The sequence below is a fragment of the Lissotriton vulgaris genome, chromosome 6 (assembly GCF_964263255.1).
Source record: "Lissotriton vulgaris chromosome 6, aLisVul1.2, whole genome shotgun sequence".
NCBI classification, from domain to species: Eukaryota; Metazoa; Chordata; class Amphibia; order Caudata; family Salamandridae; genus Lissotriton; species Lissotriton vulgaris.
In genome coordinates this window covers 359,572,532-360,655,178 of record NC_141694.1, presented here as the reverse complement: position 1 = coordinate 360,655,178, position 1,082,647 = coordinate 359,572,532, and the positions used below count along the sequence as shown (strand labels likewise).

The following is a 1,082,647-nucleotide window of genomic DNA, read 5'->3' as shown; positions in this document are numbered from 1 at the left end:
ATGCACCAAACATAGAGCAGCCAGTCTTCCTGCAAAAACTCTCCAGCGTGCTTGCACTTTGGGCTGGGATCCCGTGGCTGCTAGGTGGGGACTTTAACTCAGTGCATGATATCTCCCTAGACCGCTCCCGACCCCCGCTGACATGCACCCCTGCCCTGGCTGTACGTGATTGGCTCACCCACTGGTCTCTAACAGACATTTGGTACGCTTGACATCCAGACACCCCCATATACTCATTCTTCTACCACATGCATGACTTGCATGTTCGGCTAGACCGCATAGTCGGCTCCTTCTCGCTACTGCTATTAGTTAAAACCACTGATTATGTTGGCCGCACACACTCCGAGGACAACCATCAGATACTACAGCTGAGTTGGGAGGCTGGCCCCTCCACTTGTTCCTACCTGGCGTCATCAGCCGGCAGCGTCAGAGGATACAGCATTCCACGCTTTGTTAGAAGTGGCCACCACTCAATACTTTGAAGACAATGGTGGTACGACACACAACACCCCTTCAGAATGGGAGGCATTTAAAGAAGTCATCAGGGGGCACAGTATGGGGCTGGTCTGGAATATCCCGCAACATAGGGCAACTAGAACAAGATCTCCTATCTCCTATCATGCGAAAACCAGATGGTGTCAGTTGCAGGGGACTTTCAATAACTGCATGAGAAACAGAGCGAACTCCTTAGCCTACTCGAACGGCTGTGCTGCCTTAACAACAAAGCACACTCGGCATGCACACCTGCGCTGTCAGACAGGTTGGGCAGATTTCTGGCCTGGCAATTATGCCAGGAGCAGCCCAGACACCCCATACATGCCATACGCCCCGCAAGTGGCCCCATAGTATACACCCAACACGAGATCCACGAGGAGATGACCAAACACTATGCAGCCGTGTATAAAGCCATAGGCGCGCCCAATTGCGCCCGAATGGACAGGTTCCTCTCGGTGATCCAACTACTGACTATCACACTGGAGCATTGCGAGGCGCTGGGCGCCCCGATTGAGCCAGAAGAAATCAGAGATGCTATATCTGCATTAGCGGGAAAATTACAAAAAACTATTTGATGGACAGAATGTAGATCAATGTCTTACATTCACCCCAGTACAAGGATCTGGGCCTAAATCCATCGTTTTTTGCACTCCACACCACCCTGGGTCAGATAATGGCTTTATGCAAATCAGCTCTGACCCTGTGCCCCATGGGAACAGTCCAGTCCGAACTACACAGCCATATCTTTCCCTGACCGGAATCAAGCATCCGAGGACCGGACCGGTTTCGAGGTAACACCTCTCATCAGCCCGGCTAGCTTGACTCCAGTGGTGTGGAGGCTCTGGGACCCACGTCTGAGCTACCCCAGTACACCGGACTGTACTGTTCCCATGAGGCTCAGGGTCAGAGCGGATTTGCATATCGCCATTGTCTAACCCAGGGTGGTGTGGAGTGCAAAATAACGATGAATTTAGGCCCAGATCCTTTGACTGGGGTGAGTGTGTGACATTGATCCACATTCTGTCCATCACTTGTTGTATTTGCAATTTCCGCCATAAGTGCGCTGGGGATGCCCAGACGTGGGTCCCAGGCACTCCACACCACTGGAGTCAAGCTAGCCGGGCTGATGAGAGGTGTTACCTCGAAACCGGTCCGGTCCTCGGATGCTTGATTCCGTTCTGGGAAGGACATGGCTTTTGTAGTTTGGACTGGACTGTTCCCATGAGGCTCAGGGTCAGAGCTGATTTGCATATCGCCATTGTCTAACCCAGGGTGGTGTGGAGTGCAAAATAACGATGGATTTAGGCCCAGATCCTTGGACTGGGGTGAGTGTGTGACATTGATCCACATTCTGTCCATCACTTGTTGTGTTTGCAATTTCCGCCATAAGTGCGCTGGGGATGCCCAGACGTGGGTCCCAGGCACTCCACACCACTGGAGTCAAGCTAGCCGGGCTGATGAGAGGTGTTACCTCGAAACCGGTCCGGTCCTTGGATGCTTGATTCCGTTCTGGGAAGGACATGGCTTTTGTAGTTCGGACTGGACTGTTCCCATAAGGCTCAGGGTCAGAGCTGATTTGCATATCGCCATTGTCTAACCCAGGGTGGTGTGGAGTGCAAAATAACGATGGATTTAGGCCCAGATCCTTGGACTGGGGTGAGTGTGTGACATTGATCCACATTCTGTCCATCACTTGCTGTGTTTGCAATTTCCGCCATAAGTGCGCTGGGGATGCCCAGACGTGGGTCCCAGGCACTCCACACCACTGGAGTCAAGCTAGCCGGGCTGATGAGAGGTGTTACCTCGAAACCGGTCCGGTCCTCGGATGCTTGATTCCGTTCTGGGAAGGACATGGCTTTTGTAGTTCGGACTGGACTGTTCCCATGAGGCTCAGGGTCAGAGCAGATTTGCATATCCCCATTGTCTAACCCAGGGTGGTGTGGAGTGCAAAATAACGATGGATTTAGGCCCAGATCCTTGGACTGGGGTGAGTGTGTGACATTGATCCACATTCTGTCCATCACTTGTTGTGTTTGCAATTTCCGCCATAAGTGCGCTGGGGATGCCCAGACGTGGGTCCCAGGCACTCCACACCACTGGAGTCAAGCTAGCCGGGCTGATGAGAGGTGTTACCTCGAAACCGGTCCGGTCCTCGGATGCTTGATTCCGTTCTGGGAAGGACATGGCTTTTGTAGTTCGGACTGGACTGTTCCCATGAGGCTCAGGGTCAGAGCTGATTTGCATATCGCCATTGTCTAACCCAGGGTGGTGTGGAGTGCAAAATAACGATGGATTTAGGCCCAGATCCTTGGATTGGGGTGAGTGTGTGACATTGATCCACATTCTGTCCATCACTTGTTGTGTTTGCAATTTCCGCAATAAGTGCGCTGGGGATGCCCAGACGTGGGTCCCAGGCACTCCACACCACTGGAGTCAAGCTAGCCGGGCTGATGAGAGGTGTTACCTCGAAACCGGTCCGGTCCTCGGATGCTTGATTTCGTTCTGGGAAGGACATGGCTTTTGTAGTTCGGACTGGACTGTTCCCATGAGGCTCAGGGTCAGAGCTGATTTGCATATCGCCATTGTCTAACCCAGGGTGGTGTGGAGTGCAAAATAACGATGGATTTAGGCCCAGATCCTTGGACTGGGGTGAGTGTGTGACATTGATCCACATTCTGTCCATCACTTGTTGTGTTTGCAATTTCCGCCATAAGTGCGCTGGGGATGCCCAGACGTGGGTCCCAGGCACTCCACACCACTGGAGTCAAGCTAGCCGGGCTGATGAGAGGTGTTACCTCGAAACCGGTCCGGTCCTCGGATGCTTGATTCCGTTCTGGGAAGGACATGGCTTTTGTAGTTCGGACTGGACTGTTCCCATGAGGCTCAGGGTCAAAGCTGATTTGCATATCGCCATTGTCTAGCCCAGGGTGGTGTGGAGTGCAAAATAACGATGGATTTAGGCCCAGATCCTTGGACTGGGGTGAGTGTGTGACATTGATCCACATTCTGTCCATCACTTGTTGTGTTTGCAATTTCCGCCATAAGTGCGCTGGGGATGCCCAGACGTGGGTCCCAGGCACTCCACACCACTGGAGTCAAGCTAGCCGGGCTGATGAGAGGTGTTACCTCGAAACCGGTCCGGTCCTCGGATGCTTGATTCCGTTCTGGGAAGGACATGGCTTTTGTAGTTTGGACTGGACTGTTCCCATGAGGCTCAGGGTCAGAGCTGATTTGCATATCGCCATTGTCTAACCCAGGGTGGTGTGGAGTGCAAAATAACGATGGATTTAGGCCCAGATCCTTGGACTGGGGTGAGTGTGTGACATTGATCCACATTCTGTCCATCACTTGTTGTGTTTGCAATTTCCGCCATAAGTGCACTGGGGATGCCCAGACGTGGGTCCCAGGCACTCCACACCACTGGAGTCAAGCTAGCCGGGCTGATGAGAGGTGTTACCTCGAAACCGGTCCGGTCCTCGGATGCTTGATTCCGTTCTGGGAAGGACATGGCTTTTGTAGTTCGGACTGGACTGTTCCCATGAAGCTCAGGGTCAGAGCTGATTTGCATATCGCCATTGTCTAACCCAGGGTGGTGTGGATTGCAAAATAACGATGGATTTAGGCCCAGATCCTTGGACTGGGGTGAGTGTGTGACATTGATCCACATTCTGTCCATCACTTGTTGTGTTTGCAATATCTGCATTAGCAGCCAGTAAAACCCCGAGCCTGGACGGATTACTGTCTGAATTCTATAAGGCATACGCAACAATATTGACACCACATCCCAAAGCAGTCTACACCGCCGCAAAATATGACTCCTCCCTCCCACCCTCGCTCAATGGAGTGCGATTGGTTTTGCTGCTTAAACCGGGTCCGAGATCCTATTGACCTAGGCTCTTATAGGCCTCTATCCCTTTTAAACACCGATTATAAAATACTGGCAAAATTGTTTGCGTAATGGCTAGCCCCCTGGGTCCTATTACTCATGCACGACGACCAAAATGGATTCATCCTGACGCGCAATACCTCTCTCAGCCTTCGCCGTTTCTTCAGAGTTGCTGAATATGCACTGCAGCAGTGGCCCCGTACAGGATGACTGATCTTAGACCTGGAAAAGGCAATTGATACCCTGGAGTGGGATTTCCTGTTCGCGGTGCTACCACTCTATGGGCTCGGGGAAGCCTTTATCAAGATCGTCGCACTGCTGTATGATGACCCACTAGTGAGGGTAAAAACGGGTCCATATATGTCAACCCCCATTAAAGTACGAAAAGCCAACAGGCAGGGATGCCCTCTTTCCCCGTTACTGTTTCCGCTCCCAGTGGAGCCACTGGCCACTACTCTTCAAGCGAGGGCTGCAGATTGGGGGTTCCCCAGGATGACAGCATACACATTATCTTGTTGTATGCATATGACCTCCTTCTATTCCTGAGGGACACGCACTCCATCCCAGGTGAAAGAGAGCACATCTTACATGAATTTGCCATGGTGTTGGGCTCGTAGTCAATGCATCTAATTTCTGTCTTTACCTGTTTGACGCAGACTCTCCTGACCCTCAGTATGACTTTGGTGGCACACGCTTCAAATGGGAAGCCCACACATTCCAACATTTGGGGATCAGGTGTACCATCGCCCAACAGATCTGCATGAAGGAAATCTAGGTAGGGCTATAACATCTATTTGGCCACAAGTAGCATTCTGGGGAACACTACCTCTTACCAAAATGGGCCAAGTAGCGTTAACGAAGATGATAATCCTACCTCGGCTGCTATATTACTTTACCAATTTGCCAGTGTGTCTTCCACTGGCCTTTTTCAAAATGCTGGAAAGGTTAGTGAGAGGGCACATCTGGGGACGCTCCCATAGCAGAGTAGCAGTTCGGAAGCTATATCTACCGACGGACCGAGGGGGGCTAGCTTTACCCCACCTGGAACATTACTATTTAGCAGCCCAGCTGCAGTGGGTGGCCGTATGACTCTCAGAACAGCGTCTAGCGGACACTGCATTGGATCTTTCGGCCCAAACCTGCGAAACCCCTCTCACTCCCTTCCACCCATGCTGCAAGCAGAAGCCACCGCCACAGCTCCTGCTAACTGTGGCACATCAATGTTACGGCAGAAGTCTTGACTTGACAAGGACTACCAAACCGTATGCCCCGTGCTCCCAGTATTAGGTACACCAGGTCAACATGGTGCCATCGAGGCAAGAGAAGTGCGCCATCTCACTGATAGTGGTATAAAAGACCTCAGGGATCTATATCACAATTACACCCTGTAGTCTTATGCCTCACTCATTGATGCCTATGGAGTAGCTCTGGGGCAATTTCTAAAACACCAGGCACTCATAGCCATCCTACATGAGCACTGGGGAGACATGTCCACGGAGCCATCCGTGCAACTAACCACCCAATAAATGCACATGATGAGGGGGGTTTGCAGCATTTCTGTGGTCTCACACAGTAACACCGTTCCTCTCCCTACGTGCACACTGGGAGGAAGATCTTCAACACCCTTTCACAGAAGCTGAGTGAGACAGGGTGCTGGAGGGCCGGATGGGCGTCCCCCGCAGCATGCGGTCCCGGCTCTTACAATACTTTATCACGCCAGGGCAAATTAACAAATACTATGCTGGTGCGTCCCCCGCCTGCCCACGCTGTCAGGTTGTCGATGCAGATTTACTGCACATGCTGTGGAACTGTCTGAGGCTGGGGGAGTACTGGGAGTCGGTAGTGACAGCACTAAGCTGCTACACTGGCCGCACCCTCTACCCAACGTGGAAGACCTACGTCTTGCACCTGTGTGCGAACAACAAGCCCTTGCGAGTTACCACTCGCTTTCTGGCACTAGGGCTGATCACTGCAAAGAGACTGATCACGAGGCGCTGGTGCTCGGTGGAACCGTCGGCGGTGCAGGCTTAGAAGCCCTTACTGCAGGTCTGGGCCACAGCCGAAAGCATAGCACTGCTCAGGGAGGATGCACTGGGCCTTCGTAAGATCCCCATTGCGGAAAACCGGGACGCAATATTACAGGAACTCCTTTGTGGTGATGAGGCCCTAGAGCCCCACACTTGCCCTACAGCAGGTGAATAGAAATGGAGCCCCCTCACATGTAGCTAAACACATTCAGCGCTACCTGTGATGGGAATGTGCCGTGCCTACACAGATGCATGCCGATTCAACTAGAGCGCAGTGCCCCCGCCCCCTCTGTAACATGCAAGCCACCCCTCAGCCACTGATGTAATGGCATACTCTGCACTCCAGCAGCCTATGAGCACTCCGCACACCCATGCCCCCCACCTGGTTAATCATAGTTACCCCCGATAACCCCATTGCATAATGCCCCCTCAATAGTACCAACATAAGGAGGCAGCGAAAAAGAACTTCATGGGGAAATTACCCCTCCTCTGGCACGCAGCCTAGCCTGAGCTGCACCTGCCAGAACGACACACACGGTGTCTGAGCGCCACAACATGCCCGGGGGACATGCCCCAATGGTTTGACTGTTTATTGCCATCAATGTTGTTCTAAAATGTCAACTGTTCACTTTTTGAAATTAAAAGACTGGTCCTCCAGATGTACAATGATACCCAAGCAACCGGCGGGCACCACACATTTGTACTGTTATCTTATCATCCCATTTACAAAGTGTTGAACTTTCCTTCATTAACAGGTTCTATGAATCTTTGAGTTAAGGCACTGTGCAATGTTTTGGATTGTATTTAAATGTTGTCTCCTGAAAATACTATAAACAGATTTTATACAAAAAATCATAAATAGTAGTAGGAAAAAAACTCATACCTCTTTTGAGCACTGAGACCAAATCCCCGTAAGAACCTCATTAGAAGGGTTCACTACTTGTACTTCACATGGAGGGCTCCTATTCATTATTTAGGTTTTGTTCCAGGTATCGTCTGCATCCCTCTCTTTTCTTTTGGAGCCTCTCCTCACTCTAGCTTCCTTCCTTGTTTTGCTCGACCTTGTCCTCTTGGTCTAGCACCCGTATCTTTGTTTCCTATTCTTATTCTCAATTGCACTCTTAAAAAAGAAATTCCTGTGACTGCATTTGATGTTCCCTCTCCTGCATCCTCATCCCCACTGCTTGAAATATTGCTAGATGAGGTAGCACTTTTGCCACTAATGGATGGAGATGTATTCCTTCCTAAATCCATTACCTGTTGACCAAGTGATCAAAACATTTGGCAAAAGTAAACACTCTGCCACTTGAATACTCGATCTCATCTCTTTTCAACTTTCTTGCTTTTCTTTCTTTTATGTCTTCTTCATACCTTATCAAAACATCTCCTAGGTTATCATAATTTTTCTTAGTAGCCTCCGGTCGCCTGAGATCTAAGATCTCCTTCTCAACAATATCCACTGGTTGTGTAAATTTCTTAACTTTCCTGTCTGCATTTGCTGTCAAAATGTTCATTAGGTTAAATGAATTTCTATTAAGGTATTTCTCCTATAGTATGAGATGTCCTCATCCAAATTATCAATCAATCAATCAATCAATCAAAGCATTTGGATAGCGCGCTACTCACCCGGAGGGTCTCAAGGCGCTTGGGGAGGGGGGATCCTCTACTGCTCGAACAGCCAGGTCTTGAGTTGCTTCCTGAAGGCGAGGTGGTCATCATATGTTGGGAAGATTTGGAAACGTAGTCCCTGTGATACTCTTTTTAGTTTTTTTTGTTGTTTTAGATTAGCACCATCCAACCATTTTAAGATTTATGATTTCTTAAGGCTCTCTAATCTAATAAATGTCATTTTAAGTCTCTTGTTTAGTTTGGGATTACCTGGTGTGACCGCTTTATTTACCATTAACCCTGTCCTGCGGTTCCCAAACAAATCCTCTACAATTTTATCTCGATCTTCTTTTGAACTCATATTTTATACTTTACTAACCAATAAGTTGATACTCGTAATGCAGCAGACCCAATAGTATATATGCAAAAAGCAAAGAGTGGCAGGGTAAAACTCATGCAAAACAGAGTAATGAAGTGTCCAGACCATAGTGTTCAAAGTGGTGCTCCACGAGCCAGAAGCGGCCACCAAACCCTTCCAATTATATCATGTGGTCAAAAGCCCTCTCCAAGTAAAACACTTAGGGACATATTACCAAGCAATAGCGATAATTATCGCTATTGCTTGGTTAGAGACAAAAATTTACCGCTGAGCTGCGGCGATTTTTATCGCAGATAAACCTTGGTATTACCAAGGTTTATCGCAAATGCGATAAAAATCGGCCGCAATGCATGAATATCGCTGAAATGTCAGCGATATTCATGCATTACCGAGCTAATGCTCTTAGCCATGTTATCCACCTCCCATTGGATAACATGGCTAAGAACTGCTCAGGGCAGGTGTTAGATTTTGGAGATATTCGCGCTCAGCGCGAATATCTCCAAAAGTTGGTAATAGGAGATGTCAAGTCAAGTCAAGTCATAAAATTTGTATAGCGCACTACATACCCAGAGGGTTTCAAGGCGCTTAGGAAGGGGAGGAGGATTATTTGTCAAATATCCACGTTTTAAGCTGTTTTCTGAACGCTAGGTGGTTCTGGGTGAGGCGAAGGTAAGCGGGGAGTGAGTTCCATGTTTTAGCAGCCAGGTATGAAAAGGATCTGCCTCCCATGGTGGTCTTGTTAATGCGAGGTACAGTGGCGAGGGCTTAGTTGGAAGAGCGTAGTTGGCGGGAGGGGGTGTAGAAGGACAGTCGAGAGTTGAGGCAATCTGGTCCGATGTCGTAAAGTGATTTGTGTGCGTGGGTGAGCAGTCGGAAAGTGATCCTCTTATTGACGGGTAGCCAGTGGAGGTCTTTAAGGTGACCAGAGATGTGTTCGTTGCGTGGGATGTCTAAAATGAGCCTGGCTGAGGCGTTTTGGATTCGTTGGAGTTTCTTCTGGAGTTTAGCGGTGGTACCTGCGTAGAGGGTGTTTCCGTAGTCCAGTCGGCTCGTGACCAGAGCGTGGGTGACTGTTTTCCTTGTTTCGGAGGGGATCCAGTGAAATGTTTTTCTGAGCATGCGAAGAATGTTGAAGCAGGAAGAGGATACGGCGTTGACTTGTTTGTTCATTGAGAGTGAAGAATCCAGGATGACGCCAAGGTTCCGTGCGTGGTCTGTCGGGATGGGTGCTTTTCCGAGGGCTTCCGGCCACCAGGAGTCGTCCCAAGCAGAGGGGGATGTGCCTAGGATGAGGACTTCTGTTTTGTCTGAGTTCAGTTTCAGACGGCTTTGTTTCATCCATTCGGCGACTTCTTTCATTCCTTCGTGCAGGTTAGTTTTGGCGGTGCTGGGGTCATTGGTGAGAGAAAGGATCAGTTGAGTGTCGTCCGCGTAAGAGATGATGTTGAGGTTGTGTTGGCGTGCGATGGCCGCGAGGGGGCTCATGTATACGTTGAAGAGGGTGGGACTGAGTGAGGATCCTTGAGGTACGCCGCAGATGACTTCAGAGGCCTCGGACTTGAATGGAGGAAGGCGGACTCTCTGGGTTCTTCCGGTGAGGAACGAGGTGATCCATTCAAGTGCTTTTCCTTGGATTCCGATGTTATTGAGGCGTTGTAGGAGGGTGCTGTGGCAGACTGTGTCGAAGGCTGCAGAGAGGTCGAGGAGGATGAGGGCGACTGTGTCTCCATTGTCCAGTAGACTTCGAATGTCATCTGTTGCTGCGATGAGGGCGGTCTCAGTGCTGTGTTTTGCTCGGAAGCCAGATTGTGAGGGGTCGAGGGATTTGTTGGCTTCGAGGAAGGCGGCGAGCTGGTTGTTGACGGCTTTCTCGATGACTTTGGCCGGGAATGGAAGAAGCGAGATTGGGCGGTAGTTTTTGAGTTCGGTGGGGTCCGCTGTTGGTTTTTTCAGAAGGGCGGTGAGTTCAGCGTGTTTCCAGTCTTCTGGGAAGGTAGCGGAGTTGAAGGAGCAGTTGATGACGTCTCGGAGGTGCGGTGCTATGACGGAGTCTGCTTTGTTGAAGATGTGGTGAGGGCATGGGTCTGTGGGGGATCCTGAGTGGATGGAGTTCATCAGGCGGATGGTGTCCTCAGTGGAGATTGGGTTCCAGTCGTTAAGGGTGTTCATGGGGGGAAGATGGACAGCAGATGGTAGGGTGGGTTGGTTTCCGGGTTGGTTGTCAAAGCTGTTGTGGATGTCTGCAATCTTGTTGTGGAAAAAAGAGGCTAGGGAGTCGCATAGGGTTTGAGAGGGGGTGATGTCGTTGGAGTTGGCCGAGGGATTGGAAAATTCCTTGACGATGTTGAAAAGTTCCTTGCTGTTGTGAGCGTTGTTGTCGAGTCGATCCTTGAATGCTGCTTTCTTGGCTTTTCGGATTAGTTGGTGGTGAGTGCGGGTGGCGTTTTTGAAGGCGTCCTTGGTGCTGGTGGTTGGGTCTTTTTTCCAGGCCTTTTCAAGGGAGCGGCAGAGTTTCTTGGACTTCTTGAGATCATCGTTGAACCATGAGGCCTTCTTGCTGCCAGGTTTGCTTTAGCGTTTTTTCAGTGGTGCCAAGGTGTCGGCGGTGTTGGATAACCATAGGGTGAGGTTAGCGGCGGCTTCGTTAGCGTTGGAAGAGGGGGCTGGGGTGTGTTGAAGGAGCGATGCGGAGATTTGGTCCGTGGTGATTTTGTTCCAGTTCCTTTTCAGGGTAGGTTGGAGGTGGATGCTGGGTTTTGGTTTGTTGTAGGTGAAGTGAACGCAGCTGTGGTCAGTCCAGAGGAGGTCCGTAGTGTGGCTGAAGGAGACATGGTTGCTGGAGGTGAAGATGGGGTCGAGTGTGTGGCCTGCGATGTGGGTGGGGGAAGTGACTAGTTGTTTAAGTCCGAGGTTGGTGAGGTTGTCCACGAGGGTGGCGGTGTTGCGGTCGTTGATCTTATCGAGGTGAAAGTTGAGGTCTCCCAGAAGGATGTAGTCTTTGGAGGTGAGCGCGTGTGGGGTGATGAAGTCCGTGATGTCTTCACTGAATTTTGCGCGGGGACCTGGTGGTCTGTAGAGGAGGGTGCCTCTGAGTGTGGTCTTGGGGTCGATGTGGATCTGGAAGTGAAGGTGTTCGGAGTTGGCGAGGTTGGCGTCAGAGCTGGTTGAGATGCGGATAGATTTCTTATGGACGATAGCGATTCCTCCTCCTGTGTGGCTGGTGCGGTCCTTGCGTGTGATCTTATATTCTTCAGGGATGGCAATGGTGATGTCTGGTGCGGAGGAAGCATTCATCCAAGTTTCCGTTAGGAAGGCGATGTCCGGAGAAACGGTGTCTAGTAGGTTCCATAGGTCAATGGCGTGCCTGTGGACTGATCGGGTGTTGAGAAGGATGCATTGTAGGTGGTTGGGGTCGGGAATCTGTGGTGTGGTCGTAGCGGAGATGTTGTCGGTGCCGATGAATTTGCAGGAGTAGCAGGAGAAAGGTCCATGGGTGTGTCCAGGAGCGGCTTGGACGCAGTAGGGAGCACGACCGGGGTTAAGGGCTAGGAGGGTTGCGGCATCGTAGGTAGTGCGGGGGGGCAGGGGGGGACGCGGGCCAGGGGGTCTGGCGCTGGGCGCGGTCCAGGCGCGGACGGGCGTAGACGGGCTTACCTTTGGCGCACCTTCGGCGCGGGTTGGGCGCGGTCGCTGCGCGTAAACGCTGCGCGCAAAAGCCACTGTCATAAGTGGATAGTGAAGGGGGGAGGGGCGAGGTCGGCTCAGCTGGGAGGCGGGGCGGGCTGCGCACGACAACAACAACAAAATGGAGGAGGGGGGAGCACAACAGAGCGCTTGGGGAGAACGCGCTAATGCTGTAACAATCTAATCACTATCAGGTTAAAGCGCCTACTGAACAAAGCGGCAGCCAGGCACAGCTGAGGCTGTAATCACGAAGCAAAATCGGCCAGAACGCTAATGCGACATACAATGTAAGCACAATCACGTAGAGCGCATACACAGCAAAGCGGCAGCCAGGCACAGCTGTAGGCTGAAATTACAAAGCACAATTCTGCAAGAGCGCTGCTAACAATACCACAGAGGCGCTAGGGGCGCTGGGAGCGACCACTCTGGCCAAGGCGTAGAGTGAGTCACAGCGCTTCCAGGTCGGGAAGCGCCGTTTGTAGATTGTGGGAGGTCGGCTCAGCTGGGAGGCGGGGCGGGCTGCGCACGACAACAACAACAAAATGGAGGAGGGGGGAGCACAACAGAGCGCTTGGGGAGAACGCGCTAATGCTGTAACAATCTAATCACTATCAGGTTAAAGCGCCTACTGAACAAAGCGGCAGCCAGGCACAGCTGAGGCTGTAATCACGAAGCAAAATCGGCCAGAACGCTAATGCGACATACAATGTAAGCACAATCACGTAGAGCGCATACACAGCAAAGCGGCAGCCAGGCACAGCTGAAGGCTGAAATTACAAAGCACAATTCTGCAAGAGCGCTGCTAACAATACCACAGAGGCGCTAGGGGCGCTGGGAGCGACCACTCCGGCCAAGGCGTAGAGTGAGTCACAGCGCTTCCAGGTCGGGAAGCGCCGTTTGTAGATTGTGGGAGGTCGGCTCAGCTGGGAGGCGGGGCGGGCTGCGCACGACAACAACAACAAAATGGAGGAGGGGGGAGCACAACAGAGCGCTTGGGGAGAACGCGCTAATGCTGTAACAATCTAATCACTATCAGGTTAAAGCGCCTACTGAACAAAGCGGCAGCCAGGCACAGCTGAGGCTGTAATCACGAAGCAAAATCGGCCAGAACGCTAATGCGACATACAATGTAAGCACAATCACGTAGAGCGCATACACAGCAAAGCGGCAGCCAGGCACAGCTGAAGGCTGAAATTACAAAGCACAATTCTGCAAGAGCGCTGCTAACAATACCACAGAGTCGCTAGGGGCGCTGGGAGCGACCACTCCGGCCAAGGCGTAGAGTGAGTCGTAGAGATAGCGATGTTAGCGACTGTTTTCAGTCGCTAACATCTTGGCACGCCCACTTTGCATGTCATTAGTGATAAATATCACTGACATGCAAAGTGGGCCCCAAGATGGTCGCTATCTCCTACTAGCTGTCGCTAACTGGTGTTAGCGACAGCTAGGTAATAGGGAGATAATTTTATCCCCGCTTTCTTGGCTTTTAAAGCGAAAAAAGTGGAAATAAACCCCCTTGATAATATGCCCCTTAAATCGGTTTAGAGCACCAAATTAGATATCCAAAGAACTCATTGGTCCATATAGTGTTGTGATGATTGGTAATTCTTTATTTTCATTCCAATCTTTACTTAGATTGAGCAAAATTCATAACACAAATACATTGCCATAAGGATGCAGCCAACACGTTTTTTGTCTCCTGGTAATTCTTTACCAAGGACTACATCAGGGCTACAAAAACAAACATTAATCACTCCAAATTAGATATTACATCTACATACCTTCATACTCCACCATCGGTGTGAGTGTTACAGCCTGATTCATCAACGACCCGTTTTGCGAGTCTATAATAGCGATTCATAAGGAATCGCTATTACAGGCTCGCAAAACGGGATTCATGTAGGAATCGCAAAAAAAAAATGCGATTCCTACATATTCCTTATTTGCGATTAGCAAATTGCTAATCGCAAATAAGGAATAACTCCCCATTCATTCCTACGGGCCAAAAGGCCCATAGGAATGAATGGGGAGTATTCCTTATTTGCGATTAGCAATTTGCTAATCGCAAATAAGATAGCGATTTAAAGGGTGCCAGGGGTGTCCATAGGACACCCTGTAGCACCCCTTAAATGCAAATTTAAACAGGTGTTGCGCACACACATGTCCAAAGGACATGTGTGTGTGCAACATGCAACTTAAAAAAATGCTTTTAAAAGCATTTTTCTAAGTTTTCGCTATTTACGACGAGGTTTAACCTCACGGTAAATAGCGGGCCGAAATTGCGAATTCGCTATTTAAAAATGGATGATGAATTGCATTTAAGGAATCTCAAATAGAGATTCCTTAAATGTAATTCCTCGCAAAATAGCGAAATCACTATTACCGATTTTTGCATTTGGGATGATGAATCCCAAATGCAAAAATCGCACTTGCAAAGGGCCAGATTCTCAGAATCTGGCCCTTTGCGAGCGCAATTCAGCTTGATGAATCAGGCAGTTAGTGCCTATAGGATGGCGCAAAATTCATAACACAAATACATTGCCATAAGGATGCAGCCAACACGTTTTTTGTCTCCTGGTAATTCTTTACCAAGGACTACATCAGGGCTACAAAAACAAACATTAATCACTCCAAATTAGATATTACATCTACATACCTTCATACTCCACCATCGGTGTGAGTGTTACAGCCTGATTCATCAACGACCCGTTTTGCGAGTCTATAATAGCGATTCATAAGGAATCGCTATTACAGGCTCGCAAAACGGGATTCATGTAGGAATCGCAAAAAAAAAATGCGATTCCTACATATTCCTTATTTGCGATTAGCAAATTGCTAATCGCAAATAAGGAATAACTCCCCATTCATTCCTATGGGCCAAAAGGCCCATAGGAATGAATGGGGAGTATTCCTTATTTGCGATTAGCAATTTGCTAATCGCAAATAAGATAGCGATTTAAAGGGTGCCAGGGGTGTCCATAGGACACCCTGTAGCACCCCTTAAATGCAAATTTAAACAGGTGTTGCGCACACACATGTCCAAAGGACATGTGTGTGTGCAACATGCAACTTAAAAAAATGCTTTTAAAAGCATTTTTCTAAGTTTTCGCTATTTACGACGAGGTTTAACCTCACGGTAAATAGCGGGCCGAAATTGCGAATTCGCTATTTAAAAATGGATGATGAATTGCATTTAAGGAATCTCAAATAGAGATTCCTTAAATGTAATTCCTCGCAAAATAGCGAAATCACTATTACCGATTTTTGCATTTGGGATGATGAATCCCAAATGCAAAAATCGCACTTGCAAAGGGCCAGATTCTCAGAATCTGGCCCTTTGCGAGCGCAATTCAGCTTGATGAATCAGGCAGTTAGTGCCTATAGGATGGCGCAAAATTCATAACACAAATACATTGCCATAAGGATGCAGCCAACACGTTTTTTGTCTCCTGGTAATTCTTTACCAAGGACTACATCAGGGCTACAAAAACAAACATTAATCACTCCAAATTAGATATTACATCTACATACCTTCATACTCCACCATCGGTGTGAGTGTTACAGCCTGATTCATCAACGACCCGTTTTGCGAGTCTATAATAGCGATTCATAAGGAATCGCTATTACAGGCTCGCAAAACGGGATTCATGTAGGAATCGCAAAAAAAAAATGCGATTCCTACATATTCCTTATTTGCGATTAGCAAATTGCTAATCGCAAATAAGGAATAACTCCCCATTCATTCCTATGGGCCAAAAGGCCCATAGGAATGAATGGGGAGTATTCCTTATTTGCGATTAGCAATTTGCTAATCGCAAATAAGATAGCGATTTAAAGGGTGCCAGGGGTGTCCATAGGACACCCTGTAGCACCCCTTAAATGCAAATTTAAACAGGTGTTGCGCACACACATGTCCAAAGGACATGTGTGTGTGCAACATGCAACTTAAAAAAATGCTTTTAAAAGCATTTTTCTTAGTTTTCGCTATTTACCACGAGGTTTAACCTCACGGTAAATAGCGGGCCGAAATTGCGAATTCGCTATTTAAAAATGGATGATGAATTGCATTTAAGGAATCTCAAATAGAGATTCCTTAAATGTAATTCCTCGCAAAATAGCGAAATCACTATTACCGATTTTTGCATTTGGGATGATGAATCCCAAATGCAAAAATCGCACTTGCAAAGGGCCAGATTCTCAGAATCTGGCCCTTTGCGAGCGCAATTCAGCTTGATGAATCAGGCAGTTAGTGCCTATAGGATGGCGCAAACTTAACAAATTCAAAAGTAAAATCCACTAATGATCATTAATGAGGTCATGAAAAAGCCCCATCCTGTAAAAACATGCATGTATATGTTCTCAAGTGGTTTTGCCAGAAAAGTTATGTATAGGGAGCTACCCTTTCTGTCAGGAAAAGGACTGGGTCAATAACTGAGAAAAAACAGGGTGCCTTTTCCTGAATGTTATACCTTCTTAGGTGTGCTTCTTCCACTGGAGGAAGCCACCTATGCATGTACTGGAATTGTGCAATCTTATCTAGGTTACCAAATTTACAATATGAATTATCAACCTTTCAGTATCATGAGGGACCATGTATGAAGCATAGACTTGTTAAAAATTTGTAACGTATTTATTCAAAAAAGTTTTTGTTTAAAAAGTCATAGTTTTACAAAACTATTGCGTTAAAAACCATTACACGATATATTCAATGTATATAGACAATATTACTAACACATTTCTTAAAAGACAATATCCCATGTATTAAAACAAAGTTTTACTTTTATATAACATAATTTTCAAAAAAAACATATTCATAAAAACTCAAATGTTAGGAACAAAACTGTCGACGCGGCGTTTCGGTGCCCCTGATGTTCTTGCACCTTCTTCAGGACTTGTTCCCTGATTGGTCACATCTACAAAGACATATATCACAATATATTTCATTAGGTCCCATCTTCTTTTTACAGTTACATTTTCTATTCTCAGTCCCTCATTACATCATTTGGCAAATCTAACATTTGGTAACCTATATATTCTTTACTGCACACCCCAACTTGAGTTTTGTTACAAATCTGTTGGCATACTTTTTGCATTTATCTGTAAAGTTAGAGGCTTCTAGGCTGTGTTTTCTCGCCCCCAAAAACAGACCACTGACTCAGTTCCTTATTTGCTCTACTGGACAGTCTTTCGGTTGTATCTAGCTCACGGTAAGACAATTCCAACCCCATGGTCTAGATTAAGATTCATTTGACGTTAGTTTTGTGGGTCTCTACTGATTTATTATTTAACTTACCCAGGTTTTATTCCCTGGACCCTTTTGATTATATGAGTTTGTTTAACATCTGCTCATATCCTCTTTCCCTTCTTTTCTGTGGGATTTCGTCTCGATCAGTGTTTTTCTTTAGAGACTATGGAAATTAAACCACTTCAATACTGTAAAGTAAAGAGGAAACTTTTATGTATCTTCTCTTCTTTATGACAAACTCCTATTTGATTTAAGAAGTAGGTCTGTATGATCCTCACCGGTTTTTATTTCCACTTTTTACTTTAGGTGTCAGGAGGATGCCTCTGGGAGCTCCCTTTCTTATCTGTTGGATACTTCACACCCCTTCTCCGTCTATAGGATTAAATAATCTTTATTAGTGTATTTCTATTATGTATTTCATATGGAATACTTCCTTTCCTGTTTATTCTTACCTTTTTAGATTTTTAGATTTGCTCTTGGGTTATTTCACTCATACAGGTGATGATCTTTAAATGGATGCCTTTTAACTTTGGCTTGGGTTTCTAAAAAGGGAATAAATATTAAGGCCAAGTCAGAATTGCCTATTTCTTTTTAGAGAAATATTCTTCTCCTAATAGCCATAACCCTGTCTTTACTTACTTGATGAAGGGAGCTGAGCTGCGTGGCGTCCTCCTTGCCTCTTGAGTCTTCTCGATATAATGAGACTGACTCCTGTTTGGTATTTATACCCTCACTACTTGGTTCATTGTTTGTCTTATCACTTACACCTGGTTGCTGTTTTAGGTGTAACAACATGGTGACCCGATTATGGCCGCCATCTTGTAATGGGTTCAAGTTCTGTTTACTTATTGCTATTTTGTATTGATCTTATCTATATTCGACCTTTCTGCGTATTTTACCCGTTTCATTCATGTATGCCTCTTTTAACCTATTTGTATGACTTTACCCCGGTCATCTGCTGCTTCTTTCCAATGATACTAGTTTCCTTTGTATCATTTGTTTTTGTGCCTTGTTTATTTACTAACTAGTGGGTCGTCGCTAGTGCTTCTCTCTGTTAGCGCGCACAACCCTACTTTACACGTTTCTTACTTGCTCGGTTTGTATTGCTCGAATTCCCGCTCCTATAACGGGCGCCATTTTGGATTGGGAAACCTGTTTTGTCAGCTAAACCCCTTCGTGATATCGATCTTGGGTTTCTGGTATTTTACTAGAATGTTTTGGATGTCTATTTCATGGTTGGTCGTCGCGAGTTCTTTTTTTAGTTATGGCCAACAAACATTCTTACACATTTGTTTCTCGATGGGTTTAACTACATCGAGTTGCGCTCATTTCGCGGGCGTCATTTTGGATTGGGACACCTATTTCAATAACTAAACCTCTCTGTGGCTGCAAGCTTAGTATTATTCTCACTTTAAGTTCAGATCTTATTATTTTGAAACACATTTTTTTGATCACACTAAAATATAACCTCATATACAAAATTTATAAAAAACCCTTTTTTTTTTTTACCAAGGTTTATCGCAAATGCGATAAAAATCGGCTGCAATGCATGAATATCGCTGAAAGTCAGCGATATTCATGCATTACTGAGGTAATGCTCTTAGCCATGTTATCCACCTCCCATTGGATATCATAGCTAAGAACTGCTCAGGGCAGGTGTTAGCTTTTGGAGATATTCGCGCTGGGGCAGTGGGTAATTACTGGGCAGTCTGCATGGTAGGTATTGATATTTAAAACTTTTGTTTAAAACCTCAAGGCTCTTTCATTCCATTTGAATACCAAAGTTGTTAATTTTCTAAACCTGTCTCTCAAATTTTGCATTAGCAGAAGGTCAAAGCTTAGTCCAAGAGGTGGTAAATGGATTAGAGCTCAAATGCAGTATGTCTACTAATCATACTCAATAAGATCAATCTCCAATCAGGTTATCTTTTATGATTTCCTGATTTAAAGGAGGTGGATTAAGAATGATACCCCAAAAATGTACCATGCAAGTTATAGTCCCTTGCTCCGCAGCAAACATCTTCTGATGCCTCTGTATATGCAATGTGTTTCAGCATGCACAACGTGTCCTGTAAAGCAATAATGGAACATTGGCCACCCTACCTGAGCTTCACAGAGCTAAACAATGGCTGTGAGGCCAAGGGAAGTGGAACCCTCTCCCGTGGACTACAGCACTATCCATGGCTGTTTGGTCCCAGGGATGGGTCAACCATCCTGTGGCCCTCAGAGTGCTAGACCATAGCTGTGGGGCATGGGGGAATTGGATCCCTTCAACTGGACCTGCAGGGCTAGACAGTAGATGTGAGGTTCAGGGGAAAGCACCAACCTCCCCTTGGTGGGTTTCACAGCTCTGAATCGTCTAGCAAGTCCCTGGGGAGTGGGCCACCTTCCTCCAGGCTTGTAGAGCTAGACCACTGCAGCGAGACCCAGGGTAGAGTGCTCCCCTAGCTTGGGCCTTCTGGTGCTAGACCGTGGTTGCGAGACCTAGGGCAAATTAATGCCCCTACCCTAGGCCTCATAACAATGGTGTTGCACTGTGAGGCCTTGGGGAGGGCAGTCCTCACTTGGGTCCAAGTGCAAGTGCTTCACAGGCCTGCTTCACTGGGTTGTACCTTGATTGTGTGCATGTGCCCATGTCAGGGGTTATAGCCATCAGAAGTGCAGCAGGTGCAGGGGCACCTGGCCCCGTATATATTAGGTTCAGGCCAGAAAGCTATGAGCTAGGAAGGAGATCATTTGGTCATTAGCAGCACCTTGGTTTTGGTAGGGTTTATCTTTGGGAAGAAGACATCCACTATGGTGTTAAAGTAAGGCAGTTAGTCTATCCATATTTTGGATGTTCAAATTTGCACTCAAGTTAAGCTAAATGTGTTGCAAGCGTTATCCACACAGTTATAGAACCTGACCTGTAGGTGTTGGAAAAGAGTGGATTAAAGAGCAACATGATTAACTCCTGCAGAACACCACAGCTCAATTGCTTAGCACGGAAGATGGTAACTTACTGATTTTTCCACATGATGGGGAAATACCTTGTCCTAAAGTACAGGTGAACAAGTCCAGCAGTTGAGTTTTGGGAACATGGAAAAGAGGTTTCTTAAATGTAGCTGAGCATAAATTACTGGTGTGACACAGCTTGTTACGGCAGTAACAGGACATGCCCAATCAATTGGTTAGAAAGAGTTTAAAGTAATCACAGTTTGGCTATTATGAGTTGTCACAGAAAGGTTATTGAATGTGTTTTCCCTGGATTTTGTCACATATTCGTTTATTCTTGCTGAATAAGAATTAAGCAAGATGATTACATAGTTGTTTGAAGTGTTGTAAGGTAGCCGAGGAAGCTGAAGGAGAATGCAGTTCAAATACAATATGGAATATTTCTATTAACGGGATCGAATCCAATAAGAGAAGTACCTTTCCTTGAAGTTTATAGGTGATCGCTATGTTCACAGATTCCATTTTTTGTATCAAAGAAGTACACGCTTTTGTTCCTTTATCCTATTTTTCTTCTCTTTGAACAAGAAAATACAGGCCATGCTGGTAGAACACTGGCCAGGTGACAACCCTGGAGGTCTGATCTCCCTCCACTGGGCTTTTAAGCCATAGTGTACAGTGAGGCCCAAGAAAGTAGGACGGTTACTGAACCAGGCTTGCAGAATCATTTGGTTGCATTTCGATGTTTGCTTTCCAGGTGTGCTACAAAATTTGGTACAAATTACTGTATGCAGGCAAAATATGATATATCTCAAAACTGTTAATTGAATCAGCATTGTGCTAATTTACAAAAGGAAATGCTCTCAGGGACCGTCTATTTGTATTTTAATAATTATTATCAGAACTTTTAAAGCCTGCAAAAAGCCTACATTTTATTGTATTCTGGTTGTTTCTGGTATTTTACAGTGACTTGAGAGATTCTTTTAATAGAAGCCAAGCTATTTCACCTGTTTTGTTTGCTTTTACATCTTTCTTTCTCAAACCTCTTCTGTGCCACAAACCTTATACTGTAGTGAGCATATGAGAAACCATCTTAGAATTTGAATTAACACTGACCCCCCTTAAGAGCATCCTACATGCTGTAGCACAGCTCAGAAGGACTTCAATAAATATGACTACATCACCGCACCCTAATTGAACTCCACAGGCCCCACATGCCTGTTAATATCACTTTGAAAACCAGCTGCATCACCTACGAAGCCATCATGACTGGCGCCCCTGCCTTTTTGATGTTACATTCTGCATGTCCTGTGGTTCTCTGCACTCCCGTAGCAAGGCCTCATATCAGATAGAAGATGAAATGCAAATTTGTTTTGAAAAAAGACTTAATTCCCTCCTCATCTATGCACCAAGGACCTCGAATGGCATCCAGAAGTTCAGCCCCAACCCAGCTCAAATTTGGGAAATATCTATATACCTAACTCTTTAACCCCTTCGGTGTATTGGACAGCCGGGCGCCAACCGACGCACCAGTGCTCATGTGCATTGGACCACTCCCAGCCATCTGCACACATGGCACTGGAAATCCTTCTTTTTCTCCTTAACAGCCTTGGGAGCTGGGGAAGGGCTTACCCAACTCCAAAGGCTGTTCTGCTGGTTTCAGGGAAATGAAGATCAACTCACACATCGCGCTGACGTAATTTCTCTGAAACCAAATTTCTGTTTAATTTTCTGCATGCTCAGGGGGCTATCTCGATTCAGAAAAGGGGGTGGTGATGAACAGAGTGTCTGAATTAAGCAGACCACTCTTACCCAGTCCAAAGATCAGGGCTTGATCCATCACCGTTTTTTAGCTCACTGCACCATCCCAGCTCAGAACTTGGCTATATGCAAATTAGTCTGACCCTGGCCCAGTGCATCATGGGAACAGGGCAGACCAAACTATCTCAGCCCCCTGGGCACATAGAAAGACTGGAGAGGTACCATTCGAAAGGAGAGAATCTACCCGCTCCAATGGAGCTCAAGTAAAAATCAACCCACTTGACACCAAGGAGGGAGATGCGGCCCCTTGGGAAAGGGCCTTTACTCCCCCAATTTTGCTTTGGGCTATTCAGTATCTCTACCCCCTCCCCAGATTTATATTTTATTTAGTGGTGGGGGCTGCCCGAGATGGGCATGCCAATGCGCCCACCCCCTGCAATATTACACAGTCTTTCTGCCTCCCCTGGGAGACAGATGGGAGCAATAGCCCCCGATCTGCCCCCTGGGAGGGGCAAAAAGCCTACTAGATGCCAGGAATTCTCTTTATATTGTATTTAGGGGTGGGGGCTGCCCAAGAGGGCATATCAATCCCCCCACCCCTACAATATTTCAGTCTTTCTGCCCCAACTGGGAGGCAGATAATGGCAGTAGCCCCGATCTGCACCTCCCCACCGGGGCAAGAAAACCCACTAAATGCCAGGGATTATTATTTTATTGTACTTAGGGATGGAGGCTGCCCAAGCTAGGCATGCCAATGAACCCACCCCATCAAAATTCCACAGTCTTTCTGCCCATTCTGGGAGGCAGGTGGGGGCAGAAGCACACTAGGGATTAAGGATTTTATTTGTATGTATATAAGGGAGGGGGCTGCCCTAAATGGACATGCCAGTGCCTCCAACCCCCCGCCCCCACAAATTCCACTGTCTTTCTTTCCCCCCCAGGAGGAAGGTGGGGACAATAGCCACTGGCTTGCCCCCGAGAGGTGGGGCAGAAAGCCAATAGGCACTAGAGATTTATTTTATACTTGGGGTTTGGGGCTGCCCAGAATGCATACCAATGCCCCTACCCCCAAACAAATATAACAAAGTCTTTCTGCCACCCCAGGAGGCAGATGGGACTATAGTCCCTTATTTGCACCCTGAGGGCAGAAAGCCCACTAGGCACCTAGGACTTTTATTTTTTTGATATGTAGGAGTGGGGGCTGCCCAGAATGGGCATGCCAATGCCCCCAAAAAGATTAGCCACCGTCTTTCTGCCTCTCTCAGGAGGTAGGTTGGGGCAACAGTCCCTAACCTGCCCTACCAGGGGGGTACAAATTCCACTAGGCACCAGGATATGTTTATGGGCATACCAGTGAGAGACCCCATAGGCAAGGGTCGCTCCTTTTTTCAGGCACACATTTTGGCTGTTTCAGTGATATTTTTAGTCCTATCTGCACCCAAACTGGGGCAGAAATCCACTAGATATAAGAGAGAGTTTGTGTGTATGTGTGTGTGTAAACTGGAGTTTGGCTGATGGTCTGCATGTACTGACCTTTTCCTGGCATTTTGCCGGTGGTGTGTGTGGACCTGCCCTTGGCTAATGTTGTTGGTGGAGGTGTGCTTGATGACAGTGTGTGTAGCGCTTGCCTGGTGGTGTGCATGGAGTGGTGCTTGGCTGGCGGTGTACATGGACTGGTGCTTGGCTGTCTGTGTTCATGGATGGTGCTTGGCTGCAGGGCCGGACTGGCCGTAGCGGGCACTGGGCGTTTCCCCCGTGGGCCAGAAGGGTGGGGCCGGTTTTCTAAGCGCAGGAGATGGTTTTATCACTAGGGGCCTGTTTTGCAGCAGTAACAAAAGCGGGAGCGGTGCTTTTTACTAGCATGCCCCCCTCTTAGAGTAAAAAAAAAGCATTCTGCCAGGGCTGGTTGCGGTTCCCAGTCTGGTTCTGCTTGGCTGGAAGTGTGCGGGAATATCCCTTGGCTGCCTGTGTGCATGAATAGCATTTGACTGTCGGTGTACGTGGCTGGCCCTAGTCTGGCAGTGTGCATGAATCGCTCTTGGCTGGTGATGTTTATGGATGTGGCTTGGCTGGCGGTGTGCGTGGATGGCATTTGGCTTGTGGTGTGCATGGCTGGTGGTGTACGTGCTCTGACTCTTGGCTGGCGGTGAGGCTTGCATGGATTCCCAAGCGTTTTCTTACCCATAATCACCCGCAAACCTAAAATTTACTTACAAAGTCACATTTTCCTCACATTCCTGTGTGGGTAAGTTGTAGGATCACCATGCAGGCACACATTTCCTACTACCCATCATTCCCTTGGTCACCCGAGAAAAATGATACCTCTCTTGTGTGGGTGCCCAAAGTAGTGTCTGCCTAAAATTGTATAAACACATTTTCCTGCTTTGCCCCCCCACCCCCCTCGATCTCTACATGTTTTTGTCCCTTCCATGTCATAGGCACTTGGCTCATCCACACAAGTAAGGTATCATTTATATTGGGAGACTGAGGGGAACGCGGAGTGGTAGGACATTTGTGCAGTGTGGTCATACCACAACTTTCCCACACAGATATTTGAGGAAAAAGTGACGTTATTGCTAAATTTGTGCTTTACTGCGGATTCCTGGAAGAAAGATGTTGGGGGATCAAATTTAAGCCACGCCTCCCTGGACTTCCACAGGTGTCTAGTTTTCAGAAATGTTTGGCTTTTTTAGGTTCCCCTAGATGTCTGCAAGCCTAAGACCAAAAACAAGGTGCCCACCTATCTATCACAAAACAACCTGGTTTTTCAAGGGGGTCACCTGCATTTTTGGTCCCGGGCTCAGTGGCCTTCTAGGGAAACCTACCAACCCCAGACATTTTTTTAAACTAGACACCCAGGGGAGTCCATGGAGTGTGGCTTGCATGGTTCTTCCAACATGTTTCTACCCAGAATCCACTGCAAACCTCAAATTTAGCTTTGCATAAAAAAGGCCAGTTTTTACTGTAAAAATGTGGTGTATCCACTGTGGGTTTTGCGCTGTTTCCTACTGAGGGCACTAGGCCTCAAGTGAGGTACCATTTTTATCGGGACACTTTGGGGAATGCTGGGTGGGTGGAAGTTCATAGATCCATGCGGATTACAGAACTTTCCATCACAGAAATTTGAGGAAAATTTGTTTTTTGACATTGCAAGGGATTCTGAGTAACAGAACCTAGTTAGAGCCACACATGTCACCACATCCTGGCTTCCCATGGGTGTCTAGCTTTTTAAAATGTATAGGTTTGCTACATTTCCCAAGGTACTGTGCTCAGCTAGGGTTCAACATCCACAACTAGGCACTGTGCAAAAAAAGAGTCTGTTTTCACTGGAAGAATTTGATGTGTCCACGTCCGTTTTGAGCCATTTCCTGTCGCGGACACTAGGCCTACCCACACAAGTGAGGTCGCATTTTATCGGAAGACTTAGGAGAACACAGAATAGTTGAACAAGTGTTATTACCAATTGACTTTGTTTGCATTTCTTCCTTCCAAATGTAAGACAATTTGTAAAAAAAGAAGTCATTTTGAAAAATTACCTCTTATTCTCATGCTTGTATGGGTACCCACATTTTGAAAATGTGAAATAAACACTGCTTATAAACTCTATATTTTGTTCCCATTTGAGAAACATATTGGTTTCCTTGGTTCTGTTTTTTTACTCTTTATATTTTAGCAAAAGAATTGCTATATACCGATACACAATGAAAAACCATTGCAAGACGCAGCTCAGTTATTGGCTCTGGGTTCCTCATGTTCTTGGTGAACCTACAAGACCTATATATACCCACAACATGAAGGGTCCAGTGGATGCAACAGTATATTGCTTTAAAAAAGCTGTCATACTTAGAAGTTACAGGTGAAATCGTTAGCACAAATGGCTGTTTGTTTCAACTCTATTTCAATATTTTCTATTTTCATTTGTTAGTTTCTAATGAAAAACCTTGACGGAACTACACAAATGACCCCTTGCTGAATTCAGAATTGTGTCTAGTTTCTATAAATGTATAGCTCTGTGGGATCCATTATTGGTTTCACACTCATTTCTACCACTAACTGGAATGAGGTTGAAAGCACAAAAAATAGGAAAAATAGGCTATGTCCCGGTAAAATGTCAGAACTGAGTAAAAAATGTTGATTTTCTGACAAAAGTCTGCCTGTCCCTGAAAGCCGAGAAGATGGTGAATTCAGCACCACAAACTCTTTGTTGATGCTATTTGCAGGGAAACAACCATATGCTTTCTTCGGCTGCAAATCTTTCCCATTTTTTCAAAACAACCAGAATTTTTGCTGTATTTTGGCTAATTTCTGGGTCCCCTCCAGGGAAATCCACAAACACTGGGTACTTTTAGAATCCTCAGGGTGTTCATAGTAGTAGTAGATCTTTATTGTTTGATTAATTAAAATCTTACAATAAAACAAATTCATACAATAAACCATTATATGCACTTTGGATAGCAATAAATCCTTAAAATTTTAATCCTCGGGGTATTGGAAAGAAGGGCGCAAATTTGACATGGACACCTTATTTGGACAAAACGTTACAGGGGCCTAAGTGCAAACTAGCACAAATAGCCAAAAAAAGGCTTAGCACGGTGGGGGGGTGGAAGGCCTAGCAGCGAAAAGGTTCAAGAACTCTACAACATGATGCAGTAACAGTCCCCAAACCAGCTACCCCTCATACCACATATTGACTGTGTCTTTGGCTCTGACCATGTACAACTGTCCAATGACATTCAGCCACTCTGTATACATACCACTAACGGATTGCATATAATATTTCACTAATTAAAAAAAATTACATTTGATTAAAAATGTAAATTTTAGCAAGCCTAGGCTAAAATTTTCCCTCTACGCTTACTGATATAATGTATTTCCACTTAAAAGAAGCTGAAAAATATATGTCCTTATTTTATTAGGGTTTTTATTGTTTTACTGATATCGACTTTGGGGAAGTTGCTTCTTGCAAAGGCGCTTCAAGATGCCAGTGGACTAATGGCCATTTGATGGCACTTCCGGTGATGTCATTTCCTGAGTTGTCACGAGGTGTGCCAATTAGAACGGCCTTGCACATTCCTTTTCTGCCTGAAGTCCCCACAAACTCTAGAACTGTTCCTCATGAAAGTATATGACTGCAACAAAAATAGTTCTGCTTTTGACTCTATGAATATTTAGAATAATTGGCATGGTTCGATGACATTGATGGAAGTGGTGTTGAATTTGTGCCTATTAGATAGTTGCACGTTTTATTTTGACTGAAATGTCCATCATTTTTAAAAGAAATGGAGAATGCTAATGATGTAGAAATGAGCTCGAAAAAGAAAACAAATGTGTTGTTGCAGAAGGCAACCTTTCAATATAAGGTTACGCTGAGAACCAGCTAGATGGATTTTTAACGAACAGAAAATGAAAATCAACCAAGATGCAAGTTATCATAGAACTTAGGAATATATGTTTGAGGTCACGGTTCATTCACAGAAGCAGAAACTGTGTATGGCACAAGAAAAAAATCCAGACGATTAAAGCTCGTCCTCTTTTTTTAATATACTTTTCCCTCAGGAAATATTTTCATTTCTTTCGAGTGACCCCCGCGTTGTTGCGTCAATAACCTTCCATGTTGTGTTGCTGCATGGACTTATTAACTGCAGAGTGAAAAGTACTTACTCAGAACTGCTGCAGGCTAGAACTACATACAATTTTCTTCTTCATAAAGAATGGTTTGTTCAAACCACAGCATCTTTACTTTTTTGGCGTTCCTACAGAAGATATATTTTTTACCCATATCATGCACTTACTGAATAAGTCCACCCATAAATCAAACACAAAACTAATATAGCATAACATCGTTATTCAATCTCTAAAGGTGTTGTAAAAAAAACCTAAGTTGGGCAGCAGATGTTTGTGCTGTCATTTCATAAATATAAGAAATACTTAAGCGCCATCATTAATTGCATAAGAATTAAAATGTGTATCTATGCATTTAGTACGAGCTAGAGGCTTAGCAGACTACTGAAACCGGATGTGCTTGTTTGTGGTTTGTCTCGTCGCTCCACACATTTTGTAGGTTCTCATTCCACTGGGAATATTATACTCCGATCAACTTCAGGTTTAGGCAAATGGATAACCTAATCGGCATATATTGCTCTTTATCGGTTCTGTCACTAAATTTTATTAACTTCTATGAAAATTCTTTTGCCATCATTGCCTACACTGGCCTCACAAATCTATGGTTAGTCAGATTTTATGAGGGCAAGCTGTGTTTAGGACCTACTAAAACCTTCTGGCAAGCTGACAAACAACAAGAGTTCTGTTCATTCACAAAGTGAAGGAGCTTTAAAGATGCCTTTAAATCTTGTTTTTATTTTGTCACATTTAATATGTGCTTTGGGACAGAGGTGATAAGTCAGTTTATATCTACAATTTCTTTTCTTTCTCTTACTGCAAAGTTGGAGGATTTTATAAAGTGAACTTTCTGATAAAAGTGCTGTCCAAAATGTTTGAAATGAAAGGCTGTAGGATGCCATGTTTTATTCTAACATAAATTTGAATAGATAAAAAGTGAACTGTATAAACATTTGAAAATACATTTCAGTAGTTATGAAAGCCCTTCTTTTGTAATTCTGTGTTATGCAAACTTTACTTGGTGATGTGAAATGATAACTATGTTTGCTGAAACTCGATTTCCACAGATTATTGTTTATACACTATATAGTTTAACCCCTTGGCCGCAGCGGTAATTTCGCCGCGGCGCTGGAGGGGGTGCTCATTAGAACGTCCGTGCAGGCGCGGAATTCCTGCAGCGTGGGTGGGGCGGCCGCGCCATGACTAAACCACTCGGTCACCAGCACAGCGCGTCCGTGGCTCGTGACCGAGTGGTTCCGTCACGAGCACGGAAGGGGTTAATAAGTAAAACTGCATGTTAGTGGGAACATTTTTGGACATTGCAATGGAAAATGTGCTGTCTGGAAATGACAGTACACTACCGTCCTCATGCTTTAGTAAAGATCTACTAAAAGTTAGTTTTTAAAGATGAACTTAGAAATATTCCTGCCCCTGCCCCTGCCCCTGCCCTGATGGTAATGCAATAGTGAACTAAGAGGCAAGTCAGGGGTCATGTGTGCCCTATGTATGGCTATATTCTTATTATGTGTGGAGGAAAGGTTTAGTCAATTAAATCAAACCAAATAGGTTTTTTTGTACAGCAGGAACGTCGAACTCACATACTTTAAGGTGCTCTCATATGTCACAACAATGAAGATAAAGATGCCTATGCAAAATAAAATATTTGCCTAGAATGACATAATGAGACCAGTTTATGGGTCAAGTACATTACAATTAGGTCAAACAGGTTATTCAACTTACTAGACCTGCAGGTTTAGTCACATTTTAATGATTTTTCGAGGCCTGTCATTATGAGTGCCCCATTAATGGCCCTGGCAATGCAGGCCCCAGAAGTTATGGTATCTCTATGGGTCAGACACACTGTCCCATTTCGAGTTGGACCTTGAGGGTCCATTAGGAACGGAAAATTAATAGTGAGTCGGATTGAATGCAACTGATTGAACTGTTTATTCCTCAATCTTCAATTTCACCCTTAGAATTTGCTGCTTTATGCAGCCAGTGTGCTCATGGGAAATAGTGTAGAACTGTGATGTATGAGAACATCATTTGTAAGACTGATGGGCCTAGTAACTACAGGGCCAATCAAAGGTTATGAGAAACTCACAATCAGGGCCTATAATGAGAGTAGTGATATAAATAACAGAAAATGATGCAAAAATTGAGAATGAACTTTTTGTGATTTGTCCTCAAACATTGTCTTTACATTTAATTCCCCAAACCCTTAAGGTCAAAAAGGCAAAAGTGTGCTGCAAATTTTCAACCAGAACTAATTTCAACCAATATCATGCATGTAGAAAATAAGACTCATTCCCAGGCAGGGAGCTACAGCTGGCATCAAATCACTGGTGCCTAAGAGTTTGTGTGTTTGCGTGTGTGTGTGTGTGTGTGTGTGTACTTCTTTAAAATAAGGGAATAGCCTGAAACTGATTTGTCACATGTTACTACCGCTAGTGCATGGTTCTGTACAGGCAATTTCCTCCATGTGGGTAGGGGTGGTTCCTTCTATGGGGTGTAAGGATGTTGCTCCTGTAGCAGCGTGACCTTAGGGTGACAACCGACGATAGGGCACGAGGACCCTGTGGGTCACAGGGCAGTGACCAGGTCACTGGACACCACATCCTGTAGGGACAGGAAGTGGACAGTATAGCCTAGGACCGAGCAGAGGAGAGATGTGCTGCGACGCGCTCCTGCTACAATAATAAAGAAAGTGTATACACCCACCTGCTGTCCTGTGATCTATGAGCCGACGGCCACTCCCACGATATGACATCTGGCTACGAAGAGGAAACGGACACACCTGTGGACCATCGCGTGTTGAAAAAGAAGAATTATTAAAGGAAACCAGATGCCCACCCGGGATGAACAACAGCAGCAGCAGTACAAAGGAAAGACGCTAGGAGCTACACGGGAGCCCACCGCGACAGCGTCCAACAAAGCGCAGCCAGCTGATCGCGGTAAGACAAGCGTCAGCGCGAGTGCCCGAGAATTAAAGCGCAAGATCCTCGCGTTTGAAAACACAAGCGCGAGGTCTCGCGAGAGCAAGCAAGTCTCGGCGGCCGTAGTGAGATCAGGCAAGGAGAGCCAATAGCAGCCCAGAATCAACAAGACGGCCATTTTGAGGACGGGCAAAGCGAGATTTTGATCGCGAAATCTCGCGTGATTGCCGGCGGCCATTTTGTATGTGGAAGAAAGACATACTATCAATAAGGAAACACACGGCAGCCATTTTAGAGACAGGCAAGCTAGGAATACAGTGGGAAACAAAGAGAAACTGGTGAAAAGAAAGGAGAAAAGAGACAGAAAGATCGCCACAATAAATATAAAACCAGTAGAACAGAGAAATTCGTAGGAGAAAGTGACAAGATCACTAAAAATACATCAACAAAGGAATAAAGGTGCAAAAAGGCAAAGAGACCAAAAATGCCTGAGACCAAACAAAGTGCACAGTATCGCAGACCACTGCCATTCAGCGTATCAGAGCCACAGGTGGGAATACGATGGGAGCAGTGGATCGTGAAATTTGAGCGGTACATGGAAGCAACCGATGTAGTAGAAGCCAAACAACTAGGATTATTCCTGAATCTGTTAGGAGAGGAAGTGGATGACCTTCTAATAACGCTCCCAAAGAGCGAAACAAGCACATACAAAGGACTAATAAAGTGTCTGACAAACAAATTCGATCCTCAGAGAAACATTGATTTTGAAAGATATAGCTTCAACATAGCTTTTCAGCATCCAGAGGAGTCAATGGATGACTTTGCAACGAGGCTAAGGAAATTAGTGGCCCATTGTGAATTTGAAAAATACGACAATGAGCAGGCCACTCGCCTAAGACTGATAGAAGGATGTCATGACACAGACTTTCGTACGAGAATACTAAAGGAACCGATCACGCTAGAAAGAATTTTAGATCTAGCGAGAGCAGAAGCAAGGGCGATGGCCCATGCAAGACAAATGGACCGGCGAGAGGAGCAAGTTCACAGAATAACAGACAAGGGTCGAACTGGAAACTGGAAGAAAGGGTCGAAGGACCAGGTGATAAGAAAACAGCAAGGGCCACAGTGCTACAGATGCGGACTGGAATTTCCACATCCAGGAGCGTGCCCAGCATTTGGTCAGACATGTCGAAAATGCAACAGAAGCAACCACTTTGCCACTGTGTGCCAAGGAATGCACTTCAAGAATGAAAGAGGAAGGCCAGGGAGACCTAGAACAACAACAAACCGACATGTGCGACACATGGAAGCGACAACAAGGAGCTCTTCGCTGGAGTCGGGAGAAGAAGCAGAAGAAGCAGAGGAGAAAGTGGAACGCCTATATCTCATGTCCACAGACGAGGGACACGATGAAGAAAACATCAGGCTGGTAGACAAGCAGTCAATAGAAACAACGGACTGGGTGACCATCGATTTAGGTCCGCACCAAGCAGAATTCGTGTTAGACAGTGGGGCCACGTGCAACATCATGTGCGCCACCGAATATGAAAAAATGAAGAGAAAACCACACCTACAACCATCAAGTGTATGAGTGACTGGGTTGCCGATGCACTCAATTCACAGTGAATAGATTGTTATGTAACAATATAACATAAAATGTAGAATACAAAATGACAGAAGTCTTTAACAGAAACTCCAGTGGAAGGGTAAATCGTGGAGTCTTTTAATGAAGTATACAGCCAGCCGACACGTGTTTCATCGCACTGGCGATTCCTCAGGGCTGAAACAAACAGATAAGTGACAATAGAGCATGTATCTTTTATGGATATGGTTACAACAAGACCTAGAAATGTGGTCTGTACATGTTTAATTTTGCTTCCACTACAGTGAATGTACAAAAGTTCACCTATTTACATCTAAGTGCCACCCCAACACATACGTGTCGAAAGTGTTTAAATGCCGTTATTCTATTGACGTGCTGGTGACTGGTGAATTTCTGATGACACGTTGAGGGAACCTAGATGTCATTGTTAACAACAACTGATATGTACAATGAAACATACCATAGCGGAAAAGGTGTTCTATCCGTGCACGACTCATTCATACTACATGCTTCGTGAGATGTGAACAGTCACAGAAGACTGTGGCTGAATGCATAAAGGGCACATACCTTGATGGCTGTGTCAAAATCAGAAGGTCTGTATATTCAAGAAAATTGACCAAGAACAAAAAGGAAAAACCTCATCACTATTAATTCATAGTCATGGTAACTAGGCAAGAAACACAAAACTAGTGAGGCTAAAAATATTTAGAAAGAAAAGAGGCTCACCGCACAGCTGGTGATAATTCCGACCCAGCCGGGCCCTTGACCGTTGGTGTGCAAACGAGTCTGATAAATACAGGGTAAAGTTCTCGGTTCTGTAATTGGATCAAATGATATAGATCACCGAACGTGAGTCAATGAAAACATCCATTATCTAGAACTTTACGACTGACAGTGACTAATATGGACCCTTATTTGGGTTCCAAAAATAGTTTCCAAATTGGAAATTAATGGGAACATTGTAACAGGTTTCCTGATGAATGGATGCCACCTCGTGGCAACCTTTGACTATTTTGCAGAGTTACCGATAGGTAGAGAAACATCTATTTAAAACACGACGCTGGATATCATTATGTATCTCAATTAAGTTGATGCGACTCAAAATTCGATGTTAGGCAAATGGTGGCTGAAGCGTGCATTCTTAGAAAACATTATGATAGTGTTTACGGTTTCTAGTGGCTTACCAATGATTCGTGTATCTAGTTCTGTGGTGCCCGGATTTCACAGTGTTGTCGATTCAAAATGTGGAAAACGAGGAACAGGGTACTGTTCTGAAATGATTAGGGGCCCCATTAAGAATTCGCCCAATCTGTACTGAATGTGACAAAATTGTTAGTAAAAAACCCGGTCCTTTGAGGGCTTACCTATTTAAGTGTTCCGATGTGTGTTCATGTCGGGTACGACTTGAAAAAATTGCGGGATACCCCAGGCTGAAATAATCACAAGATTTGGACGTGGTCAGACTCTTAACTAACCGTAGTATAACCAAATCCATATACTGAAGTTTGAATATGCAGCTTCCCCACTCTTACCTGTGTTAATGCGGGAGCGGCGTGTAGCGTGTCCTCTCTCTGGGCTGTGTTCCTGTTTGGACACGTGACCCGGCTGCATCAGACGTTATATATACGTCATCGCGCTGCGTGCCCAACGATTGGACCCGTCTATGTTTATTGAGTCCCCAGTCTATCCAAATGTTTGTCTTCGTAAAGCGCAAAAGTAATTATTGCTTATTAGAGCAGTTGGCATAAAAAGTTGTATGGCCGCTACCCATAGTCATAGTTTACGATGAAGAATACTCAGTGAAACATGCTACGATATCACCCTAAATTAAGATCCTTGAATAAAACGTGAAAAATTATAAAGCTTCAGTGGAAATTCGAAAAAATGAAAAAAGATTTCGGCGAACCTCGAGAGTGATTGGATTGTGAGCGCCGTGAATAGGCATGATCGGTCTCCCGGTGCAGGTCCCAATCATACGTGACTTAAAATGCAGTTTACACACAATTTTGTCACCTATTGTTGCAGTCGCAGTTAACTATTCACATATAACCAACAATAGTGTTCCTCCAATATACATGTCTTTCAAGTCAATTCATGTCATGATCCAGTTCACAGTTCAGGAGAGTTATCAAGACATAAAGGATAAACAATGTATACCACAACAATCAATATTCTGTTATATTATGTTCAACATATAGGCCCACACACAATTTGGATGTAATATGTTATTGACAATGATTTGCATATATGTGTACTCAATCTCCCAGAAAGTACTGCAACTCCTGGTCATAATTGAGTCCTAGTTCCACAGACCTCAGACGCATGATCCAGGTCGCTTCAGTACGTCTAAGCTTTAGTTCGCGGTTGCCACCTCTGACTCCCAAAGGAACTGTCTCAATGCCAAAGAATCTTACTACTTTATTAGTTTTGTCATTTTTGGCAGGATGCTACGTGTAAAGCCACAGGATACTTAGGGTCACAATTCAGTATTGACCTTATATGTTCCATAATTCTGTCTTTGAGTGGTCTGATGGTGCTTCCCACGTAAAATTTACCACATTCACATTCTATGATGTATATCACAAATTTAGTAGTGCAGTTAATGTTACTTTTGATGATGAAAGGGACTCCATCAGGACTAGTGAATTGAGTGGTACCATGTTTAGCCCATTTGCACATACTGCAGAAGCCGCATTTGTAAAAGCCCTGGCTGTGTTGTGTCATCCAAGTAGTGTGTGTGGTATCACGAGGCACAGTAGGACTCAATTTGGTCTATATGTCTTGATAACTCTCCTGAACTCTGAACTGGATCATGACATGAATAACTTGAAAGACATGTATATTGGAGGAACACTATTGTTGGTTATATGTGAATAGTTATGTCAAGATCGGCAGTAGCACAAGAAACATTCACGCCACTAACCTTCTGTCTTTTCCCAGCAGAGACGAGATCAGATGCTAGATCCTTCACTCCCTTCAATACACGCCCCCCAACAGAGGAACTATATACCTCTATCTGACTGCGTACACCGAAGGGAAGAAAGGAGAGAAGAAGCCTTGGAGGAGAGCGGGAATGTGGTCTTTCTATCTTCGTTTCTCTTTCTCTCTGGAATGGTCTGAGCCTAAGGGACGTCTCTGTAACACCTGTCCAGGTATCACACTTTCTGCATACAGGGCCTTAAGAAAAGGGAACACTGTCTCTCTTTTCCCTTGCACGTCGCCCTTTACCAAAGAGTATATCTTCCCAAAGTCATAGTAGTGTGACTCCTCCACACTTAAACAAAAGTAAACAAAACATAAGGCTGAACACCGATTTCTGCTAGAGCTTCTCTCCTTGTAGTTGTTATGAGCACAACTAGGACTACACGTCCCACAAAGCAGTTCGAAATTGTCACAGGAATCCAATCCGGAATAGACACTCCTCCTTAAACACTCGGACTCTAGTCAGGACTTTACTAACGCGGCCGCGCTGAATCCTTAATCCTGCTAAATTCTACCAGACGGTACACTGCACGCGTTTGAATGCACGCGCGCTAATATACACACTGAATATCTCACGGGTTCCTTAGCGCTAGATGCGCTAAGCGAAACTCCGTGGCTACGCTAACAGGCGACTCGCCTGCAGGAGTCCACATACACAAATCTCCAATAAGGAAGGAGGCGAGCCCGCACTCCTTCTTACTTGTCACACGGTCCGTTTGGAGTTCTCCGTTTTCTCCCTCTGGCGCTGTGCAACGGTACTCTCCTAGATGCTGCAATTCTTCTCGCTGAAATCCGGCGGGGAACACCTTCCGCCTCTCCTCTGACTCGCACTGAACAAACAATTGACAAGCACCCTTCTCTGGGGAAGGAGGGGCTTAGTACAAACGAGTCTCCCCCACGGCAGTCTGGGAGTTGTAGTTATTTGTCTCTTCCCCGTTATCCTCGCATAGCTGGAAGGCAGCCCTTTCGTCCTGATAATCGCCACAGAACCCCCTCTCGAGGACAGCCGTCCCGGCGGTCTCCCAGGCTTACCAGGATACAAGTCATGAAAACGTGCAACTAACTCAGGACAATGGAGATAACCCACAGGTTCCCAGGACCGCTCCTCAGGGCCATACCCTTTCCACTCAACCAAATACTGAATCCGCCCCCGCACCATACGGGAGTCAAGGATCGAATGGACCTCATACTCTTCATGCCCATCAACATCCACTGGAAGGGGTTTATCAGACAACCTAGTACTCACGGGACAGGGTTGAAGCAAGGAAACGTGAAAGACGGGATGAATCCTCCAAGTATCAGGGAGGGTCAACCGCACCGCCACAGGGTTAATGATTTTCTCTATGCTATAAGGCCCCACGTATCTAGGCTTCAACTTGTTCTCTCCTTTCAGATGTAAGTTTTTTGTGGAAAGCCACACCCTATCCCCCACTGCGTATGCAGGAGCAGAAGACCTTCTATTGTCAGCATAATGTTTCTGAGAAGACTGCGCGTCCACTAAGCTATGTCGCGCCCCCACTAGTACTGCTCTCAAATGTGCATGGTGTTCGTGTATGCTGGGCACCGGGGAGTGAACAGGAACCTCAAAGGGTAGGGCATTAGGATGAAAACCAAAAAGACAAAAAAAAGGTGAACAGCCCAAGGTGGAATGAATGGCATTGTTGTAAGCAAATTCAGCCATCCAGATCAAGGTAGTCCATTCAGTATCGTTTTGCAAGGCAAAGCAGCGAAGGTACTGTTCTAACGTCTGATTCAGGCGCTCTGTTTTGCCGTCCGTCTGGGGGTGATAAGATGACGAGAGTCGCGCAACAACATCCATGGTCTGACAGAGGGCCTTCCAGAAGCGAGAGGTGAATTGCGTGCCTCTATCGGTGATGAGCACACAAGGTATCCCATGGGCACGGACGACGTGTTGCAAGAACACCTGCGCCAATTCAACAGAAGTAGGCAGGCCGTTGAGAGGAATAAAATGTCCCATTTTAGTCAAATGGTCTACGACCACTAAGATCACAGTCTTACCCTCACAGGGTGGCATTTCAACAATAAAGTCCATCGACACCGTATGCCAAGGCTTCGGAGGAATCGGGAGAGGTCTGAGAAGGCCAACCGACTTAACATGCACTGCCTTCCCCTGTATACATACGGCACAATTCATCACATAGTGTTTTACTGTTGCTCTCAGTTTTGGCCACCAAAAGCTACGTTCCACACCTGCAATAGTTTTGTAGATACCTAAATGGCCACCTAAAGGTGAATCATGGATCCAGTGCAACACCTTCCGTTGCAAGGGTTCAGTAGGGACATAGATGGCTAATCCCTGATAGGCAAGATCATCTTTCACTGTGCGATGCTCAGGATCCTCTTTCACCCATTCCGGTATATCCATATCTGCAAGAGCCACTCGGACATCATCCAAGAATTCAGGAGTAGACACCAAGGCGATGAAAGGAGAGGGGTGGCTGGACTCTTGGAGAATAAGTGGAGGTTCCTCTTCACTCTCTGTTTTCTGTTCCGCCGTCTCCCCGATTCGAGATAAGGCGTCAGCCTTACCATTTTGTGGTCCTGGTTTATATTTTATAACAAAATCAAAGTCCGAGAAGAACAAAGTCCACCTCAACTGCCTGGGAGTAAGGGCCTTGGCTGTTTTCAAAAATAGCAAGTTTCTGTGGTCGGTATAGATTTCGACAGTGTGCATGGCTCCCAGCAGATAATGGCGCCACTCCTCACATGCCCTCTTGATTGCAAGAAGCTCCTTATCCGTGACAGAATAATTTGTTTCGCAAGGAGAAAGTTTTCTTGAGAAATAGGCCACGGGATGCAACTGGCCTGTTTCGGGGTGTCGTTGTGATAATATCCCACCGATAGCATACAGGGAAGCATCAGTCTCCAGGACAAAAGGCAACTGCGAATCAGGGTGGCGTAGAATAGGAGCCTGTGTAAACTGTTCCTTAAGATATTGAAATGATCTTTCTGCTTCAAGGGTCCACCCGAACACAGTGTTCTTCCTCAGTAGACTGGATATCGGCTGAATGATCTTGGAGAAATCCTTTATGAACCGGCGGTAGTAGTTGGCGAAACCAAGGAAACTTTGTACCGCCTTCACGTTCTTGGGTGTACTCCATCCGAGAATAGCCTCCACTTTACTGGAATCCATTTGGAAGCCCTGGGCCGAGATGATATAACCAAGGAAGGCCACTTCCTTCACATGAAAAAGACATTTTTCTAACTTGGCATACAAGGAATTCTGCTGTAATCGCCCCAACACCACCTTTACATGATCCACATGTTCGTGAAGTGTAGATGAATAGATCAAAATATCATCTATGTACACGATGCAGAATGTCTCCAGACACCCGCGTAGTACTTCGTCCATGAAATATTGGAACGCTGCAGGGGCGTTGCAGAGCCCAAACGGCATCACAAGGTACTCGAACAATCCAAATTTTGTCCTAAACGCGGTCTTCCACTCATCTCCACTCTTTACTCTAACAAGATGGTACGCTCCTCTGAGATCGAGTTTAGTGAAGAAACGAGCCCCTTTCAATTGATCCAAGAGTACAGGTATAAGCGGTAGAGGATACCGGTTCTTGATTGTCATGCGATTAATGGCCCTGTAGTCGATGCATGGTCTCAATTCCTCGCAGTCCTTCTTAGGAATAAAAAACATCGGCGAGGAAGCTGGCGAGGTAGAATGACGAATGAACCCCGTAGCCAAATTGTCATCAAGGTAACTCCGCAAATACACTGACTCTTTTTCAGTGAGAGCGTAAACTCGGCTACAGGGAATATCAGCACCAGGAACAAGGTCAATTCTACAATCGTAGACGCGATGTGGAGGCAAATCAGTAGCCTTTTGTTTGTCGAACAAGGAACTGAACTCCTGGTACTCATCAGGAAGAGCGGTGGCACAACAGTATGGTCCTATGGAACATCCAGAAGCCAGACAGACTGACGGCGTAGCTGATTGTTCTTCCTTAACAGACACATCCTGTCTGCAATTGGCCTTACAAAACGCCGAGGACAAGGTAATGGTACGTGCTGCCCAACTAACTTGAGGATCGTGAAGAGTCAGCCACGGCATCCCCAATATTAAACGGAATTGAGGGGCATCAATCAAGTCGAATTGGATCATCTCTTGATGATTTTGATTCGTCTGCATCAACAATGCTTGGGTATGGTAAGAAACGGGGCCAGATGACAAAACCGTCCCATCCACTGCTTTGACCAGCTCCGGTTTATCCTTTTTCTCGCATACGATCCCAATCTTCATGGCGTATTCTTGGTCGATATAGTTACCAGTGGCTCCGGAATCTAACAGAGCATCAATCTCCATAGCGTCACGGGTATTGACCCATAAAGTCACTTTTAAATTCATGTGAGCCACTGCAGGATGTAATGTATTTGCAAGTGTAGGTGAGATCATTAATGGTAAACAACCCAAGGCAGCGACCTCCTCCTGATTTGGGCATGTTAGTTTTCCGCCGGTCTTCCCGTTTGTATGACAGCCTGAGAAGGGGGGGCCGATGATCTTCCAGGAAACGCGTTTCTGGCTCGACAATCTTTCACAAAATGACCACCCTTTCCGCAGTATAGACACTGTTTCAGTCTTCTTCGTTTGTCTTTCTCTTCCTTTGAAAGGGGTCCCCGAAGCCCTCCTATTTGCATGGGTTCAACTCCCTCTGGCGTCTTAGGATGATCTTCCATAGTACCTCGAAGACGTGGATAGAAGAAGCGACCGTCTCCTCTGCCTCTATCACCCCTTCGTTCCAACAGGCGATGGTCCAATTGAACAGTTAAGTCGATCAATTCTTCACAAGAGGTGGGAAGTTGTACCACTTGAGCCAGGACGTCCTTTAGCTCCCCTCGGAGCCCTTGATAAAAAATAGATATTCTCTTTGCCGTAGGCCACTCTGTTTCGACCACAAGTCGATTGAAGGAAGTTATGTATGATAGCAAATCTTGAGACCCTTGCCGTAGGGTTAACAACTCTCTATCCAGAGATAACATATGGAGTTTTCTATCGAACAGTCGTCTCAGTTCCAAACAAAAATCATCAAAATCGTGTAACACAGGATCATTTCTTTCCAATAAGGGTATTGTCCAACTCGCTGCATTGCCTCCCATGTATGACATCATAAAGGCTGTCTTAGTTGTATCCTCTTGGAACACCCCCGGCTTGCACAAAAAATGTAATCTGCATTGGTTTAAGAACGTTTCAAATTTACGGGGGTCCCCATAGAACCTTTCAGGAGGGGCAAGTGGAATCCCGGTATTTTGTATGACATGGACAGTGGGAACTGCATCAGAAGAGGAGGGTGTGGAGGGAGATGACACAGTGAACCCACCCCCTTCAGCTCCCTGTGACACAGGAGCGGTGGAAGATGGAGGTTGTAAGGTGGCTGGTTTGATGTATGAAGCCCCTTTGCCCCCTCTCATGGTCAATTCGGACATCTCCTTTCTAAGCACCCCTAGTTCCTTATATAGGACCTGACTCTCGGTGCGAGACGTGGTAACTTCCTGTTGTAGAGCCGCAAGGCTTTCCACTACAGAATTTAGTACACTTTCCACATTCATCGTCCGGGCTGGGTCTTATTACTTGGGCTTGTCAATCTGTCAAGATCGGCAGTAGCACAAGAAACATTCACGCCACTAACCTTCTGTCTTTTCCCAGCAGAGACGAGATCAGATGCTAGATCCTTCACTCCCTTCAATACACGCCCCCCAACAGAGGAACTATATACCTCTATCTGACTGCGTGCACCGAAGGGAAGAAAGGAGAGAAGAAGCCTTGGAGGAGAGCGGGAATGTGGTCTTTCTATCTTCGTTTCTCTTTCTCTCTGGAATGGTCTGAGCCTAAGGGACGTCTCTGTAACACCTGTCCAGGTATCACACTTTCTGCATACAGGGCCTTAAGAAAAGGGAACGCTGTCTCTCTTTTCCCTTGCACGTCGCCCTTTACCAAAGAGTATATCTTCCCAAAGTCATAGTAGTGTGACTCCTCCACACTTAAACAAAAGTAAACAAAACATAAGGCTGAACACCGATTTCTGCTAGAGCTTCTCTCCTTGTAGTTGTTATGAGCACAACTAGGACTACACGTCCCACAAAGCAGTTCGAAATTGTCACAGGAATCCAATCCGGAATAGACACTCCTCCTTAAACACTCGGACTCTAGTCAGGACTTTACTAACGCGGCCGCGCTGAATCCTTAATCCTGCTAAATTCTACCAGACGGTACACTGCACGCGTTTAAATGCACGCGCGCTAATATACACACTGAATATCTCACGGGTTCCTTAGCGCTAGATGCACTAAGCGAAACTCCGTGGCTATGCTAACAGGCGACTGGCCTGCAGGAGTCCACGTACACAAATCTCCAATAAGGAAGGAGGCGAGCCCGCACTCCTTCTTACTTGTCACACGGTCCGTTTGGAGTTCTCCGTTTTCTCCCTCTGGCGCTGTGCAACGGTACTCTCCTAGATGCTGCAATTCTTCTCGCTGAAATCCGGCGGGGAACACCTTCCGCCTCTCCTCTGACTCGCACTGAACAAACAATTGACAAGCACCCTTCTCTGGGGAAGGAGGGGCTTAGTACAAACGAGTCTCCCCCACGGCAGTCTGGGAGTTGTAGTTGTTTGTCTCTTCCCCGTTATCCTCGCATAGCTGGAAGGCAGCCCTTTCGTCCTGATAATCGCCACAAGTTAACTGCGACTGCAACAATAGGTGACAAAATTGTGTGTAAACTGCATTTTAAGTCACGTATGATTGGGACCTGCACCGGGAGACCGATCATGCCTATTCACGGCTCTCACAATCCAATCACTCTCGAGGTTCGCCAAAATCTTTTTTCATTTTTTCGAATTTCCACTGAAGCTTTATAATTTTTCACGTTTTATTCAAGGATCTTAATTAAGGGTGATATCGTAGCATGTTTCACTGAGTATTCTTCATCGTAAACTATGACTATGGGTAGCGGCCATACAACTTTTTATGCCAACTGCTCTAATAAGCAATAATTACTTTTGCGCTTTACGAAGACAAACATTTGGTTAGACTGGGGACTCAATAAACATAGACGGGTCCAATCGTTGGGCACGCAGCGCGATGACGTATATATAACGTCTGATGCAGCCGGATCACGTGTCCAAACAGGAACACAGCCCGGAGAGAGGACGCACTACACGCCGCTCCTGCATTAACACAGGTAAGAGTGGGGAAGCTGCATATTCAAACTGCAGTATATGGATTTGGTTATACTACGGTTAGTTAAGAGTCTGACCACGTCCAAATCTTGTGATTATTTCAGCCTGGGGTATCCCGCCATTTTTGCAAGTCGTACCCGACATGAACACACATCGGAACACTTAAATAGGTAAGCCCTCAAAGGACCGGGTTTTTTACTAACAATTTTGTCACATTCAGTACGGATCGGGCGAATTCTTAATGGGGCCCCTAATCATTTCAGAACAGTACCCTGTTCCTCGTTTTCCACATTTTGAATCGACAACGCTGTGATCTCCGGGCACCACAGAACTAGATACACGAATCATTGGTAAGCCACTAGAAACTGTAAACACTATCATAATGTTTTCTAAGAATGCACTCTTCAGCCACCATTTGCCTAACATAGAATTTTGAGTCGCATCAACTTAATTGAGATACATAATGATATCCAGGGTCGTGTTTTAAATAGATGTTTCTCTACCTATCGGTAACTCTGCAAAATAGTCAAAGGTTGCCACGAGGTGGCATCCATTCATCAGGAAACCTGTTACGATGTTCCCATTAATTTCCAATTTGGAAACTATTTTTGGAACCCAAATAAGGGTCCATATTAGTCACTGTCAGTCGTAAAGTTCTAGATAATGGATGTTTTCATTGACTCACTTTCGGTGATCTATATCATTTGATCCAATTACAGAACCGAGAACTTTACCCTGTATTTATCAGGCTCGTTTGCACACCAACGGTCACGGGCCCGGCTGGGTCAGAATTATCACCAGCTGTGCGGTGAGCCTCTTTTCTTTCTACATATTTTTAGCCTCACTAGTTTTGTGTTTCTTGCCTAGTTACCATGACTATGAATTAATAGTGTTGAGGTTTTTCCTTTTTGTTCTTGGTCAATTTTCTTGAATATACAGACCTTCTGATTTTGACACAGCCATCTAGGTATGTGCCCTTTATGCATTCAGCCACAGTCTTCTGTGACTGTTCACATCTCACGAAGCATGTAGTATGAATGAGTCGTGCACGGATAGAACACCTTTTCCGCTATGGTATGTTTCATTGTACATATCAGTTGTTGTTAACAATGACATCTAGGTTCCCTCAACGTGTCATCACAAATTCACCAGTCACCAGCACGTCAATAGAATAACGGCATTTAAACACTTTCGACACAAATGTGTTGGGGTGGCACTTAGATGTAAATAGGTGAACTTTTGTACATTCACTGTAGTGGAAGCAAAATTAAACATGTACAGACCACATTTCTAGGTCTTGTTGTAACCATATCCATAAAAGATACATGCTCTATTGTCACTTATCTGTTTGTTTCAGCCCTGAGGAATCGCGAGTGCGATGAAACAAGTGTCGGCTGGCTGTATACTTCATTAAAAGACTCCACGATTTACCCTTCCACTGGAGTTTCTGTTAAAGACTTCTTTCATTTTGTATTCTATACTTTATGTTATATTGTTACATAACAATCTATTCACTGTGAATTGAGTGCATCGGCAACCCAGTCAGTTAGGAAATTGGTAGTTTATCTACTCAATCTGAGTGGTTCAAGGCCTTTCCACTCGTCGATTTGAACGTGAGAAATTTTGTACCTGATACCTTGTGCGCATAAACAGGCAGTGCACCCATTGCTATAACTGACCAAAAGCCTTACAGAATCCTTATCAAGTGTATGAGTGTTTACCTGGGGTGCAAAAAGGCCAGTAACAAATATGGGCAAATTCACGGACACCATGACGCACAAAGGTAAAAATGTCCCAGAAGAGATTCATGTACTACGAGGAGACATCCCTGCACCATGCTTATTAAGCAATGTCACGGCGAAGGTCATGGACCTACTACAAATGACATATCACGTGTCTGATAAAGGAAGCATCCTACGAGAGTACCCGCAGCTAACAAAAGGACTTGGAAAGCTGAAAGGGTGGCAGATCACACTGCACATCAACGAATCAGTCAGACCTGTCGCTCAGAATCACAATAGGACAGCTCCTCCCACTGCTGTGAGCTGCGCATCACATATTTATAATTGAATATAAACTCACTAGTTTATATGCACCTAAAGCCCTGGCTGTGGCGTTTTTTCTGTTGTTCCAGGACAGGTGGTCATTTTCAGGGGGGGTAATTCTGGCAGATGAATAATCATTGGACATGGTCGATACCTCTGTAGTGTGCATGTTTGTCAGTTGTTATGGTGTGTCCAGCCCACCATGCGCGCTTGAAGCCTCTCACGCGGTATTAGGAGCCGGAGAGATCACAGATGCAGCCACCCAGTCTCCTATGGAGTGCATGATTCTCCTGCCCATACCAATCCTGTTGTTGCTTTCATGCTGTTTACTGTTATAAATAGCATGAGCGTAGCATTGGTTCTAGAAGTTGGCTTGTACTCTCATGGTCAGAGCTCGAGAGACAGCGCGGGAGCTGCAGAATTGCAGAACATGACTAATCACCATGTGGCTTTATTTTGAAGCCACACAGTGATTGGCCATTTACCGGTTACAGATTCTCACTGGCAGAGTGCTCCCTCCCCTTGCACTGCACAACTAAGGACACTGTGCGTTAGAGAGTGAAGGTGGGGTATTAAGGACTACAGCAGGTGTGTTTATATCGGTAACGTGCATCTATAGAATACGGAATTAAATTCCTAATGCGTTTTACAATTGAATAGTGTTTTATACAGAATGTTCATTATGAGTTGATGATTTTTGGACTTCAGGAAAACTATTGCAATGTTTGAGACGATTTTCTTTTTAAACATAACTGCATTCTATGATTCACTTATTTGGTTTGTCATATCTGCGCACAACAGAAAGATGTGAACTCAATACAATGTGCCAATCATACTCCTTTGCACTTCGATGCCTCTCCGACATTACAGCACTGCAGAATAGACCTAAGGCTTAGGGTATTAAAGATGCTGTCGAAGTTCACGAATATAAACTACATGTTCATTGCTCAGTACATAAAACCCGAAAAAGCAGGCATTAACATTTGTGTCTCACGTTTTCTGTATGCCTTTAGTTATTGAGTATCAGTATACCACTTCGTTTATGAAAAATAACACTTTGTTTTTTCTAAGGAAACAATGTATTGTATTCTCAGTCAGTGTATCCCAATTAGTTATTTCATGCAACTGCACGTTTACCATATATTTCCCCTTTAAAAATAACATATTGTTTTTTTTCTGAGAAGACTACATTTCTACGTTTCATACATTTCTTTTACACAGCACAGACCAATTATGAATTTGCATGTATATTAACATGACCACTACACTAACTGTAGAACAACATTCTGGGGGGTATGTACAAGGAAGTGGCAGAGAGAAGCGTTAACCTTCCTGGCTTAACGCCTCTCTCCTGCACTTCTGAAACGCAAGGCTGCACCCTATTTACAAGAATGTGGTGCAGCCTTGCGATTCCCTCTATGATAGCGCTAAGTTTAGCAACTTAGCACCAATGCAGGCACCCTTGAACCATAGTGCAAGGGTGTCTGCATGCAAGGGAGGATTGTTTATGTGTAGGAAGGTGTCCCTTCCTGCACATAAAAAATACTAAAATGCCATTTTGTCACTGTCATGTGTGCTGCTTCGTGCAGTACACATGAGTCACAAAATGGCATTTCTTTTAGAGGATTGTTTATGTACAGGAAGGGGGACCGTCCTGTACATAAACAATCCATGGCATTTTGCTTTTTCCATGTGTGCTGCCTTGTGAATCACACATGGAAGTTATCAAAAGTTATCAGCGGTAGCACTAATTTTCTAATGGGACAGGAAATAAGAGATACATGTAAATGTTTTATTAAATCTAAACCACTGGTTGCTACTCAAGGTGGGTTCCTTAACATCTTTCTTAACTCATCGGTGTTCAGGGTCAGACTATAGACCTGGGCCCAAAATAAATGTAGTCACGCAGTTGGCACTTTATGCTTTTAAGGGCTATATTGCAGTACATTCTTAAAAAAATTATAACTCCAGTTCCAGGATTGGTGAAGACAGGAAAAAAGAAAATAAAAGAGAACTCACGAACAGGAAAAGGAAGGCTGGAGAAGGACGCAACATGAGAAGGATGCCAAAGGAGGAGTGTGCCAAGAGCATGCAGTTGTTGGAGGCAGAATAAAGTACAAACATGCCCACCATACCCTGATCATGGAAGAGTGATAGCCGAGGCACAGCTGAGCAACACATCCAGATCAATATCAGGGGAGCCTGGAGATCGGAGGACTCTGAAGAGAGGTCGAACTTCAGAGAGGCATCCAATGAGAGCACATGAGAGGATTTGTGATTTCCTTAGCTCTACGGGGAGAGGCAGTATGTCCCTATCCTATGATCAGAAGGCAGGCTATGTAACCAGGCAACTACCCTGGGAACTAGGAGGGGGTGTAGGGAAGCACCTGTATGAAAAGAGCACTAATGTGAAAAGGAACACCAATACGAAAGAAATACTAACATGAAAAAGAGCAAATAAATTACAGGTTTGTCAGGACTTGTTCCACAATGAAGAGGGGCTGGACACATTTCTCCCTTTTTTCCTTATTTACAAATTTGTGATTTAGTGATGCTCCCTGGAAATGTTTAAAATGGCCTAAAACAAGACACTGCGCTAAGTCCTAGTGATCTAATATGCATAACGAGAGACAGATGAAGATTTAGGCCCTGATTTAGGGGTTGACTGACAGGGTACTTGTAAGAAATTGTGCTTTTGGTTGAGATGAGTGGAAGCCCCAACTCAGGCAACAAGCAAAATCCTTGTAAAGGCGTACCCTCTGTAGCTTGGCACAAAATCAATCAGGCTTAACTTGGGGCAATGTGTGAAGTATTTAGACAGCAAACAAGCAGTAATTAAGTGAAATCCCAAGAAAATTACCGAATGAATTTAGAGGAATAGAGCACATTTTACTATATAAAAGTATACCAGAATGACAAAAATCCAATATGCAGAATTGGAGACATATAAAGGCTTTTAACGAAAATAGCACCTACAAGCACAAAGCAGAACTTGCAGTCATCTGGTCACACTAAAGCACTGGAAAGTCACAAGTTCAGGCCCACCACGACGGAGCACAGGTGGCATACAGGCACCAAGATAGTCCCACTTAAGAGTTACATCCTGAGTCAAGCACGAACAGTTCAATTCGCAGAGGAGGCGGCCGTGAGGAGCAGGTAGAGCATTGCAAATGGTTTTCTCTGCAGCACGAAGAACAGGCTGGGTGTCGTGGGCTGTCGTTGCTGTAGTGTGAAGAGCCGATCAGGCGTTATGGATCGTCGTTGCTGTAGCTTCGAGTTGGCAGTCACCATGGGCTGTTGTTGCCATAGTGCAAATGGTGGGTCTCATGTTGCAGCTCGCCACTGGAGGATGTTATAATGCAAAGAGCAAGTCTCACCAGAGCTTTGCGTTGGTGGCCATCATGAGGAGGACAGGCTTAGCGCAAATGGGCCAATTGGCATTCATTACGAACCCACACCTTAGGATTTTCACAATTTTTTGCAGAGGAGTACACTGTGATGCCAGCCAGAGGTCCAAGACCTGGTAAGTGTCACAGTTCTCATCTGATTCACCTCCACAAGAGTATCATGGAAAAACTTTCCTACTGAACTCTTCTGCAGTTCACTCACAATACAAAAATTAACTAACGGACACAACAAGGGGAAAATGGAAAGGGAAAAGGAGAATAATCTGCTGGCAGTGTAGCAGATTCTGATGTGCTTCTGACTGTGGCTCATACAGGACACTTCAGTGACTACCACTCCAGAAGCTGTAACAAATACGCAAAAGATAGTAGACTTTCGAATATTAATCAGATGAAATATTCAAATGAAAGTGTATAGCAATAAAGACTTATTTGAATACCTGTCAGACTATCTCATCTATCCCTGCTGTCAAGAACTTATGCTTTCTCAGGACAGCTGAACTACGCCTGTCCACCGAAGTCGACCCAAGTGTCGGACTCAAGCTGCAAAGGACATCGCTGGTGAGCCCATTAATGAGAAAAAGGACCAGAAAAGTATCTAAGTGAAAAAGGAAAACATTTGACTGGAATCAAACCTACCCCTCCTTCTGACCCTTACTCCAGAACGGTCGACCAGAAACTTGGACTTCAGCCTGGACCCTCACGCTCAAGGCTCATAGACTACTGCTACAAGTGAAAAGCACAAATCTTCTTGGTGTGAATTGAACACACCATAACTTTGGTTCCCTCTATCAGATTTTTATTGTTTTGCTTGCTATTTGAAGTTAAGAATGCATTTTTTATTATAAATTGGGGTGGGATTTTTATTGTGTCTTGTTTTTTACGTGTGGACTATTTTCGTACTGAGAAATGCTTTATACTTGTTTTCCTTTGAGTTAAGCCTGACTGCTAAGTGCCACTGCAACCCAGTAGTTAGCTGAGGTTTGGTTTAAAGAGCACTAACTGGACCAGAAACCGAATAATTAAATTATCACTTGGTGAGGTCTCACAATCACCCCAAATAGTAATCCACTTTTCTCACAGTTGCGAACACATTGAGGTGTAAAAAGTTCATTGGTACAATGTCAGCATTAGTGTGAAAATCTTTTAGAAGTATAAATCACATTCAAGCACATTTAGATGCAAAAATCACTTTGCTTTGACTTACAAAATGCCTTTTAGATGCAAAATCACCCTTGATGAACATCAATAATAGTCTGGGAAAACTTTTAGTAGGAAAGATTGAATTTAGGTTGGTGCAGCATAAAGTTGCCCACTATTTACTCTCACTACAAACCTAAATACAATTGATACCTGACACACAAAATGATTGTGTATTTTGTACATGAGTCTTACATGTCTTGATGATGCTTGAGCACATGACACTTCACACTGCACATGCAGAGAGACCTTGGTATAGAGTTTATAGTTCTCACATCAAATGCTTTCTAATGTAGAAAGAAATGCATTTGATGTTTAACTGAAAACTCGTTTTCATTAAATTAGAGATGTTAAAAATGAATGATTTAGAAACCGGTTACTCGATGTTGACTAATAAATCTGATTGACATGTATTAATAAAAACCATGTGCTTTGTTACACTGAAAGGATATACAATTGTGGTATGTCCTATAATGAAAAAAGAATCATTTGCAATGTGTAATTTACCCTAAAACCCATCCTAGCACTTGAATCACAAATGTGTGCTAATTCATCTGTGTTACTGCTAGAAATGTTATTCTTAGCTCTAAACCATGTTTATATGTGTAGGATGTTAGAACCATAGAACCATAACATTTCATCCATGTATATATTAATTTCATGCTTATGTACTTTCAAATGTAACTCCAAAGTGTACTTACTTTTGTGCAATTTCATTGCTTGTTATATGATTCATGTGACATGTATTAAAAGTACTAAGTAAATATTGTATACCTATATGCTAAAATGTGCACCGATATATTAAATGTGTATTTAATGTCCTAAATTAGCAGGGTTTTACTTGAATGCTCTGAATTGATGTCCCATTGGAACCTACTGTGTTTTGCATTTCTGCTGACTTGTTTTCCCTGCAGGTGTTCCCACAATTTGTTAGTTTTGGAAGAGATACATTTCTAGTAACAAGCAATAGATACATGACTGGGAAGAGATTTCAACAACGAGCACATGAGAAACTTATAGATGAATAATGGACTTTAGTTTTAAACTCTAAGCGTGTGACCCAGTCCAGTGTGGGATTTTTCTTCGTTGTTTCATTATGGACCGTGTGAATTGATACAGACATTGAAACAAACACAATGGACTTCAATTGATGATGCAACTGAAGCGAAGTTGCCGATGGACTCTATTGATTATTACTTATCGTTGCCACGGCTAAGGTTAGCGAGAGCTCAGATACAGAGCGGAGAGACCGCTGATGACAGAAGACTACAAACTGTCTTGCTGAACTCCTAAACTGAACCCTTTTCTGCAAATTGTATGCATAACCTTCCTTGGACTCCAACCTCAACCATTTCCCTGAACCCCATTGCTCTTCGAATGAACTTTTAGAGACATTTCCAGTTGATTCCCCAGGTGTAAATTAGACCAACACTTTTCAGACTCATTGAAGACTCTTGAAGATGCTTCTGCAATGGTATTGCTAATACTTCTTGTACTCTTTTGCCTGATTCCTATCTGTAGATTTGTTTTATGAGCATTTATGTGCCTTAATCTCTATCAGAGAAAATGTCATTGCTAATGCCTAAAAAGGATCAAACTAAATTGTATCGCATCTGCAGAGCTTCTTGTATGTCTGATTTTTGTTTGCCTAAACTTTTTTAGGAAGCCTGGTCTCCCTATTGCCATAATATACCTATATAGTCACTAACTGGCAATAAACACCCTTGGACTTGGCTGCCGTTTCCTGATCCTCATAGTGTAGCCAAATTGGCTGCACTGTTAATGAACTTTTGATCAGACAAGTTATGCTAACTCTTTTTCTCTTCAGTGCGACAAGAAAAAAAGGTCCATTGGAGAACCAAGTTGGAAAGTAAGTAAGTGGAAGTAAATGATCTAGTGAAGGTGGTAAAATCCTTGCGTACCAGTTGGGCCCAGTAATGCAAGATCAAATCCGCTGGATCAAATCTGGTAGCACGCTGGATGATTCACTGATATCAGAGAGTTAAGGTGTCCAATCTAGAAATTTTCCAAGCCCAGTCCAAACCTAATGCCCATGGTTTGGTCCGAGGAGTGATGGCGAATCACCGATGCAGAGGCAACTTGTAGCAGCGAAGGAGTGTGAGTATTAATAGGGTTGCACATTGTAAATTCTTATGCTTAGATTGCGAAGTTTATAATGGCTGTGTGGAGTCATGAAAGTTGATGTAAGTTCATGTGGGAATATGGCATTTACTGCAGAGAGGTTGAAGTGGTTAACCGGTCTGTTTGAGGCCTAAGATCCCGGATACACACCTATGAGGTGGGTCTCAGTGTAAAAGACGCTGGGTGTAGTTGTCTGCTGTGTTGTGGTGCATGTTGTGAGACTTCATCATTAAGACAGGGATTTGTTCTTTGTGTGGTTGTGAGAAACGGTTGGTGTAGATGATCTCAGTGCACAGGGAACAACTGTATCACTCTGAGCGAGACCCTGCTGGTTGAGGTTTCACTTAGATCGAAGGGTAGAATAAGTTGAAAAAGTGTAATTCCGAGCTACCCTGGATGTATGAGAATCTTTCCTTTCATTAGGGGAGCAGACAGACTTATTTGTTGAAGCTGTTTGTTTTGTTTGTGCGTATTGCTTAGAAAACACGTTTGAGAAGAAGACTTTTAGGGACGGTGAGCTGCAGCAAAGAGTGAGATTGATGTCACAGTGTGCCGTGCTGGTATAATTTGGTTGGTGTAAAGCTGAGCTGCGATTGGTTGTGTATGTCATAGAGAGCCACATTGGTATTGGTTGTGACAGGCAAAAAAAATAATTGTGGGAGAAATCTTTTCCTGTTCTAATGGAAAGTCATTTATGAACGACATACTAAATTGAGTCAAAATGAAACTCTTGAAAGCTATACGACGCAAAGTAAGAGTAGAAGTGACTGTGTTCATTAGAGAGGGAGAAGAAACACCACCTGAGGGTATGCCAAGTTGCACTATAGTGGTCGATGAGTGTTTCCACACGTCTTTGGCTTACATAATGGCATAAGATCACTGAGAAAGATGGGGTATTGCAATTCCCTCATTATGGGACATTCAATTTGAGAAGTATTGGAAATTTAAGGAGAAAATTGTACAAAATGAAACTGCCTCCTTGACTTACCCAGTTTGAAGCATTTAATGCTTGGGAACATGTTGCGCATCTCAAAGAGAGAGAGAAATATCAGGGGAGAGTCAAGAGAGCCATGCACACTTGGAGAATTGACAGAACTCGATTATACCCTGTACTGATAACTGAAGGAGAAGAGAAGGGCAAATGCAAGGCAAAGAAAAAGCACCTGGAGACCGAAAGGAATGAGAATAACCCTGAGGACAGTGAATTAGGAGAGGATTTTGTGACCAAATTATTGCTAAACCGTTCACCCCATATAACGAAATACCAATTGCTGGACCAAGTAATACACCTGTGGATGGAACTTTTTATGTGCTTTCTACACTGTACGATGCATATCAAAATTTAGTAGAAGAAAAATCAGTAGCAGCAGTTCCTTCTACATCACATGCTTTAAAGGCTCCAGATGCACTGACAGTTCCCATCACCATAGGTCCTGTAGTTCCTTTGTATACTCCTGGAGCAACAGGAAACACTATGCATGGTTTGGCTGTTCCTACTGAGCCGACCACTGTAACCGACACTGCAGTAGGGTCAGTGCCGTTCCCCAGACTCTTATAGTTCCAGCGCGAGGGAACACTTCAGGTGTTTCCAATGCAACGGCTACTTTGAATCCAACAATGATAGGCAGGTCCAGGAGGTTTTTCCAGAGATCGGCACCCTTTTTCACGCCAAACTCAAGTGCCCTACTGATGATGAATTACAGTCCCCCTAGGACATGAGTGCCTATGGGAATGCCAACCACTAACATTTCTCTTTTGCATTCACCGCCTGCCCCAAGTAGTGGTACTTATAGTGCAGAAACAATTCTAAATACCCCAGCGAACAACCATGTATTTTAGCTCGCAAATTTGATGATTGGCTTAGAAGTTTTCATACCTGACAACTAATGGAAATACTAGAACAAATGAAGACCCAACTGCTCAAACTCCAGAGAGAGAAAGGGTTATGGACGTGGCTAAATTGAAAATAGAAATGGAGGAGCTGATAGCTGGAACTCTCAGTCCAACTCAATTAAAGGTTTATAAAGAAGATGAGATTGACATCCAAAGGTCCAAAGCATTACAAAGAAGCTACAGGTTGGGCTTTCGGGACTGAGACATTGTCAACATGCGCCAACTTGGAATTAAGTTGCAGATTAGAGAGTTGATACCCTATGTCAGGAAATGGAGTGAGCTCGACAAGTGGGAAGGTAGATTGTCAAAGAAAAAGGAGGCAAAGAAGTCAGCATACAGATGCCCTCATCTGGAACTGAGGAGGATGTGGGAAATATACACATGCTTCCCATTAGAGAGGTGCCTGGTGGTGGGTATGTACACATGCCATCCTTTACGTATAGTTTCCTTGAATTAAGAGAAAATCCAGTGGAATGGTGCAGACAGGTTGAGCGATTTGTGAACATTTTCAAGGTTTTATGGAAGAATTCACATACGTTTTTTTAAATTGTGGTTCCAAGTGAATTGTGGTCTTAATGCAAGGTTGCGGTTGATTAGCCAGATTCAGAGCTGATGACATATCCTCATTTGCAAGCTCTGCCCCTACTGGTAATGAAGAAATATCGTAAACAACAAAGGCAGAATGTACAAGCCTAGTACCACAAACTTGACACTGGAGGGGTTGCCCATATTTTTCAAACTCCCTCAAAAAAGCAATCCTTATCGTTATTGTGAGACTCTCGGAAACCTGAAGAAAAGGAAGAAGACAGTAAAACCGAAATGTGAATGAACTGTCAGTGCATAGTGTTGCTACAAGTGCCTACCCGGTAGTGGTGACTGGACCGTGGGCATTCACCCTGTGGACACGTGTTCAGCTGACGCGTGTTCTACTATGAGATGGTTGCAGGTATGAGGAATCTTCTCAACCATCTGGTTTTGATGTGAATCTCGCACAAAGTAAATATTTGGAACGCCTACAGCCCTGAAGAAGTTGCAAAAACTATTTGCAACAAAACATGTTGGCTTTTGAAATTTGATTATGGTTTCAATGAAACCATTTTTAATTGGGAAAGCTTACAGCCCTTAATAAAGTTACGTCAAGCTAGGAAGCGGCACTTCTTATTTATGGTGAGAATTACATCTTTATTCTCACGGGTTCCAGTGGGCACTTGTAGCGACACTATGCACTGACAGTTCATTCACATTTAGGTTCTACTGTCTTCTTCCTTTTCTTCAGGTTTCCGAGAGTCTCATGATAGACCATACACTTTCCTTTTTCGGGAGAGAAAGTAACCGATGATGATAAGTGGGTGTGCTAGTGAGTATCAACTAGCAACCCCCCTGGTGTTACGACCGTGAGGTTCCCTTCTCGCCTCTCTCACACTTTTTCATGTTTCGGTGAGAGTGGTCCTTTGATGGTTTACTGACATTTTTTATTGTAAATTGAAAAGCGATGACACTTTGATTAGCTATAAGGATCGCTCTTTTGAGGGAGATTGAAAAATATGGGCAACGCCTCCAGTGTCGAGTTTGTGGTACTAGGTGTGTAAATTTAGTCATGACTTTGTTGTTTATAGTGTGTTGAGTAGGGGGCGGCCTGGCTTTTTCTCCCCCTGTAGCTCCAATTGTGTTGATAATGAAGAAATATCATCAGGTATTCACCCACTTGAAAACAAAAACCTCTCCTAAAGAGATCGACTAGGTCAAAATTGACAAAACAACCCAGGAGTCTAAAGAATCAAGTCTTGCTTACTATGAGAGATTGTTGCAGGCATTTAAACAGTTCAGTGGGACAGAGAATATTTCCGAAAAAGAGATGGGACATTTTGTTTACAGATTGGTGCATGGATTCAGATCTGAGGTTAGTTCTATGATTCAACAGCAATGAATTTGCTGGCAGAGCAAGCCTATTGATCAGATCCTGCGATACGCAAAGTATTGAAGTGGTGAATTGGAAATGAGGCACAAAAAACTGAAGGAGAAATTGATGGTTGCACGAATGAAGGCAGCACAGAGAAGTCAGAATCAGCCATTTATTGATAACAGTGTTCCTACGCAGAGAGTATATCAGCATGTGCTTATGATACAAGGTGTTAATGGGTTTAACAGTTAGGGTTGCCACCACAGGGTAGAGGACGGGGTGTGCTAAATGATCCGAGAGCGGGTGTTGATATGCAGACTTTGAAGGAAACTAACCCTTGCCACGTCTGCAGCAAGTTGGTGTATTGGAAGCGCAAATTTCGATTTAACACTGGTAATATGGTGAATGAAAATCAGGTTCAGAATAATAGATTTGTGCAGTCACGGGGAAATAAAATGGTCCAGCCACAGCAGGGACAGAGGAAAAGAGTTCAGAAATCCAATGTGCCCCAAGTGCAAATAATGCAGGTTCCCCAACCCCCAATACCACCAAAAAATCCAAATGTACAGAGATATAATATGAATCAGGTTCTAAATGTTTACTTGAATTTCTTTGTGAATCATAACATGTCCCAACAGTATTCTATGTTTCAAATGGATTTCAAATGGATGATTTCAACTCAGACCTGTCACAATGACGGGACCTGAAAGGGCAGGAGGATTGCATGCTTGACACAAACTTAGAGGTAGACCAGAGTGGTCCCTATGGGGATGGCCAGGTAAATGGGAATTCTGTCTCATGCCTCATTGGCACTGGTGCCACCCGCTCTACTCTGAGAGCAGCTGAGATTCTGAACCTACCCCTCTCTGTAGAAAGAATCCATGTTATAGGAGTTGCTAATAAACAAATGACAAGCCCAGTTTCAGAAACAGTACATGTCAAAATAGGATGTTTTAAGGATATGCACTGCTTTGTGGTGTGTAATTCAAGTCCCGTCAATCTACTTGGACGAGACCTTTTAGGTAAACTAAATTGTTCCACTTTTTTTTACTCCAAACGTAATTGAGTTTCATACTCATGATGAGGACATTGTCTTCAAACTTGCCCGACAGAGATCAGATGATGGAATGTATCCTTTACTTACCAAATATGATTTACCCCACGAGTTAAGATGTCCAGTGCTACTGAGCTCTGGGACTTTTCAGGTAAAGACATCAGACTTATTAAAGGTCTTGAACCACTGTGAAGCCAAATGCTCAATTTCTAAGAATCCCACAATAAAATTAGACCCCTAAAACTATTGCACGGATTACTTCTATGATTGACTCAATGATTGAGTAAGGCATTCCAAATGAGATTATGGGGAGTCCATGTAACTCAGCCATCATGGGTTTGCAGAAACCCAGTGGCAAGTACTGCATCATTCAAGTGCTACAAAAGGTCAACTCAATAGCTTTCCCTTGTTGTCCTGTTGCCGCGAATCCAGCTGTAATATTGTTTCAGATTCCATGTGAGTCTCTGTCATCAATTTGTGCCAAGCCTTTTTATCGAGTCATTTACATGAGGATAGTCAATTCCTCCCCGCTTTCCGTTTCGGCAGCCATGTCTTGGCATAGTGCCGAATCCCACAAGGGCATTTGGAGAGTGACTCAATTTTCAACCAGATGCTAAAAAAGAATCTAGAATCTCGGGTGACGCCTCAGAATTCTGATCTAGTTCAATACACTGACGTCCTGTTGGTGGCTTCGAATATGCAAGAGGCTTGCAAACTTGACACTATTGTTTTTCTGAATCACTTAGCTGAGAATAAACATAAAATATCGCCATCCAAATTGCAGTTCTGCCAGAAAGAAGTCCTGAACCTAGGACACCACTTTGAGAAAGGAGCAAGAAATGTGCCCCAAGAGAAAATCTTTGCGATTCTGAAAATGAATCCAGCAACCACCCAGAAGGAAGTCCGAACGTTCTAGGGCATGGTAGCCTATTATTGACAGTGGATTCCCAACTTCTCACTGATGGCCAAACCTATCCAGAGAATGCCACACAAAGACGTGTTGGATCCAGTACCATGGGATGACAGCTGCATGCATGCCTTCACAGAGCTGCAAGAATGTCTCTGCCGCACCGCTGCTTTGGAAGGCCTGATTAGAACAAGTGTTTTGCTTTGTATTTCAGTGGGAGAGAGCACTGCACTCTTAGTGCTTACCCAAATTCACGGCAATGCATGCAGGCCAGTGGCCTATTTTTCTGCCACTCTTGATCCTGTAGCAGCAGCACTGCCCAGTTGCCTAAAAACGGTTGCCTTCACATGCATGAATCTAGAACAGTGTGAGAGCATAGTTATGGGCCTCCGATTGACTGTATTTGTACCCCACTCAGTCATAGTGCTACTAACTCGTACTCAAACACTGCACCTTACCTACAGTGGGGCTTACCAGATACAAGCAAATCATCATGGGTGTTGAGAATGTTACCCTTAGAAGGTGCACCATTTTGAATTCTGCCACTTTATTGCCCCTACCTAGAAATGAGACTGTGAGTGATTAAGCTGAACATGACTGTCTAGATGGTACTGAGCTATGCACAAAGCGAAACCCTGACATACAAGATGTGCAACTACCTGAATCAGATCATGTGCTGTTTGTTAACGGCTCCTGTTTACATTACTATTATGGAAATTTAAAAGAGGTCTACAAATTCTTTAGTGTTGCAGGTGTGGTAGAAGCCTCCTGGCTTCAAGAAGTGCTTTTAGCACAGGTGTCCGAATTGAATGCTCTTACTAGAGCATTTTGTGTTTCAGACCAGCTGAGAGTGACGACTTTCTCTGATAGTCAATACAGCTTTGGTGTCATTCGTGACTTTGGACAGTTGTGGTTCCAACGCAGATTTATGATCTCTTCTGGGTCACCAATCCGTAATGGAGAAAGTGTTCGGAACCGTCTCCAGTCCCTACAATGGACAGACCAAATTGCTGTAGTCAAGTGTGACAGCCATAGGTCAGGTAAGGATTATGTGACAGTTGCCAACAAATACGCAGATGAGACTGCACATTACTGCATGATAAGTTCTTACACATTTAATGGGGAACACATCAATGAAAGTTCAGATGCCCTAAATTGCAGCTTGTTGTGTCTGCTATTGATATTTGGGAGGAAATTAAGAGATTGCAGGAAGAAGTGCTGAAACAGAACAGCAAAGTTAGATCAGAGATGGCTGTGCCAAAGAGATGAAGATGGTGTTTGAGTTTCCACCAAAGGAAGACCAGTTTTTCCAGACAGTTGGTTGCCTCCTATGTCAAGACATTACAATGGTCCCATGCATGTAGGTAGAAATGCAATGATGCTTCTGTTTAGACAAACGTGGTATAATCCACATTTCATATTAATGGCTGAAAGTTTTTATCACAGATGTGTGGTGTGTAAACAACAAAATGCAGCAGAAAAACATCAGAAACCAGGAGTTACATAGGGAGAACAGGAGGACACTTCTACAGAATGCAAATGGATTTTATAGAGATGCCCGTTTGTAATGTGTTGAGATATGTCCTAGTGATTGCGTGCATCTTTTTAAGGTGGGTGGAAGCTTACCTGACTAGGAGAAATGACAGCCTTGCAGTTGTCAAACTATTGTTGAGGGAAATAATATTGCGTTTCGGTTTCCCGACTTTTCTAGAAACAGACAGAGGAATTCATTTTAATAATGAGAGCCTCAAGATATTGTGTGCATCATTGCAAATTAAGCAAAGGTTACATTGCAGTTATCATCCGGAGGCTTCTGGCATTGTTGAACAAGTAAATGGCACCTTTTAACCCCTTCCATGGGTCGGACAGCCCCTGCCCGTCCGACGTCACGGTGGGCGTGTTCGTGGGACGGCCGGGAGACTTCCGATCTGCGCGCCCGTTGAATTTTCCTGCACCGCGGGGAAATTCCAGACGTGTAAAAGGGGTTAATCCATATTAGCGAAAGTGTATGCTTCCACATCTCTAAAGTGTCCTGATGCCTTGCCTATTCTGTTGATGAGACTGTGAAGTACCTCAGACAAGAGGACATGACTGTTGCCCCATGAGATCATCATGGGAAGGGCTATGAGACAGTCGAATGTGCATGCAAATACGCTTGTGAATATTGCAGAGGACATGATTCTTGATTACTGTACAGGAATGGCTGAAGTGGTCAATCAATCAATCAATCAGTGACACTTATAAAGCGTGCTACATACCCGTAGGGTCTCAAGGCGCTGGGGGGGGGGGGGTGCCGCTACTGCTCGAACAGCCAGGTCTTCAGCTTCTTCCTGAAGGAGAGGTGGTCTTGGGTCAGGCGCAGGTCGGTCGGGAGGGAGTTCCAGGTCTTGGCGGCCAGGTAGGAGAAGGACCTTCCTCCTGTAGTCGCTCTTCGGATGCGGGGGACGGCGGCGAGGGCGTGGTTGGCTGATCGGAGGTGGCGTTTGGGAGCGTAGAAGTTGACTCGGCTGTTGAGGTAGCTCGGGCCTTGGTCGTGTAGGGCTTTGTGTGCGTGGGTGAGGAGGCGGAAGGTGATTCTTTTGTTGACGGGGAGCCAGTGAAGGTCTCTCAGATGTCCGGAGATGTGGCTGGTTCGTGGGATGTCGAGGATGAGTCTGGCTGAGGCGTTCTGGATCCGCTGGAGTCTCTTCTGGAGCTTGGCGGTGGTACCGGCGTAGAGGGCGTTGCCGTAGTCCAGTCGGCTGGTGACGAGGGCCTGGGTGACGGTCTTCCTGGTCTCGGTGGGGATCCACCAGAAGATCTTCGGTAGCATGCGTAGGATGTTGAAGCACGCCGAGGAGACGTTGTTGACTTGCCTGGTCATGGAGAGGGAGGAGTCCAGGATGAAGCCCAGGTTGCGTGCATGGTCTGTCGGTTTGGGTGCGGTGCCCAGGGCGGGAGGCCACCAGGAGTCGTCCCAGGTGGAGGGTGAGGAGCCCAGGATGAGGACCTCCATCTTGTCCGAGTTCAGTTTCAGGCGGCTGGTCGTCATCCACTCGGCTACCTCTTTCATCCCTTCGTGCAGGTTGGCTCTGGCGGCGGCGGGGTCGTTGGTCAGGGAGAGGATCAGCTGGGTGTCGTCGGCGTAGGAGATTATGCTGAGGTTGTGTTTGCGTACGATGGCCGCGAGGGGGCTCATGTAGACATTGAAGAGGGTGGGGCTCAGAGATGATCCTTGGGGGACGCCGCAGATGACTTCGGAGGCCTCTGACTTGTACGGTGGTAGGCGGACTCTCTGTGTTCTTCCGTCGAGGAAGGAGATGATCCATTCCAGCGCCTTGTCCTGGATTCCGATGTTGCTGAGGCGCCGTACTAGGGTGCGGTGGCAGACCGTGTTGAATGCCGCGGAGAGGTCTAGGAGGATGAGGGCCGCTGTTTCTCCATTGTCCATCAGGGCTCGGATGTCATCGGTGGCGGCGATGAGGGCGGTCTCGGTGCTGTGATTGGCTCGGAAGCCAGACTGTGAGGGGTCGAGGGATCCGTTCGTCTCGAGGAAGGCGGCCATCTGCTTGTTGACGGTCTTCTCGATGACTTTGGCTGGAAACGGGAGGAGCGAGATGGGGCGGTAATTCTTGAGGTCGGTGGGGTCCGCTGTTGGTTTCTTGAGTAGAGCGCTGAGTTCGGCGTGTTTCCAGCTCTCAGGGAAGATGGTGGTGTCGAAGGATGTGTTGATGATGTCTCGCAGGTGGGGTGCGATGACAGCGTCGGCCTTGTTGAAGACGTGGTGAGGGCAGGGGTCGGTCGGTGATCCGGAGTGGATGGAGTTCATCGTGCGGTGCATTCTCTGTCTCGCCAGGTTGGAGAGGTAACTGCCCGCCTCATCAGGAGCAGTGCCATGACCTCAGTCCTGGCGACTGGGTGATCGGTAAGAAGCATGTGCACAAGTTGTTCTTGGAGCTTAATTGGCGTGGACCATACCAGGGGATTCTGGCTATGACTCCTGCTGTAAAGTGTGGTGGTCTCCCGAATTGGGTACATGCTGCCCATACTTGCACAGTCCCATGACCCCTTGATGATATAACAGCTCCTGTTCCTGATGTGCCGGTGGTTACAGTGAGACAAAGGGAGCAGGTTAGTCAACGTGGCGGCTCCTCCACTAAGTCGGAGGAGCATTGCCCCACTGCTTTTCTGAAGTGTAAAGAAAAATAAAATAAAAAAACTTATTTTTTCCTGTTACGGGTGAGCCAGCTTTGCGAGGTAGGGCGGAGCTGCTCTGCCATCTCGGGCCGGCTAAACTTTCATGTGCACTCAGTATGTTCTCCACCCAGGCTGCATTACAGCTTGGGTGGAGAACATGCCAGGCCCCTAAGCCCCCTGTCCCCTTCTGAGTGGCGAACCAGGGCACTCAGACCAATCACAATGCTGCATTGCAGAATTGTGATTGGCTCAGGTGAGCCTGGTTGCTTCCTAGGTGCTTCCTCCTCTGGCCGGAGGGACGTAGAGGAGGGACACGACGAGGAGGATCCGGCGAGGAGGACACAGCGAGGAGAACATGGCAAGAAGGTATGTTTCATTTCATTATTTATTTACCCCCTTCGCCCCCTCCCCAATACTGCTGCACCATGCTGGCCGACACTGCCCTGCTAGCTGCTTTATCTAAATACAGTATGACTCCTCTCGAGACCAATATACATGCGGTGACCCAAACTGTCACAAGCACATAAAAATAAGTCCAAATTACCTAAATCTAAATGAACATCACTGCCCCCTACCCCCAATGAACCGTACTGCCCCACCCATTGGTGCTATTATGAGATTGAAAAATCCCTTTTCACACATACATCACAGCACATATGTTTTTCCAAATACGTAACGAATAAGCAAATCCTGCCTTCTCCTTGAGATCTTCAAAGCAGAAAAAAGCAACCAGGCTTTCTCCTGCCTAAGCACCAAGACTATGGAGCAAACTCCCCTGTAATGTCCTGCTAACCTGATGCCCTTCTGAAAAGATCCCAACACTAACTTAATCAGAACCTGCCATTAGAACTAGTTAATGTTTCTTTTATATGGATCTTCATCTTCTCCCTCTTGCATTGACCCCTACTGCAATGTTACTATATGCTCTGTGTAATATTTTCTGCTGATCATGTGGCTTGGTCCATACTATTTAAATATCTTTAATGCACACAGCGTGTAAACAATACACAAATACATATATCATCAAACAAAGTGCATAATTGATCTTAAGTTGGAAAAACCAATTGAGTTTACATGAAAATCGCAGGATTGTATGGCTGAAATTACAGGTATACCATCTGCTCAATACCCTTTGGTAATAGAGAGCGCAACTCTTATTAGGCCCGTATTCAAGACCGGCGATAACATTATCGCCACTTTAGCCTCAGGAAACTGCTGCTAAAGCAGCGTTAATGGGCTTGATAATATTCCCTTGTGAATTCCCATAGAAGCCCATGTTCACACCAGAACTTGGGCTTCTATGGGAATTCACAAGGGAATATTATCAAGCCCCTTATCGCCGCTTTAACAGCCGTTTTTTGGCTGCTAAAGCGGCAATAATGTTATCGCCGGCCTTGATAATATGTCCCAAAAGTGAGGCTGAAAGAGACTTGATAAGACATCTCAGGCCAGATGTACAACCCTTTTTAGCAGTCGCAAATGGGAAATCGGCCTGTCTGCGACTGCTAAAAAGGTTATGTACAAACCCTATTTTGCGAGTTGGTAAGCTATTACTGACTCGTAAAATAGGTTTGCGAGTTACTATTAGGAAGGGGTGTGCCAAGTGCGTCCCTTCCTAATAGCGAGTCGCACTGGTATGCACGATTGTTTTGCGACCCCAAATGTGGTCGCAAAGTAATCCAGGGTACCATCTACTTTAAGTAGGTGGTAAGCCAGTCACAAATAGGAAGGGGTCACCAGGGCACCCCTTTCCCCTTTGTTTTGGGCAGCGAAAATATTTTTAAGATCAGGCATTAGACAAACGGACAACTGCCTGCTTTTAAAAAATGAAACAGAAATGTTTCATTTTTCTTTTTGAAATGCATCCCGTTTTCCTTGATGTAAAATGATCTGTATTTTTTTATTTTTATTTTAAAACCTTTATTTATAAAACAATGCACACAGCTATTCAGCCTTACATCCCGGAGGCGAGGCAGCAGAACGGAACAAAGGAAGTCAAAGTGCAAGAGTCAATACAGCAGAATGAATGAAGGTTAATTTTCAAGTTTTTATAACCAGTGTGAGAAAAGGGTGAGAAAAGGGAAAGAGAGCGCCAAAACTGGCGCAAAAGAAGAGGCAATGGAATTTAAAGTACAGTGAGGCGTGGTGAGGGGGCCGGGAGGGCACAGTGAACACAGTAATATCCAGTGAAATAGAATACTAGGAATGTGGAGGGAGGGAAACACAGGATGGCAGCGTAAAAAATCTACCGTTGGAGTCACAGGCTACGGTGATAAGTGTTCTTCCTGTGGAGCGGATTTCGGAGGTACGCAAAAGTCCCCTCTGTATTCGTTCCAAGCCCCCCATATTTTCTGCCACTTTTTAGGTTTACCCCTGGCAACATACACAGTCTTTTCCCGGAACATACACCAATCCATATTGGCCTTCCACTGTACAACCTTCGGAGCCGTTGTAGCCCCCCACATCTGTGCGATGTCCCGTTTCGCAACCATATTACCAAGGGTTACCCATTGGGTCTGGGCCACAGTATGATCTGTCGGACCCCAGATGTTCAGGAGGCATTTCCTGGCTTCCGCGTGCACTGCCACCCCAGTCACCTCGCTCATAATCGAATGCACACGTCGCCAGTAGGAAGCTATTGCAGCACATTCCCATATAATGTGCATGAAAGTGGTGAGGGCACCACAGCCGCGCCTACAGAGGCCATCGACAGAGTGGCCCATGTGCACAAGTCTGGGACCAGTGACATAAACTCTGTGCAAGATTTTGAGCTGAACCAGCCGAAGACGGGAGGAGATAGCGACCTCCTTAGGGGAATATACCCAATCTTCGTCATCAATCTCTATTCCATCTCGCACCCACTGGCCCCTCACACCCAGGAGGAGGTCTGTACGAACGTTGATGAGTTTCTTGTATGTCAATGAAATGGCACTGTCTGGCATGTGGCCATCCAGCACCCTGTATTCCAGAGGAGAACTATCGGGAATCGCCTCACCCTCCGGCTTGGCGGACAGCAATGCATGTCTCAGCTGAGCATACCGGAAGAATTCCGTTCCACCCAGCTGAAACTCTGCTTGTAACTGGGCGAAAGTTTTAACCTCGCCACGCAGCAACATGTCCTCCACCCTGGAGATGCCAATTAGGTCCCACTTATCAAAGCCCTTGGTATGCCATAATCTGCCCAGTATGTCCGAGTCGTACAGTGGGGTCACCTTCGTTAGCCTATCCTTCCATCCCTGCGCCTTTGTAATCGCCCTCCAAATATGGACAGCGGTTTTCGTTGGACCAGACATCTGCCTGTCAAGAGACCTCGAGTAAAGTGCCCTATGATACTTCCCTCCGCCCAGCAGCCAATGATCTGTATTTTAAAAAAAAATTGCTTTATTTAAAAAGCAGTCACAGACATGGTAGTCTGCTGACCCCAGTAGGCCACCATCCCTGTGAGTGATACTCTCCCAATGGGTTGCAAATTGCGACCTACCTAATGAACATTGATGTGGCATGTCAATTGCAACCCCACTGAGAATCACAAAACAGTGTCTCAGGCACTGTTGTACATTACATTTTGCACGTTGCAAATTGCCAGTCGCAAAAATTTGCAATTAGCAACTCGCAAAATGGAATGGTCGTACATCTGCCCCCTTGTACTGTAAATTGCAGAGAGGGGGGTTGACCCAATAAAGTCACTGGGACCTGGGTATGTAGATTGCTGAGAGAGAAGGGTCCCAGTTAAACAAAGGAAAAATAATTTACAACCAAATAAAGTCAGTTATAAGGACAACCAAGTCATTCTGCTGACATTGTTTATTATTTACAATGTAACTAAGCCACTTATTCAGGCAACTATTGTAGACAAAGCATATACAATGATACGTACAGTGCCCTGAAAAGAGGGGAAGGGGAAGTGCAGAGTGAGTGTAGGAAAGGGTAAAGTGACATAAAAACAAAGCCAAAAAGGCTACAATTAATCAAGGATTCTTGTACTGATTTCAATTAACAAAGAAGAAAATCCAATATTGCTACTACAAACTACCATGCTTCATGAATATAATTAATAGTATAATTGTGGGAATGAAGCTGAGGAACAAGAAAAAACAGTTGACGTTTCGACCCCTAGTATGAAGGCAGGCTGAAATTGATCCCTTGCATTGGGGTCTTCATCAGGACATAGAACAGGGACACAGACCGATTTAGTACAAAAAGGGTACCATTAGGAACATATCTACGCATTGGTGACATTTAAAATTAAGCACATCAACGTTGGAAATAACAAAACATACCAGGGATGTTTGTTAAACTAGGTGGCGAGGGAACCGGTACTCCCACGAAGCAAGCTAGATAGGGCCAAGGCTAGAGAACCACGCTCAAATATCAGATGGAGCCGAAGATAAATGGCTGAATCCTTCTCTATTGAAGAAAATAGTAAAGAGAATAAACTTAACATGTACCATGTAGCATGTATGATAGTCACATAAAATCAAGTTGATAAACTTACAGTGGGCTCCACTGTGATTCGGAGCGGATGCTTTTGCGTTGTTAACTTTGACGACATCAAGATCTGCTGCCTAGTGCACAAATCTTTGAATGGACAAGGCCCGAAATATTTAAAAAACAAACTTCAGGAATACTGCCCGGAAAGAACATTACGATCTTACGGGCTTTGTGTGCGTGGGTGAGGAGGCGGAAGGTGATTCTTTTGTTGACGGGGAGCCAGTGAAGGTCTCTCAGATGTCCGGAGATGTGGCTGGTTCGTGGGATGTCGAGGATGAGTCTGGCTGAGGCGTTCTGGATCCGCTGGAGTCTCTTCTGGAGCTTGGCGGTGGTACCGGCGTAGAGGGCGTTGCCGTAGTCCAGTCGGCTGGTGACGAGGGCCTGGGTGACGGTCTTCCTGGTCTCGGTTGGGATCCACCAAAAGATCTTCCGTAGCATGCGTAGGATGTTGAAGCACGCCGAGGAGACGTTGTTGACTTGCCTGGTCATGGAGAGGGAGGAGTCCAGGATGAAGCCCAGGTTGCGTGCATGGTCTGTCGGTTTGGGTGCGGTGCCCAGGGCGGGAGGCCACCAGGAGTCGTCCCAGGCGGAGGGTGAGGAGCCCAGGATGGGGACCTCCGTCTTGTCCGAGTTCAGTTTCAGGCGGCTGGTCGTCATCCACTCGGCTACCTCTTTCATCCCTTCGTGCAGGTTGGCTCTGGCGGCGGCGGGGTCGTTGGTCAGGGAGAGGATCAGCTGGGTGTCGTCGGCGTAGGAGATTATGCTGAGGTTGTGTTTGCGTACGATGGCCGCGAGGGGGCTCATGTAGACGTTGAAGAGGGTGGGGCTCAGAGATGATCCTTGGGGGACGCCGCAGATGACTTCGGAGGCCTCTGACTTGTACGGTGGTAGGCGGACTCTCTGTGTTCTTCCGTCGAGGAAGGAGATGATCCATTCCAGCGCCTTGTCCTGGATTCCGATGTTGCTGAGGCGCCGTACTAGGGTGCGGTGGCAGACCGTGTCGAATGCCGCGGAGAGGTCTAGGAGGATGAGGGCCGCTGTTTCTCCATTGTCCATCAGGGCTCGGATGTCATCGGTGGCGGCGATGAGGGCGGTCTCGGTGCTGTGATTGGCTCGGAAGACAGACTGTGAGGGGTCGAGGGATCCGTTCGTCTCGAGGAAGGCGGCCATCTGCTTGTTGACGGTCTTCTCGATGACTTTGGCTGGAAACGGGAGGAGCGAGATGGGGCGGTAATTCTTGAGGTCGGTGGGGTCCGCTGTTGGTTTCTTGAGTAGAGCGCTGAGTTCGGCGTGTTTCCAGCTCTCAGGGAAGATGGTGGTGTCGAAGGATGTGTTGATGATGTCTCGCAGGTGGGGTGCGATGACAGCGTCGGCCTTGTTGAAGACGTGGTGAGGGCAGGGGTCGGTCGGTGATCCGGAGTGGATGGAGTTCATCGTGCGGTGCATTCTCTGTCTCGCCAGGTTGGAGAGGTAACTGCCCGCCTCATCAGGAGCAGTGCCATGACCTCAGTCCTGGCGACTGGGTGATCGGTAAGAAGCATGTGCACAAGTTGTTCTTGGAGCTTAATTGGCGTGGACCATACCAGGGGATTCTGGCTATGACTCCTGCTGTAAAGTGTGGTGGTCTCCCGAATTGGGTACATGCTGCCCATACTTGCACAGTCCCATGACCCCTTGATGATATAACAGCTCCTGTTCCTGATGTGCCGGTGGTTACAGTGAGACAAAGGGAGCAGGTTAGTCACCGTGGCGGCTCCTCCACTAAGTCGGAGGAGCATTGCCCCACTGCTTTTCTGAAGTGTAAAGAAAAATAAAATAAAAAAACTTATTTTTTCCTGTTACGGGTGAGCCAGCTTTGCGAGGTAGGGCGGAGCTGCTCTGCCATCTCGGGCCGGCTAACTTTCATGTGCACTCAGTATGTTCTCCACCCAGGCTGCATTACAGCTTGGGTGGAGAACATGCCAGGCCCCTAAGCCCCCTGTCCCCTTCTGAGTGGCGAACCAGGGCACTCAGACCAATCACAATGCTGCATTGCAGAATTGTGATTGGCTCAGGTGAGCCTGGTTGCTTCCTAGGTGCTTCCTCCTCTGGCCGGAGGGACGTAGAGGAGGGACACGACGAGGAGGATCCGGCGAGGAGGACACAGCGAGGAGAACATGGCAAGAAGGTATGTTTCATTTCATTATTTATTTACCCCCTTCGCCCCCTCCCCAATACTGCTGCACCATGCTGGCCGACACTGCCCTGCTAGCTGCTTTATCTAAATACAGTATGACTCCTCTCGAGACCAATATACATGCGGTGACCCAAACTGTCACAAGCACATAAAAATAAGTCCAAATTACCCAAATCTAAATGAACATCACTGCCCCCTACCCCCAATGAACCGTACTGCCCCACCCATTGGTGCTATTATGACATTGAAAAATCCCTTTTCACACATACATCACAGCACATATGTTTTTTCCAAATACGTAACGAATAAGCAAATCCTGCCTTCTCCTTGAGATCTTCAAAGCAGAAAAAAGCAACCAGGCTTTCTCCTGCCTAAGCACCAAGACTATGGAGCAAACTCCCCTGTAATGTCCTGCTAACCTGATGCCCTTCTGAAAAGATCCCAACACTAACTTAATCAGAACCTGCCATTAGAACTAGTTAATGTTTCTTTTATATGGATCTTCATCTTCTCCCTCTTGCATTGACCCCTACTGCAATGTTACTATATGCTCTGTGTAATATTTTCTGCTGATCATGTGGCTTGGTCCATACTATTTAAATATCTTTAATGCACACAGCGTGTAAACAATACACAAATACATATATCATCAAACAAAGTGCATAATTGATCTTAAGTTGGAAAAACCAATTGAGTTTACATGAAAATCGCAGAATTGTATGGCTGAAATTACAGGTATACCATCTGCTCAATACCCTTTGGTAATAGAGAGCGCAACTCTTATTAGGCCCGTATTCAAGACCGGCGATAACATTATCGCCACTTTAGCCTCAGGAAACTGCTGCTAAAGCAGCGTTAATGGGCTTGATAATATTCCCTTGTGAATTCCCATAGAAGCCCATGTTCACACCAGAACTTGGGCTTCTATGGGAATTCACAAGGGAATATTATCAAGCCCCTTATCGCCACTTTAACAGCCGTTTTTTGGCTGCTAAAGCGGCAATAATGTTATCGCCGGCCTTGATAATATGTCCCAAAAGTGAGGCTGAAAGAGACTTGATAAGACATCTCAGGCCAGATGTACAACCCTTTTTAGCAGTCGCAAATGGGAAATCGGCCTGTCTGCGACTGCTAAAAAGGTTATGTACAAACCCTATTTTGCGAGTTGGTAAGCTATTACTGACTCGTAAAATAGGTTTGCGAGTTACTATTAGGAAGGGGTGTGCCAAGTGCGTCCCTTCCTAATAGCGAGTCGCACTGGTATGCACGATTGTTTTGCGACCCCAAATGTGGTCGCAAAGTAATCCAGGGTACCACCTACTTTAAGTAGGTGGTAAGCCAGTCACAAATAGGAAGGGGTCACCAGGGCACCCCTTTCCCCTTTGTTTTGGGCAGCGAAAATATTTTTAAGATCAGGCATTAGACAAACGGACAACTGCCTGCTTTTAAAAAATGAAACAGAAATGTTTCATTTTTCTTTTTGAAATGCATCCCGTTTTCCTTGATGTAAAATGATCTGTATTTTTTTTTTTTAATTTTAAAACCTTTATTCATAAAACAATGCACACAGCTATTCAGCCTTACATCCCGGAGGCGAGGCAGCAGAACGGAACAAAGGAAGTCAAAGTGCAAGAGTCAATACAGCAGAATGAATGAAGGTTAATTTTCAAGTTTTTATAACCAGTGTGAGAAAAGGGTGAGAAAAGGGAAGGAGAGCGCCAAAACTGGCGCAAAAGAAGAGGCAATGGAATTTAAAGTACAGTGGGGCGTGGTGAGGGGGCCGGGAGGGCACAGTGAACACAGTAATATCCAGTGAAATAGAATACTAGGAATGTGGAGGGAGGGAAACACAGGATGGCAGCGTAAAAAATCTACAGTTGGAGTCACAGGCTACGGTGATAAGTGTTCTTCCTGTGGAGCGGATTTCGGAGGTACGCAAAAGTCCCCTCTGTATTCGTTCCAAGCCCCCCATATTTTCTGCCACTTTTTAGGTTTACCCCTGGCAACATACACAGTCTTTTCCCGGAACATACACCAATCCATATTGGCCTTCCACTGTACAACCTTCGGAGCCGTTGTAGCCCCCCACATCTGTGCGATGTCCCGTTTCGCAACCATATTACCAAGGGTTACCCATTGGGTCTGGGCCACAGTATGATCTGTCGGACCCCAGATGTTCAGGAGGCATTTCCTGGCTTCCGCGTGCACTGCCACCCCAGTCACCTCGCTCATAATTGAATGCACACGTCGCCAGTAGGAAGCTATTGCAGCACATTCCCATGTAATGTGCATGAAAGTGGTGAGGGCACCACAGCCGCGCCTACAGAGGCCATCGACAGAGTGGCCCATGTGCACAAGTCTGGGACCAGTAACATAAACTCTGTGCAAGATTTTGAGCTGCACCAGCCGAAGACGGGAGGAGATAGCGACCTCCTTAGGGGAAGATACCCAATCTTCGTCATCAATATCTATTCCATCTCGCACCCACTGGCCCCTCACACCCAGGAGGAGGTCTGTACGAACGTTGATGAGTTTCTTGTATGTCAATGAAATGGCACTGTCTGGCATGTGGCCATCCAGCACCCTGTATTCCAGAGGAGAACTATCGGGAATCGCCTCACCCTCCGGCTTGGCGGACAGCAATGCATGTCTCAGCTGAGCATACCGGAAGAATTCCGTTCCACCCAGCTGAAACTCTGCTTGTAACTGGGCGAAAGTTTTAACCTCGCCACGCAGCAACATGTCCTCCACCCTGGAGATGCCAATTAGGTCCCACTTATCAAAGCCCTTGGTATGCCATAATCTGCCCAGTATGTCCGAGTCGTACAGTGGGGTCACCTTCGTTAGCCTATCCTTCCATCCCTGCGCCTTTGTAATCGCCCTCCAAATATGGACAGCGGTTTTCGTTGGACCAGACATCTGCCTGTCAAGAGACCTCGAGTAAAGTGCCCTATGATACTTCCCTCCGCCCAGCAGCCAATGATCTGTATTTTAAAAAAAATTGCTTTATTTAAAAAGCAGTCACAGACATGGTAGTCTGCTGACCCCAGTAGGCCACCATCCCTGTGAGTGATACTCTTCCCAATGGGTTGCAAATTGCGACCTACCTAATGAACATTGATGTGGCATGTCAACTGCAACCCCACTGAGAATCACAAAACAGTGTCTCAGGCACTGTTGTACATTACATTTTGCACGTTGCAAATTGCCAGTCGCAAAAATTTGCAATTAGCAACTCGCAAAATGGAATGGTCGTACATCTGCCCCCTTGTACTGTAAATTGCAGAGAGGGGGGTTGACCCAATAAAGTCACTGGGACCTGGGTATGTAGATTGCTGAGAGAGAAGGGTCCCAGTTAAACAAAGGAAAAATAATTTACAACCAAATAAAGTCAGTTATAAGGACAACCAAGTCATTCTGCTGACATTGTTTATTATTTACAATGTAACTAAGCCACTTATTCAGGCAACTATTGTAGACAAAGCATATACAATGATACGTACAGTGCCCTGAAAAGAGGGGAAGGGGAAGTGCAGAGTGAGTGTAGGAAAGGGTAAAGTGACATAAAAACAAAGCCAAAAAGGCTACAATTAATCGAGGATTCTTGTACTGATTTCAATTAACAAAGAAGAAAATCCAATATTGCTACTACAAACTACCATGCTTCATGAATATAATTAATAGTATAATTGTGGGAATGAAGCTGAGGAACAAGAAAAAACAGTTGACGTTTCGACCCCTAGTATGAAGGCAGGCTGAAATTGATCCCTTGCATTGGGGTCCTCATCAGGACATAGAACAGGGACACAGACCGATTTAGTACAAAAAGGGTACCATTAGGAACATATCTACGCATTGGTGACATTTAAAATTAAGCACATCAACGTTGGAAATAACAAAACATACCAGGGATGTTTGTTAAACTAGGTGGCGAGGGAACCGGTACTCCCACTAAGCAAGCTAGATAGGGCCAAGGCTAGAGAACCACGCTCAAATATCAGATGGAGCCGAAGATAAATGGCTGAATCCTTCTCTATTGAAGAAAATAGTAAAGAGAATAAACTTAACATGTACCATGTAGCATGTATGATAGTCACATAAAATCAAGTTGATAAACTTACAGTGGGCTCCACTGTGATTCGGAGCGGATGCTTTTGCGTTGTTAACTTTGACGACATCAAGATCTGCTGCCTAGTGCACAAATCTTTGAATGGACAAGGCCCGAAATATTTAAAAAACAAACTTCAGGAATACTGCCCGGAAAGAACATTACGATCTTCAAATAAATATCTCCTAAAGACACCAAGAGTCCGCACTGTCAGAAATGGAGACAGGAGTTTCTCGAAGGTGGGCCCCATGGCATGGAACTCCCTGCCTATAGCCTTAAGATCCAATCAAAATCACAAAATCTTCAGAAAAGATCTCAAAACTCTACTATTCAAGACACCAGCATAACAACTCCTCTCTCTCGCATGACTCATATCCTCTGCCAGCGCTGTGAGACCTACCGGTGAAATGTGCGCTTTATAAAAAACAAATACATACATACATACATACATGTAGTTATGGGGAATTCATAAGTTGGTGTCAAAAGAGATGTCTAGAGAAATGAGGAATGTGACACTAAATATTATTAAGTCACACAAGAGCCACTGAGAATCAGTCTAACCTAGTAATGGTGAATGCCTTAAATGGATTACCTGTTGCCCATTTACAGCATACCTATTTGTTCAAATCAGCTTGTAACGTAAGACCCGGACAGTGGTCCTCAATTCTTAAATATAGTGACCCACAGGGCTGGTTAATGGTCAATCAATCGGTGAAGGGAAAATTCTAAGAAGAGAAATTGAGGAGGTTGTAACTATGTATGCTAATGAAAGGAAACTCTAACAGGTTATAGAGTAACACAGTTAATGGAACATACCATACGAGGTTGCCGGTTGAACAAGCCAAGCCCGGATAGGGTCTAGTATTAGGAGATCTCATGTGGCATCTGTCACAAGGAGGATATATAAAACTCTACATTAGAAACGAGACATACTGAAAGGAGTCAAAAAATGAGATCGCACATGGTGCGCAGAAGTATGGAAAGACATCTGTCAGACCCTTGACAAAAGGACTTTTGTCAAATTTAACACCAGTAGGTCTGAAAAACTGGCTCTACAATCCCTCGCATCGAACAGCAAAGTAGTCATCAAACCCGCCGACAAAGGCGGGCCATTGTCTTTCAAGATGCGGACAAGTATGAAAGTGAAATTCTCCGCCAACTTGATGACGGCATCAGCTATCAACGTCTTCGTGCAGATCCGTCTGCAGCTTTGGCAGTAGAAATCCTAGAAATAACGAAGGAAGGAGTAGAACGGGCTTTCTCTCCGAACATGAATTCAATTATCTTAATCAAAAGAACCCCAGACTCCCCACCATATATACACTACCCAAAATTCATAAGAACATGTCTGACTCCCCTGGTAGGCCCATTGTCTCAGGGTGTGGGTCCATGTTGGAACCATTGGGTAGGTTTGTAGATCACTTTCTCAAACCCATTGCGGAGACCACAATCACTTATCTAGGAGACACAATGCATACCATCGGCATTGTAGAAGATCTTCCCTTTAATGTCAATAAACAAATCTTGGTAACGTACGATGTGGTCTCACTTTATACCTGTATTCCTCAGGATGAAGCATTTGCGGTGATGACTAGAGCTTTAAACCAACGTCCTGCCCCTTTGGCAGTGCCCACAGAGTTCATTATAGCTCCATTTAGAATTGCTATGACAAGAAATTTCTTTGTTTTTAAGGATCAATTCTTTTGCAGACCAAGGGGGTCGCGATGGGGGCTCCTTTTGCCCCAGATGTGGCCATTATCTATATGGCGACGTTTGAAGCAAATGTTGTCCTGCACCATCTTAATCCATTCAGAGACCATTTAGGTCTCTGGATGAGATATATCGACAATATTCTGTGCCTATGGAATGGCCCTTCAGATTTACTAACATCTTTCCATAACTGGCTCAATGAACAGTCTCCCCAACTTCAGTTCACTATGCATTCAGATCCACGGAAAATAGATTTTTTGGATATCACGATCTTTGAAGATGACGGTGCATTGAAAACCACTTTGTATCGCAAACCCGCTGAACGTAACTCATTGTTACAATATACAAGCCATCACCCGCGGGCCCTCCGGTATAACCTACCCTTCGGGCAATTTCTTCGGATTCAAAGGAATTGCTTGTTGAAAGATCATTATATGGCTCAATCTGCAGATTTGGCACATCGCCTTCTGGAACGCGGTTATCCTAAAAGGCTTGTTCGTCAGGCCAGAAAACGAGCTTGGTTTAATCCGAGGGAAGATTTACTTGCACCCAGGAGTAAATCTAACACTCCTGAAGATCGCATTGTATGCGTCACGACCTTCTCCACAAAGAGTAATGATATAAAACGTACCATCAATCATCACTGGGCACTTGTTGCCGATGACATACATCAGACAGACCCCCCCCCTTTATGCTTTTAAGAAGGGTAAGAGTGTGCGCGATTCTGTTGTCCGTTCCTTCCTACAGAATCCCAAAGATCCGACTCTGGCGTCAATGTGGAACCTACCACCTATTGTGGGCCATTACCGATGTGGGCATTGTAAGGCGTGTGACAGCACCATACAGACTAAAGAATTGGAATATCAACATAACAAAACGTCCTTGAGAACACACACCAACTGTAACTCTACTAATATCATATACGCTATTCTATGTCGGACAGACCCAACAAAAAGCCAAAGTCCGCATCCTTCAGCACATGAGTAAGATCCGCTGTGAAACTCAGGGTGCACCACTTGTGCAACATTTCAAGTCTGCAACACACTCCCCAGAAAGTCTCCAATGGGTCATTTTGGAACAGGTCACACTCGGCCCAAGAGGTGGAAGTATTGCTGAGATCTTAAATGTAAGGGAGCTTAATTGGATGTTCGGTTACAATTCGATTAGTAATGGTCTTAACGAATATGACAGCTCCTTCTCCCAGCTAGCGCTACTTCGTTAGGGAGGTCCTTATAATGCTTTACCCAAACTCTGTGTTCTCATCTGACAATGGTGTTAACCAAAGACAATAATTGCAAAACTTATTGATGGGCCTTTACCATCTTGCGATTGGTACGCCCTTCTATATAAATACTAGCAAATTTGGATTGTAATAAAAACGGCACTCTATGTTTATTGATTGCACACCTGAGCACTCTATGTGTTGGGCCTTTACCGTCTTGTGACAGGTACCCCCTTCTTGTTATAATCAGATGGTCTCATTGTTTCTCAATGTATATGGAATATAGCATTCTTTGGTTAATGATGGTACATGGTTTGTTCTATGACCACACCAATGTGGCCTTTACAGTCATGTGACAGGTACGCCATACGATGGTGCTGGTAGTTATAAGGTTATTGGGCTACTATTACATTGACCTAATTAGGTTTATTTTCACCTCTTAAGTGTTAAGTCTATGCTATAATCACTGTTTGGTCCCCCATCGTGATTTCCTCTCAACTACAATCATATTGCGACTTCGGTTTTAATGAGACTGGCCATCCTGTATGGGCCATTTTGCCTAGCATCTTTATCCGCTAAACATGTTGTCTAGTTTGTATGATGTAAGACTGCGGCTATTGACATACATGGTGTTATGTAGCTATTAGCGTAATAAGTCACCGGCGTTCAATTGATAGTGTTCATGTTCATTCCCTCTGATGTGGATACACACCTACAGTGTGATATGTGTATCGATTCTCTACCCATGGTACACCAACACCAACCACTCGAACATGCCCGCTCCAATGAGCCTTCACATTTCTTATAATAATCCTTCCATAATTTTTGCCACATGATCGGAACCCATTCGGCACTGCATGTACCCATCTTGTTACCAAGGATATAGATGGACACTATGATGCTCGTTTGATTTCCAAGTCGTTTTCTAACATTATTTACCTTTCCAGTATGGCCGCTCCGCGGAGCCTTCCCAGCCCTAGATTCGGCGCCCTTAATTATTTTTGATACGATCCAAAACCACGTGATCGGGACTCTGGTTTGTATTCCCGAGCCCGTTTCACGCAGGAAATGTCCAGCGGTCGGCAAATACAGCGATTCACTTCAATTACAGCAGGTATACTTCTGCGCACCATGTGCGATCTCTTTTTTTTACTCCTTTCAGTATGTCTCGTTTCTAATGTAGAGTTTTATATATCCGCCTTGTGACAGATGCCACATGAGATCTCCAAATACTAGACCCTATCCGGGCTTGGCTTGTTCAACCGACAACCTCGTATGGTATGTTCCATTAACTGTGTTACTCTATAACCTGTTACAGTCTCCTTTCATTAGCATATATAGTTACGACCTCCTCACTTTCTCTTCTTAGAATTTTCCCTTCACCGATTGATTGACCATTAACCTGCCCTGCGGGTCACTATATTTAAGAATTGAGGACCACTGTCCGGGTCTTACGTTACAAGCTGGTTTGAACAGATAGGTATGTTGTAAATGGGCAACAGGTAATCCATTTAAGGCATTCACCATTACTAGGTTAGACTGATTCTCAGTGGCTGTTGTGTGACTTAGTAATATTTAGTGTCATATTCCTAATTTCTCTAGACATCTCTTTTGACACCAACTTATGAATTCCTCATAACTACATAGTTGACCAAGTTAACGACGCAAAAGCATCCGCTCCGAATCACAGTGGAGCCCACTGTAAGTTTATCAACTTGATTTTATGTGACTATCATACATGCTACATGGTACATGTTAAGTTTATTCTCTTTACTATTTTCTTCAATAGAGAAGGATTCTGCCATTTATCTTCGGCTCCATCTGATATTTGAGCGTGGTTCTCTAGCCTTGGCCCTATCTAGCTTGCTTTGTGGGAGTACCGGTTCCCTCGCCACCTACTTTAACAAACATCCCTGGTATGTTTTGTTATTTCCAACGTTGATGTGCTTAATTTTAAATGTCACCAATGCGTAGATATGTTCCTAATGGTACCCTTTTTGTACTAAATAGGTCTGTTTCCCTGTTCTATGTCCTGATGAAGACCCCAAGCAAGGGATCAATTTCAGCCTGCCTTCATACTAGGGGTCGAAACGTCAACTGTTTTTTCTTGTTCCTCAGCTTCATTCCCACAATTATACTATTAATTATATTCATGAAGCATGGTAGTTTGTAGTAGCAATATTGGATTTTCTTCTTTGTTAATTGAAATCAGTACAAGAATCCTCGATTAATTGTAGTCTTTTTGGCTTTGTTTTTATGTCACTTTACCCTTTCCTACACTCACTCTGCACTTCCCCTTCCCCTCTTTTCAGGGCACTGTACGTATCGTTGTATATGCTTTGTCTACAATAGTTGCCTGAATAAGTGGCTTAGCTACATTGTAAATAATAAACAATGTCAGCAGAATGACTTGGTTGTCCTTATAACTGACTTTATTTGGTTGTAAATTATTTTTCCTTTGTTTAACTGGGACCCTTCTCTCTCAGCACCCTTATACTGTAAAGACAACTTATATTAGGTTTATAGAATTAAGATTCCATATGGAACAACAGTTTTTAAAAACTGACCAATTGGTGTTCAAACAGAAGCAGAAAATCTGGAATGTGACAAGGGCACCTACTATTCAGCGAAGGATGGGGTGTTCTTTTGAAGAAATCAAAGAAAAAAGGAGGTACCAATGTGTCAAAGCCTGTGTGACTCTTTTGTAGCTACTACAGGTTTGTCATCTTCTGATGTGCACCGCTGTACTCTTAGGTCTGTGTTTACGAAAAAGCTTATATTAATGAAGATTAATTTTTTAATTAGAAAAATTGTTGGACTATGTACAGATGATAAGGCAAACTGATAACTAAAAATCCTTGGTTGACTTAGCGTTCGGCAATAAATATGCTCATTCAGATGTAAATAGAAGACTGATCCAGCAATATTTTTATGGAAAATGTATTGAAATATGTTTATTCTGAAATAGGTGTTACTGACTACTGCTGGAAATATTATATCATAAAGTGGTATCTTTTTATTGTATTTAGTACAGTAAGTCAATTGTGAAATGAGGTTTTATCAGGATTGACAGATGTGTACATAATATCCCAGAGCCCAAAAGCATAATTCTATTGAATAACATTAATGTGCAGATGGTAAAATAATAACTTGGATGTCCAAAGCTATAAGGCTATGGAAGAATTGTATTCTGTTGAACTGGAAAAGCAAACAAATAACTGGATTTTATTATAGGGGCTGCACTATCAATGCCTCTAAACAGCAGAGGAAAATATGTACATTGAATATAATAAAGCCATCAACAAATTTAATAGTATGTGGGATTCGTATTTTTTGGTTTTTTTTATGGAGTAGATTGATTTTCTTTATTTCAATGTTTTAATGAGGGTGTTATCGATCCTTGTCCTCTCTACTCACCTCTGGTAGGGTAATATAACTTGGATATGTATTATGTTTCAGAACTGTCCATTAATTAGATTGTTTTTTAAAAGTTATTTGTCACTATTACTACTTGTTCGGTAGGGCACCGAATCGGGTTCGGCATTAGAGGATCCGGTTCGGAGGCTGAATTTCCGTCCAAGTCGTACACGGGTCCGGACATCGAAGTACGATGCGAACAAGCGCGAAATCTCCATCAGAATCACTCAGTACGACTCAGTCACAAGCAAACCGTGGCACGCAATGGAGATGTTTCTCGACCGAGCTAGTATGATGCTCGATCCAGACAGCTGGATCGAGTCGGAGCGTCCGGCTCGCAATAGCTCCCGGAGTCGGACTTCAGGGGTCCACGTCGGACCCCTGTTACCCGCAGCCTTACGACTCGGACACAGGGGGAGACCAATACAGGCATGTACGGTGCGGATGGCACCAACGTGTACCCACTGTAGGGGGCGCACTTGTCTGCGATGTACCCATACAGTCAATGGGAGCCCATGTACGCGTCGTATGACCGGCTCCCATTGACTTCTATGTGAGTCCGACCGAACCGAGTCAGACAGCTTATGGCCACATTGTACTCGCTCGGTCGGACTGCAGGAGTCTGGATCAGTCGGAACCCCCCCCGATCCGGCTCGGTCGGAGTGCTTTCTGACCCAGATCGGAATCGGCACCTTAGTATTTGCTTCTTTGTTTATTGTGTTTTTCTTTTTGATTAACACATCAATGTGTACTTTTATAATATTTCAATAAAGATTTCAAATAGAAAGAAATTATGAATTTAACAAAATTGCTGAACCCAGTAATTTAGATCTTTTCAAGCTTTCGTGTTGTATTGAGACGGTGTCCTTATGACATAGGAAGAATTCTCATTTCTGTCAAAATATAGAGTTTATGGCGCCCTAAATTTTTACTGGGAAGTAATCAGCTCTCTCACTGATCACTCACCTAATGACAATGAACTACTATTTGTCATTTCAGTTGTTAATATTTGTGGGAGGTGGCCGAGCAGCTTAAGATGGCCGCGCACTTTTAGCATGGTCAACACCAGCCTCGAAAATCCTGCAAAATTCGATTTGGCGGCAAGTTGTTCTTGTCCGTCATCATCAAGATCCTGATTCCTCTCACTCCCTCCAACTGTCTCTGTCCAACTGGAGAGCAGGGGACAGGTGTGTCAGCTGGAGGAGCCGACGGTCCGAGAGAACAGACACCAAACCACGCACAGATACAGGCCTGCTGGGTAAAGATGCGGCTGCTGCTGGTGAAATCAAAAGTGGTCATACCTCTAACTCCCCTCACTCCTCACAGGGGATTTGCAGTGATCGGCCCATGCCAGGACAGAGAGCAAAGGCCGGTGTGGAGCTGGTAAGGGCCAATGCCACCCTTCACCCTTGTGCAGCAGTGGCACTGGAACCATCATGCATGAAGATAGGAAACAGCACTGCACCAGCTGACCCTTGACCTTCATACTGGGGGAGATTCTGGGGGATTGAAGAGACCAGACATCTGACAAAGACAATACGCGCCCTATACTAAACTTCCCTCGTTGCCGAGGTATCTGCCTTTGAGACTTGGGGATCAGCTTGGATGTCCCATGCAAATGGATTGGTGTGAGTTGACAGTTTTGGCACCCCATGGAGCGGGCCATTCCTTTCTTTCCTGACCCCCTCACAATTTCATAAGGAAGTCCACCAGTCTGAGCACAAAAGACGCCAAGACCAGGCCCTAGTGATGTTCCGCCATCTAGTCAAGATGGTGAAAGAGAAGGCAGTCACAGGCTAGGGGCAGCCCAGGCCGGGCCTGCATATGAGGGGGCACAAGAAATCACTACCCAGACACAGGAGGAAAGTTTCACCGGCCACAATACTTCAAGTCATAAAGGACTCTCACAGACTTAAATGACAAAATCAGAGGGTTGGGGTAGAGGTATCCCTCCTACAACCTATGACTTATGGAGCATATCCGCTCGCACCACATAGTCTGCAGGGCAAATCTCATCCCTTGAAGATGTGGCAAGCATCACAGACATAGAGCAGACATAGCGATTAAGTGGAAGAGAGAACTAGTGACACTCATTAAACACCGCATGGAAGACATGGAAGGTCAGCCGTGCAAAAATAACCTGCGGCTGATATGCCTGCCAGAGGTCGTGGAAGGCCACGGCCATTGAAATTCTTTATTGACTGGTTCAAATAATGGATCCGAGAAAATCAGCTATCATCCTGTTTCATCTTGGAGAGGTTCCACAGGGCTCTATATCATAATCCTCCCCGGGGTATCCCCCAGACGGATGTATGATGGCACATCGCAAACGGTAACATCGCATGCCCTCACATCGCCGTTTTAGATGGCATGCCCCTTTACATCGCAAGTAATTCCAACGCACCCAATCACATCACAATCACAATCGAAAAGCATGCATTCACACCGCATACCAACACCCCGCATGCTTCAAAATCGCGATTTTTACCCCATGCGCATTCCCCCTGACCCTAAGGCCTAAATTACACTGGATGCAACGTAGCAAACACACTACGACCCCCTGAAGCCTAAATAGTGTATAATTTACGTCCCTTAACCCTTAACGCTAAGCCCTAACCCTAAACCTTAAAACACTACCCTACTCGCCCCTTAACCCTAAGCCCTAACCCTAAAGCCTAAAACCACACCCGATCCGACCCTTAACCCTAAACCCTAAAAGTCCTAACTCAAATGTCTAAAACACTACTGTATCCGACCCTAAGCCCTAACTCTTAAAACACAACCATATACTACTATTAACCCTAAGCCCTAAAGCCTAAAACCCTGCCCCTCCACTACACTCCCCAGCAACTACCTAAAAGCTTAAAACACTGCGGGTACATCGTCATCCTTACCTGTCTTGTGGTTCCAGCATTGTCTCCCGTGTCCGTTGTAAATGCTTGCGATCTAATGGCACCTCAGATGTAATGGCGTGCGTAGTTAACGCACACGTTGTAACGTCGTGTGTGTTGTGACGCCACGCGACGTTAACGCATGCGATGTGATGCATGCGTTGCGATGGTCGTTTCCCCCCCCAGACCTGTCATCATCATGGTGCTTAATTTTGTGGATAGGGTCACCATCATACAGCAGGCACGCCATCTCTCAAAGATCTGTTGTGCAGAATCCAGGGTTATGTTTTTCCTTGATTATATGGTAAAAGTACAGCTCCTCCATCAATCCTTTTTGGAGGTCAAAAAGAAACTTAGGCTGTTGTATCTAGCCAAGTGGAAAATACTATTTATGGGGAGATCTTTCTTTTTTTGAGAGCCCTAAAGAGGCCTGGGACTGGGTGAAGAAGAGCAAACAACTTCCAAAATCAAAAGGAGTATCAGTGACGTCTCAGGAGGCTGGAGAGGGGATACCAGACTGCTCTAAGACACAGAAGCCAGAGAAGCAGCAAGGCGAATCTAAACCAATGCAGAGGATGGGCAAAGCGCATCGTCCTCAGAATGTTCTAGCGACAGCCAAGAATGGGGCCCCACTAGAGGCTGATGGGAAGCCACCTATTAAAATTTTGGTGCGAGCTCCTTCTATACCTCCCCCGGTCGAGCTACAGTCTCCTTTCTCTACTGTTTCACTTGATTTCAAACCTGAAAAGAGAGGATGGCTTGGGGCAAGATATCCCAGCTACATAATACTTTGGCGATCTTTTCATATCATTTTGTTATTGTTTGTTGCATACTTTGGGCGTGTTTGTCTCTAGGGTGGCAGATGCTTCAATTTTTGGCATTGGGTGGGGGGTAGTTAGGGGGACCCCATCCCGTTTATGAGTGGTTTACCACCTACTTGATGTAGGTGGTAAACTGCAAGTGTTTTGCAACTGCAAATGTGGTCACAAAATAACAGTACATGGCATGGTGACTCGCTACTAGAAAGGAACGCCCTTCATAATAGGGAGAGTCAGTGACTTGCAAAATAGCATTTTTACATGCCTGGAACCTTTTTTGTGGTCGCAAATGGGCTGATCTCCCGTTTGCGGCCACAAAAAAAGGGCTGTACATGTGGCCCTTAGAAACTGCCTTAAAAGGGAGTATCTAAGCCCTTAGGGACTCATCTAATGCTAACAATCAAAAAGAAGATATGGAAGGGAGAATACATTGAAATGCTGACATTGCTGCATCGAGGATTGAGGGCCAAAGAGGGTTCCAAGGAGGATGAGTATAAGGTGTCAAACCAGCTAAAAGTGTCAGTGACTTCAGAGAATTGGACAGCAGCCTTTCTCATTTAGGCTAGTGTGTACTGTGAAACGTACCCTGAAAGTTCGACTGCACTCTTTAAATACATGGAAGGCATCAGGGAAGACCAAATAAATTACAGGTAATATGCTCGGGCACAATACGACGATGAGTTCTGGGCTCACAACCCTGGATCCAGAGGTGCAATGGGATAAACTTGACACTGCCTTGTGACAGCACACTATGTGGCCAGTGAAGTTTGGCAAAACGATTGTCACAGTCAGTGGCCTGCCAATAGTTTATCCGAGGAGGGGTGGGGGCATCGGGTAAAAGGCAGTTTAGTCAAGGAGGGGCTTGCTGGGACTTCAAAAAGGTTTTCTGCAGCAGAGAGCATTGCAACTTCCAGCAAGAGTGCTCATAATGGGCTGGCAGACACACTCTGGTCAACTTCTATGGGTCAGGTGGTCCCTCAAGTTACTCAGCAGGTATGGGGCAACAGCAAGGGCACACAGGGGCACAGCAGCAGGGTTAGAGGACAGGTTTCAGATGGTATGGGGCGGACAAGGACCTGGGGCAAAGGTTCATGCACCAATTAAATTTTACAGGCTGGTATTTTGGCTCTCACAGTATGACCGCCAGGAAGACGCCAGACTATTGTTTGTGGGATTCACATGGGGGTTCAGACTGGGGTACAAGGGCCCGAGGGTGCATCGCTAGATAAACAGTCTGAAACTGGTTAATGCCCACAGGCAAGTGGTCAGAGACAAGTTGGAAAAGGATATACAGGAGGGCAGAATGCCGGGCCCTTTCAATGATTGATCCATGGAGCATCTAGTTGTGTTCCCTATCGGAGTGGTTCCCAAAAAGGAGAAAGGACAGTTTGGCTTGATTTAGCACCTATCATGGCTGGTGGGGAACTCAGTTATTGACTTCATCCCAGAGGAGCAAGTATCTGTGTCCTATTCATCAGCAGATGTGGCTCTATCCTTAGTGGAAAGAGTGGGACAAAGGGTGCTCTAGGCCAAGAGCGACATTAAGTCTGCATTCTGCTTGTTGCCGGTACAACCTGACAATTTTCCGCTGCTGCTACTACAGTTTGAAGACAAGTGTTATATTGACAAGGTGCTCCCCATGGGATGTTTGATAGCTTGTTTTCTTTTTGAGTGTTTTAGTACATTCTTACAATAGCTTTTCTCTTTGCATTTATCACTATTCTTTCTGGAGGATTTCTTTTTTGTGGGAATCTCTGGTTCCATGGACTGCCAGTGCCTGCTGGTAAGCTTTCACAAGATCATGGGGGACCTTGGGGTGCTGCTGGCACCTGAAAAGACAGTTGGACCCAGTACAATACTGTTGTTTATGGGCATTGAAATTAATTTGAAGGCTACTGAAGCTTGATTTCCAGAGGATAAAAAACAAACAATGCAGCTGTTGCTGGATGCAGTGCTGACTAAAGCCAAATTCATAATATAAAAGCTTCTGGTGCTCCTGGGATATTTGAATTTCGCATGCAGGGTGGTGAGAGCAGGGAGGATGTTCCGTAGGAGACTGGGTTTGTCCCTGTTTGGCTCAGTAGTGTCCAATAAAAATGGTGGGGCAGTAACAAACAAACAAAGAAAAAAACCACTTACCTGACGTTCTGCCCTCTTCTTTTTGCCGCTCTTCTACTCCTCTGGGCACAGGCTCCCAGACTCCCCTGCTGTCAATCCCGACGTCTCTCTCACCATTAGAGCAGCATTTGAATTGGGTGAAGCACACTGGTTTTGTGCTCCATCAGGAGGTGGGAGCCTGTGCCTGCTTGCCTCTCCATCCAGCATCCTGTTATCCTGCAGGAAAATCTTCCCTTTCTTAGACATTTCTTATATCTAGGACCGTTAAGCCATCATAACCTGTCGAATGAAGAGAATCAAGTTAACATTATAAGTGCCCTCTCCCCTTCTCTTGCCCTCCCCTAGACCGTTAGTTTCTATAACTGACCCTTCACTCTCACCAACTTTCCTACTGCTTTTTTCTGTTCCACTGCTTGCAGGCAAGGAAGTTTCACAGGTTGGCCCATCATGTTATGTGTATTTTTTTAAAGAGCACTATCACCCTCTATGGTTTCCTGGTGCTGTGCTGAGCAGGTTTGTGTGCCTAGCCCTGCCTATGGTAGGTGTTTTATTTTTTAAAAGCCAGAGGGCAGATTTACAAGAACTGACGCATCTCTACATTTTAGCAGAGATACGTCAGTTCAATTGCGTCAAACAAAAAACCCTTGCGCCACCAGGGATGTGTTGCAGTTACAATGCAGCGCACCGAGGCACAAGGATTGATAGGGTTACTATTCACAGTATCAAAAAAAATATCGGCTGGACAAAATATCGAGTTTTTTATATAGAATGGACATAATATCGAATCACAAAAATATAGTGGTGCAGAAGAACGAAATTCAGGTAAGAAATATAGATTTTAATAATATCGAAGTTAGTAATATCGACAGTCATAATATAGTTGTTAAAAATATCGAATTTTTGATAGTATTTTAAGTTTTAGTATAAGTGTTAAAAGTATGTATTATTTTTATAATGAATGCTTGAATTTTTTTAAAGTAATGAATTTTAGGTTATTTAATTTTTGCATAATTTCATTCTGTAGCGGGTTGTGGGTTTGTAGGGGAATAGGGTGGGAAGTAATTTAATTATAGTAAATTAAATATTAATTTTTAGGAACTATTAATTATTTATAATTTAATTTTGCGTTTTAGTTCTGTAGCGGGTTATGGGTTTCAAGGGGAATAGGGTGGGAAGTAATTAAGTAAATATTTATTTTTATTTATAGGTATTGATAATCACTTTATTGTTAATTAATTATAAATTGGTAATTAATGTTTATTAATTGGAAATTCATTTTTAATAATCGGTTTAATTGATAATCATATTAAATGTATTAATTTATTATTCAAATCGGGTTGTGGGTTTGTAGGGGAATAGGGTGGGAAGTAGTTTAGTTGTAATTAAGTAATTAATTATTTGTATTTATTAGTATTGATAATTCATGTATTGGTAATTGTTATTAATTGTCAATTAATTGTTAATAATTGGTAATTATCTTTTATGAATTGATTAATTGATAATTATAATATTTATTAATTTATTATTCGGATTGGGTTGTGGGTTTATAGGGGAATAGGGTGGGAAGTAATTTAATTGTAATTAAGTAATTATTGAAATTATTTTTGTGTATTGATAATTAATTTACTGTTAATTATTAATTGGTATTTTTTGTATCACTTATTATGGGCGAGGATAAGGCACCCTAATTGATTGTATTGCTCTTTCAGGGTATTGAAACCTCATTCCATGACTTTTAAAATTCCTAAAATTTGTTATAGTGATCCTTACCCTATATCGCTAGAACTGACTGCACAATCCTACGAACAAATTGATATAGTCAGATCAGGTCCATTATCCAATGGTAAAAATAAGGGGCTGCTTCAGAAGTGGTCTACTATTAATCCCGACTTGGTCCTATCGAAAATTATAACGACTAATTTGACCCAACTTTTAGTTTGCCTTGAAGACACCATAAACCCTCCAGTTATGGCGACATCATTTGACTCAATAAAAGAGAGAATAAATGTTATATTGACTAAAAAAATAAAGTCAAGTACTCTGAGTAATAAGAGGTGGTTTCACAGCGATTTCACTTTTTTCACAACAACTAATTAAGGCATTGAAATCAACACCCCAAAATTTACTTGATGTGAAGCAGTCACGCAACGAATATAAGCAGGCGATAGAAAAACGCAAACTAGGGATTAGACATGAGGCTTGGGAGCAACTCCACATAGCCTGCCAAAGTAGGGATTCCAACCTGTTCTGGCAAAGTTTCAATCAGGACTATTTTAATGGGAATGACAACAGAAAGATTGACTCAACAATTATGCCTGAGACATGGGCCAACCACTTTTCAAATCTTTATAAAATTGGTATTGATCTAGATCTTTCTAGCAATTTTAACTATGTGGCCTCAACCTCGGCATTTCCAACATTAGATGAAGTGAACAGGGCTTTAATACAGACCGTGAGGAATAAGGCCTGGTGCCCTGACGGTGTACCCCCGGATTTGTTTTTAGCTAATGCTCCCCTGTGGCTCCCACTGCTTACAAACATATTAAGCTGCTACATGGTGCTCGGTCCCCCTGACTCCTGGAGAACCGTGATAATAGTCCCCATCTTTAAAAAGATAGGGCGGATCCCAAATGTTATCGTCCAATATCCCTAATTGACTGTACCTGTAAAACCATGGGTAGAGTTATTTTAGAAAGGCTAGAGGACTGGGTATTGGAAACTGGGACATTTTCTGACATCCAATATGGTTTCAGGAGAGGCTTGGGCACCGTCGAACAGTGCCTCAACCTGCACCTAGTCATAGGTAAATACACCTTAGCCAAGCCTGGATACCTTTACCTAGGGTTCATGGACCTGACGTTCGCCTTTGATTGGGTGCAGAGAGGGGGGCTCTAGGAGAAGATGTTTCAAATGGGCATTGAACCGCCCATTGTACACTTCCTAGCAGCAATGCATCAGGATGTCACAGGGAGGGTACGTTATGGAGCAGACAGGGAACTTTCAGCGCCAATTAAGATGAACCGCGGGGTACGCCAGGGTTGCGTGCTCGCTCCTTTTTTATTCTGTCTGTATATAAACTACCTAGAGAGCCACATTAAAACTGGGAACATGGATGTTCCCCAAATAGGGGGCCGGTTGTTACCAGAGTTATTTTATGCAGACGACTCTGTCTGAATGTCTGGAACGGAGTGGGGTTTCAGAGGCTTTTAACTTGTTTTAACAATTTTACGGATGACCCTGGCCTGAAGACAAACATAGCTAAATCCCATATCATGGTGGTGGGTAAATCCCCTGCGATGTTAAAGACAAGTTTTATAAATAATGAGAAATTGCCGTATGTGCCCACTTTTTCCTACCTGGGAAATCTTTTTGAATCAAATAACACCTGGTCCCACCTGTTAGAGGCTAGGATTAGGGGTTTTAATCAAAGCTTGGAGGCAATTTTCAGGTTTACAAAAATCTAGGCTCTCAACCTATTAAGGTAATGACTGAAATTTATAAAGCATGTACATGTGCTGTCACCCTGTATGGTGCTGGAGTTTGGGGCTCTTGCAAAGTTGAACGCCTGCAGGGAGCCGAGAATAGCTTTATGAAACAATTACTGAGCGTTCCTAAATCCATAGCTGCTACTATCTGCCATAGCGAGCTCAGGGTGATTCCTCTGTCCTTTCGTATACATTTGGCTCCTTTGTTGTTGTGGCATAACATTTGGGCAAAGGAAGCAGCAGTCTTAAATCGCGCTATCATCACAGACTGCTTAAAATTGGAATGAGTGAGTAAAATCCCATGGTTCTCTTATGTCAGGGCGCAACTGGAGACTCTGGGATTGTTGGATTGTTTCGAGAATCCCGGGAACATTAACAAATTATCAAGGGCAAAGTTGAAAAGGGATTTTCTAACGCACTCATATTCTCTGAGAAACAGACAGGAAACAACAACGAAAAGGGTTGTAGACCATTCACTTCTAATCTGTTCTCCAGGTATGGAGTTGTATTTATCCCTTCACCTTAGTAACGCCAAACTGTATTATCTTATTGGGTTCAGGTTTGGAATCTCCCATCTGTTGGTTTCATATCCCCGAGATGTATATTCTGATGCCGATTTTGAATTATGCCCCTGTGACTCAGAATCAGCACAGAGCACATTGCACTTTATGTTTTTTTGTAATCTGTATATTAATGAAAGACGTGCCTTTTTAAAACCATTGTTAAAATTTCTAGATATTAGAAAATGTTGGGCTGCCCTGTGTCATCTTCAGCTTTTAAATGATAAGTATACTTGTTTAATGGTTTATAAATATATTTCTTCCGCAGTTCGGACACGAAATATCATTGGAAAATGACTTTTTATCTTATTTATTTTTCCCACAGTGATTATTTTTGAAACCTACTCATTAATTGTGTTACTGATGCGTGTTACGCTTACAGTCGTTTCCATGTTCATGGCATTTATATTGGATTCCTGTACTTTATTTTATTATTATGAAATGATGTGTTCTTTTATGGCTGGCCACAGCCGAAGAAAGATTTTATGATGTGATGGTATCACTTATAAATTTTTGGTATTGAAAACTAATTTGTTGGTAATTAATTATTAATAGGTAATTAATTTGTATTGGTATTGATAATTACTTTATATATATTTAATTATTAAATCATTAATTTCCCTACTGTTGCACTCACTGGAGGGGGAATAGTAATTTTTACTCCTACACTATCCAACATTTTCTCCACTGTTGCACTCACTGGAGTGGGAATAGTATTTTTACCCCTAGGCTATCCAACACTTTCCCTACTGTTGCACTCACTGGAGTGGGAATAGTAATTTTTACCCCTACGCTATCCAACACTTACCTACTGTTGCACTCTCTGGAGTGGGAATAGTAATTTTTACCCCTATGCTATCCAACACTTTCCCTACTGTTGCACTGTCTGGAGTGGGAATAGTTATTTTTACCCCTACGCTATCCAACACTCTCCCTACTGTTACACTCACTGGAGTGGGAATAGTCATTTTTATCTACCTGCTGTCCAACGCTTTCCCTACTGTTTCACTCACTGGAGTGGAAATAGTAATTTTCACCCTCCCGCTATCCAACGCTTTCCCTACTGTTGCACTCACTGGAGTGGGAATAGTAATTTTTACCCTCCCACTATCCAACACTTTCCTTTATAGTTGCACTCACTGGAGTGGGAATATAAATGTTTACCCTCCCGCTATCCAACGCGTTCCCTACTGCTGCATTCACTAGAGTGGGAATAGCAATTTTTACCCTCCCGCTATCCACCACTAAGGGGCCGATTCCGATTCGGGAAAAAGCTGTCCGAATCGTCTTACGTAGTCTTTTTCCAGTACGAATCGTAGGGAGAACCGTACGATGTAGTACGATGTGTACACAATGCAGTTCTCCATACGAATCGTACCAAAGCCGGTACAAACCATTAATCCGTACGAATCGTATTCGAAGCACGCAGTACGCTACATCCGTACGGTCCGAAGCCACATTTTCCGACCCGAGGAGTATGATTCGTGTTGATAGCACTCCGTACGACTCTTTTGCTACGGGAGTTTTAAACGTCCGTAACACCAGATTTCGGGTTGAAATGCGTATGGAACTGACCCCCCCGTGTACAGTGCGTACACCCCATAATTGCAGGGGTGCAGTGCGTACAGGTACAGCGCGTACACCCCTGTATTATGGTGGTACGGTGCATAGGGGTACGGTGCGTACCCCAGCGACTGCAGGTGTACGGTGCGTATGGGTACAGCGCGTACCCCCCCATGCTCGTACGTGTACGGTGCGTACTCCTCTTGAATGTAGGGGTACGGGGCGTCTGCTATTGTGTGGCTCTCTGTACGAATTGCCTATACGCGACGTTTACCGTGCGGGTCTATGTCGTATGGATTTACACTTGAATTTTGTATGCTACCCGACAATTCGTACGTATTTCGGGCCTACGCATCGTAATAGGCGATTTGGATGGAGTTTTACGATTCGTGCGGAAACGGCTACGAATACGAATCGTCGTACGGTCACGTTTCCCGAATCGGAATCGGCCCGTAAATATATTGAATATTTTTTGACATTATTACGTTAACTTATATATGTATTAAAAAAAATGCATGTTTATTTCTTTTTATTTTATAATCATTATTTATTCATTTTAAGGTTATTTAAGTATTTTTAATTATGTTTTACTTGGGGCGCTAGGTGGCGCCAGACCAAGATGGCCGCACCTATGTGAGGCTCTCGCCGCTCCGAGCACTTCTCTTATCCATAAGTGCATCCTGACCAGAGCAATATCCTCCACGACTACACAACTGGATCCGTCGTGGCGAGGAGAACACAGCGGTACCTTCTTTTCCGGCGAAACCTCACAATAAGCATCGCTGCACGCCAGAGAGTCCGGAAGCAGTTGCGCGCCTGGTCCCGGTGGTGGTGGGCCGGCGGAGGAGACCTCGCGGGAAAGTCCGAGGCTTTGAGGCCTACACAGCTGGGTGGCCAGACGCAGCGGCGGGGAGTGTGCTGAGCCTGGTGAGTCCTGCAAATCGGCGGCGGAGATATCTGTGTGCTGCCGGGAGTGAGCGCTGCCCAAGGCGCCGAGTATTGTTTATCCCCCCCCGATCACCGCTATGATCACCTCCAGGATCCTCCAGAGCCTCAAAGAAAGCCCCGGCCCGCATCATAAAATGGCGCCATAGACGTCCCGCGCGCCAGAACTCTACGACAAGCGGTGCTGGTGTGCTAGCGACGGGGAGCTTCCCCCCCGAGTATTGTTTTTCCCCCCGATCACCGCTACGATCAACTCCAGGATCCTCCAGAGCCTCAAAGAAAGCCTCAGCCCGCATCATAAAATGGCGCCATAGACGTCCCACGCACGAGAACTCTACGACAAGCAGTGCCGGTGTGCCAGCGGCGGGGGGCTTCCCCCCCCTCCTTCCCCCCGGCTGCCGCACATATGTACTCAATTACACTGGGTGCTGTTGCTGCGAGTGACATAGCGTGAACACAGGAGTGACCTCAAAGGCCCAGCCTGCTGTCGGCCATTGTTGAGTGGTAGGCTCGCCTGGTCCCTCTCTCCTGTGGGGCCACGACTTGAGCCGGTTCTACCACATTGCAGGGAAGCACCTTACAAAGTCGACTGATTTAATCTGGCAGACCAAAAGACTGCGACATCGCAGACGCCGAGACGCGCCATGGGCCGTGGCGACGCGAAACAGTCCAAGATACCGTTTGAGGCCAGGAAAACTCCCAGAACAATGCCGGGGTTGGAAGGGAGCCTTACCACATCGACCCCCCCAGAGGAGGACTGGAAGTCTCTACTATTAGGCATGAAGCAAAGTCTCTCGACTATAGACTCAAAGATCGACACTATAAATACCCGCATGGACAGTATCGTCGCCAAATTAGACCAACATGACACCCGCATCAAGGAGACCGAAGACAGGATCACTAGATTGGAAGATGGGGCCACTTCTACTAACCGCCAAGTGACGCAAATGGACAGACTCCTCAAGATAATTGCTGAAAAGAACGAAGATTTGGAAGCCAGGCCCCGCCGGAACAAAGTCCGCATTTTGGGCCTGGCGGAAACTACGAACACAGGGAAAATGGAGCTCTTTGTTGAAAACTTGATGACTGAACTGTTTGGAAAAGAATCCTTTTCTGCGCACCTTATCGTGGAGAGAGCCCACAGATCCCTTGCTGCACGACCCCCCTCAGGAGCATCACCAAGACCCATAATTGCGCGCTTCCTTAACTATAGAGACCGCCATGCGGTATTACGGCGTGCGCGGGAAATTGGCACGGTGGGCAATGGCAACGCAACGCTATCCTTTTTTCCTGACTTTACCCCCCTAGTGCAGGAGGCCAGACGTAAATTTGTGTCGGTCAAAAAGAAACTCCAATCACAAGAGATCCCATATGCCATGCTTTATCCTGCAAAACTGAAAATCTCTTACCAAGGCAAGCACCACTTCTTTTCAAATCCACAACAAGTGGAAGACTTCCTTAAACATCACAAGAGGGACCGGGCCAGAGAAAATATAGAGAGACACCGCTCCAGGTCAAGCTCACCTATGGCGCAACAAGACTGACAAATGTCTAGAAACGGACTGGTTACACATAACCTTTACTGCTGACCACATTCAGCCATGACGCTCTATGTCCCTGGTGAGGTATTTTTTTTACGATCTGACTATTCACTGGTCTATGCAACTCTTTGTGCTCGGTCACCCACCTCCGTCCCATGATAGACGTCCGGGTAGTCACCAGGTGTCTTATGGGTGTGAGTAAGGAGGTGGAGGGCAGGTCGGGCGCCCCTAGATATAGTTCCCCAACGGGTGAACCCCCTTACGACCCCTCCCTCCGTAGGGTAGGGCTAAATGTAGCATGTTGTTTTGGTCTAGCCTGGCTACGGGTAATTGGGTGGGTAATATTTACCCGGCGGGTTGGGGTTGCCGGTGTGGGAGGGTGTTTTTTCCGACTCGCTACTGTGATTGTTGATGCATCAATTGTACCTGTGTGGGTTGGGACTGCTGGGGAGGGTAGGGGGATTTTTGGTTGTATGAATGATGATATTTGCTATGTGAACTTAGATGACATGCTTACGGGCCACAAATGTTTGTATTTTTGGGAATGGGTGACGTGACAGACACGCAATCAACCCAACAACTGCAACTAGTCTAATAGAATGTACGCGGATTAAATAATCCAAGGAAAAAAAGGCAGGTCCTGAGTTACCTAGACAGACAAGGTGTGTCCATTGCCAAGCTTCAAGAAACGCATTTGATGACAGGCAACCCCCCTCTATTCGCATCTAGATGGGCCTCATGTAGAGAGTTTTCATCTTATTCAAACAACTCTAAGGGGGTGACAATTTTGGTCAGACGAGGGGTTCATTTCATACCGGCCGGTACTGATGCTGATGCGTGTGGGAGATATTGCATGGTGTGGGGCAGACTCCACTCACACACAGTCCTCTTTGCAAGTTATTATGGACCTAACACAGACGACCCGACCACACTCCTCACATTATGGGGCAAAATTAAATTGTTGGGTATTGCTCATGTTATATTGGGAGGGGACTTTAACACCGCACTTCAACCGAGTGTGGATAGGTCTCACCCACAGGCGTCACACTGCACGCACACTCAACGCACCCTATTGGATATAGTGGAGGAACACTACCTGACTGATGCCTGGAGGCATGCACACCCCTCGCTCAAACAGGGCACACACTTCTCTGCTATACACTCCACCTGGGCACATCTTGACTATGTATTTCTTACGGCAGGACTTGCCCCATGGCTGGTCAGGGCACTACACCTTGCCCGTACCTTCTCCGACCACTCTCCAGTACTCCTGTCATTGCGCATACCCCTGGTTGTCTCCCCTTACCTAAGTTGGCATCTCAACCCTGCACACTTGACAGACTCGGCCTTCAGGACGGAACTGGAACAAGACATAAAAGACTTCTTTGACCGTAACATATCGTCAGTATCTAAACTTACTACAGTCTGGGAAGCCTTTAAGGTAATGGTGAGAGGTTGGTGCATGGCTAAGGGGGGTTGAGTCCTCAAATCCCTAAGGGGCGAACTGCGCAAGATGGAATCAGAGCTACGACAGTTAGAAAAAGATATCAAACACACCACACGTGGCCACTTAGTCAAGGCCCAACTCCGGGAGAAACTGAATGAATACGCTGAGGTGGCAGAGAAAGAAAGTAGGTTCCTAGGAAAACCAGACACCGCACGTAGATACGGGGAGGGCGACAGGCCGGGCAGGGCACTGGCATCCGCTGTTAATCTCCCTAGATATCACAATTATATTGCCACCCTACTTGACGAACAGAACGTGCCACAAAGGGATCTACCAGAACAGCTTCGAATACTTACCGACCATTACACTACACTTTACACCTCCCAGAGAACCACCCCGATCAATCTAAACAGTTATCTTGATGACACTGCACTGGCGTGGCTAGGCCCGGCCCAACAGAAATTTCTCCATCATCCACTCGAACTAGAAGAAATAACAGATGATATCATGTCCATGAAATCGGGTAAATCTCCGGGATCAGATGGATTGCCAATTGACTTTTATAAAGCCTATATCCATTTGCTAGCTCCTATCTTGCAACAAGTATATTACTCAGCTCTTGAGGAGGGCATTTTACCGACTACTATGCGCGAAGCCCTTATAACTTCCCTGCTGAAGCCGGGCAGACCACCGGAACACTGCGACTCGTACAGACCCCTGTCCTTGCTTAACACGGACATTAAAATATTGGCGAAGGTACTCTCATCGAGACTTAATCTACTGATGGAATGATTGGTTCTGCCGGACCAAGCTGGGTTTGTCCCAAACCGTTCCACTTCCCACAACCTGTGCACGCTTCAAGCTGTGCTACAAGACATAAATCCCAGTTGTGAGGCGGCCGCCATCTTCCTCGATGCCAAAAAGGCATTCGATTCACTAGGATGGGACTACCTTCTGGCATTACTTGAACGAATGGGCTTTCCATTTAGCTTTCTAGATTGGATCCGATTGTTGTATCACCAACCCCAGGCATCGGTAGTACTGAACGGCTCCCGTTCGGCCCCCTTTGAAATTCATACAGGCACCCGACAAGGTTGTCCGCTATCACCGGTTCTATTTGCAATCGCCATCGAATCCTTAGCGGCCAAACTTCGCCAACATCATAATCATCACTCTCTTATATATCCAGAGAGACAGTTGCTCATCACCTTATATGCAGATGATATGACCCTTTACGTACATAAACCCCAGGAGAACCTGAACCCGCTCTTGCGCGAGATCACCAGATTTGGGAGTATTGTGGGAATACAAATAAACTGGTTGAAATCTGCCCTGTTCCCCTTGATTGACAAGACAACACAATTCCCTTTGGACTATCCTTTGCTGTGGGAGATAGATGAGATTAAATACCTGGGAATTGGGGTGACAAGGAACCATGAGACTCTCATTAGGTCAAATTATGGTACAGTACTTGACAAACTTACAGATAGTGTCACTAGATGGTTCCACCTCCCGCTATCAATGGCGGGACGCATCTCCCTGATTAAGATGGTTGTACTCCCCAAGTTGTTGTATCTTTTTACTAACATCCCGTATAGTCCAGGCTCTCACTTTTTCCGTTCCCTTATCTCCCAATTGTCGCGGCTCATCTGGGGTGGCAAGCAAGCTAGGATCAGCTTACGGACACTTATGCTGCCCTACCACCAAGGTGGGTTTGATGTCCCCAACTTTCAGCGATACTACGACTATGCTCAGGCCCACTTCGCTGCATACTGGTTCCACCCTCCTCCCTTCATGGCACACTTGGCCGTGGAAGAGTGGTACATGAGGCCTGAACAACCATCGGGCTATCTATATTCCGAAGCCCGAATAACAGACCGAGATCCATCTACGGTTGATTGCACGGTACTTGCATGGAGGCGCCTAGCGGAAAATATGTGGGCACCGTTCCTCTATTTGCCATGCATGACCTTGGCACATGACCCAAGATTACGTATAACCTGTGAGGAGATTGGCCCTAAAATGCTCACAAGACTAGCGATTCATACATGGGGCGAACTATACATCCAGGGCGGCTTCCGCACATCGACACAATTCTTCGGGGAAGGTGCCCCCTCGGTTATGGATACATTTATATATACGAGACTAAGACAGAATGTCAAAGCGGTCACCCCCAACTTCCTGGACGAACCTGGCGTAGTGGCGCCACTACACACATTGCTTCAGGACGAAGCCCCGAAACATGTCGTCTCCATGCTCTACAAACATACGCAGGCGGTATTGGGATAGCGATCTCGATAACCCACTGTCTGATGACCAATGGGAGGAAAGCTGTGCTCATACCAATGCAGTGACGGGCAACGCACGTCTCAGACTAGTTCACTTTAAATTTTTACACCGACTCTACTATACCCCTGCCAAACTGCACCGCTTTCGTCTACGTAACGACGATCGGTGTCTTAGATGCGGGAGTGAGGGTGCGGACTTCCTACACTTGGCATGGTCGTGCAACGCCGTGGCGACATATTGGGATGAGGTGTTTAAGGCCCTATTGGAAATGATTGGCTCGACCGTCGCACCCTGTCCGAAGATCACTTTGTTGGGCCTAGCGAGCCCTACGGTGAAAGCACACCGACTTTTTTTTGCGTTGGGCCTCCTTCTAGCAAAGTGACACGTGGCGTGCCGATGGGGGCGTGGGCGGGCACCCAAATTCAAGACTCGGCTGACTATGATGACCACATGGCAAGATCAACTGCACAATTATGCTGAGCTATTGCCACATAAATCAAGGCCCAAAGACCTCTGGGGACCCCTCGAGGCATATCTTCTCCGGATTCAGGCCAATATCTGTGTGGATAGCTGGGGAGGAGACACACCAGGGTGGAACTCCAGATGCTTCTGGCCCTGTACTTGATTCCTAAATGACACAGTTTGGCTGTGCCACTTCACTGCTAGTGCCTTTCCCTTCTCACGTAAAGATTAACACAGCATGACTCGACGGGGTTTTAATAGTACACCAGCATCAACCGCTGTGCACCCATGAGTGACAACTCAGAGGCTCTCCTTGTTCTCTTGTCGCCGATACCCTACCCAAAGGTAGTACATTTAACATGATGTTATAGTAGGCAGTACCGAGTCAAGTTCACTATCAGCTCATTAGGTATACCCCCCATGTCATCTAGGTAGCTATGAAAGGTGTGGAGTGATTTCAGTTCCGACTATGGGGAAATAAAGTTGCTGCTGACATCACCCCGACACTCTACACCGAAATTCCCTGACACTCCACATACAGTGTATGGTAGTAACATCATGGGTGGGAACAGTTTTCACTAGTTTATACAGTTCGTTACGTTGGATAAGAACTTTAAAAGAAAAAAACAAGAAACCTCAAGCATTCACTGTTTTGAAGTGACTAGCTAATTTCATTGTGAATAAATGCATTCCTACACAGCTCTCGTTAGTACTCAACGCGGTCGGCCCAAGAGGTTTGTAGGCGGCATGCTGTGTTAGATTTATGACTCTCTTCAGTACGTGATTTGCATTGATACAATTGTGATTGCTGCCGGCCTGTTATTTCAGGTGGTAGGCGTAAAGCTGTGTACCTTATTTGTTATCAATAAAGGTTTTGGAAAAAAAAAGAAAGTATGTTTATTCATTATTTCACTATTTTACATTACTTTTAAGACTTTTAAAAAATTTGATGTTTTAACAAACTATATTATTTACAACAAAATTTTGGATTCAATATTTTTGTATTTACCTGTTTATAGATAGGAAGTCGATATTCTGTCATTCTATATTTTTTCATCGATATTTTGGCAGGTCGATATTTTGCTCCTCGATATTCTGTCAGTGATCCAATTGACAGATGTGTCGCACATCTGTTGGCTTAAAGGTAACACTTTGCTGGAGTCGTGTCGCAAGTGCAACGCAACTCCAACAATGCTCAGGAATGCCTATTCCTATTGTGCTGCGTCACTCCCATCGACTGCTTCAAGCAGTCGTAAGGTTTTGATGCAGTGGCGTCGTAGAAGTGACGCAGTAAAATCTTGTAGATTTCACTGCTTCACTTTTACAAGGCTTTCTTGAATCGGAAGGCCCAGCATGCATACATTATACCTGACACAGGGTGCTACGGTCATATTAGACACTGAAGTTTATCGGAATAAGTGTCTGAAACAACTTAATGACACTGGATGTTATACTCACATTTTACAAGACCCAACTCCTAGATTACAACAATAGATTAAATCCCTGGTTGAAGAAGGGAAAGAAGCAGAGTGAATTACTAAGAGTGAGGCAGAATTCCTTTAACCCAAAAAATCTGAAGGTGTCTGCATTCTATATCATTCCCAAGATCCACAAAGAACAAAGACCTCCCCCTAGCAGACCTATTGTGTCAGGAATAGGTTCTGTTTTAGAACCTCTTTCAAGATTTGTGGATCACTTTTTACACCCTATAGTAGCCGATATGCCATCGTATCTGCAGGACACAAAGCATCTCCTCTCTTTACTTGAAACTGTGCCTTTTGACCCAATGGTGAATAATATGGTAACATATAATGTTGAGTCACTATATAATAATATTCCGCAGGATGACACTCTACAACCATAGACCATCTGCTTGAGTGTCATCCGCGTGAGCACCAAACACCCAAGACATTTGTCGTGTAATGTGCCAGTTTGTGTTTAAAAGAGAATTTCTTTAGCTTTGAGGGCAATCTATTTTGGCAAACCGCTGGAACTTCGATGGGAAGTACCTGTGCCCTAGGTATGGCTAATCTGTATCTGCATGACTTTGTAACCAAGTATATCTATTCCAGCACTAATCCGTTTCAACTCCAATTCAAACTGTGGAGACACTATATACATGACATTCTGGTCATCTGAGAGGTGACCAGAGATCACTTGATGCTTTCTCCAATTGGTTGAACTGCTGTGATAATAATCTTAAGTTTACTGGTGAAGCTAGTAGTACTGAAGTGTCATATTTAGATCTTAGGCTATATCCCCAAAAATGGGAAGATTTGTACAGAATTATATCAAAGCCCTATGGTGAGGAACTCACTGTTCAGCTATCATAGCTGGTCTGTGTTACAACTTTTAGCAACTTGACTAATAACATCAAAAAAGCCATTAATACATTCTGGCATATTCTGAATTCAGGGTCACTCACTATGGAAAGACTGTTATTTGCCCTAAAGAGGAGTAGTAAACTTAGAGCTTTACTAGTACATACTAGATCCAGACAGATACAGCAGGGTGTCAGACAGAGCACATTGTGGGGCAGCTCCCCAGTGACAGTTTTTTTTTCATGTGGCTCTTTCTCTGTGTGTCCTTTTATGAAACAAATGGCTCAATCGGATATGGGGCTCAAAACACCATGGCTACTGATTTCCCATACTAATTGTAACACGAGCAGAGTTATCTATATGATCACTTGCCCGTGTTCGTTAGTATGCAATGGGATGACTACCCGTAAATACAGAATGGTCGAACACCGAAGTGTCTTTAGGTGAAAAAGGCCACTCAGAAGATGATTTTACATGGGTCATTATTGGCAAGCCCAGATATGACATCAATATGGGGCCACTTGACTGAGAACTTTTCAGACGTGAAAAAAAGATGGGTGTACCGCATGAAAAGCCATATAACAGGATTAAATGAAGATATTCAATGGTTCTCTCTATAACAACACTACACACAGAGATTAAATATGATGTACAAACATCACAACACTCTCTGGCTAGTCATCTAACTTGAAATTCAGAGACACAGTCTGCATGTGTGATATATACATGGGTTCATTTTGTCCTTCTAATACATGTGACAGAGTTGTTAAATTCTAAATTTGGGGGACTAGTCCACGCACTACACTTTTCATTCATGTTGTAGTTTATGGGGAACTAATTCCCAGATGTCTTGGCAGTTTTGTAGCTTGGTGTTACATTGGAAGTAAGAATTAAACATTTCCCGGCCCCCATAATCTCCTTAATAAGATTAGGATTATGTGGACTAAAGTATTTATGTGGGTTGTGAGACAGTTATGGCTCGAAGGTTTTTTTTAAGCTTTTCTCAGTTTTAGCTGACGATTCGAAAGGTATGAAATACATTTGAACCCATACGATTTCGAAAGCGGAACTGGAAATGACGTTACTTCCACGTTCTAAGCACAGAACCGGAATGGTGATAAATGCGGAGGTGTTCTACTTTTCGTCCTCTTTCGGCCTGTATACCTCTGCGTGGAAGTGGCAGGAAAGTAGGTAAGAGCGCCTTTCTGTATCAGTCTCACAGAGTCTGGGCCCCCGGAGCTATGGCAGGTTGCTGGTGCGGTGGTGTATAGCGGGTTGTGATTTCTCTTATGCCTGTCCTGTTCTTATGCTTGCTCATCTTGTAACTGCATCCGCAGCCAGATAGTGCCCCCCTGGGGCTTGGATTGTGGCTGATATTGCTAAGTGTAGACAAGTGAGTTATAGCTTTTGCTCCTCTTTTTTAGTTAACTGGCGAGTGTTGATCGGGAGCTTGTTCCAACTATGCCCATAGCCGGTTTCTATGAATCATGCCTCCCTAATTTATTGTAATAAGTTGCCTATCAACTTATGAGTGCCTATGTGGACTCTGAAATGAGTATGAATAACATTGCTGTTTTTAAGATATTTAATCATATATACTCAATACTGTATCATGGGGATATATAATTATGGCCCAGAGTTTGATTAATTAGGTTGACACAGATGATAGGCCATGAGACTTGATAAGTGATTATGTTTAAGAGTGAAGAAGAATATACACGTTGTCTGAATATTGACATATTGACATGGGTGTGTTTTTAATTATTTGGAATCGTTACATTTAGATTCTTGCGACTCAGACATACAGGACCGACTAAAGGATGATGTAGACCATCGTTTTGAGACTGGTGAAAGTAAATAATACATGTTAAACTCTCACGTGTGCAGGTGGATGATGCACTGGTTTCTACACGCACTGGGTGTTGTAGTTTGCATATGGGATATTTAATACATTTTTAAATTGAATGTATTCTGTTTATATTCACAGCTTACAGACTGCACCTGGTCCTAAGATGTTCCATATCAATTAAGTGTGGTATATTTATAATTTTTCATATTGACAGCAGAGTGACATGATATTGGTCCTGATAAATGCCTAAGAACTTATAGTCACCAAGGCAGATACATGTCGACCTAGTCAAATAAGGAACATCAATATCCCTATTCCTCACACAGTTTTTTTAACTCTATCCGCTTGGGACCGCTAATAAAACTATTTTTGTTCCTTCAGGAGATAGTTTTAATTCACTTTTTTGTATTATGTTTGCACTCTGTCCCTCACTTATTTGTACATTGGATGATAAAAAACACCTCACGCTCCTCTCCTGAGGGAGAGTTGTAGCCCAAACTGTATACCTTGCAGACACAGTTTGCAAGAGGGAACCCAATGATGAAGCATGCCACCTCTGGTGAGTGAGGGTTCTCGTCTTTAGAAATGTAATGGTCTTCCCCCACTCTCATTCCTTTTTCACCCCCGTTTTGCACTTACATTTAGGTATAGTGGATACACCTTCTGGTTACTTTTTGTGAGATTGATATTGTGGAGTGGTACCATGGATGGTATAGAATTCCTCCTTTTTGACCATGTTGTGAGATTACAGGTTTAATGTGACACAGGGCTTAAAAAAATGACGCATCTCCCTAGATGCGCCACGTTGTAAATGTGTTGCAAGGTGGTGTATTGTTTACGACGACACTGCGTCACAAAAGGGCATAAAAGTGTCGCAAGGGGCTTGTAAATGTGTCCCCTTGTATTCAGCTTCTTGGGGAAGTCAAATTGAGAGGAGGAGGATCTGATGTTGAGTGGAAGACATTCCACACTTTAGGAGTGATGTAAGAGAATACCTTCCCTTCTAGTCTGGTACTGTGTATACATAGATGTGTGCGAGTAGCAGTCCTTCCAAGATGCAATGTCTGAGTAGATGGTGGATGGAGATGCGAAGGTTCAGGTAGGTGGGAGTCTAGGTTTTGTAGTGCCTTAAATGTGTGTTTGAGGAGTTTAAAGTTAGCAAGCTTGTGTTTCGAGAACCAGTGGAGCTCATTGAGTTGTAGTGTCCTTTTTGGGAGGTTGAGGATGAGTCTGGCTGCATAGTTCTGGATGGTTTGTAGTTTTCTAGTGAGTAGCTTGGTGATCCCAGCAAAGAGGTTGATCCCATAGTCCATTCCGTTGGTGACAGTATTTCTAATGTTGCTTGGAAGTCATTTGAAGATATTCCTCAGCATCTTCAGGGTGTGGTGAAGCAGAATGCAGTGATGGCTTTGATTTGTGTGGCCATGTCCAGTTTGCTGTTGATTATTATACTGAGGTTCCAGGAATGGGTGCTGAATGTGGGTGTGAGTCTGTGTTTGGCATGCCACAAGTTGGAGTCCCAGGATGAGGTATTCTTGCTAAAGATCACAGCTTCAGTTTTGTCAGTGTGGCGCTTGAGACAGTTGGCTTTCATCCAGTTAGTGACTTCAGACAGGAAGACAGTGAACTTGTGTATTGGGTTGAGGGTCTTATCCGAGAGGGATTTGCATGTCGTCAGCGTTGGAAAGGATATTGGTGTTGTGTGTGTGCATGAAGTTCGCCAGAGGGACCATGCATGCGATTGAACAGGGTGAGCTGAGCGAGGAACTTTGAGGCACTCCACAGATGAGTTTACGGGCTTCCGAACAGTAACATGCCAGGCTTACAGCTTGTGTTTCTATCTTTTAAGAAAGAGCAGATCCTGCAAAGCATGTGTGCTTGGATGCCAAACTTATGCTGATGAGGATGGGGTTCTGAGATTGCGTCAAATGCTGGAGAATGAGGGATGCCGTGTCTCTTGTGTCAAAGATCATGGAGAAGTTGTCTGTGGCAGCAATGAGTATTGTTTCTGTACAGTGGTTGGACCTGAATTAGGACGGGTGGCATTGTGGAGGTAGCAGTTGCTTAGGTGGTTGGTGAGGGGTAATTTGATACGTTTATCTACAACGGTTCCTAGGTATGGTAGGAGGGAGACAGGCCAGTACCTGGAAAGCATGTTGGGTCAGTGGATGGTTTGTTGAGCAGGGGCATGATGGTGGCGTGTTTCCAGGTGTCCAGGAATGAGGCTGATGTGATGGAGGCGTTGAGTACGGGTGTTAGTGCTTCACTGATAAGTAAGAGATATTTGGTGCAAGGGTCAGATGGGGCTCCAAAGTCAATGGTCTTTATGGCAGTAGCAATTTTGATGGTGGAGCTGTGCGCCACAAGGTCAGGTTTCATTTTTCAGCTATGGTGAGAAGCTGAGTTGTGACGGTGATGGGGTCTAGTTCAGGATCGAAGATGCTGTATATGGAAGTGATTTTCTAACAGAAGAATTCCAGGAACTTTTTGCAAAGATCTTGTGAGGGGGGTGATGCTGCTGGAGGCAGCAGGAGGCACAGTGAAATTGTTGATGGTGGCAAATATATCCTTTCTGAAAAGAAACCATACATGTCTTCACAGATTATTACCGGTGGTTATCTATTAGCACTGATTGTCCAAATCTTCACCGGCAAGGTGGCAAGAACTAGCACACTTACATGGGATATAAAACAAAGTCTCACAATAACCAGATCTTTCAAATCAGTTGAGTACATGAAAGTATTGTCTGATGTTAACACCTTAAACCGCCGCGGTGCGGGCTTTCTGAAGAGTGGGCGGGGCTGCGTCAGCCGTTGGCCAACGGCAGCACTGGGGAGGTAGTGCTGCTGTCCGCCAACGGCCGATGGCAGCACGCAAGGGGTTAAGGACAATAAACATGAGACAGTGATAAAGGTTTTGGGACCATACACAGCCTCTTTAGGTCATGTAACGAGAACTTGGTGGTCAGCTCTAGCCATTGTTCTAATTGGTTTAAAAAAAACAGAGTCAATCAATCAATCAATAAATCAATCAATATTTGCTTTATTCAATTCAAGTATTAAATCATAAATGCTTAAGAAGGCTCATTCAACGTTTAAAAATAAGCATTGATAGTTTAAAAGTTTATCAAGCTAAAAACTGATAAAAATCCATTACAATTCTGCAATGTGACTAGTGACATTTTCATCAGCTAGAGATTGAAGCCTTATAAATGCAGGTCGACATTGCCTCAAGCCTAGAATCTTCAAATAAGGCACATTCCATCTTCTCCTAAGTACAGTATACAATTTACAAAAAAACATAATGTGGATTGTCGACTGATTAGATACATTGTCACAAGGACAGGGAGAAGGTGACCAGTCATTTGATTGGGGAAATGTAACCAGTTTGTGAAAGTTGCCTAAGCGTAGGCGTGTCAGTAATACTTGGGGTACATCATTAATATGGTTGTATCCCTCTTTGAATCAAGACTAAAGGATTGGCTCTGACTTAATATTTATTTTATAGTTTTTATTTTGACTGTCTGTCTGTTGACATATTGTTGGAAGACAGCCTGATCGTCTCCAGATGATTTAAACATAATATTTTTAGGTCCTTCCTCGAGATATGAAGCATGGAGTCAGGATTGTCATACAACTCAATGTGGTCAAGGTCACCCAAATATCTTTTAATATATGCGAGCCAGGGTATGTAATTTACCTGCTGCAGTTTCAAACAATATAAAATCACTTCCCGATTTAGACCTGTAGACACACCTGTCCAGAACTTATGCCATAATAAAATCGTCTGGATTTTAATAAGGTCAGACAGGTATGGCAGGCCCAGTTCAGCATGGTAGATTTAAGTAGCTGTGCTATCAGGGACAGCCAAGATGTCTCTCAGAAAACTATTTTCAACTTGTTGGAGTGGCTCCACATTTACATGGCCCCAGATACCAGTGTTATGTACGAATCTCGGACCCTAGTGTAATTTTCCCGATTCATGCCCATATATAGGTATAAATCACCCGATCCTTATATAGGCATAGAAATCATACCCTTATTTAGACTGAGCCTATGCAGCCCAAATACGGCATGGCTACTTCCACTAAGTTCCGAGAATCCACACCGATTTCTTGGAAAAACCCGCCTTCAGCAGCTAGGGACTTCCCCTTGCCTGAATACTAACTTATCTAGGAAATCATGGAGTTTTCAAAGAACTAAGTCTTTGATGACGTTATAAAGTCCAATCATACGTCAAACTCAGCACCTTTAAGGTATAAATATGCCTACATTTGCCCAGACAAACACGCAGTGGTTTGAAGCAGTTCAACTATCTACTTGCCCGACGCGCCCTGCAGCAGCAAGTGCCGAAGGAAGCCGACCCTTCAGCTGACGCACTGAGAGACGCTGTCTTTTCTCCTGCCAAGAAATCCAGCTCCAGTGTTTCCAGGCTACCCTTGCGGGTTGCTGGGAAATCGAGTCCTGAGAGAGAGATACAAGACCTCCTTCATTCTAAAACCAAGGTACGAAGCTGATTAGACCCTTATAGAATTCTTGGAATAGATACTTTGCAAAGAATACTAAAACTTAAAGCTACACCTCACTTACTTCTTCCCTCGTTCTAGACTTAGGTTAGGTACACCGAAGTAGGTGTTTTTTAGAAGCACCAGTTGAGTACTTTTAGTCATTATTTTATCACTGTATGTATTTTAGGTATTTTAGGTATTTTATGGCTTGGAAACCATATCATGCTTTTACAGTACTACTGTATAATACTTATCATATTATATACCTTGTACTTTATAACCAGTATTACGATTGTAGCAGTACATTTCATATGCTTGAGAACGAAGACTGTTCAATAAATACTTTTTATTGAAAACACCTGTCTCTCTATTTTCTCAGCACCTGTGGTGAAACGAAGCATGCACGATTGACTGAGTAAGATAGCTATCTATTGTTTCTGCAACTCTAGAGATTGATTTCTTATTCTTGGGAAAAAAAGTTGTCATGTTTATGCGGTTGTCAGAAACTAATCCCTTCTTGTGAATTCGAGAAAGTTTCTAGTGACTTCTGAGCTAGCTGACACTCACAATTAAGTTTAATATATTCAATAGAGACCTAGTCAACCTCAGTCTTACGTCTAAACTATAGTATATATTATTCCAATGCGCAGAGCCTATTGGGAATATAGGAACTACACTACACCGGCCCCTTACAAGGCAACAGAGATACATTTGGCTTAATAGATTAGCAGAAGGTCATCAATGGGGCGCTTGCTCAACCTGCTTGCAAAATTAATCAGAGCTCCTGTAGTTTCCCGCTATGTATGAAAATATTGCTGCACTTTACACTGGGCTTTCTACATTTCATGAAAAAGGTTTTTGAGATGTTAACTTTAAGGTCCAGGCTTGACATATAAGATACAAAACTCGTCACTATTGTTTGCAGACCGTTCGGGGTGCGGGCTAACAGGACCGCATCATCGGCGTATAATAATACGCCAATTGCCCTGTTGCCAATGCTGGGCAGGTCTTGACATTCCCGTGCTAAAAAGTCTCCCGATGTGTTTATATAGAGGGTAAAAAGGAATGGTGCAAGCACACACCCTTGCCTTACCCCCTTTCCAATGGGAAAACTATAACTAAGCTCACCCGTTCTGCCGTAACGAACCCTAGCCCTAGAAATTAACTAATTGACCTTCCACCCACATTTCCTCTAGAATTTGCCAAAGCTTTGAGTGATCGACACAATCAAACACTGAGCTCAAGTCAGCAAAACATATATACAGACTCCCTTTTTTTTGCTTGGGCAGATTTTCCTATAATGAAGCTCAGGTTCAGGCTTTGTTCAATTGTGCCCAGACCAGTGCGGATTCCGTACTGTAAATCTGAAATGATTCCTGTATCCTCAGCCCACGTCTGAAATCTATTTAAGACCACACGCCCGGCGACCTTTACTAGGGAGTCCAACAATGAAATGGGGCAGTAGCAGCAGGGTCATTGCGATCACCTTTCTTAAAGATGGGAACAAGGGTGGACTCTGTCCAGGTCAAAGTAAAACCTTGAACACAGCATGCCCTTAGGTCCAATGTTAAAAGTGGACCCCACAACTTAGGGCATGATTTGAAAAGGCGTAAGGGTCCCTGTCTTTCCTGTAGTTAGTTAGGTACACTAAGCCATGTCTCCTAAGTAGGTTTCAGGTTAGAAATAGAAATGATTCTTTGTAACCTTATGACAATTGAATGGCAAATGTGGAGTGGGCACCAGTCAATAGAACAAGCTTTTCGATTAATGATGGTGTATTGGAAAGTCGTGGTTATAGGCAAGGGCAGTCTTTATCTCGCGTTTATCGATTTAAAGACTGCCTTTGACCTTGTACCTAGGGACACCCTCTGGAGTGTATTGGCTGATATGGGGCTGCCACACTACTTACTATCACTACTCGTTAGGCTACACGAAAATAGCTTCGCCCAGATCAGGTGGGGCCCAGGGGGGGAAAAAACAAACAGTATTCCGGTTGAGAGAGGTGTCCGCCAGGGATGTGTGTTAGCTCCCACCCTCTTTTCCCTTTACATCAATGGGGTGGTTGAGCATCTCCGGGAACATCCTTCAGATGAACCATCCCTGGCTGGCGAACGCATACCTACCCTCCTCTTCGCGAATGATACGCTTTTAATATCAAAAACCCCAATGGGCCTCCAAAGGCTCTTAAATAACTTTCAATCCTTCTGCTCCAAACGAGGCCTGGTAATCAACACAAGCAAAACTAAATATCTTGTGCTGAATCCTCCCAAAAAACTAGTCCGCCCTCCTACCCTGAACGCTGAACCTCTGGAGAGGGTAGAAGTCTTTGACTATCTAGGTATACGCCTTTCGCACAAAATGGAATGGACCCCCCATTGGACAAAATGCTGCTAACTCACAAGAGAATAACAGGAGCTCTCTTGAAAGAACAACGCTCCTGTACAATAAGACCAATAGCTGCAGTCCTTGAGATCTATTCGGCCAAAGGGGTCAGTTCTGCTCTCTACGGGGCAGAACTCTGGCGCTCATCCATTACAGACGATTTACCAAGATCAGAAAAGAAATTTTGCAGAGCGATTATGTCTCTCCCTCAGGGCACTCCCATGGTCCCGCTAATGCTAGACCTAGGTTGTCGCCCAATTGATGACCTTGCTAGATTCCGCACACTTTTGCTATGGGCACGCCTGTGGCGTGTGGAGGAACTTGGCAAATATGCGCATGGTCTAGCAGAAATTATGTCATCACCAAGGTGGCTAAAATCAAATGGTTGAGAGATATGAAGTCATTGTTATTAAATCTGGGCTTAAACGAAGCGTGGGAAAATAGAACTTCACCCCCGAAGTTAATTCTCAAGAAACTTTATTGGGACTGGATTTTGTTACAAAGGAACACCAGCACTACTATGGGCAGACTTACGGAGGACTTCTTGAAGTTTAAGGACCAACCAAAACGGGAAGTGTACCTTGACACCATCGAGAAACCCTTTGATAGGGCTTTGTACTTCAAATTTAGAGCAGGAACTCTTCCTTTGTACTCCTTCACTTCACGTTGGGAATCCTCTGCACAGACTATAGAGCTCTGCCCAGTATGCCTAAATAAACCAGAGACAGTGGCACATTTTATGTTTGAATGTGGAGAGTATGCCCTTCCCAAGAGGATTTGGCTTAAAAACTTATGCCGGCAGCTGGGCACTAGGAGCCATATGGCCGCAATTCGGATCTTAATGTCTGACAGTCGTGCCATTTATGCTTGCGCCCTAGCCAAATTCTTATCATGGGCCTGGTCCATTCGAACTAAAAGGCTAAAAGGCTAAAAGGCTAAAATCAACTGTTGAATTCTCTTTTTAAACCGACTGCCAAATGAATTGCTTCTCAAAAACTGTAAAAAAAAAAAATTCTTAACTAACTTTTTCTTATTGGGTTACACTTTTACTGTATGTCCATGATTGTTTGTTTTTAAACTTGATGTGTTTGTGATTGATGTGCAGCTTTTATGATAACTTTTTATCGAAATAAAGCCTTTTTGACTTTGACTTTGAATGGCAAATGAATGACAAAATCAAGAGCAAAAGTAGGGCAAAGTAGACAAAAACAATAAACTCACTTAGGATTAATAACACTAAGCAAACAGTAATTATCAAAAATAAAGCGTAAAATTTATTCCCCTCCCGAACGGGTTACAATCTAAAACATGTTAAAAACAATCAATAAAAACCACCAACAGTGGTAATGTCATATATCTATTTGCAGTTAAGGGTTCAACAGTCATGTACAGTCAAGAGTGAAACAGTCGACGCGACGTTTCAGTGCTTTGTTTGATCTTCACACCTTCTTCAGGACATTTACAACAATTGACTTGGTATCTAAGAAATTAAAATAAAAGTAATTTAATACTACTAGTCTACACCTAAGAATAAATAATGCTCCTACCAAGCTATATGAATATCATCTGTACAGACATGATATAGGATTTGTTCACCTAGAGAAACAGCCTTAGGGAGTTTCGAAAACTAGACGTTATATTAGATCTCAAAATCAAATTTCTTTTCTTTACGTTTTTACATATGTAACCTATTACTCTATAAACTATAGGTCAACAGGAAAAAAAAAACCCAGTGGCAAGTATGGACACATGGCCCCTGTTTGGGTTCTCATCATTATAATATCACGATTATATTAACAAAGACCATCATTCTGTGCATCTAGAATTTCCTCTTGGGCCACTCCGTATATTTTGTGTCTATGAATGATTTTATCGGTCATACCTGTGTTATTCTTGGGAAGAGTGTATCAATTCTTATCCACTGTATTAATGATTTCAAGCAGTTCTACTTTCACTGGAGCTATGTACAGGAAATAAACACAAGATGTTTCTTAGTGGTCTATTCTCCTATTGTGGTAATAACCTTGAAGCTGTGATGAATATCATACTATAGTAGGTTACCTTCAATTCAAATGTACGAATATTATATATGCACGGAGGGGCCACCGTTGATAAATGGAGGTAATTCCTTTAGACAGTTGTCGACCTGGATAGACAAGAATTAAACTAAGTTGTCTGAATTACAATTTATTGGGAAAATTATGTCTATTCGCAAGCTTTTTGCCAGTGACCTCTACTAACCTGTTGTTATATCAGGTTCGTTATAATGCTTTCTCAAATTGCTGATGTTTGCCGGTGCAAAGCTTCTCTTGTTTAAATTTGTAGAGAGAATCTGTGACACTATGATAAAAAGGATTGTAAAGAAAAAAGATGAGACTATATTATTGCTACTGCAAGTGGATGTTTCTAAGCTCATAGTTCACCTGATATTCTGCATAGACCTATTATGCTGCGTTTACACCAATTGTCAAACGGTAATCTTTTAATACTGTCTCAAGATATAACTAAGGTCCGATAAACATCAGAATAGGGAAACGTCATTAGACCATCCCTGAATAGTTTACCAGCTATCAATACAGTTGTACCCGTGAGGCTTTAATAATCTGTCATGAGGGTTAGAGACGGCCTGTAGCTTAAGTTTGTAAACTATTGCTAAGCGCTGATATTACCACTGTCTAACTAAAGCCTAATCGACAGGGTATCCACATACCTTGCGTGTAGAATACGGCCTCCCTGCTCCTCCGTGCTCTCGAGTGTGTAGACGCCTTCGTGGTGATGTAAGGTCTGCACTCAGAACGTTAGGGCGGCGTCTATATACTGACGCTGCTACTCTTAACCCGGAAGGGGTGAGCCGAACTTGTATCCCTGCAGTTGTTATTAGCGCTGATTAAATCAAGGGATTAGCTTGCGGACAAGGCTCTTTATTCATAAATTATCTCGCTATTGTATGGGATTAAGATATTAATTGGGAATTCGAAAGACGTGCCAAGTGACCCGGAAGTCGATGAATTTGATATCGGCCATTGGCAAATAATTTCTAATTTTTCGTACTAATATCTTACTAGTTTGCATATTTAAAAATACGGTCTATACATCATAGATCGGCTAACGCAAAAACCTAGTTGTTTGTATATCCTTGCGAAGAACTAGTTGTTCTGTATATACTCGCAAAATTTTTTTTTTCTTTTCGGTGTCGGCCATCTTAGATTGGGACAACTGCGGATCTTAAACATGCTAGATTCAGCATACTGTTTATGACGGTCATTCAAATAACCAGTTTTGAGAAAGTCACGCACTATATTGTTGGGGTTACGTTATTAAGGGACATCTACAGACTCTCTTTGGTATTCTCCTAGGTACGTGAGATACTGTTAAAGTCTGCGTAGTCCATTTCGTCCTATGGAATGCACACAAAGAGTAATTATTAATTGTGGGTTCATGATCTTATACTGTTAGCCAAATCAACAGCACTGTGTTCTTCGGTGATTATAGATTATATCCGATGATAGATTGCCAATACTAATGTTTTATAGATATATTTTGTACCTATGCAACATTCATTGACTTCTGCTAGTTATTTTCATTGTAGATATGTTCTAATGTTTAATAGATATATTTTGTACTTATGTAACATTCATTGACATCTTCTTGTATCTTCATTGAAGACAGGTTTTAGAGAATAATACTGTTATCGGTTGATGATGTAAATTAAACACTATGTCACGTTTTATAAAAGTGGGTTCTGTAGATGTCCCTTAATAACGTAACCCCAACAATATAGTGCGTGACTTTCTCAAAACTGGTTATTTGAATGACCGTCATAAACAGTATGCTGAATCTAGCATGTTTAAGATCCACAGTTGTCCCAATCTAAGATGGCCGACACGGAAAAGAAAAAAAAATTTCGCGAGTATATACAGAACAACTAGTTCTTCGCAAGGATATACAAACAACTAGGTTTTTGCGTTAGCCGATCTATGATGTATAGACCGTATTTTTAAATATGCAAACTAGTAAGATATTAGTACGAAAAATTAGAAATTATTTGCCAATGGCCGATATCAAATTCACGGACTTCCGGGTCACTTGGCACGTCTTTCGAATTCCCAATTAATATCTTAATCCCGTACAATAGCGAGATAATTTATGAATAAAGAGCCTTGTCCACAAGCTAATCCCTTGATTTAATCAGCGCTAATAACAACTGCAGGGATACAAGTTCGGCTCACCCCTTCCGGGTTAAGAGTAGCAGCGTCAGTATATAGACGCCGCCCTAACGTTCTGAGTGCAGACCTTACATCACCACGAAGGCGTCTACACACTCGAGAGCACGGAGGAGCAGGGAGGCCGTATTCTACACGCAAGGTATGTGGATACCCTGTCGATTAGACTTTAGTTAGACAGTGGTAATATCAGCGCTTAGCAATAGTTTACAAACTTAAGCTACAGGCCGTCTCTAACCCTCATGACAGATTATTAAAGCCTCATGGGTACAACTGTATTGATAGCTGGTAAACCATTCAGGGATGGTCTAACGACGTTTCCCTATTCTGATGTTTATCGGACCTTAGTTATATCTTGAGACAGTATTAAAAGATTACCGTTTGACAATTGGTGTAAACGCAGCATAATAGGTCTATGCAGAATATCAGGTGAACTATGAGCTTAGAAACATCCCCTTGCAGTAGCAATAATATAGTCTCATCTTTTTTTCTTTGCAATCCTTTTTATCATAGTGTCACAGATTCTCTCTACAAATTTAAACAAGAGAAGCTTTGCACCGGCAAACATCAGCAATTTGAGAAAGCATTATAACGAACCTGATATAACAACAGGTTAGTAGAGGTCACTGGCAAAAAGCTTGCGAATAGACATCATTTTCCCAATAAATTGTAATTCAGACAACTTAGTTTAATTCTTGTCTATCCAGGTCGACAACTGTCTAAAGGAATTACCTCCATTTATCAACGGTGGCCCCTCCGTGCATATATAATATTCGTACATTTGAATTGAAGGTAACCTACTATAGTATGATATTCATCACAGCTTCAAGGATATTACCACAATAGGAGAATAGACCACTAGGAAGCATCTTGTGTTTTTTTCCTGTACATAGCTCCAGAGACAGTAGAACTGCTTGAAATCATTAATACAGTGGATAAGAATTGATACACTCTTCCCAAGAATAACACAGGTATGACCAATAAAATCATTCATAGACACAAAATATACGGAGGGGCCCAAGAGGAAATTATAGATGCACAGAATGATGGTCTTTGTTAATATAATCATGATATTATAATGATGAGAACCCAAACAGGGGCCATGTGTCCATACTTGCCACTGTTTTTTTTTTTTTTTCCTGTTGACCTATAGTTTATAGAGTAATAGGTTACATAGGTAAAAACGTAAAGAAAAGAAATTTGATTTTGAGATCTAATATAACGTCTAGTTTTCGAAACTCCCTAAGGCTGTTTCTCTAGGTGACCAAAACCTATATCATGTCTGTACAGATGATATTCATATAGCTTGGTAGGAGCATTATTTATTCTTAGGTGTAGACTAGTAGTATTAAATTACTTTTATTTTAATTTCTTAGATACCAAGTCAATTGTTGTAAATGTCCTGAAGAAGGTGTGAAGATCAAACAAAGCACCGAAACGCCGCGTCGACTGTTTCACTCTTCACTGTACATGACTGTTGAACCCTTGACTGCAAATAGATATATGACATTACCACTGTTGGTGGTTTTTATTGATTGTTTTTAACATGTTTTAGATTGTAACCCGTTCGGGAGGTTAATAAATTTTACGCTTTATTTTTGATAATTACTGTTTGCTTAGTGTTATTAATCCTAAGTGAGTTTATTGTTTTTGTCTACTTTGCCCTACTTTTGCTCTTGATTTTGTCATTCATTTGCCATTCAATTGTCATAAGGTTACAAAGAATCATTTCTATTTCTAACCTGAAACCTACTTAGGAGACATGGCTTAGTGTACCTAACTAACTACAGGAAAGACAGGGACCCTTACACCTTTTCTAACGTCAAGATCCCCCTCCCTGTCATATATCACAGGGGACCCTCCATTTTTATTGTATATGATTTGAAAAGGTCCATGGGTACACAGTCTGGGCCTGGAGCTTCGTTCCCAGCACTTTTGTTTATAGCCTCAATCACCTCATCCACCTCAAAATCGAGGCAGATGTGGAGATGGCTACAAGGGCCCAAACCAGGGCCCACACCAATGGTGGGAACAGAGCCACTGCCATATAGTCTAGAAAAATGGGACACCCAAGGGTCCTCCCCAATTGTATTTTCAAAACTAGGGGATTGTTTGGGGGCCAAGAACGGTGCTTTCACGGCCTTCCAAAAGCCTTCCATGTCCTTTAAGACCAGGGCTTGCCTAAGTGCCTGCCACAATTCAGTTTGAGTTACCTCTTTACGTACTTTAAGGAATGTTTTATATGCCAACCTTGCCCATTTTCTTTCATCCCGATCTCTAGTATGCTTATGCAAGGCCGATATCAGGGCAGCATGCAACTTAGGCCGATATCAGGGCAGCATGCAACTTACTACACTGAGTGTCAAACCAACGCGACTTGCTGTTGGAGGTGCTTTTTGATTTTGTCATTAGGTTTGTTTCAATGGCCTTTGAGATTTTTTTAAAGGAATTATGGATATCTACATCCGCTGCCCTCTCATCTAGGCAGGTCTGAAACTCTAGATTATAATCGGCTAGAAGTGTCTTGGTTATTTGGAAGGTATCCACACCCGCCCATCTGATGGAGTATCCGTTAGTCCTATTTATCGCAATGTCTTTTAGTGGCTCTGTAGGTAAGTGTCCAAGGGATACCACCTTAGTCGGCAAGTCTAACTTAAAACTGATCGGAAAATGATCACTAAAAGCTCCTGCATGGGTTTTAAAGTTAGAAATTCTATCCGCATATCTATTTGATAGTAGAAAAAAGTCTAAAGTTGAGGACAACCCCCGACCATTAAATGTACTATTACAGAGGATCGGCGGTGAGCACAAATCATCAACAAAGCCTAAATCCAAGGAATATTTGACCGTATTTAGCATTTCTCCAATAAGTGAATGTGAGAAATGGGAGATGTTTATATCATCATCATGTGAGACTCCACAATGTCCATCATATGCTTGCCTACAAGGATTCACATTAAAGTCACCTCCCCAAATTATACAAAGTTTTTTAGATATATTCCTTTGACTGGCCTACAAGTCTGCTAAAAACTGCCTAATAATTTTAAAAATTAATAAGAACGATACAATACTGTTTATCAATGTACAATTTTAAAATTTGATAGAAAATATTGGATGACACAATAGCCCCCTTTCTGAGGTTCAACCTATGTAATATAAAAATACCCAGACCCCCCTTGCTCCTCCCATGACTGGAAGGTACAGCCGGAGTTAGAAAGGTTTTAAACTCATTTATATGTAAAGTTTGAGTTATCCAAGTTTCCTGAATACATAAAATATCAAAATCATAAATAAAATGCAGCCAATCCAGGTTAATTAGTTTAGTGTTTAAGCCTGCCACATTCCATGAGAGTATAGTCAAGTGGCTAACCCTGGAATCGACACTAGTAAGACTTTTTGTGTAGCCACAATTTGAGTTTTGGTTTGTGGTACAGGAATTGACATCACTCACTAAATGCAGGTTTTTGTTGTTTCCATCTGCCATAAGTGGTCCCTGGTCACTATTATCAGGTACAAAATTAATGTTGGTCATTTCCCTATTTTCCCTAGTGGCATCAATTGGCCCAATAGATTGATAGATAGGGCAGATGGCCTGATTTTCAGTATGTTTCTTAAGATGATAAATAAACTTCTTTGGGGTCACAGGTGCAACCTTTGCAGTATTAAAAGTATCACTTTCATGCTCCCTTTGTGGTACAGAACTAGGGTTTGAGGTAAGTCTATCTATGTCTTCCAGGGATGGCAATATATAAAATCTATTTTGGACCGGTATACTAAACTGCTGATAAAAACTGGTAGTAATCGGTCTCTGTGTTACGAGTTGATGGAGATCATTTCTAGGGAGGTCAAAATATCCTAGGGGGCAGAACGTTTATCCCATTTTGTATCACAAAATCCCAACCAAGTCTGCAAAGTATCTCACGTACCAAGCTTGTTGATTTAAAAGTGAGAACGATGCAATCCCCTGAAAGTGTTTTTCCCTTCTCCCTAAACACCCTACCCTTCTAGCCATTTTAAATTCACTAAACAAGGCCTCATTCAGCCCGGGTTTGGTCCAGTGCCAGCAGAGAGCCTTGTTTCTTAATGTCTCTCAGGATTCGTGTACCTCAGAGACAGAGTGTGGCACATTTGCTAAAATTATCGTCAATGGGGTAGCTTCCGGAGGCAGGCTAAGCCTCACCTCCTCCTTCTCCATAAGGATAACAGATGGGACGAATACCTTGGTGGTGACACAAGGCTTGTCATAATCAGAAGCGCGTTTGAAATTAGCCCAGAAGTGTTCTTGGGCCCTACGAGCACTCTATCTATTACAGTAGGGGCCGTAACTTGTCGTGGGGGAACTGGGACGCCACCTTCTACTACTACGGTGTTGTGCAATACACTAGAATTGCAGGTTCCCTGGCCTTTGCGTAGCAGATCTTCAATGGCTGATATCCTAGCAAATAGGTCCTCTGAAGGAGCTATAGCTGGAGTACAGGATACTGCTAGGCCCATACCCTCCCCCATAGAGTTAACAGGCTGTGAGGATCCAATTTGACTGCTCAGTTTGCTTACAACAAGGTCCATATGGTCTATTCAAGTCTGAAGTAGAGCAAAACAGGTTTCAAGCAATTGTTCCATATGAGCACAAACACAAACACTACCCATGGTGTCCTCACCCCCAGTGTTCAGAATGGTGGGCCAGGAAGCAGAGCTTGAGGAAGGGGTAGCGTCAAATTGAAAGTAAGTTTGAGTACAGACAGTGCGTGCTAAAGACGCCTCCTGGTTGTTAAATCGAGGCTGCTTTTTTTGCTTGACCTATTGAGTCCCAGCCCCTCTTCTTTCCTTCCCTGTCTTCTCTTTTGCTTTGGTCATGGGATCCTCAATAGAGGATTTGAAGGTCTTCTGCCTAGTGACCATTCTTGTTCCATATGGCATGTCTGTAAGGGACGATACAATGTCGGGGAGGGACCGATTTTGATGGTGGAGGCTGTGAGCCACAAGGTTAGGTTTCATTTTTCAGTAATGGTGAGAAGTTGAATTGTGACGGTGATGGGGTCTGGTTGAGGGTCGAAGATGCTGTATTTGGAGGTGATTTTCTTACAGAAGAATTCCAGGAACTTGTTGCAAAGATCTTGTGAGGGTGGTGGTGATGCTGCAGGAGGCACAGTGAAATATTTGATGGTGGCAAATATACCCCTGCTGAAAAGAAACCATACATTTCTTCACAGATTATTACCGGTGGTTATCTATTAGCACTGACTGTCCAAATCTTCACTGGCAAGGTGGCAAACACTAGCACACGTACATGGGATATAAAACAATGTCTCACAATAACCAGGTCTTTCAAATCTGTTGAGTACATGAAAGTAGTATCTGATGTTAAGGACGATAAACATGAGACAATGATCAAGGTTTTGTGACCATCCACAGCCTCTCTAGGTCATGCAACGAGAACTTGGTGGTCAGCTCTAGCCATTGTTCTGATTGGTTTACAAAAACCAGAGTCAACATTGCCCAATCTAATGGTATTCTGTGGTGGTCTTCAGGGAGCTGTTCGCAATTTCAGGTGTTCTTAATATTGAAGGTACACACACTCAGATTGTGGGACAGCCTTGCACTGCCCAAAAAGGAGGACTATCTTTATGCTTTTATTTATGCCTGAATGTCATGATAAGTTCAAACCAAGGGGCCCATTATGATAATGGGCTGATTGCCGTGGTCCATGTGGCGGTCACGATCCACCTGCCAAAAACCACCGCCCGCCTCTAATTTCCCCCGCCACATTACCATGGCAGGGGGGACCCCGGCGGACGGGAAGACCGTATGCCGGTTTTCCGTCAGTAGGCAATCCACAGTTTATATAGTGGGGGTGTCTAGTAGACACCTCCATCCATATTACTATGCAGGTTGGGATGCGTTGCCGCCACGGAAAGGCAGGTTGTTCTTAACATTGGGGGCCCATGGCGGGCCCCCAGGGATTCTGGGGGGGGGTGCACATGGACCCCCCAGCAGTTCCATGCACAACATGCCTTCCTGGCATTGTGGCGGGCAGTGCTTACTGCATCGCCCGCCACAATGTCAAGAATGCTGGATGCGCCCGGCACTGTGGCTGGTGCATCCTAATGTCCCGCCCCGGGACCCCCGCCCATATGGCGGGCGGTCCCTTTTTGTGTCGGGATGGCGGGCGGCACGCCATCCTAATGTGCCCCCAAGTGTTTAGAAAATAGAAGAGGGTCTCATGTTTGCGATGTAACTTCCCTAATAGGTTGCCATTATGGAGACAGCAGTATTCCAATTATTGCCCATGTGGGGGGAACCAAGGCCTATATCTTCTTGCCAAATGACTGCTCACCTTTCTATTATAACCCACCAGCTGATTTACTCTATTATTTATAAACAATATCAAAAGCATGCCATTTATTTGTCACCAGTATTTAACAAATTTGGTGGGAGTGGAAGTCTGAAAACCGAGCTGACTGAAGAGTACCGAAACAAGAAAGACAAGGAAGGCATCAAGAGATAGATTGTGATACAAGAGAGATGATAAAAAGAAGATAGAGAACGATGAATAAATGGGAAGGACAGATCGAGGAGGAAAACGAGAAAGAGTGAGAGGTGGAGAAAGGGATGACAGAAATATAGAGCAAGACAAAGAGAAAGAAGAGTATGGCTGAAGAGACAGAAAGCGGGAAGAAAAAGATGGACTGGAGACAGAGACAGAAAGGCTCAGAGAAGAGGGGGCGAGTATAAAATGAAAGAGTAGGCAGGTAGACAGAAAAAGAGAAGGAAAAGAGGGTAGGGACTGGGTAAAAAAGTAAGGGGTAATGAGAAAGAAATGGAGAGAGGGGTAAGGAAGGCGTGAAACAAAAATATATGTCAAGAAGAGTGGGATAAAGAGGGAGGGAGAACACAAGAAAGTGAGAGACAGAATAAGAGAGAGCAACGAAGCGCAGCCATTGCACTGCAATCAGCTGTAGTATGCATACATTTTTAAAATCCACTGCCCATTATCACATTCTGGGCAAAATTCTTTAGCAAATCAAGTCAGTTGAGCATAGTTAAAGGTATTAAATGATCGCCTAAACACTAATATCTTGATTTTGTTAAACACTACTGAAGCTGATACTAGAAATGTTATTACCATATAGTTGATTTTTTTGTATAGGACACATTAATAAAATACATTTAAATACTTGTGATCAACAGAAACAAGGATGCTGGATGGAATGCTTGAATTAATTCTCAGCCACTGGCAATCGCTCAGGCCACACTCCAATCCATCAGTTTTCACCCACCATGCCATCTCAGTTTGGATCTTGCCATATGCAAATCATTCTTCACCCTGCTCCGATAGCTCGAACTGCCAGCCCAGTTGCTCCCCAAAATAAAACAGAAGCAACCGAAGACCAGTTACGCCTTGATTAGGGCTCTTCAGTTGGGTGCAGCTTATTTCCAGTGGCACAGTGAGCCTGGAACTCAGTCTGGGCAAATCCATTGCACTTAGCAACTGCAAAAACAATAAGGTGATAGATGGAATGATTGAAATAATCTCATCCAATGGCAATCGCTCAGGGCTGCACTTCAGTCCATCATTTTTTGCCCACCATACCACCTCAGTCTTGATCATGCTCCAAGTAGAGCAGTCTAGTCCGAACTACCCGGCCAGGTCCTCCTTGATCTGGAACACAAGGCACTGAAGGCTGCTTTTGCCCCGATTGGGGCTTTTCAGTCAGATGTAGCTTGGATCCAGTGGCCACCCACTCGGATAAACAGTATGCAACTGCAAGGACTGTAGATAGAAACCTTCTAGTAGTATTCATAGTAATCAGGTTTGCGCTTCACTAGCACAACTGTGTAAATGAGTGAAACTCTTGCACTGTATGTCAGGTTTTTAGGCTGGTCACCTAACGCCATGTCATCAGAACACCATCTTTCCAAATTTGGTGCTTTTCGCTTACTAATCATTACTATTTAGTATTTAAGCCAAGTAAGCTCAGTAGGAAAAAAACCTGAAAATTAAGGCTACATCACCAACAAGCATTTACAATGCAATAGGTCTAACACTGACAATATTTTGAGCTATAAACATTGTAAATTATATTGTTTTTTCCTTTTTCTCTTTTGTAAAACATAAGTAAAAGGCATTGTAATTTAAAATGCAAATAGCTAAAAGTTTTATAAATACGAAATCTATTGCATCGCATTCACACAAGTGTGAGCTATTGCCATTGGAAATAGTAATGGCTTTTATTAATGTTATTTTCTTAACAACATAAATATAATGGATTTCTAATGATATAGCATAAACTTATGTAAATGCGATATTTATTGTATTTCCAAAATGTTGAGAGCTATTTTGATTCTCAGTACAATGCTTTTACTTTATATGTTTTTAAAACCTACAAGGTGTGCATTAATATGCACACCTTGGTACACACATTACAATGCAATAGGTGTTGCAACTGCGAGTTTTGGAGCTATTGACATTGTAAATGGCAATGCCTTTCATAAAAAATTAAAAGCATTGTTATTTACAATGCCAAAAGCAACACCTATTGCAAATGTTTCCTCCAATACATCATTTTATAGGAAGGCATGGAAGACATCGGATTTGACTACAGTGAGATATATATTTTATATATTTATATATATATATATATATATATATATATATGGGAGATTGTTGTTGGAATGTGTGTCGGCTTGGTTCTGCCGAGGAGAACACGCACAGCCAGAACAGAAAGCACAAGGCCGCCCCGCACTGAACCACACTGTCGGAACCGGTCAAACGGAATCAAGGGGACTGCGGTGCTCCCGGGGACTGGACTCCGGTATTTGGCCCTCAGTCAGCCCTTAAAGTTGGCTGACATCAAGGGAACTTGCAACGAAACGCAGCGAAACACAGCAGATGTAAAACGGTTTGTGACCCTAACGGGAGTAATGCACCACCCACTGGAGGGTTAAAAATTTGAACAATCATTGGTAAACCACAGGTCCCACAAGGCAATTCTAAAAGGAAGTGACTTCCATAATTGGGGCGGAACCTTCGGAAGGAGGCAAATAAAAAAACATTGCAAGCTCACCTGTGATACACGAATGCTTGTTTTTGGAGCAGGCACACCTGGGAAGAAGTTTCTAGTGGAAACGAAATATGTTGGAGAAGATGCCGTGTCCCGTTTTTCTTCACGCATTAAAGTAATGGACGCAAGTTCTTGTGCGACTCATTGATCTCTTTGAGGGAGATTGTTATTGGAATGTGTGTCGACTTGGTTCTGCCAAGGAGAACACGCACAGCCAGAACAGAAAGTGCCAGCCATCCCCGCACTGAACCACACTGTCGGAACCGGTCAAACGGAATCAAGGGGACTGCGGTGCTCCCGGGGACTGAACTCCGGTATTTGGCCCTCAGTCAGCCCTTAAAGTTGGCTGACATCGCGGGAACTTGCAACGAAACGCAGCGAAACACAGCAGATGTAAAACGGTTTGTGACCCAAACGGGAGTAATGCACCACCCACTGGAGGGTTAAAAATTTGAACAATCATTGGTAAACCACAGGTCCCACAAGGCAATTCTAAAAGGAAGTGACTTCCATAATTGGGGCGGAACCTTCGGAAGGAGGCAAATAAAAAAACATTGCAAGCTCACCTGTGATACACGAATGTTTGTTTTTGGAGCAGGCACACCTGGGAAGAAGTTTCTAGTGGAAACGAAACATGTTGGAGAAGATGCCGTGTCCCGTTTTTCTGCACGCATTAAAGTAAAGGACGCAAGTTCTTGTGGGGCTCATTGATCTCTTTGAGGGAGATTGTTGTTGGAATGTGTGTCGGCTTGGTTCTGCCGAGGAGAACACGCACAGCCAGAACAGAAAGCGCGAGGCATCCCCGCACTGAACCACACTGTCGGAACCGGTCAAACGGAATCAAGGGGACTGCGGTGCTCCCAGGGACTGGACTCCGGTATTTGGCCCTCAGTCAGCCCTTAAAGTTGGCTGACATCAAGGGAACTTGCAACGAAACGCAGCGAAACACAGCAGATGTAAAACGGTTTGTGACCCTAACGGGAGTAATGCACCACCCACTGGAGGGTTAAAAATTTGAACAATCATTGGTAAACCACAGGTCCCACAAGGCAATTCTAAAAGGAAGTGACTTCTATAATTGGGGCAGAACCTTCGGAAGGAGGCAAATAAAAAAACATTGCAAGCTCACCTGTGATACACGAATGCTTGTTTTTGGAGCAGGCACACCTGGGAAGAAGTTTCTAGTGGAAACGAAATATGTTGGAGAAGATGCCGTGTGCCGTTTTTCTTCACGCATTAAAGTAATGGACGCAAGTTCTTGTGCGACTCATTGATCTCTTTGAGGGAGATTGTTATTGGAATGTGTGTCGGCTTGGTTCTGCCGAGGAGAATACGCACAGCCAGAACAGAAAGCGCCAGGCATCCCCGCACTGAACCACACTGTCGGAACCGGTCAAACGGAATCAAGGGGACTGCGGTGCTCCCGGGACTGAACTCCGGTATTTGGCCCTCAGTCAGCCCTTAAAGTTGGCTGACATCGAGGGAACTTGCAACGAAAAGCAGCGAAACACAGCAGATGTAAAACGGTTTGTGACCCAAACGGGAGTAATGCACCACCCACTGGAGGGTTAAAAATTTGAACAATCATTGGTAAACCACAGGTCCCACAAGGCAATTCTAAAAGGAAGTGACTTCCATAATTGGGGCGGAACCTTCGGAAGGAGGCAAATAAAAAAACATTGCAAGCTCACCTGTGATACACGAATGTTTGTTTTTGGAGCAGGCACACCTGAGAAGAAGTTTCTAGTGGAAACAAAACATGTTGGAGAAGATGCTGTGTCCCGTTTTTCTGCACGCATTAAGGTAATGGACGCAAGTTCTTGTGCGACTCATTGATCTCTTTGAGGGAGATTGTTGTTGGAATGTGTGTCGGCTTGGTTCTGCCGAGGAGAACACGCACAGCCAGAACAGAAAGCACCAGGCATCCCCGCACTGAACCACACTGTCGGAACTGGTCAAACGGAATCAAGGGGACTGCGGTGCTCCCGGGGAATGGACTCCGGTATTTGGCCCTCAGTCAGCCCTTAAAGTTGGCTGACATCGAGGGAACTTGCAACGAAACGCAGCTAAACACAGCAGATGTAAAACGGTTTGTGACCCAAACGGGAGTAATGCACCACCCACTGAAGGGATAAAAATTTGAACAATCATTGGTAAACCACAGGTCCCACAAGGCAATTCTAAAAGGAAGTGACTTCCATAATTGGGGCGGAACCTTCGGAAGGAGGCAAATAAAAAAACATTGCAAGCTCACCTGTGATACACGAATGTTTGTTTTTAGAGCAGGCACACCTGGGAAGAAGTTTCTAGTGGAAACGAAACATGTTGGAGAAGATGCCGTGTCCCGTTTTTCTGCACGCATTAAGGTAATGGACGCAAGTTCTTGTGCGACTCATTGATCTCTTTGAGGGAGATTGTTGTTGGAATGTGTGTCGGCTTGGTTCTGCCGAGGAGAACACGCACAGCCAGAACAGAAAGCACCAGGCATCCCCGCACTGAACCACACTGTCGGAACCGGTCAAACGGAATCAAGGGGACTGCTGTGCTCCCGGGGACTGGACTCCGTATTTGGCCCTCAGTCAGCCCTTAAAGTTGGCTGACATCGAGGGAACTTGCAACGAAACGCAGCGAAACACAGCAGATGTAAAACGGTTTGTGACCCAAACGGGAGTAATGCACCACCCACTGGAGGGTTAAAAATGTTAACAATCATTGGTAATCCACAGGTCCCACAAGGCAATTCTAAAAGGAAGTGACTTCCATAATTGGGGCGGAACCTTCGGAAGGAGGCAAATAAAAAAACATTGCAAGCTCACCTGTGATACACGAATGTTTGTTTTTGGAGCAGGCACACCTGGGAAGAAGTTTCTAGTGGAAACGAAACATGTTGGAGAAGATGCCGTGTCCCGTTTTTCTGCACGCATTAAAGTAATGGACGCAAGTTCTAGTGCAACTTATTGATCTCTTTGAGGGAGATTGTTGTTGGAATGTGTGTCGACTTGGTTCTGCCGAGGAGAACACGCACAGCCAGAACAGAAAGCGCCAGGCATCCCCGCACTGAACCACACTGTCGGAACCGGTCAAACGGAATCAAGGGGACTGCGGTGCTCCAGGGGACTGGACTCCGGTATTTGGCCCTCAGTCAGCCCTTAAAGTTGGCTGACATCGAGGGAACTTGCAATGAAACGCAGCGAAACACAGCAGATGTAAAACGGTTTGTGACCCAAACGGGAGTAATGCACCACCCACTGGAGGGTTAAAAATTTGAACAACCATTGGTAAACCACAGGTCCCACAAGGCAATTCTAAAAGGAAGTGACTTCCATAATTGGGGCGGAACCTTCGGAAGGAGGCAAATAAAAAAACATTGCAAGCTCACCTGTGATACACGAATGCTTATTTTTGGAGCAGGCACACCTGGGAAGAAGTTTCTAGTGGAAACAAAACATGTTGGAGAAGATGCCGTGTCCCGTTTTTCTGCAATGCATTAAAGTAATGGACGCAAGTTCTTGTGCGACTCGTTGATCTCTTTGAGGGAGATTGTTGTTGGAATATATATATATGTATATATATATATATATATATATATATATATATATATATATATATATATATATATATATGTTTGGCAGTGGGGATAGTTAAGTGCAGTGTCTGATGAATTACAGAGGATTTATTGACATTGGGAGGCTGATGAACTGAGGGGACCCGCAGGTATTTCACCCTGTGACTTTGGGGTCTCATGGCGGGATGTCTCATTATCTTGAAGCCACCAACTTAGGTCAGACATCTCTCGACTGAAAATAGTTTAGACTAATCCAAACCATGCTGCGCCAGTTTGCTAATTGTTACCCTGACATTGTTCACACAATAGTATCCTTGAAAGCCATGGAGGAGTGACTGCTGTCAGATGACAGCAGCTGCAAACTCTTTTAGATTTCTCACTGAAACAAAGAATAGTTTTCTTATGCAATGCCGAAGCCCTGTGTCACTAATTTAACCTTTAATATGCATTTTAGTAGGCCATACCCCTCGCTCCTTCTTATAATTGCTTTCACGTGTATTTAGCAAGGCCTTCTGAACAGGAAGGGCAGCGACGGCCATAACCCAGATACACCCCCCCTTCCCTCACGCTACTCGGAAGGCGCGTTCCACATAAATCTCCGGCGTCTGCTTCTTGTTGATGGTGGCGTGCACAGCAAAAGCAGCGTATGGCCAGGGACTGCCGGAGGACCCCCACCCTTCCGTTAACCAACATTATTAACAGGACATAAGAGGGATTTCTTTGAAAGGCGGGGGGTCTTTCGATCCCCCGGACGTATTTATTAACACCTTGGCTGCTAGAGGTTTTTCCCTGCGGCGCTGCATTCTCTGATTTCCCATTGTTCATGACGAGCTGAGCTCGTCATAAGCACACGACCAGTGTACTGCATGACGAGCTGAGCTCGTCATGAGCAGCGAAGGGGTTAAAACATACAAAATAAATAAAAAATTTAAATAAACAATATTTACACAACTACGCAGAAAACATTATAATTGAGATATACAGATATCAGATGGTTAACCTTAACATACTTCCAGTACAAGGTATTTCCTATCCGAGACTAACATATCAATCACATTATACAATATTTATTTTCTGTGTACCTATTTGGGTCTACGGCAAGGTCAATAACTGGTGTCAGATCCTTATCACTAAACCACACCCTCCTGAAGGAATGTGCATGTGCAGAGGGCCCATTTACCCTGTGGATACACCCCCTCCCCGGTTACCCTCGTAAGCCCTATTAACCACGCCCTTCCGTCGAAGTGCGCATGCGCAGAGGCCCCGCTTACCTTGAGGGTCCTTTGGCCCCCCGGTTACCCCCGTTCGCTCTATTAACTCCATTAAAGGGGTGCCTTGCATCTCTGCACCATTTACTGGCGTCATTGTGCACGTGCGGTGTGGCCAACCAGCCTAGAGAAAGCGTGACTCTCCCCTCCCCCACACCCATGTAGCCAACAGGCTGTAACTGCCCGTGGAGTTCTAGGAGAGACCACTTGTCCCTCCCTTTAGGCGACCTCATTCGAGAATCGCGCTGCCCGCCACCAATCATGACCTTACCGCCACAGGCCAGCGTAGTTGACCGACTATCTGGCCCCCCCCACCCTCCTACACTGAAAGGTCATGTCCTGCCTCAAAAATTCCCCTAGCCAAGCCATTATATTTTTCAGCCCAACTATCAGGCCCTACCAACTCACCTCAAGGTCATGTCATGTCCCTATACGCGCGTAACTTGGCAAGAATATCCCCTGCGACTGCTTAATCCCCCGGTGTGAACAATTGGACACTGTCTTCTTAAGAAGCACGGTTCCCCCATATCCACCCCTGTGCTATCGTCTGTAAGTATCAAGCCCTAGCTAGCCTCAGCAGTTTGTTACTAGGTTTGTTTCCAATGGCCCAAGGCCTCACAGACTCGCTTCCTCCCCTTGGAGGCTCTGGAATGTCTGGGTGTACCCTGGTGTGCCAACAGGTGGCCTCACTATACACCACTAACTGGGCCTAAAGATCTTTTTGAAGGTTTCATTCCCTACTCTGGACGGACAGACACCATCCTTGGAATCCCTGGAGTTGCTGTGACAGGGCGTATCTTGGCCCTAGACGTGTAAAACCAACCTACTTCAGTGCTCCTGACCATCCAATCCTTGCAGTTGCAGGGTCATAAAGCTGGGGCTGGCCTACTTATAGGAACTTGACACACCCTCTTGGAGCCACTACCTGGCCTCCATCATCCGCATCATGGTGCACCGGATATTCACGCCTACCCTGTCAATGCTAATCGGTGTTGGTGCCACTCAACCATTGTAAGGCTAAGCTCTGTGCAAGCCTACCTTCCTACTACGGAGCCTCCTAACACCACGCAGTGTCAATTATGAAGGCACCCGCGAGCACAGGCGCCGTCATAGCAGTAACCATTTCACAACAAGGGTGTTGTTGTGACGCCTCCTCCGTAATACTCGTGCTCCTGGTCAAGCTGTGACGGAATATACCTGTAATGCAGTGCACTGCCCATTTCCCACAACTGGCAACACAAATGGTTAATAATTACACACTTCAACTATAATGCATGGGTAGCACCTTCTCATGTTGGCACCGCTTGAGCCGTTGAATTGATCACCCATCACACTTGATGCCATTGCTTGGCACTCCCGTTCCGGGTATACAGGTCCCCTTGGCTGTCCACCTCTAGCAGTTGTTGCGATGTGGAGCACTTCCCAGGTATCCGCCATGGATCCGGTCATACATAAACACATATACACAAACCATTAGTGTTTCTGGCTTTGTGACGAAAGATCCAGTACACATGCCGGTATTACACTGTTGTCACCTGCTGAGCCTTAGCTAAGATTAGTACCAGATGCATTCCCATCAAACTTGCAACTGCGAGTGTTTAGCATAGCATTAGTGTGTGTAACATGCGGATCATTTTAAAATTAGTGTTACAGTGAGGGTGCCTGCTAGTATGGCCTTCATTAAGGAATAGCCCTGGAGACTACAGTGAATGCCATAGCACCTACGGACAGTACAAAGTGTGAAGTGCATTGAAATAGCGCATTCCTGGTTACTAAAAGGTATATTGCTGCCAGGAACATGTCTTGCCAGGCCGATGCTATTGGTATTCCCGAAGTCTGTAACACATATGTGTATGAGCGTATCTGTGTGACACGACACCCCCCCCAAAGCTTACGTGTCCCCGCACATGGTGCCTAGGGTTTTAGACACATGCCCCAAATTCCTATGTACGGCCTCAACTGTGCATGGGGATACCCTTCAAGGTATGACAACAGGGCCCGGGTCCACTGTTCTGACGTCGTCAGTGTTGACAGTGTACCTGAGTGACCTTCCCTGAGGCCGTTGCCAAGTATGCCTGACCTCCCCACCATGTAAAGGAATTGCTGTAATATGATAAGCATACCTTCCTCCGTAAGTAACGACCCCCTATTGAAACCTTGAGCCCGCCCGAGAGGTAACCTATATGTAAAGAAAAGAAGATTTGAGCCAATTTATTGGCAATTCACTAACTTTGTGAGCTGACCCTACAGTGATAGGTCTGAAAACTACTTTTTTAGGACACCCCTGTGGGTGGCACCACCGGTGGTGCAATCTAAGCGTGGGCGTAAAATCCGTTTTGCGGGCGAATTTGCGGATATTTGGCAATTTTGCGATCCGCGAATCGCTCGAATTTGTCCAAAAATCCGCAAATTCGCAAGCTACGAATTATTTTGCTTGGTCGCGCTTAAAAAATACAATATCGTGGGCGCGGCGTTGACTTACCGTGATTCTGAGTCCGCCGAGTTTGCGTGTGCTGCGCCATTTTCGATCTTTCTGCGTGATCGTGCGAGAGTTTTTTGAACAAAATTACATTATCGTGGCTTGCCATCTTGCACAGCGAGAGTTTGACAACGCGAGTACGTTATAAAGGCCCGGATTCACGCATTGCGGGAGTAAACAATGCTGAACACGTAGATGCAGCACGCAGCTGACTTCCGGGGGGATATTTAAACAGCTCGCGTTCCCGAAATTGTAAAAATTGCAATTCTGCACAAGAAATCCACCGCAGGAAGCCTAAACCTTGTGAAAATGATGATTTTGATCAGAATAACTCCTCAGATTGACATTTGGCTGCACTTTTTTGTGCAAGGAGTCCATTTTTTTTTCTCAAAAACCTTTATTGTACCTTTGGATTTACACAATGGTAGGCCTACAACCCCTTGGGCTGGACGCCATCTCATTCTTCCTTTCATCATGCAGTAAATTTGAGCTGGGATTTGAAGTTATATCATTACAATTCTTCTAACTTTTCAAGGTACCGGTGCTGGGTATTTCACTTTTTGCCAATCAATACAGGTTTTTGGGTTTTCTGTTTTTTAAAAAACAACAACAACAAACAAAGCAAACTCAAAGATACACATTACGGTCATTCAGTGTCGATTCTCGGTTTTTCATCTAAGTGGGGAAGCGTCCCCTCATTGTCCCTTCCATCCAGCTCTTCCCATCCTTCCCCGAATCATGAAATCACGAGTGTTCAGGAGTTCCGGGACGTCACTTCCTTGGTATCTCCCCTTCTCTAACTCTCAAGTCTATTCTGTAAAGCTCGGTTGCCCCCTCCTCTTGGATCCTGTGTGGTCTAGTTATTCCTCAACCCCTTCCTCGTCTGATAATTTCTGATCTTCTTCCGACAAGGGGTCACATATCTCCCCTCTATACTCATTCCATTTGGTCCAGATGTTGTTCCATTTCCCCGGACAGGCTCTATTAGAGTACACCGCTCTCTCCGTCACCATAACCTTATCCATGTTGAGGCACCATTGTGTCTTTGTGGGCACATCCGCCGCTCCTCATCTCTGTGCGATGTCATGTTTGGCCACTATCATGCCCACCGTGACCCAGGTTTGACCATGTCTGGACACGTCTGTTGCCTCCCACACATTTAGGAGGCACATTCGTGGGTCGGGAAGCAACGAGCTCTCCAGTGTCTGAGTTATTGTCCGCATTATTTGTTTCCAAAATTCTTGGATGTGGGGGCACTCCCATATTGTGTGAAAATAGGTGCCCTCCTCCCCGCATCCGCGAAGACAGTAAGGGTGTTGTGCTCTGTTGATATGGTGCAACATCGTTCTAGTGTAGTATACCCTATGTAGAACTTTCAGTTGTACAAGTCGCAGCCGTGCAGATATGCCCACTTCTTTAGGTGACGCCATCGCCTCATTCCAGTCCTGTTCGTCCATCTCACTGGTGTCCCCCTCCCATTTCTCCTTCAGCCGGAACATTGGGTCCGGTAGGTTGTTAAGTAGTTTACGGTAAGTGAGTGAGGTCGCCCTCTCCATCATATAGTCAGTGAGAAGTCGGTCCTCAAGTGGAGACGATTCCGGCAACTCAGTATCCGGGGGTATGGCAGCGAGTAATGCATGTTGTATCTGAATGTATCTATATAGTTCCCTCTCACCCAAGTTGTATAGCTCTCTCAGTCAGTCAAAACGCACTACACTGCCCCTTTCCCACAGATCCCCAACTGTAGATATCCCTATAGTATCCCAATGGGGGAAGCCTCTGCTATTTCTCAAGTTACCCAAAGCTCAGGAGTCCCACAGTGGTGTAAGCCTTGTTATTCTCCCCTTCCATCCCAATGCTGCTGTCGCCGTATGCCACAGTGTCGCGGTAAGTTTGGTGGGTCCTTCCAATTTGTGCAATTTGCTCCTATCATATAATGGGGACAGTAGAGTATTCGTGCCCAATTGCGCCCTATCTGCCTGAAATGCTGGCTCGCCCTGTGGAGCATGTATCCATTGGTTGATGGGTTTCAATTGTGCCGCCCAATAATACAATTTCAAATTAGGTAAAGCGATTCCACTATCATACCAACCTCTATGTAGTTTGGTTTGCGCTATACGCGGCGGGAGATTGCCCCACAATAGATTTGATAGCAGTGCTGCCACCTTCTGAAAGAATCTGGGAGCCACTGAATATGGGGTATTTTCAAGTACATTCAGGAAACGGGGTAAGGACATCATTTTGTAAAGGGCGGCTCTTCCCAATAATGTTAAAGGCAGCCCTGCCCAAAACTTCACATCCTGTTTAAGCCGGTCCATAGGAGGCCCCAGATTTTTATTCATGAATTCTGCTGGGTCCCTTGTGACATGAATACCTAAGTATTTGAAGGAGGACCCCGCTGTTTGCAGTGGGCATTCTGGACTCTGGCACTGGATTCGGACCCTTCAGGACGTACATCTCCGATTTGCCCCAGTTTAATGTATACCCCAATATTTTACCATGACTATCACATATATGTAAAAGTGCCGGCACACCTTGTTCTGGGTTTGTCAAGTAAACCAGCATGTCGTCCGCATAGAGGGAGAGCCGGTCTTCCCATCCCCCTGCCCAGTGTATTCCCTTTAGTAGTGGCGTGGTTCTTATTAAGGTGGCCAGTGGTTCCAGTGAGAGTGCGAATAGCAATGGTGAGAGCGGGCAACCCTGACGTGTGCCCCTCCCCAGATGGAACGTTCGCGAGGTGTGGCCATTGGCCACCACCTGAGCTACCGGGTCAGTGTATAATAACTTAACCCATGCAATAATCTTGGGACCAAAACCAAAACGAGACAGAACCCCGAACAAGTAGCTCCACTCTACTAGGTCGAACGCCATCTTGGCATCCAGCGCCAATATTACTGTTTGTGTTGTGAGCGATTCCGCCTGTGCCAACACCCCGTGTAGCCTACGTAGATTTAGCGCTGTGTTTCTGTGTGGCAGAAATCCGGATTGGTCCGGATGTATAAGACGGGTCAGGTGGGGCAGAAGTCTGGTCGCCAAAAGTTTGGCAAGGATTTTGGCTTCCGCATTAAGCAGTGAGATGGGGCGGTAGGAGGAGCACTCCTCCGGTGGTTTCCCCGGCTTAGGGATGGCTACTATAGTGGCTAGTCTCTGGTCCGTCGGAAGCTTCCCCTTCTCTAAACATTCCTTGTACATGGCTAGTAGGTGTTTACTTAGTGTCTCAGGCGTTGATTGATACCATTCTATAGGTATACCATTCGGTCCGAGCGCCCTGCCCGGGTTCAGTGCTTTAATGGCCAGTTGGATCTCGTCCGCAGTTATGTCTGCGTCTAACTCTGTTGCCACCTCCGCTGGGAGTACCTGTACCTCAATCCGCTCTAGCGCTTCGCTGGCCATTTCTGGTGTCACCACTCGTTCAGGGGTGTATATCCCTCCAAAGTAGGTCGTGAGCGTCTCTACTATTTGTTCAGGGCTTGTGTGTACCTCCCCCCGTTCGTCCCTCACTCGCTGGATTCCTCTTGAGCTGCTTCCCCTCTTATCTAGCCACGCTAGCATCTTACCTGCCTTGTCTCCCACTTCATAAACCCTGTTCTGTGTCTCAGATATATGTCCCTTCACCTGTTCTCGTAAATGGTCCGCGTAGAGCTGCTGTTGTAGTGTAAGCGTATGTGCAGTGGCTGGTGTGGGGTGTCTTTCATGTGCTGCTGACAATTCCTGCAGTGTAAGTTCTAGTTCAGAAAGCGGATTAAAACCTGGCTCTTTCCCTAAATTCCCCCACCTATATCCCGACCCAGTCTCCCGTTACTTAACATCTTAGGAGTAATCTCTCAGCGCCAGGATACCTGCCAGGTGACAGATTCGCTATACAAATGTTTTAAATAAATAAATAAAAATAATTCCAAGGCCTTTCCCTTTTTGTGGCCCGCAATCGAGTTAATGGCGTGCCCCCTGAACACTGTCTTGTATGCCTCCCACACTACCTCTGAGGAGCGCACTGAGTCTACATTTTCAGTGAAATATTGTGTCGTCACTTTTTTAAGAGTTTTACGAACTTGGGGGATTTTAAGATACGTCGCATGTATCGGGTATATTCGTTTGCGCGACTTCTCTTGAGTGGTAAGCACCAGAGTAATGGGGGAATGGTCTGAAATACCCCTAGGGTGAATTTCCACAGTATCTATGTGGTGGATGCCATTGCCGAGGGCCAGAAAGTGGTCAATTCTTGACAGGCTGCCGTGTACTGTGGGGTGGAAGGTGTATTGTTGAGCCTGGGGGTGGATATGCCTCCATATGTCAATCAACCCCATGGCCGATAGAAATCGCTGGAAGCGGGAGGGTCCCCCGGTGGTAGCCGCCGCCGGAAACCTGTCTAGTTGTGTATCAACAATGGCATTAAAGTCGCCCCCCAGAACCCCACCCCTCTCAGGAAGGGCCAGCAAAAAGTCAGCTAGTTTCGGGAGCTGCACCGAGTGAAGCGCCGGGGGTGTGTACAACGAAACCAAATTGAGGAGCCTTCCCTCCCACTGTCCTTGCAGGGCCGCGAAGCACCCCTGGTCGTCAGTCTTAGTCTGCATTGGAATGAACTTTGAGGCTTTTTGCAGTAGGATACCAGTTCCCCTAGACCCTGACGTAAACTCTGAATGGACTACCATTTTGTACCCTCTCCTGTCCAGGGCCTTGGAGGCCCCCCCCCGTTAAATGCGTCTCCTGTAGCAGTGCTATATTCGGTTTCTGTCTTTTCAGTGCGGTCAACACTAGTCCTCGCTTTACTTTATCGCCTAGCCCTCTCACATTCCATGTCAGTAATCGTAGGGACAGGCCGCTTGAGTTCATTTCAACCCCTGCCGTGCTCATTGTTGGGCCGTCTACCATTCACGGTTTGAAAGTCGTTGGTGTAACTAACCTGTTTCGTGTCCCGAATGCCATCCCCACCCCTGTTCTGTAGATTACCTAGTGTCCCCACATAAGAGCTAGATCTGCTTTGTACATACCGAACTTCTGTTACCACTCTCAAGTGTCTTATCTACTTCCTCGACCATCTCTGTGTATTCCGAACAATGTCAAAACAATCCACCCCCTCTACCCCCTCCCTGCCCCACTGCTTAACGGACTTTCAACTGCCCGCCTCCCCAACTGAGCAGAGTGCTTAACCCATCCCAAACCCAGAGTACTTGCGTGTAGGGGGGAGAGCGTCCCCCCGAGCAGGCGGCATCCATGCTCATAACCCGGGCATTCCAAGCCAGCGTCCATGTGCAGCTATAACCTTAGTTCCATTGAGACGAGGCAGCTTTCATTCTTGTCTCTCCTAATTCGAGTCATTCTTCTCCATCTGCTTCCGTGAGATCCTGTGTCGGGGACCGTCCCGGTCCCCCTTTGCCGGATGCTTGCGACCCTGTCCGACTATCGTCGCGATGACCCTGATGCGGCCTATGAGGTTTCCGTGGCCGGTCCGTGGTGTGCCATCCCTCAAGCCAATCCCGAGCCGCATCAGTGGAGTCGAAGAACCAAACCTTTTTGTCAGCTACCACTCGGAGTATGGCTGGGAAGATCATAGAATAGGGCAGTTCTTTCTTTCGTAATGTTTTTTTGACTTCAAGAAAGGTTCTCCGTCTCCGCGAGACTTCCGCCGTGTAATCCGGGAAAAAGGACACCCTAGAGTTCTGAATCTGGATGGCTGGAGCCACCCTAGCCACTTGCAAAATAGCGTCCCGGTCTCTAAAATTAAAAAGTCTTGCCAGTATCGGCCTCGGCGGGCCCCCTGTCTTCGGCTTCCCCCCGGCACCCTGTGAGCCCTTTCAACTGAGAAGAAGTGAGAGAGGCCTTTGGGCTGCAGTTGATTCTTGATCAAGTCCTCCACGTACAGGTCCATTGCTCCCGTAGTTTCTGACTCTGGTACACCCAAAATTCGGACGTTGTTCCTTCGTGAGCGCCCTTCTTGGTCATCCAGCTTTTCTTTGAGTAGTTTGTTATCAGCTCGCAATTTTCCCATTTCGATTTGCAATTCAGAAACATCCTCGATCAAGGATTTGGTCACCACTTCGACCTGTTTCACCCTCTCATTCATCTTCTGGAGGTCCGCACATATTAGGGTAACTTCAGTCGCTGTGGTCCCCACTGTTTCCTGCACCCGAGCTAGTGCCGCCAGGACGTCATCCAGAGTTGCTTTCTTTGACCCTTCTGCGTCTGCCATTTTCCCGACGGGTCTACGTTGCTCCTGCGGGGGCGTTTGCTTTTCGTAGGCGAATTTGTCAAGTTTGGCCTGCGTGGAGGTGTTTTTGGGGCCCCTGTTCGCCATGGTACACTGCCAAAGATTAGTTTGGCCGCCAACGGGAGAGTATTATTTGTCCAAGGAATGGATCCCGCACGTGTTTTTGGCGGGGCCTGTTTGGATGTCGTGGCAGTCGCTACTGTGATTATGATGCGGGCTTTCCCATGTGGGTTCTTGTGAACTGGTTCCCCGACTGGTGATTGCGCAGGTTTGGGAAGTCTCCCGTGCACTCAGTTTGCCATCAGGGTGAGCCTCCAATCAAATCCATGTACCATGCATCGCCCACCCTTTTTTCTGTCTCTGTCCGGTGTCTCGGCAGGACTTCCCCTCTGCGCATCAGAGAACATACAAATGTATTGGGCGGTCTATCGCGAGCCCGCCGCTCCTGCCCCCTGAATAGTCTAGTGTGTATGCTTAACACAGTTCTGAGGCACTCATGTACCGGGCTGTTGTTTTTGTCAGCCCTTCCAACTGTCCGACGCTGCCTCTATCTCAGCCCGGGGGGGATAGAGGGGGGCCATGCAGAGCACCGCTTCCTGGTATTGACTTTCTCCCGCGGGGGTCACTTATCGCCCCACCCCCTCCTCCAGCGATGTTCACTCGGACTCGCTACTGCCGGCGTGGTCGTCCGGGGGGGGTCTCGTACCTGCTTCGCTTGGGTCCCGTCGTCAGGGCAGGTCCGCTGCTGTAAATGGCTGCCCTGCCCCCGGAGCTGCGGTGTCCTCCACTGCGTCATCTGTATGCCGTTGATGGCCGCGATCGCTATTGTCTCCCTCCGCCAGCCCGCTTACACATCTCGGTGGCTGTTCCTTCAGTTTCCGCCGACTCGGATGGAGGTCCGGGACTTCCGGTTGGTTGCGGCCGCCGATGCTTAACTTCCGCCCTGTCACCTTCTGCCCACCTCCACGCTGCTTCAAAACGGACGGTAGGCCCCTCCTCGCTCTCCTCCGGTCTGCCGATCGTCTGGCCGCTGCTGCCTCAAAAGTGCCTTATTCCATGCCGCACGGGAACCAGACTCAGTCCGCCCCGATTATTTGAGAAAGTTGCCGGATTATGTTAGTGGATCAATGTAGGATGCCGCCGTGCCTCGGGAGCCTCCCTAAGCTGCGGCCGCCATCGTTGGCTGCTAGCCACGCCCCCTCAAGGAGTCCATTTTTGAGTGGGTAGGAGGAAGGAAGTGCCCTAGAGTCTTCAACTTCCTGTTCCTGTCCAGCAGGCTCCTCCCAGTGCTTTGTCCATGTCCTGGTCACTTTTCATTTGGATCTGGAGCTGGAAGGATTACTTTTTGTTGCTGCTGCTGAATATTTGTATTTGAGGACTTTTTGGACTTTGGAGTTTGGATCACTTAGTTGCTGCAACTACAATTTTAAAACTTTTTCACAACTTTAAAAAAAATGTATTGTTGGCTAGCCACAGTATCCAGTAGGCCAAGGGTTAGTCATGGGTGAATAATACAACTGTTTCTGTGAGTTTTTTTGAACTTAAATCTCATTTATGTCATGGAATTTTAGCTCACTGTTATATGTGTTTTTTATTTTTTTTATTGTGGGGTTGCCTGTAAAGCCTCACTAGCCAGTAGGCCCAGGGTTAGTGAGTGGTGCATGGGCCTAGTCTTTCTGTGGGGTGTCTTGAATTTAAACATCATTGAGGGCATGGATGGCATTGGATTGTGGTGATTTTTGTGTGTTTTTCGACTTTTTGGAGGTGGTGTTGGGGCCTGGCCATGTGGGTGGGGGCCATTTTGAGGCCTGGAACAGGCAGGGCCTGGCCATGTGGTGAGGGTCAAGGGGCCATTTTGAAGCCAGGCAATGTGCTCAGGCCTGCACCCAGTTTGCCTTGCTTTTAACCATTATGCCCAGGGGTACTCAGTGGTGCATGGGCCTAGTCTTTCTGTGGGGTGTCTTCATTTTAAACATCATTGAGGGCATTGATGGCATTGGATTGTGGTGATTTTTGAGTGTTTGTTGACTTTTTGGGGTGTTGTTGGGGCCTGGCCATTTGGTGGGGGCCATTTTGAGGCCTGGGACGGGCAGCGCCTGGCCATGTGGTGGTGGTCAAGGGGCGATTTTGAAGCCAGGCAGTGTGCTCAGGCCTGCACCCAGTTTGCCTTGCTTTTAACCATTATGCCCAGGGGTACTCAGTGGTGCATGGGCCTAGTCTTTCCGTGGGGTGTCTTGAATTTAAACATCATTGAGGGCATGGACGTTATTGGATTGTGGTGATTTTTGAGTGTTTTTCGACTTTTTGGGGCGTTGTTGGGGCCTGGCCATGTGGGTGGGGGCCATTTTGAGGCCTGGGACAGGCAGGGCTTGGCCATGTGGTGGGGGTCAAGGGGCCATTTTGACGCCAGGCAGTGTCCTCAGGCCTGCACCCAGTTTGCCTTGCTTTCAACCATTAATGCCCAGAGGTACTCAGTGGTGCATGGGCCAAGTCTTTCTGTGGGGTGTCTTGAATTTAAACATCATTGAGGGCATGGATGGCATTGGATTGTGGTGATTTTTGAGTGTTTTTTTTACTTTTTGGGGCGTTGTTGTGGCCTGGCCATGTGGGTGGGGGCCATTTTGAGGCCTGGGACAGGCAGGGCCTGGCCATGTGGTGGGGGTCAAGGGGCCATTTTGAAGCCAGGCAGTGTGCTCAGGGCTGCACCCAGTTTGACTTGCTTTCAACCATTATGCCCAGGGGTACTCAGTGGTGCATGGGCCTAGTCTTTCTGTGGGGTGTCTTGAATTTAAACATCATTGAGGGCATGGACGGCATTGGATTGTGGTGATTTTTTAGTGTTTTTCGATTTTTTGGGGCGTTGTTGGTGCCTGGCCATGTGGGTGGGGGCCATTGTGAGGCCTGGGACAGGCAGGGCCTGGCCATGTGGTGGGGTAAAGGGGCCATTTTGACGACAGGCAGTGTGCTCAGGCCTGCACCCAGTTTGCCTTGCTTTCAACCATTATGCCCAGGGGTACTCAGTGGTGCATGGGCCTAGTCGTTCTATGAGGTGTCTTGAATTTAAACATCATTGAGGGCATGGATGGCATTGGATTGCGGTGATTTTTGAGTATTTTTTGACTTTTTGGGGTGTATAACTGATGTTCCTCTGGCTTCCATTGCTTTTAGGTGCACAAGAGAACCACTAGTGCCAGGAAGAAGTTCTGCAGCAGTGTGTGCAGCACAACGTCACGTGACGTCACGTGTGGCCACAGACAAGACAACTCTGCAACTCATGCAACTGCGGCCTGCTGTTCTGACATCTCAAGAAGATGGCCCCAAAGAAAGTTGGCCATAGCGCATCAGCGAAAACAGTTGCCAGTGCCACTGCCAGTAAGAAGGAGCAGAAGAAGCAAGTGGCACCACCTACCAAGGAGACTGGTGTGCCCACAGACACCTTTTTTTGGAGAAAAAAATACTATGCCTGCAGCAGCAGCGGTGTACGCCGGGCACCAAGATGGAAGCAGCACCTCCGCTTCATTGGGCTCAGTGCCACCACGCCAAGTTAGGTCCAAGAACATGAGTGCTGCTGCGGCAGCCACTTTGGTTGTTCAATCACCATCGACCAGTGATCTTGGCTCATCACAAGAAAGTACCATCCAATCAACGCCAGGTGTAACTCAGCTGACGAGTGTTCAACAACCACAGCCGCAACCACAAACACAGGTGCAACTAGTACAAGCGCAAGTACATGGGCAAGGAGAGGCGCAAGGAGAAGCACAAGGAGAGGCGCATGCAGAGGTGCATGGAGAGGTGCAACTAGAGGTTCATGGAGCGGCACAACTGCGTACAACGCTTGTTCCTCCAGAAGTAGGGGCACATCAGGAAATTGATATTCAAGAGGATGTATCATCCGAGCAAGCCACTCCTCCTGATGACAATCCATTGTCTTCCAGATCCCCAGCAAGAAAAGGTCAAGGAGGGATACTACTACTACTACAAGTTCTTCTTCAAGCCCCCTTCATTCTGATGACCTTGATCGTGATTGGAACCCCGCAATGCAGTCTGAGAGTGAGTCACGCCATGAGCCGACAAAGGTAGCTAAACCTAAAAGGAAGGCTCCCGCAAGGCTTCGACTTATGGGTGATGACGCCGAACAAGAAGTGGTGTCTTCTGCTGCTGATGAACAGTCTGACGACGACCCATTCATCACAGTTGTCACCCCAGCCCCAGCGGGAATGCAGCAGACAAACATTTTGACCCTATCCCGAATGGCTGCTGAGCGGGATATGGGCAGCGTGGCACTGGTACCACCACCGTTAACTACAACACCAACACGACCTACAGCTTCCATCTTTTTTAGTCAGAACGGCCGGCATGGACCTCCATCCAGCTCAACCTCAAGTAGTGGTGCTGTAAGTGAACAACAGAAACAAATTCAGTCACGCCCATCCTCCACTTCATCTGGCAATGAAAGTAAAAGTAGTACCACGACCACCAGCAGACATCACCAGTCCCCAGTTTAGGACTTCTTTACTGTTAGCCAAAGGCGGAAAACATGGTCGTTTGTTCGATTTGTAAAGAATCCGTTAGTCTGGGTAAGCTTGGTACCAACTATGGTACAGGAGCCCAGAGAGGTCATCTCAAACAACAGCACCCTATCCAGTGGTATACGCACCTAAGTAAGATCGAGGAAGCCCAACAAAGTAAAACTGATCCAAATGTATCCATTCACATTGCATCTGATGCTGACAAGGGGCGGATTGTGCAGGGGGGAAGTCAAGAATCGAGCAACATTTTTTCTGGTACACCCAGTACCCCTGGCAGCAGCGCTGCAGTGGTAGAGCCAACACCCTCTACCCCTGCAACATGAATGAGGCACTCTAAGAGTCTGGGACAGACACCAATGCAAAAAAGTCTATCAATGAGCCCAACTGGTTTGAAGTCTGCATCATCATCATCATCGTCATCACGTAAAATGGTGCAGCCCACCATTAGAAGCATGTTTTGGTCGGAGGCGCCATTTGAACGCAACCACCAACGGTATGTCTGTATAACGCAAAGCTGGCTAAAATGCTAGCACTGGACCTTCTCCCTTTTTCTTTTGTGGAAGGGGTGGGGTTTCTAGAATTAGTGGCAACAGTCTGCCCTAAATGGAAGGTTCCTAGCCGGTCCTATTTTGCCAGAGTTGTGGTTCAAGATGTGCTGGAGGTGATTGGGGCAGCTTTGCAGAAGAGTGCTGTTCACACTATCCACTTGACAACAGACATGTGGACCAGTTGCCAAGCCCTTGATTACATGTGCATCACTGCACACTGGGTCTCTTTTGCAGGGGTTAGAGACAAGTCAAGTGCAGTTGTTGACCTGGACACACTTTTTCAAGGTACTCGGAAACATGCAACATTAGCCATGTTTGCCATGGAGAAATCTCATACTGCAAAAAACATTTTGGAGGAGTTTAACAGTAAAGGTCTCTGAATGGCTGCAACCAAGAAATCGCATAGTTGGTTATGTTTCCACGGATAATGGCAGTAATATAGTTAGGTGAACTCTCAGACACCACTGTGTCTCATACAGAAATGCACTGTGGTGTCTGAGAGTTCAGCTATTCTAGAGACCTGACATGGGCTAGTCAGGGAGCAGGTCTGCACCAATTTGTTGAATAGGAACCGAATATAGGCTTCATATACTGTGGTGTGCAGGTTACATGCATACCCTTAGTAATATAGTTAAGGCCATGCAGCAAGGTGACTATTTCAGAGTGCCGTGTTTGGCGCACTGTATAAACCTGGTTCTGCAAGATTTCTTGAAAAATGAAAACACAGTCAAGAAGTTACTGACCACCTGCCAAAGAATCTGCACACATTTCAGCCATTCTTTTTAGGCCCGGAAGGAGCTGAGGGGCATTCAACATGAACGTAAAGTGCCAGTCAAAGGACTCATGAAGGAGGTGGCAACACGTTGGAACTCAACCTTTTACATGCTTGAGCGTCTGTCTGAGCAGTACATCCTCCTCTGGGACCTCAACTTCCACCTGGAGAACAACAACGACCGCAACACCACCACCCTGCTGGACAACCTCGCTAACCTCGGACTCAAGCAGCTGGTGACCACCCCCACCCACTACGCCGGACACACACTCGACCCTGTCTTCTCATCCAACAAGGACATCACCTTCAGCCACGCCACCGGACTCCACTAGACGGACCACAGCTGCGTCCACTTCAGCTTCAGAAGGACCACGATCCACCACCACCAGCAACAGGTTGCACGCAGAAGCTGGAACAAGATCACAGCCGACCAGCTCGCGACTTCCCTGAGCAAGAACCCACCCACCAGCGCAACAAACCCCAGCCAAGCGGCCATCAACCTCACGAAGTGGATCAGCGACTGCGCAGATGACCTCGCCCCCCTGAGGACCCCGCCTAGCAGACCCGGCAGCAAGAAAGCCCCATGGTTCACCGACGAACTCAAGAGCTCCAAGAAGAACTGCCGAGCCCTCAAGAGAACCTGGCGCAGAGACCCAACACCGGACAACATGACTGCCCTCAAGCTCGCCACCCGAAAACACCACCAACTCATCCACGCCACCAAGAAAACTGCATTCAAGGAACGACTGGACAACAACGCACACAACAGCAAGGAACTCTTCAACATCGTTAAAGAGCTCTCCAACCCCAACGCCGGAAACAACAACATCACCCCTTCGCAAGACCTCTACAACTCCCTCGCCTCCTACTTCCACAACAAGATCGCGGACATACACAACAGCTTCAGCACTCAACCGACGCAAGCCACGACCGAACCACCGCCCCCCACCACCACCCTCCGCGCCTGGACCCCGATCAGCACCGAAGACACCGTCCGCACGATGAACTCCATCCACTCCGGATCTCTGACCGACCCCTGCCCTCACCACGTCTTCAACAAAGCCGACGCTGTCATCGCACCCCACCTGCGGGACATCATCAACACCTCCTTCGACACCGCTACCTTCCCGGAGAGCTGGAAGCACGCCGAACTCAGCGCTCTACTAAAGAAGCCATCAGCCGACCCCACCGACCTCAAGAACTACCGCCCCATCTCGCTGCTCCCGTTCCCTGCAAAAGTCATCGAGAAGACCGTCAACAAGCAGCTGGCTGCCTTCCTCGAGACGAACGGATCCCTGACCTCTCGCAGTCTGGCTTCCGAGCCAACCACAGCACCGAGACCGCCCTGATCTCAGCCACCGATGACATCCGAGCACTGCTTGACAACGGAGAAACAGCAGCCCTCATCCTCCTAGACGTCTCCGCGGCCTTCGACACTGTCTGCCACCGTACACTAGTGCAGCGACTCAGCAATGTCGGAATCCAGGAGAAGGCACTGGAGTGGATCATCTCCTTCCTCGCCGGAAGGACACAGAGAGTTCGCCTCCCCCCGTTCAGATCTGAAGCCACCGAAGTCATCTGCGGCGTTCCTCAAGGCTCCTCGCTCAGTCCAACCCTCTTCAACATCTACATGAGCCCCCTCGCAGACATCGCATGCCAGCACAACCTCAACATCATCTCCTACGCCGACGACACCCAGCTGATCCTCTCCCTCACCAACGACCCCGCCACCGCCAGAGCCAACCTCCACGAAGGGATGAAAGAGGTAGCTGAATGGATGAAGAACAGTCGCCTGAAACTGAACTCGGACAAGACGGAAGTCCTCATCCTGGGATCCTCACCCTCCACCTGGGACAACTCCTGGTGGCCCCTCGCCCTAGGCAGCGCACCCAAACCAACAGACCACGCACGCACCCTGGGCTTCATCCTGGACTCCTCCCTCTCCATGACCAGACAAGTCAACGCAGTCTCCTCGTCGTGCTTCAACTTCCTGCGCAAGCTACGTAAGATCTTCCGGTGGATCCCCACCGAGACCAGGAAGATGGTCACCCAGGCCCTCGTCACCAGCCGTCTGGACTACGGCAACTCCCTCTATTCCGGAACCACCGCCAAACTCCAGAAGAGACTCCAGCGGATCCAGAGCGCCTCAGCACAACTCACCCTGAACATCCCCTGTCGCAGCCACATCTCCGGACACCTGAGAGACCTGAACTGGCTCCCGGTCAACAAGAGAATCACCCCCCGTCTCCTCACCCACGCACACAAAGCCCTACACAACCAATGCCCTGGATACCTCAACAGCCGCCTCAACTTCTACGCTCCCAAACGCCAGCTTTGATCGACCGGCCACGCCCTCGCCGCCATCCCCCGCATCTGTAGAGCCACCACAGGGGGACGGTCCTTCTCCTACCTCCCCGCCAAGACATGGAACTCCCTCCCGACCCACCTCCGCCTGACCCAGGACCACCTCCCCTTCAGGAAGCAACTCAAGACCTGGCTGTTCGAGCAGTAGCAGACCTCCCTCCCCGAGCGCCTTGAGGCCCTCTGGGTGAGTAGTGCGCTTTATAAATGCTTTGATTGATTGATTGATTGATGGTAATCAATGACTATGTCTTTCAACTAGGTTCTACTATGAAAGACATGAGGCTAGAGTTGGAGGAGCCTGACAGACATGCTTCGTCCTTTTGAGGTCTTCACACGTGACGTCAATAGGGAGGACTGGTATTTGGGCAAAGCTATCCCATTGTTGGTCATGCTAGAGCACCAATTGAAGGCGGTGTCTTCAACGTTCAGAGATGCTGGTGAAAAAAAGCAAGATGCATATCAGTTGGCGGAGAGCTTATTAAGCCGCCTAGTTGCCAAAGGTTTAAAAACATACATACAGAACAACATTACATTTGTGCCACTATTCTGGATCCACGGTACAAAAAGGCAGTGGCCAGCAAAGCATTCATTCCTTTTCATGAAGCAGATGTTTCAAAGTACAAACATTGCCTAGCTGTGTCAGCCACTCGGTTCGAAAAAGATTGGCAGAAAATTCAAGGAGCCGACAGAAGTCCAACTGAATCAGCAGGCCACCCGGCGTCAAGTTCTACTTCTGAATCTGTGGGCGAAGGGAGTCACTTTACCTCACAGCCGTTAACGACACCAGCAGCAACCGTATCATCATACTCACCTGCACCAGGCCCAGCCATAATATTGTCGGAAGCGGATTGGCTAACTCATCAAGGGTTTGCTCATTCCAGTGCTGCAAAGACCACAGATGGTACGCAAAGTGGAGCAACCATGGAGAACCTTGAGTCGATGGTGCAGGCCTATAAGAACCCATTGCTGTATTGGTACAGGAAAATGGCTCTATGGCCACTTATCACCAACCTGGCTGTAAATTATTTGTCTTGCCCACTCGCAAGCGTGTCTTCTGAACGTGTTTTCAGTGCTGCTGGTGCCATTTTAACTTCAAAAAGGACCCGCCTCTCTGCCAAAAATGTGGAGAGGTTAACACTGATCAAGGGGAATCAGCACTTCATATCACCAGATTACAAAGTACGTGAATGCACGCAGGAAGAAGAGGACACCGACTTAGGTGACGGAAGTTCTTCTCTGTTACCTGACCTACTCCTGTCTCAATTCATGGAGTTTGAGGACGATCTCTACTTCCCTGACACCGAGCCCTGAAAATGAGTTTCTTTTTTTCGTCCTTATTCACTTTTATTCCTGTGTGTCTTTCTTTGTTTTGCAACTTTTACTACAACAAAACTCTAATCGCCTAATCACAACAAGTCCATCAGCAGCACTGTCTTCATCTTATATTCCTTATTGATTTGAAGGTGCCGCAGTCTGCATTCCTGAGGTTCACAAGTTCACAACTCAATCATGCTCCTTTATACTCCTCCTCCAGACTCCCCCTATCCATTTCCCTCAAGGCAGATGGATGGATTACGATGAGTCCCCTCAAGTGGGACTGAAATTACTGACTTACTACATGCTTGCTGACAGACTTACTTCTGATATTGAGAGGAGAGGCTGCCCTGTGGGCCTTCACTTTCCGAAGAAGATGCGGACAAAAAGTAGAACAGGTAATGAATAATTGAGAAGATCATATAAGCTAAATATCCAGGTAGGAATCATTAACGATATTTACTTCACATTTGTCAGTGTCATAGCTATGATCACTCAATTAGGCATAACAAACAAAGGGTTTCAGAAGAAACAATACTGAGTAGTATCAAAAATATATATTTATTATTTGATTCTCAATGTTTGAATCACTTGTTTTTTTCTTTTTTTCTTCAGTAATCAAAAATCTGGCAACATAAAACCACCAAAACATATGTAACAAATCATATGGTAGTGAACAAACACCTTTAGCATATAGTGTGGAAACAATAAAGAAACCACATGCACATTACTACATATGCAGCCTAATTCACAAATAATATTTCAAGTGAATTATACAGTGTGTTGCATAAAAGGTGTTTAGGCGTCGACGTTTCGGTCCTTGTTGGTCAGACAGATCCATAGGACCATCTTCAGGACAGAAAAAGTTGCACAGAAGTATATAGGACTAACACGCCACACAGGTCGTTAGTCCGGCAGCCGCCCGAAACTTTAGACAGTAGTGAAACACCGGCTCTGAGGAGTCCGTGTATATTTTCCGGGTGTAATCTGTCCACCCAGTCCTGGTGGGATTATTGGGTGGCTCTGTTCTAGTACTAATTGAGAAGATGGCATGCAGTGGACAGCAATGGCTGTCTGGCTCTGATGAAACCAATTGCTGTTTGTTTTTTGTGCATGAAATGATGATTCATATGTCTTGTCTTAGTTATTATTTAATCTTTTACACAGTAATTGTAACTCATGTCAACAGCTCTGTTTTTTTACCTTGTTTAATTCAAATTGTACTTCAAATATAGGGGCCACTATATTGCATTTCACAATATGCAAAATGTCCTTGTAGCGGACTCACTTGCCAATATACCATGATGATTGATTAAATAATATATCTTTTTTCTTTACAGTCACTCACTGGGATGGATGGATCATCAGCTTTGGATTACAGAAGAACTATGGCCAATGCGTGAGTGACAAACAGGTAAACCAGTCTATAACAGCTACATACAGCATAACTACATGTCTGTCTATTCGTGGTATGTAGTGGTCGAGGGCGAGGTAGTGTACTGTTGTTGTTATGCCAGGCAGGGTCCACTCCAGATCAGACAGCAGTTCATGTAAAATTGGGGCTATGTGGCTTGCTGCATACAATTAGATATGTGTCTGTCTGACAAAGAGCCTAGATATGCTACATCAGGTTGCTTCACTCAGTGGTGCCTGCCTTGACCCTCTGCATGGCACTGCCTCAAGCTTGGGCCAAATATCCGTTATGTTTGCAAATTTTGCTGTTTTTCGGTAATTCGCAAATCTCGCGAAATTACTGAAAAATCGCAAAATCTTGAGCGGAACAGATTTTTTGCCCATGTTTGCGGCAGGGCCATGCAGACGGTCAAGGCAGGCACCACTGAGTGAAGCATCCTCCTGATGTAGCATACCTAGGCTCTTTGACAGAAAAAGCATATCTAGGGTTTAGGGTTCAGTGCGTTTTACTAGGGTTTTTGGGTTTAAGTTGGTATGGTTCACGCTGATTCTAGGGATCGGGGCCCGATGCAGGCTCGTTTATAATGATGTTGGCAAGGTTTTAGGGGGGTTTGGCGTTCTTTGGTCCAGAATTGGCCGAATTTTGGCCTTTTTGGGTGTTTTGCGGGCGTGTGTGTTTGGGTGAAAACGAAGTGAAAACTAGTCGTAGACCTTCTTCTTCTTCTTCTTCTTCTTCTTCTTCTTCAAAGAGCGCAGTGGTTTGATTTTGTTCTGCCTTGCTGAGATTCTTGTGAATCACTGGAACAAGTGACTGTCCAGGTAAGTTTCAAGAGGATCAAAGTAGTGGAAGTGCTGAAAACAGCAATGTTTTGTGAACAGCGCAATTTGCCATGTTTTGAATATACCAGTATTGCATGTTTTTGGGGGGCTGTTTGGGGGTGTTCTAGATTTGTGGCGGAGTGTCTGCGGGTCTGGGAGCACTGCTGGGATAGCATAATTTTTATTGCAAGTGATTTGAAGAAAATCCATGGTGGGAAAGAGGAGTTAGGGCCTAGCTGCAGAGCGTGTTTGGACCGATGTGGACTGGTTGGCTGAAAATGTTCTAAGTATGAGTTTATGCATTTTTGCTTTTAGCCTGTTTAGGGGTGTTCTGCTTTTTTGCGGGTGACTGCAGGGGTCTGGGGGCAAAGCTCTGAAGGTCTAAAATCTGAATCAAGTGTTTTGGACCAAATCCATGGTGAAAAAGTTTTTCTGTTTTTGCTCACTTGCCTGTTTTTGGGGTGCTGTTTGAGGGGCTTCTAGGTTATTGGGGGTGGGTTTTGGGGTCTGGGAGCACTGCTGGCACAGTCTAATTTTGATTGCATTTGTTTTTTAGAAAATTCATGGTGGAAAAGGGGAGTTAGGGCCTAGCTGCAGAGCACATTTGGACTGAATTGAAGGTAGGCCCATTTTTGCTTTTTGCCTGTTTGGGGGTGTCCTGCTTTTTTGCGGGTGGCTGCAGGGGTCTGGGGGCATTGCTGGGAAGGTATAATACCGAATAAAAGTATTTTGGAGAAAATCCATGGTGGACAAGTTTTTCACTTTCCAGAGTTTTAGCTCACTTTCGTGTTTTCGGGCGCCTGCTTTGGGGGGTTCCTGGTGTTTGGGGGGTGGGGTTCGGGGGTCTTGGAGCAACGCTGGGTATAGATAGTTTTGATTGCAAGTGGTTTGGAGAAAATCCATGGGGGCAAAGGGGAGTTTGGGCCTAGCTGCAGAGCGCACGGAGTAATTTGGGATTGGGGGCTAAATTATTCTAAGTCTCACTTTTTGTGGTTTTGCGTTTTGGCTGTTTGGGGGTGTTAAACTTGTTTCCACCTGGGTTGACGGGTCTTAGGGCATTGCTGGGAAGGTCTAATACTGTATAAAAGTGGTTTGGAGAAAATCGGAGGTGAAAAAGTTTTTGCGTTTTTGCTCACTTGCCTGTCTTTGGGGTGCTGTTTGGGGGGCTTCTAGGTTTTTGGAGGGTGGGTTTTGGGGTCTGGGAGCAATGCTGGCACAGTCTGATGTTGATGCATTTGTTTTTCAGGAAATCCATGGTGGAAAAGGGGAGTTAGGGTCTAGCTGCAGAGCGCATTTGGACTGAATTCCAGGTAGGCCCGAAATTTGCTGTCTCACTTTTTGCGGTTTTGCTTTTTGGCTGTTTGGGGGTGTTAAACTTGTTTTCACCCGGGTTGACAGGCCTGAGGGCATTGCTGAGAAGGTCTAATACCGGATAAAAGTGGTTTGGAGAAAATCGGAGGTGAAAACGTTTTTCCATTTCAAACATTTCGCTCACTTTAGCGTTTTCAGGGGGCTGTTTGTGGAGGTTCCTGGTGTTTTTGGGGGGGATTTGGGGTCTTGGAGCAACGCTGGGTATGCATAGTTTTGATTGCAAGTGGTTTGAAGAAAATCCATAGTTACAGAGGGGAGTTAGGGCCTAGCTGCAGAGGTTGCACGGAGTGATCTGGGAACTAGGCCTAAATGTGTCAGTCCTCGTTATTGCATTTTTGTTTTTTGCCTGTTTGGGGGTGTTAAACTTGTTTTCGCCTGGGTTGACGGGTCTGGGGGCATTGCTGTGAAGGTCTAATACCGGATAAAAGTGTTTTGGAGAAAATCCATGGTGAAAAAGTTTTTCACTTTTCAGAGTTTTCACTCACTTTCGTGTTTTCGGGGGCCTGCTTGGGGGGGTTCCTGGTGTTTGTGGGGGATTGGGGGGTCTTGGAGCAACGCTGGGTATGGATAGTTTTGATTGCAAGTGGTTTGGAGAAAATCCATGGTGGCAAAGGGGAGTTAGGGCCTAGTTGAAGAAAGCGTTTGACATTATTTTTCACATAGGGCTCGTTAGGGTTAGCAGTATTGTATGTGTTTGGGGGTGTTCGAGATTTTGGCAACTGGGTTCTGAGGTCTACTCTTGGAGCACTTGTCGAGAAATGTCTAATTTTGGTTGCAAGTGGTTTGAAGAAAATTCATGGTGGTAAAGGGGGGATTTGGGCCTACTTTACTCTCAAAGTACGTTTTGTCACCATTTTCCACTAGGCCTCATACAGGTAGCAGTATTGCACGTTTTTTGGGGTCTGATTGGGGGTATTCTACATTTTAGCGTCTGGGTTTAAAGGTCTGGGAGCACTGCTGGGAAGGTCTAATTTTGTTCTAAAATCGTAGTTTACAGTACACCTAGCTTGAGGGGAAAGATCCGCAAAATTCGCCCATACTTATTTATCCTTCAAAACGAGACTCAGAGTACGCCCTTTCGAAACTATTGTACTGTCGATTCTGAAACTGAAAGTGTGACTTTTTGCACTACACAGCGTACGTACCTTATATTTTTTTCTCAGTGGTGTTTTAATATCACTTCCTGTTTTTTCATCAACATTTACAGGGCGGCTTTCACCCTGTGCAATGGAAAAAAGGATGAAGTCAGGCTTCACATTAGCGAGCCGCAATTCAGCATCCGCCAGGCAGGCAGTGGACAGGGTGTCTTCTGGTCACCAACATTGATCGACGGAGCGTCAGATGGAACGGAGGAGTACCGCAAATAAGAGGAATGGCTGGATGCATGCAACTTCCCAAATTCAACAGGACAAGTACAACAACATACAGTAACAGTATCCATTCATTTCTACTTATCTTTTAAGTAATGTTATTGCTGTGAACTTCTATGAGTGTGACTCTGCATTTCTTTGCTCTCTGCTTCTAAATTCATCCCTTCAGCCATTGTATAGTTTTACTTTGCTATTTTTCAAACTAATTTAATGAACAAAGTGTTTCTCTGAGAACAGAGATAGGCAAGTGAAAACGCATAATTACTGCAGCCCTGTACTGTTGCATTCTTTTATTCATTAGAAAGTACTACTTAGTTTAAGTAACCTAACCATACATTTAGCAATCAACTTCATGCCTGCAGTAGTGCATGCACTTCCTTTATGTCCCTTAAAAGATTTATGGATATCTTCGTATCCAAAGATTTGTTTACCTTCATTTGTTGTTTGCCAAGCTGTGTTTTTTTTCCTCTCTCAACAAAACTTTCCCAAAAAACCCCATTTCCATCCAATTTCCAAACCCTAACCCTCTTCCCCCGGGCTGTGTGGTTTCCATTGATGTGTGAGTAAATGACAGCAATAATTCTACCAACTTGCTGGGGAGGATAAGGTCATAGCAACTGAAAATGAATTACATTTCAAGGCTGGTGAAGGGATCTGAGGATATATTCTTACTCAGCTTGACACAGACCCATGACTATTGGCAAATCAAAGCTGATTTTCATTGGCTCCATCAACTGAATTGATCATGAACAACATCCTCCTCCTACACGTGGCAAATTATTACGCTGCTCCGTCCTTCACCTTCAGTACTATTTCTTGTAGTAGTAGCCAATGTCAAATTCCACGCAAGTAGTAGTTATACTTTCAATACTTTAGCATTTGTAAGACTACATTATGGCACTGTTCTAGTGTACTGTCACGTGCTATAGTATCTATCGTACCGTTCTAATGCTCCGCTCAGGCCAATCAAGGTTTCATTTTCTTTTTTTTCATATGCTGCAACTGCCACTGTGTACCACCACTAGTACCACTGCAATGATGCCATTTCATCCGCCCAGGATTGCCAGCCTTAATCGCCATTTGCCATGCAGCCAGCCCTGTGCCTATCCCTATTTTCAAACACGAATTACAGGTAAGATAAGCGTTTGGGGGGAGGAAGAATAATGGAGTAGTAGGAGAGACGAGAGACTGACGGTAGCACTAGTAAAGTCGTAGGACAATTGAATTCACTAAGTCTGTGAGAGGCACTTACTTTTGTAAACATTTGGGCAATTACTTACACAATTTGAATCAAGAAGCCACTTAAGTTTCAGGAAAACAAACTTACAGTTAAATCCCCCCCTCCAGCCTCAACTGCAGTAAAAACACGTATGCTATGTTTAAGTTGAAAGTAATAATTATTTATATCCCTAACAAAAATAAACTATCCCGCAAGACCCAACCCACCCCCCCTACCTAACGCCAAAGAATGTCTGTGAAATAAAAAGTCCCCAAAGTCCAAAAAACCAACTCCCAATTCCCACACCCCAAAAGTCTTTAAAAAAGGGGCAACGGACAGTCTCTCCTCCTCTAATGCCGCCAGCGGTGTACTTTTTGGGCCAGGTGGTCATGCTCCTTGCGGAGGTTCTTGAGCAGGATTTTCATTTTCGTCTGCTCCTGCTCAAGGTAGGACACCCTGAGGGTTAGGCGGTGCACGCGTGCCTTGCACCTGCTGTGAGGGGCAGCTGATTTTTTGGCTGCTTGGCGGTGGCGGGTGGCTGCGGTACCACAGCTCCGTACCGCTGGAGGCCTGCGCTGACTGGCTGACCCAGGGAGCGTGGAGGAGGATGCATCTGGCGCTGTGGATATTGTGGAGGTCGACTGCGTGTCCTCCTCCTCCTGGGCCACCAGCCGCCGATATTCGGCGGCAGCCGCCTCCAGTTTCCGTTGCCGGGCCCGTCTAGCCAGCTCCTTCCGTGACAGTTTTGAAGGAGCATCTATATGAAGAAAGAAAAACATAGTCTGTAACCAATGCTCTTTAAGATTAACACAAAATAATTCAGCAGAAAGTTGTGTCACAGTAGAACTAGCAACTTGCAAGCACAGTACATAACATTTGTGGCCTGTATCTATCTAACCTCCCACTTCTTCAACTTGCACCCGAGAAAAACAGACGCACACCATGGTCATCATGGTGTGCGTCTGTTTTTCTCGGGTGCAAGTTGACAGCGCTGGTGCAAGTTGACAGGCTTGCCTTACTGTACCAGTCCAGTACATGCAGGTGGTGAAGCTCTTACTTATCAATTACGGGTGGCACTGAGAATACTCTTTTACAAGGGCTACTGCTTAATTAATTCAACTTTCACCCTACAGTGCCAATGTCTACTAGAAAAGGAAAATGAAGAACATAAATAATATGATTTTCTATCCCTTCAAAGGATATGTATTTGATTACATATGGGATGACTTTAGGTGCTTTGTTTTTTATTGAGTGAACACAGATAGGCCACACATGAATGACAGAGTTGTACTAAAATTATTAACAGAGGTAGTGAGTGGCCCCCGTAATCACCGGATATATGCTGTGCTTGCAATACAAACTACTGCTACTATTCATGGTATTATTCGGAAAAATTACAACTCCTTTTCCTTGCCTTTCCTACACTTGAACGGACGTGCGGGTGCGGTGTTACATCTCTTCAAAGTAACACTTAGTTCATCAGTGACCGTCTACTCTCTATACATACACATATGCTATCTATGAGTCAGATAGTACCATGATCCAGGCATCCATCCATTCAAAGTAAATGTCAATCATTCTTCTTAATGTCTCAACTGGACAAACCTTTTTCTCACGGGAAAACATTTTCATTTTATTTTGGAAACCGCAAGCCATGCATCCGTGCTTGACTTGCATTTGAATTTCAACCAAAGGATATATTGCGCACACATACAGTTTCTGTTTCACCCACCCAGGCAGTCCTCTTCCCTTTATCCTTCCACCCATCCTCGCTTCATCCTTCAAGCGGCCATGCATCTTATTCCCAGCCACCTCGGGCAGCATTCAAAAACACGTATCATTCTTTGCCAGTCATCATTACTTTTAACTCGCTCGTCCTTCCACACTTACTTACACCCTTCTTTCCCTTTTCGTTCATCCCATCCATTAAGTTCATCTCTGATCTGACTTGGATTCTCAAAAAACTTTCACAGCTGAGTTGAAGTCAATTTAGAGGAGGCTACTACCTGGTTGATAAAAACGTAGTTCTAAATTTGTAAGTCTTCTTAATAGTATAGTATACTTGTACTGTACAACATATACACCGTGCAGAGAGCACACTATGCAGTCTGCAATCTCAATAAGTAAGGAATATAATAGCTTACCACCGTCTGCCACTACCAGTTTCCGCTGGCTGTTGCACCGCCTCCGCCCCAGGAGTGCCCACCTCCGCGCTAGCCCCAGCACCTGTGGATGGTTGTGCCGATGTTCCGCCTAGAAAATACATTTTAGTTTCTTAGATGCCATATACACCACTCCCTAGTATTTTGTCTAGGAATGAAAAAATTTCACTACGACTACACAAACAAATTTAATAATTTGTGACTGTCTAGTCAAAACTAAAAATTGCCCTTTTTTCAGGGAAGGGTGTTGTCTTGCTACACTTTTTGGCACAACTGATGAATGCTTGCTTTTTAACACGCACCGTTTTTCTCATAACAGACAGAAGCTTCCCTTCTAAGAACAAGAGCAAGATCAGATCATCATCACTAGGACGGAGTCAGCAACGATTCAGCACCACAAAGAAGAATTGAAGTTCCAACCAGGTGAGGGCTCGCCCACAATTAATGTGGGAAATCACTAAGCACTTTTCCATTTTCTATCCACCATTTATGTTGTATGATGAACTTGATTTTAATAAATGTTTTTTACTTTTAATAAAGCTTTAAAACTTACATAGACTCTGTGGTTTTTAGTCATGAGTGAGTGAGCCAAAGGGTTTGCAAATTGCAAGCATGAGTCCGTGGCTCTGACAGTTCTGGACTCTGACTCCGTAGTCCTATGTCCTGGGTTGGATAATCATCATTGGGGATCAATCATCGAGGAATTAGGGAGCTAAATGACTCTGTCACACTAGCTAGTCAGTAAGGAGATTGGGGGTTCAAATTCTGTTATGACTGAGGTATGTGGAAAATCTAACTGCGCCTATTATAATTGATAAACAATGCACTATTTAGTGTCCATAGTTCTGTTTGTGCAGAATTGTCCCTGCAACAATAGTAGTATGGATTGTCCTCCTGTCCAATCAAAAAGTAAACTAGTATCTTATTCTTTCTTGGTGGTCATTGACATTTTATTTTTGGGAATTGTCAAAGCATAAACATTTAGAAGATTTCAAAAGACATTATGGACAACCCAGAGGACTGCAGTCAGTGCATAGAGCTATTTCTGAATAGAATGGGAGTTTCGTTTAACACCTTTTGCCAACTGTGCAAGCTTAGTTAGCTACACAGACAGACTAATCATAATAATCTAGTAGTACCACAGGGAGTCATAGTAGAGGCAGGATAAGAGTTTAGAAACAGTCTACAAGAAGATCAAAGACGATTTAGAAAAAATCGAATTATGAAAGTCAGTAAAAAATAGGTACTCTAAAAGATAGGGAAGTATAATTATTAATATTAACATGAAAACTTATTGGGGCCAGCATAGGAAGCCCCCGCTGGACCGATCCTGGCCATCCTGTTCCTGCTCCGCCGGCGCCGCTACCTCCTCCTCTGTCCTCTTGCCCCTGGGGGGAGCTGATGTACAGCATGAAAGAAAGACCCAAACATGGATGATTGTTGTCAACCAAATCAAACATTTCAAAAGAACAATAACAAATTATTTCGGGGAAATAGCAAATAGACAACAATTGCACTACATTTATTGACCTATCTGATGTGGTCTACTAGGATATTAGTATTGCTGGATTCGCGGACCGTCGACTTGAAAAGTTATGTAACTCACTAAACCAACTACAAAAAGGTTCGACTAGGACTGGCAGGCAGCACTCCGCAGCACGCGAAGTGACAGACAAAGTCCATCGTGATTGCAGACTAGTGAGAACACTAAAAAGTAACTTTCCTACTACATAACCAGTCATTAAAATACTCAAACTATCAATCCACCACCGCAATCTCTTCTTAGTGGCAGGTGTACAAAGGAAGGACTGGACTTGAGTCTCTAGGGGCAGATTTACAAGTCCCATGTGGCTCTTTTGCTCTGTCGTTGCGTGATTTTTGTGACGCAGCTGCAGCGAAAAAGAGGCGCCATGGTGCGGGGTATATTAACAACGTGACGCATCTGGGAGATGCATCACGTTGTAAAGCCCTGCGCCATCAGGGGGCGTTCCGGTGCAAGGGAGTGCCTTCCTGAGCAGGAACGCATCCTAAAAGTGGCTGAGTGAAATCTACAAGATTTCACTCAGTCACTTTTAGGCCAATGCTGCGTCACTCAAAACCCTGCGCCTGCTTGAAGCAGACGTACAGCTTGACGCAGCATTGGGGAGATAGGGCACTCGAGAGCATTGCTGGAGCTGCGACGTGTTTGTGACGCAACTCCTGCAATACACTGCCTTTAGGGCACAGATGCGTGACGCTTCTGAGTCGTTTTTGCCCCATGGTGAGCCGCATTGTAAACGCGGCGCACCATGGGTGGTGGAGGCGTGGCACACAACTACTGGCGCATCCCTGCTAATTTACCTACAATCTAATCGGCAGCATTATTGCTCTTTGGAAAAAACAAAAATTTGCAATATGATAACACATAGAGCAGGAGAAAACAGAGTAGTGATTAAATAGCTACTACTACTCACCAAGCCCGGGGATCTCGACGCCTAGCAGGTCGAGCAGGTCGTGTTCACGGTCCAGGAGGTCGGACCACCGGTGCGTGGCCTGGTTGTAGGTGCGCCGAACCCGGGGAGTGTTTATACATGGCACGGCACACCTTCTCCCACAGCTTCCGACGCTCCCGGAGCCAGTACCCGCTAGCGATCCTGCCGCCTGCCGCGATGGTCTTGGGGAGGCGGCGCTGCACATAATAAACCAGTGCAGCCACCTCCTCCGCGCTGAAGATCTCCCGGGCTGTGACTTGCTCCCCCCGCAATCGCCCGTATGGGAGCCAGGTACGGGGTGCGGGACCCTTCCCCTTCTCCTTCTCGGCTCCCTTTGCCATGGTCCTGGACAGGAATGGAAATAATAAATAGGAAAGAGAATAGGGAAAAAGTAAATAAAAGAAGAGGCAAAAAAAGTAGTTTTAAAGTAACCAAAAGTAGAAGAAAACACAAAGTATAGATCTAGAAAAATAGAGGGATAGATAATAAGTAAAAAAGGTTAAAAAAAACTTCAAACAAACAAAGGATGGCAAAGATTGAAGCTGGATAGGAAAAGCATGCCCAGAACCATAGCAATTAATGAAAAACAAGATGGCCGCGCCCATTGAGGACCGTGTGGGTAAGTTCGCACAATATTTTCCCCGCGAGTACGCAAAAACACACGCGAACTCGTAATAACGCGCCGCACACAACGCGAGATTGCCAATAGCGCCCGGAAATGGAAATTCGCAACGTGCACAAGATGGCCACGCCCATGTATCACCGCATGGGTAACTCCGTGGTCAGTGCACTGCAAGAGGCCCACGAATACGCAAAAAACCCAGCGAACACGCAAAAAAATCTGCGAATTCGCACGAATTCGCGAATTTTGCGGTTCGCAAATTCGCTTTCGCACGTATTCGCGGACCGCGAATTCGCAAATTTCACCCATAATTAGTGCAATCCCACTAGCTCCATTTGGCTTACAGGCTATGGCACCCCCCTATAGCTCCATAAAAAAACGTAAACCTAATTACTGTTACAATTTCCACCAAGGGCATATGCCGTATCTACAATGAATCAATAGCGCCTTCACAGTTACTAAAGGGAGGTATGGAGTATAAATTGGAGCTCTTTCAGTGCCTTATTAAAGATTCCCCCTGCTAAGCCCAGACACATTTTTCTTACATGAGTAAGCTTGACGCCTTACTTTCAAATGAGAGCGCTTGCAATTAGTGTAGTAATGCGCTGGCTCTTTTCAGGGTTGGTTGACCTGAAGCTAAGGAACTCGGGGCCATATGTATCAAGCAAATTCGCATTCGCAAACGCCAAAATTAGCAGAATTTCGGCGTTTGCGAATGCGAATTCGCCAAATGGTATGTATTAAGGAAAATCTGGTGCAAAACAAGGAATCGCAAAATTTGCGTTTCCTTATTTTGCAATTGCATTTAAGGAAACGCAAATTTGCAATTTGTCCTTAAGAAATCGCAAATTACCACCAACTTCAAGTTGGTGGTAATTTGCGAATTCCTTGAAAAATGCAAATTTTTGTGTTTTTCAAAGTGCCATGTGACGCACATACATGCCCGTAGGGCATGTATGTGCGCCACATGTGCACCCATGCTTATTTCAAGGGTGCAACAGGGTGTCCTTTGGACACCCCTGCACCCTTGAAATTATTCTCAATTTGCGATTCTCAAATTGCGAATCGCAAATTGAGAATAACTTCCCATTCATTCCTATGGGCCACCTGGCCCATAGAAATGAATGGGAAAGTATTCCTTAATTGCGATTCACAATTTGCTAATCGCAATTAAGGAATACTAAGAATTCTTAAAAAAAATGTGAATTTGTACATACATCCCTATTTGCGATTCGGAAATGGCGATTCCTAAAAAAACGTTATTTCAGAATTGCAAATCTGGTTTATGATACATATGGCCCTCGGAGTGTTGTAAATCCATCATAGTTGAAATAAGACTTGATGTCCAGAGCCCATAACATATCCTAAGCGCACAACATGAGGACACATTCGAATGTGTTTAAGCATGAGAGATTAAGAGGTCTCCTGCCTTACTCCTGCATATCATGTGATGTAGTCATGCCAGACAGACATGATCAATTGTGTTAGACCCCCCCCCCCCCTTGGTAACACACATGTTGTACCACGAGTTAACGCCCATGCGTTACACCTACCTGGTAATACACCCCTAAAGGCCATGTGGTATGATCACTGCAGCCACCGCCATGCAGTATAGCAGTCACACTGCACACAGTGCATAGCACCTTTGACCTGCAAACCAAGCCAGCCATGAAAATGGCTGCATCCTATCTGTTGATTACAATTCACAGCACAAAGGCCAGAAGGTATGAGCAACATGCATCTGACCTTTGACTTGGAAACCAAGCCAGCAGTGAAAATGGCTGCATCCTATCTGTTGATTACAATTCACAGCACACCAGGATTTGCGCTCAGGTATCCCTAGCCTAACACAGCGGAAACTCCCTCAATGAAGTGCTTGCACTCCCCCCCTATAATGCACACCACAACTTATATTCCCTATACCTAATTGTGAACCATTTCAGATTCGAAAACACTGTGTAAAAGGGGAACAGAGGTCAAATGTAGATCACAAGCAAATTGAATAATCGGTCTAGCCAAGGGTTACACTGCTCAAAGGTGAGGCCTTAAAAATTCCTCAACATGTGTCCCCTTATGTATTTCACTCTGGTATCGCTCCTGCGTTAATGAACAGCAGGATGTACAATGGCATGTTACTTCCGGCACTCTTCAGATAAGAAGAGTGGATCCTCATAAAAAATTCCAGGAAATAAGAACTTTCCAATGAAAAGCAGCTCTGCTTAAAATAGACCTGTGAATGTCATATTTAAGATTAAAGGTCCTTCACTTTCCATAAAATGATCAAGAGGACGCAGGCATGTGGCCTCTTTCTAACACAGCACACATATAGTAAAGTGCTTTTAAAAACGCTGAACCACGTGAACCCCTTTGAAAATAAACTTGTTTGCAGTTTCTAAGCCGACACACTGCTCTCTGGCTTATGACAGAACAATTGGGACCACACTTGCTCAGTCTCTTAGCAATCAGCACTAATATATATCATCTGCATTTAGCACCACAAACAGCAGTACACTTCCTGAAAACAGGACGACTAAATTCTCCATCACATGAGCTACCTAAACCATTTATAATGGACTCCACTGAGTAGCGTACCACCCACCCGCAAACCGTTTCAACACATCTTTAGGTTAGTAAGTACAGTACAGATCACAGTGGCATTTGCAAAGGAGCCGGAGCAGGAGTGAGAGCTCCATACCTACCTCGGGGCCAGCGGACATCTTCACCAGCAACTCGCCGCCTCCGGGGACCCCACGCTGCAGTTCCCTCCCGCCGCAGTGGTCCAGTGTAGCCTGTGGCGCTGCGGGGAGATTACAGCTCCCAGAGTGCTCCGCGAGCACTTCCGCCTGCCAGCGCGCCTGGAGGTGCTTCAAAGGGAGAAGGCTTCGTCCGGGCAAAGGGCGGGCCCTCTGTGGTCCTCCGTGGAACAGTGGTCGGGCGGGCCACCCTTCTAAGCAGCAGCTGGCAGTAAGGTGAGCCCAAAATACACTATGGGGAAACGAAATACTAGCACTATTACTCAGGTCTCTGAAGGTTTTACTGTCCTCCCGCCCACCTTCGAAAGTATGCCTTCAATTTGGTCACTACCGAAATTGCCAATACTGAAAGGAGAATGTCAATGGGTCTTACAAGCTCGTACTTAGAGCCCGAGCAAGTCTCTCTAAACAATGCCTTGCCGCTTTCCCCTGTGGTGACTATTACAAAACCCACTTCGCTGGCCAATTTACCTGTAGTTCAATTTGGGGGCAGTAGCCCTATTACCATCATTGATTCACAGCAAGATCCTGTTGTCCTAGCTGCTACCCCTTCTTCGACCCCGAGCAACAAGACTGTTGGAGAAAAAAGGAAAAGAGGCCCTTTGAAGCAAACTTTAAATAAGAGGAAACAACCCCCACGCAATAAGGGTCAACCCACTCCTCAGAGCATGTGGACTAAAGGGAAAACATCATCTGGAGGTGGAACTGATAATGAGTCTCTGCATTTAGCTGAGGGCAACATTGTTATAGTCCTCCCTAAAGAAGGACATAACTCGGCTTGCACACAGACTGAGCCCATAACTGAGAACGACACTCAGGATAAGCGGAATGGGAATTTCATCGAGACTATTGTTGACACAATTTTTAAACAAGTGAAGTCAAATGGACAAATAGTTTAATTAATTTTTTAATAGATTAGATAGACTGGAAAATCTGATAAACAAGGAAGATGTAAAAAGGAAAGGGGTGATTAGTCTTGACCAGCTGAGGGGAGAACGACTCTTGAAAGATATGGAGGCTGCTAATAAGTGTATTATGGGGGACAGGCCCAATATTATTAGTAGTACACCAGGAACCAACGTTGCACCTAAGGATGTTATCGCAGGAAATACCCAACCTGTTACATTGTTGCAGCCTACTCTGCCTGTAGCAGCTGGACCGCCCTGTCCCACTACTGTGATTGTGGGTCCATCAGAGGGCGGTCCTGGCCCAGCTACCATGAAGCTAGTTAATACTGGTTCAGAGAACGGTCAGGCTGCTGCCATAAGGCCTAAAAAACAGTTAGGGCCAGTTCTTCATTTACCTCCCGACGCCTGTCCTTACGTTTTAATTTTAGCAGGTGTACCACCACTTGAGGAGGGACAGGGCGAGTCCTGGGTACAGCTGAATAACAAGTGCATTGACTGACTGACCAAGCATAAAGGGGTTGGGCCAAAAATCTCGAGTGAAATCCTGACAGTACGTCGAGTGTGTTGGGTTGGTCCCTCTTTTAAGAATATCAATGGAAATTGCATTGTAATTAACTTTAGGCAGCCCTCAACTGTAAAATTTGTACTAAATAGTAACAACAGCCATTTAAGCCCCTCAACTGTTGTAACCCCATTACCGTTGGGATACTTCTACAGGCCCCCACAGAGATCATTTAGGTCTGCCCCCCCACCCTACCCATTGTATAATAGGTACAGTGCATTATCCAAGTTTGAGAGCCAGGACTGACCAACAGCCATCCTTTTGGATACTGCAGATAGTGATCACTCGAACGCAAATGACCCCTTGGGAGCATTGATAACTGGTCCCCTTAAAGAGGTGTTGATTTTTAACACTGAGGCAGTACCGCGACCTGACCCTAAGATAACTGTTCATGCAACCGCCACCCCTATATCGTCTGATAAACTAACAATCTTGAGATGGAACATTGCCGGTTTAAAAACAAAAATGGAATCCAGGGACTGGACCGATTGGGCCAGTAATTTTGATTTCCTAATGTTCCAGGAAACATGGTGTATTAGCTCTCTGCTCCTCGAGGGTTATAGTTGTGAAAATCACATTGTACCCATTCCGGCTGTGGGCCGACCTAGTGGGGGTTTATCTATCTGGGTAAAGATTGCAGCAGGAACCAAAATTGAAACACTGAAGACCAACAATATGAATTTCCAGGCTTTAATTTACACTAGCAGGTTAAAGCTATGTCTAATTAAGTTTTTATAACAATGACTTCACATCACATCCAAATACAAATTTTATACGATTGTTTGATTGTATTGATGGAATAATGGATGGTGAAAAGTATGGTAAACTCGATGGAATTTGTTTAGGAGGTGATTTTAATGCTCAAATTCATCCCAGAACACCGCCCTGCAAAAGAGGGGAAGAGTTGCTCGATCATTTAGCCACACAGGACTTAGTTAATGTTATGGAGAAGGTAAACATCTCCATGAACAAAGGACCATTGGCCACCTATGTTGGGCGTGGATGCTCTACCACAATAGATTATGTATTTATATCCTCCTTGCTTGGGGATTGTGTATTAGAGGCCGACGTGGTTAGTACCATATACAGTGACCACAATCCAATCCTGTCCACTTTTAAAATTATTAGAAAACCGGCTAACCGGAAATACATTGGGGCAAAAAACTTGGTGGTGTTAACAGACAACCTTAGGGTAGTCTGTAAGGGGATAGATTATAAGGGGATTTTAGCATGTGCCATCAAAATTAACCCTTCGCTTGTGTCCACTTGTCTATCTAGTGACAACTCTGGACACAACATTATCGAGGCTTTTACAGGGTTATGTTCGGCCATTAGAAAGGAGATTTCTAAACCACCCTTAGGCAACAACAATAAAAACCCCAGATGGTTCGACACTTCCTGTTCCAAAGCAAACCATGAATTACGGGCTGCCCTTGTGGCGGAACCACAGCATCAGTCTCTGGTTAAGAGACTGAGGCTAAGTTACAAACGCACCCTAAAAACACGAACAGAAGAGTTATTAAAAGATCAGTGGGAATCCCTTGCGCGCATTGCTGCATTGGGAGATGTTGTCGGATTCTGGGGCGAGGTAAAGAATTTGAGATCAATAGGATCCAACACCACCCCCATAAACTGCTATATAACAGGGGATATGTGGGTGAACCGTTTTTTAAATATTTATGCAGCACCGCATTTAACAACTGAGACTTCGTACCCCTCTATGGTAATTAACATCTCAATAACGGAGGTGGAAGACGCAATCTCCCAATGTGCTGCAAATAAAGCTCCAGGACCCGATGGACTATCCATCGACCAAATTAAATCTGAGCCTGATTTCTGGTCACCTTTGTTGTGTAACATTTTTTATAATTTATAACACACCCCGGCCCCAGTCACCTGGTCCAATATTATAATTGTGCCAATCTTTAAGAAAGGCGATAGACTCTGACCTAGTTGTTATCGCCCTATATCTTTAATACATAACACTCTGAAGATTCTAGGAAGAGTCATTTTTAACAAGATCAGGACCTGGGCAGAGGAAAACATGATTTTACATCCGTGCCACCTTGGATTCAGAAGCAATGTGGGAACCGTGGAGCAATGCTTGAATCTAAATTTAATATTGGCCAAATACATCATTGCCAAAAAAGCCCCATTGTAATTGGGGTTTATGGATTTAAGTTCTGCTTTTGATTTTGTTAATCGTTCCCATTTATGGACAGTTTTGTTCAATTATGGGTTAGATAAGTCACTTGTTTACTTTTTGGCCAATTTACACAGTGACTTGAAAGCCCGCGTGAGAATAAATAATGACTGTGAAGTCTCAGAGGACATTTTAATTGGCAGGGGGGTCAGACAAGACTGTGTCTTGGCCCCCCTGCTTTTTATCTTGTATATAAATGAATTAAGTAATTCCTTATGTAAATTAACAGGTGATGTCCCCAATATTAGTGGTAAACTACTTCCCGCACTTCTTTACGCGGACGATGCCGTCCTTATGGGCCGCACACCCAATGCACAGAATATCCACGCCTCATGGCAACACCTGACACTGCGATTCCGAATACCGTAGTTGCAATGCTAGTGCTGACTATTACCTACTCTATACAAATATTGATTGTATATATATATCTTTGTTTTCCTCCCTCTTGCTTTCTTCCAAAACAGGTGTTTGTTAAAAAAGCTTTGTTCAGGCAAAATTATTCTCTTGTCCTGAAGATGATCCCGTTGTAACCGAGCTTGGGATCGAAACGTCAACTCCTTTTAGAGTAATTCATACATGTAACTCCACTATATTATTGTTTGTATGAGTAACTCCAGGATACACTGTCAATGTAAATCAATATCAGTGACCTGTAAGCTCACTCTGTTTGCCTGATATTTCCTTTCACTTACTTTTACTTTCTCACTTCCTCCCTCTGTACGGCACAGGACTGTGCCCTACTATAACCCCACTGTTTCGGGTTATGTGAAGTATTTTGAGACTAAATAATCTATCAAATCATTAAATATTCCTTGCCCGGCTGGTCAAGGAATTTTGAACGATATAGAAGTCCATTGTGGTCTATATACAACAATTGTGCTTTCCCTTATTCTTGTATGCTCAGGACCACTTGTTGTTTTGATAAATACTTGATACCCATGGTCCCGAGCCACTTAATGGGCTCTCCTTGTCCCTCTCTAATGAACTAAGCGCAATCGCATGATTGCAGGGGTTTGTCTTGAAACCTTAATCCTCGTTCCTACGAGGTCGGGCACCCTAGTGCCATTACACTACCTTTTCCATTTTTTCCAAATTTAAACCCTTCATTTCTGAAAAGTAATGTCAGCCCATGCTCCTTTGTACACTGCAGAATACCTTAAACAGCTTTGTTCTGGACCCTCCTTACTATCCGATACCCCTGATGTACCAACAGTTACCAATTCTTCCTTACCTGAACAACTGGAGAAACTTAAAAAGAAACAAGTTCGACTACAGCTTATGGTATTAATGCTGACAGATTACCTAAAGGCAGATGTGATACCAGTAGGACTACAGGTCCGTAATATTCCTGGCATCTTCACAGATAACCCCAAGTATATCTCTAATTTTAGCTACATAGGCACTACATGTTCTAGACACTGGCTAGCACTCGGTATCGATATAGCCACTGAAACCCTCAAGACACTAGAAATAGAAATTAGTGACCTACAGAAACAAATCAATGACTCTGACCCCACCGCAGAGTGCAAAAAACGACTAGAACAGGTAGAAAAGACAGTAGCAGAATTCCATCGCATTGAACAGAACAAGAAGTCCAATAAAATAAAAAAAGATATCAAAAACTACAACGTTGAAAACACCTACCCCTACCTTCACAAAGACTTCTACATCAATAGGCCCCAATTCAACCCTAATAGCAGACCCTGGGGCAGATATAATAGACGTCAGAACATAGTCGGTTTCTCTGCTACCTCAGAGGAATCCTCCGACAGTTTTGATCCAGGTGAAGGAGCCAGTAATCAAAGACGGGGGGGTGGGACCCAGCCCAATTTTTTATCGAGGGGCCAACCAAACACTCCCCAAAGAGGTCGCGTCAAGAAACCGCAACGATGGTTCAACGCCCCGGGGGAGCGCAAGACCAGGAACAATTTTTATCAGTGGTAAGCTACACTGGTACCACTAATTCCTCATTGCCCTCCACCACCTCACCGGAACTAATACCAATTTTCAATTTATCCCAACATTTACTGCAGGATCCTGAAATAGCCTTAATAAAGAAAGGGTTTTCCTTTGTACCCACTATTCGCCCTAACTTTATGGAGTTACAAACTGAACTTCTCAGATTTTTCAGATTAATCCGCCTGAAAGCCTTCTTTCAACTGGATCCTCCCCCCGTAACTAATGCTTACACCCCATTTCGACCACCATCCACATTCCTTCCATCTGCCAATATGATCCCTTCGGAGGTCAGAACCTTTGAAAAACTGGTACATAAAGACCTCTGTGCCATTGAAAAGAAAAAACTTTGTGTTCCTTACAATATCCCACAGGTAGAAAAAGACGCCATTGATTCGCTAAAGAATAACCCCCTTCTTGTCATAAAAAGTGCTGACAAAGGTGGAGGAATTGTCCTCCAGGATATTGACTCTTATAAACTAGAGATCTTACGCCAGCTAGGGAACACAAATCATTACCAGAGACTACCAGGGAACCCCACCAAAAATATACAAGAGACTATACTAAAGATCACAACAGATGCAGTCTCTCAGGGCTTCTTGAGCAAGAAAGAACACCTATTCCTTAATGTAAAAAGCCCACGCCAGCCAGTTATCTATACCCTTCCAAAGGTTCATAAGAACATCAACACTCCCCCAGGCAGACCCATAGTTTCTGCATGTGGCTCCATTCTAGAGCCCTTGGGAGCTTATGTTGATTTCTTCATTAAAGAATTTGTACCATCCACAATCTGTTATGTGAGGGACAGTATGGAGATGGTTAATTTAGTGGAACACTACCCATTTGACCCAACAATCCACACTCTATGCACTATGGACGTAGTGTCGCTTTATACAAACATCCCCCAGACAGCGGCTCTACTGGTCATCCAGAAAATTCTAGACTCACGACCTCGTCCCCAAAGGGTACCCACCATCTTCGTTCTACAGCTCCTTGAACTATGTCTCACCAGGAATTATTTTGTGTTTGACAACACCTATTACCAACAAATAAAGGGCACTTCCATGGGGGCTATTTTTGCCCCCAATCTGGCAATTCTATTCATGGATTCCCTTGAGACTGGCAACATCTTAACAGAAATCAATCCTTTTTATGCAGGCATTTCCTTATGGCGTCGTTATATAGATGACATTTTCCTTATCTGGAACCAGGATATCCCTGCACTGCATTCTTTTAATCATTGGCTGAATAACAACTGTGCCGACCTGAACTTCACTCTGGCCTATGATAAAAACCAAATAGCTTTCCTAGATCTGACCATTTTCCATCATGAGAACGAGTTACTGACACATCTTTACAGGAAGCCCACGGAACGTAACACCCTTTTGAGCTATCACAGCAACCATCCCAGGGCACTAAAAGACTCCTTACCATATTCCCAATTCCTGAGAATCAGGAGGAATTGCTCAGTTAAAGCAGACAACTTCAGGGAAGCAGACGTGCTCTCAAACAAATTAAAAGCACGCGGCTACCAGAGAAGATTAATTATAACAGCCTCCAAAAGGGCCTGGTACTGCCCCCGTGAAGCCCTCCTGACACCTAAGCTAAGGGACAAATCTGAACGAATAGCGTGCGTAACCACTTTTTCCCCTGTCTCCAATAAAATCCGGAAGTCCATTCTCAAACACTGGCCCACACTAAATGCAGGCCCAATACATCTAGAGAGGCCGTTATTTGCTTTTAAGAAAAGCAAGAATCTAAGGGACCATCTAGTAAGAGCGGCATTACCAACCCATACTCTATTGACCACAATTGAGACCAATTGGGGCCTACCTCCTATCCTGGGGCACGTTAAGTGTGGCTGTTGCACAGTGTGTGAATTCACGATTGAGGCACGGAATTTCAGCCATAATGTTGTCACAGTGACAATGAAAAGCTTTACTAATTGCAATAGCCATAATGTCATTTATGCTATCCTATGTCCCTGTTCAAAAATGTACGTTGGCCAGACCACCCAGAAAATAAAGACCCGCATTGGCCAGCACCGAAGCCGCATCAGATGTGGAACTCCCAACGCGCCTCTCGTCGAACATTTTGCGGAATTGAAACACACTGCGGACGATATCAAGTGGACGGTGCTAAAAACAGTGAAACTTCCACAAAGAGGAGGCAACTTGGCCCAACTTCTCAACCGAGAGGAACTCAAGACAATCATTCAATTCGATACTATCCACACAGGGCTCAACAGGAGTGAGGACTGGACAACCCTGCTGTAGGCACAATCTCACAGCTACTATCCGTAGTTATCCCGAACCACTAACTTTGGTCCAAAAATCTGCGGCATTCTGAAAGTTCTTTTGTTTTTGCTGCTAAAACATCTGATGAACGTTTTCGTTGTTCCATGATGAAAGTTAATGAATTTTAAAGTATTCTCTGAATCAATGTCACTCAAATCTATGCACAAAATCACAGTTGGTCACAAATTGAGCACGTTTGATGGCACTTTTTATTTACAATTACTTTCACTTTTCACAGTCACGACCCCCCTGTACCCCCTAAATTCCTTTTTATCATACGCGGCTCCTCCCCACAATCAGAATGAGAATACTTTGCATCTTAATCGTCGTTAGAATCCCCGCAATCAGAAGGGTTCTCCCCAATTCAAAATGGCCGCCCCCCCAAAAATGAAGCTAACACGGACCGTGGCATCCTCTTGTCACGTGATCCGTGTTTAAACCAATAACTGAGCAAATGGCTCACAACACAGAAGCGATCCATTGAGAGACAGCTCGTGTGACCGGCGCCTGCAGAGCATCGACTACTCCGCCCGGTAAGCTCGCCGTACCACTGCCCCTAGATAGAGCATTATGCTAACTCCCGTATGTAACCTTCGTAATCCTTGTCATTGTGCCCGCAGCGGACCAGCCATCCATCTGGCCGCCCCGCCAGATCAGCGCCATTCAAATCGCCGCACGACGGATTCCCTGCCTGAGATACAATCAGGAACAGAATACACTTTAAATCCTTATGCATAGTTTATAAGGCTTTGAACGATCAAGGTCCATACTTCCTAAAAGAGCAACTCCAACTTTATAAACCAGGCAGACCGCTCCGATCAGCCACTCTCCAGCAGTTAACTGTTCCACGGGCCAGAACAGTTTCTTGGGGCGATCGCCGCTTTTTGGTGGCTGCCCCGAAACTATGGAATACTCTCCCCCGACATATCAGGCAAAGCCCTTCTCTTTTCCAGTTTCGTAAACAACTAAAAACTTGGCTCTTTGAGCAGTAGCCATCCCACAACGATGTTCAGCTTTCCCAATGACAAAAAACTGCAGTTTAGCGCCAAGACGCCCACGGGTAAATGTTGCGCTTTAGAAATGTCAACAAATAAATAATAATAAATAAATAAATAAAGTAATGCTCACTCCTAGCGGTCCCATCACTACTCGACCATAGACTAACTTCTTGTTCCCTTCCCTCACAGAGTTTGCCCATATCCCTGTTCGCCATTACGGCAGTTCAACATCCACCGGTGCATACGGAAACCACAACCTTGTGGTAAAGTGGTCTTTTCGCTTTTCATTTATTCCCTTTCAAAATACCTTCAGCATATAACCCTGATTTCTAATTTACCCCAACAGCGGCCCCAGCAGGCATCCTGGACCCTTGGAGCCTTTAACAACACCACCCGTTCCTTCCCTCGAGGACGCATACCTACCACACACAGGCAGGGTAATGCCGCCCCATGAGCTCACAAAATTATTTGTCACCCCCTAAGGCCCATTACCTTAAAAATGTTTTATTCTCTTTGACAGCAACGCATTGCATGCGTATAAGAAACCTTGGCTGAGTGCACGCAAAGCTATGACTCCGGTGTATTAGAAACAAATTTCCACGCAACTCAGATGGTAATGTGTATTTCCCAACTAATGCCTTACAGCAAAAGCTGACACGTGTGATTTCCCCAAGTCATTTCAACATTTCTTTTATACCAACAGCGCCGCCGCGACTGAATACTTAAACCCGGCGCCTGCACAGAACTGACAAGCATCCTTGCCCAATAGAAACGATACCTCAAAGATGGTAATTGGACATACCCCCGCCCTTATTTTTACCCTCCTTCTGTCCAGCATGATTACTAAAAATATACCTTACTACCAACAGGGCGACACGCGGTGGTCACAATAATCGGACCACTCAACCTGAAGAAATCCCTACCTCATGATACCAACTTGGTAGGTCCCATGTCAGAGACCATTAACCACCATACGCGTTAGACGCACCAATAGAATGGCACAGGTTTCACCATGCCCCCACAACCGTCACATCCTTATCACGGCAACAAGCCTCACTATCTCCACGGTTGACCTAAGATCTCAGATCACTTTCACGTACATAAGTTACCCTAGAGTTCACTATCACCAATTGCTGTAAAAATTAAAATTGACTGTTCATATAAGGATTTCTCTAAAGTATGCATGACTATGAGAGGCCTTGCACAGAATATCCACGCCTCATGGCAACACCTGACACTGCGATTCCGAATACCGTAGTTGCAATGCTAGTGCTGACTATTACCTACTCTATACAAATATTGATTGTATATATATATCTTTGTTTTCCTCCCTCTTGCTTTCTTCCAAAACAGGTGTTTGTTAAAAAAGCTTTGTTCAGGCAAAATTATTCTCTTGTCCTGAAGATGATCCCGTTGTAACCGAGCTTGGGATCGAAACGTCAACTCCTTTTAGAGTAATTCATACATGTAACTCCACTATATTATTGTTTGTATGAGTAACTCCAGGATACACTGTCAATGTAAATCAATATCAGTGACCTGTAAGCTCACTCTGTTTGCCTGATATTTCCTTTCACTTACTTTTACTTTCTCACTTCCTCCCTCTGTACGGCACAGGACTGTGCCCTACTATAACCCCACTGTTTCGGGTTATGTGAAGTATTTTGAGACTAAATAATCTATCAAATCATTAAATATTCCTTGCCCGGCTGGTCAAGGAATTTTGAACTATATAGAAGTCCATTGTGGTCTATATACAACAATTGTGCTTTCCCTTATTCTTGTATGCTCAGGACCACTTGTTGTTTTGATAAATACTTGATACCCATGGTCCCGAGCCACTTAATGGGCTCTCCTTGTCCCTCTCTAATGAACTAAGCGCAATCGCATGATTGCAGGGGTTTGTCTTGAAACCTTAATCCTCGTTCCTACGAGGTCGGGCACCCTAGTGCCATTACACTACCTTTTCCATTTTTTCCAAATTTAAACCCTTCATTTCTGAAAAGTAATGTCAGCCCATGCTCCTTTGTACACTGCAGAATACCTTAAACAGCTTTGTTCTGGACCCTCCTTACTATCCGATACCCCTGATGTACCAACAGTTACCAATTCTTCCTTACCTGAACAACTGGAGAAACTTAAAAAGAAACAAGTTCGCCTACAGCTTATGGTATTAATGCTGACAGATTACCTAAAGGCAGATGTGATACCAGTAGGACTACAGGTCCGTAATATTCCTGGCATCTTCACAGATAACCCCAAGTATATCTCTAATTTTAGCTACATAGGCACTACATGTTCTAGACACTGGCTAGCACTCGGTATCGATATAGCCACTGAAACCCTCAAGACACTAGAAATAGAAATTAGTGACCTACAGAAACAAATCAATGACTCTGACCCCACCGCAGAGTGCAAAAAACAACTAGAACAGGTAGAAAAGACAGTAGCAGAATTCCATCGCATTGAACAGAACAAGAAGTCCAATAAAATAAAAAAAGATATCAAAAACTACAACGTTGAAAACACCTACCCCTACCTTCACAAAGACTTCTACATCAATAGGCCCCAATTCAACCCTAATAGCAGACCCTGGGGCAGATATAATAGACGTCAGAACATAGTCGGTTTCTCTGATACCTCAGAGGAATCCTCCGACAGCTCTGATCCAGGTGAAGGAGCCAGTAATCAAAGACGGGGGGGTGGGGCCCAGCCCAATTTTTTTTATCGAGGGGCCAACCAAACACTCCCCAAAGAGGTCGCGTCAAGAAACTGCAACGATGGTTCAACGCCCCGGGGGAGCGCAAGACCAGGAACAATTTTTATCAGTGGTAAGCTACACTGGTACCACTAATTCCTCATTGCCCTCCACCACCTCACCGGAACTAATACCAATTTTCAATTTATCCCAACATTTACTGCAGGATCCTGAAATAGCCTTAATAAAGAAAGGCATTTCCTTTGTACCCACTATTCGCCCTAACTTTATGGAGTTACAAACTGAACTTCTCAGATTTTTCAGACTAATCCGCCTGAAAGCCTTCTTTCAACTGCATCCTCCCCCCGTAACTAATGCTAACACCCCATTTCGACCACCATCCACATTCCTTCCATCTGCCAATATGATTCCTTCGGAGGTCAGAACCTTTGAAAAACTGGTACATAAAGACCTCTGTGCCATTGAAAAGAAAAAACTTTATGTTCCTTACAATATCCCACGGGTAGAAAAAGACGCCATTGATTCGCTAAAGAATAACCCCCTTCTTGTCATAAAAAGTGCAGACAAAGGTGGAGGAATTGTCCTCCAGGATATTGACTCTTATAAACTAGAGATCTTACGCCAGCTAGGGAACACAAATCATTACCAGAGACTACCAGGGAACCCCACCAAAAATATACAAGAGACTATACTAAAGATCACAACAGATGCAGTCTCTCAGGGCTTCTTGAGCAAGAAAGAACACCTATTCCTTAATGTAAAAAGCCCACGCCAGCCAGTTATCTATACCCTTCCAAAGGTTCATAAGAACATCAACACTCCCCCAGGCAGACCCATAGTTTCTGCATGTGGCTCCATTCTAGAGCCCTTGGGAGCTTATGTTGATTTCTTCATTAAAGAATTTGTACCATCCACAATGTGGGGGACAGTATGGAGATGGTTAATTTAGTGGAACCTTACCCGTTTGACCCAACAATCCACACTCTATGCACTATGGACGTAGAGTCGCTTTATACAAACATCCCCCAGACAGCGGCTCTACTGGTCATCCAGAAAATTCTAGACTCACGACCTCGTCCCCAAAGGGGACCCACCATCTTCATTCTACAGCTCCTTGAACTATGTCTCACCAGGAATTATTTCGTGTTTGACAACACCTATTACCAACAAATAAAGGGCACTTCCATGGGGGCTATTTTTGCCCCCAATCTGGCAATTCTATTCATGGATGCCCTTGAGACTGGCAACATCTTAACAGAAAGCAATCCTTTTTATGCAGGCATTTCCTTATGGCGTCGTTATATAGATGACATTTTCCTTATCTGGAACCAGGATATCCCCGCACTGCATTCTTTTAATCATTGGCTGAATAACAACTGTGCCGACCTGAACTTCACTCTGGCCTATGATAAAAACCAAATAGCTTTCCTAGATCTGACCATTTTCCATCATGAGAACGAGTTACTGACACGTTTTTACAGGAAGCCCGCGGAACGTAACACCCTTTTGAGCTATCACAGCAACCATCCCAGGGCACTAAAAGACTCCTTACCATATTCCCAATTCCTGAGAATCAGGAGGAATTGCTCAGTTAAAGCAGACTACTTCAGGGAAGCAGACGTGCTCCCAAACAAATTAAAAGCACGCGGCTACCCGAGAAGATTAATTATAACAGCCTCCAAAAGGGCCTGGTACTGCCCCCGTGAAGCCCTCCTGACACCTAAGCTAAGGGACAAATCTGAACGAATAGCGTGCGTAACCACTTTTTCCCCTGTCTCCAATAAAATCCGGAAGTCCATTCTCAAACACTGGCCCACACTAAATGCAGGCCCAATACATCTAGAGAGGCCGTTATTTGCTTTTAAGAAAAGCAAGAATCTAAGGGACCATCTAGTAAGAGCGGCATTACCAACCCCTACTCCATTGACCACAATTGAGACCAACTGGGGCCTACCTCCTATCCTGGGGCACGTTGAGTGTGGCTGTTGCACAGTGTGTGAATTCACGATTGAGGCACGGAATTTCAGCCATAACGTTGTCACAGTGACAATGAAAAGCTTTACTAATTGCAATAGCCATAATGTCATTTATGCTATCCTATGTCCCTGTTCAAAAATGTACGTTGGCCAGACCACCCAGAAAATAAAGACCCGCATTGGCCAGCACCGAAGCCGCATCAGATGTGGAACTCCCAACGCGCCTCTCGTCGAACATTTTGCAGAATTGAAACACACTGCGGACGATATCAAGTGGACGGTGCTAAAAACAGTGAAACTTCCACAAAGAGGAGGCAACTTGGCCCAACTTCTCAACCGAGAGGAACTCAAGACAATCATTCAATTCGATACTATCCACACAGGGCTCAACAGGAGTGAGGACTGGACAACCCTGCTGTAGGCACAATCTCACAGCTACTATCCGTAGTTGTCCCGAACCACTAACTTTGGTCCAAAAATCTGCGGCATTCTGAAAGTTCTTTTGTTTTTGCTGCTAAAACATCTTATGAACGTTTTCGTTGTTCCATGATGAAAGTTAATGAATTTTAAAGTATTCTCTGAATCAATGTCACTCAAATCTATGCACAAAATCACAGTTGGTCACAAATTGAGCACGTTTGATGGCACTTTTTATTTACAATTACTTTCACTTTTCACAGTCACGACCCCCCTGTACCCCCCTAAATCCCTTTTTATCATACGCAGCTCCTCCCCACAATCAGAATCAGAATACTTTGCATCTTAATCGTCGTTAGAATCCCCGCAATCAGAAGGGTTCTCCCCAATTCAAAATGGCCGCCCCCCCAAAAAGCTAACACGGACCGTGGCATCCCCTTGTCACGTGATCCGTGTTTAAACCAATAACTGAGCAAATGGCTCATAACACGGAAGCCATCCATTGAGAGACAGCTCGTGTGACCGGCGCCTGCAGAGCATCGACTACTCCGCCCGGTAAGCTCGCCGTACCACTGCCCCTAGATAGAGCATTATGCTAACTCCCGTATGTAACCTTCGTAATCCTTGTGATTGTGCCCCACAGCGGACCAGCCATCCATCTGGCCGCCCCGCCAGGTCGGCGCCATTCAAATCGCCGCACGACGGATTCCCCGCCTGAGATACAATCGGTAAAGTAATGCTCACTCCTAGCGGTCCCATCACTACTCGACCATAGACTAACTTCTTGTTCCCTTCCCCCACAGAGTTTGCCCATATCCCTGTTCGCCATTGAGGCAGTTCAACATCCACCGGTGCACACGGAAACCACAACCTTGTGGTAAAGTGGCCTTTTCCCTTTTCATTTATTCCCTTTCAAAATACCTTCAGCATATAACCCTGATTTCTAATTTACCCCAACAGCGGCCCCAGCAGGCATCCTGGACCCTTGGAGCCTTTAACAACACCACCCATTCCTTCCCTCGAGGACGCATACCTACCACACACAGGCAGGGTAATGCCGCCCCATGAGCTCACAAAATATTTGTCACCCCCTAAGGCCCATTACCTTAAAAATGTTTTATTCTCTTTGACAGCAACGCATTACACGCGTATAAGAAACCTTGGCTGAGTGCACGCAAAGCTATGACTCCGGTGTATTAGAAACAAATTTCCACGCAACTCAGATGGTAATGTGTATTTCCCAACTAATGCCTTACAGCAAAAGCTGACACGTGTGATTGCCCAAGTCATTTCAACATTTATTTTATACCAACAGCGACGCCGCGACTGAATACTTAAACCCGGCGCCTGCACAGAACTGACAAGCATCCTTGCCCAATAGAAACGATACCTCAAAGTTGGTAATTGGACATACCCCCGCCCTTATTTTTACCCTCCTTCTGTCCAGCATGATTACTAAAAATATACCTTACTACCAACAGGGCGACACGCGGTGGTCACAATAATCGGACCACTCAACCTGAAGAAATCCCTACCTCATGATACCATCTTGGTAGGTCCCATGTCAGAGACCATTAACCACCATACGCGTTAGACGCACCAATAGAATGGCACAGGTTTCACCATGCCCCCACAACCGTCACATCCTTATCACGGCAACAAGCCTCACTATCTCCAGGGTTGACCTAAGATCTCAGATCACTTTCACGTACATAAGTTACCCTAGAGTTCACTATCACCAATTGCTGCAAAAATTAAAATTGACTGTTCATATAAGGATTTCTCTAAAGTATGCATAACTATGAGAGGCCTTGCACAGAATATCCACGCCTCATGGCAACACCTGACACTGCGATTCCGAATACCGTAGTTGCAATGCTAGTGCTGACTATTACCTACTCTATACAAATATTGATTGTATATATATCTTTGTTTTCCTCCCTCTTGCTCTCTTCCAAAACAGGTGTTTGTTAAAAAAGCTTTGTTCAGACAAAATTATTCTCTTGTCCTGAAGATGATCCCGTTGTAACCGAGCTTGGGATCGAAACGTCGACTCCTTTTAGAGTAATTCATACATGTAACTCCACTATATTATTGTTTGTATGAGTAACTCCAGGATACACTGTCAATGTAAATCAATATCAGTGACCTGTAAGCTCACTCTGTTTGCCTGATATTTCCTTTCACTTACTTTTACTTTCTCACTTCCTCCCTCTGTACGGCACAGGACTGTGCCCTACTATAACCCCACTGTTTCGGGTTATGTGATGTATTTTGAGACTAAATAATCTATCAAATCATTAAATATTCCTTGCCCGGCTGGTCAAGGAATTTTGAACTATATAGAAGTCCATTGTGGTCTATATACAACAATTGTGCTTTCCCTTATTCTTGTATGCTCAGGACCACTTGTTGTTTTGATATGTACTTTTATGGATTTTTTTCATATCCGAATAAAGATATCATCTGCATTTAGCACCACAAACAGCAGTACACTTCCTGAAAACAGGACGACTAAATTCTCCATCACATGAGCTACCTAAACCATTTATAATGGACTCCACTGAGTAGCGTACCACCCACCCGCAAACCGTTTCAACACATCTTCAGGGTAGTAAGTACAGTACAGATCACAGTGCAATACAGAAAGTGTCTAGAAAGGGTCGTGGTGTGAGTTCTTAAATCCTTCTCGCACTCTCCCCATACCGTTTTCTTATAGAACTTTACAACAGGTGCCTATACTTTAACAGCAAACACTACTTCGCACCCCATAACTGCACCTGAATGCTCCATGAAGTTCAAACACTATTTCCCGCCTTCCGAAGATACGCCCTTGTTTGTTGGTCACACCATATGTACGCACCTCCCGTAACATCTAATGGTATGTAATTAAGACCACCCAGCTAGACCGCGCAACAGAAGACAAATCCACGTCCTTTGCGGCGTGGTTACGTCAATGGAACGTTCTGTTGCTGAGTGCTGTACTCCACTAGCCCTAGCTTAACAGATACCCAGGGCTCCACCCCGAACGCACCAACAGATGGAAGGCGGGTGTGTCTGACAGAGACTATTGCAGATGCTTCAGTATTGAAGAATGTAGGCAACTAACTACTGAGCTCATAAACCTGTAGATGCAAAACGTGTACGAGTCCGAACATAATAACTATGGCTGCACGTGAGACAACCGCTACCCACAATGGCTGTTGTGGCGCGCCCCCATCGCGTCACCATGACTGTCTCCGCAGGCATAATACATTCTATGTGAAATACCCCATTAGCATATATATTCTTTAGTATCGGGAAAAGAGTTTAAAAGAAAGAACCCTGAAAACTCAATAATGTTTGAGAGCAGCATAGTGCTTTGAATCCCCTCAGACGTCAAGGGAGATGCTAACCAGCCCCATTAGGAGCTAGTCGAAAACCTTGGATCCTCTCCATCCAAGTACACAACACAGAGCTGGTGAACTGGAGAGCAGGAGTCTGGTGTTAACTAAGCAGACATTTGCAAATACGGAGGAAAGGGAGGTGCCCTCCTTGTGAAACTCGGGCTTGCCATCACGATACATGCACCGCCCTTTTAAAGTGAGATTGTTAGGGGATGAAAGTTAAGGGCACGGAGGGACTTGAATCCTACGTCTGAATGCATTAACTATCCTTGCCTCGGTGAGCTGTGCTACACTGTGCCCACAGCCGCTGTTTGCCCCCCCCCCTTGCTATCACTAAGCAGGGACAGTAGCGTTGCCAGGGTGCCCTTCGCCCCACTGTACCCATGTGACCTGCCTTTATAGCACGAACCTGACCCGAACCGAATCGGTTTTAGAGCGCCTTACATAGCACCAGTTACATTACCAGAGGACACATTCATTTTTTTAGGCACGGGGAAATTAAGAGTTTTTTCCAAAATCACAGCTGTTGAGCGTCTTCCCTAGGCCACACAGCAGCTCTAAAGACATCGGAAGGGTGACATTTTTATCCCAAGCAGTGTGAGCGCAATGACCGCTCGGCTTTCACTTAACTGATAGTAACACAGTTCCTTGAGACAATGCCGGCATTCTCTTTACCTCAAGTCAGAAGGCGGCTACGATAGACATATTGAAATGCGATATAACATGAGCCCGATGTTGTGTCATATCTGTTACCTCCACCATACCGTGTAACCCATGTACATACACCCTTGTTTGACGAACACGGCACATGAGGCCCATGGCTCACCTTTCAGACAAGTGCCATTCCGAATTCGTTGCTGATAAACCACCATCTCTGCCCGCACCCAGGCTTCGCTGCCCAGCGGAAACGCTGAACGCCTCCCAACTTTACATGGGACCTCGCTCCCCCACTCCTCTCGCGCCGTAAGCCACGATGGTTGCGCCGCTCAGTCTTCACGTCTGCCCCACGATCGCTGTGCCATTATAACCTGCAAGGGGGAACACAAAAAGAAAATAATTATAGCCTCCCAGAGGCTGGAAGGGCAGGCCGTGGCGCCAGGAGTCAAAGAGGTAGATTATTGCGCTCCACTGCCTTTTAAACCCTCATCGGCCAGGCCGCATCTAACCGGCCTGACCTTTGTTGCCTTCGTGACCCGGAAATGACTCAATCACTTCCAGGTCACCAGGGGACCCTGGGCAGGTGGGGGCCAGTGCGCCCCGCCATAACTGCAGCGGGCTGATGTCAGCCCCGCCTTCCTTTCTAAAAGACAGTCTAAGCTCATTAAATTATTCTGCTGGCTGTGCTTTCTCATTAAAAATGCATAAAGAACAGATAATTTCAGTGCTCAATTATATGGCCAAGCCCAGGTTTGATACTGTTCCTACTTATAAACTTCAAAACATAATTTAAAAAATATGGTCTGCGTGAACCTGACAGTCCATATGACACAGTCAAAATCCTAGCCAGTATTACTCTTCATGCATCCTCTTAATTATATTCCGAACAAACACTCAAATGGCGCTGCAAACATTCTCTAAGCAAACATCACATGCTCAAAAATATTTTCACAATTCTCCAAGCTTGTTTCAAAGGCACAAACCGGGTTAATGGAAGGGGAGGGAGCTGTCGATCAGGGTAGGTCGTTTAGTGATGAAACAAGATGGCACAGGTACAATAAAGTTTTGGGATAGAGTCTAGGCCATAGCATGAGCTGTACATCTTGGAACCAGAGTAATTGCCGTTGGATTGGTTTTCCCTCTTTAAAGGGCAGCATGGGTTGGATGGGAACCCAACAGGATGTTATGTGAGGGAGGAGGTGGTTGTGCAGAGTAGGCACAATGCGGTGCTGGGAAATGGCAGAGCACTGGGGCAGGAACAGACTAATTTGCAAATAGCCAGGTTCTGAGCTGGGATGGTGCAGTGAGCTAAAAATCGGTGTTGGATCTAGCCCTGATCTCTTGTTAAATATTTTGTCCACCCTAAGCGTGGAAGGGTATACTCAGATGTGAGTCCCTTGCTCATTGCACCATCAGGATTCAAGCAAGCCGGGCCGACGACGGCTGAAATGCCAGAAACCGGTCCCCGGAAGCTTGTTTCCTTCCCAGTGTAAGAATTGGCTTGGTAGTTTGGTTTGCCCTGTTCCCACCATGCACAGGGACAGGAACAGACTAATTTGCATATAGCCAGGTTCTTAGCTGGGATGGTGCAGTGAGCTAAAAAACGGTGTTGGATCTAGCCCTGATCTCTTGACTGGGTGAGAGTATTCTGCTTAATTCAGAAACTCTGGCCATCACCACCCCTTGTTGTTAAATATTTTGTCCACCCTAAGCGTGGAAGGGTATACTCAGATGTGAGTCCCTTGCTCATTGCACCATCAGGATTCAAGCAAGCCGGGCCGACGACGGCTGAAATGCCAGAACCCGGTCCCCGGAAGCTTGTTTCCTTCCCAGTGTAAGAATTGGCTTGGTAGTTTGGTTTGCCCTGTTCCCATCATGCACGGGGACAGGAACAGACTAATTTGCATATAGCCAGGTTCTGAGCTGGGATGGTTCAGTGAGCTAAAAAACGGTGTTGGATCTAGCCCTGATCTCTTGACTGGGTGAGAGTATTCTGCTTAATTCAGAAACTCTGTCCATCACCACCCCTTGTTGTTAAATATTTTGTCCACCCTAAGCGTGGAAGGGTATACTCAGATGTGAGTCCCTTGCTCATTGCACCATCAGGATTCAAGCAAGCCGGGCCGACGACGGCTGAAATGCCAGAAACCGGTCCCCGGAAGCTTGTTTCCTTCCCAGTGTAAGAATTGGCTTGGTAGTTTGGTTTGCCCTGTTCCCATCATGCACTGGGACAGGAACAGACTAATTTGCATATAGCCAGGTTCTGAGCTGGGATGGTGCAGTGAGCTAAAAAACGGTGTTGGATCTAGCCCTGATCTCTTGACTGGGTGAGAGTATTCTGCTTAATTCAGAAACTCTGTCCATCACCACCCCTTGTTGGGAAATGGCAGAGCAGCAGTTTGGGCGCCATTCACAAGAGGATGGATATTTTTGCCGGGCTCGGCCCACAGACATGTGCCCAGTTGGGGAAAGAGGGGACGTACTGCTCTGTGTTAGTTCCCGCAGCGGCAGCGTTAATAGTTCTAAGCAGGCGAATTGCTGACCTTTTGAACTTTTCGTTTTTGGTAGTTTTACTGGTTGTCACGCCATTCATTAACATGCAGCAGACTCTTGTGTGTGCAGTTTAAGTTCTCGGTGAAAACACACATGTAGCAAATATAATATATAAAGACGTTTACTTTGTACTATATATGCTTGGACATCGGTTGCTTCAGATGCACTACTGCATCTGCCTCTCTTACCAACATGTGGACAATGATAGTTTCTCTTCCATTTTAAAACCGCTATCTTTCACTTTTGGTTGTTCATTTAAATAAAATATTTTGACCTTAGTCAGATAGTGTTAGTCCGTGGATAGAACCTTATGTTGAAGAAAAATGCTATTTACATGTAACAGTTGTTCATTTTGGGGTGGTCTAAGGTTATCAGTCACACTTATTTTCTCAGTGGAAGAAAGATGTCTGTACAGTTTTTATCAGAGCATGTCATACGCCATGGGTCTGCGTCTCAATCACTGAAGAACAATGTCGGAAGGTGACAGGGATTACTTTTTTTTAAATGTAAAGTTATATTGTAAGAACTACTCTATAACATACAATTCAAATTCAGATTTATCAGAGAATAACTGGTGGTGTGTATGGAACAATAGTTTTCCTGAAAAATTATTTGTTTGTGCAATTAATTAATCCATTTAAATTGAGAATGTATTCCAGATTAATATTGCTGTATATCTAAATGGTATAGTCAGAGTTATGCATATAGAACGCTATGGCCCTTAAATTTTTTTTGGACTAAGGAACCTTCTTCCACTGGCTTGAAACCTTGTCAGTTACAGCCGACAGAAGTATTTTAGTGTCACCCTCTTTCTATCGCCGTTTTAGGAGTTTCCTTCAGCCTCCGCTGGAATGCTTGAACGACTACGTCACACAAGAAAAGTACATTCAGTGATCACTATTTAATGCTTTACCTCATCCATGCATTGTGTACACAAAACAGTCCTCTGTAGGCTAAATAAACGCACTAAAATCCGTGCTGCATCTGAAGCGCTCCCTCCTCCCCTCTGGTACTCAGTGCTTAATTTGTAAAAAAAGAAGTGCAGGTACTGAAAATTTTGCCAAGGAGGCCAGTGCTCACGTCTTCCTCCGGTGAGCCCCACTTTCAACACTCTCACTACCTCAGTCTCTATCTTCTAACCTTGATCTGTTGTCTGTCCCGTAAGTCTTTGCCCTATGAGTCTACTCTCACCTCTCTTATTGTTTTCTATCACCTTTGTCACAACCTGTATTTCTGATTTGTCCTCTATTCATTTTAGCCCTGCCCTTTTTTTTCCTTCACTTTTATACATGCTCTGCTCTCACTCCTCTCGATCTTGGCTCTTTACTATCACTCTCTATCAGTGATTAGCTGTGTCTCCAATTTATCATTTGTCTGCTTTTTTTCCTCTGTCCTCTCCTCCACATTCTTTCCTTCTATCTTCTCTCTTCTTAATGCTCTCTTCTTCACATCATGGCTGCTTTCTCGTTGTATCTGATTTGCTCTACTCCTTTTCTTCTACTTCGCTCAGTTTAATCTCTCTCCTCTCTTGTTGTTTCTTCTTCTCTCTCTTTACTCTTGCTGTCTCTCATCTCTAACACTGCTGCTGCCTGTGACCCCTGTCGTCAGCCTGTACATGTCCCTGCTATTTTGAACTCTGCGTTTTCCTGTTGTCATTCCTAAAGAAGTGGAAGATGACGTGTTTTACTTTCTTACCTACACCGTATGCAAAAACAAAATGTACACCAAATGAAAATGCCTTTTTGTATGTATTATTCAGTGTGGTATTACTGGGTTAATTGTGGAACAGGCGGATGCTTGAGCACAGCAGGTCATGTCACTGCTAGTGCTGCCTGTAATTAGTAGGTCCAGGGATGACAACAGCCTCAGCATTCACTGCTCAGCTTGCTGTGATCCTACCTGCTACAGCACAGGCATTGTCCCCAGCAGTAATGCTGCCAATATCGTAGGTATGGCTGTAGGGCCTACTGGACTCACTCACACTGAGCAATTACCATGCTGGGGTGCAGCGCACAGATTCTACTGGTGATGTTATGGCGCACAAAAGTTGTGTTGAGCCACAGCTGCATCGAGCACATTGAGGATAGCAGCAATGCAGGGCTGCCGGATATACTTTGGCTATGCAACAAGTGGAAAGTGCACACTTACTTTCATTTATTCTTCCTCAAGAGCCCTCACTCCCAAGTTCCAAATGGGATCTTGCAGCTTCCTTGCCTTAACTGCGTCATGAGCCAGCCCCCAGCTACAATTATCCAATCGGAGGTTTAGGCTCAGGCAGTGGCAGGGTGTAGAAGACTAGGGGAATAGAATGCAAGCCATAGTTTGTCGATAACTTCTTGGATTTGTGATCAGCGGAGTGACATCATCACTAATGTGGTGATACACAATCATGCCTGCCTGGTCAGGCATATGCCGGCCTGCCTATGAAAATTTACCAGCCAGTCACCATGCAATGTATGTTATTCTTTTTATTTTGAATTGAACAATTAATATTGAGACCACCACCTGCAGGTTCTGAAATTGTAGCCCCGGCCCTGTGAAAGAAGTGCAGGTGCTGAGCACCTGAAAGCACCTGCTCAAATTAAGCACTGCTGGTACTGCATCTTCATCTTTCTCCGCTCCACCCCACCCCCCCTGAGTGCTCTGTGCTCCTTCATCCCCTGGTTTGGTCTCTGTGCCGCTTCTCTCGCCTCTGAGATGCTGGATATTTTCATCTTGTCTAATATTTTGTAACTGTCCACAGTGATCAAAGTTTGATGCCTTAAATACTTTTCTTTTGTAGTATATTGTGGTAAATTAATACAAATACTGAGCGGTGTGTTTTATTGGTTGCCTTCACTCACATATGTAAAACTGCTGGAGTGTGAATATAAGTTATTTTCTCCATTCACAACCATACTTTAAAAATAAATTCCTTATCGATTTTAATATTAGATCTGTATTTCCGTTGCATAGTAATAATTAGATTTTTTCAGTCCAACCAATATGGTTTTAACATATACACAAGGAAATAGAGCCTTGAGACTTCTATCCGAAAATCCATAATGTTTAAACTTTGATTGGAAATCTTCGGGTCTGTGCTAGCACAAGCAAGCTTGCGAAGTGACAAGCTGGTGTCTCACAAAACCTCCATATGGGAAAAAGCCCTTATAGGACGAATACACTCACCCACCATTGGTGGCATGCTTCATCATATGGGTATCTCCTCTTAGTGGGAAAACTATTCCCACTAAGGGCTACAACACCCTCAATATGAGGAAGGAGCTCAGGGATGTTTTAAAGATGTTGCTACACTATCAATGATACTAAGTCCCACATGTGAGTCATGGTATTGTGAGGACGAGCACAAAATGAAAGTGACTAGAAAAGTGGTGAGATTAAAACTACCTAATGGGAGCAAAACAAAACTATTTATTAACTGGCTCACACTGGTAGGAATAAAAAGCAGTGCATAAAGCAGTATGGATTTAACCTGCTTAGTATCAAAAGACGGTCTGCATGTTTCAGCCTGGTTGAGAGTATCTAGGCTTTCGTCAGGACTAGAAAAGACTAATGCTGCTGCAAAAACAAAGTGAAAGAAACGTGATAGTGATACCAACCCAGTAATCCTATTTTTTCTTTATCGGATTTTACTGGATGTACCTGCAGAAGTGAGACAAAATAAACAGAAACAACAGATCAAAAAACCATTAGTAACCCATCAATCAAGGGATAATGTGTGCCGCTAGAGAAGGGCTATTACTTTCCCATCTTAAATCTATCTGGGTACTGAAAATATGTGATTAGATAGATACACTCACCCAAATTGTTGGATAAGCGGCCGCACTTCAATCTGGCAACATCTCAGGGTAGGTGGCCCGCTCTAAAAAGGAAATGTAAAATCATGTGTCAAGCATACATGTTCTAATACAGACACTAATCTGAAGATGGGTTCATTGGTCAGAAACTCACAATTTGAACTAAGCCTGTATAAGGATAGTGTCATAAATGCTCAATGTTAAAGCAGTTAGGCACTGTTGGACTTGGCCCTTCTTGCAGGGTCATCCCTGAACTTTTTGCCTTCCTCCTATATTTTTTCTGACCTGCTGTTGGCTGTTTTATGGCTCTGTGTACTTTGCCACTGCTGATCAGTGCTTAAGTGCATATGCTCTCCCTATTGTAAATTGATGTATGGATGAATGATTCCATGATTGGCTGGTTTGGTTTACTTGTCAGACCCTAGTACAGTGCACTGAGTGTGCCCGGGGCTTGTAAGTCCAAACGCTGCTGGTGGGCTTGCAGCACTGGTTGTTCCACCCACAGAAGCAGCCTGTAAACATGTGTCTCAGGTTTGCCATTGCAGAGCCTGTGTGCAGTATGGTACTGCCATGCTGTCTGGGCAAGTGCAACCACTTGCCAGTCCCTTTACCTTCCCTTTTCTTTATATCAGACACCCCTATGGTAGACCCAAGGGCAGGGTACATTGTAAATATAAGGTAGGACATGCCCTGGTGTGTGTGGCATGTCCTAATAGTGAATTACAGCCATTTTCGTGTTTCACTATTGCAAGGCTACCTGTTCCCCATAGCCCAGGGGCATGGAGAACAGGGGCCCAAAAGGGCAGTTAGATTATTACATCTTATAATCCTAACTGACTCAGGGAACATGGTAGAAATATGCCTGAACTCAAAATGATAACATACATTTTTAGTTAAGTTGGTTTTAACATTCTGTGTTTTAAAATACCGCTTTTAGAAAGTAGATATTTTCTTGTCTAACTATCCGAGTCTGCCTCTGCTAGGTTGTGCATTCCTTGTCTGGAGTTTGAGTGACAGGGCTGGGGCATTCCAAGACACAGGGTGAGTCAGCCCAGTAGTGAATAGAGAGATCTGCATCTAGATGGGAGGAAGGAGTTTCACCTGGGACCTGAATAGGGCTGCGCCTTCCCTCCACCGTGCTGGATCCACCTCCTGTGGTGCATCTGATGTCTCTGCCCTTCACTGTGAAAGGAGAGAAGGAGTCATGTCAACAGAGTGCTCCAGGGCTGTGCCTTTCCTCTAAAATGCTGGCTCCACCTCCTGTGGGGTGTCTAATGTTTCTACCCTGCACTGTGAAAAGAAAAAAAGAGAAATGTAAACAGAGTACTCCAGAACTGGTTTGGACTAGGCAAAGGCCCCTCTGCCCTCAGAGGACAAAAGATTTTGAGGTATAAGTATTGGGACCCCTGATCCCAAGAATTTAGATCACTTTTGGACAACAGGAAGAAACCTTTGCTGAGGAGAGGAACCAGAAGAAACTGAGGAGAGACTATCCCTAAGCTGAAGTGCTGGTTGAGGGTTTGGACTGCAGTGGCTGCCTGACTGCCAAAGAAAGGAGAAAGGACTGTGCTTTATTCAACTTGTAAGGATCTCCAAAGGCTTGAGAGAAGAGCTTGCCTCCTGCTGAAGTCTCAGGGACAACAGACTTCAACTCCCAGCTCCCCAAGAGTTCTTTGGAAGTGCCTGCTGCTGTTTTGGGCCTTCTGAGGGACTGTGTGTTGCAAGGAGCTGGAATGGCGACTCAAGAGACAGAAGAGTGTCGCCGTCGCATTGCACAACTTCAAGAGAAGCGTCTCGCAAAAAGGAAGAAGTGCGTCGCTGTCGCAGCCGCTGCCGTCACATCGTGGATGTCACCGCTGTAGCTGTCGCATTGCATCGCATCAAGAGAAGCGTGCCGCCGTCGGAGCTGCTGTAGTTGCATCACGGAACAAGGGTGTCGCCGCCGCTGCAGTTGTCGCATCGAGTAGACGCGTCTCGCATCGTCGGAAAAGAGTGTCGCCAAAGCCGCTGTTGTCGCATCACGGAACAAGGGTGCCGCCGCTGCAACCGACGCATCGAGTCGAGACTTCTCGCAACCTCAGAGAAGCGTGTTGCATCAGGAAGAACTTGACGTCTTTATTTCTTTGTACCAGATCTTTGCTGCATCTCCATCTCTGCAACACCTTCGTTATGGAAGCGTGACGCATCGTAAGGTACATTGACCCAAGTGTCGCATTTTAAGATCTAAAGAGAACTAAGCTAAACCTAACATTTTAAGTACAGTACTGTGGATTTTTGTCGTTTGTGGTCTTGTGTTAAATCTACATAAATAATACTTATTTTTAATATAAAACGTGTGTGGTGTCCATCTGTAGTGTTGTCACTTGATTACTGTATGTGTTCACAAATGCTTTACACACTGCATCTGAGATAAGGCGGTCTACTCGTGCCAAGCTACCAAGGGGGTGAGCAGGGGTTATTTTAGGAGTGTACCACCTTACCCTGACAAGAGGCAAGAGTCCCTATTTGTCACAAGTACCTATCTATGCCAACTAGAGACCACCAAATCAAACAGGCACCATTCAAAAATGCCTATTGTGTGCGGAACCCATTAAGAAACAGGAATACGTTAAGGTCACTAGTGTGTCAGTTGGAAAATCAATAGGACTACATAATATGGGAAGTCTACTATCTGGCTTCGCGTGTCTTATTTAAAATGTGAAGCGCGAAAAAATCAGTTTACACGAAATAGAGGTTGGCACCATAAACCTGTCCTCTGCAGGGACACTCACGAGACAGAGTTGTGTTAAAGGACTGAGTGTGTTAACAGGGAACTAAGGGGCATATTACCAACAACTAGCGATAATTTTTGTCTCTAACTTGTTTAGAGACAAAAATTATCGACGCACATCGGCGATTTTTATCGCAGATAAACCTTGATATTAACAAGGTTTATCGCAAATGCGATAAAAAACGGCCGAAATGCATGAATATCGCTGAAAAGTCAGCGATATTCATGCATTATCGAGCAAATGCTCTTAGCCATGTTATCCACCTCCCATTGGATAACATGGCTAAGAACTGCTCAGGGCAGGTGTTAGCTTTTGGAGATATTCCCGCTTAGCGCGAATATCTCCAAAAGTTGGTAATAGGAGATAGCGATGTTAGCGACTGTTTTCAGTCTCTAACATCTTGGCACGCCCACTTTGCATCTCATTAGTGATAAATATCACTGACATGCAAAGTGGGGCCCAAGATGGTCGCTATCTCCTACTAGCTGTCGCTAACTGGTGTTAGCAGCAGCTAGGTAATAGGGAGATAATTTTATCTCCGCTTTCTTGGCTTTTAAAGCCAAAAAAGCGGAGATAAACCCCGTTGATAATATGCCCCTAAATTCCAGTATTAGGCTGTAACCAAGGACAGTTTCACATTGGAGAGTCAATTCTTTGGTTAGTAGTGTCTTATTTCAAATATGGGGCAGGGAAGGACATCACTCGCATGCATGGGAGGAAAAGAAGGTGCAGTTAAAAAAAAAGTTAGGACCAAATTGTATGGCAGCACATGACTGATAGACTGGGATGGCAACAGAACCCATACCGATTTAAAAGACCAACCCACACAGACCCAGTCAATGGCCCTGCTTACCTCTCCGTCGGTACCCCGTTGTGGTACATGAACTGCGACCGGAGGTGCCAACGGAAGGCAAAGACCCTGGTATAAGTAGTCTGGAGGCGGCTGTGTTTTTTCTGATCTAAAATCTTGCACCTGTGCGTAGTTCCGGGAAAAAAGGGGGGTCTAGCGTGATGCCTGCAAACGGTAACCGTGAGTACTTATTGCGCATGTGCGCTGCTTAGACGCGCATCTTTCCAAAGAAGACTGTTTTTGAATAACCTTATTTCACGTTAGTGCCTCTGTGTACGTTTGGCAAGAAAGGGAGAGCACAACTAATTAACAATAATTGTTAATTCAAATATGAACATGTCTAGGGGGTCTTTTAATTAATAGCCTTTTTAGAAAACAGCCTATGACATAGCGAAAATGCGTGCATACTAACAGTTTTATTCAGATGGGTGTGTTGAGAAAGGCTAACAGTGTATGGCATGGGACTAGTGAGTGTCAAATAATATCACATCTAGTCACTGGTCCTGTAAAGAGACATCTGTATACTGCAACCCTGGACTATAAAGATATCCAAGGAATGTCATAATTTAGCCCAGTGCTATCACTCTTAAGCCTATGCGCCCACCGTTGCTTTAGTCTGAACAGAAATTTAGATAAATATCTGTGATGTGGGAAGGAATCCATGGTTGTTCTAGGACTGTCCATTTTAGATCTTCTTCAGTGGGGTTCATGTCTAGGAAATGTTTTGTCATGGGAAGCAAGATGGCGGTTTGTCAGTAACCAGAGCTCCTGATCATGATCGGAAGACACTGACCCTGTATCGTCAAAACCACTGGCTCAGCCCGAGAATGTCAGAACAGGGTAAAGAAAAGATAATGCGATGCTGAAGGATTATCGGAGGGCATACAATCCTGAACCTAAACGATTATCATCTCTCTACACAGTGATCAGCTGGGCCGTTTTCAAGTTCCTTTTAAATTCGACAACCTGCTCCCATAACGAGTCTGACAAGCCCAATGCCTCTGATGTCCCCACTTACTGTGCTGAATCGACTGAAGGAATCTCGTCGGCAGTAACGGGCCCGAAAGTTGCCGCAGCTTCGATGTCCGCTTGTGCAAGAGCCGCTAGATCAGTGCTGAGGGAGAATACAGAACGCCAGGCCCAGAGTGATGCCAGAGACACACAGGCACTTGCAGCAACGGAGAAAGTGCCTTCTGAGGCAACTGTTCAGAAAAGGGGGTGGTGATGAACAGAGTGTCTGAACTAAGCAGACCACTCTTACCCAGTCCAAAGATCAGGGCTTGATCCATCCCCGTTATTTATCTCACTACACCATCCCAGCTCAGAACCTGGCTATATGCAAATCAGTCTGTCCCTGGCCCAGTGCATCATGGGAACAGGGCAGACTAAACTACCAAGCCAATTCTTCACCAGAAAGGAGACAAGCTACCGAGGACCGGTTTCTGGTATTTCATCCGTCTTCGGCCCGGCTTGCTTGAATCCTGATGGTGCAGTGAGAAAGGGACTCATGTCTGAGTATACCCTGCCACACCTATAGTGGCCAAAAACGATTCAGAAAAGGGGGTGGTGATGAACAGAGTGTCTGAATTAAACAGACCACTCTTACCCAGTCCAAAGATCAGGGCTTGATCCATCACCGTTATTTATCTCACTGCACCATCCCAGCTCAGAACCTGGCTATATGCAAATCAGTCTGTCCCTGGCCCAGTGCATCATGGGAACAGGGCAGACTAAACTACCAAGCCAATTCTTCACCAGAAAGGAGACAAGCTACTGGGGACCGGTTTCTGGCATTTCAGCCGTCTTCGGCCTGGCTTGCTTGAATCCTGATGGTGCAGTGAGAAAGGGACTCATGTCTGAGTATACCCTGCCACACCTATAGTGGCCAAAAGCGATTCAGAAAAGGGGGTGGTGATGAACAGAGTGTCTGAATTAAGCAGACCACTCTTACCCAGTCCAAAGATCAGGGCTTGATCCATCACCGTTATTTATCTCACTGCACCATCCCAGCTCAGAACCTGGCTATATGCAAATCAGTCTGTCCCTGGCCCAGTGCATCATGGGAACAGGGCAGACTAAACTACCAAGCCAATTCTTCACCAGAAAGGAGACAAGCTACCGGGGACCGGTTTCTGGCATTTCAGCCGTCTTCGGCCCGGCTTGCTTGAATCCTGATGGTGCAGTGAGAAAGGGACTCATGTCTGAGGCAACTGTGGCAGCCATCAGATCACCAAGGCAGAACGCCGCATCGGTTCCAAAGAAGGAGGGTAAAAAGGACTCTCCTGGCTCAACCCCGATTGACCTGTGGCGGAGGGCTCCGGGAGTGGTTCCGGAACAAGAGAAGAAGCTTCTGACAGCATCCTCTAGCGATGCACCAGAGATCACCACGGATCCCGAGGGAAGTACGTTGGGGACTGTGGGCGAAACTATAGAGAAGACGAATGCCCAGCGTGACCCTGTCAAACCACGAACAAACTCCGAAGAGAAGCTAGATTCTACCGTTTCGGAACAGTCAGTGCAATCTGCCACTGAAGAAGTAAGTGATGTGGGGGCTAAAATCAAGAACATTACTAATACTAATACCTGCACCACCCCTGAGGCTACAGAAGCTATTGAATTATTAGCTGAAGTTAATGTTTCCAATTTGGCTAATTTAACTCTAAGCGGTGCACAGGGTGAAGATGTACAGGGGCTACAGGGGGTCAGAAGCCCGTATCAGACTCGTATGCACCGCAAGAGGGAACCACAGGCTTGAATGGAAAACAGAGACTGGCTGGCGCAGCTAATATGCAGGCACAGGTCGGTATTGATGGTAGTGTGGATGGAGAAAAAGACCTGAGTGATTTCTTCTCCTTCTCTGACGAGGCAGAAAATAATGGAGAATGGACGGACGATTCAGTGTCATATCTTACGGATGAGAGTGGCAGTAGTGAAGATAAGGTAGAGACTAAAACCATCAAGTCTAAGCCAGCTCTGAAATGCAAAAAGAAACAACACTGTGGGACTGAGCTGGCCTGGGACTACACTCCTACCAATCAAGTTTTGCTCCCTTCATGCAGCGCCAAACCAGCACATCAGCTCACTCATCCTTCTGTTGATGGGCCTCCAGCAACAACACTAGACACCGTACTACAAGCAATAGCAGCCCATCGCGAAGAAACATCATAAGACGGTCCTAAAGCGCAAGCAGCATTGCGCAAGGTACAAGGGGTTGTACGCAAGCTCGCTAAGACGTGTAGTTCCATTGGGGATAGAGTGACAGAAATTAAATCAAGGGTGCTCTCCAATGAAACAGAACTAACCATGAACCAAGAAATAATCGAATCCCTTGAATCTGAGTTGGCAGACGTTAGGTGGAAACTAGAGGACTTCGAAAACCGCCAACGAAGGAACAATCTCCGCGTGCTTGGGGTTCCCGAGGCAGCAGAAGAGGATGGTATTCTCTCTTTTGTGATTAATCTATTCAAGGACTCTATGCCTGAGCTATCAAACTGGGATGCAGAAATCCAGCGAGTACTTCGAATGCCCTTCAAACTCCCAGCAAAACCCCGGGCCTATACTCGTGCAATCTTGATATACTTTGGTAATTTCCTTCTCCGACAGGCAATTTTTGAAAAGGCAAGGCCTGAATCCAAGCGTACTAGTAAAGGGATCTCCTATTTTGTACACCCTGACTTTTGCCACACCACAGTCGAGAGAAGGTAGAGGCTTTGGATGTTAATTAAGCCGTTTCAAGACAAAAAAGCACAAGCATACTTAAACAAACCTGCACGGCTCAAAGTTATTTATGGAGGCCAAAGTTTTTTCTTTCAGAGATTAAAGCTAAGGAATATTTGGACAAGCTAAAATGAGCCACCCAGACATGACCATTTGCTCTAAATGTTTAAAGTGCTGTAAACCAGACTGTTAATGGTAAATTTCACATATATGCGTAATCTTACATGATCCCGGCTGAGTTTTCACTTGTTGGGGAGGGTTTACCACTGGGTTTGGACGATATTTGTCTTTACTTTTTTTTTTTTTTTTTTTGAGCGACTAAAGGTCGGTGTCTTTTTTTAAGCTAACAATGATAGACTTATTGTATTGAGCTCTGTTGTTGTGTTGCATAGTCATCCACCCAGACTCTCATGGAGTCTGTATGCCTCATCTTGGGTTCACATTGGGAGGGGGGAGGGGTACGGGGCAAAGGGGGATGGGAGGGGATGGGTGGGGGAGTTTGCATAAAAAAAAGAGGAAAAAAACAAATCCAGGCAAAAAACAGGAATCACCAGCGTTATAAGTATATTGACACCAACTCTAGAAAGTACACTAACAAAACATCGGGCATATCTAGGAAAAGGTTGAACATTGTTGGTACAGATATTTAGAGAAATAATGAACAGGTCCTTATGGGGAGATTAACCGTATGTACTTGGAATGTAGCATGGCAAGCGCCAGCGACTGAACAAAGTAATTTATCAAAACTCCGCAGATATTGTATGTCCCCAAGAGACTCATCTGCCATGGGAAAAAAAAGGATCTATTAAAATCCAGGGGGTATAATCTACTTTCTTGCACTTCCCAAACATCGAACACATTGGGGTAGCAATACTTGCTAAAACCTTCCTGGGCCCGGCTATCCGTAAGATGGCAGATGCTCAGGGTAGATGGGTCATCGTTGAACTGGCCCTGGGCATAACTGTCTGCTCTATCTATGGATATAATCAAGATGACCCCTCTATCCTTGAGAAACTTGAACTTGAGCTCGCCACGTGGCCAGGTCCACTTGTTTTTTGTGGCGATCTGAACATCTCGATGGGGCCCTCATTTAACAATCAGAAACAGCAAAAATACCTGGGTCGCAAACCCCGAGTATTCAATGCAATTATTCGGCTCCGAGATAGTCTTGGTCTGGTTGATATATGGGATGCAAAAAATAAGACAGATCCGGGGTTTACATACTTCTCATGTCCTCATAATAAATAATCTCGGATCACAATGCCTTAACCCTTACACTTAAGGTAACTACCTTTACTAGACAATGTAGGAGCTGGACCTTTGACAGGAAGCTGCTGGCTAATAAGTAATACATCAATTTCATCACTAACTGGGCTCAAGAATTCTTTGATATAAATCACTTCAGTGCCCCAAGAGGTGTGGTCTGGGACTGTTTTAAAGCAGCCCTTAGGGGGGAAATGGTTAGCTATGTAGCTAGAACTAAAAAACAATGTGATAGGGAATATAAACAAAAATTATCTGAGCTAGCCAGGGCAGAGGAAGAACACACCACACAAATTGCCCGAGGAGAGGATGGGAAACACACTATGTATCGTATGTTGGTACTAAAAACAGATTTAAACTCTGGACTGACCCAGAAAGCTGCAGAAATCTATAAAGCACATCAGAAGAATGTATATGAGAATGGGGAAAGAGTAGGTAAGCAGCTGGCACTGCTCACTCGTCAAAAAACCTCCTATAATGTTATATCAGCCATACAATCAGGAAGACATACACATGCACAATCAATCGACATAATTAATTTGTTCCAACAATATTATCAGAAGCTCTACCATAAGGATAGTATAGCCAATAGGGCCGAATCTGACATGTTCCTAAGCAATTTTTTTAATGACCCGGATATGAGCAGGAGCATAGGTGCCACAACCCGAGAGGACCTCAAAAAAGAAATCACCCTTACAGAAGTGCATATAGCCCTCTCCGCTCTCGCTTCAGAAAAGGCCGCTGGCCCTGATAAAATCCCCCTTGAGTTATATAAAGTACTGAGCAAATGTCTATGCCCTCTTCTTCTCGATCTATTTCTCGGTATACAATGGAGCGGGACGCCCCCTGAGTCTTGGAAGGAAACGAATATCATCATACTCCCAAAAAAAGGAAAAGCCTGACTCAAAATGATACGCTAAAATCATGGCTAATCGGCTCGGGAGGGTTGTCGAACTTCTGGTCTCCCCGTGGCAGCATTGATTCATTCCCGGAAAAGGTACGACCGATCATACTAAAAGCGCCATCTCCCTATTTGACATAATGGCCGGGACGGGGGGACGGATGTCGATGATCCTTCTGGACACCGAAAAGGCCTTCGGCCGCGTGTTGTGGGATTTTCTTTGAGCAATACTGACCTATAATAATTTTGGCCCTAATTTTATAAAATCTATAATGGCAATGTATCAGGACCCTAAAGCTAAATTGCAGATGATGGGTTCCGAATCAAGCACAATCCAAATCTCAAGGGGCACAAGACAAGGGTGCCCTTGCTCCCCGATACTATTTGCACTCTACATAAATCCCCTGATTCTAAAACTCCTCGAAAACCAAACAATTAAACCTGTGGTAATGGGCCAATATGAAACCAAAGTATTGGCCTACGCCGATGACATTGCCGTTTTAATACCTAACCCGGCTGAGGCTATATCTGAAATAGAGGCTGTAACACAAACGTATGGGTGTTATTCTGGATATTCCCTCAATAAGGATAAAACAGTCATACTCTGTACCGACAATATCGAATTTACAGATCCCAGAAAAATGGAAAAAGCTACGTACTTAGGTGAATGTATAAGCCCAGATGTTAAAGCTATCCCCAAACTCAACTATGAGCCATTAATTAATACGATAACAAGGGATTTAAAACGAGTAAATAGCCTGCACCTTTCAATTATTGGCAGGGGAAACTTTTTGAAGATGAACATACTCCCTAGGGCATTATATTATTTCGTACAATTCCCTTGATTTTTGAAGACAACATTCTAAATTCTTTAGAATCATTAATGTCTAAGTTTGTGTGGCAGCACAGTAAAATTAGGAGATCTCTGAAATTTCTTTCTCTGCCGCAACACAGAGGTGGACTAACAATCCCCATCTTGCTATTCTACGTCTGGGCGGCTTTCCTTCAACAAAGGGCTCCACTTCTTAGTACCACCCCCTCTACTGGTAATACTGGAGCTATAGTAGTTCCCTCTATCTATGAGCTGTCAATAGGTACGAAAGCTAAAGGTCTTTTTCTAAGGCAATTAGAACCAAGCTATTTTAAAAAGATTACATTTAAGGTCATCTCTAATGCTTGGAAAATCTGGTCAAGAACGGCTAAGTACATGCAGGGTTCGAAGATAAACCGTTACACCCCCCTATTGCGCTCTACAGTGCTCCTGACGCTAGCCAACAATGATATTGCTAAGAAATGGGAAAATTTAGAAATGATCACAGTTGGCGATTTCCTGGGAGAAGATATATATACCATTTTTACAGATCTACAGAGGAAATACTACTTATCTAACAGAGACTGCTTTAAGTTTATTCAGGTATATACTATCTTAAAGCTTAAAACACCCAACATCAATTTAGAAAGGAATCAAATTATAGAGACTATTACTAAAAAAAGGTATAAAAATCGGTCCAATATATGGGCTTCTTTTAGAAAAATTGCAGGATGACATGGAGCAAACAGAAGCAGCTTGGGCTGGCAAACTATCCAACCCAAATGTAGATATTGATATGAGTTTATCTTTATCATCACGTTTTCTCATATCGTCTAACTTAAAAGCCCAGTTGTACAACACGATATACAACTTGTATTTTACTCGTGCAAAATGACATACATGGGGAAAAAGGGTAAATGATGAATGCCCCAGATGTGCATCTGGCCCAACTACACTCATACACATGTTCTGTGAATGTAATAAGCTAACATCGCTTAAAATAATGATGATCGACTTCTGAGAGCAGGTTTTTGGACACAAAGTAGCTGGTTCCCCCATTCTCTATATGCTCAGATATGATAGTGCACTTGAGTTTAATATAGAGGAAGAAGCAATGTTGTTTGTAGGCACCAATGTATATAGAATAATACTAGCAGCCCGATGGAAAGACTCAGACCCACCAACCTTACAAATGTGGCTGGTTCGCTTTCGGGGGGTATTCAATCAAGAAAGTGCTATCTATGCCATTAGGGGAAGACAGACTAGTAGGCGCGGCAAAAAGATTTGGTCACCTATAACAACTTGGAATGCAGCAAATAGGTCTCTCGCACCATAATTGGATGTACCCTTTTATTTAAATCTTTACCTTGGTATTTATGTACAATTGTTTGTGCTAGGTATAAAAGATCTATGTAGATTGTAGATTGCTTATTTAGTATGAGCTATGAACTCCTGATATCCTTTTATATCCGCTATTGTATCGTAAAAATATGTACCTTAATTGTTATTTCACAAGTATGTATTTTATTTCTTTTTTGTTCTATTTTGAATGATTTCTGTATTACCTGGATTTGATAATAAAAAACTCAAATTAAAAAAAAGGAAATGTTTTGTCATTTTGGTGGATCGCTTTTTGCAACGAATAGTGCTTTTATGCTCTAGTATCCTTGTTCTAATCTTCTGTGTCGTCATTCCCACATAGTGCAAGCCACATGGACATTTGATCAGGTAAATTAATTTCTTGCTGTTGCAATTTGTGTGTTTAGACAAAATCCAGGGTTTACTTGTACCAATGTCATTGTCATTGATTTGTTTGACTTGAGGGCACACAGCACAAGAACCACAATGGTAATGTCCTTTGATAGGTGGTAGGCTACACAAAGATTCTTGATTAGATGATTTCTTTAGTCGGGTCGAGAAGGTACAAGTTGGTCTTTAATATTAGTGCTCCTCTTGAAAGCAAACAAAGGACGAGGCAGCGGTTCTTTACCAATGTTGAGAATTTTTCAGTGTTTGAGGATACTTTTCTTGATCTGGTTGTAATAACTGCAGAATGTATTGATGCAGGACAGCCTTGGTTGCTCTTCTTTAGGAGGTGCTACTTCAATCAATGCCTCTCTATTGTTATTAGCTTCTCCTTTCTTAGATCTCCGAATAATCCTAGGCGGATATTTCTTTCCTTGAGAGGAGAGTTTACTAGCATGTTCAATGTATTTCTCTTGGGAGGAACAATTCCTCCTAATCCATAGGAAATGCCCAAAGGGCAAATTCTCACGGAGAGATTTCGGATGATAGCTCTGATATGGCAAGAGCAAATTTCGAGCTATTGGTTTCCTGTACAATTCAGTACCCAGTCCAGCCCTTTCGGAAAGATGTAGATATTTAGAAAAGGCAGGCTGGTTTTGGAAAACTCAAATGTGAATTTGAGAAAATCATTTCTGGTTTTTAACCATTAGTGGAAAGACATGATGACCTCCGATGTGCCCCTCCGTACAACAAACAGATCGTCAATATAGCGTTGATGATGATAGCGGCGCTCAGGATCGGGTTGTTTTAAGTACAAGTGTTTCACATGTGATTTCACCCTTTTGAGTACTATGATTTACTGGACTGGGTACTTTAATCTCGTTTGTAGCGCTACTTTAATGTGTCATTCACTTGGGGTCACAAATTCAACCGCCTGAAGCTGGAGTCATCTCAAGACTCCAACACTCTTGCAGGGAAGGCAGAAGCAACTGCTGCATGCCGAGTAACTCTGTTTTAGACAGCTTGAGGGTGGTAAATGGACAGATACAAGCATTTGCAATGCAATCAGCCTCACCTTTGGGACCTTATATGTATTTAGCTATGCAGCACATTAGCCTGGGTGCTGAAACATCTACTGTTCATTAACATGGAGGGAAAGTAAGCACCAAACTGCTTGACACGCCAGGTATGGGAACACATGGAGAGAAATATTGCCTTTCAGCGGGAAACGGTATAGTCCAAAGCTCTGTTTTTAATATAAAATCAGGGCCTTCGGTGGTCATAGCACTGAAAATAAAAGATTTGAAAAAAATATTATTGTCTACGGGTGCTCATAGAAGACAATTTCTATGGACTGGAATCTAGAGAGTGCTACAATGATTTCGGCATTTTACTGACCTATGGTGGTGGTTTTCTATCAAGAAAGTTAAATAGAGGCAGTGGGCAAAACAATTTTAAAAAGAAAGTTCCTCAGCAGAAAGCAATTCTGGTATTTTACTGACCTCTACTGGTTGCTTTCTATCATCAAGACAGTTAAATAGAGGGAGTTGAACAAGCAGAAAGCAATTCTGGTATTTTACTGATATCAACTGGTCGTTTTCTATCAAGACAGTTAAATAGAGGCAGTTGAACAGAAAAAAGTCCCTAAGCGGAAGCAGACAAATCCTTGGGCTGATCTCCAGAGCCCACAAATACATACACATATATGTATATACAAGAGGTCTCAAATGCTCAACCTAAAAAGAAACATCGTTTCACCTCCTATGAAGTTTGCACCCTCAACACTGCTGTAGACAGACAACAAGCATTCAACTCCACATTATTCTACATTACGCCAAACAATTCCACAACACACAATTCAGGGCCACACAATTCCATACCAAGCAACATAATTACAATCCACATAATACCATTCCACACCACATAATTCAACTCCACCTAATTAAACACTACACAATACGACAAAAGTACACCTCACATAAATCCACTCTATGCCACATAACAACAATCCACATTAATACAATAAACACCATGCAACATAATTCCACTCAACACACCACTGTTCCATGGTAAAATATTCAACTCCACACAAATCCATTGCACACCACATAATTCAACACCAAACCACATTATTCCACCCCACAACACAATTCCACTACACATCACATATATCCAATTTGCAACACATAATTCAACACAATACCACAAAATTCAACAGCACCCTGCATAACTCCACAACACAAAATACTGTTCTGCATAATTACACTCCATTACACACAATCCCAAGCCACATAACTTCCAGTGCACTCAAAAACACATACTTACATTCCACATAATACAACTGCACACCATGCTGCATAATTCTACAACACAAATCCACCCCACACCACACAATTCCATGCCACACAATGCCAAAACGAACTATTCCAATCCAACCCACATAATTGAAGGACACACCACATACTCCCTCTTCAATCCTAACACATAGGTAAAATACATTTACATATACAAAGCTAATAGCTCTAACTCACTTTCTTTTTTTTAACACCCAAACATGGAGCTTAGCTCCTGACTATTTGTTATTTTTCATCACCAAAAAAACAAAGCTGTCCCGACAGTTCCACGCCACACAATGAAACTCCATGCATTTCCAAGCCACACCACATAATTTCACACCAAACCACATAATACAACTCAACAAAACAATTACACAACACACCACATACATCTAATCCACACCACACATTTCCACATTGTGGCACAAAATTCAACAGCAGACCACATTATTTAACTCCACTGCATACCACACCACAATGCAAAATACCATTCCACATAATTACCCTCCATAACACACAATCCAACTCCATATTCCAGTACACTCAATACCATATAATTACTGTTAGACCTGGTATCATTGGCGTGAGTCTCCCTTCCATTTTTTACTGATTGCCTCCTCTGTTTTTGATATGTTTTGCTGGTTTAGAAGCTTTGGGCACTGTGCCACGGCTGTTCAGTGCCACAGTGCAAGTGCTCCCTATGTTACATTGATGTATTGATTAGTGACTCCATGATTGGGTTACACCATGTGTTGCCAGGGCTTGTAAATCAAATGCTGCTGTTGGGCTTGCAGCAATGTTTGTGCCACCCACAGAAGCAGCTTGTATAGTGTGACTCAGGCCTGCCATTGCAGAGCCTGTGTGCAGTCTAGTACTGCCATGTCAACTTGGTAAGTGAACCCAGTTGCCCATTCCTAAACCTTCCCTTTTCTTTATATCAGACACCCCAAAGGTAGGCCCAAGGGCAGGGTGCATTGTAAGTATAAGGTAGGACATGCGCTGGTGTGTGTGGTATATCCTAATAGTGAATTAAAACCATTTTTGCTTTTCACTTTTGCAAGGCTACCTGTTCCCATAGGCCATAATGGGCAGTTTGATTTTAACATCTTATAATCCTAACTGACCCTGGGAACATTGTAGAAATTCGAGTTTAGAATGCCTGAACTCAGAATAATAAAATACATCTTTTAATAAAGTTGGTTTTAACATTGTGTTTGAAAATACCACTTTTAGAAATTAGGTATTGTCTTACCTAATCGTCCAGCCTGCCTCCGCTAGCTTGTGTATTGTGTGTCTGGGGCTGTGAGTGTCCAGGAGACAGGGTGAGTCAGCACAGGCCTGAATAGATCCATCTGCATGTAGAGTGGTGGGAGGAGTTGCACCTGGGCCTGAATAGGACTGTGCCTGCTTTCCACAATGCTGGTTCCATCTCCTGTGGTGTGTCTGACCCTAGCCCATCCTGTCAAAGAAAAGAAGGAGTCATGTAAACAAAGTGCTCCAAGACTGCACAGAACTGGCTTGGACTATGGTCCTCTGCCTTCAGAGGACAAAGGATTTTGCAGTATAAATGTGGGCACCCAAGACTTTATATCACTTCTGGAACAACAAGACGAACCTCTGCCAAGGAGAAGAACCAAGGAAGCTGTAAGAGTTGGACTGCTCCCCTGCCAGTGTTCTGTGTTGATAGATTGGCCTACATTGGTGTCTTCAGTGCCAAGGAGAGGAGAAGGAACTTTTAAAGAACTTTCATCATCTTGCAGAATATTACTCCAAGGGCTTGAACTTGTGCTTGCCTCATGCTGAAGTCTCAGGGACAAAAGACTTCAACACCAGCTCCCCTCTGAATTCCTTTACTAGGAATTCTGTCTGCAGAAGGCTGCGTGTCGCTGGAAGCTGGAAGCGCGACTCAACGAGAAGAAACGTGTTGCAGTTGCAGCTGTTGCTGTCGCATCGCCGGAGAAGTGTGTCACCGCCTCCGAGGTCGCTGCTGCATCACCAGAGAAGCGTGCCTTCGTCAAAGCTGTTACCCGACGCATCACCGGAGAAGCGTGTGGCCGCCGCAGAGGTCACCGTCACATCACCGGAAAAGCGCGTTGCAGGGCCTATGGCGGCTCCAAAGTTACAGAGTTTGCTGCACGGCCGCCAGGCATGGACGCATTGTCTTCACAGCGTTGCATCAAGATGCATCTTATCGCATCGCACCGGATTGTCGCATCGCATCGAGGCGCCATCTTGCCTCATTGTAACCGGGCCGCATTACGAGAATCTACACATCACCTCCTCTCTGGTAAGGACAAAGACGCAGTCCCTACTCTGTGCAAGCATTAAGGCACTACGCATCGTCTCCCCCGACGCAAGGAACCAACGTATCTTCAACTCTAGAAGCCTTTTTTTTGTTTTGTGTTACGCATCCAGGTACTTTTGTGAGAACTGTGTCGCATCCATCATCAACTTGAACTAAGTAACTTCTACCATCTTTAAGTCTATTTTGAGTACAGTATTGTGGATTTTTGTAGTTTGTGGTCTCGTGTTAAGTCTATATAAAGAATACTTATTTTTATAACACCTGTGTGGTGTCCATCTGTAGTGTTTTCACTGTATTACTGTATGTGTTAACAAATGCTTAACACACTGCCTCTGCGATAAGCCTGTCTTCTCGTGCCAAGCTACCAAGGGGGTGAGCAGGGGTTATCCAGTAGTGTAATCCCCTTTCCCTGATTTAGAAGCAAGGGTCCCTATTTGGTCAAAGGTCCCTACCTCTGCCAACTAGAGACCCCCAGTTCTAACAATTACTATCCACATAATTCCACAGCACACAATGCCACATAATTCCACTACACAAGTCCACTCCACACCACCCAATTCCATGCCACATAATTACACAACTAATCCTAGCCAACTCACATAATTCTACGACACATCACATACATATACTCCATAACACATAGGTATAAAACATTGCCATTTACAATGCCAGTAGCTCTAACTTAAACAAGCATTAGCAATGCAATCGGGCTCACCTTTTGGACCTTTGAAGTGTTTGGCCATTCAACATATATATGACATCTTACAAACATGTACTTATTTTTAAAATGTGCATTGAACTGCTGCTGAATTGGGTAGCCCTATGTGATATGAAGAGGTATCAGTGCGTCTCACATTGTCAGGCGAAGTGGTTGAGAATTTGCTCCAGCCATGTCAGTTTCCATGAGTACCATATAGAATGAGGCACTTTCAAAGTCAAGGGTGAATCACAACATATTTTGTTTGCTTGTTTTTAGTCACATGCATCAACCTTTCAAGACCCTTTTTGTCCATGAATTTACAAAATGCCTCTTCTCTCTACCAGAAAAGTAACAGGGGAGCCCGAGAGCGTCCAATTTGTGAGGGGGGGTCAGTTCTTGCTCCGGGGCTGACCGGAGCGCGACTTTAAGCCTAGAAAGTGCCTGGTTAAAGTGCTGGAGTACATTGGACGTTAGGCTCATTCAGGAGAAAGGCCACTTAGTTGATAGTTACTAGTTGATTCTTTGAGGAGTTTCTGTCACCGTCTGCACATTTTAATGTGAGGAATACAACAGGCAAGAAATGCATAGTTAGAAACACAGTCTATAAATGAAAGAATTACCAAAGGACATTAACAGGCACTCGTGGCTGGAAGCCGAGCTGAGCTCATCCTGCTGGGAGGGGGCCGTTTACTCCCAGATCTGCCTGTCTGGGGCCTTGACTGCCAACAATAACAATGATCAACTGCTAACAGTGAAATGTGAAAATGACAGGACATGCAGAGGCCCTACAGCGGAGCTCGTCACCACATGTCACACGCATGTCATTGCATTGCCTTTCCATGTACAGTATGCCCTCCTAGCCTGTGCTTCAAGGAGCACGTTTGAACTTGTGTATGTTGAAGTATAAATTTCAAAGAGGGTTTGTTTCACAGTCAACATCTATCGGCAGGGCCAGGAGAGGAGGGACTGGCACATGTGAGGGCCCAAAGGGAGGGGGGTAGTCAGGGAGCCCAAAGAAATGGGGCAGTGAGAGGGCCCAAAGGAACTGGTGCAGTGTGGGGACCCAAAGGAACAGGGGCCCTCACCACACCAACTTTCACTTTTGAGCTACTTTTTTTTATTTTCAAGATCCACTCGGATCAGTAAATAAAAAGAAAAAAAGCCTGTGTCCTTTTGTAGATGCACACGTAAGTGGTGTGCACACCTTCACATGGATGCTGCCAGCTGTGTTATAGTCTTTTTAGTCTTTTTTTAGGTCTCACCTGAGACAGCGCATGCTGTCTCTTCGAGACATTTAGTAGTTGGCTTTTAAAAGTGCCACCAGAGGTTTTTGCTAGCCTCCAGCTTGCGTTCACGAGATGTGCGTGTGCACAGCTGCCATCTGTGTTTTTATCACTGTACTCAGGCTCCTCTGCTCGCACTCCCCTCTCCCTTCTCCCCCTCCCTCTTTGTCAGTTTCATTTCTGTCTTCTATTGCTGTGAATGCTCCTGCTTCCACTAGGCACACACACCATCAGTTCGTCAGTGCACGCTTTCACCAGGCGCACACACCACCAGCCATCAGTGCACGCTTCCACCAGGCACACATACCACCAGCCGTCAGAGCACGCTTCCACCAGGCACACACACCACCAGCCATCAGTGCACACTTCCACAAGGCACACACACCACCAGCCGTCAGTGCACGCTTTTCCACCAGGCACACTCACCACCAGCCGTCAGTGCACTCTTCCACCAGGCACACACACCACCAGCTGTCAGTGCACGCTTCCACCAGGCACACACACCACCAGCCATCAGTGCACGCTTTCACCAGGCACACACCACCAGCCGTCAGTGCATGCTTTCACCAGTTACACACACTACCAGCCGTCAGTGCACGCTTCCACCAGGCACACACACTATCAGCCGTCAGTGCACGCTTTCACCAGGCACACACACACCACCAGCGGTTGGTGCACGCTTCCACCAGGCAGACACACCACCAGCCGTCAGTGCACGCTTTTATCAGGCACACACACCACCTGCCGTCAGTACACGCTTCCACCAGGCACCTACACCACCAGCCGTCAGTGCACACTTCCACCAGGCACACAAACCACCAGCCATCAGTGCACGCTTTCACCGGGCACACACACCACCAGCCGTCAGTGCAGCAGGCAGGCAGAGTTTCTTGGTAAACATGTGTTCGATGCCTGGGATGGAGTGGGTAGAGTTTCCTTAAACCATGCTGAGTATGCAGGTGCAGTGCATGAACTCCTGTGTGAGTGAGTCATAATGACTGGGGCTCACTCACTCCACACTTGTAAATTGCGCCTGCACCAGGCTTTTTCTCATCTGCAAAGTTCGGCGCATGGGCAGCCCCCACACCCCTGGGAATTACTACTTCCTACAACCAGAATGAAAACAACATTCAGAGCAATGAAAACAAGTTTATTTTATGCAAAGAACTGTTAACAAAAACCATGTCCAGCTATTGTAGATCTGGCAACTTAAACAAAACAGCAACAACAACAAAAAACAAGCATTGGCATAGCCAATAGGTCTCGCTTTTTGGATCCTATAACTATTTAGTTATGCAGCAGAATATCCTTGGTACAACAACACCAACTGTTCCATGGCTAAACACTTATAAGGTCCCAAATGCGAGACCTATTGGCTATGCCAATGCTTGTTCTTCCTTTTAGTCATGCTGCACAGCATCTGGGACTCTGCACAGCATCGCTAAAAACCATCACAAAAGCAAATAGGTCTCAAACGGCGAAACCTATTGGCTTTAATAATGCTTGCTTTATTCTGTCAGTCATCCCTACAGGTTACAGTAATTTAAAGTGAATTGTACTTGTTTTCTGCTCCAACAGCAATCATTTTCCAGTGACACACATTCAAACAAAAAAATGTTTAATTGCCTGCCAGGAAGCAAATGTACTATTTAGTTAAAATGATAAACATTTGTAATTAGATTTTTCCGATTGTAAACATTTGGCTACAATACTTAAGTTTGTTGTCTTTCGTTCATCTTTTTTATTTTTGTAACAATAAAAGTATCCGTCATACCAACTTGCACGGGCCTCACCTATTGACGTTGCCGATGCTCGATGATTGTTTTGCACAGCAGCAGGCACATTTTATTGCTCGAATATATGAGTCGGCCATGGAATAAGAACCAAGAAACAAATGTCATTTAAGCCTCCCGCCAAAAATCATGCTTTAAATACGTTTTTGTGGAGAAGACAACTGGTGGAAAGAAGTCGAATTTACACATTAATAACTTGTTACAGTAAACCAAGGAGTAAGAGAATCGTGTAGTGAGATAGAAAGATAAAGGTGCTTTCGATTAAGATTTTTTTTTAAATAAACTATATTAATATTAATAATGTTGATCACAAAAGTAGTTTATCAAATCGAAAATCAAAAGAAAGATCATTAGCTACAGAACAGAGCATGTCTTTCCCAGTCTACGTCTAATATTTCACAGCATAAGTTGTTTATTCAATGGCAAGTTATGCAACATGTTCCGCGTCTGTTTGCAGATTCAGAGAGCACGTGACGATAATACTTTGCCCTCTGTGAAAGTTCTCATTCTGAGGCTGGGCAGAATAGTGAGCACAGGTAAGCAAAAGTATAATTTAAGTCTGAACGCAGAAGCGGTGGGAAGGGGGATGTTATAAAGGGATATTATATGTTTAATAGATATAAGCGTTGCAAATGTAACTAGAGATAGATATATACAGGAAGGAAGGTGGCACAAGTTGTGCCTCAGATTTAGAGTATAAGAATGTGTGCATTTAGACGTAAAATGTGTGAATAATTGTAAATACATAATCCAGTATTATTGTGTTCCAAGTCTATAATTGTAGAATCATACATTTGTGAGGTCATGATATAAATGTATGCATAAATATAGAAAAAAATGCAATAAATAAAGTTTTTGTTAAAAAAAAGTCTGAACGCAGAAATGGTGTTAGTTGTTTTGGGGGATTGGCAAAATATGTTTTCGTTTGAAATTGATACGTTTTTAGATATTAAGATAATTTAGAAAATTTGAAAGAAGTACGTTAAGGACCGAAAACCAAGACGATAATTTGATGTGAATATATAAACAAAATCTATAGCTCATCTTTCTTATTCGTGCAAATATAACTCTTATTTGAAAAACATTTTTAAAGATTTCTCACTCAAATTCGGGCCGAAGCATGTATAACATAAAAACCCTGCGCTGCACTGGATTCACAAACAACTTTTCTACAGTGTTTGGATTCGTAACACCCTAGCGACTATTATGGCAAGCTGGTGGTTAAACACTCCCAAGGCTTGTGCCGACATGTGGCTTTTTGTAAAGATAACAATCCTCTCTCATTAGTTCTGTGAACAGCACACAGGAGGAGGACTCGAGAGGGGGTCTAGTGCTTAATTTGGGAGAAGCTTTCAGGTGCTTAGCACCAGCACTTTTTAGGTCTTGCCTACGCAACACTCATGCACTGCATAGGAAAGAGACCTGTAGCCATCCATTGCCTTTTTCAGTCTAAAATGTGCACGCGCTCCATTGCCTTCAATGGCAACGCGTACACGTATGACGATTCCCTTGCGGGAGCGAGCTTTGGCAACATATGTTTGTAATTAACTTACAAACACATTGTGCCCCTGGCTCGCTCCTGCAAGGGAATCGCACAAGCATCCTCCTCTCTCCTACCCCCTGCTGTCAGTGCTAGGCGGGCGCACACTTGTTTTTTTTATGTCAGTCCCCCGGGGCACAAGCAGGCATCCACTTCTGTCTTTTTGCTGCGATCAGCTGTAATTACAGAAGTGGATCCCTGCTTGTGCCCAAGGGGAACTGCAGGACAGCCAAGAATCTGTCCCAAATTAATTACAATATTGATTTAAAGTTAGGTAAACACTCCGCACACCTTCCCTCCAGAGAGAGTCTGACAGCCCTGAGCTGAGAGAAGAGAAGAGTAAGTGAGACCGGGGTGGGTGGGGTGGCTGGCAAGACCTGTGCGCCTCTTTCACTGGTAGCAGTAATCAGTGCTCGAGTTACATAGTGCTTCCTGAGGCACTTCTGGTGTTTTTATGCACTCTTTAAATACCAAAGATTAACTTTAGAATGGTGTTTCATTTACCGACCATGGAATGATGGAAGGCTGACTCTGCCTTGATATGTTCTCAGACCTCACAAGGTGATTCGCGTTTTACTCATGCGCTTCTACTGGGTGTGTAACAAATGGAATAGAAGAATGCCAACACATTTTGGTTGTGGCAGTACGAAACGAGAAATGGCAAAATAAAAGCTTAATGCTTAGTTCTCCTGTTTTTCACAATCAGCAGTCAGCTCCGAGAGGGAATCGTTCCTTGGCGCTTTAACAATCATTTTTATTCCAGCGCTATGGCTCTCCATTGTCTGCGGCTGCTGAAGGGTGGGGGGCGGGCCAGCCTTGAACCAGTGCCCCGGGGGAACTGCAGTACAGCCGAGAATCTGTCCCAAAACGGCAGACTTTAAACTGATGCCACCATGCCTTTCAGCAAATGCAGCAGTAGTTTTTCGGAATTCACAAAGGCTTACGGGTGGGAGGTGCTGTGCGCCTCACTATGCGCCTTGAGTAGTGATTGGGTCGTGTGTTGAGTGATTGCCGCAGTGTGTGTAGTGGGTGACAGGCGTGAGCTGTGCAGTATAATCCCGCTGGGTACCACGATTGTCCGGAGAGCGGTCGTGTTCTCTCAGTATGTCATCGGTGGCTGCACAAGTAAATCTCTGCTGTTTCGTGCCATGAGTAACTAAAGAAGCTGAACCTTTGATGTCTGGGGAATGGGGGTGCTATTGGTGCTGAACTGTTGGTGTTTGAGGGGAGGTGGTTGCGGCAATTAGTGAGAATTGGATCCACAGGAGAGTGGGGTAGACGTGCTAAGTGCGTGCAAGCTCCACCCAGGTTTGCAATGTTGCCGCTAGTCATACGGATGGGATTCCCAAGCATGCATATTTTTAACAAGCTTTTGAATTTTATGAGCGGACTTCATTTGTGCTATGTGTCCATCTTCTTTCTACTTATTTTATACCTGGTCTGATTTTTTTTTTTCACTTTCGCGTTTGCTCATGCAAACTCCCTCCCCTCCCTCACCACACATCCCGGCATCCACTCTGCCCCTTTAGACGTATGCCCACTAGTTGTTAGTACCTCCACTCTTCCGACATTGGTGACAGTACCCCCACACCCCTCCAGCCTGTCCCTGTAAAACTCTGCCCACGTTGCTGTTTGCAAACCTTGTTGGGATCCCCACAAGTGAAATGAAGCCCCCCCTTGTCTTCCCTCTTCCTCTTTGCCCTGCTGCAAGTTGTTGATGATGCGCTGAGGATACTCGATTCGGGGGATCTTGTCTTCTAATTCTCCTTTACCTTTCTGCAGCCTTTGACAATGTCAATCACAACACCCTCCTCAACACTCTTCAACAGAGAATGGGCTTGGAGGGCACTGTGCTTAGATGATTTGCCTCCTTCCTCTCAGATAGATCCCAAATGATCAAAATAGAGAACAGTCTTTCATCTCCTGTGGCGGTAGGTCAAGGTGTTCCACAAGGCTCTATACATGCACCCACTTTTTTCAATCTCTATTTAGAACCACTGGGAAATCTCCTAAGTAAATCCGGGATGCACTATCATCTCTATGCAGATGACACTCAAATCTACCTCAAGGTCGCCTCCACTCACGATCTCCCCATCCTAAGCTCCACTCTCGATTCCATTCAAAACTGGATGTCAACTCATCAACTGATTCTGAATCACTCCAAAACTGAATTCCTCCTCCGCTCCTCCTCACTCTCTCCTCCCCTGGTTCAAACATGGATGGATCAGATGAATCTACTTAACAATAAACCCATCATTGTCGACAGCGCAAAATCCCTTGGTGTCATACTCGACATAAAACTCAATCTAATCTCCCACATCAATTCCATTGCAAAATCTGCTCAATACCAACTGCGCCTTCTTTGGGGAATTCGTCGCTTTTTCCCGGCGCAGGACCTTAAAACCCTGGTGCAATCACTGGTCCTCTCAAGACTGGAAACTGCAATTCTCTTCTTACTGGCCCCCCCAAATCCCACTTGTCCCCCCTTAGATCGATTCTCCATTCAGCAGCTCGTTTCATATATGGGGCCAAAAGAAGCGACCACATCACACCGATGTTATCCCCCCTCCGCTGGCTTCCCATCGAGGCTATAGCTATCTACAAGACTGCCTGTATTACTCCCAAAGCCTTGCACTCCTCCTCTCCTTCCTACCTTGCGAACAAGCTGAAACTGTCTGGAGGCTTGAGACCACCACGTAATGCGGAAAATCTACTGCTTGAACCTCCCACTTTCAAGAAGGAAAGATCGATTTCCCAATCCTTTTCAGGCAATGCAGTGAGAATCTGGAACTCACTTCCGCCTCAGCTCCGGACCACCGCCTCCTCCCAGGCCTTCAAAAGGGACCTCAAAGCTCTTCTCCTTCAAAGTCACTTTTAAATGTAATTCATGCCCTCTCTATTATCTGAAGGAAGACCTCCCATTACTGAAAACTACTCTCCATGACAATGGAAGTGCCTTCCCAGTGTGTTCTGGTAGTTTGAGTGTTTACCATTTATTGCAGTATTATCCTTGTACCTGTGCATGGTACTCTTCTGTAACTTGCATTCGTCACTTTTCTCCTGTAACACACTGTTTGCTACCTCTCACAGTTTGTTTGCTTTTGATACTTGCACAAGTGCCACCATTGCCTACGTAACGTTTGTTCTTGTGTCTCAATGTCTAGCATATATTGCAGTATTATACCTTTAATTGTACTTTGTTTTCTCTTTTAACTTGCACACTTGTCACTATTTCCTCCTGTATTGCACTGTTTGCTAGCACATGTATTTTGTTTGCTCACAATTGTCACTTTTACCTCATGTAACTTATCATCTGCTTTTGTAATTTTGTTCATTTGTAATTTTCAGTTCCTATTGTGAAGCGCTCTGACGCCTTCGGGTAAAGTCCGCGCTATATAAAAACGCATAAATAAATAAATAAATAAATAAAAGAGCAGCGCACCCACCCCCCTGCTCACATGGCGGCCGTGTGTTGCCCAGGCTGCCCCTCTAGCCTGGCTCCCAGCAGTGCACTCTCTCCTCTCCGTGTTGCGGTGTTTGCTGTGTCTGTTTGCTCTTCCTTCCCTTTGATCTGCTCCGTGCACGGCCTGGGTGCTATACTGTTCTCTTGTATACCCACAAGCAGCTGGAGAATTGTGTGCCGATTCTGCTTCTGAAAGGCTGTGTGGTGTTTAATGTGTATGGAGCTGACTGTTGAAGAGCACACAGTGTGTGCGCGCTCTGCATTCCCTCTTTATCTTTGAAATACTTTGCACTGGGGTGAGGTGTGAGTTGTGTTTTGATGCTTTCACTTTTGGGAGTTACTTAACCCCGACTGCACAATTAGTCGACTGTCTGTGGTCCCTGGAAGGGTCTTGTGTGCTGTGGGTGATAGTGCACCGGTCAACTCTTGAAAGTTGTCTACTCTGCAAGCGCATGTGTTGTGCATCGTCTTATAAACAGCTGTTTGGTGAGCTGGGTGCCCCTGGACAAGTTTTATTGACAGAAAGTGCCCATGATTCACTTATCACATGCACGTCGGTTTGGGGGTGCAGGTGTATTTAGTTCTTAAGAGTAGGGGTCACCAGTGTCACTCGGCATGTTGGCATTCATGCACCCTGTGGAAGGGGTTCACTGACTCTATAAAGTGCCAGACACAGGTTTTCACCAACAGAAGTCCTCTGTGTAACTGGTGGATTTCAGGGCAGCTGACAGTGACCTGCTCCCTGAGGGGTATGTATGGTGTCTTCAGGGCATGGTTCCATTGTCCTACTCCGGGGACCTTTATAATAGCAGCGTAGCATGGTGCACGACTGGCACAATTGTCTATCTACTAGTGCACTGTGACCTCACACTCTACCATGGTGTGGTGATAGCATTTCTCTAGTGTTTACTACCCCTGATGAATGGTTCTGATACCTACGCTCTGGGGGTCGTACAGGGTGTTCATGCGAGACAGTGCACTGCTCTGGCGCTTGATTTTAAATGCTTGCCCACAGTGTTTTCAAAGTATGAAGTGTGCTTCTCTCCCCTGCACTTTAGGGCCTGGCATGGTCTGTACAAGATGGAGCATTACTTGGTTCTCAGATGTGGTGGCTAGATCATTGTATGTTCCAGGCCCAGTGCATGCTTCTGTTGCCTGTGTACTTGGGTCTTGCACAATGTTTCACAAGATTGTGTGCACCCCAGTTATCCGCCTTGTGGGTTGTGCTCTATTTTCACAGCAAGCGTATTAACGCCATTGTCTGTGTGCATTGAGACATAAGCTCTTCATCAGCTGTGCACATGGTATGAATCTTAGTCACATCATGTCAACAGAACCCCCCGCCCCGCAATATAACCAAACATCCCGCAAAATAACACACAAGACACCAGTGTTAGATTGGGGAAAATTGCTGCAGGTTTATTACATACAATGTTATGTAATCATGGTGGGTTATCTTACGGGCGATCCAAGGGCAGGCCGCATTCTCGCCACCTGCCCGCCTGTTGAGCCAAGCAGCACAGTGGCGAACCACCCATATGCTGCAACATTATGGTAATGAATCTACTCATGCGGGGCGTATCTAGGCAAACCCCCGGTTGCACAGGCACACAACCGCCCGAAGGACTACTGGGGCGTCGACACGGGTTCCCGGACCTCCCATGAGGGTCCAGGTTTTAGGCTCTGGCACCCCTATGTGCCCGCTGAAGTACAGTGCTGCACCTCTCTGCTTCCGGATCGCCCTGTAACTCCGCCACAGCCTGGCCGGCGGCCAACGTCGCCGACCGGGCCCCCACCACTTCGCTACCAAAATTACCTGCAACCCTTGCTCTGCAGAGCTTCTCGTAAGTCCAAGAGAACAAGTCCAACCGGCAGGTGAAAGGTGAAACCCATCCACCTCAAAGTAACCCTTAATCTTGTCCTGAATCATTTCATGTCTGATGAAACCTATACCCCACTGAAGGGTGAATTTCTCATTGCGCTGTTGATTCTTCTCCTAGACCTGTCTATTGTTTCACAAGAATTAGCGCCCTGCCACACACTGCGTGGTACAATAGACCACCGGACTTCACACACCCCCAAGAATCTGCAGATTTCCCCCAGGACCATTTTCATCTTCTGCAATAGTGTAGACCTTCCCAGGTTTGTGAGGTCCTTACCCCCCAGGTGTATGACCAAGTGCTGAGACCGGGCCCCTACTGCTGATAGCGCATCCTTTATTCTATACAATAGGCTGTTCCAGTGCATGCCAGGGAAAACCAACCAAACACATACTGTGTCCGAGAGGTCATTACCCCCCAGGTGTATGACCAAGTGCTGAGGCGGGGCCCCTACTGCTGATAGCTCTTCCTATATTCTATACAATAGGCTGTTCCAGTGCATGCCAGGGAAACCCAACCACACACATACTGTGTACGTAAATCCCTGCGTCCTGGTCCTGATCGCTGCCCACAGACCCAACCTGGTACGGTCGAATGCCTCAAGACCCACACTCTTGACCCTGTCAAAACAAAAGACACACTTCACTTTCTGTTCTTTTACTGACTTAAAGTATGAGCACAACATTAAACCCTGCACACCAGTATATACAACTCTTGGGAATCTATAACCTTACAAACATTGTTTCCGAGAGGTTATTTTGTTTTTCATGCAGATTCATTTAAAGGCTGCTCCTTGGGCAATAATTGCTTTATGGTTTGAAAAAGTTTGCTTAATTGCGTTTGTTGATGTTTTTGAAAAAATAATTTGACATCTTTCCCTCCCCACGTTCATGATATATGTTCACTTTGTTGTATATACAAAAGTTTTCACGCACTGTTTTTCATATTGTTTATGTTTGTAAATTTATGATTTGTGTAGCTAAATTTGGTTGGTTATTATGTAAATGGCAGTGTGATTTCTCTGTACACACAAACAATCTTTTTATAAAATTTGAAAAATAAAAACGGCGCAAATAATCGCCTTGATAAACATATTAAGTTTTGTTTATCTGTTCACCATAAACAGAATGGTGTTAAACCATCAGAAGTGTGGGTTATCTTCTTTGTTGCAAAGTTAATTGGGCCCTTACCCCACTTCTGTCCGCGGGGGCCAAACTCCTTTTTGTTACATAATGTGGAGACATTCCTAGCACTGGCACAGGGAGCGCAGAGGTAGGCCGGGATCCGAGCGCTTCTCTCGCACCAGTTCCGTTACCCAGGACACACCTTCATCCTGTTAGGCACTGGGGAGAATGAGTCAATAGTCCCGAAAGTATATATAATGCGAAGTTAAAAGCACGCACTTACCTGAAGGTGTAGAGTAGAAAGTCCCCGGGGCACGAATCAGGTCTCCCGCGCCAAAGTCGGCAGACCCTTCCCTAAACTTGGTGCTGATGTAGGGTTCCTATTCTAATCATGTGCCAGGATTGACATATGTAAACCTGTGTGCAGGCAGTCCCCTGGACGGATCAGATGGCGCTTAACCCGGATCGATACTTCCCAGAAACTGTGCGTGATGCAGACGCTCGGATTCCAAAGGCCTCTGAGCTACAGCTCCGTTATGCAGGGAGAATAAAGGGCTTTGCGGGCCACTAGTGCCGCGGGGAGGAGGCTGTAGGATACTTTGTAGTGGGGTGCGATGCACTTACGAGCCTCAAGGCACTACAGCGAGGCCTAGCCCCCAGAGGGGGGCCACCATGAACACGCCCGGGCGGGGTACGGCCGCACAATGAACAATGCTGACCCGCGCTGCATAAACATATGGCACACTACACTTAGGCCACACAGTGATGCAAGGGCGGGGCCTCCTCATGGTCTACACCCAGGTCACAAGCTATGGAGGGCGGGACCCACGAGGCCAGGCCAGGTTCACCCTGCCATCCCCACGTCCGGCAACTATCTACAGAGTGAAACACCCCCCACCCGAATAACAGAAGACGTGACTACTATCAAAGAGGGGGCAGGGCCAACCGGGGCCTTGGGAATGCCCGAGCAAATGCTTGCAAAGAAACGTGCAGCTCTAAACCCCCAGCGCAGCGAGCCACGTCCGCGAGCAGTGCCACTCGTGGGACACACAGAGGTACGAATAAATAAATTCCTCAGTAAAATATTATCTAGCAGACCCGAGACTAGAACTCTAGTCTGCAGGGCTGGAGAGGCCGAGCCCTGCCCAGGAGAGCCACGGAGAACCTCCCACTTGACAGTCGAACAGGTCAAATTCCCAACAATGCTTATGATGATATCTTTAATAATGGCAGGACACGCCACATGGATACTTATAATCCTTCGGAAAATCTGAACTCTCGCCACATCGTGGGCATAAAAGTGTGACACGCATGCAGTTACCATACAGTAAAATGATGGAAATTGGGCCTAATTGCCAATAGTGGTACAGGGTTACTTACTGAGAAGGGAAACAGCAACTCAGTGCTTGCTGAAAATTGTACGTATGTAGCATGTAATTTCTGATGTTCTCGGATAATTTAAACATCTAAATATAGATAAAGTGGCCTTCGGTAAGAGCAGATGTTCACAGTTATCGCCATCCTGTCAGATTGTGTGTCTAATAAGGCTTCACTTCATCAAGCAAGGGAAACGCAAGAGGACCGCGAGCCAGGATATTTTCCTTATCACGAGACGCAGGGCCAGGGGGCCTCTCTCCCCTTCATTGATGGGCATTCCCCCCAGCGCAACTCAGAGTGAAGCTGAAAAACAAAGCACTGTGGAAGACAGGGGCAGCTTTGTACCTGGCCATTACGTAAACAGATCATTTAATTGCAACGCAGGGGCAACCCCTGGGTTTGGGCTCGATTTTGTCACAGCAAAGGCTAACAAGTTAGGAGAGCACCTGTGGTGGAATAAGTGCTGCGTTAACTGCCCAGCAAAGTGGGGGGGTGGGGTCGTGGAGGAAATTTGGGGAGAGCGGCCTCGCCGCATTCACCCGACCCCGGGGCCCCGCCGATAACTGCTGCCACTCAGGGCACCAGGATTAAGGTTCGCACTTGAAGCGACCCCGAAGGGGGCACCGAGGGCGCTGAGAGGACTACCGAGAGCGAACAAATGTCTCCCCCACACAGGGTCCCGGACATAGTGTTGCAGCCAGGGGGCCTCGACCATCGCTCGCCCCTCTAGCCTCTGTCCTAGTGGCAACTGTGCACCATCGCAAGCCGTGGAGCTGACTGCTGGAGCCCCCCGTGGCTCACACCTCCAAACAATGTAAGTGCAAGCCAGCCCCCCAGCCTGGAGCCCAAGAAGGCGGAGGCACTCCGCACCGCGGCCCTCTAACGCCAGTAGGGGAGAGGGGGTGCATAGAAAGCCTACCGGGGCCCAAGCCGAAGATTGAGCCCGCCTGTCCTCAAGTACATTTCTGAGACGGAACCAACGGGGATCACTATCTCTCGCCCCCCACGGCCCTCTGCGCGCGGAACCCGTGCCCTTTTAGGATCCGTGTAGCCGGCCGCTTTTATGCTCATTCAATGCTCGGCGCCCTGCCAAGTCGCCGCGCCAAGTCGCCGCGCCACGCCTGAACAACCCAGCCACCGCCAGGGCCCTCGTTACAATGAGGGATGTCTCACGCCACAAGGCCGAAGAGCGGACCCTTTGCCAACGGCACAGGGCGGGCTGTAGATAGGGCCATAAGAAACCGCATAACGCTGGTATCTACCAGCTTCCCTCCGGTGTGCTCACAAGGTGCGAGGGATAGGAGCACCGCTTATCGGCAGTTCCTTGCGCGGCATAACCCGGACGGGCAACCCCAGGGACTGCGCGTCCCGAGACCGCCCCCAGCACCCGCCAGCGAACCCCACCCACATGGGTTCGCCGACCCCGACTCCCGGTACTGCCGCAGCCTCCTCAGCGGCCGGCAGCTATGCAGGCTGCCTAGCCCTGCTCGACCTCCCAAGAAGGAGGGATTAGGCGGAAGGGGAAGGGAAAGGCCCAAGGCCCACTTTACCGCAATTCCTATAAAAAGAATGTCCTTGCAGTACGACGCGTGACGTCCGGAGCGGCAAAGAGGCTACTAAAATGGCGAGGGGAAGTTATATACCCCTCGCCCTGCCTGTCGCCCCGGACGTGAGTCACAGGACCACCCACCCTCCCGCCGGGACTCCGCCTGCCCGGGGAGGAGTGGATGACTAAGGTAGGGGTCGGGGGAGGCCCTCTGCGACTATGGGCCCGCCCTCCTGATGGCCACCGGGTGGCCTCGGGCAGCCGCATTCTTCAGGCCTCGCTTACTCGGCACAAATGTTTCACAAGACCAACCTTGGGATGTTTATATAAATAGTGGCTAGTGGAAGGAAGTTATAGCTAGAAAAGGTACTAAACTGTTGTTAGCTGAAAGAATACCCTTCTATGTCTCAATTGTAGACATATATGAGATAAGCACTCTATAACAGCCTGTTAGACAAAAAGATTTTTTATATACTTATTTTAATTAGTTTATTTGAAATATTTTTTTCCTTTTTGTTGACTTATACAAAGTTCATATTTAAATAGACGAATCAATGATACAAAAAGTGCATTTGAAAATCAAAAATAAATTACATGTGAATAAATTCATACAGTATCAGAAACTATATACAAATCCATGCAATAGATGCAAGCGTTGATTCGGGCAGTGCGGCAGATGTCTTACAACGTGCGTTTCGGCACACAGCCTTCATCAGGTAGCCGTCCACTACTCATAATAAAGATGGCATACAGGGATATACTGTGGTTTCAGCTCAGTTGGCATGTTAAAATGCATGTAATAGGGTTCCCTGCAGATGCATGAAGATTTTATTAATAGGATCGATTTCGAGGTATCTGTTCTTGTTCTCGTTTTATGAAAACAAACAGGCCCATATATGAATAGGTTCGATGAAAAAATATGTAGGAGACTCTTCGAGTGGGAGATCTAGATGAATGGCAAAGCCAGCTTTTCAGATTCATAAAGGAGGGAGAGGGCGATTGATTCAGAATGTTCGGGATTCTTAACCTGATTCGTGAACGGTTAAATCTTTACTGCTTGATAAAAACCGCCAATTGTTATACGTTAGCTAACAACAGTTTAGTACCTTTTCTAGCTATAACTTCCTTCCACTAGTTTCATACCCTGTGTTATAGCTAGTCTATTTATAGGGGTCCCCTGTTTTCCAAAAAAATATATATAAACAGTGGCGACTGCATGCAGCAAATGAACACTGATGGAGCACAGGTCACATGATCCAGCCCCTGGACAGCTCGCCAATCAGCTTTCTTGGGACATCTCTGCACACCATGCGAAGTTTACGATTCCCGTCATCCATCCTTTCAGCATCAGCACAGTACCCTGTTATATTGCCTTCTATGCACTACTGACATCACATCTACTGCTCCACCATTTTTATAATTCACATGTGCGCGTTTTTTATTTGCCACTGAATACAACATGCTTCACTGAATTCAAAGAAATTAGTAAAACACTAAAAAGAAGGGACAAGACTTGCTAAAAGCACCGCTTAGACTCAATTATAAACATATGGAGCAGGGGAAGGGCAAAATAATCCCACATTCTTAATGATCAGAAGCAGTTTTCCCTTATTTTATTCTTTCCATGACATTTGCTAAAGTACATCAAACTAGTCTCAAGCGTAATTTTCATTTGCAAAGTTTGTGCAAAGTCCAACCTGTAAGAGACAGATGTCTATACAAAATGCCACGTAGGAATGAAAACAAGCATTGGCATAGCCATTAGGTCTCGCCTTTGGGACCTTTAAAGTGTTTAACCATGCAACAGTTGTTGTTGCACCAAGAATATTGTGCTGCATAACTAAATACTCAGAAGGTCGCAAAAGAGATACCTATTGGCTATGCCAATACTTGTTTAACCTGGCCGGGGCTATTACATTTTTCTCCCCAGTGAGATGAGACCTAAAATCATTCAAAAGAAATATCCTCCTCCTTTTGTTCGGATTCATGTCTTATCTGGTATGTCTTCAAAGGATGGCCCACCCAAGTCCAGGCATGATGACCGCATCACTTTAGTTTAGTGATGTCAGTAGTGCATGCCTGCCTTTCAAGCAGGCCCGGTTCTAGCGGGTGTGCCGGGTGGGCCAGACCCACCCAAACATGAGCCTGGCCAACCCAAACCTGAATCTTGGCCCTCGCAGCTGAGACAGGTTCCCGGACACACACAGCTGCACCGAGCACTTCACAGGTCTTTAAAAGACCATTTGCTTGTTAACAAAGCTTTGTTGTTTTTCACCCCTTCTTAGAGCCCCTGCAGCTCCACTCTGCATATTGCTGGAAGAATCAAACCCCCCCCCCCTTAAGTTTGGCTCTAGTTGCACCTCTGCAGCAGAGGTCCTCTGCTGTTTAAAATGCAGGAAGCAGTTATTTACCCGCATTCAGTGAGGAAATTTTCCTCAAGGTAGGAAGTGGTGTATTTTCAGAAGATGCTTAAAATCCTCGAGGGTTTTCTTTTAATTAATAAACGTGGTTTGTGCCCACTCTGCTGTAGCAAATGCTCAGCTCTTAATGAAGTTATGACAGACTCGCTTTGTTTAATTACAGCCAATCACTCGGCGTGTAGAAATCAAAACTGAATGTGTTCTCCTTGTGTAAAGTAACTGGTGCCTTATAAATCTGATCAATCAAGATTTCAGGTACCTGTCCTTTGGATCGAGTCGCACCAGCAGCCCTACGTGTTTATGCCAGAATTTAGAGCTCTAGAGCGGAGGCTGAGGGCACTGCACTTTTCTCATAGTGCCTGCAGTCAGTCTAAAATGTGTTCAGAGTACATGGCCATACATTCTTGGCCTCTCGGCAGAGAGCACGAAGTGGTCACATACTCCTGTTGTAATTGTGATTCTGTTGAAATGGGTATGGTGGGACCCTTTTGATGGGGCAACACAGTCTTCAAAATAATAAGGCTAAACTAGAGTAAAAGAAAATGCAGTGCTCGCTTGCTACTTAAGTCATCCCTAACTTTACGCCCCATCACTCTCAAATGTCACTAGCTGCCACTGGCAACGACATTAAGTAGGTCAACAGAAAATGGACACTGACATTGAAAACGTTCCTCAGAACGTTATTTTACTTCTTCTAGGAGTGGCGTGATTGGGCTTGGGCTCTTTATCACAGCCCCGCCCCCAATCACGCATCTCCTTTTAGAAAGGTGGACTGTGCCCTCGCCCACTCGTGCAGGTAGAATAGGGGCATGGCGAATGGGACAAATCCTTTCTTTGACAAGAATGCAAGACAACAGTAAAAATGTCCAGATAACTATGGTGATTAATGATCCTGCTGGAGAGCAATCCTTTGTCTGTTGGTAGTTTTGAAATGCTATCTGCATTGTAGTTTATGTGGATAGCTCAGTGGGTTACTGCCTTGGTTACAGAGATCCTTTTGTTATTTGCAGTTCAGAAGCTACAATCCTAACAGAACAGTGACCTGTGAACTGTCATCAAAGAGCCGCATACAAACCTGAAAGGTATAATTAGAACTTCTTATTTTTTGTGTAGCTAATATTTCTCCAGTCTTTCATTATTCTAATATTGCCATAAAGAGTTTCTTAGGGCAGACATACATTTTAAGCAGTAAAGCCCCCCCGCACCACCACTGGGGTATGATTTAAATCCAGTATGGATGACATGTGATTCCTACTCCTGGTAATCCTCATTGACTTATGCAACATTCCCTTTAGGCTGATATACATACTTGTATGATTCATTGTCTCTCCATAATGTGTGCATGATGTAAGGTACTGAGACACACTACATTATGAGTATTGCTATACAACCAATGTAGTGCATATGAGAGAGTGGCTATGGAGAGATGAGGGGTACTGGTGGAGGGTGGTAGTGAGGGAATCTGAGGAGTAGGTCATGAGTTGGAGGGGCTATGGAGAGATGAGGGGCACTGGTGGAGCGTGGCAGTGAGGGCATCCGAGGAGATGGCCATAGGGGGAGGGTCTATGGAGCGATAAGGAGCACTGGTTGAGGGTGGCAATGACTGAATCCAAGGAGGTTGTCATGGGGGTGTATGGGGGCTACAGAGAGATGAGGGGCACTGGTGGAGGGTGGTAGTTAGGGAGTCGGAGGAGGAGGTCCTGAGGCAGAGAGGCTACTCAGAGATGAGGGGCACTGGTGGAAGGTGGTAGTGAGGGAGTCTGAAGAGGAGGTCCTGAGGGGGAGAGGCTGCAGAGAGATGAGGTGCACTGTTGGAGGGTGGCAGTGAGAGAATCCAAGGAGGAGTAATGGGAGGTGGGGCTATGGAGCGATGAGGGGCTCTGGTGGAGGGTTGCTGTAACGGAACCCGAGTAGGTGGTCATGGGGTGTACGGGGCTACAGAGAGATGAGGGGCACTGGTGGAGGTGGTAGTGAGGGAATCCGAGGAGGAGGTCAACAGGGGGGGGGAGGCTATGATACAATGAGGGGCACTGGTGGAGGGTGGCAGTGAAGTAATCCGAGGAGGTGGTCGTGGGGTGTAGGGGGCTACAGAGAGATGAGGTGTGTTTAAAACAACAAGGGAACCCCAAGCGAGTCAGCACAGGACCTCAGGGAGCAACTTTTTAGAAACAACAATGGTCCCATGCATCAAAGAATCAAACGTAAAGATAAATACAGACACAGTCGATTCTGTATTAAGTGACTTGTCCAGCCGGACAGAGGTCTAAATGTATTTACTTAAGCAGGAATACACAGAGCATTTCCTTCAACAATTTCATGTTGTGGGGCACAAGCCTGTACCCCAATTAAGCACATACACCTTAGTACACTCAAAGTGAACAGGAAAGGGCCATTAGGCAAAAAGCTTCAGTGTTCTCAAAATCGCGATTGCACTGCCGAGCGGGACCAGATACTGACTAAACCGGTACTCCCAGCACCCTATGCGATCGGACTCCCGACGCTACGCGGTGGTTCCCGGTATTGGTGACCACTTGAACGCCTTATGCCTACCCCCTAGCCATGGATTTGAAATGGTTTTAGAGGCTTGAAATTAATTAGGCACTTACCAAATGTCCTGATGATGATCCCTTTGATTTAAAAGTGGGATCGAAACGCCGTCGACCAATTTATGTGCCTTATACATTGTTTATATCATGTACTGTGTTGATGTAAAGGTGCATCTTGAAATTCTTGTTCAAACTGCGATTTTGAGAACACTTAAGCTTTTTGCCTAAAAGCCCTTTCCTGTTCACTTTGAGTGTACTAAGGTGTATGTGCTTAATTGGGGTACAGGCTTGTGCCCCACAACGTGAAATTGTTGAAGGAAATTCTCTGTGTATTCCTGCTTAAGTAAATATATTTAGACCTCTGTCCGGCTGGACAAGTCACTTAGTACAGAATCGACTGTGTCTGTATTTATCTTTACGTTTGATTCTTTGATGCATGGGACCATTGTTGTTTCTAAAAAACAGAGAGATGAGGGGCACTGGTGGAGGGTGGTAGTGAGGGAGTCTGAGGAGGAGGTCATGAGGGGGAGAGGCTTACTTAGAGATGAGGGGCACTGTTGGAGCGTGGCAGTGAGGACATCCGAGGAGGAAGGTAAGAGGGGGAGGGGCTATGGAGAGATGAAGGGCACTGTTGGAGGGTGGTAGTAAAGGTATCTATGGAGAAAGAGGTCAGTGGTGGGGCACCAATAAAGACTTTTGCACCAGCGCTAAAGCTGGCCCTGTCATGGCTTTTCTGTTTTTGTTTATTTAATTAGCAGTCGGGTCATTAGGGCCTCTGTGGAACATATTGTAAAGTGTCTGCCCATTTCTTTACAGTTATATTCAATGATTTAATTTTCAGGGTAATTTTCCTAATGTTTTTTACTGGGAATAATAAAAATGGAGTTGGATGGTGGCTAATATGGGGCTGGGACCCAAGGTCAAAAGTGAGTTATGGTGCACGGCAGATTGATGGTAGAAAATAGATAATGAGGCCGGGAAGGGAGTGTGCTGCAGAGTCCGGGGTCTCTGCAGGTAGTAATGAAGAGAGATTCTCTCTGAAGACTGGCAATGAGGGAGGCTGAGTAGTGTTACTTGCCTTATACTCCCACCTCTGAAATCTCCTCTTCCCATCTAAGGAACCTTACATGGAATACATTTCAAAAAGAAAAATTAAACGTTTGTTTCATTTTCTAAGAGCAGGTAGTGGTCCGTGGGAAATATTTTTGCATCCATTCACAAAGAGAAAGGGATACCCTGGTAACTCCTTCCTCTTTCCGAGTGGCTTATCGCCTACTGGAAGTAGGTGGTAAACTGTGAGTGTTTTGCAATTGCGGTTGCAAAACAATGAAACATACAAATGCGGCTCGCTATTAGAAAAGGACAGCTCCTACTCTAGGGCAGAAGAGCGTTTCCCCACTGCTTTCTCGCAGTGCGAGAAGCAGAAACATAAAATGGTAATAACTGAAAGTTATTACCATTTTATGTTTGGTTGCAGGTGGGCGGGGCTGCTCTGCGAGCAGGGCAGGGGAAGAGTAGTGTGCCCACTCCTGAGTGCGTAAAGACTATTTGGTTGGTGCTCTGGGGCCGCCCAGACCAGTAATGCACATTCTGTCCTTCTCCATGCTGATTAATAAAAAATTATATTGTTAACTTAAACCCCAGCGCGAAACCCCAACAGCTCCCCACCCCTACCCCCAACATGCCAGCCGTGACTGCTGCAGTGGCCACCCCGAAAGCACCCTTGGCCTACCCAAATAAAAATTCCTGGAGCCGGGCCTGCTTTCAAGGAGCATTTTCTTTTGCATAGGTTAATTTTTAGGGCAGGGTGATGGGTGAGCTGAGGGCAAGGTAGGCTGGGTCCTGGAAAGTTCGTCTCGGCTTTTCGCTTACTAATCATTACTATTAAGTATTTAAGCCAAGTAAGCTCAGTGGGAAAAACTGAAAATTAAGGCTAAATCACCAAAAATGAATTAAACTGTAAAAAAAAAACACAGAAGTGGAAGCAGCTTGTCCTGATGACATTAAACAAGGAGGCCACTTTCTTTTGGGATGCAGTGAACTCCCTACATCGGAGAGAAATAGTTTACTATGTAGGTGTATATATGCATGAGTGTTTATTTATATGGTCATTTGTAAAAGTATTTTTGAGTCTGGTGCGTAGAGTGAGAGGGATGTGTGCGTACATCTGTGGTTTTCTTATTCCCTGCCTAGTTTTCAGACTATGGAGATTTGCATGCTTGTTTGCATGGAAATTAATAAGAACACACAAGTAACAAATATGATAAATACAGATGTTTACTTTGTACTTTGTGCTAGATATGCTTGGATATTGGTTGCTTCAGATGCACTACTGCACCTGCCTCTCTTACCAACATGCAGACAATGATAGTACCTTTTCCATTTTAACACCACTATCTTTCCCTTTTGGATGTTCATTTAAATCAAATATTATGACCTCAATGCACTTTGGTGGAGATCAAGACTTCTGTGTTCCTACTGAGACATTGCATTCAGATAGTGTTAGTCTGTGAAGAGAGCCTTATGGTGAAGTAAAATGCTATTTACATGTAACAGTTGTTCATTTTGGAGTGATTAAGCTTTTATTGTTCAATTACTTAAAATCATTACAATATACTATCAATATTAAAAGAAAAGAGAGTTAAAATTTCACGCATGTTACTAAAACCTGGTAGGGCATAAAACCTTAAAACTAATATCACAATCTGGTTATAAAGTACAAGTGCAAATGCATTAGACTTAAAAGGGAGGTTTATCCGAGACTCTCTTGCTTGCTAGCCGACTGGTTTCTTTTTGTGGCTCTATTTTCACTGACAGTGCGGCTCGAATTGATTCTATACATTTTCTGAGCCACGCAACTATTTGAGCTGTTTTAGAAGAGAAATACAAGTCTGAAACTTCTCTGCATCGTACAAGGCCCTGGGCTCTGCAGATAGGAAGAACTAGTCGGTGCCTCTCGCTGGCTAACTTGGGACAACAGCACAGCAGATGGAGCAAGGATTCCTGATGATAATGACATAGTCGATATGCAGATAAATTGTGCTGCCGGGCCCAACTTGGATTAAAGTCCACAACGGGCAATGCAAGAAGTCTCATGTAGGTGATATTTTTTCTGACTTGGACTATCAGTGCTTGCTCGAAATAAGGCTGTGGTTTACCCACTATGTAGGAGGCGTCCAGTGATGAGAAATTGGATTGATGGTATAAGCTTTCCAGATCTCTTTCGTGTGATATTTTCTTACCCTGTCTGTTCACTGTTCATTTCCATGCAGCTACTGGAATGTTTGAATTGTCCAAGTTTGCACATCAATTTCTAACAATTTTGTGGCTGCTGTCAATTGCACCTACCCTGGAGATCCACTTTCAAAGACGTGCTGGAGCTCACAGGATGCCAATATAGTATTTTTAAGTGTCCCCAAAGCAGGTAATGTTCGGACGAGTAAGACCCAGCTCCAGCCTTACTCTTGCTCTCCTAGCCTGTCGTGGGATGCCTAATACTTTCTTATATACCGAGATTTGGTGGCTCACGAGAAAGTTAGTAAGGGCACCAGGGAAGATTAGGTGGCCGTAGTTGATGGAGGGAACTACTTTTGCTTTTAAGACTTTAAAGGTAGGTACAGCGGACGGGCTGCGTTGACTTTGATTAAGACTTCTCAGGCTGCAGGCTGCAGGCTGCAGATGATACCGGCCCCCTTGCTTCTTAAATGTTTCAAATGTTTCAAATGTGCTGACGGTTTAGCCTCTTCCAAAAGCCTGAGACCCAAATAATTATAGCTTTTGCAAGTTCTGATTTGCAAGTCACCTAGGCGTCATTGAGCTGTCTTCTTTCGATGGTACTTCCCAAAGATTATTATCCTGGTCTTCTCCTGATTTACCAGCAGGTTATTCTTATGATTAAATCTGTGCAGCGCTTCTAAGGCTTTCTGTCGGTCTGTCCTAGTGTGATCCATGATAACAAGGTCATCGGCTTATTGGAGAATTTGGACCAGCACGTTCCCCAGCTTTGGAATGAGTAGGCTTGCCCTCTCCAGGGCTTGTCCCAAGTCGGCTGTGTAGATATTGAAAAGTAAAGGGGTAAGAACGCACCCGTGTTGGTTGGAACCTTAGTTGTTACTGACGTTTGGCAAGTTTTAATACGCACCCAGGTCCCTTCATAGAGAGCAATTTTTGCCTTTAACAGCTTTTGAGAAATGCTCCAGTTGATAAGTTTTCCCATAACTTCCAGTGATCGACTCGGTCAAAAGCTGCACTATAATCCACACAACAGCAAAACAAAGGTGGTTGTGATGGCTGCTGGATCGCGCGTAGGGACAAGTGTCCCAGTGCTAGGATGCTGTCTATGGTGGAGCTTTGGGGCCTGAAACCAGTTTGGAAGAATGGAAGATTATTGTGATCTTTTACCCAGGTTTCTAGTTCCTTCAGCAACACTCTGACATATGCTTTTGCTTCTATGTCTAAAAGAGCCACAAGCTGATAATTTTCGGGTTTTGTGCGGTCCCCTTTTTTGTGAATCAGGAAGAGTATTGAGCCTTTTCACAATAATGGAACGGGGAAGTGTCAAATGCATACTTAAAAGGTGGAGTTAGCTGATCCGCCCAGTATCTGTATGTGGCTTCAAACACTGCCGCTGGAACTCCATTTGGACCCGGTGCGCCGTCTGACCTCATTTTTTTAATCAGGTTGGTTATTTCAACCTTGGTGATAGCTGGAGTTTTGCCATTTTTATGGGTTACTGGAGGGATTTGTGACCTGAGACCTTTTGGTGAATTGTTGCGCTATACAAAAGCATTTGACTTATGACTTATTTGTTGTATTTGGGTGTCAGTCATGTTCTGCTGTATTGTAAACAGTAGCTTTGCAGATTTGACCCACTCGGAGGCTGCAATCTCCGTTTTTCTTGCTCTAACCGGTGTGGCTCTGTTGTCTGATATATCTCCAAAGTTGGATCTGACCCTTTTCTTTGAAAAGGTTAAATATTTGCAGTCACTCTGCCTCGATTTTCTTTGATCGAATTTCCCATATATTCTTCCTGTGTTCCTTGTGACGCACTTTTATTTCCAATATGTTGGAATTTGTAGCTCCTTTTCTTCTCGCCTTCAAGACCTTTGAAAGACTCCGCTTGGTTTGTGCTAGGGCCCTTGGTTTTAGTTCTAATGAAAGGTTTTGTGGATGGGAGTCCTGGGCTACCAGTGACCCGTCCGAGAACGGTTTTTAGTTTCTCATGTAGTGCTTTCCAGAGCTCCAAGGGGATGCCAAACTTCTAACTGTTTGGCTCAACTCTTTGTGTGTAATCCACTCCAAGAGTTTTGGACCTAGATTTATGGTCCATTTTATTCTGCTCAATACTTCATGGTGCTCTTCACCAGTTGAGGTACCCAATGTTCCAGGTTGTTTTGCAGATTTCCCATTTAGATCAAGGGATACCCTCACTGGTCTGGGATCACTCGTATCCCTGTTTCCCACTTCAAAGTTGTTAAAGTATGTTAGCATGTTCTCAGAGATAAAGATGTCATCAATTGTTGACTTATCCCTGAAGGTGGGCAAAGGATGCCAGAGAGGGTCCACTGCTTTTTTGGTGGAGTTGGCGGAAACCATGTTTTTCAAGAAAAGAAGCAGTTGTAGAGGAGCCGATTCTGTTTTGTTTTGGAAGATCCCTTTTTACGTACCCCAACTCCCTGGTGTTCATGTCCCCTACGATGATTGGAAGATGTGAGGCATATTTATTTATAAGGTGGTCCATTTTTGTAGTTAAAGTTTTTAGTACTTGCTTTTTTTGCCGTGTGGCAGGGTTAACATAACAACTAATTATCAAAAGACAGATTGAGATATTTTTACTTTTAAATCCACAGATCAGTACTGCTTGCAAGTTGGGAGTTAAGTTGTTAATGATGTTACCTCTATTTTGCGGGCATGATTGATAAAAATTGAGAGCCCACCAGCTGCTCTCCCAAAGATGTTGTGTTTTATCGCTGCAGTGTGAAACTCATAAAAGCCTGGGAGAAGTAGGGGTTCAGTGGCCCAAGTCTCTTGTAGGCACAGAATGTAATTTGCTCAGAGGTAGATACCTGCTGCATTGCAGCTAAGCAATCTTTTTAGCCCTGCGACGTTCCACGATATGATGGACAGATATGTGTTGTTACCCGATGTTCTATTCTGTTAGAAATGCCATCGTTGAGACAGGCCACCAGGTCCGTTCTGCATGCCTTGCGTTGCACTTTGTCCCACTGTAGTGGACTGACCTTTGATCGAGTGAGCTTATTATCTTGTAAGCGTTATAAGGTCTTATTCCACGGCTGAGCTTTTCCCTGGTTGATTGCACGCTGTCCCCCGTAATACTGAGTAAACCTCCTTTGTTGGCGATGTTGCTGCTAATACGTGTGGGTATTTCTCGGGTATGGGGAATGCTATGTCAATGCCCCAGTCAACCATTTTTGCTATTTCTTCTGTTGTAAGACCCACCTGGGCATGGCGACTCAGCCCTATTGAAGTTGATTCCCCATGTGAATCGCTGGAAAGACTCAGGAACTTAACCCAGACTAGGTTGTTTGAGTGTATTTCAGTGAGTGACAGAATGTGCTTGAATAGTCTGAGTAAATTGCCCCTATTTAAAATATCATGTTGACTTTTGATGAAGTATCGGGGGTGAGAATCACCTTGTGCATAGTTTTACTAACTTGGTTTGCTTTATGCTGGGTATTTAGATCTGCTTCCAGAATACTTATGTTGTGGCTAGAGCCGGGGTTCCGTTGGCGAGGTTCTAATCACTGAATCGGGCTTTGGGATGGCTGAGCTGCTTGATCACTGGATCTCTTCAAGCCCAGGAATATGCATCCCTGAAGTGTGTTGTCCCCAGTATCGGGTTCTTGTTCCGTGATTGAACCTACTGGTCTTCTTTGCTCTACCTTCTTGATGTTTGGTAAATGAGGTAGTTGTTGCCGGGCCTATGCACGACCCCCATGTAGGAAATTGGCTGTGCGGGGCTATCAGACTCTTTTGTACTGCCCAAAGAAGCTGGTGTTAAATTATTTGGGACGTGATGTTTGGTGAAAATTGGAAAGAGACGTATTTTCTCTTTATTAATTTGTGAATTTTGAATATGAGTTGGTAATAGGAGGGCACGTTTTTTTGATGCCTTAGCTTTTTTTCATGTTTCTTAAATTTTTTCTTAGCCCTCTTTGAAAGAGGTTCCTCCTTCTTTTTCTGGTTGGAGTTGTTGCCCTCAATATGCCTCCCTGGATTTAAGATTCGAGAGCTGGAATTGCGACTGGATGGACTGGTAAAAAGTTTAGTAGACACTAGAAGTCCTTGAGTCGCGGGTTTTGCTGCAGGGTTAACCGTATTGCTTCCAGCTGGGTTTAAAGCAGCTAAGATACTGCTATTATTCATCGAGCCCGTTGTGCCTCCTGTTTGAGTTTTTAATCAGTCTACCAAGCCTTTTAGGATTTCTGACAGAGTTGCCCTGGTGTCCATGAGAGCTGCACACAAACAGGTGCAAATGTGGTTATTCTGGGTTTCACTGAGCTTGCTCTCTATGAAGTCCACCTTATTGCTCAGTTCCACTAGTCGTTGTGCAATGGTGGATAAAAGATCGATTTGTAACTCCATTTTCTCTGATTACCAGACCAGTCACCTGGTCATGGTTTGACTGTTTCACTGGGTGGGGTTGCTCCAGGATCGTAAATGACACTACTATCATAAGGACTCTGACTTTAAGTACTTTGTGCAGAGGAGGGAGAGTGCCAGGTACTGTTGGAAATTCTGAGGAGATTTGGGGTCAACTCCAGTGTACTTTGTATCTTTGATTTCAGGTTTTAGAGGAATCCCGGTGATAGGTATCCCAGGTTTTGAAGCCTCTCTGGCACACCTGTTTTAGTTGGGGCGGATCCTGTGGATACAAGCAACGGTGACTGCACGGGAAAGTGAAGGATAGGTTGTTTCTGACAGTGTATTTGGGCTGTCACTACCTGCTCTACGTTTCTACGAGTTGATACAGTGCTGTCACCGACTGGGTCACTTCCATGTCTGTGTTTCTTACCTGAGGGGCAGCACAGCCCCGAACAAGATTGAGAGAAACGTCTTTCGATGTTTGTGCTTCCTGTGTTTGCACTTTGTGCTTATGTTGCAGGGAGCTTATGGTCCAACTGGCTCCCTGAAATGTGGTCCATACCATTGCTGGTCTCGGCTCTTCTTAGTTGGTCTGTGGGGGCAGACGCGCTCATTGGGAGGACGATTGTATAAAAATTGGGTTATGAGACCTGCCAATGGGTACTTTAAAAAGGACTTTTTGTCGTTGACTACGGTCCTTGTACTCCTTAAGATTCTGGGTGATACTTTGGTCTGGGGGAGTGGCTTTCCATGGACATTTTCTTGGTGCTGAGCAATTTTTTCTTTTTTTGTTGTCATTCTTCATTGGAGAAGCTCGGTTTATCAGTAAATCTAGGGTTTTGCCGATATCTTGAGCCTAAGCTTGCTCCGTGAGGTTTGGAGTTTAAATAAAGTTGTTGTCTGTGCCCTAAATCCTTGCGGCGGAGCTAGATGATCTTATGGGAAGGGAGCCCGGGAGATTCTTGCTGCGTGCTCTGAATGTAGGTAGGATACGTTCCAGATCGGCTACACAAATTTGTCCACTCTTTGGGACTTATTTTAGCCCGTGATGTATTCCGAGTGACTTTTTAGACCAGAGCGATGAGGCGGAGCACAGAGCAACAAACTGCAAACAGAGAACCACTCCAGCGGTGTGCAAGACTTTAAGGTGCTCCCAGCTCCCACCGCACGCCAAGCTAAGCTGTGGACCAGACAATGAGCAGCTCATCCAGTGAGAAAAATCTTTGTGGTGCTTTGTGGTGCTCCCAGCTCCTGCCACGCCCCAACAAGAAAGGCCGTAATTAGGGACGGCTGCTGCAGGCTGTCGTGTTTTTAAAATAGTGCCAACGGAATCTGCCACGTGCTGCCCACCGGTGAATACCCAATGAAAACTGCAAAAAAGCCATGTGTACGATGCTCGCTGCTCCTGCCGCGCACCAAATCGGTTTATTAATATGTTGGGACCGCGTGTTGCATTTTTCAGCGTTAATGTGGGAATCGCGGCTCTTGCATACCTCAAAGAGGTCTTAGAAAGCCTAAATCACTCCTGCTCCCTCGATCTCTTCAGAAATAGCAGGAAATGGTAGTGGTAGTGGTGGTGGTGCTCGCAGCTCACGGCGCTGCGCACCAAAGGGGAGAAAGTACTTCCGCCTCCCCCGCATACCGAAAGGGAGAGAGGTGCTCCTCGCGGCACCTGCCGCCGCCCACGGCAAACAATAAAATGGGGGGAGAACAGCTCACGGGCCGCTCTTCATATGCGGCTCCTGCAGCTGCTCACCTCCTATCGCGGCTCTCGCTGCCTCTCTCTCTCTACCGGCCGCAACTCTCTACCACACATAGCCAGCAGCTCCCGCAACTTGTTCTCCGATGGATTGCGGCTATGGAGGTGCACCGCTGCTCCTGCTGCCGTACTCTGCGGACAGAGGGGGGAGAGGTGATCCTTGCACCGCTGCAAGGGAAGAGAAATGCTTGCGGGACTGCACTCCACTTGCGGGACCCGCAGCTGCACTCTCCCGACTCTGTCCCAGCCGCGGTCGCAGTACTCCTCCACTCCCGGCTTACACGCGGCTTTCGACTTCCGGGTCAGTCCAGGTCATTTTGTAGTGGAGTGGACTAAGGTTATCAGTCACACATATTTTCTCAGTGGAAGAAAGATGTGTGTACAGTTTTTATCAGAGCATGTCATACGCAATGGGTCTGCGTCTCAGTGACTGAAGAACAATGTCAAAAGGTGACAGTGATTATTATTTTTTAAATTTAAGGTTAAATTGTAATAACTACTCTATAACATACAATTCAGATTAAGATTTATCAGAGAATAACTGGTGGTATGTATGGAACAATAATTTTCCTGGAAAATGATTTGTTTGTGCAAATAATTAAGCCATTTAACATGAGAATGTATTCCAGATAATGTTGCTGTATACATAAATGGTATACTCAGAGTAAGACACATAGGACGCTAAGGCGCATACATTTTTTTTTGACTAAGGAAGATTCTGCCATTGGCTTGAAACCTTGTCAGTTACAGTATTTTAGTGATCCCCTCTTTCTATCGGTGTTTTAGGAGTATCCTTCGATCTACACTGGAATGCTTGAATGACTACGTTACACAAGAAAAGTACATTCAGTGATCACTTTTTAATGCTTTACCTCATCCAAGCATTGTGTACACAAAACAATCCCTTGTAGGCTAAATAAAAGCACTAAAATCCTTGCGGCATCTGATGCGCTCCCTCCTCTTCTCTGGTACTGAATCTTCAGCTTCCTCCTCTCCACCCCTCTTGAATACTCTGTGCTCCGTCATCCCCTGATTTGGTCTCTGCACCGCTTCTCTCGCCTCTGAGATGCTGGATACTTTCATCTTGACTAATATTTTATAACTGTCCAGAGTGATCAAAGTTTGATGCCTTAAATTCTTTTCTTTTGTACTGTATTGTGGTATATTAATATAAATACTGAGCGGTGTGTTTTTTTGGTTGCCTTCACTCACGTCTTGTAAAACTGCTGGAGTGTAAATATATTATTTTCTCCAAACACCACCATACTTAAAAAAAAATCCTTATCAATTTCCGTTGTATAGTAATAATTAGATTTTATCAGTCCAACCAATAAGGTTTTAACATTTACCCAAGGAATTAGAGCCTTGAGACTTCTATGCGAAAATCCATAATGTTTAAACTTTGACTGGCCCTTGTATGTTACTACATCTCAGCTAACAAAATGATATTGTACAAAGACAGCGGCGCTCAGGATCGAGTTATTTTAAGTACAAGTGTTTCACATGTGATTTCACCCTTTAGAGTACTATGTTTCACTAGACTAAGTACTTTAATCCAGTTTGTAGCGCTACATAAACGTGTCATTCACTTGCGACCACAAATCCAACCGCCTGAAGCTGAAGTCATCTCAAGACTCCAACACTCTTGCAGGGAAGGCAGAAGCAACTGTTGCATGCAGAGTATCACTGTTTTAGACAGCTTGAGGGTGGAAAATGAACAGAAACAAGCATTTGTAATGCAATTGGCCTCGCCTTCGAGACCTTATATGTATTTAGCTATGCAGCACATTAGCCTGGGTGCTGAAACATCTACTGTTCTTTAACATGGAGGAAAAGTAAGCACCAAACTGCGTGACACGCCAGATATGGGAACACATAGAGAAATATTGCCTCTCAGCTGGAAATGGTATAGTCCAAAGCTCTGTTTCTAATATAAAATCAAGGCCTTCGGTGGTCATAGCACTGAAAATACAAGATGTGAAAAAAATATTATTGTCTACGGGTGCTCATGGAAGACAATTTCTATGGACTGGAATAAAGACAATGCTAAAGTGATTCTGGTATATTACTGACCTCTGCTGGTCGTGTTCTATCAAGGCAGTTAAATAGAGGCAGTTGCCAGAATTTATTTAAAAAGAAAGTCCCTCAGCAGAAATCAATTCTGGTATTTTACTGACCTCTACTGGTCGTTTTTTATCAAGACAGTTAAATAGAGGGAGTTGAACAAGCAGAAAACAATTCTGGTATTTTACTGATCTCTACTGATCGTTTTCTATCAAGACAGTTAAATAGAGGCAGTTGAACAGAAAAAAAGTCCCTGAGCAGAAGCAGACAAGTCCTAGGGCGGATCTCCAGAGCCCACAAATACATACACATATATGTATATACAAGAGGTCTTGAATGCTCGACCTAAAAAGAATCATCCTTTCACCTCCCACGAAGGCTGCACCCTCAGCACTGCCGTAGACAGACAACAAGCATTCAACTCCACATTATTCAACACAACACCAAAAAATTCCACAACACACAATTCAGAACCACAAAATTCCACACCATGCAACATAATTACAATCAACATAATACCATTCAACACCACATAATTCTATCAATTATTGAAAATCGTCGCAACTGATCCTATCCACAGGCCTTTCGATGTTGAAAAGTATTTTTTAGTTTTCAAAGTTAATTTTTTTCATTTCCATATTCTTCATACATTTGTAGATTTAATCCATCAATTATTTTATATTCATAAATTCTTAACCAACACAGCCTGCATGTTTCGTCCTGACACAGGACTTCATCAGGGCTGTAAGAAAACAAAATAAATACACTCATCAGTGTGGTGTTCATCCAAATTAAATTAATCACTTCTACCATGTTGTTAATAGCATTTGACTCATTGTGGCCTGCCTATCTCCATTCTAAAACATTTAAATAACATTGCTTGATGGAAAACATGTTTCAGCACAATATCCCACAACAAAATATAACTATTTTGATGTGCACTATTTTCTCATAATCCACCTTCTCTAAGTATAGTCTATATATCACAATCCGTTATTCTCTGAAAAAAACTCACTCCTGTTTTCATAATTGAGCATGATGTTAATATATTGATACGGTTTTTAGCTCGCTCCACTAACCAAACTTTCCTTTAATGACTGAACTTGATTATTGAGAAATGATTGATTTATTACCTTTCCTAGTTTTGCTAGTTGGATGTTACAAATCTTATATTCACAACCTGTTATTATTTACGGGTCCACCTTCTTATATTCACGTCCTTGATCTTAATCAGTAAACACAATTTGTTATTGAGATGAGAACTCTACATGATTGTTGTATTAAAATTTCACAATCCAAACTACAAACTAATATTCTTAGTTTCAGATTTGGATTAAATTTCAAATTAATTTGACAGCAGGAATCTTTCTTGTATCACTGAAAAGTCAAAAGTATAAATCTAAGTATATAGAAATCATTATTCTATCTGTTTAATCTGAAGCGTTTATGCTCCTATGCTGTTCTGTTTCAAAAACCATTTAGAACATCCTGCATTTTGTATCAATTTGGTAGTTCATCCTCCTCTCTATCTTGGCTGGTTATTATAATATCATGAATCTCACGTATCTACATATTACTCGATTTTAATTAAACATTCAGTACCTGCTTCTAATGCTAGAATCTATTTTGTCTGTTAATTGTCCATGTTCATCCTGTCTTTATTCCTATGAATAGTGTCCTCACTCCTATTTAATAAAATCATAGATTAATCTACTATCCGTTTTATGATTACAAGTTGATTTCTGCTTATTGAAAGAAACCACGTACCGTTGATTCCTATTAAGTTAACCCTCCAAAAATTCTTCCCTTCAATGTGATCCTTCTTGTATCGATAATTCCTTTGGGCTTGATACAAGTGCCTCACCTAATTTCCTGTAAAATGTAAAAACACAAATTTAAATCTACCCAAATACTGCTCCAATATCTTCTACAAGTTTAAACCTATCCACTCATAGCACATATGTTCACTAATCTTATCTTATTCCATGCTCGTCCCTTATTGCCTCACCTTTCACATAGTTGACGCGTCCGTCACCATTCCTTGCCGGTCCAGTGAATCAAAAATGTGCTAACATTCGTGCCAAGAATTTTCAATTCTATTAAGGACACGGAGGCGAGGATTATGCTTCTCATTCTTTTACTGAAAACTCACAGCAGCCAATGGAAATACGTATTTTTTCATTCAATAACAGTAAATAAACTACATATATCCCATCATGACATGTACTTAGGCATGCCCGCATAGTCCATAAGAACTCCTTGCATGCAGCCATCTTCCTCTTTCTTTGAGGCGAACAAGTCCAAAATAACTTGAAAATTCATAACTCCTCCAACATGGAAGAAATAAACAAACATCTCAGGTTGAATATCCTGGCAACCTTCTACGTTCAGTCTGCTTTCTTGTCTGAACCTGAAATAAAGGAGATGAGACCGTAACCACCGAAACAACTGGGTGGGCAAGCAGGTATACAGAGTAACCATGCCGGGTGGGATAATCCTCGCCTCCGTGTTCTTAATAGAATTGAAAATTCTTGGCACGAATGTTAGCAATTTTTTTTTTGTTACAAGACTTTATTGATATTCTCAACAATATACATACGTGCGCCTACAACCCTGAGGCCGGCTGTTACTTTCACATTTAAACTTGAAATATACAGGCGTCCGACCCACCCTCTGCGACTTGGAACCTGCGGATATGCCATCTTCGTTGAGTTCTGAATCATTTCTGTACATAGATATGGTACCATCTTGCTTTTCTATTTTATATTAACCAACCTCAAATTGTGACTCAATAGTAAAACATATGACATTTCTTTGTCTCGCTGGTTTTCCAGTCTATCCTGCTAAGTATCATACTTTTATGCAGTATATGCATCCAATCCCCCTCCCAATGAGGCCCATTATATCGATCTGATCTGTAGCCTGGTCGTCCCATATTCACAACAACCTCACCAGTCATTGACCTCAAGCAATTAGTATCATCCGCCTCCTCCTCAGAGCTATCAATATCTTCTTCCAATAAGGGTTCGCAAATGTCCCCTCTGTACGTGTTCCAGGGCTGCCATACACCATTCCACTTGCGCGGTTTGGCTCTTATTTTGTAGACCGCCCGTTCTGTCACCATAAGCGCATCCATATTTCTGCACCACTGTGTCAGGGTAGGGAGCTCCGCCTCCCCCCATTTCTGTGCAATGTCACGTTTGGCTGTCATGAGGCCTATTATAGTCCATAGCCGGCCATAATACGATAAATCATTAGGCCCCCACACATTCAACAGGCACATACGGGGGTCGGGTGTCAGTGAGACCTCCAATGTCTGTGAGATGGTGCGCAGCACCCGCTGCCAGTAGCCCACAAGGGCTGGACAGCCCCAAATTGTATGTATGAATGTGCCCTCCTCTCCGCACCCCCTAAGACAGTGTGGATGGTCTGCTCTTTGTAATTTGTGTAATGTAGTTCTCGTGTAGTATATCCTATGTAGGATTTTCAGTTGTACCAGACGGAACCTAGCTGACACACCAGCCTCACGCGGCGATGCCATAGCTGCATTCCAGTTTGACCACTCCATATCTCCTACGTCCTCCACCCATTTCTCCCTTAACTTCCCCAGTGGGTCGGGTAGTTATTCGGCAATTTCCGGTTTGTCTGGGAGGTCGCGCCTTCCTGCATGAAGTCCGTAAGTAAGCGGTCCTCAAGCGGAGAGGATTCCGGGATTGACGTATCTGGCGGGATAGCTGCTTGTAGAGCTTGTCTAATTTGAACGTATCTAAACATTTCTGTGGGGCCCAGATCATAGTGTTGCTGGAGGTATGAGAATGGGACCACCCGCTCTCTTGACCACATATCTCCAACTGTCGATATCCCTATGTTATCCCATTGGGTGAATCCTTTACTGCGTCTTAAGTGTCCCAGCGCCTTCGTGTCCCACAGTGGCATCAGCTTTGTTATGACTCCCCCCCCATTTAAGTCTCGTCTGTGCTCTGTACCACAGCGTTACTGTATGTTTGGTGGGTCCTGTTAGTTTCGCTGCAGTACCCTTGTGGTATAATGGTGCCAGTATGCTATGTGTGCCGAGTTGGGCCCTGTCAGCCATGAATACCGGGTCGTTCTGCGGGGCGTGTAGCCATTGGTTAATAATCTTAAGCTGTGTCGCCCAGTAGTACAATTGCATATTTGGCAAGGCAATCCCGCCATCGTACCAGCTCCTGTTGAGTTTTATGTGTGCTATACGGGCTGGGCGGTCACCCCATAATAAACCCGACATCCCCGCCGTCACTTTTTGAAAATAACTCGGAGGTATTAGAATCGGTGTGTTTTCAAGTACGTATAGGAAACGCGGCAGCGCCATCATTTTGAACAAGGCTGCTCTGCCCAGTAGAGTTAGTGGAAGACCCTTCCAGTGCTTTACGTCATTACCCAATCGAATGAGGGGAGGCTGTAAGTTGCGCTCCAAAAATTCAGCAACGTCTTGGGTGACGTATATTCCTAGGTATTTAAAGGAGGTGGTAGCCACTGCCAGAGGGCAGGTCTCAGGAAGAGCCGGAAGCGGGCCCTTCAGCTTATAGATTGTCAACTTCGTCCAGTTAATGGTGTAGCCAGACACTTGCCCATGTGTGTCACATAGTGCCAGGAGGTTCGGGATACCCCTATCCAGGTCCGTTAGGTAAATCAGCATGTCGTCGGCATACAGGGATGCCCTATCTTCCCAGTTATCGTTCTAGCCAATTCCCTTCAACAATGGCGTCTTTCTAATGGTGACTGCCAGTGGCTCTAGGACTAATGCAAATAGGCGAGAGCGGGCATCCCTGCCTGGTCCCCCTTGCCAGGTGTATTTCACGGGATATGTGTCCATTCGCCACTACTCGTGCCACGGGGTCAGTGTGTAGTAGCCGTACCCAGGAAATAAAGTTGGGTCTGAACCCCATGCGGGTTAGTACCGCAAACAGGTAGCGCCACTCCACCATATCGAATGCCATTTTGGCATCCAATGACAGTATTGCTGCCGGCTCCGTCAGTAACGGCACCCTAGCCAGCACCCCATGCACTCTACGAAGGTTCAGTGCCGTACTTCTATGTGGCATAAAGCCCGACTTATCAGGATGGATCAATTGCTCCAAGTAGGGCAACAGCCTGTTCGCTAACAATTTCGCTAGTATTTTAGCTTCTGCATTAAGGAGCGATATAGGCCTGTAGGACGTGCATTCGTTAGGTGGTTTGCCCGGCTTCGGAATAGCCACAGTGGTCGCCATCCGCTGGTCAAGGGGCAACGTTCCCTTCTCCCTACTTTTCTCATACATCTTTAAAAGGGGTTCACTCAGGGATTCAGACATCGTTTTAAACCATTCAATGGGTATCCCGTTCGGGCCAAGAGCCTTACCAGATCGAGTGGCGTTAATAGCCAACTGAATCTCTTCAGTTGTCAAGTCGGAGTCAAGGTCGTCTACTGCATCCGTTGTTAGTGTTTGTCTTTGTACGTCACGGAGGGCTTCCATTGCTCTATCCTCCGTCACCACTACCGTCGGGGTGTATACCTCCCTGAAGTGATCGGCCAGTATGTCTACTATTTCTTCAGGCCGTGTGTATTTCCCCGTTTACATCAGTTATTTGTAATATATTTCTTCTGCCCCCTTCTTCTTATCCAGCCATGCCAGGAGTTTACTCGCCTTGTCCCCTATGTCATAAACCCTATGTGTGGTGGCTGCAATGTCCGCCACTGTCTGGTGTCTCAGGTGGTCATCGTGAAGGCGTTGGCGAAGCTGTAGGGAATGCAATGTGTCATTTGATGGGTCCGCCATATGGGCTGCGTTTGCTCTGTTGAGCTCCAATTCAAGCTCTACCAACTCCCTCCCCTGAGCTCGCTTATAGTCTGTTATCGTTGCGATGGCTTGCCCCCTAAGGACTGTCTTGTAAGCCTCCCACAGAACCGAGGGGGATTCGACCGAGGTTAGATTCTCCTCAAAGTAATGTTGGGTCGCCCTCTTTAAGTCCTTACTAATGGATGGTATTTTAAGATACCCTGGATAAATCGGGTATATTCTCCTACGAGTCTTCTCTTGACTGGACAGTGTCAAAGTTAATGGTGAATGGTCCGAGATGCCCCTCGGTTTTATCTGCACGTCATCTATGGTAAGGAGACCATTTCCTAGTGTGAGGAAGTAATCAATTCTGGACAGGCTGTTATGCGTTGCGGAGTAGTAGGTGTATTGCTGTTCTTCCGGCCAAACCCTGTGCCTCCAAGAAGCCACCAAAACTGTTTGGGCCAGCTACTTGTGATCGTGCGGGAAACCTATCATGTGTGTTGTGTAGTACTGCATTAAATCTCCCCCCACAATTAAATCACCTTCCGGAAGCTCCAGTAGGAACCTGCCGAGGTTCGGCAATGCCACGGCGTGCAGTGCCGGTGAAATGTAAACCGAGACTACGCTCAGCTATCTGCCTTCCCACTGTCCGTGTACCGCCGCGAAGCAGCCCTGATCATCCACCTTGGTGGACTGAGGTATGAATTGTGAGGACTTCCGTAACAATATGCCTGTCCCACGAGACCCCGAGGTGAACTCAGCGTGCGCTATCATTTGGTAACCCCGTCTATCCAGTGCCTGTCGAGCAGTGCCCGCTAGATGTGTTTCCTGAAGAAGAACCAGGGCCGGGCCCAGTCTCCTAATACCCTGAAGCACCAGTCCCCGTTTTATCTTATCTCCTAACCCCCTGACATTCCAGGACATGATCTGCAGTGGCACCACCGGGGCAGTCCGGCCTGTATCGTTTAAGGCGTTATCTTGTCGTGGGGCCACCATTCTGCCATTGGAATTAGTGTATCTAATGCTCTGTGGATGGATCTCCCAGGGGGCTGAACCCACCCACCCTCATGTGAGGCAATACATCTGACCTGAAGTGAGGTAGATGCAGGTGGTATAGTCACGCTTTCACGTGTTGTCTCTTCTTGCTTGTGACCCCGCAGTGATCGTATCATGTTGTGTCGTGTTGTCTTGAGTCAAACCATTACCCTCGCTAGCCAAACATTCTGTAAAATTAATTACACCCCTTCCCATAACTCCCCCCCTCCCTGCCCCCCTGCTATACGGACTCAGAACTGCCTGCCCCCCCAACTTAGTAGAGTGCTTGACCCATCCCCAATACAATGTACTTGCGCGCTGGGGTGAAGGACTCTCCGGAGTCAGCGGCCTCCCTTCTCCTCCTTGGAGGCCCGCCGCCCAGTGTCCATTGGCAGTCCATCAGGCAGGCAATGCACTAGTCTCACGATACCTGTAACGGGAAGTTATTGTTCCTCATTGTCTTCATCGCCCACATTTTCTCTCAGTGGTGATTGTTCCCTCATCTCTCCTCCTGACGCTTGGGAACTCCGGCGATATCCATTGTCACAAGTCTTTTGTGTCCTATTAGATCGGCGAGGTTGATTAGTCGGTCTCCAACCCTCCAGCCAGTCCTGCGCCGATTCCGGGGTGTGGAAGAACTATGTCTTATTATCCGCCACTATCCGCAACCTGGCCGGAAAGAGCATTGAGTATGGAATCTCCCTTGCTCTAAGTTCTTTCTTCACCTCGAAGAATGTCCTCCTTCTACGTGCAACATCCGCCGTATAATACGGGAAAAAGGCCAGAGTAGAATTCTGGATTTTGACGGGAGGGGAAACTCGGGCTGCCTGCAGGATAGCGTCCCTGTCTCGGAAGTTGAACAGCCGGGCAGCAATAGGCCGGGGGGCTGCGCCCGGTTTTGGTCGTCCTCCTGGGACACGGTGTGCCCTTTCCACAGAAAAGAATGTGGACAGTCCATTCGGCTTTAGCTAATTTTTAATCAGTCCTTCCACATATAGGTCCAATGCCCTTGTGCCTTCAGACTCCGGTATTCCAATTATGCGGACGTTGTTCCGCCTGGAACGCCCTTCTTGCTCGTCCAGTTTCTCCCGTAGTACCTTATTCTCTGTCGACATCCGTTCCACAGCTGACTGCAACTCCGACACATCTTCCACCAATGATTTCGTCACAATCTCCATTGCGTTAACCTTCTCTGTCATTTTATGGAAGTCCACTCTAATCAACGTGATTTCAGTAGAGATTGAGCCCACAGTTGCCTGTACTTGTGCCAAGGCTTGCATTACATCATCCAGTGTTGCCTTTTTGCTCCCTGCCTTATCGACGGATTTGCCAGCCGGCGCTCTTCCAGCCGTCGGGGAGGAGGTGGTCTTGTTGCATGCATATTTCTCGATACGAGTCTGCGTGGTCCCACTCTTAGGGCCCTTGCCAGCCATTCTGGTGGCCGCCTCGGCTTACACCTTTTGCTATTAAGAACCACCCCTGTGCGTGTTAGTGGAAGGCTGGGCACAGGAAAAGTCACACTTATTTAATATATAGTCCTCCACTCCTTTATACTGTTTTCCTTTTCCCCACTTCCTTTCGCGTTCCAACTGTGCCATTCACATACTCCCGAGCCTTTAAAGTTGCGTCCTCCCCCTATAGGTGCAATGCTGACTCCTGCGCTCGGGCTGGTGTACTTAACAAGGGCCTTCTTCTGTATTACCCTGTCCCGAATTAATGGCTATTCAAGGCCTACGTGCTTCTGTCAGACCACTTTGAGTGGCTGGGAGACTGTGTTCGCCTCACCTGTCCGCTGTGCCTATCCACTTGCCTTTCGGTCGCCCCCGGTTCTTGGGCTTGGGGCCCGCAATGGTTGCCGGTTTGTAGGGCAGATGCGGAACTATCAGGGACTGCGTGGTTCCAGAAGCATTGTATGAGTGTTAGGCGTCGTTTTGCGCCTTCTCTCCTCGGTAGTATGAACGGGATGTGTGGGGCTGAACTCGCTATGCCAGTGTTCGTTTCTCCTGTGCGCAGTGTCTCTCTTTGTGCCTTATAATTGCCTTAGCCTTTGGATAATGGGTTAGCAGAGATTTTAGGTTTGCAGGACCCCTGCGGGGCTGGATCCAGTGGTACGCCTCTGCCGCCGCTCATACAGGATAGCAGTGGCACCGTAGATCAGGTTCGAGCCCCTGAGGTTCAGCGGCTGGGTGCTGGCTCATTAGTCTTCCTCGGTGCCGGTTTCCTCACCGATGCTTCCTCGGTCCGCGGGCTCCAGTTCGCAGCAGGTGGCCCCCCCAGTATTCCGGCACTTTCCCGAGCCCGTCGTCTGCTCGGTTCCACCGTCGTTGTCAGAGTGGGTAATGCAAGGGCTGACTTCACACTCCGAGTTCGGGTTGTGCCCACCGGCGCCCGCCACCTGCAGCCGCCGTCTCTTTCAGTCCAGGCTTTCCCTCCTTATTTCCCCCGGGCACTCCGAAGGTATGCTGTGTTATTTTGAGTGCTATGCGGTTCTCTTAGGGTTGGGTAATCGCCACTCCTGCCTTTAATCGGCGCTGTCCGGGTCTCGCTCCGGCCGGTCGGCACAAGATGGCGGCCCTCTTCCTCGACTTCAGTCACCTTGGCAGCCCTGTATATGACCTCCACTCGGTTTTTTAGGGCCCTGATGCTCTGCCGCTTCTCTCCCTCAGTCGGTTCTTGCCTCCGCTTGCTCCGGCAGGTGTGTTCTCCGGAGGTTGATTCCCTCTCCGCGGTCCCGGGTACTGGCCGGGCGTTTCCGGTGTGTTTCACCCGGGCCGGCACCACTTCCTGCTGGGCTGCCGTGGGAGGACACTGCCCGATCTCTCGCCGCTGCTCAGGCCGCAACGGAGCTCTGCCAGAACTTTCCTCCCCGGTGTCGGATTTTCTTCCGGATTGCCGCCGCCTGTTCCGCCCGGTCCCGGGCTTCAGGTCTCTCCTGCAGAGGTCTAAATGTCATCGGATTAGTAGTCGGATTTTAGGAGAGGCCGCCTCAACCACGGAGCCTGTCCTTTATGCTGCTGCCATCATCGGCTGCTAGCCACGCCCCCCATGTTAACAAATTTTTGATTCTATTACAGGACCGGAGGCTTCAGATTATGCTAGTTTAACGCTTATTGAAAACAACAGAGGTAATATCCCCCACCGGCTTATAGTAATACGTCCTAAAAGTGGACTCTGAGGACCACTCTGCAATATGCATAATGTCCTGGATGCTGGAACCCAACATGAATGATTTTGAGGCCATAGCGCCTCTCACAGAATGAGACCCAAATATGGTAATGTCAATGCCAGCTTCTTTCATGATGTAACAAAGCCATCTGGCAATGGTGGCCGCCGCCACAGCTTTAAAAGGTTTCTGCAAAGCAATTAACAATTGTAAACAGCCCTGAGGCCTAATGGCCCTTGTGCATTCCTCATACGTTTTTAAACATTGAACTACACACAACTTCTCATCATCAGGAAATGCATTGTAATTAATATGACGTGACATTGTCTTTGTGCGTCCTGTAATGGTAAAGGAAACTCCTTCCGGAGTGAATACTCTACCTATTACGTCGAGAGCTCGCACGTCCGACGATCGCCTACATGCTGAAAGTCAAAGTAACATGGCTAACTTGGCCGATAGCTGTTTCCTATTCAATAGTGAATTGACAGGCCAACTGTTAAATAATGCTAAAACTAAAGATACGTCCCACAAACCTGTGTATTTGGGTTTTGGTGGATTGGACACCCTAATATCTTTGAGCAACTTGCAAACTACTGGGTGCATGCCTACAGGTTTCCCGTCTACCTGTACATACCCCGCTGAGATGGCGGACCGGAAGTTATTCACCGATCTGTAAGCGTGGGGAAGTTCTGCCCCCACGGGATCCAGGTGTCGTTCCATGCACCAATCCACCCAGCTTTTCCAGGCTGAGGAATATCGTTTCCTTGTGGATGGCGCCTAGACCTGTCTGATAAAATCGGAAGTCCTGCTCGAAACGCCTGGCAACTGCCACTGTTCCCTGAAGCCTCCAAGCCATCAGCTGGAGTCTGCCCTCCATTATCAATGGATGCCGCTCCAGATGAGGGCCCAGCAATAACAGTTCTGACTCCGGAAGTAGTCTGGGGAGATCGCAACTCCATTTTAATAACTTGGGGAACCACGACTGGGACGTCCACCACGGCGTCACCATGACTATCTCCGCCCGTTGTCTGATCACCTGTGACATTACTCTGGGGATCAACATGAAGGGGGGAAAGGCATATTGAATTTCCTTCGACCAGTCCTGGAGAAAAGCATCGGTCGCCCTTGCTAATGGGTCCGGTCTCCAAACTGAAAAACGGAGGTATTTGATATGTCAGTCGGGAGGCAAAGAGATCCGTCTGGAATGGACCCCAAATGTTCTGTAGCAACTTCCAGTCGCTGTAGTCCCTGAGGTATCTCGAGTTTCAATCTGCCACTTGATTGGACTGGCCCGGCAGATACTCCGCTATTATGGATATTTGGTTCGCCAGGCAATAATGCCAAAAATCTTTGGCTATCTGTACAAGCAGTGACGGCCTCGTGCCGCCCAACTTGTTGATGTACCTCACCGCTGACACGTTGTCCATGCGAAGGAGGATACAACAAGATGTCTGCCTCGGGGATATCGTCCGCACGGCGAACGACCCTGCGAGCAGTTCCAAGCAATTTATATGTAGCGCAAGCTCCTGTGGAGACCATCTGCCGCCTGTAGAAATGTCTCCGCAGCGTGCCCCCCAGCCCCAGCGGCTGGCGTCGGACTCGATTATGACCTCCCGCTGGGAGCCGAATATTGCCCGGCCGTTCCAGGCGTCTACATGGCCTAGCCACCATTGCAGTTCGATCCGTACCTCCTGCGACAGAGGGACGACGTCCGAATAGGACAGTCCCTTCTGCAGGTGCCTGATCTTCAGCTGTTGCAGGGCCCTGAAGTGAAGAGGGCCCGGGAATATCGCTTGGACTGATGAGGCCAAAATTCCCACTACTCTGGCGATTGCTCTGAGGGTGACTGTCTGATTGATCAGCAACTTCCGGATCTCCTTTTTTAGATCCCTCAGTTTCTCCTTTGGAAGACACAATTGTGCTGCCATTGAATCTATGGTGAATCCCAGGAAATCGATTACCTGAGTGGGAACCATCACAGATTTCTTTGAATTGATGACAAACCCCAAGTTTTGAAGCAGCGTCATCGTAAGCGTGAGATGCTGCTGAAGGATTCTCTGATCCTGTGCCATGATCAGGATGTCGTCCAGATAGATTATGAGGCGTATCCCCCTCTCTCTTAGATAAGCCACGACCGGCTTCATTATCTTGGTTAAACACCAAGGAGCTGAGGAGATCCCGAAAGGCAGAGCCAAATATTCGTACCATTGGCCCTTCCACCTGAACTGGAGATGCGTGCGATGTGGGGGGAAGATTGGGACAGAGAGGTAGGCGTCCTTGAGGTCAAATCGAACCATCCAATCCCCTTCCTGCAGCAAGTCTGTCAAGAGATGGATGCCCTCCATCTTGAAGTGATTGGAAGTGATAAACTGATTGAAATCCCTGAGATTCAGAACCAACCTGTTTCCACCTCCTTTCTTCTGAACAATGAATATATTGCTGCAAAAGCCGTGAGGCCCCTGGTCGGCCGGTGTTATCGCGCGCTTTTGCAGCAACCCCGCGACCTCCTCTTCTATAAAACTGAGATCTAGTTGGGAAAAATGGAGACTTGCAGGGATACCTGATTGAACAGGATGAGAATAAAACTCCAAGCTAAAGCCCTATACTGTCTGTAACACCCAGGCGTCCTGTGTAAGCTCTTGCCACTGTCGGAGGCAGTGTCGCGTCCAACCCCCCAAAGGAAGAAGAGAAAGATCTGCAACTCTCACCTGTGCTCTGCTGACTTTTGAATTTTCCTCTATTGTTGTTCGACTGGAAACGATTCCTGTTTAACCTCCTGCGCGAGGGATAGAAGGTCCCTCCTCTGGTTGAATCATAGTCGCTCCTGCCACGACCATAGTCGCCTCTCTGGGAGCCTTGGGGACCTCCACGGCCCGACGGGCGACCCCCGCCTCGTCCGGCCCTGTTAAAAACACCCTGGCTTAGCGCTCTTTTGATGCCTGACTGCGCCTTGTCCAGCGCCGTGAAAGTCCCAATGTACTTTGATACGTCCTTTACAAACTTATCCCCGAAGAGCTGACCTGCTGCTAGGGGTCCCGGTTCCGCATCTGCCAACTCGGTCAGATTTCCGTCCATTTTAATCAAGAGAGATTTGCGTCGTTCCGAAGATATGGCGCAATTCGCATTGCCAATAAGGCATATGGCCCGCTGGGTCCATCCTGCCAGTACATCTGGGTCCACTGGTGTAGAGGATTCCTTGGCCGCTAGAGACATTTCTAGGATCTTGGCCAAAGGGCCTACGGCATCCAACATCTTGTCTTGGCAACCCCTCCATGCCCAGTCTAGACCACGCTTGGGGTCCTTCGAAAACTTTTTGAGAAAGGTCAAAAGACTAGCGTCTATCTCCGGCGTTTCCGTCACTTTATCCGGGAGATCTGGTCGAGGGCACTCAGACCTGAGGCGATTACGCACCTCCCTCGGGAAACTTTTCTGAAGATTATCAAGGAGATAAGCCGTGACCGCGGCCGGGGGCACCCAGTCCGAGGACCTGGGGTGCATGATATCCGACGGGTCGAAAGTGAATGGGGTATTTACAGGTGCCACCCCAGCTGGTTGTGACGTCTTCGCTTTCTTTGGAGCAGGCTCCTCTGAGGTGTCTGTATCTGTGTCCGTGTTAGTGGTGTTTGTGTCGGTATCCGTGTCCGGATAGGTTTTGCGCTTGGACTTAGCCTTAGAGTGATCGACTGCCTCGCCGGCGGGCAACGTAGATAAGGCTTGCGCATGTGGCCACTTAGCAGAATCAGCTGCTGGTTGACTTAAAGCAGATTCTTCTGCCCTCTTCTTGTGTGGCTTGTCATAGCCGTGCCTCTTGGCAAATCCCTCCAGTTCCTTCCTGATAGGGCGTAGGGCTGCGGCTAGGGCTTGTTGGACAGTTTGTGGGACCGTAGTCTCCATAGCCCTATTCACCGAGGACTGGACAGAAGCGTCCAAAGCATTGACAAAATTGTCCTCTAAGACAGCTTCCTGCTGTCCATCATAAGTCTCCTCCTCAGCATACTCCTCAAAATATTGCTCTCCCTCAGACATAATCAGGGATGGCTTATTACTCCCACTCTAGGGAACTGTAGCACACTGTGCTGTTGAAATACCTTCTCAGGCCACAAGGAGGGTAAGGAGGGGGGGGTCAGCCCACTCTGCACACTATGATTCAACGTTGGACCCCCTCAGCAAAGCTGTAATCACACAGGCCAGTGACCCAGGCCAAGGTAAGATATAAAGAGTGTGTGCTCACTCTGTCAAAGGCCACTATTTTACAACCTTTACAGGCGATTTATTGAGCAGAGCGACCACCGATGTGCTAACAAGGCAAAAACACTCATGAAATGTCCTTTGGAAATTCGCGCCGTAGCGTGCTGCCCAAACGCGACTGAATTCCTACCAAAAACGAGCCCAAATTCAGCGCGTTGGGAAGCACGCTCCGGCCGAGAGCCACCCGGTCCTCACAGCGTCATCAGGCGATTAGGGGAGCCCTGCGCTTGTGCTAGAGACGTGCCAAACAACAACAAAGGGGAAAAGGTGCCCCGGGAAATTATTAGGCTCCGTAAACAGGAGTCGGTGTCGGTCTGCTCCCGGTCAACGACCGGAACTAATCACGCGCTCAGGGGAGCGCCTACGAGCCACTAGGAATGCCTGAAAGCGGGGGTAAAGCGCTACTATGACGCGCACACCCACCAGTGCACAATCCCTATCAACTGCAAATAGTCGACAAAGGGTGAGTCTAGAGTATTACAACACTCGATAGTCATTCAAGTATATCAACTGTATTAAGCATCAAATATACACAACAACCCATGCCAAAAAGTGGAGGGAAGGAACAAAGTGCACTTATCTCTTGCTGTGAGCAGCAAAGAAAGAGGAAGATGGCTGCACGCAAGGAGTTCTTATGGACTATGGGGGCGTGCCTAAGTACATGTCATGATGGGATATGTAGTTTATTTACTGTTATTGAATGAAAAATACGTATTTTCATTGGCTGCTGTGAGTTTTCAGTAAAAGAATGAGAAGCATAATCTGAAGCCTTCGGTCCTGTAATAGAATCCCGCCATAGCTTGACTTTGCTAACTTACTATTATTTAAACCTATAGTCCACCAATCCGATTGCTTGTCGAATTAGTACAACTCCCAATCCAAAATGTTCTGTTCAGAACACGCCTTTGCATTACGTGCCCCGTTCCCTCTCTGGTCCGTTACACCCATCATCCAATCACAAGTCCTTGTTTTTAGTGGAAGTTCTATATTGTCCTTCCTTGAAACAACCAATCAGTTTCACTATTTGTCTGTTCCCTCTCTGGTCCGCTAAGTGTTTAAGTCACATTATCCCGCTCCTTTTGAATTCTACAAAATTTGTCACTTGCCTCTCAACTATACAACCTGTGTGGACCAATCAATATTAACCTCCTCAGTTCAACCAATCAAATGTAACACGTACATGTTCCCTCTCTGGTCCGTACAACATTCTACCCCGTCTCAGATCCTCTTATTTCCTTTACCCAAGTTAATAACTTACACACTTACGCCATGTCTCGGATCCTTTTGCTTCCATTACCCTAGTTCAATGGGTGTTTTACCCGCATTGATATTCATATGCTGACACGTGCCAATCTTCTTGTTTACCACGTTTAGTGCCTCCAATGTTCAGATACCCACATGACATTCATGCTGAACTGCTTCTCGATCTCAGAAATTCAATCTAGATCGAGTGCATATATTTTTTAACTTGTGATTCTTGCATCTCCTCATGTTAACCATGTCATACTCATATTTATAATTCAAATGCTCTTGCCTGCAATGCCATTACTTCAATATCAAATCTCAACAGGACTCACCCATATTAAATCAACACAGACCTGCCCTAACCTCCCTGCCTGACCCTAAGATGGAAGCCTGATTCTCCCTATTCTGAGCATTCGTTGTGGCCTGCGGTTCTATAGCAAGCCGTGGTCCTTTGCAGGACACTACCAAGAGGCTTTAGAGGGCGTGGCCCACGTAAGGAAAACCACCCTGACATACAACGCAACTGGAGAGCTACAATTCCAGACTCCAAGGCCAAGTGAGAGGGGGACATACGGGCACACCAACATGTGGCCTGCACCCTAGAACTGCCCTTATGCCTCCCAAAAAATCACAGACTATGTTCACATTTGTGTGTACTTGTGCATGGCTGTGCGTGTGATGGTGTGGACATGTACTTGGGTGTTTTTGTATTAGAGCATGTGATTTAATGTGTGCTTGTGTTTGTGCGCGCAGATGTTTCTGTATGTGTGCTTATGTCTGTGCTTGTGATGGTGTGTGCATGTACTTGAGTGTTTTTGTACTAGAGCATGGGACTGTATGTGTGCTCATGCGTGTGGATTTTTCTGTATGCGTGCTTGTGTGCGCCCTCTGTTTGCGTATGAGAGTGTGTGCGTAAATCTGTGTGTGCTTGTGCATGTCTGTGCGTGTGATGGTATGTGTGTGTGCATGTACCTGTGTGTACGTCCTAGGGTATTTTTGTTCTGGAGCATGTGATTGTATGTGTGCTTGTGTTTATTTTGGTAGTTTCTATATGTGTGCTGTGTGTGTGTGTGTGTCTGTGCGTGTATGAGAGTGTGAGCGCATTTGTGTATGCTTGTGCATGTCTGTGCATGTGATGGTGTTTGCGTGTGCATGTACTTGGGTGTTTTTGTACCCATATGTTCTTTAAATACTTTTCTTGATACTTATGTAATTTTTCACTGAGATAAATTGCAACATTATTTATCCTCATGTAAAGCACTCTGTTTCATTTGAGTCTAGCCAGGGCTATATAATAACTCTTAACCACATCCTTGCGGTAAGATTTACCGCCGGTGCTGAGCCCTAATGGAAACGGGCGTGGTCCTGAAACTAAGGATTCAAGAGCACAAGAGCGCTATCAACAAGGATGTTAAATCTCCCATTTTCCAACATATCAAAGAAAACCATGAAGAAAAAGTAGAAATCAAGTTTCATGGTATTAAAAAAAATCTCACATAGAACTAGGGGTTGGAATTGGGAACTACATTTACGCCGGCAAGAAGCAAAATGAATAAGCAGATGTAGAACTGTAACCAGGGTGTTGACAGTGACAATGAGCTACACTATTTTCTGTGAAATGGAGACACGTCTTACTATATTAAAAGCGCACAGTATTGTGACAGAATTTGAACAGTTTCAATTTAGGCGATCAGATTGTTCCAAGCAATAGTTTTCAAATTAAATGGTGAATGATAAGCTATTTAACTGTCTAATGAGAAGTTTGGTGGACTTTTAATGAATCATACAAAATTATTTCATTTTTGGATCAAGGTAATTAGGAGGAGAAGATGCATGGAGTTATATTTGGCTCATATGATATTTCTTCATAGGAAGGAAATTTGGATAAGATGGTCTTGGGGTTGGTGGATGAATGAAAGTAAGATTTATAATTGGTTAGATTACATTGTAAATTTAGACTGCAGACTTACAGATTTGCAGATTCACCGATCTACTACCAAGCTAAGTTGATTTAATCTAATCTGCTGCAGAAAATTTGCCTTTCTTACTGGGAGAAAAGAGCACTCGATACTGATAAAAAGCGATGCTGAGAGAACTCACTGGCTTGCTTTTTTTGATATGTGACTTTCCACAAGAGAAAAAGTGGGCTCTGCAGAAATATCTGCACAAACACTGTTCAGCTTTGATTTCCCGTTCGCCCCTACCTGGAAGTCGCTATTGGAAAGTTGCTTCAAAATCTATGGCTACAAAACCTGCACTTTACTCGAGGAAGAATCGTGACCGAGACGATTGGAGCCGTGACTCCGAGGTGGAGGCGGATATGGATAACCTCGGGGCCCCAGCGCTTAATTTAAGAGGGAAAGCACGATCTAAAGCGCAGCAAAGGCGAGAAGCGGCAAAGGAAAATAAATTAAAGAAAATACGTGAAAAAGAGGAAGGAGGGAAAAAAAAGAATGTGACTGTCCCAGCGTCAGCTATTGTAAGGAGAAGAGAGGAAGCAAAACTCACCGCTGGGGAGGTACTTGGAAAGGAAACTGCACTCCGCCAGATGACCATAGTTGAGACTTTTTTGCCCGCAGCAACACCAGTAACGACTGACCAAACAACTTTGCAGTCGAATCTGCCACAGGGAGTGAGAGTCCCCACGTTGGTGAGCCTGTGCAGGATGTTGCAGCCTGCTGTGGAGAGGGAACCGTTTGAACAGGCAGGAGCAGATGGGGATGGTACCTGCACGCTCGAGGTATCTAACTGAAGTTACAGAGGCAGCAGAAGGCGGAGACTTTTCTACTGCTGTGGAAGTGGGCGGACCCAAGCTCTTAAAGGAGAAAGCCACAATTCATTTGGCACCAGTGGTATCTGGAGTTAAAGGGCCAGGCGCAGAACAAAGCCTGGTGGAGGATACTGTTGTAGAAAAAAGTAATTCTGAGGCTGCAACTAACTTAATTGAAACAGAGCTAAGGGTTGATAAAGATATTAACTTGGATTCAATTAATAAGAGGGATGCAAGCACACGCAAATTACCTGATGCACTTCCTGCCTCTCCCAGTGATGAGGTTTTTTTCACTGGTAATGACGAGGCGGATGATGAGGAAAGTATGAATGGAAGTCTGGGATCAACGACAGACACGGAGTCAGAGACGGAGAGTTCAGATGATGAAACAGTGAATACTGACACGGGAAGTAATGAGACTGTATCAGGGACTGACTCTGAAAACTCCTCAACTCCTATCAGTAGTGAAATAGAACCTATTGATAAAGAATATAAGGATTCAGTTAAAAAAACATTGCAAAAAGACGTCTCTTCTAGATCAAAGACAAATCCTGAGGGCAGTATCAGATCTGTGGAAAAAATTAAAACTAAGAGCAAAAAAAAGAAGTCAAGCAAACGAAAAGGGAAATCTAGACAACAGAGATTGTCAAAGGAACGCAGAGGCAATATGAAAACAGTAGTAAAAAAACTAAATTTGGATAAGATGGCAGAGAACTCTGGAATACCGGCAGATGAGTTTGTAAATGGTGAAACTCTGGACTCTGCGGACCGTGGAGCGGATGGTGGTATGTCTAATTTTGAAGTTTTATTTACAACATTAAAACAAATGCAGAGTGAGGCTCGCATTGAGAGCCAAAAAGCAAAGCGCAGGGCTAAACAGGCGAATAGGAAAATACAATCCTCCTTGCGTAAGGTCAGCAGGTTGTATGAGGAGATGGCTGAGAGAGTCTCTGAAGTAGAGACTAGAACCGGGAAATTAGAAGATGATATGGTCAAAGTGAAGGATGACAGAAAAGAACAAGATAAGACTACGGCCGACATGTTATGGAAACTCGAGGAATTTGAGAACAGACAAAGACGCAACAATGTTCGCCTGATTGGAATACAGGAAGGGAAAGAAGGAAGTGATGTTCGGGGGTATGTTGTTGACTTATTAAAGGGTGCCCTCCCAGAGTTGTCTACATGGGATCTTGACCATGAAATACAAAGGGCGCATCGTTTTCCTCTGATCCAGAAAGCAGCGCAGAGTAAGCCTCGCGCAATACTTCTATACGTGGGGAATTTTCTTTTGCGAGAAGAGATAATTAACAAAGCAAAGCCCCAAGCTAAATGCAAATACAACGGCGTAGAGTTCTTTGCACGTCCTGACTTTTGCCACACCACTGTGGAAAGAAGGTGGAGGATGAGGCAGCTCATTACCCCATTTCAAAACATAGGTTGTGAGGCTTACCTTCTGTATCCCGCTCGTTTGAAGATTGGAGTAAATGGGAACTTTAAAGTTTTCTACTCTGAGATACTTGCACAAGAATATCTTAACTTTCTGCAAGACCAACGGAAAACAAGCCACAAGGAGAATGTTGAGAATAATGATCATGCAGTAGCTCTTAGGGATATTCCCCAAAAGAAACGAAGATAAATATAATATGGAAAATAGAGACTGTGTAAAGTAATTTTTGGGGACGAAAGCTACATATGAGGACTTATTTAAAATAATAGAGGAAACTGTTTGCTCAAGGTCTATGAAAAATTTATTTGATGTTTTACTCCTCTTTATCGGATGGTTTTCTTGAGTTGTAGCTTTTTCTGCTTCAATAAGTAAAGATTGGTATTAATATAAGAAGAATTGGGGTAGAGGTTGAGCACGAATAGGGGTGGTATTTGTTGGACATACACTGAGCACAGTAAGATGAAGGGAAAGTTAGGGGGGTTTACGGGTTTGACATCCAGGAGGCAAAAGTCGGCCAGACATAGGTCCGTTGGACCTATTTGCCTGTAGGGGGGGTGGGACTCTGAGGGTGGGCAGTCTGGGGTGGGGTTGGGGATGGGCAGGGAAATGGACAGGGCACATAGGTACAAGACACTTAAGAGGATTTGACAAAAGTAATTTGTATCAACTGTATGATATGGGTAGTGACACTGAAGATGTGGAAGACAATATTGAAATTAACAGGGAAGTCTATTTATGCAGTGTGCTACGCCTAGTATTGTATATCGTTTCTAGAACATTAAATAAAAGCAAGCAGATAGGGTCTGAAGAGAACTGGCTGGGGAAAAAAAATAAAATGAAAAATGTCTATTAGATTAGTGACATGGAATGTATGCGGCCTAAATGATGTAACGAAAAGGCAGAAGATAGGAATACGGCTACAGCAAATGAACGTAGATTTTGTGTTTCTTCAGGAGACACATGTAATGAGTACCCATGAGATATATCTTAATCAGCTGGGGTTTCAATTAATAGTTGCTTCTAAACAAGGAGTTAAACAGAGAGGGGTAGCGATTCTATCGAGGGATAAAAATGTAGTAACAAGGAGAAAGTTAAGAGATAATTGGGGGAGATGGGCGATGGTTGAGGTACTATTAGGGGGGGTGTGGACAACATTAGTTGCAGCATATGGTTCTACACAGGACGATCCAGAAATTCTGCAATTTTTGGATTCTGAGTTGGCAGACTGGGCCCCTCGAGTTATTATAGGTGGAGACTTAAATATTGACGGAGCGGAGGGTCTAGGATCAGGCTCAATAAGACAGTATAAGGGGAGGAAAAAAAAGGTCTACAAGGCCCTTACTGATCTTTTAGAAAATAATACATTGCGAGATGTCTGGGGGTCAATCAGATCGAAACAACTCGGTTATACATATTATTCAGCACCGCATCAGATATGCGTTAGGCTGGATTACTTCCTGGTTTCCAATGATTTAATTAGTATAGTGGAAATTGATAGACTTCCTCGGATACTTAGTGACCACAATCCCCTAATCCTAACGATAAAGCAGAGTGGGGGAACAACAATAAGAAGGGAGTGGACATTCGAAAGGGGATTGCTTTTAGATGATGACTATATAAAACATATGTCTAAATGGATTACTGAATTCTTTGAATATAATAGAGGAACTGCTGCAGTTGGCATAGTATGGGATGCCTTTAAGGCAGGAGCACGCGGTGAAACGTGTAGTTATAGCACCTTCAAGAGGAAAACAGAAAGACTGCGATATAAGGAGAAAGAGGGAAAAGTACTGGAGGCAGAAGAACAACTTAATAACTGTGTAATAAGGGGAGAGCCGACTGAACAATTCGTAATAGAATTACTGAAGGTGAAAAGTGAGGCAGAGGAAGAACTTGCTAATAGAGCCGCAAAGCAATATACAATCAGAAGGGAGAGATGTTACGAGTTCAGTGAGAAAATAGGGCGAGTCCTTGCTATACGAACCAGACAGATAGCGGCGGCAGGGACGATTAAGGAAATAAAGGATGAAAAGGGACAACTACATTCAGATCCAGAAGAAATTCGGGAGGTCTTTAGGAAGTTTTACCAATCTTTACATGATGAGAAAGATCCCAGTAGTATCGATAGAATAAATGAATATCTCCAAAACATTGAGGTAAAAACTATATCCCCTGAAGATGCAGAGGAATTAGAGACTGTGTTGGACGAAACTGAGATTAAAGAAGCAATGACTGCTCTACCCTCGGGGAAGGCTGCTGGACCTGATCAGCTACCGATTGAGTTTTATAAAACTTTCTGGGGATGTTTAGGTAATAATTTAACTCAAATGTTTCAAGCTGCACAAAGTGGGGTATCCATTCCCAAATCCTGGAGCGGGGCAGATATAGTATTAATTTAAAAAAAAGAAAAGCCTCCGAATGAACCAGGGTCGTACCGCCCAATGACATTGATGAATAATGACACCAAAATTTATTCGAAGGCACTGGCTGCAAGATTTGCAAGAATTATAAGTAACCTGGTTAGTGATAACCAACATGGGTTTATTCCTGGTAGAGGGACAACTCACCATATTAGAAAAGTTATAACTTTATTTGATGTGGCGGAAGTAGCAGGAGACCCGATGGCAGTTATGCTTTTGGATGCGGAAAAAGCATTTGATCGGGTCTCCTGGCAGTATTTGTGGCAGACCCTAGCTAGAGTTGGGATTAGAGGAGGCTATTTGAAAGCAATTCAGACTCTATATATGGATCCAGGTGCAGCATTAAGGATAAACGGTGGTATAACTGGTCAATTTAAAATCAAGAGAGGAACTCGCCAGGGATGTCCTTTCTCTCCCCTGCTATTTGCCATCTATATGGATCCCTTAATACGGAAGATAGAATCAGCACCAGAGATCACCCCAGTCAATACAGCTCTTGGGCCATGCAAGATATTAGCCTATGCTGACGACGTTGCGGTGATAACACCTTGCCCTACGGAAGCAACTACATTTGTAGAGGCCGAGGCCTTAAGATTTGGACAAGTCTCAGGGTACTCATTGAACGCGTCTAAAACCCAGATTATTAAAAACTCTTTTACACCTTGTGAAGATAGAAGAGTAGTGCCGGCAGGGAAATACCTCGGAATTAATATTATGTCTAATTTAGATAGTTTGGTGGATAATAATATTGCCCCAGTAATCGAAAAGGCAAGAAAAGATTTGGATCGTTATGAGAACTTACATTTATCATTAGTTGGGCGAGTTAATATTATTAAAATGCTGATCTTACCCAAACTGTTGTATCTTTTTAGGGCAATCCCTCTTCTAATTGAAAATAAGTGGTTTAAAATTTGCGAAAGTATGGTAAATCGTTTTATTTGGGCTAGAGGTAAAACCCGGAGGGCATTGAGGTATATGTCCCTTCCCAGGGAGAGAGGGGGGTGGTCACTGCCGGATCTAAAGGTATATTATTGGGCTTCAGCAATACAAGGAATGGTTGGATTAATTGGGGGGGCTGAGATGGTTGGATGGGATAAGACAGGCTCGCTGGCTATATATGGTTTAGCTCTGGGTACAAATGCTGAAAATATTTTTTTAAGATTTACTGATGGAAGTTACTTTATAAGAACACGTTTCAAGATAATTATGGCGGCCTACAGCATATGGAAAGGATTTTTCAAAAAAGTTGGAATAGGGAAATATAGTGTATATACTAGATTCAAAAATAATCCCTCATTACCTAGGGCTGTGTTCTCAGGAATGGTATATGAGGAATGGGAGAGTCGAGGTATAAGAATGATTGGTGATATGTGGGATGATAATGGCATCTTACAATTTATAGATTTGAAAAACAAGTATATGTTAAACACAAATCATTTATTTAAATACCTTCAAATAAGGAGTTGTATATTAAATAAAAATGGGGGAGCTCTAGGCTTTGGGAGGAGTATAATGATGGATCTCATACAAAAAGGTAATGACTGTACTATAAAAAGATTTTATTTAGAAATGACAAAGTTAAAAAAGGATGATCTTGACAAATGGATAATTAAATGGTCCTCAGATTTAGATATAGCTAGAGAAAGAGATATTTTCTCTGAATCACTTGAGATGGGATGTAAATTACTATGCTCAGCGTCTCTTCAGGCCCAGCACTACAAGAGCCTGTATCACCTGTATTATACGCCATGGAAAATTGCTCAATGGGGGGCTGTGTCGGGCATCTCGTGTTTTAGATGTGGCAGTATGGAGGCCAATTTGTTACATATTTTCTCTACTTGTCCACACTTAGATAAGATAAAACAAGATATCGGGAATTTTTTCCGGAATGCCTTAGACACAACAATAGAGTTGGACTCAGCAACTATTTTGTTGGGAATATCCCCCAACGGACAAATTAATTGTAAATATTTTCTGTTTGTAGCAATGTCGATTTTTAGACTGCTTGTGGCCTCAACTTGGTTAGATCCAAATCCTCCCACGTATCATCAATGGCTAGGAAAAACTTTGTCAATACAAAAATTGGAAACAGCTATTTACTCTAGGAAAGGGAGAAAGGGTAAAAAGCTGGGTATACAAATCTGGGGTCCTTTGATTCAATGGAAGGCTGGAACTGAATAAGGTATTTTGAGGAATGTATGTATTATGGAATGTTAACATATATTATTTGTATCCGTATATATTATGATAGGATCTGTATGTAGTATGTATATTGTAACATTTCACTTTCCCTTTTTCTTTTGAATATGTAGTTGAGTATGTGGCTGCCTTATGAAACTTATTGTGCCTTGTCCATGTAATGGGGGAGGGGGGGAAATAAAATGTGGGGAAAAAATTTATCAATAAAAATATTTAAAAAAAAAAAAAAGACCATGTGGCTGTAGTGAGTCCAACAATTGAATCCAGTATATTTCTCTGCGTAAAAGCAACTTATTAGTATCCCAACCTTCTCTGGGTGTAACTTTTCAAGAACCAGAAACCGGATTTGGCTGACATTATGGTGATTGGACTGAAAATGTGTGGCCACACATGATTTCACATTGCGTGTGTGTTTGTTAGACTCATGTTCATTGATGCAGATTTTAATTTAGTTTTGAGTTTTGCCTACATATAGTAGGCCACAAGGGCATTTCAACATATATATAACATTAACGCTGTTGCATGTAGCTGATGTACGTAATTTTATCATGTGACCTTTTCTGGGATGGGTAACAGAGTTGCCAGGAATAATAATATTTCAATTATTAAAATTGTAACACGGTGTGGTTCCTTTATACAGTTCATGTTGTTTGACAGGCAAGGTTGTTGATAAAATGTCTCTGATATTTTTACTTCTTTCATAAACAAAAAGGGGTTTCTGGTTGAAAATACCATTGAAGTCCGTAGGAGACTCAAGCATTGGTGAGTACTTCAAGATCAGTTTCTTAAAAGCGGCACTTGAGGTTGACTATTTAGATACCATTACCATGCGGTCACTTTGTTTAGGAATTGATTTTTGGTTAAGAAGTTCTTCTCAGGTTTTTAAAGTTATTCTATGTACTGCTTCTCTCAGGATGCCTTTGGGATATTGCCTAACATCAAATATTTTGACCATGGAAGCAATATTTTCTTCTAGTTTGTCAGGTTGGGATACATTCCTTTTAACTCAGAGTAGTTGAAAGTATGGTAGGTTACGCTTCAAAGGTTGCTGGTGGAAACTGGTGAAATGTAATAAATTATTCCTATCAGTACTTTTCCTAAAGATGCTGGTGATTATTTTGTTGGCATTGACATCCAAGTAGTTAATTGATTTCTTGCTAAGCTCATGTGTGAACTGTATGCGTTGAATGACAGAGTTGAGTTTGTCATTGGCTAATGTTAGTTCTGATTCAGTGCCCTTCCACAATAGAAAGAGGTCATCGATGTTGCGGACAAAAAAACAACAGGTTCTTCATCCATATATGGTTGGTTAATATATTTTCTCGCTCATACTTGTACATGAACAGATATACCTAGCTGGGAGCTGCACAATTGCCCTTAGATGTTCCTGTGCATTGCAAAAAATATTCACCCTCCCAGGTGAAGTAACTGTGGTATAATGTGAAAATCATGAGCTCCATCAAAAAAACTTTCAAATCATTATTTCAATCTGTTACTGCTTTGAAAAATTCCAGTGCTTCTAATCCCATATCGTGTGGGATTGACGTGTAGAGAGCCTTAACATCGATGGCACAAAGCCAAATATCTTGTGGTTTCCCATTGTACTGTATTGAGTTTAGTCAGAAAATCTGTGGTATCTTTGATATATGTCGTCATTTCTTGAACTTTTGCTTGTAGGTATTTGTCAAGGTACTTTCCAATTGGTTCATGTAGAGACCCTCTGGTGGAAACGATAGGCCTGAAAGGTGGATTTCTCAAGTTTTTGTGAATTTTAGGCGTCATATAAAATTTAGGTGATCTAGTATTACTTCGAAGGAGGATTTTTTTTAAACCTTTTTCCATGATGGTACCATTTTGCAAGGCTGTGTCTAAAATGTTAGTTAGAGTTCTTGAAAATTCTCTTGTGGGATTAGAAGATAATCTCAGGTAGGTATTTTCATCATGTGTGTCCATTATGACAAGTGCACCGCCTTTGTCTGCTACAGAACATTTAATATCAGGGTTGTTAGCTATGTTAGTTAAGATATTCCTCTCTCTCATTGACAAATGCAATGTTTCTTGTGTTTCTTGTGTTTAATGACCTCTGGAAGATGGTGCCGCACCAGTGTTTCAAAGGAATCAAAAATTGTGTGACTCATAGGGGCCATAAACAAACCTTTGGGTCTCAAACCTTTGCGGGTATCTTCAGTTGTCGGTTGATTGGTAGCGATATTCTTAAAGAAATGTTTCAGACGTAGTACTCACATGAATTTAAAAAAAACGTACTTCTACTTCAAGAGCAGTAGTTAGATATGTAGGAACAAACAATGTGCCCTTATTGAGAACTTCCTGTTCTGTGCGAGACAACAGGTATGAGGAAATGCTTATCACTAAGTTCTCCTCGTTTATGGCATGATGTTTATTGTTCATGGTTTCTGACTCCTGGTTATTCTCTTTTCTGTAGGCTGGCTGTCTCTGGGCCCCTCGTCCATGTTTGCCCCTCCTGGTGTGTTGCTTTGCAAAGGGCCTTGTCCTAAAAAATAACAAAATACAAAATGTCCCTGTAGGAATTATTACACCATTAATGTTTAAATTATAAGTTAGTCGCCTAAGCGATCAATGGTTTAATACAAGCAAGGAAAAAAACAGAATTAAACTGTTATAAATAATTTTATTGAATAATTTTTCTTTTTCTCACACATAATGTATAATATGGCAACAGAAAATACTACTACATTTGCAAAATCAACTAACAGTAGTATATGACAACCTTTGCTGATAACATGGAGAAAACCAATACCATGTTCTAGAAATTACTTTCCATAATACAATCAATAGAAATTCAAATGATGATACATCCATAAGCAAAAAGATGTCGAGCGTCGACGTTTCGGTCCCCGTTGGTTTACATAATCCATAGGACCATCATCAGGACCATACGTTGCACATATAAATCAAAGACCTCCAGCCGGAAGTCCTAAGACTTAAAACTCAAATATCCAATTATAGATGAAGTCAAAGTATCTACACCTAAATCGTCATGAACGTTGGAATCAGACTGCCACCCATAGACAGGAGGTTTACATGTTACTTAATAACGCAAGGGGAGCCCTGCCGTTACTGCCCATTCGACTGCCGCGTCCAAAAAAGCCCCCCCTGTGTTTTTGGAGATCGATGGAAAATGTATGGTAGTTTGTGGAATTCTTCTCTGCCTATCCACACTCGTATCAGTATCTGATGACTATACACAAATCCATTTCACACCACATAATTCAACACCAAACCACATTATTCCACCCCACAACACAATTCCACTACACACCACATATGTTATGTTATGTTATGTATATAACATAACACCACTTATATCCAATTTACAACACATAATTCAATATCATACCACAAAATTCAACAGCACACTACATAACTCCACAACACAAAATACTGTTCCGCATAATTACACTCCATTACACACAATCCCACGCCACATAACTTCTAATACACTCAAAAACAGATACTTACATTCCACATAATACAATTGCAAACCATGCTGCATAATTCTACAACACAAATCCACACCACACAATTCCACGCCACACCATGCCACAACTAACAATTCCAATCCAACCCACATAATTTAAGGACACACCACATACACCCTCTTCAATCCATAACACATAGGTAAAATACGTGTTTGGGTGTTAAAAAAAAGAAAGTGAGTTAGAGCTATTAGCACTGTATTTACATATACAGTGCTAATAGCTCTAACTCACTTTCTTTTTTTTAACACCCAAACAAATAGATATGGAGCTTAGCCCCTACCTATTTGTTATTTTTCGTCACCAAAAAAGCTAAGCTGTCCCGACAGTTCCACACCACACAATTAAACTCCACACATTTCCAATCCACACCACATAATTTCACACCAAACCACATAATACAACTCAACAAAACAATTACACAACACACCACATACATCTAATTCACTCCACACAATCCCACATCATGACACACCACATTATTAAACTCCACTACATACCACACCACAATGCAAGATACCATTAAAGATAATTTCCCTCCATAACTCATAATCCCACTCCATATTCCAGTACATTTAATACCATATAATTACTATCCACATAATTCCACAGCACACAATGCCACATAATTCCACTGCACAATCCCACTCCACATCCCACAATTCCATGCCACATAATTACACAACTAACTAATCCAATCCAATCCAACCCACATAATTCCACTACACACCACCTACATATACTTCATAACATATAGGTATAAAACATTGCCATTTACAATGCTAGTAGCTCTAACTTAAAAAAGGGGGGACCAATTGCATTTCCAATGTTTTTTTCTTTTTTTAGAGTGCATGTGTTTTCAGCTGTCTACCTCAAACACTTCTCTTGCCTCCCCCCTGCCACATTTTGTGTTATTCTCTTTCACCTGTGGACTTCTCTTCCCAGCACCCTCAGTGTCATAATGACCTTGAGTCTTTCGAGTCCTTTTCCTCGTGTTACTTTTTCACTTGTGTGCTTCTACCCCAGCTCCACTTTCAACTTTCATTCGTGTGCTTCTATTCCCTCCCCCAATCCACGTTGCTCTCACTTGTCTGTGTCATGTACTTCTCCCCGCCCTTTGCAGTGGTGGCTGCCTCTGAACTGCGGTGGTGAGCCGGGAAGGGGAAGGGATGAAAAGATGAAAAAAAAAACATACCTGCTTTGCCACTGCCTCGGCCACACACCTCTTCTCCATCTTCTTGCCTTCTTCCGGCTGCTGCTTGCAGCCTGCACCGGAAGCACCCAGGCTTCCGGACTCTGCCAGCCAATCATGATGCTGCAGGAGCAGCGTCGTGATTGTTCTGAGCGCCCTGTTTGGCCACTCAGGCAGTGCCTGGGAGGCTAGGCATGTTCTCCACGGGGCTGTGCAAAACAGCCCAATGGAGAACATGTCAACTACACATGACTGTTTGGCCGGCCCTAGAGGGCCGGTTAAATCGTCATGTGCATGTAGGGAGAGAGTGCAAACCACTGATGCTCCCTCTGCCGCGAGCCAGCCCTCCCCGCCCAGAGTCGTAAAGGAAAATAAAATGATAATAACTTCTCGTATTATAATTTTATTTTTATTTTCCACTGCTCAGCGAGCAATGGGGTGACGCTCTTTCGCCTTAGCGGAGGAGCCGTCACTGGCCCTTTGTGTTGCTTCCAGCCCCCCCACCATTCATGTTGCTTTCGCCCACCTGTGTCATGCATGTTGTTTCTTCCCCCTTCATGTTGCTTCGTACCACCCGCACCCTCTGTGTTGCTTCCTCCCACCAACACCCTTCGTTTCACTTTCCCTCGCCAACTTTCACTTTTGAGCTACTTTGTTTATTTTTGGATCAGTAAATAAAAAAGAAAAAAAGCCTGTGTCCTTTTGTAGATGCACACATAAGTGGTGTCAACTCCTTCAAATTGGTGGAACAAGTTGTGTCATAGTCTTTTTTTCTTCATTTTAGTCATGCTGCACAGCATCGAGGATTCTGCACAGCAACGGTAAAAACCATCACAAAAGCAAATGGGTCTCAAAGGGTGAAATTTTGAAATTGATACGTTTTTAGATATAAAAATAACTTACAAAATTTGAAAGCAGTACATTAAGGACGAAAACCAAGACGATAATTTGATGTGAATATATAAAAAAAATTCTTTAGCTCATCTTGCCTAGTCGAGCAAATATAACTCTTATTTAAAAAAAACGTTTTAAAAAATTGATTTCTCACTCTTATATCTGGGCCGAAGCATGTAAAACATAAAAACCCTGTGCTGCACTGGATTCACAAACAACTTTTCTACAGTGTTTGGATTCGTAACACCCTGGCGACTATTATGGCATGCTGGTGGTTAAACACTCCCAAGGCTTGTGCACATGTGGCTTCTTTGTAAAGATAATAATCCTCTCTCATTAGTTCTGTGAATAATACAAAGCACAAGGACTCGAGAGGGTGTGCTTAATTTGTGCCGGAGCTTTCAGGTGATTAGCACCACCACTTTTTTAACATGGCCTGGGCTATTACATTTTTCTCCCCAGTGAGATGGGCCCAAAAATCATTCAAAAGAAATGTACCTACCCAGCTTTCCCGTGTCCTCCTCCTTCTGTTCGGATTCATGTCTTGTCTGGTATGTCTTCAATGGATGGTCCACCCAAGCCAAGGCATGATGACTGCATCACTTTAGTGATGTCAGAAGTGCACGCCTGCCTTTCAAGGAGCATTTTCTTTCGCACAGGTTTATTATTAGGGCTGCTGATGGGTGAGCTGTGGGCAAGGCAGGCTGGGTCCTGGAAAGTTCCAGAAATAAACTTACTGCGACATTTCCGAAGTAATTAAAAAGTGCATAGCTGCTTTCTGTTTTCAACTCGCACGCACATAAATGAAAACCCAGCAGAAGCAGGCCATAAATTATTCCTTTTGACTTTGCATTGCATGCTGATGCTCTTGGCCTAGATGCAGGGCCGGCTCTCGGGCGGTGCGACCGGGCGCTGACTTGGGGCGGAGAGTCGTTTTTACAAGTAAATTATCATTTTAAAAGCACCTGCCGCCCCATTCCTAGCCTCCAGGAATTTTCAAGGCTCAATTAAACCAGCAAGATAACTCTGGAGATTAATCATCTCCCTGGAAAGAGGATGGAGGTTTGTCAAGTGGAAGTTTTGACTCTTCCTGATGTAGAGCAGAGGGTTAAAATGCCTGCTTCTAAGAACGTATAGTATGCAGATAACTAAGTGCATCAAATGTAAATAGGTCAGTAGATTACTGCTTCTGTAAGAGAGCTCTTTTTGTACCCAATCGCTTATAAGACAAAATCCCAATATACAACATTGAGCTATTAACTGTCATCAAAGAGCTTCATGCAAACTGCAAGGTATATGTTAGAGCTATATGTTTTTTTGCCCAGTTTCCATCATCCTCATTTTGCAAAAAGTGTTCATTTGGGTAGGAAACAATTCTTATTATTATAGAGAACCCCTAACAATGATGTTATGTTTTACATTCTGAATTTGTGCTTTTCAAGAATAAGGATTCTTAAACTTTATTGCCTAGGAGAATCAATGACATATCACTCTTATACCTTCTAGTCCTCTCTGATGTAACATTTTTTATATGCTTATTTACATACATATGTGTGTGTGATGTAAAGTGCTCTGACACCTTACACTGGTATGAGCGGTGCTATAAAACTAAATTAATCTGAGAGACAGTGGTTATGGAGACTTGAGGGCACTGTTAAAGCGTGCTTGTGAGGGAATCCGTGGCAGAGGTGGTCTTTGGGGGGGGGGTGTTTACAGACATTGTCACACAGGACGCCACCAGTGTTAAAGCTGGCCCGGCCTGGGCGGGGGCCTACCAAAACACATTATTTGCCAGCGATCTAATGGAGCCAGTGCCACAGAGACTGCAGGTCACAGGTAAGAGAATAGTAGATAGTACTTCAACAAATCGCTATTAAGTAGTCTACAACAGATTTACTATCATGTGTCCTCTTTGCCAATTTCTTTGCAGCAAATGAATGTAAAAGTTAACTGTCAACTCTGCTTTTTCGATCTTGGTGCCTCATGACTCCACTGCCCCTTTCCTCTGCCACACCTTACCTCCCAATTTATGGGTTCCCAGAGTACATGCCAGAGCCAGTGCTGTTCCGCATATGCAAACTGGCATGTTTTTCTTTTTGTAGAATCTGCAAATGAAAAAGGTCAGGTTACAGGACTTGTCTGCAGCTGCAGTACAAGTTTTATGCAGCACCGAGTGACACACGTATGGACAGAAGTTCATGCAGGTTATCTATGTTCATGTTTCTAGCGCAAATTGGTCCACTGAAGGACCCCAGGCTCTAGCAACTCCATTCTTGTAGTAACCTTAGAAGTCACGCAGTTGAATGATTATCAGACAGGCCTTGTGCGTGAGCACTCACAGATATTTTAAATTTGCGCTCGGACTATGTCACGTTTCACGTGGCACTTTCCATCTCCACTGCTTCCCTGCCAACACAAAGCAACATCAAATAAATATTACACTCTTCAAGCAAGCTGCTTGGAGAACCTCCAGGCTCCCGGGCTCATGGTGACTGATGGAGTTAAAACGAGAATTACGTTTTCCAAAATAAGGGGTAGTTTCACATAGACAAATTGTTCTTTCGCACTCATATTTTACGCATGCACTTTGTGCCCCTTTCACATAATTCACACAAGCGGACCTACAGCTATCTTCTCATTGCCTGACCACTTTGTTGTTCAGCAAAGGGATGAATTAGCGTTGTTTCTATTTGAAGTAATTTGTAGCTGCTTAACTTTGGAATTTCGCAGGATGCTGGAAGGGAGAGGTTGGGTTTGCTGTTGCCTTGAACAGTCATCACACTTTTTCTTACAGTTTACCCAATTTGAAACTTGGGACGGTTAGAGGAGACTGGAATATTTTGTTTATGTCCATATGGAGTAATGCTAAACAAAACCGGATATTGCGTGGCGATGAACAACTTCGAGGACCTTATTTAGCAGGAAATTAAATATGAGCAGCAATTGCATATAGAGCTTAACGGCAACTTTTGTCTATGAACTATTGGTGCGGCACACCTAAAAGCCATAGATGGTATAAATATCATATGTCCCAATGTCGTGCTCCCCATCCAACTGTAAGAGCATCCCCTGTTGCACAGCTTGTAAATCCTTCTGGCTGTCCCAGAGTTCCTCCAAATATTAAACCAACAAATATGTTTTGCTACTTTTCGAATTTATTTCATTCTTAAGCTTTTCAAAAGTTCATTTTTCATTCATGAATCATTGTCTTTTCGGATTATAATCACTTTCAATACATTCGTCAAATGCATTTCGGTCATAAATGACCTTCATCAGGGACAATCAGCTGAAACAAGGTATAAAAATGCCAATCAATGAATAGATAAATTAACGTATACAAGCAACTAATCAAACAAACATTGTGATCAAAATTGTGTTCAAACGTGATAAACCCAGTGCATCGGTGCTGTGTAACGTGCATATCAAAAATAATGCCAACTTGGCACTCACTTGTGCTCATGTTCCTCGATTCTTCAATAACGCATCAACTGAAAGTACGACATAACTGTAAAGTAAAATATCATCGAGCAACTCGCTTTATCTGAAGCTCTTAAAAAACAGTTTGCTGTTTGAAAAAACCACTTAATGGCAATGTTTCTAAACTTACATCTCTGACGAAGAAACGCCTATAGCTGTCTTCCTTAGCTTGATCCAAGTGATGCCGGCATTAGCGGGGCATCTGACCTATAGCGTTACATTTAATAACAACGAAGTGGCCTCAAATAGAATGATGAGTTCTCATTGGCCGGTTTTCCGATCACGTGTTGCATATCTGCTAATGCTGTATTTCATTTTATTCTTAAAGAAGAGACTAGCAACATCATTAAGTGTCCAATTTACAAAAATATGTGCAATCTTTATATCGTAGGAGTATACCCACAGTTTCAGCAGATTTACCCGTACTTGGCGATCCAAAATAAAACCATACAGGCCCTTTGATTTTGACATATACCTCTAATGATCTGTTAGACCTGGCATTCTTGGTTCTTCCGCCTTAGTGAAAAGACCTCTCAACTGGTTGTCAAACTCTCCTCACTTTCCGCTGGGTGCGGGGGAGGGAGGCATGTTAGACCTGGCATCCTTGGTGTGATTTCCTCTGACTTTTTGCTTTCTGACCTCCAGTTTTGCTGACTTTGTTTTTGCCGACTTAGAAACCTGGGCACTTTACCACTGCTAACAAGTGCTAAGGAGCATGTTATTTATACTTAAAACATGGTAACATTTGCTGCTCCACAATTGACATATTTAATTTACTTCTAGTCTCTAGTAAAGTTCTCTATTTGTGCCCGGGGGGTGTAAATTAAATTCTACTAGTGGGTCTCTAGCAGTACTCCCACTCAAGTAGCCCTTAAAACAGGTCTCAGGCCTGCCATTGCAACACCTGTCTGTGCAGTTCTAAACTGCCATGTCTACCTTGCAAGATAACACTCTTGGCAGGCCAACCCTTCCTTTTTTAATACATATGTCACATCTAAGGCAGTCCCTGGACAGTCCAAAGGCAGGGTGCAGTGTACTTAAAAAGTAGGATAAATACTTTTAAGTTTTACATGTCCTGGTAGTGAAAAACTCAACTACTGCATGCCTATCTCTCCTATAGGTTAACATTGCGATTACATTTTTACAGCTTATAAATGGAATTTACAATTGGGAAGAGATGGGACCCCCAAATTTGGTGTTCTGAATCACAATTTAAAAATACAACTTAAGGTGAAGTTGGATTTTAAATTGCAAGTCTGAAAATGCCACTTTTAGAAAGTTTGCATTTTCTTACTTTAACCATTTGGTTCCTTCTCCCTGTCTAAATTCACGTCTGGGGTGGGTGACAACTGTCTTTGTTTATTCCCTGTAGTTAGCCACACACCAAGAGAGCTTAGGTGTGACTGATGGGCCATGCACATCCGGATTAACCATGTGCGTAGTTTGGGTAGTAGCGCTACGCGTAGCTACGTTAAGTGCACTTCGTACTAAGCACGCTATGCGTAGCTACGCAAATTGCATGGTGCGGTAGGGAAATGCTATTGAACATAGAAACCTTCTCAGGGGTCCCACTGATACTTGGTACTTTTAAACCAACAAAGAAGAAATTGGCACAGAAGCTGAAATATAAAAAGAATACATGTATTCACCTCAGATGAGGGAGACTACGTCATACAGAAGCCTTAGCAACTGAATGAGGCAGTCTAAGGAGTACAGACAACAGGGGCTTTATATATGCCTAGGGTTACATAGTCAGCATAAGAGCAAGGGGCAGTCCTGGCTCAGGTAAGCATGCAAAATGCCTAAGATGGGCATGCAAGATCTGTTTGCTCAACAAAGTGGGAGGAGAGTTACTTCTCCATACAGCAGCAAAAATAGCCTGACAGTTATACTAGAGAAGCAGGTGCATTCCACTGGCTAGGCCCTTCTGAACATGTGCGAAGGTGGAAGATGCTAAATATAGTTTGTTTCTAGGCAGATTACAAGAGCAGTCCACACTGAGGGAGGACAGAGCACATGGCGAGCACGTGTCAGCACATGGCAAACAAGATGGCTGCCAGAATTACAAAATGGCTTTCAGCTCATGCTAACAAATCTCTGCAATATTTAACATTGTTGTTCGCACTGATTGCACAGTGCCAGATGCTTGTCCGCACTGTGCAATCATTGCAAACGGCATCTTGCACAGTGCAAGCTGTCATTTTCTTCCACTCAAGTAGAATTGTACTCGAGTGGCAGCTTTCTCAATGCGGACTGGTAGTTTCTCATTACGAGCGGTCATGACCATACGCGACCACTTGTAATGAGAAATCTGACCTCCACGCGTTGAGAATCTCACCAGGAGGTTTATTTTCCACGCTTGCGAACGGCAACTTGATGTTGCTGATCACGAACGAGGAAAAAGTCTCTCTGGGATGTTGATTTTGCTCGCTCGTGGTGGCCAACTTGACGTTGAGGACCGCGAGCAAGCCAAAAATGCCTGCTACGCTATGCTATGCATTTTTGCACTGTGCAATGTGCAAAGCCCATATCGCGTAGTACCGCAAACTACACACGCTCTGCGAGCGTAGCGTAGTACTACACCCAGGGTTAATCCTGATGGCCATCCAGGGCAGGATGGGAGTGGCTGACACTTACACCTGTAAGGACTGTGTCTTTTCCTTCACACATAGGATTGCACAAACCCCTTCAGTGAGTCTGAATTCAGGGCAGGAAAAAAAGGGCTTGTGCACTTCGATGGCCAGAAATCTCCCCCATTCCAAAGGCCCAACTGGGTATAAGTACTGGACCTCTGACACCTCCAATTCAGAACAGTTCTGGAACTGAAGACATTCTACCAGTAAGAAGGACTGTTGTACTGCTAGAGGGATTGCCCCTTTGCTGATCTGCTTTCTTGTTTTGTCCTGTTGCCCTCTTGCCTGGGAGTAAGAAGGACTGGCCCTGCATCTCTACACCCCAGAACCTAAGTATCCACAAGGGCTTGTTGGCTTGCCTCCTGTTTTCTGAAATTTCAGGGGTATCAAAGACTTCTTTCTTCAGCCTGAAATCAGCACCTGGACTCTCTCTGCTGTGACTCCTGCTCTACCAAGTCATGCCACTCCAGTCCTGGGCCATTGGAGGTGAGTGTAAAGTGCTGCATCTTTAAAAACCTACACATCATCACCTTTGTGCTGAGTGGAACCGGAGCATTACCCTCAATGTCAACACATCGCCTCTGCTGCACAGACCGCAGACTTCACATTGCCAGCTGTGCGATTCATTGTTTCCAGTTTCCACCGCCTCCTGTTTTCTGAAATTTCAGGGGTATCAAAGAATTCTTTCTTCAGCCTGAAATCAGAACCTGGACTCTCTCTGCTGTGACTCCTGCTCTACCAAGTCATACCAATCCAGTCCTGGGCCATTGGAGGTGAGTTTAAAGTGCTGCATCTTTAAAAACCCATGCATCAACACCGTCGTGCTGAGTGGAACCGGAACATTAACCTCAATGTCAACACATCGCCACTACTGCACAGACCGCAGACTTCACATTGCCGGCTGCGTGATCAATCGGTTCCAGTTTCCACCGCATCCGCGACTTTGCGTGGCTCAGTGCTGATGCATCGCTTCATGCTGCTCACATCTCCTACAGCCCAGCAGGTCGACGGCGATGCATCGCCCCTGTGTTCTTCGTATTGTGACTCTCAAAGCATCCTTAATGGTGCACAGCACAGCTCAGAACCGACGCATTGCACACATCTGCGAGGTCAACGATGACGCATCGACTCCGTTGTTCCCTGAATTGCCCTCAACGCATCCAAGGTACTGTTCAGCGGGCTAAAGCTGGCACCCGTATCTGATCTGAGCTCCACCATGGTCGGCTGGAACTTTTGGATTTGACCTGCTCAAGCGCGACCAGATAGCCTCGGTCGGCACTATTTGTTTCAAGCACTACAAAACTGTTTATACTTTAAAAATTCATATATTGACTTCTACTTATTGGATTTTTGTCGTTTTGATTTTGTTTCACAAAAAATATAAGGCATTTTTCTAAACTAGTGTGAGGTCTCAATTCTGGGTGGGATTGCACATTACTCACACACCAGAGGGATCGCCTCTAAGGACTGTGGTAAATGTAGTTCGTGTTCCGCGATGCATCTGCTATCGATTCTCTGCTATCTTCGCTCTCTTCGAAATCCCTGTCCACGTGTTTCGGAGTATTTACCCCTCATCAGCAGGGATTAGGCCATCTTCTGGGGTTGCCGGTGGCTGCCAAATATTACCAGGTTTAGTACCACTCAGGCGCGCAGGTGCGGGGTCCCAGGCTCGTCAGCCAGCTGCTCGAGGGAGCTTTAACATTACAATTCGGGGTGGGGTCGCACACTACTCACACACCAGCGGGATCGCGCCTAAGGACTGTGGTAAATGTAGTTTGTGTTCCGCGATGCATCTTCTTTCGATTCTCTGCTATCTTCGCTCTCTTCGCCATCCCTGTACACGTGTTTCGGGGTATTTACCCCTCATCAGCAGGGATTAGGCCATCTTCTGGGGTTGCCGGTGGCTGCCAAATATTACCAGGTTTAGTACCACTCAGGCGCGCAGGTGCGGGGTCCCAGGCTCGTCAGCCAGCTGCTCGAGCGATCCAGCTGGTGTGTGAGTAGTGTGCGACCCCACCCCAAATTGTAATGTTAAAGCTCCCTCGAGCAGCTGGCTGACGAGCCTGGGACCCCGCACCTGCGTGCCTGAGTGGTACTAAACCTGGTAATATTTGGCAGCCACCGGCAACCCCAGAAGATGGCCTAATCCCTGCTGATGAGGCGTAAATACCCCGAAACATGTGTACAGCGATGGCGAAGAGAGCGAAGATAGCAGAGAATCGAAAGAAGATGCATCGCGGAACACGAACTACATTTACCACAGTCCTTAGGGGCGATCCTGCTGGTGTGTGAGTAGTGTGCGACCCCACCCCGAATTGTAGTGTGAGGTCTCCTTGTGGTGTTTTCACTGTGTTACTGTTGGAAGTGCTGCACAAATACTTTTCACTTTGCCTTTTAAGTTAAGCCTGACTGCTCTATGCCAAGCTACCAGATGGTGGGCCCAGGTTAAATTAAAGTGTGTTTCTGACTTACCCTGACTAGGATTGTGGTTCCTTCTTGAGCAGGGTGCATACCTCTAACAACCAGAAATCCAATTTATAACATTGATGAACAGCGGTGAGGAAAGGACGTGTATTTGTGCAGTGCCATACAGTAACTGTTGTACACTATTATCCATAGCATAAACCAATTAATACCTTTTTGAATTTTTGCTGATTGCACCAGTCTGAGACATGATTTTTGTCCAAAATTATGTCTCAGACTGGTGGAAAGGCATCTGCGCCTGCATAAATAGATTATAAGCTGGCCAAACATGAGAGCTATACTGTGGCCCAGCTCAAAGATTTCTGCAAGGGGATTACGCTTTCTACAAAGGGTTTCCCCAGGAAGATGGAGCTGTGAAAAGCACTGAGAGCCTGGGCAGAAGCTCATGATGCGGCAACTATGACCCCAGAGGAGGATGAGGAATTGGATGATGATGAACAGCTAGACCCAGATGTACTGGAGAATCTAGGACTGCGTGTGGGACAGGGGGGCCGACATCCTACCAGGAGCAGTGGTTCCCACCAGCACAGGGAACAGTGTATCATCCAGAGGCCTGTTCCCAGAGAAGCTGCAGGACAGGAGAGAGGAGAGGAAATTAAACTTGGAGGTGGCTAAGCTCAAATTAGACAAAGAAAAAGCTTTGGAGGAGAAAAGATTGGCCATAGAGGAAAGGAAAATAATGATGGCTCAGGAGCAGAGCCTGAAAGGAATGTATGACATTACACTGCGGGCAAATACCGTGTGGTAGGTTACAACACAGACGTTACATTATCCGCGTTGTTACCACGCATAGCATTATATCGCAAGTCGTTTCTACTACTTGCACTAGATGGCACGCTGGACTTAGGAATATTATAAATTACTATTCATACTCCAGTTAGCGCAACAGTAGGGAATGAGTGTCAACAGAAAAAACTCTACAAGATGGATGCCAAGTGTCCCAAGCGGGCACAGCCCCCCCATCGGTGTGCAGTAACTGAAGCTGGCTAGAGTAGTGCTTGGGGAGGTGTTTGTGCCAGCTAGTGGTAGAGAGAGAGTTGAGGATGCCCTAGTTTCCTCGGGTGATGGAGAGATGGTGCAGAGAACCCACATGCCTAGGAATACATTTACATTTACACAGGAGCCAGAGTAACTAACATCCAGTATCATCTCTCATCTTCAGAGCAGGTAGACCCTAATGTGATTCACCAAATTGTTGCAGCAGACAACCGTGACAGCCACTACCCAGTGGCTCTGGTTCCCTTTAAAGGGGGGTGTCTCAGGTTCCTTGAGGGTAGTTGTGAGTACGCCCATGCCTGTGGATTGTCTGCTTAGCAGTGACATAGACCATACCACCTGTAAGGAGGTGGAGCTCAGGTCACAGTTGGAGATGTTAGGGTTGCCTGAGTGGGTGTGCCTGACCGGAGAGGGTGGTCAAGAGGACGTGGAGCCTGACAGAATGGCCCAGGTGCCTGCCCAGAAAAGGAAGGACAATGGGTGCAGGGATCCCGCTCTTGAAACTCTCACAGTTCGGGAGGAGGCTTATCCTGAGGGGTATGCCACGGAACATACAGGGGAGGAAGTGGCAGACCACCAGGGATGAGTTCTGAAATGTGCAGAAGGAATGCCCAAACCTTGTGGGTCTTCAGCAGCAGGCTGAGACCCAGGCAGCTGGTGACATCTCTTGCAATCACCTGATTTATTGAAAGAATGATCTCCCAGGGATTTTTGGAGTGCACTACACACCCGTGAGGGTCTCAAGGCGCTGGGGGGTGGAGGGGTACGAGCAGCTTCATAGGTCATTCGAAGAGCCAGGTATTGAGGTCCTTTCTGCAGTGTTGGGCTCTGTCTGATTCGTAGGTCATTCGATGAGCCAGGTCTTGAGGTCCTTTCTGCAGTGTTGGGCTCTGTCTGATAAGGAGGGGAATTTCCTCCCAGGTCTTGGACGCAATGTAGGAGCCAGTGTTATGGAGGGCTTTGTAGGTGTGTGTGAGAAGTTTGAAGGTTATTCTTTTTTTGACTGGGAGCCAGTAAATATCGCGGAGGTGTTGGGTGATGTGGTTGTTTCTGGGGATGTCGAGGATGAGTCTGGCTGCAGCGTTCTGGATGGTCTGGAGTTTGCGGAGGAGTTTTTTGATGATTCTGGCATAGAGGGTGTTTCCATTGCCTAGCCTGCTGGTGATGAGCATGTGGGTGACAGTCTTCCTTGCATTGGGGGGATCCCTTTGAAGGTCTTGCGATGTATGCAGATGGTGTTGAAACAAGTGGAGGACACAGTGTTGATCTGGCAGTTCATGGTGAGTGAAGAGTCTAGTATGATGCTGAAGTTGCGAGCGTGGCCCGTAGGGGTGGGGGGTTTTCCAAGGCTGGGGGGCCACCAAGTGCTGTCCCATGTGGAGGGGGTGGAGCCGGGAATAAGGACTTCTGTTTTCTCTGAGTTGAGCTTCAAGCAAGTGCTGCTCATCCAGGTTACAACGTCTTTCAATCCCTTCTTGGAAACAGCGCCTGGTGATGTCGGGTTCCTTGGTGAGGGAGAGGATGAGCTGGGTGTCGTTGGCATATGAGACTATGTTGAATCTGTGTTTTCTGACAATGGTTGCGAGTGAGGCCATGTAGACATTGAAGAGTGTGGGCTGAGGGAGTATCCTTAGGGACCCCGCATCTCATCTCTGTAGGTTCAGAGAGGAAGAGCGGGAGTCTTATTCTTTGTGTTCTGCCTGAGAGGAATGATTGAATCCAGTCTAAGACTTTTCCCTGAATGCCAGATTCGTGAAGTCTGGCGGCTAGTGTGCAGTGGGTGACGGTGTCAAAGGCTGCTGGAGTCACCCAAGGAGCATCAATACAAGCATGTGGTCACCAATTTAAATTCCCAGCCATGATCCCACCTGCTCAGCTTCTGACAGAAACCACTCAGAACATTCTCAGAGGCATTCAGAGAGCAGACAACAGGCCATGGCAGACAAACTCTCAACCATGCTAGTATCGGTTTACCACAGCGGAAGCGAACACCCTGTGCTAGGCAAGGCAGTGTGGCAGGGTTACTTTGAGTCTTTTTTCTAGCATATTCTGAGTATCTGGTTTTATAACAAACGGTTAACTTTGGCAATCTTTCCCCAATATAAGAAGTAGGTCACATTTATGATAAGGGACATTTTTTACCATTTCTTGTTCCACAACAAATGTTTCATCTTTGGGAAGCTGTTCTCTTTAAACGTGACTGACTTGCAATGTCCTTAGAGTTTTATGTCCCCTTGTAAGGGGGGCAGAAACTTTCCTCAACCTTCTCCTCAAGTAATTCTTAGAAGTTGTTTTTGTCTGTTTGCAGCATTAGTACATTACTGACATCCTCCATGTCTTGTCCCCATTATACTCACCTATGAGACCATTGACCCTTCAAACTGAACCTTCATTTGAAAGCTGCCAAATCTCATACCATGTTACGGGATAATTCTTGAGAACTGTGGATAGTCTTGGTTTCTAATAGAAATTTGGAATTAATTCCTATCTCAAATTAATCAAGTCATTATTGTGAATCTTACAGGGTGCAGTTTTATTAATTGGCTCACTCTCACAGGTTCATAGACTTGGGTAGAGCTTTGTATTGGGAGCTTTAATATTGGCAAAAGTTATTATTATGAAGGTTTGGACTTAAGCCAGATGTTGGCTCTAGGTTGAAAGCCTTAAATTGGCTTGCTATCACGGAAAGCACTCTTCCGAACCTTACTTTCACTCTGTATAAGTATGAAGATATCGGGGGCGTGGCTAGCAGCATGGCCGGCTAAGACGTGTCTGGCCGGAGCTCCGGCCGGGCTGCAAAATAATCCGACGATTATACCCTATCCCGGGCGAAGATCTACACAACAGCCAGTGTATCTGTGGGCGCTGTACCAGGGGCATGCCTGGTGGCACCGGCGGCGCCGTGGATGCCCCCCTTCACCCGTAGTTGTCGGCACCAGGTCGGGTGCGCTCGAACACGCAACATGGCGGCGGTGGCAGCATAGCAGAATAGGGGTTTACCGCTGAGGTGTGATACAGGCTGCGGACTCCTGATAAGCTGCGGGAGGAAGGCCGGCGGCGGAGCGGAGAGCTTGAGACGGATCCCGCGTCCCGAGACGAACAAGTGGAGCCAGCGCTGTGTTGGGACTTTGAAGTCGGGCTCTGGCCGCCTACACCAAGATGGCGGCCACCAGCGGACGTAGCCGGTGAGCGGCCCCAGAGGCGCGAGGCGGACCGGCGACTTGCAGCGAGGTACGGGGGCCTGGGGCTGTGAGCGGGAGGCGTGCGGACTGCTCTCCCCCCTCCCCCGCCCCCGCTGACTGAAGGCAGTGACTGGGTTCGAGACTCCGCTGTACACGCGGTAGGCAGCACCCTCCCCCCGCCCCACCCCCCCCCTGGCACACGGAGGAGCTCCTGGGACCGGCGGCGGACAGTGGTAGCAAAAGACATCCAGCGGCGACCACTGCCAGCGGGAGGGCACTGCACCTGGAAAAGACGCGGTCCTGCCCCTTAACGCTCAGACAGGGGGAGGACGGAGGTGCCGGGCCTGGGGGTGTCCTGTGAATGTGTAGAGGGCTGCCCCGTCCCACGGGCCAGACATAAGGACTTTCACAGCGGGAGGAGTGAGAAGGGGTGTTTACTCGGCAAGAGGCACGACTACCCAGCAGTCACCCCACAACTGACACCCACGGGCTGGGGAGTGCGAATCGGCTATTCCAGACGCCATAGTGGGCACGCCACCCAGATCACTGGAGGGGTCCGAGCCTGAGGTAGAAGCTTTCCTGGAAACTGGGAGGGGTGGATTGAGGTCCCTCAACAGGAAACGCACGGGGCAAACCAACCAGCGGCCAGACGACACTCGCCCCCCTCCCACCTATTCATAGTTTGGCGACTACACCAGTGAAACAAGGGTATCACCGTCCTGGAGACAGCGCCGGGCACTCACCTACGACAAGTCGACAGCAGAAACCGCACCAGAACCGCAGTCGATCCCACAGAGAGGGCGGTCATGGGGAAGCGAGACCAGCCCCCCAACCAACAAAGCAAGGCCCCATGGACAACTTTGCTACATCCAGACAAGCCGGGGATCGGCGGCCGGACGCACCGGGACCGCTAGCCGAGACGGCAATGCTCCTGGCGGCCATCCAGGCTTCCGGAAGTGACATCCAGGAATCGCGGGCTGCATTGGAGGTAAAGATCGGAGAGGTAGGCTCAGAGATCACCCTGCTGCGCCAAGACTTTCGTAATTTATCAGAGAGGGTAACAACGGCCGAGAATAGAGTCACAGATAATGAGTCATCGATCGCAGCATTAAGGAAAGACATGGCAGAACTACAGGCCTCGCATCGCCACCTGCAATGGAAGGTGGATGATGCGGAAAATAGGTCCCGCCGCAACAACCTCCGATTTGTGGGCTTTAGAGAAGGCCTTGAGGGGAGGGATGTGTCCTCCTTCCTCCAATCATGGCTAAAGACTACCTTCCCCGCGGCTCCGTTCTCTGCCTGTTTTGTTATTGAGAGGGCCCACAGGGCGCTGCTGGCCAAGCCGCCGGAGGGCGCGCGACCGAGACCGGTCATTGCGAGATTCCTAAACTATGCCGACAGAGACTTGATCCTCAGAGAAGCCAGAAAGCTGGGGGAGATCCGCTTTGAAAATGCCACGATTATGATCTTTCCGGACTATAGCCAGGAGGTATCAAAACAGCGCCGCTCCTTCGACTCGGTGAAGATGAAATTACGTGCTTTGAAACTGGACTACATGCTCCTCTTCCCGGCGAAACTTAAAGTGATCTATAAAGACAAAACACTTTTTTTCACGTGCCCAGAGGACGCCTGGCACTGGCTTAAGGAACGCCCCATCCTGAACTCTAGGGAAACGGCGGGCAGAGACGCCATGGACAGATCGATGAGGGAAAGAACACGATGGGAACAGCCGAAGCCACAGAGACGAAGAACTGGAAAGATCAGAGGGCGTACACCAGCGACGCCCTATCAGACCCGTGGTGCTAACGGGGGAGAGAGGGCAGATCGACGTCCCCAAACAACAACATTTCCATGTCAGGCTCCAGGTTCAGCAGCCTACGGAATGGTATCCGATCGGAGGGCGACGAGGAGGAGGACTCGGAGGGGCATGAATCCGGGGGAGACGATGAGAACAGTCGTGCAGGATCAGTCCACCCCCTGGTCACCGAGATACAGCTAATGGAACAGGACTCGTCGGGGCTGGGTCCCGCTGCGGACACCCAGGACTCGCACTCATGAACACGGCCATCCGGGGGACTATGAGATAGCAGCCCGTTGCCGGGACCACGCAAGTTGACACGCCCCTATATGTTGTTTTTCTTGTTCTTTCAGTTGTTTGGTGTGTGATGGGAGGGAATGTTGGGAGGGCGACAGGCCTTCTCCCTCGGATGGTTAGGTCCCTTGATGGGGAGCGACTGGAAGGGGCGGGAGGTGGGGTGGGGGAGGCTGGGGATACATGGTTTTCTTACAATCGGGAGTTGGGGAAACAGGGGACTTGGGAAGGGAGGGGGTCACAAGTTGAGAAACAGCGACCACATGCCACTACGCACCTCAAACCACATCACTTCGGGAGCCCTACCTGGAAATTTGAAGGGAACGCACAATGGCAGATCCACTAGATCACACTCCCACTGGTGACCCAGGCGTCACAATACTATCTTGGAATGTGAACGGCCTTGGGTCTAAGATCAAAAGGGGCCTAGTAAATGCATATCTGAAAAGGCTAGCGCCGGACATTATTCTACTCCAGGAAACCCACCTTAGAGGCACTCATTGCGCTTTCATAGCGAGAGGCAGGCATGTGGTACTTGCACACTCCGGTTACACGGCGGACTCCAGGGGGGCTGCAATCCTCATTAAAAAATCCATACCGTTCACCATCACTCGCACGTGGTTGGACCCTCAGGGGACGTATGCGGGGGTACAGGGCACTTGGAGGAGGCGCAGGTACACGCTCGTCTCAGTTTATGCCCCCCCCAAAGCTCCAGGCACGCACCCTCACGGCAGTCACTGCTATTCTTCTAGACACTGCAGATACGATCCAGATAGTAGGGGGGACTTTAATGATGTAATGTGTGCCACAAGGGACAGATCGGGGACCCCACGCACACCGGGGCATGGCACGGCACTGGCTCGACAAATACACACCTTGGGCCTCACAGATGTCTGGAGGTGGCTCCACCCCACACAGGAGGCTTACTCCTACTACTCTGGGGCGCACAAGGTCTTTTCTAGACTGGATTATATATTTACCTCCAGACAAGAAATTACGGTTACTGACCTAGCGGAATATAAAGCACGGGGAATCTCGGACCACTCCCCACTGTATGTCCACTTGGGGCGGGGGAGGAGGGGAAAGGCTGCGGGATGGCACCTTGCGGCGTGGGACCTCCAGACACCGGATCTATTGAAGGGACTTAGAGCAGACATAAAGGTATATGTGGCTGAGAATGAGGGGTCCGTAGAATCAGGGATCACACTCTGGGAAGCACTTAAGCCAGTCCTTAGGGATCGTATAAACAGCAGACGAGGGGCGGCCAGGAGGGAGCTACAACAAGCGGTCACAGCCAAGGAGGTCTCGATCTTAGCCCTCGAAACGGAATATCACCAGGGTAAGGAAGAAAAGGTACTTAGAAAACTGCTAGACACACAAAGGCACTATAGAGAACTTGTAACTGGGGAGGCGCGAACTCAGGCACTGGCGACACTCCACCGCCTATACGACGTAGGTGATAAATCTGGTAGACTCCTGGCGTGGCTGAGCAAGAGAGAGAGGGCGACACGCTGGATAGACAGGATTGAAGTGCCGGGGAACAGGTCGGCCTGTACAGACGAGGCGATAGCAGAGGCCTTTGCCGCGTACTATGAGGACTTCTACAGAGCTAGAGATCTGGGGGGCGAGGCTGAAGCCAACCGCTATCTGTGCGACATGGAGGTCCCAACGCTGTCCCAGGAGGACGCCACGGACTTGGAGACAGACTTTACACTAGAAGAAATAGCGGAGGCAATAGCGTCCCTAAAACCGGGGAAGACGCCGGGACCCAACGGCTTTCCGGCGGAATTCTTCAAACGTACGGCGGACTTGCTGCAACGCCATATTAAAACACTCTTTGTTGAGGCACTCCGAAAGGCGAGCCTGCCACCTGATCTGGAGACTGCCACAATTGTCCCCATACACAAGGAGGGCAAACCCAAAGACATATGTGCCTCTTACCGCCCGATATCTCTCCTCAATATGGAGACGAAGATTCTGGCCACTGTCCTTGCTAGGCGCCTGCGGCGGGTCATCTCTGAGTTAGTACACGCAGACCAATCTGGGTTCCTTCCAGATAGGGCGACCAAATTAAACCTCCGCCGCACACATAACTGGCTGCAGGAAGTCCGGGGAAGGAGCGAACACCATTGGTTCCTCTCACTGGATGCAGAAAAGGCCTTCGATGCAGTGCACTGGCCCTTCCTGTTTGAGACGCTACGGAGGTTCGGCTTTGGCCCTAAGTTCGTACAATGGATAAGACTCTTGTACTCTGCCCCAAAGGCACGAGTGAGGGTTAATGGAATACTGTCACGCGAATTCCACATCAACAGAGGAACACGCCAGGGGTGCCCTCTGTCCCCCCTTCTATTCACATTGACGATAGAAATACTAGCAATCCGGGTCCGACAGAATCAGGGTATTAGAGGGTTCACCTGGGGAGACTCGGAAGCTACCCAGGAAAAAATTTCAATGTACGCTGACGACGTCCTACTATTCGTGACGGAACCGGATGCCACTATCCCGGTCCTGTTTAAAGAGCTGGACGACTTCGGAGCCAGAGCGGGCCATACCATTAACTGGCATAAATCGATTCTATATGACCCACACGGCCTAGACCGGAGGGGTTGCCTACCGGAACTTCTCATCCACACCACGGAGGGATTCCAGTACCTGGGGGTGTTCATAACGCTGGACGAGTCACTTTCCCTTAATACCAACGTGGCCCGTATCATGACTAGTGCGAAATTAGAAATGGACCGGTGGAGGCAGCTCCCGCTCACCCTACTGGGGCGCGCAGCTCTATATAAAATGGTTTTGCTGCCAAAATTTCTCTATGCACTGCAAAATGAATATTACCCGCTCCCTCCTACAATCTTGCCTAAAATCCACGCGGACCTGCGAGCCTTCCTATGGTTGGGGAAACACCCGAGAATAGCCTTAGCCACACTACAACGCCACCAGTATAGTGGTGGGATCTCCCTTCCCAATCTGGAGGCGTACTATTGGGCAGAACACCTTACCCCGATAAATGAATGGTTACATGCAGCAGTAGACCACCCTACATATGCGCTGGAACGATCAAAATGGTCTCACACACACGCTCTGTACTACCTATACGGGGGTCCACGAGGGAAGCACCTCCTACCGGCCACTAGGATCACGCTGACTGCTTGGCACAGGGCAACTAAACGCATGGGATGGGACAAACGACCCACCCGACAGACGCCACTATGGCACTTTAAGTGGCTGGGTGAACTTAACAAACTGACGGGCTTCAGGCAATGGGATGCTATTGGCATTTCGACCATAGGGGATGTGATCGCTAGGGGGGACCTGAAAACATTCCACGCCTTGCAGGGGGACTTTGGCCTACATAACACCCAGTACTACAGATACACACGGCTACGACATGCCTGGAGGGCTCAGAACATCATTGTGGCAGATATCCCAGAATATGCCCCATTGGAAGGTAGGTTGCTGCAGGAGCAGATAGGGAGGGGGGCGGTCTCCCTCACGTATAGAACACTAACCAACAATACATTGGGAACCTTACAAGACTTGAGAAACAAATGGGAGGCAGACACGGGAGAGATGGAAGACCTGGACTGGGAGATGGTTCTTATGCACCCTCGTGAGGTCGCGATTAAGTCCAGACTCCGCCTCATACAGTTGAAGGTGTTGCACAGGGCATATTACGACAGGGTGCGGCTATACAAAATGGGGAAGGTCATGGACACTGCATGCCTTAGGTGCCGCCAACCAGAGGGGAATTTCTACCACATAATTTGGGGCTGTGAGACCATACAGGAATACTGGGAGAACATATTTGGGGAATTAGAGGAGGTCCTGGGAACTACTTTACCGCGGGACCCGAAACTAGCCCTGTTGGGGTTAACGACCGAAGTCGACCTGGCCCGCCCCTTGATCATCTTTCTAGGGCTAGCACTGGTGGTAGCCAAGCGAGACATTGCCAGGCGCTGGGGAGCGGCCGAACCGCCGGACTTGGAGGAATGGAGAAGAGGGCTTGACCTCTATATGGCGGCTGAGAGGGTGACATACAAAGCCAGGGGTTGCCCAAAGAAATTCCGGAGAGTATGGACTCTGTGGCGGCGATATCACGGACTAGAGTGACCTCACGGGGGATCTGAATGGGAACTTTGTCACACTTGATGTTTTATACAGGCCTAGAAAGGGTGGCGGAGGCTGGACCGGTTCAATGCCTCACTGTAGAACCCGGTTCTCATCCAGGTGGATGTGACTATATCGGCAAAGGTAGACGGACTTCGGGTGGGGGGGAGGTGGGCGGGCATGATAGGAGCTGTTTCTAGGGGTTGTTTTTTCTTGTTTATTTGCATCAGTAACTAGCCTTGGTTAAGCAGTACTGTCGCTTTTGATCTGTGAGTAATCCTACTAAAGAAAAAAGAAAAGTTGCGGAACCAACGGAACTGGCTGAATGTTGAAGCCAACCCGTGTCCTCATGTGTCTTTCAGATGATACGCCTAGTGCAACAATAAAAAGTTATTTGAAAAAAAAAAAAAAAAAGTATGAAGATATCTGGAGTTGTTTTGAGGATTCTCACACAGTGCTGAGTTTCATGATTTTATCGTTTTCTACAGTCAACTACTGAGCAACTAGAGCGCCCGAATCACCCCCACAGGGGTATCTCCGTGCTATAAGCAGTACAAAACAGAACCGGCAGGGACCTAACTGGCCAAAAGTTCAGTTTCCAGGAGTTTCCAAAAGACAGAGAGGCCCTCACATCTCTGAAGTTTAAGAGGTAGGTAATTCCACAGCATGGGGGCCTGATAAGAAAAAGATTTACCTCCTGTACGGGATTTCCTGAAGCGGGGAGTGATGAGGAGAGCTTTCTCCCTGGAGCGTAAGGACCTAACCGGCTGGTGGGGCATGAGTTTATCAGCTAGGTAACTGGGTCCTTTGCCCTTTTATGCTTTATGTACAGCAAATTTTAAATTGGATTATCTAGCGAATGGGGAGACAGTGGAATTGTTGCAAAAGAGGGAGAGAAGCTATTCTCGGGGGCATATTCTTGACTAGCTGCGCCGCTGTGTTCTCCACCACTTGAAGTTTGTTCAAAATTGATTAATTAACTACAGCCAAAAGTGTGTTACAATAGTCCAGCCGACTGATGACCAGCGTCTAAAACAGGGTTTTGAGCACAGATAACAGAAGCAGGAGAAAAACTCTGTTCAAGAGGCGCATCACATGGAAGCAGGTACCGGCGGTAGCCACTATCTGATCTTTCTTAGATAATGCCTGATCCAGACGCATACCCAAGATTTTACCAATGTGTTAGGGATAGGAGCTGGGCCCAGCTCCGCAAGCCACCACTCAACGGACCAAAGTGTGTTGGCATTGCCAAAGCGCATAATCTCAGTTTTACCAGCTTAAGCTGGAGAAAGTTTGCCATCATCCATGAAGAAGTTTTTCTCATGTCTTCTGAAAACAAGGATTTTGTGGTCAAAGTGCTTTTATTAAAAGATAGGAGAAGTTGGGTATCATCCACATAAGAGATAGGGGTGAAACCGAATTCTCTAATAATCTTAGCAGGGAGGGGGCACATATATATTGAACAAAGTAGGGCTCAAACAGGAGCCCTGTGGCACTCCCTTAGTGAGTTCCATGATACAGGACCGAACATGGCCTAGGTTGATGGTCTGCGTACGGTGTGTCTAGAAGCTCATGAACTATTGTAAGGCTCAACCACTAATTCGAATCTCCTCCAATCTTTGCAGCAGAGTTTGGTGGGACACTGTATCAAAAGCTGCAGATAAATCCAACCCCACTAGCAATACAGCTTGGTTACAAACAAGAGAATATCTGATATGATCAGTTACCACTATCTGTGCCGATTCTGTGCTAGGCATAGGTCTAAAATCCGACTGTGATGGGTTTAGACAGTCAGTAGACTCTATATATTCTGTCAGTTTCTCATTGATATATCCTTCCAATAATTTACTCATCAGAGGAAGGAGGGAGATAGGATGGTAATTCTACAAATCAGATGTCGGAAGATTAGTCTTTTTACGAATTGGAATTACCTGAGCGTCCTTCCACACAAGTGGTAGTTGACCCTCACTCAGAGAAAGATTTAATATCCGGCAAATGGCTGGAGCAGGCTGGGTGGATAGCAGAGCAGTGCTATTGGCTGGAATAATGTCAACAGGTGACCCGGACTTGGCAAATTTCAACATTTCCTCTAAGGCATCAACTTGTTGAGGGGTAAAGCTTTCTAGAAAATTATCATTATTGTTACTTAATGGGGGAAGAGTTGCAGATTCTCTCTGGAAGTCATTAGCTCCAGAGAATTTATCATAAATCCGATTTCTTTTTTTTTCCAAGCAGTTAACAATATTATGGCTTAATGCTTGAGAAGGGGGAGTAGAGGCAGCCGTGGCAATGGGATTCGTTAAAGGTTTAACAACTTTATAGAGCTTTTTGGAAGAGTTTCCAGCTCGGTTGAGTTGGGAGTAAATGTGTGCTCTGTAAGTTTTAAAAAAAATATTTCTATGGTAAAGTGGTTATGCAATTTATAGGTTTCTTTTTCCTTTAAGTTTTGAGATAGTCGCCAATGTCTCTCCAGATGTTTACACGTTTACGTAATTCAGGTGAGTACCAGGGCATAGCATGATTCTGAGTGTTTTTATATTGTTTTAGAAGGGCAATGTGATCAATGGCTGATGTTGGAGCCCCATGATAGTAATCAATGCTTAAATTGAAATTCCCTGGTTCCAGTGTTGAGGGAACTCTGAACTCTTTCTCAAAGGAGTCGGAAGTAATTCTATGCCTTTGTCTCCTAAAACTGTGAGAAGTCATGTCAATGGGAATGTCCCCTAGTGTTGTAATTGGCATGGCCGCGTTAGCGATTAGCTGAAACTACACGTGTTCCTCCTTAACTTGGCTATATATGAAAACGCCATTTTGAATGTTGTGGCGGCCATTTTTAGGCCATAAGCGGCCTCGTGGCTGGCGTGCCCTTTAGTCCGTTGTCCGTACCACTGACCACTTCAGTCTGCCCAGCAACAGGCTATTATTAGTACTGGTCAAGCTTGCACATGCGCAGTCCCAACTGACCAGTTACCCCTCAGGAATGTGCGCCAAACTGACCAGCGGGGTTGTGCCCCCTCCAATAAGCTGGCTGTGTTCCAAAACATGACCATATATGTACATGAATGTGTTCTAACTTGTGCCGCCTATCTTTTATTGCCCCAAAACTGTATATAAATCGGGGTCACACCGGTGTTCGGTGTGATACCTCTTGCATTACCGAAGGGTGCTGTATGAGTGTACCACCACCCCATGGGGTCTTAATAAAATTGTTCTTTGCCTTTTACAGTTTCCGTGCCAACAGTTCTTGAGTGTAAGTGGGTTATCTTTGGAGCATGTAGGCCTTGGGAACCCTGATTACTACAAATTGGCGACCACGAAGGGACTCATCGGCGACTCGGATGCCCGAAGGAGAGGTCGTGACAAAGGCTTGGAAACTCGCCATGGACGCGCGCTGCCACTGAGTGACCCGAGTCTTGGCTCCCGCGGTGTTTCTTCCTTTCCTTCCGATCTGACCTTCCAGGTGGCGCCGGTCTCCGACTGAGTTTTCGAGTGTCTGTGTTGCTGGGACAGTGCCGTTTGGCTGATTTGATCACAAGACCTTGGCAGTTGGAATCTGGACATTTGAGAATTTGGGTAAGATTTGTGTTCGGTAAGGTAGTCTTCGGACGCTTACTGAAGTTCTATGATTTGTGATCGGCAAGGTAGTCTTCGGACGCTTGCTGAAGTCCTATGATTTGTGATCGGTAAGGTAGTCTTCGGACGCTTGCCGGAGTCCTATGACCTACGATTTTGATTTGAGTTAGCTAACGTTTGTGAATTTGTGATCTTTGAACTTATATGTGTAGTGCACTTCACATAGGCAGGCATGTAGAGATGTTTCTCTAACTTTGTTTTTTTTCCTCTGAGCGGCACATTTGTGTGAAGTACTGTAAGTGCCATTTTATACGGTGTCACGCTTTCGTGATACTTTTTGAACATGCCTGTTTTCAGCACACTCCGAGGAATGTGCTGTCTTGGAAATGGTACCACAATTAGGTTAGCGGAAGCACAGCCGGCTCCCCCAGAGGGAACACCGAACAGGGAGATGTATATTACATTTGGCCTTCCCCCTATTATGTACAGCAAATTATGGCGTAAGTACACGAGAACTGATCCTGAATTGCAATGGCCTCTACATGGGTCGTTCGATTTACGTAAAGTACAGTTTGTGGAGCAATGTTTGTTTCAACGCAGGTCTAGACAAAACATATTTGATTGTGTGCGAATGTGGGAGAAAGCGGTGCGCGAGCGAATGAAACGTGAAGTTGCCTTGGCGGACAAAGAGCAGCACAAGGCTGCTCGGGATAAGGCTTTACAGCTTGAGGAAAAGGTGGTTCAGGAGAAGAAAGAGAGGGAGGAACGGGAACGTAAATTGCAAACGACTGGTCAATTTCCTATCCGTTGACCGCTTTATCCTGTCCTTAATAATGAAATTGATGATTTTTCATTGCTAGATCGGTCACCGCCTCCGTACGTTTCGCCAACGGCTCCAGCTGAAAATTTGGGAGATGATGGGCAGGATAAGTCGGAAAAGAAGGGTATATCCGCTCTCAGGTTTACTGCGGAGAGGTCCGCACATTTACGTAGTTGGGCTCGTAAACTGAATAGGAAATGTGTTTCTCAGGATGAGGTGATTGCGGAGAGGAGTAGGTGGTCGGATCTTGAATTACTGTATTTTCTGTCTAATTTGGCGGATGAAGTTGTTGCCGCGTATCGTGACCTTTCAGACACGTTAGAACCTAAATCTGTGTCAGTCCATCATGAGAATTTGGATAAAGGTTTATTTGATCATTCAGATGTTGACGACCTTTTCAAGCAACTGATCCAGCTGCGGGATGAAACGACCAGATTGCGGGAGGAGCGGAAAAGGAGGCAAAAGGAGGCCGAATCGGAGCCTGACGAGCAGATTAAACAGTGTTCTCTCCGGGGTTCAGATAAGAGTTCTGCATTGCATGTTATGCCTATGCGTGAAGCCGCACCTTTGTATGTCCCTCCTAAAGGGCAAGGTACAGATGAGGATAAATTGTCAAAAGATGCGAAGGGGTATTTTATCTACAATTGGGTGTACACACCCTGGAATAGAGCAGATGTTATGGCATTGAAAAATTCCCTACCTGATCTTTGGAAAAATCCGGCGGCATTTTATGAAGGGGTGGAAGGGGCTATTTCATCTTGTGTGATGACTCTTGTTGACATAGATTTGTTTTTTGGGTTGATTCTTCCACCTGATATATGGAGGCAAATTCGTAAAAATAATGATGAAACAATACTTGGGGGGACATGGAAAGAAATAAATGCTGCCGATTTAGATAGGGAACCAGCATGTAAGCCTTGTCAGTTGATTCTAGACCTTCCGGCGGCTATTTTGATTAAATTAAAAACGCTTGTTCCTTCTAAAAAGATCGATTGGACTATGTTAGCCTCGTGCAAACAAAAGCCTGATGAAACGGTTTCAGATTTCTTTACGCGCTTCGAGGAGGCATTCCATGATTATAGTGGTCAATCTTTAACAGACGATACGGGTCGGCATTTGTTCGTAGATAAGTATGTGGCTAATCTCCTACCGGAGATTGCAAAGCGATTGAAATCGAGTGAAAGTTCCTGGGCCACGGCGACCCCTGCGTCTTTGTTAACTATGGCTCAGTATTATGAGCGGCAGGAGTTGGAGGCTAAAGAAAGTGTTGTTAAGAAGGCGAAAGAATTGAAAACGAAGGTGATGTTGGCGCAGGTTCGGGGAACACAGGGTAGAGGGAATGATAGAGGTAGACGAGGTGGAGGGAATACGTCGTATGGTCGTACGGATATAGCGGAGGATCAATGCGCCTACTGTAAGGAGTTTGGGCATTGGGCTGATGATTGCCCGGTACTTCGTGAGCAGCGTAGCCAACGTGGTCGAGGAGGTGGTAGGTCGAGAGGAGGTTATACGGGAGCACGAGGCGGCGGAAGTGATCGTGGACGGGTTGAGGAAAGGGGCCGTGGCCAGGATGAACGAAACACGTTTGATAGACGAAATCAATATCAGATATCGGAGGGTGAGAATGTGGAGCATCAGGATTATGTGCATGCATAGGACTGCGTAGGATGGGGTAAGGAATCAATTGAAGTGCCGGTAGATCAGCAGGGTCCATATGTAACAGCGGGTATTCTGGGTTCTACTGATCAATTTCTAGTCGACACAGGAGCTACTCGTAGCGCGTTGTCGAAAAACTTGGTTCCAAGGGCTCCCCTGTCTGGCGAAATGATTACATGTGTAGGGTTCGATGGCACACCCTCCCCTAGCCCATTGTCAAAGCCCCTTGCACTATGTCTTGACAAATTTTTCAGTTTTGGTCAATTTTTGTTATCGCCCCATACACCAGGCAATATCCTGGGCATTGATTTGCTTAAATATTTTCGAGCAACGATTCGGTGCGCTCCTGAGGGAGTGCGGGTTATTCTGAATGACAATTATCCTGACTCGGATAGGTTTTGCACTATCTTAGACATTCCAGCCTTGGCTTCTCTACCGCACACGTTATGGGCGACCTCAGATACGGATGTGGGAGAGATGCGTATTCCACCAATACATATTACTGTTAAGGAGGGGGTCCCTCTACCACGAGTACCCCAGTATAAGATTTCGAGAGACGGTGAAATTGCATTGACACATATTGTTCAGGATTTGATCTCTGCAGGGGTAGTGGAGGAGGTCCCTTATAATGTTTGCAACAGTCCTATTCTTCCGATCCTTAAGAGAGATACTGACGACAAAGTCTATCGCTTTATTATTGACTTGAGGGAGATTAACAAAATTGTCATTCCCCAATACCCGGTGGTATCCGACATTACGACCTTGCTTACATTGGTGCCACCAACGGCCACAACATTTAGTGTTATTGATTTGAAAAACGTGTTCTTTTCCATCCCTGTCCATCCTGATAGCAGATATTTGTTTGGCTTCACGTTAAATAATAAATCGGATAGATTTTGTCGTGTTCCCCAAGGTTATACTGAAAGCCCTAGCATCTACAGCCAGGCTTTGAAAAGACAGCTAGATTCCTTTGAGTTGCAGACTGGCGTTGTTCTCATCCAGTACGTGGATGACCTTCTGCTTGCTGCAGACTCTTATGCACAATGTGAAGAAAGTACAATTGCGTTGCTTTCCTTTTTGGCACAGAACAATCATAAGGTTTCGAAAAAGAAGCTCCAATACTGTAGACCCCAGGTGACCTACCTCGGTCATCTGTTGTCTAAGGAGGGGCGTGCATTAACATCTGATCGAATTCAAGCAATTTTAGACACACCAGTCCCCCGCACGCAGAGAGATGTACGTGCCTTCATAGGGTTGACGTCTTTTTGTAGACAGTGGATTATGGGTTTTTCACACATCATAAAACCTTTGCTAGCATTACTGTCCAAAGCTACACCAATGCCCCTTGAATGGACAGATGAATGTCAGAAGGCCTTTGAACAGTTGAGACAGGCCCTTTGTTCTGCACCCGTGTTAGGCACACCAGACTACACGAAACTTTTCACATTGTACGTGCACGAGAATGATGGGTGCGCGTTGTCAGTGTTAGTACAAGTACACGGGGACAAGCAGAGACCATGTGCATACTTCTCTGCCATTCTGGATCCTGTAGCACGAGGGTTGCCTGGGTGTTTTCGAGCGGTAGCAGCAACAGCAGTAGCTATACGGCAGAGTGAGGGAATAGTGTTATCACATAAACTGCTGGTGTTAGTTCCTCACGCAGTAGATGCTCTGCTAAATCAAACAAAGACCCAATACCTTACGAGTGCGCGACTAACAGGATATGAGCTGACACTTTTGGCGCCACATATTACACTGAAAAGATGCGCTACTCTGAACCCCGCCACTTTATTGCCCTATCCGGTCGAGGAGGGTCAGGAAGAAAAACATCACAACTGTGATTTCCTGACCGAGGAACAGACAAAGGGTCGTGTTGACTTACAGGATGTGCCACTTCAAGATGTGGATGGGGAACTGTGGGTTGATGGATCGTGTTTAAGGCTGCCAGATGGTACGACTTCCGCAGCTTATGCGATCACGACACTTAAGACAGTTGTAGAAACAGCTAGGATACCACAGAAATCGGCTCAGGCAGCAGAGCTGATAGCCTTAACAAGAGCCTGCGAATTAAGTGCTGGCCTATGTGTGAACATATACACAGACAGCCGGTACGCCTTCGGAGTAGCCCATGACTTCGGGCTACTCTGGAGAGAGCGTGGGTTTCTGACATCTCACGGAGAACATATTATGCACGGAGAGCTAGTGCGTGATCTCCTAAACGCGTTGCTTGGCCCGAAGAAAGTAGCGATAGTAAAATGCAGTGCCCACAAAAAGATCACGGATAAAGTGGGCCAAGGAAATGCCTTCGCAGATAGCATAGCGAGACAAACGGCTATGTCCCGGACTAGCTCCCCTATGTATGTGACACAATCGCAGGCTGAGCGATGGAGTGACGCTAGAGCAGAAATATTGGACATTCAAAAATCGGCTACTGAATCAGAACTTGCGGCATGGGCAGCAGACGGGGTACTAGATGATGAGGGTTGTTGGAGAAGCAAAGACATGGAGAAATGGAAATTGCCTGCGGCTTACTTACAGGCGATGGTCCAGATGACCCATGGACTGGCGCATGTCGGAGCTCTTGCAATCACTCGACTGTTAACACGAGTCTGGGAGCATCCCGAGATTGCGAATACAGCTAAGAGAGTAGTACAGACCTGCCTGATCTGTTTACAACACAATCCTGGAAAGGGGACTCATACTCCGAAAGGAGGGTTCGTTCCACCTTCTGCACCATTTGAGGTACTTCAAATGGATTATATCCAACTCGAGCGCTGCAACAACCTGAAGTACGTCCTAGTGGTGGTATGTGCCTTTAGCAAATGGGTTGAGGCCTTCCCCACGAAAGACAATACAGCTCTGACAACGGCTAAGGTGTTGCTTAAGGAATTCTTTCCTCGCTTTGGAGTTTGCAAATTTCTGTGGAGCGATAATGGGCCTCATTTTGTTGGGAAGATTGTGGAGTATGTACTGAAGGGGTTAGGGATTCAGCAGAGGTTCCACGCTGTGTTCCACCCTCAGTCGGCAGGTCTGGTTGAGCGGTACAATGCTACGTTGAAACTTAAACTGGCCAAAATTGTGGCATCCACGTCGTTGAAGTGGACAGATGCTTTGCCGCTAGCACTGCTCTCTCTTAGATCAGTACCCCATTCACAAACTGGCCTTACACCATATGAGGTGGTGTTTGGGCGCCCCATGAATATCTGGGGGGTGCCCAAGCCGCAATTAATACATGATGTGCCTTGTGTTATGATGAACGACTATTTGGCACGATTAACAAATGATTTGCTTTCTATTCATCAACAGGTTCGAGAAGCGCTCCCTGACAACTCTACTGGAGAGGGCCATGATCTTCGCCCTGGCGATCATGTGATGATCCAATCGTTTGAGAGAGCGAGCAGTTTGGAGCCAAGGTGGAAGGGCCCCGAACAGGTCCTCCTTGCGACCCGGACTGCTGTACGAGTGACCAACAGAAAGCGGTGGGTGCACTCGACACACTGCCGCCGTGTCTCTCCGGATCTGGTGACTCCCGCTGTGCTGACCGACTACAAAGAGATTCTGGAGAAAGAAAAGAGCCCAGCTGTGACGTCGGCCGAAGTTGAGGGAGCCTTCCCGGACCACGCTGTTGCCGGACGAGAGCACTACAACCTGCGTCCCCGATAAGAAGATTTTTTTTTTTTTTTATATGACTGGTTGGTTACCGCTCCAGGTTTGTGAAACGGAAACCGGGAATTCAAAGGGGGGGGATCAGTTCTGCCAGTGTAGCGACACCCGTCTTGGCCCGGAGAAGAAAACAACGGCTACCTCGGAGTTCAGCACCGTATTTTTCTTTTTTTTAGGTATACACACATGTGTATTTGAGACTTTGTGAACAATTTGAACTATTTGAGACTCTGTAAGAACTTTTCTGAACTATGGCATCACCAGCATCACAAGATAAGCGAATCTTGGGTGCCATTCTCTTCGTTTTGACTATTGTGGTGATAGCTGTAATAGCCTGGGTAGTTGAACTTGTGGTACCTGCACGTGAACATTTGCTGCCGACTACCCCGGCTCTATCTGAACATTTTCACTTTAGCTTACCCTACCATGAAGAACGACATCGGCAAACTTATCTGAACAACAGTTTTATTCAGATTCTTCATCACACGCACAATATGACCAATACTTCAAATTGCTGGGTGTGTGGGATGTTACCGGGGCACCAGAAGAGAGGGGGCACCCCACTCATTCCACTCCCGTTTTCGCATAATGGATCCTGCAATGCCTGGTACACCCTCCTCTTTACTTTGAGATGGCCAACGAAAGGGGGGGTGCTTTTCCATTTGAATAAAGTATGCTCCCATGACAAGGATGGGTTTCCGCGGGCCGAGGGTACTCGATTCGAATGGGAAGAGTACAGGCCTGACAACGTATCTGCCCCGCGTGTGTACAGTAATCAAAGAAATATCAATGTATCCAGCTCACATGTCATTAATGTCATTGCTACTAAAGCTGATTTGTGTATTAGAAATAAAGGTTCGATTGCGGTAGGGAAAAGTGAATGCAACACCACACTTACTTTTGATAGCCCGAATGGCATCTCATTTGTAGCATCTCGAAACACGTATTTTATCTGTGGAACGAAGGGTTATCATCAGCTTCCATTGGGATGGTTGGGCACATGTTATGTATCGTTTGTGCTACCTCCTGTATTCATTGCCCCACCAATGTATCACAATGATTATATCTTGTACCACGATTTTGTCCTGAATAGGGTCAAACGGACTGTCGTTCTGGATGACATAGACCAGACTGATACTGCCTTGCAACAGTATGTGGACTTCAATTTGGGACTGTTTTCCTTTGTGGGGGCCGCGTTGAACAGCCGGAAAATAAGACGATTGACACGTGTTGTCGAGGCTGTAGCGAATGACACTGCCATTGCCCTAGGAAATATCACTGAGGAACTTCAGATTTCTAGAATAGTTACGCTCCAAAATAGGATGGTGTTGGATGTAGTTCTAGCTGACCGTGGGGGAGCATGCAGAATTATCGGAAGTAGCTGCTGTGTGTACATACCGGACAATTCTCCATCTGTTTATGATGCCATATCAAAGCTCCATAAAATCGCAGCTGAGATACATCCGGACAATGGAACTTGGACACTTTCAGGATGGTTCTGGTCAATGCTTACTACTTGGGGCTGGAAACTGTTAACGATTCTATGTATAATTGTGGGGGCACTGTTTTTTGTATGCCTATGTATCCAATGTGGCCCAGCCTTATGTTCCATGTGCCTATCAGCTTGCATACCATCAAGACGAGCACTTGCCCATGACAAAATGATGCTTCATAAAGAAGTAACACAAATAATGTTAATAGACATCGAGGACGAACATCCTGATTATGTTCACTATGAGGTAGATTCAGCTAAACGCTAAAAGGGTCGTCTGTTGTAATTGGCATGGCCGCGTTAGCGATTAGCTGAAACTACACGTTTTCCTCCTTAACTTGGCTATATATGAAAACGCCATTTTGAATGTTGTGGCGGCCATTTTTAGGCCATAAGCGGCCTCGTGGCTGGCGTGCCCTTTAGTCCATTGTCCGTACCACTGACCACTTCAGTCTGCCCAGCAACAGGCTATTATTAGTACTGGTCAAGCTTGCACATGCGCAGTCCCAACTGACCAGTTACCCCTCAGGAATGTGCGCCAAACTGACCAGCGGGGTTGTGCCCCCTCCAATAAGCTGGCTGTGTTCCAAAACATGACCATATATGTACATGAATGTGTTCTAACTTGTGCCGCCTATCCTTTATTGCCCCAAAACTGTATATAAATCGGGGTCACACCGGTGTTCGGTGTGATACCTCTTGCATTACCGAAGGGTGCTGTATGAGTGTACCACCACCCCATGGGGTCTTAATAAAATTGTTCTTTGCCTTTTACAGTTTCCGTGCCAACAGTTCTTGAGTGTAAGTGGGTTATCTTTGGAGCATGTAGGCCTTGGGAACCCTGATTACTACACTAGGGTACCAAATATCTGGAATTCGATTAGGGCGTGGTCCGACCAAACTATCTGGCAGAAGACTTGGAATTTATATTTGAAGAATTGGTTAAGATTAGGTCCAACATGTGGTCCGGCAAGTGGGTTGGTCTTTTCCAGGCCCAAAGAGGGAAGGTCAGCCAGGAATTGAACGACTTCCGAATTGGAGCTATTTTCGCTATGTTTGTTAAAATCACCTAATAAAACAAAGGGGTATATTCACAAGAGCTTGTGATAACTACCGCAAGAGTAGAGTAACGCAACTTTCAACATCGCAGCCCATTGCGGGAAAATAACCCTGTGCCCACGTGGAATTCACAGACACCAGACAACGCGGCAAATGTCCGCGTGAAAATCAACGCCACGCCACAAAAATGCGATAAGCGAATGCAAAAAAACATGTGATGAGGCCAACCGCGGTACAAAAAGTAGCAAAAACCGTCTACAGGCCTGCAAATCCCACTTGTCTGTCGGGACAATGCACCATGAATACCCTGGCAAAAATACACCAGAGATAAGCCAAAGCACGTAGAAACATGGATGCACCCTGACCCAGCGTAAAGCCCAACTCGAACCCCACAACCCCCACAGACAACCAGCAAGGCACAACGGGGTCGGGGAAGGCAAAGGAGAAGAGGGAGAGGAAGACGGTGTGCAGACCGCAGGAAAACAAGACTAGCGTCACAGAGGTGACAGAACACTACCAGCAACTGACCCACAAGCAGAGGAATCCAGCACCCCCCAAACTGTCATAATGTACACTGCCATACAGTTGGTATGTAAACTAGCACAATGCACCAACATATATGCCAACCCAAAGACAAAATGCACCTCCCCTTCACATCGCAGAGGGGCACACAACACCTGCCCCAGAGCACATAATACAATGCATCAGTGATGCCGGAGAGGAAAACCACACCATCGATGCCGACACCCTATAACAGCCCATGGATATCCCACACAACCCCCCACCAGGACCCGAATAGCCAAAATATCCAGAGGAGAACACAGAGCCTGCAACAGCTCACACAGCAGGAAGTACCCACAGGCACAGCTGGCTCACGACACTTCACCCACCCACACATGGCACTCCAATGGCATGTGTCAGCACGCCAAAAGGAGGTGGCCCAACAGGTGTTGGAGGGGACTGAACATATGGAATGCGAATCAGGACAAATACATAGGGGTCTATCACCCAACAGGGTCCACCCACACCCTACAAAGGAGACCCATGCTGCCATAGAGACACATGCTGATGCACATGCACAGCACCGAACAGCACCTAGGGATGCACAATTAGCAGTCACACACCCATGCTGGCTGTGCGTACGACGGGACTGGCCACTCCCCTCATGAATGGAGTGGGTGACGACAAACCTACATGTCCAAGCCTCAACCCACTGCCTCCGGTGACATGTCTGCATCTGTGGTACACCGCACAATGTAAAGTCGTAGGGCCCAGGGACCACATGCATACTACAAGATCACAGGGACACAAGCAGAGATCATGTTGAACTGGTTACAAGCATGTGCGCCCGGCCCCTTTATTGTCAGGGTCATATGTACAGTGACACTTGTGCTGTATGTGTGTGGGATGAGTGTAAACCATTCCGCACGGAATGTCTGGTGTTGGCAACCACTTGGACATTGGACACTAGTGCAAACAGAAAACACATGCAATGCAGAGTCAACTGATGAGCAACATGGGGTGATCCGGATAAAGTCCAGAGGACAGCCAACATGCAAACAGAGGTGTCCGTGAGTCGCAGTGCACTGGGCTGTGGACCCTAGAGATGAGCGCACTCATGTGCAGAAAAAGTCTCGGATTGTGTCCCTACCATTTATTCCTGATGCACAACAGTAGGGTGTGACAGACCTGCATCATCTTCACCATTAACGTCTCAGGGCCCCCACATTGTTTGACGTGACATACCTGCGTAACCTCTCCACAGCACAAAACACAATCAGCTAGGGACAATGGCCTGCGGTGCACAGGGTCACTGCCACCTGGAGTGCTGAGCAGGGTAACAGGCCAATGATGGCAGCCACAACAGGCCTGAACAACCAGGAAATCTGTCAGGACCACCGCTTTGACTCTGGCAGATGGCGTATGGAGGTGGTCCTTGCATTGGTGGCTTGTGCCTTCTGCGGTGATGCTTCGTCCGAGAGGGTCTGGATTCACTTTGGTGTGTGAGCCCTGGTGGGACCCATTTGGGCCCGGAGGCTGCGTACAGCGCAAGGCCAGAGTCATGGCATTAATGAGCCCAAGGCTCATGCCTCAGGGACCAGTGTATGTCTCCGGAGAAGGGATCCTGGACTCGACCAGCACAGAGTTAGCGGCCCCGGATGCACTGCGACCGGCACAGGCACCCAACCACGGGACGGTGACTTGGGTGCAGTCAGATGGGCCATGCGACCTGAGCGGGTAAGCATCAATGTCCGGGGTGTATGTTTCAGAGTGTTTCGGGGGACAATGGAAGGTGTCCTCCAGGGCAGGACGCCGAAAGGTTTGGTTTTATCATGAATAAGCAAATAGAGGAGTGGAATACGAAAGCTCCTTGCCCCACCAATTCAGTATCAGCTATATAGGGGTGAAAACTGCCCCTAGTCCCTAGTCCATAGGCTCAGACACCACCACTGTTCGACCAGAGAGTGTCCATGAATGTCGGGGAACAGATTTAGTGGCACCGGGGCTGAGTGGGGATGCAGACTGCGATGATGCCAGTACACTGATATGGACTCCACCATTGCTGAATCATGAATCTGTGACCTACTGGACCACAGTGTAGGCCGTAGGCAGTGGTCAGCAGTGGCCCACAGCCACGTGTCTTTGGCTTGCAATGCACAGTGCTAGTGACACCAGGGCAGTTGTCTGTAGTGTATGAACACCTCCGTAACAATGATCCTTTTCTCTCCGCCTAGTTGCAAGGCAACATCCTCTTAGGCCTCCCATTGCGTGTAATGATGTGTAATCAGCCTTTGCATACTCAAAGTTCTATTCCAAATCTGTGGCCTACTCGAGCACAGCCTTGGCCAAAAGCAGTGTAGGCCAGAAGCAGCGGACAGCACAGGCCATTCACTGAGTGTCGGCGGCATAGGTTGGTGGCCCCACCGGCCTGCGTAGTTTAGGGTCAGTGGCACCATGTGCCTGGTCACCCCTGTGACTGTGACCCAGCTTTCGTCCGGACTGAGCCGCATCTTCCTCCTATTCCTCTCCGTACGTCCACTGGTGTGCACTCAGCCAATCGTGATTCGCGACTAGGTGCTGGATTTGAAACCTACTGGTCCGCAGGGTTGTTCTGGTCCCTCATCCAGGGTTCGCCGGATGGCGTTGGACAGGGTTTGTGGCAGCACATCTTGCTGGACGGCGTTGGGCAGGGTTTGTAGCAGCATGGCTCGCAAGATGGCATTGGACATGGTTTGTGGCAGCACGGCTCGCCTGATGGCGTTGAAAAGGATTTGTGGCCGGATGGGTCGCAAGAAGCGCATATGGCACTATGCTTCACTGATCAAAGGGAGTCTCGGGCTTGGAGCTTACACTGGCAAGTGGTGGGCCCTCCATGACACACGCTGGTATCGGATGCTGATCAGTGTGGCCTGGCTGCGTAGGGTCGGGCCTGGCGGGTTCGTGGTCCAGCGGGCCGGGGTATGTCAGGCGCCCAGGATCTCTGGCAACTCCACTAATGAGGACGGCGTCGGCCTCATGGTGGAGTGGGAGGCGCCGCCCTGGCAGAGACATTGAGCTTTCTGAAAGAGGACAACGCCCAGGGCTACATGCTTTTTATTCACACCCCTACGCTGGCCTGGCGTACGCCGGCCCATCCCACTCTGCTCACACGCAACATTTCTGCAAGGACCCCACTGGCTGGGGTGACATGGTTGCATCCACTGTCCTCTACACTCCATTCACCAGAGGTGTATGTCACCGTGGATATGGGTGTGCTCTGCATACTGCGGTTTGTTCAGTACTTCGCCGCCACTCTTGGCATTGTTGTACTCTCCCAATCATGGTTTTTCTGCATCCTTCACACATGCCTGATTGACACCTCTCCCCAGATTCGGCTATTGTATGGCTGAGGTGCCATGCCATTTATGACTCATGTTCACTGCTTGCCCAGGTTACCATTGTGAGATATTCTGTTGTGTCTGGTGGGTGGGCATGTTGTTGTGCATGTTGGTTGTGATTTTGTGGCGTGTGCATTGCCAGAGTTGTGGATTGCATGGTTGTGGAGTTGTTGTGAGTGGGGTGTTAATTGGGAAGTTGCCAAGGGGCTGTGCATTTCCCTTTGTGCGCTCTTGGGATGGCTGGTTGCTGTTGGACTGTTGGAGGGTGAAGGGATCATCCACACTGGCTGTGTATTTGGAGGCGACATTGGTGAGGGTCCTGCGGTGTTCGGATGTTGCCTGCACATTGATGTGTGACATGTGCTTCCTGTTGTGTTGACTGTGTGCTGTGTCACCAGGGGGCACTGGTGGGACATGTCTGAAGTGGATTTCCCCTTACACATGTGTGCATCCGGCTATGGCGTATGGTCCATGCTTGGTCACCAGCGGTTCCTGCGCATTATGTTGGCCGTTCGGGGACTGGGGTGCCAGGATGATGGTGATGTCCAGGACAGGCATGGGGGTCTTGGATGTGGCTGGCTGTGAGGCTCCGCCGACTCTGGCGGGTGTTGTTTGGGGTGTGCCAGGGCCAACAGGTGGTGCACGGTCAGGAGCTTGGTGTGGGGTGGGATGTTGGTTGTCCTCTGTGTTGGTGCCATAGGTCTGTTAGGCGATGATGGCCAGGATCCGTAGGATGGTTGTGCCTTTCAGCCTGTAGCGGACAGTGACATTGTTAGATGTTGTGCCTGTAAGGCAGGTGCGTTTCCTGGGGGGGCGCTGTTATTGTTTGCGCAGCCCTGTGGTGGTCCGAGGGGGTGTGTGTGCCGGGTGGTTGTTGTGCCCCTCTTGGGTATTCGTGCTGCATGTTCAGTTGCTTCATGGCATGTGTTGCCCTTCCGATGATGCCCTGGGCAGGGCAACCTATTGTGGTGTAGGCTGCCTTCCGACTACACCAGGTCAGAGCAGGTGTAAAGTTCCTACTGCTAACGCACCTTATTGCATGTTTTGTATTCTTATCGCCGATCTGTCTGGTCGTTGTGAATGTTGAGGTGTATTGTTGTCGCGGGTTTTGTCACGGGAACGCCTACTCTACATCTCATTAGCGATAGTTGTGGGGGTCCTCTGTGGTGATGTTTTTTGCGCTGCTATCTCAGGAAAAGTGGTGCTGTTGGCTGTTAGCACCAGCTTGTGAATGGTGGGGTAAATTTATCACGACTTTGGGCGTGATAAATTGCAGTTAATTCCGCGATGGCTCCTTGTGAATATGCCCCAAAGTGTTTTGAAGCAATCACGTGCATAGCAATCAAATCCAGCAATTTGAGAGTAAAGTCCTGTAGGGGGCCTGGTGAACGACAGACTAGAGCATCTTTTCAACATTCTTTGGGTGAGTATTCTATTTAAAAAATTCAGATCTCTATCTTGTCCTCTGAGCTAAACTCAATAATAGATACTTTTAAAGCCTCTTTATATACAGTGGTAGTGCCTCCACCCATCCTACCCTCCCTATCAATCCTTAAAATACAATTGTATTTAATTAAAATATAATATAATATACATATAATTATATTATGATTTTTATTTATTTCTTTGTATGTATTTAGTTTCTGGCTTATTTGTTAGTTTGTTTTGGGTTGAGGTAAGAAGGGCTAGGAATGGTCATCATAATACCCACTGATGAGGGGCGTGGCTTGCCAACCAAGACGCTTAAACGTGAAGCTCTGCATTAGCCCAGCAATAATTCTGGTTTATCTCCCACCGAGTGTGATATCGGCTACCTACTCTAGCCCTGCCCGGGGAGAAGACTTGGCAGTGGCAACAATCGGACCGGTCCATGAGGACCGCTGCCTCAATAGAGGTGCGAGCCTGGCGTCCAACATGCTAGCGGAGGCCTGCGTGCAGCTGTCGGCAAGCGGGAGAGGTGAGCAGGTGACAGGGACGGCACCCAGGGGCCTGGTGTGACCTGTAGTCCCTCTGTGCCTGCCAGGAGCGCCGCAGAGGTGACAAAGGTTGGTGAGGTGTGCACGGAGAAAAAGGATCCAGGGCATGAACCAGTGCCTGGCAGAGGAACACTGAACTGTAAAGTTGTTGGGACCCTGGGGGCTGTGAAAGGGCCTGCACCCCAGGTGCTGGACGGCCAGGGATGCCAGCAGCGGGGTCCTATGGACTGTGTTGGAGCAGGGGCCAGGGACACTACTGTAGCGTCACCCGTGGTGACGAGGTGACGAGTGGGGAATACACACCCCCTCAAGAGATGCTGTGGTGCAAAGGTGCCCAAGCAGAGAGACTGCCGGTTCCTACCCAGTATATGTGCTGTCATGGCCAGTGGCTTGGTCTGGAGAGACATAGAACCGTAACCCAGGGGGCTATATGAACTGTAGAGCAGCCAGTGTCCCAGTGAAGAGAGGCGCACTGGGTGTTACTCCACACCCTCACCCCCAAGCTGGACATTCATCATGGCTGGGGTGCGGAATGGCAGAGTACAACCCAAAGTCAAAAACTGAGGCTGAGAGACCCCTGTAGGGGGTGTGATAGATAGACTCAGGGAGCCACCACTGGAGGTAAAACCCTGAGAGAGAGAACTGAACAAGGTGCAGGCAACCCACCTAAACACTCAGGCCTGTGAGGGGGACATCTGCTACCACTACTGCCCCCTGTGGTGCTACAGCTATGACCAAGTCAAAACCAGGGGGCAGGAGTCGTAGCCGGCGACGATTGAACACACCTGGAGCACTGAGATGCCTGAGGAGGGAATAAAGTCACTATCACACTCTCCGAAACTACAGCTGAATAAGATACTTGGGGCCACAGCGGACACCAAAGACACTCTTCAGCGTAATATTGACACAGTATCTGTTGAGGTGGGGCTCTTGCACGCAGATGTCCACAAACTGTGGCGGGCTGCAATATTCGCTGATGTTCCCAGCACGACTTAAAATACTCCTAGATGATGCCACCCACTTCTGTGCTAACCCTGCGGATGATTGGGCCTGGTTGGGGGTCTACAGAGTGGGGGCTGGCCTCTCGGCACACCTGTCTGTGAACAGCCTCATGTATAGAATTTTGCTTCGGACATGAGTTGTTAGGGCCTCACTTAGATATAGTTAAACACTTTCCCTACCCACTACCTCCACTAAAATATTAAACCCTTTACTTATTCCTACCTATTTAGTCAGATGTACATTACTCTTCTTTACTATAGTAACTGTCAACTTTGAAATAATTTGTATCTTTCTTCTTAGAAGTCACAAATGTCACTATTCCTTAGATTCATATCTCAAAGGGTTATGTAGGCGGATGTCAAATGAGTCACCAGGCAACTCTGCTTCACAGGCTAACACACAAAAAGGATCAAGGAAGGAGAAGAAGTGAGGAAAAATGAAGGAAGGTACACAAGGAAGGCGAGGAATGTGACGTGAGGCGCAGAGTGAAGGAATTATCTGCGCTAAAGTCAAATGCTGGCTCCTTACAGGCACTGCTTGAATTCGAGAAGTTGTTGGCTTACTTGAGTTCAACGTGGTCAATGTCAAGCGCTGGGTTGCTCTCACTGTTACCTGGCGCTTGCCTTGCCTGCTGACCTTATGGAGTGCTGGACGTTGACTCTCTCCATGGGTAACAATGTCGGAACTATTACAGCAGTACGTGAACTGCTGTCCACAAGAGAAGATTCTTCACAGTATTCTACTCTGCACAAAACACCAACTTACAAATATATTTAAGATTCCCAGATAACGGAATCTCCAGAAATAAACTAATACTTCTTCCGAAACTATGAGAGGAAGCACAACTAGAACCTCTTACTAAGTTCGAGGAGCTTCAGTGAACGAGTCTTCTATTCTCTGAGGAAAAGTTGAAGTGCGCAGTTGTAGGCGCACTCTCTCGACATGAGATCTTAAATCTCCCGAGACTTCGTAACTCAGCACAATTCCTCAGTAACTAGTAGCTAACATGGCAGCCATTTTAAGACTATTGAATTTGAATTTTTATTAACTGTACAATTAATTAAAATCTTTACAGTAAAAGGAGAGAGTACAGAAAACAGTAATTGTAAACTTCTTTGCTTGGTAAAAGGTGTACTACTGTGCTAATTAAAAAGGCAAATTAAAAACAAAATAGGGTGAGGGGGTACGACTCCCCTGTCTAAGTCCCATATGAATGGCATTTTTCCAACCTTGTGTGCCTTGGAGTTAGTCTTAACGGCGGACGATTCATTCCTGGAGGGGCGTACCAGTTGGGCACTGTCAATGCTACTACGTAGCAAAGTCACTTCAGCTGTCGTCTGCTACTTTTACCATGGGCTTCCCAAGTGTTAAAAGGTTTTCGTTACTGGCTTTTAGGGCTAGCCTAATTTGGTGAACGAATTTCACCAATCTCGCTAGGGTCATTGTGTTGATGGTTGAGAAACACAAAGCTGATGCTTCAGAGCATGATTTTGTGCTCTGACTGAGGCAGATCGGTCTCAGCAGTCGCCGGCGATCGATGTCGAAAAAAAGGTCAGCAGCAGAGAAGGTGCAACCAAGATTCCCTCTTGTAGGTGTATAGTCTACAAGATATGGATTCCCCTGTTTGAGCCCATACGGGGTTGAAGTCTGCTATTCCAGGCATGGTCAGCCTCATGTATAGAATTTTGCTTCGGACATGAGTTGTTAGGGCCTCACTTAGATATAATTGTGCTTTTAGTACCATGTATGGGTTGTTTAATGGGTCCAAATGGGAGCTTCGACAGAGGGTTTTATGGTCGAGGTCAAAGGAGATTTCATAAACTTGTTTGTTGACTGCTCTCTTCCAAACATTCAGGTGGATGTCCTGCCGCGCAATATTTTCTTCCTCAATCCTCAAAGTTTTGGTTGCGTTTCCGAGCCTGGTATGCCATGTCGAGGCTGGCCCTTCGAAGATGGATCTCAAGTGGTATTTAAGGGAGTTAGCCGGAGCCCTTAATGTCCTTAGATACAACTTTATAAGCTCCCCCTGGCAGATCAAGTCTGGCCTTGCTAGGCCAAGCTCCAGTCTCAACGTGGATCTTCTTGCTGTCCTTGGTATGTGTAACTTAACTTGGGCTGAGTTGAGAAGAATGTCCAACTTTCCAGGAAAGGCAAGATGACCGTAAGAGATTGCAGGGAGAAGCTTTGCTCGCAGGGCTATCAGAATTGGACTGGCGGATGGGCTGATCAGGTTCTGACTTAGTTGTTTTAACAGATATGCTACCTTGTTGGCTTTGGAGGCCTGATGATTTAGATGTACATTGGCCTTTGCCCGTTCCGTGAACCAGACCCCTAAGTAGTTGTATGAGGCCACCGAGTTTATTTGAACATTTCCCAGCTGCCACAGTGCATGCCTTTTCCGTTGATAGGACCCAAAGATAATAACCTTGGTTTTCCCTTGATTGACAGACAATCTGTTGGCGATGTTGAATCTGTTTAAAGCTGTTAATGTTCTTTGTAGGCCAATCTTCATGTGATCCATTATAGCCGTGTCATCGGCATACTGTAAAACTGGTAGCCTCACACTTCCTAGTCTGGGGGCGACTAGGCTGGCTCCTTTTAGGGCTTCCCCCAGATCCGCTGTATATAAATTGAAAAGAGTGGGGGCCAGCAAAAACCCTTGCGTCAGCCCATTTTCAGTGCCTATTTTGGGAGAAACTGTCCGAGCGCTTGTTTTGACCCGCACCCAGGTGGCCTCATATAGTGACCCAAGTGCCTTGAGAAGATTTGATGGTATCCCCCACTTATCCAATTTCCACCATAAGCGTTTTCTGTCCAATTTGTCGAAGGCTGTACTATAGTCGACAAAGCAGAAACATAGTGGTTCTTCGAGGTTGCCTGGGCTGAGAGATGTGCTAGCGCCAGGACATTATCCATTGTAGATGCCTGAGACCTGAAACCAGACTGGTATATAGGTATTATGTTTTCCTTTTTGGACCATTTTTCTAGGTCATTGAGTACTAGGCGTGCAAATGCCTTGGTCTCCAGGTCGAGGAGGGCTATGAGCCTATAGTTCGATGGTTCTAGGCGGTCACCTTTATTAAAAATTGGAACCAATATGGAACCCCTCCAAGAGTCGGGGGTTATGGCAGTCGTGTAGATGACTAGTCAAGCCTTCCTAAATCTTTCCACAGATTGACGCTATAGGGTTTTACAATGACCCTGTGTCTCTTGGTTTCTTTTGGTCTCTGGACTATTGTGTTCACTAGATTCATGTCAACAGTACAGGGCCAATCGGGTCACTATCAGAACCATCAATACAGGTAAGTAATAACACACCCAATAACTACTGGTACACGCACTTAGCACAAACACATTATGCATAAATTACCTTAGATCAGGCATAAACCATATTATGCATCAATCATATTAGCAATGCACCACAGTAACCCTAACAATGTGCATACCTCCTCTTAGGGCCTTGTGCCCCACCAGAACACAAGGTGCTCTCAGGCCCACTGGCCTTCCTCAGGGGGGCCCGTCTTGGGCTTCCCAGCAAAGCCCTATGTCCATAAAAGTCAAGGCTGTAGGAGTCTGTGGCTTCCGTCCGCCACCAGGCTGCCACTGCAGCAGGGTACAGGCACAACGGGCTGGTACCAGAAATGGAGGGCAAAGGTGCAACTCACCCTTGTCTCTCCTGAGACGCAAAATGCCCCCAACATTGCAGCTTCCGCCATCTGGCGCTACAGCTGTGTACACAAGCCTTAGGCATCAACAATGCTTTGGGAGTCCCTCCTTCCCGGGGCTCCTTTCACAGGGACCTCGTACTAGTGATCCCCTGCAAGCCTCACCCACAGGGGTCTCCTGATCTCCTCGAGGATCACAGGCGTCCCCACCGGACCTGTTGTGCCCAGCGAGGAAGACGGCAGCTCCCCGTATCCACGCGGGGCTGCCGGGCGCCAACCTTGTTTGTCTTGTTTTCCTCCAGCCTCGGCAGCACGCCCACGGGCTCTCCTCGAGCATGTGAGCCTGCCTCCAGCCAGGTTTAGCCTTTGTCTAGCTTCCGGCTGGTTTCTGCTCGCGGGCCCCGACCACAATAACAATAGCGCTCCCTCTGCTGCCGAGGATCTCCCAAACTGGGAATCCTCGTCCTCCTCACTCTGTAGGGCAGCTCGGGGCCACGTAGCAGACCCCCAGCTTCACCACCGCACAGAGCACCTTGCTTCTTGTAATCCCTCTCTTCGCCGCAAGCTCCGCTCACAACAAGGTGATGCCTGGCTTCCTGCTTTTGCGGCCCAAGAATGCGGAGCGAAGTCTCCGCCGTGCTCAGATCCTTGGTCCCCCTCTTGGCATGCTCTATTCGGCGAAGCCAGGTGCCAAGGGGAAATCCTGCAGCAATCCATGCACTCCACTGCAGCAGGTGCCAACTCCTTTGAACAAGAGGTATTTCAGTGCTCCTAGTAAAAATTATGAAGCCAAAAACGCTCCGCCTGCCCCCAATGTCAGAGGGCACAATCAATGAGTGTCCAGTCTGTCTCCCTCCTGAAGACATCCCTCTTTTCCCCTAAGTCCACAAGTGCCGAGCTGGACACAGCCAAGCCAGCACGTAGGGACCCCCAGGAAGCAGCAGCTGGATCCCACAGCGTATACTACTGGCGGTCCAGCAGCCTGCAAGCCACAAGTTCAAGGTCAGCACACACAGCCCTTTTATTGGGGTCACAGCCCCAATATTTATACCAGCCATGTCTCTGTTATTAGGGCTCTGCACCCGGCCCAAACCATTTCTGGGGGGCATTCCAACATTTGTATACAGTTCACAACAGTCCTCATTGACAGAGTAGGTTCTGGCCCCAGACACACCAAAGGGTTGCGCAGCCAGCATTGTACAAGGCAGGCACAGACCCATTCAGGGTCAGGGACTACTACTCCTCCTACTCCCAATTCAGATCTGCCTATTCAGCCTAGCGCTGACTCACCCAGCCCCTCTGGAGCCTTTACACCTTCTCAGTCACTCCAGAGCCAGACATTCAATGAACATCAGGCAGGCACAAAGACACATAGCACACAGAAATGCCAACTTCTAAAAGTGCCATTTCTAAAATTGTGATAATAAATCTGCGAACACCATTACGCAGCATTTATTATCAAATGTATTATTCCAAACATACCAAACTTGATCACGCTACTCCTCTCATATCAGGAATTACCACAGAACCACTTATCAGGGAATCCCCAATGCATTCCTATGAGAGGGCAGCCTCACAGTATTGAGAAATCAAAATGGCTGTTTGTCACTACCAGGACATGCGACACAGTTAGGGTACATGTCCTACCTTTTACTTACAATGCACTCTGCCCATAGGGCTAGCTAGGGCCTACCTTAGGGGTGACTGATATGAAGTAAAAGGGGAGTCACAGACGTGGCACCCACTTTATGTGCCAGGTCACAGCGGTAGTAAACTGTGCTCGCAGGAACTGTAATGGCAGGGGCCTAAGTCAGGTTTGAAAGGCTACTTTGGTGGGTGGCGCAAGCAGCGCTGCAAGACCCAGTAGCATTTAATTTTCTGGCCCCGGGTATATGAAATACCACTTTACAAGGGACTGACAGGTAAATTAAATACGCCAAACAGGTGTAGACCAATCTTACCATGTTTACCACAGAGAGCACAATCACTTTGCACTGCACAGCAGTGCTAAAATGCCCAAAATCCTAAAACCACCAGCACAGGTCAGAAAAAAGACTAGGAGGAAAGCAAAAAGTTCAGGGATGACCCTGCAAAAAGGGCCAAGTGCAACATAGACAGAGGATTAAAATGGGCACGTCTACTTGCCCAAGGGAACGGTGCCACAATGCCTTTGTGGGCAGTGAGACTAACTGTGGCTGACACCTTGACCTGTCTGCTGGGATTTGTTGTAGAGCTTCCCTCCCCGCTTAGGTTAGGGACTTTGGATCCGGACTACATCAAATTTGGTATCTAAGGGTTGGCAAGGATCATTGAGGCCAGTGCAGCACCTATATCCACACACACGTCCCCGCCACTTCGTCAAGCTCATTTAAAAGGCTGAGCTGCGCCATGATTGTGTTGCAGCTTTTATTACCACAGTGTAGGTGGACAGCTGTTGCTAGTCTGCTCTTGGGAGGGGGAGTTGGGGGTTGGACAGTTTGTTTTCTCTCTCAGGGACTGCTTTGAAGCGGCAAATGTCAAAATAGATAAAGAGGGGCATCACATGCTGGTGCCAGGCAGGATGTATGTTAGGCAGTCACATAGGGAAGTGGTTATATGCCCAACCAGGACCAAGTTGCATTTCTACACTCACTTTCTGTGCCACCGATAGACTTCAATGATGATGCTTTGATACTGTAATGTGATGTTATAGACATGGCTCTTGATCGATATACCACCTCTCCCCCCCACTGCGGGCTTTTGGCCTAGGCTGCAGGATTAGGGCCTTGAAGATGTCTGGAGGATGCAGTATGGTGATGCACAGGATTGTTCAGTATGGTGATGAATGAGATTATTCCTGCTGCTCACACCTGAATCATCTACACAACTGTTCAGATCGGTATGTCCGCTCTAGCCGCTTGAGTCAATATGTGATCCAGACAGAATATCTGGGCTAAACCTTCTCAGATCATAGCCCATTACTGATGGACTTCCAACAGGGGAACAAACAAATGAGTATACCCACATGGTGAGTGAACACTGCAGCCCTATAGGGACTCTTTCCAGAGGCAATTGCGAGCCATTTTTGAGCTCAATCACGGCACTGCGAATGATTGTTTAGTCGAATCGGAAGCCTTCAAAGTGGTAATTCGGGGTCATAGTCTGAGCCAGATGGTGGTGCATGGAGGGAATTGGATAGGGACCTTCAGGCCCTCAACAAGGTCCTATTGGCAATAATCTGAGCGCTGACCCAGATATACATGCGCCGTTATGGACTGCAAAAAACTTTACAATGTGGCATTGGAATACCTGCGACACCACAACTACAAAGAATATGTAAACAGGGCACACGAGGAGAAGGGAAGGGGTGGGAGACTTCTAGCGTGGCTTATTAAGTCAGAGATCCAGGACGTGCCCATTACCATTTTACTGGTGACAGAAGGTACTACTCAATATTCCCCGCAACCATTAACGCAGCCTTCTTTACTACTATGTAGACCTTTATCAGAGCCCAGATCAGGTCTCAGCCGTGATGGTGAATCCCTTCCTGGAGGGACTCCCACTCTGAACTCTTCCTCCGGAAGTGATTGAGGGCTTGAGGAGACGAGTGATACCCCCAGCAATTACAAGTGTGATTAAGGAAATTACCACAAGCAAAACCCCAGGGCCTGATGGGCTACCTGCAGAGTTTTACACCACATATGAAGGAATGCTTGCCCCTAAACTAGCTGCAATGTATGTTGAGTATAACATTTTTACAAGTTCAATATCTTCTCGCAATAATGTTATGAAGTTAAACAATTCTATGCCTTCTCTGGCTCTTAGTTCTTATGTAAACCGAAAACTCAACCATTATATAAGTTGCTGGATTGCAGTGAAATGAAACGATCTACCCATGCATAGTCGTATGGGTAGATTGTTTCATTTCACTGCAATCCAGCAACTTATATAATGGTTGAGTTTTCGGTTTACATAAGAACTAAGAGCGAGAGAAGGCATAGAATTCTTTAACTTCATAACATTATTGCAAGAAGATATTGAACTTGTAAAAATTTATTTATGGGTGGTAATAGTATGCATAGACTAAAGATTGAATGATATATCATTTCTTTGACAGATTGATCCCTTGATAAAGGCGCGAGGTGCCGAAATGCATCGGGAAAGGGAAAGTGGCATATGCATCAATGTTGAATATGATATAAGCACGAACATGCATTATTAATGTGAAGATAGATGTGAAGCTAACATCTGATACAAAAAATTGATCAATAAACGGAATTATTGATAAGAAATGCAAAGTACTTTTTTCATCTTTTAAAAAACGGCTTGCAATCCAGCATATACAGTGCCCAGGGAGACAGACCAAGGTGTTGGATCTGCTAATCACAATATTATTTCCACACTCCTGAGTAGGGAGTGATACCCGGGAGCACGTAAAACGTAAAGGAACATCACCAAAATAAACGCGCAGTGTACGCCCATTATCCATTAATATACTTTCTTGAAGAGGTCATGCTTTGAATGGGCCTTGGTGGCACCAGGATTAGGTGGGTGCTTTTATTATACTCCAACCTGACTGCCAAAGTGCGACCTCCTGCTTTACCTAGCATATGAAGCCTAGAGGCTGATTGTTAGAACTGGCTATTTCTGGTTGGCTAAGGCTGACGCCAAAGCTAGGCAGAAACCACCATTCTAGTCAGGGCAAGGGAGTCACACGCCAAGATAACCCCTGCTCACCCCCTGTTAGCTTGGCACGAGCAGTAAGGCTAAACTCGGAGGCAATGTGTAAAGCATTTGCGCCAGCACACAACAGCAACAACATCCTAGGCACACCACAAAAGGAACTCCACACAAGGTTATTATAAAATAACTTTTGTATTGTAAAAACACATCAGATAGTATCACACAATATACATGGTGCCAACAGGCACGGGCAATATTCACAAGGGATAATGTACAGAACAGGGCCACATGGGCCACTGTCAGAATCAACACTTTTAGAAATAGAATAAGTATAACACAAGATAACAGTTATAAATCACATCCAGTAACTACTGGGAACAGGTAAGTACCACCTACGCAACCCTAACCACCTTAGGAGAATATCACGCAGGGAACCAGGACCTTACTAGGACCACCTGTACTAAAAAGAACAACCACCTAAGTATCACACAGCATTTAGGGGTATAAGCACAACACATTACCCATGATGCATAAATATACATTCAGAGGAGTAGTAAAGGAAAAACACATGATGCCTAAAAACATTCAGAGGTGTAAGACAAGAGAAACACATAATGCATAAACCTACACATTCAACGGTGTTCATAACAAAGCACATGATGCAATAAAATACATTCAGAGGTGCAGCGCAAGAAGACACATGATGCCTAAAACCATTCAGAGGTGCCAGAACAATACAATAGCGCAAAAATCACATGATGCCTAAAAACATTCAGAGGTGCAGGAATAACACATGATGCAAGAAAACACATTCAGAGGTGCAATAACCATACAATTGCGCAAAACTTACATAAGCCACCACCTGTGGCAGTCCCTAGGCCAACTGGCCTTGTTGGGGCTAAGACGCCCTGTGTCCAAATGTCAGGGCGCGCTGCCAAGCAACGCCAGTCAGTGTGCGCCACTGGTGCAAAACCTAAACGTTGCAGGTGCCCACTAGTTGCTGGGCACCTGAGAACACTCACAAGGGCCTAAACACTGCAGCTGCCCACTAATTGCTGGGCAGCTGGGATAACAATAAACCTATGGCATGGGCTCTCACCAGCCCTTGAGCAGTACTGCGTCAAAAGGTAGGAGCCACACAGGCTCTTGCACACATATGCCCCCATGAACCTCCCTGGTTCATCTGCACCTGTATTATCAGGAAGTTCATGTATCAAAGATTGTCTCCAGTCACTTAAATCAGGCTTTAAAAATAAGGGCACTGATCTATGTCCAATGGGCTCTAAAAACGAGCTCACCAAAATTATGCCAGAAGTGATTCACTAAGAAGAATTAGCCCACTAGGCCAGGGGCTCCCAAGCGCGTCTCACCGATATGCAGGGGGACTCTTTTTTCTCTCGTTCGGCACTTCCTCAGGGCCTCAGGCGCTCCGCGCCGCTCAGATCACACCCGCTCTCAGCCCCGGCCGGTCCCCTCTGCTCTCCAGCCCGCTCTAGACAATCCAACGAGCGGCGGGGGAGTTGGTGCAGCACACCTCGGGGGACGACCGGCCAGGGATGCGGGACACACACTGGGGCTCCCTCGGCGAGGACGGGTCGAATGGCTGTCGACTCCTCGCTGGGGGTTTTCTTCAGTCGCGGCTCTCTCGGCCCCTCCAGCAGTCCCGAGGACAGGGACCAATCTGGTCGCGGCACTTCGAGCGAGCCTCCACACACGCCCGGGAGTCAGCCAATGGCAGTGCGGCTCCCGGGACAGGCCTGCTATGACGCTCTTGCCGCCAACCAACCGCAACACGGCAATCACTATGACCCTGCGGCACACGGGCCAATCCCGTCGCGGCGTCAGTGAGGGGGCTCGGCTCCTTCAGCCAATGGGAGCGCGGCGGCTCCAATCTTCGCCGCGGCAGCCTCCGGTCACGAACGGCCACTTCCCAGGGTATTCCTGGCCCCGGGCAGCGGCGGTGAAATGCGGGCAGATTATTAAATTGCGCCCAGGGTGAACAGGCCGATCTCGAAGCAGTAAATCCTTGCAGAGGATAATGTGGCTCTGGGGACGCCCACTATCTCACGGCCACCACCACACACGTGCCGATGAGCACGTCCATCCCCCAACACGGCAGCCGGTACCAGCGCGGCACTCTCACTCGGGTCAGAGAGCAGCCAGCGAGCTACACGGGGCAAATAAAGCGCTCCAAAGCGCTAGAGGCAAACAAAGCGCTTCCAGGCGCTTTTAGGCTATCATAAGCCTAGGCAAAAGCAAGAAAAAGTTCTCTGAAGGGAAATGCAGCTTCTCCATGCTGCCAAAGGTCCCAGAGATTCCCAGGGGCAAAGCCAAGTCCCCCCAATCAGTCCAGGCAAGGCAGAGGGGTCCCCCAGAAGTCCTCCAGGCATCCAGGAAAGTCCATCAGAGGTCCAGGGGCAGGGCAGGGCCCAGGGATTCTCCTGGGCCCAAGCAGCAGCACGCCACTGGCAGAAAAAAAAAACAAATTGGAAGGGGACACACTCCCTTCTTATACAGAAAAAAGTCTTTGAAGTCTTTGTGCAGGCAGTGTGAGAACCAGCTAGAACTGGTTATAGGGAACTCTCTTCAGTATCAGGGACAGAGGTGACAGTCGCCCAGCAGGAGGTGGAGCCAGCATTGTGGTCAGGCAGGCACAGCCCTGGTTACTCCCAGGTGCCATCTCCTCCCACTTCCCTGGCAGCAGATGCAGCCTTTCATCCACGGGCTGACTCAGACAACCTCCTGGGCTCTCCAGCCCCTGTCACCCTCTAACCAGACAGTCAATCCACAAGCAGGCCCAGGCACTCCTGGACCAGGCTCACCAGCCAATCACACGCCAGACACAGATTACACAAATATGCCAACTTCTAAAAGTGGCACTTCTAGACTAGACACACTCATGCCGCATATACCATTACGCAGCATTCAATCTCACGAGTTCGCACATATCAAACTCGCCCCTGCACTCCCCACACATCAGGAACTACCATGGGCATACATATTCCCCATTCATTCCTATGGGAGGGCAGGTCACTCACCACACATACACAGAGAGCTCAAGCACTTTACACTGTACCACAGTGGAAAAAGTGCACAGAGGCCTAAAATCACCACCACCAGGATCCAGAAACAGGCTAGGAAAAAGCAAAAAGTCTCAGGGTGAACCTGCCAAAAGGGCCGGGTCCAACACTGATCACATGGTGCTGCTTTCAGAGGAGTTTAGCCAGCCGCGGCCCGTGCAGGTAAGAGCGGCGAGGCAGTAGGGCCGGTTGGGGTGATTTCGACAGACAACCATGAGGGAAAATTAAATAAATAATTAATATTCACTCGTCGTCCTCTGTCAAAATCCACTGCCCATCCGGTCACACCGCTCTTACCTGCACGGGCCGCGGCCGAGTTTAGCGCCCTTTCAGGCCTGCCAATTAAGCAGGGCAAGACATGCTTATTCACAGAAGCACAGGATCTCCAGCGACCATTGAGAATTCCACTGTGATGGAACATCTTTACATATACGGTATTCCAGATCTGTTGCAAATTAGAGGATCTTTGTGAAAGAAATCTAGAAGGGGTCTTTGTGAGCCCTCCAATCATGTGTTTCCTTTTGGAGATCACTTAAACTGCTGCCAATGGCGTGCATAGAAATCTCAAAGACGCTTCTGCGGTTGCTGTACCACTTTGAGAACCTGCATGTGGGGACGTCTTATCGGGAGAGACTGAGTGAGATTCTGGTTGAGTAGATGGGAAAGCAGGAAGTGGGCCCTAGAATGCGGCAGTAGCACTGTAACTGTTGGGTGACTGCCCCATGCTGCTGTAGCCTTTAGACCACAGCAACCCTTTGCCCAGAACTGCTAGTAGCTGAGCGGCTAGGCGTAGACATCCCATTCACACATATAAAAATCCCCAAGGCAGCCATGCCGTGGGGATTGCACCGCTGCAATAAACTTTTGCAGTCTTGAGGCTCCAGACGCTGTGAGCCACTTCAGACCATCAGGCTGGCTGAACACTTTGAACAGCGTTTTCTGCTTTTCCTGCTGAGCCCACTAATGGCTATATTGAGAAAATATATTTAGAGTGGACATTTTGTGGTTTACTACGAACTACGAGGCTGATGTTAAACTGCTGTTCCCAAAATGCATTTCTGTGAAATATCTGTGAGATCACGAGCCCACACCTGAAGGCAATAAAGGGAGATGTAAAGCAGCAGTTTCTTTGCCTTTTATCTAGATGCCGCTCTGCCTGTGATCAAGAACAACTTCTGTTTGAAACGCGTAAGGCAATCTAATTTTCCAGGGAGTTGCAGACTGCGTTGTTGCCTGATTTTGCCGATGGAGAGTGCAGCCTAAAAGCTTTGGGACAGGCAACAAGAACCATCAGTCAAAGAGGGGAGGGCAAGTTCTTCTCTACCGGGTCACGTTGGGGCTCCACCGGAACTGATCGAATTGGTAGTCTACAGTGTTTCTGGATGTTTCAGACTGAAGCTGGAGTCAGCATGAGAGCACCACCATCTCGTAGCTCCGTCTTGGCCATTCCGCAAGCAATCATGGCAGCCGCTCCCCACCGGAAGCCTGCGGTAGACGGGGGCCCGATGACTTTTGTAGAATCTTAAAGGCTGAGGGGACGCTTTCTAGAATGGGGCCCAAGCCCTAGCAGGCAAATGTCCGAGTTCAAATGTGTCCCAGGGCCATTTTAGTGGACTAGGCCCAAATCCGAAGAGCCGGCCGCCATTTTAAGAGTCCTGTGGCAGCCGCCTATCGCTGCACCGCAAGAGTGGGCGCAACTCAGCTGAATGGCGGATGAGGCACAGTGCCGCAAAAGCGGGCGCTAAACAGCTGAATGGTGACTGAAACGCTAAAGGGCGCCCCACTGCAGCAGAGGAGCCTCCACCTGGGGAGGCGGGGGAGGCCCATTCGCGCCGCCTCCCCCCCCCCCGGGGCGCCCCACGCCGTTTTTCTGCGCAGCATTGTAGGATGGTCAGACCAGTGCGGCAACTTACTGGACACCACCTGGGTGCCGTCCGGATCTCGGCGCGTTGTGCTGCCTTCGGCCTACTCGCACAACGGACCGCTACTGACGCCACCTCACAGGCCGACGGATTTTGCCGACTAAAAGACAAACCAAAGCTGCCCATTGTTGCTTTGAGATGGATGTTGCAGCAGGCTGCCATGTAAATAGTTGTTTAAAATTTTTTTTTTTTAACGTGTTTACTTTGTTGGAGCGTTGTATATATTTATAAGTTATTAAAGTCTTATAATCCTACTACTTTGTTGGAGTGCTATATATTTTTAATGTGACACATAATTGTGAAGACTTTGATGTACAAAAAGGCATCCCTGGAATCTTCCGCTTCAGGCTCGGTCCCACACACCCTTACAGTGAGAATCCCCTCCCCAATCACAATACAGGATCGATATCAGATAGTAGGAACGCTTGTGGTGTGACGGATCTCATGGGGTGGGGGCCTTGATCTACTGTAACTCCTTTGAAGAGGGGTGATTCTTTACAGTTGGGGCCATAAACTACATCCGCAGGGCTAGGTGATAGCCTGGGACCGGCCTGGACAATCGGACACAGAGGAAGAGGAGTGTCAGAGGGTGCGGTAGTGAATAGGGTGAAAGGGAGGTGTCGGGCGGGCACAGGGTGTGATTCTCAGGGAAGAGCAGCGCAGATGGGGGGAGGTTTATGGCCCATGCATGAGAGAGAGAGCGGGGGTGAACAGTGCGTGGGGGAGATGCTTGCGAGGGTGGGGAGCCATGCTGAGGATCGGCGGCGTGCAGAGAGTGGGTCTGGTCAAGGCATATAAAATGGCTGCCGTGCATGACAAAAGTGTGGCATTGGAAAAAAGACAAGATGGCGCAGAAAATGTTTATCAATACGGATTAATTTATAACAATTATTTTTAACAATATATTTACTCGCAGTGACAAAATGGCGGTCAACACTTCCTGATTTCCTTTGAATCTAACGTTAACAGACGTCACGCAGCAAAAAAAAAAACGCTCACGCGCAGCCGCTGGAAGACATGTATCAACATATATGAGCATCCTCAGCCACCCTCAGAAAACATAGGGGGTCAGGATACGTCTCCCGTACCCCCTTATACCCATTTCTCACATTGTTTTTCCTCCATCTTGTAATTTAATTAAAACAAAACACAAAATGGCGAATTCCCGTTTCGCGACCCGGTTCGCGAACCGGGAAGCGCTTCTACCGCGAAAAATCAATTTTTTTTATTTGCCCCACGGGACCCTTTAATAACCCCAACATCATTCCTAGGGGGTCAAGAGGGGTCTACCTTGCCCCCTTTCATTAAATTCCCCCTTCGTTTTTCTCCTCCTCTTGTCTCTCGATCCTACCGAGAGACAAAATGGCGGCCGTTCCGGACTGTTTTGAATATTGACAGACACCGGAGAGCCAATCAGCTTCGCTTCGCAAAGTTCCGTAACGCGAAAAGTACGCGAACCGGAGCGCTACCCGGGACGCTGTCACAGATATATCTGTTTTTTAAAATGTTAATTTCTCAAAATCCACTGGAGCACATATATTGAGTCCCAGCAAAGGCACATCGGGCTAACAGTCCCTAAAAGTTTGCCAAGTTTCGTGCAAATCCATTCAGCCGTTCGAGCTAAAAGTGAGGCCAAACGCCCTATGGAAAAATGAATTGGAAAAACGCGTTTTGGGACCCCCCTTTTTTCTCGGCCCCCCCTTGACAAAACCCCCCCAAATTTTCACGGGCTGCTCAGAAACAAAATGTGCCATTTTCCTGAAAATTTCAGCCGATTCCGTGTACAAACGCCAAAGTTATTAGACATAGAATTTTCAAAAGTCCCATAGAGAAAAAATCCTAACTATATATACCTACTGACGACCGCCAGTAGGTAATATATATATATATATATATATGCACAGGAAAACTAATCAGGCACTTCCCTTACAAAGAAGTACGAAGTTTGCATGTCTGCAGCGTTTCTTATTTTTCACCTTATTCATCTTCTGCTCAATCAACGCATCATCCACACATACACTCACCTACTTGCTCCCTTTCTTGGCTGGGATTATCAATCATTCTTCTTTAATTCAAATTCAAAGTACAGGCCCTTTATCGGCGCTTTTTATTATAACAACTACCCCAGCCGAAGGCACTATGAAATTTGCACACTTGCTCCCTTTCTTGGCTGCACTTATCAGTTATTCTTCAATTTCATATTTTGAATCAAACTCAAGGCCCTTTATCGAGCCTTTTTGTTGTAACTACTATTGCAGTGATTCTGCTCCTACACACAACTGTGCATAAAGACTTACAACCTCAGTGAATTACGGTGTTCCAAACCCCACCTTAGTACCCAAACACCCTAACAGACTAGCAATCAGTGACTCAATGGTTCATCCTCCTATAGCAAAAACACCAATTATTAATCAACCCACAACATGCGACTTAGGTTACCTCAGATAAGGTAGATAAAAAGAGCACTCTTTTGTTACATTTTTACACCAGTCCAAAACAAGCACGTAATAAACACACCTGCAACTTTGAAATGTTTATTTCTAACACCGTAATCTCATGCCCAGTACCTTACATAATACAAGCAAACATATTATCAGAAACAAAGTTGTCAGCATTGTTACTATTCCATAAAATAGAAAGAGAGAAAGCATCCTATAATGCAAAAAGGAAACAGATTTAAAATTAACCTACATTTCACCCTCCCTAGTTAGAAGGTTAGTTTATATGTACGGAAGATCTCATACGACTACATGGGCAGACCCATACCTCTGTTACTCAGCATTAGTGGATCACATTGAGTTCTACACAAACTGTCAAGATACGAAAGTTCTACACAAACTGTGTGTAATCTTGCCTGCACACTTCATTACTAAACGCGCAAGTATAAGAGATGCCACAGTTGCATATCTCTTATGGCTTGAACGTGCGAACATCATTCCGAATAACACACACAGTATCCTACATAACCTTGATGTTTCATGCTCTCACTATACACACTAAAGTAGTGAGGCAGTCTACAAATGTAGTATATCAAATTATTCTCATATGAAGCTAAATACTCACCCTTCTCTAAACAATATTGCAAGTGCGTGTTGTGTGCAAAGCAGAGCAGGAAAACAAAAAATGACGTTTAAGCTTCTAATAAACCCATGCTAACTTAACACGGTGTGAGTGAAGGCTCAGCCCACAACACATTTCCTTGACCAAAGCACATAATATAAACGTGGGCAAATTACGAATGTACAGTCCAAGCCCAAAACGCACAGTCAAGTTCAATTTTGCAAAAACAATTATTTGATCTTTGATAAAAAGCAGTAACTAAATAATAAAGAATAGGTAGAAAAATCAAACAGTCTTATTCTACCAGCGTATAAGCACAGTATGTAGCAACAGCCTCCAACAGGAAGTCATTGTTCTCATCTGAAAACATTTCAGCCATCCAATTCAATAGTGAGAATGAACATACATGCTCCTCAAAGACCGGAGCCTCTATCACCATCGGAGGAAAACTCGGGTCATCTTCAATGTAACTGCGTGCCAAGAAGTCATGTGCCGCTGCAAAAACATTCCAACGTCCCATTATTCCATGTGTCGCTGCTAAGGCCATAATCCCGCCGCCAGAACAGAGCAAGTCATGAACCACTAAGGGGCTCATCAGCTAGTCATAATCCGCGTTGGGAGACACTGTACTGCAGAGACACAAATCCAGGGCCCAGTTGAAATCACAGCTCAGGCAATGGAACACAGGTTGAACGCATGTGAAAAAGGAGAATAGAAACGATAATTAATAAACTGCACTCAAAGTTGCAAGAGGCAGCGCTCCATAGTAACTAAGCATTCGGTTGCGGACCAGCAACAACCGATAAATATTGTCGTCGGCTGCAAGTTGTGCATCCATATTTAACTAAACAAATTAATACAAGCACACCTGAAACTAATGTGAGCATTAAGCACAATTCACCAAAGATGCTGGAAAAAATTTAATGAAAAAACACCGACAAGACACCAAATATAGTTCTACAGAAGTCACAAGGCCAATGCTTATAACTTTAAAAAAGTAAGCTAACCCCCTACTCGAGGACGCATTAAAGATAGTCTAAATTAACTCCCTAAAATTCCAGGGCACGTCTGTATTTAATAAAGCATACACTTCTGTGCGGGTGTTTGCTACATGAAGGACAAATGTTTCTGTAGAAGATATAACAGCGACCTCTTTTTGAGACAATAGCGCCCTTATACGGCTCATTTGGTTGACTCTTCTTTCAAGGTCGGAATCAACGGCCAGATGGAAACATCCAGCTTCCCATGAAGAGGAGTAAACACAACTTTTTTATAGCAAACCACACGCTCAGTTACCGTAATCATGTAAGCGATGCCTGCTAACATCGCACAATAAGCCACACAGCTGAATCGGATCTCCAATAAGGGACCATTTCTAACTATTCTAGTAGCGCGTCCTGTGCTCTGATTTGACAGTGAGAGAGTGATCGCACCATAGTTTCTACTGCTAATCATTCTCAGCATACCCTAGGAATACGATAAAATGGCGATAATTTTAACTCCAGTCCTTGATAATATGCCCGAATTTCGTAGCGCGCCCTGCATCGCAAAATGCGATGCAGGGCACGGAACGAAGGGGCATATTATCAACAACATAAGGCGATACATTATCTCCGCTTTTATCGGCAAGAAACTGCTGATAAAGCGGTCATAATGGGCTTTATAATAGGCCCTTGTAAATTCCCATAGCAGCCCAGGTTCAGGTGTTAAGGGCATATTATCAAGGCCATTATCACAGCTTTATCAGCAGTTTCCTGCCGATAAAACCGGCGATAATGTATCGCCTTATGTTGTTGATAATATGACCCGAAATTCATTTTATTAATTTAATTGTTTACTTACCTACAATCATCCAGATTCCGTTGTTTATCACTCCCTACCCTGCCCCTCCCCGCCACGCCTGTCCCACCGCAACTCCCTCCACGGGGCGCGTCTGGGCTTGATAATATGCCCTTACTAATTCCCATAGAAGCCCATGTTAACACCAGAACATGGGCTTCTATGGGAATTAACAAGGGCGTATTATCAAGACCATTTTCGCCGTTTTATCGGCAGTTTCCTGCCCATAAAACGTCGATAATTTTAACACCCTTGATAATATGCCCGCCAGTTCCATATTATCAGTAAAGGGCGATACATTATCGCCGCTTTTATCGGCAGGGAAATTCAGCTAAAGCGGAGATAATGGGCTTGATAATAGGCCCTTGTAAATTCCCATAGCAGCCCAGGTTCTAGTGTTAACCTGGGCTTCTATGGCAATTCACAAGGCTATATTATCAAGACCATTATCAAAGCTTTACCGGCAGTTTCCTGCCGATAAAAGCGTCGATAATGTATCGCCCTTTATTAATAATATGGCCCTTAATGTACAGAGACGCACAAACTGATAATAAACAAAAAAACATAACAGCATGCATTATAGCAAAAAACATTTACTACTATAAAACGATTAACAACGGACAAATATAGGGGCATATTATCAAGACAGGTGATAACAATATCGCCTCTTTACCAGCAGTTTTCTACCCATAAAGCGGCAATAATATTATCGCCTGTCTTGATATACCATGATTCCTTAATGTACAAAGATGCGCCGCACACACTCCCATACAACTTATCAACTCACCTTTCAAATTGATTTGTAGATTAAGAAGAATACCACTCACACAGTGGATATTCTTGTACAGAATCTCTCTAGTTCTGTGTTTGCAGCAGAACCGTCAAATGGAACATTTTCCCTCTCATTTTACACATACATACATATAAATAACCAATTAAAATCCTGCACACATTAATTCAAAACACACATTTCTATTGATTTAACATTCCAAACCTTTCCAACTGATATACCTTTCCACCCTACCCCCAACAGATCATGCAAAAGTCAACTGTCAACAGAGGTCAAAAGTTCAGCACTGTATAAAACACTGCTCCTCAACAAATTTAGACTATGCATAAGCACTTACTTATAAGTACCAATAAACCAAAAATGTCTCATTATAAGCAGCAAAGATATAAACACATAAACTTGATAAATATCTGTAAAAGATTTATTTTTAATTCATTTTTCTTGCTTACGTACACTTATGGAACAACTTTCAAAATTCGCTCTGTACTCGCACAATAAATATACCGTAAAAAAAAAATAGCATATATCACTCATTTTTTACAATTACCGGACACCCCATCCACCAAGTCTCAAATATAACGTGTGAAAGACATCTAACATGAGCTTCGATTGGAATTCCATACAGAATATTATCAAACCCATCATCGCCATTCTAGCGGCACTTTCCTGCCGATAAAGTGGCGATAATTTTGTCGCCCAGGCTTGATATTATGGCCCAGAGTGCGTAGTGTATATCATCTTCTCTGTAAAATCTATAATTACCTCCGAGCAGTGACAACAGAAAGGTTACAACAGTCTGACAAACAGATCCACAACTTTATTACGCCACTTTTGAGTCACTTTTAACATGGGTAAAGTGATGCAAGGAGCGTGTAAATCTACGTCTGACTTTTCAAGAAAAAATCTCAACTTCAGACTCTGCAACACAGTTTTAATGTTGTTTTCTCTCTCTTTCTCTCTCTCACTTTGTGACATCATTTCTCTTTCTTTCTTAAACCTATAGACACTACTGTCTGCTTGGACGTGTAGAAGAATTGTTCAAAAGAAGTTTTGAATTCAACTGGCCGAAGAGTTTGGCCGCAGTGTTTATACAACGGTAAGCACAGAGGCCTAGATCTACAAAGCCTTCATACCAATGCATTAGAAATAAGTTGGCATAACGGGCGTCAGTAACGCAGTAGGCACTTTCATATAGACACCACTTGAACGTGGCAGTATAACAGAACTGAAATGTACGAGGCACACTGCACACATGAAACCGTAGAGTTACCAAAGCTTGTAATGCTTCAGCTTATTTACTCACATCTTCATAATTCTAAACTCTAATTTTCTTTTTAGTTTTGCAGATTACCAATCGGACATCTTTTGGAGTCCATTTAACAATTTGTTTATAATATTGTTTGTTGTTAAAGTTATTTTTCTAGTTGCTTCTAATATAGTTATAATTCAGTTTTGTTTACATTTATTGATTTAATAAAAGTTAATTAAAAAAACTACATACTTCTTTTATTTTGTGAGGGAGGGGTATGACGGTTCGCAATAAAAACTAATGTTGAAATACAATAGTAAGATATTCAAGACTAGGATTGAAAACTACTGAGTTCTAAGTAACAGATATAATAAAAAATAACAGTGAAAAAATACTAAAATGGCGGTGAACGGAGTACGTAATCAAGGTTTGGCGCCTCAGCACTACCTTTCAAATAAATATAGAAAAAATATGATTATTAATATATTACAAAGGTACAGCAGCGGATGACACACACGACCCGGATAAAGAAAGCGACTAATTTACTACCTGAAATAAAGAAATGTGTGCTTGTTGAACTTAAAGAAAAAGAAAAAACGTGGGCTTCGAAACGAGGCTGCGCATGCGTAGAGTACAAGTGCTACACAAAAAAAAGGGAAAGTTTTACATACTATCATAGAAATGAAGGGGAATATTATCAACAAAAGGCGATACATTATCGCCGTTTTATCGGCAGGAACCAGCCGATAAAGCGGCGATAATGGGCTTGATAATAGGCCCTTGTAAATTCCCATACAAGCCTATGTTCTGGTGTTAACATGGGCTTCACTGGGAAATAACAAGGCCGTATTATCAAGCTCATTATCGCCACTTGATCGGCAGTTTCCTGCCGATTAAAGCGGCGATAATGTATCCCCTTTTGTTTATAATATGGCCCATTGCTCTTTTTTTTACCCGTAAACTTAGGTGCATGTTATCAAGGACTGATGTTAAAATTATCGCCGTTTTATTGGGAGGAAACTGCCGATAAAACGGCGATAATGAGCTTGATAATACGGCCTTGTTATTTCCCATAGAAGCCCATGTTAACACCAGAACATAGGCTTCTATGGGAATTAACAAGGACGTATTATCAAGCCCACCCTCCCAACATTAATAAAAAACCCCAGACACTGCAGGTACCCGGAGCTGGAAGGTCATTTTACATATTACTGCCCTAGAAAGGTGGCGTTCCCCGCGACCTGTACGGGGAGAGAGAGAGAGAGAGAGCTCAAAACAATTTTGTTTTTAAAACACCCGGGGGGTGCTGCTCCCTGAGACTGCGGGGAGTAGGACTGACACCCCCCCCCCGCATACTTCAAAATAAAACCAGAGGAGTGCCATTCCCCAGTGCTCGGGGTACCTTACAAGCCCCCATAATGCAAAAAAGTTGCCCCCGTAATTTGCCCCCGAGACTGAATGAATAAAACGGACCTCTAGTTTTTTTTCACCTTTTCCACCGCGTACAAGTACTGCACGAGTACCCCGCCATTTTTTATTTAAAAAAAATAAAAACTTGAGCCTAAAGATATACCATCCCCTGACTAAGACTATAGGTTCAGAATGTTTTTAGCCTTTCCCCTTCCCTTATTTCTCAACTTTGATTTACTGTTTTCTTGTGACTCGGTGCTACAGAGGCACAAGATGGCTGCCAACACTTCCTGGTTTCGAGTGTTGACAGACAGTTCACAGCCAATCAGCATGCAGCTCGCGCTCGTGATTGAACGGATTTCCGTACGCGTTCTGAACTCTGTCTCTAGATATCGCTATTATTTTACTTGTAATTTTCTCAGAAACTACTGAACGGATTTACACCATTTAACAAAAAGCACAATCTGCGAGCCGAACTCTACCTCTCTGCCAAATTTGGAGTAATTCAGTTCAGCCGTGCGGGCTGTAGCCCTGGCTAAAGGTCCCGATGGAAAATTGCATGGGGAAAACACGTTTTGGGACCCACCTTTTTTCTCGGCCCCCACTTGACGAATCACCCCCCGAACTTTCAGGGAAGGAGCGGAACCGAGCAGCCCATTTTCTTGGAAAAATTCGCGAAGATTCGCCACAGGCGCCAAAGTTATCCCAAATAGAATGTTGTGGATTTCCTATGATAACTAGGTCCTAACTATAACTACCTGCTGGCGACCGCCAGTAGGATATATATATGTATATATATATATATATATATATATATATATATATATATATATATATATATATATATATATATATATATATATATATATATATATATATATATATATATATATATATACTCCTCCAATCCTGCTTGTTAAGACAGGTCTGACACATGCTCAGGCTTCCCAAAGTAATTTATTCCAACCGGTGCACAAATACAAGCTTTGCGATGTCCACAATATCAGCGTCCGGCAGACGCGTTTCGGCCTGTGCCTCATCAGTGCCGGTTAGGTAGCTGTTTGTGCCAAGGTGAGTTTGTCACGCAGCTGCAGTTTAAATTACTGTCAAAGTGATTTCATTGGCTGGGATTTGTTCTCTCAAACAGCGGACTGGGAAAGTTCCTTTGCTGGTAAACACCGCTGTTCCTCCTGCCGAGAGACCACGGACATGGTGCACCACTCCTGCAGTAAAGAACAAATGTACAAACAAACAGTCGGATTTAAGGTACAGTGACCCAATCTTGCACGCGATAATGCCCCTGCTGCTTTTTCTCGGTTCTTACTTGCGGGAAACACAGGTCGGCTTCCATCACTTTCGGGAACACCTTTAAGCAAACTCTATGTTCGCTCCCTCTCCCCAATGCCTACGAGACACTCCAGGTTGGGGGGGCGCCGCATTGTGCCTTCCAAGCACTTGTAGCCAGAAAAGTTTGTCGGTTGTTATGCGGAGCTCCAAACCGAGGGGCGTGTCAGATGCGATAGAGCCGACCTCCACCGTAACATACTCCTCCAATCCTGCTTGTTTCAAAGACAGGTCTGACACATGCTCAGGCTTCCCAAAGTAATTTATTCCAACCGGTGCACAATTACAAGCTTTGCGATGTCCACAATATCAGCGTCCGGCAGACGCGTTTCGGCGTGTGCCTCATCAGTGCCGGTTAGGTAGCTGTTTGTGCCAAGGTGAGTTTGTCACGCAGCTGCAGTTTAAATTACTGTCCAAGTGATTTCATTGGCTGGGATTTGTTCTCTCAAACAGCGGATATATTCTCCTCCGTTCCTGCTCACAGCCGTGAGAGGTATCGCCAGGAAATCACACGGCACACCAGGTAAGTCCAGCACAAAAACTTTATTGTGCACAAACTAAAGACGACGCGTTTCGGCGTTAAGCCTTTCTCAAGTAGCCCCCATTTTGTTTTTGCACATATTTAAGTCCCCTTTACCATGTCAATAACAAAAATAGAAAAAACACACAATGTCTCGTATTTTTTCAGAAATCAATACATAAATAGTGACACGTCATACAATTAATTGCATTGCATAGTGTATCAGGGACATACATTTACGGCAATTTAGGATGCTGCACAACATTAAGATTTGGATTTGGTCTCCCCGCACTCAGCCGCGCATTGCACAACATGTGGGCGCATTGCATTCTGGTTACAGTACTTTGCGCTATTGCGGGTGTGTATATAGATATATATAGATATACATATATATATATATATCCACAAGAGTTGCCTGCATTGACAGATGGAAGCCGCACGAGAAGATTGAAAATCTGCCACGTTTATTCAGGGAGCGACGGGCGCGCCACGCGACTTGCGCGCAGAAAGCTGATTAGTTCTTGGGTGTCTGTAAACATTCTAAACAGTCCGGAGCGGCCGCCATCTTGTGTCTCGGTAGGATGGAGACACAAGAGGTGGCCAAAACAAAGGGGGAAATGACCATAAGGGGGCAGGGTAGACCCCCCTGATCCCCTAGGTTTGATGTGGGGGCTATAAAAAGGCCTCGCGGGGCAAAAAAAAATATATATATTTTTTTTTTATCATTATCGCGGAGGGAGCGCCCGGTACAAGCACCGGGGAGCGCACCGGGAAGCGCACAACAGAGAAAAAAGAAGTTTAAAATTTTTGCCAATATTTTATAAATGGGAGGTAGGTCTGAAAAGAACTTTTTTTTATTCTTTTTGTTGTTTTATATTTTTTTTACTATTTTTCTGAACATTTTTTTATTTTTTTGTGTTTTTGAACAATTTTATATATATATTTTTTTTTAAGGGAACAAACAAAAAACAGGGAATTGGAAATGGCTCAACAGGAGCAAAAAAAAAAGAAAAGAATTACTGTTTTCTTTCCTTGCTGCATTGGTGGTTGTCTACAGCATTATTTATTAAGGTGACGCTAAGTTCACCATAGCATAATCATTTGCCACAGAAAATGCAAAGAAATTTGAGCTTGCCAAATTTTGGCTGAATATTTGGCACCATTTGGCGTTCTACAGGACCAGAAAGTGAGGGTACAGAAGAGGAAGTGCTGGCCACAGGGGGTGGGTTGTTCCGAAGTTCCTGGACTTCAGCCTTCACCTCTCCATGTGGCGGATCATGGTAAAGTTACCAAAAGAATATTTCTTTGAGGGATTGCCCCTGGAGAGAACTTTGTCACAAATAAGACAGGTGACTTTGGGGGCGTTCACCTTTTTTTGGTCATCTGGAAAAGAAAAAAATTGCCAAATGAAGTGCACTTTGACGTGCCTTTGTCTTGGTTCTTCTGGGAGGAAGCGCCTTCGTTGTTGATCCTCCTCCTCTTCTTCCTCCTCTTCTTCCTGTCCTCCAAGAAACTGTGGTGGTGGATCTTCTTTTCTTGGTGGTGGGGGTGCACCAGCTGCAGCAACAAGTGATGACATCGTTTCCTCCAAAATAGCTCTTGCTCTCTCAATGAAGAAAGTAAGAATGAGGAAAAAAGGAGGGGGGCTTTCATTATTTGGAGAAACAAAATGATGAGAACCAATGAAAAGTGTTATTTTCAAGTCACATGGCCCGATGCACTTACGTTACGCGCTCCGGCGCGCTTACGTTACGCGCTCCGGGCCGCGCTGCGGAGAGCTTCCGGGTGCATTTACGCAGCGCCTCAAAAGACACATCGTGCAGCTACGCGATACGTCACGCTTACGCGACGCGCCATAAGACGCATCACGCAGCTACGCAATACGTCACGCTTACGCGACGCGTCACGATGTTGTTTTCGATCGCGCCATTGGCGCTAACGGGACGCTTCACGGTTTGCGCACCGGGGCGCTTCAAAATACTACGCTTTCCGGGGCGCTCACCAGGGCGCGCACCGGGAGCGCTCCAAGACAAATTTTTTTTTTTAAATATAAAAAAAAATTGGAAAATTGAAAGGACTGGTAGCCCGATGTGCGTTTGCTATGTCTCAAGATATATGCTCCAGTTGTTTTTAAGAAAATTAACTTTAAAAAAATATATATTGGGCTACTTTGGGCTTTATATATGTTAGAGCCCAAATGTAGCCCAAATGTAGCCCAATGTAGCCCAATGTAGCCCAAAGATGGCCACCAGAGACAAAAAAATACAAATGTAGCCTAAATACCAGCCAGATGTAGCGCAACTATAGCCCAATGATAGTATGTACCAGAGTGTTCTAAAGAACAACTAGAGCGGTAACAGTCTTACTTATAAAGTGAGACTTTTAGTTAGGAATTAGCATTAAAAAAACCTTTGAAATTCACTGAAAAAACCATAGGTTTCACACCAGTTATAGTTAGGAATTAGCATTTAAAAAACCTAAGTGATGTAATATGTGATGTCATCAGCAGTGCATTACACGCACAAGTTATAGTGAGTCCAACTAACTATAACGTGGGAATTTTAATGGTTTTATGCCAGTAAAATTTCCAGGTAACTATAACTGGTGTGAAACCTATGGTTTTTTCAGTGAATATATATATATATATTCACTGAAAAAACCATAGGTTATAGACCATATATAGTTAGGGATTAGCATTTACAAAACCTTATTTTACTCGCATAAAACCATTGAAATTCGCATATATAGTTAGTTGCGCTAACTATATATCGCGCACCCGCAAATCACTGCTGATGATGTCACATATTACATCATTCATGACATGGTCAGTGACATCACTGATGACATCACTGATGACATCTCAAATGACATCACTGACAACATCACTGATGACATCAATCATGTGATAATACGATTAACCTCTTCAGACTCTAATATAACCTTAGATACACTCAGAGTAAACAGACACTCACAGACTGTCACTCATCCATGGAGTTACTCACACACCTAGTCAGTCATGCAAAGAATCAATCACACCTCCATTTCCTCAACTATACAGTTATACACACCTTACTTATTCGAACATATACTAACACATATTTACTCTTTTATACAATCCCTGATACAAGTTCACAATGATCCATACAGCCACTCACACATTCACTGGCTCTTATGCACAGTAATTTATATATGTCAACTCTCACATGTACTGTGTTTTACATATGTACTTACTTTGACATTTAGCACTGAGATATCCATTCACTCACCAATACACTCATGCACACAGTCACCCGCCCATACAGCTGTTTCCACATGCACTTTTGAACCCATACATCTAGTGAATCAACTGCTCACACATCTATGTACAGAGTCATACACCTCCCAGCCACCCACACATATACTCAGTCTCCCATACAAATACTTGGGCAACCAATCAATAACCCATATAGTTACTCATATAGCTACTGATTAACACATGCAGCAGTTTACAGAACAACAGACATAATGATGCACAAATTAAGACAGTTTAGTCACTAACCCATGCACTCAGTGAGACACATTTAATCACTCTCACATACAGTCAGTCATGCACCTACTAAATCCTTCATCCAGACACTTATACATCCACTCGTTCTTCAATATGTAAGACATATTTTAACTTTACAGAAACATACAATCACTGGATGATGTCATCAGTGATGTCACTGTCCATGTCATGAATGATGTAATATGTGACATCATCAGCAGTGGATTGCGGGTGCGCGATATATAGTTAGCGCAACTAACTATATATGCGAATTTCAATGGTTTTATGCGAGTAAAATAAGGTTTTGTAAATGCTAATCCCTAACTATATATGGTCTATAACCTATGTTTTTTTCAGTGAATTTTCAAGGTTTTGTAAATGCTAATTCCTAACTATATATGGTCTATAACCTCTGGTTTTTTTCAGTGAATTTCAATGGTTTTTTAATAGCAAATATCTATAGCTGTAACATATGTTCTTATTCTAATTCACAAATATATTTTATATATATTTGTATTATATTTTTTAAATTCAATTTATATTATAGTTTAAATTATTTTTTCTTGTTTCGCTGCCGATCCGCGAAACGGTAAACGTTCCGTTAGTGCAAATACCACGTTAGAAAGGCACATCGCGATGCGTCCCGTAAACGCAACATATCGCGTTACTACGTAATGTCCCTTAAGACGTTCTGCATTAGCGCACCCGGAAGCGTTCTGGAACGCGAACCAAGGCGCGAAACGTAAAGGCTCGGAATCGATCCGAGGCGCAGCGCGGAACGCAGAACGTAGGCATAACAGGTCATGTGACTTGTTTATAAAACTTTTCATTGGTTCATTTTACTTTTAGTTTCCTAATGATGGAACGCTTGATCATATGACGTAAAATAAACACTTTTCATTGGTTTAGAACATTTTCTTTTAGCTGCAGCTGGTGGATCTCCACCACCCCCACCACCACCAAAGAAGAGAGGATCGACTAGCCAGGTCATCTTCAACCAGGAAGAAGAAGAAGAGGAAGACGAGGAACAGGAGCAAGGGACAAGTGGCTTTCTGAAAGAAATGCCAAGAACGTCCCATATCAAAGTGAATTTTATCTGGCAATTTTTTTCTCATCCTTCTCATGAAAAGAAAGTTAATGCCAGATACGTTACCTGCCTCATCTGCAAAAAAGAACTCTCGAGAGGGACCGAAAAAAAATATAGCTATGGTAATCATACCATGCATCGGCACATGGAGAGTTGGCACCCTCTTAATTATTCTAAAGCACAACTTCGAGATCTGATGGATAACCCCCGACCGGCTAAAATATCCACCAATGACTTAGCAATAAGTGAGTCAGAGGCAAGAGAAACGGTCCCAAATCTCCAAAAGAACTTTGGGCAGATGAGATTTACATGTCTAGCATGTGGAAAATTAATTTCATGCGGAGAGATGAGTATTACTTTAATAAATACATCATTTGAATATCATCAATGTCCAAAATGTCCAAGAAAGTAATTTTTTTTTTGTTGCTCCTGTTGAGCCCTTTGAAGTGAATCATTTTTGTTTCCCCTTCCTCAAAAAAAACACAAAAAAAATATAAAACATCAAAAAGAATAAAAAAAAGTTCTTTTCAGAACTACCTTCCCTTTTTAAAAAAATTGCTAGAATGTTTGGCACTCTAGCATCCTCTATTTCTTTTGATTTGCTTCCCGGTTAGCGTTCGGGTACGCGAACCGGGAGCGAACTAAAAAAAATATTTTTTTTAAAAAGACGAATAAATAAATAGAAAGTAATGTGAAAAGAAAGACAAATAGAGGGAGTAACACACAGTTACTGTTGAAAGAGGGACTGATAGAAGAAGTGAAAAGAGTAGTATAAGTAAGTAAAAGAAAAAGAAATGAAGGAAGTAGCAAAGACAGGAAACTAAGGGTTAAAGAAAAGAAGCAGTGGAACTAATAAAAGTTAAATCTGATAGACATGTAACGTAAAGAGTACTAAACACTTACCTTTTAATTTTCATTACCGTACTAAATTATCTTTTTTATACTTTTAATCTGTGTAAGAAAGAACAAAAAAATTTAAATTAATAGAAGGTGGTAAAAAAAGTGTGAGCATGAGACAAAATGAATGTTAAATGTTAAATGTGGTATACTTGTAAAGCGCACAGCTGCCCCAGCCAAGAGGCGTCCCAGCACTGTATACCGCTGGGGAACCCATCCTGGCTTTCCCTGTGAGATGATCCCTCCTGGGCATCCCCAAGGTGAAGCCAGGCATACCCGGCGCTGATGGGCCCGTTAATAGAGATTAAGCAAGCTATTGCCCAGAGTTGCTGAGTGGGACCCATGGTTGGAGTAGGCACCGAGGCGAGAATTATCGAGACCGCTGACCATGGCCCAAGACCCTGCCACGTCAGGAATCGAACCCTGGTCCCGGGCTGACCTCTGCTTCCGGGTCTGCCACCTCTAACCAGTGAGCCACACCAATCCATATACATATTATAAATCACAATTCAAAGTACAAAATTAATTCAACATATTTAATGGTTTATTTTTGCTGTTATCAGAAAATATCAAATCTCACTGAAAACAGTGAGTTGAAGGTATTCATCATATAACAGCCGGGAAAAAAACACAATCAAAATGATTGTGTTTAAAAAAAACAAATAAAATAAATAAGCAGAAATAGGAACTTCTCCAAAGTAACTTACTTTCTATGACGTCAAAGGATATCCTATGAACGGCTTATACTCTGTTGTGCTGTTACTATTTTCTGCCTGCCACTTTCTGAAAGATAAACTCAATTGTTTTAAGAAAACTGAGACATACAAAGCAATTTGAAACAGCACACTAAATTACAGCAACACCTAGAATCATTATAGTCCAATTACCTACCCTAAATTCTGACTTCAAAAAACAAGTCAAAAGGCAACATTGCTTCATAGTCAATTAGTAATGTTTGCTGAAAGACTAGCCATTTTATAAATTTTAAATAAGCTGTGTAATATCCAGATGTTGTCAAAGGACCAGTATATTATATAATAGCTGCAGTTGCAAATGTTCTTCCTGAAATCGATGACTATGTAGCCAAAACATTTTTAATTAGACTGGACAACTTATTTTCTTCCAGTTTATGTAGTTGAAATTGTAAAATGACATTTCATCCATAAGTTTCCATAAATAATGTGGAAAGCATTGCAGACTTACATTTCCTCTACTCCTTATTTTGATCTGCTACTTGACTTTGCTTATAAAAACAAACAGTTTTCGCTCTGTACTACAATTATCCACAAGGCCATATAGAGTAGGAGCCATTAGAACATCTTGAAATTCCTCTGAACAAATCCCAAGCTTTTTTTCCTAAAATTTTGGGTGTAAGAACACCAGGTAAGAATTTTGAAGGTGGAAAGGCAATCTTTTTTGGAAAGTTAAAACAGAATCATTGCAGAATGACCAACCGTTTCCAGATTTCAAATAAGCTGTATAATGTCCTGAATTAGTTGAAGGACCATTATGATATATAATTGCAGTAGTTTTAAAAGTCCTTCCTGATATTGACAACTGCGAACTTATCAGTTAATTTTTTGTTGTTATGCACTTCACGAAGTAGTAGTCAAAATGGGTGTGTTTCTCTCTCTTTGTATATATATATTCAGGTACATAACCAATGAAATGTCATGATATAATAGTAGAAATTGAAAGTAATCTTTTAATTGGTTGTCATTTCCAACACTTCCGATATGTTTTGTGAAGTAATTTACCTCAGGGATTTTAGAGAGTTCTACATGCTAAATGGCTAAATGGTATTCCAACAATATTTGTGAAAATGGTAGGGATTGGTATGTAGTATGAGCTATTGTTTAATTGGTGAAATGAACTTGTGCAATGTGTAGATGCAGTAGATTTTCTACTGAAAAATGAAGAAAAAAATGATCACGATTTTTTAGATTTTCTTTTAAATTTTGAAAAACAATCTGAAAAATAAATTTTTATTTCTTAATTCAAAAATTGTTTGACACATTATTTATTTTTATATGTATATTGAAAACTAGTAGCAAATGTATTATAACGTGAAGTCAGACTTAAAATATACTGTGCAACTTTTTGGTGTTACATACTAGCTTTGTTCATAGTTACTTCCTTTCTCCCACTATATAATCCCCAATGTGTATTTAACATCTCTTTATCATCTCCTGCCACCATGATTTTTCGGCTTTCCAGACAGACTATGGTATGAATTCCATATACCACAATAACTTCTATAACAACAGGCAAGATATTTACAAAGGAGACGGCGTTTATTAAATTATAGACTCTGCATTGGTACCTACATGTAGCTACGTAAATAAAAAAAACAAAAGAAAAACAAAACGAACAATCAATAAACATACAATAAGTTAAAAGTCAATCATTCTTGTTTCCTTATAGTACGCTCCCCAGACGGCTTTCCGGTACGCGAACCGGGCGCACCCCACGAAAAAAACAATTCTTTTTTTTTTTTTTGGGACCCGCGGGGCACTTTAATATCCCCCTCATCAATCCTAGGGGGTCAGAAGGGGTCTACCTTTCCCCCTTTCCTTCATTTCCCCCTTCGTTTTGGCCTCCTCTTGTCTCTCGATCCTACCGAGAGACAAAATGGCGGCCGCTACGGACTGTTTAGAATGTTGACAGACACCGGAGAGCCAATCAGCTTCGCTTCGCAAAGCTCCGTTACGCGAAAAGTACGCGAAGTGGTGCGCTATCCAGGACGCTGTCACAGATATATAAATTTTTTAAAATGTTAATTTCTCAAAATCCACTGGAGCATATATATTGAGACCCAGCAAAGGCACATCGGGCTAACAGTCCCTACAATTTTGCCAAGTTTCGTGCAAAACCATTCAGCCGTTCGAGCTAAAAGTGAGGCCAAACGCCCGATGGAAATTAACATGAGAAAAACGCGTTTTGGGACCCCCCTTTTTTCTCGGCCCCTCTTGACAAACCCCCCCAAATTTTCAGGGGCTGCTCAGAAACAAAATGTGCCACTTTCCTGAAAATTTCAGCCGATTCCGTCCACAAACGCCAAAGTTATTAGACATAGAATTTTCAAAAGTCCCATAGGAAAAAAATCCTAACTATATATACCTACTGGCGACCGCCAGTAGGTTATATATATATATATATATATATATATATATATATATATATATATATATATATATATATATATATATATATATATATATATAACCTACTGGCGGTCGCCAGTAGGTATATATAGTTACTAACTAACTACAACTATACTACCTATATACTATAACTACCTATATATATATATATATAGGTAGTTATAGTTAGGATTGTTTTCCATAGGATATCCTCAACATTCTATTTGGATTAACTTTGGCTGTGGTGGAAGAATCTTAGCGAATTTCTCAAAGAAGATGGCTCGGTCTGCTGCGCTCCTTCCCTGAAAGATTGGGGGGGATTGGTCAAGTGGGGGCTGAGATATAAGGGGGGTCCCAAAAGGTGTTTTCTGCATGTTATTTTCCATAGGACCTTTAGACTCGGCTACAGGTCGAACGGCTGAATGGATTTATAAGAAATTTGGCAAAACTGTAGAGTCCGGTTCGCAGATTACGCTTTTTCTGGAATGGTGTAAATCTGTTCAGTAGTTCTTGAGAAAATTAAAGTTAAAGTCAATTATATATCTATAGGCGCGCACGAGTGCGCGCACTCAAGCGGCTGCGCGTGAGCGAAATTGTTTTTGCTGCGTGACGTCTGTTAATGTTCGATTCGAAGGAAATCAGGAAGTTTTGTCCGCCATTTTGTCACTGCGAGTAAATATATTGTTCATTTCAAAGCGTTGAAACATGGAAAGGGGAGAAGGTAGAGATTGTCTTGCTGCGTAGGTTTTATCGGGGTGTGCAATAAGGCCCTTAAACGCGAAAAGATATAATTTTTTCCTGAAAAAAAATACGGGGTGCGCCCACCCGGTCGCACACACCCATTTACAAGAGTGTGAAAATGGAGATAAATCAGAAGTTTGAGTGCTTAGATATAAGGTGGCTCTGAAAAGAGCCATTGTGTTAATTGAGTGTTTTTTGCATTTATAAGTAAGTACCGATGCAGAGCCTGATGTTGCAGAGGAAGATTCTGTTTCCCTCATTCGTGAAATGAACACCGTCTCTCCTATAGACGTCTTGCATGTGGTATCGCAAGTTGTTGTGGTAAATAGAACCCATGCTATAATCTCTGAGGAACGCAGAAACAGATTTATTTACATGTCTCCTTGCTTTCTCAAATTGTGCACAATGTTGATTGGACCAATTCCATTTCTGTCTTTGGCATATATTGGAATATACCAAGGCAGATCGAGGAAAAAGTGTCATCAATTGTCGAAAGGTGTCTTTTAGAAGCATTTCCAGACCTACCCCAGTGATTGTGCCTAGATCGTTCCCACCACAGTGCACAATTATAAGGTCTGGTTCTGGGAGATGCATAAAAGTTTTCACCAATGGAATCAATTGGTGACATTTCAATCCTCTTTTGGCAATCCATGTTATGTGTACATTTGGTAAGCCGAGGTTGCAAATTCGTCTGCTTACTGCATATTTTTCACTCCAGTGAATATAACTGTGTCCTATTAGCCAGACCTTCATTTTCAAGGGATTTGTAGTCGTCCTCCGATCGGTTCTGGAAGTGGAATGGTAGTTAGAAGTTGAAATTCTAAGTAAAGAAAAAGGAAGAGCTGGGTGTGGTTAAAAAAATAAAAATGATTGGTTGATTGTAATAAGTGGAGATTGAAGAGTACGTTGCATGTTAATGTTTATGTTAAACGAAAAGTACTATTGGGTGTGAAAAAAAAAGACATGTAAGAGAGCTGTGGATTGGCAGGTATTTCTGGAGGGAAAACAGTCTTCTTAGTTTGCTGTAGAACGTTGAGACATGAACTTTTGACCTGTGCCTTCAGCAAGGTGTAGAATGAGGTGTAACCATGGAAACAGCCGGAGATGGCAGTTGGTGATGGGTTCACTCTTTGGTGCCTCTGCATCTGACTCTGTTCTGTGGTGGCAGGCGGAGAACTGTTTGTTATTGTGGAGATGAAAGGGTGATAAGGAGAGAAATACGACATAGCGTCTGGCCTGTAGAAGCGTGGGAGCAGTGATTAACTCTGAGTGAAGCGGAACTGTGGCGGTGCTTGGTAACAGTAAAAAAATTTTTTTAACAGTGGTATAACTGTCTGTACGGTGCGCGACCTACTAAGAAAGAGTTCACGGGCCGTAATTGGCTTGCAGGTTCTAGTATCAGTAAGTGAGGTCGATAAAAGAAAACATTCAGGACTTTATTTATGAAGGCCTTGCGCCACCGGTGCGTCACTTTTTCTCATTTTAAAAAATGAGGCACCGGCGGCGGAAGGTCTTCATAAATAAGGTCCTCAGTGACTACAGTTAAGGTTATGTGGAACCCATGAATAGTTTTTCAATATGAAATCATTTCAGTTGAGATTATGGATTAAAAGAGAAACCGTGAATATTTGAAATGTTTATTTAGAAATGTACTGTTTTAAAGGCAAATCATTATGTAATATGAGTACAGAAATTGCAAAAAACCCAGTAATTGGTATTGTCAGTAGTACATGGAATACAAACGCTATAGTTGAAGAAAAAATGAATATATTTGGAAAAAAACATTGCACACTCTTATAAGGAAGTATATCATATTTTAATAAATGGAAGAAGGTCTCTGGCCTTTCAGTTAGGGAACGATATATGAAAATGCAAGTGGTTATACATCATTACTTTATCAATCAGCTGTCTACATGCGAAGCACTATCAAGTTTGTGTTATGTCAGTGTGTGAGGGGAAAAAAAAGGCGCCACAAGCGATAAAATGGTGAGAGGTGCATGTAGGAGAAGCGTGGCTCAGTGGTTAGAGGCGGCAGACCGGGAAGCTGAGATCGACCGTGGACCAGGGTTCGATTCCCTGCCTCGGCGGGTCTCGGGCTCAAAATTCCACGGACTCGACAATTCTCGCCCTGGTGCCTACTCAACTCACGGGGTCATACTCTGCGACTCTGGGCAATAGCTTGCTTAATCTCCACTACGGCCCCTCGCGGCGGGATGCCTGGCTTTCACCTTGTGGACACCCTGCCGTGGTTTCTCACAGGGGAATACCAGGACGGGTTCCCTAAGCAAGCGCCGGGACGCTTACGGGCAGCTGTGCGCTTTACAAGTCCAGCACATTTACATTTACATGTATGTAATCTGTTGGATGCTGCACAAATCACTATTGAGGAGAACTCTGTATTGAGATATCTTTTGAAGGTTGCAGTATTGCATTTGAAATACAGCACAAGTAATAATGGAAATATTGTTGAAAGAACATATTTTTCTGCAAAGTATTTTAGAAACATAATTTTATAGGAAATTAAAGGAGTAGAGGCGTGTGAGGCGGAAATAAGCAGTTGAGATGCGAAATGGCGTTTACAGTTATAAAAAACTTGTTAAAAAATTACACATTAATTAGGGCACATGTAGCATATATTAGCGAGTTTTGTATCGAGTACGTTTGAAATAACCTTAGATAAGATATGCAATAGAATTGTTGAGATTAGACTGTAAAAAAATTAAGTTGAAAATCGAGTAGCTGAAGAAACAAATGTAGTCCACATAAAAGACCAAAATTTAACCAGCACGAAATCATAATGTCCACTGTTAGTAAAGCCAATAAGTTTGTTCTTCAAAAGAAAATATGGAAAAGAAAGTGAAGAATATAGGGAAGCAAAAGGAAATGAGGACGTCAATGGCTTGTATAAGAGTTATTGAAGCATTGTTTAGGCAAAATAGGTAGCTTCTGCTTCTAACAGGAAACCACTTTTATCATTTGAAAGTATGTCAGCTATCCAATGGAAAAGAGTAAAGCAGTACTCATGATCTGTTAAAATCGGAGCTTCTTTTATTATCAGAGGGCAGCTCGGTGGGTTTTCGATGTAGTTCTCTGTTAGGAAAGAGTTAACCGTCCATTGTGTAGGCAAAGTAGGCAGCAAGTGCTTCTAACAGGAAATCACTGTTATCATCTGAAAACATGTCAGCCATCCAATTGAGAAGATGAAAGGAGCATTCATGATCTGTCATTATTGGAGCGTCTTTTACCATCATAGGGCAGCTCGGTGGGTTTTTGATGTAGCTCTCTGTTAGGAAATCTTGCGCCGCTGCGAATATATTCCAATGACCCAGAACTCCTTGTATCGCTGCAAAGGCCATAAACCCTCCGTTGTAACAAAGCTGTTCATGATCAAGTAACGGATTCATGAGGTGATTGTAATTCGCTTCAGGAGGTACCAAATTGCAGAGACATAAATCCAGGGCCCACGTGAAATCACAGCTCAGGCAATGAAATACAGGCTGCACACAGGTGAAATAGGAATATCGAAATGATAATCGATACGATGTATTCAAAGTCGAGAGTGGTAAGATGCTGTAGTAGTCAAGCATCCTCTGTCGAAATAGTTCTAAGTGGTCCGGCTCGTTTGCGAAGGCAGGAGGGACATCCATTTTGAATTTCCCAAGATGGTAAAGGAAACGGCGCAGCACTGCCGGTTGTATAGCAACTCCACAGAATTAGGTCGCCGGCTATGCAGTGGAGAGGAGCAGAATGACTTGATAAATTTTCTAGGAGTCTAGTCACTTAAATATTGCTTAGTAGTTATCAAAAAAGTAGCTTTTCTTGAAGTGGAGGATGCGTTAAAAAATAAGGGAGTCATTTGAGCAAGTTGTAAAGCAAGGTCAATTTTTTTTACATCAATGCTGTTTTCTGTGAATGTTAGCTAAGTGAAAGATATGTGTGTGAGCAGATGCTACGTTCAGTTTTAAATGTGACAATGGAGCTCTTGTTCATGTCGTCCGATTCAAGGTCGGTATTCGCTGCCAAATGCAAATATCAAGAAACGCATGCGTGGGGTAGATAGTCTGCATTCTTAAAGGAAAGCAAATGGAGGGTTATTTTTACCGCGTTAGCATTGTCGTTTAAAAAGTTACAGTGATTTTCATTATATGTTAAGAAAGTGTCACTGATGAAGACTGAAAATAAATCCTTATAAATAACAGGGACCGGTGTATTTTAGAAAAGGTGTGCAACAATACATGAATTGTAAAAAAAAAAATAATGTAATTGAAAGTGTATGGTTTGAAAAGGAAATGTAGAGGTTTATAGTTCACGTTTTGAAAGCGGTTCTAGAGGGTCAGATGCATGATAGATTTATAAAATATAGAACATGTTTTTCAATAGTATTATGGAAAAAATATGTGCCTTTATGTACTATTTAGATTATCTGCCTGTTGCCTATTCTTTGAGTTTTAGTAATCCTGTGTCTTATAAGTTTTCCAGGGGCGGTTTGAGGTTCATGGTGGGCTTGGGCAGGGAGGGTAGGTTGGGGGTTTGTAATAGGGGGTCCGGGTGGGGTGGAGTGCGGAGTTTAGTGAAGAGTGAGGAGGGCGGGGGGGTTAGGGTGTTTGGTAATGGAGCAGAGTCAGAGGACGCCAAATTTCTGTTATGGGGTGCCACGGAAATATGTATCCATTCTCAGAGGTTTATTATATTAAGGATATATATTAACCTGGTGGCTCTTGTGGTTTTGTGGTTCTGTGCATGTGTATATGGCTGAGATACCCGCCACCCCCTCTCAACACAATCCCCAAAGGAGGGAAACCGGAAACAGTTCTTGAAGTTTTTGGAAGAGGGAGGGAGTGACCCTCCCGGCCGTATTTATTAAAACAAAATTAAAACATTAAATCAACAGTTTCATATTAATGTACAATTTCATTACCACATTGCGATGTTTGGCTAACCTTAACAGATTCTCTAATACAGAGGTTCTCCTAGCCGAACTAACATCCTACAAACATTTACTTGAAATTATGAAATTGTACATCCTAACGTTTAAGGGCCAACGGCAAGGTCGTAACCGGTGTCAAGATCCCTAACCAGAAATACCCCCCCCACTTGAGAGGGGCGACAGCACTGAGGCGTACCTCAAGTGCAACTACCAATTTCCCTTTGACTTGACGGGGGCACCAATAAAACTCGACGCCACTTAAAGGTCGTTCGAGGACTCGTGTGAGGTATCTAGAAGGTAGCGTAGACCCCCCCCAAACCCCGCACAACTTACCACATCTGCCGTCGCAGACGTCACTGGCCCCGGGAAATTCCCCAGGAGGGGGCTGTAACCCCTCCTACACAGGAAGGGGCCTTGACCGCCTTTCCTTATCTTTCGGCGACCCATCCTTAGAAGGGACCGCCTCCCCGTTGAGGGGCCAATGGCCACCTCTCCCGAGCGCTCCCATCCGTGTTGGGTGACGCCCACTCATAGGGATCTTCCAATTAGTGCTCACCGATCATGACCTTACCGCCACAGGCCGGATAGTTGACCGGCTATCCGGACCCCCCACAAAGCTCCTACCTAAAGGTCATGTTTTTAACGTTTTTAACCATGCTAAGAAGTCTCCTATGAGTAACTCATTCCCCACCCGAGACAAATGCACACCATCCCCCAAATACATACTGTCATCATTAATACAGCCATGCGAAATAGAATGCAATGTCCTGGAACGGAACAACCTACTCACTTTGTTATTAAGCTTTCTCACAGAGTGATTCAAAGCAGGAACAGAAATAGCCCCTCGCCACACCTTTCGTGGGATCATATGGGACCACGCAATTGTGCACCCCGGAACTCTCCTCGCCAACCAACTTACAGTGGAAAGCATAACCTCCAGGAGAAGTCGTCTACCGGTGGTGACCAAATCATTGCCCCCTAGATGTACTATGACTATAGACGGCGGTGACCTCGTCCGCCCTAACAAACCCTCGAAAAATGCTTGAAACTGGTCAATACAGAGACCGCCTCTTCCGTAGAAGGACACACTGTACCCGTATTCCCCAGCTACGTGAATCATGTCACCTGCTTTGAATACGTCCGCGGCACGCCTCACGTATGAGTGGCCCACGACCCACACCTCCTTTTTCACAGCCGGTGATGTCTGACCGCTGGCCCGGTGTTGGGTCGACTGCATAGTCCGCCCCGCCTCGTAGGCTTGCGCAACTGAAAACCAAACAAAAACAAGAAGCGTGAGTACATCATTACAGCTTCACAACATGTGCAACCGCACATACCTCTTATAACAATTGGAGGACCAACGCCCCACTCGTTTCACTTGTTCAACATTAAGACCCCTAGCTGTAGCTTCCGTAGCAGCCCCTATCCGAAAGGAATGGGTCCCAAACTCGCCCGGGTGACATCGCAAGCACCCGCTGAAACTGAAATTTCGTCAGTGGGGTGGCGTCCGCGTGTCTCAACAAGGTCCCCCCCCATGATGCCACCCTTCGTGCTAGGTAGTCTTCTAAACACTTTACCGGACACATGGAGGACCCGGGAATCCTGCGTATGATTATGCAGTCACCCATCCCATCTTGATCGGTCTTGGACCTGACAAAGGAGACAGTCATTGTCTCTCCTCTGATCTGAACGTGTTCCTGGCACAAACCCCCTGTCGCATCCTGTTTGCTCCTTGCCACCAGTTCGCTTACCCGCATCGCTCCATGAAATGCCAGCGTAAAAGCGGCTCGGAACAACACCGTCTCAACTGAGATGAACATGTGGCAGGGAGTGTGGCCAACAGCTGGGCCAACCTATCCAAACCTATCGGGCGCCTCTCATCTACTCTGCGACCCTCAAGGCGTTGCCACCCACGCAGCGCTTTCTGTACAACGAAAGACGCTGTCGGGTCCTGGATACCATGAGCCCTGGCAACAAAGGAAATGGCAGCACGATGCCTCTGGGCCGTAGCCACCGATTTCCCAGCCCTACGTAAGGACATCAGAAAATTCACAACCCATTCCTCGTGGCCCCAAAGCCCCTCTCTATCAGTCCCCAAAAAGGCTAAATAGGACTGAAACGCCCCTTCATATGCCTTCCTTGTCCTTGGTGCTAGGCTCACTCCCACGAGGTGACGAAGTTCGGGGCACCGAGAGACCAGAGAGCTTCGGGAAAGGGTGCCGGCTCTGGGTCCGCTGTGGGAAGGAAACCCGAGAAAGCCTGCATATGAAAACGAGACAGCGCATCAGCCGCCCGATTCATTACCCCCGGGACATGTTTTGCTCTGAATAGCACATTCAGTTGCATACACAGTAAAACAATTTCTTTGAGCAGTCTTAAAATCAGTTTACATCGTGCTGCCTGGCTATTGATGCACTCGACCACGGTCATATTGTCAGACCAAAATACCACAGAGTGATCTTTGAACCCTTCGGGCCAGGTTCTCAGGGCCACCAAAATGGGGAAAAGTTCCAGGAAAGCAATATTACTTGTCAGTCCATTGTCATGCCACCATGCCGGCCATCTTTGTGCCGACCATTTTGTGCCGAAGATGGCACCAAAACCTATGCTACCTGCCGAATCTGTCCATAGCCCCAGCTCCTCAGAGGACACGGCCGGTTTGTTCCAGACGACTCGACCATTAAAGTCCGCCAGAAATGCTAACCAAATGCGCATGTCCTGGCGGACCTCAGCCGATAGTCTCGTGCGATGATGACCCTCCTTTAGGCCGACCATAGCTTGGGCAATTGAACGGGAAAAGGGGCGGGCCATCGGTATAACCCTCAGGGCAAAATTCAACTGTCCCACCAACTGCTGTAATTGATGCAGCGTAACTTTAGATCCATTTATACACATTTGCAGGGCTGCCCTGAACTTCCCCACTTTGTCAGCTGGTAAACGAAAACAACCCTCACTGGAGTCTAACTCGATCCCCAAAAACTCGAGGCAAGTCGCAGGACCCACCGTCTTACCTGGTGCCAATGGCACACCAAACTGCTTCATTAACACACAAAATTCGGCCAAGGCCTGGCCACATTCGAGATCCCCGGCTGCCCCAAGGAACAGAAAATCATCAAGGTAATGCATTACATGTTGGAAACCCGTCCTCTTTGTGAAGACCCATTGTAGAAAACTACTGAATTTCTCGAAATAGGCACAAGATATAGAGCACCCCATCGGCATACACCTATCCATGTAATAATGACCCTGAAACATGAAACCTAGGAGACGCTGGTCGTCTGGGTGTACCGGGAGCAATCGGAACGCTGACTCGATATCTGACTTCGCCATCAGCGCCCCGGGCCCCAGGCGATTCAAAATGGCTACGGCCTCATCGAAGGATGCGTACCGCACCGAACACACTTCTGGGTCTATTGCATCGTTTACAGAAAGACCACGTGGAGCTGATAAATTATGAATCAGTCGGAACTCACCCGGGTCCTTCTTGGGGACCACCCCTAAAGGAGAACAAACAAAACCCTGCACCGGGGGTACACTAAACGGGCCGGCAACCCGACCTCGAGTAACCTCTTTCCGGATCTTATCTTGTACTACGGTCGTATGCTGCAGGACCGAAAGTTGATTTTTACACTTCTCCACACCCTGAAAGTCCCCTACTGGGATGAGGAAACCATACGAAAACCCGTTCCGCAGCACCCCAGCAGAAGTACGATCCGGGTATTCACTGAGCCAGGGAATCATCGCCAAGGTATCAATCGGGGTAGGTAAAGGCGCCCCTCGGACAATGTTAGACCTGTTTGGCGCTTCCTCTACCCCCGTTATCACCCGTTTTGGCTCTGCACGTGGACTCAGGATGGGACGACCCGCACCCACTACATTCATGTTTAAATTTACACGATCCCTGGGGCCTAGTACATTTACCTCTGTTGAAATTCCAGCAGAACCCCCTTTTCCCTGTATTGCTGGCAGGTCTCGAGTAATCGTCGGTACCCTTACCTGATCGAAAGGGCGTCCCCGCATATTGGCGGGAGGATTCGCCAACATTACTCCCTACCAATGGCATTTTCAACATACCTGTCTCCTTCATTTTATCCCATGTCAAAGAATCGTAACAATCCCAGGTTAAGCTTTTATTATGCTCTTTGGCCTTTCTAAAAAGATTATCGTAGCAGAACCAATGGTTACCCTGGTGTGACGTCGAGTACCCCATGATTCGCGACTGATAGGTCGGCAACTCGGAAAGCAACTCGGGCCTACGTTCCCCCAAGATCGACGTAAAAATCCCCCATGCTTTGCCCCAATTGCCAATATTCTCATTCACTTTAAAGGCGGCCATTTTTGCGCGCCAAACACTCGGATGCATGAGGTCTTTCTGGCCCTTAACATGCTCCACCTCATAATGATCAACAAGCAACGAGAAGATGTTCACATATTCCCCCGCCCAAATCTTCTCCTTAATTGCCAAAGGCACATGTTGACCCAACCTTTCTCTACGAGAGGGTGCTGACTCATCCCTCGCAATCGGCAATGGCCGCTTACCTGCACCGGACGCTGCCTCTGCGGTCGTAATCGTCCCTTGTGGCTCGTCAACTACTGCAGCCGGCGCGGGCACCTTGGCTGCATCCCGTTTCTCGCGCAATTGCTTCATCAGCGCCTGCGCGTCGACAGCCGTGGCGCCCTCACTACTTTCGCTCAACCATGCTGCAAGTTGTGCTGCCAGCTCGGGCGGCATATCTTCATTGGACACCGGGGTGACCACCACGGGAATCGGATTCCCCTCCACGGGTACTGGGGTTGGCGCTTCGAGCGGGGTACGGGGAACCGGGACGTCTCCCCCAGCTGGTCCCCTCCTTGGCCTCTTGGCTCTCCCTCCTGGGGCTGCTCCAGCCGAAGGCCGTTCCGGCCCCCCTTCCCCCTCTCTCTCCGCCACCCGCTTCTTCAGCTCGGTCATCTCCTTCATGAGGACCCGAAGCATCTGTTCAGTCGTCATTCTCTTTCCGCCTTTCTTGGGCATTTCTCCGACAGAGTATCTGTAAGACAAAAGAAAGATTACAACGCTCAAAATTGGCTCTTCGTTCCGTCTCGAGCTCACGTGCAGCGAGGAGGTGCAGCTTCAGAGCACAGGAACAAGAGGATGCCTTCTGGTCTTGCGTCCCCTTTTATCCGTCTTCAGGGCGGGCGTAAACCCGCCCCTGCCTGCCCCGAGGGCGTGGCCAGCCGCGTCAGTGTCTAGGCCAGCCCACTCTAGGGCGGGAAAAAGCGCGCCCCGGCTACGCCACTTCGGGCATACCAGCCGAGACACGCTTCCCGCCCAAGATGGCTTCCCGGGGGGATCGTGGTACTCTGCCATACGTGCGGGGGGACCGAGTGGTCGCCCCTTTCCATAATGCTGGCCCTGTAGTTTTTGTCTATGGACCTCATTACGACACAGGGGAGCCACGTTGCACAGTTGGAGATCAGAGACTTAGGAAAAAAAACTTTATGATAGCAAGGGCTCTAAGCGATACAAATCGCCTGTTCTCGGTGTAAAAAATATCACCGCTATTGGTGGTATTTTCTACGGTGTTAGTGCTCGAAGGAGAATAGTAACATATATGTGAAAGAAAATTCTGTAACAGGCTCAGCATTTCACATTATCGCGTGAAAACAAAAGTTGTTCTCACATAGCAATAAGTCTCTTATAATTAAGGGACAGAGTGTATATAGTGTATTTACTACACTGCTATGTGAACGATGTCGAATGTTTCATAAGAGGAGGCTTTAAAAGTTTTTCGATAAACTGGTTGTCCAGGGAAGTGGGTGGAGTGTTCCGTGTAAATTGCAGAATAGAAACTAGTAAGAACCAATTGGAAGTGTTGTTCTAAAGTCACATGACTTCACATGCGTGTGTCGCTGCCTCTATGCGATTGGTGGGTGCGCGCACCCGGTCGCGCACTAAAAGAAAGCGGCGAGAAAATATCTGCTAATATGCTCTTGGAGCTCGTTTTGGTACAAAGAGTTAGTTCTGAAAAGAACTTTTTTTTTTTTTTTTTTAAACAAGTGTTATGATGCTTTTGATTACTTAAAGTTGCTACGACATTTTTCAGTATGTCATACTATCCAAATAAAGTGAAGAAATTTAACTTTTCTTGGAGCATTTATGACTCTCAATTTTGTGTTTAATTAGAATAAAGCTTTGCTCTCCGTATACAAGAAGTTTTCCACAGTTCTTGCATTTCATGTGCACGTTCGCCAGATATGGTTTCAAGTCCATGTCAGCACTCGATGGAGATACAGGTCGTTCTGCAGAAGATGTGCTGGTCACTTCTGATGGTAATAGCGTGGCCTCCGTTTTTCTAGTCAAAGGTGGTCGCTCATTTCCTTCAGATTCGGAAGATGAATGCGGAACGGTAGCCATTGCAGCAAAGTCTTCGGGAAGATGTTCGACGTTGTTCTCTATTGAGAGTAGAAAAGAAAGTGATGGAAGTGGGTGGAGTGCTGCGTGTAAATTGCAGAATAGAAACTACCAACAACCAATTGCAAGTGTTGTTTTCAAGTCACATGACTTTACATGCGCTTCTCAGGACGTGTAGGCGGTGACACTATCTAGTTTCGAACGTTATTTGGAAGTAGCGACGTTCTTTAGTGAAGTTTAAAAACGTGAAAAGAAGTTAATTCAAACACATACGTATTTCACGTATTTTTAGAGCTCGATTTAAGTATACAATTATTAAATTATAAAACCTTTTATATTTTTTAAAAAAAATATTAAGGTGTGTACAATCAGTCACGCACGAACGATTAAAAAAAATTCGGCTCCATTTAATTAAAAGGTTTGTATGACAAAAAAAAGCCTAGGTTCAGTGTCTTAACGTACTATAAGTTCTTTCATTGGTCTATGAAGAAATTCATTAGGTTTAAATTGGAAAGCTTTCATGAAATAAATAGGTGGGTGCATGCACTCAGTTGTGCACGTAAGATTGGTATGTCGATATTTATTTCAGGTATATCTTTCATACTTAGGAACTAGCATTCAAAAAACCTATGAAATAAACTGAAAAAACCATAGGTTTTACACACGTTATAGTTAGGAAATAGCATTTGAAAAACCTATGAAATTCACTGAAAAAACCCTAGGTTTTACACACGTTATAGTTAGGAAGTAGCATTTAAAAAACCTATGAAATTCACTGAAAAAACCATAGGTTTGACACATGTTATAGTTAGCTGGACATTTTACTCATATAAAACCAACGAAATTCCCCGTTATAGTTACTTCAGCTAACTATAACTCGCGCGCCCGCAATGCACTGCTAATGACTTCACATATTACATCACTCATGACATGGTCAGTGACATTACCATGTCATGAATGATGTAATATGTGACATCATCAGCAGTGGATTGCGGGTGCGCGATATATAGTTAGTGCAACTAACTATATATGCGAATTTCAATGGTTTTGTGCGAGTAAAAAAAGGTTTTGTAAATGCTAATCCCTAACTATATATGGTCTATAACCTATGGTTTTTTCAGTGAATTTTCAAGGTTTTGTAATTGCTAATTCCTAACTATATATGGTCTATAACCTATGGTTTTTTCAGTGAATATATATATATATATATATTCACTGAAAAAAACATAGCTTTTACAGACGTTAGAGTTAGGAATATGCATTTTTAAAACCATAGAAAGTCACTGAAAGCACCATAGGTTTTTCAGGGGTGTTATAGTTAGTTGGATATTTCACTCATACAAAACAATAGTGTTATAGTTAGTTCAGCTAACTATAACTCACGCACCTGCAATGCACTGCTGATGATGTCACATATTACATCATTCATGACGTGGTCAGTGACAACACTGATGACATCACAGATGACATCTCAAATGACATCACTGATGACATCACTGATGACATCATCCAGTGACTGTGTTTCTGTAAAGTTTAAATTTGTTTTATATATATGCCAAGCTGTATTGAAGAATGAGTGGATGTATAAGTGTCTGTATAAAGGATTTAGTAGATGCGTGACTGAATGTATAAATAAGTGATTTACTTGTGTCTTACTGAATGCATGGGTTAGTGACTAAACTCTGTTAATGTCTGTATCAGTCTGTCTGTTGTTGTGTAACCTGCTGCATGAATTGCTCAGTAGCTACATAAGTGTCTCTATGGGTTATGGATTGGTTGCCTGGCTATTTGTATGGGAGAGTGAGTGAGTTAGTGTGTGGGTGGGTGAGAGGTGTCTGACCCTGTGCATATATGTGTGAGTGGTTGATTCACTGGGTGTATGGGTTCAAAAGTGCACGTAGAAACAGCTGTATGAGTGGGTGAGTGTGTGACTCTTGGTAACTGAATGGATGTCTCAGTGGTACATGATCAATTAACTACATATATAAAATACAGTGTATGTGACAGTTGAAGTATATAAATAACTATACATGAGAGTCAGTGATTGTGAGAGTCGCTGTATGGATGCATGTGCACTTCTATCAGTGATTACATAGGAGACTAAGTATGCATTAGTATCTGTACAAATAGGTAAGGTGGTGTGTGTATAACTGTATAGGTGAGTAAATGGGAGTGTGATTGGTTCTTTGCATGACTCACTAGGTGTGTGAACAACTCCATGGGTGAGTGGCAGTGTGTGAGTATCTGTATAGATCTATGAGTGCGTATGATACTGTTGTATTCATGAGTAACTGCATGTATGAGGGACTGTATGGGTGAATAAGTGGATGTGTGTCTAGACCTAGGAATCAGTGTGTGCGTATGTAGTAACTGGTATTGGTGTGTCGATGGTTTTGAAAATGGTACTCTATATTTTAGAGTGGATGTTTCAAAGGTTATATTAAAGTGTGAGGAGGTGCATCAGATTGTCATGCGGATGATGTCATCAGTGATGTCATTTGAGATGTCATCAGTGACGTCATCAGTGATGTCACTGACCATGTCATGAATGATGTAATATGTGACATCATCAGCAGTGCATTGCAGGTTGCTTGGTTAGCTGAACCAACTATAACAGGGACATTTCTATCGTTTTGTATGAGTGAAATGTCCAACTAACTAGAACATCCCTGAAACCTTTGGTTTTTTCAGTGATTTTCTATGGTTTATTAAATCCTAATTCATAACTATAACGTCTGTAAAACCTATGTTTTTTTCTGTGAATTTCAAAGGTTTTTAAATGCTAATTTCTAATTATAATGTTCATTAAACATATATTTTTTTCTGTGTTTTTTAATTATCATCCCATTCTCAACCTGGTGAAAACTGCAAATCTCACCACTCTTCCATCAATACCTTCCGCCAACAAAATCGGCACAAACTAACGCTAATGATATGCAAACTAGCCGTTCCCGTGCAAAAAAAAACACGAAAACACCACTTCTCCATATTTTCAACAACCAGAAAAATCTGCAATGCTATCTAAAAACAAGCGATAGGCTGACTTACCATTAACATTAACCTTTAACTGATGTAAGGACTATCTACTGCGTGAATTACACCCAACTCAAACCCACATTTAAAGACCAACACGTGATAGAGGTACTAATGATGGAGCCCCGACACCCAACAAGGCCACAACACCCAGCGCCACCAGAACCTCCCCCCGGACCCCTCCCCTGCTACTAGCACCAAGACAGCGCAAAACAGGACAACGGACCTTCCCAAAATACCATATCCCCTCACCCGCACAATAGCTGAATGTACAGAGTTGTGGAAACTAAGTATGTGTGAAGGAGGCAAGTCGCCCATCAATAATAATTCACACAATGCCAAGTGTACCAGTGATGTGCTGCACAGACCTCAGTATGCAAAGCACAAACCTCTCCATGTGTTATGTTATGTTATTATAGGTCTTCTATAGCGCACGGCTACTCCAAAGGAGTGTCCCGGCGCTTTATGCTCCAGACCTAGAAAAAAAGGAAACAGATACAACATAACAATAAAAGGACAAAACAGCAGAACCAAAGATGGAACTAAGAAACTCTAGCCAGTGAAGAGCCAGGTCTTTAAACTCTTCCTGAAAGCGAATAAGTTGGGCATGGAACGCAAAGACAAAGGTAAGGAGTTCCACAGCTGAGGGGCCATAACTATATATTGTGGAGATATACAATTGATACTTGTAGTGTAGTGCACAGTGGACGCAACCATGTTACGTTAGGCAGTGGGGAAGATCTCGGTCATGTAGCTGTGTAGACCCCCTTGAAGCGGAAGCAGAGTGGGCTGGTCAAATGTATGCCACTTCAGAGTAGGAGTATGAATAAATAGGCCAGGCCCTGGGCGTCGTTCATTTGTGCGAAGACCAACAAGTCTGCCAGAGCAGCGGCCCTCACCCTGGCACGTGGCTGCCACCATGACCGCAGCCTCCTCCATACAATCCCCCTGCAAACCCAGCGCCACAGCACCACAGACTTATGTCTGTACTGACTACTGCCTTCGATTTACACTGCGGACAGCATGGTTCACAACTTGAATTCAGCCTTGATTTATTAATTGCACAGAGAACTGATCTCCATGTCCTCAGATTTTGTCAAGAAGAAGTAACAAAAATCATTCCTCGATGTCTATGCTACCTTCCTGCCTTCGATCTGCACTGCGGACAGCAGGGTTTACAACTTGAATTCAGCCTTGATTTATTAATTGCACAGAGAACTGTACTCTATGTCCTCAGATTTTGTCAAGAAGAAGTGACAAAAAACATTCCTCAATGTCTATGCTAACTACTGCCTTTGATCTACACTGCGGACAACAGGGTTCACAACTTGAATTCAGCCTTGATTTATTAATTGCACAGAGAACTGTACTCTATGTCCTCTGATTTTGTCAAGAAGAAGTGACAAAAAACATTCCTCAATGTCTATGCTAACTACTGCCTTTGATCTACACTACGGACAGCAGGGTTCACAACTTGAATTCAGCCTTGATTTATTAATTCAACAGAGAACTGTATTCTATGTCCTCGGATTTTGTCAAGAAGATGTGACAAAAAGCATTCCTCGATGTCTATGCTAACTACTGCCTTCGATCTACACTGCGGACAGCAGGGTTCACAACTTGAATTAAGCCTTGATTTATTAATTGCACAGAGAACTGTACTCTATGTCCTAGGATTTTGTCAAGAAGAAGTGAAAAAAAGCATTCCTCAATGTCTATGCTAACTACTGCCTTCGATCTCAACTGCAGATAGCAGGGCTCACAATTCAGATCAAGTGGTGCTTGCAGATGAAGCAGTGCAGTTTGCAGGACATGTTGCTTCCAGTGCGGCCCGCCGGGACCACACTTCATCGCAAGATGCACACACGCTGTGTACTTCAGATGCTACTAACTCACTGCACCACAAATCATCGCCAAGTGGCCTTATCAAGGCAAGACATTGCTCCCAGTGCGGCCCAGCAGGACCACGTATCATCGCAGGATGCCACACTCCGAGTACTTCAGGTGCCACGACCTGTGCAGATTAACTCAACGCCACGTGGCTGTGCGCCCATCCTGACTGCTGCCTGCGCCCTACACTGGGCTTACACAGTTCACAATTCAACATTAGTACCGACACAAACTGTGTAAGAGACTATAATGGGTTAAGAAGACCAAATACTCCCAATCTGTGCAGCTCAAGTCAGCGTCACCTGCCTGTGGGCCTTTGCTGACTTATGCCTTCGGCCTATACAGTGGAAGACCGGCGACACATGGTGTCAACTAACCCTGTTCAACACAAGCTGATCCCACATGTGTAACTGGTTCCTGACTCCTAAATAGCAGTGACCACAACTTCGTGGCACCGACCACACCACTAAACTCCCTTCAATCAGTGAAGGATATTTGCATATGGAAAGCCAGCGACATGTGGTGCCACTGAACCTGTACTACGCAGGCCGGTGGGGCCACCAACGTATGCAGGTGGCTGTGGGCTCTTTCTCAACGCTACCTCTAACCTACACTGTGGAAGACCGTCAACACATGGAGCCACTAACCGTCTTCAACACAAGCATACATGTGTAACTGTGTCCTGAGTCCTAAATAGCAGTGACCCCAAGTCCATGAGTCAACCATAGCACCAGACTCCTTTCTGTCAGTGAGACATATTGCCATATGGAAGGCTGGCGACACGTACTGCCACTAACACTGTTCAACACAAATCGATTCTACATGTGTAACTGTGTCCTGACTCCTGAATGGCAGCGACCCTAACTTCTTTGCAGCGACCACAGCACCAGACTCCCTTCGATCACTGAAGCATATTTCCATATGCAATGCCGGCGATACATAGTCCCACTAACCTTCTCTAACACCAGCCGATCCCACATGTGTAACTGACTCCTGAATGGCAACAACCCCCAACTTTGTGGCAGCGACCACAGCACCTTACTCCCTTCGGTTAGTGAGGATAATTTACAGATTGAAGTCTGCTGACAAGTTATGCCACTGAACCTGCACTACACAGACCGGTGAGGCCACCCACGTATGCACAAGGCTGTAGGCCCTTCCTCATCACTAACTCTGACCTACACTACGGTCAGAAGTCCTCACGATTCAGATACAGTCCCGATTTCACATGATGCAGTCCAGTAGGCAAGACACATTGCTCCCAGTACGACCCGTCCACATCATACATCATTACAGGCTCAAGCACTCTCAATGCTCCTGGTACCACAAACACTATTTAACTCAAACAAATCCCACATGTCTAACTGTGTTCAGAGTCCTGAACAGCAATGACCCCAACTTTGTGGCAGCGACCACAGCATCTCACTCCATTCGATTAGGGAAGAGTATTTACAGATTGAAGTCTGCCGACAAGTGGTGCCACTGAACCTGCACTACGCTGGCCGGTGGGACCACCAACGTATGCACAAGGCTATAGGCCCTCCCTCATCGCTACCTCTGACCTACACTACTGTCAGCAGTCCTCACAATTCAGATACAGTCCCGATTCCACATGACGCAGTCCACCAACGTATGCCCAAGTCCACCAACGTATGCACAAGGCTGTAGGCCCTTCCTCATCGCTACCTCTGACCTACTCTACCGTCAGTAGTCCTCACAATTCAGATACAGTCCCGATTCCACATGACGCAAGACACATTGCTCTCAATGAGACCCAATCACATCAAGCATCATCACAGGCTCATAACTCACAATGCTTCTGGTACCACTAAAACTATTTAACACAAACAAATTCCACATGTGTAACTGTGTGACCCCAACTTCATGGCACCGACCACAGCACCAGAATCCCTTCAGTCTTATTTGTTGTTCTTTTCTTTAAATAAATAGTTTTATATTTAATTCTATACATGACTAGGATTTTTCTTTGTCCGACCGCACAGGTATACTTCTGGACCCAACAAGGTTGTTAGGGGTATGTTGGTACTGTGGAAAAAGGGTACGTTACCTGCTAATGTTGGGAGAGGGAGCGTCCAAGGGGGTATCACTCACAGAAAGAACTCTGATATTTTTTCACAAATGCCATGGACAGATGCCAGCTGACGGACTGAATCACAAAATGTTTTTTCAATACTTATGTAGTGTGAGCTATGAACAGTTCGGACTTGCAGAGGGACAGCTGCGGCCAGTCCACTCGACTCTCTGATGCAGTACTGGGAACCGTCCGCATCATTGTGTCTATCCCTGCCCTGTTCCATTGTACGCCACGCCATGCAAATCCGATTACGTTCCAACGTTACCCCCACACAGCTACCTGTTGCAGGCGTACTCGCTATTCGTGTGCAGGTCAGTGGTCTAGTTCTCAACATCTCACGGCCACTCCCTGAGGGCAAGTTTGCACACTCACCACACTCATCCGGCACATGCGTGTGGCCATGTGACCACGCAAATATAATAGATCGACAACGTCACATCCTTTATTGCCGGTGCTGACTAGCTGGCGAATGGTCCATGGGTCTCAACCATAAAATGTCCATGAAAAGTTGCACATAAGGTTAGTCGCACCCTCAGCTGTATGGCCGTCAGCGGCCTACCATCCCCTTGGCGCGGACATCATATGCATAGGGTTACTGCCACCTCAAACTCTTGTGGCGATCAGGAGCCTACCACCATGCGCCATGAACTTGAGTTCCACAGGCTTGATGGCACCAAACCCTGAGGTACTCTCCGCCATTGACGACTCACAACTCAGCAACATGTTTGAGATATGCCAGGCCGCGGAGAAGCTCAAGTGGTCTCCACCATTCAGGACTCCGCAACATCTGTCACATCTACGAAGAAGCTGATGTGGTGTCCGCCATTCAGGACTCAGCAACATCTCTAAGATCAGCGCACAATCTGATGTGGTCTCTGCCATTCAAGATCAGGACTCTGCAACACATCTGAGATCGGCGGGGTTTTGACAGGCACGTGCAGTCCGCCCACTGCTGCACACTCCGATGGCACCAGGTAATTATTTGCTAATCGATGCGCAGAGGCGACAGTCTCTCTCTCTCTCTCTCTCTCTCTCACACTTCCCTCTCTTCTCTCTCTCTCTCTCACTCTCTTCATTCCTTTCCTTCGATCTCTCTCTCCCTTCTCCCTTTCTCACTCCCATTCTTTCTTTCCCTCTCTTTTTCTCTCTTACTTTCTTTTCCTCTCTCTCAGTCCTTTGATATGCACATTACACACGTCCTTATTTTTCGCTTTATTTTCCAAGCTCTGTCGTCAACATCCATGGTCCCCAAAGGAATCTTCCACCTTGTTGTTTTCAATTATATTTGTTAAAGTTTATTTATTGGTTTATTTTTTTATATATATCTATATATATATATATATATATCTATATATCTATATATATATATATATATATATATATATATATATATATATATATATATATATATATATATATATATATATATATATATATATATATATAACCTACTGGCGGTCGCCAGTAGGTAGTTATAGTTAGGATTTTTTTCAATGTTAAATCTCAAAATTCTATTTGGAATAACTTTGGCGCCGGTTGATGATTCTGCCTCAAACTTTCCTCAAAATGGCCTTGCGGCGTTCCGGTCCTTCCCTGAAAGTTTGGGGGGGATTCGTCAAGCGGGGGCCGAGATAAAAGGGGGGTCCCAAAACACGTTTTCCCCATGTTAATTTCCATAGGGCGGTCGATTTCACTTTTAGCCCGAACGGCTGAATAGATTTCCACCAAACTTGGCAAAATTGTAGGGACTGGTAGCCCGATGTGCCTTTGCTATGTCTCAAGATATGTGCTCCAGTGGATTTTGAGTAATTAAGGTTCAAAACAATATATATATCTATAGCCGCGCTCCGGTACGCGCACCGGTACGCGCACCGGGCGCGCCACGCGACTTGCGCGCAGAAAGCTGATTGGCTCTGGGGTGTCTGTAAACATTCTAAACAGTCCGGAGCGGCCGCCATCTTGTGTCTCGGTAGGATCGAGACACGAGAGGTGGCCAAAACAAAGAGGGAAATGACCATAAGGGGGCAGAGTAGACCCCCCTTGACCCCCTAGGTTTGATGTGGGGGTCATAAAAGGGCCCCACGGGGCAAAAAAAAAATATTTTTGATTTTCACGGGGGGAGCGCCCGGTACGCGCACCGGTGCGCGTACCGGGGAGCGTACAATGGGGAAAAAGAATGACAGTTTTAAAAGTAGCTGTTTAAAAAAAAATGTTTTTTTTTTTTATACATATACATACATATATAAATGCATATGCATATATATATATGCATATATGTGTATATGTGTGCGTGTAGAGAGAGGTAGAGAGGTAGAGGTGTAGAGGTAGAGAGGTAGAGAGGTAGCGGTTGAGAGGTAGAGATTAGTAGAGATTAGTAGAGAGAGAAGAAGAGAGTAGAGAGTGAGTAATAGAGAGTAGAGAGTAGAGAGTGAGTAGTAGAGAGTAGTAGAGAGCAGTAGAGAGAGTAGCAGAGAGTAGCAGAGAGTGAGTAGTAGAGAGTAGTAGAGTGAATAGTAGAGTGAGTAGTAGAGAGTAGTAGAGAGTGAGTAGAGAGTAAGTAGTAGAGTGAGTAGTAGAGAGCAGTAGAGAGTGAGTAGTAGAGAGTAGTAAAGAGTGAGTAGTAGAGAGTGAGTAGTAGAGAGTGAGTAGTAGAGAGTAGTAGAGAATGAGTAGCAGAGAGAATAGTAGTGAGTAGTAGAGAGTGAGTAGTAGAGTGAGTAGTAGAGACTAGTAGAGAGAGAGTAGTAGAGAGTGAGTAGTAGAGAGTAGTAGAGAGTGTGTAGTAGAGGGAGAGTAGCAGAGAGTGAGTAGTAGAGAGTAGTAGAGAGTGAGAAGTAGAGAGTGAGTAGTAGAGAGTAGTAGTGAGTAGTAAAGAGTGAGTAGTAGAGAGAGAGTAGTAGAGAGTGAGTAGTAGAGAGTAGTAGATAGTGAGTAGTAGGGAGTAGTGAGTAGCGAGTAGTAGGGAGTGAGTAGTAGAGAGAGAGTAGTAGAGAGTAGTAGAGTAGTAGAGAATGAGTAGTAGACAGTGAGTATTTGAGAGTAGTGGAGTAGGAGAGAGTAAGTAGTAGAGAGTAGTGGAGAATATTCCAAAGTTTGGCACAGCACCACTTTCACAATGAGTCCAATCAATCATATCACTTAGAGTCCTTATTGAAGCGCTGAATCTTGGTGTATATTCAAATGCTTTTATTTTCCTTAAGTTTATGTACCACAGCCAGCCGAAACGTTTCGTTCTGTACAACTTCTTCAGGGCGTTCTTATTTCCTTCAAGTTATATCGGTATCCAGTTGTCATATAACTAGATATTTCTTCCAAATGTTAGACGAGACATAAGTATATTCTTATTTCAAAGTGACTAGGTATCAATTTTACCCACACAATTCGGGCAGACTTGAGTAATTTATAGCATCCTCAAAGTCAGTCTTTCAAAAGTATAGGACATGATAATCCAAATCCAAATGTTTCTCAAGAAAAGTCATTTACAATCGTTCGGAATATCGGTGTTTGGGCAGATATGATCCAGGAACCCCCAGTATGCAAGGGGAATTAGTCCCCCCTCTGCAAACGCGCCAGTGGCCTGCATTGCAGAGAGGTGTAACAAGGGTGTGGCCTCATTACACTTCTCTGCAATGCAGCTCCCTCGCGCATACTGGAGGCTCCTGGTGGACTAGTTGACCCCAGGGACCCCCAGTATGCAAGGGGAATTAGTTCCCCCTCTGCAAACGCGGCTGTGGGCTGCGTTGCAGAGAGGTGTAACAAGGGGCATAGTCTCATTACACCTCTGAAATGTAGCCCCTGGCGCATACTGGAGGTTCCAGGTGGGCTAATTGGCCCCCAGGGGTCCCCAGTATGCAAGGGGAATTAGTTCCCCCTCTTCAAACATGCACGGGGGCTGCGTTGCAGAGAGGTGTAAAAAGGGTTGTGGCTTCATTACACCTCTCTGCAATGCAGTCCCCTGGCGCATACTGGAGATTCCTGGTGGGCTTTCAGGTCTTATATAGTTAGGAATTAGCATTAAAAAAACCTTTGAAATTCACTGAAAAACCATAGGTTTCACACCAGTTATAGTTAGGAATTAGCATTTAAAAAACCTTTGAAATTCACTGAAAAAACCATAGGTTTCACACCAGTTATAGTTAGGAATTAGCATTTAAAAAACCTATTAAATTCACTGACAAAACCATAGGTTTCACACCAGTTATAATTAGCTGGAAATTTTACTGGCATAAAACCATTGAAATTCCCACGTTATAGTTAGTTGGACTCACTATGACTTGCGCGCCTGCAATGAACTGCTGATGACGTCACATATTACATCACTCATGACATGGTCAGTGACATCACTCATGACATCACTGATGACACCATCCAGTGAATGTGTGTCTTTCTGAAAAATAAATTTGTTTTATATATGTATTTGTAAAGGTCGATGGAAGAATAAATGTTTAAATAAGTGTGTAAATGGATGTGTTTTTTTTAAAATAAATTGGTTGGTTAACTGGCTTATTAAGTGTATCTTAGTGAATACATATATTAGCGAGTATTGTTTAAATATTTAAATGTTTGTATCAGTGTTTCTCTTTGTGTATAAGTGGATGCAAGGGTTGGTGACTGACTCACTGTTTGTATGTGTTTTGAAGACAGCATATGTGCAGGACTGTATGGGTGGATGAGTGTGTATATGTGTGTGTTAGTGAGTGAATGACTGTCTCACTAGTGTCTTCATTAGTAACGACATATGTTTTAATCTAGTATATGTGAGTATTGATGTATATAAGTGAGTATAGTATATATAGTGAGAGATTGTAGGACATGTGTTTCTATAATTGATTGTTTAAGAGAGTAAGTATGTGTAAGTTTCCTTAGAAGTAAGGTGGTAGTTCCCAATATCCGACCTAGCGTGTTACCTACTTCCTGCCAGAAGGGTTCCAATTGTGGGCATCTGTGGAACATATGTATATCGTCTGCTTTCTCTAATCCACACTTGGGGCAGGATGTTATGCTTGCTCCTTTAAATGTTGACAGTTTTTTTGGTGTCCAATATGCCCTATGCAGTGTGAATAGATGATTTCTCTTTAGATGCGCTGGTTTAATGATATTCCAACATTTTTCACATGATTTCTGCCATAAGCTATCGAGTTCTGAGTCTATGATGTTTTTACTCCAGATTGATTCCGATATTGAGGCGTTATCATCTCCTGACGTGATTATAGCCCAGTACCATTTTGAAATTTCCTTTTTTATTGGGGAGATTTTCATGATCTCTTTCTCTATTTCTATATTTCCCGTTTTTTTCTCCAACAATGAGCTTGCCCAGCTTGTAAGTTGATAATATTTACATTTTGAAAGGGTCCCGTTAGTGATTTCTGTAAGTTGTTCCCAAGGCACTATTGAGTTCTCTGTCATCAGTTGTCCCCATTTGTTAATTCCTGCCGTTCTTAAAGGAATTGCTAGGACATCTTTTAGGCATTCAGGGGTGCCTGGTGAGTCCCATATAGGGGCTGCATAGCTGTAGTAAGGAATATTTAATGCGCTTCTTACTTGATACCAGAGTTTTGCCAGATTTTTTAGTACCTTTAGTTTTATTTTTTTAAAGAATTTGGGATGTCCGAATTTAAACAGGAAGTGGTCAGATTTATTTGTTAGTATTTGGAGATATTGGGGGTAAAAAACATAGCTGTTCACCAGTGATCTTGCATTCTTGAATTGGAAAGCTCTATAGTATTCCACAATATCTGGGCTAGCTATTCCTCCTTGTTGTTTTCTTCTTCTCATTTTGTTCCAGGCAATCCTTGAACCTTTTGAAGCCCATATGAAGGTCGTTATATCTCCTTGAATTTTTTTCAGATGGTCACCTAAAAGTAAGTACAACATTAATTATTTTTGGGATATGCACTGAGTTAAATGTAAGCAACGAGAGGTTAACCAGAAAACAAGAAAATCTATTATTTATCTTGATACTTCTTGCTAGAAGAGAGATCTGTCTGAACTGGGTTAAACCAACGTCTCCGTTGCATGAAGATTGGCTCAATTCCATTATAACCATTAATAAACTAGATAGAAAGGGAACATTTTCCAAAAAATGTAACTTCTGGGAAGTCTGGGAAAATCATTATACTAATTAACATATAAGAGAAACTTGAAATAAAAACAATATGTCCGATGATTAAAGCGGTGACAATAATTCAGATGGGAATAATCTCCCGCCGAGTAGTCTAAAAGGCTAGCTCTCTTTCCTCGCCGCTATGAATTATTGAATATGGTAAAGGATACAGGAGGACTATAACACGACAGTTCCACCAAAGGGGTACTCTATGCGGCCGGAAAATATAAGAAAAGAGTGAAGGAATAAAAGTGGAAGTCCTAAAGTTCTCTGTTGTAATCCTTATACATTCATTCGCAAAATGAGGATAAAAAAAAAAAGAAAAAAAAAAAAAAGAAGTAAGGTGATAGTGTGTGAATAAATGTATATGCAAATACATGGATGTTCAATAGTTTATTTGCATGTGTGAGTATGTGTGTGAGTAACTTTTGGATGACTGCTGATGTGTAACAGGATGTATAGGTGTATCACTACATATGATGAGTGAGTATATATATGAGTGACTATATAGAACTGTTGGTGAATGAGTGGATGTGTATATAGATGGTGGAATTACTGAATTGGTTGTTGTTACTGGTTTGGGTATCTCCATTTTTTTGAAAATGTTTGTTTCTATTTTTGAATATGTGTTTTAAGTGTTACATTACACTGAAATTAGGTCTGTCACTCTGTCACAAGGATGGTGTCATCAGTGATGTCATGAGTGATGTCACTGACCATGTCATGAGTGATGTAATATGTGACATCATCAGCAGTGCATTGCAGGCGCGCAAGTTATAGTGAGTCCAACTAACTATAACGTGGGAATTTCAATGGTTTTATGTCAGTAAAATTTCCAGCTAACAATAACTGGTGTGAAACCTATGGTTTTGTCAGTGAATTTAATAGGTTTTTTAAATGCTAATTCCTAACTATAACTGGTGTGAAACCTATGGTTTTTTTCAGTGAATATATATATATCACTGAGAATATCGCGCACACCACGCAAAGCACATCAACTGTTACGGGACAGGTAGAGGTGTCCTCGGTCTCGGGGGACAGTTCGCAGCCAGAGAGTGAGTCTGATAATGACACAAGAAGACAACTGCGGTCGGGGTTTCGCAAATATACCCCGGGGGAAGAAATGGAAGTGGTACAGCAAGACCGCAAGTCAACTCTGCGATCGGGGTCAGCGGCTGCCAGCGTTGGCGCGCCAACAGGAAGCGAGCCGAAAGGCGCAAGTGCCACAAACGCCGCGTCAACAAGAGGAAAGCCCAGGAAACCACGATCCAGGTGGAACAAGAATCGGGCACCCCAACTACAGCAGTGAATGAGACCAATATCTCCCAGACTAGTTCACAATCGGTAATCAACTTATCAAACACTGTGTTAACTTCTAAAGAGACCACAATCCTATCTTTGGGTCTGTCTTACAGCCCCAGAGGTAACTTTGACTACGCTGCAACGAGAATCGACATGTTTAAATACACACGCAAACTTAAGTTGCGTAAACATTTTGCTACACGTTCCTTGGATGCCCATGATAACAACGCAGGCACACAAGGGTCGATTTCAGACCTCACAGGTGATCAGGGGTCCAATGACCCTGTTGTTCTAGGAGCAGCATTAACACAGGAACTTTTTGAAATTCAAGAGGAGGAAAGAACAATCCCTACGGAGACTCAAACTGCATTAGGTGGTGAACCCCTTCCTAAGATATGCCAGACCCCCTTCAGACCCAAATCAAAGTACTGTCCCCTAATGATCAAGGACAACATTGACATTTTTCATGAGCGAGTGAACTCCCAATTAAAGGAGCTGCAAATTAAAACATCACATTCTACCAAGCGGTACAACTACAAAGATGGTGAATATCATAAGCTGGTTAAGAAATTAAAGGCAAACAAACAACTAGTCATAAGGCAATCAGACAAGGGGGGCAATGTTGTCTTGTGGCCCAGGAAAATGTATCTAGAAGAAGCTCACAATCAATTGAATGATAAAGACTGTTACAAGCGGATAACTTTGCAAGATGCAAATACAGCAAAGAATGACATTTATTTGAAGTTGTCTGCCTGGCGTAGTAAAGGACTGTTGACCATGGAGGAGTACAAGTTTTTAAAAAATGAACACCCTGTAACTCCGGTAATTTATTTTATTCCAAAGGTCCACAAAAATCAAGAACAACCGCCTGGCAGACCCATTATCTCTGCATGTAACAGTCTTTTAGAAAATGTGAGCAAATACATCGACTTCTTTCTCCAAGAGCATGTAAGAAGTCTGCCCTCGTTTATCTTAGATACGACTGATCTGTTGAAAAAACTCATCGATTTCAGATGGAAATCCACCTATATGCTGGTGTCTATGGACGTTACTTCTCTCTACACCAGCATATTCCATCAAGATGGACTAAGAGCCATTAAACACTTCCTAGGGAAGAGGGATGATTGTTTTAATGAACATTCTAAAATGGTGGTAGAGATGATATCGATGTGTTTGAATAACAATATGTTTTTGTTTGCTAAACAGCTATTTTTACAGACCAGAGGAGTAGCTATGGGGGCCTGCTTCTCTCCGTGTTACGCATGTCTGCACATGGGGTTCTGGGAGGAGCAGGTCCTGATGGTAGAACATTCTGACATTATGAACACAAAGGTGAAACTCTGGTCTCATTACATCGATGATTTATTTTTTGTTTGGGAGGGGACTGAAATAGAGGTAAGAGAATTTATTGATAAACTCAATATCAATAATCTGAATATCCAACTGACCAGTACTATCAGTACCCAGTCTGTTGTGTTTCTTGACGTTGAAATCTATGTTCAGGAAGGCACTCTCCAAACTAAGTTGTACCGGAAACCCACGGCTGGTAACACGCTGCGGCATGCGGACAGCCATCATCCCGCCCATTTAATTCGCAGCATCCCCTATGGGGAGATGCTGCGTGTCAGACGTATTTGCAGCAGTGAAAACCAGTGCCGTGAAGCGCAAATACAGTGTAGGGAGCGATTTCTGCAGCGTGGCTACAAACCAGCTATCTTAGATGCCGCCATGACTAGGGCTAACAGGGCTAATAGGATGGAACTCCTTGGTTTAGGAGGTGACAACCAGCCAACTGTCCCTGCTAGTGTATGTGACAATGAAACTAGATTGATCATTGGTTATAGTAACCAGCACAGAGCAATTGAAAAAATAATCAGAGGCAATTGGCCTGATTTCAACGGATCCTGTGCTGGGCACTATTCTGCCTAAACATCCTAGCATCACATACAGAAGAGCAAAAGCAATGAAAGATAGCCTGGTATCAAGTAGCCCAGAAGTTGTAACTGGCACCTGGTTAGACGACAGCAAAGGGTTCATACGATGTTCTAGCTGCAAAGCATGCAAGCATGGTGTGAGTAAAACCGAGGTAGTTAAACCTTTATCTCCCACACCCATTAAGATCCAACAAAAACTTAGCTGCAAAACAGAATTTGCGGTCTATGTTTTAGAATGCCCATGCGGGCTTCGGTATGTAGGCAGTACTCGACCTCAGGTCCATAAGCGTATATTACAACATCTTCGTGCAATTGCACATGCTGATCCTACATACCCAGTAGCCAGGCACTTTGAAATAGCACACGATAAAGATGCATCAACGTTGCGCTATTTTGTTATAGATTGCATCCCCCCTCAAAGGAGAGGTGGTGACAGGGAGGCCCAACTCAGGAAGCTGGAGACTCGCTATATTATCTCCCTTGACACTAAGACACCTCAGGGTCTCAATATGGGAGAGGATTGTTATACACATCTATAACTTGTACATACCCATGCTGCTGTTATCTTCCAGTCTAACCTGAACCAATACCATGTGTCCTGTAACTTGAAATCTAATACAGAGAAGGTATTATGGCTATTACCTTACACGAACCCTGGACCTTCACACTGTTTGACCAATGATTTTAACGTATCACTTAAAAAATTAATGAATTAACATTACTTTTTGCACAATTCACTTTACAGTAGCACTTTTTTTGTCATCAAGTCATGTGATATGTTTGTAATAACTGTGTTGCACAATTGATTATCAGGCGGTTAACATTTTATCATGTAGTATCCCACATGGGCAATATTCCTACATGCATTATCCGATCATTTGTTACTTTGGTACAGTACGAATTGTGACTTGTACTATAGATACAGCAGTACTTGTTAACAAATAATGGTGATAATGATTTTTCCCGACAAGTACATAATTAGCATGGCGACAGTTTTAAATTGTAATATGAACAGTTAAAACTTCTTATAGGCTTTTAAATGTTTTTAAACTTTTTGTACTATCAATAAGTTTATTTATTTATTTATTTATTAGCCATGCCATGAATTCCAACTTTGTAAATCTAATGATTGTTGATATTTGCCTTTGTGCGACTTATGCATTCATGCAGTTATTGTACAACTATATTGTATTACATCTGAAAGTAGAGTATGTCTTCGCTTTCTATCACATGTGATGACCTGTATTGCACTTTAAAAGGGGTGGTCATCCCCCGTGACGTTTGTCATGTGATCAAGGCTATCTCTAGCCGAAACGCGTCATGGTGGATTGGTGCTGGGCTGAAACTTAAACAAATTCATTTGCACCACGTTTGGGTCTTGCCTGTTCCTGACTGACAGTGTGGCTGACTGCGCTGCGCTGCGCCGTACTGGGAACTACACGTACCTCATATATATATATATATATATATATATATATATATATATATATATATATATATATATATATATATATATATATATATATATATATATAATAAAGAAATGTAATTTTAAAATACTTTATGGTTTACATGGTTTATATAAAATAATAAAGTTTCACAAAAAAAACCTTTTCGATTGTTTTCTTAACTGCTGTGTGACTCTTTCTTGTTCTTATTACTGTTATTTGTTGGTATCCACCATGGTGTTACATTTTAGAGCACTTATCGCAGGAATACTATTGATTTCTCCAGTTTGCACCAACTTCTAAATACTGTATTAAATTTATCTCTACTTTAGTTGCATTAAAGTGCTAATAATGAAATGCAGAGTAGCCGTTCCCGTGCAAAAAGACACAAGGTGCACCTTTGCGATTTATTCGGAATACTAAAATCCTGTATTGAATTTCACTGAAGTAGTGCCTTCACTTACAGTGTACACACAAAATCAATGACAAAATCTCATTGTATTTATATTGATTGGGAATAGTACGTCAGGTGCTGGATCTTGACGGGATACACTGCCCAGTCCGTATATTCTTCTGCACATGAAGAAATGACATCACAACTTTCACAACTGCAATGCAAAATTAATTCCAGCGATAACCCACGTTACCACTAAGAATTGTACACCTGCTTTCTGCTAGTGTTGAGCAGGACGACTACCTGCAGCATGAAAGGAAACACAGTGAAGAGATACACCAAAACACCTACAGGTGCCATAGAGTCAATGATCACGATACAGGCATACCCATGAGGCCCACAAGACTCATCCCACAACCCCAGGACCACCAACACCCCCCAAACCCGCAGCTGAGCAAGTGTGTCCATGTAGTCATTGTGTTAGCATGATAAGCAAATGCCCTGCAGCAGTGTGCTGTCTTCAGCAAATGTTACCATATCACCTCAGCGTTAGCAGAGACTCTGGACATGTAGCTACGCACGCATCCTCCTGCAAGCACAACACACGTGTGCTGGTCCGACCTACACAGGTCGGCTCAGGGGTGTGCCTATCCGGCAAGTGAAACAAGATGTCTCGAACATGTCCATGTGAAGGAAGTGTGGTAAGTTTGTCCCTGTGTTCTGGTGTGGCCTGCCTCAAGGGCCTCAGCAAACAATGTTGTAAAATGGCATACACCACCACCAAACAGCACTTTCATGGTGTAGTTCGAATGCTGCAGGAAATGCCGAAATACACATTACAATGCTGTGCCGTACGAGTGCACGGGATAAAACAGCGCACCGTACAAAATTCTGGGGGCTCGAGGAAAGGGGGAGCAGCTGTTTTGCAACGTAACACACAGTGAACCCGCCCATGTGCCACATGCTGGGCATCTCATCCATGATGACCACGGTCGCACACATCTCACAACACCCACGATCGGCCTTTGTACACATCCTATATGAATGCAGTGTGGTTTTCACTTCTATGCTCGTTCAGTGGTGTGATGTCGCTGGGTTGTGTGACTTATGCTCCTTGTTGGTGTGTTTCATTTTTGCCATTGTTTGTCTATACTTGTGCTGTACTTGACTGTACATGTGTGTAATTGTGCCCATCTCCCCCCGTTACCCCCACTCCCTGCTTCTTCCTCTTCCTGGTGCTGTTGTTTCTATAATTTTGCTTTTCCACACATAAATACATATAAAGAACAAATTAGAATAGTTGCTTAATTCTTTTAGGTTTCAAAACTTCGGCTTATGACTGTATTTCTAATTTTCCATATAAACAGTTTTTTAAATATTCAAGTACACATAGAAGTCAGAAATGCTACGTATTCTATCAACACACTTTCTAGAACATTCTACAACACGTGGAGGTTAAAAGTTCATCAGTTTTTTTAAACGTAACCATATTTTATTGCAACATTTTCTCGAACATTTAATGGCACGTGCAGGTTAAAAGTTCACGATTGTTTTAAGTTTGAACACTGCATTCCAAATGCAAGTAGCAGGTGTGGTTGAGTTGAGCACATTTTATCCTATAACATGTACCCCACGTTCAAACTGCTTTTTCTTAACCAATCACAAAGATGCTTTTCCACAAAACAAATGTGCACCCTACTTTAAAAAAACAAGGCTTTTCATCTCCCAATCAGGTACTGTTTTGTATGTGAAAAGAAACTAGTTCCCCATCTTTAAACATATCTCTTATTCTACGAAGGAACTGCATGAGCTAAAGACATCTTTCCATACCTTCCAGACAAACCTTCAAAATGCTAGTGTGGATCGTAGGACATAGCTATGTTTTCTGGTGCAAGAGGTATGCAGAACAGAGACGTATTGACTTAGACCTCGGTTTACAAAATGTGGACATTAAATGGTTTGCACAGAGAGGATTGAAGTGGCACCAATTGTTGCCTTTGGCTAAAACCTGTTTGCATCTCCAACACCCTGACCTCATCATTATGCACTGTGGTGGAAACGACTTAGGCACATTAATAGGCACATTGACTGGACTAGGTTTGGAAATGCTTATGAAGGACACCTTTGGACAATTGATGTTACTTTTGCCTCAAAATGTCTTTGTATATTCCAATATATGCCAAAGACAGAAGTGGAAATGGTCCAAACAATTTTGTCCTCAGATTGGAAAATCTCGTAAGAAAGTCAACAAAAGCTGTGTCTGCATACCTCAGAGACCACAAAATGGGGTCCATCTAAACAACAACATACGTTTTGATATGGCGAATATCTACAGAAGTGATGGAGTACACTTCACAGATTAGGGAAACCGAGTTTTCCTGAATAACTTGAAGCTGTACATCCACACTTATATGTAGCTCCAACTAATGAACACAAGGGTTCTTTTTAGAGCCAACCTATAACTTACAACTTAGGCCTGCTATTTTAAGGCCAGATAACGGCAACTCCTGGACCCTCGCCAAAATGTATTTTCCACACAGCTGTGGCGCAGCTGCCAGAACTTCTCACTTTGCAGCACAGATCTCTCGCTTTGATCGCCGGCTCTACTCACCCATATGGGTGAGTAGTTTGCGCTTTACAAATACTGTATTGATTTACCTTCGCACTCCCTATACAACAACACCTAAGTACCATATACAAGTTGCACAGGTGTGGCACAGCGCCCAGAGCACATGACTTCACAGCATAGCAGACACAGTTTAGGCTCACGGTTTCATCCCCTAGTCCAACAGCAGCTCAATTTAACAGTGTAACACTCTAGGCAATACCTTACTTCATTTCCATACCCCGCTCTTTCAGACAATAGGGGTCAGTAGTTCAACAGCTTTACCCCAAGTCCGTCAGCAGCTCAGCTTACAACCCCAGCGCCATCAGACCCATAGGAGTGAGTAGTAAGCCCTCCACAAATACTGAATTGATTTGACACGTGCAAATTTTGCTTTGCACTCTCTCTATAACACCACCTAAGCACCATACACAAGCTACAATGTTAGAAACAAAAGTTCATCCAAGTAGCTATAACTACATGCTCACACTACTTGGACAGGTATGGCACAGTGCCTAGAGTACATAACATCACTGCATATGACACACAGTTTGGGCTCACACTTTCATCCCCGAGTCAGGCAGCAGCTCAGCTTAGCAGCATGAGACTCTAGACAGTACCTCACATATATTCTGTACCCCAGGACTTTCAGATCAGTACGAGTCAGTAGTTCATCCTACTAGATATAAACACATGCTGACACTACTTCCACAGGTGTACTGCAGCAGCCACATCACATGACTTCACAGCATAACACACACAATTTGGGCTCGCGCTTTAATCCCCGAGTCCCGTACCAGCTCACCTTAGCAGCATCACACTCTAGGCAATACCTCACTTAATTTCCGTAGCCCAGCACTTTCAGACCAGTAGGTATGGGTAGTTCGCTTTACACCCCCTGTATAGCACACCCTAAACACCCCACAGAGGTTGCAGTGCTCCTACCCTCCTCTTTCCTACGTTTTTCGCCCTTTTTCCCCTTACTCGCTTCAATGGAATCACAACACTTCCTAGTTCCATGAGACTCTAGACAATACCTCACATATTTTCCGTACCACAGGACTTTCAGACCAGTACACGTCAGTAGTTCATCCTAGTAGGTATAAACACATGCTGACACTACTTCCACAGCTGTACTGCAGCGGCCAGGGCACATGACTTCACAGTATAAGACACACAGTTTGGGCTCACGCTTTAATCCCCAAGTCCCGCACCAGCTCACCTTAGCAGCATCACACTCTAGGCAATACCGCAATTAATTTCCGTAGCCCAGCACTTTCACACCGGTAGGGGTGAATTCTTCGCTTCGCACCCCCTCTATAGCACACCCTAAACACCCCACAGAGCTTACAGTGCTCCTACCCTCCTCTTTCTCTCTTTTTTCCCCTTACTCGCTTCAATGGAATCACAAAATGGCGGCCAACACTTACTAGTTACAACCGCTAGCACCGCTCGCAGCCAATCAGCAGCAAGCCTGTGCTCGTAACGCCTCAGCCAATCAGATGGCAGAATTCCCAAATATTGATATCTGTAAATTTTGATATTTCTCAAAAACTACTGAACGGATGTACACCAAATAAACATAAGCGTGCTTTCTAGACCAAGACCTTTCTCCCTGCCAAATTTGGGGTAATTCAGTTCACCCGTTCGACCTGTAGCCTTGTCTAAATTTTCCTATGGAAAATAACATGGAGAAAACATGTTTTGGGACCCCCCTTTTTTCTCGCCCCCCCGTGACGAATCTTCCCCAATTTTACAACATTGGAGCTGATACGAACAAAGAATTTGTTTTGAGAATTTCATGAAAATTCATCAAATGACGGCAAAGTTATAAGCAAAATAAAAAATGCTCTTCCTGTGGAAACTCGGTCCTAACTACAACTACCTACTGGCGACCGCCAGAAGGTAATATATATATATATATATATATATATATATATATATATATATATATATATATATATATATATATATATATATATATATATATATATATATTACAACACACTCCTAGAAATCGGCTCCAGGATAAAAACGGCCAGCACTCCAGTGTCGGTGTTCTTAGTTTATTTTATTTCCAAACCCCCCAGCACCCTCGACAGACGCGTTTCGCACAAGGCTTCGTCAGTGTCATCTGTGTTCAAACCTACTTGCCATATTTAAACCATCCGCCCTTTTGACAGTCATAGACATCAACAATGGTGTTACACACATATTCGTGGTGGCCATCTTATAGTATGTACATATATACATAGTTATTTACATGGTTTACGCTTGGCGGTTAATAAAAAAGTGCTCAGTGCAAATGAATTAAAGTGAAGTTTGACATTTGACAAAAGTATATGTTTTCAGAGACTGTCACCTATAGACATAAATTTAACAATTTAGTGCTGAGAGCAGTGTTTCAGCAGCTCTATCGTAGCTGTTCATAAGGGGGTGTATCCCCTGAGGTGTTCTAATAGCATTATGCAGATTGTGATTTCCCATGTGGTGTGTTGTTAAACCCACAATGTCTGGTTATTGAACATCTTTACGGTTGTGCAGGGGTGTATCCCCAAGTTCAAACATGATTAAGATGTGTACCTATTATCTACACAATTTACAAGTATACAGTGTACCAATGTTGTGGGCCCATGTCAGCACAATATACATATTTACATCATATTTACATATTTTCTAGAAGAATATATTCTTCCGCTGAACTTCTGGGTTCCTATTTGGTATCATATTAACTTGCAATTGTGCCACAGTTAAACCTGACCTGATGTTCTTGTATCTGCATTGCAATACTCACACTGCTCTCATTGATCAATATGAAGGGAAATTGTATTTACAAGCCAAACAGCATAATGTTCACATATTTACAAAGAATACTTCTGTGTTCTAATTGCAGATATATCCTCTTCTTACAGATCCCAGGTTGTTTTATAAATGCACCCACATTTCAGCATCATTATTCAGACCCCATGGTGTCATAGTTTTAAGGTCTAAAATATAACGGGATTCCAGTATCCTTAGGGATTTTTCTCTGTCCCCCCCTCGTTCTTTCTTTGGGACCTGGTCTATGCAATAGTATGATAGTAAATCCCTATTGCTGTTGTGGTGTTCGGCAAAGTGACGGGCTATCGGATAGGTCTTGTCCCTGTTCACGATAGCCCTCATATGCTCTAAAATTCTAATTTTTGCCGGTTTTATGGTGCTCCCTATGTAACGTTTGTTACAAGGGCAGACCAGGCAGTAGACTGTAAAGTCTGAATTACAGTTAAGATGTTTAGTGATTTTTCTGCTAGATCCTCCTTCACCTGTTCTGCAAGGGTACTCTTTAACTTTTTTGCTGAATTTACAAGCTTTGCACTGTAGGCAAGGGAAAAAGCCAACTATCTTGTTCTTCGTTTGATTGGCCTTATTAGGGGAGTAGTGGCTATGAACCAAGTGGTCCGACAGAGACTGGCACCTCCTATACGTTATCATAGGTCTATCTGATAATGTTTTCTTCAAGATGGTGTCAGTTCTTAAGATGTGCCAGTTTCTTTTAAATGCTTGGACCAGTTCTCCAGATTGATTATTGAATGTTGTAATCATTCTGACCTGCTCGTTATCCTTTTTCGACTCTTTCACAATCAGAAGGTCCCTTCTGTCGACAGTATCTGCCTTAACTTGGGCTTGTTCTAAGATGTTTCTAGAATAGCCTCTTGCTTGGAATCTGTCACTCGCGTCTTCCTGAGCTTTCTTGAAATCCTCAGATCCAGAGCAATTGCGTTTGAGTCTCAGGTACTCACCATACGGTACATTTTTTACTAGACTTCTAGGATGGTGGCTGGCAGCGTGTAGTACTGCGTTGCCAGCCGTTGGTTTTCTATAAAGTCTAGTGTGGAGCTGGTCGTTAATCACAAAGACCTCTAGGTCCAGATAGCATACAGACTCGTTGCTTATCGTACTGGTGAACTTGAGATTAAGTTCATTGTCATTTAGAGCCGAGACATACTCCTCAGCCGAGGCCCTGTCTCCCCTCCAGATGACAAACAGGTCATCAATGTACCTGGTCCACATCAATATGTGTTCATTCCATCTTTCATTTCTCCCACCCCATGCCTCGTGCTTCTCCCTCCAGCCTACGAAGAGATTCGCGTAGCTGGGGGAGAAGCACGAACCCATTGAGGTCCCTCTGATCTGCTTGTAAATTTGGCCTGCAAAAAGAAAGTAGTTATGAAACAAACAGAATCTTATCATGCTAAGAATCATCTCACTATGGGCCTGGTATTTCGGTTGTTTCTGTTCCAAAAACCATTTTGTGGCATAGATTCCCTGTTCATGATCTATGCATGTATATAAATTCATGACATCCATAGTGATAAGTAGCATGTCTTTGTCCCAAGAAATACTGTCCATGATGCGGAGAAAGTCCTGTGTGTCCCTAACATATGAGGGCAGGTCTTTGACAATAGGTGCTAGAAAGATGTCAATGAAGCGTGACGTGTTTTCTAGGAGACTCCCGATTGCCGAGACAATCGGTCTCCCTGGTGGTCTTTTGGCATTTTTGTGAATCTTGGGTAAATGATAAAAGGTGGGCAGCATGGGGGAGTCACATTGTAGGAAGGCAAGTTCATCTTGGCTGATCATACCCTCTTCCTTCCAATGTTTAAGTAAATTCTCATACACAGTTATGCTCTTAACATACTCTTCTCTTCTTACTGTGATGTAGCACTCTTTGTCACTTAACTGCCTGAGTGCCTCCTGCTCATAATGTTCTTTCGAGAAGATGACAATGTTCCCGCCCTTATCTGAGGGCTTAATCTCAATTGTGTTGTCGCCTCTTAGAGATTTTAAAGCCACCCATTCTTTTCTGGAGATATTCGAGATCTTCATGTTAATTTTCTTATTTGCCATTCTCTCCAGATCTGCTGTCACTGCTTCATTGAACACGTCTATTGCATCATGTGATGAATTTGGTAGTTTCCTAGACTTCAATTTTAAATTGCTCGGATCTCTGACTTGTTGTAAGGGAAGTGAAGTTTCTTGGTCTGTGTGTTGTAAGTCTTGTGTTGGTGTTGTCAGGACTTCCAAGAGATCATCTTCATCTGTCCCGATTATATTGCCTGATTCTCCTGGGGCTGTTTTATTCGGGGTTTGCATGAAGATTTTCTTGAACTTCAACTTCCTTATGTATTTAAACAGGTCGATTTTGGCATCTACTAAATTGAATTCACTGGTCGGACAAAAACGGAGTCCTTTCTTCAAGACTTTTATTTCGTCAGTGGTTAGAATCCTTTTCGAGAGGTTGATAACGTTATTGTCTTCCTTGGTGGTTATTGCTTTTTGCGATTGGAGGCACTGCGTGTTACCATTGGGGTTATGTTGTTCTGTGAACCTCCCCTTGTGCCTCTTCCCCCGCCGCGTCCTCCTCTTTGTTTTTGTTGTGGGGGTGACTTCTTAATTGCGGTCTTTGGCGGGTCTCCTTCATCACCTGGTACTCGTCGAAAAAAGGCTCCTCTGCTTCATTTTCCTTTGTTCTTGAAGCTTGGTTTTGTTCACCATCTGAATTTTGTAGTTCCGACTCCTCAGTGTCCAATTCTGTTGGCTGTGTGGTTCCCTGAGCCAATCTCTTCCGTGTGGCGTCAAATTTCCGTGCGAAAGTCAGGATTCTACCTGAGGCATAATCTTGCTCATCCCTCTGGAACTTTGTTTGTTTCCTTTTTCGTATTCCCAATTCATAATCTTTGATCCTTTTCACCATGGCACTACGGAGTTCTTCACAGGTTTTTGTGTCTTTATCTTTTGCAATCTCCGCTTCGAGGTCAGCTATGTCTTTCAGGCACTTCTCCCGGTCGCTCCATGCATATTTTACTAGCAACCTTACCATCCCCTTGGAGGACTCTGCAGTATGTTCTGCCCAATCTTTCAGGAGGGCAGGGTCCGGATTCTCATAGGAGGGGATCGTATAGATGCGCAAACCTCGAGGGACTCTGTTGCATTCAAGATACTTCTCAAGGGAGGTTACCTCCCACCATTTTCTGACTTCACGTTCCTGAAGCCGCTCTAAAAAAAAAAAATATATATATATATATATAGTGGTTTCTCTACTACAGATCCATCTTTTTTGGTTCAATTACATTGTTGGCCTTCTTGCATTCTGAGCATTCTGGTTTCAGATTGCCTTGTTATATAAAAAAGAGACATAGAACCCATTCATATTGGATTTTATCCAATTGTTTACATTTATGCAATTTTTGCACAGAATGGCACTTTGACACTTTATAATGCTGATAATACAAATTGCGCATTGCACTTGCACTTTATCAGGATGTTTACTTGCATATTTGCACGAGATTGCGTAGTTTGCACAGTGTATGGGTTTTATTTAAATGAATTATTCAGTTTCTCTTTAAATGTATGTGAACAAGGCTCTCTTCGCTTGGGTCTGCTTGCATTATAAGCAATTATTTTATTTGCGTCTAATTGTATTTACTTTGTCGCATTTATTGGCCATTGTATATATTGTTATAAATAATGAATTTTAACTAACTCATTCTTTATATATTATGGATTTTAACCATCTAATGTAGTAGAGATCAATTGTTAACATGTATGTTTGGAAAACAGACTTTGTAGTGCTTACAATGGAGTATGTCCTTTCTTTCCATGATCACATGGTGTAGTGTTTGAAAAAAAGAAAAAAATGCTAATGGAAAAAAAATGTTAATTGACACATCGAAAAAAACTGTGAAGCTCTGGGTACTTAAATGTGAATGCCGCACTAACTGACTGTCTGTGAGCAAGGGCGGATGCCCGAAACGCGTCAGATTTTGTTGTACTAGACTTTAATAAACCCTGTGCCTTCATTTACGTTTTGGATTCGTGTGGTCTTTCTGGGTCGATGAAATGCGGAGCCCTGAAATACTGCTGTTGCTGTATATATATATATATATACACATCGGTATTATTTTGCATCATGCGAGATAGCCGGATGGCTTACACTGGTATGGTGGTATGAAGGAAATGCGGGATTCCTGAATAAGGCCAGGGCTAGGGGGACACTCCGTCTGGAATTGCATAGGATTTGTGTACCTGTGACACTTGTTAAATACGGCTAACTGTAGTTTACAAGAGCATACATTTTCGGCACTGCATATACCTGAATAAACTATGTCATCTGTTCGTGGCTGCTGCCATGCCTATACTGTACTTGCTAAATAGAAATGGTTGAACTAAATGTATCTAAAATGCAATTAAACACAGTTGTAAAAAGATAAACCTCATTGCTTGTTAAAAAATGTCAATGTTTTCTTTTTCTGGATATCTAATTACTTATTTCCCTATTTAACCATTAGATTGAATCCACTATTCTGGTTTACAAAGTAATATTCTGTGGAAAAACCTCTGTTCTGTTTTTTCCTTTATACGTTTTTGGGTTGTAATCCGATTTCATGCACATAAACATTTTAAATAAAAGAAAATCTGCAAAACGGGTCTCTTATCTGTAGGAGTAAATATAATGTGCTGGTGCCACTGCCCAGTAATCCTGAGTCTGTGACTATGGATTGTTTAATTTTTGCCGGAAAGTCAGTGTTTTGCAGAGACATGTTCTACTTGTATTCACAAAATCTTTGGAAACAACCATAAGTCTTCACTATAATTTAAGAGTTATATAGCAAAAAATATTGCGTTGTTTCTCAAATTTAATACAAACATGCATCGTTATAGAATCAACTAGTTCTAACCGACCTCTAATTAGCAGCATCTTACTATTACAGAATTTTGGGCCTTAGTCAGAGTCTGTTGAATGGACAGCCTCACAATTCGGCCAGCAAATCCTCCAGCAGGGCTTCTCATTGAATCGTACTTCCTCCAATGCTCTCCTCTCCCTCACAGGGCACACTGGTCTTGGCAAGCAGGCAGGTGATGGTGCTACAGGCTCTAGGACAGGTGCTCTTGGTGTCCTGAGTGATGTTCCCCTAACCAGCGGGGAGAGTTACAGGCCTGTGTCTCCAGTCATGGTCTCAGGCGGAAGTCTTGCAGAGCTTGTCCTTATCACACATCCCATCTGGCTGCTGATCAATTTTTGTGGACTCAACCTCTCCTTCTTATGGACCTTTTACAGACACCAAATGTAATTTAGGGTCTGGTTCTTTGTAGTTTTATGTTGGGGTTCTGACTCTTTTGGACCTTTTACAGACACCAAATCTAATTTAGGGTCTGGTTCTTTGTGGTTTTATGTTGGGGTTCTGACTCTTTTAAAGTGGACTCTGCTCCTTTTCATCTTCCTTCATGAACCAAGTCTGTCACAGCAGACATGACTCCAAGCTGATTGTCCACAACATAGTTCATGGGTATGAACAGAGTTCACATCTAAATGTCAGTCACAGTGATATGTGCATCAAACAGGTAATTCCAGAATCCCAGTCCTACTCTTTATGATTCTCTTATAAGTCCCATCTCCCAGTTCGAGCCTTCACTGTACTCTATCACTGAATCAAAGAACTGTCTTTTGAGATGTAAAGGGAGTCTCTTCCTTCCCTTCAGTGTGTGTGCTCACATGAATGCAACAATCCACAAATCTGTCTGGAGGGATTCCTTTCCTCCTCATATCTTCAACAGGCAGGCCTTGGCTTCCCAAAAAGAAGTTGGGGTCCTCTATACCATATATCGTTTCAGAAGCATTTACTCAGTGTATACTCTCAGCCCATTTACTTTTCAGCACTAATACCTCTATGCATTGTACCCTTACATGTTCCCATGTACCAAGCACACACACTCAGTCTGTGCTCACTGTTTAGCACTGAATCTTTCTTATCTTTAACCAGGGTGTGTTATTTCAACACACGCACTGCCAGCTCACACACTCATTATGTGCACGCTGCACATCTCTTTACTATCCATGCATTGTACTTCAAGCGAGGACACACATAAACCTAGCACTTGTTTTATCCACACATGCTTTGCATTACACAATGTCTCTCATGTAATGTATTTCTCTCAGGCATACATACTCCCATGACATGTACAAACCACACAGGCACTGCACAGTTCTGCTTCATCATTGTATGGTACCCTTCCCAGGCACACATAAAATCAATGCAGAGTCGCTATTCCTGTGCTGCTCAGCACTCCACATCTACTTGATGTAGGCAAAGGGTGAGTTAATCACCCAGCAGCAGAACTTTTAAAACAGTGAGTGACATTGTCGACCTGTGACATTGGGTAAAAAGGTCCTGTTCACTACTACTGATCACTACATGGTATGCTTTCACCACCACACTTGTGTTACTTAACTCTTAGTGAATACAGTCGCCCTCCACCACCATGAGGGTAGCGCGTCGGGCACCCTTATGGTCCCATCAATCCGTGAGACAGACCTATGTCATGGCACACACAAATGATCTCTGTTAGCCTATGACATCCCAACATCATTATTGTTGTTCATGTAGCACTGATGCGACATATAAAAGCAGTTTAAAAGCACAGTGAAAGAACAGAAATAGGAAGCATGGAACGGACATAGGTAAAGAGAAGAGTGCATTACATATTTTGTAAAGTGCGCACCCCGTCTGGAGCCTGCTCCTTAGTCCAACAAAGGAACAGAGGACTACTCCTCCCACTACTCCAAATGTACATGTCCCATTCAGGCTAGTGCTGACTCAACCTGCCCCTCCTGGAGCCACACACACCTCACCAGCCCCGTTCACTCAAAAGCCAGACATGCAATTCACATCAGGCAGGCAGACACATAGCACACCGAAATGCCAACTTCTAAAAGTGGTATTTCTAAAATAGTTATAATACATCTGCGCACACCATTGCGCACCATTTATTATTACCATTTCAAATATACTAAGCATGACCACGCTGCTCCTCTCATATCAGGAATTACCACTGAAACACTTATCAGGGAATCCCCAATGCATTCCTATGGGAGGGCAGCCCCACAGTAGTGAGAAACCAAAACGGCTGTTTGTCACTACCAGGACATGTCATACACTTAAAGTACATGTCCTATTTTTTACCTACAATGCACCCTGCCCATAGGGATAGCTAGGGCCTACCTTAGGGTTGACTGACATGTAGTAAAAAGGGGGGGTTACAGACATGGCACACACTTTAGGTGCCACGTCACAGCGGTAGTGACACTGCGCGCACAAGCGCTGCAATGGCAGAGACCTGAGATAGGTTTGCAAGGCTACTTTAGTGGGTGGCGCAATCAGCGCTGCAAGCCCACCAGTAGCATTTAATTTACCAGCCCTGGGTATATGAGATACCACTTTTCAAGGAACTGACAGGTAAATTAAATAGGCCAAACAGGTGTAGACCAATCTTACCATCTTTAACTTAGAGAGCACACGCACTTTACACTTGTCAATGTTAAAATCCCCTGCCCACATAAGTGAGACACAGTTTGCGTCGCTATACTGGAATATTGCTATGGTGAATTCCAGTTTGTTAGGTGGCACGGGGCATGGGAAAATCTTCTGCTAGGTTTGCGCCAATGTCTGGCAGTAGCTTCAATAGAAGGGGGCAATAAAAGAAGCCTCGTGGTAAAGCACATATTATTTGCAACCGTAAATATACCAAATGTGAAAGGAGAAAACCAACCAGATGCAGAGTTTTTTAAATTCAGAAACACATAATCCCCTCTCAAGTTACTTCATGATGTGCCCACCTATCTCACCCTTCAAACCATAATAATTTCATGGGCCAAATCAACCTGACAACCTGCATTTAGCTTGCACCAATGTGCTGCCGTATTTATGGATTTTGGATGGCTTCTTGAGCCTCACGCTCTATAGGAGGAACCCCTTTCAAAGTAATCACATACAGTGCACACTCCAGGGGCAGATGCAGATTAATGATTTTTAATTGTTTTGAATCAGCTTGCTGAGTTAGGATGTGCCGATGAGATGCCGGGGGAGGGGGGCACAGCCAGGGTCTTGTAGCAGGGGCATGAGAATTATTGGAGGCCGTATCTTGGTGTGATTTTCTGGATTTTTCGAAGCTGCTGGACCTGAAGTTCAGAACTTCCCTTCTCAGGTAGCTTGGTAAGCTGTGTAAAGCGTCTTCAATTTTAGTAAGACACATGACAATGTTACTCAAAGCAGTGGAAAGTGATGTGCGCACACCCTATAAAATCTTCTCCAGCAAAAGGGTGTGATTCCCCTCCAGGCTGAGTACTGGCTTTGACACTATGTTCTCCCATACCCCTCTCCCCCGCGGGAAGATCGTGGCATAACCCTTTTGATTTGACACCACCCTCCATTCTTTTCCTTTTCCCGCTTTACGATTTTTCTTTGGTACCTCTGCCTAAAACTGAAGCTTGGCCCGGAGAGCCCATTTCTTCTCCCTCTTCCCCTGAAGCTAAGCCGGAGTAGTACCTAATTCTCCAGGTATGAGCACAGAGTCTTGGGCCTCCTCTATTTATAGTGTTAACAAGCATCACATACAACTGGTCGCAAAATACTTTTTGCAAATTGCGAACAGTATTATTGCAACAAGTTTGGTTATTTGTGAAGTCGCCTACGTACTAGTAAGTCAGTTTGCGAATTTCGATTTGTAGAGGGTAACAATTCTACCTGCCTTGGGAATATTAATGAGGTAGGTTACAAATTGGGACCCATGAGGAATCACAACCATCACAGGGATGGTGGCCTGCTGAGTTCATTAGACCACCATGCCTGTGATTGCTTAAAAAAAAGCATTTTCGTCCTTTAAATGCAACCCACGTTCCTTAAAGAAAAACTGGATGTGTTAAAACAAAAAATAAAATGAAAAGTGTCATTTTTATTTTTTAAGAACTTTTCATTTTATTTTTTAAGAGTAGGCAGTGCTCCATTCAACCATTGCCTAGTCTTAAAAATATTGTTTCTACATTCACAAAGGGGAGACTTTCCATTTACAAACGGGTTACCATCTCCTTTGAGGTGTCGGTAAAATATTCCTGTTTTGGAACTACATTTTGGTCTCAAAACGTTAATCGATCCCACTATGATTCGATAATAGGAAGGGACTCTCTAAACACGCCCCTTCCAAATATCGAATCGGTATTTGGTTGCATATCCAAATTGCCCTGCAATCAAAATTCGAGCTTCTTGCGCACAAATTTTGACTGCAGAAAGTCTTTGTACATCTGGTCCTCAGTCCGAAAAGATCCTGGCTGACCTTCAACCCAATGCTACGGACCTTCAGAAACAACTCTGATATCTGACGGAGAGAGTCCACTTTCTGGAGGAACTTGCCAAAGATGTCGAAGGTTGGCCCCAGCGCAGCAAAATGGGCATTGTGGGCCCTCGGAAGGACAGCGAGGGCCCCAACATGGTGGACTTCTTGGAGGCCTGGTTTAAGGACCAACTGGACTCACAGGCCTTCACCCCCTAATTCTCCAAGGAACTTACTCAACAAGTGCTGGTCAGACGTCCCCCTCTAGGTCCTGGCAAATATCCTTAATTTTAAGGACAGAGATGCTATCCTTCGTGAGGCACAAAAAACATGTTCCACCTGAGTTGTGAGTTTCTACAAATACACAACATATAAGTCTCCTTGATAAATGTTGATTTAAGCAATGAAACTGTGATAATTACTTTTTTGATAGGAATGTTTTCTTAATTTTGAAAAAATATTATTTCTTGAACTTGATAATTATCTTGGGCTTATTATATACTGTTTCAAGTGAATCACATGCTGTTAACAAGTTACTTCGATTGCAAAACAACTAGCGACAGAAATATAAATAGCACTTCCCAGCATAACCTGAAGTTCTGAGAAACAAAAATAGAGGGAGGCCCAATTCAGCAGTATTTTACCAGGCCCCAGACAGTGTCAGTACGCAAAACCCCTCCTGTACTTAACAGTTTGTTTTGTGAGTGGGTTTCGCCCACAAGAGTGATTACACCATAGGTGTGGATTCGTATGGGTTCCTCACCATATTTGACAGGGATGGGGCATTCATTTTACATTACACCACTGGTGGAGCTTCTGTTGGACCACGTGAAAAGTACTATTGAATGGATTTGTACATTCCGGTCTCTTTTAAAAGCATAAACAATAAATTAGAATTTTTTAATTTGTAAAAACTCTTACTTGCCTTTAGAAAAATATTAATTTATACATTTGTCAATATTTATAGAAAAATGGCATCTGAACAGAAAGAAGCCCAAAGTGAGCAAGTTCCTGATTTTGTCCAATTGAATGACTTGGCAATTGAAACAGTAGGTGGCAAGGTAAGGCAAATTCTGAAATGTTGTGAGTTTATTGAAGCATACTCCTTTCTATGGCGTCAAGGTGTCACTATGAAAATGTGAACAGGTTCAATACACTGATCAGGTTTTTATAGAGCTCAGCTAATCACTCGTTAGGATCTCATGGCGCTGAGTGGGGGTGGGGGAGGGTCTGCAGTTCAGTCGAAGAGCCAGGTCTTGAGGTTTTCCCTGATTGAGGCAGTGAAGGTGATTGCCTGAGATGCAGAGGTAGAGAGTTCAAGGTCTTCATAGCGGGGCAGGAAAAGGATCTTCCACCGAATGAAGTCTTGCGGATCAGTGGGATAGTGGCCAGGGCCAGATGGGAGGAGCAGAGATGTCTGGTGGCTGTGTAGAAGGAGAGGTGGTGGTTGAAAGTATGCAGGGCTTTGTAGAAGTAAGTAAGGAGCTTAAACATTATTCCTTTGTTGATCAGGAGCCATTGAAGGTCTCGCACATGACCGGAAATGTGGCTGCAGCGGGGGATGTCCAGGATTAGTCTGGCGGAGCCATTGTGGTTCATACTTTCTCAGTGTTAAAAAAACATTGGCTCTTATTTAGAGTTGGGTGGATGGAGGACACCTTCCAAAAAGTGCCAGACATCCTATCCACTGTATTATGATACCTTTATGTTAATGACACCGAAAAAAATAGCAGGCAGGATATCCCAAAATTTTGGCAGATGTCTTGCTCTGCCAAACTAAATATTTTGAATTTTATACCAGATATTGTGGCTCATTTGTGTAGTGTTCACCTACAGTAATAGTGGGAAAACATGAAGTCATACAGAAGTTGCCTTTGCCATTGGTAAACAAAACCTTTTTTTCTTGTTGACAAAAGTTCATGCAATCCTCACCTTTTCTGCTTCTCAAGGCCCTGTGCTTCCAAAATGGAACCCACAGGCCTCCATGTTATACATTACATAGAGGCATACACATGCTACCCAGCACACACACATAAGTAGCACTCACTAAGCGTGGCCCTACACACAATATCTGCTGACCAAGGGTGAGTTCACAGTAATAGAACTTTAAATGAGTGGGCCAGTAGGCCCCTCACCAGTAACACAGGTAAAAAGGCCTGTTCACACTACTGATTCGAGTGAACACAACATAGGTATGCTTCCACCACAGTGCTTGTGTCACTTAATTCCAGTTAACCCTCTACCTTCACAAGAGCAGCACTCAGTGCACCCCTCCTAGTCTAACCAGACTGCATTACCATGAGACAGGACTAGGTTATGGGGCAAACGCATGATCAATGTTTGCCCATAACCAAAAATGATTTCCAGGGATATGGATATCCGTGCAGCTTGGGTACTTAGGGCAAGGGTGCACATGTCATCAAGCAGATAACTTTTCCGAATCTCTGACAGTATATCGACGGACAGAATATCGACCTACAGCAACATCGACGCTGGAATATCGAAGGCAAGTATATCGACACCCTATCTACAACATGTTAAGTACAAAAATATGGAAACTAAAATATCGATGTTAAAAATATTGTAATTAAAAATATCGGGTTTTTTCTGTAAAAAAAGTTAAATAAAGTAAATAATACTTATAAATAAATTAAACATAGTTAAACATATTTAATAATGTTTAAAATTAATAAATAATACGTGTTTAATAAAACTTTATTTAAAAATAAACATATAATATATTTACTTACTTAATAACAATATTTATTAATTAATAACAAATACCATAAATTATAAATACATCTACACACATAACATAATAACATAAATAAAAAGAATTAATTATATTTAATAAATTAAAAAAATGAAATATGCTTTCAATTTTTTAAAAGTTAATTAAATACAACATTATCTAAAATAATACAAAAAATATTAAATACATAAATAAATAAAAATACTATTTAAAGTCCCAAAAAAACTACATTAACGAAAACATTGGATAACGTAGAATGTAAAATTACTGTTAACCACTCCAGTAAATTAAACAGTAGGGAAAACATTAAATAGCATAGGGGTAAAAATTACTATTCCCACTCCAGAGAGTGCAAAAGTAGGGAAAGCGTTGGATAGCGTAGAGGTAAAAATTACTATTCCCACTCCAGAGAGTGCAACAGTAGGCAAAGCATTGGATAGCGGGTGGGTAAAAATTACTATTGCCACTCCAGTGAGTGCAACAGTAGGAAAAGCGTTGGATAGCGGGTGGGTAAAAATTACTATTCCAACTCCAGAGGGTGAAACAGTAGGGAAAGCGTTGGATAGCGGGTGGGTAAAAATTAGTTTTCCCACTCCAGAGGGTGCAACAGTAGGGAAAGCGTTGGATAGTGTAGGGATAAAAATTACTATTCCAACTCCAGAGGGTGTAACAGTAGGTAAAGCGTTGGATAGCACAGGGGTAAAAATTACTATTCCAACTCCAGAGGGTGCAACAGTAGGGAAAGCGTTGGATAGTGTAAGGGTAAAAATTACTATTCCAACTCCAGAGGGTGCAACAGTAGGGAAAGCATTGGATAGCGTAGGGGTTAAAATTACTATTCCAACTCCAGAGGGTGCAACAGTAGGGAAAGCGTTGGATAGCATAGGGGTACAAATTACTATTCCCACTCCAGTGAGTGCAACAGTAGGGAAAGCGTTGGATAGCGTACGGGTAAAAATTACTATTCCAACTCCAGAGGGTGCAACAGTAGGGAAAGCGTTTGATAGCGTAAGGATAAAAATTACTATCCAGACTCCAAAGGGTGCAACAGTAAGGAAAGCGTTGGATAGCGTAGGGATAAAAATTACTATCCCAACTCCAGAGGGTGTAACAGTACAGAAATCGTTGGATAGCGTAGGGTTAAAAATACTATTCCAACTCCAAAGGGTGCAACAGTAGGGAAAGCATTTGATAGCGTAGAATTTAAATTTCACATACTTATAAATAAATTTTATATTTAAAATAATGTATAATTACATTTTTAAACAAATTTACATCATTTACAAACAATTAATCATTATTAAAAACAATTATATTTGAATAATATATTAACAATAAATTATCAACAAATACCAATAAATATTCATTATTAAATATTACTCACCAAAAAATAAATATTAAAGAATTAAATACATTTCATTACATAAAAATATGATTTCAAATAAATTCACAATTAAAACTTATTAAACAATATACCAAATAATACTTTTTAAAATAAAATATTGGTTACCAATTAATTACAAATATTTTCCAATTAATAAGAAATAATTACCAATTAAAAATGTTAATTCAAATTAACACAATTATTTACCTATTAAAAAATGAATTACCAATGTAAAAAATGATTTCCAAATTACAAACATGAATTACCAATTTAAATAATTTGTTAACAATTAAAAACATTAATTACCAATTAGAAAAATCAATTATCAATTAATATAATTAATTGTCAATTAATAATTAATTTAAAATAAATTATGTATCCATTACAAAAAAAATTATAAATCTATAATGAATTACAATTAAATTACTTACCACCCAATTCCCCTATAAACCCACAACGCACTACAGAAATAGAAACAAAATTAATTAAAAAAAATGTATAATTCCTATAAATTAATAATTAATTTAGTATATTTAAATTACTTCCCACCCTATTCCCCTATAACACACAACCAGCTCCGGTACTAAAACATAAAATGTACTTAAAAATACCATTAAATACCAATCAAATAATTAATTTATCAATTAAAAAACTGAATTGCCAATTAATAATTAATTTATCAATAAAAATAATTAATTGCCAATTATTAATTAATTTAAAAAAATACTTATCCATAAAAATAAAAAAATTCATTAATTAATTACAATTAAAATACTTCCAACCCAATTCCCCTATAAACCCACAACCCGCTACAGAAATAAAAACATAGAATAATTAAAATTAATTCATAATTCCTAAAAAATAATAATTAATTTTGTATATTTATATTACTTTCCACCCTATTCCCCCATAAACCCACAACCCGCTCCGGTACTAAAACATAAAATTTACGTTAAAAGAACATTATTAATATATAAAAATAATACACATATAATTTAAAACAATTTAAATACTTAGCAAAAACATATTACACATACATAATTAAAAACAAATATCGATATTAGTAACATCGAAATTAGTTACATCGATATATATGCTATCGATATTACTAACTTCAATATTACTTACATCGATATAAATAAATTCGATATTACTTACCTTAGGGTCGATATTCTGTCCAACGATATTCATGACATTGCAATTCTGTACCTTTGATATTTGCAACACGATATTTGTGTAGGTCGACAATTAGGACTCGATATTTTGACTGTGTACCAACTTTTCCGTCCCAAAAATCTGTTTAGCATATTCTGTTCTTTTTCTTGGTTGTGTAAGAAAATAAAACTGTAATAACTTAAAAAAAAATTATTTAAAGATTTTACATAAAACATAACATGAGTGGGCGCTTAGTGGCCAGCATTGGAATCATACCTTCATAGAGTACAGTAGCGACAGAGCAAGACAACGGTCCACCTGTGTCACCCCCTCCGATGTACATCCCAAATCCATGCCGGGACTTACGGTGCCCGCACCCCCATCCAAATAATTGCAATGCTGTGCCTGGCCAGTACCAACAATAGACGCTGAAGCTTATACACCATCTTGCTTTGATTTTTATGCTTTCGTATCAATCCTAATAGACAGAGGTTGTGTGATAGTTGCACTCTGCTATTCAAGCTGCCTCTTATTCGCTACACTACCTCTGCCCAGAAATTCCTGACCTCAGGACATTCCCATGCCAAATGCAAGAAGTTGGCCCCCTCTTTATGACACCTGGGGCATGAGTTGGGTCTACTAGGCGCCATGCGATGTATTCTCTCTGGGGTCATGTATATGAGTGCTCCTACCACCCTCCAATCCTTATCTTCCAAGGCAGCCTCCAGGTCCACATTCCAAGCTGCAAATGCCATAGGAAGAGGTGAGCTAGCATCGTCCTTCATCGCCCTATACACCAAAGAGGAAGTACGTCTGCCCGCCCCACATGTGAATAGGATGTCTAATGTCTGTATAAGCAGTGTTATCAATGGATACGTGGGCCATATTCCTTTGAATACGTTTGTTAAGGCAGCGTATTGCAGGTATTGCCCCTGCCCCAGTCCAAAATCACTGCAAGCCTGTTGAAATGTGATAAAGCTCTCGCTCGGGTACAAGTCGGCGAGCTTGTCGCACCGCCCCTCCCTCCTTCCTTGCCCGAAACAACATATTGGCCATCACTCTCTTAACAGGTGCTAGGTCCCACACTGACAATTCCCGGTGGAACGGTCGTGTTTCAGAATTCGTTCTACAAACGTTTCCCAAATGCGCACTGTCTGCCCGACCACATACGGAACTGCAACTGATGTGCCCACTCCCCCATGAGCAGTGCTGGCACATCAGCAACTAGAACACTATCTCAGATTAGCCGTTTCTCCCAATTTTCCCCCTCGGCCAACAACCTAGCAGTGTGCTGTAGTTGCGCAGAATAGTAGTAGAGCAGATCCAATCTGGGAGCCTCAAGTCCGCCCTCCTCATACGTGCGATTCAGTGTAGCAAGTACCACCCTTCTGCGCCATCCCGCCCAGTACAGATTTATCAAACACCGTAATAACTTGGGGTTTCCCTCAGATCTGCATTATTGCTCTCTGCTTCCTCTATGACTTCTCAAAATCAATAGACTCTCCCTTAATAGCTGTCCAATGTTTCTCTGAAAAAAACATTCATATCAATGTTAGAAGCTAATCATGGCCATCTTCATTCAGTTATGTCCTGCAAATATCCCATGGTTTGAAGCATCTGGCTGCACAATTAATTACGTACTATTATCTGAGATTTTAAACCCCCAAGCTGAACACAAGGGGCCCAATTCACAAAGGTAAATTGAGATGAAAGTCTAGCTTTATGACCTTCAGTATCCACAAAGGGCATTGACTACTTTAAAATGCCCTTTGTGAATACTAAAAGTAAAACTTAGCAAATTTCGGTTTTCACAAAGGGAGTTTACAGTAGTAAATGCCCTTTGTGAATACCCAAAGTCACAAAGTTAGACTCTCATCTCAGTTTATCTTTGTGAATCGGCCCCAACGTCTCTTTCTGGTTGTCAAAAGCCTTTTCTAGAATTCTGTGCGGCCTGAAAAGGCATCACGTCGGTCTGGGTTTTGGTAGGCACTCTAGTCAATAATGGGCTGGATCCTAGTCTAAATGCCTTCAGGGTACCACTGTCAACAGGGTGGCCAAGAATGCTTAAGTATCTGCCCCATCTGGCTATTTCTTGCCTTAATAGCCCCGTCAGCCTTTTACATGGCATGGAACAGTCACCCTGTACCAGGTGATTCCCCAGCTGGTGATGCAGACAGGTATATCATCCAAATAGGTAACACTAAAGTCATTAAAACCAGACATGGCCTATTTTGAAAGCCTCTGAAAAGTAGAAGGGCATCGTGCATACCAAACATCATAACCTTGAACTGAAGTGGCCTCCTGAGGTTAACAATATAGATATTCTGAAGAGACCCACATGCAGCGCACCCGTAGGGATGGGAGGTTGCAGGACGATCTACTGGCTTGGAGAATGCTGTGCATGGAGGGCCTGGCAGAGGATGACTCAGATGCCACTAGCGCTGAGTTGTTTTCTTCTGATGCTTCGGGGGCTGAATCTGGAGGGGAGAGTGGAGAGGGGGAGGGCCGTGGGACTGTGTAGGTGCCCTCTGTTGCCACGTTACAATACCCTGACTAAGTATGAATGTATATAGCTGAGATTCTCATGAGTCTAAGTAGCCTTGATATTGACTAGGCCTTCGATGGCCCTCACACAAATATCCTGCTCTATTGGATCAGTACGGGGGATGCCATTTTTGGGGGTGAATTGTTGTTGTTTGACTGTTGTGTGCTATATTGTTCTGCTGTGCTAAAAAATGGCGAAGGCATTGCTACATCGCTTATCCTTGGGGCGCGGATGCAGACTCCTCCCTTGATGGGCATGCCCCGATCCTGCTCTGCCCAGTTTCCAGGATGTGGGCCATACATGGCTGTGTAGTGTCCTTGAAACTGCATATTTTTGTTGCTTGTACGTTAATAGTACTGATGTCGCTGTGCTTTGTGCCCCGCTTTTTCTGAGACTTCGCTACAATAAAAACATGTTTTAAAAAAAACAATATAGATATTTCCTTTGGACCATCAGTCAAATGTCTGAAGGTAAATTAATTATAAACTCTGCAACCCCTGACTTATAATGATTTGGGTTGCATCTATCTTGTAGTCACAGTAAAGTGGCTGATATCCACGCAGACCCTGAATTCTGGCATCCTCCTTTGGCGCTAGCAATTATGGGCTGGAGTAAAGAGTGCTGGGTCGTCCAATCATACTTTTTTCACCAACAAAGTTGCTCTACAAGCATGTTTAGGTTATCTAGGTTTAGGCACTATTGGAAACAAACATACAGCACTGTTCATTGCGCTCCCATCATTGCCACCCTATATTGAGGTCCACAAATAGTGAATACTACTTTTTTCGCAGAGCTCAAAAATTCGAGAGACTGCTCTGGCAAAATTTCCCAATTTGGGCCAAAGATTATTAGTGGGCAGATTTTTAGCACTGTGACCTTTCAATGAAGAGACAGTAGTAAACACAAATTGAGAAAGGGAAATTTTGTAAGAGAAAACAGCAGCAGCAGATGAAACCCTACACCAGAAAGCAGGTTGAGAAACGATGTTGTGGAATACAGAAACCCTTAATATGCTATTTAATTAACAATACATTATGCAACAGCTATCCTAAGAAAGAACTTACTTGTCAAATATTGATCCTAACTTGCGACCATCTTTAAAAATAACTTAGGAAACATAGGAAACCCGTTTCTGAGTAAAATGTACAATAAGTACTTTACATTATGGCATGATTTTTAAACATTGTTGTGTCGAAGGAGCATCAAAACAAGAAACCATTACAAAAAAATATGGCTAAAGCCAACAGGTATGGCTTTAATGTGCTAATGCGACACATAAATGCTGCTTCCAGGCGTTGGTACATTAACAGAGGCCTTTTGGCTTTGCAAATGATTTTTTGATTTTGCCTTGACACAATTCATTTCACCTGAATGCTCGACATGAAATAAAACATTTTGAAACAAAAGTTCTTAGATTGTGCTTTTGCCACCTTTTCAGGTTCTGTTTGCAACGGATGATTTTTTTGCACCCGCGGAAAATCTCTTAAAGGTATGTTAATTTGGTCCTTTATTTAAGATGTCCATGAAGTATTGTTTGATGAACATAAATTAGAATTAGACAGTATTATCGAAATATGTGTATGAACATCTCCTATGTGCAATTGGCTCATTCAGAAAAGCAACATTTTGACCAATAGAAAGCCTCCGATGGAACATTATAATACTGAGAAAAAATATTCTCGATACCTTTTAAACCTATATGTGTCATCCCAATGAAAGGGTATTTGCAAATCAATCATCCTGCACCAAGATACAGTTTGACTGTTTGGACCGCTCAGTAAATTGTTTCTGAAAGTAATTGTGGTATTTCACATCACATCCTGTGCCCATTTGCATCTATCCCAGCTGTTAGATTTGGGGGTCTCTAGTTGGCACAGGTAGGTACTTGTGACAAATAGGGACCCTTACCTCTAGTCAGGGTAAGGGTTACACTCCTAAAATAACCCCTGCTCACCCCCTTGGTAGCTTGGCACGAGCAGACAGGCTTATCTCAGAGGCAGTGTGTAAAGCATTTGTGACCACAAACAGTAACCCAGTGACAACACTACAGATGGACACCAATACAGTTGTATATTAAAAATAAGTATTCTTTATATAGATTTAACACAAGACCATAAATGACAAAAATACACAATACTATACTTGAGATGGTAGTTTTAGATTAGTTCAGTTCAGTTCTTAAAATGCGTCACTTTGCATCAATGTACCTTACAATGCGTTGGGCTTCCACAACAAGCAATGTTGCAGCAATGGAAAATGCGGCAACGTTCCGGTGCAAAGAAATAAAGACATGAAGATCTTCCAGATGCAGGACGCTTCTCCGATGATGCGAGAAGTCTCGATTCGATGCGCCAGCTGCATCAGCGACACCCTTGTTCAGCGACGCGACGTCAACAGCCTCGGCTGCGACACTCTTCTCCAATATTGCGAGAAGCTATCGCACAATGCGACGAACTATAGCGCCGACATTCAAGATGCAACAGCAGCAGCTTCGACGGTGGCGCACTTCTCTGTGGGATGCAAGGTGCTTTTCTTGATGCGGTGCAATACAACAGCTACAGCGCTGACATTCACAATGCGACTGCAGCAGCAGCGACAGCGACACACTCCTTCCTCGTTGCAAGACACTTCTCTCGATACTGTGCAATATGGCAGCAGCAGCGACAGCGACACACTTCTTCCTCGTTGCAAGACACTTCTCTCGATGCTGTGCAATACGACAGCTACAGGGCCGACATTCAAGATGCGACCCAGCAGCAGCGACACGCATCCTCTTCGTTGCGAGATGCTTCTCTCGATGCGGTGCAATACGACAGCAACAGCGCCGACATTCACGATGCAACGGCAGCAGCAGCTCCTTGCGACACGCTTCTTCCTCGTTGAGTCACGCTTCTAGCTTCTTGCGACACGCAGTCCCTCAGAAGGGCAAAAACAGCAGCAGGCACTTCCAAAGAACTCTGGGGAGCTGGGAGTTGAAGTCTGTTGTCCCTGAGACTTCAGCAGGAGGCAAGCTCTATTCCAAGCCCTTGGAGATCCTTCACAAGTTGAAAGCAAAGTACACAAAGTTCCTTTCCCTGAGTCAGTTAGGATAGTAAGATGTAATAATCTAACTGCCCATTCTGGCCTTTGGAGAACAGGTAGCCTTGTAATAGTGAAAACCGAAAATGGCTGTAATTCCCTATTAGGACATGCCACACACATCATGACATGTCCTACCTTATACTTACAATGCACCCTGCCCTTGGGCCTACCATAGGGGTGTCTGATATGAAGAAAAGGGAAGGTTTAGGCACTGGCAAGTGGGTGCACTTACCCAGTCAGCATGACGGTACCAGACTACACGCAGTCTCTTCAATGGCAGACCTTAGAGACATTTTACAAGGCTGCTTCTGTGGGTGGCACAACCAGTGCTGCAAGCCCAGCAGCAGCATTTGGATTTACAAGCCCTGAGCACACTCAGTGCACTATACTAGGGTCTGACAAGTAAACCAAACAAGCCAATCATGGAATCACTGATCAATACATTAATTTACAGTAGGGCGCACTTGCACTGTGGCACTGGACAGCAGTTGTACAGTGCCCAGAGTCATAAAACCGCCAACAATAGGTCAGAAAAAATTGAGTAGGAAGGTAAAAAGTTCACTGATGACCCTGCAAAAAGGGCCAAGTCCAACACCCACCCATTCATTGTAGCAGGTCCAGGAAAGGATTGTCAAATTGATGGAGTTAGTGATGACGGAGGTGGACCATCTTTTGGTTGAGTGCAGACCTCCCACTAGTGTACTCCATGCTAGGTAAGCACTAGGCCTTCCAACCTAATATTTGTATTCATTTTAACCTTGAGCTAATACTCTCAAGAATCTGCTGAGATGAGTACAACTTATCCGAAAGCCTAGATCTTGAAGGAGAAGGCCCTGCTGCTGGCTGTACTGGGGAGAACAGGAGCTTGAGAGCAGAGGAGGGTCCTGACCTAGAGGACCAGCCCAAGGCAGCAGGTGACCGACTGAGCCCTCATAGTGGGCAAAACACTTAGGAAAGCCTACACCGGAGTCATGTGAACCTAAACCCCAGTTGACTTTGATAGAAATCGAAATCTCTGTGCAACAGCTTCATTATTGGTGGTTCAGTAACGTCCTGGACACAATGAAGGACTCCACTTTCCTGTGAACCCGCAATGTGCCATTAGCGTGCCCTCAAGAAAACCCCTCTTTTAGATTTGTGCGGACCGCTACAAGTCCCTCTAAGCCTGACATGAACTTTATGGTTTCTTCCCTCAACTTAAGCCTCTGGGACATGGTCAGTTAAACTCAGACCCTTCTAAATATTGCCCTACGAGTTATGGTCCCAGAGAAACCACTGTTTGTTTTATTTTTTTATTGTTCTTTATTGAAATTTTACAGGTACATGAAAACAATAAACACCCGGGTCTTAATCATTGTCTGTAACATGGTCAGGCATTTTTACAGTGTAGTTACTATTGCAACAGAAGTGAAATTGTTCGAGCCTCAGTGTGTTGTGCATGCTGTTGTGACATTGATATCTCCACAGCAGGATCACTGACAGACACTGGGGAGTCTACAATATTGTGTGGGGTGTGGTGCTTCACGGCAGTCGCAGATCAGATTCCGCCAACAATAGTACGTTCCACCACATGATCTGTGTTTCCCATGCCATCCAGCATGTTGAGAGACGTCATCTTTGTCACTTCTCCACGCAGTCACCGGCGGTGCAGATGCCGCCTTCCATTGCATTGCTGGGGAAACAGTGTTTACTACGCATGCTTTACATCGCATGCCATTACAATGCGGTCTTCACACCGACGGCGTTGTTACATAGTGAACCATTACATTGCAAGTGGTTACAACGACTTGCGATAGAGGGCAGAAGGTGTTCGATTTACAATCCAACACCTTCCCTGCTCTTGCACAAACTGGAGTAGGAATAGTAAATTATACTATTCCTAAGTCCAGCGCGTCCCCTACAGTGAGTCGTTGTAATGACTTGCGATGTAATGGTTTGCGATGTAACAACGCGGTCATTGTAACGACTGTGTTGTAATGGCATGTGATGTAAAGCATGCGTAGTAACAACATATATTCACATCAGTCCAGAATGGGCACAGTGCCAACGAAACAACTGTTTAAAGATCAAGTTTCACCCTACCTCTAAATTAAGGTGCTCCAATGCCCCTGGAAGGTGTCATCAGTTTATTCAATCCAAGTTTGTGACACCCAGTACCTGATAAGCATGAAGCACTAAACCTATTATTGCCTGTTGGCATCCTGATATTGCGTGGGAACTGTTGGCAGCATTGCAGGCCCCGGTATCTGTTTGTAACCACCCGAGTATGCGCCAACGTCTTTTGTCTTTTTTTTGTTGCCAACCAATAACACCTGCATATTGTGGCTTCGGTCCCCAATTAAATTTGGGTGTTTTATTATTTGGTACTGGATATATTATGTGCAGCACTTACCCAAGTCTACTGAGTCGAGCTGGATGATTGTTTTTACTTTGTGTAACATGACAACAAAACAGTGTGCCGTTTTTGCAGTAATTTGCTGCTTACACAACTATGAAATTTCACTATAGGTTCAGTATTTCGCTCTTTCACACAGTGGAAACAATTTGCATAAACCTAGTGAATCCTCTCCGGTTGTGAAATTTTACTGCAGGAGCATTCCTTGTGTTACAAGTGTTCAATTGTATTTTTCGCTCACTGCTATGAGTGAATTATCACTCTTGAGCCATGTGTTCTAGTGGGAACTAGGACAAAGGGCAAAGCACAGCAGCTGAGATGCATTGTTACCACAGCTGGAATTGAAATTGATAGGTCTGGTTATAAGCCCCAGGTTCCCAGAGAGTAAAAACTGAACTGTGAAGGGTAAAACGGATTACAGTCAGTGCATACCGTAACTGTGCTTTTGCAGTTAAATGTAGTGGTCACAATCTGACTATATATGTGATAGAATAAAATATTACTTATGTCTTCTGATTTTTAGACCTGTGTGTTATTTTTCCTTTCCTATTTTTTTGGTGCATGTAAAGAAAGAAGAAGTTCTATTTGAGGACCGGAGGCGAGGATTATGGGTTCTTTTACATACAGCAGCCCCCATTTATTTTAGGAAAACAAGAACTACATTCATCTAAGGAACACTGGGAATAGTAAAAACAAACAATGGATAAAGCAGTCCAACAGGTCAATCACAGGGCACCGTCTGCATTATAGCCCTTTTCCTCTGTTCCCAATGCCTCGTTCTTTGCTGCTTGCAGCCCAGATATGTGGCATTTTGCTTTTCTTTTACCTTATGTGCGTGGTTCACAGTTTCTATACTCTGTAAGCGCGTGGACAGGGTCGCAGGATCACTTTGCGCTCCTACGCAGTGGTATCACATTCCTGGTCAGTGTAGAGTGCAGAGGAGTCCTCCCTCCACTCGGTGGCGCTGTGGCAGGATAGTTTTTCTATGGTTTGAGTCACGCGATTTAGACATTTCTGTCAGTGAAGGGAGCCAAAATTGCGCACTGCTTGCCTGAGTCTCTGCTGCTCCTGGAGAATGGCGCCTCCAGGGCCTGGAGGGACTTACAAGCCTAAAAATTGGTGAAAATAGACACTCTTAATGCGTGAGGTATGGTAGTAAGTGCTATTCCACGATGCTCCATTTCTAACAGAATGTAGCGTTGGGCAATTTTTAATCTCCATCTGGAGCGTGTTCCACAGTTTCACTGTGCTCAGGATAAAGCTACTTCTTCCCCGTCAAACTTTCTTAAATATGGATGTCTGGAGGAGTTTGATCTGAGCTGAACGTAGGTTTCTATGTGGGCGATACCAGGTGAAATGTTGTTTCAGGAACGCTGGTTCGGTTTCATGCATTGCTTTGTACGCTAGACATTAAGATTTCAATTCTATCCTCTTTTTCACCAGAAGCCAGTGGAGTATTTTTAAGCCTTGGGAAATGGACTGGAATTTGGAGATATCCAGCAGCATTCTGGCGGCTGCGTTCTACACCCGCTGGAGTTGGAGCATGTGCTGTTTTTGAAGACCCAGATATAAAGCATTTCCGTAATCCAGTCTAGCCATGGCTAGAACCGTCACAAGTGTTTTTACAGCTTAAGGGTAATAATGGCGCACACCTTCTGGATTTTCTTAAGTGTTAGAAAGACCTGAGAAGTAACCTTGTTGATCTGATTTTGGAAAGTCGGTCTGTCATCAAAGATGATGGCCAGATTCCTCACCTTACGGACTAGGGCTGGAAGAGTTCCCATACCAGGAGGCCGCCAATTCTGTGACCAAAAAGAGGTGTCAGATCCTAATAGGAGAACCTCTGTTTTGCTTCCATTGAGCTTTAGGCAGTTTGCCCTCATCCATTGGTCTACGTGGGACATACATAGGCTAAAACGATCAGCGGTTTCCTCTGAGTTGCTTGAATTGGACAGCACTATTTGAGTGTCCGTGTGGGAAACCAACGAAAAGCCAAACTGCCTATTGATATCAGCTAAGGGGGTCACATATAAGTTGAACAAAATGGGGCTCAGTGAGGAGCCCTGCAGCCCCCCACATGGAAACGTGAACTGCTCTGAGCAAGAGTCACCAATCTGAGCATATTGAAACATATTGTTCAGATAAGATTTAGAGCAAACTTCTTGACTCCTACCTCCTAGAGCCTTCTAAGAAGAATGTCGTGGTTGACGGTGTCAAACGCTGCCGATAGATCCAGAAGGATCAGGGCCGCCTTGGCTTTGTCCGGAGCTCCTCTACTGCTATAACCAAGGCAGTCTCCATGCTGTGCCCCAGTCGGAAACCATGTTGTGAGGAATCCAACAGGTCTGCCGAGGAAATGAAGGCATTGAGTTAGGAGTTTAGAATTTTTTCCAAGACCTTGGCCGGGAAAGGAATTCTCGCGATAGGTCTGTAGTTGCTGTGGTGGCTGGGAACTAGATAGGTTCTTTAGTAGAGGAAGAATTGAGACCATTTTCCACGCATCTGGGAAGATGCCTGAACTAATAATCTCTTTAAAGAGTATGCTAAGTTGCTCGCTAATACTATTGGGTGCCATTTGAAATATTTTAGGCGGGTAAGGGTCTGAGGGTGCTCAGAATTGTTTTGATCTAACTACCTGCAAAATCTGTTCTGAGTTCGGTGGAACAAAGGAATCCATAACATTGACGAGCACGTAGGAGTTGTAGTGGGAGTGTCAGCTGGGCGGTCGGTGCCCTTATATATGAGGGATTCAAAAATAGTTTGTACTTTGTTCTTAAAGAACCCTGCAAGTTGGTTGCAGAATGACACACTGCTATCCTCTTTGAGTGGTTCAGGTAGTTTGACTAGTTTCTTTAAGGTTGCAAAGAGTACTTTGCTAGAGTTACCTGCCTGACGGATTTTCTCTGAGAAATAACTGCTTTTCTTATCCAAGATAATTTTTTTATAGGTGCTCAGTGACTGTGCATATAAAGTTTTGTCAGCTTCAGCCTAATTTCTTCTCCAACATCTCTCAGATTTTCTAAAGAGTTGCTTCTGTGTGAGCAATGCATCACAGAACCAGGGTTCGGATATCTTCATATGCTTGCTAGTGAGGCTTTATTTCAGAGCTAATGCATTTATTGTGGTTTTAACCCAATTGGTGAAACTACCTGTTGCCATATTTACCTCGGACGATAGGTCAGGTTTTAAAGATGCTAATGCGCATTGCATCAGATGATAGTTAAAATCACCTAAGAGAGAAATCCTGTAAAACTGTACTTGTTTCTAAGATTGGGCTAATGATTTCTTCAAATTTTCTTTTCACACCGGGCGGTCTATACAATAATGTACCATCTAACATGTAGTTGTCACTTAAAGTGATTCTAAAAGAGAGCAATTCGAAGTCAGTGCTGCTTCCTGCAGGGGAACTTTTTATAGCCATGGTATCCTTAATAATGATTGCTAAGCCACCTCCCCGTTTATCCTGTCTATCATTTCTGATTATAGGAAAACCTTGAGGGATAGCTAAGTACAGTTTGAGATCAGAGGTGCTCTCTGGCCATGTTTCGGTGACAAAAGCCATATCTATTTTGTGTGCTGTTGACAACTCTACTAATTCTGCATTATGTTTGATCGGAGAGTGAGTGGTAATAAGCAGACCTAAAACCGACTTGGGTAAAGGTTTTTGCTGGCGCAAATCATGTTTCACAGTAAGACAACCTTTTGTTTTCATGAAGAGAAAATTTGCATCACAATGCGGACATAACTTGGGCTCCTTCAATAGGTCGAGCTGCTGGCAGAGAGGCTTCACATTGGGTTTATTGAGACTCAAAAGATAATTTTTTGAGTGTGTCAATCTGGGCCCCGTTTTTAATAGACGGACAGTGGTTGTGGCCCTGGACCCGGTCCAGGTGCAGACAGGGTTGCCTTTGGTGCGCCGGCAGCGTGCCCGCTGCCCGCGTTCGCTCCGGCATCCTGCTTATGTAGCAGTGAAGCAGCCGCGTTGGAACAGGGCTTGAATCGGAACACTTAGGCAAGTATGCTACCATAAGCTATATTAAAAAAAAGTTTAAAGTAGATGTTTAAGAACGGTTTAAAAAAATTGTCTTGGAATATAATTCGGGGGGGGGGGGGGGTGGTGGCCAAGCAAGATGGCTCAGCAGACGTGAGCCGCTTCAGCCCTGGACCCCCGAGCCTGCCACAAGCCGTTTCCAGCACTCGTAAAGGACAGTGGACTGAATGGTCATGCTCTGCATTATCCCCTGCTGACCAGGATCTCTGCACTGGGTCCCTATCTTGGCCCCTAGACACAGAACCGGACCATTCATGGGGGGACAGAGAGCTGGGTCCGATTTCATGATGACACAGTGACCAGCACCGTTCAGCATTATGGGCCCCACCTGAGCATCTGCAGAACTTGGCAATCCCAATCCTGGCGAGGACTATGCGTAGCGGTGCACATTCCCTGAGCCGCCGATGCCATGGGAAGGCTCCTGAGCAACATACTGCACCCCACTCCCTTCGTATTTGACCGGATGGTGTTCTTCGGCGCTGCCAAGCGCCGCCGAGGAGATGCAATGCATCGGAGGCTTTAATGGATACCTGAGCGAAATGAGATCCAGGAGCTCGGCGAACGCCAGCGAGGGGGCTCCTCTGTCGGGTCAGTCTCCATTCCCTTCACCAATTACCACGTGTAGGGGGCCAGAGGGAAGTCTGTGTTGAGAGATCTTGCCTGACCTCAAGATGGCGCCCGTTTGGTAGAGACCTCCAGTGAATGACCCCGGCTCTGTACCAGCAGCTGCGGAGGGAGAGAGGTGAGCGAGACATCTTACTCCCATGCTGCCCATCCTGCCCATCCTGATAAGAGGAGAAGTGTACGGTACTGCCCTGCTGCCATAATTCACCATTCTATGCCTGACCTTAAGATGTCTCCCAGAGCCTAACATCCAGTAAAGGCCCGATCTTCCCTCAGAGAGAACTGCACGCACTGGGTTTGATTTTTAGCACCGTTCCGTAGATGGGTCCTCTGCTACCTGCTTTGGCACTGTACACTGCTTTGCCCCTATGCCGCCAAAGAAGGTGACGAACAAGGTCTCCTGTTTTTTCACAGCTTCAGATAAGGGTGTCTCCCCTGCAGAGAAAGACCAGGTGAATACCATGGCACTCACCAGAGAGGACCTGGTAGCCTCTCTACGGAACTTCAAATCTGAACTGTGCCTGGAAATTAAACAAGACCTTCAAGCTTCTATGGACCAACTCAAGGCTGACTTAACCTAAAAAATAGCAACACTCAGAGAGGAAGTGGACGCTGTGGGCGCCAGGGTGCTAGAAGTTGAGGAACAAACGCAAGAGTTAGACACCCGCTCCTCTAAAATGCAAGAAGCGCAGCAAAATCTCCAGTCACAGCTCCAACAAGCACTTTTGAAAGTGGAGGATTTGGATAACAGATCCCAGAGGAAGAATATACCGATCCGGGACCTGGAGGAGGGTGTGGAGGCACCAGTTCTAGAGGCGTTTGGGGTAGGCCTCTTCTCGGAGCTCCTGGCTCCTCGACAGTTGAAGCTCAAGATAGATCGGTCTCATCATGTGGGGGCCCCGCAGTCCGGGGAGCACAGATGAACACTGGACCTCCTGGTCAAGATGCACTCCTTCAAAACGAAAGCAGCCATCCTAAGTGCCGCAAGGAAGAAAGTAGAGATCTCATTCCAAGGCTATAAATGTGCCCTCTTCCAGGATCTGGCACCTTCTATTTTGGCACGTAGGCAGTTGTTGACTCCTGTCACCACCAAGTTACAAGAAGACAACATCATTTATCACTGGACATTCCCCTTTGGCCTTGTCTTTGAATACAAGAACAAAGCACACCACGTGACGGATTTGAATGAAGGTCTTCGTATCTTGGGCCACCCACTTCTAGAGGAGGACAGAGGCGCTGGATCTCCACCTGACTCAGGACATCTCCGGAGAGAGTCCCCGCCCTGGCACACAGTCTCGAATAATAGGCAAACCCCTAAATAACTGGCTTCCGAGTGGTGTTTGCTAGCGGCACTCTGATGCTCATGGTTATCGTTTTCAGAGACCTTTCGTGGCGCTATTGGCTGCCAGGGACCGGCTGCAATTGGGCAACTAAGTCTCCGCACCTGAGGACCGGGGCACTGCACCCATTCTTGTATGACAATGAAGTTTTGTTTTTCTTGACTGTTCTCTAGGTTCCTAAAGCAATGCGGACGGGGGGTGCGGGCCTTGTCTGTATTACCCAGAATTTTTCTATTCCTCTTGGCGAAGAACTGAACTGAGCATATACTTTCTAGGGATAGTTGCGGACTTTTTTGTTGGGGAGGGTTCCTGGTGGTGGTGACGGGGTATTGCTAGTTTCTGGCTCTCCAGGGGGCGAATAGCATGTGGAGGGGGACTTGCCTGCAGTGGGAGGCTACTGGGAGGATGGGGCGCCACACGATGAGGGTAGTATACGAGGGGAGGTCAATGGACGGGGGGATCAAACTTTCCAATGGTCACCATAGCGTCCTGGAAAGTTAAAGGCCTCAACTCGCCCCAAAAACGGCAAACAATTTGGAAATATCTCAATGACCGCCAGTTTGAGGTTGTGGCCCTGCAAGAAACACATCTTAAAAAGTCTGAGGAATTGTGACTGTGCCACAAATCTCACCCCTTAATTTACAGGTCTTCAGCCAGCACTAAACACAATGGAGTGGCCCTCCTTTTCCATACCACAGCCAAGTTCCAGCCCGAGGCAATCAAGCACAACCGGGAAGGGAGAGTCCTCATGGTGAAGGGGCGGTTACGGGGCATCCTTTGTACGTTTATCTCCCTCTATGCGCCTAACTCTGGTCAGACGACATTCCTGACATCACGTTAGATCTGATTGGGGGGGTTTGCGGAGGGCCCAGTGGTTCTGTTGGGGGATTTCAACTTGACCTGGCAAGAGACATTGGACTGTTCCCACTTCCAGAGGGCCACTCTCAACAGCTTTACCAAAGGGGTTAAACAAAAAATACTCACTCTGGGTCTCTGCGATGCTTGGCGAATGCTACACCTTACCTCCAAAGACTACACATACTTGTCCCATGTCCACCATTCCTTATCAAGGATAGATTATATCTTCATTAGTCAAACACTGCTGGGCCCCTTACAGGCTGCTCAGATCATACTTCTCTCAATATCAGATTGTAGCCTTATATCTGTCAGTCTAGCATGGGGAGGGACTAAACTGGGCACATCTAGGTGGTGCTTCCCAACGGCGATTACCAGAGACAAAACCCTACGATATGAACTAAGGGCCGCTATCATTGACTATTTGGCGTTTAACATTCCGCAGGATACAACTCCCCAGAACAACTGGGAGGCTTTCCATGCAGTGTTTAGGGGTAAATACATTGAACTTAATGTGGTCCTGAATAAGCAATGGGCGAAGGAACCTACATCTCTTGCGGGGGAATTAGAGACAGTGGAGAAAGCCTATAAGGAAACACCCACACAAGCGCTGCAGCCTCAAGGGGAAAACTATGCTCCATTTATAACAATAGAGCCGAATACACATTGCTGAAGTTACAACAGACATCATATGCTCATGGTTGTTAAAGTGGGATCCCATTTAGCATGTCAACTGCATGAGAAGAGAGAATGCAACTTTATTCGGGATGTTTTAGAAGGGGACGGTCGCCTCACCAACTCAGATGACCTCAAAGCCAATATTTGTATTACACTTTATGGGGAGCTCTATTTAGGCACCACCCCTGATACGGCCCTACAGCTGAAATACATCGATTCTGTGGATCTTCCCCACCTCTCCCCGGTGCCCACAGAGCCTTTGGAGGTGCCCATCACGTCGGAGGAGGTTGGGCAGGTCATTACCAAACTGAAACTCCACAAAGCCCCGGGGCCCTTCAGTCTAACGGCGCAGTTCTACAAATGCTTTGCATCAGAACTAATCCCACACCTCACCAAGCTTTTTAACACAAAAGTGGCAGGTGCCAAGGTCTCGACTTCGATGGCTGAGGCAGTGATATCTGTAATTCCAAAACCTGGGAAAAACCCCCAGAGCTGCGCTTCTTATAGGCCCATTGCCCTCCTCAACCTCAACGCCAAACTGTACTCAGTAATCCTGGCCTCCAGGCTGCAGGATCTGATGCCCATGCTAATCCACCCTGATCAATCCAGCTTCATTAAGGGGCGGAAGACACATGACAACATTTGGCAAACTTTACACCTCATTGAGATAGTATCCAAATTCAAACTCCCTGCAACTTTAGTTGGTCTCGATTCCAAAAAAGCCTTTGACAGGGTGGATTGGTCATTTCTTTTTCTCACTTCTCAGAAATATGGCTTTGGGGACAAGTTTATCAATATGGTCAGGGCCAACTATCACCTTCCACAATTTCTCGTATTAGTTAATGGTTACACCTCACTACCCTTCGCCCTTAGCAGAGGCATGCAGCAGGGCTGTCCGCTTTCCCCCCTGCTATTCGCTCTCAGTATAGAACCCCTAGCTGTCAAATTCAAAGCTACTGAGGAGACCCGGTGCATACGTTTTGGAGGCACAGAACATAAAGCATCCCTTTGCTTGGATGATATTTTGCTTACGCGAAATGGAGCTGGCTTCCTCGCTCAGGACGGTACAGGAGGAACTGAGGAACTTTGAACTGGTGGCCGTTTTTCAAGTTAATTTATCTAAACCCTCCATACTAAATCTCACACTCTCCGAAGCTGAAGCAATGAGGCTGAGGGGTCAGGCATCCCTTACTGGGCCAAACATTCCCCTTCATACCTTGGTGTCCATCTCACTCCTAGAATCACAGATCTCCATGTGGCCAGTTACCCTCCTCTGGTGGCACAGCTTCAACAGGATTTTAAGATATAGAAGTCTCTGTACATTTCCTGTCTCAGTCGGATAAACGCCGTCAAAATGACGTTCCTGACAAAGCTCTTATATTTAATCCAGGCACTTCCAATTGAGCTAGACCACAAGCTTCTGCCACGCCTGCCCTTGCTCGTCACTAAATTTATCTGGCAGGCCGGGAGGGCACGTCTTCCCTTCCACATGCTGAGGCGACCAAAGAAAGACGAGGGAGTGGCATTACCAGATTTTTCTCTGTGCTATCAAGCGGCTCTATTGCGGGTGGTGGTGGAATGGACCGCAAGAGAATATGATAAGCACTGGCTTCTGTGGGATGATCAATTTGGGATGTCCTGTGGAAGCTGATGAAAGACAGGCCTCCGAATGCGTACTTAAGTCCCCCACACACACCACACTCACTGTATGGGACCAAGTCATGCGGGGGAGGGATAGACCTCTTTTCCCTCTCAGTACACCCCAATACACTTCAACCTGGCCTTTCCACCTGCACTGGGTGAGGGGCCCTTTGACTCCTAGAAGGAGGGGGGTGTCTAAAGTTATCGGACCTGTTTTGCAACGTTTACGTGCTAACGTTTGAGAACTGCAAAAGAGACTTCCAGATCACACACAGTGAACACTATCACTACCTCCAGCTTAAACATTGGGCCTCTCTACCTCAAGTATGGGAGGCCGCAGTCAGGGAACTTACACCCATGGAGAGATTGGTGCATGAAGCGGGTTCCATGAAAGGGGCAATTTCCTCTCTATACGTCATGCTTTTAACAACAATACCCGCTCCTCAGGTGCGATACATGTCCTTCTGGGAACAGATGCTAGGGCGAGATATCACAGATGAGGAATGGAAACACATCATGGGAGATATTCCTAGGCATAATCATTCATTGGCTCTCAGGGAGGCACATTATAAGACACTTCTAGAGTAATTCCTTTACCTCACTAAACTTAAGCAGATTTTCCCTGACACCTCAGATCTCTGCTGGCGGGGCTCTGGTTTACAGGGGTATTTCCATCACATCTGGTGGGATTGCCTCGGTATTTTTTTGGGAGGAAATCCTATCACATATCAAAGATATGCTGGGTTACCCAATCCCGACTACTATAAAGGGGGCTCTCCTAGGTATTAGGGATCTTGATCTTGAGCATCAATCAAGAGCCGACAAGGCTATAATGTGGGCCTGTTTGGGGGTGGCAAACCTCACGATAGCAGCTGCTTGGAAGAAGAAGGACACACCAGTGATTTCGCTATGGGATGATCTCCTGTGGAGAACTCTCACTATGGAACGCCTAGCTGACATTTTCAGGGATGAGTATAAAAACTTCGAATATAAATGGGGCCCATTGGTAACCTACCTGTCCCGCGATTTACCCTCAGTGGTGTGCCCTCCCTCTTTGAAGGCTATGTATCTCTTTCAATTTTAATCACCCCATCTATACCTGGCCAACAATCTCCCCACTTTGTGAGAAGCTGTGGTCCTATCCATACAGCAGCACCTTGTAGACATACCTGTGGAACCAAATATTTCACCTAGTGACACCACCAGCGAAGGGCAGGAGGCAGGGATGGGGGTTTGTTCTATGTTTTTGTTTCAGGGGTTACCTTTAAGACTGGTTGTGTGAAAACGTACATCTCCTCAGTTGTACGGGCGGGGATGTAAAGACTCTGCGACATGTGAATCTGGTCTAAAATTAGCCAGATGTCTTGATCCAGGGTTTTGCATACTCTGCTTTATCCATGTTGTCATATTTGCTAATGATATTGAATAAAAAGAAATTTGACAAAATAAAAACATTATTACAGAAGCTGCACATCGGGTGCAAAGGTGCTGCTTGCAATGGAATTCAAATTTAAAAGATAAGTGCCAAGTAGCTCAATAATCAGGATATCATGAGCACATGGATTAAAGGGAAATGCGGCATGAACCTACAGCTGGTGAAAGCTGGGAAAGCCTTGAGGGGACACGGTCCCAGGCAACTGGTTTTTAACCCCAATTTCAAGATATTACACCAAGGGGGTTGTGGCCCTGGGGCTTTGACTCTTTCAAACATGAAACTCTGCCCACTATTGACCAGTACCAGAATAGTTAGTACTTCGTGCTGAACCCCCTTCCACATGGCCCATTGGAGGTGTGCATAGGCATTCAAAGGCATTCATAAAAGGCAGTACACCTGCCCTTGCCTGTCATTGTCTGCTCCAGCCTGGCCTGTGGCCATGGATGATATGGGAGATATACAATATGGAGGGACCCCCTGGCTTCCCTGGAGGCCCTTGGCTATTTGAATAAGATCCTTGGCATGGCGGAGGACACCAAGGCTTTGGATTCCCTGATATCTCCGGAGGTCCTGTCTGGTTGCACACAGTGTGCATTGACCTTTATGGGCAATGGCAATTGCACTCTGTCCACCAAAAGGCGGCACTCTTTCCTAATCAAAGAGGACCCCAAACTGGGTGACCTTGTGGACTCCGCGGCGGGAGCAGTGGCGCAAGGAGGTCTCTCTGGTGAGCTATTTATTAAAGAGTTAGGGAAATTCGTCAGTACATTTACTTTCCTAGACAAGGCCCAGTCCTCCATAAAGAGGTTCTTCTCCTCCTGGGTTCTCCATGGTGCTGGCCAAGATAGGGGCTCCTCGGCTGGCTAATATTCCTCCTAGTATCCTCTCAGAAGGCAAGGCTCCAGTCGCTGGCAGTATCAAGAGCAAGCCCGTTTTGGCAGGTTCTACCTGACCCACAGACAACACTTCAGAGGCCGAGGACACAAAGAGTTTGACGCTGCCTCCAATTCCAGTATGTTCACCCTTCTTCCCTTGTAAGAGTAGTTGGCCATCTGGCAAAGTTATTCCATGTTTGGCACTCAATTATAATCAATGTTGTGGGTACTGCAAACAATTCAGGGGTTTCATATACAGTTCTGTGGATCTCCACATCAGGTTACATGCCCCAGGCCGCTGCATTTCTTACAACAAGAGGCGGAACTTGTGGACACAGAGGTTACCTCGCTACTTGAAAAGGGTGCTATTTGTCCCACTACCCCCAACATGGCTTCATAAGCAATCTTTTCCTGGTCAACAAGACCAACGGGGGACAGAGACCAGTAATAAATCTACATGGATTCAATGAGTGGCTGGTTTACCACCACTTCAAAATGAAGGGTATACACCTCCTCTGAGACGTTTTACGACCACCAAAGATTGGATGGTCTGTCTGGACCTGAAGGATGCTGATTTAGCAGATTCCGATTTTCCCTCCTAACAGGAAGTTCCTCTGACCACAACAGATATTTCAGTTCAGAACCCTCCCTTTCGGCCTCTCCTGCACCCCGTGGTGCTTCTCAAAGGTGCTTAAACCAGCAGTGGAACAACTCAAGGCCTAAGGGATCCACCTTATTATTTACCTAGATGACATGTTGATCCTGGCCTAGGTTCCCCAACAGATGGCCTGATGGACAGCAGATTACAGGGGTCAGTGATCACCCCTAGGACTGTCCGCCCCGGCTGAAGGCCTCTTGTTAAATGCATTTTCAGACGCTACCATCAAACGATACCGGTCAGATTGGAAGGGATGGTGTCAGTGTGTGTGAAGGGGTTGTGATCCCACGGGCCCAACATAGTACAAGTTTTGAATTTCTTGGCCAGCTTAACACAAAAGGATATGGGATAACTCTCAATCAACACCTTCCATTCGGCCATCTCGGCAGAGCTTGTCCCTATGGAAGGCTCCACTGTGGGGGAACATCCTTTTGCGTGCCGTCTTTCGTGTGGCATACGGTTGTCTTTACCTTCAGAACCTTGTTACCCAGCTCTTTGGGATCTTAACAAGGTGCTTAGCCTTTTCACATCATGGCAACCCGATAGGTTCCAGTCAAGATAAGAAGTCTTGGCGAAGCTGGCGATGTTGCTCTACATGGGGTCTTGCAGAAGCCTTTCAGATGTCCGAGCTCTAGACATTACAGGGAGGTCCTTTTCGCCCTCATGAGTATCTTTTACTCTTAGCTGGAGAACAAAGTCTAATACCAGAGTTCTCGAATAACAGGCATCTCCAGTCTCTCATAAACTGTGTGTAGTTCAGTGCCTTAAGGCCTACTAGGAGATGTCCACGGACTTCAGGCAACTCCTAATAGCCCTCAGGAATTCATACAGAGTGATGTCCTTCCCGACCATAGGCTGTTGGGTTCAGTGGATTATGAAAGAGCCTGGAGTTGATCTTAAGATATTTGGGGCACATTGCATTGGTGGAGCAATGGCTTCCAAGGCATTTAGTTTGGGTGCCCTCCTGGAAGATAATTTGAACGCAGTCAATTGACCCTCCGATTCTACCTTTAAGAGATTCTACTTTAAGCTAGTGTTTGATGTGGCTCATATAATAGTCAATAAGCTTTAAACTAGCATAATTCTTGCCTCTGGTCTTGGTATAGAATGAAAAATTTGCTAGCAATTGTGATGGAAAGTTTAAATTCTATTAAGGAATCCGAGGCGAGGATTATTCCACCCATGGAGTAGTCATTCGGGAAACCCTCCCCGTGACTAGTAAGAAATGGATTTACATTCCCGTCATAGTAAATGTGGATTGATGATGATTCAATAGAAGTTATTGTGCATACGCTTTGTTCCATATGGCCTTGCCATTGTCAAGGTGCATGTATTATGCATACTTTTCTGCTTGTGTAGACTTGCAGGTTCGTGTCCTATTGGTAATTTTATCTCCTTTTACTAGGAACCGAGAATGGCAAGCAAGATTAGTGAGAAAAGAGCTATGTCATAACTTGCTTGAAGAAGGAGGCATTGGGAGCAGAGGAGAAGGACTATGATGCAGGCGCTGCCCTGTGATTGAACACCCGTTGGACTGTGAGACTGCTTTGTCTATTGTTTTTTTTACAATTCCAGTGTTCCATGGGAAATGTAGCTCTTGTTTGACTGAAATAAAAGGGCAAAGCATAATTCTAACCTCCAAGTCCTTAATCGAATTGAAACTTTCCGTTACGATAGCTAGTAAATTTTTCATTACTGCATCATATTTCATCTTCATTGCAAACCTAGTTGCACCTCCTGGCACATGCATTGATTGCTCATGCAAACTCCTACTGGAGATTTAAGCATGCAGAGGGACCACTTAAATGAAGTGCAATAGTACCCAAGTGCATGAGGCACCAGTGGAAAACAACAAATCCCAAAACATATACTACCCCGTAACTTATGATTTCTCGGAACCTGAATTAAGACTCTAAAGACATAGATAAGAATTACGGTATCTTTGGCAAAGCACTTTAATTACAAAATTAGGTTTGGGTTTGGCCACAAAATGTTACATTAGTCTTATTAGACTAGGCCAACTGAATGCTGGTTCACCTATATATACTCCGAGCATGTATTTGAATTATTTTCTGAACTGTTTGAGGGTATCATATTCTACAACTAACCATAATATTATTGATCCTAAAACAGTAATGAACAATTTCATCACCCGGTTATCTGAGCCCGTATGGGACAAGATGGCTAACTACTGGTCCCCCAATCAGCAGCTCTCTTTCTCGTGACCCAAGCTGCCAAGGAAATTAGGACAGATGTCAGACAGATCATAGCAATTTAGACACTTTGTTGCCATCCAGTTGCTGAGTTGAGAATGACACATTTTGGAGTAAACTCAGGGTGACGTGAGAATAGAAAACTGAACTGCCAAGGACATCACTGATCATGATGGCTGCATAAATTAGTAGCAGTGGTTAAATGTAGTTCTTACCGTCCAACGTCTAAGCGGTAGAATTATATTTGCTGTTATACCTTGGCATCAAGAAAAGCTCAAATATTCTAGTTTTCAGTGTTGTTTCTTACCTTACCTGCCACCCGTACATGTTATGTTATGTGTGATGAAGATTTGTAAAGCTCACTATCACCCTAGAGGGTATCCTGCGCTAATGGAAACAAAATCTTTTTTACAAATAAAATCTCTCACTGGGCTTAGTACCTATTCTGTGGGATTCCTGGGTCATATTCTATTTGTGTAACAAACCTACTACCACCCACTGGAGTAAGCTAATAATCGAACCAGTAGAAGGGAAAAGGGGTAACTTGGTTATTCAAAAGGAGTGCTACTGTGCCTGAGAGTGTGAGATACCAATGATGAATGGCACCCACTATGTACAGTGCTCAGAAACCACTGATCACTCCAAGACCTGGCAAAAGGCATTATAGTCATAACTAAGGATTGAAGTATCTTTGTATAATACACTGAAAATCTGCAAAGGACTGTTGCCATAAAACATACTTGGTGTGCACACATAAAATATTATAACACTGGAATTCTTTTAGGCTACTTTACCTAATCTGTCAAGGCTTTGTGGTGGACTGCATGCTAGTATGTTCTTAGAATGTACCTGAGATGTTTGATCTTTGTCACATTGTTTCAGAGTTAACCATAACATAATTGAACCTAAAGAAATAATATTAGCAATTGTTTTCTCCTTTTCCTGTAACCTGACTTTTAAAAGAAAAATCACTTTTGTATTTGTCATCAGAAAAAAACACAGCCTATCTTCCATTGAGGATTTGCAGCTAATACCGTGTTTATGTTTGACTAGGAACCCGCCTACGAAATGTATATCTTTTTTACAGAGGCAGGCACCAGAATTTAAAGTAGATTTATTCACTGAATATGGCAAGTGGATGGATGGATGGGAGACCAGGAGGAAAAGAATTCCAGGTAATGACCACAAACCTACGTTGAAGAGAAATTATGTGACTGTCTCAATATATTTATGGAGCAAAATGGAGAGGTTCATAATGGTATCCTAGGAATGCTCTCTGGGTCAATGACAACATATCAATTCTAAGACTTGATCATTTTATCAAAATAGTTAACTTTTTTTAAACTTGTATGTAGGCCTACTTGAGAGAATTTTAATCTATGGAGCATAAAACCAGCATTTTGAGTTGTATAATATGTTTATGATTGAAAATATTCAAAATGTACCTGATTTAGAGGTGGGAGGACTTTAAGTATGTCAACGATGGAGCCTACTCCAACTCCTTCGGTGACATACCCCTCCGACATCCCAAATAAGTATGGGTGGTCGTAGATGAGCAATCAGACCACCCACCCATTTTAGGGTGGGCTATAGGGTGGTTTCTCTTAGATGTCCGTCAAGGGGACAGCAACATAAATAAATTAATAAATAAATGATGACATCCACACCATGAGAGAAAATTCCTATGTGTGGGAGTCATTTTTTAAAAACAAATTCCTGCTTTTGGTGTTTGTTTTTTAAAAACTGAGAAGTTTGACAGGAGGCTGTCATGTCACGATTGATGGAGTCCTCAAAGAGGCTGTGACAGTGGTCCCTGCTAATCTTTAGAATTGTCCAGAGGGCTGGCGGACAACTCTAAATATGGCGGGCAGAGGTCCATTGTTATTGTAGGAGCCATGTCTTTCGCTATTGAGACGGAGTAGCCTCTGCCCATCATAAGCAGGTTCAGCCCCCTAAGGGCTTATTTTGAGTTTAGAGGTTAGGGGACTCCATCACCAACAAAACAGACTTTTTATATGCTTTACAAGTGCTTTATAGTCAACACTAATACAGCAGACAGGAAGCTCTCCATGTTTGGCTCATCTGCCAAACTCTAAATAAGGCCCTTATACTAGGAAGCTCTGCATTAAAAGTTTTCTCAACTTCATACCTTCTGATTAATCAAAGGTAAGCACAATCACACACACGTCTGTGGTTCTGAAATTTTGTCAGATTTATAATTTATAGAGATTGTTGATCTTTCTGAGGGTCATCCTGAAAGGTCTATCAACAGTTGGAGCATTGGAAAAAAGATGTTTTGAAAGTTTGCATTAGCTTCTCTCTATCTGTGGATATCCCACACTTATTTCAGGAGCCTGTGAGTGAGCACAATTGAGCTTAGTGCTAACTATACCCAATATATGAGCACCGTTGCTAGAGTGTTCTATTTGAATATGGAATAAAAAGTCATGAACCTTCTTATAATCTACATCATTGACATTAAAGCATGACTTCTTTCTAAGATAACAGGGAGACTTGTTGTTTGAACAGGAATGTTTCATATATGGGATACAGGTGCAATATATTGAAGTCATTGCCCAACTGTGCATGCTTTGGTTTTTGATCCTGGCATCATGCTGATCTAGAGTTTATGCAGAGGTGTAGGCCTGTCCATGACATGAGTTGGTACTGGACTTGTCCAGTAAATTGGAGGGGTGCACCAAGCATGACTTCATTTGGTAACAGTGGACTGCTGTCTCTGTCATGGGTTTAGTATATAGAGTGGTGGTGGCAGAAGCTGTGTTTTAAGAATAATGTAACAAGACCATTTATCTGAGTCACTGGAGAGGAGGCCTACTGCCCCTCTCATGTAAAGTTCCACTTCTGTCCGCTTACTCAGTCCTCAGTGCTAAAATTCTGAGTGTGTGTTAATCATGTTGATTTGTATAGTCTGTGTGGTACATGCATGGTGTGTGTGTAAGCCATTGTAATAGAGCCCAGTGGGATCCATTTTGGATGCCCATGGCTCAGCCTTGCACAAAATGAAAGTGAGGACTGTGCTCCCACACAGTGGAAATGCATCACTCAAATTCATGTAACTGGAGAGAGGGGACCTAGATATCGAAGTAAGGGAAGTGTAGACAGATACTTTAAGATATTTTGTGTGGCTTTTTGTTAGAAATGAACTGCTGTGTCTTCCAGAACATTGGCATTTGATGGATGGTAGGGGCGAGGGGTGGTATTGAACACTTTGTAGTGGAAGGTGAGGAAGGTTTAGGTGAAGCCTTCCCTTGGTCTTTCCTTGATTATTCCTTCAGTTGATCTCATGTCAGGCAGGAGCAGAAACCTCACGTCTCTTTGTGCCTTTGTTGTGGGTGCTCCAGGAAGGTTTCAACCCTGCTGTGTGAAGAATAACCTTGAAGGGACTCTTGATAGGAGAAGCACCCTAAACAGTTCTACAGTTTCAGACAGTTGAGTGACATCTCCTGTCTGCCAGTTTTGTATAAAAGTATGACACCACTGACCCACTTGTTGTGCCAGTTTCAAGGGCTCTAAGGCCAAGGGAATGTGTGCTCTGCTGAGTACTCAAGGGACTCTGAGCAACCAGGGCTGGTGTCTGCCAGGCAGCCAGTCTCCCATAGTAGAAGGGATATCACCTGAAGTCTGTATCTCTAGCTGCAGAAGCTGCTCAGCTATCCTGAAGTAGCCAGAAGCTTGCCTTCCTGCCTATCCAAAGAGGGAAGGATATTGCTTAACTCACATGTCTATCCAAGAAGGAGCATGGTGCCGCACATTCCTAGTGACTGTTGCACACCCAGAGAAGCAGACTGCTGGAGAGAAATCCAGAAAGACCCAGGCATTGGTGGACAACCCAGATATTCACAATATTTCCAGGCAGGAACTGCAACTCTATGGCAGCGAAAGCTGAATCTTCCTCCGTGCTGTAATTGCATGCTGCAACGGCCCATGCAGGGCTGTAAGTGCTAAGAGTGTGATTGGCTTGTGTGGGAGTGTAACTACTGAACAGCAGTACTGGCCAATGCAGCGCTCCAACTTCTCAAGAGCGTGGTCAGCCCATGGGGGCTGCAACTGGTGATGGTGTGACCAACCCGTACTGGGCTGCACTTGCCGAAGCTGAGAATTGCCTGGGCAGGACTACCATTGCTAAGCATCTCAAAGCCCTGTCAATGGCTTTGTCTGTAGTCTACCGACCCTAATGTGTACCAAATAGCCAGCAAAAGAGGTCCAAAACACTTACCACCAGTTCCGGTGGGACTGCTACACCGCAGGACTGAAGCTTCCTATGAGCAGAAGATTTAGAGAAGGCATGCCTGCGAACCGGGCTCAGTGCCCAAGGCAGGAGGTACTCAAAGACTGCTTTCCCGGATACCATCAATCATTGGAATGTGCAGGCATGCTCCAGAGTACTGGGCAGACAGAGAGAAGTCCAGAAATGGCAGAGTTCACCCGTATGTGGGTGAGAGACTAGGAGTCTTAGTGCAAATACTGTTTGAGGTTGATTTCACTGCGACTGTGCTACATTCACGCTATCTGTTTCCACAGAGAGATACAGGGGAACACTCAGAGCCGGGAAAAAGCCTTGAGACAGCAGGTAGAGTGATTTAGGAAGGTGGATACAAAACCTGTCAAATAATGCCCAAAGAAACTGACTTACTTTCATCTGATGTTATAGAGAACAGTGGTCCCTATTCAGGGAGAATACAGTGTGATAGATAACCATACACTAGAAAAGAATGTATGTCTTTTGTCCAGCCGGACAAGAATTTATTTTCATAATATTTTTCAAAAGTAGTATCAAATAAAACATTCAGATGACAAGTGGGCACAGCCGTGACCCACAGAACACAAGACAGAACAACGAACACAGAATTGGCCAAAAGGCAAGCCAAAATGGGTCTGTACACTTGTACTCAGTATAGACAGACACAAATTAATCATTTAACACCGTTGCACAATGTGTTATAGCTTGAATCTGGTGCATAGGGTGTTTGGGTGTCGACGACGTTTTGATGCCAACATTAAATATAGGGCATCATCTTCAGGATAAACAAATAATGCATTGCTGTCGTGATAATAATGTATCACACCTTTTTTACAATTCTTTACATACAAAAAAGGAAGAAGGGGGATAAAAAAATGGAAAGGAAGAATTTTAACCACATATGACAACAATATACTAGGCATGTTTTCAGCATAACGTTTGTGACTTAGGTGCTTGGATTTGGGTGATCAGTGTGGACTGAATTTCATGCAGAAGTGGTGACATTTCTCTGGTTTATACTGAGTGAGGATTGAAATTCATGTCGCAGTGACGACGTTAAAAAGGAGTTGGTTGAAGTGATGCTGATTTATGGTGCTTAGTGCAGCTTCATCATGACATCGTGAATTATTGTAGTGATTCAACGGAGAAAAGACAAGTGAGTATGATAAAAACCAGTCGGCATATTAAAAAACAACGAAACGGCGCAGTGCCTGATCATGAGCAAGGTGTTCCCAGTGAGTCAGGAGGAACAGAAACGGCTCGGTGCGAGAGTGAAACAAATATTCTCGTGGGTGAACCCAGAGGGCAATGGGGAAATTACTCAACAAGGAAGAGCTCAATTGGATTCTGAGAACCAATAGCATCCACAGTGGCCTCAATCGCCTTGAAGACTGGACCTCCCTTTTATAAAGATGTCTCTTGTAACATGTATTCAAGTCACAAACTGTGCCACTCTGCATGTACGTGCTCGTGTAATCACATTTTAAGTCACTTACTCTGCACCTTTCCTGGGCAACCCACACCACCTTAAAATGGCCGCCTCCTTCCCATCCTTTCAGCTCCCTTGTAACCCCATTGTCCCTCTTCGCTTTCTGCCGATAGTGTGCCCTAACCAGTCCCTCTTCGCTTTCTACCGATAGTATGCCTTAACCAGCTCTGCCTCGGCAAACCGACAGTCTCCATTGAAACTCCGAAGCAGATGCGGCGATACTGCCCACACTCACTGAAGTAAGTAGCCTTGCCAGATTCCTTGGACACCACCTCTTTAACGTGACGGGTTCACGCCTAACCCATGTTTACCCCTCTCTGCTTCCAGGTAATGTGATTGTGCAGTTTCCTACAGCTGGCACACAGCACCCAACAGGACTTTCTGCCATTAAGCAAACAGAATTGGTAATTAATTTATTCTGTTTTACACTCAATTCCCGTGTCAACTCCACCCCTTCTTAAACTTAGAAACCTCCACTTCTGCTTCTTGTTCATTTAGATCCTGCTGGTGCCAGCAACCCCCAAAGTCCAGATGCTGAGCGCCCTCGCGCCTATAGTGAACCGTTGATTCTCTGCCACCTTAGGTAATTTCCCCATTGCCCTCTGGGTTCACCCACGAGAATATTTGTTTCACTCTCGCACTGCGCCGTTTCTGTTCCTCCTGACTCACTGGGAACACCTTGCTCATGATCAGGCACTGCGCTGTTTCGTCGATTTTAAATATGCAGACTTGTTTTTATCATACTCACTTGTCTTTTCTCCGTTGAATCACTGCAATAATTCACGATGTCATGACGAAGCTGCACTAAGCACCATAAATCAGCATCACTTCAACCAACTTCTTTTTAACGTCGTCACTGCGACACAAATTTCAATCCTCACTCACTATAAACCAGAGAAATGTCACCACTTCTGCATGAAATTCAGTCCACACTGATCACGCAAATCCGAGCACCTAAGTCACAAACGTTATGCTGAAAACATGCCTAGTATATTGTTGTCATATGTGGTTAAAATTCTTCCTTTCCATTTTTTTCTCCCCCTTCTTCCTATTTTGTATGTAAAGAATTGTAAAAAAGGTGTGATACATTATTATCAAGACAGCAATGCATTATTCGTTTGTCCTGAAGATGATGCCCTATATTTAATGTTGGCATCGAAACGTCGTCGACACCCAAACCCCCTATGCACCAGACTCAAGCTATAACGCATTGTGCAACGGTGTTAAGTGATTAATTTGTGTCTGTCTATACTGAGTACATGTGTACAGACCCATTTTGGCTTGCCTTTTGGCCAATTCTGTGTTTGTTGTTCTGTGGGTCACGGCTGTGCCCACTTGTCATCTGAATGTTTTATTTGATACTACTTTTGAAAAATAATATGAAAATAAATCCTTGTCTGGCTGGACAAAAGACATACATTCTATTCTAGTGTATGGTTATCTATCACACTGTATTCTCCCTGAATAGGGACCACTGTTCTCTATAACATGAAATTGCCCAAGGTCCCTGTCTAAATTTCCTTTGGGTTCCCTTGTTCTGTATAATATTACTTTATTCTGATAACAGCATATAGTATTGAGTAGTATTGTGTTATAAAGCACTGGGCTGGGTGTTCATTGTTTTGGGGTTTTAATTGATTGTTGAGTTTTGTGCTTGAGCAGCCCCACATAAGTACCCTGTGAGGCCTGTAACTGCTTGCTCTCTCTATCCTGGTAGCCATATTCATAAAGAGTTGTACTTGGGCTAGTTTGCAGAACCATATTAGGATGGGCCTTGGGACATCAGAGGTAAATGACCCAAATCCCCATGGCTGTGGCCCATTTGCCTCTGCTTGATCCTTAACTAACATGGTCTGAGACTTGTATTATTAAGAAAGGATTGGTTTGGCCATTGCACACTGGCACCAGCAGGACAACTTATTGTACGCAATCTAAATACCAACTAAAATAGCATAATATTATTACTCTTATTATTTTTTGCTGAGTGGAAAACTAAGCATTTCACCTCTAACTCTAAACTCCAAATTATCCATCATACCTTTGCATTCTTAGTATTACCCATGTGCTACCAATTTGTTTCTACCCTTAAATAGATATGCAGCATGCACTTTATACTTTGATCCATGCAGTTGTTTATTAACCTGCTGCACTAATTACCTACCACAAGTAAGTGAACAATAATGGAATAGATGAGTCATGGAGCCCTATTCACAAAGGTAAATCTGCATGTTTACAATTTACATGTGTAGATTACAACCAAATGTAGACCTACAAGTCCCGATCGTCTTAAATGAGAGGATGAAGACTGAAATTAGAATTGTGAAGTTACTGGTATTACCTTTCTTTTTTTGGGAGGAACTCCAAAACTGGTTCAGAGAGCTCCCTATATAAATAATAGGGGATGTTTAAATTAAAAATAATTATAACACATTTCCCTAACTCCTATTCATCTAGGACTATAACTGTAACAAGAAAAAACACAGTTGCCCTAAAACATAAAATAATGCATTTTTTTAATTTACATTGTTTTTTAAATAATTTGTTAATTTACTGTGCCCACCCTTACTGCATTATTTGTTCTTGAAAGTTTCATAATCTGGAATTAAAGTTATGTATTATTTTATCTGTGAATTAGTGTTTACAAAAAAATTATTATAATTTATAATGTATTTTATTCAAATGTTCTATGTATATTCAAAAAATAACATTTAGAAACTCTGAAGGAAAAAAGCCCAAATAAATATTTAAATAAAGTTAAACGTAAAATATTATTTAATTTACTTTATATGTTTCACTATGTGTTAGCGTCATTCACTGTCTGTATGTATTTCAATGCCAGTATATTGTAGTGCAAGTGGTTAGCCATGTATGAGAGTTCACTTTCTACAACTATATCTGTTTTGTCAGTAGGGCTACTGCAGTAGATTTAAATGGGTAATTTGTGAATTTCAATTGGTGTGTGTTTTGTATGAGCATGTCCAAACTTAAATCCCTCCTTCAATTTCCCTAAACCCCCAACAATTTTGTATTTATTATTCCCCCATTTTTCCACCACTCCCCCTAATCCATCCCACATTTACTACTAAGTTCTACATGTAGGGGCCGAATAAGATATTGTTGGGAAACTCTTCCGGCCAAATCGGTTTCGGAATCGTTTTCGACCAAATCGGGTTCTGCGAGTCCGACCAACCAATTAAGATTCTCCCAAACATTATTCGGTCGGACTCGCATTGACTTCAATAGTAGCCTGTGTTCCAAACGAGAACACAGGCTCCCACTGAAAAAAGGGGTGGTTGAGGAAAACCTTGCACCCTGTAGTGGGCACCCCATGGTGCTTGCCACACTGGGCATGATTGTAAAGAGGGGTCCCGTGGGTAACCTGGCAGGCCCCAACCGGAGACCTTTCGGGTGAGGGGGGGCTTCTACGGGCCCCCAAAGTCAGATTCACACAGCTGTTTAGTGTAGGACAAACCATTTTGGAAGAGTCGAATATCGTAATCGCTCAGTCATAAACATTGTCCATAAAGCTGAACGATTCGGCTCAGAACGACTCGGTCTGTCCGAATGCCAATTGGAACTGATTCGAATAGCCCAAAGAGTTTTCTTGCATCGAAATTGGTTGGTCGAACATGTATCCGAATTGGTCGGAAACATAGGTTCCGAATCGGATTCACCTAATCCCGCTCGGAGGCTTTCCGACCGCCATCGTAATCGACCCCTTAGTGTGTGGAAATCTCTGACTCTGTGGAAGAGATCAGTATAGAAGAGACAAGAGAGGCAGAACAAGGGATCTCTGACAAGAAGTTTGTGAATTGCATTTTGGAATAGGTAAAGTGGTACTACTTTACCTACTCCTAAATGTCTTTTGTGAATATGACCCATAATGTCCATTCATACAGCACACAGTGGAAATAGGTGTTATAGATACCAAAATGACAGGTACTCATTTTACCAGTTTCAGAAGTAAAATACAGCCAAATTGTCTCCCTACTTTCAAACTTATGCCGTTGAAGGTGTACGAGTAGATTTCTGCAGAAGGCATATTATACAGCTGAACACTCTAACCACAAAGTTTATTGTGCTGTTCCAATTGAAAACCAGTCACACATAAAATTAGCAGTTTTGTTCTTAACCCACTGCTCTATCTTCTCTTTTGTCTTATGTTTCCCTAACCCTACTCAAATTCTCTGTAGCTTTTCCCTACACTGAAATACAGTTTGGGATTGTTTTTACTACTGAGAATACTCATCCCATTTCCCGGACCTCAATTAGCTACGTACATCCTCTATTTTGGCGAGCTAAATTATCCAATTTATTCTTGAATCTATCGGAGATTTAGGCAATGTAATTGATTTGGTAAATGTGGAAATCATCTGTGAATTTTGTGTCGAGGGTCTCAAATAACTACAAAACTCCAAGTAAATGCTTCTCATAGGCTAATTTCTCCACAAAGAAATGGCAGATGAAATTAAAGTGTTTATTCACTTTCTTTAACACATGCAAAGCACTATTTGAGGATTTTTAGAATTAAGGAAGAACAATATCATATTTTACAGAATTACAATGAAAAGAATAGGAATGCAAAGGGACAGAGCAATGTATGGAGGCAAAAAATGTATAAAAATTGTTTGAGGGGTGTTTGCATCATTCAATAATAGTACTCATTTGTACTCATTGGTAGCAGGAAATCCTCTTGTTTAAAAGGTGGCAGTGATCAGTGGCCTTTCACTGTCTTGTGTGGAGCACCGCTCCACAGCAGGGAAATAGACTCCTTTCCCTAGAGCAGGGGTACTCGCAAATATTTGCCCAGGAACTGCAAAGTACGGTCTGTGATGTGACCAAGGGCTGCATTGACGCCAGCAGGGTGGTGATAGGGGGTCTGGGTGGGTCTAGGAATGTGGAAAGAGGTCTAAACAAATGGTAAATAATTGGCAAGCATTAATTTCGGGTTAATAAAAGCTTTCGCGTCTTGTTCAAAAAAGAAATTCTGAATATTACTGCTCAGCAACTGAACAGCAGCTCATGCTGCTTTTTACTAGGGGAGCTGCATGTAAAGGTCAAGAGGGCCGCAAGCGGCCCAAGGTCGTACTTTAAGTATCAATGCCCTAGGTGATTCAGCTATATACGGCAGCAGTTCAGTGAGCATGCAGGAGAAGTTGATGCCTATTAAAAATGGCCGCCAATCTTTATGTGACTTCCTTCACCTTTCTCAAATTTCGCTGTGTGCTGGTGGTGCTGTCTCCCCTGATCTAGATGTACAACTTCTTAAACATTGCTCAACAAGCTGGGGAGCAGGCACAAAGAAACAGTGACTTGGCAAATGTTGAGCCCTGACAGTCTCCCATAGTTATTTTGATATGTCTCAGCAGGGAGAGAAAATCATGCACCAACATCAGTTGGGCATTGCTATACTGGGCACTCAGCTGCTTTTAAGTGAACCAATGGATATTATAGCACCGCTTCCAATACGGTGCCCCTTTATTGAGCTAAATGTGTTCAGAAGGCGTGCTAACAAGGCACTTCTTCACAAAAGAGTAGCACCAGACTCCCTCATAAAAGTGAATAATGTGGTTTGACATAGTTCCCTTACCTCCACAACACTGAGTTGCTTGTATTGCCTTGCGCTAGACAGCCCCATTTGTGGTGGTTGCATCTACTACGAATACCCTCCCAGACAGCTGCTCATGCCAGCCCCAAGCTAAGACTGTGGTGAGATGCCTAAGGGCTCTTGGACGGCTGAGTATTTTCATCACTGCACATAAGGACCACAGAGAATCTACTCATACTAACCAGTGTATTTCTAGGGCCAACAAAGTAATGCCACACCCTGATCGGATTAGTCAGGAGGCACTCACTCCAGAGGACACGTTCCCCTCTGCAGGAGCCTCAAACTTTCAACCTTCCGTGTTCGAGGTGACACCAGACCAGTGGTTACCGATATAAGAGCTACTTAAGTTTAATAAAAATCATCCTTAGCTACTAATATTGTAAGCGTTCTAATAGTGACCACATCAGACACGATTACATTAGTGGTTTTATATGCAAGATTACCAGAAGAGATCACGTTCTTCAGAAGCTGCAGCTCAGATGACCTTTCTGGACAGTAAAACCTTCTGAAGTGTTGAACTAGAGATTAATGAATGATATTTTCTTAGTAAACATTATGCAGCGATGCCCCTTATAATAGCAGGACATCAGTGAATTGTATATTCTGGGGTTCCATTAATTACACTCCTCGTCACCCATATGTACACAAGTTTTACTCATATTATTGGCTGGGTTACGCCATAAAGCTTCTTCTATTAGGTTCCGGCCCATCACGCCTTTGCTCATACAATCTAGTTTTGTGTTTAGCTGAGGCCGCTCAGTTCTGTACTACCTGTTTGGCCCGATCAATTTTGTCACTCCCCTGTATTTCTGAGGGGAAGTTGGTAATTAAAGTTGGTCATGCCGAATCCATACATGACAAACATTTTAGAACAGTGAAATGAAAGATTTTGAAAATAAAATTGGGTAAATATATTTTCCCTATTGAAGGGAGTCAGCTAAAATAAAGATGTATCTTGTTTAAAAAATCGGGATGCTCCTGCCTGAACCGTGTCCATGCTCACGCATGCAAATCACTTGGGCTGTCTTGCGGAAAGGTATCGTCCCTCTATAGATTATAGGGGTATGAGATCATATGGAACATACTTGCATCGCACCATACCATGGGGATACAGGATAAGTACAAGTTCATAACCTGTAACTTTAAGGGGATGGGGTCTACAAACTAACCTTACAGAATATACTTCCAGTTAAAAAAGCGTTTAGCACATATCTTGTTTCTTCAAGAAATGCTCCTGAATGACAAGGACGTATAGTTTGAGGTGCATAAGAATGGGTCAGTTGTTCAACACCTCCTATTCTACGTACGCTTGAGTTGCAGCCATTTGAATAAGACTGGGAACCCCATATGCAGCAGAGGAAACATTCCTAGACGCCTAGACGGGCACCTTATTTTACTTGACAGCTTGAATGCGTCTAAAATAGATCCGCCTTGCTTCATAGCAGCACTATTACTGATGCTCGCAAATTGGGCACACACACCCTGGCAAATTGGTGGGGATTTTATGTTAAGACAGGAGGCTAGCATTATGCATAACTTTTTATTCACCACGTCTGATGCAGCACTTAAAAACTTCCAATAGAACAGTATGAAGTCACAAAAACACTTGAACATTCAACATATTAAAGCTCCTCAACATTCCAGTCTCATCCTCTTTTGTTTGCTGCTTCTGAGCAGATAAGTATATTGATTTTTCTTATAAGCTGGTAGTTAAATGCATTGTAAGGTTTCTCAATTTTATGTTTAAATGTGTTAATTAGCATTTTCAAATAAAAAAAATAATACAGAGGCATAAATAATACAATGTAATAGAAGGTACCATCCACATATAATCCCGTAACAGAAAGAAGCATATAGTCAGCACTGTATTCGTCATAGATAAAACCGTTCTACAACAATAAGTGGATAACACCAGTGAAAGTTCTGCCTCTGTAATAAACCAAATACGTTAACTAACCCCCGCCCTCCCTCCGGTAGTCTCTGTATCACATTGCGCAAGTCCCAATTCAGGAATCGTTACATCACTTGCTAAACAATGAGAGATGATGTTTGCTCTTTCCATAAGTTTGATAGGCGCAACACTCTTAGATATTTGGCTGGGTAATTTCATTTAACTCAGACGAGAGCAGTGTTAGGAATGGACTCCATACATTCTGAAAGGAGTCATTGGGGTTATTCAGGGTAGCTGAAATAAGTTCCATCCCTAAAATATGCCAGAGCCTATGAAGCCAACCTGTATGTGTTGGAGAGATGGAGGAACCCCAAAGCAACAGTATATTTTGCAACGCTGCCCTCAGTGCCAACCCCATCTGGCATCCTCTCATGCTTTAAAGTGGGAGTGTTGCTGGGTTGGGGAGGCCAAAGTTGACATAAACAGGAAGCCTCGGGATCTGTGTGTCAAATAGCTTGTCTATCCCACCAAGAATTTTAGTCCAATAGTTAGACAACAATGGGCAATCCCACAGAATGTGTAATAATGTTCCCTCATTGTCGCAGCCACGCCAGCAAGTAGGGCTCCTTTGTGGAGTACCTCTATGTAGGTGTGCAGGTGTGAGATACCAATATGTAGCTGTTTTCTTGGTGGTTTCTATGCTGCTACGTTTCTATCTGTGTTTTGCCCTATAACAAATCCCTTCCCAAGTCTTTCTACGTAGGTTCCCCACCCAGTTCTCTCCCCACCTCCTTTGACTCGATGTGGCCTGTGATTGTGGGCTATATCTAATCATATCATACATGTCAGATATCAGTCCTTTATCTGTAAGTTTCGTAATTCGCCATATTTCATATTAAGTCAATCGGCGGAACCCTTGCTCCCTTATCCCCTTCTGAAGTACCCAATGTCGCAATTGGAGGTATTTCACTCTCTCGGATTCGGGAATTTCATATTCAAGCTTCATTTGAGAAAATGGGATTATTCCTAATAGGTCAAATAGATGACCCATCGAGCGACAGGAGGTGTCCCGTCATGCCGGAAAAGCTTTATTGGACATCCCCTATGTGAATTCGCTATTGCCAAACAGGGGGGATCAAGAGAGAAGGAGAGGTATTACAGTTCTTTGCTGTCGCCACCCTACCCCAAACCGTCATCACACATTTAGTAATCGGTGACCCCATCAATCTGCCTGGGTGTTGGGCCTTCTTTAAAAAGGGGACCTTTCAGAGAGGAATCCCAGCAAGTGCTCTATCCTGAAAAAGCCACCTTTTTTTCAGATTCTGGCTGTGCCCATTCCACTAAATACCTCAACTGTGGCGCCTTGTAACAGCTGAGGAGGTCTGGTATCCCCAATCCTCCAACTTCGGGCCGCATATAGCCTAAAACCTTACTCATCCATGGTCGTGCCCCTGCCCAGACGAACTGATTAATGTCCAGTTGTAGCGAGGCGATAGCTCCAAGGGGAGGCAATGCAGGCAGGGTTTGGAACAGGTAGAGTGCCTTTGGTAAAAGGGACATTTTGACCACCGCCGCAATTCTCCCAAGTAACTATAGGTGGTGTTTATTCCAGGCGCCTAGATCTTTTTTCACTAGCCTAGCATAGTTCAGCTGAGTTGTATGGCACACTGTTGCCGCTAAATCCAAGACCAGATATGGAATAGAATCCACTATTTGAACTCCGGACAGCCATTCCTCCCTAGGGTTGAGAGTGGCGGGCACTGGGTTTAAATTCAATATCAGCGATTTTCCAACATTAACCCGGACACCTGAAACACAGCAGAATATGTCCAATTCTTCCAAAAAGGCGGGGACTGATTCCTTCGGTTCTGTCAACACTGCAATCACATCATATGCATATAGGCTAATCAGATGTGTTTCTCCCCCAAATGGAATCCTTCTGATGTTAGGGTTGTCCCTAACCCTTTGTGCCAGGGGATCAATATAGAGAGCGAACAGCAAGGGGGATAACTGGCAAACCTGCCTGGTACCCCAGTGAATGGCAAATGGTCGTGAGGAGATGCAGTTTACTCTAATGATCACCAAGGCCCGTTGTAGCAGCAGCCCACCCACTTCCTGAATTTCTCCCCCAAACCGACTTTGGACATCTTATGACTAAGGAAGCCCAAATCCACCCGGTCGAATGCTTTTACGGCGTCGACTGTCAACAAAAGTGCATCCATTTGTGTTTGGTGTGCCTTGTCAATAAGGTGGAGTACCCTCTTTGTATTATCTGGGCATTGGCGGGATAGAATAAATCCTGCCTGATCTGGCTCAATCAGATGTAGCATGCAGGGGCTGAGTCGTGTCGCGAGTATTCCAGTAAAGATTGTACAATCTAAGTTGAGTAAAGATATAGGGCGATATGAGACACATTGTTGTCTAACTTTACCCGGCTTAGGCAGAACCACAATTGCTGCCGTTAACATCGTTGCGGGGATCGGGTTTGCACTCCCAAAAGAATTGAACAGTCTCGTCAAAATCAGGGCTAGAATGTGGCAACATTTCTTATAAAAAAGAGCAGGAAACCTGTCTGGGCCGGGGGACTTGAGCACCTTGGGACGCGATATTGCTGTGACTGCTGCCTGGTCTGGGGTTAGTGTGAACATAGTAACGGACTGAAGGTAGTCTGAGGTTTCGTGTTCTGATGTGGTGTCAGCTGTGTAGAGTTTTTCATAAAGCTCCCTGAAGGTGCAAGTTTCCATTCCTCTGTAGTGAGGAGACCTTTGTCCGTTGTCTTTGGGCCCTAAGCCTATGGGCCAAGAGGCGGCCTGTGCAGTCGCCTCTGATGTAGTAAGAATGTTTCAGCCTAACTGCCGTTTATTCCGCCCTGTCCAAATCTATTCCGGTTAGCTGTGCCCTTGCTGCTTTCAGCTGCCTCCAAACCCTGGGCACTCCTGTCCTACTTTGTACTCTTTCCACTTCTTGTACCTGGGCTGCTAAGCTGGATCCCAATTCCTTGCGTTACCTATTGACGGCCACCAACAGCACTATTAGCTCCCCCCTCACTACAGTTTTCTCTTCCCATAGTGTCGCTGTCGCTATGTCTGGGGTATCATTGAGAGTGAAATATTCCTGAATGCCTTTAGTAAGTTGCTATTCCACTGTTTACCTGTGGAGCATATTCTCTTTAAGTCTCCAGCAGCAAGCTTGACGAGAACTTGACGGCAACAATATATGTATAGTCAGTGCATTGTGGTCTGAAAGAGCTGCAGGTTCGATATTCACTGCTTTGACTACCCTGTTAATCTCCCCCGTCCCTAAGAAATAGTCTATGCGTGCATAAAATCTGTGTGTGTGTGAGAAAAAGGAGTATTGTTTCGAGGTGGGATGACCCTCTCTCCAGATATTTACGAAACCCATCACTTTCAGCCATTTTTCCCCCTCCCCCTACAGTTCTCCCTTGTGCTAATAGGAGGCCTGTGATCTATCCTTGCTCCATTACCATATTTAGGCCCCCCCCGATTAATGTAATGCGATTTTGTGGGGCCAAGACGTCCGCCAGAGCTGCTTTAAGAAAGCTCTCCTGTCCCGATTTGGGGGCATAAATGGAACCTATCACTATGAGTTGGGAGCCAAATTGTATGGTGTAGGCCAGCAATCTCCCTTTTAGCTCAACTACCTTCTCTCTTACTATCTTATTACCCCGCCTGCAGCAATTGGATATGAGCAGAGCCACCCCCTGCCTTTTTTCCCCCCTGTGGAAGAGAAATATTGCTGGGGGAATGCTCTCGATCTCATGCGGTGGTGATCCTTGGCAAGGAGATGTGTCTCTTGTAGGAGACACATATCGGCCTCTGCATTTTCCAGATAGGATAGGACTGCACATCTTTTGAATGGATTATTGAGCCCCTTAACATTAACCATCAGTGTTTTCACTTCTTCCGTGACCATGACAGATAAATGTGGATTGATCTAGTACAGTCCCCTAGGGTGCGTCCCACCCTCAAACATAACTAAGCGCCCCCGCTGCAGGTCATATCAGTATGTACAGGTTCAAAGCTGCGTAGGGCGGTGCGCCACGAAGCCCCAGGTACTCCACTGGAAAGAAACTTTATGTATAACGGACCCCTCCCCCCCACCACCCTAAACCCAACGAACAAAACCGTATTTATCCCAGAAAATAGTCCAGGAGTTGCAGTGTTCATCCGCGCCTCCTTGGTGAAACAGGTTGTAGGGTGCATCTTGTGGCCATCAATACCCCCCCCCCGCCACCAGCCTCCCACCTGCCGCCCCCGGCAAGGCTTTAAACCACTTATCTGACCCATTAAGAAGATTAATCATCAGTTCTAGTCCTGTATTCTGCGGTCAACGAAGCCAGCACTGCCTTACGTTCCTGAGCTATAGTCTCTAAGTCCGGCTTGGAGGGGGCCTCCCGCCTCCTTCATCCATCAACACATTGCCATCTCTCTCTTTGACGCTTCTTATCTCCATCATCTGGCTCAGCTGATTGTGGGTTGTCAATACCCAGGACCTTGCAAGCTTCCTGTAATGGCCTTATTTGCTGTAGCCTGCCGTCCTACTTGAAGCGAATGCGAAAAGGGGGGCACACATGGGTAGGAGATACCTTGGTTTCAAAGATGCGTTGTGACTGGGCGGAAGTCTCTACGTTTTTGCAAGGTGATCGCTGCTAGGTCCTGATATAGGGCAATGTCGTGCCCTCTATAGGTTCGTGGTTGCGCTTCCCTGGCTTTCCTCAGAATGAGTTCCTTAAGTTGAAAGTCTGGTAGGTAGCCCAGTATGTGGGGGGGGGGGTGCCGGCACCTTTCTTTGTAAACCTACTCTACTCTAATATATCAATTTTTATTGCAAAGTCCTGTGATTCCAGCAAGATGTGACAGAAGAGGGCATGGAGATATTGAATGATGTCTGTCCCTTCTTCTTTTAAGGGAACGCCTTTCACGCAAATTTTGTTTTTACAGGAGCGATTTTCTCTTCTGCATGAGCTTGAATGTCTATTTGTTGGGTTTGAAGGCGAATCACCTCATGTTTCAATTGCTCCACTTCTTCATCCCGCGGTTCTTCATAATCTTCCATTGTGGCCACCCTCTCTCCGACTGCATCCAGATCTCGTTGCACCTCCTTGATCTCATTGGAGAAGTATTTTCTGAGGGCTTGTAAATCTTCCCGTAGGGTGGAAAATAGTTGTGCTAGGAATGCACTTGTGACCAGCTTCTTCATGGACTCCGTCTCCTGTCCTCCTGCTGTAATTGGGGATGCACGGCCGTCTCCTCCACTCTCCCCTGCCATCTTGGTGAACATGTCCTTCATGTTTCTGTCCTTCGCCTGTGTTGAGGACATGTCCAATCTCGGCTGGGCACAAGAGGCAGTGGCATGAGGATGTGGCCCAACGTTATTGCCAGAGAGTGTGGCCACACGTGCGGTGGTGTTTGCCCTGTTGGGAGCAGCGATGGTGCGTGAGCAATGGGCCTTATAGTCTAGTCTCCTGTGGCTGGGGTAGTACACTTTGCAATTCTCTTGTTTCGTTCCAGCTGCCCACTCTTAGGCGGCTATATGAAGGTGCAGGTCATGACGTGAACACCGCTGCGTGTCATGCAGGCCTCTCTAGTGTTTGCTCCAGCAAAACGGCACCACAAGGCTGCGTTCCATCCCACCAGAGCCTTATCAATAACTTCCTTCTGCACTCCTGCCCTCGGACCACCCAGGCCCTTCGTCGAGTGCTGCACCTCGAGCCTCCTCAAAGCTGCGAACATGCCGGGAGGTTGCTGGCTCGCCGTCCTGCAGAAGCGCTGCTAGCGGCAGGTCTCTGATCTCAGGACACAGCCCGGGTTAATGCGTAACACGAAGTGCGCACCCCCAAGGTGTTCAAGGGACCGGATGTCCGCCTGAATGACCCCACCTCCTATTTGCGGCAGTGCTTGCTGTGTCTTGTTTCGTGTTCGCAGGTTCTTCGCTTCGATCCCCCCCCACCCCCGCCGAGTAACTGCTGTATTCTTTAGGTTCACTGCCTCTGGTGCTGCTGTGGGTAGCACGTTAAATTTGTCCAATTGCTACTCCGGCTGTTGGCTCGCTCCCCTATGTCCCCTAAGTCCTCTCCTGCCTCCGAGCCCTCTACACTCAGTACACTTCAGTGCGTGGCCAAGCGGGTCTTCGCCCAGCTATGTTGTAGACTGTGTACTGTAGAGGGCTATGTGGCTGGGGGGACCCTCTAATTCTCCTCTTCCCCCAGAAAGACCAACGCAGGAAGGCAGCTCAGGTCCCTGTCTGATAGCCCCCAGTCCAGACTCACGGGGGCACCTCTGCAGGAACTGGGCTTGCGAGCCTGGAGCAGCACTGTGCAGCGCATCTGCTTTGTCTTGCGGGGAAAGGAAGAGCTGTTGGACCGCTCACCTCTATTATCCGGAGACCCGAAGGTCGCTGTTCTCGGAGGTCCCATGCGGGTGATCTTGAGCTGGGACGCCCGACCTGCTCTAACTCTGTGTGGGCCTCCGCGATGTGTCACTCCTCCTCAACTCACACCGTCGCTCACAGGCGTCGGGGGGGGAGCAACACCCCTCTCTTAATTTGGGCCAGGAAGGCCCGCCGGGATTCACAGCCTCTCGGGAGCAGACGCCTCCTATGTCCAGGCTGCCATTTTGGCTCCCAGGGGCCAGACTGCTGGACATTTTGGCTGGGACCATTCCCCCGCTCAGATCCCTCTGCAAAACAGTCCCTGGAATTATCATTCTTCTCCAAAGCACAATCGAGGGTCCGGTGCACTGCTACACTGCCCGGAAGATAGCGGGCAACTGAAGGGAGCGGGGAGACAAGCGAGTCACTTCTTACCCGCTTGCCATCTTGGCCACATCCCCAGGTTTCTCAATTTTAAAAACTAATTTATATTCAAAATGAAAGAGAATTGGTAAGAATACTTAGAGACTAGATATGTGCGTAAAAACGATTTAACGTATGTGTTTTAACCAATTTACGGGTACATTTCAAAATATTTAATTCATGGATTATATGGAGAATTAAATAAGTTAGTCCTTGAGTGTTATCGTGGGGTTAAAATCGCTATCTTAAAATTGTAAGGGAAATGACATTTTTCAAATCGGTCTAACCATGTATTGGATTGTTCACCTTAAAAAATGGAGCGCACTGGGGGGTGTGAAGGCTCGAAGATCGAAAACTCTATGCTCCGATTTACAGAATGTTTCTTTACGGAGACATGAGCTGAGGTGTTATGCCTTTTTCTAGGGGGGATAGAGCACGTTAAGCTTAGGTAGAGGAAGCTATTCATCTCTTTGAAGGTAATTGGGCTTGTTTTGTGTACGGCTGAAGACGCGTTGTGGTAAACAGAAGTATCTATGCAACGCGTCTGAGATCTGGTCAGTTACGGTGGCAGTTACAGATCGGGGGAACAGTTTATGGTTATTGCACATCGCGGAGAGTTTAAAATGAGTGGAATTAGAACTAAACAAAGGAAATATTTTAAAATAAGTAGAAAGATTAGGATATTAAACGGATAAAAACAAAACAAAACAATAAAAGATAATGAGTGAAGGAGCGGAGACAATCATCAAGGAGGTGCAGGAGGAGTATATTAAAGACTAATTGAATGAGAAATAGGTTTTTGACATTAAAGCAATTGTCATGGAAGTTGGTAACTTTACTTTGTATGATATCATTTAAGAGGTTGTCAGATGTGAGGGCATTAGATATTTCAGGTAGATACTCTAATCAAGAAGGAGCGTTGTTTGAGGTGAAGAGAAGAACTAAAACAATGTCTGAAAGATTTTTTTTATCCAAGATGTATTAATCATCCTCAGTTGTGCGTGGAGAGATGTATTAGGGAGTATGAATCAATGATGAGTGAGTTTGGCTGTGCAGAAGTGGATCATTTGTTGATTTCATATGTGGAGCCTCATGGTGCGGTTTCGTTGGCTACTATTGCTAGATGGGTTAAGAACACGTTGAGTGAGGCAGGAGTTGATTTAGAGGCATTTAAAGCACATTCTACTCGTGGTTCAATGGCTTGTAAAACATTTATTGCAGGTGGAATTTTAAGTGAGATTCTTAAAGCTGCAGATTAGTCAAAAAGAGGTTTTTAGAGATTTCTATTTCAGACCAATGGAGCATGTTACAGAACAAATTTGAAAGAACATTAAACATGCATAATGCTAGCCTCCTGACTTGACATAAAATGTCGATTCTCAGAGGTTTACTGCTTAGAGAATCGCGATTTTATTAAAGACTAGGAGGCTAGCATTACCCCTCCCACCCTCCCTTATTTGAGTGTGGGTGGTATAAGAAAAATTGAAGTATATAATAGTTTTACAGCGTATAGTTTAAGATTAAAGAAAGGGTAATGTTTTAAAGGGATTTATGTTACAATGTTATATTTTTTGGTTTTGCAGAGTCGTAGTAATATGTTAAAGGAATATGTGAAGAAGGAATTAAGAGATAATATTCGCAGAAGAAAGAAGATAAAAGAGGATGAGACTGGAATGTTGAGGAGCTTTAATATGTTGAATGTTCTAGTGTTTTTGTGACTGCATACTGATCTATTGGATGCTTTTAAGTGCTGTATCAGAAGTGGTGAATAAAAAGTTATGCATAATGCTAGCCTCCTAGTCTTTCATAAAATCACGATTCTCTGAGCAGTAAACCTCTGAGAATCGACATTTCACCTCTATACTTGACACAGTGCGTGATCATTCGCACAATCCTCTGTTGAGCACGCATGCCATCTGTAATGCTAACCACCTGTAATACTAAAGTGTTAAGAGTATGGTTGCAGGAATGGGCACTTATAGATTCATGGAAAGTTAGAAGCATGACTGAAGAAGTATTCTTTTTATTTGCCCCCACATGGGCTCCATGCAAGACTATATCTCGTGGTCTGTTCTAAGTTTTTGCAATCACACTACCTGTACGATCGTAGGCCTTTGAATCTGGGTATGGTCAGGGGCAGAATCTCTGGGGCATATTACCAAGCAATAGCGATAATTATCGCTATTGCTTGGTTAGAGACAAAAATTTACCGCTGAGCTGCGGCAATTTTTATCGCAGATAAACCTTGGTATTACCAAGGTTTATCGCAAATGCGATAAAAAACGGCTGCAATGCATGAATATCTCTGAAAAGTCAGCGATATTCGTGCATTACCGAGCTAATGCTGTTAGCCATATTATCCACCTCCCATTGGATAACATGGCTAAGAACTGCTCAGGGCAGGTGTTAGCTTTTGGAGATATTTGCGCTTAGCAAATGCTCTTGTGACAAGAAGGGTACTGCTTCCTGACGCATAATGGAATGGAACACATTCAAGAAGGTAGTGAGGGGAGCGTGTACTTGTGCAACAATAGGGGCCCATAAAACAATTGTAGCTGACCTTGCAGCAACAGAAACCTCTCCATAGGGTCTAGAAAGTGAGGCAATTGCTGATCCCACCCAAAGAACCTTACAGGAGTCCCAAATAAACATGCTGAATTACTTGAAAAATTTAATTGTATTGAACTGGCCACATATACAGCGAAACACATGCCAAAAGCAATAAACTAGGCAGATTGCTTGCATGGCTGATTCAACCCCAGTGCCCGCATACAAAATAAATATATTTACATTAGTGTTGAACATAAAAATATTTGTACTCATTTTTAACAAGTTTATTAAACTCTTTAAAACTCTGCCCGCTTAATGAGATCTCACTACGATAAAGAAAAGGTACAAGTGTAAAATTATTTCCTATAATTCATTTGATCTATTTTATATAAAGAACAAAATGGAAAATGCGACAGCAGTATTAACTTATTTTAAAATGTATTTATTTTGACTATTGTAAATTAAAATTATTTTTTGAGGTTTAAACTTAAAAGACAAATTCCCACCAAATTAAATAAATATATATATTTCCGATGTATTAAGAATTATTAAAAGGTGTACAGAATTAATTAAAAGTAATTTAAATATATTTTAATACAAATGAATGTTACAATATTTTTTAAATTAAAAAATGTTATTAAAGTATTTTAACATAAAATAAGAAATGTTTGATTTTTATATTTAAAAGTTATATTAATTAATTTATATTATTACATAGTTTAATTAAGTGAATTTAACATTGTTTCCTATGGTTTTATTTATAGTCCCTACCTCCATCATTTTTCATGGGAGGGTGTTGCAGTACTGATAGTTGGCCATTTGTGGTACTGGACTGACTCCAGCTCGAAGGTGGAGAACATTTACTACTGTTTAGGTTCCTTTTTGGGTAGAAGTGAGGTTTGTGAATAGCAATGGTCTTACTCTTTTGTGGGTGGGTGCATGGCCCTTTCTGAAGCTCTCCTTAGTCCTCCCTAAATCCCCCCCTATTTACCAGTAAGTATGCCCCTTTTTCAGCCACTCTCCCAGGGCCCGCCTACATTTACCACTAGGGGCTTGATTACGAGACTGGTGGTCCACGGACCACCTGACTCATGGGGGTGTGGCGGTGACAGTCTCCGGACCGCACTTTTACAATAATGGATGTTGGACCACCACTGCAGCTGGCTGTGGTGCAGCAATGTAGAGGCCGTAATGTGCTTGATGGGACTGCTGTGGCCAAGCATATTACAGGTTTCCTCCCCGCCAAGACTCTCATTGTGGTTCCACTTCCATGAACACCTGGGCTGAGAAGAAGCAAAGGGGAAACTACAGGGCCCCCTTATGCCTCACTACATGTGAAACAAAGAGAATGTACCTTCACAACCACTTAGTTTGAAGAATTATTTGGAACAGAAATAAACGCAAATCAATACGTTATTCCTAGCCTTTGACTTTGGCTAATTAGTTTTTAATTATTCAACACTTTTATAAAAAGAAGGACATGTAATCAACTCAACAGAGAATACATTTTAGTGGTGTCCTACTAACAATACACATAACAACTAAAGAAATCAAAAATCAATTGTACACATTGCAAAAAGAATATACACAAAAATCACAAATCTTATGAATAACATAAACAACTATAACATGTAGTGATCAAATCGTCTACCTGGTGAAAACAGTTGGAATATAATGAAATCATTCTTGCATGTTTACACAATTCATGAAAAAAGAGAATGCAACTGTTACAAATACAATTACAAATACAATTACAAATTGATGCAATCGACTGATTGGACCCCTTCCACCGATCACGATCTACTTCTAGCATGGGTTAAATATTTTATCTGGTCCCTTGGACTTATGGACCACATATCCCAGAATGCCCCTCTACGACCCGGCAACCTAGCTCCGCCCACGTCACGTGACTCCGGTTCGTAGTTACCAAGTAGTAACGAAGCCGGCAGTAGGGAGGTCGGTCCCCACTTTGACTGTGTAGGAGACACTCATTTCTGAGATTTAACCACATCTTGAAGGTAAGCGCGCCCCGCCGCTTCTATTAAATAATGGACACGCTGACGAGTCTCTACTCGGTTAGCTGTTTCTTTCAACGCGGTTTCCTTTCCCTTTTTCAGAACCTTAATATCGGCGCTGCCCCGCACTCACCTAACTTGTGACATGAATTCATCATTCGCTCACGTAAGTGCTGGTCTGTTGAGCGCTCCACGCGCCCTTCAGCAACCGCATGAAATTTTTAACGTTAGGCTTTGTTTTTTTTTTTTAATCCTTTCCATTAGAGTTGATGTAAAAATCTGCCACGTTGTCCCTTAGTGCACGGAGGATTGGAGATGGTATGCCCTGTGTGAGCCGACACTAGGTAAACACCGCCTTTCTACTAAACCTTTGTTGGGCTTCTATATTGTTTTGAAATCCGTCTTAGCGCCTGTCACCTTGTCAATTACAGGCGAGCACTGCATAAACGTTTAACAGAAGACGCTCATTTTCTCGCTGGTCATCGACCAGGTATGAAGCATTTTTTTCACGTTTAAATGACTGCTTTGTGTTATAGACTGTCTGGGAAGAGTAGTTCCAATCAGTTTCTTTGTTTTTTTCATAAACAGTTGGCTTACCTCTTAAAGACTCATCCAGCCCTGATGAGAGTCCGGCAATTCTAAAAACCGAGACTTGAAACGCGTCGGCCACTATATTAAGTATAGCTTGAATCTTGATTGATAGGAATCCTTGCATCAATTTGTAATTGTATTTGTAACAGTTGCATTCTCTTTTTTCATGAATTGTGTAAACATGCAAGAATGATTTCATTATATTCCAACTGTTTTCACCAGGTAGACGATTTGATCACTACATGTTATAGTTGTTTATGTTATTCATAAGATTTGTGATTTTTGTGTATATTCTTTTTGCAATGTGTACAATTGATTTTTGATTTCTTTAGTTGTTATGTGTATTGTTAGTAGGACACCACTAAAATGTATTCTCTGTTGAGTTGATTACATGTCCTTCTTTTTATAAAAGTGTTGAATAATTAAAAACTAATTAGCCAAAGTCAAAGGCTAGGAATAACGTATTGATTTGCTTTTATTTCTGTTCCAAATAATTCTTCAAACTAAGTGGTTGTGAAGGTACATTCTCTTTGTTTAGCAATAATCGGCCCTACCTTCCTTCCCCAAACCTGCTGGGCCAATCCCCTCCTTTTAATATCACTACATGTGAATGCACACAGGGGAGACCAAGATATTCTCCTTGTGTGCATGCATGCCAGCTGCTGTATAGCCATGGTTCTTTACAGTCCATGCCGTGCAACAACTGTTTTTGGCATTTCCATTGCGGTGCCCATTTTCTGAGGCACCACCGTGGGAACACCAAAAACCAGCCCTACAGACACGAGGAAACTCCTAATCTGGTAGGCGGCCTGACCTCGGGTTTGGCAGGGTGGCAGCGGGGCAGACCCAGTGCGACACTGCCAATCTTGTAATCAGGCCCTTAGCAGTAAACTTATATGTGTGTGGATCTCCCCATAGAAAAGATAGACGGGGTAGAGGTGGACATTTATATTTGAATGTTTGTAAACTGCATTTTATATTAAGTAATTTGCCCCAAGAAAGAAAAACACAGGGGAGGAGCACAGACACAGCTGCAGAGCACAGCATACTCACTAGGCAACACTGAGTACACCATCTTCACTTTGCCCACCAATTGAGCCAGAAAGTATCAGTGACTAGTATTATCTACTTGAGTCTTCTTTTCTCTAAGGTCTTGGGTTGCCTCTTTTGTTCAACCCTGGTTTTTACTTTGCATTTTGGTAATTGCAAACCCATATTTATAATGGGGGAAAAACAAAACTATAAATACAAGAATGAAAAGTTAAATAAGTAATGACAAAGTCAGTATTTCTGGCTTTGGTATGCTAAAGCATGCACAAGCAGGCATTCATACATGCGCCCATACTGTTTGTGCAGTGCCCCTGTGCAGTCTGCCCCTTTCTGTGCCTCTGATGGCTGGCCTTGTTTGTACCACAAGCTTTTCAGGCTAAAAAAATGGGTTCACTTAGAAGACACAGAAAAAGGCAGGCTAACAGGGAGACTTTGCACGTTACTGCCAACCAATTCTGATTGGCACAATAGTTTGAAATTAATTAAATGTTGCTTGTATTACATGTCATGCATTACTACTGCATTTTGCCTTGACTAGACACAACATAGTAGAGAAAAACTTGACAAATAATAAGTATTAGAGATGCTAAAACTGGTGTATGTGCTTCAACCGCATGTTTAAATAGGCATTGGCAAAGCCCGAAAGTCTACCTTTATTGGGCTGATGCATAACACATCCTATGTGCATTTCTTTGTTTCTATGCAACGGGTGACCTAACGCGGCATACATACGAGAGGATGTTCTTTTTGACACACCCGTCTAGAAACACATACCCTCGCTTTGAAACTATTCCCATGTTCCCTTACTCCAACGGGGATCTTTCCGAATGAGAACATACCATTGACCACGAGACCCGAAGTGTACCGCCATTACAACTGACCTATACACTTAATTAGGACACTTCGTTGCTGGGATACAATCTATTGAACAGACGATTCCATCCGCTCCAGGGCCCTGTCAGTCGGAATTATCACCGACAGAGCGACCTCTCAACTTTTATTCTATCTTGTACAACCCTGAAGAGTTGCAGGCAGACTGTACCACCCGCGACGAAACACGTGTCGGCTGGTCCTTTCCGTGTCTGAACATTAAAAGACACTACACATCAACGCCTAATTTGTCTTATAATTACAACTATTGCCTTATGGTTTTCCATGCTTTTGTCTCCTTAACGTTCCTCATGTCTACACCGACTATACTGCTTTAAAAATTTTGGAGTGTGCATGGGTATCGTTTAGTTTTATAGATATAGTGTTAGCCAAGGTTAGCACTCCATTGGGGGGTTTGGCGCTCATCCCCTCACTCTTTTGCACCTCAACTCCACTAAGAATCATTACCCTTCTTGAGAAATAGCGTCAATACATAGCAGTGCACCCTTTACCTAAGATAAAAACCCTCTTTCTGACTCTTAGAAACCATTAGCACATTAAAGCCAGACCTGTTGGCTATACAAAAGGTTTTTTTTACTCCCAAAGTGAAATACAGCTGGAGTGTACTATTGGTAACAGGCAGAGAGTGTGTGTAGGAGGGGGAAAGTTTCATTTAATGTATTGTTGATGGCACAGGTGCTACATCCAAGACTTTTTCTGAGATCAAATATGTTCTAGCCCATCTTTCCACTACAGTTGACTGCATAAAATAACAAGCATTGGCAAATCCATACATCTCGCCTTCAAGAACTATTGGTGTTGTCAATGTGTTCTTGCCGTGTTGTGCAGCAGCGCTGCTGCTATGCTACATGGCTGAATGTTTAAAAAAAGCACTACAGTGATGCAGTGTTCCACCAGACACTGAGTTCAGCATAATTCAGTATATTAGAACTGAATTAGGTAAGGTAGCGATACAGAGAGTGAAAAGTGTAAGGCAAGATTGGTGTTGGTGCGCTTTAAACCTAATGTAAGTGAACATACACTCTGCGGAAAAAATAGGGGGCAAATCCTGTATTTTCCCGAATAATGGAGAACAAATTCTCAACTCACATAAACCAGTGGGTGATCAAACTGGCAGAGTCTCTTCACAAAATTAGTAAGAATCTTAAGAAGAGTATGCAAAAAGAGCCAAGAAAATTATTAGGTTCCATTTTGTAAAAGCCAAACTGCAGATGTCTGAAAGTTTAATTCCCATGGCTAAGACCTAATTATGTGGGGATACGATGCAGTGTAATGGCCAAAGCCTGCTTATATGGTGCAAGGGTACTAGGCTCGAGACCCATCATCGGCTCAACATCCTGCAATTCTGAGCAAAATCACTTAATCTCAAAGTGGCTATAGACAATGTCCTCGTGTAATGTAACTGGTGCTCATATAAAGTGCCACAATAACCTCTGGTCCAGTTATCACTATATAAAACAGCAAAAACAAATATGTTTCTTTTGTAGTCACTGGCAAAGTGATAATACTAGGTCAGCAAAGAGATGGAAAGACACAAAGCAAATTATTGAAATCGGTCAAGTGGAACAAACCATGCAAATTGCCTCAACTCCGGGGGTTAGACAGTTGTGGGGAGCAGGACTGGTTCGAGGGTTTGGGAGACCCCAGGCAGAATAGAACCATGTATAGCTCAACAGGGTGTCACATGACAGAAAGTATCATCACAGAAAGGGACAGTAATTGAACATTAATGTTCTGGAATTGCTGAAGCAGCTTTGCAAGAAACTACTTACCTGGTGTGTTTATCACTAAAATGGCTACAAATATAAATATGAATCCTAATAAAAAAAGTAGAAATATATATTTTTATTTTAAATATGTATTATGTGGAAATACATTACATTAATCAACCTGACTGAAAAAGCTAGCCTGGGTCTCTCCAACACTGATATGATTGCCACAATATTCACTAATTGTTTCCAGATTATGACATTATTAAAATTCAAGTTCAGACTGTCCCAGAATTATACAGCAGGAAGAGACTCCCCAGCCCTCCCTTTACGCAAGTGAAGTTCAAGGTATGGCATTTAGTTTTCAGCAGGCATGGGGGATCAACATAAACAGTTACATGCTAGATCGGGTGAGTGACCTGCAACAGCTGCAGCAAAAAGAGAACGCACAGATTACAAAAAATAGGAAGAGAAGACAACACAAATGTCATACACAGGTGGGATGGCTAATATGTTGGTAGGCGGACCCACACCTTCAAATTTTGCACCTCAGCACATAAATTAGTCTCAAACTAAATTGTTGTGAGATGGACAGAGCTGAAATAACAAAGATATACAGAAGAGATGGCTAAAAGGGAAAACAATTTTTGGTCATGGAAAGAAAGACTGCCAAAGCTATACTGGGATCCAGTCACTTAAAAGATACATTAAAACAAAATAAGTAAGTAAATGAATAAATAATACATTTGTAAATCCCAGCACTGTCACCCAAGAGTTATCTGGGCACTGAGGGTGTCGAAAAGCCTGGTCTTGAGTTTCTTTCCAAAGCCCACCGTTTTGGAGGTGGCGGGCAGGCTGTTCCAGGATTTGGCAGTGATGTAGGAGAAGGAGCTCCCCAACTGCGTCTGTGGCGGAGGCGGGGGGTGAACGAGGGCGAGTAAGGCAGAGCGCAGGTGTCTTACGGGCAGATGGAAATTCAGGTGATGTTTGATGTAGTATGTTTCTTGATCATGTATGGCTTCGTATGCGTGCATGAGGATCTTGAACTGGGTTCTCTTCTGGATGGGGAGACAGTGGAGGTTCCTGAGGTGGGGTGTGGTGTGGTCTCATTTTGGGAGGCCCAGGATGAGTCTGGCTCCCATGTTCTGTATGGTCTGGAGTTTCTGTGGTATGCGGTGGAGATTCCAGACTAGAGGGCATTGCCGTCAGTGATGCGGATGGTGACGAGGGCCTGCATGACAGTTCTGGTGTTGATTAGGATCTATCTGAAAATTCTGTGGCGCATGCAAATAGTATGGAAGCAGGAAGAGGCAACTATATTGGTTTGTTATTTTTAATGGTCAATTGTCTGTCACAGATGATGCCTAGGTTGCATGCATGGTCTCGGGGTGTGGGTGTTGGTCTGAGTTCTGCTTGCCACCAGCGGTGGTCCCATGCAGGAATGTTCTTCTGAAAATCAGAAGTTCTGTTTTGTCGGAGTTGAGTTTGAGGCAGTTGTCTCTCATGGAGTTTCTTACTTTGGTCATGACGGTACAAAATGTGGTTTTGGCATTGGTGGGGTCCTTGATGAGCAAGAGAATAAGTTGAGTGTCGTCTATGTAGGAGGTTATGTTGAGGCACTGACGACATCTACAAGGTGGCTCATGTAGAATTTGAACAGGGTGAGGCTGAGGGAGGATCCTTGGGGTACGCTGCAAATGATGTCTTTGAGTGCGGAGGTGAAGGGGGCAGTCGGATGCTCTGAGTAGGTCCCGCGAGAAAAGATGCAATTCACTTGAGGGCGCATTGCTTTGTACCAATGTTGTAAAGTCTGTCGATGAGGGTCTGATGAGAGACTGTGTCAAAAGCAGCAGAGAGGTCAAGTTTTTCTGCAGGAGAGCTCAGATGTCATCAGTGGTGGCAATAAGCACGGTCTCAGTACTGTGGCTGGCCCAGAATGCTGCTTGACTCTGTCTTGAAATTAAACGGCTCCAAAACGGAGATCCTGCTCCTAGGACATAAAACCACGAACCTCCCCTCTAACATCTGGCCCGCCTGCATGGGTGAACCCCCCACCCCTAAGACGGAGGTCAATAGTCTCGGAGTGTGGCTGGAGACCGACCTCACCTTCAGGACACAGGCAAGAAAGACGGCCGGCATATGCTACGGACTACTTAAATCTTGCAGGAAGGTAATCCCGCTACTGCCCTTCCAGTCCCGTCTCATGCTGATCCAAGGCCTAATTTTATCCAGGCTGGATTACAGCAATGCTATTTAGCTGGGCTCTCCAGAATCCACTCTCCAAACTCTGCAAAAAGCTCAAAATGCCGCAGCCCGACTCCTAACGAACACCCCGGCCAGATCATCTGCCAAGCCCGCACTTAGGAAGCTGCACTGGCTCCCTATCAGGGAAAGGGTCACTTTCAAGGCCCTCTGTCTTGCCCACAAGGTACTTTACAACACCGGCCCCCCTATACTAAACAACTGGATCACCCCCTATAGACCCACGAGAGCTCTTCGCTCGGAGCATGGAAACTTCATCACGATCCCCAAGGTGAAGAAGGCCCGTATAGGTGGCCGCCGCTTCTCGGTCAATACAGGAAAAAAATGGAATGCACTCCCTCTGAGCCTCAGAGCAGAACCAAACCTCCTTCGGTTCAGGAAAGCCCTCAAAACCCTACTCTTCCCCTAAGCTGTCATTCTTTCTCACTATTCCCCTTTGCGAGTAAAAGGTTCAGCGCTGGGATACCCACTGGGTGACTACGCGCTCTTTAAAACCATAAAATAAATAAATAAATAAATAAATTGTGCAGCGTTGAGTAGGTGATTTTGTTCCAGGTATTTGGTGAGCTGTTGATTGATGGCTTTCTGTCCTGTCTGGGTGGACTCAACAAAGGAATTACACAACTTTCTTGGAGGTGTTAAGGTGTGGTTAATAAGGGTTATTACATAATTAAAATGCAGTGTGTGATTATATGCTGAGGAATAAAGACATCTATTACAGAGCTCTGTGTATGGTGTATTTATTCGCAGGCTCCTAGGCTGGGGAGGACACTACATCTGGCGACATGTAGAGTATATGTTCCTCAAAGAAACGAGACTCCTCTCCTAGAGAATTTGCAATGATACAGCAAACTGCTTGTGCCACATGCGACCTAACTGATAAGAAGAAGTTCAAAGTTGGCGTGTGTGGAGTCAAAGCCCTGTACCAGCACATATACGGCCCTCAAAGAAGTTGAAGGCTCTGCGGAGTAGGGCATTTGAAAAACCATCCAGAATCCATTGATAGGGCTGAAAGAAGAGATATTACACTGTGCCATAAACAGACTCATCATCGATAGAAAGCGAAATGCTAAAGGCAGTCACAACCAGCTACGATGCAAAAAGCTAAAGGCAGTGACAACCAGATGTGAGAGACAAACCTGTTAGTAACCATCATGAAAGAAGATGGTCCTTACAATCTTTGACTGGACATGATGGCCCAAGTGTAAGCGCACGACAAGTGTTTGCATAAGTGTCAGGGACACGTAAACAGCACCAGTCGTCCGAACAGGATATGCTCTCAACAACAGTAGAAATAAGCGCCAAACACTATGCAGCTGCATTCCTGAAACCATCACCACCATTCGACAAGGTGAAGAAACAGAATATTGGCACCAGGTGGAGACATTCGATGATTTCATAGGCGCACTGGTAGAAGCAGATGATAAGCAAATCATTAAGTACTTAAAGAACCTTGCTGGTGATAGAGTAAAAGAAGTGATAAAAAGAAATCACAAGCTGATGCTGTATCATACTGTCAAATCAAGGAAGAATTGGAAGCCAAGTTCAATCTGATGCCAAATGGAGACAATGAAAGGTACATTCTCAACCAAACACAGCAACAAGCTAAAGTGAATGATTTTGTTAAGAGACTTGACATGCTTATCACACATTGCAAGTTCAGTGAATTTAATGATTAAGAACTCATGCTCCGTAGAGTCATCGATGGTTGACTTTCAGAAATGTTCAGAAGACACAGGTTGAGGAATACACAGTGGGCCTCATTTATGAGGCCCTATGAGCATTTTTGCACCACCAAAACATAACTTTTTTGATGTTCCGGTGGTGCAAAGTGCCACTGGCATATTTATAAAGCCTTGTTATGCCACGTTACATGGCTTTTTATGGCCTTATAAATATTTGCCCCTTTCACGCAAAAAACTGTAGGAAAGGGGCAATCCATGGGTGTTGCTGGGGGCGTTCCCAGCAACATCCATGGCTTTTTGACACTGCCCCAGATTTACAAGAAATCGTAAGTCTGAGACAGTGCCAAAAACGTACGACTTTCCAGGGGAGGCGTAAGGGAAGCACAACAAGGCGAAATATTTTCATTTCTCGTTTTTCCTCTTTCTATGTATGCAGCATTGCAGCATACATTGAAAGAGGAAAAAGCCTCTTGTGAACCTTTCTGCACAAAAATAATCATCTCTGCAATGCAGGCACCATTGCACCGTGGTGCAAAGTTGCCTGCATTGGCTCACGGCAGTCCATTGTGCGCTGGCGAAGGGGAGAAGGACAGGAATGTGCTGTATCTAAAGGATACTGTACTTCCCTGTCCTTCTTATTTGCCACAGGGCAGCGCAGGAGCAATACCTGCTGTGATTCCCTGCAGCAAAAAATCTATAAATGAGACCCTCTGTTTAGAGAAAGTGCTAATAGCCACGAAGGTAGAAGAATATGAAGATTGACAGGCTCCTGATATGGAAATAAGATTATCGCAAGGGATCTTTTTTGATCATAAACATTAAGCAATATTCCTGCAAGTGTCAATTCACATTTTTCATGGAACTTTGTCCAGTGCATACCTCCTCAGCTTCACCACTGCTGCTGACGGGGGACTGATATCTCTCAATTACAATCTCCACACTCAAACTGAAAATTGTAAGTCAGTTCATATCATTGATTCATGGCTAGAAAGGCACAAGACAAAAGAAAGCACAACTTCATATTAATGAGTACATTCTACCTGTTGCCCAGAAGCTGTTGAGATAGAACTAGAAATGCTTTTGAAGCATGACAATTGAGCTCTTCACCTCTCCTACGCCATGGGTCTTGCCCATAGTGGTGGTGCCAAAATAGGACAGTGGAGATGCAATTTGCATGTTGATATGTGCCAAGCCAACAAAGCAATAGGGAGAGAAAGCACATCCTGATCCACACATAGCAGACATGATTTTGCAACTAATTGGTGTCAAAATTTTCTCCCGTCTTGACCTGAATAAGGATTACCATCAACTCTAGTAGGAAGAGAACTGTAGGTACATTACTACTATTTCAAATCATGTTGGTTTGTTCAGATAAAAAAAAGTTGCATTTTGGAGTGTCGTCAGCTGCAGAAATATTTCAGAATGTTGAATAATTCAACCTCAATTGCAAAAAGAACAATTGATGGACAGAATGCAGAACAATGTCATACATTCACCCCAGTGCAGAAATCTGGGCGTAAATCCATTGTTTTTTTGCTCCCCATTCCATTTCAGTTTGAATCCAGCCATATGCAAATCAGTCTTGACCCTGCGCCCAATGGGAACTAGAGACAAACATCCTTGGGCTGGTTTCTGGGTTTCACCATTAATCATCCAGGATACTTTGACTCCAGTGGCTTGGAGAGCACAGGACCCACGTCTGGGCATACCCGTCTCACTCGAGGTGACAAATGCAAAAAGAACAATTAATGGACAGAATGCAGAACAATGGCATACTTCACCCCAGTACAGAGATCTGGGCCTAATGCATTGTTTTTTGCTCCCCATGCCATTCCAGTTTGAACCCAGCCATATGCAAATCAGTCTTGACCCTGCGCCCAATGGGAACAGTCCAGCCCGAACTGTCCGGCTAGGTCCTCCATGGACTGGAGACAAACATCCTAAGACCAGTTTCAGAATTTTACCCCTCATCAGCCAGGACAGTACGACTCTAGTGACATTGAGAGCATGGGACTCACGTCTGGGCATGCCCGTCCCACTCAGTGTGACAAATGTAAAAAGAACAATTGATGGACAGAAGGCAGAACAATGCCATATATTCACCCCAGTACAGCGATCCAAGCCTACATCCATCGTTTTTTTGCTCTCCATGCCATTCCAGTTTGAACTCAGCCATATGCAAATCAGTCTTGACCCTGCGCCCAATGGGAGCAGTCCAGCCCAAACTGCCCGGCCAGGTCCTCCCTGGACTGGAGACAAACATCCTAGGACCGGTTTGGGGGTTTCACCCCTCATCAGCTAGGGTAGTTTGACTCCAGTGGCATGTAGAGCACGGACCCACGTCTGGGCCCACGCGTCCCACTCGGGTGACAAATGCAAATGAACAATTGATGGACAAAATGCAGAACAATGCCATACCTTAACCACAGTACAGAGATCTGGGATTACATCCATCGTTTTTGTTGCTCCCTATGCCATTCCATTTTGAACCCAGCCATATACAAATCTTTCTTGACCCTGCCCCCAATGGGAACAGTTCAGCCCGAATAGCCAGACCAGGTCCTCCCTGGACTGGAGACAAACAGCCAAGGACCGGTTTCAGGGTTTCACCCCTCATCATCCAGGATAGCTTGACTCCAGTGGCATGGAGAGCACGGGACCCGCATCTGGGCATACCCTTTCAACTCAGGGTGACAAATGCAAAAAGAACAAATAATGTACAGAATGCTTTCTTGCACTAAGTGTACCAGGTATGCCCAGACTTAGGTCCCGAGCTCACTGTGCCCCTAGATACAAGCTATCCTGGCTGATAAGGGGTGAAACGCCAAAACCAGTCCCTTGATGCTTGTTTCCAACCTAGGGAGGACCTGGCTTGGTAGTTTGGGCTGGTCTGTTCCCAAGAGGCACAGGGTCACAACCAATGTTCCCTCAAATGTTTTTCCTCTGTGTGTGGCAGTGGAGGGTCTCTGTGTGCTGCAACCATGGCTATGTACGCCAGGAACCAGACCGCACGTGCGGCGCCAAATGTCACTCAAAGCGTTTACTTTAAAAAGTGAAAAGATGGTGCATTTTCACACACAAGTCAAGAAAATAATTCCCTTTGGGCGAATTAGCATCAATACAAGAGTACTTATAGACAAACAATAAACTCACTAATACAGAAACGTAACAAGGAAGCAATGATAAAAATGAGATTCAAAACACGTGAAAACACTATAGTAAAATTAAATCTCAGTACAATTTATTAACATACATTATATTGATTAAAAATTGGGAAACATACACAGGACGGAACAATAATGAATAAAAAACATTCCAAATAAAAAAGCAGCTACAGGAAAAAGGACTAAACTCAAATAAGACAGTTATTTTGAATTTTCCTTAATTTCTTAATCCAAGTTCACTCCTTGAGCATCGACGCGTTTCGGCGGTTTGAACAAAATATGACCGCCTTCATCAGGGTATATGTATAACTGTTTCCCAATATTTCTGTGAATTTAAATAAGCAATGTTATTATGTGTGTTCAAAGAAAGAGTAGGATACCTGCATTATGTTTTTTAATATACTTGTTGAATATGATTTGTTGTGTCTATCACTTATAACTTAGACAGTAGCGGTCGGCAGTAGGTGTTTCTATAGGGCGGTGACGTGGGCAGGAGGAGGGGCAGGGTGGGGGGAAATAATGTATGGATTACGGAGTTTTACAGGTAAGTAAACATTTAAATACATAAAACGAATTTCGTTGCGCACACTGCATCACCAAATGTGATGCAGTGTGCGCAACGAAATTCGTTTTATGTATTTAAATGTTTACTTACCTGTAAAACTCCGTAATCCATACATTATTTCCCCCCACCCTGCCCCTCCTCCTGCCCACGTCACCGCCCTATAGAAACACCTACTGCCGACCGCTACTGAACTTAGACCAATTTTATTTAAATTCACAGAAATATTGGGAAACAGTTATACATATACCCTGATGAAGGCGGTCATATTTTGTTCAAACCGCCGAAACGCGTTGATGCTCAAGGAGTGAACTTGGATTAAGAAATTAAGGAAAATTCAAAATAACTGTCTTATTTGAGTTTAGTCCTTTTACCTGTAGCTCCTTTTTTATTTGGAATGTTTTTTATTCATTATTGTTCCGTCCTGTGTATGTTTCCCAATTTTTAATCAATATAATGTATGTTAATAAATTGTACTGAGATTTAATTTTACTATAGTGTTTTCACGTGTTTTGAATTTCTCATTTTTATCATTGCTTCCTTGTTACGTTTCTGTATTAGTGAGTTTATTGTTTGTCTATAAGTACTCTTGTATTGATGCTAATTCGCCCAAAGGGAATTATTTTCTTGACTTGTGTCAATTGTGGAACCCTATCCCTTTGGTCTTGGGGTCCCTCTCTCTTTTATTAGAGGCATTTTCACACATACGGCGCCACAATAAGGGTATTAAGGGCAGGTTGCAAATTGGATAAACACGCCATAACATGAATTGGTTACACAGGCAAGTAGACTTCAAGTTTAGAAAAGCACTGGACTTAAACAGTGGCACCATCATAAGATTCTAATAAATATTCTTAACTGGAGCACTGTTCATTGGGTGGGGAAATGTTGAGAGCCTATACAATATCACATATAAACAATAAGGGAGAGGGCCGTTCAGACACATCAAGTGGCATCACTAGATGGGTGACAGGGTTGCTTTTCACGGCGATCCTTGCCATTTTTCCAGTGCTGGTAACTCTATCTAGGTCAACTTTACCATTCGGTAGGTAGGTCTTTGCCCTCATCACCATATCCAAATGCTTCGGCTCTGGTCTATTCCTCAGTTTACTTTTGATAGTATTCATGAGGCTGAATCCTCGTTCACAATCTGCACTAGATGCTTGAAACGTTGCGCAGGCATCAACAAGCTGAGACACCACACTATACTGAGCAGCATTGCATATAGTGAAATTCACCATGTCTTGAAATGTGGTAAATAACCCACCCTTTACATGTTCTGCCACCACATATTTATAGTCTCTGTATTGTCGAACAACATCTTCTGGTGTTTTACAGTCACCCAGGACCAAGACATTTTATACTTTTCAACAAGTCTTTGTATATTCTTAGTCCCAAAATCAAAATGTGATTGTGTTGCTATTGCCTGGATTTCAAAACTTCCCCATTCTTTCAGCTCATCTTCAGGGAACCTTTTTTGCATGTGCTCACAAAGAAGGGAAATAAAAGACAAAATAGGCCCACTGTCAAACTGTTGCCTTTCCTTGTACAACACCATCAGATCTCTTACATTGCTGCTCCAAAAGACAGTGTCTCCGAAATACTGTTGGTTAACTTGGCCAATCTTTGCTCTTGCATACTGTACAGCTTCAACAGTAGTCAAATAACTTTTTTGGAACATTTTGCACAAAGATGTAAATTCATCCAGAATGTCATCCAGTACTGCAAGTGAAATATGGTAGTTGGAGTTGGATAGCTTTTTGTAACAATATTTAGCAACTGGATCATTCTCCTCAACTGTCTCATGCTCAAAGTACTTAAGAACAGCCTCGTAATTACGAGTGGTCGAAAAGAGACCACTTCACATTCAGTGACCGATGCAGTTTCATCCAGCTTGGACTTCCTTGCAGGAGATATGGAGAACATAGTGTAGACAGTCCGCAATAATGTCTCCATCTCTTTAATCATTGGAACCCTCTTCCAGGCATCAACTCCTAAATCTTCTTGATGGGCTACACAATGCTGCTCTACTAGATGAGGAATGGATTGTTTAAGGCGAGTAGCAACACCATTATTCTTACCCAGCATCACAGATGCACCATCAGATGTGAACATGACCATTTTCATAAGGTCCAGTTCATTTGCAGTGTAGAATTCGTTCACAGCAGTAGTGATAGCCTCAGCATTACAACTAGTCAGATTCACTATGCCCCCAAACTGTGTTTTGTGCTCTGTTGATGTTACAGGCCAGAACTTGAAGTACAGGATGAGCATTTTTGTAACAGAAATATCGGTGCTCTCATCAATTATCAATGTGTGATACAAAGCTTGCCGAAGTTCTGCCATAGCTTCACAGTGTATTACCCTATTGATGGCCTCAAGGAACTCAAAGGCATAGTTCTTGCTCCTCCAGCTGTCTGGTATCTTCACACACAAAGCTAGGGGATCATGGATGTCTTGTACAGATAACATTGAAGTATTCATCTTGACTGCCAGCAAAACGTTGTTGATGAGAATCTTTATCTCCTCACGCATAGATCTTTGGCGTTCAACTACTTCCATTCTATTTGCTTTGTCAGTGGCAGTTTCTGTCAGCATTGCCCGCACTCCATAACCAAACCTGGCAGCAGTACTTCTCTTTCTCAATATTACCATGGCAGACTCATGTACTTTGCTAAGTAGATGGCGTTTGATGTAATCCAGTTTCCAGCCATCACTCCATTTCTTCCCTGTAGAAAATTCCCCAACAATCTTTGCTTCGGCACATGCTTTGCAAATCAAGCCCACGTCTGGACTGTAATGGAATAGTTCCCCGAGTTGCACGCAAACCTTGCTTCGTGATTTCTGTGTCTCAGCCTCCACAGTTTCTTTCATCCACTCTTCCTTGAATACAAGGCAACATTTCTTCCTTTGTGGTGAAGTACCACATTCTCCCAAAGTTACAGCTTTGCGCTTGAACATTTCAATGCCTGCCGGTTTGAACCTGCTGTGCCACAAAGCCTGCAAAATAAAGGAACATGGCTTACGTTGACGTCTAGTTCATGCATTCAATCTGTTATGCTAGAATGTACTAGATGCACCAGTTTAACTCTACAAGCAATTACTTCTTCTGCCTGAACTCATGCACGCCCGTTTAAATGTGTAGGGTACTGTCCGCGAAACCTGCAACAGAAGAAAACATAGTTAGGCATTTTATACTACAATAGACAAGATGCACCACAGTTTGACTCTACCAAACAATTACCTGTTCTGCTTGTACTCACGCACGCCTGTTTAAATGTATGGGGTTCTGCCTGCGAAACCTGCAACAGAAGAAAACAGGGATAAGTATTTTATACTACAATGTACAAGATGCACCACAGTTTGGCTCTACCAAACAATTACCTGTTCTGCTTGTACTCACGTGCGCCTGTTTAAATGTATGGGGTTCTGGCTTCGAAACCTGCAACAGAAGAAAACAGGGATAAGTACTTTATACTACAATGTACAAGATGCACCACAGTTTGACTCTACCAAACATTTACCTGTTCTGCTTGTACTCACGCATGCCTGTTTAAATATTTGGGGTTCTGGCTGCGAAACCTGCAACAGAAGAAAACATGGGTAAGTATTTTATGCTACAATGTACAAGATGCACCAAGGTTTGACTCTACCAAACAATTACCTGTTCTGTATCACTCATTCCTGTTTAAATGTATGGGGTTCTGGCTGCGAAACCTGCCATAGAAGAAAACTGGGGTAAGTATTTTATACTACAATGTACAAGATACACCACAGTTTAACTCTACCAACCAATTACCTGTTTGTTCTGCCTGTGCAATTGTATTCGTAGACCGGTCTCACAAACCTGCAAAAGAAAAGAGGTGCAGATTGTGAATCTATTTACCCAGCAACCCCCAACCCAACCAGGAACATAAATAGAATTACCTTGTCTTTGTGGGTCCTCGCACATGACCACTCTAATCCAAACACCATACAGACTGGAAATCTGCAACTGAAGACAAGATAGTCAGCAAACGCTCGAAGAATTACAAACTATGAATGGGTCTGGTCTAGAGACCCCAATAGGAAAAAGGACCAAATAATTAACTGGGATTCCAGGCTAGGACAAACAGGCTTGTGCCCATGTGTTTCATTCTTAGCATCCATTATCTTAAACTGGTCTACAAATCTGTATTTTATGTTACACCTTCTGTGATACAGCTTTTACCTGGCATTCAAAGTGCACAAATGGTTGAGGTGGGTGAACAAGGAAATTCACAAGGAGGACTGAGCAACACACAATCCATCAAAAGATCCCCCCTGAAGATAATGCAGTGGCATGCAAAAAATATGATAACGACTTTCTAGCAATTTTCAGGCAGCCATAAAAATGTTGAGGTAACTCTGAAGAATGATGTACCTGCTGCAGAGCAATCTAAGTTTTGTCTAGTGGAAGTTGACTCCCCATTAACTAGCCGAGGAGGTTAATATGCCTGATGAAAAGAACCTGGTGAACCATGCAGATCACAAGTTACATGCAATGTAAATAGGTCAGAGCATTACTGCTTCTGTTAGACAGCCCCTTTTGGTACTTGCAGTTTATAAGGTAAATCCTAATATAGAACTGTGAGCTATTAACTATCAAAGAGCTGCATTTCCATTTAATGCAGTGGCAGAAAACCTGTGACAGACAACCCGAGCCGAAGAGTAACATAGCTTTTTGTTGTAAGAACTTAAGGGTGTTTTTGAACAGTAAATACACTTTTTTTTAATCCAGCCTTAAACTTAAAAATGTGCATCTTCAAGAGGGATAACCTTCATTCATGTTTTACTTCCAGATATTTTTTGTATATTTCCAGCATCTTCATTGCTTTGATTTTGTTCACATGAAAATGTCACCCTTACCCATCGAATGCTATCAGTACATTGATATTATGAAAATGTCACACATACTCAATATGAAACCTTGGCAGGTATGCTCAGTTTACTGACAAAAGAGTAAAGCAAGATTAAAAAATGGGGCATGTGCTTTCAGAAAGTACACGCTGTGTTTATAATCTGGCTCTACTCTTATGTTAGTAAAGGAATGATTGTGGCCTTTTGTTTTAGTATTGATGTTAATCAGAGCCCCTTCAGCTCAAGCCCTGATTTGAGAGGTGTTTCCCAAATGACTACAGCACTAGATCAAGCTCCACCTAGTGGTCAAGAGAGGAGGCATCCCCATTACACAGATAAAATGCCCATGTCTTAAAGACATTAATTCCAAGACCTCCACCACTTTTTAAAAATGTTTTTTGAAGTAATTAGAAAATTCAGTGCTGAATTATTTTATATGTTGACCACTTCTGAATCATTCAGGAAGTTGTTTTCTTAGCTGCCATCAGGGGTACATTTGTTTTACGTTGTGAGCTCAAACATTAGCACGGCAGGTGAATGATCAGAGTAAAGTCTGAAAGAGAACATCAGGCTAACCACCAAAGTACACTTAAAACCAAAACATAAGATTGTAGGTCTTCAACAAGGATTTACCAACGAGCATTACTGCCAAGTTGTTCATTTAATGCATTTTCTTCCAATAGTACTACATAAAACCATGACGGATTTAAGTGAAAAAAAAAGAGAAAAAAAGTTGTTTTCCCAGCGACAGGATAGCAAGAACATAATAAAATACTGCATTTTAAAGCATTTTGTCCTCTAAAGCATGTTACATTGTGCTAAAATGTAAAGATCATTTTACATGAGTGACCTGTTTCTGTATGCTTACTGATAAATAAAGCCTCAGACTCACAATGCATAAAGGGACCGACCCACTCTGCCAGGCATCTACTGCACCCAATCTTCACCTCCTTCAATATTTCAGTTGACAAACTGATGCCTATCACCTGGATAGACCACACTCTCATTAAATTCTCCATTCCCGTCCCACACCACCACAGACCCACCACTGCCAGGCCATCTTGCTGTAATTGGAACAATGTCCCTGAGGAAGACTGGACAGTCAGACTCGCAGAACACCACATAAACTGCAGAAGCTTACCTAAATCCGTCAACAGCTTTGACGCCTGGGTCACAGGCTGTGCTGGCTTCCTTGCTGCCCTCGAGCACAGCAAACCCACTAGATCCAGAACTCATGCTGGCTGGTATATTGGAGTGCAGTTATAGAACAAGTTGAGATAGCAATGGCAGTAACATCTACAAATATATGCTCATAGGCAACCTCCAGCAGATTTGCACCATCAAGTGATCTACACTCATAGACAGCACTGATGCCAGCACCAACAGCTGCAGAGAGATCTCCACTATAGTTAAGATTTCACCTTAACTGAGGCTACTGCCAGCAGTCTCATGATCTCATCCCCTCACCAATGTGGTAGTGCCAGCTTGGGCCTCACTCCTGTAACATTCCATGATAGTATGCAAAAGCTAGAGATGTTCCCCCATGCACTAGGTGGGAGAAATGGAGCTCGTTCAGTCTGAAGCCTGGTACTTGGTCTACAGTCTTGTCATGTTGTGTTGGAACCTCCTCTCTTGTGGTAGCGATTGTAAGCTGTTGAAAAACAGGTGGCCCCAAGGTACCAGACTTTTGAGGTGGTAGTGTTGGATCTATACAGTGGCTCAGTTTAGTTACTAGGTACTCAACCTTTCTAGTGCAAGGGGCTGATGAGGAAAGTGGATTGCTTTGACTTGCCAGACAATCATTAATGGCTAAAGGTGAATCAGAACCTAGAGGAATTCCTTTGCTAGAGGTAGTAAACTGCTGCTGGTTGCTAAAGGGATTGCAATCAAGTCTGATACCTGTTTGGGTGGGTGAAAATTATCTGGCCTCTAGGGCTATGAGGTTATGGGCTAGGTTTGCATCCCTGAGATGTAGTTCTATAGATTCCGTTGGAGAATTGTGATGTGATCATCTATTTGCCCATACAATATCCTCTTGGATGATAGATCTACACCCCTCACCTTGCCTATGGATTTACTTATCAAGGAATCTTTTCCCTTCTGTTTCATATGTGAAATAACTTTGGGTACATTTGTCATTAGGTGGGCCTGGTGCAGCCTTGGGCCTGATCTTTCCTATAACTTAGTTGGCAACCACTACCTGCTTTTGTGCGTTCTATGCTTTGCGTTACGTCAGATCTACTAATGACGGTCATTGTTGTGGGGGGAAAGGTGGAAATGAACATTAAAGGGACTATGCTAGTCAAAGTGTGCAATGGCTCCCATATAGGTCCATTTATCTGCGCTGGGCACGGGCTCTGATCAACATCAGTACTTTAACAAAAGCCCACAATTTCTCTTGCAGCCATGCATTACTAACAAAACAGTATAGCCAGTTTAAAAACACAGCGTGTACTTGCAGAATGTACACCCTATGTTTTTAAACTGGCTCTACTGTTTTGTTACAAAAGCGTGGTGCAGGGAAGATTGGGGGCTTTTGTTAAAGTATTGATGTTAATCTGATTAACATCAATACTTTAACAAAAGCCCACAGTCATCCCGAGCTTTACCAACAGCCACATAGCACACCGCAATTAGAAAGTGGCTGTTTTTCTCGCCACTCGCTCTTTTTAAGCAGCTGCGCAACGTCCTGGCTGTGTGTGCGTTTCGCACACGGAGTGCGGGATGACGTCAGAAGAGGTGCGTGCGCGCACACGTTAGCGGGAACGGTGGTCATGACTGATTTGCATATGGCTAGGTCTAAACTGGGGTGGCATTGTGAGTAAAAGATTGATGGACGTAACCCAAATCTCTTGACTGGGGTAAATAATTTGATTAGTTATGCATTCCGTCCATCAATTGTGTGTCTCTTGAATAATTCAACCTGTCATGCATGCTTTCAATTACAAGGATTTAAACGTGAAAAGAATGCCCCCCCACTTCTTTTTTAGAGAAAGCTCTTAGTTATAAGCAACACATCCACTTTAGTTAGATATGTCAGGTATATTTATTTGTACCTAGATTTCACCAATTCTTTGAAAAATTCATAGATTTACATGTCAGAGAAGGAACACAACAATTATGACATATACATGTACCAACCAACTTAAACAAAACATTTCGCAAAAGAAAGAAAAAATCAACAAGTACATTCACTGTACACAACAAAGCATTTACGTCTGTATTCAGACTGTTCCATGAGAAGAATCACAGTTACTAGTCTCAGTGACAATCAATGATATTTATGGAAACAGTAGTGGACAAAATCACAACTGAAAGAAGATATCACGACACATTGGTTGTACCAATCACTACAAGAAAAGTTATTGGTCGTGTTAGTTGTTATTGTTGGTGCTGCTAATTTTTGTCTCCTTTCTTGCCGACGCGTTTCGAACTCCATACATCAATTATGAGTTCTCTTCAGGGCCTTGTCATTACTATCTGCATGTGTGTAAAGGAAAAGAAGAACACTATTTAAGTGTCAAATCCTATAGCCTCATCTTTCTTTTAAGACCACTTTTGATCTTCTGCATTTAAAATCATGTTACCTGAATGGTAGCCGTGCTTATCCTATGTCTTGTTCTGGATAATGGGAGCTGCAGTCTACAAGACGTTAAAAATTCAATTTAGAGTCATGATCAGTAATGGCCCTACAGTCAATTCAAGCAAAAACACTGCAGGACATACCTTTAGCTTTCTTTAGGGGTTCGGAAGGGCGTCTCCCTATGGCGCGGTGATGCTTCAGTGACCTGGGGGAGGGCAAGGAGGAAATCAGTACCGGCGGGTTTGTATCCTTACATGCCCCATTCAAAAGGTTAATGTGCCGCCCTTACCTTGTTAGGTGCACCGCGGGCTTCGGGAGCGGCTCACTCCATGACACACAATTTGCACCCAGTTCTTCGATACTAATTGGAGGTACCGCGTAGTCACTCTCATTCAAACCTCCGGTCTCCTGCGCTGTTAAAACATGGACCGGTTTGTGTTTTAGTCTCTCAGTGCATCAACCCGTTTTTCGTATGTTCACTTAGACCCTCCGCTCACCTTGCTCAATGCGGCTCGCTTTCCCCAATGTTTCACTGTCGAGGGCGGCGGTCGGGTTGCCTTGATACTAAATACGGTCACATGACCGTAGGATTTCTGGGATTTGTAGTTGGGAATGCGCGCGTACCTGTCAATTGGCCCACATATGTAAGAAGCTTTGTAGTTCCGCTAGCTTCTCCAATGGGAAATGCGCACGCGCAGAAACTTTTACAAATCCTAGAACCCACACCGTCGACAATAGTGAATCTCTCCACCAAAATATTAACCAGGGACGAGGAATCTGTCCTCAACCTAGGTTTAAAATTTGTCCCAAGTCAGCGAACTGATTTCACTAGACTCAAAATGGAAACCATTGCGTTCTGCAGAAAAATCCGCCTACGAGCCTTTTTCGCAAACAAACCACCTGCTCCTGATACGGAAGTAACAGGGCTACGGAACAAATCAACTTTTATTCCGTATCAAAATATCCCGAAGCAGGTTGTGGCGTTTGAACAGATCATGTTATCATCAATTAACAAATTAGAAAAGAGCAAAAAATATGTTAAACCAAACATCACCAAAGGCCAATGTTTAGCAATTAAAAATCTGACGGATGACCCGTCGGTCGTGATTAAACCCGCGGATAAAGGCGGAGCAGTGGTGATCTGGTCTAAGGATAAATACCTGAAAGGTTAATAACACAGAATGGTACAGAGAACTCCCCGAAGACCCGGTTCGGGCCATTCAGGGACAAATCTGTGAAATAATAAAGAGTGGTGTGGATGAGGGACTTGTGGGACAAAAAGAATGTGAGTTCTTGATAAAGAAATTTCCAAGAACTCCCATTCTATACTTTTTGCCCAAAATCCACAAGAACCCGGAGGAGCCCCCAGGACGACCAATCGTTTCCGGGTGTGAATCTTGTTTGGAATCACTTTCAAAATATATTGATTTCTTTTTGAAGCCCTTTGTCAGTGGTGTTAAATCATACCTGAAGGACACGACTTCTTGGTAAAAATTGAGGGAATGGAATTTGACCCATTGACAGAACTGATGGTGACAATGGACGTAACGTCCTTGTACACCCAAATTCCCCAAGATGAGGCACTAGAAGTGCTGGAGCTATATCTCGAAAAGAGAGATAGGCCCCACCAGGTCCCACCAGGTCCCAACCTCGTTCATTTTGAAATTAGCAGAAATCACACTTAAAAAGAACTGCCCATATGCGCCGGAGATGGCCATACTCTACATGGCGGAGTATGAGAATAGATTCATCATCTCCGACAATCCCTTCAACAAACATATCAAACAATGGTGGAGATACATCGACGATGTGTGGCTCCTGTGGCAGGGGAGCCGCACCGAGTTGACGGCCTTCCACTCGTGGTTCAATGAGAGACACCGTGACATCAAGTTCTCATTGGAGTCCAGCAACCAAAAGATGACATTTCTAGACCTTGAAATAATGTGCACAGATGGGCATTTGAAATCTTCCCTTTTCCGAAAAAAGACGGACAAAAACACCATCCTTCACCACCGAAGTGCTCATCCAAGAAGCCTGAGAGACAACTTGCCCTACGGGCAATTACTTCGGATTCGAAGAAATTGCTCGGAAGTAGCAGAATATGAGAAACACGCAACCAGGTTTTGCGAAGAGATGAAGAATCGTGGGTATCCCAAAAAATTGTTAAGCAATTCAAAGAAGAGGGCACACCACACCCCCAGGGAGTGCTTACTTGAGGGAACAGTGAAACCAGAACTGGACAGGCTGGTATGTGTGACAACCTTCGGGCCAGATACACACAGAGTAAGGCAAATGGTACTGAAAAATTGGCATTTGTTAGAGGAACTTGAATGTCCTTTCCCGCGACCGTTGTTCGCCTATAAGAAAAACAAGAGCATTGGCCAAAATGTAATAAGGGCGGACGTACTAACCCCCAAGCCAAAAAGTGATCTAATCTCGATATGGGGCCTGAAGCCAATTGTAGGGCACCACAGATGTGGAAATTGCATATCGTGCGAATCCACAATCGAAGGGTCTGAATTTGAACACAGGGGAGTTAAATGTAAAAACAATGGATTCTCTAATTGCAGACACGAAATGTGGTATATGCAATTATTTGCGCCTGCCAAAAACTATACATAGGGAAAACTACACAACAGGTCAATAGTCGGATTACCCAACACAGGTCACGAATTAAAAAAAAGGTGGTGAGCGCTCCTATGGTCCAACACTTTCTTGACTCAGACCATAGTGAAATGGATTTCAAGTGGACTGTACTTTGTACAATAGTGCCAGCAGGAAATAAGGGCCTGATTGATATTGAGGATACTCTGCTCAGAAAAGAGGCATACCTGATTCTTAAATTCAATAGTGCGCAAAATGGATTGAACACCCTCTCCGAGGTGTCTAGACTATGAGTAGAGGTTGTATGGGACTCCACGGGGGCTTGCCAGTCCCCCTTGACTGAAGGGTTTTAAACTGGGGAGAAGCTAGCGGAACTACAAAGCTTCTTACACATGTGGGCCAATTGACAGGTACGCGCGCATTCCCAACTACAAATCCCAGAAATCCTACGGTCATGTGACCGTATTTAGTATCCAGGCAACCCGACCGCCGCCCTCGACAGTTAAACATTGGGGAAAGCGAGCCGCATTGAGCAAGGTGAGCGGAGGGTCTAAGTGAACATACGAAAAACGGGTTGATGCACTGAGAGACTAAAACACAAACCAGTCCATGTTTTAACAGCGCAGGAGACCGGAGGGTGAATGAGAGTGACTACGCGGTACCTCCAATTAGTATCGAAGAACTGGGTGCAAATTGTGTGTCATGGAGTGAGCCGCTCCCGAAGCCCGCGGTACACCTAACAAGGTAGGGGCGGCACATTAACCTTTTGAATGGGGCATGTAAGGATACAAACCCGCCGGTACTGATTTCCTCCTCGGCCTCCCCCAGGTCACTGAAGCATCACCGCGCCATAGGGAGACGCCCTTCCGAACCCCTAAAGAAAGCTAAAGGTATGTCCCGCCGTGTTTTTGCTTGAAGTGACTGTAGGGCCATTACTGATCATGACTCTAAATTGAATTTTTAACGTCTTGTAGACTGCAGCTCCCAATATCCAGAACAAGACATAGGATAAGCACAGCTACCATTCAGGTAACATGATTTTAAATGCAGAAGATCAAAAGTGGTCTAAAAAGATGAGGCTATAGGATTTGACACTTAAATAGTGTTCTTCTTTTCCTTTACACACATGCAGATAGTAATGACAAGGCCCTGAAGAGAACTCATAATTGATGTATGGAGTTCGAAACGCGTCGGCAAGAAAGGAGACAAAAAATTAGCAGCACCAACAATAACAACTAACACGACCAATAACTTTTCTTGTAGTGATTGGTACAACCAATGTGTCGTGATATCTCCTTTCAGTTGTGATTTTGTCCACTACTGTTTCCATAAATATCATTGATGGTCACTGAGATTAGTAACTGTGATTCTTCTCGTGGAACAGTCTGAATACAGACGTAAATGCTTTGTTGTGTACAGTGAATGTACTTGTTGATTTTTTCTTTCTTTTGCGAAATGTTTTGTTTAAGTTGGTTGGTACATGTATATGTCATAATTGTTGTGTTCTTTCTCTGACATGTAAATCTATGAATTTTTCAAAGAATTGGTGAAATCTAGGTACAAATAAATACCTGACATATCTAACTAAAGTGGATGTGTTGCTTATAACTAAGAGCTTTCTCTAAAAAAGAAGTGGGGGGGCATTCTTTTCACGTTTAAATTGTAATTAAGGTCCAGCCTTCCCCATTACCTAAGGACCTAACTCCTTCATACCAAAAAATTCAATTACAAGGATGACATACTGGTTTTTGGGGCAATGCAAAAGGGGCATCACAAGGCTCCCACACAAGTGTGACAGTTACTTGCTGATGCAGGTCTCACCCAGCAGCAAAGTGTGAATTTCACAAGAACAAACTCAAATTATTTGGGCACTTATTCTCTGATGGGGGAATGACTCCTGATCTAGATAAAGCACAAGCACTGTCAGCTACCTGCCCCCACAAAATGTCACCATGCTGCAATCCTTCTTAGGGAGGGCCAGTTATTCTTCATGGTACATTTGTGACTTTGCTACTGTGAGTGCCTCAACTTGACAAAAAAAAGTTTCTCTTCAGTGGTCTGCTGAATGTGCTCAAAGCTTCATAAGAATAAAACATATGATTGAGAATGCAACGAGAATGACTATTTTAACCGTATGTTAATTACTGGGAACACAGTAGAAGCGAGATCCATGGGACTGGGGGGCAATCCTTGCTCAACCTAATAATGGTCATACCAATGCTCGGAGACATATTGTGCCCTATGCCAGTTGAAGCCTGTCGGACACAGAACGTGCCTATTGTCAGCCGGAGAAGGAGAATCTGGCTGTATTGTGGGCCTGCAAACATTTTAATGTGTTTCTTTAAGGAAAACATTTCACTATCTTTACAGGCCACCAAGTGCGGCACACTATTTGCGGAAATAAGAAAGCCAAGATGCCCCCTTGCATTGAGAGTTGGGGGTTGCAACTGAAAGAGTACAACTATGAAATTGGACTCAGGCCGGTTAAAGATCAGAACCATGCTGATTACTTTTCATGAGTACTGATACATCGCCACAGTTCGAACTCCAAAACAGCTGAAGAGTACATTAATTCATTGTGAGTTCCAGCATGCCAGCAGCCCTATCTATTGAACAGATTATTACAGCTACTAATGCAGTAAAGAACATGCTTATCCTCAAAGAGATAACTTCTACTGATTCGTGGAATAAAAATAGTTGACTTTTTGCTGACAATGTTGAATTTAAAAAATTCAAAAATGTACAGGATGAACTGTCCATTGCAAGGGAAGGTGTTGGATTTAGAAGCTCAAGAAACCTGAGAGCCTAAGATAGCAAGTCATTGAACTAGCCCATGAAGGACTTCATGGCATTGCAGCCCCATAAGGAGCCCTAAGAGACCGAGTGTGGTTACTGCGCCTGGATGAGTGAGTGAAGCAGGTACTAAATGTGACGCAGCATTCATTGACAATGTCTGACCTTCTTGCACAGGCTTGGGAAAGAGTTTCAGTTGATTTATTTGGGCCCGTAGGATAAGGACATCATCTCATGGTAGTCCTTGATGAGTATTCACGCCTTCCTTTAGTAGAGGGGTTAACATCAACAACCCCTGCCTAGGTCTTCAAACTCTTCGAGCGGCTGTATGACATCTTTGCTGCGTGGAGTATCCCAGCCACTCTCAAATCTGACAATGGTCAGTCATTCGACAACAAAGAATACAAGGAGTTTCTAGTCAGAATATATGTCAAGCATCAGAAGAGTGCAACTCGGTGGCCCCATATCAATGATGTTGTGGAATGGTTCATGGGTACCCTCAAAAGAGTAAATCAAAGAGCATTGATGGAGGAGATCGAGTTAAGCCAGGCGCTGTGTAAGCCCTCCATGCTTATTATCGTTCAACTCCTCACTCCACAACCGGTGAGAGCCCTGCCACCTCGCTATTTGGGAGAGTCTTCGGAACCAAACTGCCACAGTGGCCAGGAGACCGATCCTTGAATCCTGATGAGGTTCATGCCACAGAAACTTCTCAAAAGTGCAAGATGAAAAAACATATGCTGATTGGTGTTGACAAGCTCAGAAAACAGTCTTCAATGAAGGTGATTGGGTGCTGGTCAAACAGAAACGAAACCGGAAAACAGACACTCCTTAGCCTTAGCCTCCAGAAATCAATTAAGTTCAGCTCCTCCATGCCTTCCTTGAGTACCCTAGTTGCTTGTTTGCCATATCTATCGGTGTTAGTTGACCTGTTGAGCGCTGGGTCTATGTATGTGTTAAAGTCCCCACCCCACACTATTGCAGCTAGAGGTAACTCATGCAGCCCCGCCCATACAAGGTTAAGTCATCCTTATTTGGACCATAAACACTGACAATTGTCAACATCATCCCACCAAAGATGCCCTGCACAAGAATGTATCGGCTGTTAGAGTCTGTGATCGAATGGAGCAGTCTGAATGGGGTGGTTTTCTTGACTATCAACAATACCCCCCTGGCATGTGATGAATATGAGGATGCAATGCGTGTGGATGGCCAGTGAGCCCCCACCTTCAGTTCTGGATGTGCTGTCAGGTGTGTTTCTTGCAGACAGGCTACTTCCACTCAATGTCGGTCAAATGGGCCACTATCTGTCTAACTTTTAGTGGATTGTTTGGGCCTCTTACATTCCAGGTGAGTAGGGTCAGGGGCCTACTGGTCAGTGCTGTTACGTCTTTAGTTAGTTTGATCTTTTGGTTTGTATGTTAAAGGTGAACAGTACCTCAAGTGCAACATATCGACTAGTGCCAGTATGACTCAAAAATGACACCAACGTTATTAGCAACACTAAAAAAGCTTTGTTTATGGAAATTAGGTCCTGACTATAACTACCTACTGGCAAATGCCAGTAAGTAAGAATTATATGCATACGTCTTTGCAGAAGAGTGATACATGTGCCCTCTAGTGCAAAAAGAACATTATATTTATGAGCGTGATATCATGTTCAAAGAAGAGTTTTTTTATGTCAATGTGTGCCACTGACAAAAATAAATGCACTACTTGCATCAGAACGTGCTTGCTGTTGCATCCACTCTCTTTGTTCCAAAAGGAGTGGGCATGTGATGAAATACGCCAGGGTTTATCTATACATTTTGCAGAATGCATCAGGACCCAGCGTTAATAAAATGTCACACAGGGTAGCAAGACGACTTGCTGTGCTGCATCAAAGGGAGAAAGGATAAGAGTAAAATGCAAAAGACAGGAATGCAACATATTTATTTATCAAAGTAAGTTGCATCCTGCTCTCTCCCTGCACTGGTGCACCGAGTGCTGCCTAGGTGCAAGGGTGCTACATACACAGCACCCTGGACATCTTTGTAAAAGAAAAAAAACAATCCTTAATCACAAGGGCAGCAGAAACCATTGAAAAGAGTAGTCGCCATGGTGCCAGCTTGACATGGAGGGCGTAGGACTGGAGTGGACATCAAGTGAATGATACTACCATGACTGTGTTCCAGTGTGAGATAGACATGTGCTCGCTTGAGCTGATTTAAGGGATGTCAACTCATGTCACTCATGCTTACCATAGTAGATCAGGGGGTTAGCATTTATTTTCTTTGTGGCTTTATGAAGCTCTTATGGTCCTAATCTCCCTGAAGTGCAGAACATAAAAGAGACTGACATGACCCTTCAAAAGAGGGCGGAGAAGCAAAAATCATTTGTTGCAATGCATGAATGGTTCAGAATGCAAGTTTAGGTTAGGAAACTAGTAATAGACAATCTGATTTAAAAAGTAAAATGCTGTGCCTCTCAAAATCTTTTTTGTAGAGAGCACCTCAAAACATTGTTTTTTATCTTCTTTATTCCTCTTATAAGCACCCACGGGCAAAATGGCCCCTGAGCAGGTAGCAGCCACCACCACCACTGCGGCGGGAGGTGGAATAACCACCACCAGCACAGCAGCCGCGTTAGATGGTTCTGCTGCCCTAGTAATGCCTGTCACCCCCTCCCAACACAATCCCCAAGGATGGGAAGACGTACGCAGTTCTGAACTTTTGGAAGGCGGGAGGGAGTTACCCTCCCGGCCGTATTTATTAAAATATGAAACAAAATTAAAACATTAAAATAAAAGTTTCATATCACGTACAATTTTCATTTATTACATTTCGATGAAGACATGTTCATTGGCTAACCTTAACAAATCTCTAATACAAAGGTTTTCCTAGCCGAGTCTAACATCCTGCAAATGCATACTTTCTAAATTAAAATTGTACATCCTAGCATTACGGGCCAACGGCAAGGTCGCAACCGGTGTCAGATCCCTACTACCAAAACTCTCGCCCTCACGGTGTGAGTGGCGGCCGCGCAGAGGACTGTACCCTCTGTGCCAACTCCAATTTCCCTTGTCTTGTTGGGGGCCCCCCATTTCAACTCGACGACATCTTAAAGGTCGTCCGAGGACCCGTGTGAGGTGTCTGTAAGAAGGCAGCGTGGATTCCCCCTCCCACCCCACACTGTCTATCACATCCGCCGTCGCGGATATCCGGGCCCCGGGAAATTCGTAGGAGGGGCATATAGCCGCCTCCTCCCCTGGAAGGGGCCTATGGCCGTCTTCCCCTAAGCGACCCATACTTAGTGGGTGCCGCCTCCCCGTGGGAGGGGCCAATGGCCGCCTCCCCCCGGGCGCTCCCATCCATAGTGGGTGGCGCCCCCCTCTAGGGACCTTGAAATTACTGCTCACCGATCATGACCTTACCGCCCGACCAAAAAATAAATACGACATTTGATTACCTACTAAGGGAGAAAAATGATCCTGTTTATTTGCAATATTTGTCTATACCACAAGAAAACAGTACCTTCAGACATTAATCATATCATTAAACTAGACCTTCATATACCGCTAAACAGAGGGAAGAAGATGTTATCAGAGAATTACTTTATTGCAGAACTAACAATGCCATAAGGGGCTGGTGGGTGGGTCAAAATTGCTCCTTGTTCCGTCGAGGGCTCACGTGCAACGAGTGGGTGCAGCTTCCAAGCACAGGAACAAGAGGATGCTTCTTCGGATTCCCGCTCTCTTTATTCCACTTCGGGAGGGCGTGAACCCTCCGCTGGTACGCCTACTGGGCGTGGCCATCGGTGTAGGTGTCTAGGACAACCCCTCTTGGGCGGGAAAAAGGCGCGCCCCGGCTACGCCGCTTCGGGCATACCAGCCGTGACACGCCCCCCGCCCAAAATGGTTTCCCGGGAGGATCCGGGCCCCCAACCATACGTTCGGGGGGACCGAGTGGTCGCCCCTTTCCATATGGCCGGGATGCCTGTCACCCCCTCCCAACACAATCCCCAAGGATGGGAAGACGGACGCAGTTCTGAACTTTTGGAAGGCGGGAGGGAGTTACCCTCCCGGCCGTATTTATTAAAATATGAAACAAAATTAAAACATTAAAATAAAAGTTTCATATCACGTACAATTTTCATTTATTACATTTCGATGAAGACATGTTCATTGGCTAACCTTAACAAATCTCTAATACAAAGGTTTTTCTAGCCGAGTCTAACATCCTGCAAATGCATACTTTCTAAATTAAAATTGTACATCCTAGCATTACGGGCCAACGGCAAGGTCGCAACCGGTGTCAGATCCCTACTACCAAAACTCTCGCCCTCACGGTGTGAGTGGCGGCCGCGCAGAGGACTGTACCCTCTGTGCCAACTCCAATTTCCCTTGTCTTGTTGAGGGGCCCCCCATTTCAACTCGACGCCATCTTAAAAGCCGTCCGAGGACCCGTGTGAGGTGTCTGTAAGAAGACAGCGTGGACTCCCCCTCCCACCCCACACTGTCTATCACATCCGCCGTCGCGGATATCCGGGCCCCGGGATATTCTTAGGAGGGGCATATAGCCGCCTCCTCCCCTGGAAGGGGCCTATGGCCATCTTCCCCTAGGCGACCCATACTTAGTGGGTGCCGCCTCCCCGTGGGAGGGGCCAATGGCCGCCTCCCCCCGGGCGCTCCCATCCATAGTGGGTGGCGCCCCCCTCTAGGGACCTTGAAATTACTGCTCACCGATCATGACCTTACTGCCACAGGCCGTATAGTTGACCGGCTATCCGGCCCCCCCACAACCTCCTCCTAAAGGTCATGCTTACTTAAACCCCTTAGCCATGCTATGAAGTCTCCTATGAGTAAGACATTCCCCTCCCGGGACAAGTGAACCCCATCATCGAGATACATGTGATCCCCCCGAATACACCCATGCGGAATACTGTGCAAGTGCGCCGAGCGAAACAACCTACCAATTTTGTTGTTGACCTTTTTCACTGAATGGTTCAGTGCTGACACCGAGAGGCCCCCCGCCACACCTTCCTGGGAATCATGTGGGACCATGCTATCGTGCACCCCGGGATCCTTCTCGCCAGCCAGCTAACGGTAGACAAAACTCGCTTGAGTAGTACTCGCCTACCGAGTGTCACCATGTCATTGCCCCCCAGGTGTACTTTGATTACAGATGGCGGTGACCTCTGCCGCCCTAAGAGTTCCTCGACAAAAGATTCAAACTGGTCAATACAGAGCCCGCCCCTTCCGTGGAAGGTCACTCTGTACCCGTATTCCCCAGTTGCGTGAGTCGCGTCACCTGCTTTGAATACGTCCCCGGCCCGCCTCACGTATGAGTGGCCCATGACCCACACCACTCTCTCCTCAGCCGGTGATCTCTGACCGCTGGCCCCCTGGTGCCGGGTCGACTGCAAATTCCGCCCCGCATAACATGCTCGCGAAACTGTAAATCAAACAGAAGACAAGAAGCATGAGTGCATGGAACTTGACTTCATAACATGTGCAACCGCACATATCTTTTAAAACAATTCGAGGACCATCGTCCTAACAGTTTCACCTCTTCGGCACTCTGACCCCTGGCCGCAGCTTCAGTAGCCGCCCCTATCCTGAAGGAGTGGGTCCCAAAATCGCATGGGTCCAAGCCCGCCGCTGCGATTGCCAATGTTAGCACCCTCTGAAACTGAAACCTCGTCAGTGGGGTGGCTCGATGTGTCTCAGCAGACTCCCACCCCATGTATCCGCCCTCAGCGCCAGATATTCTTCAATGCACTTTACCGGGCACATGGGGGACCCTCGCATGCGCTGGACAACCACACTGTCTCCCATAGCTCTCTGGTCAGTCTTGGACTTAGCTATTGTGACTACCATCGAATCACCCCTAATCAGGATGTGATCCCGACACAGACCTCCCTCCAGATCTTTCTTATTCTTTGCTACCAGTTCGCTCACCCGCATAGCCCCATGGAACGCTAATGCGAAAGCGGCCCGGAACAGAACTGCTTCGAATTGGGAGGAGCATGTCGTGGGTAGTATTGACATAAGCAGGGACAACCTTTCTAACCCAATCGGGTACCTCTCGTCTACTCTACGACCTTCAAGGCATTGCCAGCCACGAAGGGCTTTCTGTACCAAAAAGGAAGATGTCGGGTCCTTGATACCATGCACCTGCGCCATGAATGAAATGGCCGCCCGGTGCCTATTGGCCGTCGCTACTGATCGGCCTTCCCTGTGTAATGCTACCAGAAACTTTAGGAAGCAATCCTCCTGACCCCATTTCTGATTCCCTGCCGGACCCAAAAAAGCACAATAGGAACGAAACGCCCCTTTGTATGCCTTCCTCGTCCTGGGGGCTAAGCTTGCTGCCACGAGGTCTTGTAATCCGGGGCACCGAGTAACCAGAGTACTTCGGGGAATGGTCCCGCCGCTAGGCCCGCAGAAGGTAGATAACCCCTGAACGCCTGCATATGTGAACAAGAGAGTGCATCAGCGGCATGATTCAGTACACCCGGTCCATGTTTCGCCCTGAACTGCACATTCAGTCTCATGCAAAGTAGTACAATTTCCTTCAACAATCTCAATATCCACTTGCAGCGTGCTGCCTGATTATTTATACATTCAACAACAGTCATATTGTCGGACCAAAATACCACAGAGCGATCTCTGAACTCGTCCGGCCATGCCTTCAGAGCCACAAAAATAGGGAATAGCTCGAGGAACCCAATGTTATTTGTGAGACCACTGGTGTGCCACCACGCCGGCCATGTTTGCGCCAACCATCGATTACCAAAGATGGCGCCAAATCCCACGCTCCCCGCCGAGTCAGTCCACAAACCTAGCTCGTCCGAAGACGCTGGTGGCTTGTTCCATACCACTCGACCGTTGAAGTCCGCCAGAAATGCCAACCAAATGCGCATGTCCTGGCGAACCTCTGCAGACAGTCTTGTGCGGTGGTGTCCTTCCTTGAGACCAACCATAGATTGTGCAATAGAGCGGGAAAAGGGGCGGGCCATTGGTATCACTCTCAAGGCAAAGTTAAGCTGACCCACTGCTTGTTGTAACTGATGCAGGGTCACTTTCTCCTTACTAAGGCACATTTCCAGCGAAGCCCTGAATTTCGCTACTTTTTCTACTGGCAAACGGAAACATCCCTCCACAGAATCGAGTTCAATTCCCAGAAACTCCAGTGAAGTAGATGGTCCCACCGTCTTACCCGGTGCCAATGGCACTCCGAATTCCTTCATGAGGATGCAAAAATCCTGTAACCCCTGCGCACATTTTGTGTCGCGGGCTGCCCCCAAGAACAGAAAATCATCTAAGTAATGCATAACATGGCCATGCCCAGTGGCTTCGGTGAATGCCCATTCCAAAAAACAGCTGAATTTCTCAAAATAAGCACAAGAGATGGAACAACCCATTGGCATACATCTATCCATGTAGTAACGTCCTTGGAACACAAAGCCTAACAGATGCTGATCCCGTGGGTGTACCGGGAGCAACCGGAACGCCGACTCGATATCTGACTTCGCCATCAGCGCTCCGGGCCCCAGGCGATTCAACATGGTGACGGCATCATCGAAGGATGCGTACCGCACCGAACAAACTTCCGGGTCAATCGCATCGTTCACCGAGAGACCCCTCGGAGCCGACAGGTTATGGATCAGCCTAAATTCCCCTGGGTCTTTCTTGGGGACCACTCCTAACGGGGAACAGATGAAATTTGCTACTGGCGGGTGCCCATATGGGCCCGCCACCCGGCCCAGGGTAACCTCTTTTGCAATCTTCCTCTCCACCACCGCTGGATTATGTTGAGCCGATAGTTGGTTTCTACAAAGTGGTTCCCCACAAAAGTCCCCCGCCGGGATGTGGAAACCATATAAGAATCCATTCCTCAACACCCCAGCGGAGACATGATCAGGGTATTCGTTCAGCCAGGGGATCATTGCCATGATATCAACGGGGGTAGGTAACTGTACACAGTGGTCCCCCTCAGTCTTGTTTGGACCCTCCTCTACCTCCCGACCCACCATTCTTGGATCTGCACGAACTCTCGGGTGCGAGGAATTCCCGCAACCCGCACACGCATGTTTGAACTTACATGTCCCTTGTGGTCTGGTGCAGTTGCCCCTGTTAAAGCTCCAACAGACCCCTCTCTTTCCCCCATTCCCACCAGTCCTTGCCTGGAGGTCGCCACCGGCGCCCGTTCGAAAGGGCACCGCGGGCTGTTGGCGGGAAGACCCCGACCCATTCCCGCCCGGCGAGGACGACTTCGTCGCGCCAGGCAGGAGCTGCTTCTGCCAAGAAATCGAGTCGAGACAATCCAGCGTCAGAGATGGATCGAACTCTTTGGCCTTACGGAATTTCATATCGTACCCCATCCATTCATTTCCCTCATACGTTTCATAAAAATCCATTATTCGTGCCTGATAGCAAGACAATTCAGGCAACACCTCGGGCTTACGTTCCCCAATAATTGCAGTAAACATCGCAAAGGCCTTGGCCCAATTTGTGATTGTCTCATCGACCCTGAATCCCGCCATCTTGGCTCGCCAGACACTCGGGTGCCACAAATCTTCCTGCGTCTTAGCATACTCTATCTCGCGATGGTCAGTCAACAGAGAGAACATATTTACATACTTGTCAGCCCATATCAATTCTTTCGTGGCCAACGGGATATGTTGAACCACTCTCTCCCGTCTTGAGGGCAAAGAGCCCTCCCCCACAACTGGCAATGCCTGCTTACCTGGCTCGGTTGTCGTTCCCAATGTTTTTCCGACGCCAGCTGCCGGTCCTTCTGGGGTCATCTGTGGGGGAACAAGAGGGAGATTCGCCTTTGCGGCATCTCGCGACTGCCGCAACTGCTGAATTAGTAACCTGGCCTCTTCGGCCGTGTCTCCAGGTGCCGTAGCACCCCCTGTTTTTCTGCCGAGCCATGCGGCCAACTGGGCGGCCAATTCAGGAGGCATGTCTTCCTCGTTGGCCGGCGTAATCACAACCGGAATCGGCTGACCCGCGTCTGGGATTGGTACCGGGGCCTCCACTGGAATGGCCGGGCTCACCGGGGGTACCTCGGGGACCGGGACCTCTCCCCCTGCTGCCTTATTCCTGGCCCGTTTCCCCCTACCCTCAGGGGCGACTCCCGGCAATGCCGGGCCTATTACCTTCTTTGGTTTACCCGGATTGTTCATCGCAGCCATCTGCTTCTTCATGTTCGCCATATCTCGGCCAAGCGCCGGGACCATAACCACGTTACGTTCGATCTTTGCCATTCTGCTTACCAACATGCGAAGCACCTGGTCATTCCCGGACCTCTTTCCTGCCTTCTTGCCAGACATTGTTGTCGAATATTCGTACCAAGTCGATCAACACGGTCCTGGATCCTTTAGCCTCGAAGTCACTGAAAGAGAAACACAAGAATTACAAGTTCTCAAAATTGCTCCTTGTTCCGTCGAGGGCTCACGTGCAACGAGTGGGTGCAGCTTCCAATCACAGGAACAAGAGGATGCTTCTTCGGATTCCCGCTCTCTTTATTCCACTTCGGGAGGGCGTGAACCCTCCGCTGGTACGCCTACTGGCCGTGGCCATCGGTGTAGGTGTCTAGGACAACCCCTCTTGGGCGGGAAAAAGGCGCCCCCCGGCTACGCCGCTTCGGGCATACCAGCCGTGACACGCCCCCCACCCGAAATGGTTTCCCGGGAGGATCCGGGCCCCCAACCATACATTCGGGGGGACCGAGTGGTCGCCCCTTTCCATTAGATGGTTCTGCTGCCCTAGTAAGGCATGTTTATTATTTTTTCCTACTTTCTATTCCCACTAGTAAAATATGGCCTTGTGTATACTAATATTATCATCCTAATTTCGAATCTCATGTAGAAGTGGTAACCCCAAAGTAGAATTGCATCCTATTGTTTGAGCAGTGTGGTCAATAGCAGCAGTTTTTGGAAATGAAAAGAAATGTGTTTGAAAATCACTAGATTTTGCGTAGTTCACAGATGTGATTAGGCATGTTTTCCTCCTGCTACAGCAGCTCGATAAACACTTTTCAAATGTGTTTGCTCTAATAAAGCACTTATAAAACTATTTACACTTGCAACAGTATATTTTGCATTTTTGTCTTGTAGGTCATGATTGGTGCATAATCCAACTGGGAATGCCAGGTGTTATACATGGCTTTGATGTGGACACACGCTTTTTCATAGGCAACTATACTCCTAGAATATCAGTCCAGGCTGCAAACTTGAATCAAGGTAAACAATTGATATTTACTATTTTTTTTTTAAATTGTTAATATGAATAACTAATACTGATGAATATAAATTCTTGTTTCCTTATATTTTTTCTAAATCATTTCTTGTGGCTAGACTGAGGCCAGTCTTTTCATTAGCTACTTAGGGCCAGATGTAGGAGCCCTAATACAGGTCGGAAACGGACGATTTCGGCCGTTTCCAACCGGTATTAGGGTTTTCAGATGTAGGGGCATGTTATTTTAAGAATCAGTAATTTTATCGATTCAGTAAATATACCGATTCTGTAAGATACCGAATCGGTATATTTACCGAATCGGTAAATCCATATGTAGGTGACACTTCTAAGAGTGCCACAGGCCCTTAAGAGTCAGTATTTTACCACCCAATCCTATTGTGTGGTAAAATACCGAATTCAGGTGTGCATGCACACCTATGCAATGTGACACACAGACATGCCCTTAGGGCATGGCATGTCTGTGTGTCACATGGCACACATGCCTGTATTTGGGGTGCTAGAGGGTGTCAAAGTGGCACCCCCTGCACCCTTGCTGGAATCGGTATTTACCGAATCGGTAAATACCGATTCGGTAATACCCATTGATTCCTATGGGCTTCAATGCCCATAGGAATCAATGGGCATTACCGAATCGGTATTTACAGAATCGGTAAATACCGAATCTTAACGATTCGGTATTTACCGATTCTGTAATACCTACACCCCCTATCCCCCCCTCTCTATTTTACCACTTCTTAAATACCGAATCGGAAAAATTCGGTATTTAAGAAGTGGTAAAATAAAATTACCTACATCTAGGCCCTAGTCTTCTCCAATCACCTCTCACACTGAAAAGTCATAACACTATCTTGCCATGCAAATCTACTTATATTAATAAGCAGCCTTAGGTTTTACTGATGATTAAAGATTTTAGGACCAGCTTTACAAGCACATATAGTGGGTGGGCTTTTTTAGGGTGTCCCATCCAAATACCGATTCCTTTTGATATGTAATATTGTTTTGCAAAAAAATCTAGTTGCAAAACATTGACATTTTATCGACTATTGAAAGGTAGTGGTAACCCAGTTACGAAAGGGGCGGGAGCCCATAAGGGGCCCCTTCACCCTTGTGAATGGTCAAAAAAACATCTTTTAGGAGCAAAACGTTTTCAAAAGTTTTCTTTCCCCTAAATGCAGCTTGTTTACCTTCAAGGAAAATGAGCTATGTTTAAAAAAAGACTGCTTGATTTAAAAGCTATAATTGAAATGATCTCTACGGACCCCAGTAGGCCACCATCCCTGTTTTGGCACAAGTCCTAGTGAGTTGGAGTTTGCGCTCTACCTCATTAATATGCATGTGGTAGGTCAGATTCCGACCCTGGAGGATTCCGAAAATACTGGTTGAAAATTATACCCAGTAACTTGCGACCAGTAGACAGTACATATGGCTCCATAGTCAGTCTTACCCTTTGAATTATATATAACTGGTGTACAGATACCTGCAGCAGATTTGCACCTTGTCGCATTTGTAGATATACCCCTGTTCCTGAGACCCAGTTACTGACATTATAACTACTGCCTGATAGAGCTCAATTTTGTACGAAATGTTTTGACTGCATTTAAAAAATTACAGTTCATGGTCTTTGTGGTCTGGGCAGATACTAAAACATATTTACCTCTCTGCTGGGGGTGGATGAGGAATTTCGCAGCCATATTGTCTATACGGCATCCTGACATCTACAAAGGTGCACACTGTTTGAGGGTGTATCTTTCTGTTTCCTGTACACACTGACAGAGCACTAGTCTCTACCACAGTCAGTGTGCAAGGGTGCTCAGCTGCTCTTTGGTGAGGAGTATGAGTGTCCTCACAAGGGTTTGGAGTGCTCCTAACGGAAGCACGTCTAGTGGAGGCACAAATGAGGGCCAGGTGCCAGCAGCGGTGCCAGGACCAGACTATGGCAGTGCAGCCAACTTTGATCTCAACCAGAATGATGCAGCAGAGGCACTGAGGAAATTGTACTAAAGCTTCATGTGGGTGGGGGCACAAAATGCCCACTAACGAATGGTTTGTAGACATTCTGAATCTATACTGAAGAGGATATACCTTTTGAAGTCAATAATTTGATGACCATCTTATGAGTGTTTGTTGGTGTTCTCTGCGAGGCCCTACTTTTGAAGCTTTTTACATTTGTTTTATATTATTCATGAATGAATAAAAAACGTTATTAATAAAATATACCATTTATTCTGTTACAAATATACATTTCACCACACCCTCTGATGGAATTCTTGCTCAATCAGATCCAGTTGAACTCAAGATATGCCCAGTACCATATTCATCACATATTTTACTGTAGAGTCCCAGTACGATTCCATACATACATTTCGTCCCAATAGTACTTTCGACCTGGTTCTTATTACAGTATTCCTCAGGACATGTCAAACTTGTAGGTTAGATTCTTGGATGTGTCACAAATTCCACAAGAAATGTGTGAAATATTTTTTTTTCTTAGAAACGTATGTTTTTTTAACAAATCATTGTTGAGAAAAGTTGCATTAAATGGGAACATCTGTCTACAGGTGTGCATATCAAGCTATTTAACGTTTGGCATTCCAGGATGTGCTAACAGAAATAGTGATTTTGTTGAAGCAATGCCTAGCAGTGGCCAACGGGCCTAGTTCTCTTTCTAAAAGGAGTTGATTCTTGATCTAGAAAAAGAGAAGACTTTTTGTTATACCTTGCACCACCAGTGTCCCTGTTAGATTGACTTTGACAGCAGAGCTGGAAAAGCTAATTCGACAACCTAACTCTGGGACCAGAGCTAGACAAGTTTTTTATTCCACTGGCTAGTTCCTTGGTGAGCTGTAGCCAATGTAGGCTGGTTTTGAAAGCTCAAGGCCGCTCCTGGTGCCTCTGTCACTTTCCCCAGCTCCTTGAGGTTAATTGCAGCAGTCTCGCAGAGGCTTCAAGACAGAGAAAAAGAGGGAGAGAGTGGGAGGGGAAGGCAGAGAGAGAAGAGAGGAGGAAGAGAGTGAACGGATGGATCTTAAGAGGCAGCTAGTGTGAGGAGAGGAAAGAAGTGGGACGGGTTTCTGCATTTTTACCAATGCTGCATTTGATTCCCCCGTCCAGCCTACCTGAGGATGAGGCTCCTCTACCTTCTTATTTTCCTTTGTACCACTAGTGAAGCTTTTAGTGTCCAGAAACTTGGGTATCCTAGTAGTAAGAATCCCCAAGAGTGGAGTCAGATTTAGTGGACACTCCTCAACATTTGAGAGCCTATTCTTTCCATCCATGCCCCTTGCTGTGTATATGAGTAAAGATGTTTGTACCCTGATTGATTTTGTGAGAATAACAGCCGATAAAGAATCATCTATTCATGTTAAAACCTGTATTTTCCTATCAATTATGTCTACTTAGGTCCTCAACATCATAAGTGGCACAGTGGTCCTGAATTACCTGGTCTGCAAATTATGAGCCCAACAATTCCAGCCCTACTGACATCAGGGCTCATTTCACAGTGTGTGGATGAGCACAATAGCTTAGCCTGCCTCCCCACCCCCAACCAAACCTATGCAACACCAAACGCAGAACATACAGTGCTCCCCTAGTCATTCCTTGGACAATGTTCCCCAAGCAGCTAGGCCAGGTGCGAGTCCATGCCTGGTCACATGCAAAGTCATATATTAGAGGCCCTGACCTAACCCAACTAATGCACAAGGTAAGCACACAAGGCCCCCCAAATCTCAAGTATGCCTGGCACATCCTTGCCGGAATGGACATGCACTGCCTTAGGAAATAAGCTTTACAATGGCATACTCAAACACTGTGTGGATTGGGGAAGTTGTTAAACTCAAAGTTTATTAGGCAATGTGTCACAAGAGTCAAGATTAAAAACAGCATTTCTAGATACAGTCAATAATGCAAAGATTGTCTCAAAAAGGGAATTCAAGATATGAATTCAGAAAAACCATCAAGTTTTAATACGAATTAAAAGGTATAATACAGGGAAAAGTAAATTTCAAAAGCAGCAGGAAACTCATTGTCTTACATAGAAGTCATTTGCCATGTAGGTTATCAAATGCAGAATAAATAATAATGGTAAAACATCTAAGAAATGCTATGTCTTCAGTGTCCAGCAAAATCAGTAAGAAATAGAACATAATCCATAAAATAGGCCATATCTGTCTCACTCACCAAGTTCCATATCCAGAAGGTGCTGAGGAAGATTTTCGAGTGGCTCCCAACCAGTACCCGGAAAACATTCATGCTCACCCTGGTCTCAAGCAAGCAGGACTTCAGAAACACCCTTTATGCTGGGTTAAAAAAAAAACTCACTACGGGCTGTATTACACAAAGGGCCCCAGAGGCGTAATTGGTGTTTGTGCCTTGTGCGTGTGTGCCTCTGGGGCAGATAGGCATTACAGGAGAAGCTGCAGATGCTTGTACAGACCCTTCTCTAATACATATGGTACTGGTGCACACATGGCACCAGCGCTTTTTTTTTTTATTATTGAAAATTCATTGGTACAAAAAACAGATACATCTTAATGAAGAAAAAAAAAAAAAGAAATTTCATTATTTCATAATACGTTTCAGCATACATTTAAAACATCATACATAACGCTAGTCATTCTATAAATAAATGTGCAGGGGTTTGCATATACGAATAAATATACATATTAGAAACTCATCGTCCGGTGATCAAAGCTGCCCCTCCCTCCAAATTTTAAAGGGGTCCCATATCTTATTTCCAAAATCCCGCTTTTTCTTACCCTTATAAGAATATAGAGTAGATTCGATATTGTGAATACCAAGAAGCCTGGTCAGCCACAATTGGAAGGTTGGGGCATTAGGGTCCTTCCAAGCAGCTGATAGTAGGATACGTAAAACAGCAACAGCTATAAAGATAAAAGCCTCTGTTTCTTTGTTCAGACGGGCCATTTTACTGTCACTCCCGAGAATCATTATTGTCGGGGATAGGCAGATCTTTAAGCCTAGCAGCCCCTCTAGAAATTTCTCTATCTCAGATTTGATCAAACTAAGCTGCTCACAGTGAAAGAACATATGTAATAAATCCCCTGGACCTTTCTGACACCTGGGGCAGTTACTGTCATTTCTCATGCCCCAATCATGTAGCTTAGATGGTGTATAATACAGGTTAAAAAGTGTTTTAAAATGCTGAACCTTCAAATTTGAGGATCGAAGTACCTGCTTATCCAAGCTCAGGGCCTTATCAAAATTGGTATCTGGATCTTGAAGTCTAACTGCCCAGGCAACCTTGTGTTTCTAAAGTTCGTCTGGGGATTTTTCAATAATTGCTTGATATATACTGCTGATCCTATCTCCTCCTCCTAGCAAATACCCCAGCACAGGGCAATATGACTCAGGCAGGATAACAGACATAGCCGATTTAAGTGTTTGTGAAACCTGGAAGTACTTAAAGATTTGGTCGTTGGGGAGACCATATTTCTCTTGCAGCCAGTTGAAGCTAGCGACGCTTCCATTCAACGTCACATTGCCCACCGTCCGAATACCCAACTGCTCCCAGCATTTCCAAGCCCCATCCACACCCAAATTTGGTGTATACCCTGAGTTCCACAGCGGGGTATATAGATTTATCTTAGGGATATGGAATAGTTTCTGCAGATTTTTTCCACAAATCCCAGGCACTTAAAGCCGCCTTATAGCGGGATTTTTAAAAAAAATCTGCGACTGGTTTTTCTCAACAAAACCCCCACAGCCTCCTTTCCCATCAGTAGTTCGTAAATTGAAGGTAAAACATATAAATCTGAGGTAGGATCATTTGTATATCTCTCTCTGGAAATTGGCTCAAATAATATGGACATCTGAGTTAACAAACCAGCCCAGTGGTAGAATCTGATATTTGGAATCGCCAAGCCTCCGCGTTCCTGGGGGAGGGTCATACATTTTAATGCCCTCCTGGTTTTACCATACTGCCATAAAAAACTGTTAAAGATAGACTCAATCTTTTTTAACATACCCTCCTCAATTAAATATGGTATACATCTAAACAGATACAGTAATTTAGGTAGCATGGTCATCTTTAACACGTTGGCTCTCCCAATGAGTGTAAGGTGCAATGAGTCCATCCGCTTTAAATCCGATTCGATTTTCTTAAAAAGTGGGAGATAATTATCTTGTATAATAGAGCCTATTTCAGCATTAATTATTACCCCGAGATAAGTGGCCGAGTCGACATATCTTTGATCGATTTTAACTATCCCCCTGGAACAAATTACCTGGGTCTTCGACTCATTCAAGCGATACCCCGAATACATACCAAACTCGCTAGCGATCTCTACCAATATCTGCATAGCCTCAGCTGGCTTTGGTGTAATTACTGCCAGGTCATCGGCGTATGCCAGTATTTTGCTCGTAAATCCATTTGTTACTGCCGGCTGTATTCCCCCGTTCCCTAGAATCTGCCTAACCAGGGGGTCGATATACAGAGCAAACAGGATGGGTGAGCAGGGACACCCTTGACGGGTGCCCCTGCTTATCCCAATCCTGTCCGAACTCTGGCCCATCAGCTGTATTCAGGCCCTTGTGTCGCAATACATGGCTTTAATGGCCGTCCTGATTTTCGGGCCAAACCCTCTCGCCATCAATACATTCCATAGATAGACCCACTTGACGCGGTCGAACGCTTTTTCTGCGTCAAGGAGGATCATGGCGACTCCTCTCCCCCCAGCAGCATAGGCCTCAAACAGTGAGATTGCTCTTCTAACATGGTCCGCCGTTCCACGACCGGGGATAAACCCATGCTGCCATGGGGAGACGAGTTCTCCAATAACCCTCCCCAACCGCATAGCCAGGATCTTGGCATAAAGCTTGTTATCCGAGTTTATCAAAGATATAGGCCTGTATGACCCTGGGTTTTCCCTCGGCTTTCCTTTTTTATGGAAAACTATGATGTTGGTATTTTTCCATGTTTCCGGGATCTTACCCGTACCTAAGATGCCATTGAATAGGTCCAATAATATTGGACCCAGCTCTCCTGAGAGGCATTTATACATCTCGAGAGGGATGCCATCTGGCCCAGCCGCCTTGCCAGCAGCCAGGTCAGATAGTGCCTCGCGGATCTCATCCCCCGTTATATCCAGCTCCAATTTTTCTCTCTCTACTGGTCCCAATTTAGGCCCATTATCTGGATAACCGCCGGTTACGTATGTCCCATCCATTTCCTCCTTATACAGGGTTTCGTAGAAATTAGCAAAGACTGAAAGGATGCCCTGGGGTTCCACCACATCCCGTCCATTCTCACGAATGCTTGTTATTATGCTCTTAGTATAATCTTGTCTGATCCTTAGCGCTAATTCCTTACCAGCCTGCTCCCCAGTTTCATAATCCCTCCTCCTGTATGTCCAATATTCTGCTGCCGCCTTTTCTGCAAAGTATTTTTGTAATTCGGCTTTAATTAGGCAAATGTTAATTTGGCTCTCTCTACCTTCCCTCCCTTGGGTTATATCCTGGCAGTGTTGTTCTTCTGCCTTGCCTAGCTCCCCCAAAAGCCTGACCTTAGTGACTTGCTCTTTTTTCCTAGACTGCGCAGAGTAACTAATAACCTCCCCCCTTAATACTGCTTTAAATGAATCCCACACAGAATTCCTTGATGCGCTGTACCGATTGGCATCAAAGAATTTGCGTGCCCATTTCTGCATATGTTCAACAAAATGTACATCAGCCAGAAGCTTTCGATTGAATGTCCAAGCCCTGGAGCTCCTAACTGGCCCCAAACCTTTATATATAATTGCCAATGGGTTATGATCCGAGAGGACCTTGGGAAGTTTCCTAATACTGATCTTACTAATTTCTGTTGATGATATCAAGAAATAGTCCAATTTGCTATACCTCTGGTGGGGACAGGAGAAGTATGTATAGCCTGGATCTTTAGGCTCCTTTGCCCCCCAGACATCCATTAAACCGTGCGACAACATCATGGAACGGAGAGCCATGAATACCCTGGGTTTTCTGCCAGCATATGAGCTTCCCTCAGAAAGATCCGTGAAGATATTAAAATTACCACAGACCAGTATGGGCATCGGCCATAATGACAGTTCCTCTTTCAAATTTTCAAAAACCTCTGGGTCATCCTGGTTTGAGCCACCACCAGCGCTATTGAGGGAGGCCATTCCCTTATTTCCATAGCTTCATGCAAATGGCAAAATCACTTTGCCTCTGTACCCATGCTGTATTACCGACATGGGTGCAGAGGCAAACACGCCTTTAGGAGGCGCACTGCATGTGCGCCACAAAAAGGTGTCTTCGGAGAAAGAGCAGCCTATTTCAAGTAAACATGGATCCCCGCCTGTACCTATGGCTACTTTCCAAAGGCAGACATGCCCTATGCAAATATCAAAATCTGGGGCCCTTTTCATTTAAAAGGAATGGAATGCCATGATGCAGCGCTCCCTATGCTACTGAGGGGTCAGTCACAGACATATTTAAGAAGCAGATTTATATAGCAGAGCTTATCACCCGTCATTCTGATGACCTAGTAGCATCATAGCTGGGTGTTTCAAGTAGATGCTCGAGTAGTATTGCAATACTATCTCAGGAAATTGTAGATGTCCCATCTCACTGTAGCCTTGCTATGAGTGATGTGGACGGAGAGGCAAACTCACCACCCTGGAATGGTGTACTCTTGTCTATGAGGATTTCCTTTAGAATTACCTGAGATGCAATCATTTCCCCAGTTTTGGACTCATCTCTTTAGTAGAGGCAGGTTGTTTATTTTTTTTAGCTTTGGGACATTTGTTATAGTCATGCACTGTAAGGAAAAGGTAACATCCATCAGACAAATAGTCAAACGCAAACTAATTTATGACGAAGTCTATGGGTATGGAAAAATCACTGGATCCTGACACCTGATACAGTAGATAATTGGATGCCCGGAGTTCCAATTGCTGACCAATATTATGACACTAGAAGTTCCGTCAGTTTCATATCTTGGTTTGTATGATTCCTTGATGAATGGCAAGGGTCAGCTTCAGAAAGCATAGCAACAGAGTTGAACATACTAAAATTGTCAGGATTACGTTCCACAGGATCCGGTCGTTGATAATGGGGGTCCACCTCCTAACGTTACCAACTCCCTGATGGCAGAACACCGGGAATTGGAACCATTAAGTGAGGGAAATCAGGAACGGGGAGGGTACTGCTGGGACAAAAGCTCTGAAATGATATCAGAACATACAAAACCGTTAAACACACTGAAACAGTGAAATAGCTACTCTCATCAATTCTCGCTAAGTAAGGCCCACCATAGAAGCACAGATACACACCTGAAACACAGAGTCTCTTTACCCCCAGCAGAGTAATCATAGAAAACAAGGAAGGCGTCACAATTACTACCACCAGCAATATCCACTGATGACAGCAACCAAGAAGTACTGGTAGGACAAGGCAAAATAAAGAGTCTTCAACAACTGATTATTGTAACCCCATAACCAGCTTGTTCTAAAGAACTGAAAGTGCAAGAGGAGTATTCACAACCCCAAATAGTAAATGAACTGAAGTAACAATTCACCACGAACGGTCAATGCACACAAAGCCAAATACTTCCATGGGAATCACGGCAGCAAGTGGTTGCCCAACACACCTTGCTCCGCTTCAAATGAAGAAATGATTAATCTTTTGACGGTAACGCGTGGCCAGCAGACACACTGCGCTCCGCTCTTAGGCTGGTAAAAAAGATGAACACGGTAACATGTGGCAGCCCCACTGTGTTCCGCGTTCCGACGAAAGCTCCAAATCACAAAGTAGATCCGCGTGGCCATCCGGCACACAGCGTAGAGGATAAGGCAAGCGCAGCCGCGCTGACAGCCTTGGAGCCCCGAGAACACTAAAAGAAGATAGGCAGCGGTAACGTGTGGTCGGCCGACACACTACGTTCCGTTGCCGCTGAGGAGCTGCTGACAATCACTCACCACCGCCTTCACTCCAGCTGGACAGGAGCGGTAACGAAGCCTCAAGACCCGTTCCTACGGACCTCCGAGCAAGACCCGGAACAACAACAGAATTACGCGCATGAGCCGATGCGCGCACACACGCTAAGTAGCTTCCTGGACAAAGGCTCATGGGAAATGTAGTTTACAGGCTAGGTAGGCGCAAAAGGAAGCCCGAACCTGACAGTAGGTCCCCCTCCCTAGCGCCTCCTAGGGCCAGGCTTAGCCGGGAAATGAGCATGAAAGCGTTGCACCGCCGCTGGAGCGTGAACATTCTGCTGAGGCTCCCATGTATTGTCCTCCACCGAATACCCTTTCCATGCGACCAGGTACCACAGCGCTCCCCGTTTCCATTTAGAATCACGTATGCATTTCACCTCGTACTCGTCCCCACCATCGATCGACACCAGAGGGGTCGCCTTCCGTACATAGGACAAGGCAGGTTTCAGCAGGCTGCTGTGGAAGACAGGGTGTGTGTGCATACTGGCAGGTAGTTTCAACTTGAAAGCCACAGGATTCACCTTCTTTGTGATGACATACGGACCGATGAAGCGAGGATGGAACACACTACGCAGTTTGAAGCGTATATTCTTGGTAGAGAGCCAAACGTGGTCCCCCACCTGATAATCCGGTCCGTCCCTTTGATGAACATCGGCCCACCGCTTGTAAGCCACCTTGGCCTTGGTCAAATGCTTGATGAGCTGTTTCTGTACTGAGTGTAGCTTCCGCACTGTGGTATACACTGAGGGCTGAGCAGACACGCTCTCAGGAATCTTGGCAGGGAGTATGTTGGCATCCACCCCATACGTGGCATAGAAAGGGGACATACCCACCGAGCAATGCCAGGCATTGTTGTACACCAATTCAGCCATCCATAGCAACGATACCCATGAGTCATGTGCTGTACTGGCGTAACAACGGAGGTATTTCTTTAGTGTCTGATTAAGCCTCTCCATTTGACCATCCGTCTGGGGATGGAAGCTGGTGGATAAAGACGACTTGATCTGCAACACAGCACACCAGTACTTCCAGAACCTGGCTATGAATTGAGGGCCCCTGTCCGAGACTATGACCTCAGGTACCCCATGTAACCGGATCACTTCTGTAAGCAGTAGTTGAGCCGTCTGACCAGCCATTGGTAGATTGATGCAAGGTATAAAGTGACCCAGTTTGGTCAGGCTGTCCACCACGACCAGAATTGCAGATTTTCCCTGATCAGAAGGCAACCCGGTTACAAAATCCAAACTTATTGTTTGCCAGGGCTTTCTTGGCGTCGGCATGGGCATCAGTTTTCCTCTCATCCTTCCGCTGTCTGTCTTTGCACTTGCACATACTGCACAACAAGCAACCCACAGTGTAACGTCTTTTTTCAGAGTCAACCCCCAGAAATGCCTCTGGACTAGATGGATGGTCTTGAACACTCCCTGATGTCTTGCCAGAGGAACCACATGGCACCATCGAAAAGCTTCTTGTTGCAAGGCGATGGAGGGCAAGAACAGCTGAGTGTTTATGAAAGGCAAACCATTCTTCATGGATCTGCTGTTACCTTTGGCCGCCCAGGTATCCCAGAGAGAAGGGGTCTTTGCATTCCTTATCTTACTCAGGAATGAGTCCGCACTGAGCACACAAACCACTTTATCCAGTTCTATTATGGATTCCATAACCGGTACACCAACGGTTTCACCTTCGTCTTGTCTAGACAGAGCGTCAGCCTTTCTATCCTCGCTACCTGGCCTGAAAGTGATGACGAAATTGAATTCTGCAAAAAACAGCATCCATCTCATTTGACGTTGAGACAAATGCCTGGCTGTCTGCAATACATGCAGATTCCGGTGATCAGAATACACCGTCACCGGATGATCCGCACCCCACAGGTAATGTTTCCATTCTTGGAAAGCCCTATTTACTGCCAAGAGTTCTTTTTCAGAAACCGTATAGTTCTTTTCGGCTGTATTCAGTTTTCTAGAGAGATATGCCACAGGATGTAATTGACCGGTCTCTGAATCTCTTTGTGACAGGATAGCCCCTAGTGCCTCATCGGCTGCATCCGCTTCCACTATGAAAGGCAAGTCTGTCTTTGGATGGGCCAACACCGGGGCTGAAGTGAAAGCCTGTTTCAGACACGTAAAGGCCTGTTCTGCCTCCAACGACCAACAAAAAGACACTCCTTTTCGTAACAGACGTGTCAAAGGGACTGCCCTCTGTGAGAACCCTACGATAAAACGCCTGTAGTAGTTTGCGAAGCCCAGAAAGCTTTGTACCTCTTTTACTGACTTGGGCGTAGGCCAGTTCTGAACAGCTAAGACTTTGCGATCTGCCATGCGTAATCCCTCGGGGTGTAACATGACTCCCAGGAATTCAATGGAGTCCACCCCAAACTCGCACTTGCTTAGCTTGCAAAACAGTTTATGTTCTCTCAATTTCTGGAGTACCTTGCTGACTTGTGCTGTATGTCTGTCTACCTCCTCAGAGTAAATCAGAATATCGTCAATATATACAACCACACAGACATCCATGTATTCTCTCAACACGTCATTCAATTGCAAAGCCCAAATGGCATGACCAGGTATTCATACAAGCCATAATGGGTCTTAAATGCGGTCTTCCATTCATCCCCTGCCCTGACGCGGACTAAGTGGTAAGCCCCTCTGAGATCAAGCCTGGTGTATATCTTGGCGTTTCGGACCTGGTCTAGCAACACCGGAATGAGTGGCAAGGGGTATCTATTGCGAACTGTAACCTTGTTGAGCCTGCGATAATCTACACAGGCTCGCAAATCACCATTTGCTTTTGATATAAAAAACAAAGAGGAAGCAGAAGGCGAATGGGAAGGGCGGATAAACCCTATCTTCACATAATGGTCTAGGTATTCTTTCAGGTACTTTGTTTCAGGGACTGACAAAGCATAAACCCTACACGTGGGAATCACCGCACCTTCTACTAGATCTATTCCGCAGTCGTATTCTCTGTGTGGGGGTAGCTGCTCTGCCATAACCTCACTGAATACGTCTTGAAACTCCTGATAACACAAAGGTAGAACCACCACCTTGTCAGCCGCAGTGGCTAAATTATGGGAATAAGTCAAAGCTACAACATGAGGAGTCAGCTCAGACACAATGTGAGCCCTGCAACTGGGATCTACAAATTCCAGAGTCTTTTCTCTCCAGTTCACCAAAGGGTTGTGGTGGCTGAGCCACGGCATACCCAAGATAACTTCGTATTGGGGTGCCTCTATGATGTTCAAACGTATCTCCTCCCGATGTAACCCTCCCGGTACTGACAAGGATAACACCAAGTCCTCTGTTCTCTCAGTTATAAGGCCTGACTTCAGAGGTTTGCCATCCACAGCCCATACCTGCTCAGGGCTGTCCCTCTGAATCCTGCCTAATGCTAAAGAGGATACTAAGCCGCTATCTACAAAGTTCCCCGTAGCCCCTGAGTCCACCATTACCAGTACTTGGTGTACCTGAGCCTGGTTTTCCAAGGACATGGTAAGCACTATATGTGATTCATGTTCCTGAATTTCAGGGGCGGTGAGGGACGGGAGTTTCCAGCTCTTCTCCACCTTTTCTTGAGGGGGCCCTTCTTCTGTGGCAATGGAGGATACCGATGCTTTAGAATTACGTGACCAAGTCCCTGCTGCTCTAGGTTTTGAGGGACATTCCCTAACATAATGGCCCTTTTTTCCGCAATACATACACAACCCTAGTACTCTCCTGCTTTCCTTCTCTGCTCTTGCCAAAGGGGCCCTAACAGCTCCTATCTCCATGGGTTCACTACTGGAGTCTATAGGTTGGCTTGCCTTGCGAGGGCAATAATCGGGACGATAATTCCCTCTATCAGCTCTGAGTCTGTCGCCCCCTCTGTCAGTGAGTCTCCCATCCAACCTAAGGGAAAGACTAATCATATCCGAGCATGTGAGAGGCTGAGGATCAATTTGAGCTATGACATCCTTTAAGCCCTCACGCAACCCTTGATAGTATATGGACATACGTTTCTCTTCAGGCCATGCAGTCTCTGCAATTAACCTGTTGAACATAGTGAGGTAGGTAACCAGGTCTTGTCTTCCTTGTCTCAACTCTAGCAGTTCTCTATCTGCGCTAAAGGTAGTGGCTCTCCTGTCAAATACCTTCTCAAACTCTGCACGGAATGCCGTCCAATTGGATAGAATGGCATTGTCGTTCCGTAACAGAGGTACCGCCCAGTTGGCCGCATCCCCACTTAAATAAGAGATCGGGAAAGCCACCCGAGAATGATTAGAAGGAAACAATGATGGTTTACAGGAAAAATGCATCAACACTTGAGTGAGAAATATCTGTGTCTTAGTGGGATCACCGGAATATCTCTCGGGGTTAGCCAGGGGAATTGGGGGGGGTATTGTCACCTGAACCGGCGGGGCAGCAGTCGTAGCGTCAAAGGGGTTTCTGGCTAACTTATCCACCTTTTCACGCAAAGCAGCTGCTTCCGACTTAGAAGCAAGCAGTTCTTGTTGCACTAGAACCAGTGCTTGAAACACATCATCCATGGTGGCCCTTATTCCGTAAACCACCGGTTCGGGTGGAACACAACTCGTGGGCGCGTAATTCTGTCAGGATTACGTTCCACAGGATCCGGTCGTTGATAATGGGGGTCCACCTCCTAACGTTACCAACTCCCTGATAGCAGAACACAGGGAATTGGAAGCATTAAGCGAGGGAAATCAGGAACGGGGAGGGGACTGCTGGGACAAAGGCTCTGAAATGATATAAGAACATACAAAACCGTTAAACATACTGAAACAGTGAAATAGCTACTCTCATCAATTCTTGCTAAGTAAGGCCCACCATAGAAGCACACATACACACCTGAAACACAGAGTCTCTTTACCCCCAGCAGAGTAATCATAGAAAACAAGGAAGGCGTCACAATTACTACCACCAGCAATATCCACTGATGACAGCAACCAAGAAGTACTGGTAGGACAAGGCAAAATAAAGAGTCTTCAACAACTGATTATTGTAACCCCATAACCAGCTTGTTGTAAAGAACTAAAAGTGCAAGAGGAGTATTCACAACCCCAAATAGTAAATGAACTGAAGTAACAAGTCACCACGAAAGGTCAATGCACACAAAGCCAAATACTTCCATGGGAATCACGGCAGCAAGTGGTTGCCCAACACACCTTGCTCCGCTTCAAACGAAGAAATGATTAATCATTTGACGGTAACGCGATGCCAGCAGACACAATGTGCTCCGCTCTTAGGCTGGTAAGAAAGATAAACACGGTAACATGTGGCAGCCACCACTATGTTCCGCGTTCCGACGAAAGCTCCAAATCACAAAGTAGATCCGCGTGGCCAGCCGGCACACAGCGTAGAGGATAAGGCAAGCGCAGCCGCGCTGACAGCCTCGGAGCCCCGAGAACACTAAAAGAAGATAGTCAGCGTTAACGTGTGGTCGGCCGACACACTACGTTCCGTTGGCGCTGAGGAGCTGCTGACGATCACTCACCACCGCCTTCACTCAAGCTGGACAGGAGCGGTAACGAAGCCTCAAGACCCGTTCCTACGGACCTCCGAGCAAGACCCGGAACAACAACATAATTACGCGCATGAGCCGATGCGCGCACACACGCTAAGTAGCTTCCTGGACCAAGGGCTCATGGGAAATGTAGTTTACAGGCTAGGTAGGCGCAAAAGGAAGCCCGAACCTGACAAAAATACAGCCACCTCTGAGCATCAGCCTATCTTCAGTGCCTTGCTTGCAGGATCTTATTGAATGAAATGAAATGTGATATTTATAAAGCGCAAACTGTCACTCCGGAAGGAGCCTTCAGGCGCTATATGGATAAAGACAAAGTTCGCAGTGAAGAATGGAGACCTAGATGAGGGCTTGACAAAATTCATCTGATGCTCCAAAGATCCAGGTCTTTAGGGCCTTCCTAAACTGCATTTCAGGTTCTATAGATCTAAATTTATTTGGCATTAGATTCAAGGCCTTTGCTCCAAACATGGCTGCAGATTTCCCTCCCCGCCTTTTGAGTTTGAAACCTAGTGGCTTGAGGAGGTTTGCTGACGAAGATCTAAGTAGCCTCGTTGTAGTATATGGTATGAATATTGTTGACAGATATACTGACCCCAGTCGGCGAATAGCTCTAAAGGTGGTAACAAGAAGTTTGAATAAAGTTCTCTTGTGTAGTGGAAGCCAGTGAAGAGATTTCAGAGCTGCTATGGCGGAAGCCCTACAAGGAAGTTTCAAGACCAATCTGACTGCTGCGTGCTGCACTACTTGTAGCCTCTTCAGGGTTGATTTATGGGCCCCTGTCAGGAGGCTGTTACAATAACCTAGGCGCGAGAGTATCAGTGCCACCACAACTGTTTTCCAGGCTTAAAGAGGGCTAAGATCCCCCCAAAAATTCAAGGTTTTAATTAAACCAAAGTAGGTCCCAGCCAACCTAAGTGCATGGAGTTTAAAAGAGAGTGCGGAGTCGAACAACACTCCCAGAATTTTAGCCACTTCCACAGTGACTGGGGGAGCTGCTACAGCCTCAGGCCACCAGGCCTTAGGTTGAAAGGGATTGTCTTTTCCTATCAGCAGGATTTCTATTTTGTGTGTACTACACCAGAGGTGGTTGTTTTTCATCCATTTGATGACCTCTGTAAGTCAGAATTTAAAATTTTCTTCTGCGTCCGTGGAATTTTTACTGAGTGACAGGATCAGCTGCGTATGGTCAGCATAAGATGTTATCTCAATCCCAAATGATGAAATAAGGGAGATCGGCGGAGCCAGATATATATTGAATAGCAGTGGACTGAGTGAGGAGCCCTGTGGGACTCCTGCAGTTATGGTTCGTTCTGAGGACAGAAAGGGGCCGAGAGAGACTGCTTGCCTCCGGTTGGTCAGGGAGGACTTGATCCAGGCTAGTGCAGTGTCAGAAATGCCGCAGGATTTTAGTCTGGCCAAAAGTATGTAGTCAGAGATGGTATCAAAGGCGGCAGACAAATCAAGCAGGATCAGCACTGCCTTCCTGCCATTATCTGTGATGAATTTCAGAATGTCTGTTATCTCTAGCAGTGCAGATTCTGTAGAGTGTTTGGGGTAAAAACCTGACTGTCGAGGGTGGACGGTCTGAGAGGTTTCAAAAAAGTTTGAGAGCTTCTTATGACCATTCTTTCAGTTATTTTACCCAAAATTGGCAGCAGGGTTATAGGCCGAAGATTGTTAAAGTTGGATGAGTCCACGTTTAGTTTTTTCTTTAGTTGCTTCACTATGGCAAGTTTCCACTTGTCAGGCACCGTGCCGGAGCCAAGAGAGGAATTCACAATGTGGTTGATCACTGGATTTACTATATCCATGATTTAATGCAATGTCACAGGTGGGCACGCATCCAGTGGTGAACCTGATTTACAGGCTAAAATTGCTGCATGTGTATGCAAAAGAATGACAGGTTGAAAGGCATGCAAGAAGGACCTATTGCGCATATGGTCCAGTTTGTGATCGTTGACGAGTTCTTGTGAACTTAATGTTCCAAAATCCTTTTGGATATTCTTAGGCTGTCCGGTTTTACGTTGAAACCCATAATAACTGATAAAACCCCACCGAAAGGGAAATAGCCCTCACCAGTGTAAACATATAAACACTGAAAAAACACCTGCAAAACCACAAACTAAATGCCATTCAAAAAAGGAAAAGGAGAGTACAAGTGTCCTTTTTTTCTTCCTGAAGGGTCCAATACAAAGTAACTTTATTATACAAGCTAGCAGCAACAAAGAATGTGATAACATTATTCTGCTTGGGTTTTGTTGTTTAGGAATGACACTAAAATATTGTTTCTTCTTCCTTTTGCTTTTTTCAGTTTTGTGGTCTTAGGCCTAAAGATGGAGGGTTTAGAAGCACATTTTAGGTCTTGTTTAATTATTTATAAACTGTAGAGAATCAGGAAATGTTAAAATCGTATTTGATATATTGGCTGCATTTGATTCTTTCACTGATAGGTAAAATGGCTGGTTTCATAAGAATCTTTCCCAATATGTGCCATCACATTTACCCACAGAGAGTAGGTAAACATCCTTGATACATCAGCCCCCAGTTTCTAGTGAGTTGGTATTGATAGTAGATAAATTGCCAACACCTGAGGCTTTAAACATTCAAAGCAAGGTATAGTGACAAGTATATGTGAAAAGAGTGCTATCACCAAGCATCTGGGTTAGTGGTGAAAACATGATACCAGACTTTTGGAAAACATGGAATGTAGTGTCACTTGGAATGCTGCTGCAAAAAGGTTCTTTCCAAGTTCAACAATGATTGGAGTGATATTGCTTGTATTTGCAGTGATTCAGCTTCAGCTGAAAAAGTTGTGTGATGACCTGCCAAAATCGATATCTGAGCTAAAGTGCTTCCCTGTAAGAGATCCTTGCCACTTTTTAGGTGGTATGCTGGAAGTATCTTTACAATCTTCAGAGTTAATGAAGAATGCTATTGACTTTTTTGTCCATTCTTGTGAACTGTTTTGTTACGCAGGGGATCTAAAACGCAACTATTTCTCATTTTGTGCTTTGTGTGGCATTAAAGAAAGAGCCATCCCACCTGTTTCGCTTAGCTGATGGTTTCTCAGATCAAGGGGCTGTGAATGCTATATTATCCATGTTGCAACCGTTTACAGAATTTGTGGTGAGTGATGATGCCAAAGGCAAGAAATGAGAGGATCTTTGGTCGCATATTTCTAGTGATATGAAAAAAGTGCACTGTACTACATTCTTAGATTTTTACAGGAAAACATAACTGCTGTAGTGGACATAATTAAAAAAAAATTGAGTCTGAAAAAACCCTTGTCTGCCAAGTGTTCAGCAAAGTTGGTGTAGATGTGAAACGTCTCCTTGAGAGTATGCTGGGCGACACCTTTAGTGACTTTGGAACTGCAACATGTTCCATGCCACTTGGTAAGCAAAGCAATGTTCAATAGTAATTCAGGAACTTTTATTTTACAATGTATGAGAAAAGGCTTGCAATGATGCATAGAAATGTCCCTTCACCAACCATGGCATTTGAAGTCAATAAAACTTCATTGTGGTACTCTGTACAAGTCCTAGATCCTTTCTGTAAAGGGGAATATTCTCTGTAGTTTCAAAAGTGCTGTTTCATGTTTGACCGCTTCAATAACTCTGAGGGCATAAGAGCCCAGTTCAACGCAAATGTTGCAGAACCTGCCCAGAGAATCGCAATCTTCAAGTGCACCAGTATTGGCACGGAAAGTTGTCAGTGGCCAGAGTTAGCAAATTGTGAACTGGCTGTATTTGCGCTGCTTGTCTCAAGTGCCAATGTTGAGAGGGATTTTTCACAGATAAAAGTTTACATGGGAAAGAAAGAGTGAGCGCATATGTCCAAAGACTCACTGAAGAAGTATTGTATGGTGTACGACAATAAGTTAGATTTGGAAAATTGTATTTGGACCTCATATACACTGCCTTTATACCATGCACTATCCGTGCAGAAAGCAAGCAATATTAACTGTGTAGCGGTTTTATTAAGTGGGCGTTGCCACGTCGGCCAACGTACGTCCGCAGCACTACAGAGGTAGTGCTCGCGACGGCCAATGGCCAAGGGGCGCATCAAAGGGAATAAAAGCAAACCTTGCCATAAACGCCGGAAAAACACTGTTTCTGTTGTTTTTAATGCCTTGAAAATGTGTAACCACTAAAAACAACTGTTTTTTTAAGGTATTGAAATCACTGGAAACCACTAAAAAAAAAACAACAGAATGTACCGAAAATAGAAACTGAAAACAGGAAAGCCTAGATATTTTTAATTTTGTCCTCAAAGTATATCGCAATATCATTGCAGAGAGTCTGAGAAGGGGGAATTTCTGAGTGTAACGCTTTGGTGTCAATTAAAGAGTTTACGATTGAGAATATCTCTTTTTGATTGTGCATGGCCATAGCTATTCTGTTAAAAAAATTAACTTTTTTTGCTAATTTAATAGCAATATGATATTGTTTCGTGTGAATTTTAAAGACATGCAAATCGGCTAACTCGTAGCCCCTTCATCTACTTTGTAGTTGTTTACAGTGTAGGTGCTGCTTCGCTAGATCTAATGTAAACCATGGGTCATTATGCAATTTTGCTTTGCCCCTTCTAGTAGCGTGTTTAGATGGGATTAATTCCTCACTTATAGCCGTCATCCATGTGTGGAAACAGTAAGAATCCTCTACGGGATCACCAGTAAGAACTGGCTTGTTTTCTTGGGCAGGTTTGTCGAGGTTAGGGTTGGCAGTTAACAGATGCCATTTACGCCTGGGCACCGCCATAGGAGTATTCTTAGCTGCCTGTGCAGCCTTAGGCATTAAGATGGTCAAGGATATAAAGTAATGATCAGAACCGTCTTGAGGAGTAGGCGTATCTGTAAGGAGTGAGGTGAAGTTGGAGCAAACTCCATCCAGTGTATGTCATGCCCTATGTGTCTATGCCCTAACTAGTTGATTTAAGCCAAGGGGAGTGGTTAATTCCAGAAAGGTGGCGACCCCCGGGTCGTTTCTGAATGCTAGGTGCAGATTAATATCACGAGCATGGTGAAATTGGCGTATCTGAGCAGAACATGGCTGAGTGTTTCCCCTAATGAGTCAAGAAAGGCACTACTATGGCCAGGAGGGCAGTAAATCAAAGCCCCAGAAAAAGGGAGCCATTTATAGCGCAGCAGAAGCCGAAGCATTCCGCTATCTTAAGGGTAAGTAGGTCTAAATTTCTCCATTGTAGTGAGTCTCTGTGGATAATGGCCAACCCTCCTCCCCTAATAACCTCTCTGTCGTTCCTACAGATAGTATAGTTGGGGGGGTAGAGCAGTTGCAATATCTGGGTTACAATCTTCTTTTAACCAAGTTTCTGTTATGAATAGAAAATCTAATTTTTGTTCTATGATTAGATCTCTGATATCAAGTGCATGTTTGGCTAAGGAACGTGCATTTATTAATTCCCACTTTATTAGAACCCGATGGTTGGCTGCTTTATTTCCTACTATTGTGTTTTTGACTTCCATGAAAGGTAACTCTGCTCTGCATCCCCAGCAAGTTACCGGCCTCTAATTTTATCTACTTCCATATGGTGGTCACACTTACTGTTATTATTTGGATGCCTTAAGTGAGTTGACGAAAACACATTATCTGGATGGAAACCGGCAGCATAGCTGGCGCTGGACACGGGCTTTCATCTGCGCCATTCCCCACTTTTGTACTGTGAGGCAGGTACACCTATGGAGAGACTAAACTGTCTCCCTCTCAAGATGACGTCCACTAGGTGTGCTGGCGGAAGTGAGGAGAAATCTAGCATTGATGCTCCCTCCACTCAATCAGCAACAGCTATAGTGTAACGGGCAGAAAACGTGGGCGGTAAACAGGAGGAATTAGCGGGGTAAGAACAAAGTTTCGATTTTAAAACATCAATGCAAGTACCATCCGTTATAGTTTATATGCAACCTTTAAATTGGTAGAGAGTGCAGTAAATGAGCAGAAGACTTTAGTGGCGCAGTGCAAGTTTAAAATCAGATAGAACAGTGACAAGCAGTTTAAAATATCTTAGCTAGCACCTTAAGCCTACTAACAGCATTATCCCCCATCTTGGCTTCTTCTGTCTGATGGAACTGCTGTGGTCTGAAATTACATCATTTATTACATTTGGTCGCTCTTGGGATGATGCTTAGGTATTTGCTTTGAGAGTGGCAACCACTGTGTTCTCCAGAGCAAAGCCAGAGGCCCTCAATATCCTGCCATAGGTTAAACACACTCTTAAGTCAATCTCCTTAGGGATCATCCCTTAGAATGGTGTGACAGATAATCAGCAGAACTGCCACTTCGAGGCCAGTAAACTACAGGGAATGAGTACTTCTGCAATTGAAGAATCCCAAGTTGGTCACAAGACGGACGTTTGACTGCAATTGAAGAATCCAAAGGTGGTCTCGAGGCAATAACTCACATTCCCCTTGGAACTACAGATTTCATTGATGCTTTGCTGAGAGGAACAAGTCTTCATGTCATGATATTAACACAATAAGTGCAATGTAATGTCAATTAATTGTCTCCGATTCAGATTTCATGTGGGTGTGATCCCCATGAATGGAAGTCATATGCTCCAATATATTTGTCATTGCTGTTGGTCACACCTGCCAGGCCTGAAATTGCCTCCATTATGCAACTGAGAAGGACTTCAGCTTCACTCTATAAGCGGAAGTCTACAATCTTAAATAAGCCCTGCTAGCTCCTCACACCCAACATAGCTCTTGTGCACGACAGTATTTTAAATCTTGACTTTCCTGGAGGACTGGTTTTATTTGGTTTGTTGCTTTTAATGTAACATTTTTACTGTGTTGCTGCTTCAAATATACCCATATTGTACTTGTGTTAGTTGTTCTTCTTACCTGCTTGTTTGCACCTCTGGGCCGACCCGGTTCCGCCGCGGCTGACGTGCCCTTTGAGCGGAGGGCCGACCCTTTCTATCTTAGTGCACACTTCAGGGAGGACGCGGTCTAGTCGTCCTCCGGCAATACTTTATTTAAACACATGATGGTGCGGGCGCGCTGCGGACGCGCGCAGCGATCGCGCCTAAGGCAAGCCCGTCTGCGCCCGTCCGCGCCTGGACCGTGCCTAGTGCTCAAAACGCTGGTCGTTTGTCCTCTCAAAATTGTCAGGTATTCTGCTCAAGAGTTACACTCCTTCAATAAAATGAAGATAAATTGCTGTGTGGTAGGGCCTGGGGATAGCACTGTTTGCTGTGCATGCGGGTTCTCACTCCCACAAGAGTAAAGAATCACTGCCCTTGAATCTCCCCAGAATCTCCGGACTAATGACTTTAATAGTTCTCATGGGAGATCTATGCTCTATGGTGGTCTTGTTAACGCAAGATCATTGGGAAAGCATAAATACGAAGTAGCCTACACAATTGAAAACTTTGGTTTGGATATTCTCTTTATACCAGAAACTTGGACAGATGCCGCTTCAGACCCTGATTTTGTTATTGCGACTCCTGTGGGTTTCAGAGCGATTTGAGTAGACAGGTCTTTGATAAGAGGTGACGGAGTGGCTATTATTTTTAGAGAACACTTCTCAGTCACCTACCACCCTGTCTCTACTCCATTTTATGAGGCTCTCCAATTTACGTTTGAACTTAGCTCTAAACTGACATTCAAAGGCATTTTACTGTATCGCCCACCAGGTATGAGAAATACTTTTTTTACAAATCTCGATACCCTGCTTGAATCAATTTTTTTAAATAAGGATTTTACCATTCTTGGAGATTTCAACTTCCATTTGGAAGACACAGATACTAGAGACACAGCTATGCATTTAGATACCCTAGGAGCGGTAGGACTTGCCCGATTAGTGGTATCACTCATGCACGAGGCCGGTCACACGTTGGATGGTGTCTTCTCATCAGCCCACGGGCTCATAGTGAAAGACATTCTTCCTCTGTCATGGTCTGACCATTCACTTATTAAGTTTAGCCTTCCAGGGGAGGAGCTTCACACGCATTCAAGATGGCCGCGTGAGCTTAGGGCTCCCGAAACCCCCGTCGCCCCCGAATATATCCTGTCATTTATCCTGTTCACTGTAGCGTGCTTCTTGTTGCAGAACTGAAGAAGTATCAGAAGCTGAAAACCGCATCCGGACCGTGCCACGGAATCTAGAGTTGGAGAGTTGGGAAGTTTGCAGCCTGTCTGTCTCGGATGTCCGGCGCTTGGGCTGGCATTGTGCCCGAGGTGTAGTGCGACAACAACGGCACAAGTGACCGGAAGTGGCCGACCCGGCTTTGCGACTTGATTTGGTTTCACTTCTGATTTGCCCCGGGGCTCTTGGCGATCCTGCTGGGGTGTGCTTCAGATGATCGGAAACCCTAAGCTGCAACAGTGGGCCATATTGTGAGGACATGTTAACAAAGTGGAAGACTGTGGAATCAAAACTGAGGATTTTGCGTGGACGTTGCACCAGTGAGGGTGCTGAGACCTGGGGTCTTTGCCGATTATCGGGCACAACGGAACTGCAGACGGTGATCAGACTATCCTAAACATTCTAAAGAGTCGAGAGCAAAAGACTTGATATTGGCCAAACTATTACGATTATATAGCACTGCCAACCCGAATCAGACGACGAGTATAGGATTGTCCCAAAATGGCGACCAAACTGGAGGGGGATAGACGGCAATCGAAGAACACTAGAGGGGCAAGATATAACCAATCCAACAATATGGACAGATATGCACAATCCAAGGGGTCACCTAGTGGACTGGGGAAGTCACAAGAAGGGGCAAAAGAAACCTCTGCCCTGGAAGTGGACCCTACGCTACAAGATGTGATGGGGTCAAGTCCTCTCTCAGGCAGAAGTTGGAGACTCTGGCTCATAAACTGGACACTGTGTCTATTGAGGTTAACTTGATCCGAGCGGACCTCACGAAAATGAGTGAGAAGGTGAAATCTCTGGACATTAAGACGGCCAGTCTGACGGACGATGTAACAGAATTACAATTGGAAGTTCTGACTCTGAGGGCCTCGAATGAACTGGTTATTTGTCGACTGGAGGACTTTGAAGGGCGGGCCCGAAGGAATAACGTACGCATTATTGAAGTGCCGGAAAGGGCGGAGGGGCAAGCTGCAGATCTCTTCGTGGAGGATTTCATAACCAACCATCTTAAGCCCAAAAGCCTGGGGAATTTCTTTACCGTGGCGAGAGCACACAGAATTCCTGTAGGAAGGCCGCAAGTCGGTGCCCCTCCCTGGCCCTTGATAGCGAGGATATTCAATTTTAGGGACAGGGATGCGATCCTACAAGCTTCCAGATCTGGGGGCCCCATGAAGTACAAAAACTCGTCCATCAGCTTTTTCCCGGACTTCACGCAGACAGTCCAGAAGCAGAGAATGAGCTTTAAGGGTGTTAAACAGAAGCTTCGTGACAAGGGACTTAAGTACGCCATGATATACCCGACCAAGCTTAGAATTGAACATGAAAAGAGGGTTTACTTCTTTGATAAGCCGGAAATCTCTGCGGACTTGACAGGAACCCCGGAGACAAACTGGAGAAGAGTAAGAGGGTTCGCAAGAACAAGAATAAGTACTGTTACCATAGGAGCTGGGGATGGTCGGGGAACGGACTATTTATGTAATGTTCTGATAAAATGTTTAGAATAGTGAAGATGGGGGGGGTCAACGGACTATCGTGGGTCTTTTTCCTCCTTAGACCTACTTTTTGTAGTTTAGTCTAGATGGTGGGGCGAAAGGCACACTGCAAGTTGGGGAGGCTTGATAGTCGTAAGCAGGGGTGCAGGGTGGGGGGTAAAGTAACGGGAAGTTTGGGGGGCTGTGGGGAGTTCATTTTTTGTTTTGTTTTTGTGTTTTTTGTGTTTTTGCAAGGCATTGTATTACAAGAATTAGCAATTAATAGCTGCTTGTCTAGGGTGTGGGTGTAGGAGGGGGGTTGGATCTTCTTTATTTTTCGGGATGGGGATAGAGGGTTGAGGATCATGAGTTGGAATGTGAATGGTTTGGGGGATAAAATTAAACAGAGTGTGGTTCTACAGTTCCTCAAGCGTCACAATCCGGATGTGGTCCTACTCCAGGAGACTAAGCATGGGCGAATTTTGCGAATCTGGCGTTCGTGAATTTTGCGAATTTGCGAACTCGCAATCCGCGAATTCTCGTGAATTTGCAGATTTTTTTTTGTGTTCGCAAGGATTTCTGCCAGTTTGCAAGGATTTCTGACAGTTCGTGAGGGTTTTGTAACAGTTCGCAATTGCGAACTTACAAGTTGGCTCGCAACGGTCACGATTATGTTGTTTCTACGTCTGGTTCATCATCATAAGTTCCCAGCACCCTCTGTTTCACCCCTGCCACCCTCTGTTTTACCCATGCCACCCTCTGGTACATCAATGCCTTATGCCACCCTCTGGTTCATCATCCCTGTAGATTATGGGGGGAAAAAGCAAGCACACCTGCCTGCTTCAACTGACATGAATTAATTTGGGGTTGATTTATTAATGTGTCACTGTTTTAAAATTCCAGTCTGGCACCTGCTTCCTTATCTGTAATTTGCTTTCTGTTGCAGTGCAATTTTTTTTTCCAGGACCTTTGTGGCCTACTTGTAGCTATTCTATGAGCCTGCTGTGAGGGTCAGAGCAGGGTCATACAATTGTTGCAACTAGCAACTGAACTGGGAATTTGCGGATTTTTTTTTTGGTGTTCGCAAGGATTTCTGCCAGTTCGCAAGGATTTCTGACAGTTCGCGAGGGTTTTGTAACAGTTCGCAATTGCGAACTTACATGTCGGCTCGCAACGGTTACGATTATGTTGTTTCTACGTCTGGTTCATCATCACAGGTTCCCAGCACCCTCTGTTTCACCCCTGCCTCCTCTGCTTCACCCATGCCACCCTCTGGTACATCAATGCCTTATGCCACCCTCTGGTTCATCATCACTGTAGATTATGGGGGGAAAAAGCAAGCACACCTGCCTGCTTCAACTGACATGAATTAATTTGGGGTTGATTTATTAATGTGTCACTGTTTTAAAATTCCAGTCTGGCACCTGCTTCCTTATCTGTAATTTGCTTTCTGTTGCGGTGCAATTTGTTTTTCCAGGACCTTTGTGGCCTACTTGTAGCTATTCTATGAGCCTGCTGTGAGGGTCAGAGCAGGGTCATACAACTGTTGCAACTAGCAACTGAACTCTGGAGGGGCCCTTGTCAGGAAGCACTACAGGGAACGGTTACTAATGATGAGTTTGAACTTTTGAACCTGCTTTCACTTTTGCAAAACTCGTTTTTCTGCAGAGCAGCATTACAGCAACTTTAATGCCCCACCAAGCTTATATGAGAAAGTTGATTTCTAATCCAAAAGTTATCCAAAGAAAATCAAAAGGCCTCAAATCTAAAAAAGTGCAGGCAAATGTCAACCTGAGGAGTTATTCTGATAAAAATAATAATTTTCAGAAGGTCTATGCTGTTTGCTAGTAGATTTCTTGTGCAGAATTGCAATTTTTGTAATTTCGCGAGTGCGAGATTGTTGCTGCCCGCCGCACCTACATGTTCGCAATTGCGAACTTACACCGCAAAGAAAAAAAATCTGCTGCGTGCAAATTTGCGGATTTTGCGGGAAATTCGCGAATCTCGCGGATTGCGAATTTACCGAAAATCCGCAAAATCCGCGAGCGTAACGGATTTTCCGCCCATGCTTACAGGAGACACACTTAGAAGGAAATGCATGTAAGGCTATACATAGAAAGGGATATCGCCTGATAGCTCATGCAGGATTCACTTCGGGTTCCAGGGGAGTTGGGATCCTACTTAAAAAATTGCTCCCGATTGTAATAGACTCAATCGTTGAGGATGACAGGGGACGATACATAGCAGTGTCGGGCGATGGGAGGGGAACACTCTTTCGTTGGTTTCGATTTATGTTCCCCCAGGTATGCAAACAACTACCTTTGCTGGTTTGGGGAAGGTCCTCCTGGACCTCCCGAGGGGACTGCTGTTTTTGGGAGGAGATTTCAACGCTGTGGTTTCGGGCGCGGTCGACAGGCATCTATCTCGAGATATAGGACACGTGCAAAGATGGTTACCTGATTTCATGGATGTGTTAGGTTTGATTGATACTTGAAGACTCTATCACCCTGATCAGCGGCAGTATACTTTCCATTCTGGGGCTCATGGTAGCCTTTCTCAAATTGATTATTGTTTGGTACCAGCGGCCCAGGCGACATATATCGCGGAAGTGAAACATATGACACGGGGCATATCGGATTATTCGCCCGTCTGGCTTAGATTTGTGATTACCCCTGGATCGGGGGGTAGAGTGGCCCCAATCAACCCTCTGGCACTTGCGTTATCCTAAAATTCGTTGGGACCTGTTGAAGACGTTGGAGCATTATTTTCAGGAGAACGAGAGTTCAGTATCCTCATCGGTCTTTCAAAACGGTTGTGAGGGGCCAGGCTTTGTCGCCTATCGCGGGTGTTAAAAAGCAGAGAAATGAAGAGGTTACGAGAGTGGAATCTGAAATAGCAAAGATAGAAACCGAATTGGAACAGGAAGTTACCCGTGCTAGACTACATGTTCTGCATCTTAAGCAGCTCGAGTATAGAACGTTGGTCACGGATGGTGCTAGAGCTATGAGTAGGGATCAGCAGGGTCGTTTGTATGATATCGGAGATAAGGCAGGGAAGTTGATTGCTTGGCTGGATAAGAAAGATAGAGCAGATCGTGTTGTTCCTGAAATTGAGACTGCGGAGGGAGAGCGTATAACGGATCCTCTGGAAATTGTGGATGGTTTGCGAATTACTTTCGGACGGTCTATACTTCCGTATCAGACAGACCTGAGGAGGATTCTTGCTTGTTGTTGAGGGATATTCAGCTCCCGTGCCTTACTAAGGAGGTTCCTGAGTTTATGGATAGTAAGCTCACTGTGGATGAAGTAGCTCTTGCAGTTCGTTCTTTAATCCGGGTAAGGCGATGGGCCCTAACGGACTCCCAATTGAATTGTATAAGCTCCGACCAGACAGGGTTGCCCCCTATATCAGAGACATGTTTGTTGAAGCTCGAGAGCGGGCATATTGCCAAATGACCAGAGAATGGCTTTTATTGTTGTAATACATAAGGAAGGGAAGCCAAAATCCAGCTGTGCCTCATACAGGCCGATCTCGCTATTAAACGCAGAGCCTAAGATACTTGCCAAATTGTTGTCTAACAGGCTTATCAAAGTTATTAGTGAACTGATACATCCCGATCAGTCGGGATTTATCCCACATAGAAATACAGACTTGAATCTAAGCTGGCTACATGGAGTTTTGGCCAGGGCACACACCCTACAGGAACCAGCCATTATTGCATCATTAGACGCTATGATGGCCTTTGATACAGTGGAATGGTCATATCTATGGCCTTTCCTGGCAAAGTTTGGTTTTGGTCCCAAATTCATAAACTGGGTGCGTTTGTTGTACACCGAACCTCTAGCTCAGGTCATGGTGAATAATCGAGTCTCAGCGCCATTTTGTCTCAGGCGGGGCACTAGGCAGGTTTGTCCGCTGTCTCCTCTTTTGTTTTCGTTGGCTCTTGAGCCTCTCGCAGCCTGGATCCGTTGGGAACCATCGATTCGGGGTATTAGTTGGTCACCTCAGTTTGAAGACCACATCTCTTTGTACACAGATTACATTTTGCTTTATTTGACCTCACCCAGAAAATCCCTTATAGTGGTTTGTGATGTTTTGGCCTCTTACGGTAGAAACTCAGAACTTGTTATAAATTGGGCCAAATCCTATCTGTGTGTTCTGTGTGGAGACACCCCAATCCACCCGCGAAATTGTTCGATACAGATCTCTACGGAAGGGTTTAAATATCTCGGGATCTATATCTCAATGGACCCCAAACTTAGATATGATAGGAATCTCCTCCCCATCTGCTTAGGTTACGGAGTGATGTTGCCTGCTGGAAGAAGCTTCCGCTTTCTTAATTGGGTCGGGCCACCCTTTTTAAAATGATGTCCCTGCCCCGTTTTCTTTATGCCCTTCAAAATACATTGGATGTAGTGCCTGCTAGTTACTTTCGGAAAGTTGAAGAGGCGCAGCGTAGCTTGTTGTGGGAAGGTAGACCCCGTATAGCTCTATCCAAATTAACGCTCCCATGGTATGATGGAGGTATAGCCCTCGCTGACATTAAAAGATATTATTGGGCCTCACAGTTGGGAGCTATAAACCATGACACTGATGGTCCGATGACCGATCTGGGATTTGCTATGGATAAATGGTTGCTCCCAGGTGGTAACTACACTAGAGCTTTGTATACCAGATCTGTGGTGAAAACTTTGACAGGGGCAACTAGGGTAGCGGTACGAATATGGCACGATACTGCTAGTTCGTTGGGTTGGAGAGACCGTCTTACCCTGGCCACCCCATTGTTTGGATCAGATAAACTTGGCAAGCTCTGGAACACTAAGGGTTTTGACAAGTTGGACCTGATAGGAATTACTACTGTTGGAGATGTCTGAGTAAAGGGGAGGATTAAATCCTTTGGGGAATTGCAAACTGAATTTGAGCTGAGTGGAACAGAGTATTTCTGATACGCACAAGTAAATCACACATTAAAATCGGCACTTCCAGGGGCGGAAGAGATACCGGAGGCCTCGCCACTTGAGGATAGAATTCTAGATGGACACTTACCTGACAGCACTATTTCCCTAATTTATAAAAAAATGATAAACCATAGAGTAGACCTTCTAGTTGATCTGAGGGATAGATGGACGCGAGATGGAATTGAATTGGATGATGAACACTGGCAGTCGGCGGTATTCTTCCCAGAAAGAGGTCGCCATTCCTGCCAGACTGAGACTTGCACAGTTAAAAATCTTACACAGAGTATATGTTACAGGTCCACGTCTGATTCGGATGGGATTAACTGAGGAAGGTCGGTGTAGACGTGGGTGTGGTCAATTAGGAACGTTTCTTCATATCCTTTGGCAATGTCGCTATATGGTGGATTATTGGGGCACTATACATGATGTCATGCGGGAAGTCCTGGGGGTGGCCATGCCGCCAGAGGCTAGGAGATGTCTCCTGAATATCAGGGAGCCTACGAATCTAAACACCTCACAGACTCGGTTTGTAACTTTGGGTGATATGATAGCCAAACGCAATATTGCCCAGCTGTGGGGATCGGAGAGGCCACCCACGTTAGAGGGGTGGAAAGAGTCTATGGATTGGTGCATGTTCCGGGAAAAAAACTGTGTATTTGGCAAGGGGTCGCCCCAGAAAATGGACTACTGTTTGGTGACCATGGAACAGATATAAAGGGGACATATGTGTACCACCTACTAATGTTATTTTTGATAATCCAGCATCCCCATGACCCTCTCATGACTGTTTTTTCTATTCTCCCTCCCTCCCCCTCATGCTAATATTTTCTGTATGATGTATCGTTATATGGATCAGATCAGCTTCTACACTGTGCACCTGTGTTTTTCTTTGATGCCTTGTTTTAATAAAAAGAAATATAAAAAAAAAAAGTTTAGCCTTCCATGCAGCATGGTTGGACAGGCTAGCATTATGACGCCGCTTGTCTCTTCCTGCAAAGCATGAAGTAAAGTGGATAAAACAGTCCTTCATACCCATTTGGAAGCCTCATGCCCTCTATTTCAGGACCATGTGGACTTAGCTGTTACTAAATACACAAATTGGATTTCTGAGGCAGTGAGTGCCGCTGTTCCTACAAACAAAGCTGTCTGGTAATAGTACTATCCCGTCGGCCCCTTGGTTTTCTGACTTACTTCAGAAGTAAAAACAGAATTGTCGCCGTTTGGAACATCGTTGGCGGTCTCCTCCCCGGCCGTGGGCAGTGCTGTGGAGCCTCTGGACAAGCGACCCTAAGGGGTGATCTGTGAGAAGCAACGGCAGTGGAATTGAGAGGCCCCTCACGTGCTAATCAGAGGGAGGGACTCTCCTCCATTAGTTTCCCACCCCACCCGAGGGCCTAAAGATCTTGAACTGCCGAGACAGGCTCCCCCACCTACATGCTAGTAACAAGCCTCAAACAGAGTCCCCATGCCCTACAATTCAAACAAGATACAGGGGCTGCTTTGCGACGGGCTGAGATGTCGAGCGCAAGGGGTTCTAAGGTCACCCAGCAGAACAAATCGGATTGCTCCCAAAGGCTTCTCTCCTTGATCAGTAGTCCAGTGAAAGATCCACAGGGGGACGGAAGGGGACCCCCCTGAACCCACGCTCAAAGATGTAATGGACACAATCGCAGGGGTCAGAACGTCCCTGGAGCAGGGCATGGATACGATATCAACAGAGGTGACTCTCATTAGGGCAGACCTCACAAAATATTGCGAAAAAGTTAAACAACTCGAGATTACCACGACAAGTCGTGTTGATGACACCTTACAGCTCCAAAACGAAATTCAAGAACTACAATCGTTCCGGAAACTCACTGAAAGAAAGTTGGATGATTATGAGGGACGTACAAGGCGCAATAACCTACGCGTTATACGATTGCCGGAGAAAGCGGAAGGGCATGCCACAGATCTCTTCATCGAAGACCTCATCCATAACCACCTTAAACCAAAAGGTCTGTCAAAATTGTTTGTCTTTGAGAAGGCCCATAGGGTTCCCGGGGGGAGACCGAAACCCGGAGCCCCCGTCCAATCCTTGCCAGACTGTTTCACTTCTGCGGCAGCGACACCATACTGCAAACCGCCAGGGAAGCCCGATCGCTCCAGTACGAGAGCGCCGAGATCGCCTTCTTCCCGGATTTCACTCAAGCAGTATAAAAGCAGTGACGTTCCTTCCTTGCTGTCAAACAGAAACTGAGAAACAAAGGCCTGAAGTATGCAATGCTGTTCCCAGGCCGGCTCGGGGTAGAAAGCGACGGAAAAGCCTGGTTCTTTGATCACCCAGAAGCAGTTGCCGACTGGTTGGAGGGTTGGAGAGGAGCTAAGGAACACAACTCCCTCTGAGACCAAGGCTGCCCTGAGCCTGGGACCGAGAGGTGGCGATGCTCGCTGACTGTGTGGGAACTATTCGCCTGTCGGGCGCAACCTGCACAAAAGAAAGGGACAGGTATCTGTAAATGTCGCCAAACACTGGAGAGACTGGTAGCATTACCTCACATATGATTACTGATCCGGCACTCTGACCCTTCTCGGGGCACTACAAAAGTCTTGGACAAGAAGGGGGCGGAGTAGCACCTGGCACATGGTATTTCCGATCACTGCCCGGTATGGGCTCGTCTGGCACTACGCCGGAAAAGGGTTGCTCCTATTAACCCATCGCACCTCCGTCATCCGGCGGTCAAAAAGGCACTACTCCAAGCCTTTGATCACTACTTCGCAGAAAATGAGGGGTTGTTAGAGTCTTCCCAGACCCTATGGGAGGATTTCAAGGCATTAGGGGACAAGCGCTCTCCCTGATAGCTGGGGTGCGTAAGGAGAAGGAGAAGGAACTAGTTGACTAGCTTTTCTTTATAGTTTCACGATCTTCCACTTCAGACAGAGACTTGTGGTTAACACACCCACCATGGGCCAATAGGCGTCTCTTAGTCAACACGCAGTAAGCCTTTATTATCGCGTTCTTCACGACTATTCTCACTTTTAGGCTCTTCTCTTGCCCTACCCTGCACCACCTATAATATTCTCCCACGTTCACCCCCCAAGTCTTGGTCTGACTAATAATTTCCTCCCAGATCTGCTTCTTACACCGTTTTCTCCTCTCCTAGTATGGGTGCTTGGATGTGGTTTCTCCACGTGATTTCCTTGATGCGATTGTTTGGGTTCTGTTTGTCACTTTTGCCTACTAGGTTCACACACTAAGCACCGCCTTGCAGCACAACTTTAACAATACCTGCCCCCTTTGATTGTTTAGCCGCGAATACACTGCCTATGCTGTTTAGTAATTCACATTATTATTACCACACAGATTCCCCTGACGAAGGGCAGACGGTAGCCCGAAATGCATTGGGATGTATAATTGAACTTGTCTTCTTCGTGTTTGACTTTGTGAATATTCAACAAATTCAGAGAAGAACACTCAATAAACAATTATTGAGCAACTAATCAATGATGCCGATGCCTGTTACATCTCATTGAATGCTTAAATGATTGTTTACCACAGTCTAACTATGCTAATGTTTTTGGAGAAATATTGTTTCCATTGCATGTTTATTTAAGGTTAACACTCACACGAGTGATAGACGCAGTGCATTAGGTTCCTGGGACATTTCCCGGATGCCCCTTTTTGCTTCAAGCCCAAAGGTCCAGCAGAACCTTTTCACCTTTTGCACGCCTGGTATTAGAATACTGTAGAAGTGAATCTACGAATTTAAGTTGCTAAAATAGATTACCGAGTGCACACGCTGCTGCGCCATCCTCTCTTATACCATCTGATCCATTCAATATTGTTTTAATGCTTTGACCAGCATCTTCCTGGAGGTCACGGCAGAATAGTGTTCCCGGGAAAGCCACAAATCTTCCTTCCCCAAGGCCTGACATAGCTGTTTAACATGCTTTAACCACTGGATTTTTCCTGCACCCCTTATTGTCAGTAGGTGCCTAAGGTCCTCCCTATAGCTTGAGAGCTCAGGTGTGGACCAGAGTCTCCTCCAATGCAATAAAGGACGATTAGGGATAACCTCCTGTATGTGGGCTAGACCCAAATCAAGCCGTAGCGGGATCAAGGGTGTGCTCTGCAGGAGTTTCAGTAGGCGCCTGGTAAAGCTATTCTCAGTAATAATGAGCAAGGAGGCGTTGGCATGGCCCCATAGCTGTACACCATAGAGCGCCCCACCTCTCGCCTGTGCTTCATAGATTTCCACTGGCGGTCCCAGGATTTTGGATGAGCACTCATTATGGACCTTTAAAATACCTCCCGCGGATTGGGCCAGCTTCATATTAGTCTTGGCTATGTGGGATTCCATCTTGTCATTCAGAGTTACCCCTAAATACTCAAAAGTGGAGACTCTTTCAAGCACCGTGCCGTCCAGATGTGGGAGGGGGCAGTTGGGTGATTTGGGATTAAAAACCATAAATTTGGTTTTAGAGAGGTTTATCTCCAGGTTTCTTATTCTACAGAAGGAGCAGAAAGCCTCCAATGTTCGCTGTATACCCGTAGAAGATTTTGATAACAAGAGGGTATCATCAGCGAACATCAGGGCTGGTATCTTCTGCGCTGCTAAACTGGGAGAGTCTAGGTCCCTCACGCCCAGTAGATGTTTAATCAAGCCATTGAGGAACAGAAAGAAGAGCCTGGGGGCTAACACGCACCCCTGCCTCACACCTTCTTCTACCGGAAAAGCGGCCAAAAGCTCCCCATTCCTCCCGTACCTCACCCTTGCAAAAGTGCCCTGATGTAAACGTTTAAATAATTGGCACAGGTAGACTGGTGCACCCATCTCTAACAAAAATCACCCATAGCTGCTCCCTCTGGACCAGGTCAAATGCGGATCAAAGATCTACGAAGATCAGATACAAACTACTGGCCCCCATAGTCACTGTCTTCCAGTAGACCAACTGTAGTCTAAACAGTTGGTCAATGGTGGAAACTTTAGCACAAAAGCCCACTTGGAGGGAGGTCAAGATGTGATGGTCGTCCATCCAACACTGCAACCTTGTTAGTAAAATGTGGGCGAACAATTTCTGCAAGACGTCGATAAGACTAATGGGGCAGTAGTTGACCGGGTCTCAGGGGGGAAGCCATTTTGTGGATAGGAATAATCTATGCCCCCAACCAAGTTAGTGGGATTTCCATACCAAAGAGAATGGTGTTAAAATATAAACAGATGGAGGGAACCCAAACCTTTTGCTCGCTCAAAAACAAATCTCCTGGAATGCGGTCCAGACCCGTGGTCTTTCCTATAGCCGCCAAGCTTTTGAGGGCCACCTGAATTTCCGGCATGGTAACCGGATGATAGTCCGAGTCTAATGAAACTTGTAAGTCTAGGGCAGGTGCAGCTGGGTCTGCTAAGGGCGGAGTGTTAGTGTGGGCAAAGAGGGGCTTAAAGTGTGCTATCCAGACCTCTTCGCTCAAGTTAGGTGTTAAAGCAGCCGACCCCTCAAGCCATCCTGATCTGACCAGATTCCAGAATGCCCTATAGTCACGTCCATCAAGGGTATCTTTAATATTTGTTCATCTTAGGGCCTCCCATTCCAGCTTAGACTATGCAGTTATACTTTTATAAGTGAGTCTTGCCACTCTAATACTCTGGATGGAGACAGTTTTAACCTCCCTAACAAGAGCACGTTTAGCCTCCCTACAGGGTTTAGTAAACCACTGTTCCTGGTTTTTTGCCCGAGCCCTCTTATTAGCTGGTGTATAAAAGTAATCGGCTAGGGTGGTGATTAGGTTTGGATGGATGTGCTCAAGCGCAAGGAAGTAGGAGGGATCATAGGTGACCGGAAGACTAAAAGCCTCTACTAAGGAAAAGGCAACTTGTTGATATAACTCCACTAGTTTGTCCGGCGCAAATACAAACTTAGCCCACCTGATACGTCTGCCGCCTACCACACTAAATAAATTGGGGTTAGTATATGGGTCCAGCTCCCTCAATCCAGGTTGGTAACCCAGTGTACATTTTAGTTCTAGTGACAGAAGGTTGTGGTCACTGTCCATCCTATCAATTACATTAAAGGTCCTGATTTGGGACCAGAATTCTACATTGACCATGATATAGTCAATGGTTGTAGATTTCCCCACTCTATTATAGGTAAACTTCCCTTGGGCGTCGGGAGGGAGTCTACCATTACAGGCTCTGAGGGAGTGGGAAACTAAAAGCTCATTGATCTGCAATGCCAATGGTGTCCGCGCTTTGCTGGATACATGGAACACTCCTGTATATGCCGATGGAATCCTCCTCTACAATTACAGAAGGGATCCCCACCAAGGGTACAAAGTGGCAATTGAAGTCACCAGCCAGTATTCTATGTGTCGGAGCGGAGCATAATGAAAGGATATTATCTAGAGCCTTAATCAATGATAACTCCCTCGATTGAGGAGTGGGGCGCAAACAGATATTAAAAACCACCACTAACGTGCCATCCAGAAATTTGAGGGCAATGCACAGGATGTCTGGGGCGTGAGAATCAATCACTTTCACTGAGCACCCCAGATGAGTAGCTACCCATGTGCATAGTCCCCCCGAGGGTCTACCCCTTGGGCCCTGTACCGCTGGTAAGTGGTAAGATGCAAAACCCACCCTGGCAGGGACAGCTGACATCCAGGTCTCTTGGAACAGACATACGTCATACTTGTCCACCAGCTCCCCCCATTCTTAGAACCTAGCCCGCTAAGTTCCAAGACCCTATAAGTGAACTGCTTGGTTGTGCCAATATGGGGTTAGCTATAGTGGGTAGTGGCATAGTGGTACAGGGAATTCCTACACTATTGTCCGTCCCTGTTCAGACTCCAAGGGGGCAAGGTTTAAGGTTTGCAATTGGTAGAGAAGTTGATGAACCCACTTCAGTTGCCCCGCATACTATCTTGGTAGCTCCCCCTCTTGCCTCTCGCCCTCCTTCGCCACCAAACACCCAGCTGGACTAAGGACTATATCACTGTGCCAAGATGGAAAGGCTAGTCAGTCTACGTTGTTCAAGGCACTAAATCTATTCTCCACGGGTATGTTATATTCTACCCCCTCTCCACCATGGTGGAAAAAGGATAGTCCATGTCCAGCAAGAGCCCTTACCTTTGAGCAGAAATACCCAAGGGGTAGAGGAGTGACTGGTCCCTGTTGGCGGGGGCCACCCCATTCAAGGATGTGGTTAACCACTCCAGGATCCCTGAAATTAATGATCACACAATCCCCTCCAATATCTTTAGGTTTCAACCCTATCCAACTAACTCTTCTGGCGAATAAGAACTCATGGCCGGGTTCATTAATGGTCTACATTTGTTCAGCCAGAATATGATTTTATCCTTCAACTCGGGGAACGTTTCACCTCACTCTCCAGACAGCGATGGGACTCTCGTTAATACCACCACGTACGGAGAGGCATCAGGGGGTAGCTGTATGCAAGGTAGAGGTTGTTGAGATGCTTTGAATGGAGGGGTTGGGATGAACTTTTGAGGCACCAGGCTCAGATTTAGCTGGTGTTTGCTGATCACTTTTGGGGTTGGAGAAGGATCTCGGGGGCAAGAACTCACATAATTTAAATGCCAACTAGGTGGAATAACCGGGCCAGAAAAGGTAGGGACGGTAAAACAGTTGGATGTAGTCAAAAGGCCCGGCCTTTGAGCCAGGTTAGCCGCTCCAGGGGATTCGCATTGACTTGGACCTTGGGATGTCTGATTAATGTTTCTTACAGCCGGGGTCGGAGGATTATTCCTGGTCGGCGTATATATCTGTTCATCTGCTCTACTCCTGGTGTTCAACATAGAGACAACTTTGTCAATTCTACTCATCAGAATTTTAAACTGGGATTTGATGAGCTGTTCCATATGTGCTTGTAGATCAATTATTAAATGAGTAGCCCACATAGGGGGTGCTTGAGTGGAAAAGGAGGGCCCTACATCGACCTGGGGAGTCTCTGAAACAGATATGGTAGACCTAGCTACTTTTTTGTGAGGTTTAGACTTCTTTTTACTAGAACGATACTTGGGTACCTTTTTAACTACTTGGGAAACTAAAGGGGGAGATGGCTTACTGTGGGAGGCGACGTCTAACTCAATCTGCCCACTTGGAAGCTGAGCGAAGTAGGACGACAGCATCGAATCAGGAGAATTAGCTGTGGCTAAGGATACATTCCTGGGTGACATAGGGGGGGGGGGCATGACAGGTGTTAGCGAAAGACGTCGTTCTGTATTTTTCTGTCGCCGAGGCCATATTTTTTTGTAGAATATTATCAATTGCAGTTAAGCCCGGGAGTGTAGTTGTTAGGGCAGCTTTTTGCCGGGTGATAGGGCGAGTGGTTGGGGGATTGCTTTTCCCATAGCACTTGGCGTAGGGTTCTCACCAAGTATAGTCTAAAGGAAAAAGTACAATATAAAAGCTAATTACTTTAAAAAGGAAAAGTCTTAAAAACGTACTGCCAATCATGCAATTAGAGTTGTCACATTAGAGGTAAAAATTGGCAGACGATTTACTAAAAGAAGGAGTACTAAAGTTCAAGGTGTCCAGATCGGCCGCAGCCTTGTCCAGCTAAAAGGGGTGGCCCTGCCCGGCCTCCTTCGGCCACAGATGGCCCGGGCTTAGCCTGGCGCCGCCCACGCACGTCCTGCGACGCAGGAGTTCTCGTGGTCTCTCAAGCGCCACCGGGCGCGGAATGGGTGTGTGCGGCATCTGGCCGCAAAGGCTCTTGGGGAGTGTAGTCCCCCCCTCTCCGCGGCCGCGCAGGGATGTATGAAGGCTGCGGCAGCGGGGGGAGACCGGCACCAGAAGCAGTGGGTCTGAGGCTACAACAAGAAAAGTCCTGGTAAGGTTTGTCCCCAAAATGCGCTGAAATGCACCCGCTCCACCGGAGTTCTCGTGGTCTCTTAAGCGCCACCGGGCGCTGGGTGGGCGTGTGCGGCTTCCGGCCTTAAAGGCTCCTGGGGAGTGTAGTCCCCCCTCTCAGTGGCCACGCAGGGATGTCTGACGTCTGCGGCTGCGGGGGGAGACCGGCACCAGAAGCAGGGGGCTGCAACAAGAAAAGTCCTGGTAAGGTTTGTCCCCAAAATGCGCTGAAATGCACCCGCTCCACCGGAGCTCTTGTGGTCTCTTAAGCACCACCGGGCGCGGAATGGGATGTCTGAAGGCTGCAGTAGCCTGGGGAGAGCGGCACCAGAAGCAGGGGGCCTGAGGCGGTAAACAGCTACAACGACCAACTAGTAAAATGTATTCTTAGCCAAAAACTGACAATTGAATTTGGAATGGTAATATTGATGAAATGAAGCCATGCAATTTTTAAATGGACATCCAATCTCACTCATTCATTTATAATTTCTATGTCGAGGTATGTACCTGGATAAGTCCAAAATAAAAACCATAATGTGAGAAATTAGTTGGAGTGCACAGGACCTTCATACCCAGCACTGCGAGAGTTGTTAATGTAGCCAGATCCAATTCCATGTTCGCATAGATTTTTACAAGGTGCAAACATTTGAATCAAACATAATTTACAAAAATCAAAAAGACCAAATCAAATACCCAATCAAAGACCAGATGTCAATGAAAAAACAAAAATCTATTTTTGCCTATAGTTAAATTTAAGGAATTTTATTTTCCAACTTAATAGTTGCATGGTACTGCTAAACACATGTTCTGGCTCTCACTGCTAAACACCAATCTGAGAAAGTGGCTTAATAGTTGGGTGGATGGTTGTCCAACACAAGTAATAATGGCGGTGTTCTTGTTAAGTTCATAAAAGGTTTCAGTAAATGAAACTTGAGCTCAACCCTTGGTAGCAATGGCATAGAGCAGACAGGCTTAACTTAAGAAAACGTGGAAAGCATTTAGAAGTACCTGAACAGTTACAAAGTCACAAACACATCTCAATTAAAATTCTACTTCAATTTGTAAAACTATAGAATGTCAGAACCTGTTTCAGGCGGCCACGGGGAAAGCAGGGATTACTGGGTTGAACCGTGTGGGTTGAGGGCTTTAAATCCTTCTTTCCCGAGAACCAACCTACTATGGATTCTGATCAACCAAGTGTCCCTTCTGAACTTGACTCTCAGTAGTAAAATGGTCCAAGGCTTCCCCGGGGAGAGGTGTGGATACAGTGGAGAGAGCACAGGCTCACAACTCAAAATGCGTACCACAGCAGCAGTAAATCATGGTCCAGCCAAATGCTCACTTCTATGAAAAAAGTGAAGTCTTTTATTTTTACTGCTACCAACAGAGTCACCCTAGGGAAGGTAGCCCTGGCCATCAGATGACTTGATTAACCTCTTCGGTGCTTAGGACGGCCTCCAGCCGTCATACGTCATGGTGAGTGTGTGGGCAGGACGGCCGGAGGCCTTACAAACCACTCCTGCTCATTAATTCTCCTGCAGCGCACAAGGGTTCAACATGTGCATTATTGTGTAATCATGTCTTATTGCATTTGAGACCTGGTCTCGTTTTGTAAATAATAAAAATCAGTTAAAAAAAACAAACTACACGGTCACCTTATGGTGAGAGCTCTATTGTTTTGTTAGACGGTTCTCCAGATCCAACTAATTTCTTTGTTCTAGCGGTAGTGGTTGTTCCCCATTCACTAAAGACAGCATCCAGGGTAAGCCCCACTAATATTCTGAGTGGCAAGAGTCCACTATGACTCTATTTTTAAAGCCAATAGTGTTCCAGCACTAACTAGCAGCAAATTATCCCAGGGCCAACTTGCCTGAGATCAATTTTACCCACAACTCACAGGATTGGAGCAATCAGAGTTACTGAGCGTATCCCTACCACCGGTGCTGGAGTGGAGGCAGCTGATTCAGGTGAGTTTGCTGTAATTGGCCCAAGCAGGTGGCAAAAAGCTGTCGAAGAGCCCTCACGTGAGGTCGGGCCTCCGCAGTGATCAGAGGTTTTCAGCTGCTCCTCTTTGCAGAGAAGGTCTCTAGTTCCTCCCGCGAGTGGGTGGTGGGGAATGGGATGAAGATACTGGGACAAATTCTTCCTCCCAGGCAGGTGCACAGGGCGCTACAGCGGGCCTACTCCTCTGGTGATAATCCAAGTCACATATCTTGCTGGCCCTGGTGACCCTTTCTGTCAAATTAGCTCACTGTATTCTCACAGTACATTTTTTTAAACATATTTTATTGTTATTTTTCAAAATAAGTAATATTCATCACATTTCCATTGCAATTTCCATAACATTTTCATAACATGTCCTTCCAGCCCACTTGAGACTATTCGGAAACTAGATGGTCAATGCTATTCTGGTACTAGCACAGTTCCCCTTTTACCTATCCTAATTCCCACCTCCCTCCCTTTAACCCTCTTTCCCAGATCTCCACCAACCAGTTGTAATCATATCCTAGTAGTCCCTCTGCTCTCCCACCCATATTACCGGGGCTCCATTTCTCCGAAACTGACCAGAGATTGCAGTCAGTCCTGTCTTCCTCAGGTATGTCCTACATCCCACCCCCCAACTTGATGTTCCGGGCTTCTCTGTGGGGCCCCCCTCTCTGGGGAATTCTCCTCTGATGTGAGCTGTGGTTCCTTTAGGCTATCTACCAGGGCTTCCAAACCCCTGGCTCATTCCAGTGAGCCAATATCTCTTTTGGCATTCCTAAGGAGGACCCTCCCCTCACAGGCCACCCATTTCACAAGAACAGCCTTCCACATAGTGACCATGGGCCCAATAGAGGATTTCAAGTGTCACTTGATGTCACGTTTAGCTATAATCAAGGCTAAATCTTGAAACCTGCTAGTGACCCACAGTTTGGAGTTGTGCAGAAACAATCACAGAAGACAAACTGCAGGGATGTTTGGAACTTGGCGCTCTATTATCTCCCCTATCATGGCAGTGATCACGGTCCAGTAATTCTGCAATTCAGGGCATGCCCACAGCATGTGTGGTATTTCTGCCCCCTTCTCTCCACATCTGGGCACTTTGCATCGTCTCTTTGAAAAAATGTATTGATCCTCCCCGGAGTAAGGTATGACCTGTGCAATGACCTGTGTAAATTCTGGTACTAGCACAGTTCCCCTTTTACCTATCCTAATTCCCACCTCCCTCCCTTTAACCCTCTTTCCCAGATCTCCACCAACCAGTTGTAATCATATCCTAGTAGTCCCTCTGCTCTCCCACCCATATTCCCGGGGCTCCATTTCTCCGGAACTGACCAGAGATTGCAGTCAGTCCTGTCTTCCTCAGGTATGTCCTGCATCCCACCCCCCAACTTGATGTTCCGGGCTTCTCTGTGGGGCCCCCCTCTCTGGGGAATTCTCCTCTGATGTGAGCTGTGGTTCCTTTAGGCTATCTACCAGGGCTTCCAAACCCCTGGCTCATTCCAGTGAGCCAATATCTCTTTTGGCATTCCTAAGGAGGACCCTCCCCTCACAGGCCACACATTTCACAAGAACAGCCTTCCACATAGTGACCATGGGCCCAATAGGGGATTTCAAGTGTCGCATGATGTCACGTTTAGCTATAATCAAGGCTAAATCTTGAAACCTGCTAGTGACCCACAGTTTGGAGTTGTGCAGAAACAATCAAAGAAGACAAACTGCAGGGATGTTTGGAACTTGGCGCTCTATTATCTCCCCTATCATGGCAGTGATCACGGTCCAGTAATTCTTCAATTCAGGGCATGCCCACAGCATGTGTGGTATTTCTGCCCCCTTCTCTCCACATCTGGGCACTTCGCATCGTCTCTTTGAAAAAATGTATTGATCCTCCCCGGAGTAAGGTATGACCTGTGCAATATTAAAAAATTAATGTCGGAAATGGGCATTTATCGCGGCCCTGGGGAGTCCTATCAGTATATTCTCCCATGAATTATCTTCTAGCGGGACATTCAGGTCTTCTGCCCATCTATTTCGTAGCAGGGTCAATGGTTGTCCTTACTCAGGGCGCCGCATAGGTGTGGAAGCTGTAATAAAGAATAAAAAATAAACAAATAATACCACACAATTACCTCTGTCTTTCTGCACATAAGATGAACAGGATGTATTGAAGACCAACAGGATAATGCAAATACGTGCAGCAAGGAGACAGCCTTGCATTACAAAAACAGCTTTACTTCTGATCCATGGAAAATTACAAACATTTGTCTGCTGATTTTTATGTCAACTTAACAGGGCCTGAAATCTTAGTCATTTGGTTTCACTAATAAAAGATGGTTTCCACATTACCCCATCTGATACCAAATTACTAATTTGCACCATGTTTCATCATCCTCATCTCAGTCCCTTCAAAGCTTAGGTCAGCCCTGTGTTTGTGGTGTTCAGGTGCTCTATATTTTGGCACACAGCGTGCACAACTGCAGACAAAAGCTGCACAGCATGCAGGACAAACTTGGATCATTATGCACTGGGTGATCAATGCTGCTATCACTATATTGGTCACTACAATATCCATGACCCCCAGCTTCCTAGCCATAATATTAACTTTTCCCACATGTTTCCTGTGTGATGTTGTGTGCTTCTTCCTTTATGTTATTTATTTTATGTATAGCATTGTCTATTGCGGCTGTTGTCAGGTATGTACGAAGAGCACACCTGTTTGATGATGTGGTAGACTCTGCCCTCTTCGGCCAGGATGATGGCTAACGCAACCCTGTTCTGTACCACTATGGTCCTCATGTCAGTTAGTTTCTCAATGAGGTTTCCTAGGCCTGCTGCTGTGGACTCAGCTAGATCCTCAATCATCCTTGCTAGCAGTTTTCTGCCGCTAAACTGGTGATAATTTTAATGTTGTCCTTGATAATATAATATAAAAAAAACCATACCTCCAAGATCAACAGGAGTGAATCACATCAGGATCTGCAAAAGCTCTCTCTCTCTCTGGAAACGGATTTTCTCCAAGTGTCCTCATCATGCATGCAGTGCAATATTAAAGGTGCTAGAATTTCAGATAGCAGCAGCTGTGTGTGTGTTGTGTCTAGAGCATGGGCTGTTCAGCCCTATTAACAGCTAACATTGTTAGGATAACCTTGGAAAGCTTCTGCACATACTGCACAGACTGAGGTCTTAATGTAAGTCTAGGGATGTTGAAAACAAGTCTTTCTTATGTGAAGATTTTCAAGCAGTCTAACTTACAACAAAAGTTATATGCAGTATTGTGTGCAAAAGCTGCAAAATAGCAAAATGGCATTTACATGTCTAATAAGCTTATGCTAACATAGCAATGTGTGCACGCAGAGCCCTGCCTTCACTACAACACTTCCTAATCACGCATTGCCTACGCTTTCGTCACACCATCTCTCCTTACATGCCTGCGCTCAGCGGATATTTCCATCTCTGACCATGCTCTTCTCAAACTCACATGCCAGGATCGGGCCTCACATCCGGTCTGTTCACCCTGATGGCAAATGCCCCCACACCTGCTGCGATATCCGGTGGATGTGGAGGAGATACGGAAGAGTACCACAGGGGATTTCCAACTCAATAGCTTCCCTGAGATCTCCCTGCACACACAATGGGATGGGTTCAAAGCCATGAAATGGGGCACAATAACGTCCATTCCCATTGCCAGAGGGAGGGAAGCGAAATTAGTAGAATCTAAACTCTAGGCAGAGATCAAGCTACTAGAGCGCTCGGACAAAGAAACCCCAGCCCTAGGTACTAAAAGGCAATTAGCCCTGTTGTCTGGTCAACCGCGGGCCCACCACATGGGAAAGGCGGAACGCGTGCTAATGGCCCTACAGCAGAAATACTATGAGGGAGGGGATAGGGTGGGCAGGCTCCTGGTCTATAACCTGGAAAGAGCCAGGCGAAAGCACACATTGGTAAAACCCAGGCAGGTACCGCCACGGGTGACAGCAAAAAAGGACAAATCTGAAGTGTTTCGAGATTACTACCAGTGACTCTACTCTTGGAAAGACCCCCCTACCACGAGACTCCACTCTTACCTTGCTGACTGTGAGTGGGAACCGTTGTCCATCACTCGACTCTCCTAGATAGCCCCATCACAGCAGAGGAATAATGTGCAGCTGTCAAGAGTCTCCCCTTAGGTAAAGCGCCAGGCCCAAATGAGCTCCCTGTTCTCTTCTATCGTTCCTTTCTCCCTCAGATGCAGGAACTCCTCATGAACCTTTTTAATTCCTTTACAGGAGACACAGGCCTCACCCCCACCATGGCAATGGCCGAGATTTCCCTTATCCCCAAGGCTGGCAAGGACCTGATGCAATGCTCTTCCTACCGCTCAATAGCACTCCTTAACACAGACGCCAAGCTTTTTACTAAAATATTAGCCACATGCCTCAACCCCTATCTCCCTGGCCTCATTAGTCCCGATCATGTGGGGTTTATTCGCCACTGGCAGGGTGCGGATAATGTCCAACGTATAGCCCACCTTGTCGAAAAAGTGCAACACTTAAAAATCCGCACTTGCGGTCTCTCGCTGGATGCGGAGAAGGCATTTGCCTGGGTAAATTGATCCTATCTCCGTGCAGTGTTGAGTATAATATGCCTTGGGCGAGAATTTATCTTGAAAATGATGGCGTCATATGTGGCCCAACAGCCTGCATTCGAGTGAATGGGCAGACTATGAGGCCGATATCGCTGCATCGGGGCACAAGACAGGGGTGTCTACTCTCACCCTTGGTCTTCACATTAGCAGTGGAGCCCCTAGCCATACGGGTGGGGGAACTAGAGGAGATTAAGGGCATGACCTTTGGAGGCCAAATTCACAAAATCAATCAGTTTGCGGACGACTGCCTGCTTACAAACTGACCCAAGCGAAACTCTTGCTCCCATGCATGGTAGAAAGCCTGCAGACCTTTGAAGCTGTCAAAATCAATCTATCGAAATCATTTGTCCTAAACATTAACATCCCGACCCTCAAGGCTAGTTTGCTGCAAGACCCGACCCCCTTCCAATAGAAGGCAGACTCCAATAAGTATCTAGGGCACCATATCACCCCCATGCTTGCTTTGTGGTACTGTACGAACTGGGTAACTCTCCGTCGCTCAGTGCTAGCCGATCTTCAGAGATGGAAGCCCCTCCATATTTCTTGGCTGGGACGAAACCAATATTATTAAAATGAATATCTTGCAGTGGGTCTGGTATCTGTTTCAGACACTGCCAACCCCGATCCCACAAGCAGACATCCAGCTTCTCCAGGGAGACCTACGCTCTTTTGTGTGGAATAGAAGTGGCCATGGATAGCTCACTCACTACTGATACGCCCGCGGGATAGACGAGGCCTGGCATGCCCAAACTTATTGGAATACTATTGGGAAGCCCATCTGAGATATATCTCTTTGTTCCACATGGATCGTGCAATGGCGGGTCGGCCACTTGGGACCTGCCTGGTTACCTACACATGCCCGACCCCGAAGTGGGTATGCCGTGACCCCAAACAGTCCTTGATATTTGGGATAGACTAGCGGTTAAAAAGAGGCTGACCACATATCCTTCCCCAAATACCCCTATCGCACGCAATCCCGACTTCCGCCCTGCCAAAATAAAAAAAATCGGGGGATGGAGTGACGGAGGGTGCCGGACGATCCACGGCTTATTTGTAGGAGATGACATTACAACATTTGAGACCTGCAGGCCTGAATGTACGTTACCTCCCATGGCAAGGCTTCACTATATGCAGCAGAGGCACTGGCTCTCCACCCCGAGCTCCATGAGGCTGCGGTGCGCCCTTTCACCCTATTCAAGAAATTAGTGCAGGCATTTGCAGGCACAAGGTGACTGATATCCACAATGTACCATGGGTTGCAGGACTCGACCCAGATTCGTACTAACAAACATCAGGCCGCCTGGCATGACGCAACCCCGGGGGGACTCTCTTCCAAAACTATGGCAACACATTCCCAAAACATATCATAGCCTAGCCTCCAGTGAAACTGCATACAAGATAATGCTCCAATGGTACTATATGCACTCACGCCTGGCTTCTATATACTGCACGGTGTCCAGTCTCTGCGGGCGGTGTGGGAAAGAGGAAGGCACTTTACATCACATATGGCGGTCATGCCAGGTGATAGCCACCTTTTGGAAGGAGGTCCTGGGGCATATCAAAGGCATCTTGGGTTGGGATACCCGCTTCCACATCTGCAGCACGTGGCAATCCTAGGGGTACGTCCTTCTTCCCTAGCGGCAATGACCTGGGCAGATTGGGCCCTCATCAGCCATCTACTCCTAGCAGCACAACAGCTTATAGTATGTACATGGAAGCGAACCTCGACCTACTCCGTGGCACAGTGGTTTATTAGAGTGTGTCACATTCTGGCTATGGAGAGACTCTCCCATAGCCCAGCAAACACCAAAAAGAAATTCCAGCACATCTGGCAGCCACTGATATCTTATGTAATGCGCATTGAGTTCACTGCTTTATCCTCAAAAATTAAGAGCCCTCCATCTTTTACCAAGCAATTGAAGGACACGCTTGCCCAGCCTCAATGGACAGTTCCGGATAATGCAGATGCTGTGCCCCCCCCCCACGCGTTTTACTGCATGGAACACGATAAGCACCCCACATCACATATCACATCATGACCAGCACAATTTTTGTTTAATTGCTGTTGCCAGTTCTTTCCTTTCTTTCTTCTCTAATACCACCCTAGCCATAGGAACCCACACACATTCTGCTGTGTGATGTGGGTGACAGCCACAGCAAGGGCTGCATAGGAGGAGACGCCCTGCCGTGGCGTAGCCGGACCTCCCAATCTCATACATCAAGTTACACCTGCCTGGGGACACATGAACATCGAATCTCAATGCTGCTGGTCATGATATATAACCTTAAGATCTACATGGTCAAGATGACCCTCCTACAGCCTGCCAATTCTGTGTGCAGTGATTAACCTATGCGGTCGGCATGAAGTTGTTTTAGGCAACTTGCTGTGTACCCCCTGCAGGCTATCTTGGTGTCCTTGTAAGACTTTACGCTTCTGGCTCGGCCAGGGTTGTGTCATCCTGCTGTGTTTCACACTGATTGTCTTCAATAAAGATTTTTGAAAAAAAAAAAAAGAAACAGCCAACATTTTTCGTTTCGACTATATACTGGACTTCCTCAGGACTTGTATTACAATTAGACAAATAATGCATAACAATAGAATAACAGACATTACATAAAAAACTGATTGCCATTACAATATAAACGCCAGTGTGGTCTAAGCTGCATGAATGCCCAAGCTAAGTGCTTAGAGAGCAGATTATGCACACACTGCCTGACTGTGCAGTCAGGGTCCCATATTCTCCTACATGCTTGCCACATCAGATAAGCTCCCAGCATGAATATAACATATCTGTAAAATCTCCCACTTTGGATAAGAATCCTGTCCCCTATTTTTTCAAAGGTTTGATAAGCTTAACAGTTAAAACAAACCCAAATGATCAGCTAATACCAACATTTGTTTGCTATCGGTGTCATTTTAACTATGGCTGTCATTGTAAGACAGAAAACAACAGTAGTTACCTTGGAAGAAGCTTTATGCATAGGCTTCTTTAGTAAAAGAAATGTGTTAAGCATTCAAGTATGAATGTACATTATTAATCATGTCAAACATACAGAATAGATACAATAGGTACTCTAAAGGACAGCATAGTGAAGGTGATGGGTGACAGGAGTAAACATAAGTGTGCTGGTATAGCTTATAAAAACAATACTTCAACAATGCTGATGTATAATAGTTTCAATGTATTATCATGTTTAATCTTGTTTAACTCTAATAAAAAAAGAATTAAACAAAAAAAACAATGCTGACTGAGTAGTGTATTAACTAATAAGAAAAGACTCAGAATTAAAGTTCACTTTTGTCACTTCAATGCATATCAGTCAACAATTTAGTATGTCGACGTTGCAACCCATTTAATTACTTGTAACAGGGTCTTCATCTGGACAATAGAGGAAGCAAAGTATGGGAATAGAGAACCAAGGTGGAACTGTTACCTCAGTGTGTGCATATTTAATACTAGAATACTGGAATAGGCGAGATAGGGCGCACAGTAAATGCAATCTTAAACTCTTCAACAGATAATTTGGAGTGGAAGACCTCTAGTTTAGACAGCAAGAAATCTGTTCAACTATATGGACACTGAATATGTCAAACTATTTATAAACAAAGAGCAATAATTTGTATTAAAAATAAAAGGATATCATGCTGTGGAGAATGACTAAAGAAGACAACCTATCTAGTACAAACCTTTGTGTTCTAGAGAATCATGGAGTGGTAGGGCCCTGTCACTTTATAATATACAGTCTAGTGTTTCCAGCAGTTAAATCCAATTTGGTCTCACAAGTTAGTAATGGAATAATAGTCACAATAGGATGCATGCTGTAACAAACACACGCAGTACTGGGCTTACGACAAATTTAATTTGCAAAAAACAGAAAATGAATCCAGGCTTAGTTAATGCATACTTTAGCCAAAGTATAGCTTAAAAATCACTTGCCATCAATTTGCCCCAAATGACCCAAATGTGCTTGTAGATGCTTGCTGATGGCTATGAAGTACCTGCAAATCAGAGATGGGTAGATAAACATGGATTCAAGAATAGCATTCTCTACATCAGGGTATGCCCAATGCAAGGAGCAGCAGACCATACTTACAGTGTATAATCACACCTGTATTCAGCCACAGAGGTTTGCTTTTGTGAGAATATATTAATTGCAGTTGAAACAGCATGGATACGATCTACCAGAGCACCAGTCTCCAATTCCTGTCACAATGGTACACAGCAAGACTTTCTTTAAATTATGTGTAGAGGCGTGAGACTTCAGACAGGCGCACAGCATTCCATTACAAAGAGCATTCCCAGAAGGGAAAAACAGACACAATATAAGAACTGCTTGTTTTTTTTACTTAAGTTGTATGTCATTGTGCCACAAAAGCCCTATGCAAGTGCACAGAATGTATATGCACAGTTATTACTGGGTTTAAAGCATATTAACATTTTGAGTATGATGATCCATATCTTGATACTGATAACACTAAGTAATACAAAGCTTTCACCACTTCAGCATCTGGTACTTTACACAATCTGATGTCACCTGTAAAACTTTCAACTTCACTCAAACAAGACATTGCATTGCTCCATATGCTGACAGTAGTCAATTGTACAAAGCAAAGATTCCATATCTTAATGATACAACTAGACATCATTTCTGTGTTTATTTTTATTTGCATATGTCAGAAACCCTATATTATGTTTTGGTTAAAAGGCATAAATCCATTTACTATTTTTTTTATTGGGTCCTTTAATAAATCTGGTTATTCACACTGAATGAAAATATTCCATCTAAGATTACATGATTCTTTGCTAATTCTGTGTTTTTTCCTGTGTTCTTTTATCCCAGGGACTTAATATTCTCAAATGCTGCTGTGCAGGAAATAACCTGTTTAGGGCTCTTTTAAATTATCAGCAAGCTCACTTCTCTAGCAGCTCCGAAAAAATACTCTCACTTTCCGAATTGGCCATGAGGTGGAACCTTACAGATATGGAGGTCCAAGAATTCATGGGACATGTCTACTATTAAAGATACTGTATTTAAGCCTTTTTAAACAAATGCCAGCATTATAAGCAGCCACGGCCGGTAGTAGGTGTTACTGCAGGGCGGTGATGTAGGGAGGGGGAGGGGCAGGGTGGGGGGTTGTAATGTATGGATTACGGACTTTAATAGATAAGTAAACATATAAATAAATAAAATGAATTTCGTTGCGCGCACTGCATCGCATTTGGTGATGCAGTGCACACAACGAAATTCGTTTTAGCATCTTGTTAGCATCTGATATCACCAAGATACCTATTTGTCAACTCTTTGCGTAAGATAAATGTCTTGGAATGGCTACAGTGCAAGATGTTTGGTGGTATATATAACAAAGAGATTAATAAACTAAGTGAAGGGAGGAACGGTCCATTAGGACCATCTCTAGGTGAATATTCTGAGATGAAATGAGAACTGGCAAAAGCCAATCCCTCACTGCACCTCCGAATATTCAGGTAGAAATTTTGACTGGACAGAATTATTTTTGGGGGCTCAGATGAGAAATATGTTACTAAGATCTAATTTTCTTCAATTTCTGTGCAGGAGAGGTACCCACGTTTTCAGAAAGAAACGACAGAATGGGAACTGCTTTCTCAGAAGAAGATCTTGAGACTATCAATAAGGTACAGTTTTATGTATTTTGTATTTACTCTTGTTGTTGAATGTGAATGTATTGTTAATCTACTGATGGATTAGTTACTTTGATAAAACAAAGGTGATGGTATTAGGAACGAAACTAACCCATAAATAAACATTGATTGGCCAGGGTGTTTAGGACTACCCCCAACCTCCACCTCCCCCATAGAGAGCCTAGGAATGTGGCTTGACAGTGCGTTAACTGCGGAAGCACAGGTAAAGAAACTTACCTGTTGCCTCATTTGGATGATGGTGGTAATGGAGAATCTGCCATAATAAAAGTCAGCAGATTCTTGATCTGAATCATAGTTGGTGGAATTACCATAATTGAGGCACATTTTTTTTTACCATATCTATTATGGAAGAGCCTATTTTGTAACTAGGCTGACAGACCATCCACTAGCCGTACCCTTCCCCTTTCTTTAATCTTTAAGGTAACTGTGCACTCCCACTGCAAGCAATTGCCTGGTACCATATAAACAGTTATGGCTTTGTGAATTATGCCACAAGTCATAGACTTTGCACACATATTTCAGTATACGTTTAATATAAAAGATTTTCATATATAATCAATCCTCTCTTCAGAATCTACAAAGGCAACTGAATTCTTTTTTCTCACCTTAAATCATTAATATTTATTAATTTTCAGTTTTATTTAATGCCTACTAGATCCAAGTTTGTTAGAGCGCTTTCTTACATTATTACGAATGTTATAACAATAAGTGTACACAAGATGTTCTTAGCAGAGTGTGTACCATAACCCTTCAACAACTGCAGGGTAGGAAATTAGATTCTATTTACAGAGCAACAGAAAATAAGAAAGGTTAGTTTATGTACCAAAATACTGAACAAGGGGTTGTGTGCATCGTCAAAGGGATCGAGTAACAGTTCCATTCTCTAGGTGCACTTCCATAGAAGGATCAGGAGATGGGTCTTTGTTTCTTGAATCTGGGTGGTTATGGAAATAAGGATTCGCAACTACAAAGAGAACAGATACCTCCAGATAGGCTGAGCTCTTGAGCCAACTTCTTTTAGGGTGCCACAGTGCAAAGCTTTCTGTGGAATGCAGGCTAATTTGAATATGCTTCTAGCTTCAATTGGAGCCAGTTGAGCATGATTAGCTTTGGAGCAATGTGATCGAAGTGTCTCACTCCTGAGATCAGTCTCACTGCAGCACGAAGGGTTGCCTTCATTTAAACTAGGTGTCTTTTTGGGATTCCAGCAAATACTGCATTGCCATAGTTGAGTCTTGAGATGACTAATGATTATACCACATTTTTTAAGTCTGATTCTGGAATGAATGGTGTGACATGTCTGAGTTGGTGTAGTGTCCTCTCAGCTGTGGCATTTATGTGCACTTGAAGTTTCTGATTCTTGTTGAAGGAGATCCCGCGAGAGTTTGGGCATTCAGTGATTTTGGATTTGTAGTTTAGAATATTTAGATAGTCTACCCAGTCTTGGAATGGGATTGAACTATAAAGAGGGGGATAATGGGAAAATCTCACTTCAGCAGGTTTATGTTTAGGTGGTTAAAAGACAGCCATGCTTAAATGTTGTTTACAATTTGATCTAGTAAAAGTATGTCTTCTTGGGACAATCCTTTTAGGTATAGCTGTGTACTGTCAGCATGGAGATGGTAGTAGAGGATTGAGTGTTTTTGGATTGTGTTCAAAGGTAGAACTTGTTCCATTTATCACCATTCTCTCCTTAACAGTGATTAGTTGGATATAGTGATTGACCATGCCGAACTCTGCAGATAGGTCAAGGAGTAGACGAGTGCAGGAAAATGACTCTTTTTGCATGATCACAACCATTTGTTTGGGCTGATGTACCTGTTTTTTTGACTGTGCACTGGAGATCTGCTAACCAGGTGCATGTTATGTAAACCCTAACATTTGTTGAAATTGGGCATACTCCTAACTGGCATATTTTACTTACATATAAGTCCCTAGTATATATGGTACCAAGTGCACCCAGGGCTAACAGGTTGAAAGTCACTAGAACACTACAGCACCCTTTGTGCCACCCACTACACTGGCACTGCAAACATGACTGCAGGCCTACCATTATAGCCTGGCTGTACAGTTTTAAAACTGCAACGTTGACCTATCCAAATAACTCCTTTTGACAGGTCTATATCATAATTTTTTACTCTTAATAAGTCACCCTGAGTATGCTCTAATGCCCATAAGGCAGGGTTAATCATACTTAAAAGTAAGACATATAAGGATTTAATGTTAAACATATTTTTACAGTGAATAAGGTCCCCAAAGTCTATTTTCACCACAGCAGGGTTAGCTGTTCAACAGGGAAGCATTGGAATACAATATTAAATGTAATAATGTAATCGATGGCTAGGAAACAGCTGCACATTTTATTCTTGGACTGTTTACAATATTTGTTAAAAGTCCGATTCACTGGTAAATTCAGATTTGTAATAAATATTTTAGAAAAGGTGCTTATAGAAAGTTACCGTAACCCTGCTCGAAACCTCTGAAGGTCCATTTGCATGAGCTTCAACTGTCTCCCGAGAGCTGAGACAAAGGACTTGGGTATGGGGAGGTTTTCTGTTCCTCTGGCAGTATGACCATCTGGACGGTACCTAGGAACTTTATTGACCTCAAAGAGGCCTATCCTATCACAGGCAAATATCAGCACAGACACCTGGGCAGGGCCCTTTTGTGTTCCTTGAGTCAGGCAGGAGCCAATCCATGTGGGAGAAAAGCTGATTTGGTTTGAAGTGACCACAGCAGTGGGGGTTGCTCATTTCTCTGGCTCCAACCCTGGAGTGAGCACACAAGCTCTGAACAAGTAGAAAAGGTTTTCATCATCTTGGATTAGGCAGAGGGGGTGACCTGTGGAACTGTTTCCAGTACGACACACAGGAACTGTTGCAAAGTAGGCTTGCTTACCCTGGTACCTTTTTCTCTATTGGTTAGGAAAGGGCCAGAAGTTCCACCACTGATGGGCTAGTGCCATGCATAAATGTGGCACTACCTGGGAATCCTAATCAGAGCACTACTGGACCAACAGAAGACAAAAGACAATAGGACTGCACTGGCATTTGAGACCTGTAAGGGGACCTGAAAGCGGGGCCTGCTCGCTCTTGTAGCTAGGGCAAAGAAGTGGGCTCTGGAGTCAGTTGAGTCTTGCCCTTGAGAGCTGCTACTGAGGTCCTGGGACCTTTGGTTGCGTCAAAGAGTACTCCTCCGAACATTCTCAGAAACCTGGGAGTTAGAATCTTTCTAGCTCCAAAACTCTCCAGAGAACTGTGGCAAACCTGCCAAGGTGGGTGCTGCTGGGGCAAAGATTCAGATTGCTCCCACTCTGATCCTTCCGTTAGGCTTTCGGAAAAGCGTAAAGAGCCAGCCGGCGTCACAGGTGGGCATTTTTGGAGCTTTGCAGTGGTCATCCTCATGAGTGGCTGATGTAGCAGTGCGAAGAGTTGAGCTATCGGAGCTTTGCGCTGAATTGTGGTGCGAGTAATGAGGTCTCAGCGCAAACAGGCCTGTTTGCGGCCATGAGAAGTCCAAAAGCTTGATATTTAGCACCTGTGAGCTACACCAAGGGTACAGGACCTGAGATGCACTACCTGAGGTCAGGAACTCACTGCAGCTGGGTCAAGGGCTGGTGTAGGATGTTGGAGAGCTTTTTATGTCCCTAAGGCTCCGATCAGGGGGCCAGCATACTAGCCCTTGGAGTTACTCTGGGGTCCTGGATTCAAAATTAAGTTGCAGGTCCAAATCTCCTTCCCCAGGCAAGAAGACACAGCAGGGCCACAGTTGCTTTAGATTAGCAGTCCAGCAGAGTGGTAGTCCTTGTAGCAGCACAACGGTCCTTCTTCCTGGCAGAGTATCCACGGCTCCAGAAGCGCACTGAAGAGTTGGTGTTTGACGTCCAGTATTAACACCTCTTCTGCCTTTGAAGTGGGGAGAAACTACTAGAGCTTTTCCTTTGAAGTCCCTAGACATGCTGCCTTCCCTTTTCTGGCTTCACACTAACTACGGGGGGTATGCAGCCTTTTATGCACACGGGACACAGCCTATTCCATTGTAAGTGGGGCAGTACCTAGCTCCTCCTTCATAACCTGCCAGTAATGGCCCATGCAGGAGCACATACACAGCCTACTGTGTTTGGCTGTCTAGGAGGAATACATAATGCTCAACTGTCAGGTACAACCAGTCATGTGAGCCAGTTACAGGATACAGGCATTAGATGGCTAAGGCAGGAAAATGCGAACTTTCTAAAAGTGGCTTTTCAGAATTACAATTTAAAATACGACTTCACAATAAGTTAGGATGTTAAATTGTTATTCCAGTGATACTAAACATTAACTGGTTACCTATTCCCATTTGAAAATTACACCTATAGAATGTAATAAGATTACTCCACTGTTATCCTATGGGAGAAGTAAGCCTTGCAGTAGTTAAAAATACATATCCAACTTTTTGAATGTATTGCACCCTGTCCTTTGGGCTGTGTAGTGCTTAACCAAGGGGTGCCTTAACTGTATTAAAAAGGAAGGTTTGGGCCTGACAAAAGGTGTATTTTGCCAGTTCGAAATAGTAGTTTAAAACTGCACACACATAAGCTGCATTGGCAGGCAGGAAACATGTTTTAAGGGCCTCTTAAGTAGGTGGCACAATCAGTGCTGCAGACTTACTAGTAGCATTTAATTTACAGACCCTGAGGAAATATAGTGCCTCTTTATTAACAACTTATAAATTAGATATATATGCCAACTGGGTATAAGTCAATGCTATCATGTTTACAGGCGAGAGCACAAGCACTTTAGCATTGGTTAACTGTGACAAGGTGCACACAGTCCTAAGGCCAGCAAATACAAGGTCAGCAGAAATGGATGAGGAACACAAACACTTTGGAGAGAACCACCCTAATGGTGACAGTCCTAAACACGTTTTGGTGCTGTTTTTATGTAAAACTTAAAAAATGCATCTCTCTGGTTCCCCTTACTGGATGTTTGTCACTTTGAAGTAATTTTGTTATTGCCTGCTTATATAAATTGGAGTGGGATTTTTATTGCATTGTGTTTTTGACTTTTTAACTGTTTTGGTACACCTAAATTCTTTACACACTTTCTTAAATTTAGTCTGTCTACTCTGTGCCGTACTTACCAGATGTGGAGTTCAAGTTTAAATCCTTGAAATCTGTACTCGATCTATCGATAATAGTGACCTTAGGACTCAAGGTAGACTGCCATCCACCCCAACTGAAATTCCACTTTCTCACAGCAAAAATCTCTTTTGTCCATGAGGCGGCGAGCATTGGCAATGATCTTTAGAATGGTTGTTTCTGTGCAGTATGCTGCTCTGAAAACCAAATTAAGAGTGTCTAGTAAGTTGTGGTCAAAGTACAGTTTTAGTTGAGTTGAGACAAAGTCTTTCAGAATTTTCGCTCAGAATTGGAGATTAGGAACTGGGCAAATATGATCTGGTCTTCTAAGTCAGCTCCTGTTTTTTTAAAGTGCAGTGTAACCTGCGCTGTTTACTTAGAGTATGGAACTTTACCGTGGGTCTCAGAGCTGGATTGGCCGTAGTAGGCACCGGGCGTTTCCCCGGTGGGCCGGAAGGGTGGGGGCTGGTTTTGTACCAGTGGAGGCTGTTTTTGTTGGTGGGGGCCGGTTGTAACAAAAGCTCAGCAGCAGTGCAGCAGCAATGTTCCAGCCCGGGCAATTACATCCACACCCCCACGCCCCTCCCTGGGGGCCAGTCGGACATAATTGCCAGGGCTGGTTTGCGATCCCATTCCAGCACTGGTGGGTCTGCAAGGAGTAGATCAACTGAGTCTAATAAGGGGAGATGTGTTGCTAGTCTCTTTAATCAGGGAAGAGGTAGGGTTTGTGAAGAGTACGGCTGGTCTCCTTTTAGCAAGTGTCTTGATGAGCTCACTTTCACTGAGTTTTCTGAACTGGGTTCAGATTGCATTATTCTTTGAGACTGGAAAGAGGGTTGGGCTGGCCAATAAATATTTTGGTATTGATAGTTCGATCTTTGTTATCTTCGCTGTAAAGCACCCATATAGTTTCTCACCAGTTTCTATTGAGGTATTGAAGACAAATAGTGTGGTTAAAACCGATTTGTTCCTTGATAATGTCAAATAGTTTTCTTTACAATTGCTTCTTTGTTCTGGTTAAGATCTGAAGAAAGAGGGCTCTGCCTAAAAGTTATTGCTTTTGTACCTTCAAGGTAGAATGATTCTATGTCAGGACCGGAGGCTTCGGATTATGCCATTCTTTCATCGCTTTATTCTCTACAGCAGCAAGAAAAAATATAACACAACTACTTTTCCCATGAACATTTGGGGGAAAGAATAAAGTCAAACATGAGTCCTATTACAGTGTCCATGTACAGGTGTCTCCCATCATGCTCCACTGTACTTGTCTCTTCCTCTTTCTTCGCTGCTCGCAGCAAGTTAAGTTGGTTTTTTCCTTCTCTCCTGGGTTTTGGGTTTCTGTGTGGTGCCCTAGGCCTTTGGGCCGGGTGTCGGGTTTCTGTTTTTTCTCCACAGATTCCCTTGATTGGTCGCGGGACGCCTAGTGCGCACCTTACGCGATCTTTGCCCAGTAGTGTGCGGTGTGGTGGCACGGCCACCAGGGGCCGGTGTCTCGTTTGCTGATGGGGCGCTCCCAGAAGCTTCTAGAGTGTTCTGCCGCGCTCCTGTCACCAGCGGACCCGTGCCTTGCCTCCCGGCTCTGACACCCTGCGGGGTCGCAATTAGGTTTTCCCTTGCGTCTGAACGCCCTTTGGGTTGTACTTTTGGCGAACACCCTACGGGGTCGTAAGTGTGCTGTGGGACCGCTTTGCCGGGAGGCGCCCCGAGACTCTGTGGGCTGCAGCATTCCCAGGGCTCTGCCCGTTCATTGTGTGCCTCTGGCCTCCCATATCGCTGGGACTCCCCAGACTATAGAGCGCCCTGAGGAGGGTCATTGTCTTGCCTGCCTAATTTAACTCGCTATGCAGAGGAACGCGGACAATTATCCGGAGGAGGACCCTCTGAACTATGTCCCGTTGGACGATGACTTTTACCAGGCAGTCGACGATTCCATCTACCGCGCGGTCGACCAAGCTATGGTCCCCCTGGAACAACGTCTTTCGGCGCGCCTGGACGAGGCCTATGCCAAGTTTGCCGCCTTGCTTCCGGCGCCGGTCCCGGCCTCCGGGCCTGATTCATCCCCTACCCCGCCTCCTCCCAAGAAGCCTTGCACTGAGGGGGTTGATTCAGCAGCTTTTGCAAGGGTGAAGAGTGCCTTCAAGGCCCTGGAGGACGCACAAGCTCCTGCCCCTCTTCCTTCGGAGGCTCCGCCGCTTTCTCCACCTGCGATGTCTCCGGACCCGCAGCGCGACGACGACGACTCCCCGGACTCGGAGGAGGAGGCCTGTTCTTCCAGGTCGTGGCTTCCTTCTCAGCCCTCATCCTCCACAGGTCCGTCGGACTTGCTGGACCCAGACGATATCGTCCACCCCCGTTCCTCAGAGTGGGTCCCGTGCGACAAGGTGGCCCAGTACGTCGCTAATAGGCTAAGGAACCGGTGGACAAGGATGCTAGGAGCCGCCTGCGCGCGTAGTGTCCCCGGCCGTCGTTGGATGGCAAGGTGGCCATGACCCCGGACATCGATCCGAAGATGGCGAACTTCCTACAGAAATTTGTCAAGGACCCACGGAAGGGTATCGACAGGTCCTGGCGCACTTGCCAGGACAAGCTTCTGGATGCTGTTGGGCCCCTTACCAAGATCCTGGATATGGCTGAGGAAGCCAAGGTGTCGGGTGACGCGATTTCCCCTGAGGTCCTTTCCAACTGGGCCCAGAGGGCCATTATTTTCCTTGGCAACGCCAACTGCGCCCTATCGACGGAGCGGAGGCGCTCCCTGTTGATCAAGGTGGATCCCAAGCTGGGCGACCTCGCCTCGTCAGAGGCGGGTGCTGTAGCCCAGGGGGGCTTGTTTGGTGACCCGTTCATCAAGGATCTGGGGAAGTTCGTGGCGACCTTCACGTCCCTGGATCGTGCCCAGTCCAATATCAAAAAGGTTTTTGCGCCCCGGGTTTTCGATAAGGCCGGACGAGGCAGCGGCCGCTCGTTCGGCCGGGGCACCAGCTCGGATCGAGGTCAAGGCTCCGGACGTGGCCAGTACCAGGACAGGGCCAAGTTCAATAATTTCTACCCCACGAGAGGGCAGAAGTTCGGAGGTCGTGGTGGTCAGCGTGGCCAACATTAAGGCGGTGGCCGAGGTGAGTGTTCTGCCTTCCGCGAGTTTGAAAGTGGGGGGGCGCTTGGCGCAGTTTCTTCCTGCATGGGCCTCCCTTACCAGCGATGCTTGGGTGCTGCAGACGGTTCAGGGCTTCCAGATGGAGTTCCATGGCCATCCGTGTCAGCTACAGCGTCCTCGCCCCATTACCTTTTCCCAGCGCGATGCGGCTTTGGTGAGCGAAGAGGTCGCTGCCCTCCTCCAAAAAGGGGCGATTTGTTGCGCTTGCGAACACCCCTCAGGTTTTATAAGCAATCTTTACTTGGTAGACAAGGTCGACGGGGGCAGTCGCCCCGTGATCAATCTGAAGGAGTTCAACGAGTGGTTGGTGTATCGGCATTTCAAAATGGAAGGGATACATCTGCTGCGCGACGTCTTGCGACAATCCGACTGGATGGTCAGGCTGGACTTGAAAGACGCTTATCTGACGATTCCCATTTTTCCGCCTCATCGGCGTTTCCTCCAATTCAGGTGGGACGACCAGGTTTATGAGTTTACTACTCTTCCTTTCGGGCTCTCCTCAGCTCTGTGGTGCTTCACAAAGGTGTTGCGCCCGGTGGTGGAGGCCTTGCGGGCTCAGGGGGTCAGGATAATAGTCTACCTAGACGACATGCTGCTCATGGATCAGTGCCCAGAGAGACTGCGGTCACAGTTGCAGTCTGCGGTCAACCTTTTGCAAGGCCTGGGGTTCGTGATCAACGAGAAGAAGTCTCTCTTGGTTCCCATGCAATGCGCTACATTCCTCGGTTTCACCATAGACTCGGTGGCGGCCACCTTGAGCCTGCCGGCCAGGAAGATGGCGCGGATCAGACACGAGTTGCGACAAACCCTAGCGAAGCGGATGATTTCCTTGCGCCACCTGGCGAGGCTAGTGGGCCTGTTGTCCTCGTCGATCCAGGCTATCTTCCCGGGGCCCCTTCATTACCGTGCCATGCAGCGGTTGAAGGCGTACCACCTGCGGAGAGGCCTGACGTACTCTCAACTGATTCCTTTGTCGGAGGACGTGAGGGACGAAATGCAGTGGTGGCTTACGCACATGGAGGCCTGGAATGGCCGTGCGATTTTCGGTTCCGCCCCAGATATAGTGATAGAGTCGGACGCCAGCCGTTCCGGCTGGGGGGCGCGGTGCGGAGACTTCTCCACGGGCGGCGCCTGGTCTGCTCTCGAACAGTCCTTGCATATCAACTGCTTGGAGTTGCTAGCGGGCTCCTTCGCAGTGCAATGTTGGACCAAAGACAGAGTGCAGTCCTGCGTCCTTCTGAGGATGGACAACGTGTCGGCAGTCCGTTATATCAACCACCTGGGCGGCACCAGGTCATAAATGTTAGCGGACCTGGCCAGGGATTTCTGGCACTTTTGTCTAGACCGCCAGGTGTCGGTTACGGCAGAGTATTTGCCGGGTCGTCAGAACGAGGTGGCCGATTGGCACTCGAGGAATATTCTGGACGCCAGCGTTTGGAAGCTGGACCCTACCCCGTTTGCGGAGCTCTCGGACCTTTGGGGCCCGTTTTCGGTGGACCTGTTCGCGTCCCGCTTGGACCACCAGCTCCCGCGGTATTTCAGCTGGCGCCCGACCCTCTGGCGGAGGCGACGGATGCGTTCCTCCAAGACTGGTCGGGAATACAGGGCTATGCGTTTCCACCGTTCTCAATGATAATGCGGGTGTCAGCGTTGTTACGCCGCCAGTCGGCACATGTGGTGATGATCACTCCGTGGTGGAGGTCGCAAGTTTGGTTTCCGGTTCTTCTGGAACTTTCTTGGGATTCTCCGATCCTACTCCCCCAGTCTCCCCACATTCTACTGAATCGGGAGGGAGCGCCCCACAGGTTAGTCCTGGAGGGCTCGTTGCGCCTGATGGCGTGGAGGCTCTCCGGCGACGCTGGACGTTACCTGGCCTTTCGAGAACGGCAGTGGACTTGCTCTCCAAGGCTTGGGCCGACAGCACGACCAAACGCTACAGATCGGCTTGGCTCTGGTGGAGCCGTTGGTGTGTGCGACGGGGTTTGGATCCCGTGGGGGCACCTGTAGTGGGTGTCTTGAATTTCCTGGCGGAACTGTCTGATCAGGGCCTGGCCTATTGATCGATCAATACGTTCCGGTCGGCGGTGTCTGCGGGGCACGACCTGGTTCAAGGGTCCCCGGTTGGTGAACACCCCTTAGTCTGTAGGCTCTTACGGGGTATACGGCTTGCCTTGCCGCCGGAACCTCGATATTCCGCCCTGTGGGATGTGAACAGGGTGCTGAATTTGTTCCTTTCCTGGCAACCGAACAGGTTTTTAACGCGAAAGGAGTTGACGGCTAAGTTGGCCATGCTGTTGTGCCTGGTGTCCTGCAGGCGTGTCTCGGACGTGCGAGCGTTGGATATAACGGCCAGGGTTTTTTCTCCTGAAGGTGTTGCCTTTACCGTCAACAGACGGACCAAAACGCATACTAGGGTCATTTCGTACCCGGCTTTTCAGGACTCCCCTAAGCTGTGCGTAGTGCAGTGCCTCCGTGCTTATGAGGATATGACAGAAGATACTCGCCCTCCGTGCGAGCGACAGCTGCTTATTGCCCTACGTAAACCGTATAAGGCAGTTACTTCACCGACGATCGCCCGTTGGGTGCGTTGGATAATGCAGGAGGCGGGGATTGATACTAAACAGTTTGGGGCTCACTCTTCGCGAGGTGCCATGGCGTCTAAAGCTTTTGCCCTTGGGGCTCGGTTGGAGGATCTGATGAGAGCGGCCGATTGGTCCTCGGACTCCACGTTTAAGAGGTTCTATTTCAAGCCGGTTATTGATGTGGCCAGATTAGTGGTCGATAAGCTTTGAACTGGCATAATCCGAAGCCTCCGGTCCTGACATAGAATGCGAATTTGCCTAGCCTTAGTGCTGGTAAGTTCCAATTCTATTAAGGACTCGGAGGCGAGGATTATCCCCCCCAGTGACTTCATGGAAGTGTACCCTCCCCGTATGCAATGTAAGTAAAGCGTTTATGTTCTTTTTCGAATGTGCGCTTATGGCTCTGCGGTGTACTGCTCTTCCTGTTTTACAGCTGACGTTCTATTGATATAGGATGGATCTGATGGTGTGTTTTTTTGCAGGAGCAGATAATTCTAACCAAGATGCGTGAGTGGACGGATGTCTGGCTTCGCGCGAAGAAAGAGGAGGAGACAAGTACAGTGGAGCATGATGGGAGACACCTGTACATGGACACTGTAATAGGACTCATGTTTGACTTTATTCTTTCCCCCAAATGTTCATGGGAAAAGTAGTTGTGTTATATTTTTTCTTGCTGCTGTAGAGAATAAAGCGATGAAAGAATGGCATAATCCTCGCCTCCGAGTCCTTAATAGAATTGGAACTTACCAGCACTAAGGCTAGGCAAATTCGCATTCTGTCGATAATCAAATGTGTCCTCTACCTGCACTTGAAACTTTATTGTACCATTAGGATGAGAGTGCGTTTTTTCTCTTCTGTTTCCCCAAGAAATCTGAGTACCTCAGTATCACACTAAATGTAAGCATGATTGATTTAAAAACAGGTAACACTAGAATTTCTGTAACTTTTTCATGAGAAATTCTTTTCTTGCCTAAGCTGTTTTCATTAACATTAGTACATGCTGCTGCCTTTGAATCATTTTTACACTAATAACTGTGCTCCTAATCAGACAGCGGATGGCATCTAGGTCTCCCTTTATGCTCCTGTGCCAAGACCTGAATCCCTTCATCATGCGCGTGCACACAGCATATTACTTAGTAAATGGATCATTCCAACAACATGGCCATAACTAATGTATTTTGGTGTAAAATAGCAACAACTGACCCTCTTCATCCCAAACAAATTGAAAAACCTCGAACGTGGATGACATTTCAAATATACAGCAGAACTCAAAATAAGTTACATACATTTAGATCACAGGAGTGAGGCCATGTAGGATACTGTTATCATCTCCAAACAATATTATAAATGACAATTCCAGCACCTAAAGGGGTGGAACCTATCCCAGTCATAGCCGTCACAGTCAATAAGGAATATAAATGTATAACCTCCTTCTCACAAAACTATCGTAGTGGCTATCCAGTTAAGATTACAATCCTACAAGCCTATTCTCCTTAAGTATTCTGTTCTCTTTTGATCTTACTTAGTGCTGAACTGAAACGAAATACTCCTCTCTTTGGCCATATCATAGCAATGGAGTCCACCAGAACTATACATCAAGTTCTGCTAATACATGTAAATATTTGAGATGGCAATATCAGTTTCCTTTGAGAAGTATGCACACATTTTTTGTGGTCCTCCGCGCATTCGCAGCTCATGCATCGCTCCTTTTATTTAGATGGAAGTGCTTTTAACTATTAAGAGCCGTAGTGTAGTTAATAAGCTCATTTCTTCATGGCGGCCCTCTCGGGCATTACCTCCACAAACCAGATAAAGGGGCCTCTGTGTCTATTCTCCCGCACGCGCTGGCAACTGCAAGAGAAAAGACACAGAGGCCCCTTCATCTGGTTTGTGGGGGTAATGCCCGAGAGGGCCGCCATGAAGAAATGACCTTATTAACTACACTACGTATATTTGATACATAAATACGGAGCTACCAATTGTGGAGAATATACTGCTGAGGAAGATATTCCATAAGCACAGAATTAATATACAAAGAGCTCCAAATTAAAACATGGAGGATAGAGTCTTGGAGAAAGAACTATATCCACATATACAGTGGCAAATCAACAACGCGGCCTCTTTGACTTTGAAGGTGCATTAACACACTCATTGTACCCCCTGTATGGTTGCCTGCTTATTTGGCACGGTCCTGAGGAAGATGGTCCTTTTCGTTTCCAAACCCACAGAAACGCGTGTCGACCTTCTGATAAACCCTATAGAGTTTAGATCATCAATAGGGGTTGAGTGAACTCAGTTCTAGGTCTCCCTGTGGTCCAAATACGAAGAGCGTTTGTTATTGGATGATGTGAGAAATGTGTTTTAGGTGTGATTGAGTAGGTTTGAGAATTGATGAAAGTTGAGTTCATATAACTGTATAGGGGTCTGGAACTATAGATTATAATTGTTCCTATGATGCTCAGGAGTGCATATTTATGTATAAAAAATACTGTACACAAATGTAAATGGATATTTTTATGGTGTTGTATGTATATAACAAATGAAAATGGTTAAAGTGTCAAAGTGTATAAATTATGTGTAGCCCTTATTTGATGTTGTATACACAAATTAAAGAAATATAGGATGTGAGGGAGCTTGTTGCATATTCTTTGAAAATGTCTGGTTCCCGCTACAGCCATTCCGGCCCTGGGTGAGGCGTTGCAAGGTAAAAATCTAATTTTTTTGCTCATATTAGCATTACAAAAACTCTAAAAGTACTAATACGCTGTGCTAACAAAACGTAGCAAGGTTGGAGCAATATCGTTCTCTTAGTAGTTCTTAGGTAGTGCACATAAATCTGTATGCCTGCCTTCTTTTGAGCGTGAACGGTCAGATCAGATCATGCCAACACTACCCGCACTGCACTGGCTATAGCAACCCATACCAATGAATAAGATGTCTTTGGTCGACTGTCAAAGAGCAGATTATCCTTTACATTCAAGGCTCATCCTTATGTAATGTTCTTCATTCTCGACTGATAAATGTGGCCTTTCTGCATGGTCTCCTACGTTTTTATAAACATTTGATTGAACTGATTTTTCTGGCATTTTTGATTTTGGGCAATTGAGACTGGCATTCATTCTCACAGGGCAAGTGCTGAGTCTCTAAAATAAACCAGATCCAATTAGTTCATTTAACTTTTCAGTAATGTCGCAGTAAGGTGGGGAAAAAGGTCACCAGTAGATCGAAAGTTAAAAGTGCAAGTCAATTGCAGTACAAATGCATGAAATACATGGCAATAAGTTCAACATTGTGCTCTGGACAGCTGCATGTTAAAACCCTACTATAGCGCATGCCTGAGCAATGTACACTGACATGTAGAAAAAACTTTATTTTTTATAAATTAGATAATTGCTTCTAGGTGTTCTTTGTAGCCTACATAGCTGGGTGCTTAATGTATGCAGCAGGACGTGCTAAATGTTGCGGAAGAGCATGGGTATAGTAATATGAGTTATAGCATTTAATGTCATTACTTCTAGCAATGCGTATTTGCTTTGAGTATTATTCTAAGAATTTTTTAACATTCCATGTTTAGTGAATGGCAGAGCACGGGCGGACGTTCTGGTTTTCAGTTGCATGTCTGTACATGGGTCGTTTGGATATAGATTAAAGCTCATTTATGTCCTCTTTTTTTCAGCTTGCCAATCTTTTCTTTCATTCTTTACAACATTTTGGTACCCGGAGTGGGGTAAAAAAGGGTTTTCACTTCACTGCTTGTGAATTACTTGGCTGATTTTTTCCGAACCACAGGCAGACAGGTGGCTGATTTTGGATTGTTAGCTGTTTTTTTAACTGCTCTTAGGATGGGCATGTACTTGGCAGGAGCAGAGCTGGACAGATGGAAGATTTGGGATTCTTATCTCCTGCTTTAAGAGCAATTTGGACTCTGGCTTTATTGCTGTCATTTTCCTGCCACTTAACTGCCTTGATGTGCATCTATGTCACAAGCGCGCCACTCACCTGGTGACAAGTGTCGGGACGAAGGTCCTGCACGGGCTTCATGGGGTGCAAGCGGATAGGACTGGAGTCCAAGCATTGAAGTGTGGAGACTGGATGTGACATCTTTTTTCTATACCATTCTGACGCTTGACATGGCCATATATCGTTGTGGCGCGGACGCTTGATGTCCAATGTTGGGCGCATCTTTTTTGGGGACATTTTCCTCAGAACAAACCAATCACTTGGGGGTGTAGGGGGAAGGAATAGGTAAGGCGGCCCCCACTCACACAGTATTTAAACAAATGGAGCCTCACCTATATGTATGCACATCAACATAAGAGACCAACACGAAAAGGGACCTCTTATTGTTAGGGTCCCTGGGGACACTAACAATAAGAGGTCCCTTTTCGTGTTGGTCTCTTATGTTGACATTTTCCTCAGTACAGGCAAAGTTTGTTTGTAATGTTCTGCTGCACTCACATTTGAAGTAGTTTCTTGCAACCCTTTTCCAGAAGGCAAAGTTTCTGGTTTGTTGTGGACTCTGGTTGGCTGGTGAGGCTGTATTTCGATTTTGTTTAAACTTTAATCACTTGTCAGTCTTACAGCTGTGTCACTGCAAGCTCTTACTCAGACCACAATTATTCCAGATGCGATGCAGCCTCTTCCCTTTCTATAAACAGCTGGGAAGCCAGAACTTAAATGGAAACACTAGTTAAGAATTTTTGAAAACTATCTTACAGCCATATATGCATTCAAGAATGACCCACCTAGAAACGTCATTGCTATTTAATCATCTGTGAGTGGCTGGGAAAAGAGTGCTTGGCAACTTGCCTATAGTTCGAGTGCCTGGCATGGAGGATGTAGAATGGAATGTTTACATGGAGGCTTTTGAGAGCATGGGTAGACAGTACTTGGAGGAGTCTAGTGTCAGTTAGAGAGACACAATTTCTTTAAGAGGATGCAAACAAGAGAGGAGACTGTGGAGGAATTTATCGCTGCATTGTGTTTGTGTTCTTGCTTTTTTTTCCTTTTTATTACTACAAAGCAAACAAGAATACCAATGAAAAAGAAAGTGAAAAAGCTTAAAATATAATGCACAGTTGGGATTATCTTCATAGTATTGTACAATGAACAGAAATCAAATAAGGATTACACGTATCAGTATTCAGGAAAAGTCACTAACTAAAAGCATAATGAACACAATAATGTGGGGACAATGACAATTCATGGCAGGCACATAGACTTGCAATGTATAGTCCAATACCGGTAAGTTCCGTCATGGCTGTTGTGACCCTTCTGTGGAGGCAGGTGGGCGGGAGGGCCCTCGAGCCAGAGTCTCAATGTAAGTAGTATATATGCTCCAGAAGTTCTTTGGGCGGTTCTGATGGGGAATTAGTTCACTAGATGCTTCTGTTTGAGTATTGCAATACATCATGTCTCTGGACCATTGGGATAGAGAGTGGGGGGGGCGCGAGACCAGGGCATTGCTATGATGCGTTTAGCGACCAGTAGGGCCATATCCACCAAACGTCTGATGGGTTTCTGCAATTTTTTAGAATAGCCAAGAAGGGCTAGAAGTGGGTTGGGCTGATTTCTTTCCGCGTAACTGCACTTATTTCCGCAAAGACTTTTAGCCAAAAATTCGCTATAGGATGACAGAGCCATGCTAAGTGAAAAAATCAGCCTCCCTCCCCCCGCACCTCTCACAATTAGCCGTGTCATGTAGCCCAAATCTGTGCAGCCGCACAGGTGTATGATAGATTCGATTAAGAAATTTGAACTGTGTAAGGCAGTGTCAGTTGTTAAGGGAAATGCGTTTGGTAGCTTCACAGTAGTATTTCCACATACTGTCATCTATATTAAGCTCTAGGTCAGTCTGCCACTCAAGCCTGGCTTTGACATAGTGATTACGGCTCAGCTCCTGCTCCTGTGAGTATATATGTGAAACCAGTATCTTCTGGGAAGCTGTACGGAGCACAGTGGAGTAAGTACCTCCGGGGGTTCCAATAACTCGTCCCCAAGTAAATGCTGTAGTGTGCTTCTAGCCCTGAAATAGTGGAATGTGGTTAAGGGGAATGGTCGTGGATTGGTCAATAACAAGTTGTCTCCATCCTTGCCTGCCCCATCACTAAAGAAATAGCCTATTGTGTCTATTCCCAGGTAGTGCAGAGCAGCTATCATTTCTGGGAAGGTAAGAACCGGGAGCCACTCGCACCAAGCAATGGGGGTAATAGGGGAAAATAATATGGAGTGTGCTTGCCAGTAAAGGAGGTTATGCCAGGTGTGTATTTTGGCGTTAATCGAGTCGAGGACCCCAGTGGTACGGTGTGGCACATGAAACAATGCAGTCGTATAATGATCAGGAGCCTGCAAAAGATGCTCTATGTGTAGATGAGGAGGGGGTTTCTGTTGATGTAGCCAGTAGTATGCATGTGAGGCTTGTGCAGCCCGGTAGTAGAGGTTAAGGTCTGGGGCCCTCAGCACCCCCATGGAGTATGGGAGAATGAGGAGTTCCCAATACGTATACGGCTGTGTGTCGGCCCAGGCCAATTTAATTTGTAGCGTTTTGAGATATTTGAAGAAGGGTGCCGGTAAGACCATTGGGATATTAAGAAATCTGGGGAAGACCACCATTGTTATAAAAGATATTCTGCCTAAAAGGGAGAGGGAGAGGCAAATCAACCGTGTAATATCTTCTTCAAGTTTAGTAATGGCGCAGCCGTAATTCTCTCTGAACTTTAGCTCAGAGTCTGTATGCATTTGAATTCCCAGATAGCACACCGGGTCAGTAGACCATTTTAGGGGGAAGTCTAAGTCTTCAGGGAGCGCCGCCGGGGTAAGAGGAGATATAACTGATTTGGCCCAGTTCATTTTAAGTCCATAAAACTCTCAAAAATATAACAAGTAGAAGTCGAGATATGAATTCGTAAAGAATAAATATAAAATAGCGCTTAGAATAAATATCTGCTTAATGGGGTTATCTGTTTGTGCTGGATCAGGGCAAAGTCAAAATGTCAGGCTGACCGTGATAGAGCGGGGGCTGGATACAGGGACTCACTTGCACCCGCTGAACTAAAGTACCTTGATCCAGGCTTGCGTCAACATCGAAGAAGATGCAAGGTGCAGCGGAAGCGAATCATCGGTCTCAGGCATTGCAGTGTACTAGATGCGTCAAGGATCTCCACGCAATGGCAGTGATGCATCAGTTCAGAGTGTGAGGTGCTGCTTCTGAACGCGATGTGTGGCTACTGCTACCACAGCAGCCGATGCGCTGATTCTAAATGCGATGTGCCAGGTCCGTTCCACTCTTGAACAAGGATGCAATGGTTCCGATCCGCACAGAGGTGAAGATGCGTCAGTTCCAACCCATGCAAAGGCATGTTGGTTCTGATAAGGATGTTAGGGTTCTGATTGTAGAAACACCTTAGGTGTCACTTTATGTATTAAATATTTTATTGAGCATAGGCAAAAAAATGCACCTCAGCGACTTCTGTAAGGGCCGCCACCACTCTAGGGAGGCCGGGGCCAGCGACCCCGCGGATACCCAAAATAGGGCCAGCGGGTACATCATCATATTAACACAGCAAGCCGCCTACAACCCAATGGGCCGGCCGCGTCTTAAGAGGTGCTACAACGGTGCAAGCTGGTCAGTGCTAGTGCATTGTGAGAAAACACGAGAAACAAAGAACTGTAAACAACCCCGCCACCCACCCCACCCCAGCCCTCCCTTCTCCTTGTCCATGTCCGGAATCCAGCTCTAGGTCGTGAGCCACCCTCAACAGTCATTGGACGCCACGCGCGTGGGGTCTGTGCGCTTACGGGTATGTGTTTTGGGGTCCGGGAGAGGCGTTTCCGCTAAGCGTAGCAGACGCAGGTAGCGTGGGCAGCTCACCTCCCGAAACTCCCCGGTGAGCAAGGCGAGGAATGGCCGCCAGAGTTCCGCAAAGTCTGCCCCCCTCCCTGACGCTGCCAGCGATAGTTTCTCCATTCCCAGGATCGCCCACAGTCTATGAAGCCACCCCAGTTGTTGCGGAGCTTGGGTCGCCCTCCAGTGTGCCACAATGTTTTGGACCGCAGCCCCAAGCGCAAGTGCAATCAGGCGCCCGCGCCAGGATTTCAGAGGATACATGAGTGCGTTTGGGAGGCCTAGTAGAATGTACGCTGGAAAGCGCGGCAGTTGTGTGTCTAGATGTGCATCTATAAGATCCAGGATAGGGTCCCTATAGGGGCGCAGCGCCTTACAGCTCCACAGCAGGTGTTCCAGTGTCCCTAGTTCCCCACATCCCCTCCAGCATCTGTCACTGATCCGAGCATCCCAGTGGTGTAGTCTCTCAGGGGTGTGGTACCAGTATGTTGCTACCTTAGTCAATGTCTCGGTAAGGCCAGTGTGGTGCGCCGAGTGTCTGGCTCTATGGTACACCCCCTCCCATTCCTTCCTAGTGAGCTGCCTCCCCAGGTCCCTCTCCCACCGGACCTGGCCCGCATTGTAGGTGTGTGCTTGCGTGAGTAGCAGCTGCTGATAGAGGTCCGATATCAACTTCTTATCCGAGGTGCGTGTCAGCAGCCATCGTTCGTAAGGTGTGAGGTGCCGTTGGGCTCCGGGTTGGATCGAGGGGTGGAGCACCCAGTGGCGCACCTGCAGGTACTGCAAGCGTTCTGATTCGGCCACGCCGTAATCCGCCTTGACCTGTCGGAACGGCAGAATGCCCTTGATGTCGAACATGTGTCCTGCCGCGCGACAGGGTGTCGTCCGCCACGTCGTGAACGTGCCGGTGTCCAAGCCCAGTGTGAAGTCTGGATTCTCAAAGATGGGAGTCATGGGCGAGGGGAAGGTGGTCAGCCCCTTGGCCACGGCTACTCTATCCCACACACGCAGGGCGGTGCTGGTGATTTCAGAGGCGTACAGGTTAGGGGGACGGTGGCGACGCGGAATGAAGGGCACGCCTTGGAGGGTGCGGCCGGCCACTGCCTGGTCCAGGAAGAGCCAGTGCTTACCGGACTCCAGCTGGAACCATTCCACAAAGGTGCGTAGCTGTGCCGCCTGGAAGTACAGAGTAAGTTCTGGTACGCCGACGCCTCCGTTCGCGGGGGGTAGGGTGGCGAGGGTATGCTTGAATCTGGGTCGCCGGCCGTTCCAGATGAACCGTGACAGTTCCGATTGAGTTTGTTGGAGCCAACCCGCCGGGGGGTTCAGAGGAAGCGTCTGGAACAGGTACAGGATCTGCGGTAGCAGTTTCATTTTGACTGCGGCAATTCTGCCTAACCACGACAGCGTAAGTGGCTTCCAACGCCGGAGCTGCTCCCGGAGTTTGCGGGTGAGGGCCTCATAATTGGCCCGCGCAGTGCCTCGGACAGTAGGAGCCAGGCGAACGCCCAGATACGGGACAGTTACGTCCGACCATTGGATTTGGAATTCCGATTTAATCTCGTCCACCACATCCGGGCTCAGTGAGATGTTCAAGGCCTCAGATTTGGCTTCGTTGATTTTGAAGCCCGAGGCCAGGGCGAAGGTGTGTAGCTCCACAAAGAGAGCGCGCAGGGATCGCATCGGGTCAGTGAGGGACAGCAAGACGTCGTCGGCGTACAGGCTGATCTTATGCGTGTCGGCCCCAAATTTAATACCTGAAATGAGAGCATGTTGCCGCACCCTCTGAGCCATCGGCTCCATGTACAATGCGAATAGGAGTGGTGACAGCGGGCAGCCTTGGCGCGTGCCTCTGCCAATGTCGAACCTCGGGGAGGTATGACCGTTCACTCGTACCGCGGCGTTGGGCCGGCGATAGCAGTTGAAGATGCGGTGGCGGAGTTTCTCCCCAAAGCCGAAGTGACGGAGGGCCTGATCGAGGTATGGCCAGTGTACTCTGTCGAAGGCTTTCTCCGCATCAATGGTGAGCAGCATGCAGCCGGGTTTAGTGCGTGATCCGGCCTCAATGAGGTGCAGCACCCGCTTGGTGTTGTCGCTGGACTGCCGTTGGGGGATAAAGCCCGCTTGGTCGGGGTCTATCAGTTGTTGCATATATGGGGCGATGCGGCTCGCTAGTATGCCAGTGTAGAGCTTCAGGTCTACGTTCAGTAGCGATATGGGTCTGTAGGAGCCGCAGACTGCCGGATCACGACCCGGTTTGGGAATAACAGAGATAGACGCCTCCAGCAGGTCCGGATGTATGGCGCCGGGCGTGTCAAATGTATTGAATAGGTCGCGCAAGAGGGGGGCAAGCTGCTGGCAAAAGGTCTTGTAAAATGCCGCAGTATAGCCGTCGGGTCCCGGGGATTTCCCGACCTTGAGGCGGGCAATGGCCGAGATGACCTCCTCTAGGCCTATGGGCCGCTCCAGAAAGTCCGCTTGAGCTTGGGTAAGGGCGGGGAGGTCCGCGCCCCGCAAATAGGCTGGGCCGGCGTCAGGGTCCAGGTGATCCGCGTCGTAGAGCGCCGCATAGAAATTGCCAAAAGCCGTCGCAATCGCTGCGTTCTCTGTGACCAGGTCGCCACTGGGCAGCCGGAGAGAGCGCACTTGTTGCCTCTGGGTTTGCGCCCGAAGTCTACTCGCCAGCAGTCTCCCGCAGCGGTCGCCACCGGTATAGTAGACGTGTTTGAGGCGCATCGCAGCGTATTCCGCCACATCTTGGTCCAAGGCCGCTAGCATTTTCCGCTCGGCGCATAGTTGACGCCATGCTCTGGATGCCCCCGTGCGCTGGTGCATCTGTTCTAATTCCGCCACGCGCTGGGAGAGCTCGGCACGTTTCAGCTCCCTCTCCTTGTTGTTGGCCGTGGCAATGGAAATGATTTCCCCGCGCAGGACCGCTTTAAGGGCCGCCCACTGGGTCGCCTTGGTGGTGTCATCATTGGCATTGTGCTCCAGAAAGCGGTTAATCGCCGTCGTGAGTCGGGCCTGGGTGTCAGGCAGCTGTAAGAGACCGTCCCGCAGTCTCCAGTGCCGTTGTGGAGCTGGCATGGCTCCCACCCGAAGCGTCGCCGCCACCGGGGAGTGGTCCGAGAGCGAGGCTGGCAGTATCTCCACGCTCTCCACTTGTAGCGCTAGCTGCGAGGAGCCCAGGAAATAGTCTAGCCTCGCATATGTCTTATGCGCAGCCGAGTAATACGTGTAGGCGGTGGTTTGGGGTAGGCATGGGTGGAAAATCCGTTCCGCTCGCGGATTTTGCGGATTTTCGGGAAATACGCAATCCGCGAGATTTGCGAATTTCCCGCAAAATCCGCAAATCCGCGAGCAGCGGATTTTGCTCGCACTGCTCGCACTGTTCGCGTGAGTTCGCGCCCCGCGAATAAGTGCAAAATTGCAGAAATACAATCTTAGCAAAACTGAAAGTAACTACTTACCAGGTTCAAAAGTTCAGGCTCATCATTAGTAGCCATTTCCTGTAGTGCTTCCTGAGGGGCCCCTCCAGAGTTCAGTTGCCAGTTGAAACTATTATGTGACCCTGCTCTGAACCTCAGAATAGTTACACATATGCCACAAAGGTCCTGAATTACAGCTAAGGGAGACAAGCAGGAGCCAGGCTGGAAGTTAAAATCCATTAATCAGCCCCTAATTCATTATTGTCAGTTGGGGCAGGGCAGGTGTTGTAACTAATTTTGCAACAATGAAAGCACTTAGCAAGTGCAAAAGATCACTAATCAGGGCGCACTAAGGAAGCAGGTGCCAGCTAAAAAAATATTCTGTGACACATTAATCAGCCCCAAATTAATTCAGGTCACTTGAGGCAGGGAAGGTGTGCTTTGCTTTGCCGAAAATAATGTACACTGGACAACCAGAGGGTGTGGTGATGAAACAGAGGGTGGCATGGGTGGGCCAGAGGGTGGCATGAGTAGTCAGAGAGTGGCAGTGGTGACAGAGAGTGGCAGTGATGAAGAAGAGTGTCCCAAACAGGCTGGACACGTAGAAACAACAAGTTCGCGAAACTTGCGACCCGACAGGTAAGTTCGCAATTTGCGAAAGTGTACAAAACCCTCGCGAACTGGCAGAAACACGGGCGAACACAAAAAAAAAAAAATCCGCAAATTCGCGGGAATTCGCGGATTTTGCGGATTGCGAATCCGCAAATCCGCAAAATTCGCGAACGCGAGATCCGCAAAATTCGCTCATGCTTAGTTTGGGGGTGCGTGTGCCGCCAAAGGTCGATGAGGCCCAGGTCCGCCAGGTGCGCGTGACCTGCCGCCGTGAGCGCCCCTACTTGACCGGATCTCTGACCCGAGCGATCCGCCGTGTTATGAAAGACTATGTTGAGGTCCCCCCCCAGCAGCAAGTGAGTGTGTGTGGTGGCTGTAACGGTCTCTAGAGCTGTATGCAGGAACTTTTCTTGGCCCTCGTTCGGGCCATAAACAGAGCCCACAAGCAAGGTGTGGCCCGCGAGTTGGAAGCTATAGAGTAGGAGCCGCCCTCTAACTTCGGCCTCTTTTTGGAGGACTTTCCCCTCAAAGGACTTAGCCACTAGGATCGCCACCCCTGCAGACTTCTTCGGGGAAGAGGAAAAGAACTGCCACGGGAACGCGCAGGATTTGAGTCTATGCTGGTCGCTGCGCACAAGGTGTGTTTCCTGGAGGAGGCAGATGTCTGCCTTGGAGCGCTCGAGATAGGATAATATCGCCCTGCGTTTGTTCGGGCTGTTGAGACCCCGCACATTAAGCGTAAGCACTATGAGGTGTCGTGGCATATCTGGGATCGTACGAGTAAAGCCAAGCCTGCCCGGCGGCCGTGACTGTGGGCCCGCGGGTCGCGAAAGACGCTGCGCTAGGGGCCGCGTTAGGGCATCTCTTGGCGACCGAACCTTCTGGACAAGGAGAACCCTCCCGCCCCTCCCCCCTCGCTCCCCAATACCCCCCCAACCCAAACTGCCACCCCAAGTCCCCGCTCAACCGGAGCAACTGGAGCAACCTCCCCACCTGGAACCCCCCCTCTCCCAGTGCAAACACTTCCCATCCAACTCCCCGTGCCCGCCCCCCTACCCAATCCTTCTCCCCAACTGGCAAAGGAATATGGTCCAACATTGTCCCAGGTCCAGGCTCATGGCCACTGGACCCGTGGTAAGGTAAGTCCGTAGAATGGGGGCCGTGGCGGCGTCGCAAGCAGGTCGGCCTGCTCGAAGCACTCCGCCACAGACGAAGAGACAGAGTCACCATCAGGGAAGACCAAGGAGCGCTCTGCACGCGCCCCCGCCGCCGGACTAGATTAGCCCGAACCCACTATGGCTTGTGGAACCAGTGCGTCGCTCTCCCAGCGATCAGTTATTGTTCGCCGGCGCCAGGCCCTGCGCCACCGTCTCCACCGCAGCCCTCTGCCCCTCTTCTATCTCAGTTGCTGCGGGGCGTTTCGGCCTGCGTCTGCGTCGTTGCTGCTGCCAGCGGCCTGGGCCAGTCTCATTAGAAGTCTTTTCTCCCGGCGACCCATCGTCGACCATCGGCTCCTCCAGGCCCAGCACGCGGCAGGCGTCTCTGAGGGTGCGTGGCTGATGAAGGATATTGCCGAGCCGAAACACCAGGCGGAAGGGGTGCCCCCAGCTGTAGGAAATGTTGCGCTGTCTCAGTTCCGCCGTCACTGGCCGAAAGGTGCGCCGTTTCTCTAGGGTAAGTGCAGCCAGATCCTGGTAAAGCGCCGGTGAATGGTCGCCAAAGGTGATCCTCTCCATGCGGCGTGCCTTGCTCAGGATCTCCTCCTTCATCCTGAAGTCCTGCACGCACACCAGGATGTCTGGGGGGTGCGTTGCGTCGGCCCTCGGCGGGCCCGTCCGATGGGCCCTGTCTAGTCGCAGGGGGGCATCCACCTGTCGGCCCAAGATGTGGTTGAAGAGACCCTGCGTGAACCGAAAGAGGTCCTCCGTGTCCGGGGCCATTTTCACTCCTCGGATCCTGATATTATGCCGCCGGGAGCGGTTCTCCAGATCTTCGGCATGCGTCTGGAGATCCACCTGCTGGTCATGGATGCGGGCCAGCTCCTGCCTTAGGGCCTCTATTTCGGCGTCCCGAGTGTCGCTCTTCGTTTCCAGGTCTGCCACTCTCTCCCCTATGGCGTCGGTGTCGCGGCGGACCTCCTTGATCTCGTCCTGGAGCTCCTTCTTTAGGGCGTGGATGTCCTCCCTCAGCCCAGTGAACAGGGACTCCAGAAAGGACCGCGTGACTGGAGCCTCGGGATCCGCTCCCCCCGGGGGTGACGGGGCCACCGTCTGCTTGTCCGTGTCTCCCCGGGGGTTTGACCCCGCGGGGCCATTCCGCTTCCCCACGGTAGGAGGGGTGAAGAGATCCTTAATGGTGCGGTCCTTCCTGGGCCTCCCGCCGGACATACCGTCCCAGAGACCCCAGCCGCGTCCGCCGGTATCTCCGCCTGCCGGCCGCAGATCGATCCTCAGGCTTTGTGGGCACCGCTCCGGCCCCGGGACAACCAGTGCAGCGTGAGTGGCACCTCCGCGATCCTCCCAGTCTTCCACCACTCCGGGGGAGCAGTGTGGCGTGGCCGCTCCACAAATCTGCAGCCGGGCTCAGGGGGGGCCGCGTGATGGGCGCAGGGGCGCCGGCTTTAGAGGACGAGGCGGGGAGCGCCGGCCGGACCGGGCGGGAGGCCGCCCAAGATGGCGCTCGCGGCCCACCACGGTGCACTGTCTGGGGGGCGAGAGCCCAGTATGGTCGCGGGGGCCTCCTCGCGGCAAGGGGGGTCCGCTCGCCTCCGTGGGGGTCGTGGTCGGGGGGGCTTGGCCACTCGTGTGGGTGTCTCCAGTGTCTGCTCAGGTTGAGGGCCCTCGTGCTGTCCCACCACGTGCGTGGCCCCTGTGGGTCCTCTCCGCGCCCCCCGCGCCGACCGGCCACCACCTCCCCTGCCGAATGCCCAGGTGCGCGGATGCAGCCAGGGACCGGGGCAATGCTGCAGGCGGGGATCGGCGACCGCGGGGGGCCTCGCCAACAGGCCCTGCGCCGGCCGAACGTGCTCTCGACTGTCCCGGCTTGCCGCCGTGTCTCGCTGCCAGTGGACGGGCCTGCGGGGGTGCCAGCCAGTCTCCGCTGACCCCCGGCGGCCCCACGTGGAAGGGGGTCTGCTGGGCCGGGGGGGTGGGGGCCCCCTTCACCACCGCTCCTCACCTCCTTGACTTGGGGTCTTCCACTCGACCCAGGCCGAGTCCGCCATCGACCACCACCAGCCAGGCACTCCGAGCAGCAGCAGGTCCGTGTGGCGAGCCCGCAGAAGCCCCCGACAGGTGGTCACGGGGGCCTCGCGCTCAGCCGCGCGGGCCGGGCTCGCCGGTGCAGCAGCTGCCGGGCACAGACGCCCGCGACTCGGCCCGTAGGCTCCGCCCCTCGCGGCCTCGCTGTCGTGCCGCGCTCCCTTCAGGCCGTCAGCGCCACTAGGCCGCCGGGCTGGGCCCAGCCGGGGTTCCGCGCCGGGAACCGACCGCGCAGCTGTCCTGCAATCCCCCGCAGCAATGCCGGCCTCAGCCCGCCGGGGAAGTGCTCGGTTCAGGGCGTTTCGCTGAAAGAGACGCTGTAGATAACGGCCGGCGGCGGGAGCTCCGACAAAGCACGTCTGCTCACGCCGCCATCTTGGCCACGCCCCCTTAGGTGTCACTTTAAAGGGTCCAGGCCTGGGGTGGCACCACTTGGCAGGACAGACTCACAGGTTTTAGAGTCCACTCGGCAGACTCACAGCTTTTAGAGTCCAGATGCAAGTAGTTGAAGTCTTTGATATCCCTGAGAATTAGAACAGGAGGCAAGCAAGCAAGCTCCTGGAGTCACTCTGGGTTCAAGTGATGCATATCTACCATTAACATCTGTATGTAACTCTTAGAGGGTGAATTGGGCTATGGGGTTAATCCAGGCGAGGACCCCTCGCGCATGTGTAGTGAACCCCACAGCTTGGAATGTGCCACGGATCCTACCACTGGTCTGTGGGAGGCTTGCTACGGGGAGTTGAATTTCCTGCAAGAGTGCTATGCCGATTTTATGTCTGGTAAGGTACAACATGACTTTCCTAATCTTACACTGATCGTTGAAGCCTCTAACATTCCAGGCAAGGAACCTCAGCCTATTCTCCATGCCATATAGTAGTGGAAAAAAGAGCAGTGCAATTAGAGCCTCCCTAACACCCTCTAGAGAGCATGCCGGTTACATAGTTTTCAGGCCGTGTATTCCCAAATGTGTGTGTCCCATACCATTGTGACAAAGTAACCCAAAAAAGTAAGAGCAAAATAAATAAACAAAAAATCACAACAAATCCCTACACCCTCCTCCCACGCCATGCCATCTGCATAAGTTGAAATGATGAGGTTGTATCCAGAGAACGGGATTCCCCTATGGTATTCTCGCAGTGCGCAGACCAGCGGCTCCGCCACAAGGGCGTATTGGAGCAGGGAGAGCGGGCAGCCCTGCCGCTTACCTCTGGATATCCCCAGGGGCCAGTAACCATATCACCCACTCGCGCACAGGCCACGGGATCCACATATAAAGTGCTGAATAGGCTCAGGAAAACGCTGCCCAGCCCCATTCGCTCCAGGGTCAACATCATCAAATTCCACTCCACCGAGTCAAATGTTTTTTCAATTTAAAAAAAAATTGCGGCAGCTTTGATGGCTGATGTAGTGTGTTGGATTTCTCCAAATATTGTACGCAGATTAAATGTAAGTGTACGTCCTGGTATGAAACCAGCCTTTTCCGCTCCCACTTGATTTGGCATCTGAGGTGCAAGTCTATTCGCTAATACTTTAGCAAGGATTTTTGTATCAACATTCAATAATGAGAGTGGTCGGTAAGAAGAGCAGTGTTGTGGGGTTTTACTGGCTACAAAAGTACAACTAAGAGTGCCTCTCGCATTGAGGCGGGCATGGAGCCTCCTTCAGCCATTTCTTCAAAAAGTCAGGAAAAGTGAGGTAAGGAGTCCTAAATTACTTATAGAACCCCACCATGAATCTAACCTGTCACAAGCGCATTTTAGACAGGGCGGCGTTTATTTCCCATGTCTGCAGTGGGTGCATCAAGTATTCTCTGTGGGCATCTACCAAACAAGGCAGCTTAATAAACTCCAGGTATTCTAGCATGTCAGAGAGTGCAGTATGGGACTTGGCTTTGTATAGGTCAGTGTAGTACAGCTGGAAGGTCATACCAGGTCGCTCCCCCTCCCTGTATGTCCTTGCCACTGCGTATTTACCCAGTAACTTGACATCTCTATCCGCTTCAGAGTGGTATTCCTCCAGTGTAGCCCTGAGGGCTGTCAGTAATGAGGGGTCATTAGTTTCCAGCGTTTCTCTTTCTAGCCTAGCCAGGGTTTGTTCTAAGAGGGCAAACCTACCTAATCGATTTCAGCACCCCCAAGTGTTTAAAGATTGCAATGCCTCGGACATATACCTTAAATGTCTCCCAAATCGTGGTGAAGAGCGGAACTGAGCCCAGGTTGGTAGTAAAAAAAGTTTCCATTGCCTCCAGCATTTCTGCCCTGAAGGCTTCATCTAGTAATGCATAAGGGGGGAAGCGCCAAGTGAATGGAGGGGGGCACGTGGTGGGGTAGCTAATATTAATAGCACATGGGAATGATTAGAATAGGTACGCGAGAAGACCTCACACTCTCAGACCTTGCAACCTAGCGATCCTGTCAGGAACCAGTAGTCTCTCTTGGTATGGAGATTACGGGATGCAGAGTAATGCGTGTAGCCACCTGCAGCCCTCGAGCGGGAGCGCCAAATATTGACCATGTTCAACGCCGTCTGGATATCCAAGATTGCCTATGCTGCCAGTGATTGATGACGTAGTGGGCCCCCAGAGCGATCTAAGTCAGGGTCGAGAATACAATTAAAATCCCCCCCCCCCCAAATCTGTGAAATATTGAGTAGTTGTCGGGCTAAGGTCAAAATGTCGTGGAAAAACTGCAGGCAGTTGTGGTTAGGGGACGATTATGTATTCTGCGCCTTTCCCCTGCATCTGCAGGTCCATTCCTTCTCACCCAGGCAGGAATACAGCAGGTAGCAGGGCATCTCAGCAAGGCAGGAGCACTGCAGGGCAAGAGTCCAGCAAAGCACCAGTCCAGCATAGTGGCAGTCCTTTCAGCAGTACAGCAGTTATTCTTCCTGGCAGAGTGGTCACATGTCCAGACGTGTTTTAGAATCATGGTGTCAGAGGTCCAGTACTTATACATAGTTGTGCTTTTGAAGTGGGGTAGACTTGAAAGAAAACTTTGAAGTACACTGAGGTCCCCCTTTCCTGCCCTGCCTCCAGACTCACTGCAGGGGTATGTAGCACTTTGTGTGTAGACAGGACACAGCCTATTCAGGAATAAGTGTGAGGCTGAGACTAGCTCCGCCCTCCCATTTCCCAGGAGGATGGCCCATCAGACACACCTATGCTCCCTTTGTGTGTGAATATCTACAGGGAATAAAAAATTACAGCTGTTGTCATCTAACCCAGAGTGTACAGAGACAGGCAGCAAACACCAAATGGCTAAAGTAAGTAAATGCCAACTTTCTAAAAGTGGTATTTGCTAACCTGTATAAAATCTAACTTCGGGGGAGGAGCTTCGCGCGCATCCAAGATTGCCGCGTGAGCTAAGGGCTCCCGATACCCATATATCCTGTCACTGATCCTGTTTGCGGTTGAGTGTCCGTTTAGATGAACCACGGAAGAAGTGAAAGCTGAAAACCGTGTCCCGATCGGACCCTGGGGGCCGGAGTTGTGGTGTGGAGACGTCTGCGGCCTACGCCTCCTGGAAGCCCGGGGCTTGAGTTGGCATGGTGTCCGAGGTGTAATTGAACAACATCGGCACAGGTTCGCGGAGGCGGCCGGACCAGTCTCACTTCCACTTTTGGTTTTGGCACTTGGACTGGTTTTGAGTCGGGAGATGCCTCACTGTGGCGCCGGAGCGTTTTAGACGATATACGAGGTGTCATATTTTAGCCTAGGGGGCACGCCGTCCTTTGTTTGGACTAATTCGAGTGCATAGGGCCGTTTTGTACTTTCGCTTATCTATATCTGTGCGGAAAAGAGACATGGGGCGAATATCCTGGAAGATAGATCCTATCTATTGCTTGCTAGACCGGACACTTGTTCCCCCTTCTCCTGAATTGGGCGCCGACTTGAGATTGTCCTGAAATGGCGAGCAAATCGGAGGGGGACAAGCAGAAGTTGAAAACCACCAGAAGGGGTGGATATACCCAATCCAATGTCATGGATCGATATGCCCAAGTTAAAGGGTCGCCCAGTAGACCGGGTAGGTCGCTGGAGGAGGAGAAGAATTCCTCGGCTCTGGCAACCGAACTGACGCTGCAGGACGTTATGACCGTGTTAGGTCATCCCTCGGGAAGCAAATGGAGACCTTGGCACATAAGTTAGACACTGTGTCTATTGATGTGAATCTGATTCGCACGAACCTTACAAAGACAAATGAGAAGGCCAAATCGTTAGATATAAAGACATCGAGTTTAACGAATTACGTTGTCGAGTTGCAGACCGAGGTCCGAAATCTGAGGGCCTCAAATGACATTGTTGTCCGTCGCCTTGAGGACTTTGAAGGGAGGGCCCGCAGGAATAATGTCCGTATAATTGGAGTTCCGGAAAAGGCGGAGGATCTTTTTGTTGAAGACCTTATCATCAACTTGCTAAAGCCCAAGGGACTGACCAATTCTTTACCATGGAGCGAGCCCACAGGGTCCCTGGTGGAAGAACGAAAGTGGGTGCCCCGCCGAGGCCTATTATAGCGCAGATCTTTAACTTTCGAGACAGAGACGCTATCCTCCAGGCCTCTCGAGCGGGTTGGTCCTTGAAGTTCGAGAACTCAACCATCAGCTTTTATCCGGACTTCACTCAAGCGGTCCAAAAACAAAGACTCAGTTTCCTGGGGGTGAAGAGGAGACTTCGTGACATGGGTCTCAAATATGCCATGCTTTTCCTGGCCAAGTTGAGGATCAAGCATTGTAGTATCGGGTTCCCAAGGCCTACATGCTCCAAAGATAACCCACTTACATTGAAAGAACTGTTGGCACGGAAGCTGAAAAATTCAAAGAACAAGTTTATTAAGACCCCATGGGGTGGTGGTACATTCCTACAGCACCCTTCGGTAATGCAAGAAGTATCACACCGAACATCGGTGTGACCCGTTCTTTTATACAATTTGCAGGTAATAAAAAGATAGGCGGCACAGAGTTACAGAGCGTTATGTACATATATGGTCATTTTTGGAACACAGCCAGCTCATTGGAGGGGTTACAACCCCGCTGGTCAGTTTGGCGGCACATTCCTGAGGGACGACTGGTCAGTTGGGACTGCGCATGCACAGGCTTGACCGTTACTAAAAATAGCCTGTTGCTGGGCAAACTTGAGTGGTCAGTAGCACGGACAACGGACTAAAGGGCACGGTGGCCACGAGGCCGCTCATGATCTAAGATGGCCGCCGTAACACACAAGATGGCGTTTCCAAGTATAGCCAAGTTAAGCGGGAAAACGTGTAGCACAGCTAAGCGCTTACCCGGCCATTGTCAAATTATGACAGACGACCCTTTTAGTGTTTAGCTGAAGCTACCTCATAGTGAACATAATCAGGGTGTTCATCTTCAATATCAATTAGCATTATTTGAGCTACTTCTTTATGAAGCATCATTTTATCGTGAGCAAGAGCTCGTCTTGAGGGTATGCAAGCCGATAAGCACATGGAACATAAAGCTGGTGAACATTGTATACATAAACATACAAAAAACAATATCCCAACAATGATACATAGAATCGTTAGCAGTTTCCAACCCCAAGTGGTAAACATTGACCAGAACCACCCTGAAAGAGTCCAAGTTCCATTGTCCGGGTGTATTTCGGCAGCTATCTTGTGCAATTTCGAAATAGCATCATAAACAGATGGTGAATTATCTGGTACGTATACACAGCAGCTACTTCCGATAATTCTACATGCCCCCCCACGGTCAGCCAGAACCACATCTAGAACCATTCTATTCTGGAGCGTAACAATCCTAGTAATCTGAAGTTCTTCGGTAATATTTCCTAGTGCAATAGCAGTATCATTGGCTACAGCCTCAACAACACGGGTCAGTCGTCGTATTTTCCGACTATTCAAAGCAGCCCCCACAAAGGAAAACAGTCCCAAATTGAAGTCCACATATTGTTGTAAAGCAGTATCAGTCTGATCTATTTCATCTAAAACGACAGTACGCTTAACACGATTCAACACGAAATCGTGATAAAGGACATAATCATTATGATACATTGGCGGGGCGATGAATACAGGGGGCAATACAAAGGATACATAACAAGTGCCTAACCATCCCAACGGGAGCTGATGATAACCCTTCGTTCCACAAATAAAATAAGTATTGCGAGATGCTACAAACGATATGCCATTTGGGCTGTCAAATGTAAGTGTAGTGTTGCATTCACTTTTCCCCACCGGAATTGTACCTTTATTGCGTATACACAAATCAGCTTTAGTGGCAATAACATTAATAACATGTGAGCTGGATACATTGATGTTCCTCTGGTTGCTGTAAACACGTGGGGCAGATGCATTATCGGGGCGGTACTCCTCCCATTCAAATCAAGTACCCTCAGCTCGTGGATACCCATCCCGGTCATGGTAGCAAATTTTATTCAAACGGAAAAGCACCCCCCCTTTTGTTGGCCATCTCAAAGTGAAGAGAAGAGTGTACCAGGCATTACAGGATCCATTATGTGAGAACGGGAGTGGAATGAGTGGAGTGCCCCCTTTCTTCTGGTGCCCAGGCAACATCCCACACACCCAACAATTAGACGTATTTGTCATGTTATGCGTATGATGCAGGATCTGAATAAAGCTATTGTTCAAATAAGTCTGTCGGTGCCGTTCTTCATGATAGGGCAGGGTGAAGTGAAAATGTTCAGATGGAGCCGGGGTAGTCGGCAGCAAATGTTCACGTGCAGGCACCACGAGTTCAACTACCCAAGCTATCACTGCTATTACCACAATTGTCAAAACGAAAAGGATGGCACCAAGTATTCTTTTATCTCGTGATGCAGAAGACGCCATAGTTCAAAAAGTTCTTAATGTCTCAAATAGTTCAAAAGTTCACAAAGTCTCAAATGTACATATGTATATACCTAAAAAAGAAAAATACGGTGCTGAGCTCCGAGGTAGCCGTTGTTTTCTTCTCCGGGGTCAAGACGGGTGTCGCTACTCTTGGCAGAACTGATCCCCCCCCCCCTTGAGATTCCCGGCTTCCGTTTCACAAACCCCAGAGCGGTAACCAACCAGTCTCGAAAACCAAAAAAAAATCTTCTTATCGTGGCCGCACATTATAGCGCTCTCGTCCAGAAACAGTGTGGTCCGGGAAGGCTCCCTCAACTTCGGCCGATGTCACAGCTGAGCTCTTGTCTTTCTCCAGAATTTCCTTGTAATCAGTCAACACAGCAGGATTCACCAGATCAGGAGAAACACGACGGCAATGGGTTGAGTGCACCCACCGCTTTCTATTGGTCACTCGTACAGCTGTTCGAGTCGCCAGGAGGACCTGCTCGGGGCCACGCCACCTCGGTTCCAAGCTGCTCGCCCTCTCAAACGACTTTATCATAACATAGTCGCCAGGGTGAACATCGTGGGCCTCTCCAGTAGAGTTGTCAGGGAGCGCTTCTTGAACCTGTTGATGAATAGAAAGCAAATCATTTTTTAATCGTGCCAAATAATCGTTCATCATTATACAAGGCACATCATGTATCAATCGCGGCTTGGGCACTCCCCAAATATTCATAGGCCTTCCAAACACCACCTCAGTGTGGCTCACTGGTTAGAGGCGGCAGACCCGAGAGCAGAGGACGGCCCGGGACCAGGGTTCGATTCCCGGCGCGGCAGGTTTCTGGACCAGGGTCAGCGGACTCGATAATTCTCTCGCCTCGGTGCCCACTCTGATCAGCGATCACACTCGGCAACTCTGGGCATTAGCTTGCCTCATCTTCACTAACGGCCCCACCAGACCGCCTGGGATGCCTGGTCTCACCCTGGAGATACCCATTAAGGGACCATCTCTCAGGGAAGCCAGGAAGGGTTTCGCAGCGGTCGAAGCGCCTTGGGACCCTACGGGTAAGTAGTGCGCTATATAAATGCCAATACATTTACATACGGTGTGAGGCCAGTGCGCGAGTGGGGCACTGATCTGAGAGAGAGCAATGCTAGCGGTAAGGCATCCGGCCACTTCAATGTCGTAGACGCCACAATTTTAGCCAGTTTTAATTTCAACGTGGCATTATACCGCTCAACAAGAACTGCCGACTGAGGGTGGAATACAGCATGAAACTTCTGCTGAATTCCCAAGCCCTTCAACACATACTCCACAATTTTCCCAACGAAATGAGGCCCATTATCGCTCCACAAAAATTTGCAAACTCCAAATCGAGGGAAGAACTCTTTAAGCAACACCTTAGCTGTTGTCAGAGCTGTATTGTCTTTCGTGGGGAAAGCCTCAACCCATTTGCTAAAAGCAGATACCACCACTAAGACATACTTCAGGTTGTTGCAACGCTCAAGCTGGATATAATCCATTTGGAGTACCTCGAATGGTGCAGAAGGTGGAACGAACCCTCCTTTCGGAGTATGGGTCCCCTTTGCAGGATTGTGCTGCAAACATATCAGGCAGGTCTGCACTACTCTCTTGGCAGTATTTCCAATCTCGGGATGCTCCCAAACTCGTGTTAACAGTCGAGTGATTGCAAGAGCCCCCACGTGCGCCAACCCATGTGTCATCTGAACCATCGCTTGCAAGTAAGCTGCAGGCAATTTCCATCTCTCCATGTTCTTGCTTCTCCAACAACCTTCATCATCTAGCACCCCATCTGCTGCCCATGCCGCAAGTTCTGATTCAGTAGCTGATTTCTGAATATCTAGTATCTCTGCTCTAGCATCATACCATCGCTCAGCCTGTGATTGTGTCACGTACATAGGGGAGTCAGTTCGAGACATAGCCGTTTGTCTCGCTATGCTGTCCGCAAAGGCATTTCCCTGACCCACTTTATCAGTGATCTTTTTATGGGCACTACATTTTATTATCGCTACTTTCTTTGGACAAAGCAACGCGTTTAGGAGATCACGCACTAGTTCTCCGTGCATAATGTGTACTCCATGGGAAGTCAGAAACCCACGTTCTCTCCAGAGTAGCCCGAAGTCATGTGCTACTCCGAAGGTGTACCGGCTGTCTGTGTATATGTTCACACATAGGCCAGCACTCAATTCGCAGGCTCTTGTCAAGGCTATCAGCTCTGCTGCTTGAGCCAATTTCTGTGGTATTCTAGCTGTTTCTATCACTGTCTTAAGTGTCGTGATCGCATAGGCTGCGGAAGTCGTACCATCTGGCAGTCTCAAACACGATCCATCAACCCACAGTTCCCCATCCACATCTGGAAGTGGCATATCCTGTAGATCGACACAACCCTTTGTCTGTTCCTCGGTCAGGAAAACACAGTCATGATGTTTTTCTTCCTGACCCTCCTCAACCGGATAGGGCAATAAAGTGGCAGGGTTCAGGGTAGCGCATCTTTTTAGTGTGAAATGTGGCGCCAGAAGTGTGAGCTCATATCCTGTCAAACGTGCGCTCGTGAGATATTGGGTCTTTGTTTGATTTAACAGGGCATCTACTGCATGGGGAACTAACACCAACAGTTTGTGCGATAACACTATTTCCTCACTCTGTCGTATAGCTACTGCTGTTGCTGCAACTGCTCGAAAACACCCAGGTAACCCTCGTGCTACAGGATCAAGAACCGCCGAGAAGTATGCACATGGCCTCTGTTTATCCCCGTGTGCTTGCACTAACACTGATAACGCGCACCCATCTTTCTCGTGGACATACAACGTGAAAATCTTTGCATAATCTGGTGTACCTAACACAGGTGCAGAACAGAGGGCTTGTCTCAATTGTTCAAAAGCATTTTGTCATTCATCTGTCCATTCAAGGGGCATTGGTGTAGCTTTGGACAGTAACGCTAACAAAGGTTTTATAATGTGCGAAAACCCCATGATCCACTGTCTACAAAAGGACGTTAAACCTATGAAGGCACGTACATCTCTCTGCGTGCGGGGGACTGGTGTATCTAAAATCGCCTGAATTCGATCTGATGTTAATGCACGCCCCTCCTTAGACAAAAGATGACCGAGGTAGGTCACCTTGGGTCTACAGTATTGAAGCTTTTTCTTAGAAACCTTGTGATTGTTCTGTGCCAGAAAAGATAGCAAAGCAATCGTACTCTCCTCACATTGTGCATAAGAGTCTGCAGCAAGCAAAAGGTCATCCACATACTGGATAAGGACAACCCCAGACTGTAACTCAAAAGAATCAAGCTGTCTTTTCAGAGCCTGGCTGTAGATACTCGGGCTCTCGGTGTAACCTTGAGGAACACGACAAAATCTATACGATTTATTATTTAACGTGAAGCCAAACAAATATCTGCTATCAGGATGGACAGGGATAGAAAAGAACGCATTTTTCAAGTCAATAACACTAAAGGTCGTTGCCGTCGGTGGCACCAGTGTCAGCAAAGTCGTAATGTCGGACACCACCGGGTATTGGGGAATAACAATTTTGTTAATTTCTCTCAAGTCAATAATAAACCGATAGACCTTGTCGTCAGTATCTCTCTTAAGGATCGGAAGAATAGGGCTGTTACAAACATTGTAAGGAACCTCCTCCACCACTCCCGCAGTTATCATATCTTGGACAATATGTGTCAGGGCAATTTCACCTTCCCTGGAAATCTTATACTGTGACACACGTGGCAAAGAGACTCCCTCCTTTACAGTAATTCGAATAGGTGGAATACGCATCTCTCCCACATCCGTGTCTGAGGTCGCCCATAACGTATGCGGGAGAGAGGCCAAGGCTGGAGCGTCTAGTATAGTGCAACACCTATCTGATTCAGGATAATTGTCATTCAAGATAACCCGCACTCCCTCAGGAGCGCACCGTATCGTCGCTCGAAAATATTTAAGCAAATCAATGCCCAGAATATTATCTGGTGTATGGGGCAATAGCAAAAATTGACCAAAACTGAAAAATTTGTCGAGACAAAATGCAAGGGGTTTTGACAATGGGCTAGGGGAGGGTGTGCCATCAAACCCTACACATGTTATCATTTCGCCAGACAGGGGAGCCCTCGGAACCAAGTTTTTTGACAAAGCGCTACGAGTAGCTCCTGTGTCGACTAGAAATTGATCAGTAGAACCCAAAATGCCCGCTGTTACATATGGCCCTTTCTGATCTACCGGCACTTCAATTGATTCCGCACCCCATCCTACGCAGTCCTATGCATGCACATAATCTTGATGTTCCACATTCTCACCCTCCGATATCTGATATTGATTTCGTCTATCAAAAGTTTTTCGTTCATCCTGGCCACGGCCCCTCTCTTCAGCCCTTCCACGATCACCTCCACCACCTCTCGCCCCCGTATAACTGCCCCTCGACCTACCACCTCCTCGACCACGCTGGCTACGTTGTTCACGAAGTACCGGACAATCTTCAGCCCAATGCCCAAACTCTTTACAATACGCACATTGATCCTCCGCTATATCCGTACGACTATACGACGTATTGCCTCCACCTCCTCTACCTCTATCATTCCCTCTATTTTGTGTTCCACGAACCTGTGCCAACATCACCTTCGTTTTCAATTCTTTCGCTTTTTTATCAACACTTTCTTTAGCCTCCAATTCCTGCCGCTCATAATACTGAGCCATAGTTAACAAAGACGCAGGGGTCGCCGTGGCCCAGGAACTTTCACTAGATTTCAATCGTTTTGCAATCTCCGGTAGGAGATTAGCCACATACTTATCTACAAACAAATGCCTACCCGTATCGTCTGTTAACGATTAACCACTGTAATCGTGAAACGCTTCTTCGAAGCGTGTAAAGAAATCCGAAACCGTTTTATCTGGCTTTTGTTTGCACGAAGCTAACATGGTCCAATCGATCTTTTTAGATGGGATGAGCATTTTTAATTTAAACAAAATAGCCGCCGGGAGGTCCAAAATTAACTGACATGGCTTGCACGCCGGTTCCCTATCTAAATCAGCTGCATTTATTTCTTTCCATGTTCCCCCAAGTATTGTTTCATCATTATTTTTACGAATTAGCCTCCACATGTCAGGCGGAAGAATTAACCCAAAAAACAAATCTATATCAACCAAAGTCATAACACAAGACGAAATAGCCCCTTCAACCCCTTCATAAAATGCTGCCGGATTCTTACGAAGGTCAGGTAAAGAATTTTTCAATGCCATAACATCCGCTCTATTCCAAGGCGTATACACCCAATTATATATAAAATATCCCTTCGCATCCTTTGACATTTTATCATCATCTGTACCTTCCCCTTTTGGCGGAACATACAAAGGTGCGGCTTCACGCATAGGCATAACATGCATTGTAGAACTCTTATCTGAACCCCGGAGAGAACACTCCTTAGATTGCCCAGTAGACTCCGGCCCGGACTTCTTATCCTTTTTCTGCTCGTCCCGCAACTTAGACGTCTCATCCCGCAGCTGGATCAGTTGCTTGTAAAAGGCATCGACATCTGAGAGATCAAATACACCTTTTTCCAAATTCTCACGGTGGACTGACACAACCTTAGATTCTAACGTATCCGAAAATTGACGGTATGCAGTAACAACTTCATCTGCCAAAGTATCCAAAAAATACAGTAATTCTTGGTCTGTCCATTTACCCCTTTCAATAACAACTTCAGCCTGAGTAACAAAATTCGTATTTACTTTACGAGCCCAACTACGCAAGTTCGCGGATTTCTCCGCAGAAAACCTGACACCAGACGCATCTCTTTTTCCTGGCTTATCCTGTCCTTCGTCATCAGATTCTGCAGTTGGAGCCGTAGGTGAGACGTACGGAGGCGGTGATCGATCTAGCAATGAAAAATCATCAATTTCATTATTAAGGACAGGATAAAGTGGTCGACGAATCGGGAATTGACCAGTCGTTAGCAATTTACGTTCCCGTTCCTCTCTCTCTCTCTTTTCCTGAGCCTCCTTTTCCTCAAGCTGTAAAGCCTTATCGCGAGCAGCCTTGCGCTGCTCTTTATCCGCCAAGGCAACCTCACGTTTCATTCCCTCACGCACCGCTTTCTCCCACATTCGCACACAATCAAACATATTTTGTCTAGACCTTCGTTGAAACAAGCATTGCTCCACAAACTGAACCTTACGCAAATCGAACGACCCATGTAGTGGCCATTGCAATTCAGGATCTGATTTAGTATATTTATGCCATAGTTTACTGTACATTATAGGGGGAAGGCCGAATTTAATGTACATCTCACGGTTTGGTGTTCCTTCTGGGGGAGCCGGCTGTGATTCCGCTAACCTAATTGTGGTACCATTCCCAAGACAGCACATCCCTCGGAGTGTGCTTAAAACAGGCATGTTCAAAAAGTATCACGAAAGCGTTATACCGTAAAAAAAAAAAATGGCACTTACAGTACTTCTCACAAATGTGCCGCTCAGAGGAAAAAAAACTAAATTAGAGAAACATCTCTACATGCCTGCCTATGTGAAGTGCACTACACATATAGATTCAAAGTTCACAAATTCACAAATGTTAGCTAACTCAAATCAAAGTCATAGGTCATAGAACTTCGGCAAGCGTCCGAGGACTACCTTACCGATCACAAATCATAGAACTTCAGTAAGCGTCCGCAGACTACCTTACCGATCACAAATCTTACCCAAAGTCTCAAAGGTCCAGATTCCAACTGTCAAGGTCTTTTAATCGAATCAGCCAAACGGCACTTTATCCAGCAACGCAGACGATCAAGAACTCAGTCGGAGACCGGCGCCACCTGGAAGGTCAGATCAGAAGGATAGGAAGAAACACCGTGGGTGCCAAGACTCGGGTCACTCGGTGGCAGCGTACGCGTCCATGGCGAGTTTCCAAACCTTCATCACGACCTCTCCTTCGGGCATCCGAGTCGCCGATGAGTCCCTTCGTGGTCGCCAATTTGTAGTATCGGGTTCCCAAGGCCTACATGCTCCAAAGATAACCCACTTGCATTGAAAGAACTGTTGGCACGGAAGCTGAAAAATTCAAAGAACAAGTTTATTAAGACCCCATGGGGTGGTGGTACATTCCTACAGCACCCTTCGGTAATGCAAGAAGTATCACACCGAACATCGGTGTGACCCGTTCTTTTATACAATTTGCAGGTAATAAAAAGATAGGCGGCACAGAGTTACAGAGCGTTATGTACATATATGGTCATTTTTGGAACACAGCCAGCTCATTGGAGGGGTTACAACCCCGCTGGTCAGTTTGGCGGCACATTCCTGAGGGACGACTGGTCAGTTGGGACTGCGCATGCACAGGCTTGACCGTTACTAAAAATAGCCTGTTGCTGGGCAAACTCGAGTGGTCAGTGGCACGGACAACGGACTAAAGGGCACGCTGGCCACGAGGCCGCTCATGATCTAAGATGGCCGCCGTAACACACAAGATGGCGTTTCCAAGTATAGCCAAGTTAAGCGGGAAAACGTGTAGCACAGCTAAGCGCTAACCCGGCCATTGTCAAATTACGACAGCATGACGAGCGGACCTATTTCTTTGACAAGCCCGAAGTGGTGGCCGATTGGTTGGACACTTTGCTGACCCAGCAAGATCCTGAGAGACAATCTGGTGGGACTGAGGGAAGAACTATGGAGCAGGAATGAGCAGAATTTGTCTGGCTCCTGGGAACGCTTGGGTATTTCCTATTGTGGTGGTTCTAATCTCTATGTGCATTTTCACGTATATGGTATGGGGGTTACTGGGCTATCGGAGGGTCTCTCTCCTCCTCAGCCCAACTTTTTGTAGTTTAATTTAGATGTGGGGCGACAGGCACACTGCGAGTTGGGGTGGCCCTATAGTCCGAAGCAGGGGTGCTGGGTGGGGGGTATTGTAACAGATTGTTTGGGTGGGGGTGGTGGGGCGGTGTTGGTTTTCAGTTTCGTTTTTCAGCAAGGCGTTATATTGCAAGACATTTCTATTGATGTGCTGGACTCAGATGGGAGGTGGGTTTTCTTTCTGTTTTATGATGGGGTAGGGGGTTGAGGTTAATGAGCTGGAAAGTTAATGGGTTGGGGGACAAGATTAAAGACGAGGTGGTGTTGCAACTCCTGAAACGGGACTCTCCGGACGTGGTTCTACTTCAAGAAACCCACTTAGTTGGTAATACATGTCATGCCATGAATAGAAAGGGATATCGTTTGGCGGCTCATGCTGGGTTCTCATCTGGGTCCCGGGGGGTTGGAATCCTCATCAAGAATTCTCTTCCATTCGAGGTCCTCGATGAGAGAGGGCGCTATGTGGCTGTATCGGGACTGTTTATGTTCCTCCTGGCCTGCAGTCTACTACCTTTGCTGACCTGGGACGGGTTCTACCCAATCTCCATGGGGGTTTCTGATACTGGGTAGCGATTTTAATGCAGTGCTATCTGGTGTGTTGGATAGGCATCCCCCTAGAGATCTCGGGCGGGCTCATAGCTGGCTGCCTGACTTCATTGACACGATGGGCTTGGTGGACTGCTGTCGGTTGCTTCACACTACTCAGCAACAGTATACTTTTCTTTCGGGTGCCCATGGTAGTCTCTCCAGGATAGACTATGTGTTAGTGCCGGCTGCACAGGCACCCTATGTTGCGGAGGTCAGACATATGGCTCGGGTATTTCTGATCACTCCCCGCTTTGGTTTCGGTTTGAACTGGCGCCGGGCTCTGAGGGAAGGATAGCTCCTATTAACCCTTGGTATCTTCGTAATCCCAAGACTCGCAGTGCACTTGTAAAGGCATTGGAACATTATTTCCAGGAGAATGAGGGTTCTGTTTCTTCCTCGATATCGCTGTGGGAGGCTTTCAAGACAGTACTTAGGGGTCAAGCTCTCTCTTTAATTGCTGGGTTTAAAAAACAGAAGGAGGAGGATGTGGTGAGGATAGAGACGGAGATATCTGATTTGGAATTGGAATTGGAGCAAGAGATTACCCGCTCTAGATTGCATGTCCTGCAATTGAAGCAGCTGGAATATAGAACGTTGGTTACGGATGGTGCGAAGGCCCTTAGTCGGGAACATGACATTGGGGACAAGGCTGGCAAATGAATTGCATGGTTGGACAGGAAAGACAGAGCTGGCCGTGTAGTACCAGAAATTATGATAGAGAGTGGGGTTCTGGTCACCGACCCGCAGGAAATAGTGGCATGCTTCGCTGATCATTTTCGCTCTGCGTAGTGTTCCGTGTCGGATAGATCGGAAGAGGACTCATGCTTGTTGTTGCGAGATATTGCGCTCCCGTGCCTGTCTGAGGCTGACCGGTACCTTATGGACGGTAAGATCACTGCAGATGAGTTAGCGTTAGCAATGCGCTCCCTGAACTTTGGTAAAGCGATGGGTCCCAACGGTCTCCCGATTGAGATTTACAAGCTTCGCCCGGATCGGATTGCTACGTATTTGAAGGCCATGTTCCTCGAATCCCGGGATCGCGGTCTCCCCCCCCCGTGTTCAGAGATTGGCATTGATTGTGGTAATTCATAAGGAAGGAAAACCGAGGAATAGGTGTGCTTCGTATCGGCCGATCTCATTGGTAAATCTGAACCTAAGATTCTTGCTAAGCTGTTGGCTAATAGACTGATCAAGATTATTAGCGATTTGGTTCACCCGGATCAATCTGGCTTTATCCCGCACAGGAATACGGCATTGAACCATAGGCGCCTGCACGGGGCTCTTGCGAGGGCCTCGACGCTGCGTGAACCGGCCATTTTGGCGTCATTAGATGCCACAATGGCGTTTGATACTGTTGAATGGCCGGATCTGTGGGTTGTACTAGCTAAATTTGGTTTCGGTTCAGATTTCATTAGTTGGGTGCGTCTTCTTTATGCAGACCCTCTTGCCCAGATAGTGGTTAATGGTCGAGTCTCGGAGCCATTTTATCTCGAGCGGGTTACTCGCCAGGGTTGTCCTTGTCCCCTCTTTTATTCGCGTTGGCCCTCGAGCCTCTCGTGGCTTGGATCCGCTGGGAGCCCTCGATGAGGGGTATTAATTGGTCTCCCCAGTTTGAATATCGTATTTCATTATATGCAGACGACATCTTGCTGTATTTGACCTCCCCCAGGAAATCTTTGATAGTACTCTGTGATGTTCTGACCTCCTTCGGTAGAAACTCTGGCTTGGTCATTAACTGGACGAAATCCTATCTATACGTTCTTAGTGGCGAGATACCGATCCTACCGCGTAACTATCCCATCCAAATAGCACAAGAGGGGTTCAAGTATCTCAGACTTTATGTTACGATGGACCCCGTGGTTCGATACGAAAGGAACCTTCTCCCTCTTTTGACTCGGCTAAAGCAAGAATGTTGCGGGCTGGTGGAAACTCCCGTTGTCAACGCTTGGGCGGGCGGCCCTTTTCAAAATGATGTCGCTCCCTCGTATGCCCTTCAGAACACGCTTGATATCATCCCAGCTAGTTACTTTTGTGTGGTGGAGGGTCTACAAAGGAAGCTGTTGTGGGATTGAAGACCGCGGATTGCACTGGCTAAATTAACGCTCCCTTGGTATGATGGGGGCATCGCTCTCCCTGATATTAAGAGATATTATTGGGCTACGCAGTTGGGAGCCATCAATCACGGTATGTACGGCCCTGAGTTAAACCCTGGTTTCGCCATGGATAGGTGGCTACTTCCTGGTGGCAATTATTATAGAGCGTTGTACACTAAATCTGTGGTGAAGACTTTGACGGGGCCAACCAAGATGGCTGTGCGGATCTGGCGCGACGCTACCAGTTCGTTAGGGTGGAAGGACCGTCTGACTTTGGCTACCCCGCTTTTTGGCTCTGACAAGTTTGGTAAACTGTGGAACACTAAAGGGTTCGACAAGTGGGATCTCATTGGCATCTCCAAGGTGGGAGACCTATGGGTGAAGAGATAGGTGAAATCGTTTGCGGCCTTGCAAACCGAATTTAAATTGGGAGGGACGGAATACTTCCGTTATGCTCAGGTCTGGCATGCGCTAATGTCTGTTTTCCCGGAGGGGGAGGTGATACCGGAGTCTACCCTGTTAGAGGATTGTATCTTGGATGGCCATATGCCTGATAGTACCATTTCCCTGGTGTACAAGAAACTGATCAATCACAGGGCGGACCTTCTATCGCAGTGTTGTGAATGTACCTAGGACCCTAATTAAATATTCCTGATTCATGCCCTTATGTGGTTATGATAAACCGTGTCCCTATGAAGGCATAAGAAATGTACCCATATTTAGTCATAGCCCACGCAGCCCAAATACGGCAAGGCTACTTCCTTAGATTCCTAGAGAGCACAACGAGTTCTTTCGACAGACCAAACCTACAGCAACCTGGGAATTCCCCATGTCTTTGTTTTGATTTGTTATTGACTCCTGCGAGCACTAAAGGAACAGTCAGTTCTTAGTGACATCTTTTATTGACGTCTTATGTCCAACCTTACGTCAAGCACGGCACATTCCAGGTATAAATATACCAACACTTGCCTTAAGCAACACACGGTGGTGTGGAGCAGAGCGGCTATCTACTTATCCGAAGCCTTTTTGACACATCGAGAAAGAAATTGCCTTTTCTCACGCCGAGAAATCCAGCTCCGGTGTTTCCAGTCACCCTCGTGGGTTACTGGGAGATCGGGTCCTGAGAAACGAGGTACAAGACCTCCTTCATTCTATAACCAAGGTACGAAGCTGATTCAAACCTTAGAGAGAATTCTTGATTCAGATTCTTGGCAAAAACCTAACTTAACTTAAAGCTGCAACTTACTTACTCCTTCCCACGTATTAGGCTTAGGTCAAGTACATCGGGGTAGGCGTATCTTAGAAGCACCAGTTGAGTTTGTTAGTGAATGTTTTTATGTATGTCAATATTTTATCCATTTTAAAGTATCATATGGCTAAGAAACCATATCAATGATTTTACAGTATTATTTCATTATACTCCTTTTACTGTACGCACTTTACTTCATGATAAGTATTGCAATTGTGGCAATTCATTTCTCTTGCATGAGAAAGAAGACTGCTCAATAAAATAACACCTTTTATTGAAAACGCCCGACTCTCTATTTCTCTGCACTCTGGTGAGAACTAAGTATGCATGATTGACTGAGTGAAATAGCTGTCTATGGTTTTCACACGACTCTGGAGATATACTCCTTATTCTGGGGTAGCAAAGTTGTCATGTTATATGGTTGTCAGAAGCTAATCCCTTCTTGTCTAAATCAGGGAAGTTAACACCTCCCTATTCATTCGAGAAAGTTTCTACTGACCTCTGAGCTAGCTGGCAAAACTAATTAAGTCTAACATAGTCAGTAGAGACCTAGATGACCTCAGTCCTACGTCAACACTGCTGTTAATGTTATTCCAATGCGCAGAGCCTATTGGGAATATAGGAACTACACTACAGCAGCTGCGTGATCAGTGGACCAGTGACGGCCTTGAGCTTGACGATGAAGACTGGCAGTCGGCGATCTCCACACCGAAGGAGGTTGTGATTCCAGCACGACTGAGATTAGTCCAGCTCACAATACTACATACGGTCTATGTCACGGGTCCCCGTCTGGTCCGGATGGGCTTTTCTGAGGAGGGTCTGTGTCAGTGGGGTTGCGGTCAGTTGGGGACGTTCCTCCATATTATCTGGGAATGTCGGGAAGTGTTTGACTATTGCAGTAGGGTCCATGAGGTGATGCAGGAGGTTACGGGTGTGGCTCTCTTACCGGAGGCCAGACGCTGCTTGTTGAATGTTTGGGAGCCCAATGATCATAATGTGGCATGGACTCAATGGGTGACTCTAGGGGCCATGATTGCCAAACGGAACATCACACAGTTGTGGGGGTCCCAGAGGCCTCCTACTCTTGAGCTGTGGGTAGAAAACATGGATTGGTGCATGTTTCGGGAGAAAACGGTGTATTTGGCTTGGGGTCGCCCCCAGAAATGGCATAAAGTGTGGGGTCCTTGGAATCGATATAGAGGGGACATATGAGTACCACCTGTGGCTGCGGTCCTTGTTATGTTATGTTATGTTATTAATGGGTCTTATATAGCGCAACGGCTACTCCAAAGGAGTGTCCCGGCGCTTTGTGCTCCAGACCCAGAAAAGATACTAAAGAAGAACATAACAGCAAACAAGAAGACAAAGGAACAGAAAACAGAACTCTACCTAGCGAATAACCAAGTCTTCAGACCCTTCCTAAAGTCTAACAGATTGGATGTGGAACGTAAGGACAATGGTAGGGAGTTCCATAGCTGAGGAGCCAGGAATCTGAAAGATCGCCCTCCCAGACGTGCCCTCTTTATACGGGGAACTGCAGCAAGAGCTAGAGACTCCGATCTTAAAGATCGAGTCGGCCGATAGAATTCCAGCCTCTTCTGAAGGTATTTTGCACCCGTGGCATGCAGTGCTTTGTGGGCTAATGTCAAGGCCTTGAACGTTATCCTCTTCCGTATAGGGAGCCAATGGAGGGATTGCAGCAAGTTTGAAACACTGGCTCGACGGTGCAGGCCGAAAATGTCCCGCTTTCCCCCTGACCCCTTATTGTTATTGATAATTTTCGTAGGATTTCTGTGTTCTCTTCTCCTCCCCCCTTCCCCGTCAATGCATTGTTTGTTGTAATGTTTGATGATATGATGCTCAGTCCCCGTAGAGTCTTTACATTCTTATGTTTTGCACATGCCTTGCTTTGTTTTTCAATAAAAAGAAATATAAAAAAAATCTAACTTCACCATAAGTTGTGATTTTAAATTGTGAGTCCAGTGACATCAAACTTGAAAATGTTATCTCTTCACAATTGGGAATTACACTTAAAAGATGTTATAAGGTAATACCAATGTTATCCTATGGAAGAAAGAGGCCTCACAGTAGTGAAAAAGTAAATTGGGAGTGTTTCACTACACAGACATGTAAAACTTAAAACTACATGTCCTGCCTTTTAAATACATTGCACCCTGCCCTGTGGGTCATACAGGTCTAGCCTTAGGAGTGTCTTATATGTATAAAAAGGAAAGATTTAGGCCTGGAAAGAGATTTATCATGCTAGGTCAAAGTGGATGTGTAAACTGCACATACAGGCTCGGCAATGGCAGTCCTGAGCCATGGTTAAAGTAATACTAAAGTAGTGGCACAATTAGTGCTGCAGTCCCACTAATATCATTTATTTACAGGCCTTGGGCATATGTAATGCACTCTATTAGAGACGTATAGGTAAATTAAATATGGTAATAGGGGTTAAGCCAATGTTACCATGTCTAGGGGACAGAGCACAAGCGCTTACCAATGATCAGCAGTGGTAAGAGTACACAGAGTTCTAAAACCAGCAAAAACAAATTCAGAAAATGCAGGGAGGCCGGCAAAACGTTGGGCCAAGACCACCCTAAGGCTGTCAGGTTTAACAGGTAGCCCAAAGAAATGTCTCAAAAAAGCGGTTTCCTTCAAGTTATTCAAAAACAACAGAAGAGTACCAGTTATGAAAGACTGATTTAAAACTAAAATTAGAAACTAAAAAGATAAGGAGTTAATTTCCACCACCTTCGGATAAAAGAAATATGTTACACCAAATATGAACAAGGTGGAAGAGACCAGACTTCAGTGAAAAAAAGGTACCCTCAGGCACCAACTACATAGATTGGTTGCCAATTGTCTTCATTAGGTCCTTTTTTGTGCATACGTGAAAAACTACGTAGTCGAAAAAGAAGAAAGTGCTTGGTTAAAAAGAGTATGGACTACACACCAAACTAGAATTTTAATGTAGGGGTAGCTCTAACTCTGTTAAAAGCAATAGTGCAAAGTCGGACATATATAAGGTTGTGTTAATTAGAACCAAATGTCCTAGAGGGTCGACATGTTTCTTGCAAGAGCCTAGCGTCAGCTCAGCATTCATCAGGACCAAGTAGACCCTAGCCTTATGTTACTCGCTTACTGTGGCGGCATAATCATGAGAGGCGGGGTCAGAATATGTATAAAAATTTAAAATTACAAACTTATCTGTAAATTCATCAACGCAGATTTCCGTGCAGGAATCCCTGTCACAGTGGAGGGATGATCGATCTGAAACAATAAATCATTATTTGTGATTCTTTCGGCAGTCTCGTTGAATAACTCCTAATTGACTAGTTTCAAAAAATGGTTATAGCAAACACATTTCATAAAGCCCCCGTAATATCCGTAAATTCAATCCTCAATTAACACTTTTAGTTATTGAACTTATCCAAAATATCATCAGGGAATAAAAATAAAAAATTAACGGATAACATTGATCCCAATTTTATAACCTGCTACACCATTTGTGGCAATCTGAGTGAGAATGACGAATATTTTGAGGTTATCGTTTTGTTGGGAAAGCTTTAACTAATTTATGGAAAGCCTTCTCGAGCCCAACATAGATTCTAATGAAACCGGGCCCTTCAATCTTACTCCAGATTGAGAGTGCCTGTATAAACCAGCTCGAAGTTAAAAACATCTCCAGCATGGAACAACTCGAAACGCCAAAAAACTGACCCACTTACTTTATATCAGTGTGAGAATTACCCCTTAGGTCCGTGGCAGGGGAAACCTTCACATTTAGAAAATCTACAAATGCAACAGAGAAAGAATGATTTTACAATCGCCCTGTTTACTGCATTAATCTCTCTGGATTTGGATTTCCGACATAACTCAGCGCTGTCAGAATACGCGGTTCACTTACTTGCATCCAAATGACTCCCCGTAGGAACACCTAATCAGTTCACATCCACGGCCTGTAGACACTGGGCCCGTGAAAGCGTGTTGATTAAATGAACGTACAGCCGGCGTTCATTGCGTAAGGAGCACATGACTGCTGAACTAGAACGTCTATACCTTAAAGGGCCAGTCAAGTCATGACATTAAAGCGCATTTCACTTGCAGTGTTCAAAACGTGACAAGCTTTATTGCTGCCTCTCACATGCGATCGCACCTTCAAAAGTAAAGAAAATCGCGCTTATGGATGGAAACTAATGTATTACATAAAGGGTTATTTATTGTAGGAAAAGTCACTTATAACCAATGCCATTGTAATCTAAAACCCACTTATGGTCTCTGAAGTATAGTCACCCCCTAAAACGAGGAGAAATGGACCACTAGTAAGTGGGAATTTAGTATGTATCGTAGTGAGTAATCTTTTTGTTTGTCAGTGGGTAATCTTTTTTTTTGTCAATGGGAATTCATATAATTTGTCAGACTATTGCCATGACAGTGAGCAATGACAAAGGGAGAGTTACTAAACTCTCCTTCACTTGGTGACGACCGCTTAAACTGTATCTAGTTTGTCGCACAGAATTGGGGTCACTTCACCTATGCCAATAAATGTATTTTAAGGATTGGACAATCTATCGCCGCATCACAGAACCCCATGGTATATCATCATTCAACCCATGCAAATGTGTGGATAAGCGATAGATCCATCTTTGTTCTTTCTCAAAGATGGTGTTTTCCCGACCATGTTGTATTTGTTCTATAATTATCCATTTGATGTCATTGGGACAATGTCCATGGTCAAGAAAATGGGTGGTTAATTTTGTCGTACCTTTGCAGCATTGTACATTACTGCGGTGTTCGCAGATGCGTAACTTTATTTTGCGTGTAGTCATTCCCACGTATTTGAGGTTACAGGGACATGTGATTAGGTAAATTACATTTGCAGAATTACAATTTGTGTGACCCCTTAAGTACCAGAGTTTTCCTGCTTCCAGGTTCAGTGTTTTGGTAGCAGTCGTCAAATGGTACACGCTGCAGCCACCACAAGGGTGATGGCCAACTACGGGGGGTAAACCCCAGGCATTCAGGACACTGTTGGCCTGTACTTGGTCAGTGTTTTTTGGACGCGTGTGTACAAGTGCGTCTTGTAGACTTCTCTCTCTTTTATACAAAAACAACGGTTTTTCCCACCTACGGCCATTACTATTCAGAATTTGCCAATGCTTGCCGATGCAGCGACTCACAGCATTTGAAATGCTGCTGCAAGTAGTCACACAGGTCAATGGGGTTTACAGGCCTTGGGCACATGTAATGCACTCTACTAGAGACGTATAGGTAAATTAAATTTGGTAATAGGGGTTAAGCCAATGTTATCATGTCTAGGGGACAGAGCACAAGCGCTTTACCAATGATCAGCAGTGGTAAGAGTACACAGAGTTCTAAAACTAGCAAAAAATAATTCAGAAAATGGAGGGAGGCCGGCAAAACGTTGGGCCAAGACCACCCTAAGGCTGTCAGGTTTAACAGGTAGCCCAAAGAAATGTCTCAAAAAAAGCGGTTTCCTTCAAGTTATAACATGGAAGGTAAAATGTTGCAAGACACGCATCTGTATCACATCCGACTAGTGAGATATATTTAACCTGGTTAAACATGAATGTCAGAGGTTTATTATCAACCTTTGCAGGAAATGGAAGAATTCCTCTATCAGCCTGAGCAAAATGTGTATTTCTGATGTGAGTCCCCTATAGGATCCATTGTAGTTGGCCCTTATGTTAGCCAACTGCGCATGCTGCACACGTTGTAGGCTGCTTTTGTTTTGCATATTGTTAGACCTGACATCATTGGCTTGAGTCTCTCCTCCATTCGTTCTGTTTTGCCTCTACTGTTTTTCGATGTTTTGCTGGTATATGCTTTGGGCGCCGTGTCACTGCTGATCAGTGCCATAGCGCAAGTGCTCCCGATGTTAAATTGATGTATCTATTGAATCCATGTTTGGCTTATTTGGTTTACTGTCAGTCCCTAGTCTAGTGCACCAGGAGTGCAGGGGCTTGTAAATACAAATGCCGCTTGTGGGCTTGCAGCACGTGTTGTGCCACCCACAGGAGCGGCCTCGTAAAAGAATGTCTACGGGTCGGTCATTGCGAGACCCACGTGCAGTCTTGTACTGTCACGCAGGCTGCGCAAGTATACCTACTTGCCAGCCCCTCCAACCTTCCCTTGACTTCATGTTAGTCACCCCTATGGTAGGCCCGCGGGCAGGGTGCATTGTAAGTGTAAGGTAGGACACGCCTGGCCAAGTTGACATGTCCTAATAGTGAATTACCGCCATCTTCGTTCTTCACTATTGCGAGGTAGCCTGCTCTCCATTGATTAGAATGGGCCGCCGGGATTATTAATGCTATAATCCTAGCTGGCTCGGGGAGCTTGGTATCCCTGAACTCGGGGTTTAATTACGCATCCGTTGGTGTGGATGGTTTTTGGACTCTGGGTTTGAAAATAGCACTTTTTTTTTTTTAAAAACTTTTATTGACAGGAAGAAATAGTGGTCAGTCAGTTGTATACAGTTTTCCGGCAATCGTTACATACTGTGTAAATCAACATTTCTACAATTGACGATCGGCCTTCCGGTAGCCCGGACTGCGTTACCCATGGCCTCTCGAGTTTCACATACACATAATTGTTCATTACAGTGTGCAAGTAACAGCTCCCTGACAACCCTTCCCTCATATATCAGTGATGTCAGCTTCTCTTTTTCTGCAAAACATTATCAACGAACTTCCCAACTAACCCCCCCCCCCACGAGTCATCGTCGCCCCTTGTTCACCCACATCTCTTAGTTTCCTGTATCTCCATTTGCTCTGCGGAATACTGCCAGGTCAGTGCCACTCATGGTACATTGTCCCGCTATTGAGGCACCTGCCACGCCTGCATTCAGTTATTCCTCCTCCCCCTCCGAGTCTGAGTCTTCCCCCTCTGGCAGGGGTTCACATATCTCCCCTCTGTATCTGTTCCATGCCGCCCAGACCTTGTTCCACTTCCGTGGCGCTGCTCGAAGCACGTAAACTGCTCTTTCCGTCACCATTAGGACGTCCATGTTTTTGGCCCATCTACTTGCAGTGGGAACGTCTGGCGCCCCCCATTTCTGCGCTATATCCCGCTTAGCCACTGTCATAGCCAATGACGCCCAAATCAGTTCGTATCTACCCAAGTCGTTGGGGTCCCAGATGTTTAGAAGGCATTTGCGCGGTTCAGGTAATATGGAGAGTTTAAGGGCCTGGGAGATTGAACGGAGTATCTGCCTCCAGAATTCGCGTATTCGCGGGCATTCCCATAGTGTGTGTATAAGTGTACCCTCCTCCCCACAGCCTCTCAAGCAAAAGGGGTGTGGTGCTCTCTGTATTGTGTGCAGCAGTGTCCTGGTGTAGTATATGCGGTGCAGGATTTTAAGTTGTACCAATCTGAGCCTACTAGAAATTCCGACCTCCTTCGGGGAGGCCAGCGCCTCATTCCATTCGAATTCATCTGTCTCACCTAGTTCCCTTTCCCATTTTTCTTTAAGTTTTAGCGTTGGGTCTTTAAGATTGTTAAGCAGCTTTTTATAAGTGAGGGAGGTGGCGCTTTGGAGCATGAATTCCGTTAGCAGTCTGTCCTCCAGTGGGGAGGAGTCCGGTATAGTGGTACCTGTAGGGATTGCTTGCAGTAGTGCATGTCTAATTTGGACATATCGAAATGTCTCGGTGGGGCCAAGATTGTACTGTTGTTGTAGGTGCGGAAGCGGTATTACTGTGTCATTGTCCCAGAGGTCTCCTACTGTAGAGATGCCAATGGAATCCCATCGCTCAAACCCCTTACAGCCCCTCAGGTTTCCCAGTGTCTTTGTGTCCCACAAGGGGGTCATTTTTGTGATTCGACCTGCCCATCCTAGACGGGCCTGTGCCATGTGCCAGAGGGTCGCCGTGTGTTTGGTCGGGCCATTCAGGGTCTTCAGTTGTGACTTGTTGTAGAGCACAGACAACATACAGTCCGTCCCAAGTTGCGACCAATCCGCCCGGTAGGCCGGGTCGTCTTTCGGGGCGTGAATCCAGTAGTTTATAATTTTGAGTTGGGCAGCCCAATAATATAGCTGAATGTTGGGGAGCGCTATGCCCCCCTCGTACCAGCTTTTTACAAGCTTGTCGTACGCTATACGTGCCGGACCCGTATTCCAGAGCAGGACAGTAACCAGTGCCACAATTTGTTGAAAGTAGCGCGGTGGAACCAGGTGGGGAGTATTTTCGAGGACATAGAGGAGCCTCGGGAGGGCCATCATCTTGTATAATGCCGCCCTTCCCAGTAGGGTCAGGGGCAAGGCCGCCCAATGTTTAACATCTGCTCGCAGGCGATCTATGGGTGGCTTCAGGTTGTTAACAAAAAAGTCTGCTTCCCCGCTTGTGATAACAATACCTAAGTATTTGAAAGAAGTCGATGCCGTAAGCAGCGGACAGTTCTCCTGTAATCTCGGCGCCGGACCTTTCAACGTATATAGGGTGGATTTTGACCAATTTAGAGTGTAGCCCGATGTTCGCCCGTGTGTGTCACATAAGTCTAGAAGGGCTGGGATGCCGGTGTCAGGTGTGGTCATGTAAATGAGCATGTCGTCCGCGTAAAGCGAGACTTTGTCTTCCCACCCCTCCTCCCATTTGATTCCCGCGAACAGGGGTGTGGATCTGATCTGTATGGCCAGAGGTTCGAGCACCAGTGCGAAGAGTAGGGGGGACAGGGGGCAGCCCTGTCTAGTCCCTCTGCCCAGTGGAAAACTCGGCGAAATGTGGCCGTTGGCTACTACCTGCGCGACGGGTTTTGTGTAAAGCAGTCGTACCCATGCTATGTATTTTGGCCCAAATCCCATACGCTCCAGTACCATGAAGAGATATTCCCACTCTACCAAGTCGAACGCCATTTTAGCGTCGAGAGAGAGAATCACAGTCTGCTCCGTGAGGAGGTGCGCTCGGGCCAACACTCCGTGTACTCGCCTTAGGTTCATTGCAGTGCTTCTATGGGGCATAAAGCCCGACTGATCAGGGTGGATCAAGGTATGGAGGTGGGGCAGTAGGCGGGTAGCTAGAAGTTTAGCTAGTATCTTGGCCTCGATGTTCAACAATGATATCGGGCGATACGAGGTACATTCTGTCGGGGGTTTCCCCGGTTTGGGAATCGTTACAATCGTCGCTGTGCGCTGGTCGAGCGGCAGCTCTAGTCTGTCCCTGCTTTCTAAGTACATGGCCAGTAGTGGAGCACTGAGGTCTGGGGCCATGGACTTGTACCACTCCACCGGTATCCCGTTAGGGCCCAGTGCTTTACCGGACTGCAGCGCCTGGATTGCCAGCTGGATCTCTTCCTCCGTCGGGTCTAGTTCTAGGACGTCCCTATCCTCTTGTGCGATGCTGGGGATAGTGATGTCTGCGAGAGTCGCCGTTGCCATCTGTCGTGTGACCCTACGTTCTGGTGTGTATATCGCCCGATAGTGTCTCGCTAACTCGCAAACTATTTCTTCTGGGTGTACCAGTGTCCGCCCCTCCTCTGTGCGAAGCCTTTGAATACCTCTCGTTCCATTCCCTCTCTTATCCAACCAGGCCAGCATACGACCCGCTTTATCACCCACATCGTAAACCCTATGGCGAGTGTTCGCTATGTACCCTTTCTCAGTCGTTTTGAGGTGTGCTAGGTATTGTTGTTGTCTAATCGTGAGGGTGTGTGTCGTGGACGGGGAGGGGTCTGCCATGTGCGCAGTATTTGCTGTGTTGAGTGCAAGTTCTAAGTCTGCGAGGTCCTTCCGTGAGTCCCGTTTGTGTCCCGTAATCGTGGAAATGGCCGCCCCCCTGAGGACCGTTTTGTATGCCTCCCATAGGGTGGAAGGTGACACCACTGTGCCAGCGTTCTCCGCAAAATATTGCGTCGTCACCAGTTTTAGTTTTTTCCGAATCTTGGGGATTTTTAAAAAATTGGGGTAGATCGGGTAAATTCGGGCCTTCCTTGTCCCCCCGGTGGTAAGCGACAGGAGAATAGGAGAATGGTCTGAGATTCCCCTGGGTAGTGTGTCTACTTTGTCTACCATATCCAGTCCCTGACCCAATGCCATGAAGTAGTCTATACGAGAAAGGCTATTATGTACCGCCGAGTAATAAGTGTATTGTGTGTTCTCAGAGTGCAAGTGACGCCAGATGTCAGTGAGGCCTAGCGCTTCCACAAAGTCCAACAGCGGTGCAGCATCTCGGGGCCGGGACCTAGAGGGAAGGGTATCCTTAAGTGGATCCATGATTGCGTTAAAGTCCCCCCCAACAATCGTGTCGCCATCGGGGAGATCAAGAAGGAACTTGCCCAGTGCTGGCAGGGCCACAGAGTGTAGGGCTGGGGGAACATATACTGATATTACATTAAGAGCCTTGCCCTCCCACTGTCCATGGATCGCAGCAAAGCGCCCCTGGTCATCTGCCACACTGCGGGTTACAATAAAGGGGGAGGACTTTCTCACCAGTACGCCTGTTCCCCTGGAGCCAGTAGTGAAGTCTGCGTGTACCGCCATTTTGTAGCCACGTCTGTCTAGAGCTTTGCAGGTGGACCCCGTGAGGTGGGTTTCCTGTAGGAGGACTATATCTGGGTTCTGTCGTTTTATGGCCTGCAGGACTAGTCCCCTCTTGATTTTGTCACCCAGGCCCCGTACATTTCATGTCAGCATGCGAAGTGGGGGAACCCCCCCGGCTGCGGAGGAGCCCACATTGGGCGTGTGATTAAGTGGCCTGGCCATTAAGCTGAAGAGGGAGTTGTGCACATAACGTGTGCAATGGAGTAACCCATGTGTCGATCTGTGCCGCCCTGCGTTGGAGATATACAGATGTCGGGGCGATAGTGCAATGTAGGTGTGAAACGACGACTACAAACAAATTTAAACATCCCAACATGTAAACTTCAATCCCATCCCCCCTCCCTGCTACCCTGCTCCACGGACAAACTCCCGCCCGCTTCCCCAACTGTGCAGAGTGCTTTAACCCCCCCCTAGACATCTCACTTGCTCGTGGGGTTGGTGAGTCTCCTTCGGGCACCGCCTGTGCCCACCCTACTCAGCCGCGTCCGAATCACGGCACCCGCGGCCCACACAGTCCCAAAAGACTATTGTTCAGTTTCACACCGGAGCCACTTGTCCAGAGTCTAGCGGGTCTCTCTCAAGATCCGATAGTATTTCTTCCTCGCCTCCCTGATGCGGCGGAAGGGAGGACTGACTGGGTGTCGGTCTTTCAGTACGGTGTCGTGGCCGGTCTCGTTGTGAGCGGTGTCGCTGTCCCGTCGGTCTCCAGCCCTCCAGCCATTCTTGAGCCACCTCTGGCGTGTCAAAGAACCAAGTCTTTCCCTCGGCCACTACCCGCAATTTAGCCGGGAACATCATGGAGTATGGCAATTCTCTGTCTCGTAGTGCCTTTTTGACCTCCGTGAAGGATTTGCGTCGCCTGGCCACCTCCGCCGTGTAGTCTGGGAAGAACGCTAAAGTCGCATTTTGAATCCGTACTGGTGGCGAGGTTCTTGCCGCTTGTAGAATTGCGTCTCTGTCTCTGAAATTAAAGAGCCGGGCCAGTACCGGTCTTGGTGTTGCCCCGGTCTTGGGCGGACCCCCCGGGACTCTGTGTGCTCTCTCTACCGAGAAGAATTGAGATAGGCCTTTGGGCTGGAGTTTATTTTTGATGAGGTCTTCTACATAGAGGTCCATGGCCCCTTTCCCTTCCGTCTCAGGAAGTCCTAGGATACGTATGTTGTTGCGTCTTGAACGCCCTTCCTGGTCGTCCAGCTTGTCGTGGAGGAGCTTGGTCACTTTCTGCATCCTTTCCATTGCCACTTGTAGCTCCGAGGTGTCCTCCACGAGCGATTTTGTGACCACTTCTACCTGCGAGACCCTTTCCGCCATTTTGTGAAAGTCCGCTCGCAGCAGGGAGACATCCGAGGAGATGGCGCCCACCGTCGTTTTCACCTCCGAGAGCGTTCTCATGATGTCTTCCAGCGTTATTTTTGTCGTTTTTTCTGCTTCTTGGGCATTCCCTGTGGAGGATCGCCCAGTATTCTGTTGTTGACCCTGGTGTCCATAGGCGAATTTGTCCAATTTAGCTTGCGTGGACCCACTCCTGAGGCCTTTGCCCGCCATGGTGCTGGGGCCTATGAAATCCAGTGGCAGGCCCTATGGGACCGTGACCTGCGCTCCGTCCGAAGTCGCCGTTAGTGGGTGTTAGCCAGAGAGGTGTAGACTGGTAGGTGGCGGATGGAGTGGCCCCCACCGGTGTCCGCGGAAGCCTCCCCGTGTGCCAGCGCGGGTGCTGCCCCCGATGCACTCTTTCAGGGCCGGAATGGCGCCTTTGCTCCCCACCCCCCCGTCCACAGCTGACAGCGTTGGTTCTGGGTCCGGGCAGCCGCCCCCTCGCTCACCGAGTTTATGCCTCTGTGTCGGTGTTACCGGCAGTATGCGGGTCTTAAGGGTCCCCTCTGAGGTTCACCAATGCTGCTGGAATGGCGCCTACCCCCTGGGGCACCGACGTTGCCTTCCTTACGACCGGGGCGATAGTGTTGTGCACACCGATGGTGCCCCGTGGTGCTTCGCCATCTGCTAGGCTCTCGCGCTGAGGGGGGTGTCTGCGCCGCTTCGTGCGGCCGAGATTGGGGTCCCACTGACCTCGGTGCTGCTCCGGTCCCGCTTGGCGATCGCGGCAGTCCTCGCGCCACTGGATGATGCCGGGGGTGTTAGGCTCGTTCCGGGTTCCGGGCAGGGACCGGGGCGCCTCCACTTTCTACAGCCGGCCCGGCCGCACTTCCGCCGGGGCCTGGGTGCCACTCGAGACCGGTGCTGTTCCTCCGGTCCTAGGCCCTGACTTGTCAGACGACGTAGGTCAGGCTCCGGTGCGCCGATTTCCTCACAAATTGGACCGGTGACACCGCTTGGGTCCCGGACCCGAACGCCGCCGCTTCAGGCGTGCTAGGTGTCGGATTAATATAACGGATTTATCAGAAGGCTGCAGTGCCCTCGGGAGCTCTCACTCTAGGCGTCCGCCATGCTTGGCTGCTAGCCACGCCCCCATCGAAAATAGCACTTTTAGAAAGTGTCTATTTTCTTGTCTAACCATATCTGGTTTCTGCTGGTCTTGCGTGTGTGTGACAGGAGCTGGGTGGCTCCACAGGTCTGGATGAGTCAGTGTGGGATGAGTGGGACATTTACGTTGAGAGTAGGGGGAGAGTAGTTGTCGATAGCCTGCCTTGCCTGATACAATGCCGGCTCCACCTCCTGCCAAGCGGCTGATGGTTCTGTGCCTGCCATGGACGATCCTAGCCCCACCTCCTGCCAGGAGGCCGATAGCTCTGCTCCTGCCAGTGTCAATGCTGGCTCCACCTCCTGCTGGGCGTCTGAGGACCCAGCCCTGCTCAGTGAATAGGCCAGGTGCTTCTGCCTGGCTCCACCCACAACAGACCCAGGATTTTGGGAAATCCCCGGCATGGACAAAGGGATCAAAGACGAAAAGGGGTATAAGAGGAGGACCCCTGAACTAAGAAATCAGATCACTTCTGACAAGGAACCCTGTAACCAAGGACAAGAGGCCTGCTGATCTGAGGACTTGCCTACCCCTTCTGCCAGTGTGCTGTTGTTGGGGGAATCCTGCAGTGCTTCTTTATTTTTTGCCAAGGAACCAGGAGAGAGGAACTGTGTGTGTACTCTCACGCTTGCTAAGAAAATCTCCAAGGACTGGAAGAGTGCCAGTCTCCTGCTGAAGTCACAGGGCTAAAGGACTTCATCTGCTAAAGTGTTATTTGCTGGAAGCGTGAATCCAGCACCTCTGAAAGAACCAGCAAACACGACGACCGGACGCCGGGCCCGACCGACGCCAGCAGCAACGCCAGTGGGTGGGAGTACGGCTCTAGCTCCAGAGGACCTTGTGTCTGCACCGCTGCTGATCGCATCACCTGTGTGCCCTTCGACGCCGTGAGCGCTGCTCACTCTGTGCAACCGCATCACCAACGACGACGCCTGCTGAGGCCTGATCGACACCTGTTAGACCTGGCACCTTGGCGTGAGTCTCCCTTCCACTTTTTGCTGATGTGCCTCCGATGTTTTGCTGGTTTTCCGATACTCAGGGCACTGCGCCACGGCTGATCCGTGCCGCAGTGCAAGTGCTCCCTACTGTAAATTGTACATGCGATTGGTATCCATGATTGGTTCTTTGGATTTACTGTTAGTCCCTAGTAACGTGCACTAGAGAGTGCCGGGCTTGTAGATGCCAATACTGCTGGTGGGCCTGCAGCGCTGGTTGCGCCACCCACCGAAGCAGCCGTAAAGATGTGTCTGGGAACTGCGACCGCAGAACCCGCGTGCGGTCTCGTACTGTCACGCTAGCTGGGCAAGTGTCCCCACTTGCCAGCACCGACCCTTCCCTTGACTACATATTAGTCACCCCTATGGTAGGCCTGCGGGCAGGGTGCGTTGTAGGTGTAAGGTAGGACAAGCCCTGATGTGCGTGGCATGTCCTAGTAGTGACTTACAACCAAGACCGTATTTCACTATTGAAGGCTACCTGCTCCATTAGGCCAGACTGAGCTGCTGGAATTATTACACCCTATAATCCTCGCAGGCTCAAGGAGCATGGTAGCGAGTCATGTTTAGTATGCCTGAACTCAGGATGATAAAATATTTCTTGTAGTCAAGTTTATTTTAGTATCCTGGGTTTGCAAATGCTACTTTTAGAAAGTTAGCATTTGCTTGCTTAACCATTTCGGCCCGCCTCTGCTGGTATGTGGATCTGACTGTCTGGGATGTGTGAGTGACAGGGCTGGAGGGATGACAGGTGGTGAATGCGCAGATTACACCTTAGTGGGAGGTAGGAGTGCCTCTTGACTCGAACTGTAGCTGTGCTCGACCACCACAATGCTGGCTCCACCCCCCTGGGGAGCGGCGGATGACTCTGCCGACGCCTGGCCCAGGAAGGGCGCAGCCCCCATCAACAAGGTACTCTGGCCACCCCTGTCCGGACAATGCTGGCTCCACCTCCTGTGGGGCGTCTGATGCGCCTGCCCCTCACACTGAAAGCAGAAGCCGGAGTACACCCACCGGGGTACTCAAGGACTGAGAGTGGCTATGCAAAGGCCCCCCTGGCCTGCGAGAACACAAGAATTGGCCTATAAAAGAAGGAGCCCTGCTCCTTGAAAATTAGATCCGGTTTGGGCCACAGAAGGACTCTGCCCTACGAGAAGGACCGTGAGAGACAAGGAAGGGTGCTGACTCTTGCCTGTGTCTGGTGCCTTGCTGCTGAAGGAGAGGAAGAAGAAAAGACTACGAAAAGACTTTTGCTTTACTTTGTGCCAAACTCTGCTAAAGAGATCTCCAAGGGCTTGCAACTGAACTTGCCCCCTGACCAGCGTCCCAGGACCAGTGGACGCTACCCCCTTGGAAGAAAGCGACTGCGGGTGCTGACCATCGCCGCAGCACCGACGGAGGAATCTCCTCCAAGGCAACGACATCCACCTGACCACCGTGACCGGGGCCCAAAGCAAAAGCGAGAGCAAAGTAAGGACCAGCCACCGCTGGCCCGAACACCGTGACCGCAACTGCACCGGGAGCCCGAGAGCAAAGCGAAGGAGGACCCGTCCGGTCCGAGCTCTCGAGGTGACTGCATAACGAGCAGCCACTCACCTGCAAAGACGGACAGTTGCCCTGTGAGAATCCGCAAGGTCGGTAGCCTGCCCGACAGCCCAGCTGTGAGCCCACAGCTGCACCGGCACTTGGCTGGGTACGTCCTGCACTTGGGGACCGTACTGCCACTTGCCACCGCCGCATAGTCGCCGCCTCCAGGGTCGGAGCGAACGACAAGGAGAGGACCCTGCCGCCACAGAACACCGCTGCCCCGGAAGACCAGTGACCTGCTCGGCTGAAGAGCCACAACGATCAGCGACCCCGGGAAGGCAATGTAGTGTAGTTCCTAGTTTCCCACTAGGCCCTGCGCATTGGAATAACATAAACAGTAGTATCGACGTGGAACTGCGGATATTCCAGGCCTCCACTGACTATGCTAAACTTAATTGGGTTGTGTTACCAACTAGCTCAGAGGTCACTGGAAACTTTCTTCTCTGCATAGGAAGTGATCAGCTTCCTTGGCACAGACAAGAAGGGATTCAGTTTTCCAACAACCGTGCAACATGACAACTTTGCTCCTCAGATCAAGAGTCGATCTCTAGGGTCGTGTGAAACAATAGACATAGATTTCACTCAGTCAGTCTAGTGCAGTTTACTTTCACAGTATGTAGAGAATAGAGAGACGGGCGTTTATCAATAAAGGGTTAACATTTATTGAACAGTCTTTCTTCTCGTACAAGAGAAATGTATTGCCACAATTGCAATAACTGTTATTATAAAAAGTACGTACAGTAAGATAAGTATTGCGAAATAGAACTGTAAAAGCATTGATATGGTTTCTTAGCCATACAATGGTTTAAAAGTAATAAAACATATATACAGTCATGTATACATTAGGCTAACATACTCAACTGGTGCTTCTAACTAAGCCTACCCCAGTGTGCCTGACCTAAGCCTAACACGTGAGAAGGGGGAGTAAGTAAGTAGCTTAAGTTAAGTTGGTTTTGCCAAGGTTTGTTTCAAGAATTCTCGTCTAAGGGTTTAGTCAACACCATACCTCTGAATAGAATGATGGAGGATTGGTATCGGCTGGATGTCTTCGCAGAGGACGGCTGCACGGCTCCTCAAGCATACTGCACCATAGGTCGCGCTGTAGCGGCGATAATGGTAATCAGCAGCTTCACCACCACAGGATAGCAGGCTGCAGCGACAGAGTGCTAGTTTTTACCAACACAGGGTCATGCAGGCAGCTGGCATCAGCAACAGGGAACGAACTCGCAGTTCGTATCTCTCTCAGCTCACAGCTTCGCATTGCTTAAGGCAACGTTGGTAATATTTATACCTGACAGGTGCCGGGTTTGACGCAAGTTTGCTGGACATAAGACGTCAATTAAAGATGTCACTAGGAAGTGACAGTTATCAGTTGCTCATTAGAGTTCCATTACTAATCAAAACATAGCAAGCGGGGATTTCCAGGTTTGCTAAGTTTTTATCTTGTTGAAGAACTCGGAGTGTTATCTAGGAATATCAGATAGTGACTGCTGCTCTGTCATTGCACTAATTGGTCGCAAAGGAAGTAGCAGAGAGTCATGCTGGAATGTGGCTCTGTTCGTGTGAGGCCAGAGATGACTTTTCAGAAAATCGCACTTGAACGGTTATGCCAATATAGGGAATAAATGGATTTATAGCCGAATAGGGGCATAAGGTTACAGTATCGATCAGGAACCTAGATAAGCACGCAACACCCACTCCACGTATACATGTCCATCAAAATTACTAAAACTAAGCAATTAGATGTATGTGTAACATTGCCCACCCCAAAATACATAAATGCATTCGAAATAGGCGTACTTGTAATACATGGAATTTAGGTACTGTACGTTTTTAAAGCATAGTAATCATTCAAAATTATTGCATATGAAGTTAATGAACGATTATGCAAAAAGAATTACACATGAAGTATCTCTGACAGAAGAAAGGCGAGATAAATCATCACATAAAAATGCATTGTAATAACATGTGTGCTAGAGGCTGGTGTTATGTTGTTATGTCTCTAGATGTGCTTAGAAATAGAAGTGTGAAGCTTCTGTTCTCTAAGAATAGTTTTTACGTTAAGCAAAGAATTGTTCGTGCCAAAAAAGGGTCAATATTAGAAAAAAATTGTCCAATTCAAAGAAAATAGATTTCCAAAGCTCCTGGCAGTTTTTGTTGATCAAAACTGAAGGCCGAATTCAGAGTTCATGGGAACGCTGTGTGTCGGAAAGCTTTTCAAAAGTTATTGTTTCTCTATGGGTGAGAACATCGTATCAGACAGGCTAGCAAAGAATTGGTCTACAAAATCAGGTGATAGTTCAACCAAATTAGATAGCGCTGTAACTTGGCAGGTGTGAGAATGATTGCTGTCATCGAAGGCAGGACCAGCAATGCTCACAGAACGTTGTACCTGGATGATGTTGCTTTTGTCACTCGCTCCACTGTTACCACTTGGCTGTAGTACAGGAGTCTCCACGAATGCCGTCATCAGAATTGGTAGCCGCTGGGGACAACACAATGCGTGAGCCGTTATTGGACTTAGCAAAGTATCGACGTCCATTGGTACTGCTGATGGAAGTGAAAGACAGATGTCCAACACGCATTCCTCGCCGCAAAGCATACACCGTAGCACAGGTAAAATGCAATTTTGCCATATCGGTCTGAATGAAAGGAACCAGGTCATGTTTAGATCTCTCAGCCTGGCCAATCCGAGGACATTAGTTATCCTGTCCCTGTAGCGCATTGCTAGGATTGTCTCTTCCATTCCCATGGGAGCTATGTCTGAGCCGAGGCTTGCCATAACGTAGCAGGATGGTCAAAAATAGAATCCCTGCGATGAGTCCCAAAAATAGTGGTATACCACCAAAGATGGAGTGCACAAAATTAGGAAAGATTCCCAAAATTGCCTGGAAGGGTGTTAGCAGTCCCGTAAAGACTGTCTTAAATATGCCTGGGATGCTTGTTGCACTAGACATGTTAAGGAGTTGGCTGAACATTTATACGAAATGCACGGGGCCATTTGTTGATAAAAGGTCATGGACTTCAGTAGCCGTCCTTGCGACTAGAAGATCATACGTCTCTTTAGATGACGTTATAGGCACTGTTGTCTGTAAAAGTACAGATTTCATTTTGCTTAATGTATCAATTCGTATAGAATAGAGATTCAGACGAGGCCAGAGGGGAGTCACTATGTCTGGAGGCCCGCTCGGAAACAATGCTTGCATACAACATTTGACCATGGGCGTTACTTGTACTAGATAACTTTTCCCTGGCGCGAGGCCACAGCACCTGTGATCCGTTCTAAGAATGTAACTCCCGTTTGCGAGTTGCATAAAGAAGGGCTCTATCTGAGTTGCAGGTGTGACTAGCTGGTGGCATGAGAGGTTGTTTGAATTTCCATCACATGCTCCGTGTAAATTAATACCCTGACACAAAAGTATACCGCTTAGTGAGTGTTTACAGTTGTCACCACTAAGAAATACATTTTTGTCGCTGTCACTATAGCAAGAATGAGTGTATGGTAATTTCCATTCGGATTTTACATATCCCTTACCCAATTGTTCATACTGGCCAGCAGGTATGTACTCAAGGCATTTATGAAATCGGAAAGTTGTTATCGGAATTGTGATAATTCCGTGTATTATCCATTCAATGACAGGACTCTCTGACATTGTCAATGGTAATCTCTCGAGTTTCTCGATGCTCAAGATTGTATAGTCTGCTCCTTTCTGCGCCAAACTGATCTGTTTATCAGTAAGGTTAAAAATGGAAAATAATGACGTTGTGTTGATTAAACGCCAAGGCACATAGCCTGAACGAAGATTTTGCAGCGTCCAGCCTAATTCTATAATAGAGCGTAATTGAGACTGGCCATGTTGTAACATTAGCAAATCTCTGTCTATCACATCAAAGGCAGAGGATACAATATTGTCCAAAGAATATATTCTGTAAGACAGAGTCATTAACCCATTGTCTACTACAGAAAGTGATTTCTCCAAATTAATACAATCAATTTCTCGTATTTTTTCAGCAGTTTCAATTTGCTTTACTTTCCAAGCCTCGTTGTATGCGGCATAGATGCTGGTCGCTATGAAACGCTTTTGACGCTGTTTGCGTGGTCCAAGAATGAAGTCGCGCAAATCAGCACCATCTTTTAATAAAGACAAGTGTTGCTTAATTTCAGCCAGTGTGGACGAAGTTAGCCATTCTAGGCAGAGTTTCCCTACACTGTATGTTGTTATAATCCCTGGATGTTGTCTCTGGGAATATCTTGAGTCTAATCTGGTCATTTTTAAACCCTGTGTTTTATTCAGGAATCTATCTTGACAGCTATTTGTGTCTGTAGGCCAGATTAACCACTTTTTCCAATCAGGATGTGTTCTGTTGAAATTTAAAACGTTCGACACGTCTAACTCAATATCAGCTGTTGTATTTTCAGGTATTGGCTTTGGTATAGACGGTGTTTTCAGGTCTTTGTTCTTAGCTAGGCCAAGACAAGATGTTTGGTGTACAGTGTCATTTAAAAATAACATTTGTTCTGGTATCATGCAGGTTCTAAATAGTGCTTCTATGCCTTGCACCTGCCAATCTTTTGTACCCCAAATCGTTTTCGTTTCAATATTATTTTTCCAATAATCAAAACCAAATGTCATCATTTTGTCATAAAATGCTTCTGAATATATCAATTTAGAATTTGTCAGCATTGTTTTCATTCCTGTTTTATCTAACAGTTTATAATAAAACGTTTCTGCATCACTGGTGTTAAACCCTGAAAAATATTTGAATTTCTCAAAAAATGCTTTAGAACTGCTTTTAGGTGGTGTAGAACAATGTTCCCATTGATTATACATAAAAACATTTCTAGGCTGTGCAGATTTATGCAAGTAATGATCCCCATAGTGGGTGTAACAGAATAACTGCTCATAACTAGATGAACCTTGTAAATAATCATGATCTGTGAATCTAGCTGACATTACTAAATCAGACATCATGTCATTAATACTGTTAACGTCCCAATCATCAGAGAATGTACTAGGAGTCACAAAGTCACTTAAGGAAACCTTTAGTTGATGAGGATACTTCAGGATTTCGACCGGACCATAGATCTCATAGTCTGTTTTCTCCCATACTACCCCACCAGGTATTGGAATTGCTGTGACATTTACTGTTGACAGTTCTCTTTTCTTCACGTGGGATGATCTGTGTGGTTTCAGGACTATGTTGATGTTCTGACTTGCTGTGTCCATTGTAATATATTTTCCTTCAATGAATTTTCCCAAACATAGTACCATGATGAGCCAAAGCAGGAGGAAAAATACACCTAGACCAAACCAGAACTCTAGCCAAGGGGAAACAAGGTAGATTTCCTTCAGTTGATGAAAGAGTTCCGTTGCTTTTTCTTTAAAAGACTTTTTTGTTTCTGGCATCACTTCGGGGTCGTTTAAATCTTCAGAGAAGTTGTCGAAGTTGATGAAATAACCAGAGGCAGTTCTGTCAATTGATGGGATTGTTCTTTCAATCTGTCTCTCGGTAGCACTTTCTGATGCCACATCATTGTAGACTGGTGTTGTTTCTTGACGAACTGTTTCAATCTGTGTTTCAAGAGGCACGAGTTCCATGGCATTATTGCATAGTCCTTCATTGTGCACTGCAGGCTGATCGAATGTGATGAGTCTTTCAGTTTGAACCTCTTGGATCGTTGCAAGTTTGGGTATTCTGTTGTTTCTTGGGAGTCCACTGGGCCTACTGTTGATTATAGGCCACATGCTTGTGGTTTTACCAGATCGATAGACACGACTCTGTTCTCCTTTTTACCAGCAAGGGGCGGTAGCACAACTGATCTTGTTCCGGTGACTTCCAAGACAGGTACTGCTTTTCTGTAAGAAGGCCCAAATTCCTTCTTCACCGCGATCTTTTCTCTGACTAGATCCCCAATCTTTGGAATCCAGACAGGCCTTGCTGGGGCTGTTGCGGGTGGTGCCTCGTCAGTGGTACTTGGCTGTTGCTTTAACTTTATGTTGCTTAATGATTTTCTTGTTTCATTCAGTTCCTGTAAAACAGCCAAACGGTCTTTTACTTCAAACTGCTTTGTTTCTTCTTGTACCACTGACATCTGACTATCGAGGTCCTGAACGTTCATTCTAATTCCGAACAATAGTTCGTATGGGCTGAAACCTTTTAGAGAATTTCTTGGCATGTTGTTAAGACTAGTCTGGACACTTATTAAATGTTTGACCCACCCAGCGCCTGAACCTAATACCTTCACTGTTATAGATTGCTTTATGTCACGGTTTTTTCTTTCTACCACACTTGTGCGACGGACAAGAATACCGCAACCCAATTCCCATGCTGGCCATGGCCTCCTTATAGGCTCGAGAGCTGAAAGCAGGACCCTGGTCAGAATGGAACGTGGTAATTGCGTATATGCCGATATGGACTCGCTAATCTTTTATAACCGTTCTAGCGTCAGCCGAGCGCTGGGGGCCTCATTTTTTTAAGTGCTTTTCGTCTAAACTGTGTACACTGGGACGCGCTTCTCTTCTTTGATTGCGCAGATAGACCGCCTTATGCTGTCTAGAAGGGATCCTGAAACTACACTGGCCTGTTCATTACTGCGATCTCTATTGCAGTCTTCACAATTTTGAGCAAAACATTGAATATCTATACTCATTCCTGGCCACCAGTACTCTGATTGCAATTCTTTCAGAGAGGCTTTGATTGTTTGGTGTTTCAGACCCAACACCATGTGTGCTTCCAGTAAGAGGAAGCCCCTCCTGCTCCTGTTTGGAATTACTCTGTCCCCCACTCCAGGGATTCGAGCAAAAGGAACGGAGTTTGCATCGATGATGTATGCATAATTGAGTGGATAGTTTACGGGTAGTGCTGCGCAGTCGCCTTTTACGGTCGTTTTTACTGCCAGCATGGTTTCCCCGTCTATGTACTTATCTGTACGCTTTTTTGTGGCTACGGAAGCCGGTTTAGTTGCTTCCGCTCTGGCTGTATTAGCCAATGAATTCCCTGCAACGTGAACGCCATCACGTTGAAGACTCTGTGCGTGAATCACGTGAGTCTTTTGTAGTTCTTTGTGTAAAAGAGCTACCTCGTTCCAGAGCAATTTATGCTTTATTGTGGCACCTGTGTCATCTTTGTAGTCGTTTTCGATCCAACTCTGCAGTTTGTTATTGTAAGAATTGACGCAAAAATGAGAATCGCACACTATAAGTGTGGGGAATTCGCGTTCTGCATTTTCGAGCGCCATCTTTAAAGATCTGATTTCAGTTCTTTGAACCGAACAGTTTCTTACAGATTCAGTTTTTGTTACTTTCGGTCTGAATTTACCGCACAGCCAACGACCTTTAATGATCGCACATGCTGCATTGTAGGATTTGCTCTCTACATTAAAATGCTGTACAAAGCTATCTGTATAGATTATACAGGCGTATTGTGGGAGAGGCAGAATTTCGATTGGCAGAGGATATTCTTCTTCATATTCTAAATCATTCAGTTCTTTGTATTGCGGGGCGAAATAGTATTTCACGTCTTCCGCTCCAAGAGAATCTATGCACTGTATCCATTTCGGATCCAGTGACACTGTAGGCAGGTTTACTGGGCTGAATAGCGCCTCAAAGGCGGATTCCGCTGTAAGGATATTAATCCGTTTGCCGTGTGCTAGTTCTCGTTCATTTGCTAATGCGATTTGCACTGCGTTCACAGTTCTTTCTGTGCGACTGAATGCTTTTTCTGCTTGTGTGTACAAGTGAGATTTAATTGAAATTGGTACCTTTTCTCCCTCATTAGAGGTTAGGTACGTGAATCCGCATCTTCCTGGGATGACTCGGATTACAAGATCGATCGTGTTGTCACGTGTATCTAATTTTGTTTTTGCTAACATGTCTGTTTGCAGTGATCTCAAAATTTCTGTGTGTTTTTGAGTCCAATTGATTTGTTTCAAATCAGGTTTAATTAGTTCGTAGAGAGGTTTAACCCTCTCTGCGTAATTTAGGATGTAAGTTCTTCCGAAATTCAGAAAACTTAGTATGGATTGTAAATTCTTCAGCGTTTTTGGAGCTTGGAGTACAGCGCACTTCTCTAAGAAGTTGTCCGCTAGGCTTTTCCCTTCACTTGATAACTCGTACCCTAAAAATAGTACTGTCAGATGGGCAATTCGGGACTTTTTAAAGTTGAATTTGTAACCCTCTGCTGCGAACCCAAGTATAATGGTGTTCACTCTTTTCAAGTGAGTATCCAAGTCGTCGTCTGTGAGATAAATATCATCTACGTAAGATAATGCTTCATCATCATAGATTTGTAGTAACTCTGTTACCCTAGCTGAGAATAGTCCTGGGCTGTTCTTGAACCCCTGTGGGAGTCGACAGAATTTTTTCTGCGACCCAAATGCGGAGAAAGCGGTCAAGTATCTGCTTTCTGGTGCAATGTTTTGACAAAAGAAACCATTAGAAATGTCTAATGTCGTTTTATATTTTTTCCTAACTATGTTATTCATTAGGGCTGCACTATGCGAGTTTTGTACTGCAAAAGTTTTGCAACATGTATTAAGATGTCTGTAGTCCAAAACTAGACGATATGAATTGTCTGGCTTGGAGACAGGAAACAAAGGATTGTTCATTTGAGAGGTGCATGTTTCAATCACCCCCTGGTATTCAAGTTGATCTAAGATCTCCCTGATCTGTTTTTTAGCTTCTTGCTTTATGGGATACTGCCGTTGGGCAGTTGGTTCACTTTTTAGTTGGATTTTGTGAGGCGGTGAATCCTCATCCCATCCTACATGATTTTTATACAATGCAGGTGCCTGGGCCACTGCCCATTTCCTTGCATATGTGTATTTTTTATGAATCGGTATGTGATTCGAGAAGGCAGGCATAATCACTTCTTCGCCACGAGGGCACTCCCTGACAAACTCCGGGGGCCAATCTTTTTCAGCTAACAGAATATCATAGCCTTTTGAGAGCTTATCCCAAAATAGACCCTTAATTTTCCTAGTCTTATCACCCTCCATACGCAATGTTATTTCGTATATTTTATGGGGCTCGCTAAGTCTGGCGTCGGCAGTTTCAACCTGAATGTATTCATTCGTGTCCACTGTCTCCAGATGACTCATCAAGTTCTTGCGCGCTATACTGATTTCTGCTGCACTGTCCAACATTGTCAATGCCCACTCCCCGTTTTTCAACTGTGTCCTCAGTATTCTCGGCATGGTTGATTTATTTAATACTGGCTACCTTATTTTTCTGAAATTGAGATTTCTTATTTTGAGCAGGTTCCTTGTCTTTGGACTTGGTGTGCTCTCCTGGGTCTGACCGTCCTCTTCTTTCCGAATTCTGTGGAAAAGATCGAGAGGGACGTGTATCAATACTTTGATATCTATCAGGTTTTTTTATATTATCCCTATTTCTAAGGTTATATCTTTTCTCAGAGGGCTCCCGTTGGGGAGACTGGCGTTCTCGAGTCGGAGTTCTTTCCCTCCGTCGAGGAGACCTTCCTCTGGACTGGAAAACTTTTTCCTTGGGAGTGGATTGTTTATTTCCATCCCAGCTCTTTTTAGGAGTGTTTAAATTATTTTTAATAAATAATTTTTCAGGATTTTCGAGCAGTTGGGGCTTACCGGTTTCCCACCCAAGCTGTCTCTACCTAATTCTTCATAGCATTTTTCTATGATTTTTGCTAGCTCAACAGGATCTTTTATATCTGTTTCCCTCAACTTCTGGCGAATCGCCACAGATGCTGCTTCTCCCTTTATGTTGGCTAATAATATAGCCGTGACCTGCTTGAAGTCTTTCAGTAATTTCATACCTAGATTTAAAGCGGGTTCTGGACCGAATTCATTTTGAATCTGTTTTAGCACTTCTGGTATTACCGCCATAGACGGAACACCGTGTGTTTTTGTGTAAATGGAAGCAAAGACTGTACCCCAAGTGTCGCAGTCCTCCACGTGTGGTGCGATTCCCATAGGAAGGCAGATGGTCAAGATTCTGTGTTTCTCAATAGGGGTAGTATCAGGAAATACTGCCTCTATTTGAGTTATTTTCTGGGCTAACCAGAAAGGAATTTGTTCCCGTTTTACGGGTGTTTTACCAAGACATGACTGTATGTTCTGTGGTGTAATTTTATTTGTGTTCCCCTGATGAGGGGTCAGCTGTGGTGTATTAACAGCTGGCTGGACTGTTGCAGTCCGTATTACATATTGGACTAATTGCCTATGTATTTTTATTAATGTGTTTAGCTGTGCTAACAGCTCTTCTCTAGACATTCTTGCAATGTCAGGATGTGGTGTGTAGCTGGCTAGAACCGGCCACGTGGCTCCTGGTCTACCTAGTGGACCGAGCCTGGTTATGTGATCATTGTGTTTTAGGGCGCCATTAAACCAGAGCAGGTGCTCTTGAAATTTAAGTGGGATTTCAATCTCCTCGAAAGGAGCGTACTCTCCCGGAGGTTCCTCTATTTTGTAATAGTGAAACTCTTGTGTTATAGCGTTTACCGCTGGAAAGTTTATCCATGAATAGAATACCTCTGTCTGCCGATACTCGTGAGCCTCTATCACGAAAATTACTGTACCACCTTGAGGTGTCAGTCCGTTTTCTATAAGTTTTAAAGTTATAGATCTTCTTAACTGGACCGGGATGATAATAGCACCCGGGTCTGTGTATTCGGGACCTTGCTGAGTCGCATCTGCTGCGGCCCCAGAGGTTCCGTTGTTTTCTACTGACATTGTATAAATGCAGGTTTTGCAGAGTAGGTCTCCAAGGAGACAAAGATTAGGTGCACAATATTTTGGAACACTGTATCCTTCAACGTTGAATAAACCAGAGCTTTACATAGGAATCTCTTCCTACTAAGGTCGGGCGGATTTTAACCTTTCACCCACTCCAGACGTCTATTGGAGTATTTACGGGAGAAAGGGGTGTGAAATATGCACGACTGAGTTACTCTACAAGTCTTGCGTTAGTTTATCGCCTTACCAAACGTTAGGGCGCCATGTAGTGTTGTTCCTAGTTTCCCACTAGGCCCTGCACATTGGAATAACATAAACAGTAGTATCGACGTGGAACTGCGGATATTCCAGGCCTCCACTGACTATGCTAAACTTAATTGGGTTGTGTTACCAACTAGCTCAGAGGTCACTGGAAACTTTCTTCTCTGCATAGGAAGTGATCAGCTTCCTTGGCACAGACAAGAAGGGATTCAGTTTTCCAACAACCGTGCAACATGACAACTTTGCTCCTCAGATCAAGAGTCGATCTCTAGGGTCGTGTGAAACAATAGACATAGATTTCACTCAGTCAGTCTAGTGCAGTTTACTTTCACAGTATGTAGAGAATAGAGAGACGGGCGTTTATCAATAAAGGGTTAACATTTATTGAACAGTCTTTCTTCTCGTACAAGAGAAATGTATTGCCACAATTGCAATAACTGTTATTATAAAAAGTACGTACAGTAAGATAAGTATTGCGAAATAGAACTGTAAAAGCATTGATATGGTTTCTTAGCCATACAATGGTTTAAAAGTAATAAAACATATATACAGTCATATATACATTAGGCTAACATACTCAACTGGTGCTTCTAACTAAGCCTACCCCAGTGTGCCTGACCTAAGCCTAACACGTGAGAAGGGGGAGTAAGTAAGTAGCTTAAGTTAAGTTGGTTTTGCCAAGGTTTGTTTCAAGAATTCTCGTCTAAGGGTTTAGTCAACACCATACCTCTGAATAGAATGATGGAGGATTGGTATCTCCTTCAGGGGTCTCTCTCGATATCCCAGTCACCCGCGAGGGTAAACCGGAAGCGCCGGGACTGGATTTCTCTGCACGAGAAATGCAGCGGCTTCTCTCAGCGCGTCGAGGAAGGAGGGGTGACAGCGTCCGCGGGCAGCTGGAATCGGCTGGATGTCTTCGCAGAGGACGGCTGCACGGCTCCTCAAGCGTACTGCACCATAGGTCGCGCTGTAGCGGCGATAATGGTAATCAGCAGCTTCACCACCACAGGATAGCAGGCTGCAGCGACAGAGTGCTAGTTTTTACCAACACAGGGTCATGCAGGCAGCTGGCATCAGCAACAGGGAACGAACTCGCAGTTCGTATCTCTCTCAGCTCACAGCTTCGCATTGCTTAAGGCAACGTTGGTAATATTTATACCTGACAGGTGCCGGGTTTGACGCAAGTTTGCTGGACATAAGACGTCAATTAAAGATGTCACTAGGAAGTGACAGTTATCAGTTGCTCATTAGAGTTCCATTACTAATCAAAACATAGCAAGCGGGGATTTCCAGGTTTGCTAAGTTTTTATCTTGTTGAAGAACTCGGAGTGTTATCTAGGAATATCAGATAGTGACTGCTGCTCTGTCATTGCACTAATTGGTCGCAAAGGAAGTAGCAGAGAGTCATGCTGGAATGTGGCTCTGTTCGTGTGAGGCCAGAGATGACTTTTCAGAAAATCGCACTTGAACGGTTATGCCAATATAGGGAATAAATGGATTTATAGCCGAATAGGGGCATAAGGTTACAGTATCGATCAGGAACCTAGATAAGCACGCAACAGCAACGCGACGTGGGACAGATCCCCTGGAAGCCGCCGGCTCCACAAGAACTTTGGTTAACACTGGCCTACGGGCCTCAAGAGAACTGCATAAGAACTGTGGTAACCTGAACTGAGTAAACTTGCAACCGTTATCATAAAGTACGTTGACTGTATTCACAAGCCTGCTTAAAATCTATATAAAGATATATATTTTTACAGAATACAGTCTGGTCTCGTTGTGTGGTGGGTTGGTTGTAAAGGTGTACTATTGCAAGTGTTTAACCCTATGTGCCCCAAAGATTAGCCTACGACTGCTTAAGCCACACTACCTAGAGGGTAAGCAGAGGTTGTCTGGAAGGTAACCCTCAGCCCTGACGAGGAAGAGAGAGTCCCTGCTTGTCGCTAGTGCTACACTGCGCCAACTAGAGCCTCCCCCTTCCTACAACACCGAAGACGCGACGCCGGATTGCTCGACGCCGCTGATCATCGTGTGCGTCATTTTTCTAAAGGTACTGTGCTGTTGGGGGTCCGTGTGACTCCGGGCTCGACGTAGCGCTCCTCGCGGTCGACGCCGAACCTTTGGATTATCTTTGCCTCGACGTCGGGTAGCTCCCGTGTGAGTTACCCTGTTGCTAAGAACTGTGTTTCCAAGAAGAAGATTTGCTTGATACTAAAGACTTTGTGCTAAAGAAGAAACTACCTTTGAACTATCCTTTTTCCCTTCCCAAATTATTTATTCCGATTGTGTACAGTTTTTCGTTATTTGGTCTTGTGCTAAGTCTTATATAAAAATACTTCTTTTTATAATACTACTGTGTCGTGTCCATTTGTAGTGCATTCACTGTATTACTGTATGTGGTCATAATTGCTTAACACACAGCCTCTGAGATAAGCCTGTTCTGCTCTGCCAAGCTACCAAGGGGGTGAGCAGGGGTTATCGAAGGGTGTGATCCCCTTGCCCTGACTAGAAAAGGAGTGTCCCTATTTGTCAGAAGTGCATACCTCTGCCAACTAGAGACAGCCGGTTCTAACATTGGATGCAGCGGTGAGGATTTGGACCTTGCATTTATGACCCATGTACAGTGATTAGTGTGCGCTACATAGTGAAAGCAGCCCATAACGCAGTCACAATCTAATTGGGAAGGATCCTATTTTTTGTTCTCCGCTTTCCTGAAACTTGATTTTTTGAACACTGCCAGTTTTAACCATGAGTGACAACGGAGTCACTGCCCCTGCTGTTGTTGTGGAGGAGTTTGAGAGGAATAAGCTTAAGAAATACAAGAAAGATGAGCTGAAACACTTTTGCGACCAGTTTAAAGTTCCTACTACAGGCCTCTAGAGAAAAGATGATCTTCGCAAAGCATTACAGGCCTGGTGGGAGTCCAGAAATCCCTCTGATGTGGTGGTGGTACCCACAGGGGAAGGGGATGAGGAGGTGCCAGCGAATGGGCCTGAGTCCTCTCCCGGTAGCAGTGTTTCCTCCAAAGGTCTTTCCCCTGAAGAAAGAGAAGAAAGGGCGAAAGAGCGAGCTTACAACATGGAAATGGCAAGGCTAAAGATAAATGGGCAGTTGGAGTTAGAAAATGCAAGAGGTAGAAGGGAAGCTGAGTTGGAGATCAAAAAGTTAGAGTTTGAACGAGAAAAGTTAGCTTTGGAGCGTGAAGCCAGGTTGAGGGAGCTGGATATCCAAGCTAAGAAGTTAGAGTTGAATCCCTCTGGTGGCAGCATCCCATCTGGGCCTGCAGAAAGTAAGTTTTACTTTCCGAAAGATGTGATAAAAGATTACAATAGGAATGAAGATATTGGTCAGTGGTTTAAAGCATATGAGTTAGCATTGTTGGCCCACCGGGTCCCTGAGAAGGATTGGGGAGCGGGGTTGTGGGGTCGCTTTGTGAATGAGGGAAGAGATACCCTGTTAGACATGCCTGTTGCGGATAGGATGTCGTATGCTCATATGAAAGATGCTTTAATGTTGCGGTATGGCCTAACCCCCGAGAAGTACAGACAAGCTTTTAGAGAATGTAAGAAGTTGCCCGGTACGACGTGGGTTGAATATGTGTCTTATTTTTGCAGAGCCATGGATGGTTCGGTAAAGGGCAGCAAAGTGGAAAGTTATGAAGCTCTTTATGATTTGTTTGCTTGGGAGCATTTGTCGAATAACTGTTTTCCAGAGCTGCGCCAGCACCTGATTGATAGCAAGATATCTAACCCTAGAAAACTTGCTGAGGAGGCGGACCGCTGGGTCAGTACCAGGGTCCACAAGGGTCCAGTGGGAGACTCAGCCAAAGGTGGGCAGGGTCCCCAGCAGAAGAGTGGGGGGGACAAGGGTAAACAGAAGGAGTCTCAGAAAGGGCCCCAAAGTAATCCCCAAGGGAACCAAGGGAAAGGTTCCCAGCCTCCCCCTGAGAAGAAGCCAGGGGCCCCGATGGGTAAACCTGTTCATAGGGGCCCCCTAACCTGCTACGGTTGTGGGCAGGTGGGACACCGGTTTTATGACCCCCAGTGTCCCAAGAAGGATTCGAATGCACCGCCGCGTGCACCCCCCGTCAGTTGGTGAGTGTAGCCCTGGGAGGGGAGGAGATGGTTGTCCATGGTGGGAGGGGTCCCGCAGAGATGTCCCTGGTCTCGCTCGGAGACATGCAAAGGGTCCCTCCACCCCCTCTGCCTAGCAACACTAGTAAATATAGGCAGTGGGTGACCATTAATGGCCAGAGAGTGGAAGCTCTCAGAGACACCGGAGCGAGTGTGACAGCTGTCAAATGTCACTTAGTGTACAGAGAGCAGGTGGTTCCCCACGCATTCTACCCTGTATTAGCTGCCGACAACTCCCAGAAAGAGTGTGAGGTGGCTCAGGTTTCCTTTGAATGGGGGGGAGTTTCAGGTACTCTTCAGGTTGCTGTGAGGCCCGCCATGCCTGTTGATTGTCTCCTGGGCAATGATTTAGAAGACTCCCCTTGGGCTAAGGTGGAGAGAGAGGCGCACTTGAAAATGTTGGGTGTGCCAGAGTGGGTGTGTGCAACCACTCGTTCGATGACAGCGAGTAAGGGTGTTGATGGGGTCCCGGAGCCTGAAAGTACGGCCCAGGACCCAGCTGTGAAGAGAAGAGGCAGGAGGCGCGGGAAACCGGCCCCCGTAGTTCCCGTGGTCCAGGAGGAGGTAGACCCTGAGGGGGATGCCCTGGAGCCCACCGGGGAACAAATTGCCGAACTGGGAGACCTGCCCGAGCTGACCCATTGGCAGCAGGATGGTGGTCCCTCCAGGGAGGAATTCTGTGCGGAACAGAAAGTGTGCCCTTCTCTTGTGGGCATGAGGCAGCAGGCCTCAGCCCAATCCTCAGGTGATCAGTCAGGGTCACATTTTGTGTACTGGGAGAACGACCTCCTGTATAGCGAGCCTAAGGCTGCTGAGCCTGGGTCAGCCCGTGTGCTGGTGGTACCCCAGCGCTTCAGAGCCTTCCTACTGGGTTTGGCTCATGACGTTCCGTTAGCTGGACATCTGGGGCAGGACAAGACCTATGACAGGCTTGTCACCCATTTTTATTGGCCTCAGATGCGTAGGGATGTAGACATCCATTGAAAGACTTGTCGCACTTGCCAGGCAAGTGGGAAAAGCGGAAAGAAGCAGAAGGCTCCCCTCCAACCTTTTCCAGTGGTCAGCACCCCCTTTGACCGGGTGGGTATTGACATTGTTGGGCCCCTGGACCCCAAGACAGCCCTGGGCAACAGGTTCATCCTGGTCTTTGTGGACCATGCCACAAGGTACCCGGAAGCCATCCCTCTCAGGACAGTGACGGCCCCCGTGGTGGGACGGGCACTGATGGATGTTTTCTCCCGGATGGGGTTCCCCAGAGAGGTGGTGTCCGACCGAGGCACCAACTTCATTTCGAACTATATGAAGTCTCTGTGGAAGGATTGTGGGGTAACCTACAAGTTCACCACTCCTTACCACCCTCAAGGAAATGGGCTGGTTGAGAGATTCAACCGGACCCTGAAAGGCATGATTATGGGTCTTGAAGAACCAATGAGGCGGAAATGGGACATCCTCTTGCCATGCCTGTTGTTTGCTTACCGAGAGGTGCCGCAGAAGTCTCTAGGGTTCAGCCCCTTTGAGCTCTTATACGGTCACTCGGTAAGAGGGCCTTTGAGTCTGGTCAAGGAAGGCTGGGAGCAATCTCCCAGGAAACCTCCCCAGGATGTATACAGCTACATGCTGGCCTTTCGGAACCAGACTCGGCGCTTCAGAGAACTTGCTCAGGCAAATCTGGAGGCCAGCCAGGAGGAGATGAAGCGATGGTACGACCGGAATGCCACTCTGGTAGAGCTTCAGCCTGGTCAGGAAGTGTGGGTCATGTCCCCTGTAGAACCTGATGCGCTCAAGGACAGGTGGACTGGACCATTTAAGGTTGTGGAGAAGAAGAGCGATGTCACTTGGTGGACTTGAAATCTCCCAGGAACCCCCTGCGGGTCCTGCATGTCAACCGTTTGAAGCCCCACTTAGAAAGGTCCGAAGTGGGCATGCTCCTAGCTACAGATGATGGAATGGAGGAGGAGAGTGAGCCTCTTCCTGACCTCCTGTGTGCTAAAGAGCAAGATGGGTCAGTGGATGGTGTTGTCCTCTCTGACACACTGACCCTTGAACAGAAACAGGATTGTCGCCACCTGTTGGGACAATTCCCGGATCTGTTTTCTTTGGTTCCGGGTGTCACGCATTGGTGTGTGTAAAGTACAGATAAATCAGGAGAAGAGGTTGTAGGTTGTAAGCTGGTATTTATTTCAAGTTAAGTAGTTAAATAGAGAACCCCACCAGGAGCAGTATGATCTCTGCTCAGCCCGTACTCCAACTCCTACTGTAACTGACCTTCATCTAACATTCTAACATTCTACCATTCTACACTCTATACTCACGTGCACAGGCTGAGCAGTACTCTACAACTTCTCCCTTCTTAACAATGAAAAGAAGGCTTCACAAAATCATAACGAAAAGTTACCATACAAAGTATTATGCTAAATATAAATATAATTAAGAACATTTATATAATAAATGTATTGCAAAAAATATGAAGAGGTGGATTGAAATTGATAAAACTTATTTTCAGAAAACACAAAGAAGAGTGTAGAAGCGTGAAAGCAAAGCATGAGCTAAGAAAGAGAAACACTGGAGTAACACAATAAAACGAAAAGGCAACACAAACCCCTCTTCTCCCTTTTACAGAAACAATAGCTGAGCTAAGTGAGTAAGATGTAGAAGATAAGTAAAGAAATAGAGGAGACAAGGAGTGGAAAAAGCAAAAGCCACCAGGGCACACTGATTGGCCAGACCAGAGTGAAGGTAGGCTGAATATAGAAAAAGAATAACAAGTGCAGAATATAGATGACAAATACCATATAAAAGAAATAAAAACATGCATGCAAAATGTGGACATACCACATAAAGGAAGCAAAAGACGCATGCACGCAAAATGTACCTACCACATAAAGGAAGGAAGGGATGCATGCACGCAGAATGTGGACATAACACATAAAGAAGCAAGAGATGCGTGCAAGATGTGGAGGTACAACATGAAACTTAATCATTCTCCCGCATAGCAAGATGGAGAGAAAGGCGTGGGAGGTACCCACACGGCACATATAAAAACATAGCTTAATAAATAGGTGTGACTATATAATCATTAGATGATTATTAAACATCTTAGAGACAACCAATTTTAAGATAAACCTTCCTCCTTCAAATGTCTCTTTTAAAATTTAAAACAAACTCCCAAATTTTAAAACACACGGTACCTATGAAATTCTAAACATTCTCCCTCAAAACACGTTGGAGAGAAAGGCGTGGGAGGTACCCACACGGCACATATGAAATTTAAAACAAATACCCTCAAACCAAGTCGGTAAGAAGATAACACACCTCTTGAAAGTAAGAACATGCATAGCTTAATAAATTGGTGTGACAATATAATCATATGATGATTATTAAACATTTTAGAGACAACCGTTAAACCTTCCTCCTTCAAATGTCTCTTTAACACGTTAACATTGTCTACAAGAACATACATAGTATAGTATAAATTTCAAAAAGAGTGCACGATGAATGCATTTGCATTGGTGTGTTTAAAAATGCATTTGCACTGGATACTAACTATCAAATTATTCCATTTTATACATGCCTGTATACGAATCACGAAAGGCTAAAAGTAAAATACTTATTGAAATCACTGTAAAATTCAAATCATTAAGAACTTATGAATAATGTAACTGTAAATATAATGCAAGTGTAGAGCAGATAAGGGTAATAGCATCTTCATAATAGAGGTAGCACTTCACGGAACTTTAAACGTCTGCATTATTAATCTGCAATTCACATAAGCATATAAATTTATCATCAAAGTGCAACGATGGAAAATAACCATTAGATGACAGTGTTGTGACAAATAAAAGTATTGTACTTTGATAAACAGCAGATCGAGGTGATGAGTTTCCAGAGAATCCGTGGAATGCAAGACTGGAGAAAAGGGTGTCAGAGTAATGACGGAAACCGAATGAAAAGAAGGTTTGATGGTCTCGAATATATTCTGCAGTTTGTTAATTGTGTATGAGGCTTAAAGTTCTGTTCAATAAAAATGAATGAACTGCAGCTCGTGTATTTCCTTGAAGGAGTGCTCTCAAGCGTGAAGAGAATCCAATGATTGATGAGCTGTCACTGGTGTTATCTATGTTCAGGAGTGAGTGAGGTTAATTGCTCTCGGAGACTTTGAAAACTGAAGAACAATTGCAGAGCAAGTATTTCCTTGAGCTCGTGAACTTCAAACTGTATGCGATAAAGTTAATCGTATTTCATGTTCATAAATTGCGCGTTGCTGGGCAACAGTTTAACAATGCCTGAACACTTCCTGAAAGATGGAGGCACGCACAGGATTACGTGATGACGTGCAAGAGAAGTCGTCACAGTGTAAGTAAGGTTTGATGTGTGGAGATGCCTCGCGCTGACTTCGAAAGAGGCAAACATCAACGGTAAGAGCGCGAGTAATATCTATCTCACGTTAAACACTTGACACATTGCTGCTGAAGAAAATGTAAAACTGCGCCCCTTAAAGTTTAATTTTAGCCGCTTTCAAAAATACACCTCACTGCCCTCGAGAAACTCTTTTTTTTGGCAATAAAAGTCCTGTTTCAAACTATTACAGCTTTAAAGTTCACATAAACGCTGCTATGAAAATAACTGGCACTTACTTCTAGGGCGACCGGTGAGAGGTCACTGGTGGGGTTCTGGGTGCCAGTACGCTTGATCTGTTTTGAAGGTTTCTTGCTGCAAAGTTCCTTTTCTTAAGTTTCTAATTTCAATCCGTTTTTTTTTAAAACAAAAGTCTTCTTTGAAATTGACACGGAGGTCCGTTTAAAACCCATCGCCAGATGTAAAGTACAGATAAATCAGGAGAAGAGGTTGTAGGTTGTAAGCTGGTATTTATTTCAAGTTAAGTAGTTAAATAGAGAACCCCACCAGGAGCAGTATGATCTCTGCTCAGCCCGTACTCCAACTCCTACTGTAACTGACCTTCATCTAACATTCTAACATTCTACCATTCTACACTCTATACTCACGTGCACAGGCTGAGCAGTACTCTACAGTGTGTCCATGACGTTGACACCGGAGACAGCCCTCCTGTGAAGCACAAGGCTTACAGGGTGACTGACAAGGTCAGAGCGTACATTAAGGAGGAGGTCTCCAAAATGTTCGCGTTAGGGGTGATTGAGTCCTCTAGCAGTCCTTGGGCCAGCCCAGTGGTCTTGGTCCCGAAGGCTGCAGCGCCTGGTGCTTCACCGGAACTCCGGTTCTGCGTGGACTACCGAGGGCTCAATTCAGTCACGAAGACTGACGCGCACCCCATCCCCAGAGCTGATGAGCTCATCGATCGGTTGGGGGCTGCCCGGTACCTTAGTACGTTTGATTTAACGTCTGGGTACTGGCAGATCGCCTTGACTGATGGGGCAAAGGAGAGGTCAGCATTCTCCACACCAGATGGGCTATACCAGTTCCGGGTGATGCCCTTTGGGATGAAGAATGCCCCTGCCACCTTCCAGAGGTTGGTCAACCAGGTCTTGGCTGGACTGGAGGATTTCAGTGCCGCCTACCTGGACGACATCGCAGTGTTCAGCGCCAGCTGGGAGGAACACTTGCGCCACCTCCAGGAAGTGTTGTTGGCCCTGCGCGGAGCAGGCCTCACAATCAAAGCCAGTAAGTGCCAGATTGGGCAGGGTTCGGTGGTGTACTTGGGGCACCAAGTAGGGAGCGGCAAGGTTGCCCCCCTGCAACCCAAGATTGATACCATCCTGGCTTGGGCACCGCCCAAAACCCAAACGCAGGTGAGAGCCTTCTTAGGACTCACGGGTTATTACAGGAGGTTTGTCAAGGATTACGGCAACGTTGTGCACCCCTTGACGTCGCTGACTTCCAGGAAGCAGCCACGAAACGTGATCTGGACTGATGCCTGTCAAACGGCCTTCGACACCCTGAAAACTGCAATGTGCACAGCACCTATACTCCAGGCACCCGACTTTTCGAAAGAATTCATTGTTCAGACGAACGCTTCAGAGCATGGCGTGGGGGCTGTTCTAGCTCAGGTGAATGAAGAGGGCAGAGACTTGCCTGTAGCCTTCATCAGTAGGAGGTTACTTCCCAGGGAAACGAGGTGGAGTGCGATAGAGAGAGAAGCATTTGCTGTGGTCTGGGCGCTGAAGAAGCTAAGACCCTACCTATTTGGGATTCACTTCCGGGTTCAGACAGACCACAGGCCCCTCAGATGGTTGATGCAGATGAGGGGTGAGAATCCGAAACTGTTGAGGTGGTCCATTTCTCTACAGGGGATAGACTTTACGGTGGAACACCGCCCTGGTACAGATCACGCCAATGCTGACGGTCTGTCCAGATTTTTCCGCCTTAGTGATGAGGACTCCCTAGGTCAAGGGTAGTTCTCCCCACATTTCAGCTGGAGGGGACACGTGTTAGACCTGACATCATTGGCTTGAGTCTCTCCTCCATTCGTTCTGTTTTGCCTCTACTGTTTTTCGATGTTTTGCTGGTATATGCTTTGGGCGCCGTGTCACTGCTGATCAGTGCCATAGCGCAAGTGCTCCCGATGTTAAATTGATGTATCTATTGAATCCATGTTTGGCTTATTTGGTTTACTGTCAGTCCCTAGTCTAGTGCACCAGGAGTGCAGGGGCTTGTAAATACAAATGCCGCTCGTGGGCTTGCAGCACGTGTTGTGCCCCCCACAGGAGCGGCCTCGTAAAAGAATGTCTACGGGTCGGTCATTGCGAGACCCACGTGCAGTCATGTACTGTCACGCAGGCTGCGCAAGTATACCTACTTGCCAGCCCCTCCAACCTTCCCTTGACTTCATGTTAGTCACCCCTATAGTAGGCCCGCGGGCAGGGTGCATTGTAAGTGTAAGGTAGGACACGCCTGACCAAGTTGGCATGTCCTAATAGTGAATTACCGCCATCTTCGTTCTTCACTATTGCGAGGTAGCCTGCTCTCCATTGATTAGAATGGGCTGCTGGGATTATTAATGCTATAATCCTAGCTGGCTCAGGGAGCATGGTGCAATGTCGAGTTTGGTATCCCTGAACTCGGGGTTTAATTACGCATCCGTTGGTGTGGATGGTTTTTGTACTCTGGGTTTGAAAATAGCACTTTTAGAAAGTGTCTATTTTCTTGTCTAACCATATCTGGTTTCTGCTGGTCTTGCGTGTGTGTGACAGGAGCTGGGTGGCTCCACAGGTCTGGATGAGTCAGTGTGGGATGAGTGGGACATTTACGTTGAGAGTAGGGGGAGAGTAGTTGTCGATAGCCTGCCTTGCCTGATACAATGCCGGCTCCACCTCCTGCCAAGCGGCTGATGGTTCTGTGCCTGCCATGGACGATCCTAGCCCCACCTCCTGCCAGGAGGCCGATAGCTCTGCTCCTGCCAGTGTCAATGCTGGCTCCACCTCCTGCTGGGCGTCTGAGGACCCAGCCCTGCTCAGTGAATAGGCCAGGCGCTTCTGCCTGGCTCCACCCACAACAGACCCAGGATGTTGGGAAATCCCCGGCATGGACAAAGGGATCAAAGACGAAAAGGGGTATAAGAGGAGGACGCCTGAACTAAGCAATCAGATCACTTCTGACAAGGAACCCTGTAACCAAGGACAAGAGGCCTGCTGATCTGAGGACTTGCCTACCCCTTCTGCCAGTAGGCTGTTGTTGGGGGAATCCGGCAGTGCTTCTTTATTTTTGCCAAGGAACCAGGAGAGAGGAACTGTGTGTGTACTCTCACGCTTGCTAAGAAAATCTTCAAGGACTGGAAGAGTGCCAGTCTCCTGCTGAAGTCACAGGGCTAAAGGACTTCATCTGCTAAAGTGTTATTTGCTGGAAGCGTCAATCCAGCACCTCTGAAAGAACCAGCAATCACGACGACCGGACGCCGGGCCCGACCGACGCCAGCAGCAACGCCAGTGGGTGGGAGTACGGCTCTAGCTCCAGAGGACCTCGTGTCTGCACCGCTGCTGATCGCATCACCTGTGTGCCCTTCGACGCCGTGAGCGCTGCTCACTCTGTGCAACCGCATCACCAACGACGACGCCTGCTGAGGCCTGATCGACACCGAAGACGCGACGCCGGATTGCTCGACGCCGCTGATCATCGTGTGCTTCATTTTTTCTAAAGGTACTGTGCTGTTGGGGGTCCGTGTGACTCCGGGCTCGATGTAGCGCTCCTCGCGGTCGACGCCGAACCTTTGGATTATCTTTGCCTCAACGTCGGGTAGCTCCCGTGTGAGTTACCCTGTTGCTAAGAACTGTGTTTCCAAGAAGAAGATTTGCTTGATACTAAAGACTTTGTGCTAAAGAAGAAACTACCTTTGAACTATCCTTTTTCCCTTCCCAACTTATTTATTCCGATTGTGTACAGTTTTTCGTTATTTGGTCTTGTGCTAAGTCTTATATAAAAATACTTATTTTTATAATACTACTGTGTCGTGTCCATTTGTAGTGTATTCACTGTATTACTGTATGTGGTCATAATTGCTTAACACACAGCCTCTGAGATAAGCCTGTTCTGCTCTGCCAAGCTACCAAGGGGGTGAGCAGGGGTTATCGAAGGGTGTGATACCCTTGCCCTGATTAGAAAAGGAGTGTCCCTATTTGTCAGAAGTGCATACCTCTGCCAACTAGAGACAGCCGGTTCTAACACATATGTTACAAAATAACATGCTTGTTTTTGTACCACACTATTATTTTAGAAATAGACTGCACATTTTTTATTATTCTGCTTTTGGCTGAGATTCAGTATGAACATTTAGTATAAGGTATAAGGTCAAACAACATTGTGACCTGTTATTCTCTGTGGTCGGACACTAACACCTGATGCTGTTTACAAGTAGGGCATTTCTTATCATATAAGCTGAAACTTGCTGTTTTGAAAAAAAGAGAGGAGGATTTCTAGCAGAGAAAAGGTCACAAAACTAGAGTGCCAGCTGTGCAATCTGAGATGCAGTAAAGCTAAAGGCAAATGGCAGGTATGGTGCCTGTCACCATCCCAAAGATCTTTAGTATGTTATAATGAAGCTAGGCTTAGTCAGATACACCAATAACCATGATATGGCTTTTCATTGTGTAGGGTTCATTGGTGATGCTAATTACTTTAGTAGGTTTTGAATGTTTTCTAGTTGCAGCTTCATAATAGTGCACAATTCTTTCAATAAATATTGCAAAGTGTTTCGTGTCTCATTTCTGCTTATTGTGGGCATGCATGAGTAAGCAAACGGAAGGTGATGATCTGTTACTGCGGTTCGCTGGGGGGACTAGAGTGTTTTGTTTTGGGGTGCCAAATTACCTGTTACTCTTGGAAGGTGACGCACTATGAGCTAATCTGGATTGGAGGTTCATGGGTACTGATGCGGGGTGGTCACTCACTTCCTACATACTGACGTTCTGTGAACCCAGGCATAGTTCTGTTTAAAAACAGCCTCCCTGCAACACCTCTCGGCATTAGAAGCTGCTGTCACTTCCTGTCTTAGTCAAAGGTTGAGCCTGAGTCAGAAAATAAGCTCACAATATCTAGAGGAACATTATTGCCCCCAAGGTGTTTTTTTAGTTGCTGTGTAGGACAATCTCAATACCCTCAGATCTTTTTAGTTTGGTAGATATATCTAAACTGACCATATAGGACACACATCTGTTAATGAGAGCATGCAGGCCATTTGTCTTACTGAAAATCAAGGCTGCATCACAGGAATAGAAGAGGATGGGGCTAACGTTTTAACCTATCCTTGAAGAATTCCTATTTTTATCTGTAACTCTACCTGGCTCAAAGCATTTGATGGGGCATTACACATCTTTGCCTAACCCACCATTCTGTAGTAAAATAATTATTACACTCACTGTACACCCTATAAGCTATATTTGTGGTCCAGTGGTAAAGGCAAACACAGGGTCTGATTTAGCCTTTGGCAGACAGTACTCGCCCCAACTGGGAGGTAAGGACTTTACCTTCACAGCCCTGAGAGAGTACCGTCTGCCAAATTCAGAGATGACTGCCTGTCTGGTGGTCATCTCTGAGTCTCTCTACCATTACATGAATCGTCATCACTGCAGGTCCCGCCCAAGGATCAAAAAGATAGGCAGACAGCGTCCATCGTTTTTGACGACCATTCCCCAAACCTTTTTACTTTTTGTTGTTTTTCAGAAACAAATGGCCAAAGTTAGAGTTTCTTTCTGAAAAACAAGAACTAATTACCCCCACACCCTGCTAGTCACCTGGGATGGGTCATCATTTTTTTTCTGTCCTTCACTACTTGGTTTTACCTGTAAGTGACAGGCATATAAAGAAGGACAATACACCATTCACCATAAACCATCAAGAGTGATGCCCTTCCTTTCACTTCCTCTACTCCTTCAGGCCTTTGGAGGAAGCTTTCTTTTGATGGAACCAACAAGAGCTCCATTGAATGAAAGCTTATGGTCCACCCGTCTTTAAATGAGGCGGATTGCAGGGCGTGCCCAAGATGGCGGTCCGGTGAGACGCACCTTTTGGTCTCTCTGACTCTGCCGTGCATAAGCTGCGACCAGTGCCACCCAGCCTCAGTGCTAGTGCTAGGGAGCAGTCCTGGAGAACAGGGGGAGATCTCCCCCCCACCACAGCGAGTGCCCATACGTGGTTAGAGGTGCCCTGTGGTGGGTCCCTGGTCTAGGGCCTACCGACAACATGGCTGTGCAGCAGCTGCATTGTGAAGGGCCGATGGCAGACAGCAGTGGGTATAGAGTGGTAGCCATTGACCGGACAGCCACCAGAGCAATAAGCAGGGCATTGCCAGCAGCCGAGCCCAGAGATTGCTGCTGGGGCAGCGCCAGGGGATGGGCCTAGGCCCTGAGATCAGCGGCAGAGAAAGAGAGGGGGTTGGCGGTGGGTGAGAAAATGGTGGCGTGTAACTCCCCCACACCCCCAGTCACCTTTCTTGCTTGGAGCAGGGCCAACAGAGATTGCAGGACAGGGCCTGGAGGGAGAGAGTTGGCCCGTGTGTAGACTGGTGTGGGGCAGAGCCTTGGCAGCGCCAGCACCTAGGGTTGACGTGATTTGGGATCAATGCCTGGACTTTAGTGGCATTGTCATGGGGTGGCCCCTGCTGGGGCGAGCCCCTGCCTGATCTCGGTCCCTGGGGGTTATCTTAAAGGGCCTAATCCTGGTGCCTGGATTTGAGTGGGGCCCTGGTCCCATGGAGTAGAGGGTTCTGAAGTGAAGTGACTCCCTCCAGAGATGCACTGGTTAGAGGTATTGGGGCCTGGGATGTAGTGTGCTAGCAAAGGGACCTCCATCATGTAAGCTGTGGGATCTAAGAACGACCAGTCACTGAGGGATATGCTCACCAAAACTGCTGCTGCTGGGGTTTTCACTAAGACCCCCACAATCGTCGCAGACCAAGAATTGGAGACCGAAGATGCTGACCGCCAGGCCACAAAATCCTTCATAGCGTTGCTCTTCTCGTCCCTCCGGGAAGACTTTCAGGTGATGAATTCCTAGTTCTCTACAGGTTGAAAGGATAAGGAGATGCACCAGGATCTAGAGGAAGTGGGAGAAAGGATGCCAAAGGAACGTGAATCCCGGAGGGATGAGGATCTGGAAATGATGCAGCTGAAGATCCTCCTGCTTAATGAACAACATGTTGAACTTCAGGCCCACAAGGAGGACATGGAAAACCGGTCTCATCAAAACAACATCCAAATCTGTCGAGTTCTGGCTCAAGCAGAGGGAGAGGACCTGTGGGACTACATCAGGACCTTTTCCAGCACATCCTGGGGTCTCCCAAAGGCACAGAGATTCATGTAGGCCGGTTCTATAGAGTTGGCTTGCCGAAATCTGGAAACGCCCCTCCTGCGGACATACTTGCTTGTGTGCATGATTTTCAACTCAAGGAGTCAATCTTCCACTGGGCCCGGGAGACCCATTCTATCCAGTTCTGGGGTCATACTTCAGTGTTGTATCAGGACTTGTCTGTATTTACACTTCAAAAGCGCAGAGAATTTCGTCCTGTCACGTCGCATCAAAGAGAGAAGGAGATCTCATACTCGTGGGGTCACCCTTTCGGCCAATCTTCCACTATGAGGGCAAGCTGTGGAAAATTTGATCCCTCCAGGAGGCCGCTGCCAGCGCTGGTGGCACAAGAAGAAGGGAACCCCTGGGAGGCACAAACTGGACCTGGCCACCATTGCTAAAGAAAGGCAAGCGGTACTCACCATTTTGCCAGGCTCGCGAGTGCTGGCAGAAGCAAATTGAAATTGCTGCTGGGTGCCAGGCAGGAGGCCTCCGGGTTGGCGGAGTCGGAGAGGCTCGGAAGCCATGCAGATATCTTCTTTCCTGTTTTCTCCTTTTCGGTTCTGTGATCCCCGGGGAGGAGTCTGGGCCAGCTGACTGAGCCCCAGATGGCCGGCTACCCGCACAAATTCTCACACTGTGATGGACTGTTGTCACCACATGTTTCACTGAATGTTCTTGTTATGTATTGTTTTTTTTTTCTTTTTCTTTTTACTCCTCTGCACCAGTCGTCCGCAGTGTGCCACGGTAAAAGCCATTTAGCAATCCCCTACCACTTAGACTGCTTGTACTCTATCTTCCACCTCAAAATGAGGCATGCCGCATGACCCCTTTCCCCCCCACCTATATCTCGGGTGTAGGAAAGTAAGATCTACTTTCATGGTTACCCCCACTTTTTTCTGGTGTCAGTATGTTTTTTTTGACTAGTCTGGCTGGTATCCTGCTAATATGGACCTGTGCTTCCTCCCTAAACTTGTCATGGTAAGTACTTTGGTACCTCCACAATTAGCGTCTGGTGTACCCAGTTAAGTGTCTAGTATATGGTACTAAGGTACCAAGGGCATAGGTACACCATGGGTCTCCCATAGGGTGCAGCATGTATTATGCCACCCATGAGAGATGACTCAAACTGTGACTACAGGCCTGCCTTTGCAGCCTGTGTAAGCTGGTGCTAGCACCACTTACGATAGATATAAGCTTCCTTCTATCTGAAGTCACTACACCTAAAACCTACAAGCCACCCCTAAGGCAGGCCTTTCAATCTTGAAGGCAGGGTGCCAGGTTATAAATGTGAGGGTGCCCTGCATGAGCAGCACATGCCCTACAAACCCCAGAGTCAATTCTCCAGGCTTTGTAAGTGTGGTCAGCCATTTTTGAGACATGTAGTGGCCATGCGTCATTACACAATGGCTAACTATATATTGGCTGTGCCAAACCTGGGCATGTTTGGTATCAAACATTTTGGAATCATACCCCAACACTGTTACCAGTGTTGCAGGTATAACTCCATGCACTAGGGGGGTCCACCAGGAAGCCCCCAGTACTCCTGGTAACAGCCTTCCAGGGTTTGCCAGCAAAGCTTGTGTGGCTGCTGACCCCAGACACAATACTGATCTCCTGCTGCTGAGCTGGCTTCAAGCAGGGGAAGGGAGAGCAATAGGTTTCCCATCACAGGGAGGTGTGACAACCTCCCAGACAGAATTTAGGTATTGGGCTGAAGTAGGGGTGCTTTCCAGAGCCACCAGACTGTTTTAAAGGGCACATTTGGTGCCCTCCTTGCATACTCTAGTTAAAGCCAGTTCTGAGAGCCCTCGGCTTCCGCTCCGGTGCAAAACTGGACAAAGGACATGGTAGCATCCTCCACTCTGTCCAACCCCTCCTCTGGAAGGGACCCCTGAGTTGTTCTAACTCCTTTCTTAGGGTATAAAAGAGCTTACCTGTGGGTAGGTCCTCAGATATGTTGTGGGACAAGACTCAAGCCTGAAACCACATCACTCTTCGACCATCTGGAAACTTGGACTTTGCTGGACTTCTCCGGGAACCGAGCCTGTGACTCCTGCGGCTCTTATTCTTTCTGTTCTGCAAGTTTTCTTTGGTGTCTGTCCTTAATCCAGGATCTTTAACAGACCTGTGGACATCAAGGATACCCGAAGTAATCTCCCTTGGAGTGAAGGAGTCACTCCCCTGCCTCTGTAGGCACCGCAGCAAAGCTGGCCTGTCTGCTGCTCCTCACAGTCCACAGACTTCGAAAGGCTCAGCAACACAGGTGGTGGTTCTGCAATTCCCTCGAGGCCTGACCTGTTCGCTCTGCAAATTTGAGGCCAGTATCCCTCATCTGAACCACTAGGACTTAACCCCTGTGCACCGCATTAACTTGCCAATACCAAGGCTTGTTGGCTCAGCACTCCAGAGATCTTTGGGCTACAAGAAGCTCCAGACTCCAGCATATCTTCCTGCCAAGTTCTTCATCTTTGCCACATCCTCTGCGCCGTGGGCCTTCTTCTATGGTGAGCTGCTCAATGTCCTCTTGGGACTCCTGTGCCTTTGGCCTGTGGGTCCTCCCGATGGTCTTCACTTTGTTCAGTGGGCTCTCCTGCTTGCTCGAGCCTGCTTTGAATCTCCTGTACTTGGTGAGTCCCTTTGACCTTTGTGGTCCTAACATTGCTCCTTCATCATTTTCCACGTCTGTAGCTGCTACCAAGGCTTGTTGGTGCTCCCGCTGGACACCGACCCAATGGTTCTCGACTACTGACGTGGGGCAGCTCGTGAACATTTCCTGGTCTTCCTCAGCGTCCCCACAGCAGCAGCGACAAGGTTACCATCGTCATTCCTGCATCTTCCGTCATCTGTGGTCACTGCTCTTCTGTGCCTCCTGGTCACCTCCGAGTGGCATAGACTCTGTCTCCTCTGCTTGCAGGTTCTTCTCTCCAAGGATCCAACCTTGGATTCCACCATACTCTTGCACAGACTTCGCCAGCAGCATCTTTTCTGACATTCTCCATTGTAGTACACAGCCTCCGTGGTGCTCCTGGTTAGCCCCAACTTCGGTCCCAGTTCGCATTTCACTTTCTTAATATAGGGTTTGGTCTTCCCACAATTGAAGTATACAAAGTTTACAATTGAAGTATTGTGTGTATTTGTGTTGTTATCACTGGGTAGGAGATATACCAATGTGTTAGTGAGTGTTATATAATTAATAGACATATTTTTATAAATATACTACGTAGTTCTTTTTCATTTAATCTACACTATAGGATTAGATCTGGTAAAACACGCTGCCTAACACTCCTTCCGGACTAAGCTTTAAGGCTGCTCACCACTGCTATCACTTAGAGAGCTTTCTGTAGTTGTCTAAGAACACTAAAATCCCCGGTTGGCTGGAGTAGGTACCTTAGGCCCAGTAGGGACCTGCGTTCCAACATCAGGGAAAGGCAGGTCACCTTCTTAGATAGCCCCGCTCACCCCCTCAGTAGCTTGGCACAAGCAGCCAGACTTATCTTCAAGGCAAATGTGTAAAGTTTTTTGCAACCAAACTCACAATAATCCAATAAGGACACCACAAATAGACTCCACACAAGTTTTATAAGACGGGTATAAACTTTATGTAAAAAGATATACAATAGGACCACACAATATAAAACCAACATATGAGGTTGTGTAATATTTCTCCTGGCCGGATGTTGGGCCAGCCAGCCCTTGTAAGTTCTGGCGATGTCAATGAGCACTTCTAAACATTCTCCTGTACTTCTAATATCATGTCATACAGTTCGTAATGCTAGAATCAGGCACTTTTGCAATGTAAAAATACTGTAATGCGTAATGTCGCAATCAGATATTCTACAATTAAAAGAATGCAATGCGTAATGCAACAATCAGGCACTTTGCACAGTAAAATAATGCAATGCGTAAAACAACCACCAGATATGGTGTTCTGCAAAAATAAGACAATGCATGTACACTAATCAGGTAATTCGTTATGCAGGAATAATGCAATGCGCAATACGCTAACCAGGTAGTTCGTTATGCAGAAACAAGGCAAAGCGTCATAGGACAATCAGGTAGTTCACTATACAGAAAGGATGCAATGTGTAATAAGTCAGTCAGGTACTCCGTTCTGCCGAAATGGAATACTACATAGTACACTCAGGCCCAGATCAGCGGGCCTTAGGCAGTCTCTCCGCAACTCCTTCCGACCTGCAGTCAGACTCTTACAGTTGCCCCAACACAGTACGATGTAATGCCAAAGTGCAGCTTCACATTTCGGCCCCTCTACCGCCACTCCCTTGGCAATACGGCCACGATACAAGCCAAAGCAGAGGCTCGTGCTGCCAACACGAGAGAAAGGCCAAGAGCATCTCCCTCGAGCCCGCGGCCCACCCCAGGAGTCGACACACGTTACCTGGGTGGCGCGAACCCACTCTCCTCTCTTCGTCCAGTGGCTGGGCCTCCAATGCAGCTTTATGAAATGGCAACAGCAGCTCAGGCCAGCAACGGAGCTCCTCCGGGACTGCAGGTCCAGGCCACTTCACTTACGAAGATCTCAGGCTGCCACAAAGCACAAGGACACAGTGTCGCTGAGTCTTCCTTCACTCCGGGTGCACAATCACTGGGCACTCCACACACAGGTCTCAAGCTGCACAAAGATCACGCGCACAGAGTCGCTGAAACTTACTTTACTCCAGTGCACACGATAGCACAGCAAATCCTCACGAAAGTCTTCCGGTGCACAACGCACACAGCAGCGATGAGACTCACTTGGATTCCGGTGCATAAGACAACAAGGCAAATTCTCACGAAGGTCTCACAGTGCACACCGCACCTGCTTACAGCGTCACTGAGACTCACTTGCATTCCGGTGCACACGATCACTGGACAATCCTCACAAAAGGGATCAGGCTGTACAAAGCACACGCACACAGCGTCACTGATCCTTGCTTGGATTCCAGGTGCCCACGATCACAGGCTGATCCTCATGAAGGTCTCAGGCTGCACAAAGCACATGCACACAGCGTTGCTGAGACTCACTTGGACTCCTGACGCCCATGATCACAGGGCAGTTCTTACGAGGGTCTCAGACTTCAACAGGCATGCTCACACAGTGCCGCTGAGACTCTCCTGGAAACTTTTGTGTTACTTGGTTTCCGAACAGGGAGCCAGCTCACCTCAGGCCCTTGGGGATAAGTTACTTCACGACACAGCACACAGCAAAGTCCTTCAAGCAGGGGAACACAGCACACAGCAAAGTCCCTTTAGCTTTTCCTTGGTTAAAATAGCAAACTGCAGGCCAGCCCCAGAACACACAGCAAGGGTCAGTCCTATCCTTCAATCTCTTCAGTTGTTTCTTGATTGGCAAAGGTCTTCTTGACCACAAAGTAGCTCCAGTCTTGTTCATACTTGATCAAGCCATTCTCCAAAGTTCAGGGGCTTCAGCTATCATAGTTATACCCCTCAATGGTTTTGAAGTCTTTGTGTTTCAGGGGGCACTGACCCCTGTTCAAACCAGTTCTGGGTACCACCCGGCCAGTGACACCTTTCTTCCTTTGATTAGTGGGGTTCTGGATTCTCAATCACTCGGCAGGTAATGAGTCAATTGTTTTATAGCAGCAATCCAGGCCTTTTCACCTCTAGGGGCTTCTCCTACCCCTATACTCCAGATGCAGGTCAGCCTGTTGCTGTCTTACCTCTTTCCCTGGGTCAAGATATTCCCCAGATCCTATCGCTTTCAAATCCAGACAGTCAATCCACAGCCAGACAGAGGCACACAGGAATGTTAGAGCACAAAAACTTCTAAAAGAGTGCCTTCTGAACACACAATGCAAAAAACCACCTTCATAAAACGATGTGTTATTACATTGTCAGTTCAGGCATACTAAACCTCACCTTTCCATCTTAAGCCTTTGGGAAGATAGGCTGGAAAACATATTACACAGACTCCCCATTCTATCCTATGGGCAAAATGGCCTTTCAACAGTGAAAAACAAAAATGGAGATTATTTCACTGTCAGAACATGACACGTTGTAGTACATGTCCTGCCTTTCATATGCACTGTACCATGCCAAGGGGGTACCCTGGACCTACCATAGGGGTGTCTGATGTGCATAGAAAGAGAGCACTTGACAGAGCAACATGGCAGTTTAAAAAACTGCGCGTAGGCCCTGCAATGGCAGACCTGAGTTCCCTTTTGAAGGCTACTTGTGTGGGTGGCACAAGCAGTGCAGCAGACCCACTAGTAGCAGTTGCATTACCAGCCCTGGCACACATAGTGCACTTTACTAGGGACTTTACTTAGTAAGGCAAAAATACCAATCATGGACAATCAATTACCATTACTTTATGCAGGGAACACATGCACTTTGACACTGTTTAGCAGTGGCAAAGCGTCCACAGCATCTAAGTTGGCGAGCAACACCATGTCAGAAAAAAGGTCTAGGGGTAAAGCAAAAAGTTTAGGGACTTTAGCCAAAAAGGGCCATGTCCTACAATCACCATAAGGTTTGTCTTGATTAGTGCAAGGAGCTTCACTTAAATAAGTGTGCACCATATACTAAGCCAGCCTTCTACATCGGGAAATACATATAACCAGCCTTAATGCCCGGGGTTAAATCATCCTGTGGAGCATGTTTCGGTGATGTCGCTCCTGGAGCTGTCGGGGGGACATATGCTGACTCCAGGAGACCCATCTGCTCCTCAAAGATACCGCTAGCAAGTTCTCCTGCTGGTTTCCCTGCCAGATCTTGTACTTGGGCCCCACTAAGTAGAACGGGATAGCTATCTTCTCTTCCCAGAAATGTATTGGCAAGCTGATATCTACGATCACCGAAATTAAGGGACGCCTCTTAGTAGTGCACATGCAATGGGGATCCGGTCAATTTACCCTGCCAAAAATCTATGCTCCTAATGAGCTACAGGAACCCTTCATTCTTAACGCTGTCAGTGGCCCTCGCTACCTCAAACACCGCAGGGAATTTTAATTTGGTTATGGAGCCCATTTTAGACTGTTCCAACCAACCCGTCTCTCAAATGGGAGCTTTCACGTCTGACGGCCTTGATGGCTGGCGGATGGAAAGGCAATGTGATTTTTTGGCACCACCTACAATCAATCAGTGACACTTATAGAGCACGCTACATACCCGTAGGGTCTCAAGGCGCTGGGACTTCGAGGGACTACTCTTTCTACTTGGCGGCATATACATTTTGCACCCGCATTGACCATTTTTTTACCATCTCCGCCCTCAAAGCTAATGTCATAAAGGTGAGCATAGAGCCCCGTTCCCTTTCGGATCACACCATGATTTCTTTGACACTACATCCAGTAGACTCCACCCCTGCGCTTCCCTTTGGCAACTCCGTGATACGTGGTTGCAACCCCCTTCCTTGGTCAGCGCAGTGAACACGGTGCTTGTGGACTATCTCTGCACCAATGACGTAGAGGGGACTTCTTTAGCGTTGATTTGGGAGCCGTTGAAACTTGTAATAAGGGGCAAAGTTATCACAAGATCAGGGGCGGAGAACTGGACACGCTGGAAGAAGCGCAAGCCGCTAGAGCAGGTGGTCTCCGAGTTGGAGTTGATACATAAATGTACGAGAGACCTGAATCAAAAGAGGCTTCTTTTGAAGCGTTTGGATCTGGATAAGGTGGAGTATGCCCTCCTCCGGCTTAGGCATAAATTCTACCTGAGCAGCGACCGCTGCAGAGGTATGCTGGCTCATAGGCTCCGCAATAAGACCATGTCTGGTGTTGTGTTGGTGCTCGAGCGTGGGCTCGAGTCACCTTGGAATGTGGTGATTCTAGAGTGCTGATGAGAAAGAAGGCGGGGGAGAATTATGGAAGGGAGCTGCCTGCTGGCGGCTGCATGAGTTCTTCCTTGCTGCCATGGGGGTTTAGGTGAAGAATAAAGCTTTCAACCTACTCTACGTTTGGACATTTGTTCATCCCAAAGATGGTGACAAGATACTTAAACCCCGTGAACCCATGCAGTTAAAAGAAGAACTTTTTACAGATTCCATTCTATTTGGATAGTTCTCGACAGCACAGGAGGAAATAGTGAACAACTCTATATATTTACAGACTTTCGACGATTGCGACCTATATTTAAGGTACTGTTTCTTTTGTGGTGTATCTTTTGTGGACTTGTATGAGGGATTACCTGACACTTGGCACCACGAGAACCGTTGGAGGAACTGCCCTTCGGCCGCATTTTATGAGCGGTGGCAGTGTTCTGCACTAATGCTGGCATTCTTTGGGAGCAGGCTTGCCGTTCCATGTACGCTCTCCCGCAGGCATCGAGAGTGTGACATTACGCATTGCCCACACTAGCAACGCATCCACACGTCACAGTTCATCAACCACAATTCCTATTCTGAAGAATTCATTTGTAATATCTATTGGTTTGCCAAGTTTCTTTCTTAACCATGGAAATGGTCACCATGAATTTACTTGCACCACAACAATTCATGGTAAAGATTGTGAAGTTTCAAGCCAGAGATGGGAAGAATAGAGAGATTACTTGATAAACTATTTGGATCCTTTTGAAAGTAAAGAATTGCCAACAGCAAGGAAAACCATCCTTTTAGATTGTTTAGGTCCAGGAGGTTTAAGAGTTTCTATTAGGATCGAAAAGAAACCTTTGTCTGGAAGTAAAGTGAATGTTTTCACTCAAGCCATCACAGATTTGAATGCACACTTTGCACCTGATGTGTGTAAAACTGTGCACAGATTAAACTTTTATCACAGGAAAGAAGAACCTTGTGAGAATGTAGATTACATTGCTTCTCTTAGAAGACTAGCCTTATCCTGCAAATTTGGCGTTATTGTGGAGGAATTAATTTGTGACCAATTAATTATGTAATTATGCATTGCAACAATCAAAATCTTCAAGATAAATTTTGGATTAATTGTGATGCAAGTTTACGTGAAATTAGTGCCATCATCAGCAAAGCTGAACTTACTTCTAGATGTGCCAAAACTGTTACTGCAAAGACTACAATGGATAATTGTGAAGAAATGGTAAAGATCGTAAAAACAAACTACTCCCCTCCTGAACAGATTAAAAAGAAAAGTGAAAAACAATCTGTTAAAGAAAAAGGTGGAAACAAAGATCATGCAGAGAGGTTCTTGGATATTATAGGGAAGTGTCACCTTTGTAGTAGCTCTTCACATCTTGCTAATGATAGGAAATGTCCAGCTTAAGATCAGAGGTTTGCTTATGGTAAAATGTCTGGTCATTTTGCACGTGTGTGTCACAAATCCAAATCTGTAAAATGTATTGTAGATGAGTACGAACATGAGGATGGGAGTGCTGATTCTAATGTTGAAGAAAACAATGTTTGTTGTATACATGAAAATGATAGTGGGGTTTGTGGTAAACAAAGAAAAAAAACAGTTTGCAAAATATTCGCTGGTGGAGTACAAGTGACCTTAATGGCTGATTCTGGGTCACCCTATTCCATTGCCAACAAAACAAATGGAAAGAATTATTCAGTACTCTAATTGGTTCTGAATTGGAAAGTCCTGATGCGCATCCTGTAAGTTATACGGGAGAACCAATCGAGCTACTAAGTTTTCGTAAACTCACCTTTGACTGTAAAGGAAGACAAGCAGTTTGTAAACTGTATGTGTCTTTAGCTGGCCCATGTGTGTTAGGTTGGTGGGATCAAGGTGAGCTGGGGATATGCTTAGATCCCAATAGTCGGGATCCTGTTTTGAGCGTGGATACTGAACATAAAGACCTATGTGAGGAGTTTGTTACAAAGTTTCCTGGTGTTTTCTCTGGGAGCATTGGTGAACTCAAGGGGTTTTCACATAAAATTAACCTAAAGGAAAATGCGAATCCATGCATCCACAAGGTTAGGAATATTCCTTTGGGTGTCCAGGATGAAGTAGTGGGAGAAATCCAGAAACTGGTTGACAATGGTATAATTGAAGGTGTTGAGTCTTCTGACTGAGTCGCCCCCCTTGTCCTCACAAGCAAAGTCAACGGCAGGGTCTGCTTGTGTGTGGACCTGAGGGAACTTAACAAAAATATTTTTATGGACGTGTTCCAAGCATGCCATGGGAAAGGTTTGAAGTAGACATATTTGGCCTGGTTAAAACTGTGGATGGAATACAGAAGCACATTTTTGTGATAATAGACCATTTCTCCAAATGGCCAGAGTACAAGATTGTAAAGAAAGCAGATTCCGAGAATTTGTTGTGTTTCTTGGGAGAAGGTTTCGGAAGGGAAGGTCTTCCTAAAGATTTAGTATCTGACAACGGTGGAACGTTTATGGGTGAGTGTTTCAAGAAGTTTTTTAGTGACACTGGTATTGTACATAGGACAACCTCTCTTTATCACCCAGAAGGGAACGGAAGCGTTAAGTGCTTCAATAGGGTGATTAAAGGCTTTATTGAGCTATCGTACAGCAACGGAAAGGATTGGGGGATGAAATGAGGAACATGGTTTGTGCATACAGAATCAACCAATGTCAGTCCAAGATTTCCTCACACCAAAGATAATATGGGATGGCTAAATTGTACCACGATTGCCTCGTGGTCTGTTAAGGAGGTTAAGCAATCCCTGGAGACCAAGCAAAGCTATATGGTGGAGAAACATGCAGGTGCTAGTAAAGGGAGAAAAGTTAATTTACAGGTTGGTGACACTGTTAAAGTCAAGAAGGGAAGACTTGGACGCAAAGGAGTGAGCAAGTATTCTGCCCCTCTAAAAGCAGTTAAAAGTCTGTGTAATTCTGCACTTTTAAGTGATAGAAAGGTTTGGAATGCAAACAGAATTGCTTTATTCAAAGGACATGTTGAGGTAGAGCATGGCAGAGATAAGCAGGCACAGGTTACTAGGTATGGCTGCGTTGATGAGGTAGAAAACACTAAGGAGGCGTGTTTACCTAATGATTCCATCAGCATTCCTGTGAAATCTTTTGTAGCTTCCAGGGGTGATCAGATTACCGTGGGTTTCACTCGGGGTGATCAAGATGCAGTTTCTGCAAATGTTGAAGGGGAAGTGGTTGCTCGGGCAAAACGCTTGTGTGTAAAACTCAAGAAATTTGATGATTATATCACACACTTCAACAATTAATCCAATTGTTTATTTCATTGTTTATGTTCAAGTGTTACTTTGACTTGTATTTTACTTTATTAGAGCATGTATAATTTTAGGAACAACTTAGTATGTCTCTCTACTATTATTTTCTTACCATTTGTTTTTTTTGTTTTTGGGGAAAGGGGGAAGTGTTGTGTTGGTGCTCAAGCGTGGGCTCCGGTCACTTTGGAATGTGATGATTCTAGAGGGCTGATGAGAAAGAAGGCTGGGGAGGAATATGGAAAGGAGCTGCCTGCTGGCGGCTGCATGAGTTCTTCCTTGCTGCCATGGGGGCTTAGGTGAAGAATAAAGTTTTAACCAACTCTATATTTGGACATTCATTCTTCCCAACATCTGGTTCAGTGTGCTCAATTCATGCGGCACGGTGTGGCGGTGCACATGGATGAGGAAATAGCTGCAACCTTTAAAGATTTCTTTAGTTCCCTGTATTCTGACTCAGATGGCCCACTGGGCAACCCAAGGGCTTACCTACAGGGGGTTCCCCGACTCAAAAGCAAAGGGTACTGTGTCCGAGCTAGACCAACTGATACATGTTGAGGAAGTGATTGCAGCAATTGCTTGCCTTAAACTCACCGGGACCGGAGAGGTTTACGGCCCACTTTTATAAAACCTTCTGTCAGGAGCTAGCACCCCTTCTAATTCATCTCTTTAATTCATTCCTAGATTCAGACACACTTGCGAACTCAATAATGGAGGTGTCCATATCTGCGATACATAAGCCATTGAAAGATCCCGGAGACTGCGGGTTTTACAGACCCATCTCTCTACTCAACAAAGACGTCAAACTCTTCCACGAGGCAATACGAGGACATTACTAGAAGGATTTTTCAACTAATTGATATCGTCTGGTGGTCTCGAAAAGAAGCTTTTTTCCTCGCCATTAATGTGGAAAAGGCATTTGATGTTGTCCATTGGCCATACTTGCGTGAAACACTCAAATTTATCAAATGGATATGCTATATTTAGAGCAACCCCGACCCTCCTTCCAGGTAAATGGGACGTCATCCGCCATGTTCCCTTTAGTGTGTGGGACCTAATAGAGGTTGTCCCCCATCGGCACTTCTCTTTGCGCTCTACATGGAGCTGAGGGCGCAGAGAGTCAGGGACATTCAGCAGATATCCAGCATTCGAGTTGGCACTAACATCCACACCATCAGCCTGTACACCAATGAAATTATTCTTTTGCTAATGGATCCGATGACTTTGCTGCCATCCCTACTCGACGGACTGGGGTTGTTTGGTGATGTCTCAGGGTTTAAAGTCAACCTTAAAAAGTCCCAGATTCAGAACATGTTGGTCACTCCTCCACACAAGTCCCCTCTCCACGTCCGGTTTCCTTAGGTCTGGACGACAGAGACCATACCGTATCTATGTATCCAGCTGGCTCCCACTCTGGAAAAGACACTGGGAGTGAACTACGGTACCCTCCTTGACCAAACAAATAGGTAACTATCCTCATGGAGTCAAATGCGGCTGGCCTGGTTGGGCCGCAGAGCAGTAGTCAAAATGACAGTGCTCCTGTGCATTCTTTATGTCTTTCAGCCCTTACCGCTGATTTCTTCATCCCGGGGCTGCGCTCTCTGCAACTTGCCAACAATATGTTTGTCTGGAGCTGTAAAAGACTGTGCCTTCACCATAAACAACTGTCACAGCTCAAGGGGGAGGAAGGCCTAGGGAGCCCTCTAAACACCCACTACTTCCAAGCTACGTAATTCCGCTACATTGTAGAGTGGAATAGACCTGTCTGGTCGCCGGTGTGATATCTGTCAGGAAGCATGATTGCCTCAAAATTATAGGGCTTGGGGACTGTACTCATCACCGGTGACGGCCATGACTGCGAAAGTATGAGACTGCATAGCCCTCAGCCTAGGTCTGACGACGTTCCCCTCCCCGATGTTGCCCATTGTCGATACCCCACACATCCCTCCTGGGTGCAGCTCGGAAGTGTTCAGCCGCTGACGCAAACTGGAGTACAAATGGGTGGGCTCGCTCTTTGATTCCTCAGGGGTATTCCCTTTGATCAACTTAAACAGGACTATTCTCTTCACATGACTGACTCATTTCATTATCTGCAGCTGCAGCATTGGGTGACTTCCACAGGCTACAAGTAAAGGGCCTCTCGCCCCCTCACAGACTTCAAGAAGTGGCTGTTCTGTAAGTAAGGGGGATAAGTGACTTATTTCTGAATTCGATGCTCTACTCTTTGACAGCAATTCCGCTTTTAAATCCAAGGGCCAGTTACGCTGGGAGAAAGAATTGGGGCACTCTCTCTCCAAAAAAGAATGGAACAACATTTATTATAGAGTACATCACACTGTGCATAACATGGCTGGTACAGAGGCGGCCTACTGATATCTCAGGCCTGCACACATTCACAAATGGAAAAAGGGGCGCTCTGAGAAGTGTAGGCAGGACTGTGGGCAGACGGGCTCTCTTCTCCATCTCCATGGTACTTCCCCAAACTGACCCAATTCTGGGAGCAGTTCTTAGATGAAATTGGCTCAGCGTTTGACACTGCTATACCGCACTTTACCACACACACTGTACTTCGGCTGCCTAACCCCCTGACATTTCCGCTGCGATCACCCTGGGGTCGGCAGATGGCCTTAGCGTTAATTGCTGCACACCAAGTGATCCTAGCGCACTGGGGGGTCTGAAAGCATCCCGGATCATGTTTCATGGTTACCTAAACTATGGTTTCTTTAGCAACGGATCGTATGTCCCTCACTGTCGAGGGCAGAGCAGCCCCCTATCCTGAGTTATGGCCCCCCTTTATCTGACTCCTCTTAGTAGAATTTAGGGAAGTGTCCTGCCCCAAATATCTGCAGATATTGCGCTTGATCCCAAAAGAGGTGCAGAAGTTACATAGAGCTTCCTCTTAGCATTGTACACATTCAGGCCCCCCCTTGGGGCATATTGTGGTCTAGTGTGCCCCTGTTACATGTTCCAAGTGCGTAGGGGGGGAGGTTGGGGGCTGGGGTCTATTGTTTTGTGTTTTCCTAGTGATTTCCTGTGCTTTTTACTTCCTGTTTAATGTGAAAATGGTCCATCTATTACTGCTGGCCTCCGGGTTGTATGCATTCAGCTGGGTATTCCTGGACTTACTCTGTTTACTCTGCCGGCCTGTGGTTGTTGGCAGAAAACTTGTGTTATCTACATTGCAGACTCCAATAAACAGAACATTCCATAAATGAGGCGGATTGACCAAGAGTTTTGCGGACAGTGTAGTCCATGGTGCATGCAAAGGAGTATTCTGTCCACAAACTGTAAAATGGGCCCTCAGTTCACTAGCTCCATAATAGAAGTGGGGCCTATATAACTGTTTGCAAAAGTTCAAAACGTAAACTGCTTCTAATGTGGTGTTACTGTTGCTAAGACTATATTCATGTTTCAAATGACTGACAACGATGGGCTTGTGTCTGCAATATGGGCAAAATCCTCGTACATACATCATTCTTCTTTGTCATGACAATTATTGGCTTCATTATTCGGGCAAATGTTGGTATAAAGCAGAAGCTGTTCTCAAAAGAGGGCACTCGGAGCAAAACAAAATCCGAAATGTTTTATTTCTCTTTTTGAGGATTGATGTCTAGAATCTTACAGTACCCCCTAGGGAAATACTTATACACACGCAAAGCAACATATGCTTCTGGAAGACTGCTTCTTAATGGAAAAGGGGCTTTAGAGGCATGTAATACGGTCTTAAGGTAAAACAAGAGAGAAGACTAGCTTCTAAACACAGTATATGCAGATTAAAAGAGATACATTTTATTATGTTGCATATTTCAATTATTGTATATTTTACGCTAGAAGTTAGAATAATCAAATCAAATGAAATCTTGGACATTTGTATAGCGCACACATTACTCAGAAGTCTCATGGCGCTTGCAGACGGCTCTGATGGAGATGCTGGCTTAATTATCAAATAGCCATGACTTCAGCTTACGAAAGCAGTTATGATCAGGAATGGTACGTAAGTGTGAAGGAATTTTGTTCCATGATGCCTGCGCGAGAAAGGAGAAAGACCTGCCTTCTTTTCTGGTGGTGCGGATTCTGAGAGGGGCAAGCAATGATTCATTACTGGATCTGAGCACCTTACGTGGCTGGTACCAACATAGCTTTTTGGACAAGTATCTCGGGCCGTTTCCATACATATGCTTGTGTGTCAAACAGAGGGTCTTAAAGAGAATTTATTTTCTCACTAGGAGCCAGTGAAGGGCTCTTGAACAGGGAGCAGGGGAAGATCTGTGTGGAAGGTCTGGGACTAACCTAGCAGCAGTGTTCTGTGAGATTTGCAGTCTGTTTAAAAGGTTTTCATTATTTGAGAGCAATAGGAATTTCCATAGTCCATTCGGTTTATTAATAATCTTTGGACTCATGGTTTCCTAACCTCAGTAGGAATCCATTTGAAAACCTTCAAGCTGCACATCACTCCAAAACAGGTGCCGATGATGTGGTTAATCTGGCTGTTCATGGACAGTTGGTTGTCCATGTAGAAACCTAGGTTACATACCATTTCCTTGGGGATTGGGCAGGGGCCCAGGTTAGGAGGCCACCAGTCGTGTGCCCAATACTCCTGAGCCTTATAGGCAGGGCAAAAACTATTGATTTTCCTAAGCATAGATTTGTGAATACTATGTTAAGTATGATCATGTGAATGTGTATACTTTTCCTTCTTAAGAAATCTTTGTCTCTTGCATAGTGTTGGGAGCCCTTTTATGTCAGCTTGTATTACAATGTTGAATTAAAAAAATAAAACTATTGCAGAATGTGCTACATAATGCTGCATATTTTCCATTTCTCTTGTTGCATAACTTAGTCAATTCTGCTGCATAATTTAGCCCTTCCATGCCACGAAATTCAAGTTAACCAGTCTATAGTGCATTTAGGAGAAAAAAAATTCTAACACATAGCATCACTCATCAACAAGACAAAAGTGCTGTAATAATTGGTCACGAGTACTGAAGGGGTTGTAGAGAGGCATGCATGGAACCTCTAGAATAAGAGAAACATTACTACAACTGTGGGCAGACAAGGCGTACACATATTCAATAGCAATAATTTATGTAAAGTGTACATAAAAATACCCTTCTAGAGAAACAGATCATGTTTGGTCCCCCTTACCACTCTACTTCCTTGATAGGTCCCCAGTAGGTGCACACTGTTTCCTGGTACCTTTTCTTGCTCCAATCATTGTATTTCTATTGTTTTTTTAATACCTATATTTACACACAAGTAATATTTAAATATAAATGTGGCATATAGCTCATTTTTTGTATTAAGGTTGTGCTAACAATGTATTCTCTGTAAAGTGATCTATAGCTCTAAAGAGCTTTCTGCACGTTTAGCAAAACTACAAGTAAATAAAGAGACAGAAATAAATATGCATTTTATCGTGGAAGCTGCAAAACTAACACTCTTTCCTGGCAAAGAACCTGAATACCACAGAAGTTTATGGTTATGACCCAGAGTTTGTATTCTTATACTTGAGCTTGCCTACATGATTGGCTCAGAACCCAAATTCGAAGGAGTCCAATCACAGGTCAACCATAAAAGTTGAAAGTAAGTGTCGGAATCAGATAGTCAAAATAATTAACACAACTATTGCAAACTGGTTGACGTTTTAGAGAAAACATCAAATGGAATAACATCATGGAAGATGTAATTTAGCTGTGTTCCAAGCATATCGCTAGAAGCTCGCTAGAAAGAAATGTGGCATACAATATGCTTCATTCAGTTTAAGAAACATATGGCATATTATGTGTTACTCTAACGTGAAATGCATGTTTCATTATTCTGTAGAAGGTCCCACTACCATGTGCTCTGGTGAGAAGGGGAACAGGCCTTGAATTGTAGAAATATATACATGTATCTGCATTAAAGAGGTGCCCTGCTAAAGAAAGTGTGCACATTTTAAATATCCCCACAGTTGGTTTGTTTTTGAAACAGTTTCCAAAAGGTGCTAGCAAAAATAAGGATTTCATGCTCATTGAAAAGTAAATATCACTGTAGATGCAGTACTTGTAGGCTCAGTAACTCCTGTACCAGGGACTGCCCCTATTACCACATGGATCTGGGTTCAGTGTCATGTTTTATCCTTTAACAAATACCAACATGTGATTCAGCAGTGCAGCTCTGCTGAGATTAGCATAGGGATCACAGAAAAGCAAAATATCTTACTGCTTTGCTGTTCAGTAAAAGAAAGATGGATAACCAATAGCAAACCAAATATATTTCTAGCATAATGGTATTGGGCAGAAGATGGCAAAATACAAAGCATTGGGGAAGCTATTCAGTCTCATCTTTAATACTCAAGCATAATGCTATTAGCTTGTCCATTGCTTGTTTGCATTGTCTGCACTTCATTAATCATTTTTCATTTGAAAATACCGATTAACCATCTTGGAATGGTAAATAATTATTAAAGTATTAGATAAAAAATGAAATATGGCTGAAGTGCGTCCGCATCCATGTGTATGCTTGCAGAAGCATAGGGGAGCAATTTTGAGGGCGTGGCTGTGACCAAGATGGCCACTTCCCTGTGAAGCTCTGGCGGCCATGGCACACAGTCTTCAAGAACTTCCACCATCATCGCCTCTGATCTCTTTCCTCACATGTGAGGGTGCATGCTGCGGAGAAGCAGACTGCTGTTTTTCCAGTCCTGTTGCCCCTTCTTACCTTGCGTGCACAAAGGTGGCCAGGCAGAGCCTTGGAAGCCCAAAGGTGACAGGGTCCTTGGGTGAGCTTGAGGTAGAGATGGTCGAAACTCGCCGGTGCCACAGGCTGTAGAGCAGTAACGGGTCGACAGACCTGAGCCCTTGCCTCCATGCCTGCTGACTGCAACGGCTGCGGACCCATATTGCCTGCTATTCTGAAATGGCCCACTGGCTCCTGGACCTGACTGAGACCACTCCGGCCGCTGGTGAGTGTGCTGTGCTGCGGTGTCAGAGGGAGTCTCTCCAAACTATGCACCCCTGACCTAGATGCCTCATCACTTGTATGAGGCAGTCTCCTGACATGTCGCTCAGTGATCCCTGACTGGTGCCGCCGGACCTCGACCTATTGCCTTGTGGGGAATTACTCACCCCCACTACTGGTGCCACGGGGCACGGCTGGCGGGCCCACCGCTACAATTGCTTACTTATGAGAGCCCAGTGCAAGGGTACCTCATCAACCTTGCAGGAGCACTGCCTCACCGGTGTGCTCCTCCTCCTGGTCACAGGAGATCCTGGGCATAGTGGAGAGCCTGAGCTGGCGGCCCAAACCACCACCTGGAGACTGGCGCTGGGTGAAGATCTGCTGTGTTGTGGCCGGTTTAGCAAGAGGCCTCCTTGAACTGTCTCTTCTGGGGATTGATCTGTGCCTCAAGCACCGTAATATTTTACCTCCCCCCGCTCTGCATAGTTATTCCATGGTACGCCGGTCTGCAGCACCCTTGATCCCCCTGTGCACCCTGCGGTGTGCACCTGGACTAGCATTCTGTGGACTGGATAGGACTTTTTTTGAGGATTCCTGCAACTTCCCTGAAAAAAACTCAGGCAGCTTTCTTCGAGAATAAAATCAACTTATCATCTAACTCCTCGAAAGAAACGTTTAAAATAGTTAAACAACTCCTTAAGGTCCCTTCCCCGGTAACTTCCCAAGAATATACTGAAGCAAGGTGCAATCAGTTAGCGGATGTCTTTGACACCAAGATACAAGGAATCTTTGATAGCCTACCACAGAACGTCGCTACTCCCGGTGGCGACACTTACCTGGCACCTACCTCCGGCCCCTTGCTGGACTCTTTTAGTTGTATCACCAAGGAGGATTTTTATACAGCCCTATCTTCCTTGAACAGTGGATCTCCATCTGACCCGGCGCCCATGTACATCCTTAAACAGATTGCAGACACTATTGCCCCCCTAGCAACTGAGCTGCTAAACTCCTCATTTGCCTGCGGGGTGGTGCCACCCAGCTGGAAACAGGCTAGAGTCAAAACGCTCCTAAAAAAAACGGGGCTTGATACCTCTGACCTGGCCAATTTCCGCCCGATCTCATTATTACCCGGTTTGGGCAAAATTGCCGAAAAAATGGTCAACCAGCAGCTCTCGGGGTTCTTGGAATGCAAAGGGCTGCTGAGTGACTCCCAAACGGGTTTTCGCCCGGGACAGGGCACTGATACAGCCCTGATAGTGGTGGCAGAGGAGGCAAGGTGCATCTCAGTTTCAGGAGGATCTGCAGTTATGATCCTCCTGGATCTAAGTGCAGCGTTCGATACGGTGGACCATGAAATATTAGTCCACCGTCTCGCCAGATTGGGCATAACAGGACAAGCCCTGAGATGGCTTGAATCCTTTTTGAATAAGCGTTCGTTTAAGATTTGGGAAGGTGGTGTACTGTCCAAATCAACCCCCCTCCAGTGTGGAGTTTCTCAGAGCTCTTCTTTGAGCCCTACCTTGTTTAACGTCTACATGGCCCCACTGGAGGAGGTGGTGGCCCCCTTTGGGATCAAATCAGTCACCTACGCAGACAACACCCAATTAGTCGTCTCGCTAACCCCAACAAGAAGGATGTCTGGACAATCTTTCAGCCTGCCTTGCCGAAATATTCTCCTGGATGACTGGCTCGCGGCTCAAACTCAATGGAGCAAAAACGGAGATCATGCTCCTGGGTCACCACTTTACATCTCTCCCTAAAGCTTCTTGGCCTCCCTGTATGGGTTAGCTGCCCACACCGAAAGAAAAAATCAAAAGCTTGGGGGTGTGGTTTGAGCCCGATCTAACCTTCAGGACGCATGCATAGAAAGTCGCTGGCATCTGCTTCGAGCTGTGCGGAAAGTTCTTCCCCTTCTGCCTTTCCAGTCAAGGAAACTATTGATCCAGGGATTAATTTTATCCAGACTGGACTACAGTAACACCCTATTCCTAGCGGCTCCTGAAGCCACCATTAATATCCTGCAACGGGTGCAGAACGCAGCAGCCAGGATGCTTTTTGGGGCTCCAAGAAGATCGTCGGCCAGACCAGCATTGAGAGCTCTCCACTGGCTGCCAGTTCGCGAAAGAATTGTCTTCAAATCGTTATGTATCACCCACAAGGCGCTCCAGGGCAAAGGACCCCCGGCTCTTAGGAGCCTGATCTGCCCTTATAAATCCTCCCGGGCTCTCCGGTCGCATTTGGGAAACCTAGCCATAGTCCCAAGAGTGAGGAACAGGGGGACGCCGTTTTACTGTAAATGCGGCTAAAAATTGAAACTCTCTCCCTAGGCAGATTCGGACCGAACCCTGCTACCTTAAATTCTGAAAGTCTCTTAAAACTTTTCTTTTTCCCAAGATCCTCTAAGTAATGGTTCCCCTCTCAGTTTGTTTCTGTTCTCTGGTGTGTTTGCGCTGGGACGCTCTAGGGCAGCCATGCACTTTACAAATCAAATTTAATTTAATTTCATTTCATTTCAGTCATGCTGCATACCTCCCCATCCTTCTCTCCAATAGCGGATACACTAGAGTGTGGCTCCATGGTCGTTAGGTGTGCCTGCGCAGTTCTACTAGTTGTTGGCTGGCTGCAGTTCTTCTACTTTCATTGTACTGCTTGTCTGCCTACTTGATACTTCCACTGCCTGACCCTCATGATGCGTCACAGCAACCACAACAGCATAATTTGCTCTTCGTTCAATCCAAGCGGATGAAGCATCAGAGTTTCCACTCTGACACGGACGACGCCCATGGATAGGGAGACGGGCCGAGGCTATAAGTGACACAGCTGCTATCATGCCAGTGCTCAGGGCTGGGTTACGCTCCATAGACACCTGTTTCAATGCGCTAATTGGTTGCATTGATCACATGGTTGAGCGTCTGGACAATAAAAATTCCAGGATCGATGGCGCCGAAGAGCACATCTCTGCATTGGAGATGGTGCAGCGACCACATTGAGGCATTTAGAGAAACTGTAACTTATCCTAAAGACAGTTGCCTTCAAAAACAAGGACTTGGAGGCCAGGTCCCGTCGGAACAATATTCTTATATCAGCCATTGCAGAAACCACAAATATGGGGCGCCTGAATCATTTGTTTAATGATCTCTTCAATCGCAGCAACTTCTCATCTGCCTTCGAGGTGGAGCATGCACATCGATCCCTTGGCCCACATCCACCTTCAGGAGCCCCCGTGACTGCTCAATACATGCCTCCTCAACTACAGGGATAGAGACACTGCCCTCGCCTAGCCTGTGAGAATGGGCCCTGCATTATCAAGGCTCCTCTGTTTTGCTCTATCCTGATTTTCAGGAGGTTCAGGAGGACCGCCACAAAATCAGTGATGCCAAGAACTCTCTCCACAAGTTAGGCCTCAAGTACACAGTGCTCCACACGTCTACGGGTTGAAGTAGATGGGAAACCCCTTTTCTTTGACAGCTCAGTGGAAGTGTCAGACTTATACAGTCTCCCCATATGATGCTGGTCTTGGCCCCTGCACATCCTCCCCAAACAAGAGTCCCTGGTAGGTGTTCTCCGGGACGAATACACTAAATAGAACTCTCAATCATATCATTGTATGGTTTCTGTGGACTAATTGTGTTGAAACTATACAGTTGATTCTTCTTTACCACTACAGGTATCCTTCATCAAAGTGGTCCACTCCCAGCCGAGGCATTGCCCCCCCCCCCCCCCACAGGTGGTGTATACCACCTGTTCTTTATGGGTTTGTTTAGGTTTCCTTTTATAGGAATTCACTGGATGTACCTTCTGGTGTGGGGAGGAGGAGGCATTTTCTGTTTGGTATGTTTGTGATTTGTTTGTTGATCATTGCTCACTGTGTGCACAATACATTACTCATCGACATGGCACGGTCTCTTTTCTATCCCTATTTGAAATGACATCACATGATGGGCAGGAGAGGGTGGTAGACATCGCTCTCCTCAATTAGAATATTCATGGTATCAACAATATTAGAAAGGGGAACCAAGTTCTCCCGCATCTCGACATATATGGGGCAGGTAGAGGTGGACCTAATTATAATGGGTGGAGACTTCAGCATGGAGCTCAACCCCACAGCCGACTCCACAAGCAAACAACTGAGCAGAAAGCCCCACTTGCGGGGAGTCCTCTGCCATATTGCGGATGCATATACCCTCTATGACATCTGGCACACCCGACACCCACCCCTGACTACGCTTTCATTTCTGACCCTCATTACGTATAGACACGACTCGACTATTGGCACCTATCTGCAAGCAGAGCTACTGAAGTGAAACACTTGGCATGCACCTTATCGGACCACTGTCTAGTACTCCTTAGACTATAGGTTCCATATGGTGGTGGCCTGAAGCGATCATGGAGGTTTCCTAGTGCTGCCTTGCATGATCAGATCTTCCACAATGAAATGAAATGAAATGTGTATTTATAAAGCGCGGTTGCTGCCCAGGGGCGTCCAAGCGCTAGTATGAGGTGTATTTGCTGAACGGAAGAGGTTCGGCTAGGAGATTAATGGTGGGCATTGAACAGGAAAGTTTTCAGCTGTTTCCAAAATGAGACAGTTTTCAGCTGTTTCCAAAATGAGACGAGGTTGGGGCTGGACCTGAGTTGGAGGGGAAGGGAGTTCCATAGTTTGGCGGCATTGAGGGAGAACATCCTGCCAACAGCTCTTGCTCTTTTTATTCTGGGCACTGAGGCCAGAAAAGACTGACTTGATCTAGGATTCCTGGTAGGGTGGTCCTGGGTTATTAATTGGCGGCCGATTGCTGGACCTGTGTGGCAAAATGCCTGGTGGGAAATACACATCGCCTTGAAGGCGATTCTTTGTCGTACGGGTAGCCAGTGCAGCTTGTTCAGCCCAGGTTTGGCTGATTGTCTGCGGGACAACTGGAGCAGTGTGCGAGCACTGCAGTTCTGCACTATCTGCAGCTTTCGTAATGTGTATTCTGGGGCACCGAGATACAAGGCATTACTAAAGTCCAGCCGAGATTGAATCAGGCCCTGGACGGCTACCTGTTTGGCCTCCACAGGCAGGAGAGGGAGGACTTTCCTCAACATCCGAAGAAGACCAAAACAGGTTGCGGACAGTTTCGTGCCTGAGTGTTAAAGGAGAGAGCTTTGTCCAGCCAGACCAAATAGCTAACTTTTTTGGCTATTATTAAGCCATTGGTTCATAAGGTTCTTGCTTTCTACTTGGGTGATTTATCAAACTTCGGTTTTACTTAAATCTGGGGCCTGCTCTATTCTCTGCACCTTTTCTCTTTTTTTTCTGTTCTCCCCTATTTTGATAATGGATTAATTAAATAAACTTGATGTTGTGCTCTGTTCTTCCCAGTGTAAACCATACTAGTAGTCCTTAAGAGACTTTCTCCGCTTTGTACATCTGTTATGTCTTTTTGTTTTCTAAACTTTGGTTCTTAGGTGGAGTGTAGAATTTAAAGAGAATTGTATATATTATGTACCCTTCTTATTTTATTGTAGCCCTGAAGAAGTCATTTGGGTGATTGTGCCCCATGACGAAACATGTGTTGGCATTGGTTTTTTCTATTGGCTACGCTCTATATGAATTTGATGGATTATGAAGACTAAGACTATGATGAAGAATTTTCTGATGTATGACGAGAAAATAACATAAAATAAAAGGAATTAATTTAATGGACTGTGGTTATCTTTTCTCTTGAGACTATAAGAAATTGCTTGTTTGTGCTTGGGGACAACTTGTCTTCCCCCAGGCTCTTTATGTTGTCTTTGGGGGCTGGGGGGTTGCCTAGGCTGGGAGGCCAGAGAGAGTTGAAGTGTACCGGAGATGTGGGTCCCAGAAGCATCAGCTCCGTTTTATCCCCATTGAGTTTGAGGGAGGTTGTCGTCATCCATCCCTTGACTTCCTCCAAGCATTTTGATAGTCCTGATGAAGATGATTGGCCGCCCTCCTGCGCCAGAGAGACCACTAGCTGAGTGTCATCCGCGTATGAGATGATTTTAATGCCAAAAGGATGAACAACCTCAGCTAGTGGTTTCATATAGATATTAAAAAGCGCAGGGCTTAGGGAAGAGCCCTGCGGGACTCCACAGTTCAATGGCCTGCTTGTTGAGACGGTATCTCCATCAAAAATCTGGAAAGACCTAGTGCTCAGAAATGATTCGAGCCACTGCAGTGCCTTGCCTGCTATTCCTACGTCCGATAAGCGGCTCAGCAGGGTGACATGGCTGACCGTGTCAAAAGCAGCGCTCAGGTCAAGGAGAACCACTGCCACTGATCCCCCCTGATCTAAGATCTTTCGAGTTTCCTCAGTGACTGCTAACAGAGCGGTTTCTGTTCCGTGCTTAGGTCGGAAGCCTGTTTGAGTGGCGTCTAACAGCTGGTTATTAACGAGAAATTCCGTTAGGTGGGTGTTGACATGTTTCTCGAGAATTTTGCTCACCCATGGGAGCAGGGAGATCAGGCGGTAGCTGCCGGGATCCTCAGGATCAAGATTTGTTTTTTTGAGCAGAGCCCGGACCCTGGCCTTTTTCCATGCAGGCGGGACGGTGCAGGAGGTGATGGAGGCGTTTAGGAGGTTCATTATGGTGGGAAGCACGGCTTGGCTTGCCAGCAACATTATCTCTGGCGGGGCTGGATCGCATGGTGATCCTGATTTTATTTGACGAGCTAGTAGGTCCAAGGATTCGAGGTCTAGCAGAGGGAAATTATCTAATGTCACCAGAGGTCGGATGGGCGCCACCCCCGGGTTCCCCTTTCCCTGTGCTCTAGGGTTTGTTACTGCAGCCGGGAAGGAGGGGTAGATTTGGTTAACCTACTGGTGAAAAAATTCTGCCAGGTCATTGCAGTTAACTGAGGTTTTGGCAGGAGGCGTGGTCGAAGTAGAGATTTTAGTGAGGCTTTTTACTATATGGAAGATTTCCTTAGGTTTGGACTTAGCCTCCATGATCTTTCCTGAGAAATAGGCAGATTGAGCGGACTTTACATCACTCTTGTAGGATTTGATTGCCTCTCTTTGGGACATAGGACTGGATATAAACATTTTAAATTTTATCAAACAACTTTACTTTGGTGCGGGGGCCCGTGTTAGATATGGAAAGAAGGGGGAATGTACAGATTTCTTTTGGATCCATAGAGGTGTTAGACAGGGGTGTATTTTGGCACCCCTGTTGTTTAATCTGTACATTAACGGTGTGGGCACTAAATTGGTGTAGTTATAACGATTACCCTGTTATTAAGGGAAGACCCATACCGATATTGCTCTATGCCGACGATGCGGCTATCCTTTCACAGACCAAGAGGGGATTTCAAAGGGCCGTTGATACCTTTGCACTTTTTATGACTGAACGGGGCCTCAACATAAACATATTAAAAACCTTTACAATGTCCTGTGGTATAAAGAAAGTGAGAGCTCCTTGTAGCATCTTCTTAGAAAATAAACCACTGAAAGTAACAGATACTTTCTGTTACTTAGGAGTTCTCTTTGATCGTCGCAGCACCTGGAAACCAGCAGTGAAGGCCAGAGCCCTTTTGTTTAATAAAGCCATTGGAGCTCTTTTAAACTTTTCCCAAAAAATAGGCTCAAGACCTCCTAGGGAGCTCCTTCAGGTATATAGAGCAAAATGTGTTTCGATAGGTACATAACGTGCTGGCCTGTGGGGATGGTTATCGGTTGAAGTAATTCAATGTACAGAAAACAAATTTTTACGCTACCTTTTAGCATTACCGCCGAGCACGTCTACTTACGTACTTCACGAGGAACTGGCAGTAATGTATATCACTGACATCATAAGGGTGGAACCAATATTACTCTGGCATAACATCTGGACCAATCCGGCCACCTCCCTTAATAGAATGATAATAGAGGACTGTCTACAAAAGTCATGGAGTAAAAAACGTAAAGTGGTTCTCCTATATTAAGAGCTTTGTAAACGACATCGGCCACCCAGAATATTTCCAAAATCCCTCATCATTGGACCTGGTGTCGAGGTCAACCTTAAAAAAGCTCCTGATGGAGCACCTGGAAATTAAGAGATGGGGTAAGGAGAGCTTAAAAATATCAGTAATAAATCATGATGCTGTCATCCTCCATAACACTATCCAGCTCTATCTCCAAATAGTTCAGCCTTTTTATGACCGTAGACTACTAACTCATTTAGGTTGGAATTTTTTTTTAGGTTAATTATGCTCCCAATATGTAAGGAATGGTCCAAGGAGAAAGTAATCTGCCCATGTGACATGACTTCCTTCCAGTCTAACATTCATTTGACCTTTTATTATACCTTTTACGCACATCCAAGGAGACAAATTTTAAGGCCCTTATTGCGTACTTGGGGAGTGTGAAAGTCCAGTGAGGCTTATAATAAATTGCGTTGTTTGGCCGATCACCATACAATTGTCACAGTAACGGCTTTTTTGAAAGTAGTATTAAGATTACGACGCTCTATTGTATTAGATTAACTGGCCTCCCATCTCAAAATTTTAATGTATTTTTGTGTAGTTTGATAGGTGGTTTCGCTATTTTAACTCAGATACTAAATATTTTAATGAATTATTATGTATTTTATGACTTTGTTTGTAAGCATGATGAAATTCAAATAGATGTATTTTATTGTATGCTTTTATGAACTGTTTTTACAATTCGAATAAAACTTTTTGAACTGAACTGATTGCCTCTCTGTATATGAACTACATGACTCCATAGTCAAGTAGTTTGCCTTAAATTTATTAAGTTCTCTGGGCGGCCTTGAAGGCATATAATTGAGGCATGTGCATGTCCAAACATGTAAGTATTCTGCGTGATATATGCTCCCAATTGACCCATATCGAGACCAAGCTGCGTGACATTGATCGCATTGCATCTCAGCCGAACGGGGCCCTCCAACTACACAGGCATTCAGTCTTGCTGACTGAATTTCGCAATCTGGCTAATAGGGAGGTGGCATACATGGGTGGCATGCTGTAGGTAGGTGTTATGGTGAGGGCGAGGGCCCTGGCCGCACACTGGTGCGATTGCTTCACCCCAACCACCTCAGTGGCAATGACACTGAGCTACATCACAATCCCAGGAACGCCATGTTTGACAATGAGGGCATTCCAGCGATGCTATGAACATTTCAGGAAGTCTCTAAAAACACTCCTGTTTAGGGAAGCCTTAAGTATCGCTTAGTGCCACAGCCTCACGCATCTTTTCCTTTCACCCACTCTGCTAGTACCACCTTCTTCTGTCATAAGCGCCTAGAGACCTGACGGTGATTTGGCGCTATACAAGCTTCAGTTAACAATAACAATTTATATACATCCCGTGTGTCTAACAGCATACAAGAGATCTCCCCCTACCTGGCCGAAATTGCCATGGTTTGGCTCACTGATATGGCCAGTGTAATTTCCTCAGTGAACCAGTAGCATGTGAAGAAGTCATACAGGTGATAGAGGCCTTAGACAGGTATAAAGCCCCCGGTCTTGATGGCATAACAGGCGCATTCTAAAAATCTTACAAACGTCAGGTGGCAACGCATATCCTCCCCATGTATGTGGAATCACTACACATAGGCTCAATACCTCCCACCTTGCAGGAAGCGGTACTTACGCTCCTACTGAAACCCGGCAGAGACCCACACTTATGCACCTCCTACCACCCATTATCCCTCCCAATCTTGATATAAAATATTAGCTAACGTACTTGCTACTAGATTATCCCTATTGATGGAGAAAATTATCTACCAAGTGCAATTCAACTTTGTTGCTCACAGATCCACCTCTCTCAACCTACGTACTTTCTTTGCTGTTCTGAACAGGATCTCCCCCACAACTCCTGCAGTGGTCACTTTACTGGATGCTGTAAAAGCATTTGACTCTCTAGAGTGGACCTACTTAAAGTGACACTTTCTAAAATTAGGCCTCTCCTATGGCTTTATCTCCCTAATTATGCTTCTCTATACCAACCTTGGGGTGCGCCTGAGGGTAAATGGTTCACTTACGGATTCCTTACCAATCACTGGAGGTACCAGATGGGGTTGTCTCCTCTCCCCCCTACTATTCATTATTGCAATAGACCCATTGGTTTGCCACCTCCAGGAGTACAAAATGCATCAGGCCTTCAATTTACTCTTGCTCCGCTTCTGCTCTTCATGTTTCATGTATGCAGATGATATTCTGCTGTTCCTTCGAAAATCTCCCACCCCTCATTTATGAAACACTGCACTTTGGCAACCTCTCAGGTCTCCATGTCAATCGGGTCAAATCCGAACATTTTCCATTAATTGACTGCTCCCAACCAGGATCCTTTAACTTGGAAAGCAGATAGCACAAAATACTTGAGCATACACAGGAACAAAGATCAGATACTGTGGCTCATTTATGGGCCAGCTATCGATAGGCTAACAACACAAGTGGAACAATGGATCACGGTCCCCCTCTCTATGGCGGGATAGGTGGCGATAATCAAATGGTAGTTCCCCCCTGTTTCCTCTATCTTTTCCTACACATCCCCATTCCCTTCATGCAACACTTTTTTAATACGCTCCGCTGCCTCTTAATGCGACACATTTTGCCAGGCTATAAACCGAGTATCCATTGAGATACCTTAACTCTTCCATAAGACCACAGAGACTTCGGGGTCCCTGGTCAACATTTTTAGTACCTTGCGGGCCCAGTGCCCCTATGCGTATCGCTGGTACCATTCAGGCACTCGAATCCCCTATCCTAAGTCAGAAAGAAATCAACTTGGAGACCTCCCGCCCTTGTCCATACTACCCAAGTGTATCCCTATGGACCCCTCTGATATCCAGACTATCTCCACCAAGTGCTGGGCCTTGCTGAAGTTTCACTTTGTATTAGGAGGTTGTCTCATTTATTCCCTGGCATTGCCCCTAATCGATAACACTTGACTCCCCCTCAAATGGGAAAAACTATTCCAACGTACCCTCCAGTGCCATGAACTACATACCATGGGAGTTATATTTCCTGATGGACATGTTCTAGCACACGCAGATGATGCACGTTTTCAGAATGCATCTTACATGGACCATTTCGTGCTAAGACGGCTGCACAATACCTAAGGTTCCCTCATGCCTTCCTATCCCTTTGCCCCTGACGACTTCCCAATATTGTCGCTTGTTGTATCTCCAGGCTATATCACACCTACCTGGCCATGAAGCATGACACTACCACAAGGGTTAGAGAGGCCTGGGGAATCAACTTGGCTATCCGTTTCTAGAAAAAGTTTGATTTTATTGCTGCCCTCAAACTCTACTCATATTGGCCAAACACAAACACAAACTGTTACACTTTAAGTTCCTCCACTGGCATATATGACACCTGTCGACATTGCAAAGTTTGATCCTTTACGACTGAACCACTGTCCCTAATGTTCTGTGCCTGAGGCAGATTTCTCATACCTGACATGGACGGGCCCATGTATCAGACAATATTGGACCACTATAGTGTCCCTGGTCTCCACTATGATAGGTACCATGATTTTACCAGATTCCCTGATGGCACTCTCGAGATATACCAGAGATGTCCCTAAATCCATCCACAGGTTCACCTCATTGGCACTTCTCCTTGGCTAATGTGAGCTGGTGATGCATTGGGGTAGCAGTGGGGTCTCCTTGGACGCTGCTTGGCTTAAAAACATGACACATTGTGACAAAGATAGTGAAGACTATACGCAACTACAGCCTCCCACCTCCAGGCGTAAAGATATCTATACCTTGGAATTGAATACAGGAGGTTGAGTTCTGCATCTTTGCTGAGACATAGGCCATATCAACCATGCCTTGTTGAGCTTTTCGATGATACCAGTACCTGACCCATATCCGGCCACATACCTGCAACGCCCTTGATAACTGTGCCCTGTTTGAGTATCGACTTTTATATGTGTATTTTTTATAATGATATGCTAGGTAACAACTCATATTATCCTTGTCCTTATGTGCAATGTGTTTCTTCTTAGTTTTAGTTATTGCATTATCCTCTTTATCAAAATTCAATAAACAAAATTTAAATAATAATGAATAGGGAGTAATTTTGGATTTTTGTTCTTTATGAAAAAAAGTATTCCAAGGTACCTGCCTATTCATATGCATGTATGGGTGGAAATGCAGTAAAAAAAAATAAATAACAGAAAGCATTCCAAGGTAGAATCCTTCCTATGTGTGTGCATGAGTTTGCATTTGTCTAGATGTACCGAGCCCTTCTTAATTTTTTTTTCCTATGCTATATTTTAATATATGTTTGTTGTTCCATGATGACTGACTGCCATTTGGATTGGTAAATAATAAAATAAAGTCTGCATATGATGTCCCGCAAAATGGATAGAACCAAGCTACCAACAAGCAGTGTGCAGTTGTCACGATTTTGCAAAACAATTAAAAAATACAATAAAGCAGAGATCAGAATGGGAAGAAGAAGAGCGTCAAATGACCATGAAGTGAGAAGCAGGAAGTGAGAGAGCTGGGGACAGAGTGCAGAGATAGGGGAGAGATATGAAAGCAATTCATTCCCATGGAGTGCTCAGAGTGAAATTTAATGAATGAATCAATGAAGCAATCCCGAAGTGCAGCTACTCACCCAAGAGGGTATCTAAGCGATAGGTACTTGCCAGACTCAGTTGCCAGGTCTTAACTCCGTTTCTAAATTCCAGGAGAGAGAAGCCTAAGTTCGAAGGTGGAAGGGGAGGTCGTTCCAGGTCTTGGCTGCGAGGTATGAGAAGGAATGAAAACGTGAGAACTAAAAATTGTTCCCTTACATCAGCAGTGGAAGGACATAACTTATCCAACAGAAAGGATGGTTGAGTAAGCAGTTATGCTGCAGGACATGATAAAACAAATGAATAGGGCAGAAAACCTTTAACCCCTTAAGTGCTGCTGTCGGCCGTTGGACATCGCAAGCACTACCTGCTGCGCACGTCCAACGGCCGACGTTTTTGAGGAAGTGCCGCACTGCCACGAAATCGCGGCCGCGGCCAACGGGTTAAATAAGAAGCAGGGATGGACAAAGAAAAAAACCACCCAAAATGAGCAAGGAGCTGATACAAAGCCTATTCTAAGCACATATTAAATAGGAAAGCTAAAGGTGTCTGTAGTACAACCCCAGGAGGGGTTATGAGAGTCTGAGCAACCAGAAAGGAAACCTACTTTAAGGAGCTGATAAACGTATGAAGGGCTTCTTAGTTGAACGTAAATGATACTGTGTATGGTTTTATCCTGCAACTTTGGCATGAGCAGGACTGCTTCTGTTTTAGTACCTTTTGTCAAAAGAGCCCTGGATGTTGCTATAAAACTGCATGGTTCCGATTCAGAAACTGCATTTTGTAGTACGTAAATAGTACTCCACTAACACTGCTTACTTACTACAAAATGCAGTTCACAAATCTATGTCTGGTGATATCTACTTTTGGATCTCCTATCTTTTCTGTGCATAGATCATCGCCCTGGTGGTGGGGATCTCTGTGCCTGTCAGCATACTACTTTGTAGTAAATGCAGGACCAAGGGAAAATGGGGAAGAATTACTCACAAATAGGTGGGGTTAAGGGAAAATTAAGGAAGGGTTTCGGAGAGATGTAGTTATACAAACACCGCATTCACAAACACTTCTAAAGTTACTACCACCCTAATGGTGTCAAAACAGGCAATTGTACTCCAGCCCAGCTTTGGAGTAAGTCGAGCACCACACATGGCTAACCACTGGCATTACAACACGCTCCTATAGAAAACAATGAAGAAAGTGAATTAAACTAATACCAGTTAAGAAGTAATATTATATTAGTGCTACATTTGCACTATATATATATATATTACCAAATGGTGATAGTCAGTAGGTATGTAGTTATAGTTAGGGCAAACATTTCCCATATACAAAGAGTTTTTTGTTTTGCTAATAAATTTGGAGCCGTTTGACAAATGTTCACAAACTTTTCAAAACTAGTGTACAACAGCTGTCTGGAATGCTTCAGGTTAATTTGTCAAGCAGAGATGGAGAAAAGGGACAGGGGTCCCAAAACGCTTTTTCCCCATGCAATGTCTACGGGGATTTTGCAGTTTTTAGACATGACTGCAGCCCGAACCGCTGAACAGAATTACACCAAATTTTGTATAAAGGTAGATCTTGGTCTAAAAAGAGACCTTTTTGTCATTTTGTGCAAATCTGTTCAGTAGTTTGGAAGTTATTAAAGAAGGTCATTCAGAGATAACTGGGGACGCAGAAAAATACAACTCACCGACTCACACATCATACCCTGTTGAGCATGGCCAATGGCTGTGCGCAGTGTAGGGTTGGGTGCATGCAGGGGGTGTTGGCTGCAGGTGCCTGGCAAGAGCCCCGCCACCCATGGGCAAAGGCCGTTCACGGCAGTGGTTGCATTAACGTATGGTAATTATATATCACTTTACGTAAAAAAATCCATAGAAATTCACTGAAAAAACTAAAGGTAAGAGGGACGTTCTAGTTAGCTTGACATTTTACCCACACAAACCATAGAAATTATAGTTATACTTATCTGAAGAAACTATAACTCATGCCATTAACTAACTTTAGGCCACTAGTTATAGTTTCTTAACATAAGCATAACTGTAAGTATAACAATCCCCTCTGAATTTCTATGTTTTTGTGTGGGCAATATGCGAACCTAACTATAATGTCCCTGTAACCTTTGTTTTTTTCAGTGAAATGTATATCAACAAATTTATCACCTGCAGCACGCAATATGCTGTCTATTGTTTGCAGTGTCCTTGCGGCTTACGCTATATTGGGAGTACGATTAAGGAGATCAAGCTCAGAATACTCAGCATATGAGAGCCATTGACAAAGTGGCACAGGCTTACCCGGTGGCTCGCCACTTTGCGGAGGCCCACAACCGAGATCGGAGCAAGCTCCAACACTTTGGCCTAGATGTTGTACCTCCTAATATACGCGGCGGTGATCGCCTACGTAGATTGAGGAGACTTGAGTCTAGATATATCATAGACCTCACAACTAAATACCCCAAAGGTCTGAATAGTGGGGAGGAGATGGCTTTTCACCTGGGGAAGTAAGCTTAATAGATCTGTTAACAATATGAGAAGCACATTGATCCATGATGACAGTCCATTCTCAAAAAAACTGTAATTAGAACTTCTTGAGTGTCATCTTTTTGGATCGACTGTACACCATTGTATACATAAGCTCTTGAAACTTGTTTGATCTATGTCATATGATGAGAAATCTGTGAGAGACCTTTCCATGCCAAATGACCCATATCTTTTGATCGGTTTTAGACTTTTCTAAAATGACTGTACAATATACTTTGAGTTTGAGAATTGCAGAATACCCCTCCTTCTTTGGATCTATATATGGGTTTATCGAGAGAGACTCTCGCAGATTATTATTAATATTATTATGATTTCTTTCACTATACCTTTGATTTTCATCACACTTTTCTGAGAGATTGATTCTTATAATGATACGTGATGTTTAGATTACATTTAGTCTAACATGTTCTCTGTTGCTGCACGTGAGGCATTTCACTACAGGAATCCCGCACTCTAGGTATGAGTTACTGCTGTTGAAATGTTGTTGATACATAAGTCTCATATTTGGATTCAATGCATTTGACTATGTACTTTATACAAGGGGACATTAGCCGATCCACGGCTGTATGTTGTTGTCCAATTCAGGATTAGTATGTGACATATACCATGCATAGAATATGGCTGTTGCCCATTAGTGGGCTTGAACGCTTATTTTATCTCTTGTTCAATGTTAATCTATGTGATCCAAAACATACATTGCAAGATGGCTGCCTCCATTCAATGTATGGTGCGAGTCCCCTTTCTATGTCTATGCTTTAGTAAATGTGGGAGTGAACAGATGATGTTTAAAAACATGTCAGGAGTAAACACAGTGCATCACACACTGACGAAGGCAGAACGCCGAAACGCGTCTGTGTGCACCCCCCTCGCTGAATAAAACCTAAGCGTGTTGAAACCCTCCACCCTCGAGTGCTGTTGTGTTCTTCTACGAGTTTGGAAGGATTTTGGAGCATTATATATATATATAAATATATATATATTTCTAACAAAATCCAAAATATAATGCAGCACTCTCCTTGAGTTTTTCTTTACTTATTTATTCAAGCCATCTTACTCCACCTGATACTGGGGACTTTTTAAGAGTCTTAATGGAAACTAGATGGCAAAGAGAATACCTACTTGTAACCATAGATGTAACATCTTTATATACATCAGTAAGCCACAACATTGGGGTACAGGCTGTCACATTTGTTCTAAAACAGAAGCTCAAAGACGAATTACAACATACTCAGATGCTCATAGAAATGATTGAGCTGTGTCTGAGGAACAATGTTTTTTTGATCAACAAAACATTCTACTCCCAGAGCTGTGAGACCGTCATGGGAGTTTCCTTCTCTCCAAGCTATGCCAACCTCATGATGGGTTGGTGGGAAAAAACATAGCTTGGAGAGAAGAAAATGTGCAATACATGGCCAAAGTGGTACTTTGGCTGCGCTTTATAGACAACTTGTTCCTCCTATGGAATGGGACAGAAACAGAGTTCATTGAATACTTTGTGATTCTGAATACCAACAAAGTTGGCTTAAAATGTACTCATAATATCAGTGCAACTGAAATAGTATTCCTCCACACCAAAATATATGTGAAATCAAATAGAATAGAAACCACAGTTTTTCGTAAAAGTACAGCCACCAATAGTATACTCCATGGCTCGAGCTTCCAACCAAATTAATTGAAGAAAAACATACCTCACGGAGAATTCATAAGAATAAAAAAAAACTGTTCTGAGGTCCAAGAAATGGAATCTAAATTTAGGGTATAAATTCAATTATGTTCACCGTGGAGAAGAAAAAGTGAGATGCCATACACAAGCTCAAACCTTGGGGAGTAAAAAAGAAAAAAGGAAGGAAGACCTAAAAGATGATAAAACCAGAATGATCCTAACTTACAGTAAGGAAAGTTTCAAAATTAAAAAAATATTGAACAAATACTGGAATGTACTAACTAAAGACTCGGATATTTGAGAAAAGTTGGGTGCACGACCACAAATAACATTCAGAAAAGCACCATCACTGTCTGATAATTTGTTGAATAGTCACTTCGTGATGAGGAAATCAGGAACTTGGCTTCAGAATTTACATAAGGGATTCAGCAAATGCAGTAGCTGCAAAGTTTGTAATATCGGTAAGAACAGGAAGCCCATCACTGATCCACGAGGAAAAGTATTTAACATCAATGAAACGATCACTTGCGAATTTACCTATGTCGTATATCTGATTTGGGAAACACTACATAGGTAGTACAATATGCCCACTAAAAAAATGGATGTTAGAACACATCAGTCCAACTCAGAATAAGGATACTACATATGCAGTGGCAAAGCATATGATGACACACGAAGGGAAAACATGGCAGAATATGACATATTCAGAACTTGCAAAGGTTCCAATATGTGAGAGGGGAGGTAACAGGACACTTACCCTGAGATTTATGGAGTCACAACTCATCATAAGGTTTAAAGCAAAAATCCCTACGGGGCTGAATGGGGATAAAGACATGTACATAAACCTGTACCATTTTTCACAGAAAGGTATGTACTATCGCTCTTGGAAAATACACAATGTATGTGTATATATATTTCTGTTTCTTGAAGAGCAAATGGACCTATTACCTGGTTATATTTATGCAAAATGTTTGTCTCATAGGTAATTTGATTAAGGTGCAAGGATAACAAAGTACTTGCATATGGACAAAGACGCTGTTATATGACTCCATATGCACAACTGGGGCACTCAGCCATAAAAGAGAAACCGTGAAGAAGACACTCAAAATAAAGATATGAATTAGCATGATTTATTGTAGTTGCTATTGTATAAAGGCCTGATTGAGGATGACCCCACCCGTGTCACTAAGACACAATGGCATGAAAACTGAGCTACTCACGGTGTATTGGGAGTAACAAAAGTAACATGTGCTGATACCTAGCCTTGAAAGACAAGGAGGGGTTTGGCCCAGTAGGGAAGAGGGTAGGTAGGGCCCATTAATAGCAAAAGAAGAGAATTTACCTATGCCTCTATGTACATAGTTACAACATTTAATGTAATTAAAGAGTAAACCACACTGTTAGTCAACTCAGACAAATGATTTATGTCAGTTATTTATCAAAACTCATAAATGATTCATACATTTGTGGCAAGAGAAAAACACATAGTCAACTTGACATTGAACACACAAAAAGAGATTTTTGCAAGGGATAAAGCGAAACAAACAATATATGAACAAAAATTGTGTGGATTATCGTGAACAAATCAACAACAAGTGCAAATACATTGTACACAGTGAGTAAATGGTGTCAAAGCAATGAACAACAGTTTGTCAAAAGTTATATTAAATTCATATTAAATTCAGAAAAAACTACAGGGGTACGTCTTATTCAATGCTTGCCCCATTGCCTGAAACACTATGGATTATAAACGCTATATTGTGCACAGGACAAGAAAATTATAGACCCCAACATGAATTGGGACCAGCCCAGAGTTTTGGGCAAAACAATAATGATAAATGCCAACGCGTTTCGAATGCCGATGTATGGTTCATCGGATTCTCATCAGGGCGTGGATTGAATCCATTTGAAACTGTTGGGGAAGAAAGACAGGGGAATCAATTAAAACCTAGGATTTTGACTTAAAGAAGCTTATCCCATGTGAATGCTTCAACTGTTGTGACATACCTTATGCGACCAAAATGTTTAGGTCGATTGGGTCTTTATTTGTGGAGACAGTTATCCTAAGCCGAGGAAGTCAACCTGTAATTTTAGTGACATTGGCATGATCAGTAAATGTACCATGATGAACAGGCAGGCACTGGTGTGTGCATGCGTATAAGAAATTATTACCTCTATGCAAGGAGCGGCCGCTCCGAGGTTGAGGCTGTGAAGGCGCCGAAAGCAATTTAATGATTTGCCTTTGAATATGATCTGTAAACACCAAGGAATTATGTGTTTAGCGAGGGGAATATAGTCTCGTGACATGTAGAGTTTGATCACAATAATTCTCTTACTTGTGTCCTTGAGCAAGATAACGAGCTCTTCGTCGAGTTCTGTGAAGGAACAGAAGAGAGCGGGGAGCTGATCAGTGCCCTATGTATTGACTTTCCCTAGTAACAATAAAAATGAAATAACATTGCGCCGGTTGGCGTCTTACCGTGAGCTTGGACCCTCAGAGCATCGGGTCACCCGTCTGTTAGGACGGAATCGTCTCTTGTGAGAAATTAATTCTGAAAAAAGGGGGACGGAAAACCGAGCGAGTTAGTGCCGCGGTCATGCTCAAAAAAGCGCGTGTATGTGCGCTGGTGGCCAGACAAGGGTCTTACCTGGATTGTTTGGAAACCGTGTCTTGTATTTGGGTTCTGGGAGGACACAACAGCTCGCCGCTGCAGGTAAAATGGACTAAGTTAGAAAAGTTTGTCACATGATGTCAGGAACCAATCGGCTCTGGGGGCCCTCTAGCTAAGGATTGTGGGACATGTAGTTCAACAGAGAAAGGTTAAATTCTAGTGACTTCGCTGAGGACGTTAAGTCCATTATTAACAGTGTTGAATTTCATAATGAGGTAGGCCTCCTTACGTAATAATGCTGCCTCAATGTCCTGTATGTACTGTCGGGGGTCCGCCCATGCAAGGACCGTCCATTTGAAATCAAGCTCCCCATGGTCATGGCTCATAAAATGTTCGACCATGGGTGCTGAGCATACCTTTTTCTTTATACGGGATCGGTGTTGTGTAATGCGTGAATTGATAGGTTGACAGGTTTTGCCTATGTACACTTTGTCACAGGGACAAACCACGGCGTAGATAACATTTTTTGTGCGACAATTGGTGAAACTGTCATGTTTCCAAGTGACCCCGTCATGGTCAAATGTATTACCTTCCAAGGTAGAGGAACACGAAATGCAATTGCCACACTTGTGGTGCCCGCTTATAGGTTTTAGCTTCCATTGTGAAAGTAAATCACTTTTGGGTTTCGGAATATAGCTGTCTGCTCGAATCAGTTGTTGACCAATGCTTTTGTTCTTGCGCATGGCAAAAATGGGCTTTTGTAATGGACTTGGTAAATCTTCCAATAAATGCCAATTGTTTAAAATGATGCGTTTGAACTGATTCGTGTGTGCTCCATAAGTTGTGACACACACCAACCCAGCCTGTTCATCTTTGACCTTTTTCGTCAGGAGGTTTTCCCTGGCAGTGCATCTGGCTCGTTTTTTTGAATGGTTAAGGAGTTTTTTAGGATAGCCCCTTTTGGCCATTTCTGCGCAAAAGTTTGTGGCATGTTGATCAAAATCCGATATCTCAGTGCAGTTTCTTCTTATTCGTAGCAGTTGCCCAAAAGGGAGGTTTTCTTTCAGGCACTGTGGGTGCGAGCTTTTGAAATGAAGAATAGTGTTTCTGTCAGTGAATTTTTTGTGTAGGGTCGTGGTTAGAGTGTTTTCGCGGACCCCTACTGTGATGTCCAAAAAAGTCATTTTGCTTGTGCTGGATTCAATAGAGAAGCTGATGTCTCTATGCCTGGAGTTGAGCCAATTGTAGAACTGGTCTAGTTCCGTCTGGCTCCCCTGCCACAGGAGCCAGACGTCATCAATATATCTTAACCATTGGGTAATATGGCCAGTAAATGGATTATTCTCGAATATGAACCTTTGTTCATATTGTGCCATATACAATACCGCCATCTCAGGTGCATATGGGCAGCCCATAGCGATGCCCTTTACTTGGATAAAAAACGCATTCTCAAACTTGAAATAGTTGCTGCGTAATGTGATTTCAGCCAATGACAGAATGAAGGAGGTGGGGACCCGGTGCGGTCTTTCGCGTTGTTCAAGATATATTTCCAAGACCTGCAATGCCTCGTCCTGAGGGATTTGGGTATATAGTGAGGTGACATCTAGTGTCACCATCAACTGAGTTGTTTGATCAAATGGTTGTCCCTCTATCTTGTTAATGAAATCCGTTGTATCTCTGAGATACGACTTAACCTGCGGTAGAAAGGGTTTGAGAAAAAAGTCAATGTATTTTGAGACCGGTTCTAGTGCAGAATCGCACCCCGACACAATGGGTCGGCCAGGCGGTGTTTTGTCATTTTTGTGTATTTTTGGTAAAAAATACAGGACAGGTGTCCTAGGTGTTTTCTTGTTTAAGAACTCAAATTCCTTAGGGCCTAGGAATCCCTCATCAAGTCCTATCTTGGTTATGTTAGCAATTTTGCATTGTATTGCATGAACAGGATCCTCCTTGAGTGGTCTGTACCAGTCTGGATTGTTAACATGCGATGTTCCTTCCTCTAAGTACATGGTGCGGGGCCAAATCACGACTGCCCCACCTTTGTCTGCTTGCTTTATTAGAATGGACGTGTCGGATTTAAGATTTTGAATAGCAGATGTTAAACCTTTTGACATGTTCTTATTGACAAAATGTTTTTGTTTCTCAAGTTTTGAGAGGGAGGAAAGAACGGCTTGTTCAAAGGCCACAACCTGTTTAGGAATATTTTGGGTCGGAGTAAATCTGGATTTGACCCTAAGCCCAGTGGTTTCTGAATTAGACATCACTTCAGAGTCCGCGAAAAACACCTTCAACCTAATCTTGCGGCAAAAGTCTAATGCCTCTAATTTAAGTTGGGTGAAGTCTGTTCTTTTATTAGGGACAAACTTGAGGCCCAGGGATAGAAGTGTTGTTTCGTCCTGAGTCAGTTGCTTATCTGAAAGGTTAACTATGGCTGATTTCTCTAGCTCTTGTAAGTTTTGTTGCGCGTGCGCATCTCCCATGGCTGTTTGAAGCGGACCCGTGACTGTCCGCCTCTGCCTAAAAAAGGAGTTGATGCAGCAGCCCCTCGTCTTTTTGGATTATCTTGTCGAGACTCAGAAGACGAGTCAGACGATGTTGTGTCTGAGAAAGTGAGGAATCTGTTCCTAGATCTGCCTTGGAATGATGTTAACGCTCCTCTTGATTCACCTGATGTGTAAAAATCTTCCTTCAAGAATGGATAGACTTGTTCCAATTTGAAGGATTTCGAGTCCCTTTCAAATTGGGCTACTTTAGCGTTAAGTGTGTAGTCCTTAAAGAGTTGTATTTCTTTTTCAATCTTATCTAAAAGATTCTTAGCTTCAGTCACCGTTTGGTTGTCAGATATGGCCTTGATTAGCTCCTCTATTTCTTTTTCTTCTTGGCTGCAGATGCGTTGGGCTGTCTGTATAGTGTGGACCATGAGGTCCCGACTACATTTGGTATTGATCTGACTAAATCCCTTTTTGTAATCTGCGTCCTCGGTGAAAATCACCGGGATGTTCTTTACCTGGAGTCCCCAAGGAATAGTCCCAGCTTTCAGATGTTTAAGTAAAAAGTGGCCATGTAGTTCGGTTCGGATGTGTTTCTTTTGGAGACGGGTCAATTTGTCTGCCTCATTTTGTTGTTTGGCTGAGGTACTAACGTACTAATGTTAGGTTGAAGGTGTTTTTCGCGGACTCTGAAGTGATGTCTAATTCAGAAACCACTGGGCTTAGGGTCAAATCCAGATTTACTCCGACCCAAAATATTCCTAAACAGGTTGTGGCCTTTGAACAAGCCGTTCTTTCCTCCCTCTCAAAACTTGAGAAACAAAAACATTTTGTCAATAAGAACATGTCAAAAGGTTTAACATCTGCTATTCAAAATCTTAAATCCGACACGTCCATTCTAATAAAGCAAGCAGACAAAGGTGGGGCAGTCGTGATTTGGCCCCGCACCATGTACTTAGAGGAAGGAACAGCGCATGTTAACAATCCAGACTGGTACAGACCACTCAAGGAGGATCCTGTTCATGCAATACAATGCAAAATTGCTAACATAACCAAGATAGGACTTGATGAGGGATTCCTAGGCCCTAAGGAATTTGAGTTCTTAAACAAGAAAACACCTAGGACACCTGTCCTGTATTTTTTACCAAAAATACACAAAAATGACAAAACACCGCCTGGCCGACCCATTGTGTCGGGGTGCGATTCTGCACTAGAACCGGTCTCAAAATACATTGACTTTTTTCTCAAACCCTTTCTACCGCAGGTTAAGTCGTATCTCAGAGATACAACGGATTTCATCAACAAGATAGAGGGACAACCATTTGATCAAACAACTCAGTTGATGGTGACACTAGATGTCACCTCACTATATACCCAAATCCCTCAGGACGAGGCATTGCAGGTCTTGGAAATATATCTTGAACAACGCGAAAGACCGCACCGGGTCCCCACCTCCTTCATTCTGTCATTGGCTGAAATCACATTACGCAGCAACTATTTCAAGTTTGAGAATGCGTTTTTTATCCAAGTAAAGGGCATCGCTATGGGCTGCCCATATGCACCTGAGATGGCGGTATTGTATATGGCACAATATGAACAAAGGTTCATATTCGAGAATAATCCATTTACTGGCCATATTACCCAATGGTTAAGATATATTGATGACGTCTGGCTCCTGTGGCAGGGGAGCCAGACGGAACTAGACCAGTTCTACAATTGGCTCAACTCCAGGCATAGAGACATCAGCTTCTCTATTGAATCCAGCACAAGCAAAATGACTTTTTTGGACATCACAGTAGGGGTCCGCGAAAACACTCTAACCACGACCCTACACAAAAAATTCACTGACAGAAACACTATTCTTCATTTCAAAAGCTCGCACCCACAGTGCCTGAAAGAAAACCTCCCTTTTGGGCAACTGCTACGAATAAGAAGAAACTGCACTGAGATATCGGATTTTGATCAACATGCCACAAACTTTTGCGCAGAAATGGCCAAAAGGGGCTATCCTAAAAAACTCCTTAACCATTCAAAAAAACGAGCCAGATGCACTGCCAGGGAAAACCTCCTGACGAAAAAGGTCAAAGATGAACAGGCTGGGTTGGTGTGTGTCACAACTTATGGAGCACACACGAATCAGTTCAAACGCATCATTTTAAACAATTGGCATTTATTGGAAGATTTACCAAGTCCATTACAAAAGCCCATTTTTGCCATGCGCAAGAACAAAAGCATTGGTCAACAACTGATTCGAGCAGACAGCTATATTCCGAAACCCAAAAGTGATTTACTTTCACAATGGAAGCTAAAACCTATAAGCGGGCACCACAAGTGTGGCAATTGCATTTCGTGTTCCTCTACCTTGGAAGGTAATACATTTGACCATGACGGGGTCACTTGGAAACATGACAGTTTCACCAATTGTCGCACAAAAAATGTTATCTACGCCGTGGTTTGTCCCTGTGACAAAGTGTACATAGGCAAAACCTGTCAACCTATCAATTCACGCATTACACAACACCGATCCCGTATAAAGAAAAAGGTATGCTCAGCACCCATGGTCGAACATTTTATGAGCCATGACCATGGGGAGCTTGATTTCAAATGGACGGTCCTTGCATGGGCGGACCCCCGACAGTACATACAGGACATTGAGGCAGCATTATTACGTAAGGAGGCCTACCTCATTATGAAATTCAACACTGTTAATAATGGACTTAACGTCCTCAGCGAAGTCACTAGAATTTAACCTTTCTCTGTTGAACTACATGTCCCACAATCCTTAGCTAGAGGGCCCCCGGAGCCGATTGGTTCCTGACATCATGTGACAAACTTTTCTAACTTAGTCCATTTTACCTGCAGCGGCGAGCTGTTGTGTCCTCCCAGAACCCAAATACAAGACACGGTTTCCAAACAATCCAGGTAAGACCCTTGTCTGGCCACCAGCGCACATACACGCGCTTTTTTGAGCATGACCGCGGCACTAACTCGCTCGGTTTTCCGTCCCCCTTTTTTCAGAATTAATTTCTCACAAGAGACGATTCCGTCCTAACAGACGGGTGACCCGATGCTCTGAGGGTCCAAGCTCACGGTAAGACGCCAACCGGCGCAATGTTATTTCATTTTTATTGTTACTAGGGAAAGTCAATACATAGGGCACTGATCAGCTCCCCGCTCTCTTCTGTTCCTTCACAGAACTCGACGAAGAGCTCGTTATCTTGCTCAAGGACACAAGTAAGAGAATTATTGTGATCAAACTCTACATGTCACGAGACTATATTCCCCTCGCTAAACACATAATTCCTTGGTGTTTACAGATCATATTCAAAGGCAAATCATTAAATTGCTTTCGGCGCCTTCACAGCCTCAACCTCGGAGCGGCCGCTCCTTGCATAAAGGTAATAATTTCTTACACGCATGCACACACCAGTGCCTGCCTGTTCATCATGGTACATTTACTGATCATGCCAATGTCACTAAAATTACAGGTTGACTTCCTCGGCTTAGGATAACTGTCTCCACAAATAAAGACCCAATCGACCTAAACATTTTGGTCGCATAAGGTATGTCACAACAGTTGAAGCATTCACATGGGATAAGCTTCTTTAAGTCAAAATCCTAGGTTTTAATTGATTCCCCTGTCTTTCTTCCCCAACAGTTTCAAATGGATTCAATCCACGCCCTGATGAGAATCCGATGAACCATACATCGGCATTCGAAACGCGTTGGCATTTATCATTATTGTTTTGCCCAAAACTCTGGGCTGGTCCCAATTCATGTTGGGGTCTATAATTTTCTTGTCCTGTGCACAATATAGCGTTTATAATCCATAGTGTTTCAGGCAATGGGGCAAGCATTGAATAAGACGTACCCCTGTAGTTTTTTCTGAATTTAATATGAATTTAATATAACTTTTGACAAACTGTTGTTCATTGCTTTGACACCATTTACTCACTGTGTACAATGTATTTGCACTTGTTGTTGATTTGTTCACGATAATCCACACAATTTTTGTTCATATATTGTTTGTTTCGCTTTATCCCTTGCAAAAATCTCTTTTTGTGTGTTCAATGTCAAGTTGACTATGTGTTTTTCTCTTGCCACAAATGTATGAATCATTTATGAGTTTTGATAAATAACTGACATAAATCATTTGTCTGAGTTGACTAACAGTGTGGTTTACTCTTTAATTACATTAAATGTTGTAACTATGTACATAGAGGCATAGGTAAATTCTCTTCTTTTGCCGATACCTAGCCTTGGCATATAAGATCATATGCCATGGTAATATGTTTATTTGAATGTAAGACCACTTGAGAAATTAAACAATGATGCTTTATTTAAGTTTTTTGGTATATATGACTACCAATCTCACAATGCCTTATAATGGGTTAAGTGGGAGATTGGTATAAAAAGATAAAAGCAAAGATGGACTATCGCTATGTACCGTGACCAAGAACCGTGTGGTTGAAACGCGTAGCAGGAGTAAGATGGCCTGAATAATAAATAAGTAAAGAAAACCCCAAAGAAAGTGCTGCGTTACATTTTGAATTTGGTGAGAAATATATCTTCAAGGAAAGTCCAACCTTGCCACATGCACCAGCTGATATGTGCTCCCCTTGATATATGGACTTTGTTGCTTGATATATATATATATATATATATATATATATATATATATATATATATATATATATATATATATATATATATGTATATATATATATATATATATATATATATATATATATATATATATATATATATATATATATATATATATATATATATATATATATATATATATATATCCAAAAAGAAATTCCACACGGTAAAGAAGGAATGTCCAGGCCAGCTTTGCAGTTTAACGAGCTTTAATGTTCAGCTCCTACCCAACGCGTTTCGAGGTAAAACCTCTTGATCACGAGCGTGAGTGTGAGTGATTCAATTGTTTAAGTATGGTCACATGACCTTCAGAGGACATAGTAAAAAGACTCGTGAGAAAATCACTTTTACACGTATTCATGGCAATGCACAAATGAAAGGCAATAAATGAATGGCACGTTCCCAGCCTTGGGAGGTACAAACACATGAAAATAAATGAAAATATATTTAAAATGTTACGAAGACAATGCATTAAATCATCATGCACAGCCTCTCATAGTATGAAACCAAATAAACGGCGCACCTGGCAGGCAAAATCGTGTTAGTCAGTCTGGGCCACATGCATGGCAGCGCACCACTGAAATGAATGAGTGACATGTTCCAAGTCTCGGGAGGTACAAAACACATGAAAAATGTTCCGAAGACATTACATTGAAACATCATGCACATCCTCTCTTCACGTGACCCCAAATACATGTCGCACCTAGCAGGCACACTAATGTTAGTATGCCTGGGGGCCTGGCGAGATTCACCTCATATCGCCACATATTTCAAACGCTCAAAACGTCAGTCAGTACAGCCCAAGTGGGCAATGAACCCGGGGTGCATTCAAATGTCCTTATTGCGCCCCAGTGGGCATGAAGTTAATACCATGAGAAACATGAAAACAATGTGGACCTGCTGAGCCGCCATCGCCCGTGTTTTCGACCATACGTTTCAACTTCCATACGTGATAACGTGCTCAAGTGCTCGTGCATTGCCAGTTCTTGTGACTTCTCACAACCATCTGGTGAAAAAAATAATAAAATTCAGTGATTATCTGTGCATCAGTGACATAGTTCATTACAACATTAAATCGACACAAGTATCTCACAAACCAAAGTATTATACACAGCTGAACTGACAGTCAACCAAGTGCTCGTGTTGGCAGGTGACAGTGCACAACAGCTAACCCAGATGTACTTCTAGTTCTTCATCAAGGTTATGCCCTTCATGCTGCATGGTTCGATATTTTATAATGAGAAGGGATTCCAACCTGCAGAGTTCCTGTATCCTGTTACCCCCCTTTCCCTTATGGGTACAGATGTAAGTACACAAAAGGATAGGAGATTGGGGTTACTTTTGTGGAAGGATTCAAAGTGTCTGGCTATGGGGTAGCTCTTGTCTTTATTGTTAATGGTCCTCATATGCTGTAGCACTCTGTCTTTGGCAGGTAGTTTCGTGCTGCCTATGTAAGTCAGTTTACAAGGGCACATGAGTGCATACACAGCATGGTCAGTTTGACATGTTGTGTGCACCCGGATGTTGAAAGGGTCAAGATGTTCGGATAGTTTAATGGTTTTAGTACTGGCGCTGTTCTTACAGGCTTTACATCTGCCACATATGTAGAATCCAGTGACTGGATTGCTGCTGATTGTTTTGGGAACTAGTGTAGTACATAGAGTGTCCTTTTGTGATTTAGCTTTTCTGAAAGTAATTTGGGGGTGTGGGCTGATGACTGCTGCAATGTCCTTATCTAATGTGAGAACATTCCAGAATTTGTCCAGGGCCTTCCTCACCTCCCTATTTTGACCATGATAGTCTGTTATGAATCTAGTTGTGGGGGTGGGGTTTTTGTTGATCTGGTCCTTTTCTTTTAACAGATCGGTCCGATTAAGAGTATTAGCTTTAGAGATTGCTGCATTAATGCTTTTCTTGCTGTATCCCCTCGTTGTGAATCTTTGGGTCATGGCCTCTACTTCTTTCTCAAAGTCTGAATTATTGGAGCAGTTCCGCTTGGCTCTTAAAAATTCACCTAACGGGATGGAATTGATCAGAGAGTGTGGATGGCAACTGTTCGCGTGTAGCAGACTGTTGCCCGCTGTTTCTTTCCTATAGAGTACAGTGGTGAGACTGTTTTCCACCACTCGCACCTTAAGGTAAAGAAAATCCACTTCTTCTTTGTTGACGTGACAAGTGAAGGAGAGGTTGAGGTTGTTCGTGTTAAGGGATTTAGTAAAATCCTTCGCTTCCTCAGCAGTTCCATTCCAGATGACAAAAATGTCATCTATGTAGCTCAGCCAGGTGATAACCTTGGACTGAAACTCCTGGGACCTGTAGACTACTTGCTCCTCCCACCAGCCTAAGAATAGTCCGGCGAAGCTGGGAGCAAAGCAAGAACCCATCGTGGTCTCAAGGAGTTGATGGAAAATCTCCCCATTAAAGGTAAAAAAATTCTGGGTAAGACACATCAGGGCCATGTCCAGAATCATCTCAGTTTGTAAAATGTATGAGACAGATCTGGTTTGCAGAAAATGTCTGCATGCCTGTATCCCCAGGTGATGTGGGATGCAGGTGTACAAACTGTTAACGTCAAGGGTAACAAGTTGCCATCCCTGTTCCCACTGAACCCGCTCAATCTTTTTCAGGAAGTCCCTCGAGTCTCTCAGGTATGAGGGTAAATTTTGAACCAAAGGCTGTAGATAAAAATCCACATACCTGGAGGTATTTTCCCAGCAACTGCCCCTGGAAGATACAATGGGTCTCCCAGGGGGGTTGGTGAGACTTTTGTGCACTTTTGGTAATAAGTAAAGTGCTGGCAGTTTGGGATTCTTACACTGCAGGAACTCAAATTCGTCTTTTTCTATGAGACCTTTATCTTTCCAGTCTCCCAGTTGTTCCTGGTACTTGTTGCAGCTAGTTCTGTACGTTATTCTGTTGCTTTTCTCATATTTAAGTGAGTCCCCTAATTGGGAGAGTCCCTCATCAATATACATTTGGAGTGGTAGAATGACTATGTTCCCTCCTTTATCCGATTTTTTTATTATTATACTCTTGTCTTTACTAAGAGTATTGATGGCGTCAAACTGTGATTTCGAAAGATTCTTTCTTCCATATTTCACTTTTTTGGATAGTTTGTCAAGTTCCCTGATCACACCTCTTTCAAACACAGCAACAGAGTCATTAATGATCTGTGGCATAAAAACAGATTTAGGTTTAAACCCACTATGTGTGCTCAAATTAATGTCTGTGCCATCATCAATGAAATCAAGCAATGGGTAGACCACCGAATCAGTATTGTTTCCCATTTCAAACATACTTTTAAAAAATTCTAAATCATCCACACAAATGTTACTTGGTTCATTCCTATTTTTCAATGTATTGTCGTTAGCTTTAGTGCTAAACCATTTCCGCAATCTGAGTTTACGTGTGAAATGAAACAAATCCACTCTGCTTCTAGCATAGTCAAAAGTGGAAGATGGGCAAAAAGAGAGACCCAGGGACAGTACCTCTTTCTCAGCTTCCTTAAGTTCACGCTCCGAAAGATTGATTATGGTCTTGGAATCCATTATTTCTTCTTTTGTTGGCCCCTTGTCCTGGATCCCACCGGGCTTGACATGTTGCTTCTGTCGGTCTCTATTACTCTTGACTTTGCGGCGCCTCTCCCTCCTCGACCACGTCCTCTTTGAATGTTGGCGTTGCCTTTGTTCTGTGATTCCAATCGCCCTTGCGCCATCATCACGAATTCTTTTAAAATTTGGTCTTTTGGGCTAAGTAGGCCCGGGCTTCTCGGAGGGTTCAACTCATCCACATTTTCTGTGCTCCCCATTGCGCCATTCACTGCTTGCCGGTCATCATTGCCAGATGGAGAGCCACTTGCCGTTGCACCCCGGGTTCATTGCCCACTTGGGCTGTACTGACTGACGTTTTGAGCGTTTGAAATATGTGGTGATATGAGGTGAATCTCGCCAGGCCCCCAGGCATACTAACATTAGTGTGCCTGCTAGGTGCGACATGTATTTGGGGTCACGTGAAGAGAGGATGTGCATGATGTTTCAATGTAATGTCTTCGGAACATTTTTCATGTGTCATGTGATCAAGGTACGTCAGTACCGAAACGCGTAATGGCCAACTGAGTAACAGCTCAATAAACCGACAATTTTTCCACTTACTTGGGTCTGTGCTCCATGTGTCTCTTCGGGAGAAGAGAGCGCCTGCGTCCTGCTTGCGAAGTGGAGTAGCAGAATATATATATATATATATATATATATATATATATATATATATATATATATATATATATATATATATATATATATATATCGCTGCACGTTCCTCCTCTCATCCATTGTTTAGGAAAGAATACGGCTGGCACTCTGGTATCCGTTTCAAAAATGTATTATACCAAACCCCCCTCACCCCAAACAGACGCGTTTCGCCTTTGCAGGCTTCGTCAGTGTTACGTTTGTGCCACGTATGAGTCACCATTTTAAACCTTTAGCCAGTCTGACATAATCATGGACATAGAAGATGGCTACTGACATTCAAAAAGAAGGTGGCCATCTTGTAACGTGCAAATTGCATTGAAATATACATGGCTTTAAATGGTGACATTAAATTAAAGTGCGTAGTGCTTATTTAAAAACATATAACACAAAACTTTCATTAAAAAAGTTTGTAAACACAGTACATTCTGTAAATGCAATCAATTCAACTATTTCATATATCTATATAAATTCTATTTTTGGCATCTTTCATAGATATTTACCAATAAAGTGCAGAATTGATAGGATATGTATTTCCTATAATGCATTACATTAGTTGTGCAGCCCTGAATGGGCGATTGTGTTACAGCACAAGTTTCCAAAGGGGATTCCTGTTTCAGCAGTGGAGTATTGTTATTATCCCTAGGGTATGTTAGATGGATACATTTGACCCTGGTGCCCCATGTGTCAGACTATATGTGAACTAAAGGTGAACCCATAGTTCTTCATTGTTATTGAGGCCCCACGGAGTCAGGGTTTTGAGAGTGATGATGCACTTTGACTCAAGAATGCGTAGGGCCTTGTCTCTGTCCCCTCCCCGTTCCAATTTGGGGGCCTGATCTATATAGTAAAAACTAAGTTTCTCCCAGTCACTTTGATGGTGTTCGGCAAAGTGGCGGGCAACGGGATATGTCTTGTCATTATTAGTAATTGCCTCCATATGCTCCAGGACTCTTAGTTTGGCAGGTTTCATGGTGCTGCCGATGTATCGCAGCTTACAGGGGCAGGTTAAACAATAAATGGTGTATTCTGAGTTGCAATTTAGCAACTGTTTGATTTTCATGTTGGGTTTCTTTTCACCAGTACGGTTAGGATAGTCTGACACTTTGCTGCTGAATCTACATGCCTTGCATTTTAGACATGGAAAAAAGCCCGTTGATTTAGACAGTTTGATGGGTTGGACCATTGTTCTAAAATGGCTGCGGACTAGATGATCGGGCAGAGACGGACATCTTTTATATGTAATTAATGGTCTCTGTGTCATGTGGTTTTTTAATGTTTTGTCTGTGGTGAGTATGTGCCAGTGCTTCTTAAAGATGTTCACAATTTCCCCCGATTTGGTATTAAATTCGGTAATCATTCTCACCTCATCAGGCACATCTACTTTTAATTTTGGTGTCAGGAGATCCCTCCTGTTGATGCCTAAGGCTTACACACTGGCCTGTTGTAAGATGTTCTTATTGTACCCTCTTGTCTCAAACCTCTCTTTGACATCCTTGCTGGCCTGCATGTAGTCTTGTTCTAAGGAACAATTCCTCTTTAGGCGGAGAAATTCTCCGTAGGGCACATTCTTCACCAGGCTCTTAGGGTGGTAGGAGCCAGCATGCAGTATCGCATTGCCCGCCGTCGGCTTTCTATATAGGCGGGTTTGTAAGGTGTTATTGTGTACAAATATTTCAAGATCTAAATAGTTGATGCTGCTAGTACTAATGGTGCTGGTGAATCTTAGATTGAGGTTATTTGTGTTGAGGGTGGCAATGTAATTTTCCGCAGACAGGCGATCACCATGCCAGATAATAAACAAATCGTCTATATATCTGGTCCACATTAAAATTCTTTCAGTCCATATACCATTGGTATCCTTCCAGGCCTCGTGCTTCTCCACCAGCCGACGAACAAATTTGCGTAGCTGGGAGAAAAGCACAAGCCCATGGAAGTACCTCTCTTTTGATTATACATTGTCCCATCAAACAGAAAGTTGTTGTTGTACAAGCAGAATCTAATCATGGAAAGAATCATGGCACTGTGACTGCTAAAGTGGTCTGGTTTTTGATCTAAGAACCACTTAATGGCAGTCAGACCCTCCTCATGGTTAATGCAGGTGTATAGATTGACAACATATGATGTTATTAATAACATTTCAGAGTCCCATGTAACACTATCCATGATGCTTAGAAAGTCTTGAGTGTCCCTCACATAGGACGGAAGGTCCTTCATGAAAGGTGCCAGGTAAGAGTCTATGAATCTAGAAGTGTTCTCTAAGAGGCTCCCAATCGAGGACACTATTGGGCGTCCTGGAGGTCTTTTAGCATGTTTATGTACCTTCGGGAGGTGATAAAAGGATGGTACGATAGGTGCTTCACATTTTAAGAAAAGATATTCGTCTATACTGAGCATACCTTCTTTTTGCCAGTCTTCTAGCATATTATGAAACTTTATGATGCTCTTGTTGTATTCACATCTTTGTATGGGAATGTAGCAGTCCTTATCACTCAGTTGTCTTTGTGCCTCCAAAAGATAATGATCATGATTGAAAATGACAACGTTTCCTCCTTTATCTGAAGGTTTTATTTCGATTGTTTTATCCTCTTTGAGTGATCTGATAGCCTCCCATTCTTTCCTTGATATGTTGGAGGTTTTTCGATTCATTTTTCCAGTTGTAATATTTTCCAGATCACCTAGCACAGCTTCGTTGAATAAATCAATGGCATCAAAGTTTGTCATTGGTAGCTTTTTTGATTTATTCTTCATCGCACTCGGGTCTCTTTTTTGTTCAGTCACTGTGTGTTCCGCCTTATCAGGGTTCATAGTCGCTGTTAGCAGTTCTTGTGTGGGTCTCAATAGTGTATCTGCCAGTTCCTCACATGTGGGTACAACATTCACATTTGTGGCCAAGATGGAAGTCCTGGGTTCTATAGTGTCCGGTTTTGGTGGGTGAAGTAAAAAGATCTTTTTAAACTTCAGTCTTCTAATGTACTTAAATAGATCAATCCGTACATTAACTGGATCAAACTTGCTGGCTGGGCAGAAGCTTAAACCTTTTTTGAGAACATTAGTTTCATCGGTCATCAATGTCATCTTTGAAAGGTTTATAATGTTGTTCTCCTCTCTGTCTTTTATCTCCTGCGGTTTAGTCCACTCCTCGTGACCCTCGGAGATGCCATTGCTTGTTGGGCACCACCTCTTGCCCCTCGCGGTCCTCCATTTTGATTTTGTTGGGGTGCAGGTGGATGATTCCTTTGTTGGGGGCGGAGACGAGTTTCCTTGATTACTTCGAACTCGTCGAAAAAAGGCCTCGCACTTGCCGGCGCTTTTTCTCTGGTCACCGGGGGTTGCTCTCCTTCCGAAACTTCTGACTCCTCAGTGTCTTCATTTGTTGGCGTCGCATTGCTCTGGGCCAACCGTTTTCTGGTGGCATCAAATTTTCTTGCAAACGTCAGGATTCTTCCTGAAAGATAGTCCTGCTCATCCCTGAGAAATTTTGATTGTTTTCTCTTACGGATGCTTAGTTCATAGTCTTTAATTCTTTTGTTCATGATATCTCTTAGTTCTTCAATCTCCTTGGAGTTTTTCTCTTTGCTTATTTGTTCCTCAATGTCTGCTATTTCTTTTAGACATTTTTCTCTGTCGCTCCAAGCATACTTGATGAGTATGCGCACCATTCCCTTCGCAGACTCCGCTGTGTAAACTGCCCAATCCTTTAATAGTGCTTGGTCCGGATTTTCGTATGAAGGCACAGTATATATGCGCAGCCCTCTAGGTATTCTACCACACTCGATGTACCTTTCTAGTGAGGTCGCCTCCCACCATTTTCGTATCTCCTGTTCCTGCACTTTTTCCAATTTGGCAAATAATGTTTTTAAAGTGCTGTTGGGGGCGTTTTGGGCTGTGGGCTTGTCTGGTCGTGCTTGCCTATCTGCTGAATTCCTAAACATGAAGTTGGCAGCGGACTCTCTTTCCCCAGAGATATCATCAAGGTTGGACATGTTCGTTTTGTGCTGCAGTCGCTGTGTTTACTTTTAATTTTAGACGTAGAAAAAAAACTATTTTTCTTCAGAGTCTTATTTTGGTGGGGCGGTGACAAAGTCACGGCGGCTAGCTGGGGTTTGGTATATTTTCTCGGTACCTTCGGAAAGAGGCTAAGTGTTTACTATCGCCAATGCGATTCGACGTTCACTCACCGGACCTGCTGCGGGTTCTTGGTTCTCGTCAGCCGACGTGTTCCCAGTCTCCGCGCGGCAGACTCTGCCAGTGGCGCCTTTATATGTTGTTCGTAATCCGCGTTTCAGCATACCATCCAAATGCTCCCGCGTTTCGTTGCTTGTTCTGCCTCGGGGCAAACGGCCATATTAGTTTGGGGCACAGTTTCTTTTCACCGCCGTCGCTCCACTGTTTTCCGGGTGCCAAAAGCCGCCGCTGGTGAGACGCCTCAATATCGCTGCACGTTCCTCCTCTCATCCGTTGTTTAGGAAAGAATACGGCTGGCACTCTGGTATCCGTTTCAAAAATTTATTATACCAAACCCTCCTCACCCCAAACAGACGCGTTTCGCCTTTGCAGGCTTCGTCAGTGTTACGTTTGTGCCACGTATGAGTCACCATTTTAAACCTTTAGCCAATCTGACATAATCATGGACATAGAAGACGGCTACTGACATTCAAAAAGATGGTGGCCATCTTGTAACGTGCAAATTGCATTGAAATATACATGGCTTTAAATAGTGACATTAAATAAAGTGCGTAGTGCTTATTTAAAAACATATAACACAAAACTTTCATTAAAAAAGTTTGTAAACACAGTACATTCTGTAAATGCAATCAATTCAACTATTTCATATATCTATATAAATTCTATTTTTGGCATCTTTCATAGATATTTACCAATAAAGTGCATGCATTACATTACAAAAAATATATATATATATATATATATGTATATATATATATATATATATATATATATATATATATATATATATATATATATATATATATATATATATATATATATATATATATATATATATATATTCAACACGTGACTCCTCTGGATCTCTCGGTGTTTCAGCAACCACGCAGCACACCAGCAAACAGGAAGGAGACGGACCACGTCACATCAGCAGAGTTGTTTTTATTTGAACAACAGAAAGCAGCTACGCGTTTCTGGCAAGATATGCCCTTGTTCACGCTGCAACACGTACATCGAACTCAATGCTTTTATAAATGCAAATTACACATTGTGACCACCCCCTCACAGTGACATGGTGAGTCATGTGACTTAATAGAAATAAACAACATACTTCCACAGTTGAATGTCTGTATATCCAATGGCAATTACCAAAAGGACGGAAAAACATCACTGGTTAAATCCAGATATTAATATATATAGACCATAAGATCTCACCGGTTAAATCCACTTTTTATATATATATATATAACATGAGATCACCATTTGCAGCAAAGATCCAGCACTCCACTAGGGGGGTTAATAATCACTCTGATTTATTTAAATTTAAACAATAATATCTACGCTTTTCTGTGGCTTGACGCTACCTTGTTCACGATGTAGAAGCACCATTTTTTCCCATTAATATACTCAATACAGAAATTAACATAAGCGAAGGACAACAGTTTGTTTAGTGAAAAGGAGATTATTGCACTGTCCCTACGGGTGCCATCTTAGAACGTGTTAGACTACCAGTTATACAAGGCAATCAACCTTTGCGCAGTTATTCATTTGATTTCAAGCCAGTTTAAAACAATTCATAGACTTTTTTCCTCTCATATACCATTGTTTCATTTAGGCAATCATTCTGAATTTTTTGTATTGAGCAGCAAAATTAATTACTTTCATACAATTTCAGAATAAAGTTTCTTTCCTTGTATTTCAATGTGCCATGCGGCTGTTTTCACTTGTTCTCCTAGGTGCCAATATAAAATGTTTAATACGACAAAGATTATTAACAGTTCAAAGTGCTAGTGCTCAATTTAGAAATTTGCTTGATAAATAACCAGTCAACATAATAGTGCTAATGTTTTGTTTATACAGTACTCTCTTAGAAAAAGTGCTAGTGCTTATGTATACTAGTTTCAATTTCATCTCAATCAGTACCAGTATACTTGTCTACAGTACTAGATAATCATAAAGTGCAAGTGCTCTCTCGTATGTTATTTATATATAAACCCACAATAAACATCATCATATACTTTACAAAATACACTTTAAAACATAGAATTATATATTTTACATAAAAATTCACATTTCTTTCGTCATTTTCCTTCTTTCTTTTTCCATGCCATTCCACAAATGGTTGCTAAAAGAGTTTTTCACTGTATTACCCTACATATAAAGTGATATGTCCAAGAAATCTTTGTCTATCTTCCTTTCACTATTTCCGTCGCTTTCAATCCATAATTTGAAATTTCAACATAGAGACTTGAAAATAAAAGGTACTTAAATGTGCTTGCTCGTTCTCATTTCATTATTATTGTTCATTCTGACTCCTCATTAAGCATGGGCGGATTTTGCAGATCCACGATCTGCGGATTTTGCGAATTTGCGGATCGTGGATCCTCAAAATCGGCGGATTTTGCGGATTTGCGGATCCGCGGATTTGGGGCGGGGCTTTCATGCGAGTGCACATGCCTCTTGTGTGTTTAAAAGGTCTGAGAAAGATCAGTTCAGCAGATGAAGAGAAAGAAGCCCCTGGTCACAAGAACAGCATGGGTATTGTGCTCGTGAAAGTCAAGGATGCAAAGGCCTCTATCCAGCATCACAGCTGATGTTCCACGGTAGATTTGGGATGAAGGCACACCTGCCCAGCCTCGACGACGCTCACGATTGTTTTTGGGCTAATGAATGAGTCACTGAATTTGAGCTTCAACTAGTTCGAGCGACCATGTGTGTGTTACTATGCAATCGCCCCGAAGGGCGCAGGGGTCCCTGAGTGAGCTGTCCATCATAGTGGGTAAATGGCGGGAAGACGGTGCACACCACGAGTGTGTGAGCGGGGCCAAACATGCGGGGCTTCAATGCGAGTTCACATGCCTCTTGTGTGTATAAAAGGTCAGAGAAAGATCAGTTCAGCAGATGAAGAGAAAGAAGCCCCTGGTCACAAGAACAGCACAGGTATTGCGCTAGTGAAAGTCAAGGATGCAAAGGCCTCTATCCAGCATCACAGCTGATGTTCCACGGTAGATTTGGGAAAGGAAATTACACCAGCCTGGCCTGTTGTAACTATTTTACGATGGCGCCGGCAAGCTGCCAGCGCCATCCTAAAATAGTTACTAAATTAGCTTCAACAGGAAGCTCTAATAGATAAAATCGAGCACCTGCTTTATTTTATCTATTAGACCTTCCTGTTGAAGCTAACTTAGTAACTATTTTAGGATGGCGCTGGCAGCATGCCGGCGCAATCGTAAAATAGTTACAACAGGCCAGGCTTCAACTTTTGCCCCCGGATCCGCCGCTCGCGGATTTGCGAATTCTCGGTAAATTCGCGGGAGTTCGAAAATTCGCAAAATCCGCGAGCGGAACGGATTTTGAGCTCATACTTACTCCTCATCAATTTAGTCCAGACAAGTGTACAAGTCCTCACCTATATTAAACCCATGGGGTTCATTGCTGTCACACTCCAGTATAAAATACTTTTCTAGTCCACGGATTTCCTTCTCCCTGTGTCTCTCTCTTTTATTTCTGGGTACTTCGGCTATACAGCTGTACTGTAAGCCTTCGGGATCACTTGGGTGATGAGTTTGAAAATGTCTGGTGATAGGGTATGTCTTATCCTGATTGACAATTGCTCTCCAATGTTGCAATATTCTTTTAAATACAGGTACCGTTATTCTACCTATATAGATCTTTTGGAAGGGCCATTGTAACATGTAGACCACAAAACTTGATCTACAACTTAAAAAAACTCTGATCGTAAGGGTTTTGTTAAAAGATGTTTTAAAATGCGTGCGATTCAATCCATGAGTGCACGCCTTACACCTAAAACACTTCCTGAAACCACTTTTTAAGCAGAAGCCAAGAGGGGGCTCCCCCTCTCTTTTGTTCTTGATATTCACTCTTCACAATCCTGTTCCTCGATGATTTCGATTTTCTAAAAACGACATTCGGATGTTTACTTACTTTTGGGCCAACTACTGGTTCATTTTTCACCAGATACCAATGTTTATTTAAAATGGACCTCACTTCCTTATGTTTCAAATTAAAAGTAGTTATACAAAAGTGGGTAGCTGAATGTAGTTCTGAATTTTTATGATTATTCTTTCTCTTGTGTTCTAGATAGTTTGAAGAATATTCTTTGTATTTCTAGGTTCTTGGCTTTTAAAGCAACCCCATGCATAATCTTTGGTGAATTTCCTATCTGTAGGAATCTACTGGTCATTTCCTGCGCCACTTTATAGTATTCTTCATCACTTCTGCATGCCCTCTGTGCCCTATAAAATTCCCTAAAAAGGTACACTAATTATGAGAGGCGCTGGATGGGCACTTTCTGCGTGGAAAATAGTGTTACTAGCAGTAGGCTTCGTAAAGATGGTTGTTTCAAGTTTACCCTTCACTGGGTTTATTCTGATGTCCAAAGAATCTATGGAAGTTCTGCTCCAATGTCCTACAAATGTATTATTCAGGCCATTCGTATTCAGTTCCCAGATCAATGATGTTATGTCCGTTTCAGTGCCTGCCACAGCAACAAAAGGACATGTTCACTCCAATGATCCAGAGGTGGCCCTCTGAGCACATGCTTCTTCCACCAGCCCAGATGTAAATTGACATAACTTGGGGGGGAAGCAGGTGCCCATGGCTGTACCCTGTTTCTGCTGGAACAGATCTTCACCAAATGAAAAGAAATTCTAGTCGGACACCATCTCATCATTTCTAAAATCATTTGATTGTGTTTTAAAAATCTAATGGGTCTTTGGTTTAAGAAATATTCAGTAGCCTTTAGACCGTCAGTATGCCCCTTATGCTAGTATACAATGTATCAATATCAAGCGTTAGTAAAACCGTAGTGCTCTCATTCCAACGTATATCATAAATACACTTCAAAAAATCTGTAGAGTCCTTAATATACGATGTCAATGTTGGTACAATCAGATTAAAAAAATAATCAATGTGTTTAGAAACGTTTTCAAATAAGCTGCCACATAAATATATTATTGGTCTCTCAGGTGGAGTAGTGGTGCTCATATGCACCTTTGGGAGCATATAGAAGACAGGTAGTATTGGGTTGTATTGTTTTATCAATTTGTACTCGTCCCAGCTCAGTAATTCCTTCAACAGTTCATATTCTTTTCTGTTTATTCTGCGGTAACATTCTGTATCATTGAGTTGATTCAGTGCTTCCTCATTGTATAGCTCCCAACCCCACAACTCATTTCCTCCTTTCGCTGATGGTTTTACTAACACTCCGTCGTCATTTGTGATTTTTTCCACAGTTTTCTGTATCAGAGCTTTTTTGGAGTTGATCCTATTCTTTTGATTTGCTATTTTATAATACAAGCATTTCAAATCTTTTGTTACATTTTCATTAAAACAAATCTGGAAGGTGACCGAAATGGGGCATGATCTTCTCTTCCCAAATTCAATGTCAGATGGTCTGCTGTATCATTACTCGCCGGGAGTTCATTTGTAATTACTAATCCATCATTGTTTTCAATTTTGTGCAAAGAAAGTAGATTTGCTAAGGTGGGTGCATCATTTGCATTCAAGAAATTCAGTTCTGCTGGATGGATTGTCCATGTTTCTGGGATTGTTGGATTATGTCAGCTTTCATTGATGTGCATTTTGGATAATTTGTGTTTCCTCACAAATAAATATAAATTCATTCTGCTCTTGGGATAGTTAAAGTCATTCTCATCACAGTATGAAAGTCCCAACTCGAGTACATATTTCTCTTCATCTGTTAGGCTCATAGTCCCTAAATTCACAATTGTTTGTTTGGTATTTCCTTTTTCGCCTGTTTCTTTGAGTTGGAGCGCATTGATCTTTTTGATTGCCATTCTTGTTCTCCTTCTATATACCTCTCCTCTTCTTCTCTGTTTTCTCTTCCTTGGCCTCATCCTCTCTCGCGACCCCTTGTGGTACGATGATCTGTCTGTTGTTCCAACTGTAATAAATGGTATTCGTCTGTCACGACTAGCCTCACATCTTTTACTCCTCCTCCTCTTTGGTCATCTTGTTCTTGTTCAGAACCAGTGTCGGAGCTTGCTTCACTTTGGGAAATATCTGTTTGTTGAGTTGTACCACTTTGGATCTTCTGTCTTCTCACTAAGTCAAATGTTTTCGCGAACGTATGATAACGCCCTGACTCATAATCCAGACGGTCACATAGGAATTTTATTGCTTTTCTATCTTTTATTCGTTTTTCATATTTCTCCTGCCTTATTTTCATATCCTATCTGAATTTTCCCACCTTAGTTTGGTCTCCATTTTTTTCCAATATACCGTTTAATTCCTTTATTTTATTTATAACTTCATGTCTTCATGTCGCGCTCTGAAATTGGTGGGCGCCATCTTGGGTGGGTGCTAGGGAAGCGCTGAAACTCTCCGCGCTCTAGCAGTCAGGTGGACTGGCTAGAGCCCTATATAAACCAGTGTTTATGGCGTGCAGCGTGTTTGCCGGAGTCACGCCAGAGTCCAGCCCGTCTGCGCCCGTCCGCGCTGAGGACGGGTTGGATGGCTGGACTGTTGGTCAGGATAAGGTCGGCCATCAGACATTGAAATATTCATTACAGGAGGTACTGCGGCTTAAACCTCTCGCATTGTCATGTTTTCACAAAAGTTCCCCTGAAGATTTTCTACTACCTATAGGGTGCGGTTGTTTTCAGGTAGGCTTTGGGGGCTCCAACCTACCTTCCCCTTCCTTTCCCTTAGAGTCCTATTCTGCGTCGGGATCCAGTGCGCTGAGTGAAAATTGTATTCTCATCAACGCTCGCTCACTTATTAAAAATAATATCGTTTTTAAGGAGCAGGTACTGGAGAGGAAACCCTCATGGGTCTTTGTCACTGGAACGTGGGCTAAAGACTCCTCAGGTCCCGACCTTGTCGAAGCGGTCCCTGAAGGGTACTGCCTAGCACGGCAGGATAGAATGGGCCGGGTAGGAGGCGGGCTGGCCATCTTGTATAAAGATAGGTTCTATTGTCACATCATACCTGTCTCTGACCCCAAGGATGCTTTTCAAGTGCTATATTTCTCCCTGTCCGACTCTTTTAATCCCGCATTCAACGGGATACTGGTTTATCGTCCTCCCGGTCCCAGAGCAGACTTTGGTCTGAAACTGCTTCATGTTCTTGAACCCTATTTTGGTCGCGAAAATCTTACTATTCTGGGAGATTTTAATTTTCATCTAGAGCTGTTGGAGGCTCATGACACTCTTTCCCTGCTGGAAGTTATGTCAGCTTGTGGACTCACCCAACTGGTGAAAGGACCCACCCACCGAGCGGGGCATACGCTCGATGGGATTTTCTCTAATGATCAGAGGCTGACAGTAATGGATCCCTTCTTTCTGTCATGGTCAAATCATCTGGCCGTTCCTTTCAATCTGGCCTACTCGATCCAGGACACCTCTAGAAAAATTCCAAGTACGACGGAAGTACATAGGAATTTTAAAAACATCACGGAAAATTCCTTTGATCCGTGGACGCCTAGTTTGTCCACATTCCAGGAGAATGGTGTTCAGTCGGCGGTCTCACAATATGAAAAGACCATTAAGGAGGCTCTGGATGAACTGGCTCCTATTCGATCATGTTACTCAGCCAGGAAAAGACCCTCAACCCCCTGGTTCTCAGAACATTTAAGACTCCTCAGACAGGAAGGAAGGAGACAGGAGCGCTTATGGCATTCTAGCTGGGACCAAAAGGATAAGGAAGCCCACAAGATCCTGATAAAAAATTATAAGTCTGAAGTGATTAGGACCAAACAAGAATACTTCACGGCCCTCACAACCTCACTTTCCTCTCCTAAAAAGCTCTTTAGGATAGTGGACTCTCTTACATCTCTTCAGACCCCCGACCCTGTAACTGCATCTCAGGAGCTCTGCAATAGGATAGCTTCCTTTTTTCAGTCTAAAATATTGGACATCTACATCGCTCTGGAGTCGCAGAGATGTTCTACCACTGAGCCCCTGGCTCCCGTTGTTTCGGACCCTGCTCCCGCAGAGATATCTCTGTCCGGAGGTCTGGAATCCTTTCCTCCCCTCTCTTTACAGGATTTAGAGATTCTTCTTAATAAAACTAAATCCGGTTCCCCGCTAGATGCTTGTCCTCTAAAGATCCTCAAGCAGTGTAGAGAATCCCTCCTACCCCCTCTTGTTGACATCATGAATAGGGCGATGAGGGAGGGCATTTTTCCTCAGCAGTGGAAAAATGCTGTAGTAAATCCGTTGCTCAAGAAACCTTCTCTTTACCCCGGGGTATTAAAAAACTTTCGCCCCATCTCACTGCTCCCGGCTCCCGCGAAGATGTTAGAAACACATCTAAATAAACATCTGGCTGCCTTCGTGGAGAGCTCGGGCTGTTTGGATCTTTCCCAGCATGGTTTCAGGAGGGAACATAGCACCGAGTCTGCCCTCACCATAGTGCTTGATAATATCCGCACGCGCGTGGATGGGGGACAGACCTCCCTCCTGATCCTTTTAGACCTCACGGCTGCCTTCAATACCCTTTCTCCCTTGGTTTTAACATCTCGCCTGAGGGAGATTGGGGTTCAGGGGGCGGCCCTGGGGCTCCTTACCTCTTTCCTTGACCATAGAGAGCAAAGGGTGATGCTCTGGTAAATTCCTATCTCCATCCCTGTCTGTGCATTGTTGGGTCCCGCAGGGGTCGGCGCTAAGCCCCACCCTTTTTAACATTTATGTGACCCCCCTTGCCAGACTTATTAGATCGTTCGGGATGGAGGTAGTTTCCTATGCGGATGACACCCAGATCCTCGTCTCTCTCTCCCAGTCAGTTACGTCGACTGCCTCCAATTTTAGAACTTGCATGGAGGCAGTCGGCCAATGGATGATTCACAACTCATTGAAACTGAATGGGGAGAAAACTGAGGTGATGGTGTTTGGAGGAAGGAGGAGATTTGGTCAGCTGAGTGGTGGCCAGACTCATTGGGAGCTTGTCCTGATCCTACCTCCTCAGCCAAAAATCTTGGGGTTATGATTGATCCCATCCTCAGTATGTGCCAACAGGTCAACAGGACTGTATCGACCTGTTGGGGTATCATTCGCATACTAAGGAAAATTACGCACTATCTTTCACTGCAGGCAAGGAAGCAACTTGCTGTTTCCCTCCTGGGCTCCCGTCTGGACTACTGCAATGCGCTGTATGCGGGACTGAATAAAAGTCAGCTGCAGCGCTTGCAGGTGGTCCAGAATGCAGCAGCCAGATTTGTCCTGGATCTACCCCGATGTGCCTCTGCCACCTCTGCCAGGAAGCAGCTTCACTGGCTTCCTGTTGAGGACCGTATACTCTTTAAAACCCTGTGTATGGTCTATAAGGCCCTAGCAAAAAACAGCCCTACTGGAATTGGATCCATTTTGTCTCGTTACAATCCAGGCAGGAACCTTCGTTCCTCCAACAGACTTCTTCTTTCAGTTCCGCGTATCCGGAAAACTAGATGGGGTGGCAAAGCCTTTTCCAATCTGGCCCCAAAGTGGTGGAACGCTCTCCCACTGGAATTAAGGTCTCTTCCCACTTTACAATCATTTAGAACTGCCTTGAAGACCCGTCTCTTTGTGAGCGCTTACCTGTAGTTGTGCTCTGCCTTTTTGATCTTTTTTTGATAGGCGCCTTGACACCTTCGGGTTTAGTTTGCGCAGTATAAATTGCATAATAAATAAATAAATAAATGAATTTCCTTTTCAGTATATTCCAATAAGATGCGTATCATACTGCCTGAGCTCGTTGCGCTGTTTTCTGCCCATTCACAAGGCATTTCAGACTGCAGATTCTCATAGGTGGGTGTGATCATTATACGCAGTCCGCATGACACCCCTCCGACCTGCAGGTACTGACGCAATGAGGCTACCTCCCACCATCGGGAAATCACTCTTTTCTTGAGTTTTTCCAGTTCTTGTAATTGTTTCTCCAGATCATTACTGCTTATTGGAATAGGGGCACTCCTATCCCTATTTGCCGGCAAAGCAGTTTCCTCAATCAATTTCAGAGCTTCTTGCTCTGGAGCAGCACTCTCCTCGACGCTCATTTTTTCAACCAGTATTTTCCCTCCTGCTACTTTAGCGATATTTATGCTCTCAGGTAACAAATCGCGAGATATTCTTGCTGCAGAGCCTGACGTACCTCCCACTCGCTCGCCCTTCTTACCGGAGCATAGCCACAATTTGTCGGCCTCACTTCCGAGATCCTCTGATCACAGGCTGCGGGTTCCTCTTCGTGGTCCACACTCCTACAGATTCCTGGCAGCGTTGGTATGGTTCTACGGGGGGCAGGCCTGTTTCTTAGTTACCAAATTCATTCAGCGCTTATACTGGTGTGCATCCAGAACGTCAGGGGTGCTGGTTAAGAAACGTACGCCATGTTTTCAAATCTCTCACATGAGATCACAGCTTGCAGCAAAGATCATCCAGCACTCCAAGGGGTAATATTCACTTGGATTTATTTAAATTTAAACGACAACATCTACACGTTTCGTTGGCTTGACGCTACCTGTTCAAGATGTAGAAGTGCCATTTTTTTCACATTAAAATACTCATTACAGACATTAGCATAAGCGAAGGACAACAGTTTGTTTAGTGAAAAGGAGATTATTGCACTGTCTCTACGGGCGCCATCTTAGAACGTGTTAGACTACCAGTTATACAAGGCAATCATCCTTTGCCCGGTTATTCATTTGATTTCAAGGCGGTTTAAAACAATTCAAAGACTTTTTTCCTCTCGTATATAATTGTTTCATTTAGGCAATCATTCTGAATTTTTTGTATTGAGCAGCAACATTAATTACTTGCATACAATTTCAGAATAACGTTTCTTTCCTTCTATCTCAATGTGCCATGTGGCTGTTTTCAGTTGTTCTCCTAGGTGCCAATATGAAATTATTAATACAGGAAAGATTATTACCATTTCAAAGTGCTAGTGCTCTATTTAGACATTTGCTTTATGAATAACCAATTAACATAATAGTGCTAATGCTTTTGTTAATACATTACTCTCTTAGAAAAAAATATATATACACATATATACATGTATATATATATATATATATATATATATATATACATACAATTAAGTTACTTATGTATAATTATTGATTTATTAAAAAATTAGGTGAAATGTTCAAAACAAACGTCTTAATACATTTGAACATGTTTAGTACAAATTAAATACAAATAATAATATTAGTGATGGAGTGTAATTATTTAAAAAGTATTGGCTAAAGATTAATATTTATAAATGAAATATATTCACATTTCATTATTTAACACAGATTCCATTTGAGGAGTTAATGTGCATGCTCTCCAACTTTTTATTTACTAGTTCCAGATTAATTTTAATTATTTAGAATTATTGTTTATATTTATTTTTGACATTAAAATAAAATATATTTAATTATATTTTTACATAAATTAATTTCCTTATACTTTCTCATAGGGAGAACTCACCCCTCTGGTCGTGATTTCCACCAAGAGGTGAAAAGTTACTGATAGTAACGTTATACTCATAAATTCATTCATAGGTGACTCCACACTCTCACCTTATTGGAAATCTCCACACAGAAATGGTGAGTACCACAAGAGTGGAGAGTTACACCACAGTGGAGGAGTAGATTTACACATACAAATTTAGGTTTATAAATGGGGCTCTATATATTTGGTATGGAAACGCAATGAATAACTCAAATGAAAGATATGTAATCCTTCACTGTAAACTAGCATTAATTAACAGAGTTCATTCAGAAGCAGATTACCTTCTAACAAATGTATTTCTTCATATTTGCTTACAGTTGAAGTCTGATTCCTGGACTCTTCTGCTTCCAATGGTACAGCTAAAAACAGGGAACCCCGAGACCAATCACAATTATTTTGGTGTCAGTTCTCAACAGAGGTGGACTCACATAAGACTTAATATGTATCCGGGTAAGATGTGTAGTCATGCAATTGTATATGACAGTTACATTTTAACTTACTTTTTTGTATGAAGGATTCATGCTAAGTAGCGGCTCCTGGAGGGTGTGCTGCAGGGCGGTGAGGCGGGGAAGGGGAGGGCAGGGTGGGGGGTAGTAAAATCTGGCACCCGGCCGAACTGAGGTAAGTACATAAATAATTAAGTAAAATTAATTACATTGCGCACGCTGCATCGCCATTTGGTGTTGCAGTGTGCGCAATCTAATTTGTTTTATTTAATTATTTATGCACTTACCTCAGTTCGGCCACATTCCGGAGTTCACTACCCCCCACCCTTCCCCTCCCCTGCCCTGCCTCACCGCCCCCGCAGCACTACCTCCAGGAGCCGCTACTGTTCATGCTAAAATTAGTTACGTAATACTTACAAATAAGTTGCTTACAGTTCAAAGTGTAAATATATGATGTAGAATTAGTTGTGTAAATGCTGAGAATTGTATTCTGCTATAAATTTATTTGAACTAAAGTAAACATTAAGAGTTATCTTTGGTGTCTTACAGTTGTATTCTATTCAGATTACAATGTGGTATGTTCTGGAGGCAATAGTCAGTCATTCTTGACGTCTCCCACATTTCTCTGAGCTCCACGAGGAACTTCTCTCCAATCTCTGAAAAAGCAATAAAAAAATGTACCAAGCATTAGCAAACCCAATCAATATTGCTTGGAACATTCAAGCACAGGGCTATTGGCTTTGCTAATGCTTGTTTGCTTTGACATTGCCCAATTTAATATTTGAAAATGGCCATTGGCCATCTTGGAATAGAGAGAACCCTCAATCATGCTTGGCATTGGAATGAGGGGGGTAGAGTAGACCATGTTGATGTTCGACAAGATGTTGGGGGCAGACATGCAACTTTTTGACCTCTGTCTTACAGAAGCGAAAAGATAGCCTATGGGATCTGATAAGGATAAGCATCGGAAACACAAGGCCAGGCACATGTGGAAAGCACTTGTCGGTGCCCGTGGGTCAGTTTATTGATTGAGGCAGTAATGAGGGTGTGGAAGGGACTCCAGTGGGACCCTCCCCACAGATATCATTGAGCCCGCAGCTGGCGATCTATCTAAGCTGTGCACTGTGCCAAAAGCTGCATTAACCATATTGAGCCTGTATTTTACCAACAGAGAAGAAGTACCACCAGGAGAGAAGGTCATCTTGATGTTAGATAGAGGTTGATTTCTGCAACTGTTCGGGTTCTGGGATGGGAAATTAATTGAGAGAATAGCCTAACATGCCACCCTAGGTCCTGAGGCACAGAGGTTCTAAAACTGCAATTAAGAGGACATTGGGGGACCACAATGCATTCTCGGAGGGTTCAACGGCTAGAGTGCCAAGCGCTAGCCAAAGCTGTCTCTAACCATGTGATGCATTGACTGTGTACAGTAGCGCCCCTGCGTACACTCATGTCACATAAGGAAAAGCTGTGAATGACAGAGAACGCTGTGTTTACTTGTGTGTTGTCCGAACCATCCTCCTCTGCAGGCTTGTGGCCTCATTCTCTCATCATGGACACTATTAAGTAAGTGTTCTTGATACGTGAAAAATCCAGGGCCAAAGATTTGAGGTAAAATATAATACATTTGAGGTAATCTATGTCAATAAGAAAGTGCAAGCTCACATTTTCATGTTTTACTAAATTTACTTCTGTAAGAGCATTTGCTTTTCTTATCACATTGCTTTTTTCTGGAGTTTTTACATGCAACATATTAATCTTGCATTGTACATGCTATAGCAAGGGTCACAAGTAGGTGTCTGCATGAACTCATGTTATGGGTGGGTGTTTCTAATTGACCATGATACAGAGATCTAGAGATGAGGGTGAACGCTGTTCAAGTTTCTCGCAGTGGTTATCACTCGGTCATAGAGGTGTTCAGACTACTTGAAATTCACTCCTTGTCCTCTCTGCAGAGGGCACAGGGCAATTCAATGGTGGTGTGCGCCAATCGTAACTGTGACTATATGTGAAAGGGTGTGAAGCATTATAGTGATGGTCCAGATTGAACTGTATGATTGTAAGATGACTGAAGAAAAGTTCATAAAAATCTGTTTTAAAAAAAAAATGTGAAAGGGTGTGAAGGAAGTACAATGATACTGAAATATTGACTGGGCCAAAGTTTTTCAAATTGAACGGGTCTTTTGTGGGTGTGGATGTGAATGAGGGGGAGATTGCGCCTAATTTAGAGTTCGGTGAACTGAGCTTATTCCGTAAGGAGGATGATGCCTCCATCCCATCATTCCAGTTCTTCTCAATGTATTAAAAACGTTTGACAGATTTTTTTTTTCTGGACTCTAGAACTCTACTCCTCATTACAAAGTGCACAAGGTCCCTGTGCCCTCCATTTAAACATGGTTAAATTGGTTTATTCCTAACTGACACATTTATCTTGTTAATAAGTCCTTAGCATATGGTGTAGAAAATACACCAAGGGCCTGGAAGTAAAATGCCACTTGTGGACTGCGGCACCTATTGTGCCATCCACAGAGTGGGCTTACACAACTTGGCTTCAGGCCTACCATTGTAGCCTGACTACTGCAGTGTAAAACCTGTCGTGCGAACTACCAAATATAACTTTTTGTCAGGCAAAGACCTCCCTTTTAAATATTAATATGTCACCACTATATAGGCCTTGTGGTCCACCACGTAGGGTGCATGGAATTTAAAAGTGGTTCATGCAGATGACGTGGTCTAGCCACCCAAGATGGCAGACATGTTTTGATGAGTCTCTCTCTGAACCCCATTAACCCTGTGATAAATCATTATCTGATCCTGCCATTTGGACCTGCATATTGGCCACAGAGTACCTGGAGGCTCCCAGGACCAACAGATTCTTTGGTGACAGCTGCTTGTGCCCCTCCTGTGGCGCACCTGTCTTTGTGTGGGCCGAAGGAGGTAAAGGCCAAACAGAGAAGGGAGGCAGGCCATGGTACTTGTTTTCAGACACCTGGACACACCTGCAGGTTCCTGAGTCCCTCCTAGACGGTAATACACACTGGCACCAGTATGTGCCTCCCCTGTGACCGTTCCAGTTTGATGTGGCCAACGGAGATGGCAGACTGAATGGAGAGGGGGGCAGGCAGGATGAAAAAACAGGCACTGGCTGGTCAGTGACCTCTCCCTTTAAGCTGGCATGTGCCATGGGGTGGGCAGTTCAGGAGATCGGGGTACAGGATGGCACGGATCTTCTTTAATGATAAAGGTGGAAGTAGTTGGCTTGCGAAGATCAGAGATCCTTGGACTGGGACTGTACCACTAGGCCACACATAGAAACAAGATGCCCCATGTTATCTCTCCACCACTCCTACCCCGATGCATAGCAGTGAACATCTGCACCTCCTGAACTGACGGGCCACAGATCCCCTCCCGCCCACACTCAGACAGAATCACAGGAACCCTGAGGGGTACTGGACATTCCTACATCAGTCAGCACCTGAGAATCTACGGCAATAGACCCACGACCTTCTGAACCTCCTGCATTGAAGGGCCACAAAGACCTCGACTCACACTGAGTCAGAGAGGGGTACCGGGCACTTCACAGGTCTTTAAAAGACCATTTGCATGTTAATGAGGCTATGGTGTTGTTTCACCCCTTCTAAGAGCCCCTGCAGCTCCACTCAGCCTATTGCTTTAAGTTTCAGCCCCCTCCCCCCCGAAAAACTTTTCTTAGCCCCCCCTCCCGAAATTTGGCTCTAGTTGCACCTCTGACCGGGCCTTTCTGCATCTGAGAGCATCTGGGACTCCACTGGCGGTGCTGGTGGCTGGCATGAAGGCTGGTCAACTTTGACCTGGCTTCAACATTATACCTGCTCATTCGCTACATGGCCGTGCAGGGCACTAACCTTAGGTGCACTGGGAGTGCCTATCCCTTGGGAATTTTCTCCCTCTTTGTCTGGCTGAGACTGTTGGCACAATCCACTTCAGTAGAGCCACACTTTGGGCAGTTGTGTGGCAAACTACTCTGCTGAGGCTCTAGAAGCATGGGGCCCTGGATGGAGGGTGGGCTCCATGGGATTGGACTTGCTGGACAACCTTGGGCTTGCTCCTGTGGCGGGCTTCACCAGCTCGGTCTCACGCAGGATTGGGAGCCCTAGAAGGCCACTAGGAAGACAGTGTGGTCTAAGAAATCTGGTCTAGTTCACAATATTTTACCGGAGCATCATGGTGAAGGGAGGGAGGAGCAATGGCCCCGATTCAAGGCGAGATAAATTACTGCACAATGTCTGCAACTTGAGTCCAGAGGAACCCATCTGGAGGATATTATACAGCAGTGCTCTCGCAACCACAAGATAGTGTAACACAAATAAGTACAATAAAATATCAACAATACAATAGAAGCAGATTCTTTGGTGTGTTTCTTATCCCAGCAGGGCGAAGATTTATTGTGTCCAGACGTAAGGAATATCACAATATGCCGACACGTGTTTCGTCGTGTGCCGTAGAGTCAACACGACTCTTCAGGGCTGGTGGTACAAAAACATAGTGTACACATATTCAGTGGTACGTCGTATCACAGAAATAAGCTGCATGTAGTGACATCACGTGCATCACGCATGCAGTGAGAATGTGCGTATTTAAAAACACGCAGTCAGTGTAGTAGGTGATGACGTTCAAGAAACTGAGAGAGTGACACTCTAAAGAAGTGAGTGGTTTTCTTTGAGTGATGGTGCCTGAGGTGTGGGATTCGCTGGTTTTGAGTGAAAGATTTTTATTTTTTTTATTTTTTTTATTTTTTTTATAGAAAATTGTGGCAAGCATTCACGTACACACGGTGGACCTGCATGCCTGGGGTTATAAAGTGTCAAGATGAAATTGTGAGGCCAGGCTAAAGTGACAACGAGTGAAAAATTGCGTTGGTGACAAGTTCATTCCGCAGTGTGTGGATATTATTTGTGGACTAGGAGAAAGTGAAATGTCTACGGTGGTGTGGTAAGAAACATGCTCTCTCTACGAGGTTCGGTTATTACCTTAGGACTCAACTCCTGGGTGTGGGTTGAGAATAGTCTGGAATTGTGGTGATGTATCACGTAGGTAAACTCGAGAGAGACTGTACAAGTGAGAGGAGGAAGAAAAACAAAAAACATCATCAGGAACGCATTGAAAGAAGGGCGTGCGGGAGCCAAACTGTGGATGGCTGGATAAAAGTCATGAAGTAAATCGGGATACTAAATTAAAAGTATCCTTACCACTGGGATTATTTATATCCAAAAATTGTTGATAGGTGGTAGTAAAGTATCCAGTGGAGTTATGAGCAAGACAAGTGATCTCCACTCTTTTGAAACCCTTAGGGCGTGTAAATAACTTCAGGGTTAGAACGCTGTTGTAAAAGAACAAAGTGAAATGACAGGATTATAGGAACAACAATTAGCACATATCGGTTGAAACCCTGTAAGCCTATTTGGGTATAGTTCATAAAGACAAAATAAACGTTGCCCAAAAGTAAAGTTTTGTACCTGAAAAACGATGTGTTTCAGGTGTTGTCCGGGAGGGGATCCAACAGTTAGGCAACTTCGGAAAACGGGTACGTTTTCTCGAATGGCGGTGCGCTGTAAAGGGTAGCAAGTGACATGTACGCGTTAGTTATACGCGTGTGTCAGTCGGTACCATGCCGAAAGGAATGCAGTCGGTAAGGGGAGAGGGCAGTGTCTTACCCGTGGTTAGGAATCCCTCCTCCGTTGCTTCCCGGTGGCCGTCTGTCGAGAGCGGACGGCTGACCGGAGGAGGAGGGATTGTTATGTAAAGATACTAGACATAGAAGATGTCGGTATGTGAGTCTGGTGAAAATGTAGCCGCCATCTTGGAGAAGGAAGAATGTTACTATTCAGTCTTTCGCGCTAGTGCACTAGCATGTGTGGAAAACACACTTAGTACATGTACGTCTTCAAACTACGGAAAAGCGATAAAATATTGTCAAAAGGATTCTTATATTGTGTTTGTCCTGCTCTTATATGCTGGTTCAGTGCAGATAATATCTACATATGATTTGTATTTATTAACCGAGTGCTGGCAGAACGCGTAGGCATAATTAAATGTGTCTACGTCTTATGTAGTGACGACGGAGGTATTGGTGATGCCTACTACATTTTCACCAGACTCACAGACCGACATCTTCTCTGTCTAGTATCTTTACATAACAATCCCTCCTCCTCCGGTCAGGCGTCCGCTCTCGACAGACGGCCACCGGGAAGCAACGGAGGAGGGATTCCTAACCACGGGTAAGACACTGCCCTCTCCCCTTACCGACTGCATTCCTTTCGGCATGGTACCGACTGACACACGCGTATAACTAACGCGTACATGTCACTTGCTACCCTTTACAGCGCACCGCCATTCGAGAAAACGTACCCGTTTTCCGAAGTTGCCTAACTGTTGGATCCCCTCCCGGTCAACACCTGAAACACATCGTTTTTCAGTTACAAAACTTTACTTTTGGGCAACGTTTACTTTGTCTTTATGAACTATACCCAAATAGGCTTACAGGGTTTCAACCGATATGTGCTAATTGTTGTTCCTATAATCCTGTCATTTCACTTTGTTCTTTTACAACAGCGTTCTAACCCTGAAGTTATTTACACGCCCTAAGGGTTTCAAAAGAGTGGAGATCACTCGTCTTGCTCATAACTCCACTGGATACTTTACTACCACCTATCAACAATTTTTGGATATAAATAATCCCAGTGGTAAGGATACTTTTAATTTAGTATCCCGATTTACTTCATGACTTTTATGCAGCCATCCACAGTTTGGCTCCCGCACGCCCTTCTTTCAATGCGTTCCTGATGATGTTTTTTGTTTTTCTTCCTCCTCTCACTTGTACAGTCTCTCTCGAGTTTACCTACGTGATACATCACCACAATTCCAGACTATTCTCAACCCACACCCAGGAGTTGAGTCCTAAGGTAATAACCGAACCTCGTAGAGAGAGCATGTTTCTTACCACACCACCGTAGACATTTCACTTTCTCCTAGTCCACAAATAATACTGTCACTACATGCAGCTTATTTCTGTGATACGACGTACCACTGAATATGTGTACACTATGTTTTTGTACCACCAGCCCTGAAGAGTCGTGTTGACTCTACGGCACACGACGAAACACGTGTCGGCATATTGTGATATTCCTTACGTCTGGACACAATAAATCTTCGCCCTGCTGGGATAAGAAACACACCAAAGAATCTGCTTCTATTGTATTGTTGATATCTGTTTATTGTACTTATTTGTGTTACACTATCTTGTGGTTGCGAGAGCACTGCTGTATAATGATCAAATAGTCTCTGACTTCTTAGACGGTTAAGGGTGTTTTCCGCCTGCTCTTAACGCACCACACAGCCACCCATTTCTTACTACACACAGTAACGTTAGATTTGAGGCAGTGCGCCCCAGATATCTGAAATCCAAAAAAACCATCTGGAGGATATGGCTTAGACCCACCTCATCATGGCGCTGACAAATAATCCTAGATTGCAATCCTCCAGGCCACATGTAATTTCCGTGTGGCCAAGGGGAGGATAGGTGGTGTTAATGTGGAGATCTCCCTTTTTTGGCAGATGCTGCGTAATGTAGCAGACCCCATAATTCATGTGGAGATTCAGGTCTCCTCAGAGGTAGATTACCTGCAATCCCTCAAGCAGTTCCAACAGAAAACAGGGAACATCGAGAGGTACCCAGAGGGCACATCCAGATACAATAATTTGTGCTTTAGGGAGATCTCAGACGCCTGGAGGGTGAACACCAAGAGCAGTACTTTTTCAACTGGTGTAAACCCTGGGTCGCTGATAAAGAATACTCATATTGCTTAATGATCAAAGGAGCGCATTGGGCTCTCAATAAAAATCAATGCTCAGCACTCTTCCCCCCTCCCATCATCCTGCTTAGTTATCTGGATCAAGACGCACTGCTCAAAGGGGCATGCAATCAAAAGACTACTTCATAGAAGTCTATAAACACCATGAATTTTATGGACAATACAGCACTGGTGCAATAGCAGAGGAATACCTTTGTCAAGGTCAAAACCAAGTTCAGGGCAATGCAGATCAAACACATGCTCCTGTACCCAGCACAGCTTGAAACTATTCGCTGGGGAAAACACTTTTTTGGAATTGCAGAGGAAGCCTGGAGCTGGGTGGAAATGAGGACACCATGAGCAGGAGGACCCCCTCAAAGGGGTTCCGGAGAATGGGATGGGGTGAACGCATCCTTCTCTGATGGTCAAAAGATAGATAGCATCTGTGAGATTGAAGCCTTTGGGCCACTTAGGCCTAGAGCAACAGCATTCCCAATCAAGGAATGGCTAGCCTCTCAGATGGCTGGCGTTGGTGTGACATCAGATACGCCTGCACTACATCAGCGACTTTTAAAACCAGCCATGCTGTCCTACGCTGCTTCTCAACACAGGATCTATGAAATGGGGGACAAGGTCAGCAAGCTACTCTTCGGACTTGCTCGCAAGCTCGAAACTAGAATAAGCCTGCACAGCCATACAGTGACTCTTTCGCAACTTAAAATTTGCAATGTTTTTCACCACAGAACCCCCTCCCGGCAAAAGAGCAGTCCCACCTGATAGCGGCAGACCTCATCACAAGCACACTAGATCCCAAAACAAAGAGGTACAGGATGCTCTGATCCCGGAAGAAGAGATCCAGGAAGATATCGCCTTCATTGGCACATGGCAAACTACTGGCCCCAATGGCTTCCCCATACAGTTTTAGGAAAATATGCCTTGCTACTTGTCTCCACTCTTTTTCCACTTTACAAATAGGCCAGGCAGTGTGGGGTGCTTCCACACAATTTGCATGGTGCGACAAAAGCTTTTTACCACTAAGCCTGGCAAGCATCCTAATGAATATTCCTCCTGCCAGTTGATTTAATTGATCAATATTGAAATAAATATCCCCATCAAACCCTTGAGCGATAGGCTGGTCAAGGTAATATGACCACTTCTTTGCGCAGATCAGAACAGTTTTATGTCATCGTTTGCTGGTAGTACTGGCTATGGGTAAATACGTTGTCAGAAGCCTTTGCTTTCTTATTGACCTTGAAAAAGTGTTAGACTCTGTAAATTGGGCTTTCATGCTCCAAATTTTACAGAAAATGAATTCCAGCCCATTGTTCCCCATATATATCCAGACCTTATACACAGATCTATGAGCACAGGAAATAGTGAAGTGAATGTTATCATCTCGTTTCCTAACAGGACGAAGCACACACCAAGTGTGACCCTCTCCCTGCTACTTTTGCCCTGATAGTGGAACCACTGGCAGAGTTGATGAACCGCGATGCTCAGGTGTGGAGAATTAGGTGATAGTCCAGGCACAAAGTCTCAGTCTCGCTTTAAGCAAACATCCTGCTCCTCTATATAAAGTGCCTACAATGTTCCTTTCTAAGGCTGATGGTCATTCTGACACTCAATGGGGATACAGCTGGCCTCTGGGGTCGATTTGTCAAGTCACATGTAATTCCCATTGTTGGGCTGCATTCTGACTTCCGCCACAAGCATTGAGCAAGCCTTGAATAAATATCTGGAAGTCCATATTTCCAGAGAGCCCAAACAGTGCTGGGACCTCAACATGCTCCACTTTTGACCCAAACTAAGAAAGAGCTGACAGCCTGGGAGACTTTGCCTTATTCATAATGGGCAAGGGGCAAACCTTTAAGATTATTGCCTTCCCAAATTTCCTTTATATAGTCTAGTACTACCCATACACCCATCCTGCTATCCTGTTCGTTGACATTGATTCTCTCCTCAGGAGATTCCTTTGAATTTGTACGTATCTGCGAGTGTCTAACAAAGGGAGGGACTTAGAGCACTTCCAAGTCCAGCATACGTGCTCCAAATATTCTAATAAATGTATGTGGGGTATACAGCTCCTAAAGAAGAACGAGTGTCTATGTGGGTCAAAGACTATTCTGTAGGGTATACTGGTGGGGTGACCTTTCAAGAATCAAATGCCCTCACACATTTAGATTGGTGTCATGCTTCATCATAGGGCACTTGCTCCACGTCGGTCTGGCACTGCAATGCTTGATGGGCACCCTCAATGGGGGCTCTTTGCCGGAGATCTTCTTGTCCACAGTTTGGTGAAGTGCATGTGTGTGTGCTTAAGGAGCAGATTGGTGTTGAGGTGTGAAGGTGTGAGGTTAAAAATAGGGAAAGAGTTACTTCTCAGGAAAAACTTTACTGAACAAGTTTGCTTACCTATATTAAAAATGTGTGGTGCTATCTATTAGACTTTAGTTATCTTAGATAGCTATAGGTCAAAATGTTTCTAGCTTCCGTGTAGTCATAACAATGATTTAGTAGCTATTCATCAGGACCAATATCAGCCTAATCTCCTTCATGATTGGAGTTTTAATATATGGGTTCATTGATTTTCTCTAACCCTGGGCATAGTGTGCGTAGCGGGGCTACACGGAGTGCCACGGGGTTGGCAACAAACTCCGTGGCACTCCGCGTAGCTCCACTACGCCACCCGCCTCCACCCCCCTATTTAAGATATACATTAGCAGTAATTTAAAACAATTAAAAACACTTAACTCTTTACCGCGGCGTACCCAAGCTGCCCTCCTCCTCTTCCTCGCCATCCGGACACTGCTTAAGAAAACTGCGCATGCGGGCACGCCCATGCATGCACATTTCTTGGGAGGAGGGCAGCCCGGGTACGCGGCGGTAAAGAGGTAAGTGCTTTTTAATTGTTTTACATTACTGCTAACGTATAATTTAATACTAATTGTGCCACCCTTTCAAACCTGTCTTAGGCCTGGCATTGCAGTGCCTGTGTGTGCAGTTATTGTCACTTCGAATTAGCATTCAAAACAACTTTCCAAGCCTTAATCTCCCCTTTTAATACATTTAAGTTACCCCTAAAGTAGGCCCTAATAAACTGTAAGGGCAGGTTGCCATGCAAGGAAAACGTAGGATGTGTGTGTTTAATCTTTACATGTCTTGGTAGTGACAAATCCCTAAATTCGTTTTTCACTATTGTGAGGCCTACTCCTTTCATATGCTAGCATTGAGAATTGCTTAATATACTTTTAAGATGAAATTCCTGATCAGAGAGTAGTAGCTCTTTCATGTTTCATATCTTTGGAATCATAATGATAAAACCTCCTTAATGATGAAGTTAGATTTAACATTTCTTTTTTTTAGAAATGCCACTTTTAGAAAATGGACACATCTCTGCACTTACTGCTCTGTTTCTCTGACAGCTGGTCTCCAATACGCATCTGGGGTGTGTGACGGCTGCACTTTGTGCATTCCCTCTAGACAGCAACAACACAGGAAGAATAGGTGTGTCTGAGTACCCATCTGTATACATCTGCATTCTGATGGCCTTGTGTGGGCAGGATGGAAAGAAAGGGCTAACACTTCACTTGAATAGACTGTGTCCTGTCCCCACACAAAGGACTGATTACCCCCCACTGATAGCCTGGCAGACAGGAGTGGGTCTAAAGGAATAATAGTGCACTTCAGAGAGCTACTTTGAAGTCACCTTCAAATCAAAAGATACTTTAGGGTAAGAGTACTCTGACCCCCTAAAACCAGACATTACTGGACTTGTAACAGAAGCTCTTCCAGAAGAACTGCTGTGTTGCTTAAAAGACTCAACTGGATGGCTGATCTGGAAGGCCTCCTTTTCTGTTTGTTGCTCTGCTGCCTGCTGCTCTCTGACTTTGCTGATGGAGAGCTGGACTCTGCCTTCTTCAAGTGTGCTCCAAGGGCTTGCTGGCCTACTTCCTGTTGCTTGAGACTCAGGGAATTTTAAAGTTTCTGCCCCTTTTCCTGTGCCTGGTTCACTGGAAGTGGACCCTGAAATTTGCATCAATGTGCATCAATGGGAAGCCCCGCAAACCCTCACTGCACAGCTCCTCAGAGCCAAGGCTTGATGACACAAAGCCTCGCCGCACAGCCTCCCACAACTGACGCTGGATGAAGCAAAACTTGACTGCACAAGAACCCATGCCAGACGACACAGTCCCCGTAGTAACAGAGAGCTTGCGCCCGGCGCGGTCGGGACAGGGCCCACGCGGCCTAGGCGTTTGGGGTTGGGGCACCGGCCTGGAGTGACGCACGGGCCTGCGATGGAGGGGTTGGTGTGCCCACCTGCTGCCCCTCATCCCAACATCACTGCACGCCTTTGGGTGCCATCCTGTAGAGCAATAATTCCGCTGCCAACAGCGTGACGCCTGAAATGCACTGAAAGGGATTTGTACATCCCTACATTGCCTGCTCGCCACCTGCTGTACAGCGCATCTTGGTAGTCCGGCCCTGTTGGGTATTTGAACCTGCTCCACTTGCCCAGACACCAGTGAAATTGCATCTGCAGGCAACTTAAACTCCGCTGCTGATGGGGCCACTGCCTGAGTCTGCATGTACAAAACTGTTCCCTTCAGCCTCTATGACCCCGAGCCACTTGTGAAGTGTATAGCCGTCAGTCTCCATTCATGCTACACCTGGTACTCGCAGAACTGTGTGAGCCCTCTCTATAAATAGCGCCACCTCGACGATATGGGTCGCAGGGACCCTAAGCAGAGCACCCTGCAGTTTGGAAAGATGAGTGAAGGAACTGCAGCATCCCCCCTGAGATGACGGAGAGGGCGCCAGAGCCTCCCGAGGCCTCGGTTGCATCACTACTACTCGAGATAAGGGCGGGTTTCAAAGTGCTAGACTCCCGTTTTGACTCCCTGGATCAAACTATTGCGTCCCTGGGCGCCAAAGTCCAGGCCCACGACCGCAGCCTGGATGTGGCGGAAGCACGTGTATCGGACCTGGAAGATGGGACTGCCCAATGTTTGAAGAGACTGGAACGAACGTAACGCCTGCTAAAAGAAGTCGCAATCAAGAACCAGGACTTAGAAGCGAGTGGGCGACGCAATAATGTTCTCATAATGGTGTCCCGAATACAACGCCCATGGGCCGAATGGACCTCTTTGTGGAGAAGCTATTTACAGACTTGTTTGGCAGTGAAGCCTTCACGCCTGGCTTTGTTGTTGAAAGAGTACACCAGTCCCTTGGCCCCAGACCGAATCCAGGCCTCATCATTGCGAGACTCCTGAACTTCTGGGACCGCGACACGGCGTTGAGACTGGTGAGAGAGCGTGGAGTAATTGAGTGGCAGGGATAAAAACTGTCCTTTTATCCTGACTTTACTCCAATGGTCCTGGAGGCGAGACGGTAATTTCAGGGGGTGAAGTCCACACTCCGTAACCGTGGTCTTAAATACGAAATGCTATATCCAGCGAGACTGAAGGTTGACATCACTGGTAAGTCCAAAATAATTGACACTCCTACGGAAGCCCAGGAATGTTGTCGCACGTACAAGACACGGAACACGCAGAACTCGGCGGAGGGCGTGCTCGCCTCCCTGCCAAACAGCGGATAGGACGCTAGCGCTGAACTATTTATTTTCAAACCCGGGACAGGGTGATGGCTTGATTATATTTGTTTGTATGGCTACTATGCTTTGGGGATATCGAGTTGATTAATGTACTTGACTGATACATCACTTGGCAGGTCTGATGGCGAGCTGCCACCCCCCCTTGGGTGTATCCTTTGTGTTGGTTCATTGCAATATCGGGGTCCACTTCTTGGGACTTGATTGTTAGCCTCACGGTCCCTATGACTCACAGGCTGGAGGATTTGGAGGGGGTTGGCCACCTTCGGGTTGGAAGATGGCTGGGTGGTGGGTGGGGGGGCAGGGGTTGGACATTCGTGTTATTTGCTGTTTTCATTTTCTTATAGCATTGCTTATCACGTCACCATTGCATACAGGTCCTGACAATCAAGAGAGTACACACTGGCCAGATGTTGTGGTTAGGTAACATGCAGGGACCCTCTGACGTCACCTTCATGTCCTGGAATGTTAGAGGGCTTAATGATACCTGTAAAAGGAGGCAGGTGGTCCATTCCCTTATTCAACATAAGGTCGATATAGCATTCCTACAAGAGACACACGTCCCCATTACAGATTCGGCCCGTTTTAGCTCTAGCTGGGGCACACACAGATTCTTTGCCAATTATAGCAACTACGCAAGGGCCACCGCTATATTCGTCCACAGAAGACTCCAGTTTACACTCATAGACGCGTCCCTGGACCATTGAGGGCAGGTATGTGATAGTCACAGGTAACCTCTATGGCGACAAAGTCACCTTCGCAAATGTTTATGCTCCCAATATCGATGCCCCCGAGTTCTTCCATGTTCTAAATACCTCAATTTGCCAATACGCCTCGTCCTGGATAGCATTTCTAAGGAACCCGACACCAAGCTGCGAGCACGGCACGCACTGAGAGACCTCTGTGAGCACCACACACTAACTGATATTTGACGAAGGCAAAACCCCACCCTGACGGCGTACACTCATCACTCCAGCCCACAGGGCACATGGTCCAAGATAGATTATTGGCTCATTTCTTCTGTGGTGGTGGACTGGTTTGACTCCCATACTACACTCCCCTGCACATATTCTGACCACTCACCGATAGTGGTGCATTTAAAGATTTCACAACCAGAAGGGTATGAGAGGAAGTGGCAGTCCCCCGGAAGGGCCCTCCAGATGACCTGTTGAAGGCTAAGATCTGGGAAGTGATCACTTACTATTTTGATCTTAATACCGGCTCAGTGGACATGGTGGCTGTACTGTGGGAGGGATTTAAGGCTGTTATCAGGGGAGTTTGCATCTCCAAACAAGCGGGTGTGCACAAAGAACTTAGACAGATGTTCAGCATCAAACGTGCAATAGCAAAGATAGACTCCCAACTGGTGACCCTCTCTGCCACGACGGCTCAGGCGGCGAGACTTGCCCTACTAGCTGACTACAGGGACACAGCAGATCGCGAAATTCTGTACATGAGTAAATACCACACTGCAAGACAGTACAGGGAGGACGAACGGCCTGGCAGAGTCTTGGCACAAATGCTGAGACCGCCTTACAGTAAAAACGTTATCACTGAACTGCACTCCGCAGCCGACAACACCCTAACATCCACGGTGGCCATCCGGGATGAATTCTTAGATTACTATACTACACTTTACACTTCTAGAGCAGATCCAGATGGTAAGGGCGAGACTGCATACCTAGATGAAATCGCATTGGTATTCTTGGAGAAATATATGCTAGACTTCATGGCCGAACCAATAACCGTCGTCGACGTCAATCTAGCCATAGATACCCCGTGGGGATCTACTGCCCCGGGATTAGATGGCTTTACTGGAAACTTCTATAAAGAATTCAAGGACATTTTAGCCACCCAGTTAATTGAGGTATATGCAGAGGCTCTGGAAAGGCAAAGTCTCCCCCCCACAATGCGTGAAGCTGTCATTATCCTTCTTCCAAAGCCAAGAAAGGACCACAAACAGTGCGGCTCTTATCGACTGCTATCCCTGTTAAACTTGGAAATTTTAGTGAAAGTACTCGCCAACTAGCTTTCACAGCTGATAGAATACATCATTTCCCCAATGCAGTCTGGCTTTGTCCCCGGACTCTCCACATCCTTGAACCTCCGAACATTGTTCACTGTGCTGCACAGAATACAGCCCGAATTCCAGGCGGCGGTGGTGTTACTTGACACAGAGAAAGCGGTTGACTCTTCGGATTGGCCATTCCTAGTTGAGGTTATGAAGTGAATGGTCTTCCTTATGGCTTCATTATAACTCTTTCCTTATTATACAGCAGCCCCACAGCGCGACTACGCTTGAATGGCACTCTGTCAAGGCCGTTTCGGTTACACCGTGGGACCCGTCAGGGATGCCCCCTCTCCTCCCTACTGTTCATTCTAGCAATGGACCCACTAATTAGGCATTTCCAAGAGCACCATCTACACAGAGGCCTACAATTCAAGACAGGCTCACTTTTAGCCTCCCTTTATGCGGACGATACCATCCTGTATTTCCGTGAACCCCACTTAAACCTGCCCCTCTGATCCGTGAAATTATCAGTTTTGGCAGATTTTCGGGGCTGGGCATCAATTGGCATTAGTCCATCATATTTCAGCTAATGGAGAGCACAGTCAAATGGGATTGTGAATTCCCTCTTGAATGGTGCCAGAACTCAGCTAAGTATCTTGGCATCCATATCCACCTGGACACCGCTCAGATTATACGCTTAAACTATGGCATACCTTTCAAAAGCTAGAGGAACAGGTAGAAAGTTGGCTGAGGCTGCCCTTGTCACTGGTGGGCAGGGTGGCCATATTAAAAATGGTGGTACTCCCCAAATTTTTGTATCTCTTTAACAATATTCCTGTGCCCCTGTCACGTGGCTTCTTTCGCACTCTACGGGCACTCATGATCAGACTGGTATTGGGTGGTAAACAGCCCCGCGTGCGCTGGTCTGTCCTGACCCTGCCATACGACAGAGGGAGTTTTAACGTCCCAGATTTCCAATTGTACTATTTGGTGGCCCAATGCCGCTACGCACATGGCTGGTTTCAACCTGACGCCCGTATCCCATTTTTGAGACCAGAGGAGGACCTAGTTCTACCGGGCAATCTGAGTGAGGTGTTGCTGGTTGGCTTCACACGAGACAGGTGGGACATTCAGACGGTGTCAAATACTGCTTGGACTTGGGACAAGCTGAGAAAGCACAAGGGTGCTATATGTCTATACTCTTCTGCTCTGCTGTTGCCCAATGCCAGTTGGTTCCCACTCACTGGGGAAGGAATAGTACAGTGCGTGTTGGCAGGAGCTGACATTGGGAAGATAGGGGATTTGTTCCCAGGGGGCCATATTTTATCCATGGATGAAGAAGACAGGTTCACCGACTGCAGCTTTATGACTCGCTTCCTAATGAACAGAATGAAATCCGCATTGCGTGCGGCATTCCCCTCATATCCAGTTGAACCGGATTCGTTCCCCCTGCTTAGTTTGGTCCTGGAGAATGCGAAAGGTGCACAACTAATTTCCAAACTGTACAAGCCATGCGCCCAAATGCTCCCGGTAGAAGACTCCAAGATTAGACAGGAATGTGAAGCAGTTACGGGTGGCGAGATCACAGATAAACAATGGGAGAAGTGTTGCAGGGTCACCCTAGACGTCTCGCTTAACAGTCGCCATAAGTTATTGCATTTCAAATTTCTCCACCGAGCCTATTTTACGCCAGCCAAGGCCCACAAGATAGATTCTACTAAGTCACACAATTTTTTTAAATGCTTATCCCCACATGCTGACTTTCTGCACGTGGCCTGGACCTGTCCTTGCCTACAGTCCTACTGGGCGGCGGTACATGAGACCCAAGGGAAAATGATTGGGATTCCACTTGTCCCCCTTCCTGAAATTGCTCTCATGGGCTACACAGTTCAGATCCCCAAGAAAGTAAGGAGATTGGCTTCTCTGGCTCTCTTGCTAGCAAAGAGGGAGGTGGCCATTCACTGGGGCAGGAAGTCAGCCCCCAAACTACAAGATTGGCTGAACAGCTTAGTATTTTGCAACACCAATGCAGAATTGTATGCCAGTCTTATGCCACCGACATCCAGACCCAAAGACATCTGGGGGCCACTGAGGGTACACCTGGTCGCTACCAAGCAGGCTGCCATTGCACAGGTAGATAACAACATAGTGCCGGAAGGAGTGGGCTGAGGGACCGATGCTGGACACGCTGTTTGGAATGCTTGCGTCTCTGTTTAGAACGCTTGCATTACATTAACTGCTTTAGTATTACGGCTTGGAGTGGGATTGTGGGTGGTGGTGGGGGGAGGGCGGATACTGACGATTGATAGATGTTGCCACTGTACTGGTCGACAGGTTGTCCATTTTGATATCACCGAATGGCAGGATCGATTTGTTTTGGATGTCAAGAGACTTTATGCAATGCAATGTAAACGTTATCCTTTATTTGAAAAAAAAAGTGTGGTAAAAAAAAAAGGTGACAGAGTTCATTTCTGTAGTTGGACTCCAGACTTTCACCAGGACCAATCCCCTTGACGTATCCAACCAGAGCTCCATGGCGGCCATAATCCAATCATGCCTAGGACCTGGTCTAATGCTTCCATAGAAAATCATTGGCACTAAGTGCTATTTAGTGCCAATGCTCCTTTAAAACACGTAAATTTATATCTCCTGTTTTCCTTATTGGACTTTTGTGACTTTGGTGCCATTTTTTAAATTATACTCTATTTTAATTCTATTATCTTTAGTGCTTTGTGTTTTGACTTTATTACTGCGTGATACTCCATGAACAACTTTACACATTGCCCTACGTTATGCCTGTCTGCTCTGTGCTATACCTTCAAGAGGGCTAAGCTCAGTTTAACTGAGCGACTGTGAGGATTGACCCAGATAAGAAGAGTCATTCCTTGACGGTGGCTGTCACCTACCCCAAATAATAATCCATTTTCATACAACTACCGTCAGGAATGACGGCCAGCTCATCAAAATGTTCAATTTCTTTTTGTGATACAACAACAAACTCCCAAAGCAGGAGTTTGTTTTTTAAAAACAAAGAAACAGTGGCCGCCATGCCCTGGGAGCGCTCTCCTAGTGTGTGGGGTTCATTTTTGTCTTTTATCCGGTCCCTGACTGCCAGGTTTTTCCTGGTGACGTGTAGTGGTGGCTGCTCAGGAGTAGTAGCATGGGGCATTGGACTGAGTATTAGTTCAGGAGAGACAGCATTTGCTGTCTTGCCAGCCTCATGTAATAATGAAATCATAAATAAAAAAACAAATTACAAGTGATTTATCTACAGAGCAAATATAGGCAATAGCCAACAGAGAGATAGATGTACATGGTTAAAGCCCAGCATAACGACAATGCTTGAGAGGAACGATAGCTGGTTTGAGAACTGTAAATACATTGTGAACTAGATTTATTTAACGAGGTGCATCTTCAACGCTTTCCTAAATTGAAGCAACGTTGAGTAAGATTTAATGAAGAGGGAGATGCTGTTCCAGATCCTGGGTGCTTAGCTAGAAAAGACCTGCCGCTTTCCATTTCTTTTTTACTCATCTTAGTCTGAAGTCTTCTGGTGTACTGGCTGCGGGTTTGGTGATACATTCATGTATATATGGGTAATCTCATTCACATATTGCTTCCATCGACTAAGGCTTAAAACATAAAGCAATGGGTCATCCTACTTCAGCCATAGCTTTCTTGTACTGTCAGTTGTAGCCTTTTCCTTTATCACATGAACACATCCAAATATGTGAGAGTGCACTTCAGTGCAAGAGCTGGTGGGCTACTAATTTTCTTTGCCAATACTTTTTTCTTTCTTTCTTTTACCCTTATTTTATTTTCTAGTTATCCTTTTGTGTTTGAAGGTTATAGTATTTCAAGTTCAGTCATACTTTTTCTTTGTACCATTAAGCATTATATTTTCCTGTGATTGTAATTAAAACAGGAAAGAAGTGTTAAGCGTGTACTCTGTACACCTGCTTGCTGAGCAGCAGCCATGCTGTTGTATTACAACTTTACGTCATTTTTAGTTCTCTTTTTTAATTCTGTGGGTCAGATTTACATGGAACTGACGCATCTGCATAGATGCCTCAGTTTCCTTGCGTCAGCGCCAAATGTGCTTGCGCCACTATGGATACTCTGTATTTACAATACAGTGCTCAATGGCGCAAGGATTAAAAGATGCATAAGAAATTCTGATGCACCTGTTGGCGCAAATGTGCCGCATTGCAGGAGTTTCTCATGGAAGTGATGCAACTCCAGCAATGCGCCACAATAGATGGGTGAGTCCCATTCAAAAAGCCCTGCGTCATTCCTTACGCCTGGTCTGAGCAGGCATAAGGATTTTGATGCAGTGAAGGTGTAGAGTGACGCAGTGAAATCTTGTACGTTTCACTGCGTCAGTTCTACATGGCTTTTTGCATGGGAACGCCCACCCTGCATACATTCTACCTGATGCAGGTATAATGTAATGCAGTGCTTTACAACGTGACCCATCTCCCTAGATGCGTCACGTTGTAAATGGGCTGCAACATTTACGCTGCAGCTGAGTAACAAAAGTGACGCAACAGCTGCATAAAAGGGGCTTGTAAATCTACCCCTGTATTTTTACACAAGCATTTGTCAGCCAAGATGGTGGCATGCTGTCTTTTTATTTCCTTCTGTTGCATTTTATGGCATATGCTTGCAATAAAAACAAATAAATAAATAACCACTGTACTAGCTTGCCAAGGCCACATCTATTGACTTTGCGAAGGCTTTTAGAGATTGTCGGCCGGCCAGTTTGTGTTTGAACTCAATGATAGATTCTTAGGTAGTGTTCCAGGTGCAGGTAATTTGATCCGCTCAGTCCATTTCTAATCGGCTCTTTCTTCAAAGTCCCTGTCACTAATCACATTTTAGTGCAAAGGGGACATTTCATTTTATCATGGGCTCCATAAAAACAGAATTGTCATCGAGCAAAAATCTAATTTATTTTCATAATCTGTACTCATTTTTTGAACTCTGCTAAAATCATCACTTCTTAGCTTTTTGTGTTTTTCACATGTGCATCTTAACTAATGTCAACCTAGCATGTTATTTTCTGTATTCTGCTTTTATGTCCCTTGTTTTATGGCGCCCTCTTAATGGCTGTAGTAACTAAGGCTCTTCAGCAGATTCTAACCAGGACCAGCGAGAATCTACATTTGCTATTTTTTTTATTTGTTACATTGTTTTTTTACTACTGGCCTCAGACCACCTTATTAAGCTATGCTCTCTTTTATGTTCCCCGACTTAACATATATTGCTGTAACTGGTTCTCGTGTAGATGGTGGAATTGCACGTTTCAGGATCTACGGAGTAGCAGAGAGAGACTGGTCGGGGATTGGTACAAATGATCTGGTGGACCTGGTGGCAATGGTTAATGGAGGAGTTTGCCTTGGATTCAGCAATGCACATTTTGGACATCCAAGAAACCTAATAGGTAAATGCCTTAACACAGTAATTTTTTGGACTTCAATAGTTCAAATATATTATTCTCATCTCGAAATATATTTCTATGATTTTATATTGCGTATTTTATTTAATACAGTGCATTATCCTTTTTAAGGCGCAAGCCATTGGTGTTAATCGATATATTTCTCCACAATTATTACACAAATATCGATAGTTTATATCACGTTTTCACTGGAGATAAATGTCCCACAGTGACAGTGACAGGAGGAGCTGATGTGATTCCACTAAACAGGATGAGGCTGTTTACATAAATAGACTTGAATTTACCTGAGAGAATTTACATGCACCATCATTTTGACGAAAGTCAGCTTGACGAAATCAGGCTAACAAAATTAAATGTTCGAGAAATCACATAATGACGAAATGCTGTTTCAACAAAAATAGTGGGCCTCATTTATGAGGCTGTGCGTCACTTTTACGCCGCCGGTGCGTCACTTTTTGTGACGCACCAATGGCGTAAAAAATGCGCCTTGTTGCGCCATATTTACAAGGTGACGCATCTAGGTAGATGAGTCACTTTGTAAACCCCTGCGCCACATTATACCTGCGCCAGGTATAATGTATGCAAGGGGGGCGTATTGACGCAAGGAAGGGTCGTAGAAGTGACGCAGTGAAATCTATGAAATTTCACTGCGTCACTTTTAGGACGCCGTTGCGTCAAAATCTTGCGCCTGCCTCACAGCAGGCGTTAGACTAACGCAGGCCCTTACACATGGGGCTTGCCCCATGTGAAAGGACGCATTGCTAGAGTTGCATCACTTTTGTGACACACTCCAGCAATGCATCACTTTTGCGCTTACAGATACGTCAGAAATACTGACGTATCTGTAACTCCTTGTGACATGATGAGTCATACATTAAATATGACGCATCAGGAATGTTGCAAGGAGTGCGCACTGAGAAATGACGCATCGCTGCTTTCACGCAGCGATGCGTCATTTCTCATAAGTGAGGCCCAACATATTTTGAGGACAGGCATATGTTATCAAGAGAAAGTTAAGAAGATAAGAGAGGGCATCGGCAGGGTGGAAACGTAGGAGAGGTAGGGAGCAGTAATAAAAATAATATTAATAAATAGAGCAAAGCAAGAGGGTAGAAAATTGATTGGTATTAAAGAGAAGAGGAGGTAACATAATAAAATGAAGTAAAAGGGGAAAAGGTAACAGGGGTGTAAAGGATAGGAAAAGCATAAATAGGCTGGGGAAGTAGTAAAAAAAAGCATTTGCAATGCAATCGGTCGCGCCTTTGGGACCTTATATGTCTTTAGCTATGCAGCACATTAGCCTGGGCGCTGAAACATTTACTGTTCTTTAACATGGAGGGAAAGTAAGCACCAAACTGTGTGACATGCCAGGTATGGGAACACATGGAGAGAAATATTGCCTTTCGGCGGGAAATGGTGTAATCCAAAGCTCTGTTTTAATATAAAAACAGGCTGTACCATCAGTTTCGGGTGGGAACCTTGCCGATCAAGTCCTTTACTGCGAAGTGGGCAATAAATTCAAGTAACAAATGCCCCTTCTGTCTTGATCAGGTAGAAAGTCTAGGTCACATATTCTTTGCATGTCCTGCTTATCGATCGCCTAGACTAAAATGGTTGAAACCAATTTGCAAAACACTTAACTGTGGGGGTAGCCACGCAGCCCTGCTTAAATTGCGAGATTTACGCACTGCTAAATCAGTGATTTGTGTTGCTAAGTTTTTGGGTTGGCTGTGGCTAATTCGTGCAACGAAACTGCAAACCGTCTTTTAATTGTAATCAGTTTTTATGCTTGTATTTTGCTATATTCAATCTTTTATGTACCTGGGGATCAAATGTATAATGCTGTAATGTTGAAAATGTTTTAAAAATAACTTTGTTGTCTTTTATGAATTTTTTATTCGAAATAAAGACTATTTGAACTGAACTGTGAACTGTATAAAAGCAGGACCTTCGGTGGTCATATCACTGAAAATACAAAATTTAAAAAAATATTATTGTCTACGGTTGCTTGTAGAAGACAATTTATATGGACTGGAATCTAGAGAATGCTTAGGTGATTCTGGTATTTTACTGACCTCTGCTGGTCACTTTCTATCAAGAATGTTAACTAGAGGCAATAGAACAGAAAAAACTCCATAAGCAGAAGTATGCAATGATCGGGCTGATCTCCAGAGCCCACCAAGTAAATACACATATAAGTATATACTAAGGTATATATACTAAAGTATATGTACTAAAGTATATACTAAAGTATATACAAGAGGTCTTGAATGCTCGACCTAAAAAGGGGTAAAGCTAATGGGTAAAAGGCATATGGTTAGTAAAGAAAAGGAAGGGGAAGTAAAACGGAAAAGGTAGCAGGGGGGGTGGGGGGAGGGTATAAAATGAGAAAAATAGAAGGAGTATGGGGAAATAGTAAAAGTAAAATTAAAAGGAGTAAAGCAGTACAGTAAAAGTATTGGTATTAAAGAAAGGGAAGGGGAAAAATATAAGAGAGTAAAAGGCGGAAGGTAACAGGGAGGGTTTATAGGAAGGGAAAAATGTAAATGGGGTAGACATAAGTATTAAAACTAAGAAAAGTAGTAAAGCAGGAGGAGGGGACACACGGTATGGGTATTAAAGAAAGGAAAAGTAAGTTGAGGGTGTTTATGAGGAGAATATCTTAAAAAAATAAAGGTTATGAAGGTGAAATCTCCTTAAAAGAATATGAAAAATATGAAGAAACAAATATTTCTACAAAAATGTTTTTCTACACGTTTTGTTTAGTCGCACTACAGAAAACAAATAACAAAGAAATCTTTGTCAAAAAGAGTTCAACGAGAAAAAAATCTGACTCACTTTCTTTAAGTATGTATTTTATTCAGAAATACAAACAACCGAACTTGCACTGGAGATGGAGGACAGCTTTCTGACTATTACAACAGAAATTACAATACTGTAAAGATATTATTTAACTAGCACTGCATGGCCTGATGTACTGTCCTTGGTTAGCAACACAAATGCTAATATTGCACAGCATGTGCGATACGAACAAAGAATATTTTTTTGCTGTGATGGCTCAAGTAATATGTCACAGTGAAAAAATTGTATATGGCAGAATATGCTGATCCTGCCCATTTAACATTAAAGAGATAGGATTCCCTTTTGGAATCCTCCGAAATGCTTGAGAAAGCAAGGAGGGAGACCTTCGAGGTCTGCAAACCTTCCTTCCCACCTGCATTTGCATTTACCAAATTCCAAAACTTCAGCCCTGTCCCTTGATGGGACAGGTACTAACATTTTAACAAATGCATAATAACGGGTATATCATTAGGTCATTCAGTGGGCTGTCTGTGCCCACAGATTCCATGCCTGTCATTCTCAGAGAATAAATAGCCTTTCACACAAAGCTTCTTTTTGCAAATAAATGCCACCTATTTGAAGTGTCAGCATTTAAGGGTTTATGTCTGCCACAACAATCGCAATGTATTAATGCATATCATTTTTATTCACCAGGAAGTGGGGTAGATGGCTCCCCTCGGAGACCCCATCTCATCAGAAAGAGTTGCAATGTGGTCATTATGGTTTGGCTTGATAGTGCAGCTGTCGCCAGACAATTATTTTATAATCGCCAGGACGGGGGCTTTGGCTCCGCTCACATGTTGGGAGCCAGGAGCGCATGTTTTGACTGGGCGTAAGTTGTGTGCTTCCACAAAAAGCTGCTTACCCTCCATGCAGCTATGATAATTTTATTTATCCAGCTGCCTGAGCTTGAACTTTCAGAGGCATACTACGACATTGTAAAGTTATTAAAGTGTCTTAGATGGATAGATAATTTATGGTGTTCTTCTCTGGTAGTAGCACAGATGAGAGGAGGACAGTCATTAACCTACATGGACATTTAGGACTGGCTTAAGAGTGCTAGTGTCACTTGACCTTTTAACCTACATCAATAATATTCTACAGTTCTTTGCTTCCACACAAATACATAGCCATTCCTATTCTATCTACTTGCAGTGCTTCACATTACCATACAACATTCCTGTAAAGCGAGACATACTGGCATTGCCAATGCTAGCTGTAATTTGAAAGCAGTACATCCATGTGATTCAGCTCTTTATGCTTGTAGAATCTGGTTTAAATAAACACATACAAAGTGTCAAATTGCATAGGCAGCTTTAATACATGAAAACATGGGGCCATGGCCATGTGCAAATCAACATGTCCACAGAATAGCGTTTAATCACATCTTTTACGTCTGTAAACCACACCTTGAAGCTGAGAAACCGTGTTCGAGTCTCGGCCGGGATGCTCAATATCCTCTGAGTCTGAGCAAATCACTTAATCTCCCGTTCCTTTTTTTTTTTTTTTTTTTATTCATCAACATCAAGATTGCAATTTCATTTTCATTATGTATTTCACCAAGATAAGAAAATCAGATAACATTCATTATAACAAATTGATTCCTTAAAAAGTTCATAAATTCATACATTAATTTAGTAAATTCTATCCATACTGGTTCTTGCTGACTCAACGTAAAGCAAATGATTAAATATCTTACTGTATGCTTACAACTCCCCCAGCCTTTGCTTCCATTCTATTATTGGAGCCCATATTCATTTCGCAGCTTCTCTTCTTGCCCTTCCCTTTTTTTCATATAGAGCCTGTTCCAAGGTAAAAATCGCCAACAGTCTGGAAACCCATTGTTGTGATGTCGGTGGTCTGGGATCTTTCCATAGCGACGCTATACATAATCTACTTAGTACCATGGCTATATACAAAAACTCATAGTGAGGTACTTCCAAGCCATCCTTAGTTACTCCTAAAATCATTACTTCATCCGACAATGCTATATTCATTCCCAATGAATTATTAAAAAAACTGTTCCAATTCTTGTTTATAGCTATCTAAAGCAGGGCATGAAGCAAACATATGAATCGTATCAGCTTGGGTAGATTGACATCTTGGACAGGTTATACCGCTTATTCCACCCCACTGTGCCACCCTGTGGGGGGTATGATACAGTTCAAACAATGTTTTATATTGCTGGGTTTGCAGATTTGTTGTTCTCAGCACCGTATTTGACATTTTTAACGATTTCTCAGCCTCATTCCCTGTCAGCCCCAGTTTAGTTCCCCATTTCTCAAAAATTTTTCCGAGTCATCCTCCTTGTATTTACATATTTCGCCATACAACTGCGATATGGAACACCCTGTTTCTTTTCTTATGTCTTCCATCAAATCTACCTTTTGCATGTCAACATCCCCACCCCGCTTTCTTGATAGGACTGACCTAATTTGTAGATATTTATAAAAATCTCTATGCCTTAAATTATATAACCGTTGCGCGTTCTCATATGTGATTATTACCCCTGCCGCCCCTATAAGGTCTCCTATAGTTCTTACCCCTTGCCTGTCCCAATCTTTCATTATGGAATCATGGAATATTCCTCGGAGCGATGGGTTCCCATATAACGGTGTATAGTAGTTCATTCTACCCAATTTTAACTTCTTCTTAATGGTAGACCATATAGTTATTGCAGCCCCCAGGGTCTTAAAGCGTACCTTCTTGTAGTAACTTTTCTCATCATATTTGAGCAACCATCTATCCGAGTCCTTAACCAAAAGCTCGTATACATCCGGAATCATATCCCTCCCTCTCCATTTATCCGTTATATCCCCCCCCAGCATCCCTCTTATATATTGTAAAACTGTTGCCCAATAATAAGCTTTGAAATCGGGAAGCATCAACCCGCCACGGTCTCGGGGTAGCGACAGAAATATTTGACTGCAACGTGTTCTTCCTCCTGCCCATATGAACCTGTTTGTTACCCCTTCTAGCTCCCTGAACCATTTATTATCAAATAACAGGGGAATGGTCCTAAAAAGATAAAGCACTTTAGGCAAGAAAGACATTTTTATCAGGTTGCACCGGCCGATTGTAGTTAAATGTAGATTGTTTAATCGATTAAAATCATTTTTAGCCTTACGTATTATAGGTTCTACATTTTTTCCCACTACTGTTGAAATATCAGAGGTGATTAAGACCCCTAAATATACCGCTGTCTTGGTGACTCTTTGATCTACAAGCGTTATTTTTTGATTCATTACAACTTGTGTTTTATCTACATTTAGCTTATATCCTGATAGTTTTCCGTGTATAGCTGCCTCTGCTTCTATCGCCCGTAATGCCATTTCTGGATCACAGGATGTGACCGCCAGATCATCCGCATACCCCAGAATTTTTGTTTCATGTCCGTTCAAAACAATTGGCCGTATGTCTATATTCTGCTATATTCTCCTTATAAATGCGTCTATATATAGGGCAAAGAGAAGTGGAGAACAAGGACATCCCTGTCTGGTTCCCCGCCCAATCATTATCGCATTGCTCATTTCACCCATAATTCTAAGTTTTATTCTTGGATTAATATATAGTGCCCTTACAGCCTTTATAAAACCGCTCCCAAGGTTTACCTTCTCTAACACTGCCCAGAGGAATCCGCACGAGACCCTATCAAATGCTTTTTCTGCATCTAATAATATTAGTGACATAGGGTCTCGTGAGGCTGCCGTTCCATCAAACAGGGTTAAAACTCTCCTGATATGTTCTGTAGTGCCTCTCCCAGGGATGAACCCATGCTGTCTGGGGGATACTATCTTACCTATTACCCTCCCTAATCTATTTGCCATGATTTTCGAATAGATTTTCACATCGCTATTCATTAAACTTATTGGTCTATATGACCCAGGATTAGTTGGAGGTTTATTTTTTTTAATAAACACTATCATAGTTGCTTCGCTCCAAGACTCTGGGGGAGGGATACCTTTTTGAATATTAATTATTAAATTATAAAAATCCCCTTCTATTTCAGGCAAAAAGATTTTATAGAATTCTAATGGTATAGAATCTGGACCAACAGCTTTCCCTGCTGCAAGATCCAAAATTGCTCTATGCATTTCCCCTCGGTTAAACATAATTTCCAAAACCCCTTTATCAGCAGCATCCAGTTTTTCTAAATTTGCTCCTTCGAGAAATTCCTCTATCTCATGCTTCTCGCCCCCTTGATCGGGATTATAAAGTATTTGATAAAATTCTTGAAACCTGGCACATATATCCCTTGGTGCTATCACCATGCTGCCATCTTGAAGCATTACCTCTGCGATATCACCCTTTGTAGCCGCCTGTCTTGTTTGCGAGGCTAATATGCGGCCGATCTGTTCAATTAATGTGTCTGTCTGTAACGCAACTGGTGCTCATGTAAAGCGTTCTGATAACTTCGGGTACAGTTCGCACTTTATAAACCCCCTCCCCCCCAAAAAAACAAGGCGATTTCTTCTTTGTAATGAACATTTACATTGTGCGTTGTTGCTCAGACAGGACAAAATTACACAATGTTAAAGAATATAACCAATCAGAGAAAGTAAGAAGACACGTGCCACTGGCGTGATAAAACATGGTGGAGTGCTTGATGTCCACATGCCCAGTGATTGGGACAGTGGGGACTTCTCAGAACTTGACAACAACATAGTTTACTAAATATAAATATACATGGTATACTAAGGATGGCTGTTACTGGGCTAGTGAGCAAATGCATGTTGCAAGTAGTTTCCTTGAGCAAGCCTTGCATTACAAGCTGTTTAGTTTATCGGGGTTTAGCAGGTTACATTAGTTTATACAAGGTCATTCTACTTTTGCACATATAATTCAGGCCTTGTCATCATTGAATATCACTAAACATGACCAAGACAGAATGGATTTCGCATAAATTAAAACACACTTCCACTTCCTGGTGTTCTTAATCTCTTGGCACTGTCTGGCATCCATCAGTGTTTGGGCCTAGATATTGTGTCCGGCATGCGTGTTACAGTGGGGAACAATTACGATTACTGTATTGCATCATCGTTAGTACCACCTGGTCAGTCTATTGTGGTTACATGATGTATCGTAATCTGTGGTAAGCTGTGTTGACAACTATTAGACTTGAGATATTTGGGTCAAACAAAACCTGGTCATTTATTAGCTACTGTTGCATGTGTACCTGGGGAAGAAACCTTTCTTTTCCATGCACCATCGAATCTGGGTTGCATCCGGGATGCATATTTAGACCACTACTCACTGGTCTATGTTTAAACCCAAGATGAAATCCTCCTAGTACTAGCCCTAAACTCTGAGTTCTGTAATACTCCATTATTGATGACAACTTCTAATTCGACAAGTAATGGAATTTCATGTAGGTGTATTTACTTCACAGCTGTAGTGGTAAAAGGTGATGTTCCCTATTACTCTGTAAGTTATAATCTACTAGGCACTGTTGGAGCGGCTGTGCGCACATATTAAAAACATGATATATTTAACTTTGCTTCGCATTTCACTTTCAATTCAACATTGTTCTTTATCCCTCACAATATGTTTCCACTTTTTCCTTAATTTCCTGTGGTAAAAAGTTCAAATTCTCAATGTCATTCAATGTTTCTACTTTGAAGTAAAAAGGTATTTGTGTAAAATCTGCAGGTACAATGAACAGTACAGGAGAACCGAGAACACAGTAGGTACCCATGGCAATTTCTTGGCAGGCCTTGAAAATGTGTCAGACATTGTTATCTGTGTGGATGCCCAAAGTAGACTCTGAAGAAAAACAAGAACTTCCAAGAAAATATCTTGCTCCTGGTGTTATCGTCAGTACTATGCCAGAGGTTACTAGTATTTAGTACAATACTAGGTACATTTTTTAAATCGCAGGTTGTAACAGTGTGGCCCAGGTAAAACTGTAGGTGATGTAGTTGGAGCTCTGATGCTCTCTTGGTGTGTCCTGGATTGGGGTTGTATAGTGCACTCCGGTTTATCAACTTTTGATTTTCAACTGATTTTTTCTAATGTTTTGAAGGGGTGTGCTTGATGGGAGGGAGGAGCCACTCTCCGCTTAAATTAGACTGAGTTTAAACTAGTGACTGACGTCATTAGTCCCATCCCGCACTACCTGTGGCAGAAATCCATCTGTCTGAGTACTCTTCAAATTGCCCACACTTGTATAGTCTTTCAAAAATATTATGTAATATATTTTTTTCAAAGATTAAATTTTTTTAAGCATACTGTATGTACATTTGACATAAACAATAAATTCTTGTATGTCTTACTCTAGACATGAATTTGCTATCCGAGCAGAACAAATAATTCAAATGAAAATGAAAAGATAATCCAGTCCCAATGCATTTCGGGATTATATCCCTTCTTCAGGGGCACTGAAAAACATAATATAGAAAGCATATGTAAACTCTTTACAGAAAGACATTCAGCACATGTAACACTGATGCAGTTAATTACATTAAATTACACACTCTGTCTCTTAGAATAATAATGAAACTGAAACATGAACAAACCAGACAATTGCAAAATAACAGATGTGAGTGTAGCAGTAGATAAACAGATACATAACCATAGAATGAGACACAAAACTTTAGTCAAACATGAGACTGAAGGGCTTGTGGTGATAATGCGACTTTGGATAAATGACTGAAACCAAGAAAACGAACCTATTGATGAATGGAGTCTTATGAACAAGAACAGGAGATTAAATATTTGTAAATAGACCCTTCCCGAAAACGAAACTGGAGAGAACCTGTAATGATGTCTGTGCTTTGAAACGTAGAAACAATTTTCGACAAAATCTGCGAAATTGAAGTAAAACGTAGTATAAATATGTAACCACGTGGTGGTGTTTATAAACGGTAACCGGAAAATTCTCGAGGTCAGAAAAGTACACCTTCTTAACCGTATGGTTTGACGAAGAAATGTACCAGAAAGATCCTCTGTGCATGTTTTTTTTATGAACTGCACAGAAGCGACAGAAAACAAAAGAAATATAGGTTTTAAAAAAGCGCTGATCTGGCGTTACAAAAAGAAGTTGAACGCAAACTATCTGCGGAATCTGTAATGAGTCGTACCTTTTTTTTGCAAAACTAAGTTTTAGTCAACCTGAAAACCTCGTGATGTAGAAGTTGGTAACTGAGCCTTGTAGCTGAGAAATCAACAAATTATAAATAATTGATTCAGACTCCTAGTGTCTTTAAACAATGTGTCGACTGGGTAAAAAAACTACAAAGCGCAGAAGTACATTGCAGATAAGCTGAAGCAGTGAAACCGATTGAAGGCTCGATAGTTAGTTCAGAAATAACGATTGGCTTCTTTTATGAAAGCGAGGTCTAGAAAATAAATGAAAGATGGATATTTTTAGAACTGTTTTGCTGACAATCCCTGAGATTGTCTGCTGACACAAAAAACATACCGTTTAAAGCCAAGCTCGGGAACGAGGACAAACGTCTGGTTCTCTCATTGAGGGAACGGATTTCCGCGTGGAGACGCGGACCGGAGTTAGACGACGGACTACGGAAGTAAATTTATGTGTAGCCGAGACCGGCTGAGAATAAGAAGTGAAAAAGTGACTATGAACGATGTAAAAGCCTGAAGTTAGCGTAAAAAAATGTTTTTATGTTCCTGGTTGAAACGTTAACTAATTCATGCGGCAATGATTGTGAATACTAAATTTTGTGTGAAATTAATTAAGGGAAAGATGTGAACAATCGTAGAAGTAATAAATGACATGGAAAACGGACACGGTCCTCACTCGATGCAACAGCTCGCCATATTGGCTGTGAATAAATTCTAAAACCAAAGTGAGTTGGCATCTAATGTGAATCTGCTTGAAGAGGCCTGCTCCAGATGTTGACTAGAAACTGGACGTGTCAGAAAAATCACGAACAAACTAATGAATGCATAAAATAATAACAGCAAAAACAGGAGTGCTTTTTTAACATTAGTTCATATACTGCAAACAGTGAAAGACAAGATGTAATCTGGAAAATTCACTATTGTTTTTAGACCTGTGTATGTTTTAAATCGGGGAGATATCCTGTCACTTAAAAGAGTAAAATGAAACCATATTTATGTACTATGATTTCCAATCTTTGAAAGAGTAAGCTAGTAATGTCTGGAAGTGAAAAACGAAACTTCATATTTATGAAGGTTATCTGACAAAAGGAGAAATTCTATGCCCCTAAAAGAATCAATAGAAGGCCACAATAATACAGTGATTCAAAAATAGTTGCTGACCAGTTTGTTGGTTCAAAGAAAACATGACATATCTGTTTTATCACTTAAAACCCTTTGGTGCCTGGGTTTGCAAAAACTCTATCCACCAAATTTCTCTCTGTGATAAACACTTTTCATTGTTTCGATCTGCCATGATTTGAATCTGTTCCAAAACCTGAAATCTGTGTTGTGGGATGGTATGATTCATTTCTGTCCAATGTGAAACTAAACTTGATGTTAAAGTTTTATTTCGTATCCGACTTTTACTTACTTTTACTTTGCGCTCAGTTTTTCCTACGTATAGTTTGCCGCAGGGGCATTTGATACTGTAAATAACATGTGATGAGTTGCAATTAGTTTGCTGTCTGAGTCTGATTTTTTTGGCATTCTGAGGATGTAATATATAAGGTCCTTCCATCACATTATTGCAATGAGTGCAGTTGTAACATTTTCTCATGCCTTGATGAAGTTTGGTTGATACTACTTCCTTTTTGGTACGAGTAACCAGCTCATGCAGGTTAGAATTTCTAGTATGTGCAAACAGTGGTTTGTTTTCAAAAATACCCTTAAAATCTTCCTCTTTTTGCTATAATTCCCATTGTGTGTTGATTATGTTTTTGATTGCGTTGGTTTGTATGGAGAACTTACTTACAAACACTTGTCGGTCTTTTTTGGGCTTCACTTTGGGTTGAATCAGTTCTTCTCTTGTAACTGATGAAATTTTATCTTCTGCTGTTTGTATGACCTCTCTGGGATATCCTCGGGCTTCAAATCTTTGTCTTTGTCTTGTAGTTTCTGAATTGAGAGCTTGTTCATTAGATAAAATACGTTTAATAAGTGCTAGTTGAGAGTAAGGTAGGTTTCGTAGTAGATTCCTTGGATGAAAACTGTTGTATGCTAAAGTATTATTCCTGTCTGTAGGTTTGTGGTAAACTGTGGTTTCCATCTTGTTGTTTTGCAATTGTACTAGTACATCCAAGTATGGTACCTCTTGACTCTCGATAGTGTAAGTGAATTGGATACGCGGATTTCTTGTATTAAGTTCTTGTAATTTGTCTACCAACAAGAAATGGGGATCCTTCCATAGTAGAAATATGTCATCGATGTACCATTTATAAAAAACGGTGTGTGTTTTCCAGATGTTCTCGTCAAGATGAAGTCGTTTTCAAATTTCGCCATAAAGGTATTGGCAAATGATGGGGCCCCTGAAAACCCCATAGATGTTCCACTGATTTATAGAAAATATTCAGTTTTCCATTTGAAATAGGAATGACATAGACAAAATTGAAGTAGTTCAAGAATGAACACTTTGTTGGCTTCTATGTGTGGCATTTGTAGCAGTACCCACTCGCACACTTCCAAACCTTCTGCTAGCGGAATTGAGGTGTATAAGGAAGTTACGTCTACCGTACATAGCAAGATATGATTCTCCTCCAATTTTACTAACTCAGAGATTGCAAAAAATGAGCCATGTCTCTTACATATGATGTCCACCCTTGTACTAAAATTTGGAGAAACTCATCTATATATTTTCCCAAAGGCTCAAACACGGACCCACAGCCACTGACTATAGGTCTCATTGGTGGATCAGTAGCGTTTTTATGGATTTTGCGAAGCATGTAGAGATCCTGACATCTTGGGTGTTTGACAGTCAAAACATTTTTGGTATTTTCATGGATCCATCCCATTTCCAAGGCTCTGTTCAAAATGTTCTCCAATGTTTTAGTTATATCTTGAATGGGGTTATGAGGTAGCTTCAGATAGGTCATTTCATCTTGGATGTGAGCTTCTACTTTGTTGTTGTAAAAAACCGTGTCCATGATTACCAAGGCTCCTCCCTTGTCAGATTTTTTTATTGTAATCTTGGGATCCTCTGACAATTTTTTGAGTGTGTTAAGTTTGTGTTTATTCAAATTGGATCTGTGGTTTTGATGCCAGTTAATTTTTTGTAAATCTTGTTTCACTAGGATCTCGAAAGTATCCAAGATTATGTGCGATATAGGTGTCATGTATGTACTTGGCTCTTTAAATTCCGTGTATTCAAGTTTCTCTTTTTGATGTGAAAATTCCGGCATCGTTGGTACTATGTTTTCAAAGAAGTGCCTGAGTCTTAGTACACGCATGAATTTGAAAAAAGAAACTTCTGTTTCCAATTTGTTACTTTGATAAGTAGGTACAAATCCAGTGCCTTTTTCCAAAACTTTGAGTTGTTGTTTCCCCAGTTTTTTTGAAGAAATGTTTATGGCTAAACTCTGTTTTTGCTCCTCAGGTTTTGACTGATCGTGTCCTTTTCCACGGCGGGTCTTGCGTTGTCTGATGTTTCCGGTGGTTTGCCTGCAGGGAGACCCTTGTCTAAAAAACTCTGGTGTTTGGATGTTATGCTGGTTGATGCTTGTTTGCCTTCAGCTGAAGATCCTGAAGTTCCCAAAGTTGGTAGGGTTACTGGTTGGCGAGTTGCTGATAAATCTTTGTCTGATACCACACTCTCTTGTGATGATGATGCAAATTTTGGAGGTGGTTTTCTTCTCGCGTACACTTCTGCCCAAGTATAAACTTCGTTGAGTTTATACTCAATCGTGTCTCTTTTAAATATGGCTGAGATACCCGCCACCCCCTCTCAACACAATCCCCAAAAATGGGAATACGGAAACAGTTCTGAACTTTTGGAAGGCGGGAGGGAGTTACCCTCCCGGCCGTATTTATTAAAAATATGAAACAAAATTAAAACATTAAAATAACAGTTTCATATCATGTACAATTTCATTTCCACATTACGATGTTTTGGCTGACCTTAACACATTTCTAATACAAAGGTTCTCCTAGCCGATACTAACATCCTACAAATGCATTTTCAAATTGAAATTGTACATCCTAACGTTAAGGGCCAACGGCAAGGTCGTAACCGGTGTCAGATCCCTAAACCAGAACTCCCCCCTCACTTGTGAGGGGCGGCCGCACAGAGGACTGCACCTCATGTGCACATACCAATTTCCCTTGTCTTGACGGGGTCCCTGTTAACTCGACGCCATCTTAATGGTCGTCCGAGGACTCGTGTGAGGTGTCTAGAAGGTAGCGTAGACCCCCCTCCCCACCCCACACAACTTACCACATCTGCCGTCGCAGATTTCCTGGCCCCGGGAAATTCCCAGGAGGGGCCCGTAGCCCCTCCTATCCAGGGAGGGGCCTTGACCGCCTTCCCTTACCTTTCGGCGTCCCATCCTTAGAAGGGACCGCCTCCCCGTTGAGGGGCCAATGGCCACCTCCCCCCGGGCGCTCCCATCCGTAATGGGTGACGCCCCCCCCTAGGGATCTTCCAATTACTGCTCACCGATCATGACCTTACCGCCCGACCAAACAATAAATACGACAGACTAAACTAAAGAGAAAAGACATTTATATATTAAGCAATTCAACGTATGAACTCTCTAAAACATCACTGATCAACTCTGTGCAACTACTTTTATTTCATAAAACACACTGTAAAGAATTATCCACTTTATTGCATACCGAATCACAACTTTATTCAGAACAACCTGTAAGAAAACAATTACCACGTCAAATGACTTTATTTCAAAAACAACTTGCTGTCCTCAGGGGCTGGTGGGTGGGTCAAAATTGGCTCTTCGTTCCGTCTCGAGCTCACGTGCAGCGGGGAGGTGCAGCTTCAGAGCACAGGAACAAGAGGATGCTTCCTTGGCTTGTCGCTCCTTTTATCCTTCTTCGGGCGGGCGTAAAACCCGCCTCCACCCGCCTCCGGGGGCGTGGCTGGCGGCTTCAGTGTCTAGGACAACCCACTCTTGGGCGGGAAAAAGCGCGCCCCGGCTACGCCGCTTTGGGCATACCAGCCGAGATTCGCCTCCCGCCTCAAGATGGCTTCCCGGGGGGGTCAGGGCACTCCACCATACGTTCGGGGGGACCGAGTGGTCGCCCCTTTCCATATGGCTGAGATACCCGCCACCCCCTCTCAACACAATCCCCAAAAATGGGAATACGGAAACAGTTCTGAACTTTTGGAAGGCGGGAGGGAGTTACCCTCCCGGCCGTATTTATTAAAAATATGAAACAAAATTAAAACATTAAAATAACAGTTTCATATCATGTACAATTTCATTTCCACATTACGATGTTTTGGCTGACCTTAACACATTTCTAATACAAAGGTTCTCCATTAAGGGCCAACGGCAAGGTCGTAACCGGTGTCAGATCCCTAAACCAGAACTCCCCCCTCACTTGTGAGGGGCGGCCGCACAGAGGACTGCACCTCATGTGCACATACCAATTTCCCTTGTCTTGACGGGGGCCCCTGTTAACTCGACGCCATCTTAATGGTCGTCCGAGGACTCGTGTGAGGTGTCTAGAAGGTAGCGTAGACCCCCCTCCCCACCCCACACAACTTACCACATCTGCCGTCGCAGATGTCCTGGCCGCGGGAAATTCCCAGGAGGGGCCCGTAGCCCCTCCTATCCAGGGAGGGGCCTTGACCGCCTTCCCTTACCTTTCGGCGTCCCATCCTTAGAAGGGACCGCCTCCCCGTTGAGGGGCCAATGGCCACCTCCCCCCGGGCGCTCCCATCCGTAATGGGTGACGCCCCCCCCTAGGGATCTTCCAATTACTGCTCACCGATCATGACCTTACCGCCACAGGCCGGATAGTTGACCGGCTATCCGGACCCCCCACAAAACTCCTACCTAAAGGTCATGCTGTAAACTCTTTAACCAAGCTACGAGGTCTCCTATGAGTAAAGAATTCCCCACCCGGGACAAATGGACCCCATCTTCTAGATACATATGGTCCCCCCTGATACAACCATGAGGAATCGAATGCAATGTACTCGTACGGAACAGTCTACCAAGCTTGTTATTTACTTTCTTCACCGAATGATTTATAGCAGACACAGAATTAGCCCCCCGCCACACCTTTCGTGGAATCATATGGGACCATGCAATCGTGCACCCTGGAACCCTTCTCGCCAACCAACTTACAGTGGACAATATCAACTCGAGAAGTACCCGTCGACCAGTGGTCACCAAATCATTGCCCCCAAGATACACTATGATTATAGCTGGCGGTGACCTTGTCCGCCCTAAAAAACCCTCCATAAAACTTTGAAACTGGTCAATACAGAGCCCGCCCCTTCCGTAGAAGGTCACCCTGTACCCGTATTCCCCAGCCATGTGAATCATGTCACCTGCTTTGAATACGTCCGCGGCACGCCTCACGTATGAGTGGCCCACGACCCACACCACTCTTTCCTCAGCCGGTGATCTTTGACCGCTGGTTCCCAGGTGTCGGGTCGACTGCACAGTCCGCCCCGCCTCGTAAGCTTGCGAAACTGTAAACCAAACAAAACAAGAAGCGTGAGTACATGATATCAGCTTCACAACATGTGCAACCGCACATACCTTTTGTAACAATTCGAGGACCAACGCCCCAACTGTTTCACTTTTTCCACACTCAGACCCCTGGCTGTAGCCTCTGTAGCAGCCCCTATCCGGAAGGAATGGGTCCCAAACTCGCCCGGGTTCAAGCCAGCGGCCGAAATTGCCATTGCAAGCACCCGCTGGAACTGAAACCTCGTCAGTGGGGTGGCATCAGCATGTCTCAGCAAGGTCCCCCCCCATGATGCCGCCCTCTGCGCCAAATACTCCTCAAGGCATGCAACAGGGCACATGGGAGATCCGGGAATCCGCTGGACTACTACACTGTCCCCGATCGCACCCTGATCGGTCTTGGACCTGGCAAACGAGACAATCATCGTCTCCCCCTTAACTTGAATGTGCTCTCGGCACAGTCCACCCCCCGTATCCTGCTTGTTCTTTGCTACCACTTCGCTTACCCGCATAGCACCATGGAATGCTAATGCAAAAGCGGCCCGGAATAACACTGTCTCTGAATGAGATGAACATGTCGCAGGGAGTACGGACAGTAACAGGGCCAACCTTTCCAGACCTATCGGGTGCCTTTCATCTACTCTGCGACCCTCAAGGCGTTGCCACCCACGCAGCGCTTTCTGTACTACAAAAGACGCCGTGGGGTCCTGGATACCATGAGCCCGTGCCATAAAGGAAATGGCGGCCCGATGCCTCTGGGCCGTAGCTACCGATTTGCCTGCCTGATGTAAAGACAGCAAAAATTTCAAGACATTCTCTTCTTGGCCCCAAAGCTCCCCCTTAGCAGAACCCAAAAAGGACCAATAGGAACGGAACGCCCCTTCATATGCCTTCCTTGTCCTGGGTGCTAAACTCTCTCCCACGAGGTTTTGTAGTTCGGGGCACCGAGAGACCAGAGAGCTTCGGGAAATGGTGCCGCCACCGGGTCCGCTGTGGGCAGAAAACCCCAGAAGGCCTGCATACGGAAACGAGAAAGCGCATCAGCAGCCTGATTCAGCACCCCTGGCACATGTCTTGCCCTAAAGAGCACGTTCAATTGCATACATAGCAAGACAATTTCTTTGAGCAATCTCAGAATCCATTTGCATCGTGCTGCCTGACTATTGATACACTCAACCACGGTCATGTTATCAGACCAGAACACCACAGAGTGATCCCGAAACCCCTCAGGCCATGTTTTCAAGGCCACCAGAATAGGGAACAGTTCGAGAAAAGCAATGTTACCTGTAAGCCCACACTCGTGCCACCATGACGGCCATGTTTGAGCTGACCAGTGATTACTAAATATGGCGCCAAAGCCTATACTCCCTGCCGAATCTGTCCACAACCCCAACTCCTCGGAGGACACCGCCGGCTTAATCCAGACAACCCGACCATTGAAATCCGCCAGGAATGCCAACCAAATGCGCATGTCCTGGCGAATCTCTGCCGAGAGCCTCGTGCGGTGGTGCCCCTCTTTAAGACCGACCATGGCTTGTGCAATCGAGCGGGAAAAAGGGCGGGCCATCGGTATAACTCTAAGGGCAAAATTCAACTGACCCACAGTCTGCTGTAATTGATGCAAATTTACCTTAGTCTCGCTAATACATGTTTCAAGCGAGGCCTTGAATTTCATTACCTTTTCTTCGGGCAACCGGAAGCAACCCTCTTCGGAATCGAGCTCTATTCCAAGAAACTCGAGCGAAGTAGATGGCCCCACAGTCTTACCTGGCGCCAATGGCACACCGAACTGACTCATCAGACCACAAAATTCATTTAAAGCTTGTGCACATTCCGGGTCCCTGGCTGCCCCCAGGAACAGAAAATCGTCAAGATAATGCATAACATGCTGAAACCCCGTCATTCTTGTGAATGCCCATTGCAGAAAACTACTGAATTGCTCAAAATACGCACAAGATATGGAGCATCCCATTGGCATACATTTATCCATGTAATAGCGTCCCTGAAACATGAAACCAAGGAGACGCTGATCATCTGGGTGTACCGGGAGCAACCGGAACGCTGACTCGATGTCTGACTTGGCCATCAGCGCTCCGGGCCCCAGGCGATTCAACATGGCGATGGCCTCATCGAAAGATGCGTACCGCACTGAACAAACTTCCGGGTCTATCGCATCGTTCACCGAAAGACCTCTCGGGGCTGACAAGTTATGTATCAATCTAAACTCACCCGGGTCCTTCTTGGGGACCACTCCCAAAGGTGAACAAACAAAATTAGCGACTGGTGGCATGTCAAATGGTCCAGCAACCCGACCCCGGGTCACCTCCTTCCCAATCTTTGCTTGTACCACCGCTGTATTCTGCAGGACCGACAGTTGGTTCCTACACTGTGCTTTACCCTGAAAATTCCCCACTGGGATGCGGAAACCATACGAAAAACCATCTCGCAACACCCCAGCGGAGACATGATCCGGGTATTCATTGAGCCAAGGAATCATTGCCATGGTATCAACCGGGGTAGGTAGAGGCGCCCCTCGGACTATTTCAGACCTGTTTGGCGCTTCCCCTACTTCCGTTATCGCCCGTTTTGGCTCTGCACATGGTCTCGGGATGCGAGGACTGTCCACACCCCCCACATTCGTGCCTAAACTTGCATGACCCCTGGGGCCTTGTACACTTTCCCCTGTTAAAACTCCAGCAGACCCCTTTTTTACCTGTATTGCCATTCGACCTTGAATGGTGCTCGTTACCTGATCCCGCCCGAAAGGGCGCCCCAGATGAGTGGCGGGAAAATTCGCCCCTGTTCCCCCCCAACAATGGCGCCTTTGCCATACCTGATTTCTCCATTTTCTACCAGGAAATGGAGTCGTAACAATCCCACGTCAGAGATGTGTCGAACTCCTTGGCCTTATGAAAAATATTATCATAACAAAACCACTGATTACCCTCATATGTCTGAGAAAACTCCATAATACGTGTCTGGTACACGGGTAACTCGGCCAACAATTCAGGCCTCCGTTCCCCCATAATTGCAGTGAATATCCCAAACGCTCTGCCCCAATTACCTATTGTTTCATCAACTCTGAAAGCGGCCATCTTGGCGCGCCAAACACTCGGGTGCAGAAACTCTTTTTGAACTTTCACATGCTCAATCTCGTAATGATCAGTTAATAAAGAAAACATGTTTATATATTTCTCAGCCCATATCCTCTCTTTGATTTCCATCGGAATATGCTGAGCCACTTTCTCCCTTCTCGAGGGTACTGACCCCTCCCCCGCAATCGGCAATAGCTGCTTACCTGAACCGGAAGCTGTGACCGTAGTCGCTGCCGAACTCATGCCCGCTGCGGGTTGTCCCACTGGAGCCTGCGGGGGAACAAAAGAACATGGTGCCTTTGCAGCCTCTCTTGATTGCCGCAACTGCCTCATTACTGCCCTGGCGTCATCTGCCGTTGCCCCCTCACTCTCTTTCCCCAACCATGCTGCCAACTGTGCAGCCAACTCGGGAGGCATATCCTCCCCGTTCACTGGGGTGACTACAACGGGAATTGGTTGCCCCTCGTCGGGACCGGGATCGGCGCCTCAGTCAGTGTATCAGGGTGCGCCGGCGGCACTTCGGGAACCGGGGCCTCTCCCCCTGACGCTCCCTTCTTGGCCCTTCTACCTCTCCCATTAGGGACTACTCCCGGCAATGCTGGTCCGACGACTCGCTTAGGGCCCCCTACACCGTTCATTGCCGCCATCTGTTTCTTCATCTCGGCCATGTCTTTCACGAGCTTGCGGAGCATCTGATCGGTACCGACCCGCTTTCCGACCTTCTTGCACAGCATTGTCCAACGCTGATTCTCTGAAAGAACAAAGACAAAATTAAAACGCTCAAAATTGGCTCTTCGTTCCGTCTCGAGCTCACGTGCAGCGGGGAGGTGCAGCTTCAGAGCACAGGAACAAGAGGATGCTTCCTTGGCTTGTCGCTCCTTTTATCCTTCTTCGGGCGGGCGTAAAACCCGCCTCCACCCGCCTCCGGGGGCGTGGCTGGCGGCTTCAGTGTCTAGGACAACCCACTCTTGGGCGGGAAAAAGCGCGCCCCGGCTACGCCGCTTTGGGCATACCAGCCGAGATTCGCCTCCCGCCTCAAGATGGCTTCCCGGGGGGGTCGGGGCACTCCACCATACGTTCGGGGGGACCGAGTGGTCGCCCCTTTCCATTTGCGCAGTTTCATCTCTTGTGTGTCTTTTCCATATTTATCAAGTTTGTCATTTAAATCTTTCAGGGTGGCTGTTAATTCATCCTGTGCCATCTGTTTAGAAATTTCTTCCTGTAGAACATCGATAAGAGTATCAGGTCTAATGAGCATTTATTTAATATGGAATACCATTTGTCCATGAAGTGTTTGTTATACTGAAACTTGTATGGCGAGCTATTGCATCGAGTGAGGACCGTGTCCGTTTTCCATGTCATTTATTACTTTTACGATTGTTCACATCTTTCCCTTGATTAATTTCACACAAAATGTAGTATTCACAATCATCGCCGCATGAATTAGTTAACGTTTCAACCAAGAACATAAAAAAAAATGTTTACGCTAACTTCAGGCTCTTACATCGGAAATCACACTCTGAGGAGAACGAAAAGGCATACCGTACAGCGCAAAACAATTATTATAAACATATTAAAGCTGCTCGCAAAAACACTATTGCTCAACAACTGTTAGAAGCAGGCAATTCTCCTAAAGAATTGTATAGGATTCTGGAAACCTTTACTAAACCCATGGCCTGCACAAGTCCAGATGACTTCTCACAAAACCTTTGTGAAGAGGTCTCACTATACTTCGAAAACAAAATAGAGAAAATCTATGAAAAAATTCTGGCATCCCAACCAAATAGTGATATCATGAATACCTCCCCCTCTAATAACAATACCCACTTCACATTAACTACATTTCCTCCTGTCAATACCGAAGAGCTCCACACAATTATGACCCAAGTAAAATCTGGGTCACCGAATGACCTCATTCCTGTCAAAACCCTGACTTCTCTCCGTACCTTGCTAGCCCCTTACATTCAGGATGTAATAAATCAGTCTTTGAAAGAGGGAAAAGTACCAGCAGAGTGGAAAAATGCAGTGGTGAACCCCATCCGCAAGAATGCGGCACTCCCGTGGACAGAGCTCTCCAACCTCCGTCCCATCTCCCTTCTGCCTTATTACAGCAAGATGGCCGAGAAACATGTTAATGCTCACCTGTCTAGTTACATCGAGGCAGCGGGCGGCCTAGACCATTCGCAATCTGGTTTCAGGCCTAACCATAGCACCGAATCAGCTCTCCTCTCTGTGACAGATAACATCAGAATGTCACTTGACAGGGGGAGCTCAGTGATTCTGGTGCTATTGGATTTGTCCGCTGCCTTCGACACGGTGTCGCATGAAATTCTTCTCGACCGTCTGAAGGCAGTGGGAGTAAAAGGGACCGCCCTTGCATGGCTTGAAAGCTTTCTTGAAGACAGACAACAAGGGGTCAAACTAGGCTCTCATAAATCTGTCTGCAGGAAGCTTACCAAGGGTGTGCCACAGGGCTCATGCTTGAGCCCCACGTTATTTAACGTATATGTGGCCCCTTTGGCAGAGATTATAAGATCCTATGGGTTCTCTCCAATTTCCTACGCTGACGACACTCAGCTGCTGTTTCCCTTTCAGACCATCACTCCTGCTGTCATGAAATCCTTCCAAGACGGCATGAGAGCAGTGGCGGGTTGGATGGCTCAGAACTTCCTCCAGTGCAACGTGTCCAAAACGGAAGTCATGTTGTTCGGAGGGGCCACCCTGCTCTGGTCGCCTGATTGGTGGCCACTTGAGCTAGGACCTGTCCCAGCGCCCAAACTTACCATCAAAAATCTGGGAGTACGCCTAGACCAAGCTCTGATAATCAGGTTACGGGAATATGTTTCTGTACAATTGGTCTTCTACGGCGTATCTTCCCCTTCCTACCCAACATCTATAGGAAAACGCTGGTACAGGCACTAATCCTTGGACGAGTGGACTATTGTAATAGTCTACTCATTTCCGCCAACCAGGAACAACTACGCAGACTGCAGGTGGTGCAGAATACTGCGGCAAGACTCATCCTGAATGCCCCCCCCGTACCCCTTCCCGCCCTCTTCTCTCCCATCTCCATTGGCTTCCAGTGCAACAGCGCATAAATTTCAAAATCTGCTGCATCATGCACAAGTGTATATATGGATCTGGCCCCAAATATCTAAGAGAAATTTTTCTTTTATATTCTCCTGGACGGGCTCTGCGCTCTAGCAACGCCATGCTGCTGCATGCTCCTAAAGTTTCCAGAGCAAGACAGGGGGGGCGTGCACCCTCCCATAAAGGCCCCTTGTTGTGGAATTCTCTTCCACTTCAGTTGAGACTTACGCCCAATCTTCTTTCCTTTAGAAAAAAATTAAAAACTCACCTGTTCTCACACGAATAATATGGCCATTTTCTTTGTCACCCACTTACTACAGTCTGCCCAAGTCATGCAAGCTACGCGCGGAGATACCCCTTCGGGGCTGATTCAGGCGCGATACAAGACTTTAAATAAATAAAAATAAATAGTCTGTTTTTCACTTTCTTATTCTCAGCCGGTCTCGGCTACACATAAATTTACTTCCGTAGTCCTTGGTCTAACTCCGGTCCGCGTCTCCACGCGGAAATCCGTTCCCTGAATGAGAGAACCAGACGTTTGTCCTCGTTCCCGAGCTTGGCTTTAAACTGTATGTTTTTTGTGTCAGCAGACAATCTCAGGGATTGTCAGCAAAACAGTTCTAAAAATATCTATCTTTCATTTATTTATTTTCTAGACCTCGCTTTCGTAAAAGAAGCCACACGTTATTCCTGAACTAACTATCGAGCCTTCAATCGGTTTCACCACTTCAGCTTATCTGCAAGGTACTTCTGCGCTTTGTAGTTTTATTACCCAGTTGACACATTGTTTAAAGACACTAGAAGTCTGAATCAATTATTTATTATTTGTTGATTTCTCAGCTACAAGGCTCAGTTACCAGCTTCTACATCACGAGGTTTTCAGGTTGACGACAACTTAGTTTTGCAAAAAAAGGTACGACTCATGACAGATTCCCCAGATAGTTCGCGTTCAACTTCTTTTTGTAACGCCAGATCAGCGCTTTTTTCAAACCTATATTTTTTTTGTTTTTTGTCGCTTCTATGCAGTTCATCAAAAAAAACACGCACAGAGGATCTTTCTGGTACATTTCTTCGTCAAACCATACGGTTAAGAAGGTGTACTTTTCTGAAAATGAGGTATGACCTCGAGAATTTTCTGGTTACCGTTTATAAACAGCACCACGTGGTAACATATTTATACTAAGTTTTACTTCAATTTCGCAGATTTTGTCGAAAATTGTTTCTACGTTTCAAAGCACCGACACCATTACAGGTTCTCTCCAGTTTCGTTTCCGGTAAGGGTCTATTTACAAATATTTAATCTCATGTTCTTGTTCATAACACTCCATTCATCGATAGGTTCGTTTTCTTGGTTTCAGTCATTTATCCAAAGTCACATTATCACCACAAGCCCTTCAGTCTCATGTTTGACTAACGTTTTGTGTCTCATTCTATGGTTATGCATCTGTTTACCTACTGCTACACTCACATCTGTTATTTTGCAATTGTCTGGTTTGTTCATGTTTCAGTTTCATTATTATTCTAAAAGACAGAGTGCATCATTTAATGTAATTAACTGCATCAGTGTTACATGTGCTGAATGTCTTTCTGTAAAGAGTTTACATATGCTTTCTATATTATGTTTTTCAGTGCCCCTGAAGAAGGGATATAATCCCGAAATGCATTGGGACTGGATTATCTTTTCATTTTCATTTGAATTATTTGTTCTGCTCAGATAGCAAATTTATGTCTAGAGTAAGACATACAAGAATGTATTGTTTATGTCAAATGTACATACAGTATGCTTAAAAAAATGTAATCTTTGAAAAAAATATATTACATTAAATTTTTGAAAGACTATACAAGTGTGGGCAATTTGAAGAGTACTCAGACAGATGGATTTCTGCCACAGGTAGTGCGGGATGGGACTAATGACGCCAGTCACTAGTTTAAACTCACTCTTGGTGTGTCCAGCATGTCAGACCTTCACACGTGACACTTGTGGCTGTTGTCAGGAGGACCTGGAAGGATCCCTTCTATCGTAGTCGGAGGCAGTGGCGTCTGGTATGGGCAGTGACATGGGCCCAGCCCCGGTCTCCTAGTTGGAGATCGTATCACCTAGCATTGTTCCGTCAGTAAGAGCCTACAGCGCCTTATAATTTATTTATTTATTTATTTATTTATAGAGTTTTGTATAGCGCGGACAAGACCCGTGGGTATCAGAGCGCTTAACAGGAAAGAGATTGCATATAGACAATATAATAGGATTAATAATAACAAATAGATATGAGGTAGAAGGCAATGTACTCTAAAGATGTGATTAGATATATATATTCCTATTGTCTGTGCAATTAGCATTAGATGCTTAACAAGGAAAGAAATTACATATAGACATTATAATAGCATTACTAATAGCAAATAGATATGAGGTAGAAGGCAGTATACTGTAAGGACGTGATTAGATATATATATTCCTATTGTCTGCGCAATTAGCATTAGATGTCGAGCAGGCTTGGTTCGGGTCAGAATAGCAAACCCAGCTCGGTGAGGTAGGGTTATAAGGCATTCCAGTGCATCTCAAGGATGCAAGGATAAAATGGATAAATAAATACAGTGAGGTAGCGGTTATATAGTTTGTCTGTGAGATATAGGTATAGGTGTCTAGCCTCAGCTTGAACATTGAAACAGTCATTTTTGATATGATGAATGATGTATCAGCTACTTACAGTGGAGCAATGGACATGTGGCGTGAGATGTGCATAGGCCAGCCAAAACATTGTGTCATGTGAGCTCAGTTTAGTCACTCATTTCACTCTTTCAGATAATAGTAGTGCATCAATCCAGCACAGCTCAGCGGATGCACAAATCTTTCATTTTGCACACCTTTTTACTGTGCTCCGCCCACTGCTGAAGGGTGATAGGCACAGTACAGTTTTGCGTTACTTCAAACCCCTTGCAAAGATCTTTTGATCACTTTGGGAGGCATTTTGCCGTAGTCATAGTTCACTATTCTCTTGCAAAATTTTCCTCTAGTTCATTGTAATTGTGCCAAAAGTTGGAAATAAATACTTCTCATAATTTCTTAGTTAATGAGGGTTTGCAGAAAAACAGCATAGTTTGACCGAAACAACTCATTGTCCTATGTAAGGTTTGATCGAAACAACCTATTGTCCTATGTAAACCCAACCCTTGTCTTTGCACACACCTAATCCTTAGTCTATTGTAGTACATGTTTAGGGTAACTCATAGAAAAATCTGTGGAATCATAAGCATACAACATTTAACAGCACTCCTAATGGAACAACTTCATCTTACTACATGTGGCCTGGATGATGACAATAATTGTTTCTTTATTTAGGGCACAATAGCCCACATGCATCATTGTTGGTATTTCCGATTCCTAAATTGCGAAAATTAAGGAATTGCAATTTAGAAATCGCAAATACCTATGCAATAAAAATTTGCATATATTTTGGCAATTTCTTATTTTTCTTTATTTGCGATTTCCAATTTTGCGAATCGCAAATAAGGAATCCCTTTACATTGATTCCTATGGGCCTAGAGGCCCATAGGAATCAATGGGAAGGCATTCTCATTTTGCGATTCGCAATTAAGGAATCGCAAAATGATAATGCAATTTCTAGGGTGCAGGGGGGTTCCACAGTACTCCCCCTGCACCCTTGAAATGTAACATACAGTCCATTTTTCACACATACATGCCCAAGGGCATTTTTGAAACTTTTCTAAAATTACCATGAAGGTTGACTTCATGCTAATTTAACACGTCAATCTGTGAATTCGCAAATTTTTGCAGATGATGCATTGTATTTAAGAAATCGCAAAATTGCGATTTCTTTAATGCAATCGCAATTTAAGAAATCGCAAATAAATTGCGATTTCTTAAACTGTGAAAAAGCCAAAAAGGTTAATGCATCCCAAAACAAAGATTTGCACTCGCAAACGGCCGAATTTTGCGATTCGCACCGTTTGCGAATGCGAATCACTTTAATGCATGTGGGCCAATATGAGGAACCCACAACTCCATTCAGTAGGGGTGATGCAGTGGCAGGTGCATATACATCTTATTCTTAAATCAGGGGGACCAATATGGGTGTGTGATTAGAGCAGGGTCCCTCCCTGTGCATCACTGCATCACTTTTGGAAGGACATAGCGTATTGAAACATGACATTTGTTTGTGCAGGGAAGTAAAATGTATCTGATAACCTATTAATGCAATCATTTGCAACATAAACTCTTCTTATTATGCTTAAAAAGGAAAGGGAGAGATAATATTTAAAAACATAGTGCCATCAATGTGATGAACCAGCTATCATTGCATAATCAGTACATAATCAATATTAATTCATAGTTGCACCCTTCATAATTTTCTTGTATTCCTCAGTCACATACCTTTGATTCAGCTTTCAATCCCTTTCCCATCCCACGCACCAATATCACTTATTTCACATCCTACTAAATCCTTATGCTCCTTTCAACAATCCATATTACTCAAGGCTATCTTCTACCTGAACAAATAATCCTATACTCCACCCACTCGATCCTGTTTTATTTACACATGGAAGTATTTTCGTTCCCATTAACACATTTCAGGCAACTTATGTTCTCAGGGGAAGAAAAATTGTAATTAGACAATACAAGATAGAGAAGAAAAATTAACTTTTGGTATTTGCAATATTCAAGACCCTTACAGGGAGTATACAGCTGTGACCTGCTGGCGTATGGCGGCAAAGCCATGTCACTGAACTTAATATAATAGGATGTACCCCAAAAATTCCCCAAAACGGATGTATGTCATTACAACGCATGCTTTTACAACGCATGCTATTACGACACAACTTTTACAATGCAAGTCGTTACAACGACTTGCGTTGGGGGGCACTGGATAGTGAATAGTTTAATTTACTATTCCAACTCCAGTTCCTGTGGATAGTAGGGAAGGTGTTGGAAGGTGTTGGATAGTAATTAAACTATTCCTTATCCTAGAGCGCCCTCAAGCGCAATTCATTGTAATGACTTGCATTGTAAAAGTTGCGTTGTAATGGTAGTGCGTTGTAAAAGTTGCGTTGTAAAGGATGTTTCACCCCAAAACAATAAGAACAACAAAAAACAAAACATAGACAATGAAAAACACATCTTCTCTTCCATGTTCTGTAACCTAGGAAAAACATGGAAGGAAAAATACCTTTGCACCAACTAGTTATTTTTAATCATTGCAATATAGACACACACACATATATATATATATATATATATATATATATATATATATATATATATATATATATATATATATATATATATATATATATATATATATATATATATATATATATATATATACATATATATATATATATATATATATATATATATGTATACACACATACATGTCTATGCATATATATACACATACATATATATGTGTATATATATATATATATATATGAACACAGAATTGTAGCTGGTCCCTTGCCTCTGTGTCGGCGGGCTCACGGCAGGGGTAGCCACACCCTTTAATTCAACACATTCCACCTGCGTCTTCCTTCCTTCGGTATCAGAAAGAACAGCACAGGAGCCGTGGCCTCAGTAAGTGGTGCAGTTTAATGCAGATACAACGTCCTACGCGTTTCGGAGTAAGCCTACTCCTTCATCACGGGCAAACTTTGTGCATTTCAGTGTGAATAATAAAGTAAAGTACTATGTCACGTGATAAGAACATAAACAAAATACTTCGCTTTTAAACAATTTTCAAAATGGTGTTTTCAGGTGATTCATGTCATTATTTCTGGCGTGGGTTACTAAATTTAAAAATGTGCTTTCTGATTGCCTTAATGATTAATGTGTATATAATCCAGTCACTTTCAATGCAAGTACAAACACCATTTTGAAAATTGTTTAAAACCGAAGTGTTTGTTTGTGGGAACGAGAACAAGGGGCAAATTCGCCAAGAAAACATGAAGACCAAAACTGTGGTAAATCTTTCTAATTACATTCTAAGTGAAAATGAATTGGAGGTATTAATGTTAGGATTATCTTTTTGTCCTACTTCCAATTTTAACTATACAGAATCAAGAATTCACTTGTTCCACTACATACGGAAACTGAAACTCAAAATTGGTTTTCACACAAACCGGATAAACAAATTGGTGAACATGTGAGTGACCATGCAGGCCTACAAATAGGAGACATTGAGACACTACATACTGTCCATCAATTAGCAGAAGTGGGTGGGTTAAGTGTTGACCCCGCCTTGAATGCTATAATAGTGATTTAACAACGGATTTGATGGCCCCTACACCATTCAAACCAAAATCAGTGTTTTTACCCCAAGTAAATTGTGAAGCAATTAATTGTTTTGAAAAAGGTATGATTAATGAGCTTAAGAGACTCAAATCACACAAAAAATTCACCAGAAACAATTTAACTGTAAAACAATGTAAAGCCTTGATTGAATTAGAATCTAATCAGGAATTTGTTATCAAACAAAGTGACAAAGGGGGCAATGTTGTTATCTGGCCGCTTGACATGTATAAACAAGAGGCACACTCACAGTTATCTGATACCAATAGATATTGTCAAACCACAAGAACAGAGTATGATCAGGCAATGCTGTGTGTAGCTAATCAAATCACTCAATGGAAAGATAAGTGTATATTAAGTAATGATGAATTTTCCTATTTGGCTTGTAAATATCCTAAACTTCCTGTGTTGTACTTGCTTCCAAAGTTACACAAAAACGCCCAGAGGCCACCTGGAAGGCCGATTGTGTCTTTGTGTGGTAGTGCCCTGGAAAACACGTCCAAGTATGTAGATTATTTTCTACAACCACTGGTACAATCGCTTCCATCATTTGTTCTGGACACTAGTGATTTCTTACGCCAAATCAATGATATTGAGTGGTCTCCCAATTACCTGATGCTGGGCCTAGACGTTTGTAGTCTGTATACTAGCATTCCGCAAAATCTAGGTCTAGAAGCCTGCAGACAGTTTTTCAAGACCAGACCGTTATGTTTTCTCCAACACACTGAGATGCTACTCAAGATGATTGAGTTATGCTTGAGTAACAATTTTTTCCTTTTTGACAATACCATCTTTAGGCAGACACAGGGGACGGCGATGGGGACCTGCTTCGCCCCCAGCTTTGCAGGTATTTACCTGGGCTGGTGGGAGGAGCAGGTAGTCCATAACATCTGGCTATTCAAAGACCGCGCCGTCCTCTGGCTACGCTATATAGACGACATTTTCTGTGTGTGGAGTGGCACTGATACACAAGCAACTGAATTTGTGCAAAAACTAAATAACAACCAGTTGAATCTCCAATTCACACATCAGATCAGTAAGGACACCATGGAACTCCTAGACCTCAATTTAGAGGTAAGCAATAATACAATTGTTAGCTCGCTGTTCAGGAAAGCTACGGCTGGCAACAGCTTGCTTCATGCAGGAAGTTGCCATCCCCGCAATTTAATTAACAGCATACCTTTTGGAGAGCTACTACGAGCTCGTAGAAACTGTAGTACAGCTGACAAGTTTGAACAGGAGAAGGAAATCATGAAAGAAAGATTCCTGTCACGAGGCTATAGCCCTAAGGTTGTAAAAGAAGCCATCACTAGAGTAGAAACTCTTAATCAGCAAGATCTGTTATTTCCTAAAACTACTGAGTCTCAGACCAAATCTGAAGAAACAGTAAGATTCATTACCACCTACAGTACACATGCGTGGGAAGTGAAAAGAAGCCTCGGTAAATTTTGGGAAGTTCTTAAAACTGACAATGATCTAAGAGACTGCATAGGTGAACATCCATCCTTAACATTCCGGAAACCTAGGTCACTACGTGACCAATTGTGCAGCAATATGATTCCTAACCCCAAAAAAGTCAATGCTGTAAAAGGTTTCTTTACATGTAATCAATGTAAAGCCTGCAAATTTAGCAGCAGTGTGAAATCACTTAAATTTAGCAGCAAGGAAACTCCATGGATTATACAGAAGCATTTGAACTGCAATACTGAATATGCCATCTATACTTTGAAATGCCCATGTTCAAAATACTACATTGGGAGTACCATTCATAAGGGTAAAAAGCGGGTATTAGAACATTTGAGAGCGATTGGTAAAAATGACAAAACCTATCCAGTAGCTCGGCATTTTCACGAGCATCATAAAAGCAATGCTAATCTCGTGAAATTTGCCGTTATCGATTGTGTCCCCCCGAACAAAAGAGGTGGGAAAAGACTTCTGGAACTCAGGAAATTAGAGTCCAAATTTATTATAAGATTCAACACCAAAGCGCCCCATGGGTTGAATATGGACGAGGAACTGTCAGTACATTTACATTGAAGTAGAAAAGCTTGTCTTAAGAATTTTGCTGCTTAATTACCTTCTGTATGTTGTTTTAGAATTTTGTGTGTTTTCTTCATGATACGTTTTTTTCGATTATGAAGATTTTAATAGGACTTTGCCTTTATCATTGTCTTAGGTGTTACAAGTACTTACCCAACAGTGACTGAGGAGAATTTTGCTGGCATTCAACAGTGCACCAGCCCACTGGGGCATGATTAATGACTGACCTAAATTTTGAATGAACTTTACTATAAGCATCGAGTTGCCAATTTATATGGACATGGCCCACTAGGGCAATAGTTTTTCATCAAGTTTTAACACGAGTCGTATTTACTTTGCATTAAATTTTAATTTATTTTTGTTAGCCCACTCGGGCAGTACTGTTTCATGGCAAGGTGTAATGTTAGCCTTGGACTCGCCGCTAAGATATTTAACAAGATCACTGTTTAATTTTCAGTCGTCAACACGCGGTAAATCACATAGCGTAATGGGCTGGGTTACCCCATGTACTAGTCTTTTGTGGTCAGGGGTTCGAATCCTCTCTAAGTAGAGTTGCTCAATTTATAATGAATGACAAAATTATTTCATTAGTGCAATTTAATTTTCTATGTTATTCTAAATGTATGAAAACACAGAATTTTTGTTACTGGTGGCAGTTAAAATGCTTTACCCGTAGCAGAGGGTTTTTAGGTGATTCACGTCATTATTTCTGGCGTGGGTTACTAAATTTAAAAATGTGCTTTTTGATTGCCTTAATGATTAATGTGTATATAATCCAGTCACTTTCAATGCAAGTACAAACACGATTTTGAAAATTGTTTAAAAGCGAAGTATTTTGTTTATGTTCTTATCACGTGACATAGTACTTTACTTTATTATTCACACTGAAATGCACAAAGTTTGCCCGTGATGAAGGAGTAGGCTTACTCCGAAATGCGTAGGACGTTGTATCTGCATTAAACTGCACCACTTACTGAGGCCACGGCTCCTGTGTTGTTCTTTCTGATACCGAAGGAAGGAAGACGCTGGTGGACTGTGTTGAATATATATATATAAGTCTTTGTAATCGGTCACCCCCTCTCACACTCATAGGAACACTATCCGGGCACATGTACGACAACAGGTCCCTGTTGCGTCTATGAGCCTTATCGAAGTGCCTTGCTACGGGTTTGATTCGTCTACGTTTTTAATGGCTTGCATATGCTCCAATATACGAGCATATGCGAGCTATTAAAAACGTAACAAAAGACGCAACAGGGACCTGTTGTCGTACATGTGCCTGGATAGTGTTCCTATGAGTGTGAGAGGGGGTGACCATTTACAAAGACTTAGGCGTCTTGAGTCCAGGTACATATTAGATCTGCAAAGCAAGATGCCAAATGGCCTGAATATGCTTGAAGAGTTGGCTGTACATTTGGGATAGTGATTTCAGTTAAGTGTTAAATGTTCTGAGCTACTAAACATATAGTTTCCTCTGGTACTTTGGGATCTTCCATTGTGATTAAGTATATCTTGGAATTAATTGAATGTCATGCTTAATGGATTATAGAAACCAATGCCATTTAATTAACTTGTGGAATGTAATTTTATGACTTGATGAATTAGTCAACAAATGATCTATATATATATAAAATATGAATAAGTCTCAACGGACGCAATAAGATATTTGAATATGTGGAGTCGAATTTTGGACAGCTTAAGCCCATTCAGGGCGAGATTACGAGATATTAGAATGTTGTGGTACGATTGATTGTGGGTTATGCCCATTCAGGGCAACAATGAAATTAGTCAGAATAAGATTTTAATTGTGTAAAACTTTGATGTATATACATGACACATGATATATACATGATATATAGAAACCAATGCCATTTAATTAACTTGTGGAATGTAATTTTATGACTTGATGAATTAGTCAACAAATGATCTATATATATATAAAATATGAATAAGTCTCAACGGACGCAATAAGATATTTGAATATGTGGAGTCGAATTTTGGACAGCTTAAGCCCATTCAGGGCGAGATTACGAGATATTAGAATGTTGTGGTACGATTGATTGTGGGTTATGCCCATTCAGGGCAACAATGAAATTAGTCAGAATAAGATTTTAATTGTGTAAAACTTTGATGTATATACATGACACGATGGCTTAACCGAGTTCCATGACATTATATAACTCTGGTTAAAAGCACGTTACAATATGGCGGCGCTTTAACGTTAAGGTGTTAGTCCTATGTTGATGTCCATGAACGTGTACTCTGTAATGTTGAAATAAGCGCAATGGCCACCACGCCAACTGTTATACAATTGACGAAGGCTATACGCCGAAATGCGTCTTGTTGATGTGCTGAAGGTTTCCGAATAAACATCTTTAAAAAACCACCCCTGCGAGTGCTGCAATCTATTACAGGCTATACCTGTAGGATATTTGGAGCTACATATATATATATATATATATTACCTACTGGCGGTCGCCAGTAGGTATATATTGTTAGGATTTTTTCTCTATGGAACTTTTGAAAATTCTATGTCTAATAACTTTGGCGTTTGTGGACGGAATCGGCTGAAATTTTCAGGAAAATGGCACATTTTGTTTCTGAGCAGCCCCTAAAAATTTGGGGGGGTTTCATCAAGGGGGAGCCGAAAAAAAAGGGGGTCTCAAAACGCGTTTTTAACATTGAGTTTTCCTTAGGGCGTTTGGCCTCACTTTTAGCTCGAACGGCTGAATGGATTTGCGCGGAACTTGGCAAAATTGTAGGGACTGTTAGCCCGATGTGCCTTTGCTGGGTCTCAATATATGTGCTCCAGTGGATTTTGAGAAATTAACATTTTAAAAAACAGATATATCTATGACAGCGTCCCGGATAGCGCTCCGGTTCGTGAACTTTTCGCGTAACGGAACTTTGCGTAGCGAAGCTGATTGGCTCTCCGGTGTCCGTCAACATTCTAAACAGTCCGGAGCGGCCGCCATCTTGTTTTTCGGTAGGATCGAGAGACAAGAGCAGGAGAAAAACGAAGGGGGAATTTAATGAAAGGGGGCAAGGTAGACCCTTCTTGACCCCCTAGGAATGATGTTGGGGTTATTTGAGGGTCCCGTGGGGCAAATAAAAAAATATTGATTTTTTTGCGGTAGAAGCGCTTTCCGGTTCGCGAACCGGGACGCGAAACGGGAATTCGCCATTTTGTTTCGATTTAATTAAATTACAAGATGGAGGAAAAACAATGTGAGAAATGGGTATAAGGGGGTACGGGAGACGTATCCTGACCCCCTATGTTTTCTGAGGGTGACTGAGGATGCTCATATATGTTGATACTTGTCTTCCAGCGGCTGCGCGTGAGCGTTTTTTTTTTTTGCTGCGTAACGTCTGTTAACGTTCGATTCGAAGGAAATCAGGAAGTGTTGACCGCCATTTTGACACTGCGAGTAAATATATTGTTAAAAATAATTGTCATAAATTAATTCGTATTAATAAACATTGTCTGTGCCATCTTGCTTTTTTTCCAATGCCACACTTTTGTCGTGCACGGCAGCCATTTTATATGCCTTGACCAGACCCACTCTCTGCACGCCGCCGATCCTCAGCATGGCTCCCCGCCCTCGCAAGCATCTCCCCCACGCACTGGTCACCCCGCTCTCTGTCTTATGCATGGGCCGTAAACCTCCCCCCATTCTGCGCTGCTCTTCTCTGAGAATCACACCCTGTGCCCGCCCGACACCTCCCTTTCACCCTATTCACTACCGCACCCTCTGACACTCCTCTTCCTTTGTGTCTGATTGTCCAGGCCGGTCCCAGGCTATCACGTAGCCCTGCGGATGTAGTTTATGGCCTCAACTGTAAAGAATCACCCCTCTTCAAAGGAGTTACAGTAGATCAAGGCCCCCACCCGATGAGATCCGTCACATCATACGCTTTCCTACTATCTGATAACCATCCTGTATTGTGATTGGGGAGGGGATTGTCCCTGTGAGGGTGTGTGGGACCGAGCCTGAAGCGGAAGATTCCAGGGATGCTTCTTTGTACATCAAAGTTTTTACAATTATGTGTCACATTAAAAATATATAGCACTCCAACAAAGTAGTAGGATTATAAAACTTTAATAACTTATAAATATATACAACGCAACAAAAACTGTAAACACGTTAAAAAAAATTTTTAAAACAGAAGCAACAATGGTCAGTAGCGGTCTGTTGTGCGAATAGTCCCAAGGCAGCACAACGTGCTGAGTTCTGGACGGCACCCAGGTGATGTCACCTGGGTGCCGCACTGGTTTTGGTATCCTACAATGCTGCTCCGAAAAACGGCGTGGGGCGCTCCAGGGGGGGTGGAGGCGGCGTGAACGGACCTCCCCAGGTGGAGGCTCGTCTGTTGTAGTGGGGCCCCCTTTAGCGTTTCACTTGCCATTCAGCGGTTTTCCACCCGCTTTTGCTGCACTGTGCCTCGGCAGTAGCGGTCTGTTGTGCGAATAGTCACAAGGCAGTAGAACGCGCTGAGATCTGGATGGCACCCAGGTGATGTCCAATAAGTTGCCGCACTGGTTTTGGTATCCTACAATGCTGCTCTGAAAAACGGCGTGGGGTGCCCCGGGGGGGGGGGGGGCGGCGTGAACGGGCCTCCCCAGGTGGAGGCTCGTCTGCTGTAGTGGGGCGCCCCTTTACCGTTTCAGTTGCCATTCCGCCCGCTTTTGCTACACTGTGCCTCATCCGCCATTCAGCTGTTTACCACCCGCTCTTGCGGCTACAGCGTCTCGCTCACCATGTAGTTGAGTTGCGCCCACTCTTGCGGTGCAGCGATAGGCGGCTGCCACAGGACTCTAAAAATGGAGACCGGCTCTTCGGATTTGGGCCTGGTCCACTAAAATGGCCCTGGGACACCTTGGAACTCGGACGCTTGTCTGCTAGTGCTTGGGCTCCATTCTCGAAAGCGTCCCCTCAGCCTTAAAGATTCTACAAAAGTCTTGGGGGCCCCCGACTCCCGCAGACTTCCGGTGGGGAGCGGCTGCCATGATTGCTTGCGGAATGGCCACGACGGAGCTACGAGATGGTGGTGCTCTCATGCTGACGCCAGCTTCAGTCTGAAACATCCAGAAACACTGTAGACTATCAATTCGATGAGTTCCGGTGGAGCCCCAACGTGACCCGGTAGGGAAGAACTTGCCCTCCCCTTTTTTGAGTGATGGTTCTTGTTGCCTGTCTCCTCTGTTGTCATCTAACTGAACCTTTTTTGATTGCCGAGTGAGAAAAAAAAAAGTGGGTCTTTCATCGTTTGGGAAAAAAAATGTTTTAATCCAATGAAAAGTGTTATTTTTAGGTCATATGATCAAACCTTCCATCATTAGGAAACCAAAAGTAAAATGAATCAATGAAAAGTTTTATAAACAAGTCACATGACCTGTTATGCGGCTTTGGGCTATAAAAAGCGTACAAAATCCGTTGGCCCATGAGGCGGCGTCAGTAGCGGACCGATGTGCGAATAGGCTGAAGGCAGCACAACGCGCCGAGATCCGGATGGCACCGAGTTGGTGTCCAGCAAGTTGCACTGGTGTGGCCATCCTAAAATGCTGCGCCGAAAGACGGCGTGGGGTGCCCGGGGGGAGGTGGCGCGAACGGCCCTCTTCCGCCTCCCCAGGTGGAGGCACCTCATCTGCAGTGCGGCGCCCCTTAGCGTTTCACACGCCGTCCAGCCGAGTTGCGCCCGCACTTGCTGCTACAGTAGGCCGAAGGCAGCACAACGCGCCGAGATCCGGATGGCACCGAGGTGGTGACCAGCAAGTTGCCGCACTGGTGTGGCCATCCTACAATGCTGCGCCGAAAGACGGCGTGTCCAGCTGAGTTTCTCCCGCTCTTGCGGTACAGTGACTCGAACGCGCCGAGATCCGGATGGCACCGAGGTGGTGTCCAGCAAGTTGCCCCACTGGTGTGGCCATCCTACAATGCTGCGCCGAAAGACGGCGTGTCCAGCTGAGTTTCTCCCGCTCTTGCGGTACAGTGACTCGAACGCGCTGAGATCCGGATGGCACCGAGGTGGTGTCCAGCAAGTTGCCGCACTGGTGTGGCCATCCTACAATGCTACGCTGAAAGACGGCGTGGGGTGCCCAGGTGGGTGGTGGGGGGGTAGAGGCGGCGTAAACGGACCTCTTCCGCCTCCCCAGGTGAAGGCATCTCATCTGCAGTTTGATTTGGTGGATAATCCCCGACCTGCCAGTACATCCACCAATGAAGTGGCAGTGACAGAATCAGAGGCAAGGGAAACGGTTCTAAATCTTCAGAAGAACTTTGGACAAATGAAAATGACATGTTTAACTTGCGGAAAATTAATTTCATGTGGAGAGAGGAGTGTTATTCTAATCAATAGAGCTTATGAACATCATCATAGTCGCTGGTTGGTGGAGACATTTTGACTATATCCTGGACCTGTCCGGCCTCGCCTAAAATGGCGCCGGTATAAATGGGACTCGTAACTCCTTGTTGCATACTGGTTGCCCAACCTTGATATCACGAGATACGTATGCAGTTTTGAAGCACATGGCGGGCGGGGACGAGTACTGATTGAACATTTGGACATCCCTATTGATATTAAGTTCTGATGTGTTATTGATTACTGTACTATTGAAAGTTCGATTTAACGTCACCCATGGTACTTGCGCGAAAATGTATATCTAGATAATTTTATTGTAACTGGCCCTGTCGTACTTTAATTATAAAATGTACGTCCACCGATTCCGCAAATGTTAGACACCTTAGTTCTTGCAACCTAATGGGTCGCCCGTTACGTTGTTCTACAGTGTAAATGTCCCCTCATCATATACGATTCCAGTTTGCTCCGTGGCCGGCCCACGTGGTTACAGGCCCGTATTTGTATACTGACATTTTCACAATAAAGGTTTTTAAAACAAAACATGGTAGTAGTACTTACATTGGAAAAGTTTTGAATAATAGCCACTGTTTTCGAATCAGTAAAAGACAAGTGAAATAAAGCAGTCCAATTACATGACGGTTAAAAGGTACAATACGCAGGAACGCAGTAAAGATAAATGGTCAAGGGCTGTTGTGTTTTCTACTCCTGCAACATAAAGTGATCGATAAGAATCTGATATTCAGGCCTATCTGCGACTAAGACAGCAGGCCGAGCCTCTTTTGCTCAACGGCTCCCTCATGGGACGAAGAAACGCCCTTTTTCTCGAAATAGGAATATTTTACTTGCAGGACAGTTGTAAATTTCCCGGGAAAATACATTTACCTGGAAGATTATAACATATATGTTTAAGAAAAAATGTTCGAAAGCAATGAAAAGCGTTATTATGACCAAGCCTTTCATCATTAGAATAACAAAAGTAAAATGAACCAATGAAAAGTTTTATTAACAAGTCACATGACCTGTTATGCTTATGTTACGTGCTGCGCGCCGCGCTCTGGATCGCTTCCGGGAAGCTGCGCCTTGCGCACCGGAGTACTTCCGGGTGCGCTAACGCGGCGCGTCATATGACGCATTACGCGACAACGCAGGTCCAGAATATAGTCAAAATGTCTCCACCAACCAGCGGTCGGAATACAACTCCTTTCAGCAGTCCAAAAAGTTCTGTTAAATGACAAGAGTAGGGACAGGCAACAAGAACAATCAGTCAAAGAGGGGAGGGCAAGTTCTTCTCTTCCGGGTCACGTTGGGGCTCCACCGGAACTGATCGAATTGGTAGTCTACAGTGTTTCTGGATGTTTCAGATTGAAGCTGGCATCAGCATGAGAGCACCCAATTCTAAAACAGTAAATTCTTGGATAACAATCAATCAAATGTAGAGGGAAGGAGGCACGACGGGTTACAACGGGGGCAAAAGCTTACGTTACCTAACCTTCACTATCTGCAAAGAGAGAATACTCCTAAAAGAAAAGAGGAGGGAGGGGGCAGCGTTCAAAGCACATCAGCGTGCATAAATACGAAAATGTTTTTACCTACCACGTACTTGACATTTTACAGCTTTTGATATTTGCTATTAAAAAACCATTGAAATTCACTGAAACCATAGGTTATAGACCATATATAGTTAGGGATTCGCATTTACAAAACCTTAATTTACTCGCACAAAACCATAGAAATTCACATATATAGTTAGTTGCAATAACTATATATCGCGCACCCGCTATCCACTGCTGATGATGTCACTTATTACATCATTCATGACATGGTCAGTGACATTACTGATCACATCACTGATAATACCATTCATGTGATAATACGATGAACCTCTTCAGACTCTAATATAACCTTAGATACAATCAGTGTAAACAGACACTCACAGATTGTCACTCATCCATGGAGTTACTCATACATCTAGTCAGTCATGAAAAGAATCAATCACTCCTCCATTTCCTCAACTATACAGTTATACACACCTTACTTATTCAAACATATACTAACACATATTTAGTCTCTTATACAATCCCTGATACAAGTTCACAATGATCCATACAGCCACTCACACATTCACTGGCTCTTATGCACAGTTATTTATATATGTCAACTCTCACATGTACTGTGTTTTACATATGTACTTACTTTGACATGTAGCACTGAGAAATCCATTCAATCACCAATACACTCATGCAGACAGTCAACCGCCCATACAGCTGTTTCCACATGCACTTTTGAACCCATACATATAGTGAATCAACTGTTCATAAATCTATGCACAGAGTCACACACCTCCCAGCCACCCACACACACACTCACTCTCCCATACAAATACTTGGGCAACCAATCAATAACCCATATAGTTACTCATATAGGTACTGATCAACACATGCAGCATCTTACACAACAACAGACATACTGATGCACACATTCAGACAGTTTAGTCACTAACCCATGCACTCAGTGAGACACATTTAATCATTTACTCATACAGTCAGTCATGCACCTACTAAATCCTTCATCCAGACACTTATACATCCACTCATTCTTCAATATGTAAGACATATTTTACCTTTACAGAAACTTACAGTCACTGGATGATGTCATCAGTGATGTCATCAGTGATGTCACTGACCATGTCATGAATGATGTAATATGTGACATCATCAGCAGTGTGTGGTAAATATTTGATTTACCGTCCTAATTTCTATGCAGGTAAGTATTTAAACAAAATAACTCAATCGGAAAGAAAGACGCAGAGTCCGTGGTGTTAGAGTTCTTAGGGGTTTTATTCCTTAAAAAGGAATGGTTCTTGAACCGGATATCGGGTTCATGACACCACTGGGGTGCAGGAAGGGATAGAGCAATGCTTTATTGACAATACATAGCTTTTATACTTAAATCATATACTGGAAACCAATACAGTAGGCGTAACAGCTGAGAGAAACAAGATAAGAGCACACAAGTGTTAGCAATACGTAATCAGAAGGCGTGAACTAGGCGTGAACATAGAGGTGTGTTCTAGAAACGTCACATAAAAGTGTCACAAGTGGGTGGGTACATAGCAGAATCTTGCAATGTCAGCAGAAATCTGAGGTCTGGATGCGCGCGCAGCTGCATGACGTGTGATTGACGTGAAACTGGAGGGTGCAGGGGACTTGACATTTACACTAGAGGAAAGAGACAGAAGTCTGGCATGTCAGATCAACTCGTACTTATATCATATCTGGTATCTGATGTTTGGGAACCATATTATCTAGAAGGAAAAGGTCTCTGGGGCAGAAGCTATTCTATACTGACTGTGAGTGCGTGTATAAGCGTCTAAGTGTCTGCATGAGATGCGAGGGGGCATGGGCCTACCATGGTAACAGAGGCTATGAATTACTTGCACGGAGACAGTGAGGCCGGGCCCTTTGCTCTGCAGCTGGAAGGATGTTTACTTGAACTAGTAGGCAGGAATGCATTTTCGGGGAGCGGAGCAGATAATTCGAAGGTTGAATACAGTCTTGGCAGGCAACAGGCTGAGCTAAGCGCCGTGAGCCGCGCAGGGAGTAAGGCAGAGGTCACGGGTACAGAGGCAGACCCAGGCTGAAGCATTCAGAGTCTGAAGGCAGGAAAAGGCTCGATGGCAGAATTCAGGGCCTACTTCGCCTGGGCTGGAAAACGTGTAGAGTATACCACAAAAAGACGTTGGCAAGGCATACTTAGGAACAGAATATTCAACCCGTTCAGGGTGGATTCGAAAGAGGACATGTTAACGTTGGACGCAAATGTATTTGCGGCTTCATAGCTGGCACAGGAGGGAAGTTACATGCACTTTAAGCTGGTACATGGAGACGGTGGGGTACACGTTAGGGAACATTTCTTGACCATAAAATTTATATTTCCTCATTCCCTCCTTGTTCCCTACGGACCCTTCATGATATATCGATCCTCATGAATCGATCAGTCTGTTCACGTAACATCATTTGCTCTTCTTTCTTCTTTTCGCGTTTTGAATGAAAACTGGAATGCGGAATACATGATGTGGCGCACAGACCACAAATCGCTGGCTCACATTGTAGGCACAGGCAGCAACTGAATACTATGACAAGAGCAATGCCTAGGAAGGATAGGATCTTCCATCCCCAAGCGGTCAACGTTGTCCAGAACCAACCGGACCAAGTCCAGGTGCCTAGATTCTGATGTATCAAACTTGCAATTTTATGAAGACGTGTGATAGCTTTGTATACTGTTGGCGCGTTTTCTGGAATGAAAACACAGCAACTTGACCCGATGACCTTACAGGCTCCGCCCCTATCTGCCAGGATGACGTCAATAACAAGACGATTTTGAAGAACAACAACCCGCATAGCAGATTGCTCCTCTGTTAAGTTGCCTAGAGCGGAAGTAGTTTCATTCACTACTGCTTCGAGGGTTCTGGTTAATTTGCGTATCAGTTTACTATTAAAGACAGCACCTAAGTAGGGGAAGAAACCTTTATTGAAGTCTGTATATTGTTCCCATGCCGTTTCAGTATAGTCGACAATCGGGAGATCTCTTCGGAGTCTATTGTTTACTAGATTTGTATGTCTGTGGTAATCGGGAGGGGCTAGGAAAACAGGGGGCAGAAGGAATGCAATGTAACAGGTACCATCCCAATCTGGAGGTAAGCGTATGTATGCGGTATGGCCACAAACAAAGTAGGAATGACGAGTAGCTCTAAATGTAGACTTGCCCTGATCACTGAATTCGACTACAGTAGTACATTTACTATGACCTAAGTGTACTGAACCCTTCTTTCTGACACATAAATCACCAGTGACTGGTAATACTGACATAGCAGGGAGAACTGGTGCAGCTTCGGATTCAACAGTAAGAATCATGAGGTTAATTGTATAATTACCTAATCCATATACTTCATTTTCTAGATCGGTTCCTGTCCTAGTGGGAAGTCCCTTCTTGTCAGGGTAGCAGGCGTTAAGCAGAACTAGGTTCAGGTTCCCCCAAACCCAATTCCCTTCGAAAACAGCAATATCAGAATCTAAAGAATTAATTAATCTAAACCATGCACCACATGAGCCATTGTGAGTGAACGGGTACGGAAAGAGAGGCAGAACTCCCTTGTATTTCTGGTAGGGAGGGAGTCGGCCACATATCCAACAGTTTGTAGCATTATTGGTCTGATGGGAGTGATGTAACATACTAATGAATGTATTGTTGCGCAGCGCAAGTCTGTAAGATAACTCGTGTAGGGGTAATTCACTAAAAGAATGTTCGGCAGAGACATTGTAAGCAGATTGTGTATGCTTGAAGATAGGGTAATATACATGCAATAATATACTAGCAGCAATAATCAGAAGGCTTAGAAAAAACATAACCAATAATGTCACTATACAGTGACTACGGAGTGATTTACAATATGCACGTTTCTTGAGTTGTCTCTCTCTCTCTCTCTCTCTATCTCGATCTAGGGGATACATGTCAGAAACTAATTTAACCGATTCACCTATGGGAGGACTTAAACAATTGAACTGTCTGACGTGCTAGACCGTAATTTGGATTTGTACTCCTCTTGCGGAGTTTTCTCTCTCTTGGGAACTTTAAAGTCACTAGAATCGGGGCAGTCCTTTGAGGGGGTGGAAGAGTCAGTTTCTGGCAACAGTTCATTACATTTCTTAATATGACTCGTATGGATCCACCCCTTTCGGCCCTCAACCTTGATTGCAGTCCTCGTGGTCAGAAGGACGAGCTTCGGCTCCTGCCAACGGGGCTCCAGCGGACTTCTCCTATCGAAGTTGCGGATCAGTACAGTGTCACCTGGACGGACATCGTGTGGCTTTACATCAGTGTTGTCGGGAAAGGCTGCGGCAACCTGTGAACGACATGATTGGAGTGCAGACATCAAGGAGGCAAGGTAATCTGTCAGCATATTACAATCAACATCGGTTATTTTCTTAGGCATGGGCGTCCCCCACATATTTGGTGGTCGGCCAAAGACCACCTCATACGGGGATAGTCCTGATCTCGAGTGTGGGACCATTCTCATGTAGAATAGTGCAACTGGCAGGGCGACTATCCAGTCGACCGCTTTCTCTTTACATATTTTGGCAAGACGTGTTTTCAGTGTCTGATTATGCCTTTCTACAAGGCCAGCTGCCTCGGGATGTCGGACGCAATGGAATTTCCACTGGTATCCTAGCAGGAGTGAAACCTGCTTCATGAGCTCGGACGAGAATGGCTGTCCGTTATCTGAGTACACGATACGAGGCAAGCCGTACCGTGGGAAGAATTCTCGAACCAGCTGCCTGGCAGTGGTCGGGGCAGTGTAATCTGGGACTGGATATGCTTCGGTCCAACGGGAAAGTGCACAAACAACTACGAGGACATACTTGAATCCTCGACATCTGTCCATCTGGATATAATCCATCTGGAGGACTTCAAAAGGGTGATCGGGAGGATGAAATCCACCTTGTTCTACAGGGACGCTTTTACCTGGATTGAACTGACAACAGATCATGCAAGTACGCACTTTCTGTTTTGCTGCTGCTCGTAAATGTTTGTTGTACCAAAGATTCTGTAAACTGTCTAACATAGCTTTTTCTCCTAGGTGTGCGGGACTATGTGCAGTATTTATCATGACTTGAACCATAGAGTCGGGGAGAAACCATGTAGGTTTTCCCTTCGTCACCCATCCCTGATCTGTCTGGATCCCTCCTAGTTCAGTCCATTTCTTGATTTCATCTGGAGTAGCATGTGTCTGAATATCGATTACATCTAGTGTGGGATCCTTAACTGTCATACAATGTGTCAGCACTATGATCTTTGTCACATTAGTTGTCTGAGTGTGAGTCAATGCTGTATGTTTTGCTGTTTGGTCTGCCAGGTCGTTACCCTGGGAAATAGAGTCTGTAACTTTAGTATGTGCTTTACACTTCATGATGGATATGCCTGAAGGCAGATGTATTGCTTCTAACAGTGCTTGAATGAGGGGACCGTGTTGAATCTTGGCACCATGAGAGGTCAAGAAACCTTGTTCTTGCCATAACACTCCGAAGTCGTGTACGACTCCGAAAGCATAACGTGAATCAGTGTATATGTTAACATTTCTGTTCTTGGCTAGTATACAGGCTCGGGTCAGAGCGATAAGCTCTGCTGCTTGAGCAGACAGTGTGTCAATACGATGTGTTTCTTTGACTTCAATTTCAGTGGTCACTGCATACGCGGCCACTAACTCTCCTGTACTTGTTCTCATACATGAACCGTCCACGTAAAGTGTCAGGTCTGGATTTGTCAGTGGAACATCTGTTAAGTCTCGTCGGGGTTTTGTTACTGCATTAATGATCTCTATACAATCATGCTGGGCTGAATCTGTCATAATCGAGGGTAACAATGTTGCAGGATTTAGGATGTTACAGCGTCTGATTTCTATGTGTGGCTGGAATAGCGTCAATTCATAACCTGTCAGTCGTGCTATAGTCAAGTGTTGAGTCTGGGTTCGGTTTAGAAGGACCTCTACAGAATGTGGAACTTGTACTGTCAATGGATGTCCTAATACTATTGAGTCGCTCTGTCTGATTGCTAGGGCTGTCGCTGCAACTGATTTTAAGCACGCAGGGAGTGCCTGGGCCACTGAATCCAATGTACTTGAAAAATAAGCGCAAGGCTTATGTGAACCTGCTTGATCTTGAGTGAGGACAGACAACGCTGTACCATCACGTTCTGTAACAAAAAGTGTAAAAGGTTTGCTGTAACATGGTGTCGCTAAAACTGGTGCTTGACATAAAGCTTTCTTTAATTCCTCAAAAGCCTGTGTATGTTCCTGAGTCCAAGGGAGGGCAGTCGAAGTCGCTGCCTCCTGTGTTGTCAACTGAATGAGTGGTTTAGCTAGAAATGCATACTGAGGAATCCATTGTCTGCAGTACGAGGTGAGGCCTATAAAGGCCCGCACTTCCTTTTGTGTCTGGGGTTGTGGCATATTTACGATTAACTGGATGCGGTCAGGAGTGAGCTGTCTCCCCACTTTGGACAGCAAGTGACCCAAGTACACAACTTGCTGAACACAGAATTGTAGCTTCGAAGGAGACACCTTGTGCCCCTTGTCGGCCAGAAAATGTAAAACTGTCAGTGATGCTTGTTCACATTCGGGTTCACTTCGTGCAGTGATCAGCAGATCATCGACGTACTGTAGTAAGGCAGTGTTAACTGGCATTTGAATACAATCAAGTTGTCTTTTCAGTGCTTGGCTATAGATGCTGGGGCTTTCTGTGAATCCTTGAGGTGCGCGCGAAAATTTGAAACTTCGTCCATTTAAACTGAATCCGAAGAGATATTGGCTCTCTGGATCAATGGGCACACTGAAGAAGGCGTTCTTGAGGTCAATTACAGTAAAGAACGTTGCTTCTGAATCAATAGCAGTCAATAAGGATGAGATGTCGGGAACCACAGGATACTGTGGAACAATGCATTTATTCAGTTCTCGTAAATCAATCACCAGCCGATATACTGGCGGTGCATTGGGATCAGTACGTTTAAGAATCGGAATGATAGGGGAATTGCAGATATTGGAGTTGGTTTCTACGACCACTCCTTGGGCAATGAGCTCTTCAATGATTTCCAGTAAAGCCACTACAGCATCAGGTGGTAACTTGTATTGTCTGATTCGGGGTAAAACAACTCCTGGTTTGAGTGTAACACGGTATGGTGTAATGTGCATGCAACCTACATCGGTTGGGCCTTGTGCCCACAGGTGTTTCGGTACATTTTTCAATCTGACATCAAACTCTCGTAATACATAGTGACCCTTAAAGTCACGCAGAAAAAGTCTAACTCCTTCCGGAGAACAACATATCACAGCTCCTAGAGCCTTCAGCGTCTTGATTCCTAACAAGTTTTCTGGACATGATTTCGTGAGTAACAAGTCTGTAACACGTGATAATGGACCTACTGCTAGAGGAACAGGTTTCGATACTTCATTTACAATAGGCTGTCCTGAAAAACCAAGGGAAACATTCTGTGAGCCTGAGAGGGGTGCCCCTGGGACTTCATCATGGCTGATTGTTGTGCGGCTTGCCCCTGTGTCAATTAAAAACTTTCTGTCTTTTCCCAATACTTGACTATGTACATAAGGACCCTCTTGATCTACAGGAATCTCAATAAGAGGCAAGCCAACCTCCCTCTCTAGGCTGTTTCATGTGTATCGCGGATAATCGGGGTAATCAGATTGGGCATACTGGTACATCTGCTGTGAAACTTGCTGAGTCGCGGCAATGGGCTGTGGCTGTGACTGTGGTACCGCTACGGTCTGTACTGTATGTGGTGAAGCATGCATAGGCTGTGTATTCTGTGAAGTCTGTTGCTGGACCTGGTCTTGTCTAGGCTGACGCGGTCTTTCTTTAGTTTTACCTGTTGATATATTGTGTTTCACGACTGGACATTCATTTACGTAGTGACCTGGCTGCTTGCAATAGTTGCATGTCCCTTTAACGGGAGCTGCTGAATTACCTGTCTGGGGCGCACCCTTTCTCTGACCGTCGGCTGGAACCGACTGGGCCACTAACATTTTCATTTTCGTGTCTTTCATACGTCTCTGTTCATGATCCTGTTCTCCTCTAATTCGGTTCTGGTGATATTGTAACATTTGTAACATCTGGGATGGCGTATTTGCTTGCCATGTACTTTCAACTTTATATACACGGTTCTTAACTGATGTCAGGGAATTCTCGACTAGTTTTGTTACGAAAAGATGTGGGTATGACTCGCTACCTGGTTTCAGGCCACTATTAATAATGAAACATTTCTCGAATCTTGAATAGAAGTCACTAGTATCTTCATCGTGTTTCTGTATACAGGCTGAGATTGCGTCCCAGTCTTCCTTTTTAGTTGTCAATAATCTTGGCAAAACCTGTACTATTAAACCTAGTAGTGCTTTAGCTTTGTCCCCAAGGCCTAGCCCTGGAGTACGACCTTTTTCCTCGTCCTCTATTTCAGTCCATATAATCTTTTTATCTCCCACCTCCCATTCTTTTTCCTTGAGTTTCTCGTAGATGCCGGTGGGCAGCAGTACTTTTAACAATTTCATAATATCCGTATACGTGTAATCTCCCATGAGTAACATATCCTTAAGTTCTCGGTGAAAACCTGCAGGGTCTTTATCGTGACAGGGTACTAGTTTCTTCATTTCTAACAATTCTAACTTTGTCAAAGGTGTGTACACAAACACACGTTCCAAGGTATTATTGGCATTCATAACTGGGTGTACTTCTCGTAAAGGATTCTGCCTGTCAAAATGGAACATTTTTCTTTCTGGGGGAGCTGAAACATATTGTGGGCCTAAGAAAGCGTTATATCTGTGCCGTTGTTCTAGAATTATTTGAATTAACTTGATACTTAGGCCTCTCCATCTATTCATAAGTAGTGCTTCTAATGTATCAGGTAAGGGACCTGGATCAGAATGTTGATTTCTGTATAACGTGAGGAGATGCTGAATCATGTATACACCAGCTAATTTCTGCTCGTCTGGGGAAAGGTTAAAAAATGTCTGTGCTACTGTATCATCATTGTATGTGCTAGGATTGTCAGCCCATAGTACTGCTGACCGGGCTAGTTCTTGTTCATCCATAGAATTGAGTACATGGTACCCCATTCGTTCTTGAAGAAGTTTATCGGTATCTTGAAACAGATATTCAGGAGAACTCGGTTTTGATATGCCAGAGAGAAAAACTCTCTTGCTTTCTGGGCGAATACCTTTCTTAAGGTAATTTCCCTTACCTACATACGCTATCCTTTCTATAGCCGTTTCTGGTTCTTCAGGTCCGTCCTCCTCGGAGGAGTCATTCCTGTCGCTTTCTTTTTCTTTTTCGTGTATTTCTATTACTGTTTTTCTGATTTTCTTGTACATGCTTGCTATACAATTCAGTTTATCATGATTTCCTTCGGCTATATTTTGACCCCACCTGTTTAGTGCTTCCATTTCTTCCTTGTCTGCTCCAGGCCTGTCTCGTTCTCTTATTAAGCAATTTATGAAAAAACGTAATATAGCACCTTGAGTGTCAGCTTTCTGGTGAGCCAGGGCCTCTTTAATACATTCAGGATCTTCCCCAGTCTGGACAAAATGATATATTCTATCTAGATACTCAGTCATTCCTGGAAAGAACACTAGGTAATCTGTAACTTGTCGTAAGCGTAGTGATGCTAACAACATTCTACTGTCTTTACCGGGTACTGGATCGTATCTGCAAACTGGAAGGGCTTCTTTAAGCATGTCGAAACTTGGTGATTGGGGTGTACGTTGCTTCATTAAGTCCCTAATGTTTAGTCTATGTTGTGGTGGCGGGGTATGGAGACCTCCTGTCGCACCTCCTGAGGCAGAGGCTTGAGCATTATTTCTTTGTGGAGTCTGTATGTGTACCGGGACTTGTCTCTTATTAGGATCAGGCCCAAACGGATTTAGTATATTAATCTTATTTGTGGGAAGTGGTGGAGGTGGAGGAGCAGGCTGTCGAACGGGTGAACTTTGTTGCGGTAATGGCGGGACATTGTCTTGGAGTGGGTTGCCACCTCCGTCACCATCAGCGGGCGGTACGCGGGCAGGTGGATTGGTGTAAGCGGGAGCTACATCGTCTAGATAGGAAGCAAGGAATATGTCTTTTGTGGTCCTGTGACTTACTTTAGTTGGCACCAATGGGGGCGGCAGATCTTTTGGTATTTCTGAAGTGGCTTTAGGCAAACCCTCGGCCACTAAATACATGCCATTTGCAAGAGTGTTTCGCATGCGGTCTACTTGTTCTGCTTTTACTCGGATCCCTTCAGTAACTAATTCGTTTTCTCGGACTTCATCCGACTCTTCTCTATGTTTATCTTCTTTTCGGAGTGCTTTTTCGGCACGTTTATGTGATTCTTTACGCCACAATTCTATGGCATCTTTCTGGGATTGTCTGGCTTTCTTTTTCCATAGCGCTTCTTCTACTCTCAAGATGCACTCATCATCCCATGTCCCTGTAACGGGCCACCTGTGTCTTTCTTCTAGGTGCTTGGTATAATCAGCCCATAAATCTAGATAGAGTATGGCATCTAAGCCATGCTTATGGTACATAAAATTCCCAGGAGTGTCCCTAGGGGGGACAGGAATTTCTTCCTCTAGTATCCCTTTCCAAGTTCCTATCTGTCTTAATTTATTGAAAAACGGCATCTTGCTACTTAGTACTGGATACTCGATACTCGATACTTACTCTGAACACAGCTAGTTACACAGAAACACAGTAATGTACATCAAACAGTCACTCATACCACGACATTAATCACATGAAACATTTTGAACACATATGACTACCCTTGATACGAGATGTACTGCTAAACAGTACAGATACACTGTTTAGAACAGTGCAAGAACTTGAATGCTTGATGTACTGCTAAACAGCACAGATACACTGTCTAAAACAGTGCAGACCATGTTTGTGTACCCAAACCCGTCTTTACCGGATACATAATAATGCACCCGTCTAGATGCGTCCCCAGCAATGGTACTCACCGGGAAGCACGGAACAGATGGCCTCGGAAAACTCGACTGGACTGGACCGGACTGGACTGGACTCGACTCGATACGTGAAAACTTCGGAACTGGTGGGCCTCTTGACACCTCGGACCTTGCTTCTTTCGGCTAGGCTCTGGTCGGGATCCTCCGCACTCCTCACCGCCTCGTCTGGGTGCTGATCGCAGTCTCCGTCACCTCCGTGGGCCAGAGGGAGATACAGGAAATCCTGCGGGTACGCGTAATTGTCCGTCTTGACTTATGGCAGGGGGCAGGTTGCAACGCACCAACCGGCGCGTGGGGTGGGGGAGGGGTCCCTATTCGGGCGCCAAAATAATGTGGTAAATATTTGATTTACCGTCCTAATTTCTATGCAGGTAAGTACTTAAACAAAATAACTCAATCGGAAAGAAACACGCAGAGTCCGTGGTGTTAGAGTTCTTAGGGGTTTTATTCCTTAAAAAGGAATGGTTCTTGAACCGGATATCAGGTTCCTGACACCACTGGGGTGCAGGAAGGGATAGAGCAATGCTTTATTGACAATACATAGCTTTTATACTTAAATCATATACTGGAAACCAATACAGTAGGCGTAACAGCTGAGAGAAATAAGATAAGAGCACACACGTGTTAGCAATACGTAATCAGAAGGCGTGAACTAGGCGTGAACATAGAGGTGTGTGCTAGAAACGTCACATAAAAGTGTCACAAGTGGGTGGGTACATAGCAGAATCTTGCAATGTCAGCAGAAATCTGAGGTCTGGATGCGCGCGCAGCTGCATGACGTGTGATTGACGTGAAACTGGAGGGTGCAGGGGACTTGACATTTACACTAGAGGAAAGAGACAGAAGTCTGGCATGTCAGATCAACTCGTACCTATATCATATCTGGTATCTGATGTTTGGGTACCATATTATCTAGAAGGAAAAGGTCTCTGGGGCAGAAGCTATTCTATACTGACTGTGAGTGCGTGTATAAGCGTCTAAGTGTCTGCATGAGATGCGAGGGGGCATGGGCCTACCATGGTAACAGAGGCTATGAATTACTTGCACGGAGACAGTGAGGCCGGGCCCTTTGCTCTGCAGCTGGAAGGATGTTTACTTGAACTAGTAGGCAGGAATGCATTTTCGGGGAGCGGAGCAGATAATTCGAAGGTTGAATACAGTCTTGGCAGGCAACAGGCTGAGCTAAGCGCCGTGAGCCGCGCAGGGAGTAAGGCAGAGGTCACGGGTACAGAGGCAGACCCAGGCTGAAGCATTCAGAGTCTGAAGGCAGGAAAAGGCTCGATGGCAGAATTCAAGGCCTACTTCGCCTGGGCTGGAAAACGTGTAGAGTATACCACAAAAAGACGTTGGCAAGGCATACTTAGGAACGGAATATTCAACCCGTTCAGGGTGGATTCGAAAGAGGACATGTTAACGTTGGACGCAAATGTATTTGCGTCTTCATAGCTGGCACAGGAGGGAAGTTACATGCACTTTAAGCTGGTACATGGAGACGGTGGGGTACACGTTAGGGAACATTTCTTGACCATAAAATTTATATTTCCTCAAGTGGATTGCGGGTGCGCGATATATAGTTATTGCAACTAACTATATATGCGAATTTCAATGGTTTTGTGCGAGTAAATTAAGGTTTTGTAAATGCGAATCCCTAACTATATATGGTCTATAACCTATGGTTTTTTCAGTGAATATATATATATATATATATCAAAGTCATCACAGGTTAGCCCATTTGAAGCAGATCCACACGGAGTTAAATAGGCACATTTCTTTATTTTGCATCCATTTCACAGCTCGCATCCCAAACTGCTCCGAGAACCTTCTTTCATATGAGCCTGACGCGTTTCAGGAATTGTCCTTTCATCAGAGGCAAGGTTCGAAGGTGGTAAGAAACAGTCTCTGGTCGTACACCTCTTCAAATACAAATCACCTGCCAAGTGGGCGTGGCCAATCTTGCACTGCATTCTGTGCCTTGTAGTGTACTAACCCTCTTCCCATAGTGGGGCTGCTTCTTGGACCTCACAAAAACACAATTGTTCCCCCAGTGGGGTGAAGGGCAGCGCTTGGAGCCTTTCGGGAGCGCTTTGTAGCTGCAAATTCGTGCCACAGACAGCACCATCTGCAATGGCGCGGGTCTTTACTCCTATCTGTAGCGAACTCCTAGAGTGTACTTGAAGAGGTGTACGACCAGAGACTGTTTCTTACCACCTTCGAACCTTGCCTCTGATGAAAGGACAATTCCTGAAACGCGTCAGGCTCATATGAAAGAAGGTGGTTCTCGGAGCAGTTTGGGATGCGAGCTGTGAAATGGATGCAAAATAAAGAAATGTGCCTATTTAACTCCGTGTGGATCTGCTTCAAATGGGCTAACCTGTGATGACTTTGATATATATATATATATATATATATATATATATATATATATATATATATATATATATATATATATATATATATATATATATATATATATATATATATATATATATATATATATCGTGACCAAGCCTGCTGGGTCAGGCGAAACGCGTTGTAAGCGACTTATGAAATAAAGAAGGTTCTTTCACTACGCTGTGTCGTCTCCTTCGGAAACTGGTTCGAAGTTTTGAGCGCTTGATATATATATATATATATATATATATTACCTACTGGCGTGTCGCCAGTAGGTATATATAGTTAGGATTTTTTGTCTATGGAACTTTTGAAAATTCTATGTCTAATAACTTTGGCGTTTGTGGACGGAATCGGCTGAAATTTTCAGGAAAATGGCACATTTTGTTTCTGAGCAGCCCCTAAAAATTTGGGGGGGTTTCGGCAAGGGGGGGGCTGAGAAAAAAGGGGGGTCCCAAAACGCGTTTTCCCCATGTTAATTTCCATAGGGCGGTTGGCCTCACTTTTAGCTCGAACGGCTGAATGGATTTGCACGAAACTTGGCAAAATTGTAGGGACTGTTAGCCCGATGTGCCTTTGCTAGGTCTCAATATATGTGCTCAAGTGGATTTTGAGAAATTAATGTTCAAAACAAGATATATATCTGTAACAGCGCTCCGGGCTGCGCTCCGGTCCGCTTACTTTTCGGGAAACGGAACTTTGCGATGCGAAGCTGATTGGCTCTCCGGTGTCTGTCAACATTCTAAACAGTCCGGAGCGGCCGCCATCTTAACTCTCGGTAGGATCGAGAGAGAAGAAGAGGTGAAAAACGAAGGGGGAATTTAATGAAAGGGGGCAAGGTATACCCCTCTTGACCCCCTAGGAATGTTGTTGGGGTTATTAAAGGGTCCCGTGGGGAAAATAAAAAAAAAATGATTTTTCACGGTAGAAGCGCTTCACGGGCCGCGAACTGGGCCGCAAACTGGGCCGCAAACTGGTAGCGAAACGGGAATTCGCCATTTTGTGCTTCGTTTTAATTAAATTACTAGGTATAAGGGGGTGCGGGAGACGTATCCTAATCCCTTATGTTTTCTGAGGGTGGCTGAGGAGGCTCATATATGTTGATATATGTCTTCCAGCGGCTGTGCGTGCGCCATCTTGTCTCTCGGTAGGATCGAGAGAGAAGAAGAGGTGAAAAACGAAGGGGGAATTTAATGAAAGGGGGCAAGGTATTCCCCTCTTGACCCCCTAGGAATGATGTTGGGGTTATTAAAGGGTCCCGTGGGGAAAAAAAAAATGATTTTTCACGGTAGAAGCGCTTCCCGGGCCGCAAACTGGTAGCGAAACGGGAATTCGCCATTTTGTGTTTCGTTTTAATTAAATTACTAGGTATAAGGGGGTGCGGGAGACGTATCCTGATCCCTTATGTTTTCTGAGGGTGGCTGAGGAGGCTCATATATGTTGATACATGTCTTCCAGCGGCTGTGCGTGAGCTTTTTTTTTTTTTTGCTGCGTGACGTCTGTTAACGTTCGAATCGATGGAAATCAGGAAGTGTTGACCGCCAATTTGTCAGTGCGATAAAATATTTTGTTATAAATGAATCCTTATTGATAAACATTGTCTGCGCCATCTTGCCTTTTTTCCAATGCCACAATTTTGTCGTGCACGGCAGCCATTTAAGATGCCAGGCCGGTCCCAGGCTATCACCTAGCCCTGCGGATGTAGTTTATGGCCCCAGCTGTAGAGAATCCAGACATGCCAACCCTCCCGATTCAGGCGTGAGACTACTGATTTCAGTGCTAGTCTCCCGCCTCCCGATTTCTGCAAGCAAAAACCCGGGGGCATATTGCCAACAACTAGCGATAATTTTTGTCTCTAACTTGTTTAGAGACAAAAATTATCGCCGCACATCGGCGATTTTTATCGCAGATAAACCTTGCTATTAGCAAGGTTTATCGCAAATGCGATAAAAAACGGCCGCAATGCATGAATATCGCTGAAAAGTCAGCGATATTCATGCATTATCGAGCAAATGCTCTTAGCCATGTTATCCACCTCCCATTGGATAACATGGCTAAGAACTGCTCAGGTCAGGTGTTAGCTTTTGGAGATATTCGCGCTTAGCGCGAATATCTCCAAAAGTTGGTAATAGGAGATAGCGATGTTAGGGACTGTTTCCAGTCGCTAACATCTTGGCACGCCCACTTTGCATGTCATTAGTGATAAATATCACTGACATGCAAAGCGGGGCCCAAGATGGTCGCTATCTCCTTTTAGCTGTCACTAACTGGTGTTAGCGACAGCTTGGTAATAGGGAGATAATTTTATCTCCGCTTTCTTGGCTTTTAAAGCCAAAAAAGCAGAGATAAACCCCCTTGATAATATGCCCCACGATTCCTCGGGGGTTTCAGCTGACAGGGCTTGGTATTGTGTTACGTGGTAATTCTTCCAGGAAACGTCAGAGGGTCGATGCAGGGGTTCTAGAAGGGGTGATAAACCATTTAAGCCTCATGAACAAGCGCATGGTCTTTTAAAGATCTGTGAAGTACTCGGGGCGGTGGTGTGTGTGTGCCCTCTTTCAGGAGCGGGCGGGGGGGGGGCACTGCCAGCAACTTGCCAGGCAGTGTTCAACACTTGCATCACCCTTTCTCTGCCTGCTATTGCGGTCCATGCTTCGGAAAGGTAAGAAAAAGAACATGCATTTGAGTTTGAAATGTCCGATCCTGAAGCAGTACACTTGCAAAGCCCACACATGGCAATAACCCGATTCAAGGCCCCATTCACCCGATTTTTTAAAAATATATAGCACTCCAACAAAGTAGGATTATAAAACTTTATTAACTTTTAAATATAACGAACGCAACAAAAACTGTAAATACATTTAAACATTTTATGACAAAAAAAAGCAACAATGGTCAGAAGCTTTGTGCGAATAGTCCCAAGGCAGCACAACGTGCTGAGTTCTGGACGGCACCCAGGTGATGTCACCTGGGTGCCGCACTGGTTTTTGGTTTCCTACAATGCAGCTCAGAAAAACAGCGTGGGGCGTCCCGGGTGGTGCGGGGGGAGGCCTCGTCAGTAGCGGTCTGTTGTGCGAATAGTCCCAAGGCAGCAGAACGCGCTGAGATGTGGATGGCACCCAGGTGATGTCCAGTAAACTGCCGCACTGGTTTTGGTATCCTACAATGCTGCTCCGAAAATTGGCGTGGGGCGGCCCGGGGGGGGGCGTGGGGGAGGCGGCGTGAACGGGCCTCCCCAGGTGGCGGCCATCCAGCTGAGTTGCGCCCGCTCTTGCGGCTACAGCGTCTCGCTCACCATGTAGTTGACTTCCGCCCACTCTTGCAGTGCAGGGATAGGCGGCTGCCACAGGACTCTTAAAATGGCGGACGGCTCTTCGGTTTTGGGCCTGGTCCACTAAAATGGCCCTGGGACACCTTGGAACTCGGACGCTTGCCTGCTAGGGCTTGGGCTCCATTCTCGAAAGCGTCCCCTCAGCCGTGAAGATTCTACAAAAGTCTTGGGGGCCCTCGACTCCTGCAGGCTTCCGGTGGGGAGCGGCTGCCATGATTGCTCGCGGAATGACCACGACGGAGCCACAAGATGGTGGTGCTCTCATGCTGACGCCAGCTTCAGTCTGAATCATCCAGAAACAAGGTGGGGCTTTCATCGTTTGGGAAAAAAAATGTTCTAAACCAATGAAAAGTGTTATTTTTAGGTCATATGACCAAGCCTTCCATCTTTAGGAAACCAAAAGTAAAATGAACCAATGAAAAGTTTTATAAACAAGTCACATGACCTGTTATGCGGCATAGTGCTACAAAAAGCGTAGAAAATCCGTTGGCACGTGAGGCGGCGTCAGTAGCGGACCGATGTGCGAATAGGCCGAAGGCAGCACAACGCGCCGAGATCCGGATGGCACCGAGTTAGTGTCCAGCAAGTTGCTGCACTGGTGTGGCTATCCTACAATGCTGCGCCGAAAGTCGGCGTGGGGCGCCCCGTTGGCCTGTGAGGTCGCGTCAGTCAGTGGGGGCTGTGCGTCTCCCCCAAGATGGAGGCTCCTCGGCTGCAGTGGGGCGCCCCTTAGCGTTTCACTCGCCGTCCAACTGAGTTGCGTCCGCACTTGCGGCTACAGTAGGCCGAAGGCAGCACAACGCGCCGAGATCCGGATGGCACCGAGGTGGTGTCCAGCAAGTTGCCGCACTGGTGTGGCCATCCTACAATGCTGCGCCGAAAGACGGCGTGTCCAGCTGAGTTGCGGTCACTCTTGCGGTACAGTGACTCGAACGCGCCGAGATCCGGATGGCACCGAGGTGGTGTCCAGCAAATTGCTGCACTGGTGTGGCCATCCTACAATGCTGCGCCGAAAGACGGCGTGTCCAGCTGAGTTGCGGTCACTCTTGCGGTACAGTGACTTGAACGCGCCGAGATCCGGATGGCACCGAGGTGGTGTCCAGCAAATTGCCGCACTGGTGTGGCCATCCTACAATGCTGCGCCGAAAGACGGCGTGTCCAGCTGAGTTCCGGTCACTCTTGCGGTACAGTGACTCGAACGCGCCGAGATCCGGATGGCACCGAGGTGGTGTCCAGCAAGTTGCCGCACTGGTGTGGCCATCCTACAATGCTGCGCCGAAAGTCGGCGTGGGGTGCCCCGTTGGTTTATGAGGTGATGTCAGTAGTGGACCGATGTGTGAATAGGTCGGAACCAGCACAAGGCGCCAAGATCCGGATGGCAAGTCCTGGATGTTGAGTGCCATAGTTGAGAGTTCTGAGCAGTGCTTGTAAGACTGTCTGAAGCTTATTTGCACCTGCTGCAGCTTCACTATTGCCCTGGTGTGGCCAAAGATCGCCCATGACATAGGCGGCCGGCTCCCGAGGTCCGGCGGAACTTTTTTCCTTTTCCTTTCTGCTTCTTGTCCCACAATCCGATTCACCTGAAGACACGACCAGGTCCCTGAATGTGTGCAGGGGGACGCTATTGATTGAATGAAAATGGCGGCTTGACACAAAGCTGACTCAAGCGTTGCTGTTGATGCTATACAGACAAAAATTGGTTTTCAGTTTGTACATTCTTCAGGATTTTTTTTTCCATCCAAGGCTGATTGAGAGTTTGTAGAAAAATGGCTTCAGATTTTCCACATATTACTCTTCAACATTCTTCCTAAATGTAACAATGTGAGACTCACTAGGAGAACGGCTGTTTATCTTTCCTTTCAAAATGCTGCCAACAATATTTTCTGAATGGAAGACACCATCTTGTAGCATAAAGGGCCGAAAGGGGTTCTGGTCTGGCCGATGGTTGGTGGAGACATTTTGACTATATCTTGGACCTGCCCGGCCTCGCCCAAAATGGCGCCGGTATAAATGGGACTCGTAACTCCTTGTTGTGTACTGGTTGAACAACCTTGATATCACAAGATATGAATGCAGTTTTGATGCTCATGGCGGGCGGGAAGAGAATTGATTGAATATTTCGACATCCCTATTGATATTAAGTTCTGATGTGTTATTGATTACTGTACTATTGAAAGTTCGAATTAACGTCACCCATGGTACTTGCACGCAAATGTATATCTAGATAACTTTTTTGTAAGTGGCCCTGTCGTATTTTAATTACAAAATGTACGTCCACCGATTCCGCAACTGTTAGACACCTTAGTTCTTGCAACCTAATGGCCCGCTCGTTACGTTCCTCTATAATGTAAATGTCTCCTCATCATATACGATTTCAGTTTGCTCCGTGGCCGGCCCACGTGGTTATAGGCCCGTATTTGTATACTGACATTTTCACAATAAAGGTTTTTAAAACAAAACATAGTAGTAGTATTTACATTGGTAAAGTTTTTACTTTTAGTCACTGTTTTCGAATCAGTAAAAGGCAAGTGAAATAAAGCAGTCCAATTACATGACGGACAAAAGGTATAATACGTAGGAACGCAGTAAAGATAAATGGTCAAGGGCAGTTGTGTTTTCCACTCCTGCAACATAAAGTGATCGATAAGAATCTGATAATCAGGCGTATCGGCGACTAAGACAGCAGGCCGAGTCTCTTTTACTCAACGGCTCCGTCATGGAACGAAGAAACGCCCTTTTTCTCGAAAAAGGAATATATTTTACTTGCAGGACAGTTGTAAATTTTCCGGGAAAGTACATTAGCCTGGAATATTATAACATATATGTTTTAAAAAAAAAGTTCGAAATCAATAAAAAGCATATTTTTTAGGTCATATGACCAAGCTTTTCATTATTAAAATAACAAAAGTAAAATGAACCAATGAAAAGTTTTATTAACAAGTCACATGACCTGTTATGCTCACGTTACGCGCTGCGCGCCGCGCCCCGGATCACTTCCGGGTGCGCTAACGCGGCGTGTCATATAACGCATTACGCGACAATGCAGGTCCAGAATATAGTCAAAATGTCTCCACCAACCAGCGTTCGGAACACAACCCCTTTCAGCAGTCCAAAAAGTTCTGTTAAATGACAACAGAGGGGACAGGCAACAAGAACCATCAGTCAAAGAGGGGAGGGCAAGTTCTTCTCTACCGGGTCATGTTGGGGCGCTACCGGAACTGATCGAATTGGTAGTCTACAGTGTTTCTGGATGTTTCAGACTAAAGCTGGCGTGAGCATGAGAGCACTACCATCTCGTAGGTCCGTCGTGGCCATTCCACGAGCAAACATGGCAGCCGCTCCCCACCAGAAGCCTGCGGGAGTCGGGGGCCCCCAAGACTTTTGTAGAATCTTCACGGCTGAGGGGACGCTTTCGAGAATGGGACCCAAGCCCTATCAGGGAAGCGTCCGAGTTCCAAGGTGTCCCAGGGCCATTTTAGTGGACCACGCCCAAATCTGAAGAGCCGGCCGCCATTTTGAGAGTCCTGTGGCAGTCGCTTATCGTTGCATCGCAAGAGCGGGAGCAACTCAACTACATGGTGAGCGACACGCTGTAGTCGCAAGAGCGGGCGGTAAACAGCTGAATGGCGGAAGAGGCACAGTGTAGCAAAAGCGAGCGGAATGGCAACTAAAACGGTAAAGGGGCGCCCCACTACAGCGTGTCTTCAGGTCAAACGGATTGTGGGACAAGGTCCAGAATAGAAGAGTCATCAAAAGGCAAAAAGTTCCGCCGGACCCCGGGAGCCGGCCGCCTATGTCGGGGGCGATCTCAGGCTAAACCGGTGCTATAAGACTTGGGGAGGGGGTCGGAGCCAAGCGTCTTCTCCGAGTCCGTGCCATCACACCACCCCTCAGGGGCCTCCGTCAAGCGATTTAGGGAGGTACCATATCACATTGTTTTCAAATGCAGTCATGTCCACAAACGACCCTCACTTACTTTGAGAATAGTGAAGCTGCAGTAGGTGGAAATAAGCTTCAGACAGTGTTACAAGCGCTGCTCAGAACTCTGAACTATGGCACCCAACATCCAGAACTTATGCCATTTGAGAATGGCAGTGACATCAAAGCAACTCAGGGACCAAAACCATTAACGTACTTTCACGTATGAAAATCTTACTTGGGGAGGGGGCAGGAGCGAACCGCCCCCTCCCAGTCCGCGCCACCACACCGTATGTTGAAAATCTGAAGCCATCGTTCTACAAACCCCACCAACCTTGGATGGAAAAATCTAGAAAAATGTACAAACTGAAAACCAGTTTTGGTCTGCATAGCATCAGCAGCAACGCTTGCTATCAGAGTGCATGAGTTTCATGCTCGATCGATTGAGCTAGCCGGATCGGGCAATAAAAAGTATAAAATAGTTATGTAAATAGTTATTTAATAAAATGTTTTACCCTGTTTCTTTGCTGGTGTGTTGTATATATTTTTAATATTTGCATAGGGTTTGTCGTTATTTTGAGCGGGGTGGGTGACGGAGCCGAGCTGTCTTGCAGCCCTCATGGTGTGGAGCTCAGTTCATCTCACTATTTTCGTATTTCTCATGAAGGGTTGTTCCTAATATTTCTATTTTAGCGAGGTCAAAAAGAGATCCAATTAGTGGGCTACTGATTTTGCTCGATTAATTTTATTTTTTTACACGATTTTTCACGATTTTTCACTATCTGCAAAGACCAAACAGAGTATTGCGACTTTGTGCTTGTTTGTAAATAGAGAGTGAACCAAAGAGAATCAATTGTAAAACAGTAAATGCTTGGATAACAATCAATCAAATGGAGAGACAAGCAGGCACGACGGATTACAACGGGGGTAAAGGCCTGCATTAACTACTCTTCACTATCTGCAAAGAGAGAGTACTACTAAGAGAAAAGAGGGGAGGGGGGCAGTGTTCAAAGCACATCAGCGTGCATAAACACGAAAAAGTTTTTACCTATCACGTACTTGACATTTGACAGCTTTTGATATTTGCTATTAAAAAACCAATGAAATTCACTGAAAAAACCATAGGTTATAGGCCATATATAGTTAGGAATTAGCATTTACAAAACCTTGAAAATTCACTGAAAAAACCATTGGTTATAGACCATATATAGTTAGGGATTAGCCTTTTCAAAACCTTATTTTACTCACACAAAACCATTGAAATTTCATATATAGTTAGTTGCACTAACTATATATCGCGCACCCGCAATCCACTGCTGATGATGTCACATATTACATCATTCATGACATGGTTAGTGACATCACTGATGACATCACTGATGACATCTCAAATGACATCACCCAGTTTGGATTCCGGCCCCGACACTCAACGGAGTCGGCTCTTCTCATGGCTACCGAAACCATCAGGCAGGGCGTTGACGAGGGCCACACCATGGCCCTGATCCTATTAGACCTGAGCGCCGCGTTCGACACTGTAGCTCATTCCATCCTGCTACAGTGTCTGAACAATGGAGGGGTAGGAGGCGCAGCTCTAAAATGGATCCAGTCGTTTTTATCCGGACGTGGTTTCCAAGTCAGACTGGGTGACTGTTACTCAGAGCGAGTGGCCCTCGATCAGGGGGTCCCGCAGGGCTCGTCTCTGAGCCCGACACTTTTTAATCTTTATGTTGCGCCGGTTGCCACCATAGTGGAAAGTCACGGCCTGCGCATGGTATCGTACGCTGACGATACACAGCTCGTCATCTCCCTATCGCGAGCGCCCGGTCTGTCGGCAGACACCTTCAGAGCATGCATGCAAGATCTTGCTGCCTGGATGTCTGCCAACTGTCTCAAGCTCAATGGAGGCAAGACTGAGGTGCTGGTGGTGGGGGGAGACCAAGCAGCCTGGACATCAGAGTGGTGGCCACCCTGCCTAGGACCCACACCAGTCCCATGCCAGGAGGCAAGGAATCTCGGTGTTTGGTTCGACTCTAAACTCACTTTCGGACCTCAGGTCAACCGTGTGATCGGCTCATGCTTTGGGACCCTCAATACCCTGAAGAAGGTCTTGGAATTCCTTCCCATCAAAGCCCGCCAAACACTTGTGCACGCCTTAGTCACCTCCAAAATGGACTATGGCAACCTGCTCTACTTGGGGACCCTCGAGAAGAACTTAAACCGTCTGCAGGTTTTACAAAATGCCGCAGCTCGGCTGGTCCTCAGACGGCCCAGAAGATCAGTCTCAAAATCCGCGCTTCAAGCACTCCACTGGCTCCCGGTGAGAAACAGGGTGAAATTTAAAGCACTCTGCACGTGCCACCGGATCATCAACGGCAGGGCACCCCTCCCCTTGCAAGATCTTCTGACACAATATGAGCCCGTGCGTTCCCTCAGATCATCTGGCACGCGTCGCCTGGCCATTCCTAAGGTGTCCAAAGCCAGGATGGGTGGCAGGTCCTTTAGGTACCTAGCAGCGTCCAGTTGGAATGAACTCCCTGTGGCGCTCCGCCTGGAACCCTCAGAGCCCACTTTTAGAGCTAAACTGAAAACACTTCTCTACTCTCAATAGTGTTCCTCCTCCCTCCCCTCCAGCCTGCAGTAGGATCTCAGCGCGGGGACACGCCGTCGGCGTCACCATGCGCTCTACAAATCTCCCTATTATTATTATTATTATTAATAACTTTGGCGTTTGTGGACGGAATCGGCTGAAATTTTCAGGAAAATGGCACATTCTGTTTCTGAGCAGCCCCCAAAAATTGGGGGGGGGTGTTCGTCAAGGGGGGGCCGAGAAAAAAGGGGGGCCCCAAAACGCATTTTTCCCATGTTCATTTCCATAGGGCGTTTGGCCTCACTTTTAGCTCGAACGGCTGAATGGATTTGTACGAAACTTGGCAAAATTGTAGGGACTGTTAGCCCGATGTGCCTTTGCTGGGTCTCAATATATGTGCTCTAGTGGATTTTGAGAAATTAACGTTTTAAAAAATATATATATCTGTGACAGCGTCCCAGATAGCGCTCCAGATCGCGTACTTTTTGCGTCACGGAGCTTTGCGAAGTGATGCTGATTGGCTCTCCGGTGTCTGTCAACATTCTAAACAGTCCGGTGCGGCCGCCATCTTGTCTCTCGGTAGGATCGAGAGACAAGAAGAGGTGAAAAACGAAGGGGGAATTTAATGAAAGGGGGCAAGGTAGACCCCTCTTGACCCCCTAGGAATGATGTTGGTGGTTATTAAAGGGTCCCGTTGGGAAAATATAAAAAATTTGATTTTTCACGGTAGAAGCGCTTCTCGGTTCGCAAATTAACGGCTGAATGGATTTGCACGAAACTTGGCAAAATTATAGGGACTGTTAGCCCGATGTGCCTTTGCTGGGTCTCAATATATGTGCTCCAGTGGATTTTGAGAAATTAACGTTTAAAAAACAGGTATGTCTGTGACAGCGTCCCAGATAGCGCTCCAGATCGCGTACTTTTCGCGTAACGGAGCTTTGCGTAGCGAAGCTGATTGGCTCTCCGGTGTCTGTCAACATTCTAAACAGTCCGGTGCGGCCGCCATCTTGTCTCTCGGTAGGATCGAGAGACAAGAAGAGGTGAAAAACGAAGGGGGAATTTAGTGAAAGGGGGCTAGGTAGACCCCTCTTGATCCCCTAGGAATGATGTTGGGGTTATTAAAGGGTCCCGTGGGGCAAATAATAAAAATTTGATTTTTCGCGGTAGAAGCGCTTCTCGGCTCTCGAACCGGGTCGCAAACTGGTAGCGAAACGTGAATTCGCCATATTGTGTTTCGATTTCATTAAATTACTAGGTATAAGGGGGTACGGGAGACGTATCCTGACCCCTTTTGTTTTCTGAGGGTGGCTGAGGAGGCACGTATATGTTGATACATGTCTTCCAGCGGCTGTGCGTGAGCGTTTTTTTTTTTTGCTGCGTGACGTCTGTTAACGTTCGATTCGATGGAAATCAGGAACTGTTGACCGCCATTTTGTCACTGCGAGTAAATATTTTGTTTTAAATAATTGTTATAAATTAATCCTTATTGATAAACATTGTCTGCGCCATCTTGTCTTTTTTGTTCAAATCTGTTTTTATTGTGAACACAGCGATAAGCCTACAACCCTGTGTCGAGGCCGGCCGGGCATAGATGAACTTGAAGGCGTGAGCAACCAGGGGGGGGGGGTTGGAGCATTAACACAGCGCCCTGCCTACAACCCCCAGAAGGGGCCGGCCGCGTGGCTTAGGGGCAGTGATAGCAAGAGGTGATCATGTGTGGGTGTTGCATCGTTGTGCAGGGGAGGCGCGTATGGAAGTAAGAGCTGTAGTGTCACGTTTTCCAAAGGCCCAACGGGGCCCAAACTGCCCCGTAGGGGGGCGGAAGGCAGAGTGGCAAGTAGGAAGGAAGAAAAAGTCGGAAGAAGATTGCGCAGTAGCGAGAGGGAGAAGGGCCAGGGGGGAAGATATCAGTCGCCGGTTGGGGGGCAAAAACGCAAGCGGGTGTGCGGCGTGTTGGAGCGCAACAGCGCCTGTGCTGGGGGGAGCAGTTAAGGGCCTAGTCTGCCCGGGTCAGTAGGGATGAGGGCGTCCTCGAATAACTGCAGAGCGCGAAGCCTGGGGGGCATGTGGCGGGCATAGCTGATGAAGCACAGATGGCGCACGAGGGGTTCCCACACTGCCTTGAAGCACACGCCCCTCGCTTGTATCCGCGCCGTGAGCAGCTCCATAGTCAGGACCTGCCAGAGGCGCACAAACCAGGAGGCTATCGGCGGTGCCTCCGCCCGCTTCCAGTACAGAGCAATGAGTTGCTTGGCAGCGCCTAACATGTGAAGTGTAAGGATCCAGTCGCTGCGCGTGAGGGCCCTAAGTGCAGGGGGTCGAATGCCCAGCAGGAGCGTGCAAACCTCTTCAGGTAGGGGGAAACCCAACACCCTCTTAATGTGACTGAGGACCTCCTTCCAGAAGACAGCTAGAGTAGGGCATGACCACCAGATGTGTACGAAGTCGCCAGTCGCAGTGCCACACCTCCAGCATAGCGGCGAGGAAGTAGGGAACATTTTGCTGAGTCTCAGGGGGGTATAGTACCATTGCGTTAGCATCTTGTATGCATTTTCCCTCTGCGGAATGCTGCGAAAGGTTTTAGGGAAGTCAGTCCACAGCCGGGCCCACTGAGAAGGCGTGATATCGGCGCCGGTCACCGACTGCCATTGTCTCTGGTAGGGGTGCGCGGGTGGGGCGGTGGGGTGCTGCAGGATGTTATAGATCTGGGAGATAAGTCTTTTCAGCCCCCCGAGGGAGCGTGCCAGTTTCTCGAATGGCGTGTAGGCCCTGGTGGCAGCCCAACACACGTTGTCTCCCATAGTCCAGTGGCGCAGTTGGGCATACTGTAGGCCGGCGGTCGAGGGGAGACCGAATTCTTCCCTGCAGTCGGGCCATGATTTAGGTGCCCCTCCAAGAAAGAGGTCTCCTATAACTCTGCAGTCCCCTTGTGTCCAATTCTCAAAAGCGTGGGTCCGGGCTGCAGGGGGAAAGGGCGGGTTACCAGCGATGGGGGTGTGTGGAGAGGGGAACGTGGTTAGGCCCTTGGACACCGCCACCCTGTCCCAGACGTCAAGAACTGTTTTAGTCGGGACCGCCATGTATGCACTCCTGGATCGCGCTACGCGCGGTAGCCAAGGCCGGTCCCATATGGTGCGCCCCGTGACCACCCGGTCCATGTGGAACCAGTGCTTGTCGCTCTCGCGTGCACCCCATTCTATGACGAACCGAAGATGCGCTGCCCAGTAGTAGTGGAGAAGATTCGGGCAGGCGAGGCCGCCCCTGTCTCGCGGTTCCAAGAGGACCTTCTGTGAAAACCGGGGCCACTTACCACCCCAGATGAAGGACGTGAGGTCTCGCTGGAGACTCTTAATGCAGTGGAGCGGGATTGGGGTGGGTAGGCACTGGAAAACATATAGAATACGGGGGAGGACCGACATCTTGACCGCGTTGAGCCGCCCTAGCCAGGAAATCATCAAGGGCTTCCATTTCCGCAGGTCCGCCAGGACTTCTTTGCGGCAAGATGCCCAGTTCCGCGCGGACCATGAGTCCAGGTGGGGTGTTAGGTCTAGGCCCAGGTATTTGATGTGGTTCTCCGCCCAACGGTAGGGTGTAACCCCTTTCAGGAAGTTGACCTCCTCCTCAGGGATGGTGAGGTTAAGCGCCCAGGATTTGGTGTGGTTAATCTTAAGGCCAGATGCTCGTTCAAATAGGGAGAGGGTGTCATGCACAGCCGGGAGGGAGTCCCGAGGGCGCGTAAGAGTAAGGATCAGATCGTCCGCGAACAGCGCCACTTTGTTGGCGCGTCCCCCGTGGGGGATTCCGTGAATGTCAGGAGTGCGCCTAATCAGTTCCGCCAGCGGCTCCACCGGTAGGGCGAACAGGAGCGGTGAGAGCGGGCATCCCTGCCTCGTGCCCCTGTGAATCGAGAGCGGTGGTGTTAGTTGGCCGTTGACCCAAATTCTGGCCTGCGGTCCGAGATAGGGGGCCATGCACCTAGAGATCATTTTAGGGCCAAGACCAAGTTTCTGGAGGACCGCTCGCAAGAAGGTCCAGTCGACCCGGTCGAAGGCCTTTTCTGCGTCTAGCGAGAGGAGGCAGGCCGGTATATCCCAATGCCGTACATTCCCCACTAAGTGTGCCAGCCTGCGCACGTTGTCGGCCCCCTGTCGATCCCGAATAAATCCCACCTGGTCCGGGTTTACTAATCCCGGCATATACGGGTCCAGCCGTTTGGCCAGGATCTTGGTGTAGATCTTAAGATCGGTATTCAGGAGGGCGATGGGGCGATGGGAGGCGCACAGGTCAGGGTCTTTCCCAGGCTTGGGGATCAGGGCGATCTCCGCCAGGCCCTTATCGGGGGACGGGCCAGTGGTGTCAGAGAAGGAGCCGTACAGCCGCAGCAGGTGCGGGCGGAGCTGGGTCAGAAATAAGCGGTAGAAGGCCAACGGCAGACCGTCTGGTCCCGGGGTTTTCCCAGTGGGGAGGTCCTTGACGGCCTCCGTTAATTCCTCCTCCTGCAGGGGACCTTCTAGTGTAGCTGCACATGCCGGGGACAGCGGAGACCCCTCAAAATCCATAAGAACGGCCTCCCGCGCCTCCGCAGAGGTAGGCTCCTCAGCATACAGGGAGGAGTAGTAGGTGACGAAGGCTTCCTGCTTGGCTTTTTCAGAAGTGGCGCAGGTGCCATCCTGCCGTTTGACGTTGGCGATGTGGGCCCTGGCTGCAGGCGCTCGCAGCCTGCCTGCCAGCAGGCGTCCAACTTTGTCCCCGCCCTCGTAGTAGCATTGTTTGAGCGCCAGCAGGGAGCGCTCTGCCTTGTTGGTGCGCAGCGTGCGGAGTTGCCCCCTGAGGTTGGCGAGCGTTCTCTTAGACGCCTGTGAGGGGGGTTCCCTGTCCCGAACCTCCGCTTGTTTGATCTCACTAGCTAGGTTGGTTTCCAGCTTAAACGCCTCCCTCCTCCGCGCCACCGCCAGGGAGGTAATGTGGCCCCTAATGGTGGCCTTGAAGGCATCCCAGATCGTATGGAAGGGCAAGTCAGGGGTATCGTTTATAGCGAAGTACGAGTCTATGGCGTCACGGATGCTGGCAACATCCTCCGGGTCCCGAAGGACACTCGGCGGGAGTACCCACCTCCGCTCACGAGTGGCATGGGCCAGGGGATCTTGTAGCAAAAGTTCTACATGTGCGTGGTCCAATAGGGAAATGTCGGATATAGCGGCAGTCAAGGAGTCTCGGGCCAATTCAAGGGAGGTGAAAAGATAGTCAATACGGGAGTATGTCCTATGGGAGTGTGAATAAAAGGAGTAGTCCCGGGTTCCCGGGTTGTGGTAGCGCCACACATCCACGAGTCCCAGGTCTGTAAGCTGCGTTCTAAGGGTAGAGGACATTGCCCCCGTGCCATTAAAGGAGGTCCCCGCCCGATCTATCTCAGGGTCCCACACTAGATTGAAGTCTCCGCCCAAGATCGCGCTAGGGTGGGAACTGGTCTCGCAGGAGCGCCTGGAGGTATTTGTCCTGCGACTGGTTGGGCGCATATACACATCCCAGGGTGAACTTTGCACAACCCATCTGCACCGTGGCTCGGAGGAAACGCCCGTCAGCACTCTTGAAGGGTTTCGTGGGTCCCCGTCTGAATCCAGCCCTGCAGAGGATTGCCACCCCCGCCGTCTTAGTGTCAGAGGAGGCCCAGAACTGTGTGGGGTATCTAGGGTGCGCCATGCGCCTGGTATCCCCCTTTAGAAGGTGCGTCTCCTGGAGGAGGATAATGTCAGGGGAGTGATGCAAGAGATAGCGCTATATCTGCTTCCGTTTGTTGGGGGAGTTGAGCCCTTTGACATTGAGTGATAGGACCTTCAAGGGCGCGGGGATGTTCGCTGTCATCGCACTAAGGGGGCGGAGCTGCGTAAGTACCAATGAAGCATCCCCCCCGCAGAAAGGGCAGTGTCAGCCTCACCTCGCCCCCATCGTGCCAACCCCCATAGGTCCCACCATGCCACCCCTCTGCAAGCGCGGGGAGAGAACAGGAAGAAAGGGTAGCGCGAGAGAAAAGTAGGAAGAAAAGAGAGAGAAGGAAGATAAAGGGGGTAGAGAAGAAACACAACTAAAACAGGCCAACAGGGCCATGGTACATTGTCCCAGGTACCGGACATCCTCTACCCGAGGGTTTGGATGAACACAGGAATGTCACTTCCTACGGGACAAAGGGATGGAGCGGAGATCTGGGTGAGTGAAATGAAATCCGGTCGTCTCGCAGCCCGTCCACCCCGCTGTCACAAGGAAGTCCGGGGGTGGTTCGAGCCGGGGGGCCCTCAAGTTCAGACCAGGCGCCAAGAGGGCACTGAAGCTCGGCGATGCGATGCAGGGCCCGAAAGGGGCGAAATCCATTGTCCGTTCCCCCTGACCCCCACAGGGGGGGGGAAGCCATGGAGGCGGCCCTCTAGAGAGGAGGGGAACCCCATCCCCAAGAACAGCAGGGTCAGGTCACCGAGGCGTGGTAGGACAGGTCCAGGTGCCCAGGGGGCGAGTGCAGGTTTAGGGCATCATGAGTCTCGTTAATCATGTTCAGTGGTCTTCTGGAGTGGAAGGACGGTCCCCTTCCTCAGTGCCGGAGGCGAGAAGCTGAGAGGCCTGCTCCTCGCGGTCGCCCTCGAGGGAGCGAATGTGAGCGATAATGCCTTGTTTGGTCTGCGAGGCGGAGAGGCTATCCACTGGGGGGGACCGGCGATGTTTGCGCACAGTGGACCAGTCTGGGCGCGGAGGGGCCCTCTCCGGGTGATGAGAGCGGGATGGGCTGTGGTCCGGGGACCCCGGCATATCAAGCAATTGCGCCGCTTCTCGGTAGGACCGGAGGGCCCTTCGTTTGCCCTCCCACCTAAAGATGAGGGCAAAAGGGTGTCCCCACTGACAGGAAACGTTGAGGGCCCGGAGTCTCTCCGTGATCGGGCGGAAGACCTTCCTCCTGTGGAGCGTGGTGGGGGCCAGGTCTTGGAAGATCTGGATCTTGTGGCCTTCATACCGCAGGTCCGGGTTGTCTCTAGCCGCTTTTAGTATGGCCTCCTTCTCCGTGAAGTAATGGAGCCTGGTGACAATGTCGGGCAGGAGGCCCGCTTTGCCCACCGCTCCAAAGACCCGATGTGCGCGATCAAGGCGCGGTGGGGGGCGTCTTCCTCGCCCCACACCGCGTGCAGGAGTAGGGCCACGTAGGCCATGGTATCAGTCCCCTCTTCTCCGAGTGGCACACCCCGTATGCGGAGGTTGTTGCGGCGCCCCCTGTTTTCCAGGTCCTCCTGCTTGATCTGGAGCTGGATATGTTGCTCTTCCAGAGTCGCCACCCTCTGCCAGATCTGCTCCAGGTCTTCGGTGCGGGAGTCAACCGTCTTCTCCAGACCGTCAACCCGGTCGCCGAGGTCGGTGACTTCCTTGCGCAGCTCTTTAACGCACGAATGGACCTCCGTCCTGAGGGACCCAATTTCGGACTTTAAGTCAGCCATGAAGGTGGACATGAAGGCCTGAGTCACTGGGGGGGAGTCGGCAGGCGGCAGAGGCTTCCCCCCTGATGTTGAGGGGCCCCCGGAAGATGGCGGCGAGCCCGCCTTGCCCCACATGGAAGCCACTGACGCACCTCTGGTCGTCGCCGTTGGGGGGTCCGGCTTGTTCCCTTTGCCACGGGTCATGGTCCACTCAGGGCGTCCAGGGATAGCGGGGGGGAGGGCAAGCCATTGCGTGTAGCCCCCGGTCCGCGGTGGAGGAGAGTCCAAGGGAGGTCTCACAGGTGCCCCAGTGATCCAGCAACCCAGGGCCCACGATCAGGGGCTCTAGACCGCAAGGCGGGAGATGGCGGGGTGTGATAGGACCTCCACAAGCCTGAGACAAGGCTGGCCCGTTGTCAGTTTGCAAGGCGCGTCAGGTCAGCAGGGGTCCAGTGTGCAGGGGGGCTGCATGAGCGAGTGAGGTGGCTCTGCCGGGGAAGCAAGGCGGTGTGCAGGCAGGGGGAGTGGTGGAGGATCGTTATCAGCAAGCGTCCCGCGGTGGCCAGGGTCCGGGTCCCACAGGCTGAGAGCCTCCGATGGTTGTGGCAAGACTCGGCCTCTCGTTCCCGCCTAAGTCAGGGCCTTCCTCAAGGGCAGTGCCCGGGTAGTCCCACAGCCCTCCGTCAAGACTCGCTAGGGCAGCAGGGTGTCCGAGGGCAGGGGATGGCGTGCGCGAGCGAGCTGGCCACCCGCCTCCAGACGCAGCCCCACAAGCAGCCGATCAGAGGGATAAGATGGCGGTCAGGGCTGAAGCAAGGCCCTCCTGATGCCAGACCCCGCCAGGGACAGGCAGGGGGAGGGGGCGGCGCGAAGGCTGCAGCTCACCAGGAGTGTCCCGCGGCGGGTGTAGGATCTGGAGCTGGGGCTCGTGAGGGGAAAGCCTCCGGCGTCATCTCTGGGTCCGGCCTCTCGTTCCCGCCCAAGCCGGGGCCTCGCTTGATCGAAGCGCCCGGGCAGTCACAGCGTCTTCAGCCGGGGGCAGCCCGGCGCCTGCAGCCTCGATGGTGCGCCCAGGCAGTGATCTGCACCACGGAGGAGGATTCGCCACGCGGAGGGCTCAGGGAGTCACCAGCTCTTCGCCAGCGTCGGTGATCAGCTCCGCTCCGGGAGAGCCGGGCCAGGGGACTCAGCGGCAGACCCTGCGGCAAGATGGCGGCCCAGTGCCGATCGCGGAGATCCCGGGGCTCCGGGCGTCTGCAGCGGGGTTCCCAACAATCAGGACTCGCCTCCGGGAGATGTTGCTGGCAGGGCTCGCAGTAGTCGGGGGGCCCCCAGGTGAGAGAACCCCCCCAGACGTTGCTAAAACAAGCTGATTACACAGCGGGGCGACGGAGCTCGCACGAGACGCGTCCGCTCACATCGCTGTCTCGGTCACGCCCCCATCTTGTCTTTTTTGCAATGCCACACTTTTGTTGAGCACGGCAGCCATTTTAGATGCCTTGACCAGACCCACTCTCTGCACGCCGCCGATCCTCAGCATGGCTCCTCACCCTCGCAAGCATCTCCCCCAGGCACTGGTCACCCCCGCTCTCTCTCTCATGCATGGGCCAGAAACCCTGTGCCCGCCCGACACCACCCTTTCACCCTATTCACTACCGCACCCTCTGACACTCCTCTTCCTTTGTGTCCGATTGTTCATGCCGGTCCCAGGCTATCACCTAGCCCTGCAGATGTAGTTTATGGCCCCAGCTGTAGAGAATCACCCCTCTTCAAAGGAGTTACAGTAGATCAAGGCCCCCACCCGATGAGATCCGTCACACCACACGCGTTCCTACTATCTGATAACCATCCTATATTGTACTTGGGGAGGGGATTCTCACTGTGAGGGTGTGTGGGACCGAGCCTGAAGCGGAAGATTCCAGGGATGCCTCTTTGTACATCAAAGTTTTTACAATTATGTGTCACATCATAAATATATAGCACTCCAACAAAGTAGGATTATAACACTTTAATAACTTTTAAATATATAGAACGCAACAAAAACAGTAAATACATTTAAAAAATAATTTTGAAAAAAGAAGCAACAATGGTCAGTAGCTGTGTTTTGTGCGAATAGTCCCAAGGCAGCACAACGTGCTGAGTTCTGGACGGCACCCAGGTGATGTTACCTGGGTGCCGCACTGGTTTTTGGTATCCTTCAATGCAGCTCCGAAAAACGGAGTGGGGCGTCCCGAGGCGTGCGCGTGGAGGCCTCGTCAGTAGCGGTCTGTTGTGCGAATAGTCCCAAGGCAGCAGAACGCGCTGAGATGTGGATGGCACCCAGGTGATGTCCAGTAAGTTGTCGCACTGGTTTTGGCATCCTACAATGCTGCTCCGGAAAACGGCGTGGGGCCCCCGGGGGGGGGGGGGGGCGGAGGCGGCGTGAACGGGTCTCCCCAGGTGGAGGCTCGTCGGCTGTACTGGGGCGCCCCTTTACCGTTTCAGTTGCCATTCCGCCCGCTTTTGCTACACTGTGCCTCTTCCGCCATTCAGCTGTTTATCGCCCGCCCTCAACTACATGGCGTCTCGCTCACCATGTAGTTGATTTGCGCCCACTCTTGCGGTGCAGCGATAGGCAGCTGCCACAGGACTCTTAAAATGGCGGACGGCTCTTCGGATTTGGGCCTGGTCCACTAAAATGGCCCTGGGACACCTTGGAACTCGGACGTCCCCTGAGCCTTGAAGATTTTACAAAAGTCTTGGGGGCTCCCGACTCCTGCAGGCTTCCGGTGGGGAGCGGCTGCCATGATTGCTCGCGGAATGACCACGACGGAGCCACGAGATGGTGGTGCTCTCAGGCTGACGCCAGCTTCAGTCTGAAACATCTAGAAACAAGGTGGGGCTTTCCTCGTTTGGGAAAAAAAAATGTTTTAATCCAATGAAAAGTGTTATTTTTAGGTCATATGATCAAGCCTTCCATCATTAGGAAACCAAAAGTAAAATGAACCAATGAAAAGTTTTATAAAGAAGTCACATGACCTGTTATGCTTACGTTACGCGCTGCTATAAAAAGCGTAGAAAATCCGTTGGCACGTGAGGCGGCGTCAGTAGCGGACCGATGTGCGAATAGGCCGAAGGCAGCACAACGCGCCGAGATCCGGATGGCACCGAGGTGGTGTCCAGCAAGTTGCACTGGTGTGGCCAACCTGCAATGCTGTGCCGAAAGTCGGCGTGGGGTGCCTGGGGGGGGGGGGGGGAGGTGGCGCAAACTGGCCTCTCTCGCCTCCCCAGGTGGAGGCACCTGATATGCAGTGCGGCGCCCCTTATCTTTTCACTCGCCGTCCAGCAGAGTTGCGCCCGCACTTGCTGCTACAGTAGGCCGAAGGCAGCACAACGTACCAAGATCCGGATGGCACCGAGGTGGTGTCCAGCATGTTGCCGCACTGGTGTGGCCATCCTACAATGCTGCGCCAAAAGTCGGCGTGGGGCGCCCCGTTGGCCTGTGAGGTCGCGTCAGTCAGTGGGGGCTGTTTGAGAAAGCAATGTGATGCTGTGCGTCGCCCCCAAGTTGGAGGCTCCTCGGCTGCAGTGGGGCGCCCCTTTGTGTTTCACTCGCTATCCAGCTGAGTTGCGTCCGCACTTGCGGCTACAGTAGGCCGAAGGAAGCACAACGCGCCGAGATCTGGATGGCACCGAGGTGGTGTCTAGCAAGTTGCCGCACTGGTGTGGCCATCCTACAATGCTGCGCCGAAAGTCCCATGGTCCGGCGGAACTTTTTTCCTTTTCCTTTCTGCATCTTGTCCCACAATTCGTTTGACCTTTAGACACGACCAGGTCCCTGAATGTGTGCAGGGGGACGCTATTGATTGAATCAAAATGGCGGCTTCACACAAAGCTGACTCAAGCGTTGCTGGTGATGCTATACAGACAAAAAAAGGTTTTCAGTTTGTACATTCTTCAGGACTTTTCCATCCAAGTCTGCTTGAGAGTTTGTAGAACAATGGCTTTAGATCTTGCCCTCCCCTCTTTTGACTGTTGGTCTTGTTGCCTATCTCTTCTGTTGTCATTTAACTGAACCTTTTTTGACTGCCGAAAGGGGTTCTGGTCCGACCGCTGGTTGGTGGAGACATTTTGACTATATCCTGGACCTGCCCGGCCTCGCCCAAAATGGCGCCGGTATAAATGGGACTCGTAACTTCTTGTTGTGTACTGGTTGCACAACCTTGATATCACAAGATACGTATGCAGTTTTGAAGCACATGGCGGGCGGGAATGAGAATTGATTGAATATTTCGACATCCCTATTGATATTAGGTTCTGATGTGTTATTGATTACTGTACTATTGAAAGTTCGAATTAACGTCACCCATGGTACTTGCCCGCAAATGTATATCTAGATAATTTTATTGTAAGTGGCCCTGTCGTATTTTAATTACAAAATGTACGTCCACCGATTCCGCAACTGTTAGACATCTTAGTTCTTGCAACCTAATGGCCCACTCGTTGCGTTCCTCTACAGTGTAAATGTCTCCTCATCATATACGATTCCAGTTTGCTCCGTGGCCGGCCCATGTGGTTATAGGCCCGTATTTGTATACTGACATTTTCACAATAAAGGTTTTTAAAACAAAACATGGTAGTAGTATTTACATTGGTAAAGTTTTTAATTTTAGTCACTGTTTTCGAATCAGTAAAAGGCAAGTGAAATAAAGCAGTCCAATTACATGACGGATAAAAGGTATAATACGCAGGAACGCAGTAAAGATAAATGGTCAAGGGCTGTTGTGTTTTTTACTCCTGTAACATAAAGTGATCGATAAGAATCTGATATCCAGGCGTATCGGCGACTAAGACAGCAGGCCGAGCATCTTTTGCTCAACGGCTACGTCATGGGACGAAGAAACGCCCTTTTTCTAGAAAAAGGAATATATTTTACTTGCAGGACAGTTGGAAATTTTCCGGGAAAATACATTAGCCTGGAACATTATAATATATATGTTTAAGAAAAAATAATGTTCGAAAGCAATAAAAAGCATAATTTTTAGGTCATATGACCAAGCCTTTCATCATTAGAATAACAAAAGTAAAATGAACCAATGAAAAGTTTTATTAACAAGTCACATGACCTGTTATGCTTACGTTACGCGCTGCGCGCCGCGCCCCGGATCCCTTCCGGGAAGCTGCGCTTCGCGCACTGGAGTACTTCCGGGTGCGCTAACGCGGCGTGTCATATAACGCATTACGCGACAACGTAGGTCCAGAATATAGTCAAAATGTCTCCACCAACCAGCGGTCGGAACACAACCCCTTTCAGCAGTCTAAAAAGTTCTGTTAAATGACAACAGAAGGGACAGGCAACAAGAACCATCAGTCAAAGAGGGGAGGGCAAGTTCTTCCCTACCGGGTCACGTTGGGGCGCTACCGGAACTGATCGAATTGGTAGTCTACAGTGTTTCTGGATGTTTCAGACTGAAGCTGGCATTAGCATGAGAGCACCACCATCTCGTATCTCAGTCGTGGCCATTCCACGAGCAATCATGGCAGCCGCTCCCCACCAGAAGCCTGCGGGAGTCGGGGGCCCTTAAGACTTTTGTAGAATCTTCAAGGCTCAGTGGACGCTTTCGAGAATGGGGCCCAAGCCCTAGCAGACAAACGTCCGAGTTCCAAGGTGTCCCATGGCCATTTTAGTGGACCACGCCCAAATCTGTGGCAGCCGCCTATAGTTGCATCGCAAGAGCGGGAGCAACTCAACTACACTGAGCGAGACGCTGTAGTCGTAAGAGCGGGCGGTAAACAGCTGAATGGCGGAAGAGGCACAGTGTAGCAAAAGCGGGCGGAATGGCAACTGAAACGGTAAAGGGGCGCCCCACTACAGCGTGTTTTCAGGTAAAACGGATTGTGGGATAAGGTCCAGAATGGAAGAGTCATCAAAAGGCAAAAAGTTCCGCCGGACCCCGGGAGCCGGCCGCCTATGTCGGGGGCGATCTTAGGCCACGCCAGGGCAACACGACTTGGGGAGGGGGCAGAAGTCAAGCGCACCCTCCCAGTCCGCGCCACCACACCGTATGTTGAAAATCTGAAGCCATCGTTCTACAAACTCTCAACCAGCCTTGGATGAAAAATCTTGAAGAATGTACAAACTGAAAACCAGTTTTTGTTTGCATAGCATCAGCAGCAACGCTTGCTATCAGAGTGCAAGAGTTTCATGCTCGATCGATTGAGCTAGCCGGATCAGGCAACAAAAAAGTATAAAATAGTTATGTAAATAGTTATTTAATAAAATGTTTTACCCTGTTACTTTGCTGGTGTGTTGTATATATTTAAAATATTTGCATAGAGTTTATCGTTATTTTGAGCGGGGTGGGTGGCGGAGCCGAGCTGTCTTGCAGCCATCATGGTGTGGAGCTCAGTTCATCTCACTAGTTTCGTATTTCTCAAGAAGGGTTGTTCCAAATGTTTCTATTTTAGCGAGGTCAAAAAGAGATCCCATTAGTGGCCTACTGATTTTGCTCGATTATTTTTTTTTTTTTTACACGATTTTTCACTATCTGCAAAGACTAAACAGAGTATTGCGGCTTTGTGCGTGTTAGTAAATAGAGAATGAACCAAAGAGAATAAATTCTAAAATAGTAAATGCTTGGATAACAATCAATCAAATGGAGAGACAAGCAGGCACGATGGATTACAACGGGGGCAAAGGCCTGCGTTCACTACCCTTCACTATCTGCAAAGAGAGGGTACTTCTAAGAGAAAAGAGGGGGGGGGCAGCGTTTAAAGCACATCAGCGTGCATAAACACGAAAATGTTTTTACCTATCACGTACTTGACATTTGACAGCTTTTGATATTTGTTATTAAAAACCATTGAAATTCAATGAAAAAACCATAGGTTTTAGCCCATATATAGTTAGGGATTAGCATTTACAAAACCTTATTTTACTCGCATAAAACCATTGAAATTCGCATATATAGTTAGTTGCGCTAACTATATATCGCGCACCCGCAATCCACTGCTGATGATGTCACATATTACATCATTCATGACATGGTCAGTGACATCACTGATGACATCACTGATGACATCTCAAATGACATCACTGTTTCAGTTTGTTTATAGGGTTTGTTTGCAGCTTTTCATAATAAGAGGTATCTCCTAATTGTCGGTGAGCTTCATCAATATATGCTTGTTTATCTAAAATGACAATGTTGCCGCCTTTATCGGCCATCTTTATTACTATTTCTTTGTCATTCGATAGATTTTGAAGTGCCACTTTTTCCTCTTTTGTTAAGTTGTCTTCATACCTTTGTTGTTTCATTTTGTACAGATCATGTATGACAGCCTCTTGAAAAAGGTCTATTTTATTCCCCGGTGGTAATTGGGGATAAAATCTTGAAGTTGGGTTGGTTTTTGCTTAGGCCCGGTCCTATTTGATCAAATGCATCTTGAAGCTTTATTTCTTCATCTTCCAAAGCATTGAGGTTCAACAGCGTTAAATAAGCTGTTTCATCTTTTGCTTTTAAAGTGGAGTGGGGAATTGGATTTTGTATGATTTCTTTCTTTGGATGTTCAATGAAGAATTTTGAGAGTTTTAGTTTTCTTACGTAGAGGTATAGGTCTATCCTTGTTTGAGCAATGTCTATGGATTTGGTTGGACAGAAATTGATGCCTTTTTTGAGGAGGGTTATTTCCGATTCCGACAATTGTCGTTTTGATAAGTTGACTATCTGGAGTTCCATTGTTGGTGTCTCATCATTTGTATTGGTTTCCAAGTTGTTCTCTTCCAGGTTAATATTCATTCCCGTTCCTTCCTTTGGGCCATGCTTCTGGTTGTCGCACCAGTTTTTTCCATTGAAACACTTGTTCCTTCTACCTCTCCGCCGCGGTTTTTTCCCTTTGCTTGCCAGGAGCGTCCTCTGTAAGTGTGAGCGGGAAATCCGTTACGCTCCCGGATTTTGCGGATTTTTGGGAAATCCGCAATCCGCGAATTTTGCGGATTTCCCGCAAAATCCGCAAAAAAAAATCCGCGAACGTAACGTGTTCAAAAGTTGAACCCCCACTCATGCAGCTATTTTACAATGGCGCCAGCAAGCTGCCAGCGCCGTTGTAAAATAGTTACAAAGTTAGCTTGCACAGAAACCACTAGATAAAACGAAGCAGGTGCTGATTTATTTTATCTAAGTGCTTCCTGTGCAAGCTAACTTTGTAACTATTTTACAACGGCGCTGGCAGCTTGCTGGCGCCATTGTAAAATAGTTACAGCTCACACAGGACTCAAGGGACCCCTGCGCCCTTCGGGACGATTGCATAGTAACACACACATGGACGCTCGAACTAGTTGATGCTCAAATTCAGTGACTCATTCATTAGCCCAAAAACAATCGTGAGCGTCGTCGAGGCTGGACAGGTGTGCCTTCTTCCCAAATCTACCGTGGAAAATCAGCTGTGATGCTGGATAGGCTTTGCATTCTTGACTTTCACGAGCGCAATACCCGTGCTGTTCCTGTGACCAGGAGCTTCTTTCTCTTCATCTGCTGAACTGATCTTTCTCTGACCTTTTATTCACACAAGACGAGGCACATACCCTACTGGGCACATTGTGTTCGCACGGGTTTCTGCAAGTTCGCACGCGTTTTGTACAATTTCGCAATTTGCGAAATTGTACAAAACCCTCGCGAACTTGCAGAAACCCGTGCGAACATTAAAAAAAAAATCTGCGGGAATTCGCGGATTTTGCGGATTGCGAGTACGCAAATCCGCAAAATTCGCGAACGCGAGATTCGCAAAATTCGCCCATACCTAGTCCTCTGCCCCTTCCTCTCATTTCATTTTGCGCTCCGCGTCTCTGTTCCCATTCCCTTTGGTGAAGAACCAGGCGCAGGTCCCCTAAAAAATCCTGTTTTTCCCGTTCTGCTTGGTTATCAGAATCATCTCCACTTGTCAATCCCGTGGAGGTTAGAGAAGAGACACTGCTGGAAGCACTCGCTGTCTCATAACCTGGAACATTCTTTCTGAATGAGTCGAATTTACGAGTGAAAGTATATATTCGCCCTTCCGCGTAATCCACTGTGTCTCTAATAAATTTAGAATGCTTACGTTGTCTTACCACTTCCTCATGTTTTTAAATGTGGCCTTCAATTTCGTTTTTATATTTAGTCATTTCCGGATTTAATTTCAATGTTGCCAAATCCTTTTCCATTTCACACATTTCTTCTTTTATTTTGTTCAACGCCAATTCAATATGTTTTACTAGGATCTCCATCAAGCATAATGAAGATTTTAACAAGAAGTTGCCCCAGTCCTCCAATAAATCGTTAGTTGCATCTTGATAATTGGGCATTAGCATAATTCGGAGGCCTCTGGGCACTCTGCGTACCTCCAAGTATTTTTTTAGAGCCAGCAACTCCCAAGATTTGTTTATTAAATTATACTTCGCCAAAAAGAATCACAACACATTTTAAATTTCAGGACTATGACCCCGTTCGGGCTGAACCAGTCCGAAGAATTATATGTGCATATAAAATAATTTAAGACTCAAATATAAATATGCAAAGAATTGACATTAGCATTGCAAAAGTCATATAGATTTGTAAATATGATAAAGCGAGAAACTGCACGAGATAGCATACTGGTCCAAAAGAATAGTAATGTGTCGGATTAATATTGTTGCCAATCACAGAAAAAATCCCCTAAAGTGTATGGTGTTATGTATAAATATCACTGAGAGCATTTTACTGCAAGTCCCATAAGCCCAAGGGGTGGGTGGATAACATGTCAGGAAATGATGTAATGATTTGGGTTTTCAAACACATTATATGCTTGGAAAAGAAGTGTGAGGGTAACGCCGTGATCAAGCAGCGGCTGTTGCGAAACGCGTCAGCTTTTTGTTTGCTGTCTGTTTGGAGCATGAAAATGAAATATGATGTGAAATAAACAGCAAACATATGATAACGAGTATCCTTGGTGAGTGCGACCCTTTTTCCTTGGGAAACCAAAGTTCTTTGCCAATAATTCACGGCGTGGTCGAGCCGTTGGATAACGCACCACGGAATGATCGCCGGTTAGCAGAAACTCGGGACTAATCTGGAAAATATATATATATATATATATACAAAAAACACAGGTTGCCCTTTAGAGTACGCCCTCATGGAAGGTACCCTTTCTGCGAGGTTGCCCTTTAGAGTACGCCCTCATGGAAGGTACCCTTTCTGCGCCGGGGCAGCACATCAATCAGCATTCAGCCTCCGATCTCACATGTTTAGAGCAGATCTCCTTGATCACAGGCCCCAAAGAAAGGAACCAGCAACAGAGACTGTAGACCTTCTGCTTTAATGAATTTCAGCCCCGCAGGGCGTGTACGAATGTCCCGCCCAAATGGGCGTGTGCAACAAAGCACTCTGGTACTTGCAGTGTCTACCTTCAAGAATTAAAACCCATGTGGGTTTTACTGTGTCAATAATACACTTTTCATTAACTTCCCTCGTGGGTAGACAGGAGCTGAATAAACCGCAAATGGTGCCCTTCTCTCCCTCGGCGATGGGTCTTCTGTCCCAAGTGGCATAACATCGAACACGTCGCCACAGGTCTGCCTTAGCAAGCGGCGGGGCGTCCTCGCGACCAGGCAGGCCGCTATTAAATCTAAAAAACACAGGTTGCCCTTTAGAGTTCGCCCTCACGCAACGTATTCCCTTTCTGCGCCGGGGCAGCACATCAATCAGCATTCAGCCTCCGATCTCACGTTTGACTCTGCGCGTTTCGGAGCAGATCTCCTTGATCATGAGCCTCAAAGAAAGGAAACAGCAACAGTGACTGTAGACCTTCTGCTTTAATGAATTTCAGCCCCGCAGGGCGTGTACGAATGTCCCGCCCAGATGGGCGTGTGAACAAAGCACTCTGGTACTTGCAGTGTCTACCTTCAAGAATTAAAACCCATGTGGGTGTTACTGTGTCCATAATAAACTTTTCATTAACTTCCCTTCTGGGTAGACAGGAGCTGAATAAACTGCAAATGTTGCCCTTCTCTCCCTCGGCGATGGGCCTTCTGTCCCAAGTGGCATAACATCAAACACGTCTCCACAGGTCCACCTTAGCAAGCGGCGGGGCGTCCTCGCGACCAGGCAGGCCACTATTAAATCCAAAAAACACAGGTTGCCCTTTAGAGTTCGCCCTCATGGATGGAATTCCCTTTCTGCGCCGGGGCAGCACATCAATCAGCATTCAGCCTCAGATCTCACATATTTGGCTCTACGTGTTTCGGAGCAGATCTCCTTGATCACGAGCCTCAAAGAAAGGAAACAGCAACAGTGACTGTAGACCTTCTGCTTTAATTAATTTCAGCCCGCAGGGCATGTACGAATGTCCCGCCTAGATGGGCGAGTGCAACAAAGTACTCTGGTACTTGCATTCAACGGCACGCCCACTGGGGTTGAAATTGCAGAACTACCTTTACCAGAATCCTTAGCACACTTATCACGCCCACAGGGGGCGTCTGATATGATTATGATTAAAAACAGGTGAACTGCCAAAGTGTCGTTATGTGCTTTCCTGGATTGTGAACAAGGGCGACAGAGTCCGAAATGCGTAAGTCCATTATGGAGGGATTTGATGTCTGCTGCAAGTCGTGCACAGATTTCACCATTTGATCACGTTAACCATCTGTGAGGCAGCTTCACAAGGGCAACCTTTTTATCGTGTGGATTTTAAAGCGGCGGGTCCGGTCGCGAAGCTTGCCCGCTGCTTGGAATACGGGCCACCCGAGGAGCAGATGGAACTGTGGTGGGATTTCTAATGCTGAGCACGTCTGGAGCAGACATTTGAATCATGCCACTTGGTATATTTTTTATTTTGGAACACTGTGAGCACATTCAACGGCACGCCCACTGGGGTTGAAATTGCAGAACTACCTTTACCAGAATCCTTAGCACACTTACCACGCCCACAGAGGGCGTATGATATGATTATGATTAAAAACAGGTGAACTGCCAAAGTGTCGTGGGTGCTTTCCAGGCTTGTGAGCAAGGGCGACAGAGCCTCAAACGCATAAGGTTATCATGAAGGGATTTGATGTCTGCTGCAAGTCGTGCACAGATTTCACCATTTGATCATGTTAACCATCTGTGAGGCAGCTTCAAAAGGGCAACCTTTTTTTCGTGTGGATGTTAAAGTGGCCGGTCCGGTCGCGAAGCTTGCCCGCCGCATGAAAGCGGATCCAGGAGGTCTTGGAATACGGGCCACCCGAGGAGCAGATGGAACTGTGGTGGGATTTCTAATGCTGAGCACGTCTGGAGCAGACATTTGAATCATGCCACTTGGTATATTTTTTATTTTGGAACACTGTGAGCACATTCAACGGCACGCCCACTGGGGTTGAAACTGCAGAACTACCTTTACCAGAATCCTTAGGTTAACTGCCAAAGTGTTGTGTGTGCTTTCCTGGCTTGTGAACAAGGGCGACAGAGCCCGAAACGCAAAAGGCCATCATGAAGGGATTTGATGTCTGCTGCAAGTCGTGCACATATTTCACCATTTGATCACATTAACCATCTGTGAGGCAGCTTCACAAAGGCAACCTTTTTTTCGTGTGGATATATATATATATATATATATATATATATATATATATATATATATATATATATATATACATATATATATTCCATATATAGTTAGTTGCACTAACTATATATTTCGCGCACCCGCAATCCACTGCTGATGATGTCACATATTACATCATTCATGACATGGTGAGTGACATCACTGATGATATCACTGATGACATCACTGATGACATCACTGATGACATCATCCAGTGACTGTGTGTTTCTGTAAAGTTTAAATATGTTTTACATATTGAAGAATGAGTGGATGTATAAGTGTCTGGATGAAGGATTTAGTAGGTGCGTGACTGACTGTATGAGTTAGTGACTAAACTGTCTGACTGAGTGTGTGTGGGGGTGGCTGGGAGGTGTGTGACTCTGTGCAGAGATGTGTGAGCAGTTGATTCACTAGGTGTATGAGTTCAAGAGTGCATGTGGAAACAGCAGCATGGGCGGTTGACTGTGTGCATGAGTGTATTGATGAGTGAATGGATATCTGAATGCTACATGTCATAGTAAGTACATATGTAAAACACAGTACATGTGAGAGTTGGCATATATAAATAACTGTGCATGAGAGCCAGTGAATGTGTGAGTGACTGTAAGGATCATTGTGAACTTGTATCAGGGATTGTATAAGAGAGTAAATATGTGTTACTATATGTTTGAATAAGTAAGGTGTGTATAACTATATAGTTGAGGAAATGGAGGTGAGATTGTTTCTTTGCATGACTGACTAGGTGTGTGAGTAACTCCATGGATGAGTTACAGTGTGTGAGTGTCTGTATACACTGAGAGGTTCATCGTATTAGCACAAGAATGATGTCATCAGTGATGTGATCAATGATGTCAAATGAAATGTCATCAGTGATGTCATTTGAGATGACATCAGTGATGTCATTTGAGATGTCATCAGTGATGTCATCAGTGATGTCACTGACCATGTCATGAATGATGTAATATGTGACATCATCAGCAGTGGATTGCGGGTGCGCAAAATATATAGTTAGTGCAACTAACTATATATGGAATTTCATTGGTTTTGTGCGAGTAAAATAAGGTTTTGTAAATCCTAATCCCTAACTATATATGGTCTATAACCTATGGTTTTTTCAGTGAATTTCAATGGTTTTTTAATAGCAAATATCAAAAGCTGTAAAATGTATTCTTATTCTAATTCAAAAATATATTTAATATTTTTGTAATATATATATTTTTTTAATAAAAATGTATGTTTCGCTGCCGGTCCGCAAAACAGGGCAGCTTCCCGTTAGCTTCATTTTTTTCTGCGATCCGGTCCGCGAACCGGTAAACGTTCCGTTAGCACAACTACCGCGTTAGAAATCAACATTGTGACTCATTGCCTAAGCCCAACGTAACACGTTACCGCGTAATGCGTCTTATGACGCGCCGCGTTAGCGCACCCGGAAGCGATCCGGGGCGCGGCGCGGAGCGCGTAACGTAAGCATAACAGGTCATGTGACTTGTTTATAAAACTTTTCATTGGTTCATTTTACTTTTGGTTTCCTAATGATGGAAGGCTTGGTCATATGACCTAAAATTAACACTTTTCATTGGTTTAGAAAAAATTTTTTCCCAAATGATGAAAGCCCCACCTTTTTTTTTCTCACTCTGACTTGTAAAGCAAAGGACCCAGATGCATTTACAGTTTATCACTAACAATGTTCCAGGCTAATGTATTTTCCCGGGAAATTTACAACTGTCCTGCAAGTAAAATATTCCTATTTTGAGAAAAAGGGCGTTTCTTTGTCCCATGAGGGAGCCGTTGAGCAAAAGAGGCTCGGCCTGCTGTCTTAGTCGCTGATAGGCCTGAATATCGGATTCTTATCGATCACTTTATGTTACAGGAGTGGAAAACACAACAGCCCTTGACCATTTATCTTTACAGCATTCCTGCGTATTATACCTTTTAACCGTCATGTAATCGGGCTGCTTAATATCACTTGCCTTTTACTGATTCGAAAACAGTGGCTATTATTCAAAACTTTACCAATCTAGGTACTACTACCATGTTTTGTTTTAAAAACCTTTATTGTGAAAATGTAAGTATACAAATACGGGCCTATAACCACGTGGGCTGGCCACGGAGCAAACTGGAATCGTATATGATGAGGAGACATTTACACTGTAGAAGAACGTAACGGGCGGGCCATTAGGTTGCAAGAACTAAGGTGTCTAACAGTTGCGGTATCGCTGGACATAATTTTATAATTAAAGTACGACAGGGCCAGTTACAATAAAATTATCTAGATATACATTTGCGGGCAAGTACCATGGGTGACGTTAATTCGAACTTTAAATAGTACAGTAATCAATAACACATCAGAACTTAATATCAATAGGGATGTCCAAATGTTCAATCAGTACTCGTCCCCGCCCGCCATGTGCTTCAAAACTGCATACGTATCTCGTGATATCAAGGCTGGGCAACCAGTACACAACAAGGAGTTGCGAGTCCCAGGAAATAGTCAAAATGTCTCCACCAACCAGCGGTCGGACCAGAACCCCTTTCGGCAGTCAAAAAAGGTTCCGTTAAATGACAACAGAAGAGAAAAGCAACAAGAACCATCAGTCAAAAGAGGCGAGGGCAAGTTCTTCCCTACCGGGTCACGTTGGGGCTCCACCAGAACTGATCGAATTGGTAGTCTACAGTGTTTCTGGATGTTTCAGACTGAAGCTGGCGTCAGCATGAGAGCACCACCTTCTCGTGGCTCCGTCGTGGCCATTCCGCCAGCAATCATGGCAGCCGCTCCCCACCGGAAGCCTGCGGGAGTCGGGGGCCCCGGTGACTTTTGTAGAATCTTCAAGGCTGAGGGGACGCTTTCGGGAATGGGGCCCATGCCCTAGCAGGCAAGAGTCCGAGTTCCAAGGTGTCCCAGGGCCATTTTAGTGGACCAGGCCCAAATCCGAAGAGCCGGACGCCATTTTGAGAGTCCTGTGGCAGCCGCCTATCGCTGCACCGCAAGAGTGGGCGCAACTCAGCTGGATGGCGGGTGAGGCACTGTGCCGCAAGAGGAGGCGCAACTCAGCTGGATGGCGGGTGAGGTACTGTGCCGCAAGAGCGGGCGCAATGCAGCTGGATGGTGGGTGATGCACTGTGCCGCAAGAGCGGGCGCAACTCAGCTGGATGGCGGGTGAGGCACTGTGCCGCAAGAACGGGCAAAACTCAGCTGGATGGCGGGTGAGGCACTGTGCCGCAAGAGCGGGCGCAACGCAGCTGGATGGCGGGTGATGCACTGTGCCGCAAGAGCGGACGCAACTCAGCTGGATGGCGGGTGAGGCACTGTGCCGCAAGAGCGGCCGCAACTCTGCTGGATGGCGAGTGAAACTCCAAGGGGCGCCCCACTGCAGCTGAAGAGCCTCCACCTGGGGAGGCCCGTTCGCGCCGCCTCCCCCCCTGGGGCGCCCTACGCCGTCTTTCGGCGCAGCATTGTAGGATGGCCAGACCAGTGCGGCAACTTGCTGGACACCACCTCGGTGCTGTCCGGATCTCGGCGCGTTGTGCTGCCTTCGGCCTATTCGCACAACGGTCCGCTACTGACGCCGCCTCACAGGCCGACGGATTTTGTAGCTTTTTTATAACCAAAAGCTGACTAAAAGACAGCCCAAAGCAGCCCATTGTTGCTACTCCGGGGAGGGAATGGCAGGGACAATGTCAAGCGGACGGTGAATGCTTTGAGATGGATGTTGCAGCAGGCTGCCATGTAAATAGTTGTTTAAAATGTTTTTTTTAACGTGTTTACTTTGTTGGAGCATTGTATATATTTATAAGTTATTAAAGTGTTATAATCCTACTACTTTGTTGGAGTGCTATATATTTGTAATGTGGCAACAAGCACAAAGATGTTACTGTATAACCAGAAAAAGACATAGTCCAATTGTGCATGATCTAGTCCAATCTGGTGACACCGATAGTGGGTATCAGCAGACTTTCATTTGTATAGGGCTTGTCGGTTATTGGGCGGGGTGGGTGGTAGAGCAGGCATGCTTAGGCAGCGAGGGCGGCGGAGCCGAACTACCTTGTGGCCATCCCGACCGCGAGCTTGGCTCCTCCCCCTGGTTTCATACTTTTGCGGAGGGCTATTTCCTGGTGTTTCTTGTTTTAGCAGGGTCAGAAAGGATCCTATCAGTGGCCTACTGATTTTGTTTGATTCCTTTCATTTTGCGATAATTTGCTAGGAAGGTACCTTGGCTAATCCGTATTTTATATACATGTCCTCTTTATTAGGGGTGCCCTCCGGTAGGGCCGGACGAGCTACCTCTAATAAATGGTCCGGATAGAACCAATTACCAATCAGTGGGGAGAAGATAGGCATTACAGATTACAAAAGGGGGGACAAGGGTCCGCACTACCTATCTTTCAGTGAGAATCACCATTGCTCCCCCCCCCGACTGACACCCTCCTTTGCCTCAGCTTGGATCATCATTTGCTAAAGTGTTCAAAGACCCCACCGTGAGTATAACAACAACCTGGGGCCTTACTGCACACCCTGAGAAAAACTATGCAGCAAGACAATCTCTACCTTCTCCCTTTTCCATGTTCCAACGCTTTGAAATGAACAATATAATTACTCGCATTGACAAAATGGCGGTCAACACTTCCTGATTTCCTTCGAATCGAACGTTAACAGACGTCACGCAGCAACAAAATAAAATTCCGCTCACGTGCAGCCGCTGGAAGACATGTATCAGCCACCCTCAGAAAACCTAGGGGGTCAGGATACGTCCCACATTGTGTTTCATCCATCTTGTGATTTAATTAAAACGAAACACAAAATGGCGAACTCCCGTTACGCTACAGGTGAGCGACCCGGTTCGCGTACCGGGGAAGCGCTTCTACCTCGAAAAATTGTTTTGTTTTTTTTTGCCCCACGGGACCTTTTAATAACACAAACATCATTCCTAGGGGGTCAAGAGGGGTCTACCTTGCCCCCTTTCATTAAATTTCCCCTTCGTTTTTCTCCTCCTCTTGTCTCTCGATCCTACCGAGAGACAAGATGGCGGCCGGTCCGGACTGTTTAGAATGTTGACAGACACCGGAGAGCCAATCAGCTTCGCTTCGCGAAGTTCCGTTACGCGTCAAGTATGCGAACCGGAGCGCTACCCGGAGCGCTGTCACAGATATATATATTTTTTTGAACGTTAATTTCTTAAAATCCACTGGAGCACATATATTGAGACCTAGCAAAGGCACATCGGGCTAACAGTCCCTACAATTTTGCCAAGTTTCATGCAAATCCATTCAGCCGTTCGAGCTAAAAGTGAGGCACACCGCCCTATGGAAATTACCATGGGAAAAACGCGTTTTGGGACCCCCCTTTTTTCTCGGCCCCCCCTTGATGACCCCCCCCAAATTTTCAGGGGCTCCTCAGAAACATAATGTGCCATTTTCCTGAAAATTTCAGCCAATTCCGTTCACAAACGCCAAAGTTATTAGACATAGAATTTTCAAAAATCCCATAGAGAAAAAATCCTAACTATATATACCTACTGGCGACCGCCAGTAGGTAATATATATATATATATATATATATATATATATATATATATATATATATGTATTTATTTAAAGTTTTCTATAGCGCGAACAAGACCCTTGGGTATCAGAGCGCTTAACATGACAATAGTATATGAAATTACAATAGAGAAGTTCGATAGGTGTGCTTCCTCACATGCTAGATTAAAGGAAGATAACAAAGAGGTAAAATAGGTAATGTACAATACAAGAACACCACGAATATAAAAAGATCTGAGGTAGGATCAGTAATATTTATATTTTCCTGCATAATAAAGTTTTAACAGTGTTTATCACAACCTACCTGCACACCAGCGCGAACCCATCGTTTTGCCTCACTCCTCCACACCACCCTCTCGGACTGGCCGTTACAGTGCCTTCTGGGAGTTGCAGTTTATCCATGGACACTGAACTGCTACGGGTGTGATGACATCATTAGAGGGAGGAGCACCGAGTGCTGGAGAGTATTTGATGCAGGTGGGAGTTTATGGGTGAAGGACATCGTTCAGTGTTGGGCGCTGAGGTAGGCTGACAGTGCCGAAATGCATTCGCCGCCACTGAAACAGAGAAAATAAAGTGAGCTGCATTCCAGAGAACCCCTTTGGCCCCCGAGTCCTTCTTGTTGGGAGTGGCTGTTTTCCGCGATACATACTGCGCCTGCCAGGGACGCAGAACAGATGGCCCTGCAACATCAATGGTCCCGGAGAAAATACTGGCAACGGGCTGTTTACAGCTTTGAGGGGTCGAGGTATCGACATTTTCCGGAGACCGCCAGCAATCACGGAGCAATATGGGGAGACTAAGGTATTTTACCTGCATAGGGCGCAAAGTCCGCATTGACTGCCCCTGCCCTGTCTGTTGTTTTGTGAGACTGGTTGTTGCGGTACAAGGGGACCAAGGAAGACGGCCGTGGCATTTCCTCTGGATGGAGTACCTCACAACCTACCTGCACACCAGCGCAAACCCATTGTTGTGCCTCACTCCTCCACACCATCCTCTCGGACGGCCGTTACAATGCCTTCTGGGAGTTGCAGTTTATCCATGGACACTGAACTGCTACGGGTGTGATGACATCATTAGAGGGAGGAGATACGAGTGCTGGAGAGTATTTGACACATGTGGGAGTTTATGGGTGAAGGACATCGTTCAGTGTTGGGCGCTGAGGAAGACTGACAGTGCGGAAATGCATTCGCCGCCACTGAAACAGAGAAAATAAAGCGAGCTGCATTCCAGAAAACCCTTTGGCCTCTGAGTCCTTCTTGTTGGGAGTGGCTGTTTTCCGCGATACATACTGCGCCTGCCAGGGACGCAGAACAGATGGCCCTGCAACATCAATGGTCCCGGAGAAAATACTGGCAACGGGCTGTTTACAGCTTTGAGGGGTCGAGGTATCGACATTTTCCAGAGACTGCCAGCAATCACGGAGCAATATGGGGCGACTAAGGTATTTTACCTGCATAGGGTGCAAAGTCCGCATTGACTGCCCCTGCCCTGTCTGTTGTTTTGTGAGAATGGATGTTGCGGTACAAGGGGACCAAGGAAGAAGGCCGTGGCATTTCCTCTGGATGGAGTACCTGACAACCTACCTGCACACCAGCGCAAACCCATCGTTTTGCCTCACTCCTCCACACCATCCTCTCGGACGGCCGTTACAGTGCCTTCTGGGAGTTGCAGTTTATCCATGGACACTGAACTGCTACGGGTGTGATGACATCATTAGGTGGAGGAGCACCGAGTGCTGGAGAGTATTTGACACAGGTGGGAGTTTATGGGTGAAGGACATTGTTCAGTGTTGGGCGCTGAGGAAGGCTGACAGTGCCGAAATGCATTCACCGCCACTGAAACAGAGAAAATAAAGCAAGCTGCATTCCAGAAAACCCCTTTGGCCTCTGAGTCCTTCTTGTTGGGAGTGGCTGTTTTCCTCGATACATACTGCGCCTGCCAGGGACGCAGAACAGATGGCCCTGCAACATCAATGGTCCCGGAGAAAATACTGGCAACGGGCTGTTTACAGCTTTGAGGGGTCGAGGTATCGACATTTTCCGGAGACCGCCAGCAATCACGGAGCAATATGGGGAGACTAAGGTATTTTACCTGCATAGGGCGCAAAGTCCGCATTGACTGCCCCTGCCCTGTCTGTTGTTTTGTGAGACTGGATGTTGCGGTACAAGGGGACCAAGGAAGACGGCCGTGGCATTTCCTCTGGATGGAGTACCTGACAACCTACCTGCACACCAGCGCAAACCCATCGTTTTGCCTCACTCCTCCACACCACCCTCTCGGACCGGCCGTTACAGTGCCTTCTGGGAGTTGCAGTTTATCCATGGACACTGAACTGCTACGGGTGTGATGACATCATTAGGGGAGGAGCACCGAGTGCTGGAGAGTATTTGTCACAGGTGGGAGTTTATGGGTGAAGGACATCATTTAGTGTTGGGCGCTGAGGAAGGCTGACAGTGCCGAAATGCATTCGCCGCCACTGAAACAGAGAAAATAAAGCGAGCTGCATTCCAGAAAACCCCTTTGGCCTCTGAGTCCTTCTTGTTGGGAGTGGCTGTTTTCCGCGATACATACTGCACCTGCAAGGGACGCAGAACAGATGGCCCTGCAACATCAATGGTCCCGGAGAAAATACTGGCAACCGGCTGTTTACAGCTTTGAGGGGTCGAGGTATCGACATTTTCCGGAAACTGCCAGCAATTACGGAGCAATATGGGGAGACTAAGGTATTTTACCTGCATAGGGCGCAAAGTCCGCATTGACTGCCCCTGCCCTGTCTGTTGTTTTGTGAGACTGGTTGTTGCGGTACAAGGGGACCAAGGAAGACGGCCGTGGCATTTCCTCTGGATGGAGTACCTGACAACCTACCTGCACACCAGCGCGAACCCATCGTTTTGCCTCACTCCTCCACACCCCCTTCTCGGAACGGCCGTTTCAGTGCCTTCTGGGAGTTGCAGTTTATCCATGGACACTGAACTGCTACGGGTGTGATGACATCATTGGAGAGGAGCACCGAGTGCTGGAGAGTATTTGTCACAGGTGGGAGTTTATGGGTGAAGGACATCGTCTAGTGTTGGGCGCTGAGGAAGGCTGACAGTGCCGAAATGCATTTGCCGCCACTGAAACAGAGAAAATAAAGCGAGCTGCATTCCAGAAAACCCTTTTGGCCTCTGAGTCCTTCTTGTTGGGAGTGGCTGTTTTCCACGATACATACTGCGCCTGCCAGGGACGCAGAACAGATGGCCCTGCAACATCAATAGTCCCAGAGAAAATACTGGCAACGGGCTGTTTACAGCTTTGAGGGGTCGAGGTATCGACATTTTCCGGAGACCGCCAGCAATCTGGAGCAATATGGGGAGACTAAGGTATTTTACCTGCATAGGGCGCAAAAAGTCCGCATTGACTGCCCCTGCCCTGTCTGTTGTTTTGTGAGACTGGTTGTTGCGGTACAAGGGGACCAAGGCAGATGGCCATGGCATTTCCTCTGGATGGAGTACCTCACAACCTACCTGCACACCAGCGCGAACCCACCTTTTTGCCTCACTCCTCCACACCACCCTCTCGGACCGACCGTTACAGTGCATTCTGGGAGTTGAAGTTTATCCATGGACACTGATAGGCTACGGGTGTGATAACATCATTAGAGGGAGGAGCACCGAGTGCTGGAGAGTATTTGACACAGGTGGGAGTTTAGGACATCGTTCAGTGTTGGGCGCTGAGGAAGGCTGACAGTGCCGAAATGCATTCGCCGCCACTGAAACAGAAAATAAAGCGAGCTGCATTCCAGAAAACCCCTTTGGCCTCTGAGTCCTTCTTGTTTGGAGTGGCTGTTTTCCGCGATATATACAACAAGAACAAGAGTACAGCGTACTCGAAACGCGTCACTTGAAGGGTCTTTAATAAAAATATCATCCTGCCTGTAAAACGTGGGGTCTGCCTTCTTCTTTCGCCGCGCTGCCAGCGCGGAGGTTCGAGGATTTGTGCTACCATATATATATATATATATATATATATATATATATATATATTGAAGCTCTGGGTTGTCCACCTTTTTGAGTAGCACCCGAGCAGCAGCTTTATATATGTGTAGGTGAGGGCGGGGATCCGCTTGTAGACGCCGCTCCGTAATGGATCTGCCCTCAAAAAGGTGGACAACCCAGAGCTTCAATTTACAACGCGGCAGTCCAGCCGCGGAGTTTGCACCACCCCGTTAACGTGGGGGTCACCACGGTGAAGTAGCAGCCGTACATGGGATCGAGGACGGGCCCACTTGTGGAGTCCATACAGGACTTGAGTATGTGTGCTTTCCGCACTACACTTCCCAGAAGTCTCATTGGAGCCTCCCATCGATGGCTGAGTTATATTTAATTGGAGAAGTGTAACGGGTGCGCACACCGCTTCCGTTAAAGCCCCTGAAGAGAAGCAGATGGAGCTTCGAAACGCGTCGGGCAGATCCATTACGGAGCGGCGTCTACAAGCGGATCCCCGCCCTCACCTACACATATATAAAGCTGCTGCTCGGGTGCTACTCAAAAAGGTGGACAACCCAGAGCTTCAATTTACAACGCGGCAGTCCAGCCGCGGAGTTTGCACCACCCCGTTAACGTGGGGGTCACCACGGTGAAGTAGCAGCCGTACATGGGATCGAGGACGGGCCCACTTGTGGAGTCCATACAGGACTTGAGTATGTGTGCTTTCCGCACTACACTTCCCAGAAGTCTCATTGGAGCCTCCCATCGATGGCTGAGTTATATTTAATTGGAGAAGTGTAACGGGTGCGCACACCGCTTCCGTTAAAGCCCCTGAAGAGAAGCAGATGGAGCTTCGAAACGCGTCGGGCAGATCCATTACGGAGCGGCGTCTACAAGCGGATCCCCGCCCTCACCTACACATATATAAAGCTGCTGCTCGGGTGCTACTCAAAAAGGTGGACAACCCAGAGCTTCAATTTACAACGCGGCAGTCCAGCCGCGGAGTTTGCACCACCCCGTTAACGTGGGGGTCACCACGGTGAAGTAGCAGCCGTACATGGGATCGAGGACGGGCCCACTTGTGGAGTCCATACAGGACTTGAGTATGTGTGCTTTCCGCACTACACTTCCCAGAAGTCTCATTGGAGCCTCCCATCGATGGCTGAGTTATATTTAATTGGAGAAGTGTAACGGGTGCGCACACCGCTTCCGTTAAAGCCCCTGAAGAGAAGCAGATGGAGCTTCGAAACGCGTCGGGCAGATCCATTACGGAGCGGCGTCTACAAGCGGATCCCCGCCCTCACCTACACATATATAAAGCTGCTGCTCGGGTGCTACTCAAAAAGGTGGACAACCCAGAGCTTCAATTTACAACGCGGCAGTCCAGCCGCGGAGTTTGCACCACCCCGTTAACGTGGGGGTCACCACGGTGAAGTAGCAGCCGTACATGGGATCGAGGACGGGCCCACTTGTGGAGTCCATACAGGACTTGAGTATGTGTGCTTTCCGCACTACACTTCCCAGAAGTCTCATTGGAGCCTCCCATCGATGGCTGAGTTATATTTAATTGGAGAAGTGTAACGGGTGCGCACACCGCTTCCGTTAAAGCCCCTGAAGAGAAGCAGATGGAGCTTCGAAACGCGTCGGGCAGATCCATTACGGAGCGGCGTCTACAAGCGGATCCCCGCCCTCACCTACACATATATAAAGCTGCTGCTCGGGTGCTACTCAAAAAGGTGGACAACCCAGAGCTTCAATATATATATATATATATATATATATATATATATATATATATATATATATTTAATGTTTTCTATAGCGCGAACAAGACCCTTGGGTATCAGAGCTCTTAACATGACAATAGTATATGAAATTACAATAGTTCGATAGGTGTGCTTCCTCTCATTCTAGATGTAAGGAAGATAACAAAGAGGTAAAATAGGTAATGTACATTACAAGAACACCACGAATATAAAAAGATCTGAGGTAGGATCGGTAATAATTATATTTTCCTGTATAATAAAGTTTTAATAGTGCTTATCAGACCCAGAATTAGTATCATGTCGACCGCTCCTATCGATATAGAATTGGCGATTTCCTAGATTCTTCCCGTATGGTTGTAGAGTAGCCGTCTCTAATTCGGGCTTAGATGATGACCTGTTTGTCTATGGAAGGAACTTGCTCATGAAAAAGATCTTTGCTTCCCTCTTAAATGTTGCGGTGTTCGGAATTTTTCTGATGATCGGAGGGAGAGAGTTCCAAATTCTGGGGGCCGCTCCTGAAAAAGCTCTGTCGTAGGTTTTCTTCTTGAAGATGGCTGGTCTCAGTGTCAGCTCCTTGGCCTTCCTGGCCGGTCTGTTTCTTCCTGATATTTCAATATTCTGAGCTAGGTATCTTGGTGTGTTGTAATGAATCGCCTTGTGGGTAATGCATGCCATTTTTAGCCTAATTCTAGCTTCGTAGGGCAGCCAATTTAAAGATTTCAGGTGCGGGGATATATGGTCAAATTTCCTCGTTCCTGTGACCAGTCTTGCTGCTGCGTTGAGGCAAGCTTTTAGTGGTGCTGTGGAGATTTTTGGTAAGCCTGCTAACGTAGTACACCCATATTCGATCCTCGAGATTACCAGAGATTGTACTGCTAGTTTTAGATCCGTCTCAGTTAAAGATGATTTCATTATTCTTAAGTAGTTCAGATGAAAACGGGCGTTTTTTGCCATTGCTTTGATGTTCGCTTTCATGTCTAGGCTCCTATCCGGTGTGATTCCAAGTGATTTCGCCGAATCAACTAGCGTGGGGGTGCAATTTAACGCTGTGATAGTTTTCGACTATTTTTTCATTTCTGATTGGTTCTTTTGTGGAAAGATGAGTAAGAATTCTGTTTTGTGTGCGTTTAGCTTCAGATGATTGGTAGTTAGCCATTTTAATGTCATTTTGAGGGCCTCGTTTATTAAGATGATGTCTTCCATGTTCTCGATCTTGATGTAGATCTGCGTGTCATCCGCATACATGTGGTAAGATATTTTAGAATTACGCAGAATTTCTGTGAGGGGTTCGATGTACAAATTAAACAGTGATGGAGATAGTGCAGATCCTTGGGGTACTCCTATTGTGTTTGGACATGAAGGTGAGAGAGATTGGTTGACCAGGAATCTCTGACTTCTATTATGTAGGAAGGACTCAAACCATCTCAGTACTTTGCCAGATATTCCCACCCTCTCCTTGAGTCTGTTCAGCAATTTTTCGTGGTTGACTGTATCAAATGCAGATGATAAGTCAAAGAGGATGAGTAGACAAGAACGGTTTTGATCTAGGGCTTGGAGTGCATCATCGACAATGTGTAGGATTGCAGTTTCTGTACTGTGACCTGTTCTAAATCCTGATTGGCAGTCATCTAATAATGAGAAATTGTCAATATGTTGGCTCAGCTGATTCTGTACACATTTCTCTATTACTTTGGCCAGAAGTGGAATGTAGGTCACTGGACGATAGCTGTTTGGATCTGTTGGGTCCACTGTAAGTTTTTTGATGATTGGTACTACTTGACCTGTTTTAAGGCATTCTGGAAGGATCCCCTGGGAAAGAGAGGCGCTTACGATTTCTGTCCAAATAGGGATCACCATGTGGCTGATTTCTTTTAGGCATTTTGCCGGTAGAGGGTCATTATAGTGGTTGTTCGGTTTGATGTCGGCTAATGTTTTAGCAATGTCGTACTGATTCAATAATTTGAAGTTGTCCCAGTGTGCTTTTATCTTAATATTCCCATCTTTTGGAGTAGTGTTGAGACATGATTGTGTGTGGTGGTCAGGGTTGTCTGCTGCCATCTTGAGTTCTCGTTCCATCTTGTTGGCTTTGTCGATAAAAAAGTTGGAGATTTCTTTGCAGCTTAGTTGCGTTTTAATGACTTCTTGGGCAGATTTGTCTTGCTTGTTTGATTGTTGCTTTATGATCTCAAATAATTTCCGTGGTCTGTTTTTGGCGTTATGTAGTTCATTTCTAATAAACTCCTTTTTTGCGTTGAGGATCTTTTTGTTGTATTCATTTCTGATTCTTCTGAAGGGATTTCAGCTCAGGGGATGATGGGTGTTGCCTCCATTTTCTTTCCGTACATCTCAATTTTCGTCTGTCTTCATTCAAAGATCTATTGAACCATGGGTTTTTATCCTTCTCAGTAACTCTTTTCAGCGTTAGCGGCATGGTAGAGTTGACAATTCTCGTTACTGAGGTGGTGTAATGGTTCGTGAGCTCATCCACATTTTGCACGTTGAGAGGTAGGTTTAGGTCTTTCTTGCATCTTTCAATTAGTAGTTCTATGTTTGAGTCTCTAGTATCACGCATCCATCTTTTGATTTTGATTGGTTGACTGGTCTGTGTCTTCATCCATGTAGGAATCATGAAGGTTATGGCATGGTGGTCTGACCAGTCGCAAGGCTCTATTGCGAGAATTGAGATATTTTCCTTTTTAGATACAATATGATATCAGTGAGGATGGCACGAGGGTCCTTCTCACCTACAATGGATGCTCCAAGGAAATTAAAAAATCCTAGTTAAGAACTGGGACATGTTGAAGAATGATCCTTTTATAGGCACAACCATCCCCGATAGACCACTTATCACCTACAGGAAGGGCCGTAGTATTAGAGACATTCTGGTACATAGTGATATCACCATCAGTGAGGATAGAGGCATCAACCTGAAAGGTTTCTTCTTGTGCGGTCACTACAAAGAGAGGCACAGTATCCGCATGCGGAAGGAGTTTCCTAATACCTGCAATAACGTCTCAAAACCCATCCCCCAATTCCGCACCTGCAGCTCCACATATGTTGTTTATGCATTAGAGTGTCCATGCAATCTCAGTTATGTGGGGAGTACGACGCACATGGCCAAAAAATGGGTGATGGAGCACATGAGGGGATCACTAACAACGTGAAGCGAGCAGCAAGGCTAATCTCGGAGGCGATGTGTAAAGCGTTTGCGCTCGCACCCAGCAACAACACCCAAGGCCCACCACAAAGGAAACTCCACACAAGGTTATATAAAAAATAGCCTTTGTAGTATAGCAAAAACACATTAGATAACACACACACTTTACATTGTGCCAACAGGCACGGGCAGAATTTACAAGGGATTATGTACAGGACAGGGCCACATGGACCACTGTCAGGGGTAGGCACTTTTAGAAATAATACTTGTAGGTATAACACTTAGCACATAAACATATAATGACTGTAGCACTAAAATAGTAAATGTAGCACACAACCAGTAATCACTGGTAAAGGTAAATACCTCCTACGCAACCCTAAACACTGTAGGAAAATCACGCAGGGAACTAGGACCTTATCATCAGGACCAATAGAAGGAAAACCATCACCTAAGCAGGTCACTTTTAGCAAAGGGAAGGAAACCTAAACAATCACCTAAGCAGGTCACATTTAGCAAAGGTAATAAAACATAAACAATCCTCTAACCAGGTAACTTTTAGCAAAGGGGATAAAACATAAAACACCTAAACAGGTCACTTTTAGCAAAGGTAATGGGACAACAACAATCCTCTAAGCAGGTCACTTTTAGCAAAGGGGATAAAACATAAAACACCTAAGCAGGTCACTTTTAGCAAAGGTAATGGGACATCAACAATCCTCTAAGCAGGTCACTTTTAGCAAAGGGGATAAAACATAAAACACCTAAGCAGGTCACTTTTAGCAAAGGTAAGGGGACATCAACAATCCTCTAAGCAGGTCACTTTTAGCAAAGGGGATAAAACATAAAATAATTGCACATGAGGCATTAAAACACATTCAGAGGTGCAGGTAGAACATTTGCGCATGAATCAAATAAGCAAGTAAATCACAATGCGCAGGGTGCATGTAGCACAACACTAGAACTGTCCCCCAGGCCAACTGGCCTCTCAAGGGCTGAAATGCCCTGAGTCCAAATTGTCAGGGTAGGCTGCGCAGGCAGCACAGAACACAAACCTAAACGTAGCAACTGTCCACTAAGTGCTGGACAGTTGTAAATACAGGTGATGCCAACGTTGGAGCCTCGTGGGCTCAAGAACAAGGGTGAGGGCAAGTACTGCGTGGGAGCCTCGGGGCTCTGACCAACTACTGCCCCCAAGAGCCTCTCTGGGCTCGCAAAGCAAATAGGCAGGCACTAAAGAGCTTCAGCGCTCTAACACAATGAAAATGGTCCCAGAGCCTCTCTCAGAGCTCCCCGAACGATGAACTGGCACTCGAGCCTCTTCCAGGGCTCTAGAACAAATGTGGGCAATGAGCCTCGCAGGGGCTCGAAAACAAGAGATGCCGCCTGAGCCTCGTGGGCTCGGCACAAAGAAATGCCTAAACGTTGGAATCCTCCGAGGACTCGAAACAACTATTCCCCGTGAGCCTCTCGGGGCCTAAATAAAGAAAAGGCCCTAGCTCCTTGGGCGGGCAGTGACAATCTGCCCCGATATTCCACCTCTCCCTCTCGGCACTAGGGAGACTCGTGGGAGCGGCCCGCTGCCAACCGGGGCTGCTCTAAACCCTAGGGACCACCCCCGCACTCACCGGGTCTCGCAGCGGCTCTGCTTCTTCTCCCAGGGCTCTCTTTACACTGGGAGCCTCGGCGGGGCACGGCAGGCTGCTTCCTGCTCCTTCGTTCCTCCTTCGGCTGCTTTCCGGGGGAACCAATCACCGTGCAGGTCGCCCGGCGAGCTTCCCGCAGCCTACGCCATGGCAGCGCGGCTACCGGGTGACGTCAGCGGTGGTTCCCTCGGCTTTTCCTCGGCGTCTCCTCGCCCCGGGCTGCGGCGGTGATTTCAACACATGCCAATGCCGGGTGCGCTCCAGCTCTAAATAATTAAATAAAACGGGGCAATGCCGGGTGGGCACCGGCGAAGAGCAAGTGAAGCGCTTTCAAGCGCCAGGGACAAAGAGAAGCGCTCTCAGCGCTATAAGCACAAATAAAGCGCTCAAAGCGCTAGCAGGCAAATAAGCGCTCCCAAGCGCTATAAGTCAAATAAAAGCACTTCCAGCCGCTCTGGCAAAGTATAGCTCCTGCAGGGTCTGGAGATAGGCAGGGGGCAAGGCTGGGCCCAGAGCCAGCTCATTGGGTCTCCAGGCAGGGAGACAGTCCAAGTGGCAGTCCTCCTGGCCCCAGCAACAGCAGCAGCCCCCTCTGGCAGGATCCAAAAGCAGAACCAATTGTATGGGGACACAGCCCCTTCTTATACTGTAAATTCCTTTGTCTGTAGGTGCAGGGTGGGGGGAGACCAGTCAAAGCTGGTTTTGGAGTACCCTTGATGGCCCAACCACCCATTTCATTCACTGGTAGGGCTAGGGTCATCAGTCGGACCACAGGGGGTGGAGCCAGTATTGTGTGGGGAAAGTCCAGCCACATCAGGGACCAGGTGCACTCCTCCCCAGCCATCAACATGCTAATCTCACACTCACCACCGGGCAGACCCATCCAGCCTTCCTGGAGCCAGGCTCACCAGCCAGCTCCAGCCAATCACACGCCAGGCATATTTTATACTAATATGCCAAGTCCTAGAAGTGGCATTTCTACACAAGATACACTCATGCCACATACATCACTGCGAAGCATTCTTTCTCACGAGTTCGCACATACCAAATTCGAGTCTGCTCTCCCCATGCATCAGGAACTACCAGGGACACAGACATTCCCCATGCATCCCTATGGGAGAGCAGGCCAGCCTAACTACATGCACGCACTTTACTCTGGGACACAGGGAAAAAGTGCGCACGGACCACAAATCATCAACACAGATCATATATTAAAAGCAAAAAGATTAGCGGTAACCCTGCCAGAAGGGCCAAGTCCAACACAACCCCCTTCCTGCCAAAACGCAGGCCAGACCAATCACCACCGTGATGGGCTTCCCGCTTTGGGTGATAAAACACGGACGCGGGCCCGCAACTGCAGGGACACCCTCCTGTTTTACGCCACGGTGAACCCCTGGGGTTCTTTCTAAAACTATGGTAGGGACTAACTGGGCTACCCCACTGGTACTTTCCAGCTGCCCTCGGCCAGGACCAGGCCCTAGGCCACCCAGGTGCCACTGGTTCCTGCCTACTCACAAAGTGGGGGTTAGTAACCCCTGGCACATAATAGCCATTCTCCACTCTTCCTGCCTGCAAGACAGGGCTACACTGCCACTGGTTCTCCAGCCTAGGGTCTACAACCTTAGGTGGACCAGGAGTCTCAGGGAAGGCTCTCCTCCCCCTACCTCTTCTCCTAGGGTTCCTCCTCCTCCTGCGAGGGGTACCCTCTAAACACCATTCTCCCAACCTAGGGTTTAACCCCTCAGGTGGTATCGGGGTCAGAGGTGGGCTCTCCCACCCTCTGCACCCCCTTCCAGAGTCCTGCTCCCTCCTAACCGGGGCGGTACCTCTGGAGGAAGAACTGGTCAGGACACTGATTACAGTATTCCCACCCTTCAGGTCAGGCGAATCCTGAACCTGGACCTCCAACCTCCGGTCTAGAACCTTTGGTGGAATCACTGCCTGGCACTCCAGGACTACTGGGAACTCACATACTATCCCCCAATCACTCTTTTCGCTGGACTTCTGTACCCTCCCTACTGGAGCAGTACTGCCAGACTCTATAACCATAGAAGCTCCGCTTACAGATGCTCCAGGTCCTCTACACTCTAGGAGCTCTCCCTCCAGTGAACTAACAGGCAAGCTTAGGTCCCCATCCTGGTGTTCCCTAAAGAAACCATTCAGGCTCTGAGGCAGGGCTTCGGGCGTCTGGTTACTCTCGGTCTCACACTCACTCCCGCTCCACTGAGACAGGCAGTAAGCCCCTACACCCTTCTCACTATACAGGGACCCAGCTGGGCTACTCTCACCCTCCTCCACCACGCTGGGCTGGAGAAAACCTGACCCACTATTGTTGGAATTACTCACTAGGGACTCTAAAGAACCTCTCGCACTGTCCCAGCGATCTGCTTCCTTTGCAAGGTCCCAAGGACAAAAACATTCTAACTTCAACAGGTGCTGGCGCAACTCTGGACAACAGATACTGAGGAACTGTTCTTTGAGAAACATCTGAATTGCTCCCCCATCCTTCCGGTCCGGCCTAGTCACCATCCAATCACACAGTGCATCTTAACAGTCATCCACAAACTCTTCCCAATCCTGGTGAGGTTGTTTCCTCAGGTTCCTGAATTTCAACCGACACTCCTCTTCTCGGGAAACAGGTACCATACTACGGGAACTGGGAGTGGGACTGTCTACACTGAAATTTAAATCGCTGCCACCACTGATCTCCACCCTCCTTGGGGAATCCAGACAATTACAACTGTGCGCAGGGGAGAGTCTATCCTCTAGGGCTGCTCTCTCACGGATGATGGCCCTTATCTCCACCTCTATCCTCTCCCACGCTAAGGCTCTCTCGATCTCTAGCTGTTGTTTCTTGACACCCAGCTGCGCCATAGCCTGGACATGCTCCAACCTGAGCTGTTCCATCGCTAGCTGATACTCCCTTTCTTTCTCCTTATCTTCCCACTCCTCTGGGGACAGGACAAGGGGCGGGGCGCTGGTACTGACACTGGGCCCAGCAAGGGACTCCCTACCTATGGGATCCTCACTATCTGCTGTTGCCCTTCCACTGTCATCATCTTCTTCATCAGAATCCTCAGGGTTCCCCACAGACTCACCACCTTCATGGCGTGCGGCCCGGGCCCTATCTCTCTCACTGTGTTCAAGATCCCACTGATCCTTTTGCCATAGGATCAGGCTGCTCCTAAGTTTGAACTGAGTATCTGACTCATCCACCCCTATGTCTCTCTCTTCACAGAATCTGGCCAACTCCAACATACTGTATCTAAACAGATCACACAAATCAAAAGTAGGCTCCATTTTGGCGGACGTTCTCAAGAAATGTTTGACACAGGGAACCTGGGGGTCTGAGCTTAACAGGAGTACAGAATTAACAAAATTCAGCAAGCTCCCTATCTTGGATAACTTGCACTCCTCTGTCCAGTGTAACACACCATTCATTCACACACACCCTCCCTTCGGACTGGTAAGGCAGTTTCTACCACCCCTGATTTCTCAACCTGACCATAAGCGACACAGGTACCAAACTCTGGGAGCAGGGCGGGGAACAAGGTACTGGACACAAATACAAAATGACACCTTTCAGGAGAAGCAATAGTGAACTTCACCTAAAAAACAATAATCCCCAAAATGTGGTTATCTAAAAATGTAGAGTTTTGTAGTGCGGCCTGTCGCCACTGTGGTACAGCGCAAATGCAAGTCCAATCCGCACCGCTTGCCACCAATGTTAGACCCGGGACCCCGGGATGGCCAAGGCTCACGCCAAAGTCAGTCAGAGACCACCATGTCTAAGGTCAGGGCAAGGGAGTTACACACCAAGATAACCCCTGCTCACCCTCTAGGTAACGTGACGTCGAGCAGCAAGGCTAATCTCGGAGGCGATGTGTAAAGCGTTTGCGCGCGCACCCAGCAACAACACCCAAGGCCCACCACAAAGGAAACTCCACACAAGGTTATATAAAAAATAGGCTTTGTATTATAGCAAATACACATTAGATAACACACACACTTTACAATGTGCCAACAGGCACGGGCAGAATTTACAAGGGATTATGTACAGTACAGGACCACATGGACCACTGTCAGGGGTAGGCACTTTTAGAAATAATACTTGTAGGTATAACACTTAGCACATAAACATATAATGACTGTAGCACTAAAATAGTAAATGTAGCACACAACCAGTAATCACTGGTAAAGGTAAATACCTCCTATGCAACCCTAAACAGTGTAGGAAAATCACACAGGGAACTAGGACCTTATCATCAGGACCTATAGAAGGAAAACCATCACCTAAGCAGGTCACTTTTAGCAAAGGGAAGGAAACCTAAACAATCACCTAAGCAGGTCACATTTAGCAAAGGTAATAAAACATAAACAATCCTCTAAGCAGGTCACTTTTAGCAAAGGGGATAAAACATAAAACACCTAAGCAGGTCACTTTTAGCAAAGGTAATGGGACATCAACAATCCTCTAAGCAGGTCACTTTTAGCAAAGGGGATAAAACATAAAATAATTGCACATGAGGCATTAAAACACATTCAGAGGTGCAGGTAGAACATTTGCGCAGGAATCAAATAAGCAAGTATATCACAATGCACTGGGTGCATGTAGCACAACACTAGAACTGTCCCCCAGGCCAACTAGCCTCGCAAGGGCTGAAATGCCCTGAGTCCAAATTGTCAGGGTAGGCTGCGCAGGCAGCACAGAACACAAACCTAAACGTAGCAACTGTCCACTAAGTGCTGGACAGTTGTAAATACAGGTGATGCCAACGTTGGAGCCTTGTGGGCTCAAGAACAAGGGTAAGGGCAAGTACTGCGTGGGAGCCTCGGGGCCCTGACCAACTACTGCCCCCAAGAGCCTCCCTGGCCTCATAAAGCAAATAGGCAGGCACTAACGAGCTTCAGCGCTCTAACACAATGAAAATGGTCCCAGAGCCTCTCTCAGGGCTCCCAGAACGATGAACTGGCACTCGAGCCTCTTCCAGGGCTGTAGAACAAATGTGGGCAATGAGCCTCGCAGGGGCTCAAAAACAAGAGATGTCGCCTGAGGCTCGTGGGCTCGGAACAAAGAAATGCCTAAACGTTGGAGTCCTCCGAGGACTCGAAACAACTATGCCCCGTGAGCCTCTCTGTCCCTAAGTAAAGAAAAGGCCCTAGCTCCTTGGGCGGGCAGCGACAATCTGCCCCGATATGCCACCTCTCCCTCTCGGCACTAGGGAGACTCGTGGGAGCGGCCCGCTGCCAACCGGGGCCACTCTACACCCTAGGGACCACCCCCGCACTCACCGGGTCTCGCGGCGGCTCTGCTTCTTCTCCCGTGGCTCTCTCTTCACTTGGGAGCCTCGGCGGGGCACGGCAGGCTGCTTTCTGCTCCTTCGTGCCTCCTTCGGCTGCTTTCCGGGGGAACCAATCACCGCGCAGGTCGCCCGGCGAGCCTCCCGCAGCCTAAGCCAATGGCAGCGCGGCTCCCGGGTGGCATCAGCGGTGGTTCCCTCAGCTTTTTCTCGGCGTCTCCTCGGCCCCGGGCTGCGGCAGTGATTTCAACACGTGCCAATGCCGGGTGGGCTCCGGCTCTAAATAATTAAATAAAACGGGGCAATGCCGGGTGGGCACCGGCAAAGTGCAAGTGAAGCGCTTTCAAGCGCCAGGGACAAAGAGAAGCACTCTCAGCGCTATAAGCACAAATAAAGCGCTCGAAGCGCTAGCAGGCAAATAAGCGCTCCCAAGCGCTATAAGTCAAATAAAAGCGCTTCCAGGCGCTCTGGCAAAGTATAGCTCCAGCAGGGTCTGGATACAGGCAGGGGGCAAGGCTGGGCCCAGAGCCAGCTCACTGGGTCTCCAGGCAGGGAGACAGTCCAAGTGGCGGTCGTTCTGGCCCCAGCAACAGCAGCAGCCCCCTCTGGCAGGATCCAAAAGCAGAACCAATTGTATGGGGACACAGCCCCTTCTTATACTGTAAATTCCTTTGTCTGTAGGTGCAGGGTGGGGGGAGACCAGTCGCAGCTGGTTTTGGAGTACCCTTGATGGCCCAACCACCCATTTCATTCACTGGTAGGGCTAGGGTCATCAGTCGCACCACAGGGGGGTGGAGCCAGTATTGTGTGGACAAAGTCCAGCCCCATCAGGGACCAGGTGCACTCCTCCCCAGCCATCAACATGCTAATCTCACACTCACCACCGGAGAGCCAGGCTCACCAGCCAGCTCCAGCCAATCACACGCCAGGCATATTTTATACTAATATGCCAAGTCCTAGAAGTGGCATTTCTACACAAGATACACTCATGCCACATACATCATTGCGAAGCATTCATTCTCATGAGTTCGCACATACCTAATTCGAGTCTGCACTCCCCACGCATCAGGAACTACCAGGGACACAGACATTCCCCATGCATCCCTATGGGAGAGCAGGCCAGCCTAACTACATGCACGCACTTTACTCCCGGACACAGGGAAAAAGTGCGCACAGACCACAAATCATCAACACAGATCATATATTAAAAGCAAAAAGATTAGGGGTGAACCTGCCAGAAGGGCCAAGTCCAACACTGCTGTACTTAAAAACTGGGTATCAAGTGCTGGGAAGAGAGCTGCTCAGTGTGTCCTGTGCCTGATGCAACCCCTACTACCTTTTGCGCTAATTCATACTCCAGAGCCTTAAAGGCTTAATTTCTGCCATGGACACAAAGCCCTTGAACAGAGTCTATGCTCTCCTAAAGAAGAGGATGTAATGCATCTTTTTTGAGACGCTGCTTCCAACCTGCAGGCTTTTGGTGTTTTCCATCTGGATGCAACCCAGATCTGAATGTTGCAGTAGCAGTCGCAATTAGGCGAAGTCGTGTAGAGCCCGGTAAATAAGGGTACCGGTGTCAGTGGTGCAGCAGGCGCATTGACGGCTGAAGTACCACACCACATATACACACCTCAACTCAAGAACAATTATATTAATTCAAATAATGTGTACTTCTTTATCCCCGTGCGGAGGATCTCAAGTTCCACACATCAGGAAGTTTTCTTCTTACTAAGAAAAAAATATAGCATAAGTATCATAAAAATATTGAGAGCTTAAAACGCGTTCCAATAGTTTACTTCATAAGCAATATTAACATGAATGCAAATGCATTATGCCAACCCTTAATGTCGTACCCTTCTTAACCCTTTCGATTCTGATGACGAGCTGGGCTCGTCATGGTGCACAGTGGTCGTGTGCTGATGACGAGCCCAGCTCGTCATGAGCCCCACCCTCGGGGGAAGCGCTGGCGCTCCCCCCGAGGTTCTCTGATCTTCGTTGTTTTGCTGGGGGCGGAAGCGGAAGACCTTCCGCTGCCGCCCCCGCCCCCCCCCCCCATGGGAATCCCTGATGACGTCAGCGCGCACAGCGCGCGCTGACATCATCAGGGATTCCCAGCGCTCGGGAAGCCATCTGCTTCCTGCGCGTCTGGGGGAAAGGTAAGATTGCAGTGTCTGGCGGGGGTTTGGGGCAGCGAAGAGGCATCAGGGGAGAGGAAAGAGTTTTTCCTCTCCCCTGATGTCTCTTTGCAGGGCATTTCTGCCTCACGATCGCGCACAGCGTCGCGATTGTGCGGCGGAAATGCCCCCACTAGCACCAGGGATGTAATTTTAGATTATAGGAAGCGACCCCTTGGGCAAGGGTCGCTTCCAGGCGGGCTGTGATAATGTTTTCGTTTTTCTGCCCCCCCTGGGGGCAAATCGGCCCGTTTTTTCGGCCGTTTTGCCCCCAGGGGGGGCAGAAATTCCCCACTAGCACCAGGGTTGTTTTTTGGAGCCAAGATGGCGGCCATATTTTTTGTTTACGTTTTTCTGTCCCCCCTGGGGGCAAATCGGCCCGTTTTTTTTGCCGTTTTGCCCCCAGGGGGGGGGGGACAGAAAATGCCCACTAGCACCAGGGATTTTGTTTTTAGCTTGTAGGAAGCGACCCCTTGGGCAAGGGTTGCTTCCAGGTGGCCTCACACTTAACTTTTTGTTTTTCTGCCCCCCCTGGGGGCAAATCGGCCTGTTTTTCGGCCGTTTTGCCCCCAGGGGGGGCAGAAATTTCCCACTAGCACCAGGGATATTTGTTGGGGCACTGTGTTTCTTTTGGGAAGCGACCCCTTGGGTAAGGGTCGCTTCCAGGTGGCCATGATTGTGTTTTTTGTTTTTCTGTCCACCCTAGGTGCAAATCGGCCCGTTTTATTTGCCTTTTTGCCCCCGGGGGGGGGGGGCAGAAAATACCCACTAGCACCAGGGAATTTATATTTAGTTTTTAGGAAGCGACCCCTTGGGCAAGAAGTACTGCTTGGCTGGCGGTGTGTGTGGAGTGGCACTTGGCTTGCAGTGTGCGTGAAGTGGTGTTTGGCTGGTGGAGTGGCGCTTGGCTGGATGGTGTGCGTGGAGTGGTACTTGGCTGTCTGTGCACGGAGTGCTGCTTGGCTGGCGGTGTGTGTGGAGGTGCGCATGGCTGGATGGTGTGCGTGGAGTGGTACTTGGCTGTCTGTGCACGGAGTGGTGCTTGGCTGGCAGTGTGCGTGGAGTGGTGCTTGGCTGGCGGTGTGCGTGGAGTGGCGCTTGGCTTGCAGTGTGCGTGGAGTGGCGCTTGGCTTGCAGTGTGCGTGGAGTGGTGCTTGGCTGGCGGTGTGTGTGGAGTGGCCCTTGGCTGGTGGTCTGCATTGAGTGGTACTTGGCTGTCTGTGCACGGAGTGGTGCTTGGCTGGCGGTGTGTGTGGAGTGGCGTTTGGCTGGATGGTGTGCGTGGAGTGGTACTTGGCTGTCTGTGCACGGAGTGGTGCTTGGCTGGCGGTGTGCGTGGAGTGGTGCTTGGCTGGCGGTGTGCGTGGAGTGGCGCTTGGCTTGCAGTGTGCGTGGAGTGGCGCTTGGCTTGCAGTGTGCGTGGAGTGGCGCTTGGCTTGCAGTGTGCGTGGAGTGGTGCTTGGCTGGCGGTGTGCGTGGAGTGGCGCTTGGCTTGCAGTGTGCGTGGAGTGGCGCTTGGCTTGCAGTGTGCGTGGAGTGGTGCTTGGCTGGCGGTGTGTGTGGAGTGGCCCTTGGCTGTCGGTGTGCGCTGAGTGGTGTTTGGCTGGCGGTGTGCGTGGAGGGGTACTTGGCTATCTACGCACGGAGTGGTGCTTGGCTGGCGGTGTGTGTGGAGTGGCGCTTGGCTGGTGGTGTGTGTGGAGTGGCGCTTGGCTGGTGGTGTGTGTGGAGTGGCGCTTGGCTTGCAGTGTGCGTGGAGTGGTGTTTGGCTGGCGGTGTGTGTGGAGTGGCGTTTGGCTGGTGGTGTGCGTTGAGTGGTACTTTGCTGTCTGTGCACGGAGTGGTGCTTGGCTGGTGGTGTGCGTGGAGCGGTGCTTGGCTGGCGGTGAGTGGCGCTTGGCTTGCGGTGTGCGTGGAGTGGTGCTTGGCTGGCGGTGTGTGTGGAGTGGCGTTTGGCTGGATGGTGTGCGTGGAGTGGTACTTGGCTGTCTGTGCATGGAGTGGTGCTTGGCTGGCGGTATGCGTGGAGTGGTGCTTGGCTGGCGGTGTGTGTGGAGTGGTACTTGGCTGTCGGTGTGCGTTGAGTGGTACTTTGCTGTCTGTGCACGGAGTGGTGCTTGGCTTGCAGTGTGCGTGGAGTGGTGCTTGGCTGGCGGTGTGCGTGGAGTGGCGCTTGGCTTGCAGTGTGCGTGGAGTGGCGCTTGGCTTGCAGTGTGCGTGGAGTGGTGCTTGGCTGGCGGTGTGTGTGGAGTGGCCCTTGGCTGTCGGTGTGCGCTGAGTGGTGTTTGGCTGGCGGTGTGCGTGGAGGGGTACTTGGCTATCTACGCACGGAGTGGTGCTTGGCTGGCGGTGTGTGTGGAGTGGCGCTTGGCTGGTGGTGTGTGTGGAGTGGCGCTTGGCTGGTGGTGTGTGTGGAGTGGCGCTTGGCTTGCAGTGTGCGTGGAGTGGTGTTTGGCTGGCGGTGTGTGTGGAGTGGCGTTTGGCTGGTGGTGTGCGTTGAGTGGTACTTTGCTGTCTGTGCACGGAGTGGTGCTTGGCTGGCGGTGTGCGTGGAGCGGTGCTTGGCTGGCGGTGAGTGGCGCTTGGCTTGCGGTGTGCGTGGAGTGGTGCTTGGCTAGCGGTGTGTGTGGAGTGGTACTTGGCTGTCGGTGTGCGCTGAGTGGTGCTTGGCTGGTGGTGTGTGTGGAGTGGTGCTTGGCTGGCGGTGTGTGTGGAGTGGCGCTTGGCTGGTGGTGTGTGTGGAGTGGCGCTTGGCTGGTGGTGTGTGTGGAGTGGCGCTTGGCTGGTGGTGTGTGTGGAGTGGCGCTTGGCTTGCGGTGTGCGTGGAGTGGCGCTTGGCTTGCAGTGTGCGTGGAGTGGCGCTTGGCTTGCAGTGTGCGTGGAGTGGTGCTTGGCTGGCGGTGTGTGTGGAGTGGCCCTTGGCTGTCGGTGTGCGCTGAGTGGTGTTTGGCTGGCGGTGTGCGTGGAGGGGTACTTGGCTATCTACGCACGGAGTGGTGCTTGGCTGGCGGTGGAACGCTGGGTGGGTGGAAATTTGTTGATCCACGCAGATTCCGGAACTTTCCACCACAGAAATGTGAGGAAAATGCGTTTTTTTTCCAATTTCTTAGCTTTGCAAGGGATTCTGGGTAAGAGAACCTGGGGGTAGGCAGTCGAGTGACCCCATCCTGAATTCCCCTGGGTGTCTACTTTTCAAAAATGTATAGGTTTGCTAGGTTTCCCTAGGTGCCGGCAGAGCTAGGGTTCAAAAACAAAAGGTAGTCTCTTTGCCCAAAACGTGCACCATTTCACTGAAAAATTGAGTTGTGACCACGTTGCGTTTTGCACTGTTTCCTGTCGCAGCCACTATGCCTACCCAGGCAAATGAGATACCATTTTTCTCGGGAGACCTGGGGGAACGCTGGGTGGGTGGAAATTTGTTGATCCACGCAGATTCCGGAACTTCCCACCACAGAAATGTGAGGAAAATGCGGTTTTTTTTCCAATTTCTTAGCTTTGCAAGGGATTCTGGGTAAGAGAACCTGGGGGTAGGCAGTCGAGTGACCCCATCCTGAATTCCCCTGGGTGTATACTTTTCAAAAATGTATAGGTTTGCTAGGTTTCCCTAGGTGCCGGCAGAGCTAGGGTTCAAAAACAAAAGGTAGTCTCTTTGCCCAAAACGTGCACAATTTCACTGAAAAATTGAGTTGTGACCACGTTGCGTTTTGCACTGTTTCCTGTCGCAGCCACTATGCCTACCCAGGCAAATGAGATACCATTTTTCTCGGGAGACCTGGGGGAACGCTGGGTGGGTGGAAATTTGTTGATCCACGCAGATTCCGGAACTTTCCACCACAGAAATGTGAGGAAAATGCGTTTTTTTTCCAATTTCTTAGCTTTGCAGGGGATTCTGGGTAAGAGAACCTGGGGGTAGGCAGTCGAGTGACCCCATCCTGAATTCCCCTGGGTGTCTACTTTTCAAAAATGTATAGGTTTGCTAGGTTTCCCTAGGTGCCGGCAGAGCTAGGGTTCAAAAACAAAAGGTAGTCTCTTTGCCCAAAACGTGCACAATTTCACTGAAAAATTGAGTTGTGACCACGTTGCGTTTTGCACTGTTTCCTGTCGCAGCCACTATGCCTACCCAGGCAAATGAGATACCATTTTTCTCGAGAGACCTGGGGGAACGCTGGGTGGGTGGAAATTTGTTGATCCACGCAGATTCCGGAACTTTCCACCACAGAAATGTGAGGAAAATGCGTTTTTTTCCAATTTCTTAGCTTTGCAAGGGATTCTGGGTAAGAGAACCTGGGGGTAGGCAGTCGAGTGACCCCATCCTGAATTCCCCTGGGTGTCTACTTTTCAAAAATGTATAGGTTTTCTAGGTTTCCCTAGGTGCTGGCAGAGCTAGGGCTCAAAAACAAAAGGTAGTCTCTTTGTCCAAAGAGCGCAAGATTTCTCTGGGAAATTGAGGTGCGACCACGTTGCGTTTTGCACTGTTTCCTGTCGCAGCCACTATGCCTACCCAGGCAAATGAGATACCATTTTTCTCGGGAGACCTGGGGGAACGCTGGGTGGGTGGAAATTTGTTGATCCACGCAGATTCCGGAACTTTCCACCACAGAAATGTGAGGAAAATGCGGTTTTTTTTCCAATTTCTTAGCTTTGCAAGGGATTCTGGGTAAGAGAACCTGGGGGTAGGCAGTCGAGTGACCCCATCCTGAATTCCCCTGGGTGTCTACTTTTCAAAAATGTATAGGTTTGCTAGGTTTCCCTAGGTGCCGGCAGAGCTAGGGTTCAAAAACAAAAGGTAGTCTCTTTGCCCAAAACGTGCACAATTTCACTGAAAAATTGAGTTGTGACCACGTTGCGTTTTGCACTGTTTCCTGTCGCAGCCACTATGCCTACCCAGGCAAATGAGATACCATTTTTCTCGGGAGACCTGGGGGAACGCTGGGTGGGTGGAAATTTGTTGATCCACGCAGATTCCGGAACTTTCCACCACAGAAATGTGAGGAAAATGCGTTTTTTTCCAATTTCTTAGCTTTGCAAGGGATTCTGGGTAAGAGAACCTGGGGGTAGGCAGTCGAGTGACCCCATCCTGAATTCCCCTGGGTGTCTACTTTTCAAAAATGTATAGGTTTGCTAGGTTTCCCTAGGTGCTGGCAGAGCTAGGGCTCAAAAACAAAAGGTAGTCTCTTTGTCCAAAGAGCGCAAGATTTCACTGGGAAATTGAGGTGCGACCACGTTGCGTTTTGCACTGTTTCCTGTCGCAGCCACTATGCCTACCCAGGCAAATGAGATACCATTTTTCTCGGGAGACCTGGGGGAACGCTGGGTGGGTAGAAATTTGTTGATCCACGCAGATTCCGGAACTTTCCACCACAGAAATGTGAGGAAAATGCGTTTTTTTTTCCAATTTCTTAGCTTTGCAAGGGATTCTGGGTAAGAGAACCTGGGGGTAGGCAGTCGAGTGACCCCATCCTGAATTCCCCTGGGTGTCTACTTTTCAGAAATGTATAGGTTTGCTAGGTTTCCCTAGGTGCCGGCAGAGCTAGGGTTCAAAAACAAAAGGTAGTCTCTTTGCCCAAAACGTGCACAATTTCACTGAAAAATTGAGTTGTGACCAGGTTGCGTTTTGCACTGTTTCCTGTCGCAGCCACTATGCCTACCCAGGCAAATGAGATATCATTTTTCTTGGGAGACCTGGGGGAACGCTGGGTGGGTGGAAATTTGTTGATCCACGCAGATTCCGGAACTTTCCACCACAGAAATGTGAGGAAAATGCGTTTTTTTTCCAATTTCTTAGCTTTGCAAGGGATTCTGGGTAAGAGAACCTGGGGGTAGGCAGTCGAGTGACCCCATCCTGAATTCCCCTGGGTGTCTACTTTTCAAAAATGTATAGGTTTGCTAGGTTTCCCTAGGTGCTGGCAGAGCTAGGGCTCAAAAACAAAAGGTAGTCTCTTTGTCCAAAGAGCGCAAGATTTCACTGGGAAATTGAGGTGCGACCACGTTGCGTTTTGCGCTGTTTCGTGTCGCAGCCACTATGCCTACCCACGCAAGTGAGGTACCATTGTTTTTGGGAGACCTGGGGAAACACTGGGTGGGTGGAAATTTGTTGATCCAAGCAGATTCCAGAACTTTCCTCCACAGAAATGTGAGGAAAATGTGTTTTTTTTGTCAAATTCGTAGGTTTGCAAGGGATTCTGGGTAACAAGACCTGGTGGTAGGCAGTCAAGTCACCCCATCCTGAATTCCCCTGGGTGTCTACTTTTCAAAAATGTATAGGTTTGCTAGGTTTCCCTAGGTGCCGGCAGAGCTAGGGTGCAAAAACTACAGGTAGGCACTTTGCTAAAAAAGGGTCAATTTGTAACTGCAAAATTTAGGTGTCACCACTTTGCATTTTGCGCCGTTTCCTGTCGCAGGCACAAGGGCGACCCACACAAGTGAGGTACCGTTTTTATCGGGAGACTTGGGGTAATTCAGATTTGTAAATCAACTGTTATTACCAATTGAGCTTTTGCGCATTTCTCCCTTTCAATGAAAGACATTGTGTAAAAAAAAAATAATTTTGAAAAATGACCAATAATTCTCATGCTAGTATGAGTATTCCCAATTTTGAAAATTAGCAATAATATACTGTTTCTGAACTCTATATTTTGTACCCAATTCAGAAATACATAGGTGTCTTTCATACAGATTTTTCCATGTATACATTTTCCAAGACAAAGTGCTCTATACCCAGTAAATGAAAAAATACCATTGCAAGTTGCTGCTCAGTTTTTGGATCTGGGTTCGTCGGGTTCTTGGTGAAACTACAAGTTCTATATATCCCCACAACCAGGAAGGTCTAACGGATGTAACGGTATATTGCTTTCTAAGAGCTGTCAAAACTAGAAAAAGTTATAGGTGAAAACGTTGAGACAAAAGGCTGTTTTTTTCAAAAAAGTTTCAATTATTCCAATATTTAACTGTTAGTTTCTATAAAGAAACCTTCATGGATTTAGACAAATGACCCCTTTCTGAATTCAGAATTTTGTCTACTTTATGAAAATGGACAGCTTTCTAGGATCCATTATTGCTTTCAAACTCATTTCTACCATTAACTGGAAGGAGGTGGAAAGCTCTAAAAATAGCAAAAATAGGCTATGTCCCAGAAAAATGCCAAAACTGTGTGAAAAATGTCGGTTCTCTGACAAAAGACTGTCATTTCCTAAAAGCTGAGAAAATGGAGATTTCAGCCCCATAAACCTTTTTTTGATAACATTTTCAGGGAAAAACCCAGAGGCTTTCATTTGCAGCCCGTTTTTCCCATTTTTCTGAAAAAAACAAAAAAATCACTATATTTTGGTTAATTTCTGGGACCCCTCCAAGGTAATCCACAAACCCTGGGCGCCTTTAGAATCCACATGATGTTGGAAGAAAAGGACGCAAATTTGGCGTGGATAGCTTATGTGGTCAAAAAGTTACAGGGGCCTAAGCGCGCACTACACCAAATAGCCAAAAAAGGGCTCAGCACAGGAGGGGAAAAGGCCTAGCAGCGAAGGGGTTAAAAAGTAAAAGTAACACTCTTTTTCTTAATAACTCAGCGACGGAGAACACTTCAAGCCAATTTGTTCATTCCCTATTCCTCCAGACAGCACTGTGCCTAGTGATATTAATTCTCATATTTGAAACATTTGGCCATTACGGCCTTAAAAGCATTTCCTAAACATTTGCATTTGAACTGCAGCCTGCTGGAGGTGAGACAGTATTTTTGAAGAAGTCCATATGTACAACTCACTGTCAGAAACATAAAACACACCAGAAGGAGCGCTATACTTATTATGTTTTGGTCTCTGATCCTTTCTTCTAACAGTAGACCTGACCTCCCAGAGTATTGAAAATAGAGACTGTAAAAAAAAAGGATTCCTCTCCTGCCCGGTCATGTACAAGGAGAAGCAGTTCAGCCATTTGGTGTAGAGACTTTCCAGAATGTCAAAGTGTAAATCAGCTATTTTATCTAAAAGTTATTCGCATTTGTTTGTTTCTTTGCTGGAAAGCATGTAGTGACTCCATACATCCAAGAACAATGCAGGCTCAGGAGATTTTAATCTTTTTCTTTATCGGCGCATAGGAACCCAGTGCCTGAAGAGCCAGAAACCAACAGTGTCCACGCACCCAATTGATATAGAACCCCAGTATGTCATCAACCCCACATTCCACAGAGCACCTGACGCAGAAGGTGAAGGGTGAAGAAAGATTAAGACACATTATAACAAAGCATTTGGGACGAGGTTTTTCAACCTCACTCTACTCCCTTTCATTATTTCTATCCCTTTTCAACTTTTGAAACAATTATACTAATACGTACGCCATTCTCGCACTTTAACAGCCATCTCCAACTTGAGACAATTACGTGCAGAGACCGTTATTGTTGGTAGAAGATAAGGATCATCATATTTCTAAGGCCATGCAAGGCCATGTGTGACACAGGAGGAAACGCCTACACCTTCTTGCGATTGCTCGTAAATAATATCCCATAGAGAATGATGGGCTTTCACCACGTCACAATGAGCAGTCTGGAACTTGTACCCTTATGCGGAAAAAGCTGAAAATCACATGTTGCAAGCTCCTGATGCACTAATTTAGAAAATACATTTCCTACATTCAATTCTGGCACCCTGGCACCTGGTGGATGTCTCTTTGGTTCCACCAATTCATCTACATTCTTGACTCTCAAATTCTGTGCACATGAAATCATGAAAGAAGAACAGATCTTTGTATCTATTTCCTCTTGCCACCCTTCCCTACAATGTTGGTAGGCAGGAGAAATGTTTGGCAGGACACGCTTACTGTTGTTCTGAATACTTTATACTCTTGAGACATCCTATTGTATCTAGTAGCATAGTCACTGTCCTTCTAGCATAACACACAGTTTCACTCATGCTGGACAAAGGAGGCAGTAGGATGTCTCTGGTACTAGCTACCTGAGCTCATACCCATGGATGACACGATGGTAAGGAAGGGAGACACATTCACATACATTTCATGTGCAGTCAGCCCAGCGCAATGTCATTAAAGAAAGCAAGAGAAGCTGCCAATGTAACTACGTTCTGCGGACAGGGTTGTGTGATACTAATTCACCATAAAGCACATGTGCATCACATGAGTAGGAAGGTGTTGCAAAGAAGAGGAGGCTAGAGGTGCTGGTATTCTCCATGTCCTTGCAGCCAAAATGGAAAAGCCAGGAAAGTAGGAATAAAGCAAAGTGTCTGAAACTCCTTTCTTTTTGCCCTGGGGCCCGTTGCGGCTCGGTTCTAAAACAGAAACCAGTGAAATCCTCCGTCAGTAAATACATAGAAGAGTATAAGCAGATAGTGTTGACTCTTTCAGTTGAATATACATCCACACAGAAAAGGAGAGGAACTGGCCCTATATATCTTAGGTGTATCCTATCCACACACCGAAAACACCCAAAGCCTTATACCGGTGAGCAATGGAAGGGAAAGAAAAATGGTCACGCATTCTAACTAGAAAAATCACCCACACAGAAAATAAATATGCAGTATATACCATGTTGCAATACTAAAAATGTTAAGCATACATTTTTCGTACAATGTGGCAAAGACATAATCAACAAATAGTACATTGAAAATCACCCTCCTCTTGTCACCCTTCTCTTCTATTCGGTTTATCAAAAAGAAAAAAGGACACTTGTTACAGTTCTAAACCATTGGTTAGAAAAGTGAATGAAACACCCTCAAAAACTCAATGTTGGTCGTAAATGCGGTATATATTTGTCACCCGCCCGCATTGATGTTGTGGCATTTATCATTGGATGTTACAATACGTGCTCAATGCCAGCCTCATCCAGAGGCACCTCTGGTATAGAATGCAGTGTCCAGAGAATTGAGGGTTGCCCCCAAACAAAGGTTTGGAGAAAAACAGAAATTATTAAAAAGAAGAAATGTTAAAAAAGAGAACTCACCCAAATGCTTTAATAAGAGGTGAGGTTCTACTGTTGTAAAATATATGGGTACTTTAAATAGATCGAATTACTAGATCCATTAGTATTCTCAAAATAAGCTTGTCGACATGTTTCAGCTCCCCTTGGCCCAGCCGGGTCTGTGGAGCTTTCGTCAGGACTAACATACAGGAATATTTATGCTCACACGACTTGTGTAGTACCGGTCCAGGGGCAGAGTCAGCACAAGCCACAGCATTTCAAACCACGCGGCTCTGCGCTCGCTAAGCGGCAACTCCCTGACAAAGAAATACGCTCTTCGTGTACAGATCACTGAGAGCACGTTCGAGAACTAGGTGCCACAAAGTGGACACTTAAATGTACTACACAAGTCGTGTGAGTATAAATATTCCTGTATGTTAGTCCTGACGAAAGCTCCACAGACCCGGCTGGGCCAAAGGGAGATGAAACATGTCGACAAGCTTATTTTGAGAATACTAATGGATCTAGTAACTCGATCTATTTAAAGTACCCATATATTTTACAACAGTAGAACCTCATTTCTTAATAAAGCATTTGGGTGAGTTCTCTTTTTTAACATTTCTTCTTTTTAATAATTTCTGTTTTTCTCCACACCTTTTTTGGGGCAACCCTCAATTCTCTGGACACTGCATTCTATACCAGAGGTGCCTCTGGATGAGGCTGGCATTGAGCACGTATTGTAACATCCAATGATAAATGCCACAACATCAATGCGGGCGGATGAAAAATATATACCGCTTTTATGACCAACATTGAGTTTTTGAGGGTGTTTCATTCATTTTTCTAACCAATGGTTTAGAACTGTAACAAGTGTCCTTTTTTCTTTTTGATAAACCGAATACTGATCATGGGGAAATAAGCGGACACATTTTTTCCTCCTCCCTACCAATTGATTACTTACTATTACCCTTCTCTTCTAGCCAGGGCATTCTGCACCTGGATACAACCAGAGAGCCCCTAGGCACCAGGCGTCTGGAAACTAGCGATCAGTCAATAAAAAGGTCGACGGACTAGACAAGTCAAATCAATGGAGCACACACTACTCCCCATAATTCCGGATGGACCATCTTCCTCTATCGGCCAATATAAATCATAATACTCCTGGTTTAACAAAATCATTCAAAACAGGGCACAATCAAGATATGCACATACCTTCACCTGGGATAGCTCCCAGGGAGTACACACAGTCAGTCGCCTGGGACAGCCCAGCATGAAATTGAAATCCCCAGTCAATCGCCTGGGAAAACCCAGCTCAGAATTTAAAACTCCCTCTGCCGATGACCTTGGGTTCTCTGTTGGACCAATCTGACATAGTTACCACCCCAGGGACCCCATGAGGAACCGACTGCCAGGCACTTTTCTTGGTTGAGGCATGTCATATGATTTATGCACCAAGTGAGGGACAACCAAACGTCAGGAATCATCTCGGTATGCATCACGTGGTGCATGGAGGTCAGTGTGTCCGGGAGGGGACAGATACAGATACAGATAAAACCAAAAGAACAGAAAAGGGACGACAGCAAGGAAAACATTCAATAAAAGAAATTATCAATATATTACATCTGGCGGGATATCATGAAGTAAAGCTGTGTATGAAACCCACAATGTCACAATACGGAAAGCAAAACTGTGGCAGAGCAGGGAACAGCTAGGGTGGGAGATGCTTACAATCGGTCGCCGTAGCGAAGCGGAGGAAGAGGCGCAAATGGCAGAAGTCTCACACCACATGGGCTGGAAGGGCAGAGCTGTCATGTTAAAGGCCTCGCATCGTCCGTCCGTCCATTTGATCCAGAGTGACCACCGAAGACTACCACTCCTGGGACCGCATTCTTGTCCACCAAATGTAGAATCTGGTCATCTGCTTTTTTGCATACGCCAGACTTTGCAAATGCAAAAACATTTCATGCATCAGGCCCATAATCTTTTGGCAAATATGACATATAGAGAATAATGTATAATATGAGTTTAAGTGTAGGAATATTAAACATATAAACCGCACATGCAAACTTGGTTTTTAGAACTAAACAAGAGATGGAAATTCCTGGATTTTTCCTGCTCCTGAAAATTTGTAAGTAAACTTGTGTTCCTGTACTGTTTAGCTTTTCTGATCCATTATAGATGGAAACCAAACACGTTAGCCATAATGCATCTACAGAGAGGCAATTCAGGAGAAACTGTGAGTACTCCTTCCCTCTCATTAGAATGCAGGCAAAGCCTGATGCATTCAGTCTTGTTATAGCTCTTCAGTGAAATGCTGCTTGGGCAGTCCGTAAGGCACAGGAAGCTTGGGAACCATGCCTGAGAATCTCATTCTCACCTAAGGAGGCAACATTAAGAAGTCAAAAAGTGCTGTGCTGAGTTGATATAATTAATAATAATAACCACTGCTCACTTCCATTCTTTTTAAAGCATCTGCATCATTGATGATTGCATACATTTGTTTACATAGCATGAATAACAATTTTAAAAATTATTTTTTGTTTCTTCAATAGGCATAGGAAGGGCACATGATATGGGGGACGGCTGGGAAACAGCAAGAAGACTGGACAGACCATCAATTCTAAAGGTACAAACGAGTTGGCACATATTTGGGTCGGAGACAGCTACTGAAAGCAACCCATATTTGAAAAACTGAATTTGAATACAAAGTAATTACATTTTAATAAATATTCGTAGCTTGGAATATGGACCCACTGTGAGTTCCAATCAGTTCTTAATTTGTAAAAAAAAAAACATATAATTCCCAAAATGTTTCTTAGGAGGCTAACCCCCACATCCATCTTTGGCACTGCCCACAGGCATCCCAAAACCAGATTGCAGTGATGAAGTGAAGTGACTGAGCATGCCTTTCTCACTCCAAGACAATTTTGGAAACATTAAAGCCTAATGGTGTATTTTATAGCAAAATGTTCCTAATCAATTGGCTAAAAAGGTCATATGTTTTAGGGACACTTCTGAAAGAAAAGTAATATACTATTGCAGTTCTTAATAATCTGCCATTGTACTAATCACCAATATTTCCCAATAGCAGCATATCATGTATGTGATTATGACACATTGTACCTTACAAAATACTGGGTGCCCAACCCACAAATACTTTTTTGTCATTTGTGAATCAGCAGAAGCAGTGCTAATGTTACAGAGTGCCCCCAAAGGCGAGAACAGAGCTGTTACAGTGTTTGTCTGTCTATTGACCAAATAAATATGCCGCTACTGAGACATTCCCAGGGCACCCACAATGCACCTCTAAACTGACTTGCACCATACACTGCTATCTTGTGACTGAGACATTCACACATCTCTCACAATGCTGTCTTATTTTGTCTTTCACTATGTACTGATACACCGGTACTAACTTATTCCACTTCCTTTAATTTTTCCATACTGTTCTTTCCAAGTTTATTCTCCATCATCTGTTGTGACTGTAATCTACTTGAAACTGACATAATGGAAACAGTTAAGTTACACTGATCACACAATATCAGGCTGTAGACAGCAGGGCTAGACAGATCTTACTAGCCCATACATAGATACTACTATTTAGGTGACAAATACCTTACAGATGCATGCAACATACATCAGGCTTTCAGGGTAATGTCTCAGAAATCTGAAGTGATATTGTCATAGAAAGTTCCACCTGAGTCATGAAATAACAGCCAAATCAGGAAGCTTCTTCAGCAAAGAGAAAACATCAACAAATAATTCCAAAACAGCATAAATTATGAATCAAATATCAGCTGTAAATATGTTGTGAAATGAAGACATCAGCTTGTTTAATGGCACAGATATGGTGTTACTTAATACAGATGTTTCATTTTGGAGAAATAAGCCCAATTTTCCCCAAAACTTTCATAAAGCAAAACAATATTTATCCTGAAATGGCAGTCTTTAAGCTTTAGTAAATACATATTCGTCATTTTCATCCAGTAGGCATATGTATTTCACCATGGACGGACATATACTGCCTTTCATGCTATGTATCACCACCCGTGAGGCCAATGATGTGCCATGGATTTCTACAAGCACCAAGGATGGGAATACTTATTTCAAGAATGCCCACAATGTGCTATGCATGGAGAGTAAAAAAACTTCAAACATTATAAAGTAAATGTAACTCTTTTTCAAAAGAATAGAGAAGAATCCTGATGATTCTCTCAAATTCTTGAGGGGCCAGAGATGACCAACATAGATTCAGGACAGCCAGTTCTATACCGGGCTACAGGCTTCCCAAATTAGATAAATGTACATGCAATTAATCTAAAAGAAATTAATTTATTCATTTAGTGGTTATTTGGAAAATATGTTGTGTCCAGTGCTCCTCGTTCTACACTGGACACCGCTGCACTATATAGCATATTCAGGCACAGTGCTGCAATATCACCATGACTCTTAAGAACAATCACACAACAAGAGTTGTGCAGATTCTGCATAGCGTTAATGAGGCATAGAAGAGGACCCCACACTCACCATCACTCCCTGCACCATGTAATAGAAGCCAAGTACTGCAGAATCAACATGGCCCTTGTGAGATAGAAGAGTACTCCTGAGGTCAACAGAAGAGCATGAAAGCACAGTGCTCTAGATTTATAGCAACAGGAGTCTAGGGCCCTAAAGCAGACTAATGCAGACGCACATTGATGGAGTTCCTTGATTTATCAAGCGTCATAAATGACCTAATGGAGCCATATTTATTCACAACAGGCCATACGTTTAGTATAGTATATCAGTCCCTGGTTCTTGATAGTCTCTGTGGCATCCCTATGTATTCCCTTCACAACGTCCTTGGGAAATCTGACCAAATATCCTTTTGCTTTCATACGGGGTCAAAGGAGCGGTTCTGCCACATGGTAAGAGTGGTGAAAGAAAGTATATTCAAATAGGTAAGGAACAGTCAACTGGACGTACTGGTAGTTAGGACTGAAATACAAAGTTGGAGACCAAGCAGCATTTCTAAGGAGTTTTGTTGGGATGGTGGGGGATATTTTCTGCCCTCAGATTTTGGCTTTACTTTCCAGCTACAGCACATTGTAAGTGCTAAGTCATTTTGCTGCTTACTCTAGCAAGATGCAGAAAGGGATAGCAGAAAAGTTGTAGCTTTTATGTATATTTGGAAACCACAATTATGGATGTAAATATGATTTTACAGTTTTTTTGTTATAGTTCAAATCCTTAAACCAGTGACCCCTGACAAATATGCTAAGTGCAGATAGTGATAGGCGTCATTAGAAAGATATTTGTAGACACCAAAATGGTGCATTGATAGGCTACCTAAATGTTATTTTCCCATTTCGAACAGTTGGCTTCTGCTGATTAAATGAAAGACTACAAATTAGATACAAAATATGAGATTAGAGTTTCTGCAGTGTAGTGATTATCACATTTGCCTCACATGTGAAAGGTTCCCGGCTCAAAACCAGACGGAAACACTTCTTTCACATGCTCTCCCATGATTATGGATTGGCATGTGGCGATGGATTTGTGCGCCAAACTGGAGGAATCCATTTACTGGGCCGGATCACTGACAAAATAGAAAATACAAAAATATAGAATACTAAAAATATCGAAGTAAAAATATAGAAAGCAAAAATATCGAAGTCCTATCTACAAAAATATTGAATCAAAATATCGAAAAAATATATTTAGTTAGTCAAAATATCGAATTTTTTTAAATGTCTTAAAAGTAATTTAAGATTATTGAAATAATAACTATAATTAACTAAAGCATACTTAAAATACTTAAATAACTTTAAAAGTATTAAATATTTAATTTAAGTTAAAAAAATAAACATTTTAAATTTTATTTTTTAACACATATATATATATATACTAACATAATATTAATTAATAATATACAATATTTTTACTGTAGGATAGCAGGAGGGTAAAATTTACTATTACCACTCCAGCAACTGCAACAGTAGGGTAAACGTTGGATAGCGTAGGGGTAAAAATTACTATTCCCACTCCAGTGAGTGCAACAGTAGGGAAAGCGTTGGATAGCATAGGGTTTAAAATTACTGTTCCCACTCCAGTGAGTGCAACAGTAGGGAAAGTGTTGGATAGCGTAGGGGTAAAAATTACTATTCCCACTCCAGTGAGCGCAACAGTAGGGAAAGCATTGGATAGCGTAGGGGTAAAAATTATTATTCCCAATCCAGAGAGTGCAACAGTAGGGAAGGCGTTGGATGGCGCAGGCGTAAAAATTACTATTCCCACTCCAGACAGTGAACAGTAGGGAAAGCGTTGAATAGCTTAGGGGTAAAAATTACTATTCCCACTCCAGAGAGTGCAACAGTAGGGAAAGCGTTGGATACTGTAAGGGTAAATATTACTATTCTCACTCCAGAGAGTGAAACAGTAGGGAAAGCGTTGGATAGCGTAGGGGTAAAAATTACTATTCCCACTCCAGAGGGTGCAACAGTAGGGAAAGCATTGGATAGCGTAGGGGTAAAAATTACGATTCCCACTCCCGAGAGTGCAACAGTAGGGAAAGCGTTGGATAGCATAGGGGTAAAAATACTATTCCCACTCCAGTGAGTGCAACAGTAGGGAAAGCATTGGATAGCATAGGGGTAAACATTACTATTACCACTCCAGAGAGTGCAACAGTAGGGAAAGCGTTGGATAGCGTTAGGGTACAAATTACTATTCCCACTCCAGAGAGTGCAACAGTAGGGAAAGCGTTGGATAGCGTAGGTGTAAAAATTACTATTCCCACTCCAGTGAGTGCAACAGTAGGGAAAGTAAATACTTCATATATTAATAAAAATAAATTAAATATTAATACCAATAATAAATTAATTAAAAGTGGTTACCAATTTAATATAATATAATAATTAATCAATTAAAAATACAAATAAAAAGTAATTATTAAAATTCATGACCTATCAATACAAATTAATTACCAATTATCAATTAATTAATTAATTAGCGATAAAAATTAATTGACAAATAATTCAAAATAAATACCAATAAATAAACTAAAATATTTAATTAATTACAATTAAATTACTTCCCACCCTATTCCCCTATAAAGCCACAATCTGCTATGGGAAATACATTTATAACATTAACATAATTATCAATTAATCAATTATTAGAAATTAATTACCAATTAAAATGTAATACCAATTAAAAATTAAGTAACAATTAATTGAAGATAAATACCAATAAATAAATAAAAATAGTTAATTAATTATACTTACATTACTTCCCACCCTATTCCCCTATAAACCCCAAACCCACTACGGAAAATAAATTAATAAAATTAACATAATTATCAATTAATCAATTAAGTAAAATGAATTGCCAATTAAAATGTAATTAATTACCAATTAAAAATTAATTAACAATTCATTCAAAATAAGTACCAATAAATAAATTCAAATATTGAATTAATATAATTAAATTACTTCCCGCCCTATTCTCCTATAAACCCACAACCCGCTACAGAATTAAATTACGCAAAAATTAAATAACATAAAATTCATTACTTAAAATAAATGATAAAATAAATATACACTTTTCCCACATATACTAACATACAAAACACTTAAAAAAATTCGATATTATAAAAAATTCAATATATTTAATACCTATATTATATACTTCGATATTTTGACTTTCTATATTTATGAAAATCGATATTAAATTACTTACCTTAAATTCGATATTTTTGTTGACTATATTCTGTCCATTCGATAATTTGTCCATTCTATATTTTCACTTCGATATTAGTGCTATTCTATATTTTTGATTCGATATTTTGTCTGTATAACACTAGGCCAGGGGATTCCCACATAAGCATGCCAAGATATGAGGTCGATGGTGGATGGAGAGCCTCAGTGTTGTAATTGGGGAAGGGTTAATTTGATTGTCTTTTTGTTATTGTAAATAAATAAAATGTGGGTATAAAAAGGTGGAGAAGAGTGTTGCCGGTGGCAGAGGCGGGCTCTATCTACTTAGCGCTGAATTTTCTGTCAGTCACACTGCTCGCGCTGTTTTCATAGCGGTCTGTTTTTTAACTTAGCAACTAAGGCTAATTTTAAAACGTTCAGTGTGTATCATCCTATTGCACTTTGTGTTATTGCACCACACCTCCAGGCTGATTGTAGAGCTTGGGGGACCTCGCATTCCGCCCACTCCCGCCCCGGTCCGCCGCGTCCAATCATGGGCGTTTGATGCGGAGGTTGAGGAGGAGCCTTGCACTTCCGGGCTCAGGGCTCACAGGTCAGCGCTCTAGCGACGCTGTGAGTAGAACTCTATTTAAAGGTCAGCTGTGCTCGTTCGCGCTGTGGAGAAGAGTGTTGCCCGCGGCAGAGGCGGGCTCTATCTACTTAGCGCTGAATTTTCTGTCAGTCACACTGCTCGCGCTGTTTTCATAGCGGTCTGTTTTTTAACTTAGCAACTAAGGCTAATTTTAAAACGTGCAGTGTGTATCATCCTATTGCACTTTGTGTTATTGCACCACACCTCCAGGCTGATTGTAGAGCTTGGGGGACCTCGCATGCCGCCCACTACCGCCCCGGTCCGCCGCGTCCAATCATGGGCGTTTGATGCAGAGGGTGAGGAGGAGCCTTGCACTTCCGGGCTCAGGGATCACAGGTCAGCGCTCTAGCGACCCCTACTTCTGCTATAAATGTGCTGTGGTCAGCGTCCGCGCAGCAGACGCGTGCAGCGGGCGCGCCGGAAGCACGCCGAAGTCGAGCCAAAGTCAAGCCCGTCTGTGCCCGTCCGCGACCGGACGGGGCGCGGGGCCATAAACCCTGGCTCTCCTACATCCACCACCATAAGGTATGGCAGACAAGAACTGTTGGATATCCAGCCTAATATTCTCTCATGCTGCAAACACTCTATGAAGGCTTTATCGTTAAAGAACTGTACTATATGCACTTTTGCCCCTGATAATACTGTAACAACTAACAGTACGATAAGCACAGTAAAAGCAGCCCTGCTTAATTGCAGATCCCTTCGAAAACACTGTACAGAAATCTTTCACCTGCTTGAAGATGACAATATTAACATCCTGTTTCTCACGGAAACATGGCTGGACGAATACTCAGACCCCGACATCATTCAGGCCCTACCTCCCGGCTACTCTCTCTCCAGACTTGATAGGAAGTATGGCAGAGGTGGGGGTATTGCCATTGCTACTAAAGCTCCTTTAGAATGCACCCTCTCTCCCATCTCGGTTGACCATAGTGAAGCCGGCTCTTTCACCATCACTACTGGACCAAACCACTCTCTCTCAGGTATCCTCGTGTACAGTCCCCCTGGAAGGCTCTATGATTTTACTCCTACTCTTATGGAAACCTTAACCCATCTAGCACTTAGAAAAACACGAATATTAGTACTAGGTGACTTAAATGTCCATTTTGACGACCCCCTCCATAAGGAGGCGGCAGACATCAAATCCGAGTTACTCTCCCTACAACTAGAGTTAAAGAATAACGATCCGTCACACCAACAAGGACATTTATTGGACCCTGTATTTGGGAACTGGAAGGGAGTGCAGACCCTATCTCCCCAGCCAGTACCCTGGTCTGATCATTTCGTTATCCCTATACAACTTCAACTAGATGGAACTGAGCATCACAAACAAAGCTCACAGCGATATAAACGCAGGAAATGGAAAAACTTCTCTTTAGACTCTTTCACAAAAATCCTCGAAGATGCGGGGCCTCCTAGAGGATCCGACTGTGAGACAGCATATGAACTCCTACAGGAATGCATCACAAAAGCTCTGGACATTACTGCCCCTAATCGCACCGTAACTAACGCCACGAGGACTAAAAAAACGGCCCCGTGGTTCAGTCAGGAGCTCCAGTTAGCCAAAACTGCTTGTAAAAAGCTCGAAAGAGAATGGCGTCACAACTTCTGCCCTGAAATCAAAGCCCGGTATAAAGCAGCGCAAAAAGAATATAATAAAAAGATACGCGTGTCCAAAGCATCTCATTATAATAACCGGATCTTGGAAGCTGAAAACTCCTCGAAGGAGCTCTTCCAGCTTTTCAAGGAAATCTCGATAATAGACTCCAATTCCACTTCCCATAATGACTCAGTTGAAACCTGTAATAAAATTGCTAAGTATTTCTCTGGCAAAATCACGAACATATATGCTAATTTCTCCAGCAACATAAAACCTGGTACTTACTTTGTTGAGAGTGAAGACCATATACGTACACAATCTTGCCTATGTACTTTTACCGTTCCTCCCTCTGAAATCCTAGTGAAAACCTGTAAAAGCATCAAATCCGGCTCTCCACGAGATCCTGCTCCCCCTAAAATTTTAGCAGCCAGTATTTCGGTCTTAGAGCCCCACTTCAGACACATGCTCCAAATATCTTTTTCCACTGCTTGTCTTCCTGCAGAATGGAAGAAAGCGATAGTGCTCCCCATCAAAAAAAAAACTAACATGAGTCAGGACATGTTGGAGAATCTACACCCGATCTCCCTGCTACCCTATCTAGCAAAACTAGCAGAGAAAGTAGCTAATGTCCAACTTATGGCCCACCTTGAAGCCCTAAATGCCTTTCACACATCGCAGTCGGGTTTCAGATCGAGCTTCTCCACAGAGACAGCACTCCTGAGAGCGACTGAAACTCTGCGGGAAGGAGCCGACAAGGGTAAGACCATGGCTCTCATCATGCTGGACCTCAGCGCCGCGTTTGACACTGTAGCACACTCCATCTTGCTACAGTGTCTAAACAGAGCGGGGGTCACTAAAGAGGCTCTGGGATGGCTGAAGGCCTTCCTTACCAACAGGAGTTTTCAGGTCCAGAGAGGGACTTTCCTCTCGGACAGCATGACATTAGAACAGGGGGTACCTCAGGACTCTGCCCTGAGTCCCACCCTGTTCAACCTGTACATGGCACCGTTGGCAGAGGTGGTCCAATCGTTCGTCGTAGAGCTTGTCTCTTACGCCGACGATACACAACTTCTGATCTCCCTGTCTCAAGCTCCCTCCTCCGAGGCTGACAACTTTAAATCCTGCATGAGCAAGCTTGCAGCTTGGATGACCAAACACTGCCTCAAATTAAATGGTACAAACACTGAGGTACTCATAATAGGAGGAAAAGACACAAAATGGACTAAAGACTGGTGGCCTACCTGTCTGGGACCTCTACCAACTCCCAGTCAGGAAGCTAAGAACTTGGGCGTCTGGATAGACAACAAGCTCTCCTATGACAGCCATGTAAAAAAAACTGTAGGAAAGTGCTTTGGAGTCATGAAAACTCTTAATCGCACCCTGGATTTGCTCCCTCTGAACTCCAGGCGCACCATGGCTCAGGCACTTATTACCTCCCGAATAGACTATGGCAATGTGCTGCTGCTGGGCACTTCTGAAAAAAACATCAGAAGATTGCAAGTCTTGCAAAACTCAGCCGCGCGCCTAGTGTTAAGACTCCCCCGCAGAGCTCCTTCCAGACCTTCCCTGGCTACCCTCCACTGGTTGCCTATCGGTAAGAGGATACTATTCAAAGCACTTCTCTGGTGCCACAGGATTATCCATCAGAAAGCCCCTTCCTACATGTCCGATCTGGCTACACCGTACGAGCCTAACAGACCCATTCGTTCCAAGGGAATGGGTCTGCTTAAAATCTCGCTCACAAAAAAAGCTAGAATGGGAGGTAGGTCCCTACGCTCTCTTGCAGCTAATAAATGGAACACCCTCCCCATTAACATCAGACTAGATAAGAATGAGTCCTCCTTCAGAAAATTGCTGAAAACTTATCTTTTCACTCTCTAGCTGCCTGTTTTTTTCTCCGCCCTCCTAAGACTCTCTCTCCACAGCGCGGGGACACGCCGGGAGGCGTCACCAGGCGCTTTACAAACCCCTTTAATAATAATAATAATAATAATAATAATAATAAAATTAGAGTAACCCAAGTTTTTTAGACCATAACCATTGAATTTTAGATGGCCTGATCACTCAGTGGCACTCCAAAGGTGACATGCAAGCAAGAAAAAAATGGCACCCCATACCCTGGTTTAGTAATAATTAACAGCTATATTTTTTGGCTTAGTGAGTCCCTCACAGGTTTGGGCCAATGCACCTGCTACATTATTGTTGGATATGCCCATAGGACCATTGGGGTCCTCTTTTGGATGAAAGTGATGTAATTAGTTCCCTTTGATACAAGTATTCAGCATTAAAACAAGAAAGTTTAACATGAATGAAAACATGTGAGTAAGGCAACATGTGAGAATCCAGTGTTGAATAAGTGTAAAGCACTGACAAGGTAAACAGGCAAAATAAAACACTAACCTTATAATCATAATTGCCCAGGGGACTTCAACATACGTCCAGAAGAGCTAGATCCATGGCAAATATATGGGACGCACAAACTTGATTTGTCAACACAGAATGACTCTATATTGAATGTATTCACTAGTCAGTTGACATCTGAATATCTGCCTAGGACCCATTCCACCACGTCCATGTTTGAGTTAGTCTCCTCACGTTTGCATGCTTTTAAAGGAGACACAGAAAGAAAGGGAAGCAGCAGCCAGTTGGTATTTCAAGTGACTGCTGGGTTTTACGAATTGTTGATTTTGGAGCAGACATTTGTAAAAGCACAGAATCTACAATAACAAATGACCACCCATGGGCAGGACACAGGAAGGAAAATGCAAAGACATGTAAACTAGCCTGCACTATGGGAACATTGGGTTGGGCATTACACAAAAGTAATGAGTGACGGTTGCAGCATACACAAAAGTCAAGAGAAAGCACAGTAGACACTTTTCAGGCGGAAGACACACCCCTCTTGCATAAACCAAGTATATTTGTTCATTTATTTCTCTATTCTGCTCACATTATGGGGCAGTCTGACATCTGGCGGAGGCAGCTAGCAAGACTCTGATGACAGCAGTGGTGGCTGGTCACCTTTGAAAGTGGTGAGGTATTATACTGGCAAAGGAGTTCACCTAATTTTTTCTACATTTGCCTAACTAATTCTCTCTCCTACATTCAATCTCTTCCCCTTACCCCCTCTAATTCACATTATCTCACTTGCTCATTTTCACTAATACACATTTCCACTCGCTGCTACACACAATTGAACTCACTCACTGATACTCATTCTCACTTAATAACACACTTACACACTCTCAGTAACTCTGGGTCCTGGTGCTTCTGCGCCTGCTACACCATTAACAGCTACACCCCTGACTCACTTGCACTTACTCTCGCAACCTCCAAGCAATCACTCATTCTACCACACTCCTACTTCTTATTCAGTCCCTCATACACACTTTCACTTATTCACTCAAACTCAGATTCTCATTTACTTTCACTCTCATTGACACTCTCATACACACACACACACACACACACATTCTCTCAATTCCATTCACTCACACACTCACAAACATACACACATGCATAGAAACATTTAAAAAAAATCTAATTACCCTGTTTACTTCGATGGCAATTTGGAAACTCCATGGCATCAGCAGACCAGCAATCTGGTACTGAGCATTGGAACCAGCAAACCAGGATGCTCAATGAGGAGCCAGGTGAAGCAGCAAGGGCAGGATTGAAAAGGAGAAGACCGTCCTCAAGCCCTCTCCCAGCTTCTTGATAGGACTGGAAGCACAGCCCTATTAGAAGCTGGAGTAATGCCTGGGATCCTGCCCCTGCTGCTCTCTGTGCCTTTTCATTAGTTTCAGAGATATACTGATATGTGCCGACAGCCATATTTTAACTGATATACTGTGACGCCTGAGGCATGTGCAGTATGTCAGCTAAATAAAACGGTTTGTGCCTACGTGAGGGGACCGTAGTGGAACTACACCCCTCAGACATGCGCAATCTAAACATCCAGCTACAGTGTATTAGGTTTTGAAACAACACATGTAGCTGGATCATGCCTCAGCCCCCCCCCCCCCCCTCTTGGCCTCAAGAGTCTGGAGACAAGGCAAAGATGGATACCCTGCACACTGGTACTGTTAATGAAAACACAAATGTGGTAGTACATATTGGTCACCAATTCTGATGAGCCAGCCATTTCACTAATCAGTGAAAGAATTAAACACTTTCAAAGATAGAATATGATTTTCGTATTCCCAGATTCTATTCAGAGTGCAAAATAACTAGATTGGACCTAAAACATGGTTCTAAACCCTGCACCTTTATTTCAAGCACCCAAAACTGGAGGGAAAAGAAGAAGAAACAATATTTTATGACAACCTAAACAACAAACCTCAAGCAGAACACTCTTAGACCAGTCTTTCTTGCTGCTAACCTGTAGAAAGTTGCACTGTGTTGGCCCCTTTAGGAAGAAATAAAAATCACTCATTCGCTCTCACCTTTTTTTTTCTTTAAATAGCATTTTAGTTTGTGGTTGGGCAGGTGTTTATCATTGTTTTTGTATTTACACTGATGAGGGCTTATTCCCTTTCTTTGGGGGTTTTCAGTTATTATAGGCTTAAATCTAAAACAGGATAACCTACTCGTTACCAAAGAATAAGACGAGAAGACTTTGTGAAATAATGTAGACTGGAGAGTAAGCTAGACATTAGTAAATGAGCTGTGTGCCATACCATTTACTGTATTGCTGACTAAAACTCTTTCAGTACCACAACCGATATTCAAACTCACATACCCACAGGCCGCTTTAACTGTTAGTTGTCCAAGGCATACTGTAAACAATGCAATGCCTAGAGGAGGATTTGGCTCAGCCTATAATTTTTTGGTCTATCTTACTTCCCTGCTTTTCATTGGATGGATTTGCTCCATAATCTTGTGTTTATTCCTCCCAGAGGTATTTCACCATGTTTTGATTGGATGGCATGTAACATTCCACTTCTGATGTCAAAAATTGCACTGCAATGGATCTGCAAGACTGCTATTTTCTCTCCGCCATCTCTCCATGCTCCCCCACCTAGCTAATGAAAACGGCCCCCTCTTCTTGCCCCAAAGTGCTTTTCATCCCCAACCATCCAGGGCACACAAAGTATGGACAAAGGAAATAGGTTTCCAATGTGAAAGTTATTTGCTTTGCCAATGCTTTTGCCTCCTCGCTCAGTTCACAACAAACAATCTTATCTTCTTTCTAATTAACTTATAAAATGATAAATAAACTAAATTTGAAGGTCCACAAATGACCAAGGAGACTGAAACCCCAACCAGTAGCAGGGCTGTGTCAGTCCTAGCAGTCAAAAAGCAGCCGTAGGTGTTTGGCGAGCCGCTTTGAAGCACACAAAGGTAAGTGAGGACTGGACTACTGAGCAGAAGGGAATGTGTGGCATGGAATCCAACACAGACATTCCTTTACTCTAACACATAAACCATATAAAGTGCAGTTGAAGAATAAAACGTGGGAGGCAGTTTAGCAATGAAGGAATACAAGCAAGGATCCCAAGTCACAGAAATAAATGATTCTAGGTTTCCAAATAATCATCACTGCACAAGGGACATTTTTAAACAAAGATGCAACCCTGTGATTGCTGAAATGCGGTAGCATAGCCATTTTATAAAATATTTTTAGAACTGGTGTTAACAAACAACTTTGATTGTAACTAAATAAAATACTTACAATATGCTTACTTAAAGGGAATTTCAGCCGTCTCTCTTCACCCATTGGCCTGTTGTAGTGACATACCCATTTTGCTTCCGCCTAGTGCAGCATACAGCATTGGGCAATGGTTCAGCCAACTTAAGCCGCTGGTAAACTTCACTTTGAGTGACTACATTTTGCTCTTTCACAAAGTGCACATCTGCACACAAGGAGTTCCCATTAGCATCAGCATTGCCTGATGTGATAGGAGGACACATTTGAGTTCATTCCAGCTATATCAGTTTCTGTCTCCTTCAAGTGCTGTTGTAAATTTCTTGTGAAGTGAGCTGCTGCTATTTCACAGCATACCATATTGTGTTTGTGTAGGAAACTGGGTCACTGGTTGAGTAGGGAGAAACATTTCTCATGCAGCAACCACAATTCTTCTCAGAGTGAAGTTAAAAGCAAACCCTAAATTAACCTGTGCTCAACCCACCGGTACCTGGCACAAAGCAGTCATGCTCAGCTCAGAGGCAATGTGTAAAGTAGTTGTGCTACACTTCAAACAGCAACACAGTGACAACACACCACAAAAGTAACCCCACACCAGTTTAGAACAATAGAGTGATTTTTAATAAATTAAACAAGACCAAAGCAACATAAATCCAATTAGTAGAACCAGAGACATACAGTTTGAAATATTTTAGTGAAAATAGCACCAAAAGGTGTAAAGCGCCAACTGTGGCTATCTGGTCGCACAGAACCAGGACAAAGTCACGAGCTCAGTCTGACCGAGTTGGAGTGCATGCAGCGTCAGGGACCCAATTAGGCCCACTGAACAAAGTACCTTAAACCCTGGTTTGTAGAGCGCTGCGAGGATCCATGTCAAAGATGCGTCATACAGCCAAAGCGATGTGTCGCTCATGAGATGCGGCACAGCTGTGGTGTGACGTCTTGCATCGTCGTCGTGGATCCCGTCGATCGGGGCTTACGATACAAAGTCTGGAGTCTAGGATGTGCCTCGCAGTCAGGGTGATGCACAGGTTGTGATGCAAAGTCCAATGTAGTTGTTGAGGGTGCCATTGATGAGGGAAGTGAGGGCTTGCGCCGAGGATGCGTCATGCAGCAGCAGTTCCTATGTGGTGATGGGCTGCTATGCAGATCTTTGTGGTGTTCAGAGCCACATAGTAGCAGTGATGCGTCAGTTCTAATTGGGGTTGCGCCATGTAGCAGAGAAGATGCTTCAGTTTCTCTTGATCCAGAGGCTGGGAGAGCACCTTAGGCCCACTTCGAAAGGTCCAGGAGTGGGGTGGCACCACTTGGTAGGGTAGACACACAGGTGGTCGAGTCCAGGTGCTGTGTCAAGGTTGTTGGACCCTTCTGTCAGGAGGCCAGCCAACTAGCCTTTGGAGTCAAGTCCTTCTCACCTAGGCAAAAGGGCAGCAGGTCAGCACAGCAAGGTAGCAGCAGAGCAAGGCAGTAGTCCAGCCAGCAGGGCTGCAGGGCAGCAGTACAACAGAGTGGCAGTCCTTCAGCAGCACAGATGCCTTTCTTCCTAGCAAGTTATCCACAGGTCTAGAAGTGTACTGAAAACTTGGTGTCTGAGGTCCAGTAAGTATACCCAGTTGTGCCTTTCAAGAGGGGCGAAGCTTCTAGAAGTTTCCCTTTGAAGTCCCCCGGCATCCTGCCATCCCTGGCTCCAGACTAATTAAAGGGAATTTGTAGCCCTTTGTGTGGAAGCAGGACAAAGCCCATTCAAGTGTAAGTAGGGTTGGGTCCAGCTCTGCCCAACCATACTGCCAATGATCGCCTATTCAAGCTCTCTATTGTGTGTGACTGTCTAGGAGAAATACACAAAGCCCAGCTGTCAGCTACACAAAGTTATGTTGGAGGAGACAATCTACAAGAAGGAAAATGCCAATTTTGCAAAAATGGCATTTTCAGAATTGTAATTTTTAAATCTGACTTCCCCATAAGTTAAGAGTTTCCATTACAATTCCAAAGACCAAACATGAATTGATTATCTGCTCTAATTTGGAAATTATAGCTTATTAAATGTATTAAGGTAACTCCAATGTTACGTGAGGGGTAAGCCTTGCAGTAGTGAAAAAGGAATTTAAGAGTTGTTCACTATCAGGATATGTCAAACTTAAAAGTACATGTCCAACTGTTTAAATACAACATACCCAGGCTTGGGCTGTCAAGGGCCTACCCAGGGGAGACCTATATGTATTAAAAAGGAAGGTGTGCGCCTGACAAAAGCTTTATGTTGCCAAGTTGAATCTGCACACATAGGATCTGCAATGGCAGACGTCAGCCGTGTTTAATGGGCTACTTAAGTGGGTTGCACAATTAGTGCTGCAGGCCCACTAGTAGCATTTACTTTACAGGCCCTGGGCACATGTACTGCCACTTACTAGGGTAGTACACAGTAAATTAAATATGCCAATTGTAAATGTAAATCCGTATTTGTACAGCGCGAAGTACTCACCCTTATGGGTCTCAAGGCGCTGAGGGTTGTAATGGAAATTAAGTGAACTATTGCACAGAGTCACATGGTGCTGAGCTGAGCATTCGCCGAAGCCATGAATCAAACCGTGCGCCCTGTGCTCCAAAGTCAATCAAAAAAAGAAAATAAAGCCTACGGAATAGTTGTATGTCCATCTAATTTCCTAAGACTGTATACCATAAATTATCCATTCTCTGAAAAATCATTTTTCACAGGACTTAATCTAAAAGGGTTATATGTGTGGAGTTTCTCCAATATGACAAGCCATTTAAACACAAATAATCCATATGTATATGGTTTAAGTATTTCTTTTAATTAAACCATGTTTCTCCATAGAGTATTATTATCTCACATTTAACATAAATATACACACTTCGTACATATATACAATTACAAACAGGACTTGTACATTTACACTTATATACAAATTACTTCGAACCAAATTTAGAGATCTTTTGCCCAACTTATTTTGAAAAAAAGGATGTTTATCTACAGTATATCTGAAAACATTCCTTATTTACAGATCACCAAGACAAAACAAAAGGAGTGTCCAAGGTTAGAAGACTTGTAACCTCTCTCCTTCTGGCACTCCTAATTAGTCCTTATTTTGTCATCCAAATCAAAAAACTTTTTTTGTGCTGGTGCCTTCAACAAAACTGGCCGCTGCACCACACCTTTCCACAATTAGGGATAATCCAATATTACTATGTTTTAAGGAGAGAGCACATGCACTTAGCACTGGCTAGCAGTGGTAAAGTATGCAGAATCCCAGGCCTGCAAAACCGAGATCAGCAAAAATGGAGGAGGAAGGCTAAAGGTTTGGTTAAGGCTGACAGGTCTAACAGTTCCTGGACTTTGTTTCACAAATGGTTCTTTGATAAACTTTCACCAGAAAGAAAACCTAACTTTATGGTATTTAATTTGCAGCCTTCTTGTAACAATTGTATTTAAACATTGGTGGGGTGTATTTTGAGTTTTAGTATCCAATATTTTATACTGTGATTCCTCTTTCCTATCTTCCATCCATCTTCTTTCTTTTCTTTTTTCTTCCCTTTCGTCTTTCTTTCTTCTCAATCACAACAAGAGCACAGTAGTTCCACAAATATTTATAAGAATAGATAGACTGTTTCTTAAATGTTCCCAGAGTATGGACGTCACAGAATTCCTGTTAGAAAATGAAGAAAGACCATTCTTATGGAATAGGAAGCCTCACATACTTGTGGGTCATGCTTCATCAAAGGCAACCTATCTCCTATCTGGTAAGAAAATACCAACAGGGTGGATTTGACATCCTGACTGACCATGACAGGAGGGAGTTCTTAAATAAAAACTACTGGCAGAGATGGGGATCCAGATGAATGAAGGTTCCCCGGTATATCACCTTTAATGGTGGGGACCTCAGGTATGTCTAAAAAACTAAATGAGACCATAAACTTGACACCAGTGGCTCAAATAATCTTTCTTAATCCAACATTTTTCTTCTCTAATGTGCAGCCTTAATAGGTCTGGGGCATTCTTCAGGGCTTTGGATCCCTAACTTTCGTAGGCGGGTTAATGGCAGAGAAACACTAACTAACACACAAATAAACCAGGTGAGTCCTACCTGGTTACTAAAGGAATACTAACCAATAGAAATAAGCTACAAATACAAGAAAGGATATACAATGTAGGACTTCCCTACAATAACACACATTAAATTCGTAATCACACTGTGAACATACAGGTGGCACTACACAGCACCTATAAAACACTATTGACAACAGAATTCAATTAATTGTAAAAATCACTATAGATAATTCATATAGACATGAGACTAACCTTACCCTAGATTTTAGAGAGTACCAGTAGCCTGGTCTGGGAGGAGAGCGATGCCATTTATAGTCACACACTAGCGAAGAATGTAGGAGGGTTAACAGATGCTCTTAGGTAATAGACACATAGCAACCACTTTATTGGGAGGTACAGCTACTAGATACTTTGCCTATCACGTTAGCTGCTAACGAACGAAGAGAAATCATTTTATTAAAGGTAGCAGGATACATGACATAGAGGGCGCACCACTCCTATCATATGATCTCTCTTCCGCTGCTAATCTAACGGTGAGAAAAAAAATACACACGAATTAAGGACCATCATAGGGTCAAACTCGCCTACTTCTTGTAAGGTTTCTGCCATCCAAAAAGTGATAATTTAAGGCAATCTTTACAATACATTGGTCCACACATCTCTTGTTATGTGTCCAGCGTATTGCTAAAGTACAAAAAGCAGTAGCCCGAAGGTTTTAAAAAGGTCAAGAACATTCACATCACACATGGATCATCCACTTACTTGCTGGTGTCCGATCTATTGTTTTAGAAAACAGGCTCATTACTATGTCGATAAGTTGCGGCACTCAAGGTCAAGTGATGAGTAATGTTTCACAAACAAAACTCTCGCCACACACATATCACACCAATAGGGGCATACACATGTAACCAACTCTGCTTGATAACAAATCTACAGGCATTAGTTCACCAGGGGACATGCATACCATGACGCACCCCACTTACTACATCAAAAGGCCTAGCGCGTTATTACACCTGAGTGCATCCGCTCCCAGCCGTTTGTGTGGCTCGGGACTGTGGCCACTTGGTTTAAAAGCCCAGGGGCAGATTTACAACCCCCTTGCACCACTTTTACGTCACTTTCCCCATGTTAAAAGTGATGCACAAATGGCACAAGGGGCTTGTAAATCTGCCCTCCAATGTTTACGACGGGTTCTCCATGTGTCGCCCCACATGACGTGAAGTGTAGCAACATCACATGTTGGTGCGGCATGCGGTATATTGGGAATTGTAGTTCTGTTCTAATCATTGTGACTTCAACTTCACGTGATGCGTAATGTAAAAAAACAATTTTATTTCCCTGAGCTTCCTGTGATTGATGTTCAACAGGGGCCCTTCCTGATATAAAATTAGGCACATATCGAATACATTCTGTTTCAAGCCATACTCATAGGAAGTTTCCATTGGGAGTCAGGATGTTTACACTTTGTTTCTACAATGCTGCTCTCGTACAGTGATATAGTCCACAATGTTTTAGGCAAAAAGATGCGTTATATTGAACCCATGCAGTACTGCCTTAGTTCCAAGAAATTTGGGCTATTGGACCAGTCCTGGTCTTTTTACAGGTCTACTTTGGGGCAGATTTAGCCAGTTTCTTGAAGGGAATAATATTTGTATCCCCTAGGGGATTTTATTAAATTCCCTGATATTATTTACACACTATCTTAGAGGCCTGCACTGATAGTGTTCCAGGGTATATCATATATGAGTCCATGTAGGTCTGTCCAAAGCCTAAAGACACATCTTTGCAAAAAAAAAATCAGGAGGGGTTTTGTCATATCTTTGCAGGATTGTTTCCTTTCTTTCCTGCTTTTTTCCTTTCTTTCCTTCTTTTTTGCCTTCTCTTTTCGTTTCTTTCCTTTCTTTTTACCTTTATTCCTTCTTTTTTTATTTCTAGTTCATTCATTTTTGCCTTTATATCTGTTTTCCTTTTTCTTTACTTCATTCCTTCTTTGTTCTATCCTTTTTCATTCTTTCTCTTTTACGTTCGTTAATTCTTTCTTTTTGCTCTCTTTCCTTTTTTCTTTCCTTCCTTTTTTGCCTGCATTCCTTTCTTTCCTTTCTCGTATCTTCATTTATTGCCTTATTTACTTTTTTGCTTTCTCTTTCCATCTTGCCTTTTTGTCTTACTTTTTTTCATTGTCTTTTTTGCTTTCTTACTTTGTGCCTCCTTTTCTTCATGTTCTTTCCTTTTTTCTTCCCTTCTTTGTTTTATCTTCGTTCTTTCAATTTTTCTTACTTTTTTCCTCTTTCTTTTAGCCCTCTTTGCTTATATTTTGTTATGCCTTCTTTAAATTCTTTCCTTCTATCAGTTTTTCTTTATTTCTTTCATCGTTTTGCCTTCTTTCTTTCTTCCCTCCTTTTTGCCTCCCTTCCCCTTCTGCCTCCCTTCCTTCCTTCTTGCCTTACTTCCTTTTTGCACTCCTTCCTTCCTTACTTTCTTGCCTTCTTTCTCAAAGGTGAGCCTAGCAGCCAATGCCAGACTGATGTGTTTTTTCAGGCCCGGGCTAACCAAGACATTTTGATTCTAAGAAACATATGTATAACATAGTTATGCTGCAGCGTCTACTGGGCTCTTACTTACTTTCCAATCATTTAGTCCTCTGATGGACCTTGCTCTGGGCTGAAAGGGGTTGGATATTTGGAGGAACTGGCAGTTATTCAATGAGGACCTGGAACAGTATAACTGTATGCGGGTGCGCGATATATAGTTAGTGCAACTAACTATATATGCAAATTTCAATGGTTTTGTGTGAGTAAAATAAGGTTTTGTAAATGCTAATTCCTAACTATATATGGTCTATGACCTATGGTTTTTTCAGTGAATATATATGTATATATATATAGATAGGACACATTTCCATAACTATACAATCATAGACACTGCCTTGACACACAGTCTGAGTGCTTTCAAACAAACGAAACTGATGTATGGCACTAAGCCTACGATTTAGTAAAATGGTAGCATGCACAAGAATGTTAACATGACTAAAATGTTAAAAATAATTAAGCAAAATAAGCCTTAAACTGCATGTCCCACAATGCACTTCGACAAGCACTAAAAGATATATAGTTGTAAGGAAAGTAGGACAACTGTGTAACACTGCCGTGACAAGGAACCATCTGGTTCGAAACTCGTAGGCTGTAACAGTGTCTTAATAAATCTACAATTCCAAAGAGCGGAGTGCTGGTTTTCCTTTTTTGCGAGAAGAAACATCGGGACCCGGCCCTGCCCCCGAACCAAGCACCGACTTGCTAAGCTGTTCCCTCTGCGACGGGATCGTTTGAGAGTAATATATATAGATATATATATTTTCTCCAACCACACCCGATTTTCTCCTCAGATATCGGACACCGACTAAAGAGCAGATTTAGCCATCAACCATTCAGGGTTATTTTTATTGAAATAGCATGACGCGTTTCGTCACACCTGCCTTGTTCACATGGGCAGCCATTTAAAAAATTCACAAAATCTTTATACCAGAGCATAAGTCACATGGTCATTGTATTCATCAACATGGACAACAGACTCTTTTACTTTTCGCAATGTACGACATCAGGAAGAAATGTATAACTCTCCCTGAGACACCGTTTCTATTAAATTCATAGATACCCTGGACATATTTACATTTGCAATGTTTAAAAATATCCTCTTAAATTTTACATTTTAATTTATGGTTGTATCATTGAAATATAATAACAAAGACACTCGTATTTTGTCTTCTTATTCATTTCCTAAAATTGTGTCAAGCATTACTTCATACCAACCCATTCCAACCCTATACGCTCAATTCTTTTTATCACATTGCAAAAATATACAAAATGTCCAAATTCATTGATGTCTTTAAAATCCCTTTTTTTTAGATGTCTTGTATTCATAACAACTGGATGCCGTTTAACCAGATGTACATTCATTTTGTTGATGTGTAAATCCAAATGTTAGCTGAACAGGAAATACTGGGCAAGGGCCCTAATACATATCAATTAGAAAATATTGAGTCATATTTCACTCGCCAGCCTGTCAAAAGATATGTTCATAGGGAACCAACTATTAGTACATGCATGGAATATTTTTATAATAGCTGTATTGCACATATATCTACCAGAAAATTTAATAAACTATTTACTACTTCGTTAGCTAAAAAACTTTCTAAAAAACCTTTCTAAAATGTGTACACTAGTAAAAACAATTGATTTACCGTGCAAAGAAAGCATTCAGATAAATAAAGTGCTTTAGGCATATAAAGTGCTAATCAGTTTCAATAACAATGATCTTATGTGCAAACATACACATGATTTTTCAATAAAGTGCTAGTGCTACAGTACTTTTTATCTCATGTGCAAAAATTTGCATTGTTTTCATAAAGTGCTAGTGCTTCACACATTATACCTATTACAAAGTTTCACTCTTCAACAATTACTTAAGATATATACTTTTCCTTTTCCCTCACAGCTATAAGGTTCACTTATAAAATCACCACCTTCTTTTGATCTCCAAATGTAAATAAATAGCTCCCAACATATCTTTTTTGGATTCGCTCTGGTATTGTAATTAAAAACACTTAAAACACATATTGAAATGGATTCTAATCTACAATAAATGGACGTGCAGATCCTCTTCTATATTCAAACCATGGGGAATATTTGTGTTGAACAGGAGTATATATTTGATTCTAACTTTCTCAACTTTCACTCACAATCTCCTCCTTTGTGATCTTTCGGGACCTGATCTATTGCAAAATAAACCAGCCCATTGCAATTGCCTTTGTGTATCTCATTGATATGTCTTGCCACTACATAATTCTTGTCATTATTGTTCACTGCTCGTAGATGCTGCAGAACACGGACATGCACCATATGGATCGTGCTCCCTATGTACATTTTAGGGCATGAACATCTTAAAACATAAACCACAAATTCACTTTTTCATTTCAAAGGGAGTCTTATATTTCACGGGCTATTCAATAAAGGGGAAATTACTGATTTCTCATTTCTCCCATGCTGACAAGCTTTACACTTGTAGCATTTGTGGAACCCCGGACTGACTTTAAGCCATCCTGTTTTCTTTTTGACTTCTGGATCTGTTTTAAATAGATCATCCCTCATTGATGTTGCTCTATTGTATGTAATCATGGGTCATCTTGGTAACTGTCCTTGTAGGACTGAATCTTGTTTCACGAGATACCAATGCCTGCATAAACTGTCTCTTACTTCTTTTTGGTATGCATTGTAGCCCGTGATCATTCTTATTTGACATCTAGAATCTTTCTGTTTTAATGCAACCTTATCTTTCCTTCGTTTCAATAGGTCATCTCTTGGGATTCCCTTTACTTTTTCTTTTGCCTGATTAAGAGTATATATATATATATATATATATATATATATATATATATATATATATATATACATATATATATAATTACTGCAAACCCAAATCTCCTAAAGAAACATAGGGGGCAAGGATCATACAGACCAATAGTTCCATTATAGCAATAAAGAATATTAGTATCAGGATTTGATGATCAGAAACTTCATTCGTGCATTTCTGTTGAACACCAATGCTCCGGATTCAGGAAAGGTAAGGAGGTCCGAGAACAGCAGTCTCCCTCAGTCAATGTAGACCCCCAGGCACATACAGCGTAAGCTTCGGTATGGATAGGTAGCCAGGTAAGCCTTTGGCATAGGCTTGTTCAGGAAAGTTCAGCAAAGTTCCAAGTAGCCAGTCCAATAAGACAGAGATCTGACTTAGTCTGCAACTGTGACAGCATAGGTTACAGCAACACAAATGGAACTTCTCTGCACTTGCTTCACTCGATAAAGGTACAGCAAAAGCAGCAGACGAAGCCCTAGAAGGACGGCGAATCATGACGGACACATTTTCTTAGGATAGGCAATTATACTCAGTCAGTTCCGGGGTGACACCTCCTGGCCTCACTTAAATTTGTCAGACCACTTAGTCCATTGGTCAGTTCGTATAGGATGAGTGTGATGCAACATTAAAGAAACATTAAAGAAGACACATCATCCAGAAAAATAGGTGGGTCGATTACACAGTTCCTTAAGTTATCCAACATATGACACATTGAACCATGGCATATTGAAGAAAAGACATGGTATGTTCAAAAGGGCAATTTTCCAGGCAGATGTTCTGAATTGTAGCAATGATTGAAACAAGTGCCCTGCAAAGTACAGGAGAGGTCAAAAGAAACACTTATTAATTCAATACTACTGGCAATAGTGTGGAATATTCCCATACACTTTCGGTATACCAGTCCACGATTTCACTGTAAGAATGAGGCCTACATGAATTTAAGCTAATATACGGCAAAGTCATATTAATTGTGAGTTTGACATTCAAAAAAATATTAAAGCTAATACATGTAAGTATAGGGTACTCATACATTTTTGATAATACCAACATGTACATATAACTCATATTTTGTCTAAACATTTTCGTTTGTAATCTAAATCATTAACATATATGTGAAATACATTCTAGAGAGGTTTCATGAAACCACGATTAATTATGATTGTGCAACACCTACTTTTCTTTTGTCATTTTCGGTGCACACATTATTACATGAAATACAATTTTAATTAATTTTTCAAACAAAAACCAACTTAATTCATATTTTTTCATGTAGTCTTAATAATTTTCACACTCCTACATGAGTATCAAGGTAATTAATGATAAACTCCATAACATGAAAGTCTACCATTTTACATTTTCCTAGCACGTTAATAAAAATGATATATTTTGGGGCGTGGCCAACCATCATTGCCGCGCGGGCATGATCCAATTCGGTTCTGCGACGAGCACCGCATTTAATGGCTGTGTGGCGTGTCCCACATAATATTTTTGGGATACCACCCAAGCCCCAGATGCACTGCCACTTGAGAATACTCTTCTGGGTAAAATTGCAGCAAGGGAGGCAACTATTCGGCGAGGGGTCGGACCACGCTAGGCAGCAGCAGAGTGACTGAAAATGACACCGGTACCTCTACTCGCTGATCTACCCGGCTGGGCTGGCGCACACTAGAGGTGGCGAGGTGCGATCCCAAAGCCTTCATCCTGCCGTGTGAATCTGCCCTTCTCTGTTAATGGGCTTCTAGAGGAGGAAACCGGCAACTGGAGAGGTGGAACCCTGAGCGAGATACACAGCTGGGCCCTCCCTTTCGCTGCAGACGCGATGGAGATTTCCCGCTGCCCAACCTTAACAGGTGGGAGCGCGCACCTGGGTCTGGGGGGTAGAGCGCGTGCCCCTCCTCCCGAGAAATTCCCAGAAGCCATGCCTTTGGGCCCCTGAACAAGCAGAGAAGGGGTGGCCCCCACTGGACTGTTAGTGCTGTCTGACTTCAAAATGGCACTCGGATGAGCGCCCTGGGTGTAAAAAGAAGCAATGTGCCTGATGCCATTTAGCCACTGAGAGCCAGGGTCTGTATGCATTTGACCTGGTGAGGATAGGATGCCAATCAAGAGAATTGCGCAACACCTCCAGTGCTGGCCCCCATGTGAGCAGGCGGGGCGAGCCGCCCCAAAGCTATCTGTGGTTGCCTATCCCTAAGATGATGCATGATGAACTTGAGATAAGGCAATAACCTGATACACATGGCTATCCAGTAAGCGGGAGAGGCCTACTTGAAGGAGGGCTGACCTTGCGGTGGTGTACTCACAAGACATACTCTGCCAGCAGCCGGCTGGGGAGGTGCAACCAGAATCAAGAGTGGGCTTTACCGGTGCGATCCAGAGGGGACTGGTGCGATCCCTGTTAGTTTGCAACCTGTGTTGGTTATCTCTGGACAGCCCCCACTACTCTTGCCTGAACTCCTTCAACTGAGTGCCCATCCAACTCGGGAACGACAACACGTCGACAAGGGTGCTGTCCATATGCCACCTAAAAAGACCAAATCTAATAGAGTCTCCAGCTTCTATACCCTTGCTGATTTCTGACCGGAGAAGGAGTTAAGAGAATGCGCAGCGGACAGCATGGTGCTGACCAGGGAGGACCTGCTGGTAAATAAACTCAGGGAAGACATTAAGGCAGACATCAGCGCTACATTTGAGGATTTCCGCTCAGCGATGGGGATGAAGCTAGTGTCATTACAAGCTTATGTGGACTCTGTGTGGGACCCGCACTCTAGACTTAGTAGTAAAATGCCAGGAGCTTGAGGAATGAGTGAAACAATTGGAGGAGGGTACTGCCAGCATGTCCACTCAATTGCTGCCCTGTTAAAGTGTGAAGACCTAAAGAATCGCTCTCACAGAGATAACATACGAGTGAGGTGCTTGGAGGAAGGAAGTGAGGGACCTGACTTGGAGGCATTCATGGTAGGCCTCCTTTCCAATGTCTTGGGAAATGAATGCTCAGAGGTCCACCTAGAACGAGTTCACAGAGACTGGCAGCACATACAGGGAGATAACACGCGCCCACAGTATCCTAGCTAAATTGAACTCTTTTAAAATAAAAGAACAGGTCCTTCGGAAATCTTGGAGCAGTGATGTGGTCTCCTTTCAGGGGGCCACGTGTTTGCTCTTCCAAGATGTAGTCCAAGCCATGCTGGCATGCAGACAACAGTTCAGACCGATCACAACGGCCCTGAGGGAATGCCAGGTCAAATACCGGTGGACATATCCTTTGGCATTGCCTTCTCACTTGGTAGTAGACAGCATCACTTCACAGAAGTTGACGGGGCAGTGACTCTACTTGGTCTCAATTATTCGTCACCCCAATCAGCGACGACGTCAAGGGAGGAAGGCCTGGCCCAGTCATCAGAGCGGAGCTCCCCGGGCCCATGGCATATGCCACAAAAGGGTGGCCGATCGATGCAGAGCTAACCATCGCCTGCACTTGGTCTTAAAGTCCTCTATCTGGTTCACCTATCTCCTCCAGCCTGTTGGACACTTGAGAATGCTGCTCAGGGGTGGTTATGACCCTGTCAGGGTACTCTGGGTTCCAAGGACTGGAGATGCCAAATGACGATACAAAGGGGTCCCTCAGGCCCTTGGCGATAGGCCTAGAGAATTATTTGCTTACTTTTGTTCTAAAATTAGCAAATGTTGTGACATTGAGTGTTCATATAAGTATAAATTCGGGGCTCTAGGCATGGTACTGAACCCACCCCTAGAGCCACCAACAGTGCGATCTTTGGTTCGCTTTGGAGTCTCTTTTGTTAAAAAGTATGTGTTATGTTTTGTAGTTTTGTTTATCCCGTGGTGTTGACTTGATGTTACAGTTGGTTAGATGGGGGATGGGGTGGGGGGAGGGTGGGTTGTCTGGAAAGGGGGTGGGGGGCTGGGAGGGGAGTCATCGGAGGGATCCGGGGTCAGGGGGTGGTTCACATCCACAAAAGAGGAAGTCCCTACCAATGTCTTAATGCCAATCAACTGTATGTCTTGGAACATTAGGGGAATAAATTTCCCCAACAAAATGCAACGCCTTTGGAAATTCTTATGAGACCATCACGTCCATATAGTGGCTCTTCAGGAAACCCACCTTAAGAGAGGTGAGGACCTTAGATTATGCCACAAAAGCTACCTTTTGATATTTAGATCCTTGACAACTACCAAACAGAATGGAGTCCATCTCCTGTTCAACTCCTACATCCATTTTCAACACCATGACCCAAAGGATGATAAACTATGGAGATTTCTTATGATCAAGGGTATTTTGCTTGGCCGCCCGTGCACTATAGCTACAGTCTATGCTCCTAATTCCTGTTAGTCATACTTTCTCCTTTCCTTCTTATCAACACTAGAAAGCTTTGCGGTGGGGGACATTTTACTTTTGAGTGGCTTCAATCTTGTCTGGGACCCTAAGATAGATTTTGCTCAGTCACATAGAGCAACAGCAAGTGTGTTTAGTAAGTCCCTTAAATCTTCAGCACAGCACCTAAGGCTGATAGTAGTTGGAGGGAACTCAATTCCTTAACACAGAACTACTCCTTTATTCCCACTCTCATGTACCCCCTTCTCTTCCGGACGCCAAGAAGTGGGAACTTAGAAGGAAGCTTAAAGCCATTAATAACTTGGTTCTCTCTCCTTATTTGAATGAATTGACGCCGGCTGAACTGCAGGACGCCAACTCTGCTGCTCTTGAACTCGCCAGCACTATTTCAGGGGCTTTGGATATCCTGGCCCCCTTTAAACCGCACTACTCTGCAAAAAAAGTCCGTCTGCCCCCTGGTTCTTGGACAGTCTTAGGCTGCTGAGACAAAGGTGTCCTAAACAGGAGAGGCTCTGGAGGGCTCAGTTGGATCCCTCGGAGAGGGAACAACATAAACTCCGCTTAAAGGATTACAAACTAACCATTGTGGAGGAAAAGAGGGCCTATTTTTCCAAGATTACTGCTTCCCTTAACTCCCCCGGAGATCTTTTTAAAATCATAGACTCCCTATCCTCTCCCCAGGTAGCTGACCCGATAGTAGAATCTCAGGAGTTGTGCGACAATATCTCGGTCTTTATCCACTCAAAGATCGTGGATATCTATAGCTCTCTTGAATCCCTGAATCTTGGTACGGCCTCTCCTACTAATTTTGCTCCCTCTAGAGATCGGAGCTTGTCTGGTGGACACCCCCCGAGTTTCCTGTCCTTCCCCCTTCTTACTCCTGAGCTGATAACTCAGCTTCTGGATAACACTAAATCGGGCTTCCCTTAGACCCTTGCCCGCTTAAAGTCCTGAAGGCCTGTCAGGACGTGGTTATCCCCCCTCTCATGAATGTCATGAATCGCGCAATCTCAGAGGGAGTGTTCCCCTCTTCATGGAAGATGGCGGTTGTTAAACCCCTTCTTAAAAAGTCCACATTAGACCCAGGAGTCTTGAAAAACTTCCGCCCCATTGGATTTCTTCTTGGCGCTGCAAAGATGCTGGAATCTCATCTCAATCGGCACCTTAGTTCCTTCCTTGGGGACTCTGCCCTCCTGGATATCTCCCAGCATGGCTTTAGGAAATCTTATAGTATTGAGACCGCCCTTACGGCAGTTGTCAACAACATCCGCTCCCAGGTCGATAAGGGCCATACCAATTTCCTGGTCCTGCTAGACCTGACGGCGGCTTTCGACACCCTGTCCCCATCCATTCTGGTCACCCGCCTCAAGGATATAGGGGTCGGAGGTCCTGCACTGAGCCTCCTGGCTTCCTTTCTTAATGAGAAGGAACAGAGAGTGAAGCTGGGCCAGTTTCTTTCTGCCCCTAAACCTGTGCATTGTGATTTCCTTTAAGATTCTTTGCCTTGCCCATGGGGCCCTCCACGGTACGGGTGTTGAGGGTCTCAAGTGTCTCAAGTCACTTATTCACCCCTACTCTCCCAGTCGACACCTTCATTACTCCCAACAAAAATCTCCTTGAGGTTCCTAGGTTTGTAAAAGCCAAATGGGGAGGCAGAGCATTTTCCTCGGTTGTACCCAGGTTATGGAACTCTCTTCCTCCCGAACTCCTAGGGCAACCTTCGATTGCTCTGTTCTGCAAAGCACTGAAAACCTGGCTTTTCTCTGAAGTGTATCTGTAAGTTCTTCATCGGTGACTACATATTACTTGACCTGCTTAGGCCCTTGATGCCCGTGGGCTAAGTTGCGCGATAAAAAGTTCCTTTCATTCATTCATTCATAGGCCATACTCTAGGAGAGACCATATATTCACCAGCCAGGCGCTACGTCTGATGCTGTCGGGTGCCCAGTTGCACCTGATCTGTCTCTTGGACCACGCACCTCTGGAACTTATGCTTTACTGGCCCCTGCCCCATTCCAAACTTACAAGATGGTACTTTCCCAATATCCTCAGCAGGGATCCGCTATTTCAAAACGACTTGAGGAAGTTGATTAAGGATTTCTTCACTAATAACGATCCCAAAGACACCTCTCATTTGACAAACTGGGATGCCTTCAAGTCAGTTGTAAGGGGTAAATGTATTGGTTTAGCCTCTACTCAGCGAAAACAACAAACTGGTGAGCGGGAGGCCCTAGAGGGGGAGTTGCGAGCCGCTGAGCAGACACACAAGGAAGCCCCATCTATACAAACCTTAAGGAAATTGAAAAGGCTTAGAGGGAAATTGCAGGCAATATGCACAAACAGGGCGGAAAAAACTATTTTATGCCTCCAGGCCCAAGGATACAATGGGAATGACAAAATTGTCCCCAGGTTGTTGCGTCAACTTAGAGCTAAACAAGAAAAGGAATCTGTTAAACAAATAGTTGACAGCTCGGGCCACACATTATAGTCCACACACAGTGAAGTAGTGTGGCTCACTGGTTAGAGGCGGCAGACCCGAGAGCAGAGGACGGCCCGGGACAAGGGTTCGATTCCCGGCGCGGCAGGCTTCTGGACCAGGGTCCGCGGACTCGATAATTCTCTCGCCTCGGTGCCCACTCTGATCAGCGATCACACTCGGCAACTCTGGACATTAGCTTGCCTCATCTTCACTAACGGCCCCACCAGACCGCCGGGGATGCCTGGTCTCACCCTGGAGATACCCATTAAGGTACCATCTCTCAGGGAAGCCAGGAAGGGTTTCACAGCGGTCGAAGCGCCTTGGGACCCTACGGGTAAGTAGTGCGCTATATAAATGCCTATACATTTACATACATTTACAGTGAGGAGGGGAAGGAGAGGGTGTTCCGTGTATTCTACCAGTCACTATACAGAGCAGATCCCGTACCAGGTCAAGATCAAGCCCGCCACCTACACTCTGTGGAGCTCCCACAGGTGTCACAAGCTACCAACAATGCTTTCTGTCAACCTATCTCAAGGGATGAAGACCAGAAGGTGATAGATGCTCTAAAACTCCAGAAGTCCCAAGGTCCCAATGGGTTCAGTGCCCAGTTCTACCGAACGTTCATAGCCGAGCTCACCTCATACTTGACGGCACTCTTCAATGACATAGCATCCTCTCAGAGAATCTCCCCTTCGATGGGAGAAGTGTTATTTTCCCTAATCCTCAAAGAGGGGAAGAATCCCCAAGAATGTGCCTTGTCTATGGCGATCGCACTACCGAATTTTGACGCAGAAATCTACTTCAAGATTTTAGCCGACGGATTAGAAGATATCCTACCAAACCTGATCCATCTAGACCAGTCTGGGTTCATCAAGGGACGCTAAACCCATGATAATTTGAGAAGGGTAATTAATTTAATTGATAAAGTTCAGAAGAAACATGTTCTGGCGGCCTAACTTTCACTGGAGGCATAGAAGGCCTTCAACCGTGTTGATTGTCCCTTCTTATCATGCACGCTATGGCTTTTTGGGTTTGGCGAGGCATTCTTAGGTATGCTACAGGGCAACTATACCTCCCCTAGGTCCCGAGTCCTGGTCAATGGGGTGGCTTTGGATTTCTTTAACCTAGCGTACAGCATGCTACAGGGCTGTCCCCTTTCACCTATGCTTTTCGTCCCCTGAATTGAACAGCTGGCAACACGCTTCCGACCTAACCCAGAAGTCCATGGGATTAAATTTGGCTCAGATGAGCACAAGATCTCTCTTTTCACGGACAATGTTCTGCTACCCATTACTGAGCCCCTCTTACCTTTGCCAACTCTTCAGTCTAAACTTAATGACTATGAAAAGGTAGCAGGCTTTAAAGTCAACCTCTTTAAATCATTTCTAATCATCTTGACAATGCCCATAGTGATGCTGACGGCAGTCACAGAGGCTTTCCTCCTTTTGGTGCGTCCACAAAGAAATCACCTACCTGGGCATTAATCTAACCCCAGTCTAGCTGATCTCTATAAAATTAGCTCCCCCCCCCCTGCTGCGACAGCTCAAAGTGATTTTTTTAAAATGGGCCTCCACATATCAAACTTAGATAGGTTGTATAAATGCGATCAAAATGAATGTACTTCCACTCCTTCTTTACCTGTTTCAGGCCTCCCAATTATGGTTGACAGAGAATTGTTTACTGAGCTAAAAGGGTCCCTTTATCTCAGTGACTCCTGACTAGGCCGCGCCTATCGAGGGGGCTATCTCTCCTGAACTTCCTTCTGTACTATAGAGCTGCACAACTACGTGTCCTGGCAGAGTAGCCCCTTTGGGCATCTGACAATTACTGGCACCATATTTACCAGCAAGTCGCAAGTCGAACCATATGGGACTTTCCCCGGCAAACCAAAACAAGATAGGTCAAAAAATGTTTACCTTAGCACCCCCACAGCCACTACTTTTAAAGGATGGGATATAGTTACTAGGACTCTGCCCTTGATATCCTTCATGTCCCCTCACACCCCCATGCAGTTCAATCCCGCTTTCCCCCCGGCAATGATTAAGGGCCCCTTTGACAGATGGAGGTACGGAGGGTGTCTCATGCTGTTGACAGCACCACTTCACTGACTGCACCACTGCCTTCAAACTGCTATCCTCAGAGGAATTCCAGTATCTCCAGTTAAAACATTGGGTACAGCGGCCCCAGTGTTGTGTATCGATTTAGATTCTGTATGCATTTCCCGATTCATGCCCTTATATAGGTACAATTGACACATTGCCCTTATATAGGCATAGAAATCCAGCCCTTATTTAGGCATAGTCCATGCTCCCCAAATACAGGCATGGCTACTTCAATCCATTCATCTTCGTCACAACGAGTTCTTGGAAAACCAGACTCTTAGGCCGTTAGAGACTTCCCCTTGCTTGGATATTGATTTCTCCAAGAACTCATTTATTATGCATGAACCTCTATTCCTTAGGCTTCATTCATGACGTTCATATGCCCGACTTTACATCAATACTGGCATTCCTAAACACCTTCAAGGTATAAATATACCTTCACTTGCTATGGCAAAGCATGGTGTGGTTCGGTGCAGTTTGACTACCTACTTGCACGATGCAGCTCGCCACAGCAAGTTCCGAAGGAAGCCAACTCTCCAGCTGACGCACTGACTAGATGCTGTCATCCTCCTGCTGAGAATCCAGCTCCAGTGTTTCTGACTCCCCTTGCGGGGTGTTGGGAAATCGAGTCCCGGGAAAGAGATACCAACCTCTCTCATTCTAAGGTGTGGAACTGATTAGAACCTAGAGAAACCTTTGGTAGATTCTTAGCAAAACTAAACTTAGCTAAAACAGCATCTACTTCTTCCCTTGTACTAGGCCTAGGTTAGGTACACTGGGGTAGGCGTATTTTAGAAGCACCAATTGAGTATTTTAGCCTGTGTTATCTATGTATGTATTTTTATAAATGTCGTAGCAACAGACCATGCTATTACAGTATTATTTTATATTACTGTTTACGCTGTACGCATTATACTTCGCATTCTGTCTAACGATTGTAGCAGTTCACATCTCTTGCATGAGGAATAAGACTGTTCAATAAACCCTTTTTATTGGAACGCCCGTCTCTCTATTTCTGTGCAACTCTAGAAACGAAGCAGGCACAATTGACTGAGTGAACTAGTTATCTATTGTTTCCACGACTCTGAAGATATTGTTTTGATTCTAGGGGAAACAAAGTTCTCATGTTTATGCGGTTGTCAGTGACTAATCCCTTCTTGTTTATTTGAGAAAGGTTCTAGTGACCTCAGAGTTAGGTGGCACACACACAATTAAGTTTTATATATTCGATAGAGACATACTGACCTCAGACCTATGTCAAATCTATAGTGTACGTTATTCCAATGCGCCTATTAAGGATATAGGAACTACACTACACCAGGTGAGGAGAGCCACCACTAGAGACCTGCTCCCAATAGAGAGATTTGTTCAAACTGGGGGTTCGATCAAGGGGTGTATTTAATTTCTCTATGCCCTCCTGCTCTTCAGCAGATCCCATCAGGCCCCATGACAGAGAAGATTTTGGGATGCGCTTCTGCCTTCCCCTATCACAGAGAAACAATGGAGTTAACTCTATAAAGACATAGCGAAACACAACCAGTCTATGTTTTTAAGGGATGCCCATCACAAACACTTGTTTGACTGGTATCAGTACCCACAGAAGTTACAGACTCTATTTCCAAACTCATCAGACAGATGTTGACTGGGTGTGCTCCTGGGTGACTTTCGCCATATATGGTGCGACTGTCCCTCCATTCAAACCTTCTGGAAGGAAATTCTCTCTCAGATCAAGCAGATTCTGGGTTACCCCATCCCAGACTCAACAAAATATGTCTTGTTGGAGTGAGGGGCCACTGTCTGAAGCATCAAATCCAAGGGGACCATTCCATCTTGTGGCTATGCCTGGGAGCGGCCAAGATGGCAGTGGCAGCAGCATAGAAAAAGCCGGAGGCCCTCTCTCACCCAGTGGCATGCCTGCTTGCAGCGCGCCCTGGCCCTGGAACGCAAAACAGATATCATTGCCCAATCCTGCAAAGGCTTTGACTACATATGGAGTCCTCTAGTGGGTTATCTGTTGGAAGGCTTACCTTTATTCGCCTGTGGCCCTCTGTTAGAACTGAGATTTCTGCTTGGCTAAGGCTTGCACCAAATCCAGGCAGAAACCACCACTCTAGTCAGGGCAAGGGAGTTACACACTAAAGATAACCCCAGCTCACCCCCTTGGTAGCTTGGCATGAGCAGACAGGCTTATCCCGGAGGCAATGTGTAAAGCATTTGTGCACGTACACAGCAACAACATCCCAGGCACACCACAAAAGGAACTCCACACAAGGATATATAAAAATAACTTTTGTATTCTCAAAAGACATCAGATAGTAATCACACAATATACATTGTGCCAACTGGCACCGGCAATATTCACAAGGGATTATTTACACAGGACAGGGCCACGTGGGCCACTGTCAGGATCAACACTTAGTAGAAATTGGTACAAGTAAAAATAGGTCATAAACCTACAAAACTAACCACTGGTAAAGGTAGGTACACACTGCGCAATACTAATCACCTTAGGCATAGATCACGCAGGGACACATAACCTCACTAGTATAAACTATACTAGGCAAAACAACCTCCTAAGCATGAAAACACATTTTGAGGTATTACAGGCATAAAGGCAATGCACATTACTCATAAATCACATTAGGCCTAACCAGTGTAAATACAGTAGGCAATCTCCTCACTAGTCTAAACACATTAGACCCTACCCCCTAAGCATAACTCACATTTAGGGGTGTAAATCACAGACTGAAGAACAATCTCACTAACACAAACCTACATCAGTAAAAGAACCTCATAATCATAAACCACAGTTTTAGAGGTATCAGATACAGGGTGCGCAAAACATACTATAAAGAATACATTTCCTAGCACCACATTTAGAACACATCAATCACAATAGGGCCTGGCGCCCTATCCACATACCAGCCCCCTGGCCATCTGGCCATCTCAAGAAGGGGCTCAAATGCCCTGTGCCCAGAATGTCAGGGCGCGCTGCCAGCGCAGCACCAGTCAGGGGTGCGCCATCTGTGCAAGCCTAAACGTTGCAGCTGCTCACTACTTGCTGGGCAGCTGAGAACCATCACAGGGGTCCTAAACGCTGCAGCTGGCTCTAAGTTCCGCGCAGCTGTGAAGGCCAAGGTAGGACGAAGTAGTGCGACTCACTCCTGAGTCCAAAAGAACATGTCCCCTAGAAATAAAAGCCTAAACGGTGCAGCTGCCCACCACTTGCTGGGCAGCTGTAAATCAAAACTGCGACATGGGCCCTCACTGGCCCCTCAGGACAAGTTGCGCCAATCATTGGAGCCACACAGGGCTCTGAAAATATATATTGTGCAAACGGTGGAGCCATCTCTAGGCTCTTGAACAAATCATGTGCGAAACGATGGAGCCCTCTAGGCTCTGAACACATATGTGCCCCATCGTTGGAGCCCTCTGGCTCTGAAGTCAGCTAAGCCCATTGGAACACTCTGGCTCCTAAAACAATCATGCCCCCAAGAATTACGAAGGGGGATCTGGCCCCCAGAAGGTGGAGCGCGCTGGGGCCTTAGCTACGCAGGCCCAATGGCGGGATAGAACTTGCCCTCAACGTCGGAGCCACACGGGACACTAGAGATACTGTGGGTGACACCAGGCCCAGGAAATCATGGATTCAACGTGGGGGTGGCCCACTGCCATCCCGTAGCTGCCCTAGATGCACCTCCTTCTACTGTGCCTTTCTTCAGCACCAACATCAGCCACTCCGGAGCCCCCAGCCCTTCTCACTTACCGGGCTGCTTTTCCTCTGGCGGGGGCTCCTCTGGGCGGCGGTGGGTGCGGGGCTCTCTCTCCGCACGAGAGCCCCGCCTTCCTCTTCACCCAGGCCTCCTCTCGGGACCAGGGATCAGCAGCCATGCTTCGGGAGGCGGGGTGGGCTCCCGTCCTCCCGCGTTGGAAATCTCGGGCCTCACTCTGGGGGCGGGCAGGACTTCCTGTCTTCAAGTGGAAGTCTAGCCCCGCTCCAGGCATCGGCTGCCTTGATTCCGGTTTTGCCGCAGCGGTGGCGCCGGCATCTCTTTTTCAGGGGCAATAACGAGGAGTAGGCTCGCTCGGTGCAAAAACCAAAAATAGAAGCGGGGTGGGCACCCGCTAAGGCTCTCAGAAATGGGGTGGGACCTGTAATATAAATGAGCACAACAATGGGGTTGGCACCCGTGATGAACAATCCAATGCGGGCATAATGCAGGGTAGGCTCCTGCCAATAAACACATCGCCATAAGCGGGGTGGGCACCCGTGCTGCACTGGTAAATGCAGCAATGAGGAGCTAGGGCCCCAAATAAAAGGTCAATTTGGAATAAAGCGCGTCCTAGGCGCTAGGGGGGCATAGAAACCTCAGTTCAACACAGCAACTGGAGCAAAGGGGCTTACAAGAAGTCCTGGGCATAAAGACATAGAGCAACCAGCTCCTCCACACAGGGAAGCCCTCCAGTCCCCCAGGCAAGGCATAGGAGTCCCAGCAACAAGGTCCATCAGGCATCCAGGGACTGGGCAGGGCCCATAGGGGCAAGCCTTCTCCTGGGCCCCAACAGCAGCGCGCCCTGGTAGATTCAAGTAGGAGAACAAGAACATTTTCATGGGGTCACAGCCACCTTTTTATACACCAAAATCCTTTGTCTAGCAGGGTGCAGGCAATGGGATAACCAGCTACAACTGGTTATGGGGAACTCCTGAGCACTTTTTTTGCTCTGTCCCTCTCCCTCTTCCACTGGCCTGGCTAGGGAAATCAGACGCACCACAGGGGGTGGAGCCAGCATTGTGGAGGGAAGGCCCAGCCCTATTCAGGTCCTAGGTGCACTCCTCCCTCCTATCAACATTCAGATCTCTCCATTCACCACTGGGGCAGACCCTTCCTGACTCCTGGAGCCAGGCATACCAGCCAGCTCCAACCAATCACAAGCCAGTCTGCCAATTCACATTCACTGCACAGACATGCCAACTTCTAGAAGTGGCACTTCCACACTAGACACAATAAATCCACACACACCATCGTGCAGCATTTACTCTCACGAGTTTGCACATATCAAACTCGACCCTGCACTCCCCACACATAAGAAACTACCATGGACACACATATTTCCTATGCATTCCTATGGGAGGGCAGGCCACTCTCGCCACACATACACAGAGAGCGCACACACTTTACACCTGGACCACAGGGAAAAGTGTGCAGAGGCCTAAAATCACCAACACCAGGTTACAGCAACAGGCTAGGCAAATGCAAAAAGTTTCGGGGTGAACCTACCAAAAGGGCCAAGTCCAACACCCTCGCTTCAGGACTCTCCACCTTTTTCATACTTAATCGGCTAATGTTAGAAGTTGATCTATGTCCACCCTTTGAGCCCCTTAATCACCTCATGGTCATGTACAATAGATTCCACTGTACTGTTTGTTTACCTTGTTTTACGTTTTGTTTATATAATTTGTGCTCACTCGTAATGCATGGGAGCAACAAGGGCTCTGTAGGCTATACAATAGAGATATTGTGACAAAGGAATGTTGGCGCCTGGATACGTAAATAGTTATGCCGAGAACTTATGGGGAAACTGTATATTATCTATTGAAACCTGATGATACTGGCATGTGTCAGAGCTCGGTCGAGCCTCAAAAGTTGTGATAACTTGTTCAAACCAATAAAAAGATTTTGACTAAATAAAATGATATATTTACATGAATAGAATCACAACTATGTTATTTGCATGACTAATATATGTCTACTCAAACTTTCTTCTGCATGCTTTTACGATGCAGTAACTATACTTCATAAAATAGTGTCATTTTTAATTACATGTGACTAGCACATATTTGCTATTTTCTTGTGAAAAGGTGCCATAGATCATTTCTTTACCATAAAACCCTTTTGATGTAATCTTTGCTCTATCAGTTACTTATAGAGGTTTTCAGCCACACTTCATCCATTAGTTTGTGATTGTGTTATTCACATTTTTCTTCCACCAACTACAGCATGCATCAAGGTGCAGTGTGAGCCCACTTCAGCCAGTGACTGACTTCACTGGCAGTTAAAGCATCCTACCCTTACACAAGCAACATATCCGAATACAAGTTATTTCCCTTCAGTGCTGTGTGTACCATGGTAATGTGTACTTTTTTGAGACCAGAAAAACACCTTTGCAATTGTCTTTTTTTTTTAAAGATTTAAAGAGGGCCCGGCAGCTTCCCAAACAATAAAGTTTTGCAAGAACCATGGCAAAACAAATAAGAATCGCCAAAAGGCGGGCCTTCAAAACCAGACCTATTGGCTTTCACAATGCTCATTTTACTTTAAGACAGCCAAAAACCAAACGTAGCCCAGGAAAATTGTGCAATAAACCTAACTTGATATTGCACCCAGCGACCCTAGGCCTCTCCAGGGACTCGAGAGGAGTAAAGGGGCATCTCCTCACAAAAAACTAATTTTCAATTAGATACATTTGACAAAATGCTAAAGGTTGCACAGGCAGTTTTGAGGGGAAATCACAAAATATTACAGTACTGCAGTATCTGTCATGGTTCACAAGATAATTTGTTTAAAAAAAAGCAAAAGTTGTAATGTATCTCTCAGATAATTGAGTGATGCTTGCAACTCTTCGTGCACAACTGCCATACAGACTCTGCAGGATTTGCAGCATGAGTGTCAAAATTGCATGGCACAGAACTGGAGCAATTTTGAGGCACAAAACTGCTACATTTCACTGCCAATTTACTTAATTGAAATTTATTTATTTGGTCATTTTCATATTTTGAGATAGCTCAGTGGGTTAACTACCCACTGCAGAGATTTGTGCACAATATCCATCCATAAATTCGAAGCTCTGCACATTCTTTTTACCATATCCTTCCATGGTTGAATAAAAAGTAAAGCCACCCCTCCCACTGCCACAGCCCTCCAAATGACCACATGCCTGTTTCCTTACAACTAACACGTTGCTTGAATAAATCCCTTAACTGGCATCCAACACTTATGTTTCAGTCAGCAGCATTAAGCATGCTATTGTATGTTGTTAATACTTAAGATGAGATAAATTAAAGTACCAGTCCCAAAAAGCTCAGCGCTGCTAGCTGGAAAACAAAAAATGCCTCAGAGTTTTCCTCATCCTACAAAGCCAGTTGACAGCCATGACAAGAGACACATATTTGTGCCATAGAATAATCATAGTCTTTCTGTGTACATATCACGAGAAAATGATTATGCTAAACCAAGGAGAAACAGCTTCAAAAACCATACTAAGAGGGTCATTTAGAGTTTGGCAGATGCGGACATGCAGCCGATTTGACAAATGTCCTGTCAGCCCTACTGAGAAAGTAAACATGGTTAAAAAGATTCCGTCAAGCTCTAAATGACCCCATAGTAACTAGGTTCCGACTGAGACAGAAAAAATAGGCCATGTCACAAAAATAAAAGGGGATTTCATTAGCAATTCAGATAGCTAAAAAAAACTGGTCCACATTTATAAATCAGGGCAGTTTTTAACTTAACATACACTTTATACGCGTTTCGAGGGCTGGTTTTTGGGCTGTTAGTACAAAATATAACTAGTATTTTCACTGCCCCGCAACCATTTTGGGAAAAGAGACACGGTGGCCGGTGCGCAGGAAGCAATTTTTTTAGCATTTTTCAGAGGGTAAATTAGCAAATTAGAATGGCAGATAAAATGGAGCAGGAAGCCATGCGCCTGCTGTCAGAGCCTGGATGCATGGACTTCATCATGCCAAGCGCGCAGGTGTGCAACAGGTGCAGTGGTGTTTGCGTGCTCCGATGAGCTGCAGGGCAAGGTGAGTGCCAGGGGCAGCTCAAGCACAGCCCCAGGCTCAGCGAGTGGCACGTGCAGTGTGAGAGGCACTGCAAGGTGATCTGTGTTAGCATTTATAGGTCCTGGGGGGCGGGGCCTGCACTCGGTATAATGCGATTGTTGCGGTCTAGGAGCAGAGGGAGGTGGGGCTGTGCGAGAGGCATCTTCCTCACTTGACGAGGTGTCTGGACTGCTGAGTAGTGGGGCGAGTGCCAGGGAGGCGGGTCCAGGCCTGTTTTGCATGGGGGGTAGAGGAGGGGGTCGGGGAAAAAGAGGAGCTAGAAGGAGACCTGGCAAGGACTGGAGGGGTGATGGGGGGAGGGGGGGGCTCTGGGAGCGAGGCAGGTTGTGCAGGAAGAAGTGGATGAAGAAAAGGGGGCCATCAGGGAGGAGAGGCCTATTCAGCTACAGAGGAGAGGAGGTACAGGGGCCATAGATGAAGCCTCTGAGCATAGGGTGAGAGGGGCATGATGGAGGAGGAGTTGGCAAGGCCAGTTTCATCATCAAAAAGGGAGTTTGGAGCGATGAGTTGGGCAAGCCATGCAACAACCATTTGTGTGTGTAAAAAGCCGCTTTATTGAAACAGGTGCATATCACACTTTTATTAACACTGGCACTTTGCCTTCAAAACTAAAACCTCTCTAAACATAAATTTACCTGACTCCTTGCCTTTCCTCCCCCCACACCTACGATCCGCACATCATAAAACACCCACCCTGCAACATATAATGCATAAATTCCAATAACATTAAATATTACACAATCTTATAAAATAGCATTTTAAAACTCCTACCCTCCCATGACAGACAATCCTACCTGCCTTTCTGCAACTGTAGCTAAGGAACCTCTAATGTAAACTTCCAACCTGCTTAACCTTTCCCCAATCCTGTTCACAAACTCCCCAAACTTAACCATAAACTACCAAACTCCAGCCAAACTTGGCCAACTTCAAAAACAACTCCGCCAGCATCTGTTCCAAGTGACAACTCCACAATAATGCAGACCCCTATGCACCTGTTCCAACAAGGCCCCTGCTGAAAAAACCTACCCTAACATCCTCCCACAAAAAAGCCAAAGCCCAGGGAGGGAGGGCGGGGACAAAAACCTGCACCTACAGTGCTCCTAGCCACCAGGTCACCAGAACCTAAAATAGTGGCTGGGCAGGCGCCAACAACCCTTAAGTAGCCTTTGGGCTATCTTTCAAAATTGGGCTGCATTTGGGCTATTCCCAAAGCAGCCCAAAGCCACAAAATAGCAGCTCCCGACTGGCCACCCATCCCCTCCCAAATCTTCCCGGGGGCAGACCTCGCAGTGCTGGGCTGCCCCCCAAACACGCCTTAGGAGGGATGAGGGGGGCAAGCCACACCGACAACCATTTGTGTGTGTAAAAGGCCGCTTTATTGAAACAGGTGCATATCACAATGTTATTAACACTTGCACTTTGCCTTACAAAACTAAAAACTCTCTCTACATAAATTTACCTGACCCCTTGCCTTTCCTCCCCCATCCCTACGATCCCCACATCATAAAACCCCCACCCTGCAACATACAATGCATAAATTCCAATAACATTAAATATTGCCCAATCTTATAACATAGCATTTTAAAACTACTACCCCCCATGACCTACAATCCTACTTGCCTTCCTGCAACTGCAATTAATGAACCTCTAATGTAAACTTCCAACCTGCTTAACCTTTCCCCGCTCCTGTTCACAAACTCCCCAAACTTAACCATAAACTACCAAACTCCAGCCAAACTTGGCCAACTTCAAAAACAACATCGCCACCCAGGAAAAGGCGGGAGGGTAGGCTGATACGCCGCCCCCACCGTTGTCTGCGCCCCCGCCCTCTAGTCCTAACTCCCTGCCTTATCTACAGCACTCGGGTTCACTGCGCCCCCCCACACTGACGCGGCACAAACTCAGTCCAGACCACCGTACACCCTGACCACTGCCTTTCAATATCCTCCAAATTCTTACTCATGGCCCTCATCAACACCATCCCCGTCTCTCTGACCATGTCATTCTCACCCAAGTGAAGGACCAGGACATCAGGGCACCTACCAGCCACCAACATCCTGTTCAACATTTCCACAAGTTCCCTCCAAAGAATTCCCCCTTTTCCTTTCCAACACACATTAAACAAATCAGGATTAAATCCGAGGTTCTCCCCGAAATAACTGGCCCGGGCCAGAACCTGTGCCCATTTCAAAAACGAGTGGGCCACAATCCATATTAACATATCCCTGGTGAGGGGACCCGTCACCGAACCTGAAACGAAAAACATGAGTGAGTACAGACGAAGCATAAACAACCATGCTACATCTGGCTAGATGCGCTGCGCACGTACCGCCGATAGCCATCAGATGACCACCTGCATAGACTCATAATGTCCCCTTCCTCCCCAACCCCGGATGTGCGCCTCTGATGCTGCGCCGATCCAAAAGGAATGTGTACCATAGCTTTTGGCATCCAAACAGAGAAGGGACAAGGCCTTCCTTAACATGGCCAACAGCTGCAAGCCTTTTGCCGCCCGCCCATCCTCGTGCCAGAACACCCTCTATGCCTGGCGCCAAGGCCCTCAATATCAACTCGCACCCGGCCGGACATAACCAAGCCGCATCCGTCGCCTGCAGGGGGACCCAACGAGCCACACTCCTCTGGCCCGTCTTCGATTTCCACAGCCAACAACATACCTTGGTCCCCTGAAAGGAAACCTCGGACCGCAAAACCCCATCTCCACATTTAGACCCCAACAATTCAGACACCCAGAAGGCCCCTACAAACATCCACAACATTCATTTGGAAAACAGGCAGAGTTCCCCATCGTCCCTGCAGCATATTCCAAGTCAAAGGTTGCCTAACCCGGCACACCCGCCCGCACTCCCGGGCCCACCCTTCCAGCATGCGAGAGCCGAGCTTCCCCGCCGACGGTGCGTAGCCCCACGAGAGCTTACCCATAAAGGCGATCCCCGCCAATTTTCCAGCTATCGTGCCCCGCGTGAGCACTTTCTCAATTAAGGACAGAGTAAACTGTATAACGTCCTCCTGACACCCCAGCACTGAAGACCGCCGTCTCGCCCCGGACGCCACAAATACCTCCCATGCTGTCATGTAAGTCACCTTCGTAGAGTGCGCCAGGGACCCTAAAACCAGCTGCAACATCCTGTGTTGCCTACGTACCACAGGTTCCGATCCGCGTCCTTGGCTTAAACAAAAGGAATCTCCCCCACTGCGAACCAGACAAATCATCGGGTATGTCATTTTCAACCCCGGGCACATGTACCATGCGTAAAGCAATATCATGCTGCAAGCAGCCCAGCACAAACACTCTCAGCAACTTCAGCACCTGCGTATCTCTACCAGACTGCCTATTAACCACCTCCACCACCTCCATGTTATCTATATTGAACATCACCCTTCTGTGGGCCAGCAGTTCCCCCCAAAGCAAGATCGCCACCACCAAGGGGAAAAATTCCAGAAAGGCAATACTCCTCCCGCCCCCCACCCATTTGGGGGGCCACTTCTCCGCACACCATTTGCCCTGCCAGCACAGCCCAAAGCCCTCACTCCCTGCTACATCTGAAAAGATGTGTACATCCCATACAAGGTACTCACCCCGTTGCAATTGGACCCCGTTGAAATTCCACAGAAAGAACTGCCACATCCGCAGGTCCTCCCAAACCCCCGCTGACAGCCGCACATGATGATGTGGCGGCCTCCGCCCAGGCCAACGCCCTGCTGAGTCTCCTACAGAAGGTTTGTCCCACTCGCACCACCCTGCAAGTGAAATTGAGGTGACCTAACAGTCGCTGTATGTCCAATACCGTGACTTTGTGTTGTGCCAACATATTCTGTTGTTTAAATGCCCCTCACACACCAACAGGCCCCTTGGTGTCATGCTTCATCATCGGGGCCTTCGCACCCCTCTACGGGATGCAGCGTGCTACGACTCGCGAGTACGCAGGAGCACTTGAAGTGAACTATGTGTGGGGGTGTGTGTTTAATACAAGGATGTGAGTGAGGTGAGGTGAAAAAGGTGAGTGGTTAAAAAATACCTGGCACGTGGGAAGAAAAAACTTTAATAAATCCCCGGCTGGTATTATTAAAATTTAAAGTGCAAGGCGTGGTTTTAAAAAGATACGTATTAGGGTATCAAACCACTGTGTTAAAAGTCAACATATTTCGGAGGTCGAAGCCTCCTTCTTCAGGACAAGGGTGAATGCACTTACCCTCCCCTTACTCACATGTAAATATGTAAAAGTGAAAAATAAAAATTACCACAATGTGTAATGTTCCTCACAATGTTTATATGTAAGTGAGTGTAGTTGCGCCCAGTTGGCGTGAGAACCTGTGGAAACAAAATCATAGATAAACATACAAATCTAAGTATCACAGGCTAAGAGGAGAAGAACAATGCTTCTCTGAAAAAACATCAGGTAGAACCCAGAAAAATAATTGGAACCTGGAACAGAAAAAGAAGAAAAAGGACACTACAAACATACACACATGCAAACCAACATGACTCTCTGCTCAGATGGAATGAGAGCAGAACAGTGAGGACAAAAGATCTTACTTAAAGTTCCCAAATACAGGACTTCATGAGCCTTTAACGTATATTGGGGAATCCTTCCTTTCTAATCAGAAACCTAGGGAATGAACATCAGGGATTTAGTAGAAAAACTTAATCATCAGAGTGCCACAGCTACAATGTGAAACTGCTTCTCTTGGTGGTCTTATAACTCACGGTTACAGCAACAGCTAATCGCCTGCCTTCCCTCAACGCGGCTCCGATGAAGTGAGCTGCAAAGGGACTAGGGCCTTTATATATGCTTGCCTGTGGGTAATTAGTGGAGGTTGATTGAATAATGCAAACCGGTATATGCCCAAATACGGAGAGAAATCTCCAAATGTCCGGTATTGCGCTAGCGCCATACGCTGATCCCTTGCGCATGCGCACAAACGTGACCGACAGACGCATGCGCGGCAGACTAAGCTAATGCGCCTGCGCAAAAGGAGACACTTCGTGAGAAACACGAAGCTGTCGGAGTTATTATACACGCCTGTGAATGGATGGCGATCGGGATACTAATGTGCAGGGACACGGATGCAAAAACCAAGTGTACACCAATCAGGCAGGGAGGCAATGGTCAAATGAAATAAGCACCCATGGCGGCAGTAGTAAATCGGGTTATTTGTTTGGAGGTGCACCTAAATATTGAAGAGCTGCTCTCACAGATGTGTTTGATTCTTAAAGAAAAATTGTCACTTAGAAAGGACGATTAAGACCAGCTCCCGAAGGGGTTCATCATCCATCAAAAACTCGATGGCACCACGTTGTGCCGATACACAAAACCCTACAAGTCCAGCAACAAGCATTCGCTGCATGTAACCATACGTGTACATCAACCAAAACCTATCATGACGATTGGTCAGATCGAGTGTTACCTGAGAAGGTTCCATGGGATGGAATCATTCAGTCAAGTGGTGTCGGTTCCCAACCGAAACACCCACCGTTGTTCTTTTTCTAGGAGACCTATCTCTGAGGGCAGTTGTTCAATTATTGTCCACTGTAGCTCATTCACACAGTGTTGATTTTCAATGAAATGGGTTGACATTTTGGTAGTTAGCTTCTTGCACCTGATGGTGCTCTTGTGTTCGTTCAGCCTGACCCTCACAGGTCTGGTGGTCATTCCCACATATTCCTTTCCACATGGGCAGGTAATTAAATAGACTACATTTTTACTGTTGCAGTTAGTAAAAGCACGCTGTTCCCATGTAGTCCCATTGGTAAAAGTTAGGGTCTGGGTCTTTTTTGTGAGGTGGCAGTTATTACAGTTACCACATGGGTAATGTCCATGTATGCCTTGCAACCTCGTCTGGTCCTTGACAGGTGGGGGTGGTCGAGTGTGAACGAGCATATCCCTCAAGTTCCTACCCCTTCTGTGTGCAAAGAGAGGTTTCTCCAACGTTAAGCCACCACTCGTTAAAGTGCGCCAATGTTTGTGGACCAATTTTGTCACTTGGTTGCTGACCGGACTGTATGTGGTAACACAAACCGTCCTGTTTGCGGCATCCTCCCTACGTGGATTGTCCTCCAAGAGGGCATCCCGGTTGTTGTTTCGTGCTCTGGTAGAGGCTTTTTGGATCACAGTTTCCGGGTATTTTCTTTGTCTTAGTTTTGCACTCAGATCCTTGGCTTGAGTTTTGTATCTGGCCACATCGGTACAGTTCCGCCGGAGGCGTAGGAACTGCCCATAAGGAAGGTTCTCTCTCAGATGACGAGGGTGAAAGCTGTCAAATCTGAGGAGACAGTTCTTAGCCGTGGGTTTGAAGTGTGTCAACTCAGATGGCAGTAACTCCAGTAATAAATCGGGAGGCTTCCAACAAAGAAAGCAAAGAGGCGGCTTTCGTCAACAAAGAGCCCAGTTCCCACGTCAAAGAGGTTGGCGTGGTTTCCAAGGCCCCCAATTTAACCCTTATCAACCTCCCTTTCAATTCCCGCAGTATGTTTGTCCCACCTCAAATGGGACCAATGTACCCCCAGTGGGTCCCAGACCAAACCAATGCACCCCAAAATCAACAACCTTTTTTATCTTGGGGCCAGGGATCCCGCAGAGGGCGGAACAGGAAGGGCAACAATGTGAATTGGCAGCCCACGGAGGAGGCAGACCCGCGGGTCGTAACCAGGAGCATGGCAGCCAATCAGGCGTCAACAAGCCACAGGGGGACTTAGTCATCAATATAACCCCATGGCCCCTGACAGACCTGCAGATAGAGGTACTGAATAAAGGCCTGGGTTATGTCCCAACCAATAGACCAGACATTTTCCTACTACATAAGGAAATGCAGGAGTTTATAAGAACTATAAAATTGCGGGCATTCTTTAAAGACAAAGATTTACCAACAGAGACTTCAGACACTGGTCTAAAACCCAAGTCAACATTCACTCCACTTGATAACCAGCTTCCTGTGGAAATACTGGCCTTCGAAAAAGCCGTGATGCAGGAATTGAAAAATCTGGATACCAGACAGACGGTCTTTCAGAATATGAGCAGAACAGAAAATGAGGCCATTAAAGAACTGAGGATGAACAAAAACCTGATTATAAAACCAGCAGACAAGGGTGGTGCAGTGGTCATCCAAACAACCATAGCCTATGACCAAGAATGTAGGCGGCTTCTTTCTGACAACAGGAACTACCAGATCCTTACGGAGGATCCCACTGAATCTCTAAGAGTTCAGATAGGTGGTATGGTGGAAGAGGCACTTACACATGACTGGATTACGAAAAAGGAGTCCGAATTCCTGACCCAGAGGAACCCTCGCATTCCTTACTTTTACACCATCCCTAAGGTGCACAAGAACCTGGCGAACCCACCTGGTCGCCCCATTGTTTCGGGAATTTCATCTATCCTGGAACCTTTGTCCAAGTTCGCGGATGCTTTCTTGAGACCTCTTGTACAGGCTACGGACACCTACTTACGAGACACAAAAGCAGTATTACAACTGCTGAATAATCAGACTTTTGATCCTACTTCTCAGATGTTGCTAAGCCTGGATGTGGAGAGCCTCTATACGAGTCTCCCCCACGATGAGACCATCCAAATCATTGAAGAGGTACTGCATTCTACGAATTGGGAATATCACACCCCACGGAATGTAGTGATGGAGTGCATTTCTCTGGCACTCACGAAGAATTTTTTCGAATATGAGGGCACCCTTTACTGGCAGAAACATGGGACCAGTATGGGCAGTACTTTTGCCCCGAGCCTGGCTGGACTATATGTCCACCATTTGGAATCCACAAAAATCTTGCACCCAAATAATCCCCACAGGGCGAGGATTCGCACCTGGCGAAGGTATATAGATGACATCCTGGTTATCTGGGATGGAGACGCAACCATGATAACTGATTTCATTGACTGGCTCAACAATCAGAATGCCTTTTTGAAATTCACCTACCAGGCATCTAATACCAACATGGTGTTCTTAGATTTAAATATCTATTACGAAGCCGGCATGTTAAAAACGGAAACACACTTCAAACCCACGGCTAAGAACTGTCTCCTCAGATTTGACAGCTTTCACCCTCGTCATCTGAGAGAGAACCTTCCTTATGGGCAGTTCCTACGCCTCCGGCGGAACTGTACCGATGTGGCCAGATACAAAACTCAAGCCAAGGATCTGAGTGCAAAACTAAGACAAAGAAAATACCCGGAAACTGTGATCCAAAAAGCCTCTACCAGAGCACGAAACAACAACCGGGATGCCCTCTTGGAGGACAATCCACGTAGGGAGGATGCCGCAAACAGGACGGTTTGTGTTACCACATACAGTCCGGTCAGCAACCAAGTGACAAAATTGGTCCACAAACATTGGCGCACTTTAACGAGTGGTGGCTTAACGTTGGAGAAACCTCTCTTTGCACACAGAAGGGGTAGGAACTTGAGGGATATGCTCGTTCACACTCGACCACCCCCACCTGTCAAGGACCAGACGAGGTTGCAAGGCATACATGGACATTACCCATGTGGTAACTGTAATAACTGCCACCTCACAAAAAAGACCCAGACCCTAACTTTTACCAATGGGACTACATGGGAACAGCGTGCTTTTACTAACTGCAACAGTAAAAATGTAGTCTATTTAATTACCTGCCCATGTGGAAAGGAATATGTGGGAATGACCACCAGACCTGTGAGGGTCAGGCTGAACGAACACAAGAGCACCATCAGGTGCAAGAAGCTAACTACCAAAATGTCAACCCATTTCATTGAAAATCAACACTGTGTGAATGAGCTACAGTGGACAATAATTGAACAACTGCCCTCAGAGATAGGTCTCCTAGAAAAAGAACAACGGTGGGTGTTTCGGTTGGGAACCGACACCACTGGACTGAATGATTCCATCCCATGGAACCTTCTCAGGTAACACTCGATCTGACCAATCGTCATGATAGGTTTTGGTTGATGTACACGTATGGTTACATGCAGCGAATGCTTGTTGCTGGACTTGTAGGGTTTTGTGTATCGGCACAACGTGGTGCCATCGAGTTTTTGATGGATGATGAACCCCTTCGGGAGCTGGTCTTAATCGTCCTTTCTAAGTGACAATTTTTCTTTAAGAATCAAACACATCTGTGAGAGCAGCTCTTCAATATTTAGGTGCACCTCCAAACAAATAACCTGATTTACTACTGCCGCCATGGGTGCTTATTTCATTTGACCATTGCCTCCCTGCCTGATTGGTGTACACTTGGTTTTTGCATCCGTGTCCCTGCACATTAGTATCCCGATCGCCATCCATTCACAGGCGTGTATAATAACTCCGACAGCTTCGTGTTTCTCACGAAGTGTCTCCTTTTGCGCAGGCGCATTAGCTTAGTCTGCCGCGCATGCGTCTGTCGGTCACGTTTGTGCGCATGCGCAAGGGATCAGCGTATGGCGCTAGCGCAATACCGGACATTTGGAGATTTCTCTCCGTATTTGGGCATATACCGGTTTGCATTATTCAATCAACCTCCACTAATTACCCACAGGCAAGCATATATAAAGGCCCTAGTCCCTTTGCAGCTCACTTCATCGGAGCCGCGTTGAGGGAAGGCAGGCGATTAGCTGTTGCTGTAACCGTGAGTTATAAGACCACCAAGAGAAGCAGTTTCACATTGTAGCTGTGGCACTCTGATGATTAAGTTTTTCTACTAAATCCCTGATGTTCATTCCCTAGGTTTCTGATTAGAAAGGAAGGATTCCCCAATATACGTTAAAGGCTCATGAAGTCCTGTATTTGGGAACTTTAAGTAAGATCTTTTGTCCTCACTGTTCTGCTCTCATTCCATCTGAGCAGAGAGTCATGTTGGTTTGCATGTGTGTATGTTTGTAGTGTCCTTTTTCTTCTTTTTCTGTTCCAGGTTCCAATTATTTTTCTGGGTTCTACCTGATGTTTTTTCAGAGAAGCATTGTTCTTCTCCTCTTAGCCTGTGATACTTAGATTTGTATGTTTATCTATGATTTTGTTTCCACAGGTTCTCACGCCAACTGGGCGCAACTACACTCACTTACATATAAACATTGTGAGGAACATTACACATTGTGGTAATTTTTATTTTTCACTTTTACATATTTACATGTGAGTAAGGGGAGGGTAAGTGCATTCACCCTTGTCCTGAAGAAGGAGGCTTCGACCTCCGAAACATGTTGACTTTTAACACAGTGGTTTGATACCCTAATACGTATCTTTTTAAAACCACGCCTTGCACTTTAAATTTTAATAATACCAGCCGGGGATTTATTAAAGTTTTTTCTTCCCACGTGCCAGGTATTTTTTAACCACTCACCTTTTTCACCTCACCCCACTCACATCCTTGTATTAAACACACACCCCCACACATAGTTCACTTCAAGTGCTCCTGCGTACTCGCGAGTCGTAGCACGCCGCATCCCGTAGAGGGGTGCGAAGGCCCCGATGATGAAGCATGACATCAAGGGGCCTGTTGGTGTGTGAGGGGCATTTAAACAACACTGTGTGTTCCCCATCACTCTAGGGATCACTATCACTCGAGTGGATTCCACTTTGTTTATTTATATGACTCGGGAGACTGAATCCACTGACTCTCTCTCTCCCCCCTCCTGTTAGAACGTGCCAACATATTCTCCAGCAGCTCCAACATTTGCTGCTGCCTCTCCTCTGCCCCCGAATCCAGTTCAATTCCCAAGAATAACAGAGCCGTGCACGGCCCCACTGTCTTCTCCGGTGCCAACGGCATGCCCAAATCCCCCATGATCTCCTGAAACCTGTCCAGCGCATCCTGGCAGTCCGTGGAGCCTGGGGTGCCCACCAAGAAAAAGTCCTCCAGGTAGTGCGTTACTCCTGAACTTAAGCACTCAAACAGTGCGCAAGACATTGACCAGCCCATCGGCAGTGCTTTGTCCACATACCAGCTGCCATTAAACTAGATCCCCAGTAAGCCCCAATTGTCTGGGTGGACTGGAAGAAGCCGGAAAGCCGACTTGATGTCGCACTTTGCCACGGTCACCACCAGGGACATAGCTGCGTCAATAGAGGAATAAGACACCGCGGTCTCTCGCTCATCCATAAAGTCATTTACAGAGCCACCTTTGGGCCACGACAGATGTTGAATGAGGCAAATCTGCCCCTTCTCCTTCTTTGGCACTACCCCAATGGGGGACACTATCAAATCTACCAAAGGCCAATCCTCAAAGGGTCCGACCATGCGGCCCTCCCCGACTTCCTTACCCAACTTATCTTGCACCACCTCTGGGTGCTCTTTCGCTGACTTCAAATTGTCAGCCCATCTCCGAACCCTTGCACCGTTGTATCCCAACTGAAACCCTTCCAGAAACCTCACCCGCAAACGGTCTGCAGACCCCTTATCCGGATAACCCTGTAGTGCTGCCACCAATCTGTCGACTCTAACTGGTGTACGAGCCCTTTGGCCCAGGCCCATTTGCCCCCTACCACCCCTTCACGGCGGGGAAGACCCTCAGTAGGGGTGGTGAGGGAGAGCTATGAGGCAGGGAGTCAGGCTGTGCAGAGTGATGAGGAGGGCAAAGGGTACCAGGGACGGGGACGAGGAGGTGGCTCTGGGTTCCAGATCAAAGCAGGTAACAGGCAGGAAGGGACAATAGCCCCAGACCTACCCTTTCTTTTCTTGGCTCGTTGGCAGATTGTTTATGCAGACTTGGGATCTATCGCTTTATGCGGCTGCATGGCCTTGAATGGAAGAGATGGTAGGGTCTTGTGTGGCCAGCCGGATTCCGATGCGGGGTGTTGGTGATGCTGCCATATGAAGGTCTGGTATGGCATTGGCAGTGCAGCAACCAGGAGGAGTCGCTAGTCCCCCCAGAATGGAGGGATGCCAAGCACCGCATCGGCAGACAGGAACACAGCCGGGCCCTTGTTACCTCTCAGGTGGTGTACAGGTGCTTAATACAAATGATGCATTGATGATGGATGAAAAGATTGTGGTAGCACAGAGCTGTGGGATGGCATTGAATCCTGAAGAAGGTGGAGTGGTAGGAGATGAGCCCTTGGGGTAGATAAATGCAGATCCTGGCAGAGAGGTGCATGTGGGGTGTGGGTTCCTTACAGGAGCGTCAGGGCGAGCAGGGAACCCATTGCAAAGCAGTGGTTGGTGTGGAAGCCACGCAACTGGTTAGACAACTGTATTTGGTGTGGAGGCCAACCTTATGTAGGGAACCAAGGGGGAGCAATGGAAAGGTGTCAATTGAGGTGGATGCGGGGGTGATAGGGGTAGCGGATCTATGATTTGGTAAAGGTATGTATGTGAAAGCTGCACGGGTGGGTACAGAGTGCAGCTGCCAGCAGATTAGGTGGGGGCTGCTCGGCCGTGCCAAAACAGGGGATAGAGCTGTTGGGACACCACTGGTGGGCATATCGGACAAGGGGGCCCAGAGCACACAAGTTACTCTGTGAGAAGATGGTGAGGGAAAGGGGGGCAGGACAATGAGGGAGTGCAGGACACAGGGACTGAAGAGAGTAAGGAACTCCAAGTCAAGAAGCTGCCCAACATGGGGGTGACGAAACCCCTCGGTACCCACTCAATAGTGGCAACAAAAGAAAAAAATTGGGAGGGGGATTACATGGAGCTGTTGAAATTGCTCCACAGGGAACTGAGGGCGAAGCTAGGTTCCACGGAGGAAAAGGATAAGTAGTCCAATGTGCCAGTGAACATAGAGAATTGAACTCGAGGATTTTTACGTTTTGCAAGTGTGTTCTCAAAACCTATCCAGAAAGGTGCGTGTCCATCTTTAAATATATAGACGTGATCAGGAGAACACGTTTAAGTGCAATATTATGAGAAGTTTTACGCACACTTAGCAGGGGATACTGAGGTAAAGTGGTGAGGAGATGGATAATGACTTGTGGCATCAAACAATGGGCCCAGAGAAGTTTGGTATAACAATATTTATCACGAGTGGACATCCACTGGTATACTGGCCCTTTCAGCCCGACCCACTTGCGGAGGGGTGGGGTCAGGAGCTAAGACGCAAGGGGGTGCGATCAGGGCATTCTGAGACTTTAACAAGGGCATACGAACAAGAGAGTATTGTAAGCTCTGCCACAAGTGCTCAAAGTGTGCAGGGAGACATGCCCTCCGGCACTGCTATGAGGAATGAGGCAGTGAGCACAGGCAGCAGACTGGGCAGTGAAATAAATACCAAGGGTCTTCCAACGGGCTACAGGGCAATCAGGCCACAGGGAACAGGGAACAGAGGAAGGCATGGGTCCTTGGGAAATATGAGCCAGGGCTCATATGCCAATTAAGGTGAAGTGATAGGATTACTGGTTTTCCAATCAGAACAGAGAAGATGCAGAGTTGTTGAGTGCAGGCTTTCAGGAGGGTTTCAGGCTGGGATATGAAGGGCTGAGGTCAAGTCGGTAAGCTGAGAATTTGAAGTCAGTCCAGTCACACGAACAGGTGGAGCAAGCAAAGCTCATAAAGGAGGTTTAGGAGGTAAGTATGGAGGGGCCTTTCAGCATATGGCCGATGCCGGACTTGAACGTTTCACCCATTGGTGTGGTGACTTAGAAAGTTGAATTTAGATTCATACAGTTCTCTTCCAGGGGATCCTCATCAATAGTCATAAGCACTAGAATATTCCCGACCATGCGCGGGACCCCGGAAACACAATCATATATGTGACCCACATATATGTATCTCCATATATATATATACATATATATATCGAACACCAGTCCAAACTTTCGATAAAAAGAAGGCGCTGACTCAGTGAATATTTCTCAAAGTAAGATTTCTTTATTCCAAATGCAACATGCCAGACGCGTTTCGGCGGATTCCACCACCTTGCTCACCGTGACCCACATATATGTATCTATATGAAAAGTAACAACCTAGGCAATTGATGATTGTAATACCTTATGGTGAGCGGTAATAAGCAATTGACTACAGCTTACTAAAGGACATTGTGTTTTTATTTAACAATTAAAAGAGTAAACATTTCATTTATATAACACAAAAATTAAAATCCACAGTGTAACATATCATGAGCATCATGGAACAAAGTTTAATAAAACATCATAAGACAAATTTCACTAAACAGTCTAAAAAAACTAATTCTTTATCTATAGTAGATAAGTGGTGGGATTATATGACTCAAATATATGTATCTCCATATATACATATATATATATTACCTACTGGCGGTCACCAGTAGGTAGTTATAGTTAGGATTTTTTTCAATGCAAAATCTCAAAATTCTATTTGGAATAACTTTGGCGCCGGTTGACGAATCTGCTTGAAAATTTCCTCAAAATGGCCTCGTCAAGCTTCGGTTCTTCCCTGAAAGTTTGGGGGGGATGCCTCAAGCGGGGGCCGAGATAAAAGGGGGATCCCAAAACGCGTTTTCCCCATGTTAATTTCCATAGGGCGGTCGAACTCACTTTTAGCCCGAACGGCTGAATGGATTTACACCAAACTTGGCAAAATTGTAGGGACTGGTAGCCCAATGTGCCTTTGCTATGTCTCAAGATATGTGCTCCAGTGGATTTTGATTAATTTAGGTTAAAAAAAATATATATATCTATAGGCGCGCCCCGGTACGCGCACCGGGGAGCGCACCGGGCGTGCTACGCGACTTGCGCACGGAAAGCTGATTGGCTCACGGGTGTCTGTAAACATTCGAAACAGTCCGGAGCGGCCACCATCTTGTGTCTCGGTAGGATCGAGACACAAGAGGTGGCATAAAAAAGGGGGAAATGACTATAAGGGGGCAGGGTAGACCCCCCCCTGACCCTCTAGGTTTGATGTGGGGGCTATAATAGGGTCCCGCGGGGCAAAAAAATATATATTTTTTTTCGATTTGGGCGGGGGAGCGCCCGGTACGCGCACCGGGGAGCGGACCGGGAAGCGAAGCATGGGGAAAATCCAGGGCCTTATTTATGAAGGCCTTGCGACAGTTTTGCGCCGCCGGTGCGTCACTTTTTGTGATGCACCAGCGGTGTAAAAAATGCGCCACGTTGCGCCATATTTAAAAAGTGATGCATCTAGGTAGATGCGTCACTTTTTAAACCCCTGCGCCACATTGTACCTGCGTCAGGTATAATGTATGCAGAGTGGGCGTTCCCCCGCAAAAAGCCTCGTAATAGTGACGCAGTGAAATCTATGAGATTTCACTGCGTCACTTTTAGGACGCTGTTGCCTCAAAATCTTGCGCCTGCCTCACAGCAGGCGTAAGACTGACGCAAGCCCTTTCACATGGGGCTTTCCCCATGTGAAAGGACGCATTACTGGAGTTGCGTCACTTTTGTGACACACTCCAGCAATGCGTCACTTTTGCGCTTACAGATACGTCAGAAATACTGACGTATCTGTAACTCCTTGCGACATGATGCGTCATACATTAAATATGACACATCAGGAATGTCGTAAGGAGTGCGCACTGAAAAGTGACGCATCGTTGTTTTCACGCAGCGATGCGTCACTTTTCATAAATGAGGCCCGCAGTTTATTCACTGTGTCACCTCTACGACCCTTTCTTGCGTCAATACGTCCCTTTTGCATACATTACACCTGACATAGGAATAATGTGGCGCAGGGGCTTACAAAGTGACGCAACTACCTAGATGCGTCACTTTGTAAATATGACTGAATAAGGTGCATTTTTTGCAGCACTGGTGCGTCAAAAAAAGTGACGCTCCGGTGGCGTTAAAGTGGCGCATGGCCTCATAAATGAGGCCTTCAGTCTTCTACTCATGCGTCATATTAAATTTATGATGTATTATGTTGGAAGTTCTTACAGATACGTCAGCATTTCAGACGTATCTGTAAGCGCAAAAGTGATGCATTGCTGGAGTGTGTCACAAAAATGAAGTAACTCCAGCAATGCATCCTTTCACATGGGGCCAAGCCCCATGTGAAAGGGCCTGCACGTCTGCTGTGAAACAGGCGTAATATTTGGAAGCAACAGCGTCATAAAAGTGACGCAGTGATATCTCATAGATTTCACTGCGTCAACTCTACGACCCTTTCTTGCGTCAATACGTCCCTTTTGCATACATTACACCTGACGTAGGTATAATGTGGCGCAGGGGCTAACAAAGTGACACATCTACCTAGATGCGTCACTTTGTAAATATGACTGAATAAGGTGCATTATTTACAGCACTGGTGCGTCACAAAAAGTGACGCACCGGTGGCGTTAAAGTGACGCATGGCCTCATAAATGAGGCCTTTAGTCTTCTACTCATGCGTCATATTAAATTTATGACGTATTATGTTGGAAGTTCTTTACAGATACGTCAGTATTTCAGACGTATCTGTAAGCGCAAAAGTGATGCATTGCTGGAGTGTGTCTAAAAAATGATGCAACTCCAGCAATGCATCCTTTCACATGGGGCCAGGCCCCATGTGAAAGGGCCTGCACGTCTGCTGTGAAACAGGCGTAATATTTGGACCCTTTCTTGTGTCAATATGTCCCTTTTGCATACATTACACCTGACGTAAGAATAATGTGGCGCAGGGGCTTACAAAGTGACGCATCTATGTAAATATGACTGAATAAGGTGCATTTTTTACTGTGCATTTTTTACTGTACTGATGCGTCACAAAAAGTGACGCTCTGGTGGCGTTAAAGTGACGCGTGGCTTCATAAATGAGGCCTTCAGTCTTCAACTCCAGCAATGCATCTTTTCTTACCCTTCCACACCCCGTTCCTTTTCAACATTTTCTTTGAATATCCACATTCCCCATATTCACTCTTCTTCTCCTTACTTTCCTTCCCAACACTCACCTTCTTTCAGTCCCCCTACTTCACTTCCTTTCTCCTCTCACACCTTTCTGTTCTTTCTTACTCATTTTCCTTTCCATTATCAATGCACTCCACTTCACTTACTCTTTTTCATTTTTTTAAGAATATAGCTCTTTGATGAGAATTGGAGGTAGTTCTGAAAAGAACTTTTTTTTTCTTCTTTTTTTTAAGAACAGAAACAAAAACAGGGAATGGAAACTGCTCAACAGGAGCAAAAAAAACAAAAAAAATTAGGGCTGGGAACGGCAGTGATGGTTCTCCAATGCTCGAACCATGAGCAGGACACTTTGCTCCCCATAGGTAAGGAGTTGATCGCAGTATCTGCATTTCAGGACACCTTTGTTGAATGCAGGTTGTATCTTAGGAACCAGCTCCTGCGATCGCCCCCTTCCAGAAGTAGTTGCTCCTCCGGTGGATGTAGAGGCCCCATCACTGGGAACCTCTTGTGCCAGAGCCCTGACACTTTCCCGGGCAAAATTCTGGGGGTGCCTCCTCTCCACATGGCGTATCATTGTGAAGTTCCCAAAAGAATATTTTTTTGGGGGGTCACCCCGTGACAGGACTTTTTTGCAGATCCTGCACTCCACTTTTGGAGCATTCACCTTCTTCTGGTCAGCTGGTATTGAAAAAAAATTCCAAATGAAATGCTCCTTCATCTTTGGCTGAGGAGGCTCTTCATCGATGAATTCAGCCTCATCTTCACTGCTGGATGGTCTGGCAGCCATGATTAACCCAGAAAGATGCAAGAGCAAAAAGGCAGGTCTTTCAGTCACAAAAGTGAAAGAAGAAGTGAAGGAAATGGGTGGAGATTTCATTCTTTGTAAAAAAAACTGTTAGCAACCAATGAAAAGTGTTATTTTAAGATCACATGACTTGACGCGCTGACGCTCCGCATACCGGAGCGCTTCCGGGTGCGCATACACGGCGCGAACGTAGGCGCTTCCGGGGGCGCACACGCGGCGCGAACATAGGCGCATACGCGGCGCGAACGTAGGCGCTTCTGGGGCGCATACGCGGCGCGAACGTAGGCGGTTCCCGGGGCGCTTACGCAGTGCCCCGAAGTGACGTTTTGATAGTTTCGCGGAAATGCAAAATCATTTTCATTTCCTTATTAAAAAAAACCTGCTTTTATATGTATGGTACTAAGGGCCCGATGTAGGTAAAAAGCATTTACCGATTTTAAAATACTGATTTATACCGAATCGGTATTTTGAAATCGGAAAATGATGTGTAGATTAAAAAAATCGGAAAAATACCGATTCGGTAGCAATCGGTATTGTGATTCGATACGTACCGAATCGGCAATTACCGAATCGGTATTTACCGAATTGGTGAATACCGATTCGGCAAATACCGATTCGGTAATAGCAATACACCCCCATGGGCCAAAAGGCCCATAGGAACGCATTGTAAATACCGAATCCGTATTTACCGATTCGGTAGTAGCCGATTCGGTATTAGCCGAATCGGTAAATACCGAATCGGTAAATGCCGATTCGGCGAGCTAATGACATCAGCCAATGAGGTGGAACCACCCTCCCCCACCCTAGCAGGGAGTGGCTACCCAGGCAGGTGCAACTCATTAGAACTTTCTGGAGAGGCAGCCTGAGCTAAGCATTCTGAGTGAGCAACAGTGGTAGCACTATCCAGATCTCTGTGAAACATGGCAAGCAGCTCTGAGAGCCAGAAGGCTGAGCGCAAGCGGAAGGCCAAGTTCAGCAGCATGGAGCTGCAAGTTTTGGTGGGGGAGGTGGTGAGGGTACACAGGCAGCTGTTTGGGAGGCTGTCCCTCACTGTCCCAGAGAGCACCAAGAGGAAGCTGTGGAGTGAAATAGGGGAGAGAGTGAACGCAGTTGGTGTCACCCCCAGGAGCCTGGACGACCTCAAGAAGAGGTTTTACGACATTCGCAGCCTCACCAAGAGGAAACTGGCCGAGCTGCACAAGCAGGCAGGACTAAGTGGTGGAGGCAGGAACCCGGCACCACCCCTCACTGACCTGGAGGAACTTTGTCGACGACCATTGAGAGCGAGAGTGTGGTGGGAGTTGGGGACCTGGAAAGCTCATCCAGAGCTACAGCTAAAGGTAAGAAGCATGCGCATCTTGACACACCCTACCAGACACCTCCCCTTTAGCCCCAATGCACAGCCAAACCCCAGCCCAGTACTGCTAGCAACAGACATGAGCAATGCATCATGGTAAATGTAGTCAGCAAAAGTAGTAAAAATTGCCAGTGCAGAAGCATAATAAAAGGAACTGTAAAACTGAATCAAAGTATTTGAAATGAGATGTGCAATGCTTTAATTGTAGTGACTGTAATACATTAGCACTCAGTTCACAAATGCTTCTTTATACCTAGGGGCACCATCAGGCGGGGGAGCAGCAGCTACACCAGCTCCAGCTCCAGCACCATCAGTCAGTGCGGTGGCAGGGCCAAACACCAGTGTACCAGCACGGGAGGAGGAGAACAGCAGTGCCCTGGGCAATGAGGAAGACACTGGACATACCTTCACATTTCCCCACTCCCCCCGACTGTCTCTAACGCCCCCATTGCAGTTCTCCCCAGAGAACTCACCACCACAGAGCCACCCTGCACCTGCCACATCTCCTGCCAGGAGGATAATTGTAGCTCCATTAAACATCATGGAGGGAGCAGCGTATCAGGCTCCAGCAACCAACCCTGTAACACCTGTGGCACCCCAGCCCACACAGCAGGGCAGCAGCAATCCGCTGAGGCCACGCACATCCAGCAGTGCTCTTCCAGCATGGGAGGGCAGCGTGTTCCAAGGGCTGGAGGGGAGTATGGTCAGGATCCAGAGGATGCAGGCAAAATCAATCTTGGCTTGCCAGCGCCAATTGCGGGTGCACAACCTGCAGATGGGGGAGATGACACAGGGATTCAAGACATTTGTTGATAGCAACAAGGACATAGCAACAGGTCTTGGGCGAATGACCACTGCCATCACCCAGTTGTGCAATAAAATCGAGGAACACGAGCACTGTAGGCGCAGGGATGCCCGCGTGCAGAATAGAGCTATCAACCGCCTTGCTGCTGCAACCGCCCAGCTATACCGCCGTGGGGCTAACATGGAGGACTGCCTCACCCCGAACACGGCAGAGGTGACTAGGGGCATGGCCCGCATCACCACTGCCATGGAGGCACTGATAATATCTAACACAGTGTCAAATCCTGCCCTGGACCTGGGCGAGGCAGGGGACAGCAGCAGCCGCAGCAGCCCGGCCAGCGCAGTGGCTGCTGAACACACAGAAGGGGGTGAGCCACATCCTAGTGTGTGTGCTAAGCGCAGCAAGAAGTAAGACTGCCAGGGCGAGTGAGGCAACCCGGACAATTAACATTTCCCACTGTTTGTTTACCTTTTCATTTGTTGCACATCAGTGCAGTAACGTTGTTGCAACATTATTAAATCTTTTGTTTTCAAACATCCATTGACCTGTCAGTGCATCTGTACTCACTCAGAAATAGTTTTCTGTAATCTCCTCACGTCTGTATCTGCCATCACTTGGCGTAGACACCCCAGCAGGTTGTGTTTGTGGCACAGCAACGTCGTCGTCATGGTCCTCGTAGTCTGACAACTCCACCTCAGTGCCCTTCTTCACTGCAAGGTTGTGCAACATTGCACAGACAGCTATGATCTTGCAGCAGGTGATGGGGTTATACTGCCTTGCACCTCCACTCTTGTGCAAGCATCTGAATCTGCTTTTCCAGATGCCAAAGGTCCGTTCTACTACATTCCTTGTGCTTTTGTGTGCCCGGTTATACCTCCTTTGGCTGGGTGTAGAGGGGTTGAGGTAGGGGGTGAGTATGAATGAGCGGAGGGCATATGCACTGTCGCCTAGAAGGAAAAGGGGTAACATTACTCACATGCATACATGTATTTTACATTGCTACTTTTTGTTATGGGGGTCTGATGATGTGTCTCACCTAGGAGGTATCCTTCACCAAATTCCCCAGCCGTCAACCGTGCATAGATGCCGCTGTGTTGAAAAATGTAGGAGTCGTGGGTACTCCCTGGGAATTTTGCTACCAGGTCTGTGATGGTGCATTTTGCATTGCAGATCACCTGCACATTGATGGTGTGCGTAGACTTCCTATTGCGGTATATGTATTCTGTGTCAGCAGGGGGGCAAATCGGAATGTGCGTGCCATCTATGCAGCCGATGATTTGGGGGAATTGTGCCATCTGGTAAAAGTCTGCTTTTGTTTGTACCAGTTCCGCATGGGTTGCAGGGAAAGATATGTATTGGTCCATCCTCTGTATCATGGCGTCAAGGAATTTGTGGAAAAACCTTGACAGGCTGCTCTGGGTCACCCCTCCTACCGCAGCTACTCCACTTGGATAGCTGCCAGACGCAAGCAGGTGTAGGCTGCATAGCACCTGCATGTGCGCTGGGATGGCGTGTGCCCTTGGGGTGGGGTGGTCCAACAGTGGTTTGAGGTCCCTGATGAGCTCCAGAATGGTGTCTGAGTCCAGCCTGTACCTCTGTAGGATCTCTGCCTCTGTGAGCATGAACAGAGTGATCCTCTGTCTGTAGACCTGTTCCTCTCTATGCCATTCCCTCTCTCCTTCCTGCTGTAGCCGTAGCCGCCTTGCAATGACATAAAATGCCGCCATCCTGCAAGTTGCAATGCATTTTGGGTCTGTTTTTATAGGTTGCAGTTGGTTACCACCTGATTGTAATCCATGGTAAATACCGAATTTGAAATACCGATTTTGAGGCAAAATCGGTATTTCTGTGCTTCCCTACATCTCAATCAGAGTTTTGCCCTGTCCGAATCGGTAATTTACCAATTCGGTAACTCTACCGATTCGGTAGATAATCCGATTCGGAATAATTACCGATTCGGTGTCTCTACCGATTTGGTACATGGACCGATTCGGTTTTTTTACCGATTCGGTGTCACTACCGATTCGGTACATGGACCGATTCGGTATTTTTATCGAATCGGTATGTTACCGATTCGTTCTTTTAACGAATCGGTGTATTTCCGAATCAGATTATTTCCGATTCGGTAGCTATACCGATTCGGTATATATACCGAATCGGACGAATTTCATCGCCCTACATCTCGATGGCTGGTTACCGATCAGTAAGGGCCGAAAATCGGTATTTTCGGCTGTTACCGATCGGTAAAGGCCTACCTACATCGGGCCCGAAATGTCTTGCGTTATTATTTACTTTTCATTCATATTTTTTTCACGAACGAAAGTAGCGCTCTGGGTGCGCTTTCCGGAGAGCTTACCGGAGCGCGCACCCAGAGCGCCCCAGGAAAAAATGATTAAAAAAATATATATATATATAATAATTAATACTTACACAAAACAGCAAATTTATAAAAAAAATCGTAGGTTAGAAACTCGATATAGAAAGGAATTAGCATTTAAAAAACCTATGAAATTCACTGAAAAAACCATAGGTTTCACACCAGTTATAGTTAGGAATTAGCATTTAAAAAACCTATTAAATTCACTGAAAAAACCATAGGTTTCACAACAGTTATAGTTAGCTGGAAATTTTACTGACATAAAACCATTGAAATTCCACGTTATAGTTAGTTGGACTCACTATAACTTGCGCGCCTGCAATGCACTGCTGATGACGTCACATATTACATCACTCATGACATGGTCAGTGACATCACTCATGACATCACTGATGACACCATCCTTGTGACAGAGTGACAGACCTCCTTTCAGTGTAATGTAAGCCTTGAAAGAAATATTCAAAAATAGAAATTAACATTTTCAAAAAAATGGAGATACCCATACCAGTTACAACAAACAATTCAGTAATTCCACCATCTATATACACATCCACTCATTCACCAACAGTTTTATATAGTCACTCATACATATACTCACTCATTACATGTAGTGATACACCTATACATTCTGTTACACAATGACAGTCATCCAAAAGTTACTCACACACATACTCACACATGCAAATAAACTATTGAACATCCATTTATTTGCATATAGAAGTATACCACTTTACTTCTATGGAAATTTACACATACTTACTCTCTTAAACAATCACTTATAGAAACACATACTTATTTAAACAGGAACTCATACAATCTCTCGCTCTGACATATACTCACTTATATACATCAATATGCACATATACTAGATTAAAATTATACTCGAACCTCCTGAGGCGAAAAGCCGGGAGTCACGCCCTTCAGAACTGGAAAATTGCTTTTAAAATTGTGTTATACTGCTTTTATTTCACTTTGCACCGACTCCCCAGCACTTACTTGCATCTCCCAAAACAGCCGATCTAAACGCTGTTAGGGGCAGAAATCGCTCGCACGCCGCCATCACCGGCCTCGAGGAGACACGGGACACGCACACCCCTGTTGGCCATGCCCACCCCTCGCCAAGTATAAATACGAGCACTGACAACTAGCGCCGCATTATACTCGAACCTTCTGAGGCGAAAAGCCGGGAGTCACGCCCTTCAGAAACTGGAAAATTGCTTTTAAAATTGTGTTATACTGCTTTTATTTCACTTTGCACCGACTCCCCAGCACTTACTTGCATATCCCAAAACAGCCGATCTAAACGCTGTTAGGGGCAGAAATCGCCCGCACGCCGCCATCACTGGCCTCGAGGAGACACGGGACACGCCCACCCCTGTTGGCCACGCCCACCCCTCCAACGCCCCGAACTCCTTCTATAAATCATATGCCAGTTCAGGCAGCACAGCGTCTGCGCTCGTCCGCGCTACGCAGAGCGCAGAGCCAAGCCATACTACTGAAATCATCAACCAGACACGGAGTTACCAAAGGGACGACCTATTCCGCCTTAATAACAAGGTACATGACTCATGCCTACATGGCCTACTCGCTGACCACCCCCTTAATAGATGTTCCCACTGCCCGTACAGATTCACCCCCATTATACCTAAATTGCCTTCCCCTATCCCAATACGAATGGCCCTCATTAACTGCAGATCCCTTCCCAAGCACTCGATAGAAATCCATCTACTGCTGGAAAACTATAACCTAGAAGTGCTCTTTCTAACAGAAACTTGGCTAGGCTCGGATTCAGACCCCGACATTGTCAACTCCCTTCCCTCAGGCTTCCTCATTCACCGCATGGACCGCCCTAAGGGAAAAGGTGGGGGCATTGCCATAATTCTCAAAGATCAGTTCTCATGCCGTTTTCAAGGCAGTCCCCTTTCTGACAGCGAAAACGTCATGTTCTCCATCCAGGTCTCCCCCTGTCAATCTATATCAGGCTTTCTCATCTACCGCCCCCCAGGACCACTAGGTCAATTTTGCGAATCTCTTACGGAGCAATCTTACACTTTGGCCGCTACCAACTCCTCATGTTTGATCCTGGGTGATCTGAACATCCATTTTGATAAAAAGGAAGCCAAACCTACCGCCGACCTGATAGCAGACCTCGAGACCCTTCAACTAAAATTACTAGGCCATCTCCCAACCCACACTCTAGGACATCTGCTGGACCCGGTTTTTACCAACATCAACGATCTCACTGTCCTCGACCCCATTCCAGTCCCATGGACCGACCATCTCCTAGTCCCTTTAAACTGGCAGATTACTCGCGCTCCTCGTCCCACTGCCCCTCCTAGCAAGCCCTCACGTTCTTGGTCCAAACTAGATGTAGAAATCTGGAAACAACATCTAGAGAGCTCCCCGCCTGCACTTGACACTAACCCCATCAGCGCTGATGCAGAATTCTCAGCATGGATAGGCGACACCCTGGACAAAACCCTCCCCAAAAAAATCTCCTGTAACCCACGGAGTAAACTCACCTCCCCCTGGTTCACTGACGAATTGCGGCTCCTAAATAAAGCTTGCAAGAGATCAGAGAGAGACTGGAGGAAAAACTTTGACCACACTAGAAAAACTGAATACAAAACAACTCTTCTCACCTACAAAAAAGCAATCAAAGCCGCACAAATTAACTACTTCGAGGACAAAATAAAATCATCCACCAACTCATCTCGAGAAACGTTTCAAATAGCCAGGAAACTTCTCAAAATACCGGAGCCCCCCCCCCCCCCCTGGTTGAACCCTCAGCCACTCACTGCAACCAACTTGCTGAATTTTTTAATTCAAAAATTATCAACATCATCAAATCACTTCCCCCTACTTCTTTGGATGCCCACACAGCCCCCCCCGACATCAACCAGCCCACTCTGCCATCAATAGTACCTACTATTCAGCTGTCAGCCTTCACTCCGCTTACAACTGACACTACCCTTCTCATACTCAACTCCATTAAAAGTGGCAGCCCAACTGACTCTGCTCCACTCAACATTCTGAAACTAGTCGGATCTACTATTTTACCTTATCTGACAAAACTAATTAACAATTCACTCATCCTAGGCATCGTCCCTCCCAGCTGGAAAAGAGCAATGGTGAAAACACTGTCAAAAAACCCCACCTTGATCCACTGGAACTTGGCAATTACAGGCCAATCTCCCTACTCCCAGGCATCAGCAAAATAGCCGAGAAACATGTCAACCACAATCTTTCCCAATACCTCGAATCTAATAAACTTCTGGAACCCTGCCAAACGGGATTCAGGCCAGGCCAAAGTACTGAGACTGCAATATTGGCGGTAGTCGAGGAAGCAAGGAAGATCATGGACTCAGGAGGATCAGTGGCAGTGATCCTCCTGGATCTCAGCGCTGCCTTCGACACCGTCAACCATTCGATCCTGATCCAAAGACTCAGGCATCTTGGAATTGCAGGGACGGCTTTGGCTTGGTTAGAATCCTTCCTCAAAAACAGATCCTTCCAGGTGGCAGAGGACACCTTTATGTCCAGACCCACAGCCATCAGTTGCGGGGTACCCCAGGGCTCATCTTTAAGCCCAACCCTTTTTAATGTTTATATGTCCCCCCTCGAGAAAGTCGTCGCCCCTTTCGGAATTAAACTACTGACCTATGCTGACGACACTTAACTGGTGGTCTCCTTAAGCCAGCAAGACCACTCCCTTCCCAACCTCCATACCTGTCTAATCGAAATAACGAAATGGATGAGTAGTTCCCACCTCAAGTTAAACAACGAAAAAACAGAGATAATGTTTTTGGGCAACAAATCCCTATATCACTCCATATCCATATGGCCTCCAGCCATGGGCCCTCCCCCTGCGCCTAAACCAGAAATTAAGAGCCTTGGCATTTGGTTAGATAAAGAGCTCAACTTCTCAGCCCAAGCGCGGAAAACCGCTGGAACTTGTCACGGCCTCCTTAGATCAGCAAGAAAAATTTTACCCTTGCTTCCGGCACAATCCCGCAAACTTCTTATCCACGGCCTTGTACTATCCCGTCTGGACTATGGCAACGCCCTGTACCTGGGGGCCCATAAAAAAGTTCTGGCAAAACTTCAAACAGCTCAAAATGCCGCAGCCCGCATCCTTACAGGAACCCATCGTCGCTGCTCAGCCAAACCCTCCTTGAAGGCCCTACATTGGCTCCCCATTCAGGAGAGAATTCAATTTAAGGCTCTCTGCACGACCCACAAAATTCTGCACGGCAAGGCCCCTCCTATACTCCAAAACCTTATCTCACCTCACACCACCTCACGAACGCTCCGTTCCTCTAACTGCAATCTAGCCTCGGTACCTAGGATTAGAAAAGCCCGCTCTGGCGGCCGACTGTTTTCATACAACGCGGCTAAACTATGGAACTCGCTTCCCCCAAACCTTAGAGCCCAACCCAACCTCCTCGCATTTCGCAGAGCACTCAAAACATGGCTCTTCCCATAAGGCTCGCCCTACCAGGTTCTTGTTGTTAGCGCTGGAACGCCCATGGGTAGCCATGCGCTCTACAAATCTGTAAAATAAATAAATAAATAAAACATATGTAGTTACTGATAAAGACACTAGTGAGACAGTCATTCACTCACTAACACACACATATACACACTCCTCCACCCATACAGTCCTGCACATATGCTGTCTTCAAAACACATACAAACAGTGAGTCAGTCACCAACCCATGCAGCCACTTATACACAAAGTGAAACACTGATACATATATTTCAATATTTAAAAGTTACTCGCTAATATATGTATTCACTAAGATACACTTAATAAGGCAGTTAACAAATCATTTTTTTAGAAAAAAAACATCCATTTAGACACTTAATTAAACATTTATTCTTCCATCGACCTTTTTCATATACATATATAAAACATATTTATTATTCAGAAAGACACACATTCACTGGACGGTGTCATCAGTGATGTCATGAGTGATGTCACTGACCATGTCATGATTGATGTAATATGTGACGTCATCAGCAGTGTATTGCAGGCGCGCAAGTTATAGTGAGTCCAACTAACTATAACGTGGAATTTCAATGGTTTAATGTCAGTAAAATTTCCAGCTAACTATAACTGTTGTGAAACCTATGGTTTTTTCAGTGAATTTAATAGGTTTTTAAATGCTAATTCCTAACTATAACTGGTGTGAAACCTATGGTTTTTTCAGTGAATATATATATATGGCACATTTTTTGAACACCAGACCTGCGGACTATTTAATGCACAATAGAATGTTATTGTCACTCACTGCATGGTGCCTCAATAATAACTTTTTCTCTTATGGTAAGGACATGTATAGACAGAAGCAGGGTGTGGCAATGGGGGCTTGCTTTTGCCCAAGCTTTGCGTGCTTACACTTTGGGCTTTGGGAGAGGCAGGTCCTCATGGTCAAATACAGGGACATTTTTGAACATAAAGTCATTGTTTGGTTACGTTTTATTTATGACGTTTTTATGATTTGGAAGGGAGACAGTATTAGTGCTCATGAATTCATTGACCAAATTAATGTAAACGAGTGCAACCTACACTTCACATCACACTGTAGTTCCACTACTGTGGACTTCCTCGATGTACGAATACAGATAGTTGATGGGAAATTGGTCACTAGCGCATTTAGGAAGCCCACTGCAGGCAATGCATTGTTGCATGCCACTAGTGCCCACCCCAAACACTTGATCGCTAGCATTCCCTTCGGGGAATTGCTACGGTTAAAACGTATATGTAGTACTCATGAGGAGTATGATAAAAGTAAAAATGAAACCTTAAATCGTTTCAGAAGAAGGGGTTACACTGAAAACGTGTTAAACAAAGCAGTACAGAAAGTAAATGAAAGACCTAGAGAATACCTGCTTCCTATGAGCCAAGAAAGTACAATGGAGGAAGGAAATAACATGGAGACACCTAGGCTAGTTACCACCTATAGCATGCAGGAGCGCAAGATTAAGGCTATCCTAACTAAAAACTGGCCCATAGTGCTAACAGATAATATCCTGAAATATAGGCTACCTGAGAAACCAACAGTGACATTTCGAAGATGTAAAACCATGGAAGCTCATTTATCGAAATCCATGGTGGAAGGGGCCTCTAATAAAACATGGTTACCGGCGAAGCAAGGGTTTTTTAAATGTGCAACCTGCCGGGCCTTCAACTTTGGGGTCAACACCTCGAAATATAGCACTCCATTCAGGGAACAAGAACAAACTATTAGAGGCAATTTTGACTGCCGCACGGACTATGCTGTGTACGTTCTCACGTGCACTTGTGGGCAGTACCAAGAAACAAGTGCACGTGAGAATTTTGCAACATATAAGAGCCATCATCAATTGCGATCCGGCCTATCCGGTAGCACGGCACAATAAGGACATCAACTGTTTGAGATACTTTGTGATTGATCATGTCCCTATGCCCAGGAAGGGAGGTGACGGGGAAACTCTCTTAAGATAACTAGAGACTAAATACATCTTAAATCTCAACTGCAAGTTTCCCCAGGGCCTTAATAATACGGAGGATTTGCATACATTTCTCTAAAATAGCCTGTCAATCATTCATTTATTTATTTATTTATTGACTTATAGCCATGTGCTCACTACCTTCCTTTTGTATTTGCATTTACATCTTTTTAGAACTTTGACAAAACAGTACAAGGAAGAAAGTCTAGACATATCTTCTTGCCAACTGGTCGAATCGCTCTGCAGGACTGCAGAATTATGATTGACTTGGATAAGACTGATGGAACTAACCGTATGAAAGTGACTTGAACCATATGGACACAAGCTCTATAGGTTGTGCTGAAAGAATCCATTTGTAAAGCTCCCCTTGTTTTGGAAATATGTGTATTGAAATGTATAATGAATAGTTGACAATTCTGCAGAAAGCTTCACTGTATATATATATATTTTTTAATACAATATTTTTAGCATTCACTCATTTTTTTGTATAGCACTTTTTGATATAGGAATTGGAGTGAGCTCTTCATGACAACTGAGATCAGTTGTCAATAGCCAACATGAATGAATCTAGTAAATCTTTGCACATTGATGTATGAAAACTGATATTTTTGCACAGATGGCTTATTTGCACATATGCTACTGCATTTAGGCAGGAAGTTTGCACAAGGGGTAGTACCAAGCAGATAATAACATGGTAAAATATGGAGGGAGAGTAGTCAAGTTTACAGAATGGCATATTTTTGCACATGTATTCTTAGCATTTATGCTGTAAGAAATTACAATTAATTGTGATATATGTACATTTATTTAACAAATAGTGGTATAGATTTTTATATGGATATATATATTTTTCTATATGGTTTTTTAACATGTATATAGTAAATAGTTTTAAATTTATTGTAATTATTTACAATGCAATGATATATGCCATGTTAATTTATTCGTGTGAATTTGCACAATATCAGTCCATGTTTACCGCAAACGCAATTATGCTGTGATAGTATGTGAAAGCTCTGATGATAAATTTAGAAAGAAATACAACAGAATGTGTTTTAGAACTAACAAAGTAGCCGCTCACCCTGTTCTTTACTAGTATGTCTTCACTCTATATTAATCACGTGGTGTGCATAGTAAAGAGAGAAAAAAATGAGTATTTAAAGGTCCTCTGTACCACCGAACCGTTATGTGATCAAGGGTAGTGCCTACCCGAAACGCGTCATGCCAGAGAGAAACAGAAAGGGATAATAAATTGGCCTTGTGTACTGGACATGCTGTGTGGTGGTCCTTGTGTCCTGCGTGCCGTGCTTGGAGAAGCAGGAAGGAGTGGAATATATATATATATATATATATATATATATATATATATATATATATATATATATATATATATATATATATATATATATATATAAATGTTGTCTTACTTCGACGTCTTTTGACCTGTGAAGTAAGGTTCTGTCTTTTTTGACAGAATATGGCATTTTTTTCACTCCAAAATGTAATCTCTTTTTGACCCCTGCCCTTCTTATGGCAAAAAGAAGGCAAGGTCAGACGCTCATGCAGTCTGTATTCTTTGTCTACCTAGACTTGTCCTCATTGCCAGTCTTTACCTAAAAGGACTTTGAAAGACAAAGAAAGAATACATCTTTATGGGCTGGCAGAAAAGGATAAAACATCTTCCAGAGGCAGGTCACCATTGAGGAAGGGATCTAAGAGGGCCAGATCTTCCTCTTCAGCATCGGGTTCAGCGCTGAAAAAACTACCACCGGTGGGACATATGTCCAAGAGAAGACCTTTGATGGCGGACTCGTCCTCGAGAGAACAGCGTCATTCAGATGTGTTGCTTCCTTCGCCGTCGAAGAATCGTGATCCTCCGCCGTCGTCAACCCGGCAACGATCGGCGTCGAGGAGCAGAAATCCTCCGCTGTCATCAACCCGGCGACGATCGGCGTTGAGAAGCAGAAGCCCCCCGCCGTCGTCATATCGACGTTCAGCGTCAAAAGCAGGGACACCTCTGCCGTCGTCAATCCATTGACGATCGGCAACGAGGGGCAAGAGTCCTCCAATATCGTCAACCCGGTGACGATCGGCATCGAGGATCAGAAGCCCTAAGCCATCGTCAATCCGGCGACGATCTGCGTCAAAGAGCAGGAGCCCTTCACCGTCGTTGGCTCGACGACGTTCCGCATCGAGGCATAGAGATACTCTGACGTCGTCTGCGAGACAATCGACGTCAAGAAACAGAGAGTCGACGTCGGGACCGGTTCCAACACCTGGCCGGAAATCGACATCGAGAAAGAGGTCAAGGTCGGCATCGAGAAGGGCTCCGTCAGAGCAGGTCATACGCTCGACGTCGAGGCCCAAATCAGTGAGGTCTGGAGAAGGCTCTGTAGTTTTAGTGACAGAATCAGTGTCACAACACTCATCTTCTCACTCCTCGAGATACCCTTCACAAGAACATTCGCCATCTGCATCCCCAGAGCGGTATTCATAAAGGTTGCGGCAAAGATCTCCTTTGCATCACAGAGAGGCTTCCCCCTCTGTTCACTTATCTCCGAGATGGCTTCTTCCCCTCCATCACTGGTGTAAGAATCCTACAGGAGCATCACAATGAGAGGAAGAATACACCAGTCCTCTCCACAGATCGCCTCTGCAAAGATTGGTGCAGGAGGTGGATAAATCACCTTCAACCAGATGGAGGGAACGTACTGGCAGATCGCGGGAGCGCAGACCTTCTAGTTCCCATCGTAAAAGGAGAAGGTCGCTAAATGGTCTTTCTCCTCCACTCGCTCCTCAAAGTGGGACTATTCACCCACCCTATCGGATAGCCCTCTATCAAGAGTGTCTCCGATAGATGACATAAATACATACCATTGTGTGCTTCAGAGAGGAGCTCAGAAGCTGAACATTGAGATGTCGACTCCTCAGGTTGCAACAACAGTGATTTTTGAGACACTACATCAAAGATCTGCGTCTCGACCGTTGCTCCCTCTGGTTCTTGGTCTTCTGGAACCGGTGATGGACATTTTCCTAGCTCCAGCTACAATTAAAGCTGCACCGGCTAGAATTTAAAAAAAATACCAGCCTGCAGTAACAGACCCTGTTTTCTTGAAGTAAGATCCGCCTGTGGACTCTGTTATCATCGCGGCTGCAAGAAAAACGCATGCAGTATCTGCATCTTCGTCAGTCACTCCGGACAAAGAAAGTAGGTCCCAGGACTCTTGGGAACGGAAGGTTTGCGGGTCTGTAGCATTATCGCTAAAAGTATCTAGCGCAGCAGCCTTATTAGGTCGCTACGACAGGGCCTTATGGGACTTCTTGGACCGGTTCAAGGAAAAGCTTCCAAAAGAAGATCAAAGGGATTTTGAGGAGGTGATCAAGGAAGGATACCTTGTAGCCAACCAAGTCATCAGCAGGGCAACGGATGGTGCTACGCTGTCGGCACATTCTTATGCGCATGGGATTTGCGCTTGGAGGTCTTCCTGGTTAAGACTAACAGCTCTCAAACCAGATACACAACAGAGGATCCTTAACCTTCCTTTTTCTGGTTCCTCCCTGTTTGGCACCCACACCGATGAGGAGATGACTAGGATGAAAACCGAACTAGCCACCCTCAAGGCAGTTGGATTAGAAAAGAAAAAGGAGTTCAATCGAAGATACAGACCCAACCAGTGCAAGCGCAACCAACAGAGGGTTCAAACCCCTCAATGGTCCCAAAACAAAAACCAAGGCAAGGAACAGTTCCAAGGCCGTAAGTCAAACAGCGGTAAATGAGGTCATCAGCAGCAGTCCTCTAACATGGCCAAGTCAGCAGGGAAGCAATGAGCAAGAGCTTCCTCTGGCGCTGTTGCCCACTCCAGTGAGAGGAAGTGTTTCACATAATCTGAAAAAGTTGTGCAACATAACGAAAGATCGTTTGGGTGCTCAGTATACTGAGCAATGGATACGCACTACAATTTCTTGTGCCTCCAAAGGACATTTCTCCAAAAAGATCTCGTCCTCACCAGCTAATGTTATTTCAACAGGAAGTGGCAATCCTTCTGCGAAAAAAGGCCATTGAAGAGGCTCAGCGAGGGAAGGGAGTTTATTCCAGGTACTTTCTTGTGCCAAAAAGAGATCAAGAGCAAAAATTCAGACATATCCTGGACCTTCAATTGCTGAACTAAGTAATCTTGATGGAGAAGTTTTGCATGTTGGCACTTCATCAGATATGTCCACATCTGCAAGCAGGAGAATGGATGTGTTTGATGGCCCTTCAAGATGCGTACTTCCACATACCTATCATTCCATGTCACCGCAAATACCTACCATTCGTGGTCGGCAGCAAGCATTACCAGTTCAAGTGCATGGCAGTGGTGCAAAAAAGAAAGGGTCTGTTTGTTTACACTTACTTGGACAATTGGCTCCTGAAAGGACCATCCCCTCAGAAGGTAAGGAACGATTTGCAAGTTTGTCTGAATCTGTTCCGCTGGCTGGGTCTTCATGTGAACATGGAAAAATCAGTTCACCAGCCTACCCAGGCAATCCACTATTTTGGCTCAGGGCCCGACTGGGAACCAAAACCGGCCCTGGCAAAGTGCTCGGCTGGCCCCCCCTCCCCACTCAAGGGGGGGCGGGTTGGAGGTGCCGCGGAGCGCTTTGCTAGGGACTGTTTTCGTCCGATTTTGTTGCAGAGCCGATTTTGCACGGCCCTGTAACAAAATCGGCCCCCAGAGGCTCAAATCCGGCCCCCACCCTTGAGGCGCAACAGGGGATTGCCCGGTGTCCGCTATGGCCAGCCCGGGCCTGTTTAGGCTCTACTATGGACTCAAACAAAGGAAGAGCGTTTCCTTCGGAGGAGAGACTTTTTTTGATGCAGCAGAAATGCAAAGCTCTTCTCCAGATAGATCATCCAACGGTAAGGCAAGTGGCATTTCTACTAGGATCGATGGCTTTTTAGATATATTTCTCATTCACAACGCCAGACTGAGAATGAGACCTTTTCAACAGGATCTAGAGGACAAGTGGTACCAAGCATCGGGGCACTTGGAAGACCGAATTATGCTCTCTAAAGCAGCAAAGTCGTCCATTCTATGGTGGATTCGACCGAAGAACCTCTTGGTGGGAGTCCCCTTCCATCAACCAGTTCCAGCACAGTCCTTGATAACGGATGTATCTCTGCAAAGATGGGGGGCACACATGGATTGCCTGCAGATGCAGGGCCGGTGGTCCATCAAGGAGCAGGCCTATCATATAAACATGTTAGAGCTACGAGCAGTCTACTTAGCTTTGGAAGCTTTTCAGCCCCCAATCACGTCCAACTCGATTCAGGTCCAAACAGACAACACGACCAGCATGTATTACCTCAACAAATAGAGCAGTACGCCCTCTCGACCGCTCTCCCTGGAAACTCAAGTGATCTTGCCCAAGACCTCTCCATCACGGCAGTGCACCTTCCAGGGGAGCAAAACGTGTGAGCAGACGCACTCAGTTGGAACTTCCAAGATCAGCCAGACTAGGTGCTAAATGACGAGGTGGTGGCGGATATTTTCCATCAGTGGGGTCAACCTTTAATAGATTTGTATGCAGACGACCAAAACAAAAAATGCCATGCCTTCGCATCCAGGTTCCACCATCCAGGGACAAGACGGATTGTGCTTGTGATGGATTGGTCCAGACTATTTGCGTACGCATTTCCTCCTCTGCCTCTAATCCCGAAGGTGGTGTCCAAGCTCATCCGATCCAGCATGACGATGAACTTGATAGCTCCGGACTGGCCTTGTCAGTGGTGGTACCTGGACCTGTTGCAGTTGTTGATACTCCCCCACAAGAGACTGTCTTACGGATCGGACCTGCTGACCAAGATGGACGGTAAGATTCTCCATCCCAGTCTTCCCTCACTGAACTTGGAAGCATGGCTCCTGAGGTCCTACAATATTGACATTTGAATGTACCGCAGGACTGTAGGCACATCCTTAAAGAGGCGAAGAGGCCTTCCATGAGAGCGTCTTACTCTTTTAAGTGGAAGAGATTCTACTTGTGGTGTATGCGTAATCATTTTAATCCTACAGAGGGGCAGGAGGAGGTCATTCTTCCTTATCTCTTTTACTTAGCCAAAGCAAGTTTAAAGTATTCCTCGATCAGGGTACACTTAGCGGGCATAACAGCCTACAGAAAGTCTCCTAACCAACCTTCTTTTTTCCAACTGTAGGTGGTTAAGGATTTCCTACAAGGGTTGAAGAAGGTGTATTCTCCCTGTTCGGCCTCCTTCTCCTCCTTGGGAGTTGAATCTAGTCCTTTCTAGATTAATGGGTCCTCCTTTTGAGCCCATTCATAAGGCCAAGTTGCAGCACTTAACATGGAAGACCGCTTTCCTGGTGGCAATAACATCAGCGCACAGAGCAAGCGAGATCCAAGCGCTGTGTGCCAAAGAGCTATATACTGTGTTTCACCACAACAGGGCAGTGTTAAGGACTCACCTAGCTATCTTGCCAAAGGTGGTATCTGATTTTCATGTTAATTAGACGATCTCCCTACCGTCCTTTTTTCCCAATTCCACTACTCCTGCGGAGAGGTCTCTCCACTCTTTAGACTTTAAAAGAGTGCTCAAGGTCTGTTTGGAGGGAACGAAGGGCAGAAGGAAATCAGATCAATTGTTTTTAAATTATGGTGCCATGAGGACAGGCTTTACAGCTTCCAAAAGGTCCATTTCAAGATGGATAGTGTCCTGTATAAAATTGGCCTACCAGTTGGCAAGCAAACCCCTATTGCTGTCACCTAAAGCACACTCCACTAGGGGGAAAGCGGTTACAATAGCTTTTTTCCATGATGTTCCAAAGGCAGAGATTTGCAAGGCAGCAACCTGGAGATCGGTACACACTTTCACAAGGCATTATTGTCTTGAATCCGATTCCAGGGTGGATACTCAAGTAGGCCCAGCCTCCTTGAAGAATCTGTTCAGATAATAAAATGTCTGTGTCTTTCAAGTTTAGTTATCTGAGCTTGATTATTATTGCCTTTTTTCCTTTGCCCGCAGGTGGAAGAGGTAAGGCTCGCTATTCTATTCTAGTGCTTATGACTATTGATGAGGATCCCCTGGAAGAGAAGGATTCGTTACTTACCTATAATCCAAGTTCTCTTCCAAGGGTATCCTCATCAAAGTCATAAGCAACCCTCCCGCCTCCCCGGGCAAAGGAAAATGTTTTATAAGGAAATGTCAACTCTTTGTGCCATGCCTTTTGAGTCACCACAAAGAACAACTGACCTAACTTTCACCCCTGAGGCATGATGGGAAGCTAGGGGTCATGGCTGCCTTAAAGCACAGTGCCAGTTTATTTCTATCTTGCTATGAGTTCACTTTTCAGCCTTTTTAGGTTATGTTTTCTGCAAAGCAGCCTGTGAGCTGTCAATGCTTTCAGTCCTATCTGAGAGAATATGCTAAGTGCTAAGCATTAAAACAGTTTTCAAACATACTTTGCTGTTCTTTCCCTGGTTTTTAATGTATTGTTTATGATATACAGGGGAGTCCTTACAGCATTATTCAGCTCTAGTGTATGGAAGGCTGCATTTGCTTTCTTATTGTGTGTGTATATATATATACACACACAATAAGATATATATATGTATATGAATATGTATATATATATGGAGATACATATATGTGGGTCACATATATGATTGTGTTTCCGGGGTCCTGCGCATGGGCGGGTATATTCTAGTGCTTATGACTTTGATGAGGATACCCCTGGAAGAGAACTAGGATTACAGGTAAGTAACTAATACTACTTGTCTTGGCTGGAGGGAAGTTCTATCAATAATTTTATATTGTACGAGTTCTCATCAGCCTCCTACTCGTCAGTAGATGTGGCACTTGCATTGATGGAGCAAGTGAGTTATAGGCCCAGATGGCAAACTGTGATATCAAGTTGTTGGGAATACAGTTTGAAGAGACATGGTATGTGAATAAAGGTTTTTCCATGGGATGCTCCATTGAGTGCTTCAGTTCCTTCTTACAGTGGGTATTCACGTGGCACGCGTATATGGCCATAGTGACGCATTACCTGGATGCTTTGTTTTTTGTGAGTCAACCCAGTTCTACACACTGCCAGCAGCAGTTGGTAAATTTTTAAGAGCTCATTGGTGACATCTGTTTTCCCCAGAAAAGACAGTGTGGCCAAGCATAGTGCCCTATGTTAGACCTGTCAGTCCTTTGGGTGGTCCCTCCTACTCATTTATTTATTTTTGTCCCCGTTTTGCCCCTCAATCTGTTTATTTTTGATGTCCACTGGATTTTTCAGGTGTTGACCAAGGGGTTAGGTGCTCTTTTCCCTCATTGTCTTTTTCCCGGGGCCTAGGTGCCCTTACTGACTAACACAAGAGAACACACAAAATGGTGGAAAATAACTGCCACATATGATTACCTCAGGGACTGGCTATAGACCTATGTGGGGAATCTAGAACCTTCTGGCCTGTTCTGGACACTTGGAACCAAGGGTATAAATAGGCCAGGTCAGGGAGGCCATTTTAGAACGATCTTGGGGAACTAGCTGGAGTACAGGCTGGGACATCAGAGAGGTGGAACACTGAGAGGATTGACTTCACCCTTGGGGAAGCTCTCTCTCTCCTCTGTTATCGCCCCTGGCATTAGATCTGACCCTGCTTAGGCACCCTAAACCTAATTGCTGCTCAGGGACTCCCAGAAGAAAGGAACAGCAAGTCACTGGGTTTCCCCCCCTTTCTCATCACCCCCATCGTTGTCACAAGACCGGCGGTTGCTGAAGGTGGTTTCCTCACCTGTGCTGTGTGCACGGCCCAGCAGCTGGTTTGCCTACTGTCCAGAGACGTGGTATCTCGAGTTCTGGTGAGCCGTGAGGCCCCCCTCCCCGTCTAGCTGAGTGGCGTCGGGGTTCGAGGGAAGTCCTGGTGTGGTGGCATCGCTAGATCTGCTGCTGTGTGGAAAGAGGAAAGCCGCATTTGTCTTCCGCGCAGGCTCAGTGGCGCGGTGCCTGAGAGGAGTGTCTCGGAGGAGGAGTGGCATGAAGCGTCTTGCTGGTTGGGAGAGGCGGTGGCGTCTGTCTCCTGAGCAGGGCCGGAAGCGCGACTCTACAAAGAAGCGTCCCAGCGAGTGGGCAGCTTTCGAGGAATCGCCTGACAGAGACGCGGCGGCGTCTCTCCACTGCGCAGGTCCTGTGGGTGAGTCAGCCCGGCGGGAGGAGGAAGAACCGGCCGGAGTAGGCGGAGATCTCCCTCCCTCCGTGAATCAGCCGCTAAGGGCCCTTCTTGGCCGGAGAAGGCAGCACAATGTGGGGACTTCATTCCCCGACTGACAAAAGCCCCCAGACCCACTGATTCCCTGACCGAGTGCCAAGTAAGTGGGAAGAGGGAGGCTGGGCAGACTTTAAAAGCCTTCGGTCACTTGAGGTAGTTTGGCTCAGTCAGCAGGCACGAGAAACAGGCGGGAAGAGCCCCAGGAAGAAAACCAACTGTACTGAGTACTGGAGCAAGCGAGTGGGTGAGATTTATTAGTTCAGGTGCCATTCCAGCCGGACTTGGGCTAATCTGAGGGTGGAATTAAGAAGGATAACCTAAAGGAAATGCAGACTGTACTATTTTAGATATGAGGCTAGGAATCTTAATTGTACAGCTCCTTTCTTGTTAGTGATTGGGTAAACCTAAGGACCTGCCCTCATAGAATGAGTAAGCCTTCCCAATAGACCAAAGCCTATTTACAGAAGGATCCTGAACTATGTTCTGAACAACAAATGTGAACTGAATGTAAAGAAAGAATTGGATGATTCATGTTGACTTGCGGTTAACCTACTAGGCTGTCAGCTGTTTGAATCTTTCTTCAAGTTACCAATGCAGAAGTGACCCCAGAGCTATTTACCTTCTACTAGAAAATGTAATGAATTTATGAAGAATTTTCTGTCATGACAATCTAAAAGTGCCAGGGAAGAATTGTTCTTGAATTGTGTACCAATGCCTTCATGAATGATTACAAGTGCAGGTATTACAGAAAAACAGTCTAGATGTTGATTTGAAAAATTGTGTGCAACTATAAAACTAACTCAAGGAGAGATAAAGCTTTTCTACTTTTATAAAATAATGGTGTAGTGTCATATTTGAATGGATGGACACTGAGTTATTGTAAGGGTGTGACGCAAGCTTAACGTTGATGCTTTTGGATTAGACCTTTTCCCCCTCAGTGCCAGGCTACCCTATGTGATCTGGAACCCCCAGGTCCAACACCCTACTTCTTGGGTATCAAGCTGCACTCAGTATCTATGGAAGCGCGTCTTCATGTGGACAAAAAAGTGCACACGCAGCTGCTGCTAGATGTTATGTTAAAGAAACAAAAAGTGACTGTCAGGAAAGTGCATGTTTTGCTAGGCCACCTCAACTTTGCTTGTGGGGTAGTGAGGGCTGGGAGGACTTTTTGCAGAGGACTCAGCCTGTCCTTGGCAGAGCTGTTGCTGCCACATCACCACATTCAATTGTTGGTGGGTGTGAAAGAGGATTTACGTATGTCTCACAGGTTTTGAGTGGATTTCATTGATGTCCCGATTGTAGCCCTAAAGGTATGAGACTAGGATGAACAGATTTATTCCGATGCTGCGGTAGGAGTGGGCGTCGGTCTATACTGGCAGGGCAGGTGTGGTGCAGTGGAGTGGCCCATTGACTGGAAGGGAGGGGGCAGGAGCATCCCGTTCCTGGAATTCTTTCCACTGATGGTGGCAGTAATGCTATTAGCTCAAGAATTGGTGCACCAAAAGGTATTGTTCCGAATTGGCAACATGGGGGTGGTGCATGTTGTCAACAGGCAGTCTGCAAGGGATGAGCAGGTGCTCAAAATGCTGAGGGTTTTTTGTGATGGGGTGTTTGATGCATGATGTGTTCAGGGCTAGGCCTGTGCCTGGGGTGGACAATGACATTGCGGATGCTCTGTCTCATTCACAGTGGGAGAGGTTCCATAGGCTGGCCACGGAAGCGGACAAGGCCAAGACACAGATGCCGGTAGGAACGTGGACCATAGGTGGAAAAGAATGCTTCAGTTGGTGGTAGGGTCTCTGGCGGGGACAACCAGGAAATCTTATGTGCAGGCTTGGCAGAAATTCTTAGCTATCGGAGCTAGATGGGACAAGGAGGAGGATGTGGTTCATTACATTCTATACCTGATTGACAAAGGTTTATCGAGGATTCCGATTGCAGGGAAGCTGGCAGGAGTTGCATTTATGGGCAAGTTCCTGTGGGGCTATGCGCCAATGGCCGGGGCACTGGGGAAGAGGATGCTGGAGGAGTGATCGAGGGAACTGCATCGACAGCCTCGAGTGAGGAGGGCACTGTCAAGGCAAATTTTTGGCAAGTTAACGGGGGGTCCTGCGAGCTATATGCAGAGGCAGGGAGGAGACAGTTTTGTTTTCAGTGTTAATGTAATGGATGCTTTTTGGGGATTTCCAGGTGTCAGAATTGTTGTAGCGCAAAGGGATTTCAGGGTTCGACTGGGAGGATGTACGGTGTATGAGTGACAGCGTAGAGCTGCGATTTTGCCATTCTAAGACCGATCAGAGGGATAAAGGGATGACAGTGGCGTTGCAGGCCTTCCCGGTTCTGGGCCTATGCCCAGTGAGGTGGGCCACAAAATTGAGGGCCATTAGCTGAGCAGCACAGGGGGCGTCGTTTAGTGCGCGGATGGGACGCGAGTGAAGCCTTTCCAACTCTTATGGGTTTTGCGTAAAGCATTGACAATGCTGGGGGACCCTCAGGGGTCATATGGCACCCATTCTTTCAGGATTGGGGTAGCCGTGGAAGCAGCAGGGCGGGGATAGGGCAGGGACAGGTTTATGTAAGTGGGACTGTAGTTGGAGTACTTTCGTCACTACTCGAGGTTGAGGAAAGGGGATTGTTAGAGCTATCATGTTTTCCATTGTATGTCACATATATTGTTTTTGTCAGGTGTGGTTGCTGGTCCGGAGTCAGTCGAGCTGTCTATTTAGATAGTAGGACATTCTTTTGGTAAATGTGTGGAGCAGTACAGCATCCGGAAAGGTCAAGGCATCAATCTTGGGCTTGATGAATGCTTGTTTAAAGTTCCCTGGCATGGAAAAGGTGGTGCGAACTGTTGAAATGTTTGAATATGTTGTTGAGGAGGCACAGATGTCCAGATGTTTTGGTTCTCCACTTGGGGGAAAATGACATGGTGGTGTGTAAAGGATTGGCCTTGTTGAAGGAGATGAAGAGGGATCTCTTAAAAATTAAGCAGCAGTGGTCGGGAAGTTTCATCACATGGACATAATACATCTAGAAAAGACAGTGGAGGGGGGAGAAAAAGCCTTCCATCCTTCAATTAGGTCAGGCGCAAGATTAATAGAGACATGCACAAGGGTTTCGGACTGGTGGAACACCCAGAACTGAAATATGTAATGTAATGTAATGTAAGGGAATTTTATATAGCTCTGAACTGTCACCCAAAGGGTATCCTGGTGCTTAGATTGTCCTAACAGCAAAGCGAAGAAAAAGACAGGGGGGAAAAACAGAACAGGATCTAGGCTCTTGGAAACAGAATGGTTTTTAGCCTCTTCTTAAAACTGGATAGGGTATTAAGTTGCCTAAGCTCTAAAGGAAGAGTATTCCACAGTCTAGAGGCAGTAAAGGTGAAGGATCATCCGCCCATACGTGCTCTCTTGATTTTTGGGACACTGATCAAGTGTGCCGTGGAAGAGCGAAGTGCTCGGGTAGGCACATACTAGGTGAATTTTCTCTGGAGCACTCTGGGTCCAGTCTTATGGACAGCCCTATGTACAATACAGAGAGCCTTAAATTGTATCTGCTGTACAACCCGTAGCCAGTGGAGGTCCCTAAGGGCCATGGAAGAAGACGTTCTCCGCGGCCGATTCAATGCAAGTTTTGCAGCCATAGTTTGTATTCTCTGCAATTTCTTAAGTATGGAGGCCGGAGCATCCAGGAGCAGAGCATTACAATAGTCGATTCTACTCAAGACTATGCACTGAACCACCTGAGCTCTAGCGTCCGAAACAGTAGAATCTTATGCAAGGCCCGTAAGAGGAACATACAGGTGCTAACCATTTTATTCACCTGGAATTCCAATTGGAGATTACTATCCATCAGTACTCCAAGGTTGCATACCGTATTAGCGGTTACCAAAGAAGTATTGGAGGAGGCAGGCCAAAAATTTGTGGGAAGGGGGCTTTGAATACTACCTGCCGAGCATCATAGAACCTCAGTTTTGCTTTCGTTACACTGTCGGTGGTTCAATTTCAACCAAACTCCCACTTGATATAGACAGTTGTTGAACTTTTCCCTGGACACTGCATTATTGCCCTCAAGGGTGAAGACAAGTTGAGTCTCGTCAGAATAATTAATAACACTGATATGACGCCATGGAATTCTTTGAGGGTTCAGGTTCACTTGTCTCGCTTCAAAATAGAGCTATACTTGATGCAAGTGAGGGAAGTGTTGGAGAGGACATTGAGCGTGAGGCGGGGAAACAGCGAGTCCTGGAGGGAGGTCAAAAAAGCCTTGGGGGAACCTTTTCTGAGTGGCGGTTGGCAGTTTTAGTCGTTATGGTTCTCGATTAAGATTATTGTTGGGAACATAGGCGAATCAGGACAATGGGGGGTAGAAATAAATTTACACCTGTATGAAGCATGAAAGTAAAAGTTAAGTTTAGTATACTCAGATAGATGGATGATAATAGATGTAGATTAAAGTGTTAAGAGAGTAAAGTTCAACAATAGGTTAGGTGTTACAGAGTTGCAGGATAAAGTTGCAAAGCGTGGCCAGGATTATTAGGGGTGGGGGTTAATGATTAGTAGACGATTAGCAGTATAGTAAGGTCTAGTTTTGTAAGGAAAATGCCTACATTTACTGTTGTAATGTGCACCTGTCTTCAATAACGATTTAGAAAAGGGGGTGGTGATGAACAGAGTGTCTGAATTAAGCAGAACACTCTTACCCAGTCCAAAGATCGGGGCTTGATCCATCACCGTTATTTATCTCACTGCCCCATCCCAGCTCAGAACCTGGCTATATGCAAATCAGTCTGTCCCTGGCCCAGTGCATCATGGGAACAGGGCAGACTAAACTACCAAGCCAATTCTTCACCAGAAAGGAGACAAGCTACCGGGGACCGGTTTCTGGCATTTCAGCCGTCTTCGGCATGGCTTGCTTGAATCCTGATGGAGCAGTGAGAAAGGGACTCATGTCTGAGTATACCCTGCCACACCTATAGTGGCCAAAAACGATTTAGAAAAGGGGGTGGTGATGAACAGAGTGTCTGAATTAAGCAGACCACTCTTACCCAGTCCAAAGATCAGGGCTTGATCCATTACCGTTATTTATCTCACTGCCCCATCCCAGCTCAGAACCTGGCTATATGCAAATCAGTCTGTCCCTGGCCCAGTGCATCATGGGAACAGGGCAGACTAAACTACCAAGCCAATTCTTCACCAGAAAGGAGACAAGCTACCGGGGACCGGTTTCTGGCATTTCAGCCGTCTTCAGCCTGGCTTGCTTGAATCCTGATGGAGCAGTGAGAAAGGGACTCATGTCTGAGTATACCCTGCCACACCTATAGTGGCCAAAAACGATTTAGAAAAGGGGGTGGTGATGAACAGAGTGTCTGAATTAAGCAGACCACTCTTACCCAGTCCAAAGATCAGGGCTTGATCCATCACCGTTATTTATCTCACTGCCCCATCCCAGCTCAGAACCTGGCTATATGCAAATCAGTCTGTCCCTGGCCCAGTGCATCATGGGAACAGGACAGACTAAACTACCAAGCCAATTCTTCACCAGAAAGGAGACAAGCTACCGGGGACCGGTTTCTGGCATTTCAGCCGTCTTCGGCCCGGCTTGCTTGAATCCTGATGGAGCAGTGAGAAAGGGACTCATGTCTGAGTATACCCTGCCACACCTATAGTGGCCAAAAACGATTTAGAAAAGGGGGTGGTGATGAACAGAGTGTCTGAATTAAGCAGACCACTCTTACCCAGTCCAAAGATCAGGGCTTGATCCATCACCATTATTTATCTCACTGCCCCATCCCAGCTCAGAACCTGGCTATATGCAAATCAGTCTGTCCCTGGCCCAGCCACGGTGTTGGATCTAGCCCTGATCTCTTGACTGGGTGAGAGCTTTCTGCTTAATTCAGAGACTCTGTCCCTCACCACCCCTTGTTGTAAATATTTTTGTCCACCCTAAGCGTGGAAGGGTATTCTCAGATGTGAGACCCTTGCTCATTGCACCATCAGGATTCAAGCAAACCGGGCCGTAGACGGCTGTAATGCCAGAAACCGGTCCCCGGGAGCTTGTTTCCTTCCCAGTGTAAGAATTGGCTTTTGTAGTTTGGTTTGCCCTATTCCCATCATGCACTGGGACAGGAACAGACTAATTTGCATACAGCCAGGTTCTGAAACTGGGATGGTGCAGGGAGCTAAAAAACGGTGTTGGATCTAGCCCTGATCTCTTGACTGGGTGAGAGCTTTCTGCTTAATTCAGAGACTCTGTCCCTCACCACCCCTTGTTGTAAATATTTTTGTCCACCCTAAGCGTGGAAGGGTATTCTCAGATGTGAGACCCTTGCTCATTGCACCATCAGGATTCAAGCAAACCGGGCCGAAGATGGCTGTAATGCCAGAAACCGGTCCCCGGGAGCTTGTTTCCTTCCCAGTGTAAGAATTGGCTTTTGTAGTTTGGTTTGCCCTGTTCCCATCATGCACTGGGACAGGAACAGACTAATTTGCATACAGCCAGGTTCTGAAACTGGGATGGTGCAGTGAGCTAAAAAACGGTGTTGGATCTAGCCCTGATCTCTTGACTGGGTGAGAGCTTTCTGCTTAATTCAGAGACTCTGTCCCTCACCACCCCTTGTTGTAAATATTTTTGTCCAACCTAAGCGTGGAAGGGTATTCTCAGATGTGAGACCCTTGCTCATTGCACCATCAGGATTCAAGCAAACCGGGCCGAAGACGGCTATAATGCCAGAAACCGGTCCCCGGGAGCTTATTTCCTTCCCAGTGTAAGAATTGGCTTTTGTAGTTTGGTTTGCCCTGTTCCCATCATGCACTGGGACAGGAACAGACTAATTTGCATACAGCCAGGTTCTGAAACTGGGAGGGTGCAGTGAGCTAAAAAACGGTGTTGGATCTAGCCCTGATCTCTTGACTGGGTGAGAGCTTTCTGCTTAATTCAGAGACTCTGTCCCTCACCACCCCTTGTTGTAAATATTTTTGTCCACCCTAAGCGTGGAAGGGTATTCTCAGATGTGAGACCCTTGCTCATTGCACCATCAGGATTCAAGCAAACCGGGCCGAAGACGGCTGTAATGCCAGAAACCGGTCCCCGGGAGCTTGTTTCCTTCCCAGTGTAAGAATTGGCTTTTGTAGTTTGGTTTGCCCTGTTCCCATCATGCACTGGGACAGGAACAGACTAATTTGCATACAGCCAGGTTCTCAAACTGGGATGGTGCAGTGAGCTAAAAAACGGTGTTGGATCTAGCCCTGATCTCTTGACTGGGTGAGAGCTTTCTGCTTAATTCAGAGACTCTGTCCCTCACCACCCCTTGTTGTAAATATTTTTGTCCACCCTAAGCGTGGAAGGGTATTCTCAGATGTGAGACCCTTGCTCATTGCACCATCAGGATTCAAGCAAACCGGGCAGAAGACGGCTGTAATGCCAGAAACCGGTCCCAGGGAGCTTGTTTCCTTCCCAGTGTAAGAATTGGCTTTTGTAGTTTGGTTTGCCCTGTTCCCATCATGCACTGGGACAGGAACAGACTAATTTGCATACAGCCAGGTTCTGAAACTGGGATGGTGCAGTGAGCTAAAAAACGGTGTTGGATCTAGCCCTGATCTCTTGACTGGGTGAGAGCTTTCTGCTTAATTCAGAGACTCTGTCCCTCACCACCCCTTGTTGTAAATATTCCTGTCTTCAATAAAGCAGCCTTTTCACACACAAAAAAGCAAGTATGTGGTCTTTGCTGGTCCCCTTTTAGCCCACAGGGCCTGTGGGGGCAGCCAATCTTGGAAGGTATGCCCCCAGGGGAGACTGGCGAATGGGACAGCCCGGGTAACATGTGGGCTAATATGTTGGGCTGTGTTTTGGGCTCGAAATTCGAACCAGCATTGTTGCTGCCATGGCCACCATTTTGGGAAAAGCGATACAGTGGGTGTGCGCAGAGAGCAATTTTCTCCCGCCCCTTCTAAAAAAAACTGTTTCCTTTGAGTGGATTGCGGTTGGCTAGGCTGTTTGTTGTTGAGCACCGGAGCACAAAGGGAGGTTTCCTGTATATGGTTGTCGGGTGCAGCAACTTGCAAACCGGTTGGTGGTTTAAAATAAATTGCCATGGTTCTAGAATTAAGATCATTTTTGAGAACATAGGTGAATCGGGACTATGGAGGTGGAAATAAAGTTACACCTGGATGAAACATGAAATTATAAGTTAAGATTTAGAATATTTAGATAGATAGATGTTTATGGATGTAGGTCAAAGTGTTAAGGGAATGAAGGTCAACAGTTCAACAGCAGGTTAGGAGTTACAAAATTGCAAGATAAAGATGCAAAGGGGAATGGGATTATTAGGGGTGGGGGGGCAGTGACCGTAGGTGATTTGTTGTATAGTGACATCTAGTTTTGCAAGGCAAATGCCTAGGTTTATTGTGGTAATGTGCACCTGTCTTGAATAAAGCAGCCGTTTTGACACAAGGAAAGTGAATATGTGGCTTGTGCTGCTCCCCTTTTTGACCAAAGTCATTACAGCTTTTCAGGAGACAGTTAAAATCGCATCAGAATTCCTGTGGCAGAAATTTAAATTAATTAATTAATTCATGAACCCTTTCTTAGTAATCTGTACATTGAGATTATGCCCATGATATTTCGAAATACAAACCATTTATGTTTTTTTTTTATTGTTGGGGTATTTGGACCTTCCCCTTTGATTTTCACAGCAGTCTCATTACTTTATACCACTGACATAGCAATCTTAAAAAGATTTGAAGATTAAGAGGAGTCTGTTTTGCCATTCTTGGGGACTGTTAAATATTCTATACGTGGACATTTACTGAAGCCCCTATGAGTTACACCTGACTTCAGACCATGGCGTCGAACTTTGTCTACTTGACTGTATCAATGTAATCCTGTTAAATTCAACACATTGTATCCTAATCCACTTCTAAAAACCATTGTAGCTAAAAATCCATCCTATATTCACTTTTGAGATCGAAATCTGGAGATGTTTCTTTCCTTTTAAACCATTAACGACTAAGAGTAGAATTCAGAAGTCTAGATTCTGTCTTAGAAAACCCACTTGAATAAATAATTGAATTGTCTTAAAAGGAGACACAATACTTGTTTCACTATTTTACGCTAGGTATTAGGCATGAGATGAAAATGTCCACCAATAACTCACTAATACATTGTTCATAGAACATTATTTCTTAAGAATTGTGGTCATGTGTGTCTATTACTTATTTACGGTATTTGTACGAAGCAGACTCTTTATGTAGTATATCAAAATGTGATATGCTCTGCAGAGTCCGGGGGTTCCCGTACGAGTGGACAAGGCTTGCCCTTGCAATCCCAAGGTGCTCTTTTATGGAGTAGTGTGGATGAGCAGCCCTAAGGTTAGCAGAAAGTAGTGTGAGATATCTGCAAATACACACAATAGTTAATAAATGATGCACACGACTAAATAGGGAGATCCACACCAATTTATAAAAATAAAGTATCTTTATATATGTTATAGCAACATAATTTGTAGCATCAGGTAAGCATGTTTTTCCGGAGTAATACTTTTGCAAGTCAATGTTATTCTATGGAAGCAAAACTAATATAGCATACAAAGTCTTTGCGGCAACTCAAGAGACCGAACTTCGAGGCTTGGGGTGTGTATGGGACAAATGGCAGCAAGGCAGCACAAGTAGATCACCTCCAGTAGCACGAGAGCGGACGGGTGCAGCAGAGCAAGGCAACGTCTGGTACCCAAGGCTGGTTGATGAGTAGAGGTTTTCGTGCACAGATTGCAGTGTCAGACTGGGCAACCTGTTGGGCTGAACTGACAGGGGATGCACCACTGCACCCGAGCATCGTGAGGGCACATCTCCCGATGCTCGGGTGCAGTGATGCATCAGGTGTCGGTTTTTCGCTGTCTTGGAGCCTCACAGCTCAGTCTCTGGTACCTACAAGATGCAAGGAAACAGCTCTGCAGTTCCACAGAAGTTACTATGTCTTTGGAGAAGCGCTGGCAGTCCTCCCAGGCTTTTGGAGGATCAGCAGCTTGCAGCCCCAATTTGTGCTACTGCCCTGAGGGACACTCTTGTGTACCTCAGGCCCTTTGTACTATGTCAAAAAAGGCAATTTCCTACTGTTTTTTTCTATTGCCTTAGGACAAAATGCTTACAAATATAATATGAGATGATACGATAAATATTTGTAATGATAGTAAAGATATAGAAATAAGAAAAGCAATATGAAATTATATCCAAAAGAACACTAACGAGAAACAACTAAAGGAAGCATCATGCTAATAAAATAAAAATGTAACAGTACCAATATTTTAACACGAATTGGCTAAGGGAATAGGCCTTGCCTGTGACACCATGGTGCAGATCTAGTGGCTTTGCTCTTACATATGCGCAAATGGCCTCAAGTTTGCCCATCCAAGGCAGCCATCTTGGAAAGCAAAAGATAAAATAGTGCAGGGATAGCTCGCTGGTCATCTTGGAAAACAAAAACTTTGGGGCATTTTATCAAGAACGGCGCTGAACATTATCGCTGGATTAGCAGCAGAAAACTGCCCCTAAAACGGCAATAATGGGCTTGATAATATGCCCTGGAGAATTCCAATAGAAGCCCATGTTCACACCAGAACATGGACTTCTATTGGAATTATCCAGGGCATATTATCAAACCCATTATCGCCGTTTTAGCAGCAGTTTTCTGCCGCTAAACCGGCGATAATGTTTAACGCCGTTCTTGATAATATGCCCCTTTATGACTATGGACTGGTGATGTGGTATAACAGGTTTGATCTACTATTTTCAGTTTTGCCAAGGTGCAAAACAAAAGCATTTCTCTAAGATGGATTGAAGAAAAACGTAGTTGCCACATTCTACATCACACTTACGGCAAAATATTTGACTGTTTTTTTCCCACCAGTGCAAATTTCATTACAAGATTTCTAGCGTTACTTTGCGTTTACTGACAACGGCATTTATTCTCCATCACAGTATTTCTTCAAGTCATTTCTAACATGGTATAGAACTTCAGTCTCTCTGGAAACAACCGTCTGAATGTATTTTATTTATCTGAGTTTTTTATTAACACTTACATCATATACCTTCCCCTGAGCTGGCAAGGCGTCTTTCTACGCTCTCAAAAGGGTGGCTGGCAAGAGGACCTTCTACTCGTTCTGTAGGATAATTGTTTCTGGGGACAAATAAATAGTCTTCCATACACTGTAATATTCCAGGCTGTGTGTGTGTTGGGTGTAAATGTAAGTAAATGCAGGCCATCGGGGATGACTTCAAAATATTCAATTGTGAGTAGTATAACTTCAGTATCAGTGGCTGACCTCAAACTATGTGTAGGTTGTGGACTCACATCACAGGAAACACGTTATGCCAGTTGGACAATGATACAACGCATTAGTTGTCTGTTTACACAAACGTACACATTCATGGCACCTGTTTGCCTGCACTTTACAGGAAATTAAAACACGAGGACCGAATAAAATAGGCATTGTCTCAGTCCTTAACGGATGTCCAAAATGCAGAAGCAGAAAGGCCAAAAATGATTGCAGGTAGAAAAGGACGCATGGCCACAATGTCTTCCACAAACCGTGGATGGAGGACAACACAAATAAAATGTTTTCTGACAACTTCTTACTAATAACGTAATATGTTATATTGAAGTGAATCTAATAAAATATTTCGGCTTTGGGAAAGTATTCTTACAAGTTAATAACTTACCTTATATATTTATTTAAATGTCTTTATTTGCATCTTTATCTGCAGTTTTTATAATATTGATACATCTTTCACAGGGTATATGGTATAAGAGGTACAATGGGATCAGGCATATACATTCAATGCCTTCTTATCATGCTTATAAAGAAGAACAAGCATACAGTTTGAATCTGCTGGACGTGTCATACAAGTTAATAACTTACCTTATGTTTTTTGTTGATGGATGACTATCATGGAATGTGCCTAATTGATTTCCTCTATCCTTTGAATTACAGACCAATGACAAAGGCATTCTTCAAGTTCCCGGTAGTGAGTGGACTATTTTCCGACTGGGCCACTCTGGTGTTATAACTTACATCGAAATCGACACAAATCACTTTAAAGGTAAACAAAAACATATTAAATGGATATGTATTTTTTGTAGTCGTAAATTTGGATGGTAATTTTCAACCCTACATCAGAGAGCTCAAAAAATGACCACAAAAATAAACAAAGACATCACGTTTAGTAGATGGTGCTTTCAGAAAACATCCTGCATTCGGGACGAAGGAGGGAGTAGTTGTTTTACTGCAACAGTGGTGAAGGTGGTTGGACGTGGTATTCAGAATGATGAACAGCCTTGTGGAGAAGACAGTGGCTTCCCACAAGTTCATTGAGATATGCTGTCTAGTTGATTGGGGAGCAAAATCTTCTTTACAGACGAAGAGGTCCTGTCCACAAAGTTTTTGTAGTTTACCATCTGCACCAGAAAACGTGAGCTCACAGACGTGGGGTTAGTCTTAGTGTTTTGGGGGAGCAGAGCTACCAGTTTTGAGACTATCTTCATTGTGGTAAGCGACATGTGAAGGGCAATATTTCAAAAACTCAGGTTTAGATGCAATTGAAGTTCATTTGGTCTGATCTAGGAATTGCCTATGGTTTAGAGGTTCAAGAAAGTAGGAAATTTGAATAATTTTCAAAGTGTTTCATAAGGATACTTTTTATTAGCTGTTGAGCATTATATTTTATGTGTATGGAGACATCTGAGTTTTTTCCAGCAGGTAGTAGAGTACTGCTTCTTTACTTTTGTTCTTTACTTAGAATGCTCAACCAACCCCGAAATACCTATTTTGATTTACTGTATTGAGGGAGTCTCGCATTTCAGTTGTTTCTAGTACTGCTTAACTGCAAAATTCTTCTGTTATTCTAGCAAGGATATGCTGAAGTCTGTTTGAGATGTGTTTGCTCCTCAAAAGATGAACCTCGGTTTAAAGTAAGTGCTTTAATTTAGGGATAGCACAGTGACCTTTCATTACTGGCAAATGCCAGATATCCATATCCAGCAGTGCAGCTACATATCACTGTGTCCTGACAGGAACACACAGATGATGATGGGTTGCGTATTACCCCTGGTGAAATTCTCCCACTACAATAGCAGTACTTGGTGGACAGGTGTTGGAGGCTCAGCTCTAGGACAAATCCGCCTCCTTCCTTAGTGAGCAGACCCAAACAGTGAAATTAGGCAATTTCTACTCCTATCCAACACCCCTTTTATGCGGTGTGCCGCAGAGCTCTTCCTTGAGCCCTATATTATTTATTATCTATGTTGCCCGGCTAGCAAAGGTGGTAAAATCTTTTGGTCTGGAAGTGTTATCATATGCGGATGACACGCAGATCATGGTGTCCATCACTCATAACATCAGTGGCACTGCTTGCAATTTTAAAAACTGTATGCCAGCATTGTCGTCTTGGATGGTCCAAAACTATCTTAAATTGAACGGCGAGAAGACGGAGGTACTTATTTTTGAGGAGAAAGCGAACATCTGGTCCGGAGAGTGGTGGCCCGAATATTTGGGCACTTGCCCATACCCCGTCTCCCATGGTAAAAATCTGGGAGTCTTGTTGGACACTTCTTTGTCCCTGAATTTACAGATTTACAGGACGGTGGCTACTTTTTTCAGGTTTATAAGGATTATAAGAAAGATCTCGCAGTTTCTCTCGCTTGCGGCGCAAAAACAAGTTGTTGTTGTTTTAATACTGTCCAGATTGGATTATTGTAATGTCCTTTATTTGGGCATTACCAAGGGACAGCTGAGGCGCCTGCAGCCGGTGCAAAATGCTGAGGCCAGGCTGGTGATTGACCGGCCAAAACATCATTCAGTCTCGGCCTCTCTTCTTTCTCTGCACTGGTTTCCGATTGATGGTAGGATTATGTTCAAAACCCTTGGCCTCACTCATAATGCGTATTATGGCCTGGGTTCTGATGGCATTAAAGAATTATTTCATCACTATGTCCCTACTAGGAATCTTAGGTCAGCAAGTAAGCATCTTCTTAGGGTTCGTAGGTTTAAATGGATGAGATGGGGTGGGAGGTCCTTTTCAACGGCTGCTGCTAAAATGTGGAAGTCTCTTCCAGATGAAATTGCTGGAGAACGTTCATACACTCTCTTTCGAAAGGTGTTAAAGACCTTGCTGTTCCCTCAGTTGCTGGTCTAAGTGGGCTTCTCCTGCCTGCATGTGGTTTCTGCTATTAGCGCCTTGACGCCCTTGGGCAAAGTTAGCACTTTATAAATGTTATATTCATTCATTCAAGGGTTTCTCCTACTAGTGTGGGAGCCTTGATTCTCGTACCATGTAGAACACAATTCTCAGTGCACTCTTTTATAGTTAAGTTGCTCAAATAATGCTTTTTATACAGAATCCAAACTGATAAAGATGCTGTACAACACCTGCTTTTTATGTGTGGTCACCCCTGGACACTTATTTTGCTGGCTTTAGATCTCTGTGCACTTTACCCCTGTTAACCTGGAGTAAATAAACTGTTTTTCTCCTTTAAAATAGTTACATTGGCTTATTGATTGACACATTGAACTTGCCTGCAAATTAATAATATTATGTCCCTTATCTGACAAGGCCCAAAACATATTTTCACTGTAGCAGGCCTAGCTGTCATATGTAGAAAACCAGAGTACAGACTAAAATAATACTGCGATGTCTCAGCAATAGGACCGGCTAGAAAAAGTAAAGAAACTATTATTTCTAATAGGTATTAGTCAGTCAGTCAAGCGGTAATAGGTATTAATAAAAGAATGCAATTGTGAAGTCATTTTTTTAATACATAACAAGGAAAAGGTATTTGAAAAAGTTATAATTTCCCTGCCTGAAGTTTCTGGAGGCTGATTTGCATTAGCTCACTAGTGGTTCCCAGCGTGTGCTCTGCCCAGGATGAAGTGTGAAAAAGGAGTGAAATTCCTCCCGGAAGCACACAATAGGCTGACCTGAATGGGTAGAGATGAGTCCTCTGCACTCAAAAAAATATGCATGTTAGAGCTGTGGGAATTCTGGTGACACCTCGGTGTCGAATCCTGCCTGAAAGGTCATTTGATCTACCTGTAACACTGACATGCATGAAGGGAGCAATATGGATGCCAGGGCAATTCTTGTGTATCTTCTGTGTGGGTGTTCCAGCACCCTGCTTTTATCATACCAGACGATTGTCTCCTGGTTTATTGTGTCCAGGGCATGCTTCAAATTAGATTTTGGTTTGGTGGGTGTGGTAGCTCGACCTCAGGGGCAAGAAATTCGTTACAGACTTGCCCAGTTGGCTCTTTTATTGGCAAAGCGTTGTTTGGCCATTGGATGGCTGGGCCCTTGAGTCTCGCTGCCGGATCATTGGTTGTGGGACTTAATGGAAGGTGGCGTGGCAGAACAACACCACATGAGTGTTGCATACCTACGAAGAGGAAGCTGATGAGACAATGTTATGGGCCCAAATGCTGAGAATGTTCCAGGATGACAGTGATTCGGGCTCTGAGAGCAGTTCTGAAGCAGAGGGCTGATTGTATAAATGGATGTCACTCTTGCAAATTTTATGATGATCAAGTGTGTAATTGTGATTCTTTTATAACGACCGACTCTTAGTCTTGGAAGCATTCCCAAACTGCATTGATCGTTGGCTGAGCTGACAAGTGTTCCCGAACTCAATGACTGTATAATGATTATGTTTGTCGCCGGTCTTGATATATAATTGTCGGGAGAATATGTCTGGCGCTGCAATATCGCAACGTATGTTTCCTTGTTCTTTTTAATTTTATTCAAATCAATAAAATACAATTAATTTTGGTGTTCCATTGGGGAGGACATTAGTGATTCCCTTACAACATTCCCACACACACCCCCAGAGCCAAAGTTTAGTGTGGCCATAGACTTAAGCCATCTTGAAAAAATGTCCTGGCACATGGAATTTGAGGCCTGTTTGCAGTAAAGCAAAATTTAACTACTTCAAATGTGAGTGGGCCTGCCCTGGAAACTTTTACCCCCATTGGCTAGGGAGTGCACAGGAGTCATCCCTACCCACTATCTAGTTGCAACCATAAAAGCTACTCACAAAAGTACCATACTCAGAACACTTTCTGGAGCTGCAGAAGAACAGAAGAGGAATGGAGCTGCTCACTTTTGTGCCATGGTCAAAGAAGTGGATTTTAGGGATCAGTTGGCTGACCTGTGTGGGTATATGGACCCATCACACTGCACAAGGCTTTTCCCAAAAGTGCCCAGCTGGCCTCTGGCCTCTGGCAACTGGACATAACCTGGACTTTCCCTTGAGATCCTGGGTCCCTCAGAAGTGTACTCTGGTGTCATACAGTTCCTATTAATCAAGTAAGATGGTGTATTTGGACAACATATGCATCAAAACATGGGTACAGGGTCAATGCATGTAATTATAATATGTAAACTCAATCCTGGCTAGCGCACAGTGTGCCATCTGGACCCCTAAACCTAACAGGGTACTGGATAGTGTCTGCAACCTCAGAACAAGACCATGCGCATTCCCCCAAGGAAATCGTGGAAACAGATCTACCCTTTCATGGTTACCTTAGGCATGCCCAAAAAGAGACACAAGAAATCCACAAATTGGCATTTCAAACATTTATTGAAGCAATTGCATTCTTGTGTAAAATACATGAGCTGCAATTATTAGTAGAAGGAAACAAAGCATTGCTACCACCATTACAAGAAGATTAATAATTCAACCATTCTAACATTGCAATGATTATATGAATATATGAACATATAATGATAACTCTACCCAACACTGACTATGCTCTAGGGAGCATATTAGGAAGTGTGTGTGTGATGCATCAGGAAGTCAGTCTGGCCCTGCTGTCCTTTGAAGGACAGTGATGGAAGTCAGCAGGGCTGGCAATCAGTCACACACGACCTTCCAGGATAATCTATGGAAGTCCTCCTCTGACTGCCCAAGGTGCAGAAGCAATTTAATAAATCAAACCCGGTTCTGTTCACACAGTGTCTGAGGTCCTTTACTAATGTTATTATTTGTCATTCTGATTCAGAACTGTCTTCAAACGGACAACAAACTACAAGGGCAGCGTGCTCAGTGTACTTTAGACTTGCACAGTATGTAGTGTTATGATAAAATAGGTGAACAACACTTACAACGCAACTTTTACATCGCAGCGCCTTTACAACGCAACCATTACAACTCAAACTATTACAACGCATTGCTCTGGGGGGCGCTCTAGGATAGGGAATAGTTTATTTACTATCCAATAACCTTCCCTAGTGTCCAAGGGGACTGGAGTTGGAATAGTAAATTAAACTATTCACTATCCAGCGCCCCAAAGCACTATGCATTGTAATGGACTGCGTTGTAAAGGCATGCAATGTAAATGCATGCGTTGTAACGTCATACATCCGATAAAATACTTACGAAAAAATGTGTTTGAAAGCAGAATACTATCTAAGTACGTTATCCTGTACATGCAAAGTATGTTAAAGGTCACTGTCTAAAAAGATGTTAAGTTTAAACATGAACTTGTGAAATGGAAGGTTTTGTGCTTGGACCATAATAAAACTCACTTCACTGTCTTTGTTGGAACACCAAAAAAAGTTTGGAAACTTTTTGACTTCGAGACTTTTCACAGGAACCAGTCCACTTGTATTCGACAAGAGCTCCTTCACTGTCGGCCTCAAATTGCGCCCAGGTCGTGGTCTACCACTCCCATAGACTATCATTAGCACTTTATGCTTTTGTCGTACAGTTCATACTATTTCAGTAAGACTTTATGTTTGGACAACATAAACTTCAGAACTATTTGAGACTGAGCCTGTGCACACCATCCGGGTATGTTGGTCTTAGTCCTGGCTAGCTCACAGTGCCCCATCTGAACTTCTAAACTTTACAAGATACCACCGGATGGAAATATGCAACCTCAGACTTTGACAGCCCTGACTCCCCAAGGAAATCATTGAAACAAAACTAACCCTTTTGTTAGTAACTCAGGCATGCCCAAAGGTAAACAATCGAAATACTCAAATTGGAATTTCAAACATTTATTGATGCAATAAGATTCTTTTGTAAAATATGTGTGTTGCAATGATTAATAGTAGTAAACAGAATTACAAGAATGGTAAAGAAAATAAACAGTTCAACCATTGTGCTGTTACATTGATTAATTAAATACATATAATCTAGACTCCTACTAGCACTTCCTATCCTAATATGCATATGGTATGCAGATCTGCCAGAATATATTAGAGTGGTCTAACTCCCTATTTACCTGAGGGTGCATGTCATCTGGGAGCCAGTCTTTGATGTAAAGCAGGCCACCATCCTTCTCAGTATGGTAATAGAATTCAGCTGGCTGGAATTCTGGTATGGGTTGACCTCGAAAGTGACAGTGAAATGCTCTTCTGCGTCAACAAATGATCGATGTAGCTTATATAATAAAACTTCACCCATTTTACCATGCCGGAGCTCCAGTCAGGCCATCATTATTGATTCTACCTTTGCAAAGCTATAGCCAAGCGGACAACAACAAACATCAATATTTTGCGCTTTGAACTTAGTCCTGGAACAGAATATTCAAGGTCCTGATAATATGTCTACGAAGAAATGTAAATTTGAGCAAATCCATTTCAGAGAATATCATCCCATATGGACTTGCAAGCGAATGTGAGCCGAAAGTCATTGTTTAAGAAAGTTGTCAACTTTAAACGTGAACATGAAAAAATTGTGGTGTTCCTTACCAGAGGCCTATCAATCAATCAATCAATTCACTTACAGAGCGCACTACTCACCCATGAGGGTCTCAAGGCACTGGGGGGTGCTGCTATGAAGGTTAGTAGGTCTCCGGTGTGCCGCAGGAGGATGGGGAGGGTGCTCCAGGATGGGGAGGGTGCTCCAGGATTTGGCAGCAAGGTAGGAGAAAGATCTGCTGCCAGTGGTCGCTCTTTGGATGCGGGGTACGGTAGCCAGGGCGCGGTCGGCGGAGCAGAGCTGGCGGTTCGGGGTGTGGAAGGTGAGTCGTCTGTTAAGGTATGCTGGTCCGGTGTCGTGGAGTGCCTTGTGGGTGTTGGTGAGGAGCTTGAAGGTGATCCTCTTGTTGATGGGGAGCCAGTGCAGGTCTCTTAGGTGGGGTGGGATGTGGCTGTGGCGAGGGATGTCGGAGATCAGTTGCGCAGAGGAGTTCTGTATGCGTTGCAGTCATTTTAGCAGTTTGGCCGGGGCTCCAGCGTAGAGGGTGTTTCCGTAGTCCAGCCTGCTGCTGATGAGGGCCTGGATGACCATTTTTTTATGTCGGTGGGGATCCACCTGAAGATGTTTCAGAGCATGCAGAGGGTGTTCAAAGAGGAGGACGAGATGGCATTGACTTGCTTGGTCATGGAGAGTGTTGAATCGAGGATGAATCCCAGGTCGTGTCTGTGGTCGGTGGGCGTCGGTGCGGTTCCCAGGGCAGTCGGCCACCAGGAGTCATCCCAGGCTGAGTGGGTGGAGCCAAGGATGGGGACCTCTGTCTTGTCTGAGTTCAGCTTTAGACGGCTGCTCTTCATCCATTCGGCAACAGCTTTCATTCCTTTGTGGAGGTTGGTTTTGAGGGTGAGGGGGTCCTTGGTGAGGGAGAGGATCAGCTGTGTGTCGTTGGCGTAGGAGATGATGTTGAGGTTGTGTAGTCTGGCGACGTGGGCTAGCGGGCCATGTAGATGTTGAACAATGTCGGGCTGAGGGATGATCCTTCCGGTTTGCCGCAGATGATCTTGGAGGATTCGGATCGGAAGGGAGGGAGGCAGATGCTCTGTGTTCTGCCGGAGAGGAAGGAGGTGGTCCAGTCCAGTCTTTGCCTCGGACTCTTGCATCTTGGAGGTGAGTGCATAGGGTGCGGTGGTAGACAGTGTCAAAGGTGGCTGACAGGTCCAGAAGGACGAGGCCTGCAGTCTCACCGTTATTCAGCAGGGCTCTGATGTCATCAGTAGCGGCGATGAGGGCCATTTCGGTGCTGTAGTTGCTGCGGAACCCGGACTGAGATGTATCCAAGGTGTTGTTCTCCTCGAGGTAGGGGGTCAGCTGTTTGATGATGTTTTTTTCGATGACCTTCGCCGGGAATGTAAGCAGGGAGATAAGCCAGAAGTTTTTGAGGTCCCTCGGGTTTCTTGAGGAAGGCGTTGATCTCGGCGTACTTTCAGCTCTCCGGGAAGGTCGCGGTCTCAAAGGAGATGTTGATGGCCTTGGAGATGGGGTGCGATGGCGGTGCTGGCCTTGTTGAAGATGTGGTGGGGGCACATTTCTGACGGGGAGCCGCAGTAGATGGTGCTCATGATTGTGATGGTGTCGTCGATGTTGATGTTAATCCAGGCGAACAGGGGGTCGCTGTGGGCGGTGGCTTCGGGGTCTGAGGTGTCATTGGGTGCTGTGGTGGTCTGGTTGATGAAGCTGTCGTGGATGTCTGCGATCTTGCGGTGGAAGAAGGAGGCAAGGGAGTTGCACAAGTCTTGCGATGGTGGGATGTCGTTGGTGTTGGAGCTGGGGTTGGAGAGTTCCTTCACAATTTTGAAGAGCGCTTTGCTGTTGTGTACATTGTTGTCTAGGTAGTCCTTGAAGGAGGTCTTTTTGGCGGATCTGATGAGGTGATGGTGTTGGTGCATGGCGTTCTTGTGGGCTGTTTCGTTCTCCGGTGTCTGTTCGTGGCGCCATTTCCTCTCCAGTTTTCAGAAGTTTTTTTTGGAGGTCTGGAGGTCCGCGGTGAACCTATCTGACCACACAACAATTTTTGGTGCTATTTAAATAGAAAGAAAATTACAATTCATATCTCCAGTTACCTTTATTGTTTTGTTGTCATTTTGGTGTCTTTTTGTTCATTAAACATTACTCTAGTTATCTAATTTGGTTTAGGTATATAATTTGTTGCTGTTTTGGTACTGCATAAATACTTTAAACAATACCCTAGGTTAGGCCTGTCTGCTTTGTGCCATAGCTAGTAGGAAATTTAGTCACTTTAGTATTTACCCTGACAGGAACTGTGGTAATCCCTTGAAGTGAGCAGTCACCTCCCCCCAACAAATAATCCAATTTCTTTCAGATGTACTAAAAATGTACAGTAGCAGTCATGGAAAAAGCACCATCTGGAAACAGAAGCTGTCGGGATCATTCAGAAACATAGTTTGGCTCAAACTTTAGCAGATCTCAAATAAATTACTATTTAAAGGGAACTACCTAACTTAACCCCAGGTTGCAAGTGTGAAAGGCCAGGACCAGAGGAAGGAGAACAACCTGATCAATACAGGAGTACTTGGCCGGCTTTTCATGTTCTAGCGTACCTTGTTGTCTGACAATGAGCTCTGACTCACAAGACAATGAGCTCTGACTCACAACAAATTTAGTTAGTATGCAATGGGAGATCCTTGCTGGCCTGGAGCAGGACGGCTAATCAGGGAGTCCAGAGTGCTGTAGAGATGAATGAAGCAAATCTGGTAATCGGGTGTATCCCACTGACAAAAAGGCTGCACTGCCCAGAAAAACTTTGAGCTGTTACGCAGGAGGGTCTTAAAGCAAGTACATCCTCAGCAGTACCTTCCATTTAGCCACAATAATCAGTAGCTAAAGGGATTGCGGATGATCCACACAACCTAAATTAGGCTGTGGAAGTGTTTCCCTGCAAATGCTGGTAAAAAAAACTTTCTGGTAAATAAAAAAATTATATGGGCAATACACGTAGCTCTGGTGTCAGTTCAACACAGTCTTGCTGATCACAAGAGTGTATGGAAACTTTGAACGGTGCAGTTCCAATGAACTAACACATGAGAAATCGAGATTGGGAGATGTATCTCGCTACTATTAGTAATTATTGATGCATAAACTGTATTATGCAATGTCGTAGAGGTTGATACTTCTCTCTTGGACTTGAATATCCAAACTGATGTAATTGCTTCTTCCATATAAGATATGTAGGAGCCTGTCATGCAGCTTGCATTTACCTAGACCATATCAGGCTAAGCTAACTATTGAGAAGCATTATGGTAGAGTTCAAATCCTAAGACTTTTATACAAAGCAAACAAGGAGGAGTAACATTAGTGAAGAGGCAATAAGAATATTGTTGAGGAAGATAGCCATGCGCTGAGCTATTCAAACCAAAAAAAGTATTGTATTGTCAGTATGAATTGCTGTACAAATCATCTGCCATCAGTTATTAAATCCTTGCCATCAATCTGGAGAGTAATAAATTCAGTGGGTGTATTTAAGCTGGATGATGTGCTGAAATGAGAAAATAGCTACCTCTCATTGTAAGTTTGGACTTTAGTAGAGGGAAGTCGGCAATTTCTTCTAGTTCCTTAAGTGTGAGGTGATGGTGTGCAGGTTATACTGTGGTTGGAAATCTGCGAACAAGTGAAGGTGTGATTCTAATACCGCATCCTTGAGTTACGATACACCAATGGCATCCCATCCCTCAAGACCCTTGTAGTAATCAGGGTCCTAACCATATAGTTCATAACGTATTGATTGAAGTATTAGAAAGTAAAGGTGTCCCCAGCTTGACGTAAGTCTCGCTCTCAGCGTACGCGTACAGTGAAGTAGTGTGGCTCACTGGTTAGAGGCGGCAGACCCGAGAGCAGAGGACGGCCCGGGACCAGGGTTCGATTCCCGGCGCGGCAGGTTTCTGGACCAGGGTAAGCGGACTCGATAATTCTCTCGCATCGGTGCCCACTCTGATCAGCGTTCACACTCGGCAACTCTGGGCATTAGCTTGCCTCATCTTCACTAACGGCCCCACCAGACCGCCGGGGATGCCTGGTCTCACCCTGGAGATACCCATTAAGTGACCATCTCTCAGGGAAGCCAGGAAGGGTTTTGCAGCGGTCGAAGCGCCTTGGGACCCTCCGGGTAAGTAGTGCGCTATATAAGTGCCTATACATTTACATTTACATTTACATTTACGCTGTCAACATTCTATCACAGCCTTCACAGGAGTGTGCGGGGTATACCAAATAAGATGAAGGGAGAGGGGTGAGTATGGGAGGGGTGAACCAATGGGAGAAGTTACAACACACCATCCTCCCTAGGGGGAACAAAACAGTAGAGATAAGGGTGAATTGGCACGATAACAAAGATGTGGGGCGGTAAGGAAAACAGAGGAAAGGGGAGGAGGGAAAAACAACTTAACTGGAAACATAACATCCCCTAGAGGGATGAATGTAAAAACAGTACGGTCTTGCGCAGAAGAACCATCCAACTGGCAAGGTTACAGATTAAAACTTACAACTATTTTTTATTTTCCAGAACTTGCTGTCCGCCACACTGTGGAATAATGTCAACTCATTCTGCACTGTCTGTGCCAGTGCGGAGAGGTTCTTTGTCTAAAGCTCTCCCTCCTTTGCCCGCTATCCAGCCTACTGTCCCCTACCTCGGATCTGCCTGCACCTAATTTGTTGTCTCTAATTGTGACAGGTACTACCTGGTCCTGACTCCACATTTTCCCATCTTCCATGACTACTATGTTCCTCTTCACCTCCTTTATTTTCCCCGGGACAAAGAATTTGTCTCCGCTTTTCCCTAGTTTGTCGGATTTCTTGATGTACACACTCTGTCCTTCCCTGAGGTCCCTCTCCTTTGCACCCCATTTCTTGTCGTACCATTCTTTGTATTTATTTTGTTTGTTTTCAATCTTCTTTCTTGTTTCCTCCTGATCTATCTCCACGTTTATATTCTTGCCCATCCAGTTGATAACTCTGATCCCGCCTTTCTTCTTCTCAATAGCTCAAAGGGTGAGTGCCTCGTCGTGGCATTAGGAGTGTATGATACGCCCATAGCATGTCCATGATAGCGTCCTCCACGTTTTTTCCTGACTTGCTTGCCAGATTTATGCAATCTTTCAACATGCGGTTCGCTCTTTCCACTTTCCCATTTGCCTTAGGGCAATATAATGGTGTTCGGACATGGGTAATCGAGCAGTTCTTTAGAAACTCTTTCATCTCTTCCGAGACGCCGTTGTCTGTTACCAATGTTGTAGGAATGCCTTCTCTCGAAAACACCTCCTTTAAGAAGTGAATCAAAGACTTTGTGTTGATATTGTGTACCACCTTGTGAGTTATCCAGTTGGAGTAATAATCAGTTAACACCAACAAGAACCAGTCCTGAGGACCTTTTCCGTGAATGGGGCCGTAATGTCGAAGCAGAGCTTGTCCCAGGGTACCTGCGGGACTTCCACCAGGATCAGTGGTGCGTGTTTTGTCACTTTAGATTTGTCGCTTAAGCTGCAAGCATAACAATACCGTACTTTGTCCTCCATTTCACGATCCATTGCTGGGAACCAATAATCAGCACATAATCTTGCTTTGCTAAGACTGCGTCCCAAGTGACCTTCATGGGCCAGCTCAATCACTTGATTCCTCATCCCCTCCGGTGGAAACAGTTTTCCTGATTTTAAGATGAATTTCCCTTCCACCGAAAGAGCATCCCTGACATTCCAATATGTTTGAATTTCACTTTCAAGCTCCTTACATTTGTTCGGCCATCCGGACACAATATATATTTTCACTTTTTTCAAAATTTCATCTTGTTCCATGTGTGTTTCCCAACTATCTTTCGCCACTGCTGCCAAGCTCACTTCCAAAATTGTATCTTCGACCTTCTCCTCCTCAACTTCTCCGCAGATGGGAGCCCTCGATAGGAAATCCACCACTTTGTTTTGTTGTCCTAGTATGTACACTGCTCTGAAATTGTAGCCTTGTAGGCCTGATACCCATTTAGCTATGCGCGGGGTTATGTTCTCCATGGTTTTTTTAGTGAACAATGGCACCAAAGGCTTGTGGTCTGTATGCACTTCGAATTGAACACCCCACACATAATATTTGAAATGCTTGTTGGCCCAGTAGACGGCTAAGGCCTCTTTTTCCACGGTTGAATAGTTTGCTTCAGGACCAGTGAGCGTTCTGGATGCAAAAACTACCACCTTTATTTCTTTCTCCACCCTCTGCGCTAAAGTGGCTCCAATCCCTTTGTTGCTGGCATCCGTTGAAATTATAATGTCTCTTTCTGGATTAAATTTTCCTATGAAAGGTGCCTGTATGATCGCTTCTTTTATTTTTTTGAAAGCCATCTCTTGTTCCTTTCCCCAGCTGAAAATGCTATCCTTTTTTACCAACTCTCTCAAAGGATGTGACATAGTGGCAAAATCCTTGATGAATTTCGCCATGTATTCAGCCAATCCTAGAAATGACACGACATCTTCTTTGTTGGTGGGAGTGGGAGCATCTCTCACCGCATTGACCAGATCACACTTCGGCTTGATGCCCTCTTCAGAGATGGTGTGATCCAGATAGTCCACTGAACTCACCAACTCCTTTCAGTCTCTCCAAAACTCCTTTGATGTTGTCACTGTGCTCTTTTCAGCACCATAAATCAGGATATCATCCTGGAAGCACCTTGTTTTTATGCAGTCTTTGAGAATGTGCTGCATTACCCGTTGGTAGGCTGCAGCTGCGGATGCCAAGCCAAAAGGCATCCGCAGAAATTTAAAATTTCCAAACGGGGTTGTGAAGGTCGTCAGTGATTGAGACTCCGGATGTAGCCTTATTTGATAATAGGCCGAGGACAGGTCCAAGACACTAAAATATTTCGCCCCCTGTATGGTGCTCAACATTTCTCCAATCCTCGGGAGGGGATATCTGTCCACTAGGATGTTGGCATTTAAGTCTCTCAAATCCACACAGAGCCTTATGTTCTTTCCTCCGTCCTTGATCGTGATGACGACCGAAGCCAACCATGCCGAGCTTTCAATTTCCATGATGACCCCTTGGCTGTCTAGCTTTTCCAACTCCCTTTCCAATGGCTCCCTTATGCAAAGTGGAATAGATCGGGTTTTATGTATTACAGGAGCAGCCTCATCTTTAAGAGTAATTTTATGCATGTAGTTATTTAGCACTACAAGGTTTTCACTAAACACCTCCTTAAACTCTGAGATTAGGTTTTCTGCAATTTTGGGAGGTTCCACTAGAAGTACCTGCTTTCTGTTGTTGGGGTCTGGCTTAATTCCTAACTCCTTCTGATGTTTCCACCCCAGGAGGCTAGAACCCCTCGTGGTTACATAAACTTTTCCTACAGTATGCCTGTCCTTAAAAGAGATTCTCATCCTAGCCATACCCTCTAATGGGATACGTTCCCTATAGTACCCCACTGGACTTATGTCAGCTTCCTCAAGAACAACATTGTGTTTTACAAATTTTTCATCAAAAATACTTTTATCAATCAAAGTAAAAGGGGAGCACGAATCGGCGTACACTACGAGCTTCTCCCCATCAAGGGTGATTTCACACTTAGGATAGTTGTTCTCATTATTGGCCATGTCATCATCAACTTGAAAAATATAAGTTTTCTTACCCCCATCTACTCTCTCAACATTTTCTATGGCATGTACTTTTTGATTAATATTTTTACAAACTTTTGAAAAATGCTCCCTCCTGTTGCATTTTCTACACAAAACATCCCTCGCCGGGCACTTCCAATTGTTCACCAAGTGATTGGGGCTACTACATTTGTAGCAAAATAAACCTTCTGCATTACTGTGTTGATTTCCCTTCACTTTTTCTCCCACCTTACATACTGTCTTCCCCTCAGATGCAACCTTGCTCTCACTCTTTTCTCTATTAACTCCCTCATGAATTTTCATTTCCTTCATGCACATCGCCGTATGCTCCAACCCCTTTGCTATGCTCAGTGCTTCATCTAGATCAGGATTCCTAGTGAGCAGTTCTTCTTGGATCCTAGGATCATTGGTACACCTCACAATTTGATCTCTAATCATGGAATCCGTCAAAGGCCCAAAATCACAAGTGGCAGATAAACCCCTCAGGACTGCAACATAATTTGTGACCTCATCCTTCTTTTGCACCCTCTTATAAAATGTGTGCCTTTCCAATACAACATTAAGTTTAATTTTAAAATGTTCCTCTAATTTCCTCAGAGTATACTCATACACATTAGTCCCTTCAACCTCCTCTTGTTCATCATCCACCAGTCTGCCTGTTATGTCTTCAAAGACTTTCCAGCCATGAATGCCTAAATTGTGCGGTAAAATGTGTTGTTTACTCACATTGTTATAATTTCCACCCCCTATCGCTATGAGGTAGGATTTAAAAATTCCTTCCCACCTCTTCCAAGGGATGTCTGGCTCGCCTAGCTCATTTAAAAATGGTGGCGGCTGACTCTTGCCTGCTCCTGCCATGGCCATGAAATGCTGAACAGACCCTCCAGGATATCCCGATTTCGCGGTTTGCCGCGAAATAGGCACTTTTGTAAAAATGCCGCGATTTTTACAAAAGTGCCTGCGAAATCGGCACTTTTGTAGAAATTGCGCAGCATTTTTACAAAAGCCGCTATATCCTGGGGGGTTTGCGTGTTTCTCCCTCCACATACTGTCTTGTAGTTTAGTTTCGCATTGTACTTCGCTACATTCCTGCAGGTACGTACCCTCAGCTGAAGCTGTGCACTGAACATCTGATCTGTACATACATTCTCCGACCTCCAGGACGTTTCTTGCAGCTTTGTGTAGACGGAGCCCAATATCCATCAGACACAACTAAATTTTCCGGGTCTGTCACGAGAAAAGCAGGGCCATCAATTTGCAGTGCTCTGGCTTGTGTCAGCCACGGGGAAGCAGTTTTATTTGCACGGCTGTGCGGGCCTTTGTACCTTCATTGACCCTGAGCATATCCTGTTGTGCCCGCACAAGACCTGCCATGTCCACCCGCAATCTTACTCCTTTCTTGTAAATTCACACTGAAGATTGTAGGTTGGCTGGAAGGACTCGGCAGCTGGCTTCATGCAGACTTATTTCCACCTAACTTAGAAATTGGCCTAGAGCGCCCTCTGCTCTTTGGCTCCCAAACACCAATCACACTTGACGGTACACCACAGCAAAGTTAGAGGAGCTGAATTAGTTGCCACCCACAACATCTTGCAATCCTAATAAGGCCTTCCACCGTGGGTGGGAGTATAGTATCTTTGCGCTATAGTCAAAGCATTCTCAGTTTAGGAGATGGTGTGATTCAAGGTGATGGAACCACCTGCAGAATGTGTTAAGGGGTCCTGAGACTTCCATATGTTGCATATATTCACAGTTTTGGGGGTGAATGGGGGCACCTAAAGGTTGGGGTGCACCCTGCACCACAGTGGCTTTAGGACACTGTGTTATGCCTCTGAGTTCCGTTTTGAGTCATTGCATTTTATCACTGTGCATTAATGAAACATTATATCACGGCACCTAGCTACAGGGAGGTCCCGACCATGCAGATTGCCTATCCAGTGCATTGACCAGATCAGTTGCCCGACCAGGTAGAACACTTCCATATTAGGCACCCACATTGCTCCACATTAAAGGGGAAGCATCACCTTATTTATTGCCATTATTTTGCATTTTACCTCCTCGAAATCAAGTCGATCAACAAACTACTGGGTTCCTTGAAAAATGCTACTTTTCAAATCATGGGTCTGGCCTCAAATAAGTACAGCAGCAAAGGCAATAATATCATTTTAATAACTGTGACACTGCATTTGGGAGAGACTGATCATTTACTTCAAAAGGACACTGAGGACCTCACGGTGTGTCTACATTGTAAATAAACCAAATATACATAGCTTCATGTTGTTAAATAACTAAAAAAACTAAGATATCTGTGTTTGTTGTAGGAACAATGGCCACATAAAATGCCGCAAAATTGCCGCTAAATTTCCATATTTGTGCCGCTAAATTTCCATTTTTGTGCCGCCAAATTTGCTAATCCATGCCGCTATATCCTGGCTGGTCTGGCTGTACCCCTAAGGAAATCCTAATTTCTGCCCTCCTTGATCAAAAAACAATTCTATAATTAGAGAGGAAAAAAACACTCTAATAGTATTTCAGGAGGGAGGAAGGATGAGGGCTTACAGCTAGATTCATCAAGCATTTTTGCGGGCGCTGAATTCGACCGTTTGCGCCCACAAAAATGGCATTTGGAATTCATCAATGGGTCATGAACTCGCAATTTGAAAAATCGCAAAAAATTGCGATTTTTCAAATTGCGATCGCAATCCCCATAGGAATGAATGGGGAGTTATTCCTTATTTGCAATTAGCAATTTGCTAATCGCAAATAAGGAATGTGTAGGAATCGCATATTATTTAGCGATTCCTACATGAATCCCATTTTGCAAGTCCTTAATAGCGATTCCTTAATAATCGCTATTAAGGACTCGCAAAACGGGACAATGATGAATCTAGCTGTTAATTACCAGACAATGTAATACTCATCCCCTAACTGCTGCAGGAAGAAAAACATATATATTTAACAGAAACAGCACTGAACAAATCCCAATTTTCTTCTACACCATCACAAACAGAAAGGATATAAGTCCACTTTCATTTTCCATTGAGTTTCTTCAAACATCCAATAGAAAGCACCCAGCGGCTGTAGGCGGGAACTTCCTGTCGGAAAAGTTTTCAGTCACAGCAGCTGGTTGTTCGAACACGTCTCTTCATGAGAATCTAATTTTTCTTTTAAAAAATTGTCCTCTCAGCGTTCTTCCTCGAATCGTTGTACCTCCCACTGCTCCGACAACTTCCCAACTCGTGCTTTCCGAACCACCACACACCGCAAAGGTTGGCAGAAGTTCGCCACAAAAGCCTGGACTGTAACCGCACGGACCGCTCAACTTCAATCAGCCCGCTCACCTGCCACCAACCGCCCCTCGGAGATCGCCTGAGCAGGATTAAAACTCTGGCAAAGTCCGGCCGTGAGGAACTTGGCCACGGCCCGATCCCACTGTCGGAACTCCAAACATCACTGCTAGGCTGTGAATTACAAAACCCAGGCACTGCAGCTTCCTCGCACCACCAAGCTGAGATGAGGCGCTCAATATCAATCTTCACACACCATCGGGGAAAACAGCGCCGATTGGTTCCTTCACACTTCAAAATGGTAAGTTCAAGTTACATTTCTTTATCGACCAAGCTTCTCAGGATTTTCCAGGGGAGTAACACCTTGCTGTACCTGGCACAGCTTCCGTCCCTCGTCGCCAAGAAATGTAGTAATCAGGGTCCAAACCATATAGTTCATAACGTATTTATTGAAGTATTAGAAAGTAAAGGTGTCCCCAGCTTGTCGTAAGTCTCGCTTTCAGCGTGCGCTGTCAACATTCTATCACAGCCTTCAAAGGAGTGCGCGGGGTATACCAAATAAGATAAAGGGTGGGTGAGTATGGGAGGGGTGGACCAATGGGAGAAGGTACAACAACCCTCCATAGAAGAAACATTCTCTAGCTACATCCCTATCTACAAGGCAGTTTCACATCAGTTTGTCAAGCCAACAAATCAAATATTCATGGTATTACCAAATGATGTTTGTTCATCAACTTCGTGGCATGTCCTGAGGAGAATGGATAACACTGAGGTAGTGTAGGGGCGAGCAATTACCCATATCTCAGTGTTATATCAGGGGTCACCTCATAGGTCATACAAAGTGTCCTTGACGAACACTACTTGGGAGACCCTGTACTAAGAGATGATGTCAATCACCCCAAATTCTCCATCAAAGAGATTTTGGTACCTTTATTATAGATACTTTAGGGATTCTTATCCCCCACACAGCAAACCATGATACGGTGCATTCACCTTCCGTAAGAAGGATGGAGTAGGCATAGTTTTGTGAGTTGTATGATAATATACAAAATTACACCATTTAATTGAAGGCCAAGTGGTGCATTAGGGATAAGATGAGCAGGTTTCAATGGGAAATGTCTCTCAGTAGGACATCCAGGAGTGGATGGATGTTACCTTGCATGCTGCTGTCCACTGATGATGAGAGTAATATTTCCAAATACTGGAATCCCTCGTGTGGCCGTTTCCAGCTCCAGACACCGGGTGGGAGTATCCAAGATATCTTGATTTTGATTCTTTTATCTTGAAACAAGTTACCAGTTGAAAGTAGTCAACAAGTTTAAAAATATGTAGGCCTTAAGTGTTGGGCTCATCCAGATAGATCAGCAGGTCATCAATGTAAAGAAAGACTTGTCTTTGAGTCCAGCTTTCTAATGGAATCCACATATGTCCTGGTCTACTTTATGAGCCTGGCCAATAGTTCAGCAGCTAAAGTGAACAACAGGGGAAACAGAAGGTAGTCATGACAGGTTCCTCTCTCAATCAGTAAGTGGTCGGACAAATACTGTTCACTTGAACACTAGTCACTGGACATATGTATTGCAGACGAGTGTCGGCTAGAAACATGGGAAGAAGTACTATGAGTGAATATAGAGAATAATCAGTCTACCCCTACTGAGTGAAATGCCTTCTCAATGTCTACCAGGAGAAGGGTAAATGACCCAGTCAATATGAAGTTGATTGTGTCCTGAAGTCTGCTGATATTATGACAGGTGGATGAGCCTGGCACAAAAACTTTTTGGGTTGGCATGAATTAGTGAATGTGAGATATTAGTTGGTTAGCAAGTACACTTTGGCTAGTATTTTGGTTTTGGCATTGATCAGTGACATGGGCCTGTATAACACACATCAGTCGGTGATTTATCAGGCTTTAATCGGGCATTTATGGCAGCCTCTTGTATGTTCGGAGGCAGAGCTCCATCTTTTGAGGCTCTGGGAAATGTTTTCTAAATGTGGTGTCAATTTAGAGGTGAGACCCTGAAAGAATCTGATAAGTAACCCATTGGGTCCAAGGGTTTCCCAGACGCAAGTTGGATATGGCACCCACCACTTCTTTTATGATCATTTCTTAGTCTAATGTCTGCGTCTGATATGGTCTGTTAAACATCAGAGCATCCATTCCACATCACCCATCTGCTTCTGAACATCACTGCTTTATAGGCAGGTATAATAGAAGAGAAACACCTCAGCTATAACCCAGCTGCTACCACCTCCCCAGATTCGACAGTCTGACATGCAACATACCCTTTGTTTTGTTGAAAGAGGTATTCAGTTTCCTCCGTAAGGTGTGTTATGAATGTTTCATCAGCAAACCATCAAATGTTAAGTCTCCAAGTAACCCAGTCAAAGCGAAGTTATGTTATGTTAAAATATTTATATGCGCATGGTTGTCCCGGCAATGAGACGTCAGAACGCTAAACAGCTAGGAGAGGCGAGTGAGTGGAAGGGACTAACGGTCAGCAAAAGAGACAGGTCTACACCACCCTTCTGAATGCCAAGTGGTGGTAGATACTTCTGGTGGAGAGAGGCAATGGATTCCAAAGGGCGGGTGCGATCACCTTGAATGAGCGCCCTCCGGCTCTGATTCTACAAAACAGGGGGACCCGAGCCAGATGAAGGTCAGCTGAGTGTAGAGCATGTTTGGGGGCGTAAGTGAGGCAAACACCACTCAGAATCATTGACAAAATGCCAGAAAGAATCTTATGAGTGAGGCAAAGGGCTTTAAATTGGATTCTCTGCTCTATGGACAACTAATGAAGTAGCCACAAAAGACCAGAAACCGGGCAATGCCTTTGGAGGGCAAACAGCGTATGGGCTGTGGTGTTTTGGGCAAGCTGTAACCTTTTGGTCACTGACTTAATATAGCCAAGGATCAGCGCATTACAATAGACCAGGCAAAGAGTCAAAGAGTCCTAATATGGGGTTTAGGCCTCAAAGCAGGTACCTGCTACTGATTTGGTCTGAGAAGTCAAAGGAGAGGGCTTTATCCACCCAGACACCAAGATTTTTGACAACAGTTTTCGGCAGAAGGGTTGCGACAAGCTCAGGAGGCCACCAATTGCTACCCCAGAGCTGGGGGTCTCTTCCTAAGAGATGGATCTCTGATTTAGTACAGTTCAGTTGAAGACAACTGCCCGCCATCCAAGCAGAGATGTGGGGTTCAAAGAATTAGACGGACTAGAGCATGATCTGAGATACTCCTCTGGGGATTCCCAATTTTAGAAACCATGTGGTTAAAGAGAGTGGCAATAAAAAGTAGCCCAGCCTGGACAATGAGCTGTGCGCCTCAGAAAATAATGCATAAGCTCTAGTAATGAAGTGTACTGAGTGCCAGGTTTCTAATAGGCCCAAAGAGGACGGAAATCAAGACTACGGTGTGTTTTCACAATGAGGGACAGTGCTGGCAGAGGATCGGCTCAATTTGAATCTGTCACTCAGTTGAAATCCACTGGTATCAAAAAGGATACTGGAGAGGTCCACCAGGGCAGCAAAGGAAAGAATGGTGGCTGAAACTGGTGCTGGGGCATAAACATTACAGCTTGCGATAGTGATCCCTTTGATGCTTGTTGATAACATTATATCCCTACCATGCCTAACATACAAAGTCTGGTGCACTTGAAAGGGTGAGTTCCTCCGCAACTACATGACCACTCCCTAATAGCATCTAGTGAAGCCCACGTAGAGGACATTCATGACGTCATATCAGCAAAGAAAAGGGGAATTGTTTCCCAATTAATGGGTTTCCTGGAATAAAAGGATATCAGGGAAATGCTGTCTAGTGCTTTCAATACTGCCTCCTAATTTTTTTATTTAGACCGTTGACATTCCAGGATAAAATCTGCATGAGCTAGGTAGAGAGGACACTAGTATTTGTGGCTAGGAGTTCCTCGGAAACTGTATAGTTCCTCTGAGCTGTATAGGAGACATATGCATACTGGGATTGATGCCTAGATGTTTTTCCTGTAAGGTCAAGAATCTTCACCCGAAAGATAAAGCAGATCCACTGTTTAGAACATTACTTTTACCACATCCATATATAAAGTGGTAAAATGTAGAGAAAAAAACGGGGGGCAGGAAAAGGTTCATTCTGCACCTCATTCAGTATGCAGAAAAGTATTTGTCTGTGAAGTACTTACAGAAGCTTACTATTGAGCCACATCTTCTTGGTTTTACCATTCAGGTGGTATCTCTTGTCTCATTTGGGTTATCAGCTCTTGTTACTTCATGCACAATTTAACTCAAGGTAGTTCTTTTACAACATACTACTACGCAGCTAATGGACCACAATTATGGATTCAGCTCCTTCCCATGCATAGATGCAGCAGGGACCGGTGTGCCACCGGGAGAAGTGTTTATGCACTTCGGTGTCTGCACTGCAGGGACTATTGTATTGAACATAGCCCTTTAAAAAGGAATAAACCTTCTTTCGTTTAACTTGATGTATCCACTGAAGAACTGCACTCAGCGGACCACAAGGTATTGCCGCCCTCAAGAGCCAGTGACTATTCTACAAACCAAAATTGACTCCTTTACCTCAGAGGTTTCCACTTTTGAATAATTGCTGCACTTTCCTACTCAGCCAACCCCTGGCAATCTTAGTCCTGGTGAGACCCTATTATCCTTTAAGGGTCGAAACACCATTGACACGATGAAAGAGAAAGACAACATTTCCGTATTGCTGATACAATGATTTATTCTTTGTGCCCAAGAGTGTTTTGATTAGAAAATGCTGCCTCTTAAATATGTCAACCAATATACCTCTTATGCTGACGTTTCACCTCACTTTTTCTGTTTTACTTTGGTTCTGGTTTGATCACACACCTGAGATTCTCTCACTCATTTTAATGCTTTGTCATTACATATTTTTGGTCAAAATTATGCTAGTTGAATAAAAACTCAGTTTGGCTGAACCGTATTTGTGTACCTAAATACTGGATGTGCAAATATTGCTATCCCAAATACCTAATTAATATTGTTTATTTTGATGAAGTCTACACACAAAAAATTGTGACATTCATTATTTTCTCTTGATTGAGTTCCATGTGAACGCTTGTTTCAAGGATCCTTCCCAGTTGGTGCCATCCAACATTGTGAGGGATTTCACCTCATCAGTGGCCTCCTCCAACTCAATTACGCACTTGCAGAACTTCTGCAATAATCTCTCATTTATTCAGCAACAAAATTACGTCATTTGCAGCAACTTATACCCACAACCGGACCCAACAAAAGCTGCACAATATTATCCAAAGAACCAATGCTAACCACATGGCCTGTCATCACCCAAGAGTAAACCATTGCAGCCATGAAGTCCATTCACTCAGGGGCCCAACTGACTCCTGCCCCCATCATGCCTACTCCAGAGGACTGCAATCCATCAGCACCATGAGCAAACCCATTCTCAACCCCTACACCTCTTCTGTGACCTTTCAGATACTTGAAAATCCACAATTGTCCATTCATTGATGATGAAACCCTATGCAGACCCTTCAATGCACGCCAATTACAGACCGAACAAACTGCTACCATTCCCAGCCAAGGTCTTAGATAAATGAATCAGTAGACACCTCCCTAAATACCTCAACAACCACCAACTCTGCAACACCACTCAGTCTAGTTTCTGACCCATTCAGAACACGGAAACCACTCTCATCGCCGTAACAGATGACATCTGCAAGACTCTGGGCAGAGGAGACACAGCAACTCTCTTTGTACTGGACCGCTCCACATCGTTCAATGTGGTTTCCCATTTCATCCCCACCCAACCACTCATATGGAAAACGAGATCCAGCGGTCAAGCCTTCTACTACATTACTAAAGAAGCATGGAACGACCTGCCGCTACACAGAAGAACGTTCTTGTCACTTCTTCCACAAGAAGTTGAAGACCTGGCTTTTTGAGTAGTCCAACTAGGTCCTGGGTTTGGCTGGACTCACACCTGCTCAACTCTCGGATACCCTCCCAAGAGATAGTGCACTCTACAAATCTGCAGAGCATAACACAACACTATATTACATAACAGTGTTCTCAGTTGAGTGGTGCCTCTTCGAGGATTGTGGTACTGGGTGTTAAATGTGTTCGGTGTGTGCTGGGCCTTTGCCTAATGCAAATTAAAGTTTGGCCTTTTCTTCACTGATGCCCATGGCGTTTCTGGGGAATTGACAAAGGACTTACTCTGATGGAGCCCTTTGAGTCTGGTGGAATAGAGCATCCTATACCTCAGGTAAATGAGACAGAATTTTTGTTTTATGCCACCAAAGGATTTTCTTTCCTGTTGAACTGCCTGTGTATAGTCAGGGAAGATCTGTTTATGGTGTGAACTGTGGCCTCCAGGTTCATTACTGTTTAATGATTCACATCTCTGTCTTGTTATTGAGTAGTTTAGGGATCATGGGCCTCAGTGGCAATCTGAGTTAGGGTTTCGCGACCACAAAGCAGGACAAAAAGTTGACTCTAGGATAACAAACTTTAACCACTCTCCCAGAAATTGCAACTATTTTATGCTGTTTCCCTCCACTTTCACTGGGAATCATAGCTATGAATATTAAAAATTTGAAGTGGAAAATAGTTCCTAAAAAATCAAATCGCCAACCACGGGTATCTGGTTGTGCAAGACCGGGGTAAGGTGAAAAGTTGAGACCGACCGCAATGATCGGATACACAAGTTGTATTGGGTCCGGGCTCAGTTTACCTTCGGATTTAGAAGAAATTTCAAAGAAAAGTTCCTGAGGAAGTAAAGTTCAGCCAGGCAAGGCAGATGCTGGTGTCTGAGAAAGAGGTGGCGTCGTCAGGGAGCCGCTGGGCTAAGTTGCGGTGAAGATGTCTACCTTCAGACTTTGACACTTGTGGAAGTCGTAAATCTCCAGCGGGACAAAGCTTCCAGTTGTTCCCGATGAGGGCTTTATGAGGCTGGATACCCCTTTCAGGGGAGCTGCAGAACAGGATTTGCTGGTGTAGAGAAGAACGTAGCAGGAGATACCGCAAAGTCAGACTGACCAGCGATGCACCTCGAGCGGATCAGCTAGGAGGTTGATCCCGGCCTCCTGTTGGTTCTCAGGTCACTTTTGGGTGGAAAATATTTTAGGCTCCACCCGTCAAGGACTAGGTGGGCACCATTCTGGGCATGAGGGGGCAGGTCTCATGACAGGCAGAGGCCAGGTCAAGATTCAAGGTCTTTGGAGCTTGTTATGTTCCTGTAGCTCACACAGGATGCCAGCCAACTAGACATTGGACTCACTCTAGTAGACCTGGGTTCAAGCAGAAAAGAAGGCCTCAAGCAGGAGGGCAGTCATCTGAGGGTACAAGGCAAGCTTTAAGCAGCAGGGCAGTCCTCTGGTAGCAGCAGCGCAGGCCTCTGAGGTACAAAGCAGGACTCAAGCATCAGGGCAATCCTCTGAAGTATAAGGCAGACCTTCTGTAGTTCCTAAGTAGGTGAACTGAAAAGTGGATTAGGAAGTCCAATATTTATAACTAGTGCTGTCCTTTGAAGTAGGTTAACCGCCTAGACTGCCACAAATCTGGTTCTGGAAATTTCCATCCTTCTCCTGTCCAGGCTCCAAGTTGTCTAGTGTGACAAAAGGCTGGTGTCACGTTCCTTTGTGAGGGTGCTGGAGGGAGCCCTTTGAACTTTAAGGTGGGGCAGGAAACAGCTGCATCCCCATTCTGCCAACACCTAGCCCCCCTTTCACTCTCTATCTGAGTGGAATTCAAAAAGGCCAACTTCCAACAACACCCAGTCGTGTGTCCCAGGGCGCAGGTTGCAGGCACCAAACGGTTAGGGCAAAAATGCTAACTTTCTTAAAGTTATTTATGACTGAACATTATATTTCCTGTTCTCAATCAAAAGGTTAACACTTATTAAATGTAATAGGGTAACCCAATGTTATCCTATGGACAGAGGTAGGCCTCACAGTGGTGAAAAAAAGAATTTGATACTTTTTCCATGACCAGAACACATAAAAATGAAAAATTAATTTCCTACCCTTTTAAATACAGTTCACCCTGCTCAATTGGCTATTTAGGGCTATCATAGGGGTGACATATGTATTAAAAAAGAGATGTTTAAGCCTGGCAAACGTTTGTTTTGCCAGGCCACTTTGGTAGTTTAAAAGTACACACAGGCTGCAATGCAAGGCCTGAGACATGTTAAAGAACCACTTAAGTGGATGGCACAGTAAGTGCTCCAGGCCCACTAGTAGCATTTAATTCACAGGCTCTGTGTATATATAGCACTACATTACAAGGGACTTATAAGTAAATTAAAGGGGTCATTTGTGTGTAAGCAGGGCTAAAGAAATTATGGGATTGTGCGGCTGCAGCAATTTTCACATAAGTATAGATTTGCCACATTTGTCACATAATCCATCATCAGCCCTGTCATCTGATGATTGTAACAAAAAAAATGTTTTTTTAGCTCAAACGGTTAAAAGTTACAAAAAATATAGCAATATGTGGGGGAACATCACTTACAACGCATTTTTTACAACGCACTACCATTACATCGCAACCATTACAACGCAAACCATTACAACGCATTGCGCTGGGGGTCTTCTAGGATAGGGAATATATTTAATTTACTATCCAACACCTTCCCTGCTATCCACGGGGACTGGAGTTGGAATAGTAAATTAAATAGTTCACTATCCAGCGCCTAAAAGCATTATGCGTTGTAATGGACTGCGTGGTAAAAACCGCGTTGTAAAGGCATGCGATGTAAAAGCATGCGTTGTAGTGACACCAATCCCAATATGTGTTGCTGTGCAGTGAAAAGCCATTTACAATACCAGACTGTTCAACTTTCTGTTGCTTATTGCTATTACTAGTATTAATGAGGTGCAACCAATGCCTGTACAGTGTTACCAAGATTAACAAGCATTGGAAAAGCCAATAGGTCACGCCTTTGGGACCTTATAAGTCTTTAGTTATCCAGCACAATATCCTTGGTGCAACAACATTAACTGTTGCATGGCTAAACACTTATAAGGTCCCAAAGGCGAGACCTATTGGCTGCATGTTTTTGCTTGCGGTTGTTACTGAGAACAAGCACTCCCACCCACCACCAAGAATATCAGAACGTCTCTATTGTCAAGAGCACTGCTTCTCACTGCATCAGGTCAGCATTTCAGGTCACAAATAGTAATATGAGCAACAAAACGATTTAAGGGTCTTTTTAGGGCTGATTATCCAGCTTAATAACACAAAAGGTTGTATGAGGATTCTCCAGCACCCCTAAGTCTAGTGCTCCAGGCCCAAGAAAGCTGTGTTTCTTTTACGTATGGTCCAGGATGATTCAGGTTGGAAAGGCAACCTCTAAATTGAAATCAACTAGAAAATTAGATCTCTGATAGTCAACATATCTTTGACGAGTAAGTGAAATATCAATGGACCCCGTTTCATAACTCTTACAATTTTGTGGTGGAGCGGAAGGTGGGTTGTGAGATCAGGGAAAAAGAATGCAAAATCCCCCCTTGCAGCTTCATGTATTTTGAGGCGAGAAGAGAATGTGCTTAGAGCCCTTGCTATGCCTATTTATACTTCGTAGCTGTTCCTCTTTCGCAAATCCTCCTTTGCAGCCCCATCAAATCAATAACAAAGACACGCCCCTTGAACTAGGAACTGGAGAGGCGCCTAGAAAACTGTGTATATGTCCCATACCCGTACTCAGCCAAGAGAGCAATAGGGAGTGCAAAAGAATGGGGGATTCCGCTTTCACTAGCAGAAAGGGACAGAGCTCGATCGGGGGCAAAAATTAGACTCTGATGTCTCCAGCCATCAAGCATTAGCAGGATGAATCAGTCCGGCAGGAGCAAGGAATGGGTAGCAGTTATTTCACTCCCAACCTTTAACGCTCTTCAGTTACATTAGAACATGAAACTAGTTGCAAAAGTTAAAAAGCATGTCCATCTAGTCAAAGGAAGCATACAACTTCTGTATATGCAAGGGATATTAGTTATGAAACTAGTTGCAAAAGTTAAAAATCATGTCCATCTAGTCAAAGGAAGCGTCCGACTTCTGTATAAGCAATGGATAGGATATTCATTAGTTTTGCATATGATGGACTCCAACCCATTATTTAAATTAAAAAGGGAATTAGTGAGCCAAACCACTCAGCAATTACTCCACCTAAACATGTAACCACTTTGCTACACCTTCATGCATATTTGAAGGCATCCTACGATAAGTGACAGGTGGATCCATGTCACACGCCACACCTTCAACGAGTTAGGGCTCATTAGCGATCATCATTTAGCCCCTTGCGAATTTTAAACCAAGTATAACAATATTAAAAGCAACACTACAAGTCCCATATTGCAACGTATTGCTGTTAAAAAGCCATCAGTCTGAACGTGTTGTGTATATAGCATGGACTCCCTTGTCAGTTAAAGATGGGTTCCCCTTGCTGGTGAAGAAGCAACGTGTTGCATATACATGTAAAGTCCTGGCTGGTATGTGTCATATGAAAGCATGTGAAGCAGCTTCAACGCATGTTATGGCTTCATCTCAGAGATGCATGACAACAGAGGGTTTGGAGGTGAAGGGGGCTCAGATAGGTGAACTCCCTCACCAACTGAGTATCCTCCAAAACATGACTGCAGAATGCTCGCTACAACTCGAAAGCATCAGTTATCGGCGGGTTTAAGCCTCAGCTCCTCCGACCAGCAGCACGCACACACACCCTAATTAGGTGCAGCTAAGCAGCCATTCAAGTGACAGGGAGTCGCAGCTGTGCAGGTGAAGACAGAACTCGTCAGAGTCACATGCTAACATTCTTTCAAGGCTGGACTTTTACCAGAAGTTTCATGTAAGAGTTCAGGAAACGGAAACAAAAATACATTACAAAAAATCAAGAGGAGGTCACTGAGAGAGGCGTAACCAGAACGAGGCTAGTACTAAGCTACAATCTAGACACTGGTGTTTATTGGAAAGTAAACAAGCCTGCGCGCCTCGCGCTGAAAGAGGAGGAGGCCTGCGCCTGTTTCCCTTGCAGGAATGAGCAGGAACTATCTGTAAATTACAAACAGATGGTTTCAAAGCTCTCTCCCGCAAGGGAATCACCCAACGTTCACACACTGCCATTCAAAGCAATGCAATGTGTGCACGTTTTTGCCTGCAAAACTGAATCGATTACTAAAGGTCTCCTCCTATGCAGCGCATGTACGCTGCTTAGGTGAGGCCTAAAAATGAAGAACTAATGAAGCAATACTATTGCAAAATGTGCTTCATTATGCCGCATAATTTGGACTTTCTTGCCACATAATTTACTCAAGCCTGCTGTATAATTTGGCCCTCTCCTGTTGCATAATTCCAGGGGCCCTGGGTTTAAGCCAATTTTACTCTGTTTAGAGGAGTGAACACAAGCACTTTAGCACTGATCAGCAGTGGCAAAGTGTGCAGAGTCCTGAAGCCAACAAAAACGAATTTCAGCAAACAGGATGGGAGAAGGTTAAATGTTTGTGGGAAGACCACAGCAAAGGTTGTCTGGTCTAATACTGATAAATAAAGATTTTTATCAAATATGAAGCAGAAATTACTTCTTTAAACATGCTATTTTTGTCTAAAAGACCGGGCAGTAGTTAATTCAATTCCAATAAGCTCTCTGTACTCCATTGGCAGTAGTTACCTCTTTAATGAGGTGTGAAATACCTTTTAGGAGGAGAAACCAATAGGCTTTACTTCCTGCGTTTTATCTCGCAGTGTCTAAATATGTCCTGAATGAGCTTTGTATCAGGCACAATCAGGACATACCATGAAGGGTGTGTAAACGCCTGGTGCCTACCTGATGCAATTCTGTTGATTAGTTTTATGTCAGAGAAAGGCAGTGGCATGTTTACATCATCACGTATTACACTGTTCATAATGGCCATTGTTACAGCTGCATGAAATATTCTAAAAAAGATTAGAAATTATAAATGTGATAACTATAATTGAAAAAACCATTCATTGAGGACTCATCTCTAAGTTCTGTGGTGCAGTAAAACGAGTCGCTTCGTGTTCATGTTTCATGGCCATAACTGATGCCATTTTTAACACCAGTCTCAGACAAGAGGATGAGACCTATTTCAAGTGCACTATTGACTCTGTTTTATCCGCTCATACTCTCTGGGACTCCTTCAAGGCACTGATTTGTGGGTGTTGGACTATCACGAGAATCAGGAAAAGAAAAAGGAGGGGGCCATCGTTTACCTGGACACTGAACTTCCTGGCTGGAATGGGACTTTGCTGTCAACAAAGAGGACCCTCTTCCTCATCAGATTGAGGTAACGCACCTTAACCTTTGACATGAGTGCTGAGGCTGCATATTTGACTGGATAACAGCACTGTGTTGTATATATTAATTTGAGGATAGGACCGGCAAACTGCTAGATTGCTATAACGCTAGGGTACGTATTGTCCCCGGAAGCTGTTGTAAATTCAGTGAGTTGGTTACTGGGGCAGTCATCCCTTTGATGCCTATTAAAAAACACCACTATGCCAGAGAAGTTCTGGCAAACCTGGTCACCATGGTAATGCGGATAGACAAACTTCCAGTAGTGAGTCTGGATGACGAGACCTAGGAGGCACAGGATCATCCACTGATGGGAGAGGAACTATCTAGTGCCTTGTCTTTCACATAGGTCGGTAAACCCACAGGGCGAAATGGCCCACCAACTGAACTGTTTTAATGTATGATCTTACTCTAATGCCAGTATTTAATGACCGTGACTGAAGAGACGACTAGAGAACAACACTTAGACAGAATCTCTTTATAACTAGTATTACAGTGGTACCCAAATGGAGCACGCCCAAGATAGAGGCATATCTAATAAACAATCTCACTAATTAACATTGAAAGAAACATTTTAGCAGAGGCCCTTTCATCTTCTCTTGACGGGCTAAGTGAACGTCCTGATACATACAGCCTGACCAAAATGGGTTTATGCCACAACATACTATGGGGCAGATGTATCAAAAAACCATTTTGCGAGTCCGTAATTGCGATTCGTTGCGAATCGCAATTTCGGAATCGCAAAATGGTATGTAACATGAAAATTGCGAGAAAATAGCGATTCCATAAAACTCGCAGAAATATTGCGAGAAATTTGCGATTCGCATAATTGCGATTTTCGCATTTAAGGAAATCGCAAAAACGGGAATCATGCAATGCTGGCACAAGTTGATGACATCACAAGCAGGAAGTACCAGTGATTGCTTGCACCTGCTCCCCAGAGCCACACCCAGTGGCAGTTGGAAGAGTGTGCTGAGGCAGAGCAGACCTGTTTGTTCAGCTATGGAGGCACAGAAGGCACAGGAGGAGCAGCCAATTGAGAAGAAAAAAAGAAAGCAGAAGTTTTCAGAGAAGGAGCAAGAAGTGCTAATAGAAGAAATGGTTTGTAACCATGAGGACCTCTTTGGAAAAAAATCTTTAAAGGTACCTGACTCCAGGAAGAGAAAAATATGGCTGGAGATCCAGGAGAAGGTCAACTCAGTAGGAGTCACCACTCGCTCCATTGATGAAATCAAAAAGGTGGTATGACATGAGACTGAGATCCAAGGAAAAACTTGCGGAGAGGCTGAAAGATAGCAACATGACAGGTGGTGGAAGCTCCATGGTGGACAAACCGACACCCCATGAGGAACTGATAGAATCCACACTGACAACTGAAAGTGTGAGTGGAGTGACCAACATAGACAGCTCAGAACCCACAGCACCAGCACAAGGTAGGAGGATATGAAAGTGCATCCATGTGTGTGTACAAAAAATGTGTGTCTGTGTGTGTGTGTGTGTGTGCACTGCATTTGAGATTACCATTAGTCCATGAACACTGTGAAACAAGACCACAGCAATGCATTATGGGAGTTGTAGTCCCATTGCCCTAGGAACACTCACAATCACAGTCACTTATATGACTCCTTAATGTGGGACTACGTAATGCTGAAACAGTGCAGTACAAGTAATACAGTGCCATGAGTAATTTTTATTTTGTAATGAACACAAATTCATATTTTGCACTCTACATTCACAGGACATACCAGTGAGGACAGGACTGACAATGATGTTGAATTGTCACCTCCCCATGTGATGTCAGATATAGACAATGAAGTCAGTAATGCCCCTGTGACCATACAGAGGAAGCGCAGACGAGTTCTACCTCTACAACCAATGGAAGAGGATGAAACCTCAGATGTTGAAGCAGTGTCCAATGAGACAGTCACTGTGTCCAGCCAAGATGCACAACAGCCTTCACAAAGTCCACGGAGGGCACGTGCATTCCGTATTGAGCCATCTGCAAATAACACAGGACAGAGTGAAGTTGTGACAGTGTTTGCAGGCTTTGAGCGAAACATGCTTGAGGTACAACGCCTTCAACATAAGGCACTCAGATCCATCAATAGGCAGCTAGTGAAATCCAACAAGAACCAGGAACGCATGGCTGATGCCATTGATAAACTTTGCCTGACACTTGTGAACACAGAGGATGCACGGAACAGGGCTGCACAGGCTGCGCAGGACACAATGCACACCTACACCAAAGCCATCAACCGGCTATGTGCAGTCACCAGCAACTTCACACGTCGCAGTGTGAACATGCAGCGTGAATTGAGTGATTGCACACGTTCAGTTGGACAGAGTGTGAACAATATGACATTGGTACTGGAAAGTATGCAAACAAACCAATCAGGTGCAAGGGCCCTCCTGTGCTCGGGAGAAAGCGAGGACAACTCCAGTAGGAGTAGCAACAACCCCACACCAACAAACATCATGGTACAACGCAGGAGTGGAAGGCGTTCCACTACTGGAGCAGAGCAAGAGGCCATGCCTCCACTTGATCAACCTGCTGGCAGTCGCCAGCGCAAAAAATGACTTACCTTGTTCAAGTACCCATGAAGTACCCATGCAGCAGTCATGCATAGATACTGTTTTATTTTATTAGTAGTATGGATATGTGAAATCACAATGATTACATATAATTTCACATACATATAGCACTGTTTTCTTGTTCTGAATTAAAGAACAATGGCAAAGTGAAAATGGTTTTCTGTATTTTTTTCTCACCTAAAAATAGTTACGTGTAATCTCTGCCCTCCTTTGCCGACCAGCCATGGCTCCTACTCCTGCCACTGCCATTCTTGGGGGAGGGTTATCATCTTCATCATCAGATGTGTCTGAGTCACTCACTTCAATTTCTGTGCCTTTGCGGATTGCTATGTTATGCAGCATTGCACATGCTGTCACTATTTTGCAACATGTCTCTGGATTGTATTGCAATGCACCTCCACTTTTGTGAATGCGTCGGAAACGGCTTTTCAGAATTCCAAATGTACGTTCTATTACCCCACGTGTGGACCGGTGTGCCCTGTTGTAGCGTCTTTCACTTGCATTTGCAGGATTCAAGTATGGTGTGAGTATGAAATCATGCACTGCATAAGCACTATCACCTGCAAGTTAGAGAGGGAAAAGTGACTCAGAGTTACATTACATTGGTTGGGTGGAAGGGAGGATGGATGAGTATTACTTACCTAGCAGGTATCCATCTCCAAACTGACCAGCACTGAGACGTCTATGTATTGCACTATGTCTGAGTCATGTGTACTCCATGGAAACTTTGCCACAATGTCCTGTATTATGTATTTAGCGTTGCATATGACCTGGATGTTCAGTGAGTGGTAGTGTTTTCTGTTGCGGAAAACATATTCAATGGCTGCTGGTGGGGTGATGGCAATATGGGTTCCATCTATGCATCCAATCACATGTGGAAATCTTGCTATTTGATAGAAATCCAACTTGGCTTCCTGTATGGCTTGCTGTGTATTTGAAAAATATATATGATGTTGAAGTCTACTGATCATTGCATCCAAGAAGACATGGAAAAAACGCGATAGGGCACTCTGTGAGACTCCACCAACCTCTGCTATTACTGTTTGAAAGGAGCCAGAAGCCAAAAGGTGCAGTGAGCACAATACCTGCACATGTGTTGGTATGGCTTGTGTTCTGGCAGTTGGGCGTGTCAAAAATGGTTTCAATTCAGTAATGAGGTCCAGAATGCTGTGAGGATGTAGCCTGTATTTTTCATATATCTCCTCCTGTGTCTGCTGGAACAGCGTAATGCGTATTCGGAATATCCTTTCCTGACGTTGTCTTCTCTGGGCAAGAGCTTGGATGCGCATCCTCCTGGCAATCAGGTACAGTCCCGCCATTTTGGAAAAAGTGAAAATGCATTCTGGGTGTTCTTTTATATATATATTTTTTTACCACCTGCTTGTACCTGGTGTTAATTGCGATTCCTTATTATGCGAAATTGACAAAATCGCAATTTGCGATTTTTTCTTACATATCCATGCGAATTTTGCAATTTTGCACCAATGCAAAATCGCGATTCGCAATATATTCTGCGATTTTTCATTTCTCGCACATTAGGAATTCGCTAACATGCGAATTCCTAATGTGCGATGCGATTTCTTTCATACATGCCATTTTCGTTTTTGCATGTCGCAAACGCTGGAAAATAGAGAATCGCAGCTTTTGCGACATGCAAAACACATGATACATCTGCCCCAAACACACGTAATCTCCATCAACTTCATTTTGCGTGGGTCTCTGCATAGGAATTCGACGGTCCTTAGCCATTATTTCGATTGGTTCCAAATAAGCCTTTGACTTTCTGCGCTGTTCCATATTTTCTACCACATGAATTTAGAGCCTCTCTTCCTCACAAGGTTCAGACCCTCTGCATAGTTCCCATAGCCGGGAACAACATGGTATGATTCTCAAGAACGCTAAAAGAAGGGTATTCAGTATCCTGTACAGGATAATAGTAAGTATTAACGAAGGACTGAAAAAATAGCTACTAGCAAAAAATTGCATCTTCGGAGTGCCTTGTGCTAGTCCCTTGCTTTTTCGGTGGCATACATAGTGAAGAATGTTTATTCTTAGTTCATGGTGTGTTTATTCCCAAGCATACTAATTATGGTATCGTGACTTGCCAGTAATTCTCTCCCACTTCCCCTGCGGTTGTCTTTCAAGGTTCATAGTCAACTTTACTTCAACTGAGTGGTTCTGAGTTCAGGGGTGAAGTGCGCACACACACACTCATCCCCGAAACACACAAACATAAAACTATATGGTGAATTATCTTCCATAAACAATCCAGAAGCGCGCATCACGACCCTAATTCCTTTCCATTACTCTGATGAGGTCAAACCCTGCATTTCTGGGCCTGTTACCTGAACAATGAATGAGTACTCAGGGTTGCCTGCCTATTGTCTAGTGGAGCACAAATTAACCTTCTGCTTCTCCTACAGTATCGTGCATGGACAAACAAATAAGCATCTACTCTTTAAAATATGTTCTATTTTACTCCGTTTTAAAATGGTGTCAATTAAATATATACGGTTTTGAAAATAAACGAACAGATTCGTTTTATGCCTAGAGTTTCTGGAGGACTTTGGTTACAAGATCTGTTTAATATTACCATATATACATTTTGGCCTTTGATACAATGTGTTTTTCTTAACAGGTAACTTCCCAGATTCATGTAAAATTGATGCCTGTGTTTTGAACTCGCAAGAAGAAAAAGAAGAAACTTTACAGAAATGGAGTAAAATGAATGAAGGGAAATGGAAACCTCTTCTTTCCCTTACAAAGGTATTTTGCTACATTACGCAATATTTTTTCTATGCTCACTAATTAAATAGAGGGTTAGAAAGTAGGGCAGCTTGTGTTTTTGAAACACTAAACAACTCCGCAATGCAGCTCAAAAGTAGAGATTAACCTGAATCAATGGCAAAGAATGCGTCTGAAGTTTGGCATGCAACAGTTTCTTTAGGAGCTATACATAAGAAAATGTGTTAACACAAGCCAGTATGCCTCTTTTATATTACAGGTATATGAGCCTAGGGTCAGAATCACAGCTCTAGGTTTCAACACAGACACAGTGCCAAACATTATCATGCCGCCTAGGTTTGACATTAAGCCTCGCTAATCGTGATAGAGCCATGTTTTCAAAACTATTTTCAACTGACACCACAAGAATTTGGAAATGGCCTAACAAAAGGCAAGAAATGACCCTTAGGTCAATAATTTTAGTGTGCCCAGAATATACATCTGAGTATATGTGAATTTCAGTGACGTGGGTCATGTGTTTAATGCAGTAAGGACAGAAAGAGTGTTCCTAGGTCTATGAAAGAAAATGTAAACAATGATTACTTATGTGATCCTTACCTTTAAGACTAAACCAGGAATATTAAACTCAAATCCTAGTAGCCATAGCTAAAAGGCATGCCTATGCATTAATATCTGTTCTCGTAATTCGTTCTTCATAATGCCCTGAAGCCAGTACTATGATATATATAATACAATCTTTGCAGGTAATGGTACGTTCAATTGGACCACCCTAAATGATTAAGAGATTCTGTCCTGCAGGACCCTGTTGAACCGCTTATTCTTGTCTCTGAAAAAGCTGGATCCGAAGATCCCACACATGATTTCCTTGATCTTTGCGATGTCGAATTGGACAAATCGGAAAATAATGAAAATTGGCCCATTCCTGTATGCATTTGACATTTGGGGATACCGGGCATTCACCAAACTGCATCAGGGAACAGAACAGGCAAGATGGATTAGGGTGCTTGACAACGCCAAACCCTCGCTTTAGTACACCATGGTAACAAGAGCAGCAAGAATAACATGGGAAGGTTTCCAAGAGTAGACTGCCTGAGTCACCAGTATTGGCTGGATTGTTTACACGGGAAACATCATTTACCACGAAGGCATTACCACTACTCACGTTTACCACGTGACACTTACCACGCAGGGTGCCTTCCACGCAGGGTGCCTTCCACGCAGGGTACCTTCCACGACGTCTTTACCACGGGCTAGGGGGGAGACGTGGTATTCCTTCAAGACGAACTGGGTGGGCATGGGGGGGCAGAGGGAGGGGGGGCTCGGAGGGGGGCTGGGGGGGGGGTCTCCCCCCAAAAATAACAAGCAGGTTACTTTAACAAAAAAACGAACATAAATTTAAAAGAAAGAGGAAAGAGCCTCCCCCAAAGACGTGCCGTGTACGTCAAAAAAGCAGTCCTTTTTTTATTTTGGTATACGTGTTTTGACGCTTGTTTCTAAGGAGGATGGAAGTAAGGGCTCAAGGAGAAAGACGTGCAGGTAAGACGTTTCTACGCGTAGTAAAATGCTACGTTGTAAATACCAGCGTGGTAAAGCCACTTGCGAGGTAAAAATCGCGTGGTAAAGCCATGCGTGGTAACTGAAATCGTGGTATAATCATATATTCGTTTACACTGAGAGACAGACTGATCTCCACAATATATGGTGTTATTGAGTGCGAAAAAGTTGCTGCCTCTGAGTATTTATAGACAGGTGGGGGGCAGATGTGGAATGCAGATACTTGGAAAGTAAATGACTTGAAGTGCTAGGGGTCCAGCAGAGAAACGCCAAATATGGCAAGGTTTCGGTTACAATGAACATATCCTGCCTGCTCTTTACAGAGTAGAATTCAATTTACCCTACAAAGTCAGAAGACTGCCCAAAAGTCAGCACAGCGATGTTGATTTGCTACATATGTCATTGTTGTTTTAATAAATAAGCAAGTTGTCAAGACATTAAGAGGATCAGCGGGCCCAAATCACTCACACCACACACACACACACACACACACACCCTCACACACACACCCAGGGACGGATGCACGCGCACACACAGGCTGCAACAGGCAGGCACCTTGCCTCAATTATAGAAAGCAAGCATTGAAAATGCAATCGGTCTCGCATTTGTTTGACTTAAAGCTATCAGCATTGTAAATGGCAATGTCTTTTACCTGTGTTATGGAATGTATGTATGTGGTGTGTAGTGGAATTATGTATGTTGACTTGGATTACTTAGTCGTGTGATTGTGTGGCATGGAGTTCTGTGGTATGGAGTGGATTTGATTTGTGTAGTGGAAGAATGCATTATGTGGAGTGGGTTGTGTGTTATGGAGTGTAATTTATGTGGAATGATCTTTTGTGTTGTGGAGTGGTATGTAGCGGAGTTTAATTATATGTTGTGCTGTTGAATTTTGTGGCATGACGTGGAATTGTGTGGTGTAGATTAGATGTATATGATGAGTTGGGTAATTGTGTTGAATTACATTATGTGGTGTGGATTGCAAATGTGTGGAATTGAATTGTGTGGTGTGGAACTGTATAGATAGCTTTACCTATTTGGTGATGAAAATGAAGACATAGGTAGGAGCTAAGGGCCAGATGTAGGTAGGCATTTACCGGTCGGTAACGGCCGAATTCGGCCGTTACCGACCGGTAAATGCAATTTGAGATGTAGGGCCCTCTATTTTACAGAATCGGTAAATTTACCGATCGGTAAATTTACCGATTCTGTAAAATACCGAATCGGTATTTTTTCCGATTCGGTAAAATTTATATGTAGGTGGGACTCTTCTGAGTCCCACAAGCATTACAGAATCGGTATTTTACCATCAAATACTATTTGATGGTAAAATACCGATTCTGGTGTGCATGCACATATGTGCATGCACACCTGTGCCATATGACAGGCAGACCTGCCCTTAGGGCAGGTATGCCTGCCACATGGCCCCCGAACCTTTTTTGGGGGTGCTAGAGGGTGTCAAAGTGACACCCCCTGCACCCTTGTCAGAATCGGTATTTACCGATTCGGTAAATACCGACCGGTAATGCCCCATTCATTCCTATGGGCTTCAAAGCCCATAGGAATGAATGGGGCATTACCGGTCGGTATTTACCGAATCGGTAAATACAGATATTTACCGATTCGGTAAAAGGAACATCTGGATGTTCCTACATATCCACCCCTCAGATTTACCGATTTTTAATTACTGAATCGGTAAAATTCGGTAATTAAAAATCGGTAAATCTCATTTACCTACATCTGGCCCTAGGCTTCAGATCTGTATTTTTGTCAAAAAAAAGAGTTAGGGGGCCGTGGCTTCGGGGGGGGGGATGAGCTAGGATGTGTCTCCTGAGAGCTCCGGTGCCCCGCTGCCACCTTAAGCGTTTTTAGCGGAGTTTGGGGGCTGAGCGGAGACCCCGAGAACGGTGGGGACCCCTGGAAAGTGGGGGCGTCTGTGGAGTGAGGAGAGCGGCGGCTTGCCTTGCCTGGGGAGCTGGTGGTGCCCGGCGGAGGCCCTGGAAGTTGCCGTGCCCGCCATTTTGCCAGTCTGCACGGCGGGGGGGGCCTCGCTTCCTGGAGGCGGCCGTGGGCTGCCCACGGGTCCCAGCTGGCGACCGGACAAGCGGAGGAGGGCGCGGGAGCACAACGTCGCCAGCGGGAGCGCAGAGGAAGCCTGGTGGTGCTGGGCGCCTGGACGGCGGTTGCGGGACCCGGTGTGGCCTATGGAAGCCTCAGCCCACGGTAGCCCCTGAGCCTCGGAGCTGGTCAGGAGAGCGGGCCTGGTGCTGCGGCCCCTGGAGATCGCTGGGGGGCTCTTGCAGGGTTCCCGGAGGCCTCAGGCCGAGGCGCTGGTGATCTGCCTGGAGATCTGGGCGGCGGAAGGAGAGGTGGGCTGTCCTGCGCTCCGGAGCCCCGGCGGGTGGCTGCGCCCGCCATTTTGTGCCTCTTCCTGGAGCGGAGGCGCCTGAGGCGGACAGAGGTGGTTCGGAGAACTCTTGACCCTGTTGCTTGTGTTGTGTCGTGTCCAGTGGGGCCTAATAGGTTGGGGGGTCTGTATAACGCTGTCGCTTGCCACATTGGAGCTACGTTCTTAGAGCATCGCCAAGGCGGGGAGGCACAAACTGGGGCAGAGCCCCCCCTATCTTCTGCTTCTTCTGCTTCTTCTGCTTCTTTGGACATATTGTGCCACATCCAGACGGACTTCAGCCACAGCCCTGACAATGACGCGGTCCAAGGGGGGCAGAGCGGACTCGGCGGCGACGTCCAGGGATACCTCGGTTGTGGCCATGTGGGACAAGGCGGGAGTGGCAGCGCCAACTGAGACCCCCTCACAGACTGCTGAGGACTCTCCACCGGTGACCCAGGCCTTTATGGCCTCCTTCATATCGGAGCATAAAATGGAGATAGGCTCCTTAAGCTCGGAGGTGCAGACATGCGTCAAGTATCTACGAAAGGAGGTCACTGAATTAGGAGATAGGGTCGACGGGCTCGAGAAAATAGTTGATGCGCTCACGGAGGACCAAGAACAGTTGTGGCAGAGAGTGGCGGCGTTGGAGGAACAGAACATTGAACTGCAGGTCAAGCAGGAAGATCTTTAAAACAGGAGCCGCCGCAATAACCTCCACATCCGGGGTGTACCACTTGAAGCGGAGAGGAATGACATCCTGTCCTACGAGGCGCAGCTCCTCCATGAGGTCTGGGGGGACGAGGACGACTCCCCTCCAACTCTAGACCGTGCCCATCGATTCTTCGGGCCAGCGGGCAGAGTGGGTCTCCTCCCGGACATCTTAACCCACGTGCACTACTTCACTGAGAAGGAGGCTATCCTGAAAGAGGTGAGGGACAAGCCGGACCTCAGTTATTGAGGCCACAGGATTCAAATTTTGCAGGACCTGGCCCCAAACACCCTGCGCTGCCGGAGGGCTTTCAGACCGGTCACGGAGAGGCTACGGGCCCTCAACATCTCCTACCAGTCTGGTCACCCCTTCGCCCTCATCTTCCGCTGGGAGGACAAACGCAGGGTCATACGATCCTACCGTGAACCGGCTCTGCTGCTTAAACTGTCGGACTCACCGGCGCGCAGCCCCTCTCGACCAAGGCACCGGGAGAGGGTTTCTGCCCACCCTGACTGGACCACGGTTCAGCGTCACCTTCTCAGGCCAAGCAAGACATCATAGCGCCCATCCTCTCTCTCGAGGGCGACCCTGAAGGATCGGTGTCGCACCCGTCTACCCCGTGACCCAGAGTCTGATGGGAAATAATAGCTCTGTGGCCTCTATCGCGGTGGAAGCAGCCCCTACCCTCCGGTCCTGACGGCTATAAGTGGTGTCTACACCTCCTAATTTACCTGTCCACTGGCTGCAATGACTCTTCTTGCATCACTTTGACTTCTGCCATGCTCTGAGGCCGCAGGATACGGCTCTGACCTCCTTGCTGTGTATATGCTCTGTACCCCCTGTAGCCCTTTGGCCTTCCTTACATGTGAGGGTGCGATGCTCCCAGGTGCAGGAGAAGCCTCCCTACTCCTGCTGCGCGTGTCATACATTTGGAGGCGCAGGGATAACACCGGGACCCACCCCGGAGGTTTTCTGATGGACAATGCCATGTTCTCCTAGTCTGCGCAGCTGCATGACTCCAGATTGGGCAGCGGGGATACCGGGGTTGCTGTCTCCTGTACTTTCTGTGGGTACCCCCCCATATTGTCCCATAGGGAGTGACATTCCTGAGTGCGTCCAAACCCTTGGGTAGAGGATGTCCGGCAACCGGGGCAGTCCAACGTGGCCCTGTTGGCCTTTGTTGACTTTGGTAGTTACGGGGCCTGTTTTCAGCCGCCTATTGACTCTCTTCCCCCTTCTCTCTCTTCCTATCCTTCTTTCCTTCTTATCTTTCTCAAGACATTTCTTCTTCCCCTTCCTCTTGACTCAATGTATGGCGGGGTGGGGTTGGGGCGGCTGCTGTACCCTGGGTGGGGTGGGCAGGGAGAGTTACCTCTGTGCATTCCTCCTCGCACTGGCGGGAGTGGGGAACGTGGGCGGATCCTGATTGTTACTCGCTATGGCTGCGACCATCCCTAGGCCCTTGAAGGTCTTGACGCTTAATGTCAAGTGCTTGAATTCCCATAATAAGCGCAAGCAGGTCTGGCGTTACCTCCTCCAGCAGCAGCCCGACATTATTTTCCTTCAGGAAACTCACCTACTACAGGGAGACACAAACCGCATGGCACATCCCAAGTACCCTATCCAGTTCTGGGCGGCTGCGGATACTAAAACTGCGGGGGTAGCCATACTGTGCAGGGCTGGCTTCAGGTGGGGAGACACGAAGCTCTATAGGAGTGGGGATGGGTGCTTTCTCAAAGTCAGAGTACACTTGGGGCGGCGCTAACTTACCCTATGTAACATATATGCACCCAACCAGTTGCAGGACCGATATCTCCAGACACTTTTGCGGGACCAGATTACATGTGGGAACCTGACCATGATATTAGGAGGGGACTTCAATCTGGTCTGGGACCCGGACATGGATCATAGTGATGCCGCCTTCAATGGCACCGGGGCGATGTCCTCTGCGCTGCGCAAGCAGATTGCGGACTTGGGGTTAATTGATGTGTGGCGTTACCACTGCCCGGAGCTGATAGACTACTCATTTTATTCACACGCCCACAGGTCCTACTCCCGCATCGATTTTCTCTTTATGTCACTGGAACTGCTACGAGACACGTTGGGAGCCTCCATCTCGGACATATCACTGTCGGACCATGCTCATGCCGAACTGCTCCTCCAGGACCCGGCTGCGCGCCCCGCCTGAGAGGCACGTTGGTTTTTACTGCTGTGTATCCTTCGGGATGCAGCGGATGTTGACAGCATCCGGGAGGCCATAGACTTATTTTGTCTCTAACGACACCCCAGAGATGCCCTTCCTGACGATATGGGACACCTTCAAAGCCACGATCCGGGGACACATCACTTCCCTGGCCATCGCTCGGAGGCGTGCAGCCTGTAAATTGGAAGCTGACCTGGCGGGCAACATTAAGAAGGCTGAGGTGCAGGAACGGGTCCATTCGTCGTTAGAGACTAGGAGGAGATTGGCCAATCTCAGGGGACAGCTTCGGCTCTTACGCACTAATAAGCCGGAGCACTCTTTGCTAGCACTGAAACAGAAGTACTTTGAGGGAGGTGACACGGTAGGACGATTGCCGGCGGGTAGGTTGAGTGCGCGTTCAGCTAAGGCCCACATAGCTAGTGCCCAGCTGCCGGATGGGTCGAGAGCTGTCTCGGAGAAGGCTAAGCAGGCCGCATTTGTGGACTACTACGCTACCTATACAGGAGGGAGACTGCCACGGCGGATGCAATCGCGGCTGTCCTGGATGACTAGGCAGGGGTGCCACTGCCCTCGGGGAGTGCGGCGGAACCGGAAGGCCCCATTACTGACGAAGAGGTCACGGCGGCAATTAAAGATCTTCCTTTGGGGAAAACGCCGGGCCCGGATGGCCTGCCCCTATCTTTCTAGCCCACATTTCAGACCCAGCTCAGGCCCTATCTCCTAAGCCTGTTTAACTCTTTTGCGGATGATATAGGGCCGTCCCTTGACCTGGGTATGGCGGAGATAGCGTTGATCCCGAAGCCCGGGAAGGACCCCACGATTTGTGCTTCTTACGCCCTATTGCCTTATTGAATACAGATCTTAAAATATATACTAAACTCCTCGCCAATGCCGGGGCTTGTGGATCCTGATCAGGCCGGATTCATCCGAGACCGTCAGGGGGCAGACAATGTACGTAAGCTCGCACACCTCGTGGGGAAGGTGCACCACTGGAAAATCTCGGCTTGCCTTCTCTCCCTGAACGCGGAGAAGGCGTTTGACCGGGTGGACTGGGATTTCCTTTGGGCGGTGCTCCGCAAATTTGAGCTGGTTCCAAAGATGATCGTAAGGGTTATGGCCCCATACATAGGGCCACAGGCTAGAATCCGAGTCAATGGCTGCTTAACACCACCGCTAGAGATACGCAGGGGCACTAGGCAGGGGTGCCCCCTCTCGCCCCTATTATTTGCCCTCACCGTGGTGTAGTATCGGGTTCCCAAGGCCTACATGCTCCGTAGATAACCCACTTACTCTGAAAGAACTGTTGGCACGGAAACTGAAAAGTACAAAGAACAAGTTTATTAAGACCCCATGGGGTGGTGGTACATTCCTACAGCACCCTTCGGCAATGCAAGAAGTATCACACCGAACGTTGGTGTGATTCCCTCTTTTATACAGTGTACAAGCAATAAAAAGATAGGCGGTACAAGGTTACAGAGATTATGTACATATATGGTCATTTTTGGAGCACAGCCAACTCATGGGAGGGGTTACAACCCCACTGGTCAGTTTGGCGGCACATTCCTAAGGGGTGACTGGTCAGTTGGAACTGCGCATGTGCGGGCTTGACCGTGGCTAAAAATAGCCTGTTGCTGGGCAGAGTCGAGTGGTCAGTTGCACGGACAACGGACTAAAGGGCATGCTGACCACGAGGCTGCTCATTCTCTAAAATGGCCGCCACGATTTACAAAATGGCGTCTCCAAGTGTAGTCAAGTTAAGGGGAAAAACGTGTAGCACAGCTAAGCGCTAACTCGGCCATTGTCAAATTACGACAGACGACCCTTTTAGCGTTTAGCTGAAGCTACCTCATAGTGGACATAATCGGGATGTTCATCTTCAATATCGATTAACATTATTTGAGCTACTTCTTTATGAAGCATCATTTTGTTGTGAGCAAGAGCTCGTCTTGATGGTATACAAGCCGATAAACACATAGAACATAATGCAGGGCCACATTGTATACATAAACATACAAGGAATAGTATCCCAACAATGATACATAAAATCGTTAGCAGTTTCCAACCCCAAGTGGTAAGCATTGACCAGAACCACCCTGAAAGAGTCCAAGTTCCATTGTCCGGGTGTATTTCAGCTGCAATTTTGTGCAATTTAGAAATGGCATCATAAACGGATGGTGAATTATCAGGTACGTATACACAGCAGCTACTTCCGATGATTCTACATGCCCCCCCCGATCAGCTAGAACCACATCTAGAACCATTCTGTTCTGAAGCGTAACAATCCTAGAAATCTGAAGTTCTTCGGTAATATTTCCTAATGCAATAGCAGTATCGTTGGCTACAGCCTCGACAACACGGGTCAATCGTCGTATTTTCCTACTATTCAAAGCAGCCCCCACAAAGGAGAACAGTCCCAAATTAAAGTCCACATATTGCTGCAGTGCGGTATCCGTCTGGTCGATATCGTCCAGAACAACAGTACGTTTAACACGATTTAACACGAAATCATGATAAAGCACATAATCATTATGATACATTGGTGGGGCAATGAATACAGGGGGCAATACAAAGGATACATAGCAAGTGCCTAACCATCCCAATGGAAGCTGATGATAGCCCTTAGTTCCACAAATAAAGTAAGTATTACGAGATGCCACAAACGATATGCCATTCGGGCTGTCAAATGTAAGTGTAGTATTGCATTCACTTTTCCCAACCGAGATTGTACCTTTATTACGTATGCACAAATCAGCTTTAGTTGCAATAACATTAATAACATGCAAACTGGATACATTGATGTTTCTTTGGTTGCTGTAAATACGGGAAGCAGATGCATTGTCGGGGCGGTATTCTTCCCATTCAAATCGAGTACCCTCAGCTCGTGGGTACCCATCCCGGTCGTGATAGCAAATTTTATTCAAACGAAAAAGCACCCCCCCTTTCGTTGGCCATCGCAAAGTGAATAGCAGAGTGTACCAGGCATTGCAAGACCCATTATGTGAAAACGGAAGCGGAATAAGTGGAGTGCCCCCTCTCTTCTGATGACCAGGCAACATCCCACTCACCCAACAATTGGAAGTATTTGTCATGTTATGCGTATGATGCAGAATCTGAATAAATCTATTGTTCAAATAGGTCTGCCGGTGCCGTTCTTCATGGTAGGTCAAGGTGAAGTGAAAATGTTCAGATGGAGCCGGGGTAGTCGGCAGCAAATGTTCACGTGCAGGCACCACAAGTTCAACTACCCAAGCTATCACTGCTATCACCACAATGGTCAAGGCAAAAAGGATGGCACCAAGTATTCTTTTATCTCGTGATGCAGAAGACGCCATAGTTCAACGAGTTCTTAATGTCTCAAATAGTTCAAAAGTTCACAAAGACTCAAATGTACATATATATATATGTATACCTAAAAAGGAAAAATACGGTGCTGAGCTCCGAGGTAGCCGTTGTTTTCTTCTCCGGGCTCAAGACGGGTGTCGCTACTCTTGGCAGAACTGATCCCCCCCCTTGAGATTCCCGGTTTCCGTGTCACAAACCCCAGAGCGGTAACCAACCAGTCTCGAAAACCAAAAAAAAATCTTCTCCTTATCGTGGCCGCAGATCGAAGCGCTGTTTTCCAGAAGCAGTGTGGTCCGGGAAGGCTCCCTCGACTTCGGCCGATGTCACAGCTGGGCTCTTCTCTTTTTCCAGAATCTCCTTGTAGTCAGTCAGCACGGCAGGATTCACCAGGTCCGGAGAGACACGCCGGCAGTGAGTTGAGTGTATCCACCGCTTTCTGTTGGTCACTCGTACAGCTGTTCGAGTAGCCAAGAGGACCTGCTTGGGGCCACGCCACCTCGGTTCCAAGCTGTTCGCCCTCTCAAACGATCTGACCATGACAAAATCGCCAGGTCGAAGATTGTGAGCCTCTCCAGTCGAGTTGTCAAGGAGCGCTTCTCGAACCTGTTGATGAATAGAAAGCAAATCATTTGTTAATCGTGCCAAATAGTCATTCATCATTATACAAGGCACACCATGTATCAATCGCGGCTTAGGCACTCCCCAGATATTCATAGGCCTTCCAAACACCACTTCATACGGTGTGAGGCCTGTTCGAGAGTGGGGCACTGATCTAAGAGAGAGCAATGCTAACGGTAAAGCATCCGGCCACTTTAATGACGTAGATGCTACAATCTTAGCCAGTTTTAGTTTCAACGTGGCATTGTACCGCTCAACAAGACCTGCTGACTGAGGGTGGAACACAGCATGAAACTTCTGCTGAATCCCCAACCCCTTCAGCACATACTCCACAATTTTCCCAACAAAATGAGGCCCATTATCGCTCCACAAAAATGAGCAAACTCCAAATCGAGGGAAGTACTCCTTGAGCAACACCTTAGCTGTTGTCAAAGCTGTATTGTCTTTCGTGGGGAAGGCCTCAACCCATTTGCTAAAAGCGCACACCACCACTAGGACATACTTAAGGTTATTGCAGCGTTCAAGCTGGATGTAATCCATTTGGAGTACCTCAAATGGTGCAGAAGGTGGAACGAACCCTCCTTTCGGAGTATGGGTCCCTTTCGCAGGATTGTGCTGTAAACATATCAGACAGGTCTGCACTACTTGCTGTATTGGCAATCTCGGGATGCTCCCAGACTCGTGATAACAATCGAGTGATCGCAAGAGCTCCCACATGTGCTAGTCCGTGAGTCATCTGAACCATCGCTTGCAAGTAAGCTGCAGGCAATTTCCATTTCTCCATGTCTTTGCTTCTCCAACAACCCTCGTCATCTAGCACCCCATCTGCTGCCCATGCCGCAAGTTCTGCTTCAGTCGCTGATTTTTGGATATCTAATATCTCCGCTCTAGCATCATACCATCGCTCAGCTTGTGATTTTGTTACATACATGGGGGAGTCAGTTCGGGACATAGCTGTTTGTCTTTCTATGCTATCTGCAAAAGCATTTCCTTGACCCACTTTATCAGTGATCTTTTTATGGGCACTGCATTTAATGATCGCTACTTTCTTCGGGCAAAGCAACGTGTTTAGGAGATCACGCACCAATTCTCCGTGCATAATGTGTACTCCATGAGAAGTTAAAAACCCACGTTCTCTCCAGAGTAGCCCGAAGTCATGTGCTACTCCGAAGGCGTACCGGCTGTCTGTGTATATGTTCACACATAGGCCAGCACTCAATTCGCAGGCTCTCGTCAAAGCTATCAGCTCTGCTGCTTGAGCTGACTTTTGTGGTATTCGTGCTGTTTCTACCACTGTTCTAAGTGTCGTGATCGCATATGCTGCGGAAGTCGTACCATCTGGCAGCCTCAAACACGATCCATCAACCCACAGCTCCCCGTCCACATCTGGAAGTGGCATATCCTGTAGGTCAACACGACCCTTTGTCTGTTCCTCGGTCAGGAAAACACAATCATGGTGTTTTTCTTCCTGACCCTCCTCAACCGGATAGGGCAATAAAGTGGCAGGGTTCAGGGTAGCGCATCTTTTCAGTGTGATGTGTGGCGCCAGAAGTGTAAGCTCATATCCTGTCAAACGTGCACTCGTGAGATACTGGGTTTTCGTCTGATTCAACAGGGCATCAACTGCATGGGGAACTAACACCAACAATTTGTGCGATAACACTATTCCCTCACTCTGCCGTATAGCTACTGCTGTTGCTGCAACTGCTCGGAAACACCCAGGTAACCCTCGTTCTACAGGATCAAGGATGGCTGAGAAGTATGCGCATGGCCTCTGCTTATCCCCGTGTACTTGCACTAACACTGATAACGCGCACCCATCTTTCTCGTGCACGTATAATGTAAAAATCTTTGAATAGTCTGGTGTACCTAACACGGGGGCAGAGCAAAGAGCCTGTCTCAATTGTTCGAAAGCATTTTGACATTCCTCTGTCCATTCAAGGGGCATTGGTGTAGTTTTGGACAGCAACGCTAACAAAGGTTTGATAATATGCGAAAACCCCATAATCCACTGTCTGCAAAAGGACGTTAATCCTATAAAGGCACATACATCTCTCTGTGTGCGGGGGACTGGTGTATCTAGAATCGCCTGAATTCGATCTGATGTTAATGCACGCCCCTCCTTAGACAAAAGATGACCGAGGTAGGTCACCTTGGGTCTACAGTATTGGAGCTTTTTCTTCGAAACCTTGTGATTGTTCTGAGCCAGAAAGGAAAGTAAAGCAAGCGTACTCTCCTCGCATTGAGCATACGTGTCAGCAGCTAACAAAAGATCGTCGACATACTGGATAAGGGCAACTCCAGACTGCAATTAAAAAGAATCAAGCTGTCTCTTTAGGGCCTGGCTGTAGATACTCGGACTCTCAGTGTAACCTTGAGGAACACGACAAAATCTACACGATTTATTATTTAACGTAAAACCAAATAAGTATCTGCTATCAGGATGGATGGGAATGGAAAAGAACGCATTTTTCAGGTCGATAACACTAAAGGTCGTCGCCGTTGGGGGGACCAATGTAAGCAATGTCGTGATATCAGACACCACCGGGTATTGGGGAATGACAATTTTGTTAATTTCTCTCAAATCAATAATAAACCGATAGACTTTGTCGTCAGTATCTTTCTTAAGGATCGGGAGAATAGGGCTATTGCAAACATTATAGGGGACTTCCTCCACTACCCCTGCAATGATCAAATCCTGAACAATGTGTGTCAGGGCAATTTCACCTTCCCTAGAGATCTTATACTGTGGTACACGTGGCGAAAGTACTCCCTCCTTTACAGTAATGCGAATAGGTGGAATAAGCATCTGTCCCACATCCGTATCTGAGGTCGCCCACAACGTGTGAGGGAGAGAGGCTAATGCTTCACAATCTTGTATAGGAAAAAATCTGCCTGAATCTGGATAGTTATCATTCAAAATAACTCGCACTCCCTCCGGAGCACAACGTATCGTCGCTCGAAAATATTTGAGCAAATCAATGCCCAGAATATTATCTGGAGTATAAGGCGACAACAAAAATTGGCCAAAACTGAAAAATGTATCAAGACAAAGTGCAAGAGGCTTCGATAATGGGCTAGGAGTGGGTGTGCCATCAAACCCTATACATGTTATCATATCGCCAGACAGGGGAGCCCTCGGAACCAAGTTTTTAGACAAAGCGCTACGAGTAGCTCCTGTGTCGACTAGAAACTGATCAGTAGAACCCAAAATGCCCGCTGATACATATGGACCACTCTGATCTACTGGCACTTCAACTGATTCCGTACCCCATCCTACGCAATCCTATGCATGTACATAATCCTGATGTTCCACATTCTCACCCTCCGATATCTGATACTGGTTCCGTCTATCAAAAGTGTTCCGCTCATCCTGGCCACGGCCCCTCTCTTCAAACCTATTACGATCACCTCCGCTGCCTCTCGCCCCCGAATAACTTCCCCTGGACCGTCCACCTCCACGACCACGCTGACTACGCTGCTCACGAAGTACCGGACAATCATCAGCCCAATGCCCAAACTCCTTACAATAAGCACATTGATCCTCCGCTATATCCGTACGCCCGTACGACGCAATACACCCTCCTCGCCTGCCTCTATCATTCCCTCTAGATTGCGTTCCACGAACCTGTGCCAACATCACCTTCGTTTTCAATTCCTTCGCTTTCTTATCAACACTTTCTTTAGCCTCCAACTCCTGCCGCTCATAGTACTGAGCCATAGTTAACAAAGACGCAGGGGTCGCCATGGTCCAGGAACTTTCACTCGCTTTCAACCGCTTCGCAATCTCCGGTAGGAGATTAGCCACATACTTATCGACAAACAGATGCCTACCCGTATCGTCCGTTAATGATTGTCCACTATAATCATGAAAAGCTTCTTCGAAGCGTGTGAAGAAATCAGATACCGATTCATCCGGCTTCTGTTTACATGAAGCCAACATGGTCGAATCAATCTTTTTAGGAGGTACCAGAGTTTTTAATTTAGTCAAAATAGCCGTCGGGAGATCTAGAATCAAAGCACACGGTTTACATGCAGGTTCCCTTTGTAAGTCAGCCTGCTCTAAGTCCTTCCACGCGGCCCCAAAAATCGTTTGATCATTAGTTTTACGGATCAACCTCCACATATCAGGGGGAAGAATTAACCCAAAAAAGAGATCTATGTCAACAAGGGTCATAACACAAGAAGAAATGGCCCCCTCAACCCCTTCATAGAACGCAGCTGGATTTTTACGAAGATCGGGCAGGGAATTCTTTAATGCCATAACATCTGCTCTATTCCAAGGCGTATATACCCAATTATATATAAAGTACCCCTTCGCATCCTTCGACATTTTATCGTCATCTGTACCCCTTCCCTTTGGAGGAACATACAAAGGCGCAGCTTCACGCATAGGCATAACATGCATTTTGGTACTCTTATCTGAACCCCGAAGAGAACACTCTTTGATTTCCTCCGTCGACCCCGGCACGGACCCTGTAGCATTTCTCTTTTCATCCCGCAATCTGGTCGCCTCATCCCGCAGATGAAGTAGTCGTGTGAAAAGGTCGTCAGTATCTGAAAGAGCAAATAAACCTTTATCCAAATTCTCACAATAAACTGACACAGCTTTGGGTTCTAAAGTGTCCGAATATTTACGAAAGCGAGCAACAACTTCATGCGCTAAAGTATTTATGAAACACATTAATTCTCGATCTGACCACATTTTCCTTTCAGCTAAAATCGTTGCTACAGTTACATGATCCAAATTTAATTTTCTAGCAAGACCACGCAAGTCTGCGGCTCTGTCTGCAGATAACCTGACACTCGAATTGTCCTTTCCATCCGATTTATCCTGACCTTCATCACCAGAATCCTCGAACGGAGCCGTAGGGTGGACATACGGAGGCGGAGAGCGATCTAGTAACGAAAAATCATCAATTTCATTATTAAGGACAGGATAAAGCGGACGACGAATAGGAAATTGACCGGCCATTTGCAAGTTACGTTCCCGTTCCTCCCTTTCTTTCTTCTCCTGCGCTTCCTTTTCCTCAAGCTGTAAAGCCTTATCTCGAGCAGCCTTGCGATGCTCTTTGTCCGCCAAGGCAATTTCATGTTTCATACGTTCACGCACCATTTTCTCCCACATTCGTACACAATCAAACATATTCTGTCTAGACCTATGTTGAAACAAACACTGCTCCACAAATTGAACCTTTCGCAAATCGAACGACCCATGTAGTGGCCATTGCAATTCAGGATCTGATTTTGTATATTTATGCCATAATTTACTGTACATTATAGGGGGAAGGCCGAATTTGATATACATCTCACGGTTTGGAGTTCCTTCTGGAGGAGCCGGCTGTGATTCCGCTAACCTAATTGAGGTACCATTTCCAAGACAGCACATCCCTCGGAGTGTGCTTAAAACAGGCATGTTCGAAAAGTACCACGAAAGCGTGATACCGTATAAACTGGCACTTACAGTACTTCACACAAGTGTGCCGCTCAAAGGAAAAAAAAAACAAAATTAGAGAAACATCTCTACATGCCTGCCTATGTGAAGTGCACTACACATATAATTCAAAGATCACAAAAGTCACAAAGTCACAAATGTTAGGTAACTCAAATCATAGACACAAATCATAGAACTTCGGCAAGCGTCCGAGGACTACCTTACCGATCACAAATCATAGAACTTCAGTAAGCGTCCGCAGACTACCTTACCGATCACAAATCTTACCCAAATCTCAAAGGTCCAGATTCCAACTGCCAAGGTCTTTAATCGAATCAGCCAAACGGCACTTATCCAGCAACGCAGACGATCAAGAACTCAGTCGGAGACCGGCGCCACCTGGAAGGTCAGATCGGAAGGAAGGGAAGAAACACCGTGGGTGCCAAGACTCGGGTCACTCGGTGGCAGCGTACGCGTCCATGGCGAGTTTCCAAACCTTCGTCACGACCTCTCCTTCGGGCATCCGAGTCGCCGATGAGTCCCTTCGTGGTCGCCAATTTGTAGTATCGGGTTCCCAAGGCCTACATGCTCCGTAGATAACCCACTTACTCTGAAAGAACTGTTGGTACGGAAACTGAAAAGTACAAAGAACAAGTTTATTAAGACCCCATGGGGTGGTGGTACATTCCTACAGCACCCTTCGGCAATGCAAGAAGTATCACACCGAACGTTGGTGTGATTCCCTCTTTTATACAGTGTACAAGCAATAAAAAGATAGGCGGTACAAGGTTACAGAGATTATGTACATATATGGTCATTTTCGGAGCACAGCCAACTCATGGGAGGGGTTACAACCCCACTGGTCAGTTTGGCGGCACATTCCTAAGGGGTGACTGGTCAGTTGGAACTGCGCATGTGCGGGCTTGACCGTGGCTAAAAATAGCCTGTTGCTGGGCAGAGTCGAGTGGTCAGTTGCACGGACAACGGACTAAAGGGCATGCTGACCACGAGGCCGCTCATTCTCTAAAATGGCCGCCAGGATTTACAAAATGGCGTCTCCAAGTGTAGTCAAGTTAAGGGGAAAAACGTGTAGCACAGCTAAGCGCTAACTCGGCCATTGTCAAATTACGACAGTGAAACCCCTGGTGGAGATGATACGGCGCGAGTCGGACATCCACGGAATAGTCCATGGTGGGCGGAACAATAAGGTGGCGTTGTTCGCGGATGACCTGATTCTCACCCTCAAGCGCCCGCGGGAGTCTCTACCGGCCATCCATAGGGTGCTCTGCCTCTACGAGAGAGCCTCCGGCCTCAAGATCAACCATGATAACTCTTGGGCTCTCAACCTCACCATCCCGGTGGAGGAGATTCCCTCTCTGACGGAGGCCGTGCCCTATCAGTGGGCTGAGCACCATATTCGATACTTGGACCTCACCCTGACCCCCTCCCTGGAGGCCTGGTCGTCCGTAAACTGGTGACACTGCCGAAAAGAGGTCCTGGAGGACTTGAGGGGGTGGAAGCCGCTGATGTTGTGGTTGGGCCGGCTCAACGCAGTTAAAATGTCGATCCTTCCCAAACTCTTATACGTGTTCCAATGCCTCCCCACCCCCATCCCGCTTCACTGCATACGGGGAATGCAACGCGAACTCACGTCTTTGTTGTGGGGTGGTAAGCGGTCACGCTTCTCGCAAAAGATACTTATGGCTCCATGGGACAGGGGAGGTTTAGCCTGCCCCAACCTAGTGCCCTATTATTGGGCGGCAAATCTCCGTTTTGTGATAGAATGGGGGGGTGCGAGAGAGTGAAAAAGGATGGCTGCATATGGATAGGGCGGTAACGGGACGCTCCATCTGGGATCTGCCGTGGATCCATCGGACAGCTCAATCTAAGAGCATGTACATGGCGGTGCCCACGAAGACGGTTTTGGACATTTGGGACACCGTTGCTGTGTCCAAAGGGCTCACTACGTTCCCGTCCCCACATACTCCCATAGCAGCGAACCCTCACTTCCCGCCGGCCCATCACTCTCGGGCATTTGAGAAATGGACGCAAGGAGACTGCAAGGTGATATGCAATCTCTTTGAAGGGGGCAAACTCAAATCATTTGATCATTGCCGGGAGGAGTTCCGCCTACCGCCAACGGCAAGGCTGCAATATGCTCAACTGCGCCACTGGGTCTCTAGTGGGGAAATGAACCAAGCAGCCATGCGCGCCTTCCCCCCTTTTGAAAAGCTGGTGCGCTCCCTAGGGGGATTAAAGAGACTGGTCACCCAGATCTATCATATCTTGCAACATCTGCCAATTGTACTCACCCATCCATACCAGCGACGATGGCAACTAGCGGTGGATGCGGACATTGAACCTCCACAATGGGATAGAGTGTGGAGAGATATTCCCAAGGTATACCGGAGTATCCCGCCGAGGGAAAATGCCTACAAGCTTTTAACTCAGTGGCACTACACTCCCCTGCGGCTACATAAGATGTTCCCCACTGTTTCCGCACTGTGCTTGAGATGTCGGACTGCAACGGGGAATTTTGTACACATATGGTGGGCGTGCCCGCTCTTAACTGTTTTTTGGAAGGAGGTCCTCAGCCACATTAGAGGGGTGTTAGGGTTCCCTTTGCCTGAAGCCATCAGCACAGTCCTACTTAGCATTAGGCCTCCCAGTCACCCGCAGTGACTAAATGTTGACGCTCCAAATGCTGGGAGCGGCTAAGCAGCTCATAGCCTTGCACTGTAAAAGGACCGAAGCGCCTCCCATAGCCTCTTGGTTTGTGCGGCTCTGGCACGTTTTAGCAATGGAGCTCCTCACATCGCGAATACAAGCGCGCGACACTCGCTTTGGGACGGTCTGGAAGCCTTTGGTGCGCTACCTCTGCTCGATAGATCATGCGCGACATATGCCTACTAGGCTCCGGATTCTGCACCTTTTTGATTACGCTGTCATTCCTACAGATCCCACTAGACTGCTCCTTTAGACGCCCTGCAAGACGCAAATGTATTGTACTGTCTTTGATGAATTTGTACAATTGACATAAAAATATCTCTATGACAAACTGGCAATGATTGGAAGCACTTTTGACCGGTACTACTGGAGATTTTAAACTCTCTGTTTTTATAAGTATAAAATAAAATATTGAAACGAAACATAAACCTTGGCAACGTAATTAACTATTAGACTGTAAGTGCTTTTGTGGTTTCATTCTTAGTGATGGGCTCCCAGTAAGAAGTAGTTGGATGGATGACTGATGTGTATTATTAACTCTACAACACATTAGAACAGAAAAGAGAGTATAAGGGCTACTAAGGTATTATAAACTCTGCTTTAGTGCAACCAAGGGAACTTTTTGTTTTATTTTAAAGGATGCTATGTCACAGATCCCAAATCGCCCTACAGAAGTTTCTGCTTTGATTGATCTTGTTTTAGAAATAGACTATCCACAAACGGAAAGAAGGGGTGAAAGACGACGGCAATTTCTGCCCGGTCTACCACGCTTTGATCAGGGCAGATCAGATGTTCTTAAATCTGGATATAATGAGCATGGTGTCGAACCCATGCAAATTGGAACTATTAGAGGTCCCCTTTCCAAAGAAGAGAAAGAAAAGCGTCAACAGAATAATCTATGCCTTTATTGTGGAATCAGTGGACATTTTGTAAAGGAATGTCCCAAGAAGCCAAAAACCTTCAAGAAGGAAATCTCTCAGCACTACCAGTAGAAGGAGTTGAGCTGGTGGGTGCTAACAAGGATACAACTCCAATTTCTCACCAAGTGGCTAATACCCTACAATCTTCTGCTCCACACATCATCCTGACGATGACCCTAAGGTTTCGAGATCGAGTTCTTTCTGGAGTGGTCGTGATACTGGATTCTGGAGCTATGGGGAACTTTTGTGACCTCAAATATGCTTCAAGAATTGGTTTGAAGGTTTTGCCTAAAGAGAGAAGCAAAGCTATCAAAGCTGTTCACGGAACACATTTATCTTCCTGTCCCATAACCAGGCATACGGAAGTTGTGGACCTTGTCTCTGTCGAAGGTCATAAGGAAGAGATTCAATTCAACTTGATTGATGCCCTGCAGTTTGGTATCATCTTGGGTTTGCCTTGGTTAACTGAACACAACCGAACAATTAACTGGAGCAATCGAACTATGAAGTTTAACTCAAGCTATTGTTTGGAGAATTGCTTAGGAGAAAAGCGGAAAGAACAAGATGGAAACCCAGCAGCCTTATTATGCAAACAAAAGATGATGGTGTGTGCGGTGCAGACTGAGTCTACCGGTAGAAGACCAAGAATTTGCTGAAGTTTTTCATCGAAGAAGTTGCCCCCACATCGGTCATATGACTGCAAAATTGACTTGGAACCTGAATCTAACCTTCCTCCAATTTATGCCATTAACGAAGCTGAGAACCGTCATCTAAAGGATTACATTCAGAAATATTTGTAAAACAGGTTTAGACAACCCTCACAGTCCCCAGTTTCTTCACCATTATTTTTTGTTCCGAAATGTGGCGGAGATTTGAGAATGTGTATAGATTATTGTGCCATGAACAAGATTACAATCAAGAACTGTTATCCTCTCCCCTGATTTCAGTTCTTCTAGACCAACTAAAATATGCCAAACATCTTCTCGACGTTGGATTTGCAGGGGGCATACCATTTCAATTAAGTGAGAAGTGGAGAAAAATAGAAAACTGCATTCAAAACGAAGTATGGATTGTATGAGTATCAAGTCATGCCTTACGGTTTAAGCAATGCCCCTGCAGCCTTCCTATACTTCATTAATGATATCCTGAAAGAGTTCATTGATCAATGCGCTATTGTCTACATCAACAACATTTTGATTTACTCCTCTTCAGAAGAAGAACATCAGCAACAGGCCAAAAGAGTTTTGCATTGTCTGAAGGAAAACGAGCTTTACGCAAAACTTGAAAAATTTGCTTTTGGAGTGAAATCCATGGGCAGAGAAGCAAGATGGCGGCCGCTACTGCAGCCGTGTGAGGAGCTGCGCAAGTTCTCTCCAGGGATCTGTCCCAGCCTGGCGTGAGAAAGGCGTTTGCTGCTGCTGATTATCTTCGGAGCTGAGCTGTGTGCCGGGGTCTTTTCCGTGGTGCTTTTCCGTGGCACCGAGGATAGAAGACCGATTGCTCCCCTGTGATTCATACGTGATATTGGAGCCGTGGATCCGAGTTGCCGGACCGTGCTGACTTTTTTTTTTTCCTGCTGGCCGACGGGGGACCTAGGAGCTTTTCGAGCGCTCGCAGCGTTCTCAACTGCGGTGCTCGCAAATTGGAGTCAGCTGTTAGACCAGGCGAGATGAACCGCAGCGGAGTGTGTGGAGGACGCAGCTTGGGCGTCTGAGCTGGCGGAATACAACATTGCTACATTGTGGCTATTTTGTTGCTAACATTATTTCGAAAGAGGAATTGAAGGATTTGGTCGGTGCTTTTGGTTGCTGTGTGGTTTAAGGACGCGATTAAAGGCGTTTATTAGCAGTACTCGTACGAACCACCTTTCAGCTAGCAACTGTAGCAGCTTTCTTTCTCCTGCTGCGTGTTCAAATTGAGACACTTTTGGTGAGTGGGAAACTTTTTTTCCTTTGAAATTGCTACATTGTGGAACTTGTAGTGCTTGAAAAAAAAAAAAACTTTTTCTTAGCTGCTAGCAAACCCAGCAAAAACCCTCCTATATTAAATACTTAACATGGCTCCCAAAGGCAGAGTAACAAAAAAAATGCCTCTAATTTAGCTAACTCCACAAATACTGCCAATTCTGCAAGTGCTGCAAACAGTACTACTACAGTGGATCCGGAACATCGTAATCCACAAACAAATGGAGTTCTTAAAGAGCCCACAATACCTGAGCTATTCAAGAAAAAGTCTACGACTATCCCTAATAAAAGCTCTGCGATTGAATTGACTCCTTCAAGGGCTACTGAACGTTCTAACCCTGATAAAATCAATTTGAATCAATCAGCTAAAACTGATGCTGTTCTAGCTGCAGCTAATGCTAATGTTAATGCCAATGAAGATGTTGATGTAAGGGGGGAAGTTAACAATGACGATGCAGTATCTGAGCTTTGCCTTGCGGTAGAGGGAGTTAGAGTCTCGCCCAGACCGAATGATCTACAACAACAACACGATGCTGAATCGGTAGAGTCTGGGGGCCAATTCTTTTCAATGTCTGATTTATCTGTTGCTTCAGAAGTTGATTTGGAGGAGGAGCTCCTTAGTGAGGAACACTCTCAGGTTAAAGATTGGGCGGATGAGTGCAATCAAATTACAGAGGAAGACATGCTAGGCCCTGACTTTCTAACTAATGAAGGAGCTTCAAATACAGTCCGCAAGGTCATAGAGGAAAAATCTAAGGAGAACATAACAGCAATGAATCAACCTCAATGGGATGGGTCCGGTGCTAATAATAATGAATCCGTTCATGAAAATTCTGAAACTCCTGAGTTACTAGAGGAATCTGAGGAGATCACCTTAAAGTCCATATATAAGCTACAGGCCTCAATGTATCGTATGATTCTAACTCACAGAGAAGAAACCAAGGCGGAAGGTCTTCGGACTCAGGGAGCTGTTCGAAAACTTCAAAATGTAGTTCGACGTTTGGCCAAGTCTAGTACGGATACTAACTTGAGAGTGCAGGAGACTGAAACGCGTATTTCAGCAGTAGAAGATGAATTAACGCTACAAAAGAATTCAATCAAAGATTTGGATAGTACTAGGCAAGACGTGGACTGGAAGTTAATCGATTTAGAAAACCGTGCTCGGCGCAATAATTTGCGCATCTTGGGAGTTGGTGAAAAATCAGAAGGGAAAGATACCCGACGCTTTGTAATAGACTTGTTCGCGGATGCTTTTCAGGATCTCACTGGATGGGACTGGGATAAGGAAATTATAAGAGCCCATCGGTTCCCATTTAACCAAAAGACAGACCAGGAAGGCAGGAACAAACATCCGAGAGCTATTCTCATCTGTGTGCAGAACTATCTTCTCCGCGAGATTCTGTATGATTTGGCAAGACCTTCGAAACCCAGAAAAGGCTTGGGGCACGAATTTTTTGTGAGACCAGATTTTTGTGCAGCAACTGTTCAACAACGCTGGAGACTAAAACAGCTTATGGCACCAATGCAAGCTAAGGGGGGGTCAAACCTTCTTACTTAACCCTGCTAAACTCAAAGTTGTGCATAAAGGAAGAACCATATTTTTTGTATCTGAGATAAAAGCACAACAATACTTAGAGACTATGTAGTAAAATGCTATAGGAACAAGGCTATGTTCAATAATGCAGTTAGTTCGAATAGGCTGACCCCCTTAGTATTATGTTTTGATACTTAACTGATCTCTTTTCTCTTTCTCTGTTTTGTATTTCCTTTGGCTACTTTTACCAGGAGGGTCAGATCCAGATGGAACTCACAGCTGATACTCACATTCCATCAATGAGGGCACTAGCCCTTACGCTTCTGGTGGGGGGGTGGTGGGGGAAGGGAGGGGTGGGGGGGAACAAAGGGGTGGGTGGGTGGGAAGAATTTCTTCTTTTGGGGTGCAAGGTCATACAGCTGGTATATGTACTTGTTTTTGTTTAAGATTAAGATTCATTCTTGGTAGATATCAAATTTCGGCAGGTGTTGCTCATATGTTTGTGCTTAGTCTAGTTCACTCAAAAATGTTTCATTATGGCTAAATTGTCAATATATTCCATCAATGTATGTGGTTTGAATGATAAAAGAAAAAGAGGTATAATGGCCCAGATGTTATCAACTATGCGGGTGGATGTAGTTTGCATTCAAGAGACCCATATTGCTTGGTCCAATAGAGGGACCCTAAGAGATCTTGGGTTGGAAGTGGTAGGATGTACTCGTCAGGGTTCCACAACACGTGGGGTTGCAATACTCAAGAGGCGTGGAATGGGGGAAGTTAAAAGAGTTAAAGAGGATTTATCTGGACGGTGGGTGATTGCAGAACTTAAAGTTGGAGGCTTGACAGTTACCATATGTTCCTTGTATGGATCTATATTGGATGATTCTGGTTCGCTTGATTTTTTAAATGTAGAGCTGGCACAATGGCCACCCAATATTATTTTTTGTGGAGACTTTAATCTACATTTGGAAGAAACTTTTGATATTCATAGTAGGATTCCATACAAGGGGAGGAAGAAGAAGGTATTTACAGCGCTTAAAGGGATCATCGAAGAGTATAAACTAACTGATGTAGGTCATGAGAAGCGAGGAAGCATGTTTGGGCACACTTTTTTTTCTGCACCGCACCAAAGATCTTTTAGATTAGATTATTTTTTTGTACATAAGGGATTATATGATGATTTAGCACAAATAGAATTTGAGGTCCTTCCAAAAGTTATCTCAGACCATAACCCTCTAATACTCAAGTTTGCACTGAATATGACTAATACTACCCGCGCATGGTCTTTTGACCGCAAATTACTGTATGACCCAGTTTACGTTGATCGTATGAACGTTTGGATTCCAGAATTATTTCTTAACAATAGAGGTTCTGCATCACTAGAAATAGTTTGGGATGCTTTCAAATGTGGGGTTCGGGGTGAAACACTTAGTTATTCATTGAATAAACAAAAAGAAACCCAAAGCCAGATAACTTCTGAATTTAAAAATCTTAGAGCTTTAGAGGTTCAACTTATGCAGTCATGTAAGCAAGGGTTATCTACGGAAACTATTACAAAGAAATTAGTAGCTCTAAAAAATACGATTTACCAACGATATGCTACGAAATTTGCACAACAAATCTCTGCATTTAGGACAGAGCTATATGAAGTGGGAGAAAATTCGGGCAAAATATTGGCAAAGAGGGCAAGGCAGAAAGCAGCTTTTGCTAGTATCAATAAAATAGATAACCATCTAGGGATAACAGTTAGCAAAGTGGAAGATATTCTGAGAGTTTTTAGAGATTTCTATTCCCAATTGTACACGGATGATGACCGTCCTGAATGTTTAGTTCAGATCAATCAGTTTGTTGATCCAGTATTGAATACCATTCTTTCTATTGAAGAGAAGGAGAAACTAGATCTGCCATTTACTTGGGAGGAGATCGAACTCTCCTTAACGTCCCTAGCTTCAGGAAAAGCTGCAGGACCTGATGCCATTCCGTTAGAATTTTATAAACTGTTTAGGAATGTATTAAAAACAGAATTATTGGATTTATGTTTAAATGCACAGCAAGGTAACTCTCCTCAATCATGGCACGATTCTATCATTACGGTGTTTCTTAAAAAAGGTAAACCTTCTTTATTGCCCTCATCTTTTCGCCCTATTTCACTTATAAATTCTGATAGCAAATTTTTTCTAAAATTTTAGCGGGTAGACTTTCTAATATTATTTCTCCTTTAGTCTCTAAATACCAACATGGGTTTATCCCAGCTAGAGACACCGCTGATCACATTCGACGGGTGATTTCTTTTTTGGATTGGTCCCAAGCAACTCGGTCTAATATTGGACTCGTATTCTTAGACGCTGAAAAAGCTTTCGACCGGGTTGCCTGGGATTATCTTTGGGAAATTCTGTTTAGGAAGGGATTAGGTCAGGGGATCATCAAAGCCTTGAAAACTTTGTATATTACCCCAAAAGCTTATATTCGAATGAACGGACAACTATCTTCACCTTTACTAATTTCTAGGGGTACCCGTCAAGGATGCCCCTGCTCTCCTTTACTTTTTGCTTTTTATATTGATCCCTTAATTAATCGTTTTTTTTCTGAAACCTATATTAAACCCATACATTTAGCCAATATTAACTACCGAGTCCTTGCTTATGCTGACGATATCGTGATTACTACTACAGATGTCCAAACAGCCTTACCCATTATTGATCAGATTGCTAAACAGTTCGGGTTCTTCTCGGGCTACAAACTTAATTTGGAAAAGACTCAAGTTTTGTGCTCCGGAGAAAACCCACCAGCTAATATCCCCACTACTTCAGAAGTTACTTATTTAGGAATTAAAATTTCGCTACCTATAGAAAAGATTCCAGAGCGTAACTTAAACCCTATTATCACCCAAATCAATACTTTATTACAGCGTCTTGATCATCTACGGTTGTCCCTCTTTGGCCGAACCAACATCTTAAAAATGCTGGTCTTACCGAAGGTTTTATACTTATTTCGCACAATTCCTCTGGATTTCCAACTACATTCCTTCAAAATTTTAGAAAGAACCACATTTCGCTTCCTTTGGGGCTATAAACGCCATAGAAAAGCTGCTAAAAAAATGATTCTTAGCAAGGAATGTGGCGGTTGGAACGTACCGTATTTCCTTTTTTATTACTTTTCTGCTGTCCTACAATACATTGGTCCTCTCATTTTGGGTGAAAGAATTGAACTTGCAGAATGCCAGACTCCATCAATCTACCAAATGATTTTGGGCGAGAAAGTTAAGGGTAGCTTTTTAAGAATAGTAGAACCCAGTTATCACAAAAAAACTAAATATAAGACTTTGAAATCTGCTTTTGGAGTCTGGCAGAAAATTCGAAAACATATTAAATTAGCGAAAGTAAATCTCTACACTCCTCTTATATCAACGGAGCTATTTCCAGAAGTTTTTTACGATCTAACTATGTATAGGTGGCAGCAGAAAGGAATAAAGCACCTGGGTGATTTATTTTGTAATGGGCAAATGATTTCGTTTCAGGATTTAATGATCAATTTTTCTTTGGGAAGAAATGATTTTTTTAAATACCTACAACTTCGTAGCTTCTTACAGGGCCATCCCGCTATTCCACCGATTAAAAATTCTTTGTTAGAGCTTTTACAAAGAAAACTTCGGATAGGTGCCATATATTCAAGCCTAATGCAGGAATTTGGTGATGATTTAGGTCAATGTCAGACTAGATGGGCCAACAGTCTAGGCATAGTAGATGTTGATATTTTATTGTCAATAAGATTGGCTGCAGAAGGTCTCATAACTGGGATGATGAAATCCCAACACTTCATGTGTATTCACAACCTTTATTATACTCCTAAAAAAGTAGTTAAATGGAGTACGTCGGCAGGTACGAATTGTAGCCGATGTGGATTATACGCAGCTGATGATTTGCATATGTTTTTTTTCTGTCCTAAATTATCATTGCTGTTTCAACAAATTGAAACTTTTTTGTCTATTATTTTGAAATGTAATATAAAGGTAACTAATGAACTAGTATTGCTTGGTATAGATCATACTACTACTCGGCCTAGACCAATATCTTATTTTCTTTTTCTTTGTATGGCCGCAATTAGATCTTGTATCACCAAAGAATGGATCAGTCAGGATCCCCCCACGTTCTTTATGTGGAAGGAAAAATTACTATTTATGTTTAATATGGAATCTGCTATCTATAAGCTCAAGGGGGTAAAAAAAAGAATCATGGGGGGAAAAATTTGGGCACCAATTGCCGACTGGATTTGATTTAATTTTATGTACTCTATGGTTGCTATTTCAACCTGTTTTTTGCTAAAATTTTGTCATTTAACTTGTTCTTCTTTTTTTCTTTTTTGATGACATTCTGCTTTTTCTTTTGGTGGTTTTTTTTGTGTTGTTTAATATAGTGTCTTGCTGTATTTCCTTGCAATAAAACAATAAAACTTTGGAGTGAAATCCATGGATTTCTTGGGATTAATAATTGCTCCGGAAGGTCTAATCATGGATTTTAAAAAGATTGAGGCGGTATTAAGTTGGCCTCCTCCAACCTCTCTGAAAGAAATACAGAGCTCCATTGGGTTTGCAAATTTCTATTGCAGATACATTCAATATATTTCCCTGAAGGTAGCACCTATTACTATGTTACTACTAAAAGAAGTACCTTTTCAATGGTCTTCCGAGGCTGAAGATGCTTTCCATTTCTTGGAGAAGAGCTTTACCTCTGCGCCCATTCTGCTGCATGTGGATCCAACTCTGCCGTTTTACCTCAAGACTGATGCCTCGGAGCAGGCCATTGGAGGAGTACTTTTACAGAGACACAAAGAGACAGGGCAGTTGCATCCGGTGGCATATTACTCTAGAAGACTACAACCAGCGGAAATAAATTATACTATTTCATATAAAGAACTCCTCGCTATCTAAGATGCCTTCCAAGAGTTGCGACTTTACCTTCTCGCAGCAAGACATGTGCAGATGCCGAGATTGTTTAAAAATTAAAGAAATACAAAAAAAATCTATTTCATAACTTTTTAAGCAATGATGTTTACAGCTATAGCTCGAGTGCCACCATGGTAACAGTAAGCAAATAACAAAAAATTAATTGCGTGCATTCCAAGCCAGCCTGGGAGCTGCCCCCGGGAAGACTACTAAAGGATGCCAGCCACATGGAAGGAACTGTAACTGTGATTGCTGCAATAAAATATAAGCTGCTAAAGGTCTGAGCAGCCACAGTGTAACTCGAGGTTTGAAAACATAATAAAATAGTCCCTCAGGAGCAGATCAACAAAACAAAGTGTAATTATATTGTACTAAGTCCCTGCTCCTTGGAGAAAAAAGGAGGGACAAGGAGGCAGGACTTGCCATTGGTAAGAAAGGATTTTTAAAGTACATGAGAAGCAAGGAATGGCATTTGACCCACAGAGATATATGTATACTAAAGTATACAAGAGGTTGTACGCTTACGCTCGACCTAAAAATACATTACTAATAATATAATAATAATATAAAAGCATGCGGCGTGCTGTGATGTTGTGGGTGGAATAAGGGTTATATCATTAAAGAAAATAGTGCTCACCAACTACATAACGCAGACCATTTAACAACACAAGTCTAAAGTACCCAGTTGTTATGGAAAGCTACAAATGCAGACAAGGCGGTACCAAGGAGGGACTACTAAGCCTATTCACAAATGAAAAGTAAGGATTTCACAAGGACAGTAACAGGAGCCAATTGAAAAAATGGGTGGGAAATGGCAGAGGTTCTATGCCATATCTCATTACAGCATGCCTCGCAGAGCAGCGCTTGCGCTGCCATGCTCGACCTAAAAACAGGAGTCAAGAGCATGTGGTGGGTTGGAGCATTTCTGGGAGTTGTATAGAATCACTGGAGAGGCGTAATTGATGAAAGCAGGAACTTAAACAGTATCATGTTGCTGGCTGTCTGGCATGTGTTTAGTATGGCAGGAGATATTCAAGAGCAGCAGAGAAGACACGAGAGAATGAGGGTAATTCAGAGGCATGATGGGATTGGTGAGTATAACCTAAATTAGATTTGGTAGGATTAGAGCCATGGGTCTAAACTGGCAATTCAGCACATCTTGAAAAGTTTGAAGTGGTTGGACTGATACAGAGTTGCCTTGCAATAGAGAGATATCTATTATAACTAAAGGGAGCAAATTTCATGAGGTTATATAAGTTTATTTGTATAAAACTAAGACCTATCTGGGATGGGTAGGGATGGGTTAACCTTTTACAAACAATTGGAACAGTCATTAATCCAAAGTATCAAAAGAAGAGGGTAAAATACTTTTTTCAGAACAGTACAACACCAAATAAGCTTATACATTGAGCAGACAGAGCTGGAAGTGAAAGAAAGTGCAGACAGAGATGGATTGAGAGAAAGTGAAGGCTTAGTTAGGATGGATAAGGAATAGATAGAGGGAGATAGAGTGTAAAGTCTAAAACAGTTCTAATTAATGAGAAGGGTGACAGGTGAGAGGAGGATAAATAGAAATCAAATTGTTTATATGGGTAGAGGAGATGAATGCAGAGTGGGTTAGAGAAAATGGTGAACGACAAAAAGGATAAGTCAAATAATTTAAGGATCAAGTGAGTGTTCAGATATATATATTTTTTAACAGATTTTTTTAGTATTTTTACAGAACTAAAGTTGGTCCTAGAGACAACTCCACTCTTCAGGCACAGAGTTCCACAGTTAAGGTCCCAATTCAAAAATGTAGGTATGTGATAGTTAAATGATGTCTTCAGTCCTAATTGTTGGTCCTCGTGAAATATTACTGGAAGATCAAAAGTATACATGTTGTTGGGTATCAGGGCCTTGACAAGGATACTTACTTTGGTACCCGGTCTGCCACCCTTTGTCCCACTTAACTCTGGGACAGGGACCTATTTGTATCCAAGGAAACTCCTCACACTTAGATTCCAATAAAACATATTGAAATATGTTAATGTACAGTTCTTTTCTTCATTACATACATTACTTGACGATGAGGAATTTCAAACTGGAAAACAGAAATATTGGAGGAAAATGGAAAGGGCCAGGTAAATAGTTAGGATAATGGTGGGTATAATAGTTAGGTACACTAGAAAGGAAGGGAATGTTTAAGCTCGAACAGTATAGGTGTGAGTGACGTTAAGGGAAGGCAAGTACATGCATCTTCCCCATAAATATAATTAAAAACATACCAACAACATATCTAAGTATTCCTAAAATAGCAGCCAGAGTGTTTAGTCACAAAAGTTACAAATTGGGAGCCCTATATTAATCTTCCTGAGGGGAACAAGTCATGATTATCTCAAAGTGGCAGTAAGGTGTTCTTGTGTCTTTGGTCCACCACCTGTGGCCTTGCTGCCTTCCTGTTTTGGAAAAACGTTTGGCAGTGCATGCCATGCCAGCATTTCTTCAGCTCATCACAGACCTTCTTGTTGGTGCCATTACATGTATTTCTCCCAGAAAGTTGTTCCAGAGGGCATCATTTTGATGGTGGGTGTTAGGGTGAGGTAAATAGTTTGTCCTAGCTTCCTAGGTTATATTGCAGATCCTCATTTGTTTGGGGGAGAGGATTCCTAGTCACATCCATCACTCCCCAGTTAATTTTCTACACTTCTGTGATTTTTATTTGCCACATGACTGCATCGCACAGGACTGTTTTTCATTTGTGTGACACAAGTGGCATGTCAAACAATTTTCTTAGCATGCGTGCAGGCAAATTGATCATTGCTGGGTGATCTGAAAAAAAGGTGCTGTGCTAAACAAGTGTATTTTTGCAGCACAACTCAGTTGGTTTTTGTGCTGGGTATTATCACTTCAAATTTAGTAAATGTAGGCTTCTCTCTGTTGACCGGGTTACGAGAAAGTTTCTGTATCAGGTCGTCCTCCATTTTACCTATTAGTCCGAAAGTGTTGATTACTAGCCTGGGTTGTGTGGCGAAGGGAGTTACAGTTCTAGGTCGAGGGTGGTTTTCATTTACTAGTATGTTCATTGCAAGGGAATGCAAAGAGCGGTGGCGTTGCAGATGGCAGTGTGTCGATGGTAGTTTTAATGGCCATATGTGACAGTAGTTGCTAAGGATGACTTTTTACAGTATCACTGGGTTTGTGAATTAGATGACAGTGTACTGGCAAATGTTTGAAAAACGGATATGTTTTGTTACGATTTAACAGATTGTGTTCACATCAAATTTATGCAAATATTACTGTATAGACATGGACGCACCCTCTCAAAGAGTAAAGAAGGAGCGCACCCCATGTAACTCCAGTCAGACTCAAGAATGCACGCCCACAACACACGGGTCCCAGACTCACAACTTCACGGCACTGGAGAGAAAGAAAGCCAGACACTACACCTGGACAAGTTTTCTAGTGAATCTTATCTCAGAGTACATAATACAGTCCCGGATTATCAAATAGGCAAAGTAGGCACTGCCTTTGGACCCCACTCTGTTTAGGGGCCCTGCGACAAGGGTTCAAAGCAACATTGATTTGATTTTGAAAGAAAATTATAATCAAGCTTTCTAAATTGTTTCCAATAATTTTTGTTTACTAAAATGAATAATTGTTAGAGTTTAGTTTTGTTTAATAAATTTAGTTTATTAAAATTGTTGGTTGGCAAAATTTAAAATGTATTCGGAGATAATTTGCAAAGGGGGTGGGCCAAAATTTCGATTGCTTAAGGGCCTCCACAGGGTTTAGAATTCCACACTAGACAAGGCTCCCTGCCTATTAACACAGTGTTGATACATTATGCCAGTTTACTGCAGTACTGGGCACATACATTGGCAATTATTTCCACTGGCTCTTGCTGGAATGTTTGGTAACAGCAGCAATGTCTGACTAGAACAAGCATTTGCAATGCAATCGGTCTCGCCTTTGGGACCTGATATGTATTTAGCTATACAGCCCATTAGCCTGGGTGCTGAAATATCTACTGTTCTTTAACACGGTGGGAAAGTAAACACCAAACTGTGTGATTTGCCAGGTATGGGAACACATGGAAAGAATATTGCCTTTCAGTGGATAATGTTAGAGTCCAAAGCTCCTTTTTTATTATAAAATCAGTGCCTTCGGTGGTCATATCACTGAAAATCCAATATTTGAAAAAAATATTATTGTCTACGGGTGCTCGTGGAAGGCAATTTCTATGGACAGGAATCTAGAGAATGCTACAGGGATTCTTATATTTTATTGACCACTGCTGGCCGTTTTCTATCAAGAAAGATGCTTATTCGGTCTAACTCTCGCAGCTGACAAGTGCGGTGTTCTGGTGTCTGTGAGGTGCAATCTGTCAGGGCACCTTGATATTACTTCCTTCCTTCCTTCCAAGATCGGTAAATTAATGGACATAAATGCTATATAGTTGCATATGTTATGTGTACTGCTTAGAAACTGCAGAAGTGATGCAGCGCACATACAAAAAGTAGGGGAGAAGCACCTGAACTGAAATGCATCTTTACTCCTCGCAGAGCACCCCACTGCTCCCCGTAACTCCATCGGTAGCACGGCCATTACTCTTTTGTTATATTTCAACTAAGTATGGGCGAATTTTGCGAATTCGCGATCCGCGAATTTGCAGATTTGCGAATTTGCAATCCGCAAAATTTGCGAGTTCGTGTGAATTTGCGGATTTTTTATTTTTGCGTGTTCGCGGATGTTTGCGGAGAGCTTTGCGTGTTCGCGGGGTGCTTTGCGTGTTCACGTTTTTTTTTTGCCTGGTTCATCACTGCCACCCTCTCGTTTTTTATGCCCTTCTGCCCTCTGTACCACTTGTTTTTGTGCCTTTCTGCCCTCTGCTCCACTCTTGTTTGTGCCCTTTTGCCCTTCTGCCCCACTGGTTTCTGTGCCCTTCTGCCTTCTGCCTAACTCATGCCCTCTGTCCCACTTTGTGCCCTTCTGCCATCAGCCATAAGTCAGCTTCAACAGCACTAATAGATAAAGTAAAGCAGGGGCTCGAGTTGAAGGTCAAATTAAGTTACACAGTAATTAATCACCTCAAGTTTGGGGTGATTAATGATTGTGTAACTGAATTTGAGCTTCAACTCTAGCACCTGCTTTACTTTATCTATTAGTGCTTCCTGTTGAAGCTGACTTTTGTAACTATTTTAGAGGCTCTGGCAGCTTGCCGGCGCCATTCTAAAATAGTTACAGAAAGTCAGCTTGAACTTTGACCCAATCCGTTCCGCTCGCGGATTTTGCGAGAAATTCGCGAATCTCGCGGATTGCGAATTTACCAAAAATCTGCAAAATCCGCGAGCGGAACATATTTTCCGCCCATGCTTAATTTCAACCACTGAAAACATTTTGCGTCGCTAAACAGATTAATAATAACGCAAAGCTTTTATGACTGCACCTGTGGGAAACAGTGCATTTTACGTGGCTAAAGTTTTATTAGGAGGGAAAAGAAAGCTAACTTGCATAAGTATACGATTTTGAACATTTCCCTGAATGTCTGCTACTGGGGTACATTAAAGCGAATCTTCTAAAACATTGATGGGTGTTGTTTAAAGTCTTCAGGGTATTGTTTATTAGACAAACAGGAGACATGTGCACTTTTAAAGAACATCAAAAACCCATTTCCGCCTGATGCTTTAAAAGTATATTTTTACTTCCTTGCCACCGTGACTCAGTGACACTGATGTGAAATGAAATTAAATGAACGGGGTCTGCACGACTTTGGGTGCCCACATTTTTCACAGTTTGGGGTGACTTGGGCGCCACTACTGCCAGGATATTTATCTGCTCTCTCTCTCTTTTTATTATTTCTTCCCAGTGTATAGAGTGGAAACATTGCATCAACTTTAAATAATTATATTGATAAACTAAATTTTTTAATCGTCATTTGCCTCACACGGCTTGACGTATAAGCCGGTTAATAACAATGTTTTTTTCTGTCACATTTTCCTATGTTTTTGAATTTCTACAAACAACTGATTAAACAAAAGGGCTTTTGGAAGTTTTTTTTAAATCGGGAAAGGGGATTACTTTGCATTGTAACTGCCCAAATCAGACAAAGTATAAGACTCATGAGGTATACGTGTATTTTAAAGTTTTTTTTAATTGCTGGTGGATTCCATTGGTGTCTCTAGTAGGACAGCCGGCCCGGCTACAGTTGAGGGATCTCCTTGGTACCTGTTGGGGGTTCGGTGGGAAAGTGACTTAGAGGGTTATGTGGGGGGGTTTCGTGACTCCCACTGGGGTCTCCTGCTGGGGTAAGGTGGCGGGAGCCTCTCCGGGGCAGAGATGGGCACACCTGTGTTAGCGGGGGCATTGTGTGGAGCGAGTTCCCGTCCATGTGAGGGGCTGTACCTGTTTCCGCTGCTCTTCTGCAGACGCAGACGCTTTGTTCGCCCTAAGTTGGCAGGGTATGCTCAGGCATGTGTCTCTTGCTCACTTGGCCACTGGATTCAAGATAGCCTGGCTGATGAGGATTATGAATCCGAAACCGGTCCCAGGATGCTTGTTTCCGGTCCAGGGAAGACATGGCTTGGCAGTTCGGGCTGGACTGTTCCCATGAGGCACAGGGTCAGACTGATTTGCATATGGCCATGTCTGAACTGGGGTGGCTGAGTGAGCTAAAGAATGGTAATGGATTAAACCCAGATCAGTTGACTGGGGGGGAGTGTTTGATTTGCTCAAATGCTCCGTCCATCATCCCCTTTTGTATTGCTTTGTTCGCCCTAAGTTGGCAGGGTATGCTCAGACGTGAGCCCCTTGCTCACTTGGTCACTGGATTCAAGATAGCCTGGCTGATGAGGATTATGAATCCGCAACCGGTCCCAGGATGCTTGTTTCCGGTCCAGGACAGACATGGCTTGGCATGTTCGGGCTGGACGGTTCCCATGAGGCACAGGGTCAGACTGATTTGCATATGGCCATGTCTGAACTGGGGTGGCTGAGTGAGCTAAAGAATGATGATGGATTAAACCCAGATCAGTTGACTGGGGGTGAGTGTTTGATTTGCTCAAACTCTCCGTCCATCATCCCCTTTTGTATCGCTTTGTTCACCCTAAGTTGGCAGGGTATTCTCAGACGTGAGCCTCTTGCTCACTTGGCCACTGGATTCAAGATAACCTGGCTGATGAGGATTATGAATCCGAAACCGGTCCGAGGATGCTTGTTTCCGGTCCAGGGAAGACATGGCTTAGCAGTTCAGGCTGGACTGTTCCCATGAGGCACAGGGTCAGACTGATTTGCATATGGCCATGTCTGAACTGGGGTGGCTGAGTAAGCTAAAGAATGGTGATGGATTAAACCCAGATCAGTTGACTGGGGGTGAGTGTTTGATTTGCTCAAACGCTCCGTCCATCATCCCCTTTTGTATCGCAAAGCGATGGCAGCACATTTACGCTGCAACGCTAGACGAGACCTAAAAAAGCATGGGTGTGAATGGATGCTACATTAGTAGATTCATATGGAATAGGTGCGCACTGAGAGACTGATAAAACATGCTTATTGGAAATGAAGTGAATTGTACCCTAACTGAATCGGTGAAGGTATGAAGTGATTACCTGGCCGGCATGAGCGGGGGTCAGCTGGGAACATGACTCGACTAATAACTGCAATGGATTAGGTGACTTGTGAACCTTTACTTCTACAAATGGTAATATGAAAATACACTATTCTTTGTCCATTTGTCCTTATAATGAAAAGTGTCCTGGATAACATAACGGAAAGTTTAAATTCTATTAAGGACTCAGAGGCGAGGATTATGCTTACACTTTCTCCATTTTATTACACAACAGCCATATTAAAGTGTTAAGCAAACCACATTTGCCAAAAACAACAGGTAAATTGGTAAAAACAAACAAAGACAACATAGTCCAGCAATTGCCATCATCCAGGCAGGTGCCAGGATCCTTCATATATCCCCATGTTTCTGTCCTGGAAATCATCTGTCTTCGCTCGAGTCATGCCATCGGTCTTTTTCCTACGCATCTTGCTTTCCAGTATTCACGCCTGGAACGTAAAAAGTAATATTACCACTAGAATTTGACTCTAAAGGAACAACTGCTAAGAAATCAAGTGTGCATTAGAACATCCACGCACAGAGAAAAACTTTCAACCATCAATATCAAGAAGTTAGAAACACACTGGCTAAAAGCTCAGGTCAAAAACGTATTACTTACTAGTCACAGGGAGGGTTTCCCGGATTAGGTATCCGCGAGTGGGATAATCATCGCCTCCAACTCCTAAGTAGTTTTCAAACTTGTGTTGGCTAGGAAATTTTTCGTTCTATGTTAGGACCGGAGGCCCAGATTATGCTAGTTTAAGGCTCACCACCAAATGGGAGGAAAGGAAAAAGACGAGGCAGACGCGCTGATACGGAGCTAACGAGAATAAACCAAGCTGCCTAATGAAACAATGCGGATAGATGCCCGTCTATAAACAATTTTATCAATTTTAAGTGACATATACAGTCAAAGTGGAGTATCGAAAAATCACCCGTAACACCTACAAAAAAGTGGAAAGCTCTTTATTTCAACAAAGAGGAAGAATCTTTCCTCCCAACTGAGAAGACACAAAGCAGTATAGCTACCTAGAGAACTCCCCGGGGACCAAATCAATATCCATTGGGGAGGGTGGTAAAAAATAATCCCTGAAGCCGGTGACCCCAAAGAAACGGCAGTCCTGAGGAAGGTGCTACTATATCGAGTTTCCACAGCACCGAAACGCGTTGACGCATTCTTTTTTCTTGTTGAGCAGAATCCAAACAGGGTCTAGGAAGCAGTAGATACTAGTCTACCAAGGGTACTACTGACTATACCACGTGCCAATAAATTAAAGACCATTGGATCTAGACATTCGAGTGGCAAAGAAATCCAAAGGCCACAGTGTAAAGGTTTTTTTTTCATTATTATCTAGCACTTTTGTCTGTTATATCTGCTTTTTAACATGTTTTTTGTGACATATGAATTGGGATATATGAATTTATGCTTGTTTATTGTTTACACTGAACTGCTTTTTGGACATTTGTTTTTAATGTATAGATTTAAACATTTTGCTTTGATATTTTAATCAGTCCATGTGTGTATAAAACTTTTGTAAAGATTTCTTTTTATTAAAAAGATTGTGAACGTTCTATTTTAGTGTGGAATTTGACCTTTTTATCTCCTCTGTGACCATTTGGCCTGTGGGGGTGGTAATGGTCGAAATACGGAAATAAATTTCCTTGTGAGTGTGTACCTAGGGATTCTCCCTAGACTGGTTACCACCAAATGACCCATATCCAAAATGGGCTCAAAAACAAACCTCTTAAAGGTAGAATCTGAGGACCAATCAGCCACATTCATAATGTCCTCTAGTCATGCGCCTAGTCGACGAGCCTTGGAGGCCATTGCACCTCTAGAGGAATGTGCCCCAAAAATCTTGAGGTATATCCCAGCCTCCTACATGACCCATGGCACTCAATGTGCAATAGAGGGGAATAAAACCACTTGTGAGGTTTCCAGAGAGCAATAAAGAGCAGCCTTTCTCCTTAAGGCCTAAAGTCTGCTGACATTTCCCCATAGGCCTTAAAACACTGCACCACGTATAGCTTAGGCAACTTAGGAAATGCTGGGTACTCAGTAATCTTTGTGTTTCATTTAGTATGCCAACTAATTGTAAAACAGACCCCAGAGAAGAAAAAGTTCTTCCCATGATATCCAGGGCTCTAACATCAGAAACCCTTCGCCACAAAATCAAACAGAGAAGCATTGCCAGCTCCGCCAAAATCTCTTTGTGAGAATAAAACCTATTAGGTTGCTAGGATATGAAAATGTTGAGCACCTTATTAACATCCCAAAGTTCTGCATACTGTCGCTCTGGTTGAAGGGAACACCTGATACCCCGAAGCAATCACCACACAAAAGATTGCTCCCCCACCCGGGATCCATCTACAGGAACATGCCCTGCTGATATTGCTGAATGGAAGGTGTTGAAAGAGCAAAAGGCTAGGTCCTGTTGGACCAGGCTAGCTGGAAAATTCAGGATCTGAAGTACTTGAGCACCCACGGGATCCCAACCCGGTTGCACACACCAACAACACCATTGCGCCCAAACTAATCTGTATTGCTTGACTGTACTGTCTGACCAAGCCTTGGACAACAGATCTTCAGCATATGACGAAAGGCCTAGGATCGACCATCTACTCCTGTAATACTCCATGCCATCAGGCATCGTGACCTGTCCAGCACCATCTGATGCAGACTCCGATCCGGGTTGAGAAGAAGTTTTGGAAACCATGGAAGACAGATTGGAAAATCCCAAGAAAGTTCCAGAAGAACTGGAAACCATACTTGTGGCTTCCAAATTGGGGGGATGAGGACCACCTCTGTGTGTTGCCATCTGATCAGAGCTGAAGCTCTTGTGATCATCGCAAATGGAGGAGACGTGCATGCTCGTTCCTTCCCCCAGTCCTGCAGGAACAAATCCGTGGCATCTTCTAGAGGATCTGATCAGCAACCGAAGAACTGGGATAACTGTTTATCCAGTCTGGATGTAAAAAGATCAACTGAAAAAGGACCCCACTGAGCTTGGACCATTGCAAAAACCTCCCGATGCAGCTTCCAATGGCTGGACTCTCAAAAATGACGAGAGTGTCAGTCCGCCACCTAGTTCTCCTGACCAGGGATGTACTCCATTGTCAATGATATCTGGTGATCGAGGCAGAACTGCCAAAAATGTTTTGCCAGATTGGACAGAACCTTTGACCTAGTACCACTTAGGCTATTTATATACCTGACGGCTGAAATGTTGTCCATTTTGTGAAGGACACAAGACTGAATCCTGTCCCTTTTCAACACGAGATCACAAATGATTCCACCAGAAGCTCCAAATATTTGATGTTCAAAGCCTTCTCCTGAGGAGACCACAACCGCCCTATGTAAAATTCTCTACACCGAGAGCCCCAGCCTGACCTGCTGGCATCAGATTCTGTAATAAGGTCCGGGACCAATCTAAAAATTGCTCTCCCGTTCTATGCCTCCATATAGGATTTCCTCTTGCGCCTCTTCAGACAGGACAATTGACTGAGAATAAGTGAGGTCTCTCGGTAGGTGCACTGGCTTCTATCTCTGCAATGCCCGATAATTCAATGGTCCTGGAAAGATAGCCTGGATGCAAAACGGCAAAATCCCTACCAGGCATGTGATCTACCGTAAGGACACCCTCTGGTCAAAGTTCTGCAGAGCTCGTGCCGAATCTTGGATATCTTCCGAGACGTAAGGCTGAGGATAGCTTCGGTAGAATCTATGACAAAACCCAGGAATGTGGCCCTCTCAGAAGGTACCAGAAGGGATGTTTTGACGTTTATCACACACCGAGGCTCTCCAAAAGATAGACCACCTGCTGCAGTTGCAGTGCCAATTGCTGAGGGTCATATGCCAAAAGGAGCATTTTGTTGACATACACAATAAGGTGAATTCCCATGCTCAAAGAGACTCTACAATGGGCTTGAGCACCTTCGAGAAGCACCAAAGAGAGGAAGAAAGACCGAAAGGTAGAGTTGTGAAGTGGGATATTTACTGACACCAGCCAACTGTAGGAACCTCCTTTGGGGAGGAAAGATTAGAATGGCAAGGTATGCATCTTTCAAGTCAAGTCGTACCATTCAATGAATTCTCTCCATTTTGAAATGGCAGTCAACCATCCATTAATTGAACTCATGTAGATTCAACACTGGTCACTGACTTCAGACTCCCTAGCCTACTGAGAACATAATGCTGGTGAAACCTTCTGGGTGAGCGGAGGGAAGACAAATAACTCCTTTCTCCAGGAGTGAGGCAACCTCTGTGTCCACCAACTCTGCTTCGTGCTTTGAAAACTGAATAGGCCTGAGACACGCCTTCTGACATGGGAGCCCGCAGAACTCTATGTGGAAACACTGTACAGTCTGCAAGACCCAAGCATCATTCGTGAGTATCCCCCAAACATGGGCAACATTTGCCAGGCAACCCCCTACTCTTAAGAGGGAAATAGTAGACACACTTGCTGGAATTTAAGGCAACGTCTGCACGTCTGAAACCTTGGCCTCCTGACTGCCTGCCACAGGTTAGGTAGAAATTACCATAGCGAGCTTGGTCTTGGAACTTCCCGCACATGGGGCCTTACCCTCTGGGATGCTGGAAGGGCTGGCTGATCAGCTCCTACCTGGAAAACCCAGGAGGAGAACACCTGTTTAATAGAAGACTAGGCTTTGTCTAAAGATGTAAAAGTATTCACACATTTTCCGAGCTCTTTAATAAAAGGGTTACCAAAAAGCCCCAAACTTGGGATCTACTCTGATGAGACAAGAGCACGTCTGCTTAGTAGAAAAGCATGTAGTTGGCGTTACCCAGGAAAACGGCTGTGCGCTGAGCCCAACCAGAGAGTGCCTCTATGGAAATGAGGGAAAGCAAAGCTTTGGCATCTTCTGCCATATCCAGAATCAAGGTCATGGGGCCAAGGGCATCCAAAAGCTGATCCCGGCACTCCCACCAGGATCAGTCAGTTTCCTTCTCCATCTCTTTAAAAATGTTTGCTAAAAAGGTGGCGATACTAGGGTCCAATTCCGGGGTTGAGCTACCTTGCCATCCAGCATGGGACAAGGCCATTCTGTCCTGAGGTGACTACATGCTTCCTTCCCCATCGGGGTACTAATTTTACTAGCCACATAGTTCACTACCTTTGCGGATGATGTCCATTCAGGCGATCTAGGATGCAGGATCTGCTTTGGGCTGCGCACATCAGAATCATCATCCATGGCCCCGGACTCAAGGGGCAAGTGTATTTGAAAAAGGCACACAGGCCTGGAGGGACCAGGTTTCTCATCTGTGTTACCATGGACATCATACCGAGCTGATTGTCCGTAACCGAGTTTGGAGACGCCTTTGGCAGGGAAGCTGCATCAGAAGGATTTGGGCAAAAAATACTTCATGCAAATGTGCAAAGGTATCACGATCTACCCCATCCTCAGGTGGTTGTTTGACCAGGTTAGGTTGGTCATCTAGGGACTGGCCCACTGCCTGGTGATTTGCGGCTGCGTCAATTGGGGTCTGGGACCATTAAGTGCATTCCTGTGCAATTTGCTGCACTAGACGTTGCTCCATGGGTGCCTCCACCGCCCGGTAGACTGATGCTTCTACTACATCATAGAAGTAATTGTCCCAAGGTCACTGGGCTAGGGGATCCTCATCCCACTGCAGGTCCCGCGTGCTTTTACATGTTCACTGCAATAGGTTGAATAGGGTACCTCACCCAGTGGTACACAGGTGTAATATTATCAGGCACTACTACCACCTAATGTACAATGACAAGAGCAGAACAAAGAAAACGCCTCCAAACAGTATCAGTGAACTGCACTTTTAGGTGCTGGGGGGGGGGCAGCAATCAATACTGGGCAGAGACACAATCACTGAGGGGTCCAAGCCCCAAGGACACTACCCTCCCTGGCAAAATACGAACATCAAGGGTAAACTGCACCACATGGGAGCATGTCCGCTCAATGCAGGTAGTACTGCAAGGAACATGTGGTGTTGGGCCTCTGGCCCACATTAATTAACAGATTGACACAGACACCAGGAAGAGCTCAGCAGTAACTGGCCACAAGCATGTGCACTCAGGCCCTTTTATTGACGGGGCCACGTCACTCGTGGCACCCGTGATGGATGGGTGTGGGGGTGCAGTGTGTCCAGCCTTTGAGGGAGTGGCTGGGATGACGGATTCCTGCGGGACACTAGAACGTGTCTTGCAGGACACTACATTCCTCCCAACTTTATTGAGGAACAAACAAAGTGTTAGTCCAACCTGTGAGGATAAAATAAACAGTTAACTAAATACCACAGGGTCCATCAGTCTCTCGAGTCAGGTGGCAGGACGACATCAGACATGGGCTGGTGACTTTGCTTGCAGCAGAACCTTCTCGGCCGGCACCTGTAGTTTAACCCGAGAGGTTCAGGACACGACTGCTGGCTCGGAGACGTCTGCTGCATACCGTCAGTTCGCTGACGATGACATGTCTTGCTGTCTTGCATGGCTTCTACTTTGCTGATGTCGGTGATAGTCTGTGGTGAGTTCTAAACAGTTCCTTTTAGTGGGCTGTGTCGTGAACATGGATGAAGTCCCAAGTGAGAATTCACAGAGGTGTTGCTTGACCGACTGTCCCTGTTCAACTGCTTGGCTGTGACCGGTAACCTGTCAGTGGGGCAATGTCTCTTCTTGCTCTCCCGCCTGGGAAGGCCTGTTGTCGGAGTTGCTGCGGGACTGTAGGAGGGCTGCGCTGGGGGCTACTTGTGTGCCATCTGGGGCAGCTGCAGGACCGCTGAGGAGCCGTTACTTAGTTGCATGCACAACTCTCACGGGTGGATGAGTCTTGGCCAACACCTGCACTCGCTGCTGCGGTTCCTGTGTAGGCCAGGTTCACAAGTGGCTTCTGATTTCTTTTAGTTGGCTGGTGTTGCAACAGTGTCGGTCTCCAGTCCATCGGTACTCAGGCGTGGTGATTGACGCATGTGCTGATGGCTGGCATGATGGCGGTTGCCAGCCATGTGGTGAGTCGGAATGACAGGTGCTGGTGACTTGCTGGGAAAGTTTGGATGTCGGGGGACTTAGCAGCCAGGTGTCTCCACCTTGTTGAGGTTGATCTTCGGTGGCGGCTTGAATCGTAGAGTGTACAGATTGTTTTGGGGCCACGGCCGACACCATCTTGAGGCGATGTAAGGGCGGGCACTCAGTGCTGATCTTCACATGTGGCATCTGCGGACAGGAGCAGGGATGCCGATTGACTTAGACTGCCGACGATTAGGGATGGACGGTCGCCTGGGGAAGCGTTGGGATGAGACGTGATCTGCGCTTGCTGGGGCTTATGTTTGGTTCATCCGTGAGGCTGTACCGTGGGACATCGGTCTGCCTTGGTGGCTGTCTGGTTTGTCAGGTTGTGATCTTGGCTTGCTGTGAGTCCTCGGTCTTCTCCCTTTGTTGGTCTATTCAGCCCACTTGTGTTCATCCGGTTTTCAGGGTGACAGGGCTGTCACTCTCTTCTTTCTTTGAGGGTGTTGCACTTGGCCCTTGAGGCGGCACTGTCAGGGCGCCGGCTTCTGCCTTCGTTCCGGCGCGCTCCTTGCTTGCAGGGCGATGTGACGTCCGGTCACGTGTCGCTGGTTGTTGGAGCACATGTAGCTGTGGCGGCTTGCCATGTGGGGTGTGCGACTCCTCTCTTGCCTGCCTTGGGTCGCAGCCGACTCTGTCTTGAGGCAGTGTGAGAGAGGACACAGTGTGTGGTCTCCGGCCTTCTGCGGGGCTTTGTTGGGACGGGGAGACTTGGATGCTCTCCTACCTGCATTCAGCAGTGCTTCCTTGTGGAGATGTCACTCAGGCGCCTGCCCGTGCTGCCAGGTTCACGGGTGCAGTCTTCTGTGCGCTTCTGACTTTGCGTGTTTTTGTCTTCTTCTTGGAGGCTCTCTTCTGGCACTTGGTGTGCCGGTACACTGGGAGGAGCAACTGACGCGATATCTGCGCTGTCGGTGGTGGCATTCAGCGGCCACGGGTGGTGCGTATTCTGCACCAGACTTTTCTTGCGCAGTCGACGGGGACAGTTCTCTTGAGGGGATGCAGTTTACAGCTGGCCTTCCCCTTGTGATGACGGGGCTTGTGTTTTGCAGCATCGGTTCCCTTGAGCGAGGGCGGTGCAGAGCTGTAGATGTCCCTGTTTACACCTGTTAGTTGAGGTGGGGTTGGATACTCTACTAGTGGTGCGCTTTCTTTAATTTTCCTGGGTGTTGCGTGCTCAGGCTGTGCTTCTGTGGGCCTTTGGTCACGCTGTTCTGACTGGACTTTACTTGGCGGCGCGGTGTGGGCTTCTCGCTCTTGAATCTTCTGTAGAGTGTCGTCTTCTGGGGCTTGGCGCACCCTTTTTCCTCAGCTTGCGGTGATCTCGGTTCATTCCTGGGGTGTGTGTTGGTGAGTTTTCTCGTTAATGACCAGGTGCGGTTGTTGCAGCAGAGTATCTTGTGGCTGTGGCTGGCCACAGGAGAGTATCCTGTGAACTTGTAGCTGTCTCGGTTTTCCATTGTGGCGGAGGCTGTCACTCCATACTTGCTAGGCGGCAAACCTGCTGTGTGCCCTGCGGGAATGTCCATTAGGATGCCACAGCAGTCACTTCTTGCAGGCCACGTCACAGCAGCGCTTTTCTACCAGGGGTTGTGAGTGTTGGCGTCATAGGCCTTGGTGCAGGTCTCTCTGCATGATTTGCTTCTGGCAAGGTCATGGGGTTGCATCATGAACATGCTAAAACCAGCATGTGCATCAAATGGTCATCTGCCTTCCTGCAGTGGTGACCGATGGTCACCAGGGCCGTGCAGTGCAACTCTGGCCTGTCTTTGCTTAGTGTGCCTGAGTGATGTGATCCTAATTGTATCGGTGGCAGGAGTGAGGGCTGACAGGTATCACCTCATGTAGGGGTGCAGCCTGTGTCGCGCCCCATCATGGTTCCACGTCTCTATACTTCTCTTTACCAGTTAACCACTTCGCAGCATGCCGAAGGTGCCTGTATGGTGAAGAGGGCAGCTGGGTGGCGCTGTTGACTGCGGTCCTTGCAGGCCGTGTGAGCGCGTTAGGCTGTCTTGGGCGGAGATTCTTTCCACTTGTTTCTTCCTTGGTGCAGTTTTTCTGCAGCTCCGGGCAGAGCTGAAGGGACCCGTGGTGCTGTATTACATTAGTCCACTAGATGCCGCGGCCGGCGCTTGTGCCATGTATTGCAGCAGCTCCCCCTCTCGAAGGCAGGCTACACGGGCTGGCGCTGCTAGCTGGATTTTGCTTGCGGGTAATTCTTGAAGCCCGCTGGGTTTGTCACGCTTCTCTCCGTCTGTTGCTGGAGCTTGGGGCTGTTCGGTGGTGGCATCCGGCACTGGGCCTAGACTCTTACTGGTTAACTGAATTCATGGCTGCGCGCCTACCTCCGGACCATGTTGATCGCTGGAGGAAGGTAGGGGGGGCACAGTGGGGGCGGTGCATATGGGCTGGGCGGCTTGCTGGCAGCGACGAAGGTTCCTCGAGCACGGGCCCGCGGCAGTGTACTTCTTTGCGCCCCAGCTCACATCGGTGCAGGTGTCCCATTGGGTGAAAAACAGCATCAGTTCTCTTCCTCACTGGCTGGGTGTGCACCAGGCTGGCAGGTGGTGGCCTTCTCGCTCCTGCACACACGTGCATTGGGCGCCGCTTCTCGCCAATGCAGTCGCTTGGGGCTCGCAGACGGTGGAGGCATGGGGGTGCTCGCCACCCTGCCTACGGTGCCAGCCGTTGTGAAAGACTGTGCCGTAGCGTGCTGTGAGGCAGCTGCAGGCTGTGTACGTTACACTCGTAGGTCGGGCCTCATCATGCCCTGCCCCGGTGCTGTCGTGCTGTTTCTGGCTGCGGGCAGTGACTGGGGGTGTGCACACTGGTGTCGCTGCGGTGCCTCCCTTTTCTTTTGAGCTGCGGACACAGGGAGCGCAGTGGGCAGAGCAGTGCTTTGCTCGGGGTTGGCAGGTCCGCTCTCAGGCGCTGTGCAGTGAGGATCGCACGGCTCTTGCTCTTTGCTTGCGACGGCGATTGCCTGAGTGTGACGGTGGGCATACTACAAGCATGATGGGGAGACTCACGCTTTCCTTGGCGTTCAGGCGGCCGCTGCAGGGGTGCTCGTCTACTCCTCCATTTGCAAGGCAATGTGAGTGGGAGACAGCCAGTCTCTGTGCCACCTTCCTTCAAGGTAATGCTGAGCTCGACATACACCACCGTCACTGCGGCGGCTCATTACCTCGCGCAAGAAATCACTGTCCACACCTCTTTAGGAGACAGGTGCATCATAAATTTCGTGAACACATTCATTATTTATTTATTTACCATAATTCAACTCTACAGTGAGCCTACAAAACCTAAATCCCAAAAGCCCGAACTAACTCTTGCCTACTACCCCTAGTACTACCCAACTAGCTACCCTTCAGGATGGCCAACCCGCTCCAGGCTGCCCACCCCACTAGCAAAAACCCGCCTCCTAAAAGAACAAAGACACCTGTCCTAACAGTGGCAAACCTAAAAAACAAAGCAGCACCTAGAGCACCGCAAAATAAAAACCCAAAAAATTAAAATAAAAAAGAGGGAGGGTGGGTGGGGCAAAACAAAACCTCCCTTCCCTAGCTTCCCGCCACGCAGTTCCCAACCGCCAGCCTGACTCCCTTATATCTACTCCCCTAATCAGACCCCACCTGTTGCCCTGACTCTCGCGCGAACATACCCAGGAAGAGACCGGCTCGCGCCTAGCTCTCCCTGGGTCCCCCCTCGCGCAAGAAATCACTGTCCACACCTCTTTAGGAGCAAGAAAGGCCACTTTATTTTAAGACAGGTGAATCATAAATTTCGTGAACACATTCATTATTTATTTATTTACCATAATTCAACTCTACAGTGAGCCTACAAAACCTAAATCCCAAAAGCCCGAACTAACTCTTGCCTACTACCCCTAGTACTACCCAACTAGCTACCCTTCAGGATGGCCAACCCGCTCCAGGCTGCCCACCCCACTAGCAAAAACCCGCCACCCAGGAAAACCTTTAGCGTTTTCCTGCCCCACCTAAAATTGGAAAGGAAGGAGCACACCACAACTGCACCTGAAGAACTTTGCTAATCAAATCCCTGAGTTCCAAAAGGTAAAAAGAAATGCCCAATGAAGACAGATGTACACCGTCCTCACAGAATAAATGCTGTTCAGAGACTTTTAAATGGTAATGATCCAAACTGTAGATACCTAAATAGTGACAAAAAAGACGCATTGTTCTGTTAACTTTCCGTCGAGCCTTTTCCAGGGCAGAATGGCTCCTCGCCCCACGCCATTGCAAACGAGGCACAAACTCAGTCCATATCAGCATGGTGCTCACCCATGTGGACTTGATGATTTCCAGGTCTTGTTTCATTAATTTCAACAAAGTCAAACCGGAGAGTGAAACTAAGTCATTTTCGCCCAAATGCAGCACCAGGAGATCCGGAGGGCCCCCCAAACACTGTGAAACCAAAGTAGCCAAGGCGGGAAAAAGACCGCCCCAGCGCATGCCCCCTGTTCCATGCCAGGAGACTTCATGCGTCATGCTGTTTAAACCAAGTGATCTCCCACAAAGCTGACTGGCAGCGGCTAAAGCTGCCCGTTTAACAAAAGAGTGCCCCAAGATCCACACCCTCCTCTTGGATCCGTCGACTGAGAGCCAAGGACCTAGGAGAAAAAGAAATGTTAGACAAGCAAAAATTTACTATTTTCTCACATATTTTTCACAACACTTGGAGCGCCAACGTCCAATGCGACGAATTTGAGACCAATCCCACCCCAACCTAGCGGCCTCCGTCGCCGCCCCAATCCTGAATGAATGGGTACCAAATTGAACAGGATCCCTCCCCAGGCGCAACAAAACCTTGCGTAACACAGCCAACAATTGAGGTGCAGCTATAGGGCTACCATCAGCATGACAAAAAATGGGCCCCTTGGAAAAAATTTGGGAGGACACAAAAGCTTCCCATTCCCCCACCGGGCAACATGCAGAGACATCACTCCTGCCCAGGAACACCCACTTACCCCTCCCCATCTGATCGGTTTTGGACGTCCGCAGCCACAGCCGCACTCTGTCATGTTCCAACACCACCTCACTGCTGGTCATACCCACCCTACCCCGCAACCCCAACAACTCTGAGGCCCGAAATGCCCCAAAGAATAACCAGACAAAACACAAACGAAATTTGGCACACTCAAAAGCATCATGGCAACACACCTCTAATTCCGGTAAAAGCAACTGGAGCAAATCAAAAGTCACCGGCTGCCGGAGCTGCTGACCACCAGCCCGAAGCCTAGTCAAACCCTTCAACACTTTACAAACCAACACCCCCCCAACAGGATCCCTCCCCCACCAAAGCTGCCCATAAAAAGAAACCCCAGCCAACTTGCCAGAAATGGTTGTGGGCGAGAGGCCTTTGTCCGCTAAATGTAAAACAAACTGCAAAATGAATTGTTCATCGGATAACCCGGCCCTGATTGGCCCCGCCAAATCCTCACCAAACTGCAGAAACTCATGCCAGGCCTTCACATAACCCCGCCTTGTGGAGTCGGCCACTGAATTTTCGACCACCTGGTGTACCCTCAATCCCCCAGGTCCCATACGTACTGTGGGATCGCCGTTGGTTCCAGGTCCGCCCCAGGAGCCAATTTGCAGAATTCGGACCACTGAAAGCGAGACAAAGAGTCAGCGATGCAATTAGAAGTTCCAGGAACATGCCGTGCTTTAAAGACAATATTTAATTGCAGACACCGCAGCATGAATGCGCGCAGGAGCCGCAAAACACGCAAGTCACGAGCCTTTTGGTGATTGACAAGGTGGACTACTGCCATATTGTCCACGTGGAACAAGACGGAGCGATTCTGAAACTCCTCCCCCCAGAGATACAAAGCAACCAGCAGCGGGAAGAGCTCCAGAAACGCTATGCTGCGACCCTGCTCCTTCCAGTGCACCGGCCAGCCGGCCGCCCACCAACGACCTTCCCAAAACACACCGAATCCGTGAGCTCCTGCCGCATCCGTGAACAACTGCACTTTCCACACCATGTCCTCATCCGCAAAAAACAAGGACACGCCATTGAAATCCTGCAGGAAACGGAGCCAGACAGTCAAATCGGCACGTACAGCGGTGGTAATGCGCACCCGATGATGGGGAAGGCTGGCGCCGGACATTGAAAGACCCAGACGTCTACAGAACGTCCTGCCCGCCCGAACAACCCGGCAAGCAAAATTGAGGTACCCCAAAAGCTTCTAGACGGTCCTCAAAACCACTTTCCGCTCCCCCAACACCAGGTGGATGAATGCAGACATTTCCCGCACTTTAGCCGCCGGCAATCTCGCCATCATAGACATGGTATCAATTTCAATCCCTAAGAAAGTCAGGGATGTACAGGGACCTTCGGTCTTATCCGGCGCCAAGGGAACTCCCAATTCCTCCGCCAGAGCCTGAAAGATTGTCAAAGCCGACTGACACTGCCCAGAGTGACCCGCACCAATGAAAAGAAAATCATCAAGGTAATGGCAGACCAGGACGTGGCCACTGACAAAAGTGAAGCGCCACTGCAGAAATGTACTGAATGTCTCAAAGAGGGAGCATGACACTGAACAGCCCATGGGCAACACCTTATCAACGTAGAAACCACCATCAAATTGCATGCCCAGAAGACTGAAATCCCAAGGATGGATGGGCAATAGCCGGAAAGCCGACTTAATGTCGCTCTTCGCCAGCAAAGCCCCAACACCAGCCGTGCGAACGAGCCGCAAGGCATCGTCCACTGAAGCATAATTGACAGTTGAGTCAGCTGGATCAATAAAATCGTTAATGGATGCACCCTCGGGCCATGACAGGTGATGGATAAGGCGAAACTCCCCCTCCGCCTTTTTAGGTACCACACCCAAAGGCGAGACAATCAAGTCAGGGAGAGGGCAATTCAAGAAAGGACCAGCAATCCGACCCGCTGCAAGCTCAGCATCCAGCTTCTTCCGTACAACATGGGGACTCTCTTTCGCAGATTTCAGATTGTCAGACCACCAACCCACCCTGGGTCCCTGATACCCAATCCGAAACCCAATTCTGAAACCCCAAGACAAAATCTTAGCAGCCTCAAAATCAGGATACTCGGCCAACCAGAGATCCAGAACATCCTGCTTAATAGGAGTAGGAGCCCTTGTAAACAGCGTGCTGAGGCTGTCCCCTGCCCCCTGAACCCCGTCCTTGATCACCAAATCGCTGTCCGGGAAAACACTGGGTGAGTGCATGCCGTCCCCCACACTGCGAACACTCATGCTTATACCTGCAAGCTGGTCGGTTACAGGAACCCCTGTTGAAATGCCAGCACGTGCCAGAGGAGGATGATTGACCTCTGCCCCAAACCCCCGCCCCGGACAGAGCGGGCGAGCTGGAAAGGGCCGATAATACACTGGTTGCCCGCTAGCCGTGTGGGTCGTAGCGGGCGGGTGAGCCGATGCCATCCACTGTAGCCACAATTCGGAATCAACCTCACCCCACGAACGCTCAGGAAAAACACTCATACGTGCCCTGAATTCTTCATCATACGACAACCAGGCAAACCCTCCAAAATAGCTGTGAGCTTTGCGAATGACATCGGCATATTTAAACATGTCTATCGCCTTGCCCGGATGACGTTGGCAATACACACTGGCATAGATAAGAAAGGCCGAAGTCCAATTCTCTATCGACTTCGGGACACGAGGCCTCCGAGCCAATTCTAATTCCTCCTCCTTCGACCCTTCTTTAGCTTGGACATCTCTATGTAGAAGCCGAAAAACATCCACAAATGCACCAGACCATATGTGATTCTTCGTTTTTTCAGACAAATGGGACCCCAAAGGCATCCCCACCCCAGAATAAGGCAGTTTTTTAGGTAGGATACTATCCTCCGTAACAGGTGTGGCAGCAGCCCCCCCAGCCCCTGCTGTAGAAACTTCCCCTGAAAATTGCACACTAGAAACATTCGAAATCACCGGCCGCTCAAGCCTCGGTGCCAGAGCGACTCGCTCACCAACAACCCCATCACCCGTACCAATTGATCTTGTACTCTTAACAGGGAGACTCTCCCCGGGTTGCCACACGGACCACCACCCATCCTTACCTCTTGGCAACTGCTCCGACTGTGGTTGAACAGCCACACGATCCCCTTGAGAAGGTCCAGACCTCACTGCCCCTCGTACTGCTGCATGGTCCGCACGAGACTCCTGCAAAACACAAGAAACAGTGGGTTGCCCCAACCCGCCCCCCTGGGCCCGTGCTGCCAAAAGCCCAACATCTTTGTCTCTCAATTCCCCTTCTTCCAAATCATCATCATGAAAATTCCCATAGAAAGCTTTGTCAGAAAATGCAACTTGCGCACTGCCACTAGGCATAGCCCCATCACCAATACCCCCATCATAAGACTGCCAGTCAATGTTCTGAAAGCTGTGTGCACGTAAAGCTGCAGAAGAGATATCCGCTCCAGATAACTCCCCTGTAAGCCCACCACTGGAAACAGCCATGTGGACAGTTCCCGGGCCCGTAGAAGCAGCCAACAGCTGCCCAGCCGGAGGCGCAGGTTGAAAACTGCGGCCGCTCAAGCCAGACAAGGAAGAATTCGCAAAACCATCCTCCCTTAGAGCGGAAACGCAAGCACCCCCCGATGAAAGACCCACCGACGCCAGACCATTGACGCCACCCGACCCAGTCGCAGGACCGCCTTGAAGGACACCAGGCCGTCCCCGAGGGACCGGGAACAGAGCTTGCCCAGAAACCGGGGGCGCCCCCCTGTGGACCAAACCCAACCCACCAGGAGCCAGGGGCGTGTGGGGGGCAGTATGGGGGCCAGGCACACCGGGGGCCGCAGACTTGGTGGCCGGGGGGGCAACATGCGAGGTACAGCACCCGCTGGGTCCAAAACATAAGCATGAGTAGTAGCCCCATTGGGGGAATAGGCAGGCGGCGCGGCAGTAGGTGGCCCAATATCTGCACCGCCCAGTGGTGGGGGGCCAAAAGTGTGAGGGGGGGCAGGGCCAGGCACCGGCGTGGCAGGGGAGAGCAGGAAACATTGCCCATTTAACCATAGGTACGGGGAAACCCCCTCCGGCAAGGCAGACACTGACGCTGGTGTGTCCACATGCTCTGCAGCAGGGAGAGGGGGCTGTGTATGCCCATTCAATTCCAGGCTCCGCCCCCGCTTAGCTTTAGGACCCGCCTGTGGCTTCCCAGACTTCCCCGGGGCAAGACCGCCTGAGCGCTGATCCTGCCGGCCCACAGAACGCCCCCGCCTCCCCCTGGGCGCCCCACGTAGACCAGCACTGAATAACGGTAAAGCACATACCTGCTGGAGGGCGCCCGGGACACCTGGCGGGGGCTCCACAGCTGCGGGGGGCGGAACCGGCATAGGCCCGTCCGCCGGCATGGCCGCCTCGCCGTCTTCCTCCTCCGCCGGGCCTGGGGACAAACACGCCGTCACCACCCTGGACACACCCTCCGCAGCCTTGCGAGGGGGGCGGGCCAATCCGACCCACGCCTCCGCCGGTACACCCGGCCGCAGCAGGTCCTCTCGCCCGGCCTCGCAGAGTGTCTGCACGGCCCTCCGCACCTCCGCTGCTTCCTCCATGTGGCCAGAGAAAGGTAAAACACACGCGCGCCGCAAAACAAAACCTCCCTTCCCTAGCTTCCCGCCACGCAGTTCCCAACCGCCAGCCTGACTCCCTTATATCTACTCCCCTAATCAGACCCCACCTGTTGCCCTGACTCTCGCACGAACATACCCAGGAAGAGACCGGCTCGCGCCTAGCTCTCCCTGGGTCCCCCCTTCTCATGGGGGCGAGCAAACGCCAAACAGTGGGCATGCAGGGTTAGCTAACCACCTTGTCGCCAATGTGGTGTTGGGCCTCCGGCCCACATTAATTAACAGATTGACACAGACACCAGGAAGTGGGCAGCTAACTGGCAACGAGCACGTGCACTCTGGCCCTTTTATTGACAGGGCCACGCCACTCGCGGCACCCATGATGGATGGGTGTGGGGGTGCAGTGTGTCCAGCCCTTGAGGCAGTGGCTGGGATGACAGCTTCCTGCGCGACACTGGAACGTGTCTTGCAGGACACTACAAAACAGTACAGACAGACCTCGAGGGGTTTATAAATATCAAGCAAACGTACGCTGGGCTTTGCACAGGGCATTCAGGGATACGCGCAGGCTTCACTGTCTGTATAGGCCCTCTTAAAGCGAGGGCGTCACTCTCCAGGGGCAGGCAGAGGCACAGGCAAGTGGCACACGATTCTGGCACCTGAAAGGAATTCCAAAATCATGTGTTGCAAACCATAGAGAAATTGTGCTACAACAGTGCCATCCAGAGGTCAGTGGGCAACACCACTCTGCCAATCCAGGGAATACTGTAACTGTCAATTAGGAGCGCAAAAGCGGTCCTGCAAACGCACAAACATTCACACCAAAGAAGGCATCAATCCAAAATTACACTGGCAAGAGGAAAGTAAAAACGTTAGTTAGCTTGTCTGCGAACACCGAAGAAAGAGGATTCCCAGGACAGAGACAAGGGACTAAATGAAGGATCCTTAATAATTGGATGATGGCACTTGCTGCACTATGTTGCCTGTTGTTCGTTTTTACCAGTTTCCCTGTGAATGCTGGGAAATATGGCTGTTGTCTTAGAGAGTGGAGAAAGTGTAGGCATAATCGGAGCCTCCTGTCCTAACATAGACTTAGAAAAGGGAGAAAGACTAAAAGGATGGGGGACATACTGCTGGGGAATTACAGTGAAGACCCTTTGAATTACATTAACTTTCTCAGCCTCAAAGGATTATACTAATAGAAGGTATCAATGTGAACTGAGAGTTCAAACTCAACCGATTAACTGTGTGTGATAAATTGTGTGTGATAGATGTTTGGGGATTTTATTCTATTTATTTTAATAATACTCATAGATGAGGTAGTCTTTACTATGGAGTTGATGGCAATAGCTATTTTACGTACTACATTAGTCCGTAATAAATACTTTTTATTGTAAAATACCAAACGTTGTGTGTATACTTATTCTGCAGTTTTGGCTGGGCTTTCATTGCATTCATTCACTGGTTCATTCGTTCACTGCAAAGAACTTTCATGTCAAGATGAGAGAATATATTTTTTTTAAATCTCTTCTTTAGATTTTAGTAACAAGATATAAAAGGGCTGTAACAAAAAGAAACAGTCATACTATCAGCATTAGATACATGGTCAATGTACTACAAGTTGTATACTTTTCACCTTTTAAAGCTGATCAATTCAATTTTATTTTAATACAGAATACATTTTTGAATTCGAAGCAATACGCAAAAAATACAATTGAGTGAGGCCCATGGGTTGTCATCCTTTTTCCCCTCTGCCTTCTCCTGCTCGGCTCCATCATCACTCATCTCCTTCTCACAAAGTCGATGAACTGGGAGTGCGTCTTCCCCACCTCCTTGACACACTTCTCCTATAGGTACTTCAAGTACAGCATCACTAGGGGTCATCTGCCAATTGGCTCCCCTCAGTGAACCTTAACTTTGAAGGAGCGGCTGGCATATCCTGCATATCGTCATTGTGCTTGGTGATGACCACCACCTTCTCAGCTACCTAGTAGGTGGAGTAGAAAACCACACCAAACTGCCCAATCATGGATATGCCTGCACCTGCCTTCAACACTTCTATTAAGGCCTTGGTTATGCCGATGCAACTGTCCATCAGGGTGAGGGTATGCTCCTGTGGTTTGGGAATGATATTGATCTTCAGCTCTTTCCCACTATCCAGTTCGGTGGGGTCTGTAAGGCTTACATATCTTATTTAGTCGACAGCATTGGATACATCAGCTACACGATCTCGGTCGTGAAGGGGAAGGTTTCCACCTGCTCCTCTACATACTGGGGGTTCCATGTGTCCGGATGGAGGTGAGAAGGGCATGGAGCGATGATGTTGCAGCTGCTGTCTATGGTAGAAAGAGTGAACAGCTATAATTTGACATTTCTAACTTTGTCATAATGCACATTTGGAATCGAATAATATAATTGAGGCTGGAATTATACATTGGCAGGGATTATCAGGATCTGTGTATGTACTTTATTACCCCAGCCTTTTTACGAAAGCAGTCGTTGCATTTGAAAGGTCAGAGAGCATGGATACTATGCTTCAACTAAAGTAGCTTGTAATACCACAAGCCAATGGTTTATCCGAATGGTGCTACTGGACTGTCTCCTTATTCAGGGACATGGAATTTTTTGTTCAGGGAACTTCATAATGGTGAAGACAGGAATGCCGAGAACGCCCCGCAGGGAGCGGTACGGGAGCGGAAGACAGGAATGCAGAGAACGCCCCGCTCTCTTGCTTCGGATCAGCCTTGCTTGGAGCCCGCTGAGGCTTTGGCTGAGTAAGGACTCGGAAACCAAAAAAACGGATTGTGGGCTGAGCTGTGTAGTCGAGGTGTCGGGGGCGCTGCTGCCGTTGCTGGAGAACCACACCCTGGGGTCTACTGAGGACGGAGAACAAGTGCAGTGGCCAAGTACCACGAGCGTGGGGGGGGGTAACTTTCCGTTTATCCTCCGCACACCTCCAGCTAACCTCCAGCTTTCTCGTTTTTGGACTCTGTTTCTTTGGACTCCGTACAGAGACTAAGGTATGCAGTGAATTTAGCAGTAGCAGCGCAAAAGACTCTTTGGGTTCCTGAAGGAAGAAAATCACAGGCGAGAGATCGAATGTCAGGCAGACCGACTCTGAATAGTAGTGCTGATCACAGTGAAGATTGTCTTGCCCTTGCTGCGACCTTATTGGGAGGACTTTGAAGGAATCCTTGGTTTTACTTACTTTTCGTGACACCCGCTCCGCGGGTGCCGCTCGCTGGGCTCACTGAGCTGTGAACTTTGCCTTTTGACTACTGGGCTGTACTGAGAGACTGCGAGGACCAGCAGGCCTGTCCAATTGCAGCTGCAGCCACTTCCCTCAGTGCCCACGCTCCCTGCTGGGAAGGTTTTAGACTGATGTCAATCCACCGCGACGCGGGGCGGGCCCGTTTAAGCCTGTTCCTGACCGTGCAGGACCGGACAAGGCCACTCCCCTTGGTTTTAAATTTATTTCAATTAATTATTTTGTGTGGGGTTGAGTCATTGCCGTAAGGACTCTGACGTGAATCCTGGGACATTGGAGCACTGAAGCCATAGGAAATTGACAAACTGTGAGACCAGGACTAAAGCTACACTGTCGAGTTCCATGGTGGCAGGTACCTTGGACAACTTTTTGACTAGAGCCAGCTCCATAGTGTCCAAGGAACTAACTGTTGTAGAAAGACGTCTTTTGCAAGGGATTGCCAATGTCAGGAGATCTTCTCTGGGTTTAATAGCAAATGCCAAAACTCCAGAAAGGGGTGGGGCCTCTTCCGCTGCTTTATTGGATACTATTGATCAGACAATTGCAGCTGTCCTGCAAGACCTCGGGAATAGCCCTGGAGTGCCTAGAAATTCTCTCCGGGCAATTCCCGAAACCGTATTAGTGCCACTCACTGTTAATGATGGGTTACCTACTTGCCAGACAATCGCAGGGGATGCAGGAAGAGGCTGTCCCAAAAAGAAAATGCGGGGCCCAGGAGAGAGGCGGGAAAAGACCAGAGTTAGACAAAGGCTTGCGCCATAATGACCTATCCAACCACGTCACTAGTCAAGTACCAAACAGTGATGCCCCGATAGTTACCAGTGGTGTCACCACCCCACCACCCCAAACTCTCTTTACACAGCACCCAACTGTATTCAGATTTGGTGATAATACACAGGCTGGCGAGGATCAGCCTAACCATGCTCTGGTTGCTATTCTGAAATCCCTGCTAGACCTTCTGTTTGATAGGCTCAATTGTATTGACCGTAGGCTCCTAGCAATAGAAACGGCCACGGGGGTATTGATGGATCATCTGAAATAAGTGTGGACTCCGCAAAAGGGCCCTGATATCAATAGGGGGAGGCACTTTCATCTACTATCTCCCCTGAACAAGAATCCCAGCTCCAGTAATCCCCCCTGGCACAGTACAGGCACCTGTAACTGTCGCCATGGAGAACCCTATGAGTAATACAGAAAAGAATGACAACATTAATGACCGAAATATGGCAGAGGGCACTAGAGTGAGGTGGAAAAATGTAGTCAACCTACCCCCCCCCCCGAGGCGGCGCCCTTGGTAGTGGTTTTAACGGGCGTCCCGGAGCTTTGTGACTCTACAGCAGAATCCTATTCTTCACTAAAAAATAAGGTGGCAAGTTGGCTGAACATTCACAGACCTCTCCCTCCACACATGTCAACCGAAATTGTAATGGTTAGAAGGGTGGCGTGGGTGGGCCAAACTACTAAAAAAATTAAGGGTGACTGCGTTCTGGTCAACTTTAGGAATGTTGGGATAGTCTCCCATATATGTAACTGGACGGGCAGTACGGATGGCACTGTTATACAGTCCTGTCCGCTGTCCTTCTTTTATCCACCAGTTAGTGACTATGCTTTTGAAGAAGGCTGGACAAGGGTAGGCTCCAGGAGATGTAATAGAGGGGCTAGGATAAATTTTAATGACAACTTTTTGCCCATTGATTAATTCCACTACAATAGATTCCGCTGCCTGGATCAAGTGGACTGACTTCACGGTATAGCCAGAACTATCGCTAAAGATGGTGGGATGAGTGACTGGGTCCAACAAAGAGCTCGAGAAGAGGGATGCGTGATGGATGAAGTTACAGGGACAGGGATGGATGTCTCGTGTGAGCGTATAACCGACACGATAGGTATGGGGGTAACTAGCATATACATGGTGAATACTTCTTCCTGTGATCCAGATTCTTCCTCATTAGTCTCAAACCCTATTACCGATAACAAACCCCTGAAAATGTTGTCCTGGAACATTGCAGGCCTTTGTAACAAACTGGTCTGCCCTGGCTGGGGCTCTTTCATAGAGGAGAATGACATATGCCTCTTTCAAGAAACCTGGGCTAGGGAGGAGCAATTTCAGCTTGGTTTTGCTTCCTTCTCAGTTCCCGCAAGATGGGGGGGGGGTAGGGAAGACCTTCAGGGGGATAACAATCTGGGTGGGAACTCACTTAGTTTGTAGTGCTAAGGTCTTGGAGACCCCAGCAGAGGATGTCCAATGTGTATTGTTGGAGTGGCCAAATGCTTCCAGACTCGCCCTGGTTAACATCTACTCTAGACCAGTGAGTTTTACATCCGAGTCTGGAGCCATTGATGAGCTCTCCAACTTCCTAAGTGGGATCCACAAGGGGGTTAATTATGTGGTGGGGGGTGACTTCAATTCTCACTATGAGCCTCTAGTAGATTTGATGGATGGAGCAAATCAGGCAGAGGACGACCACTGGAAAATACCTCAGGTGGTGGGTCCCCCACCTAGGTCTTGGGCTCCTTTGGCGGTCCAAATCATGGCCCGGACTTTAAACCATTCAATAGGGCGTGCAATGGCCGTGTAAAATCAGACATTCCGTCAAAATGTACTTTTAATAAACCTGGCCAAGAGGCACGATTGGACTATATATTTGTCAAGTGCTGTGCTTGGTTTACGGTTGTTGAATTTAGTGTGGTAACCAGGGGAGAAAGTGGTCACAATGCGGTGATCCTAGATTTCCTTTCCCCAGGCAACCCCGGGGATGGTCATAAAATAATGTCTCCCCCAGATGATAGGGCCCTCCTCTCTACCAACAGGCGTAGGATTAGATGGGACAAAGTGGTAACTTGACCTGAGTTACAAGCTGAGTTAAATGCTCAGGTAATACCGGCGCTGGAAGCTTCTGGCGCCTTGAGTATAAAACACCCCTCCCCTGTTGTGTACACACAACTTGGAAATCTTTATAAGGCTCTAATTAATACCCTAGCTGAAATTTTAAACCCACCTGGGCTAATGAAGAGAAGAGTGGGCTCCAAACCTACCTGGTTTAATTCAGCCTGTAGGAAGGCAAAACTGGACCTCCTTCAGGCTTTGAAACAAAAAGACGATAGGGCACTAATAAAAGAAAGAAGGGCAGCATATAGGTATCGAATCCATCATGCCAAGATAGGGTGGGGCAATGAGAACTGGGACAACTTATTAACGGCTCTTAAAACAAGCGATCCCCGGAGGTTCTGGCAAATTGTGAATACCGGGTCAGCTGAACCTGTTTAAGCTATAGTCCCTAATATCGCTGCGGAGGTGTGGGAAGAACACTTCCTTACTCTGTACCAGGGCGAGCCCCATCCCTGTGACTTAGATATGGAGGGAGCAGTTTCCAGTCCTATCACGGAAATTAACGACCCCGAGTTCACCGAGGGTGAGGTCTGTGCTGCTATTCTTAATCTCCCTTCTGGCAAATCACCAGGGTTAGATAAATTGCCGGGTGACCTCCTGAAGCATGAACCAAGGGCTTGGGTCCCATATTTAATGGTTGTTTACAATGCGATTTGGGGTGGCATGGCGGTCCCTAATACTTGGCTGGGAGCAGAGATAGTCCCTATATTCAAGAAGGGTTCACCTCTGCTCCCAGCCAACTACAGGCCAATAAGCCTTATCAATGTACCCCAAAAGCTTTTTTCGAGGCTGATCCTAGACCGCTTGTTGGTATGGATTAAGGAGAATTCCATTCTAAGTCCATTACAGACAGAGTTTAGAGAGAATGTTTCCACCACTGATCAAATCTTCCGATTAACCCTACTCTTCTGGAAGACAGTGAAGATAGAGGGTGGCTCACTTTGCACAGTTACAGAGAGGGCCTTGGGTGCGCAACAGGAGGGGGCACCCATTTTCTGTAAACCGATGGCACAATTTCATTACTAGACTAGTCACAGACACTTGTGTGTCCCTTCTGTAATATAGATATCGTAGAACTATTTCAAAGGGCGTTCCAGCATGTGCATGAGGTCATGGCCCTGTATAAATGAGTGAAACACTTTGTAAGGATGATATGAAGATGCCTCGTGAGCCACACTGACTGTGAGCCATAACAAGTGGCTCACAGTCAGTGTGCCTCTTGAAGGTAGCCCTCACTCACTGCACCCGCCTGTAGAGAATCTCTAGACCCCTCCCTGTTTGAAGTTATGTTATTTTATGTTAAAATTTATTTATTAAGCGCACGTACGCCCTTAGGCTTCATGGCGCTATCCAAAGGGAACATAACACAAAAATAATACTCTAAAAGTAAGCCTGTTTAAAAAGCCAAGTCTTAAGAGAATGTCTGAAGGTGAGGAGATCAGGGCTTTGCCTTACAGGCAATGGAAGTGAGTTCCAGAAAGTAGCTGCAAGATGGTCAAATTAGCTGCCACCCAAGCGTTTTTTCTTAAAAGTCGGAACAACTAAGAGAGCTTTATGAGCAGAACGAAGATTTAGTGAGGGATTATACCTAGAGACAAGCTTTTTGATAAATTTTGGGCCTGTATTCTGTAGGGCTTTAAAGGTAATACATCCAGTTTTGAACGCAACTCTTTGTACCACAAGTAGCCAGTGTAATCTTTCCAGACGAGGTCTGATAGGCTGCCATTTTGGTTGTTTACAAATCAGCCTGGCTCCTTGGTTTTGGACAAGTTGAAGTCGTTTTAGCAGGCCTGATGGAAGTCCCAGATAAAGACTGTTGGAAAAATCTAGTCGGGAAAGAACAAGGGCAATAATGACCTGGATAAGAGCAGATTGCGTTAAGAAGTGGGCTATTTTCCTTTTTTTCTTGAGTTGAAAAAAACTAGCAGAGACTACTGTTCCAACCTGTCCTTTCAGTGAGAGATCTGCACTGAGCGTAACCCCCAGACTTTTAACCGAGAGGGATTTAATGGGTGGGACCCTATGCTAGATGGCCAGAAACATGGGCCCCAACTTAGTTCACTTTTCCCAGGCAGACCAATTCTGTCTTGCCTGGGTTAAGTTTTAGATGGTTAAGGTTCATCCATCTCTGTATGTGTGTCATAGTATTCTGAAATTCTGTTACAGAGTCTACAGTATTAAGGGGGAAGACAAGTTGGAGATCATCCACATAGTTATAAATAGTAACTTTAAAATTCCTCAAAGAATAGAGTAATGGACAAAGATAAAGATTAAATAATAAAGGTGATAGTGAGGATCCTCGAGGGACCCCACATGTAGTGGGGGTTCTGGGAGCTGTGAACGTACCCAGTCTCACTGATTGTGTGCGTCCTGTAATAAACGAGGCGATCCAATTTAAAGCAGGGCCCCTGAGGCCGGCCTGTTCGACACGATTGATAAGGATGGTATGATCAACCGTGTTGAACGCGGCCGACAAATCAAGGAGCACAAGGGCCTGGTGTATGGCTCTATCAGCATTAGATCTTAAGGTATTTTGGACAGCCAGAATCACGGTTTCCGTCGAATGACAGGGACGGAAACTAGCCTGGTTAGGTTCCGGGGATTCAGATTTTTCAATAAACTTGGATAGGCAAGAAGAGACATGGGCTTCCAAGATTTTTGATGCTTTGTTTAAGAGGGATATTGGCCTATAGCTTATCGGATCGTGTGGATCTACTCCTGGCTTTTTAATCAGTGTAATAAGCAAGGCATTCTCAAAACTGCTGGGCACCTTGCCCTGTAGAAGTGATTCATTTAACAGTGAGAGAGCACCCTGTGGAATAGCTAGCCCCACCTCTCTAAAAATGTGCGGAGGACAGACATCGTCAGGTGATCCAGACTTGAAACGTACAAGAAGGTCAGGCAAGGTTTTTATGTCAATGGGAGGAAGGGCATCTAATGTGACAGAATGATAATTGCTGTCGTCCAAAGGGACAGGGCCAGGGGAATTAGAAATGCTCTGTTTTATAGTAGTGATTTTATCTATAAAAAATGAATTTAAAGAGTCACAGAGCTCTTGTGTAGGGTAACAGAAGGAGTTGTTCTGTCACTGTTGCAAAGATCGTTCACTATATTGAACACATCTTTTGATTTGTTCTGTGTGTTTAAAAAAATTTCTGAGAAGTAGTTAGTTTTCTGTTTTAGAATGGATTTTTGATAATTCTTCCGGGCCAAGCAATAAATCGCTTTGTCATGTGGTAGATACCTAGTTCTCCACTTCCTTTCTTTTTGGCGAACTTCGAGTTTTAGAGTCTTCAGTTGTGGGGTAAACCATTTGTGTGCGTCATTGGGGCGTGAGCGGGGAAAATTCACACAAGGTGCATGAATGTCAGCTGCCAGTTGGATCCAGTGTGAAAAGGTCTCCTTCATGACATCAATGTCTTTAGTCATTGAGGGCAGGGTAGTGGCCAAGGTGTCCGGAAAAGCCGGTGTATTAATGCCCTTCCATTTCCTAATAGTTCCTCCCGCCTGAAATGACTGTTTTGTGCTCGCATCAATAGTGAGTGTAAAATGTATTTAAAAAATGGTCAGACCAAATACAGGGGATTATAGAAACAGTGGATAGCGATAGATTATTGGACCATATTTGATCTAGGCTATGGCCTTTCTCGTGGGTGGGAGAGTGAATGTGTTGGATTAAGTTCAGATACGAGAGTAGGTCCATAAGTTCCGCAGCCTGGGGGTCCGCCTAGATATCATCGAACCAAAGGTTAAGGTCCCCAATTAACACAAGTTTTGAGTAATTTGTTACAAGGGAGGCCATTTGTTCGGCCAATGATACAGAAAAGGTGGGCATAGATTGAGGGGGCCGATAGATCAGAATTAATAGTAGTGCTCCACTGTCAGTATCAGTCTTAAAGACAATATTCTCTGTGCTGGTCAAGACAAGAGAGGGGAGTGTTTGTGCATTTGAGCATTGTGGTTGATAGCGGCCACTCCTCCAGCTTTTTTACCCGCAGATCGGCTAGCAGTTAAGATATAGTAGTCCGATGGGAGAGAGGCCAGAATATCTGGCAGTGAATCCTGGGTAAGCCAGGTTTCAGTTAAAAACACAATATCAGGTTTCTCAGATGTCAATAATAAAAATATATCTACTTGGTGTCTGGGCATGGAATGCGTGTTAAGGTAAATGCAACGAAGTTTAATCTGTGGGCTTACCTTAGGCGCACCTTCGGCGAGCCCGCTGCTCTCGTCCGCTGCGCTCGTCCGCTGCGCTCCCGAATACACATTGCGTTTTAACCCTGCCTCCCCAGAAGAGCTAGACCGATAGCTCCGGTCCAGCCCGAACCAAGATGGCGCCTCGCCAACCACGCAAACGGCACAGTCAGCCGCGGTGGAACGGGGCGAGGTACAATACAGTGAAAGCTTTTCCAACAATGCTGTGCCCAAAATAGGAAGTGCAGGTGGTCCCGCCTTGACTGTGAAAGGCGGACCAACTGCTTCAAGAAGCTGCTCAGTCTTTCACTAATGCACTGTCCTGGAAGTAGCCACAAAATTGCATCTGCCCAGGTGGTAGCACACTGATTGTAATAAGGCGCACTGTCCCTGTTTGTGCTTGGTGCAGCTGTTTGAGGGTGAACTCTGGTGACAACAGAAACAGGGTGACTGTTACATAATATAGGTCGTGTTTTTTTCGACCTTTGCTGAATCTGCATAAATGTAAATTGATAGTCATCCAGCTCACACTTTTTTACCTACTGATTGGGACTAATGCTTTGAATTTAAAAGCTTTTCATGAGAAAATTAGGTAATGGAATGCTAAGTATCACATTTAAATGTTCTAACCGCGACTACTACAAGTGATTCTTTACAATGTGAGACTGTAGGAGGTTATAGGATGTTTTTAGCTTATATGCTTGTGTGTAATACATAATAAAAATAATACATTTTGAAAAGTTGATTGTATTATATTGTTCAAGACTACAATACCTTATGCAGTTACTAGAAGGCATTCTAAAGAAGGCAAGAGCACTACAGTATCATAAGCTGTTTAATAGATGTCACTGCGGAGTAATGTGCTATCACAGGACGTGCAGGACGTGCAGAGGGTGCTCTTTTCTATAATTTCTAAAAGAGCACTCTGCAATCCAAAAAGGCACACATTTCATGCTAAATTTAAGTTTCCAAAGTGTACCAGAAGTGCACTGCTTCAATGAACTCTGTATCCTGTGCAGTGAAAGTGGGATTAAATAAATGGGTGAAATAAAGAGAAGCTGCGTTATTCTACGTGAATCGAAAATTGCCTGATGAATTTCCACCCAATAGACGGTTGCATATCAAAATATCAATTTAAAAAATATCGATTTGCCCATTAGTCAACAGTTGGATCTGGAATACCAACATATCGTCACAGTAAAATATTTTTAACTCCACAGGGATTGAGGCAACAAGGACTGCACTTATCTAACTGTGGGTATAGTTAGGACACATTTTTGGTGCACGGAAGTTCAACTCCCCTAAACTTCCTAGGTTTAGACAACCCTTAACTCATCAATCAACTGTATTGGTTCAGCACCCATAAACATATGCAAATGATTTTCTTTTCAGTGAAGAGCAGCAAAAACACTTTAGATGCTATAACACAGATTCCCCGTTTTCTTTATACAAAACACCAATCAGACATATTTATTTTATGATCCTTACTTCTTAAATCTTCATCTGTACAGTCAGTTAAAACACGTATCCAACGCATTTTGTCCTATCGGACTATTTCAGGGCTACTTAAATACAACAAAGAGGGGGAAGAGAGAGAGAGACAAGTGGATTCGGTCTCCCTTGGTAATATGGTTAAACAAAATGGAATCCACTCAGAAAAGGGGTCATGATCCCTAAAGTGATGGGGAGCACACAGTGTTGTTTAAATGCCCCTCACACACCAACAGGCCCCTTGGTGTCATGCTTCATCATCGGGGCCTTCGCACCCCTCTACGGAATGCGGCGTGCTACGACTTATGGATACGTAGGAGCACTTGGTAGTGAACTATGTGAGGGTGTGTGTTTAGGGAAGAAATGTGAGTTAGTGAGGTGAGGTGAAAAAATGAGGTTAAAAAATACCTGGCTCGTAGGAAAAAAATTATTTATTATGTCCTTGGCTGGTATTATTAAAAAGGTGCAGGGTGAGGTTGAATATATACGTATTAGGGTATATCAACCAGAAAGTGTCAACATGTTTCGGAGTACAACAACTCCTTCTTCAGGACAAGGATATGCACGTTATCCTCACCTAACTCACATGGGATGTCAAAGTGTATTCTACAAAAATAAAAACTAGGTGAAATGTACCTATCAATGTTATTTAATGAATAAGTTCAGTTGCGCCCAATTGGCGTTGAAGATATCTTATAGTTCAAGGTTAGGAGACCTCATGAGCCTTAGCGTGGTATTGGGGGATTCCTTCCTCACTGCTCAATTAAGCAACGGTTACTGCATGGCCAGATCGCCTGCCTTCCCCTCAGAGCAGCGTTGAGGGGAAGGCAGGCGATCTGGCCATGCAGTAACCGTTGAATACACTTTGACATCCCATGTGAGTAAGGTGAGGATAACGTGCATATCCTTGTCCTGAAGAAGGAGTCGTTGCACTCCGAAACATGTTGACACTTTCTGGTTGATATACCCTAATACGTATATAATCAACCTCACCCTGCACCTTTTTAATAATACCAGCCGAGGACATAATAAATAATTTTTTTCCTACGAGCCAGGTATTTTTTATCCTCATTTTTTCACCTCACCTCACTAACTCACATTTCTATCCTAAACACACACCCTCACCTAGTTCACTACCAAGTGCTCCTACGTATCCGTAAGTCGTAGCACGCCGCATTCCGTAGAGGGGTGAGAAGGCCCCGATGATGAAGCATGACACCAAGGAGCGTGTTGGTGTGTGAGGGGCATTTAAACAACACTGTGTGCTCCCCATCACTTTAGGGATCACGACCACTTTTCTGAGTGGATTCCATTTTGTTTAACCATATTTCAGGGCTACAACAACATACATAAGTAGTTATTATATTTACAAACAATAAACACTTGTTTCTTCAGTTTAATTCAAATATCACATAATCCCTATATAGCATTTATTTTTATAAATGATAAATCCTCGAAATACCCACATGTGAGACATAAGAATAATTGAACAAAAGAGGGGAAAATCCACCATAGGAAGACTTGGCTGAACTCATTCCACAGTGGCATTGTAATTAACTTATTGCAAATTTAGTGCATTAATTCATTCAGTCTCTAGATTTCTTGGCCCTTACTTTGCACCATGACTAATCTATTTTAGATGTTTTGTTTGATTTTTAACTGATTTCTTAAAGGGGGATGGGGAGAGCTATATCAAAAATTATGTGTGAAAGGCCCTTACCTTTCGATAGGATTTTTCCATGCTGACTACAAGGTATGTATTATTGATTCTTCTCACCTGTGCTGGGGAGCTTGGGAACAGCGAATCTGGGTGTGCCCTTATCTACACCCTTTGCCAACAATGACTCTCGCCAATTAGAGCGCTATAACAGATGTTAAGTGTGACGGAAAGGGAGTGCATAAAATAAACAGACTTGACGTATTATAAAAAAAAACATACCAGAAATCAGCTTACCTCATCACTGAAGTAGATCTTCTCCACCGACTCTATCCACTCCTTGTGAAGACCAGAGCAATGCATGCTAGGTGAGCAAAGAGAAATTAAAACATCACATCTCAGCCAATAAAAGCACTGCTCCCCTGCTGTTTATAATAGTAAACAGCATAGGAGCAGTGCAAGGATTGGCTGGGACAGGTGACCACAGCGCTCCATCTGAGACCAATGGGGCTGTGTTGCTTATCCAGCTAGCAGACAGCTATGTCTAAGGGAAAACTATAAACTGCGCAAGTCGGGTTAGCCATAAGCAAAATACTGGCGAACCCGACATGCGCATTTCAGTCAAACAACCCTAGCTGCTAATCAGCAATAAAGCCATGCCTACAACTGACTGCAAAAAACTGGCAGCTCTGGGCAGTGGCATACATACAATTTGTATATGTGCATGCAAGTAATGGAACGGCTATGGCTGCAGTCAGGGTGTCAATGCCCCTATGTAGAAACCGCCGCTTTCTTCAGCTCATTGGGTCCATAGGGGTCATGAGCCATTTGGCCTGGCTTCCCTTTAGATTGCTAAGCCTCTGCTTTTAATGTAGGGCTGGTCAGATTTCTTGGCGATAAATTAAGCCTCATCTGTACAGTGCAGACGCATATCCGAGTACCTGACAGTGTGATTAAACTATAGTTTATATTTGCATAATATAGATGCTACATTTAACTATGCTAATAATACTAAACATATATTTTTCCTTGCAGCTTAGTCCTCATAAGAGGCATTTCTTTGAAGAAACATCTCTAGAAAGTCGTGATGTCGTCACTCATGTGAGAATGACCATGGCTCCTGATGGAGGTATCAGCAGAATGCGTCTCTGGGGCTTCCACAGAGCTTTACCCTCTACAAACAAACAAGTTCAAATGAGTCGTCTTCAAGCTCAAGCTTAATGATTTTGCATAGAAAAGAGCAAACAAATCCACATGTTTGATTAATGTTACTGTTAAGTTTTCAGATTACTTTTAGATAAAAGCGCACTGTTCATCGGTTTTATTGGTGTTGTTACATTCTTAATACAGTTGTACAGTTTTCTCAAGGCAAAATATTTTTCAAACAATGCATATACTACCCAAATTCTCCTTTACCAAGTGCAACATGGTAAATTTCCTGTTATAATGTTGCCGAAATTCATATGTAATTAGACTGTTGTGTCTGTTAAAAAGCAACATAAAAAAACGAAAGCAAAAAATCAAAATATAGGTCGCAGTAAACTTTAAGGCTAATTCATGTACTTAGTCATTCCCAACTCACATGTTATTTGTACTTATTTGCTCACCTTCTCCTACAAAACTGACAGCTAAAGTTCACAGTATAGCTAAGAATTTACACTGGAAATCCACTGCACATAAATGCTGATTATGATAATTTTACTATACAGGAAAGATCACAAACACCCTAACTACTTACCGGTACTAAATTACCCTGAGTCCTACCACTCACTTTAACTACTTATGGGTTTGAGGCAGTCCTGCCTCACCAGACAGCCGATCATTGTGAAGTAATGTGTTAAATACATTGCACCTTCCCCCATCATTCATGTTTGTTAAAAAGCACCACATATCATTCTGTTTAGTTGGCATAGAATACAGAGAGGGAGGGTTGTAAGTACTGAAAGGGAGGGGTAAGGCTCAGAGTAATCTAGTTACCACATTCCTTACTTACGGGCTTTGAGATTTACAAAAAAAAAAATCAGGACAGCTCAGCATTGCATGCTCCCAAAAAACAAACAAGTTTAATACAGAAACATACAAATACACAGTGATAAAATGCCTCAATTGGTTCATATAGGTCAACTCATTCAAGTTGTCCAGGTGGCCAATCTACATATTTCTGAACTTGAGCACCCCCTGCAGCTTGACCATAGAGTATGACATTGCCCAAGTAGATCTCCCCTGGACACCACCTGGCATGGACTGATCCACAGCCTTATATGCAGCACAATTAGGGATATGATCCATCGACACAAATAGGCAACTGTTAGCCTATGTTCCCTGTTTGCCGGCCTAAAGTTAACAAACCTGGATTTGGCTATCCTAAAGGAAATCACCCTCTCATGCTAAATGAAGGGAGTTCTCCTAACATCTAAGCCATAGAGCTTTCCTTCTTCCTCTAACTGAGAAGCAGAATTAGTCAGGTAGGATCACCTCTAGCTACTTGTGGAAAGGTAAATTAACTTCAAGGATACTGAAAGGGAGAAGCTGTAAAATAACCCTGTCCTCAAAGATACAACCAAAAGGGTGTTTGTATGACAAAGCTCCTAACTCCCCTATCCTTCTTGCGGAGGTGATAGAAACCAAAAAGAAGGTATTAAAAGTCAAGGTCTTGATATATACTTACAGAGGTACAAAAGGAGGGCTTTTGAATGTCTCCAAAGCTAAAAAAAGATTCCAAATTGATATTGATTTGGCAGGGGTGGATCTATATTAGATAAGCCCCTAAAGAGCCTGGATGTCAGCTCCTCCTCGTACAAAAAGATGCCCCATAAAACTCTGAATGCCCCTATAGAAGCCCATTGAATCTTATGGGTGAATTTCCTAAACCTAAATTAGCCCCATCCTGTAGAAAATACATCACCTGACCAGCTGTAGGGGTATTCAGATAACGTAAACCACACCACTTACTAAATATTCCCCAGTGCTTGGACTAAGCCTTCAAGGTAGACAATCTCCTAGGGGGTCTGCAAGGTATAAGAAATGCTGTGAAAACATCTTTCTCTTCATTCCTAACTTCTCAACCTCCAAGCCGCTAGTCTGAACCTCCCCACATGGTCCTGCTATAATATTAGAAAAAGGGAAGGAAAGGGACTGTTGGGAATCTCCATTAATAACTCCAGTAGGGCCATGTTAGTGCTGTCACTATCACAGAAGCCCTCTCCCTCCTGACCCTAAGAAGAAATTTGGGAAGAAGGGGAAAAGAAGGAAAGACATGCAGGAGACCAAGAGGCCACCTGCATGAGAAGGCGTCCACCGCCCATGTCTGATGGTCCCTCCTCCTGGAACAACACTTTTTTACTGGAAGCAAATAGGTCTGTTACAGGAGACCCCTGTCTCTAGACAATCTAGGAAAAATTAAAACAAGCACAGGTGAAAGCTCATCAAGAATGGTATCCTCTAGATAGCAGAGATGAATGCGATCCTCCTCTAAGCCCACTAAAAAATCCGGTCTGAAACCTTCACTAGGGATGCAAATATAGTTACCCCTGCTTATTTAAGTAGGCTATCGTGGTAATATTGTCTGTGCTCACTAGCACAATCTTTTATGCATTCTGGAGAGATAAGGCCTTCAAGACCTGTCAAACCACCTCCAGCTCTCTCCAAGTGAAATAATTCTGACTCTGGGTCAATTACCATAATTCCTGAGCCTGGCGGAGACCCAGTCATGCTCTCTTCATCTCGTTAAGCTGGCATCTGTTGTGACGACTAGAGGAGCTGGGAGAGATCGAGAAACACCCTTCAATAGGTTTGACAAGTCTATACACAAATGAAGATACTGAGGTATCTCCTGTGACAGAGAAAGTCTCTGCTTTGCTGATCAGAGACAGTGAACTCCAGCAAGTCAGAATGTATTTCATCACAGTCTGCAGGTGAAATCCTGCCAAGGGACCTAGAAATATCACAAATGCCAATTCGCCTTGCACCTGTATTAAGTTTGGAAAAAGAAAATTCCTTATGAAAGACTGGACCTTTATTATTCTTTCCACTAAAAGAGTAACCAACCATGGTCTGTTCAGAAATTTGCTCCGATGAAGAATGTATCCTGCAACAGCGTTAACCTTGATTTATCCCGATTTATCAGAAATCAAGGCAAGAAACATTTGAGTGCAGGAAGATAACCTCCTGATGAAAAAGAGCCACTAGGCAGTCTCTTGGGCGAGCATCCTAGTAAATACCCTTGCGCACATCTTAGGCAGAAATGGAGAACTGTAAACACTAAATAAAGGCCTCCTAATTCAAAATGCAAAAATCTCTTATGCTCTCTTAAGATAGGAACATGGAGGTAGGAATCCAGCAAGTCTATTCTAGTTAGAAATCCCCTTTCCATTACCTTGGGAATATTGGATGGAAGTTTCACCATCTTGAAATAAGCAGTTCTCATCCAAAAGTTAACTTACTTTAGGTCCTGAACTACCCTGAAGGAACCCAATTACTTTTGGACCAGAAATATAATGGAGTGCGTGCCCCTGCCTTAATCAGAAGTAGAAACTGATACAATGGTGTTGAGATGCAAACGTCCCTCACATGGTGATGAAAGTGCACTCTTGTCCTGAGTGTTCCAACTGCCATGATATCCAGATCCCTGATGCTGATTATTTTAGTCCTAGGCAAACGCGGGCATCTGTTGGGATGTAAAAGTCCTCCGTATGTTAATGGACGTGTACCCCTGCCCTGAGTGCCCAACTGTACTGATGTCTGGATCCCTAATGCTGATTTTTGTTGTCAGAGGCAAACCCGGATCATGCATGTTCGCAATGACATGACATGAGTGCTGTCTTGTTGGACCAGGAGTGGCGACCAAAATGCTGCCCTCACGGTGGTGAAAGGCTACTATCTTCACCAGGAGTAAACAAGCAGAACGAGTTTGCTGGTTGCTGTTTACTTAACTCAACCTTGGTCTACATCAAGTTAGTACGTATCACTGTTCAGCACGTGTGGTTGCACAAGTGTGCTGTGTGTATGTGTGCCTGTAAGAGTTCTAAAATATGGAGGACTCTGGGTTCCATTCATGGAGACCCCAGGCTGACTGGAGGAGCATGGAGAGGTAGAGGACAACCCAAAGACAGATTTGTGGATTTTCTGCATTCCTGGCAGCTGGGTGGGACACATACTGGAGGACTAACGAGCCAGGCTTTTCAGTACACTTCAAAGGGTGCACTTTGATTCGGAGAGAGGTTAATGGGAAGGGGACTGGGCACATCTTAGGCAGTTTATGGGTTGATAAGAGAATCATAAAGAGTCGGCCTGGGACCTGTTGTGTGTTTCATGTCTTGCCCATTGCGGTTCTCCCCATGTTAGCTTAATTATGCACATTGTAGGCTGCTTTTATTTATCATACTTGTCTTTGTTCCACATTGTATTTTCACACAGAACTAACACATGTTTTTGTATTTTATTCCTTTCCTGGGATTTAGTCTGAACAACCTAAGCAAGATCAAACAACATTACTTATTGTTATTCTCTCTGGTCAGACACCAGGACCTGGACATAAAAAAAGAATGCAGCTGCGGTTATGAATACATATATCCTGTCATATAATGGAGGACAGGGGTTCTGAAAACAGGAACACAGAGTGAAGGCCCTGAAACTAGAGTGCTGCATCAGCTGAGATGTAGAATATCCACCTATGTATGCTAAGGTACGGGTCTGCCATTAAACCTAGAGATCTGTAAATTATAACCACTTAGCTTCAGTAGTACAGGAGGGTTTAGGCAGATCTCTCAGATAAGATTACATCTTTTATTATATTTGGTTTATTAACCATGCTAATTAAATTGACATGTATTTGCTTTTTAATTGTGGTGCAATTATTGCGAGATAGTTTAAATAAATATTGTAAACTTCCTTTGTGTCTCTTTTTCATTTAATTGTGGACAAGTATGAGTGAGAGAGTGAAAGGGTGTGGCCTGTTACTGCAATCCTGAGAGGGTTGAGAGTGTTATGTTCTGGGGTGCCAAATCACTTGTCTCTCTGGGAAGGTTAGGAGGGCAGGTGAGGCACTATGGCTAGTCGACCTCAGGCTCCTAGATACTGATGTGGGATGGTGAGTCAATCCCCTACATACTGGTGTTCTATGGTCCCAAGCATAGTTGTCTTACTGAGGAGAATCCCTTCAACAGGCCCTTTGATAATTCTTTGATGCACATATAATTGTGGTTGACATCCAGGCGTGAACCTCAAGTCTCTTCCATGGCCTATGTTGTGGGGCTATCAAATTAAAAATCTCTTCTGCTGTGACAGGCTGCTTATCTGGAGGAAGGGCAGTACAGAGGAGTAGCACTTTAAAGGGACGCAGACCCCAAGAACAAACTTCAAAGATTCACACAATAAATCACATTTTTCTGTCTGGAAAATGTCTGTAAGTAGAGGAACTTGATTGCAGAATGTCTGGAGACCTGGTTCCGGCCCTCGATCATGGCAGGCAAACTCTGACATATCCGTCATTGAAAGGGCCCAACCAGAACTCTAGGGTCCTGGTTTTCCTGACCGCACCAGGGCAGTGCAGCAGCATTGTCGATCCTTCGAGGAGGTGAAACAGAAGCTCCATGCCTTCAACCTCCGCTACATGCTCCTTTTCATGGCCTGGCTGAAGGTCATCTTCCAGTCTTAAACTTATTTCTTCAATACCCCTAAACAGGTTTGGGAATGGGCTACAGAACAGTGGCCACTGCAGTGAGCCACACACAATGAGCACTGCAACAGGGAGTCAGGGAGCACTTTGGCCTCTTCCTCAGCGAAAACCCAAGGGAAGGTATTCTCGTTCTAGAATGGCCAAAATTTCAGACCTGGAGATGGCCTAGGAGGAGGGGAACCCCGGTGTCAGTAGCACCGGATGAGGCCCTGATGGACGTTCCACTGATTTTTGATCCTTTGATGATATCCCAGCTTCATCGCCATGACTGTCCTCACTCACCAGACCACAGCCTATGAATTTAACTAATGGGCAGGGAACAACTGATGTCCCGTCGCCTGCTGATCGATCCACGGTTGCTGTGGGGCCTGGCATTGGCCTTGTCGGCAGATGGGACTACTAGAAGTCTTCCGCTCAGACTCAGGCACTACACCATGATGCCTAGCAACCCTCTTTGATACTGTGCAGACTACCTCTGCCCAAATTCTCTTGCTCACAATCTTTCTTTGCATGCTGTTAGGCACGTTCTTCTGTTCAATGGGCACCAATGTAACTGCTGATTTTCTTTCTTCCCCTGATCTGATTTGTTACCACTACATTTTGTTCAGGGACGACAGAGGCTTCATGTGAGGAAGTATGGGGTGGGGTAGTTGGGGGGGTCTTATGTTGGTCCTTTTGGCCTGGTTCTTTGTTCTAACTATGTCATTTCCTTTCAGTTTTTTAAACACCAAGCTCTCCATTGTACTTTAATGCAACGCTCCAACTGTGTGGGGGACGCCTTGCCTGAGCACTTTGCGCCCACGGCAAACCCATTGAGTTACCTGTTCTCCCGACAATGCATGCTCTCAACTTGGCAGTACTCTCTTGGAACACCAATGGTCATCTAGACCGGGTAAAGAGGTCTGTGGTATTGCGTTACATTAAGAGGTATAAACCGGCAGTTATTTTCCTGCAGGATACCCATTTACTTGGATCACAGAATTCCTTTCTGGGACGATTTGGTTGTGATAGAGTATCTCGTTCCGGTTCTGTGAAGAGCACCCGGGGGGTGGCTCTGCTGTTACACAAATCTCTTCCATTGACAGTCACTAAAGTCCACTGGAACCCACACGGGAGAAATGTGGGGATTGAGGGACGTATAGCCGCTAGGCATTATAATCTTGTTTCCTGCTATGTTCCTCCTCCACTGCAGCAGAACACTCTCCAGGCACTCCAGTCCTTGATCTTAACTCGCCCCCCTGGGACTACAGCTTTTGGAGGAGACGTTAATGCGATTACCAACCTTGAGCTTGATAACTCAAGCCCCCCACGCTCAAACCGGTGTACTCGCTTGATACACTTCTCAACCTGGGCCAGCTTAATGGGTTTGTGCGATGCTTGGCGTTCCGAGCACTCCACATACCGGTCCTACAAGCATCAGTCCGTGGCTCATAACATGGAATGACCTGATATGGTTACCAGCTGAGGACCTACTCTTACTTCAGTCCATTCCATTCCATTCCTTACATGGGGCACTTCTGACCATACTCCCTTATTGATGGAAAGGGGTGCTCATCCCCAGCCTCTACGCCCGTCTGGCGTTTCAGTGGATGGCACATGAAAGAACCAGACTGCGACTTATTCGTGGAAGAGGAGCTGCAAGCTTTTTTTAGACTAAATGAGGGCTTGGTGCCCTCAGCATCGATATTCAAGTCGACATTGAGGGGTGTCTTGAATAGGCCTGGGCTTAGTATGCGTAGTCTCGCTATGCGAAGCTACGCAAAGACGTTCTCGCACTACGTGAGCTTCGCAAGCGTGCGTAGTTGCTTGTCGGACCCGTTCACAATGCGTTTTTCTTGTTCGGGAGCGCATTGTGCGTGTTCGGGGTGCTGTCTGCGCGCTCTGGGGATTGTAGTTGCAAACCTATCCATGCGGTCGACTATGGGCATGGCCATCTTGTTTTTTCAACTGTCCCGCCCGCTCGCATTGCCTTAATTCCTGTTCCGGGTTGCGTATAACGTGTTCGCGTTGTGCATGTCATGTTCGGGAACGCTATCTACTTGTTCGCGACGACAAGTGCATGTTAGCAACAAATATCATGCGAACATACCCACGTTGTCACGATGTGCTCGGCCATCTTTTTCACTCTATGCTATGGTTCTGGGCCTAGTTTTCTATCCAGCTTTAATCTTTGGCAATCTTTACTTACTTTCACGGTTTTTCTCACTTTTTTTATCATCTCTGTCTCTCTCTGTCCCTAAGTTGATATTTTGTTATTTATTTCTACTTTCACTGTGTTTTTGTTACTGGTCTACTGTTTTGATAATGATAATGATAATGAAATTTATAAAGCACACGAATACCAAAAATGGTGTTTCGGCGCTAGAACCATGAGCAGACATCCAGCCAACAACCCTCACTGAAACAACCAGGTTTTAAGATTTTTTCTACAGCCCATAAGAGAGCTGGCCTTCCTAATTTCTAGTGGCAGCAGATTTCCTGCTTAGAAGTGCCGTGCTGGAAACTCCGTCCTCCCCAATGCAAAGTCCGAATCTTTGGCACTACAAGAAGTTTTTCACCTGAGGAACGGAGTGATCTGCCTGGCTGGTACCACACAAAAAGTTCCCTCATGAACAGCGGACCCTTTTGTGTCAGAGCTGTAAAGGCCACACAGAGCGCCTTAAATTTGATCCGCTGCATCACTGGAAGCCAATGCAGCATCCAAATCTCTTCTGAGATGGATTTATTGCGGGGTAGGCTCAACAGTAAGCGGGCCGCCGAGTTTTGGACAGCCTGAAGTTCTCAGGCACTGCGTTTGGGCATTCAAATAAAGCCCATTGCAATAATCCAACTTAGACTGTATCAGGGAGGTGATGACCACTTTCCTGGTTTCCTGCGGATATAGGGAAGTACATTCCTGACTTTTTTAATCAGGAAGTGAGAAGTAGACACGATGGCATTTGTTTGAGGGATAAACGTGAGCCTATTGTCTATTAAAATGCCCAGGTTTTTGTCTTTGCCGTAGGGACGGGCGGGAGGCCCATTTCCACAGGCCACCAGAGATTACTCCAGGAAGGTTGCAAGTAGCCAAAAATCAACACTTTGGTCTTCTCGGAGTTTAATTTAAGGCAGTGACTGCTCATCCAGATGTTAATGGCGGCCATGCAGTTATAGAACTGCACCGCAGGGGAGCTCTGTTTCTTATGAGCTGCAACCACAATCTGCGAGTCATCTGCATATGATGTTAATGAGAAGCCGTAATCCCTGACAAGTGATGCAAGCTCAGTGACATAGACATTGAACAACAAAGGGCTCAATGAACTACCCTGCGGAACCCAACAAGGCAGAACATAGGGTTCCGAATTAAACCCATTGAGTGACACCGTTGATCTCCTCTCCTGCAGAAAGGAGGCCAGCAGTGCCAACGCCATGCAATCCACACCTAAAGTTTTTAAACGGTGGGTCAGGAGAGTATGATTTACGGCAGAGCTTTCCAAACTCTGTGTCGCGACACTGTACTGTGTCACCTGCGATGTGCGGGTGTGTCGCGCGACGTCAGCGAGATGCATAAAATTTCCCTTCTTGAGCAGGACTGCCCATGCTAGAGACGCCCGACGGCATGTGGAGGAAGGAGAGGGAGAGCGGTACGCAAGCGTGTGCACGCAGCCTCGCTCTCTTTGCTGTGCACGTCTAATGCGCAGTCAGGCCACAGAGCCATCTCTGCCCTCCCCATTCCATGCACTCGGTATGGCGCAGTTTTGACAGGAGAGTCTCAGAGACCGAAGGGAGTGAGAATCATTTTCCTTTAGACCGGGACAGGAGAAGAGGGGAAAACAAGTGGGTCAGAGGCAGGCATGAGGGGGAAAGGGGGCGGTAAAGAAATGGGAAAACAGAAAAGATGTCGGGAGAGGAAACGTAAGCAAGAGACTGTTGTGTATTTACTCAAGTCTTGGAGTTCTTTACAGAGACAGGCACGGGTGTGAAGACTTTATTTCCGAAGAACGCAGCTTCTTTCAATGAAGCGGATGCGGTTTGTCTTCTAACTAGAGCTGGTCGACCGGCATCCCAGGGAGAATGGAGCTGAAGGGAACAGATAAGCTTAACGAGGCTGTCTCCAATTAAAATGGGAGGGGCTGCTGAGCTGGAACCAGAGATCGGAAGGGAGAGTCAACACTGTCACGAGATTTCCCAGGTCCCACAGAACTCACTCACCTTGACCAGAAGCCCAACACTCTTACTTCAAGTGAGCAACAGTAGGAACATGGCCATAACCTCGGACAGATGATGAAGAATCTGGGGTGAAACAAAGGAAGCTGTGATCCCAGAAATACACAAATCCACACAAAACCGGAACATCACCCCTGACCAAGACCATCTCACTTCAATCTAAACATAAAATAACTTTTTTGTTGTTGTAGTTTTATATAGAGCGAACTTGACCCAAAGGTATCATATAGCTTTAGAGGAGCACCGGTTGCATTACAGACAAAATATTTGAGGTAATAATGTTAACAGTCAACGTTTAACACTAATAAAGCCAATTATTCCAACACGGAAAATCGAACTTCTTCTCTTCCTATACCCAACCTGAAATCCTTCATTTCTTTACATTTTAGTACAAATGCATTTGATACATCCCAAATAGACCATAACAGCAATAAGAACTAGTAATAGTCCAACAGCCAGAAGATCAGAAGCAGTAACACACCTTTGCTCCCTCGTAAGGTTTATGCAATGTATATACATTTGTGTACATATTTTATTTCTACTCAAACCTAGAAGAATAATTCTTCAAATTTGAAAATTAACTATTTTCACAAACTATATCGGAAGGTGAAAATGTGTCATTTTAACCTTCAACACTGAAATGTAAAATGATATATGGCCCTTCATATACTTGGCAGCAGGCAGACTTCGTGCATGGTTGAAAGGGTTGGCAGTGCATGCAACCGCCCTTTTTGTGCCTGAAATCACTGGGGCATGTGTCAATGTGTGCATGATTATATTCTTCTTTCAGGCACAGACCTAACCTTACACCCAGTTTTACCAGTCACTGTATTTGTTAGAACAGATTCACAATTGCTTTTTTTAACCTTCCTGCTTTCTCAAATTTGCATGCACCATTTGCCCACTATTTTTTCAATATTTTCACGGGTGAGAACCCCCCAACCGAACCCCTCTTAGGTGGTTTTGGGTCGCTCACTCGCATTACTGTGTCACTAAATCAGGAATGTCTAAAAAGTGTGTCACCAACATTAAAAGTTTGGAAAGCTGTGATCTACGGTGTCAAATGCGGCGGAGAGGTCAAGCAAGATTAATGCTGCTGTACCTCCACCATCCATGACTGCTCTGAATTCTTCGGTCACCTTAATGAGTGCTGTCTCGGTACTGTGTTCCTTGCGGAAGCCAAACTGGGAGTGGTCCAGCAGCCCATTGTCATCAATGAACTGGGTCAATTGCGTGTTCATAATCTTGTCCACAATGTTGGCTGGAAGAGGAAGGCGCGCAATGGGGCGATAGTTTGATGTCATAGAAGCATCTAAGGAGGGTTTCTTAAGAAGCGGGAGAACGGAAGTCTCCTTCCAAGTAGTGGGAAAACTTCCTGAGGAAAACATCTTATTAAAGATGTCTGTCAGCACGGACTCACCAGGTCTGACAGCTCCATCAAAAAATATGACAAGCAGGAGTCCAATGGAGAGCTCGATTTAGAGGCCAGAATATGGTGGCTCACGGTATCAGTTGACACAGGAGAAAACTCTAAGAATCTGCTCATGCCGGCAGCTGTCACCTGCGTACTAGGAGCCGGCTGAGCACCCAGGCCATCTTTAAAATTGCGGACAATGTCCAATACTTTGGTTTTGAAATTGGATGCCATGTCATCCACAAATTGTTGACTGCCCAGTTTATTCAGAGCCTTGGGGACCGTTAAATTGTTTATAACTGCAAACAGCTCTTTAGAAGAGTATTTTGCTGAGTCAATCTAGGCTTTAAAGTATTTGCTTTTCTCTATGATTACTAGTGCTTTGTAAGACCAGAGGAAGCTCTTCTAAATCTGTTTGTCAGAGTCCTGGTAGTTCAGACACCAACGCCGTTCCATACGGCAGCACTTCTGTTTCTCCTTGCGAAGAAGATCCGAGAACCAAGGAGCAGATGGCGGTGCCCGGTTGCCAGAGATATGCTTAATAGGAACCGCTACGCTAATGGCGTTGGATACCCAGCTATTGTAGTTATTAACTGCATTGTCCACATTGCCGAACTTAAGCCAGTTTAGTTCGAAGAGCAGTTTTATCCACTTTACTCCAGGCTCTACAAGGGGCTGCCTGAGGCATGGCTTTATAGTCCTGTTGACCAACATTTATGGGAAGGGTGAAGCTAATGAGTGAATGATCGGACCAGGAAAGTGGAATCCCTTCACCAACTTTAAGTCCATAACAAGAAGAGAAAATCCCGTCCAACGTGTGCCTCGCTTCATGAGTGGGAACACCGATCCGTTGAGTCAGCCCTGCGGCACCCAGAGTGTCCAAGAGCACCGCAGTATCTTTGTTTTCAAGATCTTCTAAATAAAAGTTAAAATCACCCAAGATGGTGAATTCCTTGTTAACTAACACTGATTCGAGTAGTTCATCAAGATTGTTCAAGAACGCAGCTTTGGCTCCTGGCAGACGGTACACCAGGATACCCTTAAATGAAAGATTGGCACTAAGTGTGGCAGTGAAGTGTAATTCTTCACAGTCAAAAAGCTGATCCGGATGGACCGTAACAGTCTAGCAGTTTTTAAATATAATTGCTACTCCTCCTCCTCTCCTACCCAAAGGCCTATAGGCCTATCCATCTTAACTAAACTATATCCAACTGGGGAGGCGGTAATGAAATCGGGGTCGAAGCCATATCCGCCCCAAGTTTCTGTTATGAAAAGCATGTCCGGCCCCATATTTTCAATGACTTGGGCTATTTCATACCTATGCTTCCCCAGAGAACGGGCGTTAACGAGCCCTCCATGCATTAAAATCTCAGATCGCCGACTGCCTGCGTAGCTCGTGTTTGCGGTAGAAAAGGCAAAACCACAGCCACCGCATCTACCATGGGCATTGAGAGGACATACCTCACATCCCTCCTTTGGATGATTTAAGGTGAGAAGTTCACTCCTAGAGTACGAAAGCCTATTTTCCTGAAAAGTGACAGCATCCTGTGCGCTCGGCGTGGGCCAGGTGCAGACGGGCGCAGACGGGCTTACCTTAAGTCCGCCTTCGGCGTGCCCGATGCGCGTCCGGTGCATGAGTGGCTAAATACCTTCCTTCCGGCGGATGACTAGACCGCGTCCTGCCGGAAGTAGGATTTGTGTGCAAAGTAGCGTCAACCGCCCTCCGCACAAACGGCACAGCAGCCGCGGCGGACCGGGGTCGATTCCAGATATAAAAACAGCAGAGGATGAATGCTAAGAAATGCCCCCAGGTAGCAGTACCAGTTCCTCAATTTCCCCGATACAATTGTCAAAAATGTTGAGTGCCCGAGTCACACAATATTTAAAATGGCACAGTTAAAATATGTACAAATTCATTAAAAGCACAGGAAGGGTAAATAAGAAAAATTGCGGCGCCAGCAGGGCTACTGACATTTTTATTTGACTTCTTTATTCAAACTCCTACTTCTTCCCCCTAACTTTATTTTTTCCTTCTTTTCTTTTCGGCCTCCACCCCAGAACCATGGGCAAGGGAGCAATACCGGCTCCAAGGGCAAGGCGCCTGCGCCCAAGAGCTGGCTGCCTTGCGGCAGAATGCGCCCTGCAGGGGTGCAGGCCCGACAGCTTTTCGGAAAGGTGAAGGTGGCCGCCCTGGTTTTCTTCGTCCAGCGCCACCTCCCTTGACCTTGGCAGCAGGCGTCAGGCCAGGCTCCGGGTACCTTATCCAGGAGCATCACCGCCTGTGGGCGAACCCACAACCAGATGGCCCACCAGTGGTCAGACATCCTGGACCAGGAGCAGGACCTGTTGGACCTGCTAGGTGTCGAGGTTGTGGGGCTTGGTGAGTAGCTAGTAGTATATAGTAGTATAAGTATTGTGTATAATTCTTGGACGAATAGCACGATTACTGGTGCGCTTAGTTACACTGCAGATCAATTCCATTTCAAAATCTTCTGTGATTGTATGATATATGTGCTGGTCGGCACTTATCTTACTTGTTTGTAACTTTGCGCTAGCTTGGACTGATTAATGATGCTAGAGTTTGCTTTAGAGAACTGAAGTTAGTTAATGCTATTGCTAGAGTCTAGTCTTTCCAACCCCATGGATTACTGTTTATTAAGGCTCCCTTGAGCCGGTTGAGCTGACGAGCTCGGGATCACGTACCTGCATGCCTGGGAGAGGTACCAGACCTGAGAACAGTTTTGGCAGCCTACACAGCAACCCCAGACGTACGCCTATTCCCTGCTGACAAAGGGTAACGACCCAGAAACACGTGTCCAGGGATAGCCGGCGTGAAGTCGCTGGTGGGTGGAGCAGTGTGCCACCCCGTGGATTACAGGAGTAGAGATCAGATGACCTTACGGACCATATAATAATAATAATACTAATGTCTATCTACTGACTACTGTAGTACGCATTTTGGACTAGTGATGATTTATGTTGTACTTTAGCTGTTTTTTAATTCTTCCTTCCTGGTAAAAACGAGTAAAATAGGGGGAGGTGTACAGGCATCTAAAAAGGTGTACTTGTTTTTATAGGTGCACTACCAGTAGCAACCACTAGTGCCGGCGGGACCAGCAGCGATGCCAATGCTACCATTCAGGTCCATGACAACGGACAATCAAACTACAATCCCCACAATCCTGTGAACCAGGAAGTGAGTAAAACTAGAATACACGAGATCAGGAACACCGACTGGATGGTGCCGGTAGCTGCATTTACTGACAGAGACCGAAGAGCGTGGACCCCCCGATTGACTCAGCGGACTCGAACTAAATAGGTAAATCAAAAGACTGTGGTAGACTAGAACCACACGAGGAGCGATTTCCGCAACTAACTGGAGACCTAACACCAGCTTCCCTTTCCTTTCAGGATACCAGAAAAAGCTGTTACATCGTTCAATGCGGGAAACAGCACCCGACTTACTTCCGCGCTAATACAAAAGTAAGTTGCCCCTTTTCAACCATAGCGGCTACCGCCACCAGTATATTAAATCGTCCCCTGACAAACCCTTCTATTCTTCTAGATCTCCACTTCCACCCGAATTTGTTGTAGTGTAGTTCCTAGTTTCCCACTAGGCCCTGCGCATTGGAATAACATAAACAGTAGTATCGACGTGGAACTGCTTATATTCCAGGCCTCCACTGACTATGCTAAACTTAATTGGGTTGTGTTACCAACTAGCTCAGAGGTCACTGGAAACTTTCTTCTCTGCATAGGAAGTGATCAGCTTCCTTGGCACAGACAAGAAGGGATTCAGCTTTCCAACAACCGTGCAACATGACAACTTTGCTCCTCAGATCAAGAGTCGATCTCTAGGGTCGTGTGAAACAATAGACATAGATTTCACTCAGTCAGTCTAGTGCAGTTTACTTTCACAGTATGTAGAGAATAGAGAGACGGGCGTGTATCAATAAAGGTTAACATTTATTGAACAGTCTTTCTTCTCGTACAAGAGAAATGTATTGCCACAATTGCAATAACTGTTATTATAAAAAGTACGTACAGTAAGATAAGTATTGCGAAATAGAACTGTAAAAGCATTGATATGGTTTCTTAGCCATACAATGGTTTAAAAGTAATAAAACATATATACAGTCATATATACATTAGGCTAACATACTCAACTGGTGCTTCTAACTAAGCCTACCCCAGTGTGCCTGACCTAAGCCTAACATGTGAGAAGGGGAGTAAGTAAGTAGCTTAAGTTAAGTTGGTTTTGCCAAGGTTTGTTTCAAGAATTCTCGTCTAAGGGTTTAGTCAACACCATACCTCTGAATAGAATGATGGAGGATTGGTATCTCCTTCAGGGGTCTCTCTCGATATCCCAGTCACCCGCGAGGGTAAACCGGAAGCGCCGGGACTGGATTTCTCTGCACGAGAAAGGCAGCGGCTTCTCTCAGCGCGTCGAGGAAGGAGGGGTGACAGCGTCCGCGGGCAGCTGGGCTGGATGTCTTCGCAGAGGACGGCTGCACGGTTCCTCAAGCGTACTGAACCACAGTTCGCGCTGTAGCGGCGATAATGGTAATCAGTAGCTTCACCACCACAGGATAGCAGGCTGCAGCGACAGAGTGCTAGTTTTTACCAACACGGGGTCATGCAGGCAGCTGGCATCAGCAACAGGTTCGCTCACTGCTTAAGGCAACGTTGGTAATATTTATACCTGACAGGTGCCGGGTTTGACGCAAGTTTGCTGGACATAAGACGTCAATTAAAGATGTCACTAGGAAGTGACAGTTATCAGTTGCTCATTAGAGTTCCATTACTAATCAAAACATAGCAAGCGGGGATTTCCAGGTTTGCTAAGTTTTTATCTTGTTGAAGAACTCGGAGTGTTATCTAGGAATATCAGATAGTGACTGCTGCTCTGTCATTGCACTAATTGGTCGCAAAGGAAGTAGCAGAGAGTCATGCTGGAATGTGGCTCTGTTCGTGTGAGGCCAGAGATGACTTTTCAGAAAATCGCACTTGAACGGTTATGCCAATATAGGGAATAAAGGGCTTTATAGCCGAATAGGGGCATAAGGTCACAGTATCGATCAGGAACCTAGATAAGCACGCAACACCCACTCCACGTATACATGTCCATCAAAATTACTAAAACTAAGCAATTAGATGTATGTGTAACATTGCCCACCCCAAAATACATAAATGCATTCGAAATAGGCGTACTTGCAATACATGGAATTTAGGTACTGTACGTTTTTTAAAGCATAGCAATCATTCAAAAAATTATTGCATATGAAGTCAATGAACGATTATGCAAAAAGAATTACACATGAAGTATCTCTGACAGAAGAAAGGCGAGATAAATCATCACATAAAAATGCATTGTAATAACATGTGTGCTAGAGGCTGGTGTTATGTTGTTATGTCTCTAGATGTGTTTAGAAATAGAAGTGTGAAGCTTCTGTTCTCTAAGAATAGTTTTTACGTTAAGCAAAGAATTGTTCGTGCCAAAAAAGGTCAATATTAGAAAAAATTGTCCAAATTCAAAGAAAATAGTTTTCTAAAGCTCCTGGCAGTTTTTGTTGATCAAAACTGAAGGCCGAATTCAGAGTTCATGGGAACGCTGTGTGTCGGAAAGCTTCTCAAAAGTTATTGTTTCTCTATGGGTGAGAACATCGTATCAGACAGGCTCGCAAAGAATTGGTCTACAAAATCAGGTGATAGTTCAACCAAATTAGATAGCGCTGTAACTTGGCAGGTGTGAGAATGATTGCTGTCATCGAAGGCAGGACCAGCAATGCTCACAGAACGTTGTACCTGGATGATGTTGCTTTTGTCACTCGCTCCACTGTTACCACTTGGCTGTAGTACAGGAGTCTCCACGAATGCCGTCATCAGGATTGGTAGCCGCTGGGGACAACACAATGCGTGAGCCGTTATTGGACTTAGCAAAGTATCGACGTCCATTGGTACTGCTGATGGAAGTGAAAGACAGATGTCCAACACGCATTCATCGCCGCAAAGCATACACCGTAGCACAGGTAAAATGCAATTTTGCCATATCGGTCTGAATGAAAGGAACCAGGTCATGTTTAGATCTCTCAGCCTGGCCAATCCGAGGACGTTAGTTATCCTGTCCCTGTAGCGCATTGCTAGGATTGTCTCTTCCATTCCCATGGGAGCTATGTCTGAGCCGAGGCTTGCCATATCGTAGCAGGATGGTCAAAAATAGAATCCCTGCGATGAGTCCCAAAAATAGTGGAATACCACCAAAAATGGAGTGCACAAAATTAGGAAAGATTCCCAAAATTGCCTGGAAGGGTGTTAGCAGTCCTGTAAAGACTGTCTTAAATATGCCTGGGATGCTTGTTGCACTAGACATGTTAAGGAGTTGGCTAAACATTTCTACGAAATGCACGGGGCAATTTGTTGATAAAAGGTCATGGACCTCAGTAGCCGTCCTTGCGACTAGAAGATCATACGTCTCTTTAGATGACGTTATAGGCACTGTTGTCTGTAAAAGCACAGATTTCATTTTGCTTAATGTATCAATTCGTATAGAATAGAGATTCAGACGAGGCCAGAGGGGAGTCACTATGTCTGGAGGCCCGCTCGGGAACAATGCTTGCATACAACATTTGACCATGGACGTTACTTGTACTAGATAACTTTTCCCTGGCGCGAGGCCGCAGCACCTGTGATCCGTTCTAAGAATGTAACTCCCGTTTGCGAGTTGCATAAAGAAGGGCTCTATCTGAGTTGCAGGTGTGACTAGCTGGTGGCATGAAAGGTTGTTTGAATTACCATTGCATGCTCCGTGTAAATTAATACCCTGACACAAAAGTATACCGCTTAGTGAGTGTTTACAGTTGTCACCACTAAGAAATACATTTTTGTCACTGTCACTATAGCAAGAATGAGTGTATGGTAATTTCCATTCGGATTTTACATATCCCTTACCCAATTGTTCATACTGGCCAGCAGGTATGTACTCAAGGCATTTATGAAATCGGAAAGTTGTTATCGGAATTGTGATAATTCCGTGTATTATCCATTCAATGACAGGACTCTCGGACATTGTCAATGGTAATCTCTCGAGTTTCTCGATGCTCAAGATTGTATAGTCTGCTCCTTTCTGTGCCAAACTGATCTGTTTATCAGTAAGGTTAAAAATGGAAAATAATGACGTTGTGTTGATTAAACGCCAAGGCACATAGCCTGAACGAAGATTTTGCAGCGTCCAGCCTAGTTCTATAATAGAGCGTAATTGAGATTGGCCATGTTGTAACATTAGCAAATCTCTGTCTATCACATCAAAGGCAGAGGATACAATATTGTCCAAAGAATATATTCTGGAAGACAGAGTCATTAACCCATTGTCTACCACAGAAAGTGATTTCTCCAAATTAATACGATCAATTTCTCGTATTTTTTCAGCAGTTTCAATTTGCTTTACTTTCCAAGCCTCGTTGTAAGCAGCATAGATACTGGTCGCTATGAAACGCTTTTGACGCTGTTTGCGTGGTCCAAGAATGAAGTCGCGCAAATCAGCACCATCTTTTAGCAAAGACAAGTGTTGCTTAATTTCAGCCAGTGTGGATGTAGTTAGCCATTCTAGGCAGAGTTTCCCTACACTGTATGTTGTTATAATCCCTGGATGTTGTCTCTGGGAATATCTAGAGTCTAATCTGGTCATTTTTAACCCCTGTGTTTTATTCAGGAACCTATCTTGACAGTTATTTGTGTCTGTAGGCCAGATTAACCACTTTTTCCAATCAGGATGTGTTCTGTTGAAATGTAAAATGTTTGACACGTCTAACTCATTATCTGCAGTTGCATTCTCAGCTATTGGCTTTGGTATAGACGGTGTTTTAAGGTCTTTGTTCTTGGCTAGGCCAAGACAAGATGTTTGGTGTACTGTGTCATTTAAAAATAACATTTGTTCTGGTATCATGCAGGTTCTAAACAGTGCTTCTATGCCTTGCACCTGCCAATCTTTTGTACCCCAAATTGTTTTCGTTTCAATATTATTTTTCCAATAATCAAAACCAAATGTCATCATTTTCTCATAAAATGCTTCTGAATATATCAATTTAGAATTTGTCAGCATTGTTTTCATTCCTGTTTTATCTAACAGTTTGTAATAAAACGTTTCTGCATCACTGGTGTTAAACCCTGAAAAATATTTGAATTTCTCAAAAAATGCTTTAGAACTGCTTTTAGGTGGTGTAGAACAATGTTCCCATTGATTATACATAAAAACATTTCTAGGCTGTGCAGATTTATGCAAGTAATGATCCCCATAGTGGGTGTAACAGAATAACTGCTCATAACTAGATGAACCTTGTAAATAATCATGATCTGTGAATCTAGCTGACATTACTAAATCAGACATCATGTCATTAATACTGTTAAAGTCCCAATCATCAGAGAATGTACTTGGTGTCACAAAGTCACTTAAGGAAACCTTTAGTTGATGTGGATACTTCAGGATTTCGACCGGACCATAGATCTCATAGTCTGTTTTCTCCCATACTACCCCACCAGGTATTGGAATTGCTGTGACATTTACTGTTGACAGTTCTCTTTTCTTCACGTGGGATGATCTGTGTGGTTTCAGGACTAGGTTGATGTTCTGACTTGCTGTGTCCATTCAATTGTAATGAACTTTCCTAAAATTAAAACTAAAATTAGGCATAGTAGGAGTATGAATACCCCTGAGATAATCCAATGCTCAATCAACGGTGAATCCAGATATAGTTCTTTGATTTGTTGAAGGAGTCCTGTTTCATTTTCTTTAGAAATCTTTTTTGTTTCTGGCATCACTTCGGGGTCATTTAAATCTTCAGAGAAGTTGTCGAAGTTGATGAAATAACCAGAGGCAGTTCTGTCAATTGATGGGATTGTTCTTTCAATCTGTCTCTCGGTAGCACTTTCTGATGCCACATCATTGTAGTCAGGTGTTGTTTCTTGATGAACTGTTTCAATCTGTGTTTCAAGAGGCACGAGTTCCATGGCATTATTGCATAGTCCTTCATTGTGCACTGTAGGCTGATCGAATGTGATGAGTCTTTCAGTTTGAACCTCTTGTATTGTTGCAAGTTTGGGTATTCTGTTGTTTCTTGGGAGTCCACTGGGCCTACTGTTGATTATAGGCCACATGCTTGTGGTTTTACCAGATCGATAGACACGACTCTGTTCTCCTTTTTACCAGCAAGGGGCGGTAGCACAACTGATCTTGTTCCGGTGACTGCTAAGACAGGTACTGCTTTTCTGTAAGAAGGCCCAAATTCCTTCTTAACCGCAATCTTTTCTCTGACTAGATCCCCAACCTTTGGAATCCAGACAGGCCTTGCTGGGGCTGTTGCGGGTGGTGCCTCGTCAGTGGTACTTGGCTGTTGCTTTAACTTTATGTTGCTTAATGATTTTCTTGTTTCATTCAGTTCCTGTAAAACAGCCAAACGGTCTTTTACTTCAAACTGCTTTGTTTCTTCTTGTACCACTGACATCTGACTATCGAGGTCCTGAACGTTCATTCTAATTCTGAACAATAGTTCGTATGGGCTGAAACCTTTTAGAGAATTTCTTGGCATGTTGTTAAGACTAGTCTGGACACTTATTAAATGTTTGACCCACCCAGCGCCTGAACCTAATACCTTCGCTATTATAGATTGCTTTATGTCCCGGTTTTTTCTTTCTACCACACTTGTGCGACGGACAAGAATACCGCAACCCAATTCCCATGCTGGCCATGGCCTCCTTATAGGCTCGAGAGCTGAAAGCAGGACACTGGTCAGAATGGAACGCGGTAATTGCGTATATGCCGATATGGACTCGCAAATCTTTTATAACCGTTCTAGCGTCAGCCGAGCACTGGAGACCTCATTTTTTAAGTGCTTTTCGTCTTAACTATTAATAGGACGCAGGATGGGGTGTAGGCAGCGTTACGCTCTTTCTGACTGGTAGCCGGTAGCAAGGTTCGCTACTGCGATCCCTATTGCAGTTTTCACAGTTGTTTGCATATATTTGGTGTTCTACACTCATTCCCGGCCACCAGAATACTGATTGTAATTCAGTCAGTGATTCCTTGATCTCTCTGTGCCTTAGACCCAAACCCATGTGTGCGTCTGCTATTAAAAATATTCTCCTGTTCATGTTTGGAATTACTCTATCCCCCACTCCAGGGATTCGAGCAAAAGGAACGGAGTTTGCATCGATTATGTATGCATAATTGAGTGGATAGTTTACGGGTAGTGCTGCACAGTCGCCTTTTACGGTCGTTTTTACTGCCAGCATGGTTTCCCCGTCTATGTACTTATCTGTACGCTTTTTTGTGGCTACGGAAGCCGGGTTAGTTGCTTCCGCTGTGGCTGTATTAGCCAATGAATTCCCTGCAACGTGAACGCCATCACGCTGAAGACTCTGTGCGTGAATCACGTGAGTCTTTTGTAGTTCTTTGTGTAAAAGAGCTACCTCGTTCCAGAGCAATTTATGCTTTATTGTGGCACCTGTGTCATCTTTGTAGTCGTTTTCGATCCAACTCTGCAGCTTATTGTTGTAAGAGTTGACGCAAAAATGAGAATCGCACACGATAAGTGTGGGGAATTCGCGTTCTGCATTTTCGAGCGCCATCTTTAAAGATCTGATTTCAGTTCTTTGAACCGAACAGTTTCTTACAGATTCAGTTTTTGTTACTTTCGGTCTGAATTTACCGCACAGCCAACGACCTTTAATGATCGCACATGCTGCATTGTAGGATTTGCTCTCTACATTAAAATGCTGTACAAAGCTATCTGTATAGATTATACAGGCGTATTGTGGGAGAGGCAGGATTTCGATTGGCAGAGGATATTCTTCTTCATATTCTAAATCATTCAGTTCTTTGTATTGCGGGGCGAAATAGTATTTCACGTCCTCCGCTCCCAGAGAATCTATGCACTGTATCCATTTCGGATCCAGTGACACTGTAGGCAGGTTTACTGGGCTGAATAGCGCCTCGAAGGCGGATTCCGCTGTAAGGATATTAATCCGTTTGCCGTGTGCTAATTCTCGTTCATTTGCTAATGCGATTTGCACTGCGTTCACAGTTCTTTCTGTGTGACTGAATGTTTTTTCTGCTTGTGTGTACAAGTGAGATTTAATTGAAATTGGTACCTTTTCTCCCTCATTAGAGGTTAGGTATGTGAATCCGCATCTTCCTGGGATGACTCGGATTACAAGATCACGTGTGTTGTCACGTGTATCTAATTTTGTTTTTTGCTAACATGTCTGTTTGCAGTGATCTCAAAATTTCTGTGTGTTTTTGAGTCCAATTGATTTGTTTTAAATCAGGTTTTATTAGTTCGTAGAGAGGTTTAACCCTCTCTGCGTAATTTAGGATGTAAGTTCTTCCGAAATTCAGAAAACCTAGTATTGATATTAAATTCTTCAGCGTTTTTGGAGCTTGGAGTACAGCGCACTTCTCTAAGAAGTTGTCCGCTAGGCTTTTCCCTTCACTTGATAATTCGTACCCTAAGAACAGTACTGTCAGATGGGCAATTCGGGACTTTTTAAAGTTGAATTTGTAACCCTCTGCTGCGAACCCAAGTATAATGGTGTTCACTCTTTTCAAGTGAGTATCCAAGTCGTCGTCTGTGAGATAAATATCATCTACGTAAGATAATGCTTCATCATCATAGATTTGTAGTAACTCTGTTACCCTAGCTGAGAATAGTCCTGGGCTGTTCTTGAACCCCTGTGGGAGTCGACAGAATTTTTCCTGCGACCCAAATGCAGAGAAAGCGGTCAGATATCTGCTTTCTGGTGCAATGTTTTGACAAAAGAAACCATTAGAAATGTCTAATGTCGTTTTGTATTTTTTCCTAACTATGTTATTCATTAGGGCTGCACTATGCGAGTTTTGTACTGCAAAAGTTTTGCAACATGTATTAAGATGTCTGTAGTCCAAAACTAGACGATATGAATTGTCTGGCTTGGAGACAGGAAACAAAGGATTGTTCATTTGAGAGGTGCATGTTTCAATCACCCCCTGGTACTCAAGTTGATCTAAGATCTCCCTGACCTGTTTTTTAGCTTCTTGCTTTATGGGATACTGCCGTTGGGCAGTTGGTTCACTTTTTAGTTGGATTTTGTGAGGCGGAGAATCCTCATCCCATCCTACATGATTTTTATACAATGCAGGTGCCTGGGCTACTGCCCATTTCCTTGCATATGTGTATTTTTTATGAATCGGTATGTGATTCGAGAAGGCAGGCATAATTACCTCTTCGCCACGAGGGCACTCCCTGACAAACTCCGGGGGCCAATCTTTTTCAGCTAACAGAATATCATAGCCTTTTGAGAGCTTATCCCAAAACAGACTATTAATTTTTCTAGTCTTATCACCCTCTATACGCAATGTTATTTCGTATATTTTATGGGGCTCGCTAAGTCTGGCGTCGGCAGTTTCAACTTGAATGTATTCATTCGTGTCCACTGTCTCCAGATGACTCATCAAGATCTTGCGCGCTATACTGATTTCTGCTGCACTGTCCAACATTGTCAATGCCCACTCCCCGTTTTTCAACTGTGTCCTCAGTATTCTCGGCATGGTTGATTACTCTAATACTGGCTACCTTCTTTTTCTGAAATTGAGATTTCTTATTTTGAGCAGGTTCCTTGTCTTTGGACTTGGTGTGCTCTCCTGGGTCTGACCGTCCTCTTCTTTCCGAATTCTGTGGAAAAGATCGAGAGGGACGTGTATCAATACTTTGATATCTATCAGGTTTTTTTATATTATCCCTATTTCTAAGGTTATATCTTTTCTCAGAGGGCTCCCGTTGGGGAGACTGGCGTTCTCGAGTCGGAGTTCTTTCCCTCCGTCGAGGAGACCTTCCTCTGGACTGGAAAACTTTTTCCTTGGGAGTGGATTGTTTATTTCCATCCCAGCTCTTTTTAGGAGTATTTAAATTATTTTTAATAAATAATTTTTCAGGATTTTCGAGCAGTTGGGGCTTAACTGGTTTTCCACCCAAGCTGTCTCTACCTAATTCTTCATAGCATTTTTCTATGATTTTTGCAAGCTCAACAGGATCTTTTATATCTGTTTCCCTCAACTTCTGGCGAATCGCCACAGATGCTGCTTCTCCCTTTACATTGGCTAATAATATAGCCGTGACCTGCTTGAAATCTTTCAGTAATTTCATACCTAGATTTAAAGCGGGCTCTGGACCGAATTCATTTTGAATCTGTTTTAGCACTTCTGGTATTACCGCCATAGACGGAACACCGTGCGTTTTTGTGTAAATGGAAGCAAAGACTGTACCCCAAGTGTCACAGTCCTCCACGTGTGGTGCGATTCCCATAGGAAGGCAGATGGTCAAGATTCTGTGTTTCTCAATAGGGGTAGTATCAGGAAATACTGCCTCTATTTGAGTGATTTTCTGGGCTAACCAGAAAGGAATTTGTTCCAGTTTTACGGGTGTTTTACCAAGACTGTATGTTCTGTGGTGTAATTTTATTTGTGTTCCCCTGATGAGGGGTCAGCTGTGGTGAATTAACAGCTGGCTGGACTGTCGCAGTCCGTATTACATATTGGACTAATTGCCTATGTATTTTTATTAATGTGTTTAGCTGTGCTAACAGCTCTTCTCTAGACATTTTTGCAATGTCAGGATGTGGTGTGTAGCTGGCTAGAACCGGCCACGTGGCTCCTGGTCTACCTAGTGGACCGAGCCTGGTAATGTGATCATTGTGTTTTAGGGCGCCATTAAACCAGAGCAGGTGCTCTTGAAATTTAAGTGGAATTTCAACCTCCTCGAAAGGGGCGTACTCATCCGGAGGTTCCTCTATTTTGTAATAGTGAAACTCTTGTGTTATAGCGTTTACCGCTGGAAAGTTTATCCATGAATAGAATACCTCTGTCTGCCGATACTCGTGAGCCTCTATCACGAAAATTACTGTACCACCTTGAGGTGGTAGTCCGTTTTCTATAAGTTTCAAAGTTATAGATCTTCTTAACTGGACCGGGATGATAATAGCATCCGGGTCTGCCTGTAGGAGACTCGAGTCCTCCTCTATTAGTATGGAAGCCAGCCTAGCTGCTTCCCTTTCTTCTTCATTGTCTGACATTTAAAAAATGCAGGCTTTGCAGAGTAGGTCTCCAAGGAGACAAAGATTAGATGCACAATATTTTGGAACACTGTATCCTTCAACGTTGAATAAACCAGAGCTTTACATAGGAATCTCTTCCTACTAAGGTCGGGCGGATTTTAACCTTTCACCCACTCCAGACGTCTATTGGAGTATTTACGGGAGAAAGGGTGTGAAATATGCACGACTGAGTTACTCTACAAGTCTTGCGTTAGTTTATCGCCTTACCAAACGTTGGGCGCCATGTAGTGTAGTTCCTAGTTTCCCACTAGGCCCTGCGCATTGGAATAACATAAACAGTAGTATCGACGTGGAACTGCTTATATTCCAGGCCTCCACTGACTATGCTAAACTTAATTGGGTTGTGTTACCAACTAGCTCAGAGGTCACTGGAAACTTTCCTCTCTGCATAGGAAGTGATCAGCTTCCTTGGCACAGACAAGAAGGGATTCAGCTTTCCAACAACCGTGCAACATGACAACTTTGCTCCTCAGATCAAGAGTCGATCTCTAGGGTCGTGTGAAACAATAGACATAGATTTCACTCAGTCAGTCTAGTGCAGTTTACTTTCACAGTATGTTGAGAATAGAGAGACGGGCGTGTATCAATAAAGGTTAACATTTATTGAACAGTCTTTCTTCTCGTACAAGAGAAATGTATTGCCACAATTGCAATAACTGTTATTATAAAAAGTACGTACAGTAAGATAAGTATTGCGAAATAGAACTGTAAAAGCATTGATATGGTTTCTTAGCCATACAATGGTTTAAAAGTAATAAAACATATATACAGTCATATATACATTAGGCTAACATACTCAACTGGTGCTTCTAACTAAGCCTACCCCAGTGTGCCTGACCTAAGCCTAACACGTGAGAAGGGGAGTAAGTAAGTAGCTTAAGTTAAGTTGGTTTTGCCAAGGTTTGTTTCAAGAATTCTCGTCTAAGGGTTTAGTCAACACCATACCTCTGAATAGAATGATGGAGGATTGGTATCTCCTTCAGGGGTCTCTCTCGATATCCCAGTCACCCGCGAGGGTAAACCGGAAGCGCCGGGACTGGATTTCTCTGCACGAGAAAGGCAGCGGCTTCTCTCAGCGCGTCGAGGAAGGAGGGGTGACAGCGTCCGCGGGCAGCTGGGCTGGATGTCTTTGCAGAGGACGGCTGCACGGTTCCTCAAGCGTACTGAACCACAGTTCGCGCTGTAGCGGCGATAATGGTAATCAGTAGCTTCACCACCACAGGATAGCAGGCTGCAGCGACAGAGTGCTAGTTTTTACCAACACGGGGTCATGCAGGCAGCTGGCATCAGCAACAGGTTCGCTCACTGCTTAAGGCAACGTTGGTAATATTTATACCTGACAGGTGCCGGGTTTGACGCAAGTTTGCTGGACATAAGACGTCAATTAAAGATGTCACTAGGAAGTGACAGTTATCAGTTGCTCATTAGAGTTCCATTACTAATCAAAACATAGCAAGCGGGGATTTCCAGGTTTGCTAAGTTTTTATCTTGTTGAAGAACTCGGAGTGTTATCTAGGAATATCAGATAGTGACTGCTGCTCTGTCATTGCACTAATTGGTCGCAAAGGAAGTAGCAGAGAGTCATGCTGGAATGTGGCTCTGTTCGTGTGAGGCCAGAGATGACTTTTCAGAAAATCGCACTTGAACGGTTATGCCAATATAGGGAATAAAGGGCTTTATAGCCGAATAGGGGCATAAGGTCACAGTATCGATCAGGAACCTAGATAAGCACGCAACATTGTGACACCAGAAAATTGTTCAATTGCGGCATGCGTAAAATTATGTGAGTATTCACGAGTGAATGTGTTATTCAAGAGAGTGTAAGCGCTTTTTTGAACCAGAGGCTAAAAGAGACTCTATTTTTGTTTACAGTTTCAACCACTAAAGAGAACCCAGCAACTGAGAGGTAGGATTAGTTTTTCCAACCCCCCACTGTAGCGTTGAGAGGCATGGTTTTGTCCCTATAGTTGACCCAATCTCGTTCTCCATTTACAGGCACATGGTCCTGATGAGATTTCCCCACAACAAGGGGTCATCGAAACGCGTAGACCTCTTCTACCCAGCATTAGGAATTCTCAATTGACTCTCAAACATATCAAAACTCTTTATTTGCTGATTTCCAATGCTATGTTTTCTTAATTGTGATATTGTAAATATTTGTATATGATGGTTATATGTATGTAGATACTCATGTGTTGTTTTGTATAAATGTCGAATGCAAGTTGAGAGTTTGTTGCGAAAAATCATTGTCTTTTTGTTTGTCGAATTTATGTTCTTTTGATATGTTATGTGGAACTAAACAAATGTTGTTTATATTCAAATGAAAAAAATTGCTCATTGATTTGATATATGTGACGCAAAAAATAAAACTTATTTGATTCATTTCAGATAAAATATTTCCTGAGAATTACTGTTTCAGTCAGTGATTCGAGTGATCACCCGTGATCCATAATTCAAGTAGTGTGGCAATATTGGTACTGCTTTTGGTTTATAGTTACCATTCAGGAGGGGGCAGGAGATGTGGCACATGCAGGAGCACCAGTGGGGGAGGAAACAGCAGCGGTGGGAAGTTATATACATTACTTATTGGCATTACTAGCTGGAAGGGGAACACTTCACTCACTGTACTATGAGACTTATGTAAGTATGAACTTGAAGTTGTACTGAACAATATACAATGGTTGAAGAAGAGACCCTTTACTTAGCATTACCAATGCATTAGCAATAGCATTACCAGTGTGAGTTGAGTAAAAAAAGGCCTCTTCTATCAGACTCCAACTCAGCTGTGAAAGTTATGGAGAAGACTAAAAATCAGATCAGACGACCTTGATGGATGTGTTGATCAAAAAGGGAAAGAACTAGGGTGGAAGGAGGAAGGACGAAAGAGATGTAATACGACTAGCAGAGAAGGATACTTTGGAAGCAGCAAGCAGGTGGCTGATAGGAATCAGATGCATGGGTTGTTGAAGGATGGGTGGAAGGTGAAAGAAGATGCCTGCCTGGGTAGGTGACACAATATGGGTGGATAGTGGATAGCAAGAATCCACGGTGTTTGTGTCAAACCCAAAGCCAAGGCAAGGAATGAAGGAGTGATCGCATGGGTGGTTGTTGGTCAAAGGGAAACCAGCTAAGATTTGTTAAGTGATACATATAACAAAAGAATGATAGACATTCCCTTTTAATGGATGGATTCCCCCTGGATATATTCATCATAGGTGGAGGCTGTCACTGGATGCAGACGAGTCTTACTTTGAAGATAATGTAAAAGAAACTGCGCCAGAGTAGCAAAGCAGAGAGTCATCACATATTATATAAAAGTAGGATTTCATTTCAGAATACAGTTAATGACTCAGTAGTTTGCAAGCACATCATATATATTATCAAGCACCTTCCTCAGAATCCAAGGACCACTTCCTACCTATGTTAATTTTTTCCCATTGTGTCAGCTCAGCCAGCCTGCAGAGGGTGGTATATTTGTTGGTTACACAATCAATCAAAAAGTACTTTATGCATTAGCGGTCAGTGGTGGGAGTGCTGGCGGGTGGTGATGTGGGGAGTGGGAGGGGCAGGGTGGGGGGGTGGTAAGCTTTGGATTCTGAATGCAGTACGCACAACAAAATTTGTTTTCTTTATTTTTATGTTTACTTACCAGTTATTGCCCACAATCCATAGTTTGCTCCCCCCCACCCTGCCCCTCTCCACGTCACCGCCCGCCAGCAGTCCCACCTCTGACCGCTACTGGACTGATATGTTGTTCCATATAAGTAATGATCATTGGATCAGAAGTATATTATATTATTATTAATCTGCCTTTTTGTAGTCACCAGGGCACAGTGAACGTGAAATTGAGCAATTACCCTTCATGTAACAGAGAGAGTATGGCCAGTGCCACCCATAATCGAAAAATATATGAGCTTCCCCACCTCCAGCTTAATAAATAAAAGTAATAGGCGTCTGCGTATTGGCTCATATGTTGGTCTTGGACGCAAGCTTAGCTGACTGAGCTGGCTTGCCGGCTGCAGCCTACAACAAGGTTATGTAATTTATCTAAACTAGAGATAAGGAAAAGACTGGTATTCTTCGGTGTACTGGAGTCCACCCATAGTACTAGGGCAAGTATAATGCTGGAAAAAACTCCAACAAATGTTAGAGGCCGGGGATGCAGGAGGATAGATACTTACCACAAATGTTATGTACTGCGCTTGCTAGTGCTACTGTGCCACTATGTGTTGAATTCATTTTGTGTTACTGTTTTGCTAAGAGTTTTGGTTACAATTCTGTTTCTTTCTTTATAGATCCTCCTTCCCAAAAACCAACACGGAGGGAGTTGCCAGCCAGGGCCCGGCAACAGAAACTGCAGGCCATCATTGAGGAATACCGCCGGCTGGTGGCTCATGCAGAGGAGGAGGAGGAGGAGGAGGAGGAGGAGGAGGAGGCGGCAGCAGCAGCAGCTGCTGCTGCCACTTCCAATGCCCCGGGCCCCAGCCAGGCCCCGCCTACAGGAGTACGGCGCCACGGTCAGGCAGCCGCCCACCGCTGCCATTTGTCAACATCTGCTGCCCCCCCCCACATGGATGCAAATCTAAGTGCTGTACATTTTGCCAGCAACTTCTCCTCCAGATGGCACAACTGGAGGACCAATTAGAGGAGCGTGTACAAATCCTGGTGGACAAACACCTTAAAGCCCACTGATTATAGATGGACCCTGTTAATTTGCCCCTTTTTTTAGTACTTTTGTTGGTGGGTGGGAATTGGGTGTTGGTGTTTCTTATTATTTGGACATTGGTTGGACTTGGACATTGGTTGGGGTTAGGGAGAGGGGTGGGTGAGGTGTGGGATAGTCTATTTTTGTTATGAAAATAAATGTTATTTATTTATACTTACACATACAATGTTAATGTTTTCTGGGGCGGGTTACTGTTTCACAAATTAATGAACGTCACAAGGTTTACTTGCAGAAACAGGGCAGCAGCCAGTGTTTGATTTAAATAATCTGCCAATTTTGTAACTCGCAAACAGATAGATGTGGTACCCCTCACTGAGTTATTTTTGTCCTACTAGTACTACCAGTCGCTCCTCCTAGTCCATTATACCTCCCAGCAAACTTAGCTTACCTGTGATTGATTAGGATTAAGTTCGGCACAGCAATGGCTGCATGGTTTCTCAAGAGAATTGAGACTATGCCGTGGTTGTGGTGGTAGAAGTAGACACTGGCACTAGCATTTGCAACAAAAAAAAAGAGACAGTCATTTGCCTGAGAGAGACTGTGGGAGTAGTAGAGAAGTACAGTACAAAAGAAGACTACCAAACAAACAACATTGCAATTGCTTAACTAAAAGAAAACAATGGTGGCGGGGACAGCCTAGTACAAGAAGCTAAGAAGTTAAACTGTAGTTGTGTGGAAGGAGTGACTTAACACAATCCTAATTCGTAAACTTTAATGCTGTAAATCCAATCAAAGCCGGCAATTAATTGTGATGCATTCCGTGGGTCCCTTTGGAAAATTAATTGGCTTGTACATACACTGAGCATGGATGGGCAAGCAGAAGAAGATCCTCGCCCTGCCTCATTGAAATTTAATTAGTGTTGCTTTTACCACATCTGCCCCAGCAAGCGTCTGATCAATTGTTGGTGTAGATTTAATGTAGTCACATCACACCTCAATTTAAGATCACACAGCCCGGAGGAAGATGGTTAGGGTTTGATGAATGGATGGGAAGGGAGGTTTGGGGAAAGGTTTGACAAAGAAAACAGTACGCATGGAGACAACAAAAGCGAAACAATATTTGAAGACGGCGATGATCCACTATCCAATAAACCTATAAAGGTAGAAAAAGGAAATGCATGCAAGATGAAGTTAACTTGATAGTTAATGAGTAGTACTTAACTTCTACTACACAATTAGACAGTACAGGGAAGTAGTATTATATGAAATTTGCCTTGGCTGTATGCCCTCAGAGAAACCCTAATTACCTGCTGTACCGGACTGAAAGCTAGCAAAGAAAATTAAAAAATAGTTGTAAGGAGCAATTAGCAAACAAAGTCACACAGTCGTAAAATGAATGCAGAGAAAAAAGGAATCAAATCATTAAAAAAACGAAAATGATACTAACGTTACTGTATTAACCAGGTCCAAATGTGTAGTTGTATCTCGTCATTCATCTTGGTCCTCCCTACCATGGACACTCTTCACATCATTCTTGGGTGCCACAGATTGGCAGATGAGGATTGGTAAGGTAAGTGTGAGTTGTTGCTCCAAGTATAATAGCACTGGGTAAAAGGCCGGCCTGTAAGTGTTGATGGAAAAACATAAGGAGTATTAAAAAATAAATGAATGATAAAAAAACATCAATTACGGTACAGTGCAAAAAGACAAGACTCTTGAGCGAGAAGCCTTTCATATTGAGGTGGCTTGGATACATTGTGTCTACTATTTACAAAGCATTAATCTACAAGAACAACAAGACAGGAGCCAGCACAGAACAAGCCGACAGCACCAGGCGGTGACACAAAGTCCATATACCTTAATTTTTGACAGAGCCAGACAAAAGGCATATACAGCAACCTAGCATTTTCCAAATCAAGTGACTAAATCAATGCACAACTGTCAGTCATACCACTATTCAACTCCACCACTGCACAGACATGTAGCCTATGTCTGCTATGGTTCTTGTTGATTGGTTGTGTCTACCTTTTATACCACTTCCTGAAACGCATTCCATCAATCATCTCAGATCCAACTGCGTGCAAAGATAGTATGGTCATCATCATCATCATCATGGTGTGGTACGTGTACGTGTTATCCAACAGACCAACACCAACTCAGTCTGTAGGGCGTGACTCCAATTAAGTAAGTCCAGACTATACCTGCAGTAGTAGGAGTACAATTGGTTATTATTAAACATGGAAACATTGACTATCACTTGAGTCACTTTTACTTTGTTATTATTTTAACTACTAGTATAGTTTGACTTCATGCACATTTGCTCAGAGTCAGCAAGCATCCAATGCAATGCATGGCATCATTCATTAATCATATACCGGTCTTGCTCTTCTCGTTTTGGATGCCTGCTCAAGTTCTGACAGTGAAGAGTTGTGTATGCCTGCAGACAGAGGTGGTAGCCTTAAGACAGTGATGAGTTTCGGATTGGAAACAAAACAGAAGATGGCTATAATCACGTACGTTTCACTTGTTATGGAGGGACTGTTAGAGGCTACATTATTGTACTATTCTCCATCTCCATCCAATGTCTGGCAAGATGGAAATGTATTTAGGGCAAGTCAGGAAGATGGAGCAGGACTCTGAGGAGTGGAGTGGACAGTTAAATGCACAGACATGCAACCCCAATAGGTAAATAAAAATAAGAGATGGTGGTGATGGATATTTTGTGGTTTGATTTGAACCAGAAAGACAGATATACACACAAATAAAGGAAGGGAGAAAGTAACAATTTGAAAGCCTAGTTGTCAGGGAAGAGGAGCTCGCCCTCAAACCCTGGTGGTTCGGACAGAAGTAGGTCATGTAAGCCACTAGTTATGTCTTCGGAGTCGCTCTCCTCGTCCTGCTGTGATTCACGTTTTTTGTAGTCCGGTGGTATGAAGTGCTGATTCATTTTGATCATGGTTAACCTCTCCACACTTTTGGGCGAGAGACTGGTCCTTTTCACAGTTACAATGGCACCAGCAGCACTGAAAACACGCTCAGATGAGACACTTGCGACACGGCAAGCCAGATACTTTATCGCCAGCCAGCTGAGGACTGGCCATTGGCTTCTTTTCCCATACCAATACACCAATGGGCTTTGCTCCATGAACACCTCTGTTGTGTCATCCAGATAGGCCTGGACCATCTGCTTAATGTTCAGTGGTGTTCCAATTTGCTTGGCCTCTTTTGACTTTGCACCAGCAACGGACTTACCCATCCCTTTCTGTAGAAACCAAGCAGCTATTTTTGTTGTGGTGTCTGATGAATAAGATCCCGTTTGTGCTGTTGTTGATGTTATTGGTAGTGTTGGTGACTGCTGGGAAGCAAACGCACTGCTCTCATGCTCTGAAGAAGAATTTGACTCTGGAGGATGCCCTGTAGTACATGCACTGTCCTGGGCTGGCATTGGCAGGCCTCTAATTGAGAGCCGTACATTTTCTAAATCCGTGGTTTCCTCAGCTATTAAAGTGTTGTACTTGGCAACATCCCCTTCTGAAAAAGGAATTACTGCATTACTGTTCAGAAATAATTTGTACCGTGGATCCAAAATTGTGGCAGTAATGTAATGTCGATGTGACACAATCTTATTTTGAATCCTTGTATTTTCAGATAAGCAGGTGGCTAAGACGCTCGCCAAATAACATGCGTCTACTTTTTCTTCCATACCTTCGTATGCTTCAGACACCTCCTTCAGCTGTTGCTCTAGCGTGTACAACAATAGGATAGCTTGGTCCATAGTACAGTCCTCCCTGCTGACTGCACGTATGAAGACCTCAAAAGAAAGTAGCATCTCTGTCAGGCATTTAATGAGGTCCCATTGCCACATCTCAACTGTCATGGCTTTCACAGTAGGATCCCCTAATCTTCTTGTCATGACATAAGCATTAAGTGGTATGTATTGCTCAAACAGACGATCAAGCATATAATAGGTTGAGTTCCAACGTGTTGGCACCTTCTGGATGAGTGCTATGACTGGAATTTTATGATCACGTTGAATGACCCTTAGCTGATTCCGGGCTTTAAAAGAATGGTTGAAATGTGTGCATATTCTTCTGCAGGTGGTCAGTAAGTTGCTGACTTTGTTGTCCAAGACTTTCTGAAAAATTAAACCAATGTTAATGCAGTGTGCCAAACACGGGACCCTGAAATAGCCACCATCTTTCATGCCCTTAACTACATTACTGCCAATGCCCGTGGCAACAAAACCAATGTTAAGCCCTCTTGGTCGCAGCCATTCAAAGACCTTGCTGTTAAACTCAGCCAAAATGTTTGCAGCAGTATGAGATTTCTCCATAGCAAACATGGCTACAGTTGCATGTCTGCAAGTCTCATTAAAAATCTCAACAGTGTCAACGCCTACAGATAGCTTTTCTCTAACACCTGAAAAAGAGATCCAGTGTGCAGTGATGCACATGTAATCAGTGGCTTGGCAACTAGTCCACATGTCTGTTGTCAGGTGGACACTATGATAAGCACTCTGATGTAAGGTTCTTCCAAGCAATTCCAGCACGTCGTGATGTAGTGCTGGAACAGCAACTCTGGAAAAACAGTAGCGGCTGGAACCTTCCATTTTGGTCAGATGGTTGTCACAAATTCCAGAAAACCCACCCCTCCAACAAAGGAAAAAGAGAAAAGGTCCAGTGCTCACATTTTAGCCAGCTTAGCATTGTACAAACTTGCTATTGAGTGGTTGCGTTCTTTCTTTCCCTCCTGCCTAGTAAACATGCTAAGAATGGTACGCTGGGTGGTATTTTTCTGTTCGGCTCAACGCAGCACTTTGCAGCGCAGTACTCCTAGGTGTCTCCGGCTGACTCTTACTTTTGTGCCACTGAAATGTTGCTGATGCGGAGGATGTGGGCTGTACCACTGCAGTGCTAGTGACAGGGCAACTTTGTGTTCCACTACCAGATAGAATGTCTCCCTCTTCTTCTTCCTGTTCGACCGTGAGTGGACCTTGTACTAGTTTATCCCCACCAACATCAATGGTTCCAGTTTTTATGCTACGAAGGTGATCCTCCCACTTGTTTACGTGGTGTTTTTTCAAGTGAGTCATTTGGCCTCCAGTAGCATAGTTTGTACCAAGCTTACCACGACTAACAGAGGAATGACAAATGGAGCATACAGCAATGTTCTCCTCCTTTATGCTAACCGTAAAGAAGTCCCACACTGGGGAGCTTAACTTTTGTCTCCTGCTAGAGGTGCCACTTCCAATGCCAGATGAACTGGAGGGTGTGTGTTGAATTTGACTATGTGGCTGCGCAGTAGTACCACTACCTACTTCTGCTGAGGTGGTGCTTGTGCTGGATGTAGGACTCTGCCGGCCCTTTGCTAATATAAATATGGAAGCTGGAGGTCGTGTTGGTGTTGCCTGTGTTGGAGGTATGTGTGCTACATCCCTACTAGTCGCAGCCATTCTGGATAGGCTACAAATGTTGGTCTCCATGTCCTTGGGGCCAGGAGTGATGCTTGTGATGACTGGTTCAGACTCATCATCATCATTATCCTGCTGTTCTACATCAACCTCCATAAGTGTAAGGCTTTCCGGAACCTTCCTTTTCCCTAGCATGGTCTTGGGATGTATCTCCCTCTCATGCTCAGGTTGTTGTGGCACCCAAGGGAGATCTAGATCATCAGAAGGGATGCTTGGCAAAGAACTCGATGGACTAACCCTCCTTTTCCTTGGTGGGGATTTGGAAGACAATAGATCTGCTGCATGAGTGACTTCTTCTTCTTCTTGCTCTGCATAAGGTTCAATTTCCTGAACTGCCCCTACTTCGGGAGGAACAACAACTACTATTGCGGGCGGTGGTTGCGGTTGTTGTTGTTCATCACTTATCTGCTGTGTTCCCTAATGCGTTGATTGTGTACTACTTTGAGATAGCGATAAGTTTAAGTCAGGCTCAGCATCACTGCTTTCCATCATCAGGTTGGCTACCTCTTCCACACTCATCTTCTTGGGCCTGGGTTGGTGGGTTGGGCCCACTGATGCGGAGGTGCTGGCCCCAGCTAGCCCCCCGGACATCGCTGTTGCAGGCGTACTTTTTGGTTTTCCAAAAAGGTTTTGGGGTCAACACCAGACTTAAGTGTTACTTCCTTCTTCTGTTCTTCCTTCTTTTCAGCAACGTTCTTGGTCTTGGAGGACCTGGTACCTGGTTTCTTTGGGCCCATCTTCTTCAGATGTCAGCAGCACTTAGTTGCACAAGTTGCAGAGATGTCTGGTCAGGTCACACCACACGTCACATACAACAGAAGGACGTCCGCCTGGCAGTACAACGGACGATTAATGATGACAGACACCTCCACCTCTGTCTTTTGTGCACCTAAAAGCAAAGAAGACAGAAGAACATCAGTCAAATGTGGAATTTGCTGTGCTTTAATTTTAATTACTAGTAGTGTTAGTACACTCAGTAAGAGTAAGAATAGCAAAGAACTAAAATACAAATGTAGTGAAAGTGGAACATGTTTATCCTTAATTTGTGCATCATGTCAGATGGATACAGCAACAGTGACCTGCAGCAGATAGCAATGGGGATGGAAACAGTAAGCCAACAGGAACAATGGAAAGACACACAGGCCTATGTGGCAAAAACAAAACAGCACACTACTACAACCACCACCACGGCCCCCAGTCACATGGTCACTCATCACAGGCACATGGGTAAAGCCCAGAAAACAATAAACTCAAGCAGACCTATATCCCTATATGGCCAGACAAAGGAAAACCTGAAATTCTACCCCAAAAACCACATTTTGCAAATCAACCCAAAGCCATCCATGCCATACATGATGTTACAAATTAAACAAACACCACAAAAACAGTTGATTAACTTTCATGCACCCATGATGACTCGAGTAGTACCTCTGGGCCTACTGACAGAGTAGGCCACAAGCTTGTAGAAGCTATGGCAAAAGCACAGTGGCTGGTCCCACAAAATGGCCGCCACCATATGGCCAGGCGCTCACAAAAAAAAGAAAAGGAATAAAAAACAGACAATGCAGACCTATGGGAAAAGCACAATGCCTGGCTTCACTAAATGGCCATCATCCACATGGTCAGCCCGCCATAAGAAAGTACATACAATAAACTTAAGCAGCCCTATATCCCTATATGGCCAGACAAAGGAGGATGCCTGTTATTTACACATCACAGCTTAATGCAACAAAGAAAATCTGCATGGCTAAAAAGGTTGGAAAGTTACACACCAACAAAACATACAACAAAGGCATTTATTAACACACATCCAAAAAGTTATCTACACCCCAAACACCACATTTGGGAATTCAATCCAATGCCATCCATGCCCTAAATGATGTTTAAATTCAACAGACAACATAGAAACAGCTACATCAAGCATCCCCCGATGACTACCTCTGGGACCCTAGGCCTACTGGCAGAATAGGCCACAAGTTTGGAGGCCTATGGCAAAAGCACAGTGGAAGATCAGACAAAATGGCCGCCACCACCTGGCCACCTACAATAACATGAAAAGAAAGAAAAGACAGACAATGCATGCCTATGGCAAAGGACAATGCTTGGCTTCACAAAATGGCCGCCACCCACATGGTTAGTCCACCCTCAAACAAAGTTCATACAAAGGACAGGAACAGGAAGTTGAGGTCTCTGGGGAACTTCCTTCCTCTTTTTTAAAAAAAAGTGAAAACGACTCCATGCTCCAAAAACTACAACCAAATGACAGCCTGAGGATTATTTTTGCAAAATGAACAAAATAATCATTTTTGAGAAGGTTTTATGCAACTCGAGACATATTGCTTGCGAGATTGCAAATTCAGCATGTTCGGCAGCGCGAATTGTACAAAAAGTTGTTATCGCGTGCCCGAGCACGCAGATTGAGCGCGCGAATAAGACAAAAACTGTAAGGTCGCGTTCTCGCACTGTACAAAGTTACCAAAACTACGCGAGCTGAATTCCTAGGGTTACTGGCAGAAAAAGCCACATTATTTAACACACACCCAAAACCTGAAATTTCACCCCAAGAACCACATTTTGCAAATCAATCCAAAGCCATCCATGCCATACATGATGTTACAAATTAAACAAACACCACAAAAACAGTTGTTTAACTTTCATGCAGCCATGATGACTCGAGTAGTACCTCTGGGTCTACTGGCAGAGTAGGCCAAAAGCTTGGAGGCCTATGACAAAAGCACAGTGGCTGGTCACACAAAATGGCCACCACCACATGGCCAGGCCACCCACAGAAAGTACATACAATGAACTCAAGCAGGCCTACACTAACTATATGAACTCCTAGGGTTACCTATTGGCTGAAAAGCCAATATTTAATTAACACACACCCAAAAACAGAAATCCCACTCCAAAATACAGAGTTTGCAATTGAATTCAATGCCATCCATGATGTTTAAAGACTTGAAATTCAACAGACACCACAGAAACATGGTTGGGCCCATGGGTACCTCTGGGCCTACTGGATGAAATTTCAAAGAAATACAAATTGGCCCCTCATGAAAGTACAGGCCTCCCTCAACAATCATTTTTAACAAGGATTGAAAAGCCCAGAAAACTGTAGGTAAAAAAAAAGCCCAAATCAAACAAACAAACAAACATGTACACCAATTCTCCAACTTACTTATAAAATAAAATTTCAAATCCAAAAGTCCTCAATAAATCCAATCCAATGATATGATGCAGCAGACATACACAAAAGTGATCCGTGATCCTTCCAGCTCCAAATCCAAATGAAAGTGAACAGCACATGGACATAGCACTGGGAGGAGCCTGCTGGACAGGAATAGGAAGTTGGAGACTCAGGGGCACTTCCTTACTCTTGAAAAAAAGAGTAGAAAAAGAGGACTTCTTGCACAAAAGACTACAGCTAAATGACAATCTGAGGGATTTTTCTGAGCAAAATGATCATTTTCGAGAAAGTTTTATCATGCTCGAGAGATATTCTGTGCCAGATTGTAGTTTCTGCATGTTCGGAAACGCGATCTTACCAACACTGCGCTGGAAGGAAGATCGCACGTCCTAATGACGTGATCGCGCGTCCAAATGACATGATTGCATTCGCCCAGTCTTGCGGGATTGTGCGGCTGGATTCCAAACCTTGTGGCACACACGAACGGGAGAGAAAATAGAGATGGTGAACGCAGAACCACGGTAAGTCGTTACTGCGCACGCGAGAACGCTATTGAGCACACGAGGAAGAAAACAACTACGCTACGCTGTAGATTGCGATGTATTCGACAACTTCGAAACAGTCTTCAAAAACGCTAACCAGGAGCGCATGCACCGATTGACAGTGTGCATGTGATTGTTGAGGTCCTGAGGCGGAAGCCGGGACTGCTGCTCGAGTGAGTGAACGAAATAGCATTATCTCTGATCACCTTTTAAAAGACTGACATTTTAAAAGTGTTACTGTGTTTATTGTGTACTTAGCTTTTAAAAGAACTATTTTTAAAAGCGTAATTGCGACTTGATTAAAAACCGAGCGAACGCTCGCTTAGTCAGCAAGTTTCACTACCCCCCTGTCCCCGCCCCACGAACCCTGCCCGCCCTACCACAGCCGACTTGGTGCTGCCGGGGACTAGAATCTAAAACCACCATCTTTGGTGAGGAGCAGGCGAGCGGCACAGTGCTCGGCCCCTCCCACCTATACGGTTATAAATGAATACCCCTCGCAGGAAGCGCAGCGGGCGCGTTGACGGCGCGTCGAAGATGCTCCAAAGACAAGCCTGTCTGCGCCCGTCCGCGCCTGCACGGGACTAGGGGATGAAGATTCTGCCTCTCCGGCCAGGGATAGACCAGACATATTGCGACTAACCTATTCAAAAGACAACCTTATGCTTCTCAATACAAAACCTCCACAGGGTCATCCTCTATGTACCAAAGTGGAGCCTGCTAACATCATGGGCCCGTTTGGCTGCCGGACATGCAGATGAGTTAATAAACCTAAAGATGATCTAACACCAAGAAACCTTTCTAATCTTGAAATATCTTGTATGTATTTGAACACAAGATCACTCCCCAAACATTCAATTGAACTCTGGGATACTCTATACCAATTGCAACCGGATCTAGTGTTCCTCACGGAGACCTGGCTCGACACCCACAGCACTGCGGACATTGCAACAGCACTCCCCATAGGGTATAAAATCTTAAACCTTAACAGACCCAAAAAGAAGGGTGGAGGGGTAGCCTTGCTATTCAAAGAAAAGTTCACTTGTATCCAAGAAGCACCCAAACAGGATAGCAAACATGAAGTAATGATTTATTCAATCTCTTTAGGCACCTATCTATTGATGGGAGGAGCTATCATTTATAACCCTCCAGGGAGCACAGTTGAATTCAGTACTCAGCTTCTCTCAGATTCTTCCCGCTTGTCTAAAACATCCTAGTATTAGGAGACTTTAATGTACATTTTGAGTCACACACTAACTCACTTACTAGGCATCTTGCAGATAACATGCAAATCCTACAACTAACACAACTAGTTAACCAGGACACACACAGAGCGGAACACAGGCTGGACCTGATATTTACGAATATCGAGACCACTACTATTAACAATATTGTGCCTCTTACATGGACCGATCATTATAGGATAGATTTTAATATCAGCCTACCAATAAAAAATACGAGACCAATGTCACAGACTCCAACTACAACTAAAAACTGGAGTAAATTCTCATTGGAAAATTTCCAACAGCATTTTCATTATACTAATTCAAGCTCCTCCACTGAACAAGAAATACACCAACTACAAAAAAGTATTGGTGAAGCACTTGAACATTGCTCAACAAACTCCACAAAATGTAAAACCAGACGAACAATGTCGGAGAAGTGGTACGGTCCAGATCTCAAGGCACTCAAAAGAAAATGCACTACGCTGGAACACAAATGGAGGTTAAGTAAAACCATGATTGATAGATCCACTTATAAAAAAGAACTGAAAGGGTATAATGCAGCCATACAGAAAGCAAAAAAAGATTACTTCTCACAGCAAATACTAGAACACAAACACTCCTCTAAAGAACTTTTTAAAATTGTTAGAGTACTCTGCAACCCCCCCCAGCCTCACAACAAATTTGTCACCCTCACAGGAGGGATGTGATAAAATTATCAATTACTTTTTTGACAAAATTGATCAAATTTACTCATCCTGTACCAGTAATGACTAGGAATCGACCGAGCACCATGCTGATGCAGAGCCTTTCCCACTGGCCACCTGCTCTACCTTTGGCCCTTTTTCAGAGGAAGAAGTAAATAAAGTTATGTCAGAAATTAAATCGGGTTCCTCATTAGACCCATGCCCACACCACATTTTCTTACAACTAATTCCCTTAATTAGTCCAATAGTGACGCAAGTACTAAACCAGTCATTAGACCAAGCGGAATTTCCAGCTATCTGGAAAACAGCAGTAGTGACTCCCTTACTTAAAAAAGCGGGTGCGGACATAAACAATCCTGCCAACTATCGGCCCATTTCGCAGTTGCCATATCTTTCAAAAGTATTGGAGAAACTAGTGAACAAACAATTATCAAACTATCTGGAAACTAATGACCTGCTTGATGTTTCGCAGACAGGCTTTAGGTCAAACAACAGTACTGAGACAACTCTCTTGGCAGTACTGGATGATATCAGAAGTCAGGTTGATGTAGGTAAAACGGTGGCCCTGATATTATTGGATTTATCAGCGGCTTTTGATACGTATCCCACAACCTTTTAATACAAATGCTAGTCGCAAAAGGACTACAGGGAAAAGCCCTGACCTGGTTGAATTCTTTTTTATCCGACAGATTGCAATCTGTCCGATTAGGCAGTTATACCTCTACACCTTGTAAGATCAAGTATGGTGTACCACAGGGGGCATCATTAAGCCCAACATTATTTAATGTTTATGTATCATCACTGGCCACTATCGGAAAGAAGTGGGGTGTGAACATCTACTCTGTAGTAGCAGAGCGCGTAATAAAATGTTTTATAACATAACATAACATAACATAACATATGCCGATGATACACAACTAATGATTGCCTTAAATGATGAAGAAGATCCCAAAAACAGACTGCTTAACTGCCTCTCCGAATTATCCAGATGGATGCATAATCACTGTATGAAACTAAATGCCGATAAATCGGAGATCTTATTGTTCGGCGGTTCCCAACAACTTTGGGAAGACACCTGGTGGCCCAACATCCTTGGTACCCCCCCCAAACCAACTCAGACCGCGAGGAATTTGGGAGTTCACATCGACAATGCACTGTCAATGAAAAACCACGTGACAACTATCTGTGGTAAAGGCGTTGCACTACTGAAAATGCTACGAAGAGTGTTTCCATGGATTCCCCTGGAATGTAGAAAGAGCTTAGTACAGTCACTACTAATTAGTAGACTCGACTACGGGAATTCCCTATTCGTTGGCATGGCGGATTACCTATTTTCAAAATTACAGCTTGTTCAGAATGCGGCAGCAAAAGCCGTATGCAACAAAAGAAAATATGACTCCGCTACAAGTTGTTTGAGAGCCCTACACTAGCTGCCAATGAGAGAAAGAGCCACTTTTAAAATACTGTGCATCACCCACAGAGTATTGCACAAAACCGGCCCAACCATCCTAAAAAACAGAATCAATTTCTATATACCAAATAGAAATCTTCGCTCCCAATACACAGCAAGAGCGATAACCACCCGAATAAAGAAGGCTAGGACGGGTGGCCGTGCCTTCTCACACTTAGCTGCAAACCTGTGGAACAATTTACCGACAGACCTGAGACTAACCGACGTCTACCTTACCTTTAGGAAAAAACTTAAAACCACACTGTTTCCTAACACTCACTAAAATTACAAAACTACCACCGACCAATGCCAGCTTTATGTACATTGTCTATTTTAGCGCCATGATATCCTTTTAGGATGAATGCTAGCGCTTTATAAATACCTTTACCATTACCATAAATACCTTTACCATTCGCTTTCACTGCGAAGCGCAAAGTTGCCACAACTTCGGAAACTCCGCGAGCGGAGCGTAGTTCACCGCCCATGGTTAGTCTTGAAGGGCTATGTGCGTCACAGTGAATTTCATCAGCAGGCATGTGTGAAAGACCTTGAAAAATGGATACTCAAATTGGAAACCCACTCTCAGCACTACAAAACAGAGGAGACTCGTCACCTCCTGGCTCTAGCATGGACTGAGCTGTGACAGGTCTCCTTGGAGCAGGACAAACAATGCTGCAGGACCTCTACCCAGCAACTCTATGAGTGGGGTGATGAATCTGGCAAATTTCTATACCGGCTAGCGAGCCATGATCTCTCCACCAGGGTGGGGCCTGCCATATGAGACCCAACCAGCCGCCTCCTAGAAAAACTACATAGAATCACCCAAACGGTCGCAACATTCTATCAAAATCTCTACACCCGCTGTTCAGAGAACCCCAATCTTTTGGACATCCTGATGCTGTCCATCCCAACTTCTCTATCCATGAAGTTAGACCAACTACTGATGGTAGGGAAAATAGACTCCGCTATATCAGAATTCCAATCGGGGAAAACCGCAGGCCCCGATGGTTATCCCATTGAGTACTATGAGAAATGATGGTATACACTGATCCCTGACCTATTAAACTGATGACACTGCAATTCAGCAGGGATCGTTCCCTACAGACTTGAACTGTGCCACCATCGTGGTTCTTCCCTATGTGCGCCCCAAGACTCCTCCTATCACCCTATCTCACTCATTAACACAGATATTAAGATCTGCGCTAAGGTTTTGGCGACCAAGCTGGCCAACACTCTGACATCTTATCCACCTGGACCAGTGGGGTTGTATGCCGGGCAGGAGCACACAAATTGTATCTGAGAGTGCAGGCGGCTCTCTCCCAGATGCAGGACATAAATGGCACTCTCGCACGACTCCTTATATATTTTTCCAAAGCCTTTGGCATGGTCTCCTGGGTCTTCCTGGACACAGTCCAGCTGAGGACGGCCCTGGGGATGAGTTTCCATAGTATGGTTCACCGCCTCTATAATGACCCAGTATCTTGTCTGCTCCCTTTCCAATCCAGCGGGGTACACGCCAGGGCTGCCGCCACTCCCTGTTACTATTTGTGCTAGCTATAGAACCTTGAACCCTGGTTGTGCGTCATTCTATGCAATACACAAGTGCAGGGGCGGAGATGGGGGGGGGGGTGCTTTTGAGGACCAAATAGAGCTCTACGCTGATGACATACTCCTGTTGCTTGGTGACCCTGAGGACCTCAATGCATGGAGATTCTCCATTTTTATGGAGGGGCCTCAGCCTCCAAATTAACACGGGTAAATCCATCTTGGTGGAGGAGCAGGGGATGGTGGTATCTGGATATCCCAATACGACAGAACTCCTTTTAATATCTGTGGATCCGCATTTCCCAGCTCCTGGACCTGGAGTGGACTCTTACCTTTCAACACCTAGCCCAGGCTCTTGATTGGGACCTGCATTGATGGACAGGCAAATCCCTTGAATCCCATGGGGTGCATTGCGCTTTTCACGATGCTGTGTCTCCCCAGCTATTTATATGTCTTGGTGAACTTTCCCTACCCTATGCCCCGTATGTGGTTCCAATCCCCGACCTCAAAACTTACAGCTTTTATATGGACCAGCAAGCATCACAGAGTAGCATTCCACTTGGTGTGCAAATTACCCTTTGACTGAGGCCATGGCCTGTCCAACATCTTTGCATACTATTTGGCGGTGCAGCTGGTACCCATTACAATTGGTTTAACGGGGTGGGATTACCCTGCCTATCATCTGGAACTTCACCTGGTGGGCTCCGAAGGACTCCTCTGCCTCCTCTATGGATCTCGGTTACTCTAGACGCTTCCACGCTGCACCCGGGTGTTGATCTTGTGCTGGAAAGTGGCCCTGTGTCTTGTTCAGTGTGACCACCACTTGACGGGTATGACTACCCTATGCAGGGTAAATGGCTCCAGCAGCTTTCCACCCTTGAAGACTGCATAGGCATCACATACTTGGGGGACGTCTATAGAGGCGACAACTTCCAAGATTTGAAGGACCACACCCGCCAACACACAGTTTTACCACTTCCATACTTAATTCAGTTGCGGCATGCACTGCAGTTGCACATCTCCACGACATGCCGCTACCCGACTACAGATCACTTGAGGCCCAAATTTGACTAGGGCACTTGGGGAAGTGATCGATCCCTCCCTGATTGTCCATGGTCCAGATGGATTTGATTCCCTTCATCAAGCAATGGGTGAACTGGGAGCGCAGGTTGGATAAAGATGATTGGAGTGAGACCTGCCTTGCACCCAAGGAGCTGGCGATTTCCAACCGCCTGCGCATGGTTCAGGTGACTATCTTCATGCCACCTACATCACCCCACTCTGCATACAGTGAATATTGCATCCAAGCTGCGGAGGATTTCGTTCATATGTCCTACAACTGCCGGGCACTACGTTCCTTTTGGGTAGGAGTGGACCGGGAGCTTTCTGGCATTCCTGGGTCATTTTCTTGAGTTGAACCCCTGTACCGCTCTGCTTGGGATGGTGAAGGAATCGGGGGCCCTTGTTCTGAACAGATCCTTGTTAGAGTGGCATGTCTGGTGGCCAAGAGAGATGTAGCCTAATTGTGGAACAGGCCTACACCTCCCCTCACTCCAGTGGTGGCGCACAGGAGTGGACTGGTGTGCCCAGCAAAAAAAGCCCATTTATTCTACATGGGGTGTCCCTACAATCATGACTTGGTATGTGAAAAATGCTGTTCCTATTACGGATTATCAATGTAAATGGTTGATTTTTACTGTGACCATGTTGTATTGATATGCTTCCCACTGCACCGCTCCAGCTGAATATTATGATGGCTACACTTGCTGTCAAACTTCAGTAAATTGGGTTTTAAAAATAAAGAAGGGGAACGTGAGGCTGCCACAATTGTCGACTGCCAAGCATCCAGTTAGGCTGTATATTCAGGAAGAGGAGCTCTGCAAGACTTCTACCCGTGAACAGGACTGGTGCTAAGATCTGCTAATCTCAGCTGGGTGAGGGTACATCATTCAGGGAAATCCAAGACCACCTGACCCGGAGCCTTGATCACCAGAGCCTTCCTGCTTGCTTGCCAAGGCTAGTATGCTCTGTGAGAAAAAATAAAAGTGCTTTAAGGAAGAGAGATCCAGGGGGGATTCTGGTAGGTGGATCTCTGTAGTAAGGTGTGAGGAAGCGACTGCTGCACCGAGCAGGCTGTTAATCTTGTGCAGATTCAAGTCAGCAAGCCCATATGCCACAGGTGGTTGCTGTGAATAGTGGATTACTGCTATGCCAATCGGACCATAGCCCCTATGCAGAGTAAAGTCAGCGCCCCATGTGCCAGAGGTGGCCGCCGCGAAGGGTGCATTACTGCTGTGCCGAGTAAAGTCGTTGACCCTGTATGCCAGAGGGGCCTGCCGTGAAGAGTGCGTGACTGTCATGTCGATCGATCCATACACTGTGCGTGGAGTAAGTTGGCGACACCCAATGCCAGAAGAAGGACCACAGTGAAAAGTGAGGGTCATCGCCTGCTTTTACCAATGCTATCAGGGAAGGCTACCATGTTGAAATGCGAGTGTCTGAGCCCCGATTGAAGCATTAGAACTTGAGCGATCGACCCTGTACATGTGAGAGAGATCACAAGGTGTCATCAGAGGGAGCGCCGCAAATGGCCAGCTACTGCTGCCCCTGCAAAGCCAAGAGTGTTACTCACCACCGGCAGCTGCTGCAGACCTTCACGATGCTCGAGAGAGGAATGCTTCTGGGGACTAGTAGAGCAACCCAACAGGAGTGGGGAAGAGTGATAACAACAACAAAGGGCCCAGGAGACATTTTTTGTGCCTCAAGCACAGTTGGAACTTTTGACTTTAAGAAAGCCTGAATGGGACTCCTAAGACACAGACTTCTAGTGGGGTCTAACCTGAATTTTACCTATCATGAATGGGGAATAACCACTACCAACAGAGAGGGGGAAGTGGGACTAAGCGACCGGCCTATCTGTCACTAGAATACTGACCTGAGGAGGACTATGCGTATTATTTCTGTATGCCATATTTTACTTTGTGTTTGTATATAAATACTCCTTAGTTCATAAAGGCAAATATATGACTGGATATTCATGTATTGCTGTTATTGAATGTGTTTTGTGTTGTAAGCCTGTGTTCAACTCCTATATCGGTATTCCTCGAGAAGCCTTGGATTGCTCGACCCACGCTACTACTGAGATTCAAGTGCTGGAGAAGTACTTGCCCTGTTGCTTAGGACCCAGAGTATGTCAAGCCTCAGGACGTTTGGAGTAAAAGGCCTCAACCCCCACAGGTGGACCCAGTGACTCCTGCTTGCCCCATGGCCCTCTAAAAGGGGTTCTGTCAGATGGTTTTCTTCTTGAAAAGGTCCCAGATCCCAGCCCAAAGGGGTTTGCACTTCACAGGATCCCTCTGAAAAGGTATGAGACCTGTTTCTGGGCAACCCTTTATGAAATCTATCTGATAGCCCTTTAAGACCTGTCATCTGAAAGGGCTATCAGATAGATAGATAGATTACCCACTGATCTCTGACATACTGCTCCTAGGCTTGTATGAATCCCTGAATCGTTCCACAAACTGAACTGTGATTTGTTGGAGACCGTGCCTAATTTGTGCCAGTGGTTTCTGGTGCTTAGCATTGGCACTTATTTAACAGGGCAGAGTCTATTGAATTGTCCTCCTAGGCGGTAGGCCCAGTTATTATTAAAAATAAATGTACCTCTATTGATCTCCGTCGGTTCGAATGCCTGTCTGCATATGTCCAGAGGACGGCCCGGCAATCTCCAGGCATGATGACTGCATCACGTTAGTGATGTCAGAAGTGCACACCTGCATTACACTAAGAAGCATGTTATTCCCATTGGATACTTATGCTTAAAGTGCAGGCTCATGGGTGAGCTGGGGTGAGTAAGGCTGAAAAAGTTAATGTCTCCGCACAAACCTAATGTGACAGAGTAAATTAAAAGTGCATAGCATACTTTTTAACAGCTCGCACACATTGAACTGAATCCTGCTAAAGCACCCCATGCGTAACTCATTTGGCCTTTTCCATGTTCGCGGCCTGGGCCCACCACCACGTGCAGTCCTGTATATAATCAGCCTGATGCAGTTTTACGAGATTCATCTGAAAGAATGTGTGTTTTGAACCAGAGCATCTTGACGGGGCTCTTTCGATTCCTTCCCACATGTTCTCCAGCAACTTTGCCTTCATTGACCTTGCTATGGACCAACAGAATTTCTGTGTGGATATTTTTCTGGTTCAGGTGATCTTCGGAGCAGTAGAGAGCCTATTGGGGGTGTTGGGATTAATCACCATGAGCTCCCAGGACCACCACTTCACCCAGGTGTTCATCCTCATTTTAGCCAGTTTTCTTTTTCTGTCTAGTTTAGATGTTCCCAAAGGTAATCTAATTGTATACATGATTTTGAAACACCATCCAGACATTTTTCCTCCTTCCCAACTCTTCCAGGGTATAGACTTTATTAACCTTCATCTGATAAAACAGTGGAGCCAGGGCCTCCGAGTTTTCAGTTTACTTCTATGTAACATGTCGATGTTTGTAGTTTGCGTGTAATGTATAAACCAGGAAATTAAGGACAGACAGCCATCTAGAACCTTCACTGAAAGGTGGAAGAGCCAAGCAGCCACACAAGCGGACACCAAGCACAGAGTGATGACACCCATGAGACAGGGGGCATTAGTAGGGCATCCCCGGGCAAAACAAGGTTTAAGGTTAAGGACATGATGGTTGCAGAGGAGGCAGCAAAAAATGAGCCACAGGATGGTGGAATGAGCATAGGATAGAAGGAGGGGCTGAGAGACGTGACAGGGTAAAACGAGAAGGAGGTAGCTCAGAAAGAGAGTGATCCAGGTATAGGGTGAAGATACTAGTAAGGAGGGAAAGGTTGACTAAAGTTTACACTCCCGGCGCAACACAGCAAGTCAGGTAGTAATGTTTTACAGTCTGACCAACAGCAGAAATGGGGAGGTGGATGGGATAATGCTCTCTTCCGCAAAAATAGAATTTGAAACAACAAAGATAACAAAGACAGTTTTCGGGTTAAAGTATAGCTATGGGCAAGAGTACAGACCAGGAACAAAAAAGAAGGCACATGCAGACAGATCATGCACCTGGGATTGGAGGCAATTGGCCAACATCAAGAAGAGGACTTTGGGACAGCAATTGATCTACGTGGTGTCCAATGGAACAGCATTCTGGAACTAGAGGAGGACATTTCTGAACAAGAGAGTTTGAAGAAAGGAAAAGCAGACAACCCTATAACTGTGATGGGGACAAGCCTACTGGCAGTGCAACACCCTCCAAAGAAGTAATTTGAAGCATAGTGGTGGCATGGGCAGTACAAGATGACAGGAGTGACAACCTTTCCAGGGATGAGCCCACAGGCAGGAGCACTAGCAGCAAGTCGGAGCATTCAATTGGGCACAGAGGTATACACAAGTAGCAAGAGGCAGTTGCCAACAGGATGTAGAACATAAGAAATGGTGGAGATAAGAGGCCAAGACTGTTTGGGACCCCAAGGATGTGAAAGTCCACCTCAGAGCATAGGATAATTGGGGGCATGTAATGTAATGTAAGCTGATTTATAAAGCGCGTGGTTACCCGGAGGCATCCCAGCGCTACACTTGAAACAGGCTTACCCAGGGGAGAAAGAACAGGAAACATTTGGGGGAAGAGAAAAGTCTTCAAAAGCTTACAAGGGAACTCCAGAGCGTGGCCGCCTTTACAGAGAAATGGCGACCACCCATGCGTGTCTTCCTAAATCTAGGGACTGTGGCCAGATGTTTATTGTCTGAGCGCAAAGGCCTGTTGGCTTTGTAGGGTATGACTAAACTCTTCATGATAGCGGGGCCCTGGCCTTGAAGAAGTTTGTGTGCAATACTCATGGACTTAAACTTGATCCTCTCACGGACAGGGAGCCAATGGAGCGCTTTTAGTGCTGGTTTTGCTGACTTCCTAGAGGAGGCCCATCAGAAGCCTGGCTGCGGCATTCTGTGAGACTTGAAGCTTATTAATGGTGGATTCGGGGGCTCCCAGAAAAAGCGTGTTATTGTAGTCCAGTCTGAACAAGACAAGTCCTTGTACCAACAACTTCCTAGAATGTTGTGGAAGGAGGGGGAAGGACTTTCCGGGCAGACCGAAGAAGGCCAAAACAGATGCCAGCTGTGTTTTTTGCCTTGGTTTTAAAGGAAAGGTCCTGCTCCAGCCAGACCCCCAAGCTCTTAATTTCTTTTTTAGGGCTAGAGAGCTCACCCAGGCAGTTGGGCCAGATGGAGGTTGGTAATGTAGCCAGCTTATTGCCTAGCATCATAATCTTGGTTTTCGACCCGTTCAATTTGAGAGATGAGTCACACATCCAAGATTGAATTTTCAGCAGGCATGAGTTCAAACTGTCGGGGCGCTGATCGAGTTGGGAAAGTGAGACGACCTATTGAGTGTCGTCAGCTTAACTCACGATCTTGATACCAAACGGGATCACCACATCCTCCAGGGGGGCCATGTACACATTAAACAATGCAGGGCTTAACGACGAGCCCTGCGGCACACCACGCTGGAGGGGGACTAAAGCAGATCGCAAGTTGCCATCCCAGACTTGGAAGGTGCGATTGCAAGGCAAGGCTGCCCCCTTACTCCCACCTCAGCCAGGCGTTGGGTCAGGACACGGTGATCAACTGTGTCAAAGGCTGCACTCAAATCAAGGAGAATCACTGCCACTGATCCTTACGAATTCAAGATGTACCTTGCTTCCTCGATGACCACGAGGAGCGCCGTATCCGTGCCCTGGACGAAACCCGGTTTGAGAACTCCGTAATAGTTGGTTTGACTCCAGAAAGTGGGAAAGTTGGGTGTTCACCAATCTTTCTGTGATCTTACTGAGTCTCTGTGATCTTACTGAGGCATTGTTGATAGGGGAGTGGAGAGTGAAGAAGAAATGATAGCCTGTAGAGAAGAAGGAATGGCATAATATAGGAACTGGATTTGAAAAGTTTGAGGGCTTGGTGCGATTCCTCAGAGAAGATTTTGGAAAAGGGGGAATATGCTGAGACAGCAGTATGGTGATAGCCTAGACAATTGGAACAAAGTTAATAGCTTGGTGACAGCTGTAGATCATTTATAGAGAATCAGGGCCAAAGCTTTTAAAGGTTCCAACATCAGTCGTCACTACTAAGTAGGCCTATTTAGTTGGTTCCTAACCTCGGTGCAATGGGTTTGGCATGTGACCCATATACAGCCCACTTTGGAGGTACGAAAACCACAGTTACTAAGCTCTAGATTGACCCTGCACCCGAGAAGAGTATGTGGAACAAGGTTAATAGCTTGGTGACAGCTGTAGATCAGCCTGCTACTGAGCCAATACATCCTGAACACAGTGCCAGAGCGTAAGTGGATAAAAAGCCAATTTAGAAGGGGAATGAGGGTGCTGCACTTGATTATGAGACAGGGAGCAGTGTACTACGAGTTTTAGGTGGGGACATAAACAGAAAAAGCTATACTACATGGGCATTAAAGAGCCACTGGGTGGAAAAACATTTGGGAGAATGTTTATATAAATGTAAACTATTATACAGAAAGGCACAGTACAAAACACGGTTGTAGGTAGAAGAGAGTTGGCCAGGAGACTGTGGCTACCCACCACATTAACATGTGGACAGTAGCACTCACAACACAGGTCAGTACATTCCACAAAATTACCGAAGAGTAGTGTCACATTATTTAAGCATCTAGTTATTATCGGGATGGAACAGATCAGTTTGGGCAACTCGCCTGGCTTCAATATGATGAAGAATTTCAAGCAAGGAAATGCCTGAATGAGAAGAAACATAAATCATTGGTAGAAATTAGCAAAAAACTAGCCTACAGTAAAAAATGACACCAAATAGGCCTGTGTCATTCGTGCATTCTTTCTAGGATATCCTACTCTGCGTGCGTGCTCAGTGGTATATCCAAAAATTAATATGGCCGTGCAGATTGTCCAGCAGTGTGGTTTAGGGGCTGTGTTGAGGATGACTGGCAAAGAAATTGTAATGGTATCATACAACTTATACTTTCTCAGTAAAAACTGTGCATTTGTTAGACAACATAAACATCAAAACTGTGCAAGACTGATTCTACGCACACCATCAGGATATGTTGGCCTTAGTCCTGCTAGCTCACAGGACACGATCCTTACCCCTAACCAGGTAAAGATTAAGCAGTCTATATAATAAACATCACCAATGTTCTCATGCCTGAGTCCCAGTCAGGCCACTATTGTTTATTCTATTGTGATAGCTCTGTCGCCGAGCAGACAATAAACAACAACATTTTGCATGGAGATCTTAGCCCCTGTACAGAATGTTCAAGATAGTTGAACATATACCTACAAAGTGGAAATGTAAGCAAAAGCCATTTCAGAGAATATTATTATATTATTTGACACACAATGAAATATGTGTCAAATGTCAAAGTGCAATGTTAAAGAAAAGGCGTCTAGTTTATACTTGAACATGTAAAATGGTGGTGTGTGCACTCTATCCAAATGTGACCACATGACACACACTCATTAGACGTAAGGTGACTAAAAAGCAATCCACAAACTATGCTAAATTATAAGGTAAAATGTACATTTAAAAATCTAAAATCTAAAAAAAGCATTGTGCTTCTTTACCAAAAAAAGCATAGTGAAAGCCATATTATCATTATTATTTAGTAATATTAGTGAAGAATCAATATAAAATCAGATAAAAATGTAAAAGTAATTTGTAATGATAAAAACAAGACCAAATTAAAAAGTCGTATCACTCAAAACCGCTAGATTCTTTATGTGCTACGAGCAGTAGACGAAACATTGCTGTTCCCAGCAAGCATAGACGATGTTCCCAGAGGCACCCAACACATTAGATCCATAGAGCAAACAGATTCAAATCCAGCCCCTTCAGCAGCTGCCGATGGAGGAACAGCAAGTGCGGAATCCGCAGAAGTCGAGCCAGGATCCACATCACCATTAGCTGAAGCATCCCAGGAAGGCTCATAGTATGCGTTTAGAAGCAGCGGCAAGCGCAAAGGAAAACAGTACAAGTGGGCCTTTAGGGAACCCATCAGCAAGTCTATGTCCGGAGATTGAACTGGTTACGTACTTAGGCATATCTCCAGAGCACAAGCGAAAGTGCACACCAAACAGTGGAATAAAGGCTCCACGCAGTGTAGTCAGACAGGCCAAATGGTCATTGATTTCCTAAAGCAGGGGTGCGCCAAAGGACAGTATCATTTTCTCATGACACAGGACCACTTCTGGTAGTGCCACACCTATTTGGAATTATGATGGGACATCCATTGTGGAGCAGAAAAAATAAAAACACAGTCCGACAACTAGGAACAGGACAAGCGGAAAGCTTCCAAAACTACTTCAAAGCACGGAGTGAATAAATGATGGAATAACTCTGAAGACCATCTGGAAGGTGAGAATCAACACCGAGCCAATTGTTTTTAAGAAGTGTGCTACCCCCGCTGTACTATACATGTTAAAAATGCATTGCAAAAACTCCTCAAAATGGTGTGGGAAATTTGTGCGGACTAGCTACTGTATCTCAGAAAACCTTGCAAAGGGACCAACCTTATGTTTAATGAGACTGGACATTATTGAAGCCGTCAATAAACCCTGCACAAGAATAGGATTGCTTTATGATCTCTTGTTAACTAACATCCAAGATGATCTAGAGAAAACAGAAACAAATTGGGCTACTAAACTTAGCAATCCCAATGTTGATATCTATAGAGTGTTGGAACTAAGTGACTCACTTTTTATGGCTAGCAACCTTAAAGCACAGACCTATAAAACCGTTTTTAACCTTTATTACACACCTGCCAAATTATTTACATGGGGCAAAAGGGAAAATGATCTGTGTCCTAGATGTTTACAGGGTCCAGCGACTTAATGCATATGTTCAGCAGCTGTCCCAAGCTCGATTTAATTAAAACCGCAATCAGTGATTATTGGCAAGAGCTATTTGGGTGTAAACTCCCTGAATCCGAAACACTTTTTATTTTTGGCTATGATTCAACTTTCAAAACACGAGGAAAGACTGCTATTCATTGGAACGGCTGTTCTTAGAATCATCTTGTCAGCCCTCCTGGAAAGAATTAGAACCTCCCAGCTTCCAGATGTGGCTGGCCCGATTTTTAGCAGTTTTCAGTTTTGAGACGGCTATTTATGCAACTAGGGGAATTAAAGTGAAGAAATTTGGAGAATCAATAAGGCAACCAATTACGAATTGGAAAGCATGTAGCAGCTTTACCACATGTGTACCCCCCAGATGGAGCTCCTGATCTTTACAATTAACCCTAGCTCAAGGGAAACTAGGAAGGGAGCTTTAGTTTATCGACCCCCAGGCCCATGTGGGAATTTTTCTATTCAACTCGTTGAAGCTCTGGCACCCCATGTGCAGGAGAATTCAGACTTCATCCTGGTAGGGGATTTTAACGTCCACGGTGAAATTGCTACCTGCGTGGAGGCTCAGACTCTATTAACCGATCTGGGCACACTGGGGCTTAATAAGATAAATCAGGGGCCCAAACACTCAGCAGGTCACACATTGGACCTAGTGTTGTGCAATTCAACTGCCATAAAATGTTTGCCTCCCATCCAAGTGGAATGGACTGACCATTCCATCATTGGATTTTACACTCGCACCAACTATAAACCAAAGGGCATTCAGAGGGTCATGGCAGATATTAGGAGGCCCTGGAATAAATTAACACCTGAGGGTTTTAGGGGGGAAATACACTGAACCCAATTGGGATGAATGTGGGGACAATGTTACCACTGCACTATGTAAACTCAATGAAGCAGTGACAGTGACTATAAACCACGTTGTACCTCTCAGAACATTCAAACCCCGGCCTGCTCTCAAACAAGAAGTTTGGTTCACTGACGACCTTAGACGGTTAAAGCTAACTGCGAGGAAGTTAGAAAAACTATGGAGGGTCACACGCAAGGCTGAGGATAAGGAGAGCCACAGGATTTCTCTAAAAAGCTATCACAAAGCCATTCGGGCTGCTCGGAAACATCATATAGCAGCCCAATTATCAGCAGCCGGTAAAAACGCAAAAGTTCTATATCAAGTCTTACAAACCTTCATCAAGCCCGTTGCTTGTGAGACTGGGGAGCTAGAATCCCAGGAACTTTGTGATAATATCTCCCAGTTTTTCATTAGAAAGATCGAGGGCATATATGATAAGATACTAGCCTCCAAGGACAACACTAACAACATGGTCACAGTTGACCGTATGGTTCAGTCATCCATTGGTGTAGTGAAGAACTGTGTCAGTAAGCTTGTAGAATTCCCTCCCATATCAATGGAGGAGACAATTGCCTTAATCACTCAAATAAAGAGCGGGTGCCCCTCAGATATTATCCCGGCACGCATCATGCCACTATTGACTAGTGATCTGGGCGCTGAAATTCGGCAAGTAGTTAATCTGTCCCTGAGTACAGGGGAAGTTCCCCCGGACTGGAAGAGTGCTCTGGTGAGACCACTGCGAAAAAACAATACCATCCCTTGGACCGAATTGACAAACTTGAGACCTATCTCACTCCTCCCTCTACTAGGGAACCTTACTGAGAAGTTTGTCAACCGGCACCTGTCAAAATACATCGAAAGTGCTGGGAGGCTAGACCTCTGCCAATCTGGGTTTAGGCCTAGGCATAGCACTGAGACCGCCTTGCTGTCCGTCGCTGACGATCTTCATATGCTACAGGATAGAGGCTTCTCCGTTATCCTGGTGCTTTTAGATCTGTCAGCGGCGTTTGACACTGTGTCACATGACATCATGACCTCCAGACTAATTGACATCGGTCTGGGAGGCAAGGCGCTGGCCTGGCTAAGGAGCTTTTTCACAAAGCGTACCCAAAGGGTCATCCTGGGTCCATATCGGTCGGAGGAGGTGGAGATCTCAAAGGGGGTGCCACAGGGCTCCTGTTTGAGCCCCACTTTATTCAACATTTATGTGGCCCCCCTGGCTAACATCATGAGATCCCACGGGTTCATCCCGGTATCGTATGCGGACGATACTCAACTCCTCTTTCCGTTTAAAACGATGACACCTGAAGTACGTAACTCATTTGCCCGGGGGATGAAAGAAGTGGCCCACTGGATGGCAGCAAACTTCCTGCAGTGTAACGTCTCCAAGACGGAGGTGATGCTCTTCGGGGAAGCTAAACGCCTGTGGACTCCTGACTGGTGGCCTCAAGATCTAGGTCCAGTCCCTGAGCCCAAATTGGTTGTGAAAGATCTGGGAGTAAAACTGGATCCGGAGCTCGCCCTCAAACAACACGCTAATCAAGTGGTCGGCTCCTGCTTCCATGTTATTGGGCTTCTTCGGAAGGTATTCCCCCTGCTACCTGATACCACCAGAAGAATATTGGTACAGTCGCTCGTGCTGAGTAGACTGGATTATTGTAATGGTTTACTGCTAGCCGCCAACGAGGGGATTATCGCAAGACTACAGGTTGTGCAAAACACTGCTGCACGCCTTGTTCTTAACGTCCCGGCTCGTACTCCATCGAAACCCCTGTTAACCAAACTTCACTGGCTTTCAGTGAAACAGAGGGTGATGTTTAAAACATGCTGCATCATCCACAAGTGCCTCACAGGGAAAGGTCCGGATTACTTGACTAAAAAATTAAATTTATATGTTACCTCCAGATCTCTTAGATCAGGAGATCAAGAATTGTTATGTGTCCCCAGGTTCAAGAAGACAAGACAAGGGGGAAGGGCCTTATCAGTAGCCGGCCCACAGTTGTGGAATGATCTCCCTATGGAAATCAGACTATGCAGAGAACATCTTCCTTTTAGGAAAAAATTAAAAACTTTCCTCTTTCGCTACTAGGCTAACCATCTAGGAAGGAAAGATATATGACTGGGCCCTTTTTGCTCTCAGATGATGCCAAAGGCGCGGAGATACTCCTCTGGGAGTCGATTCCTAGCGCGGTACAAGTTTGCAAATAAATAAATAAATAAATACTTGATATAACTGATTTGTCGTAACTGTGATATAATCTAAGTGGCTAGAACATTTGGTATATTGTCATTTTATAACCCTGTGTTGTTTATTTTAATTGCTATGTTGAGTAAGCTCTTTCTTTCTTCTCTATTCTTGCCTTCTTTTTTCATCATGGATTTATCATTTGTAATGAGTTGATTGCAATATGCTCTGTTTGTATTGTCTGTCCGGATCTGGTTCAATAAAAAAAAAATATTTAAAAAAAAAGCAACTTGAAGTTCAAATGTTTCCCTTGCAGATGTTGAGGCCATATACTTTTAAATAAATAAGGCTTTAATTCTGCTCAAAGCATCAAAGTGCACTTTCGAAAGCTTTATCAATGGCCAAAGTGTTATATCCCTAACTGTGCAGGCAGGTGGAAACAGTACTTGCATACAACAGGTCACAACCGCAGAAACCATCACCAGATAGGCAATTCCCGGTTCCATTCCACAGCAGCCCTTATCATTCAACATCAAATAACTCCCATTATAGAGTAATCTGAAAGCTAGACAAATCACAGAAGCTGGAGAAACCTTCAGATAACACAAGTTTGTCCAAGACACTGATACTCAAAGTGCGTTCCGGGGCCACAAGCGGCCCTACTGACTTATACAGGCCCGTGGTCAACAGCAACTCTGGGCTGATGTTTAATTGTTTCAGCACTAACAATAAAAAGATGCTAAATAATTAGACCGACATTTATGTAAATGTTAATCTGTGTTAATGAAAGGATTTAACTAGGGTGTCTAGTACAGCGCAACTTTGAGAACATCTTCATTTTTAAAGAAATTATGCAGAAAAAGAGTAAAAATACGATAGTCTCTTCAAAATTCAAAAAGTGTATTTAATCAACATGCAGAACCTTTTTACCTTAGTTTATCAGATTATATCAGTGTATTGAGAAATATTATTTTAAAAGTGATAGATTTCACACATTAATTTATTTAACATTAATTCTTCCCTCCACCCTGACTATAATGCCAATAGTGAACTTAAGAGGCAAATCAGTTGCTTTGTGCACTCTTTTGGTGACCTGGGTTCCTATTATAAATGAACAACATTATACTTTATTAAATTACACACAGGAGAAGGTTTTGTATAGTGTACATCCTTATGTCATTTATTTTGAGGAAACTCTTATTTGTGATAATGAAGAAATGGGAGGGACAGCAAAATAAAACAATTGAATCCCTGGTTTTCTGGTTTCACATTGTGCAATTATGCTTTGCTTCCCCTATGCCTACCTTACCACCAACTCCACCCGCCCAACTGCCACCCCGCCGGCATCAATGAGGCCCTCGGTCACATCACAGACCAAACTTATTGGCCCCTTGGAAAATGTTTGTGAGTACCCATGGCCTAGACGCATTACATGTGCCAGGAAGTGAAACTGCCTTCAAAGTAAGGAATGTACTCTTGCAGTCAGTCCTGCTAAGAAAAATATCAGTCTCAACATTTCTACTGCGATATTTAACAGGTAAGGTCCTTGACTTATGTACATACCCCTCTCCAACCACTTTATATCTACCCACTTGATGGTGTTGTAAGCAGTCTTAGAAGTGAAAAGTCAAAATTTGCAGGGAAATAAAGCCGAGTATTATCCTACCCGCAGATGGCATTTCTGCAACAGTGAATTTTAGTTTCTCTAACTTCTGTTTGTGTAATATAGTGTATGTTGCATACGTTTTGGCCATGAATGTTTGTTATTTTGTAAGATTCTAAGGTAAAAGCAAGCTAGTGGCATTAAGGTGTTTCCATGGAATGCGACCAGCACAAAGTTTCTGTAGAGTCCAGCTTAGCAACATGATAGATCTAAGCTGCAACTGACCAAGTTGTAAAGAAGACATGTGACCATGTATGAGGTTTATTACAGATGGCACAATATTATCAAGAGAGTATACCCTAGTGAACAAAGTAGTAATACCATTTCAATTACTGCCAGAGCCTAAATTTTCCAAGTCAATTTTGCGCAGTCTCTCAGCAGTTTCCTGCTGTGAAACCTTCCTCACTTTCATTGAATATAGCATAAAGAATGCACTTTTGATATGGTTTTTGAGGACTTAGTAGAAAGTCCTGTAATCCCATGTCATCAGAAAGAATGGCCAAGAGTTGTTTAACCTGAGACAATGTAGAATGTCTTCGCCAATCTAGGCAGAACTTCCAAACACTGTAGGTTGTTACTACACCAGAGTATTGTGTTTGCACGTAATGTGGGTCAGGCCTATTGATTCTAAACCCTCTAGTGTTGCCAAGAAAATGTGTATTAGTATCTACCGGCTATTAGTATCTAACGGCCACACTAACCACACCTCTTGATTGGTACATGAAGAATTGAAAATGCCATTGCGAAGCATGTTGTCTAATGTTTTTTTCATGCAATTTGTGAACTGCTACCAATTTAGAAATCATGTAAATGTGGGATTGTTTGGTATGTTTACATTTTTATATTGGCTAGGCAAAGACAGGATGTTTTCTGCACAGTCTTGTTTAGAAAAATCAGTTGGTGTGGTATAAGGCATGTTCTGAATAAAGCCTTGTTCCTGCCAATCTCTAGTTCCCCATATAGATTTTAAATCAAATTGTCTTTCCAAACGTCAAACCCTAGTATTGATAATTGGAAAATGAAAGATGCAGAATATATCAACTTTGTGTCAATAAGCATATTTTCTTTGCATTTGAAGGGGTAAGCTTATAGTAATAAGACTCTGAGTCAGCTACATAGTGCCCTGAAATGTATGCAACTTCTATGAAAATATTTCTGAGCTAACAGTGGCGGTGTAGAGCAATGTTCTCATTATGATTAATTAAATATTGCATGTGGCATACTTGCTTTATGCAAACAATGTGTCACGGTCACTAGTAACCCCATTCATGCAATACCCTCTGAATCTCATTAGTATTGCATCTTTCATTAAAACATATGTCCTTTCCTTCATTTGGGTGATTCTATGTTATGAGTAATTTCTAGAAGAATTAGTTGTCCCACAAATTGCCTAAACTCGAATCATTCTAGTAGTGTTTTAGTAAATGTGTCTTGTGTTTAAACTGTGCTTGACCAAGAATCATGTTCATGATGTTTTTTCAAATGTTCATCTATTTAACTATAAGTATGAATCTTCTGTTATGGAAAAAGCTTACACAAGGTTTCATTAGCAAAAGTTAAACAAACAGATTTAAACTGACTAATTTTCATCCACATGATGTTGGTATTAGCATGCACGAGACATTTGGTTGTTTAGAACTGAACGCGTATTGAGGAAACCGACACACAAGCGGTAAAAGCCTAATTAAACCACTCGGGCTTGCAGTTTAGTGCTTGGTCTCGTCGGGAAGAACCCTCACCTGTATTCTGTGACTTTGGGACATCTCGTTTTTGTTTCCTTGGCATTTCCTGGCTTCTGCACTCCCTCCTGATGCTCCTTCGATCCCCGGAGGAGCGCTCTTCACCCTTCTTGACCGTTGGACCCTCCTTCCGCTTCCGGATCATGTGGACCTGGAAAAAAGCAAGAAAAAGAAACAGATAAGTGATTCGTAAATTGAAAAGACATTGGGGAGTCATTTTCTTTGGCATTTAAAATGCAAGACTTTCGTAATCTGGCAACAAGAGCTCTTGTTAGGTTTCAGTGAACAACTTCAGGAACAACTTCAAGAGTTAGAGAATACCTACCTTTTAGAGGGAAACACTAATAATATTTAGGTATTCGTGGTTGTTGTCAGACAGAGGATGCCATAAATCGTGGTGAAGTTTTAAGACATGCCCAATAAAGAAGTAAAGGTGCCAGGTGACGACATCCAAGAAAGAATCTCTCTTGTCTCTTTGATTGCCATTCCCCCTTTCCCCTTGGGAGCTTCCCCAGACATCGGAGTTTTTACAACCTCTGCTGTTTGGACAGCTTCTGGGGAGATAGAGATTTGTTCATCCCTCAAAGAAGAACCAGGAGTTCAGGTGAGTGATTTGGATGACACAATGGTGACCATGAGGTTGAAAACAGAACATTTCACCATAATTAGCTGTACCATCATACATTTCTTCAGTGTTAAAAAGAGTAAAATGCTGTAGATCATCTAGCATTTCATGCACTGTATCAATATCCCAATCATCAGAGATAGTACTAGGAGTGATCACATCATGTAAGGAATTTCTAAAAACACATGGAATCTGAAAAGTTTCAGTCAGTCCAAATATATCATATGATACCTTATCCCAAACAATTCCATCTGGAACTTGAACAGCGGACATGTTCGCCAGGGAGAGGTCTTTTTGCACTTGAAATGATGAAGAATGGAGTGTTAAAACTAAGTTAACCAGTTCAACATCATAGAATTATGAGAGACAATGTTCATTCAGAGGCAGAAACAAGACAGTCACAAAACAAATCCAGATAAAGAAGATTGATGCAATTTTAATCCAAGTGTTTATCCATGGAGGTATAAGATATGTTTCATTGAGCCAAATGTAAACTCTACATGGCTCAGTTTTTGGAGGTTGTTCTTGTTCAGATGAATTCAAACAAAAATTCATCATAGTCAATTAAGTAGCCAGAGACAGTATGCTCTATTTTTGGTAGTTCTGGAGGCTGTGTAGAACTGTAAGTTGACTCGAATGGTGGTACATTGAGGAAGACACCATCAGTGTCTGGTTTCAGAATTGTAATCTGTGTTTCCATATATGCTGATTGTATGATATTTGTTAATTCAACAGGAAGAAAGGATGCTTCCGCGTTATCGGTCCCCAGCTGGGAAGAAGAAGCTTCATTGCTGATCAAAGCTTCAAAAGGGACCTCCTGTAGGTTAGTGAGAGGAGACAGGTAACTACTCAGGAGCCCTGGCAAAATGATGTGTTTTGATGAGGTCTATTGACACAAATCTCTTGTGTTTGCAGCCAGCAGGAGGCAGTTAACATACAGTTCTGGTACCTTCCATAGCAGGACAGGCACAGGCGCTCAGTAGGATGGCCAGGATTCCTTCTTCTCCACAATATTCTACCGGACTAGATCGCTGATCTTTTGAATCCAACCAGGAGTTGCTGGGGCTTCTCTAGTGGTGGTACGTTTTAGCTGGATGTTGCTCTGTGCAGCTCAAAGTCATTCAGTTCCTGTAAAAAATCAAAACATTCATTGATGTCCAAAGGTGTTTCAGTGCACTGGGTATTTCGTGGTCTAGAACCCACATACTAACACAAACAAGATTTCATAGGGAGTCTGACCACCTAGAGATTTTTTAGGCAGACTACTGAGGGCTCTCTGGACCCCATACAAGTGATGAACCCAACTGCGACCTGAACCTCCTACCCTAGCTGATAGACTGCTTTAAGTCTTGGTTCTTCCTCTCCACTATTGCGTTTTGCTCTGTATGATAGGGGGAGGAGTACCGCACAGTCACACTCAATTTCACCATCGAGTCTCTGTAAGCCTTAGAGCAGAGATCTTCAAACTTTTGTAGCTTGAGCCCCCAGCTGATTTTTTTTACATGTCGGGCCCCCCCACCACCTGACAAATTTCTGGAATCTCGTACACCACATAATGGACTGCCACCCTCATATCCTGGGCCATATCCGGCAAATAATGTCCAACACAATAAGTGTGTTTAGTTAACTGCAGGTTTGTGAGCGGGTGTGCTTAAATGACAAAGGCTTATTACACAGCTCAAAACTCAATCTTCCAGCAGGTACATGAGTCACCTGACCCTGGTGAACCACACCTGAATATAAGCGATGCCACTTTTATTGTTGCCTAAAAAATGCTGGATATACAAGGAACTTTGCAGTGCCAGCCCCCAGTAACAAACCCGCCCCCACCTTTCCAGCCTCCCTGGGAAACGCCTGATACGAAGGAACTTAGTTTTACATGGGATGAACATGTTGTTCAGGCACTTGAGACCTCTGTGTGGGGTAACCGTGAAGGCAGATCCTACTTTCTTACACGTTCTGTGCCGGGCGGCTGTCCACCGCAGCCAATGGCCCTGGACCATGTGGTGGGTACTGTACTGGGCATCTGTCGTACCCTTGCTTCATATCATGATGTGGGTACGGTGCTGGGTGGCTATCCACAGTATCTCAGGGCGGTGTACCATGATGAGGGCACTGTCCTGGGTGGCTCACCTCAGGCCGGGGTCCCGCCAGAGGGGGTAGAGGTGTGGGGTGCGTGTGTCTATCTGTGTGCCCTGCACTCCTGCAGCACCCTTACAAGCGCCTTCCTGCAGGTAGAGTGTGAGTGAATGCAGGAAGTGCAGCCTGAAGGAACCACCTGTGAGCGTGCATTGCTGTTCATATGCTGGTCCTCCCCACAGACCCCCCCCTGCTTCGGTGCGCTTTATCAGACTTTGAATGGCGAGGTGAGGAAGGGACAGGAGGGGGCGCACGCCCTGCCACCCGATGGGTGATATCCCCCCTGGAAAGAGTCACCCTGCCCTTCCTGCCCGACAACAAGAGCTGGAGATTTATTCATTTATTTTTTATTTATGCATTTTTATATAGCGCGGACTTTACCCAAAGGCGTCAAAGCGCTTCACATTAGGAACAGAAATGAAACATAATGAGAAACATTACAAAAGAGCAGATTACAAAAGCATACGTTACTTACATAAGGTAATAGTGACAATTGTGAGCAAACAAAATACATGAGGTAGAAAAAATTGTGAGCAACCAAAAATACATGAGGTAGTAAAGGTAATAGTGACAATTGTGAGCAAACAAAATACTTGAGGTAGTAAAAATTGTGAGCAACCAAAAATACATGAGGTAGTCAAAAGTGCACAAGAGGAAAAGTGACAAGTGTGCAGTTATAAGAGAAAACAGAGTATAATTTGAGGTATAATACTGCAATAAGTGCTAGGCACAAGAACAAGCGATTACGTAGGCAAGGTGGCACTTATGCATGTATCAAAGGTAAAAACATGTGAGAGGTAGCAACCGTGTGTTTCAAGGGCAAAGTGGTGTGTGCAGGTTTAAAAGGGCACCGAACATAAGTACATGGAGAATACTGCAAAAAGGCAGACACTCCAACCACAGGAAAACACTGGGAAGGCACTTCCATGGTCATGGAAAGTAGAAAATATCAGTAGTGGGAAGTCTTCCTCCAAATAGCAAGAGGACGTGAATTACTTTTGGAGGTGTCTCTGGAGGAGGAGAACTCCTCCAGAAGAGAGAGGGTGGAAGATGGGGCAGCGATGAAGGGAGGAGAGAAGGGGAGAAAGATGGTGGGGGGGGCGAGGAGGCAGCAGGGGGGGTGTCACCGCCCGAAACATAGAGCTTTGATGCTGGGCACAGAGGCCCTCGCCTGGCACACACATGAAAGGAGCAGTGTGCCCAACACAGCCCTGGCACGTGTGGGGGCGAGCCATGCCAACAAAGCTCTGTGGAGCTGCAGGAAGCACGGGTGGAAAGAAGCAGGGGGGTCATGGAGGGGGCGAGGCAGTCTGAGGACAAGGGTGAGGGAGGGAGGCATTGTGGAGAGACTCCGAGGAGACAGGGGGGGGGGGCTGTGTGGGATTCAGAGCAGCCGGGGCGATGGTGAGACAGGAAGTATTTATTTTATGCGTTTTTCTATAGCGCGGATCTTACCCGAAGGCGTCAGAGCGCTTCACAATAGGAACAGAACTGATACAAGAGAACATTACAAGTGAAGTGAACAAATTACAAAAGCAAATGCTATGTTACACGAGGCAAAAGTAACAATCGTGAGCAAACAAATACAAGAGGGGCAAACGGTGCATTACAGGAGGAACAAGGCTTTGGGGGGCTTGAGGCCCCAGTATTTTTTTTAAATGAATACATAAATAAAGATGGCCGGGGTGTTGGGACTTGAGGCCCCGTTTTTATTAAAATAAAGTGCACCCAGAGACTGCTTCCCTGCGTGGTGCTCTGGGGGGATCGTTGCTGCAGTTGTGTGGGCACGATTATTAAAAAAATAAAGGTCCCAGAACCCTCGGGCCAAGTGAAGGGCTCCGGGACTTGTGCTGCGGTATAGTCGGTGTGGCTCGAGGTCCTTTGTAATAAAAATAAATGCCCCCAAAGACCGTTTCCATGCGTGGTACTCTGGGGGCTTGTGAGGCCGTGCTGATGTTCGAGGGCCCGATTTTTAAAAATTAAGCCCCCACGGAGCCCGCTGTGCTTCTTACAGAGCTCCAGGGTTTTTGTGCTGCTGTGGTGGCTCCCGGAGTCCGCTATGTCCTGTGCGCGGCTCTGGGGGCTCCTGTGGGGTCGGGTGTGGGGCTCGAGGATCAGTTTTTTGAAAATAAAGCCCCAGAGCACTCTGCAGTGGTGCGTAGCTCCGGGGGCTGATGCAGGATCCGGGGCATTATGGGATGGCTTTTGGCGGCCTGGGGGCTCGAGGCAATGTTTTAAAAGTGAAGCCCCCCGATGGCACTGCTCTGGGGGCGGATTGCGGGATATACATGGATCCATGGATCCCACGTGGATCCCGATGGCGGCGGCTCCAGGGGACCAGGCAGCTCCCCCCTCGTGACTGAAAAGGCAGGGCCTGCCCCTTCCGTGATGTCACCGGGGACACCCCTGACATCACGGAAGGGGCGGGCCCCGCCCTCACAACCCTCCGTGATAGATGAACCCCCTCCATGTTCCGCCCAAGGACTTGTGATGTGTAAAATAATAGTAAGAGTTTAGGATGGAGTGCGCGCCCCCCCTGAGATGGCATCACGCCCCCCCAGGGGGGCGCACCCCACAGATTGAAGAACACTGCCTTAGAGGCTAACACTGGAACCTGGTCCGAATGGAATGTAGCTAATGCGTATGTGCTGATGAAGACTTGCAGGCCTCTTATAACAGTTCGGGCGTCAGCTGATAGATGTGGCCAAACCCATAAGAATGGAGAGAAGAAACCCACAGCTACCAAGATGTATTTCTAAGCTTCATTCGAATGTAGAGGACTTCATGTGGTGCAGATAGACAAAAGCAAGAGGCTTGTCTAAGATCAAAAGAGGTGTCTGTGGTGGGCGTGCTATTGTGGGAACCATAGTTTGTTGGCAGATGTCACATATAAGGACAAAACCCTTGGGCTGTTTGTATAACCCTGCCCCCCAGTAGCGTTACTTCAATAGTGAAATTGTGGCCGCCAGCCCTGCATGAGCAGATGCCATGCCCTCATGTGCTGCTAGGATTAACCCAAAGCTGCGATCCGAGTTTGGTATTACTCCATCCCCCACTCTGGGAAAATGAGCAAATGGTATGTTTAGCACACTTATCTGGTAGGAGTAGTTGAGGGGAAAGCCTTTCGGCAAGTGGGTGCCATCGTGCACAACGTTGACAGCAGTTATGTTGTCCCCATCTATTCTCCTGCTAATAGGAGTAATTGCAGCGACTACAGTACCTTGCACTGCTGTTTTGTGGCTTCATCACCCATGGAATTCCCTGCAACGTGTATACCTATACGTTGATGACTCAGAGTGTGAATCACAGAAGCCAACATGTTTTTAGTTTGGCCACTTGTCCCCAAAGCAGCTTGTGCTTTATAGTGTACCCTTTTGAATCTTTGGCCCATTCTGGCTCCAGGGGTGTAAATACTCATTGTAAGACTGGCACAATAATATGAATCACACAAAATAATTTGGGTAATCTATACTCTCAAGTACCAGAATTAAAGCTTTTAGTTCAGCCCGCTGTGCAATCACCAAGTTACTGCGGGTAGGTTTTATGAGGGTGGAATCTTATATCCTGCATACGACCCTTCACTGCTGCGCATGCTGTAGAGTATTAGTGCTTTGTCCCAACAGCAGTCTGACCAGAACAGTCAGCATAGATGATCTAACCATACTGATCTAGAGGCATGACTTAATTCGGCAGAGGATATTCATGTTGTTCATATTCTAGATATACTTTGTTTGTAGTGTAGAGTCAAATATTTAATATACATCCGTTGCTGTACGAGAGTTGGCCCATTGTATTCATCATGTATATAAAGCTTTGAATGCTGGCCTTTGTAACAGCCTTTAAGGGTGGAACTGAAGTCACGACAATCATGCATTTCCCCAGAGCCAAAGATCTTTCTATCGCCACAGCAGTTTGTACTGCTGTCAGAATCTCTTCTGTCGGTGCAAAACGCATTTCTGCATCGGTGTATAAATGGGATTTAGATGTAATAGGTACAGTGTCAACGTCATTGAATGTGACATTAGTGTATTCTGATGCCCTGCAAATATACAGATCACCAGGTTTGTGGGTTCACATATGTGTGTAAATGTTTTAAAGCTAGCGTGTCAGCATGTACTGAATGTAGAATTTGTGTGTGTTTAGTTTTCCAATGTGTGCTTGAAATGTGTGGACTAATCAAGTCATAGAACTGTTTAATCCATTTTGCGTAATCTGGAATGTAAGTTCTTTCAATATTTAGGAAACCTAATATCAATTTTAGTTTTTTCAATGTGTTTGGTGGTTGTAACAGCGCACACTTTTGTAAGAAATTTGTTGCAAGGATACTGCCTTCACTTGACCACTTGTATCCTAAAAACAGGACACTGAGATAGGCTTTTTTTGATTTCTTGAAATTAAATTTGGATTTCATTTGAGCAAATCCCAAAACTATGTGATCTACTCTTGCCAAGTGAGCTGAAAGGTCATTATCCGTCAAGTATAAGTCATTGACATAGGACAATGCCCGGTCGTCAAAATGTTGTAAAAGTTTTGTAACCTGGGCCGAAAACAACCCTGGGCTGTTTTTATACCCCAGGGGAAATCAACAGAAATATTTTGAAAATCGACAGCACTAAATGTGGTCAAGTATCTGCTTTCAGGTGCTATATTTTGGCAGAAAAATCTATTTTAGATATCTAGTGTGAGTTTGTATTTTACACACTACATTAGTGCTGCGCTGTGTGCATTCTGTATAGAGAATGCATGTGTAGCAGTGTTCAAGTGTCTGTCATCTAGGACTAAAATGGTCTGGTTTCTTTAAAAAAAAATATTTATTTATATCTTCCACAAAAAAAAACAGCATTTAGTCGGTTCATATACATGCAATGCGATGAATACAATATGCGGTTCATAACGTCCTGGACTGCAAAAAGGACCACATCAAGCACCAGTCCCCATCCCCCTTGCTCCTCAACTATTCCCTTCTCCTACCACTGTAGGGTTCTCCCCTAATGGGTCTTGATCCGTCTGTGAGGCCAATGATGTTTGTGCTAATAGGTAGGATTTATATGGTTGACGGCTGCACATCACAGATGTAAGTGGGTCTCCCTGGGCACAATCAAGAACTTGCAATCGATGCTTTCATTTTCTTTTTTTTAAATCTTTATTATTTTCATTATCAGCATTAGCAAAAACTCAGGTTGATTACAGTCATAGTATACCTTTAGTGCACATTCCCATATCAGCAGTCCAATCATCATGTGTACATTCTCTTTTAGATCTTTCGACTCTACAATCAATCCCCCTATATATACCCTGTTACCATCTTTATTGTTCCTCCTCCGAAATGTCCTCAATATGCTCCGGCGGCAGCTCACATATGTCTCCCCTGAACTTATTCCACGCTCCCCACACCTTGTCCACTTCTGGTGGCAGCCCCGTTTAATAAATACTGTCCTTTCAGCCACCATAGACATGTCCATGTCCTTGCACTACGTGGCCAAAGACGGCACTTCCGCCGCCCCTGCTTTTGCGCTATATCTACCATTAACCCCAGCGTGGCCCAGGACTGCGACTGATGAGTAAGGTCATTCGGTTCCCACAGGTTTAATAAACCCCTCTTTGGTTCCGGCACTAACGACACCATTTCAGTCTGTGATATTGTTCTCATTATTTTCTTCCAATAGTCAGCGATTTTTGGGCAGTGCCATATAGTATGGTAGAAGGTACCCTCCTCCCCACAACCTCCCCACAAACTCTAAGGCAATATGGATGTGATGTTCTGCCCATCTTGCATAGAGTATATTTAGTGTAGTAGGTGCAATGCAGGATGAGGCTTTAATTTTTAACCAAATTTGTGTTTGCAAAGTTTTTGAGCAATACAATTTAGAAGAATAAACTTCATTGACATTTGTAGCAAGTTTTATTCACTTATTCATAGGTGTTCATTTCCTCACATTACAATATTGTCCCATTTATTCAGTCCAATGCATTTCGGTTATAAACCCTTCATCAGGGAAAATCTAAACTGAACAATGATACTTTGAGAGAACAGAACTGTATCATATCATATCCAATTGCATTTATAGATGTGAATCATGCCAGCATACCTTAGTTTTGAACGAACAATGGTGTAATCATGGTGAACAGTTATCACAACGTGGGTTTTAATAACGTTGCTTCGAATGAAGGTTGCGCAGTTAACTGTGTTGCTAGCACAGCGGTGCATGATGGTTTAACGCACATTACACCGCTGGGTATGAGTGCTATTCAAACATGCAGGTAAGGTGGTGTCGGTCTTTAATGTGAGAGGGTGTTATGCCGGTGAGGTGATGCAGAAGTTTAAGCCAAACAAGTGATAACATTCCATGTCTCATAGCAAGACTTATGATATCATGTGGCATATGCATTTAAAGCTGAGCACTTGCAGAAGTTTGTGAATGAGGTTTTTGATGTTGCATAAGAATGCTATAAAAACGTGCTGGTGAAGTGATGCCGGTATCTACAGTGCTATAAAAAAACGTGCTTGTAAAGTGAATGCGATATTTAGTGTGAACGGAAGTTTAACACAAATGAGTGATAGCATTTCATGTCTCTCAGCGAGGCTAGTAATATCATGCAGCAAGGTAGTGTTTAAACGATGTTAACACTTACGGGACTTTCTAATGAGTTGATTACCGTTATGTATACCTGCAAGAGTTAAACGAAACCAGTGTTAAACAACCAAAGCGCTGCTTAAATGGTAATCTTCGCGGTCTCGCTTACCCATTTTATTTGCTGAAATGGGCGATTAGAGTCATGACACTTACTGTGTTAACAGGGTTTGTTCATCGTAGTAGTTATCCGTGTCTCATGGAACTGAGTACACGGATGCGCTGTGTATTTAAACGGTGGCTGTCGGGAGTGTTTAGATAGTGAAAATCTGTGAAGGACTAATAAAAAGGTGTGTGGCGGCCCTCTTGTAGTTGGCAAGACATACATAAGCATACAATATTGACAAATTAAAATGTTAAGAGCAAGGTATACAAAAGGATGCATCTACATTAATACATGGATCGTAATATTGGTGAGCTAATAAAAGAGTTAAATTCCAAATCAGTCACATTTCTAAGAACATAATCAGGTTGGTCGTGGTGTTAAGCATTGCCAGGGTTAATTTAAGGTTGCTATAAATAGCATTGATAATCAATACGATCATTCATGTCGTGTGGTGTGAGGGAATCCATTTGTTTAATCCAATAATTCTCTCTTTGGAGGAGATAATTATGGTTGTCTCTGCCTTCCTTTTTCTGGACTGTCTCCAATATCAAAAATTTGAGCTGACTGATTTTATGATGGTGTTCTTGAAAATGAGTTGCCACTACCGATTTAGTGTTCTTGGTGCGTATGTTGAATTTATGTTTGTTGATTCTGGTTTTGATCTTGCATTCGGTTTTTCCAATGTACACATGTCTGCAAGGGCATTTTAATAGATAAATCACATTTGTTGTGTCACATGTGGCTGTTACTTGTAATTTGATTTGGTGTCCTTTTTCGTGGGTGTGTTATAGTTGGTCCGGGGATAATGGTATGACAATTGTTACAATTGTGGCATGCTATGGTTCCTTTGTGTACACTTCTTGTGTTTTTTTGGCTGTTTTAAGAATTCACCTAGATCGTTGCTCCTAGTGTAAGCGAAGATCGGAAATTCTTGGAACACGTTGTTGAAGTCCTGCTCTTGTGTGAGGATAGGCCAGGGTTTCTTGATGATTTACTTGTATGTGTTGCTGACTGTTGAGAATTTAGAGACCAAAACGTTATATTTGCTTTCTTTGGGTTTGGGTTTTGAAAATAGTTTGTCTTGTGTTTTTAGTTGACTGTGTTGAATTGCTTGTGATAAGATGGCATTTGAATATCCTCTTTGTTCTAATCTGAGGGCCATTTGTTTTATGTGTTGATTTGCTATGTCTGGCTGTGACGTTGTTAGTTTTACTCTTAGTATTTGTGAATATGGTAAGTGATTTTTTGTGGAAGCTAGTGTAGTGCAAGGTGTTGTTGCGGTCCGTGGATTTTCTGTGTAGATCAGTTTCTAGGGAAGAGCCTGTGTTGGTAATTGCCACATCCAGGAAAGTGTTGTGTTCTTGTTGTACTTCATATTAGAACTGCATGCGTTCATTGATGAGATTCAGATCTTCCAATGCCTGCAATAGTGTGTCTTTTGTGCGCTCCATAAGATGAAAATGTCATCAATGTATCGTATGAATAGTTTACTGTGTTGCTTCCATGGATTTTTTGATGTGATAGTTTCTTCTTCAAACCTTTCCATAAACAAATTAGCATACGCCGGTGCGGTGCAATTGCCCATAGATGGGCCCGTCATTTGTAAATATCAATCCTCTTTCCATTTGAAGTAGCTTTGAAACAAGGTAAAGTGGAGTAGTTCCATTAGAAAGGTTTGCATGTCGGGATGTATTTTAGAGTGCAATAATACATGTTCTATGGCTTCAATACCTAGGCTAGGCTTCAATACCTCAGCATATTTTACTTATACTGTCCCCGGTCTTCCCGCCTCCCATTGGACTGGTGGGGCTGTAGTGTGTATGTACCTGCCAGGGCCAGGAGATGCTCCTCATAGTTTGCCCCCACTTTGCTTAATTGAGTGTTCTTCACGTCTGAGGCCGAGCTGAGGATGCTTCCTCCTCAGGGTGCCAGGCCGTGACCTTGCTGCATTAATTAGGCTGCTTCCGGCGCTGCTTCAATTGATGACTGGGGCGGGGCCCTTTTGATGCTGTTCTCCCAAGCCCAGCAAGCGGAACAGGAGCAGCAGAAGGATCGGCCTGATAAGCAATTCGGGTTTAGCCGCCAGACAGGCTTGGGGTGCTGGGACCAGTCTTGCCTTTCTCCGATATACGGCCCTCTCGCTGATCACTGGACCTTAGGGTACCTACCACCTGGAGAATACCTGCTGGTGCCAAAGGGCCTTCCCAGCCATCCGCTTCCTCTCTGCCTGTTGTGTGTTGATCGTAACCATCCGGACTGCAATCACTCCTATCTCGAGGTGCCTGGCCGATCACCGCAACGCACTTCAGTGCTCAAGGGGCTCGAGTTAGGCTGCTGCCGGATCCCTGTCTTGCACTGTGGGCATTTTGAAAACTTGAGTCCCCGGCTGTATCCCAATCCCTTGGCCTCACTGCGTCTCTGAAAACAAAGTAGGAGTCTAGAGGGAAAGACAAAACTAGGACGCCCTCCACTCAGTAAGTCATCAAGCAACAAATCTCACTGCGTCTCTATCAATCCACTGGAGACGGGGTCGCAAAACTCGCTCCCAGTTGGACCGCTGGCTAGGCATTCATCTCAGGAGTGCTGCCGCTGTTGTTACGCTGAGCATGTCGCGCTGTAGTCGCCCGTGGAGTAGATTTACCCTGGGGGCTCGGCGGAGCTTCAAAGCTATGCGACCATCTTGGTCCACTGCTTGGCCACGCCCCATTGTCTGGGTTCTTAACTGGAAACAACGGATTATTCATAGGGGATGTGCAACTTTCTATTACACCTTAGTATTCAAGTTGGGTGAGGATCTCTCTAACTTGTTTTAAGCATCATTGTTAATTGGGTATATCTTTGAGGTTGTGGGGTCGACCTCCCAGGAATGATTTGATAAGGGGAACCGTCATTCCACCCCACATTGTTGCGGTATACCGCAGGAGCATGCGATACGAACTACTCCTTGGCAAATTAATGTTTTACTTCCTCTGGGACGAGGTCAGAAAAAGCAGGTAAAATGACTGTTACTCATCTGGTGCAATCCAAGACAAATTCTGGTGGCCAATTCTTTTCAGCCAAGAGAATGTCATAGCCTAGTGAGAGAAAAAGAGAACATTTATTGGACATTGTATATCACCCTCCATTTGGAGTTGCATTTCATATAATTGATGCAGGACACTCACTCTCCTATCGGGTGTTTCCACCTGGATATAGTCACTTGTTGCTACCACTGTCAGACACGTTAAAAGATTCGTGCAAACTATTGTGACTGCTGCCACGCTGTCCGGGGTGGTCAGAGCTAAATCCCCGCTTAGAAGCAGTATCCTCAATATTCTTGGCCTGATTTACCTTAATGCAAGCTACATTGTTCTTTCAAATTGAGGCTTGGACTATTTAGGTTTGTCTTCCTATTTTATTACTTACTCAGAAGAGCATTGCGAGTCCTTCTTTGGTTTCACGTTCTGCGCTCCGATCATCTCAGAGCATTTTGTGGATGTAGCCTCAAAGAAACGAGAGGAACGTGTTTCAGTATCCTGATATCTGTCAGGAGTTTCAATATTATCACAGTTACGCACATTGTCACGTTTTTCAGTGGACTATTGAGGAGACCCACACCGCATTTTAGCCTTTTCTTGATTTTTCTTATTATACCACTTCTTCTTAGTAAAAGACTCTGATTCCTGCTTCAAGTTATCTTTTTCAGAATTACTCTTAATTTGTGCTTTACTAGGTTTGGTTCCCAAATTATCTCTACCTACTGTTGCATAGGTTTCCTCAATAAATTTAGGTAAATCACGTTCCTGGTCTCCCAGAGCTAAATTTATGAGTCGGTGGCATATAAATGCGCTGCTGCTTCCCCTTTAATGTTACTTAACAATATGGCAGATACTGTGGCAAAAACGCTGTAGGAAGCTGTGTTGTCTAGTTCCGAGGACCCCCCAGGACCAGCGCGTTTTGGATGACCTAAACTGAGAGCTTGGTGTGCAGACAAATTCTGGACACCCCAACAGGATGAGTCAGCCATTAGACCAGCTAGCTCGTCAGTGCCCCTATCACCCCTCTGAATTCTACAGTGCGGTAGGTAGCTTCTGGCAACCACTGAACATGACAACCCTGATTCCTCAGGTATTGCGGAAACAATATTGATCTTTCGCTCAGTCACTGGTGCTTGCTTTTTTCAGAATACATAGAATGACAATTGGAAAAGATTACAATAATTATTTATTGATCAAACGTCAGTCTAGTATGACGCATGTTAGCTGCGACAATCAAAAGACAGGAGCAGACAAAAGTAATCGATAGTACCAATATCGTAAAAAGTAGATACATTTCTAGCCTAGTGCTAATAAGATGAATAAAAGCATATTACATAAAACGATAGCATTGGCGTACTCCTACAATGCGTATCCTACCTAACCATGCATAGCCCAGAAGTGTAGGTGTAGCATGTAGTTGTAAGTGCTAGGATATGTCCTAATGGAACTTAATGGAGCCAAGAATTCCCCGGGAAAGTGCTAACCCCTCACCTATTGGTTCTGAATGAAAGACCCTGTCTCTGTGGCGTGGTGAGCAAAAGAATGATGGATTTAACCCAGATCTCTTGACTGGGGGTGAATGTTTTGATTTGTCTGCATTCTGTCCATCAATTGTGTGTCTTTTGCTTTCTCGCCCTAAGTGTGCCAGGTATGCCCAGACGTGTGTACTGGGCTCACTGTGCCACAGTAATCAAGCTATCCTGCCTGAAGAGGAGTGAAACCCTGAAACTGGTCCTAGGATGCTTGTTTCTGGTCCAGGGCGGACCTGGCTTGGCAATTCGGGCTGGACTGTTCCCATGAAGCACATGGTCAAGACTGATTTGCATATAGCCAGGTATAAACTGGGGTGGCATGGTGAGCAAAAGAATGATGGATTTAGCCCAGATCTCTTGACTAGGGGTGAATGTTTTGATTTGCTCTGCATTCCGTCCATCAATTGTGTGTCTTTTGCTCTGCGTCAAGGATGGCAGCCCACAAGTGATGTCTGATCTCTGCTTGTCGAAGGATCAGCTGGCAGAGCCTCGTCTCAGCTTGGAAGGAATTTCTCCTCTGTCTGGTAAGGGGGAGTGAGAGTCTTTTATAGTAAAGTGGATACTCCGGGGTTTTTCTAGAATCAATATGTTTTGAAAACATTCGCTAATCCCCTGCTAATCCTTTTCTAAACAAACATAAACATATGCAGATGGCTGTTTGCCATGAATGTAAAAAGTGTTGATTTTTGTACAGAATAAATCTACAGTGCCTGCGGACATGATTTGTGTACATCAAGTACAAGGATTAAGATATGGTACTAAGAGCCGGATGTCGGAGAGACAGAAGTCAGATATTGGGTAAAAGGTCACCTAAGTAAGACTGTTATGTCCTGTGGATGGAACGCAATGTATGTACATGATGGAACCAATCTAAGGGACATGACACCCACTCCTCATAAAACGGGCAACAAAGTCAGCTAGGCCATGAAAGTAAACTGCATAAAAAGGCATAGAAAATCCTTCATAGTAAAAGCATATTTAAAAGCATTTAAAACTGTTCATAAAGGTAAAGTCTGTAGTGAAAGTATTCTTCTCTACAAAGCGTTCAACAAGAGGTCTATTATATATTTAGATTATTCTCCTTTGTTTTTCTGAGCACCTTGAAAGCCACTATGTTCATCTAGAGCAGAGAAGAAAAACAAAGTCTGTTCGATCTCGAATTTAGTACATGTTTAAAAATTGCCTGAACAATTCCCAGCACAGGAAAGACCAGATTGTTTAGGAATCCTGCGCGGAAGACTCAAAATCACTGTACATGGCATCCACAGGAGGCAGTCGCTCCAATACCTCTAGTATGATATCAAGTGAGCAGAGGTGGTCATTGCTGCTTCCCACGGCAGCCATCGGGAAAGAATTAGCCTGCATGCCTGAGGCTGATGCTTGCCCATCCGTTGTAGAGCTGCTCTCCGGTCCAACAGGAGCTGAAGCGTCCCGTGGAGGCTCTAGGAATGCCATCATCAACATGGGAATAAGCTGTGGACAACTGTGCACATGTGCCCGTAAAGGTGCCAGGAGCATGTCTATGTCTGGCAGCGCAACCGATGGAAGTGTTAGACAAAAGTCCAACACGCGGCCGAATCCGCAAAAGAAGCAGCAGAATACTGGTAGAATGCAATCAAGCCAGGCTGGTCTGAAAGACAGGAACCAATGCTCACTCAGTTCTTAAAGCAGAGGTAACCCCATTAAGAACATCAATCGCTCATGACAACGTCGCTCCAGCAGTGCTCTCTCCATGTCTTGAGTGATGCTGACATCCACTGCGAAGCAATAGGCTTAAAATAAGGTTACCCGCTAATGAAAGCAGGACCAAAGGAAGCCCTCCAAAAATGATTCCAAGTTCGGAATGTGTGAAAGATGGAATTACTTCGAAAATGGTTTGAAAGGTGTTTAACAGACGTGATCGAATCCCCTTAAATAAGTGAATGATACCTCTTGTATTAGACATTTTAAAGATATAATGGACCATTCCCCGAAATGGAGAGAGAGGTTTGTACAGACCAACGCCTGTATCTCTGCCGAAGGCCTTGCCATATAGAGATCAAAAGTCTCTCTGGCTGAAGTTAAAATTATGTGTTTCCCCTGTGCTAGTGCTCTTTTTCTCATTACAGCGGTTTGTTCAGCTGTCAGAATTATTTCCGTTGCTGCAAATTAATTTTCAGCATTTGTGTACAGATGAGATTTGTATGCGATAGGGACTGTCTTACCTTCATTGAACGTGATATAAGTATACCCTGATAACCCAGGGATGACTCGTATTACCAGGATGCAGACTTTTACTTGTGTCTACAAATATTTTGAAGCTATCATGTCAACTTGAACTGCACGTGGACGGTCAGTATGTAAACATCTGTTTGTGGAAAGGAGCGTTATATTGTTGTCTAGTGTACTCAATCAATTATAGAGTTCACTAATAATGAAGTCCACAAGCAAACTTCTTTGTTCAAAACTTTCTGTGTTTTATTTGCAAACACATAAATTGTTTAACAATTTTGATCCAAGAACTTAAGTGTCATCAATTAGATCAGCCTGCGCGTTTCGTCTACAATTAGACGTCATCAGGACTGAACAAAAGGGAAAAAAATATACATATCAGTTTTGACCCCCTTACATACACTATACATTATTCAATTCCTTTGCGGACAACAACGGAACATATATGTGTCTTAAATTAGACAATAACAGAAAATATAATAAGAAAGAAGCCTGCCTATAGCCAATCTTCATAGTTCCCCTGTACCCAGGATGTTAATTCAAAGTCATGTCATTATATTATGTTCCACAGAATTGATTCAAAAAGACCCTCATATACTGCTATCTATTACGGAACATCCTATCTGTGTCCCTTATCCTTATATATTGCACCCATTTGCTGTCCTACCCAGGTCCCACTTCACTATTATAAGTATTCCATATATCGATTTGAGACATACCTCAACATATTGTGTCAATGCAACTCTTTCATCGAAGATATTCATCAGTTTTTCTGCTCCTCCCATTCATGCGGATAATTTCTATGTAAAATACATATGTAAGAAAAATCCCACTGCATGCTATGCTACGTCCTAAACTACCTCTTGCCTGAGATTGTATACTCATTAAAATAATACTCCCAAAAATATCATGACCAACAATCCTAGGCCATTTAAGTCTCCTACTGAACAGTGGTTTCACTCCGCTTTTTGCGCAGTCCGTAAAAAAAGAAATATGCACTGTAATCTCCGAGTGTCTAACTTCACAGCAAAATTGTATTTAAACAAGAGCAATCAAATGACAATATGATACTCCCTAAACACCGCAATCTGCCCAACAGAAATGTAGCTAGCAACAATATTGGAAATACTTCCTTCACTGGGACATATTCTCACCTCTGTTGACCACGTTAAGCCATTCTGCACAAGTATGCCGCAGCCGGTCCGATAAATCCCGCTGTGAGCCTGTTTCCCGCCTTTGGCCCTTATTTGCATATGTCAGGGACCAATCAGAATCCCATATTTAAAAGCATCTAATTATCATAAAAGGCTAACAGTTCCCACTCTGGTCCTCCACTGTTTTCAACCAATCCGACCAGACTCAGTTATTTCCCGCAGCAGAAAATGAACTTCATATTGACATATGCTCAGAATACCCTTCCTCTCTTCATGCTACTGAGAGAGCGCAATTTGAATATATAGTATATAGTAACCATATTTAGACGTATATGTTATAAACGTAGGAATGAAACGCATATCGTAATGTACAGTTGACAACTATAACGTAAAGGCCAACGAAAAGTGATAACATAATATAGGAAATGTAAGTGTATTCGTATGTTAAACATGCATTAGATTTAGAAGGCCCGTATACATGATGGGTAGATGTAGAAATGTGTAGAAATGCTTAGGAAATATCGAACGTGCACAGTAGAATTCGTGTACGTGTGTAACCTTAAAATGTGTAACTATACATTGGGAGAAGCGGCGAAAAATAACGTGGAAAGGTGTAAACGTGGAGAAACGTGGATAAATGTATAAGAGAACTTACATAAAGATGTAACCAAGGAAAATGTATAGGTTATACTCTATACAGTCGTATTCTATGTAGTATATATTTGATGTAGAATGTTTAAGTATAACTAAGGCTTTTGCTAAAGTACGAATATATAAATGTATGCCAAAGGTTATACTGTGTAGAGGGCTTTTGTAGAAATGCTGGAAGAGTTTAGGTCATTTGTGTTTATAACCTAACTGGTCAAGAGTTCGAAGGAGCATAGTCACATGAATGTAATTTAGTGGTCTTGTGAAGGTCGTAAATAGCTTGATGTGGACATGAGAGCCGAGAAGTCTAGCACTTGTTAGATTTAAGGTGACAATGCCGGACGGAGCTTATTGCTCGAACGTGAGGAGAGACACTTGGACTATAGACTATGTTTTGACAAGACCATTCACAGGACCTAGCAGGGTCAAGTTAAGAGACATAGAGTTAAGGCCTTGTCTAAATTCATATGTTACACGATCTGAAAGAATCGATAAATGTCGACGATGAAATGATGAAGATGACATCCAAAGGAGAAGGGTCAACTTAACGGACGACGCAAGGAGTGGACCAATGGAAGAAGCAGGAAGTTGACATCATCGGGGAAAGTCCGTGGTGGGCGTCAAGGGGCGTTCCACCCACATGGTGATTGTGTATTTTAGGGACAGCACCCCGGGGATAAGATAGGCGAAGGCGAGCGAACAGCCCAGTAGGGAGCTCAGAGAGAGAAAGGCAAGGGTAGATGCCTTGAGCAGATGCGCGGAGAGATCAGAGCGCAAGGGAGCAGTAGGCCGAGGACCCTTAGAGAGCGGATGGGTAGGCAGATAGGGTACTGCTTCTGAAACTTAAGATTTCCTTTAGAGGCTAAAGAGAGTTTGAACTTCTTTGGAAGTCAAACTGCTGACACCTTTTCAGGGAAGAAACTTGCGAAGTAGGTTTGTCACATAGCATAGAGTAGGGACAGATTAACTTGATGATATTTTTTATCTTACTGCAGATAACACAGAAGGAACCACTTCACACCGAAGCTTAAGCAGCTGATATGATAATTGATTTTGTATTTTGTATATTTTGAGATTTTATCCTGAGTGGTTTGTACCGTATTCAAATTAATCTTTATATAAACTTTTGAAACTTCATCAGTTGTAAGTGGTCCTTCAGAGTGGCGTCAGTTAATGGGGTTTGTCTAACCAATGCAGGGGTGGTCCTTTCCTCAATGACAGATATAAGCGGTCCAAAACAGATGAATGAGATTCTTTATTAAATTTATCATAATCATAAATTGATATCAAAATCTCGTTCCCCGCAGTTGGTAGCAGAGTATGATGGTTATCTTCTTGAGGAAGACGACCTAGGCCAGGTTAGCTTACCCCAAGGTCCCTAGTCGTCGTCGACCAGAAGAAGAATTGCAGCCGAAGACGGTGCTGATGGTGCGTCGAGAGAAAAACAGCAGAGTCGGTCGAGAGTGAGTATAAGGGTCATGCGTTGTAAGATTGCGGTGTTTTATGTTGTTCCTGTGTTGTAATGTCAAGCGGAGTTGAATGCCTGTAGTGTGATTGGGGGAAAGTTGTGAGCGCGCGCAACTGGATGAAATCTTATGTCCAGAGGACTTAAGTGGTTCAGGTGTATCGAACACCTAGAGTAATTTGTCTACCATTGAAAGGGGGTCATGAGGTACCATTGATTTCCCGACAGACCGATGATAGGGGGAGCGTATGTGTGAGTGAATGAGTAGCGGACGCTGGTCGTACGTTTACTGCGTGTAAGTAACCTATCAGTTAAGGCAAGTGTCCGACCGTAAGAGGAAAGACGCTGTGCCAGTTGAGGTAGCAATTACAGTTAGACTGTGGCCGTACAGTCAGAGAAAAGTGATCGCTTGGACGGAAGTAATCATTTTTCAATGTATGAATGAAAACGCATGTGAAATCGTGAGACGAGTTGAGAAACGAGGGAAGCTGCTGAAGAAGAGAGAAGTGACGTCAGCGAGAGTCGTACAGGGATTGGTGGGTGTTATCAAGTACGCAAATAAGTAAGAAATATCGTACGTTATCAAAATGAAGTGTTTTAAGGGTTTAGGAAAAATCTTTAAAAAGAAAAGGAGAAATTTATATGCCGGAGAAGAAGCTCCACCAGAAGGCACACCTGCATATCATATGGCAGTCAATGTAGGCTTACATTCGATATTATGGATCTCCGAGTGGCATAGGCTAACAGAAGGGCAAAAAGAACTAGCGTTCCCAAGATTTGGAACGTTTAAATTAGAAGTGTTGAACCAACTGAAGGCGACAATGCTTTCAATGAGACCTCTACCGAGGCCAACACAATTTGAAGCTCTTGGTGTGTGGTTTAGAACAGCACACGAAAGGGGCGTAAAGAGGCGACAAGAAAGAGTGAGAAGATCGGTAAAAGCAGTGCAGGATGCTAAATGGGACGACGAGGCTAAGAAATGGAGAGTACAAAAGATAGAAGCGGACAAACTGTTCACCATGATAGAGGCTACGGGAGAAAGGAAACCTCTAGAACAGGAAGATGAGGAAAGTGAGTCGGAGGAGGATCTAATAGACAGGTTGTTAACAGACAGACCACCTCCATACAGCGGTGAACTTGCGAGTCCCATATTACCGCAAGTGGACGGAACTAGGTGGGGAGAGTATAAGTCGATCCCGGTATCAGAGTGGGACGCTACTAAGACCGTAGAAATACCCCAAGCTAGTCCTGAACAGAGAGTGGTGGGAAGATTTGTGGTCCAGAAGGTGCCGGAGACGCAATGCGCTAGGTCATACCAAATGCCGGATGCTTTGCAGGTCCCGGTCACCATAGGCCCTATTGTGTCAATCTATAACCCAGAAGGGGTCCAGCAGGAGGAACAGGCACGATGGGAAAATGAAAGAGCAGAAGAGGAGAATAGGAATGCCACAATGAATTCCCACAGACAAATACGAGCACCAATAAGTCGGAGTACCCCATTAGAGTCCGCAACGGGTCCCAGGGTAGAACAGGGAGGTCGAAGAGGACCAATGGATTTGAGGGGTCCTAAACCGAAAACCCATAAGGAATTAAGGGAATACCTGAGAGAATGGGACGCTGCCAAAGAGGCTCGGAATAAAGGTTTAGAAACGGGATCCGAGTGGAGAGAGCAAGATAACAGGATTCTCTCTCATTATGGAGCTGGCGAAAGCAGCCCCGAGTGGGAGGGAGGAAGCCAAGAGAGCAGAAGAGATACTTATCCCGCTGATAACAGCAATAGACTAATGTGCGAAGACAGAAGTGCAGGGTGTGGCGAAGTGCCTCGTGTCACCTTCAGTGAAGGGGAACATAGGACACAGGAGTACCGGAATACCTTCAGGTGCACACACCATGCCCCAGGTGAGAATGCGAGACATTGGAGTCACGGAAATATGGAGAGTCGCGAAGCGTCTCGACATACATCCGGGGACAGTGGAAGGAGTCATGGGAATTTAGGGAGTCGCGAAACATCTCGCCATGCATCCGGTGATCATGGAAGAGATCACGGGAACACGGAAGATCGGCGAGGGCCTTTCATTTTGTTAAGTGACACCAGACAACAAGCAAGTTATAATGGATTAGAACTGAACGGTGGATCCTATCTCACATCTGGAGAAACCGAGTCGAAAAATCGGAACGTAGGGTTGGGGGAAGGAGCCTTATTCCACCACACCCCACGGGACGATGGAAAGGCTTGGGATCTAGAAGGGTGGGAACGAAGAGATGGAAGGAAGACTCCTCATAACTCACCTGTGCTCAGGCGTAGGGCGCATAGTGGAGGTGAGAGAGATATGAGGGAGGAACATAGAACTGAAATGCTGAAAGCCGAAATAAAAGCGAAACGGCTTGATGTGATGAGTTTGAAGGCAGATCTGGATGAATTGATTGACGGTACAGTGTCATTAGAGAGATTAAACTCGTATACACCAGATGAGATACTGTTTCTATCCAAAGATATTACTCGAAGAGCGAGGTCAGTTCATGAGAACTTATCAAATTTAGCAAACAGGTACATGGTAGACCTGTCACGAACTAAGGCTTTACAGAGTAACCACAGGCTAACTTGCACAGATCAGGATTTGGATGACCGCAGAACGATCGCGCTGAAAGTACACATAAGGGAATTGATCGTAAGTATCAGAATATGGAGAGATCTAGATAGATGGGAGGAAAGATGGTCCAGAAAGGGCTCCGTTAGACGGAGTGTACTTGAGGGTTCCCAGGACACAGGCTTGAGGCGAATGGAAGCTTTCCCTTTGCGAGAAATCGCGAACGGAAGTTACGTTCATGTGCCTTGGACTAGGGGGGATTTGGCGGCATTCACCAATTCCTTCCCAAAGCTTAGAGATAATCCTGTCGAGTGGTATAAGCAGGTAGAAAGATTCGTGAAGATTTCAAAGGTACTGTGGGTCGATTTGAACACACTGTTCGATATCGTAGTACCCGGAGACCTATGGACGGCGTGCAAGCTTAGTGTTGAATGGCCCACTCGTGAGCCATCAAGGGATACCCGGACGAATGGTCCATCTGATAGAGTCATGGAAAAGTACGAGAGAGTAATAACATGGCTAAAAGAGAAAGTGCCAGTACAAGACATAGACTGGGTAAAGATAGATCGGACTACCCAAGAGCCGAAAGAGACAGTGCATGAGTTTTACGAAAGATTGCTGAAAGCATTCAAGCAATACAGCGGGTTAGATGTGATGGATCCCAAGGACATAGGACAGTTTGTTTCAAAGTTTGTCCTCGGATTAAGACCAGAAATATGCCTAATGATCCAACAGCATCTGATCTGTTGGCAGAACAAACCTTTAGACGAGATTCTGAGGTATGCAAGGTATTGTAGTGACGAGATAGACTCTAAAGCAAAGAAGCTTAAAGAAAAGTTAATGCTAGTGCAAATGCAAGCTGCTGGAAAGGATAAACCACGGCAGCAGGGAACAGGAACGCAGGCAAAGAAACAGAATAATCAGAGCAGAGACGAGGAAGAAAGACCGAGACCGAGAATGGATATCGCGACACTGAAAAAGACGACGAGATGCCATCAGTGTAATGAGGTGGGACACTGGCGACGCGAGTGTCCTTACAATGTTGAGTCAGGGGAATTAGAGCAGGAGGAGGAAGAGGTCCAGAACAACGTGGTTAAGGGAGCCGTAGTCCCGAAGGGCAGGCTTGTCAAAGGGGGGACTCAGACTCCTCGAGCCCCGTTTCCTCAACCACCTCGCATCACGAACGGAGGAAAAACCTACAGACAGATGCCATTGTTTGTAGGAGGAGAGGAATGTTACTACGTTGATCCTCTTACAGGGCAGCGGGCGAGTAGGGACGAAGACTGTACTCTAGGAGCCGCCTTGGAAGTAGATCAGAGAGGACCATACGTAGAGGCTGAAATAGCGGGATGTCCTACAACCTTTTTGGTGGATACAGGGGCCACTCGATCTACGTTGAGATCTGCGGTAGTCCCGGGTCTGCCAATGTCAGGAGAAACGGTACAGGTGGTAGGAGTTGCGAACAAAAGGATGACGAATCCCTTGACCGAACCAGTGTCGGTAAGGATAGGGAATTATAGTGACGAACACCAGTTTGTGATCTGCGACTCTAGTCCTGTGTGCTTATTAGGGAGAGATTTGCTGTGCAAACTGAATTGCACGATACATTGCACACCTGAGGGAGTAGAAGTGCAGACCAATGATGAGGACGCAGATTTCAAAGTTGTAAACTCAAGGGAATGTGTGGAACTTTATCCTACCTTAACAGTGGAGGAGCTTCCGCAAGACCTAAGAGAGAAAGTCTCAGCTGAGGTATGGGATTTTACTGGGGAAGAAATTGGATTGATCAAAGGAGTAGACCCGGTAAAAATCTTGGTAAGACCCCATGCTGAGTACCCAAGAACCCCACAGTATAAACTAACGCCAGAGACGATTGCAGGGATCAAACCTGTGATCGAATCTATGATTAAGCAGGGAATACTGAAGGAGATCGTGGGCAGTCCATGTAACTCCCCGATCATGGGTTTGCAGAAACCTAGTGGAAAATACAGAATAGTGCAAGATCTTCGGAAGATTAATAACATTGTTGTCTCATGTTGTCCAGTGGTACCGAATCCATCAGTCATATTGTTTCAGATACCGTTCCAAGCTGAATGGTTCACAGTGATAGATTTGTGCCAGGCTTTCTTTTCGATACCATTAGATGAAGAGAGCCAATATCTTTTCGCTTTCAAGCTGGAAGATCGCGTCCTAACATGGTGTCGTATCCCTCAGGGGTATACAGAGAGCCCATCGATCTTTAACCAGTTATTGAAACGGAATCTTGAGAGTCTAGTACTGCCCAAGAATTCAGTTCTGGTCCAGTACATAGACGACCTCCTAGTTGCGTCAGAAACTGAGGAAGCTTGCAAGGAAGACACCATCACCTTGTTAAATCACTTGGCCGAGAACGGGCACAAGGTGTCTCCAAGTAAGTTGCAATATTGTAAGACTGAGGTGCAATACTTGGGCCATAGGATTGAAAAGGGAAAGCGGAAGGTGTCTCCGGACAGAATAGAGGCGATTATGAAAATGAACGCGCCTACAACACAAAGAGAAGTCAGGATGTTTCTAGGCATGGTTGGTTATTGTCGACAGTGGATAGTAAACTTTTCGCTGAAGGCAAAACCGTTATTACAACTGACGCACAAAGGAGTAAGTGATCCGGTACCATGGGACAAAGATTGTCTGATGGCGTTTTTGCAGCTGAGGGAGGACTTATGTCGTGCCCCGGCTTTAGGAATGCCAGACTATAAGAAACCTTTTTTGCTTTACTGCTGCGAGAGAGAGGGATGCG

At 45.3% G+C, this 1,082,647-nt stretch overlaps 1 protein-coding gene and 1 long non-coding RNA gene across 2 annotated transcripts; both read left to right on the top strand.

The window, feature by feature from the left end:
• The first annotated feature begins 203,320 nt into the window (after positions 1-203,320).
• Positions 203,321-1,002,089, top strand: ALLC (allantoicase). Its single transcript, XM_086926374.1, has 13 exons — positions 203,321-203,351; positions 318,183-318,275; positions 376,333-376,426; positions 384,640-384,690; positions 404,135-404,222; positions 463,554-463,679; positions 514,740-514,819; positions 666,632-666,764; positions 687,496-687,651; positions 805,762-805,835; positions 894,846-894,954; positions 930,026-930,153; positions 997,235-1,002,089. Exons 3-13 carry the CDS (start codon positions 376,337-376,339, stop codon positions 997,418-997,420), a joined length of 1,221 nt encoding a protein of 406 aa, XP_086782500.1. The 5' UTR covers positions 203,321-203,351; positions 318,183-318,275; positions 376,333-376,336; the 3' UTR covers positions 997,421-1,002,089.
• Positions 1,002,090-1,011,572: 9,483 nt separating this feature from the next.
• On the top strand, positions 1,011,573-1,027,034 carry LOC147707333 (uncharacterized). Its single transcript, XR_015296612.1, has 3 exons — positions 1,011,573-1,011,637; positions 1,025,140-1,025,274; positions 1,026,930-1,027,034. It is a non-coding gene; the product is annotated as an uncharacterized LOC147707333 (long non-coding RNA).
• The last annotated feature ends 55,613 nt before the right edge of the window (positions 1,027,035-1,082,647 follow it).

Excerpts from the sequence above, each read along its gene's own strand:
- ALLC (XM_086926374.1), top strand. The coding sequence starts at position 376,337 with ATGGCATCTGAACAGAAAGAAGCCCAAAGTGAGCAAGTTCCTGATTTT. Across the intron at positions 805,836-894,845 it reads ACAGACCATCAATTCTAAAG|ACCAATGACAAAGGCATTCT; the intron begins GTACAAACGAGT and ends TTTGAATTACAG. Across the intron at positions 894,955-930,025 it reads CGACACAAATCACTTTAAAG|GTAACTTCCCAGATTCATGT; the intron begins GTAAACAAAAAC and ends TTTTCTTAACAG.